At 40.7% G+C, this 1,124,903-nt stretch overlaps 6 protein-coding genes, 1 long non-coding RNA gene and 1 pseudogene across 15 annotated transcripts in view; 2 read left to right on the top strand and 6 right to left on the bottom strand.

Annotated features, from left to right (window-relative positions):
- Window positions 1-63,895: 63,895 nt before the first annotated feature.
- On the bottom strand, window positions 63,896-69,291 carry LOC144586817 (uncharacterized). The gene is made up of 2 exons (XM_078385710.1): window positions 64,485-69,291; window positions 63,896-64,302 (listed from the first exon to the last, which is right to left on the bottom strand). The coding sequence occupies exons 1-2, from the start codon at window positions 68,302-68,304 to the stop codon at window positions 64,295-64,297; spliced, it is 3,828 nt and encodes a 1,275-aa protein (XP_078241836.1). The 5' UTR covers window positions 68,305-69,291; the 3' UTR covers window positions 63,896-64,294.
- An 82,736-nt stretch (window positions 69,292-152,027) lies between these two features.
- Window positions 152,028-152,182, bottom strand: LOC140705077 (U1 spliceosomal RNA; annotated as a pseudogene).
- A 41,151-nt stretch (window positions 152,183-193,333) lies between these two features.
- Window positions 193,334-840,017, top strand: SPOCK1 (SPARC (osteonectin), cwcv and kazal like domains proteoglycan 1). Of its 2 annotated transcripts, XM_072990125.2 has the most exons (12): window positions 193,334-193,767; window positions 194,372-194,548; window positions 387,443-387,488; window positions 558,873-558,987; window positions 617,566-617,698; window positions 723,093-723,207; window positions 809,033-809,149; window positions 819,896-820,117; window positions 824,348-824,410; window positions 827,932-828,069; window positions 830,709-830,789; window positions 831,000-840,017. In XM_072990125.2, exons 2-11 carry the CDS (start codon window positions 194,372-194,374, stop codon window positions 830,783-830,785), a joined length of 1,203 nt encoding a protein of 400 aa, XP_072846226.2. In that variant the 5' UTR covers window positions 193,334-193,767; the 3' UTR covers window positions 830,786-830,789; window positions 831,000-840,017. The 2 variants fall into 2 exon arrangements, with proteins under 2 accessions (XP_072846226.2, XP_020638334.3); XM_020782675.3 differs by lacking the exon at window positions 830,709-830,789 and having other exon boundaries at window positions 193,457-193,767.
- Window positions 539,060-544,283, bottom strand: LOC144586816 (uncharacterized). Its single transcript, XM_078385709.1, has 2 exons — window positions 540,052-544,283; window positions 539,060-539,869 (listed from the first exon to the last, which is right to left on the bottom strand). The coding sequence occupies exons 1-2, from the start codon at window positions 543,299-543,301 to the stop codon at window positions 539,862-539,864; spliced, it is 3,258 nt and encodes a 1,085-aa protein (XP_078241835.1). The 5' UTR covers window positions 543,302-544,283; the 3' UTR covers window positions 539,060-539,861.
- Window positions 749,377-890,312, bottom strand: LOC140704478 (uncharacterized). 4 transcript variants are annotated; one of them, XR_013541869.1, is made up of 3 exons: window positions 890,205-890,312; window positions 798,726-801,513; window positions 749,377-775,151 (listed from the first exon to the last, which is right to left on the bottom strand). It is a non-coding gene; the product is annotated as an uncharacterized LOC140704478 (long non-coding RNA). The 4 variants fall into 4 exon arrangements; XR_013541870.1 differs by lacking the exon at window positions 890,205-890,312 and adding an exon at window positions 869,130-869,908; XR_013541868.1 differs by lacking the exon at window positions 890,205-890,312 and adding an exon at window positions 804,519-809,024.
- A 110,105-nt stretch (window positions 890,313-1,000,417) lies between these two features.
- KLHL3 (kelch like family member 3) lies at window positions 1,000,418-1,082,935 on the bottom strand. Of its 3 annotated transcripts, XM_020782679.3 has the most exons (15): window positions 1,082,508-1,082,931; window positions 1,061,202-1,061,315; window positions 1,053,802-1,053,908; window positions 1,046,076-1,046,197; window positions 1,031,870-1,032,032; window positions 1,026,577-1,026,686; window positions 1,015,820-1,015,936; window positions 1,013,395-1,013,544; window positions 1,012,241-1,012,358; window positions 1,011,150-1,011,347; window positions 1,010,423-1,010,524; window positions 1,009,954-1,010,082; window positions 1,008,431-1,008,571; window positions 1,006,915-1,007,058; window positions 1,000,418-1,006,111 (listed from the first exon to the last, which is right to left on the bottom strand). In XM_020782679.3, exons 1-15 carry the CDS (start codon window positions 1,082,519-1,082,521, stop codon window positions 1,006,083-1,006,085), a joined length of 1,758 nt encoding a protein of 585 aa, XP_020638338.1. In that variant the 5' UTR covers window positions 1,082,522-1,082,931; the 3' UTR covers window positions 1,000,418-1,006,082. The 3 variants fall into 3 exon arrangements, with proteins under 3 accessions (XP_020638338.1, XP_072846221.1, XP_078241823.1); XM_072990120.2 differs by lacking the exon at window positions 1,011,150-1,011,347 and having other exon boundaries at window positions 1,082,508-1,082,935; XM_078385697.1 differs by lacking the exons at window positions 1,053,802-1,053,908; window positions 1,082,508-1,082,931.
- Window positions 1,082,936-1,091,454: 8,519 nt separating this feature from the next.
- HNRNPA0 (heterogeneous nuclear ribonucleoprotein A0) lies at window positions 1,091,455-1,093,097 on the bottom strand. Its single transcript, XM_020782684.3, has one exon. It carries the CDS (start codon window positions 1,092,877-1,092,879, stop codon window positions 1,091,965-1,091,967), a length of 915 nt encoding a protein of 304 aa, XP_020638343.2. The 5' UTR covers window positions 1,092,880-1,093,097; the 3' UTR covers window positions 1,091,455-1,091,964.
- Window positions 1,093,098-1,103,877: 10,780 nt separating this feature from the next.
- The window catches only part of LOC110073452 (neuropeptide Y receptor type 6), a 31,558-nt gene continuing 10,532 nt past the window's right edge, over window positions 1,103,878-1,124,903 (top strand). The window contains exons 1-2 of one of the 3 annotated variants that reach the window (XM_072990124.2): window positions 1,103,878-1,103,954; window positions 1,123,843-1,123,981. The gene's annotated coding sequence lies outside the window, so the exon portion shown is untranslated. Of the gene's footprint in view, window positions 1,103,955-1,111,755; window positions 1,120,397-1,123,842; window positions 1,123,982-1,124,903 lie in introns of those variants that run through there. The other 2 variants (XM_072990123.2, XM_072990121.2) reach the window with 2 other exon arrangements.

Genomic DNA, 1,124,903 nt, shown 5'->3' with positions numbered 1-1,124,903 from the left:
GCTACTCAATGAAGATGGAAAAATGATAACACAAGTCAAAGAAAAGGCAAAAGTTCTCAATTCCTATTCTAGTCCAGTCTTTTCCTAAAGGACAGACTATGACCTTTCATACAAATGTGAAGTGCAAGTGGAGGGGAACAGGACTGCAGCTGAACATTGATTTAAAAAGAAAAGTCAAGGAATACCTTATTGCCTTGAAATCTCCAGGGCTGGATGAACTACATCCAAGAGTATTGAAAGAACTGGCTGAAGAACTCTCAGAATCACTGAAATTATTTTCTTGAAATCATGGAAAATGGGTGAGGTGCCAGGTGATCGGAGGAGGGCTAATATTGTCCCTGTCTACAAAAAGGGCAAAACCCAGGAACTACACGCCAGTCAATCTGACATCAATCCCAGGGAAAATTCTGGAACAGGTTATAAACCAGTCACTATGCAAACACCTAGAAAACAACTTCCTAACTGTTAGAGCAGTACAGCAATGGAACCAATGACCTCAAGAGGTGGCAAGTTCTCCAACACTGGAGGTGTTCAAGAAACATTTAGACAACCATCTGGTAGATATCCTTTGATTTGTATCCTTGCACTGAGCAGGGGATTGGACTTGATGGCCTTATAGGCCCCTTGCAACTTCATGATTCTATGGTTCTAAGATATCCCAGCAGTAGCCTGGTCCAAAAGACAGGCACTTCAAATTAAGGAATGCTGAGCCCGTGTTCAGTTTTTGTCTTGGGTCCAGGGAAAGTTCATAAGTCTTTAGACAAAAATCCACTCCTAGTTGCCCCAAGATGTCTTCATTGAAGCAATATAATTGGGAAATTTGGTTTTAGTTCTGTTTTTTGTTTTTGTTTTCTTGTGCTCCTCTGGTTAAATTAAATAAATAAATAAATCCTTGCTGATGCATTGCTTTTCATTTTTTCAACATTCTTGAAAATCATCAGATCCATTGAGATTCGCACAATCATGAATGTGTGTCTTGTGCTGTCAAGTTGTAACTGAATTATAGCAACTGTAATAGGCCTTTCAAGATAAGTGAGATATTGAAGGAGTGGTTTTCCCAGTTCGGCTTCCCCAGTGAGTTTTCATAGCCAAGTGGGGATTCAAGCCCTGTTCTCCACAGTCCTAGTCCATCACTCTGTCCACTACATCACACTGGGAACACAATCATGTACTCACTATGAATCAAGTCATAGACTCAAGGTAATGCTGCTTTTGCAATGTTTTTCCTCCAGGCACAGAATTCCACCAAACCTTCATACATTCAGACTTGCAAACAAAGCCCAATGACCAGTCACAAAACAAAAGCAAGTTTATTTAAAATATGTGAAGTAACGCAAGATTATAGCAAGACAAGCAGATGTCTCTTTACCCCCTCAGGGAGCTCTGCTTCTAAAAATGTTCTGCCTGCTCAGTTTGAGCCCATGTCTGCTAGTATGAGAGTGAGGCAAGGAACTGCATAGATGGGAAACACAAGAGATAAGTTGTCTCTTACAGAACATTATAACAGTGTGGAAACGGAAGCAGGTGTTCCAGGACCCAAAGGCTAGGTAGGCTCAGCCTATACAACAACAACAAATAAGGCTACAGCTTATTACACAATCTCAGTACCTGTGGTGGTGGGGAAATGAATTTATTAAAACAGGGGCCTCAATTTCTATGTCACTATCTTAAAGAAGTGAGCCCAATGTTTTGCTAGCTGCTGTGAATTCATAGCAACCAACAGTTCTAATATAGCAACAATTTGAGCCATTGAGCCACACAAAGATGCGGTTCACGTACCCTGAATACTAAAAGATTGATGCAATTATTCTATTGCTTTCATTGGGACTTAATTAAATTCCAATTGCCTGCAGCTTAAAGTAGATTTGACACATGAAGATTTAGCTTGACATGTTAGGCTGCTTAATTTTTTATTTAGGCAAAGTCATTGACCTTAATGAATAAGACAACATTTTGCTTATGACGCTGATAAAGCAAATGAACATGCATAAACTAAAATATACTACATACAGCACGTTTTTGGTGAATACTGCAAAACTGTGACTGTTGATAGGAAAATGTCTTTCTTTGATCCCCCTGAATCTGTCTGCAATGGCAAAAACTATCCAGAGCCTGTCTGACATTTTAAAATAATCAGATTTCCTTACTAGGAACACCCATGCACGCCGTCAACCAGAGCTAATAGAAAAGAATCATATATCCCCTGTGTAATTGATGGAGGGGATAGCCTTCTAGCAGGAAGAATACATACACATTAGAGCATGAGAGCATTTTATTTTTCAAAAATATTTGAACAGGGGGAAAATAAACAATAATGGATTGTTTCTACATTTGAATGGTAGCTTTGTTAATTCCTATTTTTAAAAAACTTTTAAAAACAAATGTCCCTGTGCTTTAATTGTCAGAATGGAGGATGTTTTTGTTGTTGTTTAGTCGTTAAGTCATGTCCGACTCTTCGTGACCCCATGGACCAGAACACACCAGGCTCTCCTGTCTTCCACTGCCTCCCAAAGTTTGGTCAATTTCATGTTGGTTGCTTCAGTGACACTGTCCAGCCATCTCATCCTCTGTCATCCCCTTCTCCTCTTGCCTTCACACTTTCCCAACATCAGGGTCTTTTCTGATGAGTCTTCTCTTCTCATGGGATGGCCAAAGTATTGGAGCCTCAGCTTCAGGATCTGTCCTTCCAGTGAGCACTCAGGCTGGATTTCCTTCAGAACAGATAGGTTTGATCTCCTTGCAGTCCAGGGGACTCTCAAGATTCTCCTCTAGCACTACAATTTAAAAACATCAATTCTTCAGCGGTCAGCTTTCTTTATAGTCCAGATCTCACTTCCATACATCACAACAGGAAAAACCATAGCTTTGACTAGGCGGGCCTTTGTCGGCAAGGTGATGTCTCTACTTTTTAAGATACTGTCAAGGTTTGTCATTGCTTTCCTCCCAAGAAGCAGGCATCTTTTAATTTCGTGGCTGTTATCACCATCTGCAGTGATCATGGAGCCCAAGAAAGTAAAATCTGTCACTGCCTCCATATCTTCCCCTTCTATTTGCCAGGAGGTGATGGGACCAGTGGCCAAGACCTTTGTTTTTAGGAGGATGTTTACCTTGTAGATTATTCTTACAAGTCACACTTCCATTCACCCCTGCCATGTCTTCGAAATCATTTCAGGTGCAATGGGATTCTATCCCGAGCAAATGTACAGGTGATGTGGAGAGTACAGGTAGAAGGAAAGAAGGAAAAGCTTCCACTGTAAAAGAAAGTGAAAGTATATGAGCATAATGAGCTCCTTCTGCTTCTTCCAGTAGATCCCTTCCAGTAAACCTGAACTCTATTCAGGCATTGTGCCAGAAAATGTGTGGAGAACTACATTCATGGTGGGGTCACAGATAATCACTGTCCTCAGATACCGGCACCTGGAAAAAATAGCCAGGCCCTAATGTAGTGAGTTGACTATGAAGGCTACTCCATTCCTTCTGCTGGATTCTTGCCCACAAGAGTAGATATGATAATCATCTGAGCTGAATTCACCCATTCCTGTCCATTTTAGTTCACTGATGCCCAGAATGTCGATGTTTATTCTTGCCATCTCCTGTTTGACCACCTCCAGCTTCCCAACGTTCATAGATCTTACATTCCAGGTTCCTATGCAGTATTTTTCTTTGCAGCATCGGACTTTCCTTTCACTTCCAGGCACGTTCACAGCTGAGTGTCCTTTCGGCTTTGGCCCAACCACTTCGTTAGCTCTGCAGCTACTTGTACTTATCCTCTGCTCTTCCTCAGTACCATGCTGGACGCCTTTCAACCTGAGGGTCCCATCTTCCAACGTCATATCCTTTAGCCTTTTGTTTCTGATCATGGGGCGTTCTTGGAAAAGATACTGGAGTGGCATTGCCATTTCCTACTCCAGGTGGATTGTGTTGAGTCGGAAATCTCCGCTATGTCCTGTCCGTCTTGGGCGTCCCTGCACGGCATAGCCCATAGTTTCTCTGAGTTACTCAAGCCCCTTCGCCACAACAAGGCAGCAATCCATGAAGGGAGGGATCTAACAGAAGCAGAAGACATCAAGAAGAGGTGGCAAGAATACACAGAGGAATTATATCAGAAAGATTTGGATATCCCGGACAACCCACACAATGTAGTTGCTGACCTTGAGTCAGACATCCTGGAGAGTGAAGTCAAGTGGGCCTTAGAAAGCCTGGCTAACAACAAGGCCAGTGGAGGTGATGACATTCCAGTTGAAATATGTAAAATCTTAAAAGATGATGCTGTTAAGGTGCTACATTCAATATGCCAGCAAGTTTGGAAAACTCAACAGTGCCCAGAGGATTGGAAAAGATCAGTCTACATCCCAATCCCAAAGAAAGGCAGTGCCAAAGAATGCTCCAACTACCGTACAATTGCACTCATTTCCCATGCTAACAAGGTTATGCTCAAAATCCTACAAGGTAGGCTTCAGCAGTACGTGGACTGAGAACTCGCAGAAGTAAAGCTGGATTCCGAAGGGGCAGAGGAACTAGAGACCAAATTGCTAACATGCGCTGGATTATGGAGAAAGCCAGAGAGTTCCAGAAAAATATCTACTTCTGCTTCATTGACTATGCAAAAGCCTTTGACTGTGTGGACCACAGCAAACTATGGCAAGTCCTTAAAGAAATGGGAGTGCCTGACCACCTTGTCTATCTCCTGAGAAATCTATATGTGGGACAGGAAGCAACAGCTAGAACTGGATATGGAACAACTGATTGGTTCAAAATTGGGAAAGGAGTACGACAAGGCTGTATATTGTCCCCCTGCTTATTTAACTTATATGCAGAATACATCATGCGGAAGGCTGGACTGGAGGAATCCCAAACCGGAATTAAGATTGCCGGAAGAAGTATCAACAACCTCCGATATGCAGATGATACCACTCTGATGGCAGAAAGTGAGGAGGAACTAAAAACCTTGTAATGAGGGTGAAAGAGGAGAGTGCAAAAACCGGCCTGAAACTCAACATCAAAAAAACTAAGATCATGGCCACTGGTCCCATCACCTTCTGGCAAATGGAAGGGGAAGATATGGAGGCAGTGACAGATTTTACTTTCTTGGGCTCCATGATCACTGCAGATGGTGACAAAAGCCACAAAATTAAAAGACACCTGCTTCTTGGGAAGAAAGCGATGACAAACCTAGACAGCATCTTAAAAAGCAGAGACATCACCTTGCCAACAAAAGTCCGAATAGTCAAAGCTATGGTTTTTCCTGTCGTGATGTATGGTAGTGAGAGCTGGACCATAAAGAAAGCAGACCACCGAAGAATTGATGCCTTTGAATTGTGGTGCTGGAGGAGACTCTTGAAGCTGAGGCTCCAGTACTTTGGCCATCTCATGAGAAGAGAAGACTCCTTGGAAAAAAACTTGATGTTAGGAAAGTGTGAGGGCAAGAGAAGGGGACGACAGAGGATGAAATGGCTGGACAGTGTCTGCGAAGCAACCAACATGAAATTGACACAGCTACGGGAGGCAGTGGAAGATAGGAGGGCCTGGCGTGCTCTGGTCCATGGGGTCACGAAGAGTCGGACACGACTGAACGACTAAAAGAACGAACGAAATGTAGTGAGTCCAAAGGTCTGACTAAGGATGTACCCCATCAGAACAAGTTGTCAGAGTTCCCATGATCAGAAGTCCTCCTCTCAGATATAGTCCTCTATAGCCTCAGGCACAAGGCCTGCCAACAGGGCTTGGACTACACGTTCCCAACATTCAGACTTCCCTGAAATTGTATAGTTTGTGCTGGCCATTGTCAACACTTCTTCACTTTCAGTAACTTCTTGGGGAAAAGGTGAAAGAGGGAGGACAAGCAAAGGTTGGATGCCTCCAGAATAAGTGAATGGTAAACCACTTCTGCATCCTTTATACCTCAAAAACCATGGAAAGGTTTGCCATAAGTCGGAATTGACTTGACAGCACACAATTATTATGTGTTTGTAGAATGTCTAGCATAACTGTGGTTCATCCACTTAGGAAATCTTCTGCTACATTTGTGCCTAGATATAAGGCAATTACAACAGCACGGCATTTAAGCTGTCACTAATAGCACGGCTTAAAATAGATTGCAGGTGGATCTTATTTCTTCTCCTTTAATCTCATGGAAAATGGAGATCTTGCCTATTGTGTCTCCCCCACCCCAAACATTCAAGCCAATCTTTTATGAGGTTTCTCTTTAAAATAATGATTTGTTGCTTAATTGAAGTCCTTTGATGGAGGGTGTTTTATTTGCTGCATTTTAATGAACTTCCTGTTTTAACATATTATTAGTTGTTGTTCTTATGATGATTATGTTTGAAAATCACCCACAGAAGTTCAGTAATCAGCCGCACCCCACCCCACCCTTGCAATTGGTCTGGATTCTTGGAAGGAGCAAAGCAGGGCACACCCATTGTGACATGGCTGGATTGGGCTTTGGGGTGGTAGGAGCATGCTGTTACATACAGCACTGATGTTACCTGTCTGTCATGGGTTTGGAGGGAAAGTTCCATCCTATGGGGAGTGGAAGGCGGGACATCAGGAGGAGGGGCTGTACTGTATATAAATGTGGAGTTTGTGTGGAGAAGCAAGGAAGAAGCTGGAGAAGAGCTGAGAGAAGAAGCTTGAGTGGGAGTCTGTGTGTCAGACAGGGTACTACTGTGTGTCAGTCAGTACCAACCTGATAGGTTCAGGTGTCTGTAGGGTTAGCCAGAACTGATAGGTTCAGGGTCTGTGCTTTAGTTCAATGCGTTCTGTGTGAACCAAACTGTGTGTATGTATGATTGAGACTAAGCCACGTTACTGTATCTTATTCATTTGATCATTTTATTTTCCCTGTGTGTTATGTAAATAAACCTTGTTCTTTTATTTGTTAAAAATCCATCCCTGGTCTGTGTGACTTCTTATAGGGAATGGTTGGTGGCAGCTTAGTGAAACTGTGGCATACTCCAGTAGGTCTGGGTTTGTCACATTGATTGGTGTCCAGCGTGTGGGATACGACTGGTCCAGTTGTCCAGTGGTCCAGCAAAGCCTTGGCAAGTGTGCCCAGAGCAAGGGGGGTCTAGTCAGGGACAATCTGAGGGCGCGTAGGTAATCTTCTAGGCGTACCTCACGGGGAGGTGCGCTAGTGGAAGAACGTGCCAACTGGGGAGACTAGATTAGGGAGCTCTGAGGCAACCTGTTTTGGCGGGAAAAAGCTGAGGCAAAACTGTGTGAAGTAGCAGTGATCTAGCCTGCCTGCTGAGAGGCCTAGCAGAGGGGGGTAGACTCTGGCTGGCTACAGTTGCAAGTTAGTGCTGAAGAACAGCAGCAATCTATCGAAGGCTGGTTCTGAGGCAAAAGAAAGAAAAAAAAAGGTGGTCGCTTTATTTTGAGGCTTGACTTTTGAAAGCAGCCTGTTCTGGGGGGGGGGGGATTATGCCCTTGACTCGAAGCCAAATGGCAGAAATGGGTGAAGTGAAAGACCCCCAGGTAGACCAAGGTTCTGAGGATGAATTTGGCTCAGTGCAGGGTGACAGCACGGGAGAACAGAACCCAGAACTCAGAAAAATGCTCCGAGCCCAACTGCATGAATTCAGAATGAAAGAACTAGAGAAGGAGGAACAAATTGAACAGCTTAAAATAAGAGGAAAAGAAAGAGCTGAAATCAGTCAGGCAGAGGCAGATGCCAAGAAAAGGGGAATGGCCATGAGGATAGAAGAGATGGAACTGAAACACAGAATTAGAATGGCACAATTAGAATTAACATTCCTAAATAAGAGAAATAACAATTTATCAGTTGAAGAAATTTCGGAAAGAGAAAAGTATGAGGCTCAGGCCAGACAAAGTGAGCAAGATCTTGAAAAATATAATCAGCAAAAAGACATTAAATTAAAAGAAATCAGAGATAAGACTGAAGAAAAAGTAAAAGAGATAAAAGCTAGGGCTGAGGAAGAAATTTTACAGATCAGGGCTGAGTTTGAGGCTAAGCAAAAGGAGCTGGATTTGAGAATAAAAGAGAAGAAATTGCAGCTAGAAAAGAAACCAAAAGAAGGCAAACAGGTTAAGGCACAACCTCAAAACCTGAATTATTCTGAAGAAAACATGAGGGAAACATGGGACCCTAAGTACTCCAAAGGGTTAGTTCAGAGCCTGCCAAAAATGGGCGGCCATTTTGTTGATAAAACTTCTGGGCAGAGCCAGTCCAGGGACCAGATTTTGGAGGGAAAACCAAAACCAGAGGAGAAAGACTCCAAGTACAGCAGAAAATGTTATTTCTGTCAGGGAAAGGGCCATCTAATCTCAGGGTGTGAGAAATGGAAGCAGATAAAAGGAAATGTGCCTCATGATTCGAGTGGAACCAAGCCAAAAGCTGTGTTCTGTGTCCAGAAAGAGCAAAGCTCCTTGTCACTGAGGGAGCCTGTTGCCATGGCTACTCAATCTGGAACAGTTACATCTGCTGATCAGGCTGAGGAAAATGGTCCTCTTGTGGAGGTCAGGCGCTGCTTACTTGTGAGAACAGATTCACAGTTGTTTGAAACCGCAGGGGTGGACGTAGGAATACTTGACCATCAGTATCGGGGGTTAAGGGATACTTGTTCCCAGGTGACCCTGGGCCATCCAGATATTATTCCTAGGGAGTATATAATCCCGAATGAGAGCATAAAGGTGGCAGGGATTGAGGGACAGGTGATCTCGCTGCCAGTAGCGGAGATACCTGTGAACTTTCAAGGCTGGAGGGGAGTTTGGCGGCTAGCGATTTCATCGACTCTGCCAGCAGCCGTGCTCGTGGGAAATGACCTGGCTGAACATGTGAAACGGGTGCTAGTGATTACACGTTCACAAGCCACCACGGGGACAGTTCAGGGGGGTACTGTCGAGCCCGAGACGGAAGCAGGTGGGGGGAGTTCCGAAGCTGTGGTGGAAACCTTAACCACAGACCACAAATTTGGCCAAGAGCAAAAGGCAGACGCCACTCTCCAAAAGTGTTTTGAACAGGTGACAGACGCTCAGCTAACACCTGAAACCCCAGTGAGATTTCGAGAGAAAATGGGAATTTTATATAGAGAGACCCTGAGGAATATCTCAAAAGGGGGAGATGGGATCAGAAGTCAGCTAGTGGTACCTGAAAAGTATCGCCCCATGATCTTACAAAGGGGGCACTCTGACATGTTTGCTGCGCACTTAGGGGTGAACAAAACACAGCAGAGAATCACACAGAATTTTTACTGGCCTGAAATAGGGAAGCAGATCAAGGAGTTCTGTAAACAATGTGATGTGTGTCAGAGGCAGGGGAATAACCGTGACAGGACCAAAGCAAAGTTGTGCCCTTTGCCTGTGATTGACACTCCGTTCAAATGCATAGGGGTGGATATTGTGGGACCTTTGCCCAAGGCCACAAAGAGGGGGAACAGGTTCATTCTCACCATGGTGGACCATGCCACGAGGTACCCTGAAGCCATACCCTTGACTAACATTGAAACTAACACAGTGGCAGATGCCTTGGTGGGGTATATGTCCAGGATGGGATTTGCCTCAGAAATAATCACAGATTTGGGCGCATCGTTTACATCGAAGCTCATGAAACGGTTATGGCAAATCTGTGGAATTAAACACAAGGAAACCACTGCCTATCACCCTGAAAGTAATGGGTTAACGGAAAAGTTCAATGGGACTCTGATGCGTATGATTAGGGCTTACTTGGCAGAGAATCCAAACAATTGGGACCAGAAGCTGCAATCCCTTTTGTTTGCTTATCGATCAGTGCCACAAGCCAGTACCGGGTTCAGTCCGTTTGAACTCTTGTTTGGGAGAAGGGTGAAAGGGCCCCTTGATTTAATCAAACAAAATTGGGAGCAGATCACCCAGGATGACCCACAAGACGTTGTGACATATATAGACACCTTGATGAATGACCTAAACAGAAACCTAGAGCTAGCAGCAGAAAACCTGCAAGCTCAGAAGGTCAGACAGAAAACCTGGTATGACCACAAAGCTAGAGAGAGGCACTTTAACCCAGGGGAGGAAGTGCTTTGGCCTAGGCTCTGCAAAGAGAACAAACTGCAGCTGGGTAGCCCAGAAATAAAATACTTGGGTCACATAGTAGGGGGAGGAGTGATAAAACCCCTAGAGGCCAAGATAGAAGCTGTTCGTGATTGGCCTAGACCCAGCACCAAGAAAAAGGTCAAATCATTTCTTGGGTTGGTGGGCTACTACAGAAAGTTAATCCCGAGGTTTAGCGAGATTGCGGCTCCGCTGACCGATCTGACGAGGAAGAAGACTGATGACCGCATCCCGTGGACCAGCGACTGTGAGGAGGCGTTCCAGAGGTTGAAGGAGGCCCTCATCAACTATCCAGTGCTGCGGGCTCCAGACTTCGACCGGGAGTTCATCATCTACACCGATGCGTCTAACAGCGGGGTAGGAGCAGTTCTTTGCCAGGAGGATGAAAATGGTGACCAGCATCCAGTGTCCTACCTGAGTAGGAAACTCCAGAAAGGTGAGAGACATTTGGCAACCATGGAAAAGGAGTGCCTGGCCATAGTCTACGCGATCCAGAAGGCCAAGCCTTACATCTGGGGAAGACATTTTATTCTGTGCACTGACCATTCACCACTGCAATGGTTAAAGACAATGAAAACCCACAACAGTAAACTTATGAGGTGGGCTTTAAACCTGCAAGACTATGACTTTGAAGTGAAGGTGGTCAGAGGGTCAGTGAACTGTGTTGCTGACGCCTTGTCAAGAAGACCCGAAGAATGAAGACGGCGAAAGAAACATGGACTATGTATATATTTTGGTGACAAAAGGTTAAATGTACCTGTTTATTAAACATGATTGGTTGTATGAATAAAGGTAACTTGATGTATTGTAAATGGTAAATGTTTAAATGCCTCATTGATATGTTTATCCTAGAGTAAGTATGGTATTGTATGTTATTGTATAACTGTTTTAGTATGTTTTGGATCCAGGTTGTTTTTTGGTGAAAAGCACGTTAGCTTTCCCCCTACAAAACAACTTATAAAGAGGGGAGGTGTTACATACAGCACTGATGTTACCTGTCTGTCATGGGTTTGGAGGGAAAGTTCCATCCTATGGGGAGTGGAAGGCGGGACATCAGGAGGAGGGGCTGTACTGTATATAAATGTGGAGTTTGTGTGGAGAAGCAAGGAAGAAGCTGGAGAAGAGCTGAGAGAAGAAGCTTGAGTGGGAGTCTGTGTGTCAGACAGGGTACTACTGTGTGTCAGTCAGTACCAACCTGATAGGTTCAGGTGTCTGTAGGGTTAGCCAGAACTGATAGGTTCAGGGTCTGTGCTTTAGTTCAATGCGTTCTGTGTGAACCAAACTGTGTGTATGTATGATTGAGACTAAGCCACGTTACTGTATCTTATTCATTTGATCATTTTATTTTCCCTGTGTGTTATGTAAATAAACCTTGTTCTTTTATTTGTTAAAAATCCATCCCTGGTCTGTGTGACTTCTTATAGGGAATGGTTGGTGGCAGCTTAGTGAAACTGTGGCATATCCCAGTAGGTCTGGGGTTGTCACAGTGCTGTCCCCAGTTCCTGTGTGGTCTTCTTTTACCCACCCCCCTCGCACAATTATTACAGCTTTGGCTGATTGCTTCAAGGAAGTTTGGTTTTCAAACTGTGAAGATTCAGTTCAATAGCTTTTTTCATTTACTTTGTACTGAGTCACATGGGGGGGAGTGTGAGGTTGGCATAAGACATGCTCTTAAATAGATGCTTACACTGGTAGGGTCATGGGCAGGGAGAGAGGCTATGCTCAGAATAGCAAAGGTGACCACCCTGCAGGACTTTGGCAAGGATAAGGGCTTCTCAGACATGCCCTTCATGGGTGCCAGGATGGAGACTGGAACAACTTTGGAGATTAGCCAAAAACATGACCGCCTATTTGTCCTGAAACTTTGAGCAGCTTCCAGAAAAGTAGCCATGTTAATCTGTCTTGGCATGTTGGCAAAATTACAGGAGCTTCAGCAGGTCCAAAATGTGGGAGCCAGACTGACTGCAGGTAGTAGCAGATGTGAATGCGTATTCCCTAGTCTAGGCATGCCTTCATTGGCTCTTTGTTAGTTTCCTTACTCAATTTAAGTTGCTGGCCATAACCTTTAAAGCCCTTAACAGTTTAGGATCTCAATATTTGATGGAATGTCTTTTCAACAAAACAGCTACCCATCCCATATGCAAATCTCAGCAGGAGATGATCTGACAATGACAAGGGTAGTTCTCAAGGTTCACCACAGTCAGATCATTCTCTCCCTGTCCCATCATGAACACCAGATCAAAAGTGTGACCAGCAACATGTGTAGCATGTTGTAACCGGCCCATGGCAGCCATTATTCCATGAACTCCAGACCTGTTCTAGTCAACTGCCTTTCTACATGCATGTTGAAATCTTCCAGAAGTGAAAGTCTAGTGGACCTCAGCACAGCAGCAGAGACGTATTCCATCAGGTCTAATAGGGAGTGGGTTGGATTGCGGGGAGAGCAGTTCCATTCTGTCCTGCTGGTCCGGCATGAGGTGAAGACACTCCAGATAGTGCTGCTGCCTTGGCACCTTTCAGTGGATTTCTTCAAAATCACACAGTTTAGGAGATTAGACTGTCAGCTTCATGTCTGGACCCATCTAAACAAACTGCTACCGGCAAGACAGATCTTCCATTACAGAATTTTTCATGGGAGTGTAAAAGAAATTTCACATGTAAGGATTTTGTTTTTCTTTTTGCTTGGCTTCATCACTATAACATATTTCTTTACTGACTTTTCTGAGTATCTTCTATTTTCTGTTATTCTCTCTCTCTCTCTCTCTCTCTCCCTGTGTGTGTGTGTGTGGGGGGGGGAGCTGATTAAAGCAAGCACAACGTGCTGCCATTCTACACTCTAAACCATTTTAGACCACCTTGGAGTGGGGTGGGAAAGTTACTGTTCCATTGGGGGAAATTACTCCCTAAATATACAAGGGTGTTAAATCAGGGAGAATGTTTGGCTAAAGTCTGGTCATTTCTAAAGTATGGTAGCCCTGAACATTTTTTCTAATGGGAAATCTAGGTACCAGAATGTTTAAATAAAGGAATAAATAAATGGCTAATCCCTCAACACACTCCCACCATTTTATAGCAGGGACAGGAAACTCCAGACATCCAGGAAACTCCAAAGACTGCATATATCCATCATTGGACCTCAGAGGACCACACCTATTTCTATGACTCCCCTTGCAATTTTTCTTACACAACTTTTTTTAACTGAAAAAGCCCCTTGTGCCATCTACTGGTTGTTTAAAAAAATTCTAAAATCCTATTTGTGCAAGGTTTATGTAACTTGCCATAGCTAGCTGCAACTAATTGATAAGGTACCAGGGTGCATCACAGTCACATGTCTCGTTGTGCAAACATGCACCCCAACACCTCAACAATCAGCTGTGACAAGTTACACAAACTTATACACAAATTTATATGCTCATCATGTGCATTCCGGACCTGTGTGTACTTGATGGCCCTTTCCAAAGATTTGAGTTGACTGATAGTTTGCCGCACAAACTGAACATGGGATGGGTCATGAATCACTAAGTAAAATCACACCAACATTCACTGGAAGAAAAGCTGCTGTGCAACTCCGTGTGTGCAACAGGAATGATGGCCGCAGCAGCAAATCAATGCTGATTAAAGGCTTCCTTTGGCAATTTTGGGGTGCATGTGCCATTAATCAACAGTGATTTGCTGCTGCTGTTGTCATTCTCATTGTGCATGCAGAGCTGCACAACAAGATTTCAGCCACCCTGTTGCGGATGAGTCATACTGCATTGCTTTCAGTGAAGTAGAGCCAGACTTTGGTTGCTGGAACCAAACCATCACAAAAGCTACACCTAATGTAAGCAGTTCAAAAATCAACGAGGAAGTATGGCTGCTCCCCTATCTTTATATTCTCTGCATGTATTGAAATTGTTGGCCAGAGCCATCGCAAGCTGAGACATGGTAGGTGGCCCCAAGACAAAGGGCATGTTTGTACTTTGCAGATGCAAAGACAACAACTAGCCAATTGAATTTATGAGAACATCTGTCTAAGCAAGGGATTCCCTACCTTATTCACTTTCATATATCTTTTCCTCTGTGTTATACTACTGCCTCCTTGAAATGAATAAGGAAGTCAGGGAAATGTCCTTAGGAAGAGTGATTTGCAGAAAATCTGATTATATTAGATTCAGCTCTCATTGGTTGTTTTAATGAGCTGTATACTTTAGGATTAAACGATGAATATTCAGAAAATTTGCTAAGACCACATTTGTCATGCCTTTAAGGAATTCCTCTTTCCGTATGATGAAAATATTTGACTGGAATGGAGCTTACTTCAAAGACTGTGCTTACCTATTTCAGTCTCGGTGTATTCCATGCCATGTAAAAATAAGTTAGGTGAACACTTGTAGGGAAACAACATCATCTGTATTTGAACTAGCACATCTGAAGAAATATCTCCTTTCTGGCTGACAACCATGATATTGTAGGCTTAATACAGAAGCTGATGAAGTTCCATTTAAATAAAAAGAAATTCTCTCAGCTGTGGGTATAACACTTTCTGTTGCTTTCAACAGGATATAACCATCATTGTCTGACTAGTGTGTTACTGTATAATATACTTAATGTGTTGAATGTTTTTACTACAGTTCATTTTACGATTATATATCTGAAGGCATAATGTTAGCCATAATACAGCTAAAAGTAAGAACCTTTGAATCCTCCTTGCCTTGCACTTCTACACTACACTGACTTAAGTGTTCTACATATAGAACAAATGAGTGAAAGGTAGCAGGCAAAGAAGCTGCATACCTGTAGTGCCACAGCATATTTATGTTGAGAGGAACACGTGACATAATCAGTATACCAGTATGGGCACTTTTTTTCACAAGCTGGGTACTCATTTTACCAACCTCGGAAGGATAGAAGGCTGAGTCAACCTTGAGCCGGCTACCTGGGATCGAAGCCCAGGTTGTGAGTACAGTTTTGGCTGCAGTACAGCGGTTTAACCACTGCGCCACGAGGCTAATTTTACGATACTTGTTTAATTCTTTTTTAATATTTGTATACTCACGGTTTTAGCTTTTAAATATTTTAAATATTGTCTTTTAACTGTTGTAAGCTGCCTTGGGTCCTTTTAAGGAGAAAGGCAAGGTAAAATATTTTAAATAATACACATTTTACCTCTACCTTAATTTCACCCACCCAGGATGGGGATGTATCTGTACTGGGTATAATTAGAGATGCAAAGAATACACATTAATTATGGTCTTTTTTTTTCCTTATTGAGGCTGTCTCAGAGAGAGAAGGAACACATAATTTTTTGTTCTCATTGATTAAGCCTGCCCCATCAGGATGAGAAACCACAACAGGGAATTTCAAAACAACTCACCTCTAATCTAGACTGACAGAAAATGTCTCACCGTCTCCCAGACAAAGGGGTGGGTGGGTGGAATTTAGTTTCCTGTTTATGGGCATGCGAATGGGACAGCAACAATAACAGAGCTTCTTTTTCCCTTGTTTGCACCAACCAGATCATTATCTGGAATTTTAAGTAAACCCTTTTCACACCTGGTAGGAGGTAGGTGCCTAGAGGCAGGTAGATGAGTGCTGAACTGCCTGTAGAGGTCTTGGTGAGGAACAAACAGCATAAATTTCCCCAAAGGGAGAGCTGAGGTTGGAAAATATATGATATCAATACCAGGTGCAAAGGCAGAAGGCAAGGGTCTAGAAGCAAGTATTGTGTTTTTGGACACATTTGGCTGATGTGAGAAGATACACAATTTTTGAGTCATACTATCAGATTGATATCTGGAGGACAGGAAAGAAATTTCAGAAGGAAACATTTCAGGTTTTTCTTTTCTCTTCATTGTCTGGTTTAATTCGATTATTACTGGGATGGTGTGTGTATGTGTCTGTCTGCAGTTGAATGCCAGTGTTTCTCTTCTATGGGCCTTCTAAAATAGCAAAAGCTTATGAAAACTTTTGCAATCAAGATACTGCACTCATACTTAAGTATCCGTAACATTACAACATCCATTTACTGAATGTTTCAAATAACCTTAGGAATCATTTATTGCTTGTAAGAGGTTAACAGCTATCAAATTTTGCAAACATTTACTGATTATACATTCTTGTTGTAAATATACATTAGAATGAGATGCTCATATTTTAGGATTATAGATCATTGTCCAGAATCCTGTTAGCAATTAATGTGCACCAAGGTGCCAGTTGCATTTACTACACAATCAGGCAGCACAGTGAATTGCTGCTAATTAATAACAGTACAGGCATGTTATTTATTAGCTGCAATTCATTGTGATTGTTAATTTATACCACTAACAAGTTTCTAGCTATCATTCTGGTAGATGCATTATGATAGTTGCCATATAATCCGCCCAGAGACCTTTGGGTAGAGTGGGCTGCATATAAATTAAATAAATTAAATAAATAAATAAATAAATAAATAATTTGTTTCAAGATAAGCATCTAGATACCATGGTGCCACTTTATCTATTAAACTCTGATGAAGTTTTCAAATTCAGATCCTGTGGGATCCACTATCCTTCATTACGCATGAATTAAGTATTGGTATGCCTTATATAGCTTTTGACTTTGACTTTTCATACAGGTTAGCATGGTAGAAAGGCAAACACAGACCATACCTCCCATAAATCAGTTCAGTTTCTTTCAATTTCAAGCAGAAAATTCAAATTAATGAGGCCAGTATCAGGCTGAACAATATGAAATTATCTTGAACAGTTATGGGCCTGAGCCTACATTATTCACTACTCTGTTGTGCCTCATTTCCCATTTTAGTGGATTTGACAGAATAATCAAATTTTGTTCGTTGCCTCAATTGCCCGAATAAATTTCTTGTTCAGAGTGTTGATTGTTTTGATCACTTATTTCCAATGAAAATAAAGAACAAAAGTGAGGATTCATAAAATAAATATATTAACCCCATTTCAAGGGAAACTGCTGAGATATATACAGAACACCATATGTTTTTAAAAGAAGAACAATAGGCACAACCCAGCCAAATTTAAGTGTATGCTTAAATGTCTCACTGAAATCAATCAGACAGGAAAAGGCTTGACTCTGGAGGAATTGTGCAATCTACATCGAGAGTACTGCAGCATGGAAGATCTTAAGGAAAGAAATCATCAGTACACTCCATTTCTGGTTAAGGTTTTAACTCAGATACCAGGGCTGTTACATTGTGGTTTTATTCCCATTAACATTATTTTTCTGACACAACCCATGGAGCAGTGCTGATGGCCTGACAGAGGTGCAGTAGGAATGGCGCCACTAGAACCCCAGTAGCTGCTCAGGATCAGATAGTGCTGCTGTCTGACACAAGTTTTAGTGATGCTAAAAATCCCAGAGAAAGCTTCTTGTCATATCATGTTAAAGGAATGTACTGGAAGTGGCCAGTTGCCTCTTTACAGATCAGCAACTACCAGACTGGAGGCTCCTAATGGTTGTAAGCTGAGGAATAGTTTAGCGTCTTGGCTTGGTGTATTATAGACCAGGTATATTTATACTGCCTGGGCTGGGTATGGTTGGGAGTTTGATTCTTCACTGTGTATCCCATAAGAAAAACCAGCCTGTGTTGCCTTGTTCAAGCATCACACTCCCAGGTATTCCCAGAATAAGGGAATGCTAAACCACTTCTGTGTACTGTATATCTAGAAAATCTTAAAAGGGTCACTGTAAGTTGGAATCAACTTGACAGCAGCAGCAGCAGCAGCAGCAGCAGCAGCAGCAGCAGCAGATGATGATGATGATGATGATGATGATGATGATGATGGCCAAGCTTGAACTACTTAGTATAAATTTGGTTTTTAAAAGAAATTCTAATCTCTTTTCCATTTGGAAAGGGAGAATACAGATTGACACAGTCTCCCACTCTATGGAGGGCCTTACAAACCAATCTTTATAACAAGAAAACATCCACTAATACTAGTTTTTTAAAAGTCATTTTGAAACATTAGACTTTGAGAGTCTTTTTATAATTTTGGCCCTCAAAAGTATTGATTTCAATATTAATGCATTAATTTCAGTACTTTGTCTCCTAAATTATAAAAATGAAACGCAAAAGGCAATATGAAAATAAGAACATTTGGTACGAGAGTATGTCATTATTCACAAACTTATGCTAAACGCTTCTCAGTCCATCTCAGATTCATTTGCCCTGTACCTAATGTTATCAAGCAGCTGCTATGAACATACAGCAGCATGATCAAGCCAAATCAATTATATGAAGATATAATTGGAATTTTCCCCATCCCATCCTTCATCTGCACCTCCCTGGGGTCTCTCTAGAAAGTCAGGGGCCTGAACAATCAAGGCTGGGGTATGATGGTTGCTCGAGAGGGGGTAATTATTCCAAATTCAGGGTTGTGGGCAGCTGCAGTGGGATGATGACCCAATACCGTCCTTCCATCTCTAAATTTCCTTAAATGAATGTATCTGAGGATAAGAATTCAATGCACGGATCAGCTCTGAAATACTTCTATAGAAAGCTCCACCCTGAGCTTTCTATAGAGGTTTTTATAGAAGTGAGGAGGGGGAATGATAAAACCTCTTATATGGACAGAAATTTTACATTAGATAATTATGTCCAGGTGTACTTTCAATTTCTTTCCTTTGATTCATCCTTCTCAACAATGAAACCATAATCAGGTTCCACAGCCCTTTTTTGGGCCAATGCCAGGCCTAATGGGATTGCTCTGGAATAACTAGATTAAAGTTTAAAGCTTATGTCCTATGGGATAATGACTTTTGGATAAAAATACTTGCCATGGTCTGGTTGGCAAAGTTTAGTAGTAGATGTTGCATTGATCTCTGTGGAGAGAATGAAACTGATATCATTCAGTGAAATAGACGTGCTTAATTTTGGCTGATATAGCCCAACAATAACATGTTTTTAAAGCCATGTGCTTTCTTTTTATTTCCAGCATGAGCTAATCTAGCTTGACAAAAAGGAACTGAACAGTGATTTCAGCCCCTTTGTTAATAGATTACTTTTCACAAGTAGTCAAGATCCTCTTTATTGCTGATGGAAAATACGCAGAATTTATGTTGGTTGTTTTTTGTTTGTTTATTTTATGGTTTAACTTAGGTGTATAAGAATAGGGAGTCCAAAAAAATCATTCATGTAGTAAATAGCATTGCCAAACTGTATCTAAAGGACATTGACAACAGACCTAGAGATGGCATGCATTCAGTTCTCAGCTAACCGATTTGTTTCAGCCAAAATCCATCACAAAATTAAATAAAGGTTCTAAACAAGCTCAGAAAAAGTAATGCATGGTGAAGTACAATTCCAAATAAATCTGAGGCAGAGATGCATGAGAAATCTGTTCTGGGGGTCCTCCCCTCCCCAAACTACATCCCAGTTTGTCCCTGCTAGGCTGGATAAACTTAATCTCTCCAAACCTACACATTTCAGGGCAGCTGAGAATTCATCCACTAAAACTTGCACATTTAAAATGTAAAGAAAATGTGCACATTTTGAACATACACACTAAAAAAGTACATGTATGTGTTAGTCACTAGGGAAAACAACACAAACAGTGTAAGAGAGACGTGAAAAATACACACCAGATGTGCACGTTTTTGCAATCAACATCCCCCTCCCTCTCCCAAGGGAAGGAATTTATCCTGTTAGAACAAGGGGAGGAAAAGGCAAGAACGCTAGCATGGGCCAACTGAGCAGGTGGAGAAAAGAGGAAGTTTATGGATGGAGACTTCAAAGATAATGATTACTGGACAATGATGAGGAAAGATTGTTATAAAATGATTAAGCCGGTAAACCTAAGAGAAAATATCCTCAAAATGTTTTACAGATGGCACCACACCCCTGCAAAACTGGCAAAAATGTCAGAGGGTAGCAGCAATATTTGCTGGAAATGTAAAAAAAAAAAAAAGTAGGAACATATTATCATACGTGGTGGACATGTGAAAAAGCCAGGGGTTATTGTTTACAGCTGTGGGAAATAATAAAAGGGATCACGCAAAAGAAATTAAATTTCAAACCTGAGATAGCACTACTAAATATTATGCCAGAAATTACTGACAAGAAAATCAATATTGTTTGATGTACATATTTATAGTGGCTAGGTTACTCTGGGCCCAAAAACGGAAAAGTGAAGACATACCTACAATGGAGGAGTTCCTGAAGAAGCAGTTGGACATTACAAAATTAGATCTACTCTCAGAAGCTCTACAAGAACAACCAAGGGACTATGCAAAACAAAGTTGGAACTTAATATATGTTTGGGCCCAGGGACAGACCAAAGATTAGGGCAAATTGATTGACGTGTTGTTTTCCTTCAATGCTCTCTGGAAACTCGGGAAATTTGGGACTCAATGAGGTCTGAATCTCTGTCCTCAAAGGGGGAGGGGGGATTTTTTTCTTTTTTTCTCTCATTTCTCTTTTTTCTATTTTATCTTGTATTGCACATTTGTTTGTAGCTGATAGATTTATATGTTTAAATTAAATAAAAATGATATTGGGGAAAAAAGATGTGCATCTTCCTAACCCTAAATTTTATTTAATGTTTCAGTGGTTGCTTTATCTACAGAAAGATTTCCACAACAAGATACTGCAGGATGATTTTACAAGCAAGTTTCAGATTATCCCAGCAGTGGCTTTTAAAAGCACAGCAGGCAGCAAATCTTCTGCAAATCCATGAACTCCAGGAAACCACTGTAGAGCTTGGACAAAAAGTGGTCTCTGAATTTATATATTGCACACATATAAACGTGTGCAATATATAAATTGCACACATCTATAGACATAGTACATGTTATTCAGTGGGCGATTTGCATTGCTGTTGGCTATGTTCTTCTTGACTATACATCTGTGGTCGGGACTCTGTGTGTGGAATGTCCATGAAATTATGCTTTCTCCTCCTCTTCTCCTTGCTGCATGTAGATTTATCCCTGAAATCTGTTCTGGCAGGCCCTCAAAGGCCTTGGGAAAATCTGAGAGCTTGAATGGGCTTTTAGAGGAAATTGCACAGAATGGAGGGAGACCATCAGCAGGAAGATTTAATTGGAAACTGTCCTGTGACATACCTCCCATCTTGAAAAGTCACTCAATATTGCAATTTGAAGGTTTTGCATGTTGTTGGAATTTCTTTTGCTGAGAGTAGTCTGACTTCATCCAGGGATTTCTTCATGCCAAATGAATTCCCATTCATTTATATGGGTTTGGGGTTCTTTTGTAAAAAAAACCAAACCAGATAATAATAACATGCTTGTCTTTTATTAATATCTCTGCTGTTTACTATACAAGTTAAACTAGCTGCTTCTGGTATGTTTGCTTTCTATACATTCAGCAAGTGCTGTTTGGTGTTAGCAACTGGAACTCATGCAGTGCAGTTTCCCTACAGTGCCTCTGGGGGAAAAAAGCCAGCCAATGTAGCCTTGGGGAACACTTGGTGTCTCCAGAAGAAGGAAATAGTAATCAGTTTTGAGTACTTTTTTTCTACCTAGTAGATACCCAAATAATTTACACGTTAGGTTGCCATAAGTAAAAATCAACTTCATAGTGCACAAACACGCACATGCACACTTTCTAAAAAGTGCATAATGCTGGGGGGAAAGGGCCATTAACAATGCTATTCAGAAAGGATGTAGAAATATTTTCATGACTGAAATATACCATAAGAGACTGCAACCAGAGGTGGGTCACAACTAGGCTGAATATTTTCATTGTATCTGCTTAGTCCGCTCTACTTAGCAACTTGCAACAGCCACGGGACACTGCCCAGTAGTTTGACATTCTTCTTGCAAAGCAGCATCCAGTGTCTCTTCCTAGGCAGTCCAGAGTTACTACTCTAGCAGAGTACAGTAGGAGACTCCCTTATCTATGGAACCAGAAGCAACTAATTCTCCTATCCATGGCCTGAAAATTTTAAAAATATTAAAAGAAAAAAATCAATTAAAAAACATTTTCACTTGTATTACCAGAACCGGCCACTACAAATCATTCTATTAAAAGTAAAGAATACTTTATATGATCAGGTTTGGTACTGCATATGAAAATATTTTTTCAGTTTTTTCCTTTTCATCATGTTAACTATCTATCTATCCATCCATCCATTGATCCGTCTGTCTTAGTGTTCATTATCTTTCATGGTTTTCAGTATCCACGGGGGGGGGGGGGGGCTTGGAACCAATGCCCAGTGGATATGGGGGTTGTACTGTATTCAGTATCCTGTCAATAGGATCAGAGACTGAACGGTTTTATTCGGCACGAGTTGCCACGGATTGCAGACACTTTACTGGGATGCAGTCTTGAGAGGCCACCACTCCTTTTCTGCATTCGTTTCATATATCTGACTACTTTTCAGTGAAAATTCATAACGGAAGCTTAAAGGTGCATTTTTTTTTCTTTCTTCCTTTCTTTCATTTTTTAAAGTCCTGTTCCTAAATTACTGGAGGCAAAAGAGGACAAAAGTCCTGTGGTAAAGGAAGGAAACTATTTACTCTTCATAATGCTTCCAGTACTGGAACACAAGGTGGTCACTGTGGCGTCCACCCTCGTGCCCCTTTGCTTGACCTTCAAGCCCCACAGCACACGAAGGCAAACTAACCTCACCCTTTTCACTTGCTGCCACCAGGTAATCTCTAAATCACCATTACTTCAGAAAGACTCAGGTCCACACTTCAAGTTCTTTTAAATAAAACTTTGGTTTATTGATTACATAGATTGATTCATAATATCTTCTGTAGTTAATCACATCTACATTTCCCAAACTACACACTCTGTTACTCAGTCTTGCTTTTCTCTCCTGCCTGACTCTTACATTTCTCTAAATGAATCAATCTCACTCCATCTACTCACTGACTTGAACTGCTCTCTGACCCCGCCCCTTATAGCATCTCTCTTGACTCCACCTCTCAGCAACATGAATATTCATTACATAATACAACAAGAACCATAGATCTAATAAATGGAGAACACTACAGTCACCAACACAAAACACAATACTAGATGACAGGTTAGTGGCTAAAACAATTATAAAGTCAAAAATATAGGAAATACCAAATCATGCTACTTAAAATACACTAACAGTGCACTAGTAAATACTTTCTAGTTCAGTACAAAACACATTTTGTGTAAAATACCACAATTAATATCAACATTCTGTGGAATGACATAACATTTTTTAAAAAAATAAGCAACAGTTTGGCGGCTAAATTGGAAGTGAAAGCAGCAGAACATGTAAGAATAGAACTGACCATTAAAACTTCCAAGAGAGTTCCCTTTGCTCTTCAGCACACCTCCAAAAGTGGTGGGACTTTGGCAGTGGTGGCCTACCTCCGCCCTAACCACTGTCACTAGTTTCTCCTGTTAAACAAATTGCCAACATTTTTTACAGTTCCTTTTCAAGAATCCTCTAAGACAGCTTTCCTCAGTCACCTTAGTGGGTGGGACCAACCCAAGACATTTCGACGGCTCAGGTATCCCCCTCCTGTTCAGTCATGGTGCAGAGATACCCAACTCCCTTCAAGTTATTTTGCTGCATAACACAGAATTTCTCACAAGAGGACCTCTCTCGCTAGCATTGACTTTAAAAAAAATGCAAGAATGATACAGTAAGTCAACAAATAAGAAAAGAAACAGCTGTCATCCCACCAAAAGAAGAAGGCAGTTGCCTCATTCTGCCGAATGACAGGACTGGCCTGTCAACAAAGGAGGTAGTTTAACTCTGGCCACTGGCTGTGCCTGTAGCAAAATTGCTGTCACATCACATGAACCATTTCTCTCATAACAGAATGGAAGAAGTTTGATCCTTTCTGGGCATCACTCATTTGTGACGTATGGATGTCTGAACTCAGGCCTGGCTTTGCCTGTTAAGCAGCTTGCAAACTCACTGATGCTATTCTAAATTACGGGGCCAGGCATCTCCTGTAGTTTGATTCATATTCAGGGGCATAACTTTAGCAAAGCCCTGGTATTCTTTCTCCAAATACCCTATTATAAAATGGCAGTGAAATGTAAAGCGTCACCGTCAGTCACTCCATCAGCATGCTACTGATGTGCTTGGCAAGTTACCAGAATGAGAGCAGCAGCTGCTAATGGCGCCCACTGACATTTCTATGCACAGCATATGCCTTGACAGCAGTGATAAATCCGCTCGGGAAAGGTTTTACTCCAAAAGCTCAAGCTATGTATTTCAGCTCAGATGGTTCCACTGCATTCTGCACCGTGAGATCTAAAAGCTCAGATCTCAAACTAAATAAATAAATAAATAAACCACCCTGGCTTACTTCAGTGGAGGATTTCTGAAGACAGAAAGTTCCAAGGAAAAGCAAGAGAAGCCATTTTGAAAAGTATACAAAGAACTAAACAAAAATATTTTAGTTGGTAAATCATAGTTAGATACATTACTGAAATTCTCAATATATGTTTTCATGGTATATAGCTACAGAAGTGGTAGGATAAGACAACCTTACATTCACTGGTTTTTAAAAATGCCTTGAAGTGCATGCCACATAAAGCATTTAAGTTGTCTCCTTGAGTGGACCTGATGAAACTTCTCTATTGTGAAGTGACCTAAGTGTCCTGTAGATGTTTAGTGAATGTTACATAGGATTGGTGACTTAGGGCTCAATCACACCTGATGAAAGAACCCCAGTTATACCGATATGGTATTTTTGAGATCGTTTCATAAATTTCTGAACATGTGACATAGGGCCAAGAACAACTCATTTTCCTGACCAGCTGTTTGTTTCTGGTTTATAATGACAATGAAGCACTTCATTTCTTATCGTTTCAGCCTGTATGAATGTTGCTGTCAATTAATTTCCTTTGCAAAGGGTTTTGGGTGCTGTGGCTACTTCATGGCCATTGCATCTGTACACTTTTTCTTAAAATTCTTTTAAAGGTATATTGACAAATCAGCAGTAATATACACAGCTGCTATCAAAAACAACAGGAATACATAGCTCAGAAGGAGATAGCTTGAAGGATACAGTCTCCGCACCCTCCCTTGTGAATGAAAGAGGAGAGGGCTTGAGTAGAAAGGGACATTTCCTACCTTGAACTGCAAAGAAAGGAGTGTTGCATCTCCTCTCTCTTTTTAAACCTTGCTTTTCACAATACTTTGCAAGTCTTTCAAAACCTGCTTCCTCCTCCTGATGCTGTGCAAAAGTTCTTTGCAAAGGGGTTGGATAAAGGAGGGAAGGGAAAAGGGAAAGGGAAGGGAAAAGCACTGTTGATTATAACTTCTGCTATTTTTTTAGGACAAGGGGGTGCTGATTGCTCCAAGAAACAGTAGAGAAAATGAATTGATACAAAATTAAGAGCCATGAAGCCTGCTATAATGATTCAGGTAGAAATAAATGAATCGATACAGTTAAAAACAATGTGAAGGCTTTCACTGGTATAAAATATATGTATTAAAATAAATGTATTAGTAGAACAGATGTACAGAAAACTGGGGTTCTTTGGTGTGATTACGCCCTTAATGGCATAAACAAATTCAATAAATAATGGTAATGATTGGCAACTTCAAAGAGTTTTTTTAATGTCCAGATGTATATTCAGTAAGTCCAAATAATACTATAAATGTAAATATTTTAAAATTTCCAATTGCATATCTACCCTCCCATTTGGTGCAGCTAGCAAGTTTTAATTCTTATGAAACTATTGTGTTATGTGAAACAATTAGACTGCGTTATTATGACATGTGGAGTTAAAGAAGGCTGAATCTCCCCCAAAATGACCTGCTTCTTTTGGGAGGTATAATGGTCACCTATATCAAAAGTATGGTGTGAACTTAATAAGGGGTAACAGCTCTCAGGACCAGTCTGCAAGAAGAAACATGATGAATGTAAAGAAGATTAGACCAAAACGTTGGTGACCTTTATTGCTAAGATGAAGGCATTGACAAAAGAAGCCAAGAAAGTAGCTAGACATGCTTGAAAAATTTTGTTCTGTAACATTTTCTATTAATTTTATCTAACGTGGTAATTTTTTATCGTAGTTGCCATTGCAAGAAAAATGCAAATTACATGCTCAAGCTGGAACAATTCATATTTAGTCTCCAAGTTTATTGCCACAAGAAAATTGTAACTGAATTCATCTTGCTCTCAGACTAGACAGAAGGGGCTGTAATGAAACACAACAGTTTTGTACTTCACATGTCATTGTTTGAACATCACAGCATCTGTCGGGAACATTTTCTCCACAAAGACAGATCAGAGATGTGTCATGAGAAATAGCTGCACTGTTTACATTCTTAATATAACTTCTTAAAACAAGCTTAATCATATTACCCCAAGAAATTAAAGTTGTTTCTCTAAACTATTTTAATTATTTTAGGGACAAACTTTGCAAAAGAATGTGGAGATAAATGTCAAAGAAAGTCTTAGCTCAGTTCAGGATCTGATTTGTAAAAAAGCTCATCTGACATTTAATAAACAAAATAATCGCTCCTACTGTGTGTCATTAGCATACAAATTTTCTATAGAACAAAGAGATAATAGCTGCAAGAAGAAATTACATTTAAACTAATATGTATGCAATAGCCTCCAGATAAATATTATATTTTCCATAAAAATATATTACTCCGTTGCAGGACCAGATTGGATTATATAGAAGTTATGCATTGAAGTCATAGTAGATCTTTTCTCAGCTCTTGCTACCAAAAGCTAACTATAGGCCTATATGGTAATTTCTATTACCAGGTGATTCAAATGTGCAAAGCTAGCCACATCGAACCATTATGGCTTTGTCCACGTGACTCAATAAATCTGAAGACGTGAGATTCATCAGTCCATGAATGACTCCACAAGAACTAGAAGCCTACTTTCTCTCTGCTAGGTAAAGGTAAAGGTTCCCCTTGACAATTTTTTTTTGTCCAGTCGTGTTCAACTCTAGGGGGCAGTGCTCATCCCCATTTCCAAGCCATAGAGCCAGCGTTTTGTCCAGTGCGACTTAGACACGGAACGCTGTTACCTTCCCACCGAAGTGGTCCCTATTTATCTACTTGCATTTGCATGCTTTCAAACCGCTAGGTTGGCGGGAGCTGGGACAAGCGACGGGTGCTCACTCCGTTGCGTGGATTCGATCTTACGACTGCTTGGTCTTCTGACCCTGCAGCACAGGCTTCTGCAGTTTAGCCCGCAGCGCCACCACATCCCTTCTCTCTGCTAGGCAATCTTAATTTGCCTATTACATTGTTTCCCTAAGAGTATGTTTCAGTCTTGACATCACTTATGGACTTCAGAAGTCAGTATCAAGTCAAACAGGTCTTCCACTGCCACAGGACATACTGTAGTCATTGTTATGTCCTATTGAGTTGCTTCTGACCCTATTGTTTGTTTTCTGGTGGTCTGTGATATCTGTAAAGGTCCCCTCCAATTCTATATTTTGAAAGGGGAAAAAAAGATTATGCCTCATCTCACCTTTCTTCATTGTCCGGAGGCTTCTAATAATATTTATCCCCCAGCTCTTATTTTTTGCCAATTCTTCTTTCCCAAGAGCAACACCTACAGAAATTCTCAGCTAAGCTCCCAAGAGACTGTGTAAGATAAAAGTGGAACTGATGTTTCTGGGAGGCAATAGAATCACAAACTCGCAGAATGGAAGAGTCCCAAGTACAACTGAATCCACCCCTCCCCTCAAAGAAGGAAATACAGAAATATGCATATTATTGGAGCCTGGACAAGTTCTTTTTATAGGTCATACCTCCTGCAATTCTCCTATCTGCATTCCATGCTATGGGTTACCTGCTTTCTATGCACTATTTGCAGGCAGTTTTTACACACACACACACAAACACACACACAAAAGCAAAGTGTGCTGCTTCTATACCACCCCCATAGTGTTTAAAGCACTCTGGACAGATTACAATTTAATGATGCAGCTATGCATTGCTCCCCACTCCTCAGTGAGCTCAGTGCTCAATTTACTGACCTTAGAAGGATGGAAGGCTGATTTAGCTACCATAAGCCTATCAAGATTGAACTCAGGCTATAAGAAGACTCTTGGCTGCAGTACTGCAGTTTAACCACTGCACCACAAGGCTCATATACAACTGTAACGTTTACCCATTGAGCTTCAATTTACACACTTGTGACCTCCTGTTAAACGCTGGGTTGCTCCAGTCATTGGCTAGTCATATGGGATCGTTAGTTCTTCTCACAAACAGTGACTGTACGTTTTACATTACACTACATTCACCCAGACTCCCCCTCCCCTCGGCCTCAACATCACAAGTCTGCGCTCCGCAGTTCTGAGCGGGCAGGCAAAGCACTACCCTGGCCCCAGCTCCATGCTGCGCAGAGCATCCATTAGCACTTTTAACAGAGAATGCCATTGCTATCACGGAATGAACCAAGAACCCCAGAATTTATGGCTAATTTGGGTATGATCACAGTTGGGAATCTGCCCTTATTGTCTAATAGCCCAAATCAGGCGATACTCTGGCCTTACAGGTCATCCCTCTTGGCAATCTAAAAAGCAAAGACCAAGACTCCAAACACTCTGCTTTCCGAAAGGCACAGGCATAGACCAAATTCTGTGGCAACTAAATGAGTACCAACAATTCTAATATAAATGCACAGAAACACAACATGTGGATAAGGTTGTTTTTTTAAAAAAAAAAATGGAATGAGAAAAGCCAAATTGAATCAATAAATCAGAAAACCTCTTTCTTTGGAAACTGAAACAGGACAAAATAAGAAAGCTAACACATGCAGCAAAAAAATCAGGAAACTGGAACACAGCACCTGCAACAGAAAGGACACAACACTCTTCATTATGAAGCCAAAAACAAAAGAGTTAATGTGTTTGTATAGTGGTGATTTCAAGTAAATATTTTATTTTGTTTCTTTGTTTAAAAATATTTTACCCCACCTTTCTCTTTGAAAGGACCCAAGGTGGCTCACATCATCAAAAGGAAAATATACAAAAGCTAAAAACAGTAAGTGCAGAAATATATCTGTGAAGATTCTCAGTCATCCAGGTGAGGTTATCTGGAAGTTGAGTCATGGCAACTGGACTTCTTTCTTATTAGAGGCAGAGGAAGTGAGGCTGGAGTGCATGGCCCTGTCTTTTTCCAATACAAGAACTGAACACCTGAAGAAGGCTCTTCTCTGGCATTTTGTACAGGCAGGCATCATTTTCCATACAGCAGTTTCATATAGGGATAATTTGAGAAAGCAAAAGCCATTCTCGGTGCAGAAATTAAAATGTGCTAGGAAGCAAGAAATGAAGTAATAATAAGTTTTGGAAATCCCTCTGGACCGAGGCCTTATCACCCATCCACCATTACGTATGTTGTGTAGCGATCGGAAATATCTGGAGGAGTTACTGGATCACATGACACAGAAAACCCAGTGAGTATCTTTCTGTTCCTGGTAAAGATAAAACAACAATGATCAACTGATTACAGAAAAGAAATTGCTTTTTCTTTATCACAGTCCCCAAGACATGTTGAACAGGCAAGCTCGGAGCCTACAGTGCTGTTTTGAGGTTCCTTGGTTTTCTTGTTAATGAACAACTACTTGTGTTTAGTCGTTCAGTCGTGTCTGACTCTTCGTGACCCATGGACCAGAGCACGCCAGGCCCTCCTGTCTTCCACTGCCTCCCAGAGTTTGGTCGAATTCATGTTGGTTGCTTCGCAGACACTGTCCAACCATCTCGTCCTCTGTCGTCCCCTTCTCCTCTTGCCTTCACACTTTCCCAACATCAAGGTCTTTTCCAAGGAGTTTTCTCTTCCCATGAGATGGCCAAAGTATTGGAGCCTCAGCTTCAGGATCTGTCCTTCCAGTGAGCACTCAGGGTTGATTTCCTTTAGAATTGATAGGTTTGTTCTCCTTGCAGTCCAGGGGAATCTCAAGAGTCTCCTCCAGCACCACCACAATTCAACACCTACCTACCCTCTTTGCTAGCTTTGCTTCTTTATTTTCTCTCTCCCTTATCCCAGTTCCCTTGACTTTGTCTTCTTTTCCATGGACTCACCAGGACTCACTTCTAGCATGCCCATATTGCAAATACTATTTTTACAGTATATCCAAATCAGTTGACTCCAAAGATCCTAAGAATGCCTTAGCCAGCCAGCCGGTCTCCTCTTTCTGTATTAGACCTGTACTTTCTGACTTTTCCTTGGAGAACATCATGATCAAAACTGTATTTGCAACCCAAACAATTACTCTGTGTTGCAAGTTGGTAAACGACACTGTACTCTGCACCCTCTGAGAGTTTCCGCACTTCTGTCACTAAAGAACTGAGTTTCTAAGCATTCCTCTTATTCTAAAACATATTCTAAATATGCCCACTTTGGCATTTGCTCCCTTCATTATTTTGAAATTGCTCTAAATCCATCAATTTTGCCCCTCACATGGCCACAAAAAAAATACCTTTTCAAAGCTTACAAAATGTGTTTGATGATACAGTTGATGACACAATGATAGAGTTGGAGGAATGAAAAATAACTGGTCCAATTTCTGACTCAGTCAAAAAGGCCAAAGGGGCAGCATATTGTATACCATAGTTCAATCATCAATCTACATGGAGACCACAGCTAAGAAATCAGAAGAAGTCTGGGTCTAGGAAGAGAAGCTTTGAGGGAATTAGAAAAGATAATGAAGTGTAAAGATGTTTCCCTGGAGTCAAAGGACAAGATCACCTATCCTGTTGTAAATATATATACATTGACTCGTTTGAAAAACAGTGCCGGAGAACTTTGTAGATACCCTACACTGCCAGAAAGACAAACAAGTGGGTCATAGAGCAAAGCAAACCTGAGCTATCTCTGGAGGCAAAAATGATGAAACTGAGGCTACGGGGGGGGGGGGGGGGGAATAATGCCAGGAAAGGCTGAGGAGAGCTGGGAAATATACATATACAAGACAGGCTGACTCCTTAAAGGAAATCATAGCCTTGAGTTTACAAAAACTGAGCCAGACTGGTAAGGATGGGAAATTTGGGAGATCGCTCATGCATAGGACCACCATAATTTGGAGGTGATTCAATAGCATGAAAGAACAACAAGACCCACCTTCTCTTAATGTACTATTTTGAAAAATGGCTTATCTTCAAAATGCTTGTCTGAATTTTCCACAAAAATCTGTCCTCATGTAACTTAAGCTAATAAAACCGAATTCTGTCCCTTGGGTTAGCAAACAGAATCTGTCTTTGCCATCCTTATGGGTATTGTTGCAGTGTTTAGGATCTTATTGGTTCTCCTTATGCACGTGTATGTTGTTTTTGCTGTTATGTGCTGTCAAGTCAGTTCCAACTTATAAATGAGGGCTCTGCCAAAAGTCATGCCATTACCGGCCCTACTCAGGTCCTGCACATTCAAGGCAGGGGTTTCCATCATTGAGGCTATCCATTTCTTAATTTGGTCTCCCTCATTTCCTGACACCTTCCACTTTTCCCAACATAAATGTCTTTTCCATTGAGTCTTGTCTTCAAATGAAATGTCCCCAAATCTGATTGCCTCAGTTTAGTCTTTCCACTTCTAGTGAGAGATCAGGTTTGATTTACTCCAGAATCCACTTTGTCTTTCTGGTAGCATCCATAATGATGTCCTCCAATGACACATTTCAAATGAAACAGGGTTCCCCCCCCCCCATCAGCTTTCTTCACCATTCACTTTCCACATCCATTTATAACAATCAGAAATTTCATAGCATGACTGATGTTATATGAACTCCCAAACAACTGCTACTCTGTTCATTTAAGCTTCTTCTGGGGTAAGTGTGAGATATTTCACATAACAATTTAGATGACTTCTTTTTTTACCTGAAGATTCATTCCCAAAGTCATTGTTACATCAAAAGGCTAAATAAAACATGCATTTGTTTTTGAAGCACGCTACAAAAATATCTGTGAACGCTCATTTTCATTCAACAGTTGCATAGATGCTAATGAATTGTTTTTCAGCCGGTGGTGCATTTTGATAGCACAGGCTACTAACAACAAATGACACTTGGTTTGATATTTTTTCAGGCTAAATAGCTTGTCACCAACATATTTCTGGTTTGGGCACTGGACAACTTTTGCATTTAAAACAAAAGGAAGGGGATGACTTGCTTCTTTCAGTTTTTGTTATCTACCAACAAGACAGGACAGGCAATGGAAGCAATAAAGAAATAAAGAATAGTAGAGGCAGATTTTTTTTAACCCTTCATTTTTATTTTTTAACATTTTGAATCAATGGCTCTCAGTGGATTGAGGCATGCAGCCTGGTGGACTGCATGTGACCCAAGGACTAGGTGTGGCCCACTCTTCTCTAAAACTAGCTGTGATGGAGCTGGCAAAGCCACCTAGGCCAGGCCCTCCACTACATTTATCATCACACCTATCAGCCAGAGGTCTACTTATTGGCACCCCATAAGGCCAATCAGTAACAAAAAAGACTAACTGGCTCACAACACTGCAGAGGGAGAGGTTGAGCCAATCACCAAGGGGTGCAGGGGCAATAGGCCTGGAAGGAAAAGAGCCACCCACTACACAAATGGGCAACATGAAAGTGCTAGGTGTGAAGGAGCAACCCGAGATGGGTGGGGTCTCGGTTATAAAGGGAGAAAACATCCCATAAGAGGGAGAGAAGGGCAGTGACACAGATGGCAAGGAAATGGCGAGAGAGGCTAATGGAGAAGTTGATCTGAGTAAAGTCCAATGGAAAGTGGTCTGTGCCTTTATTGACCTTCCCTGATACCATACCCCACAGACTGTACCAAACCACATATTGCCCCACATGCTGCAAGATGAGAACCCACCCACCACAACTCAAAAGAGTTATGTTGCAAGTGCCAGACCTGCTGTCTGTGTCAACTTACAGCTTTAAGGCTATCTTGGTGTGGGTGGCAACATGTTTGAACTTAGCTGGGGAGACCAAGACTGGGCATGGCCTAGACAAAGTGGGAAGAACCTGTCCCAGGCCTTCCCTCCCACAAGGTGGTGGGTAGACTTAAACTGGGGCCAAAGGCCAAGAAAAGTCAAGGGACTACAACATGTTGGTCTCTCTAAGGCAGTGGTTCCCATTTGTGGGTACCCAGATGTTCTTCGACTAAAACTCCCAGAAGCTTTCACCACCAGTTGTGCAGGCCAGGATTTCTGGGAGTTGTAATCCAAGAATGTCTGGGGACCCAAGATAGGAAATCACTGCCCTACGAGAACAAGATAAGGCCACATTAGTTCTCTGCTCCTCCTCCAAGGGCCCTTCAATGGCCCTCTGACCATGGATGGCCTGGGGGACCATACCAGCATGTCCCCTATATAAGACTTGCAAACTTGTTTGTGTTTTATGTTGTTGATTCTTCTGATGCATTCATATCTCTGTGCTCATAAAATGGGGAAAAACTAAAAACAAAGGAGTGACATCTGCTTAAATGCTATTCTAAGACCTTTTCTTTATTGGGAAACTGTGTTCAGCATTTACCTATGAGTCATCCAGACTGGCACATATTCTCAAATAGTTTCCTTTAAGAAATAAAAACATGACCTGTGATCTGAGCCCTGTTTCTGAATTTCTGCTCCCTTTGGCTCCGTCCTACCCAATGAGATGCAGAAACATAACATCTCAGTGGGGCAGTGATGATTAACTCACCTTGTTTAGTAACTATTGGGGGGGGGACCATAGCTCTTTCCTCCTATTTTACACATCCTGCTTTAATGCAGTTTGTGGAACATCCACCAGTCTGCTGGCCAGGTAGTACTGGGAGGCGTCCCACCAATACTGACAGCACCAGGGTTAGGGCAGCAACTCATCTGCTTGACATGCAGCAAAAATAGAACCACTAGGACTGTCAATTCCCTTGGTGGTGATACTCTTCTTGCTTGAGGGGCAGTTCCAGCAGCTCCATTTTTCACCACCTGTTGAGTCTTAACTCCAGAGCTGTCGATAACTGGTGAGCCTCCCAGTTCAGGCCAGCAGGTGAAGGAAGCCCTGTTGCAGTTTTTAAAAATGCACATGGATGCCATTTTTATACTGCACCAGGACTTGCATTGTGTGCAGTGGCTGAAGGAACTGCACATTTACCTCACATTGACATATATGTGTGCTTAGGGCATAGGTGTCTAGGTTCCACTGAAATATAGAGCTTGGCTCATTATTATTTAACAGCACTAACACAAGATGCTCACATAGGAATTGCCTATTTCTGCTTCCCTGGCCATATCACTAAAGTGGTGATCTTGTCATTTCATCTCGCTGAGGGGCAGGTATCCCTCTTCTCCATCCTTTCTCTCACACTTCAAACAGGAACTTGCATGTCCACAGTCATACCCTATACTGGAAATGCCATGTACTAAGAGTGCGTTCAAAATGATCATCCACATTTTTGTGCACACCGTGAAGTTCCAAATTAGTCTTTTACAGTTCTGGCTGAAATCCTGTTTGCACAGCTATGCCATGTAAGGCTGATGATGTCATCAGAAAATAACAGGAACTGGTACATCCACTGAAATATTAGGTCAAAGGAAGAGATTGCATTTCTTTTTATGTTATACAGCCCTTGAAGAAGGCTGATAGGCTGAAATGTGAGTGGCATTTTATACAGGAGTAAATAGCATTATCTTTTTTATATCCTGGGACTACAGTCTTCCCTTCCTTGGACCTAATGATGATATCATCAGCCACAGCAATTTTTCAGAAATAAAAAGCTTCCAATTCCCCCTCCCAGGTTCCCATGGGATCGTTTTCCTGATGAGAAAGCTGTTGGGGTTTGTTTGATAGCAATTTTTGGAAAGTCAAGATTCCTCCCAGTATGTATCTAGCAATGTGTGAGAAGTGGGAAATGCAAATGAAGTGAAATCGGAGCCAAACTGTATACTCTAATAAATAAATGAAGGTTAGAAATCCTTCAGATTGCCCTGGTACTCCCTTTTGAAATAAAAGAATGGAACGGACTGTAGAGAACTGGTTCTTGCTGGTCCATTTATTGGCCAAAAATGTGAACAGTGGTTCAAAACCCCACCTCCTCCATCAGGCACCCACTCAAGAGGCAGTGCCCAGAGGAGATAGGACAGGGAAGCCAAACCGCAGCCTCTGAGTGGGCACCTGCTGGAGAAGGCGGGGCTTTGAATCACCAAACACATGCTTGGCTGATAAATGAACCAGCACAAGCTGCCAAACCAGCTATTTGTGCCAATCTCTAGATGAGAGCCATTAGATTCATCGGCTCATATGTTTTGTGACTCAGATGACCCAATGAATCTGTGAATCACAAAACACACAAAGCATCTCAAGTCTGCATCATTAAGGCATTGGTACTGTACTAGTGGAACATGGCTCTAGAAAGAGCATCATCAACTACTGTACTAGGCTGTGTTTGCGTTGTTGCATATAAGCACAGCTCTATTCTAGCATTCACAAAAGGGCTTATTTGTTTATTTTATTTGTGCATGTGGGACAAGGATAGAGCTCTAACCCTGTAAGGAGAAAGACATTCTGAAGAGGAATGCTTCTGCTACACATGGTTTCTCTACACTTCCTGGAAAATTAGGGTCCTTATAATGTAGAAAGACCCCATGTGTAGCAGATCATCTGCCCTTCATGTGCAGAGCAGTAACAGGTGTAGAAATTCTCTCCTTGTTTGCACTATGAAATTCACTATTTTTCTGAATGCCTGAGTAATGCTTATATTTGGAATAGTGCGGAGTTTTAATTATTTACATCTGTACATCTGAAGTTGCTTATCATCACCCTAAATAAAAAGCAAATCACAGACTTCTCCCTCTGTGTATATACTTCCAGTATGGCTTGCAGAAAGAAACCTTTCATTAATTTTTCTCTTGGGCTCAATGTCAAGGCAAATGAATAAGCCTTTGTGTTCATCCACAATTAATGGCTTAATTTTTTTTTATTGGACTCCATATCCTTATCTGGCGAATGAGTGTGTACCATGTGTTTTCTGGAGTGCTCATAAGTTTTATCTCCTTTTATGTAACAAATTAACTAGTGTGTAGTGTTGAGGTTTGACATCTGCAGCAGAACCTGGATCCTGGTTTTAAGGCACACTATTTTCATTGCTGCAATACACAAACAAAATTTTTCTTATCAAATTGTATTGCCAGTTATCCACATATAGCTAATTTATGTAGGTACAGTAGCTGATTCGCTTATCTGCTGGCTGAAGGTAAAGGTTCCCCTTGACAATTTTTGTCCAGTCGTGTTGAACTCTAGGGGGCGGTGCTCATCCCCATTTCCAAGCCATAGAGCCAGCGTTTGTCCGAAGACAAATCTTCCGTGGTCACATGGCCAGTGTGCCTTAGACACGGAACATTGTTACCTTCCCACCGAGGCGGTCCCTATTTATCTACTCGCATTTGCATGCTTTCGAACCACTAGGTTGGCGGGAGCTGGAACAAGCAATGGCCACTCACTCCGTCATGTGGATTCGATCTTACAGCTGAAGATCTACAGACCTTACAGCACAGAGGCTTCTGTGGTTTAGCCTGCAGCACCACCATGTCCCTGGCTGAAAGCAGGTACTATAAATACTCTGAAGCTGTCTTCCAGAGCTGGGTTGGCTGGTGAGGGAGGAGGAGGAGGAGCACAAGCCTTAAGCCAAACTGCCTCCCGGGAGAGATTTCTCACCTCTCACCCCTTCCTGTCTTCCAGCTAGCCCTTTCCTCAAGGCTCCAAGGCAAACTAGGAAATGGATCCTTAATTGTTTTCAAAGAGGAGAAACCCACGGAATCATTGGGATTGTATGTGTGTGTGTGTGTGTGTGTGAAAGAGAGAGAGGGAGGGAGGTTTTTTAACTTGACTCTTCTTACTTACAGAGACCCCACTGAGATGAAAAATTTAGGGGAGGGAAAGAGTCCTAAGTCCAACAGACTGTTGACTATAACCCAAGCTTTTCAATAACCACACGGGGGAGCTAGGAATTGATCCCCCACAGATACAGGGGATCCTACTGTACTAGAATCCAGATTCGGATCAAGCAAACACAACTGGACTATTAACTTAATCTTTATAGTTTAAGATTGATTTAAATATCATCATTATTGCACTACACTTCTATTCTGCCTTTCCAGTACAAGGTAATCCCTCAAGTGATCTAAAGTTGGTATCGTCGTCTAGTCATTTAGTCGTGCCCGACTCTTCGTGACCCCATGGACCAGAGCATGCCAGGTATAGTAACAAATAAATAATGAATAAATTCAACCATGTAATCATTACAGCAAATAAAAATTACATCACAAAATAAAATTATATGAGCAACTAAATTAATCATAGTAAGTGGAACAATATTAGAAGCCACTTAAGCACTACCTGTCTTCCTAGGAGTGGAAATTCTTTGTAGCTCTGAGAGAAATGCATTTCAGTCTGGAAGCCATGCTGAAGACACTTTTTCCCATGTGGCTGTTAAGCAAACCTCTGAAGCTGCTGGCATTTTTAAGGGGCTGGGGTCTCTTTAAAAAATACATACTAACCAGAGAAATATAATACATAGCTTTATGTGCATTGTTTAAATGCTTAACGTTTGGTTCTAAATAAGTGCCTGCATTTATTTAGGAACTAGGATACTAATCATTTGAACACGGAGCACTCGCTGTGCCTAAGATTGGTAACAGAAACATTTGTGAGTACCTTAGGAGTTGAGCAACAGAAAACAAACCCAGCTCCTTTGCATGTCCCAAAGGCCTAAGGGTTCTCTAAAGCAGGCTTGTCCAACCTGCGGCCCAGGTCAGCTCGTAATGTGGCCCAGTGCAATTTTTTATTTTTAAAGAAATTCCAAATCAGTGCTAAGGCCACCTCAAGTTACACTTGCGGCCGGAATGTGGCCGGGGCATGTCACAACAGTAGAGGGGGAGACGGAAGGAAGGAGTGGGGGGCACGGGACAGGGGGGCTGCGTGACTGCATTGCGCTGTCCCTGTCAATAGGTGGACCCCCTCCTGGCCCCATAAAGCCGCCGGACTCGAAGCTGGCAGCCTCTGCTGTCTGAGATCGCAGCTGCCGGTAAGTGCGTTTGGAGCGGGGCTGCGGAGGACCGCTAGGGCTGCCCCCCACATGCAGCCCAAACCAAATTTTCATCTTCTAATGTGGCCTAGGGAAGGTGAAAGGTTGGACACCCCTGCTCTAAAGAGATTCCCTGCCATCCATTTTCCTTGGCTACTCATGGTCCATGCAGACGGTGTAATACAAGTGAAATACAAGTGTGGCCAGTGGATGCACAAGATTGCTTTAGGAACACTGATTGGACACTGTTTGAGGAGGACAATGTTGATACTTATGCCTCGACAGTACTGTTTTATATCAAAAGCTGCATCAATGTTGTTACTACTACCAGACAAGTACGAGTGTTTTCTAATAACAAGCCTTGGCTAAATAGAGAAGTGCGCCTTTTATTAAAAGCCAGAAATGCTGCTTTTCATTCTGGTGATGAACTACAGTACAGAGAGGCCAGAGCTAAACTGAAAAGGGGCATTAGGGATGCCAAAGCTATGTACAGCCAGAGAATTGAGCAACATCTTGAGAGTTCTGACACTCGTCGAGTATGGCATGGCCTACGACAAATCACGGGGCAGAGTAACAAAAACAGTCTGTGTAGCAGCAGTGATTTTTTGGCTGAGCAATTAAATCAATTTTTCAGCAGTTTTGAGGTGGAAACAGGAACAACCATTATTCCAGCACCTACTGTCTATAATACATCAACAGAGAACCACTAGTACTGCAGATTTCAGATGTGAGACGCGCTTTCCAGAATATTAACGTTCGAAAGGCAGCTGGACCAGATGGAATCATGGGACGAGTTATTAGGGGCTGTGCTGCAGAATTAGCTGGAGTTTTTACGGATATTTTCAATCTATCCTTGTTGCAGTGTTCAGTCCCCACTTGCCTGAAGACATCTATTATAGTGCCAGTCCCCAAGCAGTCAGCTGTGGTATCTCTCAATGATTATAGACCAGTAGCTTTAACATCTGTTATGAAATGTTTTGAGAGATTGGTGCTGGATTACATTAAGGCTAGTCTTCCACCTTCTTTGGACCCATGGCAATTTGCATACAGGAAAAATAGATCTACTGATGATGCTGTGTCCATTGTACTCCATACTATATTGAGCCACTTAGAACATCAGGGAATTTATGCGAGGCTGTTGTTTGTGGATTATAGCTCTGCTTTTAATACCATTCTACCAAATAGGTTGTTTTTTTAAAATGATCAACTTGGGATTACCTCAGGAGATCTGCATGTGGATAAAGGATTTTCTGACAGATAGGCCACAGTCAGTAAGGATGGGATCTCACCATTCCTCTACCCTGGTACTAAGTACAGGAGCTCCTCAGGGCTGTGTGCTAAGTCCCTTCCTCTATTCCCTGTACACACGATTGCATCCCACTGTATAACACCAACACAATTATTAAATTTGTGGATGATACGACAGTGGTGGGGCTCATAAATAAGAACAATGAGTCTGCTTATAGAAAGGAAGTACAAAGGTTGATACTTTGGTGTAAAGAAAATCATCTCACACTTAACATCAAAAAACAAAAGAACTCATAATTGATTTTAGGAGGAAGAGAAATGTACATTTACCACTGTACATAAACGGTGAGGAAGTGGAGAGAGTTGGTAGTTTTAAATTTCTGGGTACTTACATCTCAGAGGACCTCTCATGGACTATAAATGCCAACATGCTAATGAAGAAGGCACAGAAGAGGCTGTATTTCCTAAGAATGCTTGGCAAGTTAAATTTATCTCAGCATTTACTTCTGTCATACTATCATAGCACCATTGAGAGTGTCCTAACCTATGGCATTCTGGCATGGTTTGGGAGTAGCTCTGTAGCGGACAAAAAAGCTCTACAGAGAACCATTAAAATTGCCCAGAATATCATCGGACTGTGGGGAAAATATATGCTTTTGTCAGATATGTGTCTGTGGTGTCAGCAGCCATTGCGAGGAACCGTACAAGTCACGTATGGCAAAGGTGGATGATTAACCTGTTTGCTGGTGTATTCAAAAATTATCAGTCTCTGAGTTGATTAGCTTGCATGTGTATTTAGGAATTTCCTGTTTCTGGGTAAATTGTATTAACTTACTCGTTTACTTAAGGTTTTAACTGTATATGTTTACCCTGCTCTGTGTTCAGGAATGTTTACCAGCCTGTCTGTCGATTCTGGCTGTGTATTCAGGAAATTAAATGCCTCTGGTTAAAATAGTATTGATTAACTAGAACAAATGTAGAAGAAGAACAATAAAAGAGGAGGAGGGGGAAGATCGAGAAGTCCCCTCCCTCAGAGCAGCTGCCCTACGCCTGTGTGTCTTGTCTTTTCTTTTTCCCCTTGCTGGTCAAGAGGGAGGCTTCATCTACAAATTTCTGCATTGAGACTCCATCTGCAAGATCCCTACCTCTCCTCATCTTGCGGATCCCAAGATCGGACTCCAGCTACCAACCCTGGATGACATCTTCACATCCCGCTGTCTAAGGAAATCACATAGCATCCTGAGAGACTCTTCCCATCCTGCTTATAACTTTTTTGAACTGTTACCATCTGGCAGAAGATATAGAACAATTAAGACTCGGACCACACGTTTTCTCAATAGTTTTTATCCCAGAGCTATAATTGCAATTAATAATGAGCTTAAAGACCACCAGTAGTGAATAATTAGTTGGACTGTGTTACTTGGCCTGCGGTGTAGATGTTTGTATTTTTAGTGGGGGACTTTTAGTGGGTGGGGAGTGTTTGGGGAATTTTATGTGTGTGCGTGTGTCTGGTCTCTGGGTGTCTGTGAATTTCGTTGTATGTGTATATACTTACAATGACAATAAATTATTATTATTATTATTATTATTATTATTATTATTATTATTATTATTATTATTATTATTATTATTATTATTATTATTATTATTGCCAAACCACATAAAAATAGCAAATGAAACAAGGGCTATTTAGAAACCCCTCTGATGGGCCAGCTGGATCATTCAGGTCCAACAACAGATAAAGTCCCCCAAATTGATAAATTCCAGTCCAACAATCAATGCCTCTGGATGTGCGACAGACAAGTGGAATCATAGCTTAATCAAAAACACAGCCACTGCTCATCATCCTGTAACAACAAAGCAAAAAGGTCAGCCACTCAAGGCCAGAAATGTCTGGTGTCATGAAAGGGAGGCAAAACCCTCATGATTAAAAAACGTGGCTGGCTTTGGATCTGGTGGGCACTGACTTGGATGTGCGGGGAGTGGCGTTTGTACTCTACCTCAAGCACGAAAAGGCCATGGCCTAGTCCTGGCTTGGCTCTCCGTTTCTGATGAATGCACAGAATGCATTCCTGCACCATGCTATGCAATCCTTGCATCCCTAACTTCAGCGGCAGAACCACGGAAGCTCAGTCGTTTGAGCGGCGAATGCACGCATTCTAATCCTGCAGTAAGCGAGCAAACACAGCCTTTAATCAAGTCAGCAATCAGTGTTGTGTTGAATAAGCAAGCAAAATGACCAGCTTCTGTGAAGCAATCTGGTGTCTGCCAACAGGTTATTAATTTCACTTCCTCCAAATTAGGAAGCCGCTTGCTATGTTTAAACATTGCTAACCATATATATCTGTACCCTGAATACTGTACATATATTACGGTGAAGCTCATAATATGACTTCAGAACTGAAGACTAATCATGAAACAAAGCTCAAGACAAACTATGCAGTAGACAGGACAGCTTGCAAGCAACAGAAAATGTAACTCCTATTCATTTGTTAAGGAACTGAGGTTCTGGCTCGGCTCAAGAGGCTACCCAGGGGCAGCAGGCTTCTCTGGTTCAGTCACGTTTCCTTGTTCAAAGACAGCAGGGGCTCACCTGCTGCTCTCAATGTATTTGGACTCCATATGCCTCCTTAGTGACAGAACAATGCTCTGCTATCTATTCCAGGCTCCATCTCGTAACTGGTAAGCAAGGATCTTTAAATATATTGAAACACATTAACACATTTATAAAAACAAGCAAAATTGTTCCATTTCACTGTCTTGGTTGAAGGGCTGGCTCTAATAGTGGACAGAGAGAAGCATTAGCCCCCGGCAGCTGATTTGAACCTTATGAAAGGGAGTCAATTGTTAGTGTAATTTGTTATTATTGTGGCTGTTGTTGCGAGGGAGAGCAAAAGGAAATTTTGGGATTTTCTACCTCAGGTACCAAAATACCATGGCCAGTCTTGGGTTCAATGACCTTGAGAGCATGAGACCTCACATTGCCTACTCTGCTCTCAAAAGATAAAAGCAGCTTAGAGACATTTACAGTTTGCTTGCACATTCAGGCAGGCTGCTCCCTTTCTCCCCAAGGTGGCTCATGATGACAATAAAATCTATACAGTTCTCAAAGTTTTAAAAGCACCATAAAATGATATTAAAAAGGAAATTAAACCTTTGTCCATATTAAAAGTGAGATTAAAAACAATTTTGAAAACAGTTTCAAAAACATTTCCTCTGCAATTTCATAAAACAACATGATGCCAGTGCAGAAACTGGTGCAGAGAAGTACCTCAGAGTCTCTGGAATCTAAGAAGTAAAAAACTAAAATAATAATTAAAAAAAACACCTTAGGGCATCCCAGTTTCTCAGCAACTTCTTTTGTAGGGTGATCCGAGGCACAACAAGTTCTTCCAAAGGTAAAATCTTACAGATATAAAATGAAATACAAAGATGGACACACATGGATATAAATTACTGATAATATTACCTGAATCATAATAGGGGCCTAATTCGTGGTCCCTGGTGAATAGAAACTCATTTTCTCTCTTTTTAAGCCAAAACTTTACAAACACAGCTGCTTTCTGAAGATTTCACCTCTCAATCGGCTAAACAAAAAAAGTCCATAGATTTTATATAGGACTGTATTTTCTGTTTACATAATGACTTGATGTGGAAAGTGGGGGAAAGAAGCATATCAAGGGCTTCAATTTCATCTATGGATAGAAAACAACAAGGACAACAACCCAACTGGGTGAACTATTCATAAAAGCAAACTGCATTGATTAAAGCCTAATTGGACCACAAAAAGTTAAAATCTAGTAAGCTTTTGAATTCCATAGATCTCTTTATCAGGCAGAAATAGAATAAAAGGTGAAATACCACTTCGAAATACCATTTTCTGAAGACCTTGTCCCATGTTCCAAGACAAGCGCTATTAAATGATAAAATCCTTATTTTTCTGTAGCAGTTGCTAAACTTGTTCTTGCTAATCAGTCTTCCAAGACAACTGCACCTCTCATTATCTAAATATTTTGGGATTTTGCTGCTCAAAGGTTTTTCATGAACATCTAAGGAAGGTTCAAGAAGAAAATGCCATAACTGAGTCAGAGGCAATGACAATGCCTTATGCATTCAGACAACCAGGAAGGTAAACTAGAGTTTTGAATTCTACATGAGGTAAAGTTGCCAATTTACAGGCCACACACAGAAAAGTGGCCTTGCCACTACAGATCTGGCACAGGCCCTACCTCAGATCTCTACAGGAGGCTTGCAGCAGAAGAACCACAGAACTGGTGTCAATATTCACATTTGCAACACAGGAGAATTAATGTAGTTACTGTTAGCATTTAAAAGTCACAGCAGAAGCTTTTCTCCTTACGAAGGGTTGGACCAGAAGCCCCAGCATAGTAAGGCACACAGGAAAACACCAGAAATAAGTGCAGAGAATATTTACTTACTGTACATATTTACATAGTACTCACAGGAACATAAGCATTTAGCAGTCAAACAGAAAGAACTATGAAGGGCACAGTAGCTAGCCTCCTAATTTATACTACCTCTAACCAATTAAATTAGTGGTTCACCTCATGGTAGTTAATTCCACACAGCTGTGTCCTTGTCAGTAGGAAGGGACTAAATAACTCCACCTGCACTAACCAATTGTTAATTACATTTATTCTTCTTACACACCTAACAGTTATTGTAGCAACAACAAAAGAAAGATAGTCAAATGGGTAGTCATACATAATGATCAGAAGAGATGGAATCCTCACTGGAGCACAGTTTTATGGAAGAGTTTTTATGGCAGCAGAGTTTTCCCCAAATGGGTCATCAGGTATTTCCAACAGTGACTACCAAAAATAGCCATGTGATCAATTCAGAGTGACAAAGACAGAAGCTCTGTGTTTTTCAGCTGTAAACCTAGAGACTTAAGGTCTCAGCCAGAACATCTGGCAGTTCTGCAGAGCACCAAGCTAGGCCTTCCTGTTCAGTAAGTTGGAGCAGTGGTCTCCAACCTTGGGCCTCCAGATGTTCTTGGACTGCAACTCCCAGAAGCCTTCAACACCACCTCTGCTGGCCAGGGTTTCTGAGAGTTGAAGTCCAATAACATCTGGAGGCCCAAGGTTGGGGACCACTGAGTTGGAGAATCTTTGTTACCTCTGTTTCATACAGAGTTATACATTCCATTTCACCTTCCAGGCAATCTGACTGTGTGATTCATGGTTATCACACATGGCCCCGGTTTGGAGCCTTCTGTTTGTATCCCAAGTTTTATACCATCTTTGCCTTATGAAGAGTTCTGTGGAAGTCAGAAGTTTGCCTTACTTGTAAATTTCTAGATATCTAACTGAGTTCTCCTCTACCTCAATTTCATTTAAAAAACTGCTAGCCATGAGAAAGAATGCCAAGAACAAGGTGGTTTAAGTGGCTTCAACCTTTCAATAATGGAATGCAAATATGGTTTCTGAAAGCAGAGAAAACGGAAAATGGTGAAGGCAAATCCAAAAGATATTCAAGGTCACATGATAAGAGCAAACTCAGAATTATTTGTTAGAGGATTTCATGAAAGATGAGCAGAGCAGCATGGACTGAGTTGTGAGCGTCACACCCCAGAGTTGTGAAGGGAGCCCCCTACCCCAGCATAAACTATGCTCATTCCTGTTAGTCATGACATAGTCCAGAGCTGGGTAATGTGGTCTTCCAGACAATGGAATGGCAATTCCCTTCCACACTGATGGCAATGGCACTCTAGCAATATCTGGGAACCACAGAGTCCCCACCTTGACATAGTCATAAATCTTAAGAGACGTCTGACACTGTCTGAGGACCAAATCCAGCCTAGGTCACAAATATATTCTTATTTAGCTGAGAAAGCTTATGGGCGTGATTCTTAAAGCTCTTCCTCTTAACCTACTAATGTCAAAAGCTCTTGCTGCTAACGCTTTTGAATATCTCGACGTTTTCCTCAAGAAACCTTCTAAGATGCTTAAAAGCAAATTGTCAAAGCAACACATTTCGGTGTCTCAGAGCCTCTTCTGTGAAGAGATAATTAGTAAGGGAAGGGAGTTGAAAGGAAGAGGAATGACTTACTCCTGCAGGAGACTTCTGGCAGATGTAATTTTAAATAACAATCAATAAGAACAAGGCATCATGTTTGCCACCTGTATTGCCAAAAAGATGTGACTATTGGTTTTGTTGTTAGTGGGAAGACAGATGGACTCCTTGCTTGTTTAGCTCTGTATCCCATGATAATCTGAATCAGATATCGATTTTTAAAAAGTGATGTTCCCATCTTCACAACCAGCTAAAGCCTTTATTGGTGGTCATTCTTTGCTTGTTTAGACAAAGGAAACCGTCTCATTCTCATGGCTGATTGTTCAAGTTCAGGTGTGATAGTTAGGAAGAAAGGAACAAGAAGGGGTCAAGCATCAAGTAATGCAGAGTCAAGAATAAACTATCTGTGACAATATAGAATAGGGGCAGATTATAAAGCCAGCTCAAAATATTTTGCTACCTCTGGTGGAGCATCAAACGGCCACCCCAGCTCATCCAACTCAAAGTGCTTGGCACCCATTTGGACATGTAGATATCTATATCTTATTTGGTTGAGGAAGCACAATGTTTCCTTTCCCTCCTCACTTACAAGAGTCTCTTTTTTGTTGTTCATTTTGCAAGAATAATGGAGGAAATCACTAAATAATGCAACTTGTACAAAGCTGAACCACTTTTTGCTTTATGGAACTTCAAGAATCAGAAGCAGTCCTAAGGTCAAGCCTCTGCTCACAGCCTGAGTTCAATCCCCATGGGTTCAGGTAGCTGCCTCAAGGTCGACACAGCCTTCCATCCTTCTGAGATTGGTAAAATGAGTATCCAATTGGTGGGGGACAGGGGCAAAATGTCCTTTGCATAATTAAGTTGTGAACTGCCCAGAGAGTATTCTATCACTATGGGGAGGTATATAATTCAATAATGATATAGAACTTAGTATCCTGAATGCTTGTCCTTTACTAACCATGCTTGTCCTTTACTAAGCAGTGGCCCAACTAGAAAAACTGAAACATTTCAAGAGTTTTCCCCTCCCCCCACCCCAATGATTATATTGATGTTGTTTTCCATGACCTCAATGCTTAAATTCTATGATTCCGTTGTTTTTTTGTTTATATTCCATCATGCTACCTGGTTGTGCTGCTAATATTTTGACAACTGTCCTATTGCGCACTCCTGGCTCTGGCACTTAACTGCTGGTCAAGTTCCCTGAGAATTGTATGTATGTATGTATAAATAAATAAATAAATAAATAAATAAATAAATAAATAAATAAATAAATAAATAAATAAATAAATAAATAAATGAGAATCCTTCGGCTTTTGGTGCAGGTGGGTATATAGAGTCTTGCCACAGGTATTTGACGTGGCTTGCCATTTCTACTCACAGGTCAGTGGCTATTAAAGTTGGGGGTTGCTTTCTACTCATCTCTGAGCCTTCATGACAGTTGATGGGTCCTTTCTTAGTGTATGTGGGGTTTAGTCCCCAGACTATTATCAAAGTGGGAATCTTTGCTGGTCCTGTTTCCCAGGCTCATGGAGCAAAACTTATTTTTAAATAATGTATTGCTCATTTTCCTGCTCTTTATAGTTCAATTCTGATGACTCTAGTCCAACGTTCCCTCTAAGCTGCTGCATGGCCACGCAGCACTGCATCAGTGCCACATACCTGCAGCCAGTGTTGCTACCCATTTGGTTCTGATCATGGCCAAAACCCCATGCCCTTGGGACAGGACCTCTGCCCAGCACTGATGAAAAATGAGAGGGAATGTTGCTCTAGTCAGATTAAGGTATTGGGCTAACACATTGGTCAATTACCAGCAGAGACCCTTGCTCTCTTCCTTTTTGCCTGTGCATTTTATTAGCTAGATTGATACCTGACTGTCAATAAGCAGAAGATGGATCTGAAAAATCAGTACATACCAAGGCTTCGGGCACCACTGGAAAAAAATTATTCCCCTTGATCCAAGATTCCTGGAATGCTACCAGTGTAGCATCCAGAGCAGAGAGAGGGAGAAAGCAGAAGCATGTATTAAATCTAAATCAAAGAAGAGTTTACAGGAGGGATTTCTGATGCAAGCAAGCCTTTCTGTTTGGGTGTCATCTAGAGATGTGCAGAAAAACCTTGTGCTCCTGAGACTTTTCTCAAATCTTCCCATTTCATCCTGACAAGGTTGCACTGGGAGCACTCTTCTGTCCCTTCTGGAGTTCTCAGCTCTGACGCAAGACTGAAATTACAAAGTACGGGGGTAGCAGGTTGCTCATGTTTTGATAATTTGTGCAGATTATAAACATGATTTGCACAAAATTCCTAACTGCCAAAAATAAAAATGAGCTGTTTTTTAAGGAATTGATGTTGGAATTTTTCTAAACAATGGCCCCAAACTGAGTATACCTAAAATACTGTATATTCCATATTGTCTCATTATGGTAGCTAATGAGACAACAAGGTCCTTTCTAATGTCCGCGTTTTACTAAAGGTGCAAAAAAAAAAAAACCCTGCAAAAGGCACAGATTTTCTCCAAGGAAAACAAACTCCCTAGTCAGATCTCACTATCTCAAGCCAAGGAGGGAGAGACACTTTTCCCACAAACTAAATGAAGATGAATCCAATCAGGATTTATATCCCTGGTTGCATTATGACATCTGCAAGGCTAAAATGGTCCATTTATTTCATCACTGCACCAATGAGAACAAGATCATAGCATGACTAAAGCACATTGGTAAGAATAATAGACTAGAAACCTAACACTGTTACAACTAGATACCTGTCTCCTGATACCCCTCCCCTGTATCTGGCGTTTGGAGGTACCTTCCTTTGAAGCCTGGAGATTCTACATCCCCATCGTAGCTTGTAACCTGTGGTGGACTTTTCCTCCAGGAATCTGTCCAATCCCCTTTTAAAGGCATCTAGGCCAGATACCATCACCGCATCATGTGGCAAGGAGTTCCAAATTCTGTGCCAATGGTTCCGCAAGCTTGAATCTGAAGTATAAGACATACCAAAAATACACACATAGCTCTTGGTTTTGTGCTTGTATCACAGTCTATCACGCAGTACAATGAGTGGCAATACTGGTGATGCTGCTTCATCCTGCTTTAAACATAGAATGTCATTGTCTTAAATGGAATGTATGCATGAATATTCATGAGGTAATTTGAAACCTGCATTAAACAATTCAGCACTCAATTATGCAAAATAAATAGTAGTACTATTTAGCATAGATTGTTTTCATAGCTATTTTGTATCCTTCAGAGAATTTGCACTATGAACATTGTCAAGGCCTTCAGCTTCACAAAATCCTTACTGTTCCTCGGCCCATTCTAAAATTAAGGGATGGGGAGCATTTGTTTCATTTGCGAGAGAATGCTATCCTGTGCTTAGAGGCAGCATCAAAGAACTGCAGCAATCCATTCCTACACATCAGCACTCTAAAACCCTCCTGAGTGGGGATTCTCTGTTCCAGGTAAGGGAAGGTAGAATTGCAGCCTTGCTGAGCAAGTCCACCTGAGCACCACCTTCAGTGGCTGGGGGGGGGGGGGGAGATTTCAAGCATTTGAATTTCCACCCTCTGTTTAGCATCCGGCAACGTACAAGTTAGGGGGAAGAATTTCCTGTCTTTCTCATCTGCAAATATTTGTTAACCTCAGGACTATGCAGTACATTCACCCGACTGTGAATACACCAACGGAATCTGGGCTATTTGTGCCTTCCCCTGGCAACGGTGGGGCAAAGCAGAGAGACCAAGGCACACACATAGGGTCCAGCGGAACCCTCCATCGATCCCTTGTAATAAATCCAGTGTTTGTGGGTTAAATAATAATAATAATGTGCCACCAAGTCAATTATGACTTATGATTACCCTTTTCAGTGTTTTCCAGATTGAGAATACTCAGAAGAGGTTTACCATTCCCTTCTTCTGGAGGCTACCTAGGATTGCCCAAGGTCACGTAGGCTGACTCTTCTGGGATGCGTAGGGGGGAAACGAACTCAGAGCCTCTGGCTCCACCGCCAGATACCTAAACCAATGAGCTTTACAGCCAGCCTTGTGGGGTTAAGTACATAAGATAAAAGAGAGATAATAGAATTAAAAGCAAGGCAAAGGAAAATGAAAATATCAGCACTTTATAAGGAAGACACTGACTTGGTCCTAATGGAGAATTAAATTGTCAATTAAAAACTTGGCTCTTTAGGCAGGCCTTCCCTCCCGCCAATTCTTGATTGTATTTTCTTGCTTTTGCTATTTATTTCTCCCATCATGATCATATTATTATTGTTGTTTTTAATTGTTGTTTTTATTTGTTTGATGTTGTGAGCCACCCTGAGTAGACTTTTGTCTAGAAGGGCGGGATATAAATCCAATAATAAATAAATAAATGAAATAAAGAAGGCGATTTATAATGCGACCCCACCTCAATGACACCCAATATTTATTTTTTTTTATTTTTTATTTTATTTATATCCCACCTATCTGGACAACTAAGGACCACTCTAGGCGGCTACCTCTCCTGCAGACTCCAACCACTGAGGCACTGGGAAGTGTCCCTTAGTGATATTGCTAGGCTGTATTGCCCTTCAGCCACTCTCTGCAGGTCTTGACATAGCTACAATGCAAAGTGATGGACTCTTGTAAGTTTGGCATATTGCCTCAGCCTTGCTTTCTTGAATTGTGGGTGTGGGTGTACAGATCAGTGCCGTGTTCTTGTATGGGTTTGGAAAAGTTAGGTCAGAAGTTAAAATATTACTAATGTTACAGACCGTCCCACCCACTCCACCACCATTTCTATTCTTCTTGGTGCAGTGGTGCTACAATGCCCTGCCAGAGGACCAAATTCTTTCTGTTTCTGCCTCTTACTGCAAAGAAGACAGAACACACATCCAGTGATTTTAACTGTTTGTATCTTCAAATGCTGCTTTTCCCCTCAGGTATTTGGAAATGCATGAATACCGGCATGAGCACAGACACAGGACAGAATGCAGTAGTCCCGAAAGGGCATGGGGGAAATCAGGCCCTGATCTATGTGCCTTATTTAGGAATAGCTTGGATTGTGGGTGCCTGTGCAGAGTTTTAATTGACAGGAAGGAGCCAGCTAATAGGAGGCTGTACCACACCTGGTGGCGTTTTTACCTCAGGTTTTCAAGGAATACCATTTTGGTAATTTAAAGGTTATGGACCCAGTAGATCCAAGGCCTCCCCTAGCATTGTGCCACCATGACAACCAGGCAACATCTTGTCATACCTGGTTTTAGAAATGGATCAGAGTTTGGCCAGGTGGATACTAGGATGGAAGACCATCATGGAATACCAGATACCTCCTGCCCCAAACCCTGAAGAGCTGCTGCCAGTTAGAGTTGACAATACTGAACTCAATGGATCAACCATCTGACTGAAGGCAAGCCAGCTTTCAAGGTCCCTGACATGCTCCTGAAATGTGCCTCCTAGAAATTCGCTGTCGGGTTTAGAGCATGAAGATATGCAAAGCTTTTGGCTATGGCACCGGGGTGGCTTTCCCCCCTTCCATACTACTTGTGAAGAGAGCTCAGTGTGCAAGAGTCCCTCAGCTTCCCTCCCAGGAAGCATGAGTTTGCTTTCTACATCCATGACCAGTATATGTTTATGGTTAATTCTTTCTGATCTAAGCGACAGTATTAAGTCTAGACATCTCATGAGAATATCAGACCCATATTATACAGTATTCTACCACATTAGATCATTTTAAATGTATGAGAAGCAGATTAGCTTTTTAATCAGTGTGGTTATTGGAGAAAAGTGAAATGCTCAGTTGAAAAATTATTACATGTGCCTCTGCTGAGACCTTTATGGGTAATTATAAAGCACTGTCAAAAATAAATGTATTAACGTGGAAGGTGAGGTCTAGCAGACACTCAGGGTGAGAGCAGGACATAGTAACTGATCAGAAAGGATGCCGAAATAGCCATGGTGGCAGCTGAGGCTAACGGGGGAGTCTTGTGTAATGAGCAGCTGCTGCAGCAGAACTACCTGTAGTTCATTGTCAGAGGACTGAGGAAAAAGGGAAAGAAAGTTTTTCCTCCTTCTCATGGAAGAGAAAATGCACATTAGAAGTTCCAAGCTGTCACAAGGAAAGGGGGAGATCTAGGGTGGTGCCTCTGCTTTGGATCTACCGCTGTGTTCCCCAGCCTGGGAATGGTGTGACCCCCTAAGAGGCTTGCTGGTCTCCTTATATGTGTTTTGGCCTTGTTAAATAATTTCTTCCTTCACCTTTTGGAGACAATATTAAAGTTAGTGTGTATGTGTGTGTGTGTGGGCCCTTTGAGGAAGAAGGAAACCTTTACTTTCTGAGAAGCAATTATTTTACCCCATTAAAATGCCTCTTTATGCAAACCTGGCAGGGGTGGGCGGATTGCAGATTACTTAGATATTATACAAGGGGGTGGTGACTTGAAAAAGGTTGGGAACCACTGATCTAGAGGGTTGAGGGCAACCCAAACGCACTTTTGGGATGCCCCATTTGGAGCCTACCACTGGTGGGCACACATGCAAGCGCACGCATGCACGAACGTGCGCGCGCACACACAGACACACACACACACCTATACCTATGCCATTCTAACTCACTTAATTTGCACCCTTCAGCTGTAGCACAGGCAATCACGATTAACATGTTTGGGATCAACTGTAGGCCAAACCCCAAACTGGAAGTGGACAGAAGTCTACTTCTCCTTTGCCAACTTCACCATGTTTGGCCTAAATAAAATGCAGAGTGGTTCATGTTCAGAGTGTGGACTGTTTTAAAGAAGCAACATATTTCCTGGTGGTCTCTGGGAGCCCAGTTCTTCTTGTAGGCGGTCTTTGGGGCACTCCGGGGAGCACCTGGGAGGAAAGCGATGACAAACCTTGACAGCAACTTTAAAAGCAGAGACATCACGTTGCCAACAAAGGTCCGCATAGTCAAAGCTATGGTTTTTCCTGTAGTGATGTATGGAAGTGAGAGCTGGACCATAAAGAAAGCAGACCGCCGAAGAATTGATGCCTTTGAATTGTGGTGCTGGAGGAGACTCTTCAGAGTCCCCTGGACTGCAAGGAGAACAAACCTATCCATTCTGAAGGAAATCAACCCTGAATGCTCACTGGAAGGTCAGATCCTGAAACTTTGGCTATCTCATGAGAAGAGAAGACTCCTTGGAAAAGACCTTGATGTTAGGAGAGTGTGAAGGCAAGAGGAGAAGGGGACGACAGAGGATGAGATGGTTGGACAGTGTCATCGAAGCAACCAGCATGAATTTGACCCAACTCTGGGAGGCAGTGGAAGACAGGAGGGCCTGGCGTGCTCTGGTCCATGGGGTCACAAAGAGTCGGACACGGCTAAAAGACAACGAGGGAGCACCAGCATCTGCAGATGCCACATGCAGCCTATAGATCACAGCCTCCCCCTTTTCTGAACTAGAATTAGCATTGACTGCAAGGCTGAAATCATAAGCACAGTTTGTTGGAAAGACATCCTCCTGCACTTATTTATCAAGTATATGATAATAATTTCACAGTAAGTGAAATTTATTCATTCATTTATTGGCCTAAATAATAGGATATAAAAAAAACATTTTAAAAAGTACTAATAAATAAAACAGAGTTATGGAAAAATTATCTAAGGATCAAAACATTTATTAGACTGAGATAGATAGGCTGCTGACATGTCATCTTCTGTAAATTAGTCATTTTACAAAAACAGAAACCTAACCAATTACTGGATATGATGTGTCAGCAACATATTATATTGTTGCTAGAAAGAGCTAATGATCTTGAGACTTCTGGTTTAATCCCTCTTTAATCCAGTCCATTAAAAGATGAGGAGGGGATTTATACAATTAGATTTGGACTGAGGTCAGGGATGGATGAAGTACAGCTAAGCTAATGGATGCACCCAGTCCTTTCGGTCAATTATGCAGATTTACCAAATTTAGATCTTTGTTCTTGAGGACTACATTTCATCTAGATGGTTTTTTGGCTTGTAGAAAACAGCACTTAAGGGGCGAGAGTGGGAATCCCCACGTATCAGGAAGCAATATTAGTAGTCATAAACTTAATGCCTCAGTTAATAAAAAAGGCCTTTGTCCCCCTAGTGGTTACATTGTATGGAAAATGAGCTCACACATTTCCTGCCTTTTTGATTTCTCTTTCCCTGCATGTGTGTGCATATGCATGCATGCACAGACACATGCGTGTGCATACACAGACAGACAGACAGACAGACAGACAGAGATTTGGTGGGCACCATAAGTAATGTGATTGAATTCCAAACTTGTCTCTTCTATTAGGGATGTAAATCCTTGCGTCTCTTGTCCTAACAGGAAATAATGAGGGCCAAAAGTTGTTTGCTAACAATTGTCCCTGGGAGAAAGTCAGCCTAGAAATAAAAGAAAGAAATAAAATATTTTTTAGGTAAACTGTGTATCATTTGTGAAGCATGTACACAAATTACACAACTTGCACAATTTGTGCACATTAATCAAAATTACAGTTGCTGCTGCCCTGTTGTGTGGATCTTTAGGAACTAGAGGCATAGGATGGGTTGTTTGCTTCTCTTTTTCAACAAACAAATATCCTTTATGTGCATGCTGTACATATGCGCTTTGCTTCTGAAGGGGAAAGAGTGTGTGGTATCTGCAAAGATATTGTATGCCAATTGCAGGAATCTTGACGTTCTCTGTGTTATTCCTGGCTAGGAAAAGAATAGCACTTCTTGTATCATGTCCCTATCAGAACAGTTCTTTACTGTGGATATTGGCAGGGATCTGCTAGCTCCTCCAAACCTTGGATGTTGAAGGCCAGGAAACCAAACCTGCCATTGAGCAGGAGAAGGCTGGACATTGCCCAGTTCATGAGAGCACAACAGGCTAAAGATACAAGCCCGGAGGGAGGCTACTAGGCAGGTATCAAGGTCCTAAACCGTTTAGGGCTTTATATGTAAGCATTAATACCTTGAAGTAAATGCGGAAATGAATGGGCAACCAGTGTAAGGCCACCAGAGCGGGGGAAATGTGATGATTTTTTTTCACCCCAGTTAATAGTCTGTCGACCATGTTCTGGAACATTTGTAGTTTCTGCATCAATCTCAAGGGCAGCTCCACATAGAGGGCATTACAGTAGTCTAATCTCAAGACTACGAGTGCATGGACCAGAGTGGTGAGCACCCCACCATCAAGATAGGAGCGCAGGTGGGCAATCCGCCGAAGATGGAGATAGACAGTACATACCACAGACACTACCTGGGACTCCATGGTAAGCAGGGTCAAGATGGACTACTAAGCTGCTGACCGCACTCTTTGTGGTGAGAGTCACCCTCCAAAAAAGAGAGAGAGCTTTTGGTTGACATTTGGTTAAATCAGAATTATTCCACCTATTATTCCACCTATCAGTTCTCTTTTGGGAACTGTCTTTTCTGTCTCAGCTATACAGTACTTGATTTCATATTGTTGTCACTATTACTCCTGCTTTAGCGTTTAGAGGGACTGCCATTCATTGGCTCTCCCTTTTCCAAGAAACACGCCTTAACTTATTTTAATTGATCCTCATTTTCTTCCATATATGTCACCTGCCATTAGTATAGTCCCTCTAGTCCCTCCAAAGATGCAGCAATGCACAAGTCTAGTCACAGATTGCATGCGTTCTGTGCTGTCACATTGAAACCAACTTGCAAGTGACCCTAATAGGTTTCTAGTGAGAGTGAGGTAATTAAGGGTTGGTTTTACTAGTGCCATAAACCTCCTGTGAGTTTCCATGGCCAGTAAGAGACTCAAACACAGGTCTCCTGTGTTCTAAGCTATCGCTCTATCTCATATACAGTAGGACCCCCTTATCTACGGGGTCAGTATCCACTGATTCATTTATCCATGACCTTTAAATATTAAATTATATATTAACAGTACTTTGAAAAAAATGCAGGAAAAAAATCACATATTACCAGAATCCGGAGAGGGAGCTAGAGATACCAAAGTGCCAATCCCAAATGTGAATTGGGCAAAGGGCATTCAGGCCTTGATGGCAAATGACAGTTGACAAAGCTCTCTCCTATGCTGATGATAGATGGCAAACATTGCATTCCCTGATCTTCATACAGTATTTCCTGTAGGAAAAAAATCTTGGAGTGATTGGTCCTCCTGCTGGGAAGATTTCACTGAAGAAGCCATTGTGTCTGAGGAAGTAGACCACACTCCACGAAAGCCCATGCCGAAATAACTCTTTTAGAAATAACTCCTTAAATGGCCACACATCTTTTTCACTCTCTCGGTTTTTGTTATAGCTGCTCAACACAGGAAGTCTGTGACTAAAGAAGCTTTGAAATTCTGAGATCGGGAAACTCACTCCTGACCAAAATAGCAGGATGTTTTCCCCAGCACTCCACAGCAGCATTTTAGAGTGTTTGGTGGAGACTGTGGGTGTGGGAGTCCTGCTTTTGGGAGGAAACAGCAGGACACAACAAAATTACAACACCAGATTCTGGTCCTTCTGTGGAGAACCATGCTATGCCATGGTCCAGATTGGGTACATTCACCTGCAACAGATTTTGTTTTGTCTTGTTTTGTAGGGTATTTGGGACAGGAAGACTTGATTCCTTGTAAATCTGTAATTCTCCACAACACAGACAGCCCTATGCCCGTTTGTGTTTTTGAGACAGACAGACAGACAGACAGATAAGCAGAGAAAGAAGAAAGAGAACATGTGGACATACAGATGATTTTTGGTTCATTCCTGCTTTGAATATAAATATACTTCACAATAATTCTCAAATGATTACCTCCAGGAAAGTATTTCACTAGGATACTCAAGTGATTAATTCAGTACAGGTTGCTTAGAATCTTTTGGTCTAAGGCAGAGTGAGTGTCAGTGGACTGTGGATCGCTCACGTGCACATCACTTTCTTGAAATGCTTCGGCAAAAGGCCGTCAGAAGCCACAGATCTGCTGCAAGAACTGCTAAAGGTAAGTAAGATGGAAAAGAAAATCTTTGGCCGTGACAGATGGCAAGCATGCAGCCGAAAAAAGCAATTTATTCCAGGAAAATGTGGTGCAAAATGTAATATGCATTGTGCAAGCTCTCTGTCCAATAAATATGATTACAACAGTATTTATGTTAAGGAAAATGAAGATAAGTAGATAAAGATGATGCCGTCCATGGAACAAACACCGCTCTGGCTAAGGCCTATAACTTTCAATGCATTTCAGCAGAGATTTAATCATATTCAGGCATCAACTGGCTACTGCAAATCTAAATCCAGAGGTTAAATCAAAACCAAGGAGAAAGATTTCACAAGAGAAAATGGTGAGCACATGATATTCTCTGTTTGGTGCAGCAACTACAACAACAACAACACTAGTTTAAAATAGGCCCTCTCCTATGTGAAGATTTATCCAATCACATGACATACTGTACATTATTTGGTCATTGTGTGATTTGAAGAGTGAGCTAGATGGGCCTGTGGTCTGTCTTAGGCTCACAGGCAAGGAGCAAGTGTTGGAAACATCTCCTCTTAGGTGAAGATCCTAGTCCAAGCCTGAATACACTGGAAGCTACTGAAACTGTTTCAAAAGACACACTTGTTCCTCATGCCTGGAATATGTCAGGGAACTATGACTCTCCTCTTCCCACAGTCTCCTCTTTCCTTCTGGAGCTATAAACCATCACTGAGGGTAAGACAAGATGAGATTTAGCAGCAGCACGTGAAGAAGCAGAGCTCCCTGAACTAATGAAAAATGCCCAGCTTTTCTAACACATTTCTCATGTCCTGTATCTTGTAAACTAGCTTTCTTTCATTTTTGAGCTTGGCCTTTGGCAGGTAAACATGTCTGTATCTGCAAGTCTCTTTGCTCATGTCTGGAACTCAGCAGAACACCCAACACTGAAGGACAGACCATCCCCACCACCTTGTAAGAAACAAGCTGCTGTCTCAGATAATTTGAACCCTGAGTTATCGTGCCTTTTTAAAAACACGTTGTGCCTCCTCTCTACCTGCAGGCACCCCTAACTCTTTCAACTCAATGCATGGGAAACCTGGGAAGGGAAGAAGGAAGGAAGATGCTCTAAAGGGGCACTGCTTATTGCCCTTCATTGGTTAGGCACCTCCATATTTCTGCCATAGTGTGGGAATGAAGCACCTTTAGTTTTCTAGGTGGTGGGATGGGAGCAGAAGTGGTTATGAGCCAGAATGGCATTCTGTGTCTAGTCACGCTGGCCACGTGAACACAGAAACTGTCTACAAACACTGGCTCTACGGCTTGGAAACGGGGATGAGCACCGCACCCTAGAGTCGGACATGTCTGGACTAAATGTCAAGGGGAACCTTTACCTTTATCTTAGCCCTGTTAGTCTGTTACAGCAAAAACAACTGCACATTTTATTGGGCAGGAGCTTTCATGGACATATCCCTCTTTATCTGACAGGTGGAGAACGATATTTAAGATGCAGTTCATGAAAGCCCACTGGTTCTGGCTATGGGGTGAAACAGAATGAAAGGAGATTCAGAAAATGTATTCCACACACCCATCATCATAAACTTTCAAGGGCCAGCTAGCATAAACGTTCTGGCAAGAGGAGTGTTTTTGCTGACACTGCTCAGGGCTCTCTGATCGTTTTATCTTTATTTAAATTAAAAACCTCTTCCTGGCAGCTAGTGAAGGAGGGGAGGGAGGGAAGGAGGAATGAATGAACAAAAGAACAAACAAGCCATGTTGCCCAGAGGAGCACATACAACAGTGCAGCCCACAATCAAATACTATAGCACAAGCAACGCTGCCTCCTTCATCACCTGGAGAATTCTCCAGGGGACCCACAGAGAGCATTTTGCTTACAGCCCCCTTGAACTTGCTTGACACCTATAGAATTGTACTGCACCTTTCGTTAATAATAAGTCACAAACCCCACTTTCCAGAAACACTCTAGGCTGGCAAGCGGGGCCCAATATTGAAGTAAAGGATGTCAGTGATTCAGCCATACCAGAAGCTAGAAGTCTCTTTGTGAAATCCTTTGTTTGCAGTACTCCATTACTTTGTAGAGCTTAATTGGCACTAATTATTGTAATCCTTTTATCTTATTCAAAACTACAATCCTTCTTGCTGGAGAGCTGGACTTGTCTGCGAAGAGGGACCCATTCAGTAATATCATTTATTCACCAGTTTGATTTGATTTATATACTGTACCACCACATTAGTGCAAGCACTAAAACTGACAAATTTCACAGACCACACCTATCATAAGGGCAAACCTCCTTGTCGTTGTCATTCTCCCCCTCCTCAGATTGCATTTCATTTCAGCCGAGTTGCTGTCACTTTCAGGCTGTTTGATTCACTGCTTATGTAAACAGAAGCATTATTTCCAGAAACTGCCAGTGTTACTCCTTTGTTGTGTATGTTGGGTGTTATTGATCTGCATCATTGCTTGAGAAGGCTGCTTCCAGAAATACTGCTTTCCCTTGCATTAGGACAGTAGAGAGATGCTGGGATTCGAGCATTAAATCTACCCCATTGAACTGCAACGATCTTGCTTCTGCAAGCAGAAAATTGTCATAAAGCTCCACGGTGTGCTTCAGTCTATATCTTCATCGTGATTTTGCATAAAATACATTGACATGAAATCCTATAATGCCTACTCAGACGTTTAGTGGGAATTAGTCCCATGAAAGAGTATATAGGGTTGAAGTCAAAATGTCAGTCAGTATAATCAATTGAATGTGTAATAGTTCCCAGGGTGGGAGGAGAGGAACTCTAAAACAGTGTAAAAAGAGAAATCACAGTGATGTTTATTTTTATTGTATTAAAATCTTGAGACACCGCAGGAAGAATAGATATGTAAGATTTCGTAGAGACATCCACAGAAAAAGGAGCAGGGATTAGATTCTTGCTGAAGACCACCTTCTGCTTTCTCTACTTCTAGATACATAAAGGTGTAGGAGAAGGCTTGACTGGACACACACGCGCACACACACACACACACACAGAGAGAGAGAGAGAGAGAGAGAGAGATGAAGGCCACTGCCACTATCATTGGCACTGAATTGTCTCCTATTGCAGCAAAATCATCTCTTCTTTAAATGCAAACTAGTTATGTGGGTGATGGGTTGCATGATGCCAGGAGTGTGATTCCAGTTTTAATAACAAGTCCTGCCACTTTGCCATTCCAGCATCTTCTTATGGCTTCCTCTATTTCCGGCAATATGAAAGCAGAGAAAGTTCATTGGATTCATCTCGCTAACTCTTTAATGTTTTATTTTTACTCTGAATCGGTGGGTCTTCCCTGCCAGGAACGGTTGGTGTGCTATTTGATTGGGGGTTATATCTGCATCAAGTGTCCTTTTGTTTGGATCCTTGCCCACTCTTTTCAGTAGTCTCCAAGCTTTCAAGCTGCTTCTTGCCATGCCAGGCTCTGTTATGGTGTCTTGTATCCAGTGAATTCTTTTCATTTCTGCAACAATCAAGATCAAATTTCTACCAGCTTTTGCTGTATGCTCACAAAAAGGATTTTCTTCGATGCATGAAATATAATCTAAGTATTGGGAATGTGTTTCTGGAGTGAGACCTGGGATGGAGTTGGTCCAGCAACATTCCAAAACAGAAGTTCTCAACTAATCATAGTTCTGTGGTTGAGGGGCAATATGAAGCACAGCTGTATCTAGCACTGTTGTAAACATTTCCAGTAGGCTTTTTTGAAATTATATCTCCTATGCCAGTTGTCTCCAACCGTGGGCCTCCAGATGTTCTTGGACTTCAACTCCCAGAAATCCTAGCCAGCAGAGGTGGTGGTGAAGGCTTCTGGGAGTTTTAGTCCAAGAACATCTGGAGGCCCAAGGTTGGGGACCACTGCCCTATGGAATGGTGTAGATTGAGGTTGGATGGCTGAGTAGATCTGACATAGAATGGGTCTGCACTGAGGGTTTGCGACTGGATCACCTGTGCAGTGTCAAGCTATAGGCTCACTAACAAAAATTAGATCTGGATTGTAATCTCTCTGCCACTGTTACTTCCAGTGACATGAATTCAAAGAGAGCCATGAGTCTCTGCTAAGTGCTCTTTCCCTCTCTTTCCTGGAGGTCAGTTATCTGCTACATATGTGTGGAATAAAGAAAACAAAATACACAAGTCTGTAATATTACGGTAAGCAACCGTAAGTAAATAATGGTTCTTTCTCCTAGAATTGTCCCAGTGTGAGTTACTGAGGCTTTAAGTGCCAGATAATGAGAAAGAGGTGGACTCTGGGGAACTTGTCTCCTCTGTGGGTCTCTGAACTTCTACTATGTAATTAAATTACTATGTAATTAAATTACTATGTAATTTGTAATTAAATTACTATGTAATTTGAATTACCTCAAATTCAAAACTCTACAACTTTATAACGGTTGTTATACTTACGGTAGTATTTCTGATTTTCTTCTTTTATCTTCTAAATGAGGCACATGTAAAAGTCTTGTTCAACTGGACTTCTGGAGACATTTCCATTTGATTGGCAAAAATAAGAAAATTTACAAAAGTAATGACTTCTGATGCAAATAAAACCTATCAGCATTCATTTGGTGCCAATGCACCTTTTCTCTCTCATTTTTTTGTTGGCTGAATATACAAGTGACACCCAATCCGAACAGTCCTGTCTGAAAAGAGGACTGGGATTCAGGCAGCCTCCAGTCATTTAGGGAAGGGTTCTCCTCCATCATGCTCAAGATGAGAGTACAACCCCTATGTATGTTTAAGCCCAGTGGATGGAAGGTGCATGTTTGCAGGCAAGTGGACTATATGGTTGCTCCTGTAGCCATAGATTTATGAAGCTTTAAGTCTGGCACTCTTTCTGGAAAGGAGGTCATAAAACTTTTTCTTTGCCTTTCTCCTTTCTCCCCCCCCCTCCAATTTATCTCTATCCTTTTGCCCTTGAGTCTTTTTTCTGACTTTCCATTACTTTGTACTACACTTTTTTCACATTTGCTCCTTCCAGAGTGCTAAGCCAATAATGCAGCAGTCAAAGTCAATATTCCAAGCTACCCATTGGAACGGGCATCATAAAAGCATTCCCATAAGTGTTCACCTTTAATGCTTACTGGGGGCTTGTATTTCTCAATGAGTTCCATGCCTGGACAGATATGCATTAAGATTACAGTACAAAGGGAATGCTTAACAACATACACATTTTCCCCAAAGTGGATCTTAAAGCTTTGTCACCATAACAATAGTCCACATATTTATTAATTAGTTGCAAGCCCTTTTTTCATTTCAGGCTGCTAGATTTTGGACAAAAAATAGCCGAAGGTGGCAAAAGCTTTTCATGATGCAATCCCTACAGAGAGTGACACAATCTTACTCTCTTACACTCACATCCTAAACGGTAAACAGAAAGGGAGGTTCACCCATCCTTAGAGATAAGCCTCTAAAGTGTTTTATCAGAACAAATCCTTCGAGGATGACAATCTCACCTTCTACATATGCCCTTCAAAATTTAAAGTTTCAGATCACAAACTTAGAACTCTGCTTCAAGATATTTGAAGCCTGGACTGTAGCTCAGTGGGGAGCATGCAGCAGGTCTAATCCCAGGGTCCTCCATTTAGAGGTCATGGTAAGAGATGAAAAAAAAATCTATAATAGAGGTTTGCAACAAACCAGAGTATGTTGACACTAGGGCAAATTTGTGTACTGTATTTGGCAAAAACACAAGAAAGAGCCTTCTCATTGGCTACTGTCAGGTAGCTAGCTGGTATTTCTTCTCCCATCAAACAAGCCTGTTTTTAGTCACACTTTTATATTTTAAGTCTATTTGTTTGCTGACAAATGTTAAGTGGGATAGTTCATTTCTTTTTGTGCATGTGTTACTAATCATCATGCTTTCTCATTTGGATGTGTTAATTTTGTGTGTTATTGCTATTAGACACCCTGAATTCTTTTTTAAAGAGAATGTTGGATCTAAATTCTGTTTGTAACATTGGGCCAAATGGTATAATTCTCTGGTTCTGTCTGAGACAGCTCTGTGCTTAGTGCCAAGGCTTATTAAACCTACATAAATGAAGGGCTGTGGTGGACTGTGAAAGTGTGTATGGATCCCGACCGTCACCTTATGTAATACATCCAAGTTCTGTTGACTTCTGTGTTTCCAGTGTGACAGTCTGTAATATGCATATGCTCAAAATTTTAGACAGCAGCTAGTTATTGGCTGGAATCCTGTTCAATGAGACATAATGTAATGTTGTGCGCTCTCAAATCAGTTCTGACTTATGACAACCCTTTTCAGGAGTGGTTTACCATTCTCTTCTTCTGGAGAGCACCCTGGGACTGTGCAGCTTGCCTAAGGGCACATAGGCTGGGCCTTCTGAGATGCACATAGGGGACCTGTGTCTCTGCAACCAGGTGCCCAACTCACTGAGCTCTCTGTACATTAACATAAATGTGCTGTGCATTCCATCCTGGCAACAAGGACTGTGCACGTCAATTGCATAATTGGGTGTGTGGTTCCTGTTTCAACCAACTGCACCAGTGGAAGTGCTTCGTAGAGAGCACTTCGGCCTTGATGTGATTGTAGCTACTGCAGGCATAACACTGAGTTAATGCCCACATAGCTACTCAAAAGGTTTCAGCCACTGTTGCACTGTGAATACGGTAAGCGCATAAGCAGAAAAGAAGCATATATATACATCAGTAGACACAGCTTTCTGTAACAGAAACACAGTAAATTAAAAAAATCAAATATTCTACAATGTGACACTGCTATGTCTTCCTTCTGACTATTGCACACTAACATATGTTTATTTTTCACAGGTGCATTGTTGTATTCTCTGTTGGGATCCTGCAGAAAAAGCTTCATTCTTGGCTCAAACATGACCTGTTTCTAATTAACTACATTTTAATCCTGAAAGTAGAGCCAGCCTGTGCGGCCTTGAGCAAACTGCATATTTCTAGGATACCCACAGAAGAAGAGAATGTTAAACCACTTCTGAAGAACCCTGAACAGGGTTGTCATAAGTCCAAACTTACTTGATTACATATGATTATATTATTATTAACTTCTATTTTTCATACCTAAGAGTATTCTTGTCCCCAAAACACAGAGTATCTATTTTATTTCCCACTTAATTCTTGGAAACTCTTCAGGTTATTTCTGGACTGCTTTGTTTTCCAAATATTTTCACTCTGAATGTTTTCATTTTCCCATATTTCCCCATTGTGACAAACCCAGACCTACTGGGATCTATCACACAGTTACTAAGCTGCCACCAACCATTCCCTATAATAAGTCACACAGACCAGGGATGGATTTTTAAACAACAAAAAGAATAAAGTTTATTTTAAATACACACAAGGAAAAATAAGCAATCAGGTGAATAAAATAAAGTAACGTGGCTTATTTTCACACACACCAGCATACAGTTTGGTTCACCTAGAACCTTTAACTTAAAGCACAGACCCTGAACCCATCAGTTCTGGCTAACCAACAGACCCCTGAACCTTTCAGGTTGGTACTCTGACACACAGTAGTACCCTGTCAGACACCCAGACTCCCACAACAGCTTCTTCTCCCCAGCTGCTGCTTCGTCCCAACCCAGTGTCTCACAGTCTGTCTCAGCATCTCCTCTTCACCACACAGGCATCACATATTTATACAGTACAGCCCCTCCTCCTGATGTCCCGCCTTCCACTCCCCATAGGATGGAACTTTCCCTCCAAACCCATGACAGACAGGTAACATCAGTGCTGTTATGTAACACCTCCCCTCTTTAAAAGTTGTTTTGTAGGGGGAAAGCTAAAAGTGCTTTTCACCAAAAAAACAACCTGCATAAAATACACAACAACATTTATACATACCATATAATACTTACATATACTTACACTCCAAGTTAACCATAGCAAATATGCATTTAAACATTTTACCATATACAGTACATCAATTTACCTTTATTAATACCAACCAAATTCAAAACCAGGTACATTTTAACTTTTTGTTTTCATTATATACATATAGTCCATGTTCTTTCGCCGTCTTCAGTCTTCAGGTCTTCTTGATAAGGCGTCAGCAACACAGTTCACTGACCCTCTGACCACCTTCACTTCAAAGTCATAGTCCTGTAAGTTCAAAGCCCACCTCATAAGTTTGCTATTGTGGGTTTTCATTGTCTTTAACCATTGCAATGGTGAATGGTCAGTACACAGAACAAAATGTCTTCCCCAGATGTAAGGCTTGGCCTTCTGGATCGCGTAGACTATGGCCAAACACTCCTTCTCCACGGTTGCCAAATGTCTCTCACCTTTTTGAAGTTTCCTACTCAGGTAGGACACTGGATGCTGGTCACCATTCTCATCCTCTTGGCACAGAACTGCTCCTACCCCGCTGTTAGACGCATCGGTGTAGATGATAAACTCCCGGTCGAAGTCTGGAGCACGCAGGACAGGATAGTTGATTAACGCCTCCTTCAACCTCTGGAACGCCGCCTCACAGTCGCTGGTCCACGGGATGCGGTCATCAGCCGTCTTCCTCGTCAGATCGGTCAGCGGAGCCGCAATCTCGCTAAACCTCGGGATGAACTTTCTGTAGTAGCCCACCAACCCAAGAAATGATTTGACCTTTTTCTTGGTGTTGGGTCTAGGCCAATCACGAACAGCTTCTATTTTGGCCTCCAGGGGTTTTATCATTCCTCCCCCTACCATGTGACCCAAGTATTTTATTTCTGGGCTACCCAGCTGACACTTGCTGGCCTTTACTGTTAGCCCTGCTGCACTTAACCTCTGCAGCACTAACTCCAGGTGTATCAGGTGATCTTCCCAGGTATTACTGAAGATCCCTATGTCGTCAATGTAGGCCACTGTAAAGTCATTGAGCCCTGCCAAGGTCTGGTCCATCAGCCTTTGGAATGTGGCTGGTGCATTCCTGAGACCAAAGCTCAGGACTCGAAACTCATAGAGACCAAAAGGGCTGCAAAAGGCAGTCTTTTCTTGATCCCTGGGATCAATTCTTAATTGCCAATATCCCTTTACCAGGTCCAATGATGAGATGAACCGACAACCCCCTATGGTTTCAATCAGGTTGTCTAGCCTGGGCATTGGGTAGGCATCAGGAGTGGTTACACGGTTTAACTTCCTGTAATCAACACAAAACCTAATGCTCCCATCAGGCTTGTCCACAAGGACTATTGGAGAGGACCAGGGGCTAGAAGAGGGGACGATTATGTTCTCCCTCAGCATTTCGTCCAGCTCCTTCCGCACCTTGTCCCTATAGGGTCCCGTTACTCGGTATGGGGATACTGCCTGCGGGGGTGCATCCCCTGTGTGGATCCGATGCATCACTCCCTTCACTATCCCCGGCTTGTTGGAAAATACCTGTTGATATTTATTAAGCAGCATTTTTAATTCTTGCTGCTGGTCTTGGGTGAGTGCAGGACTGATCTTTACCTCCTCTGGGTTGTATTTTACTTCCCCTCTACCCTCCCAGAAGGGTAATTCAGCTTCCTCACTCTCAGCTGCTTTTATCGCGAATAAAACCCTCTGTTCCCCTCTGTAGTAGGGTTTTAGGGCATTCACGTGAACCACCCTCCTTGCTTGGTTCTCCTCTTGCTCTATTAGGTAGTTCAGGTCTGACATCTTGGAAATGACCCTATATGGTCCTGCCCATTTGAGCTGCAGCTTATTCTCTCTGCAGGGCCTAAGCCAAAGCACCTCCTCCCCTGGGTCAAAGTGCCTCTCTCTAGCTTTGCGGTCATACCATGTTTTCTGTTTGACCTTCTGCGCTTGCAGGTTTTCTGCTGCCAGCTCTAGATTTCGCTTTAGGTCATTCATCAAGGTGTCTATGTAAGTCACAACGTCTTGTGGGTCATCCTGGGTGATCTGCTCCCAATTTTGTTTTATCAAATCAAGGGGCCCTTTCACCCTTCTCCCAAATAAAAGTTCGAATGGACTGAACCCGGTACTGGCTTGTGGCACTGATCGATAAGCAAACAAAAGGGATTGCAGCTTCTGGTCCCAATTGTTTGGATTCTCTGCCAAGTAAGCCCTAATCATGCGCATTAGAGTCCCATTGAACTTCTCAGTTAACCCATTACTTTCCGGATGATAAGCAGTGGTTTCCTTGTGCTTTATTCCACAGATTTGCCATAAGCGTTTCATGAGCTTTGACGTGAACGATGTGCCCAAATCTGTGATTATCTCTGAGGCAAATCCCATCCTGGACATGTACCCCACCAAAGCATCTGCCACTGTGTTAGTTTCGATGTTTGTCAAGGGTATGGCTTCAGGATACCTTGTGGCATGGTCCACAATTGTTAGTATGAACCTATTCCCCCTCTTTGTGGCCTTGGGCAAAGGTCCCACAATATCCACCCCTATGCATTTGAACGGAGTGTCAATCACAGGCAAAGGGCACAACTTTGCTTTGGTCCTGTCGCGGTTATTCCCCTGCCTTTGACACACATCACATTGTTTACAGAACTCCCTGATCTGCTTCCCTATGTCAGGCCAGTAGAAATTCTGTGTGATTCTCTGCTGTGTTTTGTTCACTCCTAAGTGTGCAGCAAACATGTCAGAGTGACCCCTTTGTAAGATCATGGGGCGATACTTTTCAGGTACCACTAGCTGACTCCTGATCCCATCTCCCCCTTTTGAGATATTCCTCAGGGTCTCTCTATACAGAATCCCCTTTTTCTCCAGAAATCTCACTGGGGTTTCAGGTGCTAGCTGGGCGTCAGTCACCTGTTCAAAACACTTTTGGAGAGTGGCGTCTGCCTTCTGCTCCTGTCCAAATCTGCTGTCTGTGGTTAAGGTTTCCACCACAGCTTCTGAACTCCCCTCTGCTTCCGTCTCTGGCTCATCATTACCCCCCTGAACTGTCCCTGTGGTGGCTTGTGAGCGTGTAATCACTAGCACCCGTTTCACATGTTCAGCCAGGTCATTTCCCACGAGCACGGCTGCTGGCAGAGTCGATGAAATCGCTATCCGCCAATCTCCCCTCCAGCCTTGAAAGTTGACAGGTACCTCTGCTACTGGCAGAGAGATTATCTGCCCCTCAATCCCTGCCACCTTCATGCTCTCATTTGGGATTATAAACTCCCTAGGAATAATATCTGGATGGCACAGGGTTACCTGGGAACAAGTGTCCCGCAGCCCCCTATACTGACGGTCAAGTATTCCTACGTCCACCCCGGCTGTCTCAAACAACTGAGAATCTGTTTTTACCAGCAAGCAGCGCTTTACCTCCCCAAGAGGACCATTTTCCTCAGCCTGATCAGCAGAGGTAGCTGTTCCAGACTGAGTAGTCATGGCAACAGGCTCCCTCTGTGACAATGAGCTTTGCTCTTTCTGGACACAGAACACAGCTTTTGGCTTGGTCCCACTAGAATTCTGAGGCACCATTCCTTTTAGCTGCTTTAATTTCTCACACTCTGAGATTAGATGACCCTTTCCCTGACAGAAATAGCATTTTCTGGTATATTTTGATTCTCTCTCATCTTGTTTTGGTTTTTTAGTGAGGGACCTGAATCTTTGTCTCAGCTGCTCTGCATTTATCCCATGTCTTGCAAACACCAGTTTTTTAAACTCTGCAAAATCTTTCATCAATTCCTCAGGCATCTCGGCATAAACCTCAGCCAGGCTACCACTGATTAAAGACCGCATGATGGTCATCTTCTCAGTTTCCCTCACTGAGAAGTCCACAAACGCTCTTTCCACTAAGGAAAAGAACACCTCAGGACAATCTCCCTTGTGGTACACAGGGAATTTCTTCAGGTCAGCCTTAGACAGTTGGCCTCCCTCAGAATCCCTATTATTATTATTGTTCTGGTTCATCAGTTCCAGTTTTCTTAATTCAAACGCCATCTTCTCTCTCTCCATTCTTTCTTCTCTCTCCATCCTCTCTCTCTCTCGCTCTAATTCAAATGCCATTTTCTCTCTCTCTAATCTTTCCTCCATTTCCCTCACCCTCAGTTCATGCTGTTGGGCTAGGATCAATTTTCTAAGTTCTGGGTTCTGCTCTCCTGTGCTGTCACCTTGCACTGAGCCAAATTCATCCTCAGAACCTTGGTCAATCTGGGGGTCTTTCACTTCACTCATGTCTGCTACTTGGCTTCGAGTCAAGGGCATAACCCCCCCCCTCAGAACAGGCTGCTTTAAAAAGTCAAGCCTCAAAATAAAACGACCACTTTTTTTCCTTTTTGCCTCAGAACCAGCTCTCCCTAGAGATTGCTGCTGTTCTTCAGCACTACTTGCAACAGTATCGAGTCAGAGCCTACCCCCCTCTGCTGGGCCTCTCAGCTGGCAAGCTAGCTCGCTGTTGCTACGCAGTTTTTCCTCAGCTTTTTCCCGCCAAAACTAGGCTGCCTCAGAGCACCTTAATCTAAGTCTCCCCAGTTGGCACGTTCTTCTACTAGCGCACCTCCCCGTGAGGTACACCTAGAAGATTACCTACGCGCCTCAGACTGTCCCTGACTAGACCCCCCTTGCTCTGGGCACACTTGCCAAGGCTTTGCTGGACCACTGGACAACTGGACCAGTCGTATCCCACACGCTGGACACCAATCAATGTGACAAACCCAGACCTACTGGGATCTATCACACAGTTACTAAGCTGCCACCAACCATTCCCTATAATAAGTCACACAGACCAGGGATGGATTTTTAAACAACAAAAAGAATAAAGTTTATTTTAAATACACACAAGGAAAAATAAGCAATCAGGTGAATAAAATAAAGTAACGTGGCTTATTTTCACACACACCAGCATACAGTTTGGTTCACCTAGAACCTTTAACTTAAAGCACAGACCCTGAACCCATCAGTTCTGGCTAACCAACAGACCCCTGAACCTTTCAGGTTGGTACTCTGACACACAGTAGTACCCTGTCAGACACCCAGACTCCCACAACAGCTTCTTCTCCCCAGCTGCTGCTTCGTCCCAACCCAGTGTCTCACAGTCTGTCTCAGCATCTCCTCTTCACCACACAGGCATCACATATTTATACAGTACAGCCCCTCCTCCTGATGTCCCGCCTTCCACTCCCCATAGGATGGAACTTTCCCTCCAAACCCATGACAGACAGGTAACATCAGTGCTGTTATGTAACACCCATATTTATTAGAAAGTTATTTCCATGATGTTCTTGATTCCAGCAAATACTTTGCAAAGAAATCTTGAAATAATCCAGTTGATCTCCCTCTCAACGTCAAAGAAACTGAGAGATAACCAACATTGCAATTAATTGTATTTGAGCTTACCTTCACAAATGCCTCTTCTCAGCTTTCAAGGGTATAGGACTCAGAAAATCCTACACAGAGCCAGTGGTACAAAGATGTTTTGCTGCAAAAGCCCTCCATGGGAAAGGTGGATTTATGCATCCAAATCTAGATTTCCTGTGAGTTTTCCCAGGATTAGTTTTACAAAGCAACCTCCTAATAAGTTTATATAGCAATTCTCCTTTGCTTTTCTGTGGATAATTTTTTTAAAGAATGGAGTCTGGGGAAATTTGGAGTAAAGGAGCCCCCCCCCCAAAAAAAAAAACATCAGTCCTGCGAGAAACACTTCAGCTATGATAATTTTTTTTAAAAAAAAAAAAATGGGATTTTGCCCACCACCACTGACAGTTTTCTCAGTGGCACCTCTTTGATACAGAAAAAGCCTGGGAAAGATTTCTTTTATCACCAGGATAGGTAGCAAATGGCAGAAACCAAGTGAAAATATATTGGATGTTAGAGAAGAAAAGAGTGATCCCTGGGTTGCTGCGATTGGACAGGGCTTGGCTGAGGTACCTCGTTCCACTCTGTGTTCAGACCTTACCTATTCAATGAAAGAGAGAATATGAACCTCTGATTTGCTCTGATCGGTGGATATTTTAGACTACAGCAGAACAGAACAATCAATTACACTTATTTTAGGCAATGACTGAAGTGAACTTCTTAAAATAAATATGACAAATGTGATATGAATATATCTGGGCTCTTGATAAATCTCAGATTGTTTTGGTATACATGGAAATAATTCAACAGGGACGACCAAGAGTGTCAACTGCAAATGTGACCCATCAGAACCATTTGAGATGGGGTGACTGGACAATAAACGATTGATAGGATAGTGGTGAAGGAGATGGCTCTGCAATCCTAACCCTCTCAGTTACCCTGATGTGAAACTCATAGACACCAGACTGGTTGTAGGCTTTTTGGGCTGTTTGACCATGTTCTGAAGGTTTTTCTTCCTAACGTTTCACCAGTCTCTGTGGCCGGCATCTTCAGAGGACGGGGGTTGTTCTGGTGTAGTGTGTTCAGTATTTGTAGCTGTGGGATCAGCTTTTTATCCTTTTCAGGACAGACACCAAACTGCTTAGGATATCATCCAAGCCGGATATCATTCACCAGAATTCCCTTGCAATCTAGCCCATTCTGTATCCATAACAATAAGCCACGCAAGCTTCTGTACAGGCATACTTGTAATAAAAGCCTCACAAGGAAGGCTAAGCAAAACCCCAGACCAAGACAGAGGGAACTTGCTTTTGCTGGGATTTTGCTTGGGCTGCCCTTTCTGACCTACACTAGGTGTGATTGATCCCACTCATTCTTATCTCCAGGTTGCCAGGCAGAAGTGATGGCTGGATCACTTCTAATGTTGCCCTGGGAATTTAAAATGCCCCAGCTTTTTATTAATGTGAAGAGTTGTCACACAATCAAATTCAGGTACACTATCATGGCTTCAATAATGAGTAAAGTGTCTTCTTTCTCTCTCTCTCTCTTTCCCCCAGCTGCTAAAAAAAGAGGGAAAAGGAAACAAAGCAGACAGTCTAAAGCTAGGTATCATTTTGTAATGTTTGGGCTTTTCTGTGAATTTCATCCTTTTCTTATTGCTGGGGGGAAATTCTTGGGTCTCTGTATGTGTTCTGCCCTTGAAGTCTTGGTTCCTTTGTTGTTTAGCCAGTGTCAAAGAGAATCTAGCATTCCCCCCCCCCCAAAAAAAATAAACAGTGCTAAAAAACCCCAAACAGCTAGGTAGCCAGATGACTAGAGCCTGGTGGTGTTGATGATGATGATAGATTCCCTCCCTTTTGGCTCTGTCAAATCACTCCCTTCATTCCTGTCACTCAGGTAACTCTTGTGTCTTCACACTTCCCGGTCCACTGGCACTTAATGTGTTGGCGCAGGACGCCATTATTCCCCTGCCTGGGATAGTGCGAGACATACGGGTCTCGCTGAAACATCCGGGCATCCGGGCTTAAGGAAGAAGTCTGCCTACCTTTGGCCTCTCCTATTTCAAAGCCACAGCCTCTGCATTTCACAAGCACTGCAAGAAGGTAAGGCAGTTGGTCTCTTGATGGCAGATTCTCCCTTCCATCCACTTGGATTTCTGCTTCCTCTCCCCACCTCCTCGAGTTGTTGCTCTGTTCAGTTTGTTCCTAAGTATGTGTGCAATAAAGAAAACAGCATGCACAACTCTGTACTGTAATTTCATGCAACTGTATGTATAGAAATGGGTTTTTCCCCTTTCTTTCTCCTACAAATGTGTCAGAGTGAGTTATTGAGACTTTAAGTGCCAGTTAAGGAGAAAGGGCTGGACTCTGGGGAACTTTTAGCTATTCTCCTCTATGAGTCTCTATATTTCTACTTCATAACAAAGAGAAATTTCCCCAGAAATTCAAAACTCAGCAAAACAAGTCACCCCATAAGACTGTATTATGCAGTGAGCTAGCAGGGCTACAGATGTGGCAATTACTTTGTCACGGAATCTCATCTACTCTGCCCAGTGAGCTTGGCCTGGTGAATATATTCAAGGGCTGTTGGTGACTTTCAGTGGGAATAGAAGCACACGGAGGTCTGCTACTTATTCTAGAAGATACTGTCCTTTCCAAGTACAAAGATTCGTTTTCATCTTGCTCCATATCAGATTGTGAATGGCTGTTAGTCATCCTGTCTGTAATTACTTTCGGCATTAGAGACATCATGCCTCCAGACACCAGTTGCTGAACACAAGCAGAAACACAAAGCAGTACTTACAAGAAATGTCAATTCATCCAACTCCAGGTCTTGTCTTGATTGTCTTGAATAGCAATCAGTACAAAAGAATCAAGACAAAGTACATTCAAGAAACATGCACATCAGGGGATGATTAAAGTGCTTTGTCAATCTCCAGTTGAGCCTCTTTCACTCTCCCCTTCCTATAGTTATACCAGCTGTTCTCTGCTGGGTTCAAGTGTTTTGTTTCCTTCTCTTTACAGTATAATCCACAAGTAGTCCATATGTAGCCTCTTTCTATTCTATTTTCATTAATACCACAAGAAGCTATTCCTATGGAATTATAATGAATGATGTGAAGAAAAACAAACTGAAAAATGGGATTTTGGTCTCCAAAAAGCTTCAAGGTGGAAACATATTCCAAGATCCTAGTCTTTTTAGTAAGTCTATTAAGATCACACTTGAAGAAGATATGAGTCAGAATCAGCAGTCGCTCATCAGATACTATTTCCCCTTCTCAGACACCAAGGGATTGATGATGTAAAACAATCAAGCTGATCTGTAAAGTACAAAACTCCAGATTATTAATATTAAGCTGTAGATGAGAGGCTACCCAAGGTAATGCAAACAGGTATCTGCCTGGGGGAAAAAAAATCTCATTTCTTTGGCATACTAGCCAGTAACAGATCAGTAAGTTTTCACTGTGTTTCATTTTCTTCCTTCCTGTTTCAAGTATTTCAATTGAAGCTTCTTTTGGTGCTCATCTGTGCATAAATGGTGCTGCAGTACCCAAACTGCAACTGCAGTAAATAATGCATGTTATTGGGAATGTCCTTTGTAATTCTTCTCTGGATGGATTTTCTCTTCTGTAAACTGGCATCAGGTTACATAAGCACTGGCTTGCTACAGTTTACCTGAAGACCTGAAAAGTCCCTGTCATATAAATTAGAGGACATTGATAAATTGCTTACATTTGAAGACACATAAATGTCTCCATCCATCCATCCAGAGAATATTAGTGTTGCTTAAGTTCCACTGTGAAGCACTGGGTCAAATTAATTGCTGTCACCGCATAAGTCCTATACAGTAGGACCACTGTATCTACAGGATCAAGACTTGTGGTTTCAGTTATCCAATGGCTGAAAATATTAAATTAAAAAATCCCAGAAATATATATGTCCAAGGTGTATTACCAAAAGAGTGTATTACCACTAGAAGAACTAGAATCTACACTGTACATAGATAGGGTTTGCATATCCACAATTTTTGTTATCCACAGAGGGCTTGGAAACAATCCCCAGGGATACTGCAGTCCTACTGTAATTACAAGAGAACTTACAGTACAATACTGTCCTTGTTTATTCAGAAGCATGTCCCTCCTCATGATGAGCATTACAGTTTTAAGCTCTTATGGCTAGACACTGCAGGTATCAAATGTAGTTAAAGCATGTGCTAACACACTCAGAATCTGGGGAACAGCAATACAGCCCTAACACTGCTTCTAAATAAGTCTCAGGTAGTTCAAAAGGATTTACCCCATGAAATTGTGCCATTTGAATTATCCAGTGACAGATAATGAAACAGCTGAGTGTGTGAGAACTGGTTCCCCAGGCTGAATCCATTTTGAGGGATGTGAGATTTCCAGTAGTTCAACAGAGGGTGAACTTCCATGTGTGAATGAAAGATGGGAAAATCCATGCTTCTTTTCTCCCACTTTGAATACTCAAGTTGTCTCCATCGTGAATATCGAAATCATACAATTTCTAGTAAATTCTTCAAAAACAAAAATTGAAAGAAAGTTCTTCTCAATCTGAAATGGCCAGAATCAATAGATGCAGTTACCGCATTCCCGGAATAGAATATTGGCTAAAGATGAAGAGTATTGTATTTTTTTTATTATTGCTATCCACCTTGACAGTCCAGATGGAAAAAATTATAAACCCACAGCTGTTCTCAGGAGTCAGCTGCCTTTCTCTAGGTTAAAATATCACATTAGAATATGCCCTTAGCATACATCCTTGACATGATAAAGAAGCCAGAGTTGGTGATGAAGACCTAGAGTGAATGTTACCAGTTCATGCCATTTGCTATGATATTTTGACATGGATGTAGATGACAGTTAGAGCAAACAATTTTCTTGTGGTAAGTAAAAGAAAGAAAGAGATGATTTATAATTTCTCAGTGCATACGTACTTTGAAAACAAGCAGATGAACAAATAGTGCTGCATAATTAATTCTGATAATTAAATACTAGGAAGAAGAAGAATAGATGCAGAATTTCAGAACACAAAAGCTAATTGTACATAGTGAATAAGCATTGCAGTTTGACAAGTCACTCCATCTTATAAATCATATGCTCTAATATACTGTGTCTGGTTATCTTTCATCACAACCTGCTGAGAAACAATGACTAAAATCCTGTTGCATAGGTCTATCAGCACTTTATCAGAGACTCCCTTTGCAGTTTCAGAGTACGCATGGCTTGTATACAGTGCTGCTGTGCTGCTGATGTCATCCCACTGAAAAGGCAGACTGAATCCAACAGGATTTTGGCCCCCTAAGAAATAAGACCCCATTACATGTGAAAAGGTGGATTTGCAGAAAGGGGCTGTGAGGCTTCAGTAGGGAAACATACATACCTAATCATTTCTTAGTGCCTCCCTGTAGAATGAAACAAGATTCATTTGCTTGTATTACACAAAGCAATCTGTTCGGAAGGCATTTTGGTATGTGGCACAGCACTCACAACTGCTTTCTCCTTCTGGTTTAGATTATTTCGATTGCCAGATGTACGGAACCTGTGTGGCAATATACTTCACAATCTTTGGTTCACTTCAGTTCTTTGATACTGCACAACAGTTTATAAAAATATTCATGCTCCACTGTGAAGTACTTTGTGGAGGTTTGACTAACCAATGAAACTCACAATGCAAAAGATGTTGACAGAAAATGTCATACACAATTTAGTCTTTTCATTTGCACCGATAATTTGCCTCCAGCCATAAAGTGTGCTTATGAGATCAGAAGTGTGGTTATATAAAAGAATCAGTGGCCAAATGAAGAGTATAATTAAACATGATGTACATTATTACAGTGTCTGGAATTTACAATGTTGACATGCTAGAGTGGGAAACAGAACCAGAATATAATGGGTGAGATTATAAACAAACAAACCTGCCTGAAGACTTTTCTAGCATTTAGGTATGCTGTGACATTCAGTACATCTGATTGATGTTCACACAGGTTTAGCAACTTTTTCCTGGTGTTCCAAATAAGTATTTGCAAAGCTACTGGCGAAAATTAATTGTTGTGTCAAGAAATTGAGGGTGACTTCTGGGGGATTTGGTCAGCAGAATGAAGCAGAGATGCAGTAGTTGTGTCCTGAGGTGGCAGAGTGTTGAGTAATCCTGAAAGGATATAGTAGGTGCTTCTGCATGAGAAAAATATTTTTCTTATGTAACAATGCCCCGTGTCAGTGCTACAAGCAATCTAGCAAAGGAGAAGAAGTGTTCAGAGTTGTAGCCAAGTAAGTCTGTGCATTTTAACAAGAAACACAAAACAACACAAAAGCAAAAAAAAAAAAAAAGTCATTACGGCACTTCAAAGACTAACTGCTATATTTTAATGTAAGCTTTCATGGAACATTTCTCACTTCTTCAGGCATATGAGTAGAATACTACATGGCAAAATATTTAACGGAGAGACAGTGAGGTTTAGTTATATTTCACATTTTGTAATGCTTTATGACCCCAGTTTGGTATTCATTCTTTTGGGGCCTGGTTCTGTAAACAATAACATGATCAAAGGGAACAACAGAGGATCAACAACCTGTGGCGATGTCAAACTTTACTTCGGAATCTTCTTCTGAAAAGGGGAGCCTGGGAGTTATGAAGGAAAATAACAGTAGGTCACAGCATATTACTATTTTTGAAAACTAATTAATATTAATATTAATATGTTATGTATTACACACTCTATCTTTACTAGTTTCTGTTTTCTCTCTTTTTCAATGATTTCCTTAGATTTCATCATTCCATCTCCTTCATTTTCCATTCCTTTGTCCAATTATCCAATTGAAGTATATTTAATGATGAAATCCCCTCGTCTTCCAATATCTTTCTTATCATTTCTTATCTTTCTATCATTCATCTTTCTTGCCCAGTCTTTTATTCTAATTGTTCCCTTCCCAATAAGGCTTTAAAAAACCCTCCTTAATTCTAATAATATTAATTCTTAATTCTTAATTAATTCTTAATAATTTATCCAGAGGAGAAATGAATGGGCTCATACTCCCTTATAGTCTTTCCAACTTCCAACATGCTACTTAGAAAGGGGGTTTTCAATATTTTCACATCCCTAATATTTTTTAAAGCATTCTTTGTAATCTCTCTTTTATAAAATTCAAAATCTCTCCAAATTATATTTTTAATATTTACTTCGATATGTGCAATGTGTCTTAGATGATTTGCTATATAATATAATTCAATATTAGGTATGCCAAAACCTTCCTCCATTTGTGGTATATAACATCACTTTTTATTAATTCCTCCTCTCTTATTTACATTATAATACATATTGATCATTGTTTGCCATTCTCTTAACTCCTTTTCAGTAATCTTTATAGGTAACATCCAAAACACAAAATTTATTTTGGGAATAATTTTCATTGCACACAAAGCTATTGTATAAAACCAATATATTCTTAACTTTATCTGTTCTTTAATCTGTTTTTCTCATCTTATCAAGATTCAATTTAACAATATCTTGTAAGTTCCTAGTAATACTTTTATCCTTAAATATTTAATAATATTGTTCAACTTACCATCAAATCTAACTTTCATTTTTACCTTCTCCTCCTTAGCATGGTTTAACAGCATGCATTCAGATTTATTCCATTTTACCTTTAATCTTGTAACTTCCTCAAATAGCTTTAAATGTTCTTTAATCCACTGTATGGAATCTATTGGATCTTTAATTAATAATAATTAGAGATGGGGACGAACTGCCAAAATGGCAATTTGTCATGGTTCGTGGGTTGTCAAGGTTCATTACCCATGACCCACAAATTTCCCCTGGGTTTTCTGACAAACCACAAATTGGTTCATTGGGGTTTTCTAGACAGTTTCTGGCTGTCTTATTTTAAAAAAGCCGAACCCTCTGCCCCTCACTGTCCCCCTTTGCTTCCCTGCCACGTCTTGCCACCACAGGCAGAATGGAAGTTAGGCTGCCAGAATGGAAACTTCCATTCCATTCAGCTAGCCTGCTGTCTCTGCATATGAGCCCATCACACTCAGAGGCAGGGAAAGCAGGCTAGCCAGCCAGCCAGCCAGAACCATTCTGGAAGGCCCTCTCTGACTCTGTCTGCCAATCATCTGATCGGCACGTGCAGAAGCAGAGACAGCAGGCTAGCTGATAGAACGGTTCCAGCAGGCTCTCTCTGCTTCTGCACATGCCTATGAGATGATTGACACACACAGAGGCAGAGAGAGCAGGCTAGCCAGCCAGCAATTTCCATTCCGGCAGCCTAGCTTCCATTCTGGTGGTGGCAGTGGCAGGACAAGGTAGGGATGCAATGGGGGGGGCAGTGAGAAGGGGGCAGCTGTGAAAGCAGAGAGAGTAGGCCCACCAAAACAGCTGCTCAGCAGGCCCATAGGCAGGGAGAGCAAACTAGCTTGCTCTTCTGGGCCAGCGAAGGAATGAATAAAAAGGATAAACATTTGTCACTTTTTACTCGTTGAGATGAATACAAAGTGAAATATTACACGAACCAGTGATTCCTGATGAATATCATGATTTTTTAAATTTGTCTCCATGTCTAATAATAATGTGTTATCTGCAAACAGATTAATTCTGTTTTTTTCTATCCTATTTTGTTTTATCCTATATCCTATTTCTTTTTTCCCCCCTTTATCTTCTCTACTTACATTTGCTAACAAGTCTATTATCAATACAAATAAAAATGGAGATAAGGGACACTCTTGCCTCATTCCTTGGCCTAAAGCTATTGTTTCTGCTATGCCATCGTTCACTAGCACCATTGCTGTGTCCTCTGAGTACAACTGTTGTGTAATACATATATCTGAATCAAGTACCAAACCCTAAACTGATATGGATGTCAAGCATGTGTGTATGTTTTTATCTCAGCTGTTTCCCTCTGGGTTCCTCTTCTGTAGTTTTTATTCTTCAGAACAGTGAATTTCATGTCTTAAAAAATGCATGCTGGTAAACTCAAGTTATTTTAGACAGGGAGAAAAAGACATTTGTCCTATGTTGGATAGGTTTTGTTTTACTTGCAAGGTCTGTGTTTTGTTTGGGGGAGTATTCAGCAACAGCATCAGCAACTCTTCTAATGGCCCAATCTTAAGTAGCTAAGATGACTGAGGGCTGGTTAAGCTAATTCTTCTTGCCCATCTGTACTGTGCTGAATCCAGACACTTTCTAGCCTAGGAATGTTAGAAATTGCTCAGGACAAGCCTTGCTTTGGCCAGATTTTGTGCTGGCACAGTGGCACCGTCCCTAAATGGGAGGAAATCTGGATCTGACATAGATAGACTCTTTTCTCCGCATGCCCTGTTTGGTGATTCTTTTTTTTAAAGCTCTCCTCCTCAGTCATCTTAGCCAGCAGAGCAGTTGTCAGATCCTTCTGCTGGCAGATCTCTGGGATCACCTGGCACAATGAGGTTCTCCTGGCACAAGAACGGTTGTGCTGGCACAAGAGTCTTCTGCCCATTCCAAATTAGTTCTATGAGTTAGAATTGCACTGTAGGTTGGGATGGTGTCACTTCTTCGTATGACATGTTTAGACTAAGCTGCAGTCAACTATACTTTCTGGGATGTTTGAAAATGAAATCCAGGCTTCTTCCATGCTGCTTCATGTCGATCGTGTCACTGATGTCACAGATATACTTTAGCTCCTATCTAACCACCATTGCCGAAAAGTGGGTTGGGGGCACTGGCTGCAGGAAAAGATTTAAACCTCCCCAAATCAAGTGCAGAAAGCCTGAGCACTTCACATACTTGGAACTGAAAAAGAAAGTAAGGATTGGCCTATGTAATATACACTGAGGCAGGACCTGGAAAAGTTACTGTTTTGGACTATAGGTTCCCGAATCTTCCAGCCAGGAGGGAAGGAGTAGCAACTGAAAAAGTAACTTTCCCAAGCTCCAGATTTCAAACTCTAGTCCTAAAATAACTTCAGTCACCAGGTTGGAAAGTGTGTGTGGGGGGGGGGGTAGGGGTGTTTTAAGCAGGAAAATGTTGTACTTGTCTTATAACAATGGTTCCCAGTAGAGATGTGCATGAATCTGGATTGTCAGATCATGTTGTAGCAGCACCACAGGTACCAACACAGACCCATCTCCAACTCCCCTGGCTGGAATCCCCAACTTACAAGCTGACATGCATTCCACTCCTCCTCCTCCTCTTTGGTTGTTTCACCAATCATGGCAAGAGCACAGATTTTCCTTCTCCGCCTTCTCCAGCAGCTGCCCACTCAGGTGAGGAGATGGGGCAGACATTGTTGCAGCATTGCCTTTGAGTGAAGAGCTGCTGGAGGAGGAGGAGGAGGGAAGTCCATGCTCCTGCCATGACTGGTGAAGTGACCAAAGAGGACGGGGAGTGGAACACATGCCAGCTGGTGAGTGGAGGAATCTGGCGAGGGTGGGTGGGGAACAGGACTGTCCTGGTATGATGATCTAGCATGATCCAGATTTGTGTCCATCTCTAGTTCCCAACTTTGAGTCTCTAAATGTTCTTGGACTAAAACTCCCTGAAGCCTTCGCCACTATCTGTGCTGGCTATGGATCCAAGCTGGTAACCACTGTCTTAGAAGATTCTTAGATTCAACCCATACTCTCTGTTATTATTAGCATTATTGTTCCTTTTCAGTCAACAATAATTTCAAAGGACAGTGTACCGGCTAACATCCTTTTGTGTCATGGAGCATATTCAGAAGTATTTGCTTCTGTGGTAGACTTCCGAGTGCTGGATTTGGCACTGTCAAATTGACTTTGAAAGAAATCCAAAGGATTACAATGAAATCGACTTTCAGGCATCGTTTAGACATATGGTGTCAGAGAAGCCAACTTATGGGTGAGTTACAAATGAATGCTAATTCATAGTTGCTAGGGGGAAGGGGAAAATGAACTGTCACTAAGTATATATTTAGTGACCATACTGGAGAAACAAAAAAGCAGGGCCAAAACTATAATGCACAGTGTATTTTACAGGAAAGTGTAATATGCCAAAACTGGCTGAAACTAGTCAGTCAAAAGTCAAGCCAAACCAAGCCATAAAATAAAAAAATAAAAATAAAAATGTTGCATTTTATTAGTCAATAATATAAAACACAAAAAGCTAATATGATCCATTTCAAATGGAGACAGCGCTAGAAAAAAACAATGCAATTTTTTTAGAATATATTTTAAAATGTCATAAAACATAATTATTTGGGGGACTACCAGTGACATTAGGAATTGACTTCAGAGTGGAATATGGTTGTCTCGCAGAAAAAGAGAGCAACAAATACAGCACCACAGATTTAATAATGTCTGGTCAGAGCAAATGCTATCACAAGTCACTGTGTTTTATCTGCTACCTAATCTTCTTACTCTTTCAGACCAGATCTATAGTTAGATAAAGTAAGGCAGCAGACATTTGGGGGCATCAGAAATCGAAGCAAATTGTTAGTTATTTAATTAATTATTATATTTTTACTGCCCGGACTGCGCAGAAGGTCTTGTGTGGTTTCCTGCCTCGTGTGCCAAAATAACTTGACTGGCTTTAGGAACTCTGATGGAACATTATTTGCTGATTCACCTCAGGCAGGAAAATGTTGTAGGTTGAACCAGCCCTGTTATTCATACACCTGAGCTGATCAATAGATCAGATTCTTGAATTCATAACAAGTCAAGATTTTCCAGAGGTTTTGCATTAGAAATTAACTGTAAGAGTGTCAAGAAGCCACAGAAAAACACAAAGAGGAGGTCCAATAGAACTAGAGCTTTGAAAAGTGTTTTTTTAACAACTCGAGCTCACAGGGGGACTCTGGGAACTGGAGTCCCAAACTATAACTTTTCCTAAACTTTGCATAGAAAGTATGGGAAAGAAAATAACATGATGCCACTATCCTCCTACCAAGCAAGCAGCCTGGTTGAAAATAACATGGTATATATAATCAATACAAAATGAATTTGCTATTTTGGATAAAGACTCTTTGAGGTAATTAACTCCACTGGGGATGTCTTAAGACTCCAGATATTCCGTCTGGATGCTATATTTACAACAAAGGGTTTACTGCACGAAACATTTCTAGTCTTTATTTTGCAAATGGCCAATTTCTGTTCTGAGGCTTTGGAATACAGGATCTTTCATAGGAGTTTTCCATATCAACATAGATTTCAAACCTTCCTCAGTCTTTACATGCCTGTTTCTCTCCAGTATATTTAGGACTGCCTAGCTGCTCCTCCCTGTGTAGTCACTTTCTCCACGTGGAGACTGACATGGCTGCAGAGGAGTGATTCTACGGCATGCATAGGCTCTCCATGTGAACCTTGGAAAATCAGAAAGTCTCTGTACATTTACAGATGAGCAGGAATCTCTCCTCTACAGATGCATCACTTTCCCCATGAAGAAAATGGTAATGGAACGAGGAGAAGCTAGGTACTCCTTTCTTAGCATCAAGGCTTCAATCACACCAGGTACCATAGCCATCACAAACTTTGTGCCCAGCAATTTATAATGCAAACATCACATCTCTGTATGCCATTTAAAACCCTGATCTCAAGGCTATTTTTTTTTTTCAAGTTATCCAGAGTTAAGAAGCTTCTGGGAATCTGAGATGGCTTTTTAACATTCCTAGAAGCCTCCAGGGCAGTGGCTCCAAAGCTTTTCAGTAAATCATATTTTCTTTTCTATTTTTGAGAAACCCACACACCGCCCCTCCTCTCCTTTACTATGACCCAACCCATTTGAATAAAAACTTCAATTTACAATTTGATATGAAAAGTAAACACAAGTAAAAAAAATCTTTAAAATTAATGTACTGTACTTTAAAAACCATTTAAATGGATAAGGATGTTTGCTATGAAGATCTCACAGTCAATGTCACTCCTGGAATGACTTCCCAGGGGTACCCCCACTTTGGTCCAAGGAGTAAAATTGTAATTCGATGTTGATGGTAGCAATACTAAAGGGACCTAATGCTCTGATGCTGGTCCAAGGTCAACTAGAAAGGTATAATGCTTATCTAAGTTTATAGAAACAGCTGATTTTGCTTGAAAGGGAATCCTGTCTTGCATCACTGTGTAAAGAAAGTCTCAAGTACAAGTCTCTTTCAGTTTTCTCCTGCCTATGACCTATTGTGCCAATGGGGCTTACTCCCTAGGAAGTGTGTTTCAGATTACAGCCTCAGTATTGCTCTTCTATAACACTGTGACTCGATATGCATGAATTTAAGCCGCTCTCAGTGCCAGAATACAATGAGTCCTCTCCTTTCTCCAGTATTTCTAGAGTATCAAGGAATGAGACCGTATAGGTCATAAGTGATCCATCTGACAGTGTGGGCCAGTTTGACCACAGTTATGGAAACCAGTTCTCTCTTTGCTTCCCCAAAGCTTTCAGTTTTCTTCAAGCTCTTTAGAACACACTGTGGCTGATTTCTCACTAGGACAGCTTAGAAACTGAAGTGATATAAAAAGACACAGTGATTGTTTAAAAAGAAAACTAGGAAAAATAAGCACAATCAAATGGATGCAATAATTGTTCAAAATGCTTTCTCACTCCCTCTCTCTCACTCTGGCTCTCAACTATTTGTGCCTAGGGCTTACATGTTTTTACTTCTAGCTGAAATGGCAAATTGGACAGTAAAGCTGCCATTACAGATATGCTTACTGTACATTATCATCCTTAAAATGTGTACTTTGGAGAAAAAGCTCATTAAAGCTGCACTACCGGCCTGTCTTCTCCAGGTATTTGGATGAAAGCCTGGGGACCAAACTCTACATTACAGAATACCTGTCATTAGAACTGGAATCATGTTGGTGTTCCTGGAATGGGATTTAGACAGGCTTTTGCATCTGTGAAATCAGAGTTGCAAATGAATACAGTGCTTAGCTCTCAAAGACAAATCACAGAACAAAGCAAGCTAATTTGCAATCCGCTTGAGGTAAGGAAAGGAGGACAAGTGCAGGCTGAACATCTCAATAGGAAGTTCTAAATCATTTGACTAGACATGGTGTCCACTAGCTTCACAGGCAATTCTAATGAGTGCAACAGTATTCCAAAACCATTTTTTAAAAAAACTACTTCAGAGAGGGAGAATTTAGCATGGAGAAGTTATAAGGAAGAAAGAGAAAGTAGAATCTTTCTCCTGGCAGCCATTTTTCTTCTCAGAAGCCCCCTTTTCTGTTTTCTCCACTCCTGAGGATCCAGATATCTTTCTTCTGTGCCTCTGAAACCACCCAGGAGGAAAAAATATACTAGATTAGGAGAGTTTGAGGGAGAAAACAACCAGCATGGAGGTATCTTCAGCCAGGAAGGAGATTACCTTCTTCACTCTTCCCCCACGAGAGTGAAATTCTCTGCACTAGTCTGTAACACTTGGCAAGTCTGTAAGTTGCATGCAGTTGGCTGCTAACATCAATTTTTATCTTGGAACAGCACAGCATAGTATACAATAATGATGCAGATGTTGGCAATGGAAGAGGAAAATCACTTTTCCCCCACAAAACGTAATGAAGATCAGCTGTGGGATAGTCAACTGTTCATCCTCTTGGTTGGATGAGGGAAGGGGTGGCAAAGGAACAAATGGTGCTGAAAATATCCATCAACATGAGACTTTTTGAATTAAGGCCAAAAGGGCAACTGTGCCAAAATGGTTCAAAACGAACAGATTTTCCCCCCTTCATACACGACTCTCCCCCCTTTTGTGCTGTGGAAGTGAGAGATAATATTTATCATACAAAATACAAGCTATGTTTTCAGAGAAATAAAACAGAAAAAAAGTTGAGGTCCCAGCTGTTCTTTCTCTTGGCAGCTCTTCAGTCAAAATGTACCACAGCTGAGGTGGAATTCTTCACACTGAAAACAACTTAAAATTTGCTTTGTGGTGGTTTTTTTTTTAATTTGCTTTGTACATTTCCATATCTTCTTTTGTGTTTGGTTTTGTGTTTTACAGCATCTTGGAAGTTGCCAAGAGAAGATATTTGATCAAAGAGAATCCTATAACAGTTTATAAAAGAGGCTATAAATATGTGGTCCTCAACTCAAAGACGAAGCAGATGGGTACCTGGGAAAACAGATGCTTTACTACTGAATAAAATGAGCAATAATATATAAGCAGCTCTTAAAAATGTATCTACAAAATCCATTTGCAGTAATAGATAAAGTATTGATGGTTGAAATTTAGCAGGGGAATGACAGAAAAAACAGAGAGTGAAATATGAAGCCTGAATGCCCACAACCAGTAACCTGATCAACAAGAGCCTGAATCCAGCCCTTTATTTTTCCACTTTGACCCCTTATCCAACCCAAATCCTTCTCTCAAGTCATGCCTTCTATAGGCTGTAGTAATGGCGGAAGGAATCTCCAGTAACTGATCAGACAGAATGGTGAGCGCTCCCCTGAAGAACTTTTCTTCCCTGTTTAGAGGGAGGGCGGGCTGCAAAGCCAGTTGTCTTTTCAGGCGGTACCTACAATTGTCATCTAAAACTTCACATATGGAAGAGGAAGAAGGAGCAAAGCCAGCCACTCCCATCTGGCATTTGCAAGTGTCTCTGCATGGAGACGGAAGGGAAGAAACAAAGCTTTCTTCTCAACCACTGGACTGGCTAGATCTATGTCATGTTTGCAAGAACCTCCCAACATCAGTAGGTGTGGCCAGTCTAGCCTGTGGAGGGCTATGGGAGGGCAACCAAAACAAATTAGCCATATCTGCTGCTAACTGTGGAAGAAACTGCCATACTATCTGAGCTGTAATGGAAGTCAGAAAAATCAGTATGGCTGACACAACTGAGATGCATCTGAAGGTCACTGAAAACTAGAGAGGTAAACGCTTGCTTGCCTGGTTTTTCCATGCAGGGTTGAGGGAACTTGACATAATTTCCTTTGTCCTGCCAGAGGGCAGGTATTTGCATTCTGCCCTCAACAATTTATTTCTTTTATTTATTGTGTATCATTCATAGGCTGCCCTTATCCCAAGGTGTCTCACCATGCTAAAACAAGGAATAATAAAATTGCACAATAAACTACAGGTTGAAAAGCAGTTAAATTACAGTAGTAATTTAAAAACCCAATAATTAATTAAAAGCATTTCAGATTTTAAAAACAAACTCAAAAAAACAAAAGCCAGCATCTGAGGACTCGATCATAGTTTGCCTGAAAACTATGCTTGCCTGAAAAAGTGGGTTTTCAAATGTCAGTAGAAGGATAAGAGGAAGGGGGCAATCTAACCTCTTAAGGAACAGCATTCAACAGTTTAGAAGCAACTAGAGAAAAGGTCCTCTCTCTAGACAAGGGACAGAGGAGGAGACCATTTTTGTGAACATTCAGAAAATAATACTTCAAAATAATGCTTTAATGCAAATTGCACAAAATGATGACAGCTGTTTGTTTTTTCTTTTCTTTTTTCTTTTTCTTTCTTTTTACACAGATAGGATTAGGAGCATGACCTATTTTATTTATTTCCACCTGTTTTTTTTAGTGTGTGTGCTTTGCATCTAAAAAGTAAAGGACAGTAGTTTCACAAAGAGACAGTTTGTGAAAATGATGAAGACTTTGATGAGGACAAAATAAAGCCCACTCTTTATTTGGTTCTTTTTGCTTGAAGGTAAAGAATCTCACAGGGTTGGAAAATGTTTTGTTGAGATGTGTCAATCAAGTGAAAACAGCTTAAATTACTTAGAATGAAGATCTGAGCTAGTATTCTTCACATCTGCCTGGAAACCGCAGAACAAAACTATGTCCTTAGTATTTCCTTATGCATACGGGTTGCGCTGATTCTCTCAATGATCTAGAAATCACTGTCACCATCTCACAGAAACCCTCCTCGCTGAATCTATTAAGCAGTATTAGGCTGTCTTTAGATCCCTGGGGAACACACCCACTCACTCCTGTTCCTTGTGAGGCCGTTTCTTCTTGTGCATCTCCTTCCCACCTCTCAAAAAATGTTATGGGGGAGGAGACCCTAACCAGCAAAAAGGCCCTCACATTCTTTAGTGGCTAATTTTTTAAAAAAAGAAATGTAGGAGATGTAAGGAGGTAGGCATGCTAAGGTGTTATCCAAAATTGCCCACTGCCCCTTTTTGAAATTTTATGTCCGACTACTTTGTGAACTGGTTTATTCTCTGTCTTGTCTCCTGGGGCAATTCAGCCTCTTACTTTATTATTATTATTTTAAAGTGAAAAATATTAAGGGCGCTAACATATCCCTCTCTCCCTCCACTGGCAAAGTTTGGGTGTGTGCCCACCGCCACCCCTGCACCAAACCCCATGGAGCCAGGTGCACTTCTTCAAGGTGGCACTTTGGTCCTAGCTGCTCTTCCTTCTCCATTTCCCCCAGCAGGATTGATGTTCACATATGCAGTACTGGGAAGGAATGTTCCAATGCATCATCAGAACAAAATAACACAACTAGAGATTCATATTCGTATTCATATCCACCGCAGACATGGATGGTGCAATTCTACCAATGGCTCCGCAGCACTATATGCTCACCACTATTCAACCTTGCAGTGAGGCTTATCCTCTCGCCTTCTGCCAGGAGTGGTGAGTGGATTGCACGTTGTGGAGACATTGGTAGAATCACACTGTCTGCGTCCACGGTGGATTGGTGAGTGGACTGTCCAGCCCCATGGGGCTGGACCCTCATTAACACCACCTGTGTGGGGATATTCATATTCATATACAAATACAAATACCCCCATATCTAAACACAACCCTCCCAGTGAGGGGGAAATAAACCACAGTTACACCACTGGCCACTGGGAAATGATGTGATAATGGTTGTGTGTTGTATGACCAGAAATTTATACAACAATCTAACTGGGGTACAGTAGGGAACATTTGCCTCGTGTGGTCATGGCCTAAGTTAACTAGCTCTCTGTGCCCGTTTCCTTTCAGTCATGGCCTCCACCAAAGAAAGAGAGTGATACATACTTTACAGAACTATAACAACTGCTGCTTGTGAAGACCACAAGGCATTTCAAATTATATTCAATGGCTCAGATCCAGTAATAATTAGAGATGGGGGCTTACTGTGTGGTGCATGTGGCTGGCATCATCTTCTGCTCCCCAATCACAGCAGTAACTTGGCTGCCTCAGTTTGAAAGCATGCAAATGGAAGTAGATAAATAGATACCACCTTTGTGGGAAGGTAATGGCGTTCTGTGTCATTGCGCTGGCCACATGACCACGGAAGATTGTCTTCGGATAAACACTGGCTCTACGGCTTGGAAACGGGGATGAGCACCACGCCCTAGTCGGACACGACTGGACAAACTGTCAAGGGGAAACTTTACCTTTACCTATTTCCATATAAACCATTAATATGGTGCAAGTTACACTGAAAATGGTTAAAAGATTAATAAAATTTCAAGGGTATTTAGCAGTCCCACAAGTTACAAAAATGTGAAAATTACAGGTGATGATATTTATGAAGCTGTTTGGTTACATGTCTTTTCATGTGGCTAAATCAATGCATAAAAGTATCAGAAACACCTGTTTCGAAAACTGAATACATGCTAAAAGGGTTGGAATGACAGAACTGGATTTTGATCCTATCTCTTATTTTTCTCTGTCAGCATGGTTCATCTTGGGATTTGGCCAAATCTGCTATAAACCCTCATTAAAAGCCCTATTGGTGTAGAACGTGTGCTTGAGCATTGTCCATATTCTACAAGAAATTAAGCCAAAACATGAAGTTGCTTTGAGCAATGAAAAGTCACTTTGCTTACAATATACACTCCTAAAAATGAGATGTCAACCAATGAAGGACAATTCTTTTAAGAAGTTTGCTAATACATCAAGCATCATGAAATCAACACAGATCAGTTTCATTTTTACTGACAAGGTAAAAAAAAAAAAACAGCAACACTGCCTTTTGCCTTTTGAGGGATCTGAAATGAATGCAAACCAAAAGCAGTAGCTGAACAAGAAGTGGGAAAGCAGGGTCTTTTAGCACCTCCAAATGGAATCTAAAATTACCTGCACGAGGTCTGGCAATACCAGACTCACTTCTCTCAGTTTACAGGAATAAAAAAACTATTTTTCCCTATCCATGTGTATATCTTCTTTATCAGTGCATGTAAATATATAGATAAATACACATATCGCAAACTGAATGCACATGTAATGAAACTGCAGGGCTCTCAAAACATGCTTTGTTCAGACATAAAGCTCTATAACAATATTTTGTTTCCGTGCACTGATTTCCTATTACAGTCTTACTTGGCCTAAGATAAAGCACTTATTCAACCCCTTCTGCATAAGATGGTTCAAGCAACCATAAAAGTTGTGACTACTGAACAATGGTGTAGTGGTAAACCTGAAAGTGCATGTGTTCATCATGACAGTCCCCATAGCCACACACAATGCAAGCATCTGGATCAGTACATATAACTGAAAAAAGAACAGATCTTATATGAAATTAATGATTCTTATTTACCCATTAAAGACAAATCACCAACAAATATTTTTATTGCAATAGGGATAATTTACAGCAATAAACTATACGTGTGACAGTTGGTTGTTGTAGGTTGTAATATGCCTTGCAGTTGTGGCCAGGTATATATTGGGACCACAAAATGCAGCATCTACACCAGAATCAAAGAACATGAAAGACACAGCAGACTAAAACAACCAGACAAATCAGCAGTAGCTGAACATGCCCTGAAACAAACTGTACATGAAATCCTATTTCAAAATACATAAGTACTGGACAACACCAACAATCATTATGTTAGACTACATAGGGAAGCCATTGAAATCCACAAACATCAGCACAGCTTCAACAAAAAAGAAGAGTCTAAAACTCAACAAAGCCTGGATCCCAGCACTGAAAAATACAGCCTGCAAAAAGATCAACCAACTCTACCCAGCCACAAGGACCAGTGATCACTGCACACAAAAGACTAGCTAATGACACCCATCAATCACAGTGATAGATCATCTACCCCCTTATCACAAGAATACACCCATAACATAACAAAACAAAACAAAAAACACCCTGATCACCATAATTACCCAATCTCCTGAAAAGGACCAAAAGCTGATCCCACAGCTACAACTATGCCACACACTAAACCAGAACACAGAGTTCTAACTCCTGTCCTCTGAAGATGCCAGCCACAGAGACTGGCGAAACATTAGGAAGAGAAACCTCCAGAACATGGCCAAACAGCCTGAAAAACCTACAACAACCATGAGATCCCGGCCGTGAAAGCCTTTGAGAATATATTATACATGGGACAGTTTATTTTCAAGATTACAGCTATCCTTGGAAAGGCCAAGAAAGCTTGGATGGTGTGTCATACATGATGTCATAGTCCCTGCAACTCAGAAAGTCCTAGAGATTTGACCCTGTGAATCCTGGCTCCACTATATCACTGCAATTAATCTTTTCATCATGAAGAATCCAAGAATACACTGAAGCTGCAAGTGAACATCGTAGAGTCTCCTTGGCCTGGTCATAACTCTACTGCTCAGGGCTCAAGCCATCCAGTGAGCCTTGTAGTCCAATTCAAGCCTTTTTGGGAGGAAGTTTGACAAAGGGGGAAGAAGGAAAGAAAACACTTGTTTCACCCACGCCCCCAGTTGTTCCTGCTCTTCTATTTTGTAGAGCTGTTCACAGTCAAGTTGAAGGCTGTCTTTTGAATAAGCAAAGGTCTGCACTTTTTGAGATGTGGAAAGAAATGCTTTCTCCCTCCTTTCCTGCCTCCTGAAACTTGTCTATAGAATGCAGGGTGGGCAGTTGTTTTAACCTCATAGCATACGGAATCTCTCGTTTATTATAACACTCACTATAATTTAATTTATGCAGACCAATTTTCATTCCTCGCCTTCTCCCATGTTCAGTTTCCTTTTATTCTTTCCCCTCAGCACATCTCAACATTCAACCTACCCAGAAGTTCACAGGTTCTTGGTAGGTTATATTTGTTTGTTTTTCCCTTGTTTTTAATCATATTTTTCTTTGATTTCATGAACATCTATCCTCTTAGGTATCTCAGGAAACCCTGAGTATTTTAAAAAAATCACTGCCTTATTTCCACCTAGGAAAACCAAATGAGTAGGCACTCAGTGGTTTCACTACTAGAGGGCAGGAGGTATCCTGCTAGGCTTTCTGAGGAGCCCTAAGGAGATTATCTCATCCATACCCTCACACACGCTTTCCAATGTTCCGTTTTATTCAAAGGGTGCCCAGAAGCTTCTCACATCACAAGCTGTGCTGTGCTGTGGTAGGAGGCTATGGTGGAAAGAGTGTGGAGAACAAAGAGAAAGAAGAGGTGGATGTGGCTATCCTGACTGACAGGGGAAGATATGAATAAAAGCAAGAACATGGGAGTAGAAGGTTTGAGGAGGTTATTTGTTTGAGGAGGGGGTTGCGCAGAAGAAGTGGGGAAATGGTGATCCAGCTCAAGAGAATGAAATATAAAGATAAGAATCAGCTTTATACTGAAGCAGACACTAGTTCATCTAGCCCCTTACTGTTAACTCTCTGATATGCCTTGGCATTCATCCATCCAAATATTATCCAGTCCTGAAGCTCCGTAGATTCCATCATCAGGTGAGGTAAGATATCTTTGGGCTGTGCTGATCTAACCTGCCTCAGAATCCAGATGTGGGGCCTCAATGGATATCACCAACAAAATGATCCATTATTATCTTTATGTGTTGCCATCACATATCATTCCATTAACTAGGTTAGCATTTAGACTAAAAATCCAGAAAAATCTAGTATAAAATATAGCATAAAGTCCATTTTTACACAGTGTGCCCAGAAGGTCAGAGTGTGACCAATGGAGGCTTGTAGATTATGATACAGGATTACTTTCCTGCTCACTTTGATTGAATTTGTAGATGGATTAATAAGAAAGAGGTTAATGACAGCAATTGTTTTTAGGAGAACCAGCATGGTGTGGTGCATAGGAGACCTGAGTTCAAATCCCCTTCTGGACATAGAAATGGTAAACCACTCTTAAAATATCTCACATACACAAAACCATGTTAGGACTGCCATATGTCAGAAGCAACTTGATGGCACATAACAAATTAGTTCTTAACAAATATTGTTTATATATGTTCAATTCTTCTTATTTCTCTGTAAGAAAATGCTTGCCAAAAGATGCTTTTCACCAGTATAAAGAAAATGGCATGATAGAAAATAATTACTTTCTAGATTAGTGCTTGTAAACCACAATCTACTAAATCCACAAAAATCTTTCATCCAAAAATAGATGGAATTACACAAGAAATCTAATCAGATATTGTTGTTAGGGATGTGCATGGGGGAAGCTTTATTCTTTATTTCATTCTGAGGTCTTTCAGGGGGATCCTCTTTTGGGGTTTTGGCAGTAGAGGCTTCTTTGGTAAATCTGAAAGTACCAGAGTCTTTCGGGTTCTTCCATTTCAGATTTCCCATTCTGTTTCTGGTGTCAGAATTAAGTCCTGCAGAATCCCCACATCTAGTTGAAAATATCAGGGACAAGACAATGGACAACCATCACTCCAAAAGTGGGCAACAACAACAACACATGAAAAAGAAATGAAACCCCCCCCCCCAGAGACTCACAATACCTTAAAGTTCACATTTATCATCACGTCACCATCCTCATCAACCTCATCAATTCATTATCTGGAAACAAAACAGATGAGAAAAAGGAATCATCAGCACATCTGGAATCAAAGTAAATGAAGCACACAGTCACATATTGAGGGGAATGTTATCAAAACCTCCCAACCCAAAACCCCCAAATACAGAGGACAGGATGGACAGTTCTTGCTTCTACAATTTTGATAAGCTATAGTCCGGCAGCATGGGCAGAAGTCCACCAGATGAAAGGCAGTCAGGCACTCTAAGGTAAAGGTAAAGGTTCCCCTTGACATTTTTTAGTCAGTCGTGTTCGACTCTAGGGGGCGGTGCTCATCCCCGTTTATAAGCCATAAAGCCAGCGTTTCTCTGAAGACAGTTTCCGTTGTCACGTGGCCAGCACGACTTAGACCTTGAACAATGTTTACCTTCCCACTGAAATGGTACCTATTTATCTACTCGCATTTATATGCTTTCGAACTGCTAGGTTGGCGAGGAGCTGGGACAAAGCGATGGGAGCTCACTCCATCGCATGGATTCGATTTTACAACTGCTGGTCTTCTGACCCTGCAGCACACAAAGGCTTCTGCAGTTTAGCCCGCAGCACCACCACGTCCCTTCACAGGCACTCTAGGCAACAATAAAGGACATGGAGTGGGGAGCATCCTTTTAAACATCAATAAAAGACCCAAAAGGCAGAATAATACAAAATACTAAATAAATCTGTAATTCCCATTAACCTCTTTCATAATTCCACATTTTTTGTATTTCAGAAGCTGACTATTGTAAAGCCACAAAAACTTCCAAAAATTAAAAAGGGGGGGTGGGTGGGAAGAAAAAAGAAAAAAGGGACCTTTCATGTTTTTCCCCCATTCCTATGCATTCTGTTGCACCTTCTTTTCATTTTTCCTTTTAATGGCAATTTGATCTTTTAATGGTGAGCCTTATATAGTGACCCTAAAACTCATTCTAATCTCATCTGTGGAAGTTGTTCCTTGTCTTTTGATTTCAGTCAAGGCAAGTGGTTTCTGTGATGAATAATTCTCACCAGAACATTTGCGTTGGATAGAGTTTTGCTGCCCTCTAATGTCAGCAATGTATCTGGAAGCTGTTTCAGGCTAGATGTAGCTTTCTACAGAGAACTAAGAGGGTTCCCAGTTTGATGTAGAGGTTAGAGTGATGGACTAGGACTCTGGCAAACAGGGTTTGAATAACTAATTGGCCATGGAAGCTCACTGGGAGATTGGAACTGGTAAAACCACTTCTTGAAATATCTCACTTACCTTGAAAGCCGTCTTGTTGTTGTTGTTTAGTCCTGTCTTCCACTGCCTCCCAGAGTTTGGACAAATTCATGATGGTAGCTTCAATGACACTTTCCAACCATCTTGTCCTCTGTCGTCCCCTTCTCCTCTTGCTCTCACACTTTCCCAACATCAGGGTCTTTTCCAGGGAGTCTTCTCTTCTCATGAGATGGCCAAAATATTGGAGCGTCAGCTTCAAGATCTGTCCTTCCAGTGAGGACTCAGGGTTCATTTCCTCTAGAATGGATAGGTTTGTTCTCCTTGCAGTCTAGGGGACTCTCAAACACCACAATTCAAAAGCATCAATTCTTTGGCAGTCAGCCTTCTTTATGGTCCAGCTCTCGCTTCTATACATCACTCGCTTTGACTATGTGGATTTTGGTCGGCAGAAAACCCTATTAGGGTTGCAATAAAGTGGTTCCAACTTGACACACACAGAGATAGGGAATTAAGAGCTTCTCTGTTCATACAACATAAAGACATCATACGCGCACACCATGTTCACTGTACTATTTAGAAATCTGCAAGAAATCTATCACTTTGGTAAATGGCTTTTGAAGATTCATAAAGATTTTGGATGGGAAAAAAGGATGCAACTCATGTGCATTGAAAACCAGTTCAGTACATTCCAATGGGCTAAATACCTCATCGTAAAGCGAAGATCCTCCATAGGGCGGACACTCTCCAGACTTGATGTTCTCCATGAGTAAAAATGAAATCAGAAACATAAGAGGTGGGGCTAAAGCATTCCCCTCTACTGGTTCACTTCCTGTCTCTTGGCCTTCAAGCCATTCAGTAAATACATTATTCAGGCAAATGTACTGACCTTGATGCATAAACAGAACCACCACTGGTCTAACCAATTGGGTCCCATTTGTAATCTTTATTATTGTTAGCCAATCTAATCACAGTTTTTAGGATGAAAGGCAGGTCTAAATTAAATAAATGAATGAATAAATAAATAAATAAGCATTCTATCAAATTCTTTGCTTCTTTGGGGAATTAAAATTGTTAAAGCTTTATCAGATCAATAAGTTGTAGCAGGGCGTATATTTTTCTTTCTTTCTGTGTGTAGAGAATATACGATTCAGATGTCATATTTTTAGTGAACCAGATGGGGCAGTATTGCTTCATAGCCAAAGACATTATGACAGATTTCTAGACTTGTGCAACTGGATATATATGACATTTACATCAAATCAGTGCTAGGTTTAATTAATTAATTAATTAGTAATCAATCAATCTATGCCTCCCTTTTGATTCTTCTAGGAGTCTTCAGAGAAGCAGACTAGATCATAGCACTACTAAAGCCTTTGATGATCATGCAGCTGCTCCTTCTTGTGTGAAATAAACGCACAAGAATTATTACATTTTAGCCCTGCCATCCTTCAGATCACACCTAACAAATGCCACGCATGATTCATTCAGTCCTTTGACATACTAAAAGAATTTCTGCCCAATTCTTTTTTAAAAAATCACCAGTTCTACTGTCCTCTGAACACTAATTCTCCAGCAGAACTCCAGTAATGTGTTTTTGTGCTGTGGACAGAGAACCTTGATTAAAAGACTTAGAATTCCTGGGGTTTTAATCCCTCAGTTCCATACTATCTAAATTAAATAGTCAATAACAGAACCAAAAGAAAAACAGAACTGCTGTTTAGAAATATTGACATGTACTTTCAATAAAATAAATGTAGTCATAATTTCTATGAAAAGAGCATGGAATCAATGTTTATGTTGCTGTACTGAATGAAAATATAATGAAGTTGTGTTTCATATTTCTCAAGAAAGAACAGTCATTCATAAGTTTCGTCATCTTCAGATATGTAACAAGCATTGGCCAAAATCCTCTTGCATAGCTATGTAAATACCATGACTTTTGGAAGCATATTGTCGCAAATTAAATGCAAAAAAGGAAAGTGTTTTGCTTATATATCACCCCATAGTAATTAAAGCACTTTTTAAAGAACCTTTCCCTAACTCAAAGTATTTGAGCTCCACTCTGAATCAAACCCTGACCTACAAAAAATTGTCTGAACACTAAACACCTGCAGATAATAAGAACAACAGCTTTGTTCCTCTGCTACTCCACAGCAGAATATGCTAGTAATGTCTGGTATAAATCAGCACATGAAAAACAAGTGGGTATACTCTTAATGAATCATATAGGAGTCTTACTGGCTGCCTGAAAGCTACTACCACTGAAAAAGGATGTGTTTTTTTTTGGGGGGGGGGGGCTGGCATTGCTTCTCCAGAACTACATCAAGAGCTACAAGCAAGTAATGACTGAAATCAGGTAACACAGCACCAAATCCATCCACATCATGGGCAGAAACCCTGTAGATGACAGCTAAAGCTGAGGAAATGTTTCAGCACACATCTCGAGTTCTAAATATTAAACTAGAAGAGGTTAGGCGAAACCAGATTGACTATATTCTCTGCAGCCAAAGATGGAGAAGCTCTATACAGTCAGCAAAAACAAGACCTGGAGCTGATTGTGGCTCTGATCATCAGCTTCTCATAGCAAAATTCAAGCTTAAACTGAAGAGAGTAGGAAAAACCACTGGGCCACTCAGGTATAATCTAAACCAAATCCCTTACGAATACACAGTAGAAGTGAAGAACAGATTTAAGGAACTAGATTTGGTGGACAGAGTGCCTGAAGAACTTTGGATAGAGGCTTGTAACATTGTACAGGAGGCAGCAACAAAAACCATCCCAAAGAAAAGGAAATGCAAGAAAGCAAAATGGCTGTCCAACAAGGCCTTACAAATAGCAGAAAAGAGAAGGGAAACAAAATGCAGGGGAGATGGGGAAAGTTACAGAAAATTGAATGCAGACTTCCAAAGAATAGCAAGGAGAGACAAGAGGGCCTTCTTAAATGAACAATGCAAAGAAATAGAGGAAAATAACAGAAAAGGAAAAACCAGAGATCTGTTCAGGAAAATTGGAGATATTAGAGGAAAATTTTGTGCAAAGATGGACATGATAGAAGACAAAAATGGAAGGGACCTCACAGAAGCAGAAGACATCAAGAAGAGGTGGCAAGAATACACAGAGGAATTATATCAGAAAGTTTTGAATATCCCGGACAACCCAGACAACATAGTTGCTGACCTAGAGCCAGACATCCTGGAGAGTGAGGTCAAGTGGGCCTTCGAAAGCCTGGCTAACAACAAGGCCAGTGGAGGTGATGGCATTCCAGTTGAACTATTTAAAATCTTAAAGGATGATGCTGTTAAGGTGCTACATTCAATATGCCAACAAGTTTGGAAAACTCAACAGTGGCCAGAGGACTGGAAAAGATCAGTCTACATCCCAATACCAAAGAAGGGCAGTGCCAAAGAATGCTCCAACTACCGGACAATTGCACTCATCTCACACGCCAGCAAGGTTATGCTCAAAATCATACAAGGTAGGCTTCAGCAGTATGTGGACCGAGAACTCCCAGAAGTACAAGCGGGATTCCGAAGGGGCAGAGGAACTCGAGACCAAATTGCCAACATGCGCTGGATTATGGAGAAAGCCAGAGAGTTCCAGAAAAACATCTACTTCTGCTTCATTGACTATGCAAAAGCCTTTGACTGTGTGGACCACAGCAAACTATGGCAAATCCTAAAAGAAATGGGCGTGCCTGACCACCTTATCCATCTCCTGAGAAACCTATATGTGGGACAGGAAGCAACAGTTAGAACTGGATATGGAACAACGGATTGGTTCAAAATTGGGAAAGGAGTACGACAAGGCTGTATATTGTCACCCTGCTTATTTAACTTATATGCAGAATACATCATGCGGAAGGCTGGACTGGAGGAATCACAAGCTGGAATTAAGATTGCAGGAAGAAATATCAACAACCTCCGATATGCAGATGATACCACTCTGATGGCGGAAAGTGAGGAGGAACTAAAGAACCTTGTAATGAGGGTGAAAGACGAGAGTGCAAAAAACGGTGTGAAACTCAACATCAAAAAAACTAAGATCATGGCCACTGGTCCCATCACCTCCTGGGAAATAGAAGGGGAAGATATGGAGGCAGTGACAGATTTTACTTTCTTGGGCTCCATGATCACTGCAGATGGAGACAGCAGCCCCGAAATTAAAAGACGCCTGCTTCTTGGGAGGAAAGCAATGACAAACCTTGACAGCATCTTAAAAAGCAGAGACCTCACCTTGCCAACAAAAGTCCGAATAGTCAAAGCTATGGTTTTTCCTGTAGTGTTGTATGGAAGTGAGAGCTGGACCATAAAGAAACCTGACCGCCGAAGAATTGATGCCTTTGAATTGTGGTGCTGGAGGAGACTCTTGAGAGTTCCCTGGACTGCAAAGAGAACAAACCTATCAATTCTAAAGGAAATCAACCCCGAGTGCTCATTGGAAGGACAGATCCTGAAGCTAAGGCTCCAGTACTTTGGCCATCTCATGAGAAGAGAAGACTCCTTGGAAAAGACCTTGATGTTAGGAAAATGTGATGGCAAGAGGAGAAGGGGACGACCGAGGATGAGATGGTTGGATAGTGTCATCGAAGCAACCAACATGAATTTGACACAACTCCGGGAGGCGGTGGAAGATAGGAGGGCCTGGCGTGCTCTGGTCCATGGGGTCACGAAGAGTCGGACACGACTAAATGACTGAACAAACAAATGGAGAAGAGGAACAACACGCCTTGCTGAATGGATAACTGCTGAAAAGTGTCTCCTCCCAGGACAAGAGTCTGGACCATCTGCAAGCCACTTAATAGACTTTGCTTCAAAGTAGGAAGATCAAAGATCAAATATGTTAGAATATATTTAGATAATGATGATAATCATTATGATGGTGACAATAGTGATGACGACAGTACCAATAATCAAGTAAAACAGGGCTACAGTACTTGGATACAGGACATATTTTCTCTGACTGTGGAGAAATTCAATTAATGCAGCATTTAAGTGCATGTAAGTACAAAAGAAGATCTAGTAAATGGCCACGATAACACTATTGAATGAGCCCAATTTTGGTCAAAATAGTGTAATAGTTTTAATATTTTAAAATTGTTTGAACTTCATCTATATTTTATATACCCCCATAATTTTATATTGTGTAACACTCTGATATGAATAAAGAAAGAAAGGCAGTTGAATGATGTATATCACATACTCATGCCAAAGGATTGATTCTATTCATGATTAGCACTAACATAGTGTAGTCAAAGGAATAAATATCAAAAGGAACAGTGAAGAACACAGCACAAACGGCAGGACAAATACCTGGCTCATAACTCCCTACTATTCGTCTACCACACTATTATATAATCATTAAGTTGGAAGGGGCATTTTCTTAAAAAACACATAAACAGCTGATTTATTTTCTTCTGATTAGATAGTTTACATCTTGCCAAACTAATATTGTTTTCATACCAAGCTAGAATAAATAAAATTATTCCCATGCAACAAAATTTTAAATGTTTTCTCATGAGACTTTATCAACTCTTGTCCGTGATTTTTTTGCGTTGTCAGTAATTCTGTCTCACCCATTTAATGACTGGGTTGATTCTTTTGGCTAACATGAAGCTAGTGCTTAAGATCAATCGAATATCCTAATAATTAATCACTTCAACAATGAAAACCATTGTCAAACTAAGCTTTAATCTTTCCCAGCTCAAGCCTCATACTTCTTACTACTTTTAGCTGCCACTCTTGACACAATTCATTTCTTAAATTAAATTATTATCCTCCACAGGCACAGAAAAGCTCAGCTATCTCCAGAGGCTGCAAATCTCAAGGGAAAGCAGACTGAAACCATTATTCTGAAAATGCCAGCCTATTAGAATATATTTAGATAATGAGGATAATCATAATGATGGTGACAACAGTGATGATGACAGTACCAATAATAGTAAATTTCCCTTAGGGAAATATTGGAGCCAATAGATAGGAATTTTGTAGATTTGGGATCAAAATTTAACTTGTCTGTATATACTGGTCCAAATCCTCTTGCCTAGCTCTACACAAATGGGATAAGTTTTGGAGGCAACTTGCCCCAACTTAAGAAATCACCATCAAGATTATCAGTTTTGCTCTGAGTTGCACAACTCAGCATGCAATTGATGATGTCTGCACTCACTTCTTAACTTAGGACAAGTAAACTTCAAAAGTGCAAAAGTTCAATTTTTGCTACACCTCTGTATCTATGTAGGTAAGATGATGTGGGCCAATATGTATAGCTATGAGGACAACACTATTTCACAACCTCAGGATCAGGTTCACAATAAGATGAACAGCATACTTAAGGAGTAAAGGGCTTTTTTTAAATAAAATCCCAGCTTGAAGCTTCTACAGATTACAAATCTGCCAGTTTTTGTTTGGTAAGTAGTAAACAAAAGTTAATTACTTGCTTTATTTGGAAGTTGATTGCAGCTTGCAAGAAATGCATCTCTGTAAGGGTAATTTTTTAACACCTTCTAGTTGCAAAGCTGACATCTCATATAGCACAGATGGGGCCAGTCTGGCCTCCCAAGTGATGGGGTTCCAGAGTCTGGGAAAAGCAACAGAGAAGGTCCTCTCCTGTGTCTCCACTAAACATACCTCTACATGTGGTGGTACTGCAAGAAAAGCCTGTCCTGATGATCTTAACACTTGGGCAGGCTCAAAAAGCAAGACATGGTCTTTGAGATAGCTTGGACCCAAGCTTGTTTAAAGCCCTAAACAGCATTTTGAACACAGCATTTGAACTGTGTCTGGAAATGGATCGGCAGCCAATGGACCTGCTATAACATGAATCCTATGGGTTCTTTAAAAATGATGTAATAAATAAGTTTGTTAATAATGACAACAAAATAAATTCCACCCCTCCCACCATCAACAATAGCAAATTAATTCTCTGGTGTGTAACGATCAACAGAAATAATTTTTAAAAAAATCTGAATATTCCAAGCATGTTTTATACCCTTGAACACTTTGCATTGTTAATAATTCTGTCACATACTATATCAGTTGCCCTGGCCACTCAAATTTCTCCAAAGTCAGTTTGCAGTACAGTGCAAAATAGATCAACCTGTGGACCAATTCCTCTCTGAAAATACAGGTAATGCAGACGGAAATCCTAGGTAAAGTTATTGAGAGTTAGTTCCTATAAAGTTCCAATTTAAAAACAGTGCTGTACTACACACTAAATGCCAATGTTACATTTTAACCAATGAGGTTTTACATGACGACATAATTTATCTGGCTGTCAAATCCATCTTGCCTAGGAAGAGAAAGCTTTACATCTACCTAACACCACTGTCCTTTCATTTCTGCCAGTTTTATTCAAATCCGTTCAGGCTAATTGCAAGGAATGCTATGAAAATTAATGGGGGCTGTTAATCGCAGGAACTAAGCATCAGCATCGTTGATGACATTCTTGTTTCTCTTTGACAAACTTGAGAAAAATTAGCTGAAAGCCTACAAGTCTGAAACTTGCCTTGTTCTGATTTCAATTTCCTTCCACATTTAATAGGCTTCCCAGACTGCTGTATTAAATGTGTCAGTTTTCAAATTCCAGTTTAACCGTGTTTTTATTTTCAAAATGGCTGCTTTATTTATGAGCCACATAACAAGCATTCTGAAGCATATGAGGGGGTATGTTTGGCACACACAGGGCTTTTACATGAAGTAAATGGGCTGCAGTTTCACAACAACACTTTCGAAAGGACAAATGTTAATGGAACAAAACAGCAGAGGGCACTGTCAGCACATGGTTGGGAGCCCCTTTGTTTGAATTAAATTTGAAAATCTTGTTTCAAAAGTGCCAGAATCTAGATATCTACCCTCCCTTCTTCGGTAGGTGGGAGGTTACCAGTTAATCAGTTAACAAAGCTGTGGCCCTGCTTAAACCCATCGCCTGTGTCTCATCTCCTTATTTCTGTAACAGGATGGGCAAAACTGTGGGACCAATTTTATTTATTTAAAATATTTTTACCACCACCACCCCTTTCTCCTTAACAGTGATACAAGATGGCTTACATCATTGAAAGACCATATTTAAAGCTAACAACAGTGAATATACAAATACTAAAAAAGGATAAAACAAATGCCACACTAAAAAACGTAAACCCGACATATAGGAGCGGGCATCCTACTGAAAACAGTAAGATTATAGGGTATAGTCAGCTCTGCCAGAATAAGGACTCAATTTATATTGCGATGCAGTTCAGGCTACAGATGGAGGACAAACTGACTGAGTCTTCATTGTATACTGAGTCTCCTGGTCCTCATAAAATTGAGGGAGTAGTAGTAGCAGCAGCAGCTACAGCAGCAGCAATTTAAAAATTGGGTTCTCTGTGACTCTTCAATCCCTGGTTCTGCCATAGCCTTGTAGCTATAAAGTGTAAACCCTGCCTCATCAATCATCATTTATAATTTCTGATCTGTTTAAACTGTATAAAGTATGTATTGTTTCATTATGTACAAGGATCAAAGCATAGATATATGAAATTTGTATTTGGGTTTGATTGTTATTATTGTTACTGTTGCTGCTGCTGTTATAACGGAGGAGGCACAAGGGCCCAGGTTCAGTCTTGGGCTAGGTCACATCTGGAGGAAGAGTCAAGAAGCCCCTAGCAAAGTCCCAAACAAAATTGCTCACACATACCAGAGCTGGCCCTTGCTATGGGACAGAATTTGCTATTAGTGTTCATGGCAGCTTTCTTTGCAAAGCAAGTAATAGCTTCAGTAAGAAGACCATTTCTGCTAGAACTGTGGTACAGGAGAGAGCATTAAACTCCTGCCACTCACATCACAATCTCCATCTAGATCAGCCAGCCATCAGATCTTATACATTTGAGCCATACAACAGTTGTCACTCCATCACTCTTTTCTAAATTGTCCAATCAAGGGAGTCTGCACCTCACCATGAGAGGAACTCTGGAGGAACAGAAAGAAAGAGAGAGACATTTAAGCTAATAGTCTGACATCCATCTTTGCATCGGGTCTGCAATTTCCATCTTGCTTCATTAGTATTTTTTTAAGAACATAATGTCTGTCCAAATTTACTGGACTATAGAAGTTTTTTGCTTATTCCTCAGTTCCCTGATTTTTTTAAATCTCAGAATGAAAGTCCTAGAGGACACAGAAGCTCACTTTTCTTGCAAGTTTATTTGTTGTTGTTTAGTTGTTAAGTCTTTGTGACTCCATGCACTACAGCATGCCAGGCCCTTCTGTATTCTGCTGCCTCCCAGAGTTGGGTCAAATTCATGTTGGTAGCTTCGATGACATTGTCCAACCATCTCATCTTCTGTCGTCCCCTTCTCCTCATATTTTCTCAACATCAGGATCTTTTCCAGGGAGTTTTCTCTTCTCATAAGATGGCCAAAGTATTGGAGCTTCAGCTTCAGGATCTGTCCTTCCAGTAAGCACCCAGGGTTGATTTCCTTCAAAATGGATAGATTTGTTCCCTTTGCAGTCCAGGGGACTCTCAAGAGTCTCCTCCAGCACCATAATTCAAAAGCATCAATTCTTCTGTGGTCAGCCTTCTTTATGGTCCAGCTCTCACTTCCATACATCACGACAGGAAAAAGCCATAGCTTTGACTATGCGGACATTTGTCGGCAAGGTGAGGTCTCTGCTTTTTAAGATGGTGTCTAGGTTTTCATTGCTTTCCTCCAAAGAAGCAGGCGCCTTTTAATTTTGTGGTTGCTGTCACCATCTGCAGTGATCATAGAGCCCACAAAAGTAAAATCTGTCACTGCCTCCATATCTTCCCCTTCTATTTGCCAGGAGGTGATGAGACCAGTGGCCATGATCTTAGGTTTTTTGATGTTGAGCTTCAGACCGTTTTTTGTTTTTTTTTTGTGCTCTCCTCTTTCACCCTCTTAAATTAACTATTTAGAACTTATTTAATTCCTCCTCACTTTCTGCCATCAGAGTGGTATCATCTGCATATCGGAGATTGTTGATATTTCTTCTGGCAATCTTAATTACAGCTTGGGATTCCTCCAGCCCAGCCTTCCGCATGATGTATTCTGCATAGAAGTTAAATAAATGTTTGTTTGTTTGTTTGTTCAGTCGTTTAGTCGTGTCCGAATCTTCGTGACCCCATGGACCACAGCACACCAGGCTCAAATGGTTTTCTTCCACCGCCTCCCGGAGTTGTGTCAAATTCATGTTGGTTGCTTCGATGACACTGTCCAACCATCTCATCCTCAGTCGTCCCCTTCTCCTCTTGCCTTCACACTTTCCTAACATCAAAGTCTTTCCCAAGGAGTCTTCTCTTCTCATGAGATGGCCAAAGTATTGGAGCCTCAGCTTCAGGATCTGTCCTTCCAATGAGCACTCGGGGTTGATTTCCTTTAGAATTGATAGGTTTGTTCTCTTTGCAGTCCAGGGAACTCTCAAGAGTCTCCGCCAGCACCACAATTCAAAGGCATCAATTCTTTGGCGGTCAGCTTTCTTTATGGTCCAGCTCTCAAGTTAAATAAATAGGGGGACAATATACAGCCTTGTTGTACTCCTTTCCCAATTTTGAACCAATCAATTGTTCCATATCCATTCCTAACTGTTGCTTCCTCTCCCACATATAGATTTCTCAGGAGATAGATAAAGTGGTCAGGCACTCCCATTACTTTAAGGACTTGCCATAGTTTGCTGTGGTCCACACAGTCAAAGGCTTTTGCATAGTCAATGAAGCAGAAGTAGATATTTTTCTGGAACTCTCTGGCTTTCTCCATAATCCAGCACATGTTAGCAATTTGGTCTCTAGTTCCTCTGCCCCTTAGACATCCAGCTTGTACTTCTGAGAGTTCTCGGTCCACATACTGCTGAAGCCTACCTTGTAGGATTTTGAGCATAACCTTGCTAGTGTGTGTAATGAATGCAATTGAACAGCAACTTTATAGGGAAATAATACAGTGGGGTCTTGACTTGAGAACTTAATCCGTATTGGAAGGCGGTTCTCAAGTCAAAAAGTTCTCAGGTCAAATCTGCATTTCCCATAGGAATGCATTGAAAACCATTTGATCCGTATCTGCTCTTTTCCGTCCATAGAAACTAATGGGAAGCTGCTATTCCGCCTTCGACCACTAGAGGGGGATATTTTGTTTCTTTTTTTTCTTAGGTCAAGAAAGGTTCAGGGAAGGCAGGGAAAATACAGTCCAGGCAGTCCAGGACCAGGCAGTCCAAAGACTGTCTCCCAATCCACTCTCTAAACGCTGGGAGGAGTGAGGAAGCAGACAGGCACCCTTTTCACTGGCTAACAGTTAACTGAAAGTTCAAATTTTGCACTTTCCCTGCCTCCCAGGTGGTTTTTTTTTCAGTTCTTAACTCAAATCTAAGTATGTAAGTCAAGTCAATATTTTCCTATGAGAGTGGTTCTTAAGTCAAAATGTTCTTAACTCAAGCCGTTCTTAAGTCAAGACCCCACTGTAAAGGAATTACCCATGGCAGGCTTTGGTTTTCACACCCAGACCACATGGCTACTTTGATTTTATTATAATTATTATCATCATTTGGGTGCATTCAAATTCAAATCTTGATATTTCAAATTTTGTCTTACCTTTACATCCGAATTCCCAAATGCTGCTCTAGTTTTTATCTGACAGTTCTTAATACTGTATAAATTTGCTAATCCATTCAGCCTGCAATGGCAACATTCAGGTTTAATCAGAAGTTTTTAGTTTGCAGCTTGAGTGTTATCCTGGGTTCACCCCTGTGCCTCAATATTTAAGAATAAATGTGCACAACTAAAGCTAGTGCAAGAGTTGTGCCATTTCTGGAGAAGTCCAGCCAGGCTATAGTGATACATACCTTAGTTACATCCTGACCAGATTACTGTGATGCATTCTATGCAGAATGCCTTTGAAGAGTGCTTAGACACTTCACCAGGCTCAATACAGTGTAGCCAGAGTGCTGACAGGGACTAGTTGCATGGAATGTGTAACTCCCTTTCAGCATCAGGTGCTCTGGCTACTGATCTATGTCCTGGCACAATTCAAGGTGCTGGTTATGACCTATAAAGCACAATATGATTTGGGTCCACACTATTTGAAAGACCATATCCTTTCGTATAAGCTAAAGAGGCCCTTTTTATGGTCCCACTACCTTCAGAGACTTGTTTGAGGGAAACCTTGGAGTGGGCTCTCTTGGTGGCTATGCTCTGGAACTCCTTGCCAAGCTAGGCGAGGTTTTTCCCACTCCCTGCTATTCTTCCAGCTGCAGGTATATATAGACTTTTGATCCAGGCAGACTTTTGGAAAGAACATTTAAAAATGATATTTTGAACACTAGAGAGCAGCAGAGTTTCAAAGAAGATGATAAGTGTCCTGTGTTTTTTTTAGTGGACTACAGGAAAAATATAGATAAGATTATGGTTATATCACATGTAGCTAACTTTCTAGTTTTCCATTAGAGTAGCAGAAGGATTATCTAAATCTGCATTTAGCTGGTGCACCAAGAGCCTGAGAGGATATTACAGTCATAAGGTGATTTCATAATACAATCCCCACCACTAAGGAATTCCCATCTTTGGGTACAAGGACTGGAGGCAGTTCTCCAGTTTTTGAGCCAACCCTACGTGAGTATGAAATGACTGGACCCAGCATTTCTTGAAAGTAAATTATGTGCTCTGTGATTTAGCTGAGGAGCAACACTGACTCAAATCACAGAAGAAGCTGCTGGAGTGCACATTTCTCACTCCTTTGGGTGAAAGAGAATCCTCTGCAGAGATGTCACAGTTTAATGCTGTGACATTTTGGCTGTATTTATGAAGCACATATTTAGGATTTTAGGATCAATGCCTGAGTCCTAACTCTCCCATGCTAAAGGTAATGCCCTCACTGTGTGTTAGTCAAGGTTTCCACTTGCCTGAACTTTTATACATAGGCACTCCAGATAACCCTTTGGCAGCATTATAATCGGGGCTTAAAATAGATGCAGCACATAACTCCATGTAAAAACCTTTTTGAACTGGATAAACATGCTTTACAACTTCTGAATGCTCCGTTGCTTTCTTTGCCTTCACATATTTTTATTTATTTTTACTAATCATGATTCTAGCCCACCTTTGTTCATATGAGTTCAAGATAATATGCTCCTTGACTTCTTTATCATTTCCAAATGAAGCTGTCCAGAGAGGGGAGTGACTATCCTGAAGTCACCAAGCAAGTTTCATGGCTCAGTATCTCCCAACTGTAACCACTACACCTCTGTTTGTGAACTGAGTTGAGTTAGGCAAAGAGGATATATCGAGGTGAAAGCCTAAAATTACATAAAATAGGCTGAAAGGTAGATAAGTAGACAAGATGGGATCAATCACAGGCTAGTGCTTTTATGGCAAGAGATGATTGAGCAATGACCTTGAGAGTTATGCTAGTTTCAGATTTCTGCTCCTCTGTCCTCTGTACTAAATTAGAAGCAGACTGTGAAGTCTGGTGACTCCAATTTTATAGGGTGGTGAATCATCTCTATGGTTGGGTGTAAACTTTCTATTAGCTATCCAAGGTGCTGAACCTGTTTGGAGGATACAGTTCAGTGCTTTAGATAAAGTTCAGGCCAAACCTAAAATATGTTCACTACCTCCATAATGTCGGAGTTACCAGCCTTCCTTGGTAGTAGACCAAGTAGTCTATGTAGTCAGGCAAGTCTTCTTGGACATCAGTGCTTCTGCTTTCAAGAAATATTTCTCTCAGTATGCTGAGACAAAGTTAATCATCATCTGCTGTCAAGTCAATTTTGACTCATGGTGACCCTTTCCAGGGTTTTCTAGGTAGAGAATACAAAGACGTAGTTTATGAGTCCCTTCTCCTGGGGGCACCCTGGGATTGTGCAGCTTGCCCAAGGCCACACAAGCTGGCTGTACTCACAGGAGGCACAGTGGGGAATTGAACTCCCAACCTCTGGCTCTGCAGCCAGGTACCTAACTCACTTAGCTGTGCAGCTAGCTTGAGACAAAGATAGGGGATGAAAGGTTCAGTCTGGTGTGGCTTTGGTTTGCAAGGAAACAAAAACCTTTTTCAGCGTCACTCTTCCTCCTTGCCCTGCTTGAGCATCAGGATTATTTTCCTGTTGTAAGTAAGAAAAGAAAATGGGTTATGACATCAAGAGGGATCACACTGAGTGGACCAAGATGTAACAAAGTGTCATCACATCACATGTGTGTCCTGACATAAATATACTGGAAAGACTACAGACTGAGATCCTCTCACACTTTCTATGATGGCGAGTATGCTCACCCTCTCCTTTTTTAGCACATTTATTTCTTATTTTTATTTTCAATATTTATAAAGGCTGCATACTAACAATGTTCCCTGGTGACAAGATGTTGGCATGGATCCAGACCCAGTCATAATTAAAGCAAGTTTGGGAGAATTTACTTTTTTGCATTATGAATCCCAGAATTCCCCCATAAACCATGGAGGATGCTGGGATGTTAATCCATGAAACTTTCCCCCGCTGTAAAAGAGAGTAGGCCTGGGGTGGATGACACAAGGCTCTTTGTTCAATATAGAATGCTAAACCAGTGGTTCTTAACCTTTGTTACTCGGATGCTTTTGAACTGCAACTCCCAGAAACCCCAGTCAGGACAGCTGGTGGTGAAGGCTTCTGGGAGTTGCAGTCCAAAACTCCTGAGTAACTCAAGGTTAAGAATCAGTGTGCTAAACAATGAAGGACTAAATCAAATTTCAAGTTGCAGCTAATATACAGGGTGACACTTGCTAAATCAATGAAGACAGTAAGTCTCACTGATTCAATGGGTCTGCCCTACTTGGGACTAGCAGGTAGATCTAATACCCAATAATGGGATATATGATGTTGGAAGACAGCAGGTACATGAACTCTTGATGTTGTGGATGACATTATTAGCTTCTGTGTTGCCAGAATAGATGTGGGGCTCTCTGACTAAATACCATTACTCTGCAGATCCTCCCTCACATAATTTAATCTAGGATCACCGTTTGCCTTTCCCTGTCATGTTCCAGTGATGATATTAAAAGCATATAAATCATGACAACATAAAAGGAGCCGGTTGAACTTTACTACACATTCAGCATATTTAACAAGAACACTGTCTCAAATCTGCATTTATGGAAATAGTCAATAAAAATCAGTTGGGTGATGACTGATAGTTCTACATTCTTATTGTCTCTAAATTATGCAAGGATTACTGCAAGTCTCTGGGTTGCTGTTAAAATGTTCAGAGTAAATGGAGGAGCCGCGTATCATGCTGCCACGTGTCTTTTTTTCAAGGAACAGGGAAACATGGGACTTTAGTCCACCCATTGTTTCTTTGCTTATGCCTTTTTGAAAGACAGAGGTAGGAAATGTTCTTTTGTTGCTGTGTTAAACATTCATTGGCCACCAAACTCTGTTTTTTTCCCAGTATTTCCTCCCTCCTTGAAGACGGCTACATTTGAATTCGATCATTTGCCCTTTTACCCTTCCAGAAGAGATGTAAAAAAGCAGATTCCGGCTGCAGTAGCCTTGCTTCTGTTGGACTTGGCCCATTCTACCATGGAAGGCAAGGGCTGCAATTTGTGGTCCTCCAGATTTTGTCAGACTGTAACTCCCATCAGTTTTACATATGTTGCAAACAGATGGCAACAGCTGCAGTCCAACAACATCTGGGCGTCAGAAGCTGTTGACCCATGAAGCAGGAAGAAGAAAAGGAGCAGTAACAGATCAGAGAATTTTAATGGTTGTTTAAATGTGTATATTCATGGTTTAAGAGGCTTGGCTTAAATATTGGTCTTCTGGAAATGGAAGAGCACCTTCCAAATTTTTTTAATCTGTTGCAGGTTGCCATAGTTTCTTGGGGGAAAAGTAATCTCCATGGTCTCCAGTGCCACCCTCCAAGCTCTTCTGGAGGTTCCCCCAATATTCTGCAGATGTTCAGAAGGGACAGGCATCTGCAGAGAGAAGCAGGAGTTAGGGAAAATAATCTCCCTTCCCTGCACCAGTGGGAACATCCTGTGAGCAATATTCCACTTACAGGATCTCTGGATCCAAATTTATACACAATATTTAATGTATTTTACTAAGAATTTTAATATTTCACTAAACATTTGGACTTAGTGTGCAGCAGGGAACCTGAAAGCAAGACATAAAATGGTGCAGAGCCAAACTAAAAGGGACATACCAAGGGATGTGCCATACCTATTTCAAGACCTCTTTTCTCCCGTACAGAGTTTGTAAACTCAAGATCTCCATAAATCAGTGGTTCCAAACCTAGGGTAATCGAGGTGGCCTTAGACTGAAACTCCCAGAAGCTTTTGTGACCAGTAGTTGCAGTCCAAGAACACCTGGGTTACCCAAGGTAGGGAACCACTGCCCTGATTCTACAATTAGTCGCCTTGTAAGAGGGAGAAAATGTCCATTCTAACACAAGCTTATGTAACTGCACATTTGGTAATGAGTGTGGTTTTCTTGGTGGCTGGTCAATTGGAAAATACTATGGCTTTGTATCTGGAATATCTTAGGCTGGTAGCACTGAAATATTTGCTTGCTTGGAGGGGTGACACTGTAGGACGAGGAAATGCCTCTTTGTCTTAATGTGTGATCTGATCCTTAGAGAAAGTGTATAGAATTGAGTTCCTTCGTAAGCATAACAGCACCATGTTTCAAAATGCTGATGCTTCTGAATGCATACCAGTAGTCCTAGTCTTTGGTATATCTCTGAACAACTATGAAAGAACAGGCACTGGGGCCCCACCTAATAATTATTTTACATATTTTAATACATTAAGCCATAGAAACAATTACATAAAATCAAGGCAATGAAACATTCCCCAAAGTCACACATAGCTTTTTTTAAAAATGGAGTTGTTCTTTACTCATTAAGTCGTAACCAACTCTTCCTCAGTAGCATGTTGGATGCCTTCCGACTGGAGGGGCTCATCTTCCAGCATTATATTTTTTAACCCTTTGCTTCTGTCCATAGAGTTTTCTTGGCAAAGGCACTGGAGTGGCTTGCCAGTTCCTGATCCAGGTGGATTGCGTTTAGTCAGAACTCTCCACTATGACCTGTCCGTCTTGGGTGTCCCTGCGCAGCATAGCCCATAGCTTCTCTGAGTTACTCAAGTCCCTTTGCCACGACAAGGCAGCAAACCATGAAGGGGTTTTTAAAGGAGACCTCAGCCCAAATAGAATGGGAAGCCCAAGGGTGGACATTCCACCTGCCTAAAGATGGAAAGTCTTTACCTTTTGTGTGATCGGATCAAGAGATTCGTCTAGCTAGGAATCCTGGAAGCAAAGCTGCAAAGAATAGACTGGTAACCTGCTATTATGATGAACAGCATGAGAGAATGAGGGACCAGCATGTTTTATTGTCCTGCCTAAGTGAGCTCAGCTTCTCATGTAGAGATGTGAAGCACAGCGCACTTTGCTAGCCTGTGTTATAAAGAGGACTGTAACTTCCAAGTGGCTGCTGCCAATAGTTCTTGACCAATCTGATATTTATTTGGAATATTTTTTGTGTGTGTGTGTGTGTGTGTGTGTGTGTGTGTGTGTGTGTGTGTGTGTGTGTGTGTGTGTGTGTGTGTGTGTGTGTGTGTGTGTGTGTGTGTGTGTGTGTGTGTGTGTGTGTGTGTGTATATTTTAACATATCATATGTTTGCCCAGTGTGCCACATGAATTCACACAGGATTTACTTTCTTCACGTACTCCCTTCTAAGGCTCCTTCTCTAAATGCACTTTTCTTTCTGAAGTTCCCTGTGAAAGAGGGGACTCAATGTTAGGCCAACTGGTCCAACAGGGCAAGGAAGACGGAAGCAAACATGACTGCAGTTGCTGTCCTGGAGCAACATTTTTAGGATCCAAAAGGGAAAACAGCACTCTAGCAACCGGTCATGCAGAAGACCTGCAATAAAAGACTAGAATTCTCTCCTTCCACATGTGTTTTAATTAACCTTTTCTTAAACAATGCCTGAATAGGCCTTATGTTTCAGATTAATCTTGAAGAAGTGTGTGTGTGTGTGTGTGTGTGTGTGTGTGTGTGTGTGTGTGTGTGTGTGTGTGTGTGTGAGTGTGTGTGTGTGTGTTGAACCTTGCTTGCTGCCTCATAAGAAATGTGTATAAAACATTTAATAAATAAATATTTATCTGTTTGCTTACAGGGGAAGTGTCTGTGTATACAGATAAAGATCCAGATATTTGATTTAAGACAATATTACATCATGAAAGCAATCTACAATGCACATTTACAAAAGAAGTCACTTCCCCTTCCACTGGTAGCTCAAGCGTTTTTCATTTTTCATATGTACATCAACAATTCATGTCTGTTTCCTCGCTTCCTACTGCAGTCAGTTAGATTGAGCTGTAAACTATAAGTGAACCACCCCAGTACTTCCCTTTTAAAGATAAATCTCTTGCTATAGGCACCCAAATCATGACTCAGAAAATTCCTTCACTGTGAAGGATTATATCCATTTATTACACTGGCTTTGGCCTTTTGATGCATGAAGAATATTACTGTGACATTACTTTTGGACCACAGTATATATAGCTGCTGATGGGAGGATTTCAAATTTGTTCATAGAGTAAAATAAACTTGTTTCATGTATTCTGATGATAGAATTCAAGGACAGTTTTAGCTACAAACACTTTTTCTAAAGACCTGGTTATGATTTCTGAGCAAGCAGATACATAATTGTTATAGATAGCCAGAATATGATACTGTTGTGATTTTTAGACTTATGATTTTTTAAAAATGTACCTGCCAGGTGTGGCTATTAGGCAGATTTATCCCTGGCTGCTACAGCTATTGTTTAATGGAATATGTTGTTGTTCTGAATGGCCACTTCATTGAATCCATGTGTTCCAACATTGGAGGCATTCAAGAGAAGTTTAGTTAGCCATCTGCTAGATATACTTTGACTTAGATTCCTGCATTGAGCAGGGGGTTGGTCTCGGTGGCCTTATAGACCCTTCCAACTGCATTATTCTAGAAATCTATACTTAATCTTGCTTGTGGTATACCAGAGGTGAGCAAACTCAGAAGATCTAGGGTCTGTTTGCCATCCCCAGACCTACTGGTGGCCTCACCAGTCTTTCCCAATAAAATAAGAAGGCTGTATCTGTTTATTTCTATGTGTGTGTGTTTTTATTAAAAAAAGGTGGGAGGGGCTACTTTGGTTCAAAGAAGAATAACACCCTAGGAGCTTCCAGAAAATTCTCTCATTTTTTGTAGGAAATATTTTATAGAACAAAGGGGGCTCTGGTGCCTGTATAAATAGCATTGGTATCATGAAGGATGTGGGCTACATGATTCCCTCCCCTGGAACAGACCTATTGAAATCAAGGGGACTCAAGTGAGTCATGACTATATTATCCCATTGATATCCATGAATCTATTGCATGTGTAACTCAGATTGCAAACAAATAACCAAATTGTCCCAGGTTGGATCAGGCTAGACTGTTCTAAACAGTCAGGTAGCCAGATGGGCGATATAAAAGTCCAATAAATAAAATAAAATAAATAATATTAATAATAAATAATCGGATTGTTTTGTGGTGTGGTACTTCATTTTAGGTGATCCTTGCATCCCCAAGCAACAATTAGAGTGGTTTCAGGGCAGGAAATCACATTGCAGTCCAAGCAACTCTATTTAGTTCTTCTTCCCTTTAAAGGGAAAGAAATAAAAAAAGGAAAGGAAAACTACACCAGTCACACAGACCCAAATCCTCTCATTGTCCCTTCCTGTCTCCTCCTTCCTGGCAGAATGGGAAGAAACTTTTGATTTTGGTTGCATGTTGGCTGACCCTTGGTGCTCTAGTTTGAGAGTTGTTTATATTCTTCAAGTTGTTTTTATTTGATTTATCTTTATTGTGTTTTTAGCCAGCTGCAAACTGCCCAGAGTAGTGTGTTGCACTAGTGGGGTGGTATAATAAACAAACAAACAAACAAACAAACAAACAAATAAATAAATAAATAAATAAATAAATAAATAAATAAATAAATAAATAAATAAATAAATAAAATTTTTAAAAAGATATTTCTAAATAGCATAGTGTTTGATTGGACATCAGAAGAAGAAGCTAACCAGCCTGTCCCCAAACTAGACAAAACCATGGGATAAATCACTGTCTGGTGTGATTTAAGTTTGCATGCAGTCTATGAAAGGATAATAAAATGAGAAAATATGAGAGATCGTCATGATTGTAGGTTAGGTTTGTGTTTTCAACATTTTCCTTAAGCTGGAATTGCAGTGGGGAAATCGAATATCCAGCACTTCACAAGTGACAGACTCAGGAGACCTGGGTTCAAATCCTTACTCAGCCATGGAAACTGATTTGGTGGTGGAAAGAGTAAAACAACTCCTTAAACATTTTTAAAGCCCTATTAGAGTCACTATGTCAGTTCAAACTTGACAGCAGATAATAATGACAATATCTATGTTTTGAGGATCTGCTTGGTATAAATCCCTCCTCCAATCTCCCGTCATTATTCATTTTTTATTTGATCAAAGAAGTGCCACAGCAGTAATTCTTCCTCTTGTGGAGATAGGGAAGCAGGATTATACCCTCCTTTCTGTGGCACGTACTGGGATTGCATTTCTTGGAGGGGACTTTCCAGCTGCTTCCAAATCTCTTCTTTACTGACATAGATGCTCCTCCTCCCCACACAACACACACTTTTGGACGTAATGCTTGAATCTTAAAAACTTTATTTTAAGAGAGAAAAAGAAAACAAGTTACAGACTGCAAAAAGAAGCACCAGCTCCACAGTATACTTTTGCAATTTTCCCTCTCATCCTGTTATGATTGTATCTTTGGTGTTTTGCTCAGAAGAAGCAATTAATCAGGGAACTAATTAATTAGATTAATTAGCTCTGCTAAACAGATTAATTAGCTCCACCGTAGTTGCTGCAAAGGGACAACTCTGCCTCTGGAACAAACAGGAACAAACAACAGCACAATTTAAATCAGTGGGTTTGAAGAGGTGTTAAAAGGTCTGGAAACCAGAGCAGTCGGGGAGAAGAAAAGGTCTGTTGCAGGACAGGAAAAAATACTGTCTGGATTCCAGGGCACTTTCCAATGAGAAGCATGCCTGAAAGAGAAATGTATTGGCATACAAATGCTCCGAACTGATGAGCTCTATGGCAGTAGCACTCCAGGATTTCAGGATGGGTTCTTTGTGGATGTGCATAATACTTCCTCATGGTATCCCAACTTTAGTTCCAATCATATCCAACTCTCCTTAGCCACCAAAATGAAATAAGATTGATGACTATTATGGTGGTAAGTCCACAGGTAGAAGAAAAGTATATCTTAAATGATCTGGCTATTATTATTATTATTATTATTATTATTATTATTATTATTATTATTATTAGTAGTAGTAGTAGTAGTAGTAGTAGTAGTAGTAGTAGTAGTAGTAGTAGTAGTAGTAGTAGTAGTAGTAAGGCATTGACTGATATTACATATGTAACAGATACAAGTTTTAACCAAAAACCTAAGTATCTGTTAAATATCGACACAGAATGTATGCTATTCCTAAGATTGCCGGGTTTTGTAGCTCTGATGGTGTTATTTCTGAGATCTGCAACTGCTTATAGTACTGTGTGAAATTTCATTGTTCCCAAAGCCCCAATGACTATGGAGACCACTGAAGTGTATTTCTTCCAGAGGTGAGATGTTTCGATTGCCAGGTCTCTGTACCTTGTTAGTTTTTCCAGTTCATTACAGTATTTTCAACTCTGGCATCCCCTGGAATTGCTATGTCAATGATCCACACCTTTCTTCGTTCTATTACTACTATGTCTGGTGTGTTATGTTTAAGGTGTCTATCATTTTGTATCCAGGCACAGTCAATCAGAATATAAAAATATTGACTGATATTATATATAACAGACACAGGCTTTAACAAAAAAAACCCAAAGTATCTGTTAAATATGGACATAGTATGTATGCTGTTCCTAATATTGCCATTTTGTGTAGCTCTGACAGTGTTATTTCTGAGATGCTGATAATTTGTTTTAAAAACTTTCAACAACTGGGAGTTGTTGTCCAAGACAGTAACTTCTCCAAGCTCTGCATTACCTACCCCTTTACATTTCAAAGTAGCCTGAGCCAACAGCACAAGCCAATGAAGGTCCCATCATATGATTCTGCTGAATACAGCTTTAGGAACCATATGCTATCTTAGCCAAGTCACCAAGAAATGCCTTGCATACGGAAAGTACTCCCTGCCCAGCATGAGGATCAACTGTTTGACACCGATTGTATTCTAAAGTGGCTCAACTGGCCAACCTGCCTTTAGAAATGGGAAATGGTGGCAGGGAAATCCATAGAGGATGGTCTGTTTTAGAAGGATGAATGCTTTTACAAAAGTGACAACAAACATGCATCTATAAAAAGTGAAACTGTTGAAAGCCAAACAGAACTCTGAACAATATCAATAAATCAAGATTGCAATGAAACATGGGCTGTGTGCATTTTCACTTCTAGTTTAGGATGTCAAGTGCTCCAGGGAGATTTCTGGGCCAGCCCATCTATTTTACTCTGTTTAATTTAGTTCAGCCTTAGCTGAGCAGACAATTGTTCATTACAATATTAGACAGCAAAACGGATTCAGTACGATGTCCCACTGAGCAGGCAACTGAGTGAAGAAATTACTTAAGACAAGCAAAGAGGCAAGCATTTGAACATACTGGTACTGTTCAACAAAGGCCAGCCTAACCATGCCTGAGCCCTCGCTCGTTTATTTCTGACTCACATGTGCAGAACAGGCGGGTACATTCAGCAGAATAACGAAACCTGAGTTGAGATTGTGTTGCCATATCTTTTTCCTGTCATGGTTTCCCACACATTTAACTGAAGCAGAAATTCAGTTCACAAAACCTCCCCTATCACTGCCTCTACATACTAGGGTGTTCTGATAAGGACATATCCATCAAAGGAATAGAAGCTCTGCCGAGGGTGAGGTTGTGATTGAAGAGACATATGATGCTTTGGGGAAGCAAAGATCTGTTTCTGGAAAGGATATTCCACATCTGGACACCACCCAAGAAAACACCTTCTTTCTCAGTGATATTCCCCACATAGAAGAACCTAAAGACATTAACCCATGGCAAGCTGCTATGACCCAATAGATATCATTGGACCGCACTTCCCATCAGCCATGACCAGCATAGCCAATGGTGACAAATGAGGGCACTTCTGGTTCCACAACATCTGGAAAACTAGCATTGTCCAACTTTTCCTTAGCTTGGACAGGTTCACACAGGATGAAGTGGCAGTTAAATGTCCTGTTCCTAGCAGTAAAAAAGCTTTAACAATCCAAATCAATAAAAATCTCTTGACACTATCATCATATGATCCTTAAACATAGTTCTAGCCCATAATTTAAGGACCATATCTGACACTCACTGACATTTCTGAGTAGTCTTCAGGGGAAACCCCATATACTATGCTTTGTAGTAATTTTATCTGCATTACTCTAGGCGAACAGCTACATAGTCAGGCTATCCTTGTGGAGTAAAAGGCACCTTCTTCCTCAAACAGGGCAGATCTGAAGCTTCTCTGGACATATTTCTCTGGGAAAAAAATTCTAACACCTTCCTCAGAAGTAAAATGCCATATTGCAGAATTTAATTGAAATATTCTCCATGGAATTGTTTTGTTTGTGTCAGCTACAATCTTCTACCTCTTCATATGTACATGAAGTCCCAAAGCTGTGCTAGGACCATGACATAGTGGCATGTGCAATGTGTAATAACAGCAAACAAAGGGTAAAAAGGGAGAGGGAAGCAAAAAATAATCAATGGGGGGAGAAACCTCTCACATGCAGTTTTTAATGAAACTGCTGGAAAATTTCTCCAGTCCTGGCAGAAGTTTGGTGAAATTCAGTGGTGCCCTGCTTAACGATTACCCCGTTTAATGATGAAATCGCTTAACGATGCCTTTTTTGCAATCGCTATAGTGATCACAAAATTATGATTGAATGGGATTTTGTCATTTGACGATGATCGGTTCCCTGCTTCGGGAACTGATTTTTCACTTTACGACAATTAGAAAACAGCTGATAGGCGGATTTCAAAATGGCCACCCGCTGTTCAAAATGGCACTGTGCTTAGGATGGATTCCTCGCATTACAGGCACCAGAAAATGGCTGCCCTATGGAGGATCTTCGCTGGACGCTGAGATATTTCACCCATTGGAATGCATTGAGCGATTTTCAGTGCGTTTTAATGGGCTTTTTACTTTCGCTTGACGACTATTTTGTTCTACAGCGATTTTTCTGGAACGGATTAACGTCGTCAAGTGAGGCACCACTTACTGTTTTTTGGTGTGTGTGTCTTTGCCCACAAATAACGTAAAGGAGCTTAAGCACCATTCAACCTAAAATAAGGGGGAAATCTAGATCTCTTTAAAGAGGATATACGTACAGCTTTACACAGCAGAGGGCAAAGAGTGCTGGCCTTGTCACACAAATTAGCTCCTGAAACAGCTCTGGACTGAGCTTAAGCTGTAGCATTGTCATTCAAAGGAGTGGACCAGACCTCTTTAGTGAAAAATTCTCACCAAACTAGAAATCCCAGGATTTCATAGATGGAGTTGTGACCAAAAAAAAGGTGCTAAAATAGTATTGGGTAGAAGATAATATCTTATGTCTCTTGTTACTCCTTCTATATTCTTTTTCTTGCTCCCCTCTGTCATCTACTCTGCTCCCACAAGCTACTGTACATGTCATGAGGATAAAAGAGCTATCTTGTTCTGTGCAGGCCATGAGGGCCATCTCCATGGTTGAGACACTGCCACGTATTACCTGTGAGGTTGCCAATCTGCTTGAAGAAGGTGACAGCAGTGTTTCCAACACTGAGCTAGTGCCGCCTGTTCTTCCATCTCTTGCCCCACAACTTCATGATATACAAGTTCTGTTTAAGTGATAAGATGGCAGACCTTTCTCTTTGTGTTTCAGTATCACTCCCCTCACAGATGCTTCATATGAAACATCATTACCCTGAATTTGCTGGGAAATTCTGGGATTTGCAGTCCCAAGGAGTAACTCACTCCAGCTCTGTCATTACCATAGATCATTTATATATTTTCCAGGTACCAGTGGAGAGGTTGGGATTCTGATTGCACATACATGTGCCGACAAGCTTTAGGCACATTCTGGGGCAAGCCCAGAAGCAGAAGCCATGTGTCAGAGCATTTTGTGGTGCTACATGTATATAGGCCTTTGCTTACCTGAGGACATCCCTCAATTTGTGCCAATGCCCATCTAAGGTTCGTAGCTATCCAGCACCACAGAGAAAATACATTTGAGTAGTGAATGAATGTATTCCTTTGGAAGGCTTGCAAAGGAATTTGTGGGGCACATGAGCAGAGATGACCTGGTTGGGTCTCTCCTCTCTGAGGTGTAAGGGTTGGTAGGTATGGAGTTGTCATAGATGTCTCTTCTTCCCAAGGTTCCAGAGAGAGAAAAGAGCTGCTTCTAAGAATAGGGGAAATACAATGGAAATGAGATGGCATGCATCCCTTCTCTTGCACTGCAGTGCTGTTCCTGGCTTCCACAGTGGCATCTGCTCTGTTCTTTTGCCCAGAGGTTCTACCTCCTACACCTACTGCAGAGTCTCTCTCTCTCTCTCTCTCTCTCTCTCTCTCTCTCTCTCTCTCTCTCTCTCTGTGTGTGTGTGTGTGTGTGTGTGTGTGTGTGTGTGTGTGAGAGAGAGAGAGAGAGAGAGAGAATGAGAGAGAGAGTGTGTGTGTGTGTATGTTTTCCCCGTCTTTTGGTGCTTCGGTCATTCTCCAGCAATGGAAAGCAGGAGGGACTGACTTGCTCCTGTGTGCCTCTACCTCAAGCAAAAGGGGAGATAAAATAGCCTTTTACTTAACATGAAAAAAGGAGGCCAGAATGGGACACTGATTTGCATGAAACTGTATATGCTAATTTAGATGAAAAGACAAATGCAAAACCAGAAATGTTTTCTACAATTTTGCCTGAGTGGGGGATAGAGATGATCTGGGGCTGCTTGTTTAAGTCCTGATCTCAGTCCTTCTGTTCTTTCTCTTGAAATCGGACTGAGGTTGGACAACCCTTCAAATGAAGAACACCTTCAAAACAAAGATTGTCCTGTGTCTGGTCCTCAGGTACAGGACTCTCCTTCCTAGAAGAAGACGTGCAGCCACTCTAGGGCATCAATTTATCTAGGATTACCTGAGCATGACACATTTTCCCCCTTTCTGGTTTCACCTGTTTTCATCCTCTTCGTACTAATCTGGTGCAGAAAGATTCCAAGCTCGGAGGAAGGGGAGTGGTTGGCCCTAGCAAGGTTCCTTCTGAGTGATGGCCGTATCCTTCCTTTAATGTTCTCCTTGTATGTTGAGAAGAGAGAAAGGACTGAGATTTTTCCTGGGATGCCAAGGGCATATCTCCCATTTTGCACCATCTTTGCATTTCTGGATTTGAGATTTCCCCTCCCATTCTGGGCTGTGCCTTTAGTCACAAAATGGGGCAGTGGCGTATCTCTACCATACCCTCCACCCCCCAGGCCAGAATAATCTTGGCCATCAATGTTATTTTAAATGAACAGGAAGCATTGTATTCTGATGCCCAGATATAAACTGGCAGACATGTTTAAAAATCAGATGATATGCCCCCACCAAAAAAACCCCCCAAAAACACATATATCCCTTTTTGTGCATCAGTGTTCTGCAATTCCCAGTTCTGTTTAACAACCTGAAAATATATGCAGAAATAACAGAAAACATTTCTCGGATCCTTACAATATTGTAAGGATTGTCTTCCCATGACTTGGAAATCATCAGTGGCGCCCTGTGCTGAACAATAGTAATGGATACTAAGAGTAGTACTAGGTTCACAGTACAACCTACCTACCTACACAGAGGGGTTTAATTGATGTCATATTTTGCTAGCAAATATAAATCGGCCAATTAAAAATTAATGTCTTTTAAACAAGATTTTTTACTAGTGTGTGCAGCAGGCTGCCAAACATTGGCAGGGGATACAATGGGAGTCCATTTCGACCACAGGATGATGTATGATGTTTACAATAGTATATGAACAGGAAATGAATTAGTAAAGGAGTCTAGGGGCTGAGGATGTTAAAATTTAACAGAAGGGCACATTTGTATCCAGCTTTGCTTTGCAAAGGAAGACGCAGCAGTTGCTCTAAAAAATCGCAGGTTGACGACAGGACACGCAAAAGCCCACATGGCAATCAGGGATTGCGCTGGCCATTTTGTTTGATTGTAATTGCGTGAAAGCCAATATAATAGTACATCAGCATAAAATTGAATTAGTACTGTGGTAAATTGCAGCCATTTCCAGGTGCATGCTTTGGTGATTAAACTAATTTTTGCTGCCTCTGATGGCTATGATTTTTTTTTAAAAAAAATGTCTTGTTCTTAGACTCCAACCGTGCACAATCTCACAGTAGAAGGAAAAGTAATAGACTTCAGTCGATTAAATATTTAAACAGCCCCCTCTCTCTTTTTTAATGCAAACTATCTGGTAGATGATAATGTATGCAATGTGGCTGCAGAGTGAATGGAGAGAGAGGGCCAAATTCAACAAAAGCACTTGAATTTGGCTTACTGTCAGCCACTAATGTACAACGTGTTCTGTGGGAGAACCATTGGCTGAGGCTGTGCTTAACATTTGGTGTGAAAGCAGGGCTTCCGCAATGTGGTGGCAAACAGTTGCCTCAGAGCTCCTACATTAGGGGTCCTTTGACTAACAAAGACTCCAGCCACTAGCCGGCCAGGAGATGATACCATGCACAATGTTTCACACACAGCCTAATCATATTTCTATACCCATCTGTATGGGAACCCCTTCATATAGAATTCCAGATCCCAACAGAAATATAAACAAAAATGTTATTCCTCTAGTGAGGGTAGTCTTGTTTTGCCTCCTTGTATTTGAAAGAGAGTCCCTTGATTAAACATCACCCAGCCCCCATATGAAGAAATCCAGCCAAGCATGGAGGGGAAACATTTTAAAAAAAAGTCAGCAACTCACCCACCAATCACAATTTTATAGCATAGTATAGGATTAGCCAATAATCCGTTTTTTATTTGGAAACCAAGTAGGAATGTGGGGTGGGATTGGGAGAGATTATTCCTTTAATCAAGGTTAGACACTACTCCCCCCCCCCCCGCCCGTTACTCTGAACTCTTATGAAGAATCCTGCCAGATCAGACCAAAATCCTACTGAGGCAAGCACTCTGTTCACACATTACGGACAACACAGTGTGTTTCTGATGTGGCTTATTGAGAGCCTGCCATATTTTGGCCACACCTGGTGGGTTGAAGAGTCAGATAGGCTCAGCAGAGCACTCTAAGGCACCTAGAAAATGAAATGTTGACGATACAATGTCCCTTTTATTGCTAGGCAGCTTGAGAAAATGTGAGAAGGGGTATTCCTGTGAGTCTTCTCCCATAATCTGATTTTACACGCTTTAGCTATGTCAGACCTAGACTGCTGTCCGGCAGCTATACAGGTCTATTATTGAAGACTGTCCAGAAGCTCTAGCTGATACAAAATGGGGCAGCCAGGCCAAGGGGACTAATATGCTGACTAATCTAGAATGTCTCTTGTTTCTTCCTTCCTCTTTTTCAGAAGAGACAGTTGGGCAATTTATATGTCTACCCTGCAAAAATGTGCCCTTAAATGTGTCCTTGAAATGGGAGATAAAGCAGCATCAGGTCTAACCTGCCTGGTCCCTTCTCTAGGATTCCTGTTCACAATCTTCTTTCTCCTGTGCCAGTGTGAGTGAGCAAACAGGAGTTACCGTGGCTGCCGTGTCTCCTATTTGAGTGGAATATTTTGGGTGGCACCCTCCCAGTGGCAAGGTTCCCTACTGCAGGTCAGCACTGCAGTGTAGGTCACTGGTTGCAGCTTTTAAATAACGTCACTTATCACTTATTGTGGCCAGGTATATATTGGAACCATATATATTGGAACGCAACATCCACACCAGAATCAAAGAACATGAGAGACACTGCAGACTAAAACAACTTGAAGAATTGGCAGTAGCTGAGCATGCCCTAAAACAAGCTGCACATGAAATTCTATTTCAAAATACTGAAGTACTGGACAACACCAGCAATCATTATGTTAGACTGCACAGGGAAGCCATTGAAATCCACAAACACCAGCAGAGCTTCAACAAAAAAGAAGACCGTTTAAAACTCAACAAAGCCTGGCTCCCAGCGCCTAAAAAATACAGCCTGGAAAAGGTCAACAAACTCAACCCAGCCACAAGGACCGGTGATCACTGCACACAAAAGACCAGCTAACGACACCCATCAATCACAGTGACAGATCATCTCTCCCCTTTATCACAACAATATACCCACAACAAAAAACACGCTGATCACCGGAATCACCCATCTCCTGAAAGGGACAAAAGCTGATCCCACAGCTTTAAGTACTCAACTATCCAAAGAAACTGCACCAGAGCACAGAGTTCTGATTCCTGTCCTCTGAAGTTGCCGGCCACAGAGACTGGTGAAACGTTAGGAAGAACAACCCTTAGAACACGGCCAAAGATCCCAAAAAAACCACAACAACCAATGTCACTTTTGCTCATCAGCATAGTACAGAAAGACTGTATATTGCTCTCTTTGGCTGGCTATGCTTCAAAACCTTTACCCTCTCGCATTTGTATTCTGCCATTCTGCCAAGAAGCTAGTGTGAAAGAAAGAGAGGTTAGTATGTCAATAATCAATAATGATCATGTGCCCTCAATCTGGTTCTGATTTATGGAGACCCTTTTCAAGGATTTTGCAGATAGCAAATACTCCAAAGTGGTTTACCATTCCCTGCTTCTATGGGGTAACCTGGGACTGTGCAGCTTGCCCAAGTTCACACAGGCTGGCTCTTCCTCCTGGAGGCACAGGGGCTGGAGCACTGAACTCCCAACCTCTGGCTCCACAGCCAGATACCTCAACCATGAAGCTCTCTAGCCACCTTCTTAGCACATTAGGACATGCCAAAAATGTCCCCACACCCACCCTTGTATCACAGCTAAACTGGGAATATGGAATGTAGTTCTCCCTAAATGAGATTCCACACTTGGCCAAATGTTGCTGTGACTCTTCAGCTGGCACGGCACCCAAAACAATGGGCGAAGAAGAAATCACCAAAACAATGGTGATTTCTTCTCCAGAACAGAGGTCACTACTTCTTGCCCATCTGCCTCTCACTCAGGAGACGGATTGCGTGGTTTAAAAAAAAAACAAAAAACTAGAGTGCTCACCCAGGTTTGTTCTTGTCTCAACTGGATTTTGATTCATATTGGAAGGCTAATGCAATGAACAAGTCGTGCGACAGCCTATTTCATGCAATTCTAATCTGACTAATCACAGCAATATTACCTGTGTAGTATTTTCTCAGCAAGCGTCGTGTCTTGTAAATTTCACTTTAACAGCCTCTCATGCTTGTGCTACCAGGGCTACCCACAATATTTATTGGTTTTATAACATTTCCAAACACTCTGATAGCATTCCAGGAGCTAATTGACTTTCAATGTCACAAAGTAAATATGGCAAAGGACAGTTAAGGGGCATGATAATTGCCTAACTGAGCAGACATATACACAGAGAGTGATCTAGAATACAACAGCAGCATTTAATCATATTAGCCAGAATTTTATTTACTTATTAAATTGGCACTAATCAGTGGGATAATGATTTCTGGCTGTTTGGCCAGACTCATCCATTTGTCTGGATATTTTTTTAAAAAAAAATGCACTATGGGATACATGTATTGTTAAATAGGCTCACAGTATTAAGGGTTTCTACTTTAATATTGGCCAGTTTTTAAAATATTTAATTAAGATCTGATTTTCCAATTGGTTTTGTCTAGGTTTAGAAGTTTTTAAACCAAGTCTCAGCTGTGGTTGTTCCCTATAAAAGTTTGGTTTAGGGACAACTGTGATCCTTCAAGGCTGAATGTAATTTTTGACATTCTGAAAGATGAGTTGGCGGTTTCACAACAAATATTTCTTCAGAATACACAGATGCATGCAAAAATACTCATACATATGCCCATGTTAAGATCTGTTGTGTCTTAAACTATTTCAGCTTTCACGCTATTCCAACAGAGGATAATAAATTGTTGAAATTTAATAACTTTCATAATTAGTAACCTTTAATAGGTTTGGCTCCCTGGAAAAGACCCTGATGTTGGGAAAGTGTGAAGGCAAGAGGAGAAGGGGACGACAGAGGACGAGATGGTTGGACTGTGTCATCAAAGCGACCAACATGAATTTGACCCAACTCCGGGAGGCAGTGGAAGACAGGAGGCCCTGGCGTGCTCTGGTCCATGGGGTCACATAGAGTCAGACATGACTAAATGACTAAACAACAACATCTCTATCTCTACTCTTGACTATGTGGTTTATTGGAAATTTGAGTTGAGAGAAAATTAATTCAAAGACATTGAGTTTTATTTGTGACCCAGCAAGGTTTGCCATCATGATGGGTACTGGTTGGCAAATATGAACTTTGCATTTCAAATATTGGTAAGAGATGCAGCATCTTGTCCTGCATGCAGTCCATTGAAATTATGTCATGGAGGGCAGGTCTATATAGCAGTGGGGTGTGAAGACCAGATTTCTCACCACAAACATGTCCTCTGTATGGGACCAGGAACACTGAGGCACGTAGGAAGTAATTTATACTGGAAATAGTAGGAAGGAAATAGTCCATATGCATGCACAGGCTCTCCCCATCTCCACCCCTCACTCCAGGCATTTTGGCAACCCAAGATTGCACCATTGTACCATTGGGCGAAAGGCAAGGAGTGGGGCACCAGCATTGCAATTCATGATTCTTCTTGTTACACAAGTCCTGGTAACAGCAGCACATTGTCTGGGAAAATGTCCCTCTCCCTCCCAACCTTTCCCTGCCCTGTTTCAAGGACCTCTCCAAAGATATACAGGGCCCTGCCCTCTGGTCTCAGACTTTGCACCTAAAATCTAACAGAATAGCCTGCTGCTCTGTTCTGTATATTCAGGGTTTTGAGTTCTGTCTGCTTTTAATTCTGTTATAAGCCTCCATGGGTGCTGCAAGAGAAGAAAGTGGAGCATGAATTAAATAGATTAAATAAATAAATATATTAGCTTGCTACAAATAGCGGAAGATGTTTCCATCACAAAAATATGTGAATACAGTATGTGCTGAGGGAGGTTTCATGGTGTTGCTTTCAACTGCTAAAACTGATTTCAAGCTGCCTTAAAGCTGTCATACTGACTGCTTCCTATTCTGAGATAATCACACATAGGGTGTGATAGTCATAGTTTAATAAAGTGATCAATTAATTAGATCTCCTTGATTTAAAAATAAAATGTCAAAAACCTGAAAATATTTTCGCAACTGGTAGCTTTACATAATTTGCAAAAACCCTTGCAAATGTTGGAAAAATCCTAATTAAATACAAGCCTTACAGAGGCTTTCATATTCAAAGCCCAAGGGGTTAGAATGCTTCTGGGTGCACAGAGACATCTTGGAGCAGAGCTCACATGTATGCCCATGTCTAGATCCCATTTTAGCCCCACATAAGGTTGCACTCCATGCATGCACACACAGTGAAGTCTAGGACACAGCAAAGTCTTGCAATCTATGCTTCTTCAACAGCAATATGGAGAAGTATAATTGAATCTCTGGTTGACAAAGTGATCATGGACAAGAAAGTCTTTGCAACATTTCGTGCTGGTTTTCTCTGTATATAAATCCCTGCTGACTTCATCAGCGAGAAGTTTTGGTGGTTGAAGAATTCTTGTGCTTAAAGATTGTCTCAGACATCTGTGATAGAGCAGAAAGCAGAAAAAAGCAATGGGGTTATGAAAAACATTTCTACCTCAAATAATAATTCAAGAAATTAATGGTTTCCTCAGCACTCCTCAGGTGACCACTCAGGATTGTCCAGATGTGTGGGTAGTTTTAGGAAACGCTAACATTTTTGTTGCATTTGTTCTGCTTTACGTACATATCCGTTCCCACTAGTGTTTCCACTGCTAAACCAACCTATGTGATAGGGTTGCCAGGTCAGCAGCATCCCATCCTCTGGGATTTCAAGGTCAAAACCTGAGACTGGGGTAGGGGAAAATGTGATGTCACAGTAGCAGGCCTCTGTGATGTCATAGAGGCCAGAAAGCAAGCAGTAGGAGGGCAAGTTTTTCTGAGTTTGCTGCATTAGAAGAAGAAGCAACTTGTCCAATAAGGATCCAATAAGAAGGCTTGAAAGTTGCAGTGCTGGTGGTCCCTTTCTTGTACTCCTGGAGAAGTATAACAATGCTGGCAACTCCAGTTAAAGAGTAGACCCAGAGGCAGTGCCAAAGACAGGCAGGAGGCTTCACAATAATCCTGTTGGAAAGTGAAGTAGCTGGGTGAACAGCTGTGGGCGGGAGAAGCCACCTCCAGCTTCTCATTGGCCAGTGGAAAAGGGCATGCCTCTGCTGGCCTTTCATTGGCTGGCAGAACAACTCAGAAATGAAGACTATGGGGTATCCAGTCTGGTCTGTCTGCCCAGCATAAAAGATCAGTCCACAGCTCACCACTTTTTTTCCCTTGCCCCTTCCTCTTTTATGGTGACAGGTGGATTTACCACTCAGTGTTTGCTTTAGGAGTGGTAGGCATTACAGTAGGACATGGGGGTACTACATTTTTACCCCTTTTGAAACTGATTTAGTGCATTAGAATTGGAACTGGGTCTGGACCGTATGGGGGCAGCAGAAAGAAGCCTGCTCATCCAGGATGATAAGGAATCTTCCCATATGGGGTGAAGGGCTATGGCGTGCCTAGCTCAGTGGGGCACCACTGCCCCAATCATGCCCTCAGGTAGCGCAGAGTCATGGAGTGGCATATGCCCATGTGATCTCTGGAAGACGGTGACTATTGGTGCAAGGACAGTGGTGGACACTGAGGGACAGTCAGGCCTTTCAGTACAACTGAGGCAGTTCTCCAGTGCTGACCAGGGACTGCTGCTGTAACCAATAAAGTGGTGTCCTTTTTTCCTCCAGTGAGTTGTCTGTTGTAATTCCTCAAGCAGCATGGGTCTTGCTTAGCAATAGGCCAGCAACCGTCAGCAGGGAAGAAACTGCTGACTAAACTTAAATGTCAACATGCACTATGCCAGACCAAATCTAATTTGCGTGTGTGTGCGTTTTGCAAGTATATTGTTGAGCAAAGATGCCCCACTGAAGAATTTCTCCTTTAGTAAGTGATAAACTATTGGCCCTTAATAATAAATTTGCTTGCTGGATGCTTTACAACATCAGATTCTGTGAAATCTTAGAGATTCCACACGAAGCAAGGAAGGAAAGACAGGAAATGGCTGGCAGCTTGCTACTGGTAGAGGTTGGCAAGATGGGACACTGTGAAATAAGAACCAGTTGCTACTGAAGCATGAGTAGTGATGAGAGGTAAACCAAACATCAGTTACTTTTTATCAGAATTTATCCTCTTCACAGTTCCCAGAGCTGAAGGTCGATCCCACTGCCACTTGGAATCAGAAATCAATATGTTCACAATTCTTCAGTCTGATTCATGCACAAGAAGAATAACAAATTTCTGTAAATGCATATGTTTGAAAAATGCAGATAGAAAATACATTTTTAAAATGCACTTCAGCCATAAGCACAATGTAAAAATAAGGTATACATTTAATAAATACAGGCAAAACAATGACAGCTTTTAGATGAACTTCCATGCGGTAAACCTGATGCTTAACTGACCTAGCTTCCATGACGTAATTGTGACCTTATTGGGTGAGACACTAATTTTGTACAACACTCCCTTAAGAGCACGAGATTGCTTATTTTAATACAGTGGTTCCCAACCTTGGATGCCCAGATGTTCTTGGACTACACCTCCCAGAAATCCTGGCCAATACATCTAGTGGTGAAGGTTTCTGGGAGTTGTTGTTGTTTTTTAGTCCAAAAATGTCATGGTTGGGAACCACTGTTCTCATAGAAGAATTTCCCAGTCCACATTTGTTTGATTCTATCATTGTTCAATTCAGAAACTTTGTTTTCATGTCTTATGATTCAGACACATAGCACTGAAAGATTTACATGCTTGGCAGGACAATGTTGCAAAAAGAAGAAATACATGTTTACTTTAACATGCCATCTGACTCTCAAAAATCTACAACAAACTTGTATTTTCTCATTTACAAGTACTTTGTGATGATTGACAGGAAGAAGACTTTGATCAGTGATTTGTAGAAATATATGAATGCTGTCCAGGGACTTTTAATTTTAGAATATGGATGCAGTCAAATCAACATGATGCAATCATGGCAGTCTTTCATACTCTTGATCCTCCACCCTCTCTCCTTTCTTGAAGAGCAGAACTGAAGAGCTTGACCTACACTCTCTACAGTGGTATATTGCAGAGATCCTATCCCATTGTTTCACTTTCTTTAATTTTTTCTAGCATTAAAATAATGTTCATCTATCAGACCCATCAGCTGCACATGGCCTGGGGACCGCACCGTCCTGTTTACTGCCTGTCACATGATATCATTGTGGTTTGGCTCTGTCTTCTGAAAGCTGTATCCTAAAATTGAAAAAGAAGAATGGTTTGACCCTGAACTTTTGTCAACTTTGGAAAATATTGTCCTTAGACTTCTAGGTGCATATCTATAATGGCTGAGGATCATAAACACCCATCTTAGTGTTTTAATAAGCATATGGATTCCTAATTATGTGGGAGGTTGTCCGTGTGACTGATTATTCCATATGGTTTTCTGGCATCAAAGCCATCTACACAGAAGCTAATTTGCTAGCACGGTCAAGACATATCTGCACACAAATGTTTCCCCACGTGGTTAGAAGCCCACACAATTTGGGTGGCAGAAAACTATAAGGACCTATTACAATAGTCTGCTGTGTCTTCATACCACCGTTTAACTATTTCACTTGTATTGTTCCAAGTTCCCTTGTTGAATTTCTCTGGTTAAGCATTTTCCAACCACAGTGGGATAAATTGTATGCTTCTCAATACTTTGTGTTACAACTGCTTTAATTCTGGTAATTTTCAGAAGAATACCGCAGGTAGCAAATAATTGTACATTACTGTGCTGTAATACTACAGTTTTATATTCCGGCTGGTGATGGTGCTAACACTGGCTTTGTTGTATAGCCAGCATTCTTGTGTCATTTCTGAAAACCTAATAACAAAATGAAAATCCCAGGAAGGCATTCAGTTATTTCTATAAAGCACTGGCACAAACACAATGCCGGATAGAAGCCTTCACCTTAGATGCCCTTTATATACATGATAACTACAATTTCTTAATAAATCCAGTTTTCAAAGCTTTGTAAGCACAAGCATTGATTTATTTTTAAAATAAATGTTCCTTTCTTTGATTCAGCCATGCCTATTATTCCAATGTTATGCCTATAGTTATACAAGTGAGGTCAGATTCTTTGCTTGGCTAACGAACCATAATGACATAGTAATAATAATGTAAAAAACACTCCATATGAAATGCAACAGACTGATGCATCCACTATAAAGCCCCTAGCAACTGTGCAATAATGGTATTTCATTGTGTTGAATCTGCCTCATGATAATTGGACAAGGAAAACATCAATCACAAACAATGATGCAATGTCTGCACTGCTAGCAATACTCAAGTAATTTTTCCTGCTTCTCCCAGTAAACATTACAACAAAGAGGAAGGGGCACAATATCACAGGGCATGCTGCAGAAGGATATCTCATATTCTTACCTCTTTGAGCAAGGTCATCACAGCTCAGGGTTAAGCATAACGCTTTTCCCTCAGGAAGTCCCAAGCTCAATTCCTGGCATTTCCAGGAATGGGTGGAAACAAGTCTTAACCTCTGAAGAGCTCTAAGCAATACTCGGAAAATACTTAGATGGACTAATAGTCTGATGGTATTATGTAGCGTCTATGTTCCTACAAAGGATACTTCCCTGGACAGTGAAGATAGCTGACAAGGGAGAGAAGACTGATTCATTAGAAATGTGGTGTTGGAAGAGAGCTTTTTGGATACCATGGACTGCCAGAAAAAACAAATACTGTAAGTAGGTCCTAATTTAAGCCTAGAAACAAAAATGGCTAAACTGATGCTATTGTACATTGGCCAATCATGAGAAGATTCACAAGAAAAGGCAATAATGCTAGGAAATGTTGAAGGTAGTAAGCAAAGAAGAAGACCAAATATGAGGTGGGCTAACTCTGTGAAGGAAGCCACTGCCTTGCGTTTGCAAGAGCTGAGCAGGGCTGTTGAGAACAGGACATCTTAGAGACGGCTCATTCATAGGGTCACCCTAAGTTGGAAGTTACTTGATAACACATATTAACATGTCCATACATCCAAATTCAACTCCCTGTAGAGGTCGGATCCTCCTCTTGGCTCCAATAGTTGTCTACAGTTGGTAGCATTTTCAGTACTAGTCAAGACTGTCATATACAAGTACCTAGATAACTGAAGCAATTGTTCCGTACAATATTTCAGAGTGCTACTCTGCTGAAGCCAGAAACACCGGCACATGACATTAGGTAAAGAGACCTTCCCTACAAAAGGCTTATGGCACAAGGTCTTCAAGGTGCCACTGGCCTCCTTAGAAAAATAAAAAAAAATTAGGAAATCATCAGGCAAAGAAATCACTGTAGTGGAAGAATGGAGAGAGGGAACAGCCCCAAAGAGAACATCTGTAGAGAAATAGGGAGTCATGGAGATCTGATTATGTATATTTTGTGTGTTCTTATTCTTGCTTGCCATTACTAACGCATCTCTTGAACACAGTGTGTCTTTCCTATCTATTTCTCTTGGGAACGCTCTGCTAGTACTAACTTGCTTTCTTTCCTAATCTTTCTTTCCTAAGGACAAGAGAGGCATCACCCTGCTCTTCTAATGTACAGCTGCCAGTGGCTCTGCCAGTTCGATCTTATTTCAACACTGGTGATGCAGTAGAATCCTTTGATGCACTTGAGTAAAGTCCATTTGTTGGTGAATTTAGGCCAAAGCTCTAAGTTCTTCATCTTACAGGGTCTGAAATAGCTTCCTCCCTCTGCTTAATGATAGGGTCTGCCTTGTATTGTATCACCCAGTAATGCCCCTGAGTTCAGGAATTACACCCCTTTTTTCCTGAACAATGTTTCCAGGGGCAGAGGAGATCTCTGTGTTATGGGGCATTTGAGCGCTGTGGTTTAGCCTCTGTGTTTCAGCTGAAGCACATGTGTTTTTTGTGTTGTAGGGCCATAGTATTATATTTTTAATTCACTGCCGTGTATTGAATGCACAGCTGTTCATTTTATAACAGATTCTGCCATAGTAATCAGATCGGGATATGGAGTAAAGTCTCTGCTCTCCTATTCTTCATACACACTCTTTTCACTGAGCCCTGCAGGCAATGCAAGGTCTTATGTGATGTAGATTAATCTCTGTGCAATCATGCCTTGCTGGGATAGTATGTGCTGTATAGGTGTGAATACAATTTGCAGGCTACCTTTAAGTGCTTCACATGGATCTTCCTTGCCCTGGGTTGAACTGATAGTATTCTTCTACCAAGAATTCTTTCAGTTCTTATTCAGAGGAAACAGAAATGAATGAAGAATGCTCAAATATAAATATCACACCTGGCTGCAGAAGTATTATCTCTCTTTTGCAGTGATCCGCTGTATAACCCACTAAGTTCACTCTACACAGTAATTAAAAATGAGAAGCCAGCCTTTTCTTTTAATTATCCTTTTTTGAACCTCAGAAAGATGTTTTTAAACATCCTTTGTGACTAAAGAACAATAGGTTGGACAGCTAGGGTTCCTGGGGAACTACATGAAAGTCCTCCATAGACTTTAAGACTGACAAAGCCATCTGGGCAGAACAAGAAGTACCATTATGGACACAATTTGTAGAGGGAAAGGTGCACTGTTTCAGCTCAAGTAATTTCATTTAGTCTGCCTTTCAAAACATTTCATAATTTCCTAGGGAAAAAAATCAATTTATGTTTGACAATCAACATTTCCTAAGAAGGCATCTGTTGTGAATACATGCATACAGACTCTTGAAATATTACTAGAACCCAGGAAGTGTGTGCTGTTGACCTTACACCAGTGTAAATACCCAGTCAGATTCTGACCCTAGTTTGATGAGTTAATCTACTAGTATTCTTTGCTTTGCTGACACAACCATGATCTTTATCTTCCCCGCCCAGAAGAGTGAATCACACAAACCTCAGATTACGAATGGATTAAGTACTGAACTATCACTAACACTGGGTCCTCCCCCTCGGGAACACTTGCCATATTGCGTTAAAAAATAGTAAAAACCCTTTGATGAGGAACAAGGCAGTGCCCATTGTGATTATAATGGCTTGTGTGTTGGCTATGTGATGTACAGATCACAAGGATGTATGAGTTTGGTGTATATGTGTATGGTAGGGACACACATTTATCAGTACAATGGGTAACTTCTGTGGATCCTGCCACATGCAAGGGGTAGCCAGCAGGCAGCCATGTTTCCTTTCCTTCTCCATCCATATGGGAACAAATGACACAGCCAAGAGCAACTTTGAAGAAATCACATCAGACTTTGAAGTTCTGGGAAAGAAACTTAAGGAGTTTGGCATCCAGATAGTTTTCTCTTCCATCTTACCAGTACTTGAAAGAGGAATAGAAAGGGAAAGGAAAATACTTCAGGTGAATGACTGGCTATGAAGGTGGTATTGATGTGACAGATTTGGTTTTTGGGATCACTGGCTAAGCTTCTTGGAAGATGGACTGCTAGCAAGAGATGGCTTGCACCTCACAAGGACTGTGTTCGGCCACAGCATGAAGAACTTCATCAGGAGGGCTTTAAACTGAATTGAAAGCAGGAGGGAGACGCAAGCACAAAGGTAAAAATAGATGAATCCTTACGGACAATAAGAGAAATGGACCAAACAGTTCTAAGGGAGTCAATAATGACATCAACATTAATAGTTATATTCATTAAAAAAGCAGGCCACAAATCACACAATGTCTGATGTCTATATACAAATGCCAGGAGTATGGAAAACAAACAAGAACTGGAAATCTTAGCTCAGGAGGGTAAATACAATGTGATAGGAATAACTGAAACTTGGTGGGATGACTCCCATGACTGGAATACAGCAAATGAAAGATATAAATTGTTCAAAAAGAACAGAAAAAAATAGAAAGGTTGAGTTGCAGCACATGTCAAAAATACAGGAGGAGGAGATTGGGTGTCCCATCAAAAGTATCTGTATCAATCTAGTTGGGGCAAAAAAAAAAAACAAAAGGAACATTTGTTTATTTTATATTTATTTTATTTATTCGATTTTTACCCCGCCCCTCTAGACAATGTCTACTCGGGGCGGCTTACATAGGTTAAAACACATTAAAATAAACATATATAATACAATTATTAAAATTAATTCTAACCAGCACATTTCCAAGATGACAAGACTTTTAAAAAATCACTTAATTGACTTGGGGAAAGGCCTGTTTAAATAACCACATTTTTAATTGGCTTTTGGAAACACCCAGCGAGGGTGCCAGATGAATTTCAGTAGGGAGGATGTTCCACAGCCGAGGGGCAACCGCCGAGAAGGCCCAGTTTCCAGTTTTTTTCCTTCTGGGCCTCCCTCGGTGTCATGGTAGTTGGAGTTTACTACCAACTGCCCAATCAAGGAAAAGATGCGGAAGAAACTTTTAGAAAACAAATTTCAAGGATTTCAAAGAGATATGATGTAGTAGTGATGGGAAATTTCAATTATCCTGATATCTCTTGGTAGGCAAATTCTACCAAGTATGACCCCTCCAAGAAATTCCTGGCTTACGTGACTGATTATTTTCTCCTACAAAAAAAGCAGAGAAAGAAACTAGAGGGCTAGTTATCCTTGACTTGATTCTAACCAATAGAGACAACTTGGTGAAGGAAAAGGCAGTAAGGGGAACTCTGGGCAAGAGTGATAATGTTCTACTAGAATTCTTGATTTCAAAGGAAACCAAAACAGAATGTAGTCACACATATATGCTGGATTTTAAGAAAACCAATTTTAATGAGCTCAAAACAAGGATGAGTAAATTCCCATGGCAGAAGATCTTAACAAGAAAAGGGGTCCAAGAAGGCCCAACTGCAAGCAATTCCAACAAGAAAAAATTATGAGAGACAGCAAAAAAGCCAGTGTGGCTTCACAGAAAGCTCAGAGAGTACCTGGAAACAAAAAAGGGACACATATAGGAAGTGGAAAGAAGAAAGTGAAAAGAAGGCCAGGCCACAAAGGAAGAATACAGACAAGTAGCAAGGAATTACAGGGATGGTATGAAGAAAGACTGAAAGAATTGGGCATGTTTAGCTTTGAGAAAAGAAGACCGAGGGGAGATACGATAGCACTTTTCAAATACTTGAAAGGCTGTCATACAGAAGAGGGGCAGGATCTGTTCTCGGTCATTCCTGAGTGCAGGACATGCAATAATGGGCTCAAGTTACAGGAAGCCAGACTTCAGTTGAATATCAGGAACAAGTTCTTAACTGTTAGAGCAATACGGCAATGGAACCAATTACTTCAAGAGGTGGTGAGTGCTCCGACATTGGAGGCATTCAAGAAAAATTTAGGTGAACACCTAGGAGATATCCTTTGATTTGTATTCCTGCAATGAGCAGGGGGTTGTATTTGATGGCCGCCCCTTCCACCTTCATGATTCTATGATTCTATGTGTACGTCTGCCCCCAACGCACTTGCATTTTTACAGAATCTGTTATAGCCAGCTGAATTGTCAACACTGCTGCCAAAATAATTGTGACTTCCTTTTGCAATGAGAGCATGGGGTACAAGACACACAGCTTTGCTATGCTGCAGGGCTCTGTGGTGGTGGAAGACACTCTGACATGCTCCATAGAGTTTATGCTGTTGCCAATGAATTTTGCCAACAGTGACACTGACATGCTATAAGTGTAGCCCTTAGCCGCCTAGAGTGGTCAAAATGACCAGACAGGCAGGGTATAAATAAAATTAATTAATTAATTAATTAATGGTTGCGAAGGGCACAGTATGGTATTTTCATGCCACAAAGTTGCTCATCCTTGCCTTAAGTCTCTTGTAGTTTCTGGCTGTAATTTCAGATGTCATCGTTGTTTGCACTTGTAAAACAATATTTAAAGATGTCATACATAATCATCATCTAGGAATTCTAAATAGGATTCTGAAAGTTGGTATGTGGTTCAATATACATGAAACTGCTCTGTTAAAGCATTTCGCATGTTTTTGCCGAACATTTTATTTGTTTGAATTCAAGATAGTTGCTTTGCTTCTCTGGTTCTTTTTGGCTGGGAAAAAAAATGCTATGAAATTTTCCACCAGACTGCAGGTATTTGTATGTTCAATCACGTTCAGGCAGAGCAATTATTCCTAAATATGGTAATAGACTCTGAGTAAAAAGCTTGAAATTGAGGAGGCTTTTTTCCCCTGGTTCCACACAAAAATGGTTTAGGAAGAAGAAAAAATACATTTCACACTTGGTAATTTTTGAAGTGTTGCTAAAAGCAAAAGGCCTTTAGCAGTTTAGTCCTGAACCAAAATTAACCTCGTTTATGACAGTTTCAAACTAAGGAGAATTTAAGGGGAAAGTTCATATTCTCCCTCTCATGTAATTTGTAATTTCAACCAGCGCAGCAAATCTATTTTGCTTCTTGGGTCATAAGTGGTAGCTGGAACAGAGGGGGGAGGGTCATTGGTTGGTTGGTTGGTTTTAGAAAACCTGTACATTGGATGATAGCAGACGTTTTTCATTCCTGTTTTGTACCTTTGTCTGCCTTACCTGCTGCTGCTTCAGTCCCATCCATTTCTTATAACAATGGTTCCCAACCTTGGTTGCCGAGATGTTCTTGGACTAAAACTCCCAGAAGCCTTCACCATTAGCTGTGCTGGACAGAATTTCTAGGAGCTGCAGTGCAAGAACATCTGGGGAACCAAGACTGGGAAGCACTGTCTTAAAATAACTTATTTGTTTATCCAAACTAACAGGAGACTGTGGAGTGAGTGTTCTTTTGTTTAGTCGTTAAGTCATGTCCGACTCTTCGTGACCCCATGGACCAGAGTACGCCAGGCCCTCCCGTCTTCCACTGCCTCCTGGAGTTGGGTCAACTGTGTTGCTGTATTGTGTTGTGTTGAATAACAAAAGTACAGTCAGGAAATGGAGCCACTTTAGAATGGAGGTGATGCCGTCCAGATAAGTCACATTGGCAATTAGAGCCAAATAAGGAATCACATAATAAACACTGTGATGTCACAACAGAGAGCCAAAAACTGACAGTATTAAAAGCAAGCCTGAATGAGAGTAATGTCTGCATCATTTACTACTGAACTAAAATTAAACATGTTGCTGACATTCCAGACTTGGGTAGGATTTGCTAGTGCATGTCATGGCTAGTGGGGCAGAGGGCACAGCAGCCGATGGTAGATGGAAGCAGAGTGGACAGAAAGAGCTGGAGCAAAAATGGGCATTCATACACACATACTTGCAATCACAAGCAGAAAAAAATTATGCATATTCAGGTCCTTCAGATACTCTCTGACTCCACTTCCTTCACTCAGACTACCGGTCTGCCTCAAAACAACAAATGTCCTTACTTGTTGTTGCTTCTCAGAGTGGGCAGTTGGATCCAGTCTTATTGGTTCTCTCTCTCTTCTCCCCTTTTCTCCTTTTGCTGCCCTTACTTGCTCACCAAGTTATTCAGTCATGAAGAGCAGATGCACAAATTGCTGTGTACCATTTTTCACTGTCATTCACCAAGAAGCAAATGAAAATTGTGAGCCAAGGCAAAAAGGGAAAGAAAGAAAGAAAGAAAGAAAGAAAGAAAGAAAGAAAGAAAGAAAGAAAGAAAGAAAGAAAGAAAGAAAGAAAGAAAGAAAGAAAGAAAGAAAGAAAGAAAGAAAGATGGAGAAAGAGAACATTCCTCTTGACCTCCCTCTTTCCTGTTTATTGTTTTTGTTTTGCGTTTCATGTAATGTATTGTAGTGTTTTTATTAATTAGAATTCTCTGTTTATATTGTTACTGTATTATTTTACTGTTGTTAGCCGCCTAGAGTGGTCCTCACCAACCAGACAGGCGGGGTATAAATTAAATAAATAAATAAATAATAAATGAAAGAGAAAGAACAGAAACTGGTTTTGTCTGGGGAGTTATAATCCTAGGGGTGAACACTGAGCAGTATGTGCTGTGTTTGATAGGTGCAAGGTGGCACAGGAATGAGTTCCATTTTTTTAAAAAAAATTCTTCCTACCCCTCCATATCCAGATCTATTCAAGCCCATTGGCCTTGGTGACACCTCAGTCCACAACTAGCTTGCCTTCCCACTTGGAGAGCAGCCTCCAGATACAGAAAGCAGTGGTGGTGGCATTCCATTCACATCCAGTCAAGCCTTGGTGTGCAGAGATGTACAGCTGCTGGGGCAAAGTTACTCCCCAAAATTCTCTCTCTCTCTCTCTCTCTCTCTCTCTGCCTCTCTCTTGCTCTCTATATGGTTTAGCAGGAGAACAACAAGCAAATTTGTTTTGCTCCCCCTTGTTTTGCTTCTGTTGTTCTCAGAGCAGCAAACCGAAAAGGCCTAGAGGCAATGACCTGTTTCTGTCTTCATGCATTGTTTCAAAGACCTTTAGGGATAGAAAATTAATTCTCACTGATTATCATTGATCTGGAAGCAGAAGGTTGTTCCTGCCTCCCTATATTGGCAAATGGGAAATACTGAAAAGTTTTTGGGACAGGAGCCCAGCACACATCTGCATGGAAGCAGCTGCATGCACAGAGCAACAACTACAGTTTACCTCTAAGATTGATGTCTTCAGGTAGTTTCTAAGTGCAACCCAGCCTGAGGAGTGGGCTGACTTGGATAACCTGAAGTAGATTCCCATTTGCCCTAAATGACAAGTTTCCATGGTTTAAGATGAAGCTATATGTTCCATAAACAGCCAAAATGTTCGCAATAGATATGTGCTATTTGTATTCATATCCCTGGGGATATGAATACAAATTGTGGCACCACAGGTGCCACAGAGACCCATTCCTTCCCCCTGGTCCAGTCACACAGCGCTAAGGTCCTTCGTCGTCGTCATGCCAATCTGGAAAGGAGCCCAGCTGGCATTTCCCTGCCTCCCCAGGCAGCTAACCACTCTGATGAGGAAGCGGGACAAGGAGTCTTCCTGCTCAGCTGATGAGTGGTTGGCTGTGCAGGGAAGTAGGTAAATGCCAGCTGGGCTCCTTCCCAGATTGGCACAACAACAATGGCAAAGGATCCCAGCACTGCACAATGATCAGTGAGTGGAACAGCTGGTTTTAGGGGGAGGAAATGGGCCTCTGTGGCACCTGTGGTGCCACAATTCGCATATGTATCCCCAGGGATATGAATTGCCCATGGTTCTAGACATTATCTTCTTTTTTCCCCCTCAGGCCTAATTGTTTCTTTGTCTTGAACAAGGCCTCAAACATAGCTTACTTCAATAATAATCATTATACGGTGTCAAGTCAATTCTGACTTATGGCAACACTTTTCAGGATTTTACAGATAGTGAATACTCCAAAGTGGTTAACCATTCCTTTCTTTGGGGGGTGTAATGGGACTGTGCAGATTGCCCAAGGCCACACAGCCTGGCTCTACTCGCAGGAAGCACTGTGAGGAATTGAACCCCCAACTTCTGGCTCTGCAGCCAGATACCTATACAGCCAGATATACCGCCAGCTAGCTTACTTTACCCTGCCCTTTTTTTAATAGTACGAATGCCTATTGAGATGAAATGAACACACCTCTGTGGAATGGTCTTTGTACAAACTTTAAATGTAGGCCTTTCCTAAGTCTTTGTCTTTATGCTTTGAAGCTGAAACCTAAACTAAAATGAAAATTCTCACCTGACATTTTCTCTCTTCCACTCAGGCTTTTGAGTTTTTCCTTAACACTTGATTGTGAAGACACATTGTATCACATTGTTTAAGAAGTCACCCCCCCACCCGTTTTTTTCCTTCCTCACAAGCTGCTGAATCCAACATGCCTTCTTAATATGCATTAAGTTGAGGGACTTCCAGAAAAAGAAAAAGAATGAAAATTGTCTATTATACTGAAGAAAGCTGATCATATTGTTCAGCACAGCTGTAAATCTGCATAACTGGCAGCACCAAACGAGGAAGCAAACTCCAGTTGATGATAGAAGGAACAGTTAAATTCATTGGCAAATGATCCTCTTGCTTTTTCTGTTACAGATGAAAAACCCAAAGCAGAATTTTTAAAAAGCATTTGACTCACGCCACAGAGCAAGGAGGTGGAAGAACTGTGAAAAGGACTGAGGAATCTTAAATAGCAAAATCACAGCATTTTCTTCAGAGGGATTTAAGGCAAAATGCCCTAACAGTATGTATGTACTGATGATGCCAATACTTCCATTTACATTAGCAGGACAAGAAGAAAAGGGGGAAGGAACAGCTCAAATATATTTTAAGTGACTTAGGAATGTTTCAGAGTTTTGAAGTTTTCATTAACTTCTTTTAGCTGTCCAGCAGAAGTGTGGGGATTCTTAAAGCAGCATAGCTTCAAGTGTCCCAGAGTATTCCACCCCCTTTTCTCACCAGCTGGCATTTACAGTCTCAAGAACTCTGAGACATTTGTAGGAGAAAGAATAAAAGGTTTCATTACTTACGGTTGAACAGATCAAACAGCAAAGTGACAAACATGACTGCTTCCAACAACAGACTTCAACAGACTCTTATAGAGGGAAAAACCTATCAGCAGAGAGACAGGGCTCTCTTTGCAGAGAAGAAATGAATGGTTAAGGCTTGATAGATTGACTGTCACCCCAACTCATAAAGTCCTTCCCAGCCAAACCTAATAAAGGCAGCATGCAAGTCTGCAAACAAATACAGCAAAGAATAGGACAGGAAAACTAGTTAGCCACAGAATGAATGGCTGCAAGGGATACATAGCTGAGTGCATGAGATGAACAGTAAGCAATGGCAGAAGCTTTATGCATCTGTATCCTAGTCTCTGGAGCCCTGGGGGAAAAAAACATATCCCCTCCTCAACATGACATCCTAATATCTGAAAGGATGTCATGTTGAGGAGGGGACAGGGTTTTTTTCCAGGGCTCCAGAGACTGGGACACAGAGCAATGGTTTCAAACTATAGGAAAAGAGATTCCATCTGAACATTAGGAAGAACTTCCTGATGGTCAGAGCTGTTCGCCAATGGAACAGGCTGCCTCGAAGGGTGGTGGAGTCTCCTCCTTTGGAGGCTTTTAAGCGGAGGTTGTAGGGCCATATGTTGGGAATACTTTGATGGATGTTCCCGCATGTCGGGGGGTTGGACTCGATGGCCCCTGTGGTCTCTTCCAACTCTATGACTCTATGTCTCTATGACTCTATGACATGATTTCTCTTTTAAAGTGTGTAGAGGGAGCTAGAAATATAAACTCTAGTCCCCATCCCCTCAACACTTCATGCCCTCCTTGGGCAGGGTCTGTCAGGAAAGAGTTGACCTTGTATCCATGTTTGGCTGAACACAATTACATCATTGCACATCACAAGAAACCTTCAAAAGGCTTGGCTTCTGTCCTTCTAGAGCTCTGTGTAACTCTGTCCACTTGTATCTTGGAAACAGTTAACAGCAGTTTGTCAGACGCGGAGAGATTAGGAGTGGAAGGGTGGAGCAGGACCAGGTGTCCCTCTTTCTTTCTACAGGTTAAAAAAATAGAACAAGAGAAGGAAATTACTAGATGAATGGTGTTCCATCCAAGCACAGTGAATACCATATCAAATTGACCATGCTGGCATAAGTTGACAATGATGTAGAAGCTGGTGCATCCACAGGCTCTGCTATTACATGGATGTGTCTCAAACTGATGGGACTTCTCTGGAGTAGCTTATTTGGCATGATCAAATGATCATTTCACCCAGGGCAGGCAAAGCTCACACTATCCTTCCTTTCATCTTTCCAGTCCTTGACAAGAGCCATGGAATCTAGGTAGCAGTTAGGTCTTATTCCTCATGCTACTGTGACCTACAATATAGCACAAAGACACACATTCCATACACACATGCACTCAATCAATTGAACTGAGATCTGCACTTCCTGGAGAAAAGAAGGCATCCTTTGATTCTCCCTCCCTCTTTGAGTATATATATAATATATAATATATATATATATATATATTAAAAAGAACTCAATTTTTAAAAAGAACTCAAGTGCCAAAGCAATATTGCGTTATTTAGGAAGGCCTGGTTTGATTCAGACTCTGCTTGGGGCTCCCTCGCTTCGTTTTTGAGAGCTTTGGAAATGGTTAAATACCCCCAGCTCACTGCAGAATCTGAATAGGCTCCAAAGCTCAAGTGCATCTCTACTCTGTACCATTCCTACAGTATCTTCCATTTTGATTACTTCACTGTCAGGAACCTGTAAAAAAAAATCAAAAAAAGCAAAGTAAGTGGCTTGCATACTGCCCCATAGCACTTAAAAGCACTTTCTGGGCAGTTTGCGATTTAATTATGCAGACTACCGGACATATTGCCCCCAAACCCAGCACGCTGGATACTCAGTTTACCAACCTCAGAAGGATGAAAGCCTGAGTCAACCTTGAGCTGGCTACTGTGATTGAACTTTGCTCATGAGCAGAATTTTGGCTGCAATACTGTAGTTTAACTAGTGTGCCACAAAGCTTCTAGAATGGTGTCTTTTTATTTATTTTTATTTGGCATTCATCATCACTGTGCTGATTTCCTAGCTGCCCACACTTCCGGAATTGAGAAAGTCCAGTGGAATTAACTACTGACATTGTGCCTTAGGCTTGTATGTGGATCTTCTGGCTGCCACAAAAAGATGATACTGTGAAAGCCATCAACATAGTCTGCCCATCTGCTTCATAAGTATGTTAAGCAGTTCCTGAACTTCCTCCATGAGAATTTATCCAGAATTTCTCCTCTTTCTCCTCCTCCTCCTTTTCTAATAATGTTTTTTTCCTGCCCAATTCATCAAAATGGTTGAAATTCACATGGAACACATGTTTCATAGGGAAGACATGTTTGGCACAGCACTGATGAATTAAAAGGTGAAGAGACCACCAATACAGTATTTGTTCCTTGTTTCAAAGGGAAAAATGTAAAGTAAATGTTTGCAATATACAGGTAGCTATCCAGGATCTCTGGTAGGGGAACAGGTTGTGAAAGCTTTGATAAAAGCTCTCTCTCTCTCTCTCTCTCTCTCTCTCTCTCTCTCTCTAGCACGCACGCACGCACGCACGCGCGCACACGCGCGCGCGCGCGCACACACACACACACACACACACACACACAGAAGGGTGAGGGTGGGGTGGGAGAGAGCAAGCAGTAAAACTATTCCTGACTAATTAAGGATTTATTGGTCCCCTTTCACATTTTATTGTTTTTGCAATCACAAGCCTGCACAAGAGTCCTTTTACTTAAATATCTGGACTAATATATCCATCTAGTTAATGCTTTTACTCTCCTTGAAGGGCAGGCTAATAACAATTAAATAGTTTTATTCCTAAAAGACAAATCAAGATCTGCAATGCACTACTATATTATAAACTTAAATTGTAAAGTTATCATCTTAAATACAGGGAAAGAAAGGCATGGGCATCCCTCTATTTTCCAACCGAACCCTTCTACAGTATTACATATTAATTCAGCAGTGCCTATTGTTCGAGACAGGCTTGATTAACTGTAAAATCCCATGCCACTGATACTAACTCCTAGACTCCTTTCCCTGACAGCTAAGCTCTTAACTTTTTAAAAGATGAACAGAAAGTTTAAGAGATGACTTCATGTATCTACCTTGGGACCAAAAGCTTGAAACTTTTTTTTTTGCTAGAAGCCAGCCAATGGCACAGCTGAGGAGCAAGAGACCACTTTGTCTGACTTCAAATGGCACAATAGAAAATGCCTCTGAACATTTAAGGTACTATTTGGACTCAAAATACATATTCAGTATCCTTGAGGGATTAATTTAATTGTCCTCTGCTGCTCTACTAGAATTGTCTTAGCCTAGAAAAATTGTGTTCAGCCAGTGAGACCTCATGTGGTTTTTTTCTTTAAAAAAAAAACACCACCTGGGTAATATCAAACATAATGTCTATAAGAATACAAATTCAGGGCATGTATCTGCCAATATCAGGTTTTCCTGGACAGGATATAGAAATTGCTAGGTGAATGTGTTAGGCCTCTATTAGACAGGAGGTCACTCAAAATGATGGGTTCCTTCAGCCTTAAAATCTATGAATACATTTATCTAACGGTCCTAGCAATTTATATTCATAGTAAGGTAAAATATTCTCAGAGCTCCGTTTTGATTCAAAAGGGGCTATTTTCACAGTTACAGTGTGATTTAACACAATGAGAGATACTTAAGCCATGTACATAAGGTTACTTCAGGTAAGAAACAGCGGAGTGCCTCTCAGCATTTGTGCCTCTGAGCTACAATGGCTATGTAACGCTGTTTTCCAAAAGTAAGTTTGTTTATTTACTCATTTCACCATATTTCAAAACTGTAACCTTCCCAAGGTGATTTAGTGTTACAAAAATATAAGATTGATGTTACCTTTTAATATTACCACTCAAAAGATCATAAGTGAGTTTAAATCTGAGAATAAACCGGATGTATTTATTTGAGTCACAAGCTCACTGGGAGTTACCGCCTGGTGGCTTTACTCTTGAGAACACCAAATAGAAATTAATACTCACTGAGCTCTGTAAGACTATCTCATGATCAAACTGGTTTAAGAATATCTGACAGAAGAACAGTTCCATGTGAACTTTTGTGTTGAGGTCAATGCTGGAGAGTTACTGTGGGCCAGAAACACATTTACTGTGCAAATCTGCTGTTATCTTCACAAGCAAGGATGACAAGATGACAGTTCCCAGAGAAGGGAAGGAGGTGGTGTGAGGCATATCCCAACATCTTTCTGCCTTGCTTCCACAATCAAGGAATGACCTGGAGGCTTGAGGGACTGCTAAGAAGAAGGTGGAGGGAGCCCTGGGGGAAAATGGGACATTGCATGTTTTTGCTTTTGCTTCATCTCTGGCAGGTATGGCAAAGATATATGGTCCAGTTCTCTGCATGTGAATCATGACAATATCCTTCTGTGACTGGTGTGTACCTAATCCTAGACAAGTGTGTGCAAGATTGAAGTTATAAATATGTTTAAATATATAGAGGGAAATGTAATTAAAACACTTCAAGTTCTCTTGCCTGTGTATGTAGTGTCTACACTGTTTACAATCCAAACTCACCCACCTGAAACTCTCCTCTCTCTCTCTCTCTCTCTCTCTCTCTCTGTGTGTGTGTGTTTGTGTATAAAGGATTTGTTCATTTATTAGTAATTTTGATATCCCACCTGAGCTACAGGCAGCATATTTTAAGGGAAGATGCTGAGACAGGCCTTTACTAATTCACATATACAGTACTTACTCTCTTCTAGTAGGGCACTCATTCAGTGTTCCAGACAATAGCCTAACAAGACGAGTAACATGGAGCTTTGAGCAGCCATTTAAATTCACAGCTGCAACGATTTTCAATAAAATGATAAATCTCTAGCTTAATGATGGCTTAAGTGACAGATTCCAGATTCCAAGGACTAGCGTGGGATCTCAGATAAAGGAAAAAATGGCATGACCTTCGCCATCATGCCATATATAAATGAATCTTCCTTTGAGATTGGTCACAGTACCCTCTACCTTCACATAAGCCAGGGCAGTAGAGCAGGTTACGGGATGCAAGGCAGACTGTCTGGCACACACAGTTGTAGACTTCAACACTTCCTTTCTCCTTTTTTACTGCTCCTCTCTCTGCCTAATGATATTAGCTGACCTGCATAGGAAAGTAATGGGGGAGAGGGTTTGGCCACTCTGACTGAGGGAATAAAGAATTGTATCTTCTTTTCTTCTCAGTTAACAGAGTCCCTGTCTGGTTCTGCTACTGCTGCCTGAGTTACAGCTGCTTCAATGAAAGGTTTGACCAAAATTAAGAAAGAAAGAAAGAAAGAAAGAAAGAAAGAAAGAAAGAAAGAAAGAAAGAAAGAAAATGTGAAGTCAATTTAACATCTTTCCTATTTAAGTTGTGTATATAATTAACATGAGCTGCCCTTTAATTTATAGGGGTTAGAAAGAGGTCAGATAAGAGCTTGTAGATGTGCTGTTCATACTTTTTAGGAATTGGAACAAGTGTTGAAGGGAAAATCATGAATCAGCTTCTTAAGAAAGAAACCCAAACTCAATGAAAAAGTAAGATCTCAGTAAGGTGAGGGGTTTTATGAGTTCCCATTTCAAAATATTCCATAATACGTGGATAATTTAGACTATGGAAATTGAGATACTCCAATCATCTAGGGGGCAGAGATGAAAATATTTATGGGACCGCTTGGCATCCTTGCGTTGTCTTTCATCATGATCTTTATCTCCAACTCTCCTACTTCTGCTTTAAATTTCTCACAAATATTTATTGTCCTACAATGGACTGGGGCATTTTTCTTGCAGAGTTTTGAATTTCTGGTTTAAGTGCTCTTTTGTTACACAGCGGATGTGCAGAGATTCACAGAAGGGAACAGGTTCAAGTTCCCAGATAGTCCACCCTTTTCATCCACCTTCCAAAATTCTTAACACCGCTGCCCTTGTAGTTCACATTACTCCATGATTTAGAACTATAGCTGAGAGCATTGCCAGTCACATGGCCATGATAGCTATGATTCAAAACCATGGAAAGCTGCCCATTAACAATATGGGTGTTTGTCATTTCTTTGGGACATACATTCCTTTCCATTAGGGGTGTGTACATATCCCCTGATTCAGTTCAGAGGCCCAGTCAGTGCTTTGAAATGGAAATTGATTTGGTCTGTGATAATCCAGATCCCACCAAATGAATTTATATCACAGCTCCAGACTGGCTTGTAAATTAAGACCTCCAGCCCTCCCCTTGAGTCGCACTAGAAAACTGGAATGGCTGTATTCCCAACCACCCTGTAGAATGATATACATGATGTCTGATACACCCTACATTTTGGGCAGTTATTTAGGGGACTTTGTGCTGAGCAACTTTGAAGTTTGTTCCCAGTGAGCATTATGGTTCAAGTGATATTTTGACCTCCAATTGCATGTTACAGCTGTTATTGAGAAAAGTCCAGTTCTCTCTGTTCCCTCCTGATCACTAGTTCACATAGCTCTTCCCTGCAGTCTGCCACCCTTTCCCATTTTAGATACTGGACTCACCAAGCCAATCAAAATAGCCTTTGCTTCACCCAAGAATTAAATCTACCCATTCTGCTTTGATCTGGACCAATTTGGGCAAATCAGCCCAAATCAAGCTAAGCTGGATATTCTGGATGTGGCAGAAGTCAATAAATAACCTTACATTCTGTGTTACATCTTGTCGATAATCACATTTAGTATGGATACAGTGTCCAAGAGATCTGGGTCCAGGTGCCCACTTGGCTATGGAAACTCACTGAGAATTCACAAGGCTAAACAGCTCTTTAAACATCACAGGTATCTCAAAAACCCTATTAGGGTTACCATAATTCTTAAGGGCTGTGACAGTGAGTAACAGCAAAGTCATTCTCACTTCGATTGAAGCTACATTGGAATCAGTGGACTTCCTGCTGAGTAAACAAACCTGGACCAGACTGCACAAAAGTGGTGGGAACTGTGACAGAGCCTTCAGCTTTCACATCAGACCAGGCTATCACCCACAGAATCATAGAATAACGGAGTTGGAATGAGCTTATAAGGCCAACAAGTCCAACCCACTGCTCAGTGCAGGAATCCAAATCCAAACACAACTGGTATGTCACTGATTGTGAATCAATTCTTATGATTTTTTTAATTGATTTTATTTATTTATTTATTTATTTATTTATTTATTTATTTATTTATTTATTTATTTATTTATACTCTCGAAGCACAGCTTCAAAGGCCAAGCTCCAAAAGGGCCCCTGATCCCCTAGGATAGACAGGGTGACTCCGCTCATATAAAAAGCCTGCGTATGGATTTAACTTTTCCATGGCAGTGAGTGAGAAAACAGATTTCTTATGAGCTGCATATACATCAGAGTGCAGCTTGTGAACTGAGACTGTTATGTGGATTTCAAGCCCTGTGAACAGAATGAGTTTGATTTTCACATTATGGAGACTTGAAAGCCTGCTTGCCTTGTCCTGTCTGCTTCCATCCATTAAAGTTGTTAAGCCCCAGTGTTCACAATGAGACATTCTCTTCAGCAGGCATGCATAGGCCACAGATGGAGGCCAAACTTTAAAGCAAACATACCTTAGTGAATTGTGGCTGTTTTCAAAAAGGAATTTTTGTTTAGAATAACTGTGTTTTCTTTGTGGTGCAGCAATATTACACATTCCATTTCATGGCCACAGCCTTGAGACAAGGCATACCTGAGGCAGAGGCATGAATGTGATCTCACGAGTGGTTCATGGACAGGGATAAGTACAAAGGCATGAAGATTTTTTTCACACTAAGTCAAAGACGAAAGATACTGGACTTGTTAGAGAAGAACAACATGCAGAATTGCAAAATGGTACATACACTCCTGGTGACAGATTTCTTGAAAGAAGAAGGCTGACATCAAAGAGTTTGAGAACAAAGATGTTTATCAGCCTCTGATTGGACGTTTGTTATATTTGGCACAACGGACTAAACCAGATAGAGCAAAGGCAGTGACCATTTTGAACAGATATACTACTGTCCAATGAACAAACACTGGCAAGGTGCAAAAAAAAGTGTTGAGATATCTGAAAGGGTCACTAGCAGTCAGCCTAGTGCTGAAGCCCAATAATGTGTTAAAGCTGGAGGCATTCTCAGACAGTGATTGAGCAACACACATGAAGAATTTAAAATCTTTGTCTGGATATGTAATAAAGTTGGCAGATGTGTTACTAGGATGGAGATCAAGAAAGCAAACTTCTGTAGCAACTTCCCCTGCTGAATCTGATTTCATAGCACTCTCAGAAATGGTAAATGAAATCACATGGTATAAGCAATTTGTATTTAAGTAAATGAGCCCTTTGCATAAAATTAGGATAACACCAAATGCATTCAGATGGCTACAACAGAGAGAATGAGGTGCAGGACAAAGCACATTGACCTTAAATTTTGTAACCTAAGAGAAGCTGTAAAGCAGAAATTAATTGTGTTAAAATATTGTGGGAGTGAAAACAATTTAGCAAGTATATTCACTAATCCTCTGAGCATACAGAAGCACAGAGCATTCATGGAACAACTGGGTCTACATTCAGAACAGATATATATTTGGAGGGGACATTAGGAAATTACAAGGATTGTAATAAGAGAAATTGACATCTTAGACTGAATGTGTAAAAGAAATTGTAACCAGCCATATTGTACAGCTGTGCATAAAGCTGAGTCATGCTGACTGGGCAAAAGGCTCATGTAATTCATAGGAGATCACCTGAGATGAGGTAATGTTACCTGATTGGTTACATGTACTATATATTATACAGAGGTACACACATGTGGTGTGGTGAGTTTGAAGATTTGCTAGAGGACAAGCTGCTGGAATATTTTGTGAAAACTGTACATATGTAATATAAGCATTAAGGAAGAAGCTGTTGTCTCGTGTTTTTCTTCTCTGAGAGGACCTGGGAGTCTGATTGTACCCCTGCTTTGCTCAGTTTACCCTAATAATTCCTTGACAGTTTTTTCCCTGTACTAAATTCATTCATACATTTTAGATATACCCTGCCTTTCTCCCAATAAAAGGACCAAAGGCATCTACCTACCATTTTTAATATGATACTTGTTTAATTCTTTCAAGGAGAAAGACAGAGTAAAAATGATTTCAATAAATAAATAACGAACAACCTTAATAAAACAAGTTGTTTATCAGATTCTCATATTGGAGGTGAGATGTCTTACAGATATCAGTAATTTTTCAACAAGCTATCTTGATGTGGCCAGACAACCTTTCTCACCAAGAATGAGTCATTCTTCCAAGAAATATCCGTGCTATTGTTCTGTAGCCCTACTCTTCTTCTTAGGTTTACCGGGCTACATTTGTCCTGCTCATTGCTACTTTTACAGGCCACAGAGGTCTCTTTCATAATATGCAAGGCAATAAATAAAGCACGACTCCTCCCTAGCAGAGTGGCTCCAGGGATATAGCCAAGACTAAATTGAGGTCTTCCGGGGATTCTTCTAGGACATGAACATGAGAACTTGTGAGATGCAGTCTTGAAGATCAGACTTGGACACAATAAGAACTATCAGGCTTTCTCACCTCCTCTCATTTTGAACATAGTGTTAGTCAAGCTTTAAAATATAATCTTGCATATACAGTATAATAACACTGTCAAGGAAAAAAAAGTTATATCTTCTCAGCCTTCTTTATTTGTTCTTTTACTCCCCGCCCCTTTAAGCTTAATAAGAATCTGGGGAAGTGAATTTCGCTCCAGCTACTTTACAAGGTACATTTAAATGCATCTTCAGAGAACAGTTTTCTCTGGAGAAAGAAACTTGTCATAGCTTCCTCTTAGAAGCCAAGAGATTAATTTTCAGCAGTTTCCTATACGAAACTGTACAGACTGCTCTTTTTCAATTACACACAAAAGCCACATTTTCCTCCGAATTGCCATAAACTTTATACAGGTGTATCTGAGACTGGAAGTGACAATGATGCACATTGCTTTCAACCTGCCTTTTTGAATTGCGGGTCAGAGTGACCTCAAAAATCAGAAATGAGGCCAAGAATCTTGCGTGAGGTTTTCTATTCTTCTTCTTTTTTGTCCAAGTTGTTATTAATGTATCCTTTAAGACAAGCCTTCAGTTGTGAATTATATAACAAAGCGGGGCATTGCTATTCTGGAGATATAAAGGCATATGACTGTAGGCCAAAGGTTGAGGCACCATCGTTTGATTTATAGCTTCATTCATCTCAGAGAGAGCTTGTTTCATGAAATTCAGTTCACTAAAATAAAACATAAAAAACACACACACACACAACCATACCACTATCTACTGAGCTGGCAAGCAACAGATAATACAGAAGATATTAATTGGGACCCAGAGCAAATTACCAGAATAGAAATGCATTTGTGTAGCATTCCAAACAACTTAGAACAGACAATCTTGAACAGAAGTCTTATCGTATTGTCTGGAACTGCCATTGGATGCCTTTTTCTTGGCCACCCTAAAACGTTTCCACACAATGTTATGCAGTGCTGAAGGGTTTAAGATTCGAAGTACTATAGTTTCCTGTTCTTAACCTGAGTGCTTTGTTACATGGCTGGAAAGGAACACAGCATGCAGGGAAATGCTTGTAATTTCATGGTGAACATGGATAGGCCTTGGAAAAACTACATTTTGGACACAAGTATCTGAACCAGGTTTTTATTTGTTTTACCAGAGAAGCAGGTAGAAAACTCTTTTTTTAAAAGCACTAGTCATATAAATATTACATCTATGCTGAATTCCACACAATGTATTAACTGTATAGCATCCATCTGATTTTTCCTTGTTAATATATCACATCATGTTCACCATATGTTGTGAATCATATAATTTGGCTCCAGAGCTATCGACATGCAATGGAGTTTGCAATATTCTGCTGCTGGAAAAGAAACAAATGAAAGACACTCAAGAAACAGCCATATTACAACAACTGACATTTGATTCAAACATATGTATAAATCTTAAGCCTATTTCCTAGAGGTGTGCATATTAATGTGTTTTTGAAATACAAAACCCAGAATTCCCCAGGGCAATACATGCACATCTCTAATGTTTACTTGGAAGAATGTCCCAGTGTGATTTACTCCCATAAAGCAATCTGTAAGAATATGGGAATATGTGAGCAGATTAAAAATTTCACTTCCCCTCTTGACTGAAAATAATTTTTCCAAACTCTGCCTTTGACCCTGTGCAGTGCTCCAGATCTTCACCTCAACAGTCTGTAAGTTATTCAGCCAAGCCAGTTCTCCTCATCCTTCCACTTTCCTTCCTTGAATGTAAGCTTTCTCTGCAATACCTTTTGTCCCCAATATTACCTTCTTTCTTTACCTACTTTGCAGCAACACCTATTTCATGAGAAGTTCCACAACCCAGTGGCGCAATATGGAAAAAAATATATCAGATAGCATGTTGAACTTGCTCACCAAGCTTGTGTGGTTGGTTCTTTCCATCAGGAAAGCCTTTTGATGACAGAGCAAAGATCTAACTTCAGTCACCTTTTGGTATCCTAGATAGAGCAGTGACTTGAGGGGGTGGGGGTGGGGAGAGCATTTCCAGTAATATTTATTCTCGTCAGTTTGCAGTACAGCATGTACATACCTGTCAACCATGTCAGTGCATAATCCTGTGTACTTTGAGACGAACTGGTGATTCCCTAATGTTTGCTTCTTCTTTAATTTTAATACTGAGAAAGGTCATGTTTTTCTGTGCAACAAAAGGAGTACATCCAGGATAATTTAAAAAAATAATGCAGTGGATAAAACCACATGGATTCAGTGCTTTGTAGCAATAGCATTTTGGATGGGATTGGGAAGCCTTTTTTAAAAAAAAGATTATATTTTTTGCTCCATAAGATGCACTCCCCCCCCCAATAGTGCATCTTATGGAGCAAATACAGTAAAAAAGGGTTCAACCACCACCATCCAGAAGCTTCCCACTGCCATGGTTGGGAGGCCTCTGAACTGGAACCAGAGATTGCTTGCTGTTTGGACCTCACCATTCTGCACTGCTGGCTTTCTAGGATCTGCTTCCTGGAGCCCATCTGGAAAACCAGCAAGGCCAACAGGCCTATGGCAGCAGGCAGTGAAAAGAACCAAGGACCAAAGGGGAAAGAGTAATTCTAGAAAGACCAGGGGAAACCACAAACACAGTCCCCCACTTAGGCAGTTGATTTTCCCACATTTGGGGAAATCACAGGGGTCAGCACATCCAAAGTGCAATAGATCAGCCTCACCGTGGGAAAACCACTTTGATGATCATGGTATCTCCCCTGCCAGGTATGAGTTGGAATGGCCCCTGAACCTCCTGCCCCTTTCTGTGCCCTTTCCCCCAAAGGCATGGCGACCCCTGGCTGCACCTCCTGATCAGAACAGGGCTGCACAGCCCCAGTCCCGAAAGAGGCCAAGAGAGCTACCCAGTGTTTTGGGGTGCCCCACAGGACCCCCATCAGGGGCTGGATGTTCCTCCCACAATCCTCCAGTGCACAGATATTAGCATACCTAATATGTGGGGAAGGCAGGGAAAGCGGGGAAATTCAAACTTTCAGTTAGTGAAGAGGCTGTTTGTCTGCTTCCTTGCTAGTCCAAGCAGTTAGAGAGCTGGGAGAGACACCTAGGACTGCCTGGTATTGTCGTTTTAAAATGTAAAATTGGGGTTAGTGCTTGGGTGAAAAGGTGCTCCGTTTGAGTTGAAACCTGCTTGTGTAGAAACGTGCATACCAGTACTTGCTTTAAAAGCTGCCTGGGAAGCTGTTCAGACCAGCACCGATCAGCTGTTAGGTGGGGAGAGGGGAGGGGAAAGGAGCAGGAGCAGGAGGGGAGAAGAGCACAAAATGGCTGCCGTCTGCCTGCTGGCTTTTAGCTGTTTGGGGCTCTTTTTTTGGCTGTTCTGGGGTCTACCAAGGCACTGTGAAGAGCCAGGCTCAGTCTACAGTACCTGATAAGTGACTTTCTTTTAAGTTTTTTAAAGTTTCTGACCTTTTCCCCCCAATAAAAATGCATTAATTAATTTTCAATGCATTTCTATGGGAAATTTGGATTCAACTTGCAAACTTTTCAACTAGTTCTGGGCATTTATTTATTTATTTATTTATTTATTTATTTATTTATTTATTTATTTATTTATTTATTTATTCAATTTATATGCCGCCCAAACTACCCAGAGGTCTCTGGGCGGCTTACAATAATTAAAATTCAATACAGCAAAAGATAAAATAATTAAAATACAATTAAAATACAATTAAAATTGCCATCAGACCCACAGCTAATATTATTTCAATTAAAAGCCTTCTGGAACAGGAAGGTTTTGACCTGGCGCCGAAATGTCATCAGCGTCGGCGCCAGACGAATCTCAGTAGGGAGGGCATTCCATAGTCTGGGGGCAGCTGCCGAAAAGGCCCTTTGTCTACAAGCCGTCCCTCTTACCTCCTTAAGGGACGGCTCTTTCAAAAGGGCCCCCTGGCTAGATCTTAACTGCCGGGTAGGTTCATATGGAAGGAGGCGGTCCTTCAGGTATCCAGGGCCCAAGCCGTTTAGGGCTTTATATGTCAAAACAAGCACTTTGAATTGGGCCCGGGCAGCAACTGGTAGCCAATGTAACTTATACAGAATCGGCTTGATATGTTCCGTGGCAGCTGCACCACTCACCAGCCGCGCAGCTCGATTCTGGACCAGTTGCAATCGCCAGACCGTCTTCAAAGGCAGCCCCACGTAAAGCGCATTGCAGTAATCTATGCGGGATGTTACCAGTGCATGTGTGACTGTCATGAGACTCCGCTCGTCCAGGTAGGGCCGTAGCTGGTATAATTTCCGCAGCTGAAGGAAGGCACCCCTGGCCACCGAGTCCACCTGGGCTTCCAGTGTTAGACTGGGGTCCAGGAGCACCCCCAAGCTGCGGACCCTGTCCCTTAGGGGGAGTGTAACCCCATTCAGGGCGGGGAAATGGCCCTCCAGCCTGTCCGGCGAAGCACCCACTAACAGCACTTCCGTCTTGTCTGGATTGAGTTTCAATTTATTAACCCTCATCCAGTCCATTATCAGGTCCAGACACGAGTTCAGCACAGAAACTGCCTCACCTGGATTGGTGGAAAACGAGAGGTAGAGCTGAGTATCGTCAGCATATTGCTGACTCCTCAGCCCAAACCTCCTGATGACCTCTCCCAGCGGTTTCATGTAGATGTTGAACAGCATGGGGGACAGTATTGAGCCCTGAGGAACCCCATGACATAACTGCCATGGGGCAGAGCAACTGTCCCCCAGCACCACCCTCTGGACACGGTCAGCCAGGAAGGAGCGGAACCACTGTAAAACAGTGCCCCCAACTCCCAACCCAGCCAGCCTATCCAGAAGGACACCATGGTCGATGGTGTCGAAAGCCGCTGAGAGGTCCAGGAGTATCAACAGGGTCACACTCCCCCTGTCTCTCTCCCGGCAAAGGTCATCGTACAGGGCGACCAAGGCAGTCTCTGTACCAAAACCCGGCCTGAAACCCGATTGAAATGGATCCAGAAAATCCGTTTCATCCAGCAGCGCCTGGAGTTGCCCGGCCACAACCCGCTCCAACACCTTACCCAAATAAGGGAGGTTCGCCACTGGTCGGTAGTTGACCACCAGCCTTGGGTCCAGGTTAGGCTTTTTAAGGAGTGGTCGAATCACCGCCTCTTTCAAGGCGGTAGGGACCACTCCCTCTCTCAGAGAGGCATTCACGGCCTCCTGGACCCAGGTGCGAACCCCCCTGGCTGATCTTCCAATTAGCCAGGATGGGCAAGGGTCGAGTGGAGTGGTGGTAGAACGGACAGATCCAAGCACCCTGTCCACATCATCAGGTCTCAACAATTGAAACTCATCCATTAATACTGGACCTAAGCACGGCGCACTGGACACATCCTCTGATTCTGCAGTAACTGTGGAGTCCAACCCACTGCGAATCTGAGCGATTTTTCCCTCAAAATGTATGGCAAACTCATCACAGCGAGCTGATGAGCAGTCCGGGACCTCCACCGGATTTCCCAGTTGAAGAAGATCCCGGACCACCCGAAACAGCTCTGCTGGACGACATTCTGAGGAAGCAATACGGCTGGAGAAATATTGCCGTTTCGCCACCCGTATTGCCACGAAATAGGCCCGATAATGGGCTCTAAGTCGTGTTCGATCGGACTCCCAGCGGGATTTCCTCCACCTGCGCTCCAGCCGTCTCCCCTCTCGCTTCATCGCCCGCAGTTCAGAAGTATACCAAGGAGCTGTCTGGGCTCGGCGAGCAGGGAGAGGACGCTTAGGCGCAATCGTGTCAACCGCCCGGGTCATCTCCCTATTCCATAGGGTGACCTGAGCTTCGACAGGAGCGCCGACCATATCAGACGGATAATCCCCCAGAGCATTCAGGAATCCATCTGGATCCATTAGTCTCCGAGGGCGGATCATCTTAATAGATCCCCCACCCTTGCAGAGGGAAGAAGACGCTAATAGACTGAACTTGACCAGGAAGTGGTCTGACCATGACAATGGGGTCACGACCAGCCCCTCCACATCCAAACCACCATCTTCCAGTCCCGTTGAGAAAACCAGGTCCAAGGTGTGGCCCTTCTCATGCGTCGGACCGATGACACATTGAGACAGCCCCATGGTTGTCATGGTGGCCATGAAGTCCTGAGCCGCCCCAGTCAAGGCAGCCTCGGCATGGATGTTGAAGTCCCCCAGCACCAACAGCCTGGGAGTCCTCAACATCAGGTCCGAGACTACCTCTGTCAGCTCAGGCAGGGAGACTGTTGGTACGCAGCAGGGTGGGCGGTACACCAACAGAATCCCTAACCTGTCTCGCGAGCCCAACACACAATACAGGCCCTCGAGACCTCCTCTCAAAGGGACAGGAAGCCTGGTCAAGGAGATAGAACTCCTATAGACTATAGCAACTCCCCCTCCCCGACCCTCCGAGCGACCCTGGTGCTGGACTGAGTACCCAGGCGGACATAGCTGGGAGAGGGGAACACCACCCTCCTCTCCCACCCAGGTCTCAGTAATACACGCCAGGTCAGACCCCTCATCCAGAATTACATCATGGATGAGGGCAGTTTTATTTTGTACTGACCTGGCGTTCATCAACAGCACCGTGTGGCTCGAGGGCTTGCTGATATGGTCGCCTGATACCATCTGGTTGGGGGTAGAACTAGAAGAGGGGATAGATGTAAGATATCTAACCTCTCTTCTCCTACGCGGGCATGTCCTACCCCCACCGCCATTCCTTCCCCTACCCAGCACCACCTCAATGGCTGCCCCCTCCAACACCCTCCCCCCTTCCTGTTCCATTAGATCCACTGTGGGTCTCTTCTTCATTGATGGCAATTAATAACAATTTAAAAACATTTAAAACATATATAAAATAAAACTTTTCTAAAGCCCCTTCTCTCCCTCCCAGCCATGTAGCTCATGTTGAGGGGATGAGGCAGCCAGGAGCAGCAGGGCCTGATCCTGCCGGCACAGGGGAAGGTTGAGCCAGCTCCCTTGAGAAAGGGCTGGCATCCAACAGGGGCCCGACCACAGTTCCACTGCCTCTCACCCAGTGGGCTGTGGCCGGCAGATGGTCTCTTGTTCCCTCTGTCAGCAGACACACTCGTCCGGTCAGGTCCCAAAGGAAGCTCCGGTTAAAACCTTTCTCTCCCCCTGGGCCAGGTGGCCGGTGCTGGTAGGGGATGAGGCAGCCGGGAGCAGCAGGGCCTGATTCTGCCGGCACAGGGGAAGGTTGAGCCAGCTCCCTTGAGAAAGGGCTGGCATCCAACAGGGGCCTGACCACAGTTCCACTGCCTCTCACCCAGTGGGCTGTGGCCGGCAGATGGTCTCTTGTTCCCTCTGTCAGCAGGCACACTTGTCCGGTCAGGTCCCAAAGGAAGCTCCGGTTAAAACCTTTCTCTCCCCCTGGGCCAGGTGGCCGGTGTTGGTAGGGGATGAGGCAGCCGGGAGCAGCAGGGCCTGATTCTGCCGGCACAGGGGAAGGTTGAGCCAGCTCCCTTGAGAAAGGGCTGGCATCCAACAGGGGCCTGACCACAGTTCCACTGCCTCTCACCCAGTGGGCTGTGGCCGGCAGATGGTCTCTTGTTCCCTCTGTCAGCAGGCACACTCGTCCGGTCAGGTCCCAAAGGAAGCTCCGGTTAAAACCTTTCTCTCCCCCTGGGCCAGGTGGCCGGTGTTGGTAGGGGATGAGGCAGCCGGGAGCAGCAGGGCCTGATTCTGCCGGCACAGGGGAAGGTTGAGCCAGCTCCCTTGAGAAAGGGCTGGCATCCAACAGGGGCCCGACCACAGTTCCACTGCCTCTCACCCAGTGGGCTGTGGCCGGCAGATGGTCTCTTGTTCCCTCTGTCAGCAGGCACACTCGTCCGGTTTAATAGAGAATGTATTTCCAAAGGGTGTTGCAGCAAGGAAACTAACTGTGCCTCATGACTTCTAACTGGATTACAATACCTGCTTCCTGATTTCAGCTACTATAGTTTGTATTCAGTTTTTTTTTTTTTTGGCTCATCAAGAACATTGTTCATGGCTTTGTGTGGCCTAACCTGTTGTGCCTTGCATGCTATAAGCATTCAATTATGTCAGAAAATGGAGATTTGGTCTTATGCTGAGCATGTGCTACTGCTGGTGAATGGGATCAGGTTAAGCTTTGTGTTGCTGTTCTTTTGCATAACCTAAAGTAAATAAGGAGAACCAGCTGTTAAATAGTTTAATTCCACTATATATCCTCCACACAACTAAAAGGGACCTCTCAATGCAGTGCCAAATCAGACAAACCATTTCTAATTTAATATAGGCTTGAGCTGTAGCTGAGCAGAGTTGCACAACAATCTCATCTGCCCCCACCTCTATAAGCATGGGGAGGAGGTGGATGAAATGAAATGTAAAATATAGGTAGAGTGGTATAGGTCTTATCACTGGCTGATAATGGTCTATATGTACTTGAATTAAATTTATGGTACATAGACTAGAGTACACAAAGCTTTAAGTCTCTCCATTTGTTAATGGCAGTGGTAATGGTTCTTAATGGCACTGTTGACTGCTGTTCACTTTACATGGTTCAAATGTTATTCTGTTATAGTTTATTAAATATTTTATTACACTATTTGGTTTAGAATATATTTTCCCTGTTTTCCTCCTCTAAAAGTTATGTGCGTCTCAAGGTCAGGTGCGTCTTATGGTGCAAAAAATACGGTATATAAGGTCACTGAATTATTAGGTTAAAAAGACAGTTTTATAATTACAAATGTATAAAAATCTAATCTGTAATACTAATAAACAGATCAGCAGGGGACAAAATGGGATAGTCAGTGTGCAGTATAGATGCAATGTGGCAACTAGTAGAAGGTATGTGGCGTCAGAGCCAATAATTGCGAGTTCGATTCTCCACTGTGTCTCCTTGAAAGGGGCTGGAATGAATGATCAATAGGATCCCTTCCAGCTCTGCAATTCTAAACTATTATTATTTGAAAATACAAGATAGTCTCTGACTGGTATTATATAATATATACAAGTTTTTACAAAAAACCCTAAAATATTAGTATTATTTTTATGCTGTTCCTAATACTGCCTCTTTTTTTAGTTCTGATTATGTTACTTCAGGAATCTTCAGCTGATTAGGATTTTTTATAAAATTCTGCAGCATTGTTCCTGATGCCCCAATGACCAGGGGGACCACTGAAATGTGTATCAATCACAAGTGAGCTATTTCTATTGCTATGTCTCTGTTATCTTTTTTCAATTCTTTAACTTCAACTCTGGCATCTCCTGAATTGCAATGTCATTATCCAGACATTTCTTCATTCTGTTATGTGTGGTGTATTATGCTCAAGGTTTCTGTCTGAATATGAAAGTATATCACAAGATTTGGCACTTGGTTATTTTAACCATCATTCTATTTTTATAAAGAAATCCATGGGCTATTGGGTTTGCCTCATAATAACTTTCTATAATTTCTCAAATTTTTTGACATGTTTTACATCTATGTCTCCCCATTTACTTTATATCAGCCTATCCTGGTTCCTCAATAGAATCTGCTTGTCACCAGATGTCCAGGAGCTACAGCATCTGACATGGTCCTTATTTGCCCAGGGAAATTACCAATCCAGTATAGATTTCTGCCTATTTCTTTTCATCATAATTGATGGTTGGTGGACACATTCTGGCTTTTCATTTGAGACATGTCTGACTTGGGAGATTCTTCCAGTAGTGATGCTACCCCTAACATAGCTCTCAATCTTTTCAAAGTATGCAAGCTCCTCAACACATGGAGGCCTATGTCCATGGAAAGGATAATGATGATGAGATGATGTGAAGAATGTAAAGGACTTAATAATTACTAAGGGAACAGCAGAGGTTGGGAAATGGCTACTGTTTATGCTGGCTGGGAGATTAGTGCCAAAAGATGGACTTTGTGACTATTCCTTCTTGGTCTCTGGTAGCATATGGACATTTCCAGGGCCAGATTCCTTCTGCTTACAGCACCTTGCTGCTTTATCTGCTCACGGGGATCCAGTGTTCTGTGTATATCCCAAGTAAAGCAGACCCATTGCAGCTTTTTATCTGGCATCCCTTTCCTTTGAAAAACCCAACCAGACTTTCGGCTGAAAAAACTATCCTGTGAAACCTGAGGGCTCCCCATAAAAGGCCATAATCTTGGGGGCTTTTGTAAAGGAATTCAGAGAAAAGCCTTAAATAATATCAAGAGAATAATTTACAGTGCCTTGGCCAAGGATACCAGGCTGATTTCATATTGATGGAAAGAGTTTGATCTTCTTCTGAAATTCTTTGGTGTGTTCCAGTAGCCAGCAGATATTTGCAATATGTTCGCAAGGGCCTCTTCCTTTTTGGAATCCGGCTTGAACATCAGACATTTCTCACTCCATATAAGATTAAAGTCTTTGTTGTAGCACCTTGAACATCACTTTGCTTACTTGTGAAATTAGAGCAACAGTCCTATAGATACTGCAACAGGGCAGACTGGGTGAGCGGGGGGAAGTTGTCATTGTTTATAAGGACACTTTTGAGGCTGCTAGGCTCTCTATGGAGGCAAGCCCAGGTCTAAAGGCCGTCCACGTGTCATTTGGGGCCAGGGGTGGCTTTGGGATTGTGCTGGCATACCGCGCTCCCCGCGAATAAATAAATAAATAGTGATACCAAAAGGATCATGTAAAAATAAATGATGATCAGTGGATAAGTGTGTCATGCAAAGCAACTCTAAAACAACTTATGTGTGTACTGCAACATGCATGCTGTCAAGAAACTGGCAGAAGAGAGGTTACTGTTATCCTGTAAAATATGGGCCTGTTGATTAGGAGACAACTTCAAGATGGGTGATCTGGTGAAAGCAAGGTCAGGAATGCTTCTTCTCCTGGTACCTTAATTAAGTGAAACTGGCTTCAGCTAAAGAAAGGAGAGAAACAGCAAGATAAGTGAAGTTACTTTGAAGAAAAGTTACTCACTTCTGAAAGGATCAGGGTACCTGAGAATTTGGTAGATTACCCTTGAAAGGTCTGGAAGGGTGGATGATGGGTTAAAAAAAATGGCACAGGGAGTTGGTTACTTGGGTAACCAATTGCCCCATACCACACACAGAAGCGGGCCTTTTTCAAAGCTCATGCACACAGAAGCACCACCAAGAGTGATATCCAGCTCATGCCATAAGATTGCAGGAGCACCATAAATGTAACCTTATGCTCTGCCCATGCTCAACAAGACACTAGTCCAATGGAGGAATGCATCTTTCCAAACCTAATAAACACCTATGAAATTAGTAGTGATTAGATCACATAAACAAAGCTTGCTTTGTACTTAGGTGAATGTAGCAAGGGAAGACAATATTTCTCAGAATAATTATTTAAATAATAATAAAAATGTTTGAATTAATAATTTAATATGCCTGTTTCAGATTTTTTTAAAAAATCCAAATGTACTATTTACGTTTTTATTCTTCACAGCTACTATACATCCACAGCCTTCCCTTTTATGCCAATGGGTCTAAATTTAACATTTTTGAAACTGTGCTTCTAATCACGTCTTGTCTTATTCACATTGTAATAGATCTTTCACACTGAACTCCATGCTGTCTGTAAATTAAGATCTGGAGCTCTCCAGGTTTTGTTGGGTTAAGGCTTTGATTGGCTCATCAGTATTCCTAAGCTTTTTTTTTAAGACCTTTTTTCTTTCCAGTAAAGCTTTACCTTTCATGGCCAAGGCTACAGTCATGAGAGGCAAAACTGCACTGGAGAGTGGCTCCAGTAATCATAGACTTTTTGCTTTCTTTGATTTTGCTTACTGTGAAGATGTTCACAATATCGGCATCGCTAAATACAAAACTAACTGCAGGCTCTCTATAGCCCTTCTGTCTCACCTGCAAGAAGGAGCAAGTCCTGCTTTCAACAGGTGTGTTCAAACAGAATGCCCACAAGCTAGTCCTGCTGGTGGCAAATCCATCTTGGATATCAGATATGTGTATTTATTTAAGATATTTATGCTCCACATTCCTTCAAGGCAGCTAACCACTGTAAGTTAAAACAAATCCCTCCTTCTAATATTTGTGAGATCTTGCTTCTGAGCAAGGCTGACCCATTACTGTATGCTGCATTGTGCCCTGACAGTGGAAGAACAAGTTTCTGTTTTGAGGATGAATAATGAATACTGATGGTTACTTATTGACCACAAATATGCACCAGGTGGTTATTGCCTGGGTGTAAGTAGGCTAATCTAACAGTATATAGCACACACCACATGTCATATATTTTAATAAAAGAGACCATTTAGAAGAGAATTAAAAGAACACATACAATGAAGACAGAAAGGTGTGCCCTGCATAGAAAAAAATCCTAGTGTTTAAGCTCAAGTAAATAGGTAATATGTTAACCAATATAAATTGTCAAAATTCTTATGCTTCACAAGTAAGTACGTTTCTGATGATGAATCTCTTAAATCTATATCGGTTGACCTGTGGATTTGTAGAGCAACAACGGACAAGAAGGCTAGAGCCACTTATTGATCTGAGTTAATGTCCAACCTTGTTGAAATATTATTAGTGTGTAGAATGGCCCTTGAATGACTACACAGTGAAGTATAAAAATGCTGGATCAAATCAAGGGTTGGTCCCAGAATCCTGTTTCCCACAGCAGCCACTCTGGTGCTTTTGGGAAAAGAAGCCCCTTCCAGGCTGCTTCACAACAGCTGATATTCAGCAGCACATTTCCTGTGAAGATGAGGTTAGAAGATGTAACATATTTTTTTAACACTTCAAAAAGTAATTTAGTACTATTGTCATCACTTTTTTAAAAAAAAACATTGATTTTATTGTTTGTTTCCTTTTCATGGTTTTTTAAAAAATATCTGGATTGAAAATGTGAAAAAAAGTCTACTCAGAATGCCTCTAAAATGCCTACAAATTAGCAATGTAAAGCATGCTCACAAAATTGTCATTCTCCTCAACTTGATTTCTTCTTCTGATGAAGAAATCAGAAGCACCAAGAGATCTCTCGCCTCCAGGTGAGAGCTAGGCAAGCAGCCATATTGTTTTCTCATGCTACAAAATTTGCCCCTGTTCTCACTGTGTGAAAATAGTATCCTTTTCCTTTGGGAAATAAGACAAACAACCAGACAAACACCAGTAAACATAGAGCTACTGGCCCATTGTTAAGAGAAGCACAAACACCCCTAAAATTTCTAATCCTATATAACAAATCTCTGCAAATCTCCGCAGCTCCATTCATTAGCAGAACTGGTCACCCTTATTAGTGCATATGCACCAACACTGTTGTCTACAGTAGAAGTTAAAGACAAATTCCATGATCATCTGGCAACTACTATCAAAAAAATCTCGGAGAGAGAGCTGCTGTTCATTCTTGGAGACTTTAACACTAGAGTTGGTGCAGATCACAATTCTTGGCCCACTTGTCTAGGCTGTTTTGGCACTGGGAAGATGAACTAAAATGGCCGACGCTTGCCAGAGTTTTGCTGTTATTATGGTCTTTGTGTCAGCAACACGTTCTTTAATACAAAGCTTTGACACAGAGTCTCTTGGAGACATCCAAGATTGAAGCATTGGCATCAGCTTGATTTGATCCTCACTAGACACTCCAACCTTCCTAGTATTACGATGACATGCAGCTATCAGGCTGCTGATTGCAATACTGATCACACCCTGGTGTGTAGTAGGGTAAAACTGAGAATAAACAGATTGTATCATACAAAAAAGAAAGGAAGACTATGTATTGACATCAGCAAGACTCGCAATCAGAGAAAAGTGGAGGAATTTGCTCAAGCTCTTGAGGAAACCCTTCCAGGCTTGGCTGGTGCAAATGCACCTGAACAATGGGAACATTTCAAGAATGTTGTTTATAACTCTGCCTTGTACACATTTGGCAAGAAGACCAAAAAGAAGGCAGACCGGTTTGAAGCCCATTCGGAGGAAAAGAGAAGAGCTCTAGCAGCATACAAAGCCTGTCCTAGTGAGTACTGCTTGCAGGTTCTTCGGGTTGCTCATAGCAAAGTCCAAGATGCTGCCAGGAGATGTTCTAACAATTATTGGCTTCAACTCTGGTCTCAGATACAGATAGCAGCGAACACAGGTAACATCAAGGGAATGTATCATGGTGTCATGCAGGCTTTAGGTCCAATAAAGAAGAAATCTGCTCCTTTGAAGACTGCTACAGGCATGATCATCCACAGCAAATGGAACGCTGGGTGCAGCACTACTCCGAGCTATACAGTGGAACCTCTACTTACGAACTTAATCCATCCCCTAAAATATTCGTTAGTTGAAACGTTTGAAAGTAGAAGCAAAATTTCCCATAGGAATGCATTGAAAACCATTTAATCCATTCCAGTTGTTTTTCGTTCTTATCTAGAGGCGCCGTTCTTAAGTCGAAGCATTAGTTCCCATTGGAACTAATGCAAAGCCAGTTAATCTACCACTAGGGGGAGAATTTTTCTTCTTTTGACCTAAAATGAATTTAGGTCAAAAAAAGGGCAGGAAAGGAGGGAAGGGGAGGGAACACATTCTAAACAGAACACCTTTAAAACAAGCATCTTTTAAAGAAAACCAAGCCAAGCACCTTTTAGCTTGCAAAAATGGCAGGAAAGGAGGGAGGGGGAGGGAGGGAAGTAACAGTGGGGAAAAGAGAAAAGAAAGAAAGAAGGTTATCACTGGGGCACACAGACCCCTCATACAAAGGTTTGTGCTGTTAAGCACAAAAAGAGAGAAGAGAGAGAGGGAGAAGGGGGGGAGCCTAGAGTCTATAGTAGACTTCATTTTAAAACTCCATTTAAAACTCCATTTTAAAGCCTGCCTGCCTGCATCAACAAGCACCACAGTTTTCTGATTTTAAAAGAGACAGACCTTGGAGCCACATTTTAAACACACATTTTAAAACGAAAGACAGGTCACAGTACACAAACCCTAGAAGCCACAGAATCAACCAAGCATTATTCCAGCACAGAACTCCTTGTCACAAAAAGAAAGTCTAAACTGCATTTTACAGCCTGCCTGCATCAACAACCAGCAAGCATTATTACAGCAAACAGATCCCCAAAGGAAAAAAAAAAGGCTTTGGAGTCACATTTTAAACCCACACATTTTAAAACAACAGAGAGGTCACAGTACACAAACCCTAGAAGCCACAGAATGCAAAAGAAAATAAATAAAATTTACATTTTAAAATTACAGTCTAATTTTCACATTTAATTTTAATTTAATATTACAGTCTACTTTTCACATTTTAAATCCACACTGCAGGACCCATCAGGGCACAGAAACATAACCCTCACCTAGCCCTACCCCCTCACCAAGCTGCAATAAACCCTGTACAGTACAGTAAATACTGTACAGTGTATGTACTCACCCAGAACAGGCAGTCTCTCTGTTAAAAAAAAAAGTCAAAAATCCAAAAAATAAAAAATAAAAAAGCCTTAAAAATACAGTCCATAAAGTACAGTACCAGGCAGTTCCAGGTAATACCAGGCAGTCCACTCTCTAACCGCTTGAACGAGTGATGCGGCAAACAAAGAGCCTCTTCACTGGCCAATGGTCAACTGAAAGTTCAAATTTCGTGCTTTCCCTGCCTCCCATATGTTTTTTGTTTGTATCTTGAAGCTCCATTTGCAAATAGAAGCAATATTTTGCGAACAAAGCTGTTCGTAAGTTGGATCATTTGTAGCTAGGGAGGTTCGTAAGTAGAGGTTCCACTGTATTCTAGAGAGAATCTAGTAACTGAATCATTAAATAATATTGAGTGCCTGTCTGTCTTTGAAGAGTTGGACAGTGAAACAACTTTAGCAGAAATAAAAGTGGCCTTGGATTCCCTTGCCTCTGGCAAGGCACCTGGGAAGGATAACATCCCTGCTGAAGTGCTGTAAAGAGACCACCATCATTGAGCTGTATGAAACCTTTTGCCTTTGCTGGAGGAAAGGTGAAGTACCACAGTGTCATGAATTCAGCTGAAGAAAACATGGAATTGGATGAGTTAATTGCAGCCGAGGGAGGTTTCGGGCAATTAGTGGAACCAGAGGCCTCTCTGTTATCACAGACAGCTCCAATTAGGAATTAATCACTGCCAGATTCTCCTCCCCCACTGGCCAGAGTCAGAGATAGGCTTCGCCAGAAACATACAACACAGAGATCTGAAAGCCTTAGGAACTGACTTCAACAGATGGGAAACCTTGACATCTGGAGGCAGGCGGTGTAGCATGTTGTTGTTGTTTCTTGTTGTTTAGATGTTAAGTCTTCGTGATCCCATGGACTAGAGCATGCCAGGCCCTCCTATCTTCCACTGCCTCCCAGAGTTTGGTCAAATTCATGCTGGTAGCTTTGATGACACTGTCCAGCCATCTCATCCTCTGTTGTCCCTTCTCTTTCCTTCACACTTTCCCAACATCAAGGTCTTTTCCAGGGAGTCTTCTCTTCTCATGAGATGGCCAAAGTATTGAAGCCTCATTTTCAGGATCTGTCCTTCCAGTGAGCACTCAGAGTTGATTTCCTTCAAAATGGATAGGTTTGACTTCCTTGCAGTCCAGGGGTCTCTCAAGAATCTCCTCCAGCAGCACAATTCAAAAGCATCAATTATTTGACCGGCAGCCTTCTTTATGGTCCAGCTCTCACTTCCATACATCACTACTGGAAAAACCATAGCTTTGACTATGCGGACCTTTGTTGGCAAGTGAGGTCCCTGCTTTTTAAGATGCTGTCTAGGTTTGTCATAGCTTTCTTCCCAAGAAGCAGGTGTCTTTTAATTTTGTGGCTGTTGTCACCATCTGCAGTGATCATGGATCTCAAGAAGGTAAAATCTGTCGTTGCTCCATATCTTTCCCTTCTATTTGCCAGGAGGTGATGGGACTACAGGCCATGATCTTAGTTTTTTTTAAATGTTGAGCTTCAGACCATTTTTGTGCTCTCCTCTTTCACCCTCATTAAGAGGTTCTTTAAGTCCTCCTCACTTTCTGCCATCAGAATGGTATCATCTGCATATCTGAGGTTGTTGATATTTCTTCCGGCAATCTTAATTCTGGCTCAGGATTCATCCAGTCCAGCCTTTCGCATGATGTATTCTGCATATAAGTTAAATAAGCAGGGAGACAATATACAGCCTTGTCATACTCCTTTCCCAATTTTGAACCAATCAGTTGTTCCATATCCAGTTCTAACTGTGGCTTCCTGTCCCACATATAGATTTCTCAGAAGATAGATAAGGTCTATCTGTCCCAGGCCCCTGAACCCTTTCTCCTAGGAAGCTGGGCTGAGGGCGAAGGCCAGGTCTGTTTGCATGGATGCCTTGCTGAGTTTTTTTTTTCCTGGGCTTTCTTTTTGTCTCCTGAGCACATGGCCTGGGGGTGGGGCCTAGGGGTGGGACTTCCTGATTTAAAAGAGCGTGTCCCAGGCCCCTGAACCCTTTCTCCTAGGAAGCTGGGCTGAGGGCAAAGGCCAGGTCTGTTTGCATGGATGCCTTGCTGAGTTTTTTTTTCCTGGGCTTTTTGTCTCCTGAGCACATGGCCTGGGGGTGGGGCCTAGGGGTGGGACTTCCTGATTTAAAAGAGCGTGTCCCAGGCCCCTGAACCCTTTCTCCTAGGAAGCTGGGCTGAGGGCGAAGGCCAGGTCTGTTTGCATGGATGCCTTGCTGAGTTTTTTTTTCCCTGGGCTTTTTGTCTCCTGAGCACATGGCCTGGGGGTGGGGCCTAGGGGTGGGACTTCCTGATTTAAAAGAGCATGTCCCAGGACCGCGCGCCTAAAAGTGCGCGAAATTCTCAAATTTTATATCTGGCCTTAATATGGTAAATAGGAAAGGCAATGAGATTTGCATAAGCCGGGGAGTCAGGAAAGTTTTTAAGGATCAGATCATACTTTTGCACTATTAAAGATCAGGCCGGGTATGTGGGGCTCGTCAGCCATGGAAGGCAGCCCATCTAGGAGAAGGAAAACTCCAATTTCAAACCTCCACTGCCTTGTGGCTATATCCACTCATGGAAAAGGCTTCAGGAGTTAACCTCGAGGCAAAATCCGGAGCTGGAGTCCCGAAGGCAGCATGTGTCGTTCTGCCAACTCCTGCGACATTGCTGGAACCAGTTGTATTGGCTCTTGCCTTTCCATTGGACTATTTCAGCAATGTGGAGAGGGGGGATTTGCTGCTTGGGTAACAGCCTATCCTCCATATTACCTTACCCGGGCTTCATGCTCTGGAGAGGACACTCCTCGGTTCAGAGCATGTTACCATAGTCTCTCGAGACTGAAGGATGCCTATGAGATAAGGTGGTCAGGCACTCCCATTTCTTTAAGGACTTGCCATAGTTTGCTGTGGTCCACACTGTCAAAGGCTTTTGCATAGTCAATGCAGCAGATTTTTTTTTCTGGAACTCTCTTGCTTTCTCCATAATCCAGTGCATGTTAGCAATTTGGTCTCTAGTTCCACTGCCCCTTCGGAATCCAGCTTGTGCTTCTGGGGATTCTCAGTCCACATACCGCTGAAGCTTACCTTGTAGGATTTTGAGCATAACCTTGCTAGCGTGTGAAATGAGTGCAATTGTGCGGTAGTTGGAGCATTCTTTGGCACTGCCTTTCTTTGAGATTGGGATGTAGACTGATCTTTTCCAATCCTCTGGCCACTGTTGAGTTTTCCAAATTTGCTGGCATATTGAGTGCAGCACCTTAACAACCTCATCTTTTAAGATTTTTAAATAGTTCAACTGGAATGCCAACACCTCCACTGACTTTGTTGTTAACCATGCTTTCTAAGGCCCACTTGACTTCACTCTCCAGCATGTCTGGTTCAAGGTCAGCAACCACATTATCTGGGTTGGCCCAGACATCCAGATCATTCTGGTATAATTCCTCTGTGTATTCTTGCCACCTTTCTTGATGTCTTCTGCTTCTGTAGGATCCCTACCATTTTTGTCCTTTATCATGTATACCTATACACAAAATGTTCCTTTAATATCTCCGATTTTCTTGAACAGATCTCTGGTTTTTCCTTTTCTATTATTTTCCTCTATATCTTTGTACTGTTCATTTAAGAAGGCTCTCTTGTCTGTCCTTGCTATTCTTTGGAAGTCTGCATTCCATTTTCTGTAACTTTCCCTATCTCCCTTGCATTTTGTTTCCCTTCTCTTCTCTGCTATTTGTAAGGCCTCATTGGACAGACACTTTGCTTTCCTGCATTTTTTTGGATGTTTTTTGTTGCTGTCTCTTGTACAATGTTTCGAGCCCCCATCCACCATTCTTCAGGCACTATGTCCACCAAATTGAGTTCCTTAAATCTGTTCTTCACTTCCACTGTGCATTCATAAGAGATTTGGTTTCAATTATACCTGACTAAGCTTCAGTTTTGTTATAAAAACACTGGCTCTATGGCTTGGAAACGGGAATGAGCACTGCGCCCTAGAGTCGGACATGACTGGATTAAATGTCAAGGTGAACCTTTATCTTTCCTATAAGAAGCTGATGATCAGAGCCACAATCAGCTCCAGGTCTTGTTTTTGCTGACTGTATAGAGCTTCTCCATCTTTGGCTGCAGAGAACATAACCAATCTGATTTCAGTATTGCCCATCTGGTGTTGTCCATGCGTAGAGTCGCCTCTTGTGTTATTGGAAAAGAGTGTTTGTGATGACCAGCTTGTTCTCTTGACAAAACTTTATGAGCCTTTGTGCTGCTTCATTTTGAATTCCAAGTCCAAACTTACCTGCTGTTCATTTTATTTCTTGACTCTCTACTTTAGCATTCCAGTGCCCTATAATGAGAACATCTTTCTTTGGTGCCAGTTCTAGAAAGTGTTGTAAGACTTCATAGAATTGGTCAATTTCAGCCTCTTTACCATTGGTGGGTGGTGCATGAACTTCAATTACTGTGATGCTGAAGATCTGCCTTGGATTCACATTGAAATTATTCTATCATTTTTAGATTGTATCTTAGTACAGCTTTTCCCACTCTTTTGTTGACTATGAGGGCTACTCCATTTCTTCTACGGGATTCTTGCCCACAATAGTAGATATGACAATCATCTGAATTGAATTTGCCCATTCCGTCCATTTTAGTTCACTGACACCCAGGATGTCAATATTTATTCTTGCCATCTCCTCTTTGACCACATCCATTTTACTAAGGTTCATAGATCTTACATTCCAGGTTCCTATGCAGTATTTTTCTTTGCAGCATCGGACTTTCCTTTCACTTCCACCCATGTCTGCAGCTGAGCGTCCTTTCAGCTTTGGCCCAACAACTTTATTAGCTACTTGTACTTGTCCTCTGCTTTTCCTCAGTAGCATGTTGGACACTTTCCGACCTGAGGGGCGCATCTTCCAGCATCATATCTTTTAGCCTTTTGTTTCTGTCCATGGAGTTTTCTTGGCAAAGATATTGGAGTGGCTTGCCAGTTCCTGCTCCAGGTGGATTGCATTTAGTAAGAACTCTCCACTGTGACCTGTCCATCTTGGGTGTCCCTGCACAGCATAGCCCATAGTTTCTCTGAATCACTCAAGCCCCTTTGCCACAACAAGGTAGCAATCCTTGAAGGTGAGGTGCAGCATGTTTTCTCCCAATTTGAAGAGACCCTTATCCAGCAGGCCGAGACAAAAAGGCAGTCCTGAAAGCAGCAAAATCAGGGAGCTGGACAGGGGACAGATTGTATTTGTCTTCAGTGTGGAAGAGATTGTCACTCTCGAATTGGCCTCCTCAGCCACACTAGACCCTGTTCCAAGACTTCTATTCAGAGTACATTACCATAGTCTCTCAAGACTGAAGGATGCCTACAGCCTATATAACAAAGGAACAACATGACTTATTTTGCACACTTTGCACTACGTGAGTTAAGATATTACTTGTGGAATTGTGCTTCATTTGCTCAAAAATAGTTATATTCTCTTTCCTTTCTTTTTTGAGGGTGTTCACAAAACATTTAATCTTCATGTGTGGGATGAAAAGAATTTTTCACCGCCTTATCCTTGCATGGAAGGACAAGACAAGAAAGGATTGACAACTTTAAGAGGAAGAGATCTAACCTGACCAGAAATTAGAAAACATTACTTGTCATACCCTACATATTACACTTCTACTTGCTACATTACTTTTGAAACGTATTTCCATTCAGCTGATTTCGTGAGCGCATTGCAGGCCATAACTTGTAGCACATCACTTTCACACTCTTGTAGAGGTTGCATGTAGCAATGGAATTAGCAGAATAGGCAGAATTGCTCTCCCATACTTAGTTGGCAAAAAAAAAAAATGGAAATGTACAGATGTGTTACCTTTTGCTGCCCCCAAAGAAGGACAAAACAGCAGCCTTCTCTGTTCCATTAAGAAAAGCCAGATGGACTTTTCAGTTGGAATCTTACTTCAGAACTGACAACTAGGTAATGTTTCGATCACACTTGAAGCAGCAAGCTAGATTAGGCACCACAGGGCAGAATATGTGGCATATAGTACTGTCTTCCAATGGAAGGGAGCAATTAGAACCTCCTGCAAGAGGAGTCAGAAGGCTACCACTGGTGTCCCCTAGTGTCTGTTGCCTCAGGAGGCTGAGCCACCCTGCCTAATGATAGGACTGGTGCTGTACTAGTTTCTGTCAAAGTTGGAGGATTTAAGTTGCAAACAAACTCACATCTGCATGCAAGTGACAAAATCTATACATGGAAACCTGTTGTTGTTTTTTTCTAAAAAAAATGCATATGCAGATTGCCCACCAGTGGATTATGGCAAGATAGTGCACAATTATTACTAGTAATCTTACAATTTCAAAAACAAAAATGGTGCTGATCAATTGTTTTGTTTTTTTACTAGCCAATACATCTGGAAAGGTCTTCAGAGACAGGAATTGAGAATGGTCTTCTAACAAATTTCCCATCTGATAGAAATGCAGTCTTAATTCATTTTGTCCTACAAAATGAAATACAATTAAATAGTAGGGAAGACATTGGCAAATGTTAAGTGATAAATGAAAATAATGGGAACAATTTAACAAGACTGCCTCAGATGGAAACTGGAAAGGAGGGCAATTCAAGTCCCATTTATTTTTTGTGGCACAAAAAGATTTGAAAAAGCAAGATATCTTTTCTTTTAAAAAGTTAAGGCCTTTATGTAGTTTTATGGTTTTTACAAGAATTGCATATGCTCTGCGCAGAGGTCTGCAGAGATGTCAGCATGTGGACCAAAAACAAACAAATGCAGATGGCATGTCCCTCCATTCTGTATGGAGAATTAATGCAGAGAAATCGCCCCAGAGGGAGACCATAGCTATGATATAAGGATATCTGCAAGCGGGATCTGAAGGCCTTAGGAATGGACCTCAACAGATGGGAAACCATGACATCTGAGCATTCAGCCTGGAGGCAGGCGTTGCATCACAGCCTCTCCCAATTTGAAGAGACCCTTGTCCAGCAGGCCAAGGCAAAGAGGAAGTCACAAAAGCAACAAAATCAGGGAACTGGACAGGGGACAGATTGGATTTGCCTTCAGTGTGGAAGGGATTGTCACTCTTGAATTGGCCTCCTCAGCCACACTAGACGCTGTTCCACATCCTCCATACAGAGCACGTTACCATAGTCTCTCGAGACTGAAGGATGCCTAATGTGAATGCGATCCACAATCCAGGGGTCTTAGCAGCTCCTCCTGTGATCCTTGAAGCTGCTAGTGAATTAGAACCCTAATTTTATTCAGTTGGCTCATGAACCAGCTGTCTTGAGCATTAGTGGTAAGGCACCAGGCAACTTGTCACATGAGGGTTTCAGTTCCTAGTTGCCAGAACCTTGGCTGCCAGGCCATGAATATTAAGGTTTAAAAAAAAGCCAGATAGACTTGTTCTTATCAATTAAGGGCTGCAGCTTCAACCTGAAATGAGTCAGCTAACAACAGCTCCTCTGATCTCATACTAGCAGCTGAATCCACATGTCAATCAGCACAACGTAAAGCCCTATAAAAATCTTGAGGTCAAGTCATGCCATTATTTTCTGAGCAACTTAATGCTATGTCTTCTGCTTCTAGCCTTTCTGCCTATTTCTTCTGGATCATGACATGTAAGATGAATTTCAATATAAATTAGGTCTGTGCACTGACTTAGGCCGAATCCCGCATTTCAGGTTGAAACAGATTGACCAAACACCATGGCCAGGATCAAGGCATATCACCCCTTCCAGTTTGGTTATAGATCCAAGCTGATTCAAATTGCTCTAGAAAAAAATAGTATTTAGAGGGTTAAAAAATAAAAAGAAGCACAGAAGACTAGAAAAAGGGAAACAGAAGTTAAAGGGGTGAACAAGAAAGTTGCCATAATACCATACCAGGAAGAAATTAAGATATTAGATGACAAAGGTGGAACAAATGTACTTGCTGACTAACAGCTTCATACATACCTCAAAGCAGGAAGCTTACCACTCCAGAGCTCTACAGTCACTGAATGCACAGTGAGGTCCCTACAAGAAGTCATTTGGATTTTATGTTGTCCTGCATTTCTGCTCATTTCATTCAGGTATTACCTAGGTTAGGCAAGGTCCTGCACTGGCTTGTCAGACAGACTCTCTCTCTCTCTCTCTCTCTCTCTCTGTGTGTGTGTGTGTGTGTGTGTGTGTGTGTGTGTGTGTGTGTGAGAGAGAGAGAGAGAGAGAGAGAGAGAGACTTTGTTGGGTGTATATATTCTTGTTTAGACTTTGAGTGATTATGCTTCAATTCTAGCACCCTAAGGTTTTTCTCCAGACCCTCTTGGGTTTTTTAAATGAGTGTAGAGTCTGAAGTGTCACTTAGATTCTACCAAAGCAGGGCTAGCATCTTCTGCCTGCTATTAGCCAAAGCAAATTTGCTCAGGCATTAAAGAGAATATTCCCTATGTGCCAACATCCATGCCCAGGTGTGCCCTGCATCATGGGCGGGGGCAGATACCATTTGGGTCAGATGCATAATTGTATGGAGGACATGAAGTACTGAGCCACTCCTGACAAATAAAGAAACATTTTCACTGTTTCAACAAAATCCTTTCAATTAATAAATCATTTTGGCTCAGTAGTTATTTTTTTAAAATTAAATTTTATTAATTTTTAAATATATCTACATTCAATTCGTGCTGGTTAAACATCGTGTTACATGGGTTGCTTATAATTATTTGTTTTTGCATCTTGGTGTCTTCTTAATTGTCCATTCAAAATCTATACATTTAAACCAATCATATGTGTATTTTAGTGTACCACATTAGCTGCTATCATAATACTGCTCTCATAGTATACAATGTTTTCAAAATCCTCTAATAACATACCTAATGAAAGCAATTCTGCTTTCAAATCTATATAATTTTGAGGTAATTTAACCAACCAACTTTGTATTTTCTACCAATAATTTTCTTTATATAATTGTTTAGCCATTTCTATCTCCACATTTTCTGTCACGCCTATATAAATATCATATCTATGTTAATTAAGTATTTGTTTTACCTGTTTCTTATATCAATTCACCTTAAGAACCACTACGTTATGCCTTTACCCTGATTTGTTGTCATTAAGTCATGTCCGACTCTTCGTGACCCCATGGACTAGAGCACTCCAGGCCCTCCTGTCTTTCACTGCCTCCCGGAGTTGGGTCAAATTCATGCTGGTTGCTTCGATGACACTGTCCAGCCATCTCATCCTCTGTCATCACCTTCTCCTCTTGCCTTCAGACTTTCCCAACATTGGGGGCTTTTCCAGGGAGTCTTCTCTTCTCATGAGATGGCCAAAGTATTGGAGCCTCAGCTTCAGGATCTGTCCTTCCATTGAGCACTCAGGGTTGATTAGTACCCTTATTTCAGTTTGTGAGCCAGCTATAGCTGGCTGGGGGGGAAGGAGCTAAGTGTTAGTGTGGGCAGGCCCCCTCAGCAATGGCAGAAGGGTTTTTGGCTTTGAAGGAAACGCCTGAAGCAGACAAGGGTGGAGGCCCTAAACCCACCCCCAGGGAAACAGCTGTAGCTGTGGTAGAAATAGGGGTGAGTGAGCAAGGAGAGGGTGAGGAGGAGGAACTGGACATTTGGGAGGATGCCTGGGAGTTTCTGTCACCTTTGGAGAAGAGAGAAAATGGTCTGCCGGGGGAGATGCTGAAAGGCGCTTCTAAGAGGCCTGCATCTCCAGAGGACAGCTGGCTTGTCTGAAGACAAGTTGAAAGCTGAAAAACAGAAGCTCCCAGGGATAGCTGCACAGCCTCCTCTGCTTGCTGGATGCCGTGCTGGGGAACTCAGCTGGCAAAGACTGTTTAACAGCCTGGACCTTTCAGCCAAGACGAGCTGCTACAGGAGTGAAGTAACTCCCTCAGAGCTGGGACAGAATATTCTCTCAGCCCTGGAAGGACTGGAAGGATAGAAAGCTACCAATTCCATCCCGGCTGCTTGGGGCTAGAGGCCCCATTTTGCAAAGGACTACAGAGACACTATTTTTCTTTGTATGCTGAGTCCAATAAAGCTTAACTCATCACCAGTACCTGCTGCCTCATCATGGACACAGCGGCTGGGGCTGCTCACACAATTTAATTCCCTTTCTAATATATAAGATATGTCTCCTTACAATTCCAGAAGTTAGGTGTCAACATTGAGGGCCACCTTAATATTTTTTTCCTATACATCTTTTCTAAGTAACCCCTTCTGTTGTTTGTCTTTTCCCAGTTCTTATTCCTATCTCTCTAAAATTTATGTCATCCCTTGTATCATCATTTTATGCACTTGATCTATCTCAAATAGATCTTCCATGCCATTTTTAATTAATTCTGATTATTCTCTCCCCTTCTCTTCCCTTAGCACACCTAAGATTCTCCTCAGCATCAGGGTTAAAATTAAATCTCCTAAATTTTCTCCTCTGATTTACTCCAGCCCTTCCTTTGGTTGGCATACATCATCCACAACCCTCTCATTTCCTTGTTCATTAATCCCTGTCTTCTGTTGAATATTTGTTGTTTATAGTCCTTAGTTGCTCATTGGATAATTTCACCTCTTCGTTGTGGGATATCACTCACTATTTCTAAAACTGCTTGAAGGGTAGATTTGTTTCATCCCCAAATTTTCCCTGTTGTAGCATTATGTCCCAAGATGTCAAGAACTTCCAAGTGAAAGATGTCCAGTAGCTTAAAGCAATCAGTCCAATTCCATCAATAATTGCTTCAATAAATCCACCTTAATAGATTGATCATCTTTAATTTTGAATCTAGTCTCGGATGTAAGTTGACAGCCTAGTTCACTCGATGTTTGTATTCATGTTGGCTTGGCAGTTATTAATTCCTTAGGTCTCAGAAACTAAAAGAGCTAAGTGGATAACATTCAGGGTAAAAATAAACATGCCAAGAAATAGTCAAAAGCCCTGGAGATTATTAAAGTGGATGAACAAGGACCTAACTAAAGCCCCTATTCATTCAAACATTTGAACAAACCAAATCGTCCATCAACTCCTCATGAGAAATCTGAACATTACAATTTAAGCTTGAAAGGAATGAACAGCTGGAGACCAATAACCTTACAAAACCATTCAGTTTAAGCAAATTGAAAAAAAGATATTTTTAGCTGCAAAAACAGCAAGGTAGCAGACCTGGATGACATCTGCATAGAACAGATAAAGCATTTTGGCACACTAACAAAGAAGTGGCTTCTTAATTTCTTTAATAGTTGTCTTGATTCTCTCAAGTTTCAGAAAATTTGGAGAAAAGCACAAGCAATTGATACCTTGAAACCTAATAAAGAAACCACAGACTCAAGAAACGTCACACTGATCTCACCACTTTGTCATCTTTATAAATTTCTGGAAATAATTATTCTTAACCATCTAATGAAAGTAGTGGGACACTGCTCATCCCACAGCAGACTGACTTTAGACCTGGGGGTAATTGTACACAAATCATACATTAATGCAACATACTGAGAACAGCTTTGAAACTAGAAAAATAATGGGGGTAGTCTTTCTTGACCTCTCAGCTTCCTATGACACTGTTCATCATGAAGTAGTACTGCAAAAAATCTATTATCTAACCAATGATTGTAAGCTAACTAAAGTAACAGTGACCTTTTTGCAAAATCATAGATTTTTCATTAATTTTCAAAGACAATGCAGTCAATGGAGGGTTCAGAATAATGACCGAACCCAGGGCAGTGTGCTGGTCCCTATTTTTTTAATATTTATTTTGTTTAACATCTACACCCACTTTCTCAAGGCACCAAAAGTTTTATTTATGCTAACATTCTTCCTGTCCTTACTGCTCAGTCAGACAGCTTTCAGATGGTAAAGCATTTTCTAACATATGCCTTAGAAGAACATGACCTATATTCTAATAGAAATAAACATAAACCCAATCCTGTGTGTGTGTTTAGTCATTTAGTCGTGTCCGACTCTTCGTGACCCCATGGAACAGAGCACGCCAGGCTCTTCCACTGCATCCCCGAGTTGTGTCAAATTCATGTTGGTTGCTTCGATGACACTGTCCAACCATTTCATCCTCTGTCGTCCCCTTCTCCTCTTGTCCTCACACTTTCCTAACATCAAGGTCTTTTCCAAGGAGTCTTCTCTTCTCATGAGATGGCCAAAGTATTGGAGCCTCAGCTTCAGGATTTGTCCTTCCAGTGAGCACTCAGGGTCAATTTCCTTCCAAATTGATAGGTTTGTTCTCCTTGCAGTCCAGGGGACTCTCAAGAGCCTCCTCCAGCACCACAATTCAAATATATGCCTTCCATTTGAGGGGGGGAACAGGTATCTTGAAAACTTCAGGTTATCTGGAAGAGCATCCAAGGAGATCACTATTTTGCCCTCAAATATGCATGCTATTCTGCATATATTTGAAACCATACTAGCCCTGTGTGGTTTCAATCAGCGCAGACATACCAGATGTAGGCATTGCTGGATTTTGCAAAATCAATTATCTAGCAGGCAATGCACCTAGTGACATATGGAGAGCAGTAGCTACTAATAGTGAAAGACTCGAAGCATCTACCTAAAATGTGTATCCACTCTTTGGCTACCATTTTGCCTCCCAGATTAAAATCAAGGGGAAAAAAATTCAGAACATCTGTGAGTCTTGAAGGAATAGCAGAGGATTCCAGGACAACGACATGGAAAGAAAGAACTACATAAAATGGATGGAACCCCCCAAAATATAAATAGACAAATGCAGTTCTATTTACCATGGAAAGAGATGGGAAGGGGATGCAAGGACAATTAAGAACTGGAGTATTCATTTTAAAAATTAATTATGTATAGAGAGATACATAATAAATAATCATGTGCCATCAAGTCAATTCTGATTTGTGGCTATCCTTTTCAGGGTTTGTCAGGTAGAGAATACTCAGATGTGGCTTATTATTCCCTTCGCCTGGGGCCATTTCTGGACTGTGCAGCTTGCCCAAAGCCACACAGGCTGGTTGTATTCACAGGAGGCACAGTGGAGAATCAAATTCCCAACCTCTGATTCTACAGCCAGGTACCAAACTATCCAGCCAGCTCTAGAGATACGTAGCTATACATCTAGATGTATCACAGGTACCAAATTTTATGCATATCTATTTTCAGGCATAAGAAAATCTTCAGTGTTGATTTCAAAACATGTTATATTGAATGTCCTTGTAGCTAGAATAAAGTCTACCAGTCTAAATCTTCCTCTCAGAAACAGCTGGGTCTTTGCCCTCATCTCCCATGAATATTTAAAAACAAGTCTACAAATTAATAAATGTTTCAAGCTTTCTCAATCCATCTCTTTCTCTGTTGCTGGACCAGGTTGAACTGCAGGGGAACTTTCAGAAATAGTCAGCCCAACCTAACTGCAAACACTGAGGTACTCAGGATGAGGTTCCCGGGGTCAACAGCATCCCATTCCCTGACATTTCAAAACTAAAGGCCAAACATCTATCCAGTAGGCAGGCCTTTATAGCACAGGGGCAGACACTTCAGCAGTGCTGGAAAAAGACAAGTGTGCTTCTGAGCATGTCTAAATGGAATGAATGACTCTCACAATCTAGAAGTGTCAGATGGCAGGCATCCTGTTTTTTTAATATGAGGAATGGGCCTGAGAGCTTAGTTTCATTTATTTTATTATAGCTGACATGATTTAAAGGTATGTTTGTTTTAAATATATAAAAAACAGGGTAACAGGCACATCCAAATGTCTTAAGGCTGACAGAAAACAAATGGTGGTTTTGTGTTTGAGAACTTGCTTCAAATATTATGCTCTTTATTTCAACGAGAACATCATAATTTACAGCAATTAGGAACACAAAAAATACAGATGTATTATTCAAGTACTTGAACTTGCTCAATGCAAGGTCTCTTTTGCTAAGTGTTGCTTAGCGATAGATTAAGAGACTTTGTTCTGCATATTAATGCAGGATAGGGATAATAACGTCTCCTTTGAAAATAAACATTTTTCAACCCTGTTTTTAAATCAATATTTTAATTCGGTTATTCCTCACTGTACTCTTAGGAAACATAGGCTCCCTTGAAAGTAGTTTACCATTAAATGAGACACTCACTACTGAGGCTAGAACAGACTCAGAGCTTTGAGGTAACTAGTTGCAAATAAGACAACTACCTGTAATTAATTTCTTTTCTTTCTTTCTTTTTTCTTTAAATAGGACAATAATATATCTATTTACTTTCAAATTTTACTTTTAAAGTCAGTTTTAGACATTTTGGAAACATGTTGATAGGATTTTCTTTCGGGCTTCATGTCATTCTCAATTAAAATCAGCTGCTGCTCTGGTACCATACTGTCTATTTTGACAAGCAGCATCTCTCTGAGGTTCATGCAGAAGCTGATGTATTTCATCTGCTCCCAGACTTTTTTGAACACTTGTATTGCCAGAGACCTTCTCCATGGGCACTGAGATATTCTACGAGTGCACCACTGAGGGGTGGTTTCTACTTACTGTACAACAGTAGCTTGCTTGCTTTAGACTATAACTTCACTTTTTAAGAAATAATGAATCAGCAAATAAAGCAACATCTTCCTCACTTGGACATTTATTCAGCCTTGTTTTGGTGTTGTCTTCATATCAACAAGAAGCAAAGCAAAAAATAAAGAAGGGAAAAATGTTGTGGCACCTTAAGACTAACCACTATATTTTAATGTGAGCTTTCATTGAACAAGTCCGGTTCTTCAGATTTAAGAGTGAGAATACATAAACTGCATGGCAAAATATTTATACATGGCTCTAAGATGTTAGTAGGGAAAAGTTGCAAGTTGTGTGAGTCATTATAGCATTTCACACCTAGTAATGACTTGATATTCAGTTCTTTTACTTTGAAGCTTTATTCTGTAAACAGTGACAAGGGTTAGTGGCAAAAGAAACCCCAGGCTATATATAACAAGAGCGGAAACAACATGTGGTAATAAGTCTTAGAGTTTGTTCTGTACAGGTCCTGGTAGTTGGGAAGACATATTGACTATGGAAAATAATGGCAGATAACAACATAATTATTGAGACATTTCATATTCCGAAATGGTTTAAGAACCCTTGACTGATATTTAATCCACTGAAATGGGTATTGAGCATATGAATATGTTTTATCTGGGTCATCTCCGTCTGGATTCTTGTTCTGTGATTTTTCTTCTCTAGAACAGAAACTCATCATGTATTCTTCATGTAAGCCATCAAAGGAAAAAATAGAGAGGTGTTTGGCAGATATAGGAATACAAACAAGGTTACTTAGAAGATCATCTTGCCAAGCATCCAGTGCTGTTTCAGTACTGCAATATGGACTAAACCCTGATTTAAATGGATCCAGAATATTGGTCTCATCCAAGAAGGCTTGCAATTTATCAGACATCAATAATTAGCAGAATCTGCAAATAGTTCATTAGCCGTATAATACCTTGAAAACCAAAAAAAGGCCAATTAAAGATTTTACTGCAGCTGCCAAACTTGAAGTCAAAACAGGTTTTAGCTTTGGTATATTATGGAGGAATGGGGAGAAAGAAAACACTGAAACTGTTCAAGGGTGAATGAATTGATATAAATTGTTTCCAATTGGGTATATTCTAAAAGGAAAATTGTGTGTGTCTTAAAAAGGTAAAGTCTAGATGTTACGATTTCTAAGTGCTCACAGGTGGATTTCATCAGTACTCGCTTGAGTCAATGCTTTCACAAATGTGTGACATGTGGAAATAGCTGGATCTCTCATACTACCCCAATCATGCTCTCCTGACACTGCCCTCCTACCACAACAGCATTAGCTGCATACAAAATGTCAATTTTAACTGAACCGAAAGTGACACTATGATTTAAATCCAACGGTTTGAGCAAGATGCATGCATACCAAAACTTACAATAATATATAAACTGAAATAAATAACCACAAAAGAATTAACAGGCTGTATTTGACTTTATTAGAGCAGGAACTGGCAAGCCACTCCAGTATTATTGTTGTGGGTTTTTTGGGGGGCTCTTTGGCCGTGTTCTGAAAGTTGTTCTTCCTAATGTTTCGCCAGTCTCTGTGGCCGGCATCTTCAGAGGACAGCATTCTGTGCTGTGTGCACACAAAAGACCAGCTAATGACACCCATCAATCACAGTGACAGATAATCTCTCCTTCTTATCACAACAATACACCCACAACAAGACACACTAATCACCCATCTCCTGAATAGGACAAAAGCCTATCTCACAGCCATAAATACTACACTCCCAAGCAAATTACACCAGAGCACAGAATGCTGTCCTCTGAAGATGCTGGCCACAGAGACTGGCAAAACGTTAGGAAGAACAACCTTCAGAACATGGCCAAAGAGCCCGAAAAACCCACAACAACTATTAGTTCCACTATTGTTTTGGTGGGTCATTGGAAGGGTGTATTGCTTTCCTTCACTGCTGTAATCCTAATCCAGAGCTATCATCAAACTACAATCAGCTCTACAGTGACTGAAACCTGTTCTAGGATGATGATTTATATCAAAATGAGAGTGCAGGGATAAAGGATTAGAATCCATCTTCTCATTCTATCCAGATTGACCCTTCCACAGCCATGCAAAATAGGATGGGAACTGCAACTATGGAGCTCCAACATATCATGTTGATTTAGGTCTCCAATAGAAACTAGACAATGTTCAATGTTGGTCAGAATGTGGTTATAGGTTTAGTTTTTAACCTGACTCAAATGCAAATCAAGGAGATCAGGAAGTGTTTTGAAGATTGCCAACCTTGATTCAGATGACTGCCCAAGACCTGGTTTTAGTTACCTCTATGGCTAATTATAGCCACCTTTAATTCCCATAATAATAATAATAATAATAATAATAATAATAATAATAATAATAATAATAATAATAATAATAATAATATCAATAATAATAATAATATCAATAATAATATCAATAATAATATCAATAATAATAATAATATGTGTCATTGAATGTATATACACTGTATAAACATACAACGAAATTCACAAAGAACACTCAGAGACCAGAACAAAACACAAACACCCTCATAACAATCCTAAAACCCAGAACCCTGCCTAAGAGCACACAGTATCCACACAACATACAACACAACAGACCAAGTAATAGTAATACAATCCACTGTTGTCACTGTTGGTGATTCTTAAATTCCTTAAGTTCAATTATAGCTCTAGGATAAAAACAGTTCAAAAAGTGTGTCGTCCAAGTTTTAATTGCTCTGTATCTTCTGATGGAAGGCATCAGTTCAAAGAAGTTATAAACAGGGTAGGAAGAATCTCTAAGAATATTAAATGACTTCCGCAAACAGTGGGATGCAAAGATATTGTCCAAGGTTGGGATCTGAAGTCCAATAATATTTTGGGCAATTTTAGTGATTCTCTGTAAAGCTTTTTTGTCCATTTCAGAGCAGCTCCCATACAATGAGAGGATGCCATATGTTAGGACACTCTCTATGGTACTACGATAATAGGATAGAAATAAATGCTGAGATAGATTTATCTTCCTGAGCACTCTCAGGAAGTCCAGCATCTTCTGTGCCTTTTTCACCAGCATATAAGTATTTATAGACCATGAGAGGTCTTCTGAAACATAGATACCCCAAAATTTAAAACTACTAACCCTCTCCACCTTTTCACCATTTATGTGCAGTGGTAAATATACATCTCTACTCCTCCTAAAGTCAATTATGAGTTCTTTAGGTTTTTTTTTTTTTTTGGTTTTAAGTATAAGATTATTTTCTTTAGATCATAGTGTCAGCTCTTGTACTTCTTTCCTATAAGCAGACTCACTGTTCTTATTTATAAGCCCCACCACTGTCTTATCATCCACAAATTTAATAATTGTGTTGGTGTTATACAATGGGGTGCAATCATGTGTGTACAGGGAATAAAGAAAAGGGCTTAAGACACAACCCTGGGGTGTTCCTGTACTTAGTATCAAGGTAGAAGAATGATAATATCCCATCCTTACTGACTGTGGTCTACCTGTCAGAAAGTCCTTTACCCACAGACAGATCTTCTAATGTATTCCCAAATTAACCATTTTAAAATTGTGTTAAAAGCAGAATTATAATCTACAAATAACAACCTTACACATGTACAGTATCCTGTTTCTCCAAATGACTCAATACAGTGTGAACGGCAATGGACACAGCATCATCAGTTGATCTGTTTCTCCTATATGCAGATTGGCATGTATCCAAAGTAGGTGGGAGACTAGCCTTAATATAATTCAACACCAATCTCTCAAAAAATTTCATAATAACAAATGTTAAGGCTATTGGTCTATAGTCATTAAGAGATACCACTGTTGTCTGCTTAGGGACAGATACTATGATAGGTGTCTTTAGGCAAGTAGGGCCAGGGCACTGCAACAAGGAGAGATTGAAAATATCAGTAAATACTCCAGCTAATTCTGCAGCACAGTCCTTAACAACTCGCCCTGTAATTCCATCCGGTCCAGCTGCTTTCCAGACATTAATATTCTAGAAAGCGTATCTTACATCAGAAGTCTGCAGTAGAAATGGTTGTCTATCAATAGTAGATTCTGATGGTGCACCATCAATGTTAGAAGTTGGAATGGTAGTTCTTCCTGTTTCCACCTCAAAACGACTGAAAAATTGATTTAGCTGCTCAGCCAGGGAATCACTACCACCAGACAAACTGTTTTTGTTACTCTGTCCTGTAAACCAGTGGGGTAGTAAGTTAGTTTCCTCTCTTCCATCCCTTTCATCTCAGTGAGGTCTAAAATGTAAAACATGGTGCGAAGGTCTTGATGATGGCACACTTTATTTATTTAATTATTACATCGATTTGTATACCATCCCATAGCACAATGCACTCTCTGGGCATTGTACAACAAAACATACAGGAAAAAAAGAAATCAAAGCAAACAATATGCAAGGGCATATCCTTTTGTTGTTGTTGTTGTTGTTGTTGTTGTTGTTGTTGTTGTTGTTGTTGTTGTTGTTGTTGTTGTTGTTGTTTAGTTGCTTAGTCGTGTCTGACTCTATTCAGTCTCCTCTCCTCTCCTCTTTGAGACAAAGGCCCCCACAGACAGTATTCCAGCATTTCCTATTTCCTGTGGAAATAATGCAGTGGCCATCTCATGCCAATGAATCTGTCAGTACATGAAACTGATGGATGAAACAGAAGGCTTGCTGTCATTTCCTTATGTTTCTTCTGAAACGTTTGTCAGGATAGCTTTGCCTCTCTAATTCTATCACATTGGACTGATGATGAGCAGCTCAGCCCCTCTTGCCTAACACATTTTCCTGAAGCAGCTCTACAGGATTGGAATCTTAATTACCTCCCACCATCTATGATTATGCTCACTTTCGTCTAGTTTCTTCCCCACGCTAGCCCTTTCCTTTCGACCTTTCTCTCTATTTCTGCTGTATCATTTGTTGTTCTTCATTTGAGTGCTCTATTAGAATGCTTTAATTGATTTCTCTGGGAATACTCTACATACCGGAAAGTCTTGCAACCCATCTCCACCCATCACTGGGCAGAGTTTCCCAAAGCGCTCTTCGCCTTTGTGGATTAGACTTGGCAACAGAATGTATATGAGACTAAAAATTGCTGAATAGAGCCAGATATGCAAAATCTGGGCTTTATGTGGTGCTTTCAGCATTTGTGTGTGTCATACAATCTACTGATGGCTTTCCTCAAACTGTCTTTATTGAGATAAAATGTTGAGATACACAAGGATCCCACTGATCCCCATGTGAGCATAATATGCATGGAGGGATAGATTTATTTATTTATTTATTTATTTATTTATTTATTTATTTATTTATTTATTTATTTATTTATTTGTTTGTTTGTTTGTTTGTTTGTTTGTTTGTTTAATTATAAATTTATTTAATTAATTAATTAATTAATTAATTAATTAATTAATTAATTAATTAATTAATTAATTAATTAATTAAATTTATATCCCACCCATCTGGTCTGGTCGACCACTCTGGGCGGCTGTAGGCAGTGGAACCATTTCCATCCTGTTACTACGAATTACATTAAGCTTGTTGTGTTGAATGTACAGCCATCTTGCTGCTCTGGGTTTCCCCATTTAAAATCCCAGATGTTGTCATATATCCTTTGACGATACAATTTGCTGCAAGTATGTAGGGACCATGGTATGGAAAATGCTCTTCAGTGCAAAACTTTAGGGAACTAGAAACAGGCAAATCCAATAAACAAATTTTACATATAAATCTCTCTACAGTACTCTTAACAACAGGCTAACCTCTAGGACCCACTCCATAATCCATGGGTAAAAAGGTTAGAACTTCTGGAGACCCACCAGAATAGAGGTGTGTTCTGAACAGAGATGGGGGTATACATATTCGTATATGAATATCCCAGTGCAGCTGGAGTTAACGAGGGTTAACGACTGTCCACTCACACATCTACGACTGCCACTGGCCCCGCTCATCCTTCCAATCACTCTGGAGCACCATTCTCTTCCCAATCGTCTAGCTACTCCTGGCTGAGAGAGGGAGGACAAGTCTCCCTGCAAGGCTGCCAAGTGGCTATATGAGTGGTGCTCCAGAGTGATTGGAAGGAAGAGAGGGACAGCTGCCACCACCGGATGTGTGAGTGGATGGTCCAGCCTCAGAGGCTGGACCCTCGTTAATTCCAGCTGTGCGGGGATATTCATATTTGTATATGAATACCCCTATCTCTAGTTCTGAAAAGAAGCCAAGGATTCTGCAATTTGTTACCCTGGAAGCAATATTTTACCTTGTTGGTGGTGAGCAGAGATTTTAGAATTCTGTAAGCACAACTCTATGTTTTTCTCCACAATTAAGCTTAAAGTCTCCTGACAAGTTACAAGGTCTAACAGTTACAGATTTTTATGTATATGAGCATTTGAAAATTACTTGCATACGTGTTTTAAGTATACTAACATGTTTGTCTCTTTCTGCTGGGCAGGTTTCAACACTGGCATCCCTCCTCATATTTAAGAAACTAGTAAAGACAGAACTCAAAAAGCAGTATACAATCCCAATACATTGTTAATATTATTTTTTCAGTATAGGCCTTTTCCTTTTTTCCTAATGGTGTTCAAGTTTGTGTATTGACATATTGATTGTGTTAATATATGGGGTGGAGCCGGAGGGTTGATGTTTTCAGTGTTTTATTCTGTAAGCTGCTCTTACAGTTGGTATTCACTAATGAGATGGTAGGGATGTGGTGATGCAGCGGGTTAAACCGCAGAAACCTCTGGGCTGCAAAGTCAAAAGACCAGCAATTCAAATCCATGCATCAGAGTGAGATCCTGTCGCTTGTCCCAGCTCCTGCCAACCTAGCAGTTCAAAAACATTTAAAAATGCGAGTAGATAAATAGGTACCACCACAGTGGGAAGGTAATGGCATTCCGTGTCTAGTCGTGCTGGCCACGTGACCACAGAAGACTGTCTACAGACAAAACGCTGGCTCTATGGCCTGGAAACGGGCAGCACCGGCCCCTAGAGTCGGCCATGACTGAATTAAATGTCAAGGGGAACCTTTACCTAACCTTTACCTAATGGGATGGTATGCAAACCAGATAGACAGAGAGACAGAGAGACAGAGAGACAAAGAGATAGATAGATAGATAGATAGATAGATAGATAGATAGATAGATAGATAGATAGATAGATAGATAGATAGATAGATAGATAGATAGACAGACAGACAGACAGACAGACAGACAGACAGATAGATAGATGATAGATAGATAGATAGATAGATAGATAGATAGATAGATAGATAGATAGATAGATAGATAGATAGATAGATAGATAGATAGATAGATAGATAGATAGATAGATAGATAGATAGATAGATAGATAGATAGATAGATAGATATGAATTTTGCTGCTCCTTTTAATATCAATGGGATTTCTCCCACAGGGTCACTGGAAGTATGCAATTTCAAAATGATGGTCCCTCTTACTGCTAACACAGAAACAAAATCTGCAAAGTCTAGAATATGGTCAGTGCTTACTGTTCTATTAGCACATTATTTTTGAGTCACCTGCCATTTTTCTTTGGTCCTCCTTTAATTGTGTGGATAGGGCTAACTCATGACAAGATCTATGTCCCCCAACTGTAAAAAAATTACTTTTACAGACATATGGGATTGAAAGGAGACCTGTTTTAACATTCAATTTTTATCTTGTTGCTGGTGAGCAGTTCAATTTTTGCTTTTATTTCCAAAGTATTTCAGCGATTCAGTCACAAATTTTTAAATGCTACTGCTTATCATTGTGGCCCCCATAGTCATACTTCCTGCAAAAAGAGTCTGAAACTGCAGTCATTTGTATTAATTCACAACACATCACTTCTAGTAATTTTCAGCTCCACCTTGATGGAGGAGGTCTTTTGTGAAGCTAATGGATCTTCATTGCTCATTCATGACCAAGCCATTTCAAAATACTTTGCATTGGAACAAAGAAAGCTAAAGATAAAAACAAAGAACAAAACTGTTCTGAGTATAGGGATCTCTCTATTATTTGAACAACCTTTTCTTTCTGATCGTGATATGTTCTTCTCTTGTGCAGAACATGGCCATATTTTAAAAGCCTTCTCTGTGAACTTTGCCTGGTAAAATGTATACTGCCTTATGTTGAATTACTCAGTTTAGCATGACTGTTCATGATAGGATATTTTGGAGGTCACTCATTCATAGGGTTAATGTAGGTTGGAGGCAACCTAGTGGCACACAAAAGCAACAGAAATGTTGACCTCCATGTGTTGAAGAACTTGTCTGAAGTAGCTTGATGAACACTGTACAGTATATTTCCTAGTCCCTAATGAGATTCTCCATTATAGAAATTTGAACTGAATGTCTGAGGGCACTACATTTTTATCTCCTCATTTGTAAAAGGCTGTATCCCTACTACTACAGCTGATTTAACAACCGCCCATACAATCTGCCTTCACCAGAATCTTACGAAATCCAGCAGTATGCTGAGTTTGACTCAGAATGTGAAAAACTATGAGATGAAAAGGAGGCATCTCTGGTTTTGTCCTCTTAGAAGAAGACAAAGAAAGAGAAAAATGGATTCTGTTTAACCAGTATCTACAGATCCAGCTCTTGGGTGTAAGAGGTTCTTCCACTTTCTATTGTAGACACAACAGTCATGCAATATTGTTGTGCATCAGTGCTTATCTTAAATAATGCCCTGAACGCACTTAGTGATGCAATATAATCTATTAATATATGATAAGAGCTACTCTTTCTCATCGTTTTACTTCCCCTCTCCATTTCTCCCATAAAAATTTAAGCTATCTTAAATGCAAGGATGGGGACTTGAGTTGCGGGACTTGCTGTCTGTCTGTCTGTCTGTCTGTCTGTCTGTCTGTCTGTCTGTCTGTCTGTCTGTCTGTCTGTCTATTTATTTGATTATTTTTATACCACCCATCTGGCAGCCAAGGCCGCTCTGTGCGGTTTACAACAATATAAACAACGATGACAGAATAACAAGATATAGAGCAGCTACCAAACAAGATGTAAGAAATACACAAGAAATAAGAATAAGGAACACCGTAAAACATCATAAAATAAAATAAAATGAGGATAAAATAGAATAAAAACAAAAATAAAAACATGGTGGTAGGTTGAATGTATAAGTGTCAAGTAAGAATTAAATCACATTGGTGACTCGACTTGGACGTGACTCTTTATTTTCCCAATGACTCGCACTTAACTTGTGACTCAGAACCAACCCATCCTTTCCTTTTTTTTTCCCTAAAGAAAAAAGCTTGTTTTAAACAGGAACTTGTACAGCTTTGGACTCGGGACTTGGTACCAAAGACTTAGACTTGGAACGAAAGACCAGACTCCTCGGACTTGGACACAAAGGCTTGATAACATCCCTGCCTAAATGGGTTGGAAACTTGCAAAGTTCCCCAGGATCCAATGCACAGACTTTTCATATATATATAGTCATTTATATACTGTATAGTTATAAATATCTCAACTCAAAGTAGTCAAGACAGAGATGCAGCTTAAGGAAAAATCTAGATTTATTCCTCTTTCAAATTGCAAACTTTTGTGTGTGTGTTACAGTTGCAATTTGTTCTTCACAAGGATGATCCTGTCTGTAAAGCTCCATCAATAATGACCCACCCAAGAATCAGCACAATCAGTAAAGGCTTGCAGGTATCTAACATGCCAGTCTCTTAGAAAACCTCTATGACTGGTGCACCATGCTGATGCCTGAAATCACTTTTAATGAAGAGGGAGGGAGACTTTGTGAATGTGGCTGACAGTCCATGGCCCTATTATTGAGTGCTACTGAGAATGTGTTAAGTACTTGACCTATGGCTCATCAACTGCTACTCACACAGTCTAATCAAATTTTACAAGCTGTTGCATCCAGATCCACAGAGAAAGTATAAGATTCTGACTCCAGTGTAATCTGAGTGTGTCCTTCCATAGCCTTCAGTGTTGTCCACCTATACTCTTTGCATTTTCTATACCCTGTTTCCCCTAAAATAAGACCTAACCTGAAAATAAGCCCTAGTGTGATTTTTAGGGTGCTCTTAATATAAGCCGTATTCCAAAAATAAGCCCTAGTTAAATTAAACCCAGCCCTCCACCATTGTGCAGCAACCAGAAGAAGATGACTGTATTTGAATAAATGTAGATTGTTGTACATGAAAAAAAACATCCCCTGAAAATAAGCCCTAATGTGTTTTTGGAGCAAAAAGTAATATAATATCTCCCCAGTGATTGCTGTCTTATTTTTGGGGAAACACAGTAGATGTCATCAAAAATTACATAAACTCATTTTGGAAGTTTCAGCCTGAAAAGCTTGCATGCAAGTAACTTTGAAGGGAAAAATAAATTAATGGATAACAAGGAAAATTGTATGTATTTTATTATGTTTTTAATAATCAAAATAAATAAAATATTGTACAAATTTGGTTTAAGGTAAGCTAATACGGGATGGTGGTCTACAGCAACCATCCTTGGGGGGGGGGCTGACACGTTTTAAGATGGCCACAGACTGAAATCTGTGTGAAGGACAGCCCCAAGAGTTTGTGGAGCCCCTGGTAACTGAATGGATGAAATACCCAAGCATCATCAGCCTGGCCCTTTGCACAGGCTCCCTGCTGTTTTCATGGCTTTCTTAGAACTGAACAGAAGCAACTCTACCTGCTATCTCTCCAGTGATTGCTGATGCAGGCACCCTGTCTTTTTTTCCACTGGAAACCAGTTGCCCTGCCTGTTTTTGATTGGAAGCCAGCCATGATTGCAACCTAACTGAGGCAGTTCTGCCTGCTGCCTCTGCAGCAATTGCTGATGCAAGCACCCTGCCTGTTTTTAGAATCTAGCAGTGGTCCCTAACCTTTTCCAAACTGCAGACTAGTTGGAATGTGGGTGTGCATATGGGTGGGTGGGGCTTGTACACGGGTGGGTGGGGCATCTGTGCATGGGGGCATGCATGGGGTGTACGTGTGGGGGGCAGAGATTTGTCTCCACGGCCCAGTCCTGCCAAGGCCACGGCCCGGTACCAGGCCGTGGACCAGGGCTTGGGGAACACGGCTCTAGAGGATATAGTCCTGATCTTGCTACAGTCTTGAGGTGGGTGCCTGAGACTCTGACTTTTCAGTTGCTTGATAATGTTAAAAAGACTACTTTTAAAGGAGAGGGCATGTGGGTCACTTCTCCTAAGCAGCTTTAGATACCTACATGGCTTGCTGTGCTAGAACTTGCCATATTTCATGAAGCATCCTGTCCTCTTGTCTCTTCAAATCACTTCTTAGCTTTGGTCCTTTTCCTGCTGTCCTCTGTTGTAAACTCAGCTCCTCCAACAATGCTATGAGTACTTTACTGGGGCCCTCAAACAGCAGGCAAGTACAAAAGTACATCATTCCAAGACTTACACTGTAATAACAGAGGTGATCTCTCTCTCTCTCTCTCTCTCTCTCTCTCTCTCTCTGTATAGAAACACCTCTGGCATAAACACCTTTGGTATAATATAAACATATTGGGATTACAAATATATATATAGCTGTAATCCAATACATATATATCTGTAAATATATATAGCTGTAATACTTTTTTGGATTACAGCTGAGAGCTGTAATCCAAAAAAGTAACTATTTCTATTGCTGGTTCTAAACACGGAGATTCTCTTCTGCAAGATAATTATGTATTCCTGTACCCAAGCATGATAATTAATAACTGTTAAGGCACCCATTGAAATAGATGCATCGTTCAATCTGTAGACAGCAATGTCCCCCCCTTACTAGTTACTGTGTGTAATAAACAGCTGTGATATACTGCAGCTGCGGAAGGAAGTGAATCACTGTCAAAGATTAAACCTAGATCTCCCATTTAGTAGGATCAAAGGGGATTAGAAACATTTGGAATATGGAATTATGCCATAATTGAGTAAATGGAAACACATCTTTCTTGTGCAAACATTATTCATATTACAGTGTTCAGAGTATACAACTCAAACACATATTCTAAGTAAATTGTTTTGTCCTGGTTTGACTACAGAAAAACCTTAGTATTCTTGGTACCTTGAAGATTGTGTTTATATGTCCCAAAGAAGTGAATTTATTAAAAATTCTGAATCAATTTTTCAACATCAGTTCATACTGTTGTTTTTTCACATCCCACAATTTTGTGTGTGTGTGTGTGTGTGCGTCTCTGTCATCATGCTCTTACTTCCCTGCCATTCTCTGAAGATTCTCTTCCCTTCTCTCTAGTTACCCCACTCTATTGCTCTTTGGTAAGTAGTTTAGACAACCATTTTATTATACCAGTTAGAGAATTATCAGAGCATATGAGAGCCTATATGAACTATATATAAATGATGAAATGAACACAGGTTTAGCATTAGAGCCAAACCTGTTCTGCAGGATTGTCCTAAGAACAGGGTCTTCCGTAATTCTTATTTAAACAAACACTTTAACATGAGATGGAGTTGACCCTCCATGGAACTCCTCAACAGCTCTTCCGAAACATAAAACTAGCAACAAAGGTACTACTGTGGGGTGGACAAAAAAATTCCTAATCATGCAGCTACTCTATAACCCACTGAAAAACTCTTGCTCACCACCTACATAGCAACAGTACTAGCACCAACCATCACTGGAAGGAATGGAAGCAAGTGGAGGTTTCCATTTAAATTGAAATTTGTACTATATTAATAGCATAAATGTTGCAATTGGAAGGTACATTGTGGGCACAATAATATAGCTGTCTGTTCAATACATGATACATCTACAGGGGGCTGTCCAATTTCTGCATAAACACCTCCAGTGAAGAACCTGGAACAAACCTATCCATTTTGAAGGAAATCAACCCTGAGTGCTCACTGGAAGGACAGATCCTGAAGCTGAGGCTCCAGTACTTTCGCCATCTCATGAGAAGAGAAGACTCCCTGGAAAAGCTCCTGATGTTGGGAAAGTGTGAAGGCAAGAGGAGAAGGGGACGACAGAGGATGAGATGGTTGGACGGTGTCTGCGAAGCAACCAACGTGAATTTATCCAAACTCCGGGAGGCAGTGGAAGACAGGAGGGCCTGGTGTGCTCTGGTCCATGGGGTCACGAAGAGTCGGACACGACTAAACAACAACAACAACTTGGTCTTGAATGGGCAATGAAAATGTAAGGCAGGGGGAAAACCCCCTACAAGAACTAGTTTGATATTAGGAATTAAAACAGTGGCTTATATTTAATTTTAGGTTCTCTCTAAAGATTATTGATTATGGGGGCTGCTATTTAACGTGCCTGCACTTTAAAAATTACCGTACCACTGCAAGAGTACAGAAAAGCAACTATTAGGTTTTGAAGTGTTCCTTGGGCATATACGGTAGAAGTGACTATATGGGTAGTCAAGATACATGATACAAGGGTCTGCACTTCAAAAGTCACCACCAAATGAGCACCTTCAGAAAAAAAAATGTATATGAGCAACAATCCAACAACTGCTAATGTCACCACCCTGTCATGGCCACTATGCCACCCTGCCTTTTCTCAGTAGAACCTGTTTTGATGGAGGAAGGAGGTACTATAAAGGAATCAGGAATATACTATACCATACAGGGCAATGGTTCCCAACCTGGGGTCCCCAGATGTTCTTAGCTGGCAACTCCCTGAAGTCTTCACCACTACCTGTGCTGGCCAGCTAGTGAAGACTACCAGGAGTTGTAAGCCAACCACATCTTGGGGACCCCAAGTTAGGGAAGCACTGATATAGAATGATTAGATTTTTTTTTAAAGGGACCTATTCCTTTAATAGCCACTTAGTAAAGGAAATGCCAGCTGCTGTAGCTTTTAGGGCCAGCTACACCTGCTGAAATTTACTCTTCCACATAACAATTAAAGGTACAGGAACTCACTGGCATGTTAGGAGGTCAACAGCCTGAAGCCCCTGTTAACACACTTGTGCTGCATATATGTTAGCAATGTTAGGAAAGCGCACTAGTAATATCTAACAGCCCTGACAAATTTCTTCAATGCGGAGTTCTAGCGTCGGCTGCCTCCCAGGGTTTCAAAACGACTCCCGCCAAAATTCACGCTCCACGAGCCCCGTCGCGCGGACAGATCGATCCCAAAACGCGCCAGTGCACCTGTGCCTGACAGGAAGCGCGCGCCCGCCTTCAGCAAACAAGTGGCCCGGGCGCCCGAAAGGGCGTGGCGGGCGCAGCAGGGAGGAGCGGGCGAGCGGGCGGCTCCCCGAAAACCCCAGAGGGAAGGAAGGAGCTGGTGCGTTTTTTCGTCAGCAACAACCAATTCCACGCAGCGGCCAGCGAGCGGCGCCAGATTTCGAGAATTGACGCGGAGCCCGCGAGGAACGCGCACATCCCTAGCCCGAGACTTGCACAGGCACATACGGGCACGCATACAAAAACCACACACACACACACAAAAGCGGGCTGGGCGAAGCCGCTTGAGCTGGGCTCTCGGTGTTTCTTCCTGACCCCCAAACCAAGGGGTGGGCAACGGCGGCGGCGGCAGCAGCAGCAGCAAAGCTGTGAGGCTGAAGGTGAGTGGAAGCGAGCGCATCCCGCGGGCCAACTTGCTCCGCGCATCCTTGCTCGCCGAAGCAGGGGATCATCGCCGCATCCGCGTCCCCGCCGGAGCCGCGCTCTGCGGGAGGGGCGGTTGCTAAAGGCTGCCCTTTGGGTAGAGGGCGAAGGACGCGCGGGGGTGGGTGGGGGGGGGAAGGGAGAGACAGCTCTTGCCGGGCGTCAGGGTGGCGGGGAAGACATCTTTCTGCTTCCACTCAAACTTTCCCGGGAAGCCGCCCGTCTGCCCTCGTTCTGGGACTGCTCCTTAGTCCGCAGTTTGATTACGACCCCTTAAGGCAAAATTCCGGGTTAGTTGCCGTCAACGCCGTGGAGAAGTCGACGGGGAAGCTTGTGCCTGCGAGAGGCTAGGCTTTGTCTCCACCAAATACATTACGTGCCCAGTTTTCTTCCCCGGTTTCGCGATTAAGCCAACGGGCTTGCTTTTCGGGCGGGCGGGCGGGGGTCTTGTTTTACTGGACTGATTGACTGAACCAGGGATTTCTCTTCTGTCCCCTACCCCCTCGCCCCAATCCCTTTGGGCCGACCCTTCCTTCCTTCCTTCCTTCCCCGCTCTTTCAGATGCCCAGGATATTGGCCCTAGTTGTTTGGTGTTTTCTGCAAGTGGAAGGCAGACATCCAGAAATCGCCGCGGGTAGCAGCAGCAGCAGCAGCAATGCCAATTTCCTAGACAATGACAAATGGCTGAGCACTGTTTCCCAATATGACAAAGATAAATACTGGAACAAGTTCAGAGATGTAAGTACTCCTGTGTTTTCCCAAGCCACTTCTTAAGAACCCCCCTCCCCACCTTGGCTATGGGCTTTTCTGAAGAGTAAGAGGAGGAAGAGACAGATCTCTGCAAGTGGTTGCTGCAGCAGCTGTATTGGAAGGAAGCAGCCGGCTCTGTAAAATGTATTTAGTCTTCACCTTCTTCCTATTCTCTGTATGTTTAGTCAGGGGGTTAGTTTTCTTGGCCTTGACTTTGCCTTCAGGGCAAAAACTTCTAGAGAACTTGGTAGGTTGGTTTAATCGTGGATGAGTGACAGTGAAATGCAGCCTGCTGAAATGTACACGCAGCTTGATTACTCACTCTTACCACAAGGTGGTAAACTCTGAGGCTTGCTCTTGTGCACGTGTGACAGGAGGCAGAAGAAGCAGGCGATTCTGTTCTCTCAGCTTGTCTCTTTCAAGTGTTTGCTGCGGTGGTGTCCGCATTTCTTGGACTTGGTGTGTTAAGCATTTGGAAATGTAATTGTAGACATGTGTTGACTCTGGGGGATTTTGCTGTTAATTCTGGGTCGTTTGTATGAATTTCAATACGTTGTGAAAAAAAAAGATTTTTCAAAAGTAAGATTTCAGAGAAGACATGCCCTTCAGAAGGGTTTCTGAGTATGGCAAGCCACATCAGGCTCAGCAAGGGGCAACATATAACGTACCGGTTTGGTTACTCGGTTTGTCGAGACATTTTTAGGATTGTGTAGAAGAAATGCTGTGATCGGCCATTAACAGATTCTGTTCTTCCTCTGCAGTTGTAAATAGAAAAGGGATATTTTGCTAGGTGGCTCGTAGGAAGATATTTGGGAAGGCATCAAATATTATTCAAAAAACAGTATCTGTTTATATGCTGTAAGAATACTGTCTAAGCAACTGAGCAACCTGGTGTTGGTGACAGGAGAGACAAAAAAGCCCCCAGAGTGTTAAAATGATGGTGCCCCCTGTAATCCTTAAATTCTACATACTAACTACAGGTTATTCTCTGATTAGTATTATCGTTCACTTCTCATTTATAGTTACTGTTTCTTTGTGTTAGGGAAACTCTTGGGGTCTCAATAGTATCTGTGCAAAATTTCACGTGTCTTAACTCTGCATTTTCAACACCTTTTGAAAGAAACTAAGTCTTACGTTTTATTTCTAAGATTTTATTAACTAAGGAGTTTAGCCATGCATCATATGAGTAATCATAAGGATACATTTATAAGGAGGTGTTATGAATCAGAGAGAGCGATTCTCACTGATTATTGAATTCTGACCACAGCAATCAATCACTTAAGTCTGGTTGTTGCGTCCAGTAGGTCTGAATTGCAGCGTTCATTCAGCAAAACAAAAAGGGCAGGGCTCAAGAATATTGTAAGATGTGATTGTGTACCTTCCCACATCTGTCTTGGGATTTTGTGTAATAATCTGCAATGAAATGTCACCTCTGAGTAGACAAATGGCAGTGAGAGGAACTTGTAAAAGGGGTGAAGTCAACAGCCTCCAGGAGGTTGGAAAGATGTTCCAATTTATTCCTGTTTCAGGATCTTCAATATCCTCCTTAGCTCCTTTACATCACAGCAGCATGACAGAAAATATGTGTATGTCTTGCAATATTAAGGAATGGACATTATTGTTCAACATTTATTATGATAACATCAGCATTGGAAGCAATTTTACAGCGTAATTATGAACGGACAGATCCATATTCTGATTTTTTCCCCTCATGTAGTTTATATTATCATCTTTATTTTTATTTGCCAGAGGTGAGTAGTCTAGTTGCTGGATTTGAATGAAACTATCTGGTTCTTAACATGTTCTGTATGTATACATATCTGTGTACATGTTTATTATCCTTATACAGTATAAAGATAACACTGGCCTACCTTGCGGCATTGTGTTAAAGAATAAGGTGGTAATAAATAAATAAATAAATAAATAAATAAATAAATAAATAAATAAATAAATAAATAAATAAATAAATAAATAAATAAATAAATAAATCCATGTGATGAAACCTGGATACTCTGAAGTTCTATATAACTGCTTGAAGTTTAAACAAAGCTTGTCTTTTAAAAGACATGAGATAGGCCTTTGTATCATAAATCTTGAAGCTTCATTGTGTTTTAAGTGAAAATTTATTTTCTTTTTAGTGATTATTAGAAACTGTCAGATATTGTTTGTCTTAAGCTGTCATTTCTGAAAACTATGCCATACTCAAATAAGAAAGCTCAAGGGTGAAGAGAAGATGTCAAAAAGGGGTGGGGAGGGAAGAGACAGGTATCTGGTTGTCTCGTGTGCTCCCAGAGGCATCTGGTGGGGCCACTGTGCGATACAGGAAGCTGGACTACATGGGCCCTTGGCCTGATCCAGCAGGGCTCTTCTTATGTTCTTATGGTACCACATGTATTGTAGAAACATTAGAGGCATTTGAGGAGATATTTGCATTGGTCAGTGCCACTCAGACATTTGTAAACTGGATCAGAGCAGATCTATACATTCCCCTCAAATGTGTAAGCTGAAAACTTTGCCTGCCCAATGCAAATATTATTTTGTGGCACAGTTGTCTTTTTCTTTTTTTAAAAAAAAGTTAGATCTTGGATTGCAGTTCTAAGAACTTCCCAGCACATATGGCTACTGGCCAGTCTGGTTGAGGTATTTGGGGAAATGTAGTTTCAAAAAGTAACTTTTTCAAATTCTTGTTCGAGGTAGATGAAGGTAATTTGTAAATTACATGGGCAACTGCTATATCCTCATAATGCTGCTGATGCTGACAAAAATGGTGCAAGTTTGCAAATCTTACCATCTGGGATGAAGTCAAATAAATGCATTCTTGTTAGCTCTGTCAGAATACTGTTTATTGTTTTTGTAGCGAAATACTCCTAATTACAGAGATCCTGTCAACTAACAAAGTATGATGGAGAGAAAAGTACTAATATTGGCATGCATTGTAAGATGGGAAAAGGCCTGAGTTCGTAAGGATACTACCAGTTTTAACTGGATTTTGAAAAGAAACCACTCTCCATCTAAACCTTCTTTGAAACCTTCCTACAAAGTTTTGTATTTGCAGCATAAGTTGAATTTCTAATAACATTCAAAATAATACTTGATCAGTACTTAAACTATTGAAGTGGAATACTTAAAGTTCATCTGTATGTGAGCAATGCAACAGTTTTGAATTAAGTTTTTGCTTTAGCAGCACCCATGAAAGTGGGAGGAAAAAAAATCCCACATGTTTTATCCACAATGTATAGTCAATGCATTTATTTTTAAAGCAGAAATAATGAACTATATAGTAGAAACAAAGAACAGAAACACTTGATTGGCACACACGGTAGTGCTGGTTACCAGCCAGTGATAGGCTCAAGCTATAGAAGCCAGATTTAAGCTGAATATCAGGAAAACATTCTTAACTGTTAGAGCAGTACAACAATGGAATTGATTATCTTGGGAGTGCTCCAACGCTGGAGGAATTCAAGAGAAAATTGGACAGTCATCTGTCAGATCTGCTTTGATTTGGATTCTTGCATTGAGGAAGGGGTTGGTCTTGATGGTCTTATAAGCCACTTCCAGCTCACTAGTTCTATGATTCTATAAACCATTTCTTTGAAGCTTTCTCACTTTTGCATGTTTTATTTACACACTCAAATGCCTGTGTGCTGGTAAATGACATAGAAACTGCTAAAAGTATTCAGTTTCAGCTTGGAAAGAGCCAGAGTTCTGTGTGTGCTAGAGTAGTGCCTTCCCCGTGCAAACCTTTCTAGATTAGTCTTTTGATTACAGCATCTGGCCCAGTAGGTAAAAAGAGGGACCTCTCAGCAGGGAGTGGGCCAGGGGTTTGCTTTACCCTGTTGCCTACCTGGGAGGCCTTTGGTCTTGCAAGGCTGAGTTTACCTAATCCTTCTGGAGTTGATTTCTCATATCTGATTGCAGAACAGAAGCCATCAGATGAATCCATAAATCATCCCCTTTGGCTATGTTGAAGAGATGGATTTGAGAGGTTATGAGACAAAAAAAGCGAGTATTCTTTAGGACTGCTGGAACCTTTGGCATCCAGAGCTCTCCTATTTCAACAGGTTCTCCTGCATATGCCAAGAAATATTCCACAAAACCACTTAGGTTGAGTTCCTCTAGTTTTGTGGAATATTTTTTTTCTTGGCATGTGCAGGAGGACTTTGGTCCTGTGAAGGAAAGGTAAAAACAAATCAACCAAAAATCCTGAAACCACCCACTAGATCAGAGACCTTCCAGAAGCAGTGTGGTTGAGTTACCTTTCTTTATTGTACTAGACTGGAGTGCTTCTCCAACTCCCAAGGCAGAAATCCGGAGAGGCTTAGGTGGAGTGGAATAAAACAATTTAATCTCTGCTCAAATAATGCTGAATGGGATCCATAGACATTGAATTTTATTTGTTTTATATGAAAGTACCTCAAGTGCTAATTTACAGGTATTAAGTACCCACTCTGTTGACCATTGAATTTGGATATTCAGTAATCTATGAAATGCATTTAATGGAACAATTTGATGTAAAAATATAAACAACTCATATCAGGGAGACTTGGAGCATTTCAAAGTGTGTTTCCTTAGTAGGAATAAGAACAAACTCCTCCAACTGATTTGTATTTGTAAATGAATATTTGATAAGACTGTCTGAAGTACTGTATTTCAATGAGTGAAATGGAAGTTCTATAACCTATGCATGTGTTGTGTGTGGTATGTGCCATCACATCACATCTAGCTTACAGCAGTCCTAATGGTTTTCAAAATATGTGAGATCTTTGAGCACTTGAAATTTCCAATTTGCATGTATGTCTCTGTACACTATCTTAATACCAGATAACAAAAGCAATGGTGTAATTGTACATAAAAAGTGTTCAGGACAGATTATTTTATGGTGTTTTATCAGTTCATATATATGAAAAATAGTATGCAAAACTGAGAAACATAAAAAGAGAACAGATGAACAATTTCATCTCAGACACCAGGGCAGGTAATTAGGTGGAACTAAAATCTCTAAAGGAATGTGGACGAGACGTTTCTGGGAAGCATCCCTAGAAAAAAAGTAAAATTGTACATTTTAAAGTAGTCCAATGATAGAGTGAAACCAGGGGGATTTCTTCCCTAACCCAGTCCTAGTTGGACTTTGGGAGGTGGGCATGGACTGGATGTAGAGCACAAGGAGTCAGAGCTCTGTGTGACAGGCAAGACAGATTACTGGACACAGTATTTAAACCAGAATTGAACTAGTTCGATCAGTTTGTACACATCTCTCTCCTGTTGCATTCTGAGACCTAGGTACACATAGTGGAATATATAAGAATGCAGCATGATTCTTCTGAGATGCTCGCATGTTGGAGCAATTCTTTTGGATGCTTCTACTCAGCTGCTGCTCCTTGCATAGAGAGCAGACTGCTGGTTTATAATGTGATCTGGTAGTCTATCCACCCACCCTTTCCTCCAAATAACACTCACTCTGTTTTTGAATTCATTGTCTATTGGTTTGAGGGAAAATATGGCGAGAATAATAGCTGCCAACTCCTGAATGACATGATAAACAAGATGTAAAGAAAAGCTTTTTATTGGGTTCCTTATCTGGTTCTGGAGCAAGCAGGAGTTATTGAACAGTGAGCGCCACTACTCTGTGCACATCAAGCTAAGATTTCACAGAAAGCCTTGCTTGTGTTTTCCAAACACTTTGAGTCTATGGTATCTCAGAAAGTTGCATCCCACTTCAAAACTTTGGGTTGTTGAAACCCTATCTGAGTTCTTTTGCATCTAGATATTGGTAATTCAGTTAGCTGTCATCATGAGAAAAAACTCATGCAAATAGTTGTGAACACTCTTGATTCTGAATTTCACTCAATTAGGATTCAGACTTATTTATTTTATTTTATTTTATTTATTTTATTTATTGCATTTATACCGTGCTTATCTAGTCATTTCGACCAATCTAGTCGGCTTACAACATAAAGGATAACAAGTTCAAGAAAAATTTATAACAATTAATTAATTAAATGATTATGCAAGATGGGAAAATACAAAATAAATCAAATAAAGAGAGAAAGAATAAAAAAGGAAAAAGGACAGGAATTAACTGGAAGGGAAGGCCTGCCTATACATCCACGTTTTTAGTTGGTTCTTAAAAAATTTAGTCCCTGATATGACAGACATGCAAGCAAAAGTCATTCCTCAAGTCTGAAAAGTTTCTGTGGGGGAAGCCTTTTGTGCTTTGGAAATGTGACAGTTTAGTTGAAAGCATTCAGATGTTTGAAGTGGAATGAAATGTAAGTACAGTACGTTATTAACTTCATAATGCTCATATAGAACATGCAAGTGTTCTAAAAAGTTACCATGGTTTTTAACCCAATCACTGTTAGCTCTGAAAAAAAGAAGTGTGAAATCTTGTCCTTATTGATGTCAAGCCTCTCCTTGGTTTTTAAGGCAGTAAAATTGCAGCCACAGAGTCCAGAGAGCCAAATTGTGGTGCATCTAGTTTGCTTATAAAATGTTTTCAGCCCCAACCAATTAAACATTTTAAGTTCTTTTTAGTCTCTGGTACTACATGCAAAGAAAACATATTGGTCCAGTAGTGTACAGGGTAATTTCCTCAGTTCCTTTCCTTTTCCTTTCCTTTTTTTTTTTTTTTTTTTTTGAACAAATCAAAATAAATTTACCACTGGTATAAGAATAATTATTGTTATAGAATTGGACAAGGTTATTTTATGATTGCCCTTTGCTTTCAAGGCAACTTCTATCAGGATTGGTTGTTTTCTCATTAAATTGTGCCCATGTTTTTATTATCTTCTGCCTGTATTCATCTTAGAAAAAGCAAGCATGGTTACTTTCGTTTATATGGACTGTAGATACTGAAAATGGTAAAACTTCAAAGAGATATAATGATGTTGGGATCATGCTATTTTTAAGGGGCAGATGACAAATGCTACTTTTCTGGTGAATCTTCTGGCGGAGTAAGACGGAAAAACTCAACAACTTTTTATGAGAAAAATGGATGCCTTCAAGGATAGAGGAGGATTAATGTGCAAATTATGCCTTGCTAGATATGAATTGCTTTAGACTGATGAAATTCCCCAAACCTTGTTAAATGAGCAGCCTATGGGTAGAATTCTGTCAGTAACATTGGCAAAATGCTAAACAGAAATGAAACCATATTGCCAACAGCACTTCACTGTGTCTCCTCATTAAAAACGTGATCAGTGGCAATACAGATTAGGAAAAGGAAACACATTAGAGTACTCAGAGACCTAGGAGCAGAGTCTTTATAGCTATATATAGTGCGGATCTGAGTGAAACTAAATGACTCTCGTTGTGGCCGGACAGAATTAAGTCCCAAGAACAGAAAGAAGGCATTAATGCTGTGATTAAAAAAATAGGTTTAGATGTGAAAAACCTAGATTCAGTCCTAGTTAGCAGTGAAATTTTTCTGATGGTCTTGAGAGGTCACCATTTCATTCTGTGCTCATTCTGGACAGTGACAAAAGTCACACTGTTGCCTACTTTAGGGGCAGGGACATGAGCTGCCTAATTGGTTGGCAGATGTGACAGGGGCACATATACTGGCTGTTCCCTTTTTGAGTTTTGTCTCCCTTGTTCAGATTCTTTCTACACTGTTCTTTAACATGCCAGCTGCAGTGCAGATTTACTACTGCTAAGTAATATATTGCTGGATTTTACTGCAGTTTGAGGACAACCATAGATTGCAGCTGTGGAGGAAGTGATGATGACCTGGCTCTACAGGGGCTGTTACAGTACACACAGCATGTATGGCAAAGAGAAGTTGGCTAAGCTAGGCTCATTTCCCCCTCATATGTCTTTAGGCTTGCTCTTCACGTAAGTTGCCTCTGCAGGAGGAGAATCCGTTGCAGAGCTCAGAATTCAAAACTAACGTGGGAAACATCCGGGCATAACAAGGCATTATCTGTGGAAGAAAGAAAAACAAAAAGTCTTAAATTATGTTGGCTTGGTTCTGGGATCAGCTGCCTGTGATTGGAAGGGTTCCTTCTGCCTGCAAAACTAAATATAAGATGGATAGATTCAATAAAGGAAATCATAGTCTTTAATCTGTGAGACCTGAGCGGGCTTTTGGGAATTCCTTACTTGATTGTACCAAAAGTTGGAAGTTACTTGATGGCATTTAACAAGAACAACAATTCTTTCCTGGAAGTTACAGTTCCCATAATTTCAATAATTTCATTAATTTTCTTCATCATCAGAAATAACGCCATCAGAGTTACAAAAAAAAGCTATATTAGGAACAGCATACATACTGTGCTGTTTTGTTGTTCTTGTAGTAGTAGTAGTAGTAGTAGTAGTAGTAGTAGTAGTAGTAGTAGTAGTAGTAGTAGTTGTTGTTGTTGTTGTTGTTGTTGTTATTATTACAATTAACAAAAGTTAAAGAACTGACAGAAAGGAAATATATCAAAACAAAAACCAAAATTAAATGGTATAAATACAAAGCCATAAATACATGGGCAGTTCCAGTGATTACCCAGCTGTAATAATACAGTACACACTCAAAATGAACTAGAAGAGTTGGATCGAAAAACACAGAAACTAATGAACATGCATCAAACACTACATCAAAAAAGTGATGTGGACAGATTATATTTACCATGAAAAACTGGAGGCCATGGATTACTGCAAATACAGGAGGTGGTAGAGGAAATAATTCCTCAGAGGCAAATGGATCAAATTACCTGTTCAAAGTAGGAGCTACAGAAAGACCCCACCCCATGACAAATCACGTAACAGTTGCTGGTCTTTTGGAAAACCAGGGACTGTCATGCCCAGAGAGAGCCTTCAGTCAATAGGAGCTCTCACCAATTCGAACAAAAAGCTCAGAAAAGGTGGAATGCAGCTCCCAGTTACAAGAGGGACAAAGACAAAGGAAAACCAAATAGAGAAATTAAACAGAGCTCATTTGTGGCCAATGAAATTATACAAAAAAACTGCCAGAGAAATAGAGACTCATGGATAATTGACAGTGGATGCACACAGCATGCAACCAATGAGAAACCATTCTTTAAAACTTTTGATTCACGTACCACTGGGCCCATAACCTGTTGAGAGTTATTGGAACTTAAACATGTTCCCAGACACTCAACACAAAAAACCATGGAAACATCAGGTAGAGAAGGTGTCAGAAAATGAGGTAGTCAAGATCCTGTGGGATTTCCAGATCCAAACGGAGAGACACCTTGAACATCACACACCAGACATAGTTGTAATAGAATGAAGAAATGTCTGGATCATTTACATTGCAATTTCAGAGAATATCAGAGTTGAAAATAAAGAATTGGAAAAACTAACAAGGTACAGAGACCTGGCGATTGAAGCATCTCACCTCTGGAAGAAACACATTTCAGTGGTCCCCATAGTCATCAGGGCTTTGGGAACAATATCAAGAAATTCCACATAGTACTACAGTATAAGCAGTTGCAGATCTCGGAAATCACGCTATCAGAGCTACAAAAAACAGCTATCTTAGGAACAGCATACATACTGTGTCGATATTTAACAGTTGCAAGATGCTTAGGTTTTTGGTTAAAACTTGTATTTGTTATATAATACCAGTCAATGTTTTTATAATTTTGATTGACTGACTAGTATTTTTCAGCAGCAGCAGCAGAAGCAGCAGCAACAATGTGCCATCAAGTCAATTCTGACTTATGGCAACCCTTTTCCAGGTTTTCCGGGTAGAGAAGACTCAGAAGTGGTTTAAAGCTCCCTTCTTCTGGGGGCATCTTGGAACTGTGCAACTTGCCCAAGGCCACACAGGCTGGTTCTTCTCCTAGGAGATATAGTGGGGACAACTCCAGTCTCTAGCTCTGCATCCAGATACCTAAACCACTGAGTTATCCAGCCAGCTCTTAATTTCCATAGTGTCTTACAATCTTCATATATATTTTTTTCAACAAAGTTGTTCTACATCCAATATGCCACTTCTTTGCTATCTCTTCAACTACTTTATCTCAAACTGACATTTAGGAATTTGAAATACCTATTTGACTGGTGCTGCTCTTTCATGAGATTTGGGGTCAGTCTAGTTCCCCAAACATCTTCTTTGATCTTCCTAAAAGGTTATATGGTAGTATGAAGTGTTTACAGTTATTCCAAAACTTCAGTGCTCAGGTATTTTGGTGACGTAACTGGCTTGTTTGAATTAGCAATTAGTTTCTCTGTGCTTATGTACAGCCAAGAGAAAAGAATAGCATACGACAGTGCACAAAGGAATTTAAAGTGGGGAAAAAGAGACTTTGGTGCTCTTATTAACAATTTGTTCAAATGCAAATACTGTATCCTTATACTTATGCAGAGATGTATATAAGAATAAACTAATTGCAGAAAGATAAATATTGATAGGTGAATAAAATTATAAACAAGCTATATATGCATGCTTGGGCATATTAGTCTTCTGTCTGAAATGTTCTATGGATTATTTAAGATTGCAGTCAAAGATACACAGTCGTTGTCTAGTCGTTTAGTCGTGTCCGACTCTTCGTAACCCCATGGACCAGAGCACGCCAGGCCCTCCTGTCTTCCACTACCTCCCGGAGTTGTGTCAAATTCATCTTGGTTGCTTCGATGACACTGTCCAACCATCTCATCCTCTGTCATCCCCTTCTCCTCTTGCCTTCAGACTTTCTCAACATCAGGGTCTTTTCCAGGGAGTCTTCTCTTCTCAGGAGATGGCCAAAGTACTGGAGCCTCAGCTTCAGGATCTGTCCTTCCAGTGAACACTCAGGGTTGATTTCCTTTAGAATTGATAGGTTTGTTCTCCTTGCAGTCCAGGGGACTCTCAAGAGCCTCCTCCAGCACCACAATTCAAAGGCACCAATTCTTTGGCGGTCTGCTTTCTTTATGGTCCAGCTCTCACTTCCATACAGGAAAAACCATAGCTTTGACTATTCCGACTTTTGTTGGCAAGGTGATGTCTCTACTTTTTAAGATGCTGTCAAGGTTTGTCATCGCTTTCCTCCCAAGAAGTAGGTGTCTTTTAATTTCGTGGCTGCTGTCTCCATCTGCAGTGATCATAGAGCCCAAGAAAGTAAAATCTGTCACTACCTCTATATCTTCCCCTTCTCTTTGCCAGGAGGTGATGGGACCAGTGGCCATGATCTTAGTTTTTTTGATGTTGAGCTTCAGACCATTTTTTGCGCTCTCATCTTTCACCCTCATTACAAGGTTCTTTAATTCCTCCTCACTTTCTGCCGTCAGAGTGGTATCATCTGCATATCGGAGGTTGTTGATATTTCTTCTGGCAATCTTAATTCCGGCTTGGGATTCCTCCAGTCCAGCCTTCCGCATGATGTATTTTGCATATAATTTAAATAAGCAGGGAGACAATATACAGCCTTGTCGTACTCCTTTCCCAACTTTGAACCAATCAGTTGTTCCATATCCAGTTCTAAGTGTTGCTTCCTGTCCCACATATAGGTTTCTCAGTAGATAGATAAGGTAGACAGGCACTCCCATTTCTTTAAGGACTTGCCATAGTTTGCTGTGGTCCACACAGTCAAAGGCTTTTGCATAATCAATGAAGCAGAAGTAGATATTTTTCTGGAACTCTCTGACTTTCTCCATAATCCAGCGCATGTTAGCAATTTGGTCTTGAGTTCCTCTGCCCCTTCAGAATCCTGCTTGTACTTCTGGGAGTTCTCGGTCCACAGTCCACATACTGCTGAAAAGACACACAGAGAAGCTATGGGCTATGCTGTGCAGGGACACCCAAGACGGACAGGACATAGTGGAGAGTTCTGACTAAACGCAATCCACCTGGAGTAGGAACTGGCAATGCCACTCCAGTATCTTTGCCAAGAACGCCCCATGATCAGAAACAAAAGGCTAAAAGATACACATTAATGTAACTTAAATCTATGTATCCTGTCACTCGTGCGATATATTCTTACCAAAGACTGCAAAATAATGTTTTTTTTCTTTTTCTCTGCCTTTGTTTTGTTCCTTCTGTTTCCTTTTTCTTTCCTGTAGAAGCACACAAATAATCCCTATATAACCAAATTTTATAATTTAGCTATCCTTGGCAGTAGCTAGTTTTTCCAAACCTATTTTGCTTTCAACAGCCTGACCTGTGGAAGATTTCTATTACTTTTCTAGTCGTCTCGTATGTACTGAGACGCAATACATTCTCTTTGATTTCAGTGAAGCTTTGCAAAGCTTGTTCATTGTGCTGTGCAAACACTTTGGTGTAGCTATGAGTAGTAATCATAAAAACACAGGAAAGGTTGCTTTGTAAAGATAAGAAAATGAAAGATAATAGTGAAATGGAATTTAGAAGACCATTTTCAGTGAAGCTTTGCTTTCCTTCTTTAAGGTTTGATTGTTGTAGACTTCCAAAACACTCTTTCATCCATATGTATACAACTTCCTGTCCTCCTCCATTACAGGAATATTAATAGGTAATGGACAAGAATGGAACTTTTTCTTTTGCTTGGGTAAGTTGGACATGGCACATCGTATAGTAATCAGATGCTTGTTATAAAGCTACCAATGGCTCATGGACCACAACTCTATGTGACATCTTTAAAGCATGGACTGGTACAAATGGAATCTCAATCACAGTTGGTTGATAATGTGAACATTGTCTTGGCTAGTACCTCTACTCTCTTTCAGAGTGGACAAGAGAAGGAATTTGAATGCAGTTCAAGGTCTTCTAGGTCAACCACAGATTTGTGTTATCTGAACTGAAACTGTAAGGTAAAGGTGAAGGTTCCCCTTGACAATTTTTGTCCAGTCGTGTTCGACTCTAGGGGGTGGTGCTCATCCCCGTTTCCAAGCCATAGAGCCAGCTTTTGTCCGAAGACAATCTTCCGTGGTCACATGGCCAGTGCGACTTAGACACAGAACGCTGTTACCTTCCCACCGAGGTGGTCCCTATTTATCTACTTGCATTTGCATGCTTTCGAACTGCTAGGATGGCAGGAGCTGGGACAAGCGATAGGCGCTCACTCCGTCGCGTGGATTCGATTAGCCCACAGCGCCACCACATCCCAAACTGAAAGCAAGCCTAATTCAGCCTTCAGTTTTTGAAGCTGGCTTGTTTTTAATAATAATAATAATAGTTAAGATTAACTATGATTCAGAATATTTTTAATGGTTGGATCATGTGGAATCCGCAGTTAATTAAAAACTTGGGGGGAAAGGCTGTGACCTTATCTGTGCATTTACAGCCAAAGGAGTATGGAAGTGTAGGGTTCTTCTTGTAATACTAAAGTATAATTATGTCTGAACAGTCATCTGCCTCCCTCTTGCAGACTTTGGACAGTATATATTATTAGCTATACTTCAGTGGTAGTAAAACATAGTTATGCCAGTGCTGTCTTTATACTAAGTCAGGGCTACAATAGGTGGCACTTCTCCATTTTATCAGGTAGCCATCTTTCCCATTCTTGCTGCCAGCAATAATTTCTACACTGCTTTCTACATGAAAAGCATTTATCCTGTCCTTGAGCAGCAGCAGCCTCTCCTTGTTAAACAGATGGTTGGATTGTTCTACTGCAGTTGTAAGGTACCCTGCCCAGTTAATGCCTCTCTTGCCCCCCCCCAAAAAAAAAATCAGGATCACATGTTGAGCCGGTTTATTGGTTCAGTATTGGAACTGCAGGGCTTTTCTTCTTCTTCATTTTTTTTTTACAGGGATTTGCAAACTTAATAATCATTGATGTATCAGTCTGATGTCTTTCTCATTCTTGTGGTTGTTTCCGCTGCCCCATCTGCTGCTTCTTATTTAATTGGTCACAAAGGACCTTGGTTTAGCTTTCTGCTCCCTATTTATGCTTATTATGCCATTTAGTGACTTGCAAGGTAAGTCTTTCACACATGTTGTTCCATCTTCAAAGGTCCACAGTTGATTTCATCATTTTTAAAATACAAATGAAAAGAACATAACTGTTACATTGAAACTGACTTTAAAATCAGCTCTGTATAATAAGTGCTCCACCGTGTTGAACACAGCACACTTGCCTGGAAGGAAGCCAGAGATGGCTTTGATGTACTGTCTGGTTTTGGTGCCGTTTGGGGACTGCATAGAAGGTAAATGGCCAGCTACGTAAAAGGCTCTGATACATATCCAGTGGACTGTGTTTGGATTTGTGGATTATACCCATGTTCTGTATGCTTTATCGTCTTCTTCACTGATGTTCCTTTCAGCCTTAAGACTTAAAAAATAGTATAGATGATATTCAATTCCATAGGAAAAATGTCTCTATCCTTAAACCCTTGATGCTGTATGTTTGGTTTTGCAGATATCACCAGTTTGTTTTTTCCCCTACCTCTATATGTTACTTTCTTCCACAGCACAAAAGATGAGGTAATTTAACACCCTAAGCAAATACTAGATGTTGATATTATTAATCCATGTATATGTGTAATTATGATTTAATTTTTAATGGTTTAAACAGTCAATAAATGAATAATTTTAAAAAACTATTTTCAGACATTTTGACAGTATAATATTCTGTTTTGTACTGCTTCTGTTTAGCATTGTTCACCTAGATCTTGATATATGTATATCTTTATTAATTAAAAAAAACTTAAAAAATTTATTGAGAATTTTCATATTTTTGTGTATTAGTCTGATCTTTTCTTATCCCAGCCAGTTTTATTCTTACTTTTACATTTTCCGCACTGAAATTCAGCAAAGAATTTAATATTGTAGTTTATTAAAAGAAAAAGAAAAAAAAGAGACTAAGATTGCATTTACAGAATGGTTTGTATTGGATTAACATCAATAAATCAATTTTAGCCACTCCAGAGGGAAAGATTTTAAAGACTGTAGGATAAATGCTTGTCACTATACCTTTGATTTTTGTTTAAAGTCTTTATTCAGAATTGGTTTCCTTCTTTGCCTGTCTGTAATATTTGAAACCCTTCCCTTCCCTGGGATGGTTCTGTTGATTTCTCTCCATCCTAAGGCTGAAGCCTTTCAGCAGATGTACACGTGCATGAGAATCAGCCCATAACATTCATTGATATATACTGAGAAGTTTCTGCCTAGCATCTCTGGCCATTCTGCTTGAATTGCTATAATGAACTCTATGTTGATTTATTATACAGTGGTGCCTTGCTTTACGATTGCCCCGCATTAAGACAAATCCGCTTTCCAACAATCTTTTTGCAATTGCGATCGCAAAACGATGGTCTAAATGGGGGGATTTCACTTTGCAATGATCGGTTCCCTGCTTCAGGAACCGATTCTTAGCAAAACGATGTTTTTTAAACAGCTGATTGGCGGTTTCAAAATGGTCACCGGGTAAATAAAATGGCTCCCTGCTGTGTTTGGGAAGGGCTTCCTCCCTATACAGGCAGCGAAAATGGCCGCCATATGGAGGATCTTCGCTGGACGGTGAGTTTTAAGCCCATTGGAACACATTGAAAGGTTTTCAGTGTGTTTCAATGGGCTTTTTATTTTCACTTTACAATGTTTTCGCTGAACTGCGATTTTCCTGGAACAGATTATCGCCGTTAAGTGAGGCACCACTGTATATGCAACAGCATTTAACTGTAGTTTTATTTATGTGAAGATTAAAGAGAGTGAGCTGTGCTTCCATTTTAAATTCAGAGTTATGGCAAACAAAGCTAAAATTTTGATGCTCCACTGTGATTAATTCTTCCAAATATTCCAAGTTATTCACATATTTAAACCTACAAGGCAGTTGCGAGGATAATGAATTGGAATCCGCCAGCACCATTTTCTGAATTTGTCTATCCAAGAAGGACTGGAGTCACTCTGAAATAGGGCCTCCATGTCCAGTTCCAGAGAAGCAATCCAGAACAATACTAGGGTCATTCATAGTAAAAAGCCCCTGAAAGATCTTAGCCAAACAAGGAGGGACAACCGTCCCTGTCTATTATCCCCATGGTAAAGAAAGATGCTTCTGTGCTGTAAAACCAGACTTGAATCCAGATTGGCTCTCGATAACTCATGTCATCCAGGTATTCCTGAAGCTGAGAAATTAATACATGCCCCAAAATTTTGATCAACAATGACATGCTAGAGAATGGACAGTAACTATCCAGTATAATGAGGTTCAGGAAAAAGCTTTTTTGGGTAATGATCTAATCATTGATTCTTTTAAGCAGTAGATATAAATGCTATCAAGAGTCATTCAATATTCGTTTTGTCCATTCAGCCAGTCCCTCTCACTAGTCCATTGTGTACAAACAAGGTAAAGGTAACATTTGCAAGGTTCCTATTCACATCCTCAGACTGCACTGGTAGTACTGGCTGCAGTAAAAATAGATTATGCTAGGAAATATTCCTTTCTTAATGGAGAATTAGAAATAATCCTCATTAGAGATGAAATTGAAGAATTGATGCCTTTGAATTGTGGTGCTGGAGGAGGCTCTTGAGGATCCCCTGGACTGCAAGGAGAACAAACCTATCAGTTCTAAAGGAAATCAACCCTGAGTGCTCACTGGAAGGACAGATCCTGAAGCTGAGGCTCCAGTACTTTGGCCATGTCATGAGAAGAAAAGAGTCCTTGGTAAAAACCTTGATGTTAGGAAGGTGTGACGGCAAGAGGAGAAGGGGACGACCGAGGATGAGATGGCTGGATAGTGTCTGCGAAGCAACCAACATGAATTTGACACAACTCCGGGAGGCAGTGGAAGATAGGAGGGCCTGGTGTGCTCTGGTCCATGGGGTCACGAAGAGTCGGACACGACTAAATGACTAAACACACACACACACAGAGATGAAATACATTTGTCTCCTGGGGAGATTAATATGAACTATTACAGGTGACCGGGCCCTTCCTTTATGCTACACACAGATTGAAGAGATAAGAGGATAAAATGCACCCTTGTCTGATACCTTTGCCTATAGGAAACCATTCTGTTTTTCCATATTCTGCCCTAAAAGTCACTTCTTGTCCACAATACAAGTTATACATCAGGACAATCAAGTGCTGAGGCACGCCCATTTCTTTAAAAACAGTTCCATAGCTTCTCATGGTCTAGGTTAAGGTTAAGGTTCCCCTTGACAATTTTTGTCCAGTCGTGTTCGATTCTAGGGGGTGGTGCTCATCCCCATTTCCAAGCCATAGAGCCAGCGTTTGTCTGAAGACAATCTTCCATGGTCACATGGCCAGTGCAACTTAGACACAGAACGCTGTTACCTTCCCACTGAGGTGGTCCCTATGTATCTATTCACATATGCATGCTTTTGAACCGCTAGGTTGGCGAGAGCTGGGACAAGCAACGGGGGCTCACTCTGTCACATGGATTCGATCTTACAGCTGAAGATCTACACAGTTGAAAACTTTCCTGTAGTCTGTAAAAAATAAACTGGCATTATTCTGAAATTCTTTGGTGTGTTCTAATTGTTGGTGTTTAGTTGTTAAGTCATGTCCGACTCTTCATGACCCCATGGACCAGAGCATGCCAGGCCCTCCTGTCTTCCACTGACTCCCAGAATTTGGTCAAATTCATGTTGGTAGCTTCAATGACACTGTCCATCCATCTCATCCTCTGTCTTCCCCTTCTCTTGCCTTCATGCTTTCTCAACATCAGGGTCTCTTCTCATGAGATGGCCAAAGTATTAGAGCCTCAGCTTCAGGATCTGTCCTTCCAGTGAGCACTCAGGGTTGATTTCCTTCAGAATTGATAGGTTTGTTCTCTTTGCAGTCCAGAGGACTCTCAAGAGTCTCCTCCAGCACCACAATTTAAAAACATCAGTTCTTCTGCAGTCAGCCTTCTTTATGGTCCAGCTCTCGCTTCCATACATCGCTACTGGCAAACCATAGCTTTGACCATGCAGACCTTTGTTGGCAAGGTGATGTCTCTGCTTTTTAAGATGCTGTCAAGGTTTGTCATCGCTTTCCTCCCAAGAAGCAGGTGTCTTTTAATTTCGTGGCTGCTGTCTCCATCTGCAGTGATCATAGAGCCCAAGAAAGTAAAATCTGTCACTGCCTCCATATCTTCCCCTTCTATTTCCCCGGAGGTGATGGGACCAATGGCCATGATCTTAGTTTTTTTGATGTTGAGCTTCAGACCATTTTTTTGCGCACTCTTTCACCCTCATTACAAGGTTCCTTAATTCCTCCTCACTTTCTGCCATCAGAGTGGTATCATCTGCATATGTGAGATTGTTGATATTTCTTCTGGCAATTTTAATTCCATCTTCGGATTCCTCCAGTACAGCCTTTCGCATGATGTTAAATATCAGTTAAATAAGTAGGGAGACAATATACAGCCTTGTCATACTTCTTGGGAAAAAGTGTTTTTGATGACCAGCTTGTTGCCCTGACAAAACTCTATTAGCCTTTGCCTTGCTTTGTTTTGAACTCCAAGGCCAAATTTACCTGTTGTTCCTTTTATCTCTTGACTCCCTACTTTAGCATTCCAATCCCCTATAATGAGACGAAAATCTTTCTTTGGTGTCAGTTCTAGAAGGTGTTGTAAGTCTTCATAGAATTGGTCAGTTTTAGCCTCTTCAGCACTGGTGGTTGGTGCATAAACGTGGATTACTGTGATGTTGAAAGGTCTGCCTTGGATTGGTATTGAAATCATTCTATCATTTTGAGATTATATCCCAGTACAGCTTTTCCCACTCATTTGTTGACTATGAGGGCTACTCCATTTCTTCTACAGGATTCTTGCCCACATTAATAGATATGATAATCATCTGAATTGAATTCGACCATTCCCATCCATTTTAGTTCACTGATGCCCAGGATGTCAATGTTTATTCTTGCCATCTCCTGTTTGACCACATCCAGCTTCCCAAGGTTCATAGATCTTACATTCCAGGTTCCTATGCAGTATTTTTCTTTGCAGCATCAGACACTCCTTTCACTTCCAGGCGCGTCAACAGCTGAGCATCCTTTCGGCTTTGGCCCAGCCACTTCATTAGCTCTGGAGCTACTTGTACTTGTCCTCCGGTCTTCCTCAGTAGCATGTTAGACGTTTTCCGACCTAAGGGGTTCATCTTCCAGCGTCATATCATGTCGCCTTTTGTTTCTGTCCATGGAGTTTTCTTGGCAAAGATACTGGAGTGGCTTGCCAGTTCCTGCTCCAGGTGGATCCAGTTCAGTCAGTACTCTCCACTGTGACCTCTGCATCTCCGTTGTCCCTGCAGGGCATAGCCCATAGCTTCTCTGAATTACTCAAGTCTGTTCACCACAACAAGGCAGCAATCCTTGAAGGGGCTTTCTAATAGCCAGCAGTTATTTTCAATATGATCTCAAGTGCTTGTTTTTGGAATTCATCTTGAACATCATGCATTCGTTGCAGCACCTTGAGACTCATTTTGATTGAGTGGGAAATTAGAGCAATGGTCCTGTAGTTTTTGCAATCCTTGGCATCTCCTTTCCTGGGGATTGGAATGTATATTGAATATTTTCAGTTAGTGCTCTGTTGTTTCATTTTCCAAGAATATGCCAACATATTCTTACAAGAATATGTTGGCATATTCTTGTAAGATTCAGTCTCCATGACTTTAAATAGCACTATTGATATTTCATATACCCCTAGTGATTTATCTCTTCCCAGCGGTTTCAGAGCACCTTTCACTTCACTTTCAAGAGTTGCTAGTTCTTCATCATAAGATTCTTCAAAGGAATCTTTCATCCTTTTAAGTCTTCTGTATAGGTCTGTATACCGTTTCCACGTTCTCTTCATCTACATTTCTGACATTGTCCCTGTATCTTAAAATTATCACTTTTACCCTTTCCTTAATTTATAGTGTTATAGTGAGCTTATGATAAACAAAATGAGAGGAATATCAGAACTGTTATATTGTGTTTAAATTTCAGGACTTGGGCATTCTTTACATACTACATGGTGTTTTACTGTTGGAGCTACAGTTAGTGAAAGTTCTCTGTTTACAAAATTAAGAATTAATTCTGCTGTATATTTGATGATATAGTTTAACTGAGAACAAAAACAATCATAGAAGCCTTTGTTTGGCTTATTTCCCCTTCGGTTTAAGCTCTCTGTGAATCCTCAAAATATGTTCTGAAGAGCTTGGAAACCCATTTGAGCATATTTTTTTTCAGCAATTTCAAGGGCTGCCAGTAAGGAAGGAGATGGGGAAGAAAGTCTTGGTTCTCTTATGAAAGTCTTGGATTTCAGCCCTAGTGACTTGTGGTAGATATGTAGAAAGACGTTCAATGTGATCTTTTTTAATTATGGTCTCAGTTCTGAAATGCTTGTTTACTAAGCAGTTCAACAGAATCCCCCCTTAAGTAAGTTTTTAAGATTAAAACCATAACATGTTTTTTCTTAATAGAAAATAGCCTGCTTTGCACCATATCTGGGTGAGCCTGAAAGTTACTTAAGAATGTGAGTCTTCTGCACCAAAGTTATTGAAAGCTAATTCTATCAAACTGCTAAGTACATCTAGCATTGTTGGAACTATTGCGCAGTGTCCCAAGTAATGCATCGGCAAAACCATCAGAATGGGAAGAAGCTTTATTCTTTTATTGAAGCATTTATTTAGAAATGGGAGCATGTATTATCTGTCTAGAACATTCACTTCACTTTCAGATAACAACCACAGTTCCTTCTGCAGAAGGAGCATATATTAAACTCCTCAACACTTTTTGTTGAGCTAAGGGTGAAATACCGTTACATTCATAATTGGAAATGGAACAGATGGTACAGCCTTAATTTCAAACAGGGCATCTATGGAATGATTCAGTAATACTTGGTGGGTTTTGGGTTTTTTTGTTTGTTTGTTTGCTTGTGGTTTTTTTTTTTTGTCTAGGTTCCTACGAAGGTAAAAAAGCTAGCAAAGAAGCAGAAGAAAAATAAAATAAGCTTTATATGCACTGATCAGCCACAACATTAAAACTACTGACAGGTGAAGTTAATAGCATTGATTATATTATTACAATAGCACTTTTCAAGGGATAGGATATATCATACTGCAAGTTAATAGTCAGTTTTTGAATTTTTTTGTTGGAAGCAAGAAATATGGGCAGGTGAAAAGATCTGAGTGATTTTAACAAGAGCCAGATAATGATGGCTAGATGACTGGGGCAGAGCATCTCCAAAATGGCAAGTCTTGTGGGGTGTTCCTGGTATGTAGCTTTTAGTACCTACCAAAAGTGGTGCTACATAGGAAGGACAGCCGGTGAACTGGCATTGGGTTGTGGCCCCTCAAGCCTCATTGATGCACATGGGGAGGGAAGGCTAGCTCGTTGGGTCCAATAATACAAATAAGATACTGTAGCACAAATTGCTTAAAAACTTAATGCTAGCCATGATAAAAAGGTGTCAGAACACACAATGCATCTCACTTTCCTGCATAATGGAGCTGCATAGCTGCAGACTGGTGAGAGTACCCATGATGACATCTATCAACCTCTGAAAGTGCCTACAATGGGAATGTGAGTGTCAGAACTGGCCTATGGAGAAGGTTGCCTGGTCTGATCATGTTTTCTTTTAGATCAGGTGCATGTGCATTGTTTATCTGGGAAAGAGATGGCAGCAGGATGTACTGTGGGAAGAAGGGAGGCCACTGGAGGCGGTGTTATGCCTTGGGAAATATTCTGCTGCAAAACCTTGGGTCCTGGCATTCATGTGGATGTTGCTTTGACACGTACTTCCTACCTAGAGATTGTTGCAGACCACGTACACTCCTGATGGCAATGGCCTCTTTCAGCAGGGCAATGCACCCTTCCACACTGCAAAAATTGGTTTGAGAAATGTGACAAAGAGTTCTAGGTGTTGTCTTGGCCTCCAAATTCCTCAGATCTCAATCCAATGGAGTATATATGGGATGTGCAGGAACGAACACCAATTCCAATCCATGGAGGCCCAACCTTGCAAGTTGCAGGACTTAAAGGATCTACTGCTGATATTTGGTGACAGATACCACAGGACACATTTAGAGGTCTTGTAGAATCTGTGGCTCAATGTATCAGAGCTGTTTTTATAGCGTGAGGGGGATTTATACAATACAGTATTAGGCAGATGGTTTTAATGTTGTCTGTGTGCGCGCATGCATGCATGTATTTCTTTGGTATAGTGAGAAAAAGGCCCAATAGCCTTTTGGGAAAAACAGGGCACAGAGTGCCACAGGCTGAAAATCACTAAAGGGACAGAGAAGGAGTCAAAGCAATTATATCCCTTGGCTAGTTTTCAGTATCCATCTCACATTCCCTACAATCCAAGGAGCTAAAAATTTGGAATATGCAATTGTTTGAAAGTGAGATTTCTCAAAGCAAGCCAGTCTATACATTTTTGCCAGCTGCAGAGGAACAGGAACTATGTATCTGTTAGAAATAGAGTAAATTAACCCACAAATCTGTAGCTAAATGAGAAGCAGTAACAATTAGAAAGGAGCAAAGTTTCTGTAATACAATTGTAAAGATGACTGTGAATAACAAAACTTTTCCGTTTTGTCTAGTCTCATCCCCCCACTTCTTTTAAAAATGTTTTATTGCCCCTTTTCAGAGAAAAATGAATTGTTTGTTCTCCACCTCCTTTCCTATCTTCACACTAGCTGTTCAAAGCCAGGATATGTGAGAGGGTTTTGTCAGCATTTCAGCAGGACACTCCTTGTACATAAAAAGCCAGAGGGCAAAACAAAATGGTTTTTTTAAGGCCATGTAATCTACTTAGAAAGCAGTTGTCGCCTTAGGGGAACAATAGCTGATGTCTATATGAGCTACTATTCAGAATGTTAAGATTTTAGATGCAAAACCTGACTGGTAATTAGTTGTAAGATACTCCTGTCTACAGTTTAAACCTTTAAAAATAAAGGTGTGTTTTCCCCCTTAAAAAAGTGTGTAAGAGAACCATTTTAAAATACTTTTGGCCTTTAATCTAACAGATATATTATTTCTGTACCCTGAAGAGGCTGGATGGATTATTGCATCTTGTCTTATATTGTCAGGATCAGTTGGTTTTATTTTCCAATTTCTTCTTGGTTCAAGATCAGCTGACTTTTTACAAAAGCAACAAAGATAACCAGCATTTGGGATCCTTATCTGTGTGAGATGGCTTATATTTGTCTTGAAGCTACAATGAATAGAGCACTCTTATTAGATGCTGAAGCAATGTTTTATACTGTTCTTTCATTCCCAGGACTTTCAAAGTATATACAGAGCGAAATAGTTCCAGCACAGGAATGACATCTCTAGATATATGGAACTGTTACAGCTTCTAAGTGCACAGTGTATATTTAGGACAGTATCAGTAACTTCCCATGAAGAAATCTTTTGTAGGACATGCAGGAGAAAAGTATGTCAGAATAAATTTTGATGATAATGGAAGCAATACCTTCTGTATGTTCCTTATTCGACCATGGGTTTATCTAACCTGAATTGCCTAAAGCACTCCTCACTTCTTCACAGTAAGAGTTAAAACAGCTGCTTGCAAAAGACTAAAAAGGCATGAGAGTTACATTACTGAGGAAGGACAGAAGTTTTCTTGTCTTCAAGGATCTCTTCCTTTTTATTATTTATATAAAACCACTCTTTAAATAACTAATGATTTATACATTTATAGTTCTGGCTTATGTCCCCTCAGTATAAGTTTTGAGACAAGGATTCAGCAGTTGATTCAAAGGGTCTGCCATAATTGTGACTAGCAATTAGATTTAGGTCTATATATTCATGTATGTAGTATGTGTGCTGTGGTTTAAAAGCTATGGGTTTTCCTGTCGTGATGTATGGAAGTGGGAGTTGGACCATAAAGAAAGCGGACCGCCAAAGAATTGATGCTTTTGAATTGTGGTGCTGGAGGAGGCTCTTGAGAGTCCCCTGGACAGCAAGGAGAACAAACCTATCCATTCTGAAGGAAATCAACCCTGAATGCTCATTGGAAGGACAAATCCTGAAGCTGAGGCTCCAATACTTTGGCCATCTCATGAGAAGTGAAGACTCCCTGTAAAAGACCCTGATGTTGGGAAAGTGTGAAGGCAAGAGGAGAAGGGGACGACAGAGGGGCAAGATGGTTGGACAGTGTCATTGAAGCTACCAAGATGAATTTGACACAACTCCGGGAGGCAGTGGAAGATAGAAGGGCCTGGCGTGCTCTGGTCCATGGGGTCATTAAGAGTCAGACACGACTAAATGACTAAACAACAAGTATGTGTGCACACATGTGCATGTGCATGAATGAGCTGGGAAATCCAAACTGTGGTCAAAAATGTAATTGAAATCTCATGAACATGTTGTTGCCATCTCATTGGAATAAAAGATGTAGGCAAGCTAGGTTAGATAAACCCATGGTAGAACAACATGATGTACATTAGTAGCCATTGGGAAATTTAGCTTACTCAGGAATTTTATAGCATATTCTAAGGACATCATTCGTGCTGTATGTTTGTATTTTACAACAGTCTTTACACATGTAGAATCTAAGAATAAACAAAGTGACCTGTTTGTTCACTTAGTCTGGACTTGAAAATGAAAGCACTGCCTTGGATCATTTTTAAGTAGAAAGGCAGGATAAAAATATTTTAAATAAACAAACGAACAGATGCATTTTCACTGAAGAAACTAAAGCTTACCTATTCTATCATGTATATGTTAACACTGTAATCAAGCCATTAGTTTGTGACATTTGTAGGAATTGAACTGCTGGATGCTCAGTGGTTAAGGTATGGTTGGGAGTTTGATTCCCTACTATGTCTTCTTGACAGGGTTTGGACTTGATGATCCATAGGTACCCTTCCAGCTCTGTGGTTCTGAGATGATGATGAATCTCTGTGTAGGAAAGAACAAACTGAAATCTATACCTTGACACCAAAGGCTGATTCAGACAATATTAGAAGCAGTGTGCTCTCTACATGTCCTCTTCTTACCACACAAAGAAGGGATTGTATGAAGTACAATACCGTGGCTGTTTTTCTTCCATTATTAAGTAAAAGCAGCATCAAAATTATTCAGATACTTGTATCATATAAATAGCCAGCCCAGTTTCTTCTCAGCTACCCTCAATATTTTGTCATTAATGCACACTGCAATATGCAATTTCATGATATTTTTATTGATCACAGTCCTCTTTATTATTAGTCCAGAATGTTTGTGAACAAAGAGCAGTTTGCTGAAGGCTACAAGCCAAACGACATTTCAGAGACTGTGAGCATCAATCTTAAAAAAAGGTTCTTCCATTTTTCCCCCCTGTGGTTGCAGATCTCCTCCATGGCTACATGAAGAGTCATTCAGTTCATGTATGGCTGTAGGCTACATTTTAAACTGCTTCATGAATCAAATACTTTTAGGTGAATAGTCAACAGTCTTCAGTATAGTTTGTGATAGTATTTTGTCAGTACTTGTGCTTCTATAGTGTCCTTCTTATGTACAAGGGAAATTTGATGTGCAACTCCTCTGAGATCAAATCACAGATCTCATAAATACTCTGAAATCTGATAAAGCCCCAGGCCCAGACAATTTTCTCTCGGAGATCTTGAGTTCCAATCCGCATTGGTGGGCTGAGCCCTTTGCCAAGCTTTTAACGTTAATTATCAGTACTGGCAAATTCCCTGAAACCTGGCTATCTTCTGTCATAATTTCCATTTACAAAAAAGATGATGCCTCCCCACCTGGCAACTATAGGCTGATAAGTCTTCTTTCTAATATTGGTAATCTGTATTCCAAATTCCTTCTTACCAAACTCCTATCTTGGACGCAATCTCAAAATGTCCCTGGAATGGAATAAATTGGTTTTCGTGCTGGGGCGTACACTACTGAACATGTTTTTCTACTATCTTTTTTAGCTGAAAAATATTCTACCTATCATCACTCCAATCTTTATGCTGCCTTTGTTGATCTTAAGGGCGTTTTTGATTCCACTAATAGTCTATTATGGGAAAAGCTCTCCAATAATTCTCCTCCAGCCCTTAACGGGGCTTTTCTTCCTGTCCTCCTTTATGCTTAAATATGGCTTTACTTTCTCTTAACAAATTAGGTTTACGTTGTTCCCTCATCTATTTACAACAATACTGTTCATCAAATCATCTTACCATCAACTCAGACAAGACAAAAATTATGGTTTTCTCTAAACATTGCCCCCCCCCTCTCTGGTCAGTTGGGCCCCCACTCCTATCATGAAGTACAAACCTTTAAATATTTAGGGATTCTCCTGCACTAGAAATTAGACTGGTCTCCTCATTAAAAAGCTATCATTTCATCCGCATCTCAGAACCTAAAGGCAATCACCAAGTTTCACTTTTCTTCCAGCAATCAATTCGTCCCAGCTGCTCTCCATATATTTCAAACTAAAATTCTCTCACAATTATTATATGGAATTCCTGCTTGGATTGCATCGGTCCACTCTGACCTCGAGCGTTTAGTGGCCTCCTCCTTTAGGAAGATACTTGGTCTCCCAAATTCCATCCAACTTGCTTCTATTCTACTAGAATTAGGGACTCATGCCCCCTCAACTCTGGCTTGGATTCTCACTTTTAAATACTGGCTTTGTTTGTTTTTAACTAAATCCCCGGATTCATTTCTATATGCTTTGTTAAATGGTCCCTACTCCCCTAGATGGATACAATTTATCTATTCTAAATTGTTATCTATTGATATCCCATTAGAATCACTCTTCGATTTGGAATTATCTGTTGCCCACTGTCATATTAAGGCCAAGCTATATCAATAGGAGCTTGAACATCTAAGAGATCTTCTTAATCCCTCTTGCTCTCCAAAATTTTTCAGTTTATCCTCTTCTTTAGAATATCCTTCAAATTATTTCAGTCTTCTGATTAATCCTATGTGGCGGAGGGCTTTCATGCTAGCCTGGTTTAACATCTTTCCGTCAGCTATGCATTATGGCCGTTTCTCCAAAACCCCTAAAGGCAAAAGACTTTGCCTTTTTTGTCACTTGCTGCCTGATACATTAGATTATATTCTATTCAGATGTCCAGCAAATTACTCCCTTCCGAAACTCCTTTTAGATCATTGGTTGATTCCCTTTTCAGACTTTTTCCCTGACCTTCTCCCCTTTTTTTTTTTTTTTTTTGAGTGGTTGCTGTGCTCCCCTCATCGAGGTGGTGGAAAACTATTTAGCTGTAATTATGAAATCACTGTTGCCTCATAATGTAGACCTTTTCTTTACCTCATTCCGTGGGTATTATGTCTTACTTCTCATTATTTTGTATTTCCTCATTTAATGTTGACTATGTTTATTCACCTTGTGATTTTTTCCCCCTTGTGTCTTACTTCTTTGTCCACATTGTTTTATGCCAATAAAGGTTTACTGTACTGTACTATTATGGTGGCAAGGACTTACAGGAGCTGCAGTCCAAAATCTGGAGGGTTGTGTTTGCTTGGACCTATTAAAGTAAACTTCCAAAAAGTCTTAGAAGTGTTAGGGTTCTGAAATGGTTTTCTAGAGGAGTAGTATTTTTTGCCAGAACATGTGCAGTATCATCTGATTAGTCTTTGAATTTCTTCCTGGTAATCATTTTACAACCTTTCACCTGAGCTAAACACTGTTTAGAGGATGTATTATCAGCACTTTGTTGTAAAGGTGTAGCCTTTAAGAGGATTAACCCTGTAGCAATTTAGAAACACTCTTGCTGAGCCTTTAGTTCTTGAAAAATCCTTCTAGAATGCAGCCACCTTCTTGTACTGGAAAACATACTGCAGCAAAGGACAAATAAACACAACTTGCTCTCTGCTGTTTAAGTTTTTTTTTAAAATTTCTTTACTTCATTCCTAGGTTTTCACTAGTCTTTTTTTTAAATCAAGTTTGGTAGCTTGAAAATAATGTATTCTCTATAAACAAATAGCACTTTTAGCTTGATTTTAACAAAGATTTCCCCACCTCACCCTTTTCCCTTTCATTTCAAAATGAATAAGGATATTGGAAAACAGTTTAAATCACCCTCTCTATTTCACAGCTATCTTTGTTAGGTAATGATGATCCACAAAAGCCGTTTTGAGTATTTGGCTCACTTGGAAAAAGGAAGGAGAACTGTGCTGTTTTGCCATTGTTGTCCAAAACAACATATGGCATCTGTGGGCAACGAGCTACTTAATAAAAATTCTGCCAGGGCCACAGCAGCAGTGATGAATGGTTGATCAAGATCATCTGCTCAGTTTCCATGTGAGCATCTGTATGAAGTATAGCTCTGCACAAATAACCTTTTTAAATTCATCTGATTAGTAGGAAATGAAACTTGTGGAATTGTTTTGCCATATTTCTCCCAGAGCAAGAGACTCTCCAGTGGCGGACCTATATTTTTAGAGCCCTGAAGCTTTATCTGTTACCAGAATCCATTCACAACAAGCAATGAGGTCTGGGTAACCACTGTTATCTTCTTCAATGGAATTGTTCCATGACAGTTCACCACAAATTATTTAAAAATCTAACCTTTACATGTCAGATTTTGACTCAAATTACAGTACTGGATTATCTCACATGTCACAGACATTGGTGTGAATAAAAATTTCCTATGTCTTATAGTTTTTGAGTTATTGGGGGATGACAGTTAGGGAAATGTTCTATACATGCATGAAGGAGGTAATGAAGATAGAAAAGACCACAGCTAATATAATATATTTAAGACACCTATGAAAATGCGTACTACAAGAAAGACATTTTACCAAATAATATTCTTTCTGTTTTTCCTAACAACATATTCATATGAGAGCTTCCTTGCAATGTCATTTTTCAGAGAAAATATGCATAAAGAATTTAAGCCTTGTGGTGCAGTGGCTAAACTGCTGTACTGTAGCCAAAACTGTGCTCATGACCTGGGGCTCAATCCCATCATTCTACCCTTCGGAGATCGGTAAAATTAGTACCTAGCTTTCTGGGGGGGGGGGGCGTGATGTGTAACCTGCATAATTAACTTGTAAACTGCCCAGGGAGAGCTTTAAGCACTATGGGATGGTATATAAGCAGCACACTTTGTTTTTGCTTTGCTTTCAGTCATGGAAGGCTGAAATTTGTTCTTTATAAAAGATGGGTTTGAAAATTCCTTTATGCTTAATAGCTTGTGATAGGCACTGTCAAGCTCATCTTAAGAGCAGTAGTAATATTGGGGAACACCTCAATTAGGTGTTGCTCACAAATAAGGTGAAGAACATCTGCACATCGCAATTTGGATGGTTTTTTTCCCTGTGTTTGAGATTTTCTGAACTACAAATATTCTTTGAACTGATGGCACTCATTTACTAATTGGTGGTGTTACTAATTTGTGGTATAATATAGGTTTAATACTCTTCTCATCAATTTCAGAATTCTTCACTAATTCTGAGAGGAACTTGAAACTTTTCACAATCTGCTCATATGGGCCAATCCGTAACTGGGTTATCAGGCAGTCATAGAGTTGATACAGAATCTCTATCCTGAATTTGTCAACTCCTCTCAAAGAAGGGGAACGTGGTGGCACTGCGGGTTAAACTGCAGAAGCCTCTGTACTGTAAAATCTGTAGATCTTTAGCTGTAAGATTGAATCTACATGACAGAGTGAGCGCCTATCGCTTGTCCCAGCTCCCGCCAACCTAGTGGTTTGAAAGCATGCAAATGCGAGTAGATTAATAGGGACCACCTCGGTGGAAAGGTAACAGCGTTCTGTGTCTAAATCGCACTGGCCATGTGACCACGGAAGATTGTCTTCAGACAAAAGCTGGCTCTATGGCTTAGAAACGGGGATGAGCACCACCCCCTAGAGTCGAACACGACTGGACAAAAATTGTCAAGGGGAACCTTTACCTTTACCTCAAACAAGCAATTTCTCTGGTTCCATCTGAACATTTCCTTTTAACTGTGCCTTTGGAAGCATCAGAATAACTTGAAGTGACATATTCACACAAACTTGATTCTTATTCATAATGTGCAATTCTATTGGCTGAATTTTCTCTGAGTTCTTTAACAAACAAAAATAATGATGATAGCAGAAGATAACCTTCAAATATCTCAAAACCAGGGCTTTTGAGATCCTTACTTCTTTGTCAAACGCTCCAGCATTTCTTTCTAAACAACCATTAAAATTGCATATTCTAGGTTTACCCACTCATGGTAAAATTTCTTTGCATCTCATTTACATTCAAGCTTCCGAGTCTTCAAAAACATGTTTGAGAATTTGTAAAATAGCCATATATCCATTTTTAATTACCAATACTGCTTAATAATGTGCAGATCAATAGTCAACAACTTATACAGACCCAATATTTTTAAGCAATATGGAAAAAATAACTTCTGAGGCCCCTCTAGGTTTAGAACTCTGCAGCTTAAGCTTCATTAGTTTTGTAACTTAAAAGAAGTTCTGCAATGTTTTCTGAGAAGTGAGAAAACATGGTTTTCTCACTTCTTAGAAAACATTGGTTTTAACACAGCTTTGCTGTACTTTATCTCCAAATGAAGTTTTGTTTGACTCGTTTTTCTTTGATTTTAGTTATTGTTAGTGCTTGAGGAGAGACCGAAGGGTCAAGCCTAAAAATTGTGAATCGGGTCCTAAAAATTTATGGTCAAGATAACTTGTTTGCAAAATCACTGATTTTTGAATTTCAGGATATATATGAGCAGCTAGTGCCATTTGTTTTAAGTTGGTAACCAAAAACTTTGGAACAACTCCAACTGCTAAAATTAGTATTATCTTCCTTATTCTTTTACTTTCTTGCCTTAATGTTTGATACTTTGCAATTTTGCACTTTTTCTACTTTGGAGGTTGCTTGTGGATGCAACTCCAGCTTCTATAGGGTATGTTTTTCTTGCTTATTTGTTTAGAAGTATAATTATCAACTGTTTTATCCATGATAACTTGCTTGTCCCAAGAGATTTTTCTCCTCTGCTAGTTTACTACATCACAGAGAACCGAATGACCCACTGCGTCATCACAGCAAGACAGTATGAGTTAATTTGCATTTCTCTCACTGTGTAACCACACCCTAAATCGTTACTTACACAAATGTGTTTTAAAACACTGTTGCAAATATGCTGGATTGTCATTTTTCCCTTCTCAGTTTGAGAGCAGCATTAAAAAAATCATGCATCACAATGAATGGGAAAAATTGTAAAACTGATATATGAAAATATTATAAATATTTGGAGGAAGAATGCTAGTTGTATGGCTGCATGAGATGTTGATGGAGTGGAATTATGTATGCAGTCAGTTGTTGTAGGAAACATTTTCAATATAATTTATGTGATAGTGAATATATAAAGAAGGTTATATAATCATAAAACTATAATTGAAAATGTGTTAGCAGCTGCAAATAATGTAATTGCACAGCATTTGAAATGTAATGGTCAATTGCACACCATAGTACAGCTGAGAAAATCAATTTCAGTAGCTGAAAGGGGCTAATGCATTGATATGACTTTAAAACAGAAGTAGAAGTTGTGACCATTTTAAAGATACATTTCCTTGGTGTATTGAATGACTATTCTAGGTATCTTTAGTTAGAGGAACATTATTTGCTGACTCTCTCTTGGAGTAATATTTACTGTTAATAATCAAGTAAAATATAGGATTAATCAGCTGTTCTTCTCTGGTTGCCTTTTCCTCAGTCTGTTTCTCTCACTATGAATCAGTTCCTTATATTTAGCGATTTGTGTTGGTTATGAACAACATTTGAAGTTCCTTGGAGGGAAAGTAATAGTGTATCTTCAGAAATCCTCTAAACTGCTATCTTAAAGCTGACCATTGATCAAGCATTGTGAGTCTAATATTTAGGTAGTTTTAATGAAAAAGCATATTTTCTTTGCTCCAGAGTTTATGATTGGAAAATTTTAGATAAGTTTATTCCTTAAATTTTGTGTTTGTTAGCAAAATAAAAATGTGTATGTTTGCATTACAATGTAAATCTAATGGTGTACTACTGCTAATTAAGAAACAAAAAGTCATATTTCCTATTGCACATCAATCGATGACATGGTGTGATGATGCAGTGTGGAAAAAGAAGTACAAGAAATGTGAACTGTCTTCTTAACAAACAATGACTCACCATGGAAATTTATGTCAGTGGATTTATATCAATATTCTTATTCCATTGGTTTCTGATCATAGACATTTTTAAAGGAATAGTTATAGCTACATGCAAATTGCCATTATCTACTACTTTGATTAGCATCAATATCAACTAATAATACCACACTAATTTATCTAGGAATTATATTGAAAGGTACTGGAAAACTAAATACACTCATATGAGTATTGTGAAACATCTTAGTATACTTCTATATTCTTATTTACAGAATCTAGCAGTTCAAGTCAGTTGTGTATGAACCGGGGTCACAGGTATAGATACCCTGAAACTTTGTGATTAGCAGGGATTGTGACATCATCTGCCAGCCTCCTTAAGCTAGTCTGTTTCCTGTGTGTCTTGACTCCCTTCAAGCTTCTCTTTTCCTCTGAGTTTTTATTCAGTCCTCATAGAAGTTGGGAGGGAAGTTGATTTTCCATATTGCTGCATGCTATTCATGTTGTAAACACAAAATGATTTTTTAAAATGCTATATTTCCTACTAAATATTATTCTCCAGTCCTGACAGGGTACTCTTCAAGAAAGGTCAAAGGCCAGTTCAAAAAGGAAATTTTTCACCTTTTGGCATAAGTACAGTGATGCCTCACTTAACGATTGCCCCGCATTATGACAAATTCGCTGTACGATGACCTTTTAGCGATCTCAATTGCAATCGCAAAACGATGGTCTAAATAGGGTTTTTTTGCTTTGCGATGATCGGTTCCCTGCTTCGGGAACCGATTCTTCGCAAAACTATGGGTTTTTTAACAGCTGATCGGCGGTTTCAAAATGGCCACTGGGTGCTTAAAATGGCTCCCTGCTGTGTTTAGGGATGGATTCCTCACTATACAGGCAGCAAAAACGGCCGCTGTATGGAGGATCTTCGCTGGACGGTGAGTTTTTACCCCATTGGAACGCATTGAACGGGTTTCAATGTGTTTCAGTGGGGTTTTTAATTTCGTTTTACGATGTTTTCACTTAACGGCAATTTTCCTGGAATGGATTATCGTCATTAAGCAAGCCACCACTGTATTGTGAAGAGGGGGCCAATTTATGTGGCCTCATGTGGAAAGAAATTCTGTAGACTAGGAGTAGCAGCCAGAAATGCTATCTTGTAGATCCTCACCAAACATGCTTGCAAGAACAGTGGGACTGAGAGAAGCACACACCCCCAAAACACACACACACACACACACACACACACACACACACACACACACACACACACACACACACACACACACACACACACACACACACACACACAGAGGTCTCAAAGAACAGGGGATATATGGTCCTTTAGATACTTTGGACTCAAGCTGTATAGGGCTTTATAGGTCATAACCGACACTTTGAATTGGGGATTGGAAATGGACTGGCAGCCAGTGAAGTTGTCATGTCATGACTCCTGTGATTGGCCCCAGTCAGTAATCTGACTGCAGCACTTTGAATGAGCTGAAGTTTCCAAGCTGTCCTCAAAGGCAGGCCAATGTACAGCATGTTGCTTGAATGTATCAAATATATGTGTCACTGCCTTAGACTTATCCTGGAGTAGTTGAAACTGGCACACAACCTTTAAGTGTGCAAATGCATTCCTAGCCACTGCTGAAACCTGAGTATTCAGGCTCATGGATAATTTCGGGAGTATATTCTATCTGCAAACCTGAGTTTTCAGAGGAGTGTAACTCATCTAGCAGAGTATGGATCCTTCTTCCCTGATCTGCCTTATGGCTGACTTGAACACTTCAGTCTCGCCAAGGTTGGACTCAGTTTGCTCATCTCCATCCAGCCCATTACAGATAACAGACACTGGTTTAAAGATAAGACAACTTTCTTGGTATTATATGGAAAGGAGCAACAGTCAGGTACCATCATCAGCATACTGATGACAGCAAATCCCCAAACCATGGAAACCTCTCCCAGCAGTTTCGGGTAGATCTTAAATGGCACCACCCCTGAGGGTCAATAGCTGAGGCATTGAACAGGTGTCCCCCAGCATCAAATTCTGTGTTCTCCTTTCCAGGGTCCTTTCCCAAACCACTGGAAGAAAGTATCTCCAAGTCCCATTCCAGCGAAACGACTCAGAAAAATAGCATGAGTTCTGCTGAGAGGTTCAGCAGCACCAACAAAGACGTACTCTCCCTGTGCAGTGGAGGTCTTCTACCAAGGTGGCCAAAACTGTCTGTCCCATAACCAGCTTTGGAGCCAGACTGAAATGAATCTGTATAGTCCATTTCATCCAGCAGCATCTGGAGCAGAGAGGCTACCAAATGCTCGAGCACCTTGCCTAAAAATAGAATTTTGGAGATTTGACTGATAGTTGTCCAATACAGTGGTCTAGAGAGGTTTTTTTAAAAAAGATGCCTTGTAACTGTCTCTGTTAGGCAGAATGCCTTGAAACAGAGATTTATTCATCACTCTAGTACCACCTCCAAAAGTAGCTTCGCTAGCTTAGGAAGGGAGACTGTTGTGCAAGTGGGGTGGGCCATACACCAACAGAATCCCTATTCTGTCCAAGGGATTATATTCAGATATGAACACTGAAACCCAGGGAATTGTTCGGAAGCATACCTAGTAAGGAAGATGGAATCAAGATAGACCACTACAACTCTGCCTCTCTTACTATCCCCCCTCCAGCTGTGGCCTGCCACTGTACAGAAAACCCAGGTGCATCAAGCTGGAAGAGGTTGACTCCCCCAGCCCTATCCAATCAGGTCTTAAAGATACAGGTCAGCATGCTTCTCCAGGATAAAGTCCCAGATGGCTGCTTTTCTCCTTTTCACTGACTTAACATCGAGCAATAGCACTTTTAACCCATGAAGACCACCACCAGGGCTGTCAAAGCTGCTTGAAGTTGGAAACAGTAGTGGGATCACCAAAACCCTATTTTTCCCCCTTCTATCTTGCTTATGTCTCTCTTTTCTGTATCTCCCTTTTCTTTCAATAGCCCTGATGGTGCTCCCTGTGAGCTCCTCTCTTTGATAACACATCCCTACCACACACAGAGGAGGAAAAGATCTCAGCCAAAACAAATACATCTTTCTCCTCTGTTTTATTCAGGGGCTCTCAACCTCGTCCTCATCACATTTCTATGTGAGTTTCCACAAAGATGTGAATCCCTTTGGAATTGTTCTGTTCAGTGGCAGTCCCACCCTTGTTGCAGACCTGCTTATAAGTATTTCTCCTCCCATAGATGGAAGCAGTTAGGAAAAGGAGGTGGGTGGATGGTTGCCCAGCAGCCTTGGGGCCCATTCCTTGAAGGAGCTAGAGAACAGACTTATGTACTGTACTCAGAATTCTGCACGGAAGAGAGGAGGGCAAGCAGCAGGTGGTAGAGTTACCATCCCTTCCCCAACTTGTTGGTTCAGCAGATATTTCTCCTCCCAGAGTGTGCGTTTAAATGGGAAATGCTTTTATATTTTATTTTATCTCTAATCAACCTATCTGTCAAAAATGTAATTTCTTTCCTTTTACATAATGTGACAAAGCGGAGGGGGGGGAGGGAGTACAACTCTTCCATCTATTTTTTTATATCCATTTGATGTTTTATTGCATTGAAGAATGTATCGCTTGAAGTCTAATTTACTACACTATTCCTACTAGGGGTCTCTGATGAGCTATTTTGAATATCCCATATGCTCTCTCTGTGTGTATAATTTGTCTGAAGCAATTCCAACTATCGAAGCTATCAACTCCTCAAGATATTCCAAGATATAAATTGTCTCCTTCACTTTTCTCAACAACCTTCGTTCTCATTCTATCCCTCCTACTCCTGTGATTTAGCTGTTCCTATCTGGCCCACATTGTGTACCAACTTTGGCCTCTAATACAAATATTTTACTTTTGTAACTGTTCCACAATCACTTTCATCTCCCTCTCTTCTGCATTGCGTTGCCGGACTTCTTTTTACCTCAAATCCATTAAATTTCTGCAGAGTCTCTAACTTGTGACCAATTTCTTTCGTAATGTTGTCAGTTTTATCATTTTATCTTGCCTCAAATGATTTATACTGTAGTTATCATCAACTGATTCAAAATAATCTTCTCGTTTTAAAATCATGTAATACAGTTTGTCTCAGATCACTTAGTGTAAAGACTCTTTGATTTTGTGTGTGTGTGTGTCACCATTTCATAACTACCAACACATTAAGTGCTATAATTTAACAATTATGTAGTTCTACAGTGTTTTGTAGCATTAGATTTAAACAGTGTTAGATATGTGTGGGAAATAAGTAGTAGTTTAAGAAACATGTATGAGTAAGGCTCATATAATTAAAGTTTATTTTTATAGTTATGTGCTGTCAAGTCACTTCCAGCTTCAACAATCTTATGATTTAATAACCTCCCATAGGTCCTTTGCTGGCTGCATAGCTCAGTAGTTTAGCTATTTGGCTGTGGAGCCAGAGTTTGGGAACTCTGTTCCCACTGTGCTTCCTGCGAGTAGAGCCAGCCTGTGTAGCCTTGGGAAAGCTGCACAGTACCAGGATGTCCCCAGAAGGGAATGGTAGACCACCTCTGAGTATTCTGTATCTGGAAAACCCAGAAAAGTGTTGCCATAAGTCAGAATTGACTTGATGGCATATGATTATAATTATTTTTATTAACAAGGCTTTTCTTTAACTGTCCTGTTCTGGTCTTGCAGCCATGGCTTTCTTTGTTGAGTTAGTACAGCTCATGTTAAATTTCTTCATTTCCCACTGCCCTCCACAGTTTCTACTGTTATTGTATTTTCTAATGAGTCTTGTATTCTCATCATGTGTCTAAAATATGGTACCTTCAGTGTAGTTATTTTAATCTGTAGTGAAAGTTCAGTCTCAACTTGATCTAGAACCCACTTTTTTTTACTGGCAATCCATGGTGTTTCCTCCAGCACCACATTTCAAATGAATCATTCCCACCCCCCGTTCTTGTGTGTGTATGTGTGTGGAGCTTTTCTAGTCCAGCACCTGTACATAGTTGTTATATGTCACCGAATGACTTCCCACCTGCATTGACTTAATTGAATGTTTAAGGAGTAGTTTGCTGTCGCCACACTCCGGTGAGTTTCCATGGCCAAGTGGAGATTTGGACATAGATTTCTTGAATCCTAGTCTGTCACTCTATCCAGTACACTACACTGGCTTTTTTCAGAGCTGTTCTTAGTAACAGAGAATACCATAGTATTTGTCAGTCTTATGGATGACCTTTCTATATCTCACATCAAACTTCAATCTAAGTCAAAACTGCAGCCAAGAAATCAGAAGGCTGAAACTTAGCAAAGCAGCTGTCTATGGAAGAGCAGGATCCAGAAGAGATCCTTATGTGTATGGGTGTGTTGCTGGAGGCCGAGGCTAAGGTCATCTATTCTATGGTATCGTCAGTTCCTACGTGGTGATTGAAAAGTGTTACTTAGTTCATTATTGAATAAAAAGGACACAGAGAGATGGAACTGGAGGACAGTTTCACCATTTGTCCAGCTGCAGGAGAAGGCAGGTTATGTCCTGGCATACAAGGGATAACACACTAAAGGGTTAAGATATATAGCCCATATTACCTCTTGCTGAGGTAATTTACTGTATATGTTAGAAAGAGTGCAAGAGCATCTCAGCACCATTGTAACTGCATGAAACTTATTTTTTAATGATTGGTTTAAAAGTCTGCTAGCTCTCCCTCACCATATATATGTGTGTGTGTGTTTTTGTGTGTGTCCTATCAGTGGTTCATGAACATGCAGAGATCAGCTCTTGTGCTACTTCTGTTTGATCTGAACACATCAGATGTAACATTACATTTCATCTGGTTGAAAGGTTGGCTGGGAAGAACATGAAAAAATATAAGTGCTATGGCTTAGCTTTGAAACAGCATTTCTTTAGTATAGCTCTACAACTCGGTATAGTTAATTGCCATGATTCCTCTCTGGGCTGACTGACATCTAAAAGTATAGCAGGGGAGTTGGGGGGGGGAAGAGAAGAAGAAATGGAAATATGACTATCGTAAAGATCAAATACAATGTTTTCTTCAGAATTCGATGAACGTTCTGAAGCCAATACTGCATGACCTTGGGGTTTTTTTTCATCTTGGTTAAGCCCAAAGGAAAGATTTCTTGTTTCTGCAATGTGCGTTTGCAAAGTCACACATTTAAAATGCTGAAAGCAATGGTTGTAATTCATCAGAATTCTTTTCTGGGGTTGGGGGAGAAGCTTGTTTAAATAGGTTACAGAAACATATTTCAGTTTTTGTTCTTACTGAAAATATGATCAAATGATGTAAACTCTTCCAACAAACTCTGATTCAGTTTTCCAGTTTCTCTCCAAGGAGCCCTTATAATTAGTTTCTTTTCTGTGTACAGATAGAAGCCTTTCCCTGGAGGTTTAAATGTACTGTATGTTACTTTATCCTGGGTAACAAGATTCTACTGCAATTCTGGTAAGCATAACATCAATGTAGTTCCTTATTAAAACAATATATAATATAATTTTATCAGTTCAGTAGCAGAAGCTAATTGGGGCTTATCATGAGTTTTAACTGCAGCCAGAGCAATGTGGGCATTTATATACTCCAGTATATAAAGTAAGAGAAATCTTGCCATTTTTTTCATATTCTTTACTGATGCTCAGTGGGCAAAGTTGTTCCCTTCAATAGACAAGACCACTCTGAAACCTCATTTGAGACCAGGCTCCAAATTTAGGATACCAGTAACTATATTGTGAGCCTTCTGATGTGACTGCACAGCAGAAAAAAAATGGAAATAGAAGTTGGGTTTCCCTGGGTGAATTTGCTTCAGCTGATCTCACAAGAGTATCAGCTGAGAGAAGGACAGAAATCAGCCTTGCTTGCAGCTTGATAACCATTTGGATCCTCTCCTCCTGGTGGCTAGTTCTGTTTGTTTCCCTCTTCCTTTACCATTGTGTCCTGTTCTCTCGCTGCTGTATTCTGTTTGATTTCTTTCTTTTTTTCTTTTAAAGGCTTGTTGTCCTAGCATTAGTCCAGGTGGCTGACCAAAGGGGGGGGAACATATTGGCAGAGAGAGAGAGAGAGAGAGAGAGAGAGAGAGAGAGGAAGAAGTTTTCACTTCAGGAAAGACAGTCTACACAGCATTCAGTGCTGCCCTGTGGAGCATTACCAGATTGTGCTTTCTCAGGATGTGTTGTCCTGTGCAGGGTTATTTTGCATCCATTCAGTGATGCTGGTGATTTGGATTGCTGATAGAAAAGATTAGTGTGAGTCATTTTGTGGGATTGCTTGCTCATTATGAAGTACATTTTAAACAGTCTAGGTGTCATGATCCTTCTATTCCTGTCTATCTGGTGGTGTTTTGTTTGTACCTATCAGCCCTACCTTCTCTCAGTATCTCAACAGAAGCATTCGCTGTTACTCAGTGACTAATTGTCCAATAAATTACAGTGGGGTCTTGACTTGAAAACTTAATCCGTATTGGAAGGCGGTTCTCAAGACAAAAAGTTCTTAGGTCAAATCTGCATTTCCCATAGGAATGCATTGAAAACCATTTGATCCGTATCTGCTCTTTTCCGTCCGTAGAAACTAATGGGAAGCTGCTATACTGCCTTCGACCACTAGAGGGGGATATTTTGTTTCTTTTTTTCTTAGGTCAAGAAAGGTTCAGGGAAGGCAGGGAAAATAAAGTCCAGGCAGTACAGTACCAGGCAGTCCGAAGACTGTCTCCCAATCCACTCTCTAAACGCTGGGAGGAGTGAGGAAGCAGACAGGCACCCTTTTCACTGGCCAACAGTTAACTGAAAGTTCAAATTTTGCACTTTCCCTGCTTCCCACGTGGTTTTTTTTTCAGTTCTTAACTCAAATCTAAGTATGTAAGTCAAGTCAATATTTTCCTATGAGAGCGGTTCTTAAGTCAAAATGTTCTTAACTCGAGCCGTTCTTAAGTCAAGACCCCACTGTACTTTTGATGGCAGGCTAAGATAACTGTAAATCGTTTTGTTGGGAATGCCTCTTCTCTATTAACTTTCTTTTCAACCATTATCATAGAATACCAATTGGTGTGGAGGACTAATTGAATGCTTAATTTTTCCCACATCAGCACTCAGTTTGGGGGATCCTAAATACATTTTTTTTAAAAAAAGATGATTTCTCTGTGACAAAAGTTGTTTCCTGTGTAACAAGGAGAGGCTTCAGGAAACTGTGTCCTCCAGAAGTTCTTGAACGCTGTGCAATCCTATTCCTGGTCCTTTACAGCTTCTCTGTAACTGTTGTGAATACCAGCTCTGGATTGCATTAGGACTGGATTTCAGTCTTTGGGAATGTATACACACAGAGAGACACAGGCCCAGAAGCACACATTATGTGTATATAAAAATTGTATACTATATTGCCTATCTATATAAAATATATGGATATACAGTATAATGCACAGGATGTGGCAAGTATAATTGGATAGTGCTGCATCCTACACAGGACAGATGAGGATTCAGTCATTATTTAATCCCATGCAAGAATATGCTGGTTTTCACAAATTATTTATGGTAGGAATTTCTGGGCAGTCCATGAGATTTCTTGCAGTGGGGAAATCTTGTGGAGGGAAATCTTGTGGGGGAGAGGGAGAGAACAGAAACAGTGAAAATTGCTTCCTTGGTGCAAACAACTTCCTTGAACCGAGAAACCCAAATCCTTACCATATTACATTTTGAATTCTAGTTTGTTGCTGCTTTGGCATGTAGCCATCCTTGATCATTCAAGTGTATGGCAAGCTTCTTTCTTGTTGTAAATAGACAATGATTAAACATGAGGTGACACAAGTGACACTTTCCATTACATGGTTTTGGGACATAATTTATAGGGAAAACTTTTGCTTCATATGAAGAAATCTTGCAATGTCCCCTCCCCCTTTTTTTTTGTCATGAAGAGCAGTGTGTGGCATTTGCTGATATATTATCTTGCAGGGCAGTGGAAATAACTTCATGTCATCTGTGATTAATAATGTGCTGCAAGATCTGTAGAAATTCAATGTGGCTACTTAATGAAAGATAGTAAAGACCTGAAGCCCAAATGAAAATATTTTTCTACATGGCATTCATGAGCAACTATTCTTTTTTTATTCATGTGGGAATCAGGGGGTGTAGGGCATCCTGCCTCAGTGGATGCCATTCTGTCCCTTCACTGCTGCCTGGAGACTGTACTGAAATGGATGCAGATGAATGGGTGGAGGCTGAACCAGGACAAGACAGAGGTCTTGAGGGTGGGTGGTCCCTCCATCGGTGGTCTGGGTGACTCCCTTTCTTTTGGGGGGATGACCCTTACTGCAAAGAGTGAGGTTCACAGCTTGGGGATACATCTGAACCTGGTGCTTACCATGGAAACCCAGGTGGCGTCCGTGGCCCGTTCCGCCTATTTTCATCTATGGCAGATTGCCCAGCTGCGACCAGATCTTGATGGGGGGGCCCTCACTACTCTTGTCCACGCACTCGTAATCTCGAGACTAGACCATTGTAATGCACTCTACATGGGGCTGCCTTTGAGATTGATGCGGAAACTTCAAATGGTGCAAAATGCAGCAGCCAGGCTTCTGAGTGGTGTGAGAAAATATCAGCATATCTCCCCCACCCTGGCTGCTTTGCACTGGTTGCCCATTTGTTTCCGCATTGATTTCAAAGTGCTAATGATGACGTATAAAGCCCTAAATGGTTTGGGACTTCGATACTTGGCAGATCGTCTTCTCCCACCCAGGTCTACCCAAATCACTCAACAAAACCAGCAGGGATGGCTGAGGCGCCTAACGCCGAGAGAGGCCCGGAAGGAAAGAACAAGAAACCAGGCCTTCTCGGCAGTGGCCCCTCGCCTATGGAATAGCATCCCTACGGAAATCCATCTGGCTCCCTCGCTGAGTGTTTTTAAAAACCTGGCTCTTTAGGCAGGCCTTCCCTCCAGTCAATTAACTCTTGTTCTGTTTCTTTAATTTTCTCCATCTTGGTAATGTATATAGAAATAATTTGTAGGATTTTATTATGTATGTCTATTGTTATCTTTTATCTATGTAAGCTGCCCCAAGTAGACTTTGTCTAGGGGGGCAGGGTATAAGTCTAATAAAAGTAAAAAAGTAAAGTAAAAAACGTTCTGTATCAATTACTATATATAAAATGCCAAATGACAAAGGATTTGTTAATTATAATCAATTAGTTTATTTTCAGTGACCATCACCACATATCTTGGCAATAAACTAAAACACTGGGTTGAGAACTGAGATGTCATATATATTGAACTGAGAAAAACTTCTTGGCTGAAAAGCCTTAGACTGGTTTGGATACAACAGAACATCATATTTAGAGACAGTGCATTGGTACTTAAAATAGTCACATTGATGTCCGGCCTCTGGTAAAAAAAGGAACATGAAGAAAGTGTAAGTGTAAAAGTAAACTATGTAGGAGAAATGTTAAAAGCAGGGTTTGGACATATCTTTTTTACTTGAATCATTCATTTTCCACTTCACATGAACTGTATCTGACTGGAGCAGATTAATCAATTTTGATGTGGTCCATTATGGTTTTTGGAGGTGCCACACTTTTCAGAGTAAAAACACTAAATTTCATGTGCAGATGTTATGGCAAAGGATGTTGTGGACATAATATGTTCTTCACTAGCTCTCATCATGGACTCTCAACATCATCAATTCTCCATATCAGTAGAGTAGGACTGCAAACACTAGGTAATATTATTTTGGATTTAATTTAACCCCAGTTGGCTAAATCTAGTGAGTTTACTAAATTATCACCCCAATTCCCAGTTAGATGACTCTGGGTTTTCTATGTCACATACATACACACACATACCAGCCAAACAGAAACATGTTTTTTCAAAGAAAGGCCAAATAGGGAAGATGCGGGCATAGACCTGTGCCTTTTTGTGTGAACAACTGGGATGTAATATCTAATCCACAACTGCCTCAGCTGTAACTTAAAAGCAGCAGCTCCAATGCAGCCTGCATCTTTCCTGACTTATATATAAGGAAAACTTTCCTGGCAAAATATAGTACATCTAAGTTCTTCATACTGGTACAGTATATGCCTGACAAAGAGGATGGTCTTGATCCACGAAAAGGTAGCAGGTAATATGATTATTTCAGTGCTCAGTAAAGGTATTGCTTACTCTTGCATTTATATTTTGTAATGACCACACGGATCCCTTTTATTTCAGTAGCTCCCATCAGTTTCTTGGCCTAACTCAAAGTGTTCCTTTGACTTTTAATGATCTTCATGGCTTGGGATCCCATAAAGTGAAGGGGATGCAGCCTCTAATCCTAGCCAGTCCCTGTGGTCTTTGGTCCATGTGTCCAGTTGAGACATGGCAGGTTGCTGTAGTTGTTGTTTTTTTGCACCCTGTGGCCAGATCTGCCCACTTACTTTAATGTCCATTCTATATGCGGTGAAGATCTTATTTTTCGTAGGCCTTTAGAATCTTGCAGTGATTTTTAAAACATATTTTTATGTTTCATTTTCTGTACTCTGTTGATTAGGTAGTTTTAATTTTTATTTTTATTTTTGGAATATAGTAGTGTATTAGTTGTAGAATTGCTGTTGTTGTTCTTTTTAATACTGCATTTTGTCCTCAGAATTTATTTAGTCAGATTATAGGGCAGGGTAACATAGCATTTTATGTGCCATCATTGAATTCTGATTTGCATACTTGCAGATTTTTAGAAGTCTAAAGAAAAGGAAAATGGAAATGTGAAAGCATAACAATGAGAACATGAGTTCTCTTGTGTTTTCTCAGTTATGTTTTTTTCCTTTTGCTTTTACAGCATGTTATTCTTGGGGACGAAAACAAAAGCTATGAAATCATTCCCCCCCCCTTTTTTTTACGATATGGGAAAAGAGCATGTCCCTACTTGCATATATTTAAAAGAAATAGTTTGTTGACTTCTCATACCAGACACAACATGGACATGTTTTTAAAAATACACCCTAATTACCACCCATTTTTGTAAATATAGGTTGGCACCTAAACGGGTCTGTTTGTGGGATGCAGTTCCTCACTGAAATATTTAAGCAGCTTGTTCCACCTTCTGCCTTCTTTAGTTCCTGTGGTAAAAGTAAGCTGTTTCGCAGAACAATAGATAATGTATTTAATAATATATAAGTGTATTTATAATAGATTAGCATCTATGTACAAATGTCGTTGTGTCATCATTTCCCATCAATGACATTTGTACATAGGTGCTTATTATACACTGTAACTATTATTAATTATATTATATATTCACGAAGGCTTTCACGGCCGGGATCTAATGGTTGTTGTGGGTTTTTCAGGCTCTTTGGCTACGTTCTGAAGGTTGTTCTTCGTAATGTTTCGCCAGCACTGTGGCCGGCCACAGAGACTGGCGAAACGTTAGGAAGAACAACCTTCAGAACGCGGCCAAAGAGCCCGAAAAACCCACAACAACCAATTTTATTTATTTATTTATTTATTTATTTATTTGATTTTTTACCCCGCCCCTCAGACCATGTCTACTTGGGGCGGCTTACAACTATATATTATAACTATATTATATATTAATATATTACCATGTTGTTCTGGGAAACAGTAGAGTTCAGAAGACAGCAGAGTTTGCAATGAGTAGAATGAGGGATAAGAAACTGTACCTTAATCCATCCAGAAGAGCTATGAATGGACAGCTCTTAACTGTCTGTGATGTTGATTGTGGTCAGTACATTCTAGGTGGGATTTAACTTGCTTAGTACAGTACTCAGGTTCTTAGCCCGGGAATGAATCCAGCTGAGGTCTGGAGGCCCCTATGGAATCAGTGTCTCAAAGTGCTTTTCTCCTGAGTGTCCTAAACGTACCATAATTCTGAGGGAAACAATGGCCTCCACCAAGAATCATAATTGGACTAGACTCATTAAGGTTACTTTAGTTTTGATTAACTTAAGTCTCATAGTTTGCAGTGTAACAAGGCATGAATCTAGTTCTTTGAACTCTGTACTCACTTCATTCTTTAAGTTCAGCTTCTGGAAATTGACTACTCATAAAGTTAAAAATGATTAAAAACCAGTAATGCAAAGTTACATTGCATAAGTCTGGTGATGTCATCAATTATGGCAGAGTGAGACTGGCAGCAGTGCTTTTCAGACCTTTAAAACTACTGCCACTTTCCACTGTCATCCAAGGCTTCCCTAGGACCAAAGGGGTTCTAAGGGAGCCCAGGAATCGGGTTGGGGAAGTAGAAAGCTTTTTATTTACAAAAATACAGGCGCTCCTGCTGCTGTTGCTGACATCATCAGGCTTACGTGGCATAACTTTATATTCTTGGATTTCAGTCAGTGTCTGAAATAGTGTAGGTATAAAAGAAACAGAATTTCATGGATATTCTGTTTGTAGTAGAGTCCTGTTGTGGGATCTTTCTTTATTGTTTCTACTATCATGGGTGTATCAGGCGTGCCTATTCAGAAGTAAACTCTGTGGAGTTCTCTACAGCGTGTTTCTAGATATGTGGATACAGTCCCAGTGCTGCAAACAGGTTTACCTTACTATATATTTCACTCACTCAAAGTAAATTTCAGTTTGAGGAATGCTGTGTGTGAGGGTTCAAATTCTGGCTCTTGTTGTTTCTGCAATGAATCAACTGACTTCCTCAGTTTAGAAATTGGTGTAACATTTATTGGATTATTTAACAAGAAACCTGTATCAACAAAGGTGTTCCAACCGTCTCCTCCCTCTAACAACCAGTCAGATGGGAGTTTCCAATCTTCAACTTTAAAGGGGTTGCACCCTTGAATGTTCCAGGGCCCCAGCCAGTCCAGTGAAACATCAGTACAGTGGTGCCTCGCTTGACAAGGATAATCCGTTCCAGCAAAATTGCTGTAGAACAAAATCGTTGTCAAGCAAAAGTAAAAAACTCATTGAAATGCATTGAAAACCGGTTCAATGCGTTCCAATGGGCGAAATACCTCAGCGTCCAGCAAAGATCCTCCATAGGGCAGTCATTTTCCGGTGCCTGTAAAGCGAAAAGGCCTTCCGAAACTCAGCGGGGAGCCATTTTGCACAGTGGGTGGCCATTTTGAACCCCGACGATCAGCTGTTTTCTGATCATCATGAAGCGAAAAATCGGTTCCCGAAGCAGGGAACCGATCAGCATCAAGCGATTTTTTCCTATTGAAACATCATTTTGCAATTGCAATAGCGATCACAAAATACTCATCGTTAAGTTATTTCCTTGTCTAACGAGGTAATAGTCAAGTGGGGCACCACTGCATTCAGTAATTGTACTGCCTCCCCTTCCAGTAGGGGGACGGTGTCTTCATCCCTGTTGTCTACCCACACCTGGTCTCTGGAGGAGGAATCCACCTGCCATGGTCCTCCGAGGGTTCCCTCTGTTGTAGCTCCCTTATCCTCCATTCTAATCTCTCTCCTTTCTCTCTCCACCTTCTCCTTCTCCTCTCTTAGCTTATTTTGCCACTCTCTCGTCTCTTCCCCCCAATATGAGATTTTTGGGGTACTCTCATGCCTTCTTCTGGCGTTGGCTTCCTCCTTAGGGATTCTTAACTTCTCTACTTTCCCCGTCCAAGGATCTTCTAGCCAGATCCACTCCCAACCTGGCAGTAAATTGTCATCACCCCTTTTTATATCCATGAACCCCGCCTCCACTTCTACCTGGGACTTCCGCTCAACTCCCCCAAGAAACAGTCCTGGTTTCTTTAACCATATTCTCCTTCAATCTTCCCTCTACAGTCCCTGGATCTGTTCCAGGTGGCTTTATCTTCCAGGGAGGGAGAACCGCAGGTGTTTGGATTTCCTTGTCACCAGTGGGTGGGAAGGATGACATTCCCATGAGAGTAATCTTACTCTCACCTTTGGTCTTACACGTGCTGTTAGCTCAGGCTAAGGTTCATGCCTGAATTATTGTTTTCTTAAATTATAAATTTATTAATAATTTTATTCAACAATATATTTGCAATAATAATAGAATCATTTGAAGGACAAAATCTTAGCATCCTATCCTCATCCGATTGGCATGTACTCCAATATTTAAGAAATAAAGACCAGTATTTTTTTTCAGAAATCTGCACAAAATCTAAATGACCATCCCAGTTTTCCTTATAGTTGGATATTTTATTAATAAGCAAGCAGAACCATATTTTTTCCATTGATCTATTGATAATGTTGATGGAATTTGCCAGTAGAATAGAATAGAATAGAATAGAATAGAATAGAATAAAACTTTATTACGGTCTAAGACCAACCACAAATAAAACATCAAAATATATAAATATACAGAGATTTACAAAAATATTGGGATAAAATGCAAATACTTGGTTCTGAGAACAACAACAGCATCAAAACATCTCCCCTAAAGCAATTCCAGAATTTCTGGCCAACCATGTTCTAACTACAGAGGCTCATCCACTTTTAGGGTCCTTTTTCTAATTCCAATTGCAGCAGTGAAAAAACTGGCAACCCTATGTGAAAAAATGGGATTGGAGTCAGACAGCAGCATGTGTTCGCCAGTATTTGGCCAGTGCAACACAAGCTGTTGTTAACATGTGTTATGATTTTAGCATCCATTGGGATCTGATTGCCATGGGGTTAGTTGCAATTCACAGCCTGTCATAATTTTAACATTGGTAATAATTTCCCTTTAGTCATAAGACTGCTACCATGTATGAGTGAAGGGAACCTCTTTGATTCCTGCATTTTTAACACCGATCTAAAGCTGCATGGATATTTAATTTAAAGCAGGGTTGAGGAATTTTTGGCCCTCTACATTGGAAAGTCTCCCAGTCCTTGTTCCTGGTGCAAAATAAGTGGGCAGTATCTCTTTAAAATGATAATTCTAAAATTGTACTGTTTTCACTACTACAGCGATAACCAAGGCTGCTGGCAAGTTTTTGGGTCCGAGTCACAAGTCTTTGGTACCAAGTCTTACCTCTGAGGCTTTGGTGCCAATTCTCTATTAAAAATAAGGAAACAAAAATGGGAGGGGGGTCCAAGTTGTGAGTCAGGTCTGAGTGATTGACCTCCCCCAAGTCAAGTCTGTGTCAAGTTACCAGTGCGAACCAAGTCAGACTTGACACCAAGTCCTGCGACTTGAGTCCCTATTCCTGGTAATGTCTTGCCTGTTCTCAAGTTATGTACTGATTAAAAACAGGTAATGGTTATAGAAGGTATTACTCTATCTGAAGGTGAGTGCCTGTTCCACGGGTATTGCCAAGACAAATAGGGTGACTGAACCTAAATGATTATTTCTGACAAATCAAGTTTAAGATATCTCATAACACTTTCTGGAAGGGAGAGTTCCCTTTGTTTTCGTATTTGTTCTGGAAGCTCCAGTTTTCTTCAGCCTGAATGATTTTTTTTCCTGAAAAGTAACAGTTATGCTATAGATTTACAGGCAAATGCAGAGGATGCAACAGACACTAAAGTTATAATCTCTTTTGCTTAAAGTAATGATGATGTGTGATTGTGGAGTCCTAATTTGCCATAATTTTCTCTGAAAATGAAATGAACAAATAACACATTGCAGGCTTTTAAAGTTTTACAACTTTTTATTTTAGGTTTTTCTATGCCAAAGGAAATGATTTGTGTCCATTCTAAGTGGAAACATCACAGGGGAAAAAAAAACCTGTCCATGCTAACTGTGCCATTCCATTCTGTTTTCCTTGAGGTGCAAATGGCTAAGAGCATGCTGGGAAGTGTAAATTAAACCTCCTAGCACACACAGGAGGTTTAATGTAGCTTCCTGTCTATTTGGCAGAGTCCTGAAAAGGCATAGTTAGTCAGCTTGAAGGACTTAAGGCATGACCTCACTCCTGCTGAAGATAAAGGCAAATCTCCCATCAGCTTCAGGAGGTGTGGTATAAAGCTTTAAGAATTGATTTCCTATATTGCCTCCAGTGCTAAGACTTGTGCCGATGTTAAAGAAGCTTTGGCGTGCTGTTCATGATTGCAATACTAAATATTCCTGAAACCCTCCTGTGTTTTGAAGCGTTTCATGAGAAATTCTGCTCCTTGTGCCACTATTCACAGGAATTGCAATAGTGGGGGCCAGAAATTTTAATCAAATTAACTCACCAAGGGACTTAACCTTGGCGTGCACACTTGCAGGACTCACTTTTGCTTTTATTTGTATAGTCAGCAGTACAAATGCTGGGCATACCATTCAGATCTTTTCAGAAGTCAGGAGAGCTTACAAATGAACAGATCGACCAAAATATAGTGTCCTGTTAGAACAGAGTGCAGCTAGTGCATCAGATGAAACTTACTGACGGCCTTTTGCATAGATGAAATTTGTGAGCAAAACTATGAAACCTCGTCTTGTAGTCCTGCAACATTTTTTAGGAAGAGTGCTTCCACAGTCCACTAAGGACCACAATGGCATCATGATTCAAAGCAGGGATGTCGGCAAGACTTTGAGTCCAGGTCCCAAGTCTGAGTCTGAGTCTTTGGGTCCAAGTCTCAAGTCTGAGTCTGAATCGCTGGACCCAATTCCCAAGCCTCAAGTCCAAGTTTCAAGTCCCGGTGTAGGGAATTATGGGGCTTGTAATCCCAAAAAAACCCAAACTGTTGGAAAGCCCCACCCCCCCAAGCACTGCCCTGAGCCAGGCTCACCACCTTCCAAGGAGCCCCAGGCCCACATCTCCCTGGCCTTTCCTGAGGTGGGCTCCACCTCCTTCCCCCTTCCCTCACCCCCGGCTGTGAGGGAAGCTGGCCGGTTGGCATGAGCCACAGAAGGAGGTGGGCCTGTAGTACCAGGATGATGGTACTCAAGAGGATGCTACATCAGTGTCCTCAAGTTATGTGGTGGGCTTGGCCTTTGGGCAGGCACCTGAGCAGCCTCCTGAGGACAGTGGTGGCTGAACAGTCCCGGGTGGATACGTTGTTTATCTCGCCCCTGTTGCTGCCTCTGCCTCCTTTTCTGTTTGCAGAGCCCAAGGAGGGAAGTGTCAGGGTGGTCGAGGCTGGCAGCAGCTCTACCTTGGAGGGCTCCTTCCAGCTCACTCTTTCAAAAAGCCCTACCTCCTCCTCCTCCACCTTTGCCTGCCTCTCCTGCAGCTGTCTATTAAAAGAATAGGAACTCAAAATGTGGCTTGAAAAAAATGGGTCCAAGTTGCGAGTCAAGCCAAGTCTTTTTTTTTTTTTAAAAAATGAAAGAACAAGTGGAGTCCGTGTCGAGTCGCCAGTGCTACATACTTGTCAGACTCGACAGGAAGTCATGAGTCCCCCATCCCTGATTCAAAGAATCTTCTAGCTAAAGGTTCTGAGATTAAAGGGGCACATAATGTCCCCTCTATGCTCCTTCTTAGAAGGCTTTATAGGACTTTTTAAAATAAGATAAAACAAGGGTATAATAAGTTTGAAATCCAGTACAGATTAACAGGCATCTGAAAAGGAATACCTGTATAAGGAGAACAGCTAAAGTCACCTTCATTTTTAATGGAGTTTGTATAACATGAACCACCTTCTGTGTATGATCTGAATGAGCTAGGGAATGAATATTCAATTTAAGATTTATTTACATATAATTCCACTCAGATGGGATTTGAAATTATTCAGCCAGACACTCCTGTCAGGTACTAGCGAAAACCTGTCAGTCCCAGCCATTTTGATTCGATGCCTTTTTTTTTTCTAATCATGATGTGACTGAATATCAGAACATGCAGCGTGATTTAAGTTTTAGTGTACAGTGATGATTCAGAATTTGATTGTACTGTAATCTGAAGCAGATGAAATAATGTTTTAAATTGAGGTACTGAAGATAGCTTTCTGGCAGGAGTGCAGGCTTTATAGACAGTGTTTTAGTGATTGCAGGTCCAGGCCCACAGAGGAGTCTAGAGCAGAGAACCAAAAGCTAAGTCCAAGATTTACCTCAGCTTAGTAGGTGTTCTTGGTAACCAGGCCACAGGCCACTTGGGTTCCCTAACCTGATGCGTGTGCCTGTTTTGTTTTTGTTTTTTCAGTGCCCAGGGCGTGAGTGGGGCAGCATGTAGCCCATTTTCTTCCTCCCTCCCCCACCTGCGTAGTGCTTGAGAGAAATGTTTGAAAAAGAAAGCTGCTGCTGCTGCTTGTGAAATCTTCAGGATAGGAGATTCCCTGATGAAAGAAGGCATGCTCTCTTACTGCCTTGCCCAGCACCTTGTTTTGGCTCTAAACAGGATGTTTGTGAAAACAAAAGTGGATTTCTGCATACTGAATTTGGATTCAGATTTGGCAAAAATAGAATGGATTTACTTACTTTGTTTCAAACCTCTGCTCACTGAAGGAGTTATAACATTAACATATAAATCCCCACCCCCCAAAAAAGAGTTTATATATACTTTTTAATGTGGATTAATCAACCCGGGATTAAAAAAATGTTGTTAAGCCTGTCGAAAAGTGCAAGAATGCATTGTGAAGTAGATTTCAAATTGAGAACATTAAACTAAGGACACCAGAGTCTTTCTTACTCTGACTGATTGGTTTTTTTGCAAGGTTGCATCTCCTTTTATTTTAGAGGTCATCAAGAATTGGTTTTAAAACCGACACACGGATCAGCAAATTCCCCATTTGGAGCCTTCTGTCTGGAAGTACTATTGGATCTATTTAATTAGATTTCGGTGCAGCATCTGCAACACCAGTAAATTCCAATAATTAAGCTTCATGATTTCTTCTGTATTATAAATGTCACTAAAATTGCTGTTGCAGAACAGATAATTTCTTTTTTATAATTGGAATTTGTCATGAATTGTTTCCTCACTTACAGCTATTAGAAGTTACAAATAACTTTATATAATTAGCCTTTTTCTTTGCTTTTAAATTTTGCATTTATATATAATACTTTCATCTGTTATCACCTATTTTGTCTTGCATGTTATTCAGAATGCTGCAGTATTGCTGCTTTAAATCCTGTTTATGTGAAGTGGAATAACATGATTGCTGCCATCTTGTGGTTGCTCTCACATTACTTCCAGAAGATTTGCAAGCTGCTGGAATGATGCTGCAACTGCATGGTCAAATAATGTTGCTCCATATTGTATATAAAATGGGTAAATTCAAAGTATTTTTATACTGACCACATGACACAGAGGCTGATTCAAACTGGTCCAGACCTATTTGCGCCCATTGGCTTTTTTTCTCTACGACTGGGGGGCTTCTACATTTTCAAAACAATTTAAATGGGCTTTCCCTTATGTGTTTAGTTGTGAAACATTTTTGTAAAGATGGGGGAATCTTTCTGTAGGTGGTATTCCAGTGATGTAGGCAGTTGGTGTGTGACGCCGCTGGACCCTATAACCTTATCGCTGGATCATCATTATTATTTTCCATATTTCTGCCCCATAAAGGACTGGCAGATATGAGACCAGAGGAAGGAAGTAAAGATTCAGGAAGTGATTCACTTGGAAGGAGTGAATAAGTATTTATTTATTTTTCTTTATTTATTTTATTTATATCCCGCCTATCTAGTCACTTAAGACCACTCTAGGCGGCTAGTAGCCTGTGCCTTGACCAAAGGTATTGCAGTAATATGTATAATATGTACCAATTAAAGCTAGGAAAGATGCACTTTGCCCAGTTGTTCTGAGAGTTGCATAGTATATTTTGGAGTGTTCACAATAAAAATATCATTACGTCTAGATAAACCTTTATATTTTCATTATTTAGAGGTTATGTTTTTATCCTTAATATAGAATAATGGGTGTAAGAACACTGGCATCAGTAGAAGAGGGAATATATAATGGAGGGAATCAAAGGTTGCATCAAGCACCATTCTGTTATAAAAACCATGTGCCTTGAATGGGGCCAAAGCAGTTGTCTTCTGGTGATTTTTTTTGCACTGGATGGTTATTATCCACAGTGGGTCCAAGGAGAATGACCCTGGATTAGCCAAAATTGTCCACTCCTGCAGCTGATGGTACTGTGACAGAACTAACCTAATACTAATTTACTATTGAAGGGGTTAAAATATATTTTTCTCCCCTAGATCCCCTGCATACAGTTGAGGGAACTTTCCTCTTAGGGTGATAGAGGAATGATAATTTCTGTTGTGCAGCTGGAACTCTAGTCACATTACATTAGACTTCCTCTAGTGCTGATTACTTCAGTATGTTGAATATGATTGTGTGCAAAAACCTGTTTTTCCATACTCTTCAAAAGGAGCAAATATAATTTACAAGAAGTAAGATATAATCATAGAAGGATATTTCAAATGATAAAAATTGATTTGAGAAGAAAGAGGTATTTGAGAGTGTCATCATTATGCGGAATATGTACCTTGAAAACAAACATTGTAGCTAAAGTTATATTTTCCCCCTAAATACCTCTTTACATCTCCCTTTACAAAACTGCCTGAGTGACAAAAAAATGTTTTTGAATTTTCTGTGGAAGAAGGGGGAAATCTAAGGTTGAACCACTGAACTCTTCAAAAGAGCAAAGGAATAGGAAATGAGCATTCCCAAACAATAAACATCATTATCAGTATTTACTGTTAGGTGGAGCTAAACAATACTAATGATTGTGTCATCATGTTGATTCCAACATGAAATGAAAGGCATCCCTTTTCATTCAGGAGTGGACAACGTTGGCTAGTCCGAGGTCATTCTCCTTGGACCCACTATGGACCATTAGAGGGTTTTCTGGGTATCCCATACTAAGAAGTGATTTACCCCTCTTTACTTTTGGGTCACTGTGAGAAAGGGGGTGGAAAAGCAACATCTTCCACCTAAGTGCTGCCCCCTCTCCCATGGAAAGTGGAGGGAGCCAACAACCCAGGTAAGAGAAAAGAAAAGGAGAAGCCCCCTATTGGACAAGAAAATTTAGAGAGGGGAAAAAAAGCTGGACAAGAGAGAGAGAGAGAGAGAGGAAAGAAGAAAAGGGGACCAGTGTAAATATGGGAGAAAAGGAACAGAGGAGGGATAAGAGAAAAGCTGAAGAGATAGGAGTCGGGATAGTAGAAGTGAAAAAAGAGGAACTTGTCTCACCAGAGGGATGGGAGGGGATTTGTCTGAAAAACCTCTGAACTCATGAGTTGGAAAAGTTGATACTTCCAAGAGAAGAAGAAATTATTGCGCACATCCCAAAGCCCTCTTACTAAGGGGGAGCATGAAAGAAGAATGGAATAGAAGTACAAGAGAAGAAAGAGCACAGACAGAGGCACAGAGGGGAGAAAGAACAGAATGGAAAACTCCTCATCCAGGTGGGATTACTTGTCCACAAGATAGTGGGGAACCACAGCCCAGGGGAGAGAGTGGTGGGGTGCTCCTGCTATTGTCTGGGGTCTCAGATGAGTTGCTGAACCCTGAAGGGAGAAAATCCCAGGACTTGGAGAAGTCGAATGTTTCAGAGGTTAAGTCTATAAACCCCCTTCCTCTCCCCATTGGAGAAGAAAGTGAAGTTGTTAATACGATGTTGAACATAAAGGTTGATGGTTTGAAGTAAGAAAAGGAGTCTGTTGCATTTGGTGAAGGTAAGCAAAAGTGGGGGGTTGAGCCTTTGCAGGCACATTGTAGCTGTGTAGCTTGCTCAAGACTACATAAGTTGACTACAAGGCACTGCCAAGAATCAGACTCTTGATTCCTGGTTCTGCCAGGTGGTTTGTTTCACTGAGCAGTCTAGACATCTTTGTGAAACCATATGAACTGATTTATGCAAGATATCAATTGAGCTTAGCAGTTTGTTGTTCTGCTGTAGGAAGGACTGACTGAAATTTCATTACGTAAGTGTTAAAGGAATGTCATTCAAATAAAGTGCAATTAAAAAAAATTGAACCAGTATATGAATGCACATGTAATTCAGGTGCATATAGTCACATTTTCGTCAGTACTCCTATTGCGTACATAAGCATTGGAAAGTTTTGTTTAGGGTTGCTTGTTAAATACAGTCTTTAGTCATGATGCCAATCCAAAAAACAGTGTTATTGTTTGACTGTATTTACATAAAGGGATGTATTTCGGCTTAAAGAGAATTCATTAATGTGCAATTCAACTGTGTTATCTTCATGAATTTGCAAAAAAAGTGCAGTGTATATAATTTGAGAAACTATGTTTGTTGGGGGTGGGGTGGAGTTGACATAATATGAATGCACTGTATCCAATAATTAGAATTAATGATGTTGTTGAAACCTGTAATTATCTGGTTTGAAATACCATTCTGTCTATCTCAGGAGTGCTCACAAGCAATGCAAACCTCACATTTTCTCAAGAGGTATTTTACAGCTTGGAATGAAAATAAAAAACTAAAAATTGGCACCTGCACATCACCCTTCCTGCTTTAACCATGAGCCACCCACCTGAATCAGTTCTTAGTCCCACGTTCTGGACATCAGCTGCCACTCACAAAAGGCTATCATATACAGTAGGACCGCAGTATCCATGGTATCAATCCCAAGACCCCCTGCAAACTCCAAAAAGCACAGAAGAAGCAACACTATGCATAGCATTGTCTCTTGCTCTCTCTAGTGGCTAGTTCTGGTAAATACACCGTGGAATTATCTGTAAATATGTACAGTATTTTTGTGGGTTTTTAAATTAATATTTTTCAGGCAGCAGAACTGAATCCATAGATGTTGATTGAGCAGATGGGGGGTCCTACTGGATACACCTAATGACACTTATTAAGGATCCTGTCAATGTGGGAGGAAAGTATAGTGATGTTCCCAAGCCTTTTTGGTGGGGGTGGTATTCTGAGGCTGAAAGAAACTGCAGCTGTATGTTGATGCAGCCTCTCTAGCTCAATCTGGTATTATCTTTGAACAGCTGAGTCATCTAAAGGGCGACATGAGGGGAGATATGATAGCAGTCTTCCAATATCTGAAGGGTTGCACAAAGAAGAGGGGCATTCATTTATTCTCCATTGTGACTGAGGGTAGGACAAGAACCAGTGGGTGGAAACTCATCTATGGGAGATCCATCCAACCCAAAAATAAGGAGAAATTTCCTGACGGTGAGAACCATTAAGCAGTGGAACAGCTTGCCTCCCAATGTTGTGGGTGCCCTATCACTGGAGGTTTTCAAGAAACGATTGGACAGCCATCTGCCCGGGATGGTATGAGGTCTCCTGCCATGGGCAGGGGGTTGGATTAGGAGACCTCCATGGTCCCTTCCAACCCTACAACGATTCTGTGATTCTATGATCTGGGGAAAAGTCCCTCTGGCTGCCCTCAAAAGCTTTCCTGGGAATTGTTCAGATGATATTTGAAATATACTGTTTGTACCTTGTGTGTGAAACTGCTTTGTTGGTTTCACTTCCTCTGACTTCAAAGGAACAGTAAAAGTTTTTTTTAAGGAAAATAAAATAAACCACCTGATTTTGTCTGTATGTACAATGCATATAAGGGTGTGATAAATTCTTATTAGATGACTTGGTTTTGGTCATTTTTCTAGCTTCCGATTCCTGACAAGATATTCCCTGACCAAGTTGAGGCTCCTAGCATTCCTTCCCAGAATTATGTTCATTTCCCTTTTTTGTTTCCTGCAGTTCAAATTCTGAGCAGGATTTGCTAGTTCTAAACAGGGTGGTTCTAAGCTGTATTGTGTCCAGATAAAAGAAAATCATAGTTCTGCTGTGGTCAGACCTCAGCAGGAATACAGTGTCCAGTTCTGGGCACCACCGTTTAACAATAGTATCGGCAAACTGGGGCATGTCCGTAGAAAAACAAGTAAAAACAGGTCAAGAAATTAAGTCCTGTGAGGAACGATAGAGGAGGCTGTATATGTTTAGTCTAGATTAAACATGATTTAGTGAAGAGAAGGGATCTCAAATATGTTCAGATATTTTAAGAGCTGTACATAGAAGATGGAGCAAGCTTTGTTTTTGTGGCTCCAGAAGGTAGGAAGTGGACCAATGGATTGAAATAACAACAAATGAGATTTCAATTGAGAATCAAAAAGAACTTCCTGAGTGAAAAAGCTGTTTGATATCTACCTCAGAAAGGGGTGAACTGCCTTTTCTTGGAGACTTTTGAACAGGGGCTCTGTCAAAGCTGCTTTAGTTACACATTTCCCACTTTGGCAAGAGATTGAACTAGCTGCTGCTCTAGGCTCCCTCCAGCTCTGCAAATCTGTAATTCTGTGGAAGTTGAACTACTGAATAAGGTAGGAAAGATACTGCCTCTGTTGTGACATTATGTGGCAAACTTCTTAGACCTATACAAAATCTGTGGCTTCAGCTTCCCTTTCTCATGGCTTGAGAGAAGTACTAGGTTCCCTCCATCCTTTAAAATAAATCCTGTTAGCACTTATTTGGTCGTGTTTGAAATGGGATTCTTGTACGGGATATAAACAAGAATGATTATTTTAAGACAATTAAATGTAGAGCATCCAGTATAGCAAATGCATTTTGAACTTTCAGAGGAGAAATCAGTTTCTTTTCCTCCCTGCAAAGTTCTCCACAAATGCTTAGAATTCGTAACCATTTTAAAATCAAGCTGTAAGGAATTAGGCAATCACTAGTTACAATCAGCATGCTCTGGTCCATGGGGTCACGAAGAGTCGGACACGACTAAACAACAAGTTACAATCAGAATGTTTTGTTCACAAAAACTAAGACAAGCCTTTCTGATAAATTCAAAATTGAGAAAGTGAGGTTGATGTACTCACTAATTTAAGAGTGTTATTTCTTAAAATTCAGGAATCCAACTGAGACCTAGGTGATGTGACTTAATTTGGGAAGCAAGGAAAAGAAATTGGTTGATTTCCCTGCTAGTATCCTTTTAGGAAGGTCTGCAAAAGATTGCGCCAAATGAGTTGTAGAGATCAGTTTGCTAAATAGAGCACTACATGGGGGAGCAGCTCCTGAAAAAAGTCACCACAGGTATGTCTTCAGTGTACACTTCACATTGTGGTGTCTTGGATAGAGTAATGGTCTAGGACTCAAAAAACCTGGGTTTGAATCCCTTTTTGGCCACGGAAACTCACTGGGGTGGGTGGGTGGAATGGGTGAAACCTCTTATTAAATCTCTCACTTACTGTCACAACTCCATGTGGCCCCTGATTGTTTCACCAACCAAAGAGCTCACACTATGTGCCCCTCAGCTGCCACCAGTTGATTTCATCAACAATACCTATTAATAATGATAGATGTCCAGGCCATATGTCAGAGTGGTCTATCGACCAGATAGGCGGGATATAAATAAAATAAAATAAATAAATAAATAAATAAATTTTAAAAGAACCAAATAGAAATTGTTTGTTGATACAGGTGTTGATATTTTTTAAATCTAAAGTGGAGGCCATCCGCTGGGAGCTCTCTCCTTTTTTAAATAGTTGAGCAGAGATGTCCAGCGCTCCGTCATGCCCGGTGATCTTTGATCGCTTCCAGCCTGTGACGTCAGATTCTGTGGACAGAGTGCTTGATCGCTGTCGCGCCACCACCTCCTCCCTTGACCCTTGCCCAGCCTGGCTAATCAAAGTAGCCAGGCCCATAACAACAGAATGGGCCACAGCGATAATAAATGGGTCTTTCCTGGAGACACTCATTAGGCCCATAAGAAAGAAACCGAACTTGGCGGCGGATGAAATTGGCAATTATAGGCCCGTCGCCAATGTTTCGTTCATGAGCAAAGTGGTGGAGAGGGTGGTGGCTGACCAGCCTCAGGCTCTCTTTATCGGAAACAGATGCCCTGGATCTGTTTCAGTCGGGCTTCAGGCTGCGCCATGGTATGGAGACAGCATTGGTCGCCCTGTATGATGACCTGTTGAGGGAGGCTGACGGGTAAAATATCTCTGTTGGTCCTCCTCGACATCCCAGCGGCCTTTGATACCATCACCCACCCCTCCCGCCCTGGGGAGGCTCTCCGAGTTGGGAATTGGTAGCCTGGCACTTACCTGGCTCCGCTCCTTCTTGGGGGACCGTCCCCAGAGAGTACAGCTTGGGGAGAGTGTCTCGGCCCCGTGGAGTCTCAATTGTGGGGTTCTCCAGGGGTCGATTATCTCCCCAGTGCTATTTAACATCTATATGAGGCCACTGGGTGGGGTCATCAGGGGGTGTGGGGCATTGTGTCATCAGTATGCTGATGACACCCAACTCTACATTTCCTTTTCACCAACTGCAGGTGATGCCATCCTGTCCCTCCAGCGTTGCCTGGGGGCTGTACTGCAATGGATGCAGGAAAATGGGCTGAGGCTGAACCCGGACAAGACAGGGGTTCTGAGGGTGGGTGCTCCCACTGTTGGTTCTTTGGGTGACTCCCTCTCATTGGGGGGGTGACCCTTGCCGCAAAGAGTGGGGTATACACTCTGGGGATCCATCTGGACCCGGGGCTCACCATGGAGACTCAGGTGGCGTCCGTGGTCTGCACTGCCTTTTCCCACCTTTGGCGGATAGCCCAGCTGCGGCCCTATCTCGATGTGGGGGTGCTCACCACCTTGGTTCATGCACTTGTAATCTCGAGATTAGACCACTGTATCGTGCTCTGCGTGGGGCTCCCTTTGAAGTTGACGCGGAAACTTCAAGTGGTGCAGAATGCGGCAGCCAGACTCCTTAGTGGAGTGAGAAAACACCACCATATTTCTCCCATTCTGGCCGCACTGCATTGGCTGCCCATTTGACTCCGCATTGACTTTAAAGTTTTGATGCTTACGTACAAAGCCCTAAACGGTTTAGGGCCTCGATACTTGGCGGAACACTTACTCCCACCTAGCTCTACCTGTGTCACATGTGCAAGGCAGGAGGTGAGGCTGAGGAGCCTGACGCCGAGGGAGGCCCGGAGGGAAAAAACAGGAAACCGGGCCTTCTTGGCGGTGGCTCCTCTCCTCTGAAACCATCTGCCGCCGGAAATTCGTGCAGCTCCCTCGCTGGGTACTTTTAAAAATCAGTTAAAAACTTGGATGTTTAGGCAGGCCTCCCCCCCCCCCAGTTAATTCCCGATTTTCTTCCCCCTTATTTTCTTTTTATTTGAATTATATTATATGCTTTCCATCTTGCTGAATTGTGTAATTGTGTTATAAATTTTTATATTTGTGTGGTACTTCATGTTGTAAGCCGCCTAGAGTGGTTGAAATAACCAGATAGGCGGGGTATGAATGAATGAATGAATGAATGAATGAATGAATTGACAGAAAAAGATATGTTGTTAACTCTTAAACATTCTCCTTTATCCATCCTCAAACAGCACTCTCCTGCCCAAACTCCCAAACTCTCTCAACTCTCCAACACTCTATCTCCAACTCAAAATCCTATCTAAAATTCCTCCTGCTGCTGAATCTCTTATATCTTGTGATTCCACCCCTCTAGCACTCCCATTGGTCTGTGCAAATAGCATATGAATATTCATGACCTGGGTGAACGCCACAGTTACTTGAAAGCCCTATTAGGATTGTTGGAAGTTGGTTCTGGCATGCAACACAAATACATTTTTACTCTGCTTGCTGTTCCTGTTGATGATGATGCCAGTTGTTACACCTGAAATGAGGTTGTCTTATTCTACTGGTTCATAATATGTTGAGCCACCTTTGTAAATTCTACATACTGATAGAAAGAGTTACAATATGGTGAGCACGTACTTATTTTATTTATGTGAAAACTTATATCCCCACCTCTTGGTTCTTGGTTGATTTCCCTGCTAGGATCCTTTTAGACAAGGTTTGTGAAAGGTTGGTACAAGTGGGGTGCAATGATTGGTGTGCCAAAGAGAGCACTGCATGTGGGACCAGTTCCTGAAAAGAATTCACCACAAGTACTGTATATGCGTGATGATAATAAAATACTCTAAAATGACAAAGCAACTATTTTTGTCGTTCCTTTCCTGCTGGGGGTGGGGCATTGTGGTTGTTCTGATTTTGTGTGCAGCAGATCTAAACAATCATGTTCTCTTGTATTCAAACCATTTTTCAGGGGGTTTCAGCCAAAAGGTTCTTGTCTTCCACTGATCTTACCTTTAATGGTAACTGTAACAACCTGTACTTTTCATTTTTCATTACATGCCCAAAGCATTTTAGTTTTCTGCTTTTTATATATTTTATGAGTTCTCGATCTTTGTTCAGTTCCCTTAGTATTGTTTTGATTACAGTACCTTGATTCAAGAACATACTGCGAAAAATCCATTCTAAACATCTTTCTTTATGGAAGCTTGCATTAAATGCTGAAAGCACAATGGTACAACCAGACAGATACAGAAGATAAAACAGTAATAAACCAAGTTAAAAAGTCTTCACCATACAGCAGAAATCAAAGAGGTCACAAACCTACCTTCATGTAGCAAAGCATTCTATAGTCGAGATACGACCACTCTTCTCCCATTCCTGTGTCTCTGTCATAGGTGGGACACAGAATGATCTCCTTATCATATCTTAGCAGCCTGATATAGGAAAAACAACAACAGGTAATTAATAATATACTGATGCTGGAAAATCCGTTTCTCTCCCAACCTTTGGGATGACAGTAGCTAAGGTCAAAGGGGAAAGAAAACCATGACGGTAGTGGCAGGATCAGATCATATAATTCATGCCACACAAAATACGTTGGGGTTTCAGCTCTGTAAACATTGGCTCGATGACAGCAGTAGTTCTGTCTGCAGATTAGCACTACTTGTGTTGCAGGTGAATGTCTGAATAGGTCATACATGTTTTAGACAATTTTCAAGGCATGTTTAGCATGCATTATGTTGATGTTTCCATAAACAGCTTTAGTAGCCTATTACAAAGTTTCAGAGGAAAAGAGATACAACTTGTCTGTCTGAAATATTGGAAAGCCAAGGACTTGTCGAGGTTGAAACAAATATCAGATGTCTTCCCATTTATGAGTAAAATTACTTGGTACATTTGGCTAAAGGAGGTGCATTAAAAAACAATTATATTTGAAGGATGCTGTGAAGGATTTGAAGTGATTACAATTCCAAAGAAGGTGGTATTAGGGATTGTGATGACTGATTTTTTTTTTCAAGAAGAACTTAATCCTCATTTGCAAAATTTCTTCACAAACAGGATGAAAATAATTTGAGATTTTTAACGAAACTGAATGTGGGAGAAAGAAAAATGGATAGGTTCATCCATCTAAGCAGAGGGCTTTAAATGATTAACAGTCTGTATTTGAATAGAAAGCAAAGTAAACAATGTTCTTTGTGCCTTCAAACAATTTTATGGGACTGATTTTTCCCCACTAATGGGGCTCCTCATCTTTCACAGGTCCTTTCCATGTTGGGACAGCCATACTATTGGCCAAGTCAAAAGTCATATATGCTGCAGCAGTAGTATCATAGAAATTTGTTCTCCTCTTGTAAACCTTGGTACAGGGTGAAAATAAGTCACTGAGCATTTCTACCTCTTTAGAGCAATTTCTGGGTTTCAGAGGGGGCTGGCAAGGAGAGACAAAATACCTTCCCCCCCCCCAAAAAAAATGCACACTGCTGCCAGGAGAAGCTCCCTTAACACATTTGGAGTGAACATTCTACATAATTTATTTTTTTAAAATTTGCAAAATTGTATGGAAAGCACATGAGTTAATAAAAAGAAAGCAAAACTAGTGTAGGGTAACTAATTAAACAATCTCATGAAACATTTAAACTTTTTATTAAAAATGCTTACAAGGTTGGATTCAGGGTCAGTGTGCAGAGAGCAGCCTGCTGAAATCATTGGCACTTAAGTCAGCCAGACTAATTTTGCTTTGATTTCAATAAGCCTAAATGTGTTTAAGTCTGAATCTAATCCTATTTTAATGTGAATAGTCTTTTTATTTGTGAATTATGGTTACGTAATCATACAAATACACAACCTAAGCAAATTTAAAACAATTGTTGTGACATAGATCCAAGATTGAATACATGTAGTACCAGAACAAGCTACATATTGGAAGCTGTACCAAACATCTAAAACTTAAATTATGTTCTGTTACCAGCAATGCCTAGTCAGTTATACACATTAAAAGAAAATATTGATCAGATTATTTGATACGATACGCTACATTAAGATTTATGTTAGATTTTTTATGGCAAGTGGATGTTAGTCCATCTTGTTGTGGTGAGAACTTTAAGCAGGAGTGTAGCAAATAGCAAAATCCAGATCAATAAAAGCATTAGTAATAAATGCAACTCTCCTGAGAAAGCTAATCCATTGCCCTGAACCAAAACGAAGTGTTACGAGGAATGTATAAGTCAGAGAAAAAAACATTACAGACCAATCAATACAGAGCCCTCCAGATGAGCAGCTTAACATTAAGTGTTATTATCTGTGAAGATTCTCAGTTGTCCAGGTGAGGTTATCTGGAAGTGTTTAGCCATGGCAACTGGACTTCTTCCTTACTAGGTTGAAATGTTTTGCTACTCATCCAAGTTGCTTTTTCAGTATGAGGAGAGTTGGTAGGACATCCCTGATATATCCTCTACATTGGTTTCACTCTCCCCTGGTCTGAATAGGCTTGTTAGATGAGCAAAGGACTGTGCAGTCATCATAGGATCCAATGGCAGTTTAGGAATAATAATCTAGAGAAAACCTACAGACTGATCAATACCTGAGGTTAAACTCTCACCACCCATTGCAACACAAACTAGAGGTCATCAAGACATTAAACCACAGAGCAAGAAACATCCCCACCTCCACAAAAGCTGAGAAGTGTACACTTGTACACTTCAGAGTCAGAAACACTCTAAGGCAGAGATTCATCCACCAAAAAGACTGGACACCAAAAGACAACAGGAGCAATATAGTATATGCGGTCCAATGCAAAGAGGAGTGTTTGGAGCTCCACAATGGAGAAACCAAACAGCCACTAAACAGGAGAATGGCCCAGGACAGGAGGGGCAATGGCTCAGTACCACAAACAGCAGTGTTCCTTCATTTGAAGGACAAAGGTCATTCTTTTGATGACCAAGATGTACTCATTTTGGACTGAGAAGATAGGTGGTTTGAGAAGAGGGGTCAGAGATGCCATACATGTGCATATCGAAGATCTTCTCACTCAACAGGAGTGGAGCCCTTAGATATAATCTATCTCCTATTTATCATGCTGTCCTTTCATCAATTCCCAGAAAGCTCAGGAGCACACAACAAAAAGACCACTGTTAATGACTGTTAACAACCCATCACAATGGGTGGAGAAGGACTGCAGAAGTGGGATTTTCACTTACCCACAGTGCTTTGTCCAATGTGGATGATATATCAGGGTCTCCTAGCAACTCCCCTTAGACTGAAGAAGCTACTTGGATGAGTGGTGAAATGTTGGTGAACCTAATAAGAAGTCCAGTTGCCATGACGCAGCTTCCATATTAAATGTCATTATTGGTCTTAATAAAATATGTGATACTTCACAATAAATATTGGGATAAAGTGCTTATAAATTAGGGCTGAACCCAGGAAATCATTGCACCTTTAACTGAGAACTCTTGATCTCTAGGAAAGGCAGCAGCAATAGTTACTCACCTGTTTGGAGCCATAATATCTAGCAGTTATGTTCAGCTTTCTTTATACCATAGTGGGCTTTACTGTCTTCCATTACAGACCTGCAAAAATGCACTGGGTTTATATACCACGCTAATGGGGAGGTTTATAGATTAAAAAAAAAATATATTTTATGCCAGCTAGTGATCAGTAGGTTTGAACTTGTGAGAATAAAGTTGGTTTCAATTTATGATTTGGGTCACATTGATTTAGAATGTTATAGTTTAAGACTGATTAATCTTGGACCCAACCCACTTTTTCTGTTGAATCCTAGAACTGTTGACATGAAGAAGTACAAGATAAATCCCAGTTACTCTATAAAACAGAATGTGCATTTCACATTATTCTTAATAAGGTTTGTGATGCTAGATGTTTTATAGTTCGGTACCAATTCTGAACCTACCAGTTTACTGTATATTTATGACTTTTGATAGTTTTAAAAACAGTGTTCGTATGTTTCCACATTGCCCCAAAGTCTTTGAAGGCTGAAATAATCTAATATCGGGAAGAAGATTTAAGCTCATAACTTTAAAATTCTGTAATGGATTGTTAATTGTGGGGGGAAAAAAAACCCAATAGCAATTCATTTTGCCTGGTTGTTTTTCCTCCTGTTGTGTTCTAGAACTCATTTCTTCTATGAATTTCATGAGTAGCGTCATTCAAGTATAAACTCAGTGTTTAGTTGCAGACCTATATTTTACCAGTCACATGCTATTACTTGAACAAAATAATTATATCCCAACAGAATATTGTTAATATAACAAACACAGCCCATAATTTTCATCCTTTTCATGAATGTTGTCTCTTCTGCTAGAGGAGAATAATCAAATCACATTAGAAACATCAGGATTACTGTCATTTACAATGAACAGGTATAACATTTCACATCATACTATGTTCCAAATTTTATATCTTTGTGATGACTTTTTATTGAAAATTGCATTTGAGAATCTGCTGCAAGAAGCAGATTTGTGAACAGATCCATAAATTTTGCTATACAGAAAATGAAGAAATACTAACTATTTTAAAAAGTGAAGCAGAGATGATGGACAATTTTTGATTCTCATGGAGTTAGAAGAGTAGCAAAAGCTTAAGTTACCTGCATAAGCAAACAAAGGTGGAATTTGAAATGTTTGTACTTAAAGAGTTAAAGAGAATTCTGAAAAACTGTCATGTTCATGTCTAATACATGGGAAGGAATATCATTATGTCAGTGTGCATGCTGGCTTTATTGGCTCTGAAAAAAGTCTTTGATAAATTGCAACATGACAGGCTGATAGAGTTATTGGTAAATGAAAGGGTTGACACACACAAAAATTGTGTACTTGGCAACTTCTAATGGTGTCACAAACCTGGTAAAATCTGTCAGAAAGAGGGTTAAGGCAGAATGTGTGCTTGGTGCTTGAGTGAGAAGAGTTTTTTTGGGGGGAGATGTCTGTTAATAAAGTAACTACATCTGTGGGAAGGTTGTCTTTAAAGGGTCAAGGCCAAAAACTACCTCTTTCCATAATACTGTATCTTAATTTGCAAGAACCTGTGTAGTCAAATCAAAGGGAGAGAGTGGGTGAGACAAGTTTCTTTAGAAAAAGTTACTCCTCGCCAAAATGTTCTGTGTGACTAGGGAATGTGATTAGTGGAGAACATGGAAAAGGTCTAGAAAGAGAATGATAAGGAGTAGAACAATGGCACTCACAAGCTTTTGCCAAATTGCTGCTTGCTTAGTTTCATCTCTTATGAGAATATAATGTGTGCCTCTTATTCTCCTGAATTCTGCATATGCCTTGGAACTATGCTACTGCTTCATTGCATTGCAAATATGAGAGTAGGCTAGCAGCTTTGTCTTTTATGTGGGACCTATCCTGGAATTGCCAGTCCCTGAATTAGCCTTTTCTGCTTTCATTTTTCTTCACATCTTTTTGAAAGCTCTGAATTTACCTTTGAACCTGTATATCTTTTTGAAATACCTTTCATAGAAACTTTTTTCCAGCTGTGTGGTCATTCTGGAAGTGGAAGGGTTGGTGGTACTGAAGAAGGTGCCTTGCACTCGGGGTTGTGAGTATTTTGTGGGTGTTTTGGCATTCCTACTTTGCAGACTTGGTTTGCTGACGCAGGCAAACAACCTGGTGAATGTGGTTATGTAGTAGGGTTTTGTTTTGTTTTTTTGTTGCTGCCTGGGATACTAAAGGAGTAAATAGACTCAGAAGTGTTTGGAGGGGGTCACACAGGAAGCTTTTCCCACTTGTAACCTCCTGGAAATAACACACACAAGGAATAGCCAGGGTAGTGTCGTTCAGTGGTCAGTGGATCCTCTCTGATGGCCATTATCATGACAAATAGCAATAAAAAAACTTCGAAATTTGAAGATCAGATATCGGGATCCAATGATACAAAGAAAGATAAGACAGAAATACATAATCGTGGCACTGCTTTGTACTCTGGAAAACACCCTAGGACAGGGGTGGACAATTAATTTCTATAGGGGGGCCACATGAAAAATCTGAACTATGTTCGGGGGCCGAACCAACTTTTATTTAAAAATAAAATGAAACAGTGATGTTATGATTGTTTTTATTTTAAACTTGTTAATGTTCACAAATACTAAAGATGTTTTCTGCGGTATGTTAAGGATAAGCAACTGATCAACTTTAGACAAAAAGCTATAAATGGTTTTGATGTCCGGCGGGCCGGACAGGAGCGGCTCGAGGGCCGTATGTGGCCCTTGGGTTACACTTTGCCCAAGTCCGCCCTAGGAAGACACTTGATAATATCATTGTTTTGGGAGAGGTTATCAATAACATCTGACTTCCATACTATACCATATTACTATCTGACCGTTCAGACAGCCTGGAAAAGTTACTCAATAAAGTAAGTTACAAACATGGTCTAAAAATGAATGCTAAGAAAACCAAGTTCATGTTACTCAGTAAAGAGCAAGCGCCCTATGAAATGTGGTTAACCTTAGAGTATATTTGAATGAATAGTTGGATCATAGCCATACAGTAGAAGTTCATAACACAGATGGTCCAAAGCAGTTTCCTTACTATGAAGAAAGTAGTATGCAACATAACTTAAAATTAGCTTTGAGAATGAACATTGTGAAGGGCTGTTTATTGCTGACATGTGGCATGGAATTGTGGACAGGCAACTGTTAAAAGATAGAAGTATTCAGAAGTGTTAATGTACAGTATTTCAGAATGCTACAGATTATTTTAACCGATGAAGTTACTGACAAAGGAGTGCTAAAAAAAATGACTAGAGGTCAAGAAATCTAAAACATATGAAATGCATAAAACTAGAGTGCTCCAGTCATGCAATTGAACAAGAAGAAGAACATATTTTTAGAGCTGATAATTCACAGTAAAATATACAGGGAAAGAGATGTAGGAAAGAGGAGAATTTATTGGCTGAAAATTCTCAGATTGGTGTGGAACGATGCAAAGTGAATTTGTAGCAGCTTCAGTCACTACACATTATACAAGCCCCAGTTCAGTTTTTAAAAGGCACTGATGTGCACTGTTTTAAACCTCACCCAGACTTCCTTTGCTGGCTGGCCAATACTGAGAGGCTTCCCACCTACTGGCAGCACAAGGACTGGGGGTAAGCATATGACAATAATGGAACTGCTGCAGCTGTTCCTCAAGTAAGAACAGCACCTCTGCCTGGCCACTGCTAAGAGGCTTCCTGAACACCTTGGAAATGGCTGGCTGGCAACGTTGTTCTGGGTGGGGTGGGTTGGCACCTCCAGTGGCTCCATTTTCACCATATGTCAAGCAGGTGAGTTGCTACGCCAAACCAAGCACTGCCAGTACTAATGGTAGGAAGCACTGGCCTGCTGGTTTGCTGACAGCTGGTCCACATCCTGATTTAATGAAGAAAACATATTAAAGCAAGACATGTAAAACAGGCAGTTCTGTGCTTGTTTTCAAATAACTCACATAAAAAAAATTACTGCAGGTTATCTGAAATGTGTAGTTCCTATCCCAGATATAATATTGTTGTTTAGAGCTACTACATCCAAAGTCAGAATACCTATGGTGACTTCTAATATCATAATCACAGGAGAGAAATGAGATGACTTTCTAAAAGTCTTGCTGTGTAATGTGAATCTTGGTAAACAGTAGAAGCTGTAGGAGAGATTTCCCTTTCATCCATTTCAGCATGCTTGAGGGTCAATACAAAACACTCATAGAGCTCATGCCTGTATGGAGAGAGCCTCAGATTTGACCTGGCATCTTCAGATAGAGCTGGGGGGGGGGGGCGGGCAGTTGGTTTGTTGTCTCAAATCTTAAAAAAAAAAAACATTGGCAATGATTGTGCTGCATTTTTGCTCCTGCCAGCTGCCAAAACATAAAAACATAAAAAGCCAAGTATTCATGGGAGGGAGACTGTACCTTTGTATGTTATGCCCAGAAACTAGGTGTACAGTAGGACCTGCTATGTGGAAATAATCGCTTCTGGGGTTAGTTCCACAATCTACCATGGTTACCTGAAACTACAGGTATAGGAACATGGCCACAAGGGGGCAATCTTATGTGTTGTATATAGGGCTGCAGTAAACCATGGGAAACGGAAGCCACAGATACCAGTCCTGTGGATACTGAGTTCCTACTGCATAAATTCTCTGAGACTCCTGGCTGGTTGTCTGGTCCTCCTGATAGCCTGATCTTCCTAGCTGGTTTGCCAAAATGTCAGGTCAGGGAGCCTGATATCTGAACCTCTCCCTAAGAATCCTACAGAACGTTCTCTCCATGGAAAGATGAGAAACTTGCGTCTGTCACAGCTGGCCTTTATCCCAAAAGAGTTAAGTTCAGTATGGCCCAGAAGAATATTTTGCACCTTGTACAATTTATTCCCTCCTTTTGAATATCCTTCAAATTCTTCACATTTGGTGTCATGTGAGAAAGTGAGAATACTGACTGCGCCGCCCGTATTTTAAAATGTGGTCTGCTGCTTGGGTGAAAAGGACATCCCATAATGGTGGATAGTTGCCAATCAGTTATATACGGTTTAGGGCCTCGATACTTAGCAGAACGCCTACTCCCACCAAGATCTACCCGTGTCACTCGTGCGAGCCAGGAGGTGAGGCTGAGGAGCCTAACGCCGAGGGAGGCCCGGAAGGAAAAGACAAGAAATCGGGCCTTCTCGGCGGTGGCTCCTCGCCTCTGGAACAATGTACCTCCTGAGATTCGCGGGTCTCCCTCGCTGGGTATCTTTAAGAAGCAATTAAAGACATGGATGTTTCGGCAGGCCTTCCCATCACATAACTCCTGACCCTCTTCTTTCCTCCCTTTCTGTTTTTGCTTTGTGTATCGTGTAACGTCATCTAGTGCTTTTATCACTTAGAACTGCCTATTTTCATTTTTATTGTATCATTTTATGATTGTTAGCCGCCTAAAGTGGTCCTCACCCGACCAGATAGGTGGGATATAAATTAAATAAATAACTAAATATTGAAAGAAGTTGCAGTAGGGAACATTTGTCACATTGTGTCCCTTGGCTTCCCTGTTTGTAGTCTCTCTGTGTTACATGCCCATACTTATTATACTTACAGATATTACTAGACCTTCTCTTCCCTTTGGGATCTTTTGCATTATCATGCATTCTAACAATCAGAAGGCAGGTATCTTACTGGAAATAAACCAAAGTGGTGGCTTTACAGTGTATTTAAAGAAGTATCTTTCTGTGAGCTGATTTAGCTAACTGGAGCTGATATAGCTAACTGGAGTAGACAAGATTTCAGCAAAATATAGAACATATTTAATTCAGCAAAATATAGAAATCCTTCACTGTCCATGGTTTCTTTATCAGTCTTCTACAGGCATTCTAGCTATGATTAAACTAAATATTCATATATGAATTCAGCAGACAATTTTGCTTTAACTGATGGTTTTGGAGAAAAGAAAGAAATTCAGTTTTAGGAACCGTAGCCATTAAGGAAATAACCTAAATATTGTATTTTTAGTATGCAGCCTGGTCTGAAATGTACTTAATAAAAAGTCTTTGCATTCAGTGTTGCCTACATCAAAGTAATTGTGTGCTGGGTTGCAGCATAACTAACAGAAGTAGCAGTTCAGAGAGACGATTTGACATCAGAAGGACAATGATTTTCAACATTTCTAGAGTTAATGCCATCACTAATAACCTTTAAACTGCCTCAAAACATTAGATAATTTGGTTTCAGTTTACTTTTTTTTAAAAAAAACTTAATCCGTATTTTTCAACCCAAGCTGGGTGTGAAAGAAAAAGGGTCCTGTTTGCGTGTAGATCTAGTCCAAGAAGGAACCAGGTCTCTAGACTGAGCAGGAACACTTCCTCTTCAGACCAAATGCCCATACTCATGAAAAATGTGATAATAAAAGAGGTGAGGCTAAGTGCTGCCCCAAAGCCTGTTTTATAACACCTGATTCAATAATGTCTGAATGGAGCTCTAGTATACTATATAAATTTAATCTGTAGCTCATATGATACAGGGATTGTCATGTTAAAGGAGGATTTGAAAAAGGCAATAGATGGTTGCCCGAGCCTCAGCCAGCCTTTTGTTTTATGGGGATGGAGAGGAACCCCCACTCCTCTAAGCAGCAGGTTAATACTTGAAGACCATCTGAGCATTGAGCTTGTTTTTTTTTCTCCTTGCAGCAACAGAGATACAACAGCCAATACAACAGGTCACATGTTTTACTTTTTGTGTCTTCCTTTCTTTCTTTATTTTTTAATCAGCTTGCATGAGGAAGAGTTCTGGAGACCTTGGATTCTTCTGACACCTTTGCACTGCTTTTGTAACATCTTAGTAGTAAATAATAATCCTGTGCCGTCAGTTCAACTCTGACTTATGGTGACTCCTTTTTTAGAGTTTTCCAGGTAGAGACTACTCAGAAGTGGTTTGCTCTTCTCCTCTTCTGAGAGTGCCCTGGGACTGTATTGTTTGTCCAAGGTCACAAAGTCTAGCTCCACTCGCAGGAGGCACAGTGGAGAAACAAGCTCCCAATGACTGTGTCCACAGCAACAAACCTAAACTACCCAGCCTGTAAGATCTTGGTGGGCCTAATTAAAAAAAAGAGATGTTCTTCAACTTTAAATTTTGTTTTTCCTTCTGGGTTATGTTGCAAGCACATTTGGGCATCTTCGTGTGTTTCTTGGTTGTTTTCAGTACTTGCAAATTTTGCGGAATTTAGAATACTTTAGCAAGGTCTGTCCTTTGATGCAATGAAAGAAGCAAAGGTGTATTGGCGTTTACTGTCAGTAAGGATGAGAATTAATAGACAGCACAAAGAGCTAAATCCAGTTGTTAGTCCAAAATAGCTTAGACCCACTGAATCAATAAGATTTATGTGTTGACTTAATACGTTTCATTTATTCAATGATTCTGCTCTGGTTAGAACTAAAAATTGAATTTATCCCCAAGAGATGATACTATATAAGCCCAGATTCAGATGTTAGAATGAATACTGAATTTAGGGCCTTTGATTACAGTGAGACCCATCATCACCTTAGATATTTCTATTTTGTCAGCCGGAACTAGTGAACTTTCAGCGGGGTTAGAGAAAATAGTTTGTTTTTCCTGAAAGGGTAGTTACAGTGAGAAGACAGATTCTGCTATCCAGAGGTGGGGATGGGGAGGATAGTGCTTGCAATTTTGTGGATTTTTTTTAAAGGACCTAAATGAATGGGGAAGTCAGAGGTGGTACAGTATTCAAAGTTCAGAGAGGAGCAAAAATGGCACTGGGACTCTCATAGGTTGCTCGCCTTCTAATACTGTATTGTCAGGGATATAAATATGTGATTACTGCAGTGTGCAAATTTAATAAATAATATGACCCTATGACACAAGTACCATTTAAACCAACTTTCCATCTTTATCACATTTTAAAATGTTCCATGGCAACCAAATGTAGCAGTAACCAGGAACTTTTAAAAGCCATTTTTATTTCTATGAAGTTGACACGATTATTTGTACTTAAGTTAAAATGGCAGAACGATAAAATGTAGTATTTAAGTCAATGAGCTCCTGCTTCTTCAATCCTTGAAGAACTAGGATTCTGTGAAAGTTTGGAGACCCTTGATGATTGCCTCCTTACATGATTAGCTTAAATGAAGGAAAGTGTCCTCTAACACCGTCTCTGAGCCAGGCTGAAAATACTGTGAACTCTTTCGTATTTTGCTACTACTCATTTGGAAATCAAACTTGAAGTTGAATTTTGCAAATAGGAATTTGCTGTGGATTTTTAAAAGAGCAACAGGAAATGTCACTTTTTTAAAAAGTCTAACTGGTCCCCATTCTTGATTTTTCCTCTCTTTTTTGTTTTTCATAGTGTTGTCTCATTATTTCATTATTGTCTAGCTCTTATGTCTTATTAATCATCAGGGACAGAGTTTAAAACGTAGGAAGGTTTTGCAAGGAAATGAGCTCTGTTTTTCACCCACAGAAGGTTTTGTATTGAACAGGAGGTCTGGGATGCAGGCAGTTGAGTTTTTGGGTAGAAGAGTAGCTTTGCAGTACAGACTTCACATGGTCCAAAGACTCTGGTGTGCAGATTGCATAAAAGTAATCATTGATATAATGATAAATCTAATTAATTCAAGGTTTTCATTACACATTGTCTCCCATTCATGTGGGGCTTTCTAGCTAAAATACTTGCATATTGAAATTACAGCTGGTAGATTCCAGAGGCAGGCATTGGTACAAAATAGATTTCTGACATGTTAAAGTATTAGATGTATTATACTGGTGTGTTAGGCATCCTTCAGTCTCTAGAGACTTATGTTAATGTGCTCTGTATGGAGGACTTGGAACAGCGTCTAGTGTGGCTAAGAAGGGCAATTCGAGAGTGGCAATATTAAGAGACAATGTTGAATCCTTAACCACATTTGAGCTACAAGAGTAAAAGTATGAATTTGTATTCTATTTTTAGATAATGTGCTATCAAGAACTGTGGAGAATATTAACTGAAAAATCCAAATAATGTGTTCCTATGCAAACAAACAATTGATTTTGGATAAATAGTCCCTTGAACATGAATGTATTTAGGTGAACATAATTAAATTATACCAGAGAGATGTCTTTTCATATTTGAAAGATGCAGAGTCTTTCTGAAAAACACATTAGTTAGTACATAATGCAAATGCCTTTAAAGCTAAAACATGATCCTACTGCTGAGGGATCATGTTTCTCCTATAACTGAATTCAGCATCATTTTGTTAGGAGGATTTCTCATTCAATGAACTGATAGCTCATTATTTCATATAACATTTGGAGGGCTACATAACGTTCATGTGTTAAATAGACATGGGGATGAATAAAAAATGAATTGTGATATTCGTCAGAAATTGCTAATTCATGTAATATTCGTCACTTTGTATTTGTCAGTTCCGAAAGCCTTGATGAATATGACGAAGAGATGAATATTTACCCTTTTTATTCATCCTTTCATTGGGCCTGTGCCCAAAGTGCAGGCTAGGATTTTGGAATGGCTGTTCTGGCAGCCTAGTTTGATCTCTCTGCTGTTCAGTGGGCCCATGTTCTCTGCACCCACAGCCCATCCCCTGTCCTCCATTACTTTGGCTTGTCCCTGTAGCGGCAGCTGCTGCTGGCAGAACAGGGCCTAAAAAGGAAACCACATTCCAGAGGGCTATCCTGATCTCTCTGCCTTTGTGGGCACCGATCAGCTGATCTACACTCACGGAGGCAGAGAGAGCCTGCCAGCACAGTTCTGCTCAGTCAGCTTGCTCTCTCTACCCAAGGGCCCAGTTTGCAGAGACAGAGAGAGCAGGCTTGCCAGCTGAATCACAGCTTCCATTCCCGCACTGCCATTGCCACCTGTCACATTCCCGGTGGTTTCAACAGACAAAAGTCCAATAAGCCAATCCAGTATCAGAAGTCCAGAAGAGACAAGGCTGATACCAAAATGCCAAAGCCAAAACAGAAACCGTAGTCAGAAGTCAGAGTCCAAAGCTAAGGGTCCAGAGAACAAGGTCCAAAATAAGCAAGAGCGCAGATGCAAGCCAGAGTATTGACTTGTTGCTTCCACAAGCTTACAAGCCTTCTAGGTGCAGATTATATAGCAAAAACAGTCATCAAACTCCTAGAAGCCTCCCATCCTGCTAAAACTCAGGACTGGTTGACCTGATGTTCCTGTGGGAAGCATTCATGCGAGCCTCTGATCTTCATGTCATGAGTCTTTGCTGAAACTTATCCCTCACTCTGGCTACTGGGGGAGGAGAATCTGATGGTGATTCAGCTGTCTGTGCTTCTAATTGCCCAGCAGTTCCTCAGCTGTAATTAACCTCTCAGATTCCAGATCTTATTCAGCTGAACTCATGACACTGCTGTCGGTGAGCGGTAAGGAAGCAGAGGGGGGCAGTGGAAAGGGGGTAGGGCAGGGGGCACTTAAAAAACAAAAAACTTACAACCAATTCGCATTTCATTAGAAATCCCCAGGGAAATTTGTAAGTCTTGGGTCATCAAGGTTTATGACCTATGAATCATGACGAAGCGCCATTTTGTTGGTTCATCCTCATCTCTAGTATTAAACTTTAGTCAGTAATTAAATGTCTGTTGGCCAACTTTAAGATCCTGTTTTTAGTATCACCTGCATCAGGTTATATCCAGATAGAGTCAAATATAGTTTTAAAAGTTCTATACTGAAAGCAGTCTAAATCAGCTGAGATTTGAGAATGCAAGAGTTCACATCCAAGCAATACAAGAGTGTGGATGAACCAAGATACACAAAATCTCTATTTCAGTTTCTTCATTGTCAACTCTAAAGTTGAGTAGTTCTTCTGATTTTGTCTTCTGAGTGTTAAAATGTAGTTATGCTTTGTCACATTCTTCTTTCACTTTCACTAAAAGTCATTTCAAATCATTGGTGCTTTCTGCCAGTAGGAAAGCAAGTAATATAGAAAAAGCTTTAAATCCTGCTCAAGCTACATTTAGACTTGTTTCGCTGCTCTAGTATGGACTTGCTATATGAGGTAGTAAATATGAGGCAGTAGAGTGTATAAACATACACTCATCACATCTTGCCCTTTAAACCATATAGTGATAGATTATCACATGACTGAAAACCTTTCAGTGTCCTTTTATAATGTCATTAGTGTAAGTGCTTACAATAAAAGATCTTACAATAAAATGGAGAAACTGAGGGAAGAGCAGCCCCTGCCCCATTAGCTATTACTAACAGCTTGACCATAAAGGGATGTATCACCAGTTCAAATCCGTTGTGTTGACAGGATTGTAAAGTAATATTATAAATCTCTTTTTTTATATTCAGGTGTCAGTTAAATCATCATTTAATTTATTTTGGCTAATCCAGATTCAGATACATTGAAATTTATATGTAAAATAAAAGAAAAAGTGATTCAAACAAACATGCTTTGAATTGCAGAGCATTAAACAATTTGTGCCTGATAAATACAGCTAATACTTGATGCACCACAGTTCCTTTCAGGTATTTTTCTAAATTCAGCAACTAAAGCTGAATTTAGTTGCATCACTCTCTTCTCTCATCACAAACCCCCATCAGAGGGGGTTTGTTTGTTTGTTTCATTTTGTAATTTCCCTCAAGGCTTGTATTATTTGGCACTGGCTTAATGGAGGGAGGAGCTTAAATATTAAAAGACCTCATTTGTAGAGTTATTTTTCGTGTCAAAAATTGATGGTGGGGGTGACGCCTCCAAAACCAAAACTGCATCAAGGAAGGGATTTCTAAAGCTCCCCGCCCACCCCCAAGGACCCTAGTGAAGTCATTTTTAAGGGGATGGAATTTTCAGCAAGCTGAAGGCTTGCTTATTTATTGCCCAAAGGAGTGAAAATTTTATTTAAAAACACAAGTGGAAAAATCCAGAAATATAAACGTATAAGGTAATATAAGGTAAAGGAAACATTCGGAGAAGCTACTGGGCACAGAATGTCACCTTTGGGCAGCCATCCAAAAAGAACAAAAGAATAATTCAGATTCCTCTCCCGCTCATTATCTCAATTGAATGTATACTTAGCCAAGAGTAAGTTTCAGTGAAGTAATTGGAGGTTACTTTATAGTAGGAATCCACAGGATTATACTATGAATTCAAAATAGAAAGCTGTGCAGATATGTTTAATTTTTTATTAGAGTTGGCACAGCGTATTTCATATTTTTAATTGACTATGTTTGGAATGAAGGTGGGTGTGATATTCATGTTTCTGGCTTGTGTGCTGTATTAACACTAGGTGTTTCTTTCGCTCGCAATAGGACAGCTCCCATACCAGAAGCCTGTTGAAACACCATAGAGAGTAAAGGGCATGGAGTAGAAGAAATGACTATGCAGTGATACTGGCTCAGTAAAACGAGCCTTCTGATACTTCTCTTTTGTGCATAGGTAATGCAGTTTTGATTTTATAGGCAATGTCATTCGCAGCCTGAATGTTAAGAAATACAGGAAACTTTTGTATGATGAATGTGCTTTCAGATAAAAAAAGAATTGCAGCACAAATCATAAATTGCAGTGGTATTACATGATTGGTTGACTTCCCAGAAGTTTATCTTTGAATTCATCCCTTGCTGTGCTGTTGTTATTAAGATGCAACAATCAACCCAAGTAATCAAATTATTGGCATTCCCCCCCCCCATTTTACTGAAGCATCAGAATTATGAATTGCAGCTATCTGTTTTTAATCATCTTTTAGAAATATTTTTATGATGACATGAGAACAACATTTTTCTTTGGCTGTTCATTAACAGAAGATTGGAAAAAAAAATTTTATACTTTTAATACTTAAACTGTTACCAGCAAAATGCTTATAATAGCATTCAACATAGGTCTTTATGGATAGGTGGGAGAACAGGAGGGATGTATTAGGTCTGGTGCAGAATACTGTACGCCAGTAGCAGGCAGTTGTGACTTTCAAGATACCATCTATACCTATCTATAGATACATCTAGACTTAGCTATGCAGATTTACATCCAATTTCTTGTATTCCTTGTACCTGTACTCATTTAGAGTGTTTTGTTTAAGATTCCTATTTTTCAAAGACAAGAAGTAGAATTGATTTCCTACAACTTGTGTTTTAGCAGAACACAGACTTCAATTGCATATGCAGAAAAATATGAGACCCTTGTGAGACTCTTTATATACACAGCATAAGCACTGCACTTCTTCTAATTCATTGCATTTTATTATGTCCTGCATTTCAGTGAGTATTGGACCCGGAGAGCTTTGTGTAAGTTCTGTGTAACAGCTGTGGCTATAACAGACTGTGTTCCAATGCTGACCCTGGCAGACTGATCACTGATGCTAGTAACTATGGTTTTGGATGGCACAATGGCAGATCTTTGACCTAAAGCCAAAGCAATACACCAGTGACACTTATGGTACTGGCTACTATAGATACAGAAAAACACTTTGGGAATATTGATTGGCATCAAAGATAGCTCTAAATTAGCAGTAACAGATGAAACATTGTAGCCTGTGAAATTCTCTCTTGGCTTGTCATCTGTGAAAGTTATTTTTTGGGAAAAAAAATTCTAATAAATATAAGAAAAGCGTCTTTTAGAAAACCTCTGTTGGAGACGCAGATATCAAACACTGATACATGTACTTCATCCATACACCAGTGTCACACAAATGACATAGAGCTTATGTAATTGCAGTGATGGGGGGGAAATTGTTACATTCCCTATTTCTTGTTTCATCTGTTGTGACATTAGACACCTTGCCTAAATCCTGTTGAATAACTATGTGACTGTTGGTGGCAATCTGGAGGTGATCTTCCCAGTTTAAAAGCTCCTTCCCCAAGTCCCAAGGCTCCCCAAATTTTTCCCATATAGCCTTGGAACCTGATGGGACCAGCTAATTGTTAAAAAGATGCAAGCCATCCATATGGACCAGCTAATTGTTAAAAAGATGCAAGCCATCCATATAATGCTTCAGTTTCATAAATAAAGCAGCAATCCTGACAGTTTGGGTCAGTTTGTGCAATGGTGTGAACGAGACATGGGATATTCATATTCGTATATCCCCACCCCTGAATCTGCCAATTTGGAGGGAGAGGACCCAGTTTCCCCAGGCATCTGTGGTGCTGATATTCATAATCATATCCCCAGGGATATGAATATAAATATGCCATGTCTAGTGTGAACTGCACATTTTTAGCAAAAATAGGCAGTTTTAGCAAAAATTCAGTTTTGTGCAAATCTTCAATCTCACCAAAATAAGAGCTCTGTTGAGAATACAGAGAAATTATTTGCCAGTGTGAACACAGTTGCAATGTGTTCTCACCTATGAAAACAAGACAAGCAAAGACTTGTATTCTTATATAATAAGGTGGGTACTGGATATCATTGCTACAATCCAGTAAATTCTTGAGTTCGTTTTTTTAAAAATTCATGTGTCACTGCATTTGATACTATTGTTCTTCTTCATGGTCTCTGTGAATGTATACTAATGGGTTATTCTGTGCTTCCATGGAGCAGCCTCGGAGGGGCCAAGCGTTCTTGGCTGTCATCGGAAGCAGAGGTTGGGCTATGACCATCCTGCCGTCGAGCTGGAGACAGGCTCGACTTGGGTCCAGGCTGGAGGGGAGCTTCCCCAGGCTTCAATAGAGGGAGCGCCTTACTCCCCCTCTATCGATCACAACTCAGATTTGCTGGTTTCAGAAAGGGAAGAGGATTCACCTACCAACATTTCTACGCCGATGTCAGACATGGTGGACAGTCATCCCCCATTGCTGTTGGAGGACTATTTCTCCTACTCCCAGCTAATCAACCACATTGCTAAGGTCCTTGAGCTCGATATCGAGGCACCTGCAACCAAACAACCCGATAAAGTTTACGAGGACGTTACTCAGAATCAGCCTCCTCCACTTTGGCTTGGGTTCATTCCCTCTCTCTCTCTCAGCTCATGAGAGAATCTTGGGTGGAGCCTTCCACCTCCTATTAGATACCTAGAAGGGTTGAAAATTTATACAAAGTTTATGGAGAAGACACCGACTGCCTCTTAAAGTACCCTTTGCCTAACTCCTTCATGGTCAACAGCATACAGAATAGAGCCCGAAATCATTTACCTTCTTCACCCAACAACAAGGAGGGGCTCAAGCTGGATATCCTCAGCCGGAGGATGTACTCACTGACCTCATTCATTCTCACAGTGGCTAACTACTTGGCTGCTGCCATGGGCATTTACCACCGCCACCTATGGAATCAGGCATTGCCCATATTAGAAGCAGCACCTGAGGATGTTTGAGCCCAAGGTCTCTCATACCATCAAGAGGCCATGGGACTGGCAAGACAAGAGTGCATTGCTGCACATCACACCTTGGATGCAGCATCCAAACAGCTGGCGACAGCTGTTTCTTTGCGGCATCATGCTTGGTTGCACTCTGCTGGCATATCCGAAGATGCTAGAGCTAGGATTGAGGATCTGCCGTTTGATGGCATTGGCCTTTTCGATGAAACGAATGATGAGATCCTCGACAACCTCCTCAAACTTAGGAAGATGGTGCAGTCCTATTCTAGTCAGCAGGCCTGTCCCAGAGGCAGCTGGCGGCAATCATACCAGCCCAGGGGATACCAAGATTAGCAGAGGCTGCAGACTCAGAGCTACTAGCCAGTGCCACCTCGTAAGTCAGCAAGCAGCACCCCTGCCAGCAGGGACATCACCCAGATCGCAAGACCAGGCAGCCTCTTTAATACTTTTGACTTCTCTACAGTTGATTCATCAATCAGTTTGGCCCCCTTCCTTCATTCCTGGTGTTCTATCACATCAGATTCATGGGTGTTGTCCTTCATAGCCACGGGCTACACCATAGAATTTGATAGTCCCCCCATCACGGGCCACTTCAGGTCCACCACCCCCCTCTCCCCCTTTGGAAGATGAAATACAAGCCCTGTTTCATAAGGATGCTATTGTTCCTCTGTATAACCTGATGTTTTAGTGGGCTTTTATTTAAGTTATTTTACCATCCCCAAGAAGGATGGAGGTCTTCATCCTATTCTTGATCTCTGCAACCTGAACTCCTTCATTATTCCTCGTAAATTTCGTATGGTTTCTTTGGATTCTGTGATCCATATGTTACGCCAGGGGGACTGTTTAACTGTTATTGATTTGAAGGGTGCTTACTTCCACATTAGCATCCATTCAGACCACCGGCATTTTCTTAGGTTCTCTGTTGGGGGTTTGAAGAACGCTGTCTATAACACCGCCTTGTCCACCTTTGGCAAGAAGACCAAAAAGATGGCTGACTGGTTCGAAGCCCATTCAGAGGAGCTAATGCCAGCCATCGAAGATAAGAGAAGAGCTCTAGCAGCATACAAAACCTGTCCTAGCGAGTACAACCTGCAAGCTCTTCGAGCTGCTCGTAGCCAAGTCCAACAGGCTGCCAGGAGATGCTCCAATGATTATTGGCTCCAGCTCTGCTCCCAGATACAGATAGCAGCGGACACAGGTAACATCAAAGGAATGTATGATGGTATCAAGCAGGCCTTAGGTCCAATGCAGAGAAAATCTGCTCCCTTGAAGTCTGCTACAGGTGTGCCCATCCAGGACCGAGCACAGCAGATGGAACGCTGGGTACAGCACTACTCCGAGCTATATTCCAGAGAGAATGTAGTAACCGAAGAAGCATTAAATAACATTGAGTGCCTGCCTGTCTTGGAAGAGCTGGACAGTGAACCAACCTTAGCAGAAATAAAAGCGGCCTTGGATTCCCTCGCCTCCGGCAAGGCACCTGGGAAGGATAACATCCCTGCTGAAGTGCTGAAGTGCTGTAAGGAGATAATCACCACTGAACTGTATGAAGTATTTTGTCTCTGCTGGAGGGAAGGTGGAGTCCCACAGGACATGAAGGACGCAAACATCGTCACATTGTACAAGAACAAAGGCGACAGGGGTGACTGCAATAACTACCGTGGCATCTCTCTTCTTAGCGTTGTAGGGAAGCTGCTTGCCCGTGTTGTGCTGAAGAGGCTCCAGGTTCTTGCAGACAGAGTCTATCCAGAATCACAGTGTGGATTCCGAGCTAATAGATCCACCACTGACATGGTATTCTCCCTCCGACAGCTGCAGGAGAAATGCAGGGAACAACAACAGCCACTCTTAGTGGCCTTCATAGACCTTACAAAAGCATTTGATCTGGTTAGCAGGGATGGCCTTTTTAAAATACTTCCCAAGATTGGATGTCCACCCCGTCTCCTCAGCATCATCAGATCCTTCCATGAGGGAATGAAAGGCACTGTAGTTTTTGACGGCTCAACATCAGACCCCTTTGACATCCGAAGCGGAGTGAAACAGGGCTGTTTCCTTGCACCAACACTTTTTGGGATCTTTTTTGCTGTCATGCTGAAGCATGCCTTTGGAACTGCAACCGAGGGTGTCTATCTCCGGACTAGATCAGACGGAAAGCTCTTTAATCTCTCTAGATTGAGAGCGAAGACCAAAGTCCAACTGAAATGCATGTGGGACTTCCTCTTCGCAGATGATGCAGCCATTGTTGCCCACTCTGCTGAAGACCTCCAACAACTCATAAATCGAGTCAGCAAGGCTTGCCAAGACTTTGGACTAACAATCAGCCTGAAGAAAACACAAGTCATGGGCCAGGGTGTGGACTCACCTCCTTCTATTACCATCTCCACACAAGAACTGGAGGTTGTTCATGACTTTGTGTACCTGGGCTCAACCATCTCTGACACCCTCTCTCTAGATGTTGAGCTGGACAAATGCATTGGCAAAGCAGCTACCATGTTCTCTAGACTCACAAAGAGAGTATGGCTCAATAAGAAGCTGACGACACATACGAAGATCCAGGTCTATAGAGCCTGTGTCCTAAGCACACTCCTGTACTGTAGTGAGTCCTGGACCATTTGTGCACGGAGGAGAGGAAGCTGAACACCTTCCATATGCGTTGCCTCCGACGGATTTTTGGTATCACCTGGCAGGACAAAGTTCCAAACAGAGTAGTCCTAGAATGAGCTGAAATTTTCAGCATGAACACATTACTGAAACAGCGACGTCTACGTTGGCTTGGGCACGTCGTGAGAATGGCTGATGGTCGGATTCCAAAGGATCTCCTGTATGGAGAATTAGTGCAGGGAAACCGCCCCAGAGGGAGACCACAGCTGCGATACAAGGATATCTGCAAGCGAGATCTGAAGGCCTTAGGAATGGACCTCAACAGATGGGAAACCCTGACATCTGAGCGTTCAGCCTGGAGGCAGGCATTGCATCACGGCCTCTCCCAATTTGAAGAGACCCTTGCCCAGCAGGCTGAGGCAAAGAGGAAGTCACAAAAGCAGCAAAACCAGGGAGCTGGACAGGGGACCGATTGGATTTGTCTTCAGTGTGGAAGAGACTGTCACTCTCGAATCGGCCTCCTCAGCCATACTACACGCTGCTCAAAGTCCTCAATACAGAGCACGGTACCATAGTCCTTCGAGACTGAAGGATGCCTAACTAACTAACTGTTGGGGGTTTGACCTATGAGTTTAAGGCCTTCCCCTTTGGTTCGTCCACAACACCTTGAGTATTTACTAAATGTCTCGCTCCAGTGGTGGCTCACTTACGTCTTCTGGGACTCACAATATTCCCGTATTTGGATGATTGGTTTCTGGTTGCTCAGTCCCGTTTGCAGGCTGAAGAACATACATCACTAACACTATCCCTGCTTTCATCTAAGATGGAAGGTTAATGTAGAGAAGTTGACTTTGCATCCTGCCCAGCATGTAGATTACAATAGGTGCAACCCTGGATGCCTCTTTGGGGTGTGCCTTCTCCCCCAAAATAGGATTTTAAAGCTACAATCTGTTATGCTCCTTCTTCTCCAGTGCGTGGGTCCCTGGCCTCGAATTTCAGCGGCTACTGGGACTTATGGCATCCACCATGACTGTGGTGCAACGGACACAATTGAAAATGAGGTCCCTTCAGGCCTGGTTCCTCTCCCTGTTTTCAATAACTCAAGATCTCCTGTCCAGACAGCTGCAAGTTACACCAGAGCTTGCCACTCAACTGGTTTGGTTCTCACAACCTGCTGGTAGGAAGACCATTTGGCCTGTTGACCCCTACTGTTCAGATCACTACAGATGCCAGCCCAACAGGCTGGGGTGCTCATTTGGGCACAATCCACGGCCTTTGGTCATTGGTGGAAGCATGCCTTCATATCAGCTAGCTGGAGCTGTTAGCGATTGCCAAGGCGTTTCGGGCCTTCAAGATCTTTCTCCTTGGTCAAGTAGTCCAGGTGGCAACAGACAATACTACAGGAGTTTATTATATAAACAAACAAGGTGGCACTCATTCGCTTCAGCTCTTATTTCAAGCCATTGACCTTTGGAAATGGTGCTTTGTTCGACACATATACCCAGTGGCTGTACATGTTGCAGGGAAAGGAAATTCCTTCACAGAGCACCTGAGCAGGCTTCAGTCCTGCTCTAATGAATGGGCCTTGGACAGTGCCGCCTAGAGTGGTCCTCACCTGACCAGATAGGTGGGATATAAATAAAATAAAATAAATAAATAAATAAATAAATAAATAAATAAACCTTTCACCAACTCTGCTTGGGGGACTCAAGACGTGGATGCTTTTGCATCTCAAGTCAACAAAAAATGCAACAATTATTGCTCATGAGCCTGGATTGGTCACCGGTCCCTGGGGGATGACTTTATGACGCAATGGTCTTCTCACCTACTCTACATGGTCTTCCCTCCCATTCCCCTTCTGCAGAGGAAAATGCAGATGTGATCCTCATAGCATCTTGGTCGCCTTGCCCACCATGGTTCTCGGATCTGCTCTACAGGACATCAGATTACGTCAGGCTAAAAATGGTTCCCCACAGGGATGACAGACAGATTTTTCACCCAGATCTGCAATCCCTCCACCTGACAAGCTGGAGGCTTCCCCGACTATAACAGAGGTACTCAGTCATACACGTAGGCCCTCAACCTCCTTGGCATGCACCTCTAAGTGGAAGGCATTCTGTGCATTAGCCTCTGCCCAGCACTTGCCTCTTAGCCCAACATCTCTTCATACAGTTTTGCGGTTTCTCCTTCACCTGTCCCAAAAGGGCCTCACACACTCGACTTTAAAGGTGTACGTGGCTGCCATAATAGCTCATGAGCCTCCTACTTCTCAGGCAGCTTTGCTCTTTCACCATCCAACCTTGAAACAGTTCTTGTGCAGGCTAAAGAACATATGCCCAGCCTACAGGCCCCTGACTACACAGTGGTTGCTCCAGCTTGTTTTCAGTCAGCTCATGAAGCCTCACTTTGAACCCTGGGCTTCTGCTTCAGTCCGCTTGTTGTCCTTGAAGACATTTTTTTCCTGGCAATTACCTCAGCACTGAGAGCAGGGAAGCTGGCTGCATTAAGGGTAGACCCTCCGTTTCTCCAGTTCCACCCAGACAAGGTGACCCTGTATCTGGACATTTTATTTCCACCTAAATTATACTCCTCCTTCCATTTGAATCAACCAACCATGCTTCTCACTTTCTTTCCAACACCTACCTCAAAGCTGAAACGGGTGTTACACTCTCTAGATGTCAAGAGAGCTCTTTCGTACTGCGTCCATCATACGGCCTCTTTCTGTACATCCAAGAGGCTCTTTGTGACCTTTGGGTGCCCCTCCATGGGAGCTCCAGCCTCCTCCCAAACCATCTCTACTCTTCAGGTGAAAAATGCTATAAAGCAATTTATAAAGGTAAATCAAAAGGCAATACCTGCCCTTAATCTGAGAATCTTGCATGTCCAAGTTGAATAACCAGTTTATATATAGAACATTGTTTTTGTTTTAACAACAATTCAGGATGCGATGCTTCCATTTACACAATAGATTGTGTTGCATTTTGTTCTCAATTGACAGTTACAAGGTATGTCAACTTACATCAAATGCCATTTACTGGAGCTTTAAACTGATTTATTGCAACTGAAAGTCCAATCCTTGTATTAAGGATGTAGATGTTTTTGCAAAATTGTATGAAGTTACTGCTTTGGAAAATGAATCACGGCAACATTTTTTCAATTTGTCAATTTTCTCATAGCATAATGTAGAAAAGGCAGTGTGTAACAATGACAATATTCTGCTTGATTTATTTTTCTAATGTATCACTTTATTATGTAGCCATGCTTAATTAAGTTTGAACCATTTTGCAGCCCATTCATGCACTATTCCAAGGGTAAGTCTTCAAGTGAGTCAGCTGGGCATAAGACAATCTTGTATAACAATAATGATACACAGCTTTGTGCTTACTAAAATGTCGACATTTAATTTGGTAAATGGGTGTTCTTAGGCATATATTAGCTTACATACATAATAAACAGGGTGGCTAGTGAAGCAATATGTTAATCATATTTAAACTATTTCTTTGTCTTATCTTGTAATTGACAGAAAAAGCTGGCATTACATACTAATGTATTTTACACCTTGAAAAATTCTTCACCCACAAATTCCTTTTAAAAGGAAGAGGCTTTGAAAAAAACATGCTTCTTAACTTTTCAGTATCTAAGTCTTTGGTACAACATGTTCTTAATAGTTTAAGATTTTTCTCTTTGAAGTAGAGATGCATTTGAATTTGTTCTATTTCATGTTTAAGAAAATTAACATATATTCAAGATAATGAAATATCTTCAAATAAGTTCTATTTTTGTTGTGATGAAAGTTTCATATTCACTCCCTGCTGATATCTGGGGTGTGTGTGTGTGTGTGTGTGTGTGTGTGTGTGTGTGTGTGTGTGTGTGTGTGTGTGTGTGTGTGTGTGTGTGTGTGTGTGTGTGTGTGTGTGTGTTACTGCATCAAATCAGAGTTCCGTTGACTTCAAGAGCATACTTCTATTTTGAATTAGCACACTTCTAGCCCATATAGAGTATAAATCTAATGTGGTTTCCCATTAGGCGTTTGCCACACATTCTCTATAGGAGTGCCTGCTATTATATAAATCTTTGCTTAGTTCACCATATTAAAGAGGAGTTTGGCTTCTAAACGAACCAGTTATGAAAACTTGGGGGAGGACCAGGAGTTGTAATGACATAGTCTGTATATAATCTACCTCTGCAAATGCTTCTAGTAGACAGTGTCAATTTGTGAAACTAAGTTGATGTCCCCGCTAGGCATATATTGAGCCTTGTTGTTCACTGACCATGATTTGAGAGTCTGGAATTAATCTATGTGGCTTTTTAGCCAGCTAAACAAACATTGTTATTGAAAACAACAGAGTTTTCAAGTCAAGGATCATATAGGGTGATGGTGCTTATATCTATAACAGTACAGTAGCTATGGGAACTAGCCATTAGAAACAACATAATGAAGATATTTTTATTGTTTTCATTCCTGTAGCAGAAAGTGGGCAGAATAAAAGAACTCTTTGATAAAGAAGAAAGAAGCCCAACATAGTTTGAAGGATCTATCTTTATCATCAAAAGATTCAGAATGAACATTTAAACCAAAATATCTCTCTCCCACCAAGCAGTCAGTCAGTCATGAGCCATCCCATTATATAACCACTCTGTCATATTAATTATCATCGAACTATAAATAACACTTTATTTAACACTCTATTTTGTTTAGGGGTTTAAAAGTTTGATTTTGCTGATGTGCTTAGCAAGCCCAACAGCAGCACAAACAGAATTGCAAGTAACTGCATATGGAAGAAAGAATGCATCAAATCTTTATACAGAGGTTTACAAATGTAAGATTAATTTTTAAGAAGAGGTATATATAAGTGGATACCCAGCATGGCATAGTGGATAGTGTGATGGATTAGGACTCAGCAGGCCTGGGTTTACATACCTGCTCACCTGTAGAAACTCACTGGAAGAGTGGAACTGGTAAAAGCACTCCTTAAATATCTCACTTAACTTGAAAGCCCTGTTAGGGTCTCTATAAGTTGGTTCTAACTCGATGATACATAATAACAGACAGGTAGTTAAAAATGGGTTTTATAACACGTAATCTTTGCTTCCAGACCCCAGCTAAGTTTTCATTACAAGAGAGATCTTGTGGAAGGCTCAAATGGGGGTTGTTCTGTTTCTAATCAGAACGATTCTTCTCCCATTTCAGTGTTGTTCCAATGTATGAGGGAGGCACAGTAAGTCTCAGATTTCTTCTGGTGCGATCACAAACTGGACATTTTTGTTTCCATTTTTGCCTGACCAAAACTTCTCAGGATAAACTGTGGTAATTTTTTTTTAATCGCTCATTGTAAACAAGCCAGCTTCAGAACCATGGCTCACTGTTATTTATTGCTGCTGCACTGTGACTTACTTTGATGTGTCCATTCCTGAGGATCAGAATCTGTAACTGGGGAAGGGATATAGTATAGAAGAAATACATGCAGGATTTATGAAACCTGAATGCAGGTCTGAGTTTTTTTTACATACACACATTTACACAAAAGACTATTTTGCAATTGTTATAACAAGGTTCTCCTCTGTAACATCCTATGGGTCTACATTCTGGACATCATAAGGGGCCCAACACACTAATCAGGCTTTGGCCTGAGTAACATAACATTCCATATGTTTATTGGACTGTTCTGATCCTTATCTTCTAGCTAGTATGTAGTGGCTGAAATTCTGTTACTTAGCAGATTAAGTCACACTAGAGTAGGCCCATTGTTTCAGTGGAGATTTGACACATCAACTCTTTCATATGTTCCACTGATTCAAACATGCCAACTCTAGTTGTGACTTAATACATTAAACTAACTTGCAACTAGAGTAGGCCCATTTGATTCAATGCACCTTTCAGAGGATGTGACAAATCCCCACTGATTCAACAGGCCTATTCTAGTGCGACTTGATTTGCTAAGCAACAGGATTTCAGCAAGGATGACTGCTGTGCCTACATATATCTTCAAGATTTAACAATTTATTTTTATTTTATTATATTATGCTTTTTGTAGTGAAAATGACTTCCACTCTGAGCAGAGATGCAACATGAGCAAGCATAAAAATAATATTAAAATATAAGACATATGCAAGACCATTGAGATAAGGTCTTGTGTATGTCTTATATATGTATGCTGTTTATTGAATCAGTAAGCGGCATACAAATAGCTAATCCAGACTGCAGGGGTAAAACACAAAGCGAGGTCTATAATTGAATCCAATTCTTTGCAATAACAAAACAATCTTATATATTGGATACTTTTATATATATATAAAGTGTCCAATATATAAGATTGTTTTGTTATTGCAAAGAATTGGATTCACATATTTGCACCATGAATTGGGCAGATCTCAGCTAGTTTTGAAGGATTTCTGCATTACCAAATAAAGAGGAAATAATATATATTCCTGAAATATCTTAAAGACCTGTGACTTAATCTGTGCAGATTAGTTCATCTACCCACACAGATTACAACTGTTTGACACCATCATTATGTTCATAGTCAGTATGGCCGATTTTCTGGTGATGAATCTATTGTTCCTAGTGTTCTTGTTATAATCATATAGCCCACCACCTATTATCAGGACAGAACCTGCCAGATCTCAAGCTCCACTGCCATATTAAGAGCCCAGGTTCATATCCACTGCACAATGCGATGGCAGAATAGGACTGTGTGGAGACATATATGAAAACTTGACCAGTCATAGATGCCTAGCCTAGTACAGTTCCATTAATGCCCCATCAGATATAAATGAAAATATTCAGCTCTTTTATTTTGAAAATAAGGGATTCATTGTAGTTGCAAACCTGGAATATTTGAAGTGGCGATTAATAGATCTCCCTCCCATGAGATGCATTTTTTTAGCATATTAAAGCTATTGATTTTTTTCAAGAAAGTGGAAAACAAAGAGAGGAGAGAGAATAAACCATCAAATGTCCTTATTATGCCACATTGTCAATCTGCATTTCAATTTGATCTGAAGTCCTTATTCTGCTTGACTTGATTCATTACCATCCATTGCATGAGAGACCATCCATATATACCAAGTGTGAAGTTCAGCATCTCTGATCTCTGGCAAGTTTCCATTTTGATAAAAGAAAAAAACTCCTATTTAAATAAGTGCCAAACTGTTTTGTGTCCAGTTTTAAATGATGAGCCACAATCTACTGATGTGAAGTAACAATGACATTTAATATCAGACCCAGACACTGTCTTATACTGTGCAAAATGCCAAATGTTTGAGAGCAAACTAAATATCAGAGAAGAGGAATGCGAGCATAATTTATCTTTTTTTACCTTTAATACGTAGATAGCCTGCTTAGGCGATGGAATCAAATGGCACAGTGAGTGTCCCAGCATCCTTCCAGGAGGGACTGCAGACATTACGCACATGCATTCCTTACAGCTGTGCCAGGAAAGTTTGTGCTTAAGGCTGAAGTAATAGGCCTACAATTTCCCCTCAAAATACCCCCTCCCCCTTGGTCAGTAAGACTTCAGCTTCTGCCATAGCCACTGGAAATGTGTCAGAAATCTGTACAAAAATGCACACTTCACAGCAAATGTGTTGAGGTTTTTGTAAATCTCATTTTAAAAGATATGTGGGTGTTGTTCATATCTCTTTTCTAAATGTAGAATTGAAATTTGCGTCCACCCCCCTCCCCCCCAGGTTCAGTATTTCACAAAGAAGAATTTCAGTGTTGTGGAATACGTGTGAGTTAGTTGTTTCATCACATATATTTTCAGGTTGTAAGTACTACTGGTAGCAATGTCTCTCACTATCCTTGAATGTTACAGATTTTTGTCCCTATCAGCTGCTTCTCTAATCTATACATCAGGAACCTGGGGACCGATAGTTCTTGTGGAAGCAAGTCACCAGCCATGGACCTTGAAGTCTTTCTTAAACTGCAAGTCCAATTTCAGCCAAGCACATGGCAATGTTCTAGAGAAGCAATTAGGCTGGCAGTCTTCAATTGCTTGTACCTGCTACAATTTAGCTTCATCTTCCTCTTACAGTTATAGTATTACATCCCACAGCTGTTGGCCCCTGTGAATATCTAAGCTATCAAAAAGGCATCCCTATTTCCACAGATATTTTGTCACAGACTTCCACCATTGTGGTGGTGAAGCAAGTGTGCCCTGCAACACACCTGCAAATTAATTTTTAATTTTTCTTGTGTAGTTTGCTGCACAGATCTCAACTAAAGTAACTTTTGAAAGCTTTAGTAGCAATGAGACTTAGTTTATTAACAATGGGTAAGAGAAACACAGATGGGAAGGTGAAATGGCAGATAAAGGAGGCAGAACCTGGTTCCCAAGCTGAAGGTCCCTATTTGCAAAGGCAGCATTATATTTTCCTAGGACTTTATTTCAGATTTTGCATGCATTTTATGACTTTCCTTAAATCTTTCCAGGGAAAAGGTGGATTCCAAATGTTAACAATAAAAAAAATGTAGTAAGAGGGTCTTCAATAGCATGCTGTAGTAGATTAGTGACACTGGCCAATATGAAAAATATATCAATAACTTCTGTTTCTACTGTATTTTTTCTATACTATGGTTGCTTCCTAAAGATGTATAGAAGCCACTTTCCAGCAAATTGATCACAGTTGACAAGCATTTGTGATTATCACTTTAATCTAAAATGAACCTCCGTATCAAAATAATACAAAGGTAAATGATCTGACCAAAGTAACTAAAACAGACAGAGCTTAGTTGCTTCAGCTTGGTTGCTCCAGGGGAACACTCCATGCATTGAAATGACATTTTCAAGAAAGAAAAATAATTATGGAAGGAATTTCATTATTACAGAACATAACCTAACGGCTTTATAAATGGTGGGGAAATACAATAGCTTTCATTTAAAGATTTGATCTTAATGCATGAGTGAGTTTTCCATACTGACTAAATGTGAAAGATGCATGTTTAACAAGTTGTGTCTTCATTACTGCAGCATATTTTGCGGGGCCACTTTTTAATGAGCTAACCTGAGGAAAAGCTTCAAAGTGAATGTCTTCTGCCAAATATTTTCTAAAAGCTTATTTTTTTTATTTGCTCTCCCTTTTTTCCCGTTTTTGATTTTTAAAAGTTTATTAATTCATGTCTTTTGATTCTTATTTCAACCACATTATTTTACACTGGTGTACTTCAAACATTTATACCGATAACAAGACCTTTCCTGTGATTAAATCCTCATCACCATGTAGGAGGTATCATGTGCAACATGAAGTCTTCTGGCTGTTTGCTCAACTTCCTGATTTTTAAAGATCTTATACAGTTGGATTCCTGGGTAGACTGATAGTGATCACATATGATATTTTCTGCATAGTAGAACCAATGTATCTGTAATTATTATTATTATTATTATTATTATTATTATTATTATTATTATTATTATTATTATTATTATTATTATTATTATTATTATTATTATTATTATTATTATTATTGTTGTTGTTGTTGTTGTTGTTGTTGTTGTTGTTGTTGTTGTTGTTGTTATTATGGTGGTGGTGGTGGTGGTGGTGGTGGTGGTGGTGGTGGTGGTTTTGGATATAGCAATGGTTCCCAACCTGATGCTCTTGGAAGAACATTTGGGGATCCAAGGCTGGGAACCACTATGTCTTAGAAACAACAAGCACACTGTATCTGTGAAGATTCTCAGTCATCTGGATGTGGTTATCTGGATGTCGAAACATTTTGTTACTCATCCAAGCAGCTTCTGAAGAACCTGTTTGGATGAATAGCAAAACATTTCAACTGAACAAGAAAGAAGTCCGGTTGCCATGACTCGACATCCAGATAACAAGCACACTGCTTTCCAAACTAAGCAATTTCTGTTTGTGCTAGGAGAGAAGAGATTTTGGTTAATAGATCAAGGAGATGGAACACATCAATCAGCTTTCACTTTTTGGAATGCATGGCCAATGAATTATTCATTTCCAACCACACCCATGTTTCTACAACTTATGTCTGCGTGTGGACAGATTTCTCAAAAATAAATATGACTCTTCCAGTTTTCTGCATTGTATTACTGTGATTAAATGTCTAAACTTTTATTAGACTTTTATTTATTTTAATCACAAAATGTGGCATTTTGAAATTGACAAATGTAGAAAAGTTATTAAATCTATGAAATGGTTTATACTAGAAGTTTATCAGAGGAACAATAGTGTATGTTTGGCTTACTGCTTGGGAAAATGTATTCTTCAAAAAACAAAATGTTAGCAGATAGACCACACATATTAAATTTTTTAAGAAAACACCATGGTTAGTTTGTCTCCACTGTATTTCCAAAGATACAATGACATGCCATAGGGCAGTGGTCCTCAACCTTGGGCCTCCAGATGTTTTTGGACTTCAACTCCCAGAAATCCTGGCCAGCAGAGGTGGTGGTGAAGGCTTCTGGGAGTTGTAGTCCAAGAATATCTGGAGGTCCAAGTTTGGGGACCACTGCCATAGGGCATTTACTTGGCTAGTCACTTGCTTAATGCATTGTATGTGTATGTAAGTGAGAATTTTTGTGGTCTGGTTTTATAGTGAGGACTAGGATATCATGTTTGTGAAACTGAACACAGTAAATTAGATACATAAGAAAGGACAGATTATTAATACAGTTTTATTGTTTAAACAAAATACAGCCAAATTGCTTTAATACTATAAAGTGGTTGAGATTAAAGACAGTCGTGTTTTATTTCCTTTAATATGCTCTGCTGTGTTCCCTTTGTCCAGCTAGGCTTGAAGTAAAAGAGAGAGAGAGTCTGAGAGGAAGAGAGTAGAAAGCTTAAAATAGAAGAATTAGATTAAAAGCCATGAATATTCAAGGAGGCAGACCAAAGAGGCAAAAATAAACTGATTCATTGGAGAGAGGTAGGAGGAGGAAGACTCAACCTATAAAAAGAGAACAAAGAGACTGAAGCCAAAAAAGTTTATTGCATTTCATTCTGCCATACAGAGAATCAGTAAGAGCAGCATGGATAGTACTGATGAATGTTAGGCTGCCCAGAAGTGGGTGACCTCCTTTTATCTCATGGCAGAATGGGTCAAAAAATGAAATCAACTATTTGCCACAAAGTTGAGAAAGAGCTCTGTTAATTCCCAAACCAACCTGAATTTGCCACCTTGACTTGGGAAAAGCTTTTCAAAGCAGGCCCAAATATAAAGCCAAACAGATGCTTCTTAGTTCCTTTCCCTATGAAATGCTTTGAAGAACTCTCTGCAGTAAACTGCTCTCGAGGAGGGGCAGACTCACAAATCCAACACTTGTGTGGACTACAGATTATGAAATCTTGACTACGAGTGCTAGTTTCTAGGTAGGAGAAAGAATTTGGGACTGTAGATAAGCACTCGTCCTTTAAAGTTTAGCATTGCTGACTCTTAAAACTAGTTTCCAGGATTTTGTATGGCAAACTGTGGCTTTTTGATGTCTTCTTTTTCTTTCCTAATAGCTGTCTATGATTTTTGAAATGTGAGATTCATTCATCAAAGGCCAGAATTTTAGGATAAATTGGTTGGCCGGATCTAAACAGCATTATTTCTTAAGGATTAAAAATTCCCTGCTTGCAGAACATTCTTGTTTTATTTAATAAAATGCTCATAACCCTCTCTATATTAGTGGAACTCAGGGTAGTTTATGATTAATAAAATATTTAACAGGTAACTATAGTACAACAATAATCAAACATGTTCATCATTAAGTCTCAAAATCTTGGATAATTAACAAGGTTTTAATTGGATGCTGAAATGTGGCCAGTTCCAGTGCTAGCCTCTGAAATGAGTTTATTACATACTCCGTATCTGAAGCCAATACCTCAGTATCTTATATCCACCCAATAGACAACTCTCAGAGTGGAAGGCAGATCTTAATATTCAAGGAACAGCATACGGCAAAGGCATTCCATTAAATATTGAGGTCCCAGGTCATTTATATCTTTAAACATAAATCTTGAAGCACAGTTGCAGTTAGCCAGTATTAACCTAGGCATCTAATTCTCTGCATCAGATAGAAAAATGTGTTGGGCTTGCCATACAACCAGTGCAATTCCATTAAAACTGGCATATAATTTCTACATTGTGTATCTGATGATGACACTTTGTGTATATACGTGAGGTGTATCCAGTGTACGTGCAGAATATCTAGATATCTATGAACCCAAATGCTTTTTCATTGTAGTGAAGCAAATCATGTTTGTATTTGAATGAAAACAGAATATCATTTGCTTGCTTGTGGTAGAAACATAGGTGTGAAAATATATTTTCTAGCTTTCACTATATAAGGATCGTTCAGATCTCTGCCTAGAATCTGTATAGGGTTTGTAAGAGTTTGTTTGTTTGTTCAGTTGTTTAGTCGTGTCCGACTCTTCGTGACCCCATGGACCAGAGCACGCCAGGCCCTCCTATCTTCCACCGCCTCCCGGAGTTGTGTCAAATTCCTGTTGGTAGCTTCGGTGACCCTGTCCAGCCATCTCATCCTCTGTCGTCCCCTTCTCCTCTTGCCTTCACACTTTCCCAACATCAAAGTCTTTTCCAAGGAGTCTTCTCTTCTCATGAGATGGCCAAAGTACTGGAACCTCAGCTTCAGGATCTGTCCTTCCAATGAGCACTCGGGGTTGATTTCCTTTGCAGTCCAGGGAACTCTCAAGAGTCTCCTGCAGCACCACAATTCAAAGGCATTAATTCTTCGGCGGTCAGCTTTCTTTATGGTCCAGCTCTCACTTCCATACAACACTACAGGAAAAACCATAGCTTTGACTATTCGGACTTTTGTTGGCAAGGTGATGTCTCTGCTTTTTAAGATGCTGTCAAGGTTTGTCATTGCTTTCCTCCCAAGAAGCAGGCGTCTTTTAATTTCGGGGCTGCTGTCTCCATCTGCAGTGATCATGGAGCCCAAGAAAGTAAAAATCTGTCACTGCCTCCATATCTTCCCCTTCTATTTCCCAGGAGGTGATGGGACCAGTGGCCATGATCTTAGTTTTTTTGATGTTGAGTTTCAGACCGTTTTTTGCACTCTCGTCTTTCACCCTCATTACAAGGTTCTTTAGTTCCTCCTCACTTTCCGCCATCAGAGTGGTATCATCTGCATATCGGAGGTTGTTGATATTTCTTCCTGCAATCTTAATTCCAGCTTGGGATTCCTCCAGTCCAGCCTTCCGCATGATGTATTCTGCATATAAGTTAAATAAGCAGGGTGACAATGTACAGCCTTGTCGTACTCCTTTCCCAATTTTGAACCAATCCGTTGTTCCATATCCAGTTCTAACTGTTGCTTCCTGTCCCACATATAGGTTTCTCAGGAGATGGATAAGGTGGTCAGGCACGCCCATTTCTTTTAGGACTTGCCATAGTTTGCTGTGGTCCACACAGTCAAAGGCTTTTGCATAGTCAATGAAGCAGAAGTAGATGTTTTTCTGGAACTCTCTGGCTTTCTCCATAATCCAGCGCATGTTGGCAATTTGGTCTCTAGTTCCTCTGCCCCTTCAGAATCCCGCTTGTACTTCTGGGAGTTCTCGGTCCACATACTGCTGAAGCCTACCTTGGAGGATTTTGAGCATAACCTTGCTGGCGTGTGAGATGAGTGCAATTGTCCGGTAGTTGGAGCATTCTTTGGCACTGCCCTTCTTTGGTATTGGGATGTAGACTGATCTTTTCCAGTCCTCTGGCCACTGTTGAGTTTTCCAAACTTGTTGGCATATTGAATGTAGCACCTTAACAGCATCATCCTTTAAGTTCAACTGGAATGCCATCACTTCCACTGGCCTTGTTGTTAGCCAGGCTTTCTAAGGCCCACTTGACCTCACTCTCCAGGAGTAGTCAACTTGAAAATGAGAACTGTTGCACAGCTCTTCCCAGAATCTGCAAAAACTGCACTTGCTAATTTTTAAAAAGTAAGTCATATTTCGTTACATATTATTATCATATGTTTCTTTAGTTGGCTGAAAGATCTGGTTTTGTTATGCTGTTATAATGTTGCCACTGGAAGACTTTACTTTGAAAGTCACTTTGAGCTCATTTTTGGACAAAAGAGGGGTGTTAAATAATTTCTTTGTTTTACAGCTGTGCATGTTGGTATTCAAAGCATGGCATGGAGAGGGGAAGCAGCCGCCATATCTCTGAGAAGAAGTACAGTAATAGTTGCCGGAGAACAGGTGTCTCTTTGGGCTTTCTGCCCGTCTAAATATGTGAATACAAACATACAGAAACAAACTTCAAGGCTTTAAAAATATTCCATCTGGAAGTCCTCATACAAAGCTACTTTGGGTGGGCAGATGTAATTGCTTGCTTATAGTCTGTATAATATTGTGAATTGTTCTGTATGCATACATGAATTATTTTGAATAGTTGTTAAACAGATAACTATAGTTCAGTACTGTGAATGATGAATTTTCATTGTATAGTGCCTACTCTTCAGAACTGTTTGGGTGGCTGACCTTACATCTTACTGAGACCTACACAGATGTTTGTTGAAGAACTTTATCCATGCTGTGATTTTTCTCAGCTGCCAAATATGAAGCAATTAGCACTGATTCATGTTTTCTAAATGCTGCATTCAGTTTAAGGGAATGCATTCTGGTGTAATTTATGTACTGCTGCACATTTAATAAGGTCAGTTATAATGTTTCTTTGAGAATAGCCAATGTGGAATAGCAGATAGATTGACAGGCTAGGACTGAGGAGACTACCTGGGAAAATTAAAATAAGTAAGATGTGGATGTCTGGAGAAAGAATTATGTTACCATGAGGGAAATGTTTTTTTCTCCCCTCATCCTGTGAAGAGAGATGGTGTATTTAAACAATGAAACAACTTATACTTTGATACCTAGATGAATTTTGGTATGAGTGATAATATTATCTGATCCCACACTGAAAAATTAACTGTTAACTGTGCCAGAACTTTCACAGGATCAAAGTACCGAAGATTATTAGTTTTGTAATCGGAGGATATTGTCTGAGTGTCATACATCTGACTTTGACATTAGGTTCAAATCCTGATCCGTCATGAAAGCACATGGGATGTGTGTCAAACTTGAATTTCATATGCCCTTTGAAAGCCCTATTAGGGTTGCTACAAGTTAGTTCTGACTTGATGACATACAAAATAATGTGCATTTTAAAACCCGAATGAGTTTAGCCAAGAAAATATTTCCACTGTCAGTGTCTAATATGAAGGAAAATAATACCTTGCATCTTTCTGCATGAGGGTACTAATCATAATAGAGGAACATATTTCCTCTCTCATTTAGACAAACACAGCTTAGAAAAGTTTTTTTTAATGCAAAGTGCAGCTGTGAAATTTCCACTTACCCTTCTAGCTGGTTTATTATAGCCATACTACACCATAGTACTTGTGTAATATAGGGTTGCAGGAAAAGACCAAAATAAGTTTGAAAAAGAAATGAAATACAAAACATTATCTTGTGTGTTTATGAGAAACAATTTGTTTTTTCTCTTGTAGGAAAAATTTCCAGTCATCTCATTGTCACTGTGGTTGCAATCCTATGTAGATTTACCTGGGAGTGAGTCCAAATGAACACATTGAAACTTGAGGTAACATGTATAGAATTGTACTGCAAGATAATTACACAGGGAAGAGGGGACACATTACACAGTATTCTTTGGACTCTTACAAATAAGGGAGCTTTGATTTGAAGTAAATCTGCTGAAACTGAACTTTTGAACAGTCAGTGCCATAGTACTCATAAGAGATAAAACATTAGCTGCTCTAGTGATTTTGAAAGAACAAAAGGAACTGGTACATATAATGAATTTGCTTCTGAAGGAGAAACCAGAGTCTCAGGATGTTTAAAAACCAACAGTCCCTTTATTTCATTTTTCAATGCACAATTCATTTCAGCCTGAATTTTACAGCCTTCTTCGGGAGCTGTACAAAAGAAAACAAAAGAGGGCAACAAAAAGTGGGAAAGCACATGACCATTTTCATTTTTATCATTAAGAAGCCTTGTGCAGTGATTAAAACTGTAGTGTTGTGGTCAAGACTTTACTCATGACCTGAGTTCGATGCTGATGGACTAGGGCAGCCAGCTCAAGGTTGACTCAGCCTTCCAGCTTTACAAAGTTGGTAAATTAAATACCTAGCTTGCTAGAATGGTGGCAATGTGTAGCCATCTTAATTAAACTGTACACCACCTAGAGAATTCCTTAAACACTATGAGGCAGTATATAACAGCACACTTTTGCCATTTATACATTTATACATTGCTTTACATATAACCAGCTATAAATTTTTCACAATGAGAATAATCACCCAGACTATTCTTGCATTTAATTGACAATTGTAGCCATTGTGTTCAATACATATTTGGTCTATATTACATCTTTTGTTCAGTCTGTACATAGCTCCACCAGATTAGTTATGATAGAATAGGAAAAAACACACAACCCTATTTAGGGATGTTATCTTTCACAGCTGTTGTTGAAGGTCACTTTAATTCACAGACTTCAGCCTAACAGGACAGCCTATGAAAGAAATCATGTTGCTAAAGAAGAGGGACAAAATTTATTCATTTAAACCTTTGAGGGCCAGTGTACCCAATCTCAGAGTCCTGCCAATCTCACGTTTTGTATAGAACTTCATCATTGCTTATGTGGACAGCAATTCACAGTATACCAGTATTTCTTAGTGTTGCTTTGTAATTTGTCAGTGATGTAATCAAAATCTATTTCGAAGCATTGTAATTGTTTTGACCTCAAAGAAAACTGACAATATTTGAAGTTATTCACAGTTTATGCTGGCTATAAATGTGTACCAAATAGTATCCATACTTTATTGATGGTGATCAAGAGTAACTGTTCAATGTCATTCGTATGTTGTCAGATTTACAGCATCATTCCAGTGAGTTCCATTCAGTATTGACCAGGCGTGTATCTCAGAACTCATAAACAAATTTTAAAATCCATTTGCAGTCCTTCAGCCAAAACTAAGAAGTTCCACTATGCAACCCAGGAGACAGGAGGCTGTTTTATGTTTCTGTGACACAGGAATATGTGAAAGACTTATGTGTTGTGGGGTGATAGCCTCTTTTTCTCAAACATTTACACAGCTAGCCAGAGGAAAGGATGAAATAAGATTGACTTCACTCTAAGCCCACATTGTGTTGTAGAAACCTTGTGAATGATCACCAAAGCTTGCATCTATATCATTTTAGGGATGTGTGAGCTCTAAAGTTTGGGGCTTAGGCGCTACATATTTTCTTGCAAAAATATCTTCTTCCATGGTTCCAGTCAAACAGGTAGTGTTGCTTCTAGTAATTTTTTAAGGCAAACCTGTTTCAATAGATTGAATAATACATGGAAAACAAAAAGGCCATGGACATACATTCTCGCTTGTAGACTCCAGAGATAAAGTATTACCTGTGTAAAAATATGTATTGAAGAATTAGGGAATTGTTGATCCTAATTGGACTCTTCAGCGGAGAGGGAAACAGGGAAGATGTGAACCCCTGTTGATTCTCCCGGATCTTTTAATGGTTTTATTTGTCACCATAATATCCATCTGAATTGGCTATCTTAGGGAAAGGAGTGCTACTGAAGGTCACTGTTGGGGAAAACCAGTTGAGTTTTGAAACATGCTGTCATTGTTATGCTATAGCATACAGCTCTATTTCTTCTTTCTATGGGAAATCAACCAGGTGCAATAGAGTGTTGTCCTTGAACTGCCGGCCTAAGGAATCTAATTGGCTGGATGAAAGCTAAATAAGATGAAATGTAGTCTAGAAAAGGGGCTGCTAATTGAGAGCCAATCATATATTTTTGGAAATTACTGCCACCTTGAGTGCTGTTGTGTTTTAAAGAGAATATATAAATTATTAAAGCATGGAAAGGGGTATTTGATTGTGCTATGCTTCCTGGAAGAGCAGTTTTCATATAGTCCGCTCCTGGATTCTGAGATGGAAGCTGTAATTAGGTAAATGTTCTGTTAACGTTGGTTGATAATGCCAGCTTTCTCCATTTCTCTCTGTTCTTATCCATGTCCTAATAATTGGACTGTTGTAATACATTCACAAATGGGGTTTGTGGAGCTGCTCTGAGTTTAGAAACACGGTTCAATCAGGAGGACAGCATGAGATGGCCAAAGTATTTGGAGCCTCAGCTTCAGGATCTTTCCTTCCAGTGAGCACTCGGGGTTGATTTCCTTCAAAATGAATAATTTTGTTCTCCTTGTGGTCCAGGGGACTCTTAAGAGTCTCCTTCAGCACCACAGTTCAAAAGCACCAGTTCTTTGGCTGCTAGCCTTCTTTATGGTCCAGCTCTCACTTCCATACCTCACGACAGGAAAAACCATAGCTTTGACTATGTGGACATTTGTCAGCATGGTGATGTCTCTGCTTTTTAAGGTGCTGTCAAGGTTTGTCATCGCTTTCCTCCCAAGAAGCAAGTGTCTTGTAATTTCACCCTCATGAAGAGATTCTTTAATTCCTCCTCACTTTCTGCCATCAGAGTGGTATCATTTGCATATCGGAGGCTGTTGATAATTCTTCTGGCAATCTTAATTCCGGATTGGGATTCATCCAGTTCAGCCTTTCGCATGAAGTATTCTGCATATAAGTTAAATCAGCAGGGAGACAATAAACAGCCTTGTCGTACTCCTTTCCCAATTTTGAACCAATCAGTTGTTCCATATCTAGTTCTTGCCATAGTTTGCTGTGGTCCACACAATCAAAGGCTTTGGCATAGTCAATGAAGCAGAAGTAGATGCTTTTCTGGAACTCTCTGGCTTTCTTAATAATCCAGCACATGTTAGCAATTTGGTCCAGTGGTTTTTTCCTACTTTCTTTAGTTGAAGCTTGAGTTTTGCTATAAGAAGCTGATGATCGGAGCCACAATCAGCTCCAGGTCTTGTTTTTTCTGACTATATAAAGCTTATCCATCTTTGGCTGCAGAGAATATAATCAATCTGATTTCGGTATTGCCCATCTGGTGATGTCCATGTGTAGAGTCGCCTCTTGTATTGTTGGAAAAGTGTTTGTGATGACCAGCTTGTTCTCTTGACAAAACTCTATTAGTCTTTGCCCTGCTTCGTTTTGAACTCCAAGGCCAAACTTCCCTGTTGTTCCTTTTATCTCTTGACTCCCTACTTTAGCATTCCAGTTCTCTATAATAAAAAGAACATCTTTCTTTGGTGTCAGTTCTAGAAGGTGTTGTAAGTCTTCATAGAATTGGTCAGTTTCAGCCTCTTCAGCCTTGGTGGTTGGTGCATAAACTTGGATTACTGTGATGTTGAAAGGTCTGCCGTGGCTTCTATCATTTTTCGGATTGTATCCCCATACAGCTTTTCCCACTCTTTTGTTGACTATGAGGGCTACTCCATTTCTTGTACAGGATTCTTGCCCACAAAATGTACTAGTTGAGAAGTACGTATATAGCAAAAGCTCTTCTATTTCCCAGATTGTTTCAAAGCTACTTTTAGGATATTTGTTCTATACCTTTTCATTCCCTAAACATCATGGTTGTTCAACTGCTTCTGTAACCAACCGTGAAAGCATGTATAGAACTAATTGTAGTAGAAGAAGGAACCATTCTGACAGAGTCAAACTAGCCAAATGGGCTGCGATCTGATAGAGTTAGCAAACATCTGTTTCCGCAGACCATTTCATGCATTCCTGGAGTCAGGGTTTTACTTCAGTTGTTTCAGTGTGCTTACTGTGGCACATCACTCTGATCCTGAACTTTAGCTTCTAGTTCTTGAATTATGAATGGGAGGTACAGTGGGCTATCACCTTTAGTAGTAGTCATGACTAGAAGAAGGGAGGATAATTGATGGCTGGGGTCTGAGCATTTTGTTACTCATTCTTTTTTGTTTTGTTTTGTTTTTAAAGCAATAGTCTCTCTGTATAACATGTCTTTACTTATACGGCAGAACCTTATGAAAGCATTATGAGTGACTCTAATAGAAATGTGTACCATGAAATGAAAATCTGAAAGCTTAATATAACCAAAATAACACCTGTTTCAATGTTAGTTTCAGGTTAAATGGGAGTTCCCAGGGGTCTGAATAGCCCACTTGGTTTAGGTAAGTGGCTTGTAATAAGAATTTATTTATCTATTTATTTATTTATTTAATTTATATGCCGCCCACACTACCCAAAGGTCTCTGGGCGGCTTACAGCATTTAAAATACAATAAAGTTATGTAGCAATTAAAATACAATTAAAATATATATAAAATTGCCATCGGACCCACAGCTAATATTATTTCAGTTAAAAGCCTTCTGGAACAGGAAGGTTTTGACCTGGCGCCGAAATGTCATCAGTGTCGGCGCCAGACGAATCTCAGTCGGGAGGGCATTCCATAGTCTGGGGGCAGCTGCCGAAAAGGCCCTTTGTCTACAAGCCGTCCCTCTTACCTCCTTGAGGGACGGCTCTTTCAAAAGGGCCCCCTGGCTAGATCTTAACTGCCGGGTAGGCTCATATGGAAGGTGTTGCCTCGCACAACGAGTGCCTCACACAACGATGAATTCACACAGCGATGCCTTTTTCTGTTAAATTTGCTGCCTCACACAGCGATGTTTCCTATGGGGGATTTTCACACAACGATCTCCCTTTTCGCTCCTGTAAAAGTGTCTTACAATGTTTGGAAGCTGTTTTAAATGATTGCAATGGTTAGTCCACCTCCTGAAACCTACGCAAACTGATTTTGGTGTTGTTCTGACACTTCGTTAATTTATGATGATTTTTTGAATTTTCTCCATTGGAAACCATTGGATGGTCTGTCTAATGGTTTCCAATGGAAAAAACAAAAAATCATCATAAATTAACGAAGTGTCAGAACAACACCAAAATCAGTTTGCATAGGTTTCAGGAGGTGGACTAACCATTGCAATCATTTAAAACAGCTTCCAAACATTGTAAGACACTTTTACAGGAGCGAAAAGGGAGATCGGGAAGAACTTTAAAAGGCAAACGGAGATCAAAGAGCCCTTTCCCGATCTCCCTTTTCGCTCCTGTAAAAGTGTCTTACAATGTTTGGAAGCTGTTTTAAATGATTGCAATGGTTAGTCCACCTCCTGAAACCTATGCAAACCGATTTTGGTGCTGTTCTGACACTTCGTTAATTTATGATGATTTTTTGTTTTTTCCATTGGAAACCATTAGACAGACCATCCAATGGTTTCCAATGGAGAAAATTCAAAAAATCATCATAAATTAACGAAGTGTCAGAACAACACCAAAATCAGTTTGCATAGGTTTCAGGAGGTGGACTAACCATTGCAATCATTTAAAACAGCTTCCAAACATTGTAAGACACTTTTACAGGAGTGAAAAAGGACTTCGCAAAGGCATTGAAATGTATTGAGTCGGCTTCAATACATTCCAATATAGGAAACATTGTTTCACTCAACGATGTTTCCTATGGGGATTTTCACTGAACGATGGCAATCCGTTCCAATTGGAACGGATTAACCGGTTTTCAATGCATTCCTATGGGAAATGGTGTTTCACAGAACGATGTTTCACACAACGTTGATTTTTTTGGAACCAATTAACATCGTTGTGTGAGGCACCACTGTAGTTATGTGCCATTGATTGAGACGTATGGCAACCTTTTATTAGGTACAGTGGTTACTATTCCCTTCTCCCAGTGGCATTCTGGGAGTGTGCAGATTGTCAAAGGTTACACAGGCTGGCTCTTCTCCCAGAAGATTAGTAGGGAATTGAGCTCCTAACCTTGGTGCCTATTTCACTGAGCTATTCAGCCAGCAATGGATTGCCTGCAGTTCTATTAAATCTGGCACGTCTTTATTTCAGTATTGATTAGATGACCTAGAAGCATTGTAGGTTGCCACTCATGAACTGAAAAAGAATTGGCATTGCCTGCCAATTTAGGTATAACTGTTAAGAAATATGAATTTCTTCCAAAGATTCCAAGGATCGGAAAGGGATTAATAAAGTTTATCAAAAACTAGTGACAGGATAGCTGAAATATTCTCTTTTACGTGCAAAGTAAGACAGAGATTTTTAATGGGTAAAAAGTGGTAATAAATGAGGTCTGCAATTTGTTGCAAGATTGTGTGGTGTTTCCGTAGGTTTACTAATCTAAAGTCCAGTGACCATAGACATAGAATAATTGAGGTAGAAGGGGTCTATAAGGCCATTGAGCCCGAATCCCCACTCAGTGCAGGAATCTGAATCAAAGCAGATCTGACAGATGGTGGTCCAGTTTTGTTTTGAATGTCTCCAGCATTGGTGTGTTCCTTGGAGGATGACTGGATAAATGAGAGCAATGTAAAATGGATATATGGATAAAATAGCCTAGATTCTTTTTTTTTAAAGCATGCTATCTTCAGCAGGCACACTTCTGGAAGTGTTTTGCCAAAGAAGAAATCAGATCAGTTAAACATTTGAGACTTCTGTTTTGATATTTCAGTTACAAAAAAGCGCTCACTACACATCTAAGGCAGCCATGCCACGGATAGTTTCTCACCTTGAACATTTAAAAGATTTGCTTAAATCTGCAGTAGGAAAACTCTGCAGTATTCATTCATTAATTCTGACCCTTTACCTGCATGAAGAAATGTTCATGCCTTCAAAGAAAAGTTCATGTGGTGGAAAGAATGGGAGTGAGTCACTATTTTTAGAGACTTCAACATACAATAAGCAAGATGCTGAATATATTCCTTTATTGGAGGAGCAGGTGGCAAAATGCCCATCCACCATGTGCTCTCTGTAAGGTTTGTCATGAGATAGTTATGCATTATGTGTGATACTTTCATTTATATTCTCCACCCATACATGCACTGTGTGGCTTCTAACGCCTTAAACTAGATAAAGGCCACTTAACACTGGCACAATATGAAATAATCTGGGCTCTAACTGTACTTATCAAACCTTAAATAGTGATCCTTCTACTATAATACATTCATTCTCTCTGCTCATAGTAAATTTTAGTAAAGCACTCATTAATTTTTCATGCTTTATAAGCAGAAGAATCACATCTTTCTTAATTCTATTATAATATTTATAATATATTTATAATACATATAACAAAGCAAAGATTTTTATACAGCACTTCTTCCCATGGAAGCCCATTAAATCAACAATTAATTACAAATGATCGCAGATGAGAACTGCAGCACGTAAAAGCTCTTAGGAATTAAGGTTGAATGAAAAAGTTAAGTACTTACTAATCTGATAACATTTCTGAATGTCTAGTCTAAAGAATGTTGGAAAGTAAGTTCAAGCAGATTGTTCAGTTCTTGGATGTCTTTGCTTAATGTATATTTTAGCTGTTTTACATCCAAAAACAGAAAGAAGGAAGCATCACAGAAAATTCACAAAGATGCATTTTACATGATTTTTTTAACCCAAGTATTCACAAAGTAGTCTATGAATATCAAACCAACCAGCTGTGCAGATTTGCTAATATGGATGATTAAGAGCTTTAGCCCACATAACTATATCCAGATTTAGTCTACACATTTAGGGTACACACTCTCTAAAGCACCATCTCTCTTCTCCCACAATGCTCATGCAGCAACCCCAACTAACAACTGGAGAACAATCCTGACCAAATTAGAATAATATTTCATGCATCTGATACTCTTTTCCATGAAGGCTTGTACCATATAAAGGGCATTATGAGATTGTTAAGCCTTTTTTGTGTTACCTTCAGGAGGCTAAGCCATTAGTATAGACAATGGCATATACAGTCATGGCCAAAAATATTGCCACCCTTGCAATTCTGTCAGAAAATGCAACCCTTCTCTCAGAAAATTGTTGCAGTTGCAAATGTTTTGGTATTCACATGTTCATTTCTTTGGTTTGCATTGGAACGACACAAGAAAATAGAAAAGAAAAGTCAAATCTGATACAATCCCACACAGAAACCCAAAAATGCACTGGGCAAAATTATTGACACCCTGAACTTAATATTTGGTAGCACCCGCTTTGGAAAAAAGAACTGAAATCAATTGCTTCCTGTAACCATGACCATGAATGAGTTTATTACACCTCTCTACTGGAATTTTGGACCACTCCTCTTTTGCAGACTGTTCCAGGGCCTTCAAATTGGAAGGATGCCTTCTCCCAACTGCTGTTTTGAGATCTCTCCACAGATGTTCTATGGGATTCAGATCTGGACTCATTGCTGGCCATTTCAGAACTCTCCAGTGCTTTGTTTGTAACCATTTCTGACTGCTTTTTGAAGGGTGTTCCGGGTCATTGTCCTGCTGGAAGACCCATGACCTCTGGTGGAGATTCAGGTTTCTGACACTGGTCACTATGTTGCGCCCCCAAATTCTTTGGTAATCATCAGATTTCATGATGGCATTCACACAGTCAAGGCATCCAGTGCCAGAAGCACCAAAGAAACCCCCAAACATCTTTGAATCTCTGCCATGTTTGACTGTAGGGGCAGTGTTCTTTTCTTTGAATGCCTAATTTCTTTTTCTATAAACAGTGCCATGATGTCCTTGACCAAAAAGCTCTACTTTTGTCTCATCTGTCCACAGTACGTTCTCCCAGAAGGATTGTGGTTTTGTCACATATGTTTTGGCATATTCCAGTCTTCCTTTTTTATCCCTTTGTGTCAGCAGTGGTGTCTCCCTGGGTCTCCTTCCATAGGGTCCCTTTGCATTCACATGGCGATGGATAGTACAAGCTGACACTGTTGTACCCTGTGTCTGCAGATCAACTTGAATTTGTTGGGAAGTTAATCTGGGTTCTGTATCCACCATTTGAACAACCCTTCCTTGTAATTTTTCAGTAATTTTCCTCTTCTGTCCACCTATGTGGGAGGTTAGCTACCGTGCCATGGGCTGTAAACCTCTTGATGATATTGTGACACAGTGGACACAGGAACATTAGGATCTCTGGAGATGGACTTGTAGCCTTGAGATTGTTGATGTTTTCCCACAATTTTCTCTCTCAAATGTACAGACAACTCTTTACACGTCATTCTTTTCTCCTTGCTCAGTGTCACACACATCAGAAAGGTTGCATCAACTTTTCTCCATCGTAACTGGTTGCAAGTATGATTACTATATTGCCCACACCTCTTACTTGCAACAGGTGTGTCTAAATACAAATTAAAGGAGCTTGAAAAGCAATGATTTCTTACAATTTAGACAGGGTACCAATAGTTTTGGCCAGTGCATTTTTGGATTTCTGTCTTGTATCAGATTTGACTTTTCTTCTTTTTTTGTGTTGTTCCAATGCAAACCAAAGAAATGAACATGTGAGTACCAAAACATTTGCAACTGCAACAATTTTCTGAGAGAAGGGTTGCATTTTCTGGCATAATTGCAAGTGTGCCAATATTTTTGGCCATGGCTGTACATATCAGCCTGTACTGAGCAAGTGGTGATGCAGGATCACCACAGTTTAGGATCTGATCATGTGGAATCTTCAAAATTGTAAAATAAAATATCAGTTAAATTGTATACAATTCATGAATTCACTATGTGGATTCACCTCTCCAACACAAACCTATGGAAATTATACCTAAACCAAGTTGAGGGCCTCACCAGTCCAAGTGGCAACAGCAACTCCAGTTTCTTCAGCTCTCGCACTATTTCTGATTCAAATTTCTTACTCTTCTGCTCTTTCTTAGTTCCACCCCTTCAGGCTCAACCAGTATTTCAAAGAGGTTACATTGGCATTGTGGTGATTTTAATCCACGGTTCCAAAGTAGGTGCATTTTTGTGTAATCTAATTTTGTGCTTCTGTGTTGAAGGGCAAGTGCCATTATGTTCAGCATGGTTACTATTTTAAAGTAAAATGCATTACACAAATGTTAAAGAGAGCTGGAAAAAATAATCATATGTTCTGCCACTTCATATCAACCTTTTTTTAAAAAATCCAGTGCGCTTGAAACTGTGTGTCCCATTTAATATTCATTTTATGCTTTCATTTCTCTCTAAGGATTGCTTCTGATACAGATCTCATGTCATAGACCCCCTAGTTGATGAACTTTAAATAGTCTTTCTTTGCAGCTAACTGGCTATGATAGATCATTTTTTTACTGTCCTTTTCCAAAATAATGACTTAAGTAGTAGTCTGATGTTTTCTGTTCTTTACATTCTCATGATACAGTAGGTTTGCAAGAAAAGAACTGTCTGAGAACCTATTAAATTCAAGTTCTAACTATAAAAGTGCTTGATTTGGTTCTGCTGCCATTGAACATTTTAGCCAAGACACACTATTGTCAGAGCTGAAAAGCTTGTACAGTGGTGCCTCGTTTGATGATATTAACTCATTCCAGTGAAATCGCTGTAGAGCAAAAACATTGTTGAACGAAATGAAAAAATCCAATTGAAACGCATTGAAAACCCGTTCAATGTGTTCCAATGGGCTGAAAAACTCACTGTCCAGCGAAGATCCTCCATACGGTGGCCATTTTTAGTGCCTGTAAAGCGAGGAATCCATCCTAGAAAACAGCGGGGGCTATTTTGAAAGCCGGTGGCTGTTTTGAAACCTGACAATCAGCTGTTTGCTGATCGTCATAAAGCAAAAAATCGGTTCCCGCAGCAGGGAACCGATCATCGCTAAGCGAAATTCCCCCATTTAAACTATTGTTTTGCAATCGCTTTTGCGATCGCAAAACTTAATGCGGATTTGTCGTAGAGCAGGGTAATCATCCAGCGGGGCACGACTGTAAATTTAGATTTCAGAGAGACATATAGTCATCTAAGTGTTCACTTGCAGTGTGAAATATATTTCATGTGCAAAATTGGCATGTCTTCTTGGACTGAGTGGAACTTATTTCTAAATAAATATGCTTAGAGGATTGCAGAAGATAAACAGAACATAAAGTGGTGTGTGGCATTTGTATGTGCACAGGAGAGAGAGAAAAAAATAAAATATTGAAACGAGAAGATAAAATTGATCTACTAATTACTGAAGGCCAAAGGGAACTAAAATATGTGGCTACAAAATAGTAACAGCAGCTAATTCATAGTAAAAATAGCTAATTGAAATGTTCCTTTTCAGGAGATTTGGTGACTGAAGTTATTTCCTTCTGTCATGAGCTTCTTGCTGTAATTTGAGAGCATGTTACATTTCTAGCAATTTTGTAAAACATTTTATACATATTTTTAAAGAATCTTGGAATCACAACTGAAGCAAATGAACAAACCTCTCCTACCATAGTTAGAACTACTGGATGGGGGCTTTACAGATACCATACATAACCAAGTGGATCTTAGATCAGATGAGGTCTGAATCTTCCCTAAAGGCAAAAATAACTACATTATGGCTATCATACTGTGGGCATTTCATGAGAAGGCAAGATCCATTGTCAAAGACACTAATGCTGGGAAATTTGAAGGCAGCAGGAAAAGAGGAATGCCAAACATAAGATGGATTGACTCAATAAAGAAATCCACGGGCTTTAATTTGCAAGACCAAAGTATAGCTGTACATGGCAGAACTTTTTAATTCTATGGTAGCTATAAATCAGAAGTGACTTGATAGTGCTTAGCAGCAACAACAACAAAACTGAGTGGTGAAAGGAAACATGAGGGTATGTTCTTGTTGAATGGGTTTACTACATCTGTGAACAAATACCTTCTTAAAAGGAGAATATCTACAACATTGGTACAATTGGAAGACAGCTTCTGCTGTAAATTAGTAAGATTTGCCTTTGAGGAATTGAAGCAATAGGACTTAATGGAAATTTAGATAGGAAGATAGGTTTGTGAGGTGCTGGACTAGTAGGTTCAGGTACTAAACTTGCTTAGAAGAAATTAGTGCATAAACAGGCTTTGTTGAGGGTTTGCAAGGAAATTTTGAAAGTTACAATACTGCTTACATTTGAGCACTTTGAAATTGGTTTGACCAGGCAGTAAATCTCTCTGTATGAGTTCACTTTTTCATGTTGCAGGAGATAGCTAACATGTGCCTAAGTGTTTATTTTATATTTTGCTCCGGATAGCATGATCCTGAGAGACATGGAGCAGGTGTGCAAACCTTTGTTGTTGTAGAATTGCTTAGGATTAGATCGCCAACAGCCTACTCAAGTGTAAGAAAGCTACACCTATAATATTTTCTTTGAATAAGACAATCATTTCTGATACTGTGTTGCTTTGGCAAGAGGCTGTTTATCCTCTTAATTACAGTAATGATACACAAGGGTACCTACTCAGCAGGCAATCTAAAGATGTAACTTTCATGAATCAAATCAAGCGGATGTACTTGGTTTAAATTAACTCTTGCCCTATATCAGTCACTTAATTACTTCTACTAGTAAATCTTTGGAAGATGCTCTAATGTAAGCAAGCAACTGCCAAAGTACTCACAGTGTTCTTGAGATGCTCAAACATTAATGCTGGGCTGGGTGGGGCAGTCTCCTGACATGTACCAGATATGAGGGGCTCTGGGACAAGCCTGATGCCAAGACTAAAGGATAAAGGAAGACATGAAACAAAAGAAAAGTCAAAGAAGCAGCTTGAAAATGTCATAGTTAATGAAAACCCTGTTGTCAAAGCAGGGCACAAGCAATAATAGTGTTTAAGAAAAGCCAGTGGCCAGACTGTGTGTATGGAGTTAGTCTGTGACCTGAAGATATTTCACTAAAATGGCCACCACCTCTAGTTTAGTGTTTTACCACACTGAGCAGCCAGGCAAATCCAGAATCCTCTGAATTCTATGCCTTTTTCTTCCTATATAGTATAATAATCCATAATGTTTTTAATAAGTAGGCAAAATCAGGTTTGGGGCACAGCAAAACAATATGGGAAGAATGTTTTGACAAACACCTAGAGCTCACTATTAACAATGTAAAGAATGTTCATGTTGATAGTCTGGCTCACCTCCCTTCCCCGTCCACATGCTGATTGTATATGGCAGCAAAATACAGTACTGTGTACTAGTGCTAAAGATGCGGGGGGGGGGGAATCACATCTAGTTATGCCAAAAGTTTCTTCTTTTTGTTTTGCTCTTTTATGATTCGCATATCTAGGCCATTGATACTGGCATATCTATGGTGAATAGCCCAACCTCTAGTTAGCCGCCTAGAGTGGTCCTCGCCCGACCAGATAGGCGGGATATAAATAAAATTAAATAAATAAATAGTTGATGGTGTGAATTGGGACTATTACGGCATGAATTTCCCAACATACTTACTGTCCATATACAGTACATGGATTTCAGTGTGGAAGTGGAATTCACAAGATAGGTACAATGTTTAGATTGACATTAGTGTAGCCATTCAAGGATTTTTGGAATAACAGGTTATATAATACATGATAAAAGTCAGCCATTATTGTGAAAACATAATTGTTAACAGAATATTGATTAGGCAACAAACATAATCTACTAGAAGAAATTTCAGACTCTGGGGTTACAGCAAAACAATGTGATATTTATGTACTGAGTATTTTAATTGTATCCAAGAACTGAACTGATAAACATTTTGGTTAATTTACTTGCTCAATTTGTTTTTGCTGCTGAAGTTTTTTTTCTTTTTCTTTTTTGAAAGCCCGCCCATCTCTTTCTGTCTTCTGTGAAGCATAAAATGATTGCTAGGAAAGGGGAATTGTATGGAGGTCTCTCTTGAAGATTCATTCAGGGATTTTCATACAATTCATTAAAATTTCCAAAAGACTGAGTGTAGGGAAGGATGATAAGTATTTTTATAATAATTATTAGGCAACAAAATATTTGACATTGTAATTAACAAAGACATTGTTTTAAATGCTGTATGCTTTGGCTGTGAACCAGCAGTTCTAATGTATGTGCTTCATTATCCTTTACCTTTATTTTTTTCCAAGAGGTTGAAGGTGGGAGAATTCTGAGTAAATATAATGTTACGTTGACTTCTGTCAGTGGTTACTTATTTCTCAGTCACCTTTCCACCAAGAAAATTTCCAGAGACAATTTCTTCAACTTTACAAAGTTTAATATAAAAACCCGAACAATAGTACAATACAGCAGTACCACAAAAAAGGAAAAGAGCAGCACTTTGATAAAATATTTAAAAGCATGCTGTGCCAGTCGTCTCATTCAGTACCTCCTGCTTCTCAAATATTTTACTTTGCAGCTTCTTCATGCGAGGCAATGTGGAATAACAATAGAAGTGTTAGGACTGGGAAATTCCAAATTCAAATTCCAACTCACCCATAAGTCTTACTTTGGCTAGTCACAAACTCTCTACCTAGCTCACCTCACAAGGATTTGTGCTGTAAATGAACTAAGCAGGGAGAGAGCAGTAAAGAAAGTGTGGAACAAAATTTTAATTGATCATTTATGTCTGTAAGAAATCTGCTATCCTGAAATAATCATGCTGGCATTTGCCTCTCATTCCAGTGTTGCTCTAGTCTGCAGCATATCTGCTCATGGAGCCTTATGGAGACTAATAGAGAACTGCTGGATAGCTCAGTGACTGAGGAATCTGGTTTTGAAGCCAGAGGTTGGGAGTTCAGTTCTTTGCTGTGCCTCCTTGATGGGCTGGACCCAATGATTCATAGGGTCCCTTCCAGCTTTGCAGTTCTGAGATAATTGTTGTTGTTGTTATTCTTGTTGTAGTTAATATTATTATTATATTTGTTTCATTTAATGAAGAGATTTGATTCAGCAAAAAGACTGCTATTATAAACAATATGGCTTCCATAATAAATTCCAGTGCAGCATTAAACATCAAAGACTGAGTAGGGATTTGTTCAATCAACTCTTTCATTAATTCCATTGATTCAAGTGGGCATAATTGAATGCATGTTGCTGTCCTAAGCAACAGGATTTCAGTCAGTGAGTCACTGGAGGAAAGGTCTCCTCCTTTTTGTCCACCAAGCTTCATGTAGCAAAAGACCTTGGTTCCTGGTAAAGGGGAAGTGACTCAGACTTCCCTAACTTTTTTATTTTCTGCACCCATCTCCCACTGCAAAAAATCCTCTCTAGGGAAAATATTTGGGAGAGGCAATACCCATCCACTTTTTTTCCAGCCAGATCTTTGTGATGTAACAGAGGTCCGTAAGAACAGTTTCCATAAAAATACTGGAAATTAAACCTGCTTTCCCATTGGCTGAGCTTTTATTCATCAGCTGTGTCTCAGACTCAAAGGGAAGGTTGGTAAGCCTTCAGATTTACTAAAGCTGGCAGGTGGACAAAGAGGGAAAACAATACTAGAATTCTCTCACTTGCCCCAGGTTAAGAAACCACCATGGATGTTTGTTTGTTTGTTTGTTTGTTTGTTTGTTTGTTTGTTTGGTTTCTTTCTTTCTTTCTTTCTTTCTTTCTTTCTTTCTTTCTTTCTTTCTTTCTTTCTTTCTTTCTTTCTTTCTTTCTTTCTTTCTAATATTTTTGCCCCACCATTTTTTTAAAAAGGCAGCTTACATTATTAAGAAACCACCATGGATGTTTGTTTGGTTTCTTTCTTTCTTTCTTTCTTTCTTTCTTTCTTTCTTTCTTTCTTTCTTTCTTTCTTTCTTTCTTTCTTTCTTTCTTTCTAATATTTTTGCCCCACCATTTTTCTTAAAAGGCAGCTTGCATTATTAAAAGACAACATTTAAAGCTAAAAACAATGAGTATACAATTATTTAAAAGGATCAAATACCTCTCTGAGAAATGGTAAACAAAAGCAAAACTAAAAGCACATTCAAAGTACTGTAATTAGTTAGGCATCCTTCAGTCTCGAAAGACTATGGTAGCGTGCTCTGTATGGAGGGCTTGGAACAGCGCCTAGTGTGGCTGAGAAGGCCAATTCGAGAGTGACAGTCCCTTCCACACTGAAGACAAATCCAGTCTGTCCCCTGTCCGGCTCCCTGGTTTTGCTGCTTTTGTGACTTCCTCTTTGCCTCGGCCTGCTGGGCAAGGGTCTCTTCAAATTGGGAGAGGCCGTGATGCACCGCCTGCCTCCAGGCTGAACGCTCAGATGTCAGGGTTTCCCATCTGTTGAGGTCTATTCCTAAGGCCTTCAGATCTCGCTTGCAGATGTCCTTGTATTGCAGTTGTGGTCTCCCTCTGGGGCGCTTTCCGTGCACTAATTCTCCATAGAGGAGATCCTTTGGAATCCGACCATCAGCCATTCTCACGACATGCCCGAGCCAACGTAGACGTCGCTGTTTCAGTAATGTGTTCATGCTGAAAATTCCAGCTCGTTCTAGGACTGCTCTGTTTGGAACTTTGTCCTGCCAGGTGATGCCAAAAATCCGTCGGAGGCAACGCATATGGAAGGTGTTCAGCTTCCTCTCCTGCCGTGCACAAAGGGTCCATGACTCACTGCAGTACAGGAGTGTGCTTAGAACACAGGCTCTATAAACCTGGATCTTCGTATGTGTCGTCAGCTTCTTATTGAGCCATACTCTCTTTGTGAGTCTAGAGAACATGGTGGCTGCTTTGCCAGTGCGTTTATCCAGCTCGACATCTAGAGAGAGGGTGTCAGAGATGGTTGAGCCGAGGTACACAAAGTCATGAACAACCTCCAATTCTTCAGGCTGATTGTTATTCAAAGTAGTAATGCATAAGAATCCATTTAAAAATCCCATTCAGACAGTCAGTCTCTGAGTGAAAGCTTACCTGAAGAGAAAGGTCTTTGCCTGCTTGTGGCAAAGGACAGGAAGGATTCCTGTGGGAGGGAGTTCCAAAGTCTGGGTGCATCAACAGAGAAGGCCCTCTCCTATATGCCGACCAAACACACCTATGAAGGTGGTGGGATTGAGAGAAAGGCCTGTCCTGATGATTTTAACACCTAAGCAGGCTTGTAATGGGAGATGTGGTCTCATCAAGTACATACTAGAGATGAGCATGAACTAAAAAATAAACCAGGAAGTTAATTAAAAATGCTGTTTTGTTGGTTCGTGTTGGTTTGGGTTTGTCAAAATGATGAACCTGAACCAACCCAAAGCAGAACTTTTTAAATGATTTAATGAACTTTCTACTTCAACCCCACACCACAGCCTGCTCCCATCGCCTCCCTACCTGGTCCTCTTGCCTCCTCCTGTTCATCCGCTGCCATCTTGAGACACAGCAGGCTTGGCTTCCCTTCCTACTGATAGGCAGGACATGTCCAGAGACTGCAGGCCCAGCTTTTATAAGGAAGCTTAGCCTGTCTCTCAAGATGGCAGTGGAGGAGGAGGAGGAAGAAGACAGGAGGAGGCGACAGGACTGGGTAAGGAGTCAATGGGGCAGTGGGTAGGCTATGGTTACTTATTTTTAAAAATTCAAATTGTTTGTGGGTAACCATGAACCACCATTTTTATGGTTCATGCCCATCTCTAGTACACATTGAGCCACAGAACTCTACATGCAATACGTGTACACTACAGTATATGTGCTCTGATAATCCTCTCAATATTCAACATGCTTACTTTTATTACACCTCAGGGAAACTATGGTTTGTTTTCATCTGCACTGTATTAATCTCATAGAGCCAGCTATGGTGGAGAGTTGTTTGGGAATCTATTTCCCCATCACTGTCACCACCAGAAGCAAAAATAGAAAAAAAGAGAAGGAAACACGAGACATTAATGTTCACAAAACACAATCAAGGTAATCGAAATAGAGAGATGTTTGTTGGATTAGGTGTTATTTCACAACAATAAAGAAGAGATTAGTACCTGTTAATATTCAGTACTTTCTGTACATACACAACAAACACTCATCACTGGGCAAGGGGGAACCACCTCCTCCAGTTCACATGTCGTTTCTACATATGCCTTTGGCACCTTGTCTTTGGAACTCTGACTGCATACATGCAGATCTTATTGTACATTTTAACTGAGGAACCTCTTCAGAAAATTCTAGTGTAGTACAGCTGATGGTTTTTTATTTGGTAGGGGAAAATTATTTTGGAGCTCTCTGGCTTACTCCAATAGCATGTGAGAGATTGCAAATTTCTTAATTAACATTGATTACAAAAAAAAACAATATTGTTCAAAAGACACTTTTCCTGCATTAATAAATATTTCATAATTAAAGATTAACTCTCCATTTCTTGGACAATGTGCTTACATACACAATTTTACCAATATAGTAAACAATTATTATATTTTTATACAGCATAGCTAAGATACTTGAATTTAATGGTGCCCTCCCATTTCTGATGATGATATTTATGTAGTGTTCTGGGTTGTGTGATGTTTTGTTTGTTTGTTTGTTTAGTAGATTGATCCTATGTTTCCAAGCTTCTGGAAGTATTGTTCTCCTTCATGGTCTCTGTGAATGCACACTAATGAGTTATTCTGTGCCTGCGCAGAGCAGCTTTGGAATCTTCTAGAGCTCAGGCACATGGTGCAGGGACCTCCCACACGCTCTCTATAACCCCGCCCCTGGCACCGAGTGCTTCAGTTCCATTTCTGCCCCCTCTACTGCAGCTACTAGGATCGGAGCTTTGCAAAATTTACTTTTCCCTTTCAATCTTAATCATCTTTGGACCTCCCTGTGTTTTGACCTCAGCTTGGATCACTATTCTTTGTCTCGTGAGTTTAAAAATTAAGCATAGAACTGTGTATTTTCCTACATGTTTATGGCCGTGTCGGGGCCTTTCAAATGCTGCACAGCCTGTAATAATAAAGTTCCGTTAACGGACAGTCATTCCAAGTGCTTATTTTGCCTTGGGAAAGAGCACCAGCCAACTTTGTGCTCCGTTTACAAGGGGTTTACCAAACCTGCTTTGAAGCAGAGGCTCCAGAGGCTCCATTCCTTTTTGTGGGAAAAGTCCCTTTGCCCTGCAAAAACTTCAACTCGGGCTCCCCCTTCTGATGCCTCATCTTTGGCTTTACAGTCTCCCAGAGCCTCATCAAAACCGTCTTCCTTGGGCTCGAGGTTGACCGCCTCAGTATTGACATTGAAGATCCCTTCGACATCGATACCAAAGAGAAAAAAAGATCATCCTCCAAGAGCTCCCATACACCGGTCAAGCCTATACTGTCGGTCATGCCTTTTCATGACCAACAAGGTGTGGTATAAGTCACTGTGCCATCGGGAGATGATGACATTCCTCCCTCAAGGCCTGAGCCGGTTTTGTCTCCCTGCCTGATTCTCTCTCCTGGGTCACCAAATAGCTTGGTCGAGATTGAGACTTGAGCCAGCCCTCCATCGCCGTCGGCTGGCTCATCCCATCGTTGACCTTCGCCCCTTGAATTCCTATATTACACCTCGATGATTCCGTATGGTCTCCCTGAAGATAAGCCAAAGGGGAGAGCCTTGAATTCATAGATTACTCCATCGAGCAAAAATCTCAAAAATCGACAATGTTCTTGATGAATACTAATATGAAAATAAGTTTCTTTGAGGTCAATAACTGCAAACCAATCACCTTGCCATAACATCTGGATCGTATTGTTCAGATCCACTGAGCAGGCTCCAAGACTGCAGTCACAAATGGTCCCTGGATGAAACAGTCTTCCTATCTCTTTGTCGCTGATGGGGGATACCACATATGGATGTCTTCACTTCCCCTCTCAACAAGAAATGCAACCGTTATTGCTCCAGAGCAGGGGCTGGTCTCCACTCATTGGGGATGCATTCATGGTCCCCTGGACCCAAGGTCTGCTATACATGTTTCCACCCATTCCACTAATCCAAAAAACCATTCTCAAAGTTCAACAGGAAAGGTGGATGTAATCTTCATCACCTCTTGGTGGCCTCATCAGACTTGGTTCTCAATGCTGCATCAAACCGCAGTAGACATCTTCTCCTGCCGTTGTGGCCCCATCTTCTATCTCTCCATGATGGCAAAACACTGCACCCAGATCTGGAGTATCTACATTTAACAGCCTGGCGACTTTCCCCTCCGTAGCAGATGTTCTCCTTCACACTCGGAGGCCATCCACACCTGCCACATATGCTCGTAAATGGAGGTATTTTCTGATTTTGCCATAAAAATCAACCTACCTGTGATACCTACTTCGCTGGATGCATTGTTACAGTTCCTGATCCTTGTCTTTCAACCAGGTCTCTAACATTCCACCCTCAAGGTGTATATAGCCACAATAGTGGCACATCAGCCACCAGGCTGTTCTGATATCCTACTCTGAAACTATTTTTGAAGGGTCTAAAAAATATGCGTCCAGCTTACTGTATAAGCCGCCGATGCCTCAGTGGTCTCTGCAGCTTGTATTGCAAAGATTGATGTGTCCACCGTTCGAAACACTTGCTACCACTTCTTTAAAGCTACTTACTCTAAAGACAGCCTTCCTTCTTGCTGTTACTTCAGTATGACATGCAGGTGAACTAACAGCTCTCCAGGTCAACCCGCTGTTTCTACAATTCCATCCGGATAAGGTGACTCTCTTCCCAGATCTCTCCTTTCTCCCAAAGGTGGCTACCCCCTTTCACCTTAATCACCTGATAATCTTGCCTACCTTCTTCCCAAGTCCTACTTCAAACTTGGAAAAGTGTCTCCACTCTCTGGATGTCAATAGAGCACTGTCCTATTATGTCTCCTGGACTGCATCCCTTTGTTCCTCAAAGAAGCTCTTTGTCTGCTTTCATGGTCAATCAAAAGGCCTCCCTGTGTCACCTCAAACTTTTTGCAGGTGGATAGTTATGACCATATGTTTAGCGTATTAACTTGCTCATAAGCCTTTGCCAACTACGATTCGAGCCCATTCCACTAGGGCAATAGCCTCCTCCTCAGCTTTCCTTCGAGGCGTAGACCTGACGGACGTCTGTAAAGCTGCCACATGGTGCACACCTCTCACCTTTGTGACCCATTACCATCTCGATGTCCGTGCTAAAGCAGAGGCTGCAGTTGGGAGAAACTTGAAATTCCATTAGAAGCTAAAATGATTAAACTGAGACATATTTTGGATATCATAAGAAAACTCAACTCATTGAAAAGGAGAATAATGCAAGGAAAGAGGAAGGCAGTAGGAACAGAGACAAGTTAAGATGAATTGGGTTGACATAATAAAGGGATCCATAATTTGTGCGATCTGACCAGAGCTGTCAGGATTGGGATCTTTTGGAGGTCATTAATTGGTAGAATCACCACAAGTTGGAAATGACTCTATGGCACATAACAACAAACTGAGAGTTAGGATTTCTTAATCCCATCAGTTTACTTTGTTCCAATGGGGTTAGGACAGGCAAGGTTAGACAATGGGAAAATGGTGAAAAATCACAGATATTAATGAAAACAATGGAGACACAGATTAAATTTCATTAAAATTAATAGCAAAAGTAATGATTAAACTAGAATGACTGAAGAAGTTGGAATAGTACTGTAATACAGGCCAATGATTAAATAGTATGTGCAGTGTGAAAGATGTTTGGATAATCCTGCAGTTCTCAACCTTTTCTTTATCACGGACCCCCTTTAAATATCTTTTGTTGCTGCAGACCACCAAGACCTAACTCAGGAGTTAAAACCTTAAAGTATATCAAGTATTTATTTAAATTTTCTCATGAAGGGTCTCATCAACAGACGTACCTTGCTAACAACAACATTTTTAAGATAACTGGAGGAAGCTTCATTTTGCTTTGAGAATTTAGTGAGTTTCATAAGTTCCATTGATTCAAGTGGGCATACTCTAATTGCAACTTACTTTAGCACAGCAAGTTAGTTGGAGGTGATGATTCACAAAATTCCCATTGATTCAATGGGCCTGCTAATTTAACATGCTAAGCAACGGGATTTCAGCCAATGACTAATTGCTAAAGAAAGCATGCTGAAATAAGAAGGCGAGGAAAAACAGCTTCTGTGGCAAACAGATGTATTTTATTATTGAGGGTGCACCACTTCAAAAGACATGCTGAGTATTGATCCCAGTCTCATTCCACAGGGGAAAGTATCCTTTGTTCACTTTGGCTGCCGCTGTGTGAATTCAGTGTGACACAGCAGTCATGAGGTTCTGAATTTTTAACTTACAAAACTTGTGGCGGGGGGAGTGATACTGCAGACTTCTTTCAGACAGAAGGATAAAAGAATCCAGTAAACTATTTGGATTCAACATCTTTCGTATCTCTAGATCTTTTTAAAGTTGATATCGATCTTTGCCATTAAACATGCAGTCATCAGTCATATGCTGACAGTCACATATATGCAGATTAACAGTTATCATATCCACTTGCTGGATCTCTAGAGAGCTATTGATTTTGCCTTGGTTGACAGTTTCCAAAGATACCATAACAACTTTTTTCCCTCTCATTCTGTAACTGATCTATCTAGAAGGGACACATATGCAGACCTGGACAGTGCACGGCTGCCACTATTATTGACAAAATTGTTAAACCTCAGGCCCAGGAGGCTAGTTTAAAAGCAATATTGATTTTGCTTTTTTTATCCAGGAAGGTTATTGGAGTCTTAAATGCTTAACTGCATTTTTTCCATTCAATTATATTGGAATCACCAGTCTTAACAATTAGCCAAGTTCATACTGTTAGCTGTTGGGAAAGATTTATGCTGAATCCATTGCACTATCCTTCAGTAAACATCAATAGAATATTTTGTTGCAAATGCGTATTGAGGAGGCCATGCCCATTCATTTGAAAACCTTAGCTAGAAGTGTTACTACAAGCTAAGGCAATGTTCATAAGCTGACTTAGAAGCAACAAAAGAGCCTCTCCCCAATACATTTTATTTGAAAATACCCCAAAGCAGCAATCCTAGCCAATCAACAACTTAAATTCCTAAGCCCTATTCGTAAAAGTTGTAACCCTACTAGTTAAGCCAGTAACCTTACTAGTAACCCTACTAGTTACATCTGGAAAACGTGCTTAAAATGGGTGTCTGGTTACTTTAGTGAAGTACATAAGTGAGGGCTCAGCCTGTTTGTGATAAAAAGAAGGATTGAGAATTAGCATTGTATAAAGAATGAGGTCACAAAGTGTCAGACAGGACTTAGCGACTAAACAACAACAAAAAGGAATTGAAACATGTACCTAGATCTTTATTAATTTAATTAAGTGAAAAGCTGCTCTTGGTTTCACTGGGCAGTGGGTTGGCTCCTATCAAATGTCACCATAATGAACTGGTGTCACTTCCTAGCAGTATAAGTAAGTGCTGGAAATCCTAGCTAAAAGAGATTATCAGCACTTTACATCGTTCATAGGATGTGCCACTAAAATATTGATTTGGTGTTTAGAGCAGTATCAATTGGAGTTGCATGTATTTTTGTTACTTTCACATCTTAGCTGAAATCAGTTACTGTATAAGTAAGCAAACTGTCCTTTTAACATTCAATTTTCTGGCTAAATAATGGTCCTAGTTAATATGTGCGGAAAGGAAATCATGCTTATACAGCTCTGTGTGATTCCTGCACAGTGATATTCTCACTCTGTGCAACTGTGGAGATTGTTTTTATTAAATGTGGTTACATTACACCATGTGAATTAACAGATTTCAATTTTTCACAAAATAGTAAAGTTGTAAAAGGATTTGTAAGTCATTTAATACAATTCCAGTTTTGATTCAGGAAATCTCAGATAAAAATGTTGTCCAATCTGTTCTGAAGATGGTAGTTATCTGCTGTTGTCATTAAGATGTGTCCCTCTTTCCCTTACGAGCACACAACCACTGTCATGCCATTATCACCATAAAGGTGGAGTCCAGTTAATACATTATATCTATCTATCTATCTGTCTGTCCGTCCGTCCGTCCGTCTGTCTGTCCATCCATCCATCCTAGCCCAACTGTAGCCATTTTGTCTTCTGTAAAACTTTGGTGCATGATTAGGTTTTTGCTTAGTAGACAAGAAGAGATAATGGAGGGAGGCCGCCTGCATTCTGTTATTTGTAAGTAACTGGTCTAATGAAAAATCTATCCTTGGAAAGCGGGGCAATAGACACGAAGAAGTGATTTGCTGCTCAAAGCTGGGTTCATGCAGGAATGTGTACCAATTATAGAAACCCCTCCCATTTCCCCACCTCCTCCTAACCCCCTTGGTCCCTCTTTCACGTTATGCCTTCTAAAAATGCATACTTTTGTATCGGGTGTGTGTGTGTGCACTTATTCTCTTCATGTTTTCTGCGTGTGAAGTTTGCACACATTTTGCTTGTTTTCAGCTGAACATAAACAAATATCTATTGGATCTCTCCGTCTCTGGCTGATTAATGTGTCAGAGACAGGCAAAAAACCCAGGAATTAGTCCTGGGCTCTTCATTTATTAATCTTGGGACTCTTTAAAGGTATTTGGTTGATATTAAAGCATAACTCATCCTCTAATAATCGCTTAGTATGTTCAGTCTTCATTGGGATACTTTCTGTGGTCCTATTCCCAACTCCCTCAGTGCAAAGCTGTCCTTCTGGGTATATTTCTTTAAAGTACTGACTTGAAAAGGACAGCTGGCATCTACAGTAGCATTTGAATGCCACACAATTTTCTGGACTTCCAAAATCTTCTCAAATAGTAAACCTTCAGTATTAAAAGTCTAATAGAGATAGTCAAAACCATCAAATTTTAATTCCTTTTCTAGCTTCATATCTCAGCCCCAACAAAGTGAAAAGATGTGTCACACATCTGATTGGTGAACCGAGTTGGACAGTTATCTGTGCACCCTTCCACCTGCCCAAACCTGATAAATATTGTGTATGTTATTTTATACTTTAGTCACGTATAGTCATCTGGATCACTTCTTACGCTCCGAAACTGCTGTGTGAGATACGGCTCTCAAGATGCACTGTAGTTTCCCTTCAAGAGTTTGATGTGGGCCAACAAGTTTTCCCCAATTAGTTTATTCTTCAAAGAATCAGTCCTTCTTTTTCACTTTGGTTTGCTTATTGTATCTTCCTTAATAAATGCTTTCTTTCAGGGCTTGCACACAAGCTACTAATTGAACTACTAATTGCCTTGCCACTGTTGCCTAGCCATTTGACATATCTACCTGTGTTTATTTGTGCCTCAGAGGAAGTAAGAAAAAGCAGGTTGTCTGGCCAAGTGAGAGGAGGCTGTTGTAGACTACAGCTTTAAGATTCCCAAACCCACATTTAGAGATGTACAGTGAATATGCCTTTTTTGCACTTTGCCTGAGATTAACACATTCTCTGCTCCATAACCAAATATTGAATAAGAAGTGGATGCTGCTGAGAGAGAAAAAATGCAGATTTGAAAATGCACATAGAAAAATAAGTATCTATCAGATGCTAGCAAAACAGTGCTTCAACAGTTTAAGTCGATCAGAGGAATTTGTTCAAGCAATGTGTACATTTTAAAATGTGCAGAAACTTGCACAGGTAAACAAAAATAGGAGAAGAGAAGGGAAAGGGGAAAAAAACCTGAAGTCTCTCAACCACCAAAACCAAATAAAATGGACAAAAGCAGATGTGAACCTGAGGTGGAAGGTGAAGGGGCTCTATGGGGAAAGATATTTAAAATACTCATATCCAGTCATAAAGGTTATTGGTGGCAAAAAATATACTGGTGATACAGAATTATGTGCAGTTAGTTTGGGTTATATGAGATTTCTTTACTCAGAGAACCCTTAGGTTTAAAATATTTTCTACTTCTGCAGTCATTCTCTATCTCCATGGAATAACCGTGTGGCTTTTTCTTCGTGTTGAGAGAGACTTTTACATTTGCTTTAATTTTTACAGATTTGCTAAATCAGGTTTATCAAATGTTTCTTATCAGATCCTAGTTTTCTAGCCCTGCTTTCGTGTTTTTTTATGAAATGTGAATCTAAAGCAATATAATTATTTCATAGAAATACTCTTTCTTTTTCGTGTGTTATATGCAGCTTCCTTCCTTCCTTCCTTCCTTCCTTCCTTCCTTCCTTCCTTCCTTCCTTCCTTCCTTCCTTCCTTCCTTCCTTCCTTCCTTCCTTCCTTCCTTCCTTCCTTCCTTCCTTCCTTCCTTCCTTCCTTCCTGTTGTTTAGTTGTTAAGTCGTGTCCGACTCTTTGTGACCCCATAGACCAGAGCACGCCAGGCCCACTGCCTCCCAGAGTTGGGTCAAATTCATGTTGGTAGCTTCGATGACACTGTCCAACCATCTCATTCTCTGGCATCTTCTTCTCCTCTTGCCTTCACACTTTCCTAACATCAGGTTCATTTCCAGGGAGTCTTCTCTTCTCAGGAGATGGCCAAAGTATTGGAGCCTCAGCTTCAGGATCTGTCCTTCCAGTGAGCACTCAGGGTTGATTTCGTTCAAAATGGATAGGTTCATTCTCTTTGCAGTCGAGGGGACTCTCAAGAGTCTCCTCCAGCACTACAATTCAAAAGCATCAATTCTTCAGTGGTCAGCCTTCTTTATGGTCCAGCTGTCACTTCCATACATTGCTACTGGGAAAACCATAGCTTTGACTCTACGGACCTTTGCCGGCAAGGTGATGTCTCTGGTTTTTAAGATGCTGTCTAGGTTTGTCATCGCTTTCCTCCCAAGAAGCAGGCTTCTTTTAATTTTGTGGCTGCTGTCACCATCTGCAGTGATCATGGAGCCCAAAAAAGTAAAATCAGTCACTGCCTCCATATCTTCCCCTTCTATTTGCCAGCAGGTGATGGGACCAGTGGCCATGATCTTAGTTTTTCTAATGTTGAGCTTCAGACCATTTTGCGCTCTCCTCTTTCACCCTCATGAAGAGATTATTTAATTCGTCCTCACTTTCTGCCATCAGAGTTGTATCATCTGCATATTGGAGGCTGTTGATATTTCTTCCGGCCGTCTTAATTGCAGTTTGGGATTCATCCAGTCCTGCCTTTCGCATGATGTTTCTGCATATAAGTTAAATAAGAAGGGAGAAAATGTACAACCTTGTCATACTCCTTTCAGAATTTTGAACCAATTAGTTCTTCCATATCCAGTTCTAACTCTTGCTTCCTGTCCCACATATAGATTTCTCAGGAGGCAGATAAGGTGGTTAGGCACTCCCATTTCTTTAAGAACTTGCCATAGTCAAAGGCTTTTGTGTAGTCAATGAAGTAGAAGTAGCTGTTTTTCTGGAACTCTCTGGCTTTCTCTGTAATCCAGCGCATGTTAGCAATTTGATCTGGACCATAAAGAAAGCTGACCACCGAAGAATTGATGCTTTTGAATTGTGGTGTTGGAGAAGGCTCTTGAGAGTCCCCTGGACTGCAAGGAGAACAAACATATCCATTCTAAGGGAAATCAACCCTGAGTGCTCACTGGAGGGACAGATCCTGAAGCTGAGGCTCCAATACTTTAGCCATCTACTGAGAAGAGTAGACTCCCTGGAAAAGATGCTGATGTTAGGACAGTGTGAAGGCAAGAGGAGTAGGGGACGACACAGGATGAGATGGTTGGACAGTGTCATCGAAGTGACCAACATGAATTTGACCCAACTCCGGGAGGCAGTGGAAGACAGGAGGGCCTGGCGTGCTCTGGTCCATGGGGTCACGAAGAGTCGAAAATGACTAAATGACTAAACAACAACAACAACAGCTTTTCCCACTCTTTTGTTGACTATTAAGGCTACTCTATTTCTTCTACGGGATTCTTGCCCACAATAGTAGATATGGTAATCATCTGAATTGAATTTGCCCATTCCCATTCATTTTAGTTCTCTGACACCCAGGATGTCAATGTTTATTCTTGCCATCTCCTGTTTGACAACATTCAGCTTACCAAGTTTCATAGATCTTACATTCCAGTTTCCTATGCAGTATTTTTCTTTGCAGCATCGGTCTTTCCTTTTGCTTCCAGGCGCGTACAGAGCTGAGCATCCTTTCAGGTTTGGCCCAACCACTTTATTAACTCTTGAGCTACTTGTACGTGTTCTCAGCTCTTCCTCAGTAGTATGTTGGACACCTTCCAACCTGAAGGGCTCATCTTCCAGTGTCATATCTTTTAGCCTTTTGTTTCTGTTCATGGGATTTTCTTGGCAAAGATACTGGAATGGTTTGCCAGATCCTGCTCCAAGTGAATCACGTTTAGTCAGAACTCTCCACTATGACCTGTCTGTCTTGGGTGTCTCTGCACAGCAGAGCCCATAGCTTCTCTCAATTACTCAAGCCCCTTCACCATGAGAAGGCAGCAATCCGTGAAGAGGACTTCCTTCCTTCCTTCCTTCCTTCCTTCCTTCCTTCCTTCCTTCCTCCCTCCCTCCCTCCCTCCCTCCCTCCCTTCCTTCCTTCCTTCCTTCCTTCCTTCCTTCCTTCCTTCCTTCCTTCCTTCCTTCCTTACTTACTTACTTACTTACTTACTTACTTACTTACTTACTTACTTACTTACTTACTTACTTACTTACTTAACCTTGTTTGTAGAAGCTCCTTTAGGGACCCCATATCTACACCTATGTACAATCTTAGCTGCCCCTGTTGGCTCAAAATGAGAGACAGATACAAAGTAGTTGAACTGAACTTTGACTTTCCAAGCTACACTGATAAGGCTGGAGTTGCTTTCTATTAGAGGGTGATAAATCATTCAAGAGAAATCTCAAGTTAGTTTAAACGAAGTCACATAGACTGTAGATTTGTTATCGGAGAGAGAAGAGCTTATCACTAAAAGTGAGCTGAGAGCTGAAGCGAACTGCCTGTGAGCTGCAAAATAAAGTATCAGCTCTTAACAGCATAAGCCTTGGGAAGAGAGACAAATGTAAAGTTTTCAACCATGCCCTCAGTCATTGAGGTTGTGGTGAAGTGTGCCATATTCCCCTCTAATATGATATTCTCGGCAGGACAGCCATAGCCCCAGGGAATACATACCAAATGTTTAATAGAATTTACTCCTTGGGGAGTGGTTCAAAATAATGGCATAATTCATTTTGAATTTTCTCTTCAATGAACTTTTCATGCTGCCAAAATTCAATCAAATCACAGACTCTCTCTCTCACACACACATGGACACACGATCTCTTGACTCAAGGAATGATAAAATGTCTGTGCTTCTCAATATCATCGTGTGTATAAGCAGTCTTAATGATTTATATTAAATTAGTTGTAGCAACAAAATAATGCTGACCAATAGTTTGCCATAATGGATAGAGTGCCAAATTAAAATTCAGGAAACCTAAATTGAAGTCCCGTCTTCCCTGTGAAAACCTAATCACGGGTGGCAATGGTAGATAATTCTTTTAACACCTCACGTGCTTCAGAAATCCTACTAGAATCTCAGAAATCCTCTTAAAGTCAGCATAAGTCAGAAGCAACTAACAGGGACAGGATGGTATGTTTTTCAGGATCATACTCCAATGCTCTCTGTAAGCAGTCTTGTTTAACTGGACTACTGTTCATGGCACTGAGTGGAGAATATGTGGTTTGTCAAAGAAGTAGCAACCATATATATTCTCTTTCTCCATCACCCCAGCAATGTGTGGTAAAAAACAACATTTTTAAAGTGATCTGGGTTTTTTTTTTGTATTATATGTTTTTCCTAATATTATTTTAAATGATATTAAATATTTTTTGCTACATAATTTGCCATATTTATGCAGTCCGATGTAATTAAAGGGAAATATTTTAACACCGCTACCCTGACTCCATCAGGTTTGTCTCCATTGTTCATTGCAATGTGAGTAAATTCAAATGTTAGCAAAGTAATAAGGTATGTGCATGTGTTTTTGTAAAATGGAGAGGATATGGCATATTGTGGGAATTGTATTCTTAAAGTTACATTTTAGTATCTGAGACAATGATACCGTGCACAGAACAGTATGAGAACCTTCATGTACTTATATCTAAAATGGCAAAAGCTTTTAAATAAAGAAATAAACTTTAATAAATGAGAAAGTTCTTCTGCCTTTGAGTATTGAAAAAAATAAAATGGTCCACCCAGAGCATATAAAAAGAATACAGTAGTTAGATTTACTAAGCTATGCTCTGGAAAAGCCCCTTTGCACCTTCTAGAGGCCAATATTTTAAAGCTTGCCAGGAGGGCAACATTGGTAAGAGTCACTCATAACATGGAGAACTTGTTGCCCACTCCTTTAGAGGGTTGTCTTATGGATTGAGAATTGGTTGAGAACCAAGAAACAGAGTAGGTGTCAATGGGCAATTTTCAAAATGGAGAGAGGTGAAAAGCGGTGTGCCCCAGGGATCTGTCTGGTGCTTTTCAACCTGTTCATAAATCACTTGGAATCAGGGATAAGCAGTGAGGTGGAGAAGTTTGCAGACATGAAACTTTTCCGGGTTATGAAGACCAGAAGGGATTGTGAAGAGCTCCAGAAGGATCTCTCCAACCTGGAGAATGGACAGCAAAATGGCTAATGCGTTTCAATATAAGAAAATGCACAAGGAAACTAATGTAGCAATTTTTTTCCAAAAATTTATAGCAAATCTATGGGGACTTGGAATGATAGGGTTGCCTATCGCATGCTTTATAAAGCATTTAGTGAAATTTATAGTTTTTAGTGGCAGTTTCTTTCAGCATTGCTGTTGGCTTATAGCATAGTTAATGGAGTTTATAATATACTTCTAAAATAAACACATATTGTCCCAGATGCATGTTGCCTGTAACTTTGACCTTCAGAGCACTATTTATGTCTATATTTTTGTTGTTCCATACAAGAGTTCTTAAGCCAAGGAGTTTGGGCAACCTTGACAGACCCACTACTTGTAACAAATTAGAAAAGAAAAACATGAATTTATTGTTGCAGTGTGTGGCATGGGAACATAAAACCATCCCCATGAGTAAACTATTGGTCTTCTGAGATTTCAGTTTGAAATATTTCTAAACATTGTCTTCTGCTCTCAGTTGTCATCTTTACATTAAAATGAGGAAGGTAACCAAAACTGACCTTCTCTATGCCATGTATTGTTTTAGACTTAGACCTTGTCACTTCTTATTTGCCTCTTCACTAAATTGTCTTAACCTTTTAGATTATTCCTCGTGTGTAAGACTTTCCATGCCGCTAGTTATTTTTGTTACCCTTGTCTGAACTTTCTCCAATTTGCCTCTTCCTCTCAGATATGGTGTGACCAGAATTCAGCACAGTACATTAATGTCAAAACTTATTAGTGTAGTATTTCTCCTTCCATTCTGTGTAGCAGAACTGTATGGTTGATTTCTGATTTCATTTTATCTGTTTAACATCAGGAGAGACTCCACCAAAGTTCATTAAAAAGGTTCAACCTCACTATCATTGTATTTTCTTTTTCTTTTTCTTTTTAATTAAGCACCATTCAAAATTTGAGTATTATCATTACGAAGAAGTAATATTTAATTCTGTGTTGTAATATTTAATTCTGTGTTGAGTTTTTGTAGCTATGGCTGCAGTCCTATATATAGAGTGATGCCTTGTGGCTGATTTAATTTTTATTTCTTTCCATACTCACCCACTTGCCCATAAGCAACCCAGGTGTGTCTGGACCAAACAACCCAGGTTTGCTCTGTGGGTGCCCTCTACCTCTGGGTGCTTTGATTTGCAACTTTCATGAGCTCCAGCCAGCATGGCTCTGATGGACCAAACCTTCCCCCCTCTTCCCTTTTGAAATGCCTCTGAACAAATGTCCAGGCTTGCAGGAAGTGTGAGCATGTGTATGAATGTGTGTATGACTAGGTCTTTTCAAGCTTCTGATTGGCCTGTTTTAATTCATTTTTCTGGGCAGAACACTGATTTCCAACCTTGAGCCCCCAGATGTTCTTGAACTAGAACTCTAGAAATCCTGTTCATCACAGCTGTTGGTGAAGGCTTCTGAGAGTTTTAATCCAAGAACATCTGAGGATCCATGGCTCCAGAGTAAAACATTTTATTCTTTCATGTCTGCATGGAGAAGCAGAACCAGCTCTTAGATATGTCAGGGAGTCCAGGGAGTCTCCCTACAATTTGAAGCCTGCCTTAGTTAAATACTGTCAGGAACTTGATAAGAATTAATTACCTAAATGTTTACCTTCATCTTATTTTGGAATATATACCATACCATATGTAGTCCTATCTACCATTTTATTTAGGACTGTAGCCTCAACCTGTTTCTGAACATTTTGCTGCTTTGTATTTAATAAATATGCAGAATTGGACATTGGAGTAGAATTAGTTCTTTTGTCTGTCTGGGAGCATATTCAACCATGCACTGGACAGCTTCACAAAAACATGCTAAACTGATCGATAAGCAGTTTAGTTTCTGGCTATAAGTATATGTCTGAATTTTTTGCATATCCACTTCATGAGGGTAGTTGAAGACACAAGCAGTACTGGTGCTGTCTCTAAGAAATATAGCTGAATATTTTGTTTTTGTCTTTCAGCTTCTCTGCCTTTCAGAAGATAAATATTTCCAAAGTAACTCAAGGGACAAAATGAACTGTGAAATATAAAACCTTAAAGGAAACAGCAGCTTAAAAAAACCATTAATGTAGGTGTCAGGCAATCACCCTTGGGGAACAACTTCTAAACATGGGGTGACTCAAGTGAGAAGGGCCCTCTCCATATTTAGGTTCTCCTCAAACCTGCTTTACTTCACGTTCTAAACCATGTGATCATGGTTTAAAAGCAGAAGTCAGAATGTTATACCTCAGCAGACAATTATCATTATCACTGGCTGAAATCCAATAGTAATTTGCAACTAGAGTAGGCCCATTGAATCAATACATTTTTTAGAGTTGAATTGCCTAGTCCCACTTTAGTTATGAAGTAATTAATATGGAGGGGAGAGCCTGGTCTAACTGCTTACTAGTCTGAGTGCTTTCCGAGAGCAAGAGTTCTTGCCAATTTATGAGATGAAAGTCCTTAAAACAAAAAAGTCCTTAAAACAAAAAAGTCCTTTAAGTAACTGCTACTTTTTACAATTAAGTAACTTGGGTGGTATTACATTTGACAAGTAACTTTATTACTAGTAGTTACATTGCTCATTTATACAAGGGGCACCTAATTAGAGATAATTGTGTTACTTGTAATTAGTTAGTTAGTTAGTTAGTTTGTTTATTTCCCACCCATCTAGACATAGTCTACTCTTAGTTACTTCTAAGTCTGTTTGACAGCCAGTGTGGTGTAATAGATAGTCGGACTGGGACTCAAGAGGTTTCGGTTCAAAGTGCTGCTCAGCTGTGGAAATTTACTGAAAGGTTATAATGGTAAAGCGCTTCTTGAAAATCTCACATACCTAAAAACCCCTATCAAGGTAACTGTAAGTTAGAAACGATTTGATGTTAAATAACAAAGCTGTGTTTGAAAGAAAGTGGCAATACCGTTACTTGAGTTAGAAATACAATGGTGCCTCGCTTAGCAATTGCCTCATTTAACGATGTATTCGCTTAGCGATGAGTTTTTTGGAGCAATTTTGCGCTCCGTTTAGCGCTGTCCCTATGGGGAAATTTCGCCTAGCGATGTTCGGAACCTTGCCTCGCTTAGCGATGACAGTTTAGGTCCCCTGTTTCGCTTAGCGATGTTCCATTTTTGCTATTTTTAAAGTGTCTTAAAATGTTCAAAAACTGTTTTAAATGTTTGGGATTGTTAGTGCACCTTGTAAAACCTTTGCAAACTTAATTTGGCTTTGTTCTGACTCTGTTAATTTTTGGTGAATTCTTCCCCCCCCATTGGAATGCATTGAACTACAGTGGTGCCTCGCTTAACGAGTGCCTCGCTGAGCGATGAAATCGCTTAACGAGGCACTCTGGGCCATCGCTGGAGCATTCGCTCAGCGATGGCCCCTATGGGGTTTTTTCGCTTTGCGAAGATCGCTAAGCGATTCGCTTAGCGATCTTCGCATAACGAAGCCGGGGAGAACAGCTGATCGGCGGTTCCAAAATGGCCGCCAGAAGGTCCGCGTCGCATTTTCGCGCCCTGCCCTCGCTTAACGAGGGCGCGAAAATGGCGGCGCTATGAAGAAACATCGCTGAACGGTGAGTTTTCAAGCCATAGGAACGCATTGAACGAAGTTCAATGCGTTTCTATGGCTTTTTTTATTTCGTTTAGAGATGTTTCGCTATAGCGAAGGTTAATCCGGAACGGATTAACCTCGCTATGCGAGGCACCAGTGTATTGTCTATTTTATCTTAATGGTGAAATTGGAATACCTAACATCAAAGAAAGACTTCATTCGACTGAGATCTGCATTCTCCTCCAATCACTAGTGATACTATTAATTTGGCTGCAGAAGACTGATTCCACATGATGTATTCTGCATATAAGTTAAATAAGCTGGGGGACAATATACAGCCTTGTCGTACTCCTTTCCCAATTTTGAACCAATCAGTTGTTCCATATCCAGTTCTAACTGTGGCTTCCTGTCCCACATATAGATTTCTCAGAAGATAGATAAGGTGGTCAGGCACTCCCATTTCTTTAAGGACTTGCCATAGTTTGCTGTGGTCCCCAGTCAAAGGCTTTTGCATGGTCAATGAAGCAGAAGTAGATATTTTTCTGGAACTCTCTGGCTTTCTCCATAATCCAGCGCATTTTAGCAATTTGGTCTCTAGTTCCTCTGCCCCTTCAGAATCCAGCTTGTACTTCTGGGAGTTCTCGGACCACATACTGCTGAAGCCAGCTTGTAAGATTTTGAGCATAACCTTGCTAGCGTGTGAAATGAGTGCAATTGTAGGGTAGTTGGAGCATTCTTTGGCACTTCCCTTCTTTGGTATTGGGATGTAGATTGATCTTTTCCAGTCCTCTGGCCACTGTTGAGTTTTCCAAACTTGCTGGCTTATTTATTATTTATTTATTTATTTATTTATTTATTTATTTTATTTATATGTCGCCCACTCTACCCAGAGGTCTCTGGGTGGCTTACAACAATTAAAATTCAATACAATAAAAGATAAAATGATTAAAATACAATTAAAATACAATTAAAATTGCCATAATTAGGACCCACAGTTGATGTTATTTCAGTTAAAAGCCTTCTGGAACAGGAAGGTTTTGACCTGGCGCAGCAACTGGTAACCAATGTAAATTAAACAGAATCGGCTTGATGTGATCTCTAGCGGCCCCACCACTCACCAGCCGCGCATATCGATTCTGGACCAGTTGCAGTCGCTGGACTGTCTTCAAAGGCAGCCCCACGTAGAGCGCATTGCAATAAGCTATACGAGATGCTACCAGTGCGTGTGTAACTGTCATGAGACTCCACTTGTCCAGGTAGGGCCGTAGCTGGTATAATTTCCGCAGCTGTAGGAAGGCACCTCTGGCCACCGAGTCCATCTGGGCTTCCAAAGTTAGACTAGGGTCCAGGAGCACCCCCAGGCTGCAGACCCTGTCCCTTAGGGGGAGTGTAACCCCATTCAGGGCGGGGAAATGGCCCTCCAACCTGTCTGGCGAAGCACCCACTAACAGCACTTCCGTCTTGTCTGGATTGAGTTTCAATTTATTAACCGTCTTCCAGTCCATTATCAGGTCCAGACACGAGTTCAGCACAGAAACCGCCTCACCTGGATTGGTGGAAAACGGGAGATAGAGCTGAGTGTCCTCAGCATATTGCTGACTCCTCAGCCCAAACCTCCTGATGACCTTTCCCAGCAGTTTCATGTAAATGTTAAACAGCATGGGGGACAGTATCGAGCCCTGAGGAACCCCATGACATAAATGCCATGGGGCAGAGCAACTGTCCCCCAGCACCACCCTCTGGACACGGTTAGCTAGGAAGGAGCAGAACCACCGTAAAACAGTGCCCCCAACTCCTAACCCAGCCAGCCTATCCAGAAGGACACCATGGTCGATGGTGTCGAAAGCCGCTGAGAGGTCCAGAAGTATCAACAGGGTCACACTCCCCCTGTCTCTCTCCCGGCAAAGGTCATTGTACAGGGCGACCAAGGCAGTCTCTGTACCAAAACCCGGCCTGAAACCTGATTGAAATGGATCCAGAAAATCCGTTTCATCCAGCAGCGCCTGGAGTTGCCCGGCCACAACCCGCATATTGAATGTAGCACTTTAAAAGCATCATCTTTCAAGATTTTAAATAGTTCCACTGGAATGCCATCACCTCCACTGGCCTTCTTGTTAGCCAAGCTTTCTAAGGCCCACTTGACTTCACTCTCCAGGATGTCTGGCTCAAGGTCAGCAACCACAATGTCTGGGTTGTTCGGGATATCCAAATCTTTCTGGTACAATTCCTCTGTGTATTCTTGCCACCTCTTCTTGATGTCTTCTGCTTCTGTTAGGTCCCTTCCATTTTTGTCCTTTATAATGTCAATCTTTGCACAAAATGTTCCTCTAATATCTCCAATTTTCCTTAACAGATCTCTGGTTTTTCCTTTTCTGTTATTTTCCTCTATTTCTTTGAATTGTTCATTTAAGAAGGCCCTCTTGTCTCTCCTTGCTATTCTTTGGAAGTCTGCATTCAATTTTCTGTAACTTTCCCTATCTCCCTTGCATTTTGCTTCCCTTCTCCTCTCTGCTATTTCTAAGGCCTCGTTGGACAGCCACTTTGCTTTCTTGCATTTCCTTTTCTTTGGGATGGTTTTTGTTGCTGCCTCCTGGACAATGTTATGAACCTCTATCCAAAGTTCTTCAGGCACTCTGTCCACCAAATCTAGTTCCTTAAATCTGTTCTTTACTTCCACTGTGTATTCATAAGGGATTTCGTTTAGATTATACCTGAGTGGCCCAGTGGTTTTTCCTACTCTCTTCAGTCTAAGCTTGAATTTTGCTATGAGAAGCTGATGATCAGAGCCGCAGTCAGCTCCAGGTCTTGTTTTTCCTGACTGTATAGACCTTCTTCATCTTTGGCTGCAGAGAATATAATCAATCTGATTTCAATATTGCCCATCTGGTGATTTCCATGTACAGAGTCGCCTCTTGTGTTGTTGGAAAAGAATGTTTGTGATAACCAGCTTGTTCTCTTGACAAAACTTTATTAGCCTTTGCCCTGCTTCGTTTTGAACTCCCAAGGCCAAACTTCCCTGTTGTTCCTTTTGTCTCTTGACTCCCTACTTTAGCATTCCAGTCCCCTAGAATGAGAAGAATATCTTTCTTTGGTGTCAGTTCTAGAAGGTGTTGTAAATCTTCAAAAAAATGTTCAATTTCAGTCTCCTCAGCAATGGTGGTTGGTGCATAAACTTGGATTACTGTGATGTTGAAAGGTCTGCCTTGGATTCGTATTGACATCATTTTATCATTTTTGAGATTATATCCTATTACAGCTTTTCCCACTCTTTTGTTGACTATGAGGGCTACACCATTCCTTCTACGGGCTTCTTGCCCACAATAGTAGATATGATAATCATCTGAGCTGAATTCTCCCATTCCTGTCCATTTTAGTTCACTGATGCCCAGGATGTCGATGTTTATTCTTGCCATCTCCTGTTTGACCACCTCCAGCTTACCAATGTTCATAGATCTTACATTCCAGGTTCTTATGCAGTATTTTTCTTTGCAGCATTGGACTTTCCTTTCACTTCGAGGCACATCCACAGCTGAACGTCCATTCGTCTTTGGCCCATCCACTTCATTAGCTCTGAGCTACTTGTACTTGTCCTTCGCTCTTCCTCAGTAGCATGTTGGACGCCTTTCGACCTGAGGGGCTCATCTTCCAACGTCATATCCTTTAGCCTTTTGTTTCTGATCATGGGGCGTTCTTGGCAAAGATACTGGAGTGGCATTGCCATTTCCTACTCCAGGTGGATTGCATTTAGTTGGAACTCTCCACTATGACTTGTCCGTCTTGGGTGTCCCTGCACGGCATAGCCCATAGTTTCTCTGAGTTACTCAAGCCCCTTCGCCACGACAAGGCAGCAATCCATGAAGGAGTTCCCCCCCAATATAGGAAGGAGGATTGTCCTGAATCTTTCCTGATTTCATTTAGAGAGCTTCTTGGGACTTTGACGTAAATTATAATGATAGGATGATAATTTTGAGATTACAAATAAGTGGGACACGTGAGGGCATGTCACACTTACCACTTTCGAATTGAGCCAGCTGCCTGTAAGCCTTCAGTGAAGTGATATAATATTGCCCTCTTATTACTGTCACCCTTTGGTTAGTGGTGCAATTATATATATATGAAGAGAGATGACTGTCAGTTGGGCCTGAGATTCAGGATTTGAAGTAAATTCTGTGTTTTGGGCTTTGGACCTAGAATAAGGTCATCATCATATTTAATTTCTGTAGCTCCAATATATCTCACTATACGATCAATGTACCTGGGATGCTGCTAAGCTGGAAATCCTAGGTTCAGGGATTCATCTTCGTGGCTTCAATACATGCTTATTTAAATATACTCAGAAGGACTTTATTAGTACTAGTGGTATTTACTTAGCTTTTATTTTGTAAAGCTGCTACTGCTAGACAATGCACACTAGCCTTTTGCTTTGTTTGTGGATTTTTAATATGCAATGCCTGCTTGTCTAGCAAGGCTTCAGGATTGTCATCCACAAAATATCTCCTGAATGGTTTTCTCAATTAGTAAAATGAGCCCCAGTGCAGTGTAGTAGCTGGCTATGCAACAATCAGTTGTGGCTTGCTGCTTCTAGCCGTGATCCTGCTATTCAGTTTTTTTCTCAAACATATACACTCTCCGGCCACTCCATTCCACCTGCAAGCCTATTTTTTCTTCTTCTTCTAATGGATATTAAGTATTTTGGCCGGTATCTTATTGGGAATTTCCATAAATCCAATTACCATTGTGCAAGCCATTATGGTGTCTGTTGTGCAGTTGTTCAAGCAGCACAACTACATTTGCAGCAACAGGATAACAGGACTTCCTTTAGCCACTGACCATGTTCAGTCAGCACGGGGCTGTTGTTAAAAGAAAATGGGGCAAGTTTTGAAATGGGGACTTTTCTGACCTACAGCTCATTATAGAGTAGAGGGTTGCATCCTTGGGGTGAGGACAGATGTACCAAAAAAATTTTTATCAAAAAAACTGAAGAAGCATATCCACCATCAATATGTGCCCCTCTACTCTGTAATGAGCTGTAGGTCAGAAAATCCCCATTTCAAATCTTGTCTCTGCAGGAAAAGAAGTGGTGCTGTCAGGAAAGCCTCTGTCCCTTTTTCAGTATTTCCTTCCAGACCCTCCCCCTATGCAATGCAGGGATAAAAGTATCCCAACATTACAGAAGTATTACTGGTTGATTGGTTCCTGAAGGCTTGTTAGCATCAGTCTTCCAGAGCAGGGAGCTGGGCAAAGGTGGGAATATTTGATCTGCACTCCGTATTATCTTCTACTGGCAGAAGAACAGTGCTTCAAAAGCTACTGGCAGAAGAAAAGTGCTTCAAAAGCTAATAGATATGAAGAGTTCTGAATACTTTTAAGGTATTATATTAAAGTTAATATCATGTTCCTGATGATTATCTATAACAAGTGTTCCCAATTTTGGATAACTCAGATATTCTTGGACTGCAGAGCTGTAAGGGACCCTATGGAATATAGTCCAGCACCTGTGAAGGAAGGCACAATGGGGAACTGAACTCCCAGCTTCACAGCCAGATACCTAAACCAGTGGTTCTTAACCTTTGTTACTCAGATGCTTTTGAACTGCAACTCCCAGAAACCCCTGTCAGGACAGCTGGTGGTGAAGGCTTCTGGGAGTTGCAGTCCAAAACTCCTGAGTAACCCAAGGTTAAGAACCAGTGACCTAAACCACTAAACTATCCAGCAGTTCCTTGTTCTAGTTCCTGTTTACCATGAGCTCTGTGCAAACAGAGAGAAATTAAGCAGAGGAGACCCTTCCTTGAGGCCCTAAATCAGTGATGGCGAACCTATGGCATGCATGCCACAGCTGGCACACAGAGCCCTCTCTGTGGGCACACAAGCCATAAGTCACCATAGAGAAATACTTACCCATCCGCTGATCCCAGATTTTGGCACTCCCCTCTGCTGGTGCAGTGGACCAGCAGAGGGGTGCAATGGCAGCCATTACCGGTCTAGCCCAATGTTGATTTGTGTGTTGCAGTTTGGGCAGTCAGGCTCAAAAAAGGTTCACCACCACTGCTCTAGACACTCAGAGGCAGCCACCGCCCTCAAGCAGCAGAATTTGCAGTACAAGTGTACTCTGGCCATCTATCCATGGCCTGGATCCACATGAATTTTAATGTACGTGTGTTTAGTCGTTTAGTCGTGTCCGACTCTTCGTGACCCCATGGACCAGAGCACGCCAGGCCTTCCTGTCTTCTACTGCCTCCCGGAGATGTGTCAGGTTCATGATGGTTGCTTCGCAGACACTGTCCAGCCATCTCATCCTCGGTCGTCCCCTTCTCCTCTTGCCATCACACCTTCCTAACATCAGGTTTTTTCCAAGGACTCTTTCCTTCTCATGAGATGGCCAAAGTACTGGAGCCTCAGCTTCAGGATCTGTCCTTCCAGTGAGCACTCAGGGTTGATTTCCTTCAGAACTGATAGGTTTGTTCTCCTTGCAGTCCAAGGGATTCTCAAGGGCCTCCTCCAGCACCACAATTCAAAGGCACCAATTCTTTGGCGGTCTGCTTTCTTTATGGTCCAGCTCTCACTTAGATACATCACGACAGGAAAAACCATAGCTTTGACTATTCGGACTTTTGTTGGCAAGGTGATGTCTCTGCTTTTCAAGATGCTGTCAAGATTTGTCATCGCTTCCCTCCCAAGAAGAAGGCGTCTTTTAATTTCAGGGCTGCTGTCTCCATCTGCAGTGATCATGGAGCCCAGGAAGATAAAATTTGACACTGCCTCCATATCTTCCCCTTCTATTTCCCAGGAGGTGATGGGACCAGTGGCCATGATCTTAGTTTTTTTGATGTTGAGTTTCAGACCGTTTTTTGCACTCTCCTCTTTCACTCTCATTACATGTACACTCATCTCCAAATCATTGCCATCTCCATTTCCTCGGCTGTGACACTGGCGTGACAGGTTGGACTGTAAGCTTCCTTGAAGTGGCATATTTTCTCCCCACTTGTACTCTGCAAGGAGGTGTTGATGGAGTGCTCGTGGTGTTGATGATGAAAATGAGGCTTCCCAGGTATCAGAGAATGAGCTGCTGTGCCAGGAAATGGCTGGGCTCCCCTGAATCTCCAGGCCAGGCAAACAAATGTGAGGAGTAGTGGTGGAAGGGAAGGAGCGAGTTCCATTTATTGTTACGGGGTGGCCATAGTGTTTGGGTACCCAACTCCAATCCTCTCCGAATGGCACCAGGACTCACTGGATTCCTGTGTCTGTCCAACACAACACATACTTGCTTAGGAGCTCAGACAGGGAATCCACAATGCCTAGCTCACTCCCTCACACATGCATGGAGAAATATTATGTTCCCAATTCCTGTGACATCACAAGGCCTCACACCATGACTTCACAAAGACCCACCCCATGTATTGGGCCCCAGATATAATGAGGAGATGGGGAAAATAATCCCATGACAGCCCCTGACAAACAAGACAGCACTTCAAAACCATTCTGGAAAATTCTTTTATTGGTTTTGGAAAAGAGGCTAAACGGGTATCCTCAGTAGAGTCAACGGCCTGTTTCAGCTCCAGCAGGATGCCTGCCTTCGGTTCCCTCGCATCCCCCTGGGGAAGAGGACGCTTTGGGCCCTGCAAGAGAAAGAGGGAGAAACAAAACAACTAAGGGGGCAAGCTCATCCACTGCCGTCAACCGGCTTCAACCCAGGCATATCCACCAACCAATGTTCTGGCAACTTCATCCTGAAGTTCCACCTGCCAACATCCACTGGCTTCCACCAAGAATATCCACCCGTTCATCTCTTCCACTCTGCTTCTGAAGCCAGCCTCCGCCAGCTCACAAAAGCTTGGGTCACACACATGCCCCGGTAACATCCCCATGGAACACCAGCCAGCCCATTCAAACACACACAAACACCAGCCACCCCCCGACACATACCTTCACTCCACCAGCCATTCACACACACCTGGGCTTCCATCCACCAAACTTCTGCCAGCTGGTTTCAGGAGGCTAACGTCCCCCAGCTTCATCCGCCAACCTCTGCCGGCCTCTGCCTTGCGGCCTCAGCCAGCTTCTGCAGGGAGATTCCACCAGCTCCTGTCTACCAGCGTCCACCAACTTCCCCCCGGTCCATTGCTGACATCAGCCAACTTCAAGCCACAGATCTCCGCCAGCCTCGAGCTGTTAACTCGCAAGCCCACTTATCAAGTTAATCTGCGTTCGCGAGAGAACTTGCCTTGGGCAGAAAAGCTGGGTCACCTGCAGCCGCTGCAGCTCTCTCTGCCAGACTGCCCTCTGGCCACTGGCCTCCCTTCTGGTCTCTTGCCCTGCCCAGCAAGCCCCTTTTATCTGCCAGCAGAGAGGTGGGGCTCTGTGAGGTCACAAAGACCCTGGAGAGTGGGATTGGGTTCCCAAGGCAGCAGCAGCAGCACCCTCGGGATTGGCTGAGTCCTGAAGATGATGTCAACACCCCCTCTGATCATGTGATTCATCCACAAAAGCTTGCATTTTGCATGATTTATTCTATTTATTTTTTTTTAATTTGTGGCCTATTAATGTATCCCCTATCACCAATCCCTCTGATTGTTAAAGCTTCCCATGTTGTCCTTCTGACAGGATTCTAGGCTGGTGCTTCGGAAAGTTATCTTCCAGCATTTGCACCAAAAGGAACTTCCCTAAGCCCTGAGCTAGGGGAAAAATGAAAGTAATAAATGAATAAGGATCGGCACAGTCACGCAATGAAGCCTTTGACCCTTTTTTTTGCCTCTTTTTGGAAAAGATTTTTCTTGCCCTTGCCATGAAAAAGATATTATAAGGAGCCCGTTAAGAAAAAAACCTAAGTGTTTGAAACACATACGAGTATTTTAACACCATCCCTGCACTATCAAAGATGCAGCTGTGTTTCAAAGACTCTCCTAGCTTTTGCAACTCCCTCCCACTGGAATGCAGATTTGCCCCATCTCTGCTGTCCTTCCACAAGCTGGCGAAGACGTTGCTCTTCAGGCAAGCTTTCCCTTATGGACTGGCTGCCTGGGTTGGGATCTTGAATGGACTGTTGTGCCTTATTGCTTTGAATGTGTTTTTGGTGTTGCTTTTGTTTACTGTTTTTAATGGGGCATTTGTTCCTGTAAATTCCTTTTTCTAGCACTTTTTGAAGCGTGGCTTCAAGCCTTTAGTACCACTAGGATCAAGCCTTTAATACCACTGCAAATAACAGTCAGGCCTTTAGTACCACTGCAAATAACAGTCATGGAAAGATGTATTCTCTGTATAACAGTTATGAATGGTACACTAGAAAGAGGTCTTTTGAAGGATAACACCACGTGCAAATCTTAGCACAGGTCAGGCTTTTGCCCATCAAAGGAAGAATACAGGAAGCTTCTCTGCGTGTCTAGTAAGTGGGCAGCAAATTCAGTGCCTTAGGGCCCAATGAAAATGAAAGAACACAACCATGGCTCTCTCTCAAACTCAGAGAAATCAAGGCTTGCATTCATAAACACCCGAACCATTAGGCCAGTGATTGTGAACCTATGGTACATGTGCCACAGTTGGCACACAGAGCCCTCTCTGTGGGCACACGACCTATAAGTCACCATAGAGAAATACCTGTCCTCCGATCCTGGATTTTGGCACTTCTCTCTGCTGGTGCAGTGGTCCAGTGGAGGGGTGCAATGGCAACCATTACCGGTCTAGCCCAATGGGGGATTGGAGGACCAGTAAGTATTTATTTATTTATACCTCCCATGGGGGGGGCAGAAATAAGCATTTAACCCTTGCAGTGCAGGAGCAGTTGTTTTTTCTAAACTAAAACCTCAGCATTCGGGTTTGAATTGCAGTGTTGGCACTTTGAGATAAATAAATTGATTTTGTGTTGCATTTTGGGCACTCGGGCTCAAAAAGGTTCACCATCACTGCCCTAAATGATAGGAAAGAGCTTTTACCTGTTAAATATCTGGGTGTTGTGTTTCTGTTGAAGACAGAGGAGTAGGGTGAATAAAATGCTACCAGTTCGTTTAGATGCTTTTATGCGCTCACGGTCTGGAAGAGCTAATATAATGTATACTGACACTGTTTTAAGCTGACACTGAAACATTATGACAGATACTCTCCTAGAGGCTGTATAAGCATGTTATCAGGTTACTTGAAATAGTGACTCCAGACTACTCTGCTGGTTGTGTACATAGGTTGGAAACAGGACAGAGGTGTTACTATAATAATCAGCAAGTATCTGTCCCAGCGTGTTTTCTAGTCAATCTTGATATTTCAGTCTTATGCCAGAATCATAAATATAAGAAATGATTTTACTTCCAGTTGAATAAATAACCTGTAACATTTGTACCTTAATTTGGATGCAGCAACCTCACCCAATTAATATAACCAGAATGTAATTAATAGGATGACATTGGAAATGATGGGGCTTCTATTATTGTAGTTATGTGTTTGCCATCATATATCATGGAAGCTGTTTCTTATGTGTCTTTCTTTTGTTCTCATCAAGTACTTTAAACAAAAGGAGGCAATTACTCAAACTTGACAAGAAAGCAATACTTTGGATCAAGTGGTAAAATAATGTGTGTCTCAAACTCATGTTACTGCATCTCCCAAAAAGATACGCAGTGAGGGAGATGGATACCCTTGCCTGACAGGTTTTAGAAATAAAATATATTTGTGTTACCAAATTCAAAATGAAGTAGCAAGGAATATTGGAATTTTATTAACACACTAACTCATAACTGTCAGGTGTTTTCATGGTAGGAAAACAGAATGGAGGATAAAGTAAAAAAAATGTGCTCAAACTGGTACTCATATTTTGTGTAAATCTTTGGTACAGCGCTGGGGAAAAAACTGAGCTATATAGTAGTGAAGGCTTATTTAAAGTGACTGAAGAGGAGCTATACAAATTACTTCATGCAGTAATTACAGATCCAGGAATAATAACCTCATTCATAGTTGGAAAACTGGGCTGATCAGGTTTGTTAGTTTTCATTCCATATATATCTGTTGTGAAGTCTGTATCTCTGGGGGCAGAAACCCAGTTGGAGAACTGCAATTTTTTTCTTGACAGTATCTGTTACACTAAGTCCTAAGGAAAATGCAAGGCTCAGAGTGGTATAGATTTATCAGATGGGCGGGATATAAATCAAATAAATAAATAAATAAATAAATAAATAAATAAATAAATAAATAAATAAATAATATGTCCAGAAGTCTATGGAACCCTATAAAATTGAGTCCCGCAGTCCAAAAATCATTGATCCTATTTACATGGACTTTCTGTCAGATATGCTTCAGAGATGGCAAGAAAGCAAAAAAGGTATCTCCTAAGGATTTTAAAATCTGGATAAACCTAATACAGGGTAATGTAGTTTTTCAAATAACTGTTTTTTAGCTTTGTGTAGAACAGAACCACTGGATAGCTCAGTGGTTTAAACATCTGGCTGGGTGGGATCCATAGGGTCCCTTTGACTTCTGCAGTTCTAAGCTTCTTCCTCTTCTAAGGACATCACCAGCATATTGAATAGAGCCTGAAAACCAGTGGGTAGCTAGGAGAACTAATACACATGTTCCTTGGAATTAGCCCCAATCAGTAGCTTACCTGTAACATTCCAGTCCAGCTGAAGTTTTTTGATAGTTTTTTAAAGGCACTTGTCCAAATGGGATTTAATTATAAGGCAAGCAGTTTGGCCAGATGTGTCATCTCAAATAACAGGCCTTTTTGACACACTGTATTTGATTCTCTCCTACAACACATCATGCGTATCTTGGGGGATAGAGCTACATAAATCAGCAAGTTGTGATTTATTGTGCAAGAAATGGCAACTTGAAGCCAAATACACAGGAAGAATGTGATATCAAAGCAGAATGTTGGCAGAAGACCCAGGAAGTAACATGTGAAGTAGCCATTTACTTGGAAGTCTGAATATACCAAGATGTACACGATCATATGAAGTCAATATTAGAACATCTTAGTACAGTATTTGAACTAATATTCAACTCACATATATAGTTCTCAGATTTAATATTCTAAATCTGTAGTATGAAATTTTAGCAAGATGAAAAATATAATGGAAGTGATAGGAATGGTTTCATAACTCCCCACCATGTCTTTGATTATAGTTAGAGGATGAAGATTACATTTTATGTATCAGAGCAAAGCCAGCAGGGTTTTATAAAATTGTGAACCAGTGTCACATTCCCAGGGGTTACAACAGGAGAGTCCAATGAACCAGTCCTATGTCAGGAATTCAGGTAATGCAGAGCCAATATCAAAATACCAAGGCCAACTTACACAACATAGTCCAGCATCAGAGTCCAAAGCCAAAATGCACAACATAGTCCAGGGTCAGAGTCCAAAGTCAAGGGTCCAGAGAACAAGGTTCAAGGTTATCAGGAGCGTGGGTGTAAACCAGAGGTTTAACTTGTTGCTTCCACGGACTTTCAGCCATCTGAGAGCTGTTTATATATAAAAACAGCCCCTTGAACTGCTGGAAGCCTTTTCATCCTGTCAGAACTCGGGGCTAGTTGATTGGATGTTTCTGCGGGCAGCCTTCAAGCGATCCTCTGACCTTTTCATCATAAGTCTTCCCTGAAGCCTGGCCCTCAGCCTGTCTACTGGGGGAGGAGAATCTGGAGGCGATTCAGGTGTTTGTATTTCTAATTGCTCAGCATTCTTCTCAGCTACAGTTAACCCTTCAGGTTCCAGATCTTCGGCTGCACTCATGACAACCAGTATCCAACACTGTTGTCCTTCTAGTGCAGTGGTTCCCAATCTTGAGTAACCCAAGTTTTCATGGACTGCAACTCCCAGAAACCTCCAGGCAACACTGCTGGTGGTGAACGCTTCTGGGAATTGCAAATCCAAGAACACTTGGGTTACCCAAGATTGGGAACCACTGCTATAGTGAAGGCACTGGGTGAGCCCATTTCCAGGTCATGACAAAAAAAGGATTAAAATTGGTTCCGCAACCAGTCGTGCAGTAGTTAGCACGATAAGCAGCATGTTTAATCCAACAGCACCTATGGGTCACTAGCACATATGCACTCATGCTACCACTTACAAGAGAAAAATTCAGCTAATATCTCTTAGCACAAATTGCTTTATTCCACTAGTGTTATGTTGGCTTTATACTATAGTTCTGTTAACACTCAAAACTATGGTCAGGGTTGAACTTGTTTTCCTTTTCAAAAAATCACGTTGCCTCTAAAATGGCGTTTCCCAGCCCAGCTGTTCAAAATACATTCATTTCTGTAGAAAGAAAAGAAGTATGAGGGTACGCTGTGTTTAAACAAGCAAATTGGCAACAGGGAGAGTCAGTGTCTTGGGAAGCTGACAAGTTTTAGTACATTATCATCAGCAGAATACAATTGTTTTGCAATGGTGGCAGCTGTAGGTGATACACTACTATGGGTAAATTGGTATAAATAAACATCTACATAAAAAGCCTAAAATGCAGAAGAGCAGAACACAGAGAAGCCTGTTAAACAAACGAGCATTGAAACAGATGTTTTAAGGTAAAGGTGTATTTCATGAGAAGGAGGTGCTATCTCACAACCAAAATGCTTATTTTCATCTTATTATGAAACACAATCACTTCGCTAAAAATCACACATGAATGACAAACATTTTGACCTTAATTTATCATGCAAATAGGAGTGGAGAAAGAGAGTCTTTATCCTTGGATCAGCACCTAACCTTCCAATTCCAATCCTAGCAATGGCAAATTGAAACTCATGCCAATGGCCAAATGAGTTGATATTGGAAAAGCATTCTCGGACTCCAGTCCCAGAAGAGGAGACAAAATTGTGGCCCACCAGATGTTGCACTGCAACTCCTCTTAGCCCTAGCCAGATTAGCCAATGGTGTGATTTGTAGCCTATCAACATCTGGAAGGCTTCACTTTGCCCACCCGTACTCTAAAGCAATGATTCCCGCCCTTGGGTCCACATATGTTATTGGACTACCCAAAGTTGGGAACCACTCCTCTAAAGAGTTATGTTTCTGTGTGACAGAAGAGCATAAACTGCTCTCTGGATGGTCACTATAAGTAGCAGCTTTATATGCTGAAAGGCAAAAAAAGTTATTCCCACCCACCCCCATCCAATCACACTTGCATGCTTACTACTTTGTTTCTCACCAAAAACCATTAAATATGTTGTGGCAGGAAAATATACAGGTTTGAACCTCCACCCACAAATGAATATGAGCAATTTAAAGCAGCTTGCACAGGCTTCTGATTCACTTGCAACAGTTCTTGTTCTCTGAATGACAATGATTTCTACAAACATACTATATTTCATTTACAGGTTTACTGAATCTTGTAGCTATTGTGTGCATACAGATATTGAGCTGCATATCACTTGTGAGACAGAATAACTGGAAACAAAGATTAAATTAGGCAGTTAATTATGATTTATTGACTCTTTACAAAGGCTTACAAGTTAGTCAGCTGCTGTTGAGGAATTTTCCCAATATGTTACATTCGGTGTTTTGTGATCCCAAAGTCCACAGATAGTGCAGGGTTTGAAAAACATAACTTGTTCAGACTACAGTTCCAGAATCCTATAGCCAGCACGGCTATTTCCCAAGCTCTAAATGGATGACTGAAAGGCTTTAAGTACCTGACAGCTGAATGTCTGCATGGCTTTCCACTGTGATACAGCTACGGTTTTGTTTTGTTTTGTTTTTTAATCAGTCAGTTCTGTCAACCTTATTGCGTGGTCATCTGTGCAATGAAATATAAACCAGAGTAAAACTGGTGCAGTGAGTTACACAAATACTTAAGGAAATTCATTAAAAACATTGCCAGTATAAAATATAAACACAAGGGGAAAAACTTAGGCAGAAAGTCATCACATTTAGGAGAATAAATTTGGTCAGTGCTGTTGTTACTTTGTTCCCCTCTGCTAGTAATGGACCACATACCATCCATATCTGGAAAGAAAATTCTGGAAAGAGAATTGGCAAGCTGTTGTGGTCATCAATTATTATCATTACACAAGATGGCAGTAATATTATTATGCAGCAAAGGAAAATCAATATTCTACAAGGCAATTTTAAAAATAGGAGCAACCCAGACAAAAACCTATAACTTTGAAACCAGACTTCAGATTAGCACCAAATTTGGCACAGATGTAGCAGAAAGAATATTTTTGCTCTATGCCAATTTGGGAGACATCTGGGCAAAGTCTTTCAAGTTACTTTTTTAAAAAACCTGTTTTACCCACCCACCTTTTGTAGAAACAAGTCAGATGTCCCCAAATTTAAAACGGATCAAATAAATTTTAAAGGCCAATTGTGCTTATCATCAAAGAGTATGGTTGGCCCCACCCACTTTTTATATGGAAGGAATCCAGGCTGTAAGGGCTGGAATACTGATACTCAAAACAGATCTTACAAAAGGGAAAACAGCCATGTAGTTATAAAGCTGAGAATACATAGAACAGGCTTAGCATCAAAAACGTTGCAAAGTAGATACATAGTTATAGTTTCATGGCCTAGGAAAGCTGCTGTTGGAAGGCCATGAAAGGTCACAGAAACAGACCAAACCCTTGTTTCAAAGAAAGTAATGGAGTGACAGTGCCACAGAAAAGGACATTCCCATGTATCTCCAGGAATTAGCATAATTACTTTTGTAAGGCACATTCAAAGTATTTCTGTATCACAAAAGCACAGAGCAGTCATGTTTGTCCCAGCCCTAGGTGCTTTCTCTTTGGATTTCTGAGACCAGGCTCCTGACACAAGTTTTCAAAGGGGAAATCAGCTTCAGGTCAGGGGAAATCTGAACTTTTGATCCTTTCAGTTAGATCCCAATTAGTTGGGATCTAATTGAAAGGGAAGATAATTTTAAACTCCTTCCTGGCTAAACTGCCATTGGTACTGGGAAAGGGACACTGTTTCGGGTTGTAAAAAAAGATTTTAAAACATATTTTAAAAAGAACAGAGAACAAATATTCAGAAGCTCACTCATTTAAGCTGTGAGCTTTGTGGCTGGGGATGGTCTTACTTGATCTCAGCAGAGCCATGGTGCCTATATCCTGTCATAGTTTCAGCCATTCCACCTGCAATGTCCTGTCTGGTAATTAAGAAGAAAATCCAAAGATGTTATGTGCCATCAAGTCACTTTTTATGTGTGCTGATTGTATGAGTTAATGATCTCCAGAATATCCTATCATGGACAATTCTGCCCAGATTTTGCAAACTAACAGCTGCGGTTCCTTTACTGAGTCAACCCATCTTATGGTTGGTCTTATTTTTTTCCTACCGCCCCCAACCTTCTCAGCAATTTTGTCTTTTCTGGTCAGTTTTGTATTTTCATTATACTGTATGTGCATGGGAGGAATGCTCTCAGTTGACTCATGTTTGCTCTAGTGAGATTTCAGGCTTGACTTGATCAAGCACCCACTTTTCTGTCTTTCTGGCTATCTAGGTCAGATAGCCAGAAAGATATTCCAACACCAAATTTCAGATGAGTTGATTTTTATCCCTGCCTTTCTTTGCTATCTTTCTTTCACATAGGATGGATGAATTGACCTTTGTTTTCAGTAAGAAACTTTTCTGACTCTATATCAAAAGGCAAGGGAACATCTTTTGGAAAACATACACACAACATGTTTGTAGAGCTTTTGGCCCAATATAGCTTTTTTCCCTCATACTGCCTACTGCAAGCAAAGGGTTTGGAAACTGGAACACAGTTTTCTAATATGAATTCTGTGGAACAGGCACGACAATATTACCATATTTTTCGCTCCATAAGACACACCTCTCCATAAGACACACCAAATTTTTAGGAGAAGAAAACAGGAAAAAATAATCTGTTTTCTTCGCTCCATAAGACGCACAGACTTCCCCCTCCCCTGTTTTGTGGGAAAAAGTGCATCTTATAGTGCGAAAAATACGGTAGTTTACCTGAAATATTAAAGGGTGCATTTCTGCATTGTATGTGTTGTACTTACTCACACCTATGCTACACCAGTTCTGCTGACAATTGAATAGTGTTTGGGTGATAAGTGGTTAACTGGTGATATCTGCATGCAAGGAAATATGAACCAGACTTTCTATGGCCATTTCTCACCAGACCCAAAGCAGTTATACAGGGATGGCATTAGGAAAGCAAAAGCAGAGAATAAACTGAGATTAGCTAGAGACACTAAAAGCAATTTTAAAAAAGCATTCTTCAGGTATGTGTGAAGCAAAAGACAAAGAAAAGAGACAGTGGCACAGATCCTGAATGGTAATGAAAAAATGATAACTAATGACAAAAGAAAAGGCAGAGGTGCTCAATTTCTGTTTTAGCTCAGTCTTTTCCCATAGGACACTATGAACCTCCAGACAAATGTGAAGTGCAAATGGAGGGGACAGGATTGCAGCTGGAGATTAATAAACCAATAGTCAAGGAATACCTTACCACCTTGAAGGAGTTCAAATCTCTAAGGCTGGGTGAACTACAGCCGAGAGTACTGAAGGAACTGGCTGAAGAACTCTCAGAACTGTTGTCCATCATTTTCTTGAAATCATGGGAAATGGGTGAGGTGCCAGATAAGTGGAGGAGGGCTAATGTTGTTTCTGTCTTCAAAAAGGGCAAAAAAGAGGATCCAGGGAACTATAAGCCAGTCAGCCTGATGTCAATCCCAGGGAAAAGTCTGGAACAAATTATAAAACGGTCACAATGCAAACACCTAGAAAACAATGCACTACTAACTAGAAGCCAACACAGATTTGTCAAGACTAAATCCTGCCAGATTAATCTGATCTCATTTTTTTGATCGGGTTGTTAGCCTTGATTTTGAGGCTTTTAGGAAACTTGAGCGAATCTCCAGCAGAGGATCGGACACAGACAAACCAGCTGTAATACAACACGTTTCAGTGAGAAAACAAAGTATGCCAAAACAGACAGCTGGGGCTCTTCTCATAAAGACTGAGAAGGCTCCGAAAATACACTGGTCAGATACATATATACTGTTTACAAAAAAGGAGTCATAAACCTCAAAATCATGATTGGGCCTAATCTGCAACAAGTTTGGATCCTTGCCCTAATTGGTGTTCAGGCTGTGATCTGGTGACCTATTGGTTCTTGACAGGAAATGGAAAGAGGTGGAGTCCCCCCCCCCCCCCCCAGTTTTCCTAATTTCCAGACATACTGGCAGTTCAGTAGGCATCCTTCAGTCTCGAAAGACTATGGTATCGTGCTCTGTATGGAGGACTTGGAACAGCGTCTAGTGTGGCTGAGGAGGCCAATTCGAGAGTGACAATCCCTTCCACACTGGAGACAAATCCAATCTGTCCCCTGTCCAGCTCCCTGGTTTTGCTTCCTTTGTGACTTCCTCTTTGCCTCAGCCTGCTGGACAAGGGTCTCTTCAAATTGGGAGAGGCCGTGATGTACTGCCTGCCTCCAGGCTGAACGATCAGATGTCAGAGTTTCCCATCTGTTGAGGTCTATTCCTAAGGCCTTCAGATCCCGCTTGCAGATGTCCTTGTATCGCAGCTGTGGTTTCCCTCTGGGGCGATTTCCCTGCACTAATTCTCCATATAGGAGATCCTTTGGAATCCGACTGAATAAGAAAAAGTAGTGAAACATATAGCAACACATAGTAATGTAACACATGAGTAGAAATAAGATTCCTCATGCTAAAGGTAGTGAACTTTAGCTGATCTCTATTCCTGGAAACACGATAAGAGCAATGTGACCTCCAAACGTATTGGAATGTTACAAGATCTTACAGGGGACGTGTGAAGAGGCCCCTTTACAAAACAACAGATCCTCAGTCCTCAGGAAGAACAACACCAACATATAGATAAGGAATACACATCTGGGGTGCCAGGATTTTGGTTGCATATCAGGAAAAACATCCTAACTCTTAGAGCAGTAAGACAGTAGAACCAATTACCTCGAGAGGTGGTGAGTGCTCCAACGCTGGAGGCATTCAAGAGAAACTTAGACAACCACTTTGCAGATATTCTTTGATTTGTATTCCTGCATTGAGCACAGAATTGGACTTGATGGCCTTATAGGCCCCTTCCAACTTCACTATTCTGTGATTCCACTAGGGGTTCCCAAAAAGTGGTGCATTGGTAGCTATATATCTGGTCTTTGTTAAGGAGTGTGTCTAATTTATTGAATGTTTATTTATTCTGTCTTTATTTTAGTCAAAATACCAATTAATTTTTTATTTTCTTTTTTTTTTTTTAATTCAAGACCATCACTTCAGCCATTTATTGCACAAAGGACTGAAGGAATAAAACATTCAGTAGCAACACAATAAATTACAATTTGTTCCCAGATCACATTGGGGCATAGCTCAGGAATGATTAATGGAGCATAAATTTTGCACAGAAGGCCAGAAGGGTGAAGAAAATGATCCCTTCATTCTCACTAGGACACAAGCTCTTCTATTCAGTATGTTCATCCATGCTTTGACTCTTCCAAGGAGGCAAAACAAATGGAGGGAATGATATTGATTTCTGCTCTGCTTAAGAAAAAGAGAGGGTTACATAAAGGGCTAGAAGCTGCAGCTGCACTCATGTGCACAGCTGTATGTGGAGAATGATCAAGTTGTATGTGTGGCCATCCATTACCAAGAGGGAGGACATGTGTCACCAAAAAATGAGGACAAAAGGTGGTGCTGATTTGCATTAAATGGCATATGGTGATTTATATGTACAAATGTGATGACATAAATGTTTTTTTGTAATTTAAGCAAAATTACAGTGTGATTCCCTGGAATAGGAAGGAGCAACTTGGGCTCCTGCTGAGCCTTGCTGTCCAGGTTTCTATTGCAGATGAGTACCTCCAGTATCTCTGATTTCCCATGGTTCTCTGCCTTTAAGTCAGATGTGAATTGGGATAGCCCTTCATTTCTTTCTCCAATAGCCATAGTGTTCTGCAGAGAGCAAAATCAGAATCCTGGACTTATGTATATGTTACCAGATTGCATGTACGGTGGCAAGAAAAGATGCTGCTTCTTTTCACCTATTGTATGCCAGTGGTATACAACTACACAGATGAAGCTCACTTGGGGAACATACTGCTACACCCATTCTGCTTATGGTAGAACTAAAGTCCAAATATATCTCTTTTTACTTTATTTATGTCCTGCCTTTTTTTCCAATAAAGGCAGAAAAGGCAAAGTACAATTTAAAACTACAAGTATGAAATCTCAATAAATTAGGACTATCATTGTTGTTTAGTCATTAAGTTGTGTCCGACTCTTCATGACCCCATGGACCAGAGCACGGCAGGCCCTCCTGTCTTCCACTGCCTCCCAGAGTTTTGTCATCCCCTTCTCCTCTTGCCTTCACACTTTCCCAACATCAGGGTGTTTTCCAGGGAGTCTTCCCTTCTCATGAGATGGCCAAAGTACTGGAGCCTCAGCTTCCGGATCTGTCCTTCCAGTGAGCACTCTGGACTATCATTAAAACAGAATTACACTAAGATAATGCTAAAACACTGATAGTTTAAAAAATTAAGTGAGGGAATGATAGTTCAGTGACCACTCTGGACTATCATTAAAACAAAATTAAACTAAGATAATGCTACAACACCGTTGGTTTAAAAAATTAAGGGCAGTTGTGATAGAGGAGCTCTCCTGTGATATATTTTGATACACCAATTGCCTGTGTTAACCCTGGCCCCACTTTTCCCTGCAGACAATGTTGGATTAGGTACCTTTTCCTGTCACCATGCACCAGCTTGCATCAATTTTCTGGGACTTAGAAAGAAAGGATTACCTGTGATTGGCTCCATAGTGCTAATGGATTCCTCCAGAGAGAAGACATAACTGCCCACATTTAAAGTAATTACATGGTGCCATCCTGCCAACTCCCAAGCCACAGAGCACTGCGTTCTAGCCTGTAGTTCTCAGGCCTCTAACTCTTCATCCTCCCCCCCACCCCGGATTGTCACTTTGGGGTATCCTGTCTTGGAGAAGCAGTGACATGTGAGGGCCACCACAGTTGTCAGAGAAAGAAGGTGGAAATGATTGCCTGTCTTTTTTTAAAAAAAAAACTGTATGTAAGCTTTATATATATCAAAATCCAGTTTATAGACTGTGAGGAGATACGTGTTTCTAGAAGGAGAGGAGAAAGGAATAAGAAATGGCTCTGGCAGTTCTATTATTCCCTGAGTATGTCCCCCACCCCACCCCAATGAATGGAGCTATATATACCAGCTCCCTAGTTTTCTACAGAGGATGGCATCAGGCACCTAGATTTTAGCAGTGATATAGTTAAGTTCAGTAAGCCAAGAATGCCTGTTCTTGACAATGTTAGGTCTGATCATGAAGGCAAATGCCTTAGTAACATGAACATATGAAAGTTTGCCTCAAAGTCAGAGCTCATTATACACTATACATTTGATGGTTATGAATATGCAAGACTACATTTCTGAATAGGCTGATTTTCAGTTTTAGTGGCATCACTGTTGATATGCCAAATTAAATAATGTTCTTAAAAATAATCTGTGCTTTATTACTTTTATGCTTTATTAAAATTCAGTAATTAATGAAATGCTAGAGAAAAAAGTTCATTATCTGAGGTCTGTACTTTAATTCAATAATTGGAAGCTAAAAGGCAGGTTCTAACCTGTAAGAATTGGGCCCAGAATCTTTTCAGTCAGATCTCTTGCACAATGACTGTAACACAATGTGGCTCTCACAAATAACTTGACTCTGACCCTCAAGAATATGAAGCAACAAATATCTGACAAATCAATGATATTCATTGAATATCATGATTCATTTTTATATTCGTCCCCATGTCATGTCTGCTCCTGATATCAAGATGAAAGAAAGAATTAATACAAATTCTAATTGTAGGTATGACTTTTTAAATCCAAATACTTTCTGTAATACATATATCATTTTTTTAAAAAAAGTTAGTCTTGCCACAAGTTGCCAAAAATCACTTTAAGAATTTTTCTTTTCCTTATACCAAGTAACAAGAGTAAACTTTTTCAAGCTAATAAAAAAAGGTCTGAATAATTTAATCTAAGATGATTTTGATGAATCCCCAGACTGTATTTTCTCTGTGTTTCACAATGTATCAAACATCAAAAATCATTAGTGCTTTGCTGATTTCTTTTAAAATAAAACACTAACATGAGACACGTTATATGCACAGCATTATATAATGCTGTTATATAATTCTGAATAATAGATTACATTATGGAGAACTAACCAGCATTTCCGAAAGATAATCAGCAAAGAAAAGTGTACCTATTAATCCTAATCAAAAGTGGAATTTGAGTGTATCATTTTCAGATTCAAGATTCCTGTTTAGCTTTTCTCTCAGCGGAAACAAATGTTTCAGGGACTGGGGTGGGAGTTTAAGAAGAAGGTTTTCTTCCATCTTTCACCATTGTAAAAGTGCAGTTCAAATGAATTGGGTTTATGTATGGCTGCAGAAACTGTCTTTAGTCACAGTCCATATATAACCATCGGACATTCTGTGGCATTTGACTGCAGCAGCAAAGAAGACCTACTCGGAATCATCCAAAAGATCGTTAGGAGAGGAGAAAGTGAAGAGTAGCATGCATATTTATGCAGTCAACATACATGCTTTTGGCTGGAAAGAGTGTTTAAAATCTAGGCACTTCTGTTATACAACCAGCTGTCCTTAGCAGTGATCTGGTGCAAACTGTACTCCACTTTGGAGATTATTCTTCAATTTTGTTAGAGCCATTGTAAGTACTGTTACAGTTTCCTGGAAGAAGAAGAAACAAACTTCTCTTTATGAATTCTTGATTTCCCACCATTACTCTTCTAGAGTGTGAAAGTTGATGAACATTTTATACTTTTAAAGCAGAATGAAGATGTTGCTATTTTACTTCAAATTCAGAAAATACAAAGGAGAAAGCATGCAATACACATGTGCCAGAATTTACATATAAGTGCAGTGATTCTTAGTATGACAAGGCTGTATATTGTCCCCCAGCTTATTTAATTTATATGCAGAATACATCATGTGGAAGGCTGGACTGGAGGGATCCCAAACCGGAATTAAGATTGCCGGAAGAAATATCAACAACCTCCGATATGCAGATGATACCACTCTGATGGCAGAAAGTGAGGAGGAACTAAAGAACCTTGTAATGAGGGTGAAAGAGGAGAGTGCAAAAAACGGTCTGAAACTCAACATCAAAAAAACTAAGATCATGGCCACTGATCCCACCACCTCCTGGGAAATAGAAGAGGAAGATTTGGAGGCAATGACAATTTACTTTCTTGGGCTCCATGATCACTGCAGATGGAGACAGCAGCCATGAAATTAAAAGACGTGTGCTTCTTGGGAGGAAAGCAATGACAAACCTTGATAGCATCTTAAAAACCAGAGACATCACCTTGCCGGCAAAGGTCCGTAGAGTCAAAGCTATGGTTTTTCCCATAGTGATGTATGGAAGTGAGAGCTGGACCATAAACAAAGCAGACCGCCAAAGAATTGATGCCTTTGAATTGTGGTGCTGGAGGAGGCTCGTGAGAGTCCCCTGGATTGCAAGGAGAACAAACCTATCAATTCTAAAGGAAATCAGCCCTGAGTGTTCACTCAGGACAGGACAGATCCTGAAGCTGAGGCTCCAGTACTTTGGCCATCTTATGAGAAGAGAAGACTCCTTGGAAAAGACCCTGATGTTAGGAAAGTGTGAGGGCAAGAGGAGAAGGGGACGACAGAGGATGAGATGGCTGGACAGTGTCATCGAAGCAACCAACATGAATTTCACACAACTCTGGGAGGCAGTGGAAGATAGGAGGGCTTGGTGTGCTTTGGTCCATGGGGTCACGAAGAGTCAGACACGACTAAACGACTAAACAACGGCAGTGATTCTGGAGTTATGCTATCTTGTATGTGGAATAGAGTGCAACCTGGTGCATTCATGATCTTGCACTTCAGTCTCATGCTATGAGCAAAGGTCCAACTAGTCCAGTTTGGAGTTTCTCACAGTGGCCAAGGTAACTGTGGGAGGCCAAGAAGAATATAAGTGCAATAACTCTACACCGATGTTTCTTCACAGTGTCTAGTAATCAGTGACATCAAGATCTAGATCTTGTTTCTCAACCAATGGAGTGTGCCCCATATCATGGAGGCATATCAGGATTCTGGGAGAAGCATGTACATTTTGACAGAAATATATTTAGTACCATAATTTTTATTACACTTACCTATTTCTCTTGCTTTCTTAGTGTTCAGCATATTGCATCATCCTGTGATATGCACTAATGCACCTACCTTTTTTTAAATCTGTAAGACATGCTGTAGAATGAACTTTTATTTGTATGTGGCTGTTGCCATTCTGTCTCTTTTAAGATTCTTCTCATCAAATGTGCTACTTTCCTGGGACTAAAATCTGACTGCTTGTTCCCCCAGTAGTAGAGTTAGATTACGTGCTGACAGGGCACTGCTCACTGACATCTCCCTGTGCCTCTTCCTATCAAAAACAGAAACCCTCTCCAAGGTGTATCTTGAGTGATGATCCACAGTGACCAGAAACATGTGATAGTCAGACAGCCTTAATGGTTTCCCTGGTAGCAATTACAACAAATGATGTATATCTAATTCCTTTAAAAATATGAGTGAATAGTATTTCTCTAATTTAGAAATGTGTTGTTTTTTGTTTAGTCACTGTGTTCCAGGTTTCAAAGAAAAGCATTGTGAATTTCATATTTGAAGGGATAGTCGACAAAATCCAATGAAACAAAACAAAGACAAAAACATGTGGCACCTTAAAGACTATTCTATTTTAATGTAAGCTTTTGTGGACACATCCACTTCGTCAGACATAAAGAAACAGAATGAAACACCCACCCACAAGACCCCGGACAAGAAGGAGGTCTTGAGGGTGGGTGGCCCCTCATTGGCAGTTTGGGAGATTCCCTCTCTTCTGGGGGGTGTCTCTCACCACACGGAATGAGGTCCGCAGCTTGGGGATACATCTGGACCTGGTGCTTACCATGGAAACCCAGGTGGCGTCCGTGGCCCGCTCTGCCTATTTTCATCTGTGGCGGATCACCCAGCTGCGACCCTACCTTGATGGGGAGTCCCTCACTACTCTCGTCCACGCGATCGTAATCTCACGATTAGACCACTGCAGTGCACTCTACGTGGGGCTACCTTTGAGATTGATGCGGAAGCTTCAGATGGTGCAGACTTCTAAGTGGGGTGAGAAAACACCAGCATATCTCTCCCACTCTGGCTGCCTTACATTGGCTGCCCATTCGCTTCCGCATCGACTTCAAAGTGCTAATGATCACTTATAAAGCTCTAAACGGTTTGAGACCTCGGTATTTGGCAGATCGCCTTCTCCCACCCAGATCTACCCGAATTACTCAGTATAGCCGGGAGGGTCGGTTGAGAGCCTAACACTGAGAGAGGCCCAGAAAGAAAGAACAAGAAACTGGGCTTTCTCGGCAGTGGCCCCTCGACTATGGAATAGCCTTCCATCAGAGATCCGCCTGGCTCCCTCGCTGGGTGTTTTTAAGAGCCATTTAAAAACTTGGCTCTTCAGGCAGGCTTTCCCTCATGTCAATTCTCAAATTCTATCTTTTCTGTTCTTTTATTCCCCATCTTGATCACGCTATATTAATGTTCAAATGTTTTTATTATGAATGTTGTTTATTTGATTGTGCGGTTTTTATTGTTATTTTATGATATTTTATGAATTTGTAAGCCGTCCCGAGTAAACGCTGTCTAGGTGGGGCGGGGTATGTATAAATAAATAAATAAATAAATAAATAAAGAAAGAAAGAAAGAAAGAAAGAAAGAAAGAAAGAAAGAAAGAAATGAAATGAAATGAAATTGAATGAATGTAGATGAAATATCAGTTTCATACTCTAAATGTTCATTGTTTACATCCAGTAATTAGGCCTACGTTTGTTTTGGGTTCCTGGTCTAAAAATCCTTCAATTTGTTTTGTTTCTTTGGATTTTGCCTCATATGCTCACACAGACTAACACGGCTACCTCTTCTAAAACCATGTACATGTTTGAAAGAGATTATTAAATTTTTCAAAGGGGGAAGCATGGGTTAAAAAGTGCTGAGAACAATTGGTGAGTAGTGTAATGATAACTCAAAACTGTGCAGGCGTTTGTGCACAGAATGACCAGGAAAGCCTTGCAGTGATGGACTGGACCTTATGCTGACTGCCAGCAGAACTATTGTATATAGGTCACAGATAATGGAATCAGTTCCCCTCACACTGCCAACAGGGATGATGACATAGTGTGTGTTGCGTTCACCCTTGTGACCCCCGCTTGTTTCCCCAAACACAGAGCTCACAAGGTACCTCAGCACGCCCTCTGATACGCTAGCACTAGTTGATCTCTTTTATCAACTTAGTTTACTTAGAAAAGACAAAGATCCATCCAGTACTGACATTTCAACATAACAAGTTTATTAATTACAGATGGTTTTTGGAATAATTCATAAGCACATTCAAGATTCATCAATCATAAATATTAACCTTCGATATTAATTATCACAAGTTACACTCTAACTGATCACTCCTCAGACCCCCAAACTATTTTTCTCTCTCTGATTCCAGACTCAGACTAACCCACTCCCCTCTCAGGCTCTGCCTTTTTAGCACCTCCTTTGGCCCTGCCTCTTAACCAAATTAACATATAACATGAATAATGCATAACTCATATTGCATAACTTAAGTGAACGCCACAGCCTGCAATAATCTAAGTGAAACATTTTCTGTTAGGTTTTACATAAGTTGGTAGCCTGGCTCAGATCTTCTATCCCAACATTACTTCCCTTTTAAATGTGGTTCAACTTAAAACAGTTCCTTGTCTTGCCTCTTTACTGACTCCTTCATCTGCAAGAGCTTTGTAATGGCAGAATATCCATGTGCTGGCTTATGTCAGAGGTCTGCCAGTGGATGGATCTTTTGAGACAACTGCTGTGTTGGCTAAGGTCCATTGGGAGGAGAATCCAAAAAGAAAGAGAGAAAGGGAATGATGACAGAGTAGTAGAGTTGTTGCCAATCCAAAATCTCACCAGCCCAGTTCCTCACTAATTCCCAGCATTCCTAAAATGGGAAGGGTTCGTATTCAACCCAGATTAACATAGCTTAGTATCAGCCTAGCTGGCCCTCAGGCATCTTGACTAATTAGGATCTTATCGGCCAACACATGGGGGGTTGTAAAAAATGTAGTAATATGCTCACCTTTTTCCCTTTCTGACAAAAACACAGTCCTGTGAGGTTTTTTAAGAAGGGAATACCGCTTCATAATGGTTTCTAAAGCTGATCTACCTCAGTTCAACAAACGTTTGTTGTTATTGTTAATAATGATTTTTTTTAAAAAAGTCATGAGAATTCCTGACTATGATATGTAAATCAAATAGTAGTCATGCTGTGGACAATCTGAACTGGCACTGTGTGTCATGGTTGGCTGTGGGGGTTTGGGATATATATATTCCAAACAGGATCATGGTGAGTGCAAGTGCTGCTTCCATATTTTATAATGGTAGTAGCTAATGATGTTAATGCCATACCTAGTGTCCTACAACATTTAAAAGAAAGAGTTTTCAGCAACATTTGTGTCTTTGAGGAAATATTAAAAGCCACCTTTTAATGTAGTGTTGGTGACTGCTTCTGTCTTATCTTATTCTCAGAGACGTTTTGGCTGTGGACCTAAATAAAAGCAGCGATAAGTCACTGTCATGTTTGTATTTGATACCCCCCCCCATAATGGCATTATAATAGTGTCTCTTGAAACTGCAGGTAGGACAATCAGATATTTCCATTTAAGATGGTCCTGATTAAACAGACTGATTTCCAATAATCTAACAACATTGGTCAAGAGATTGACTTTATCAGATTTATAGCTGCATCAGAGAGTAAACACTGCTTGATATAATTATCACAGTGAGCCAACATGTAGCTCAGGTCATACATGAAAATAAATGTCAGTTCACTTACCAAATTGCCCCTTTGACTGCCACATAAAATTAGGTATCTTATGGCACAGCTAGTGGCCTTTCAAGCATTGTAAAATGAAAGTAGATATTACACATGAGGATAGGAATTACTCTCACAAATACAAGAGAATACAGGGTTGGCAAGGCAGTGAAGCTGTAACATACTGATTTCCTTGAAGGATGAGATCTCTTTCAAGCCCAGAGCTAAAGGTCACAGCCCTTCCCAGTTCTGCCTGCTTCATCACAATTCAGTATTTGCCACTTTAGACTCGCAGTCCTTTTGTGATCATTTCCTGCCACTCAGCACAGGCTCATATATGCCATGGAAACTAATACTGAACAGCATGGCATGAATCCCTTCCGTACCTCAGAAGGATAACCTACTGGTGTCTGTTCACACCTTCACTTCCTCACCCGCAAACCAGCATCAATTTCTTACAGAGGATAAACTGTGTGTTTAGAGTTTTTGCATAATCAGGTATGTTCTTAAACACCCTTTACGTCCAGGAGAGCATCTCTGTAGCAAAAGGGAAGGTATCCCACTGCTTCTTCTCCATGGTATTTCAGGAGCAAATGCAGGATATATGAACTGGGATTTCAGGATGGAATTTAGTCCTTACAGTTAATTTCCTATCTGTTGAGGGTATTTATTTATTTATTTATTTATTTATTTATTTATTTATTTATTTATTTATTTATTTATTTATTTATTTATTTATTTATTTATTTCATTTCATTTCATTTCATTTCATTTCATTTATACCCTGCCTATCTGGTCATATTGACCACTCTAGGCGGCTTACAACACACAAAGGAAACAAATATATGAAAACAATATCTAAGTAAAAGGAAGTTTGTAGATAATTAAAAATTTGATAAGATGGAGAAAGAGAACATAGTAATGAAAGAAAGGGAAGAGGCCAGGGATTAACTAGGAGGGGAAGGCCTGCCTGAACATCCATGTTTTCAGTTGTTAGGTCAGCTTGGCTACATGGCTTGAGATTTAGATGTCATCGGTGAAAATCAGCATCTTCTCTTTATACTGTTTATGGGCACAAGTGCTGGTCAGTCTTCTGCAACCTGAATGCTTTCCCATCCCAAGTCCAGTCAGCCCACATTATTGCTGTTTTATGTAGAGGAGAATGGTTAGACAGACAAAGAATAATTTGTCCAAAAGACTTCTGTTTTGGTAGGACTGAAACAAAAAGTCAACAAATGCTGGATCGTATGCCATAGCTGGTGCTGACCTTGTATCATTGCTTTGTCTTCAAACCTTTTAGTATTCTCACTCACAATAGTTTATATTAAAGCTGCTCACACATCAAAATGCATTAACAAGTCAATATGCTCTCCAACTTACTTTAAATTCCAGAAACACAGGTTGTTAGATCCCTGTGCAAACTCAAATCTGACAGTAGCTTTCTACTTATTGCACATTTAATCTTCCATCAGTTTCACTGCTCTCTGAATATTTCACCCAAGCTGAAGGCTTTATCACACAAGAAGCCTGAGATAGCTTGATATTATCTCATGGGAACACCTCGCTATTGGCTGGTTAACATCAAAGTGCACTTGATGAGTATTATGTCTTTGACACTGTTCAAGTCAAAGGGACAGAGCACAGTCTGTGGTGCCCAGCAGTTCCACTGTAGCAAAGTTTTACACACATGCACATGCTCAGCTTGAGCTAGAAATGTCATTGGCATTGGGACTGAGCATATGCCTTTCCTGCCAGAGATTAGACTGTACTATCCCTGAAGTTCCAGTTTAGAGCAATGTTCAGTGGGATGGTGTGGAGGTGGAAGTTTCCCATGTGGAAATGCTACCCTGATTTGTTTCAGGTAGCTCCATAAAATAAAATATATTCTTACCTTTTATCTTCTTTTGAATCTTCTTTCCATTTTCTCTTCAGTTGTATGGATGTCAACAAATGAAATTATTAGCAAAACTCTTCCAGACAACTGGCCTTCCATTGCTAGCTTTCAGCGAACACAGTGTCATTGTGGTCATAGTACTTTTGTGGCAATGGAACGCAATGAGAACTTACAGAGTAATGAAGATAATGTCAGAAATAATAGCAAAGCTATTTTTTAGAAATGTGAAACAACACTTATGGTTTGTTTTCAAAAATTCTTAAAGGTCTTTTCCAGGTATTTTATATATATATATATATTGATGCATATTTTCAGGTTTTAGGCCATTTTCTTATCAGTCCTTTTAAATGTGTTTTTAACGGGGGGGGGGGGGGTTAACAGTTTCATTTTAATGCTATTATATATTTCATTAGTTTTTAATATAATAGTTCATTGGGGTTTAGTCCATTTGTTTTTTCATTTATTTTCTTATTTAAAATATTTTTATTCCTCCTTTCTCCTTAAAAAGAAAAAAAAGTAACTTACCTCACTTAAAGACAGTATTCAAAGCTTAAAAACAATAAATCTACAAATACTAAAAAGGATAAAATACATATCACAGTAGATGGTACACAAAGCAAAACTTAAAAAAAATTCAATGCAGTAAGGTACAACCAGCCATTAAAAAACTGCACTCGGGCAGCCAGTCACTGAGGGAAAGCTTGCCTAAAGAAAAGGTCTTTGCCTGCTTGTGAAAGGACAGCAAAGATGGCTTCCTGTGGGAGGGAGTTCCAAAGTCTGGGTGCAGAAAGTGAGAAGGTCTTCTCCTGTGTACCCACCAAATGCATCTGTGAAGGTAGTGGGGCTGAGAGAAACAACTTCCCTGGTGATCTTAACGCCCATGCAGGCTAATACAGAGAGATGCAATCTTGAGACAGCTTGAGCCCAAGCCATTTAGGGCTTTATAGTTTAGATCCAGCACTTTGAATTGTGTCCAGAAACAGATCAGTAGCCATTGGAGCTGCTGTTAACAGGGGTTATGTGATCCTTGTGACCAGTCCCAGTTAGCAATCTGGCTGATGCATTTTCACCCAGTGCATTTTTCTGAACACTTTCCAGATGTAGTCCCACATAGAGCACATTACAGTAATTCAGCCAGGATGTAACTAAGGCGTGTGTCATGTGGCTAGGTCAAACCTTAGCAAGAACAGGTGCAGTCAACACACTAGTTTTAATTGTGCAAAGGCACTCTTGGCCAGCACCAAAACCTGGGCATCCAGACTCGGAGATGAATCCAGGAGTACCCACAAGTTGTGCACTTTGGGTGCCTTAATTGGGGAAAAGGTGTCCTAAAGTTGAGGGAGATGGGTTTGTTTGTTTCACCTGAATGACAAAAGTAGCATATGTAATGATTAGCAGTATTTCAAGGAAAAGATTCCTAACAGTACTTTTTTTCATGTGTTGATTGATTCTATGAGGATACAGCTTTAGAAAAAAAAAGTTTGTGGGGACCACCTTCCAATGTATGGTGTAATATTTATTTCTGTGCAAAAATTGTGCTATTTCTCTGCAACAAATGCCTCACTTTTACAGTGCATCCACATTAATATTTTTAAAAGTATTCCTCATTTCCACAGGTTTGTTTTCTTCTCTACTTCTCAAGGTTGAAACTTATCATGGTCTTTCTGACTTCTGATGCACTCAGTCAAAGCATGGATGTTGTGCTGCATTCAAATTAATATCTAAGTTTCTGGAGCCAATATGTTCTTCCACTTCCTTTGCTCCCCCCTCCCCTTTATTTAACCATGAATTATCTGCTTTCATAATCTGTACTTTTTATTTCTTGATGCATGACCAAAGTACTCCAGCTTCTTCGTTCTATGTGTTTTGTTGTTTGGTTTGGTTTCGTTGGGTTTAGTTTGATCTTCATTATTCACTTTTTCATTTAATCACCCTCTTTATCCAAGAAATGTTTGGATGAGAAATTACAAGTCTTCAGATTTCAGTATTGACCATAAATAAAAGACAGCAATAAGTCAGAGAGTCATCATATTCAGATTTATCTTTCATTGGAAGTATCTACCTATGCTTGTTTTGGTACATATACTGCAGTCTTCCTTCCTTCCTTCCTTCCTTCCTTCCTTCCTTCCTTCCTTCCTTCCTTCCTTCCTTCGGCATCTTCTTCACTAGAAATGTGTAGGGAACCTGTCCCATTTTGTGCCTGAATGAATGGCACATAGATAAGGGCTGGAACACCTTTTGCCCTTTAGATGACACTCCAACCTGATTCTTATGAGGTCTGTGGCAGTATTTGTATGTTTCCAGTTCTCTCTGAATTTTCTGTTCCTGCAAATGAAGAAGCACAAACAGCATGGCCAGATGATCATAAATGTGAACAGTGCAGACAGGATAAAAAGGCACCAGGAGCTGTCTCCAGAGCTGGGTGCTTTGCCTTATTTTTGTTTTTCTATGTCCTCTTTTTTTCAGCTTCCTGGAGAAACTCTGAGCCAGCTTCCTAGCACAGTTAAGTAGGAAAAGAGTGGAAGGGGGACTTTAAGAGGGCAGGAGGCACAGTTATCTTTGGTTTCTTTTTACAAGACCAATGCAGAGCAGTTTGTGTAGTGATTCTGTCGAGCTATATAGAACTGTATTTGCTAGTAATAATAAGTTGGTATAGTGTATAGTTGTAGATGCATGACTGGTGTGCATGCATAGACTGAATGCTCGAATGATTGGTGGATGGATGATGGAAATGTTTGGAACAGGGCTGAATGCTGATTGGTCAGTGTGGTGTAAATGTGTATAATGTGGCAGTAATATTTTTGGCAGGTAGTTGGTTGCGAGGAATCTGTTTAAGGAGTCTGATATGTCTGAACAATTTGTATAGAGTCTGGATGTAGGAAGACGGTATGTGATGAAATGTGTGTGTGAATATGAAAAATGTGTATAAAATTCATGTTGTTTTTTCCCCTTAAGTTTAAATTCTTAATAAATTGCTTCTCCCTTTAGCTGCAGATTCCTAATAGACCATTTTACTTGTTATCAGATACAGCTCCCCTAATTATTAATTTTAAGTAAAGCTGTAATAGAGTATTTAGCAGCCAAGCATTCTAGAGTATAATTTCAATGACTTGGACTTCACTTGTGACTTGGAACCCACCCACCCCTGTGTTTTTTTCTGGAGGGGGAAAAAAAGCTTGTTTTTAATAGGAAATTGTACTTGGGGCTTGGACTTGGTACCCAAGACTCAGGCTTCAGACTCAGATCCAAAGACTTGCCAGCATCCCTGGGACCGTGTATGTCACTGATGTGGCGCTGAGTAAGGAAAACTTCCCAGCTATATTACAGTGTGGATCTGTACCTTCTGGGCTTTCTCAATGCACTTGCCCTTCCTGTTGCCTGGATCTGAAATCAGTGTGTGACAGCCACAATACTCTGACAATCTAAGCAGTGGCTTTGTAGCAGGAAAGGCAAGAATGGTTCATTTCTCAGGTAAAAATGGATTTTTTTTAATTTTCTGGGGTTTCCTGGGGTTTTTTATTTTCTTTTTCCATAGTCATGCAAACTTACTGGAGGAGAGGGAGTTGCTCCACCCCAGGGATGACCAGTAGCTTTTTGGTCACGCCAGAAATGCACAAATAGCCCTGACTCAGTTTGTTGCTATGTATTTGTCCAGGGGTAGAGCACAACCCCAATCTTCTCCATTTTTTTTCTTCACACTCAGCTATTACTAAAACAATGCACACTCAACTATTGCCCCTTTCCCCCCAGTCATGGTTCCAATTCCAGCATTTTCTGACTGCTGGATTGCCAGTTACCATGTCATATGGTTGGCTGCCACCATTCAGATTTCTTTAATCACACCTCTCTTAGGGAGGTAGGAGAGGTCTCCATGTGTAAATTATGCAAATGTCTAAAATTGAAAAAAAAAAAAAAACACCCAAGAACAACTCACTTTCTGTCATCTGTTAGGTAGACTGTTACCAGCTATAGGAGTAGCAAGATGCACTATGTATTTTTGGAGAGTTACTGCTACATTAATCATGTTCTTTACAATTCCTACTTTGTGTTTTTCACATTCTTCATTTGCACTTCTAGTTTCCATCCATGAATACATTGCTTCCACAAAAGAACACAGATAAAAATATCAACTTCCTTGTAAGATTGCCTCCCCGTGTTTTTTCATTGATAGCTAAAGTTCTATGGATTGAATTTGAAAGGAAGGGATTGAAAGGGAATTAAGAAGAAGCAGTTCTGATCTTTTTATGAAAATGATGAATGTTTCACACTACAAACATAAGGGTGGTTTCAGATTATCCTAAAAGATTTACCATATCTTTGTGGCTGGGAAAAAAAAGGATAGGTATCATTTAAGAAGTGCGGGTGATTCTGCCACCCTTTCCTGCTCCCATGTTTCTGTCCGTAAACAGTTGAGCTTCAGCAGCAGCATATCTGGATATTGTGGGACAGTTAAGAAAAAGCCTAAGCATTGCAAATGTTCATTGAATGAATACATTTAAAAGTCAATTAGTATCTCACAGAATTCAGCCTCTTAATGCAATTCATTGAAACTTGGCTTAGAGAAATTTAGCATAGATAGCAAAACTACAAGTGGGAAAAATGGAGGTCACATCACTGGGGAAGGAATAAAACTCAGGTACACTCACATCTTCAACTTTCCCTTCTGCTAGCCCACACGACCTAATTTGCATTTCAAATGGCTGGATGCACTACCAGCAGCTAGACCTTCCAGTGTCACAAAGGATGGGATATATCAACTAGTGAGTGGCTGACAGCTGTGAGTTCAGAAACTTCCTTTAAGGCTTTATTTACATTTGATTAATGCATCTCACAGTTCTGACATGACAAGGAGTGGCTCTCTTAGATCAGCTTTCGGTCTGTCAAGCTGAAACTGAAGTATGCTTTTTTTCCCCTTTAAGTGCACTGCAGGTTCCTGCCACTTTGGCTCTTCAATGATGCTATTACACTATCAGGTTCGCACAAAAGAAATATGCAGGAGTCATTGGCATAGGCAGGAAGGGCTTTCTTACCATAACATTATAGGATGTAAGCAGAGGAAGGTCTGCTATGAAACTAATGAAGTTTAAACTTCAGGGCTCCTAATTCTGGGGGGGAGGGGGGCAGAAGTGAATTTAGTCTACATTTTTAGAATTGGAACAACCCCATTGGAGAAGATAACAGTCCTTACTCAGATCTCATTGCTGCTTGCAAAGGGGCCCCCATAATACTTCAAGCTTCAGGGCCCCAAAAATATAGATCCGTCACTTAATGTAAGTGCATGGATTAGTAACAATGCTGTTGGCGTGGAATTATGTGTTGGAAGTTCATATGACTAAACATCTTTCCACTCAACATTTGAAACATAGAATGTGTTCACTACTGTGTCATTGCATATATTTGCCAGATCAAAAACAAATTGGCACCTCATTTTAGTAATGTTCCATAGAGTTGTAACATTGTGATATAAATAGAAGTGTCATGGCAGTATGCTGGGTTTGATTTCTGATATGGTTGTACTTCCTCTTGTAGTCACTCTGTTGAACTTTCCTTTTATCCAATGTGACACAATTTAATTTTCTTTGGTATGGGCTAAAATTAACACCATCTGGATATACGAACGATTGCTGCTCATGTTGTTCAAAGGGGATGATGGCTAATTAGGAATGCAACATGTTGCAGACGTATAAAGATCCCCATATAAAGACTGCTGGTGAAGCTTTCAGGTTTTTCCTTCATCACTGCAGCATACCTGAAGAAATACTTTTGGCAAACTGATGAGCAGCTTGAAATCTCTAGTCAACATTGTAACCATAATTGTAATTATCATCTTAGAACTGCAGATCCGAGAGGGACCCTATGGATCATCATGTCCAGTCCCTGTCAAGGAAGCAGAATGGGGAATTGAACTCCCAGCCTCTGGCTCTGCAGTCAGGTGCCTAAACCACTGCACTTTCCAGCATTTCTCAATGTGCGATGTTCATGGGAGAGACTTGTCTCAACAAAGCATATCGTTTTCATGGACAGCTGGCAAAAAAAAAAATAGAAAATAAAAACTTGGGCTGTATTTTGACTGTTTCACTGCACATCATAAAACAAGCAGGTAGACATTTTAAATTCTGTAAGTTTTAGATGGTTCACATGTTTGGTTTGGAACAACAATAATTAGCCAGCAGCAGGTGGCAGTAGGGACAGTTGTTTTTGTTCCTTCCATAGTTCTTTTCTTTTTTCCCCCTTCCAGAAAGAAAGGTGGTGAAAAACAAACATCTGACATAGGTCAGATAAATATGAACCATATCTGTAAATGGTCAGGTTCTAGTTCAACAATGAAAAAGCTTCTTCAGGAATCAGTGAATAGATTAGGAGAAGGAAATTTTAGCTGGCTCACTACTCTAAGCAAAAGAACAAAATAATGCACAGTTGTATTGAACTTTGCAGGTCAAACATTCTGGATACACCGCCTATTGTTAAATTAATGTGTGGGAGGGGCAGTAGGAAGGCAGAGGGCAACCAGGAGAGACAGTGTGGCATAAGACTCAGGAGACCTGGGGTCAAATTTGTGCTCAGCCATGGAAACACCATATGGAATGGCAATGGTAAAACCACATCAGTGTTACACTAAAGGAATAATCTTTGGACAATATTGGGTATGAAGGATTCCTTCCATATTTTTTTGCCATTTTTGTCCTTCTGTAAAGGAAAAACTGGAAAAAAAAACCTCGAGTAGCTAGAAATCTCTCTTCAGTCTTTGTTTCCTAGATTCCTAAATTCCACACTCACACCCACACAAAGAATTAAATGCATATGAAGTAGAATTTTGTATTATTTGTTTCAACTTATTTTGTAAGGAGGTCTTGGGAGAAGGAGAGATCAAGATGGTTGTTATAGTACTTATTTGATTGACATTGTATTAGTTACCAACATGCAACAGATTGAGATAATCCCTGCTTTGTTACTAGCAGAGGAAACAAGTTGTTTATATGTTTTTCGGTATGTGTTAAGACTTGCCTATAAGATATATGAAGTCTCTGTGGTTGCCATCAGACATCCATAAACATTCCTTGAGTTTGAACATCCTATTAATTATTAAGTCTGGAAAAATATCTGAAAAGGATCTGTCCCCAAACTTTTGATTTGAACTCATCTGTGTGAAATGCTATAGGAAATATGTGAATTCTGATATAAACTTTGCCTGCTATGAAGCACGTAACTGGTTGGAACTAGTTTTGTAACAGACACATGGCTTTCTTTCATGTTGCTTGCCTATATTTGTACCATCTAGCACATACATGCTGTGCACCACTCAAGGATGTCAATCAAGGATCCATAGTTAAGATGGTTTCTATAAACAGGATTTGGTTCTAAAAATTGCTTGTGTTACATTTATATTGTGCTTTTCCTCCAGTGGCAAAAAATCAGTGTACATAATGCTCTTTCTCGCAAATTTACCTGTGCAGTAACCATGTATGGTTGGTCAGAATGAGGGAGAATGACTGGTTTGAGGTTGCCCTGTGAGTTTTATGGGTCTATTGTGGGTACTAGATCCTAGATCTCCATCATTCTAATAATACACCAGACTGGTCTGGGTTACAGCCGTCTGGGTTACAATCCAGAACTAATATATTAAATCCACTTGATGCCACCTAGTTTACCAACTGGAACAGGACACAACCAACATACATTGTGTATTCCATGTAACAGCAGCATTTGGTTAGAAGTAGGATTACTGAGCCACATTCAATACAAATACAAGAACAGATACCTTTAATTGACCATTAAGAATATATATAAAAACAGAAAACAAACAAACAAAAAAACAGCAAGCTTTTGATGATGATAAGGGTATTCCCTATTCCTGTATTTGTACCGTTTCTACGAGCATACAGCCTTTTTCTGCAGTTTCAAGAGACAGCCTTTTCCTGATTTTCCCTGAGCCACATTCAGGCTCTGAGGATTACAGTTGTCCATTAGTAGAGATGCACATATGTGTGTGTGTGTGTTTTTTTTTTTATCAGTCATCTTCAGAATTGCCAACTATGTAACCTAGGGAATTAGTCCAGAAATACAAATCTGAACAGTTCTATCTGCTGGTATTTGTGTGCGGCTCAGTGTCCTAGAGAAGGAGAAGGACATAATTTCTAGGGCCAGGCCCTCATCCTGTCCTGTTTTAAAGAGTAGAATCGGCCTACTTTGCTGTGACTAAGTTTTACATTTTATATGTGATGGGCAGAAAATAATACAAGTATCTTGACAATTATTTGAATCTCCTCTGCAAATCTTTAAAATGGGCAAGTTTGTTCTTGGGTAATATGAATGCTTTCTTTCAACCTTGTTTTCTAAATACAGGCTAGAAAAGTTATTTAATTTACAAATGTATACTTCATTTATTTTATGTACTTGGGTCAGTATTTTGTACTTTTTGCATAGTTTGAGACGTTGTGTGTAGACTGTCAATGGGATTGTGCTCCTGAGTTATTGGCTCTACACTTATTTCCTGTTTGGGTTGATACATAATATTAATATGAACTAGGCTACATTAAGGATAGTCCTATGTGTTCTGTGAGAGGCCAACTCGTGAATTAAAATTCCACTTTGGTGTTTATTAAAAATGGCACTACACACGTTTCTATGCGTATTTGCTGGGTGTTGTCAAATCATATCAAACAAGTTGCAACCCTAATAGGTTTTCAAAGTAAGGGAGATATTTAACAAGTAGTTTTACCATTGCCACCATCTTACCCCAATGAGTGTTCATGGCCAAGCAGGGATTTGAATCCAGGTCTCTTGAATTCTAATCTAGCATTCTGTCCAGTACACTACATAGGTCTCATACTTCCTCTATGTATGACCCTATATTTATTTAAAATATTTTTACTCCACCTTTCTCCTTAAAAAAGGACCCAAGACAGTTTATATCATTGAAAGACAGCATTTAAAGCTGAAAACAATGAGTATTCAACAGTGGCTTAAATAATTAAAATACAATATTAAAGCTAAAAACAGTAAGTATATATTTAAAAGGATTGAATAAATATCACTCTGAGAAACGGTAAACAAAAGCAATACTGAAACACACATTCAAAGCAGTAAGCCATAACAATCCATCGAAAAATCACATTCACGTAGCCAGTCACTGAGGGAATGCTTGCCAGTCTGGCAGGAAAGCAACGGATTTCTGAAGTTTGGGAGGAGCAACAGAGAAGGCCCTCTCCTGGGTCCCCACCAAATGCACCGGTGAGGGTGGTGGGACCTAGAAAAGGCCTCTTTTTATTATCTTAACACCTGAACTGCCTCATAATGGGAGATATGGTCTTTGAGATAGCTCAGCCCAATGCCATTTTGGGCTTTATATGTTAAAACCAGCACTTGAATTGTGTCTAGAAACAGATCCTCCTCCCTTTTATCCTTCCTTCCTTTCCCCTCCCTAGGGATCCTCCCTCTGCCTTTGCCTCTTTTCCCGCCTTTTCTCTCTCTTCTCCTTGTTCCAAGCCCAATATAGCTCTCCATCTGAGGTGTAAAAATATTCTGTGGTCTTTGGGAGGCAAGGCAGCCTACTGGCAGGGACCAAAATGTCCTTACCCTTATCCTCGCAATCAGAGACAAATTATTAGGCCAAGGAAATAATATTTTATGCAGAATTAATTATAATCTCCTTGACACATTCTATTATGGATGACACTGGATAAATCAGCTTCTTCTGTGACTGATTATCCAGTATCGGAAACTCCACAAGTATATTGGAAGTGACATACAGTTTTGCTCCAAGAACTTGGACTCAAATAGCCTTGCCACATGATTTAAAAACAGCTGCAAATAAAATATAAATTGTAATGTTTAAAACACAGTTGGGGTATTTAGTGTTGTAGTGTAAAACAACTGGAAGGTGTATTGGATTGCTTATCCTCATTGTATCAAATAGAATGCAACACTCAGTCTATGAAGTGGAAGGAGTTGTTAACAGAAGAACTGTATATCAATGCTTGCTACCTTTTCCTCAAAATAAAGCAATTTATTGTTTCAAGCCCTGAGCATAAGTTTAACAGCTGATAAGAATTTTGGTCTCCTGTTATTTAGCAGGTGCTGCTACTCCTCCTGTTAAATATCACATTCTCACCTCCAGGCTTTCTAGAACTGTTGTTGTTTTTGTTTCTTATTTTGACACATCTCATGATTTTTAGCCCTACAGCAAGTTGTAAGTATAATGTCTCAGAACAAGGAAGATACCTCTCTTTAGAGGCACAAAGTTGAAAATTGCTTGTTGGAAATTCAGGAACTTTATACCCTATTGAGTTGCGGCTATCTGGTTAGAAGGCTTCTGGACAGCATGAAATCATGCTTTGTTTTATCTGTTTTTCCCTGCTTCATCAACCTTTCTATCCAAGGATGCACTGTGCTGTGGAGAAAACAAACACTGACCTTTTATCACTGAAGCACAGAATCACATGTTCGGGCAAGTTCAACAGTGCCTCTCTGCAGCAAACTTCATGGCTTTTCTGCCTTGTATTCAGGAAAGATGTGAGTTTATGTGAAAATAAAGAGATACCTCTTGGGCTCACTGCCATTCACAGTTCTTGAAAAACAACCTTTGGGTGAGATGTGGTTAAATGATGAAAAAAGGAGCCAGCTTCTGGAATTTTCCCTTGCTTGGTGTCACTTTGCGAATGGTCGTGAGCAAAAAAAGGTATCCTGTAGAGACCCTCCATTGGTGTTGTTAAAATTCAAGCTGCTCTTTGGTAAGTAAAGTGTTCCTGCTCACAACATAGTAACAATATGGGGCAGCATGATTGGGCCATTTCCTGGCATTTTGAATCATGGATACAGAAACACAATATCCCACATTCATAAACTGGTGGGTTTTTTTTAAAAAAAGAATTGAATAATATTTATTTATTTATTTATTTATTTATTTATTTATTTATTTATTTATTTATTTATACCCCGCCTATCTGGACCAATTTGGTTGTTGTGGGTTTTCTGGGCTGTTTGGCCATGTTCTGGAGGTTTTTCTTCCTAACATTTCACCAGTCTCTGTGGCCGGCATCTTCAGAGGACAGGAGTCAGAATTCTGTCTGTGCTCTGTCGAATAATAATTTCTTGAGGCATGGAAGGAACTTCTATCCTCCTTCATCTTCATATTTTTTAATCTGCCACTAATTTTTATCATGGGTTCAGAACTCTATGACAGGTGATCTCTTGCCTGCTGTTTTCAAGAAGTGTCATGGATGTATCATTGTTTGTTAAGTATTCTTAAAAATCTTGCTTAGAAGACAACAGAAGTGTTTCCCACTGTGTTCTGCTCTCCAAGTTTATAGTAGATATAAATCCTCACAGGAAAGAACAAGTGGCAAAATTATTCTCCTCACTCTGTGAGAGGGTGAAACAAAATGAAATTCTAAAGGCACAACTAAAAAACATTTCCAGCAAGAAAAAAGGTGGGAGACAGCCAAAAAAAAAACCCAACAAAAAAACAGAATTTTTCAGACAAGACCTGAAAACATTAAAGGGCACTTATAGGAAGTGAAAAGGAGGCCATGCCACAAACAAAGAGTACAGACAAGTAGCAAGGAATAGCAGGGATGGCATTAGGAGGGCAAAGCCTGGGAATGAGGTGAGGTCAGCTAGAGAAACTAAAAGGAACAAAAAAGTTGTTGTAGAGCAGTACAACAATGGAATCAATTACCTTGAGAGGTGGTGAGTGCTCCAACACTGGAGGCATATAAGAGAAATTTAGACACCCACCTGGCAGATGTCCTTTGATTAGTATTCCTGCATTGAGCAGGATGTTGGACTTGATGACCTTGTAGGCCCCTTCCAACTTCATTATTGTATGATTCTATGATTCATTTTCTGTTCTACCCTAGTCGGCAAAATATCAGAGCAGAGACATGGTAGGCATCATATTTTCCAAAGGTTTCTTCAGATGGTTGTTGTGAGTTTTTCGGGCTCTTTGGCCGTGTTCTGAAGGTTGTACTTCCTAACGTTTCGCCAGTCTCTGTGGCCGGCATCTTCAGAGGACATCACTCTGGTTTCTTCAGTCTTTTATGTTCAGCTAGTTTTCTATCAATGCTTTCCCTTTATGTCATGCATTCTATCAAGGAAATGTACTAATTATGTGCTTAATCATGGCACAAAATATAAAGGTCCTGTCAATAAAAACTGCAAAGTCATGCCTGACATTTGTGACAATAATGTCTCACAGATTTTTAAAAACATGAATGGGGGAGGGACTTGGAACAAAAGGTAACTTCTATAACTCAACCACTCTTTCTTCTCCCACACTAGTTGCTGAAGTGGTAATTGTTCATAAAACTTATTCATGTCTTGCCTCCACCTTTATTATCATAAGTTGACTTCTGTTTCTGGTTCAACAGCTTTCTCTGTCAGTAATTCTAGATAAAAGAGTCTGAACTGTATCTGTGCTTTCCTTGTTCTGTGATTAAAATCCAAAAGTGTGCAGTCTGGCTTTTGAGATTCTCTTCCCTCCTGTGAATTGCATAGGCATCTGCTGATTACACGAGGGTTGACAGCTGGACTGGGTGGTAGTGTCTGTTGATGCCATTGTAGCCCATAATGTGAAGCTTGTCACTAAAAACTCGAGTCATTGCTTTAGTCATAGGAAGGAAGTCATTGGTAAATGAAACTTCAAACAATTTTTTTTCTTCTGTCATGATTACAAAGTGTGCTTGTGCTAGAATAGTTATTTGGATTCAGACAACTCCTTTGGTGAAGGCTGCCAAGAAAAATGTATAGGTGAAAATCCATGAAAATCAAGAGGGAAGAACCACACTATTTTCTTCACTTTTTAAAATTTTTTACAGTATATTCATTACATAATTATCCTATTTATTTCTCTGTGGTAGATTATTTCTGTTTCTGTGGTATATTATTGAGAGGCTAGATCCAGGTTAAGTTATGTGTAAATTTGATGCCCTGAAATAAATAGGAATTAAATGGCACCTAACTTAAACCTCATTATTTCAAACTGTCCACTCTACACATGATGACTACATCTTGTCTGTCAGTTATATTATGGCATGCTGAGTGGCATAGATTCAAAAGTACATTTTCCCAACACATTTCTAATTCCATATAATGTTTTTTCCTGAAAATCAAGATGTGAGATGTTTCAGCTACATGTTTTTTACCAGTCTGCTCTTGCCCTTGTTCTTGGAATGAGGAAATAACACTGGGATGATATATTTCCAGGAAAACTAGTGTCTTCTGTTAGTCAGATGATCAGGAAGCTGTAGTCTGTCTAGTTTGAATGGAACACAGTCCATTCAGAGTAGAACTGGTTCAGAGTTTTGATGTCCAAATAGTGTCTGTAACTCTAAGTAGTTTTCATAATCTTCAGCTGGTGTACTTCTGATTTTTCTTCCGTTCCCAGTAATATGCAAGTCAGATCATTGCCCTGTTTTGTTCAAAGGTCTGCCTATGAAGAATTTCTGAACACTTCAGCTAATTCCCACCTGCCCAGTCTCTCTTCAGCAATATCAATCTACTTCTGTGCAGTCTATTTTTATTCAGTGGTAAAAATGCCAACTTGTTGCTCTTAGTACTGGTGCTGGTGGTGCTGGTGAAGAATATCTAGAAGAATTAGTTGAGAATTTAATTATATTTGTTTGCAAAACAGAGAGAGACAGCTAATGGAGGTATGTCATTTCCCCCCTTTGCTCATGAGTGATATCTAATCCCCAGTCTTTTCAAAACTTTGCTGATTCCTGAATGATGTACAAATTGGAGGAAAAACACCACAAAATTTTTATATCAATTCCATTTCAAAGGACTGATCAAAAAATGAAAGCAAAATTTCAAGCTAACCCACTGAACTTTTGGCCCACAATTTCTAGATCAGACAAAATCTTAATTATTACATTATCTTAACCTCTCTTTAGATAACAATGCATCACTATTCCATAGCTATTTGGGATTGTTTTTTTTTAAATGAAGTTAATCAACTAGCAGCATTTTTTAAAGTCATCAAATAATCATGGAAGTGGCATTTTGTGCTATATCCACCAAACACTGCTATGATGGCACAACCATCTCTAATGGGTGGATTTAGTCTATTATTATTCAGTCTACTGAATTTTTATTGTTTTTTTTTAAATATGCTTTAAGGGGGGCATGTGTAGTTAGGACTTCCATTTTTGCACGATTTCTTGTGCAGACTGAAAGGTTTGCATGTTTGTTTTTGTTGCCACTGATAACAACCTGAGTTTGTGAATGGACCAATAACACTTGTAACTTGATACTATTTAACTTAACATGAAAAATGCTGAGGAATCCTCATTGTGGTAGAAAAATTTCAAGAAAGTAGTACAGAGTAGAAGAGAATTAATGCCATCTTTTAAAAAGCACAATGTTGGAGAGACAGCAAAAATTCTGCTACCAGAAATGCCTCCTTAAATAGTTAAATACTGAACCAGTCTTTTGCACATTGAATCCAAATTGAATTGCCCCTTAAAAGATACTGCTTAAAAGACTGGAATTACCTTTAAACTATGCAGCATAGAGTGCTCATGAGAACAGACTTGCAGTCATATCCTGCTGCCTTTCTTTCCTCCCTCCAAATAAAATTAAAACCTTCCTCCTGGAAATTCTGTTCTATGGATACTAACAATCTTTGCATTTGAGTCTCACTGCAACCATTATTATAGTTTAGTGGTCCATCTAGTGAACCAATATATTGTATTTTAGCCTATTTATCTTGCTTTTATTTCCTTTTTATTGACTAGTCTTGCAGGCTCTTTCAAATTCAAACGCCGTTCAAGCTTACAAAAAGTTTATCTTGGAAATATTATCGCCTCAAGCAGATGACAGCGTGCAATTTTATGGCTTATAACTTGTTGTCATTCATTGTTAGTCTTCCCACACAGGTGCTGCAACACAGACACTGCTAATATATTTTTAGTTGTTTCCTGTGTTATTATTTTAATATCTTGATCAGTGTCAGCAGGCACGTAAAAAGATATTGTGTAATATTTGAAGGCCAGTTCATTTAATTCAGTTACCTGGAATTCTGTCTGATACTAATTGATGTCAATGTAACATGCACAGGGAAATCACATTTTAGGAGGAGGAGGAGGAGGAGGAGGAGGAGGAAGAAGAAGAATAGAATTGATTGAATTCTCTTCTTCTTCTTCTTCTTCTTCTTCTTCTTCTTCTTCTTCTTCTTCTTCTTCTTCTTCTTCTTCTTCTTCTTCTTCTTCTTCTTCTTCTTCTTCTTCCTCCTCCTCCTCCTCCTCCTCCTCCTCCTCCTCCTCCTAAAATGTGATTTCCCTGTCCATATATTGTTACATAAGTCAAGGGTGGGGAACCTGTAGCCCTTCGTTTGTCAACAGGTTTATTCCCATACTACCTCACCAATGGCCAGAATGGGAAATGCTAACAAGAAATGAAGTCCAAAGCCATCTGACAGGCTACAAGTTTCACAATTGTTAGACATAAAACACTATAAGTCAGCATCCTGCTACCAGAGAAACAGGTTCCAGTTACTCCAGGGCAAAAGTTGGGCATTTCAAGCCATTTTTAAAAAAATCTTTAAATGTTTCAGTATTTGCATTTATTCGAGTTAATGTTGAACCACTCTCTCAGTGTACCTTCCCGTAGTCTCTCAGTTTGCCATTGTGCAAATAGAGATTGCTCATTGGAAAAAAATGGAATTCCGAGCACACAAGGAGGGACACCTCCTTGCACAAGCACCAGAAATCTCGAATTACTCATGCTTAGTCCATTTTGCAGCAGTTTTAGATTAGCCCATATTTCCTTTTGGGCCTTACCAATCAAGAGAGAGATTTATAATAAGCATTTCTATGCCCCTTTTAAAGACATTTTTAAAGTGCTTATGAACATAGGAATCTGCCTGATACTGAACCAAAACTTTGTTCATATAACCCTGGAAACGGTGAACTCTTGACCAAAAAAAATGATCACCTGCTGTGAAAGGACCAATACTTTCTTGTCAGCATCATCGTTAGCAAGAATAATGTGTTTTCTGCACGTCAAGAAGGTATTTTGTACAAGCTTTACTATGCAAAATACAAGCTTTTTGTGAACAATGTAATTTTTGCACAAAAATATACTTCTGTAAATATTTTCCCAAAAAAGTTCCAAACTGCAAAATATGCACAAATTTCTACAATTTCATTCCACAGAACATTTGGGATTTTTTTTTAGTTCTCAGTTGTGATAATGAAATAATAGAGAATTTATGTTCCTGCTTATAATAGATTTCTGAACCTTCTTGTACTGCCTACACAAAAAAGCAAGCTTTCTCCTGAAAGTTCATTAAATGAAGGGTTCTGTCTAGTCGCTGATGCTGACAATGATGATGGTACTCATATTTAACTGTACTGAGCAGTGTACAACAAGGGTTCAAGTACACGGATTCTTTTTGTTCATTTCACTGTCCTTATTTGCAAGAGGCAGAATCATTATGCACCCTTCATCAAGCCACTTTCATTTGAAAGCTGAACTAAACCCTGTAGATGTACAGCTGGATGCAACTGACAGGATACAGTACTATCTTTGCACTGCTGGAACTATGTTCATCTATACAACTACACTGGATATCTGTTGGACCAAGTCATTGTATAACACACCAGCATTCTGGTACAGAGAGACTAGTAATACCATTGCCAAATCAAATATTAGAGAAAACAGGGAAGGGGAAGAGAAGATGTAGACAAAAGAAAACAAAATTCAGAACTGGTAGAAACAAGAATTGTAGGGATCAGAGGATATTGTCACATGGTCGGTAAGGGTGGATGAGTGGAATGGCAAGGATTAATTTGGAAAGGCTCTTACCTGGTTGTTGCTCTAGAACCCTTGAAGGACGTTCCTCCCCCTTCCAGAATCCTGTTTTCAACATTCTTTCCACTTCTACTGCTGAATCCTTTCAGGCACTTCCTCTCTGTCATAGCATATTTCAGCTCTGCCAAGCTGAAAGCATAATTTATCAATGCTATTATGGAACACAGTGAGGCTTGATATTGTGAGAAAAGAACAGTTCAGTATACTAACAGTGGGCTAAAAATGATTAAATGAAAATTTCTCTCCAAGGAAACAGATACAAATATTAAAAACAATGAGTCAAGATATAAAGAACAAGAAAATTCAGGGATAATGAGAAAATAGTATTGTCTAATTCTGTAACATTTTAAGGCAAAACAGTCAAGCAAGAATAGTTAATGATGGGAGGCCTTTAGGGGATTAAAATGGGACCATTCCTAATTGCACACCAGGCAATAAGATTGTTGGGTGAATTTGATGCACTAGTTCAAGAACTGATGGAATATCTGCTATAACTTCAACTGGTTGCAATGATGAAAATGATCTGGTTGATGAAATAAGATGATGCAGTCATTTTTATAGAGACAAATCTCATAGGAACAACATCAGCTTTTATGTCAAAAGCAACAAAGAATCATGTCATTTATAAAAATCAACTAAAAACGTGGATGTTTCAGCAGGCCTTCGCTCCAGTTAATCCCTGATGTTTTCCTTTCTTTTCTCCTCTTATTGTTCGCCTTCCATCTTGTTGAATTTGTTTATTATGTAATAATCCTTTTTGTATTTATCTCTGTATTTTACGTTGTAAGCCGCCTAGAGTGGTCGTAATTGACCAGATAGGTGACATATAAATGAATGAATGAATGAATGAATGAATGAATGAATGAATGAATGAATGAATGGATGGATGGATGGATGGATGGATGGATGGATGGATGAATGAATGAATGAATGAATGTGGGGTTCTTAAAACAAAACAATGAAATAAAACTATTGTGGCATAGGTTTTCAAGGGCCACATTTGCCACTTTAATGTGCCATTGACATCGGAGTATTTGTTGTTTAAATGGTTGAGAAATATTTGTGCTTTGCAGTGAACACTTGAACATATGAAGTTGCCTTGTCGAAGGTGCTTAGCACACAGTTGTATAGATAGATGACATATGGTCTTTTAAATTGTGCAAGAGCAGTCGTATCACAATAGATTTGGAGTTTAGAGAAGTTTGAATTAGACCCTCTTACTATAATCTTTGAGAATTTTATGAGAACAGAAGAGACCCCTGAAGGCGGGCAGATCTTGTCCCCATCTGCAGAAGAAAGGGAGAGAGGATCAGGGCAGCTAGCAGGTGGTGAGTGTACAAGGAAAGTTCCCCAAACAAACCACTAAACAGTAAGTCTGCAAACATGGTGAGTATGAAGAGCCTACACGGTTCTCAGAAACTAGTCATGCTAGACCAGTCTTATTTCTTGGGAAACATGTATAGCTAAGTCCCTAGCATCTCAAAGAGTAGGAATCTAGCCTGGAAAAAGATAGTGCCTTGACACCCTGCCAGCCAGAGTGGATAGCACTGGAGTAGACAGGTGCTTCCACATGTTCAGGCGAGCAGGCTTGAATAGCAGAAAATAAGTTTGTGTTCATTAGTATTTTGTATCTTAGCCTACTTTTCCATCACTATTTTGTGTTTCTGGAAGCTTACAGAATTAGCTACAGCATTCTGTAATAGTGCTCCAGTGTACATTTTAGGTAAACAGCATGACACGAGTATTCTTAGGAATGGTTTTCTGATGAAGGTAGATTTTCTGATGAAGGAACAGTTAAAAAATTAGAAGTCGTATGTATTTTAAAATATCTTTAACACAGACAAATACCACGAACTATTCTTCTTGTGATTACTTGCTCATTTAAACAGCAGATTTAAAAACTGTGTGTGTCTTCAGGTAGCTCATTGAACTAGAACACTTACAATATTAAATAACAAAATGAGATACATCAGTTGTATTGAGTTGATATTTATTTCCCTACATTATTAAGCAAGCAGGACTTGTAGTTCTTCATGGAGCACATAATTATAATCTAATGTATAATTTAACTTCTGGGGAACTTTGATTTCTAGAGAATGCTCAATTTACCTGATGCTCATTATTGCCGAAATTGTTAATTGAAGAATTAAGGCAATCAGAAAGACTTCAAAGATGTTTCCATATGACAAGCAAAACTGTGACTAAGTGTTTCATTACTTCCAGTTATTTGCTTCAGTGAATCCAGTGATCAATAGTGAATGATAGAAGTTCAAAGTATGTAGTTCTTCCTTGAGGTGGGACATAATAAATAATAATCATGTGCTGTCAATTCAATTCTGACTGAATGGTGACCCTTTTCAAGATTTTCCAGGTGGAGAATACTCAGAAGTAGTTTACCATTCTCTTCTTCTGTGGGAGCACCCTGGGACTGTGCAGCTTGCCCAAGGCCACACAGGTTAGCTCTACTCAAAGGAGGCACAGTGGGAAATTGAACCCCCAGCCTCTTGCTCTGCGGGCAAATAGCTAAACCACTGAGCCATTGCAATAAATAGCAAACATGTCAGATTGTCATTAAATTAGTGAAAAGCATTATTGTGACTTGAATTTCAAGTCTATAAAACAGGACTGGGCATTCCAGATGTTTTGGACTACAACTCTCAGGACCTTCTTCATGTATTGGTAAGGGACTACGGGAGTCGGAGTCCAAAATATCAGAAGTGCCAAAGGTTCACCACCACTGCTATAGAAGAACAAGTTTTGCCAAGGAAGAATCAGTGTGGCTTCCTGCAAGGAGAAATCCCACCTAACATTGTGGTCTTGTATTGGGAGTACTAGTATGCATGTAGTTTGAACAGATCAGGTAGAAAATACATATTTCCAAATACTTAGTTATTTCCTTAACAATCCCCCATCCCTTAATGTAAACTTATCTTTCTCAGGAGAACAGAACAGTTCATCTTATGGACTGATATATATATATAATGAACAGGAAACGGGATAAAAACAAATTGGAAGTTCTCACAATGTATGGAAATAAGTAGAACATCCCTCCAAAAGCTATTGCTAGGACTAGAGGTATATAAATTGCTTATAAATTAAATGGAGTCAGCATGAGCAATGAGGAAGCCAGGTTTCTGAATAATATCCCAGGATAGTAAAAAGCAACACAAAACTATGAAACATACCAGACAGACCTTTCCAGATGGGGTGAATAAGCAAAATCGCAAATGAGTTTCAATGTAAGTTAGTGTAAAGGTATGCTTATTGAACCATAATAATAACCATAATTTTATATATATAAACTGATGAAGTCTGAATGGATAGTGACTAACAAGTATAGAGTTTTGGAGGGTTTTGTGGTTTGCCTCTGTGATAATGTTAATTCTATATATGTTGTGGCAGCAAACAATGCGTAGTTTTTTTTTAAAAAAGAAAGATTGTTAGAAGAACAGGGAGAAAAACAAAAACAAAAAAAGGGGGGAAAAGCTTTGTGGTCCTTGTACACAGTTTAAAGGTGAGAGACAGTGATAACTTTATTAAGCCTCATGATGCAGAGGTTAAACAGCAGCACTGCAGCTAAAACTCTGTTCACAACCCGGGTTCAGTCCCAGATAACTGGCTCCGGTTTCACTCAGCCTTCCATCCTTCCAAGATGGGTAAATTGAGTAACCGGCTTGCTCGGGTGGCCATGTGTAGCCTGAATAATTAAATTATAAACTGCCCAGAGAGTGCTTTAAGTGCCTCGGGGTGGTGTATAACCGGAACACTTTGCTTTATTAGAACACTAAAAAAAATACAAAGAGAAGCTACTTTTTGATCCATATAGATCTTCCTCAGGCTAGACACCACAGAGCTATGCATGGTACAGAAAAGACATAACAGTTCAAAACAAAACATTGTCCGTACATGTGGGCCAGGTATCTCTGCTTAAGGCAAATGTCAAAATAGAATATGTAGTCTCTGAACTACTAAAATTTACACCTCAGAGCTGAGACTACAGTTTCCATTTTGAATCTTGCCTTAGGCAGAAATGCTTGGCCCACAAGTATGGCCTATATATATATAAAAGCCAGGAAAGTGCCCTTTAGCAGATGGGTTGAGGAAACCCAATGTTCACCAAACTTGGAGGGACTGTAGAGGAGCGTCAGGGGAAACCTCTCTGCAATTTTAGGGTCTCTAAGTTCCTGTGAGGCCATTTTATAGCCCAACAAATAAAAAAAATTGCTGAAAATTCATTGATTCATATTTGTTGGGGCACTGATTCATACAAATACAAATTGACAAATTAGTGATTTTTTGAATGAATGCAGTGATTTATTTTTTAATTCATGCCCATCTCTAGCATACACTAGTCCCTACAATGTGGTCCATGTGGGGCAGCTCTTATGATTAGTCCAGAAGCTTGGTGTCAAAGGGTTCAACTAGGCTTCTGAGTGGACAGCATACTGGCAGTATGTGAAACCCCTGCTGAAGTAGTGGCCAAGTTTAAGATCTTGCTACTAGTAGTTCATAAAGCCCAAAATTACCTGAGTGACTGCTTTTTCTCTTACAGGCCAGTTCAGTTTGTAAGGTTACCTGGAGATACTCTCATACTCCTTCTCATATGTGCTCTACCATCATATGGAGCAGTTTCCATGTGAACTGCCTTTCCCTCAGAGATTCACTACGATCATTCAACTTTTAGTTTTTTGGCATATATTGAAAACTTTTAATGTAACTTTTTCTGTATGGTTCATCTCATACACCACATAAAATGTTATATATTAATTTGTGTGTTGCACATGCTGTATATAAACTGTATTCTGTATTTTTGCAATGTATATATTATGCTGCATTTTGTTTACATATCTTTGAAAGTTTTGAATGGAAGCCATTTATAAACAAACAAATAATCCAGCAGTCATTTATTAATATGAATTGAAATACCCATTATTACCTGAGTATCCAGTTCTGATGGTGAGAAGTTAGGGGTTGTTTCAGTTGCTTTTCAGGAGAACACATAATGAAGCTAATATGCTGTTGTTGTTCTTGGATTTCTGAAGTTTCCTACCTAGCAGTTTTTCTTGCCTCACAGGAAACTGCAGCTACAGAAAGAATCTGATGCCTATTGACCCTATTCTGTTGCCTTTAGTTAAATTCATTTGGCTTGGGAATGATGGGAAGAACCTACTGGAAATACAGAGTAATGGCATATGCGAAAAAGTAGTTTGGTTTTTTTTTTTTTTTAATGGTGGGAAGTTCTGGCTCAAAATAACCTGCAGCCATTCCTCTTGCAGACAAAACCATCCCAGGCTGGCCCTAGGGGTCCCTTAAGCATTGAGTTAATCTATGGTGGCAGCAAGCAGCTTTATAACACTGCTGAAAGGAGCATTGAGTCTGTGATGCCAGCCTAGGTTTTGCTACCATTTCAGTTCCCCCACAGTGTCATGCCCATGTATATTCACTGCACTGCATTGTGGAGGAATTAATATCATGACACTACTGAATCTAATTATGTGGGCTTGATGCCTTCTAAAGCAAAAAGATGGGGGTTCAGATCACATCCCATGTCAGCCTAGGGGACTCTGTACAGTATTTGCTTGAGGATGTATGTGTTGAGCCTATGAAAAGCTTGTATCGTGCATCCCAACAGACAGTGCTATATGCGACCTATAATTTCTACCCTGCAGAGAAAATGGGGTGTATGCTAGCATCTGAGTGGTTTGAGTTTCCTGTGAGTTACTACGGCTAATGAATAGCCAGACTGTTCATTATCTCCCAGAATGTGTGTGGGAGAAACTATAATTTAAAGAAATCTTGCAAATTAAGTGTGTTTAAACAAAAGAGGATTAAGAGCAATATTGGGTTATTAGATCCCAAATAATATTTTCTAGCAGTATATGTGTTTGTCTTCATTATTTAATAAAACAGAACTGATAATGCAATTTCATACATGTCTATTCACAAGACGTACTGAGGTCAATAGTGCTTGCTGCCAGGTAAGTGGGCATAGAAATGCAGCCTAAAGTCTTTTCTAAGCCAGAGACTTGGCTAGAATTTCATTAGCAATGGACGTGCAGTGACTCTTAGCAAGAACATGATTCCCCCAGCTCTACCCTCCTGGTCCAGCACCACTGTTATCTAAAGCCATCCTTTCTAATATTTTATCTTATTATCTTGTCATGTGCAGTAGTCATATCTCCTGAATTCCAGCTGCCTTGGGAAAATGTATCACTACATCTTCAAGGATTCCTTCTTGCTGAATGGAGAAAAAAAATTAAAAGAAACATTCCCTATGGAATATGCAATTCATTCACTGTGGAAACCAGCCTAATTGGATGAATATTTCACATCTCTCAAGAGAGAGAGCAGAAAAAGATTTCTAGAGAGATTACAGTGTGCTTAGGAGGTTAAGAACTAACTTTTCTACAAAAGCAGCTCTCATATGTGGCTACAATGAAAAATATCTCCATCCATATTAACAATAATAAAAAGTAAAATTTGCTGACATTACAATTTGCTCTAAATGAGTACTGTATTAGATTTGGTGGAGATGTTTGGATCTGGCAGAGCCAGAGGTTGGGGATTTAGTTCCCCACTGAACCTCCTAGACAAGGCTGAACTTGATGATCCCTTCAGTCCTTCCAGCCTTGCAGTTTCAAGATGATGGTGGTGATGATATTTATTGTGCAGGCTAGTCAGGTGTCAGGAAGCAGCAATTACAGTTCCAGCATTACCCTATTGTTGGAAGGCTCTTTGGCATTACAAAGCAGAAGAAATAAACAGGTTGAACTTTGTTTTATTAAGGCTGATTTCAGACAGAATGAAACATTGTAAGTGGCATTTTTCTCAGATGCTTTTTGCTGAACATTATGTTGGCAGTAAGGAAACCACAATATGATGGCTCTTTGCATGACATGGGCTAGCTCTTCACTGTGTTATCCTATCACTGCTGGCAAGGGCCACCTTGCAGTGTTTCTCATGCCAACAAATGCGTGTGTATTTGTGTGTGTGTGTGTGTTTGTGTGTGAGTGAGAGAGACAGAGAGAGAGAGAGAGAGGATATTTGTTTATAATAGAGCCAAAGTTGTAGAGAAAAAAATTAGCTATGAGGCAGAACTGAAGTCATAATAGATACAGCTTTTTGAAGGGTGTTACAGCATTACATTTAATGAGATTTCAGCGTGCTGAATGTTTGAGACTCCCAGCAGTATTTATGGCTACTTCCTCTCCTGCTGTGGATACAGCTGAGAAGTAATGGCTGACTTGCATTGGGCTACATTTTCCCCCAAACAGCTGTTTCTTGCAACTTTCTATAGCAAAGCTGAGATTAGCAATTCAGTTTCCCAAATGTGTGAATGATGCCTTGAGAGTAGTATGCTTCCTATAGAGCTTTGTGATTCAATATCTCATTACTGCTAGATTTATGTATAAGTTTAACTGATAACTACTATTAATCTGACAAAAGATAAATATTTATAGCCCCATTTAGCAAATGTTTCTGTTATTCATAAACATAAGCATCTTGTGTGAGCTCCTTTTTCTTGATACAGTAAAGCCAGCAAAACATCTATGAATTATGTTCCAGTGTTATCAAAAGTTTAGGCTTGTTTCAAATAGTAATTGTCAGGTTTAAAAAGCAGATACAGAAGAAACAAGAGTAAGGTTTCTGGAGGGTGCTACATGAATCTAAAGCACAGCAAATGTATTCATTCGTTTGGTTGTTCATTCCAGATAGTTTCTGGGCAGCTTCAAGGGCAGCCCCATGTAGAGAGCATTACAGTAGTTGATCTCTGATATCAACAGTGCATGTAGCAATTTATGTTGTCCCAAGGCCTTCTGAAAACCACCAGGCTTGAGAAGCTTCCAAGGGGGGACCATTTTCTCTGGTCAAGTTTCTCTGCAGGTGGAGGTTGTTGTGACCAAGTTGAAATTCAGCAGGAAATTATCTGACCATGACAATGGCAGAACCTCGTGTCCATCACCCCCAGATCATAGCCTACCTGTGCCAATGAGAACATATGGTCTAGAGTGTGTCCAGCTCTATGTGTGGGTCAGTAACACGTTGGGATAGACCCATGCATGTAATGGAATCCGTGACCTCCAGGGCCACCCTGTGAGTTACCATGGATATTAAAGTTCCCCATCAACAATAGTGTGGGGAAACCTCAACATCACATCTGAGACAAACTCCAACAGGCTTGATAGGGAAAGCACTCAGTCATAGTACAACACTGCCAACCCAAATCTGCCAGGTGGGATGACTGTCAGGTGAAGGCACTCTAGGATTAGAATCCCAATTGTGTACATCCTGCTGACACAGATGGTATACATATAAACCACAAGAAACCCCTTCCCCATATTTAATGTGTAGAAGTGATTGAAATCCTGCTGTTTTGCTATGCAGTCAGAAGGCAACTTGTATAATGTTCACTTCAAGCTGGCATTTCATTTATTTATTTATTTATTTATTTATTTATTTATTTATTTATTTATTTATTTATTTATTTATTTATTTATTTATTTATTTATTTATTTATTTATTTATTTATTTATTTGCCACCACCACCCAGACAGTGTCTACTTGGGGCAGCTTACAAATATCATAAAATATCATAAAATTAACAAATTACTGCTGTGTTTCTTGGGGCACTTTTACCCACTGGCTTGTCACACACACAAAAATCCCTGTTAGTTGCCAGCTACAGTATAAGTCAATGATTGCTACAGTGTTTGCTTTCTGCTGGTGTAATAAAAACATAGCAAAGCAACAGGATTTCAGACAATATTTGCTGGTGTAGCCAAGGAAACAGTAAGCTTTTATTTGTCTTACTAGTTGTGATCTCCGATGCTGGAATACTGGAAGATGAATTCAGGCTTAATTTCACTCTTCACAGTGTAGGGTATAAAACATATTGAAATGCATGTTAGGTGACCCTTATGCCACTCGATAATGCATGCAGTAAAAATTATCTTTAATGTTACTAGACATGGGGACCTTCATATTTGTCTCTCAGAGGAGATGGATATGAAGTGCCCAGCACAGGTGTCTCAGCAGTCCTTCCTCCCCCCACTCCCCCGAGCCAGCCCATTCCACTAGCCCACCCCAGAAACTTGCTTTCCTTCTCCTCCCTCTTTGGCCCCTCTGGCAGGGTAAAAGGCAGAGGGAGGGGTAGTCTTATACGGCGAGTGTATAACGAATGCTAGATTTTGAGTGGAAATGTTGGAGTCGTCTTATACGGCCAGTCATCTTATACACTGGCAAATGCTGTAGCTTGCAGCCTTCCAGATTTTGTGAGGCTGGAACCTGCAGCATCCCTTGTCACTGGCTGTGCTAGTTAATAATGATGGGTGCTGATGACCAGCAGCATCTGAAGGCCCACACTTTTTTTCATCCTACATCTTATGGAGTACTATGCTTGTCTACAGTAGAGATGATAGTGATTCTCACTATGTTCATGATCACTAGCATTCTGTATGATAAAAAAAAATCAAGTGTATTTAACAGAAGTATCTTTACTTGCAGTTGTGATGTTCAGTTACATAATTTATCCAGAATGTCATTTTATAAGGATTTTGCTGTTTTCAAAAGATAATTTAGTGTGTACAGATTCTGGTATGTATTTATATTCTCAGTTAATTATATGAGAGATGGCTACATGACATGCAAAAGAATTTAGAAAAAATGTAAACATAAAATATGTTTCAGTGTTAAAATTTTAAATGTTTCTTGGGGAAGGAGTGTGGCTTGCTTGGGAAAAGTAAGAAAAAATAGGATTCCTTTGCAACATTTAATTTCATTATTTTGTTTTTCTTCATTTATTATGCCTACGTAATCAGGAAGTTGAGGTATGTTTGATTTTTCATATTAAAATTATACTGTATAACCTGCTATATACTGAAAATATAATTTTGGTTCTATATTTGAAGTAATATCAACTATCTGTTTTAAAGATTTAGGTTTTGAAAATATTAGAATGTTATGGTATTTTACAGTACAGTGGATACTCGACTTACGAAGGTCCCTATTTACGGAAATTTCGGGGTTACGAAAAGCTCAGGCTGCAAAATTTTAGTTTGACTTGCGGCCGGAGCTTTGACCTACGAAAGGCAGGGGGAAAGGGTGGGAAATTCAAAGCCGCCCCTGCTGCCATCTTGTCTCCTGTCCGCAGTGCCCTCTGCTTCCTGTGGACAGAAGACAGAGGGCACTGGGGACAGGAGACAGAGGACAGCAGGTGCAGCTTTCGAAGCCCTGAAAGCCGGTAGTGGGTGTGGAGGTCGGGGCAGCTTCCGGCTTCCCGGGCTTCCAAAGCTGCACCCGCTGCCCTCTGTCTCTTGTCCCCGGTGCCCTCTGCCTCCTGTCCCCGCGGGGACAGGAGGCAGAGGGCAGCGGATGCAGCTTTGAAAGCCCAGGATTTTTTCTCTTTCGCTGGAATGGATTAAATGGTTTTCAGTACATTCCTATGGGAAATGGACCCTCGACCTATGGACTTTTCGACCTGCGGTAACCATTCCAATACAGATTAATTCCGTAAGTCGAGGGTCCACTGTATAGTGAAGGGCATTGCAATATGACATTTTAATAGTTTGAAATCACAGTACAACAAAATTAAGACACCACCTAACCAATATAGATGTGTTTCACTCTTCCAGAAAGATAAGTGGGATTTATAAGTGCAAAACTTTCATTTTCTGCTGTAGTATGGTTCTTCCATGTTACTGCATCACTTCAGATTTAACATGAAGGACAATTTTTTGAAAGCACCTCCATTTCAAAATATTTGCTAATGCAGAAAGTTTAGATAGCAAAGAAAATGCTCTCCTTAGCAACATCAAGAAAATATCACAACTGTTGCCTTCTTCTTCTTCTTCTTCTTCTTCTTCTTCTTCTTCTTCTTCTTCTTCTTCTTCTTCTTCTTCTTCTTCTTCTTCTTCTAACACTTATAGGTTGCTATTTTCTGATGAACTAAATTAATGTTTACAAATGTAAACATCTAGGGGACTCAAAATTTAGATAACTGAAGTGATGAACTTTTTAAAGAATAAAAGGGTTCTGAGAAAATCAAATAAAATGATTGAATTTTATATGAAGAGTAATTAAAAGCAATCAAACTTAAGTTGAAGTCACTACCAGTAAAATTTTTCTCAGAAAGAAAATCTATGTGTACAATTTATTCACCTGATCAGTAAAACATCACGCTGAATAAACTCACTCAAGGATGCACCTTCTTTCAAAAATTGCAATTCATGAACTTATAGCTCAAAAGGTATAATATTCAACCCAAAGATAAAGTTTCTGTGAACAGCATCTGCCCTGCCCCACGATCAGGTACTGCTTTGGTATTAGAACTGATTCAATTATTTGTCTGTCTCCTCTCCTCTCCACATATTCATTTCATGCAAATAACTAATTGATTAAGATTAAAGTGAGAGCATTTTTAAAACCCAGCAGAATTGTTACTGGAAATGCTGATTATGTATAATATTCAACTTCAGATTGTCAGGTCTTGATTGGAACTACTGACTCCCCCCGGGCGCCCTACAAGATTTGCAGACTTCCCAGACAAAGAGAAGATATTCTATTATTTGTCATAGCTAACATTATCCCAGTAAAGGGTTAATACCAGAACAAAACCAAATAATCAGTCACAAGCTGTTTGTAAACTCATCTGGGTATCATATAAGTGTTTTTGTTGCTTCAGTAATTCCAGTCAACTCCAGAACTTGGTAATTCTATGCAAGTTTTATTTACTTACATCATTTTTAGGTTCAATTTGAAAAACATGAAGTCCAAAAATATTTCAAACATGTAACTTTTGAGAAGTCACAAGCATATTGCTTTAGCTTGCAAAATCATTCTTAGAGCTATGAATGCTTAAAAGATGAATGTAAGTTGTACTTGAATACAGTCGAAAATATAGGAGCATAAGTACAATAAAACATCAAAAAAGAATATTTTAAGTTACATTCTGAGATACAGGAGCATCTTCATTTAGAGTATAAGAGTAAAAATGAACAATAATCATTTCTAATCTAATGACAAATATACATCTTTAGAGCATTTCAGAGTTCTTAAGAATAAAATCATAAAATGCAAAAGCTTTATAGTTTTCAGTGACAGGCATGAAAAAGTATTTAAACTTTTAAAAGTAAAAATTTCTGAAATCAAAAAAGCATTACTGAGCCCTAAGCATGTCACTAACACCAGGAAAATATTTTCTCTAAAAGAGAAAAGCTTACCACAGCCTTTATCTAGGTTATTCTCGTGGTTATCTTCTGGCTGCTCTCAGTCCATATGCATCTTCCCACTTGCTTGCAAAAAGCAGGTGTCTGTGGTTCTTGGGAGATGTGCTCTGTGAGACGATCTCTGTGACATGATCTCGTCCTTTTGGAGATGTTCTGTGAACATGATAAAGGTCTCTATTTAAATACTTTTAATGTTTTGAGTTAAAACATCGTGATGCAGAGCTTTAGCTCTCTCGGGAGTATGAACCTTCAAAAAGCTGGGTTCCCTTGGGTAAGCAATGTCAGCTTGCCCAGACAGCTGTGTGTCAACTTAGCTGTCAACTCAGCTGCCTGTCGAGATAACCCTTAGCCAGCAAAATGCCCTCACTCGAAGTAACTTCCTTAAAACTATATTTGGGCAGTACATGCTTTTTGATTTAGAATGTTTCACGCATAAACACTGCAGAATATTATATGACTTCATACTCCTCATCGTTATCACACTGAACTAATGAAATTATTAATTATGTGTTATGAGGCTAAAGCCTTATAAAACAAATGACACTTTTTGACTTGCTTATCAAGAAGAAAACTACTTAAAATAACATTCATCTTTTTCTCTTTTTACACTGTTTTATAAAAGCTTCTTCTGTAAAATATATGGCTATTTTCATTGGTTTCCACATCTATTTTTGGTATTTCTTTATGTTAATTACATTTTATAATAAACGTAATTCAAGCGGCAAATAAACAGCACTCCATTTTTTCCTCTGTTCACATAACGTAAGGATCATTAGTTACTTTCATGAAACTCAATGACTTTGTTTCTGCTGTCTTATCTTATTTGTTGTCTGTGTATCAAAACAAACCAATTGTTTTGGTTTTGTTCCCAGCTGGAGTTTTTCAGTAATACTTTCACTTTTAGGCATCTCTCTGAGGCACATTTAAAAATGCTTTTATATTTTAGAGCAACACTTTTGCATCCCACTCAAATTTCATATATTTTTCCAGCCATATATTCCTATTAAAAATCCAGAATTGACATCTGGATACTACTGACTATCTGGGATAGTCATTTCCATTAGATTCGTAATCAGAATATGGACCTGAAATTGTTTTGGTTGTCTTCACACATTACTTGCACCAGGAACTGTATGTATGGGGTGGAACTTCCTTGGTGGTTTTCAGTACCATGATACTCTTCTGTGCCACCTGATGGGAATTGGATCCTGGGGACCTGCAATCACTCCAGTCTAAGTCATATCTAGACGTTGGTACTTACAAGCTGATATAAGATACAAAAATCATCTGAATCTCACTACTAAGCCTTCCCATTTTGTGATCTTGGTGTACAAAACCAGAAGTGTATGACATACATATTTTTGCAGTGATTTTTTTTTGTACCCATTTCCTTTCTAACACAGCTTTTATTATTACTACTAATGGGTGCTTCGTGTGTTTCATTTCAAAATACACTGCAGTTGCTAAATCACAGAGGTGCAGATTTAAGGGCCTTGGGATTGACTATATCCCACTGTTCTACATAGAGTTCAGTCCTGTTGTTAGTTTCAGCAAGTGATGGGCATGAACTGCCACTTTGGCAATTCATGTTGGTTCATCCTTCAGACAAACAGGTGTTCAGTGGTTCCCAGCTCTGCCTTCTACAGTGGGCGCTGACTTGAAAGTAGGTCCCTCCCCCACCTCCTATGCCAAACACCTACTCATCCAAAAGATGAAGCAGCCCATCTCTAGAGCAAAGCCATTGGATCTTGTGTAAATTTTATGTAGCCTGGAACTTGTGTAAATTCGATTGATTCAATTGGCCTACTCTTGTTTGGTGATACAACCTGGTCAACTGCACATATTATGATATCTATTCTTCTTCTCAAATTCAAATATAAAATGATGCAGAAAAAAAAATCCCTCTTATCACTCCCCATACAACGTGTTCATAAAACCTCAAATAGGCTCCTATTCTGATGTGGCATTTCACTATACCTGAGTTTAGCAAATGCAGCTGTGGTGGCAACAACAGTCAGGCATCTGTGCTCAGAGGACAGCACAGATGCCGGCCACAGAGACTGGTGAAACATTAGGAAGAACAACTTTCAGAACATGGCCAAAGAGCCCGGAAAACCCACAACGAACAGTCAGACATCTCTTTATTTTCCCTTTGACTAGTACTGTACATATCAAAAGATCTGTGATAAAAATGTAGCTGATAAAAGTGTACCTGAGTTATCCAAGCCCATTTCCAAGTCAAACTGAGGAGAATCTATATTCTGGTGTGTGTTTTTTAAATCCAAGACAGTAAAGATAATATGGTATTTCACATTCTGAGATATATCTTCTTAATCAGTGTTATGCCTGGTATAAATATTTGAAAGTTGTGTGCTGTATTTTAAAATCTGATTTTATCCTGAGGCCAATGGATATTAGTAAACATTATGACAAAAGTTTCTCACACTTGCTTTGTTTTTCTGTTCTAAGTAATAATGCAACTGATGTACAAGATTACTGACATTTAAATTTTTTTTTGTTTCCATCTTTTACTTAGGATGATTATTTCAGAAACTGGAATCCCAACAAGCCTTTTGATCAAGGTAAACTAAATATTACATTCAATCTATTAAACAATGTTGTGTTGTGAAGTTTAAGACAACTTCTCTTTGTACAGACTCAATAAACACTTGGCCTAGTTATTTTAGAATTTGGGGATTTTTGTTACTTTTTCAAGATTTGGTCCCAGTCTCATCCAAAGCAAATTTTGTTTCTCTTCGCCTTTTCTATTATCCTTCACACATCATAACTGTATGCCTATGTTTAAAGTGTTGGAAACTCAATTCAAGTACAAAGTGGAATGAATTGCATTGTACCTATTAGATACCTTGTTGAAGTCAAAATCAAATGCATGGAATATGTGTTACTTTCCTTGACTGTTTCTACCATTCTTTGGCCTAGCAATGGAAGAAAGAGGAATATGCACATAGAAATATTTTACTGTATCCATCTAGCTTAAAGCACTAAAAACTGTTGCATGTCTACAAGTGACTGTTGCTTGTGGGATGAGATCATGTACTGGAGTGCTCTTGTTGAATGCAAGTTCAGACCATTACAAAGGGCTGGGTTAGATGGCACATGGGATTGTGATGTCCTGTGATTCTCTTTGTATTAGTTTTCAGCCTTACTGGATTGCTCTGAAAATGGAGTTGAGATGTGCTTCTGCTTCTGGAGAGTGCTTAAGCCTTTGTAGTTGGGCCATTCCCCCAATCCAAACTCCTTTCTCTGTCTGGGAAACAAGAAAAATGGTGTATGCAATCCAACCCAAAGCGCTTCTTGTTCAGTTCTGACAGCAGCTCCATGGCAACACATGGGATGTTTCATACAACAGTTTTTATCTGGCAATTAAAGAGCCAGATAAATTCTTTTCTCTGTCCAGAATAACATCTTCATTCTAAGGCACTCAGCTAATGACAGCATTGTTTCCTAGTACACTAATAGTATTTCTCCCATCTGCACAGGAATGCTGTCAGGGATTTATCCCATGCTGCAAAAACAGACAGAAAAGATTCACATTTCGTAACCTTTCCTATTATTTAACTTGGTATATCTGTAAGCAAGTCCATAACAGTTATACCAACCAACGTGATGACAGAACCGCAGTGTTCGTTGCAATACTTCCACTTTTTATTCCCCCCCCCTTCTTTGGGGAGTAAATTGTACAAGCAATACCATGGTTCCATCCCCTAGTCTGACAAGCAAAGGTCAGTGTTAGCAATACAGTAGTGTCAAAACTAGCACTGAAGAACAGTGTTAAATGTGATGTATGTTTCATCCTGAGTGCAAAAATCTTCCAGAGCAAAGGGCACGCCCATCAAATACACTAAAGGAAAAGCTGTCAGAACTGGCTGTCTCTCATGTAAAATACACAGAGAAGAATAAAAGAGCTAGGATGATACTGTAGCACCAGGTGTTGGCAAGCAGATGCTGGCAAATTTAAGATTAAATAAATGACACAAGGAAACAAGGAATGTAATGCTGCAGATACATCAGTACCTTTATAGAAAAAGAATTGTCTGCTCTGGAAAAGGGAAAATAGAAAACGAATATGTGACTTGTTGTTTCTATATACTGTATAGATGTTTTGTCTATCTCATTTCCCACTCTCTACCTGTGATACATATCTTAATTCTTCAAGAATATAGTGATTTATTTCTAGCTCTGCTTAGTTTTGGTACTCAAGAGATCTATAGAAGGCATAAGTACTCTACAGAAGTAATTTGATAATTCCTGTTAGTTGCTGTGGTCTGGGTACATAATCTCTGCAGCTGGGAGTTTGAACTAGAATCTTTTTGGTAGCATCTGGAATTTCGAGAAACTGTACTCAAGTTCTGCTCAATATGGTTGAATTTTCATTTTTTTGCCATAGCCCAGCCCCATGGCGATGATCTGTTCTGCACTTGAACGTGCTGAGGTCCTTGGTCATAGTCACACACACTATGTGGGGCTGCTTTTGGAAAGTGTTTGAAAACTCCAGAGGGTCCAGAATGTTTTAACCTATAAAGCCCTAAATGGTTTGAGTCCAAGCTATCTAAAAGACCGCATCTCCCTCTGTGAGCTTGCCTGGGCTTTAAGATCATCAGGGGAGGCCTTCTTCTCTGCTCCATCACCCTCACAGGTACACTTGGTGCGGACATGGGAGAGGGCCTCCTCTGTTGCTGCTCCTAAACTCTGAATCTCCTTCCCATGGGAAGCTAGGCTGGTCCCATCTTTGTTGTCCTTCCACAGGCAGGCAAAGACCTTTCTCTTCAGGCAAGCTTTCCCTGAATAATGGGTTGTCAGAGATAAGTTTTTAAATGGATTGTTATGCTCCGTTGTTTCAAATATGTTTTATTATTGATTTTATTACCATTTTTAATATAATACCTTTTTAAAAATACTTTCAAAATATTTGTATACTTACTGTTTTTAGCTTTTAAATGTTGTCTTTTTAATTATGTAAGCCACCTTGGATTCTTTTTAAGGAGAAAGGTGGGATAAAAATATGATCAATCAGTCAGTCCATCCATCCATCCATCCATCCATCCATCCATCCATCCATCCATCCATCCATCCATCCATCCATCCATCCATCCATCAATCAATCAATCAATCAATCAATCAATCAATCAATCTTGCTGCTACATGCAAACATCTGTGCTGGATACCAAATTTTTAAATTAGAAGAGGAATATAATAGGATATTTCAGTTGTACCCGTAAATTGCTGTCCTAGGAACAATATTACATCACAGGAATAGCTCTGTATAAATTATTTTCCCCCACCCGGAATAATAAGGAATAACAAGAAGGTGATGTTGCTGCTACTGCCTTCCATCCAGTGACCTCCAACAGGGGAACATGTAATGTTCCTACTCTTAGACTTGATGAGGAGAGGAGTGAAGAAAGCATTGCCTGTTTTCAGCATCCTGCATCTTATCTTCTTGGAAACAGTATTATTCATAAAAATGGCCCATGTCCCTTCCAGAGGGAGCTTCCACTGATTGAAAGCCCCTGCTAAGCAGTGTAATTGAAACAATGGTTTCAGAATCATGTTGAACAGTATTGGTGCCTTACTAATCTTGCTGTGGCTAGGCACATTGTGCCTAATAGCTTCTGGCTATCAAGAAAAAGCCAAGAAGCTACAAGCTTCATCTGAAAAATACTTATAATGCAGATTCCGAACTGATAACAGACATCACATTGCATCTCACTGTAGAACAGTATCATTTTTCTTTTTTACAGTAGATCTTTTGTTTCCACTGAACTTAATAGTATGTTAGAAACGTAGCATTCTGCCCTGGTGTCCTGAAAACTCCAAATAAGATTAAAAGCAAAGCAGTCTGAAACTGTGTTTCATTAAGGCTGTTATTGGCAAGGAGAACATGTGGGACAATTAACCTTCCCTGAGTCTTGCCTCATTAAAATGTAAGCAGATGCTATTGATCATTTTTTCCTCTGTGTGGTGTCTAGTGCAAACAGGCAGTGTTGGCATTTTTGCATATATAAGAGGACAGCATTCGAGACTGGTGGTCAGTGTTACCAGTCTAGAGCTTTCGTAAATGACTGTACAACAAAATACCAGGTGTGTGGTAAGGAAAACAACAACAACAACCAGGATATCCTGCTGCTGCATTACAGATCAAGGTTATTCTCTTCCATATTCGCTGCAGTACAATGTGATGCACATCAAAGGAGTTGCCAATCTGTATATTTCCTATTTGGTGCTTAAAACCACATTCAGGATATAAAAAATGTGGCAGAAGAGTTGATTAGTGCCAGTCTGTTGTGGCTCCTATGCATCACATCTGGTTTTTTTTAATTTTTTTGCCGTGCAACCTTAGAAGTAGGTTTTTAGACAGTGGCCTTTACTGGAATACCAATGAAGATGTCTGTGTTTGGACTAGATGCTCAGGAGAATGTCTGTGGGCTGTCTAAATCCACCTGAGCCTGATTTCTGTGATTCAAATGGTTCTGTGTTTCAGTATTGAATTAGTTTCCTCCAGGAATATATAATCATTTGAGTGCATAATTGTTAATGTATAGTGTTCATGTTCATGCAGATAAGGTACTTGCGATTGGATGCACTCATTTTCTAATTAGTACATAATCTCAATCTTTCCCCCTTCCTATATAAGGTAATTTGATGTGTATATGCACTGGGTGTTCACATTGAGAGAGGGTAGGATCCAGCTTTGTCCTTTGCTTAAATGTGGCCATTTAATACAAATAATCCATATGTTCCTGCACAGCATTAGCTTCTGATCTTTATTTTCTTGTATATCTGGGATGCTAATGTCCTTCTGTTCTTAGAGTTTTAATTATGCCAGTCCCCTCTCTTAATATTTGTAGCTGCCTTACTTTCAAGCAGCTAATAAACCTACTCCTATTCTGAATGCCAAATTCCTGTTGCTGGGCTTCTGAAACCACGGTGCACATTCCTGCCTCCAGTAAACAAAAACACAAACACAAATGAGAGTACACCTTTTGTATTCTGACATATAATTAGTGGCCCATTTAAAATTATTGATTAAGTTGGTCAGCAATCAGACCTCATAAATTGATTGGTTATCAGAATTGACTCTGGCAGTTAGATATATCTTGTTTCTGTAGGGCCAAAGAAGGAAAAGATGATGGGATCGTTGACACAATGATGCTTTCTTTTAATAATCATAAATACATTCTGGTGAGTCAGTTCCAACTTACAGCACTAGAGTTTCCTAGATATAAAGTGCTCAGAAGTTGCTTACCAGTCCTTTCTTCTACGTACACTCTGAGACAATGTAGCTTGTCCAAGACCAAGGTACACCAGAAACTGAAGTCCTGACTAGAGATGGGGGTATTTGTATACGAATACGAATATTCCTCCCCCCCACAGGTGCAGATAATGAGGGTCCAGCACACTGGGGCCAAACCCACCACTCATGATTCTGCCACTGCTGTGAGCTCCGCGGAGCCTTCCTATTGCTCCGTTGCCCGTGATAGATTAGCCAGTCCTGGCAGAAGGTGGGATGACGAGCCTCTGCTGAGTGGCTCATCCATCACGACCAGTGGATAGGAAGGCACTGCGGAGCTCACGGCAGCAGCGGAATCGTGAGTGGTTGGTCTGGCTCCAGGGGTTGGTCTGGCTCCAGGGGGCCTTACCCTCATTATCTGCACCTGTATACGAATACCCCCATCTCTAGTCCTACCTTTGGGTATTTCAGCTTACTGAGCTACCCAGCCAGCTACAGCTTTCTTTCTTTTTTTTTTTAGCCTTTTTGAATAAGAGTTTCATTGCAATGCTGTGTAAAAGCTGAAAAACCTTACAATTGTTTATATTTAATTAATGTTATTGAAATCCATGAGACTATGAACAGATAAATCAAAGATTACAGTTATGACTTTTTTCTTTAAGTATGGTCATAAAATATAGCTTGGTATTCAGTCATCAAAAGCACAGCAAAATAGTGTAATAGCTTTAGTTGCTTTCAGGTAAAAGTGTGTTTTTGTGCTTTGTGTGTATATATAAAGCTTGTTGGCATGCAGGAGAGAGAGAAACCAAAAAAAATATAATCATTCACATCCAAGCATGCATTTTATGTGAACTTACAGCAGTCAGTCCCATTAAACTCCTGAGACTTAAACTAGACTAAAAATGCTCCTAAACTGGAGACATTAGAGGAACATTTTGCGCAAGGATGGACATGATAAAGGACAAAAATGGTAGGGACCTACAGAAGCAGAAGACATCAAGAAGAGGTGGCAAGAATACACAGAGAAATTATATCAGAAAGATTTGGATATCCCGGACAACCCAGACAATGTAGTTGCTGACCCTGAGCCAGACATCCTGGAGAGTGAAGTCAAGTGGGCCTTAGAAAGCCTGGCTAACAACAAGGCCAGTGGAGGTGATGGCATTCCAGTTGAACTATTTAAAATCTTGAAAGATGATGCTGTTAAGGTGCTACATGCAATATGCCAGCAAGTTTGGAAAACCCAACAGTGCCCAGAGGATTGGAAAAGATCAGTCTACATCCCAATCCCAAAGAAAGGCAGTGCCAAAGAATGCTCCAACTACCGCACAGTTGCACTCATTTCACACGCTAGCAAGGTTATGCTCAAAATCCTCCAAGGTAGGCTTCAGCAGTATGTGGACTGAGAACTCCCAGAAGTACAAGCTGGATTCCGAAGAGGCAGAGGAACTAGAGGCCAAATTGCTAACTTGCGTTGGATTATGGAGAAAGCCAGAGAGTTCCAGAAAAATATCTACTTCTGCTTCATTGATTATGCAAAAGCCATTGACTGTGTGGACCACAGCAAACTATGGTAAGTCCTTAAAGAAATGGGAGTGCCTGACCACCTTATCCATCTCCTGAGAAACCTATATGTGGGACAGGAAGCAACAGTTAGAACTGGATATGGAACAACTGATTGGTTCAAAATTGGGAAAGGAGTACGACAAGGCTGTATATTGTCCCCCAGCTTATATAACTTATATGCAGAATACATCATGCGGAAGGCTGGACTGGAGGAATCCCAAACCGGAATTAAGATTGCTGGAAGAAATATCAACAACCTCCGATATGCAGATGATACCACTCTGATGGCAGAGAGTGAGGAGGAATTAAAGAACCTTGTAATGAGAGTGAAAGAGGAGAGTGCAAAAAATGGTCTGAAACTCAACATCAAAAAAACTAAGATCATGGCCACTGGTCCCATCACCTCATGGCAAATATAAGGGGGAGATATGGAGGCAGTGACAGATTTTACTTTCTTGGGCTCCATGATCACTGCAGATGGAGACAGCAGCCACGAAATTAAAAGACACCTGCTTCTTGGGAGGAAAGCGATGACAAATCTTGACAGCATGTTAAAAAGCAGAGACATCACCTTGCCAACAAAAGTCCGAATAGTCAAACTATGGTTTTTCCTGTTGTGATGTATGGAAGTGAGAGCTGGACCATAAAGAAAGCAGATCGCCGAAGAATTGATGCCTTTGAATTGTGGTGCTGGAGGAGGCTCTTGAGAATCCCCTGGACTGCAAGGAGAACAAACCTATCAATTCTAAAGGAAATCAACCCTGAGTGCTCACTGGAAGGACAGATCCTGAAGCTGAGGCTCCAGTACTTTGGCCATCTCATGAGAAGAGAAGACTCCTTGGAAAAAACCTTGATATTAGGAAAGTGTGACGGCAAGAGGAGAAGGGGACGACCGAGGATGAGATGGCTGGACAGTGTCTGCGAAGCAACCAACATGAATTTGACTCAACTCCAGGAGGCAGTGGAAGATAGGAGGGCCTGGCGTGCTCTGGTCCATGGGGTCACGAAGAGTCGGACACGACTAAACGACGAAAAATGCTCCTAATAGAGCTGCCAAGAGCATGAAAATCTCTTGAATGTCAGTGAGAATCCAAGCATGTTAGTCCATCCAGGTTATACATTTGATGCTGTTTTGCCTCAAATTACTTAGGTGGTGGTGCTGATGATATAGAGATGACAGTTGGACATACAATATTCTACTGGCAAGGAGATACAGGTGCAGAGCAATTTACTAATATCTGAATCTTTCTAATTTTAGAAGTAGCCATGTTAGTCTGTACCAGCATATCAGGCAAAATCCAAAGAAACAAAACAAAACAAAAATATATAATCCTGTGGTACCTTAAAGACAAAGGCTCACATTAAAATATCATAGTTAGTCTTTTAGGTGCCACATGTTTTTGTCTTTTTGCTTTGTTTCGTTTCGTTTCTTTGGACTTTTTCCTAAAATGTTAATTTAATTTCTCAGGTGTAAGTATTTCTTCTTGAATATGGCACAGATTATACCTTGTCATCTTGGAAGTATCCCTCTTGTCTTTTTAAAGAAAGAAGAAGAAAATGAAGGCATATGAAAGCTGTTGGTAGAAACTGTCTTGGCAATCAAATGGAAATGGATACTTACAGGGCACAATTAGAGTGTCACAATTATCATTAGTAGTATTCTATTTCCCACTGACATTCTTGTTTTTTCTTACATGTCCTAGCAGATGTTCTCTCACTTCAGATATGAGAACTTGACAGAGAATAAGAGAACAGGTGCAATAAGAGGAGGAGGAAAAGGTAGAAGGATGAAAGGGTGTTTTTCTTCTCTTATTCCCCTGTAGACTGACAATGGCACCCAGTAGGGAGAAGAAACCTAAAGGCTTGAGAACTCATAAACCACAACGGTGTATGCTCTTTCACTCTTGGACATAACATGTTCAGAATTGAAAATAGTTCCGCTGCTGGATGAGAAAGATAATTTCTGTACTTGCTCCAGAATAGTTGTAGTTCATGGCAAAAGAGACATTCAGTTGTGAATGAATATACCTTCAATTTGCTGTGTCCATGGAACATTGACAATGGAAATAAAGAGATGGGTACATAAACTCTGTCCACGTCCCAGTTGTTTCAGTTGCCACTTGACCGGAGGGGTCTGAGCCCTGTGAACACCACAGCCTTATTTACTGCTTCGGGGTTAGGAGTGCTCTAATGGCTGCAAAGCCATTAGAGTGGTGCAGCTGTGTTTGAATACAACTGCTGCCATTTGTTATTGTGTTTATGATTACGAGCTATTCAATGGTTATGATGGGTATTGTAGAAGAGCACGCGTGTTGTGTGAGTACAAGCACATGCCCTGATTCTGTGGCATCAACCATTTTATTCTGTATCAGTGAACAGCACCTTTCTTCTTGTCATTATGTTACAGATGTTCTGTCGCTGCTCAGTGAGCTACATTATAGGGCCTGCTCTGTAGTTAACATTAACTGACCTATTAAAGATGACTTTACATGATCACATTTCAGTTCTGTTACCTAGTGGTTCCCCTTGTTAGTACGATCCTTTAAAAAAGAAACAAAAGAACTGCAGAAGCAGTTGCATTCCTTTCCTAAACACTTTGTATACATAAAAGGAAAAGGACATCCTTGTTTGTGTGAGCATGTGTATATTTTTCTCTTCTACACAGTAGCAATTGAAAGCCATGTTTTTGCTCCAAGGAATTCATCATACCAGGAGAAAGTAGAGGTAGTAAAGAGTAGGTAATAAAGCTGAAGAAAGCAGGGGGAGAACGTGTTTTCTTTCAATTACAGTACTTGTATGTATGTATGTATGTATGTATGTATGTATGTATGTATGTATGTATGTATGTATGTATGTATGTATGTATGTATGTATGTATGTATGTATGTATGTATGTATGTATGTATGTATGTATGTATGTATGTATGTACAGTAAATCATTTTATCCCACCTTTCTTCTCAAAAAGAACCCAAGGTGGCTTTTGCTTTCTGTAGAAGATAAGAATTAATGGACTTTGCCAAAGATTTCAGAGTAAAGGAGGGTTTTGATGAGGATTTGGAGGATGAGAGAGACAAACCCTTAAAAGAAAAGGTGGAACCACTGAAGTAGCCATTAGAGGATGTGCACAGTGCTGAGGATGGCGAAGGAGCAAGGTTGCAAGAATTATGTATTGGGGGATGAAAGCATAGAGATAAGAGAGGAAAGGCTATGGCAGGGTTTGAAGATATAGATGATGAATTTGTGCTGAGTTCAGAATCAAATGGAATCATTAAATACTTCTGATGATATAGATATAGCTGGCTTATATCTCATTTCTAGAGAATTTTATTTATATGCTACTTTCTGATGGTTAAGAAAAAATAAAAGCATGTTACTGGCACAAATGCGAAGAGTAGAATCTGTATAAAACAAACAAAATAAAGGCAATCATGTTGAATCAGATCAAAATCATACCTGTCTCATTGTATGATTCTTTATTGGTCTGTGTCTTTTGGCTGAAGGGGAAATGCATCCAATAAACAAAAATAAATACATTAAAAAAACACAACAACCTCTCCATAGCTACCTTGAGACAATAAGAGTTTGGTATTCTTAGTATACTGATGGCACCAAGTCCCAATATCACAAAATACTTTTCTCAGCAAGTTCATGCAGATAGCATGAAACAGATGCCTTTAATATTTCTAGTAATGTGCACCAATTAAGAATAAACATTGATAGTTTTAAATTCATTGTGCCAGTTTAGAATGTACTCCATATGGCATTTTAAAATGCATTATTATTCAAAGACAGGAGCACAGGAAGAAATGGGATAATTTGTAGTTTGTTACTGTAGAATACATGCTTTCAATTAAAATATTGACTTCAAGTTAAAATATTGAACTATCATTATTTCTAATAAGCAAGCAGATGGGAATATTGAGAATAAAGCCTGCCTAAAATATGAGATTATATCCAATTTCTGTGTAATTCCCAATGAAAAAAATGATGCTACCAAGAAAAGAAGTCCAAGATGGGTGGGAGCTTCATAAAAAGGAAATTCTAAAGATAGAATTACAAGCAATTCTATCAAAGAAGAAGAAGAAGACAACAAAAAAGATCAATGTAGCTTCACAAAAATTTCAGACAGGACCTGAAAATAAGGACACATATGGGAAGTGGAAGGACAGCCAAGCCACAGAGGAAGGACAAGTCAATTATGTCTGAGGCTGGACTTGTCCATGAAAGCTCAATAAAAATATAGCAGTTAGTTTTTAAGGTGTCACAAATTTTGTTTGTTTGTTAATTATTTTTCTTTTGTTTTTGCCTGATATACAGAAAAGTAGCAACAGATGGTGTTAGGAAGGCAATAGTTGAGAATGAGCTGAGGTTAGATTAGTCTGGCAGGATTTGTTCTTTACAAATTCATGTTTGCTTCTACTTATTACTGCATTATTTTCAAGCTGCTTGCACAGCGACTGCTTTAAAATTTCCTCCAGAAATTTCCCTGAGGCTAACTGGCCTGTAGTTCCCTGGTTCCTCCCTTTTGAAGACAGGGACAACATTAATTCTCCTCCAGTCAGCTGGCACTTCACCCATTTTACATGATTTCAAGAAAATAATAGACAGTGGTTGTGAGATCTCTTTATCCAATTCCCTCAATATCCTTAGATGTAGTTCATCTGGCCCAGAGGATTTGAACACATTCAAAGAAATAAGGTATTCCTTGATGATTATTTATCAATCTCAAGCTGCAATCCTATCCTCTCCCATTGTACTTCAGATTTGTCTGGAGGATCATAGACTGCCTTTTGGGAAAAGACTGATCTAAAGTAGGTGTGTTTGTTGTCTGTTATCATTTTCCCATGCCCATTGAGTAGCTCAGCCACTGTTTCTTTTCTCTGTCTTTTGCTATGCACATATCCGAAGAATGATTTTTTTTTGTTGCTAGCCTCAGCTCATTCTCACCCTTTGCCTTCCTGATGCCATCTCTGAAATTCTTTGCTATTTTGAGCAATCAGAAGACCCAAAACATGGCACCAAATAGTTCCAATCCCTTGGTGAGGACGGTCTCGGCCTCACACAGCCCCATCCTCTCAGCTAGACTGTGGGAACCAAGGGCAGAGACAGATTGTGTGCCATGGCCTGCTCTTTTTTGCCATTATACACGTTTTTTCGCATATCCCAAATCTCCTGATCTGTACCCTTGGGGTACAAGTCCAATTTTTTTGCTATATTAATTAAATACCAATTTTGACATCAATGAAAATTCTTGACATAGCTGAAGGCTGTGGGGCTTCAATTGTTCCAGGAAAAAGGCTATTTGCATAGAGTGCAGAGAAACACCATCTAGACAGGATATTAATTAGGTTTGTGCAATTAAAGGTGTATATATTGTATCTGTGAGGCAAATGTTGAACTGTAGAGACTGTGGGAAATTTTACTCTTCCTTCCTGCCATGCAAATGTTATTTTGATGGGGATCCTGGCACAGAGAGAGAATCCCATGGCTGCTTTTTTAAAAAAAGCAAAAGTGGAAGCCCTAGAGATGTATGCAGAATTTCTGATTCTGGTCACCTTGGGAATTCTTGCATGATGAAAATCTCTCATGGAGAATTCTCATACTCTTAGAGATTCATCAGTTCTGACCCATTCATAAAATTCTAAGTATATTTAACTCTCACTTTTTTGGTCAGTATTTTTTCACAAAAAATTTGTTCATTTAAAGAAAGGTTTGTCTCTATGCCATTGGGAGCTATTTTCCCTAGTAAGGTCGGATAGTTGCCCCATCTGAAGGTGTCGTGTTCTGCTTTCCTGTGGAGCAACAATGTCTGCATCAAAGGTGAAGTGTATTACATTATATGTAGTGTAAATTTGAATGGAATTGATGGCAGAGTTGAGGTGGGGAGAGGTTGCTTTGCTTAAACCTCACTTTCTCAGTAGGATTCCCTTGGTCTAGTTCATGTCCCACTGTCAATATTATTTTAAAAGTTAACTACATTAGCACATATTTTGAGTTTGCTCATATTCTTCCACATGCAAAAATCACTCTGTGATTTGTGCAAGTTCACAAAATTGCATCAAGAAAAGTATTTTATGTCATCTTTCATTTCGTTCAACTGTGTAGAACAGTGGTTCTTAACCTTGGGTTACTCAGGTGTTTTTGGACGGCAACTCCCAGAAGCCTTCACCACCAAGCTGTGGTGGCTGGGGTTTCTGGGAACTGTAGTTCAAAAAGAACTGAGTAACCCAAGGTTAAGAACCACTGGTGTAGAACATGATTGTAGCCAGATAATTATCATTGTATCCCATTTAGCCATACATTCTTCAGAGGTTCCCATGGTGAAATATGTCTTTTGATTTCACATACAATTTCTGTAGGCTTGCCAACTTTCAGTTATTTAAATATCTGGTACCTGGGTGAGGATAGAGACTATGGGTGATCAGCCAGTAGAAGATTACCCTTGAATTGCCTCCTATTTTCCAGTATAAGTGAATCATCATAATCAAGATTAGCATTTTATAAATGTTTATAAAAAGTTTCTTAGTTTATATGTTCTGAATGCTCCCCAAACTATAAGAACAAGAAACATGAAAATTTGCATGAATACTACTAATTTCCTAATTTAAAAGAACAGAGTTTTGAGATCAGCCCACCAAAGCCTTTTTGTTTATTTGTTTGTTTGTCCTGAGATATCTCCAGAATTAAAAAGCTAGAAGCACATGTTTCCACTTGTTCTTAAGATCTCCTCATTTAAGTAACTACAGTAGTGTGACAGTTACTGGGATCAGAGGGTCTCTCTCTAGCCACCTAACCACACTATCCTGTTTTTCCTGGGACAGGGAGCTCTAGAGACTCAGTTGTGGTGAAGATTATGAAATCAATCTGGCACTGGTGCCTACCAAATCTTTGGTAGTATGTCCAGGAAGGCCATAAGACTAGACATTTAAAAGTAATTGGCCTACCTTACAAGGTAGAACTGCCACCTCACACAGAAAAGTACCAAAATTTCAGGTAGCTGGTCAAGGCAAAGCCTGGTTTAAGTGCCACACAACTCTGAGCCAAAAACCCAGACAGTTCTCTGGAAATATTTTAGTATTTTATTAAATATAGTAAAAAAAAATTCACAATGTTTTTAAAAAGGTTTCAAAGCATTTGGCGCAAAGTACAAATGAGACAAAGTTAAAGCAATCAAGAACACAGACCAGAAAATAACAAAGCTAAGCTAATCTACCTAATACATGTTAGCATAATCAGCATAATTCAGAAGCATACATAGAATGTGTGCTTCCATGCACAGCAGAGGACAGCATCTGAGCATATAATCTCCTAGCAGGTAAGCTAAGCCAAATAAAATCACTTCTGAGCCCCTTTTTATACATTAAACATCCTGTTCCAGACCCTTCCAGATGATTTGCCAATCAGGCTTCAGGTTTTCTCAAATGTTCTCTCCCAGTTTTTCAGTTTTTTCACAGCTGTATTGCTTAAGTCTTGAAATCGGTTCTTCCTAAGGCTCAGTAGGGTCTACTGATAATCAGCTTTCATAGTGCATTTGCAGGACTCTTCTGTTAAACTGGTACTAAATGAATACCAGAGTGCACAAAGAGAGACCAGCATAAAAAAAGGCATTATTGAGTATAGAAAGGAAAGAGTGGATGATGGTGAGATTGATGGGTTTTAACAAATATTAAGACAAGTACATTTGCTAGTAATACATTAAAAGTAACCTGTTATGCTTCATGTAAATGAACTTGAGGCTACAAAACTTTAAAGCAGACAAATACCACACAGATCATGTAATATGATTATATACCAGTTAACATCTATAAGATACACTTCTTATTTGTTAAGTTGTTAGTCTCCTAAGAAAAATCTTCCAATTTTGCACTATTCACCTGAATTTCCTATCTATATTCTATGCCAGCTAATCGTCCTGTGGCTCTCTTCCCATGGAGCCTGAGCTCTAGAATGTCTATGTGGGAAGAAATGGTGGAAACCCACAGTACCTACACTGTAGCAAAAGATAATCCCTATCCATTTTGAATATCTGATACTGACTAGTTTCTACAGTTTAATATTAGCCCTCATTGTGCTTTTCCTGGTCTTACTTCATTGTCATGCTTTTGTAGCCTAGATAGAGATGGGGCCAAATATAAAAACAGATCAGGTTTTTCAATGAAAATAGCCAATTTGTTAAATATTTGTTGATCCGTATTCGTCAAATTTTAAATAGCAGTGAATACAGATCGATTAATATTTTACTGTTTTTATTCATCCTTTGTAATAAAAAATACCATTCTGCCTACAGGTTGATTGGTGGGCCGATAGGCAGCCACCCACACCCATAGTCTACCCCACCCCTTCCTCTCCCTACCTTAGTCTCCCCCACCCCCACCAACACCCCTTTACTGTAATAGTCGCCGCTGCTGCTGAGGTCTCCATCAGGCTTCCGCAGCCACAGCCTGTAGAAAGGGAAACTGGCTGCCCTTTGCAAAGATGGCAGCTGCTACTTCATTTATGGTAGGGAAGCTGCAGCTGCCATCTTTGCAAAGGGCAGCCTGGATTCCCTTAGCCGGTATGGGCATGGGGTGGTGGCAGCAGGGGTGTGTGGTGGTGGCAGTGGGGGGTGGTGGTGGCAGCAGGGGGGCAGGGGTGTTGGTTTTTTTTAAATAAACCCCACAGTAATTGATGAATAACTTCATGGGGGCAACTTTGTGCTTCATGAGTTGTCATCTTTTGATGACTTACGAAGCGGGACGACTTACCAAAATGGAGAGTCACCCTCATCTCTAATGCAGCTCAAAGAAGCCTTCACCAGCTGTGCTGGCCAGGATTTCTGCGAGCTGCCGTCCAAGAACACCTGGGTTACACAATGTTGGGAACCATTGGCCTAGAGCAATCACCCTGTGATTGTAGGTTTGTGTTATATACACAAACCAAATTATGTCTGTGTGCTCAGGACACTATTATTTCATGCTCTTTCACAAACGAAGGAAGAGGAGTGCCTGACGATTGTCTTCTGCTGCAGTTCTACTTCTGTGAGCTTCACTTTCTGTAGCTTTCAAAATTCACAGTGACAGTCCTAGGGTACTAAGGTATGCACAGATTTGAAAGGCTAATATGCGTACATGTTAGAAGTTCACTATTTCTCTCATCCCCCCAGAATTCTGTGAAAGAAACATTCATACATCCTTACAATACAATACAATACAACACAACACAATGCAGTACAATACAATACTATAGTGCTTCAGCTCTCAAAATAAACCATTTTTTTTCTCCTTTTACAGTACATTGGTATGCTAGCTTGGTTTCTGGAAAATATTAGAGTAGCTGTTGTATACAACAGAAGAACACCTCCTGTTCAGAGAAGTGATTCCAACATATAGTGGTTTTAGTTCTGTATCAACTGAGGGTCCCAGAGATCAGTGTGTGATCATTAATACTTTTTGGCTATAAATACCTACATGTGTTTTTGCCCTTTGCCATGTAAAGTGTAATTAGGAGCCATGTTTTCTCAGTATATGACAGCTAAATTATGACCAACAAAATGGCTTTTCTTAGTAGTGTGAGTTATGAGGAAAGAAGACTAGGGTTAATGAAATCCTTCCAGAATGGGATAATGAAAGAATTATGATGCAGGATAAAAGCATGGGACCTGCAATTAGTTTTGGAAGCTTCAATTTTCTTTTAGCTATAACGAACATGTGCTTTTTTTGGAGGTCACTCATACATTCATTTTAAACAGTTGCTTATTTCAGTGTGTGTTTAGCTTCCCATAAATATGCAGTTTTCATGAAAAATTTCCGTTATTTCTGTTTCACTTGGTTGATTTTCCATTTGGCAGTTCATTGTGTGTGTGTGTGTGTGTGTTTTGTAACATGGTTTATAAGTTCATTACTAAGAATGATTGGCCAATAAATCAGAATCATTTTAATAGTGTTTGAATATGCGAAAAAAACAACAACAACAACAATAACTGAAACACTGGGAGTGAAATGAAGTGCTTAGCATAAAAATATATAGTTTGAATAGCTGTTGGAGCTGACATATTACATAGAGACAAAATCTATAAGGCTGCCTTCATGTTTTATTAAAATCCTTGGCAAGTTATATTAAAATGCCTGCATGTTTGACATGCCATCAACTTTGTAATTCAATTTCACCTTAAGAATAAAAGATACACGATCAATTTTAAAGGGCAATGAGCTCAGTACACTGGTCTGGATTTAGAGATGCACAAGGATAAATTCCATTTGTCCAAAGGTTTTCCTAGCTCCTCCAGGAAGTGTCACCTGCACCACCAGAAAGCTGCTGCAAGGAGGCTGCCTTATATGAATAGCCTTTTCTTTGTTACATGAACCTTTGAACCCAGAACTAATGTGCATTTTAATCCTGCACAAACTGTTTAATAGGATTGGAAATTATGACATAAAGGTAAAGGTGAAGGTTCCCCTTGACAATTTTTGTCCAGTCGTGTCCGACTCTAGGGGGCGGCGCTCATCCCGCTCTTCAAGCCATAGAGCCAGCGTTTGTCCAAAGACAATCTTTCCGTGGTCACATGGCCAGTGTGATTTAGACACGGAACGCTGTTTACCTTCCCACCGAGATGGTACCTATTTATCTACTCGCATTTGCATGCTTTCGAACCGCTAGGTTGGCAGGAGCTGGGACAAGAGACGGGTGCTCATTCCGTCACGTGGATTCGAACTTACAACTGCTGGTCTTCTGACCCTGCAGCACAGGCTTCTGCGGTTTAGCCCACAGCGCCACCACGTATGACATGTATCCATATAAATTGCCATGAAGGTAATTTGTGAGCATCTTTATATGAAAGCAATTCATTCTTTATATATAAATTTACTATCTTTAAACTTTAAACAGTGCACTTCTGTACATGTCCACTGAGATACAAGTCCAGTCGATTGTGAGACTCCCTTCCAGATATATGGAAATACAACTCCATCTTCAACGTGTCCTTTATATGCAAAAGAGATATGCCTGCCAATGGAAAGTGGATTATGTTGGAAATGAAGTCAGGAAACAGGAAACACTGATATTCAAACACCAAGTGCTTATGCAGCTATATTGCAAAACATTATTGATGTGATCACTGTTTTAAATCATATAGATTTCAGTGGAAGAGATGTAAGCATATGCTTATTCTCATCACTTAAATTAAGTGAAAATGAAATGCTAAACGTTGTGGAGGGAGCTGTCGTAAATTCAAACGAAACAGTCAATCTGAATCCTTATAGAATTTGTATTACTTTTGCTTCCGATTTGTTTGTGTAATCCCTTTGCAATTGCTCAGAATTAAAGTAGCTGTTAAGGGTTAACATTGTACTAAGAAATAAAACAATAGGAAATGAAATACTGCTGTTAAACAGAAGGATTATCTTTTAGTATATTTCTAGGTTACAGATTTAAGATTAATCAAGAAATAAATATAAAGCCTTATATCTTTATATAAGGAGTTTAGGTGTAGTTCTAGTTTTGTCTCTGGGCCTGGAGGCCTAGGTTTTGGCTGTGGCCAGGAGTTCCTTTCAGCAGTTAAAATTAGTGTGCAAGCTGTGCACATTCTACACATGCCTTAGCTACATCCCAGCTGGATTACTGTAATGCGCCCTACGTACGGCTTCCTTTGGAAAGTGCTCAGAAACTTCAGCAGGTTCCAAATGCTGTAGCCAGATTGTCTGCTAGGGCTGGTTACAGAGACCACATAACCTCCCAGTTATAGCTGCTCCACGGGCTGCCGGTCCAGTTCCAGGCACCATTCAAAGTGGTAGTTTTAACCCATAAAGCCCTGAAACGGCTGGGTCAAATTATCTCAAAGACCGTATCTCCCTCTGTGGCCTGTCTGGGTGTTAATATCCTTAGGGGAGGCCTTTCTTTTGCTCCCACCACCCTAACTGGTAGGGACACGGGAGAGGGCCTTCTCTGCCAATGTTCCCAGGCTCTTGAAATCCCTCTCATGGAAGGGCAGGCTGGCCCCATTGTTGCTACCGTTCTGCAAGCAGGTGAAAACCTTTTTTTTTTCCCCAGGCAGGCTTTTCCTTAGTAGCAGACTGTTTAGGATACGTTTTTAAGTGGCATGGTTTGCATTTTGTTGCTTCTAAATCTGTTTTAATAATGCTTTACCTGATAGCATATATTTCTTAATATAATGTTGTTAATTTGCTTAATATTTAATAAATTGATAAAAACATGCTTATACATTCTTCCCTTATGGCATCCTGCTATGATTATGTCATCCTTACTGTTGTTTCAATTGCCATCACCACAGACTCAGATGAACCTATCGGAGATTCCCAACCCATAACTGCATCCATCCGTTCAGTAAAGCACAGTGAAAAACCCTCTGACATAACTAGTCTGATGTCAAATGAAAAATTCTTACTTAGTCCTCCTGATATGTGCACAGCACATAATGAGAGCGACTGTGGGAGGGAGCTGCAGTGGTAAAGAAACAGGGGGCAGGACTTTGCAAAAAAATTCTACGCCAGTAATGACATCTACTCTTGTACCATCATGGATGGTCTCATCTTCTTTGTCGTACCTACAAATTCACTCCTGTACCATAGCTATGGCAGGGAAGAGCCAATATTGCAGGAAACCACACTTTACATCCAAATGTGTTAAGATGGCCCTTGAACTTGGGGACCCTTATATTCTTTTTGCTGACTGGTGCCGTGGACATCTACCTAAAAACTTGCCGGACAGAATTGGTTCAGTCTTTGTTGACCAAAGTCCTTGCGCATAAATTACATCTGCAGAAGGAATATGATGTCACTAGGGAGGGGAAATGTTTGGTAAAGACGTTTTCTCTCCTGTAACTTTGAGGTCCAATCACTTTACCCCATCTTCAGCTCAAACACACTGCCTGCTGCTGTGTGAACTCTAGAAGACCAGAAAAGCCCATGATCCTTTACAAAGCAGACTTTTTTCTCTCCATGGGAGAGTTTTGTTGTTTGTGTAAAACTCAGAATTTCTTAGCATTTTAAAATGAAATTTCAACTGAATATCCTTGTATAAATTCTTCATCCTTTTTGGGAGGAGAAGAATAAGTTATACTGTATATCAGTCATGGTGAAGTGCCATAATTCTCTCTTCAGATATTTTTTTCTTTTTATTCTACTGTTTGTGAGTAGAAAACTGAAAGCCAACCTGATAATTTTATATACTTTCATTTAATCTCTATTTCATATACAAGAAAGCTATCACTCCAGAAAATATAGTCATAAAAAACAGTTTGAAGAAGATATTTAGAAACATTTTAAAATATAAAGAACATAATTCTTAGCCTTAATTAATTATAACATCGATACACATAAACATTTCTAAATTGAAGTTCTCTTACCAAAAAGAATCAAACCAGTCATCTTAAATTTCTTTAGTTATTGGCCACGATGCTTTCTCTACCTCTTCTCTATTAATTCTTTCCTAAATGTGTTATATCTATATCCTTATCTTCAATCAACACACTGACATTTATCTACTTGCAGTCTTAGCACCTATCTGCTAATACCACACTGTTGTTAACAGAAAGGTGCTAACAACTTTCTACAGTACTTCCTGTAAATCGGAATATATTTCTTCTGCCTGAAAGGCATGTTTTTAAAAAGTTGACTGGTGCCTTACTCTATCAGCATATATAAAAACATTGACTGAAATCCTGCTGCTTGGTGTAGTGTCACAAAAGAGTAGGCCCAATGAATTACAGTGGGGTCTTGACTTGAGAACTTAATCCGTATTTGAAGGTGGTTCTCAAGTCAAAAAGTCTGTAAGTCAAGTCTCCATTGACCTACAGTGCATTGAAAACCGATTAATCCCGTAACAGGCCGTTTTTGTTCCATTTTGGTTTTTTTCTGGTCTGTAAGTCAAATCTCAGTCTGCAAGTCAAACCTAAATTTTGCGGCCAGAGAAGTCTGTAACTCAAAAAGTCTGTAAGTCAAGCCGTCTGTAAGTAAAGGGTCCACTGTAGTGGGAATTTGCTGAGTCAACACCAGAAGTTTCACTGATTCAAATGGGCCTATTTACTGCATTAAAATAAATCACAACTAGAGTAAGCCCATTTGACTCAATGGAAATTATGGAGGAATTTATATACTAAATCCTACACTATTGTGGTCCTACACTATTGTGACTTACTACACTAAGGGACTGGTTTTCTAACATTATGATCAGAGGATTAGCCTAAACAAGCAGTTCACCTTTATATACTTGCTATTAAGGCAAACATATGATTGTTCTGTACAATTGCCTCATATGATACAAGAGGAATACAAGAACATATTTGCGAGCTTTTGCTGATGTCTAGTAGAATAAAGAATAATTAGAGTACTTTTATTTATGGGGGGAGACTTTAACATGTCCAATCCATGAGTAGTTTAATCAGTTGGAAGATGTGGGAACTTTGAGACTGAAGGAGGAAATCTTTAAATATAAAAAAACTTTCTTTGCCAACCATCGGTGATGGTTGGTAATTTAAGACTTCCTCCTCCTAACCCATGGCTTTCATGCAATGAAACAGATTACATCCAATTCAAACAAGCCAGGAGAGAATTAAAATTACTGAAAATCTCTTCCAGTGATGTCATCACTGTTCACAGGTGTAACTTGAGCAAGAAGATTTTGGCCTGTAATACGCATCAAAGCTAGCTATTTCTTACTGTGATTTATCTTATTCAGAAGCTATCATCTCTTTTGCTGTAGCATACAGTTCTACCACTTGAAAGGAATTTACAACATAATCTCTGTGTAGTGAACAGCCCCGCCCTCACCTGTCCATCACAGCTGAACAAGGGAGAAGGAGCCAATGAGTGGACGGAAGGTGGAGCCAAGGGGGGGGGGAGCTGAATATAAAGGCTGGTGTATGGAGGCTGAGGGAGAGATTTGGATAGTGAGAGACAATGTGAAACTTAAAAGTGAACTAAGAGTGTGTTAGAGATCTGTGAGAACGATGAATGAAATAGAGAATTAAAAGGAGTGTAAAGTTAAAGTAGAATTGATTCAAATATAAGTGATTAGCAACCTGTGATTTACCTATTGAATATTAATCGTATGTTAACTTCCCTGATCTAATAAATGAGTTAAGTTTTAAAAGTACACATGTCTCCTTGAGTGAATGGTATTGGGGCAGCAATACCTGATGGCAGCGAAGAAAGAAGGGCGAGAATCTTGTAAAGGCCTGGGGGAATAGGGGCTTCAGAGGGGATCGCCACACTCTTGTACCTAGGGATGAAAAATATTGTTTTTTAAAGAGCAGTACATTTGTGATTATAACTTTTACAAACTTTGGGTTGTAACGGTTTGAATTTTTCAAGAAAAAGAAAGCCGAACCAAAATACCAATAGCTGTTCAAACTCCTAGATTTCTGGGTCCTACGTTAACACTCTGCTATCTGTTTTAAAAGAAGCAGTAATGGTGAGGACTGCAAATCATTAGAACTGGATGCATTTAAAGACTGAGCATATGAAACAGGTCAAATATTCCATCTCCCAATATGAATATCACATGAGTTTAATACACCAGCTTTTTCTATTACTCAAAAGGTGAATTGTACTTCAAAGGCACTATCTTACAAATATCCTAAGAAGAGGACTTTAAAAGTGAAGGTAATTTTACTCATATTTTCATTCATTTGAAAGTATATCAGACTGTATGTAGAAATAAAAAAAATCTCTTGTGCCGGGTGATATTCCTTCATGCTCAGAGACCACTGAGTTTTATCCTATAATACACTCTATGAAGCACATATATTTTTTGTTTGGGGAAGGGTAGTTTTTATTTTTGTCACTGCCACAATATGAGCCTCCAAAAGTATTATTAAATAATGTTTGTACACATGACACATAAGAAATTTAGCCTAAGCACCAGCACATTGTCTGTTATGAATGATGAATCCTGATGACCTGACTCCTGAGTGGGTATTGCAAATGTGGAGAAGTATGAGCAGCTCCAGCAGCAGTCTTGCCCGCCAGACATTACATGGCTGCTGCTCTGAAAGGGATCTGATATACTTGCAGTGTCACATTCCTTTGCTACATCCCAGATGGACTGCTGCATTGTGTTTAATGTGGGGTTGACTTTAAAATGTTATAACTTCAGTTGGCCCCAAATTTGAGTGCAATAATATTAGAGTGCTTGCCACTGAAATCCCATTACACTCATTGAGGAATAGCTGTACTCATTCTGATTGGTTCCTAAGCACAATCCAAACTCTTGGAATAACTTGTAAGGCCACATATGGTTGGGTGCAGGATAATTACAGAATCATTTCCTCTTTTATTGTCTGCCTTCTGCCAACGATGTCATGGAGAAGGGTTCAGATGCTCCCCTCTTTCATTCTCTTTTCAAGTCTACAGAGTGCCTTGCTTATGCAACCCTACAGATGTTGGACTATGACTGTCAACAACCCTGGCCTCTCTAGTGTAAAGAATTAGAACAGGGGGGTGGCTCCTCTGGTTCTTCTGGTAACAACCTGTGCCATTGAAAATTATGAATTACTAAAGTAGTCAAGTTCTGAGCAAAAGAAATCATATCTAAATATAGCTTATGCAGAATTATGAACAGCTATGTAGTAAGAAAACGAAACCAGCGTTGTCAAAATGAAAAGCTGTGTTAAAGACTTATTTGTTCATTTAGTCAGCATCCCCAAGCATCAGTGATGTTTGCTACAATAGATTTTCTGACGGCTGCTTAGCAGGCCTTCTTGAAGTGAGTGGAGGTTGAGCAGCAGGCGTGTTTAAGGCTATATAATGTTATTTGACTCATATGCATGAAAAGGGATGCAACTTTTTTTTAAGTGCTCATTATTCATCTTCTCTTTGGTTTAGTATAGACTGGGGAGGGTGAAGTGCAGAATCCCAGTTGTTAGATTGTAGCTCTCCACACTGGCTGTATCAACTAGGATGGATGGAAGTTAAAGTCCAATAACATCTGGAAGACCACACTTTGTCATTCTTGGTATAGCTAGTTTCCACCTAAGTGAGTATGAATAACTCTGCAAGACAAATTTTCCTCAGCAGTGTAATTTGTTTATAGAATGAGTATGCAAAGATTCATGTGTGTTCCTCTTTGGATATTTGTTTATTTTGTGCAGATATGAGCAGGCTACATTTATAGCATCTTCACTTGTTAAAGCTCATGGGAATGTGTGTGTGTGTGTGTGTGTGTGTGTGTGTGTGTGTGTGTGATGATACATGCCACTTTTATATGAAAATGGTTTTTTGTATAACATTGAAAAAGGGAGGATAATACATTAAGCAATATATCCAGTGAGGTTATAGGCTTAATGCACAATGGAGATTTATAGCAACCAAATGTATGTATGTATGCCTTCCCCCATATATAAATACCTCTCAGAAATGAATTATTGTTAGTAAACATACTTTTTAAAGGAATCTTGTTGAGTTTGACCTCGTTCATAGGATAAATGACTGACTTTGCATGAGTAACTTCATGCTGTTCCCTTCTCAACCTCCCCCCCCCGCCTTCTTGTTCTAAAGTAAAGTCTTCCTGTATAAAATGTTTTGTTTAAACTATATCTGGAGTTTAAGGAAAACTGACATCTCTCACTGTCTCATAGGCTGTGCTGTGGTTAAGTGCAAATCAAAATAGAGCTTATATATAATTCTGGGGTTCAAAAGCAATATATCTTCACTGCAAGGTCTGAAACATAGTCATGTTACCTGAAGAATCCTGGCCTGCAGTAGCAATGAGAAGATCCTGGTGTCTAATATAGAAAGGCTCCGTGGTGATTTCAGTGTAATCAGCAAGCCTAGCCATTAGCCATCCAATTTCATATGATGATAATAAGCAGCATCTCTTTAGATGATTTGTACATGTTCAGATTGCATTTACTTTGGTGGCTGAAGCACCTGCCTGCACCAGCATTAGCAACACCTGCTGCATGTCTGTAAATCCTGGAGGGCAAAACAAGGTGTTATTTGCCCTTTTGTGCGTGTGTGTGTTCCAGCCTATGCTGCAGCGGTAGGAGGCATTTCTCAATGCAGTTTTAACTCTCAGATTGGTGACTGTTACGCTACACATTTCTGTTCCTTCTTACACTTCTCTACTGTCACGATATCTTAAGTCAGCTCTGCAAGCACACCAGTCAGAACATTCAGGGGTGGCTGGAGTCTTTTGTAATTTATCATAAGGTAGTTAAATAATTGCCTCTACCTGGACACAGGTAGAGATATGTGAAACCCCCTTCCTTTAGAAATTTAACTAGAGACTTAACTCAGCTCACAATTTAACTTTGATTTATCATGTTCGTGTTCTTAACACTTACTTTGCATACATACTGGCAAACTGTGTGATATGTCCAGTGGGGAATTTGGTGATCAACATGACAGTCCCCACAGCTGCCACTGCCCCCTGCCCCCAAAATTCAGGTAGCTATATTTCAGCAAATGGGTTCTACGTTTTTGCTTTCACCAGAAGTTGTTAATTGTCCATCAAAGAACAAACCACTCTCAAAAACTTTGCATCCTTAACAAGTATAGCATGCAACAATATGCTATTCCTAGGAAAATCTATTCCCTTTCAACTACTGTGAGGGCTGTAGCTAAGTGCAAGGAGCTTGGAAGGGACATGGCAGGTGCTATCAGAGTCCATCCTTCAGAAAATCATGGGGATTTAACCCTGTTAGCAGTGACTGCAATACGCCACAGAATATTTCCGATTACAATATTTCCACCCATTCATGGAGAAACATTTACAAAGAAACACAACATCCAGATTTGGTCCTTAGAATTAGTCTTTCAGTTGTATGCCACTATTTGCTCAGGAGCACAATTAGGATGGTGCTTTGCATGTATGTGTTACTGCTGACCTTTGCATAGGCACCTAGTTGACCACTGAGGCAACAGAATGATGGACTAAATAGGCCTTTGGTCTGATTGATCATGGCTCTTAAGGCTGGCAGTCACTTTGAGCAACATGTTTCGGAAGGTGGTAGCAGAACTCTGGAGGAGGCAGCCATATGCCAAGTGCCCTGCTCTGCACTTAGTGAGCTAGTTGCAGGAGCTGAAGGAAGATTGAATTGTCTGTTCAGTTGTTTTTTGTTTGTTTTGTTTGTTTGTTTTCCTCATAGGAAGCATCTGTCTTGGGCCATCCTTGAATTCAGTGCTTCTAATTCATGCTTTCCTGGTTTTCTACATCAGTGCAATCTAAGCAGCTTTACAGTGATGTACAACTTGTGCCATAGCACACAACTTACAACCTTCTAATTATTTATGGCTTGGAACTTCCATCAGCAATAGCCTTCATAACCAGAACTGAAGCATAATGAGAACTGCCATCCAAGAGCTGCTCACAAGCCACAAGTTGCTTTTCACTGCTGTGCAGTGTTGCAGCATATTTCTCCAAAATATAGAAAATCAGTGTCTTGAGTCATGGACAAGAGATATGCAGCTGCTCAAAAACTTCTAAATAGGCTGTCAGATTAAAAAAAAAATGAGGAGAGAAATGCTCAATATAGCAAACATGTTTTCATGGATTAGAGTAGAGGGAACCATACGAACAAATTTAAAACCTCAATGATAGATGGTGGCCAAAATCATGTTGCTTGGTAAATTACACTAGAGTAGGTCCATAAATCAATTTGAAGTCAACTCCTCCATAAGTTCAATTTATTCAAATAGGATTACTCTAATTATGGCTTGTTATGCTAAAGTAAGTCACAATTAGAATAGTTAAGTCAGTGGAATTTATGAAGGAGTTGATTCACTAAATCGCCATTGATTTAAAGGGCCTTACCTATTGTGACTTACTAGACTGAGCAATAGGATTTCAACCAATTACTGTGAACTTCTCACTATAGAAGCAGACAAGAACATTTCATGGTTTTCATTCATTGGTTTACCTACTTCCAGGATGTTGTGTAATCAGCAGTTCACTAATTGTGTCTATTGGCAGTGTCACTTTTGTCATTGCTCTGTCTAATGTGCTTTGCATTTAATTTCACAATGACTTCATAATAGCAGTCCTGCTATTTGTATATCTGAAATTATGGATAATCGTCCATACATCTGCTGAAGAGGGCTATAGTCAATGAAAGCTCATCCTATAATGAACTTGTTAATTTTTAAGGGGCCATAGGACTTGATTGTTCATGCAGACACAGTTGGAAATAATTATTTTTTTTCAACCCACCTTGTAAGCCCTAAAGCAGAGATAATAATAATAATCTTAGAACTGCAGAGATGGGAAATTGATGTTTCTAGATTGCAATTCCATGATCATGTGCCATCCTGGCTAAGGTTGGTGAGATTTATAGTTCACATAGTTGCACACCCCTATCTTAAAGGAAAGGGACAGACTGGGAGAGGCTTAAAAGCCTCATATGAAAAAGTTGTGTAGTTTCTTACAAACACAAGGGACTCTAGACTGTCCCTTCAGGGTTTCTCTGAATATTCCAAGGCTCCAGGAAAGCAAGGAGGTTTCTGGCTACATGAGGTTTGAAAAATTTGAGAATGAAATAGTAAAACATGTTTGCTATAAAGCTCACCAGAAATCACATTGTAAGTGTATTTTATACTCTTTTTGTATTATACTTTTTTTTACTATTCCAGCAACTTCAGAGTTGTGTGTCAGCCATAATGAATTCCCTCTTCAGACAGACATCACAGTGCAACTTAGTATAACTTTTGACCCGTGAAACCATAGTCTTGAATTCCGGTCTGCCAAGAGCTTGACAACCTGCCCCCATGTTTTTTGTAGACTTCAGACTAATGTACAAGCTGAAGTCCCTTAAGAGGGAAATATGGTGTGTTTATTCTAAAATGAGCTTGCATTAATCTGTATTCGTCAAATTGTATTCCTTTTGTTTGTTCTTGGTCATCAAGAAATAACACAACTTTGTGTAGATGTCTGATTTCTCTTTTAATTTTCAAAGATCTGTACACATGGAGGGAACTTATTATATGAGGAAGAAATATACATTTGCCTTAAATTATGATCTGACCCTGGAATTAAGCCTGAATTAAGATTGCCAGGAAGATATGCAGATGATACCACTCTGATGGCAGAAAGTGAGGAGGAATTAAAATTAAAGAACCACTTAATGAGGGTGAAAGAGGAGAGTGCAAAAAATAGACTGAATCTCAACAACAACAAAACTAACTGGTCCCATCACCTCCAGGCAAATAGAAGGGGAAGATATGGAGGCAGTGACAGATTTTCCTGTTGTGGGCTCTATGATCACTGCATATGGAGACAGCAGCCATGAAATTAAAAGATGCCTGCTTCTTGGTAGGAAAGTGATGACAAACCTTGACAGCATCTTAAAAAGCAGAGACATCACCTTGCCAACAAAAGTCTGCATAGTCAAAGCTATGGTTTTTCCTGTCGTGATGTATGGAAGTGAGAGCTGGACGATAAAGAAAGCTGACTGCCAAAGAATTGATGCCTTTGAATTGTGTTGCTGGAGGAGGCTCTTGAGAGTCCCCTGGACTGCAAGGAGAACAAACCTATCAATTCGGAAGGAAATCAACCCTGAGGACGAGATGGTTGGACAGTGTCATCAAAGCTACCAACATGAATTTGATCAAACTCCGGGAGGCAGTGGAAGACAGGAGGGCCCGGCGTGCTCTGGTCCATGGGGTCACGAAGAATCGGACACGACTTAACAACTAAACAACAACAAAATGATCTGATATGAAGGCAAAAGTTGTAAGCTTATTTGTAACATTTGCCTTTTAATTCTCTAGTAAGTTCAAGGCCAAGCCTCACCAAGGAGTTTTATATCTGACTGGGATTTTGCACCCAGGTGTCTTAACTGCTTCTCAAGCATTCTAACTGCTCTACAACATATGTTTCTCTGAGTGAACAACGGTTCATGGTTTGGAGGATTGTTCTCAGCTTGGTTGCTTACAAGTTCTAGACTTGCAGTCCCGTTACCACCCCCCAACCCCAACCCCACACAAATGAATGCAAGCACAGATCACTTCTCTGCTCTGCAGCCTTGAAACCACTGAAGGTAGTCTGAGTCAATTTTCTATGACGTTGGCTAACTCAGGAGTCTTAAGAGAGCACTGGGACTCTGTTTTTTCTCACAGCTCTACTTACACACTCTCTCCAAATCCCATGGAAATCTTCATATCTCAGTGTAATGTAATTTATGATGCTGCCCATTTCTACTTGTCAGTTTAATATCTACATTAAAACAGTGTGATTAAAGAAAAGAGCATTGAATTCATTTTGCATCTCTCTTGCTACATATTGCTTCAATGAATTTGAACAATCCAATAGCTCTAATTTTAAATGTTTCTATAAATCATAGTTGCTCAAGATATTGAGTAGTCTAAAGGTGTGCTATATATTTGCACAGTCCTCTTATCCCCTAAAGCACATGTTCAGTTTTTTAAAAGAATGAGAAATACTGAACATCTCTTTAATATTACATTATTTTAAAGAGCATGTTGAACTAGATATGTGTTAAACCAGTGGTCCCCAAACTTGGGCCTCCAGATGTTCTTGGACTTCAACTCCCAGAAATCCTGGCCAGCAGAGGTGGTGGTGAAGGCTTCTAGTAGTTGTAGTCCAAGAACATCTGGAGGCCCAAAGTTGCAGACCACTGTCACTACACAGGGATGAGCTTTTACTTCCAAAAATATTAATGATGAAGTTTACTTCAGTTTTTTCTTTTTCCTTCCTTCCCTCCCTCTCTCCCTATCTATTTTTTCATATTCATTTTCTTTTCTCTTGTTTTGACTGAAGAGAGATAAATTGCATTAACATTTTGAATAGGGTCATTTCAAATATTTGAGGACAGGTGCTCCAGCATAGAAATGTGAGGAAATATGCTTCGATAACAGATGGCTGTTTTTGTGCTTTTCATACTCTCCATTTCATCTTGAGCTATTCCTTTTAGATGTGACAAAGAGGGTATAAATTTCTTAAATAAAACATGCAGACCTCTCTTTTGAATGCTCATGAGAAGGGTTAGCTTGAAAGCAGCCTGGCTTTCAGCCTCTTCCCAGCAAGATTGTGTTTGCCCTTACTAGGAGTCTTTTCTTTTTGGGGAACAACTCATGCAGTGCCATTTTTCCATAAGGGATGCCAGAAGGGACATAGTGGACAGATCAGGCTGGGCACTAATTGAGGAGGATGGTTTCAAGTGTTTATTTCTGCATCCCTAGTTCATAACATGCTGAACTATACAACAGATGTATGTATATTCTATAACTAATATCAGGTCATTTGAAGATTTTTTTAAAAGGCTGCTTTTCATATTAGTCCCCATTTATCAACTTTTAGTAGTTCTACTGCATTTTTAAATTATACATTAGAGATTATTTGTATGCCAAAATATACAATGCATAAAAATATACATCTGTGAGAAAAAATCCTGTTGGAGTAGTTAGAGCAACATAAATTGGATCTGGGCACTGAAAATAATTTGTTTAAAGGAATTAAACATTTCCTATCCCCACCACCACCACATTCAGGTTCCAGGACTCCCTAGGTCTCCCCTTTTGCCCTGGGGAAGCCTTTGGAAGCTTCACTATGTATCACTGCCAGATTGTTCCAGCAGGATGAAGACTGCCTGCAAGAATCTGATTGTGATTTTTTTTTCCAGTTAAAGATCCTTTGGTTGTTCTGGGTTTTTCAGGCTCTTTGGCTGTGTTCTGAAGGTTGTTCTTCCTGACATTTCGCCAGTCTCTGCAGCCGGCATCTTCAGAGGACAGCAACCTGTGCTCTGGTCCTTTCGCTACCCCTGTGTCCCAAGGATCCTGAAGGCTTCCCCAGGGTAAAAGGAAGCCCTTAGAAGCCTCAGAATGTAAAAGGAGTGTGATAGGAAGTTTTCAATTAATTTATACTAAATTTGATCACCCAGATCTGGTTTATGCTGGTGAAACTATACCAGTAGGATTTTGCCCATTTTCTTCATAATCAAGGAACATCATCCAAGAACATACATAAGAAAAATAATATATAAAAATATGATTTCTTATGCCATTTTAACCTCTTCACCTAGTTACCCAGGTTACTGCACCAGCATGGAAGAATAACTGCTGCCCTTATAAGAAATCTTGTTTTGCATAGCTGTCAGGTCTTAATCTGTACCAAGTTCTTCTTCAAAAGTAGGGATGGGTTAGTCACAGAACTCTGTGAAGCATTCAGTCTTTAGACCACCTCATCATAGGTTTCGTCTAGATTTTGAGCTTTTGTGAAAGAGAACTCACATAGCTTTTGCTTTTGCTAATGGGAGAAGAAAACCCTTAACTTCAGCTGTAAGAAAACAAATGAAAGAAATATGGTTATGTGAATCCATCCTGCCAAGTAAGTGGGCAGGATTAAGTCTGTTCACAGTAAGATGCATTGTGATTAAGCCGTGGTCTATTATAGCATTAATCTCCTTAGAGATTCAGGAATTAGTATTTGCCCCTGAACTGCTTCTACCAGCAGCTATGATCCATGCAAAACAGAATCTAGCTTTTGCTGCAAATTGAAGCTGCACTAAATTCAGAGTAAATTAGATTATTTTACTGATAAGGAAGGAGGCGTTTGGGGGGGGGGGAAATCCTTATGTGGGAGTTTGGGTTCTATGGCTTCTAGAACATACTGATTTATTCATTAATTAAATCCTTTCCTTATCTACTCTTCAAGACCACAGTCTTCCCAAGAAAGCTTTCAGCATGGGAACAGCACAATATTCATAGTAATGAGCTACATCAAATGTAAATAATGCTAATAAAGCTTGTTTCAATAAAATACAGTTTTAAAATATCAATCAGTGCAAATACTGTAAAATTGTAATGTGAAAGTCAAGGGCAGCAGATGAGCTTTTGAAACTCTCATAAAATGGCTACAGATGCATCCAGCTCAATGTCTCTTGAAATGGAATTAACCTATATTGGGGTTCTGAATCTGAATGCAGAGCCATTGGTTGATCCCTTTTGCACCTTCAGATGCCACACTATTAGTCCCCAAGCAGCTTCTCCTTTTGGATACAAGTGGTCAGAAGCATAAGGCAGTTTCTGTGAGTGGGTAGAAGTGTTTTAAATGCATAAGAACCACCCTATAAGGAGGTCCAAAAGAGATCCAACAGGGGCAATCTGTCAACTAATTCTTGACACTGTCTTTTTGGGTGGATGTACATCTTGGGCTCTGTACAATTATGAAAAGTACTTGGTAAAATATAGAGGTAAGGTCTGTTGCTGGCATAATTAGTGCTAGGTGTGCTGGGCTAGGACTCACCTATTTAATTTGCTCCAGCACCCTCAATATGGTATTGCTCTGAGGCACTGTGGTGAATTTCTAGAAAATCACCGACCTCCACTAGCACTTTGCTGATGGTGTCAACACCAGCTAAAGGCAATCAAGGGACATCCATGTACAAAAGAAGCAATTTAATGGTCCTATCACATCTTGATGTGACTTCCTGCTTCTGCTGCAGTTCAGATGGTACTAAATATTGAACATTTTGCAAGGGGCTCCTCTCAACTGCAATTAAAAAACTCAGTCAGGGCTCAGTAGTCCTGCTTTAAGACCTGTGTCCTCTCTAGATCATTTTCTTTGATGTCCAGATAATATTTTTTATATCAGTTACAGCTGATCTTTTAACTTTCTGATTCTTTTTGTTTAGTTGGATATGTCAGTGCTTTTAAATAGTAGTGCATTGTTTTGTGTCGGTATCGTATGTTATGGTCTGACATAGTAAACTTTGATGGGTATATTCTCAAATCATAGTTTATGACATTTCCACTGATGTGAGGTGTGGGAATGTCTAACCTCTCTTGTTATCCACCAGGGTTCTTTCTTCAATTATAAATAACGATACATATATTTTATAATTCTTGCTGATCTAGTGCTGTTTCTGTTATTTTGCCACATTACAGCACATCAGATCTCCCATCTCCAAGTGCTGTCACAGATATTTTATTTCTTCTTTTTTTTTAAGAGTGTGGAAACAAGTTTTCTTAATGACGGAATGGAGTGAAAGTAATGGGGATTGGTTCTGGATACAAACTGACATAACAGGCTCACCACTTTATCCCTTGGCCACTCATGATCTTGTTGGAAAGACATTGATTTCCTTGCTTATTTAGCTTCCTCACGCCTCTCTTGCCAGTTGACTTTCATCTACCTGGGATTGCATTGCTCACTTGAAATCAGTCCTGTCTCACTGAGTCCTAAGAGTTGCTAGAGGTATTATTTGCTCCATGTACTCCTTTTGTCCCAACATTTCTTCAAACCATGATTGTGATCCATGCTGATGTTCATTTAAGTGAGTTTAAAACTGCCCATGTTCTCTGTTTAACTAGGATTCTCAACCAGTTGCACAGGCTAGGCTGAAATCTACCTGAAGTGAGGATGCTGGTTAGCCTTAGGGAGAAAGAAACTTGTTCTGGAGAAATGTTGGAAGAGAGTGCATGTGTGCCCAACCTTTTACCAGATAAGAAATGCCATTTAATTGTGTCTGCATCCCTTGTGTAAATATGATGATGGATATGGGGATCAATAGTTCTGAAATAAAGGTAAACATTAAAGAGTCTCTTTCGGAAATACTGAACCTATACCAGGCAAGCTTTTGGGGCACATTTCCATTAGTATCCCAGCAGCTTACTGTTTCAATTCCCCTGTATTTGCCTGTTACAACTTTAATGAAAAATAATAACCAAAAATAATTAACCCAAAAAGGAGTATTGCACATGAGTGAGCCAAAATTGAGTTTGTCTTCCATGTGTGTTGATTTTTGCTAAGTGCATAGACTCTTCAAACAGCACAAGAAATTCATTGCCTTCATCAGCATTTTGCTGCAATCTCTAGCCTTCAGCGAGCAGGGTTTCCACATTGTTTGAAATAATTTCACCCTCATTGCTTCTATCCAGTTAAATAATCCTTTAATCCTGCTTAGTACTAACAGATCTTGTCTTATTTAATGCTTTATACTAATTGATGCATATACAATGGCACAGTATAGTATATGAGGTCAGATTGATCAGTTTATCAAACGACAGAGTCATTACCAAATCATTAGTTCTGGTGGCTTCCTTGATTAGAAAAAAAGAATTCTTATACCTAGGGCCATCCGTGTTCTTTCATAATAAGGGATTTAGAAGATATTTATACAAGCAGAAAATTGAATCAGCATCACCATCAGTGCGTTAAATTATAGCATTTTTAAAGTGAACATTGTATTTAAAACATGAAGTAGAGAGAGATAGAAAATAACAGTCTGTGCTAAGCAACTTTAAATTGCACTTTGTATTATTTTGAGAATGTAAGGGAGTGGCTGCACTGATGAACAAAATGGGAAATGCTCAGGAAAGGGCGCGGTCAGATTCATATTATTTTCTATTGACTGCATAACATACAATACCCGGTGTGGTGTAGTGATAAACTAGGGCTCAGGAGACCTGGATTTAATTCCCCAATTGGCCATGGAAATTCTCATTCTCTCTCTCTCTCTCTCTCTCTCTCTCTCTGTGTGTGTGTGTGTGTGTGTAAAACTGGTAAAAGCACTACTTAAATATCTCACTTACTTTGAAAGCTCTATTAGGGTTGCTGTAAGTTGGTTCTAACTTGACAGCACAGAACAACAAATATAACAAACAGATCAGTGTGAATCAGCCTGAGAGTTCCCAACCCCCACTCCGGTCTGTGCTTTTGTCATCCCTTGCAACAGCTTCCTAATCTTCCTAATCAAATGCAATCACATTGGTTCAGACAGTGTGATCACTTGAGCCAATGCAGCTTCATGGCTGAATAGGTGACCAGAAGCTTGTTCTCCCAGCTTCCTCATTCAAAGTGAAGAGAGAAAAGGATAAGAGGTGCCTCATGAGATGTAAGTTCCCCTCAACCAAGCACTGCTTATCTCCAAATTTTTTAAAGGCTTGGTGCCAGTGCTGCTTCACGAAGGCACCTAGAAGACAAGAGAGAGGGCAGGAAATTGGCCCTCAGCTATTGTTTACAAGACCAGCTGGAGGACTGACCAGACATGTGTCAGAGGTGGCGAAATTGGCAGCCAGCCCTTATTTCAGTTGTTAATTTAATTGTAGCAGCCATGCATCCTGCACATCTGGACTGCTACAGTAGACATGCCTTCTTGTTGTTGCTATGTGCTATCAAGTCACCTCCAACTAATGGCAACCCTATGAATGAGCAATTTCTAAAATATTCTATCCTCAACAGCCTTGCTCAGCTCCTGTAAACTCAAGCCTGTGTGTTCCTTTAGGAAGTCAGTCCATTTTATTTTTCATATCTAGTCTTCCTCTGCTACCTTCAGCCTTGCCCAACATTATTATCTGTTCAGGCTTGGTTTGCTCTAGGTTCTATTTGTTCATCTTTCAGACAGCAATTTCTATTTAGGAAGAAATCTGTAATTATAGAAGGAACAGATAGGGTTACTGTATTTCAAAATCTCAGTGCTCAAGACCTTTGAGAAGCTGCACCCTCATAGGTATGCATATCTCAAGCCTGAGAGGTTAATGAGATGAACCCAGTGTCATTCACTAGACAATCTGCTTAGGCTTTGCTATTTCTAGCAAGAGTGAGGGGGAACTTGGCCAACTCCTTCAATTACTTTGAGTGTTAAGTGAACGAGTTGACCAGGTTCCTCCTTACTCTTTAGACTGCAAAGGCAGTCTAAAGAAAATAGGTAGAGTGGACTGACTGGCTGGCTCATGAAGCCATTTTCCACTGCTGCCAGATCAGCCTGCTATTCAAGCCCTTGATTGTCTCTGAAAGACTCCTTCACCACGCATGTGAGGTAGCTGTGACAGCCAAGGATAAATGTTCTGTGGTCAACTAGTGTTGGTATGAACAAAGTGTAGCGTGTGGTCCTCAGGACTCTAGTGCAGCACCCAGCCTTCCCAGACCCTACCCTTGGGGGTGGGGGAAGCCCCTCTAAAAGTAAACAGTGTTTCCCATAAGATTTGATTGTCCCTGGGGCTGCTTTAGGACTTTTATAAAAAGTCAATGTCTCAGGGTTAGAGATTGCAAAAGGGATTCCTGGACCCTTAGAAGGTGCATGACTTCACCTGTATTTTTTAGCCGGCTTGCTTTAACTACATAGATTTTGAGCTTTCTTAATGGAATTGGTTGATGTGCAGCCTGTAGCCTAGTTCATTCCTTGAATCAGTAGTACTTGCACTGGGATGTTCTTGCTTGCCAAATATAAAAGTCACCCATGAGTGTGTGAATAGCAGAACTGAGAATTTAACATTTTTTTTTTACACATGGGCCACATGCAGATGCAATAATGTTGCCTTTTAGAAGCTAGCACCTTTAGGAAACAGGTTTTCTGTATGCTTTCTTTTAAAGGTAAAACAGCAAACCTACAAGTAGGGATGCCAGGCCTCCGAATGCTGGCTGGAGTCTCAGGAATTGCTATACTTTTCCAGTTCTTCAGGAGTGGAGACAAATCTCAGGCCAAGCAGTACTAGAGAAGGGAAACTTTGTTTTGTTTTGTTTTGTTTTGTCTGAGAAATGTATTTAAAGCCTACATCAATGTTCCCTCTAATTTTCAGCCTCGCTCAAAAGGACTCTGCCCCTCATGCATACATCTCCCCCCCACCCAATGGGGTTTCATCATGACTGGAATCAAAGGGGCTGAATATTATCTCTGTAGGTGTGTGGAGGAGGAGAAGCCCTGCTCTGAGGGGGGCAGAGTTACATGCGTGCACAGGCACACACTGTAGAGGGAACCTTGCCAGGCATTCATCTCCACACATTCCCAAGTGGGAGCAGAGCTGAAGAGTTCAGTGTGGGTTGGGTTTGCACAGCACTGGCACACCGCAATCCAATGGTAAGTATATGACATTTGACCATGTGGGGCAAAGCAAGGAACAGAGTCATGTTGCAATTTGGGAACCTTCTTTTTGTAGAGGTCGTGTCAGCATCAGTTTAAATCTAGGAAGAAGAGACTCCACATAAGCTGGAAGTGAGCTTTGCACAAGCACCAGCAGCAGTGTATGGCCTGGAAAAATTGTGCCCATTTCTACTGCTCCTGAAGTAGTTCTGGTCCCTCACCTGCCCTTCTCCACCAGCTTTCTGTGACACAAGAAGAGTTCATTCACCTATCCTAGTCAAAGATTCTGGCTCTGAAATCTTAGGAAATAATGTGCAGCTTACCTGTGACACTACTTACATTCTGTTTGTGTTCTTTAGAGATTACTTATATGAACCGGTACAGAGATAAGCTATGCACTGAGGAGGCTTGCAGTGTAAATCTCACCTCAGTCACAAACTCAGTGGTCTAAGGCAGCGGTCCCCAACTGTTTTGGGACCGTGGACTAGCTGAGCCTCTGAGGAAGGTGGGGCACCCTGCAGTCTCGCACGCTCTTGGGTGCATGCATGAAGCAGTGGGGGAGCACCCATCTGCCCGCCAGAGCCGGCGTGAGCGCTACACCCACCCCTTCATGCATGCGCAGGAGTGCCTGCAAACCCACAAGTGCACCAGCTCACCCCTTCACATGTGTGCATGCGTGAAAGGGTGGAGGAGCGCTCCCACCGGCACTGGCACATGTTCACAAAGCTGTGGGGAGGGGAGTGTGTGCAGGGGGGCAGGAGGTCTGTCTCCACAGCCCAGTCCAGTTCAGGCCATGGACGGGCACTGGGTCATGGACCATGGGTTGACAATCTCTGGTCTAAGGCAGTGGTCCCAACCTTGGGCCTCCAGACGTTCTTGGACTTCAACTCCCAGAAGCCTTCACCACCACCTCTGCTGGCCAGGATTTCTGGGAGTTGAAGTCCAAGAACATCTGGAGGCCCAAGGTTGGGGACCACTGTTCTAAGGCATACATTGCCTATAAATGCGAACAGTTAACACTACCCAACATAAGCTATGTTGTAATAAATAACTGTTACAAGGATGGTTTGTACAATGTACAGTATAGTGGTGTAAATCCCCATGTCTTTCATCCTCAAACATAGAAATATGGAAGGATAACAGTCCTCTCAATGCCAAGGAACATCCTAGCACTATGAACAGAGTTTGCTCCCTTTTTGTGTGAACTATCAAAACCAAGGATAATTGATTCTTTAAAAATGTGAAGCACTGGATAGATTGTTTGTGTCCTTCTCAAAAATCTGCTGGTCCTTTTGATATATGTGGGTGGTTTCCTAAAAGATAAAAGACACTGCACAAATTACAGAAAAAGAGCTCTTGGTTGGAGATGAGAAAGTTTACAGGGCTTGAAAATTCCTCAGTGAAGTGTTTCATTTTGTCTGGATTGACAAAGTCAAGCAGAGTAAGGGATGTTGTGATTAAGCTTTCCATTCCTAATAATGTACATAAAGCACTTTGAACACTTCTCTTCCTAAGGGGGGGTGGGGGTGGTCCAGAATTATTAATTGCTGAGTGAGCAGTATGCCTTGAAAATGAGAAGGAAAACAATAAACAATGGGACCCTTGGGGCTGAAACTGGTTGCTAGCTCCAACTACAATAGACTCATTGAATCAATGGGATTTACTATAAGTATTTATCTTGACCTGTCAGGAAACAAAGCAGTTGGTTTACTCCAAGTGGGAACTGTGATTGGATTTAGACCTTGACATATTTGTGTTTTAAATTGACACCTACACAAAATAGCTACCTGTTTTGATTTTCTAGCAGATGGTAGTGTTCAGAAGAGGAAAGTAAATGTTGCTTCCCCAAACCTGAATTAAATGCCTTACATTTTTGGAAGCTGTTTGCAACCATTGTATGTTCTATTTGCTATTGCTCTCCCCCACCCCCGTTTCACACATTGTTGTTTGCCTGAATGATCTCAAACATTCAGAAATTATGTAATGATTGTAATTGTATTATCACTACATTTAGCCAGTCAGATGTATGCATATGCTGACAAGGCGGAACGCCCCATGGTGCAGTGGTTATAGCCTTTGCTCACAACTTGAGTTTGATCCTGATGGGTTCAGGTAGCTGCCTCAAGGTTGACTCTGCCTTCCATCCTTTTGACGTCATTAAATTGAGTACCCAGCTCACTAGGGTGCAAAGTGCTCCTTGCAAAATTACATTGTAAACCACCCAGAGAGTGCTCTAGCACTCTTAGGCTGTATAATATGTCAAAGCAACAATAACAAATGAAGCCAGTTTAAGGGACAAAGCAAAATTACCTGAACATGGACAAATATAGCCGGCCAAGGGTTGTGCAGTGGTTATGCTGCTCTACTGCAGCCAAAACTGTGCTCACGACCTGGGGTTCAATCCCAGGTAGCCGGCTCAAGGTTGACTCAGCCTTCTATCCTTCCGAGGTTGGTAAAATGAGTACCCAGCTCGTGGGGGGAGCAATGTGTAGCCTGCATAATTAACTTGTAAACCACCCCGAGAGTGCTTTAAGCTCTATGGGGCGGTATATAAGCAGCACACTTTGCTTTTGTTTTGCTTTATGTGAAAGCACACTCTCTTTGCTATCATTAAAGACTCCCAACCCATTCCTCAAGAAATCTCAGCCAAAACAATTCCAGCCATTCCTTAGCAGTCCGTGATGGAGGGCAGCAGCTGACAAAACTATTAATATTAGTGCTCTTCCTAATATTACCAATTGTGTATCAGCCTATATGGCCATATAAAGAAAATTGATATTAAAATACTTTGGGACTTGTCAGTTTGTCACAAGTGGAGATATGAACAAGCCCCAGTTCTTCACATATTTAGAAGATAATTTTATCTAGGCCAACAGAGAATTAGCCTTTGTTACTTAGAGTTAGATATTACACAGTGCTTTTCCAGAGGGGAAAAAATAATCTCCCAATGGAACTAATAAAGCAAAGTGAAATAGCTTGAATATTATCACCTAGTTATGCTCTACTACATACCTAGAAAAGCAATTAAAGGGCCGCCTTCAGTGAGACGACCCATTGGAATGAAAATGAAACTCAATATTACCATTGTTTACCTTAAGCTGCTCTGAACTGAAATTACTTTTTGTTTCTTCTGTATTCAAACATAGTGACAAGAGCAATTTAATCTAACTTATGCCTTTTCAGAGCTTCCCGAAGGGAATGTTCATGTTCCCAATCAGTCTTAGATTTATTCATCCATAATAATGAATAGTACTGTGGTCAAAAATGCATCAGTTTTAATATGTTCTTTCATTTCCAAAGCGAGGCACTTAGAATTTTTCCTCTAAGGTCCCCCCTCCTGCACCGGCTCCACCTTGTCTCATCAGCATTGATGGCTTCACTGAACATCTTTATTTAGAAAACAATGTGTGTGCAGTATTTGATGTAACTGTCATTTGGCCCTGCAGCAGGTTTTGCAGCTGGGTGCTGCTGCAAGCAGGAGTCTCTAGTGAATTACAGGTAGAGCTGTTATCTCACCTAAAAGTGAAATGTAGGATTCCATCAAGGGACCATTATTTCCCAAAACACAAAGGACCAATACTCACATTATACTGCTTCTGAGGATTCTGCCTGGATCCTTTTGCACTTTTAATTTTGTCTGGGTTTTTCAGAGGGCATGTTCTTCATGGAGAGAATCATCCAGCTGGACAACATGACAAATATTACAGAAATGCCATGGGTTTGGGTTTTCAATGGAAGGATTTGGCTTCCAAAAGAAAGCTAAATCCTGGTAAGTACTATTCAATAACTCCTCAACACTCAGAATTGCAGGCCAAACATAATTGTATTCTAAAGCATATCAGATAAGCATAAAAGGAAAATAAAAAATGAAGACAAAAATGTTTTGGCATCTTAAACACTGTTATATTTTAATGAAAGCTTTTATTGACTTTCTTGCTCACTTCTTCAGACATATGAGGTGGAATACAGAGATCACACAATAAAAAAAAGTTTAAGAGACAGTGGTGTATAATTGCATTTCACATGTGCAGTAACTTATTATCTCTGTTTGGTATTCAATTCTTTTGAAGTCCTATACGGTAAATATTCCAGCAAGAGACATAAAACCAAATAAAAGCAAAAGCAGAGAGAGAGAGAGAGAGAGAGGAAAAAATGTTAAAGACCAACTGTAAGCAATAACATGGTTAAAGGCCAATGTGTATCAATTTAGAGAATGACAGACTATACCTTTGAGACTTGTTTTGAAATGTGGGTTTGGTAGTTGTGAAGGAAAATAACAGTACATAACAGCATAATTATTACATTTGGTAATGCTGTAAGAAACCTTGATTGATATTCACTCCATTTATTTGGGTGTCTGTCATTTGTAGAGATTTTAAATTTTAGGTCCACGACAGATTATACAGTATTTAAACAGTTTGTCTTTAAGGTGCCACAACATGTTTGTCTTTTTTTAAATGTTACTTCTGTTTTTGCCTGATATGCTTGCACATACTAACACAGCTACAGTACATCTTCTAAAACTGTATTCTAAAGATACATTTTTGGAATTAAAATTCAGAATAAAATTATACCAGAACTATTGATTTTTGGGGTATACCCAACCCTACGTTTTTATACTTATTTTTGCAGGACTAGTTATTACCTTATTAAAATCCCAAAGGTCAGTGAGGTTACACACACACGAAGGCACATACTCTCTACAGATGGCAAGTAATTAATTAGAAAACACCTAACTAGGTTTTAAACATTTAGAAAAGGAACTTAAGGCTGGATTTTTTGAAGGAAAAATTATAATACATGTTTTATCTTTTAATGTTTTGAGTGATCCCCTAGCATTCCTGCCCCCACTGCTCTGAATACATTTATGAGGAAATGTATTTATTTTTTTTTAAAAAAATAAAAGTTTGTGAGGTATGTTCATTGGAGCCAGAGTAGCCCTCCAAGGTCCATGGAAAAAAATGTGCTGCCCCAAGGCTTCTGGAGATAGCATGTGCCTTTTACAGCTTCGGCTTGTTTCCACACTCAAATCGTTTATCATTGCTGCTGCTTTTTCTCTCTGCAATTAACTGGGTGTGGACTTCCAGTAAAGGTTATATACAGGACTTGAATGCAATGCCACATAATCCAGGATTTCCCTTCCCCATAGAAATATCATTTTATGACTACAGTACTTCGAAGTAAGTCTCAGGCCGCACTTCTTGTTGCCTTGTTGTTAGTTTCGTTGGTTTCTTGATCTTTCAAATGTTTTTATTTGTAATTGTTTATTGTGTTGCATTTTTCACTCTTAAAATCTTGTATGCAACACCCTGGGATCCCTTGTTCATGAAGAACCATTTTTAAATGTTAAAAATCAAATCAAATCAATGCAGCAAAGATTCCCAGCATGTTAAGTAAAAGATTCCTTACTGAAGGCTCAGTCCATTTTTTACTGCCCAATAAACTTGTGTTAAGTAGTATTTGGGCTAATGGTAAATAGATTGCTAATAGTGGCACTTTTTGATTGTCTCAATGTTAGTTCGTGTCCATGTGAGGAATTAATTACAGGTTCATTTCATTTCCCCTCATTTTTTTCTAAAAAGGAAAATGAAAGAAAATTGGTTTTATAATGCAACTTTTTGCAATCCGTAACTTTTCTCTAAGGGTGGCGCACAATGGAGGCTTGTTCCCTATGTCTCAGGGAACAAGTATATGAACAATTTGTACTTTTTCTATTTTTATTCACAGTATCACAGGTAGGAACAAAATAATATGGGAACCTGCCTCATGGTTAGACCATTGATTCACCTAGCCTACTGTTGAATTATTTTTTGGTCCTGTCTGTAATCCCTGATCCTATCTAGAGATCTCCTATCCAAGTACTAACCAGATTCTAGTACTAACCTGCTTAGATTCCATCATCAAGTAAATCTTGAATATTTTTGTAGTGGAATAAGACGTACTACAACTCACATGCCCTTCTACCCACCTTGTTTTCCATACTTCTAAATAGTGGGAGTTAAGTTGGGCAGGTACAGAGCACTGCAAGCACAGCCCTGTTGCCCGACAAGAGGCACTAACTAGAGATGTGTCATTCATTTGTTCCCAGCATGCACCAGGGCAACATCCTGTCTTAATAGTCACCTAGGCTAGAACTCCGCCTACCCTAAACCATGAAGCTCTCCACTTCATCCTTTTTCCAAGTAAGCACAATTTAGATGTGGGTCTGATAGATGGCACTTCTAGAATGGAGAAGTCTGGGATTTGGAGTACAAAAAAAGAGGGGTGGGGAGGGACGGAGGGAGACATGCCAAGCAACAATGATACAAAGCTCTTCTGAATGCTGATTACTTGATATTTTATTTTTTGGAAATGCAAATGAATGAGAGGTAACAACAGCACACATTAATTTATCTCCTGGTAAACCTTTGTCAGACTCTGTGATTTGGATTTCCTTATTAGTTGTCCCAAAATACTTACGTCAGTAATGCATAAAGTATGGTTTTCAGGTAGAACATGAGTTAAGGATTCGTGGTGCATCAGGTGCTCACAGTTTAAATGCTCTCACAGAGACGTATACATGCAGTTGGAACCCCTGATATATTTAATAAATTCAGACTTGAATATTGGTTGAACACATAGGAACACAGTGGGCACCAATATAACATAAAGCTCTGCTAGTGCAATAATATGGGATCTCCTGTTTGTGCAGTTGTTCCTGGTGCTCAAGTGGAGATCCTCAGTGTGAATAGCCAATTTCTCCTTGCACAAACAGAGTAAAGGTCAGACCACTTATATTTCATCCATTGTACAAGTTTAAGTCCACTGAGCATCAATTTCTACTTTTCCTTTCCCCAGTATTTTTGCATGCCATCGTGTATCACAGAAACATGGATTTCTTTTTAAAAATCTCATCAGAGCATGTTTTTGTACATTCTCTATTAACATGCATTTTGCATTCATCCCTGTCAAGTAAGTGTTAATTTCCATGTGGCATTTGTTTTAAAATGTGTAATATTACTTTAATAGGTAATTAATTCATGTTTCAAGATCCTCAAAATACTTCAATTATTATTATAGTAGCAATTTTTAACCAGCAACTTAAAAAAATAATATTCTGAGGTAACTGAAACAGTTGCTTTTATTTTCTTCTTTTAAAAATCAGAATGTTTCAAGTTGCTGGCCCATGATTCAAAACACCTAAGTAGTGAGAACATACCCTGTAACTATAAAAGTAACTAAACCATTTAATATTATACCACAGAAAGAATGAAGTTATCCTTTATTATGTTATAATTATAACATACCTTAGTTATGCCACACTTCTTGCAAAACAGAATGATAAACAAATTATTATTTTAACTGGTTATTCCCAACTGTTAACCTAAAGATAGGAAGAGGGAGCCCATGTGGGCCTGTTAAACACTTTAATTTGGGCTGCAATGTAATGACATTTTGAAATATGTGCTGGCATTTCTGCTTAGCTGCTTCTCATCATTTTATTTCCTTGACATGGAAAATAAAAGCTTACTAACTAAGGGAAGAATTAGCATGAAACATGTCCATCAATCTCCATGAAGAAGCATTATGCTAGAGAATTATATTCATGCTGAAGTAAAGGTGACATAATTGAACAGAAACGTCTGCAGTCCCTGATAGCCTTGTAATGAGAAATTCTGTTCAATTCTGTATTTGCTCTGTCCAAAATTTAATTACTTCTTCTTACCTTGCATTTTGTGCTATTATCCTTTCTTTTCTATACATTGTGAATCATTTTACTTTGTGTTATATTATGGAGTAGACTGAATTTCTTGCTTGGGGGAAAGAATCTGAATATACAAATAAGAGAACAAGTTGTACCAATTTTTTGAGATACTTTGGAGTTTAGGTTTTAGTTACCTATTGTCCAAGAAGGACATTTCTCCTCTGTATTGTATGGTGAATGTTGTAAGATTTTTTTTGTATCATTTAGCACTTACTTCAAAGTACCGCATCGAATAAGATTCTTTTAGAATAATTGAGCACCATAAGTGAAACATAGCCAAAATGTTTTAAAAGAATTTAAGATTATTTCATATGTCCAGATTCTCTTAAATACTCACAGAATTTTCCAAATCTGAATTTCCTCCAGCTTTGTTATTCTAAGATATTAATCCTGTCTGGTGGTGTGGTTCTGTAGAGGTTCTGGAATACCACTCCCATAATTTCTCAGCATTGGTTATGCTTATTAGTATTGATGGCCAAAACCATCTGGAAGACTATATCTGTCCATCCCTGCTACATTCAAGCCCTGCTGTTAAATTCAGTAGCATGTACTGTGTGAAGACATGCATACATTTACGCTGCTAATAACCTCCTTCAATGGCTCAGAGGCAGAAGTTAGCTGAATCCGAGAACGCTCAAAACTTCCATCAGCTTTCTGAGCTTTTGTGCAATATATGGATGTAAAGCTCTATTTACTTCATACTTGGAGACAGAATAAAATAAATAAAAGTCTTCCTGCAGGGTGGGATTGAGAAAACATTTCACATTTAGCAGTTTGAACAGGTTGTAGGGGAGGTGGACTGGAAGAAAGCCCTAGTCCTTCCACCATTGTGCATTTTCAACAGATGATCCTAATGGGTCAAGAGTCAAAACATCCTTTTATTGTCAAGGATAAGAAAATGTGTATTTATTATATCCGTACACTTAAGAGTCTCTAATGGGATTTTGCCCTTGAATTTGGAGCTAATTTCTTCCACGTTTTGTTTGGTATGACTTTTTAAAAGCCTCGAGGAAGGCTATGTTCAATTATACTTTAACCCTAACACTTACAAAGGTTTTAACAAAATGCTAGAAATGTTCGCCCTGCTTCACAGCCGGAAAGAAGTAATCAATCAGAAACAGCTGTCAAAATCCATCTGCTCTGAACTTTTGGGACTCAAGTTCTTTGTGCTAACAACATATCACCTGTGCAAGCCTGATGAAATGGGCCCTGATCCATTAAATCTTGCAGACTGTATAATTTCTTTAGTGTTTTATAAAGGTATCACCACTCCTGCATATGATCAGAGACTGTCTTTACTGTTGTCAAGAGTCCAATCATTGTTTCTATCAACCCTTAATGAATTTGTTTTTCCTGAATAAATCTCAAGTCTGTTTTATTCCGAAGAAGGAGGAGGAGGAGGAAGGGAAGAAGGGAGAAAGTGTTAGCAGCATTATCTTTGGGGGGGGGGGATGTGCATCAGGGAATGGTACATGGGGCTTTCCTATGGTCCTCTTTCCTTGGTAAGGTAGTTTTTTCTGAGTAGAGCCTTTGCCGTGATTCTTACAAGACCTGCTTCAGAACATTCCATAAAATGGGTCCTGGCAGCGGACTATTGCTTCCTCATGGCTTGTCTTGAGGAAGGAGGAAGACCCAAAGCGAAAGCAGCTTGAGGAGGTTCTTTGCCCACTCAGAAGGCTGACATGAGCAGTCATGCCCCTTCTCTTTCTCTCTCGTTCTCTCCCTACACCCAAACATGCACACAGAAGCAGTAGAGATGAGGACTGAAAGGAAAAGGAGCAAAGCCTTTGTGATACAAGGATATTTATAAGTTTATAAGAGCCTCGTGCCGCAGTGGTTAAACTGCTGTTAAACTGTGCTCACGTCTTGGGGTTCAAATCCCAGGTAGCCGGCTCAAAGTTAACTCAGCCTTCTGTCCTTCCGAGGTCGGTAAAATGAGTACCCAGCTCACTGGAGGGGGGGGGATGTGTAGCCTGCATAATTAACTTGTAAACCGCCCAGAGAGTGCTTGAAGCACTATGGGGCGGTATATAAGCAGTGTTCTTTGCTTTTTGCTTTTTATTACAATAGACTAAAAATGATGTTTTGTATTAGGAGATAATGGGTACACAATGTGTTATACTGGATAGAGTGATAGATTAGGATGTAGGAAACCTAGGTTCGAATCCCCACTCATGCACAGAAAAACTGGGAGTGTGAAACTGGTAACCACGACTCCTTAAATACCTCTCTTACCTTGGACACCCTATTACTGTCACTATAAGTCAGTTCCGACGTGGCAGCATGTAACAACAACATTAGAAGATAATGCTTATTTCCTTGCATATTGGCACATGCTCTCTCATAGAGACAGACACCCATATACACACACTATAGCCCAGGACTTGCAGGGCAGCTAGCATTGATTTCTCTCTGCTCCCAGCTCATTCCACACACCTCTCCTGTTTAGAAATCAAATACTGGCTGAAATCCTATTGCTTAGAATAGTAAGTCACAATTAGAGTAAGCCCATTTGAATCATTGGAACTTATAAAGTAAATAAAGGCTCACCAGATCTCTACTGATTAAATGAGCCTACTTTGGTTCCAATCTACCGGATTTTAGCCACTGTCTTCCAGCTTCCTTGTACTATGTATGTTCCTTGTATTTTGCTTACTTGCAACCCAACTGACTCAGGTACCATTCCACTGGCTTGTGGTGCACAGTACCTTAATTCCCCTAATGTACTTCTACTATACTGAAGCCTATTTGGAGGATGGGGGGGGGGGCATCACTGTCTCAAGGTTCCAGCTTTCATGAGGCTGACTTTGTTTTTTGCAAGCTATGAGTGGACGCTGCCTTTGCTAGGTAGTGAATGGACTACTGAAAGTGCTTGAGTGCTTCATGTGTTTCGAGATCAAGCTTTGCAGGCTCATCTTCAGATGCAACTGCTTGTTAAAATTCATGAGAAATGCCTTTTAAGATTTGTATTACTAAAAATGGAAAAATTCCTTCCCTTGAACATTACCAGCTTTCTTCCTATAAAGGGAGTGCATTTTTATGTTAGCAGGTTGCTGGACAAATTGTTAGACTGATGAAAGCTTTTCCCGTAGGTATGTGTGGAGTTCATACAAAATTTGTAAGAATTTGTATGGAATGTATTGCAGTAGAATGCTTTTGCAGCTAATGTATTGAAGACATGGTATATGTTTTAAATAGTGATCTCAGGAACAGAGAGGGAGTTTGCAATCATATTTCACTTCAGGTTGCCGTGGAATAAAGATTTCCTCTCAAACTCAGTGAACGGAGAGCCAAATTGAGCTCTGAAACCATTCTGAGAAGATTAATTAAATCTCCTCCATAATTTAAGGAATGCAAACCTTCTGTCACACTTGCAGCCAAAATATGCAATCCAAATTGAGTACTACAAATGATTTCATATGCGACTCCCTTAAAATAATCTCATGTTTCTCTAATAGTTCAGATCAGAGAAATGTCTTCAAATTCATGGGTCAACCTGAAAGCAGATAGAAGGGCAAGGAGTTTCATACACTATTAAAACTGTATATTGAATGCATGAGAGAGATAACTCTGGCAATGAAGACTGTGAAAAAAGAATCCTATGGCTATGGCCATTGGCCGAGTTCTGGAAATGCTTGCACAGCAAACATGTTGCAGCAAAGTAGCTAAATGGCTGTCATTCAACTGGATCTGCCACTAAGTGGAACCAAGCAGCTGCCTCAGATTCATCAGTGATCGCCATCCTCATCCATCCCCTCCTCATGAATCCCAAGCCAGCTCCCTAGCAGAAACCGCAGAAAGAGCTGCAGTCATGCTTGCATACAACTCCCTAGGCAAACTGTATGCTTATCCTGCATAACACATCCCACCACATTGCATTCTCCCTGCACATTATTCCTGGCAAGTCAAGAAGTCATGGTGGGTAGGTAACGGCGTTCCATGTCTAGTCACGCTGGCCACGTGACCACGGAAACTGTCTATGGACAAACGCTGGCTCTACGGCTTGGAGACAGGGATGAGCACCGCCCCTAGTGTCGGACATGACTGGACTAAATGTCAGGGGGTACCTTTACCTAGAGGGTCCTAGAAGAGGAGCACCTGATCTGTACTATGGTTGCTGGGAGAGACCAGAAGCAAGAACAGCTGGGAAGTGTCTGTAGTTCCTCTATGCCAAAATATTTTGAAGGGCTGTTTTCGGACTTAATGAAATGTTGAGGTAAAGGTGTGAGTAGGTACTACAGATACAGTGGTCTGTGTGCATGATGCAAAAACTTTCAAACTCTTGAGTTGTCTTGAGCTTTCCAATGCCTCTTTCTTATGCCTGTATGGTGCAATTTGGCATAAGTAGATGCACTTGCCTCTGAACATTAAAACAGAAGGAATGATGGACACTTCCTAACTATCATCCTTCAAATTAAAAGTGTGGCTTGTTGAAATGTATGCCTCTTGTCAGTACCATCTGCAGCCCTCTGGTTTAAACAATCTAGTTTAATAATAAATTCTTCACTGCATAGCTGTCATCAGAAAAAATTGTTCTGGAATTTTACATAAATACAGAGCTTGCACATGTGTATGAATGAAAGTGTGTTATGATGACTCTTCATTCCTTGTAAACATCTCTACTACTTGGTAGCTTCTTTTCAAAGAGCAGCATGTTGTTGGTTCCCTACACGGGAGACAAGGAAAGCCAGAGCTCCGTTGTCGTTGGAACGAGATGGAACACAAAGTTGAAATCTTTAGTGGTTTAGTAAATTCACTTTCAGCCATTTTAATTTGGAATGTTGTAATTAAATATTCAATCAATTATATGTTTATATATCATTGGCTATGTTGGCTGTCATGTGATTTAAGAGGTGATATTTGCAATAGGATGCTATGTACATAAATAATAATCGTGTGCCGTCAAGTCAATTCGAACTCACAGCGACCCTTTTCAGAAGAGGTTTACCATTATCTTCTTCTGGGGGCATTCTGGAACTGTGCAGCTTGCCCAAGGCCACACAGGCTCTACTCACAGGAGGCACCGTGGGGAATCAAGCTCCCAACCTCTGACTCTGCAACCAGATACCTAACTTACTGAGCTATCCAATCAGCTAAGCTATGTAAAAAGAATTAGATTTCCCCCCCCAAAAAAAATTTAAAACTCTTTTAATTTTTTTAAATTGTTTGAAACAAATGGATAGAAATATGATTACTTTTAATTTGTTGTTCTTCTAATTTATTATATTTGGAAATCCTTTAATATTTGGAATTTTAAAGAATTTGTAAGCTTTCATGAGCCTCTTTACAGGGACAAAGTTAGAAGAGAAAATAAATACATTTGTTGCATTGCAGTTCATGTGTGTATTTTAAGGTTAAAATAAAATACAACTTAAACATTCAGACCCATAATTCATTTTACATCTCTGTTATATATGATATACTGCTTTATTACATTTACAACTCGTAATGTAATTATATGCACACATCCTTTGAACTAAGACCCCCTGAACACAGAAATGTTACATCTAAGAAAATGTGCACAGGATGAACTGTAAGAATGTGTTAGTAGTGAATAAAAAGCAACTTCACGGCCTAGTTCTATGCAATTCTGTTTCCTGGAAGTAATTTCCCATACTAGATTAAACTACCTTACGTACTTTTGTTCAATTTCGGTATACATGGAATATAAAAGTAAACATAATTATTTCCCTTATGAAGAACAGATATATACATGTTTTCAATCTTTATGTGATATTATTTAGGACTGGAATCTCAGCATTTTAATAATGAAAATATCCAATACACAGTGTATCTAAAGAATCAGTGTACTACCCATAACATGTGAATTGGAACTGATCATCTTATTACATGTTCAGTCAAACCTGTATGCACAGAGTACTTGCAAATACAGATGGAAGGCAGAATAATGGAAGCAGGTTAACTATCTGATTGTATTAATGTAAAATATAGTCATTTCTGTACTCAAGGCATTTCACACTGACATGTGAAGAGAGGTAAAGGTAAAAGTTCCCCTTGACATTTAGTCCAGTCATGTCCGACTCTAGGGGGCAGTGCTCATCCCTGTTTCCAAGCTGTAGAGCCAGCGTTTGTCCGTAGACAGTTTCCATGGTCACGTGGCCAGTGTGACTAGACATGGAACACTGTTACCTTCCCACCGTGGTGGTACATATTTATCTACTCACATTTTTACATGCTTTTGAACTGCTAAGTTGGCAGGAGCTGGGACAAGCAACAGGAACTCATTCCATCGCGTGGATTCGATCTTACAACTGCTGGTCTTCCGACCTTGCAAGCACAGAGGCTTCTGCAGTTTAACCCGCAGCGCCACCACGTCCCTTTTTGGGGTCCTCTAGCACTGGATAATTCTACATGAGGGAAATTTCTGTTGGAATGTGTGTATAGTGTATGTATACTTAAATGTCCATTCACACTTGTTGAAAAACAGCCCTGACAATTGCTTTGTGTTTGGGTGAGAAGTGTTTAACTATTGAAAAAGAGTTCGCTTTTGGGATTTCTTCTCCAAAGGGCCTGTTTCTCAAACATACTCATACATGCTAATTTTAATTCCTGGATTCCAAAACATCAATGAAAAAAATGTTCAACAGGGGCTACAAGACATAAGAGGCAAATTACGACCCACCCACCCCAAGAAAACAGTTTCCAACTCCCTTGGGTTGAACATTAAATAGGATCACTCCACCTTGAAGTATGTTATTACAGGCTACAGTTGAAGTTTCACTGAAAGAAACATTGCCCTCACACCGTGGAATTATGAGGTGAGATGCAGGTGATGGGGAAAACTAGAATCACACTTTATTGAATAAAGATGTCAGCAACTTAAAGAGCCAGGGGCCTGCAGTAGTGCGGAATCAGGTTTGGTGCTGAAGGTCTCACTGGACCCCCTCATGAACCTTATATGGGCGAGTCCCATGCCTCGTTGTCACGCTGTCCTCAAGGCAGCATGATCACGGTCGGCATAATCTCAAGCCTCCCCCAAGCCTATAACTCTTTGGTGACCCTCAGCTCAGGGAGGGCCCCATCAAGTCTTCCCTCCCAGCACTGTAATCTCATAATCAGCAGCACCTTGAGGTCGGATGTCCTATCCTCCGTATTGTACTCCATGGCCACTCACCAATTCCATTTCCTTCCACACTACCCGCCACGGAATGGGCTAACCTAGCTATGCCCCATTCCCTCCATCAAGCTGAAAATTTCTGCACGCAGTCCCCTGTGCAAGTCAGTAAAAAAGACTTCCAAGCCAGCATCCAATAAGTGAACCCCATCACCTCTGTAAAGCCCTGGCTGGTCCAGATGGATCTCCGGCTGTCCAGTTACTGAACCAAGCCCACTAACAACTGCTCTGCAAACGTCCGTGTTAATTTTTCTACGTGCCCTGTTTATACAGTTGGCATCGCAATCAGCCCTCCAAACATGTTGTGGTACAATTGTGGACCAAATCATTCTGGAACCTAGATACTTGGCCTTCCAACTCTGCAAATCTCTCAAAATGCCCGGCACAATTGACTTGCCACTTCTCCTTGTCAAGTCATTACCCTCTAGATGAATCAACAGCACATCTGGGGGTGCACCAACCATCCTTGATGATACCATATCGGTGAAATCTTAATTTGGAAACCCGCTAAAACGGGCTGGTTATGGATCACAGCTGATTCCCAACTATGACTCCAACCTCGGGGACTGCCGATGCACCCCCCCCCAACATCATCCTCATCCCGAGTTGCTGGTGACGCAGCTCCAAATTCCTGCAGTGAAGCACACACCCACTGTTGGGAACAATAACCTCGGAAAGAGGATGAAGAGATGGAGGAGTGTCCCTTTTTGGACGCTCCCCCTCCCCCTGGGTAGCGAGTGCGATTCTCACATCTCATGCTATCCCACAGGGGGAAGGCAAAGGAGGTCCGCCATGGCGATGCATGCCAGTGAGCCCAACAATAATGCTATAAAACGTTAAAGCAAAAAAAATATATGCTGCTTTTGAAGGTTGAAGTCAGTAGGAAAAAAGGAAGATCTAATATTAGATGGATTGACTCAGTAAAAGAGACCATTATCTTTAGTTTGAAAGATTGGAGCAGGGATGTTAATTACAGGCCCCTTTTGAGGTCATTAATTCATTGGGTCACTTGAAGTGGAAAGCTACTTAACAGCATATATCAATAATTGTAGTATATATTTCACGTTTTCTTTCAGGTGACAAGAAATGACACACTCACACCCATGGTTTGTTTCTGCATTCTAAGTCAGAAAAGGCTTATTCCAATATGGTCTTAAATAGATTAAGGGTTAAAGTCGTCACTGTGCCTCCCAGGAAGAGGGCCAGACTGTGAAGCCTGGGCACGCTGCACAGTGGCTTGAAAGCACCACTAGAAGAATTGAATGGTAAACCACTCCTGAATCCCCTGTACCTTGAGAATCCTGGAAAGTAAGTTGGAAACCTGACAGCATATTGTTATTGTTATTGTTATTGTTATTGTTATTGTTAGTAGTAGTATTATTATTATTATTATTATTATTATTAGTATTAGTAGTAGTAGTAGTAGTAGTAGTAGTAGTAGTAGTAGTAGTAGTAGTAGTAGTAGTAGTAGAAGATAAAAGATAAAAGATAATAGATCAAAAGCAAGTTGCTTCCTCCGTTGCCTTGTCCACTTTTAGAGGAGAATGTATGTATCCTGCCTTAAGCACGGCTAAACATTTATTGACAGCAACATAAACCACGGGTCTTGTTTTACCAGAGTTTGAAATGAGCTGCAAATTCTGGTCTCATCTGGTTGCCCCAGTTAGTTTTAATCTGAAAAGTTGTAGTGTGGTGGAAGGGAATGTTTTCTTGATATTTTAAGAGTTTAAGATAGAGCGAGATATGAACTTTCACTCTGCTCCCAATGGCTTTGCCACCATTGGCCTCAAGAGCTTTTGTTGTTTTACGTGATGTCCCAGCCATTTTTAAATGTTTGCAACCCTAGTCCTGTGCAGAAAGGTACAGTTAGTAAACTTAACTAAAAAATAGTAATTTGATGACAAAGTAGCAATAATCTGTCAGAAGATACAGACAAAGGATGCAGACTTTGTTTTTATAAAAAATGAAAGAAACCTTACTGTTCAATTTGTGACAAACTTGCCATTATCTGAAAGTTACACCCTAAATTTATCTTTGTCAGATCTTCCAGAGAATTGTTCCAAATCAGTAGCCTTGTCCATTCTGCTGTGAACAAGGAACAGCAAAGCGTGACCTCTACTAAATTCTCAATTGATTTTTGATCATAGGACCAGACTCTTTTGTTATGTGGAATTCCTTTGAATCAGCCGTCCTAAAACAGCAAGTGGTGGCATATCTGAGCGTGCTTTTGTTGAAGGCTTTTCTATAATCAAAGTTCCTGATGTCAGTAAAATAAGGCAGAATGGTCAAAGGTGGAGGAGAGATCTTTTTTATAAAGGGATACAGTTCTTGAGGTGCAGAGTAAACCTACTTCTGTTTGAACACAGGATCTAATAGTCTTTGCTTTGTTCCATGAATTTTCTGAGGCCTGTTTTGGCATGGGAAATTAGCACACACGCGCACGCATGCACGCACACACACACACACACACACACACACACACACACACACACACACACACACACACACACACACACACACACAATACTGAAATAGCCTTTCCACCTACTCTTGCTGGAAAGAACTGCAATTCTGTTAAGCAGTCCACTGTATCAGTTATATATAAATTAAAAAAGCAATGTGGCCAGGATACAACTTTGGCATATCCCTTTGGATGTTTTAATGGTATTAGACAATTGACCTGACATGCCAACTCTAACCTTTAAAAAGGTATGAGTGTGCAGATCTTTAATTCTCTCTAGCAAGCTAAAGTCTATATTAAGGTTTATCAGTTCTTCCCAAAGGTGATCTCTTGGAATAGACTCAGATGCTGCTTTAAGATCAATAAAACCTGCATATTATAGCCATGCTAATAATCATTCAGTATATTTGCTAATTAGAAGTTGTAACAGAAAGATATGGTCCATCAAGTAAACCTATGGGTCTATAACTGGTAGAATCAGTTCATTCCTCTGTCTTGTAAATAGGCACAGCAACTGGGGATGTCTATTCCCTAGTGATTCTACGAAACACATCTGTGTAAGCAAGTAAGATGGCTAAGACAGAAGCCCTCCAGTCCTAGAAAGATTTGGGTATATTGGGGGGGAAAGTTCCCCCTAGAGCTTTATTGCTCTTGACCGTTGAAATTAGTAGTCTTACTTCTATAAATGTATCTGGTAAAAGGTTGGAAGGTAAAGTGTCAGATGAGCCTTCTCTCCCATGTGGGTTGTATAATTAAATAGTTCAGAATAGGTTTCTTCCCAACATCCAATAGATGTGCAGGAATTGAGATTACTGGAGACAGTTCCTTCTGCTGTTGCCAGCAATTGCCAAAACCTCACTATATCTCTCTGTGACAGAGCTAAAGTGAATTTCTGGTATGATTCCTTTAGTGGGTTTTTAAAAGCTGTTTATGTTGCAAAGTTTTGTATTTCTGGTCAGATTTCCTTTTCCACTAGTAGTAGAAGTACAGAGCTCTACAAAGGAGAATAGCTACAAGTTCCCCAGAGTCCACTCCTTTTCTCATTAACTGGCACTTAAAGTCTCAGTAGCTCACCCTGAGACATTTGTAAAAGAAAGAATAAAAAGCTTTTTTTTTTACTTACAGCTGTTTGAAGTTACAGGCTTGTGTGTTCTGATTTCTATAATGTACAAATATATAGCAACCAACTGAAGAGATCAATAGCAAACAAGCAATTGCCACAAACCAAGGAAAGAGAGTTAAGTGACAGTAGAGAGGGAGGGTTCTCTTTGAAATCAAAGACTAGAAGGAACACTTGATTTGTGCTGGGTAAAGAGACAGTCATCAAAGCCCGGAAAAGTCCCTCCCAATTACACAAAACACAGACAGCATGCAAGGTTGCAAATAAAACTCCAGCACCTCTTCTCATAGTCACATGTAGCCACCTTCTCAAAGTCTCATCGTGCTGCACAAGTTTTTGAAGCAGTTTCTTGGCAGAGGCTTGGTCAGGATGTTTGCTTTCATCTCTGTGATGTGATAGTAGATTGCCTTGATGACACCTCTCTCAGTCAGAGAGGTACCTTAGGCTGATGTGTTTGGTGTGCGCGTCCATTTTCTTACTTTGAAGAGCTTGATGCAGCTCTGGTCATCTTCCATCACCTGGATCAGCATCTCTTCATTTCTCCCAAAGTCATTCACCAGCTTCTCCAGTCATAGCAGTTCTCTACATGCTTCAGCTACAGCAACAAATTTTGACTATGTGGATGATAATGCTACAACATATTATTTATGACAAGCCCATGAAATAGGATCGTCGCCATACATGTACAGGAAACCACTAGTGGATTTATAATCTGCAATATCCTTAGCCCAGTCTGTATCAGTGTACCTTACAAGCTTTGGATTTTTACTAGTAGTCCATGGACCCTTTCATATATCTAGCTACCTTTTTTAACAGCTGTCCAATCAAAATGTGTTGATGAACTAACTTTTTTCTGTAGTATTCCTATAACAGTAGCAATATCTGGTCTGGCAGTGGCTATGAGATAATCTGCAGCTGTTCTATATTTACTGTTATTTGATAACGTTCATTTTCCTCCATGTTCTTAAGAGAATCTGTTTGCATAGGTGTTGTTACACTGTGGGCATCTTGGAGGCATAATGCCTCTGGAAGGTCAACGATCTTTTGTTTTTGATTTAGCAAATATGACCTGTCTACCTCCTTTTCAATTTTCAAAATTGATTGGAATAGCTAATAACTTGGGAGATATGAACAAAATTCAAAAGGACTTTGATAGGCTTGAGCACTGGGCTGAAAACAACAAAATGAAATTTAATAGAGATAAGTGCAGAATTCTACACCTAAGGGGGGGGGGGACCAAAACACAAAGTTTACAAGATGGGAGGATGCTTGGCTGAGTAATATTATGAGCAAGAAGGGTCGTGAAGTTCTTGTAGATTACAAGCTGAATATACACCAACAGTGTGATGTGGCTGCAAAAAATGCTAATACTATTTTAGGCTGCATTAACAGAAGTATAGTGTCCCATGAGGTATTAGTCCCCATCTATTATGCACTAGTTAGGCCTCATCTAGAGTACTGTGTTCAGTTCTGGATACCACACTTTAAGAGGGATGCCAACAAATTGGAACAAGTTCAGAAGAGGGCAACAAGGGGGTTCTTTGGCATGATCCAAAAGGAATAGACTTGTCACTGAACCAAAACATGTCTGGCTTGGACATGAAACAGGGTTATGCTAGTTCATGAACTCTTGTTTATCACCTGAACCTTTTTGCCATCTGATTGCCCTAAGTTTCAAATAGCTGAGTTGCACAGATGCGAGGTTTGAGTTATGCTCTGTGTTGAAATCTTGGGCAAAAGTTCCAGACTCTGCATGCTGCCCCACATCTCCTCCTTCCTCCAATACCTGAGCTGCAAGATCATGACTTGTAAAATAGTGATGCTTGACTGCTCAAAGAGACTAAGGCTTCAGTTATGATGAGCCAAAGTGACTACAAGTCTTGTTGAGGCTGACAAAGTTTATTTTGGAATTTAGTGACATGGAACACATTAGTGGAGGGAGTTCAGCAATGGTCAAGATCCCTAGCCCTTCTATGACCTCTTGGGCAGTCATATAACAGCCCTGTACGCCAACTGTTCAGAAGTTCACTAATTGCCAAAATGATACCAAAACATTATAACAAAATTATAACAAAAATTATAACAAAAACAGCTAGCAAAGGATGGTGAAGTCAGCCATCCAAAGCATAGCACGTTCTAGAACTGTCCAACGTGGGTAGATGATACTATGTTTAGAATTTCTTACACTAGAACATACAGGGTGAACAATTTGGTTATTTGGCCAGATAACACTGGTTGCTGCCAGCTTCCAATACTTGAAATCTTCCTCAAGTAATTTCTCATATCCTCTGATGCCTTATCCATGTCCATTAGGCACTTAGGCATTTTACAGGATCTTAAACATTAGCATTTACAGCATCTTTAAACATCAGGCACAGAGAGGCATATTGGTGCATGTGACACTAAAGCTCCTTGCCATTCTTTTGCATTGGCACTGTACCACACTCCTATCACAACTGGGAAATAGAATATAAAAAGGGTATGCAACAGATTGGCGGTGATATAATGTAAACAAACCAATACAGTGAAAATTATATGCAATTGGAATATAGTTTTACCCATGTCCTCATTATAAATGTAACTAGTTGTGTCTTGTTCCACACATCTTTTGCCAAAGGTTTGGAGATAGGCTCTGAGGCTCTGAGGAATAGAGGAACTAGGGGAAATATGTAAAAACAGAGAAATAATCAACCCTTATCCAGGAAGGAATTTGGGGCCAGGGAATCAACTGGGAAAGAAAAGGGTATAATGGAAGTCAAGTGCAGCTCTGTGGTGCTTGGGATATATGGAAACACAGGATGCCCAGCTCAGTCCCCCAGCAGGAACATAAAATGATTCTGGGTGGGTCAGCTACTTTTTTGGTTTTTGGTTTCCCCCCTTTGATTATAGAGAATCTTTTTCCCAGCCCTGGTTGCTACTGTTTAGTCAGATACCTTGCCAACCATTGTTTCACTAATCCGGAGAAGGAAGCTGACTTAGTTTAACTTCATTTACAGGATGGCAGCTTCCCCTGAAGGCATTTACAAAGTGTATGTCATAACCCTTTGATCTGTGTGATCTTTCCATTTTACACTTGATGACCCCATTCACCACATGCAGCCATTGGGATATATATGTATTGCAGGCCAGCTCTCAATGTAGTTCTATCCCTGTGAGTGCCATCACTGTTGGTGTTCTGGGACTAACCTATGATGTTTCTCTATGAGCTGTTGACCAACAGAGCGTGGGACGTAGACCACATGAAAATTAACCTTACCTTTAAATGTGATTTAGTTTAGCTGTGTTGGGATTGACATAGTCAGGCTTGCGCAAACCCATATTGGAGCCCCTACTGCTAGAGATGACCTATCAAGTGTTGTGCAGCAGCAGAAATTAAGGAATGGGAGGTAACACGATGAGCTGATATAATCCTGAGATGAAAGAGAAGGCTTCCAATCCAACTGCAGTTGGGAGATAATAATAATTTTAATGCTATCTCCCTTTTAAAAAATGGAAATTTATAAAAGGAAAATGCTTGCCTTTTTCATACCATATGATTTGAAATACAGCATTTTAGTCGCATACTCAACATATTTCTACTTATTTTTAAAGTAAATCTAATTGGCAATGGTGGCAATTTTAGATGCCTGTTATATCAAGGGAGGAAGATACAACGATCCTCAACAAATTAGCTTATCTTCCATAGGTTGTATATGTTGTAAACATAACCTCACAGGAGTTTTACTTCATCTGCATGATCTGGGAAGATAAAATCATCTAATGTGCCCCCTGCAGTGCAGTAGGAGAAAGGAGGGTTGCTTATAAATCTTAGCAGCTGGAATACTCCTTTCTATGACCTGTGCAGAGAGTACAGCAATTTCTTCTAATCCTTTTGCATTTCACATAGTTCTAAGATAAGCATTCCTGCAGAGTGTACCTTCTAAGGCCTTTGCTAGAGCTGGATCAACCATCCATATATTATATGTCTAGCCGTGGTCCATTTTGTCAGCACAGTAGGCAGCCTGCAGAGCTGAGTATTCAATGCCAGGTTTAACCAAATATGGAGCCCTACATATTTCTCAGCTTCCAGTTTTTACAAAATGTGATGAATAGTGTTATATCCTAGATTCTTTTAGCTGTTGAAAAGTGCTGACCAAGTATTTTAAATCAAGTTCTTGCTTAAAGGAAAACTCAAAGGAGGATTTTATTTTATTTTACTTTATATTTCTGTCTACAAAATATACTACTCTACTAACCTTATAAATTAAATGTATGCAAAAGTCATGGATAGCTCAGGGCTAAACTGGAAACTGGCCCAAAGCAAAAAGGAAATGTGTACTCTAGGAAAATAGCTACTCTTTTTCCTATTTTTAAAAAAAGTCTTAATAATAATTAAGACTGATTAGAGGTGTGCATATTTGTGGTTTTTTGGCCTGCAACTCCCAGTATTTCCGAGGCAACAGGGCCACTGCTGCCTTGCTCCCTGAAATATTCAGGAAACTATAGTCCAGAAACATAAATAAGTACACTTCTAGGCCCTTAAAAATGCACTCAACCTGTAACACCTAGGCAAGTGGTGTTATACGGCTAACCAAGATGTGAGTTTCCATGCATGTGTTCCATATTTCCCAAAACAGCATGTATGCTTTGTGGATGAACATAGAAGTGCAACATGACAAAGGTTGTTCAGAAAACCAAAGGCAAATCCAAGATAGGAGACGGCAAAATCGCATGTCTTTTAAAAATAAATACAAATTGTGGAGGGCTGGCTTCATTACAATGAATTTTCTTACCCACACTTAATTATTGCAAATGGAAAAGGAAAACATGGAGCCAAGGCACAGATCAGTAGACTGAACTAGAGTCATATTTATCGCACACCCCTTCTTACTCATGAGATACGTTTGTGAGAAACATCTAAATCTAAGCAACAGGTTTCTAGAGATCATCATCATGACTATAACCATAATCGTAACAATCATCTTAGAACTGCAGAGCTGGAAGGGAATGTATGAATTAACAAGTCCAGTCCTTGTCAAGGAGTCACAGTGGGGAATAGAGCTCCACAGCCAGATGGTCGTGGCACCCATATTTATTTATTTATTTATTTATTTGATTTTTACCCCGCCCCTCTAGACCATGATCTCTACGCCTCAGTCTCCCTCAGTTAAGTGCCTCATACCCCTCCGGGAGTGCTAGGGCAAGTGAGTTTTGTTAGCCTCAAGGGTGGTCTGCGTCTTGTTGATAGGTGCCACAGACTTGAGGAGTAAACCTCTGGAGCTGTTGATCATCATAAATAGATGTGCTTCTGTACCCAGCATCACTTTTGTGCAGTGATATGCCACAGATGAGTAATAGGTCTTGGGTTAGTCAGCTACCACCACCTGTTTATGGTATCATCCATTAAAACCCCACCTTCATGCCACAAACTGACACAAAGCTCTAATTGTAAGGAGATGGGAGATGAATTTTTGTTGTTTAGTTGTTAAGTCATGTCTGACTCTTCGTGACCAGAGCACACCAGGCCCTCCTGTCTTCCACTGCCTCCTGGACTTGATCAAATTCATGTTTGTAGCTTTGATGACACTGTCCAACCATCTTGTCCTCTGTCGTCCCCTTCTCCTCTTGCCTTCACACTTTCCCAACATCAGGGGCTTTTCCAGGGAGTTTTCTCTTCTCATGAGATGGCCAAAGTATTGGAGCCTCAGCTTCAGGATCTGTCCTTCCACTGAGCACTCAGGGTTGATTTCCTTCAAAATGGATATGGTAGGTTTGTTCTCCTTGCACTCCAGGGGACTCTCCTCCAGCACCACAATTCAAAAGCATCAATTCTTTGGCTGTCAGCCTTCTTTATGGTCCAGCCTTCTTTATGCTCCATACATCGCTACTGGAAAAAACATAGCTTTGACTATGCGGACCTTTGTTGGCAAGGTGATATCGCTGCTTTTTAAGATGCTGTCTAGCTTTGTCATTGCTTTCCTCCCAGGAAGCAGGTGTCTTTTAATTTCGTGGCTGCTGTCACCATCTGAAGTGATCATGGAAGCCAAGAAGGTAAAATCTGTCACTGCCTCTATATCTTCCCCTTCCGTTTGCCAGGAGGTGATGGGACCAGTGGCCATGATCTTAGTTTTTTTTATGTTGAGCTTCAGACCAGTTTTTGTGCTCTCCTCTTTCACTCTCATTAATTCTTTCTCACTTTCTGCCATCAGAGTGGTATTATCTACATATCTGAGGCTGTTGGTATTTTTCCTGGCAATCTTAATTCCGGCTTAATTCTGGGGTCAGATCATACCTTAAGGCAAATGTATATTTCCTCCTCTTATAATAAGTTCCCTCCATGTGTACAGATCTTTGAGAATTAAAAGAGAAATCAGACTTGTAAACAAAGTTGTGTTTATTTCCTGATGACCAAGAACAAACAAAAGGAAGACAATTTGACAAATACAGATTAAGGCAAGCTCATTTCCCTCTTAAGGGACCTTTGCTTGTACATTAGTCTGAAGTCTGCAAAAAACATGGGGACAGGTTGTCAAGCTCTTGGCAGACCAAAATTCAAGACTATGGTTTCACAGGTCAAACGTTATACTAAGTTGCACTATGATGTCTGTCTGAAGAGGGAATTCATTATAGCTGACACACAACTCTGAAGTTGCTGGAATAGTAAAAAAAAAAAAAGTATAATACAAAAAAAGTATAAAATATATTTACAATCTTAATTCCAGTTTGGGATTCCTCCAGTCCTGCCTTTCGCATGATGTAGTCTGCAGATAAGTTAAATAAGCAGGGAGATAATATACAGCCTTGTCGTACTCCTTTCCCAATTTGGAGATGAATACTATTAGCCTAATACAATACAATAGTTTCCAACATTGGGTAACCTGTGTTCTCAGACTGCAGCTCCCAGAAACCACTATCAGTACAGCTAGTAGTGAAGGCTTCTGGGAGCTGCAGTCCAAGCACACCTGGGTTACTCAAGGTTGGAAACCACTGGTCTAATAGAGTCAGCCTAATAATGTGCACTGTCTGGAGGTAATATAATCAAAACTACCCCTCAGTGTGAATTTCCCTTTTAATTTTCTTCTGGGCATGATTTTAAAACAAGGGTTCTCCACCAGACAATGCTAGCAATCGATTAGAGCAGACAATGACTCCATGTAGCTTCTTCTCATTTGCTGGTAGGCAAAAATTCAAGGATTGGTAGCACATGGTCTTCATTCAAAGTCTGAAGAACTTCACCACAGGAGGGATGAAGTCTCCTTTCCCCACTGTGCAAAGGCTGATACAGAGAGCAGAGCAAAGATGGAAATCTTCACTTGTCTTATCCTTGCAGCAAGGATGATGAATTGTACAATTATTCTCTCCTTCTCCTGATAGATAAGGTGTTTTCTGGCATTCTTGACAAGAGAAGAGCAAAGAATAAATCAAGTGAAGCAAAATTCTGCAGAATTACACAAGTGTATAAAAATCTTGAATATATTTGCCTTGAATAAATTTTAATTCCTCCTCACAGAAATTGAGGAGGAACTAAAGAACCTTGTAATGAGGGTGAAAGAGGAGAGTGCAAAAAAAAGGTCTGAAACTCAACATCAAAAAAACTAAGATCATGGCCACTGGTCCCATCACCTCCTGGGAAATAGAAGGGGAAGATATGGAGGCAGTGACAGATTTTATTTTCTTGGGCTCCATGATCACTGCAGATGGAAACAGCAGCCCCGAAATTAAAAGACGCCTGCTTCTTGGGAGGAAAGCAATGATAAACCTTGACAGCATCTTAAAAAGCAGAGACATCACCTTGCTAACAAAAGTCCGAATAGTCAAAGCTATGGTTTTTCCTGTAGTGATGTATGGAAGTTAGAGCTGGACCATAAAGAAAGCTGACCACTGAAGAATTGATGCCTTTGAATTGTGGTGCTGGAGGAGGCTCTTGAGAACCCCCTGGACTGCAAGGAGAACAAACCTATCAGTTCTAAAGGAAATCAAGCCTGAGTGCTCACTGGAAGGACAGATCCTGAAGCTGAGGCTCCAGTACTTTGTCCATCTCATGAGAAGAGAAGACTCCTTGGAAAAGACCTTGATGTTAGGAAAGTGTGACGGCAAGAGGAGAAGGGGACGACCGAGGATGAGATGGCTGGACAGTGTCTGCGAAGCAACTAACATGAATTTGACACAACTGCGGGAGGCAGTGGAAGATAGGAGGGCCTGGTGTGCACTGGTTCATGGGGTCACGAAGAGTCGGACATGACTAAACGACGACGACGATAAAAATCTTCAATATTAATACACAGGTTGCACAAAACAATGATGACTACTCCTATGTTGCATGCATTTTAAGGAGTATAAGCATTACACAGCAGCTAGATTACTCTGGGCCCAGAAATGGAAATCAGAAGAGGTTCCGATGATGGAAGAGCTGCTAAAGAAGCTATGGGACATGGCAGAGTTGGACACTCTGTCAGAAGCACTACGGGAACAGCCAAGAGACTATGTAAAACAAAGCTGGGGACTAATATATTCTTGGGCCCATAAGAAGACAGGAGTTTAGGGTGAAATCTATGATATATGTATGAATTAATTAGTATATACTGTAAACGGATATAGGGAGAATAGAGGGGCTAACGAGGCTGGAATCTTTGACTCCAAAGGGGGGTGGGGGTATTTCAAATAGAGGGGTTAGTTAGGTTTTTCTTTCCTATATATGTAGCATGGTTATTTTTTTCTTTTCTTTTTTCTTTTTGTTTGTTTCTCCGCTTTTGTAAAAAAAAAGAAAAAAAGAAAAAAGGAGTATAAGCATTGGAGGATGTTTAATCAATTTGAACCTACAGACAGTTCTGTGTTTACTCCGTGTTTGTTTTGTGGATATATATGCACATATATCCATGGATGTACATTTTGTTTCTCTAAGAGAAAGGTCAATAATTTTGGCAGAAATATTTTGTGCAAATCAAGGAGAACATGGTGAGAAAAAAATGCTTTCACATAGAGGGGAGAAGCTTGCATGAGCTCAAATTTTGCAGAATCTGTTGTTGAGCTGTGTAATGCTGAGAAAGCCTAAATGTGTGCAAATGAATACTTTAGGAAATGTACCTTAACCTTTAGAGCAACATGGATTAATATGTTAAAAAAGAGTCAAGGGAGCTGTTTTGCAGAGAAATGTTAACCCTAGTGCTCTGCCAAGTTTTTGTCACATTTGATTCTATGGAAAAGTCTATTTATTTCTTTGAGATTTTAATATATTTTCCAGCTAGCAAATATATTCAAGGTGGCTCATAGATAGAAAAACATGAAACAATCAATACAGTCACAACATAAGTGCTAGAAGTGTTGAGTCGACCTTTCCTGAGAGTTGGGTAGGTAGAAGGGAGTCTAGAAGAAGAGGCAATTTGCAAAGAGCTGGAGGAATTGATTGGTCATTTTGAAAGGAAGACAGCTCATGTGGCATGTGATATATGAAATTTGAACTAGCTTTTTGTCTTTTGTCATCTTAGTGAGTGAGTTAGAAAAAGAATTCTGTTTTAAATTGTATGAATTGCTGCCGCATGGGAAAACAGAAAGAGAAGGTGGAGGAGGGGGAGAGCACTACCTAATAGATATGTTGTTGATTATCCCTTGATGGAAGATCCTTGATGCTTATTTGTACAAATTTGTCCTAGGTTTGAACAGCTTATCTGTTCTGTATAGTCTTAGTTGGTTTATCACACTTGGCTGAGCATGAGAAATCTCATCTAAACTAAGGAGAGAGCACTATTCTGCTGTAAAAAGAAATCCTGATCCATCGGCTGCACATATGGAGCCAAAAACTGCATTAATGAGATTTTTAAAAATTAAATTAATTGTTTAGAAAATTAAAACTAGTGTCTGCCAAGGTTTTGTAGAATTTTATTTTTATGCAAAAGTAAGCTTGTTTGTTTGAGATTTTAATATGTTACCCAGGTAGCTTGAGCTGGTTTATGAATATAAAAAGACAAAACAATACAATCACAACATAAAGAAAAACAATCTTGTATTCAAAAAATATTAGAATAATAAGAGCCGGGCATAAAAAATCATAAATACTAAAAGCATAAATTGAAATACTGTATACTAAAAGCATAAACTGAACTTTTCAAAAATCAAGAGCTATGCACTTTCTGAAGGAGGAAGATCTTAGGTATATTTAAATGTTGATAATTAAGACACCAATGAGGGGGAATTCTACTGAAGGGTGGCCACTACTGGTAATGCTGTTTCTTTGGTAGCCATGTATTGCACCATAGTGGTTAGTGGTGCATGGATGTGACATTACGTGTGCTAGACAATAATGCTGAGACAACCCCACAGTTCTTACAGCAGCCATCTAAGTTCTGGATCTCCCTGGAAATGCAGGCCTGGCAAGGAAACTGATGCTACCAGTTGTCCTTGGTGTCCCCAATATCACATCAGAAAGGGAAACCTTTGGGCAGTGGACATCAGGAGCTATCACTGGTCTACCTAGCTCACTACCCAGGTTTCAGTAATCCACACCAGATCATTCAAGGGCAAATAATGAATGAAAAGGAATTTTAGCCAGTATGAACTGATAGCACCAGATGATCTAAGGACATTCTGGTAGAGCAGCTCTATCCAGTTGTGGTTGGGGCAAAGGAGGGGGACAGACAGTAAATGTTTTATTCTACGTCTTCTTAACTAAAGTATTAACCCACCCTCAAAGCCATTAACCCACCCTCAAAGCCATAACTCCCTCTGTCAGAAAGTCTCCTCATCACATGCTCCAAGTACATCTTCAGCTCAGAGAGTGCAGCCAGCTCTCCTCATTTCAAACCTTTAAAACTAATTGGAATTATGTGTCCTACAATAACCACCTTAGAGAGCATAAGCCTTTACATGCATATACACATGTGCATACACAGAGTGTGTAACAAATCACACTTGAATTGCAGTTCAGTATTTTCAGTCTTCATAAAACAATGGTCCGATTTTCAGAAGAGCAGTTCAATTGTCATAAAACAGTGGTCTGATTTCACACCTTTGGCTGCTTTCTCAAAATTTGTCTTTCTATCAATTCCAGCACCAGACCCCTATGAGACCATGGCATTCCTCTGTAAAATACTTGTAGATAGTATGATGACTACCACAACATAAGAGTAGCCTTGGTCAACTACAAACAGATGACAGGACATAAAGTCCACCATGCTGGGAATGACATACAGGAGCTTTGAGTCACATGTTTTGCACTTGCTCTTTCCATAGAGTACCCGCGGGCAGTATTGGTACAAGAAGTAATTGTAATGGAACAGGTAGCCTTGGAATTTTATGTAGCCATAGGAAGAAAATTAACTGCTCCAGGGAAGCTGCAAATTTCATCTTAGATATGTAGTTTTTATTAGGTATGGGAGAACACGAGTAACTTTTGCCCAGAGAGAGGCTTCTAAAAAATTGCTTTCAGGTTTACTCACCTTTTTTGTGTAAACATACTTTTACAAGTACCAATACAGTTATTTTTATTTCAAATGGAAGTTGTATCCTATTCAGCAACCCTCTTAGAATGAATCAAAGGAGCCAAAGGACATATTCATCCTGCTTCTGGGACATAAGAACAAGCCGCAGAGCTTTCTGGGCATTGGAACAAAGACTACAAAGAGTTGGTCACATCAGGTTTAAATGTTGAAATACCACGCTGGTGTAAACTGTCAGATGACTGTGTAAAGTAAACCATAGTTTCTGCAGAGTTTGGAAGGTCTTTTTGAAACAAAAACAAAAGCAAGCAACTTCCAGAACCCCTCAGTCTGCACGGCCAGTCCAGGCAACAACAGCAACAGAAGGTTTTCCACACTTAGATTTTCTGGTCTGCACATGAGTGACTTTCTCATTTTAGCCACATACCTTTCTTAGCTCATAGTAGACCCGACTGTGCATACAAGCCAGAAGTCAGTATTACAATCATGAGATGCAACCAGAGAACCCTACTTCTGAGGCAGGAGCTTTCCCCAGGTTACAGTGGATCTAGTGAATTGTTTCCCAACCTTGTGACCCCCTCCTGCAAACCTCTTGCCACATTTCTGCAACTCCTCTGCCCCAGTTTTCTCATGAGTTATGCTTTATTGAACTCAGTAGGACTGACGTCTGAGTAAACCTGCACAAGGCTGAGCTACTAATTGGCAAGGCTATGAGGCCACACTTACTCCAGCATCACTAATCTCCTTCCAGCACTTGCCAGACTTGTTTCTGAAGAAATTAGTTGGAGTGGGGCTTGCAGTTCTGCTGCACAGTGGAAAAGGGTATGTCTTCTCTGTGTGGCAACTTTGACTACACATTGTTGCGCAATTCAAGATTTGCAGTTTTCCCTTCTCCTTTGCTAACAAGAGTGACTAAGATAGATACACAAATGCACAAATTACTTCTCTTTGCATTCCAGATTTTAGCAATCCCAAAGTGTTGGGAAACCAGAAGTGAGCAGGATGTGGGGTTGTAGGGAGGGGGGATGCATCTTGTTCCAAAGTCATGCCAGGATGGAATCAAGGCACAGTTTCCCTGGAAGAGGCTGGCCAGCACCATAGCACTCCATTTACCAAGAATGTCAGAATATTATGACCCACAATATAGAATTTACTCATTTTTACATGAACCAAAGATTGCTAACAGGCATCCATCTTAAAACAAGTGTGTAGCCACAGAGTCAGCACATGAGGCTGATGCAATCCTTGAAATGTGTATTGGACACGATGTTGTGTTTGGGGGATGTTGTGTTTGTGCCCAGTGATTGGCTATTCACACAATATAAGTGATGCACACTGTGGTGCTGTGTGGAGCATTGTGCTGGAGAGTTGCTGCACAAGGTGCTGTCCATTGGTTTACTGTAAGTGTATTATTAAGTCTGTTGACTGATGTACAGTACACTGTTCCATTGTACATAGTCTGTAAATACGCTGCTGGTGAAGGAATCTGCTGTCTCTGTGAGTCTCTTTGCTGTCAGCCTGGAAGACTGACTTGTCTTAGAACCATCTACCACACCCCAAATCTTGACAAAGAACAAAGACAGCCAGCAGCTCAGGTAGGATTGCCAAAGTTTCCACCTTCCATGAAAAGAAAAAGCAGGTGAGGGGAAGGTTATGACAGCAGTTTGCCAGCTGATGCCTTCATCACCTGGCTGGGAATAAACAGCATTCAATTCAATGGGCCAGAATTCTAAGTGGACACATGTAGGAATCATTTTAAAACAATTGTAACTAAAAATAGCTGTGATCCCCCCCCACCCCAAAAACCAGATTGGGAACCAGTGATCTAGTAGATTTGTGATTTATCATCAACATTACCTTGGGCAGATTCTTCTGTCTGAATGGCCCCACCTGACTAAATTAAATCTAATGAAAGTTAAAAGAGAGGATGTTTTAGACCTAATTAATAAACTGAAGATAAATAATTCACCGGACCAAGATGGCATCCACCCAAGGATTATTAAGGAACTGAGAAATGATATCTTAACTAAAATATACAACTTGTCTCTTAAAACAGCCACAGTGCCAGAAAACTGGAGGATAGCACTTGTCACACCAATCTTTAAAAAGGGAAGGAGGGGGGACCTGGGAAACTACAGGCCAATTAGTCTAACATCTGTTCCAGGAAAGCCTCATCCAAGATAGAATCTTAAAACACATAGAAGAACAAGCCTTGCTGAGGGAAAATCAGCATGGCTTCTATAAGGGTCAGACCTGCCTCACAAACCTTTTAGAATTCTTTGAAAAGTTCAACAGGCATGTGGATGTGGGTGAACCAGTGGATATTGTCTGTCTGGATTTTCAAAAGGCATTTGGCACGGTCCCTCACCAAAGGCTGCTGAGAAAGCTCCACAGTCAGGGGATAAGAGGGCAGGTTCTTTTATGGACTGAGAATTGGTTGAGAACCAGGAAACTGAGAGTAGGTGTCAGGGGGCAATTTTCACAATGGAGAGAGATGAAAAGCGGTGTGCCCCAGGGATCTGTCCTAGGACCAGTGCTTTTCAACCTGTTCATAAATGACCTGGAGACAGGGATAAGCAGTGAGGTGGCCAAGTTTTCAGGTGACAAAAAAACTTTTCCAGGTTGCGAAGACCAGAAAGGATTGTGAAGAGCTCCAGAAGGATCTCTCCAAACTGGGAGAATTGGAGCAAAATATAAGAAAATGTAAACTCATGCACATTGAAGCAAAAAACCAAACTTTAGTTATCAGTTAATGGGTTCTGAGCTGTCCGTGACGGATCAGGAAAGAGATCTTGGTGTGCTGGTGGACAGCTCAATTAAAATGTCAACCCAGTTTGCAGTGGCAGGGAGGAAGGCCAGTTCCATGCTAGGTATCATTAAAAAGGGGATTGAAAATAAAACAACCGCCATTATAATGCCTTTGTACAAAACGTTGGTAAGGCAGCACCTGGAGTATCATGTATAGTTCTGGTCACTGCACCTCAAAAAAGACATAGTGGAACAGGAAAAGGTTCATAAGAGAGCAATTAAAATGATGACTGGGCTGGGGCACCTCCCTTTTGAGGAAAGCCTACAGTGTTTGGGGCTCTTTAGTCTAAAGAAAAAGTGCCTGAGGGGGAACATGATTTGAGATGTATAAAATTATGCAGGGGATGGATAAAGTGGATAGAGGGAAGCTCTTTTCCCTCTCACATAATATTAGAACCAGGCAACATCCACTCAAATGGAGTGTTGGGAGAGTGAGAACAGAAAAAAGAAAATATTTCTTTACCCAGCATGTTGTTAGTCTGTGGAACTCCTTGCCACATGATGTGGTGATGTCCTGTGGCCTAGACTCCTTTAAAAACAGGATTGGACAGAGATTCCTGGAGGAAAAGTCCATCACAGGTTACAAGCCATGATGGGGATGTAGAATCTCCAGGCTTAAAAGGAAAGTACTTCCAAATGCCAGATGCAGGGGAAGGGTATCAGGAGATAGGTCTCTAGTTGTCTCGTGTGCTCCCAAAGGCACCTGGTGGGGCCACTGTGAGATACAGGAAGCTGGACTAGATGGGCCCCTTGGCCTGATCCAGCAGGGCTCTTCTTAATTTCTTATGTTCTTATAACCTGCTAGAAAAATAATTTCTTTTATTCGCCATCAATGTACAGAATAGGACAAGGAATTAGATTTCAAAGCTTTGGATTAAATTCTTCTTTGTGAATGTAGGTGTTTTGTATTCATTGACTACTAATTTCCCATGTAAGTATTTACCAAACATTTGTCAGCATCAATATTTGAAACCAAAGGATTCTTCAGTAGCAGCTGACATTCTACAGTGATGACTGAGATGAGATAGCAGTTAAAATTACATGAGATTAAGGAGGTACCAGGCCACCATTGGTTTATGTCTGAGATGGAACAATCAATATCTGACAATATCAGACATACAACAATAAACATTTGCCTATATTATATATGTAAAGCATTTCCACACTGCTGTTGAGCCAAAAAAGCTCCCAGAATTACATGAAGATCAATGAAGAACAAAGATGTCCTTTCCCTCAGGCATGAAATCAAAATTGAAGACAAACCACAACAGGTGAAGGGAAGGTGGGGGGCGGGGGCGGCAGGGATGAACCAAGCACCGATATATTAGTTCTTAGAGTCACAGGTATCATAGAAATAACAAGCTTTGGTAGGTACAGTTTCAGAAGCAGGGAGGTTGATACCAGCATCAAACAGGAGTGGGCAGATTTTAGTCAATTTTATATTATTAAAATAGGGATTTCTAATGCAGATGCCAGTTTCCAGTTCTGAACATCAAATGGCAAAAAAAAAATTTGAGAAGTTAGCTCATATTTGTAATTGCATCTCAGAATATCCTCAAACAGCCACTCATTTGGACAAGGAATCTGAGCCTGGAGCTACATTTCTACAATATATTTTGGTTTCACAATGGTAGCCATAGCAATGTTTACACACATTACAGTCTACCACTGTTTATAATTTTTTATAGCAGTAACCATTTCCTTGCTGTTTCCTTCTTGTAATTTGTGGGTCTTGGGAAGTGTTTGGTACCAGAACTGTCAACTCAGTGCACATTTCAGGAGTATTTGTTTAATCAAGCATGGTGAAATTGGCCTCCAGGAGAATGGATAAATCTCTCAAAGTGACAGCATACTATAATTTTCTTCATATAATGACAGCAGTATTCATGATGGAGCAAAACTGTGAAGTAAACACTAATTAATGTTTTCACATGTGTTCCCCCCTCCCTTTTTATTTTTAATCTTACCTATTGATTCATTTCATGGGCAAAATTCTATTGTGTAATTTAACATGCAACACAATTCAGATTAGGCACTGGAACATGTTGTGTAAACTAATTAAAATCTTCCTATTTGCCCAATTTAGGTTCAAGTGTTCTTGTGGGTTCCCTTTTGCCCTGGAAGAGCTTTTGGGGAATCTCAAGATGGGAGAAAACCTTAAAATTCAGAAGTCACTACTGTATTGGTGACAACATTCCTGAACCCAATGGAAGCAGCATTTTTTAAAAAAAAAACTTTGAAAGTTCCTGCCACCACTCGCCCACTCCCCCCCCCCAGCTTTGAGGCCTCAAAGGCTTCCCCACAGCAAAAAGGAAGCCCAGGGGAGCCTTGGAGATTAAAACTGGTGGATAGGGGACTTTTTGTTCCTGAAAATTAAACATTTCTGGTACCCAACCTGAGTTGCACTGAATGTAAAATTACACAAGATTTTGCCCAATGGGTTTACTTTTGAGGTAATAACAATAGTCAAGCTGCATCTTGTGATATACAAATCAATATCCAGTATTCTTCAGGTGTCACTCTCTTTAAAAAAAATGATGTACCGAAGACGTAGCAGTCAACATGATATTAGCATACATAATATTCTGGGAAATCCTCTAAATGTGCAAATTGTGGTGGAGGAATGTTTTAGTCACCTAGATTAAGAGTTTGAGGCCTTCAGATTAAAATGTTCAAACTAATCTCAGAGGGATTTAGTCATAATGTAGTTCTTAGTCACCCTGTGAATTCCCAGCATTCATATTATGAACATTATGTACTTTGATATCCATTCAAAATCCATGCAGTTGCCGCCCATAAAGTACTTGGGACCTGAACTGCTCTGAGCCTCTTGGAGTGACTTTTCACAGTCAAAAGCCATTCTCTAAGATCCAAACCAAGGTCATCTGTGTGCATAGGAGGCTTCACAGTTTCTGAACCCTAACCTTCCAGATTCTTCGGAGGTGTGAAGGGGGGAGGATTAATTGACAGTAGGTGAGGGTGGTATTTCAGAAAGTTAATACTCTTATTGCAAGTACAGTAAGAAAGCTTTTTAAAAAACAAAACAAAAAGCTCTCTGTGTTTATTTATTAAACCAGCCATGCTTGGGTAGTTGACTTTCCCCTTAGTGTATCAGGCAATCAACATTCAATTACTCAAGTGCTTTGATTACTTGATTAAACATCTAGTTATTGAATATGCATGAAGTTTCTAAAACAAACATTTCCAGATTAGTGAGTTTATTCCTTCTAAACCACTTGTCCAGCAACTTTTAAAGGTTTACAATTCATCAATATTCATAGATCCATTTATTTAAAGCTTGTGCCATCTTGCCCTATTCTTAGCCCTACTGTGTATATATTAGTCAAATGCATTTGGTAGTCCTTTAAAGTTTCAGTACCAAAGACAAAATAACAAAAAATACTGAAGGAAGAAAGGGAGCTTTCTAATCCACATTAAATTACATTAGTCCAGTGTGTCTGTTATTGGTATTTGCCCTCATGTTGCGTCCTACCTATGGTGACCCTATGAATAAGAGATACACAGAATGTTCTGTCATCAACAGCCTTGCTCAGCTCTTGTAAACTCAAGTCTGTGGCTTCCTTTAGGGGACCAACCCATCTCATATTTGGTCTTCCTCTTTTCCTGCTGTCTTCAATCTTTTCCAGCAAGATTTTCTTTTTCAGGTAATCTTGCCTTCTTGTGATTTACCCAACAGCCTCAGTTTCATCATTCAACACATTCCATAATGTGGCCACCACTGAGAAAGTCCATTTTCTAGTGGAAGAACTAAACTCATATGTGGTCTTCCTCTTTTTCTGCTGCCTTAGTTCCTGAACCAAAGTTGACTTTTTACCTTGTAAGGAAGGTGCTCAACCTCTCAAATGGTTTGGTTACTCTCTTCTGCACTATTTTATAACATGGATCTTCCGGAACTGCAGGGGCTGATCAGGAGGGGGCAGCTCCTCCTGCACTGGCAAATGAGGTATTGCCCCCTGCTTGGCTTAAATCAAATAATGCAAGTAGTATATCACATGAATCCACAGCTTAGACTTTTAGAAATAGCATTATTCTACTTGATCAGTTACATTTAAACTCTTTCCATGTAATTCTTGACATTAAATTGACATCCTTGTCCTTGCAATCTTAGTTGATATTTTCTGTAAACTATCCATTACGACTGCAGTATCTCTTTCTTGGATAATCTCAGCCATTCCAGACTGCGTCAAGTGTACATTCATTCATTCATTTATATGCTGCTTTTCTCCCCATAGGAGTCCCAGTGTGGATCACAGCAGCTAAAACTATATAACAAACAACTGTTTTAAAATGCCATATAAATACCATTAAAAAAAGAATAACATATATCAAAATTAAAATCAAGACTAAAAAGAATTTCAAAACATTTTTAAAAATTGGATGTAGGATATCTCTGACCTCTATAGGATGAGGCTCAATTTATGTAGTTTCTGGTTTTCCCATGATTATGTATCTTTATATTCCATTAAGTCTTCCTGCTGAACTCATTTTAAGGATAAAATAAGCAATATTTTCCATAATAAAAGTGTGTGTGTACATGTTCATGTATGCTCTAGAAACTGATGACTGCTCTCAAGCTTTCCTTGGATTCAGTTAGACACAAAGTAATTCTGGAGAGTTGAGGAGTAAGGTAGAACTCAGATCATTCTCCCCCCCCCCCTTAAAGCAGAAAAGCACAAAGAAATGCATCACTGCTGGAATGCTAGATTGCAAAGCCTTAAGGTGAAGGACAGTGGAGAGGTAGCTCTCCTACAGGCTAATCAGCATGCCCAGGAGATGAAGATGTAAGAAGTGGAGAGGCAAACCTCTTGTCTCTTTGTATATTCCAAGGAAGGGGGAAAATGCTGGTAGCAAGAGTTTCTTGGGGAAGGGGAGTGCTGGCAGGGACAGGAGGAAAAAAGACAATTCTTCGGCATGGATTTTGATCTAACTGAAATGAAAGAAACTCAGACACAGAGAGACACATACACATGTAGAATTGGATTAGAATAAATAATGTCTTTTTGACTGAGGGAAGGGAGAATGAATTCTCTGCTGTAATTCTACATAATGAATGTACATAGATACACTGCAGAGGCTGTGGAAGTAACAACAACAACATAGATAAGGGTATCATTATGAATAAAAGAAAAGCAGCTACTACAGGGGAAGGGCTGAGAAGGAAAATATTTTAGGAAGGAGAAAGTAAAGGATTTTAAAAATCATTAACAAACAAATCTTTATGTCACCCCTCACAACAAAACACTTGTTTCCTTGTTTCAGAACAACTTAACAGGTACTGAACAGACAAAAGGAATGGGGAGAAAAAACATCCAGCATTCGTAAGTCACAATTCCAGCCCCAAAGCACATCAGCTGCAGAGCCCCTTATGAAATGTGCCCTAGGATTGGAAGGCAAACTTCACCCTCACTCAATTCTGTTTCATCCCTCTCTTTAATCTCAAGGTTCTCACAGAAACAAAACTTACACGGACACTGTTTCTGGGGACAAGGTGCCTGGTGTTTTGAATTCCAAAAATAAAGAAAGCTTCACACAGCACATACCCGTGAAGTTTTGGTCACTTTGGAGGGAAGACCGTTTCCGCTCAGAAAGTGGTAGAGCCAGTGCCAGAATCCAGTTTGACTCAAGTTTCAGGCTTTGTCTAGATGTTCTGTACATCTCTACAGCACCGATTGCGATGGTTTTTTCCCCCCAGTAACACTTCATATAGTAATAAGGGAAATGCTAAGCAAATTGAAATATTGTAATGTTGCACTTTTGATAAACATTATAGCAAAATAACATGAAAAGTTAATATGAAAATACTTCTACGCAGCTGGGGTTTTTTTGTAATGTTATTGAGGCTGATGAGTGTGCTTGATTTTCCTGATGAGTGCCTCACTTAGGGGCATGCTCAGAATGACCTTAATGTTGACTCTATATTTAGTAGCAAATATTCATTACCATGAGCTGTTGTTCAGGAATCATTATGGTTCTCTTCTTTTGTTGCTTTCAAAAGTCACTGGTGAATTGCCTTGCATATTGCAGCAATATTGCAGCCATATTTAAATTGGAAGTTCAGAGGGCCACATAGCCTACCAATGTTAGTATGATAATAACAAAACTTGCATTTAAAAATAGGTGGGGGGGAAGAGGAAATGGCCTAAAAGAACTGTTATTCAAATCCTTTAGAAAAGAAAAAGAAAAATTACAGCTACAATTGTTGCATAATTTATCCTACACATAATATATAGCCTGCTTTCTGTTCAGTGTGTGAAATAAAGCTTCACTACGAGTTCCTTGGGGACATCAGTGCCATGAAGCAATTAACAACTACTGTTGTTATTCAGCAGTAGCAAAGCAAACAGTGCACAGAAGGCATCTCAACGTTCTTCACCCTATTTACAGATAGAAATAGCAGCAGGATGGAGGACATTTCATCAGATTTCTTCAGTGGCATGAGACACTTTCCAAAAGTTTATCACAGCTTACCGCTAGAGTTTCCATTAACATCTGTTGCAGCCCCTTTTCCTAGGGGTTTCCCCAATACCACAGCAAATGGAAGCAAGAAGAGCTCTGTTGGTAGGTTGGTTACTCTTTCCCTCCCCTTAGTGTCATTTCTTGAGATTGCAGTAACGGTGTTGGCAGGAAGGTAGCCAGCAAAAAAAACTGACAAAAATTGTGGTGATGGGAGAATGGAGAAAATTCTGTAAAGTAGCCTTCTGGAGAAAAATGAAAATGAAAAATCTCAAAATCTTTCTTAGAAAATATTTCTGAGAAACATTGGCATAACATTTATAATCATTCTTTTGAGTTAAGCGTTTTCCTTAAGGTCTTCTGATGGTAGTTTGGGAGGAGTCACTGGAAATATTTTTTTTTATCTGTTGAAAACACATACAATTCAATTGTTTCCTGTAACCTTCGCTCCCAGTTTTTGAAAGAAAGGTGGAATATAAATCAAATAAATAAGCAAGCAAGCCATATAGCAGATAGGAAGGAGAGCAATGTTTCAGCTAGCTAAAGAGAAAGGTTGGAGGTTATCCTGTGCCAAAATTTATTTTCTGATTTCCTGTAAGTTCTGTCCCTATAAAAGAGTACCCTGTCTTTCTGTTTCATTAGAATTTTTCTTGGTGGTATTTTTGAGTTGTTGGGAACTTGCTCAGTGGCTAAAGATGCTGCATTTCCCCCACACACACACATTCTTCATCACCTTGCAGGAATGGAAAGAGTACTTGCTCAATTCCTCATTCACTCAGTTCAGGCTGTTCTGACACACAAGAAATTATAAAAACCTATAGATTCCTCACCTCCAACAAAGAGTGAGGCAAACAATTTTCCCCTTTCCCCTTCAAGTTTGCGAGCTTGGCAAATGTCTCAAATGTTTGTTTCATTTGGAAAGAAGGCACACAAAGAGAGCAAGCACAGCAAGACAGTCTTGTTATGGGAATCCTCTGTCCATCTTGTGAATAACATTGCAGATAGCCCGTGTAGTGTACAGTGGGGTCTTGACTTAAGAACGGCTTGAGTTAAGAACATTTTGACTTCTCTCATAGGAAAATATTGACTTGACTTACATACTTAGATTTGAGTTAAGAACTGAAAAAAACCACGTGGGAGGCAGGGAAAGTGCAAAATTTGAACTTTCAGTTAACTGTTGGCCATTGAAAAGGGTGCCTGTCTGCTTCCTCACTCCTCCCAGCGTTTAGAGAGTGGATTGGGAGACAGTCTTCGGACTGCCTGGTACTGGACTGCCTGGACTGTAATTTCCCTGCCTTCCCTGAACCTTTCTTGACCTAAGAAAAAAAGAACCTCTAGTGGTCGAAGGCGGAATAGCAGTTTCCCATTAGTTTCTATGGACGGAAAAGAGCAGATACGAATCAAATGGTTTTCAATGCATTCCTATGGGAAATGCAGATTTGACCTGAGAACTTTTTGACTTGAGAACCACCTTCCAATACAGATTAAGTTCTCAAGTCAAGACCCCACTGTATTCAATTCTTAAAGCCCAAATCACCTTCATTGGGAGAATTCATGCAATTTGTGTAATTCACAAAATTGCATGAATTGCAGAGGTTTGAGGGACTAGCAAATTTTGTTCAAATATGTGCGTTCTGTGCAAAACATACCGTAGTTCACAACAATGTGCAACAGTTACCAAAAACCACAAAATTCACCATCATCCTCACAGAGAAGACATTTCTATTTCCATAGTTACTTGTACTGATCTGAAGAAGCTTTGGCGACAGTCACCTTGCTCCATCTTCCCCTGGGCATTGACTGAAGCATGAGAAGCTAGAGATGCTGCCAACTGCCACTGAAAAGTTTGGGCAATGAAAATAAGGACATTCACACACATTCCTTCACCACCTAATGAAAACAGGAAGCACACAAATCCTGAATGTTTTTTATCAAAATTTCTGTATAAATCTGATCACAATAGAAAATACAGGCATTTAGAAGTAACTAGTTTCAAATAACAAGCAAATTATTTAGAGGTGCTCAAAATAATTAGTTACTTGTAATTATTTCCTTTTCTTGAATAACCAACTTATGTTACAGCTGCAACTTAACAATGGGTGTAAATATAATTTTAATTTTATAGTTAATGGGTTGTGGACTCACAAAGTGATGACAAAGTTGTTTCTCATTATGTGTTGAATGTTCAGGAAGCTGAGACCTACAGTAACTTCACCGTCTCCTTCCATGGCTCTTGGCAGCTAGCACCTTTTGCCCCTTGGATTACCCAGTATCATCAGCTCCAATGGATTGTAACCCTATAGCTCAGAGAGAAGTTTGGGAATCCTCTGTCCATCTTCTGAACCTAGCAGAATGTAGATTCTGTAGATTCTCCAGAAACAATAGCAGCATTGGATTCTTTTGAACAATCACCTTGGGTTCTGAATCAGTCACACACAGCTCCTGTTCTGCTACTAGCCAGCTTGAAAAAAGAGAACAGAAATTTCTCATGCCATGTCTTGTTGAATATGACCAGTTCCTGCTTCTTCTTTGGGCTATAGTTTCACAAATGTGGAACCCATATGTTCTTGAACATCTGATAGTCGCCATCCTGAACTCATGCCTGGGCTCAATGATGGACTAGGCTGATGATGCAGCCATTGTTGCCCACTCTGCTGAAGACCCATAACAACACATGAATCGTTTTAGCAAGGCCTGCCAAGAGTTTGAAGTGAAAAATCATCCTGAAGAAAACAAAAGTCATGAGCCAGGGCGTGGACTCACTTCCCTCTATTACTATCTCCACACAAGAATTGGAGGTTGTTCATGACCTTGTGTACTTTGGCTCGATGGCCTATGACACTCTCTCCCTAGATGTCGAGCTGGATAAACGCATTGGCAAAGCAGCTACCATGTTCTTTAGACTCCCAAAGAGAATATGGCTTAATAAGAAGCTGAGAGCATATACCAAGATCCAGGTCTATAGAGCCTGTGTCCTGAGTACACTCCTGTACTGCAGTGAGTCCTGGACCCTTTGTTCATGGCAGGAGAGGAAGCTGAACATGTTCCATATGTGTTGTCTCCAACGCATTTTTGGTATCACCTGCAGGATAAAGTTCCAAATACAGTAGTCTTAGAATGATCTGGAGTTTTTCACATGTATACATTACTGAAACAGTGACATCTACGTTGGCTTGGGCATGTCGTGAGAATGGCTGATGTTTGGATTCCAGAATATCTCCTGTGTGGAGAATTTGTGCAGGGAAGACCACAGCTGCGATACAAGGATATCTGCAAACAGGATCTCAAGGCCTTAGTAATGGACCTCAACAGATGGGAAACCTTGACATCTGAGCGCTCAGCCTGGAGGCAGGCAGTGCAGTATGGCCTCTCCCATTTTGAAGGGACCCTTGTCCAGCAGATTGAGACAAAGGCAGTCCCAAAACCAGCAAAATCACGGAGCTGGACAGGGTACAGATTGTATTTGTCCTAAGTGTGGAATCATCAATCATCAATCATCAATCATCAGTAAATACGATTTGTCAAATGATCTAACTCCTCTGATCTTACCACAAAGGAATATCAAACAATGTATGCTCATGATATGCTTTATGGTCCAAGTGCTGAGTTTGATGAGTGGCTTGGAAGAGAGTGTGTTTTGTCCTTGACTGGTAACATTCACATGGTTTTTAATTAAATGGATTAATTAATTAATTAAAATTAGTCACTTTTCAGAAATGGGAAGGCAAAGTTAATTTTTCAAAAAGTGACTTTAAAAATCATGTAAGTATCATGGCAGCTCAACTACACTGCCCTTAGAAGAATAACTGTAATTGATTGCTTTTCAGAAGGTAATACTTCAAGCTCTGAGAAAGATTTGTCTGACTCAGAAGCAACATGTTGTCTCCTAATAATGAAGCCTGGACATTTATGTTCAGATTCCATAAAAAAATTGACCTTGTGTGAAGGGGATACCAACAAGGGGTCACCTGCCACTATTGCTAAATGTATGTAATGTGTTCATGACTAGATAGAGCCACTTGAGAAGCCAATTCTGCCAGCATAGGGTTTCTAGTTGTTGTTTTTAATTTGTTTCGGAAGGGAATTTTTCCGAACAGGGTAAACTTCGAGTGAAGTAGAGATTGCCCAGGGCAACATACAAGGAGTCTTCTGGTATCGTTCCTTGTCTTACCCAGGAACAATACTCTGATAAAATATTTTTATCATTCTTTAGCACTTCTCTGTGGAATTTATTTGTTTATTTGTTTATTTGTTTGTTTATTTATTTATTTATTTATTTATTTATTTATTTATTTATTTATTTATTTATTTATTTATTTATTTATTTATTTATTTATTTATTGGACTTATATACCGCCCCATAGCGCTACAAGCACTCTCCGGGCGGTTTTACAGTTTAATTATACAGGCTACACATTGCCCCCCCCCCAGCAAGCTGGGTACTCATTTTACCGACCTCGGAAGGATGGAAGGCTGAGTCAACCTTGAGCCGGCTACCTGGGATTTGAACCCCAGGTCGTGAGCACAGTTTTTAGCTGCAGTACAGCATTTTAACCACTGCGAGCAGCTCAGTGTTCCTGATCTCTTTTGCTTTGCATGCATCTACAACAAATATAGGTCTCCTAAGGGAGCAAAATATAAACCAGTCCTATTATGAGCTACAATAAATGCACACAACTTCCAATTACATTTGTGGAGTTACAGCGATATATGGAATTCACCAAAGGCAATAGTATTCAAACTATTTCTGTGAATATCTAGAAGCACAAGACTCAGCCACATAAAGAGGATTTGATTAAGAATTTCTGTGAGTAGAAAAATACATCGCATACTACAATCTCTGCAGAAAAAAATCTCTCTTGGTTTTTGAAAATGGGAAATCACAGCAGTAGTCCAGCCATTTATTATTATAATAACAAAAGGAATCAGTAGGAAGCAGCAGCGCTGTGTAAGCTGTGGACTGGAACTGGAAATTCAAGAAGTGATGCTAAGAAAAAGGCAAAACTTAATAATCTGCTGTATTGTGCCAGTACTTGGATATTGGAGATTCAAAGGCTCACATAGTAGAACCCTTGTATCTGTGAGGAATGAGTTCCAAGCCCGCCCACCCCCTGTGGATACCTGGAACCATAAGTAGTAGCAAAACGACATGCTGTTATCCATTGGGGGGAGAGGAGGAGATAAATGCATGTGTGCACTGCATGTGGGCTACAGCAGTGGCAATCATAGACAACTGAAAGCGCAGCTCTGTAGGTATGGTGTTCCTACTGTACTTCATTTCAGGTATAGCTTACTTATATGGGGTTGATTCTCTCTCACTTTCCCTAGCTAGAAAAAGGACATGATAAGGATCTAGTTTACCAAGTAGTGTTAGAGGTTAAAGGAATAATAAAACCAGAGTTCAGCTTGGCATATATTTATTTTGGAAAAAAGTCTTCAGAAACATTTTGATGTTATTATGGCAAGTGGTTCTGTGAGGACATAATAGATTTTTTTGTTTTAGAGTTTCATATAAGCACTCACATCTTAGTTCGTAAGGTGTATTGGTATTGTCACTTCAGAGGCAGATGTTCTACCACCACCCATTCGGTGCTTTATGGCTGTTATTGACACCTAGAGAACTGGTAAAAGCAAACAAACAGAAATTATATTTGCTTTTTTTGTTTGAGTAGAAAGTGGTTCATTGATGAAAAAAGGAGCCAGGGATTTTCTCTTGATTGATACATTTCTGTGAATGGTAGCGAGCAGAGGAGGTTCTTTAGCTCATCTTGACAATAGCCTTTGGTGTCATCAATATTCAGGTTGGCTTTTGCTATTTTGGCATCGTTTTCCCCACTCCTTTTTCTTGTATCTTTCTAGGGCTCCTCTCTGTTTCTCTCTTGAACTGTGGCTTCAATTTCCCCTCCCTCTTCAATGTGATATGGTTACTATCTACCGTTGCCAGTAGCAATCCCCATTGTAAAACAAGCATTTTAACAATATGTATCTTCTAAATGGCAAAATGGATCAATTCCAAATATATAAATGCTTGGAGGGGGAAGCATTTTTTTCCAGGAAGCATTAGTAATGTATTTGAAAAATAATTATAGAAGTGGCTACATGCTGTAAAAATTGGTAATAAAACAAGTTCATGTGGGAGAACACTTTTTAGAAAAAAAAATTAGAACTTTAAAAGTACATATGCAGACTTTTCCAAATTTGGGACAACTCAAGCTCTGCCAAACATGGTCCCAATTCCAATTCAAGAATGAATTAAAAAGCTGTATTTATGTTGCTTCAGCTGCCCCTTTCATTAATAATGGCTTACATAATGCTGTATTGACTGGTCACATCATATCAGAGGGGTACTCCTGTGCACCTATAATTCCAGTCCTATTCTTTACATCAGCCTAATGATATGGTGTAAATTGCAGTGGCAAATTGCTGTTAGGTAATAAGCCATCCTTTGTATTAAAAAGTTACCCCTTTTATTCCTTTCTGTACACTAATTAGAGTGGCAATTTATCACTGCAGTTCATGCCATTGGACTTATGCCAGCATCAGTGACCAACAGGATTCTAACCAATGTGTTTTATTTCCATTCAGTTCATAAAGGATAATGTAAAAACCAATGCCAACTTTGCACTGCCCTTTTATTATGACAAGAGCTTAGGGGCCTCACTATATTGAGAGCTGAGAATTTGTGTCTTTGGAAATCCAAACCATATTACCACCAATGCTTGGGGTATGACTAACCAAAGATGAGAATATAATATTTCTGTAATAGTAACAAAGTACTGTATCTAGGTAATGAAGCATTGTACGTGTGACAGTATGTATTTCAAATCTAGTTAAAAATAAGTTTTACTAAAAATTCTTGCCAAGAATAACAAGTATTGGGAGAGCACGTTATTTAATTCTTTTTTCCAGGGTGATGTCAGCATTCCTTTGTATTGAACTGGAAATACTTGCAGTTAGATGGAGGGAAATCCTGTATGCTTTAAATATGAAACTCGGCAATGAAATCTGCTATTAAACCAGAAATTTACAGCATAGACCTATGTATGTGTAAATCCTACTGATTTAAATAGGGCCTAGTCTCATGTAAGTGGGTACAATAACAGTTTGGCTTTTTAAAAAAGGAATGGAATGGAAAAGAAAGGAAAGAGCATATTCTTGATCCACAGCTTCCTGCAAGTTCTGTAAAACATGAAAACAGGCAATATAAATTGCTTCTAAAACTGGCATTAATTATGGATCTTGAAGTGCAACAAAGTTCATCTCAGTTAACAGGATTTGCAACAAAGTCATGCTTGCAGGCTGCTCTTGGGCCACTGTGGGACATAAAATCCACATGAGCCAATTAAATTACACTGAGACTCTTCAAGACCCTTCTCTCCCAAATTGTGAAAATAGATAAGAAAATCCCTTGCAGAATGACTAACAACAAAACATAAGACCACAGCCAAGCAAGGTGACCTTTCACGATACTGAGGTGACTAATTCAGTAAGCATACATTCCACTATAGAAAAGGCTCCAAGATAAATGTGATTCTCTTCTGTATAAGTCATGTTTTTATTATTAATATTGTCCTTCTGATTATAACTTTTAGAATATGGTTGACTGTGGTGCAGAGTACAGTACAATAATAGCCGATGTCAGTCTTGGTAGTTGAAAAGTATGGCCAGAATTGAAAAATGCACACATAGATCCACCCCCAAAGTAAGATGAGCTTTGCATTTCTTTTCAACTGGGGTTTATGACACTATGTTAAAATCCACCCAAGCCTCGGGAGTAGTTCATTAGACAGTGTTGTAAACAGAATGCTGTAGACAGTATGAACTCAGAAAATGTAGTTTAGGTCTCTGGTTGCAGAGCCAGAGGTTGGGACTTTGATTCCTCTCTGTGCCTCCTTGACGGGATGGACTCGATGATCCATAGGTTCCCATCCAGCTCTGCCATTAAAACATTATTATTATCATTTTAAATCATGCTATACGCTTAGAAGTTTCAATGTATCTGTTTGTTTATACATGCAGTGCCATTCCTACAAATCACATTTTACTAAGTTCAAAAGCAAAACATTAACAAGAACCCAGCTTCTCACCACCACATACGTACCTGCTGTTTAAGAATCTAAAACTGACAACAAGGAACAAAACAGAGAGTGAAGATGCAGAGCCTGAGGTTGAGAAACCTTTTGATCCTTGTAAACAACAGCCATAGGCTTCCTGCTTCCCTTTAATATAGAGCACGCCAAGAGGCACCCAGCATGTTTTTTTACAGGAGCAATTATTTCATGCAATAGACCTATATAAGCACAGGCTCCCATGATATCCTCCTGGCACTATTTTGCAGACCAAGGTAAGCAACAATTCATAACTAAAGGCAGAGAAAAGCAAATGCCTCAGGTCACATAAAGGGGTGTGAGAACAGAGAGTTGTAATCCAATCAAAACGAGAGGGAGGCCCGTGAGCATTTAAAAATAAACTTGAAGATGGTTGTTAGGTGTTTCCTGCCTTCTGAAACTGTATTGCTTGAAATGAATTTCTTAGTATTTTTCACGTTTTTTTCTAAGATGAAAATGGGAGACAATCTGCCAAAATAGATACAAGAGAAGGGATGGTTAGTCGACAGTTTTACAGGCCTCTAAACACAAATACACAGAGATATTGTAAAAGACCTTTCCAAACTCCCTCCAATCAGATTAATACAATTGGAGACATTTATATTGCACTTGCAAAATTGACAAATGTGTAGAGTTCCAATACTTATCTTTTAATGCAGCCATTTGCCCAAATGGATCTACAAAGCAGGACAAATCTGGAAGAGAGAGAGGCTTAAAGAAACCATGTGGTATTCAACTTCCAGCTTTCTGAATGTTAGAGATAATTCCCCTCCTGAAATGACATTCCACAGCAGCAACATGTTTTTCCCTTTCAAGTTGGCATACTTGCCATCTAAGGTAATCATGCAGATATAACTTGGGGCAGGATTTGTGGATCAAGGCCAAGCTTGTGGTGATACAACTGTCACTCTGAAGTCTCAAACAAAATAACTTTAAAGGATTCTAAAGGGGTGAAATCAATGTTGTGGTAAAATGGAAAAGGTAAGAATGATGGATATGTTTGGAGTGATTTTAAATAGTTCACAAGAATTGTCTACTAAAATATCTGTCTGCCTGTTCCATAAGAAATAGGGGAAGAAGGTAACATTTCAGATGAAATGAAATTTGTTTTCTGAATATGCAGTATGTTGCATTTGAATGAAATATTCCACATTTCTACTACTACGCAAGATGAGGCCCTTTATTTTTGTGTCTGTCTGGATTCTTTAACCCATTTCTTGAGCTGTGACAGCCTTTCTATAAGTCATCTGTTGGGGAAGGGGCTGTATCTCCATGGCAGAATACAAGTTTTGTTTTTGTTTTATACAGGTATGCTGATCACCCTGCTTTGGCTCATGTAGTAGGTTATTTGCATGTATCAATGAAAGCTGTTGGGAGGTGGAGCCAGAGAAACTAGAAAGGAGGGATGAGTTGGAGAGGAGTTTAGTCAGATTAGTCAGTGAGTTCAGTCAGTTTAAATTAGAGAGGAGAGTCTGATGTGAGAAGTCAGAGTCAGAGATGAGAGTCTAAAGTAGTAGTTAGTCTGTGGTAGTTAGAGAGTGTGGCAGAGTTAGAAGTTAAGAGTGTGGAATTTATAGAGAGTTAAGAGAGAGTTAAGAGTGAAACAAGTTATTACTAATCTAATGAATACTTTAAAGTCTGTGTGATGGACAGGTCAGTAACCACTCCTGTCCATCACAGTGGAATCCTGATTCAAGAGCCAATGGTTGTACAGGAGAGCGGAAGTAAAGAAATATAAGAAGAATGGAAGACAGTTAAAGATCAGTTAGAAGTTAGAGTTAGAGGCTTCAGTTAGGGATATCAGTTGGATAGAAGTAGTTTAGGCAGTTAGGACCAGCCTTGTGTTAGAGAAGAGTAATAGAGAGATAGAGAATAAGACAAGAAAATTACAAATCTTGCATGGTTTATGGTTATGATCGGAAAGAGTTAGAAGTGATAAGAAATGAATAAATACCTTAATTAAAATGATTCTACATAAGCAAATATGAATGTTACCAAAGCACAATTTATTGAATGAATAAAATAAGACCATCCATGATTTACTTTATATGATTTACTTATAAACACATAAACATTGTTATATAGTGTAACATCTGGTGCCGTGACTCGGATTTTCTCTGGTGACCTTGTGTCCACAACGGGGAAAACAGACTATTGATCACCCAGGTCTCTGTTGGAGCCGGCCAGCCGTTTGCCACGGTGAGTGCCAGAAGGGCGATTTCTGACGCTCCTCATTAAACTTCCGGAAGCTCCATTGAAGTTTTCCGAAGGGGAGTCTACGGACTCCCAGGGAGTTTCATGGAATGCGTTTCATGGAACTCCTGAGGACCTGGGAAAGTGTGATTGTGACAGCTACCCTCCTCCGTGAAGAAGTGATAAGAAATGAATAAATACCTTAATTAAAATGATTCTACCTAAGCAAATATAAATGTTACCAAAGCACAATTTATTGAATAAATAAAATAAGATCATCCATGATTTACTTTATAAACTCATAAAAAAACATTGTTATATAGGATAACTGTGATTTAAGAGTCATATTTGATATAGTGAGGAATAAATCCTCTGGTGGCAGCGAAAAGGGTGAAAAGTAAATGTCATACCCGAAAGTGAACCTGGGTTGTGTGGAAGAACAATTAGGGGAACTGGAGTGTGTGTGACAGTCTGTGAAGAACCTGTTTAAGCGAACTGCAACCAATAAACCTGTTTTGTTCAACTTTATACTCAGCTTGGACCTCCATCTTTCTAATTAAAGGGTGTTGACAAAGATCAATTGGTGGCAGCATAAAGGAGATAACTTTTTGTGGGCCTCAGGCTAGTGAAATAATCTGGAAACACGCATGGGCACGTCACAGCAGGTCTTAGGATTCATGTTCCAATAGGGCTGGCAAACGTTGAAATCCTCATTGTTATTCTGAACTAAACAGACAAGTAGTCCAACTGTTAGAAAGCAGGCCCATGTCTTCTGTGCAGTTACGTATTCACTACACTGTTGAAATTTTAAACAAGAATGTATACATAAATTGTGGGAGTCTTATGTTGTAAGTTGCCACTGCTTCAGAGAGAGTGAAACTGATACAGCAGCAGACTTGAAAAGTTCATATCTGAAGGGTAACCTTTTGAACGACAACACCCATCAGCCATTTATTTGATTTCTGCTATACCAAAGAGATAGATATGTTCTGTTCCACGTAGTTGTCAAAGGAGGTTCCAGCAGAAGCCCCACTTAAAGGCCACTTCTGAGACAAGATAAAGGTCTATGTTAAAAACAGAGTTCCAGGTGGAAATCTATAGAAATGTACAAGCAGGGTCTTACATATATATACATATATATATGAAGAAGCAGCCTTAACCTGAAACTTTAATAGGGTTTCAGATCAAGATCAAACTTGACAGTATGAATTGATTTGTCAAAAAAATCATTTTGAAGTACAGTTAGCAAGTACATAGAACCAATGTTCCTTCAAGGCATGTCTCAGAAAGGAGGAAAAGCATATACTTTTCCTCCCTTCTGTATCTTGGATTTAGCTATGATTTCTGGAAGATAAACAGTGTACTTTGCAAGTCTAGTAATCCTATCACTGGATATGATAGTTTAATTGCAGGGAATACAGAGTTCCCTTGGTGTCCACTAGACCCTTAGTCTGTGCTGCCGGTATTAACTTTGTTGAGGAATGTATGTTAAAGAAGACTTGCCTGCTTTCATAAACATTATCTTAGATGGGGTTTCCAGTCTGGAATCATTGGACTCTGAATATAGCTGTGTGACTTTCACAAGAAAGGAAGATGTGGCAAGATCATAAGTATTGAGTGAATGAACCAAATGACTGGATTGTGCATTCACACATTCAAATAAACCCTTGCCTCCCCCACCCACGAAAAATCTTCATTTGCACATGGCTCCTTTCATTGCTTCTCCCGCCTTTGCCTATTTACTCTATTTTCTTTCACAATAAATTCTGCCATTAGGTCTATGGAAGAATGTTCCCTTTTGTCATTCCCTGGCTGTAGAACATTTGCTTCAGTACAAATGGAAAGGAGAAACGATCACCAGGATCCAAAGGATCACATGTTAATCCAAATCCATTTGCTACCAGAATTAACTCTATTGAATCAATTGTTGAGTGGTGAGTCAATTCTTATATAAAGCTTAGAATAATAGCTGATAACTGATAGCTAATTGGAGCTACCAACATAATTTAGCCCACAGTACTTTACCTGTATATAACAACTTTCTGTTTGCCACTTTTGTTGATCCTAATATCAACAAAACCTTTAGCTGGCTATATATATAGCTCAGTCAGTCAGTACACTTTCCTGGGAGGACCCATTTTTGTGGGTATATAACTTGGATGTCTGAAACACAATCTTCACAAAACTTGGAGGGATTGTAGAGGAGAGTCATGGGAAGGTTCTCTGCTATTTTGATGTCTGTAGGTGATTTGGAGGAACTTTACTAGAGGAGCACTCTTTGTTGGTATAAAACTCAGACATCTGAAACCCAGTCTTCACCAAACTCTCAGTGGGGGGGGGGCACTTAACAGGGATTTAAAGGCCAAAATGAATTGATGAATTGATTTGTCCAAAAAACTGTAAATTTGTTTTTCGCGATTTATCGACCTTGACAAATCATGAATCAAAACGAATGCCATTTTTCCAATTTGTGCCCATCTCTAGTTAACGCTACTCAACACCTATCAGTGGCTGGAATCCTAATAGAAATCACACTGCATAACTGCTCTGCAGTGTAGTACTCCACAGTTGCTCCAGTTATCTCCAGCCTCAGATAGCCCCATTGTTAAAAAAAATTGAACTTAACATGTGTGCAAAGGAGGTGACACTGGTATGCTTGTATGTTTTTAGAAACAAACAGGATTTTGGCCAGAGCATCTGTGACATCACCACTGTTGCCGTAACATGCACTGCTTATTTATATTAAAAAAAACATTTTCTGGCTATTTCTGTGCCTTTTGCCCCTATATTTTGAAAAATTAATTTGCTGTATTTTTCTGTTTTGTTGAAAGAGTTGTTTCTTTGGTTTTTAGTTAAAGTAGTCAGATTCTGGGTTTTGTGTTGTCCAAATCCTGGTGGAAGGGGCTTCCTCTGTCTTGGTTGCATTCTGCCAAGAACAAATTAGCAGGCCACTAATATATCACACTTGTTGTGTGTCCTGAGTACACTCCTGTACTGCAGCGAGTCCTGGACCCACTGTGCATGGCAGGAAAGGCAGTTGAACATGTTCCATATGCGTTGTCTCTGACACACCTTTGGCATCACCTGGCAGGACAAAGTTTGAAACAGTGTAGTCCTGGAACGAGCTGGAATTGTTAGCATGTATACATTACTGAAACAGTGATGTTTACATTGACTTAGAATGGGTGATGGTCAGATTCCAAAAGATCTCCCGTATGGAGAATTAGTGCAGGGAAATCGCCCCACAGTACTGTATCGCAGACCACAGCTGCAATACAAGGATATCTGCAAGCGGGATCTGAAGGCCTTAGGAATTGACCTCAACAGATGGAAAACCTTGACATCTGAGGCAGGCGGTGCATCATGGTCTCTCCCAATTTGAAGAGGTACTTGTCCAGCAGGCCAAGGCAAAGAGGCAGTCCCGAAACAAGGAGATGGACAGGGGACAGATTGTATTTGTCTTCAGTATGGAAGGGATTGTCACTATCGAATTGGCCTTCTCAGCTACACTAGATGCTGTTCCAAGACCTCTATTCAGAGCATGTTACCATAGTCTCTTGAGACTGAAGGGTGCCTACTCTGTAGGGCAACAATAGACAGTCAGTGGTCACTGGTAATAACCAACTAGCCCTTATGGGTTGTTTCCATTAGCCAAATTGATCGCTGTTGTTTCAATACAAATTCTTGTCATTAATCTTTTAGTGACTGAAGACGCAGCAGAAATTGTAGGCATCATGTCAATATTGCCGCTTTTTCCCCAGGAAGAAACTGCTGCCATGTGCTCTTATTTAGTGCATTTTAGTCTCTTTTGAAAATTTTTCTGTTGTTCTTTGTAAAAGATAAAAGAGATATCTGTGATGTGTACTTTTACTTTCAAGGATCTTTGTCTAGTATATATTCATCTGTACATCTTCCCCCAAAATGCTTCATTACTCATGGCTTGTCAAGGTACCACACTCCATTTTGTTGCCCTCCTTCTGCTAAGAGTGTCATTTGTTTTCATTATTCTTGGGTACACTTTCATGAATATGAGACATAGGGTTTTGTGATATATATTTGCTGAAATTTTAGGAACAGTTTGTTTATTACTGTGAGCCAGCTACAGCCGGCTGGGGGGAAAGAGCCAAGTGCCCGTGTGGGCAGGCCCCCTCAGCAATGGCAGAAGGGTTTTTGGCTTTGAAGGAAACACCTGAGGCAGACGAGGGTGGAGTCCCTAAACCCACCCCCAGGGAAACAGCTGTAGCTGTGGTAGATATAGGGGCGAGTGAGCAAGGAGAGCGGGAGGAGGAGGAAATGGACATTTAGGAAGACACCTGGGAGTTTCTGTCACCTTTGGAGAAGAGAGAAAATAGTCTGCCGGGGTGGGGTGGGGTGGGGAGATGCTGAAAGGAGCTTCTAAGAGGCCTGCATCTCTGGAGGATGGGTGGCTTATCTGAAGGCAAGTTGAAAGCTGAAAAACAGAAGCTCCCAGGGATAGCTGGTGCTGCATAGCCTCCTCTGCTTGCTGGATGCCGTGCTGGGGAACTCTGCTGGCAAAGACTGTTTAACAGCCTGGACCCTTCAGCCAAGACGAGCTGCTACAGGAGTGAAGTAACTCCCTCGGAGCTGGGACAGAATATTCTCTCAGCCCTGGAAGGACTGGAAGGATAAAAAGCTACCAATTCCATCCCGGCTGCTTGGGGCTAGAGGGCCCATCCTGCAAAGGATTACAGAGACACTGTTTTTCTTTTCTTTTCTTTTCTTTGTATGCTGAGTCCAATAAAGCTATAAAGCTTAACTGATCACCAGTACCTGCTGCCTCATCATGGATACAGCAGCTGGGGCTGCTCACAATTACAGTGAAATAGGCTTTAGGAATGTTTGTTTGTTTGTTTGTTCGTTCAAGCCCTTCTCAGATCCCAGTCTGGCCCTTTGGGCATATTTTGAGGAACAGTGTGCACAAAACTTTGAGCTCATTTTCAAATGCAAATGGATAAAATGCACATAATTGGGGGGGATACACAGAGCGGATCCCATTGCATTTTACTGTGCACAGAGACAAAATTGCATAAGCCACCATTGCTAATTAATGAGGTGCTGGTCACATGCCAAGTGGATAACAAGGCACATGGCCAACTTGCAACTGACACCTTGTTCATTAATGGCAGCAGCTTCTGTGGTTTTGCAATGGAATTCTGGCCAAAAAAACTTGTGTGTATACTTTAGGTAAAATGTCTAAATAAATACATACATTAGAGCTGTACTCAATGACCCACTGGGTCTCTTCCAGCTCTTCACTTCTAAGATGATGATTATTATTAAACACATTAAAATGTGCACAATTATCTATGTGAAAAAAGCCCACAGAGCCTTGTGACCTTATGTGAAAGGATGAGAAGAAAACGCCAGTGAGATTTAGTAGACAACAAAATGAAGTGATGTGAGGAAATTTCCGGGGAATTAAATTGTCATAGATGAGAGAAAACCATCCACCTTTTGAAATGTTCTGCCTCTTCTGGCTAAGCACATGGTGGATATGCTCAAATAATGTGTTCTGGAAGAACAGGTAGTGTGATGAAATGCGGAGTCTGATCCTATGCCCGATCCAACATGCGTTGGACAGTCGAATGAGCTGCATCAATCTTCAAGTCAGCTTGAAACTGATGAGCTGCTGACAGAGGGGAACAACAATCGGTTCTGTTTCTCTAGGTTCAAGAGGGTACCCCAAGAATTATGGTGATAAAACATTTTGCATCTTTAAATTGAATCAGACAGTTCAAGTAACATTTCTTAACATGCATTACTTATGAAGTTAGAAAATGAAGAGCTCTATGCACAGAGGGTTTTTTTTGTAATTGACAATAAAACCAAGAGAGAGAGAAATTATTTCTGAGTGTGCCTATGTTAATTCTTTGATAATGTCCCATACATTTCAGAAAATACTGTTTTCTTAATCAGAGCAATTGGCAGCAATTGCGTCTGATATACTGCTGTCAGAGGCAGGAGATACAGCATTGAAACAAAAGCCTACATAATGTACAAATATTTGTTGCAGAATAACAATAATTTCTTTAAAAAATGGATAATTTTTTAACAATAAGCATAGGCATATTGAGAAATACTCTTCTCTCTTGGTTTTGCTGTTTGTCTTTAGTGTTTTCTTTTCTTTCTGGTGTATTTTACTCACAAACATATGAACAGACTGGAAAGAAAGCAACATATCTTTTGACATTCTGATCACAAGATCTTGTATATTTATACCCAGGTGGAGCTCAAAGCTGTGGAATTATTTCTGATTATAAGGTGTCTGATTTCTTCTCATGTGTGAAACAGATATTATTTGTTTCTTATGATATTTTTAGCATTTTTTTAAGATCATGAATCCGTTGCAAACTTAGCAACCTTTTGAACTTGCTTTTTCATTTTATGTGTACACTTGACTGTCAGTGGAGAGAAGAGGTTCCTAGACATATCACTTGATATGACTCCAAAGAGCTAGGCAGGCAGTCACCCAACCAAGATGAATTTAAATGGCCATACATCATCCAGAGCTGTAACAGTTCTTTACATTGGCATGCACTCAGAAACCTCTCTTTCTTTGCATTGGGAGTTTGCTAATTGTTTCCAGAGGCTTTAATGAGGTTTATTTAATAGAGTGATACAGAAAGGCACTACTTTTCTACTGAGCATAGCTGAGGGACAGAGGAAAGAACAAGATCCTTGGTTTCCCTTTTATCCTACTTGAAATTATATTCCATTTTAATTTTAAAAAAAGCCTCTCCACACTGGAATATAGTTACAGTATATGGATCTCTGATGGCACTGTTTGACACAGAAAAAAAAGACCTCATCCGCTTATATTTCTATTTTGAGCAATTCATCCTTTCCCTTTAAGAGTTGTCCTGAACCTTTCTGATACAGGGCTAAGGCATGCATTCTTTTTATATGATTCAGAGCCCAGCAGGCTCAGGGGAGAATATATCCTCCAAGGCAAACAATATTTAAATCCACATAGAAGTTGAGTCATGGCAACTGGACTTCTTTCTTATTAGGTTGAAACATTTCACTACTCATCCAAGTAACTTCTCAATGTATCGAGGTCTCCTAACAAACTCATCAGACTGAAGAAGCTACTTTGGATGAGTAGTGAAACATTTCAACCTAATAAGAAATAAGTACAGTTGCCATGACTCAGCTTCCAGATAACCTCGCCTGGATTACTGAAAATCTTCACAGAGATGTGTCTCTGTGTGTTGGGGGATTGGAAATGCAACACAACCAGTGAAACCCAGCAGCAAGTATTTGATAGCAGTTATTAAAAAGGAAGGAAGGAAGGAAGGAAGGAAGGAAGGAAGGAAGGAAGGAAGGAAGGAAGGAAGGAAGGAAAATGTAAGTAAAGATTACCTTCAGCATAGACCTGGAACAGGAAAGATGGAAGGCAGGCAAGAGCAAGAACAGCTGACAGGTGGTGAGGTGAGGCAGCCAGGCCCTCATAGCCTCTCTGGTGCTATGGACAGCTTCTGCCTCCACTGATCAGCTGTGAAGCCAAGGGGACCAGTTGAAGAGCAACTGAATGAGAGGCAGCAAGCTCTCCAAGAGGCTCCATAGTGTGGACAGAAGGATTGTTAAGAGGGAGTTAAAGTACATTGCACTGAAGATAAGAACCTTTTATGCACAAGTGTATTGCCAACAAATTTCACAGTGTGGACAGGCTCAAACTTTCTCCAGCCAGTTAAAACATGTTTGGAACTGGTGCATTAACTTGTTGATAAAATTGGGATTTAAATTGATAAGAGAAGGCAAATTAGCAAAGTATTAGGAAAGTATCCAGAGTTAAAAGTCCTGCAGTATGATTCTATTCAGAAACAAAGGGTCTGAATCAGCATCCTGTCTCTGTGTGGGGCTGCCAGTGCAAAGTGTCCAGAAACTTCAGCAGGTCCAAAATGCAGCAGCCGGATTGCTGACTGGGGCTGGTCACAGGGATCACATAACCCTCTGTTACAGCAGCTCCAGTGACTGTTGATCCATTTCTGAGCTGAATTCAAAGTGTTGGTTCTAACCTATAAACCCATAAATGCCTTGGGCCCAAGCTATCTCAAAGGACTGTGTGTCTTTGTAGGAACCTGAACAGGTATCAAAACCATCAGAGGAGGCCTTACTCTCAGTCCTGCCACCTTCACAGGTGTATTTGATTGGGACACAGGAGAGGGCCTTCTCTGTTGTCCTCTCTCTCCTTGTGGGAGAGAGTTCCAAAGCCTGCTGTTCCCTGACTTTGGAACTCCCTCCCACAAGAGGCCAGGCTGGCCCTATCTTTACTGTCCTTCCACAAGCAGGCAAAGACCTTTCTCTTCCGGCAAGCTTTCCCTGAGTAACTGGCTGCCTGAGTGGTGCTTTTAAAGGGATGACTGTATTTTACTGCCTTGAATGTGTTTTGGTATTGCTTTTGTTTACCATTTTTAATGCGGTATTTATTTGATCCTTTTTAGTATTTGTATACTTACTGTTTTTAAGCTTCAAATATTGTCTTTTAATGATGTAAGCTGCCTTGGGTCCTTTGTAAGAGAAGAGGGGGGTTAAAAATATTTTAAACAGACAAACAAACAAACTTTCTTAGACCACAGCCACCCAAGTAGAAGCTCTGAAAGCTTGTTTGGCAACAAATGGTTCAAAATCATGTAGCCCTAGAACCTCCTGCATTCTTCCTCAAGTATTTCATTGAACATAACAGGCTGCCACACCGAACCTTCCAGTCCTTCCCATTGCTGAATGATATCTCTCACCACCTACTGCCTCTGTGTGGTCCACCTCCCACAGTTTGGTGCTAATTTCAAAATCTTCATAATCTGTATCTGAGATTTTTCTTTTTCTTTCAACCCATCTCTGCTCAGCCTCTGTTTCCTCCTTCACTTTTCTCCTGCAGACACTTTCAATAAATCCTTTGCTAAATCACCTCCTCCTTGTGTTCTCTGCTGTCATTCGATGCTCTCTTCATCATAACTCACAGATGTAATCATAAAATTTCGGATGAGCTGGCGCTGCCTCCAGTCGGGTGTTTTTTTCCACAATGTTTTGCTAACCTTCTAAATGGTTTCATGCCTCAGATATTAGGTGGCATTTGGAAAAATATGTTAAAGATAACCAGAAGAAAACATAACATTGAATAATTTGGTGTCTTTGTAGGAAAGAGTAGTGTTCTAATGTAGTGGGATGTTTTCTATTTTGGCAGGTTCAAACATCACTTAACACATGGAGTTACTTGGTCCAGTCACTATAACAGTCTTTAAGCGCAGATAAATTAGGTGTTTGGTTTTTTTTTTTTTTTAACTACAGCTCTCCATTCCCCATGATCAGCTGTGTCATTTATGGACCTGTAACCTGGAGAAGTAACTGTTCCATGATCGGCTCTTCCTAACTTCCTTCACATGGGATGAGGAAAAATATTGTGTACACCTTCCCAAGTTGCTTAGACAACTATGTTGTTCTTGTCATAATAAATTCAGTTCTTCAGAAACCCTCCAGTTAATGAACGTGGAATACTAGGCTTCTATCCAATATCTATCCAGAATTCAAAACCGTAAGAAATGGCCTGATATTGCTGCACAATATTGTGCCCATTTTGCCAGCAAGAAAAAGGATGCCAAGTATTGCATAGCAAAGGGCAGCCTGAATGTTGACAACATCAATGGCAGCAGTCAAGATGGTCTACAGGATACCCTCTTGTGCTCACTACCATTCACAAAAAGACACTAAGCAGGAGAAGATCCCAGAGGCTGATTCCTTTTTCATCAGTTATCCACCTCTCACCCAAACACAAAGCAGTTATCAGGGTTCTTTTTGAACAAATTCATCCATGCTGCACTGCCTTACTGAGAGATTAACTCGGTAATTATTCCCTGATCTGCAGATCTGCACATCAAGGAGTTTGTTTTATTTAAATACTCTACCAAAATTAATGTAACTGAACAGGTAATAAAAATTACCCTACAAACTAGTAATTTAAGAAAAAAAACCTGGCTTGAGGGTCTGTGGTCAGGGCAGGCACTAGAGCCATGTGTATGGTTAATGCCAGATCCACAGCTGCTTGTGGCAGTAGCATCTTAGATGAAAGATATTTAAGGACCCCCTTCTTCCAATTTACTTGATCTAAAATTACTGGCATAACGTATAGCCTGAAGATATATTGAGTAGGGTTGTGCATATAGGTATGAATTTCTAACACGAAGAACTTTGTTTTGTGCTGACTGAATGACAAAACTGCAAGCAGAATAGACCATGGTTATTAGTAGTAACACAAAAATAATAGAAGCATGTATCATAACACTATGTCAGACACATTGTTTTGGACATATACACCTTGCTTTCATGAATATTTGTTGCGATGTGCCATCAAGCCATTTTTGACTTACGGTGACCTATGCTTAAGCACTCTCCAAAAAGGTCTCTTCTCAACAGTCCTGCTTGGGTTTTCCAAATGGAAGCCTATGGCTTCCTTTAGAGCGTTGGTCAATCTTGTATGTGGTCTTCCTCTTTTCCTGCTGCCTTCAATCTTTACCAGCAGGAAAAGGTTCCAGAGAATTCTGCCTTATGATGTGCCCAGAGTAGGACAGCCTAGTCTTCAATATTTTTGCCCCCAGAGATAATTTAGGCTTGATTTGATCTAGGATTCATTTGTTTGTTCTTCTGGTAGTCCAAGATATTTCAAAAGCTCTCCTTAAATACTATATTTCAAACAAATAAATTTTTTCTGTCAGTTATCCTAACTGTCCACCTTTCATACCCATACATGTTGATCAGAACTACGAAAGTGTGGATAATCTTGTCGTTGATCTCAATTGACACATCCTTACCCTTGATGATCTTTTAAAATTCCTTCATTGCTACCCTCCCTTTTATCCTTCTGAGGTCAACTGAAGACCTTAGGCAGGCTTTTAAGTATCATGCTTTTTTAAAATTAAGATAATTTTAAATATTTACGTGCTTTAAATTATTCAATTGTGTTTTAATTAGTGTAAAGTTCAAATGTTTAACTTGCTATGTTTTTAATTCTGTTCTTTTTAATATTGCGAGCCATCTTGGGTCCCTTTATTGGAAGAAAGGTGATCTGTAAAACAAACAATCAGTCTTGTGATTTCTTGGCTGCAGTCTCCACTTGGATTGATGATATTACCAAGGTATACCAAAGCTTTAGTTGTTAATGTTCAACTGCAGTCCTGCTTTGACACTTTCTACTTTCATTTTCACTAAAAGTCATTTCAAGTCATTGCTACTTTCTGCTAGCAGTCAAGTCAAGAACCTTTATTGACATCTGAAAAGAAACATATAACACAACAGGCAGCAGTCCTCACCCAGATGAGAAGTGTATGCCCAGTTAGAAAGGAAAGAAAGAAGATGAGTGGCATAAATACTGACTAAACATAGCAAAACGAACATAATTCATCTGAAAGAACAGCTAGCGATCAACAGCGAGGCTTTGGCAAACCTGAGAAGTTGTTGATCACATCCCATGAGGGCAGAACAAGAAATCTGTTGGAAATTGTGACTTGTGTCACTGTATTAATAGACTGACATAATTGGCCATCTGCCTGGTATAGATTTTGTTCTCTCCTAGCAGGAGAGTGTACAGAATTACCTCATCTGATCAACCAGGTAAACTAGCATGAATATATCATTGTATACTGTACAGTAAAGAAGCGTATGTGCCAGGGACTGAAGGGCCCCAGAATTACAAGGGCAGAGCCGTGTTTCCATTGGTTGGGAGTTAAATTTACCCTATAGAACAGTGGTCTCCAACCTTGGGCCTCCAGATGTTCTTGGACTTCAACTCCCAGAAATCCTGGCTAGCAGAGGTGGTGGTGAAGGCTTCTGGGAGCTGTAGTCAAAGAACATCTGGAGGCCCAAGGTTGGGGACCACTGCTATAGAACATTAGATGGAAGTACATTGCATCTTGCGAGAGTGAAGGTATACCATTTGTGTGGGCTCTCTATAATGTGCAGATAACTGGCCAATTTGTGTGTAGAGGGAGTTGTAAGTTTAAAAGTGAACAAACTTTACAGGCTGCCCCAAAAAGGTCTTGCCTTTCGGTGTCCAAAAGCCTAACTTTCAGAAGTCTATACGATTGCATAAATGATCAGTCACCTAAGTGGTCTAGTGAAATGCCCAGAATTTGAACCTTTTAAATGAACATTTTTAGGCAGAGAGAATGGAAGGAGTCAGACAGGATGCCCCTAATTAAGGGGCCTTTGTCTAGCAGGAAACAAATTATCAGGCAGTATGTAAATTGTCTCAACTGCGCTTGTGTGTTCAGTCTAGTAAATCCGGCCTCCAAGCACAAAGCTGCATACTGCACACAGTGGGAAACAGTACTTTTTCTACTGAAGAGTTGAAGGTGTCGAGCCAAGTTGGGATCCCATACAAGAGTTGGGAGACAGTATTAGCTTTGAAGACCCTCAGGATGGCAGGGATGTTTTCATTGCCCAATACATTAAGAAAGCCCCATACATTAAAAAAAGTATAGCTTGCATAGACAGACTTACCTCTTTAGTAATAATGTAGCAATGTCTGGCCCATGAGTTGTAATAGTGGATGTTTAGTCCTAAATACTTGAATTCTTTCACCTGTTGGATAGCTTTCACATAAAATATCCAAGGTCTTGGTTTCCAAGCCTTATTGAATACAACTATTTTGGATTTGCCATAATTAAAGGCCATTTTGTAACAGGAAAATTAATTGATGGATTTTGCAATTAACCATCTTAGACCTATCTTAGTATGCGACAGTACCACCATATCATCTGCATATAAAAGAATAGGACTGCCAGGTGTCCCAATCTAAGACAATGGCTGTTCACTTCTGAGAGGAGACAGATCATTGATGTACAGGTTAAATAGAGTAGGGGCAAGGACACAGCCCTGCTTGACTCCTCTGTTGATGAAGATCTCTTCAGAAATATTGCTCTGGCAGGTGCTATCTGTATACAATCTCTGGATTAATAAAAGCAATCTCCTGTCTAGGCCAGTGTCCTGTAGCTTTACCCAAATGAGTTCTCAGTCCACCTAGTCAAATGCGACTTTGAGATAATCTTTTCAGATGTACAGAGTGTTGCTCTGAGTTAGAAATGTGCATGCCCATGGTTGGGTGTAATTGTGAAATGAGTGATCAGGGATTATAGAAATACAAGAAATGCAATCAGTGGTAATTAATATTCCTAAAACCACTTTTAAATTATAATACCAGCATTAGTATGTGATTATGTACAGTATTTGGGTATTTTTGCCATGCTGAGAAAAAAGCACTGTAGCCATACATCCCTCTATCCTCAGTTTTGTCACCCTCCCTACACATGGAAGATTAGTAATCTTAAAATGTGGAGCTCCATTAACTGAGTCAGAGTCATGGAAAATCAGTGTCTTAAGTCATCCTTCTTGAGTAGGAAGGCAAGAGAGACAGTGATGAAAGGAAGAAGGGCTAGAACATTCCCCTTCTTGTGCTGAGAATACCCAAATATATAACACTTCAGGAGGGCTACTGACATCTTTGCATTCCTGAGATTGATGACTCATTCAGTCTGATGAAAACAGTTTATTCTCATTCAAACCACAGGAAATACCCTTGAATCTCCTGACGAGTTCTAGTTTAGTAGTGCTGTACTTGGTGAAATAAATAAATAAATAAATAAATAAATAAATAAATAAATAAATAAATAAATAGTTGTAAGATTACAGGTTATTAAGTCAGAGGAAGAACATCCTGCAAGATTGAAGTGTTCATTCACTGGTTGGTTGGTTCGTTTATTTGCTGGAGATTTTTTTTGTTTCTTCATTTCTTTGGTTCACTATATGCAATGTCACAGATATGTCTGTTTACTTTTTGCTTAGAGACTGGCTTCTTTGTGCTTTGTAGAATATATGAATACAGTGATGTATTCGCGAAGGCTTTCACAGCAGGGATCTAATGGTTGATGAGGGTTTTTTGGGCTCTTTGGCCATGTTCTGAAGGTTGTTCTTCCTGATGTTTCGCCAGTCTCTGTGGCCAGCATCTTCAGAGGACAGCACTCTGTGCTCTGGTGCAGTTTGTTTGGGGGGTTGAGTATTTATGGCTGTGAGATCAGCTTTTGTCCTTTTCAGGAGATGGGTGATTGTGGTGATCAGTGTGTCTTTGTTGTGGGTGTATTGTTGTGATAAGGAGGAGAGATTATCGGTCGCTGTGATTGATGGGTGTCATTAGCTAGTCTTTTGTGTGCAGTGATCACCGGTCCTTGTGGCTGGGTAGAATTCATTAACCTTTTTTGCAGGTTGTATTATTCAGTGCTGGGAGCCAGGCTTTCTTCTTTTTTGTTGAAGCTGTGATGATGTTTGTTGATTTTAATGGCTTCCTTGTGTAGTCTAATATAATGATTGCTGGTGCTGTCCAGTATTTCAGTATTTTGAAACAGAATTTCATGTCCAGCTTGTTTTGGGGCATGTTCAGCTACTGCCACTTTTTCTGGTTGTTTTAGTCTGCAGTGTCTCTCATGTTCTTTGATTCTGGTGTGGATGCTTCGTTTTGTGGTTCCAATATATACCTGGCCACAACTGCAAGGTATCCAGAATATTCCTGCAGTGGTGAGGGGGTCCCTTCTGTCCTTTGCTGACCATAACATTTGTTTTATTTTTGTGGTGGTCTTGAATACTGTTTGTAGATTGTGTTTTTCCAAAAGTTTCTCCATGCGGTCCGTGACCCCTTTGATGTATGGCAGAAATACTTTATTTGTGGTTGGCTGTTTTTCTTCTTCAGTTTGGTGTTGTTTTCTTGGTTTGGTGGCTCTTGTGATTTCATTTTTGGACTAGCCATTTGCCTGTAGGGCCCAATACAGTGGTGCCTTGACTTACGAACTTATTGGTTCTGGAATTCTGGTTGTAACTCGAAATGGTCGTAAGTCGAAGCACCATTTCCCATAGGAATGCATTGAAATGCAATCAATCCATTCCGGCCAAAGGACAAAATCACAAAAAAAAAACCCCACACAAACCACTGCAAGACCCATTGGAAATGCGATTAATCTGTTCTGGCCAAGGAGGGGAGGAGAAAATCAAACCCTTTGGAAATGCAAAAAAAAACAAAGCAGAAAGCAAACAAACCGTGCAAGACCCATTGGAAATGAAAAAAAGCAAAGCAGAAAGCAAACAAGCCGTGCAAGTCCCATCGGAAATGGGGGGGGGACCCCAAAGCAAACAAACCCTGCAAGACCTATCGGATATGGGAAGAAAGCCCACCAAAAAACAAACAAACAAATCCTACAAGACCCATCACAGCATAGAAACATAATCCCAACACCCAGCCCAAAATCACGCTGCAAAACTCACCTAGAGCAGCATCTTACCTTACCGGGCAGTCCAAAGCCTCCTCCGATCGCACTCACTCTAACCATTGGGGTGAAAGAATCACAAAGCAGCAGCCTCTTCGCCACCAAAGGTTAGCAATTTGAATCCCTCGCCTTTTCCACCTGCCTTTTTCTGTTCATAAGATTGAGAACTCCCTTAGTGGGTCATTTTATGGAAAACAGTAATTCAGAAAAAGATCTACAATATTGGACTTTGGAAGTTGTTCAAATTTGATGCACTTTAAGGTTTTAACTCTTGAATTAGGTCTTGGTGATCTGTGGCAACAAAATATATTTAAAGGGGGTCTGTGTTATGGAAAAAGATAAGAACCACTGGTCTAGAGTATTGCATCAGTATGTCAAAATTAGGATAAGTGGACATTATAAGAATATTTCATTTACTCTGTAGTCATAAATATTATCTATGCATACCATGTTTATTAAACTCTAATTAGTTTTTTTTCTGTTTATTCCATCTTTGACCAGCTCTATTGAACCAATTCTAATACAGATGGGGGAAAAGGCCTGTATGTACATATTTTCAAGTGCAGCCATCATTCAAGGTCATGCTGTTATCATTTTAACTGCTGGTCTGCAAACAAACTGAAGTGAAAGAAACAGATATCTAATTAAAGCAGGGGAAGAAAATCTGTCTCTTCATTTAATCCTTTAGGGACCAATGTGTTTAATTTTATTATCCAGTCCAATGTGTTTAATTTTATTATCGAATCTTTCTCACGAAGTGACTTATCCTGCATTGTGTGAACAACTTTAATATCATATATTACTGAGATGTTCACCTATATACTTTTTAAGAGGGCTGAATATCTGCCCAGCATAGATTTTATTGCAGGGTAAGTGAGATATTTAAGGAGTGGCTTTATCAGTTTCACATGCCCAGTGAATTTCCATCGGTGGGCGGGAATTTGAATCCTGACCCCCTGAATCCTAGTCTGTCACTGTATCAAGCCACACTACACTGGGCATCCTTTGTACATCTAGCTCCCAGGACAACATTCTTCCCACACCACAACTTCGTATCACATTAGGGCATTGCCTCTGACTGCCCTGCTGTTTTTAGCTGCAAACAGAGCAGCAGAAGGTGAACTGGAAAGGCAGGCACCTAGTAGCACAGCAGGCTGCTTCAAAGCGTGGCTGTTACTTTGCGTTTGAGGACACACCCTGCATGTCTTGTGTGCAAAAGATCCTAGATTCAGTCCCTGGCAGGACTGAGGGCTTTTGTCCAGAAAAAAAAGAGAGCTTTTTTCTGGTCCCATAGAGCTGCTGATAGGTACTGTACAATACAGAGCTGGATTAATCAATGGTTTGACATCTTAAACTGTGAGGGGTCCAGATTCATATATTTGATATTTTGTTATTTGAAATCTGGGAATGAAAAGGAGAAAGAAATTGGAAACTTTCTTTCCGGATAGAGGCATGAATTGTAGAAAGCTGCTTTCAATGTCCCCACTTGTACTCTGGAATGACTAATATCTATCTTGCCCCTTCAATGCTTTCCACCTTGTCCTGCTACATGTGTCGGCCAGCCTTTTCAGAAGGATCAGAGCTCAACTCAGCAGTACGGCAAATAGAGAGGGTTAATTTTGCTCATAATTAATCTTGTCTGTTATCCTGAAGTTTAAGCAGAGAAGATAACAACCCAATTGGTCTTTTTCTTTCCCAGCAATGGGGATTAATGGCCTTAGGTCTTGTTTAGAGGGCATTCTGAGCAAGTGGTGTGGTTTTGCTCTTATCAAAACAGCTTGTTTAGCACTGATAATAGATAAGGGTGAACTACAGAGTCGCCACAGAGGTAGTAACACATATCCGCTAGTGACTGGAGAACTTACTGAGAATAAGCAACATTGCTGAGCTGTCTCTACTGTAATTGTCTTTGTTCCCAACAATGACTCTTCTCTCTGAATGGAGAATCAAACTTGAGGCTTAAGCAATTACTTCTGCAGTGCAGTGAGCAATAAACATTGTGTTGCCACTTACAGCCAATAATGTAATTCCACAGAGCTGCAAGATATTGTCTAATATTATAGTGTACATCATTGTACCTTATTGCTATCTAATCTTGTTCTACTCACTGGTGGCCATATTTTACATCTCTAGGAAATAAGGAGAGAATACTTCTGCACTGGAGATAAAGAATATTTTGAGACCTCTAAGAAGATACATCTGATATGACATTTGTGAATAACACACCAAAAGCTATTGGTATCCCATACAATGTACTGCAAGACTTTGCTAGTAGAGATCAGTAGTAGAACTGGTGGGAGTGATCCAAGTAATTAAGATTTATCCCAAATGGTTCCAGTGGTATGGATTTAAGTCCACCTAATATTAACATACAAAGAAATGAGTGCTTTCTCCCGATAGCATCATGATTGATGATAGTTAGGAGACAAGAGCCTTAGAAGGCTGCTAGACAAGTACCAAGTTAGAACACTCAAGTTCTTGGCTATCATTTATCACAGGCATGGAGGTATGGTCCTGATGTGTTTTTCTGACTACAAAGGCAAACTTATTTATGTTATTCTCCCTCACTGGTGATAGCAAATAACCTAAATGTACTAAATGCAAATATATTTTTCTTACACATTGCACTCATTCACTTTTGAACAGTGATCCATTTTTGTTTAGAAAAAGATGAAGGATATGAAAGAACTATTCATTTTAAAATAACATCTACCTGCCTACCACATTCTTCCAAGTTAATGTGGCAACCTAACTGATCAGATTATCATCTTAAATCAGTCCAGCAAACACTTCTCTGTTCTTAATCTGGCTATGAGCTGCTTTGATTCTAAGACATGCGAGAAAGGCTCTCTCAAGAGTATAGAGACATCAAGCTCTAAGTTAATTGATTTGCCTTCCCCTGCTACTTTTTTAAACAAAGGGTGGAGACTGGCTTAAAGGCAATACTTTTTTGTTGTTTTTATTTAAAATATTTTTACCCTGCCTTTCTCCTTTAAAAGGACCCAAAGTGGCTTACATCATTTAAAGACAATATTTGGTGGTCCTTGAGACAGCTTGGACCCAAGCCCTTTAGAACTTTATAGGTTAAAACCAGCACTTTGAATTGTGCCCAGGAATGAATTGGCAGCCAGTGGAATTGCTGTTACAGAGAGGTTGTGTGGTCCAGTCCCAGTTAAGAGTCTGGCTGCAGCATTTTGGACCTGCTGAAGTTTACGAATACTTTCCAGATGCAGCCCCACATAGAGCGTGTTACAGTAATCCAGCCAGGATGTAACTAAGGCATGTGTCACTGTGGCAGATCAGACCTCTTCAGAAATGGGCACAGTTGGATCACCAAAGAGATCTGGGCATCCAAGCTCAGAGATAAATCCAGGAATACCCCCAAGCTGCACACCTGTGTTTTCAGAAATAGTATAAACCCATCTAGCACAGGCTGCAACTGTATTCTTTGCTCTGCCTTTCAACTGACTAGGAGCATCTCTGCCTTGTGTCTATTTGTTTGTCCTCACCCAGCCCATTACTGACACCAGACACTGGTTCAGAACTTGGACAGCTTCCTTGGAATTAGAGGGAAAGGAGAGATAGAGTTGGGTGTTATCTACATACTGGAAACATTGAAACCTAAAACTCCAGACAATTTCTCCCAGCAGTTTTATGTAGATGTTAAATAACATAGGTGACAGAACAGAACCCTGTGGAATCCCAGAGGCCAGTGGCCATGGTGTTGAGTAGGAGTCCCCCAGCACCATCCTTTGAGTTCTCCCCTCAAGGAAGGACTGGAGACACCATGAAACAGTGCCTCCAAGCCCCACCACAGAGAGATGGCCCAGAAGGATAAAGGCCAGATGTCCATTCTCATGAAATAAATTAAATATGTGAAAAATACTCATTATGCAACTGTTCTGTTAACCTATGTGGCCAATGTGGTTTGAAGCTTTATTATTGTTGTTATTTTTAGAATAAATCTCCTGCCAGCAGGACTTTAAATTTTTCTTACAGTTCATTTGTATGCTGTCAGTGACATAACTTTGAGTTATTGTCTCTTGTATTTGTGGAGCTGTCTTGCTAAGGAGTTAACAGGTTATCAGCTCTTGAAGTCATTTTTAATCATTGGGAAGAAATGTATCTTTGTAATAAGGAAAGTGATTAATTATTGTGACCTTTTTATGACTGTAAAGTCTGTCAGCTGTATTGTGCCTTCAGATTTAACTATAAAGGAAATTGACTTGTGGGTGATCATTCAAGCACATTTCTTTATAACAGTGTTGCCTGCAAAAAACACACCAGCACCTTAAAATTGTGTTCTTTTCATTCTGTCTTCCTTCAAAATCCCCATGGATACTATCACATTTTAAAATTTGAAACATGAGAGATACACAGCCCCTGAATTTCATCCCCAAAGCCACATCTCCCTCATGCTGCCAGGACATGGCTAACTCAACTCCAAATTTTGCCTAATATGTAATAGCACGGATAGTGAAGAAATTCAATATATTAAAGATCTTTTGTACCTTGTTTCAATCATCAATCCAAATGGAGGCAGAAGAAGATATCTCCTAGAGGCTAAAAATCCGATGGAGGGTTTTTCCAGCCCTCCACAGCAGGTTTTTGGAGTGCTTTAGAAGGAGTATATACCCCATCCCTGAATTATGTTTCTCTGCAAGCAGATGTTCAGCATTGGACACAGCCCCTAGCTGTTTTTAATTTACATTCTGCAAGTTTTCCAGAATAGAAGCCAGTCATCAGACATATTTCTATTATAAAATCTGCAATTTCACATATGAGTAACTGATGCTTTCTGGAGCCACTGATTTTGTTTACTTTAAGCTAGTCGTTAAGGACTAGAGGTATGGCTGAATGTCATTTTTCATTTATGTACACTAGGCTAAATCCAATGTCAGTCCCAGCTATACTCAGTGCAATGTAGTGGACAGAGTGGAAGACCAGCACTCAGAAGACCTGGGTCTGAATTTCAACTCAGCCACGGAAACTCATTGGGGAAGTTGAACTTGTAAAGCCACTCCTTAAATACCTCATGTCTCTTTAAAGCCCTATTAGGGTCACTGTAAGTCGGTTCTGATGTGATGGCAAAGAACAACAAAAAAGTAGATACATTGAAATAAATGAGACTTGTTAATCAACAGGTCTTAAGACTTGCAGGTCTTACTGATTTTAATGGATCTAAAACTAACATTGATACTAGGATTAGACAGAGCCCATTGAATCTCACTGCCATTCTCTTCCTCATTCATCCATTTCGAAAACAACCTTGATGCTCTTGCCAGTGCACATGGCAGAGCACAAGTTTTGTGTGCAAAATGTTTCAAGTTCTATCTCCAAGTAGTACGGAGAAAGACTCCTGGAATGCTGGTGCCAATCTGTACAGACAAAACCTATGCAGATAACCACATGTCCGACTTGCGACAAGGCTGTGTCTTCCAACGTAGCACTCCTGGCTGCCACTACTTCCCACCAAGGTCCCCTGTCCTTGTCCACCATTTTTGAAATGAATAGATTGTTTTGATAACATTTTATTAGTTTTTCACTATATCTACATTCAATTCGTGCTTCTTAAGCATCATGTTACATGGGTTTGCTTATAATTATCTATTTTCGCATCTTGGTAATTTAATCAGTATACAATGTTCTCAAAATATTCTAGTAAAATACCTAATGAAAGCAATACTGGTTTCAAATCTATATAATTCTGAGGCAATTTAACTGACTGACTCTGTATTTTATACCAATAACAACTAAATGAATTCCTAATGCATAGTAAATGTTATCTAAAGCATTTTATATAGATTTTCTTTATATAATTATTTAACCATTTCTATCTCCACTTTTTCTGTCATGTCTATATCAATATCATATCTAATATATTTTAATTAAGTACTATTTTTTTACCTCACCTTAAGAACCACCATGTTATGCCTTTACCCTGATTAGTGATCCCTTATTTCAGTTTAATTCCCTTTTCCAATATATATGTCCCCTTACAATTCCAGAGGTTAGGTGTATTCACTGTTGAGGGCCACATTAATATTTTTCCTTTTCATCTTTCTATGTAACTCCTTCTCTTGTTTGTCTTTTCCCACTTATTCCTATCTCTCTAAAAATTCTGCCATCCCTTGTATCATCTGAGATCATTTTATGCACTTGATCTATCTTCCAAGCCCTCACCCCATAGTAAAAAGCACAGATTATAGCTAAAAGTCTGTTGGACCCAGTACTCCCCCCACCAGCACCTTTAATTTTTTTTCTCGATGGACCTCTGTGAGTAAGAAGAGCCAAGTTGAAATCTTTCCTCCTTCATCAAGGTGCCATCTCTCTTGCTCGCTCGCTCGCTCGCTCGCTCACTCACTCACTCACTCACTCACTCACTCACAGACACAGACACAGACACACACACTCACACACACACACACACACACACACACACACACACACACACACACACACACACAGTCTCAATGGCTCTCTCCTTTGAAAACAACTAAGGATCCATTTCCTTGTTTACCCAGGAGTCTTGAGGAAAGTGCTAGCTGCAAGGCAGGGGCAAGAGGTGGGAAATCTCCCCCAGGAGCCAGTTTCCCTTAAAACTTGTGCTTCTGCTCCTACCTTACCAACCTATCTAGCTATGAGTTTTTACAAGACAGATGCTGTTCTGGCGGGAAGCTGCTTCAAGCCACCTTGAGACCAGGCAAAACGATGTTGGGTGCCTCTAGTGGCCACTCTGATAATCACATCTTAAATCCATAGTTGGTACAGCATTTTCATTTAAAATATTTAGTACGCATTTTCAGCCTGCAAATAAGTGAATCAGTGGTTATTGATCCAGAAGATACAGGGGTCCTACTGTATTGCACTAGTGCAATAAAGATTCCTGGGAAATGCATTATATTAGTGATGCTGATGATTTAGACTTCAGAAGGTCTAGAAGGAGCCAAATCTGAAAACCTGGGTTTGAAAAGCTGGGTTTGAATTCTGAAACTCTAAAGGTATATGATGTTTCAAATTATAACATTTTAAAGAGTTACTTTGGTGAAACCTAAAATATGTGAGAGGTGCTAGTTATATCATTTGTTATATTCCTTTGACAAGCTGTCTTCTCTCTGTTTATTTTGTATATAATTTTTTTAATCAAGCATCCTCTAAATGTGTAAAATTAAGGAGAAATTTCAGCAGTTATTGATAGCTAAAGTCTGAACCAGAATCAGAAGTATAATGCCTTTCTTTTCTGATAAAAGAGCAATACCACATGCTCTTTTTTGTTCATTCTCTTAATCCCTGCCACCTCCTCTCTCTCTCTCTCTCTCTCTCTCTCTCTCTCTCTCTCTCTCTCTCTCTCTCTCTCTCTCAGCCAAAGAAACTAAATTAGGTCTTCCCAAGGCAAACCAGAAAACACTAGGAGGACAAAGAGGAAGGAGGAGCATGAACTCTTTCTATGACTTCCAAACCTGTGGGATAAGGGCTGCACATAGGGGCAATTTACTTGATGTTCACTGATAAGTGCCTTTTCTTTTCTAAGCACTAAGAATTGTAACAAATATAATCATGAGGACATGGTTCAATTTTACATCCTGAACCAGACAGCACAAAAACACAAAAATGATCTCCTCACTTCAGTTACTGCAATGTCATATGAGCTATTCAGACAACATTAATTGGGTTCTTTATTCCTTTCTGAACAGTCAGCTTCTCCTTTTTTTGTGGTTGCTGTGTCACAAAAAGACACCTGAGACATGTTCACAAATGACAAAAAATGTGTCTAGAGGAAAAGCTCTTGACATGGTTTCACATTGGATATCAGATATCTTATAGGGGCAAATCATTTCTGATTCTCATCCACAAATTAGGATTGATATGCCATGTTCAATATGAGAGGATGAAGTAAATTCATCCCAGCCTGAGAGTGTGTTGCATGATGAATGCATAGGCAAAGCGGAAAGTGACCCAGTTGACCATTGCCTGGAAGGGAAGACTCCTCAGAAGCAGGGGACTTGCCAGGAGCAGGGGAGCCTTCCTTTTGCAGAGACCTTATGTTGCAGCTTTCCCCAACCAGCTCAGCTACAAAAGTCTGTTCCAAGTGCTGTTGGAGAACTTGCTGGAAACAACATCTTTTGGGTCTGTTTTTTTCTGTATTCTTTGTCTTTGTTAATATACAGTGGTGCCTCACATTACGATGTTAATTCATTCCAGCAAAATCACTGTAGAACGAAAACGTAATGCGACATAAAAAAGCCCATAGAAATGCATTAAAACTCAATTAATGAATTCCTACGGGCTTGAAACTCACTGTCCAGTGAAGATCCTCCATAGCGCGGCCATTTTCGCTGCCCGTGCAGCAAGGAATCAATCCCAGAAAAGAGCGAGGAGCCATTTTTTTAACCTGGTGGCCATTTTGAAACCACCAATCAGCTGGCCAAAAATCATCATTTTGCGAGAATCGGTTCCCGAAGCAGGGAACTGATAATCGCAAAGCGAAATTCCCCCACTGAAACCATCGTAAAGCGATTGCCTTTGCGATCGCAAAAACTTCATCGTAATGCGATTTCATTGTTAAACGGGGCACTCGTCTTGCGAGGCACCACTGTATCTACCTTGGGCTATATTTCACTTCACTCTTAGATCATATTTGCCTAATAACTTGAACTTTCATGGTTTGAATCCTGGACTGTTAATTGACACTGGCTCTGATTCACCATTTTCCTTAAAGTTGGGACACAAACTAGCTTAATTCTGTCTTTGACTTGCTCTTCCCTGAATTGCCTGCTCTCCACATGTTAAGAAATTGCTACTGGAATGTGTGTCATTCTAAAATGGGAGCATTTTGCTATGTAACAAAGTAAGTGATTGAGTTCATAAACTAACCATGTGACATTGCCCACATTGAGGCATCATAATAACCCAGAATCCTGCAGATTGCTGGCATATCAACAATGAACAGCATGCTGTTGTTTGGGGCACTGTAACTTTCACGTGGCTTCACTTGCAAGCAGGAGGATCAAAATAAACTAAAAATCATTGCTTCTTCGGTTGTTTATTGTGACTCTGAAACAAGAATTCCAATTTATCTCTCCCTAGTTGAACCAGCCATGGGCCACAGTTTATTGTTGGCTTACAGCTGTGGCTTATTTAGGGAGAGAGATGCCAGAATCCTTATTCTACATGTCACAAAAAACAAGAGTCCATGGTTTGTTCAGCTGCTTCTGCAAAAGGAACAAAGCAGAGAATGACTGTGCAGCCTGCAAGAGCACACTACGTACTTGTAAACAGTAAGTTTGGATATAATGTACCCTGGCTTGCTATTGCATCCAAACATGCCAATAAGTAGCTATTGAGGTGTAACTTTTAATCACAAAGTAAATAAATCTGATGCAGAAAGTTCTCACTAGGGCCCAATAGCATCTGTTTCTGTTAGTAACAAATGTGATGATTACATTGTTTCCGAATTTCTTTTATCAACATGTATTACTTATAATGTAAATAAGATTCATAATATTTCTCATACTTTTAATGGCCACTGATAAATCCAGAAATTTTTACTTGCCATGCATATTACTGCAGCATGGAAAAAATTATTCCCAAAGCAAAATGCACACAATGAAATAATATTTCTGTGTTAATAGGTAGATCATGTAATGCTGGCACTACAGAACCATTCGTGTACAAAGAGAAGGCTGATGAATGCCGCTAATCTAAGCACTAGTGTGAAATCTGAACTTTTAAAATCACAGTCTTTCATTTCTTTTTTATTTATTATTGCCACCTAAGCCCACCTGTGATATTGAATACATGTCCCAGTGAATAGTCATAGTAGCACAAATTGTACTTTTACAAGCAACATTTTTTTCACAAGCTCCACTTTATTGCAACTACTACGGTAGATGTCCATTATGCTACCCGCTTTAGTATAATTTAAATGTTAATATCTCACCGGTGCCAGGAAACACCTCTTGCTTTCCTCAAACACTTTGCAAAGAATGATTCTTTCTATGGGTGGAGAGAGTAAATCCCCCTTCCCAAATTTTGCCATCATAGGCAAAAATTGCCATTTTCTTCTGATTCTCCTTTTAAACTGATTTTTCTTTTGTCCTCTGTTTTAACCCTGACACAGACTGGCTTGGAATTGTAGCATTCACTGCTTGACTGGCAGAGGAAGACACAAGTATGCTTTGAAATTGCTTCACAGTGCATCTCTGTAATTAATCAGCAGAGTGCTTGAGCTCAGGAGTCCAGTCAGCATCTCCTTTAAGATTTACTGTGTCACATTCAGAACACTTCTTATGCCTCGGAAAAGAATAAAGATTCCTCTCTCCTAGCTATCTTGCACACAGTGCCAAGCTCCCCTCCCCATGTCCTGATAATTCAAAGCAAAAAAAAAAGAAAAGAAAAAAAGGGAGAGATCACTATAGCAGAGGAAGCTTTTAGATTTCTCCCATCTTTAGATGTTGTTGAAGTGAACTCTGAAAAGCTCTGCAAGAAGGATAGATCCCAGGTGAATATTTTCAGGGTGCTTTAGAGGAGATGTGGGATTTCTGAACTCAATGAGCAAACAAGCGCCTCCTGCATCCTACCCATTTATTAGAAAAAACAGTGGAATCGAGGGAGGCTAGGACATCTAATCCCAAGTCTATGAAAAATGAGCTTGGTTGCAGCCACACTAGTCATGTTGAGCTCAAGCAGACAACCCACACCTTCCTGCCTTCTGAATTTTAACAGCTCTGCTCATTTAGCAGTTTTGATTTTGCTCTGACAGCACCAGCATCCCTGGGGCAGGCTAAAAAAATGGTGCCCCTCTTTCTCCCTGTCAAAGTCAACCAAACTGGCAAGTGAAACCAACACAAAGTCAAGGGTACAGCATTCTCTATGTTAGAGGGGTAGCATAGGGAGTGTAGGGCAACCATGTTAATATATGTAGTTCATTACCATGCCTCAGGTCTGGCACCAGAAACTATGTTTGTGATGCCTGGCTGGATTTGCATAATAATGGACCAGACCTGGGAGAGTTTGAAACCAGGACTTATAGAATCTAACCAAAATATCAGTTAATTACAAAGGAGAGGGTTAAAACTGAAGAATAGATCCAAAGATATGCAAACTAAAATGATTGAGGATCAAAGCTCATGAGGCAAAGCAAGGGGACTGGAGGCATACATTTAACGATACTTAGGAAAAAGTTTGAGGCTTGAATCCAGTTGCTGGGCTTAATCACAGGTGATCTATTGAATCATCTAATGAATAGTAAGTCTACATTTGTACAAATCCCATTGATTCAGTGGCTTTAATCTAGTAATGACTAACAGATTTGGTCTCAGTGAAGGCCAGGATATAAAGGGGAAAGCTCTGAATGCTTCAAGGATATTGGCAAGTGTAATCGTGAAGGCTTTCGCGGCCGGGATCTAATGGTTGTTGTGGGTTTTTCGGGCTCTTTGGCCGTGTTCTGAAAGTTGTTCTTCCTGACGTTTCGCCAGTCTCTGTGGCCGGCATCTTCAGAGGACAGCACTCTGTGCTCTGGTCAGTGCTGTCCTCTGAAGATGCTGGCCACAGAGACTGGCGAAACGTCAGGAAGAGCAACCTTCAGAACACGGCCAAAGAGCCCGAAAAAACCCACAACAACGATGTGGGTGAGTCTTTGGGCTCAAGTCCCAAGTCATGAGTCTGAGGCTTGAATAGAGATGGGGGTATTTGTATTCAAATATGATTATCCCTGCACAGGTGGCGTTAACGAGGGTCCAGCCTCGTGGGGCTGGATGGTCCACTCACCGATCCACCGCAGACATGGATTCTATGAGTGGTTCTGTAGCGCGCGATCCGCTCATTACTCCTGGCAGGAGGCGGGAGGACAAGCCTCACTGCAAGGTCGAAGAGTGGCGAGCAGATCGCGCACTGCGGAGCCATTTGTAGAATTGTGCTGTCCATGTCCATGGTGTATCGGTGAGTGGATCATCCGGCCCCATGTGGCTGGACCCTCATTAACCCCACCTGTGTGGGGATATTCATATACGAATACAAATACCCCATTTCTTATCTTGAGTCATTCGCCCTACCCCCTCCCACCAGTTTGATGAGAAAAATCTCTACAGAAAATGCTGAAAGTGATTGTTTATGCTCATTAGAGTTTCCAGAAATGACTCTGCTAGTCAATCTTTTTTAAAGTCATTTGCATTTAGATTGTAGTTGTCCACACATTGTCCACAGTTCCCATGTTCCCATGTATGAAGTAAGCCATAGTTACAAATTCCAGACACATTAAAAAAAAAGCATAGCACATGACAAAGAAGCAGTCCATAGGAAGAAACTCCCTTACCAATGTATCATCTAAACTGCAAGGTAAATGAATCGTTTATAAGTTTGATGTCTCTGCTGCAAAGGGAATGCTAGAAACACATCTGTAATTGGATTCACTTCATGGCAGCAGAGATAGCATGGAAATGCTGTTATTATTTACCTTTAACTTATCAGCTAATGCATATTAATAGAAGAACTGACTTGAAGTCATTCTGATTTTTGTGTTCTCCTCTAGGCCTTCTTTTATTATCAGAAAGTTTCACTGGCACCGCTTTAGTAAATGTTCTTTAAATGCTTCTTGAGAATATTATGTATTAACTTGTATTCTGCCAGTTGCCATTTACAGAGTTATTTATATGGGGCTACCAGTAGCCAGTTTATGATAGGATTGCCACATTTCAGTTTATCCCGTTGCCAATGGGTAATAATTACTTAATGTAGTAACAAATACCTTTGTTCACTGATGATTTGATAAATTATGATGACTGGGACAAGTTGATCAGTTATCATGTGTGTCGGTTTATTGTTTATCCCATCAGTTAAAGAACTGTTGCGTTCTCTCTTTCCCTTCTTTTGACATATTCAAATGACAAGTGAACACAAAATCTACACAAAGGGACAAAACAGATGACACATTATTCATGTAAATAAACTGGGGAGAAGGTGGTGATGATGATCAAAGATGCCACATTTTAAGACAGAACTCTTCAGAGACAGCTCACAAGATTTTCCTTATGGAAACCACATAGAACAAATTGTCTGAAAACTAATGAGCATTTCAATAAATTAAGGATAATATATGATACCGAAACATAGCATTGTATAAACAATCTATTCACTGTTTTTTACCCAACGTTCAAACTAAAAGGGATGTGTGGGGAGAGCAGGACAGAACTAAATCTACAGCAGCCCTTCTGATGCCTTTTGCAAACGACCAGGGAACAATTTGATAGCTTTTTTAAACAGGCTACAATAATTTCATCTAAGTGTGTTATTGAAATGCCACTTTCCATTACTAGCAGAAGTTCTGCTTAGATAAAATTGGGAAGGGACTTTATTTTTACCATGTTAATAGTCCAGGTGCTCTGACTCCTTAAATTTACCTTCCTAAATTGCATTAAACTGGATAGTGTCAAATCTTTAGAACAGTATCTGGATTTCACTATTGGTTTGTAGTTTCTGAAAATATTATAGATCTGTCATTGTAGTGGTGCTGTGAACATTTATGGGTATAGTTTTACTGTACTGAGGGTTGGATATTTTATAAGGGCTGCAAAATGGGAGAAACCTGCAACATTTCTCCCCCTTTACACACAACCACACTTGGAATGTAATTGTTCAAAAGGAACTTGTTCCAGTTGCAATAGCAGTTACTTACAGTTACCTCTTCTAAAGGAACATACTTTGTTGCTCATTATTCATGTGTTATCATTACCATTACCAGTACAACCTTTGGAGAATACATGAAAGTGCTTACAAGTTTCCCCCTGTTGCCCATTTATTCTTCACCTAAAATATTGTGATAAGTACATTATGGGAAAAAGGGGTTGCTTTTTCTTCCTAGATGCCTTCAACTACGACCTACACAGAATTCAACTGGAGATGGGATGGAATACATATACCAACACATCAATAATTATAGAATCATTGAATTGTAGAACTGGAATGGATCCCCTAGGAGCATTAAGTCCAACCCCCTGCCAGTGCAGGAAATTCACGTCTTTAAGCATACCTGACAGGTGGCCATTCAATTTCTGGTTTAAAAACTACAGTGAAAGAGAGCCTACCACACTCTGAAGTAGTTGGTTCTATTGTCAAATGATTCTCACTGTTTTTCCTAATGTTTAGTCAAAATCCCCTGCCTTGTAACTTGAATCCATTACTTCTGATCCTATCCTCTTGAGCTGCTCCATCTCCCATGTGAAAGTCCTTCAGATACTTGAAGATGATGATCATGTTGCTTCTCAACCTTCTCTTCTCTAGGCTAAATATGCCAGGTTCCCTCAACTTTTCCTCATAGGCTTGGTTTCTAAACATGTTACCATTCTAGTTGTCTTCTTATGGGTGTTTATTTTATTTATTTCATTTTTATACTGTACCACCCATCTAGCTAAAGGACACTCTGGGCAGTTTACAACATGTAAAAAAGGGTTAAAATGCAATTTAACAAAAGATAAAATAGAAATAATAAAATGCAATAATAAAATACCATCAAAATATAAAAATAAATTTACATAAAACATTCATAATATTTAAAACATTTAAAATGGCAGGCTGGATCAGGTAGGCTAACTAAGCTCAGCTGAGTCCACAGGTATAATATTTTGAAGTACATGCCGAAATAACCTGATTTTTAATGACTTTTTAAACATGTTCCGCCCTCTTAAATTATGGTGCCTCAAACTGGACAAATTACTTTAGGTGAGGTCTGATCAATGCAGACGACAGTGGTGCTATCACGTCTTGACTAGACACTATATTTTTGTTGATACCCTTGTATAGTGTTTGCTTTTTTTTTCTTTTCTTTTTCTGCTGCCTCCTCACACTGTTGGCTCATGGTTGACTTATGATCTACAAAAACATCTAGATCTTTTTAACTTGTACTGCTTTGAAGCCAGCCTTTACCCATCCTATATTTGTGCATCTGATTTTTCATGCCTAAATGCATCACATTACATTTTTTCCTGCTAAAACTCATTTCGCTTGTAGTACCCAGTTCTCTAATCTTGTAAAGTCGTTTTGAACCCTGGTTCTGTCTTCTGGAACAACCTCTCCAAGTTTGGTGTCATATGCAAATTTAACGAGCATCCCCTCCTTGGATCCAAGCCATCTAGTCATGAATAAAGATATTGATCAACACAGGGGCTAGGGCAGAAGTCTGTGACACCACACTTGTTACTCCCTCCAGAATGATGAGAAGCCATTGGTGATCAGTTTATCATGGGGGGGGGGGAGGGGGGCTTTTCAAAAGCCTTGCTGAAACCTCTTCTGACTTATCCTAATATACTATTAAGCCATTGCCTGCCAGCCGTAGTCTGTAGAGATTGACATGGAATATATCTTGATAGGTTTTGTTGAGTCCACAAGTCAATAATATCAGCTGTGGGTCCTGATGGCAATTTTTACAGTATGTATTTTAATTGTTTCGTCTTTTTATTGTATTTTAAATGTTGTAAGCCACCCAGAGACCTTTGGGTAGTGTGGGCAGCATATAGGTTAAATAAAGAAATAAATAATAAAATAAGTCCCAAAATGACTTCTAAAATTCAGTCCTGTCAACCACTCTTTTTTGTGAGAAAAACCAAAGTTGGATTTGTTTGTTTGTTTGTTTAATTTGTATTCCACACCAATTAATGATTAACACTATTCTGGGCAGTTTGCCTCCAGAACATAAAGTAGAACAAATTGTATACAAATGCATATAATCAATAAAATAACTATCAAATAAATCAGTGAAAACCAAACGATGGCAAACAGGTAATTTAACAATAATCAGTCATATTATGTTAAGAGAAGATGCTCTCAAAGACCTTAGTAAAGAGTCTTGTCTTGGGCATTCTCCTAAAGGCTGTGAGGGAGGAGGCCAGGCGTAGTTCAACTGGGAGCCCATTCCAGAGGGATGGGGCCACAACCAATAAAGCCCTTCCTTCCTTAAATTTGTCTGCCACTCCCCATTAGAACTGAAGCACTACTCTCAGTAGTTTACAATAAGGAACAAACCAACCAAGATAAATCAAAAACTATTTAAAACTAGTGTGGCAACTAACCAATAAAAAAAGATGATGCTAAAACAAAAGAGCAAAAAAAAGTGGCAGACAAAAGGTGATTAGCTAGGGTCAGTGTGGAAAGGTTCCCTTCAGTTGCCTACTGTATGTCCACAGGGAGGGGACCGGGCAACACTGGTTCCACAAGGCTGGGGCCACCATGAAGAAGCCCCTACTTCTGGTAGGTGGCTTATGGGCCTCCCTGGGAGTGGCCACTCGAAGGAGCCTCTCCTGTGATTATCTGCCTTGTCAGGCAGATGACATTGTGGAAAGACACTCCAACAAGTAATATGGGCCCAAACCGGCTGATAACTTACTGGTCTCCCTCAGTGTGGTCCTGTGGAGGAGCATGGCTTGGAGGAATGGGTTGTGCGGGTGGACATTTTGGGGAAAAGATGCTTTGAGAAGCACTGAGGCAGTGGCTGGCTTACCTTACCATACCTTGAATATGGCCTGGTATAACACAAGCAACCAGTGCAACTTGGCCAGAACCAGGGAGATGTGCTTCTACTTCTTTGCATTCAACACCAGTCTGGCTGCCACTTTCTATACCTATTGGAGTTTCTGGGTCAGGTTCAAAGGAAGCCCCCTGTAGAGAGCATTGCAATAGTCAGTTCTTGTTAAGCCTAAGCTACTGATCCAACATTTTCTCTTGCACATGCGCTGTCTATATATCAGTCATACTCTTACACATACACAAGTTGATACCTATTTTTTCTCCTGTGGCTGCTTGCTTGGTCTCACCTGCTCCTTCTTCCAAGTGAACATGTGCAAAAGCGCTTGGTGTTTTTTGGTTGTTGTTGTCCATGTGTTTTTTGTTGTCCATCCGCCTACTGCCTTTTACTCTCACTTGCACACCTGCCTGCTCTATTTTTTTTCTTTCCTACTTGTGCACTCAGGTCTGCTCCGTCTTTCTTCCCTACATGTCTGCTAACTCTCACATGTTCATGGGAGAATGAACATGAGAGAGTTAGCATGTGAGAGTTAACACATGAATCTCCCTTCTGCTCTCACTAATCCTGTCTGTCACTTGCCCATTCTTAATCTTGCCCTCTTTCATGCCTATGTGCCCATGCTCTCGTTTGTACACTCACCCACTCGTTCACATGTGTCTATGCACAGACCTATACACAGTCACTCTCTTGCCTGTGGTCCTTTCCTCTCTCACATGTGAAAGTATGCCTGCCTGCTCCCCACCCTTCCTCTTTTGGCAGATATGGACCCTGCTACTGTCTTGCACATGTGTGCACCTGCCTGCTCTCTCCTGCTTGCCCTCTCTCTCTTACACACACTCATCATGTCTCCCTCTTACACATGAGCATACACATTCTTGGGCATTCACATACCCACTCTCTCATACATGCACACTATGCTGTCCCATGTGCATCAGTGCCTGACTGCTTGCCTGCCTATTTTGCCCTGTCTCTTTCACGGTTATGCACTTCCTACCTATTCTCTCTTTCATACTCTCTAGCTTGCTCACATTAGCTTTCTTTTCCTCTCACTCTCTTGCATATACCGTCTCTCTCTCTCTCTCTCTCTCTCTCCCCCCCCCTCAACAGCAATGCTTTTCTCAAACCTTTCTCCATACAATGTTTCCGCCACAAAGAAAAGCAGTGGGATGTAGCAGTACAAAAGGAACCACCCATGTGACTCTTCTTCCTCCGCGCTTACTGCTCAGGCCACCCACACATATGCAAGCAAAGAATAATTGAAAGAGACTTCTTCTCGTTCCATTGGAAAGAAAACATCAGTAAATTACAGCCATGGTTATTAGCAAGCAAAAAAGCAATTTTGTTTCAGCTCATTAGTATAGAATGTAACTCATAACAAAGTAACTCTTCCTAGCTCTGATTTGGATCCCTGTAGCTTCTGACATGCCATGCATATATTCTCTTTGTGTACAACATTGTGTAGAATCGCACATAATACATCGGCAGAGGGGATACGGCAGCTCCTAGCAGAAAGTTTGTAGGTAGAATGTTCCAGTGTCTGGAGATGAATGGTATTTATCATTAATTCATTATTTTATAATTGTGGTTTCATTTTCACCATGAAGAAAACATTAAAATATGGAGACACTGCTACTGGTGGCAACCTGGAGAACCTAGTTCTACAAGCAAACATCAGGTTCTTCATTGTATGCCCACTTCTGCTATTGAACATCACAGTGCCTTTTATGGAAAACGCAAACAGTAATAACTCTCCCCCCACACACATACCAAACACAATCGACACCCTTCAATATCCCTTTTCTATTCTGATCCCTTTGGAAATGCTACGTCCTCATTGTCTGTACTGTTAATTTCATGGCTGCCTGGGGAATTCTGAGAGCGGTCGTTCAAGTACATAACATCATCAAGATCTGGTTTTTCCCCACAACCTACTAAAACCTACAGATGTGGCAATAAACGAATAAATGTACTGATTGAATCATACTGATTTTAATAATAATAATAAAATATATATTGTCAATTAAAAAATTAATGAAATAATTTATTAAAACAAATGCAATATAATGAATTAATAAACAATAACATAGCAGGGGAAACATACTGTGTGGTAAACTAAAGTTTATCTCTTTCCCCAGATATCTTCCTGGATCTAGGGAAGGCATAGGGTGAAGCAGGGATTAAGCAGGCTGTCAAGATATGAAATTTTGAAAATATAAAGTGTTAAAATAACTAAGGTGGATGTAGAAAAAGGAATCCTGAAAATCCACACTGTATTTTAGAAGTGAGGTTTGAACAGCAGTTTATAAAAAGTTCCTGCAAAACAAGCAGCCAGCTCTCCAGCCAATTCTGTACAAGGTCACTGTACCATAAAATGCCTGACACTTGAATGTGTTTACATTCAACCAAAGATAGCCCAGGCAAAAGTGACTGAAAGTGAATTAAAATACAGTATGTTGAATATGGCAAAGTGTTAATATGACATTAAGTGGTCCTAGAATTTGCTCTATTTTATTTTACTAGACCTCTGTCGTTTCAGCCCTTTGAAATCCATAGGCTTTGTAACTGTTAGTCATAGTAATAATGCTTATCATCAAGGTGGCAGTTTGCCAGATTCTGATTTACAAGTCAATGCATTTATAGGAGGTGCAAAATCAATATAAATGTCCATTATAAATTTTCTGACTGCGAAATCTGACCTCCATAATGAACTGGTCCTGGATATCCTAATTGTTTAGTTTGATGGGAAATGTATACATCTGAAAGAAATATAAATATAGGGAGGTTGGAGAAACACCAACACATATCAGGGCATCAATGCAACACCACACCACACACACCAGATGCTAAAAACACTGACATCAAAGAACAGCAACATGTGGTAGTAATAACAGCAACAGCAGATAAGGACAACATGGATATTTCTACTTAGAATTATGCCCTCTGTATCGTTTATAATATTCTCTAAGGCTACAAATGACTTAAAGCTACAATGCTTTTTGCATTTTAAATTATGTGTTTTACAGATGTAGTCTTTGTTTTTTTAATTATGTCTTTTTGTGCTCCAAGAGCCTGCATTTTTGGAATGTAATTAAGACATTCTTTTTGGTATTTTATTGTACTTTTTCTACTTCTTTATTTTGGATTGAATTCTTACTCAAGTATTTGCCTGCCACTTAAGTTTAGTTCTCATATATTTTCAAGTGTATATGCCTACTCCTTTCCATAGCTGTAAGAATTTTGATGTTTTAACAACTTTGAAGTATTACTGTGCATATGGAATACAGAAACAATGTAAATCATAGAATCATAATGCTTGTAGAATTACACAAGCTGGTGTTGCTTGGAATCACTGCAACAATGGAAAGATCTATACCTTGATGCTCAGATGAATTTTAAAATGACTGGAAATGACTGTTGAATTTCATTCTGGGATTAACCCTAAATTGTATAAATGCCAACTGTGATGAACATGGACTTCTGATTTCTTTTTCCCCCTAAAAGCTTTTAAAGTTCTATAGGGTTTTGGGGAGGATGTTCAGGCATCTGTCTCTCTGACTTTACATTTTTGGCAAGCCAACCAAGAGAACCAGGAAATTAGATACCAGTTTAGACAGTAATGTTAACCTTGCCTTTTGGGGGAGATAAACTCCATAAAAAGGAAGCAATGCAGAATTGACTGAAAGAAGAAAGTCTGCTTATAAAAGCAAAGCATATTGCTTATATACTGCCCCATAGCACTTAAAGCACTCACTGAGAGGTTTACAAATTAATTATGCAGGCTAATGAAGACCTCCAACAACTCATGAATCATTTTAGCAGGACCTGCCAAGACTTTCGATTAACAATCAGCCTGAAGAAAACACAAGTCATGGGCCAGGGTGTGGACTTACCTCCTTCTATTACCATCTCCACACAAAAATTGGAGGTTGTTCATGACTTTGTGTACCTTGGCTCAACAATCTCTGACACTCTCTCCCTAAATGTCAAGCTGGGTAAACACATTCATAAAGCAGCTACCATGTTCTCTAGACTCACAAAGAGAGTATGGCTTAATAAGAAGCTAACGGCATATACCAAGGTCCAGGTCTATAGAGCCTGTGTCCTGAGCACTCTCCTGTACTGCAGTGAATCCTGGACCCTTTGTGCATGGCAGGAGAGGAAGTTGAACACGTTCCATATGTGTTGTCTCCCACACATTTTTTATCACAAAGTTCCAAATAGAGTAGTTCTAAAAAGCTAGAATTTTTTGCATGTATACATTACTGAAACAGCAATGTCTATGTTGTCTCAGGCATGTCGTGAGAATGGCTGATGGTCGGATTCCAAAAGATCTCCTGTATGGAGAATTAGTGCAGGGAAATCACCCCAGAGGGTTACCACAGATGCAAGGATATCTGCAAGCAGGATCTGAAGGCCTTAGGAATAGACCTCAACAGATGGGAAACCTTGACATCTGAGTGTTCAGCCTGGAGGCAGGCGGTGCATCACAGCCTCTCCCATTTTGGAGAGACACTTGTTCAGCAGGCTGAGGCAAAGAGGCAGTCCTGAAACCAGCAAAATCAGGGAGCTGGACAGGAGACAGATTGTATTTGTCTTCAGTGTGGAAGGAATTGTTACTCTCGAATTGACTTTCTTGGCCGCACTAGATGCTGTTCCAAGTCCTCTATTCAGAGCATGTTGCCGTAGTCTCTCAAGACTGAAGGATGGCTAATCTAATCTAATCTCAATGCAGGCTACACATTGCCCCCCCCCCAGCAAGCTGGGTACTCATTTTTACGACCTCAGGAAAATAGAAGGCTGAGTTAGAAGGACAGAAGGTTGCTTATGTACAATAATTTTGAAGGCTGAGTCTTGAACTTATTCAAGCAAATAAAGACATTATGGGGAAAATTGAAGCTATGAACTTACCACCTCATTGATGTTTAATTCCTATCCTAATGACATGGAAATAACTTATTATTCCCTGTGAGAGAAAGAGGAACACAAATACACACCTCAATCTTTGTGAAAAATAGTGCTAACGATATAAATGGGTTATATGACAGTTCAAAGAAAATTTCTCATAAAGAGCTGCAGCTTTGTTTATAAGGTCAGTTTTTTATATCTAAACGGTAATACAGTGTAAGTTCATAATTACGAACATTTATTGCAACAAACTACTCAACAATATATAAGGAGACAGACCTCAAGAGGTCACAGCAAACCAGGCATCTGGTATGTATTTTTTCCTTCTTTCGTAAAATAAGAAGATGCCTACAGTCATGGCCAAAAATATTGGCACCCTTGCAATTCTGTCCGAAAATGTAACCCTTATCTCAGAAAATTGTTGCATTTGCAAATGTTTTGGTACTCATATGTTAATTTCTTTGGTATGTGTTGGAACAGCACCAAAAAAAAAGACAAGAAAAGTCAAATCTGATACAATCCCACACAGAAACCCAAAAATGCAGTGGCCAAAATTATTGGCACCCTTAACTTAATATTTGGTATCACCCCCTTTGGAAAAAGAACTGAAATCAATCACTTCCTGTAACCATGAATGAGTTTCTTACACCTCTCTACTGGAATTTTGGGCCACTCTTTTGCAAACTGCTCCAGGGCCTTCAGATTTGAAGGATGCCTTCTCCCATCTGCTGTTTGGAGATCTCTCCACAGGTTTTCTATGGGATTCAGATCTGGACTCATTGCTAGCCATTTCAGAACTCTCCAGCACTTTGTTTGTAACCATTTCTGAGTGCTTTTTGAAGGGTGTTTCAGGTATTGTCCTGCTGGAAGACCCATGACCTCTGGTGGAGACACAGCTGTCTGACACTGGCCACTACACTGTGCCCCAAAATTATTGATAATTATCAGATCTCATGATACCGTTCACACAGCCAAGGCATCCAGTGTCAGAAGAAGCAAAGCAACCCCCAAACATTTTTGAACCTCCACAATGTTTGACTGCAGGGACTGGGTTCTTTTCTTTGAATGCCTCGTTTCTTTTTCTATAAACAGTGCCATGATGTCCTTGACCAAACCTCTTGACGATATTGTGCACAGTAGACACAGGAACATTAAGATCTCTTGAGATGAAGTTGTAGCCTTGAGATTGTCAATGTTTTTCCACAATTTTTTCTCTCAAATCCACAGACAACTCTTTACACTTCATTCTTTTCTCCATGCTCAGTGTCACACACATCACAAAGGTTGAGTCAACTTTTCTCCATCTTAACTGGTTGCAAGTGTAATTACTATATTGCCCACACCTCTTACTTGCGACAGATGTGTCTAAATACAAATTAAAGGAGCAATTTAGACAGGGTGCCAATAATTTTGGTCAGTACATGTTTGGGTTTCTGTGTGAGATTGTATCAGATTTGACTTTTATTTTCTGTTTTTGTGTGTGTGTGTGTGTGTGTGTGTGTGTTCCAACGCAAACCAAAGAAATTAATATGTGAGTACCAAAACATTTGCAGCTGCAACAATTTTCTGAAAGAAGGGTTGAATTTTCTGACAGAATTGCAAGTGTGCCAATATTTTTGGCAATGATTGTAAGTTTCCCTCTTTTTTTCTAAAGAGGTAGAATAACTGGGTACAGATAGGTGCTTCAATCAACACTGAGTTCATAGTCACAGAACTTTATTGCAAACTAGCAGGGACAGAACTTTATAACTTTCACCTTTTAAGTGATTAATATTATTCTTCATTTCTCAAGTGAATTTATTCCCAGCCAATACTCTTAAGCCTTTTCACAATACATATTTAATATGGAAGGCTAAGATGTATGTTGTAAAGCAAATGATCATACAGAGTTAATAAAGGGCAGCTCTTGAAAAGGGGCTGAATATATATCTCCTCTGCTGTTTCAGTGGGAGCAGGTGCTCCAGATGTTCCTGGTCTTGACACCAAGCTGGCTGGAAACGGAAGTTCAATTTATATTAATGAGAAAAATTGTTCATTGTGCAATACATCAAAGAGATAATCTGTAATTTATAGACTACACTGTGGGCAGGAGCATGCAGATCTGAGGGCCATCAAAACATTTGCCTGCCTTTCCATAGACAGAGGTTGGAAAGTGGATGTGAGAAAAAACTTACTGACAGAGATTAGATTCCTTTGCTTACTTTGGCCACACATCTTTAACTGCTGCACATTGTAGGGTCTGGTAACAAGCTGTGGAATCACACCAGGGTGCTGAAGACACGTGGAGAATTCACTGCACTGCAAACATATTGTGAGCCTGCTTTTCACGTTAATGTCAGGATACAAACAAGTCAGGAGTTATATCCATTTTTCTTCTTCCCTGCTGCTTTACCTGCCTAGTTACTTCTTTTCACAGTGCCTTGTCCTCTCACTGCAAAACAGAGCAGTAACTGGACTGATGCTTTTCTATTTTCCATTTGTTTTGGTTCCTTGAGAAAACTGTGCGTTGGTATTTCTGCATTTGGAGATCTGTACTGAAGATAGTAGAGACTGAATTTAGGAAAGGGACCATAGCTCAGGTTCAAACTACATGTTATACAGAAAGGACATTGTTAGAAGATAAAATTCCTTAAGTGAAACTAATTGTTCCAGTAGGAGCTTTTCACACCTCTGTGATATATTAATTAGCTACTTGGTTTTGTGAGTGGTCTTCCGGACATGGACTGGATTTGAGAATCTGATTGCTCAGACCCAGAGGTGTCCCAGAGTAAGGTTTCTCAAACACTAGTTGGATTTCAGCTGGACTGGAATGTTGGTATCAGGCTAAGGTAGTAATGAGGGCTAAATGACAATTATGGTGCTTCGCCACTGGAGAGGTCTTGAATTATCTCAGGTTTTGTGTGAACTGGCTCTTGTAATACAAACAGAGTGCTGGATGCTGTTTACATATTGTTCTGCACTTATTTTTGTGAACACCTATGCTTTCTAACTATAACAGATACAGTAGTGTGAATTGAATTGATGGACTTGCTTTATTGATTGCTTGTGTTTTGCCATCCTCTTCTTCTAATAGTTCAAGCACTTATGGTTCTTCCCCTCTCTGCCAGTCTGTTTTGAAAAAAAAATGATTCACCAGCAAAGTCGGTGGAGCACAGTATGGGAGGCCCTAAATCCTTTCCAAATGACAAGGCATATGTTGGTGGCTGTTTAATTAGCCATCTTCTGTGTTGCTTATTGGAGCTTTGCCTTAGGAATTGTAGCTATTTCTGTGAGATGGATTGATATTTCACCCTTGCCTGAGGGCCTTCATGGGCTGTCATATTGTTTGGTGCTGTCACTTTGCATTGCATTAACCGTCTTGCCCTAAATTTCACGCTTTCCAAATTGCAACCTGCCATCTCTCCCCCATTGTTCATAACTCTTTGACAATATCAGGAAGCCTTTTAAAGACTGAATATATGCAGCCACGTTAGGGTAACTTATCTCCTGAAAAAAATCTCCACAGTTTTGCACTACAGAGGCAGCCAGTTCTGTTCTAAGATGTGCCTGCTACAGATAAAATGATAAAATTAAGCTCATGTTTTCTCTCACTTGCTTCTGAAAAGGAATGGAAGAAATGAATTTTATTTTTAGGATTTTTCAGATATGGTGCCAAACGCTTAAGCAAATCTGAGAATAAATCCATGAAATCATCACAGCAGGGTCCAAGCCAGTTAATAAAATTCAGTTTGCTACTGGCTCACCCCTCTTCCTCCATTAGTATATATGTGAAGTTTGGGAACTTTTTGTCTCAGTGAGCATCACTTCTACTCAGTGAGCACATTAGAGCACAATAGAATAATTTAGTGTAATCATGAACATACTGTAGCTACTTCACACACATCCTGCCCAGGACATAGAATTTATAAACAAGTTAAAAAGCAGCAACCATTGTATAGATTCTTCAGTATCCCCTTTTATGAGAAATATCCATTCATTCTAACATTTTCCATCTTGTTCTTTAAACAGTCTCTCCAGATAATTTCGGTCAGGATTCAGGAACCTTAGCTTATCAGGACTTCAAAAAGCTTTTGACAAAGTCCTTTACCAATGAGTGTAAGACCACCTAAACTATATGCTGCCAATTCCTTCAAATAAAAGTGAGACAGGACTCAAATTTGTAGAAGCCATGCTGGTTCTTCTTTTGTATGCTTTATAATGTTAGGTTCAGTAATACTTTGGAGTAATCAGACCAGGCATTAGGCTGTCCAGCTGTGATATCCTCCTGTTAAACATTTAGCGTTACTTTTCTTACTATTTGTTCTTTTGATACAGAACCTGTTCTTAACAATTAGACAATGGCCACAGTCCTATTCTAAAATACTGCATGCAGAGGAGAAGTTCCACAAATGGGTTTTGCAATTTTCTGGCTGGCTGTTACATAACAGAGTGTGTGACTAGTTTATGTCTGAGTGTGTGCCAGAACAGCTGGAATGATTGCACACACCAGTTATGTGATTCTGGGTTTAGGCTGCACAAAAAAAAAAAAGATTCTAGCCAATATTTCACATTTTAGTTCTTTGAGGACTTTCAGATGCCTACCATCTGGAGTGGATTGTTTATTTGTTTAATTTGTAAATGCATTATTTAACTCATAAACATTCTGCTGCTGGTTGCTTGATATGGACAAATTTTGCTGTTTCCAATTTTGAACTCTTCTCTTGGGAGAGGGAGTGACTGGCTAAAAGGACCTTCATGATGAGCAGTTTCAATTCCAGATTTACCAAGTTAAAAACATTAGAACTACATTAGCAATCTACTGAAATCTTAGGCCTTAAAATGTAATATGAAAATGAAGCTCTGCCTATTTCCCTTCTGTGTTGCATGATTCACTGTCATCTTTTGTGAATATGAAAAAACTTGACATATGTAGAGAGAGTATTACTGCATGATATATAAAGTTTAGCACTGCATCTCTTCTTCAGAAATACACGTCCAAATAGATGTGCATTGTTAGCTTGCACCATGGCCTTGCATACAGATGGTTCTTCTTACCTCACACAGATAAATTCCTTATAGCAAAAGAAGGTCCTGGAGCTGCAATATGCTCTAGATGGCCATATGTGTCTCATTTTGAGGGTTCTGTAAGAGCTTGTATTTGGCCTGATAGCTGCCAAAGGAAAGCATCCACAGTGTGTAATTATGAGGGAGTTCTAGAGGAACCTCTCTTTCCACAGATACAGTGGGTTTCATTTGGAAAACAAATGTTGTGACAGCCATTATGTTTTTCTAGTTGTATGTTGTGCAGTGAACATATTTTATACCCTTTATATTTGTAATACATATATACTGTTGTATTTGTAAATATATAAAAGCATAGAATAATGGAGTTGGAAAGGTTCATATTTAATGTATCATATATATTACAATACATATATATACTTTTAAATGGTGGTCCTGAAGTTTGGATTTTAGCTGGTAGGCACCACAGTTGGGTTTTACAAACTGTAATTGCTATAAAAATGTATATTTCAAGGCTGGAAAAATAAATATACACAATCCATTATTTGATGGTCAGAAAATCTTACTACTTTAGCCACAGATGAATATCTGCTTTACTGACACTAAGTCCAAACAAAATCTTTCTGAGCATATTGTCAGCCGGTATTAATGGATATTAATGTAAGTTACTGCATAATGGTTGAAATCCTGATTTCTAATGGGATGGGTTGCATTAGAGAAGGCCCATAGAATCTGTTGATGCCTACTGCTCTGTACGTTCCATTGATTCTAATGGGCCAAGTCTGGTTGTGTCCTACAATGCTAAGCAGCTTTGGTGCATTCCCCTGTTTTTCTTTTTCTTTTTTAATAAGGTAGTCATTTAGAGGATGTAGCGTGAAACAACTGTGATAGATAAATTGGGTGAAAGAAATATAATTCACTAAATACAGATGAAAGTCAATTCTAGCGTTGGTCATGTGAGTTACCTATGTTATGTAAGCAAGGAATAAATACAACATGTAGTTCTTGCAGCTGGATCCTTTTCTTTCGGGTGCCGACTCTGCCTGAGTGATTTTGGAAATTGCTGGAAACAGAAAGATGACTTTATACCAAATCTGACCACTTAGCTGGTCCATCCAGTTCAGTGCCAAGGTTGTATTTGTAGTAGGGTAGCCACAGGGTAAAGCAGCCATGAAGGGCGGCACACTCGCACCCCTTTGATCCTGAAGCAGCCATGAAAGGGCTTCAGGACCAAAGGGCTGCAATTGTGCTAATTTTCTAATTTTCTAATTTGGGGATTAGAAAAGGGGGTTCATCTTATACATCTTATAAACAGAAAAATACGGCATTTACTTTTCTTGAGATTTAATAAACTTAATCAATGAAACAAAAAGTAGTCACATCCATGCAGGATGTATTTTGCTGTAACACAACTAAATGGAAAGACCCTGCCGACTTGGTGATCGTTAATGCATTCACAAAGTTGACCATATTCTGTATGGTTGGAATATCTAAAGTAACAATCTATGTTTCCAATTTTCATTTTATCTCTGTATTTCCATCTGATCTAAGTTGCCATAGATCCTCATTTTACTATTTGGTTGAAATTATGCTATGATATAAGGGTCTATAAATTCTATAGTTTGCATCAGTTCACAAAACATGTTATGAGTCCATGATACAAACTACATACCAGAAGAAATGGGAGTCTGTAAATGTTAAAAGATGCATGGCTTGTTTATTCATTCACAACCTTGTTTGTGTTTTAAAAATTAAATGCTGTGATGCTCAATCCCACTTGCATTGATAAAGTCAAGAGAAGTCATTGCCTTTTTCAATTAAAAGACAACAACATAGGGCTTTGTTCCTAAAATATTTAGTCCTAAATAATCTTCAGAATATTTGGAGACGTTGACAGATCACTGTTAGTTGTGAGACCTATTTGCAAGGGATATCTTCCCAGTCTATATGATATACAAATAAATTCATAACACTTTTGAAAAATCAGAAAAGAATAATGAAAGACCCCAGTTGGTTAATATAGATGCCCCCCTCACATTATGTTTTGAAGGAAAACATATCACAGTGATTTGTCAGCTTGAAATGGTGTCTCCTCAGCTATAGACAAATGGCTTCACAATGACCATGCTTTATGGGCAAAGATGGCTGTGCGGGCAGATCTATTTATAGTCACTGCAATCCTTTGTCCTGCAGTTGACAGTTTATGTTACATGACAAGCTATAGTCACTGCAGTCCTCTTGCAGATAATAAGGAGAAAGAAAGAAAAACAAAGCATAGTAATTTGTGACTCATATTAAAAATGGTGAGGGGAGGCATGGAATCAATACTTTTTAGAGGAACCAAAAGGTATTCCCTCATTAGACTCTCTGTGTCAGTGCCAGATCTGTGACTCAGGTAGCCCTGATACAATGTATTTGGGGGTTGTTGTTGTGTATTTTTGACTGAGAGAGAGTTTTCCTCATAATAGCACTCTTAGAATACACTTCCTCATGGAACACTACTTGTGTGAAGGGGCATCATTTCTTCCAGTATCATTCACAAATGGTTTTATTTTGTATTTATGAATACAGTATGGTTAGGTAGGAGAGGGGATCATTATATAAACAGCTCCATTTAAAACTCACTGAGATACCGGGTGAGAAGCCCTAGAGAGCCATTTTACAGGATAAATTGTTTACACGGCAACCCACAAGCTATTTAGGAAGAGTCCTTGTGCTCAAAATGGCTGGATTATATCGAGGCTAATCAACATTTTCAGACTTTACATGCCAATTATTACAATAAATCAATTGTAGGTCATATGCTTATATTCTGAAGTATTGCTTTAAATAGTTCATTTACTCACAGAAATATAAAAAACCCAAGATGCTTATTCTGAAACTGTAGAGTAATTTCACCGATATCACATACATCCATATAAAACTTAACCACTATGGCCTAAGTGTAATATTAAATTGGTAAAATGCTTAACAGTCATCTTTTAAGGCTGTAATCCCAATATATAGAGTATTTTAGCATGTTAAAATATGTAGATGAGAGAGAGAGAGAGAGAGAGAGAGGGAGGGAGGGAGGGAGGGAGGGAGGGAGGGAGATTTTAGGGCCTTCTTTTCTTTTTCTTTTTTTCTTTTGGAGGGGAAGTTAGCTGAAAGAGTATAGAAATGATTTTATAAAATATAAATATGTGCTTCTAAATAAATATATGTAGGCCAGACTTCTATTGCCAATTTATGCTTGGATAAAGGGACTCAGTGGCAAATAGTTGCTCTTTAACAAGTTGCCAGTTGTGGTCCTTGATGCATACTGGATGCACAAACAGGAACATGCTCAGAAATGCAACCATAATGAGTGGTGATTTGCTGCCATGACTTACTTGCCTTCCCTGTAAATCAGCAATAAGGATCTGCCTGGCTTTATCAGTTTTGCTCTAACTTGAACTGTTGGCTGGTGACTGAAGGCAGGCAAGTTCAGGCTTCGGAGTTAAGGTGCAGGGAATTAGTCCTCTCTTGAAGCTCCAACACTCCTTAACTCTCTGCCAGCTCGACGGCTCTCCTACATTGCTTTGGGAGTACTTCTAGGCTGCTTGTTCCTTGCTTACCTAATGTATCCTTTCCCTTCAGAGGGAGATAATGAGCATTGCTCCTGAATAGTGAGCAAATTAGGGCCAAATTATTTATTCAGCCTATCAATTGTTTTGTGATCATTCATTGAAATATAAGCATGATTGTTCAGTCATGAAGTTCTATGTGATCTATGTCTGTGAAATACTGTTCATATTTTCAGAGTCTAACAATCAGGTGTCAGTAAGATATAATTTGGCTCTTAGTTTTTCTTCCTATATGACACATGAAACTCTGTTCATTTGCTCTTGAAGCAATAATGAGTCTTTCTGCCAACATGCAGGGCCAGTTGTGACCTGGCCACCTATCGCCTAGTGTGAACATTCAGTTGCACACAAGTCAATCTTCCTCTTTTTCCCCTCTCCTGAAAGCAACCACTCTTTCTTCATCCAGAATTACACTGTTCTTGTTTTTTTCTATATCATGTTTGGTTCATGGACCAATGACATGTTTCCTCTATTTTTCTCGCCTCTGGAACAACCTCCCTCCGAAGATTCGCGCAGCCCCCACGCTGGGTACCTTTAAAAGCCAATTAAAAACATGGCTGTATATTCAGGCCTTCCCTCCAGTCAATACTTGATTTTTCTTTTTATTTTCCCTTTATTTATTTCTTACACTATCTTTGTATTGTAATTTGTTATCGGATGATTTATGTAATATTCTTGTGTTATTGTATAGACCAGATGGGCGGGATACAAATCAAATGAATGAATGAATGAATGAATGAATGAATGAATGAATGAATGAATGAATGAATGAATGAATGAATGAATGAATGAATGAATATTTTATGATTAGAAAAAGAAAAGAATTCTGTCAGAACTGCTCAGCTGGGTTCTGTTCCAGGCAACTCATTTTCCAGGGGTGTCTTGCATAACATAGTTGCTGACTAAAGCAGTTTCTAACAGCCACACACTATTACCATGAATCTAGTGTATGTTTCTTTGGAGACTGCAGTTATTTTGAAGATTTTCCTTTAAAGATAAGGGGATGAATCCAATTTATTCCCAACTAGAGTCAAATGAATCAACAGGACTTGCATTGTGTTGACTTAGCAAAATCACTGCGATTCAGCTAACTACTCTACTGTAGTTAGTATTACAATTGGATTTAATCCAAGGCTGAGAAACAGTTTTTAACAAACTTGAGAGTTAAAAGATTCAAAAGATTCAGGTAAATATCTGAATGTTTATTCTTTATTCTTTGTAGGAATGCTTCACATAAGCTTCACTGCCCTCTGCTTATTTCTCTGCAGGAGAGGTTTTGTCATTTGTGTGTGTGCTTGCAAACCAAACAAATGTGCATATCATCTTTATCAGCAGCACTTTTATGTCAACTCTCTTTGTATGTTAAAACATGGATTGTAAAAGAAGCCAATATTATTTTTCTCTCAGACAGAATTAGAAAATTCTAGAAGGTTGAGAAGTAGGCATGATCTGTTCGGCCTAGTACAATCCTTGAGTTTGATGCTCTTCTGCAAGTGTAGTTGTCGTCTAGTCGTTTAGTTGTGTCCGACTCTTCGTGACCCCATGGACCAGAGCACGCCAGGCTCTCGTATCTTCCACTGCCTCCAGTAGTTGTGTCAAATTCATCTTGGTTGCTTCGATGACACTGTCCAACCATCTCATCCTCTGTCGTCCCCTTCTCCTCTTGCCGTCACACTTTCCCAGCATCAAGGTCTTTTCCAAGGAGTTTTCTCTTCTCATGAGATGGCCAAAGTACTGGAGCCTCAGCTTCAGGATTGGTCCTTCCAGTTAGCACTCAGGGTTGATTTCCTTTAGAATTGATAGGTTTGTTCTCCTTGCAGTCCATGGGACTCTCAAGAGCCTCCTCCAGCACCACAATTCAAAGGCATCAATTCTTCAGCAGTCAGCTTTCTTTATGGTCCTGACCGCAAGTGTCATATCGCACTCCAAATTAAACAATAATAGTCCAAGGTCAGTATCAATTCTGTTCCTAGATTTTGTCAAGGAAACTATGTTGCTGAATCCACACTCAAACAAATATGTTGAGAGGGTTTCGTTTCAGAGAAACATATGTCCAAAATGCTGCTGGCAGAGTGAGTCTTCCCCAAAGAACCTGTTGATCTGTACCAGTCATGTTGAATATACAGGTTCTTTGAAGCCACCCAATGAAACTGAAAGAGGTTTTGTGTCTCTGGTGATTTCAGTACAAGGAGTTAATTGTGTTGTCATTTAAAAAGCAGCTAGTGCAGGTTTAAAACAAATAAATGTGAAAATCTTAAGCACTGAGGTGGTGGTGGTGGTTGCAATTTGCAGCCTGAAGTTTTGGGCACTGGCAGCAGTGTTTGCCCTTATGACCTCAGACTCATGGTTGGCCAGCCAGGAGGCAGCCAATTCAGGTGGCAGGTTTTTGGTTTCATGAAAAGGCAAATTGCTAATTATTTGTACATTATTATTGTAGCCAGAGAGGATTAGAGGTGACTGAAAGATCTTCTGCCTCAACTGCCAAACAACCCCAGCTAGCTTTGGGCACTGTAGCCACATTACTTTGGAGGGCAGGAGATAAGGTTCCATTTGCTACTCTTCCTTAGGTCTTACAATGTTTTCAGGTGGCCCAGCATAGACTGGAAAAGCAGTTGTACAAATACAGTGTATCAGAAGTAATGAGAGACTGGCATGGGTTCAGAGTGTGAGTAGAATGAGGCAGTTGGTTTAATTGAAATGGGCTCTGCCTCCCTTGATTCTGCTTGCAGTCCTAGCCCACTGTGGGTTGGTACATAATAAAGTAACTTGATCATACATATATTACTCCCCCCCTCCCCATTTTGAGGCACTCTTTCATATGTTGACTTACTACCTCAAATTCATTCATTCATTCATTCATTCATTTCTAGTATTTATATGTAGCCTCACTTAGTAGCGATCACTACTCTGGGTAGTCTTACAACATAACATAAACCCTAACCGTAACCCCATCCTCACTCCACCAAGAAGAAGAAAAAACAGCAACACAAAAGTAATAAATGAGAGCAACCAACAAACAAATAAAATACAAACAGATAAATATACAAATACTGTTTTGCATGTGGGTGTCAGGTAGCATGAGGACAGGAATACTTCAATAAGTGCATGCCTTTCTATACAGAATACAAGGTCACAGCTTCTCTGCCTCCACCCCATGAACAATACTTTGAAACTGCATAGTTGCTGGACAGCAGGAAGATCTGCAGTGCAGCAGCCTTCCTTTCTCTCACATGTCATGAGACACCCTAAATTCATTATCTCTGTAACTGTCTTTGCAGGCAAGGCATAATGAAACCAAGAAGGGCTGTGTATCAGGTTCACTTTAGTTTTGCCATTATTGAGAACTGCTGGTCAAGGAAGGTTGTAAATCCTGGCCTGCAAAGATTAGGAACTACAAAACTGTTCTGCTCCTCTGTTGAGACAATGAGGTGTTTTATGGGGCTCTAGAGAAGAGTAGAAAAAGGTTAGATTTCTTCTCTCTCTCTCTCTCTCTCTCTCTCTCCCCTTGCAAATTAAGCAGAATTGTGCAAATAATGTTTCAACACAACTAACATTTTAATGCAAGCAATCCTTAAGAGGAAAAACACAGTTCCTTGTCTCCCTCTCACCTGGAGACCAGGAATCTTGAGAGACCGGCACATATGTCTGCCATTCAGTCAAGGCAGGGTAAACTGACAGGAACCAAGAGTTTGGGAAGTATTCATTACATCTCTACTCCAAAGTAGGGATTCCAGTGCAGTATAACCTTTGGCACACTGCCTCAGCCCACACATTGCTCAACCACTCATCTACATGATGCCGGTTTGTATCATAAGGGAAAAGATACAGTTTTCTCTTCACCTTCTAAGTAGCTGATGGGAAGGGATTTCTGCTTTGCTCAGTTGTTTGTTCCTGTTATCTGTTACTTGCATCAATGCTACAATATTTTATGGGTCATGTTTGGTTTAGGAGTCCTCTGACTCTTGATTCCTGAATGTTCTATTTTATATAGATGAGTACAGTAGGACCGCAATATCCATGGGATGTCAGTTCCAACTCTCCCCCTGCAGATATGCAAGGTTCCCTCTAATAGGCAGTTCTGGTAACACACCTTGGAAACACATATTTCTGAATTTTTTAATTTCGTATTTTCAAGCAGTGGATAACTGAAGCCACGAGTACTGGTCCCACAGATAGTGATCCTAATGTATTATCTATGAACTGACAGCCTGCCATTCAGAACTTCAGGATTTGTAGATCTTGGAGCCTGAATTTAGGAAATTTTGTACGTGTGTTCTCTAATGCTGAGCTTTGGGCCTTCCCCCTTATTGTGTTTTAAGATGATGGTGGGGCATAGTTTTTCACAGGCTTTCAAAATCCTCTGTTAAATTCTACACTATGAGAATATATTTGCATCAAAAATATATGGCCTATGTTTAAAATAAATGTCAATTTAAGGTTCAGCTTCAGTAGCTTTAAATGAGTCAAAATATATTGATCAAATGTTATAGAGTTTCTTGTCTGAAAGGTTTAGGACTATCATTTGTATCATATTGGCAGCTTAGGTGTGTATTTCAGAACTGTAATTTTTATAAAAAGTTTTATGAGAAGACTAAGGTGAGCCTGGAAAAAGCATAGTGATTTTATCCACTATAAATATTTATATTATTCATTAATATGCATAAGAAATGAGCACAAAATCATGTAGATTAGAAAGAGATGCAGAAATCCCCAGCTGAAGCATCCCTGACAGAGGGCCAAAATAACTCCGATGAAAGGGAGTCCACCAGTAGGGGTGACTGTATGTTTTAATTCCAAATCCCAAAATTCTTTATTCCGACGGATGGAACACTCAGAATAGTGAATTCTGGGAGGAGGAGTCTAAAAAGAATTAATGGCACATGCCTATCCAGCATCTTCCAAGGTAGTTCATCCCACTGTCCAATAGCTCTTGTGCTTAGGAAGTTCCCCTCAATGTTTATTTGAAGTCTCCTTTCTTATACTTTGAATCCATTGATTCAGTTCCTCCTTTCTAGATTACCAAAAAACAAAACAAAACCAAGTTTGTTCCATCTTCTGGTATAGTGAACACTCTGTACATTCCAGTTTGTTGAGATCCTTCTTAAGGTGGGCTGCTCAGAACTGAACATTTTTCTTCCACGCTGAAATTGTTTGTGATTGCGCTTTCAGTATCTCACTAAGAAACATATCCATCCCTTCTTTTCAAGTATTTCTGATCTTGGGGTCTCATTGAGTATTTCCTTAAGCCTACTGAAAGCAGCTTTCTTAAAGGTATGGCTACCTTCAGCTTTTCTTTTCCAGTGTGAAATGAATCTATTGACAATGTGGCCACTTCACCTGAAGTTTCTTACTGTTTCAATTTTGCTAATAATTTCTTCCCTGTTGAAGACCAGATCAAATTAGCTGTTCCTTTTGGTAGTTCTTCCACCTGTTAGAAAGTGAAATTGCCAATAAGGCAAGTGAGAAATTTATTGGACTAATTTTTTTTTTTTTTTGGTAGAATCAGAGTTCCAGTAAAATCTGTTTTAGATAGATATATTGATAGTTGCTGTTTTCCATTCCTACATTTCTGTCCTTTTGGGACATTTGATAAACTGATTTAGAAAAGCATCTGCCAAATATTAAGTCTGGCTTCGACATCTATAGTAAACCCCTATATAGAAATCATTTCCCCCCTCACTTGTAATTTTACCCAAATTTCTCCACCAGCTTTCCATGCTCCAAGCTGTGGGTCTGCTCATGAGTGTACACCTCTCTTATATTTAATTGTATTCCTTCTCTCTTTTAATCTAGTTTGTTGTTTCTGAGTAGGGTATGCCCCTCAATGAATAGATTCCATCCATACCACTTCACTCCTGTATAGTAGCTGTTTTATTTGACAGGCACACTGCAGGTTTATCAATAAATAATAAAATGCACAGCACCTTAAGGATAGCTCAGTGAGACACACTGGGTATGGGTAAAAACAGTGTTTGAGTGACACAGAAGATTTTTCTGGGGAATATCATACTGCCACAAAGAATAGCAGTCACATCCCACGCTCTCTGATTGCCTGAGGTTGGAAGCAGAGTACCACAAGTTGTGACCTGGTAGCACCAACATCATCCCTCTCTAGGAGAGGAAGCAGCGGGGCTTCCCACCTTGGGAAAAAGAAGGATGCTGCAGAGACAGGAGTGGCCACACATGCACAGAAAAACACACATCTTACTGGCCATATATATATGAAAACAGGCTGAAACTGAAGAGGAGAAGAAGGAAGAGGCATAAATAGTGAAGATGAAAAGGAGGAGGAGAACACATCAGCCTCACCCTACCATTAAAAAAATTAGGCTCTACACCAGTAATTTCTAATATTCACTCACTGTATTTTTCCGTGTATAAGATGACCCAGTGTATAAGACGACCCCCACTTTTCCAACCCCAAATAAGAAAATTTGATCACTACTTTCCCTCCACTTCCCAAGCCCTGTGAATGCAGGATCAAAGGGCTGTGGAAGTGGAGGGGGAAAGCAGCGATGAAAGGGCTTCAGGATCACAGCTCTTTGATCCTGCAACCCTTTCATTGTTGCTTTACCCATCCATCTCCTAAGCCCCATGGTGTGCATGCACAGCCCACTCCAGATCCACTTGCAGGTGAGGGGGAACAGTGTCTGCTGCTTCAGATCTGTGAAGCAACGGCAGAAGCAGAAATGGAGGGGGTGGGTCCCAGCACGAAGGTGCCTCCGGACCCTGATGAGCATGGGGTAGGCAGTTTTGCTACTGCATGGTTTTTCTCCTCGGCTTACTTCCTTGTAAAAGACGACCCTCAATTTTTCCTCCAATTATTTTAGGAAAAAGTATCATCTTTTACATGGAAATATACGATACGTTCTGGGATCCAAGGGGTCCTCGGAGTCATATGTGATGGGGAGGTGGCTTAGAAAATTCCTTCAACAACAGAGGTGATTTCTTAAGTTATTCCCTGGGATCCTTGATTAAAATTAAAATAAAATGTCGAAAGGGCCAGCTCTCTCTATATAGCAGAGCCTGCCTCTGAAATGTCCAGGTTGTGGTCTTAGATTTTGTTGTCTTTGCAGCTTCCTTCTCCTTATTTAGAAACTAGGAGGTGGTGCCACCATCCCATCATTTGTTGGTAGCAGTAGAATCCTGGGCTGGATGGTGGGTGCAAATTTGCTGCTTCCAGTATTTAGCTAGAAGAGCGATGGTAAGGCCAGCCGTAAAGGTTGATATTCCTCACTCTACCTGATAAGCCTTATTTTGGTGGAGTGGGGACCTTTGCTATTAGAATTCTCCCTTGTAACTGAGATGAGAATTTGGTCCACCTAATTCCCTGCATATAACCCATGCCTGAAATGAACTTGCAGAGGCACATTTAGCTGCTCAGGGTAGGACTGGGTGGCAGTTCTGCTCCGTCACTCACGCTCTTGCTCCAGACTCAGATGTATGAATGATTTCTTCATTCATGTGCATTTCTCAAATGCACTTGATGTTCATATAAAAGAAACATAATTAGTCTTTGAAATTTCCCCTCTCATTTTTGCATTTGGTTTTCTCAGTGAAGTCTCATATTAACATAATGTGGAAACAAGTCTTTAATTGTTGATAAAAGAAATAAAATGCTTCCACACATTTCCTTGGTAACAGGCGGAAAGCTGCAATGAATTATCCTGGCTCTGAGCTCTGTAGGAGTTTCATCTGTTTTGTATAATTTCCTTATCAGTAACAGTTGCAGTAACTTGGCACTGAGTTGTGATAGTATATCAGAGTGTGTCCTGTCAGAACCTCAGGTAACCTAGAGGTATGCATTATTTTCTTCTGATTTAAATAAAGAAGCAGACAAAAGACAGCTTTACTAAAGAAGGAAGAGAAAGTCTGTTTTTAAGGGGTTTCTGATATAGTGAAGGTATTCTTTTACAAAATAAGGTATTTGGCTATAAACATATTTTTTTTTAAAAAAAGAAATCCCATTTTATACCTACTGTTATCATCATCATCTGTGCTGGCAAGTCTATTCTGACTTAGGCGACCTTCTTCAGCATTTTCTAGGTACATAATATTCAGAAGTGGTTAACTATTCCCTTCTTCTGTGGGTGCTCTGGGACTGTGCAGCTTGCCCAGGGCCACACTGGCTGGCCCTACTTGCAGGACGCACAATGGGGAATTGAAGTCTCAAGCTCTGGCCCCACAACCAGATACTGAAACCACTGAGCTATCCAGCCAGCTCCTACTGTTATAGAGGTGAGTAAAATCAGCAGTCTCGGGAGATAAGGAAACTAAACTGCAGTGTCCCTCTGGAACACCAAGTCAAGGCAACCTCATTCTCTTCCCATGTGTCATTCAGCAAATTAGCTAAGATAAAAGTAAAGGTTCCCCTTGACATTTTAGTGTCTGACTCTAGAGGGCAGTGCCCATCACCATATCCTAGCCACAGAGCCAGCGTTTGTCTGTGGACAGTTTCCATGGTCATGTGGTCAGTGTGACTAGACACGGAATGCCGTTAGCTTCCCACTGTGGTGGTACCTATTTATCTACTTGCATTTTTACATGCTTTCGAGCTGCTAGGTTGGCAGGAACTAGGATAAGCGATCGGAGCTCACTCCGTCACATGGATTTGATCTTACGACTGCTGGTCTTCTGACCTTGCAGCACAGAGGCTTCTGCGGTTTGACCCACAGCACTACCACATCCCTCTAGCAAATCGGCTAGACACTTTTTATTTGGAGAGTGCCCCCTAGTTTGTAGGATGTTTCATAATAAAGTTGAGCCTATCCATGGGCCTATCTTTGGTAGATTCCTAACCCCTCCTCACTTGTGTTGAGAGCAAAAAGTTTCTGGGAAATATGTCTGCATTTTATTTTTAAAATTTTATTTTATTTATTTTTTTGCACAATACCCACCCCCTTCATATAAAGATGATACAAGATGGCTTTTCCCCTTCTTGCCCTGACAGTGGATCCTCAAGTGAAGTGATGGGAAATATGTGAACAGCAACTTTGCTTACAGAATTTACCACGAGGAAAATACAATCAGAAAAACACCACATAAAGAAGATGAAATGCTCCAGTTACCCTGAACATGGAGAACATAGCATAGACTATCATCATGCCTAATTGCTTTTTGTAACACAGAGTGTCCTGGATCTGTAAGATGGATTCCCTGAATGAGAATTGTGGCTGCAGTAATAACTATCCTTGTCAACCTTATGCAGTTCCATTCTACATATGCGACTCAGTCAATAGGGATATGAATTTTCACAAGCTCATAGTAAATGCTTACAGCTTGTAGTGTTTACTGAGAAACTGAGTCTTATTATTCCAACTGAAGTTCAGATTCATGAGCCTTATAATTTGCTGCTTAGTTTTCAGCAATTGATAAGGGTTTCAGAGTTATTAATGAGGATTTTTTTTTCTTCAGAAGGCACAGCTTGCTTGCAAAACTGGATGTTATAACAATATTAAGAGCCATTGCAGAGCTGTATTAGAACTCTGGTGAGATTCTCTGCTTTAAGACTGAGGCAAAAACTGTGTAATTCCAGTTATACTGCAGGTTACTCGTGCAAAGTTCATTTGGATATGCATTTAAATCCTAATTGCATTGGCTGAGATGTTGTGGGGAGGCTGCCTCATAAAATTTGCTAGACTTCATGACTGAAGAACAGAACTAAAATCTGGCTAAATGCAACTTCCATTGCTTTTCAATGAAGCACTTACTTGTATGGACTTCTGCAACAGAGACAGTTCGTAAATCAATGGGGGAGTCACTTCCAAAATTGCCCTGCTGTCATCATAAGATGCTGACGTTCTTGAAGTCAAAGCAGTGGATTAGAAGTGCTTGCTGTTGGCCAGCCCATATCAGAAATGTCAATGACAGGATTGTACCTTGAGATTGATAACCATGGATCCAATCACCTTGGGAGGTGGTGAGTGCTCCAACACTGGAGGCATTCAAGAGAAAATTAGGCAACTATTTGTTGAATATACCTTAACTTGGATTCCTGCATTGAACAGGGGTTGGACTCAATGACCTTACAGGCCCTTTCTAACTCTATTATTCTATGATTCTAGAGTTTTTATTATTAGGGATGCTCTTTATATCTCCACATCAAGGAAAAAATTAGGATTGTCTCCTTTGAAACTCCCTGGTGAATAAGACAGGTGAGGTCTGGGTTCAGCTTTGCCAACCCAAATTCAGAAGTGGCGAGTACTTCCCGAGTTTACTATGTACTGTTTCTAGTGGATTTCTACACAGAATTGAGCTACCTAAGATATCCATATCCATAGTTTTGTATACTGAATCCATAGTTTAGGGTGTTTTGTTGCTTCATGCAGTGAGTGTCCTTTTATCCATTTAAGGCACAACAACAGAATTTCTACATCAAAGCCTACTTCTTGCATAGTGCAGATATCAGATTACATACCTGGGTGAACTCTTAGGAAATTTAAAAGCAGATCATATATTTAGACATAGGGACTGTGGAAGTGCACTAGCATGAGAAACAGACTTTAACACCAGCAGTTAAATTATTTCCTCATTTGTATTCCTTGTAGTTTTCAGAGTTAATAATTGGGTAAACAGCCAACCACTGACCTTGTTTCAAAGCTATTTAGTTTCAAACAGAGTTTGGCCTTGAGCTTATCAAGACATGTGGCGTAGCTGCCATGGAGGGAGATGCATCCAAGAACAAATTAACTCTCACAGACAGCAGCTGGGACTTAAGGGACCAAAATGCTACAGATGTCAGATTATAGACTATTAGACTCAAAAAGAATGCTCTTTGCATCCATTAGTTTGCTTGCATGTGGAACCTGATCCAGATTGCACAGTTGTACCTGGTTTTAGACAGTAATGCTACGGATATGAATTTGAATATATGCTCATTTTTATTTTAAATTCTCTCTCTCTCTCTCTCTCTCTCTCTCTCTCTCTCTCTCTCTCTCTCTCTCTCTCACACACACACACACACACACACACACACACACACACACACACACACACACACACAGAGTACTTTTAACTAACAGAGTATTGTGTTGTTGTATCTATGGTGTATCCTAAGCTGAAGTACTGCAGTGTATTGCCAGTGTGTTGGAGCAGTAAGAGCAATGGACTGGGACAGGCATATTGGGTTAGAATCCCAGCATGGTCATGGAAACTCACGGGGGGGGGGGTGCTGGTAAAAGTCACCACATATATTTCACATACCTTGAACATCTTATTAGGGTTGCTATAAGTTAGGTGTGACTTGATGGCACATAACAATAGCAAGGAAGTCTACTGCTATAAGACATAGGAATTAGGGATGGAGTTTTCATTTATTTTGGACTGCAACTCTCAGAATTCACCAAGCAATCCAAAAATAGTAGTTTAATGAGCAGGTTTTCTCACCTCTTTGTGGCACCCTGTCACCATTTGTTGAGATTTTGATCTGAATATGTATTAAATGTTGTATAGTAAAAAGTAAAATGGCTGATTTAAGTTGAGTCATATACTAAATGGACTCAGGTGGGTACCAAGTTTTAAGACTTGATGTTGTACAACTGTAGAAAATGATGTAACCTTATGTTAGTGTGAAATTAAGTAATGTATTTTATGATTGGTCCCAAAAAGGTATAAAAGGCATGTGTAAAGGAGACATTTTATCTGCTGTAAGTCAGATCACTTATTTCTATGCTATCATGTTATGTCATGCTGCCAGTTGAACGTCTATGCTATCTGTATATTTGTAGACTAAGATCTGCTGTTGAGCCATCAAAAATTACAGTGCCCTTCATTTCCTCATGAAAGGATCTGATAATGTTAAGGAGTCGAGGTGGACATCCAAACACAACTCACCTCCTGCCTCAGCTCCTCTTCAGGAAAAGGGCTTAGAGGAAGTCTAAGTTTAGAATATTCACTTTTAAATTAACATGAGCAAGATTTGAGATTTGTTCAATATAAGTACATGTCCTCTCATCTCTTGTTTAGGGAAGCAGATGTCCCTAATAAAATTAGCGAGCTATGTATTCTTCTTCCTTCCATCTATAGAGGGAGGCTCTGTAGCATACTATAGTCCATAGCATTCTCAAGAAATTCACAGTATTTTAGTCCAGTGCACTTCTGTATACTTAAAAAATGATCCATATTAATATTATGGAAACATACAACTACTCATATCAGCATGAAATGCAGAATCATGTATTTGCCACAAATGTATTTATCACAAGCATCCAGCTGGGTGTTTTCTTACCTCCCATCACTTACTATAGCTGCATCTCATCTACCTTTGTCAAGCAGACTGTCATTATTCAGGTTTCTTATCACAGCTGGAGAGCAAATCTGCTCAGTTCTTTTACAGTATCTGTATCTTCAATATCCGTCAGCATCATCAGACATCAGCTGTGAAAGATGATTTTGGAAAATGCCAATGTAATCTTTTTTTTTAAAAAAAAAAATTCCCTCCTCTAGGATAATCACAGTTTCATTGCACATATTCTACAAAGCATGAAACCACCCAAAATCTTATTCTGTCCAATTATTTTATTTTTTTATTACATTTTAATTTTCATATATCCAGAGGAATTCTCATGTATGTTTAAAGCTTGCAAATCTATCGTGGTTACTGCTGAATGCAAGAAACTGCAAATAACTGCAAGCAGTTATGGGGCGGGGAAAAGAAAGAGAGTTAAATATCTGAGTGACCTAATCAGAACCCCCTCTCTTTGTAGGTACTCTGAGAGGGCTATTGACAATTTTCTCACTAATGAAGCAGAATGATTTATGCTGATATGCTGAGATTTGTTGAAGGAAATTTTTTAAAAGCCTAATTATATGGAACTAGGTTTTTGTTGTTGTTGTTGTTGTTGTTGTTGTTGTTGTTGTTGTTGTTGTTGTTGTTGTTGTTGTTGTTGTTGTTGTTGTTTCCAAATGATATTTTATAGAGTATTTTGTAAACACAGGAATATAACAGCAATTCTGCTATTAAGATTTTAGATTATTTTCCACCAACAGCTCCATGTAATTGGTAATCAAAGCACAATTCAGTGGCTTAGTAACACAAAGCAGGTAAAAAAATCTTTTCTTATCTTGAGTAACTGTTGACTGCACTGCTGTATGCTTGTTAGGACAAAGAATTAATAGCTAGGTATTCAGGGTTCTGTTCTCTTTGTCACTGGCAGATTGTGTGTAGGTCTTGCCCTCAAGAAGGCTGTAACATTGGGTTTTAATAGCATTTTAATTGGAGGTTTCATCTTGTTTTCTAATATTATCATTGCTTGTCCAAAAGATGTCAGGATACATCGGCTAAATATACAAAAAGAATTTTTTTGAAAAAAAAAGTTTTTCTTAAATCTCCAGAATTCTAGTTAGCATTTCCATTTTAACTGTGGCAATGTCAAATTATGTTGATTTTTTTAATGAGGCTTGTTTAAACATAAGGGATTTAAAGAGCTTGGATACAGATTATATTCCCATATATCTGATTAGCTACGCAGCTTTCAGACATCACAGATAATAAATTATATGTGACTTTTGCTGACTCTTTACAGAGCACAGCAGAGGAATAAAATTGAGGCAGTGAGCAACCAGAGCAAGCAAGGATAGATGACAGGACTTTGATGGGGGAGTTTGGCAGGGAACACCCCTAATAAAAGTGTTCATTTCTAGATATAGTTATATATTAGTGGACTTTCAGAGCATCACTCAAGGAAGACAAGAAAAAGGAAGGGGAACTGTGATGGACAGATCAGTAACCACTCCTGTCCATCACAATGGAACCCTGATTCAGGAGCCAATGGTTGAACAGAAGAGGCGGAACTAAGGGAATATAAGAGGAATGGAAGACATTTAAAGATCAGTTAGGGATATGAGTTAGAGTTAGGGACTTCAGTTAAGGATATTAGAAGTAGTTTAGGCAGTTAGGACCAGTTTTGTGTTAAAGAAGAATAGAGAGATAGAGAACAAGATAAGAAATGAATAAATACCTTGATTAATATGATTATACATAAGAAAATATAAATGTCATAAAATCACAGTTTATTGAATGAATGCAATAAGACCATCCATGATTTACTTTATATGATTTACTTATAAACACTCAAATAAACATTGTTTTATGGAATAACACTGATTTAAGAATCATATTTGATAGGGTGAGGAATAAATCCTCTGGTGGCAGCAAAAAGGGTTGAGAAATAAATGTCATACCTGAAAGTGAACCTGGGTTGTGTGGAAGAACAAACAGGGGAACTGGGGGTGTGTGACAGGCACTCATAGATAAACAGAAGAAAATATAAAAAGGTAATAGGGATTATGGAGGGAAGAGACACTTGTGACCTGCAAAGTGTGTGCATTGTTTGTCTTCATGCCTGAGAACAAAACAATGTACACACGCAGCAAGTGCAAACTGGAGAGAAAATGAGAGAACTAGAGCAGCAAGTGGCCATGCTGAAGGCTAAAAGAAAAGAGGAAGAGTACATAGACTGTCAAACAGCAACAGTCAAGGGAGGTACTGGAAGTGGAAGAACAGCGAGACAAAGTTGAGGAGGAGCATGGCGAGGAAAAAACAAGCATAGCAGAGAAAGCACCATCGAAAAGAAATGTATCGCCAAAGAAGATGACATACTCTTCACCAAGATAATTACAAAACTGCTTTCAGATTCTTGAAGAGGAATCTGGCAGACAGCATGCTGAGGAATACTTACATGGAAGGACATGAGAGAGGCTGAAGCTCAGCCAAGCCAAGTCACTGAAGCCACACCCTACAAAAACTAGAAGAGTGGCTGTAGTAGGAGACTCTGTACTGCATTCGATTGAAATTGAAATATGTCGGGAAGATCCTTGGACGTGCCAGGTATGCTGTCTCCATGGAGGACTGATTAGGAATGTGCTGGAAGGATTGCCATTGTCCATGGATGCATATCCCTTTCTTCTCATCCACATGGGAACAAATGACACAGCCAAGAAGAACTATGAATAACTCGCATCAGACTTTGAAATGCTAGGAAGGACTTTGGGGCCCAGATAAAATCATAGATTTATAGAATAATGAAGTTGGAAGGGGCCTATAAGGCCATTGAGTCCAAACCCCTACTCAATGAAGGCATACAAATCAAAGGATATCTGCCAGGCGGTTGTCTAAATTTTTCTTCAATGTCTCCAGTCTAGTTTGTTCTATTGCCATATTGCTCTAACAGTTACGAAGTTTTCCTTGATATTCAACCAAAATCTAGCTTACTGTAACTTGATGCCATTGTTGCATGTCCTGCTCTCTGGGATTACTGAGAACAGATCCTGCCCCTCCACTGTATGACAGACTTTCAAGCATTTGAAAAGTGCTACCTATCATACCTCTCCTCAGTCTTCTTTTCTCAAGACTAAACATGCCCAGTTCCTTCCTCACAGGGCTTGGTTTTCAACTCCCTGATCATCGTTACCCTCTTCTGAACTTCCAGTTTGTTGGCATCCTTCTTGAAGTGTGATAGTCTTCTTGTTCATTCTATCAGTAGTCAGAATACAAAGGGAAATTGAAATACTGTAGGCAAATGACTGGCTATGAAAGTGGTGCTGACATGAAGGGTTTGGCTTTTGGGACTGCTGACAAGTGATCAATTGCGCTTCACAAGGACTGGGAAAAATGTGCTTGTCCTCAGCATGAAGAACTTCATCAGGATGGCTTTAAACAGAATTGGAAGGGTGAGGGAGATGCAAGTTTAGAGGTTAGATAAATTAATTATGTCCATTCTTGTTAATTTCTACCATTAAGTCTTGTTGCTCATTGGCAATCAATCATTTTCTCACCCTGTTGTTACTTAAAATACATGGCATATTCCACTGCATCAACAAATATGGATTTGGAGTGTGCAGATTTGTAAGGAATTGTGGGAGCTGTAATCCAAAAACAAAAATCTGCACACTTCTAATGCATAACGAACAGCAACAGTGTACAAAATATGAAAGGCATACATTATAGCCTCCACACAGAGGGTATGTTTGCCTAGACACTACTTTTTTATCACCTCTTTTTTTTTTTTTTTTTGCAATAATCAGACTTCTTTGTTGAACATTCATGTTCCTAATAAGACCTATTGTCTATTGTCTTATTGCTAAAGATGTGTCTGGTGTATTATTTGCTAGGGAGATTGCAGTGCAATGGTTGAGAATGGCGGTGGATAGCACCTCAAGAGAACCAGATCAATGGGATACACCCAGAGATCTGAAATACAAGAGCTGTTTAGTGACATTTTCTTCGCCACTCACACTCCCAGTTACGTTTTAAGGTTAGGATGTAGAGGAAACTACAGAGGGTCTTTGAGAGGGGGTGGGAGGAGATGAAGATAGCTAAAAACTCTTTTGGACCTGTGAGGACACATTGGGATGCTGGTTCCTCTCTATGGGGATATGATGTGGGATAGGTCTATCTCCTGGAAGTAGGTATTCTGCTTGCCACTATTTATATTCTGCTTGCCTCACTTAATGTTCTATTTATATATTTGTGGTGGTGGTGATAACCACTTCTAGAAGAAGCCTCAGCTACTGGGCATATCTGTGGTTGGTGGATAGTAGACTGAAGCTGAACCCAGACAAGACAGATATCCTGTGGGTGGCGCCCCTACTGTTTGTGGATTGCGTGTGTCCCTCTCCTTTGGGGAGGGAGGCTACTCTCTGCACTAATGATGAGGTTTGCAGCTTGGGTGTACTTTTGGACCCAGTGCTGTCAATGGAGCCTGAGATACGTAGTATCTGTGGTCCGCTCTGACTACTTCCACCTAAGGCAGATTGCCCATCTGCATCCCTGTCTTGACACCAGGTCCCTCACAACACTGATTCATGCAATGGTAGTCTCGAGAACAGACTACTGTAATGCTCTCTATGAGGCTGTTACAAAAACCTCAGCAGGTCCAGAACATGGCAGCCAGACTATTGAGTGGTGTAAAGAAATATCAACACATTTCTCCCATCCTGGCTGCCCCGCATCTGTTTCCATGCCAGCTTCAAGGTGATAGTGTTAACTTATAAAGTCCTAAACGGTTTAGGATCTCGATGCCTGCCAGAATGCCTCCTCCCAATGATACCTGCCCATCCTGTACCATCTTCCCAGGCTGGGTGGTTGAGAGTATTGGCCCAGAGAGAGGCCTGGAAAGAGAGAACCAGAAACCAGGCCTTCTTGGTGGTTGCACCTCAGCTTTGGAATAACCTTCCGCCCAAAATCTGTCTGGAAATTTTTAAGTGATTGTTAAAAACATGGGTTTTTTTTTTAAACAGGGCTTCCTGGACCTTACAACACCTTAATACAGTGATTGGTCTCAATATTTACACTATCAGTCTTGCTGTCCCGCTCTATATTATTTTATATTATTTTAATTATTATTATTTAAAATGTTGGTCGTTTATCCTTATTTTGATTTTATTCTGTAATGTTTAGTGTTTGGAACTGTGTATGCCTAATATGTAACTGCCCAGAGTGGCCTGGTAGCCAGATGAGTGGTATGGAAGCAAATATATAATAATAATATTTGTAGCAGCAGTAGTAGAATGGCCTGCAGATTTGTACAAATAGACAGAATTCTCGAGCTGTCCAGAGCTGACATAGAAATGTTGTCAGGGAGGGAGTATACTCAAAACAGATTATGATGCCAAAGAAAAACGACTGCTGTTAACAGCTGGCAATCCCAAAATTAACATATTACTGTAACATACTCGTTGGGAATTGTGGACTGAAAGTACAGAGATCTTGATTTAAATATCTCTTCCATAGATATCAGGATAAAGTGCCGAATATTTGTAAAGGACCAAAAACAATTAAAGCAAGAATTTAAAAGAATAGAGGAAAAAAATATCAAGTCATCTTCCTCCCCATGCTAATTTCAGCAACTGGAGTAATTTCAAAATCCTTGGTTATCACGTTAAAATAATTGCCAGTAATTATTAATTTGCTTTCTGAAATGAAAAAAAATATTGGTTTTGCAAACATGCCATCTCACCCACAGATTCTTAGGACTTGATTCCTAAATGCTTAGGCTTGATCCTACCCTTATGCACCAGCAATGCAGAGAAATAAGTACAGTATAATAAAGACAGCAATAGTAACCCCAAGATTCCATACATTACTGGGTAAATCTCTCAAACAGAAGCTCCAGATCTTCTCATTCAAGAATGCTTGGGGAAGCAAGCATGAATAAGCACTGTTTTCCTTGACACATTTGTGAATAGATGTTCTTTCCTTTCCTTACACCAAGAACAATTCCAAGAGGATTATTTGAGGCAGCTTTTCACCTTTTCTTATACAAAAGTATTTTTGCTTTGCCGTAATCATGGTAGTTAGAGTAAAATAATATTGAAAACAAAGAGTGCTTACATAATACCATACTAGCTTTGATTGCTGGCTTTTGAATATCAACCTTACTGGATGTTTGTGCAGTTGAATTGATTTTTTAAATAAAAGAATGGTTGTGAAGCAAAATCAGGTTAATAAATCTCCTTGCAAGTGTATTATAAAGTTGTGCTGAAATGTACATTTGTCTCAAAAAGCCTTTGGGAGTATTTGTTGGTCATCACCCTCACATGTTTGAAGAATAAATTTGGTACTGCTCTGTGTTTAACACATAACCTAGAGCTACAATAGGTAGATTCCTCCCATTTGGACTTGAGAAAATTCTCTAAGGTTATATGTCTTCTATGCAAGAATGGCATGTAATGGAAAAGTTGACTCAAGCACTTCTGTTAGTTCTTTGTCCAGCAATAATCTCTACTGTTGAGTTCCTGCCATCTGTGACAGGTAATGGGAAACAATCAAAGAAGCCTCCATTATTCATAAGAAAGTGCTCCCTTTTTCACAGAAAAAAAGAGATTCATAAGACAAGTGGACTTTTAAAATTCAGCTCAGACTTGTGAGTGTGGCTACACGTTCAAGTGTTTGGTTGGTAGTTTGTTGAAAACATGATACACTTGGTGTTTATTTCTCAGTTATTTTAATAGCTCTGGAAAGATGCTGTGGAGGATTTATAGATTTAATAAGGGACCTAGGAAGTTGTGAATAAAAATGTCAGCTGGAAAACAGTGAGAAAAGATACGTTCATTGCATTGGGTACATTCCACTCTTTAGTGGTTGAAAGCAGAAAAGGAGGTAGGGATGAATGGGCTTCAGACAGGAATTTGGAGTATTCTGCATAGATGATGATGGTGATTAAGCACACAGTGGCACAAGAACTATTTTTTACATGGCATGGACAAAAAAAGTATATCAATAGCAAATCAGTGGTTTTGTTAGAACATATTTTGCTCCAGACATTTTTTCTTCACTCAAACAAAACAACGAACATGGCAAGGTGTTGAAATTTGGAAACATTGTAAAGAGGACAATGTTGTCAAATTATTACATTGTGCATCTGTGTTGATTCAGCAACAAAAATATGATCCTGTACATCAGGGTTAGATATTACTGCAGTTCTGTGGGATACCATTGTTGAATCAGAAGAAGGCATTAACACTGTTCCCGGCCAAAAATAAATAAACAAACAAATAACATTTGAGTCTTTTGAGCTCTTACCACAGTTCTTGAGTGGAGGTGGGAAGAGAGTTTTGAACCTTAGTTACTGTGATAGCATCCATTGCTGAAGGAAAAAGCATAGTGGACTCAGGCATATACACATGACTAACACTGTAGACACTGTAACCCTTCATGGATTGCTGCCTTGTCATGGCGAAGGGGCTTTAGTAACTCAGAGAAGCTATGGGCTATGCCGTGCAGGGACACCCAAGACGGACAAGTCATAGTGGAGAGTTACAACTAAACACAATTCACCTCGAGTAGGAATTGGCAATGCCACTCCAGTATCTTTGCCAAAAACACCCCATGATCAGAAACAAAAGGTTAAAAGATATGACGCTGGAAGATGGGCCCCTCAGGTCGAAAGGCGTCCAACATGCTACTGAGGAAGAACGGAGGACAAGTACAAGTAGCTCCAGAGCTAATGAAGTGGTTGGGCCAAAGCCGAAAGGACGCTCAGGTGTGGACGTGCCTGGAAGTGAACGGAAAGTCCAATGCTGCAAAGAAGAATACTGCATAGGAACCTGGAATGTAAGATCTATGAACCTTGGGAAGCTGGAGGTGGTCAAACAGGAGACGGCAAGAATAAACATTGACATCCTGGGTGTCACTGAACTAAAATGGACAGGAATTGGACAGGAATTCAACTCAAATGATTATCATATTTACTATTGTAGGCAAGAATCCTGTAGAAGAAATGGAGTAGCCCTCATAGTCAACAAAAGAGTGGGAAAAGCTGTAATGGGAGACAGCAACCACAAAATTAAAAGACGCCTGCTTCTTGGGAGGAAAGTAATGACAAACTTTGACAGCATCTTAAAAAGCAGAGACATCACCTTGCCAACAAAAGTCCGAATAGTCAAAGCTATGGTTTTTCCTGTAGTGATGTATGGAAGTGAGAGCTAGACCATAAAGAAAGCTGACCACTGAAGAAATGATGCCTTTGAATTGTGGTGTTGGAGGAGGCTCTTGAGAGTCCCCTGGACTACAAGGAGAACAAACCTATCAATTCTAAAGGAAATCAACCCTGAGTGCTCAGTGGAAGAATAGATCCTGAAGCTGAGGCTCCAATACTTTGGCCATCTCATGAGAAGAGAAGACTCCTTGGAAAAGACCTTGATGTTGGGAAAGTGTAAAGGCAAGAGGAGAAGGGGACGACAGAGGACGAGATGGTTGGTGTGACAAACCCAGACCTACTGGGATCTATCACACAGTTACTAAGCTGCCACCAACCATTCCCTATAATAAGTCACACAGACCAGGGATGGATTTTTAAACAACAAAAGAATAAGGTTTATTTTAAATACAAACAGGGTAAATAAAACAATCAGGTGAATAAAATAAAGTAACGTGGCTTATTCTCACACACACAAGCATACAGTTTGGTTCACCTAGAACCTTTAACTTAAAGCACAGACCCTGAACCCATCAGTTCTGGCTAACCCACAGACACCTGAACTTATCAGGTTGGTACTCTGACACACAGTAGTACCCTGTCAGACACCCAGACTCCCACAACAGCTTCTTCTTCCCCAGCTGCTGCTTCGTCCCAACCCAGTGTCTCACAGTCTGTCTCAGCATCTACTCTTCACCACACAGGCATCACATATTTATACAGTACAGCCCCTCCTCCTGATGTCCCGCCTTCCACTCCCCATAGGATGGAACTTTCCCTCCAAACCCATGACAGACAGGTAACATCAGTGCTGTTATGTAACACCTCCCCTCTTTAAAAGTTGTTTTGTAGGGGGAAAGCTAAAAGTGCTTTTCACCAAAAAAACAACCTGCATAAAATACACAACAACATTTATACATACCATATAATACTTACATATACTTACACTCCAAGTTAACCATAGCAAATATGCATTTAAACATTTTACCATATACAGTACATCAATTTACCTTTATTAATACCAACCAAATTCAAAACCAGGTACATTTTAACTTTTTGTTTTCATTATATACATATAGTCCATGTTCTTTCGCCGTCTTCAGTCTTCAGGTCTTCTTGATAAGGCGTCAGCAACACAGTTCACTGACCCTCTGACCACCTTCACTTCAAAGTCATAGTCCTGTAAGTTCAAAGCCCACCTCATAAGTTTGCTATTGTGGGTTTTCATCGTCTTTAACCATTGCAATGGTGAATGGTCAGTACACAGAATAAAATGTCTTCCCCAGATGTAAGGCTTGGCCTTCTGGATCGCGTAGACTATGGCCAAACACTCCTTCTCCACGGTTGCCAAATGTCTCTCACCTTTTTGAAGTTTCCTACTCAGGTAGGACACTGGATGCTGGTCACCATTCTCATCCTCTTGGCACAGAACTGCTCCTACCCCGCTGTTAGACGCGTCGGTGTAGATGATAAACTCCCGGTCGAAGTCTGGAGCACGCAGGACAGGATAGTTGATTAACGCCTCCTTCAACCTCTGGAACGCCGCCTCACAGTCGCTGGTCCACGGGATGCGGTCATCAGCCGTCTTCCTCGTCAGATCGGTCAGCGGAGCCGCAATCTCGCTAAACCTTGGGATGAACTTTCTGTAGTAGCCCACCAACCCAAGAAATGATTTGACTTTTTTCTTGGTGTTGGGTCTAGGCCAATCACGAACAGCTTCTATTTTGGCCTCCAGGGGTTTTATCACTCCTCCCCCTACCTTGTGACCCAAGTATTTTCTTTCTGGGATACCCAGCTGCAGTTTGCTCTCTCTGCAGAGCCTAGGCCAAAGCACTTCCTCCCCTGGGTTAAAGCGCCTCTCCCTGCCTTCCTGGTCATCCCAAGCTTTCTTTCTGACCTTTTGAGCTGGCAGGGTCTCTGCTGCTAGCTCTAGGTTTCTCCTTAGGTCATTCATCAAGGTGTCTATGTAAGTCACAACGTCTTGTGGGTCACCCTGGGCGATCTGCCCCCAACCCTGCTCGATCAAATCAAGGGGCCCCTTCACCCCTTTCCCAAATAAAAGTTCAAATGGACTGAACCCGGTACTGGCTTGTGGCACTGATCGATAAGCAACCAAAAGGGATTGCAGCTTCTGGTCCCAATTGTTTGGATTCTCTGCCAAGAAAGCCCTAATCATGCGCATTAGAGTCCCATTGAACTTCTCAGTTACCCCATCACTTTCAGGATGATAGGCAGTGGCTTCCCTGAGCTTAATTCCACAGATTTGCCATAAGCGTTTCATGAGCTTTGACGTGAACGATGTGCCCAAATCTGTGATTATCTCTGAGGCAAATCCCATCCTGGACATGTACCCCACCAAAGCATCGGCCACTGTGTTAGTTTCGATGTTTGTCAAGGGTATGGCTTCAGGATACCTTGTGGCATGGTCCACAATTGTTAGAATGAACCTATTCCCCCTCTTTGTGGCCTTGGGCAAAGGTCCCACAATATCCACCCCTATGCATTTGAACGGAGTGTCAACCACAGGCAAAGGGCACAACTTTGCTTTGGTCCTGTCGCGGTTATTCCCCTGCCTTTGACACACATCACATTGTTTACAGAACTCCCTGATCTGCTTCCCTATGTCAGGCCAGTAGAAATTCTGTGTGATTCTCTGCTGTGTTTTGTTCACTCCTAAGTGTGCAGCAAACATGTCAGAGTGACCCCTTTGTAAGATCATGGGGCGATACTTTTCAGGTACCACTAGCTGACTCCTGATCCCATCTCCCCCTTTTGAGATATTCCTCAGGGTCTCTCTATACAGAATCCCCTTTTTCTCCAGAAATCTCACTGGGGTTTCAGGTGCTAGCTGGGCGTCAGTCACCTGTTCAAAACACTTTTGGAGAGTGGCGTCTGCCTTCTGCTCCTGTCCAAATCTGCTGTCTGTGGTTAAGGTTTCCACCACAGCTTCTGAACTCCCCTCTGCTTCCGTCTCTGGCTCATCATTACCCCCCTGAACTGTCCCTGTGGTGGCTTGTGAGCGTGTAATCACTAGCACCCGTTTCACATGTTCAGCCAGGTCATTTCCCACGAGCACGGCTGCTGGCAGAGTCGATGAAATTGCTAGGCGCCAAGCTCCCCTCCAGCCTTGAAAGTTGACAGGTACCTCAACTACTGGCAGAGAGATTACCTGCCCCTCAATCCCTGCCACCTTCATGCTCTCATTTGGGATTATAAACTCCCTAGGGATGATATCTGGATGGCACAGGGTTACCTGGGAACAAGTGTCCCGCAGCCCCCTATACTGACGGTCAAGTATTCCTACGTCCACCCCTGCTGTCTCAAACAACTGAGAATCTGTTTTTATCAGCAAGCAGCGCTTTACCTCCACCAGAGGACCATTTTCCTCAGCCTGATCAGCAGAGGTAGCTGTTCCAGACTGAGTAGCTATGGCAACAGGCTCCCTCTGTGACACTGAGCCTTGCTCTTTCTGGACACAGAACACAGCTTTTGGCTTGGTCCCACTAGAATTCTGAGGCACCATTCCTTTTAGCTGCTTCAATTTCTCACACTCTGAGATTAGATGACCCTTTCCCTGACAGAAATAGCATTTTCTGGTGTATTTTGATTCTCTCTCATCTTGTTTTTGTTTTCCCTCCAAAATCTGAGGTCTTTGTTTCATGCCTGAGGGCTTCCCTTCACCATGGGCCCCTCCCCCTTGCTGGCTTTTCCCTGGTCCCTGAGAGTACTTGCTGTAGGTTTCTTTGGGTTTACCTACAGATTTCCCCTCACCCAAGGGCTTTCTTATTTGGGAGATAAAATCCGCGATTTCTGCGGCTGCTGCCACAGATTTCGGTTTCCTTTCCCTCACCTGGAATTTCAATTCCCCATGCAGGACTGAATAGAACTGTTCCAGGGCTATCAAGTCTTTAAGCTGTTCATAGGTCTCTGTTCCCTCCTGCGACAGCCATTTCTCAAGCAGCCTCACCAATTGGGCCCCCACTTGGGTAAAAGTCTGTTCTGGCTTCTTGGTGAGGGACCTGAACCTTTGTCTCAGCTGCTCTGCATTTATCCCATGTCTTGCGAACACCAGTTTTTTAAACTCTGCAAAATCTTTCATCCGTTCCTCAGGCATCTCGGCATAAACCTCAGCCAGGCTACCACTGATTAAAGAACGCATGATGGTCATCTTCTCAGTTTCCCTCACTGAGAAGTCCACAAACGCTCTTTCCACTAAGGAAAAGAACACCTCAGGACAATCTCCCTTGTGGTACACAGGGAATTTCTTCAGGTCAGCCTTAGACAGTTGGCCTCCCTCAGAATCCCTATTATTATTATTGTTCTGGTTCATCATTTCCAGTTTTCTTAATTCAAACGCCATCCTTTCTTTTTCCAGAGCAATTTTCTCTCTCTCCCTCTCCATCTCAAATTGCCTTTGTTTCTCTCTTTCCCTTTCCTCCATTTCCCTCACCCTCAGTTCATGCTGTTGGGCTAGGAGTAATTTTCTGAGTTCTGGGTTCTGCTCTCCTGTGCTGTCACCCTGCACTGAGCCAAATTCATCCTCAGAACCTTGGTCAACCTGGGGGTCTTTCACTTCACCCATTTCTGCCACTTGGCTTCGAGTCAAGGGCATAATCCCCCCTCAGAACAGGCTGCTTTAAAAAGTCAAGCCTCAAAATAAAACGACCACTTTTTTTTTTTTCTTCAGAACCAGCTTGCTATAGATTACTGCTGTTCTTCAGCACTAATCTTGCAACAGTTGCGAGCCAGAGTCTACCCCCCTCTGCTAGGCCTCTCAGCAGGCAGGCTAAATCACTGCTACTTTACACAGTTTTGCCTCAGCTTTTTTCCCGCCAAAACAAGTTGCCTCAGAGCACCCTAATCTAGTCTTCCCACTTGGCACGTTCTTCCACTAGCGCACCTCCCCGTGAGGTACACCTAGAAGATTACCTACGCGCCTCAGATTGTCCCTGACTAGACCCCCCTTGCTCTGGGCACACTTGCCAAGGCTTTGCTGGACCGCTGGACAACTGGACCAGTCGTATCCCACACGCTGGACACCAATCAATGTGACAAACCCAGACCTACTGGGATCTATCACACAGTTACTAAGCTGCCACCAACCATTCCCTATAATAAGTCACACAGACCAGGGATGGATTTTTAAACAACAAAAGAATAAGGTTTATTTTAAATACAAACAGGGTAAATAAAACAATCAGGTGAATAAAATAAAGTAACGTGGCTTATTCTCACACACACAAGCATACAGTTTGGTTCACCTAGAACCTTTAACTTAAAGCACAGACCCTGAACCCATCAGTTCTGGCTAACCCACAGACACCTGAACTTATCAGGTTGGTACTCTGACACACAGTAGTACCCTGTCAGACACCCAGACTCCCACAACAGCTTCTTCTTCCCCAGCTGCTGCTTCGTCCCAACCCAGTGTCTCACAGTCTGTCTCAGCATCTACTCTTCACCACACAGGCATCACATATTTATACAGTACAGCCCCTCCTCCTGATGTCCCGCCTTCCACTCCCCATAGGATGGAACTTTCCCTCCAAACCCATGACAGACAGGTAACATCAGTGCTGTTATGTAACAGTTGGACAGTGTCATCAAAGCAACCAACATGAATTTGACACAACTCCGGGAGGCAGTGGAAGATAGGAAGGCCTGGCGTGCTCTGGTCCATGGGGTCATGAAGAGTCGGACATGACTAAATGACGACAAACACTGTAGAGCGCCAATTTGCACAAGATATGGGGTACATATACTTGTGAATATTTCTATGTAACCCTGCAGTATGTGTGTTTTTATTCCTTCAAGTAATGCTGCAAACATACACCATTTCCTTCTGGAGCCCAGAGAGCTATATTGGAAAGAGAATGAAGAGAAGTGGTTCAGGATTTCTTCAAATCAAATACTCCATGGGCAAAATAGTTTTGTTGTTGTTTTTGATTTATTTTTGATTAATCTATTTCATCTTCTCTGCAATTTGCCTTGAGACAATGGACCTCCTTCCTTTCCTTCCACAGACAGCTGAAAACATACCTGTTTAGAGAGGTTTTTGAGGAAGTCAATAGGCAACTGAGATGGAGATATTGCCGATTTTTCCGCTTGTTTTAGTCTGCAGTGTCTTTCATGTTCTTTGTTTCTGGTGTGGATGCTGTGTTTTGTGATCCCAATATATACCTATTTCATCTTGCGTTTTTGTTTCTAGTAGATAATTATACAATATTTTAATCCATTTTTCCTTCACATTTAGAAGTATCTTATCCAATGGTGTATGTTCCTTACAGAGGTCTACTGCTTTATATCTTGTATATCTGGAATCTATTTGTGTTTTTGTCCACCAATCAGGTATTATATCTTGTTCTTCTGGCTCTTCCCTTGATTTCATACTTAAGTCCTCTTTTAACAAATCTCTGTATTCCAAGAGTTTCTTCTTTTCCATTAATGGTAGTCGTGTAAATGCTCCCATTGGTGTGACCCATTCAGGAACTTTTTGGTAATTTTCTTCCTGGATCTTGGTCCATACCCAGTTTAAAGCTTTCCTTATCAGATGGTTTTTAAATGTGTGGATGTCATATTTTAAGTCTTACATACACACACGCACACACATCTTACTTTATGAGCTTCTGCGGGTTTTAAGATAATTAGGGGATGGATGGATGGATGGATGGATGGATGGATGGATGGATGGATGGATGGATGGATGGATGGATGGATGGATGGATGGATGGATGGATGGAGCTATTGTGTTTTGTGCTTCTCTTCATCCCATCACGTTCACAGGTGCATTTGGTGAAGACACAGGAGAGGGTCTTCTCTGTTGCTGCTCCCAGACTGGAATTCCCTCCCAAAGGAGGCCAGCTTGGCCCCAGCTTTCTTGTCCCTCTGTCCTTTTTCTTTGGGCACGCTTTTCATTAATGAATGGCTGTCTAAGATACTTTAAAAATGGGGCTGTTGTATTAATGTATATTTACTACCATTCTGATCAATTATTTTTAATATTATATTTGTTTCTGAGGTAGTGAATTAATGAAACCTCTCTGAAAGGAAGTGGTAAAGGGCATTTCCTTTCAATTATATGAGTAAACCTTTATTTGGTAAGTGTAAAGAATAGCAATGAAATGGTATATAGCCAGGGCGGGATGCCATCACAGCTCATTATAGTGCTTATTTGCGTTGCCAAGCAAGGTATGCATGAATAATTCCCTGTGCTCTTGTCATGTCTCCTTCTCCTCTTCTTATTATGCATCTAGATTTGTAACTGTTCATTTCAAAGCTTTCACACTCCCTGCTTTAGGACACAAAGCACCATGATAACAAAACAGAGGATTTGTTTCTCTTTCATCTTATTCCCATGGGTCTTCTTTCTCAACAGCTGATGAACATCTGTTCCTAGAAACTGATTAATGGAGTGTGATCCTGATCTATCATTAGCATATTTCAGAAAATGTATCTTAAATTCTGCCTTTGTCGGCAGGGGATTATTTCCTCATATAAGCATGGCATGGCACCCTCCTTCAAGGTGTTAAAGAATTATCTATTGTCACTAGGCCCCTGGGAAATTTTGACACCCTGAAGAATGAGAAATGAAAACCCACCTCTTTGTTTCTGTCACAATGGAATATGCCAGGTTAGTGGTTACAGGTGCAAAAAAAGAGATCACAGAGTTATGTTGGCAGTGTTGTACATGCCACTTTAGAAGAGAAAGACAACTCATGAAGTTGCCAGTAGCAGAAATGTTTGATAACCATAAAATCCAGTGGAGGGTAGATTGCTTTACTAGTTATTGGCCTTGAGAGCTATAGAAAACAATTCACAGTTGGACACTTCTGATTAATAAATGCAAAATCCAAACAACAGGTAAAAGCTTATGTATTTCTGACAGGTATGGCTGCATCTTGGTAACAAGATAATGCTTAATGAGAACTTTTCAGACTCATAACCAATTCTTAACCACAACATGCAATTGGTGATCTACTTCTGATGTCTTAACAGTGGTATAGAGTAGAATTGTGTGAGGAAATTCCTTTCACACTTTTATACAAAATGATTTACTTCCTGAACTTTAATGCACCAGTGAAGAGCCTGGGGCACTCTGCATCAGCTGGGATCCTGGAAAACCAGTGTCCCAACTCATATGGAGAGCCCTCATTGAGAGTGGATGCTCTCTTCTTCAAACCCATCACTCCTTAAGAAGTGCAACAAACGAGAAGTACAAGGGAGCATGGCTAGAGCTATGGTATACAGTTTGGTAAAATAAAGTGTGGTACTAATATATTGCCCCATAATACTTAAAGCACTCTTGAGCAGTTCACAATTTAATTATTCAGGCTACATATACCACACCCCCATCTGGGTACTCTGTTTGCCAACCTGGGAAGGATGGAAGACTGACAACCTTTTTAATATTTGCATACATTGTTTTAGCTTTAATACTGTCTTTTAATGATGTAAGATGCCTCTTTATACTCATTTTTTCTTAGATTTAAATATTGGCTTTCAAGGATGTAAGCCACCTTGGGTCCTTTTTAAGGAGAAAGGTGGGATAAAAATATTTAAAAATAAATAAATAAATAAACCTCAGCCCATTGCAATCAAACACAGGTCGTAAGTGGAGCCTTGACTGCAGTACTGCAGTTTAAATACTATGCCATCAGGCTCCTGTGAAAACTGAATAGCTCTATAGGTATGTCATTGAGTCAGATACTCGGCTGCAGGGTCAGAGATTGAAAGTTCAACTCCACACTGTGCCTCCGGGGAGAAAAGCCAATCTTGGGCAAATTACAAAGCTCCAGAGTGCCCCCAAAAGACAAGAATGGTAAAGCACTTCTGAATACTCTCTGTATCTATAGATGCAGACAAGGCTTGATGGCATATCATCATCATTGACTAGAAAGGGCTCCTGGCATTTTGAACCTACCTTAACCATAATTTCTGAGCATTTTCCTGTTGGTGATTTTTAGCTATAAAGTATTTTGCCAATAAATCTGAATGTTGCTGTGCAGTGATGAATTTGAAACACTCTAGTAAGTCAGCCAAGAACCTAAATAGCTTTGTTCTAATCTCCTTTCAGCTATTTGAAATGTGAGCTTTTGAAAGAAATGTGTGATTATAGTTTCATCAGATTTTACACATATTTCCATTGCACAATTAATTTGCAATGTTATTCCAGTCAATTGATAATTACTTGCATTGCCTTGTAATTTTATTAGACCCTTCATCCCTAATGCATTCTGCATAAAGCATGGGGTTGAACCTTATCCGGAAGTTTATTATTCTAAAACGTATTGAAATATGCAACTTTTCACTGCATATTCATTACAATTTTCCCTGTCTGTCCACTTCAATTCCAATCATATTGGACAATCCCAGTGAACAAACTCATTTCCCAGACCATCACCATCCATTTTCTTATTCAAAGAATACCTTTATGCATCAATTTGTAACACAGCAAGTCTGCCATCCGTTAATAGTACAGTAGTGCCTTGACTTAGGAACGTCCTGACATATGACCATTTTGAGCTACGACCAGCTCCGGCCACAAAATTTTGCTTTGGCTTGCAGCCGGAGCTTTGAGTTACAACCAGAAAAAGGCAGGGGAAAAGGCAGGGAATTCAAATTGCTAACCGTTGGTAGCGAAGAGGCTGCTTCTTTGTAGCTCTTTCGCCCCAGCAGTTAGAGAGTGTGCAATCAGAGGAGGCTTCGGACTGCCTGGTAACATAAGGTGCTGCTCTCTACTTTTTAAAAACTATTCTGGGTGGGTTTTGCAGCGTGGTTTTGGGCTGGGAGGTGGCATTATGTTTCTTTGCTGTGATGGATCTTGCAGGGTTTGTTTGGGTTTTTGGGGTTTTCCCCCCATTTCCGATGGGTCTTGTGGGGTTTGTTTGCTTCTTGGGGATTTTTCCCCATTTCCGATGGGTCTTGCACAGTTTGTATGCTTTTTGGGGTTTCCCCCCCCATTTCTGATGGGTCTTGCAGGGTTTGTTTGCTTTCTGTTTTGCTTTTTCTCCATTTCCGATGGGTCTTGCACAGTTTGTTTGCTTTCTGCTTTGCTTTTTTTGCATTTCCGATGGGTCTTGTATGATTTGTTTGCTTTGGGTTTTTTTTTCCATTTCCGAATGGTCTTGCACGATTTGTTTGCTTTTCTTTTTTTCCCCCTCTTCGGCCAGAATGGATTAATCACATTTCTAATGGGTCTTACAGTGTTTTGTGTGTGTTTTTTTGGTTATTTTTTTCCCTACGGCCAGAACGGATTACTTGCATTTCAATGCATTCCTATGGGAAATGGTGCTTCGACATGACCATTTCAAGTTATGACTGGAGTTTCGGAACCAATTAAGTTCATAAGTCGAGACATCACTGTAATTGTAGTTTCACAATCTTCTTTAAGTATCCTATTTTTATATATCTAAAGAAAATACTACTTGCATTGTATATCACATTGTATTTTGTTTCTTCATTTTTGCTTTCTAATATTCCAAAGAATACCAAAATAGATGGAATATAATGGCTTTTGCGAGTTTGTACCACCTGCGTAATATCTGTTCCTGCATGTGTACAATCTGATCTTTAAGTCATTGTATAAAATTAAAGTTTTTGTGTAGAGTAGCTCTCCTTTGAATTTAAAATTGCATTTACCATAGAACATTCTCCTATATTTATTTCCATGCTTTCACTGAAATCAAGTTAAATAGATCTCATTTCTAGTTTTGTTGATACAAATATACATTGATACATGGTTAGTTTTGTCTCATTAATAACTGATAAGCTTCAGCTTGTCCCACAGGACTTTTCATTTGCAAAACTCATATTCAGATTTAGGCTATTCATGTCTTTTCCCTTACCATTCAAAATCAGTTTTGATTTAGCTGTGGTGATGCACGCCTTACACATGCCATTTAGACTATGGGAAGTTAAATAGGGAAGTCCAAGTGGACTATTGGTTGATGTCATAATCTCTGTTCCTTGACTCTAACAACGGATACTATTTATTTAAAATCTATATATTCTACTCTGGTATCAGGCAGTTTAGAACATTTTTTTAATGTTTACAATCATAGACTCAAAAAGAGAGTATGGCTTAATAAGAAGCTGACAGCATATACCAAAATCCAGGTCTATAGAGCCTGTGTCCTGAGTACAGTCCTGTACTGCAGTGAGTCCTGGACCCTTTGTGCACGGCAGGAGAGGAAGCTGAACACGTTCCACATGCATTGTCTCCGATGGATTTTTGGCAGGACAAAGTTCCAAATAAGTTGTCCTAGAATGAACTGTAATTTTTAGCATGTATACATTACTGAAAAAGCGACATCTATGTTGGCTTGGGCATATAGTAAGAACGGCTTATGGTCAGATTCCAAAAGATCTCCTGTATGGAGAATTAGTGCAGGGAAAGTGCCTCAGAAGGAGACCACAGCTGTGATATTTATTTTATTTATTTATTTATTTATTTATTAAATTTATACCCCGCCCCAGATACAAGGATATCTGCAAGCAGGATCTGAAGGCCTCAACAGATGGGAAACCTTGACATCTGAACACTTAGCCTGGAGGCAGGCTGCGCAGCATGGCCTGTCCCAGTTTGAAGAGGCACTTGTTCAGCAGGCCAAGGCAAAGAGGCAGTCCTGAAACCAGCAAAACCAGGGAGCTGGACAGATTGTATTTGTCTTCAGTGTGAAAGAGATTGTCACTCTCAAACTGGCCTTCTCAACCACACTAGACACTGTTCCAAGACCTCTATTCAGAGCATGTTACCATAGTCTCTTGAGACTGAAGGTTGCCTACAGAAAAATCATATTTTAACCACACACAGAAGGCATTTTAACCCTAAAATATTATCCAAACAGATTCAGAACACACACACACACACACACACACACACACACACACACACACACACGCACGCACGCACGCACGCACGCACGCACGCACACACAGAGAGAGAGAGACACAAACAGCAAGGAATGTTTCCAGCAAGCATACAGCCATTTTAAAACTGTAAAATCTACCCAGGAAGACCCATGGCTCCATTGCAAAAATGCCCTCTGGGTGCACATTTTATCCAGACAGATTCAGAACACACACACACACACACAGAGAGAGAGAGAGAGAGAGAGAGAGAGAGAGAGAGAGAGAGAGAGAGAGAGAGCAAGGAAAGTTTCCAGCAAGCATGCAGCCATTTTAAAACTGTAAAATCTACCCAGGAAGACCCATGGCTCCATTGCAAAATTTACCCAGCAAGACCCATCGGAGCTCAGAACCCCCCACACCTAGCCCTACCCCCCCACCAATGAGCTGCAAAACCCCCTCTACAGTAAAGTAAAAACATACTGTAGTGTACTCACCCAGAAGTCTCTCTGCTTAAAAAAAGAATGTCAAAAATAAAAAAGAAAAAATCCAATTTTTTTTAAAAAGCCAAAAAAATTAGAATACTGTACTGTACTGTACTGTCCGTACAGCACTGTACCAGTACCAGGCAGTCTGAAGACTGTCTCTCTATCCACTCTGTAAATGCTGAGAATAGCGAGGAAGCAGATAACCACCCTCTTCGCTGGCCAACAGTTAACTGAAAGTTCAAGTTTAGCTCTTTCCCCGCCTCCCTCACCAGTTTTTTTTTCCGTAACTTGAACCACAGGTTCATAAGTAGGGCCCACTGTTTCTATGGATCGGGTTCGTAACTCGGGCACATGTTCGTAAGTAGGGCCTGTTGTTTTCTATGAGATTGGGTTCGTAACTTGAAATGTTCGTAACTAGGCCCGTTCGTAAGTAGAGGAGTGGAAATGCCCTTACACAGCTGCACAAGCAAATAGGATTCTGCCCAAAATTTTAAAAAAAACCTACAAATTTCAACAAAACAGGCAAACGGTACAAAAAATAGGCAACGACATAATCTGGTTTTATAGACCAGTTTCTAATGCTGGACAAGATCATTTTTGACTCAGTATCAAAATGAAGATAAAATCAGCGCTAGGTAGAAATCCATGGCAAAACTATATCATAGCTGGGTGCCACAACAGAGGAGGCTCTGTCCCTTGTTTATATGTAATGCACTATGGGCAAGTGAAGGAGAGCCTTCCCTGGCTCTCTGAAGGCATAGGCAGGCTCATATAGGGAAAGGCAAGCAAAAGCATCTTGAGTTTCAACTCAGAAGTAAAGAAATAGTCAGTATATTTACTTAAAATTGCCATGATTTACCTGTACCTGGCTCTTCCAGTAAAAGTCCTGGTCATTAGTATTTTATTCTTCCTAAAGCTTTGGAGTAGTATTCAAGGACAGTAACATGTACAGATCATTGCAGTAGCTCAAAAAGGTTTATCAGATCATGAACCACTGTGGCCAGATGGTTGCTATGAAGGACATGTCATAGCTGGTGAACTAGACAATACTGACAATACAATCCTGACCACTGTGGCCCAACATAAACACTAGTTTTAAAAAAACACCACTGTATCTAGGACCATCTGAGCACCCAATTTTGAGACGTACCTTCCATTTTGTACATACTCAGCCTGTTACCAAGTCCAGACCCTCTTTCATTGGCTGCAGAGCTGCATCTGTTTTAAAATGTCATGAAAAACGGAGCGTGCCGCTGAGACTCCAAATCTTCTGATGACCTTACTCGGTGGCTTCCTACAGGGGTTGAAAACCAGGGCAAGTAAGGTGGAATTTTGTAAGACTCCCTGGCATGATTGTCACCAGATCAAGCAGAAATCCCCCAGTACTGCTTTCTGAAAGCAATTTATTTCCACATGCTAACTTGCAGTAAACATTTCATCCCAGTTACTCTTTTCTACAGAGACTGTGATTTTGTTTGAAGGAGGCTGGATATGTGTAAACAGCAGGCGAATATGAGATAAATGGCTTCTGTGGGAAAACAGTGATGTGCAGGAAGATGCTTATCTGGTCTTGCATTCATTTTAGTTCGTTTGCACCATCAAAAAAGTTAATTATATTTCTTGTGATTCAGGCAAAAGTGGAAGAGTATAGGCTAGCAGTGCCTGGAAAAAACATAGGCATGTGTGCAAAGTCCTGGTTAGAAAAGAACTTTTTTTTTCTAACTATCAAATAACAGCTAGATAGCTTAGTGGTTGGAGCACAAGAAATAGGAATCTGGTACCCCACTGTGCCTCCTGGGAGAAGATCCAGGCAGTGTGAAATTGGGCAAGCTGCACAGTCCCAGGGTGCCCCTGGTAAAGAAGTTCTGAATACTTTATACTTAGAACATCCTGGAAGGAGTTGCTATAAGTTGAAAATGACCTGATAGCACATAATTATTAGTAATAATTGCATGCAAAGTCAGAAGCAATTGGCAACTAAACCGAGATAGCCAATATTAGTAATAAGTTGAAAAGGACCCGATAGCACATAATTATTACAAATAATTATGTGCTATCGGGTCATTTTCAACTTATTACTATTGTTGACTATCTTGGTTTAGTTGCCGATTGCTTCTGACTTTGTTTGCACCCATCCCCTTGTCACTCTTCTTCATGTCTGCTTCCTGAACATAGATGGAAGGAGAGGGCAGCAGAATAAAAAGAAAATGAGGGGGGTTGGCATATTTCTGAGCAGTTGCAGAATGAAATAGGGCCTGAAGAAAGCCAGCAGGCATGCTTACAGAAGGAGATTTAACTTCAGATCATCCCCCTGCAGGGTCAAAAGATCAGAACCTCAAATAGCTTCATTCCCTTTTCTGGCCACTGCTAATTTATCCTTGTCAGACATAATTTATCCCCAAGCCTCATAAGCATACATTTGAGAGACATGCTGTTTTCCCTTTCAAGGCTAGTGTGGGAAACTTAGTCACCTCTGTAAACTGCTGTGAATGTGTATCATGACATGGCAGGGTGCAGCAATCCTGGAATAAAATTGGCGTATAGTTAGATTAATTGGCAAAAGCCTTGTGTATGTCACGGCGAATGTGCATATGGCACATTTCATGCGATACCTTTTGAACACATTTAGAATGGCACAAAAAGTGACATTTCTGGAATTGCTCAGAAGATAGTCCTTGACTAATCAAAATATTAATTAATGCAGTCTTTTTTTAGGCCTCTTAAAATATTTACTCAAAAAGTTAAAGATCAAAATGTTTTAGGAATGCGATCCTAAAACCCTGGGCTCCCTATTACCTGAAGTTCTCATATTTCAAAGTAATAAATTTTGTGGGGAATCCTGATAAATACTTAGAAATTATGAGCCTTGAAATGTAGTATAGAGTCCTTTACACTTGGTTTAAACAGTATAAAGCTTGGGGATGCTTCGGTTTGATGTTCTGTCATAAATTCTCTCCAGTCATACAAATGAAAAATGTTGTATTTTTAAAAAGCTAAGAATCCTAGAGACCCATGTAATCCAAGAACATCTGGGGACCCAAGGTAAGAACCACTGTTTTAGAGGATAACTGCTCCCAAGTTGTGTAATCCTCCTTTTTAAAAGATCAGAGGGAAAATGGAGTGACTCTAGATGCCATAAAAATGGACTTGGGTTTGCTTGTAACCCATGGACTGCATGATTCCTGCTTCTGATTTATAGGAGCCAATTTATGTAGCAAGCAAGCAAGAAAGACACCAAGGATGAACCAGCCAGAAACTCCTTGGTACAAATCTCACTTCAGCAATGGAGTTTTGGTTGGTTTAAGACTCAAACTCTCAGCCTTTTCGGCATCCCAGGGACATTGTTTAAGGAACAGATGTGTCACAAAAATTTCTGAGATAATAGATAAACATAAATGTATCCTTTACTCATTCATTTAAAATATTTTTATCCCACTTTTCTCCTTGAAAAGAACCCAAGTTGACCATTCAGCAGTTCATCCAATACCATTCTATTTTAACTCAAAAAGAAACAGAAAGTCAAGGCACATCTGCCTGACCTGCCTTCCAGTATCCACACGTTCATTGTTCATTTCAAAGGGGGCACCACACCTACAGTTCCTTTATACAGTCATAAACCCTGACATGATCAGGGGTTGTCATCCCATGTGGACGTCTTATGCTCGTGTACCAGTGGTCCATTTTTCATAGCAACACTGAATGCACCGTTGGCAAGGGCAGGGCAAGTAGGCTGGTTCCCATTCCACCATGGTGTTCAAAGGGAAGGGGTGTGTGTGTGTCTCCCAAGAGACCAAAGGCATGTGAAGAACTCTGAAGAGAAAACATCCATATACTGTACTGAAAATCAGGGTGGGAAATCTCAGCAGCTCCAAAGGCTGAATTGCCGAGGAGGAGAAGAGTAGCCAAAGAGGCTAATTTGTATCAGTGTTATTTTAAAATATTGTTTCTGTTTCTGTTAGCTCAAAATGGATTTGATTTCAGATGTTTTTTTAAAAAACTGAAAAAGCCCCACCAGCCCTTTTTCGTAAATAAAAATTGGCAGAGTATGGAGACTCCCATGGGAGTGGGGGGCGTGTCAAAAACTTGTCCTAAAAGGTATGAGGGGACTGTCTGACCACTTCCTTCCACAATAAAATAAATTATGAGGGTGTGATGGGGGTTGAAGGTTAAGCAACGCAGGAGTCTGCCAAGATGCCAGTGCAGGAGACACATGTAGCCCATATCATCCCTTACATGAATCTTGATATCCTAAAATCCCATCAAATAGATAGATAAATACATAGATAGACAGACAGACAGACAGACAGACAGATAGACAGACAGACAGACAGACAGACAGACAGATAGATAGATAGATAGATAGATAGATAGATAGATAGATAGATAGATAGATAGATAGATAGATAGATAGATAGATAGATAGATAGATAGATAGATAGATAGATAGATAGATAGATAGATGTCATCCATATTGATGCTTTGTACACAACAGGTTTTTCATGAACTAAATAGGACGTTTTCATAGGAGTCCTTTATTAGCTGTACCTCAATGTGCTGGCTGTAGGTCCCAAAATATATTTTTGATCGTGAAAGGTTTTAGTTGTGGTATCCTGTCAAGGTTCTCAATTTGTATCTACAGTACTTTTCTTTCTATGACATTAAAAAAGACAGGCTGCCATTTCACTGTGATGTGACATTATTAATTCTTTCCAAACCTCCTCACATTTTAGGGCAGAATCTTAACACAAATTTAATTGCATTTAACATTTTTATAAATGTGCATATACAAAAAACTTCAAAGGCCTTTTTAAATTCTTCATAAATGTAAGGTGGTATTTAAAAGTGTGACTGTTGTCGTAATGATAGTATCTTGATTCTGTACTAGTATTTGTGTGTCATGCTGGCACTAGCTTGAAACTGGCGTGCTGTGTTTTTGTTGATTTTAGTGCTGTGTTGGATCAAATAGAGGAAATCACACATTGTCATAAAACAGGATTGCTCAGTTTCACATAGGGCTCAGCAATCCCTAAACATCCTGCTGCACAATAGCAATCATTAAACAGCCTGTCATGTAATTGTTATTTCAATAGATAACTGTGACAATACAGACTTTCTTGCATTCCATACAGGCATTGTTCTATGTCATAGTTTCCCTTAATATATCTCCTTGGTCTGGCTAAAAAAAAATTAAACACCTTTGAGATGCAGTTCTCATATATATTTCAAAACCCAAAATACATAATGAAAAGATCAAACCAAATTGTTTGACTCTTGAACTGGGTCCTACAGAACTTCATAAAATGAAAAGATGGTAAAAGCTTGTGAATAATGTTAGGGTTCTAGGACCCTATTCAAGTATCAAATAGTTTGGCTCAAGATAATTATTTTTCATGTGAAATGGTTCTGTGACACAGGAAAGAGCTTCCCTTTAGGCTTTTACTTAGGGCAATGACAGATATTATAAGTAACTGGCTATTAGATCTGTAAGCCAGTTAGTATTTTGAAGTCATGCCCCAGAGGGCTTTATGTTCTTGAGTAATGAGAGTTCAATCAAAGGAATCTTATTCTGATGTCGTGAAGAACAATCACTAAACAACCCAAACTGATATTCAGACTCAGGGACGTAAGAGCATCCCCTGCTATCACACTCTCACACAATCAGCCCATAAGGATTTTCATGCTTCAGTGATGATTATCAATAATGTCTATTTCTTGTAGAGATGTAAATCCTTGGCATCTCACCCTAGCATGATGAGAAACTGAGAGCTAAAGGTGTGCCCACTCAGCTCCTCCTGGGGGTTTTCATGGAGCTGTTGTCCAAAAACACAAACCTTGAAATCATGGGAAATGGATGAGGTGCTGGATGATTGGAGGAGGGCTAATGTCCCTATCTTCAAAAAGGGCAAAAAACAGGAACCTGGGAACTACAGACCAGTCCGCCTGACATCAAGCCCAGCGAAAAATCTGAAACAGGTTATAAAGGGGGTTGGACTCGATGGCCTTACAGGGCCCTTTGAACATCATTATTCTATAATCCTATCAACTGAATACCTCTATTTCCTTGCTAGCGAGGATAGTGAAGAGTTTCCTAATGCTTTTGACATTATCCTCACATTGGTGAGAATGATGTTTGCCACAGAAGTGCTCAGTTTTTCACAAAACATCCCATTTTAAGCGTAGAAAAGCATGCAACTGCATAAATTACATGTATAGGATGAGTTCCCTGAACTAGGAAGTCAACTGTTTTGTTTAAGAATTAGGAGTACTGTAATATATAACTTGTTTTCATCTTTCTAACAATAATTTGTCAAGTCCTTCTGTGTTTGTTATGCATGCTTTGCTTTTATCAAAAGGAAAGGCAGCAAATAATTTTTTTAGCAAATTCCACTGGAATAACTGTTTATCTTGCTGTCATTTGGAAGTGAAGAATCTTGCAGGGCTTTAAAACCCCTTTCAAGATTTCTCAATATATATATATTTTTCTTAGACTGCCTAGATGTAAAAGTGAAGATTTTTGGCAATTCATTTATTTTATTTAAAATATTCGTACCCCACCGTTCTCTTTAAGAAAGACTCAAGGCAGCTTACATCATTAAAAGACAATATTTAAAGCTGGAAAAAGTAAGTGTACAAATACTAAAGGGATCAGACAAATATTGCACTAGAAGACGATAAACGAAAGCAACACTAAAACATATTCAAAGCAATAAGGCACAACCATCCATTTAAAAAAGAAACCCTCAGGCAGCCAATCATTAAGGGAATGTTTGCCTGAAGAGGAAGGTATTTGCTAGCTTGCAGAAGGACAGCAATGGTGGGGCCAGCCAGGCTTCCAGTGGGAGGGAGTTCCAAAGTCTGGGAGGAGTAACAGAGAAAGCCCTCTCCCATGTCCCCAACAAATGCACCTGTGAAGGTGGTGACTGAGAGAATGGGCTCTCCTGATGATCTATTAGGATTGTATTATCCTGATGATGACAGTACTAGCAGGCTCATAAAGGAAGACATAGTTCTTGAGACAGCTTGGACCCAAGGCATTTAGGGCTTTATACGTTAAAACCAGTACTTTGAATTGTGCCTGGCAATGGATCGGCAGCCAGTAGCACTGCTTTAACTGGAGAGTAGGGCCTATGTCATCCCTTTAACCAGCTCAGTTAGCAATCTGGCTGCAGCTTTTTGGACTCATTGACGTTTCTAAGCACTTTCCAAAGGTAGGCCAGCAGAGAACGAGTTACAGTAATCCAACTGGGATGTAGCTAAGGCATATGTCACTGTGGCTGGGTCAGACCTCTCCAGGAATGGGTGCAGCTAGTGCACTAGTTTTAATTATGCAAAGACACCCACAGAAACCTGGACATAAAAGTAGTTTTGTTCCTGAGCAATATAGTCCTTTGTGTATTCTACTCACCAGCATTCATACAGCCCAGTTTCTCTTCTTTATTTATAAATAGGAGGGCCATTAGTTGTACTTCTCTGTTATTCACAGTGCTTATACACCAGTGGGCTAATCTATAGGAGAAGAGGTGAACTAGACTTGAAGATTATTCCACCTATGGTTATGCTGAGCTAAATAGAGTCTATGACTATGAGGAAAAAGGATATTGCAGCTGGTAGAATACCAACTGGATATTAGGTCTAGTGTAAAAGCATAATTAGTTTGCTATAAAGTTGATTGGATGACCTTGGTCAACTGACTACATCCGAACATAATCTATCTCACAGAATTGTAAGGATACACACACTGAAAGAGGCTATTGATTTTTTTTCATGAGATGTCTGGCTCATTATTCTGGCTAATGAGTACTAAGAGGTAATTTTCTAAACTACTTCTTTATATCTTGTTTTTAATAGCTCTTGATCCATCCAAAGACCCATGTTTGAAGGTAAAGTGCAGCCCACATAAAGTCTGTGTCACTCACGACTACGAGACAGCCATTTGTGTAAGCCGCAAACAGCTGGCGCACAGGTAAGAATGGGATGATTTATGGTCTCAGTTAAATACCTTTGATTGCTCTGCAGAATATCTCAGGATCTCAGCCGGTCAGTATGATGACATTCTGGCACCAATTAGATTTGGCTGTGTGGCAAAGTCAGGGAGAGCAAATGAAATCCTTCTCCTACCCTGAGCTGGGGAAGATGAGTGGAGGGAGGGAGAAAAAGAAGAAACACTTTGCACCTCCTCAGCTCCCCCTTGCCATGTTGTGCACCTGTTTTCACTGCCTGTCAGTAGAATATAAGACGGTAGAATATAAGACAACCAAGATACCTGCCCTCTCATTCCAGCATGAAACCCCCGCGCAGATGATAAACATTGCTTTCTCCTATTCATAGTAGCCAAGCAAATAGTTTCAGAAAGAAACTTTTTTTGTTTGCAGGACCAATTACACCAAGCCAGTTTTGGCATGCCTCTAGATTGTGTGTGCCTTGTGTGAAAGGAAGAGGCTGCTGAGATTAGTCAGGAAAAGTTGGGGAAAGTAAGGATGTTCATACACAGTCTTAATTAGATGTTGCAAGAATTGAGCCCTGATGGTATTATTTATTATTATTATTTACATCTTAGATTTGTATACCGTGCCATTAGTGTAAAGCACTATTCTGTGTGGTTTACAGCAGATAATAAAACAGAGCAACAAAGAAATTACATAAAACCAATCAACAGATAAAATCAGTTGCAACAAGAGGCCTGGTTCCAAATACAGGGCAGTGTGCAAGGCATAAAAATCAGGCAGGGTTGTATTGGAAGGTTTCTCTGTAAAGCAATGTCTTCAGAAGCTTTCTGGTGTTAGGAAGGGGGGCGCCAAGTGCAGCTCCAGTGGGGGATAATTCCAGGGTGTTGGTGCCCCCCGCGAAAAAAGCCCGAAGGCTCGGCTCCTCATAGTTGATTTCCTGGCCTTCTTTGGAGTGGACAGCTGGAGGGGTATTTCTTGGGAATGCAGGTAGATGACCTTGGGAAAAGGTGCTCTGCTAAGTACCTTGTTTCCAAACTGTGAAGGGCTTCATATGTGAACATCAACCCTTGAACCTAACCCAGGACACAACAGGTAACCAGTACAGGTGAGCCAGAACTATGGAGATGTGGTCAAATTTGCATGCACCAGCCACCAGTTTGGCCACTGCATTCTGGACCTGCTACAGTTTCCAGGGAAGCCCCATGTAGAGAGCATTAGAATAGTTGATCCAGGAGATGACCTACATCCACACCAATGTCCTGAGGGCTCCTTGGTCTAAGGAACACCTAAGTTGGGCTGTGAGCCTCAGCTAGTGAAAGGCAGCTCTAGACACAGCTGCCATCTGGGAATCCCAAGGCAGAGCTGGGTCCTGAAGCATGCCCAGGTTACATATTTGATCCCTAAATGGGAGGACAATGTCATTCAGTCTAGGGGCAATACCACTCAGCCTATCCAAGGGATTCCCCAAGGGGGAGAAATCAGATTGAGCATGCTGGCCTTGGTTCATTCCAAGACCGAAGTCAGGCAAATGCTCAAAAGTCCAGATGGCATCCACTGCAGAGGTTGTAAAGGAGAGACAGGGATTACTCCAAATCTGATGATCTTCTCCAGCTCCTTTACAACAGCATTGGGGAAACTGAGAACCCCTGGGACACCCCACTATTGAGGGTTCAAGGGGATGACAGTTCATCTCCAAGCTGAATTATCTGGACACAGCCCTTGAGGAAGGATCAGGACCAGCTCAGTACCAGTTCTCCAATCGCTACCCCTGAAAATCTGTTGAGGAATCCAATCCAAAGCAGTTTCTCCTGGTCGTATGAGTCAGTCAGACCAAACCATTTTTATATAACTCAGATAATTAACACTGATTTAAAAAAAACCCAGCATCATTCAGTAACTGAACCTGCATATGTATTGCAGTGAAGAAAAAAAAGTCTAGTTTTTTTTTTAAATAAACCCTCCAGTTTATGAAAGTGGGATATTGTGCTTCTGTTTGCACAATTCAAATCACCAGGGAATGGCTTGATATTGCTGCACAGTATTGTGCCCTTGTTGCCAGCATGAAAAAGAATGCCCAACTATGCACAGCAAAGAGTGGCCTGAATGTTGATGACATCAATTTCAGTATCAAGATGGTCCACAAGTCTTGTGCTGTCGTGCTCACTAACATTCACAAAGTGACTCCAAGCAAAGAAAAATCCCAGAAGCTGATACTTCTTCACTCATACACAAAGCAGTTGTCAAGGCTGTTTTTCAACAAATTATCCTGGCATGTTTATATTTTAATACTCCATTTTTTACAACAAGACCCAGTATCCCATTGCAAGCATAATTCTGATAAGCCTGTTTGGTCAGGAAGAAATTAAAAAGTTAGGCAAGTATCAGCTAATTGTGTCCTGATTGTCAGGGTCAAAACTTCAAATGCCACAGAAGTGGCACTGATTTCCACTTTGAAAATCTAGGTAAGGGGACTTGTCTGATACATCCCAAGAGACTGCACTATCTCTAGAGAAGCCATAATGAATATATGCATAAGGAGAATCAACTACAGAGCAATACAGTTGTCACTCTTTCTTGTATCACGGAGTATTGGTCCCAGCCTGTTAACATCAATGTATTTAAAACCTTCCCTCCCCTTATTATAACAACTTAATAAAATGTTTTGTAGAATGTTATAATTTGACTGAGTGCCCCACATCATATTGTTTCTTTTGTAAAGAACAGCAAGGTTAAGATTGTATGGTTATGTTCTAGAAGCTGATGAAGAATAGGAATATTTCTCTCAAGAGGCTATTCCAAAGAGTGATTCAAATGCATTTTCGTTTAGATTCGTAATGTCACTATTAGAATATTATTACTATACCATTAAATGGCAGTTTTTGTGCAATAACTTTCAGATAGGATTAACCATTAAAAAAAAAAGAAATTAGGCAAGTGTCAGCTAATTGTGTCCTGATTTCCAGGGTCAAAACTTCAAGTGCCACAGAAGTGGCACTGATTTACCCTTTGAAAACCTAGGTAAAGAGACTGTTTGGTCTCATAAATCCTGAGAGATTGTTTACTGGAGGTGCTAGAACAAAACACGACTGCTATCTGTTTTTCTCATATAAGGAGAAATAATTTGAACCTGCCTTACAAAATTATATACTAATTCCCTGAAGATACAGGGCAAAATCCCCTCTTACTGGAGGACTGTCACTTGATTACTTTCTTTAAGCAAACCTGTACATTTTCTTTTTAGTATTTAAAGAAAACCAGCCTTTTCAATCTTTCTGTGACCTTTCTCTTTAAATACCTTCCTTGCCTGCCTGTAAATGTATCCAGCATATCATTTCACAAAGTGCAAACTAGCCTGCATCTCATGTGCTCAGTCTTAAAACAAAGTAGCTGTTTTTCCTTTTTGAAAGACATTTTTGAGGATTAATATCTCAGCCCCTTCAGCCTAGATTTTTTTTTCAAATAATAAAAGTTGGTGAGGCCAACCATTCTCTTTCAGGGTAAGCAAGACTGGTCTTTTCAGAATATGTGATATGTTCTAAATTTTGGGTTGTTTGGGGTCACCTATTTAAACAGGGAAGTAAAACAGTTTTACTTTTAAAAATCATAACTTGAAAACCCGTTGGCCAAATTTCCCAAAATTTGGCCAGAGCAGGAGCAGACTGTATACTACACCTGTACCAAATTACATGGTGATCCAAAGTCTAGTTTCAAAGTTACAGTTTTTCTGTTCGGGATGCCCCCATTTTTAGAATTGCCTCATAGAATGTAGGTTCATATGCACAATAACATTTCTGCACTCTCATGCAACTACAATGTAGGTGTTCAAGTCTAATAGACAGTACAGAACAAAATTGGAATTTATCAGGTTAAATTGGAAATAAACACTAAAGAAGCTAAATTATATGGTTTCTTAGCTCTGTATTAAAGTTACTTTATGACATAATGGGTTCCATATTTTGGCAACACATCATTTGCAACAGGGGAGCCGTTGTCTCTCAACATTGTACAGTCTTTGCAATGTAACTCTGAATACCTTTAAGGACATAACAATCCATTCGCCATTATAAATCCAGCAGTGTGTACAGTGTGTTTATACTCTAGGACCTTTCTGGTGCTGTAGGGCTAAAGAGGAAAATATTCAGTTTAAAATGGGGAAGAGAGAGAAACTGAGAAAAAGAGAGTTGAAGTTAAAGTTCTGGACAAGTTCCCAGATAAAACATCTGTCTCTGTAAACTACAAATGTGGGCCTTCTGCTCATATGGGGCAGCAAGCAACCTAAACAACTGCATTTATTCCAAAGACGTAGACATAATCTTCTTCATTCCTGAAAACTATCAATTTCTACTAGTTAGTTAGCTCCCTATGGCAAATAAAAGCTATAAAATCATTTCTCCCAAGCATAAAAAACTATCTGCCTCAAATCTAATCTAGAGAGTGTTTGATCCAAGCTGTGCCTGAAAGGAAATTCAGGAAAGGAAGATACTAATCATTGCAACATTTTCTGATCCTTCACTGGTTTTAAGAACTAAAGTAGAAACTTGGGCATTACAAATTAATCTGTGCCTGTCTTGTTTGGCTTTCTATGGAAGCAAAGACTGAGTTTTAAAGTGTCTTACCACTTTTTATTTCTATTTTGTTTTTTAAGAAGCACTATTTGCATTTTCTTTTAAGCCTGTAAAATTGGACTGTCGTTAATCAACATTTTTATCACTTTCAAATCTCCATGTTTCCATCTTTTATGTTCATGCTTTGCCAGAATGTTAATTAATAACTGGCTCATATCTGAATACTCACTTGGGGTTGTTTTTTCTATGCATTAAATCAGTGGCCCTTGCCTTTTTATAACTACTTCACTAGGACAAGGTGAAGTAGGACATATTTTCATTTGCCATTCTTCATTTAATACTATGCATATTTATATATAGGATGCTACTTAATGGTTCAGATGTGTGAACAGCTTTCATACCTTCATTGGATGATGTGTTATCATATGGTGAAACCTGAGGTTGGCAATTACTAATAATGTGTGTTAGAAACACAAAAACAATTAAATCAGTCTTTCACAATATAGTACTCTCCAGTTTTGTTGGACCACAATGCCCATCTTCCCATCTGAATTGGAAGATTATGGGAAATGGATTTCAGTACCACTGCAGGGTCTTAAGCTTAGGCTCAGGATCTGCTTAGTTTAGTACATGTTTCTGAGAGCCAGATGAACAGATGTCTAGAGAAATTTCACAGGTACGGCTTGGCAATAGATCTGTTCCATTGTTGTTACCAGCAGAAGTTATCAACAGGTATAATGAATGTTCCATATACTACTTATTCCTATGAATCTCTTTAATTGCATGTTGAAAGCATCTAAACCAGTCCCTATGCTCGCTTTGGACTAGCAAATTCCATTAGTTGCTATGCACTGTGTGAAGAAGTCCTTTTTTAACCTGTCTTGAATCTCATGAGAGTCAGTTTACTGGGTTTCTAATGTTTTAGAAGAGAATTGTGTGTGTGGTGTTTTTTTTTAAAAAAAACTATATTAACCATACTGAACATACTGCTATAAACTTTCATGAACTCTTCAACCATCATCTCATTATATGCACAAATTTGACATAACAAGTACAAGAGGCCTCATAAGAGACTTGCTTATTAACCTTAAAATGGTCATTTTTGAACAAAAGAACTTAAAAACAGACTCCAATGTGAAGTGAATAAATTCCTTTTTATTAATAGTCTTATCTATTACCTAAAGCAAAACAGCCATTTGTTATCTTACCAATGAATAGAAATCCCTGTTACCATTATCACTGCTTTGCGATGGTCGCTGTAGTGACATCGATTGTACCAATTGCTTTAATGTAGTTATAGCTTTGCATTTTTTTGAATTACATTTCCTTCTAAGCTCCCTGCACACACTCAGAAATGTAGGAAAATCTGCCTAGGTAGGGTGCACTTCATTCACCCAATGAAATGGACTCTAGTTCACAAAACCTTTCATTTAAAAAGTCCACATTTAATATTTTTTTCTTCCAGCATTTTTTATTGCCTTCTATTTCTTCTTGGGTTCTTTTTAAAAAGAAAGGCAGGATAAAAATATTTTAAATAAATAAATAAATTTGCATATGTCTAAAGTATGATCACTTTAGGTTAGTCATTTTTTTACTTCCTTTCAAAGTTCAAATTTGATTTGATTGAGAACTCTACTTATTTTTTGTTCTAGTAGTCTACACTATTGGAAAAGTTCTCCTCCAGCATGTTTCAAATGAGTCATTTGTTTTCCTTTCACCTTTCTTCACCATCCACCATTCACATCCACACATACAAATAGGGAATACAATAGCATGGACACTCTTGGTATTGTAATACTTTAACAATTTTAGTTCTTCATTGTTAAGAGTTAAAGTTAGAATAAAGTTAGATAAAGTTAGAGTAGAAAGATCCAAAAGGGATCAAGATAAAATAAAGATAAGATTTATGGCACATGCAAATACCACTAGCATCTTGTTCAATAGCCCCATTGAAGTACTGAGAATCTCATCACAGACAGTGGCAGGTTGCCATTAATTAATTTCTGCTTTGATTCCAGTTTGTGCAAAATGTTTTTCCATTACAAGTTGTGTGCAAGCCAAAATCAAACAAGAAGGAACTTTAATTAGCAACAAATTGCCATTGTCATTGCTGCACCAGCAGACTTACAGAACAGGATACGGTCCAATATACTGGAGAACTATATAGAAAATATGTGAACATAACAGATTTCTTTGTAGACTACCTCTGTGATAAAAAACTTGCAATATTAGAAAGTGAAATGAACACGACTGCAAAGTGCATGGTAGAAATAAATCACCAACAAAAGACAAGATGCAAATAAAACTACTCCAAGCTGCATAGCAATCTATCAAAATTCTACTGAAAATATGTCTACAAATTTAGAGGAAAAACCAATGGGCCAGAGACTGAGAATGTTTAAGATATATGCCAATCCCAAAGAAAGGAAACTCTAAAGACTGTGCTAATTACAGGATCTCTGCATTGATTTCCTATGCACGCAAAGTGATGTTCAACATTTTGCCACAAAAACTGCTTCTGGGAGCATTATATTCTCATAAGTAACAGTTTTTGTTCATTGAAACTTTCTGCTAGTAACATAGTGTTATCTGTTGTTGTTACATGCTGTCAAGTTGCCTTTTACTTACAGTCTATATTTCTCACAGTCTACATTTCAATTATATGTGTGACAAAGCTTTCCATTTGCCTCTGTTCCCCTCAAAAACTAGATGTCCTTTTAGCTTCATTCCAGTTCTGCTAGTGATAGAGTTATTTGTTGTATTGTTATACTATCATTTTCTCTTTCCTTGTAATTGAATCAATTCCTTCCAGCTTAGGAGTCTCACAACCCTACACTATATCTTGTTTCACTTCGAATTGTCTCATCATAGGGTTTGTAAAATGCACATATTGGTTGTTTATGGCTGTCTTCTTCTATGCAGCATTAACAGTAGTTAGTTTGGATGTCACTGCAATTTTCTATGAAGGATCCTCCACCAATGTCACCTTCCACTGCTGCTGCTAGCTGGTAGCTGCCCTTCTGCTCACATCGCCACTGGAACTATCAGTACTCTTCTGCTGCTGCTGCTGTTAATTCCTGAATTGGGGAAATACTCTTTAGTCCAGTGTCTTACCTTTGACCATTCTACCTTAGGCAACCCTTCTAGGAGATAAGATTTGTGGCAATGTCCATCCTCCTGCAAATCACTACATTACGATGTATATCCTTTACTAAATGGAGATATATACAACTAGTTTTAAGTGCAAGTATACCAGCATGGTTTATATGGGTGTGTGAAGGTAGTTGTGGAGGTCAAAGGGAAAGGTTTTTCCATAAATGCTAGGTTGGAGAAGGAAGGTTTTGCTAGTGATATGGAGGGGAGGGGGATAAAGGCAATACTAAAAAGTCAAAAGCTTCTGTACAGCACCTTTTGTCTGTATTATAAGATGGCCAGGCAATTTATTACTTTGCACTGGAGCTTCAAATTTTATGACAAAGGAAATAATAGCCATCCTGAAATATGAACTAAATGGTTCTTTCACCGTTGATAGAAAACTGCAATAAAGTTTCTGCTGGGTAGACTTAATTTAGATCTATTTTCATAGCAATTTTTGTTCATTGAGATGCCCTTGAGAATTTTATAAAACAGGACAGTTTAGCTCTACAATTGGCCCATTTGAAACAGATGCATTTGATAGAGATTAACTTTGCTGTAAATATATTGTCTGTTTTGGAATGGGCATGGTTCTTCATTGTTTTTATTTCTTTATTGATTCAAGAATGAGTTCAGTAATTGGTGAGATTGAAAGCATTAATTGAACAACATTGTCCTGTCTTTTTCCTGAAATAAGTGAGTGAACCCTCCCCTTGTATTCACATGTGGAACAGCTATACATATGTGGGCCGGTATCATGGATAGTTAAACATGTTTACTGAGAGGTGAAACTTCTTTCTCGGTCTGTAGATTCTGGTTGTACAGATTTATTTACCTTGTTTTATTTTCTTAATATCATCCAAGACAGATTTACATCAACAAATCACTAACAAATTAGAATGAATAAATTAGCCACCCCCACGCTCATGAAAAGTGCATACATTCCCAAACATGCAGTGTTAATGCAGAAATATCCCAAAAATGGGAGAGAACGTCAGTGCTTTCCTTAGGTAGTACATTCTCTGCCTCATAGTCTCAGATGTTTTTCACTGCTTTTTCTAGCCATTATTTTGATCAAATAAATGGTTTGTCACTTAAGGATTAGTCCATAAATTTTCATTATATTAAATTTTACATGAGATATCTGTAAGTTTATTTGATTTTAGTACCATTTCCTCTTGCCTAGTTTCTGATTTGTCTTGTTTTCTGCAAGTTTTTAGTGGTAGTGGATGACAGTGTCTCCTTTCATGTTGCTGGCATGGCTGTACATTAGTTACAAGTAAATGGTTGCCATTTGTTTCTTCCTTTGAAAAGATTTTGTGAGTCCACTATTGAAGATTAGTAGAAAAATTGTTAGTAAATGTGTGCAAACATTCTTCTACTCTAACCTTTGTGCTGAAGGAGAAAATTAAGATTACACACGCTACAATAACCCTGACATTTTCATGACTTATGCACACTTCATTGCACAGCCTTCATGTTTCATTACTGCAATCTTCGGGACATTATTATAATTATTAATTGTTTTTAAAATAAACATCACTCATCACACCTATGGGTTGACAGCTCAAACAAGAAGTGCTACAAAGAATGTAACTTGGAACGCTCTTGCTGTCTTAAGTTAACACAATTTCCCTTTACATCCAATTGTCCAAGATCTAGGAGAGGAAGCAAGCTCTTTTGCCTAGACTGTAAGTCCGACATGATTCTGAATGGCAACAGAGCAAAAAGTGAGGCCTCCAACTCAGTAGAAAGGCAAACCAGTGTTGCTGAGCATTAGTTGTAATATTAATGATGAGTAAAATGCTAACAGACTGTGAATCCCTCAAAAAACAGTATCTTCAAACTGGGGGAATGAACAATATAATGGCAAATGAAGTTCTTCCTAACCAAGTAAAAAAGTTTGCCATAGGTGAGATTCTAGATGAGATAGTCATTTTTTGCATTTTGGGACAACATCTGGAGGATTCTCCAACACTTTTGAGAGGTCTCATCTTCATTGTAAGACAGAGATGCCAGATTTTATTTGTTATTACATTTACCCATGCTATCTTGCCATGACAATAATTTTATGTTTTGTTTTGTTAGCGGCTTTCCCCCTTTGAATGCCAAGCACAAACTCACAGAAAACCAAAAGAATAGGCTGTGGGATCAGCTTTTTGTCCTTCTCAGGAAAATGGGTGTTTATGGTGATCTGTTTATGGTGATTGCTTTGTTGAAGCTATGTTGGTGTTTGTGGATTTCAGTGGCTTCCCTGTGCAGCCTAACATAAGGATTGCTGATGCTGTCCAGTACTTCTGTGTTTTGATATAGGATTTTATGCCCAGTTTGTTTCAAGGCATTTTCAGCTACTGCCAATTTTTCCGGTTGTTTTAGTCTGCATTGTCTTTCATGTTCTTTGATTGTGGTGTGGATGCTGTGCTTTCTGGTCCCAATATATATCTGGTCACAACTGCAAGGTGTCCAGGACTGTACAGACTCCCCAAAATCCACAAAGACTCAATCCCACTCAGGCCCATTGTAAGTACCATTGATGGAGCTATTTAGCAGGTCATGCTGACATCCCATCTAGATTTGGAATGAGATAATCCTGACATAGAATTGAACAGCTGTTTTAACAGAGTCTGAAGGGCTCAAAGTATTTGACAATGAAGAGCACAGACCGAGTTGACCTTTTTAATCATCTCATTTATCATTTGTTTGTGGTTTAGGAAATTCGAAAATGATGGCGCAGTTTTGTCCCAAACTCATGTTTCTTTATAAGGCAATTGAGGTCCTGTAGAAAGAGATATACAAGAAAGACTTAGTGGGAGGATGAGATTTAGTTTAGACTTGCTCACGTTTATCACTTTCCACAGTAAATTTCCATATGCTGTTTGTAATGGACTGCCCAGCTTTCTGAAGAAGCTTCTCATGAGCACAGGAGGAACAAGGAGTCAGTGATATTTACCTCTATTTGTCTCCAAAAGAGCATCTCAAAGGAGTAGAGTTGTACTCATGAAAGTTCTAAATATAACTCCTGAGGAAGCACAGAGCTTCCACACTTCACCTTATATACGTTGTAGCCCTTGTTAAATTTCTTCTTTGATCTTTCAGAGTGGGATATTGAAGTTAGTGTCTATGTGTATGTACAAGAAACAGGCCCATTAGGGGCAGAAAGAAGCCTCTACTTTCTGAGAAGGGATGGTTTTATCCCATTAAAAACTCCTTTCTATGAAAACCCGGCAGGGCGGCCATAGGTTATTTGGCCATTATAAAAGGGGGTAGAGGCTCAAAAAAGGTTGGGAACCATTGTACTAGACAGTCTAAATGTTTTGTTTTGTTCTGCTGTGGAAACTGCAAGACATTAATGGGTTGGGCAGAAGAGTCATTTTAGTGTTAATCGTTTTTTATATAATGTTGGGATTTATATTTAAAAAGAAATAGTTTTTATTAAAGCTTTTCTTCACTTCCTTGCATCCCTGCTATGCTGGGAGAAAACTGTTAAATGTGTAATCTTTTTAAATAGTCTTTTGACAGATGGTATTACAAATCCCAGTTGCAGCATGTATTGCAAACAAGAGGCATTCCATTCTTGTTAAATATGCAGATTACACACTCAAAAAAAGTACAGTTCTTTTGGATGTGATCAGTATATTGCACACAACAGAAGGTAGCAAATCCTATCTGTATTTTTTAAATAAAATGTGGTTGGTATTTAAACAGTAATATTTTCTAGAGCTTTAACATAACTTGTTACAACTAACAAGTTACTTGTAATTAGTTCATTTTTCCAGTCATTAAGGTATAGTTCCATTACATTACTATCATGACTTAATGGGAAAATTTCATTCCATTTGCAGTACAAATATTACTTCTAGTTGCTTTTATACTTATGGAGTATGGTCTTGGTAAGTAGTGGAGGAGGACTATCACATAGTTGACAGCTGACCTGTGCTGCTTCTTGGTTCTTGATCATAGGTGTTTAGGCAAATTATAAGGCAGGCAGGAGGAAAATGTGTTTTACTCCATAGGCTAGTGTTGGTAGCAGTCAGATATTTTTTTTGAAAAGTTTAGATATTTTTGAGAAATTGGAAAGTGAAAATTTACGTCTGAAATTTTCAACAACAATATTAATTAACTACTTATACCAATGCTAGGAATTAATGCAGGAAAAAAGAAGATCTGAGCAAGGCTATCCACAATATGACCTTTAGGAGATGGTTAATTTATAAGATTGCCATAAATCAGAAATGACTTGATGACACATTAAAACAACATAAATTAATCACCTACGAAAAGTCCTTGCAAACTCAATACTGTGTCTTCCTTTATTAAGTCAATTTATTTTATATTCGCTCCTCCTCTTTTCCTCCCCTTTACCAGTAAGTCTAGTCTTCTAGGGACGTGGTGGCGCTGCGGGCTAAACTGCAGAAGCCTGTGCTACAAGGTCAGAAGACCAGTAAGATCGAATCCATATGACGGAGTTAGCTCCCGTCGCTTGTCCCAGCTCCCGCCAACCTAGCGGTTCGAAAGCATGCAAATGCAAGTAGATAAATAGGGACCACCTCAGTGGGAAGGTAACAGCATTCCGTGTCTAAGTCACACTGGCCACGTGACCACGAAAGATTGTCTTCAGACAAAACGCTGGCTCTATGGCTTGGAAACGGGGATGAGCACCGCCCCCTAGAGTCGAACATGACTGGACAAAAATTGTCAAGGGGAATCTTTACCTTTACCTAGTCTTCTTATGATGTGTCCAGTCATATCACAATATTGTCGTTGAGTCGTTGAGTCGTGCCCAACTCTTCATGACCTCATGGACCAGAGCACACCAGGCCCTCCTGTCTTCCACTGCCTCCCAGAGTTTGGTCAAATTCATGTTGGTCGCTTTGATGACACTGTCCAACCATCTTGTCCTCTGTCATCCCCTTCTCCTCTTGCCTTCACACTTTCCCAACATCCGGATCTTTCCCAGGGAGTCTTCTCTTCTCATGAGATGGCCAAAGTACTGGAGCCTCAGCTTCAGGATCTGCCCTTCAGCGTTGATTTCCTTTAGAATGGATAGGTTTGTTCTCGTTGCAGTCCAGGGGACTCTCAAGAGCCTCCTCCAGCACCACAATTCAAAAGCATCAATTGTTCAACGGTCAGCCTTCTTTATGGTCCAGCTCTCACTTCCATACATGGCTACTGGAAAAACCATACCTTTGACTATGTGGACCTTTGTTGGCAAGGTGATGTCTCTGCTTTTTAAAATGCTGCCAAGGTTTGTCATTGCTTTCCTCTCAAGAAGCAGGCATCTTTAATTTTGTGTCAGCTGTCACCCTCTACAGTGATCATGGAGCCCAAGAAAGTAAACTTTGTCATTGCCTCCATATACCAGGAGGTGATGGGACCAGTGGCCATGATCTTAGGGTTTTTTTATTTTATTTTTTTGAGCTTCAGACCATTTCTGGCGCTCTCCTCTTTCACTCTCATTAGGAGGTTCTTTAATTCCTCCTCACTTTCTACCATCAGAGTGGTATCATCTGCATATCTGAGGTGGTTGATATTTCTTCCGGCAATCTTAATTCCGGTTTGGGATTCCTCCAGTCTGGCCTTTCTCATGATGTATTCTGCATATAAATTAAATAAGCAGGGAGACAATATATAGCCTTGTCATACTCCTTTCCCAATTTTGAAACAATCAGTTGTTCCATATCCAGTTTTAACTGATGCTTCCTGTCCCACATATAGATTTCTCAGGAGATAGATAAGGTGGTCAGGCACTCCCATTTCTTTAAGAACTTGCCATAGTTGGTTGTGGTCCACACAGTCAAAGGCTTTTGCATAGTCAATGAAGCGGAAGTAGATGTTTTTTCTGGAACTCTCTGGCTTTCTCCATAATCCAGTGCATGTTAGCAATTTGGTCTCTAGTTCCTCTGCCCCTTTGGAATCCAGCTTGTAGTTCTGGGAGTTCTTGGTCCACATGCTGCTGAGAGGTAATTGTTTCTCTAATATCACAATATTATAGAGACAATTACCTCTCAGTAGTATTGTCTCTCTAATATCACAATATTAGAGAGACATTTACCTTCCAGTTATAGAAGACTAGTGGAAAGGTGCTTTTGATCCTGGCCTCAATATTTTGAACTTCCATCATCTCAATAAAATTAACCCCAAAACCCATAAATTCATAGTGCATATAGTTGAGAGTGTTAATTGCAGCACCTAAAACCTGAAGATGTTAAATACATTTGGTGGAACATTTTCTCTTAACTTCTGGAAGACTAATATTTCTGTAACAGCAATTACACAACAAATGAAAAAGTAATTTGTGGTTTAAAATCCAGTTTATTCTTAACCTGATATATTATTTCACAGTGAAAATAAATATATTTAGGAAAGATACAGCATAAAAATACTGTTTAATAGTTTTCTGTTGTGAGCCACCTTGGGTCCCCTATGAAAAGCAGCAAACCAACCAACCAACCAACCAACCAACCAACCAACCAAACAAACAAACAAACAAACAAACAAACAAACAAACAAACAAACAACCATGTTGCAAGAAAACACAGCAAGAAAGGCACTATATGTATGAACAGTGTGCAAAATTGTGCCTTGTGCACTTTGATTTACTCAGGCCAAAAATGTATTAGAACTGAAGACCTAGAGATCTAATCTCTAGCAATATCAACAGTCTGATGAATTTAGATAGGAGACCAGTTAAAGTAGTGTTCAGTTAACATAGGGTATCATCTGAAATACTTGAGCAACATCATGTGTTTAACCTTCGTTTTCAGCCAAAAGGGGAACCATCTGGTCCTCCCAAGCCTTTCTTATAGCCCTCAGAAGCTACAAGGGCCATTTCCCCAGTAATTTTCTCCTGAAGGAGGAGGAGGAGGGATCCCCACGTTTTATTTTTAGCAGAAAATTCAAGATTTAAAAATAAACTATTAAAGTATGTGTGGCATCTGCCCTGCTCATGAATATCTGCACAGACCAATGGGAGTGCTGGAGGGGCAGAGTCACAAGATATAAAAGATTCAGCAGGAGGAGGAGGAGTTTAGAGATGGTTTTGAGATGGAGAGTTAGGGTGTTAGTTAGGGAGTTGGAGACTGAGAGAGATTTGGAGTTTTGCTGGGTGAATGGTGATTGAGAGTGGATAAAGGATAATGTTTATTTGAGAATTAATAACATTGCTTGAATTATCTACATCTGTAACAATAAACAATTTCTATTTGGTTCTTTTAAATTACATATGGCCTGGACATCTATCATTAATGATAGGCATTGATGTAATCAGCTAGGGCAGCTGAGGGGCACGTAGCATGAGCTCTTTGGTTGGTGAAACATTCAGGGGCCACGTGCGACTGTGACAGTATGCTTTAATTTGAGAAAGAGAGAAAGAGAAAGAGAGAGAGAGAGAGAGAGATTTCATTTGCAGCAATTCATGGATCCCAGAAAGTCCTGGAAAATGGCTCTGAGACTCCTGCATGCATGCTTCCCTTTCTTCTAGAGCAGTGGTTTCCAACCTTTGGTAACTGAGTGTTCTTGGACGGCAATTCTCAAAAGCCTTCACCAGCAGCTGTGCTAGCTGAGATTTGTGGGAGTTGCAGACCATCTGGGTTATCCAAGGTTGGAAACCATTAATCTAGAGCAGTGGTTCTTAACCTTTGTTACTCAGATGCTTTTGAACTGCAACTCTCAGAAACACCAGTTAGGACAGCTGGTGGTGAAGGCTTCTGAGAGTTGCAGTCCAAAACTCCTGAGTAACCCAAGGTTAAGAACCAGTGCTCTAGAGTAAGGGTTCATGTATTCACATAGTAATCTAATCAAATTGACATTGGACAATATGTTCCCGGTATACAAAAGTGCATAGTAAGCTCTGTAAACATCTTGACATTCTTCTGCCAAGGAACTTGCCCCCATTAACCAGGCTGGGAATAATTAGAATCAAATGACCATCAGGATTTATAGAGAGGAAAAATATATTATGTTCCTTTCATGCTAGAGCTGTTGCAGTACTCATATTGTACAGAATGCCTGCTACCAAAAGTACTTATGAAGGCTGCAACGAGAACAAAATAAGCTAAAAGTTGGGGTGATCATCAGAGGTGACTTGCAAAATCCACAGAGTTCAAGTAGCAATTAGGTGGTCATCTCTGTTTCCTAAATCTAAAAAGCTTACTAAGTCAATTTTCATAATGTAATTGTTTCCACAAGAGGTAATATTCACCAATCAACAATCATTACAAAACTCATGGTTAAATCCTGAGTTCTATACAGTATATTAAAATGAGAAGAATCAATACACATTTTATCTGACACAAGCAGTCTTATGCACATTCAGCTTTAAGTCTCTTTCATCCACCCCCCTTCTCATTAATAGGCCAGCGATTGCCTGCTTAGTATTCTGCCAAAACTCATCAAGAGTTCAGCCCACAGATTTTCAATTTAGTCATTTTCTATCAGATTAATTTGACCAATGAACCATGAATGACATTATTTATGGTCATCAGCAATATAAGTACAGTCTCTTGCAGTCCCTGAAAATGTGAGTTTTACTTATGCTTGTCTAATATTAAGCCAAAGCTCTTGCTAGATTAAAATAGATCTATTATTATGACATTTCTTTGGTTATAAATTAATTCTTTAGAAATGCCAATAATCAATTCTGAACCTTAGGTATACAAAAACAACAACAACATAGAAATTGTATAGATTTGTACAGGGTTTTTGAGTCACCTGGCACCTGCTTAACTAGTATTTTCAAGACCTAGTGGGGCACCTGAAATTTTGCAAATATCTGGTTGATAGCTGCCATGTTTGTAACAGGGTACCATAGAAGCAAAAGGGGGAAGGAAGAATCCTTCAATTCGAGGCTCTCAACTCTTTAAAATAGTTCTTTATGTAGTTTAGTGAAAACATATCCCCACATACTGCTTATGTTGTTCTTTTGGGCTAAGTCCCAGTATTAGACGCAAGCAGAATAGGCTAACTGAATCAATGGCAATTGGATAACTCAGAGCTTGTGCAATCACATGGATTCAATGGGTTTACTCTGGAAGTATCTCCTGTAGAGTGTTCCCTGTCTGCAGCAATAGTTGGCTGCATGGTAAAGAGTGTGGAAGGGATTGCCACTCTCATATTGGCCTTCTCAGCCACACTAGACGCTGTTCCCTCTATTCAGAGCACGTTACCATAGTCTCTTGAGACTGAAGGATGCCTGATGCCTACAGATAAAGAGTTTGGAGTCAATGTTGTAAGTAGGTTCTCACAGAACAGGTCATACTCATCAGAATAAGTACCTCTAACAGTTTTACTGTGGTTTTCCTTTGATTTGATCACCACTCAGCCAACCTATTTATTTATTTGTTTGTTTATTTATTTATTTATTTATTTATTTATTTATTTATTTATTTATTTATTTATTTATTTATTTATTTATTTATTTATTTATTTATTTATTGGACTTATATACCGCCCCATAGCGCTACAAGCAATCTCCGGGCGATTTACAATTTTTAATTATACAGGCTACACATTGCCCCCCCAGCAAGCTGGGTACTCATTTTACCGACCTCGGAAGGATGGAAGGCTGAGTCAACCTTGAGCCGGCTACCTGGGATTTGAACCCCAGGTCGTGAGCACAGTTTTTTAGCTGCAGTACAGCATTTTAACCACTGCGCCACGAGGCTCTTTGAACCTAGAAGGTCTGTACTTCATTAAGACATGATTTTATCCATTTCATGTCAGAGGTGGTGGTGTCTCATGTATTTGAATCAATATGACCCTAAACCTCTGGCATTTTTAAACACATGTACATAAACACACACACACACACACACACACACACACACACACCATTCCTGCACTGGGGTAGTCATTTTCCATTTTGATGACTCCCTTCTTGCAATGAAAAATAAACTAACATTACCAATTTTGTCAGTGAGAACTCAACTGCTTTCACTATGATGAATGGCATATTTTTATGTGAGAAGCATTTATTGGGGGGGGGATCAGTTTACACTGCTGCAGGGCAACCTTATTCCATGATCATATTTTATTTTTTTACATTTAAGAAAATTCTGTTGCATCCTGGATTTTGTGATCAATAGTTTTCTCTGATGAGATTGATTTGGATCCATCATTTTAGTCTTCAGCTAATTGCTTGTGTGTAATGACCCAGTATTTCCCTCCAGTTAGCTGTTTTGCTTAATAAACTTCACTTCTGTGGAGATGCCATCACTCATAGGAGAAAACTGATGACCCATTGGCAGTCGGGCACATCAGCAGCAATTCTCAGCAAGACTCACCCTGTGTACTGCTGCATCGTAGATTCCATCCTCTGTTTAAGGCAATGGGGGCTACCAATGAAAGCAGGCTCAGTGCAGAGCAGATTCAGGACCATGACTGAGAATTCAGATTCCATGTGGAAACTTTGGCTTTGCTTCAGGACCATGGAGAGTGCTCCTGCTGCTAGAATATAAACAAATTATCCCCTCAATGAAGCAACTATCAGGCCTTTATAACTGGACTGAGGGAGTCATAGCTGTTTTTAGCTGCTTGGGAGACAGGAAAACTGCATATTAAAATGCAGTGTTTAAATACACACACACACAAACACACATATAATTTAAATGTATAATTTAAGAGCCCATGATAAATTCAGAATTTGTGGGAATATTTAATTAATGATATGTGAAGAGTTGCATTTGGTGATACAATAAGCTGCATTTCAAAGAAAGACAATATGTACAGTATGCACATAGATCCCTCTGACTTCAAGAGAGATATTAAGGGGAAATATTTTAGGTGTATATTTAAAACAGGGGTTTACAACTGTGGGTGCTCCGGGACGTGGTGGCGCTGTGGGCTAAACCGCAGAAGCCTGTGCTGCAGGGTCAGAAGACCAAGCAGTCGTAAGATCGAATCCACGCGACAGAGTGAGCTCCCGTTGCTTGTCCCAGCTCCTGCCAACCTAGTGGTTCGAAAGCATGCAAATGCAAGTAGATAAATAGGGACCACCTTGGTGGGAAGGTAACAGCGTTCCGTGTCTAAGTCGCACTGGCCACGTGACCACGAAAGATTGTCTTCGGACAAACGCTGGCTCTATGGCTTGGAAACGGGGATGAGCACTGCCCCCTAGAGTCGAACACGACTGGACAAAAATTGTCAAGGGGAACCTTTACCTTACAACTGTGGGTAACCCAGGTATTCTTGTACAGTACAGCAGTTCTCATAAGCCTTCAACAGCAGCTATGCTGGATTTCAGAACTATTGTTCTAAAAGAATGTTTAGAGGTGTGTGTGTGTGTGTGTGTGTGTGTGTGTGTTTAAAGACACATTCTAAAATGTCATCATATTGTGGTTAAGGCCGTTAGCTGAGCAAAGCAGGCATCTACTTGAGATCCAGGGTTCTAGGATTAGTATCATGAAATCTGCTATGCCAGACTTGAGATAACCCTTTTCCAGTCTTGACCCCACATATGTTGCAGATTACAAATTCGAGTCTGGCTAATGGAAATTCTAAGCAATTTCTAGGGACCCAGCATGAGGGAAGACTGTCTTAGGGACTGCTGAGTTGTAGAAGTAATTATATCGGTTCCCCCTTTTCTTACCTGCACACACATGGATGTACACATTTTTCTAATTTTACATTAAAAATGTTTTTCACATTATTCAAATGGTGAAAACATTCCATATCCCACCAATGACCCAATCCATGGCTGTGAAAAGAAATGCAGAACCAAACTGTTTCCATCTTAAATTTGAGGCCTAGTAGCTATTGAGGGAGGGACTGGGTTGCTGTCAGGTAGACAGAGTCTCTTCCCATAGGAAGATCTAGTGGAGTGCTAGCAAAGGTCACTCTGAGAGCCTCAGTCAGTAAATTTCAGTGGTTTTCTGAAGGAGATGTATAGAAGGTTATGGGGTTTGTACTGTTGAGTGCCATCACTGTTGACACTCTTCCAACTTCACTTTTCTAGGATTCTATGATTTAGAGTTAGAGTATGTAAGAAGGCCAGAGCAGAGTTAGAATGTGCCTCATGTCTTTGGGTGTTAATCTGTCCTTATATCAAGTGCTCTAGTACTCTGTGCAAGCTCTGAAGTCTGTCTACTGCTACTGTAAAGTATTGGGAAATATTTAGCTTAAGCTGACTACTCTTAATTGTTTTCCCTGTTATAGTTATTTGAAACTCTTCTAAGACTTTTTTTTAAAAAATTTAGTTTTTCCTTATTTTTCAAAAGTATTTTTTTTCTTTAATTATTTAAATAGATCACAGAGCTATTCACATTTGGAGTGCTTATAAGGAGTGTGGGTTGCAGATTTCATTCTAAATTCACTCCTTAGTTGTACAAAGTTGGGTGGTTAAGTGTTTCTTCTTTGCAGGGCTAGTTGTTGTCTCTTGCTGACTGGATAAGCCAGGTATAGGGCAAGAGTCAGGGGACTCATGGACTGCTGGTGCCTTGGACTTTCAGAGACCTAGAGTGCCTTGGGACTGGCAGTATCTTTACAACAGCTTGCAAGTTCAACGGGTGTAAAACACCTGCATGTTGGCCCTACAAATCAGACTGGGCGTGCCTTAGCACACCGACTTTCAGTGGATATGGCTTCTCTTGAAGGCTAGAGTGCATGGAAAGCTTACAATTGCAGATTTATATTTGAGTGCTGTATTGTATTGTCAGAGATGGTCTGTAGGAGAATTACCATTTTCATCAGAACTACATGTTTAATTATTAGTCATGCTGAAGTTGTTTATTCCCTCCCTGATGTGGTGAAGGGATCTGAGTGTGTCAGGAATCTGAGAGCAGTATCCCCCAGGATGGTAAGTTCTGTTACAAGTCCAGATTCCTAACAGAGTCACTGAGACACCAGACTAAGATATATCTGTTCTGTGCAGGAATCAGAAGCCATGTCATCAGAAGATGATTGGTAGCTCCAATGGTATGGGAGTGGAGAAAATCTTGAAGGGCAGATACTTGGTAACAATAGTAGTAGAAGGCAACATTGGTAGAGAGCCTCTGTTAGACAACGGTAGTGACAGTGAGACTAAATCCTGTTAGCACTGAGCAGAAGTAGTCTATGGTAAACCACTTCTGAATATTTATACCTTAAAAACTTATGATGAGACATCCAAAATGAAACTAAAGATAGAGCTGTATGATCAGGCTTCAAAATCAATAGGCATTTTTACATGTGCAGTGACCAGAATAATGAAGCGGTATATAAATGTCATTAGTGAAGTGAATGAATGAATGAATTCAATCAGCTACTGGGGAAAACCAAAGACATATAAATGATACTGTCACTAGTGAAGCAGTGGAATTCAAAATGACATTACTGATATGCACAGAAACAAAAGGGAAGTCTGATCCTGCACAACACATGAAATTGGAAGAAAAAATTGAGAAAAGTATGACTTTAAGTGAACTCAAAACCACAAAACAAGAAATGGCACTGGAAGAAGATGTACTAATTGTGACACAGCAAAACGAAATATGGTTGGAGAATTGTGTAGAATTCAGATATGCAGCTGAAAAATGACTCATAAAGTGCTGCGAGGCCAACAATTCATTTATTGCAAGCACATGCTTCAGGCACCCCAACAGATAATTGTATACATTGACATCCTCAGCTAATATGAGAATCAAAACTGATTGTATAACTGGAAGAATAAGATAGTGGAGCTCTGTTTTCTTGGAAAAAACAAAATAAGGAGGAGATTGTAGTACAGGCCATAAAGCCTTAAGATAAAAAACTGGAGTAAAACTGAAAAATACTAAACCATAGTGCAAAAACATAATTTAAATAACAATCCTGAAGAGTTTAAAGACCATGTAAAGAACAGATTTAAGTGGTAAACTGACCATAAATGAGAAGAACTGTGAATTTAAACCAGATATATTATTCAGGAAGAATGCAAAAGGACTATTTCTGCAATCAACAACAACAACAACAACAACAACAACCCTGTGGCCTAGGGCACAAATGGAATCCAGGTATACAAAATATAAAATAGAGGGCTTCTATACAGAACAGTATTTGATAAACTTTTGTTGGGCTCAAATGAGAAAGTAATCAAGAAGATGTATGATTATTTGTTTTAAACTAAAATGCAAGATGAGATTGTAAAAGAATGTATGATAAAATAGGCACAAAATATAGGACATAATATTAACAGTGATCATTGGTTGCAAATATGGAAAAACAATATAAAGCTCACAAAATTGGTAAATTTTAAGGAGAACATATATAAGATGTTTTATAGGTGGTATACGACTCAAAAAATTATCAAAGATTTATACAGAAGTGTCAAATGTTTGTTAGAAGGTGTAAAGCACTAGAGGGAAGCTTTCGCCACATGTGGTGGACTTACACAGAGGCAAAGCAGTACTCGATAGTAGTGCATACTTCATTACCAAAAATATTGCTTTGTAATATTCCATTAAACCCAACATTGTTTTTACTGAACGTTATACCTGATAAAGATATAGATAAAACCAGGAGCTACCTGGTTATACATATAGTCACAGCAGCCAGAATTCTCTATGCTAAGAACTGGAAGAAACTGGAGATACCGAAAGAAGAAAGTGCAAAAGTAGGATTATAGCCAGACAATAAGAAGACCAAACTATTCATTAGAGAAGATTTACATAATTTTAATTTTAAGATTGACAAATCCCTGAAGATTTTGAGTATCTTGGTGCAAGTCATCTAAATAGAGACTATGAAGAAGAAATAAAAAAATACTTGGAAGAACATTTCAGTAAAAAAAATGTAGCAGCAGAAACCAAAGCCATGATTACCTATACTGTGGTATTCCCTATTACAGTATATGTGAAACCTGGAAAATGAAGAAAGGGGATGGAAATACTGGGTTCATGTCAAATAAGGCTTTCGACCACCAGAAAGACAAAAAGGTAGGCTCTGGACTAAAACAAGTATAGAAGCTAAAATGTCCATATTGAGACTATCGTGAGTATACCATGACAAAGCAAGACTCACTGGAAAACCTAACAGCAGTAGGAAAATGAAATGGATTTCCTCAACAAATAAAGAGACAGCCTTCAGTCTGCAAGATCAGAACTAAACTACTACAGATAGGACCTTTTGGAGAGCACCCATTGGAAGTGACTTAACAGCACATAATGACAAGAAGATTTATTGCTATAAGTCTGTCACAGCTTCATTGCCATAATAAGTAGAGGAAGTCCTAATAAATATATTGCATATCTAGGATGGCTTTTTGGAATGTTGTCTTATTAATTTAGTCAACCTCTGTCTTCTAACTTTTGATTACTATGCAACCTATCTTCTTTCATTAAGAACCCCCCAGATCTGAAATAATTACCTGTTTTCAGCAGTTAGCATCAACTATCAGAAACTAATCAATGTCAGGAGCAAATCAGGTGGTTTAATTCACTTTAGAATTGTGTTTTTTGCCAGTGCATTGCCTAAATGATGGCTCAGGCACTGTTCTTTCATCTTTCATCATCCTAAAAATCAAGTTAACATACAGTATTATACCTTGCCATGTAGTAGGTACTGTATAATAATTGTGATGAGTGCCATTTTCCTTATTCTTTACTTTTATTTGTTTCTTTATTTTTCTTTTAGCACACTTTCACTAAAACACTTTCTCTTTACATATATAGAGATTAGAATATGAAAAATAAAAGTGAAGCATCATTAAGTAAAAATATTATACTGCTAACATCTCTATAACTCAGTGCCTGTAATCCTGTTGCTGTAACCTATGCCATGTAAGTCTGGTAACAGCAGCAGTAGCAGTGGTTGTTCAGAAATTAACATTTCTGACTTCTCTCCCAAGGCTTTGGTGTAGTCTCTTTCACCATTGGGAAACTGTGGAGGGGAAAGTCTTTAATTATTGAAACTTGCAACAGTTGGGGTTATTTTAAATTTTTTAGCATTACACAAAGAATTGATTAAAATAATAAACTGGTGATAAAAGTGTTGCCATTACAAACTGTGTAGTCACTGAGAGAGCAGCTTAGTTCCTTCATAAAACAATGTTCTTTTTTAAAAATAGAGTGGAGGAACAGCAGCAAGGCTCAAAACAATTGAGACAAGTAAAGCATAAAAAACATGAACAATGGAGGAAAAGTAAAAAGCCCCACCAACAATAGTAGCTCAGGATTCCTTCCTTGACATCATTGTTCAAATAGTGACTTGCAAAGTTTTGAATTTTTGGTTAAAATCTTCTAGCTCTGCAGTAGAAGTTCAGGGATTCACATGGTAGAATAGCTTCAGTTTCCTCAAGGTAATCTATCCCTTTTTTCATTAACTGAGAAAAATGGCTCTTAAAGTCTCAATAACTTGTCGTGAGATTTTTGTAGGAGAAAGAATAAAAGGTTTTATTACTTAGAATTGATCTAACAGCAAACTGACATACACAACTGCTTTCAGCAACAGACATCAATGGAGTCACTGCTTCCAGTAGAATAAAGAGAGGGAAGAAAGCAATTAGCAGAGAGATGGGTCTCTTTTTGAATTCAGAGGTAGGGAAGGAACAATTGGTTAGTGTTGGAAATATTGACAGTCACCTGAAACCAGAAAGATCCCACCTAGCCACACCTTCTGCAGGCAGCATGTGAGCATAGCACAAAGAATGCAACTTCCAAATGTGCAATGGCTGCTGGATGCTTCCATGCATTACAATGTCACATGGCTAATTTTGTAGGCTGTTGCATAAGCCACTAGACACAGAAGATTCCTGGCCAATAGGACCCAATACTGGGAAAAATAAGTTGCAAATCTGGTTGCACCTTACAGCAGAAAAGAGTACTCATTTATTGATACTAAGGTAACTCGATGTGTATTCCTAATTAGGCAGTTTAACAGAGAAGAGCAGTCCATGAAAAGACTCTGCTACTCATTCTTAACTTTTGAAACTAAGAAACATTAAATACTTTAAAAAGCGACCCATCTTATGGTCTGTAGTAGTCTTCTTTACAAAACCTGGTCCCCAAGATATTTATGACCATTAATAAAAGCATTGCATTAACTTGTGTCTAGGAACTATGTCAAGAAAACAGTCAAAAGCACACTGAAAAATATTATTTAAAAACCCTACAGATTATGAAAATGGGATATTGTGCTTCTGTATTCCCAGTTGGCAAGTCCTTAAAGAAATGGGAGTGACTGACCACCTTATCTATCTCCTGAGAAATCTATATATGGGACAGAAAGCCATAGTTAGAACTGGATATGGAACAACTGATTGGTTCAAAATTGGGAAAGGAGTACGACAAGGCTGTGTATCGTCTCCCTGCTTATTTAACTTACATGCAGAATACATCATGTGAAAGGCTGGACTGGATGAATCCCAAAATAAGATGAAGATTGCTGTAAGAAATATCAACAACCTCAGATATGATGATGATACCACTCTGATGGCAGAAAGTGAGGAGGAATTAAAGAACCTCTTAATGAGGGTGAAAGAGGAGAGCGCCAAAAATGGTCTGAAGCTCAACATCAAAAAAACTAAGATCATGGCCACTGGTCCCATCACCTCCTGGCAAGGGAAGGGGAAGATATGAAGACAGTGACAGATTTTAATTTCTTGGGCTCCATGATCACTGCTGATGGGGACAGCAGCCACAAATTTAAAAGACGCCTGCTTCTTGGGAGGAAAGCGATGACAAAACTAGACAGCATCTTAAAAAGCAGAGACATCACCTTGCCAACAAAGGTCTGCATAGTCAAAACTATGGTTTTTTCAATAGCGATATATGGAAGTGAGAGCTGGACCATAAAGAAAGCTGACCGCCGAAGAATTGATACTTTTGAATTGTGGTGCTGGACGAGACTCTTGAGAGTCCCCTGGATTGCAAGGAGAACAAACCTATCCATTGTGAAGGAATTCAACCCTGTGCTCAGTGGAAGGACAGATCCTGAAGCTGAGGCTCCAATAGTTGTCATAGGTTTTTCGGGCGATTTGGCCATTTTCTGAAGGCCAAAGAGCCCGAAAAACCCACAACTACCATCAGATCCCGGCCATGAATACCTTCAAGAATACATTGAGGCTCCAATACTTTGGCCATCTCATGAGAAGAGAAGACTCCCTGGAAAAGACCCTGATGTTTGGAAAGTGTGAAGGCAAGAGGAGAAGGGGCCAAAAGAGGACGAGATGGTTGGACAGTGTAATCGAAGCTACCAACATGAATTTGACCCAACTCCGGGAGGCAGTGGAAGACAAGAGGGCCTGGCATGCTCTGTCCATGGGGTCACGAAGAGTCGGACATGACTTAATGACTAAACAACAACAACTCCCAATTCAAAACACCAGGAAATGGTGCAATATTGCTGAACAATATTGGTCCTATGTTACCAGTAGGGAACAGAATGCCAAACTTTACATAGCAAAGGGCATCTGGAATGTTGATAACGTATCTCCCACTCTAGCAATGAAGGTGTACAGTGTTTCATTTCATGACTGTGCCATGCATGCTCAGTCTTATAACAAAATGGCTGTTTTCCCCTTTTGAAAGACTTTTTTTGAAAATCAATATTACAATCCCTACAATCTGGAGTCTTTGCAAGACTTTTTTAAGGTAAGCATTCTTTTTTAAGGTAAGCAAGATTGGTCTTTTCAATTTATCTGATCTGTTCTACATCCCATTTTCTGAATGAGAGAAAAACACTTTTACTTTTAAAAAGTCAGAACTTGAAAGACCTTTATTCCAATCCTGTCTGTCTGCCACTCCTGTGTCAATGTCTGTGCTGATCCGAAGCCCAGCATAAAAACTATCTCTTTTTTTGCTGCCCTCATTTTTAGAATTGCCTTATAGAATGTTGGTTTGCTTTGCCAGCATATGATCATTGCAGCACTCCTGTGCAGCAATAATGGAGGTTCTTTTCAACAAGAAAAGAAAGCAAAAATGGAAAAAATGAAATTAAACAGTCTGTTTTCCCTCAGCACTAGTGATGGGAACGATAAAATTAGATTAATAAATCACTGAAGCATCTGCTATAGAGAAAGAGCAGGCAAAGAGCTACTTGAATTTCAGCAGTGTACAGAGAAACTAAAACATACCCTGGGGGTATCCCAGAAGAGTTGAAGATATTGTAAAACAGCACATTCTATAAGGCCTACCAACTGTGTAGGAAAATGAATAAATAAAAAGAACAGTGTAAGTCCAATGGAAGGCAATATTTATTTAAGAATATGCAGTCAAGATGACTGATTTCTTTGTGAAAGAGAATGCATATAAAATTGTTTGCTGTAATCTGAAGATGACAGTGCTCTACATCACATCCCCTTGCACAATATATACTTGGAAACAGAAAGCTTTTTTTTTTTTTAAACTGGAGGCAGTGTAGTGGATAGAGTATTGGATTACGATTTCAAGACATGGGGTTAAATCTAAACTCAAAATCCTCAGAAACCCTTGTAGGATTACCTAAATTGGAAGTGACTTGATGGCACAGCACACACAGTTTTTAAATTGCTGGACCTTTTAAAAAAACTACATTACATTTTGCTGAGATAGAGGTAGTCATCCCTCACACTACAATGGCCATCTTTATGCTGCCACTTTAGCTTCCAAAACCGTGGCTCTTTTCCAAGCATTATAGTATTGGATTTTAAAGGTGGTGCGAAGGAACCAAGAATGGAAAACAGGAATTTTTGTTAGAGCCAGTGAGCCAATAAGAGCCTCGTGGCGCAGTGGTTAAAACGCTGTACTGCAGCTAAAACTGTGCTCACGACCTGGGGTTCAAATCCCAGGTAGCCGGCTCAAGGTTGACTCAGCCTTCCATCCTTCCGAGGTCGGTAAAATGAGTACCCAGCTTGCTGGGGGGGCAATGTTTAGCCTGTATAATGAAATTGTAAACTGCCCGGAGAGTGCTTGTAGCACTATGGGGCGGTATATAAGTCCAAAAATAAATAAAATAAAATAAAATAAATAAAAAGCTACGTAAGTACAATTCTGTGTTATGGTACCAGGAAATTAACATGTTTATGTTGCTGTGATTGTAGTTGTGTGCTTTTGTTATCATTTATATTTGGCTAATGAAATAATAATTTTTAAAAACAGCTGGTCAAGGCAGTCCAGTAGAGGGAGTTACCACTCCTGCAAAATGAATGTGCCACTGATTGAGTGTAGCAACTTTGCTAGGCAGTTGTTTACTCAGAAAACCAAATTCTACATTTCTATGTTTCCTGATAATTTTCCTGTTTGGATTATTGCAGTAAGTTCTGCATCAACTGCTTTTTAGAGTCATTCATAACATTCAGCAAGCAGTCATTAAATGTTGGGAACTACAGCATTGCACTACAATGATCTGAATTCCAACGGTTTCCTTAGCCATTTAATGAAGATCTGATGAACATGCAAATAATTAGAACCTTTTGAAATATTTTATCCAACAAATAAGTTAATCAGCTTTTTCTCCAGGGCACTTTCTTCTTCTTCTGCCAATAGATTATGTCAATAAATTCCAAGTGGGGAGATCTGTGTTTGGCTCCTGTTTTCATACCTCGGTACTGCACAAACTCAACCTTTGCAATTTTGCTTCATTAAAGTTCTTAGGTTTATCTCCTCTGAAGGAAAAAAATGAACAATTACACATCTATAACTTCATTTAGAATTACCAGTAACAAATAGAGAAACAAGATCCCAGTGAAAATGTGGATACATGACAAACACAAAACACATCCTAAAACCCATGACTGCAATGTGTCTTAAAAAACCTAGCAGAAAATGTAAGAGCACAAATAGGTAACAGTGGCAGCAATCGTAAGTACATCAGCAAATCCGGTGGCATAATGATAGCAAATAGCTATTACTAAGTGATAGCCAAGGAAGAGGATGTAGCTCTGATGGTTTGGCAGCCATGGTGCTGATCTTACCTTCTCTTGATGGCATGGCCACCACACAGATATGAGAGATTAACATAAATTAGTGATAAGAGAATTCTCCTCTGCTCTGCATAGAGCTGAATTTGGCAAACCATGCTATTTTTCCTAGACAGCTTGGTTTTATTCTAGATCTAGATCCTGAAATATAGACCATAATGTGCTCCTAATCTATCCCCTCAAATCTTTCCCCTGCGATCCCTTATGGAGTCACTTTGCCTCTTTGTGATGGTAACAGGAAATCTCAGGTTTTGTCTACGGCTTCTTTAATACTGCAGCAACAGCAGCAGCCCAGAGGCCATAAAGTTTGTAGGGCACTTACTCTGTAGGAAATTTAGATTTCTAGGCAGCAGGGAGTGCTACCATTATTGCCTTTAATGAACCAGATGGAATTATGAACCAAGCCAGAGAAACGCCTCTCATTTAAACACTTAGATTAGCCCCACATGTTAAATAAGATCATTTTCCCATACCACAAGAGTTTGCATTTTAGTAACATCCTTCAGAAGACATTGGAGTGACTGTGACTGCATTTACTGTCTCTGTGTCACCTCACTGGTTGTTAGAGCACAGGGCTGGCTCTTCCATTAGGTTTAATGAGGTGGAAGACTCAGGAGGTGGGGCAGTAGGAGCAGCAAATCATGCCTTTCTCCGCTGAAAGCCCTCCCCCTCAAACCCTGTGCATCAGTTTGCAGCGGCTATTGCTACTTAACCTCGTTTCATCTGTCCTTCTTCCTCTCACACATCAGTTGCCTCCCTGATTATGTTCCTGCCCTGGATGCTCTTCCAGAAGGGAGGCAATGGCCACATAAAGCAGCTATAGGTGGTGCTTCTTCTTCGCAGGGGACATTTGTGAGGAGCCAGGGCAAGGGGGAGGTTGTGAGGGAGGAGCTACGGGGAGATGATAAAAGTGGATATGCCAAGGGACAAACAACACAATTAAAACTGAGACGTGGTGATGCTTTCTAAAATGTTCTCAAAGAAAGAAAAGGAAGGAAGTCATGAAGTGGAGAAATAATGCTAATTCAATATTGTGTTCAAGACACAGAATGAAATAACTGGGAACACAATAATGCCGTTTGTACCAATCCAGCAATTTATATTCAAGGCATTCACAATCCTAGCTAGAGTTTGGCTGGAAACAATTAATGCAAAATATATCTGTGCTTTTAAAAAGCTGTAATGATGTGGAGGTTGGGATCAGAGTTGTATAATTCGGTATTTACCTTAAACGGTTAGAAATATGATGCCACACAGCCTTACCATTCCATCTCACTTAAACATGCTTCCAGTAGGCTATACCTCCATAGCCTTCTCCTTCCTATTTTCCTATTTTCTGGTATTGGACCACAAGGCCTAGGAAGAGTGAAGGGCTTGGAAAAACTCCCCATGTGTCACACACAAGCCCTAGCAGGAATTGTGGCAAGCACTGCATTCCTAGATGCATTTTAGTGGCTGGCTGGCTGTATGAAAATACCCTTTCTCTCTGGCTCTGGATTACCATATTTCTTGACTCTGGGCCACTTACTTGTATTGTCATGCCCATTTCCACAATCAGCTGTCCCAAAGTAGTTTCACCCTCTCCCAACACTTGACTCTCTGCTTCCGGATATCACATGAAACTTCCCATGTGACATCAGAAGGATTTACCGTGGGACATCATGAGGGCCCGCTCCCTGCCCTCAGGTTCTGGCCTTAAAATACTGTATCATGTAATGGGATGCTGCTGATCTGGCAACCAAATCCACCGTCCCTGTTTCCAAAATACACCTTTACTTCTGTCATATGGTTTCCTGAGGTGAATTTTTGCAGCCAGGTATATCTGCTAAAACTCTTCAGTTAAATAAATGAAAAGAAAGGAGATCATAATATTGTGCAGGAAGGCAACTCTATAATCAGGATAGCTGAAACATAAGCAGCAGATGGCAGGCAATGTTTTTCAGATCGCTGTGCCAGGCCCCAAATTTTACATAAGACATCAGTATATGCTTTATGTAGTAATGCAGAATAGCAAATACGTTGTTCTTCTACTCTCTCCTCAATTCATAATTCATGTAGCTGTGTGGATAAGAATCTCAATCTGTTGCTGCCTTCATAGAGCTGGTGAAGAGAGAAATAGGCAGTTTATGGGAAATTGCCTTTTTATGAAAAAAATTCAAAGGTTCTGATAAAAGGCTTCTAGACTGAGGCAATATAACTCTGGACAGGAACCAAATTAACTCTCTTCTCTGTTTGCCCGTATTGAGGACAGAAACTGTAATCTTTTAAACTGTGATCTTTTAATGAACAGATTTTCATAACCACATCATATATTGGGTTTAGGTCAGATTTTTAAATAATGGATAATTCTCTTAATTTTGCCCTGCTTTTCAGTACCGATATACTAATACATCCATAACAAATGTTGCACTAAAAGCCTAGGCCTAAATCCAGTTGCCTGTCCACGTTACAACAAATGCATTGAATGAATTGTTGAATGGTAAATGAAGATGTATTTAAATCCTACTGATTCAATGTGTTTACTCTGTTTGGGACTGCTCATCACATTCACGTCCTAGCTTTCCCTAATTTGTTAAATCTGTGTATCAAATGTAACCCCTTATTGGTTGCTGCCATGTCTTGAATATTCCTTTCTTTAAATAAACCAAAACAAAAATAAAAAGGATTGTTTTAGCTGTCAAAATCTCCACACTAGAAGCATTTGATTATTTAATCCTTCCGAAGTGGAATAGGCTAAGTTTACCAGCCCTGTGAGAACTCTGCTTTATGTATGCCTTTGCTTACTTGGCTCAGAGAATATTCTTGTTTTAATCTCCAAGTACTGGGAAAGCCAGTCCGTGGTTTAAAACAACTTGTTGGGTTTAAAAAAAAAAGTGGTTCTGAAGGCTTTTCTCTTGCTTGCATTTCTGTGATAAAGAAAATATAAAAAGTAAATTTGAAAGAGTGTGTACAAACAACATCTCGTACTTTGGCAACTACCCATCCTTTCAGCACTTACCTGTCATGGGTTGTTGTGACCACCTATTTATTATACAGAGAGAGAGAGAGAGAGAGAGAGAGAGAGAGAGAGATTTTCCCATCCATTCCTTGGGCAATCAGAATGGGATAGGAGAAAAACATCCTTAACCCCCTTTTGTTCAGTACTCCAGAGGCAAAACAGTCCAGCAAGGAGAGAGTCAATAAGGCCTCTTGTCCCCACCCCCTCTGTTGGCAGCAGCCCCGTGCAAATTTGATCACCACCCTGTCCTTGCCTGTTTCTGGAGCCAAGAAATTTGCCAATGCCCCCTTTTCTCCTCCACCAGCGCTTAGCAGTAGCAGCTAAGAAGTCCAGGAAGCATCTTGTACATAGCCCTGGCTCATTATTGTAGATGGAAGGTTTTCTTAAAAAGCATTTCAGCTTTAATCACTGTAATTTCTCTCATGTCTCTTCATTTTTCCTGAAATTTTAAGCCCTCTGTGGTATTTTTTTCCTATAGTTTTGTGTTTGAAATTCTCTTTTATGTTAGTGTAAAGATAGTGATAAAGAGAAAACAGTTCTCTTCATTAAAATGTATGAGATCCACGGAAGTCATGATGCTGTGTTATATATTCAGTACACCATTATGATGCTAAAAGAAATATCAAGGCTTTTTGAAAAGGGGCAAGTATCCCTTTCTAGCTTTTGAATTTCTGCACCTCTGAGGATGAGTGATGCAGCAAAAGTTACAGATCAGTAAGAAACAAAAACAAATATGGCCTGAAATCTTAATAATATCCTCTTTTTAACAAAGTAACATGCTTTTTTTTGAAAGGAATAGATTTTTATATGTTCAAAAAGGGCAAAGTTAACACAATACCAGCTCTCACATGACCTTCAAACCATCCAGTTTCAGTACTAAAAACAGAACTACTATCAGGCTGTCGTAACTAGAAAAAGTATTTGGGTTAGAGAAAACATGGCATGATAAATATGGCAGAATAAATCAGCCGTGTGCAGTAGTAGGGAAAAAAAAAGGAAAATTGGACATCAAAACAAAACTAATAAGTGAACAATTATCTGTGCACCATTTTTCCACCAATAGAAAATCGTTCCATGCATACACACCCACACTGTCTGGCGGCAATGAAGAGGTTGTCAGTCAGGAACCTTGAAGTATGTTGTGGTTCTGCTCCCATCCCATCATGTTTCTTCTGAGACATGGCGTTGCCATTCTATTGGTGGAACTGCTTCTGTCAGCAGAATTGGCACCCCATCACCTCCCCGGCAAGGGCTTAAAATGTACCTTAGAGAGCCGATAAACCCTCTAGAACAGATGTTCATGCATTTATGAAGGACTAATCTGGAAAAGGAGAGGGAGAAAGTCCCACAATAGGCTAGTGCTAGCATGAGATTGGAATCAACCCAATTCTTTTTATAAGTACTTTTCTTTTTTTTTAAAAAATATATATTATATACCTCCTTTCCACGATTCAGTAGTCCAAGGTCTCAAGTACAAACATTTTCTTCTATAGAATAACAACAGAATTTTCATTTTTTTCATTTTTTTTTTGTTTCTGTTTTTTGTTTTTGTTTCACTTTGCTTCATTAGTCTCAGCCTTTATTTTTGCATATCTGAAGTATAGATTGCACCAATTTATATCAAAATCCTATCTGGATTGCCTCTGTAATGTGCTATTTAAGGGGTCTATGCCTGCCACGGGATGTTTTTCTTTTCCTGCACTTGTGCTCTGTCTCTGCTAACAATGACTCTTTAGGGAATTAATTCTCTCCTGCAGTTCTCCCTTCTGTCTCTTTAGGTGCACAGACTATATATCCACACATTTCACTTTGCATTTACAAACATACTCCAGAGTGTTCTTCCTCTCTGGCAAAGGAGCATCTTCCCTCACATCATAATTGAAACAGTATTGCTAGTGGCATGCAACTGCTGCTGAGCAGCATCTGCCCCTGAGTGATACTTCCTGCTGATCTACTCTCCCCACCCACCCCCCACACCCACTAAGAATCTTCCCACAGTAATATTTAGAAAAGAATTTTATAGTGATCCCAGTGGGTCAAAAGAACTCTGAGGATCAGCAAAAAAAGTCCTACGACTTTTCCATGTTGCTGGATAGTGTCTCATAGTGCACCGACACAGTATGAACCATTGTGCACTACTATTGCATTAGAGCATTAGTAGTGGCAGCAGCATTATATGTAGTATTAATTACATTTTTCTTTGATGTTTCCACCACATAATCACTCTTAGGGCAGATTACAGACATCAGTTAAAAAGTGCATCATGAATAACTTAAAAACAAATTGAACAATAACTCTATTAAAATGTAATCCTTTAAAATCAATGCAGTACTCAGGCTAGAATCCTGTTGGTTTTTAACATAGATGAAAATAAGGAAGTTGTGGTGGTTAATTGGAGCTAGTTAACAAGGTGGCAGTCACAATGTTTAGTTGCACCAGGCAGAGGACCAGCATTTCATCAATTGCCTTCAATTAACTCCTACAACTTCCATGTTTTCACTTACTTGTATAAAAATCAGCAAGATTCTGGCATTAATATAACATCAAATATATAACAGCCTAAATAAATGGAACAAGGGTGGAAAAATAGAAAGTACGATAATGCAATGTCACATTTCCTTTTTTAAAAAATAATAATTATGTATCTCCTAGATTGTTTAGTTTGGATCTCAGGGATAGCATACGTAAGTGTACATTGTTTTTCCTTCACTCATTTCAAGTGTCTGCTAAAGGACTTTGTCATTCTTTACTACTACATTCCCATTAAAAGAGCCTGACCTTCCCTTATTTTTGCTTCTCAGCTGAGTAAACTTTAGATACTCTTCTGAATAATTCTTTTCATATTAGTTTAATTTCAGGGCTATATCTGAGCTTTCAGCAAAGGTGGATTTGGACCATGCACTGAGGTACAGAAAGAGCAAGCAAACTGCTAATCAGTGTTCTTCTTCAGACAAAACTGTTCCAAGTCACTGGACGCCACCCATGTACCCGACAGCACGCCAACAGGCAGACAGTTTATTATGCCAGACATGCCTTGGGGAAGATGCAAAGAGAGAAAGCAGTAACTTGCTTCAAAGCATTCTAAAATTGCAAAGCCATTTATTCCAATTAAATCAGGGAAATTCCATCCAAATCATCTAGGACGGTGCTGAAATGACAAGATGAATCCTCCCATTTGTTTTATTTTATTTTTTTGTAAATGTGAGCATTTAATCCAAGCGGAGAAAATGACTGATTTGTGCCTCTCACTTTACAGTGTTTATGTTAAATGAACGGTTTGTGTTTCACTCAAAAAGCATACTTCATTTCTCATCACCAGAATATGTGATCTTTTTTTTTTCGTTCCATAAAGCAAAATCTGAGCAGAGAGCTCTTACAGCAGCTGTAGAGCTGTGTTGTCTGTATTAAAAATTTAGAAGACTATAAAATGTGCCATACCTCTCTGCACCAAATGTAGAGAACAGTAATGTAAGAACAGAACATAGCTTTGACATTTATCCTAGCAAATTCAAAATCTATCATTTCCCTTTTGAAATCACAAGGAACCTCTTACACTAGGTAAAGGCAGAAATAGTCCAGGGACTTCTAGTTCTCTCTTTATAGTGATAAGTTTCCTTCCTGGAGATAAGGATGCCGTGTGCAAAAGGAATAGACACTTGATTTAAAACTATACTGCTTGTTTAAAAATGAATCATTTCTCTAGCAGTGAAATATTCTGAGTCTGTTTTGACTTTCAAAACTTTGGATACATTCTCTGTAGAACTTTGTTAGCATAATCACAGTCATCACTGAGCATTATATAAGTTACATTAAACAGCTAAAATGGGATGATGCTTTTTGATAATTCATATTGAAGTACCTTTCCCTCAGAACATCAGCCCATGCCACATGATCCATGCAGGCCATGCTCTTATAGCTTGCCACACTGAGAGAGGCCAGGAAGACATCTACTAAAAAAATCTTCTTGGCTGTGGCACCATCCTTATGGAATGGGCTCCTGGAAGAGCTACTCCAGGCTCCCTCCCTTTCAGCTTTTAAGAGAATGCTCAAGACAAAACTGTTCCCAGAAGCCTCTTTTGAGCCTTGTTATACTTAATGTTGCCTGCCATTGTTGGTTTGGCTTTGGTTTTATCTTATATCTATTGATTATATCGTGATTATTTTTTAATTATTTGTTATTGACTTGTTATTGTTATATTATATCCTATTGTTTGTGTTTCCTCTGATGGTGAACCAACTAGAGTATGCCTTGCACTAATCAGGAAGTATACAAGTAAATGTAAACAAACAAACAAACCTATAGCAAAGAGTCATATTTTGTGCATCTTTAAAATAGTAAGACTTGTTGTAGAATGCAGTTTTGTGGACTCATAGTCCACTTCCTCAAATCTGATGGAGTAAGCTGTGCATTCATAGAAGCCCACAAAAACTTTGTGTTCATGAAAGCACTTAACAGTTTGACCAGATGATCAAGTGTCAGCCAAACTGTAAATTATCCATTAACAGATAGAAAAAAGTAGATTTTTGTACAAGTCAAGAGAACTTGACTTGTACAAAAACTGTACAAGTCAAGTTCTCATTGAAGTAGTCTCTTTCTTAAATTACTTAAAAGTTGTAAAGAATGCAAGCTTTTGAGTTCTCCAGTAGCCTTCATGAAGATGGCATCAAATCTGGAGTTATGTGGAACAAATATTCTCAACTGCAGTTTCTATTTGACATTCTTCTAATTACTCAGCTTTCCATGCATAAGGACAGAATAGAACCTCCTTATGCAACATTTCACTTAGTTCATGGCCAAAGAAACCAACCAGGTTTTGTCCATGTCTTAGAACAAAAACCACTGATTGTACAAGTGTTAACAACTGGTTCAGTTCTCAGGTCGAACAGGAATCTCTTGCAAACTACTAGAGGCAGAAAAAAGAATTCACTGTCTGCAACTTGAAGCTTTATAGCCTTTAAAAAACGACAACAAACAGCCTGGTTTGTCCTCCACAGTGCTACTCCAAAGTCAAAGTAACTTTTCTGATTTGTTCATGGTTGTTGCATGTTAGACACCTGATGTGTTTTATTAGTCAGTGTGCAGCTGCTTCATCTCGTAACACTTGAAAGAGGCCATATTCAGCAATATTTTATAGTTCGTTCACATATATTGGAAATATATCTGCTCCATTTTTTTCATAATCTTTACATGTTCCTTTATAAAGTGATTTTGGTTTGTTTTGTTTTATTTTGTAATTTCTGCCCGTACTGAAGTTTTCATTATTTTGTAAACAGCAAGAAAATAACAAAAGTGAAACTATCTTTTTATACTGTTTGCTATTTAAAATTATAGCAAATTCGCTCAGCTGATTTTTTGACTCCTCAGCACTATACTGAGGCTGTAAAATTTAAATAGGCCTGTGCCACACAATAATCTATTTCCTCAAAATTGAATACATTCTTGCAGAATGATCATAAGGTAAAGAAAAGGAGAGACCAAAGTAAAGGAGTTAAATATGTTTTACAATACCTCCTTGACATTAGAAGGATGGAAAATAAGAGTGTGGCTCTTATTTTATTTGGATTTTGTTTGCTTTTGTTCCTTCTCCCTTCTGTTGATTCTTAAAAATAAAGTGTTAAAAATAAAGGACCACAGAAGACCTTTGCACCCTGCAAAGCCATAGCTTCTCCCAGCATGCCCACCAAATAACTGTGGAACACCAACTCTTTCTGTTTTGCAAAGTCACATTTCCAGCATCATAGAAATACCACCTCCAGACTTCATGGGGGAGCATGGGAGGTCCCGTATTCACTTCAGACACTGACCTTTTATCTCCCTCTTTTAATTGCTCCACACAGAGGGTGAGATTTGAAAAATGCTGTGGTCCTTGGAACATTCTTCCATACAATCACAACCATTTACATTTACAGTGGTGCCTCAACTTACAAACATCTTGACTTGTGACCATTTCGAGTTACAGCCATCTCCAACCGCAAAATTTTGCTTTGACTTGTGGCCAGAGCTTTGAGTTATGACTGGAAAAAAGGCTAGGAATTTAAACCGTTAACCATTGGTCAGCGAAGAGTCTGATTCTTTGTAGCTCTTTCACCTCAGCGGTTACAGCAGTGGCCAGGGAAAAGGGGTAAATTACCCCAAATGGGGTAAAAGTGAAAATCCTGGGGATAATGAGCAGAGCGCTATCCCCGTCCCTCCCACCCCCACCCCCTGCAGCCAAACCTCAAATTGTAAGCCACCTCCCCCTGTTACTTCCTTGGTTGCAGCAGGACACTTGTAAATCCTCCTTTCAGAGATCGGAGATAAGCCTGCTTGATTGATTACAGCTGTGAAATAGCCCCAGGGAATCAATCAATCCGAGGATTTGTGAATGACTGCTTCCTGCGGAAATGACTGCAATCAGCAGGAGACAGGAAAGGATCAAGTTAACGAGGGAAGGAAGGTGAGATAGACCGAGGGCTTCATCAAGCTTTTTAAAATGTATGTAGAAAATGGAGGGTTCTTTGAAAAAAAGAACAGGCAAGGCTTGAATTAAGGCAGGAAAAAAGGTGGAGGGGGGTGGGTGGGTGGATGTGTGTTTGTGTGTGTGTGTGTGTGTGTGTGTGCGTGTGTGTGTGTGTGAGAGAGAGATTGACTCAAAACTATGAAAAGAACAGGCAAGGCTTGAATAAAGGCAGGAAAAAGGGTGGCTTCATCAAATACTGTATCATTTCCTTCCTTTCAAATAAAGTGGGTAATGTTGGCTTGTATAATTTTTTTTTGGGGGGGGGGTAAAAAGGTAAAAAAATACCCTGACCCCTGGGTTAGATAGTGTGCATTCAAAGGAGGCTTCAGACTGCCTGGTGCTGCTTTCTGCTTTTTAAGTTGCCTGTTCTGAGTGAGTACAGGGGTTTGCAGCGTAGGTTTGGGCTGGGGGGTTTATGTTTCTGTGCTGTGATGGATCTTGTGGTGTTTGTTTGCTTTTCGGTGTGTTTTTTTTTCTGGCCGGAATGAATCAATCGCGTTTCCGACGGGTCTTGAAGTGTTTGTTTGCTTTTTGCTCTTTTTTTCCCCATCCGGAACGGCTCAATCACTTTTCTGATGGGTTTTGCAATGTTTCTTTGCTTTTTGGTGTTGTTTTTTTCTGGCCGGAATGTATCAATAGCATTTCTGATAGGTCTTGCAGTGTTTTTTTCTTTTTCAGTGGGGGGAGGGTTCGGTCGGAATGGATTAATGGGGTTTCAATGTATTCCTATGGGAAATGGTGCTTTGAGTTACAACCAACTTGAGTTACGGCCATCTTCCAGAACCAATGAAGTTTGTAGCTCAAGGCACTACTGTAGTTTATTCATTTCATATAAAGGCATCCTGTGTGAAAGCTAAGATCACTACTAGTGGCATTTCATGCTTCCTGTTGAACAAATGAAATACACCGTATTAAAGGAATGACTGAAATATTGGCCTGCAGTTTGAAAGTCCCTGGCTCTATATTATTCTGAACAGTAAACTAAACCTACACAATGGCATGGACAATTTTTGCCCTTCTGTTGGGTGATATTAGATGGAATGAGATTGCCTACTTTAGATTTACAGCACAGTAACATGTTAGTTGTTGTTCTATACTTTATTGTTGTCTAAATCTGTGTGAGGAGACTTGGGACATAAGCATTGAAATTAACAAAATAAATTACACAAATTGCCATGGGAGGCATAATTTGGACTTGGGCTGCGTCTGTTGATAGCTTCATTTTCCTCATTAGTTTCTGATGGTAACTCAGGATACTCAGTTGATTTACAAATCTGTGTTTGCCATGTCCTTAATCTTCCAATGCCAAGGGTTGTCAAGTGCTCAGCTGTATGTAGAGTTCTCCCAAAGAAAAGTACTGTGTTATGTACTCCAGCATGGAGTAGTCTTAAGACAATGTCCTTCTTAAAACTCTAGACTATCAGGCAGCTCCCTGTGTTGTTGTTTAGTCGTTTAGTTGTGTCCGAGTCTTCGTGACCCCATGGACCAGAGCATGCCAGGCCCTCCTATCTTCCACTGCCTCCCGGAGTTGTGTCAAATTCATCTTGGTTGCTTTGCAGACACTGTCCAGCCATCTCATCCTCTGTCGTCCCCTTCTCCTCCTGCCATCACACTTTCCTAACATCAAGTTTTTTTCCAGGGAGTCTTCTCTTCTCATGAGATGGCCAAAGTACTGGAGCCTCAGCTTCAGGATCTGTCCTTCCAGGGAGCACTCAGGGTTGATTTCCTTTAGAACTGATAGGTTTGTTCTCCTTGCAGTCCAGAGGATTCTCAAGAGTCTCCTCCAGCACCACAATTCAAAGGCATCAATTCTTCGGGGTCAGCTTTCTTTATGGTCCAGCTCTCACTTCCATACATCATGACAGGAAAAACCATAGTTTGGACCATGCGGACTTTTGTTGGCAAGGTGATGTCTCTGCTTTTTAAGATGCTGTCAAGATTTGTCTTTGCTTTCCTCCCAAGAAGCAGGCATCTTTTAATTTCATGGCTGCTGTCTCCATCTGCAGTGATCATGGAGCCCAGGAAGATAAAATCTGACACTGACTCCATATCTTCCCCTTCTATTTCCCAGGAGGTGATGGGACCAGTGGCCATGATCTTAGTTTTTTTGATGTTGAGTTTCAGACCGTTTTTACACTCTCCTCTTTCACCCTCATTACAAGGTTCCTTAGTTCCTCCTCACTTTCTGCCATCAGAGTGGTATCATCTGCATATCGGCGGTTGTTGATATTTCTTCCAGCAATCTTAATTCCGGCTTGGAATTCCTCTAGTCCAGCCTTCCGCATGATGTATTCTGCATATAAGTTAAATAAGCTGGGGGACAATATACAGCCTTGTCGTACTTCTTTCCCAATTCTGAACCAATCAGTTGTTCCATACCCAGTTGTAACTGTTGCTTCCTGTCCCACGTATAGGTTTCTCAAAAGACAGATAAGGTGGTCAGGCACTCCCATTTCTTTAAGAAATTGCCATAGTTTGCTGTGGTCGACACAGTCAAAGGCTTTTGCGTAGTCAATGAAGCAGAAGTAGATATTTTTCTGGAACTCTCTGGCTTTCTCCATAATCCAGCACAGGTTAGCAATAGCTCCCTGTACTAGAGTCAAATTAGATGTGACAGTAGCCAGACAGCCATGTTTGTCTGCTTCTGTGAGAGTCAAGTTAAATGATAGAAATTATATTGGACTTATTTGATCTAGGCACCCAACCTGTGTTTCTTCATGGAGGCAAAATGGCATGTATGCAATCATCAACTGACCTTTGTTTCATTTCCCTTGATAGCCTGAAGCATTCTATAATACTGTTTTGATTTCACATCCCCATAAATGTTAAACTAAATTTCAAGGGCCTTCAGTTATGAAGAAAGATCTCAGGATTAAAGGCTGCACATACTATCAGGAAGATAAGATGCTTCAGGTTTGATTCAGCTGGTAGATCTTCATATGGATAAAACCTGTGACATAAGGACAAAGCCTGTTCCAAAGCTGGGGCAGATCTTAGGAAAAAAATCAACATCCTAGTAGAAGTTAGAATTAAACATTTGTTTATTTCTTCAACTGTAGCTCTATGTTCTATATAGTTTATTAATAAACCTAACTTTTCAGTTAATTGTATTGGTATGTTTTCATCTGGATAGGTGCTGATGTTCTTAGCTAAGCTATGGTAGAAATGTGTACTAGCTTGGAAGACCAGTAATAACAGATAATTTTTATTGTCAATGTGATTGCCTTGGCAACAAAAGTGTGGTAGCTTGCTATTGTGGTGTGTTAATATCTTCCAATCCAATTTGTATCCAAATATTTGCCGTACAAGTCAGGACCATATCAGCCCAGGTGGATCTGGAGGTGCCCTGAAACAATTTTATTCTTTAGTTTTTAAAAATATTTGTGTGTTTCTGGATTGAGAAAGAAGTTGATATCATGGAAAATAAAAGGCTATAGAGATGAGGGGTGGTACTCTGCAGTGACATCAACTTTGAGAGTGTGGTGTACTTTTAGTTGCATGCAAAGTCCTACCAGCTTCCTCCATTCTCTCCCTCCATCCTCCAACACTGTGCTAAGGGAAAATGTGTGTTGGAAATGTCCCCTCAATATCCCCCAAAAATGTCCCCTCAGTATCTCTTCTCAGTTTGTCCAAGGCTGCCCATTCACTTAGTCCAACGAGAGTACTGCAGAGTTCAGTTCATGCTGGTTACTTTATCAGCAAAAGAGGTGTTCAGCACTTCAGAGCCCCACTTCCTCCAGTGAAGGAAGAGAGTAGTCCACTCTGATACACTAGCCTGGCTTCCTTGCCCTGCCTCCTCTGGGTGCTGCCTCTTGAATAGGTGCCCACTCTCGTTCAGCCAATAAATGAGCTGGCAGAAACCACAAATCAGCAGTTTCTGCCCATCTCTACTCTGGAACATACGTAGGAACCCACAAAAAGGGGGGAAAACAGTTCTGTAGAAAAGGCCAGTAGAGATACTTAAAAAATAAACAACATAGCATATCTTTGACCTGTCATTTGAAGCCTCCACAATAGGTTCATTCATCCATACCACATTCTAATATATGCACTTAATCCAAAGTTTAATGAAGACCCTTTGTAGCTACTTAATGTCAAAAGCAAGAAAATGCTTTGGCTTTTCTTGTGGCTTTGGCTTTCAATCTCCTTCTGCTTTGGAACGTCACTCTTTTGCTGCAACAATTGGTGTCAAGTATTTTTGTTTAATTTCAACATTTTATGAATGGTCTCACAATGCCAAAGCAGACTTCTTTGATTTGTAGGGATACCATCATCAGCCTAAGCATAACTTGAACCATGTAGAAGTATCCTTAGGTAAAGGTTCCCCTTGATGTTCCCCTTGACATTTAGTCCAGTTGTGTCCGACTCTAAGGGGGCAGTGCTCATTGCCGTCTCCAAGCCATAGAGCCAGCGTTTGGCCATAAACAGTTTCCATGGTCATGTGGCCAGCGCGACTAGAAACGGAACGCTGTTACCTTCCCACCATGGTGGTACCTATTTATCTACTCTCATTTTACCCTGCTTTCAAACTGCTAGGTTGGCAAGAGTTGGGACAAGTGACGGGAGCTCAGTCCATCACATGGATTTTATCTTACAACTGCTGGTCTTCCGACCTTGCAGTGGGTTAAACCACAGAGGTTTCTGTGGTTTTAACCAGCAGTGCCACCACATCCCCTAGAAGTAATCCTTGCTCGGTTTTATTTGGGAACTTTTTTCCCCAAACCAGTATATATCTTTACTGGCCATCAAGGCTCATGTCAGGTGACAAAATAATAGGCCACAGTCTGCCTGTTTGTGGAATGGAAGGCTTTCCTCCTGCTTGAGGTTTTTGTTTTATTCCCCCCCCCCCCCGCAAGGATAAAGCACTTTAATTGAATTTGCACTGAAATATATTAGAGCTTCATCACCAAGAAGAGGTATAAAATTGGATACTGTCATACATTGAGACTAAATTGGGAAAGAGCCCATAAATAAATACTGCATAAGGGCCCATCAGAACCTATGTTGATGATTATATGAATAATTTGCCTAAAAGTACATGCACATCCCAAGACCTGTTTTTAGTCAATGTGGCTGTCAGGAATGCGTCTCCTTAGAGAAGCCATTCCACTAGGCGAAGGAGACAAACTGTAGTTCCCAACATCCACCCCTTTCCTATTCTAGACTGGGTGAGATCTAGCTGGTACATGAGTGGGCAACTATGGGCAAGCTTCTGTTCCTAGATTCCCACTTACTCAGTTAATTAAGCTAAATCTCTTTAGCTGTGTACTTGTTGTTAATGTTGGTGGTTTCATTGCCTTACTTCTAGTTATTACTGTGTTATTTTCCAGGTGCTTGCAGAGTGACTGCTTTATAATCTGTTCCAGAATTTTCCTTGGGATTGGTGTCAGGCTGACTGGTCTGTAGTTCCCAGGTTCCTCTTACCCTTTTTTGTAGATGGAGACAGTACTAGACCTCCAATCGCCTGGCACCTTACCCATTTCCCATGATTTCAAGAAAATAATGGACAGCGGTTCTGAGAGTTCTTCAACCAATTCTTTCAATACGCTTGGATGCAGTTCATCCAGCCCTGGAGATTTGAACTTATATATATATACACATTCACAGAAAAGGAGCTGTAGCTCAATAATAAAGTACAGTAGAACCCTCATATATTTGGCATTTGCCATTATCTGCCATTTTCAGTATCCATGGAACCAATCCCCAATGGATAGGGGCATTCTACTGTACTTTATTATTGAGCTCGTCTTTTGAGAATGGGTGTGTATGGGCATGAGTCCTCCCCAGTCAGTTTATTCATACAACATCCTGGACTGAATGGGGAAACAGGGGGCAGACTTTCAGATTAACTGCCCAGTTATTGATCTCTATTGGGCTAGTCTTCATGTAGGAGACTAGAATATTTTTGTACATGTCTTAGAGAGTCCAGTTATATGCAGGGATCTCTTATCTTGCCAGGAACTTGGAAGTAATAAGTTAAAAAAAAGTAATTTGTTACACCTAATCTGTTTTTTAAAAACTCCAGGAACACATTGAATAAAAATTAATGTTTCACATTCTTTTAATTCATTACTTTAATTGATATTCCAAAAAAATTAATGTGTTACTTAGTAAAAATTTTGGAGAAAATTTACATAATTTAATTTTCACCAAACTGATTAATCACTTTTCACTAACTGGGTGATACAAGCAAATTGCTTTTTAAAAGATGTTAATGTTCAGATTTCAAAGTGCTGGTTGTCTTCCTTTATTCCCTGAACATCACTATTTGGGACATCAGTGTATGAAAATAAAGACAGTTATGAGTGATGGTGGTGGTGGTGTTTAACATCTGTGTTCATTTCACCTGTTTAATACCAGCCCCATTTGCAGATACATAAGGCACTACGTTCTCCTGCTGTGTCCCATTTCCTGCTGTGTCCAAACTTCAGCACCAGAAATCTCAAGACACAGTCTTAGTTGAACGCCTTATTTCCCTCTTACATAAAGAAGGAAGGTGGAAAATATTCATAATATTTAGCACAAAGAGTATAACAGAAATTTTAAAATAGCAGGGATTTTGCTTCTTGCAATTGAAAGAATCTCTCACCGTTTCCCCCTTAAATATGTTCAAACATTATCTACCAAAGAAAAATTGCTGTGGATTTCTTACTGCTCACCATTGTGTCTCTGAGCGAGTCACCATAGCTTCTTTCACTTCTACATCTTAAAGCAAAGATTACATGCTCCTGAGTTAAAAAAATAGAGCTTCATTTGTCTTGGTCCATAATGTATAAACCATTTGTCACAAGTGGAATGATTGGCATATCAAAGTAGATTCCCAGTGTGTGTTTGCCCTTCCATTGAGAAGGGATTTGCAGTTTGTCAATATGATGCAGACAACATTTCAGTCCAGATTTTAATTTGTTTGTTCAGGATTTTGATTGCTGTTAGGGGTTATGCTCCTGAAAAGCAGCCAACCCCCCCCTTTTTTTTTTCCTTTTTAAAAAAATCGCTTTTAAAATTCAGCAGATGGTTCCGGCTTGATGTCGCGATGAGACAGCAGCAGGAGGGCAGAGCTCTGTCCCCTGGGCTGAATTCTGACCCGTTTTGGGACACTGTAGGGTGTCGGAACCACCCCGGAGGAGTGGTGAACTGGGGGAGAAAGCCTGTTGATCACGGCGGGCGGCGGCCACCCCGGTTCGATCCAGGAAATTTTATATAATATGAGAGTAATATTATGATAATAGTTATATTATATACTAAAATCTGTATTTGAATGGTTTGAAAGATGGTTGGAATTTGGCGGGATAATCGGGAAGACACTGAGATGTAAAAAAACAAATAATTGCAAGCAAGTATGTAACACGATGTTTGACAAGCACAAACAACATAGATAGATTGGAAAATTAATTAAAAATGTTTTTTAAAAAATTCAACAGATGGTGTGATACACCTTCCTTTTTTCTCCCTCCAGAAATTGCTGTGTACATTTGAAGAACTGTGAAACAGAATTTTGCTGAATTGTTATAAATATTGTTATAATACTTGAACATTCTGGCTCGAATTAGACTGAATCACCTCAGGAGGAGTGACATTACTGTTCCACAGTACCGTAAACTTTTTCACAGCTTTAAAGTGTGTGTCTGTGTGTGTGTGTGTGCGTGCACGCACGCAGGCACGCGCGTACGTACATACATATGTACGTACGTACGTACGTACATACATACATACATACATACATACATACATACATACATACATACTTGCGTATTTATTTCAAATATTTTAACCCACCTTCCTCCTTAAAAAAGACCCAAGGCAGCTTATAGTAATTAAGACTGTGTTTAATCTAGTAACAGGATCAAATCTAAAAGTATCAAATGAATAAAATACTAAAAAACATAAGCAACACCAAAACACATTCAGTGTTGTGAGGTACAGCAATCCTTTCAAAACCCCACGCAGCAGCCATTCACTCAGGGAAAGCTTGCCTGAAGAGAAAGGTCTTTACTTGCTTACAGAAGGACAGCAAAGATGGGGCCAGCTGGCGTTCCAGAGTCTGGGAGCAGCAACAGAGAAGGCCCTCTCTCCTTTCTCCACCAAACATACCTGTGAAGGTGGTGGGACCAAGAGAAAGGCTTCCCTTGGTGATCATAATACCCAGGCAGGTTCATAAAGGAAGATGCAGTCCCTAAAATAGCTTGGGCCTAAGCCTTTTGGGGCTTAAAAAGGTTAAAAACAGGACTTTGAATTGTGTCCAGAAACAGATCCGCAGCCAGTGAAACAGATGTAACATAAATCCTGTGATCCCTCTGACCAGCTGTTAGCAATCTGTCTATGTCCCGTCTTTTGGACCAGATGAAGTTTCCAAACGCGTTCAAAAGGTAGCCCCATATACAATGTGTTGCCGTAATCCAGCCGGGATCTAAGTAAAGAATGTGTCACCATGGCCAGATCAGACCTCTTCAGGAATGGGCACACCTGGCACACTAGTTTTAACTATGCAAATCCTGGCCACTACTGAAGCTTGAGTACTCCCTAGTAATCTTTCGGCATTCCTAATTTTGTTTTCAGTCCTATTATTTCTTGCATCTTACAGAAGACATATCTTGCTTTTTATTTGGTGTTGTTGTTGTTCTCCTTTATCACTTTGCAATTATTATTATAATTATATCTCTTTATTATTATATCTCTACAGACACTTTCAGCATTCTTGCTGTACGTTTACTGGGGAATCCTCCTTTCAGAGCTGTTAGGAGGATGGTCTAATGAAAAAAATTGCACAGTGCTAAATTTCTAGTTAAAAACGGTCCCCAACATCCAAAAATATAGTTTAAATGTTATATCTCCTCAAGTTAAGAAACACAGATCAACATTATTCAGCCTTAAACAAGGATGCTCGTATAAGTCATTCATATTAGCCTAGACCCAAGTTGTTTAGGTCTTTATAGGTCAAAGCCAGTGCTTTAAATCAGTGGTTCTTAACGTGGGCGATAATGCCCCCCAGGGGACAATTTCATTATTCAGGGGGGCGGTAGAATGAAAAGGGGCGGCGTGGGGTCGCTGGAGCAGAAGGCGGGCGGTAGGGGGGCACTGGAGCAAGCCAAACCTATGAAGATGGCTGCAGCCTTTTTATAGTGTGCATGAATATATATTTTCCTCCAATTTTAATTTAGTTTCAGACTTTTTGTCTTGAAATTTTTGGTTCCTGCATTTGTTTTTATGCCCTTTTTATATTTCTTTTTGAGTCTTAAAATTCACTTGCAACTAGATCATTAAATGTTACTTTTTGGGGGGCATTTCATTTTCTTGGAATTCAATTTTGTTTTCAGGGGTCATTGGATTTAAGTGTCATAAATAAATAAATAAATAAATAAATAAATAAATAAATAAATAAATAAATAAATAAATAAATAAATAAAGGTATCATCACTGTGGGGAGGGGGGGCGATGCTAACTTCCTCAATGGGTCAAGGGGGCTTTTCTTTCAAAAATGTTAAGAACCACTGCTTTAAATTGTGCCTAAAACAGACTGGGAGGTAGCAAAGCTGTCATATCAAGGAGTTTCTGTTCTTCCTGTCACCACCTCCAGTCAGGAGTCCATCTGCAGTGTTCTGGGTTTGCTGGAGTTTCTGGACACTTTTCAAAGGCAGTTGCACATGGAGCTCATTACCTAATCCAAACAGGATGTTACTAAAGCATGTCAGCATGGTCAGATCAGAGATTTTGAGGAACAGCCATAGCTGGTACATTAATTTAAATTGTGTAAACGCATACCTGGCCACTGCCAAGGCCAGAGCAGTCAGGCTTAGGAATGAAACCATAAGCACACCTAAGCTGCAAGCCTGAGTCTTCAAGGGGAATGCAACTGGGATCCAGGTTGGACCATATTCCCTGGTCTGTCTTTCAACTGCATTTCTGTCATGTGTGGATTAAGCCTCAGTTTGTTCATGCTGATCCATTCCATTACTGACCATGGACTGATTTAGAACTGAATCAGTTTGTCTGGGATTGGAGGAAAAGGAGAAAAACAATTGGCTGTCTTTTGCCTACTTGTGAGCAGGAGCCTCTCCTCTTCAGACTCAGGGAAGGGAAGAGGTGGGGATAGCCTCTCCCCTGAAACCGTGTTGATGGTTGTGGACTTCAGAATGACTGAATAGAGCTTTTTGTCCCAACATTAATTCATCAACCTCTCATCCACTACAGCCAACAGTCTGAGACTGAAGTAGGAATGTGCATCATGTGACAATGTTCTGACACAAAATATATGTAGCTAGGTATTACAAGGACGAAGGGAAGAGGGCCAGTGTAGTATTGTGGTTAGAGTGTTGAACTAGAAACTCAGGAGACCTCGGTTCAGATCTCTACTTGGCCATGAAACTCATCACATGACCTAGTGCTGGTTACATCCTCTTAGCCTGATCTACATTAACAGATGGTTGTGAAGATAAGATGGATAGAAGAAAGGCCTGTTTGTCAGCTTCAGCTCGATGGAGGAAATGCAGATTGTAAATGTATCAAAAGAATATTGATGTGCAGATACATAAGAAAGTGACGTGCAGTTAACTGATAGTGGGTTTGCCACTATCTCTTCCAGTGGTGGCGAACCTTTTGGGGCTCATGTGCCCAAACTGAAAAAAAGCCAGACAAAGCCCAGTGGGAAGAATGGCGGCGGCGGAACCAGAGGTGGCGCCAGAAGGGGGAGTCCCAGGCATGGAGGTGCCTCGAGACGCCACTCTGGATCCGCCACCAGCACCAGCTGCTCCGGATCTGCCTGCTGAAACACCAGCACCGCGGCTACAGCCACCTTCTCAGGTTTGGCTGCACAGGGGGGCAGAGTAGCGATCCCGCAACTTATGGCTTGCGTGCTGGCAGAAAGGGCTCCGCATGCCAGCTGTGGCACATGTGCCATAGGTTCGCCATCTATGTCTTAGCCCCACTTATACCCTTTGATTCTTGTGAAATTAAAAACATGTTTCTAAACCTCTTAGAAGAAAATAGGAAATACATCATTGCATTTATGTCATTGTTCAATTGGTATTTCCCTGCCCCTTTCTTCTATGTGTGCTGCTAGTTGTTTTCCTTGTCTCAGCAAACCTGCAATCCACAGTTTTTACTATATTTTTTTAATTATTTGAAATAGCATGCTCATCAGATAGATCTCTTGTGCGTTCTTTTCCTTGATCCTTTAGCTACCCTCCTGTTTGTGTGAGGATACAGGGAGACCACTTGTGTGGGTGAAGAAGTAGGGCAGACAAAAGAATGATGGGAAAGTATGCAGAAGACAACACCATTGCCAAGCCTCTTTTCTCAATTATGAATTTACAAGTATAATTATAATCTCCAGGTTGCAATCTGACAACTCCAGTTAGGCTTTTCAAGCAGTGAATAATTAGGTCTTGATTCAATACATCTGGTAAACACATACCTTTCTTATATCATGCATCTTTGCATTTCATGCCCACACTTTCAGAAAGTTACAGTGTTACAGGCAGGAAAATGGCACAGGCATTAAAATTTGAAATATATGTTTTCCAGAAATACTATATGAATTCCATTAACTTCCAGGAGCTGCCCATAACTTGAACACTATCTCTATAGTGAGACATACGACAGGAACCATCCATGACTATTTAAAATCTATCCTTTTAAAACCTGTGAGATAGTCTGAATGTGGAAAAGGCGATAACATTCCAAGGCAGGTAGAAATAAGATAATAACAATAGTAATAAAAAATCTTGCCTGCGTTCTGAATTTTGACAGGTCATACTTTGACTCAAAGCACTTAAGCGCCTGGAACAAAGTAGGACAGAGAGATAAAGGTAAAATGAACACACATCTTTGTCAAAGTCAAAAGACAAAACATTCATAAGAGAAAAAGCTCTAAAACAGTTATATTTTGACATTTTCTGTGGGGAGGGGACATTAATATATTCCATATGAAAAGACTTGCTGCGTATGTTTGTTTATTTTTCTCTTCCAAATATTTTTCCTTAATCATTTAGGTGTAGTTATCAGACGGTATATAACACATTTTAGAAAAACAACCTTGAAATAAAGCTGCTTCTTTTAGACAACCATGCTTTGCACCAAATTGTTTTTAACCCTGATAGTTATTGGTGCCAGTAGTGGGATGTCCCCCACAAGACATTAAGTAGGTCTGTTCTTGCATAATTTCCCCACCCCACCCCCTTTCATTTCTATTTCCCTTTTGCTATGTTTTCTGATAGGGTCTAACTTAGATATTGACTTGTATCAGAGAGTTAAAAGTCCTCAGTCACACAAACTACAGACAGCAGATGATGATGATGATGGTGATGGTGATGGTGATGATGATGATGATGATGATGATGATGATGATGATGATGATGATGATGATAATAATAATAATAATAATAATAATAATAATAATAATAATAATAATAATAATTCAGGAATGTTTTTCTTTATGTTGTCAACAAACCATCTGCCATAATAGTTTTTGGATTATTTTTTAGCACCTTACTGCCACATAACAGATGCATTAAATTAAATTAATAGACACATTAAATTAATAAACACATTAACAGATTAATTAGAAAGACACATGAATGAACAGCCAAGCCTACAGTGTATGAACTAGTCAAGGTTCCTGAATAGGTGAGAAAGAAATGGCTGTTACATCATAGGACTGAACCAATCATTCTCTTGACAAAAGGAGGGGGGTTTCTGGCCCCTTCACAGTTGGGCTTCTGGGAAAAGAACAGGTTTCTGATACTGTACCTCCTTTAATGCCCTTGGCAGCTCCCTCCCTGCTATTTTAAATTACAGTTGGAAATGAACATAATTGCCAGAGCAACATCATCTGCTTCCAAAAAACAAACAAACAGACAAACAAACAAAGACCTGCTTTTCCTTTGAAAGAAACACGACATTTCATTTTGGAAACTGTGTTTCTCAAACCCCTCCTTGTTAGGGTTTTCTTCCCTCAGGTCTTCATCATGTGTCACATTGATAGACTATACCCAGTTGGTATATCCAGTTGGTGGTGGTTGGAGGCACCTGACTCCTTCATTATCTGCCTGGTGCTAATTTTATTTATTTATTTATTTATTTATTTATTTATTTATTTATTTATTTATTTATTTATTTATTTATTGTCATTGTAAGTATATACACAGTATACCCATACAATGAAATTCACAGACACCCAGAGACCAGACACATGCACACACATAAAATTCCCCAAACACTCCCCACCCACTAATGAGTGAGCATCTAACCAAGACATTCAGTTAGGGTAGGAAGTGAGCACTTTGTTCGTTACTTAATGCAATCTTTTGAAAATATAGTCATTGCATATTCTAGTGCACATCTGCAATCATAGCAGCTAACTCTTTGAAAACAGATCAAAACAAGAGTTTTTAGAATTCTTAGAAAAAAGACTGTATGGGCTGTGTAAAAATCTTATGTGCAAGTAACGTGTGTAGGTTGTGTGCAAGGCTTACTAATGCCATCTGCTGCTCTCACTTCAGGTCTTAGGAGTCATAGCTATTTGCATTTTTGCTTCATGCAGGTGGCTGTGACCATACGGCATGACTCTCAATTTATTTCAAGCCCTGCAAGCATTTCAAATTACTAATGAATTTCTGTTATTCAGCTGCATTCACTAGTAATGATGTCATATACTGAGAGTCTCAATATCATAATATACATAGTATATTCAATATCACAATATTGAAATAGTATAGTAAGTTAGCTTGTATGGTGTGAAACCCTGCAATGTGTCCATATGGCCAGTAGATGGCATTTACTAACATGGCAAATTACCAGATCAATAACATACTCCTTCATTAGCTCACAGGGACCATATCTCACTTACCTCACAGATGCAATGCCAGATTAGTCTAAACTAAATCTACCATCTGCCATAGTGGCAGCCTTGCCAGGTTCACAACTGATGTAAACTTACCAACATAGCAAAAAATATTGTTGACAATTGAAGAGATAATGTTGTCAAAAAGGAAATACATAACGGTCTGAAAAGATAGGTTGGCAAGCAGCACCTGTAGAGAGAAGGAGACTCTGCTCTGAGTGAGAGGTACTTTTACAATATTAAAATCTTACGCTGATCTGTCTTTTACAATATTAAAATTGTATGCTGATGTGATTATATAATTTATTTGTTTATTTCTTATTTCACTTATTTCCATTTATTTATTTATGCTTTGTTAAGATTTGTTTGTTAATGTAACTCGTTTGAGAGTTATTTAATTTAGTTTAAATTAACAAAATTAATTAATTTTTGTTGAGAACATGGAATACTTTAATTAAGTTCCTATTATTCAATGTTTTAATTTGGTATACCCAAACATTTCATTAAGTTCAAATATATCATATTGAGTTTGTAATTCTAACTTTTTGAGAACGATATCACAGCCACAAATCTCCTTGCCTGTGCTTGTTCAATAAAAGAAGAAAATTGAGATTGTTCTGAACATTCAGCTTCTCTCTCTTGTATGGAGTAAATAATCCAGAATATATTCAGAAGAAGAGAGTAAACTATGCAACATGCAAAATACTCCTCTGGGTCATACTGGACTTAACCCTCTTGGGATATATAAATCTGTGACATGTGCAGGCTTCTGATTTTACCTAGAGGTCTATAAAGTTTTATAAGGGTGTTAGGAGGATGTTCAAACATCAGACTTTCTGACCTGACAAGAGAGCTGCTTCTTGATAACAAGGGGCCAATGATTCTGGCTGCAGACTTTCCTTTCCATAGTTGATTATATTGGGATGGGGTTGCTTTTGTAGACACAAGCTTCTTAATGGTATTATTTGTCACTGTGACAAAAGCAAGAGCACAAGAAGGCTTGAAATGAGAAGAAAGAATATAATTTTTATTATTCTATCAGTTGAATGTGATGTAATGGCAGACTCCATACTGTGCAACAAATTGCAAACTAGAGTGAATTTTCTTTGTTTCTGTTTATAAACCATAACTAAGTCATTTGGTGGTGTTTCAAAGTGCATTCCTTGTCTAAGCTAAACTGGTCTGATGTGCATTCGTCCCAGAGCAGAGGAGGGGGTGGGACTGCTGCTTATTTTTTCTTTCTAAATGTTTGATATAAAATATATATTGGTTCTTGTTATTTATTTATTTATTTATTTATTTATTTATTTATTTATTTATTTATTCATTCATTCATTCATTCATTCATTCATTCATTCATTCATTCATTTATTCATTTATTCTACTTATACCCTGCCTATCTGGTCATTTCAACCACTCTAGGCGGCAGTTATGATATCTACAAAACCAGTGCCATATAGAGCTAGTTCACATTTTATGTACTGTATCATTATATACACTTTTCTGATTGGCCTTTACCATGCATCCACGATATATAGATACATTAATTTGATACAATTTCAACCACTAGGTTCCCTTGGGATTTCTAGTTTGGTGGGGCACTTAGAATTCTGTGCCGTAGAGCTCTAGTACATTTCCCTGAACTACAGCAAGGAATCCTAATTACCTCATGAAACTACAAATACCACCATTACTGGGGACCGAGTGATGGCAATTTTGATGTTGTCAAACATCCATAACTGTGTAATGCAGATGCACCTGAAGATTGGTGTCTGTGTTTTCTGTGCTGTCAAGTTGGAACTGACTTATTGTGGCCGTAATAGAGCTTTGAAAGTAAATGAGGTATTTAAGGAGTGGTTGTACCAGTTCCTCAGTCCCCCAGTGAATTTCTATGGCCCAATGGAGATTTGAATTCTGCTCTGCAGAGTCCTAGTCTGTCACTCTATCCACTACACCACATGGGAAAGGCTGGTAACCAACTTCAAAACAGCCTATTCAAATACTGCTCTAGTTGTACTCAGACGTTATAGAAATGTTTGTATTCTAAGAAGAAAACAACTGTCTCAGTTGACTAGGACAGCGGTCCCCAACCTTTTCGGGACAGTGGACCAGCTGAGCCTCTGAGGAAGGCAAGGCACATACCCACACCCCCGCATTTGCGCAGATCCTCTCTCAAACAGACACATGCGCAAAGCGGTGGGGGCGCGTGCACCCACCAGCACCAGCGTGAGTGCCCCACCCCTTTGCTCATGCGCAGAAGCACCTGCACGCCCATGTATATGCGCCCATACCTTCGCTCGGGTGCATGCATGTAGGGGTGGGGGATTGCTCATGCCACCGCTGACGTGCACATATGTGCGCAAAGCAGCTGTGAGGAGGTGAGTGCATGCAGGGGGGCGGGAGGCCTGTCTCCGTGGCCCAGTCCAGCTCAGGCCACAGAACGACACCGGGTTGCGGGGGTTGACAACCTCTGGGCTAGGAGACTTCAAGTTATACCACAATCTGGAATGTACAAAAGCTATCACAGCACAAGGAGAACAAGTATATTGTTACAGCAGCAGATGGGAAGATATGATATCCAGACTTTACCTCATCTATTTAAAGCGAATATTCATCCCTGTGTGAAAAAAAAAAACACCTGGCTCTTGGGAACATAGGTGAAACTGATGCTTCTCTGTCTGCATCTATGTGTACATGCATGTGCATCAATATTTTATGTGGCATTTTGATGCATACGATAGAGTAGAATTTTAGAAGTCAATAGGTGAAGATGGGAGAAACGAGATTCTAAAAACTGTAAAACTATTGTAGAGAAGAAGAAACTCTGAGATAAGAAGTTGGAATATCAACATTGCTGTAATGATAACTATTGATTTATGAAATCTTGGAGACCGAGAACTTTGCACTGTATGCTTCTCCAAAGCTTTAGAAATGTTCTCAGTCCAAAAATAGAACACATTACAAAGAAAGCTGTGCATAGTACTAGAAGTCTCATGCCAAGCAAAAGTCATACCGGTGACCTCCGTTGTGCATTTTCTCCCTTTTTCGGTTATGTCATATGGATTTTTGTTTCAATTTATTTTAATTAATCATTATTTCATTATTAACATGTGAAAAGTGGGCAAAGAATATTTTCATTATTTTTTTAATCTGTTGCATTTCTAAAATGTTAGTACAGAAGACATAACAAAGAAATATCAGTTTGACATTAACCCTCCTTTCTGTAGCACCTCAAAATCATTCTAGGGAGGTGAATGATACATACTGTAGTCTTAACTCTGCACACCTATCTTGTATCCTGTAATTTTTTTCTGTTTACAACCTCATTTTTATATTAATGTAATAATCAAACTGGACACTAATTCCTGCTCATCCTTTTATACTATATTCCCAGCCTGTCTAATACTCTTAATGGTATTAATAGCACTGTACATGGATGGACCTTCCAATATAGTAGGATTCTACATGTTCCTAACATTTATGGAAGTCACGTGCTCACAGTGCAGAATAGCTCCAATTGATGCATCCTTATATACTTCATGTCATTAGATTTTGAAAACATGAAACACCGATTAGTACATTCTGATCATTTTCCTTTAAAGACAAAAGGGTAAATCCAGTGTATAATGCAACAAGTTCATTTTGAAATGTAACATTCCAAGGTGTGCTACATAGGTCCATTCCCCACTGGGCCTCCTTGAAAGGGGCTGGACTCAGTGATCCATAGGGTCCCTTCCAGCTCTATAGTTCTAAGATGGTGATGATGATGGCACTAAAATGCAACTCTATATGTTTCCCAGCCACAGTTTAGGGGTGAATGGCAGGTTGCAGTGGAGAGCATCACCCCCTCCTGTTTGATTCCACTGTTCTACCGTTGGACAATTTAACTTCGGATGCTTCCCTGAATCTGTCTAAATTCAGCTATAGCACTACATTTACCCTGCCCTTCCTAAATAACAGCTTGGGATGCCTAGCAGTTCTTGGATCATATCATAACATCTAAACTAAAATGGTTTTGAATACAGTAGGACCCTCATATCCGTAGAATCAGTATCTACAGTTTCACTTATCTGCAGTCTGAAAATATTTAAGAATATTAAAAGAAAAAAATCCAGAAAATCAAAAATCCAGATTCCATTCTATGAATACTTGTTTTTGAAGAATACACAGTATGGTCTCTGTCATCCTCTAATGGCCTCTGGTAATGCATGTGAAAATAATTTTTTTCTGGATTTTTTTCTTTCTTTTACAGCATTTCTTTTTCTTTCTATGTACAGTGGTGCCTCGCATTACGATGTTAATTCATTCCAGCGAAATCGCTGTAGAACGAAAACGTCATAATGCGAAAAGAAAAAACCCATTGAAGTGCATTAAAACCAGTTTAATGCCTTCCAAAGGGCTGTAAACTCACCGTCAGCGAAGATCCTCCATAAGGTGGCCATTTTCACTACCTGTGCAGTGAGGAATCCATCCCAGAAAACAGCAGGGGGCCATTTTGTTTACCCGGTGGCCATTTCGAAACTGCTGATCAGCTGTTGGAAAATCGTCGTTTTGCGAAGAATCGGTTCCTGAAGCAAGGAACCAATAATCGCAAAAGTGAAATTCCCCCATAAGAAACATCGTTTTGCGATCGCTTCATCATAATGTGGTTTCGTTGTTAAACGGGGCAATCGTAAAGCAAGGCACCACTGTATAGCATTCACTATTATCTGTGGTTTTCACCATCTGCGTTGGGGGGCTTGGAACCAATCCCCCATGGATATGGGGGGGGGTCGTACAGTATGTCATTTAAGAACTGGATTTTTGTTTTTTCCTTCACTTCCACCTTTATTAAACCAGAATATGTTTTTGGTTGCAAAGTTTTATCATTTTCAGATTGAACTATTTTCCAGACTTTTAACTGCTGTCTGACATAATTTCATACCAAATAATTATTCAATAAGGAAATTTACTGAATGTAACTGAATTAAACTTACTTAAAATATTTGAATCACAGAAGTCTTTTGCCCAAACTTACCCAATCATTAAGGACATGACCAAATATGTGTAATTTTCCCTCTGTTGGCCCTTTTTGGTTTAGGTATCCTATGCTCACCAGTCCTTAGGTCTTACCGAAAAAATGTGGTGTCCGAATTAAATTTTGGACTGAACAATTCTTCACCTTGTGCAAAATGAAAACTATAGGTTTATCAAAACAATTGATGACAATATTGTTGTGCCATACCATAACATTTATATTCTTATAAATTTACTCAGGAAAAGAACAAAAAGGTGCTGAAAGACCAGAAATGACCATGTTTATGCTAGCATAACTCCATTGACATGACTTTCAGCTGTGAATTGACACAAGTTAAGAGGGACACAGGCATTGCATTTCCTATTGCAATGCTTGTGCCAGCTACTTAATGAAGAACAGTTTGCCACTGAAAATTACACTGATGGAGTTTTTCCATTGGATGTAACTAACAAGATCCTGGCTATTTGTTCATTTTAATGCTAGGTATCCCCATGCTGCCATTTGTCTTATTTTGATGCAAAATCTCATTTGCAGTTCCAGCCCTACTTCCATTAGTGACGTTGTGTATCTCTTTTCCCATAATTTCATTTTCCCCTTTGAAGTATCAATTGGCAGCTAGAGATTTAGACCCATGTAATGAGAGTAGTAGATTTCATGCATCTGCTCCCCATATTAGTCCCCCTCCATGCTATGTGAAGGATTCAGGGGATCTGCAATGGGCCTGGCTGAGGTAAAAGAGAAGGGTTCTCAAAATCAGGAGGAAACATCTGCTTTGGGCATTGTTTTTATTATGTTGTTATGTTGATTAATTTACTCCTTTAGAGGAGCCTTGTGGTGTAATGGTTACACTGCAGTACTGTGGTCAAGACTCTGCCCACAACCTGAGTTCAATCCTAATGGGCTCAGGTAGCCGGCTCAAGGTTGACTTGGCCTTCCAGTCTTCTGGGGTTGGTAAATTGAATACCTCGCTCCTGGGGGTGGGGATAATGTGTACAGTTCATAATTATATTAGAAAGAGAGTTCTTTAAGCACTCTGAGGTGGTGTAGAAGCAGCACACTTTGCTTTTATTATCCTTGGAACATTCATGGTTAAATACAGTGGGGTCTTGACTTACGAATGGCCCGAGTTAGGAACATTTTGACTTATGAACCGCTCTCATAGGAAAATATTGACTTGACTTAGATTTGAGTTACGAACTGAAAAAAACCATGTGAGAGGCAGGGAAAGTGCAAAATTTGAACTTTCAGTTAACTGTTGGCCAGTGAAAAGGGTGCCTGTCTGCTTCCTCACTCCTCCCAGCATTTAGAGAGTGGATTGGGAGTCTTCAGACTGCCTGGTACTGCCTGGACTGTATTTTCCCTGCCTTCCCTGAATCTTTCTTGACCTAAGAAAAAAAGAAACAAAATATCCCCCTCTAGTGGTCGAAGGCGGAATAGCAGCTTCCCATTAGTTTTTATGGACGGAAAAGAGCAGATACGGATCAGATGGTTTTCAATGCATTCCTATGGGAAATGCAGATTTGACCTGCGAACCTTTTGACTTGAGAACCGCCTTCCAATACGGATTAAGTTCTCAAGTCAAGACCCCACTGTATATTTGCAATGGATACAATTAGCTGCACAATATTATTTGCAGAGGTTGATCATGCAAGAATCTTTTTTAGTAGCATGTCTCTCCCCCTCTCCCATCTTTTCCAGCCTTCGACAAAAGAAAGGGAATCTTCCTCAGAGACACTGGATGGGACCTGCTCATTTAGTAAAATGCAAGCCGTGCCCTCCGACGCATTCCAGCCCCATCTGTGGCTCCGATGGGCATACTTACACAACCAAGGTAACTGCATGTAATACTAAAAACCCCTCTAAAGTACTGAAGAGGTGTCCATAAAAGTACCATAAGAAACTCAAGCCTAGAAATTTATCATTCCAGAGCAAGCTGTTTGATCAAATTATTGAGCTGAGGATTGTGAGGTAAAAGTTTTATTTTCCTAGTGATGCCCTTGCATATATTTTGAAATATGAAAATGTCAGTAGGTTCAAGAGAGTTCTGTCCTTTGGGTGTGTAGTATTTTGGGCTGCTTTTGTAGTCTCCGGTGCAGCCATTTTCAATGGGGGGGTACATGACCCCTGGAGAGCCCTGGCGCATTTGGAGGAGACCACAGACTGGAAACAGTTCTTCACACACCACATTACAAAGTCCGTTATGCAACTTACACAAACTGGATTCGGCCTGTATTTCTTTCTTATTGTGTTTATGGTCGTGGCCAAAAAAGAGAGGTTGAAAATGGTTGTTCTAGGACATTGTCAAAATGGAAAAGTAAAAGGGATCTACATTTTCCAAAATATTTCAAAACAGTGTAAAACTATCAAATTGAGTGCACAGTGGGTATAATGTTGCACTTATATTTAGAATGCTGAGAAATCACAAAAACCATTGATTGAAGGCACCTGTTGTGTGAACCTTTGGCATTATATTGCTCTCTATATCCTTTATGATATAGCAAAACGCATCAAAATGAATTATGTTACACTGCATTTCTGTCAGTCATTACCTGGTTGTTAGAAAGTAAAGGTCTTAGTAGGAAGTGTAACATTTGATTTTATTAGGAAAATATGATTCAGAAATAACGTAACTTGATTGACAACGTTAGTGTTGTTTAGGTCGCATAAAACAGTTCACCAAAGGAATAATTAAGACTCAAAAATGTTCCTCTCTAATAATAGATACCCTAGTGTATATTTTAGTACACCTAGATTGCTAATATCTTAGCTATTGATTTGGTAAAATTAAATTGCCTTTTAAGTCATGTTTAGTTCAGGCGCTGACATCTCACTTGTTAAATAGAGTTAACATTTCCATGACCTGTTCTTACAGTGTCCTGTGGTGGGCCATTAATTTGTTCACTCATTTTAATGTGTGACTTGCCCTATTCATGAGGGCTTTATTTGAGCACGTTCCTTTGTAAAAAACCAACCTGACCTCATGAAAAAATGGATGAAGAGTCAAAACTCTCAGTGCAAAAATTTCTAAACCAACCCCCCATTCGAAGCTCCTCAGTCTTTTCCTTTGGCCATCAGTGCCCCCAAAATGGAATCCCCCACACGCTGGATTAGAAGAACAACTAAAACACAAGCTTTGCATGTAGAAGATCACAGGATTATTCCATGGCATTGCCACTGAAAGGATCTCAGGTCTAAGAAAATAAAAGCTTTCTCTTACCCCTCACTACACAGACGAGGGGAGAGAGGAAGCAAAGGGTTTTATTTTTTTAAAGAAATAATCAAATGTAAGGCAGTGCTGATGCACTGTGCCACTTAGGGGAAGAAATTGAAAAATTGAAAAATTTCTCCCACTCTTTCATGAAGGAGAAGACAGGAGAGGATGAAGAGTGGTTTTTGATATTTTTTTTCTTTCCTTTTAAATGGAGGAAGGGCCAAATAGAGTTGTTTGGAATGCGGCATTGTTTCCTGCCCCCAAGCCACCCAATCTTTGCACGTGGATACAAGGACTGGCCCAAATGACATGCCACATCTCTAATTGACCCTATTTAGCACACTGAAAACCAATTCAGGCCATCAAGTCACACCATAACTCTTGATCTTTTCTCTATTTAATTATTTGTATTAGGAAACAAGGGTGTGGCTGTTTTCCCCATCCTAGACAGTTATACAAATACATGTGTAAATAATATTAATAATGGGTTTGTATGATGAATGGTCATGAATGTTTGCATATACATATATGTATTGGCTGAGTGCTAGTGTGTTGGCTGATCAATGGCAGAATGGTGAATCAACAGTTGACTGTTAATTGGTTGGCATAACTGGAATGTTTTTGGCAGTCATGTAATTAAAAGGGAGACAGTCTGTTTGGTGAGAAAGTGTGTAACTATATTGGAGAGTTGAACTGGAACATTCCAGTTTTGCTGAAGTTTTATTCATAGCCTGTATTACATCTGATATCACACTCAGTGCTTACACAGGGGCTGAACGTTGATTCGTTAAGTCATAATTCATATTCATTTCAATGTATGCAGCATTTCAGCGTACAGCCCCTTTTCTTTCCTTCTTTCCTCTGGTCCCACCTCTGCCTACCCTCTCTTCTCCCACCTCTCTGATCATTTTATGGTTTTGCATGAGAAAACTAGAGCCAGGAAAATGAGGGAAGGTAGTGATGATCCTGTTATGGACACAAACACATTTCAAGGAATATTAGGAAATATCTCACAAGGGAAACAGTCAGAACTTTAAAATGAACGTGCATGTGCACATAACACAACACATAAAGATTCCCTCTCCATTCCAAGTGTTTTGTATCTTTCAAAGAATATTTGATAGAACTCTAGGTGTCACTGAATGGGCCTTCCAGCTCTCCTCTCTCAGTTCATTTCAGGAATGTCATCTTTAAATGTATGTTTTGTGGCTGAACATAGGTATACAAAATAGGTACATTAAAAGCCTGGTTTTCCTAGTTGTTGTTCACGGCAGACAGCAGCTACATACAAGCTGTTCTGTGTCTGACAAGCTGCTGTGTCTGTCTGTATGTATGCTTTTGTGTTCCATAATGCTAGAAGACCATTTAAGTACATTTAACCTTGTATCTCATATTAACATTATAATTGTTATTTATCTTGAGTATATGTTAGAGAGAGATATTTAAAGAGTTGCTAAATTCTCTCCAATTTAGGCTGTAAGGGAAATGTAGGAAGAATTTTCAAGGTCCTCAAGATTCCTTGCCTCCAGGCAGGGGGAAGACAGAAATGCTATTTTTTCTCACTAAAATCTCCATAACTTGTGCAGACTGTGGTCAAAACCACAGAAACTTGTTCCCTTTCAGAAACAAGTCACACACATGGAGCAAGCAAGGAACAACAACTGATGGCTAAAAGAGACACAAAACGCTTCTGATCATTAAAAGTAAATGCAACAGAACAATAACCCTTACAATTTTGGCCAAGCTGTGTTATCTACATTGTTTTCATTTTGTTCTGTTTTGCTTAATTTGCATGAAAATGCAACACATTCTGAGGTTCATACCAGCTCCCGCCATTTTTTTTATTAGAGTCTTCATTATTATCAACAGGCAAGAACTCCATTTTTACTTTAACGGGTTTATTTGAAACAACAGATAATGGTTCTCTTTCTCCTTTAACAAAAGTCAAGTCCAATAGCTCCTCTTTAGCCTTCCATAAGTCCTTACATTATCTTTTTCTTTAACAACAGATTCACCCAAATAGCTAAATGTTAGCAATATGTCATTAATAACAGGAGTGGGGAGGTTAGACACAAGCTCGTAGGAACGTAAGGGTGAAACACATAGCCAACATTGGGTTCCCATACCTTCTTCCTGGTATCTTTTTGGACTTTAAGTGGGAATTGGATTACTGGAATTCAGACATCTTTTTGTCTCTTTGTTATGTTGGCTTCTCATTGAAACCTTTGCTTGCTTGCTTGTTTTGGTGCCTCCCTCTCCACCATCTCTCCCCAGTATGGAGGCTTAGGAAATTGTCTTTCCCTCAACTCTCTTTCAGCCATCTCCCTAGGTACTGTCAAAGGCCCCCTGTCCAGGGGCCTTCTTTTATAATCTCTATCCACTCTTCTTTTCCAGTATCCTTCTTCTCCTCAGCCCAGCAGTCATCTACCACACACATCAGTTCTTCTCCTCCCTTTTTATTTCCCTCATCCCCCACTCCCAAACAGCATCCCGAACTGGCTGTTCCTATCCCAGGTTTTCCACTTGCATTCTGTTTAAAAACGCACTTCCTGTTTTTGTTTTTGTTTTCTTTGTTTTTTGTCCATCTCATCTGTTAACAGTTCCTTTTCCTCTTGTGAAATGGATGGCCCACCCTCAGTCACTACTCCTTTTTTACACAAATACCTTGCCCTCTGACCAGGTGAGGAGAAAACAATGGGTAATACGGGGTTGGGTTGCCAGCACCAGTCTTGGCAACACCCCCAAAAATGTGTACTTGGTGTGAAAGAGAATCATTGTGATTTGCACCAAAAACCTTTGCACAGTAGTTGTTGTGGGTTTTTCGGGCTTCTTGGCCGTGTTCTGAAGGCGGTTTTTCCTTCAGAACATGGCCAAGAAGCCTGAAAAACCCACAACAACCATTAGATCCCGGCCGTGAAAGCCTTCGTGAATACTTTGCACAGTAGTTTGTGCAAAAAGAAAGAAACAAAGCCCTCTTTATACAATACAAGGGTTTTGTACAAAAACCCAAGGCAAACTCGCATGCAAAAAGGCAAGGTTTCTGTACAAAACCTAATTCTTTTTATCCAGAAGAAGAAATTGCTGTCTCTTTATAACTAGTGATCATATTATTTTCTCAGGGGGAAAAAAGCAATTTCATCCAGTGAGGAGAAATGTTTAAAAAATTTTATTCTTACTTAGTAGGCTAAAAGAACCAAATATTCCTATCTGAACTGTAGCTTAGTGGCACAGCACGTTCTCTGCATAGAATCACAGATTCAATCTGTAATATCTCCACCATGGGAAAAAATAGTATTAGGGCTGTGAAATATTTTCTTATTTTAGACATGTGTTCATTGCCCAAGTTCCCTGTCCCTGATTGCTTTTTTGTGTTTTCTTCCTCAGATAATTTTTTCATTCCCTTGTGATTATCTTTCTCTTCCATTCTATTCTTAGCCTCTTAGAATATGCTTAGATAAAACAAACTGGGATTGGCTCAAAAAATCTATATCTTCTTTTTTATTATTATTATCTAAACATTTAATTAATTTTTCAATATTATCTACATTCAATTCGTGCTTGTTAAACATCATGTTACATGGGTTGCTTATAATTATTTGGTTTTTTGCATCTTGGTGCCTTCTTACTTGTCCCTTCAAAATCTATACATTTTTTAAACTTTCATGTGTGTATTTTAGTGTACAATATTGACTACTGTCATAATATTGTTGGCATAATATACAATGTTCTCAAAATCTTTTGATAACATACCTAATAAAAGTAATTCTGATTTCAAATCTATATAATTTTGAGGTGATTTAACTGACCAACATTGTATTTTATACCAAAAATAATCTTTATTTATTTATTTTATGTATTTATTTATTTATTGGATTTTTACCCCGCCCCTCTAGACCATGTTTACTCTAATAGGTTCCTAACACATAATAGATGTTATCTAAAGCATTTTATACATATTTTCATTATATAATTGTTTACCCATTTCTATCTCCACATTTTCTATCATATCTATATCAATATCATATCTAATGTACATTCATTAAATACTATTTGTTTTACCTCATCCTTATATCTAGCTTCAATTTACCTTAAGAACAACCATGTTATGCCTTTACCCTGATTAGTGATTCCTTATTTCAGTTTAATTGCCTTTTCTAATATATAGGATATGCCCAATTCCAGAAGTTAGGTATATACAGTACATTCTTTCAACACTGCAGGCCACTTTAATTTTTTTTCTCTTTTCATCTTTCTAAGTAACTCATTCTCTTGTTTGTCTTTTCCCAATTCTTATTTCTAGTTCTCTAAAAATTCTGCCATCCCTTGTACCATCTGAGAACATTTATACACTTGATCTATCTCTAATAGATCTTCCAAGCTATTTTTAATTAAATCAGCTGATTCCCTCTCATCTTCCCTCAGCACACCTAAAATTCTCCTCGGCTCCAGGGTTAGAATTAGATCTCCTAGATTTTCTCCTCTGATTTCCTCCAGTCCCTCCTTTGATCGGCATACATCATCCACCACCCCCTCATTTCCTTGCTCATTATTCCCTATCTCCTGTTGATTATAGTCCTTCCTTAAATGCTCTTTGATTGATTTTGCCTCTTCATTGTGGGATCTCACTATTTCTAGAATTGCTTGAAGAGTAGATTTTGTTTCATCCCAAAATATTTCCTATTGCAGCGTTATGTCCTGGATATCAAATAATTGTATTCCAAATGAAAGTTGTCCAGATGCTTAAAGTAATCAGTCCAATTCCATCACTACTTGCTTCCATAGGTCCACTTTAATAGATTGATCATCTTTGGGGTTAACCTTGAATCCAGTCTCAGACATAGAGGGTTTTCCCCACCTAAAGGCTCAAGGACACCTGCTCACCAAATTGTTCACTTGATGTTTCTATTCATAGCCTAATGTCTTTTGTAATCCAGTCCCAGAGGCAATCCATTCTAGTATTAATTCTGTTTCGGCCTGTGCTCTAGTCAAGTTCAGAACTCAGGATACAGTTTAAAAGTTCCACTTTGGCTGGATTAGGTTTTCTAGAGTTAATTTATCTGTACTTCAGTTCAGTCCTCAAAAACAAAAAGGAATTCCAAATCACCATAGAGTGTTCAAGGTCATTGTTCTAGGCTTTTTGCCAGTGCTTTAGATAGCTGTTACAAGTAACATAAACAAGTTTAGTGTCCCAGAGTTTTAGCTAATGATGGTTTTAAGAGAAAGATTCTTAAGTTTCTAATGACAAAGTAATACCGAACTTCCTTCCTTGAAGTATAATTAAATGTCCAATTAATGTCCAATTTATTTTATTTGCATCTCTTTGCATCTCTCTTTCCTCTTTCCAGCTTCACTGCTGCTTTATACAGTGGTACCTCAACTTACGAACGTCTCCACTTACGAACATTTCGAGTTACAAACAGCATAATAAAAATGTTGGTCTTGAAGGTCTCAGTAGGCTTCCACACTGGGTATACCAATTTCACTATTTTGGAAGGTGTTTACACAGGAGTGTCACTGTGAAATGATTGCAAAATTCCTCAGTATCCATTTTGAGTAGTTCTGTGGCACCACAGTGGGTTTCCCAGTTTTGCCAAATTTGTGGAGCAGTGCAAAACAGGATTTATGTGGCAGAACAATGGGAAAGTATTGTGAAAGCCTGGTATATTTTTGGAGTGGAAAGGACAATGATGAATTTTTTGGTGTTCACTAGGAACCCCAGTTGCACCATTTGAGGGGGCACTGAAATATGCAGGATTTGAACTGCAGGACACTGAAGAACAGTTATAAAACTTTGAAACAGGTTTTAGAAGAATCTTAGATTTCAGGGTTTTGTGTTGACAAAGCTATTTATGCAAGTCTTCTATTTACTGACCTGCTTATGGTTGTGATTCTTTCACTGCTATTTGGATAGTTAAAGATTTTGTATACCTTGGTTCAATCATCACTTCAAATGGAAAAATGAAGACTGTAGGCAAGAAATAAGAAAACAACAAACATGGAAGGTCAGCTATGAAGAAATTAGAAAAGACAATCAAGACCAAGGCCAAGAATTACATAATACGGCCATACAAGCTGGACAATGGAGAAAGCTGACCAGGGAAAAAAATTGATTTGTTTGAAACAGGATGCTAGAGGAGAACTTTACAGATCACAAGAGAAGCAAACAAGTGAGTCCAAAATCAAATCAAACCCGAACACTCCCTAAAAGTAAACAATTATAAAAACTGAGGCTTTCACACTTTGGACACATCATGAGAAGAGAAGACTCACTGGAAAAGACAATAATTCAAGAAAAAGAGGAAGTCAACAGGAAAAAGAGGAAGACTAAATATGAGACAGATTGTGTCCATAAAGGAAGCCACAGTCTTGAGTTTACAGGAGCTCAGCAAGGCTGTTGAGGACAGGACATTTTGGGGGTCACTCATTAATAGTGTTGCCATGGGTTGGAAGCAACTCAACAGCACATCACAACAACAGCTCTGGAATTATCTAATCTTTAGGGGTTTTAATGGTATTGCTTCAATTTTGATTTTCTTTTTTAAAATTTTTCACTTTCAAACTTTTTTGTGGTTTCTTATGAACATCATCAATATAAGCATTAATAAATGTATAGGTTCTATCTGTCTAATCTGTACTCTGCTATAATGCAGGGTGGAAATTGCACACAAGAGATTGTATATAATAGGCTCTTTGGAGAAGGTTGAGTGATCATATGAGGGCTGAAGCTGGGCAAATAGATGCACTCCCAACTCTGCTATATAGGCATCTGCATAGGGCATTTGTATTATCTTAATGATGAATGAATTCTATTTTAATACCCCGTGATCATCATAACTTCTGTAAAGAAACATTCTTCTTCACTGGTCATTATTGTCTACAGCAATGGTTCCCAGCCCTGGGTAATTGAGATGTTCTTGGACTACAACTCCCAGAAACCCTGGTCAGCACAGCTGGTGGTGAAGGCTTCTGGGAGTTGCAATCCAAGAACACCTGGGTTACCCAAGGTTGGGAACCAATGGCCGAGAGAATGCAAATAATTTTCCAGCAATTATTATTCTCATGTTGGCACAACACAATTTCCTTGGCTTTTCAGAATTATGTTGTCAACACTACTTATTTTTTCTTTGTTATATCTTTGTAGCACACTTCCTTGAAATTCAAGTTGAGGTTTCTCCTAACGTAATGAATAGCAATTCCACAACAGCTGTCTCAGTCTTAAATACTAAACACAAGATGCTTTTGACCTTTAGATAGCAGGGAAGTGGCCAATTGTGAGCGTGCTTCTCTATAATGGCATATTGCTGTAAATGATTCAAATGGTTATCGGGTTCTTCACTTTGGCTTAGCTAATGTTAAAATTTTTGGCTTCAGTTACTTGCTTTTCAAAAGAAAATTTTTCTTTAAACATTTTCTTTCAAACAGAGGGGAGACCAGCACTTTTTCATTCTTATACGTGAAAGCTATGATGTCAGATGAAGGAGGAGTAAAATTGGTGGAAGAAATATCAAAAATGTGAAATATGTAGATGGCAGAAAGCAGCAATGACTTGAAACAACTTTTATTAAAAGTGAAAGAAGAAAGTACTGTATTAAAGCAATACTGCAGTTGAATATTAGGAAGACAGAAATCATGGCTACAGAAGAACTGCACAACTTTAGCATTGACAATGAAGAAACAGATACTGTTAGAGATTTTGTATACCTTTGTCCAATCATCAATTCAAATGAAGACTGCAGCCAAGAAATCAGAAGAAGACTGAGACTTGGAAGGGCATCAATGGATAGATTAGAAAAGATCATCAGATGTAAGACCAAGACCAAGATCATCCACACTGTTGTGTTTCTCCATGCATGGATGCGAAACCTGGACAGTAAAGAAAGTTGACAGGAAAATAATTGATTCAGTTGAAATGTGGTGCTGGGAGAGAGCTTTTGCAGATACCCCGGACTGCCAGAAAAGCAAACAAGTGGGTCCTGGACCAAATCAAGCCCGAACTTTCTCTGGAGGAGAAACTGAGGCTGTCATACTTTGGGCACATCATGAGAAAGGAAAATTCGCTGGGAAAAAAAAACTCCCAATAACTCAAATAATTATTTGAGAAATATCAAATAATAAATATTACCCTGAGTAGGATATTGTGGAGAGATATGAACAATTAAGAAATTGGCACCAAAATCAGAACAAATATACAGGGATTGGCAGTTCTATCACAGCAAATCAACTGTCTCCTCTGGTGAACAACACAAGTTCTATCCTTCATCTCAACCATGGAGAGAGGGCAGTTGCACTGTATTCCTGAGAAACTCCAAATATTTTAGAAATATAATGTGAGAAGGTCAAGCGCCAGACCTATTTGTGAGCTCAGATCAATGGAGAAGGGGGTGCCTTAGCAGCTATGGTGTGCTTTGAAGCCACTTGGAAGGCTGGTTTCCAGACTGTGAGGATAACCACGCCGGCTCTTTCCCAGCTCCAAGGATGACCTCAAAAGGACCACAAGAGTTCTCCCATATCCTACTGAACTTTTGAAGCAGTGTCTCGTAAAAGTTAAGGTCAACAGACAAACTCCCAGCTTAGAATTCATCTCTAGGTCAGAACTGCTGGAGTGTCAGGAAGATTGTTATCTGCCTTCACATTGGAGGTTCTGAGAGACCCTAGCTGAAGTCAGAAACAAGACCCTGTCATTTTGCATGGGGTATTGAGTCTCCTGGCTCTTTTTTCAGGCCCTCTCATGCATAACCCATACACATTTAGAGTTAGTTACCAAGAAGCTCTGTGCATACACATGTTTTGTTGTTTTCCAGCTCTGCCATTTTATACTTTAAGTTCTGCACAAACTATCATACTTTGATAAAGCCATTTGCTGTTTTGAAAACAAATGTGCTTTCTATTAGCAAACGGTACATTAAGGCCATCCTCTGAGGAGAAATGTAAAGCCTCTTAAGTGTATTGCAGGGTAATTTCTCCCAACCCCTGTAATGTTATCCACAGGGTTCTCAGCACTGCCAGCTTTATGGGCTTGGCATTTATTTCAGCTGTTTGACTTCATACAAGGTTTCAGCTCCCATGCAATCTAAATTGTTTCAAACAACAAACTAAAGGTCAGGATTTAATGACCTAGCAAATAAAATGTTGATGACTTTAAGTAATTATCAGGTAATGTTAGTGCCTGTCCAGGATTTCAGGGAATGTTGTAAGCTTCAGTGAACAAGGGCCTTAATGAGCTTGACAAAATTCAGAGCAGGAGAAGTGGCATTTATGGATTATCACTGTTTTGAATTCTAACCCTAGAGAAATGCTGTGTCTGACAGGATGGTGAGAAAAGTGTAGTATCATAAGTGCATCTTCCCCCTAAATGTGAAATGCAGAAAATAGTTGCCCGGGTGAGGCCAGACTTATGAGAAGAACTGAATATTTGTATTAGCATCCTGAAATGTGGACTCTATCATAAAATCTATTAGGCTTTTTAAAAAATCATCATTATTATCGTCTGTAATATAACAAGATTTCCCATTTCCATTTGTAGGTTTCCAGAATCTGTAGTTAAATGGAGATATTTCATCTATTTCTTCTGTCAGCATATTAAGGCTTGTGCTTTCAGGAGAACTGCTTGTTCCTTCCAGATCATCTCCTGCATAATTCATACCCCTTTGCAAGAGATTCTTGTGGCATGTGGTATCTTTGGATTTTCATTCTGCCATTACAAACAAACAAACAAACATGGAAAAATTGGGCAGAACTATCTAAATTCCATATACATCAACAGAAATTGATCCCATCCAAACATAGTCGGGTTTTGGGGTCCTGGTGCCTTGTACGTGGCTTTCCATGTATATTATGGATTTTCCCTTTTCATTTTATGTTAAACCAAGAAATCCTCCATGAACACAGCAGGAGAGTCCCTACACATTGGTGAAGCATTTCCAATCATACAGGAAAACAGGGAGCCTTTATTTATGCAGAGCACTGATAATGTACCTTGCGATAAGGACTAATAAAGGACCTTGGGTTTTGTACATGTACACCCCCACCCCCACGTCCCAGTTAAGCAACTGGATTTTCTCCCAGCAGAAGGTGGGGGAAGCAGATGAAAAACCTCAGTGTAGGTCTAGTGGGTGGTTTGGACCCAGAATATGTCGGTTTAGTACCCTGCTTAGCCGTGACTTCACAGATGGCCTTTGGTGGGTGACTCTTTCAGCTAAGAGATGAAACTGCAAAATAAAAAGGTAATCTGGAGATGAGAAAGCTGTGCCCGACTAGCAGAGAGAAAAGGAGCAAACGTCCAGAGGGGATGTAAACTGGGATTTTGTTTTGTGTTTCTGGAAACTTGGCCAGTGATTTAGGGCTGCTCTTTTTCAAGGGTATTTTCCTTTTATGAAGCCCCATTAAAATAAATAGTGGATTATTAAAGGAGAGAAAAAAAGCAAGAACATGGTTTTCAGACATGGTATTTAGATGTATTCCATTACCTTCTGTGCTACTTATTCTTAAAAGGGGAATAATATTGTTTCCTTTTTCTAAACTGGAATGTCAGTGCATTACAGAACGGAGTAGGCTTATGATAACCAGATCCACTGTCGGATGGTTATCAGCTTTCCTGTTATTTTGGCTGTCCACAGCAGGGCAACCTTCTCTAATAAGTGGTCACAGTGTTTGTGTTCCAAGCACTCTCATGACGCTCGCTGTGCTGCCAGATTTATTGCAGTAGATGGGATCTTAGCAACCACTACAAAATTTACAATTTTTCATACTACTTGAACTTCAGCAGCCTCTCGAAACACGCTGGACAGAAGAAGAGCAGTGTTTCTGAACTGCTGTTGTGTTCTTCCTTCCTTAAACACATGGTGTCTGGATGACTGCAAGTAACCCTCTTGTCAATAATGCTGGTTGCATCCCAGTACATTCACCTTAGTCATTCTCAGGTAATAAAAAGATAGTGACATCTTTACCATTGTGGGTTTTTTGCTATTGTTGTTAGAGATTAATACTGACCAAAAAAAAAACCACAAAAAAACATTCAGCCTTACTGTGCACTCCCAGACAAGCACTTTTTGACTCCTGATTGGATTTCAGATACTTTATATCATGAAAATAATAAAGCACTTCACAGTCTGGTGTTTAAAAATTAAAAAATGATTCTGGTGCTAGTAGCCAATTTGGATCATAGAAACTTTATTATTTCAGAATACATACAATAATTTTATTGAATTGTTCACATTTGGAAATCTGGAATAAATGTTTGTAAGTAGCAGGAGGATTTCTATGACATGTCATTTTTTTCTACAACCTATTTTTGAGCTTATGGGTGGGTTTGAACAGGTTTATGAGTAATCTGGTGAGAAAGGCCAGATTACTTATAATGATTTTAGAACTTGCTTATTGGTTCAAATGTAAGTTGCAGAGAAAATATGAAATGTCATAGAAATCCTCCTCCGATTTCTAAATGACTTGTGTCAGTCACCAAAATTCCAACATTAATATGTTATTCAAAATAACAGCAGCAATTCCCTTCATTTACAAGTCTAGCATGACAAAGGTTGCACCATCCAGAGAAATGCAATTTATTGCTTCTTTGCCAGTCCTTTTCTGATGTCATCAGTATTCAGTGGTACTACAGGAGTCTCCCCATATCCATGGATTCAGTATCTGTGGTTTATTGTAGCCTGAAAAGTCACATAAGAGGGCAGGTCTTGTGGCTTTTGGCCTGCCCCCTTGTATATAAAGGTCAGTATGGAGTTTGCATGCGACCATTCTGCACTCTGCCCACCTCCACGCGGCTTTCATTCATGGCGTGAATCTGATGTTATAGTCTTTTTCTGTATGTTGAAAGAACCATGGCCGTACAAAACTTATTTAGACAGAATTTAACCTTGCTCCAACAAACTACTCATAGAATTTCCACCCTATACTTCATAAATCAGATTGAATTAAGCCAACAAGAATTCTGGCAGTTCAAAAAGAAAACAAAAAAGTAGGCAAATGGTTAGCACTTTTTCTTCAGCAGCACATTAAGTAGAATAACTACATAGCTGCCACTTCTACAGGATGTGTAATTAAGCTAGTTAATAAAGCAATTACCTGAACATGACAATGACTGTTCTTCACTAATCAGAAAATGAAAATAAGGGTAATCTTAAATTACCAAATACTTCCTCAGTGACTAACAGCCCTTTTCAATGATTGGAAGGTACACATAAGTACAATTATTGTGCCTACGAGTATGCACATTGTTGTTTCACAGATTTAATTAAATCACTGTAAACAAATTAATCCAATTATCAACTCTCTTGCTTGAAAATAGGAACAAAATTTGTCTATTGTTGGTGTAGCTCTTACGTATTCATCAAGGAAAATAAGCCTAGGAGGCAAAAACTATTTCTTTAAAAAAAATCTGAGGAGTGGTGGAAAGAGGGCACTGGAAGCTTTTCTTTATTTCATTCACTGAGGTTTATTTATATATAAATATATAAACAGTATGGGTGAAACTACTTAAGCTCTGATTACAGTTCAGAATAGGATGGCCAAATCAGAGGAGGTTGGGACTCTTCCATCCCCAAGAAATAACAGTGTGTGTTGAAGTGGAAATTTCAGCTATGCTTACCTTGAGTACAGTGCACATAGCGCCCTCTTAGGTGGGTTAGAAGGGTGATATCCCGCATAAGCTATTTTCTGTCCCTTCAAGCCACAAGTGACTAAAGCAGCTCTTTTTTGTTAGATGGTTCTCTATCATCCAATTCCTTCATACAGCATAATATTCTGCTAACCTTCCTTGTACCAGCCTTTTCCCACCTTTACAAAGGGATTAGAGAATATATAGGGATTTAGACCTTCATATTATATTATCCTCTATCAAACTATAGACTGGGTCATATTTTGCAACCTCTATTGCTTGTAAGAGGGTTTATAGGCATGCTTTACTGTATTCGGGCTTGTTCACTCTACTATGCAAGAGCCATTGACATACTTTTTTTGGCATCCCAGATGACTTTCTTCTTAAAACTACCATTAATGTTGACATTGCCTACTATTTGAAATCAGGGTCAATTAATGTAGCTGGGGTATAATGGACATTAGGTGTCTCACTATCTTCTCTAGCTACTCCTGCCTAATTCAACTAACAGCTAAAAGGATTAAATAAGTAGCAGAATTTGAAACAGGTCCATAATTCTGTTGATAGACAACTCAACTTTTTACCATGGATTAATGCCCGCTGTAGCGTTCACCCCTTGTTATCCAAAATAAGTCATGTATTATTCATGTACTAGGCAAATGTGGTGGAGAGGCAGAGCTGAGAGAGAGGTTAAAAGGCAGAACCTGAGAGGAAGAGTCAGTGAGAGTTAGCCAGAGACAGAGAGAGAAGGAGCTAAGCTTGTTGAGATAAATAGATAGAGAAGGTGGTAATTAATTATATGGCAAGAAGAAAGTATGTATAGAGAGACCTGTGAAGGAATTGCTTGTGTACAACGAACAACTGAAGAACATCTGTGATTATTATTAACTTTGCTACACCTCAATAAATAAGTTCTGTTTGCATTTACCAGACAAGTGTTTGGACAGACGTCTTTTATATTGTGGATAGAGGTAATCCACTGGTGGCAGTGAGGGAAACAAAGACTGGAGGCTTTGTGAGGGCACAAAAAGTAGGTGCTTCCGCTAACATTCTTGCTGGTGTATTCCAGGCCAGCTGTGTTTCTAAAGACTCTTCAAAAGTAGCTCCAGTGAAGAGACACAGTGCAGTAACCCAGACAGGACAAATAATGTATGTAGTACTTTGACTAGATTTAAACAGAAAAGTTGAAAACAAATCTTTCTATTGCTATTGGATCTGTGTAGTTAGACTTAAAACTCCCAGATGGAGGTTGTAGGCTTTAGATCAGATTGAGAAGCACTTGTATCAGGTTACCCCTCAAGGAAGCAGAATCAATTCCCTTTTTCCATCTCTATAGACAAAAGGTTGACAGGCAGTCATTGATCAATCCCTTTCCTTTAGGGAATACATTTGCTCCTGTGTTGATCTGTAACAGGAGCAGTAACATGGCAATCTACAGTTCAGCAGTACTGGATAATAAATTTGGGGGGTACACTGGTTAAAAACAGGTTGCTGAAGTCAAATTATGAGTTTTGCCTGGGAGTAGAATATGGGCTTTCTGTGTAGGGCAGAACCTCTTGAGCAGATGATCATTTTCTTTCTGCCCTGCTCTGAATGGCTAATTGTGCTGCTGTCTTATCTCCAAATGGAAAGCTTAAATGCAGGAGTGTCATGCAACTGAAACAGTCTGGCTCTGTATTCTAGCATCTATACATGTATGTATGCATACTCTATGCATGTATTTTAAAACATTTAGGAAAATTCTTCTCACAGAAAGAAATCCCTGTTCTTTGAGAAACCAAGGCAATGGGGTTTGAAGGAGACTGGAATGACCCTTCTCTTAACAATTAATTTATTAAGCCCTTGTGTGTATATTTAAATATTCTGTCCTTTGTGTTAATTCCTGGAAGTTCTGAAAATTGCATCTTTTTGTTGTAAAGCTAAACAAACCCATGTTCTAGAAATCTTTGTAGACCTCAGCTTAGGTTGTTTAACTATCTTGTGGCTGCTGTCAGGGCTGAATATATGAACGGATGAAGCTGAAAATCTATCTTAGACAAACAGTTCATTTTAGCACAGCTGGAGAGATTTTGTCCATATGATGTGTGTTAGTGTCTAGATTTCTTTGACATTTTGGTTTCTTTTTATGAAAACTGAAACACTAGGACGATATATTTAAAGAAAAACAATGTCTTGGGGAGTGATAACATAGGCTCCATTTAGCAGACTTTGTGCCAGTCCGTCATGAAGAACTGTAGCCTATGCCTTCCCTCAGCACAATTCCTTCAGTGTCTTCTTAGTAATGAAGTTCTTGCAGCCCAAAGTATGGTTGTGCCTGCTTGAGGTTATACCAAGTTTTCTTTCCAGGAAAAAGGATCCTGTTTATGGCATTCAATGAGCAAATGTCACGATTCTGCTCTTTATCTGTACAGCATCCCAGTTCTAGCCAGGACTCTGTAAATCCAGGTTCAGTGCCTAATGTCAGATTACATTAACTGAACAGCTGTCAGCTAACTGATTTGTTGTGTTCCCTTACTCCTTTCAGGGTTTTTTAGTGCAGACTAGAAAACCTGTTTTTACTCGTGAAAGGTATGTTGCCATTTGCTGGTGTGCCCTGTATGCTGACTAATGGGTCAGTGTAGAGAACATGGTCAGTCCTACCATGAGGCAAGGTGAAACAACCGCCTCAGGCAGCAGATTTGGTGTCATTAAAATACATGATCATCTAACTAATTGTGATTGAATTTTTACTGTCAGGAAAAGAGAGAAACACTCTAATGTCAGTATGAATCTTGAGTTTGGGAGGAAACTGTTCCATTTTGCTGATCTGCCTCAGACAGCAAAATGTCTTAGGTGCTCCATAAATACCAAATACAGCAGAATTTTATATCAATCAGCTTTTTTCTTCTGCTTTTTTCTCTCTTGTTCTCTAAAAAGCTAAGAAATGCATAAAAAACTCTACAGAGATTTGAAAATCAAGAAAGGATTTTAGAGCACAGTAAGTGGCAGATTTCAGCTCTCTTCACGTCTCTCAAGAATTTTTCCATAGTAGTTATTTTCTGTTACAGTTGGCCGTTTGAGTCCCACATTATTCTGTTCTCTTCCTTAGATAATTCCTTCAAGCCTCAATGTTGCCAAAATATTTTAAGTATTTAACATTTTGAATCTTAAGAGACTTCATAAATGCCTGAATTATATATATAGCAGAACTCTGAGCAAATCTATAATTCTCTAAAGAGACATTTAATATATTAATTATACATAAATAAACATCAGTTGTGGACTGAATTAGGACTGGTTGTTTCTGCCACAGAAATTTAAAGAATAAGCTTTTTGCAAAACTACATATATTTGTGGATATTGCCTCCATTGTGAAATGCTTCCCTCTCTACTACATATGGTCCCCAGTGCCAAATGAACCTCATCTCTTCCTTCTTCATCGTCACACAAAAATTAACCTCAATACATAAGCGAGAAGATGGCTATTGACAACTGTCCAACTTATAGTCATATTGTGGTGATTTGAATGGTGCCCAAATCTCTGCTCCAGATGTTATTGACAACATCTCCCAGAAGCCATAGTAATCTCAAACAACAGTTGTGGTATCTCAGCACATTTGTGAACTCTGAACTTGAGATCTGAGAACTGTGATTAAAAAAAAAAACCTGATTATGAATGTGCTCACCTATTTTGACCACTGGGAAGATATGAAATATATTGTTTTCCTTAGAATTTCTGATCTTTGGAGTTTTTTTCAGGATATCCTAACATTTTGCTGGATTACAAAAAGAATTTGGCAGCTCTCGTGGGTTTTTAAAATGTTTTTAAATGTTTTTTCAATGTTTGTAAAGTTTTTTTAAAAAACATGGAGCATAGTTTTAAATTTGGTGGGCTGTCCAGAGGCCAGAGAGGGGTAACTCCCACAAGAGTCCTCAGTGGTCAGAGGTTAAGCATTTCAGTCACATCATTTGTTAGGGTGATGGGCAGCTTTAGTGTGGAAATAGCTGTATCTTCTGGCACCTTCAAGGGATTGGTGGATGTATCTCCATTCTTCAGCTAAAGATGATGTAATCTTAGGCAATCATCCTGCACAGAGCTAAGGGATAGATTGTCTTTCCAGGGCCAGTTCAGCAGACCAGTTGACTTCTGAGGATTTAACCATGTTCCTGAAGACCTGCCTTCTGACATAATCTGACTCATCTCTCCCTTTCTGCAGAACACCTTGGCTCTTTTTGCACTGAAAACAGAATTTAGCTAGTCCTGGTGCAGCTGTCTTTGCCTACCACTTGTCATTCCAATCAGGGTGGCAAATGCTAGGTGAAAAGGTTTGACTAGTGCTTGGAAGAGGCACTCCTACAGTGACCAATTAAGATGGCAAGCTGCAAAGGAAAGGAATTGCCCATCACTTAGAACCGGGGTCGTCAACCCCTGGTCCGTGGCCTGGTGCCGGTCCGTGGGCTTCCTTTAACTGGCCCATGGACACGGATCTCCGCTCCTCCTGCACACACGGGGGTGTGTCATGCTTGAGAGTGTGTGTGTGTGTGTGTCATGTTCATGGGGGGGCATGTCACGCTTGTGGAGGGGCGTGTCACACTTGTGCACATGCGCATGAGCGCAACACGCCCACCCACAAGCGTGACATGCCCAGCCACTCTCAAAATCTGCCTGGCTTCTAATTTCAGCCCAAGTGGGAGCAGTGGCAGTGGCACCTACTTGGTGAGCACTGGGCTTCCTGCCTCATAGGGGCTGGGTCCCGCCTACCCTGTCTGAAGCGCCCACGCGTCTGGAAGGGGAGCCCTCTCCCTGCCCAGCAGTCTTCTCCCTCAGGCGTTTGGCGCCACCGAGGCTTCTGCTTTTACATCCCTCTCTCCTTCCTCCGCTCTTCGCAGGTCACCTGGCGAGGCTGATGCTGCTGTCACCTCATCCTCTCTGCAGCTAAAATAAAGGAGGGCCCCTGCTCGCAACCTGGCCACGTGCTTCTCCTTCCTCCCACCTGGTGCTCCTCCGCTCCCTGCCCAGACGTGCCACGGGAGGGGGTGATGCCGAGAGAACAGCCTTCTCACGTGTGCTCCCCTCCCCTGGTTTCTATTCACAGCCTGCCACAGAGAGCTTGCGCCCGTCCGTCCATCGGTATTGACAGTCTGTCGCTCATCCCCTCCCTCTCTCTTCCTTTCCTTTTTCTTTCTTGCTGCTACTTGTTTGCCGGCGCCACCCAGGCTGAAGAGCCACAACCAACAAGAAACAAACAAAAAGGAAAGGTTTTGATGTTTTCTTGATAAATCAGCAATGCTGATCATGTGAGCCCTGTCTCAGTAATTCACCTCTTGTGCAATAAGAGGCAGAATCAGTAGGAAATCAGTATAGTGTCAGGCCTATGATTATTCTTGTGGATATCCTACATTTGGAGGGGTGGGAGATGGAACTTTGCTAGTGGCAGTCAAGACTGCTTTTGAGATGAACTATGGAACTGTTGAAAAAGAATGCAGAAGAGAAAATGTAGAGGAGACATATAAACTGTCTGGAAAGCATTTGAGAATTTTTATAGTTAAAATATTCCGCTGTGGTCCCTTGTTGACTATTGACACTTTGGAATATACAGTAATACTATGAATTTCCAAAACATTGCAGGTTTATTCACATGATATTTTAAAGTTCATGAAATTAATATCCAATGTTTTCCTCCACCACTATTATTTAATCTCTGCCCACCCACTCCCGAAATAAAGAGACGGACACAGGTATTGGAGTTAACTAGGGCCACACTTTATTGCTTTTAACCTCCAATTACTCTCATCCTACAGAGGGGCCTGGGCGTCATGTGGATCCCTGGGGCAGGCTCTAGGGGTATCTCTTACCCCCTCTCCAATCCTAAGCAGGTGAGTCCCAAGCCCCTGGTCAGAGCTGTCCCCTGAACAGCTCATACCCAGCTGGCCACAGACTGGGAAGAAAAATCTCCCTATCTGCCATCCATGAAATTGTCTGGAACTAAGAAATGCATTGGATTGGATTATACCTTATTCGCCCCTCATCCCAGCAAGTGAAAGCTAGATCCCGGTTGCTGTGATGCTGGGTGCAGTAGGACCTCATGTGCTTTTTGGGAGCTCACTGAAACTCACCTTCTCTTCCACACTTCCTGACAGTCTGGCCTATTTAAACATGAATCATACCTAGAACAGCCCTCAGAATCCCAGGGGCAAACAGTGTGGAATAGGCAAAAATACGTCCACCCACCTTTTATATGCCAATCAGGTGAGACGGACCCAAAATTCCTGTCTGGCCCCGAAGTGATCACCTTAGCCACACTGGATCCAGGGCGGGCAGGTTAACTCAAAGGAAAAAGGGCTGCCTGTGGGCAGAAGGATCTTATAATTGCACCAACATCCAGCCCCAGCACAGCCTTGTGGGAAGCGTCAATTGGTGCCTCTACATGCCTATGTCAGATCAGGAGATGTGGCAAAAATAGTTCCAAGCCAGGGTATGAATCCATGCTGGCAGAGGTATACATTGCCCACCAGCTCCAAAAATCCAGAGATGGACTCAAGTGTTGGAGTTAACTAGGAACACATGTAACTGATTTTAACCCCTCTATTGAGGGGTGGATTGTGTGGGACATGTTATAAATGGTGTGAGAGATTGATTAGGGCTGACGGGCATGTGAGGCATGGAAGGGATGAGGGGAGTGCATAGTGGGATGCTTTTTTGTCCATGTGGGGCAGAGGAGTCGTCATGTGGCATGGTGTGGGATTGAGAGGGGAGGATCTCCATACGACTGGGAAGAAGGTGGAATGTGTATGTGTGAGAGGGGAGTTGGGTGAATCTAGAGGTGATGGAGGTTTTTTTTGAAAAAGTAATAGTATGTTTGAGTATGTGCATATGAAGAGTAATGATGGGGGATGGGTAGGCGGATAAGAGACATGTTCTGCCTGTTGCTGGAGGGAGGGAGGTGTGGGGAGGGCTGGTCAATGTGATAGTGGATGAATTTAGATATAGGGAATGAGTTGGGGGTGAAGATTTGGCTAAGGAGTGAGATGGAGATGAAATGTGTGAAGTATATATGGGAGAGAGCAGGTCTGGATAGGACCTTGTGTTCCTCCCAAACATTTACTTACCTCTCCTGCCAACAACCTATTTTGTTGTTGTGGGTTTTTTGGGCTCTTTGGCCGTGTTCTGAAGGTTGTTCTTCCTAACGTTTCTCCAGTCCCTGTGGCCAGTATGTTCAAAGGACAGCACTCTGTGCTCTGGTGTAGTTTTTTTGGGACTGGAGTCCACTCCCAAGCAAACTACACCAGAGCACAGAAACTACACCAGAGACCGAAAAACCCACAACAACCATTAGATCCTGGCCGTGAAAGCCTTTGTGAATACAACCTATTTTGTTGTTTAGTTGTTGTGTCTGACTGTTCATGACCCCATGGACTAGAGCACACCAGACCCCCCTGTCTTCCACTGCCTCCCGGAGTTTGGTCAAATTCGTGTTAGTAGCTTCGATGACACTGTCCAACCATCTCGTCTTCTGCTGTCCCCTTCTTCTCTTGCCTTCACACTTTCCCAACATCAGGGTCTTTTCCAGGGAGTCTTTTCTTCTGCTGAGATGGCCAAAGTACTGGAGCCTCAGCTTCATGATCTGTCTTTCCAGTGAGCACTCAGGGTTGATTTCCTTCAGAATGGATAGGTTTATTCTCCTTGCAGTCCAGGGGACTCTCAAGAGTCTACTCCAGCACTACAAAAGAATCAATTCTTCAGCAGTCAGCCTTCTTTATGGTCCAGCTCTCACTTCCATACATCGCTACTGGAAAAACCATAGCTTTGACTATGGGGACCTTTGTCAGCAAGGTGATGTCTCTGCTTTTTAAGATGCTGTCTAGGTTTCTCATCGCTTTTCTCCCAAGAAGCAGGCATCTTTTAATATTGTGGCTGCTGTCACTATCTGCAGTGATCATGGAGCCCAAGAAAGTAAACTCTGTCATTGCCTCCATATCTTCCCCTTCTATTTCCCAGGAGGTGATGGGACCAGTGGCCATGATCTTAGTTTTTTGATGTTGAGCTTCAAACCATTTTTGCACTCTCTTCTTTCATCCTCATCAAGAGGTTCTTTAATTCCTCCTAACTTTCTGCCATCAGAGTGGTATCATCTGCATAGCTGAGGTTGTCGTTATTTCTTCCAGCAATCTTAATTCCAGGTAGGGATTCCTCCAGTCCTGCATTCTGCATGATGTATTTTGCATATAAGTTAAATAAGCAGGGAGGCAATACAGAGCCTTGTCACACTCTTTCCCAATTTTGAACCAATCAGTTGTTCCATATCCAGTTCTAACTGCTGCTTCCTGTCCCACATATAGGTTTCTCAAGAGATAGATAAAGTGGTCAGGCACTCCCATTTCTTTAAGAACTTTCCATAGTTTGTTGTGGTCCACACAGTCAAAGGTTTTTGCATAGTCAATGAAGCAGAAGTAGATATTTTTCTGCAACTCTCTGACTTTCTCCATAATCCAGCGCATGTTAGCAATTTGGTCTCTAGTTCCTCTGCCCCTTCGAAGTCCAGCTTGTACTTCTGGGAGTTCTCGGTTCACATACTGCTGAAGCCCAGCTTGTAGGATTTTGAGCATAACCTTGCTAGCATGTGAAATGAGTGCAATTGTACGGTAGCTGGAGCATTCTTTGGCACTGCCCTTCTTTGGGATTGGGATGTAGACTGATCTTTTCCAATCCTCTGGCCACTGCAGAGTTTTCCAAACTTGCTGGCATATTGAGTGTAGCACCTTAACAGCATCATTATTTTAAATAGTTCAATGCCATCACCTCCCCTGACCTTCTTGTTAGCCATGCTTTCTACGGCCCACTTGACTTCATTCTCCAGGATATCTGGCTCAAGGTCAGCAACCACACTACAGTGGTGCCTTCACTTATGACCATTATCCATTCTAGAAGATGTGCATAACTCGAAATGGTCGTAAGTTGAAGCACCATTTCCCATAGGAATACATAGAAACCTCATTAATCTGTTCTGGCTGGGAAAAGATACCAAAAATAAAATAAAAATAAAACACTGGAAGCTCCATAGGAATGTGCTGGGGCCAAAAAACAAACACACCAAAACAAACAAAAAACATGGCCAGCCCCAGCGGAACGCTATGGGACTGGAGGGGAAAAACATAAAAACCCCAAACATAGTCAGCCCCAGCAGAACACGATGGGGCTGGGGAAAAACACAACAGACACACATGCAGCCAGCCCCAGCGGAATGCAATGGGGCTGGGAAGAAAACACAACACCCCCTCACACACACACACACACACACACACACAACCAGTCCCAGCAGAACACCATGGGGCTGGGGAAGAAAACACCCCTCACATACACACAGCCAGCCAAAACGCGATGGAGCTGAGGGGAAAACCACACCAAAAAACAAAAAACATCATAGCACAGGAGGGAAGGCAGTAAAACTGGAAAAATAAATGAAAACCAGTTTTGATCTCTTACCTGGTCGGTGTCTTTACCTGTATAAGGAGGGAAGGTGGTAAAAAGGCAAAAAATAAACCAAAATCAGTTTTCATCTCTTACCTTCTCAGTGTCTTTACCTGAATAAGGAGGGAAGGCAGTTAAAATGGAAAAAAATAGACACAAATTGGTTTTGATTCCTTACCTGGTCAGTGTCTTAAGCTGTATAAGGAGGCAAGGTTGTGAAAATGGAAAAAAAAAATTAAGTTTGATCTCTTACCTGGTTGGTGTATTTACCTGTATAACGATGGAAGGCAGTTAAAAAGGACGAAATAAACACAAATTGTTTTTGATCTCTTACCTGGTCAGTGTCTTTACCTGTATAAGGAGGGAAAATGGTAAAATGCAAAAAATAAACCAAAATTAGTTTTCATCTCTTACCGTCTCAGTGTCTTTACCTGAATAAGAAGGGAAAGCAGTTAAAACGGCAAAAAAAGAGAGCAGAAATTGGTTTTGATACCTTACCTGGTCAATGCCTTCATCTGCATAAGGAGGGAAGGTGATAAAAAATGGAAAAAAATAAACCAAAATTAGGTTTGATCTCCTACCTGGTCGGTGTCTTGGGCTGTATAAGGAGGCTAGTTTGTGAAAATGGAAAAAAATAAACCAAAATTAGGTTTGATCTCTTACTTGGTTGGTGTCTTGGCCTGTATGAGAAGGAAAGGTAGTCAAAAATAAATAAATCTAAATTGAGTTTTTATCCCTTACGTGGTCAGTGCCTAACCATAAGATATGTTGTTTTACCTAGAAGATAGTTATGTGATACGTATTGACATTTATGAACCACTGTCTCTTTAAATTTTGAGCAAGTAATTAACACTATAAATACAGAAATAAATACAAGATAAATTAACCCAGAAAGAGAACTATTAAGCTGAACAAGTCAATAGATCCTGACATATTAACATATTAAATGGGTAAATATTTCAGACACAATAATCTTTGGAACCATTCAGACTCGGAAACAATATGTAAAGTTGTCTGTTGTTCATTTCTGAGCAACATAACCAAAACTTTTTTTCTAATTATGGTTACTAAGGAAGGAGATTAACCAAATACAATCTAATGAATGCTGGGGATGAAATACACAGATGAATCATGCAGAGTGGGCAAATATTTCAGAAATGAAACATTTCTGTTTCATTTCCAACAACTACATCCACGGCTCCATCAGAAAGGGGCATCCAGAAAAGGATCCCCACAAATGCTACTCTTTCCCATCTGTGTGGGAAGTCTGTTATTGAAATCCAGCTTACATCTGGCTGCCCCCTAACAAACCGATTTATCTCCATTAAAAATTAACAGCAACCTCTCAAAAGTACCACATCAACTGCTCTGCCAGACCTTACCACTTTAAACCTACACTACCCAGGCAACGCCTTAATGTAGTTTCCAGAGCTATAGACAGGAAGCAATCCTGTCCATTGATACAGAATACATCTCTACAAACTATGAATCTGAATGGTTGAGAAAGTCCACAGTTAAGGCCTGATGAAAGGTAAATGTAAGTAATTTTGAAAAGCCAAGGTCTCTTTCTCTTTTTTTTATTATTATAACACAAACATACAAGACAAACAAAAACATATATGCAGGGAGGTAATTTCCATATATCCATCTGGTACATAATTCTGACTACATAAACCATATTACCCTACTAACATATTTACACCATTATTAAGATCAAAATGTGACTTCCTAACTTTATAATGATTAACATGCATACATTATGTAAAGTATAAACTTAGATTTATATTGATCTTACATTCAAACAACTCTATTGTTATATTTAAAATGAGACATTTTAGTTTAAGATTTTTATAAGCTTATCTATTACTCATAAATGTGAAAATCAACAATTACTAACACTATATCATAGTATAACTGTATCCCAGCATCCTTATTATATCCAATTTAATGTCAAAATAATAGTGCTTACAAATCAACAAAAATCAATATTTTAAAAAGAAAAAGGATATCTATATATAAAACCTTAACTACACAGTCATATTATGATTCATATATTACTTAGTGTCTTTATATCTCTATCTTGTCATCAATAACTTCTAACAATTATATTCAACATGAGTATTCTAATTTAAAAGTTATATGCACTTATCAACCATTTAAATCGTTCAGCAAGTAACTTTCCAATTTTTTGTTACATTTCTCAGCTCCATGTATAGACCAGGGATCCCAAATTGCTTATAGCATTATAAACCCAGAATTAATTTCTTGCATCCTTTTTCCAAGTTTTGAAGTGCCATCTATAAAATCTTTTTAAGCTATTTTCTCTCAGATTTACTAAATTTATCCCTCTATCAATCATATTCTGCCTTTGAAGCCAATCAGTATCTAGTCTGTAATCAACATTTTGTTGCCTTTCCAGCTTCGCCTTCCCACTTCCCTGCTTTGAGTGTTCTCCCATCAAATTAATGTCTATTTTTGGAGTAATCTTTATATGCATCCCTCATTCATCCACCTGACCCTCCCTCTTACTATACATTATTCTGGCCTCCTTCGGGGGGGGTTACCCTCCTTCCTAACAACAGATAAAGTCAGTCACTCTGGTGCTGCCTTTGCTTCGATAGGGTGGTCTGGCATCTTCAGATCCTCTTCTTTTCTGCTCCATCCTGAGAACAACGCCTTAATTTCAGAGATCTGAGCTGTCATGTAATTAACAATGTTCATTTGGAGCTCCTGTAAAGCATTCTTAAAGTAGTCCTCCATTGTTGAGTTGAGCAGCGTGCTCTCTGGTTCCTGAATATGAATGAAGATATGAATAAACGCTTTCCATCGCAGAGAAAAAAATTATTCTATTTTCTCCCAAAAGCCCACCAAATCGGCTTGTTTATTCTTTCCTCCAGCCAAGAGCTGTAAAATAATTAAGTAATAAAAGTCAATTGCTCAGTACAGCTCATAATTTATTATGCTAGCCCAGGCTCCAACTTTCACCACACAGCTCCAATTGTAGATCCAGCCATGATAAAAATCCGTTTAATTTATAATCCACCTCTCGCAGCACAATTCAAGATCGCTTAAGTTTCTCAGCCTTTTTAGACTTCTAATTTTATATTGTAAAAGTTATTCCATCTGTCAGAGTACAGGGGATGAGAAAGAAGAAGTCTCTGTCTGTATCTGTGTCTTTATCTGGTTTCTGTTTCTCTTTCAGGCATGATGCAGTAATAATTTACCAATGATTCTGGGTTTAAAAGCTCATTTGCCACTTTGAGCTTACACTCTCTTCTTTAAAATCAGCCTCCTAAGTTTAATTTTATACTTGCTGAGGCTGTGTTAGGGTCAATTAGTCCCTGTTCATGCAGTCAGACATAAATCTTCATGCCTCCCCACTCCTGGCAGCTTACTCATCCTTATGGTGCCTCATTCAAATCAGTTGCTCGATAGGAAGGAAACTCTTCCAAAGACAGACCACCATCTGAAATTCAGAGGTTCCAAGCCCTACTTGCTGCAAGCCAACTCTTCTGTAGAAAACTTGCCCCCCGTCACCTGGGGGGGTCCGCTGACTCGGAGTAAACACAGAGGTTCCCAGAGCTCTAGGATCCCCCTGTTCTCGCCGCCATTGCTCCAGCCCTTCCACCAAAAGCCACGGTCTCTCTAACTCACTCTGCTCCCAATGGCTGTTGAGGCAGGAAAGCAGCAAGTGGGCAAAGACTGACTGTCAAGAACTCAGAGCACTGTTGCTCCAGCAATCATGTGACCTCAGAGGTCATGTGACATCTTGTCTCATTATGTCCTCAGCGTTATGTCAGTAGTTATTTAAATGTCTCTCACACTCTTAAGCCCAACCAGGCTGCTTGCAAGAATGAAATCCTGTGGATCATAAATACTTCTGCATGGGGTGTTGTCAGGCTGTTTTGTTTTTGTTTTTCTTATAAGCTCATAAATGATAAGTAATATCTCCAAATGAGCATCCATTAACTATCTTAGTTAATGATGTGGAGCTATATACCTACTCCTTTTTAGGTCAAGAGTCAAGATTGGAATATTGGAATATGTTGGAGAACTAATTGCGATTCAAAGCACTATTTATGTCACAGAACCCTGGTCCAAATTCAGAAAATTTTAGCACTAAAATAAATCTTTCTTTCTTTTTCTCGTCCTGATTTAGGGCACAATGCTAACTAGCCAGGCAGGCCTTAGATAGGCTGAACCAGATTCTCACAATTAAGAGGGAGATTCCTGTTAAAGGTACAGTGTGCTATTTCCCCCAAATGCAAGTCTTTTCTGCAGCTGCCATGAAACCCATTGCAACACCAGTTTGCGCCATAGAAGGCTAAGCCCCTCCTAGTGTATCTGGTGCATTCAGAGTGCCCCATGACATCTGCCTTTATCTCATTTAAACATCCACCCACCCCACTGTCTGAGAGAATCACAGGAGGCAACCAAAGAAAACTTCTATTTATTGATCTGTAGGATGGCCTCACATTACTCCATCTTCCCCCTGCCCTAGCTCATGATTAGTGGCAAGGTTAGTGACTAGAGCTGTGTAAAGTTATACTTCCGGAAAGAATTCTTAGACTGTGCTTTCCAGGGATCCTATAGTCTTTTGTCCATCTGACACAACTCTACACAACTCTACACAGTGCAAGGCCTGGCCCTTTCACTGTCCATCTTCCTGCTGTCTTTCCTGGTTGGGTAATGTTGAGTTTGCACTTGGGCTCTTCCTTCTGTTTTCACTCATGATTGGGCAGTTTGGGTCCCTTCTACGATACTAAATGTGTGGCTTATGATTGGAGGGCCAGTTTGAATCCCTACCACTGTCAGTCCACCTGCCCCTTACCTCTCAGTTCATGATTGGTGGGGCCAGCTTGTATCCATCCCAGTGATATCTTGCCCACCCCTACCTCTGGACTGATGAATAGGGCACCAGCCTGTATCCATGCCAGTGTCTTCCCAGCCCCCTCAGCCTCATGAATCATCCCATTCACACAGCTCATGATTGGCAAACCATGCATTCCTTCCCACCCTTCCCATCATTATCAATGAAAATAGGGTTTGTGTCCCTCCCTTTTTCCTGCAATATCCTTCCCTAGGAGCATGGCCCTGAGCTACCTTGTCTAATAAAGAAACTTGACTCAGAGTTGTTGTACACAGCATTTTATTGAGCAGGTATGTCTCCTCAGAAGCACCCTTGTATCTTAGACAGTGAGTAGACAGACAGCAGAGAGACATGTCCAGAGTGCTTTTGTGTAGCTGTGCTACAGCTGATGCATAGCTGTCTGACCAGACAAGCTGCAGGACTCGGGCAGTTCAGTGGCTGCAGTCACACATGGCTGGGTGCTTTTAGAGCTGCATCTGTAGCACAGCTTGCTGTTGATTCCAAATCCGGATCAAGGTGAGTGTACCGGCAAAAACCATCCTTGAGCCTTATCGGGAATTCATTTGGGGATTCCGTGGGTTTTTTAAACAATCTCATATACTCTGTGAAGGTTTCACAGCCTTTGACACTCCTAATTTGAGGGCATGAATTACAGCATTTCTTGCTGCTTTCAGCAGCCAGGCCCCAGCAAGCTTATTAGGATTGGGATCAATAACTCGGGCTGCTGCTTCAGGCCAATCAACTGTTCCATTGCCATTGGCTATTTGTTGAACCCTATGAGTAGTATACCAGGTGTAGGTCTTAGCAGGAGCCTGGCATTTCTCATCTTCGCTTAGGAGGCTGCTCAGAAGAGTAGTAATGATCTGTTGGATCAAGTCCAGGTACTTCTGAAGGGCCTCTCGATATGGTGGAAGATCTTGTTTCCAGTTTAAAAAAAATCAGCAGTGGAGAATAGGGTATGGGCCAGAACTAATTTATTTCCCATTGGAAGCTCCGTTAAGGGATAACTTTCTCCACAGATTTAGGTATAAAGCGATCTGGGGGGTACTCCCTGTGTGGTTTGTTTAGATCAGGGCTCCTCAACCACTGACTTAGATGACTGGCTCTTTCCAGCATTGGCTCAGTTCCTGCACCTTCTCCTGTTTGAGGATGATGAGAGAGAAGGGAAGGGAAATAGGCACCACTTCAGGGTGTTGGACCTTATTTTGGGCATCCGATGAAGGGTTACAAATTTTGTCCATAAGTGTTGCATTGTTTCTTCCTACCTTTGCTCATCTTGTAAGTAAGTAAGTAAGTAAGTAAGTAAGTAAGTAAGTAAGTAAGTAAGTAAGTAAGTAAGTAAGTAAGTAAGTAAGTAAGTAAGTAAGTAAGTAAGTAAGTAAGTAAGTAAGTAAGTAAGTAAGTAAAATTGTTCAGGTAAGCCCCTGGAATTTCCCACTACTCAGAGAAGTAGGCGGCATAGCACAATTTGTGATTCCTCAGCTCACATTTCTTAGGTGTGACTCACATACGTACAGTATGCATATGAGACCTTGAGGGAATGTTTAAATCAGGTGTTTTTGTAACACAAATGAACAAATCCCAGAGAGATCTTTTGGCTTGGGAATGGAAAAGGTGGATAGTTCAAGCCCACCTCCATTACCTTCGTATTTATGTTTTCCTCACTGAACTATAATACTGAAGTACTGTACACACATAGAGACTTATTATGCATCTTCAGTCAATCAGCATGTCTACCTGTGGATAAACCTTTCCACAAATAGTTTATTTGACAATTCAAAATTGTTCATTTATCATAGGCAAATTCCTTTATTTCCAGCAGCTGTTGTAGCAGGAAAGTTTTCAAGAGTAATCCAACTTATTTATCATCAGACACTGACTGGATTGCATCCTCAGCATTAATTAGTGACACCTGAAAACTGAAAATACAGATTGGATTTCTGTGAAACTCCTGCTGTCTTTCTCTCACAGTGTGTCCCCGAAAGAATTAAACTGCTTTGCAATTCTGGTGTTACATTTTCCATGTGGTTAGTTTTAGCTGCAAGATACATTTTTGTTTCCCAGAAGAAAAGAAATTAGGACCTCAGAGATATCCTGAGAGAAACTGCTTGTTGGAAGGTTGAAACAGCAGTAAATCCAAATGCGCCCTGGGAGTAGATATTGTCTACATTTTAGTTTGATGTTACATATCAGCTTGACACGGTGATATTGTTTTCATTACTTCCACTGTTTCAGCAAATGTGTTTGATATATATTTGGGTAAACATTTGTGGATGAATTATCCAGCGTTGGCTATTATCAGCTTCAGAATACTGGATTGATAGACCAATATATTTGCAAACAGTTATATTGAAAATGTGGTCATGCTTGACAGTTTCTCTTTAATTATTTGTCATGAGTTCCACTTGCAACATTTATCTAGCCACATTGGCTAAAGTTTAATAACACCAAGCCTGACAGCAATATAAAGTGCATACATACCCGCTTCCTGACCCCGTCTAACACGTGTATTCATGCTTCCCAGCTCCCATTTCTTCTTTCCTTTCCCCCTCTCATTGTTCATATTGCACAGTCAAAAGCAATGTATAGATTTTTTTCATTGACTGTTTACAAATAGGTTTCTCAGAGTCAGGTGTGGATTTTTTTTTTGATATATGATTTATATATTTTGTCAGTTTATTGATCCTACTTTTTTAAACTAAAGAAGAAGCCCAAACATTTTCATTCTAGAATCAATCACTTTTTCCACATTTGCCTAGTTTTAATTGCGATTGTGGGACCGCAGTATTTTGAAGGCAATTTATATAGGAAGTGGTGTTTTTCGTATTAAATTAAAATTCCGAGGGCTGCTATTCCACAGGAGCAACAGAAGTGATGCATTTTCTATGCTGTGGCTATTGTTCTCCTTGCTGTACATGTGTCTGTATTTTGCAGGAACCTCCTCAGAGGGCATTTTGACATGAAAGATGAGGAACAGAGGCTTCTGCAGGGGCAGTGATGGTATCCATCATGGATGGACATTTTTATGTTTACCAAAAAATGTGTCAAAACCCAGTACTAATGCCCACATCTCTTTGCAAAAGTGGTAGTAAGATTGAGCTTCCTTAGAAGCAGAGAGCTAGCAAATTCATTCTTCAGCTAGACAGGGTTCGTCTGGGGTGACTAAACAGAAATCGAGGACTTGGAACACACCACCAGCCTCCACTGAGACCACTCACAAGTTAATTCTTATGGACTCATTGGACAAACGGCTCTGAAGAGTGCTTGAGCTGCTTTTCCATTCCTACATCCTCTTGGGCATCTCTTCACCTCTTTGAAGATAATGTCAGGGCAAAGATGGCATTGGAAAAGACTACAGTGGTGCCTCGCTTAGCGATTGCCTCGTTTAACGATGTATTCACTTAGCAATGGTTTTTTTGAGCGATTTTGCACTCCGTTTAGCGATGTTTCCTATGGGGAAATTTCTCATAGCGATGTTCAGGACCTTGCCTCGCTTAGCGATGACAGTTTAGGTCCCCCTGTTTCGCTTAACGATGTCCGTTTTTGCTATTTTAAGTGTGTCTTAAAATGTTCAAAAACGATTTTTAAATGCTTGGGATCGTTAGTGCACCTTGCAAAACCTGTGCAAACTTAATTTGGCTTTCTTCTGAGTCTTCGTTAATTTTTGATGAATTTTTTTCTCCCCCATTGGAATGCATTGAACTGTAGGTTCACTTTAAAAATAAAGTGTAGACACTTTAAAAATAGCGAAAACGGACATCTCAAAACCACTGGAATGCATTGAATAGGCTTCAATGCATTCCAATGGGGGAAACATTGTATCGCTTAGTGATGTTTCCTATGGCGATTTTCGCTTACGGACTGGTTTTCAATGCATTCCTATGCGAAATGGTGTTTCGCTTAGCGATGTTTTTTTGGGAACCAATTAACATCGTTAAGCGAGGCACCACTAAATTTTGCCCTTCTCGCTCCCACAGTCTAAGGGTAGTTTGTTTTAATATGTATGTCTGACAAATGACAGTTATGTCAGCTTGACACATTTACATCTGGATCTTGGAAGTAATGAATTACAAGAAATGCAGTTACTGTAAGAGGTGACCTTTTTCATTTGTTAACAAGATGGTAACAAAACTGCCTTTCGAGAAGAAATGAATTTACTTCCTTGTTGTAATTGGTAACATTTTCTAGTTGCTTTTGCAAGTTATCTTCAAGGGCATTTTTAGCAGTTTTTGGACAGAAAAAAAATGAATTGTAGAAAAAGCATGTAATACTACTAGTTGTTTTTAAAGCATTGTAACTAATAACGGTAATGAATTATTTTGCAAATGCTGTAATGGCAATGTATAATGGTAATGTTGGGATTATGGGTAATTCAACATGCAAATAAATGCATGACCACCTGAGAGGAAGTGTCTGTGGAAGTAACAGGCTAGGTTAAACTTGACAAGTTAACTGACCTTTCTCTTTGTGGGCAAAGATGACCCCTCCCCTGTCTTCTATTGTTTTACTACCTTTGTTTGGGAGAACCTTTTGGGACACCAGAAGGGACAGATGCACCTTTGCATCTCTCCTGTCTTCACGTCCACCATCGTCTCTCAGCCGTACAGCCTGAGATAATCCAATTTTGTTTTTACTATTTTTAACCCCTTTCTTGTTCCTTCTATTAACCTCTGACCTTTTTGTGCTTTATTGAAGTCTTCAGTAACCAATGCAAGCCTACAATCTGCAGCATCAGGGAGTAAAGAACTATTTTGTTTTTCTCTTAAAAACAGCATCTGAGCAATTACTTGAGCTGGTTAAATGCATTGGCGTGTTTATGTTTTGGGAACTCACTGCCCAATTTTAACTCCTAAGTTACTAAGTTTTAATTATTTTCTATTGTGCAATTAAGGGAATTTACGATATTCTTCTTTGCTGGTACTACATAGTCTAATAGGTAATGGGAGCAAAGTAAGTTTTAAAAAATAATATTCCTTTAAAAACTGTGTATCATATACTTGGGTTAATGCCTTATTAAGTAAAAAATCATGGCCAAATATCTAATAGTGTACCTGGCCAATGGTAAGAAGGAGATACAAAACACATACACAAAAGATTTATCATCGATGTTGTAGTTTCAAAAAGCCATTTAAAATAGGAGATTTAGTTTCCCAATTTGGAACATATACTTATCATTCAAGACTTGGCAAAGGCTGGCAGGGGCAGTGCCTGAGACTAATAAGGAAGGACTTCATAAACCCTTGTTGGTTGAAATATGTTTTACTGGTACTCTTCCTCTCCTTTGTATAAAAAGGCTTTGCACATGGTTGTGATTTGTTTACTTCTTTACACATTTGCATGTTCACATGTACTCCTTGATTTTTAAACAAGTTTGTATGGCAGGATTTTGTCTCTGGTTCTAAATATATCTATACATATAAAATTCCAATTCTACAAAGTGACCATACATTTATGCACTGTGAGTGACTTCATAATGTATGCATATGTCACATGAATAAATATACATATACAAACATACACAATATATGTAATTTGAGCAATTGGGAAACATTTATTATTGGTTTAGATTGTAATTTGGAATTTTGATTTTGCACAAAAAGGTCATAAGCAGAAGAGAAGGACTGTAACCCTTTTTTTCACTGTTGCTGAAGAATGTTGCATTTGAACTTCAAGGTACAATACAACTACAAGCAGCTTTAATATTTACTGATGTAATAGGTTTCCAGCAGTCATTTTTCTCCCTCCACTTTATCCTCATACTAAACATTATGGCTAGCCATTTCCACAAACACACTCCATGATGACCTCTTTGGGTGTGCTTGCCCAGTGGCAGTTAAGGAATATTAGATATACTGTATAGTGGGAGGAAAAGTATAATTATATAATCCATTTTGAAATGCATGGAAGAGGTGTGTTCTGAATGACAGCAGGCAACATGCTCTGTAATAACCCCCTGCATTAAAATTGCAGTGACTGCACAGGGAGAACAGGCAGTGAATCGGCTGTGCCACACTTACTTTGAATTAGCATGTCAGTAATGATGGATGAAGCAAACAATAAAATTTGACCTGTCACGTTATGATTATGAGTCAGCAAGCCTAAAGGCATTTGTAATTGGCTCCAGCCAGCATTGTTAACAAAGAGAAATTGGAAAATGAGATGATTAGGGTGATAGAGTGTTAACATTTTTAGTATGTAAAAAGAAAATATTGCAAACTGTCTCTTTATTTGAATGTAAACCAGAGGGTCCACAATTGCAAACTCTCACTCATTCCCTTGAAACACTTGCAGTAAAAAAAAAAAAGAGAGAGAGAGAGAGAGCATTTTTAGAACAGCCAGTTTAAGCCATGAAAAATACATGAGTTATTTGAAACTGTGGCATTGGGGCTCATTCTGAAACTGTACAGAAGTAGGCATAAAACTTTGTTTTGCCCATACTGGGATTGGCATGTGTTCATTTCATATATATTATGCATCATTCTCCAAAGAGTCTCCATAGCAGTCAGTGTTGACTGAAATGCCTGTTTTATTCAGTGAATTCTCAGTCTATAGCGGAGAAACCAAGTGGGGAATGCTTACGCAAAACATAAAACTTTGGTGTTCAAACTAGCATTGCCACTTTTCTTGTACTGAATTAGATATGTTCTAAAATTTCTGCCTATAAACATTGAGGGTGTATCCCCATGGGGAGAAAAGAGATAAGAAGGAGAAATATTAAAAAAAAAAAGACACATGCCAGAAATCAATGGCTTGCTCATTTTAAATCTCACTTATTCCACTAGAACTGTGGATCCTCCTTCCTCTTACAGCATCCTAAATACCTGCTCTGCATGGTAGGAAAACCCTCTGGGGCAGACTTTATGGAACTGCAAACAGTTAAAGACAGAGGAGGATTGTGAAAAATCCCAGGTTCACTGGTGTTGGATACTGAATTACATTGTTGGATCTTGGACCAAGTCTAGCCCTGTTCAGGTTTTCAAAATTTCCATCCCCTCCACTTAATTCTCCCATTGTTGCTAGGAGATCTGAAGAGAGAATCAGTTTATCTTGACTGCAGGTTGTATTGTGGACATGTGGCTAGAATTGGGGAAGAATGTGGAGAAACAGTTCCTTGGCTTTTGGAATAAATATTTGCCTTGGCATTGTATAGTCTAAAGGGAACAGAATAAATGTGTACCAGGAAGACACAACATTAATCTTTGCTTTAAGGAAGAGCGAGTGGTATAAGGTGCCCTCTGGGGAGGGTTGAAAGAGGACACAATGATAGTTCACACATAGCAGAGATTCCATCCACCTCCTTCAGTCTGCAGACGATTTCTGGTCTAGCACAGGAATCCTGCTGCTAGAATAAGAGAGGAGAGGATTTTTCACTGATTCCCCTCTTACCCTTCAAAATCTGCTCCAGAAGGTTTTGACATAGAGAGTGAGAAATTGGGTGGGGATAGGCTTCTGTCCAACTCTCTGATGGTGGGAACATGTTTTGGAAGAATTCTGCCCAGACCCCCTATAAAGAAAAGAAATTCCTGACGCCCTTTTCTTCCCTTTCCTATTGTCTCTTCTATCTTGTTCTATGTTTTTGTTATGTAAAAATTGTTATATATATATATATATTTATTGCATTATTTTATGTTGTTAGCCGCCTAGAGTGGCCCTCATCCAACCAGATAGGCAGGATATAAATAAAATAAATAATATTATTAATAATAATGGTGGTATGTTTTGTCAGCTGCCAGAGGTGCAAACAAATCCCAACATGTACATTTCATGATTGTCCTTTTTTGATGCCATACACATTCAGATGAATTTCACCGGAGTTTTATACATCTGTTTGGTTGATGACTGCTCTGCTTTGCCCAAGGTCTGTTCCTAGTACCCACCTTATGGTGCTGAAGGTAAATTTGATGGGAACAGGTAGAAGTCATATCTAGATGCTGTTGGATGCAGACGTAATGATGCCTAGAATCGTACTGTTACTTTCTAGTAACAAACAACCTGGCTGCATGGGATTTTGATGCCTTTCTTGTAAATATAACCTTTTAGGATTTTTTTTAAAAAAATTACATAAAACGAAGCCTTTTGCACTTCACTAGGCACGCTGAGAAAGGAGCCACATGCAGATTGGCACTCTTGCTCTTGATCTTGTCCCTTTGGCTGAGCAGGTGTGATCTCAGTATGAGGCCGAGTCAGCATCTAAGAACGTTGTCACGTCTCCTCTTTCTATCTCGTTTGATGTAAACAAATGTATTTCTAAGAGTCATTTATGCACATTGCATGATGAAATACACCGAACAAAGATTGCTTCCATCTGTGAGAGATGTTCTCTTTTATGCATATTTTTAAAAGCATCTTTCAGGGCATAATCCAGTGAAGGCTGTGTGAGGGCTGTAGCATACATATGCAAGTTTTTATTTGGTCTTATAAAGCACACTTGAGGCAAGGTGGGGGAAACACTTTGACTTGATTAAGCAGAGGAAAGGAAACCATGCATTTATGAGCCACTTAGCCCTACCTTCTCATTCTGTCAGGATAAAGCTCATTACCTCCACAGTGGGCTATCCCTCCACAGGCTCAGAATGATGCTAGATAATTCTAGCAGCACATGTAAATATTTTACATCCCAAGCAAATGCTGAAACTGCATTCTCTGGCTGCTAGAGTGAATTCTTAGAAAGAAAGGCCAATAGCGCTCCCTTGGGATTCCAAGTACAGTTTGGCGCGCGCGTGCGCGCGCGCACACACACACACACACGCACACACACACACACACACACACACACACAGAGCACTTCTTGCAGTTGTTTCCCTAAACAAGGTTCCTTCAACCTATTAATATCATCATATTAATACTGTATATTGAGAAATGGTTATTATTAGTGTCTCTGCAGGCTCCCATCCACAGAGTCAAAGTATTACTGTAATATGCTTAACTTTTTCATTTCAAGTAAAGTATCACAAACAATTTTAGCTCTAGTTTGGTTCCAGTTCAGTCCAATAAATGTTTAGTAACTTCTGTGGCACATGTAACAAACTAGTTCTCTTCCACTTCACGAGACAAAATTAAATATAGAGTATATCATATATAGTTGTTGTGGGTTTTTCGGGCTCTTTGGCCATGTTCTGAAGGTTGTTCTTCCTAACGTTTCACCAGTCCCTGTGGCTGGCATCTTCAAAGGACAGCACTCTGTGCTCTGGTGTAGTTGGCTTGGGAATGCCAGTATTTATGGCTGCGAGATAGGCTTTTGTGCCATCAACTCCCCAACATATGAATTAGCCAAACACCTAGCAACCCTCAAACAGACCCACATTGGACAAACCTCATCCTACATCAAAGACTCAGGACATTTCATAAGCAAGATATTCTACCACTCTGGGTGGCTAAGACAAAAGCCCATCTCACAGCCATAAATACTCCACTCCCAAGACAACTACACCAGAGCACAGAGTGCTGTCCTCTGAGGATGCCGGCCACAGAGACTGGTGAAACGTTAGGAAGAACAACCTTCAGAACACGGCCAAAGAGCCCGAAAAACCCACAACAACCATTAGATCCCGGCCGTGAAAGCCTTCGCGAATACATATATCATATATAATGATTATTTGTGTTGGCAGTGGAATGTACTAGTAATGTCTAAGATTGTTGCAGCTAAATATCAGCAATAAATGTTAAAAAATACTTGACAAAGACTTACTTATTTTATTTCTACAGTTTAATTTGCATGGACAGAAGCATAGGTGGAGAAGCAACCACTCTGCGTAACTAATGGCAAAATGTCCATAGAGAGCAAGTGGTGACTGTACCACCCCAGGCTTTTTTGAACAAAGTCAATTGTTTGGGTCTCTTACCATGTGGGTTCATGCCTGATTTGGGGGGGGGCACAATCAACCTCTGAGGATGATATATTCCATAAGTTGGGCAAGTGAATGCAATACATTTCATATCATCAATCATAGTGTCCTTTTGACCTATTAGTTTCATATGTTATTCAGGGGACTCTTGTGCAGTGATTCTTGTCCTTACATGACTAAATACTTGCCAGAAAGTGATTCTTGGGGACTGTTCTTCATCCCCATAGCCATTACTTTATGGGGTTCCTCAGAGGTCATGATTGTTCCCATGCTTTTAGATATTTACATAAAGGAAGGTCATCTCATCACTATGCAGTATTAATGATACCCAACACATTCACCTTTCTCAACTCGTCCTAAGGAGGCTGTCAAAGTCCTGAATCACTGTCTGAATGCAATGATGGGTTGGATATGGGTGAGCAAACTGAGGCTGTCAATCCAGAACAGAAGTTCTTTTGGTCAGCGATCAATCAATCAATCAATTTATTTTGTAAAAAATTTAAAGGCAACCTGGGACTGGGATCGTAAAATGTGCTGAATGGAGTTTCTCTCTCTCTCAAACACAGATTCACAGCTCTTGCTAGTGCAAAATGCAGCAATCAGACTGTTGTCTGGCATACAACTTTAGAGGCCATATATCACCAGTCCAGAGCTCGAAAGCTTCCAATTTGTTTCTAGGTGCTTGGTTTGACTATAAAACCTGAAATGGCTTGAGAACATGAGATCTGAAAGATTGTCTTCTCCTGTATGATCCTGTCCTGTTCACCATGAGCCATTTTAAGGATCTGCTCATCTCAGGAGACTAGGATGATGAATGTGTGAGACAGGGATTTGAGCGGGGGCTTAATTACAGAACTCTTATCTAAGGAAAGTTAGCTGTCTTCATCATGTTGAGCTTCCTATGAACAGTGAACGTTATACTAATCTTACTAGCCTTGGGTTCTTTGAAACTGTTTAACATAAATAAATAAATAAATAAATAAATAAATAAATAAATAAATAAAGAAAGAAAGAAAGAAAGAAAGAAAGAAAGAAAGAAAGAAAGAAAGAAAAAGAAAGAAAGAAATACATTTCAAATGTACTCTTTGTTATTTTCTTACAATGTTTTCATTGTGCTGTAGGTATCAAATGTTATATCATGGACACTCTATGTAACCTAAGTATGGCATCTGGTGAATAATGTGTGATCATGCAAGAAGGGAATCCAGGAGAAGTGGAGAGAGAAAGACATTTCCTCCCACACCATAGCTCCCCTCCCAGTGAGGACACTGAAACTGCTTCAAGAAGGATATAAATCCCTTTGCAAAATGCTTTTAGCAACAGAAGACTCAGGACTGGAGGAGGGAAGGCACTAAAATCCCAGTGCTTGTACAAGTGTCAAATGGGGTTTAGCTTTAGCCTTCCTGTTTTATGCTACTGCATTTTTCACCTATGAATTATATATTCATATCCTTCCGTTACTGTCTTTTGTATGTTGACCAATCTGCATCACAGAGTGAAAGCAGGGTTCCAGGCCAGTCCCTAGGCAGATCTACGTATCAGAAAAATGCCGTGTTTATTTATTTATTTATTTATTTATTGGACTTATATACCGCCCCATAGCACTACAAGCACTCTCCGGGCGGTTACAATTTTTAATTATACAGGCTACACATTGCCCCCCCTAGCAAGCTGGGTACTCATTTTACTGACCTCGGAAGGATGGAAGGCTGAGTCAACCTTGAGCCGGCTACCTGGGATTTGAACCCCAGGTCGTGAGCACAGTTTTAGCTTGCAGTACAGCGTTTTAACCACTGCGCCACGAGGCACATTGTTCATCACTCACCTTTCCTTTGGCTCTGGACTTAACGTACAAGAATGTATACTGAAACCAAAATTCAATATTGCTACAGTTAAAAAAATTGAAAGAGCATTGTAGGTTTGAAGAGTGATTAAAGTTGTGTGAAACAACAGGAGTGACCATGGATTAAGGACGGATTACAAGGGATGTGCGTTTCTGGACCGTGTCCGATGTTTCCTAAACTCAGAGTATAGAACTTCATATAAATCCAGTATATAGTGATGGTGCAGTGGTTAAGCTGCAGTATAGCTTCTGCTCACAACTGGAGTTCGATCCTGGGCTGAGATTGCTGGCTCAAGGTTGACTCAGCCTTCCATCCTTTTGAGGTCAGTGAAATGAATACCCAGCTCAGTGGGGGGCAAAGTGTTCCTGGCTTAATTGTGCTGTAAACTGACGAGAGAGTGCTCTAGCACTGCGGAGCAGTATATAAATTGAAACAACAATAAATACACAAATCCTTCCATATATATTTGGTATGTATATATATACCAAAAATAAAGCTTCCCAGATATTGATTTTATTTAATGGGAATCATTCTGGTTCTGGCTGTCACTGGAATCAGTGATTATATCATGTCAAGACTTGTTTCTGTAGTTTAATCCTCATTCTTAACCATTCACTTGTATTTTTTTTTCCTTCCTGGTTGTATTTAAGTATAGTTTTCATAAAGATTCATCGTGGTTACATGAGCCAAATGTTGCCTTCCTATCCCCTATTGAGTTCATATAATAAATTTGCAGTCACATGGCACACCGCCATTCACTAATCTTTTACCCACCGAGTGTGCTAACTGCAGATCATTTCTCACTTGGCCAGAGGCTTCTATTTTTTTGTTCAGAGTCTTTTCAGAAACAGTTCTGTTGCTGCATATGTGAATGGTCTTGTCACACTTCTTTGAACTACTGTCACCGTCCATGTCTTTTAAAACTGTTTTTAATGTTTTTAATTTTTACATGGCAACTTGTGTTAAACCGTCTCAACAAGAAGGTATAAACAGTTATTGAATTGGAATTGACTCAGTAACCCAAAACCGTATTGGGACACACATCCTGGATAAATACCATGTGACTGCAAAGAATGACAGGAATGTGATTAAACATCACATAACCACAGGGGTACATTTTGCTCATGTAACTGTGGCATTGTCAGGTAATAGTTGAGGTTCTGTTTCAGGTTCAATCCAAAAGAAGCATTTGTTCCAGATATGCATTCAGACTGAGTTTTGATTTGATGTCATCTGACCCAAACTCACTTTGGACTTCAAATGGAGATGGTCTCTCCATTAAAATAAAGATAGATAGATAGATAGATAGATAGATAGATAGATAGATAGATAGATAGATAGATAGATAGATAGATAGATAGATAGATAGATAGATAGATAGATAGATAGATAGATAGATATAAAAAGTGTGTGTGATTTAAGTTTTGGTTTAGTTTGTTTTGCAGGGAGGTTGCTTCTGTAAAAAGAGAAGTAAAAAGCCAACCAATTTTGAGGGAGACGTTTCTTGAGCATCTTGTTAGATGCTTTGTGACCTTGAGTTTTATGAGTATTGTAAATCAGGTGAAATTTTTAAAAAAGGTCATTTTCTTCTTTTTGCTGATAATTCCTATAAAAGCTAAGCCCCCTCTCTCTAGTTGTTCAGAACACTGGGTTTTTGTTTTTTGCAGTCCCGTGCTGGAGGTTGGATGGTTTAGTGACTCATCAGAAGGAGGCAGGAGTCTAATCTCATTTTTCATTATCTGGGTAATAGAATGCAATTTGGCACAGCTGGCAGCTTTGTCTAAAAAATGTCCTGTATTAAATAAGAATGATGTGGAAAGGCTAGAAGGAACTGTGGTGCTGTAGCAGCTCTTTACAGAAATGTTTGGATGTTGTATTTTTCAAATATTAACATTTATTACTGACTTCATATTATGTTAGTACCCAAATATCTGATGGCTGGGAGCTCACAAAGAGCATATTCTTCTAATGTCCCGGGGCATTAGAAGAATATGCCCAATTCTGGGCACTAGAACTCCCACCAGGGGGATGACTTTATTTGTTCACCACTTCCAAACACATGAAAATTATTCCTAATGAGCACCCATTTTTCTGTACAGGTTGTTGGTTATACTCACTAAATTGTAAGCCAACCTCAGCCAAAACTCCCAAGTTCTGCTCATGTCATGTCCTGTGACACCAGATTACCTATCTACAGTACTTCTGTCCCTACCTTTCTCATCTTGTTTGTTTGTATCAGAAGCAATCTAATGGTGATTCTGGAGTGTAAGAATCAGGTGACAAAATGTTGTCATTGCCCAGGGGATGCCCAAATGCGTTCATAGTCTTCACATTCTTCAGGGAAGCTCCTTCTGTGTCTCCCTTTGTCCTACCCTCAGTTTAGCTCCTCTGCACTGCCTAGAGGGTGTTCCAGCTGAAATAAAATGTATGCAACATGCTAAAAAACCAGACCTTCACAAATTTCCTATGAACTAGAGTAAATGGAGTTTCTAATCAAGCATCCTTCCAAGCCAGCCAAGGGTAGATTACTTCCTCAATAAAGTTGATATTTGATCATTCGTGATGTATCAAAATTGTGACAAAATCATGCTATTGCTGAAATTTTGGTGAAGACTCAATACTATGATATGGGGAGGATGCCTGTCAGGGATTTTCCAATCCCTACAGAAGATCTCACCTCCAGCATAAGACTGAGACTTCAAGCACTTTTTCCCATTTGTGTTTTTCACATTTTACACAGAATGGCTCAGCAAATGGTTTGTGAGCTAAATGCACACACAGAGACACCCCACAATAGAAAAAAAAGAGCAAGCTGACCAAACAAATAAACTAATGAACTTTCCAAAACTACTACATCTGCTAGTTTGTGCTAGAAAGGCAACAGAACCCTTATTTTCTGAGTCCATACACTTTAGAAAAGCTCAAAATGAATTTTGAAAAATGCAGAAAAACATTCTGAAGAGGGAAATATCAGAAAAGAGAAGGAGATTTCATTTTGCCATTTTTTCATTCACCATGTGAGGACAAATCAAGTTAGGATTGACATCCGTGTCCTGCACATATAAGAGCTAGTATGTTAAATTTCAGGAACAGGCAAATCTATCAATTACATTTCCTCTATGTTTCTTATTTTTCCCATCTTCAGTCTGTTTCATCCCATTTCTTCATCAATCACTGACTTTTAACAAAGTTGCCTAGAAAATATATGTGCTATTTCATTCATTCGTTTGTTTATTTATTTCAGTGTTAACCCTGCCCATCTAAAGCAAAGCATGCTGCTTATATCTAGTGGCCAGGCCACTACTTGGACAGCTTACAATAAAAGCATCCACAACACAAACCAAGATTCCATACTAAGCAGCAACAAGACATTAAACAAAAAAAGAAAACAAAACCCCAACTTAAATTGAATCTATAATAAGAGACATAATGGCAACAGAGCAACAATTAGCCATAAAAACACAGATCTTCAAATATTAGAGAGACTTTAACAATAATAATAATAAAATTAAACAGGGGCAGGATAATTGTTTGAAGAATTGTCACTGAGATTATCTAAGGATAATCCTGTTCCCATTCACATCTCGAAGTGATAATTTGGTGAGTTCTTACCAAAGGTGAACAAAATGAAATCTGCTCCTATTCCTAGGAAATTACAATTACAATCACAGTTTGCTTTAAAATTAATGAAAATGTGTTTACTGCCTGCCTCCCACTTACTGACATAACTAGAAATGGGAGCAAGTGTTTTGTCCTGTGTTCTAGTTTAACTAATTGTGCATTTACAGGACTGATTTCCTCCAGATAATTTGAGGAATCCTGCTGTGTAAAGAGAAACCCAGGGGTATATATGACCTTTTGCCATTATCAGGCTTCTGACAGAGTCACAGCTTGCAGCGCTACTTGCTGGGCCTCATAGCTGGGGAGGGGGAGGAAGATGTCTTTGAGCACACAGAAGCAGTAGGACGTCTCAACAATTTTCATATATTGTTTGTTAAGAGAAAGAGAAATAAAAGGAAAAAACATATAAGGATTGGACTGAGGTTGCTTGGTAACAGAACATGCTAGACAGTCTTTCCTCAGCTCTTAGCTTCATTCCTGCAAAGCCTTCCAAACTAGTCTGGATTGGTTAAAAAAATATATATTATATATACTTATTGGCCACAGTTCTGCTACTCTGATGCCTGTTCTCTTTATAAGAATGACCAGTAGGACATAATTGTAGCAATAAATCATTGTGGAGGCTGGTGAGTTTGACTTTGTCAAGGCAATGAATTCATTCTTGGTTTTAGTCCAAAGTTTATAGAGCTATCCAAGGTGTGTGTGTGTTTAGTCGTTTAGTCGTGTCCGACTCTTCGTGACCCCATGGACCAGAGCACGCCAGGCCCTCCTGTCTTCTACTGCCTCCCGGAGTTGTGTCAGGTTCATGTTGGTTGCTTCGCAGACACTGTCCAGCCATCTCATCCTTGGTCGTCCCCTTCTCCTCTTGCCATCACACCTTCCTAACATCAAGGTTTTTTCCAAGGACTCTTTTCTTCTCATGAGATGGCCAAAGTACTGGAGCCTCAGCTTCAGGATCTGTCCTTCAAGTGAGCATTCAGGGTTGATTTCCTTTAGAACTGATAGGTTTGTTCTCCTTGCAGTCCAGGGGATTCTCAAGAGCCTCCTCCAGCACCACAATTCAAAGGCATCAATTCTTCGGCGGTCTGCTTTCTTTATGGTCCAGCTCTCACTTCCATACATCACGACAGGAAAAACCATAGCTTTGACTATTCGGACTTTTGTTGGCAAGGTGATGTCTCTGCTTTTCAAGATGCTGTCAAGATTTGTCATCGCTTTCCTCCCAAGAAGAAGGCGCCTTTTAATTTCAGGGCTGCTGTCTCCATCTGAAGTAATCATGGAGCCCAGGAAGATAAAATTTGACACTGCCTCCATATCTTCCCCTTCTATTTCCCAGGAGGTGATGGGACCAGTGGCCATGATCTTAGTTTTTTTGATGTTGAGTTTCAGACCGTTTTTTGCACTCTCCTCTTTCACTCTCATTACAAGGTTCTTTAATTCCTCCTCATTTTCTGCCATCAGAGTGGTATCATCTGCATATCGGAGGTTGTTGATATTTCTTCCGGCAATCTTAATTCCGGCTTGGGTTTCTTCCAGTCCAGCCTTCCGCATGATGTATTCTGCATATAAGTTAAATAAGCTGGGGGACAATATACAGCCTTGCCGTACTCCTTTCCCAATTTTGAACCAATCAGTTGTTCCATGACCAGTTCTAACTGTTGCTTCCTGTCCCACATATAGGTTTCTCAGGAGACAGATAAAGTGGTCAGGCACTCCCATTTCTTTAAGAACTTGCCATAGTTTGCTGTGGTCCACACAGTCAAAGGCTTTTGCATAGTCAATGAAGCAGAAGTAGATATTTTTCTGGAACTCTCTGGCTTTCTCCATAATCCAGCGCAAGTTAGCAATTTGGTCTCGAGTTCCTCTGCCTCTTCGGAATCCAGCTTGTACTTCTGGGAGTTCTCGGTCCACATACTGCTGAAGCCTACCTTGTAGGATTTTGAGCATAACCTTGCTAGCGTGCGAAATGAGTGCAATTGTACGGTAGTTGGAGCATTCTTTGGCACTGCCTTTCTTTGGGATTGGGATGTAGACTAATCTTTTCCAATCCTCTGGCCACTGTTGAGTTTTCCAAACTTGCTGGCATATTGAATGTAGCACCTTAACAGCATTATCTTTCAAGATTTTAAATAGTTCAACTGGAATGCCATCACCTCCACTGGCCTTGTTGTTAGCCAGGCTTTCTAAGGCCCACTTGACTTCGCTCTCCAGGATGTCTGGCTCAAGGTCAGCAACTACATTGTCTGGGTTGTCCAGGATATCCAAATCTTTCTGATATAATTCCTCTGTGTATTCTTGCCACCTCTTCTTGACGTCTTCTGCTTCTGTTAGGTCCCTCCCATTTTTGTCTTTTATCATGTTCATCTTTGCGCAAAATGTTCCTCTAATATGTCCAATTTTCCTGAACAGATCTCTGGTCTTTCCTTTTCTGTTATCTTCCTCTATTTCTTTGCATTGTTCATTTAAGAAGGCCCTCTTGTCTCTCCTTGCTATTCTTTGGAAGTCTGAATTCAAGTTTCTGTAACTTTCCCTATCTCCCCTGCATTTTGCTTCCCTTCTCCTCTCTGCTATTTCTAAGGCCTCGTTGGACAGCCACTTTGCTTTCTTGCATTTCCTTTTCTTTGGGATGGTTTTCGTTGCTGCCTCCTGGACAATGTTACGAACCTCTATCCAAAGTTCTTCAGGCACTCTGTCCACCAAATCTAGTTCCTTAAATCTGTTCTTTACTTCCACTGTGTATTCATAAGGGATTTGGTTTAGATTATACCTGAGTGGCCCAGTGGTTTTTCCTAATCTCTTCAGTCTAAGCTTGAATTTTGCTATGAGAAGCTGATGATCAGAACCGCAGTCAGCTCCAGGTCTTGTTTTTGCTGACTGTATAGAGCTTCTCCATCTTTGGCTGCAGAGAATATAATCAATCTGATTTCGATATTGCCCATCTGGTGATTTCCATGTATAGAGTCGCCTCTTGTGTTGTTGGAAAAGAGTGTTTGTGATGACCAGCTTATTCTCTTGACAAAACTCTATTAGCCTTTGTCCTGCTTCGTTCTGAACTCCAAGGCCAAACTTCCCTGTTGTTCCTTTTATCTCTTGGCTCCCTACTTTAGCATTCCAGTCCCCTAGAATGAGAAGAACATCTTTCTTTGGGGTCAGTTCTAGAAGGTGTTGTAAATCTTCATAGAATTGTTCAATTTCAGTCTCCTCAGCAATGCTGGTTGGTGCATAAACTTGGATTATTGTGATGTTGAATGGTCTGCCTTGGATTCGTATTGACATCATTCTATCATTTTTGAGATTGTATCCCATTACAGCTTTTCCCACTCTTTTGTTGACTATGAGGGCTACTCCATTCCTTCTACGGGATTCTTGCCCACAATAGTAGATATGATAATCATCTGAGCTGAATTCGCCCATTCCTGTCCATTTTAGTTCACTGATGCCCAGGATGTCGATGTTTATTCTTGCCATCTCCTGTTTGACCACCTCCAGCTTCCCAAGGTTCATAGATCTTACATTCCAGGTTCCTATGCAGTATTTTTCTTTGCAGCATTGGATTTTCCTTTCACTTCCAGGCACGTCCACAGCTGAGCGTCCTTTCGGCTTTGGCCCAACCACTTCATTAGCTCTGGAGCTACTTGTACTTGTCCTCCGCTCTTCCTCAGTAGCATGTTGGACGCCTTCCGACCTGAGGGGCCCATCTTCCAGCGTCATATCTTTTAGCCTTTTGTTTCTGATCATGGGGCGTTCTTGGCAAAGATACTGGAGTGGCTTGCCATTTCCTACTCCAGGTGGATTGCGTTTAGTCGGAACTCTCCACTATGTCCTGTCCGTCTTGGGTGTTCCTGCACGGCATAGCCCATAGTTTCTCTGAGTTACTCAAGCCCCTTCGCCATGACAAGGCAGCAATCCATGAAGGAGCATCCAAGGTGCTAAACTGTATTTGCATCTCAGCACCCTAGCTAGACCTTTGAACTAAATGTTTGTGGCAGATTTCCTTCTCATGTAAAATTAGCATCAACAAATTCACTCATTTCACTATAGTAGAAATGAAGTTTGGTATTGACCTCAGAAACAATCATTGGCTATTTATAGGTACAGTTAATATAAAGATTTAGTTACATCACAGCAGATAAGATCCATGAAGTCAGAAGCTAGTGTAATTTAGCCCAATACAATGCAGTGATTAAATGAAAAATGTAACAGAACAAGTTGACTTAAAATAACAAATGAAGTTCTAACATGCAAAATTAGCCATGTTTAGCCCTTCAGTTCTGGCCTTCTAGGTAAACCTTGCTAGATTCCCAGCTGCTTTGGCCTAAACTTTGAAAAGAAATACTTATAGACACTTAATCTAGGAATTAGTTTCTTTAAGACTCCAGGAAATTTGGAGGAAAATTTAGCTAGGAATATTTGGATAGGGAAATTAGAATAAAGTAGTGATGTCTCAGTGTCATCAGGGTACAGATGGGTAGGTAGGTTTGTTGGAAATGGCAATGGAACTTTAGCAAGTCAACATTTACCTAGAGCAGCTTAGTGGCCAAAACTTTTGCCCAGGAATTAGCAAGCTCAGTTTTAAAAATTCACAGGAAAAACTAATTTAGAAATGTGTAAAATCTGGTTAGAAATGTGTGAAATATTTTAAAGAAGTAAGCTCACTGCCCATTGTAAAGGCAGAATGTTTAATCAAAGTGAAGGCAAAATGATAAACTAATCCCCAAGTTCCCCTGAAGAGTGTATATATATACAAAGCATAACAAATTTCATGAGGAAAAAGTGAGTTGAAAGAGTGTATACATGACTTTCTGCTGAGGTGCAATTGCTTCCTGATCCACAACACTCCTGATTTCCCTGCCTTCTTATTGGTCTCTTTCTGCTAATCACAAAAATTCAATTCTGTAGTAGCAGAGCACAAGATAGGAGGGGGAAATGCATGGCTCCACTTTTTTTTTTTTTGTTTCTTTGTTTTTACTGTCTAAAAACAGCATCACTTTGCCCTGAGGCAAATAATTGTAGCATCAATTCACAGGTCCCTTTGATGATTATAGTGACATCTGTGGTGGTGTAGGTGATAATCATGTGACATCAAGTCAATTCTAACCTATAATGTTTCACCCAGAGTTCTCTAGGCATAAAGTATTCAGATATGGCTTATCAGTCCCTCCCTTTGTTAGTGCTCTGGGACCATGTGGCTTGATCAAGGCCACAAAGGTGACCAGGCAATTAACACAGCAGCTACATATGCTCTGGGTGATCTCAGTTGCCCCTTCAGCCAGAGACACAGAGTGTGGAGCTGCTATAGCCTACATAGTAAGCTATAGCAGCTCCAGATCCCTTTAATATGGCTCTCTAAAAATATCCTCTCCATTCTGTTATTCTTTGTGGAATTAGTTTTCATTCTTTCTTTCTTTTTTAACAAATAAAATCAGAATCTTTCCACAAGAAACTTGTACAGCTTACATTACATGCCACTTCACAAGCCGTAAAAGAAAATGCCTTCTGTCAATATTTGTTCATGTGCCCTTTAAATACATAGATTTTTATGTAAATGAGTTTGTTTAGAGGCAGAGTTGTAACTATGCGATGTATTTTGCCTCTCTTCCTTTTCATTACTTTGCTCGAAGAGCCGAGCATAATGCAAAATAATTAAAAGAAGCTCCTTAAATATCATCATGCAGTTGTAGCTTGGCACCAACAGTCTTTCCTGTAAATGGCAGAAATTAGTGCTGAACGCAGACATTGTTGCACAGCAGCAAGCTGGGTTATTACTGAGGCAAAATGGATGCACATAGAAATGGTGTTCATTTTCATCCTTTCTCTCTCTGAAATGTCTTGGAACTGTACTTATCCCTGGTTCTTAATTTGAAGCTCAGGTTTACCAGAATGAAAAGGCTGCATCTCATCTGTGGAATTTGTTTCTGCATTGACCTGTGGGATTAACCCTGCCAAATGGATATCACAAATCCACTTTAACACTTTAGTTTTAGTGAAGCTGGGTGCTTGCTGTTGGTCTAGGGCAAAAGGTTGAAGTACTTCATGCCATGGTGTCATAACTGGTTGAAAGAGAACTTTATAGTTAAAGAAAATGATCATTCCTCCTTTTCAAAGGTCTGGTATGGGTGTTGATGGTGGGGATCATCATCATAAGGCTGCCATTTTGTTAACACCTGGAAATATCTACTGTGGAACTCAGTGGGCATTACTTTTGATCAATCAGGCATAAACTTGCACTGTGATTCATGTCAAAGGGAAAGGGTCACTTTCAGCAGTGGCTCCCAACCTTGGGTAACCAAGGTGTTCTTAAAGTACAAATCCCAGATGCTGTGCTGGCTGGGATTTCTGGGAGTTAAAGTCTTATCTTAGAACTACAGAACTGGAAGGGACTCATTAAGTCCAGCTCCTGTCAAAGAGATACAGTGGGGAATCGAACTCCCAACCACTGGCTCTCCAACCAGATACCTGAACCACTGAGCTATCCAACAAGAACATCTGAGTTACCCAAGGTTGGGAACTACTGAGTTGAAGCCTTTTTTAAATGCTGCACTTACATAACGCCAGTGATTCTCATATTACTCCTATTGCATGCATAAGGACCTGGGCTGATGATACACTGTTAAAGAAATTGCAACAAGTTTGCTGCTTAGGTATGATGTGTAAAGGGTAGGTTTCATGGCTCCCATACATAAGAACTGCAAAAGCTCTATCTGGGTTGTCATTCTTTAAAAACGTTGAGCGTATGAATGTGTATTTTAGAGATGTCTTCATCCACATGGAAAGCCTGAGGATTGCACTATATTGACCATTTCTTGGTTTGAAAAACTGCAACCTACCTTGCTTTATAAAACCTGAAGACAGCTGACCACCTGAGAACTATAAAACAGAGTGAGAGACCGGGTTTGGGGGGGGGGGTAGGTGAGAACCAGTCAAGGCAACAGAAATAAAATACCATCAATACCCACCCCAATTAACACTTTCAACTCCCACCCTTGACAGCAGCAGAGAACAGACAGTAAATTACTCCCTTAGGTTTCCAGCACCATAGACAGAAGGACTTTTGTCTAGGTGCTATTAAGGACAGAAGATTTATCTAGATAGAAAGGGTGAAATATCATGGCAAAATTGTATGAGTTCAATATCAGAACAATGTTCAAAAAAGGAAACATGGTATAGGGTCAGCTCAGTGAATGGCTGAACCTCCTTTAAGAGTCTGACAAAATTTTATAGACCTCCAGGGAAAAATCAGAAGCCTGTGTTCATTACAACCAGCATTTATTCCAATTACAGTGTCATTTCAGAATGGAACCAAACAATCACAGACAATCATATCAGCACTCATCTATCAAAATATGTCATTTCATTGTTACAATATGTCCAGGAAATATCAGCTTGTTTAACTCTACAAGCTTTGTTTATCTACATTGATTCTATATTCCGTATGCACAAAATTACTTCAAATAGTAACTAAATTAGGCATCCTTCAGTCTCAAGAGACTGTGGTAATGTGCTCTGAATAGAGGTCTTGGAACAGCGTCTAGTGTGGCTGAGAAGGCCAATTTAAGAGTGACAATTCCTTCCACACTGAAGACAAATACAATCTGTCCCGTGTCCAGCTCCCTGATTTTCCTGGTTTTGGGACTGTCTCTTTGCCTTGACCTGCTGGACAAGGGTCTCTTCAAGTTGGGAGAGGCCATGCTGTAGCGCCTGCCTCCAGGCTGAACGCTCAGATGTCAGGGTTTCTCATCTGTTGAGATCCATTCCTAAGGCCTTCAGATACCGCTTGCAGATATAGTTGTATCACAGCTGTGGTCTCCCTATGGGGCACTTTCCCTGAACTAATTCTCCATACAGGAGATCCTTTGGAATCCGACAATCAGCCATTCTCACGACATGCCCAAATAGTAAGACGTCCAAATGTATTGAATACAGTCTTACAGCTATGAGGAAGAAGGCAAAAACAAACACTTCAAAAATTGGTTTTTGTGGGTTTTTCAGGCTCTTTGGCCGTGTTCTGAAGGTTGTTCTTACTAATGTTTCGCCAGTCTCTGTGGCTGGCATCTTCGTAGGACAGAGTAGCACTTCAAAAATTCTTCCTTGCAACTTGTGAAAAGATGCAAGCATTAAAACTTAAATTATATGTAGAACTTAAGCCGTGTCTGAATCCAAAATGCAAGAGCCTGTCTTTTAAAATTAAAAAGAGCAATGGGAATGTTTCAGTTACATTCTAAACTTGCAAGACTTTGTCACCTAAAAGAGGAAAATTTAAAAACAAAAGGCAGAGAATACTTCTCTTAAAGTATTAAAGTTCTTAGGAATAAAATTGTATAAAGTAAAAAGCATTTCTCTGCCACTGAGAATATTATTAAAACACACATAGAAAAATACTTTAAGTGCTCATTTCAGTCAAACCAGTTAAAATCTATGGAAGAAAATCCTTGATGATTTTTTGATTTGTATTAATTATTAATTTATTAATAGTGGCCAAAATATCAGTAGCTTCACACTCAGGGGGAAATGTGACCATACCATTATTTGAGTCATTGGCCAAAATATGAATATTGTAATTGAGGTGAAATTAAAAAGAGACCTTAGAAGGAGGATGGAATTCTTTGCCTGGACAGAAGTGATGACAAAGTAGGATATAATAATTACAGTGGTGCCCCGCAAGACGATGTTAATCCGTTCCATTGAAATTGCTGTTTAGCAAAAACATCATCTTGCAAAAAGCATTTCCCCATTGGAATGCATTGAAATCCGTTTAATGCATTCCAATGGGGAAAATAGTCATCATTTTGCAAAGATCGCCCATACGGAAGCCATTTTGCGAAGCGCCGATCAGCTGTAAGAATCGCTGTCTTGCGAAACATGGGTCCCAAAAACACCCATTTTGCGAAGATCGCCCATAGGGAAGCCATTTTGCAAAGCCACCGATCAGCTGTAAAAATCGTCATCTTGTGAAGCATTGGTCCTCCCAAAAAAACCGTCTTGCGAAGCACAGACTGAAACATTGTCCAGTGAAAATCACCCATAGGAAACACTGTTTTACGAAGCGCAGTGGCGATCGCAAACACTCGTTGTCATGCGGATTCATCGTTTTGCGGGGTCATCATCTAGCAGGGCACCACTGTATAATAATTCAGTCAATTCCAGTTTTCGGTAACTATTTCCAAGATTTGCTAAGTATAAAATACTCAAAAGTCTTTTACTTATCCCTTCTTCTTGCTCAAGGTTAGTATACCAAGATGCAAAAAAAGACAGAGCTGCAGTGCATTTACGTTACAGATAATAAATTTCATTAGCTCTAGTTCTGGCCACTGAAGAAAAGGGAGTATCAGCACAGCTGAACTCAACCACCGCAAGCAAGAGGGACTGAAAAAGATACAAAGCATAGAGGGGATGGTGCATAGAGTAGATGATGGACAGTATTGTCTCTTATGCCCTTTCTTTTACAGAATTAAAACATGCCTAATAAAAGGGCAAGCAAAGACATCAGCCAAAGAAATAATAGCACCTACGAGGTTAAAACTTACTTCAGCAAATGAAAAGCCAAAATCTTATTGTAACAAAATGCCCTTTCCTGCTTGCAAGAGGACAGCGGAGGTGGTGCTAGCTTAGCCTCCCTGACCAGGCAGTTCCAGAGACTGGGAGGAATCATTCTTCGCATTGCTTTTGCTGTTCTCGTCTTTCTCCAAGAAGAATGAGCCAAAAAGCCACACAGATATTTAAAAGGGAGAGGAAAATGTCTGGATGTGTAATTTCTAGGTTCACATTGAAAAGCTATGGTTACAAGTTATCTGTGACAGAAATTCAACTTCCCCATAAAAATCAATACAACAATCCAAGTGTTTAGTGTCCTGTTTTTAACTGGCCACCAGTTTTTATATTCGCTTCCACTCTGCCTGGAAAAATTCAAGCAGACAAGAGAAGTACTTCTTTTTCTCATTCAGTTTTTACTTAACGTGCAACTTTTTTTAAAAAATAGTTTCTGAAAAATAGTGTCAAACAACTGTATGTAGAATTATATGGTGTCAAGTCAAAGGCAACAAGATTATGGACTCACTGTGCAATCTTCTACATAACTACTGACATTGAACTCATCAGTTCAGTAAGTTCCAAAGAGTTCTTTGGGGCATAAGTCCGTATTTAAATTTGCAACTATTTTGTATTCTTAGGTTGGAAGCCCAGTAAATGATACCATGTGCTGCATGCTCCTTAACACCCTGTCTGTGGTGCTTGAATGAACAAGGTCATGGAGAGACAGAGCACATTGTGTCTTACTTGAGTATAAAATGGTTTATACAGGGTTCTGCTGCTATCCTAATTATGAATGAATTGGGGCTGATATAGAAATGCAAGATTTAACTGGGGTATGCAATCTCAGCAGGGCTAAAGGTTATTTTTCAGATTTGCCAGCATGCCCAAGGGAAGAAGGCCAAAGAGACTAATTCCTGTGCTTTAGAAAAATTAATGCAGTGGATACATACTGTAAAGGTTGTTATAAAAGATTTTTGTTAACTGACAATTCAGTTTAATTAGATTTTTAAAAAAAACCTGAAAAGGCGTCTTGCATTCTCTAGCAGGTTAATATATGTATTTTTAAAAAAAGATGTAAAGGTGTCTAGGGGTAGAAAAGTTCCTCCCATGTCCACCTACAAGCCAGAAGGGAATATGAAGTGCTGGGATCTCTCTCTCTCTCTCCCTCCCTCCCTCCCTCTCTCTCTCTCTCTCTCTCTCTCTCTCTCTCTCTCTGTGTGTGTGTGTGTGTGTGTGTGTACGCGTGCACGTGCCATCAAGTTAATTCTGACTTATGGCAACCCTTTTCAGGGGTTTCCAGGTAGAGAATACTCAGAAGTGGTTTATCATTTCCTTCTTCTGGAGGGCGCCCTGGGACTGTGCAGCTTGCCCAAGGCCACACAGGCTGGCTCTGCTCTCTGGAGGCACAGTGGGGATTTGAACACCCAACCTCTGGCTCTGTAGTCAGATACCTAAGCCACTGAGCTAACCAGCTGACAGGACACAAAAATGGCTTCAGGACTAGCAGTACATATAGCCTGCTCCTACTTAAAAATTTGAGGCTCATAAGTTCTGGAAGGGGCATAACAACAAGGCTGATTAAGGCTGAGACTATATTACTAGGTTTAGAACCATCTGTGACATTCCTATAAGACTGCCTATCATTATTTCTCTTGCCATCACCCTACATTTCCTTTTTATTAAAATCATTTTGCCTTTTACTTAGTTTTTATGTGGTTATAACCAGAAGCTAGTCACTGAATGTGCTGCGATGTTTCTGCTGTTACTCCTTTTAACTGCTTCACAAATTGCCCCGTTAAGGACAACATATATAGTGAGATAATTGATGGAATTAATTACATGTGCAGATTACACGATTATGGGAGATAGCAACCCTGGTACTATTTATTCCTTTAGAATAAGAAATTTTGAGAGAGATCAAGCTACATATTGCATGAAGTAGTTATTAATTAATCACATTTACGGGATGAAAAGTCATATTACGGACTGCATTGGAAATTACATCCAACACGGCACTCAGTGCCTTCCCATAGATCACAGTTTCAAACAATTAGCATCCTTTACACTTGCTCATGTCAAGTTCCTAATTTGTGAGGGCTACCCAGCCTCTCTCCCATGAGAAAACTGTTCACTGGAAATTCCCATTTTCATGGTTAAGGGCGACTACTCAAGCCTGGAGGGGTTAAGCACAGTTAGAAGAAGCAATATGAAGCTTGATTGTTTGGCATTGTTTGGCGCATGCACACGTGCACGCGCGCGCACACACACACAAACACTTGAAAGGAACTGAAGTGAAAAAACTATTTGAGCATCTGTGATGTTGGGATAAAGTACAATCAGGTCACAATCAAGAATACACATATCAGTTGCAGACTGCATCTTGCCTTCCCTTCTCTGAACTATTTAAAAAAAATCCTTTCCAAACCTCCACTTTAGACAGAATGAAAGGGGGATGGTGACTGCTCCATATAATTTCAGAACCAAAATCTGCCAAGTCTGCAGGAAAGCACTAAGAAACAAACAAAAAAAATACTATGGTCTATTTTTTTTTGCAGTGCCACTGAGCAAAGAGATTATGCTGCTGCTGCTGATGGTGATGATGAAGATGAGCCATCAAGTCAATTGTGACTTATGGTAACTCTTTTCAGGATTTCCCAGGTAGAGAATACTCAGAAGTGGTTGAACATCCCCTTCTTCGGGGGGGCATCCTAGGACTGTGCAGCTGGCCCAAGGCTGGAGGCACAGTGAGGAACTCACAGCCTACCTGAAGCCCTGAGCTATACAGCCAGTTTCTAGTAAAAAAAAATCCTCCAAAATATGTGAACATGCAGAGTTCTGAGCAGCACATTTGCTCTGGAAAAAAGGTTGGAAACTGTGTGGCCTTTTTGTCAATTTAGACTGTATGCTTTGCAAACTTCCTTCTAAATGCCACACTAGTTATGAATGGCTACAGCCCATGGCCACTCCTGCTGCGTCTTCTGCTTACTGTATGATCCTACACAATCTAGTTCTTCTTATGGCATGTAGGTAAGGTTGACTAAAACCAGATCCTTTGAAAAATATCTGCCCTTAGCTATTTTTATTTTATACTTTTAAGCTACATCCAAGGCATAGGGATACTTTGATCTTCTTCAAAGGATTGTCAGCAGCTTTTCTTCATGTAGGCATTCACATTATGTATCATAGCACTGCTGCTGGAAGAGCAGACTAGGCCTTTCAGAAGTTAGTGGTGGGTACATTTCATGTAGAGTAGTCAAGGTTTGAGTATGTCGGGCAAAATGAGTCAGCGATGAACTCGAGAGAGAAATGTGGTGGACTGGGAAACGCATCTTGATCTGAAAGTATTAATCGGCAGAACTAATCAATCTGTTCATCAAACACAGATTGGATGTGGAGCCAATGGTTTCACAAGTGTATTCAGCCTTGCAGGTGGCGTCATATGCAAGTTTATATAATCCTTTGATGCATTTAAAACTAGCTCCTAAATAATACTGTGTTTAGTGAAAGGGTAAGAGAGTTAAATGAGTAACATGGGATGTACAGGGTTTTCAGTGAGCCTTTTTGCAAACAAAAGCAAGACAAAATATTTTAAAAGTTCATCTTGCATTTCAAAATGCACATAAAATTCTGTTTCAAACAGGCAGTCCTTTGCATCCTTTTTAAGGAGAAAGGTGAGATAAAATATTTTAAATAAATAAATAACGTTTATATGTGGGCTGAATGCCAAAATTACGTGGTTCAGGTAACAGAATATATATTCCATACAGAGTGGGTTGGCTCTGGTAGTGGATGGAATTTCAGTTTTTTAAAAGTGACTCAAAGTAAAGCTCCCATCTTTCTTAACTTATACATGGTCAAATTCTATGTGAAACTTGACCCTCCTAGCATGTTTTCTCACCCTGACCTAGGAGCACAAGTCATGGATTTTAGAGTGCATCCACACTGCACAGTTATAACACCTTGATGCCCCTTTAATTGTGATTGTCCGCACCTTGTGGAATCCTAGGGATTCCAGTTTGGTAGGATAATTAGAATTAGTGGTGGAAGTTCAGGGGGTGCACTAGCGCTAAAGTGGAGAATTCCACTTTATTCACCAAATTACAAATCCCTGTGAGACAACTAGGGGGGAGTCTGCTAGGGATAAAATTCAAGATCTCCTCCTTTTGATGTGTGTGTTGATCCTAATACAGAGAAAGGCTACACATAATTGCTTGCAATTGAATAAGATCCTATGCTGTATACTGTATATTTGATGCATCTCATATACCCTTCATGCAGCTCTTAACTTAAATATCATGCCTAATGAGACCATGTCAATTCTGCAGCCCCAGAAGGGTGAGATCCATGTACAGCATACTATTGTGACGTGTACTGCTGTGTACAGAAATGTATGACACTTCTGAATTTCTATCTCTGAGTAGGAATTTGGTGTCAGCAACCAGAGGCTGTGCTGGCTGGGATATTCTGGGCATTGCATTTTTTAAAAAAAGGAATTTTCCCCATACAGCTGCTACCAGTATTACCTATACATTTCCTTTTTCACACTAAACAGATAAGTGACTGTCAGAAACAGTTTTGCTCCCTGTCCTTGCCATGGCTGAAGCAGCAAACTGTGTGCGGCTGAGGACCTCATGTGGTTTTAATTAATGAGGCCACAGTGCTTGATTGCCTGAAGAGTTTTAGGTGCTTTGATTTTGCACTGTACACTGCAAGGAGCCTCCCCAGCTGTGATGTCTTCGTTATGAACCTCCTATTGCTAACCACACATTTCATTCCTTCCAACATATCCTGAAGGGCTTTCATAGATCAAAACCCCTTCACTTTTAGTCTCATATTGAGGATGGGTCAAGTGGGCAAGATGGTCAGACATTAATAGCTCTTCTCTGGAGCCCTGTGATAGTCAACATCAAGGTCTCTGTTTAGAGGCTGATTTTATGAATTAGGAAAGTGAGAGCTCAGGTTTCCTTGAGAGCCATGTCAGCTCTGTTCAGGCATTCTGTTGTTGTTTAGTCATTTAGTTGTGTCTGACTCTTGGTGACCCCATGGACCAGAGCACGCCAGGCCCTCCTGTCTTCTACTGCCTCCCGGAGTTTGGTCAAATTCATGTTGGTCGCTTCGATGACACTGTCCAACCATCTCATCCTCTGTCATCCCCTTCTCCTCTTGCCTTCAGACTTTCCCAACATCAGGGTCTTTTCCAGGGAGTCTTCTCTTCTCATGAGATGGCCAAAGTACTGGAGCCTCAGCTTCAGGATCCGTCCTTCCAGTGAGCACGCGGGGTTGATTTCCTTTAGAATTGATAGGTTTGTTCTCCTTGCAGTCCAGGGGACTCTCAAGAGTCCCCTGGACTGCAAGAGAAGGGACTCTCCCAGGCATTCTACATAAGGGTTTATATGAGCAAAGACATAATTACAGCAGGGGAACAGGGCTTTGACCCAGAGCACCAAAATTTGCTGCTAGAAGAACTGGGACTCCCACCTGTTGGCATACACTGCTGGTAGCATGCAAACCCACTTGTTGTACATCTCCTGTCTCTAGCTGCTCCTCCTCAGGCAGAAGGAAGCATGATATGTAGTCAGGCTTGGTGTGGAACCAATAGACCCGTCACATGCTCAAATGCAGACATTCTACTTTATCCCTCTGTCTCTGATACCTGCAAATGACATGACCTGAGATTTATGAATGGGGCAGTGAAGTCCTGGGCATGTCTTGCACATGAGGACATAATAATGCATTGCATTAGTATCTTTATGTGAAAAGCAAAGCAAAAGCAAAGTGTGCTGCTTATATACCGCCCCATAGTTCTTAAAGCACTCTCTGGGTGGTTTATAAGTTAATTACACCCCTCCGCATGAGCTGGATTTTCATTCTACCGACCTTGGAAGGATAGGGTCAACCTTGAGCCGGCTACCTGGGATTGAACCCCAGGTTGTGAGCACAGTTTTGGCTGCAGTACAGCAATTTAACCACTGCACTACAAGGCTCCATTTTAAAAAAGAGGATAGCCTTCTCAATATTTGCAAGACTTTAGTGTAAGCCAAAACTCAGTTTTTTCAGAGTCCTACAAATAGAAGATTTCCTTCTCAGGCCTGTCTCCTGCTTTGGTCATGAGCAAACTAACGTAACATGTTGTTATGTCTCTGTGTGAATAGGGCACCATTTTTAGTCTAGAACTGTGTGAACAGAGTGTAGAGCTATGCAGATGTTAACTTAGGACTGAATAAGGTACAGTGATACAGCTATGTAAGCCAGACCCATCTCTCAAGGAAAGTGTGCTGTTTCTCTATCACCCCATAGTGCTTGAAACACTCTCTGAGTGGTTTACAATTTGATTCTGCAGGCTGCATATTAACCCCCTACCCCCAGTGAACTGGATACTCAATTTACCAATCTCAGAAGGATGGAAGTGCCATCCAAACTTGAGCAAGTTACCTCAGCCCAGGTTCAAACTCGGTTTGTCAGCAGAGTCTTGACAGCAGTTTAATCACTGCACCACAAGACGACTCCTACCTTTCCATGTTAAGCAGAGAGGTCCACAAGAATCTTGTATTCATGTTCACTTGAATATGACTACAATCTCGGCTTAGTTAGACCTCCCTGTTCAACGCATTTACAAGTCGGATTTTGCATGGCCCAAAGGAAATTAAAAATATATTAATTTTTATTTGTAATAAAAGTAAATAAATGAAGTGACACATTTTCACATCATTTTTTCAAGCTGAAGCAGACCAATGTGATAGCTGACCTTTGTCAAAAGATCAGTGACAGGCAGCATCAATCATGGCTAGATCTAAACATCAGAAGAATACTACATCAAAGCAGATTAAGAGGCTTGCAAATTGGCAGTGCACAGCATTAACCTTTCTCTTTGCTGTGCAGTAAATACAGAATAACATTCATAAGAAAAACAGAGCTCAGTGTTGCAGCAAAACAAAACAAAACAACAACCCTAAAACAGTATCCGGAGTGGAGGGTGACCTTATGCACGGAGCCATAACTAGCAGTTTTGTCACCCAAGGGCAAATAGCACCAAATGCACAACTCTGTAATTCATGATGTGAAAAATAATATGATAAGTAATTACAGCATTGAACTCTTTGACAGCATCTCGCCTCCTCCACAGGGGACCAGCAACAATGTCAGAGCTACAAAACCAAAAACAAATCAAAAGGGATGGATGGATGGATGGATGGATGGATGGATGGATGGATGGATGGATGGATGGATGGATGGATGGATGGATGGATGGATGGATGGATGGATGGATGGATGGATGGATGGATGGATGGATGGATGGTTGGATGGATGGATGGATGGATGGATGGATGGATGGATGGATGGATGGATGGATGGATGGATGGATGGATGGATGGATGGTTGGATGGATGGATGGATGGATGGATGGATGGATGGATGGCAGGCAGGCAGGCAGGCAGGCAGGCAGGCAGGCAGGCAGGGAGGCATGGGGATATTCGTAAATGAAGATGAATATCCCCAGCCCCTGTTGCCAGCCTCCCTCTCTTCCAACCAATCATGGCAGTAGCTCCACCATTTCTTTGCTGTGCTGGCCACTCCAGGCAGGAGGTGGGAGGACAAGTCTCCCTGTACAGCTGCTGAGTGGCCAGTCAAGCAGGGAGATGGTGGAGCTACTGCTGCAACTGGCAGAAAGAGCAGGAGGCTGGCAGCACACAAAAGCATGAGTGGACAGGGTGGGTCCAAGGGCCAGACACACATTAGGTGCACCTGGGACAGGGATATTCATATTCATTTATGAATATGAATATCCCCATCTCTAATTGATATTGTTTAGCATACAATGTATATTAACAAGCTAACTTTCTATACTGTCCAGCCTGCTCTACCAAACCTCTGATGGGAGAGATCCGGTTCACCCACAATCCGGGTAGACCAGCCAGCCATCTGGACACCAATGCCTTCTCTTTTAGGCCTACTATAATATGCACCATCTTTCCTTTGCTCCTGGTGTACGGGCTTCCCCAGCTGATTTCAGAAGTATCTTTTAGGATGCCTTTGCCATAGGTGGCAAGGGAAGAAACACACTCTTTAAATTTGGTTATGATGTGCTGTCATTGTAAACCACTTCTGTGTACTGTCTACCTCAAAAACCCTGGAAACAATCCCCATAAGTCAAAATTGACTTGACAGAACACAATACATACACAACAGCAGTTTTGCTTCCTCTGTGGCTACTGTTTTTCCAGAAAATCATATGTTTCGCCACTAACATTTCTCCACTAATTCCTTTTATTTCCTTGTGATAATACCATTTGTTGCTGAGGATGTGGGTGGGGAGGGTAAGTAACAGCCTTTGTATTTTCTACTATGAGTCTTAGCATTTGTGAAACAGAGGAGGAGGGAACGAACATTCCTTTTTAGAGCTACGTAAAGCCATGAAATGTGCATGAGACACAGATCTGGTACTGCATTTTCCCCCTAAAGAATCCACAAAAATATAATTTCTTAGAAAATTATTTTATATTAATTAACATTATATTAACATTTTATTATGCAAACATATTCATTTTGATAGAGATGAATAAATATGAATGTTTAATCTGCCACATAGGAAAAGTGTTCTACAAAATCTACTCATATGTATCCAGCAACTCTCTTTCATATTATTTCCTTAGGGCTGTACTATGATTGTAATAGCCTCTCATTAGAAATGCCCTTCTGTGTTAAGCTTCCTGACAGATTTAGTGCCATGACCCCTACTGAGAGGAAGGTCAGCAGAAATGAATAGCAAAAACTGTAGTTTAGGAAGCATGTCTCCAGCAGAATACTTTATGAGAGCTCTAGATATCGCCAAACCTCAGTGTGGGGATAATATGTTTTTCCAAACTCCCAAAAGAGCTCTGACCTTTTATTACCATCCCCCTATGTGTTCATACCAATGAAGACTGATAATAGGCTTGCCATAAAGTACAGAAGATAAGTCAAGAGACACAAACAAACCAAAAAAGACCCAAAAAGAGCATCGCACATGGCACTAAATCCGTTTTTTTCATGGCCCTCAGCCCATTGAACAAGAAATATGTGGTTGTCATTTATGTGTCAAATTGTTCACGAAACACAAAGGAATAAATTGAACTCACAGCATGTCTTGTATAACCTTGAATCCAAAAAAAAAAGGTTAATGAGAATTCTAAAAATACAGTGTAAAAATAACATGCAATAATCCTTGTGGAACCTACTGGGAACTAGAATAAGACATTGTTCAACTTGCTTGTAACTTTCATCACCTTTTGGGAAATATCCTTCAAATGCCACAGTATATCTTTTTACAATGTATCATTTGGAAATATTCAGTTGTATCACACTGGAATTCTTCTCTAGAGATATTAGAAAAAAATAGCAATAAAAATGAAATATCAAGAATGAAAATCTTTATGAGAACTCCAGTACCTCTGCAATGTGGGACTGCGTGTTACGTATTGTGACCACGTGGGAGTAAACTAGCAAAAGACCCAAAAAGCAAGGTTAACAGAAGGCTGTGCTATAATTTATAATCTAACTCTCATGAACACACATAAATATGTATATTATATTTGTTTGCGTGCGCACACACACACACACACACACACACACACACACACACACAGAGAGAGAGAGAGAGAGACATATATAGACAGTGGTGCCTCGATTAACAATTACCTTGTTAAACGATGAAACCACTTGATGAGATTTACGATGTTCTAATAGGAAAAATTTGCTTCACGATGATCGGTTCCCTGCTTCAGGAACCGATTTTTCGCTAGACGATTTTAAAACAGCTGATCGGCCGCTCTAAAATGGCCGCCCGCTGTGCAAAATGGCTCCCTGCTGTGCTTTAGGATGGATTCCTCACTATACAGGCACCAGAAAATGGTTGGCCTATGGAGGATCTTCACTTTATGATGAGGTATTTAGCCCATTGGAACGCATTGAACCGGTTTTCAATGCATTTCAATGGGCTTTTTCGTTTCGCTTAACGAGGATTTCGCTTAACAGCAATTTGAATGGAATGAATTATCCTCGTAAAGCAAGGCACCACTGTATGTACTGTATGTATGCATGCATGCATGCATGCATGCCAGCAGGATAGGAGGTGGAAGTATCCTAAAAGTTCCAACTCCAGACATGAGAGCAGGACTCTCCAGATGCTGATGATCTCTAGATGTTTTGATCTCAGCCTTCTGCACTCCTGAATCTTGGCTGTGCTGGCTGAGTCTGGCAGGAGTTGAAGTCCAAAACATCTGGATTTCAGATGTTTATATCAAACTGATCTAGATATTTGGAGTGACCTAATCTAAGAGCTGAAGTGACTAAGGTATCCAGCACAAAGAAACCTGTAGGCTCTTCAGATACTATGTTTACCTGAAAATAAGACGGTGTCTTATATTAATTTTTGCTCCATTAGGGCTTATTTTCAGGGGATGTTTTATGTTACAGTCATGTCATCTTCTGGTTGCTGCACAATGATGAATGGTGGGGTTTCACTTAACTGGGACTTATTTTGGGGGTAGGGGTTATATTACAAGCATGCTGAAAAATCATACTAAGGCTTATTTTCAAGTTAGGTCTTATTTTTGAGGAAACAGGGTACATAAGCTTCAGAGGATATAATTATCCACACCATTCTCATTACTGAATGACTACAGTATCAGCTATTGGCTTCCATAGAAACTGGTTGTTTCCAGGTAATGTGATTCTAATTCTAACTTTAGGTAAAGGTTCCCCTTGACATTTAGTCCAGCTGTGTCTGACTCTAGGGCACGGTGCTCAACCCCGTCTCCAAGCATTTGTCCGTAGACAGTTTCCGTGGTCACGTGGCCAGCACAACTAGACAAGGAATGCTGTTACCTTCCCACCGTGGTTAGTGGTACCTATTTATCTACTTGCATTTTTACATGCTTTCAAACTGCTAGGTTGGCAGGAGCTGGGAGAAGCGATGGGAGCTCACTCCATCACACGGATTCGATCTTACGACTGCTGGTCTTCCGACCTTGCAGCACAGAAGCTTCTGCAATTTAACCCGCAGTGCCATCACGTCCCTAATTCTAACTTTAACCAAGAATAAAATAAGCTTCTATGGGTCATTATCTGATGACCCTATACACTGTTGATAACCTGCATCATGCAACAGAAATGTTTAAAGTTTTGTGGCTGATTCATATAGTACAGAAAGGTTCTGCAGGCAATGGATGAATCCTTTTTTAAAAAATAATAAAAAGTGGTAAAATATATGGCCCATTAACACCAGGGATGTACATCTCTTCTTTCAAGAGTTCATCCATGAAAGAGCAGGAGGTGTTCAACACGGAAAGCGTATGAGAAATTGCCATTGAACTTTTGGATAACATTTCCATTAGCCTGTTCTCAAAGTGTGAAATGAAGGTCATCAATGGCCCTTGAGGGGTTACTCAATAACAGGAGTGATCAAATTAACAAATCATTATGTAAATCACAAACCGAGAAGATGAAATTATGAAAATGTATACCTGTATAAATTTATCCCCAAACGCATACAAGACCACCAGGTGTTAAACACGTTTGTATTGATTATTACTTGCTGCACTTGCACCCTGCTTCCTGTGCATAGAGTTTCAGAATCACCTCCACGTGTTGCTGTCACAGTCTCTTGATCTAACAGCACTCAAAACCAGACCTGCATATTTTCAGCAGCAGAATTGCACTGGTTGTTTTCAGGCTGAAGAGACCTCCTATACTATTGCCACTTAACAATTTTTAATGAGATGTGTTGAGAGCCAGTATGGTCTGGTAGATAGAGTGAAGGATTAGGACTTAGAAGATGTGGGTTTGAATCCCGGCTTGGCCATAGAAACTCATGGGTGAGAGGGAGTTGGCAATGATAAAACCACTTTTTGAATATCTCACATAGGGTCTCCCTAAGTAAGATGTGGCTTGATGGTATATAACACACAACTGTTTTTCAGCTGTCCAGTGTTGTGTTTTCTCCTGACAGGATCAGCTTGCTTTGCTTGAGTACTATGGCACAAATAAGCTATCTCTGTGGAACAGATACAGTGCAGTACTTAAAAACTGGTGTAAAACCAGGAAAATTCTGGTTCAAAATTTGATATAAGTCAAAAGAAATTCCCAATGGCCTTTGTGAGTCCATTATCTTTCAGCCATGCATTGGGATCACGAAGACAATATACCTGAAAACAAAAAGTGCCGTTATGAATCGCCTATGATTAGAAGAGGAAAACCCTTAATTAATAAAAGAGTTAAGTGTCCTAGCATGAGGCAGTGTTACTTTCTTTAGTAATTGGTTTTTAAGACTCCTTTTAACACTGATTTTGCAAACAAAAAAGGCTGGCTCAGTCCCCTTTCCCAGAAATTAACATGCTTCCAGCTCAAATTCTGTGCTATCTACAACATTGGTTTTGCCCTAACCTACCCTATAGAACAGTCACTAGAATGAATATGATTGGAATTGAACTACATGCAGTGAGAAATACGAAGAAGCCTCCAGTCTCTGTGTTTATTTCCTGCCATGGCAATCAATCCCATCAATATGGGAGTCTCACTCCATGAAGTAAATGTGGAAATGGAAGATACACTTGTTTAGTTAAGAATATTCAAACAAACAAACAAAGCATTTTATACAAAAACAGAAGGGACAAACTTTCATTGAGAAAGTTACTACCTCAAGTGGGGGAAAACCATGCAAATAATTAGATGCTGTCATTGGCCTGTATAACCAACAGGGAAGATTCTCTGTGGCTTTATTTTTTAACCATATTAAAACATTATTTAAAAGCCTTAATTTAATCCAAAACCTTAGTAAAACCTTATACTAGCCTAATAAATGATGTATTACTATAAAAATCAATACAATTACAGTACACTAATCACTAACCCCGATGAAAATTAGTTTTTACCTATTTAAAGCATTAACTATAAGTGTCCAGTTTGGTCACATTTCTTCCACTTTGCCTGTTCTCACTAGCAAATGGCCCTTGATCCCTTTTGCCGACATACTTGCCTTAAAATCACCTCACCAAAAAAGGTGAAGGTGGCAGAAGGATCTCCTGATCTTTCTCCAGGAAGAAGCAGGCACAAAGCTGTCCCATTTTAAGATGAAGCTCCTAATCATGCTATCGGATACAAATCAATAGGAATTATACTCTGCTGAGTCTGCTAAATTAGTCATGGCCGGCTGCTGTTTTTAGAGCAGCTCTTTCTGTTGTTACTTACATACTATGGACACGGCTAGGAATTTCCAGGGAGGAGGAGCCAAGAAACAGCCATGGGACTTAAACACAACCTTCCATTTGCTGAAATAACCAGAGTCATGAACAGCGCATTGTTTTCTGCCTTCAATGGAGGACGGAGCGTACCAGCCAAGTGTAGAAATGGGTCAGGCTGAATAATGAAAAAGGAATGTAGGAGGTGTAGGAGATAGAGGATAGTACAGCCCAGAACTGAGGAAGAAGACCAGCTCAGCACCAGAATTCACAAATATGGGGCAAGCACATTTATGCCACTGTAAGCCCAAGAATGTCACATCCAATATCGCCCTGCTAGCAGGGGAAGGCTGGAAGTTGTAGTCCTAAACAATAACATACTCAAGCCCTGGAAATTCAATAAGTAGTGCTGAGGACATTCAGAATTTCTCTGCATCTCCTCCCTGTCATTAAAATGGAAGTCGATAAAACCTATAGCACAACATAGCTGAGAATGATCTAGATGGGGAACCTAAACTTGCTTACATAGTAAAAATGTATCCTACGCTTCTCCTTAGTGTTTCGTTTTGTGTGTAAAATTCATATATGAATCAGTTCAATAGAGACTGCAGGAAGTCTTCCTTAGCATGTTTAAACTTTTTGCTTTCTACAATTTTATTCCTGACTTAAAGAACACTGTAGATGGCAGATGCTTTCTCTGACCTGCCTGCCAGCAAAATCTATGGTCCCTGGGCACACATAAGGCCATGACCCATGTGAATCTTCCCACCTTACCTCTTGCACAGGCAAAGCTGCAAGCTCACTGCCTGTAGGGACTCCTTCTTCTCTTGCCCTTCCTTGTCTGTCTATTCCCCTTGAGCAGAAGCTCCATTTTAGCACACTGCAACCAACCAACCAGCCAGAGAACTGTCTGAATTTGGAAGGTACCCAGTGAAAATTGGCTGGATGAATCCAAGGAATCCTGGCTGTGGTCATGGAAGACTTCCTGTGGGAACCCACTTTGAATTCTGTGGTGGAACTAGAACAGAATATAAATTTCTGGAGAGCCTATCTTGTCAATTCTTTTTCTAATTTTATACGCACTGATTCGGTGATAAGTGCTCGGGCCTAAGTCCAATTGCTAGTTTCGCCTAGAGCAGACCCACTGAACCAATTGAATGATGAGTTAACCCTAAAATAAACCTCATTGACTCAGTGACAGGAATCTTATCAATGATTTATAAGTATGTATAAGTGAGACTGTGTAAGTTGCAATGGGGAATCACTGCTAATGGGCAGTGCACTAGTATTCCTGGCTGTGTGCTCCATCGTGCAACAAGCACAGGATTAGGAATACTTCTGGCATCTCATTAGTTAGCCTCGAGTCCTTTTAAGGAAAAAAGGTGGGGTAAAAATATTTTAAATAAACAAACAAACAGTTGCAATTTGCAGCCGTGACTTACATAATTTCATATATGCATGTATAAATCACTAATAGGTTTCTGGCCAATGGGTCTACTCTAGTTGAGACCCCAGTTAAATTCAGGTCACTGACATCAGTGAAGTCTGTATATAAATGACTTTGGAAACACAGTCCAGGGTTGTAGTGCAAATGTTTTTAGATTGCATCAGTCCAGGTCATCCTCTGGGAGTACATGACCAAAAAACATGTCATTCAGTTTTCTGCTTTTCAAAATTGTTTGCTGATATATCTGCTTTAAAAATTCACTCATGCAAAATTCAGTTATGCAGTCCCTGACCTGTAGTTTGAAGTAGTACAGCCCAGGTTTTGAAGGATAAGTTGTAGTACACCTTTATTTTAAAGAGATTTATAGTATAACAGAGTTCAGCATCTCAAAGAATAAAGCACAAAGGTCAGCACTTTGGGGCATGCAGCTTTAGATGCAGTACTTTGTTTCAGGAGGCAGTCTTTCTCTTAATAGACATCATTCTTGGAATCAACTGTGTGGCATTAATCTCTTCCAAGTTTGTACATGATGGCAGTTGCATCAATTGAAAGTGCTGTGTTGCTCATTCAGGAAGAACAAATAACATAATCCAATGGTACCCTTTTCCTGAATTTAGATTTTCTTTCTCAGAAGTCACCTACTCCCTTTATGTGCGGCAGACTTACGTTAAGCTCTAAAAGGGGAAAATGCTGAAACCAGCAAAACAACTTTTGAAATATGGTTGTGCAGCCCAAGGATGTGGATATGGAACCTGGAGAGGTAGAGTCAACACCTTGTGTACCTTTGTCTGATCTACCTAAGAAGAGCAGCCAGGGCCAGATTAGCTCAACAGGTGACGGTGATGTATAAATGGCTCATTGCAGAAAGGGTTGGTCTCTGCAAGCTTGAAAGAGGCTGTGGGTTATAACTGAGAAAATCATCCCTTAGTCTCACCATACTAGAGAATTTCTGTCCGGTATCTGATAATCCATACTTGGGCAGCATGCATATGCGTTGGTAGCTTTTGATAACTTCCAGGTTGTTGTCAAGGTAAAGAATTATTTAAACCAATTTCAATCTATTTTTAGTCTGGTTTGAATGATAGTCAGGGTCTCAGTCACAAAACCTACACCAGACAGAGGAGCACATCCCTCTTGGCTTTGCTAGGGCTCTTATAGGTTTGGGTTTTATTGTATCCTTCTGAACTGATTCACATTAATAAGACTGTGGTGATGCGTTCCAGAGTATCATCCTATGACTGCTCAGTTATGGGTGACTTCAGCTTACCATTAAACTCCTTCTTCTAAAAAGTCACTTTTTAAGTTTTGAGATGCATCGAGCTGCACTGAGCCCCCATGTCAGGGCTGGCCTGCTGTCTAAGCAAGAATGCCATGCCTCAAAACAGTGGAACAAAATATTCCACTTATTCGGGCTGTGTTATGTGTCCTTTCTCCCCCCCCCTTGTTCTTCACTGAGAACAGAACAGTTCCTGCAAGCTCTAGCTTCAGATGTTTAAACAGTTAAGTCTGCCGCAAGGTTTGTGTCCCCAGCACAATATTTCATATATATAACTAATGACCCTCATTGTCTCAGCAGTGCTCTTTACAGCTTCATCTTCTTTCATTTGTTACTGCATGGCTAGAGCTCTCCCACATTTTCATCTCATTTGTCCAAAAAAAACAAAGGGGTTCATTGTACCTTGAAATATAATGTCTGGGATTCTTTTCTTGAGTTGTAGGTAACATTTATATTCTTCATAATTTTCTGCCTTATATGTGTTACTTCAACCACTTCAGAGTTGCTTATCCACGAATAGCTCCTAGATGACTGAGAGAACATTTAAACGAGCGAACCACGCAAGTAGGGTTTGGCTATCTAGGTGAGAATAGGCATCCTCTCCCTCCATGCGTTTTCATGAGTTTTTCATACGCAGTTACTTTGTTCTGAAAGGAGGGTGTACCGATTTGATGGGAAGACCATGTAATCAGCCTCACCAACAGGATGGGTGAATTTATACTTCTATCTAGCTCTATGGCAGCAGCTTCCCTGAAGTCTGGGAGCATTTCAGCATGCCATTTCACTGTTTGTCTACTCGGCTCATTAGTCCGCATTGTGCAACCTTCAACATCCTCCAAGAGTTATTTGTAGCTCCTTGTGACTCGAGCATCACTGCCACTAAAATGACTGTCGTGTTTGCTTCCAAGGAAGCTCTAGGAATCAGCACCCAGAAAGCCTGCCACTGAGTTTTGAAAGGAAGAATTTGTGCTGGGGGAGGAGAAAAAGAAACTTCAATGTAACTGCAAGTATAGGAGGAAGTGTGTGTGCTTGCCAATGCATGGGTGGTATAGATTAGAAATCTTTCAGTCTAGAGAGACTATGGTAACGTGCTCCATATGGAGGACTTGGAACGGCATCTAGTGTGGCTGAGAAGGCCAATTCGAGAGTGACAATCCCTTCCACGCTGAAGACAAATACAATCTGTCCCCGGTCCAGCTCCCAGATTTTGCTGGTTTCAAGACTGCCTCTTTGCTTCGGCCTGCTGGACAAGGGACTCTTCAAATTGGGAGAGGCCATGATGCACCCCTTTCTGCCTCCAGGCTGAACACTCAGATGTCAACATTTCAAATCTGTTGAGGTCCATTCCTAAGGCTTTCAGATCCTGCTTGCAGATATCCTTGTATCGCAGCTGTGGTCTACCTCTGGGATGATTTCCCTGCACTAATTCTCCATACAGGAGATCTTTTGGAATCTGACCATTAGCCATTCTCATGACATGCCCAAGCCAACGTAAACATCACTATTTCAGTAATGCATACATGCTAAAAGTTCCAGCTCATTCTAGGACTACTCTGTTTGGAACATTGTCCTGCCAGATGATACCAAAAATGTGTTGGAAAAAATGCATATGGAATGTGTTCAGCTTCCTCCCTTGCCATGTACAAAGGGTCCAGAACTCACTGCAGTTCAGGAGTGTGCTCAGGACACAGGCTCTATAGACCTGGATCTTGGTATATGCCGTCAGCTTCTTATTAAGACATACTCTCTTTGTGAGTCTACAGAACATGGTAGCTGCTTTGTCAATGCATTTATCCAGCTTGACATCTAGGGAGAGAGTGTCGGAGATCTGAGCCAATGAACACAGAGTCATGAACAACCTCCAATTCTTGTTTGGAGATGGTAATCTAAGGAGGTGACTCCACGCCCTGGCCCATGACTTGTGTTTTCTTCAGTCTGATTGTTAGTCCAAAGTCTTGGCAGGCCTTGCTGAAACGATTCATGAGTTGTTGGAGGTCTTCAGCAGACTGGGCAATAGTGGCTGCGTCATCTGAGAAGAGGAAGTCCTGTATGCATTTCATCTGGACTTTGGTCTTCGTTCTCAATCTAGAAAGATTAAAGAGCTTTCCATCTGTTCTGGTCCAGAGATACACACCTTCTGTTGCAGCTCCAAAGGTGTGCTTCAGCATGACAGCAAAAAAGATCCCAAACAGGGTCGGCATGAGGACACAGCCCTGTTTCACTCTGCTTTGGATGTCAAAGGGATCTGATGTTGATCCATCAAAAACTACAGGGCCCTTCATTGCCTCATGGAAGGACCTGATGATGTTAAGGAGTCGAGGTGGACATCCAATCTTGGGAAGTGTTTTTAAAAAGGCCACCCCTGCCAACCAAATCAAAGGCCTTTGTGAGATCCATGAAGGCCACAAAGAGTGGCTGTTGTAGTTCCCTACATTTCTCCTGCAACTGTCGGAGGGAAAATACCATGTCAGTGGTAGATCTATTAGCTCAAAATCCACACTGTGATTCTGAATAGACTCTGTCTGCAACCACCTGGAGTCTCTTCAGCACAACACAGGCAAGCAGCTTCCTTACAATGCTGAGAAGAGAGATGCCACGGTAGTTATTGCATTCACCCCTGTCTCCTTTGTTCTTATACAATGTGATGATGTTTGCATTCTTCATGTCCTGTGGTACTCCACCTTCCCTCCAACAAAGACAAAAGATTTCATACAGCTCATTGGTGATGATCTCTGTGACAAACCCAGACCTACTGGGATATGTCACACAGTTACACTAAGCTGCCACCAACCATTCCCTTTAAGAAGTCACACAGACCAGGGATGGATTTTCAAACAATAAAAAGAATAAGGTTTATTTAAATACACACACAGGAAAATAAAACAATCAGGTGAATAGGATAAAGTAACGTGGCTTATTCTCACTCATGCAAGCATACAGTTTGGTTCACACAGAACCCTTAACTTAAAGCACAGACCCTGAACCTATCAGTTCTGGCTAACCAACAGACACCTGAACCTATCAGGTTGGTACTCTGACACACAGAAGTACCCTGTCTGACACACAGACTCCCACAACAGCTTCTTCTTCCCAGCTGCTGCTTCGTCACACCCCAGTGTCTCTCAGTGTTTGTCTCAGCATCTCCCTTCACCACACAGGCATCACATATTTATACAGTACAGCCCCTCCTCCTGATGTCCCGCCTTCCACTCCCCATAGGATGGAACTTTCCCTCCAAACCCATGACAGACAGGTAACATCAGTGCTGTTATGTAACACCTCCCCTCTTTATAAGTTGTTTTGTAGGGGGAAAGCTAACGTGCTTTTCACCAAAAAACAACCTGTATAAAATACACAAAAACAGTTATACATACCATATAATACTTACTTACATTCTAAGTTAAACCATAGCAAATAGGCATTTAAACATTTACCATATACAATACATCCATTTACCTTTATTCATACAAACCAATTCAAAACCAGGTACATTTAACTTTTGTCATCATTATATACACATAGTCCATATTCTTTCGCCGTCTTCATTCTTCAGGTCTTCTTGATAAGGCGTCAGCAACACAGTTCACTGACCCTCTGACCACCTTCACTTCAAAGTCATAGTCCTGTAGGTTTAAAGCCCACCTCATAAGTTTACTATTGTGGGTTTTCATTGTCTTTAACCATTGCAATGGTGAATGGTCAGTACACAGAATAAAATGTCTTCCCCAGATGTAAGGCTTGGCCTTCTGGATCGCGTAGACTATGGCCAAACACTCCTTCTCCACGGTTGCCAAATGTCTCTCACCTTTTTGAAGTTTCCTACTCAGGTAGGACACTGGATGCTGGTCACCATTCTCATCCTCCTGGCACAGAACTGCTCCTACCCCGCTGTTAGACGCATCGGTGTAGATGATGAACTCCCGGTCGAAGTCTGGAGCACGCAGGACTGGGTAGTTGATTAACGCCTCCTTCAACCTCTGGAACGCCGCCTCACAGTCGCTGGTCCACGGGATGCGGTCATCAGCCTTCTTCCTCGTCAGATCGGTCAGCGGAGCCGCAATCTCGCTAAACCTCGGGATGAACTTTCTGTAGTAGCCCACCAACCCAAGAAATGATTTGACTTTTTTCTTGGTGTGGGGTCTAGGCCAATCACGAACAGCTTCTATTTTGGCCTCCAGGGGTTTTATCATTCCTCCCCCTACCATGTGACCCAAGTATTTTATTTCTGGGCTACCCAGCTGACACTTGCTGGCCTTTACTGTTAGCCCTGCTGCACTTAACCTCTGCAGCACTAACTCCAGGTGTATCAGGTGATCTTCCCAGGTATTACTGAAGATCCCTATGTCGTCAATGTAGGCAACTGTAAAGTCACTGAGCCCTGCCAAGGTCTGGTCCATCAGCCTTTGGAATGTGGCTGGTGCATTTCTGAGACCAAAGCTCAGGACTCGAAACTCATAGAGACCAAAAGGGCTGCAAAAGGCAGTCTTTTCTTGATCCCTGGGATCAATTCTTAATTGCCAATATCCCTTTACCAGGTCCAATGATGAGATGAACCGACAACCCCCTATGGTTTCAATCAGGTTGTCTAGCCTGGGCATTGGGTAGGCATCAGGAGTGGTTACACGGTTTAATTTCCTGTAATCGACACAAAACCTAATGCTCCCATCAGGCTTGTCCACAAGGACTATCGGAGAGGACCAAGGACTAGAAGAGGGGACGATTATGTTCTCCCTCAGCATCTCGTCCAGCTCCTTCCGCACCTTGTCCCTATAGGGTCCCGTTACTCGGTATGGGGATACTGCCTGCGGGGGTGCATCCCCTGTGTGGATCCGATGCATCACTCCCTTCACTATCCCCAGCTTGTTGGAAAACACCTGTTGATATTTACTAAGCAGCATTTTTAGTTCTTGCTGCTGGTCTTGGGTGAGTGCAGGACTGATCTTTACCTCCTCTGGGTTGTATTTTACTTCCCCTCTACCCTCCCAGAAGGGTAATTCAGCTTCCTCACTCTCAGCTGCTTTTATCGCGAATAAAACCCTCTGCTCCCCTCTGTAGTAGGGTTTTAGGGCATTCACATGAACCACCCTCCTTGCTTGGTTCTCCTCCTGCTCTATAAGGTAGTTCAGGTCTGACATCTTGGAAATGACCCTATATGGTCCTGCCCATTTGAGCTGCAGTTTGTTCTCCCTGCAGGGCCTAAGCCAAAGCACTTCCTCCCCTGGGCCAAAGTGCCTCTCTCTAGCTTTGTGGTCATACCATGTTTTCTGTCTGACCTTCTGAGCTTGCAGGTTTTCTGCTGCCAGCTCTAGATTTCTCTTTAGGTCATTCATCAAGGGGTCTATGTATGTCACAACGTCTTGTGGGTCATCCTGGGTGATCTGCTCCCAATCTTGTTTGATCAAATCAAGGGGCCCTTTCACCCCTAAGTGTGCAGCAAACATGTCAGAGTGCCCCCTTTGTAAGATCATGGGGCGATACTTTTCAGGTACCACCAGCTGACTTCTGATCCCATCTCCCCCTTTTGAGATATTCCTCAGGGTCTCTCTATATAAAATCCCCTTTTTCTCCAGAAATCTCACTGGGGTTTCAGGTGTTAGCTGGGCGTCAGTCACCTGTTCAAAACACTTTTGGAGAGTGGCGTCTGCCTTCTGCTCCTGTCCAAATCTGCTGTCTGTGGTTAAGGTTTCCACCACAGCTTCTGAACTGCCCTCTGCTTCCGTCTCTGGCTCATCATTAACCCCCTGAACTGTCCCTGTGGTGGCTTGTGAGCGTGTAATCACTAGCACCCGTTTCACATGTTCAGCCAGGTCATTTCCCACGAGCACGGCTGCTGGCAGAGTCGATAAAATCGCTAGCCGCCAATCTCCCCTCCAGCCTTGAAAGTTGACAGGTACCTCCGCGACTGGCAGAGAGATCACCTGCCCTTCAATCCCTGCCACCTTCATGCTCTCATTTGGGATTATAAACTCCCTAGGGATGATATCTGGATGGCACAGGGTTACCTGGGAACAAGTGTCCCGCAGCCCCCTATACTGACGGTCAAGTATTCCCACGTCCACCCCGGCTGTCTCAAACAACTGAGAATCTGTTTTCACCAGCAAGCAGCGCTTTACCTCTATAAGAGGACCATTTTCCTCAGCCTGATCAGCATAGGTAGCTGTTCCAGACTGAGTAGCCATGGCAACAGGCTCCCTCAGTGACACTGAGCCTTGCTCTTTCTGGACACAGAACACAGCTTTTGGCTTGGTCCCACTAGACTCCTGAGGCACCATTCCTTTTAGCTGCTTTAATATCTCACACTCTGAGATTAGATGACCCTTTCCCTGACAGAAATAACATTTTCTGGTGTATTTTGATTCTCTCTCATCTTGTTTTTGTTTTCCCTCCAAAATCTGAGGTCTTGGTTTCATGTCTGAGGGCTTCCCTTCACCATGGGCCCCTCCCCCTTGCTGGCTTTTCCCTGGTCCCTGAGAGTACTTGCTGTAGGTTTCTTTGGGTTTACCTACAGATTTCCCCTCACCCAAGGGCTTTCTTATTTGGGAAATAAAATCTGCAATCTCTGCGGCTGCTGCCACAGATTTCGGTTTCCTTTCCCTCACCTGGAATTTCAATTCCCCCTGCAGGATTGAATAGAACTGTTCCAGTGCTATCAAGTCTTTAAGCTGCTCATAGGTCTCTGTTCCCTCCTGCGATAGCCATTTCTCAAGCAGCCTCACCAATTGGGCCCCCACTTGGGTAAAAGTCTGTTCTGGTTTTTTTGTGAGGGACCTGAATCTTTGTCTCAGCTGTTCCGCATTTATCCCATGTCTGGCAAACACCAGTTTTTTAAACTCTGCAAAATCTTTCATCAGTTCCTCAGGCATCTCGGCATAAACCTCAGCCAGGCTACCACTGATTAAAGATCGCATGATGGTCATCTTCTCAGTTTCCCTCACTGAGAAGTCCACAAACGCTCTTTCCACTAAGGAAAAGAACACCTCAGGACAATCTCCCTTGTGGTACACAGGGAATTTCTTCAGGTCAGCTTTAGACAGTTGGCCTCCCTCAGAATCCCTATTGTTATTATTGTTCTGGTTCATCATTTCCAGTTTTCTTAATTCAAACGCCATTCTCTCTTTTTCCAGAGCAATTTTCTCTCTCTCTCTCTCTAATTCAAATTGCCGCTGTTTCTCTCTTTCCCTCTCCTCCATTTCCCTCACCCTCAGTTCATGCTGTTGGGCTATGAGTATTTTTCTGAGTTCTGGGTCCTGCTCTCCTGTGCTGTCACCTTGCACTGAGCCAAATTCATCCTCAGAACCTTGGTCAATCTGGGGGTCTTTCACTTCACTCATTTCTGCTACTTGGCTTCGAGTCAAGGGCATAACCCCCCCCTCAGAACAGGCTGCTTTAAAAAGTCAAGCCTCAAAATAAAACGACCACTTTTTTCCTTTTTGCCTCAGAACCAGCTCTCCCTAGAGATTGCTGCTGTTCTTCAGCACTAATTTGCAACAGTATCGAGTCAGAGCCTACCCCCCTCTGCTGGGCCTCTCAGCTGGCAAGCTAGCTCGCTGTTGCTACGCAGTTTTGCCTCAGCGTTTTCCCGCCAAAACTAGGCTGCCTCAGAGCACCTTAATCTAAGTCTCCCCAGTTGGCACGTTCTTCTACTAGCGCACCTCCCCGTGAGGTACACCTAGAAGATTACCTACGCGCCTCAGACTGTCCCTGACTAGACCCCCCTTGCTCTGGGCACACTTGCCAAGGCTTTGCTGGACCGCTGGACAACTGGACCAGTCGTATCCCACCCGCTGGACACCAATCAATGTGACAAACCCAGACCTACTGGGATATGTCACACAGTTACACTAAGCTGCCACCAACCATTCCCTTTAAGAAGTCACACAGACCAGGGATGGATTTTCAAACAATAAAAAGAATAAGGTTTATTTAAATACACACACAGGAAAATAAAACAATCAGGTGAATAGGATAAAGTAACGTGGCTTATTCTCACTCATGCAAGCATACAGTTTGGTTCACACAGAACCCTTAACTTAAAGCACAGACCCTGAACCTATCAGTTCTGGCTAACCAACAGACACCTGAACCTATCAGGTTGGTACTCTGACACACAGAAGTACCCTGTCTGACACACAGACTCCCACAACAGCTTCTTCTTCCCAGCTGCTGCTTCGTCACACCCCAGTGTCTCTCAGTGTTTGTCTCAGCATCTCCCTTCACCACACAGGCATCACATATTTATACAGTACAGCCCCTCCTCCTGATGTCCCGCCTTCCACTCCCCATAGGATGGAACTTTCCCTCCAAACCCATGACAGACAGGTAACATCAGTGCTGTTATGTAACAATCTCTTTACAGCACTTCGGCACAGGGATGTTATCCTTCCCAGGTGCCTTGCCAGAGGCAAGGGAATCCAAGGCCACTTTTATTTCTGCTAAAGTTGGTTCACTGTCCAGCTCTTCCAAGACAGGCAGGCACTCGATGTTATTTAATGCTTCTTCGGTTACTACATTCTCTCTGGAATATAGCTCAGAGTAGTGCTGCACCCAGCATTCCATCTGCTGTGCTCGGCCCTGGATGATCACACCTGTAGCAGTCTTGAAAGGAGCAGATTTCTTCTGTATTGGACCTAAAGCATGCTTGATACCGTCATACATTCCCTTGATGTTACCTGTGTTTGCTGCTCTCTGTATCTGAGAGCAGAGCTGCAGCCAATAATGGTTAAAACATCTCCTGGCAGCCTGTTGGACTTTGCTACAAGCAGCTCAAAGAGCCTGCGAGTTGTATATTCACTAGGACAGGCTTTGTATGCTGCTAGAGCTCTCCTCTTATCCTCGATGGCTGGCATCAACTCCTCCAAATGGGCTTTGAGCCATTGGTCTATAGGACATGCATAAGGCCAAAAAGATTGTGTATCTCTAATATAGCTGATGGGAGAGCACTCTGGAAATTGTTTTTTAATTGTTCTATCTTAACTGTAGTGCTAACATCTGAGTTGCAAACAATGTGGTGGTGGGGGAGGTACCTCGAAAGTAGAACACACATTTTACATCCAGAAGATCCCCAGATCTTAGAAAGCAACTGGTCAGGAAAACTAGATAAAATGTTTTGGACTAATGGTGCTTCTTAGCTTCATACTTTTCATAATATTTTATTGTCACAGATAATCCCATTAAATCCTGAATCCAACCAGGTACACTTGTTTAACCAATGCAGTTTATGTACGTGTTGACTCACCAGTCAGTAGGACCACCAGCTGGATTCAGTGGGACCCCTAACTATATTTAGGCCTAAGGATCACAGCTGTGATTTATTTTACATATACATTCACATCTTGCAGTCACTAAAGAATACAGGTGATCATATTGTTCAAGTTTTGACAACCTTACATAATACCTGTAGTTTGTTTGAGTAGGAGGGACTTTTCTGGGCCAGGGAGACTGCCAATCTATCCAGCACTAACCTGTCAATCTAACTGGCATGTTTCCTCCCCCTCTGAATTCAAAAACAACCCCACCTTTCTGCTGAGTATTTTGTTCCCTCTGTTTAATCCGTCTAAACCAGTTGCGAGCCCAATAGTTTTGTCCCCACTGGGGAGTGTGGGCTTTCAACCTCCTCACAAGCCAGGATACGCCTAGACGTCTGTAGAGTGAAGAGGCAGGTGACTTCCTAGGGGGTTTGCAGATGAGTGTGGGAGCAGAAGAATTGGAGGAGGAGATGGAGTCCAAAGAGAGGGGCTGCTGGGTGGATGCTCTCAAAGCACTCAAGGTCCAGGAGTGACTGTGATGGCAGGACACTCCAAGGAGGGCTAGGAGACAATCTGCCACTGGGATCTGGACTCTGGTCATTCGGCGGAGTTTTGCATTCCATTGGAGGGAGGCTGCCCAGGTGCACAGGGATGAGGCGAGGCAATGAGAGGTGAGGCGATCAACGCTGGGCATGCCGCCTCCAAAAGCAACTCCAGGGCCACCCTTTCCCAGTGCCTGTCTCCAAGCAAAGTAGCCCTCCAGGTGACCAGCTACCCCAGCTTCACTGCCTCAAGGAAGATGCATCGAGCCAAGCCAAAGTTGTACCCTCACCCTTGGAGGATCATCCCAGGTCTGGCAGGGTAGTTGCTGGAGCTACCCTAGTGCAGGGAGGTTTGCAAGCTTGCGTTCAGCATCCTTGCTGTAATAGCCCATGTTTTGCACACTTGAGGGGTGTGTTGGACATCATGGAAGAAGCAGGTTATGCCCTCCCAGACCCTAAAAGACAGGGAGTAATTCATTTTTTAGAACAATAAAACTCCCTGGTTCCGTTAAAGAGACAGTAAACAATATTTCTGTTCCTATTAAACAAGAATAAAGAGTTTTGTTTGCTGACTCTTAAAATGGAAAGCAGCACGGGGGCTTCTCACAGCACTGTCATTAGTTTGCTATTCACCTGTTTACAACTGTAAGTAATGAAACATTTTTATTCTTTCTCTTACAAAGTCTCAGAGTGAGTTATTGAGATCTTAAACGCCACTTAATGAGACTTTCTGGGAAATTTGAAACTATTCTCTTCTGTGTGTCTCTGTACTTGTACTGCACAGTATGAGAAATTTAACCAGAAATTCAAAGCTCTGCAACACGTACCAGGATTCTGCTTCAGATAAACCCATTTTTGTGAACTAGTAATTTAGAAATATTAAAATAGGCTAGAGCCTGGCATAGCAAGGATTTTAAAGAAACATTGAAAGGAAGAAAGTAAATACATCCATTATATAGCAATTAGAATACAGTACTGGGAAAGACTAAGCCCTCACAGGTGCAAGCTGCAGAAGGCAAATCATTAGTCATCTGTATTATACACCACACAAGAATCTAGTCTGCATTTTCAAACTGAAAGCGTGGCCTTGTGGAGGTTAACACTGGAAGAAGCATCAGAAATTCAAAAACATGAAAAGAGTCTTTATCATCTTGAAACATTTGAACCCTTCTATAACAACACTAATGGAGCGATGTTTTCCAAAGAATTTTGTATCTCTAAGTATGTTCATCTTTTCGAGAACCTTGGCAACAGCCAGCTAGGCAGACAGTTGTTCCAGGTTCTTCAGAAATAATGCTCACATCACAAAATGAACTCTCTGGAAAACTGGAGCCAAAACAGAAGGTGCTTCCAAACAGAACTTTTACCATGTGGTTATTGATGGGATTTTGCCTGAGACTGAGGCACTGTTGTCATCCCTTTGTAACTCCCCTTCACTTTACTAACATTTGAGCCATCTGTGTTGTGGTTACTAAAAATCCATTTAGGAGGGAAAGAGTTGCTGTGTCTTTTGATTGATATTACCAGGCAGCATTTGTCCAGGAATACCCTGAAAAAGCAATTCCAGTTCAGAAACAATATTAAAGGGGTCCTAATTCATACATCAAAGTGCATAGGAATCATGTTCATCGGTATTATTAGTCCCACAAGCAGCACAGTAAAGAATAACATAATTACTCTTAGCAACATTCACTATATATTGCTGGTGCATTGAATCCAGGAAAATGTTAAGGAAACATGGATGCATTTGCTGAGATAGGAATTCATTTAGACTTAGTCATACTTAAAGTAGACCCACTGAAATCAATGAGACAAGCTGGAAATCTCTCAATCAAGGCATGTTGGTGTCAAACTAAAAGATGTGTTGTTTCTACCATACAGTAGTTTCTCTTAATTTATCTGAGCATCTGCTTGTGAAAAAAATATTTTCAGTTATTATAGAGATATGTTTGCAGCAGTTTGGGATACATAAATAGCATTCCCAAGCAAAACAAAAACTCTTATGATGACCATCAATTCATACATCAGTTTTAAAAGAATTCAAGAATTATGGGACAATGCAGTGTGAAATGCCAGCGTCAGTCACTGATACAGAGAAGAATGGGCTAAGGAACTGGATTTACAAGCTGCAGGAAAGAAAATTAATTAACAATTCAGAGTATGTCGCTCTGTGCCAAGAAAACACATTATGTAATTCTCTCTTTATTTTATAGAGGGCTCATCTAGGGGTTTGGCTTCCTGACAAAATATGGAAATATCAGCTTCCAGTACTAAAAATAGAGGGGATGTGCCACCTTAAAGTCATAAAATTATATACATAGGATCTTACAAACCACCTCATCAGAGCTTCTGCTTTATGGAGGAAATCCAGAATTAGATGACAGTATCACTGACAGACCCCTTCATGGATTGCTGCCTTGTCGCGGCGAAGGGGCTTGAGCAACTCAGAGAAGCTATGGGCTATGCCGTGCAGGGCCACCCAAGGCGGACAGGTCATAGTGGAGAGTTCCGACTAAACGCAATCCACCTGGAGTAGGAACTGGCAATTCCACTCCAGTATCTTTGCCAAGAATGCCCCATGATCAGAAACAAAAGGCCAAAAGATATGACGCTGGAAGATGGGCCCCTCAGGTCGGAAGGCGTCCAACATACTACTGAGGAAGAGCGGAGGACAAGTACAAGTAGCTCCAGAGCTAATGAAGTGGTTGGGCCAAAGCCGAAAGGACGCTCAGCTGTGGACGTGCCTGGAAGTGAAAGGAAAGTCCGATGTTGCAAAGAAAAATATTGCATAGGAACCTGGAATGTAAGATCTATGAACCTTGGGAAGCTGGAGGTGGTCAAACAGGAGATGGCAAGAATAAACATTGACATCCTGGGCGTCAGTGAACTAAAATGGACAGGAATGGGTGAATTCAACTCAGATGATTATCATGTCTACTATTGTGGGCACGAATCCCATAGAAAGAATGGAGTAGCCCTCATAGTCAACAAAAGAGTGGGTAAAGCTGTAATGGGATACAATCTCAAAAATGATAGAATGATGTCAATACGAATCCAAGGCAGACCTTTCAACATCACAATAATCCAAGTTTATGCACCAACCTCCATTGCTGAGGAGACTGAAATTGAACAATTTTTTGAAGATTTACAACACCTTCTAGAACTGACACCAAAGAAAGATGTTCTTCTAATTCTAGGGGACTGGAATGCCAAAGTAGGGAGTCAAGAGATAAAAGGAACAACAGGGAAGTTTGGCCTTGGAGTTCAAAATGAAGCAGGGCAAAGGCTAATAGAGTTTTGCCAAGAGAACAAGCTGGTCATCACAAACACTCTTTTCCAACAACACAAGAGGCGACTCTACACATGGAAATCACCAGATGGGCAATATCGAAATCAGATTGATTATATTCTCTGCAGCCAAAGATGGAGAAGCTCTATACAGTCAGCAAAAACAAGACCTGGAGCTAATTGTGGCTCTGATCATCAGCTTCTCATAGCAAAATTCAAGCTTAAACTGAAGAGAGTAGGAAAAATCACTGGGCTACTCAGGTATAATCTAAATCAAATCCCTCATGAATACACAGTGGAAATGAAGAACAGATTTAAGGAACTCGATGTGGTGGACAGAGTGCCTGAAGAACTTTGGATAGAGGCTCGTAACATTGTACAGGAGGCAGCAACAAAAACCATCCCAAAGAAAAGGAAATGCAAGAAAGCAAAGTGGCTGTCCAAGGAAGCCTTACAAATAGCAGAGAGGAGAAGGGAAACAAAATGCAGGGGAGATAGGGAAAGTTACAGAAAATTGAATGCAGACTTCCAAAGAATAGCAAGGAGAGACAAGAGAGCCTTCTTAAATGAACAATGCAAAGAAATAGAGGAAAATAACAGAAAAGGAAAAACCAGAGATCTGTTCAGGAAAATTGGAGATATCAGAGGAACCTTTGGTGCAAGGATGGAAATAATAAAGGACAAAAATGGAAGGGACCTCACAGAAGCAGAAGACATCAAGAAGAGGTGGCAAGAATACACAGAGGAATTATATCAGAAAGATTTGGATATCCCGGACAACCCAGGCAATGTAGTTGCTGACCTAGAGCCAGACATCCTGGAGAGTGAAGTCAAGTGGGCCTTAGAAAGCCTGGCTAACAACAAGGCCAGTGGAGGTGATGGCATTCCAGCTGAACTATTTAAAATCTTAAAACATGATGCTGTTAAGGTGCTACATTCAATATGCCAGAAAATTTGGAATACTCAACAGTGGCCAGAGGACTGGAAAAGATCAGTCTACATCCCAATACCAAAGAAGGGAAGTGCCAAAGAATGCTCCAACTACCGCACAATTGCACTCATTTCACACACTAGCAAGGTTATGCTCAAAATCCTCCAAGGTAGGCTTCAGCAATATGTGGACCGAGAACTCCCAGATGTACAAGCGGGATTCCGAAGGGGGAGAGGAACTCGAGACCAAATTGCCAACATGCGCTGGATTATGGAGAAAGCCAGAGAGTTCCAGAAAAACATCTACTTCTGCTTCATTGACTATGCAAAAGCCTTTGACTGTGTGGACCACAGCAAACTATGGCAAGTCCTTAAAGAAATGGGCGTGCCTGACCACCTTATCCATCTCCTGAGAAACCTATATGTGGGACAGGAAGCAACAGTTAGAACTGGATATGGAACAACTGATTGGTTCAAAATTGGGAAAGGAGTATGACAAGGCTGTATATTGTCTCCCTGCTTATTTAACTTATATGCAGAGTACATCATGCGGAAGGCTGGACTGGAGGAATCCCAAGCTGGAATTAAGATTGCCGGAAGAAATATCAACAACCTCCGATATGCAGATGATACCACTCTGATGGCAGAAAGCGAGGAGGAACTAAAGAACCTTGTAATGAGGGTGAAAGAGGAGAGTGCAAAAAACGGTCTTAAACTCAACATCAAAAAAACCTAAGATCATGGCCACTGGTCCCATCTCATCCTGGCAAATAGAAGGGGAGGATATGGAGGCAGTGACAGATTTTACCTTCTTGGGCTCCATAATCACTGCAGATGGAGACAGCAGCCACGAAATTAAAAGACACCTGCTTCTTGGGAGGAAAGCGATGACAAACCTTGACAGCATCTTAAAAAGCAGAGATATCACCTTGCCAACAAAAGTCCGAATAGTCAAAGCTATGGTTTTTCCTGTAGTGATGTATGGAAGTGAGAGCTGGACCATAAAGAAAGCTCACCGCCGAAGAATTGATGCCTTTGAATTGTGGTGCTGGAGGAGACTCTTGAGAGTCCCCTGGACTGCAAGGAGAACAAACCTATCAATTCTAAAGGAAATCAACTCTGAGTGCTCACTGGAAGGACAGATCCTGAAGCTGAGGCTCCAGTACTTTGGCCATCTCATGAGAAGAAAAGAGTCCTTGGAAAACACATTAATGTTGGGAAAGTGTGAAGGCAAGAGGAGAAGGGGATGACAGAGGACAAGATGGATGGACAGTGTCACCGAAGCAACCAACATGAATCTGACACAACTCCGGGAGGCAGTGGAAGATAGGAGGGCCTGGCGTGCTCTGGTCCATGGGGTCACGAAGAGTCGGACACGACTAAATGACTAAACGACGATCACTGACAGAGATCAAACTGCCACCCTGAAGGCTGCCACCAGTCTACCACTCCTTTAACTGCTTCTATTAACTAAGTCTGTGGTTCCCAACCTTGGATTCCCAGGTGTTCCTGAACTAAAATTCCCAGAAGTCTTCTGCACTAGCTGTGCTAGCCAGGATTTCTGGGAGTTGTTGTCCAAGTACATCTGATTTTTTTTAAAGTCCTTTTTGATTGTTTTTAATTCTTTTACTTTGTTATTTTTATGTTCCTCTGTTAGCCACCCAGAGTAGTGGCTCTGCTACCTAGTTGACTGAGATAGAAATCGATGGATGGATGGATGGATGGATGGATGGATGGATGGATGGATGGATGGATGGATGGATGGATGGATGGATGGATGGATGGATGGATGGAAATCAATCAATCAATCAGTCAATCAATCTGGGGACCCAAGGTTCAGAACCACTGAACAAAAGGAAAACTGGAGAGCCAATGTCAGTCTCCCTGAAATTTGTTGGAGTATGCATTTCAGAACTGGGTGGCACAAAGGACAGAACCAAATGTACCAGCATGTTTCAGCTCAAAACTCTTACTGCCAGTTACAAAGTCGAGGAGAGCCTGAAGGAGTGGATTGTAATCCAGGAAGGTGCATTCTGAAATAAATTTGTTATTTTAGGAAAAATACTTTTCTTTATGCCTTGAAGGAAACACTTCAAACTTTTAGAACAGGGATGTCTGGCACAAAAGCTGGGAAACTTATTCTTCCCCCATTCTCCCTGGGGGGCCCTAGCCACAGACTAGAAACAATTCTTCACACACCACCTCATAAGGTTTGTTATGTGACTTCTGCAGTCCTGATCTGGCCTATATTTCTTTCATATTGTGTTTAGGGCCATTGCCAAAAAAGATTGAGAATGGCTATCACAGGAAACAGCCTGACTATCTGGAGAAACCTTGGAAAATGGTTTCTGGCCTTAGGGTCTGACATTCCTTCCTTCTAATCCAAATGTCCCTATGCTCCAGGTGCTGTACCCAGGTCAGCCGAAACGTACTCCCTCATTAGATCTAGCCTTTCCTTTGGAGGCAGCAAAAATATGTCTTTTACCTCTTATATGTGACATCCTGTGTGTCTCACATGTGACATCCTTTGGAGATCTTTGAAGAAGAATGTCATGTTCTCACTCAGTCCATTTCTCCTCCCATATGATGAGTGCTGCCTATCACAAAAATTCTCTTTCTTTATGGCATGACAGCTCTATATTGAAAGCCACATTTTCTGTATGTTTTATGCTGAAAACTAGGGAGTGGCGGACATCTGATTAACTAACAGTCACTGATGCAAGTTCTTTACATCCTTATCTGGAGGTGACACCACTGAAAGAAATTATCTGAGTAAGAGAGGAAACTGTGATGAAGGCAGTAAGTAGAGATGAGGACTTCATATTCATATACAGATATGAAGCCCACCAGGCTAGGTCGCTGGCCTGATTACCTCCCACCCTGGGATCCCACCATGTGGCGCATGCGGTTGACATCATCTCTTGCTCCAATCATGGCTGTAGCTCGGCTGCCACAGCTCTGCATCCTTGCTCACCCAGCCACCTTGCGGCAGAGCAGGGAGACTTATCCTCCCTCCCCCTTGCTGGAGTGGCTGGGTGAGCAGGGAAGCAGGGCTGTGGCAGCAGAGCTACTGCCGTGATTGGAGCAAAAGAGATGGCGCCAGCCGCGTGCGCCACACAGTGGGGTCTCACAGGAGGAGGTAATCATGCATGTGGTTGATGATGTCAACCACATGCTTGGGGGCTTTGTATTCACATATGAATAGAAAGCCCCCATCTCTAGTAGTAAGCTGTTCCACATGAGTGGCTTGCCATGTGATGATGGTTGGCGCATAGATTGGTTTAAGGTGCCTGACATGTGGTGGCAGTTACAAGCTACCCTTTGTGCCTAGAGCCTCCAACAGAAAAGGCAGGCTTGTTCTAAACAAGTTTAAGGCTTGAGAAGAAGGGAAGCTTCGTAAGCACTTGACAAGTTTTTGAAATCTCTTTGAAACTGGCACATCCGTGTTGTTACTTTCTATCAGAAAATCTTTGTGAGTAACTGAATTTCTGAGCACTTCAGCTTCTCTGTAGATGAGCTGTTCTTTCAAGCTATTGCTCAAGACAATTTATTTTGTATTAAAAAAAGCATTTTGTGGTTGAGCAATCAGTCTATAAAGCCCAAAATGAGCTGATTCTGCCAGGTATAGATGAGCAGTTTTATAGTAGTACATGATTACCTCCTTTGTTATGAGCCCTGCTGCTAGAACAATGGAATATTCCAGGTAGGCTGCCAGCTACATTTCTGTGTACTTCCCAAAAATCCCTTATCTGATGAAAGCCTGCATAGGTAGTACTTGCATCTAGGTGTTCCTTGTGATATCCGGATAGTACATAATAATAATAGCAACCTTTGAACTGCAGAAGTGGAAGGGACCCTATGGATCATTGAGTCCAGCCCCCCTCAAGGAGGCACAGTGGAGAATTGAACTCCCAACCACTGAGCTATCAAGCAGTTCATAATAATAATCTTTGAACTGCAGAGCTGGAAGGGACCCTATGGATCAAGGAGGTACAGTGGGGAATTGACCTATGTAGCAGACCTGGAATGTAACATTTTAAAAGGAACTTGTTCACTACACATTAGTTTTCAGCTGCTAGGCTGCTGTTATGGTTATTGTTCCTCTGATTGCACAAGGCACTTTGTATTGCATAGTATTGTTGCATTGACTTTACCAACAGACCAGAAAAACATAAGGAACTATTCTCTTCTTCTCTATAACTGCCAATTTTAACATTGCATGTTAAAAATAATAAGAATAAGAATAAGAATGGAAAACTGTCTTAGTGGCCCATGGTGAAGAAATTGGGAAGTTATCATCAAAAGAGAAATATTTCAATGGGATTCTTTGTCACCACTGCTGTTTAACATCTCACTAATCCCCATGTCAGTATTTTTGAATAAAACTGGATTGGGCTACCATAATTCAGAACAAATAGGAAAAAATCAATCATCTGTTATGTATAGATGACCTAAAACTATATGCAAAAAGTTTCACAGAGGTAGAATTACTGCTAAACACAGTGCAAATATTTAGTGGAGATATCCAAATGAAATCTGGAATTGCCAAATATGCAGCTCTGTCTATACACTGTGAGAAGATCCAAAATCTAGATGGAATAGAGTTTAAAAGATGGCAATATTATAAAATCACTATCAAGTAATGAAAATTATAAATACAATGGTGCCCCGCATAGCGACGATAATCCGTTCTGAAAAAATCATCGCTATCCGGATTCGTCACTATGTGGGGCAAAAAAGCCCATAGGAACACATTAAAACACGTTTAATGCATTCCTATGGGCAAAAAACTCACTGTTATCCAGAAATCCTCCATGCAGCCACCATTTTTGCTGCCCCATAAGCAAGGAAAGGGTGCAAAAACACTGCGGGTGGCTATTTTCTTTACCCAGCGGCGATTTTGGAACCGCCAATCAGTTGTTAGAAAAAACATCGCTATGCGAAAATCGGTAAGCGAAACGCTTACTGATCATCACAAAGTGATTTTTGGCCATCTAAAACATTGTTATGTGATCGCTTTTGCAATCGCAAAAACGTGTCGCTATGCGGATTCGTCGTTAAACAAATCGTTCATTATGCGGGACACCACTGTACCTTGGAATACTAGAAGCTGATAACTTAGCACATGCAAAAGTTAAAGAACTGACAGAAAGTGAATATATCAAAAGACTGCGGAAAATCTTAAAATTGAAATTGAATGGTGGAAATACAATCAAAGCCATAAACACATGGGCAGTTCCAGTGATTAGATACCCAGCTGGAATAATAAATTGGATGCAAAACGAATTAGAAGAATTGGATCAAAAAACAAAGAAACTTATGAACATGCATCACACATTACATCCAAAAAGTGATGTGGACAGATTATATTTACCATGAAAAATCATAGACCATGGATTACTGCAAATACGACAGGTAGCAGAGGAGGAAAAAAGAAGCCTCAGTGATTATATCAGTACAAGCAGAGAGAAAAATACTTAAGGCAGTGAAAATGGAGAATATTTTGAAAACGGCAGGAACAAAGGCTCAATATAAGAAAAAACAATTTAAAAATAAATTGAACAGCTGGAAAAATACATGGGCAATACCTGAGAAATACTGACAGAAAACATAATTCAACATGGACATGGCTAAAACTAGGGACCATTAAGAAAGAAACCGAAAGCTTGATTTTTGCTGCACAAGAACAAGCACTCCAAACCAACGTGATGAAAGCTAAGATCTAATGCTGCAGCTGCTGGAGGGTCCATGGACTTCAAACAGCAAAGCTGAGTCTTTGCCCTCCATCCTGGAGAGCACGAGACTGTTTGGTCTTATGATGTTTGCAAAGGAGGAGGGGAAAAGCCAAGTTACTTAAAGGGCTTTTCTCCCTTGCGCCGCCCTCTTCTTTTTCGGGCACCCACCCTCCCTCCCTAAGTCTAGTGTGATTTTTTCTGGTCACCTTGGGGGCCGGATAGGAATGTTTGACCTTCATCTTGATTGACCTTTGGATGGGGAGATTTTTCACCTATCCCACACTGGAACAGGGTTGCTGGCATTTGGTGGAAAATTTTGGTCACACTGGCAGGTAGTATGGAAAAAACAGGTATTTTCGGTGTGCCCCAATGTAATTTCAGGTAAGCCAACAGCGCATCCGACCACACAGCACTGTGGATCATGTGATTACAGTGCCTGTGGTGGGAACATGCGCTGGCCACATCCGGACCAACGGTCATTGAGTAAAGATGGGTTGAGGTCTGGGGTGTTTATTAGTGGCCAGCCAGGTTACTGCTGTCTTTATGACCGCTGGAACCTGGGGGCCAGGGACTCAACCATTTGCTGATCAAGGGGTATTTGGATACCCCTGCCATTTACCTGTTTCCGCACTACAGCAGAAAAATTGCCGAAGGATGGCCAAATTTGAACCTGAATTTAATTTAATAAAGTGTGGCCAGTATTTAACCCATATCAATGTCTCACATCTTTATTCCAGGGTTGGGAGGGCAAGGAATTAGTGCTAGCAGCAAATGTCAACTCTGCCAAGAAAAAGATGAAACTGTGTCATGCCTCATCTGTGAATGTCCAAAGGTTGCACAAAAAGATTACAAAGTCAGACAAAATTAGTGCACTATTCGTTATGCAAAAAATACAACTTGCCAGCCTCCAAAATCCAATGGGAATGTCAGGTAGAGAAAGTGTCAGAAAATAAGGAAGTCAAAATCTTGTGGGGTTTCTGGATCCAAACCAAGACATCTTGAGCATATCACACCAGAAAGAGTAGTAATAGAACAAAGAAATGTCTGATCATTGACATTGCAATTCTAGGGGATGCCAAAGTTGAAAATAAAAAACACAAGAGTCCTGGCAATTGAAACATCTTACTTGTGGATGAAACACACTTCAGTGGTCCCTGTAGTCATTGAGGCTTTGGGAACAATATCAAGAAATTTCACACAGTACTATAAACAGTTGCAGATCTCAGAAATAACACCACCAGAGCTACAAAAACCAGCAATATTAGCAACACTTACATACTGTGGCGTTATTTAACAGATACTTAGTTTTTTGAATAATAATAATAATAGTGCCCCATTAAGTCGATTCAGACCTGTGGCTATCCTTTTCAGGGTTTTCAAGTTCAGAGTATTCCAAAGTGGTTTATCTTTCTCTTCTGGGGGCATGCTGGGACTATGCAGTTTGCCCAAGGCCACACAGGCTGGCTCTACTTGCAGGAGGCATACTGGGAATCAGATTTCCAATCTCTAGCTCCACCTAAAATACTGTGCTATCCAGACAGCTATTTACAGAATCATAGAATGATTGAATTGGAAGAGGCCCATGAGGCCATCAGGTCCAACTCCTTGCTCAATGCAGGAATCCAAATCTGACAGATAATTGTACAATTTTCTCTTGAATATTTCCAGTCTTGGAGTACTCACCTCCTCCCAGGGTAATTGGCTCCGGTGTCATACTGCTCTAAAGTTAAGAGGTTTTTCCTGATATTCATCCTAAATCTGTAATTTAGGCTCATTATTATGTGTCATGCACTCTGAAATGACTTAGAACAGATCCTGCTTGTCCCCTGTATGACTGCTTTTCAAGTATTTGAAAAGTGCTATTCTATCTCCTCTCAGTCTTCTCTTCACAAGTCTAAATATGCCAGGTTTTAGGACTTCATTTCTTGTCCTCTGATCATCCTTGTAGCCTCTGTTGAACTTGCTCCAGTTTGAACTTCACCACACTTCTTAAAGAATTATGTCCAAAACTGGACACAATACTCAAGATGATGCCTAACTAGTGCTGAATAGAAGTTAACTAACACCTCATGAGATTTGAAGACTAGACTTCTTTTAATACATGCTAAAATAGCATTTGCCTTTTTTTTTTCTTTTTTTTCTTTTTCTTTTTTTTTTTTTTGCAGCCACATCACACTCTCGGCTCATATTCAGCCTTTAATCTACAACTCCAAGATCCTTCTCACTCATAATATTACTGAGCCAAGTATTTCCCCATCTTGTAACTGTGCATTTGGGGTTTTTCCCTAAGTGTAGAAATTTGCACATATCCCTCTTGAATTTCATTCTGTTGTTTTCTATTGAGAACAACAAAAAGTACTACTGCAAAAGTAAGCCGCCCAGAGACCTTTGGGTAGTGTGGGTGGCATATAAGTTAAATAAATTAATTAATTAAATAAAAGTTACAACAAAAGGTAAAACTAATGAATATTTTCCTTGCCTCTGAGAAGAGAATGGTATAAAACCTTAAAATTCCTTCTCAAAATGCCTCCAAAATGCCTTAAAATGCCTTTTAAAAATAATGTTTGAAAGTAACTACATTTTGCTTGTTACAGCTAAGTAACTTGAGTGTTGCTCATTACATTTAGAAGTGACTTTGTTACATTGCCCAAAAAGCTTCTATCTGCTTTTAGTAAGGTTACTTCTAATTAGTTACTTCCAAGTTTTATTGTGCAAACAATCATAAAGTGCTAACTAAAGACTAAAGACTATGCGAAACTAAAGACCATGTGAAAGCCTTTGACTGTGTGGATCACAGCAAACTATGGCAAGTTCTTAAAGAAATGGGAGTGCCTGACCACTTTATCTGTCTCCTGAGAAACCTATATGTGGGACAGGAAGCAACAGTCAGAACTGGTCATGGAACAACTGAGTGGTTCAAAATTCGGAAAGGAGTACGGCAAGGCTGTATACTGTCCCCCAGCTTATTTAACTTATATGCAGAATACATCATGCGGAAGGCTGGACTGGAAGAAACCCAAGCCGGAATTAAGATGGCCGGAAGAAATATCAACAACCTCCGATATGCAGATGATACCACTCTGATGGCAGAAAGTGAGGAGGAATTAAAGAACCTTGTAATGAGGGTGAAAGACGAGAGTGCAAAAAACGGTCTGAAACTCAACATCAAAAAAACTAAGATCATGGCCACTGGTCCCATCACCTCCTGGGAAATAGAAGGGGAAGATATGGAGGCAGTGACAGATTTTACTTTCTTGGGCTCCATGATCACTGCAGATGGAGACAGCAGCCCTGAAATTAAAAGACGCCTTCTTCTTGGGAGGAAAGCGATGACAAATCTTGACAGCATCTTGAAAAGCAGAGACATCACCTTGCCAACAAAAGTCCGAATAGTCAAAGCTATGGTTTTTCCTGTCGTGATGTATGGAAGTGAGAGCTGGACCATAAAGAAAGCTGACCGCCGAAGAATTGATGCCTTTGAATTGTGGTGCTGGAGGAGGCTCTTGAGAATCCCCTGGACTGCAAGGAGAACAAACCTATCAGTTCTAAAGGAAATCAACCCTGAGTGCTCACTGGAAGGACAGATCCTGAAGCTGAGGCTCCAGTACTTTGGCCATCTCATGAGAAGAAAAGAGTCCTTGGAAAAAACCTTGATGTTAGGAAGGTGTGACGGCAAGAGGAGAAGGGGACGACCGAGGATGAGATGGCTGGACAGTGTCTGCGAAGCAACCAACATGAAATTGACAGACCTCCGGGAGGCAGTAGAAGATAGGAGGGCCTGGCGTGCTCTGGTCCATGGGGTCACGAAGAGTCGGACACGACTAAACGACTAAACACACACACACAAAGACTAAAACCACAGGAAGAAGAAAAAAATTCCAACAGACCAAGTGGAATTAAATTTCATTGACACCATTGTTTGTTAAAATGAAAGCAATCTTCAGAAAATAAAGAGAGAAAATCCTGATCTTCAGAGTCGAGGGATGGCTTCAGAGCTTGACTAGACTGCAATTTATCCTGTTTTTTTTCCTGCAGTTGCCACTGTCAATTTCCAATTATTTCCCACCAACAATACAACGTAAAGCTAATAATGAGTAAGCTCAGTCATTTTTTCATGGCCATTTGTTACATTTTGCTCAGCCTACAAGGACTACAGCTTTTTTGTGTCAGTTTCCCACACACTGCCTTGATTGCCTAAATTGCTATTTTTAAATATTCTTTAATGGTCTGGCTATCAAATGGAGCACTGCACCAGATCAGTACTGCTTTCTTTCTGCACTCCTCCATTGGCCCCTGATGACTTTGGGCTAAACAAATCAGATGGTGAAAGTTTTCAGCTTTGTTTCCATGTAAACGGTCTCTATAAACACATTGATGAAAGGGGGTCAAGATCAGTCCAGGGGCCCTACCTGTGATATCCTGACAATCCTCTAGCATTTTGCACAGTGGTTTCTGTGCATAGTTATCAACTCTGCCAAAGTGTTCAGGTGAGGGAAGAAGTATGGTCAAAGTGGGCATTTGTCCAGGGTCCACTGTCTGTAGGGGCCCACATGAAGAAGGGGGATGGAGCGGCCTGAGCAACAGCCGACGATGACTGGGAGCCATTGGGGCTGTGAGGGTGACATCACCCCGGGGTGGTGGTACAGTGTATGCAAGTGGTGCTCCCTGGGGGCTGGACGGCAGGCAGGCAGTGCTCACCACCCCGACAGCATCCGGGAGCTCAAGTGCCGCAGCAAGACCTGCCTCTCCCGACAGGGGCCAGTGAGGAACGGGGGGGGGGGGAGTAAGCCTGGCTGGGACATATGGGGCACTCTGCTTAGGCTCAGAGGCACTCCTCCAGCCAGCACCCTCAGTTGAGTGGCAGAGGTGGCTGTTCTTTCAAAGCACCTGCAGCCCTCCACCTCCCCCCGCACCTGAGCCCGGTGTCTGGCAACCCCACATCAACAGGTAGCCTGCCTCCCTCCCTATCATGTGGGGCCTGCTCTGGATTTCAGCCTTGGCATGTTCTGCACACGATGTGCACAACTTTTCCTCTTCTCTGGGCATCCGCAGAGTGCCTCGAAACTCAGCTTTAGGCTTCCCTTGCCAAAATTTCCTTAGTGAGCCAGTCTTATTTATGTTATATTACATTGTTCACATTGTGTGACCTATTTAGGTGGGAGGTACGGGAGAGGGAGGGAGGGAGGAAGAGGGGGGCTCCCCTCCTTTTATTTTATTTTTTTAACCCAGGGCCCACCAGAGCATTGAATCAGCCCTGTCAGCAGGCATGATCCACCCAATGCATTCATGGACTTTGAGTGTATATGCCAAAATGAGCCAGAAAAAAAATGTGATACAAGACTGTGCCAGATACAAAAAGCCACCCAGCCAGTCCAGAGTCTCTGAAAATGCTCTGTTCTACTCTGAGACTGCCAGCATTTTGTTCAATCCAATTTGGAAAGCTATTTTCCTTCCTCCATCTCCCCTAGACACAATGTATGTGACTGCATAAGCAGTCTCTTTGTGCAGTCAGATTGTCCATCACAGTTTGGTTATCTCCAGCCTCTTCCCTTGTGGTGCAGCAAAAAGGCTTGCATGTTAAACTCAATTACCTCCTGGGGGCCCTCTCTCCACAATGCTTTTAGCATTGCAACAGTTGTCTTCCCAGCTAATAAATACATTCCATTCATTAGTAAATGATGCCCTTTGTAAATATGTGGAGAACTTCCTTTATCATGGCAGCTTTCCTAATGTGTACCGTTTCTCAGCTGATTAAGCATTGTTAGCATGGAGTGTAAATATGTACTGAAAGTAGAGTTCCTAATGTGTATCTTTTTACAAACAGTCAATAAGAGTCTTTCATGTCAATCTACATTGAGTAGCTAATAAAACTGGTATTTGTGACCTAATCAACTGTAAATCAACTTCAAACAACATTCACTTTGAAAAGCGGATTTAACGTGCATATTTCTCAGATGGTGGAATAGGTATTTACATAGCAGACTTTGAGAGTTAATTGGAGGTCTTGGCCACCATAGTTGGAGGGTTTAATGCCTATTAATATTAATGACAATTATGCACACTCACCTAGAGAACAGTGCTGTTAATTAAAAGACTGAAAACAAATTGTATAGATAATTCCAATTATATAAAGCATTGAAGCTTTTTTCCAAATCCAATGGAATTGACTAGCTAAATGCTGTAAGAGATGTAAATCCAGTTTAATCCTTAATAAAAGGTAATTGAGAACAACATCTTGTGAATTAGTGTACCTATTAATGGATTGCTCATCATTCAGGGTTCAATGGAAATGCTCAAACCTTTGGCATAAACAAGGCTGAAATTCACAATGGCTCTGTGGGTGTAACTCAACATTCCACCTGTGGTGGCTACAATAACACCAAGGTGAAAGTGCCATCTATCAAACACTTCCATCAGCACACTGCACAGTTATTGCAATGGGAATCATGCAGCCAATTGAATTGCACAATTCTCTATTGCCTCCTTGTAACACCAGGCAAATTTATATGGGCGTAACACAGGCATAATTTTATATTATACCTACAGAAACAGGATTTTGGCTATTAAATACAGTTTGTTCCAATTACAAATTAAAGTGTGCTAAAAGTAAAGTGTTCCTGTTACCTGTTACAGTGTTGAAAAAGTAGCATGGCATGTCACTTGTGATGTTCATTATGTTTTGGTTGCTTTCTAATACTTTTTATAATACAGTTAAAGCCTAATACTCATACAGCTGGTGGGAGGAGAGCCAATCAAAATGCTTCTAAAAATAATCTTGTTTGAAAACAACTGAAAAACGTTATACCTTAAACCAGTAAAATAATTTTATTCCTAATAATAATAATAATAATGTAGGCATCCTTCCATCTCAAGAGACTATGGTAGCGTGCTCTGTATAGAGGACTTGGAACAGCGTCTAGTGTGGCCGAGAAGGCCAATTCGAGAGTGACAATCCCTTCCACACTGAAGACAAATACAGTCTGTCCCCTGTCCAGCTCCCTGATTTTGCTGGTTTCGAGACTGCCTCTTTGTCTCAGCCTGCTGAAGAAGTGTCTCTTCAAATTGGGAGCGGCCATGCTGCACCACCTGCCTCCAGGCTGAATGCTCAGATGTCAAGGTTTCCCATCTGTTGAGGTCCATTCCTAAGGCCTTCAGATCCCACTTGCAGATATCCTTGTATTGCATCTGTGGCCTCCCTATGGGGCGTTTCCCCTTCACTAATTCTCCATATAGGACATCTTTTGGAATCTGACTGTCAGCCATTCTGATTTTATTCCTAATTGTCGGCGGAAATCCTATTGCAAATCCTATTGCACATGTGCAAGCCGAAAATGTAGTCAGCCGTGGGCATTTATCACTCATTAAAAGCTTCCTTTTCCACTGCCACTCAGGTCCCAAGGTTCCATTAAGATCTGTGGGGAAGCTTTTGGAGCCCTCTGCATTGGGGCTGGGGTGAGCCTTAAATACAATAATTAAATATTATTATATAATATATTAATTATATATATAACTACCAATAGTCCCAGTTCTGGCAGTGGAACCACTAGCAGCAATTGTGGGTCATTAAAGACTCCTCCTCATTATGTGTGGGCACATTATGTGTGGACAACAGGATTTTGTTGATTATGTTGCTTTTGAAATAAAACTTCACTACATTTTCATTAACACCGCCACCACCAGACTAGTTGTAGCTACATATGCAGCCTGTAACAAGTTATTTCCAAGAAAGGTTAAATGTATTTCTTTTTACAAGTTGCAAGGAAGAATTTTTGAAGTGTTTGTTTCTGCCTTCTTCCTCATAGTTGTAAGACTGTCTTCAATACATTTGGATGTGTTACTATTTGGGCATGTCATGAGAATGGCTGATGGTCAGATTCCAAAAGATCTCCTGTATGGAGAGTTAGTGCAGGGAAAGTGCCTCAGAAGGAGACCACAGCTGTGATACAAGGATATCTGCAAGCGGGATCTGAAGGCCTTAGGAATGGACCTCAATAGATGGGAAACCCTGACATCTGAGCATTCAGCCTGGAGACAGGCGGTGCAGTATAGCCTCTCCCAATTTGAAGAGACACTTGTTCAGCAGGCCGAGGCAAAGAGGCAGTCCCAAAACCAGGAAAATCAGGGAGCTGGACAGGGGACAGATTGTATTTGTCTTCAGTATGGAAGGGACTGTCACTCTCAAATTGGTCTTTTCAGCCACACTAGACACTGTTCCAAGACCTCTATTCAGAGCACATTACCATAGTCTCTCGAGACTGAAGGATTCCTACACAATATTATTCAGTACTAAAGTAATACAAACTTTACCCAGTTTCATAAACTTCATGTAGCACTAATATTTAGGCAGAAAATGTATCATGAAAGATAGATGGTCATTTTAAAATGTGTGAAAATATAAAATCAGGCAATTTATTTCTGCATCTTGTTTGAAAAACAGCCAGTTGGTTCCTCCAGTCCTCTGTAACAACCTGCATGCCTTTCTAACAACCATGTAAGCCATGGACATCACAACAAAGTAATATATAATGGAAATATCAATAGAATTTCAGCAGGCATTGCTCAAATACATGCAAACAAAATATCTTCTTCCCAAGGAATATGTGAATTACCAGTTGATTTTAATTATTGGGGGAAAATAACAGTTAAAAAGCTTAATGGGGGAAGGAGACAATCACAATCCTCACTAGCCTGTAGTTTGACAATGTCACAGTTTAATCACTTTGATTATTTTTTTAGAGAACAAGCGATACAAAACAATTAGTATTTGGTATTCATATAGAGAGTACACAGAATGAATACAGTATACTGAATTGGAAGGAAAACTACATGTTTTGCAAAGTCAGCTGTGTGCTGAAAACTGTTTTGTATGATGGAATTTAGCTCCTATGCACTGTAATGGGGTATTTTGGTTCCCCAGCTGCATCTTTGGAAAATATACATTAGTCCATGGAAGTAAATTCATTTCTTCTGGAATCCGTTCTGGTAGTTTTTTTATATGGCCATTTTCGTTTGGTGATTGCTTACCAATTAAGTTAACAGTTAAGCAGGCAACTTGTTATCTTTTTCTCTCAGGAATTTTTGAGATGTTCTGGCTTCTGAATAATTGTGTTTTGGAACTTAATACTGACAAAAGGTTCAAGCATATTTGCATACTCTCTGGGACTATGCTGCAGAGTTACCCCCCAGATTTCAATAATTGAATACATATTTACTTTGGCATTATGCCCCCCACTTTCAAAAAATGTAGAGTATCTTTCCTACAGCTTAACTACCAGAAGTAAGAAGTTTAAACTGAAATACGTAGGTATACTTGATCCTACTCTTTTGCTTTTGTCTTCACCTTTCATTGGAATAGGCCTCAAGAATTTCTCTGAAGCAAATTTTGACTCTCATGTTGAAAGAGTGTTTCCACCTTAATGTTATATTCTCGTCAGCCCCTGAGAGAGCATCAAATGAGCAACTTACTCCATCAGTGTCTAGAGTTCAAATATTTTATGCTTCTTACCCAAGACTACTGCTTCCAGGGTCTCTTTCACTTCACTAAATGGGAAAACCTGGCCTGCCTTTGTAGCTTTTAGATCTCATTCTGCTGCTCTTTGTGTATGGTCTCCAGGTACTATGTACTGTATTTTTCTGTGTATAAAATGACACTTTTTCCTAAAATAATTAGAGGAAAAATTGAGAGTCATTTTATATACAGTAGTAAGGAGGGTAGAGGGATCAAAACATTTTGATCCCTGCTTTCCCCCTCCACTTTTTGCAAAGAAAGTGGAGGCGGAAAGCAATTCCTTCTTTCCTCCTCCACTTTCTTGAGAGGAAAGTGCTTTCCCCCTCCACTTTCTTTGCAAAAAGCTGCTTTCTCCCACACAAAAAATGGAGGGGGAAAGCACTTTCTTCCCAAGAAAGTAGAGGGGGGAAACAGGAATCAAAGCACTTTGATCCCAGCCTTCCCCCTCCACTTTCTTGCAAAGAAAGAAATTTTGGGTTAGAAAAGTAGAGTGGCGTCTTATACATGAGGTGTCTTATACACGGAAAAATACGGTAACTCTTGGAGATAGCTGTGTGGTCCCAGTGCTACAGCACCAAGGCTGCCAATGGTTGGTCTGAGTCTGGGCATCTCTGCTACAGAAGTCTTTCAAGCTCCATGCTCTCAAGTCTTTCAAGTTTTCAGAGTCTCCTCTAGTGCTGAAAGAAGGACCTCCTGGAATCTTAAAAATGAGATGGAAATGTCATCAGCACCCTGGTGGTTCTTGTTGTTTAGTCATTAAGTCATGTCCGACTCTTCATGACCCCATGGACCAGAGCACACCAGGCCCTCCTGTCTTCCACTGCTTCCCAGAGTTGTGTCAAATTCATGTTGGTAGCTTCAATGACACTGTCCAACCATCTCATCCTCTGTCGTCCCCTTCTCCTCTTGCCTTCACTCTTTCCCAACATCAGGGTCAGAATATAACATTAAGGGAGTCTTCTCTTCTCATGAGATGGCCAAAGTATTGGAGCCACAGCTTCAGGATCTGTCCTTCCAGTGAGCACTTAAGGTTGATTTCCTTTAGAATGGATAGGTTTGTTCTCCTTGCAGTCCAGTCAAGAGTCTCCTCCAGCACCACAATTCAAAAGCATCAATTCTTCGGCAGTCAGACCACAAAATTCTAGACAGCCTCTTTCAGGTTTTTCATGTATATGTGAAATAGTATGAGGGATCATGGAACACAGAGACACTTCACAGGCTAATAATCAAGGTGTTGAATAGGAGTGCCCCAGCAATACTGCCAATCACAAAGTAACACCATGCAAGGGAAAATCCCAGAAACATGACTCATTTTTTCATCAGTTCAACACTTCTCATCCAAATACAAAGCAGTTGTCAGGGGTGTTCTTCAACAAGTGTGAATGGTAAGGAGCAGAAGAGAGTATCTTGTAGACCATCTCGACTGCTACCATTGGTGTTGTCAACATTCAGGCTGCCCTTTGCTATGTAAAGCTTGACATACTTTTTCCTGCTGGCAGTGCGGATGTGATATTGTGCAGCAATATTGGGCCATTTCCTGGCTTTTTCAGTCATGGACACAGGAGCACAATATCCACATTCATAAACCAGAGATATTTTGAATAATTGAATATAAGCAATGCATGCTGTAGAACATCTTTATTTTGTAATCTGAAGAGTGCTGTCTTTTCCTGGTACAGTATATTGTTCAGGCAGAACAAGGGATATCTCAGTCATCTCAACTTGCTGTTCTACATGATTGTTTTAAACCTTTTCCTAACATCTTTTATTAGAGAAGGCATAGTTGAATACTGTGTAGGTGAACCCCGGGAAGCAAACATGTGGTCAAGAAAAGATAAAGATTAATCTTTGCAGTCCAGAGTGATTATCAACTGTGAGAAAGACTGTGCTGTACTCCCCTTCTGGCCTCTATTCGTAATCTTTTCTCATAATTGTAGCAGCAGGATGGGGAGAAGGGAGGGGTGGCTTACAAAAGAGAGAAATATAAAATAGCTTGGAATAAATGTTTATGGCACAACTGTACTTTCCCCTTGAAATATGAATATTTATGCCATGTTGCTGTAGGTTTTTTGAAAGTGAAAATTAAATCATCTTGCAAGTAAGGTGGAGAATTCCCAGGGGCCCACTTTAGCCAAAATACACTCTATAATAACTTGCCAGGCTTGCTCAGCTGTATAGACGAGTGTCGGGATTTTTCAGTATCTGGTTCTATCATCTCTCCACCCCCTTCATATATTTTATTGTATCAGTATACATTTAGCAGCAAATGCAGCAGATAAAAAGCTGATTTCCATTTGCAGTAAAATAGTTAGGGATACTTATCTGGTCTTTGGGGATCTCTATAAACAAATGTAGCAATGCATGAGGCGCATATGTGTTGCCTTTCCTCATCAAGCGGTACTATAGGAAAGTGTAACACTATTGTGGACATTTAGGTAAATAACTGGTTCCTTTCACGTTAGCTTCCTTGACTCCTGAAGTAGTGTGCAGCTACTGAGGGAAATATAAATACCACATTGGGCATAATTAGTAGAGGAACAGAAATTAAAACTGCCAGTATGATATTACCAATCTTACAAGCTTGTGGTGTGACCACACTTGAAACTATTCTGTACAGTTCTGTTCACTACACCTAAAAAATCATACTGTCAAAGAAGAAAAAGTATACAAAAGGGCAGGTTGTGATCAAGAAGCAGTAGTAGTTAACAAAAATTACATTTTAGGCTTTTTAATCTGGACAGAAAGGAAGAGAATAAAGGGAATCGTAAAACTGTGCATGGGGTAGACAAATCAGATAGAGAGCTGTTTCTTCCCTGTCTCATAATATTAGAGCCCAAAGTCATATGGTGAAGCAGAATGGTAAAAATTTGAAGAACAATATAAGCACATTTTCCACATGCATTCACCAAAAACTCTGAAGAGAACTCATGCAATTATTCTCCGTATGAGCAAGAACTCTGGAAAATATGCACTCTTGAGCTGACTGGATAGTTCAGTGACTAAGAGAATAAGGAACTGGGAATTTGATTCCTCACTATGCCTTGTGGGAGAAGAAGCTGCCTGTGTAGTCTTGGGCAAGCTATAGATAACCAGCGCACCCCAAGAAGAAGAAGAAGAAGAAGAAGAAGAAGAAGAAGAAGAAGAAGAAGAAGAAGAAGAAGAAGAAGAAGAAGAAGAAGAAGAAGAAGAAGAAGAATAGGAGGAGGAGGAGGAGGAGAATGGTAAACTACTTCTGAGTATTTTATACCTAGACAACTGTAGAAAGGGGCACCATAAATTGGAATCAACCAACTTGATTGCATGTAATTGTTCGTGGGGAGAGTTTACATCTGAACTTGGAAACTACCCTCTATAGACTCATCACTGCATGCATGTGGAAAGGGAGTACATAGGACTGGCATTCCTCTTGAAGTGTGTTGACCCGAAAATCTCTAACTCCTGAATAAATCTTCTGTCTTAGAAGTGTTATGCAGGACCTGAAACCCACCACCACCACCTTTTGCTTTATATTGTCTTTTAAAGTCTGGTGCTTGTTTACATGTGGGTAAATTCCAAATGGGCACAATGGGATTTATTTCCGCAAAACTTTGCATGCAGTGACACTGTTGGTATTACATGCAAGATTCTTAACAGGATTCAGTAAATCATCAAATAATGAGGAAGTCCAGCTGGGGATAGAAAAACTGAGAATAAATTCTCCATTTGATTGTGTTGTGAGTCAAGGTCCTAATGGGATGCTGGATTTAAGGCAACAGTTTGTAATTGAAATTTTGAAATATAGAGAATTTCAGGACAACTCTGTTAGAAGCCTAACTCCCCCCCATGTGTGTGTGTAGACACACACACACACACACACACACACACACACGTTTACCTTACAACAAAAATGTATGCAGTGTATGTGTGCTCAGACTTTTTTTTGGAGCCTTCCTTTCTCTGAGCATGCCTTTGTTTCCCTCACTCTGTGCCTTTCCGGTGTTTGCTTTCCTAGAATCCTCACACTCCTTCTCTTGGGGCCGGATTGCAGGTTCCCTGTGATGCCCATTTTAGGGTAGTTATCTGTGCTTATGCTGTAGCCACGCTTAGCAGAACTATGTAAAAAAGCAGAACAGCAAAAGTTATTCCTGAACAAAGCCACAGGCAGATAGCTGACTGTGTCCGTGAATTTTCTAAATCTGAAGGACAGAATATCACAGGGAGCTTGCAATCATCAGGGTCCTCTGAAGTTCATAAAAAGCCCAGGAGATAATGTCATTGGGACAGAATGTTGTCAGAGAATAATGGTCTCCTGCTGCTAGATTAAAGCCTGCAAAGGCTGAGGCTTCTTAGCGAAAATACACACAAGCAGAACCAAACTATTTATGGCATTTTCAAAGTAGGAGGCATTTATCTTGTAACAACATCCTACTCCATTCACTGTGCCTTTTTGTTGTAGCAGAATAGAAAAGAAAGATGCCATTGTGCAGAATATATGTAGTGTGCTTCACAATTCCTCAATTGATTCCATCTTGCATGCTTACATTGCTCTGATCATTGACTGAAACTGTAAGCATTGTTACATGGCATTCACTCCAAAATACATGGATAACACATGCCTCAGTGGAAAAAGGTTTAGGATTGGAGAAGTCCCTTTTTAATACATGTTCTATTATTAATAATTTTATTATGAGTGTTACTATACCTCATCTTTCAGTGCTTATATGTGCCATTTCTTAATGGGCTTCTCATATGCCCTAGGTCAAAAGTCTCCAGCCCCCAGTCCACGGCCTGGTGCCTGTCCGTAACCTGAGCGGGACTGGGCCATGGAGACAGATCTCCCCCATCCCACGTGCATTCCCCTGCACACCCCCTTTGTGCATGCGCACATGCACATGCACCCGTGTGAGCACACCTCTACCCCTCTGCACATGAGCATGAGCAAGCATGCACCCATACGAGTGTTGCACCGCCCTTCATGCATGCACATGAGCACCCTCTTGCTACTTCGCTCATGCACCCATGCACATGCGCGCCCACACAAGTGCCTTCCTGCTACTTTGTGCAAGCATAGATGCTTAGTCCTCATTCTAGTTCTTATTCTGGTAAATATGAGGCTAGATTACTATCATGCCTTCTATATAGAATACATTTCTAGGTGAATTTGGAAAGTTCTCATACTACAAAATGTAACACTTAGATAGCTACGCAAAATAGGCTGACAACACAGCACATATTAACATTGTATATCACCAGTGTTCAAAAGTTCATATCAGATGCTAAACTGGTTCTGGGTTTAGTTCAGAGGGCTAATCTTAACCCTTAAAAATTCTAAAGAACTAGAAACTTGGATAAGAAAATAATAAGCCTATCCACTGTTTAAGATCTCCTTCTGAACTCCTTCATTTCCAGAGGTTTTGCAGTTGGTAAACAGAGACAGAGCCTTCCCAAAAGCTACTCCCAAATTATGAACTTCATTCTTTTAAAAGGTGTGCTTTATCCTACCACTCGGATTTGCCACCACATGGTATATGTACTCTTCTCCCACATTTTTAATTTGTGTTTAAAAGTTGGAAAACCCTTAAGCTTCAGATTGTTGCTTTCTGGGTTTGATTCATTTTACTTGCTGGTATTCTGTTTTGCTCAGCTGCTATTGTTTTTATTATTTTAACATTCTTTATTGTGAACTGCCTTCATGCTGTCTATATAATATATTATAGGCGCATTTTTTTTCCAGACCATTCAGGATCCTGAAAAATCAGGCTCCACAGTGTAGCAGACTGTCCTTCATCACATGGTGACAGCAACAGGCAGGATGGGGCAAAAAATCTCCCTAATTGTGCTTTCAGATTAACCTTTTTTTAAATGCCCTAGCCGGGCTATGGTTTCAGTGACAGCTGCTGCCAGTGATCGTAAGGCAGGCTTCACCAACATTATGGCCTGTTGTGACATCTGGATCATGGCTTGCCATGATGGAATTGAGTCACATGAGCTTTGCACTCAAGGATCTCTCTTCCACCTTACCCACAAAGACCAGACTTTTTTTAACCTAACCACAGCATAGTGTTACGTCCAGACCATAAAATCAATCTTAACTATGGTTTGCATGGCTCATTTCAAGCAATAGTTATGTATTTGTCAGATTTGGGTGAAACAAGTCTATATTTAATCAGAAATGGAAGTGAATACTTCAAAACCATTCTGCACAATTGGCTGGAGGAGGTGCAGAGGGGTGCTCATGGCTGAGTTTACTGCAGTTTATTCCCATCAGGAGAGACCATCATTTATTGTGACATTAGAACACAGCTACACGTGAATTGCAGAAAAAATGGCTTTGGCTAGTAGACATCCAGTGGATGTTGTGTGTATCATTTCATCTGACAAATCATATTAAGACAATGTGAGCTATTCATGTATTCTAGAATCCAAAAAGTAGGTTTAGATTCTGTAATTGTAGCACTATTGGTCCTTCAGTGTTTATACAGTTTTACTGGAGCAGTTGCAATAGTCTCTAAAGAGGAAAAAAAAGCTTGAGACTAGAATAAGCCAATGTGATTTCAGGCAGGGGTGGGCAATTGTGGCCCTCCAGCTATTGTTGGAGTGCAGCTCTCATAAGCCCAACCCAGTACAGTCTCTTGTGAGCAATTATGGGAGGCCTAGTTTTTAAAAAGTAGTTTTGCCCACCCCAGTAGCTTTGATCTTGAACTTGGATCAAATTTTCAAAGATTTGCCAAGTGCTAGAACAAACTGAGGATTTCAGGCTAGTCACTAGTCCTCAGTCTAGGTTAGGTAGCTGCCCATTCAATGCATCAGCAGCCCCTGTCTTCTGCCTTGGCTTTTATAGCTATGCAAAGCTGGGTCCTGGTGGACAAGCACTTGAAGAAGCGAAACAAAAGCTGATGAGCTAAAGTCACCCCTTTTCCTTCCTCCTGGGTTCAGAACCACTGAGTTGGCCAAACGTGGATACGCTTGTAGAACAAGGGACTAGTAACAGCTACCACTCCCCACCTGTGGGGATATATCATTTCTTTTTAACCACTCCTTGCTTTACCTCAAATGAAAGGCATTTATTGTCTTGTTGCATTTACAGTGCAAATTGGAGTTTCATGCCTGCACATCTGGCAAAAACATTGGAGCTCGTTGCGAAGGGCCCTGCCCATGCCTTCCAGGACAAGAAAGTTCAAAACACAAGATGGAGAAGCCTGGTGAGTTAATCTGTTGAATTCAGTATCAAATGCCTTCCTAATTACCTTTGTTATCATGCCGGACATACAACCTAGTCTTTTTCATGTTTGTTCAGAAAGCGAATACTCTAAATTCAGTGATGCTTACCACCAAGTAAATAGCCACAGGATTGCCATTTACACAGTGGCCCTTATGTGAAAAGCAAAAGCTTTGTTTTTCACAGAGCTCTTTTGTCAGAATCAGAGAAGGTGGTTAAAAGGCCTCCTGCCAAACATGATGGAATCCCAGGCCGGTGATTCTCAAATGCAGAATGGGTCAATGGAGCCTTGCAGTTCAATTAAAATGTTAATGCAAGTTCAGGTGAAGGACAGTGCAGTGCAAGCAGGTGATCACAATGCAGGTAACATCTTGATCACTACAGGAGCCAGGAGCTGGGTCAGGGAGGAAGAGAAAGGCATCCTTCTACTGCTAGAAATGTATAGAGAGACATTTCAAGGCATTTATTCTGGAACTTTGGTTTTCCATTGGTAGTCTCCGAACCTAATACTAGGTTGATGTCTGTCACTCAGCACAGTCCTATATAAGGTATGTCCTTGAAAGCCTCCGAGCACCTGTGGCATGCTCCTAGATTCCCTCCTATATTGGGGGCCCAAGAAAGTTCCATGTGTTTTAAACAAGTACTATGCTTTAAAATAAAACATTTTTCCTTTCACAAAGCCTGTTATATCCAGGAAGATTTTGAAATAAACTGCATTCACTTTCCCCCTGCAATATGTGTGTACACACACACACACACACACACACACACACACACACACACACTTTTTACCTCTTGTGGTCAGTTTCCTCTGTGCCCTTTTGCATGCCCTTATCAGAAGCAGTATCATATTAATAAATCTTTGGTGACATTTTGAGCTCACAATTTCATTCATACGACAGAATCAATTCTCATAGCGCTTATGCTGGTAAATTCAGTGTGACAGGATGTATACATTTATCAGGGCAATCTTTTGTTTTGGTTGAATCCCCATTTAGTTAATTCTGCCACGCAGAGCCCATTGTGTTGTACTTGCTCACTTTTTAAAATGCCATTTCTTAGATGCTTGAAACAATAGTTGTTTGGGAGTTGAATCTCTTAAAGCTAGAACCATATGCTACATCCAAAACAAACTGGAGAAATAACTGAACTGTCATCTATGTGGGTGTTGTATCTCTTAACCATCTGTAAGAGGCATCAAGCTTTCATCTTCTGCCAACTCAGGTGGTAACCAGCGATCAAATGTTAGCTGTCTCATTCCTGTTCCTCTGAAATGTAGGGAGGGCACTGGTGCTCACCAGCTTCTTTGAGAGGTTAAGCAACAACGTGGCATAAGCTTACAATCCTATCCCCACTCCCCTGCAGGGTACCTGTTTTTCCTCTCTTTTTTTTACCAGAACTACTGTGATCACAGCAGTCAGTCATGTTGTTGGTTTCCCTGAGGTTGTCCTTAATACAGTACCAACATCTGCCAGAATGGCCCTGTGGTCATTGACTAACTCTACTCCACCACTTTCCATGTTGAATGAAGAGCTTGGAACAGGAAGTGGTACTTGCTCAGGTTCTGTGCCACCTGGGTAAAGATTACATGATGCTCTGCGGTGTGGGCAACCACTTACAGGAGGAGTTTCTTATTCAGACTTCCATCAGCATTATAAGAGACTGGGGCAGAGCTAATCCAGGAGGAACAGCAGACCTCATATGAGCGTGCCAGATTTCTAAATACCATAGAATGTGACTCCCTTTTTTATTAACCCCCACTCCCTCTCCCCTCGCACAGGATATCCCACTATGTTTATTGCCCAAAGACTTAATTTAACAGTTAAGTTTGTGCCAGCAGAACTGTTGTTTAATTATTAGCACTGTCTCATTTGTGCTGAGCTAATAGGAACAGAAAGCCTCTGGAAGATTAATTTCTTTCCTCAATGATCATGTCAGAAACAGGGTTCCTATAACTGAATCTTGCTGATAGATGATGCTAAATTTCCATCACTTATGAGGAGCTGAATTTGTGAAATCTGTTCAGACATGATCGTGTGGCTCAGCAGAAAAGAAAGAAGGGAGTGATAAAAACGTTGCTGCAGGAATGTTAGCGAGAAAATACTGAATGGCATTCAGATCTCCAGAGCTCTGAGCAAAATGGAAATGTGTCTTGCCAAACTGCTGCATAAGCTTTCTTAATCCCTTTGTACAGTGGATTAAATATGTGAAATATGTATAAATGTGTATGTTAAATGTGCATCTTCTTCACTTCTAACATGAAAATCTTTACATTATTTTTAAATTATATGGAATTGTCCTTGAAAACCCACTAAAACAAACAAGCAAAAGAGGGTGAGGAACACAGTAGGTGAGCTAATGCCCTATGGTTAGATCTTGTAGGATGCAACAGGAAAATGTAGGTGAATTAAGCAACCATGTAGCATATAGCATATAGAAAGAAAGAAAGAAAGAAAGAAAGAAAGAAAGAAAGAAAGAAAGAAAGAAAGAAAGAAAGAAAGAAAGAAAGAAAGAAAGAACTTCTATGCAGTTAATCCCAGACATCCGCTTTTCCTGTGGCATGAAGTCCCAGTATGGAGAAGTAATTAAGAGATTGCTTTGAGTATGTATGAAATGGCCTTGATAGACACAATCTGAAATAAAAATTGACTCTAGGTTGTTAGAGCTTAAGCATCTACATGGATGCCTTCAAGCTGCAATATTAAAGACTAGTGCATGGACTCATTACTGGTCAAGAGCAAGTTGGGGGGGCATTCTGAGAAGGGGGTGCAATTTGGCTGCATTCCTTACGGTGATCCAAAGTGTTGCTGAGGTAAGTGCTGTTGCTGCTCTTGCAGTTCTCTTGTGCCGGAAGGCCCTAATTGTTGAAAGTCTGTTTGTGACACAGGAAATCTTGTGCAACTTGGAGCCTATTTTCTGTTGTGTTTTTGCAACCTTGCATGCTGCCTTTGATATAGCTTTGGGTGAAGGGGACCTTTCCGGGCTGGGGTGACTGTCAATTTATCCAGCACTAACCAATAGTTTCCTCCTGCGTCTGATTTCAAAGAGAGCTCTGCCTCTCTACTGTGAGCTTTTTCCCTGTCTCTTGAGTCTGTTGAAGTCTGTTGTTGAAGGCAGCCATGCTTGTTAGTGTTCTGTTTGATCTGTTCACAACTATAAGTAAAGAAAGTAGTTTGTATTCTTTCTGTTACTAATGTCGCAGAGTGAGCTATTGAGATTGTAAGTGCCAGTTGATAAGAAAAAGGGGTGGATTACTGTGAGGAACTTGAAGCTGTTCTGCTTTGTAAATCCCTGCACTGCTGCTGCACAGCTAGAGGAATATAACCAGAAATTCAAAATTCTGCAACCTTATCCTGGGAGAAAGGGATGTGGTATTTCCGAGGCAAAAAGCAAAACTATATAGCCCGATTTAGCAGTGGCTGTTCAGTAACAAAGTGCTGAGTTCACAAAACATTCTCCTGCTACACATCTTTGATGCAGCTCTTGCAGCACTTAATTGCAAGCCTTCTGAAACGAGTGAAATGGCTCAACAATATTGCTTGGTGGATTGAGGCTCATGTTGACAGAAGGGAAAACCAGTCTAATAATTACTTTAATGATATTGTTCTCTATTACAATAGCATCCAGTCTCACAAAGCCATTCACGTAATTATTATTACGTCACTTAAATTGTAAGATAGTGAAAAGGAAAAATAAGTGCAATGACTAGTATTTTGTCTTCTCTGGCATTCTACATGAAAATCTGTAAGGAGATAATATTATCTGGTGTATATGTTTTTAAAACTGAATGTTGCTCAGTCCTTTAAAAAGCAATGATTTTGAATTAATACAGAATTATAGATGACATGGTGGGGCTTTTTTAAAAGTGGAAACAAATGCTTCATTTCCCCCCTCCATTCCCCCTACTTGTAACACATACTTATGTTTATCAAAACATTTTCTGTGCTACATTACTGAAAATAGCAAGTCCTTCTTGCTGTTCTGATGATAATTTACACCTATGCTATTGAAAGCATAGGCTTCCTGGTAGTCAGCATTAATGTTTCCTGTCCCTTCAAGCAGTGTACCCACTTTTCTAAAAGATATTTATCACAGAAAATCATTCAGCACGGCAAGGTGTGGAATATTGACACTATGGTTATTTATTACTTTAAATGGTGCTGGAACATTTTTTTTAATAAAAAATGGCCATTTAATAAGGACTGCACTTGATCGAAGCCCTTGTTCTAAGGAGGATGAATCACAGACCAGCACTAACCCTTCTTTTGATCAGCACACTATTTAACAGCACAATGTCCCACAACCAAAGTGCTGATGCAGTTAGTAAATAACCAACAGTGCTTTGGGTTCTCATGTTCAACACTCAGTATTATGAAACTGATCCAGTTTCTTTCTTGTTCTGGTGTGGAGATAGAAACCCATGGCTTCCGTCTATCCTGATGTATTGTAATTGTGTAAGGTTCCTACCCCTTTGGGGGAAAAGAAAGATACATTACTAAAAGCTTTTGGCTGGGTACATATATTGCCTGAAAAAAAGACACAAGGAGTACGACCAAGTTTCTGCCAGCCTTTATGCTAGTTGTTACCAGTTGAGTTTGATTGGTTGCAATAGGAAGTTACCAGGAATAATGTCAAATGGCATTCATATAGCATCATTTTAAAAAACCCTCTAAAACTGCATGAAATCATAAATTATAAAGAAATAATAGTTTTGATTATTCAATGTCTTTCTTTGCATGTTCACAGAACATGAGGTGCCATAATGTTTTTGTCTGTTTTCTTTCTCTTTTTTCTTTTAAATGGTATCCAGGAAAACATCATCAGAAACCTTTATTATGTAGAGTTGGAAGGGAATCTATATCACTCTGTAGCATATTTCACAAACACCTCTTAGGAACCTTTGGGCAAGGTGCTAGACTAAACTTTCAAAGAGAAATTTCTCAAGGGGTACTTAATTTAGTTTCCTAGTGGTATTTCCCAGTACTCACTGATGTAGGCATCTGGCTACAGAGCCAGAGGTTGGGAGTTCATTTCCCCACTTGACAGGGACTGGACGTGGGTCCCTTCTAGCTCTGCAGTTCTAAGATTAAAGAACAACGTTGCAAATGAAAGAATGACTCTTAAAGAAGGGATGGCTGTTTCAAAGACATATTCCTTGGAAGTGGTAAGTGATCAGTACACACGACAATCTTTTTTTATGGCCTTCTGTAACTTCTTGCCGTCAGAACTCGTAGCAGGAAGCACTACTTTCCCCTTTCTGACTTTACTTTCTTTAGTGTTTATCAGTTGTGTTATGCTGTTTAAAAATATCAGCATCTGTTTCACTGGGTTTTCAATTCCACTGATACATGCTGTGACACAGCTATAATAAACTTCATGTGAAAACAACAACAAAGGTTTAGTTTAGTTGCTAGGCATATGTGCTTGTGGATTATAGCCTGTTTCATCAACTGAAAAGATTGCCTTAGTTGGCAGATAATTATACAAACTGGTTACCTTTTTACCCTGGTTCCACTAAAAAAAAAGTACTGTGGCATTCAAGACAACAACATGTAGGGAAAGGAAGTAGATATTAAAGGAGCTGAACAAAAGATTGATTTGTGCTGGCCAGGGTTTCCAGAGTTGGGGTCCAAGAACAGCTGGGTTATCCCAGGTTGAGAGCCCTAGATGGACTCTTGTGGGTCAGGGATTTGAATCAAGAGGGCCAAACAAAATAGTGATGCAAGGGAGGAAAACATGGCTTTTATGAGTATTCATTGGATGCAGAAACACAGGAATCCCTGTGTACAGTGGGGTCTTGACTTGAGAACTTAATCCGTATTGGAAGGCGGTTCTCAAGTCAAAAAGTCTGTAAGTCAAGTCTCCATTGGCCTACAGTGCATTGAAAACCAATTAATCCCGTAACAGGCCGTTTTTGTTCCATTTTGGTTTTTTTCTGGTCTGTAAGTCAAATCTCAGTCTGCAAGTCAAACCTAAATTTTGCGGCCAGAGAAGTCTGTAACTCAAAAAGTCTGTAAGTCAAGCCGTCTGTAAGTCAAGGGTCCACTGTAAATGATTAACATGTAGTGAGATAAAAATTCTTTGTCCCTGTTCAAGCCATACAAGAGTTAGAACTGAACCTCAGTATAAATTCTTGTCCAGCTGTATCCTGTTGGAATCTGCCTTTGAATTCCTTTTTCTTTTACTTAGCCAAGGGGAATCAGTAGCCCTCTCCATGCTTCTGGATCGTACTGCCCATTGTTCTAACCATTGGCCATACCAGTTGGAAAAAAGAGTTCTGGGCCCTGAAGCCTATTTTGTGCCACAGGTCACCATACCTAGGGTGAGCCAGAGGATTTGATGACCTTACAAAAAGGGCATATAGAAAGAAAATAAATAAATATAATTCATGTGGACTAAATGCTAAAAACTGACTGCAATTCCAGCCCTATCTTGTGCCACTGTACTCAAACAGGGCTTAAGAGTCACTAATATTGCTTCATCCCTCCATGTGCAAGGAAGAATTCTTCACAGTTACTCATAAACGCATTTCAGATAAAAATAATCTTACTAGTGGAGCTTAAATCCCAAACGGAAGATAATGATAGTGTTGGAGTTGATACAGTACATTCAAGGGAGAGATGTGAAAAGCTGTTGCTCTTTTTTCCAGTCAGTTAGTCAGTTCCTCCCCAGCATTCCAATTTCTATATAGCTTGTATTGTATGTTTTAAATGCTTCTCATATATATACTAAAGTGCTTCTGTATATATTTTAAATACTGTACATGCATTTTTAGTTATGTGCATTTTTCAATGTATACATTAAAATATTTACTAGCATCTGAAACGAATGTATTTTAGAAGCAAGAAGCATTCTGTAACATAAGAATCTGAGGAAGTTTTTGTTGTTGTTGTTGTTGTTTTAGTATGGAAATCTCACAGATTTCTCTTTCATCCCATATTCAGTTTCATCTAGTATAGGTAATTTTATCCAATTCACCTGATATGGCCCTGGCTGCCAGATGGGCGGTATATAACTCAAATAAATAAATTAATGTGTAAATACTGCAGGAAAAAAAGAAGCAATTGAAAACTCCCCTCTTTGATTTCAGATTGTTGAGAATTTAAAGGGAATTTGTACATTTCTACATATTTTAAGGCATCATAAATGTTCAAGCTACATAATCAAAATGTTCTATAGACTACAGCATCTTTTAGTGAACTTCCATATACTAGAGCAGTGAAGTCTTGTAAAGCATAGTAGTGATCTCATAGGGAAAACTAGAATAGAATAGAATTTCTATTGAGGCACCTCCATTGCTTTATTTTGCCTGATATGGAGACCATTGTAGAGCCTCTTTGTATCTCTCCAGACTAGCTGACTTCTCATTATAGGGGTTGTTCGTGATTCAGACCATCCAACACCAAAGTGGTTTTCAGAAGACATACCTCTGGGAAGGGGATCTGCATGCTGAAGAGGGGGAATTCTTATCAAACTCATAGGTGGAAATGCTGCCTGATGGGATTGTTTTTCCTGCCAATGCTTCAAACCAGGTTAAAGATACCTCCTGTTCATAAGTACTTCTAGTGAGCAATGAGATGTACCACCAACTGGATGATGTGCATATGCAAGTCTTTCCAGCCATGTGTGAGAATCACTCTCATAATAAAGGGAAAGGTGGCTCTTAACAATGCAGCTTTTCAGTACTTGGCTTCTTCTTGGCACCCTCACAGGTGGCACCTTCTGTAACTAAGTATGAATCTAAGGGAGATACTTTAGCCAAAGGAGTCAAAGAGGTAGCCAGTTGTTTCAGAGCAAAGCAGTAATATAGATGAGGAATCAGTTTGTCCGAAGGTCTTCTGTGATACTTTGTCCCTATCTAATAGTAATGGCACTTCCATAAGAGCTCTCACAGAAACATAGCCTCTTGTTTGCTATCTCTGAGGAACATAAGTTTTCTATCTCTTTTTCCCTGCTGTTATCTTCTACTAAATGAGTGGTAGGGGTACACAACTGACCCAGAGCAATCAACTGGGCAATTAATTGGGATAGATCTAAACTACTAACAGATTTACATTTAAATGCATATCTATTTCCCATTCCTTGTTGCTTCACCTGAAATTTATACACAGATTCTACCATGTTATTTTCTTCCTTCTTTAAATCCTATTGGAAGAATAAGAAGGTCCCTGGATCTTTAAGGATCAAGCCAATATATAGTATACTGGTTTCTTGTTCCAAATGTCTGGTCATTGCAGAAAAATGCAATGTTGACAATTGTTCTTGCTAACTGTTATGCACTGAAGTGCACAAACTATCCATAGTGGACTGACTCCTATTGTTCATGCCCTACTGTCTGCCTTTTCCCATTGATTTGTGAGTCAACTGCCTTTAATGAGCAGATCAATAATAGTTAACTCTTCTCCTTTTGATTTCAATGGACTGTCTTTAATCAGCATTATTTGTCTCCCATCCATCCAGAATACTGTAAAAGTCTTTGCTCTAATTCAGAATCCAGGAAGAAAGAATTTCCCAGACGTGAAATGAAAATGTCATGCCCTGGAATACTGAAGGATAATACAAACCTTTAGAACTTCTGCTAGGAAAACTTTTGACAGCTAGTAGAGCACCAGCTTTATCATTTAATTGTAGGCATAAGTGAATGCAGGGAAAGCCTTGCATATAATCCACACCAACTTTGTCTCGGTTCTTTGATCGTTTCCCTTTCAATACTATTGTTATATGAAACATTATAAAATTACTTTTGTCTCCACTCCTTTACTCGTTTTAATTGCCTGATACTGGCAATCATCAAATTATCTTCTGCAAACAGATGATCAATTTTTGAACAGTCCAAATGCCAAAGCAATACAACAGCAGCGTGGCTGCGTAAATCAATAGGGCTTTCAAGACATGGCTCAAATTAATTAACAGACTTTGTAGTATCCAGCTGTCCTTCTGATAAAAATGCTGCGAAAACACTTTAACAGCAAGTTCTCAGTTCTAAGTTTGTGAGATTTAAAATATGACCTAAGAGCCGTAAGCTTTCAGTTCTATGAAAACACTTTCCAGGGTCTAAGTCAGGGTTGGGCAACCTCCCGGGCTCAGGAGGAGGGGGTCTCATCATCTAGTTCCACACTTGCTGCCACAAATCTGCCATCTCTGATGTTTATACCAGCACCTTGCTTCTCCAACACAACTGCATTCTTAGTGGCTTATGGCAACATGATCCTGCTTGGATTTTACCAGCAAGAGAACCCTCAGTAAGAGCAGGGACCAGTGGGGTGGGGCAAAAATCGTTGGGCGAGGACAGGAAAGGACACATGGCTTGGCTGTTGCCCACCCCTGTACTAGGTAGAGCCTCTCCCAAAAATGTCTTTTCCATTCACCTCTTCCTTGTGTCAAAATAATAACTATTCTCTGCCATTGGGAGACACAAAGCAGTCTGGCTAGCAAGCTGCACAAGGCACAGTATAATATACAAACAACTTTAAAAATCCTATTTTTTAAAAAATGCCAATATATAATACAAAGCAATCAATATATAAGCAGGAAAATAGGTAGACAGTTGCCTTTATCCCAGGAGCATCAAATTACGATAACATATGGAATCTAGCAAGATGAATGGAGTTCTACAACTGAGTGATGCCACCAAAAAAGGAAAAGGCCCTTTAATTTAGGATTGCAAGTCTTCAATTGTTTCATTGTTACAAGTATGAATGAAAAATCTGAAAACCTTTTCCCCCCCACTAAGTGAAATTATAAGACTTTTTGTGCACGTTTGAGAAACTTTTGGGGAGGCGAATATTAGATGAAATTGTTTCTTTGGGAGGGAAATTGCATTGTATGTTAAATCCTTATATTAATAGAAGGCTCGTAAAAAAATTTTGCTAAAAAACCCCCACATACTTTAAAAAAATAATGCTGCTTTAAAATCCATTGTCTTTACACATGCACAACCAAAACCACACAGTGATTTTTTAAAAAATCCATATTTCATTAAGAATGAGGAAAAAAGCTGAGGTTTTGTTATATCTATAATTTTCACGTACATTCATTTATATGGATCTAGAAACAGAATGTTGTTAATTTAACTATATTATCATTTCAGCATTGTTTGACTGCCTGATTGTAATAGCTTCACATGCCTTGGAATGATGCAATAAATAGCAACTGTAGCAACATGCATTTTTTATTTTACCATCGCACTTTTCCAGATTTCCCATATTTCAGCGTAATCTTTTCTGACTATTCCAAAAGCTAAGAAGAAAACTCAAGGGCCCAGAAATTCTTACAGCTTGGATAGAGTTTATAAAAATTAATTCCTAATTCCAGAATATTATGAATGTTTTCTCCTAATCTTCATGCAACTGCAACTTTGTCTGTGCCTGGCACGGCAATTTGTCAAAATATTGGCAAAAATAATATTCACTCGAAAACAGATCCTCTAAATGCTCTCTTCTTCTAAGTATATGCCATTGTAGGTGTTTTATTCTGGAACGCTTGCTCCCTAATAAGCTTTACTGAGTTCGAAACATAAACCTGGACTCAATCCTACCCTTTTTAATGCCTTTTTTCCCAGAGGGGATATAAATATTTTATGAAAGGAATAAATTAAAATAGTTTTGTTTACTTTCAAATGCCTTCATACGAGCTGTTTTGCTCAGTATGAATGGAACTATCTTTTACAGCATGAAACAGAAGAGAGAAGTGTGCCAGGCAGGACCTACTTTGCATTTTGATCTCTCTCAAAAGGTTTTTGGAGTTAGCTTGGCAGCAATGTTTATACCAGATCAAAGCGCACCTTATACTGAGGATTTTCCCTTCCCACTGACAAGGCCATCATTTTAGCAGCATACCCTTCTTTTGACCTGATCAAACCCCAGAGGCCACACGGCATTCTCTTCACTCATTCTGCAGAACCGAAAGCAAAAGGACTGAAAACTGACAATGTTGTATACACATGCACAAAGAAGTTTGGAATATGAAAATGTTTCTGTGAACATGAACATTCAACAGGTGCATTAGACTAAGAACTGTGACTGGCTCCATCTTCTTGCTGAGTTGCCCCCTTGGTGACTAGTTTGCGTTTTCCTGTGCCTGGTATGGAGAAAAAGGATCATCATCATCATCATCTTAGAATGGTAGAGGTGGAAGGGACTCTATGGATCATCAAGTCCAGCCCCTGTCAAGGAGGCACAGGGGGGAATCAAATTCCCAAGCTCAGGATTGACAGCCAGAGACCTTAACCTCTAAGCTATTCAGAAGTAATTCTTTGTAATTGGTTTTTTAAAGGCATGTGACTAGTCCTAGGATATTCAGAGCTTATGATTTCATAAAGGGGTTTCTTGCTTACATACGTACATGGATTTCATATATTTGTTGGAGGGGCAGGATTGACTCTGATCCTGGGTCCTTGGTAAGACACAATTCCTGGTCAGGGTGCACCAGGAACCTCTTCCTCTGCAAAATCCAACAATTTTCCTCCAAAGCTGGTTCACAGTAGGAGGAAGGGGAGGTGCATGAAAGAGGTATTGTGCCCTGAAGTGTCAGGCTTCATAAATCTTAGTTTAGGAAAGGAGGGACTGAGCTTCTGTGCATTCACAGGATAACTGTTCCCTACAGTAGAGATTCTCATGAGAAACTGAGTATCTCTCTCTCACACACACACACACACACACACACACACACACAGAGAGAGAGAGAGAGAGAGAGAGAGAGAGAGAGAGAGAGAGAGGTATGTAGAAATTGGGATATAACATCATCTGCCTACTATGAGGTATCAGTTCATAAAAGTGAAAGATCAGCTCATGATATTTATGCATGATAATGGCTGTTGGAAGATAGATAACAAGGCAGAAGGGAAACTTATTGTTGAGATTTGCTCAAGGAATGAAACACTGTTGTTGTTTAGTCCTTAAGTTGTGTCTGACTCTTCATGACCCCATGGACCAGAGCACACCAGGCCGTCCTGTCTTCCTCTGCCTCCTGGAGTTGGGTCAAATTCATGTTGGTCGCTTTGGTGACACTGTCCAACCATCTCGTCCTCAGGGCACTCAGGGTTGATTTCCTTTAGAATTGATAGGTTTGTTCTCATAGCAGTCCAGGGGATTCTCAAGAGTCTACTCCGGCACCACAATTTAAAAGAATCAATTCTTCTGGTCCATAAAGAAATTCAGCACAGAGTGCTGTCCTCTGAAGATGCCGGCCACAGAGACTGGCGAAACGTTAGGAAGAACAACTTTCAGAACATGGCCAAAGAGCCTGAAAAACCCACAACAACCAAAAGTCAGCCTTCTTTATGGTCCAGCTCTCACTTCCATACATTGCTACTGGAAAAACCATAGCTTTGACTATGCGGATCTTTGTTGGCAAGGTTATGTCTCTGCTTTTTCAGATGCTGTCTAGGTTTATCATCGCTTTCCTCCTAGGTGTCTTTTAATTTCGTGGCTGCTGTCACCATCTGCAGTGATCATGGAGCCCAAGAAAATAAAATCTGTCACTGCCTCCATATCTTCCCCTTCTATTTGCCAGGAGGTGATGGGACCAGTGGCCATGAGCTTAGTTTTTTTTTTTTAATGTTGAGCTTCAGACCATTTTTGTGCTCTCCTCTTTCACCCTCATTAAGAGGTTCTTTAATTCCTTCTCACTTTCTGCCATCAGAGTGGTATCATCTGCATATCAGAGGTTGTTGATATTTCTTCCGGCAATCTTAATTCCGGCTTGGGATTCCTCCAGTCCAGCCTTTCGCATGATGTATTCTGCATATAAGTTAAATAAGCCGGGGGACAATATACAGCCTTGTCGTACTCCTTTCTCAATTTTGAACCAATCGGTTGTTCCATATCCTGTTCTAACTGTTGCTTCCTGTTCCACGTATAGATTTCTCAGGAGATACATAAGGTGGTCAGGCACTCCCATTTCTTTAAGGACTTGCCATAGTTTGCTGTAGTCCACACAGTCAAAGGCTTTTGCATAATCAATGAAGCAGAAGTAGATGTTTTTCTGGAACTCTTTGGCTTTCTCCATAATCCAGCACATGTTAGCAATTTGGTCTCGTGTTCCTCTGCTCCTTCGAAATCTAAGGTATAGGAGATCAAATCCTGAGGGCCAAATAAAGGATTTAAGATAGTGTTTTGCTGAAGGATTTAAGGATTAAAATTTTAGTCCTGTCATATTTAAATATTTCAGTGCTGAGGTCTAACTGCATTAAAAATGTCATTATGTAGCACTATAAGAGCATGTCACTGATAAAATTAGTGCCAAGATATATCATGTCTGTGATTTGAAGCAGTTGAGCACTGAACAGATGCTGGCTCATAAAAAGTTTATTATGAAGAATGAATTATTTTTGTAGTTATAAAACTTAATACTTTTCTGTTTATTACATCGTAGTGTTTTCTTTTGATTTGATTTGTTAAAGCCTGTCCTTCATAGTCTTTCTGCTCTCTATCATAATAATGGTTTATTCCAATGATCCAAATGATTATGCTAAACTAATATCTTCAACAATTCAGTCATTATTTTTGGAGGACTCAATTTAAATTGGTGTGACATTTTTGCTGCCTTATAATTGCTGGGTTTATTGGTAAAGCTATTTGGAAGCATGTATCGTCCTACACTGGAAGGACAGATCCTGAAGCTGAGGCTCCAAGACTTCAGCCATCTCATGAGAAGAGAGGACTCCCTGGAAAAGACCTTGATGTTGGGAAATTGAAGGCAAGAGGAGAAGGGGACGACAGAGAATGAGATGGTTGGACAGTGTCTGCGAAGCAACCAACATGAATTTGACCAAATTCTGGGAGGCAGTGGAAGACAGGAGGGCCTGGGTGCTCTGGTCCATGGGGTCATGAAGTTAGTCGGACACGACTTAATGACTAAACAACAACAATCTTAGATTAATTGTCTTTCCCATTTACATTATCATTCAGTTAAGCAACACCTTAAAACTCTTCTTGACCCTGAAACCTCTTGAAGGCATAATAAAAAGATTAAATGTACTCTTTCTTGTTACCAAAATGCCATTTACGACTTTGTAGCAATGCACTTAATTATTAAGAAGCTCATTCCTCACATCATAATGGCAGCTGGCATGGGGGAGGAATATAAATAAAATTATAGTATCACACCATACTTTTACAGGAAACAAATTAAGACAAGTGCAGTGAAATTATTCCAAGGAGAAGAAAAACTTACTGAGTGCTGTACAAACCCTTATGTTTGTTAGCAGCTTTGAAGGTATATTTATTTCAGGCAGGTAAGGATTTGCATAATTCAGTCAGACTGGATGATACAAACAAGTTATGTTGTCAGAAGCTGAAAGAACATTTGTCTTCCCAGTAAGTGAATCCTTCAAAGCCTTCATTTGAGCAATCAGACATACAAATGAAGTCTGTGCTTACTCTTGGTCACTAATCACAAAGCAAAGCAAACAAATTTGCAAGCCACAAGTGAGAAAAGCTTGAATGTTGACAAATATATTTCAAGCAGGTAATGAACTTCCACTTTTAGCAGCATGCTATTTGTATCTAGTAGTTTTACCCTGAGTTATAGCCAAGGCCAGAAATATCCTGAAGTGTGACGACTTGTTTCATGGGAGGGTGAGCTCAGAAAGTAAGTCCCATTCTGTTCAGTCGGATGCACTTCCTAATAGACACATTTAGGACTGCAGCCTAACATAGGTAGGTATATATTCAGCTTTGGCAAAGTTAACTCCAGAACTCATTACTCAATATTCCTTGAGATGGACTTAAGGGAAAAGTTCTCGGTACCTGGCCTTAGGAACTCACAAACCAGCTAGATCAGTCCCTTTTACCAACCTCTAGAGATTCTTTCTTTGAGAACCCTAACAAAAATGAGGACCCACCCATAATGAAAAACTGCCCGCTGTAGTGGTCACAAAATGAGAAGGCTAATAGTTTCGATGATTAGAAGTAATTAAGAAAGAAATTAACTTTAGAGAGAGAGAAGTTAATTAAGAGAGTCACACACAGAGATGTCTGCCAGAAGAGTCTTCCACACACACCTAGGGCAACGCCCCCAGGAGGGCTCCTTTTTATTAAGCTTACAGACTGTTGATAGTACAGTGGTGCCCTACATGACGACAATAATCTGTCACGTGAAAATAGCTGTTTAGCGAAATCGTCGTCATGCGAAAACCCTTTCCCCATTGGAATGCATTGAAACCTGGTTTAATGCATTCCAATGGGGAAAATACCTCGTCGTCCAGCGAAGATCGCCCATAGGGAAGCCATTTTGCGAGCGCCAATCAGCTGTAAAAATGGCTGCCCTGCGAAGCATGGGTCCGGAAAACACAGGGTAGCCATTTTGCGAAGCTGAAAAAATTGTCATCTTGCGAACAAACAGTTCGCGAAGCACGGACCTAATCGATGTCCAGCGAAAATCCCCCATAGGAATTACTGTTTTGCGAATCGCTATAGCAATCGCAAAAAGTCATCGTTATGCAGATTTGTCATTTAGGGGGGTTGTTGTTTAGCGAGGTACCACTGTATACTGAAAGGGCACAGTTACATAATGCCAACTAGGATTGGCCAAAGAAAGGCTTTGAAGTTAGCTCTCTATCTCTATGAGAAAGAGGAAGAATAGGTAGCTGCTCCTCCCTCTCAGAAGCAGCTGCATCATATCCAGGAGAGTATGCTCTGTACTGAAGAACAGGTAACAACTAGCAACCTTGGGATGCCCACACCCAGCTCAACAGTCTGGAATAGGATCAGAAGGGTTTTGTCTTACTGACTTGCCTGCAGCTTGTAGAACAGCCATCACCGTGCCAATGAGATTTTTATTTCAATTTTGATCTGTTAATATAATTGTCAGAAGTACTACAGTTAATAGGAACTACAGTTAATAGGAATACACCCCATACCTTGTGTTACTGTATGCATCAGCTCTGCAGCATTGGGCTCAGGAGATACAGCTTCAATAAAAATAAGATTTAGAACTTTTGACTATCAAGTGATGATTGGATTTGACTCTCCATCTATGATCATTATAATTTTTCTACTTAATTTCCTTTTTTTTCCTGAGAAAAGCACCTGAGGACAAACTGTGCCACATGTGAGCCAATTCTAGCAGCAGGAAAGAAACACAAAGATGAGGAACAGTATGAAAATAAAAGCTATTGCTGTTATTTTTATGGGGATTTTGCATAGAGATCTGCTTTACTGGAATATTATTGCAGAGATTTGAAACAATCCTTCATGCCCTTCAAAGATACCTCAGTTCAAAGTCTTGGTTCAGTGAGATTCTCAGAGGCTGACCTCTAAAGGAATAGGTTTATCAAGAATTATATTTGGGTTGGGGTTGATGAGTAGATGTGCCATGTCTTGTTTGAGAAGCAGTCTTATAGACTGCAGTTTTGAAAGCTTAGTTTTTAAATACAAGAAGCAATAACTGGAGAGGTTTTTGCAGACATAAAATGACTTCTGTATGATTTGAGGATGATCCACCATCTTGCTAGGTCTATCAGTGGCCTATATATAGATATAGATATAGATATTTATATGTATATCTATATATCTATATGTATATCTGTATATCTATATCTATATGTATATCGATAGATCGATAGATCGATAGATCGATCGATCGATCGATAGATCGATAGATCGATCGATCGATCGATCGATCGATCGATCGATAGATAGATAGATAGATAGATAGATAGATAGATAGATAGATAGATAGATAGATAGATAGATATAGACCTAAGATATATATAGTGGTGTGTGTGTGTGTGTGTGTGTGAGAGAGAGAGAGAGAGAGAGTGTGTGTGTTTAAGCACAAGCAAACAAACAGATGCAAAGTTTTCCTTTCAATATACAAGCAAATTCTTTACTTCAGGGCCAGCAAAATTAGATACGGTGCAGATGTGCTACCCTGACCTATTCTGAGAAATTGCTATTTGTTAGAGCTTAATGCCTGGGGCACTATCTCTGTCATGCTATCTAAGAAGAAATATTTTTAGCTAACCAGTTATCTCTGCATCTGTACTTGAGCTGCAGGGCTATCAGCAGAAGTGCAGACTGTACAAGAAGACCTACAGTTGCCCTGAGAATCAGCAGGATGATTGCATCCTCACTTCTGATCATGATGACAAAATTTCTGTTCTTAAATAAAAGCAATTGGTTGGCTTTTTTCCTTCAGCCCGCCAGAATCTACTCTGTATCTCACTGTAGCATGCTATAAGAATTCATTTTTTGTTCACTGACTTTTCTATTGATTTGATTTGATTTGTATCCTGTAAGGTGATGGCACAGAGAGATTGAACTGAGCCTAGGTAAAGGAGCAGCCTCCTGCTTCTGGCCTACACTGTTGTTGTTGTTGTTGTTGTTGTGCTATTACCAAAAGAATTTTCCTGCCTATGTAGGCAGGAAAATAGGGTTGACAACTGCAACAATGGTGGGCATCTGTCATGTTACGCCTGGAAAGCAGATGTGGAGAAGTATGTATCAAGCCAGATGCTATTGAACTGTAGCTGCCATCAGCCCCAGCTGGCTTAATGGTGAGGAATGACGCTTTAAAAAATAGTGGATAATGCAAGTGCAGTCCATCTAGAGGGCCAATATCTATCTGGAGGAGCACAGTTCTAGGACAACTTTTAAAAACAAAACAACTTGAGAATACAGCAGCTTCAAGCGACTGATATCAACTCTCACATACCTATGCCACCAATTTTTGGACTTTTGTCTCCAATTTTTCTGCACTGTGGATCATGCTAAGACGAGGAAGTGGAATTTTCTCCACGAGAGCTTGCAATTTGATTCTTTAGAGGTCTAATAAAAGATATCACCCACTCTTACATTTTTAAAAACTGGTATCAGTTTAGTAGTTGCTGCAGTTTATTGACCACTATATATTCCTACCCTAACTAGCATTTTCAGTTAATATTGTTATCCAAACTTTCCAGAGTGATGAGATAATTGCCACCTGCTTTTTGTCCTTCACCTTTTCAGTCCTGTGAAAATAACAGGAAATCCACTAGGGGATTTCAGTGATGAAAGCAGAGTGAAGCCTCCTCTGGCAATTGGATATTTTGCCTTAGCGGAGCCATTGCTGCTTGGAAGAGAAATTGGCTGCCCTAGGGAATATGTGGGCAATAAAGAAATAAAGTCACAGATAGAGTTGTATAAGAGCACATAAAAACTCACCCCTTTCATTAGAGTCATCTTTGAGGGAAGTACAAAAGTGAATGACTCACTAGTGGCATGACTGTTATATTTGTTTAACTCATTTGACAAATCCACGCTCCTTTTAAAACTACTTATTTCCCTGAGGATATGAGCAAAGAGTTCTGTCTCACAAGCCAAGTGTGCCAGCTTGTAACAGGATTAAATGAGCCTTTTCCATGGGACTGAAGTATGAAAAATGCCCTTAGCAGTAGGTCAGGGTGCAAGGAAGAACTCCGGAGAAATCAAGCTGTCCAAGGGGCTGTAGTGTTAAACATTGCCAGAAGACCTCTGTGTTCAGAGCTGCTTAAAGGATTCAGGGATTTACAAACCACACATTCCCTCAGGAACTGTGTAAAAATGTCCTCTGAATATCCTGGCCTTAATAAGTTTGTACTAAAAGTGAGAATATTAGTTATTGTGACTAGTTGCCACATTTCCTTATCAATTAGATTACCTACTTTTCATGCAGATGTGATTCCAAACTCTTTAATGGGATCAGGGCACTGACCAGCTGGGTCTCTTGCCTTAATCTTCCCCTTTCCCCTCATGTTGGATAGGGAGGAAGAGCCTCACCGTTCCGAGGTTAAACTGCAGTACTGAGGCCAAAAACTCTGCTCATGACCTACACTCAACCCAGCAGATTCAGGTAGCTGGCTCAAGATTCATTCAACCTTCCATCCTTCTGAGGTCAGTAAATTGAGTACCCAGCTCGCGGGGGGGGGGAATGGGTAGCCTGCATAATTAAATTGTAAACCGTCCAGAGAGTACTTTAAGCGCTATGAGGCAGTATGTAAGCAGCATGCTTGGCTTTTGCTTTGTAAATTTCCCACCCAACAGAAAAAGCTTTGGTTGTAAAGATACAACATGTGGAAGAGGGACAGGCAGAATAATTTATCCCTTTCCCCTCATGTTGGATAGGGAGGAATCAAGCAGGAAACTGACAGAGACAGGGTGTAGTTACACTATGGAATTCAGAGGCTGTAACAAATCAGCTGTTTGGTGAGATTTAAAAGAGGACTGGGCAAATTCACTGCCGATGGGGCTATTGTTGCCTAATAGTTAGAGTAGATCTATATACTTTCTCCTATTCAAAAGGCAGTATTTATTTATTTATTTATTTATTTTATTTATTTTATTTTTACCCCGCCCCTCTAGACCATGTCTACTCGGGGCGGCTTACAAAATAAAACAGAACAGTATAAAAATATATAAATCATAAAATTACAATTACAATTTCAATGTAAAACAATTAATTTAAAGAGAGGATTACCAAGATGGAATAGCAAAGAAAAGAAAAAAGGAGAAAGACTTAATTGACTGGAGGGAAGGCCTGCTTGGATAACCAAGTTTTAACTGGCTTTTAAAAACACCCAGCGAGGGTGCCAGCCGAATTTCTGTTGGAAGGGTGTTCCACAGCCGAGGAATACAGTATGCCTCTGTATCTCAGGCGCTGGAGATCTCATGCAAGAGGGTGACCATGCACTGATGTTCCGTTCACAGGAATCTCTCAAGCAATTGATTGGCTACTTCTTAAACATTATGGTGGATTAGATCCAACAAGGGTCTTCTTCAGGTTTGCCTGGAATTTCTGAACATTAAAGAATTCTCTGGCAAGAGGCTGTGCTTAGACATTGGGGTGCTACTCAACCACAAGCAGGTGGCTTTGCCATTTAGTCGTGTCCGGCTCTTTGTGACCCCATGGACCAGAGCACGCCAGGCCCTCCTGTCTTCCACTGCCTCCCGGAGTTGTATCAAATTCATGTTGGTTGCTTCGCAGACACTGTCCAGCCATCTCATCCTCTGTCGTCGCCTTCTCCTCTTGCCTTCACACTTTCCCAACATCAAGGTCTTTTCCAGGGAGTCTTCTCTTCTCATGACGCTATGGATTAGTGAGCTCTAAAAGGTCATTGAATTAGTGAGCTCCTATCATTAGCAGACCTACACAGCTCTTGCAAACTAAAGGCCATAGGTTCCTTTATATAATTTTATTTCTTTATTTCTTCTATTTCACTTCATTTTATGTCTTCCTCTTTTCCTACTCCCTTCCACTTTTCCTAATGAATCTTATCTTCTCCTGGTATGTCCAAAATATGATATGGATGTTATTTTAGCTTCTAGCAAGACTTCAGGCTTTGTTTTATCTAGAACCCATGTATTTATCTTTTAGGCAATTCACTGTGTTAAAAAAAACCCTTCATTCAGCTCCACAATTTGAATGAATCTGTTTTCCTCTCAGCTTTCTTCATTGTGCTGTTTTCACATGTGTACATAGTAACTGGGAATACCATAGTATGGATGATGTTGACATTCTCCAGGCATACATCCTTATGCTTGAGGATATTTTCTAGTTCCTTCATACTTTGGCAAGTCTTTGTTGTCTGATTTCTTGGCTGCAGTCTCTGTTTCAGTGATGATTCCATCCTTATCAGTTTTGATGTTTTCATTGTTAAAATCATAGTTGTGTAATTTTCTGTAGAATTAAAGAATAATCAGAAAAAGACTTACAGAATTACAGAAGAACATTTTTGTATTCTTTCTGTTCAACTATAATCTTGCTTTTGCACTTTCTTCTTTAACCTTCATCAAGAATTCTTTCAAAACATTGCTGTTTCTGCCAGTAATATGGCATTGTATCCATATCTTAAATTGTTGATATTTTTTCCAGTAATTTCCACTCCACTTTCTAAAGCCAATCCAGATTTCTGTATACATTGTAAATATAAATTGAACAGATAGGTAGGTAAAATTCTGCCTTATCTGAAATCTTTCCCAGTGAGAAACCATACTGTTTCTCCATATTCTGTCCTAACATAGCTTCTTGTCCAGGGTATAGGTTATGCATCAGGACAATCACATATTGTGACACAGTAATGTATTTTAGAATTATCCAAAGTATTCATGATTCATCTAGTGAAAGGCCTTACTGTGATCTTTAGAACAGGAGGTTATTTTATTTTATAATTCTTTCATATACTCCACCAGCTGGCATATATTTGCAATATGACCTCTAGTGTCTCTTTCAGTTTCAACATCTGACAGTTCTCACTACTTATATGGCCAAAGTATTGTGGTGGCTTTGTGTAAAAACTTGAACCTCACTTTGCTTATATAGGAAATTAATGCCCTAGTCCTGTATGCACTTCAATGTTTGATGTCAGCTTTCTTTAGAATAGGAATGTATAGTCAGTATTTCTAGTCTATGGACCATTGTTTTGTGTTCTGTACTCTTGGTAGTATTTTATAATTTGAAATAGTCTTATTGGTATCCCATCTATCTTAGTTTTTCTTATTCTAGTGCTTTGAAATAATTTACCCTTCACTTTCTGAAATTGTAAGTTCTTATTTGTGGCCTCTGTGAATCACACCCTGGGTGATCCAGGGCTGTGTGGAGCCTCATTGGAAAGTTCTAGAGCTTCTGCGGTAGCAAAAAAATACATTAGAATACGCCCCTCCACCATATAAGTACCTTGGCGCCAAGGCTCCCCTTTCAGTTTCTTTCAACCGCTGTGTTGAAAGCCTCATAGTTCTGCTTCCGCAAGTAAAAGAGAAAGAGAGCTTATTCTTAATTCCTTTTTGTTTTACTTTTTTATTTTACAACTAGAATAGCTTGAATTGATTATTTTAGAGATATTTTCTTTTTTCCTTTCGCTCAACCTCCGGCTGGAGCACCGCCCCATCATTGTGTGTTTTTTCACTCCAAATTGGTTTTCTCCTATTCATGGCCTCTTTGTGCCCGTTTAAACACTGTGTCAACCTTTGCTGAATCTTTACCAGAAGATAAAAAGGTTCTAACAAGAGGGTATTTCCCTTGCCAAGCAACAGATGCTTTCTTTAAAAAATTCTCATTTTTCCATATACAGTGGACCCTTGACTTACAGACGGCTTGACTTACAGACTTTTTGAGTTACAGGCTTCTCTGGCCGCAAAATTTAGGTTTGACTTGCAGACTGAAATTTGACTTACAGACCAGAAAAAAACCAAAATGGAACAAAAACGGCCTGTTACGGAATTAACCGGTTTTCAATGCACTGTAGGTCAATGGAGACTTGACTTACAGACTTTTTGACTTGAGAACCACCTTCCAATACGGATTAAGTTCTCAAGTCAAGACCCCACTGTATCGACAATTGGCTCCTCGTAGCTCACTCCCGTCACAAGGCCCAACGAGACACTCACTTCACCCTTATCCTCCTTCACGAGGATCTCGGTCTTGCTGTCAACGTACAAAAATCAAATTTAAAACCTGCAGAGAATATTCACTATATAGGCACATGGATAGACTCCATACAAGCTCTTTCCCTGCAGACAAAAGAGAAAACTTAATTACCTTGCTTTGAGCTTTCACTCCTCATGCTATGGTACCCACCTTAACTGTACAACGTGTACTAGGCACTATGGCCTCTATTGCTTCAGTAGTATAGCATGTACATCTCAAAATGAGATCAATCTTGGTTTCTCGTCCTTTTCGACCTGCTGACAGACCGTCCTCACACTCTTTTAAGGGTCACTCCAGAACTCACCTCCCAACTCCAGTGGTGGCACTTTCCTCCCAACCTCTCTGTTGGGTGACTGTTCCGACAACCACGGCCACAAATACAGGTCGCCACCAACGCCAGCCTCACAGGCTGGGGAGCTCACTGCAAATCCCTCAAAATCCATGCCAAGTGGTCTTCCAGAGAAAAATTGCTCCACATGAACGAATTGGAGCTATTGGCAGTTATAAAAGCTTGCAACGCTTTCAGGAATCTCCTCGTTGGCAAGATGGTACAAATTGCCACCGACAACACCATGGCGATGCACTACATTCTGAAACAAAGTGGCACCCACTCCTCAAGTCTCTTCTATTTAGTGGTCAACCTCTGGGAGCGGTGCCTGGCACATCATATCTGCCTTGCGGCTTTACACATAGCTGATCACGACAATGACCTGGCGGACCTACTCAGCCACACAAATTCTCAAGCTTACAAGTGGGAGTTAGACCAATCAGTTTTTCTTTGTCTTTGCAAGCGATGGGGCAAACGAACTCTCAATCTCTTTCCCTCCCGTGTGAATCAGAAGTGCAAACAGTACTACTCCCAAGCCAGCATTGGCAAGCAATCCCAAGGAGATGCATTCATCGACCAATAGCCCAGGACCCTCACTTACATTTTTTCCAGCCTTCCCAGTCCTCCACAAGGTCATAGTTCACCTACAACAAGACAAAACCGATGCCATCGTTATAGCCCCTTGGTGGCCAAGACAACCCTGGTTCCCAGCCCTTCACAATCTCTCATCAGACATTCACCACCTCCATCGCCTGCCCCACCTCCTCACGCAGAACAATGCCCAAATACTCCACCCAGATTTACCTGTTCTGCACCTGGCAGTGTGGAGGATTCCACCTCGCTAATGAACGTTCTCCATCAAGCAAAAAAAACCCTCCACTAGGAAGGCTTACCTGTATAAATAGAACACATTCAAATCTTTCACTGAAGCTTCTTCATTGCCTTCTATCAATCCATCACTTGCCACTGTTCTACATTTTTTGCTTCATCTCAAGTCTAGTGGCCTTTCCCTCTTTTCGTTGAGAGTTTACCTCTCTGCCATAGTCTCTTAGCCTCCCAACTTTCCAGCAGCTGATTTCTTCAAACATCCAACATTGAAACGTTTTCTTAAAGGTCTGTCTCATATGTACCCATATACACATCCACCTTCTCCACAGTGGCCGTTAACACTGGCAGTACAGCAACTTACTAAAATTCCTTTTGAACCTTTAGCTTCAACTGATTTATGACTACTTACCTTTAAAACAGTTATCCTCATCACTTTCACCTCAGCTCGATGATCTAGTGATTTAGCAGTCTTACGTTATGACTATCCTTATTTACAGTTTTTTCCATACAAGGTGAAACTATCCATGGATATTTCTTTCCTCCCCAAAGTTGCATCTCATCTCCCTCAGCCATTTATCCTTCCTTCCTTTTTTCCATCACCATTGTCAACTCAAGAAAGGATCCTCCATACTCTGGATGTTAGATGAGCCCTTGCCTTTTACGTCCAATGCACCCAATCTTTTAGGCACTCACTTCACCTTTTCATAAGTCACCAGCCACCTACCAAAGGTCGTTGGGTGACGTCTCAAACTATATCTAGATGGGTCGCTTCAACCATTCACCTCGCGTATCAACTGGCACGGAGATCAGTCCCGAAGGTGATTCGACCTCACTCCACCAGGGCAGTGGTGGCCTCTACAGCATTCCTACACAGAGTACCTCTTCCAGACGTCTGCACCTCTGCCACCTGGGCACAGCGGTCCACTTTCATCCGGCATTATAGACTTGATCTCTGGCAGAAGTCTGATGCATCCTTTGGACGTGCTGTTCTAGCCTCTACCTTGGTGTGACACCCTGCCTCCCGGTAAAACAGCTTTTAGTCACCCAGAGTGTGATTCACAAAGAAGAAGGACAAGTTACCCACCTGTAATTGTAGTTCTTCAAGTGGACCTCTGTGATTCATACATCCCGCCTGTCCTCCCCATTATCATGCCATTCTGCTTAATATAGCGGCGGCTGACACAACTGAAAGGGGAGCCTTGGCGCCAAGGTACCTATACCGGGGGGAGTGGCCTATTCTAATATGTTTTTTGCTACCACAGAAGCTCTACAACTTCCGATGAGTCTTCGTGCAGGCACAGATCACCCAAAGTGTGAATCACAGTGGTCCACTCAAAGAACTACAGTTACAGGTGGGTAACCTGACGTTCTTCATCAAAAGACATTTCTGTGAAGGATTCTGCCATCCTTCTGTATTTCCTTCAGTATTTCAGTTTATTGTTTCTTGTTTACAATGGGGGTAAGGAGATAGTAATAAAGATAAATAAGAATTCCTTTTTAGAGTAAGAATGAATCACAAAGTCACTGCTATTGCAGGCATGGTACATGCAAATCTGTAAGAAGGAGTAATAAAAGCAGTATATATGGTTGCTATACCCGGAATAGTACCTTAGGTTTTGGATGCAGATTTTTGCAGAACTAATTGAACCTAAATGGTCCTCAAAGGAGCCAAGCAAAAATGGAAATGAGGGTAAAGTGATTAGATGTTACAATGATGGCTGTAAAGTGATAACTTTCAAAAGAGAAGCATAAGAATGCCATCAGCTACTTCAGTACAACAATAAAGGAAATCTCAATGAGATCATATAATTGTGTTACTAATTACATTGTTTCTTATGTTAGCACACAGGAACTCCTGTAACTTAATGTGTTTTGTATAAAGAAATTGACTTGGGAGGAGACCAAATTATAATAGTTATCATAATACTTCCACTTTTTTGTCAGTTATTCTGTGTAGTGTCTTCCCCCAGGTAATGTGAGTGATGAGTGAGTGAATGGGTTACATGGATATCTCACCATAATCACCATATTAAGTGGCATGTGTGAGTTGACCCCACTTCTGGTGCTTCTGTTAAAGCTCTTGTCAACACCCACTAAGCTGCTGTCCACAGCCCAGTTCTTATCCTCTCGCAGTGATAGGAGAGGCGTCCATCATTATACTAGTCAAAGTGTGTAGGTTAGGGGTAGTGTGGAACACACATTTCATAAGGACAGCAACTGCTTCCTGTGGCTATAACGTGCACTCACCATTCAGTTTAATTGTGCCTTCACCAATTAGGGTAACATACATGATTCTCAGTAAGCCGCTGGGCTGTCTGCCCCTCATTTCCTTCTCAGCTGTTAAGGCAGATGTTAAGCAGGTTTAAAAGGCTGTAAGGGGGGGAAGGGCAAATTGGAAGGTATCTGTGTGACCCCAAAAGTTTACTGCTGTGCTTCTCTTTTCAACTCAGACGTGAAAGTCATCACCTTGGGCATGATGCTGGTTGAGAGATTTTTAACTGATTAAAGGAAAAAAGAGCATGCAGCCTGTTCACCCAACAATATAGAAAGAGAATGTGAAACCTTGTACTTTTTTATATCTGAGTCTCAACTACACAGTCAAATACTGCAGGATTTGTTTTGAGTGGAAAATTGATGAATTTGGGTTTGTTTGTTTGTTCGTTGGTTTGTTTCCTCGTTCATATGACACAAACGCCAATTTAAATCAGTCTAGCTCTTTCTGCTCCCAATGTGGAGGTTCCTTTCTCTGCCACTGGGGGAATTTTGCTTTTTCCAAGCCAGAATGATTTCATCCTCTGAAAGTATGGGGTCATGACTGTGGATGGTATTCTGGTGATGCATTAATCTGGGCATGACGTTTTGGACAAAAGGAACACCTGCCACCATGATCTTTCTCCCTAGTTGTCCCAAAGTATTTTTAATTTTAAAAAACAACAATGATTGAATTTAGTGCTGGATCACCTCTGCACACAGAAAAAAAAAGAGATCAAAATTGATAAGAAATAAAAATAACTTCAAGGATCTATGGCAAAGTACTATATTTCAACAGTATGTGTGTGTTTCTATTATGTAGAACTTTGTAAACCTGTCCTTTTTCCGTTGCACCATGTAACACTTTAAACAGCCCACCAGTTTTACAATGAATTAGAAAGAAAGAGCTGGGGTGGAATCAAAGGAAGGGGAGATGTGGGCTGTGGAATGGATCGAACTGCATCAAATTGAAGGGCCAGTGTAGACAGGGGCATCGAAATAACCCATGGTCTCTGTGTGATCACCTAATCCAAACAGAAGTGTAAAATAGGCTCTGAATCATGGTGTTGCCAGTGATGTCACAGGTTAAGTCAGATTTTATTCTGTTCATAAAGGTTGTGTGTTTTTTCTAAAAAAAACCAAAATACTTATTATGGATGGGGCTTGCCTGGACATGTTTCCTTGTTTTGCAAAAGGCAGAACAGTGTTTTAACATTTCAATCAACTGCTTCCAATTTCAAAAAAATATGCTTTGGGAAAAATGTGGGGGCCATTGCAAAGAGTAATGGCAACTCTGCTTTGAGGGGAAAGCACATGAAAAGATAGTTATTGGCCAAATCCCGTTGCTTAGTGTAGTACATTGTAACTAGAGTAAGCCCATTTGAATCAATGGAACTTGTAGAGGAGTTGACTCACTAAATCCCTATAGATTCAATGGGCCTATTCTAGTGGTGTCTTACTATGCTAAGCGACAGGATTTCAGTCATTGTGTAGAAATGAAATGTATATTCTTATTTTATCAGCACTGGTCTGATATCAATAGCTGTGCAAAGGAATGGTTTATGGTACTTCGTTTCACAAGTCCCAAGGCATAGTGTTGTTCTGGCAAATTACTGCAGGGGATCTTGATTACCTCCACATCCCCCACATTCCATTTCACCACTGCAACTTTACAGTGGTATAAGGAAATGCTAGAAATAATAGTCATCTTGCCACCACTGTAGTGATCCATGTAAATGTTAAATAATGTGTCTCCCTATGTACAAAATACCCATATTTAAAAGGTCTCTAAATCTTCCCCAAATAAAAAAAGACTCAATTCTGAAGTGTTATCTTAACCCCCATATAAACAACTGAGCGCGATGGCCATGCATAGCTTAGGATGGGAGGTTAACCTGGCAAAGATTTAGCATTTTGCTCATGTCCTTTTCACAGTCTGGGTAGTTTCCCTTAGACTACTCAGACTGTGAAAAGCTGGGGAGGGGGAAGAGTAAGAGAGAGAATGCAGGAAGGAGAGAGAGAGAGAAAAGGAGTGGTCGTGCAGACAAACTGTAGAACTGTGAAAAGGTCATATTACAGAATGTATAATGTATTTAGTGCGTATTACGCAGCTGTCTTCCTCAGAATTTATGAAGGGATTAAAAACCTCCTCTTGTGACAAAGATCATAATGGGAACTGAAAATGCCACAACATAAATTGATTTTGTGTTAATGGTTGTGACAAGAATGGAAAATAAATTGATGCAAACATTACCTTTTACACTTAAAACTCCTCTTGAGACATTATGTAAATGTAATGGCATAGCCTGCTTCACACCGGTCTGAGCACTGAGTACATGTACAGCTGCCATCACTGTGACATAAGGTTCATAGGTATACCAACAAACACAGAGAAAAAAGAAAAATGCTTGTACAGAATCAGAAAAAAATAATTCATTTTGATTAGTTCCCTAACTGATTTGATCATGAGGATATAATATACACTACTATTTAACTCAGTTGTTCTAAAACACCCTCCAGTTTATGAATGTGGAATATTATGGTTCTGTATCCATGATTTGAAATGCCTGGAGATGCCTCAATATTGATCCCATTTCCTGTGGTTGGGGACCCCTGGTCTACAGGATACCATCTTGTGCTCACTAGCATTCACAAAGTGACACCAAGAAAGGGAGAACCCTGGAAGCTGACTCCTTTTTTCATCAGTTAATCACTTTTCACATAAATACAAAACAATTGTCAGGGCTGTTTTTCAACTAATATGAATTGTAGTGAACACAACGGGACACAAACCCATAGGACATTGGATCATACAACAGCTATAGGAGGATGAAGAAGTAAGAGATGTGCATACCTCTTGTAAAATTGGGGGGGGGCATTAACCAGTGAGGACATGTTATAAAAACCTAAACATTCCTGCTAAGAGATAAGTTGTTGCACTGCATAAAGGTGAATGAATGGTGAAGGGTAAGGCTCATATGTATACAGTACAAGACATCGATATGATATGCATATGGTCAGAGTGAGAGCTTTCAGGTTTCACTAGCAAATGCCTCTTTCAATTTATAAAGCTAGAGGAAGAGATTAAGTTACAGAAATGGTAGTGATGGCACAGGGAACAAAATGTAAAGTTAGATGAAAATTGGCCTATTACAATTTTTCTGTATCTGCATGTTCAGCAGAACTCCCTGCAACTGCAAGATTGAACGAAGAGCTATGAAATCTAAGTTCTTTTGACAACGAAATGTCAAGCAGCAGTGTATGGGCATTTCTGGCTTTGCTAATTGCAAGGCTTTATGGAAGAGAAAAGAAAATAAGCATAATTGAAATAATGAGCATGTTGTGGAATAAATGACAATTAATAGGGCACTGCACCAGTAAGATTACATTTTTTTCTATCAGTTTTATTACCTATATTTTTAGAGACGGGCAAGAACCAGAAAACCAGTGGTTTGTGATGGTTTGTGGCAACCTGCAAACCATCCCAGAACCATCAGAAAAATGAACTGCTTTGCTGTTTATTTTCCAGTTCATGCCTGGGGAGAGGGGAACCTACTGCCTCCACCCCCTCTGTTCCCACAGACCCTGTTGCCCTCCTACCTGGTTCTTCTACTGCTGCCGCCTCCTTTGCTGCCACTGCCATCTTTGGAGATAACAGTGCATCTTCCCTGCCAGGAGGCAGACTTTATCAGCTGATAGGTGGATGCATGTGCAGAAGCAGATGGCCCAGCTTCCCTTCCTATAGGCTGGCACATACACAGAGACAGCAGGCCTGGCTTCTGAAAGGGAAGCTGGCCCACTGTCTCTGAAGATGGCAGTGGTGATGGTGGCAGTGGTAATGGAGGAAGAAGCAGCAGGATCAGGTAAGGAGGTGACGGGGCAGTGAGAAGGGAGCAGGTGGGCATCCATTTTGCCAAAGCAAAACAAAGCCCCAAGTGGAAAAAGCTTGGCACTTTGGTTCATTTCAGCAAAACAGGTTGCATGAACTGAACCACGAACCAGCCAGGTTCATGTTTTTGTCCAGTTTGTAATTGAGTTTGTGCCCATCTCTAAAGTTTTTAATACAGTGGTGCCTCGCTAGACGATGATAATCCGTTCCACTGAAATAGCTGTTTAGCGAAATCATTGTTTAGCGAAAAGCAGTTCCCCATTGGAATGCATTGAAAGCTGTTTAATACGTTCCATTGGGGAAGAATCGTCATTGTGTAGCAAAGATCGGCCATAGGAAAGCTGCTTTGCGAACCGCCGATCAGCTGTTTAAATCGCTGTCTTGCAAAACTTAGGTCCCGAAAACAACTGTTTGCGAGTGCGGAGGGAGCTGTCAAAATCGTCGTCTAGCTAAAATCAGTTTGCAAAGCAGGGACCAAACATTGTCCAGCGAAATTCCCCCATAGGAATCACTGTTTTGTGAATCACTATAGCGATCGCAAAAAGCCAATGTCTAGCGAAAAAACTGTCATGCGGGGTAACTGTCTAGCGAGGCACCACTGTATTCTATAGGTCCAGACGATAGGAAATACAGAGCAGAGCACTCCACTAGTAGCAACTGGTGCATCCTATGGTTAGTGAAAGGGCAGAGCAGCCACTGTTGAGGGAGAGACAGGAGCGACAGGCAGAGTCAGGGCTAGAGATGGAGGATTCCACTAGGAGACAAATATGAAGCCCGCCATCACAACCGGCCAGCTTGATTAAACCCTACCCCACCACCCACTGGCAACTGGGCATCCACTGACAGCTTACAGCATGGCGCATGCTGCTGTCCTTCTTCTCTCCACATCAACTGTGGAAGTAGCCTGGCTGTGGATTCTGTGCCTCCCTGTGCTGCTGACCAGTCTGGTGAGTGGGCAGGATAACAAGCCTCTCTATACAACTGCTGATTGGCCAGTTGTGGAGGGAGGGTTTCATCAGGCCTTCGTATTCATCTCCCCGGGAGACAAATATGAGTCCGCCATCTCTAATCAGGACACAAGTGGGCATCTCTGAGATTTCAGGCCTACAGTGTGAGGACTATGGACAGCTCCTTGTGATCATATAGAGGCAGGGCAAGCAAGGACTGAGAGGAGGGCAGGAACTGCTTCTGGACCACCTGACTGTAGAAATACCTACGAGGGGAATAAAAGTCAACAGGTCTAGAATCTGAGTAAAGACCTGCTAATGATGTAGCATGCCAGTCCAAAGCTAGACAGAGGGGATACCATTTTTTGATAGCTGCACAGGTTGTAAAATGTGCCATGACGCCAACTAGGAAATAGTGGAGATGGACACCCAGCCTTTGAAAGTGCACCACAAACAAAAGTATTTTTTTTCTCCCTCCAACTATGATCACCTTGAGATTTGCTTCCCTCTGCTGTTCAATGAGACTCTACTCGATGCCTTAAGGTTCTCTCTCTCTCTCTCTCTCTCTGAGTCTCTGTCTCTCTGTGTGTCATACACACACACACTCACACTCCTCAGCAGGCTTGCGGAGGGACCGTGCCCCATGTTCTTTAATGTAATGCTGGAAGAGTTTGAAGAGTGGCTGATGCTTAGATGTAGGCTCTGCTCATGAGCATGAATCCGGATTTGCCACTGGGAACTGCTCTGTCCTCATGTAAAGAAAGCAATAGCAGAGAATTTTCGGCTGGGCAGGCATTCCCCTCTAATCCTGAAGAAGGTTACAAGAGTGTGATGAGGCTGGGATGTCAACAAGAAGTGAACACAGGCAGGGACCAAGTAAGGAAGCAAGTAGAAGTGGGCTGGCTGGACATGACATGGTGCATTGCCCTGTTTCACCTCACAAATCATCCTCCACTGGTTGCCAGATGAAAACAAACTTCCTCACATAAACATATGTTGAACTAAATCTGAAGTTGTTTTATACACTGAGTCAGATTAGAGTTGTAGGTTTTTTTTTAGAATGCAGCATTGTTTGTCAATGTGATTGGGAGGGAACTGGCTAGCTTCCCCCTCCATTGTCACTTTCTCCACCCAAGTGACAACAAGGTTTGTTCAAGTGTAGGCTCTCTAGTATAAGATCCTATTCATGAGTACAAATCAACATGTAGGCAAGAACCCCCAGGTCTCTTCCTTCTTAGTCCTATAACCACTGCTTATCTTATCAGTAGCAATGATAACAATTAGAGATGTTTAATTGGCACAAAAAAGGAACAAACCTTTAAACCAGAGTTCAGAATCAGAATACACAAAGGGTAACTATTCCAACATGATGTAACATTTACTCATTTCTTCTTCTTCTTCTTCTTCTTCTTCTTCTTCTTCTTCTTCTTCTTCTACTACTACTACTACTACTACTACTACTACTACTACTACTACTACTACTACTACTACTACTACTACTACTACTACTACTTCTTCTTTGCTTTCCTTTGGAATTAAATACACATTTCCCATAGGAAGCAGCCCAATCTAAATTCTCATTCTGTATAATTATTCCAAGTTGTACAAATGCATCTTATTATTTTAACCCATTCATCTACAGTGGACCCTTGACTTACAGACGGCTTGACTTACAGACTTTTTGAGTTACAGACTTCTCTGGCCGCAAAATTTAGGTTTGACTTGCAGACTGAGAATTGACTTACAGACCAGAAAAAAACCAAAATGGAACAAAAACGGCCTGTTACGGGATTAATCGGTTTTCAATGCACTATAGGTCAATGGAGACTTGACCTACAGACTTTTTGACTTGAGAACCGCCTTCCAATACAGATTAAGTTCTCAAGTCAAGACCCCACTGTAATTACTGAACTAGATCTGATTGTTTGGTTTCTTCATGATCCAGTCACTAATTGTTGATGACTGTGAAAAACTTGGTGCTAATATTTTACTCTGTGAGAATGTAGCAGGCTATTTGTTATTCTGATGGACAGTGTCATCGAAGCTATCAACATGAATTTGACCAATTCATGTGGAAGGCAGTGGAAGACAGGAGGGCCTGGCATGCTCTTGTCCATGGGGTCGCGAAGAGTCAGACATGACTTAACAAATAAACAACAACAATTTGTTATTCGGATTTTTATAGGCTGACAAATACAGTGAAATGGTAACTTTTTCATAAAATGCCAGCATCCTTGATGCTGTAGGCACATTTGACAAGTAAACAGGACACCTGATTTATAGTACTCCATGTGGAACTTGCTGTGATTAGACTTTTAATGATGATAAAATGTTTGTGACTAAGACACAAGGAGAACACCCACATATTTTATTACAAACAAGAGCTAATGGAAGTCTTGGCTTATTCAAGGCTTGGCTTATTCCAGCTGAATTTAGTCATTCAAGAGATGACACAACACGTAATCGTTTTGGGGGCAGGGAGGGATATTTTTATTGTAACCACACATTTCAATTTCCTAGAAGATGTCAGAGTTTCTCTGCAGAGAATTTACTTCACATTGTGAACTGGATGGCATGAATTATCATGGAGAGGTTCAGTTGCAGCATGCATGGCCTTAATTAGCAATCAGAATGCAAGTCACTACTTTTGTTAATGGGATGATACTTTGCTTTTTAGGGCTAAAGTCTGTGCACAATAAACAAGTTCCACTGAACATAGTGGGACTGACTTCTGAGTTGGCAGGTATAAATTTGGGTACAATCTTCCAGCTGATATATCTCAGTGGTGGCCTATGTTTGTCGTAAGCTTCTGATACTGTCAAATTTTATTTCAAGTCCTTTAGTTGTTGTTTTATTGTTTCGATCCCGCCTTCTTCCTAATGTGAAGATACAAGACAGTTTATTTGAAACACTTATTGTTGAAAAATACAATAAATTGTAATGTTAAAATTAAACTAAACACATAATATTAAAACAAAAACATCAGAAAACAGTAAAATGTGCAGCAGCCCTCATTCTGACTCCTTACTCAACCATCCATTCTGGTGCCAGTTACCTCCAGGCAATGAAAGCTTTTGGCCTGCCAGTAGAAGGACAGAAGTGAGGGAGGCCAACTTCACAAAGAGGGTGTACAATCGGATTTAAAAATCAAAGTTATTCTCCCTCTCTTTTTAGTTGCACCTTTCCTAAAAATGAAGCTCTGGTAGTCCTCAGTGGGAATTGTGATGAAATCCATATTCCAGTTGTTCCCCATCTCTCTTGGGGCTTCAAATTTCAAATCAAAAGGTTATCTGAAAAAATTATCTGAAGCATTGATTTCTCTGGGTAGCAACAGATGCTACTTCCTGGGAAATTCAAACTTGGCCACAGGGACACATGCCTTAGTTATTTCCAGCTTGGATTACTACAATGCACTCAACACTTACTCCACAACAGCTCATAGTAATTTTCAGTTCATTTCTAAGAACAATTCACAGGATGGATGACTACCTTTGAAGTCCTTCATATCTTGGCCCAGGATACTCAAATGGTTGTCTCCTCCCATATGAGTTTGACTACTCCTCAAAATCAAACCAGACTCTTCTCCATGTTTTGATGGTGGGTGAGTTATGATTTTGTGGGATGTGGGAGCAAGACATCTCTGGGGCTGCACCTAGACCAGGAATTCTATACATTAGAGGGTCCATTTAGCCTGTTATCTTCCCATCTGCTGTCTGATTCAGGGCCAGACTAGACTGAATGAAACCCCATTCATGCAATTAGTAGTCCTGCTTTTAAAAAGTGAAGGGTGAGGACTTCTCCAATCAGATCTGGACTGCATCAGGATGCAGAGTTGAAACATTCTACTCTTTATGGTCTTTGTTGTTAAGGAATGAATTAATTGTTAGTTAAATCATTCTTAATTGCATGAATGGATTCCCATCTATTTTGGACCTAAGACACTTTTATCCTGAGAGACATTTAATTAATTAGATTGAGGAAACTACTGTTTGTATGCTTTGACATGCTATATTTTTATTGTGTTATTAATGTCATTTGTATGTTTTTATCATTGTTTTATTCTTCACAATGTTTTAAATTTTTATCTGAGTCGTGTCTCTACAAGGGGTGATAAAACATTTTCTAAACTAAATATATCAATGTCCACATGACATTCTGCAACATGTGTAGTGCCAGCTTTCTGCTTCAGCCACCTATTCTTGATACTGAGATCAGCAGATTGTTTTGTATAGGAAAAACACATACTTCATTTCACCCGGCTTGCTGGTCAAACAAACAGGAAGGCATCTATTGGAATCACAGATCACACTCCTCATGTCAGTATTAGTGCTGGAAAGAAGATGAAGTAACATCTAGACTTCCATACTAGTGTCAGAAGCATATTCATTCATATTTAACATTTGGATTATGCTTTGTAGAACTGTTCTCAATTCCTGTAGCCTACAGGTGGTTATGTCCATCAATGACTAGACAAACCTCCTCCATTAGTCTTATGCCCATGACTACTAAAATATTGTAAGGTTCTCATTGATCAATTTTCTCTGGTAATTCTCAGGTCAGAGGACATATGTAGCAGACTATTTAAACACAACTGTAACAAAGCTGGGCACACTGTTCCATGAGTACAAATAAAATCAAGCAAATTTTAAAGAACAAAATGAGAAACCAGAATCGGGGAAGAAACACAGGACAGATATTGTGGTTCACATGGTCTCCATCTCATCCTGTGCAGGCACAGGTATAGAGGTTTGATGGCTAGCGAGTGTCTGAACTTGTCTATGATGCATGCATGTGCCTTGTAGAGGTATCAGGATTAGCATGTACCTATGCACCCATCCTATTTTGTGTTAGATTCAAGGTTGTTCATCAAAGCTAGGCTACAGCTACCAACCTATGAACATTTGCCTCAGAGCAGGAAAGAGTTCTGTGTTCGAGATGCAGATGCACTATAATTTCCATGAAACCTCACTCATGGTTATGGTGGCTAGAGCTAATGGAAATTTCAGGCAAACAACATCTGGAGACACACACCCCATTCTGACCCTTGCCTTACATACAGTAAGTGCTAGCAAACTCAGTGGGACATAAGAGTTTTTATTATTTTGTTATTTAAAACCTTTATGACCTATTGTGTATCACAGAATGTAAAGGTAGGTTACAGAGCTGTACAAGTAAGCCTGATTTAGGATAATGTTGCATTTCTGTCTTTTACAGTTCATTTCCATGCATCCTCATAGGTTGCCACATCCCATTTTACTCCTTGGGGTTACTCCCCTGAAAATGTTCTCAGTCTAAACCATTTGCCTTTGTATTGGTTTCATTCAGGTGCCCAATATAGGTATGAAATTGTCTGCTAATGAAGTCATGGAATTTAAGCCTCTGCCACGGTAGCTGCAATGCAGCCAACGCAATATTTTACATGGCAAATGATGTGTGTAGCAAAACCTGTCAGTCCCCCAGTTGTTGCAAGTGACACACTTGCCTTTGTTTCCTTTGTGTTTTGTTCCTCCCAGTTGAATTGTTAAAGGCAGCCAGAACAGATTTACATTTAGATATTGAAAAGATACAGCAGCGACATGCGGCTAGCAGAGAAATTCTAGTTACAATGCAAATAAAAAGCGATAAAACTCACTTAACCATAGCATGATAGATAATGAACAACTGGCAATAATTATCTTCCATAACATGCTCCTGGCCTGCTTCAGCACTTCCCTTCCTTTGTTGTCGTCATGGGTTGTTCAGCACCCCTCATAAACACCTTGATAGCTCCTGTTTGCTACAAAGACAATGTCTTTCCTAAGTGCTGCTTGTCATGAAAAGAGGAGTCAGAATTTTGCATGTGTTTTGAGTAATTTTTTAAAGGGGGGGGGCGAATAGGAAAGAAAACTGATTGAGTACTGTATTTAAAACAAAACTCAGCACATCTCACTGCACTGATGAGATGCAACCAAGGAATGAAAGAATGCAGTGAAGGATGGGATGTGTGATTAAAATTTTGTTCTGTGGTTGATCAGCCAAGCAGATAAATCCCATAAGGATAAATTCTATTAAAATATCTTCCCCCCCTCTTTTTAATTTTTTTTTTACAAGAATTACATTCAACAGCTCACTTGTTTGGAACCTCTACACTGCTATAAAGCTAAGGAAGTTAAGCCTGAGATGTACTATCATTTAAAAAATTCTCTAAAAATACAGTTTCCCTTGCTAGAATACAACTTTTTACTAAGTGGGAATTGGACCAATAGGAATTGGATAAGTGGAAGTAATGCATAGAAACATGTTGTCTAACAGCTGCCATTCCTAGGACATATGTGTCTGCCTCCCTCACCTCTACTGATTGAGTATGGATGGAAGTGAGCTGACAAAATCCTAAGACCTTAGTGTCTTGTAAGTCTGGCAGGGGAAGATCACAAGTTAACAATGGGATATAAACTCTGGCAGGACAATTGCCTGTTTGTTTTCAAACCTTGTACTTAAATTTCATGTTGTTGCACACAAACACTCAGTTGACATGTACTCAAGCTCAGCTGGTACATATTATTTCAAGGAAGAAAAGGTTTACAACTAACCTATGGATCTGTGTCCACCAGGACAGGTGTGCACAGCCTTGGTGGGGCCCTGTTGAACTCATTCCCTTTTCTGAATATGTACAAGCTTTCAAAATGATTGGAACTCAGGAACAACCTGTTCTTCCTGAGGTTAGTTATGCAGAATGTGGACTGCCTGTGATGATCCCAAAGCCACTTCACTCGTCATCTAGCTGTACCAAGTATGGCTGGCTAGGAGTAGCAGCCCATCAGACTTTTGAAAAGGAATGTATTGTTGTTCTGAAACATTTTGTTGTAAGAAAACTAGAGGGTGGGGTAAGATACTAAATGTCATGTGGATAAACATGCTGGAAAACAAAAAAAACACCGGATTGGTCTAGGAATCTTTGTTGTTGCGGAGTCAAGTATGTGTGATGTTAGAGGAGCAAAAGTGATGATGCATCTCACAGAGGCCTGTTGTGATTTTAAAGACAAAAGAACTTGTGTTCACAGTTCTGTTAGTGCTGCTTTTGAAATCAATCCAAAAGAGGTGATTGAAACAACAACTTCCTTGGTTTTGTGACCTCGGTATCAGGTTCTGGGGCCTGAAGTGCTATACACTGGTAGTAGTTTGATCCATCTGATGTCTTCTTGATCCATGCTTGCTTTTGTTTTTATCCTTGATCCCTGTCTGCTCCTACAAATGGAGACTACATCATTGTCTGAGGAATTGGTGCCTGGTACCTTTAAGGGATCATGGCAGTACAACCACTACTAGAAAAATAACCTCTATGGATCTGGAGCATTATAGTAAGTGCTACACCATAGAAGCTCAGTGGTACACTGTAAAACTCCAGGTCCAAAGAGCTTGGAGCACTTGACTGGAAATCTGGGAGTCAAGAGTGTGAATCCCCACCGTGCCTCCTGAGAAAGGGACCACCTGAAGCTACCTAGGGTATGTGGCTGATGGAGTTATGCAGGTTATATGTCATGAGACCTCTGCAGCCTATGGCAAGCTATACAGTCTCAGAGCAGAGCACTGACAGAAGGAAAGACCAATAAACCATATCTAAGTAATTTATATCCAGAATAAGCTGGAATCAACTTCATGGGACATAATAATTATTATATGTACCACCTTGTGCCAAATACCCACCTTTGCAGCAAAATGATGAAGAAGGAGGTAATGACTCAACTACAGTTGTCCTTGGTGCTTACTGATTATCCTGATCCATTCCAACCTGTATTCCAGTACAGTTATGGGAAGGCACTGATTGCGGTCATCGTGATGTGCTGCTTTTGTCAGAACAAGACACAGAAAAGATGTAGCTCTTCACTTAGTTTCTTGGCAGTTTTCTAAACCATTGACTATAGTGTGCTTTTGCATCCTACTTGTGAATTGGGAATTGAGTGTACTGTTTTATGGCAGTCCATGTTACAGTAGAGAGAACAGCACTGAGTGACTATATGAGCATCCTGGCAAACGTGTCTCAAGTTACCTTGTATCTGCTGTTCACGTAACCTCTGTAATGCCATTGTACATGGTCAATAGGAGGCTTGTATGACATGCCTTCAGTTCACGGATGCTATTTTGCCATTATATCAGAAAAGGTTGTACTCAATCTGGAGTCCTGCTTGTACATAGCAATTGGATGAAATCTAAAAAGTGGAAGCTGAATCTTGCTGAAGTGGAAGCACTGTGAACTAGTGTTCTCTGAGCCCATGTATTTGGGAAATTATTAGCCACCTACAGAAACAGATCCATAGCTTTGGGGTTGTCTTGGCTTCAGCACTGTTGCTAAATTGCCTTGCGACTTTAGTGGTGAGGAACAGCTGTTACCCATTTAGGATGGTGTGCCAAGTGCTCTTTATTCCTGGTCGGGGACAGCCTGGCCATGGTGAACCGCACACTGATGATCTTGAAAATGGATTGCTATAGTTTTCCTTTGAAGCTGGTTCAGAAGTTACCAATTGGGCAATGTGACAACCAGGCAACTGCAGCCTTATCACACACATTCTGGGCTAAATAATCTACTTTAGGTACCTGCCTTCTGCTGAGCTGACAGGTTGCTGTTCTTGCTTTCCTAATAACCATGCTGTACCTGTTTCATTGTTACGTATGTTGTTGTGTTCCATCAAGTCAGAACCAACCTATAGTGATCCTAATAGGGATTTCAAAGTAAGTATGAAATGTTAAGGAGTTACTTTACTAGTTCCACACCCCCAGTGAGTTTCCATGGCTGAGTATAAATTCAAACCCAAGCCTCCTGAGTTCTAGCCCATCATCACTCTGTCCACAACACCACACTGATTATCCCACCCATTTTATTAGCCACACTTTAAACAGTACTTTTAGTATTATTTCCAATGCAATATATATGGGCCAAAATCCTCTTGCATATGTACACAAATGACTTAACTTCTGGAGGCTAGTTAAGAAACTGCCATGAACATTACCAGTCGCATACTGAGTCATACTATTTAGTTTTGGTATTTCCCAGCTATTGGTTCATTAAGGCTGCCACAGTACAATGTTATGGTACAACCCTGACAAACTGCAGGGAGGGAGAGAGAGAGAGAGAGAGAGAGGAAATCTAGGTACAATGTTTTCTCCTGCAAGTCCTCTATAGAAAAGATAGCATGGATGAAGAGGAGCAGATCCTAGCAAGGCTTCTGTCCCTTCTGGAATTTGTTATATTTGGGTTTAGGTTGGAAGTAGCAAGCATCAGGAGTGCAAGCTTATCCTGCCCCTTGACTAACTAGGTGATACTGCCGGAGAGAAAAAGAAAATCCATTGGTTGGCCCACAGCAGATCCTGCTCTTTTGTTGTAGAATATTATACTACTACTCATTTGAAAAATCCTGAAGCAGTTAACAATAACAGCAGCAGCAGCAACAACAACAACAACAACCAGACCCTTGAAGGCCTCAAAGACTGTAGTATGTGGGAGACAGATACAGATTACCTTGAGGTGATCTGGTCCCAGATTGTATAAAAACTTTATATATTAATACCAACTTCTTAACTTGAAGCATTTTTCTTCCAAAAGTTATGCTATTTGTGTAAGTGTACAAGAAAATTTTGGACAATATATATTGTATTGAAAATCATGGTATAAATAATATTTAATGTATTGCTAATGAAACAGGTACAGCATGATTATTAGAAAAGCAATAATGTTTGAATTATAGCAAATGAAGCGGTGACAGTTATTTCTGAGAAAAGCAATGGTACAATGAGATAGAAAATTATCTAAAATGGCTTACAGCAGAAAATTTATATGTGTGTCTTTAGCAAAAACTATAAATATCAGCCACTAAGTGAATGCAAATTAATTACAAAATCAGATTCCTCCAGCCTTGCTACTTTTAAATGCAAAATGTGAACATAGCTTACCAAAGTGCTTAAAAATTACAAGAATGTGCAAAAATGCATTTGCATTAGATCATGCTTTAAATCAGAGATACATAATGAGATAATGTAGTAAATAACAATCACAAAACAATCCCTTTGTGAATAGTTCCAGAACCAATTAATTAGTATCTTAATACTAGCCCATCCTATGCAGGCTTATCCTGAAAATAAGACTTGCAAAAATTCAAAGTCCTAGTTAAGCAACATCAACAGAAAAGGAAACAAAAAGCAATTATTGCTTACAAGATTGCCAAAATGCCACTCAATGACAAAGAAGATTCAGGAAAGACGCTCCTTGAAAAGTAGCAAAATAAACATCTTATATGAAAAGAAATTAGCAAAGTACAAGGGGGGGGGAGTGTTGGTCCCCTACATTTTTCCAACTATTTATGGCTTTTCTTCTTCATTCAAACGTTTCCTCAACATGATTATTGATCTTTCATTATGAGGTCTATCATCATCATCTTAGAACTGCACAGTTGGAAAGGACCCTATGGATCATCAAATCCAGTCCCTGTCGAGGAGGCACAGTTTGGGAATCAAACTCCCATCCTCTGGCTCCGCAGCCAGATAACTAAACTGCTGAGCCATTATTAATGTAGCCAATCAAAGAATGGTTCTTATTAATTAATCATTGGATTAAAAGGGCTACTTGTGTCATTTTCTTCTCTGCACTTACATAGGGAACCATCTTTTTTTTCCAAAGCTACAGGTTCATCCTAAGCAACACGTACCATATATCTGTCATCAGCTTTAATTGGAGAACTTCCAAGCTAATATTCAATAGATTGGAAGACCTTGGAATAGATGTCCCCGTATCTTTTGGCATGAATTCTAAAATAAAACATAAAATTAATTGCAGGGAACAAACTCTGTGGTCAACATCTCAGATGAATAAAAGTCATATGTCTCCCTGAGATATAATTACAATAGAACATTATCTGGGGACAGGGAAGGACGTAATAAAATATGAAGCGATGACTATATTGATAGGAAATATTTTTAAAACATGGAATGTTTGCCATTTTATAATCGGCATCTCCTTTTAAAAGTTTGAATTGGAGATTTCTGCTGCCAGTTGCAGGTGTGTTCTTACCTGCAAATGGTCCTCAATAATATCAGCAAAAGACGACTCGTGTCTCTCATCACTACTGAAGACACCCCCAAAGTTCCCAAGTTATCTTTGCTGCTGCAAGAAAACTCAGGAGCATCTTACGCGCTGAACCAAAGTTGTCTGCTTACACAGAATTCAGGCTTTCTATAAGCCCTAGCATGCTCACAACACCTAATATGAGTACAAAGAAAGCAGCTGTTTTATGGATCTCTCGTAGATTAGCCCAAAGTACGACAGCAGTTAGACTACTAATCTAACCCAACATAGCTCTTTGTAGTTCAGCGTAATATCTGTTTCCAGCTTCCAAAGCTGCATTCCTTTCCGTGGTTCCTTAAAGGCAGTATAGCTCCTGTATTCCTAAAAGAAAAGGGGTTAGAAGGGTCGTTTGAGCAAGACCTGGTTCAGTCTTTGGCATCTCCAGATAGGACTGGGAAGGATTATTTCCTGTCCCCCTGGAGAGTGGCGCTCAGTATATTCAACACCAAGCTAAAACAATAGACTAATTGTCTCACTTGCTGTAAGGCAGCTTCCAACACATCTAGTAGAAAAGAGACTAAAGTAGGCCAATGAGAAACAACAGAATTTTCAAACACCTGTACAAGAATGCCTTGGCAGAAGAAGGGATTTCTTCCAAAAAACAAAGACTTGGCCAGCTTTGCTTGACACAAACTTTATCATTGAGAACAAGGTCTGACTTTGCACTTGAGCCTAAGCATGTCTTACTTAGGGATCAGTCCTATGGCGTTGAGTAGAATGCGCCTCCAAGTAAATGGGACTAGAATGCCAGCCTTCATTTACCAAAATTGCCTCTTAGGCTCCCACTGTTTGCTTTTCCTGCTAGATTCCTTCTACTTATCAGAGTGCCCGTTATGCTCATTTTGCACACCATCTGGGGATCAATATTGAGTCCCAGTGTAGCTTTTTCTTGCTGTTTAAAGCAGCCAGGAAGCTAATCTACAGGAACAGTCAAGGTTTTCTTGAGACGTAGAGAAATTCACAGATGCTACAAAGGCCGCAAAGGCTGGGGCTTATTTTGTATCTCTACAAATCTCTTTGCATTTCTCACCCATTGCTTTTAAACATCATTTTTGACTGGTTGTGAGCAGTGGACAGATGGCCGTTTCACGTACAGTGCCTAACGCTTCATCAGGCCACATTTCCAGTGATCTCATCAATCCAGGGCTTAAACAACCTCAGATGTTACTTTATTGCAATTCCTGGCAAAAGAATTTAAGAAATAAACCATTTACCCTGATCTCGGGAGATGAAGGTGGAGAGACGGTTGTTGAGAAAAAGTAAATAGATGGAGGACTGTGGAACACAGTAGTAATGCCTTTTCAAATTTAAAAAAAATTGAAGGAGAAGAAAGCCTTACGCTGAGAAGATAAGAAATGAAGATTAAGGTGAGGCTCAGATCTTTGATAAGTCTGCATCCATATGTCCACATAAGAAGTGCATGTGCATAAGATTTGCAGATACATGCACAGGTGTGCACACAAACATACTGCTATCAACACCAGCAACTCAGCTTTTTTTAATCTTTTTTTTTCCCAGTGTGTGAAAACAACTGCAAGAAGTAATAACTCTTTACAGATGCATTATTTAATGCTAGCAAAATGAGAAAATTCGGATAAGCAAGCTGGAAGACTGTGATTTATAGAGGATAAAGCTATTGATGGCTGCGTTATCAAACTGGTGGGGCTGATACAACACCCCTGAAGAGTCTCATCTTTACCAATGCATGTAAATGCACACTACAGACTTTTAACTGGAAAGCCTATCTCACCAGGGACAAGAATAGGTTAAAAAATAGTGACTATAAAGAATCAGGACCTCGGTTAAAATCAATGAATAATGGAGTTGGAAAGCTGCCTAGAGTGGTCGCAATGACCAGATAGGCGGGGTATAAATAAATAAATAAATAAATAAATAAATCCATTAAGCCCAACCTCCTGCTCAATGCAGCGATACAAATTATAGTATACTGTATCTGACAAGTGGTTGTCTAAATTTCTCTTGAATGCCTCTAGTGTTGGTTGGAACACTAACCACCACCTGAGGTAATTATTTCCATTGTTGTACTGCATCAACACAAAGGTGTTTTTTTCTGTAACTTGAGCCCATTGTCATGTATCCTGCACTCTGGGATGATCAAGAATAGATGTTCCCTCTCCTCTGTATGAAAACTTTTCAAGTACAGTAGGACCCCCATATCCACAGGAGATTGGTTCCAAGTTGCTCCGCATGTGCTGAAAAATGCAAATTATAATGAACAGTGTTTTAATAGGAAATGGTATACATAGCATAGGGATGTGGTGGCACTGTGAGTTAAATGGCAGAAGCCTCTGTGCTGCAAGGTCAGAAGACCAGCAGTCGTAAAATCGAATCCACGCGACGGAGTGAGCTCCCGTCACTTGTCCCAGCTCCTGCCAACCTAGCAGTTCGAAAGCATGCAAATGTGAGTAGATAAATAGGTATCATCATTGTGGGAAGGTAATGGCGTTCCATGTCTAGTCGCGCTGGCCACGTGACCACGGAAACTGTCTATGGACAAACGCTTGCTATATGGCTTGGAAACAGGGATGAGCACCACGCCCTAGAGTCGCATACGACTGGACTAAATGTCAAGGGGAACCTCTACCTATACATAGCATGGTCTCTGGCAGCCTCTAGTGACCAGTTCTGGTAGCAACATAATGGAAATATATTTCTCTAGCAAAATCTGTACATAACATAGCCTCTAGCTCCCTCTAGTGCCTAGTTCTGGTACCTTCAGCTTTAGAATCAGATATTTCTAGGATTTTTCTTTTAATATTTTCAGGCTGTTGATAAGTGAACAGTAGATACTGATCCCATGGATAAGGGGGTCCTACTGAGTTTGAAAAGTGCTATCATATCTCCCCCAGTTTTCATTTTTCAAGGCCAAACACACACAGTTCTTTCAGTCTTTCCTCATAGGGTTTGTTTTCCAGTCATCCTTGTTGCCCTCTTCTAAATTTGTTCCAGTTGTCAGCATCCTTCTTAAAGTGCAGTTCCAGATCTGGACACAGTACTCAAGATAAAGCCTGACCAGTGCCAAATAGTACTTGACGGGATTTGGAGACTGCTGTTAATGCAGCCCAAAATAGCATTTGCCCTTTTTGCAGATGCATTCTACTGTTGTCTTATATTCAGCTTGTGATCTACAATTCCAAGATCTTTCTTCCATGTAGGACTACAGAGCCAAGTATCCCCCATCTTGTAACTGTGTTTGGGTTTTTTCCCTAGGTCTAGAACTTTGCACTTATTCTTGTTAAATTTCATTCTGATCTTTTCAGCCCAGTGTTTGAATATGGTTCCTGTCTTCTAGGGCATTAGCCATTCCACTTAATTGTGTGTCGTTCACATATTTAATAGGCATTTCCTTCACCTCCTCATCTAAGTCACTAATAAAAATGTTAAGGTCCCCAGGCCCCAAACTGGGCTTTATGGTACTCCACTTGTACTCCCAGTTTGAGAAGGAGCCACTGATAAACACTCCCTAAGTACAATAGCCTGTCATCTCTTGAGATCCTTGCCAGATGGAATCCCAATGCTCCCCAGCTTCAAAACAGTATATTAAGATGAAGATGAAGTCACCTTTGTCACTCCTAATCTATCTTCTGGAAGTGTTTTCCCCATGTTACTGTATTTTTCCATGTATAAGACGCTCCCATGTATGACACACACCCCAATTTTGACCCTTTTGAGCCCAAGTGCCCATATCAGCGGGCACCCTCTGGGCCAGCACATCCTCCAGAGAGCCACCCAGGGAATGCCTTTCCCCCCTCCCCAAATATAGGCAGGGCCTCCGCCCTGACTTCCTGTGCTGCACTGTGCCCCACTCACTCACTCTCCTGCGGTGCTGGAGTCACAGTCAATGGGCAGCCGTGATGCATGCCAAGCGGCAGCCAAGCTCAGCTCCTCCTTCAGCTTTGCCTCTGCCTCTTGCTGCTGCTACTGTTCAGAATCCTGCTCCCACTAAGAAAGTCTCAGCTTATAAAATGTACATATACTTTTTCTCCTGGCCAGATATAAAACCTGGCAAAACAGAAAGCTTGAGGACGTGGTGGGAGAAGATTTACAAAGCAAGATAACACCAGATGAATGAGACACATTTGAGGGAGGAGTGCAGTCAAGTGCACCTGCTTTTGCTGAATATTTAAGAGAACAACCTAAAACTCATACATGAATGGCACCTCACTCAACAAAGTTGAGCAGCATTTACATGAATATTTATCCAAAATGCTGGGGAAGCTAGGATCCCATGGGGCCTTATATCTGCATACTGCACAGTCAAGGAGTTGGGAACAGAGGTTTTATAGAATCTGGTAAAATTACTTGTCAAAACATCATAAAAACACCTGCCTTGGGTCTCTATCATTATATATGGAGCAAAATGACAGGTTATATAAAAAAAACTACTTACCTTTTGCTGGATTGCTACAAGACACAGTGTGTGCTAACAGCTGCCCAAAATACATTTAAACAAATGGTAATCCAAATGATGGAGCATAGCTCTTACAATAAACTCCTACCACAAATTAGAGCAGACAGGACCAAGTCTCAGTAAGTTCTACATGGCATAGCATAAACCTACATAAATTGTGCTAAAATAATGTCAGTCTCCTGCAGATCCACCCCTCTTATAAGAATGTTCTCCTAGACCAGTGATTTTCAACCTTGGGTCCCCATATATTCTTGGATTGCAACTCCCAGAAATCCTGGCTAGCACAGCTAATGGTGAAGGCTTCTGGGAGTTTTAGCCCAAGAACATCTGGAGACTTAAGGTTGGGAAACACTGTCCTATACTGATTAACCTGTGGTCCATATAACCTGTGTTTCCCACAATTCATAATATTGCCTAGAGATCATTTAACACTTTTTACCTGTAATGCTTGAAAGCAAAAGATAATTTAGCATATCTTTTAAAAAGAAACTCCAGGCTACTGTTAATTTTTTTGGTGTGTGTGTGCGCACACACACACACACACGCAATCAAATGAAATTGTTTGAACAGATGTTCAAACCTCCCAAAACAGTAGTGTACTAATTAGCATTTGAAAGCCAGACACACCAAGTTTAGATGATGATTTAAGTACAGTAATGGTTAACACTACAAAGCACAATCTCCTTGTAATACTCAAGATTTATTTGAAAGCTACCTCCTGTCTTTCTGCTGTGTGAAGAATGTGGACTAGGGTGGGGGAGAACAGCAAAAATAGTCATGCAACTCATGTCAAAACAGGTAGATACAAATTCTGGGGAAAGATGTTGAGGAGTTTTCTCAAATGAATAGAACGAGGTTGCCACAGGCTAAAAGTGACATGTTCTACCAATTGTAAGGGAGAATTCCCACCCAGTTGGTAATACTGCTAAACTGAGAATATCAAAGAGTGATTTAGAGAGAGGGAGGGACGGAGTAGCGTAATTGTAAATTTGCAGTCCATATTAGGATATTACTCCACAGTTTTTAATCCAGGATTCTGTTTTACCCATTTACTTTCTTCCATTTAGGTGGATGTAATTATCTCCTAACTTTATACTCCTTTACTTAGTGCATTACTTTGTCTTTTGTTGTGAATAAGGATTCCTAATTAAAAATCCCCCCTACCCCTCAGATTGCAACCAATGGCTATCTATTCTTCTTGTCCACTCCAAACTTCTCCCAGCCCAAATCAGGTGCTCCGGATCATTCAGACATCACATGCTCCAATTAAAAGGCAGGTTTTATCATTAGCCCCACTAAGGCAGGGAAACAACCCACTCCTTTTCCACCACCTCAGACTCAAGTATCATCACACACACTAACCCCTATCAAGCATGCATCAAATGTATTTTCCCCATCTGCATGTATGGTCACAAGGGGGACAAGAAAAGGAGATGTTTCCAGAAGGATGGAGCTTGTTTTCTGCTAATCTGTTTCACTTTTGCAAGAGCCGAGCTCTGAGGGGGTCCTTGGAATGAAGGTAAGATGAGAGGATAATTTCATAGGCTACCTCAGAAACCACTTCTCCCACCATGCCTTAGTTCCGAGGAGCATCTCAAAACTGGCATTCACACAAAAAGAGCCGGCTGTGTGGTGAACCAGTATAATCCCTTTGGAAGCAACATCCCTTCTTGTTGTTTTTATTCCAGCAACAAGTACTGCTGGAAATAATTCAGGTGGGAGGAGGTATTTTATAAAAATTTAGGGAGGGCAATCGTGGTGGTGATTCTGCAAGGGTATCTGATATTCACGGCGAGGTTGTGAGGAGGGCCTTTGGAAACCAATCCTAATACTTGGACTGGTTTGTATGGGCAGTCTTTCGAATTACCTGGTTTACAATAAATCCCACTTTGCCACATGTCATATATGGACACACCGAGAGAACCATATATCTCGGGGAAGCATCCAGGAGGGGATTGGAATGTTCCATTACAAAATGATCATATAATAAAACAGAGAGCAAAGACATCCATAACCATAATGGCTGAAATCTTGTTGCTCAGTGTAGTAAGTCACACTAGAGATAGGGCCATTGAATTAGTGAGGATCTGGTGATTCAACTCTGTCAGTTCCATTGGTTCAAATGGGCTCACTTTAGTTACAACTTTCAGTGCTAAAGTCAGTTGCAATTGGAAGAGGCCTGTTTTAATCAACAAGACTTAAAGAGGGATTAACTCACTAAATCCCCACTGATTCAGTGGGCCTACTCTAGCGCAACTTGCTATGTGAAGCAATGGGGGCATGTTTTTTGAACATCAGCCTACACTGCAGTAGAGTTGGCATTCTTTTTAATTCTAAGGGAGAATTGTTCACAACAGTGGGCACTGCCATTTACATTCAATTATAAAGTCCTGGGTAACAAACTCCTCATATATTCATATAGTTAACAACAGTACAGAATGTGTTTTACAGTTCTTCATAGGTAACTCTTCCCTCCCTGCCCAAATGTAAAGGTATCTTCATGTCCCTCAAGTCTACACCAGATGAGAAGAGAAAGGAGAAACAAGGGCAGTAAGAATTGAATGTTAGTAAAGACAACATGTACTTAATTGATTATTAGGGCTGTAACCCTACATTCATTATTTGACAGTAAATCCTACTAAATAGGACTTATTTCTGAGTAAAATATGCACAGACTAGTATTGTAGGAGCAGCTGTCAAGAATATCTGCAAAACAGTGCCCTGATTCATAACTTAGAAATGTATTTTCATGTCACAAAACATTGATCATCTTATTTGTAGTTCAGCCATGTCTGAACACATTTTTTTAGATTAGAGTTCACCAGCTCTTATAAGAGAAGTCAGCTGTAACTGGTAAATGGCTTAAGTCAGCTGCAGAAAGTCACCATTTTTGCTTCTTGCTGAACTTGGTCACCCTTTGGAGAAACCAGGAAGTGGGAAGGACCGGGTACTCACTTTTTTATTTTTCATAGTGAAAGTTCAGAGATCAATCATACATGATAGGATGAGAAGTATCTGAAATGTGCAGACTGCTTTTCTTAAAGTAATTTAAAAAGTGCTTTGTACAACCTTCAACTGACTTTTGTAAGGTCTACTTGATGTATACAGATGAGACAGTTTACTCCTTTAGTGCATGGGGGGGGGGGGAAGACCCAAAAAATCACAATGCCCACAACCAATGGATGGGAATAAATTAAATTAAAGCCATCCCTCACACCAAAATCAAACTATTTCCTCTCCCAGTGCTCTTGCCTTATGACTGGCCTCCCTGCTTAGAGAGAGAGAGAGAAACAGAGCTGTTCTCTGTGTTTTCAGCCATTCCCCAAGTTTAAAAAGCCACATAGAGAGCTTGTTTTTTCACTTGTAACCTGCCCATGATTCCACTCTGCATTTAAATCAGAAGGCTATTAGTACCTCTGAGACCAGCTAATATCCAGCCTGAAGCCCTAAAGCACTACATACTTTCTACAAGCTTGCTGGAGAATATCTACATCTAACTGAACAGGCCTTGGAAACAGAGAGTAGTATCACCCTTGCTACAACAACTGCACTGGCTACTAGTCCGACCCAATTCAAACTGTTGGTTATCACCTATAAAACTTTATGCATTTTGGTTCCAGGCTATCTGAAGAACCATATCTCCCCACTGGAATCTTCTCAGACCTTAAGTTCTTCAAATGAGTCCCTTCTCTTGGTCCTGTTGCCCTCAGACATGTTTGATGGGGACATGAGAGGCATCCTTCTTTGTGGGTCCTCCCAGTTTGTGGAATGCTCTCCCTCAGGAGCTTAGGTTGGCTTTTATCCTTCCACAGGCAATTGAAGACCTACCTCTTCAGGCAGGCTTTTAATAGCTCTGGCTGTCCTTGGTGCTGTTTTCTAAGCTTTTTAAACTTTGTTTTTAAAGTTTTGTTTTAAATTACTTGATGTATTTTTAATTATTGTCGTAGCTTAATTGCTTTTTAATCTGTAATTTATTCTGATTTTAATTTTATCTGTTTTAACTTTGTGAGTTGCCTTGGGTCCTGTTTTTAGGAGAAAGCCAAAAAATAGGAAGCAAGGAAGGAAGCAAGCAAGGAAGGAAGCTAAGTGGGATGATGGAATTTGTTTGAAATAGACTAGAATTAAAGCCTTTGTCTCACTTGCTGATATCAATCATTTTGTTTACATTGAGTCCACTTTTATTTTGTTCATTTTATTATTTTTTTCATGTCTATGTTTGAGTGAATCACTCTTATTAATCCCCATGTTGTAGGCTTCATAAATTGGCAATGGTAGAGAATTTTAGAATCCCTCACTTAGACATCCAGAGGACTTATATATAAACCAACAAGGTCCCTTAGGTTTTAGACTCAAAAGAATCAACAACAGGCATTGGACCCTACTTTATGATGCTAACAATATTTTTCTTGCTAGGAGCCCTTCAGTTTCAAAACTAGGACTCAATCCTGTCAAACCCAAGGTGGTAGAAAGAGACATTACCATCTTTATTGCAATCATAAAGTCTAAAGGCTCCAAATAGGGCCACAGTTATCCTAGAACAATGATGGCGAACCTATGCCACAGCTGGCACACAGAGCCCTCTCTGTGGGCACACGAGCCATAAGTTGCCATAGAGAAATACCCATCCCCTGATCCCGGATTTCGGCACTCCCCTCTGCTGGTGCAGTGGACCAGCAGAGGGGTGCAATGGCGACCATTACCGGTCTAGCCCAATGGGGGATTGGAGGACCAGCAAGTATTTATTTCTTAATAGTGCCCATAGGGAAAAAAAAGAGAGAGAAACCCAAGCATTTAACCCTTGCAGTGGAGGAGCAGTTGTTTTTTCTAAACTAAAACCTCAGCATTCAGGTTTCAATTGCAGTATTGGCACTTTGAAATAAATAAGTTGATTTTGTGTTGTAGTTTGGGCACTCAGGCTCAAAAAGTTTCACCATCACTGGACTAGGTGCTCAGAGGCAGTCACTGCCGTCAAGCAGCAGATTTTCCAGTACTAGTGTATTTTTGCCATCTATCCATGGCATGGATCCACATGAATTTTAATGTATGCTAATCTCCAAATCATTGTCCATCTCCATTTCCTCAGTTGTGGCACTGGCGTGAGAGGTTGGACTGGAAGCTTCTTTGAAGTGGCATATTTTCTCCCCACTTGTACTCTGTAAGGAGCTGTCCATGGAGTGCTTATGGTGTTGATGATAAAGATGAGGCTTTCCAGGTCTCAGAGAATGAGCTGCTGTGCCAGGAAATGGCTGGGCTCCCCTGAATCTCCAGGCTAGGCAAACAAATGTGAGGAGCAGTGGTGGAAGGGAAGGAGTGAGTCTCATTTATTGTTATGGAGTGGCCATAGTGTTTGGCTACCCAACTCCAACCCTCTCCAAATGGCATCAGGGCTCACTGGCTTCCTGTGTCTGTCCAACACGACACATAATATACTTGCTTAGGAGCTCAGACAGGGAACCCTAGCTCACTCCCTCACACATGCATGAAGAAATATTATGTTCCCAATTCCTGTGACATCACAAGGCCCCACACCATGACTTCACAAAGACCCACCCCAGGCATTGGGCCCCAGATATAATGAGGGGATGGGGAAAATAATCCCATGGCAGCCCCTAACAAACAAGACAACATTTTAAAACCATTCTGGAAAAATTCTTTTATTGGTTTTAGAAAAGAGGCAAAACGGGTATCCTCAGCGGAGACAACGGCCTGGTTCAGCTCCAGCAGGATGCCCGGCTTCTGGTCCCTCGCATCCCCCTGGGGAAGAGGAAGCTTCGGACCCTGCAAGAGAAAGACAGAGAAAAAGCTAAGGAGCGAGCTCATCCACTGCCGTCAACCGGCTTCAACCCAGGCCTATCCACTGACCAATGTTCTGGCAACTTCATCCCGAAGTTCTGCCTGCTAACATCCACAGGCTTCCACCAGGAATATCCACCCGTTCATCTCTTCCACTCCGCTTCTGAAGCCAGCATCCGCCAGCTCCCGAATACTTGGGTCACACATACGCCCCGGCGGCATCCCCACAGAACGCCAGCCAGCCCATTCACACACACATTCACTCACTCACACACACACACACACACACACACACACACACACCAGCTGCCACTCCCCTGACACACACACACCTTCTACCATGTCATGTCCACGAGCCATTCACACACACGCCTGGGCTTCCATCCACCGATATCCACTAAGCTTCTGCCACCTGGTTTCACGAGGCTACCGTCCAGCTTCATCTGCCAACCTCTGCCAGCAGCCGCCTTGCGGCCTCAGTCAGCTTCCGCAGGGAGATTCCACCACTTCTGCTTGCTAACATCCACCAACTTCCCCCCAGTCCACCAGCCAGCTTCAAGTCATGGATGTTCGCCAACCTTGAGCTGTTAACTCGCAAGCCCACTTAGCAACTTCACCTGCTTTTTCAAGAGAACTTGCCTTGGCAGAAGGGCTGGGTCCCCTGCAGCCTCAGCCACTCTCTCTGCCAGACTGCCCTCTGCCCACTGGCCTCCCTTCTGGTCTCCTGCCCTGCCCAGCAAGCCCCTTTTATCTGCCAGCAGAGAGATGAGGCCCCTGTGAGGTCACAAAGACCCAGGTGAATGGGGTTGGGTTCCCAAGGACCCTCAGGATTGGCTGAGTCCTGAAGATGATGTCAACAGTCCCTCTGATCATGTGATTCACCCACAAAAGCTTGCATTTTGCATGATTTTTTAATTTTTTTTGTATTTGTGGCCTAATAAAAGGGAGCCTGAGACCATACTAGGTATTGTTATTGTTGAAGAATACATAGCATGGTCTCTGGTTCCCTTGGTTAGACAGTTCTGGTGATATAGGTGAAAATACATTTTCTTGGATTTTGCTCTTTTACCATGCTAGTCTGTTTGTTTGTTTGTTTGTTTGTTTGTTTGTTTATTTATTTATTTATTTATTTATTTATTTATTTATTTATTTATTTATTTATTTATTTATTTGATTTATATCCCACCCATCTGGTATATTATACCGCTCTAGTTATTATTATAGTGTTCTCTACTATCCACAGTTTTCAGCATCCATAGGGGGCTTGTAACCAATGCCCCACAGATATGGGGTTCCAACTGTGCGGAAGGGTGCAATGGCGACCATAACCAGTCTAGCCCAATGGGGGATTGGAGGACCAGTAAGTATTTATTTCTTAATAGCACCCGGGGGGGGACCCTTGCAGTGCAGGAGCAGTTGTTTTTTTCTAAACTAAAACCTCAGCATTCGGGTTTTAATTGCAGTATTGGCACTTTGAAATAAATAAGTTGATTTAGTGTTGCAGTTTGGGCACTCGGGCTCAAAAAAGGTTCACCATCACTGTCTAGAATTTTCTAAATCAACACCAGTTCCTGTGGTGGTTGTCAATTTGCAACCTTCTGGCTTGGCTTAAGAAATCCATAATGTCTTTTTTTACTCCAGCACTTAAAGTAACAATTGGTGTACTGTTTAGAGACCCTAGAACACAAATCTCATTACATTTGGTTTAAAGTCACAACTGACAGAATATAGTGTTGTCAGGCTATGATGGAATATAATTACAAAACAGGAAGCAGTAATCTTGAATTAATTAAGGGTACTGCCAGCTCGTACATGAACTTTGGCTTCTCAGCGTTCTTTATATGTAAATGCTGATCCATTTTTGTTTGCAATAGATAACTCACTCTGAATATTTTTTTCCCTTATAATTAAACTAAGAGATGCTGACACTTAAGAAAGTGGTGTGTTTGTTGCTATGTCAGCAGAATAAGACTGTAAGTGAGGTCTGTATTTGCAGGAAGAGGGAGGGAGACACATACCTCAGGAATTTCCTGAAGCTTTGTCGCTGGGTCTTCCATTGCAGAAACCTCCCTCTGCGTTGTCAGTACAACTGACAATCGTACTGTACAATTTGTGGAGATTTTGCCCCTCAAAGACCCACTGCAGTCAATGAAACATTAGAATCAATGCAGTGCAGTGGTTTAAATACTAGATCAGGGTAAGAAGAAAAAGATGTGTGCACTGCAGCAAAAAGTGTTTAATAAGAAAAGTGTCACTCCAATGTATGCCTGCAAAGAGAACTTGAAGCGGAACAGTAGATAAATAAGACATGATAAAATCTGAACCTGATCTCTGTGTTAGGCCTTTTTTCCATAATGGAGTTTCTATATGTTCATAGCTACTTCAAAAATTCTTTTATTACGATTGGTGTATACTCTAGGTTTTCATTGGTTTTTGCACACCACTAGATGGAAAGGAATTGTCTTAAAATAGGAGTTTGGGAACTAATAAAGCACTGGGTTTTCCCAGAACCCTCCAAGGCTCCTGCAGAAATTTGAGTGGCATGATCATTTCAGATAAGAAACAAGGCGAGCCAAAAGTGGACATGAAACTGACTCCATGAAAACTCGCCTCAACTACTTTCATTTTATAATTGCAGCCGAAGACTGGTCCTTAGTACTAAGACTACAAGCGCATTAAGAAAATGAGTTGGTTGGATGTGCTTATTTACAGTGGGTAATATTGAAGCCCATCTATCTAATCGGGCAGTAGGTCAGTTTTTATATGAACTGAGGATCTCTTAGAACAGTTTATTAAGGATGATTTGCAGCTCTGCACTAACTTCTCGGCTGAAAGATTAGCCTCCCAACAACTGTTACATCATCCCAGTATGTTGTAGAAGATTCTGGGTTGTGTTTCAAAGCACATGTTTTTTTCTATGCAGAGCCCTGTTCAAGACCCATTAACCATTGCTATCATAACCCAGAAAAAGTGTTCTTAAAAATGCACTCAACACTCCCCTGTAAATTCTTTTAAGTATTAGTGAGAAACAAGCTTTTTTTTTTCAAGGTCTGATCTGCTCATTAAAGAATGCCTGATAAAGCTTCCTGGAACACTGTTTTCAAAGTTTATTTACTAGTTCTTAGTTATATTTTTCAAATAAAATGGGGAGATTGGGGGGAACCCTCAGTCACGACCGCCCAATATGGTTTCCTTCCTCCATATTTTGTTCCATAGCATAACACGTCTTACTCAAACAATCAAGGTTTATTGAATGTGAAAGTAACTTAGCAACAGAGGCAACATCAATTTGCAATTAATACCAAACTCTTCTTGGTTAGTCTCAGTTCCTTCTTCCTGTTCCAAGACTCCATTGCCCTTCATTTATGTCTACCGACAAGGGGTGTGAACCCAGCTTGTTTGATGGAGTGGTCTTGTATGTCTCAGGCATGGAATGTTGCAATAGGGATGGCTCATAAGACCTCAGTGAGAACAAGCTGGTTGTCCCTCACTTTTTTTTCCTCCTCTGTTCTAAGTACCAAGGAATTTGGCAAGCCTTCTCTTTATTGGGCCAGGATTAGTCTGAGGGAGGTGAAAGCCCTTGAGTAGCTCATTTCTTTACCTAGGTTGTCTCTCTTATCTCTCCGTTTCTCCCCCAAAGGCAGGTTTCCAAGGTGGTTGAGGGTTATGGTGATGTTTCTCTTCCCCTTTTGGTACTAGCAAGGAGACAGTCTCTCCAGTCCAGGGGTCTTCCTTTAATATGTATTCCCACTCTCCCTGGGGTTCCATTCTCACAAGGTTATCTACCTCTATCAGGAAAGATCATCTCCTGTTCTTCTATTGCATCACTCTAGTTCTCCTCTTCTTCCTCCCCTTTTTCTAAGGCTTAGGGTTACTTCCTTGACCTCCCTCCTCCTTGGCTTTCTTCTCTTCCTCTCCCTCCTTTTGTCCCATCCCCTTTATCAATTTCATCTCCCATATAGAAACTATAAGGGCCATTCCTCTTTTCACAGGCTTCCTCTATTTCCTTGGCTTTATACTTCTCCCTTGTAATCATAATTGAGCATTGGTTCTCCCAGGTCGACTAGGGAACAGGAGATTTGAAACTTGACAGGTCTTGGGAGTGGGTGGGTCACTGTCACACTTCTTACAGGGGACTCTGCGTACTAAGTAGTAAAGTTGCCATCAACCCCTCTACTCCCTCTATTCAACAGTCAGAGCATTTTTAAAATAAATGCCTTCTCTGCTGCTGCAGCATTGAATATTTAGTCCTCTGTTTTATTTTTCAGGAAATTATGATGCCAAAAAGCAGAAGTGGTGTACTGTTATTAAAAGAAATTTCATCTATGGGACACTGGAATTATTAGTAGGTTCAGGAAAATAGGGTGGTTAACTTTCATTCAAATGCTAATCCTAATTCTAATCATAGTTCTAGCTGTACATTGAGATTCTTGTGTAGTCTGAAAATATCCCCAAACCCATTCAGTGCAAGCTCCTTGGTGGATGTGAATTATGAGCTACAGGAAGCAGCACATCTCCAGTTCTGAAATTAATTACATAAGTTTACTAATTAGTCCAGAATTCATGAGTAGTGGAACACAGGGCTGAGTGAAGCTATGAAACAGGGAGATCTACTCACCTTTAATAGCTACGTATCATCACCAGTCAACCTAGCTTTCATCCCCAAGTCCTGTTTTGTTAGTAATAATCCTTCATTTATTATTGCTACTTAATCCTTGTATTCATCCCTAAAGAGGATTACTATTTCTAACCTGCAAAGTAGGACAGATGCTCTTCCGTTTTATAATAAATGCTATAAAATAGTTTCAAAAGAGGTAGCTGTGTTAGTCTGTGCTAGCAGAGCAGGCCCAAAAGAAAAGAAAAATAAAAAGTAAAGAAGACAAAAACATTGTGGCACTTTAAATTCTGTATTTAAGTGCAAGCTTTCATGGACAAGTCCACTTCCTCAGACTCTCTTTTTCTTTTTGGCCTTATACAACAAAAAATAGGGAGAGAAATCCAAAATAATTCATAAAATCCCACTTAAGGCCATAGTGTGTTGTTTGCTTGTTGTACTGGCTCCAGTTCTTCCATACATTGTAGCTTGACAGGCCTTGTGGTGAAAGAGGCAATCAGTAATGTTTGGAGCAAGGAGCAATTGTGACTGGACACCATGAGCTTTTTTTAAAAAAGAATGAAACAAGTATTTGGTGTGATTACAAAAATGCTTATTCTGTTTAGCAAGTCCACCCACCTTAAATTATTGTTCAGAAATACAGTTCAGTTAATGGGTAGTGCTATTGTTATATGACATCTGATGCATTTCTTTTATTCTAAAAGCTGAAAGATTATCATTTGAATCAAGGGAACATTAAAGGCTGCTGAAATTTAGGAATATAGAGAAACCTTAATTATGGTTGTGGGTTTTTCGGGCTCTTTGGCCATGTTCTGAAGGTTGTTCTTCCTAATGTTTCACCAGTCTCTGTGGCCGGCATCTTCAGAGGACAGCACTCTGTGCTCTGCAGGCTTCTGAAGATGCCGGCCACAGAGACTAGTAAAACGTTAAGAAGAACAACCTTCAGAACATGGCCAAAGAGCCCGAAAAACCCACAACAACCATTAGATCCCGGCCGTGAAAGCCTTCGCAAATACAAACCTTAATTAGATTAATACACAGATATCCAGCTTAGTAAATAGATTAAGTAATTTCTTCTTCAACTGTAATGTTGCTTTTCCTGTACCTGGTCTTTCTTCAGGCTCTTTTAAAAGCAAAAGAGTGCTATTGTCATTGTTGTCCTCCTCATCATCATGATCATCATCTGTGGCAGTTTGCTTTTCAGCATGTCATGTCATGACAACATGCATGCAAATAATGGCTGAATTTCCAGTAGTAAGACATAAGCCGCCCAGAGTGGTAGAATATACCAGATGGGTGGGATATAAATCAAACAAACAAATAAATAAATAAAATAACTATAATAGGCCCATTGAATCAGTGGGGAGTTGGTGAGTCAACTCCTCCATAATTTCCGCTGACTCCATGGGCCTATTCAAGTTGCAATTTAGTACTGAATTTCAGCCACTGAATTTCAGCAAAGATAGGTGTTGAGACATCAGACTGCCTAGAACCTGCACATTCTTTCCAGTATATATTTCCCCCAATCAGGGCATGGATAAGTTTGTCTCCTGGACATCACCTCCTGGAATCCCCCAGGTAACCAGGCCTAAGATATACAGTAGCATGTCTTGCTGGTGACTGGTATATTTTCCTCTTCTGGAAGTGTACCACTTTACGAGATGGAAGGAAGTACCTCCTAAGTAGTAAAACTGCCATGAATTCTATTAAATAAATGTCTCCCCAGCTACTGCAACATGAAGTATGTCCCCCCATAACCTCACTGTAGAAGAATCAGGCACACTGTGACTGTCATTTCTGGCAGGATTCGTTGAGATAATGAGGGCATGGGGGGAGGGTGGTCAAGGTCAGTGAATTCTACACACACACATACTTCTCCCCCCCCCCCCTTATCTTTAGCTTTGGGGTGTGCCCCAATCCCAATACTGAGCACAAGAGGCTCACTCTGGAGGCATATGTTCTCACAAGGCTTGGGAAATCCTTGCTGATGTCTCTCTTTCCTGTAAGACAGCACAAATCCCATGGAATAAGAATTTTTTTTTTTTGTGAGTAGCTGTGATATTCTCCACTTATAACCACAAAGTCTTCATGGCTTCTCGTCTGCTGGCATCATTTCAGCACAGATCCCTTTTCATGGCCAGAACAAAGAGGGAGAGAAAAACTTCCCCAGGCTTATAGGATCAAGATCCCTGAAAGAGCCTGATTGGTTACTACTTATGACTGAAGCACTAGGTGGAGTTAGTCCTGTGCTAAGCCGCTGAACCTCCCAGCTTCAACCTTTCACCCAGGTGAACCACACTTGGGTGTGTATCTCTCAGATGGGACTCCTAGGATTGAGCTTTATAGGATCTCTACACTCAACAAAAGTCACATCCCTCCCGGAATTGTCCAAGCATAACTTCAGTTTAGATGTATAGTGATTTTTATATTGCACGCACGCACACACACACAAAAATCACACACATTATAAAAGAAACCTGTTAAGTGCATACCTTCACATCAGTAAACTGTTAGCAATTAAACAGGCTGCACTGCAATGCTGATGATGTATGCATAATGTAAAAGTTTTATCTAGAGCTCAGAATCCTTCATTATGAAGAATGCCTGGCTGGACCTTTTACAAGATTTGTTAATTGCAAACACTTTGGGTGCATTGATCCATAACCACTCTGATGAAATAATTATTCAGAACAGTACCTATGAGGACTGACAGGAGCCTGCTTTGAAAGAACCACGCAAGATCTACATTTAAATGAGGACTTTCACCCAACTCCCAGTACATCACTTTTGACTTGCATTTTCTTTCAGTAGCTATAGTTCCAGCTACTTAATTTCCTCCAGAATTACTGAAGTTTAAATTGGATTGATTGTTTTCATTTTCACTGAAGCAGTCTTGAATTGGTGAAAAGGTTTCAAACATTTGATTATTTATTTATTCGTTGGTTGCACCAAAAAAGGGCCAGGTGGATTGGCAAGGAAATCAAAGTAATGGTTTATTTTATTATTGAAATGAGTGTGAGAGATATTAGGGATGTGAGGAAGCATATGATTGGTGGCGTACATTTACCCCCAATGCAACCTGATCAGCCAGTGTGGTAACTGAGGTATTTTACTCTCTGAGGTGTTTTACTATCAAGAGTTTAACTTACGATTCCTTGTCTGAGCTGTGGTGTTTTCCAGAACATCAAACACTCTTTGCTACAAGCCAGCTGCTCTCAATGCAAATATTAATGAAGACAACTATGTTGATCCTTGACAAAATTTTATGCCAGTTCCGGAACCTATCTATGTGTTTTGCCTAAGGCCAATCTCTGAATGGCAAACAGCCTTGGGTTTTCCAAAAGTTTACAACCATAGTATGCATTGTGAGATAATCTGAGACCTGCAAAGCTAGTAGAGAATCATTCAGTCTCAAATCTTCAACAGGTTTCATGACCACAGAAAAAACTGGACAGCATAATATGTGGCCCACATGCCCAAATGCACTCTTACTCCCCCAAAGCAAAATCATTCTCTCTCTCTCTCTCTCTCAAACATCTCAAAACCTCCTCTTGTGCTCCCTACATGAGTGTGGGGGCAATTTTGTAATGTTTCCAGGGGCCTGTAGCACCCAGGGCAGCCCCCCCCCACTCACATACTCCAAATGTATTTGGAGGGGGGGAGTCATTTTTTTGGGGGGGAGTCATGAGATGGGGTGTAGGGCCAGATATGGATATATGCTTCTTCCAACCCTTTGGAAATTACTTATCCCCAATCTAGATAATAAAATCATGTACCGAATAAGGCAGTTAAGATGGTAAAGAAGAGTCTAGAAACTGAGCCCTAGGAGTAAGAGTTGAGGGAGCTGGGTATGTTTAGCTTAGAGAAGAGAAGACTGAGACTTCAGATAATAATAAATCATCATCATCATCTTAGAACTCAGAGCTGGCTATGACAGCTGTCTGGGGAGCTGTCATACAGAAGACAAAGCAAGCTAGTTTTCCGCTGATGCAACCAGTGAATTCTCCTTTCAAGAAAAGAAAATACGACCAAGCATTAGGAAGAACGTCCTGACAGTAAGACTTTATTTGGCAGGGGAACTGACAACATCAGAAACTAGTGAACTCTCCTTTATTGTATGTTTTCAAACAGAGTTTGGGTGGCTAAATATTAACATATATATATATATATGTTAATATATGTTAATATTTCACAAAATATTGCCTCTCCCACAAACTTGACATACTAAAACTGAATTTCTAAAAACTGATTTAAATGCCATGAAAATAAGAAAACTTTGCCTGGTGTTGAAAAGCTCGAAAGGACATATTAGGCGAGGCTTTCTAAGAAGGGCATTTCGCAGTCAGGTACCACCACTGGAAATGGCCTCTTTATTACAGGGATCCATAATTCTACAGCTCTTTGTGGGTTGTTGTTTGGAGTTTAAGTTTCCTGCAATAAATTTGATCTATGAACCCTGAAAGCCAGGGTCCTTTTTTAATGGTACCAAAATCAATCTGATTAATTTCTCCCCCACAACTTTTCAAAAGCCATTCTGTACCAGTGTATGCGGGCACCCAGTTGCTTAATAGAGTCCCATGGTGGCATGGGATTATGAGGGAATGAAAGTAAGCACAGCACAGAGCTTGGCAAATCATTTTTAACAGTAATTAAAATCCTCAGAAACGATTTTCCTATTACTCCAGTGCTTGCTAACATTGCTTTCCATTGTTTTTTTTTTTAAAAACATATGATTGATAAAAAAATGGCATAAAATTTGAAGATAATATTGCCAAAAATTTTCTTTAAAAACCTTTAGAAATAGCTTTGATAAGAAACTTAAACAACAACAAAAATGCTACTTCTTATTTCAATAGTGACTTTGTTCCCAGTCATTGGCTGAAACCCTGTTTGTATGGCCCAATAAGCCACAGAATCTTTTCAGAAATAAAGTATTTCTGCCTCCCAGCCACCCCCGAAAAAGTTCCTGAGCCTTCCATAGGATCCCTTTCACTATGGGGATGCCTTTGGGGGCTGCAGCATGGGGAGGAATCTACAACTTCTGAAAATCACCACCCATGTGACCATGTTTCCTGTGGCAGTGATTTTCAGAAATTAAATGCTGCCTCCCTTCTGTGCCCCCCCCGGGCTTCCTCATAATGAAAGGGACTCTAGAGGAGCCTCTGGACATTGGGGGGGATAGTTATAGAATATTTTTATTTCCTGAACAACTGTCATGGTGTCAACAGCCTTACACAGAATAATTTATGAAACAGATTTCAGCCATTATGACATTTTTAAAATGTAACTTGTGTTCTCATTACAAAAATTAATTTGTTCAGATAACTAACAAGTAATATGGTCACTTCCACGTTCTTCCACACCAGGTTTAAAGTTGCTAATTTCATTTTCCTTTTTTCTCTTGTGACTTTCTCTTTTTATTTCCTCTGAAGAACATTATTCTTAGCTATCATCCAGAATATTTTCTGTGTCTATTTAGCTTCGAATGTTAAAAAATTAACTAATTGCTGAATAACTCAGTAATTTAGACATCTGGTTGTGGAACCAGAGGTTGAAAGTTTGATTTCCCACTGTGGTTCCTTGACACAGGATATATATGCACATGTATGTAGGTATGTAGGTTTATGCACACGCATGCACACACACACACACACACACACACACACACACACATGTGCACAGACAGACAGACAGACAGACAGACAGACAGACAGACACACACACACACACACACACTTCTTAGATGTGGGATATTTGTAATCATTTCCCTGAGGATATCAATATGAATATCAGCACCACAGGTTGTTGGAGCCCTGGCTGACCTCTGGAATGGGGAAATGGCCAGGGCATTTGACACAGTCACTCCTAACTATCCCCTCCCATGAAATAGAGTCAAATGAGCCACCTGGAGAGCTGGTGGTGATGAAATGAATGGGACGGAGACTAGAGTGACGATGGCAGAAAACTCAGAGAGAATTCAACGATTGGAAGGCCTATTCTGTGGCACTGGCAGCAGCAACGAAGTCATTGTGTCTGCACAGAGTCACCCAGCAGAGCTCTTCCCTGTTACATCATGGCCCACAGGAAGATAGTGCTGACCACTCAGTAGCTAGCGATGAAAATTTTGCACAGCATTTTGCAGGCAAAATTGCCTGGATCCATTCTGATTTTGATGCTGTAGTTAATGTAGGTCTTGTAGATGTAACTATGGCTGCTCCTTGTCCTGTGTTGATGGATACGTTTCAGTTTCTGTTGCCTGATGATGTGGACAGGACCCTTGGAGAGCTGAAGGCTACCACTTGTCTGCTAGATCTACGCTGGGAACTGGACAGGGGGAGTGTGTCCCTGTTAGTTCTGCTGGACCTCTCAGTGGCTTTCAGTGCCAGCAACCATAGTAGCCTTCTGGGCCATCTCTTTAAGATGAGACTTGAGGCACTGTTTTACAGTGGTTCTGGTCTTTCCTAGAGGGGAGAACCTAGAGAGTGGTGCTGGGAGACTCTTGTCTGACACCCTAGCCATTGGCCTGTAGTATCCCTCAGGGTTCTGTTTTGTCTCCTGTGATATTTAACATCCATATGAAACCACTGGGCAAAGTTGTCCAGAGTTTTAGGGTTCAGTATCACCAGTACACTGATGACACGCAACTCTATCTCTCCTTTCCATCCAAATCTGACGAAGCTGTTTTAAATAATTGTCTGGTGTCAGTAATGGAATGAAGGTGAATCAATTGAAACTTATTTCAGACAAGGCAAATTTGGTCCTGGTCAGTCAAAGACCAGATCAAGGAATAGGGCTGCAACGTGTGGTGGATGCCGTTACACTTCCTCTGAAAAGACAGGTCTGCAGCTTCGGGGGTGCTCCTGGATTCATCCCTGATCCTAGATGTCCAGGTTTCAGTAGTGGCACTGCTTCCTTTGCTCAGTTAAAACTAGTGCGCCAGCTGCGCCCATTTCTTGAAAAGTCTGATCTGGCCACAGTGATGCATCTGGATTAGCTGGATTACTGTAATGTGCTGTACGTGGGGCTGCCTTTGGAAAGTGTTTGGAAACTTGAGACAGGCTTTTCTTTAATAACTGGTGGTCTGAGAAAGGCATTAAATGGATTTTGTTGTGCTCTGTTGTTTTAAGTGTGCTTTAATATTGATTTTATTTATCATTTTAATATAATATTTGTTTAATTATTTTTTTAAAATTTTTGTATACCGGCTGTTTTAAGCTTTTAATTGCTGTTTGTTAATGATATAAGTCATCTTGGTCCTTTTAAGGAAAAAGGTGGGATAAAAATATTGGGACAATTACAGCACAAATGTCACAAAATACATTTCCATGTATGCCAGAATATAGTAGTAGTAAATGGCCAAAATCCTCTTAGTTGTGTAGTAAATTGCACTAGAGTAAGCCCATTAAATCAATGGGGATTTGGTGAATCAACTCTTCTGTGATAGCTATTGATTCAAATGTGCATGCTCTGACTTACTTTAGCATAAATCAGAACTAGAGTAGGCCCATTTGAATCAATGAAACATACAGAGGAGTTCACTTACTAAATCACCCTTGATTCAGTGTACCTACTCTGGTGCAATTTCCTATGCTAAGCAACAGGATTTTTGCCATTATGCTGTCAAGCCCATTCCAACTTATGATGACTCTTTCCAGGGCTTCCTAGGTATCCTCATAAGTTTAGTGGCTTTTCTAGAAATGTACAAATTTGGATTTTCAGAAAGCTATTGTCCAGAAACACAAATCTGCACACTTCTGGTATATATCAGACACTGAAAACATAATGTCAAAAACTGAAGGGATAATAAAGTTGAAGGAAAAGAAAGGTACTCCATTATCAAGATACAGTCATGACCAAAAGTATTGGCACCCTTGCAATTCTGTCAGAAAATGCAACCCTTCTCTCATAAAATTCTTGCAGTTGCAAATGTTTTGGTACTCACGTGTTCATTTCTGTGATTTGTGTTCAAACAACACAAAAAAATAGAGAAGAAAAAGTAAAATCTGATACAACCTCACACAGAAACCCAAAAATGCACTGGCCAAAATTATTGGCACCCTGTCAAGAGTGTAAGAAATAATTGCTTTTCAAGCATGTGATGCTCCTTTAATTTGTATTTAGACACATCTGTCACAAGTAAGAGGTGTGGACAATATAGTAATCAAACCTGCAACCAGTCTGTGCATTTGAGAAAAAATTGTGGAAAAACATCAACAATCTCAAGGCTACAAGTCCATCTACAGAGATCTTAAAGTTCCTGTTGTTACATACAGCACTGATGTTACCTGTCTGTCATGGGTTTGGAGGGAAAGTTCCATCCTATGGGGAGTGGAAGGCGGGACATCAGGAGGAGGGGCTGTACTGTATATATATGTGAAGCCTGTGTGGTGAAGTTCAAGAGACGCTGGGATGTGAAGAAGCAGCAGCTGGGAAGAAGAAGCTGGTGTGGGAGTCTGTGTGTCAGACAGGGTACTACTGTGTGTCAGTACCAACCTGATAGGTTCAGGTGTCTGTTGGTTAGCCAGAACTGATAGGTTCAGGGTCTGTGCTTCAAGTTAAGGGTTCTGTGTGAACCAAACTGTATGTATGTATGAGTGAAACTAAGCCACGTTACTATATCTTATTCACCTGATCATTTTATTTTCCCTGTGTGTTGTTTTAAATAAACCTTATTCTTTTATTGGTTGAAAATCCATCCCTGGTCTGTGTGACTTCTTATAGGGAATGGTTGGTGGCAGCTTAGTAAAACTGTGGCAGATCCCAGTAGGTCTGGGTTTGTCACATTGATTGGTGTCCAGCGTGTGGGATACGACTGGTCCAGTTGTCCAGTGGTACAGCAAAGCCTTGGCAAGTGTGCCCAGAGCAAGGGGGGTCTAGTCAGGGACAATCTGAGGCGCGTAGGTAATCTTCTACGTGTACCTCACGGGGAGGTGCGCTAGTAGAAGAACGTGCCAACTGGGGAGACTAGATTAGGGTGCTCTGAGGCAGCCTGTTTTTGGCGGGAAAAAAGCTGAGGCAAAACTGTAAAGTAGAAGTGATCTGGCCTGCCTGCTGAGAGGCCCAGCAGAGGGGGGTGGACTCCGGCTGGCTACAGTTGCAAGTAGTGCTGAAGAACAGCAGCAATCTATAGGAAGGCTGGTTTTGAGGCAAAAGAAAAAAAAAAGTGGTCGCTTTATTTTGAGGCTTGACTTTTGAAAGCAGCCTGTTCTGGGGGGGGGATTATGCCCTTGACTCGAAGCCAAATGGCAGAAATGGGTGAAGTGAAAGACCCCCAGGTTGACCAAGGTTCTGAGGATGAATTTGGCTCAGTGCAGGGTGACAGCACAGGAGAGCAGAACTCAGAACTCAGAAAAATGCTCCTAGCCCAACAGCATGAACTGAGGATGAGGGAATTAGACTTAAGAGAAAGATCTGAAATCAGTCAGGCAGAGGCAGATGCCAAGAAAAGGGGAATGGTCATGAGGATGAAAGAGATGGAACTGGAACACAGAATGAGAATGGCACAATTAAAATTAACATTCCTAAATAAGAAAAATAACAATTTATCAGTTGAAGAAATTTCGGAAAGAGAAAAGTATGAGGCTCAGGTCAGACAAAGTGAGCAAGATTTTGAAAAATATAATCAGCAAAAAGACATTAAGTTAAAAGAAATCAGAGATAAGACTGAAGAAAAAGTAAAAGAGATAAAAGCTAGGGCTGAGGAAGAAAGTTTACAGATCAGGGCTGAGTTTGAGGCTAAGCAAAAGGAGCTAGAAAAGAAACCGAAATCTGTGGCAGAAGCAGCCGAGATCGCAGATTTTATTTCCCAAATAAGAAAGCCCTTGGGTGAGGGGAAATCTGTAGGTAAACCCAAAGAAACCTACAGCAAGTACTCTCAGGGACCAGGGAAAAGCCAGCAAGGGGGAGGGGCCCATGGTGAAGGGAAGCCCTCAGACATGAAACCAAGACCTCAGATTTTGGAGGGAAAACCAAAACAGGATGAGAAAGACTCAAAATATAGCAGAAAATGTTATTTCTGTCAGGGAAAGGGCCATCTAATCTCAGAGTGTGAGAAATTAAAGCAGCTAAAAGGAATGGTGCCTCAGGATTCGAGTGGAACCAAGCCAAAAGCTGTGTTCTGTGTCCAGAAAGAGCAAGGCTCATTGTCACTGAGGGAGCCTGTTGCCATGACTACTCAATCTGGAACAGCTACATCTGCTGATCAGGCTGAGGAAAATGGTCCTCTTGTAGAGGTCAGGCGCTGCCTGCTGGTGAGAACAGATTCTCAGTTGTTTGAGACAGCAGGGGTGGACGTAGGAATACTTGACCGTCAGTATCGGGGGCTGCGGGACACTTGTTCTCAGGTGACCCTGTGCCATCCAGATATTATTCCTAGGGAATATCTAATCCCAAATGAGAGCATGAAGGTGGCAGGGATTGAGGGGCAGGTGATTTCACTGCCAGTCGCGGAGGTACCTGTCAACTTTCAAGGCTGGAGGGGAGTTTGGCGGCTAGCAATTTCATCGACTCTGCCAGCAGCCATGCTCGTGGGAAATGACCTGGCTGAACATGTGAAAAGGGTGCTAGTGATTACACGTTCACAAGCCACCACGGGGACAGTTCAAGGGGGTAATGATGAGCCAGAGACGGAAGCAGAGGGGAGTTCAGAAGCTGTGGTGGAAACCTTAACCACAGACAGCAGATTTGGACAAGAGCAAAAGGCAGACGCCACTCTCCAAAAGTATTTTGAACAGGTGACTGACGCCCAGCTAACACCTGAAACCCCAGCGAGATTTCTGGAGAAAAAGGGGATTTTATATAGAGAGACCCTGAGGAATATCTCAAAAGGGGGAGATGGGATCAGAAGTCAGCTAGTGGTACCTGAAAAGTATCGCCCCATGATCTTACAAAGGGGGCACTCTGACATGTTTGCTGCACACTTAGGGGTGAACAAAACACAGCAGAGAATCACACAGAATTTCTACTGGCCTGACATAGGGAAGCAGATCAGGGAGTTCTGTAAACAATGTGATGTGTGTCAAAGGCAGGGGAATAGCCGCGACAGGACCAAAGCAAAGTTGTGCCCTTTGCCTGTGATTGACACTCCGTTCAAATGCATAGGGGTGGATATTGTGGGACCTTTGCCCAAGGCCACAAAGAGGGGGAACAGGTTCATTCTCACCATTGTGGACCATGCCACGAGGTACCCTGAAGCCATTCCCTTGACTAACATTGAAACTAACACAGTGGCAGATGCCTTGGTGGGGTATATGTCCAGGATGGGATTTGCCTCAGAAATAATCACAGATTTGGGCGCATCGTTCACGTCAAAGCTCATGAAACGCTTATGGCAAATCTGTGGAATTAAGCACAAGGAAACTACTGCCTATCATCCTGAAAGTAATGGGTTAACTGAGAAGTTCAATGGGACTCTAATGCGCATGATTAGGGCTTACTTGGCAGAGAATCCAAACAATTGGGACCAGAAGCTGCAATCCCTTTTGTTTGCTTATCGATCAGTGTCACAAGCCAGTACCGGGTTCAGTCCATTTGAACTTTTATTTGGGAGAAGGGTGAAAGGGCCCCTTGATTTGATCAAACAAAATTGGGAGCAGATCACCCAGGATGACCCACAAGACGTTGTGACATACATAGACTCTTTAAGGATTGACCTAAAGAGAAACCTAGAGCTAGCAACAGAGACCCTGCAAGCTCAAAAGGTCAGAAAGAAAGCTTGGGATGACCAGGAAGGCAGGGAGAGGCACTTTAACCCAGGGGAGGAAGTGCTTTGGCCTAGGCCCTGTAAAGAGAATAAACTGCAGCTGGGTAGCCCAGAAATAAAATACTTGGGTCACATGGTAGGGGGAGGAGTGATAAAACCCCTAGAGGCCAAAACAGAAGCAGTTCGTGATTGGCCCAGACCCAACACCAAGAAAAAAGTCAAATCATTTCTTGGGTTGGTGGTCTACTACGGAAAGTTCATCCCGAGGTTTAGCAAGATTGCGGCTCCGCTGACCAATCTGACGAGGAAGAAGGCTGATGACCGCATCCCGTGGACCAGCGACTGTGAGGCGGCGTTCCAGAGATTGAAGGAGGCGCTCGTCCAGTATCCAGTGCTGCGTGCTCCAGACTTCGACCGGGAGTTCATCATCTACACCGATGCGTCTAACAGCGGGGTAGGAGCAGTTCTGTGCCAGGAGGATGAGAATGGTGACCAGCATCCAGTGTCCTACCTGAGTAGGAAACTTCAAAAAGGTGAGAGACATTTGGCAACCGTGGAGAAGGAGTGTTTGGCCATAGTCTACGCGATCCAGAAGGCCAAGCCTTACATCTGGGGAAGACATTTTGTTCTGTGCACTGACCATTCACCACTGCAATGGTTAAAGACAATGAAAACCCACAATAGCAAACTTATGAGGTGGGCTTTAAACCTACAGGACTATGACTTTGAAGTGAAGGTGGTCAGAGGGTCAGTGAACTGTGTTGCTGACGCCTTGTCAAGAAGACCTGAAGAATGAAGACGGCGAAAGGAACATGGACTATGTATATATATTGGTGAACAAAAAGTTAAATGTACCTGTTTTTTGAACTTGGTTTGTATGAATAAAGGTAAATTGATGTAATGTATATGGTAAATGTTTAAATGCCTAATTGCTATGGTTAACTTAGAATGTAAGTATAAGTAAGTATGATATGGTATGTATAACTGTTGTTGTGTGTTTTATCCAGGTTGTTTTTTGGGAAAAAGCACCTTAGCTTTCCCCCTACAAAACAACTTATAAAGAGGGGAGGTGTTACATACAGCACTGATGTTACCTGTCTGTCATGGGTTTGGAGGGAAAGTTCCATCCTATGGGGAGTGGAAGGCGGGACATCAGGAGGAGGGGCTGTACTGTATATATATGTGAAGCCTGTGTGGTGAAGTTCAAGAGACGCTGGGATGTGAAGAAGCAGCAGCTGGGAAGAAGAAGCTGGTGTGGGAGTCTGTGTGTCAGACAGGGTACTACTGTGTGTCAGTACCAACCTGATAGGTTCAGGTGTCTGTTGGTTAGCCAGAACTGATAGGTTCAGGGTCTGTGCTTCAAGTTAAGGGTTCTGTGTGAACCAAACTGTATGTATGTATGAGTGAAACTAAGCCACGTTACTATATCTTATTCACCTGATCATTTTATTTTCCCTGTGTGTTGTTTTAAATAAACCTTATTCTTTTATTGGTTGAAAATCCATCCCTGGTCTGTGTGACTTCTTATAGGGAATGGTTGGTGGCAGCTTAGTAAAACTGTGGCAGATCCCAGTAGGTCTGGGTTTGTCACACCTGTGTCCACTGTGTGCAATATCAAGAGGTTTACAGCCCATGGCACTATAACTAACCTCCATGGACATGGACGGAAGAGCAAAATTACTGAAAAATTACAATGAAGGGTTGTTCGAATGGTGGATACAGAACCCAGATTAACTTCCCAACAAATTCAAGCTGATCTGCAGACACAGGGTTAAACAGTGTAAGCTCGCACTATCCATCGCCATCTGAATGAAAAGGGAAACTATGGTAGGAGACCCAGGAGGACACCACTGCTGACACAAAGGCATAAAAAGCAAGACTGGAGTATGCCAAAACTTATGTGACAAAACCACAATCCTTCTGGGAGAACATATTGTGGACAATTGAGACAAAAGTAGAGCTTTTTGGTCAAGGACATCATGGCACTGTTTACAGAAAAAGAAATGAGGCATTCAAAGAAAAGAGCACAGTCCCTACAGTCAAACATGGTGGAGATTCAAAGATGTTTTGGTGTTGCTTCGCTGCTTCTGGCACTGGATGCCTTGACTGTGTGGACGGTATTATGAAATCTGATAATTACCAAAGAATGTGGAGGCGCAACGTAGTGGCCAGTGTCAGAAAGCTGCGTCTCCACCAGAGGTCATGGGTCTTCCAGCAGGACAATGGCCCAAAACACACTTCAAAAGGCACTCAGAAATGGCTGCAAACAAAGCACTGTAAATTCTGAAATGGCCAGCAATGAGTTCAGATCTGAATCCCATAGAAAACCTGTGGAGAGATCTCCAAACAGCAGATGGGAGAAGGCATCCTTCAAATCTGAAGCTCTGGAGCAGTTTGCAAAAGAAGAGTGGTCCAAAATCCCAGCAGAGAGGTGTGAGAAACTCATTCATGGTTACAGGAAGCGATGGATTTCAGTTATTTTTTTTCCAAAGGTAGTGCTACCAAATATTAAGTTAAGGGTGCCAATAATTTTAGGCAGTGGGATTGTATCAGATTTGACTTTTCTATCTTTTTGTGTAGTTCCAATGCAAACCAAAGAAATGAACATGTGAGTACCAGAATATTTGCAACTGCAAGAATTTTCTGAGAGAAGGGTTGCATTTTCTGACAGAATTACAAGGGTGGCAATATTTTTGGCCATGACTGTATAAGGAGAGGTCTTTGCAATGCTCTATTTTTAAAAAGAATATTTCTTTAGACACTATCACTTCAGTCAGTTAATGTAGGATATATTTATTTATTGAGGATGCTCTGGGATCACAACAGCTTGTCTGAGGTTACGCAGCCTGGCTGTTCTCCTGGGAGTCACTGTGGGGAATCCAACTCCTCACACCCTGTAATCTAGCTCACTGAACTATGCAGCCAGAAAATACCTCACCGCAGAATGCGCAGGTTTTCTCACAGCTAGGTGTGTTTGTGTGTTTTCAGAGGAAGGGGTGATGAGAGCACATTCATCACTTTAAATCCTTCCATGAAGTGGGCATTTTAAGCCTGCAAATCCAGCTGGCCCTCGTTTTAATGTGTCTTGATGGGAATAAACTGCCTTGCTGTTACTGGCATGTCCTGCCTTTGGCTAAAAAGTCTGAGTTTTGTTTGCTGAAGAGTGGCTTTTCAAAGTGCCCTGCCCGCATAAAGCTTCATTCTTTTTAATTTAGAAGGAACAGCAGGGTAGAAACCGTCTTTGTTCTTTCCATGGAATCTTTTTCCATTGTCGTTCACAGGGGGAACTGCATTTTCTCCTCATTTGCACACACTCGTTGCCTTTCTGTCAGGTTCTCAGAAAATTACAGGGAGGATCTTTGGGGCATCTCTAAATACAGCCAGCCCCAGGATGCCCCAGAACACCTCATTTTCCCTTTTGAAACCTGTCTCTGTGTTTCACATTTCAGAGTAATTCACTGCATGACAACATTCTACTTTAATGAAGCCCCGGTGGCCAGAGACATGATAACATTCAGTGGGGAACATGCAAATGAAAGCACAGAGGGCGCACATAATGTAAAATCAGAATCAGCTGGGCATGCAAAAAAACTAATGGAGGAGAAAAATGGTTTCCATTAGCATATGCTGACTTGTGACTGCCGCTTTTCATCTCGCTGGAACCATGTTGAATTAGATTTATGTCACTTCAGCAAAGATCTTTTCTGAACAGTAGAAGAAGGGGTGCGGAAATGGGGAAGTACCTTACAATCCAAGTGAATCATCTCTGTTTCCCATGCAGGTCATAACTATGTGTTTTCAAAGGCAGTGTATGAATTAATTTCTTAGTGCCAACAAAGCCCACAGCATTTTAGGAATGGCTTTAAAAGGCTGTTGAATTCTATGCAGTGAGGCTATATTTGTATTCTCTATGGTTTGGAGATGCTTTTGGGCCCAGCCCAAGACTTTTATCTCCTGAGGCAAAGCTGAAAATGGTGCTAGCCAAGTTATTTTGGCACCTGATGTCGAATATGTCACAAGAACTTAGTCCCATGGAGGAATATTACTCCCTTCCTATGAGTAAAAATACAATATTAATAAATCAAAAACTTCAGTTTGTTGCCTTTTTGTAATATCCTAAATTAAGTGCCTGAAGTGATAGTTTCTAAATGACACACACACAGAGAGAGAAAGAGTTAGAGTTTCAGGTTCCAAAGGATCTTTCAGCTGAATCACAAGGCAGAAAATTATATATATAGCACTGCAAGGATCTTTCCTCCTCAGTTCATAAATATTTGGATAGTGGAATACCTTTCTCTTCCTTCCCTCAAAATCTGTTTTACTGTCTTTTCTGTGTTCGGTACTATGTTTCCTGTGTCATACATAGAGTACACCTCAAATGTACAAATTTGTGTTTCTGGACAACAGCTTGTTGGAAAACACAGGTCTGCTCACTGCTAGTATACACACAATTTTTATCAGTATTTCAGGCAGTTGTATTCTTTTGTAGCTGGTATCATCCTTTTAGCACAATGCCTTTTAATCCGTTTCTCTCTTGTCCTAATCCACTTTTCAACAAACAAATTTAAAATGTGAAAGAGTTACAAAATTACACATTTCCAACTGACATTGTAAGTATGAACAGATTTGTAAGTATGAACAGATTTAACGAACTCTAAATATGACTGAAAACTATAGGAATTACTTCACACTGAAGTTACATATTTAGGAGCAGTTTGGAAGCCTCACAGCTCGGTGTGAATCAGTAATGACGTTATAAAAAAAACTGGACCTGAAAGTTGTAGTCATAATTGGGCAGCTCTTCATATGTTGGATTTTAGGGGCTGTTCATAATTACATAGCTCCTGAGAAATAACATATTCATAATAATATACCTTTTAGCTCCTTGCTAATTAACCAGACATCTTTATTCACACAGAAATTTATATATAAAAATTGTGTATAAAATTGTAATAATTGAGCATAACTAATCATATAAATTCTAAGTCTATTACTAATGAGTTTAAAAAGGAAGAATGAAGGATGTAAAAGGACAAGATTATCAAATGCCGCTCCAACTACCATTTCCCAGACATGCACAGAACTTTCAGTGTTTTAATGCTATTTTAATCTTATTGTATGTATGATTTTAACAACAAAGTGAAACCAAAGATACTGATGAAACCAAAGTGAAACCTCACAAGAGCAGTGTGAAGGTCTAAAAAGCACTATTGAATTATTTGATGTCAAGTTGAAATGAACTTTGAGGGATTCATGGTAAGTGAGATATTCAAGTATTTTACCGTTTCACTCAATGAGTTTCCATGGCTGAATGAGGATTTGAGCTGTGGTCTCCAGAGTACTAGTCCATCACTCTATCCACCCTATTCCCAAATTCCAGTCTTAGGAGAAAGATATAAAGTAGTCTAGGCATCTGGCAAGCCTCTCTGGGGAAAGCATATCATTTAAATAAAGAAATGAAGTGAGTCAGCTTCTTTCTGCAGTGACTTTATTAAAGAAACAAGATCAAGAAATTTAGGGTCGATATCTAGGGAAATTTGGGTGGAGTTTTTAGAAGCTTTTCCTAGATTTTAGGGGCTTAATTCCAAACTGCATTCAACATTGAATATCAGCCATGGGGCCTGTGTCTGCATGGCATGCTTGCAGAAGAACATTTAGTGATGAGGGCCAATGACAAAGACTGTGAAAGCTATAGTCCAAAACATCTGAAAGACCAACTTCTCATCCCCTGCTCTAAAGGATAACATTATGTGGAGGGTATTGTATATGTCCTCCAGAATACCTGTGGCCAATGCTGCCTCTCCACTATACCCCCTTCTAGACAGAGACAGACTAACAACTGTTAATTCACTGTTCTGGTAACATCCAGTTTAAGCAACTGCAATGTGTCCTAATGCAGAGCTGCCTTTGAAGATTACTTGGAAGCAAACGGTGTTTCAGAATGGAGCAGTAGATGTCTGATGGAAATTGATCACTTGGAGCATGTATTGCCAGTTTCAGTGGGTCGGTAACTAAATTGGGACCCATCCAGCTTAAAGTCTATATATGAAGGACCATCTGTTTCCACATTAACCTACTCCTTTTGGAACTACTACTACTACAGGATTTTTTTTGTTTATAGTTAGGTACACACACACACACACACACACACACACACACACACACAGAGCGAGAGAGAGGGGTCAAAAGTAGTAGTAGGTGTATTTTCTTGCATAAGAAAATACGTAATTTTCTTGCATAGTCTCCTATTATGATTTTCTGTGATGGTTTATATTTTTAAAATCATGTATGCATATCAAATGCAAATCTCAGAAAATGTATGGATTGCATGGATCTTTTAGTTGAAAGATGGGCTGCATGCCAGGCAGGAAGCCCATGGGTAAAGTGCTGCGATTCTATGCACATGATTACACTTATTATGTGGAACAAACAGCTCAGAGAGAAATAAATTATTTGGCTTTCTACAAGTATTGTTAATACTCTTTTATTTGCTTACCTTTTCGCAAAGTAAATAAATAAATGAAGTCTCATAAGGGGAATTATTTCTATTTCCTAGGGGGTAGGTAATAAAAGAAACACATTTTGAAAACATCTCACTTTTGAAATAAAAATAGAAATAGAAATAATAACCAGCTGGGATCCAATTAATTTCAGATGCCAAACATATTTGAACAGAACTGTGTGAGTTTTATTCTGCAGTTTCATCCTTCTGAACAGTCTTATAAAATTCATTATTAGCTGCATTAAATGAAAACACAGCCATGTGATTTTCAGTATTCCAGGATTTAAAGGTATGATCCTATAAAAATTATCTGGGTGCACGTTTTATTTAACTTACTTGGACTTCTCATAGTAGTAGTTATAGAAGGGGGTATCTGTGTTAGTACGTGCAGGCATTATAGGTGAAAACAAAATAAAAATAGTTTTTAAAAGACAAAAACGTGGTGACACTTTGAAAACTAACTTTTATATTTTTAATGTGAGCTTTTGTGGACAAATCCACTCCATCAGAAATAAGAGAAGGAGATGTAACATGGCAAATATTTATATATGGCATGAAGGTGTCTGGTTGGTTGGTAAGAAAGTCAATGGGTATAAAACATTGTGGTGATGATGTCTTTGATATGTAGGTCTTTGATATGTAGCAGCTGTTAAGAATGTGAGGATCTCTGTCATAGATTAACAATGGTAAAATAACAATCATAAGATAACAATGAGGTTAATGGTGTAAATAGCCCATTACCTGTGGCTTCCTTTAGGGAGTCCATCCATTTCATATTTGGTCTTCCTCTTTTCACGCTGCCTTCAACTTTTCCCAGCATTATTGTTTTTCCCCGTCTTCTCATAATGTGCCCAAAGTAGAACAGCCTCAGTTTCAATTTTTTTTTTTTACTCCAGAGATATCTTAATTTTCTCTAGGATCCACTTGTTCATCTTTCCGGTGGCCCAGGATATCTGCACAGCTCTCCACCTGCATTGCATTTCAGAAAAAAATCATTTTTCCCCATCTCAGCTTCCTTAAACTGTCCAGCGCATACATGGGGACTGGGAATACAAGAGGGTGGATGATCTTGTTCTTGGTCTCCAGTGACACATCCTAACACCTGATGATCTTTTCTAATTCCTTCCTTGCTGCCCTCCGAAGTCTCAGTCTTCTGATTTCTGGGCTGCAGTCTTAATTTGAATTGACGGTTGAACCAAGGTAGCTTAGGAATTTGAAAAAGTTGTGATTGAGAAACTCTCATATTGTTAGAATTATTTTTGAGAGATGTGCACTGCCTTCTGACCCGGTTCATGACAGAATAAGGATACACAAGAGAGTGTCTGACCCACCATGTGCTTTTTGGAAACAGTCTGATCCAATCCTTGTCCAGGTCCATTACAGCATTTGTGATTTTCCAGACCTTTGGAGGAGACAGCAAATGGGAAAACACAAAGGGTTGTGTCTTGGGGTGGAGGTATACGCTGCACTATCAGAATTATTTACCCAGCTCCAGCCCATAAAAGACAGGAAAAGGGGTTGGAGGAGAATATTGATTGTAACAGTAGCAATACCATTGCATCAACAAGAAAGAGGAACCCAGGATGAGGCAGGGAGAAGAACAGACCCAATCATCCTAAAGTGGATTGTCCAAAATCCATACAGGAATGCAGGCATGATTCTGCATGCATTTTCATACTCAGTTCTAGTCGTGTAACTAATTAGGTATTTTTATAAGGATAGAGGGGGGAAATTGTTTGAAAAACCATCTGCCGGACAATATGCCACAATGAAGGGAAGGTACGTCACTTTACACTGTGGCTGAAACAAAAGTGCAGGAAGCAGCTGCTACCCCATCATGACTTCACTCAAAGACTGCTTCTGACTGGACTGTGCAAAAGTCTTGGGCTTCCTTAGGATCTGAAGTTTTCTGTCTCTTCCTTTGGTATTGGATCACCATTTTTGTTCTAAAGTATTGGTATTTTGGATTCCTTTTTCCTTCTTTTAACTGCATGGCATCTTTGTTATTTTAAGATTTTCAACCTCGGGAATGCCAACACAAAGGATCTGTGGGAGATTGGAAGGGGGGTCTTGATGTGCCCTGGGAAATTTTCTGGGCTTTTTGTGAAGTGACCTCAAGGTCACTTCAGAAGTTTACAGATAGTGTTGATTTCATCCATATTTGCACAAAGATCCTGTGGCGTTCGCCCTTCATGCCCCCTTGCTTGACCGTCAAGACTTGGAGCACTCAAAGGCAAATAATCCCCTATTTTACACTGCTGCCACCAGGTGATCACTAAATCACCATTGCTTCAGGAAGATTCAGGTCCACTCTTTAAAGTCTTTTAAATATAACTTTTGTTTATTGATTGCAGAAATTGATAGTGATTCATGAGGTAAATTTATTATTAACAACAATATTCTATTAAATAATAAACTCCTAACTAAACAATTAACATAACAAACATGAAGCATTGACATAATAAAGGGAAACGCCACAGATCCAACAACAGGACATACTGGATTTCTGATTCTCTCCACTGAAGAAATGAGGGCCAATAGTTACAGCATTCTGAGCAGGCTTCATTTATCCTCCATACTATTTAAAAAGTTCTCTAATCCAAATTTTGTTCTCAACAAAAACTGGATCCTATGCCCTATATAAATTATGCAAACAGAAAATTTGCATATGTTCTTATTTTGCATATGTACATTATTTTATTCTAGTTGTGCAAGTCATTACATCGAATGATGAATATCCTTAAGAACCTTCCTTAATATCCATTTGCTAGTTCTAATTAATTACAGCAGATTCATTGACTCAGTAGCATTTGCATAAGTGTTGATTCACTATTCAGCAATGGATTCAGTGAATCCATTGTTAGGTAGGACTAACTATAGAATACTTATATAAATTGAAGGTCTTCGAGCAGTGCCTACAAATGAGAGAGGTAGCTGAATAAGACTTAAGGCCATTATCCTATTGTTAGTATTGATACATACAGTATGTTTCATTATATTTTATATGCTTTGGAAAATCAAATCCAACATCTTAACTTAGATTCTCCACTATTGCTGCTTTCTTTATTTTGCGAAAATTATGGCATACAGACAGCTTGTCCTGAGAATATCTCTTAAGGGCGTTTCAATTGATGCCAGCCATGGGAACTATAAAACTGAACTGTCATCTGATTCAAATGGCACCGATATGTTAAGGCCATGACATGTATAAGATGGTTTCATTGTGTATACACAAACAGAGCACGTATCTATGATATCCTCAATACAAATTTCAGGCCTGTTTCAAACTAGTGTGTGAACTGGTCTTGAGGTCACAGTAGAGAATTCTGATTTACTAGAACATGACCTGGCAAGCCAGGCTGTAAAACAAACCACAAACCTGAATTTCAGTTAGTTATTTTTAGTTTTGTCTCGGTTCTCTTGAATGTGGAAGCAGATTGTTTTCACTGTCATTAGGATTCCACAGTTTTCCAGGCAGATTACCATTACTTCAAATGGCTGCAAATTACAGCTTTCATTTCTTTTACTCCTGAAATAAGAAAACAATGCCAAAGTGAAAAACGTAACCTTCTTATGTGAAAAATCCAAAACTGTTTTTCAGTGCAATAGTCATGCTCTGGTTCTGTGACACATCCAAAAAGGTAGGATGCACATCCGTCCCCATATTCACTGCTCACTACATGCACTGAACCCAGATTATACTCAAGTATAATTATCTAATGATCTCCACTGAAGAAATGGGAACAAATACTTATAGCACGTTAAGCAGGCTTTGTGTATCCTCCACTATGTTCAAGTTTAACTCTGACTCTGCACAATCAGGAATGCTGTATTTTATGATGTCTATGAGTAAATGTATGGACACATAGGTTTTATCCAAAGCTATGGTCTGGGGAATGGATGTGTAGTGGGGATAGGAGTAATGAATAAATGGCTTGCAACTCCCTTTAGTTATACTCTGCATGGCCAGTAGTAAAACATTTCTGAAATAGTCCAATCCATATGGACTACACTAATCACCCAGGTTAGCTTACCCTGTTGTTTTTCATGGGATTCAAAATTGTTCCTGGTAACTACTGCAAAATTTTACTTTCAGGGCAACCCATTCAGACAGGAAACTCGCTGCATGCTGTTGCAGTCATCCTGTCTTACATTTTCATGCATAAACCAACCCATGCAGACACTTAGTGGGCATCAGGTCCTTCTAACTTTTTCCAGTAATCTTATTTGTCTTCCATGGAGCCTTACAGTTTGAACTGGGAGATAATGTTCATAAATTGAAAACATTTTGTTCTTGGGATATTTAAAAAACAAAAAACAGAACAATAGACCATCTGCTGTTGAAGGCCCTGCCCCCCAAAATGGTAGCAAACTTAACAACAAAATCACATTTTGCTACTAAAAAATCTCTTTAAAACTGTAAACAGAAATAAAATTATTTTAAGTGGCTCGTTGTCCAAGTAGTGGCCCTCCCTGGCTTCACTTGTACCTGCTTGTCTCAGTACTGCATATCCACGCTAAGGAACATGACAGAATTACTGTCTGTTGTACAACTGTCAAAAGTACAAGCTTTGTATTGGAGGTGAAAGCATCTGGGAAGCCATCATGCATATTGTTCTTATTGTTGCTGTTTACTTTTATATCCTGCCTTTCTTCCAGTAGACTTAAGGCAGTATGTGGGGCACTTCTATCTCCCCATTTTATCCTCATAGCAGTAACTTTTTGAGATAGCATAAAGTGTGAGAAAGCAATTGGCCCAAGTGCTCATGAGTAGATATGGGGACAATAAAAAAAAGGAACACAATATTCATTAAAAAATTCCATTTCATTAAATATTCATCCCTTTATATTCATCAGTTCCAGAGACCCCAACGAATATGAAGGGATGAATATTTCCCCATTTTTATTTGTCCCCCATAGGTAGAGAGAGAAGGTTAGCCTTCCCTCTCATCCTATGGCCTTCCCATTCTGCCTATAGGCCTGCCAATCAGCTGATCAGTGGGCCGATAAACAGCCAGCCAGCCCCACAGCCACCCACTCCACAGCCTATCCCCCGCTCCTTCCCCTTCCTACCTTAGCCACTGCTGCCATCCACCACCGCCTGGCATCGCCGCCATGTACTACCACACACTGCCACTGCCATCCATTGCCACCTGCTGCAGTGGCCTCCGCAGCCACGGCCTGCCCTAAGGGACACTGACTGCCCTTTGCAAAGATGGTGGTGCAGTGGTTAAACTACTGCTTCTTTTTAGGGAAAGGAAGTTGTAGCCGCCATCTTTACAAAGGGCAGCCCAGATTTCCTTAAGGCAGGCCATAGCGGTGGAGGGCATTGCAGCAAGTGGTGCTGGATGGTGACTGCGAAGGCTGCCGTGGCACAGGCCTCCATGGATGGTGGTGGTGGCAGCGGTGGCAGTGGCGCAGACTGCAGGAGTCAAGGTAGGGAGGCAACATGGGTAGTGGGAAGGGGGCAGAGGGAAGGCTATGGGGGTGGAGGGGTCAGCTTTTGTTTTTTAGACAGCCTCTGGCTGTATACCTCCACATAAACCAACAAACCACTTTGTGTTTCATTGGTTCATGGGGAGGAGATTTGTGTTTCGTCAGCTTAGATGGATCACGAAGCAGGACAACTCGCCAAAATGGCGATTCGTCCCCATCTCTACTCATGAGTTCTATGGCTCAGTAGGCAGTGTAGGGAAATCTAGTCTGTCTGCCTGCATACTGGCATTCCTGTAACTGGAAATGCCAGATCTTTCAATGTTTTTGCAGCATTAATTAGCACATCTTTGGAATCTTCTGACAAGAACCAAGGAAGTAGAATGTGGCACTGTGTTTCTCCTTCAGCCCACAGCCTCTATCTGTGCCACTTTGCCTGAATTTTCCCCCTCAAAAGTCTTGTTCTACTAAATAACTCATTGATCTTATTTTTAGCCTATAACCTATTCACATCCTACACATGCTTATGCATGCCTTCACGTTCCTATATATATAATTGGCAAATATCTTAGCTGCTAAACAGTGCACTAAACCTAAAAGAAAAGTTTTTTTAAAAAAAAGTTCCAGAAGCCGACAAAGAACAGCACACACACAAAAAGCAAAAAAAGTGTGCTGCGTATATACTGCCCCATACTGCTTAAAGCACTCTTTACAAGTTAATTATGCAGACTACACGTTGCCCCCGCAGCAAGCTGGGTACTCATTTTACCGACCTCGGAAGGATAGAAGACTGAGTTAACCTTGAGCCGGCTACCTGGGATTGAACCCCAAGACGTGAGCACAGTTTTGGCTGCAGTACAGCAGTTTAAACCACTGCGCCACGAGACTCTGCACAAAACCTATGCAGCACAGTGTCAACTCAGAATGAAGCCTTCCTGAGTTCACTTGGGCTTACTCTCAGATAAGTGTGCAGAGTGTTTCTGTAAACCTACTTGTAAGTACGGTAAGTATCATTTGAATAAACAAACTAAACAAGCTAGATTTCTGAAAATAACTCCACTCATGCGTTTAGTAAAAACATATTACAGCCACTAGTATTACCATGCATTTCCCCTATGACCAGATAAGTAGTTCACTTCAGAAAAGATTCATCCAAACCACCACTACTCAAAAGTGAAAAGTTTTTTCATCTGTTACTTTCTGACCATCAGGCAAGCTGGCTTAGACTTTCTAAAAAAGAAGAGCAGGATATATGTAAGATGAAACACACAGTTAGGATTTTAAAGTATTTCAAGTTGTTGGCTTCACATTTAGGCTTTTTTTTAAAAAAAGTCAGGCTCGCCTTTCAGTCATAAATTGAGGCTGTTACTAATTGTGCCTTTAATTCTGTGAAAAGAATAGAGTTCCTGGCAAATCCTAATCTGTCACTGGTTGGCAACTAAGCAAGGCTCCCGACATTGGTGGTGGTTAGTTAGGCATCCTTCAGTCTCGAAAGACTATGGTAACGTGCTCTGTATGGAGGACTTGGAACACCATCTAGTGTGGCTGAGGAGGCCAATTCGAGAGTGACAATCCTTTCCACACTGACGACAAATACAGTCTGTCCCCTGTCCAGCTCCCTGGTTTTGCTGCTTTTGTGACTTCCTCTTTGCCTCAGCCTGCTGGGCAAGGGTCTCTTCAAGGGTGGTGGTGGTGGGGTAAGGCATACAGCAGATAGCCCACAAGAGAAATGATCAATTTATTTGCAGCTTTACAACCCTGGCTCACTCCTGGTTAGACACTGAAACATTCGGCTTATGAGTCACTGGCAGATGCAGAATTCAATACTGGAGTAAAGCAACATAACTATTTATTGCCAATGTTTGCCTGGTTCATCCTCCAACTGTTGTGGCTCCATATCTTTGAAGCAAGCTGAGCTAGAAGTAAGAGTTTGAAAGAACAAATCTGCATTTAAGGAGTTGGTCCATTTAACAGGAAACCAGCTTCTTGTTACCTTTGCTAGGCCTTAAAGCAAATAACTACTTTTTACACTGTACTCATTTAGGTTCCATTCTAAAGCGTGCTTTTGGCATTATGCTTATAAACTTCTTGAAACAAACTGGTAGCCGGTTAAGCTATTTTAGATGTGTTATAATGGGTAGAAATCTGATCATACCTGTTAAAATTCTGACAGGTATCTCCTGTATCTATCGAAGTTTCCATGTGATAAGGGCAATCCTACATATAATACACTGCAGTAATTTAGTCTGAAAGTTACCAGGGCATGCATCATTGTAGCCTTATTTGCTTGCTATCACTAGCAACTCACCCTAGAGTGTGTCTCCAAGTATCTTCAACAATCCAAAGTCTTTCTGAAAAGTTTCACGTTTCATTAGATTGATTAATAAAACTGATAGGAGATGCAAAATACTTCTTCACCATTAGCAATTCAGTTTTTTAGAAGAAAAAAGACGTAAGAGTCCTGATATATATCATTAATCCAGGTCTTTTCTTACTTGTGAAAAATGCAAAACAGGCAAAGGGATATAAAAAATAGCACATAAAACTGCATATATTTTGGTAATAAAGAAAAGGATCATGATTTGCCTGTTTTATATGTTTATGTCTTTGTTGTTGTTTTGAAAAAATCTTTGCTTATAGAAGCTTGAGATCATTTAAGTGCAGCAAAACTGGTTGTCGTGTATAATGTCTATTTAAAATAGAGTCCATGAAGCTGCAGGCTTTTGGATGTACAGTATATAACAACTAACATAACCTAGTAAGCAGAAACATAAGTTAGGAGACAAAGATTACCAGGTTACTGTGAATGTCTCCAGTGCTGCAGAGGATGAATGCGTTATTTTAGATTTGCTAGCTATAAACTTCGATACATAGGTAATGAAAGACTAGAGATAGATGCATGTTCTATTTCCTTTCAAAAGAGTAGCAGTTGTGTTCAAATTGGTCTGAGAAATTGCAGACCAGTCTGATGTTAATTTTGGGCAAAGTTTTAGAACAAATTACTGAGCAGCTGATTTGTGATAATCTATGAGACAGTCAACACGAGTTTATAAAAAATATAGTATAATATCAAATGAATGTTATCTCCATTTGTAATATGATTTTACTGGCTTGGTAGATCAAGAGCACAGCATAGATCCAGTAAATCTTGGGTTCAGCAAAACATCAATGAAGGCCTCCACAATGCCTTTGTTCACAAGATACAGTAGTAAAGTGTGTACTAGACCATTCTATTATTAGGTGGATCTACAATGGGTTGACGAGCTATACTTAGTATGTGCTCATTGTGTGCTTTATCAAACTTCAGGGAGTCTTGAGTCTGGTGCTGCAGAGCTCTGTCCCAGGAGAAGAGCTGTTTTAGATTTTTATAAACAGTCTAGATGAAGATGTAAAGGAGATGCTAATCTCACTTCCAAATGGCACATATTTGGGAGGGATAGCTAACACCTTCCAAGAAGGAATCAAAGTTTGAAATTATCTTCACAAGCTGGAAAACTGGGCCAAAAAAAGCAAGGTGAAGATAGCATTCTTTGACACACTATTAGGGTGGAAGAATGAAAGGCATAGGAATGGAATGAGAGAGCTGACTTCACAGAAGTGCAAGAAGAAAAGGTTTATTAATTCTTTATTTTCTTTATATTATTTATATGCTGCCTTTCTCCCCATAGGAGACTCAATGCAAATCACAATAATTAAAACTATGCATGTTTAAATTATTATACAGGACAAATATATTTAAAAAGTAATTAAACATTGATCAATACTAAAACCAAAATAAAATTTTAAATGATTTTTTAAAAAATAAAATATCTAAATTTAGTAAATACAGCATTCCCTACACTCCTACTTCTTATTCAAATGCCTGCCTGAATAAGTAAGTCTTTGCCTGATAACAGAAGACCAGAGGGAGGGGATGGTGAGGTTCCTGATGTCTTAAATCAGTGTAGTTCCCAACCTTGGGTCTCCAGATGTTTTTGGACTAAAACTCCAAAAAGTTTTTGCCACTAGCTGTGCTAGCCAGAATTTCTGGGAGTTGCAGTCCAAGAATGTTTAAGGACCCAAGGCTGAGACCACTTTAGCAGCCCCAATTAAAAAAAAAAAAAAAAAAAACTTGCATTAACAGAAACAAAGCATGCAAGTCATAAGGAATAACAATTCAACCTGTTGTGGACAACATAGCAGTGGCTGAGTTTTCATTGGGACGGTGTGGAGTGAGCTCCTGAAAGAAAGGAAAGAAAGAAAGAAAGAAAGAAAGAAAGAAAGAAAGAAAGAAAGAAAGAAAGAAAGAAAGAAAGAAAGAAAGAAAGAAAGAAAGAAAGAAAGAAAGAAAGAAAGAAAGAAAGAAAGAAAGAAAGAGAAGGGCAGGCAGGCAGGCAGGCAATATGGTTGGTGTCAATATGGCCATCAGGCTTGTTACACAAACTGTGCCTGGTTTTGCCCATTGACTTTTATCAGCTGCAGTCTTCCTTTTTTTCCTAGCAGGTTACAAGTAATCAAAATATTTCCTTGGCTATTACACATGCTTCATAGACAAAGACCACTGCGCTCTCACTCTCTTTTTTTTTCCCCGTGCTTCTCTCTTTTACTAATTCATGAAATTGCATTTGGCTTTCATGTATTATCCTTGTTTCATTAATCCCTGCCCTTCCTAACTTTATCTTTCTTTCTCACTCAGTTTAAAACTGTGAGTTTCTTAGAACAATAAGTATCTTCCTTGTTTCTTATCCCTGCAAAAAGTAAATATATATGCTTAGGACTGGATCAAAGACTGTATTAAAACTGGCAGTGAACAGTGATGCTGTACAGTGTGGATTATTCTGTAAAATATGCCTGATATTACTGGAGGGAAGCCTTCGTTTGTATATGAAAAATGTTATTCAGATTTTGGAATATGTTCACAAGAACAAGAAATAGTGACTCCATTCAGTGAATTTGGACACTAAAGATAGTCCAAAATTGAAACATTTCTTTTCCAAGAATCCCCTCCAAATTTCTAATACCACATTCTTGTAAGCATAAAGCTCTTAACAGAAATTCATTTTTAAAAATATATTTCCAAATAAGCATAAGTATTGGTTGCTTTAATCTGGATAACATTATGAAGGGGGGGCTGCTTTAAAAGGTGGCAGACTCTTATTTGCCATCAAATTGGAAAACATGACAGCCTCCATTAAAAGACTAATAATCAATTGCTGTGACAATAGCTTTAAACCCAACTGAACATGGGTTATGAATCATTTCCCGAGTCAGGCTCTAGCAGCATTGTTATGTGATTCTCTTTTTTCCTACTGTTCTTTGATTTATGTTTTCTCAGAAGATTTTAAAGCTGAGAAGCCTCACCCAAAATTCCCAAACATATCTGAGCAACAGCAGATGATGGATTAGTGTACAGGTCCTACACTATAAATTATGTCTCCTATTTAGTAAATTTTCAAGTAGAATTATGCTTCTTGTCTTGCCGTTCTGTGTTTTCTTGATCTGATGCAATCCTATGAACAACTGCTCCCTCTCTCTTTGTGTCAAAAGCTTATTCTTCAAGAAGTAAGTAATAACCTTCTTTAGAGGTCATATCTATTATATTCCCACTAATCTCTTTGTTATCATTCTCTTAACAGCTTGCACGGACAAGGAGCTGAGGAGCCTCGCATCCCGTCTAAAAGATTGGTTTGGCGCTCTTCACGAAGATGCAAATCGTGTAATCAAGCCAACCAGCTCTGATTCAGCACAAGGCAGTAAGAGGACAAATCTAAAAATAAAGTTTGAGATAAGTTCATATGTTCAGCGGCATTAGCAACAATTACAGTAATAGCAAATGTCAGTTCTGGTGCCTAATTATGCTGTTACAAATACTTCACTATCACTCCTTTCCTTTTGTGCAGCAACAGTTTTAGAATTTTCAATAGCAGTTTTATACTAGTAGTGAAACTGAAAGGACTGGGCCCTTCAATATACTAAACAGATAAGATAGTATACCTGTGAAGGAGTACGCCTCATCCACTGGCATGAGGATGACAAAAGACACCCCATTATCATTCATTATCTTGAAAGAGATCCAGAGATGGCCTTCAACTTCAGTGAAAATTTCTTTATAACTATTTACAACTATTCTCTGCCACACACTTACTTTCACTGCATTCATACTGGAGAATTAGCTCCAGTACTCCAAGACCTTAATACTAAATAGATGTGGGGTTGGCCTCACCCCACCCTATACCCACAAGTAGATCAACTGACAGGCAAGATTTGTATACTCTCTGCCCTAATGTCTCTTGCCCACTGATGCAGGCATTTAAAGGGCAACTCCAAATGCAAACGGCAGTGTTGGATTGGGGCCAAGTCCTCCCCGTCGACTTGACCCTGTTTCTTAGTTTCAGTTTTAATTCATACAGAATTTTACCTCTTTTCTGTAGTCAGGCTATAGTCTGCTAGAGGAGAGTTTCCTTCGAAGCCACATAGCCAGCTGTGTCCAGAACTTCCCCACTTCACTCTGGGGCAGTCCTCTATATCCCTCTCCTCCTCCTCTTCCTGACCTCTGACTGCCCCCAACTCTTCCTCCAAATTCCTTCTATTTTCCCCTTGGTGGGAGATTTCCTTGACAGACTTTTCCCCACTTTTCCCCACTTCCCCCCCCCTTTTCCTGCCTTTCCAAATTTCATTGCCTCCAAAATCTGTAGGACCATTCATTCCAGAATAGCAACTGGGGAGAGAGATTCCCCCTATACCCCCCATATAGCTTTGTTAGGGGTTCTTGGAGGGCCAGTGGGATGTGGAGGTAGACACTCCTTGGCTGCCCAAGCTCACCCACACACAGTAGTACATTGTACTTTGTCGTTCAGCACCTCAGAGATCCTAGACTCTACAGTATACTGCTTTCATTGGGGCATATCTTTAAAAAGCCAAATCAAATTAGGAAATAACCAGACATCAGACAGAATCCTACTGGTTTTGTACAGTGTAAACAGAAAATTTTACAATCATTCCAGCTGTTTGTTGCACACTCAGACATACCCAGGACACTTACCCAGGCAAAGACCTTTCTCTTCAGGCAGGCTTTTCCTTAGTGACTGGCAGTCTGAGGGGGCTTTTTTTTAATGGATTGTTGTACTATGTTTTGTTTTTTGTTCTTTTTTTAAATATGTTTTTAGTACTGACTTTATCATTTTTAATATAATACTTGTTTATTTCTTTTTTTAAATTTGCATTCTCACTATTTTTAGCTTTTAAACATTTTCTTTTTAATGAGGTAAATTTAATGATTTTCCTTTTAAGGAGAAAAGTGGAGTAAAAATATTTTAAATAAATAAATATCTTATTGTACACTAGGGAATGCAACAGAGAGATAGAAAATTGGACAAACTACTTGCACAATTTCCCTTGAGCCCAGTATATCTCACAACAGGATTCTAGCCATTAAGAGGGTCTGTTTGGGCTATGCTCTTCAGTGCCATAGACTTCAGACTTAAGCCAGGTGTTCAGTTCTAGATGGAGATGTGAGCATGACGTTTCTGTGACAGTGCAGGATAATAGCAGAAGAGATAGTGATTCTGAAGTCTCTTATTTCTGGCATGAAGTCCTGATAATGAAGTTCTGTAAAGCTTGGGTGTGTTTATAGCCTGTACATCTGGAAGGCCCAGAAAGAATATCTGGAGGGCAACAGTGCTGCCTTGGGCAATATAAAACTACTATAACTCACAACCGTTGATATCCTTAACCTTGAATAGTTAGTCATTGCAGGCACCATATCCTGCAGAAACAAATCCCAAAATGTTGACTGTGAGTACTTCCTGAACAGCAAGGTCAGGTAAAGGGATCAAATGCAACCCCTTGCCAGAGGAAGCTGACATTTCTGAGTGTGGAAGATATTGTGCAGAATGGAGAGGTATAGAAACAAGCTGTTTCCTGGTTCACATCCTGGTGACTGCCAACAGAGAGTAGGCAGAAGTGAAAAAGGCTCTGTCAGACCTGTCAGCCTTTCTCCAGCAATGGATTCTGTAAAAACTAAGTGAAATGTCAGCAGCCTCCCACCTATTCTCCACAGAATTTGTCAAAGTTGGATAATTTTTCAATCTGTGGGTCAAAAATTCACAGCAAGCTTGATGTGCTGCAAATATCCCTATGACAGGCATTAGATTGGAAACATACTTTTAACAGAATGCTTAAAAACATTCACTCTGAGGCACACAGCCCCTGATTGTGAGATGTTCTCTCACATGCCTTCTCTTGGATTAATGAGCCCTGGGGAGGGCGGGGTGGTGGCGGTTAAGTTCGAGCAGACATAAATGTTGTCACAAAGCAGTGATTTTGCATAGAGACCATATGGCTTAAATCCAAGTGACAGTCCCAACTAGAATGGACACATTGAATCAATGTGATTGCATAAGAGTCCACTCACGATTCAACAACTGACTCAGTGGGCCTATCAGTTTTTGGTTTTAAGCCTTATGTGATAGATGTATCTGGCTTTGCCTAATATCAGCTTAGGTAAAGGTAAAGGTTTCCCTTGACAATTTTTGTCCAGTTGTGTTCGACTCTAGGGGGTGGTGCTCATCCCTGTTTCCAAGCCATAGAGCCAGCGTTTTGTCCGAAGACAATCTTACGTGGTCACATGGCCAATGCGACTTAGACACGGAACGCTGTTACCTTCCCACCGAGGTGGTCCCTATTAATCTACTCGCATTTGCATGCTTTCGAATCGCTAGGTTGGCGGGAGCTGGGACAAGCGATGGGAGCTCACTCTATCGCACGGATTCGATCTTATGATTGCTGGTCTTCTGACCCTGCAGCACAGGCTTCTGCGGTTTAGCCCGCAGCGCAATTATTTGAAAGAACAACCTGTGTCTTTAATGATTTATGAAATTCAAAAGAACATGTGAAGAATCCATATGAGTCTTCTTCTCCCCTTCTCCAGAAAGTCTGAGCAATACAAACAGCAGATCACAGTTTTCTAGGTAAAGGTAAAGGTAAAGGTTCCCCTTGACAATTTTTGTCCAGTCGTGTCCGACTCTAGGGGGCGGCACTCATCCCGCTCTTCAAGCCATAGAGCCAGCGTTTGCCCGAAGACAATCTTTCCGTGGTCACATGGCCAGTGTGATTTAGACACGGAATGCTGTTACCTTCCCACCGAGGTGGTCCCTGTTTATCTACTTGCATTTGCATGCTTTCGAACCGCTAGGTTGGCGGGAGCTGGGACAAGCGACGGGCGCTCACTCCGTCATGTGGATTCGATCTTACGACTGCTGGTCTTCTGACCCTGCAGCACAGGCTTCTGCGGTTTAGCCCACAGCGCCACCAGTTTTCTAGACAGGGCTATTTCAAGCTCTGGGTGGCAGAATCACATAATCACACAACTCGGTGCACAACAAAAAATGCCTATGTTGACTTCTTAACTTGTGGCTAATTGCAGCCAAGATCTACACCAATTGATTTATGCTAGCAGGCATAAGTAATACAATTTTGGCCAATGGAATGTTAATTAATATAAATGCTCCCTGCTCAGGTAATTTCTGATCCATTTCAGTTTTGCATCTGTTCCTTCCTACCTTTGTTCTGTCCTGTTTCTGCGTTAATCCACATTTTTAAAAATCCCTACTGGAAACCTTATTTAATTGTATACTTTAATGGGTTTTCTCTCAACGTTTTTAAAACAGAGATCTGCATTGCAAAATGTGGATAAATGCAAAACCTTGGAAAAAACCAGAACTTGCAAGTCAATTTCTTTTCTTTTCTTTTTTTAACCACAATCCCCAGAATCGCTCTGCCAGCATGAGAAGCATGGCATTCCTATCTGTACATTATCAAAGTGAGGGTAAATCAGGTATTCTAGCCTTCTAGATTGATGGCCCATAGCATCAAAGTACAGTTTTCCCCATTTCAATTATGCAAAGCAAAATACAGTTTTCTCCATCCCCCATTCTTTTTACCATAGCAGTAGAACCCCTTGTGGATATGCTAAAATGGAATTTAAAGACTGAATGTATTAGCATAAAGAAAATAGTTCATCTGATTAACCTTTCTGATAATGATATTCCATTGTTCTTGTCCAACTTGGTCAAATATGTTCCCATTATAATAAATGTTTTCAAATATTTCCAGGATTTAAGGGTCTAGGTTTCTGTGAATGAACTTAATTTCAATTCGTGAATGGGGAATATTTTGCTTCTGTAGTCACAATTCAAAACACCAGGAAATGGCCCAGTATTGCTGCACAATATCTTATTCATATTGCCAGCAGGAAAAAAGGAATTTACATAGCAAAGGAAAAACTGAATGTTGACATCATTCATGTCAGCATACAAGATAGTCTATAGAATACCCTCTTGTGCTCAGTGCCATTCACCAAGCAGAGAAAAATCCCAGAACTAAATATGTTGAATCTAAAATCACTTGCCTGAATTATATTGGACAAATCTATGTATTTTGTTTGATTTATAGCCCACCATCTCCCAGGATTTGGACCCATCATGGCTCACAAAATCAAAATGAGCTCAAACAGAAATACCGTGGCCTATTCAAGACTTGTGTGAGTTCAGAACTCAAACTGGGTACCTGTCACTGTGAGCTGACAAGGAGTGGGTAACACTCAGCCAGGAATACAAATAGCACCTTGTTAGATCACTGCAGCAGCTCCCTCAGTTGGAGTCCCATGTATGTAAATATTGAACAGTATACTGGAAGCTTTGTGCAAGAGGATACTTGTGTAAGTCTCCTTCAGAATTTGAAGCACATAAAAGCCTGTAGTTGTGTTCAGGTATCTGAAACAGTTATACTGTGTAGTGGCTTTAACCTACTTTTCACTGAACAGGCGTTTAAATTGAAAGGACCCTCTTCTCAACAGGCACCTATTGACAACCTCTTTGGCACCATTCTCACCAGAGAATGGGCAAGACAGTTGGCATCACTGGAGGTTGAACCTAAAGAACTGGTGAAATTTCTGAACTTGGGCCTTAGTATTTTAAGGCAGTGGAATGGACCGGGGTTTAAATTCTTTTCACACTGAGAAAATGGAAACTTCCTCCTGATGCAGTTGTGTTGAAGAAGGACTGTTGAGTTTCTTTTGCCTTTAATTCTACAATACAGTACATCATAAGAGGTAGACAGAGATGGGAAAGCTAGCAGTGTGCTTGAGTCAACTGGACTGTATTAGGCTTTTGAGGCATTACAGGAAAATGTAACTTTCAGCACTGCAATCTTGATCTGCCACCCCTGTCCCAGCTCTTTACTGCACATTCATTTCCTAACTTTTCTGAAACTAAATAAGTGCTGGAAAGTAGCTGTGTCATGGTTCTTTCTGCACAGTCTGGGCTTCTGATATGATTGTAGGATGTAAGGATGAATGTATGCATCAGGACATCATGTGCCTTGTTTACAAGATCTCAGCTTATTATCTGAACAAATCTTTTATGATATTTCAGCCCCGCTGTTTTGGGAGTAAGGTTATGTACATGACCTTAGATGGCGGAAACAGCTTCCATGGAGCTTGGGTGCCATGGTCAATGAGTATTTAATTTCCATGATAACCTCAATTCCTATATGACTGTATAGAAGTAGTCAACAATGGGCATGTGCTGAATTTTCATGTTAAAATCAATGGGATTTAAACCCATTTAAATGCCTGATGTTTCCTTGCTACATTGCGTTTATGCTATATTATGGAAAGTGTTATGGGGCTTTTTAAATGAATGGTTGTGCCTTACTGCTTTGAACATGTTTTCAGTGTTGCTTCCCCCCCCCCATTTTTTATTAATGAATGAATTAATTAATTAAAATTCATTTTTAAAAATCTCCATAACACATATGATCACAGATTAGCCATAGCTAGTTATAGATCAGCGCCCTAGTTATAGACTAATTATAACTCTAGGTTTGTCAACACACTTAGAGGGGAGCATGACAATGATAGCTCTCAAGAACTGCTCATGCCTGCTTGTAGCCTTTGCATTTCAGCAAGAACCCAGATTTTCTAGGGTTGTGGCTCACATATAGAGCCTACACATGACCTGGAACCCTCCTCTCTTGACACTTTCTGTTCCTTTTGTGAGCAAAGAGACAGCTGCAAAGGTGGGACTAACCACCCACTAGAAGTATGCTGACAAAGGCAGAGGGTTAAGTGCCCATTACTACTTGTTAGCACTTCTCATCTGAGATCTAGTCTGACAAGCAGAGTCCAAGCAACTAGATGTGTATGCAGTTGCTCTAGCTCACTCCATCAATTCTCAAGGAAAGAAATATTTTTCAAAGCAACAAAGTCTTCTGCATCTTCAAGGCTAACAAATTTTATTTGGTATTAGCTTTGGTACCGTGCTGCTTCACCACTCACCTTACAGGAATTCATGGGCTGCAGCCCATAAAAGTTTATATCAGCCAAGAAAAATATTTTTAGTTGGCCAAGGTGTCTCATGATTCTTTGCTGGTATTGCTGCAAAGGTCTACTCAGCTACCCTATTATAAATCTTTCTCAAGCAAATCCCTTTTTAAATAATCTTGATAAAGTTTATTAGAAAAGCCAAACTCTTTCCAATTTAGTCTCCTTTTGTGCCACAGATAGCCATTCAGAATGCATCATTTTGTTCGTTTGAAGGGTGTTTGTGTAGGCTAGATTTTGTCCTTCATTCTCATAGATGATCATTTCCATCAGATTCACCATGGGGAGGGCAGGGGGAGAAAAGAAGTGGATGGTTAAGATTGAGCAGTAGCAAGTTGATGGGCATGCAGGTAACTGACTATACTGTACACGCCCTGCCTGATACAGAAACAGTGGGGGCAGTTTAGCAGATCTAGGATTCATTGGGCTGTTGCATCCTTATTACCCCACCCACAACCAATTCACTTTAGTTATTCCAGAGTATCAGCCACTAACCCACTCCAATCCTGGTCACTGGACTGCTGATTCACACAAGGCCTTCTCTGAATACATGCAATTAAAGAAGTAGCAACAAACTTATTTATATGGGGAAGAGCCTCAGTCCCAACTATGCCTCGTTTTTTTTCTAATTGCCTGATTTATCTTGTTGGAAAGAGAAAGGGAGACTTGTATTTCTTGTTCTATCTCAGTGGGTGCATACCCCTCTGTTTCTCACTGCATGCACATAAAAATCAAGCTCAACTCTAAAGCAAGCGAGGGTGCTCGTGTGGCCCTCCAGATTTGCTAGGCTTTCCCTCGTCCCTTACCACTGCATATGCTGGCTGGGGTTGATAGGAGCTTCAGTCTAACATCTTGAGGGTTGCAGTTGCTCACCTACGTATGGTGTAAAAGCATATTTAGCAGCCTTTAAGCAGCCTTCCACGCCCCTTTTTTCCTTCTCTTGGAAGGTATTCTTTGGTTAGGGGACCAGGTCTAGAGCTCTCACCTGCAGTTTTCATTGTTTTAAAATCTGGACCACAATAAGAGCCAAAGAGTTAAGGTTTCCTGGTCCCTCCGCCTCTGTTCACCTCCAGTCTATGTTCTCAATCTGTATTGTGTCCATGGCACTTCCTTTGGGTAAAAAAGTAGGGAAACATAAATGCTGGCTATCTCTGCACAGTCAAGTGGGGCATCTGTGGGGACAGCAGAGGAGATTTGAGGAGTAGACAGAGGAAGAGATAAAAAATGAGGAAGAAAGGTGTGTGGTGGTTGCTTCTGGCCACATATTTGTTTTTGTTATTTTAATGTATCTTTGTTTTTAGAGAATGAAATTATATATGACAAAGTGTACTAACCAGAAAAAGGAATTACTTCTTTGCTTTGCCTAACAGGATTTTGTTTTGATTCCCTTCTGAAGTGGAGTTAAGCATACATACAGAACTGCAAGCTAATTTATGTGTTTCCTTACTTGTTATTATTTCCCAAGCTATTCCATGGGAAAGCAGGGTCTCTGTTAGGGGACGGGTCTGTGCTACTGTAGTTACTTGGATTGTCTCCCTTCAGATTCTGCTATCCAGAATCTTTTAAATTTCCCAAAGCTGCTTTTTCCATGGTCTTTAGTTTCTGACTGCTGGAGGAGGGAGGTTTTCTTATTAGATATCGGAGGATTAAAGCTAAGCAGACTGTTTTGTCCCATTTGCAAAAGAGTGGTCCGGTGGGTTTTTTTTGGGGGGGGGGTTGTTTGGCTGCATTCTGGAGACAGCCCGAAAAACCGACAACAACCAGTGGATCCTGGCCATGAAAGCCTTCAAGAACACATAACTTTTTTAATTAACAGATTTGTATATGTTTTTCGAGTGTTGGAGAAGTTTTAAATTAATTAAATTAGTTTCTGAGCTCAAAACTTTATCTTTTTAAAAAATAGGTTTTGAGGAAAAGCTCTGTTACAGACTTGCTCACTGTAATTTATTTTTCTCTCTGTGAATCCTAAAGGTAGCTACCTGCTTCATGGGTACCTGGTTTTATAAAACGTATCTAGCACCACCACTTCCCCCGCTGTGAAACAGGTTCTTGCAACTCCTTTATTGTCCTTTATACTTTGTGTTGCAGGCTCTACCTACTGTGACCTTGACTCTCCCTGTGCCTACTTCTGCCCTGCCTTCTGCCACACCAATCACAACCAGCACCAGCTACCATTGCTATGGCATTAAATGTATCTAACGTTTAGGGGGAAAATAATAAATTCCTGCATTACATTTCCTGCACTTTCTTTCAGTCTCTTGTTTGGATAGATATGTACTTTGAGTAGAATGCACTATTTACTGAAAGTTCACCTTGTTTAGAAAAAGACAAGAAAGCATTTTTACACCTTTGCATCTTTAGACTTGACAGTTGACAAAGACTTAGCAAACAGTGGTTTATTAAAGTCAGCTTCTATCCACAGACAATTTTAAGTGAAAACGGAAACTTGCTACCATATTCCAGTATCTTGGCACACGGAAAGATAATTCTTGGCATTAACCTTTTCAACAGTCCTATGTAGTTATCCAGCTAAAATGTTCCTAAGTCTTCTTTAAATGAAAGCAAATAAAAGTATGTTTTTAATTAAAAATTTGGCTCTTTAGGCAGGCCTTCCCTCCCGCCAATTCTTGATTGTACTTTCTTGCTTTTGTTGTTTATTCTCCCATCTTGATCATATTATTATTGTAGATTTTAAGTGTTTTTATATTTGTTTGTGCACAATATGTTGTCAGCCGCCCTGAGTAGACTCCTGTCTAGAAGGACGGGATATAAATCCATGGATGGATGGATGGATGGATGGATGGATGGATGGATGGATGGATGGATGGATGGATGGATGGATGGATGGATGGATGGATGGATGGATGGATGGATGGATGGATGGATGGATGGATGGATGGATGGATGGATGGATGGATGGATGGATGGATGGATGGATAGATAGATAGATAGATAGATAGATAGATAGATAGATAGATAGATAGATAGATAGATAGATAGATAGATAGATAGATAGATAGATAGATAGATAGATAGATAGATAATGACAAAAGACTGCAACGAATAACAAAAGGCTTAGGTAATTATACATAATATGGGCCATACCAATGTAGGTATACTTGCTTATAATAGTGATTCACTAGGGAATCCAAACAGCATAATCTAAATTTCATGGGGCTTCACAACAAGATTTGGGATTTTTCCCAGATTACAAGAAAAAGATACTAGAGTTGATGAAGTAAACAATTCAGTAGCCCTTCAGCTGAATCTGAAACTCATGTTTTCACTAGAAATGTGGGCCAATCCTCCTGCAGCATTCCTGGAAGTTGTAGAGCTGAGATTTATAAATAATTCTTGCATTCAGAGATATGCACACTAACTCATAATCTCCATCAAAACGAATTTGGAACACTTTGTTAACATGGAAATGTACAAACATTTGCTTGAGGGGAAATGCACTGAGAGGCCAACCATTTAAGGGATGAGAGAGCAAACTATTATGAAATTTAGTGCAGAAAAGTAACCTTCAATTTTTCATGATGGATCCTATTTTCTGATTCTATGCAAGGGGGAAATGAAATGGATAAGAGCTTTCAAGATGTTTTGTTGTGACATCTCCCGAAAATGTGCTGGGAGGAGCAGCCAAATACCCCTTTGTTACACCTGAACCCAGACCTTGTTACAATTCATTTTGGATTGTATTTTAATAATCACCTAGACCTTCCAGCAGAACAAATCTCTGGCAGAAAAGCAAGATTATAAATGTGAATCAGATTATATTCAAAATAGTATTCTAAATAACAGCAGTTTTTGTTGAACCGTAAACACTTTGCTTTCCCATATACATTTGTGAAGAAGCTGCAGAAAGAGCGGTTTGTCAGGGTTCCCTCCCTCTTTAAGGTTTATTCTACTACCTCTTTAGCCTATCTATTTATTTCACACTTGGCTCTCAGTTGGGTTACTGCTCCATTTGCTTACAAGTCAAAAAGGAAAGGTTAATCTGAAATCAATCTTGCCCCATAAAAGACTTTGGGACGTAGTCAATTAGTGGATATTCTTTGTTTCTAGTGATGTCTGTATATTTTAGTTCAGTTGGAGGTTTCTTCTGTCTTTACAGGATTTGACACGAGCATATTACCAATCTGTAAGGATTCACTGGGCTGGATGTTCAACAAACTGGACATGAACTATGACCTTCTGCTTGATCACTCAGAGATCAATGCCATTTATCTTGATAAGTATGAGCCATGCATTAAGCCACTCTTCAACTCCTGTGACTCCTTCAAAGATGGGAAGCTTTCAAACAATGAATGGTGCTATTGTTTTCAGAAACCTGGAGGTAAGTAAATGCATTCCATGCTAGAAATTTGACTCTGAATACTGCTTGGACATTGGTTTTCTGAAAAGATCAGCATACTGAATCACAAAGCTAAATACGTTACAATTTTTGTTGGCACACCATCATGCTATCATTAAATACTTTGTCATGGATAAAACTAAGGGGCTATCCCATTGAGAGTATCATGAAGAATAACACTGAGACAAGGCTGATGTTCATTATGTGCATAAGTGATTGAACACCGCTGATGTTTTGACAGCTGCTCAAAATAACTGTTGTTCAGTGAAAAACATGGATGCCCCAAGAGTGCAAAAAAGACCCCACCCCAATAGCCTGCTGAACTTTCAAAACGTAGGCTAAGTGATTAGCACTCACATGTGCCACCGTTGCTCTCTATCTCTTAAATAGTTGCATTCTTTCATTTTTGGCCAGCTAGTTCTCACAGCCCAAGCACACTTGACTTCGTCGTTTAGTCGTGTCCGACTCTTCGTGACCCCATGGACCAGAGCACGCCAGGCCCTCCTGTCTTCCACTGCCTCCCGGAGTTTGGTCAAATTCATGTTGGTTGCTTCGCAGACATTGTCCAGCCATCTCATCCTCTGTCATCCCCTTCTCCTCCTGCCTTCACACCTTCCCAACATTAAGGTCTTTTCCAGGGAGTCCTCTCTTCTCATGAGATGGCCAAAGTACTGGAGCCTCAGCTTCAGGATCTGTCTTCCAGTGAGCACTCAGAGTTGATTTCCTTTAGAATTGATAGGTTTCTTCTCCTTGCAGTCCAGGGGACTCTCAAGTGTCTCCTCCAGCACCACGATTCAAGGGCATCAGTTCTTCGGCGGTCTGCTTTCTTTATGGTCCAACTCTCACTTCCATACATCACAACAGGAAAAACCATAGCTTTGACTATTCGGACTTTTGTTGGCAAGTTGATGTCTCTGCTTTTTAAGATGCTGTCAAGATTTGTCATCGCTTTCCTCCCAAGAAGCAGGCGTCTTTTACTTTCGTGGCTGCTGTCTCCATCTGCAGTGATCATGGAGCCCAAGAAAGTAAAATCTGTCACTGCCTCCATATCTTCCCCTTCTATTTGCCAGGAGGTGATGGGACCAGTGGCCATGATCTTAGTGTTTTTTTTTTTTTTATGTTGAGTTTCAGGCCGTTTTTTGCACTCTCCTCTTTCACCCTCATTAAGAGGTTCTTTAATTCCTCCTCACTTTCTGCTATCAGAGTGGTATCATCTGCATATCGGAGGTTGTTGATATTTCTTCCGGCAATCTTAATTCCGGCTTGGGATTCCTCCAGTCCAGCCTTCCGCATGATGTATTCTGCATATAAGTTAAATAAACTGGGGGACAATATACAGCCTTGTCGTACTCCTTTCCCAATTTTGAACCAATCAGTTTTTCCATATCCAGTTGTAACTGTTGCTTCCTGTCCCACATATAGGTTTCTCAGGAGATAGACAACGTGGTCAGGCACTCCCATTTCTTTAAGGACTTGCCATAGTTTGCTGTGGTCCACACAGTCAAAGGCTTTTGCATAGTCAATGAAGCAGAAGTAGATGTTTTTCTGGAACTCTCTAGCTTTCTCCATAATCCAGTGCATGTTAGCAATTTGGTCTCTAGTTCCTCTGTCCCTTCGGAATCCAGCTTGTACTTCTGGGAGTACTGCTGAAGCCTACCTTGTAGGATTTTGAGCATAACCTTGCTAGTGTTTGAAATGAGTGCAATTGTACGGTAGTTGGAGCATTCTTTGGCACTGCCTTTCTTTGGGATTGGGATGTAGACTGATCTTTTCCAATCCTCTGGCCAAGTGATTGGCCAGAGGATTGGCTTGACTTAGGATGCCCTATTCTGTTTCAAAATGAGCTGGATTACGAGCACACATCTTGACACTACCAATTCTTTCTCTTGCATCTTATAAAGTGGGTTACTACCGTGAAGGTTGATGCTAAGTGTTGTTGGTGCCACAAGACTCTTTGCTGTTTATGCTGCAACGCAGCTACTCGCTTGGAAACTCCTTATCTTCTTACTCAGTTTCTATCCCAGTTTATTCATTCAGCATGAGGCCCACCAAAGGTCTAAGAGCAGGTTATAGCTGTATCCTATGTGGGCCATCTTGGACTTGGAAATGACTCTCCTAGGGCAGGCTTGTTCAGCATTTTAATGATATTTTTGTTGTTTGTTGGTTGGTTATTCATTCATTCATTCATTCAATTTATACACTGCCCATCTAGCAAATTGCAACTCTGGGCAGTACACAACGAATTAAATGTACATCATATAATAATATAAGCTATACCAGACAGAAATCATAACCCAAAATAGCTGGCAAACAATTTTCAAAACACACCACAACACTGCAGTATTCCTCTCCTTCTTCCTCCAGTGTCCCAGCTATTTGGGGGGCGCAATTCTCCTCAAAGGCTTGTACTGTTTTTAGGGGCTTTTAAAGTACATGAACGGACAGGTGCTTGTTGTATTTCCTGCAAGAGAACATTCCATAGAGATGACATGACTGTAGAGAAAGCCCAGTTTATGGTTACCATTTTCCAGGCTTCTCTGGGAGCTAACACCCACAATGTGAGATTTGTAAGGACTGGATCAGATGGGCAGTCAGACACGGCAGAAGATATTCAGAGATTACATATGTTCATATATGTACTTTGTTGTAGTGTCTGTTTTAAGATCAGGCCTCCTATTTTCCTGTCTATTCTTTTTTTAGAGGTGCCTGCCAGACATTACCAATGTCTGCAAAAGACAAACTCCACAAAAATCTGCAAAGATCTTTTCTTTTTATTATTTTCTTTTCCTGTTCATTCCACTTCCTTCTTTCATTTCATCATTTGTTCATAGTTCCTTTCTCTCCCATTCAGCTGTCTTCACAAAATAAATGTTTCAATCTCTTTTTAACGCTAGTATCCTTTTCCCACTTGATTCTCTCTTTTGTCATCTTCATTTCCTCCATTTTACTATTCATTACTTTCTCCGTTTTCTTTGTTGCTTTCATCACATTCCTCTTAATGGTAAACTTACTTTTCCCCTTCTAGTTAGTTCTATTAGTCAAATCGTGATTACACGTAATGGTAGAAATCCATCAAAAATCTCATAGGAAAGTGAGTGCTCTGTAAAAGAAAAAAACCAACCTTTCCCCACATCCTTAAATACCCACAACAAAGGACCTCCCTCCACCCCCACTGATCACTCCAGCTGGATCCTTTGTATAACAAGCGGGACCAAGCTGTTCTTGAGGCCAGGGGGGTGGGGTCGACACAGACTGCTGAAAGAAATAAAGAGCTTCTTGCATGTAATGCGGCAAGGCGTCTGTCTTGATGCACAGCCAGTTGTGAGAGCTTTGCTAACTTCAAGTATCTGGCATCAATTTATCCATGCAAAAATCTCTGTGCCCTCCGAACACATGCAGCCGAAGGAGTCTGGATTGTTAGTCTGGTATCCTGACATTCCTAAACTCAACCCAATGCACTTGCATCTTCTCTTCCCTGTTTTATCTTCATAAAAACACTGTAAAATGGATTGGACAGAGAGAGGGGGACTGGCTAGAGGTCATTTTCTGGCTAGAGATCTAGAACCTGACTCTCCTAATTTCCTGTCCAACCACTGCCCCATTTTGACTGGCATTAGGCCAGGGGTGAGCAACCTGGTCCCTTCCAATTTTGGATTACAAATCCCATATGTCCCTGGGATTGGGGGAGTTGTAGACTGAGATGTTTGAAGGGCATCAGATTGCCTACCCACTTCCTAGTTCATGGTCTACTTCTAAAAGACTGCAAAGAACACGTGTATTTCTACTTAAGCAAGGGCTTCCTCTATCATCAGCTAAGCTCCGTATATGCTCTGGGAAATCTAGGGCATGCCTCCAGCTTCTCATTTCAACTACTATTAGTTTATTACTTACGTTATTGCATATAATGTTGGAATTAGTCTATTAGCAAGCTGTAAATTAGCATTCTGGCTTTAGATCAAGCTGATGAAGGAAGGAAAAACTGTTTAACAATCAAAATGGCCCCCAAACACTGTTTTTTAGCATAGTGTGTTGTGAATTTTTTTAATTAGTAAAGCTAATGGCATACATTTGTTCAGCAGTACAGTTCAAGCGTATGTGGCTCATTGGTTCCCAGGTGAGCCATAGACGACATTGCCTGTCAGTGGTGCAGCTAATCATTAGAGAATCTGTCCCTGACCATCTGGAAGCTTACACTCATATATTATGTTTTAGGTCTCCCTTGCCAGAATGAGATGAACAGAATTCAAAAGCTGGGCAAGGTGAAGAACCTGATGGGTAAGCTCAGTGATTTCCTACTCATTTAAGTTGCTAATTAAAGCTTCTGTTATTACTAGGATGTTATACATTGGAGTATATTCCCAATTAGACAGTAATGTCAATGCCATCTTCTATTGTGTGCTTGCTGCTTCATGAAATTATTCAAGTGGCAGAACATCAACCTGAACATGTTCCATGACTCAGCTACTAGATAACGTGTGTAAGAGGGACTTTCATTCCACTGATATATCGCATCAGTTCTGTAAGAGATAAGTATGCACATATAGCTCAAACTGAGTTTATTGTTTTACAAAAATGAATTAAAACAAGTAGACTGATTGGATCTCCTCACCCGATACGCCAGAGATTAACTTTTAAATATATTATAATGAGCAAAAGATTATTAATATGTGCATCACATATTTTGGAAACTGAAGGATCCATCTGTTAAATTGCAGGTTTAGAATACCAAGAGCTTGGGATACTATATGGAACTTAATATGTGAAGTAACGTTTCAGTGCATTCCTGTTCCACATTTGATAATTTGTAATTAAAGCAAAACAATACACAGGGAAATTAATGCAAACCCGATTGGATTAGTCCATGGTAGCAATATTGGAACTCGTACACATCCATTGAGATGAATGCAAGTAGAAAAGAAAAAACAGAGCACATACCGTTTGTTTTGTCGGAACATTACAGATGTGAGAGATGGGGTGAGAATGTGAAATATTTCTTTTATATCAGGCAAAATCCAAAGGTGGCAGGGGAACAAAAAAAAAACCACACAAAAACGTGTGCCATCTTAAAGATTAATTCTGGTATTGTAATGTGAGCTTTCATGGACCATGTCCAGTTCTTTGGACATATGGAATAAAATGAAATACAGGGCGAATTACCAAATTCACAAGTAAAATTTTAGAAACATTCCTTGGTTTTAAGAGTCTTGGGGTGAGTGGTTACATCTCACGTGCAGTGTTTTATGGATTATATTTGGTGTTTTCTGTTTCCTGTCAGAAAGTTTACAATAGAAATTAACACCAGACATAGGCCAGAAAACACATGAGATTTAACCACACTCCCAGGACTCTTAAAGTCAATGAATAGTTTGAATGTTTTACTAGTGAATTTGGTGTTTTATCTTGTATTTCATTTTGCTCCACATGTCCAAAGAAGTGCACGTGATCCATGAAAACTCACATTAAAATATAATAGTCTTTAAGGCATCGTGTGTTTTTGTATTTTTTATTTATTTATCTATCTATTTTGTTTTGTTTCATTGGATATTGCCTGATATGCTTGCACAGACTAACACAGCTTCCTAACTGCAACATTATATTATATTATTCTTCAGCTGCTACCTGTCTTCTTCTTTTTTTTTTAGAATACATATGTGTACATACAAGACTGTAGTGAACACTAGTAATGTTTCTGGCCAGGATTCACTACTTTCAATGTCTCCCAGATTGCTTCATCCCATAGATCTTACTTTGAGTCAGTAAAAATCAAGTAGCTCTTTCCTGCATAACAACAACCCAACCTTTCTAGAAAATACCTCTTCCTGTTTCTCGGTGTTCCTAGAATGTAAGATGAGGTTTTACTGCCTTTTAGACAGATTGATCATTCAAACAGAAACAAATATGAGCTAGAACTTTTTCAAATCCATAGACTTGGATGGGGTTTCAGAACCAGCCTTTCATATGTACTGGTATGTAACATTTTATTTTATTTTAACATTCTCTTCTGGAGGTATCAAGATAATTGGCTAAAAGAATACTTGCTCCACAAAGTCTTAGACACCAAAAGCTCAAAATCATTTATCACCAATCCCCAATACTGAACACACCGAGAACGCCATTCTATACTCTATTCCAGCCCCAGCAGCGTTTTTAAAATTAAAAACAAATGAAACAAAGCAAGCTTCCCCTGATGTTAAGGTTGTTTCTCCCCCTCCCCCACATCCCATAAACAATAAGAATCAGTTCTCCTCTCCCAGAAACTTAGTAAAATGCCCACCTACCAACATGAGGTGGCAAATAGGAGGGCCTAGGAAAGAAGGGCTCTCCCAGAGTGCAGTAAACTATTTGAAAAGGTGGCACTGACTGGTATTCTACAATCACAGATGCTTAGTTTTTACTTACTCTGATGGTTTTCCAGGCCCACTGTTTTAATGTAGTTGAAAAGCCAGAGCTTAAAAGGGATAATTTTTCATGATCCTACCCCTAAGATCAGGTCAGATGTAGCAAGATTAATGTCCACATATTTATAAACTGCAACTGTAACATTTAAAAGGTGGGTACCCACTTTAATATCCGCAACAGCTGAAATGGAAAATGCATTGATTTATAATGTATTAAATATATGAGTGATTTTCTATTCCTGTGTCTTTTATACAAGTAATGGCATGGTATTTGAGCAATGCATTTTCCTTCATTTTTCTTGCCATGGGAAATGGAGTGGAAATAGCCATTTTGACATATATGCACACTCTGCAAAGTTGCTCTGTCTATGGAACTGGTAAAGGGACCCTCTCTTTTTATTATAAGTGGTAAATCAACTGGCATCCCTGACAAAGGCGTAAAATATTTCCTCAAATATCATTGGACATTTTATTGGTCTATTTTTCTGTGCTTGAAATTGAAGGAAACAGCAGACAATGGAAATTTCTATACAGCTACTGGGGGGCATTTATCTAGCTGGGCTCCAGGGAGAAGCGGCTTGTATATATGCATTAAGGTGCATTTATAACTGTATCCTCTGAAGCTAATGACAGAAATAAACTAGTTTTCTTGAGAGAGAAAGGTCTGCTTGGGTGAAAAGTCACCGTATTACACAAGACATTTTTAATATGAGGAATTGCCTTACAGGAAGTTGGGAAATACCTTCTGTGGCTGTGGATAATTTATCCTCATTTTGTAAATACTGAAATCTGTAAATTAAAAATGAAAAATGGAATTAATTATTTTTTCGTTGTTGTTAAAGCATGGCATGTCCACATGTGTGTTCAAAACCTTTATACTAGGGCTTTTGCACACAGAAAGGACCAGATTGCTTTGTCATCTGCATTTTTGTGTTAGATAAAAACAAGCACTTTAAGATATATATGATGTTTACTAGTACTTTACAGATCTCACATTTGGATTATTAAAGTAAGAGACTATTCTACCACACAGGGACAAAGAGACTACCACCGCATTGCAACTAATATTAATCAAGCTCATTATTTAAGGTGGTAAAATGCTACTATTTCAGAACATAAAGTCTGTCTAGGCTAGTATCAGTGTGTGGGCATGCTAGCAGGGGAAGGTTCCTCTTCTTTATCAGTTCTCCTTAGGACCTGTTGTTAGTGTTGAAATGTCCCACCTACCCAAAAGCTGCTGATTAAGGAAACAGGTGATCGTTTCAATCTTGCTGTCAAAGTGGCATCAGTGCAGTTGCTCAATAGTCAGTCCAAGAGTCATTCCAGGTTTGCTTCCTACTTCATTCTACCACCACATGCTTTTCAGTTACTGACAGGAACCCCATTTGTGATCACCAGGTGCTTTCATTCCACGATGCAATGAAGAAGGCTATTACAAAGCAACTCAGTGTCATGGCAGTACCGGCCAGTGCTGGTGTGTTGATAAGTATGGAAACGAGCTAGCTGGCTCAAGGAAGCAAGGGACTGTTAACTGTGGTAAGTGATGGCATGCTTCTCTCATAGACAGAATAGAACTCAACCTAGTGTGAGCTCTTGACTGTTGTGGCAAGACATGAGGATGAGTACAGAAATCACAGGATAAATACGACATGTGCCTTTATAAGACAAATCAGCTCATAAAGGAACCCTTTTTTTCTTGAGTGTGCAGGACAATATGAGCATGAGCACATCACATGCATGAGAACAACATGACAACATTAGATCTGTGTTCTCTGCTGTTGTAACAGTTTGGACTTAGAAACTGCAGTCATTTGTTCTTGGGTAAAATATGCTGTTGGGAAAATTATTATAACTTGATGCTTTGCATTCCGATTTTATAGAAAAACCAGTACCTAAACAGTTACTTCACATTATGGTAATGTCCACTTTTTTAGGTTTTTTTTTAGTGGCAGACATTACTTGATAGCAAAATGTCCTGTTACAGGAAAAATAAATAATTCAAACTTTTGTAAGCCTAGTACTAAGGAGGTTTTGATAACCAGCATCTTATTCAAAGTAGTGCCTAAGAATGCAGCCTCTCTTCTCCTGAATTTAAGCGCTGAAGGCAATTTTGGTGGTGGTTTTTCTCTCCCTACAGGAAGACTAAGGAAATGAAAGGTAGTGTGACACTGAAAGTTTCTTTTGGAAACTCTTTCCATATTTGATTTGTCTACAAAGTAAGAAATCACTGTGGGTTTGCTGTGAGTCAACTTTATATTACAGATAATTGCTGAACCACATTCCCATAGAACACTTCCAGTTTTTTAGGAAGTGGAGTCTGGGCCTGTAGGCTTTCATCACTGCCTGGGAGGGTGACCAAGTACCTCCAGAGTTCGTGTTGTAGTAACAGTGGATGTGCTGATTTTTAGAGCCACTTAAGGACAGATCCTGACGCTGAGGCTCCAATACTTTGGCCATCTCATGAGAAGAGAAGACTCCCTGGAAAAGACCCTGATGTTCGGAAAGTGTGAGGGCAAGAGGAGAAGGGGATGACAGAGGATGAGATGGTTGGACAGTGTCACTGAAGCTACCAACATGAATTTGACCCAACTCCGGGAGGCAGTGGAAGACAGGAGGGCCTGGCATGCTCTGGTCCATGGGGTCACGAAGAGTCAGACACAACTAAACTATTAAACAAAAACAAGGTCATGGGGTGGGCAACTTCCAAAGGTCTGTAGGCCACACCCAATCCCAAAACACATATTGCCCCCTCATTTTCTTTATAAAATTGAGTTTTTAAAACCGAAATTTCCCCTTTGCACTCTTTGGTAATGAATTTTTAAAATAAAGACTTATGAGGGTGCTGGAACTTGAAATATACTAAAAAAAAAATCATATTCTCAGTTATTCTGAGTCTCACTATGCTGAGACCCCCCTGCTGAAACTTTCTTTCCTCACCCCCATCCCAGTTGTTGAGCTCTTCATTGGAGGGCCTTTTCTCAGTCCCACCACTATCGAAGACACATTTTGCGAAGACTCAAGAGAGGATATTTTCAGTGGTGGCTCCCAATCTATCGAATTCCCTCCCACACAAGGCTAGGTTGCCCTCACTCCTTACAGTCCTTCACCTGGCAGATACTACCTTTCAAAACCAGTGTTTGACCTTTGAATGCCATGGCAGGGTTGGAGTTTTTAGTAGGCAATGCAGCATATATTTATCGGGTATTTTTAAACTGTTCAAACTCTTGTTTTTAACTAGTGATTTTTAAAGCACTGTTTAGTTTTTATTGTAGGGATTGTAAGAATCCTGCACAGTGTAGTGTTTTCTCTTTTCTTTTTTTGGATGAGTCATGTGCAAGAAAAATCTGTGTAAAAATTGTAATGATATTGGTGTTTTTTCTCAGAAAACAGCAATCACAAAACTTCCAAGTAATCTCATGGAGTTTCCCACAAGACTTTTTTGGGGAGGGAAATTCTCAACCACAGAAATCTTGCTCTAAGAAGAAAAGAAGGAATTTTTCACCAACAGTAAAAGTGCACAAGATTCACATTCTTAGGTCCCCTCAAAAAATAGCAAAGTTGTCCCCACACCCCTTAGAGAGCACAAGGAGACATTTGAACCTCTGCGTTCAGTTTGAAGGTGGCTGTGCTGGGGAAGAATTCAGGCTTGCCACAAGTGGTCCATAAGATGCACATTGCCCACACATGTTGCCAATGGAACCTTAATTATCTCCCCACAATTCTACTTTTCCGTAATCAAATTTGTGCTATATTTTCAAAACTACTAATCAAGTAGATCTGCAGATGGGTACAACTGTATCAAAACAGAAAGGGTCTGTACAAGCAAGGTACACCAATTGCTTATAAGCATTTGCCAACCATTTCACTTTTGACTACATAGCATGGACATTTTTTACAGAACCATAATTGTCTCCCCTGCTCCCCCCCCACAACTAAAGGAAACAAACGAAACAATGAACAATTCAGCCTGTGCTTCTTGTGCAGTAGGAAAATAGTCCTTTTCTAAGGCACCCTCTTGTTTACTAGGACCATAACAGGTCCTAGGAATATGTCTGGCTAATTTATACACTCTTTTGTGCCAAAGACCAAATCAAAATATACATGTATTAGTGTTATTTATGGTGAGATTTTTTTTATAAGGTTCAGAATTTACTGAGACCACCAACTCATTTCAGATCTCTTCGGACACTCCTCAGATGGTGGTGTCTTTCAATCCCCCTTGACCTGGCATGGATTTGAACCAGCAGTTTAGAGATGTAAGGTTCTGTCTTCGGCTCTGGCTTCCTCCTGAAAATGCATGGTTTTGTGGGTGCAGCAGAAGGCTGTATGTTATTTTGAGTACATGTTGTGATAGTCTCCTTTGTAAATATTTATATTTAAATTCAGACTTTGAGCAAGAAAAGAAAATGATTTAAGTGGTGTATGTTGCTGAAACTCTAATATCTTTGAATTCTGCCATGGTGTAGAGGAAGAACAAGAAACATCGGGGGATTTCGGTAGTGGTGGATCAGTCATTTTATTGGATGATCTGGAAGAGGAACATGAAGCAGCGAAAAAGGAAAAGGAAGGAAAACAGAAGATCCATGTAAGAGCAGCTAATGATGACGATGAAGATGAAGATGACGATAAGGATGATGAAATTGGCTATATATGGTAGTTCCCATAGCTCTAAGGACTCATGTTTTGCACAGTATCACAGGTCATTTCCTATCTCCGCCATGGTAACTGAAGCATCCAGCATAACACATGAAGTTCTGCCTAAAACCCTACGGGGGCCATTCCCATAGACACAGTGATTCCCTGCTCCTCATTGGGCTTCCTTTTCACTTTGCTGCTGGGCATAACTCCATAAGCACAATGGAGATGAGCATGGAGTTCATGCAGATGAACTGGGAAAGCCTTGCATATGTAGAAACTCACTGTACGGGTGAGATGGCTTGTGTGTGCACACACACACATGCACATAAACACACACATTATACATACATAAATTGGAGCTCCCATGCCCAGCAAATTGCTGAATGGGAACAATTGTCTCTCTGGTTGATTTAATTTTGTACACTGTGTTTAATTTAGAAGACAGCTTTCACTCTCAGCTAGCTACTGTTTTCAGTAGCTGCAAAAAAAACTTCCTTCTTTACTGGCAGGGTGGCATATTTTATTAAGTCAGACTTCTGTAGTTTAATCTGTTCGTAAAGTCTGTAATTTTAAATGGAATACAAAACACAGCAGGGGGGTCAGTGAATCTGGGCAACATTTCCAGCCTCTTCTTCTCTTATCAGTGCCGAACTTTTCAGCTAACTGATTATTTTTTTTAATTGTGCCATTTGTTAATAGTTACTACTTTGTTTTCCTCCTGGAATTGTTAAAAGCAGGTGGTGGTTTTGTCTGGCCATCTGGAACTTGTTGTAAAAGATCAAATCACCTTAGCTTCTTCTGCTTTGGCTTTAAGTCGGCGTTTTCCTGCTTAGCTCCTCCTCACTCTCTTTTGAGAATAGTTGGCAGAGACATAATTTAAGCAGAACTCTGTCAAAGTTCTCCTCACTGCACAAGACAGAGTGTAGGACAAGAGCACAGCCGACCTCTTCTGCCACAGACCAGTATCAATTTGGTTTAAGTCAGTCAATACAATCTTGATTTTAAAAAATGTTGATAATACTCTGTACATGCATGCAAACCCACCTAAACTTTAAGAAGAGTGGCTTTTCAAGACATGAGAAGGAGGAAAACTTCATAATTGTGTTTCTCCATTTCTTTTTTACTCTGCAATTACTGTGGCGGCTTGCAAGTCTGAGATTTTGCTTTGATCATGTTTGCACTAATGCTATGCAAGATGCTTCTGCTTCCTGAATAGCATACCACTAGATTTGCTGAAAATGCTTTTTCTTCATTTACTCTAAATGATTTCCCATTTGGAAGCACTGAAGCTGTCAGAGGCACTAACCATCAAAAGTAATAAGCTGTCTTTCCTTTATTTTAAATTGTTAATATTTATTTGCTCTATTTTAAAAGAAAAACATCCTTAGGCAGTTGTGCCCATAGTTCATATCACTTCTGGTTAATATAACATGCTGATAGTTACACTTATGAACCAGAAGCACATGATTAAAACTATTCCATAAGCTTCTCACAGATGGTTGTATCTCCATAGCAGCATTTCATTGTTCTTCATTTCTAGCAGGGTGGAAAAAAGAATGTGTCACTGCAGAGCTTTTTTCCCCCCACATAAGGACAAAACATGATGAACATGTATGAAGAATTCGGAGAGAAAATATATTCATAACAAGCCCATTTTTCCTCATTAAATTCAAGGGCATAACTGCAAAGAGGTCTTAAATTCTGGAGACACTAAGGCCATACCTGTTTTTCCCTATCAGGGCAAATTTAGTGATGTTATACCAGAAATGAACATGGCCTGTACACTTTAAAGAAAGCTTATATTTCTGTGAGAAAGTGCTACTTTTTTAGTGTGAATTTCTGTACAGTTTTCAGGCAACTGCACAGTGGTGTCCACCCCCAGATTGTTGTTGCTGTGTGTAATACTTAGCTTGTTTATGCCTTTTGCTTCTGGTGTGATAAAGGCTGGGGTTGCTTTTTTAACAAATGTGTCACAGACGGTCTGGTTGCATTAATGAACCCGTTAAACAGTAATGCCATGATCTTAATACATATTGCATTTTGCCTATTTCTGTTTCTTTAGATAGTCCCAGGAAGATTTAATTGGCCTTGTGAAGTTGTAATAAGCTCTTGCTGAGAAGGTGCCTCCTAGCTACAACCTTCGCCTATCTCTCAGAAACAATGGGTTCCAATTATCAAATGGGCAAAACTGTCCTTTGACTTGTCAAGGACCAATCCGGGCCACAGTCCACAAACTTACATATTCTTTATCTAAAAACTGAAGTAAATCTGTGGTACAGCTTTGCCCTTTTCATTTGTTTTACTCAGAGAGATGCAAACTGTGATTTGTGATGGTACACGTAGGGCGGCATCCTGTTGCCTAAAGGCAGAGAGGAAGGGAAATTGCATAGCCCCGCCCCACCCATCTTTGTGGCAGGCTTGACACTGTGTGAGTAGTTGTATGTCCAGTGCAAGAATGGGCACAGAATGGGTAGCTTACCAGAGCAGTTAGGGGTCACTTGTATGAGGTCTCTTCTACTCCATGTTTTGAACAGAGGATACTAGCCTTAATATTTTATTCATTTCATTTAACAAGGGATCCAACAAAGCATTTTGCCCTAATTGTCACTTCCTCTCTATTCCAACTCTTGGGGCAAGAAATGGAAATGGAGGTTTGCACTGGGCCTCCATGCCAAAAGGGATATGGGCAGCCATGCAAGAGGGGGTTGAGTGTACTCTGCCTTTTCGCCAACTCTACCCATCTCCCAGTAAAGCCATACATCTGCAGCACACTAAGGGAACAGCTGCTGGCATAGCAAGGGGGGTGCTGGATGATATCTTAACACAAGCATAGAGGTCACCCCAGTCCTCCAGCATGACATAGTATGAGGCATTTCAGAGAATCAGGCCATCACATTGTTACTGACCTATCTCAAAGGCTCATATTTCAAAGTAAGGTATTTAATGTTGGTGGGGACAATTCGATCAATGAAATTAAGGCTTCCAAACAAAAGTGATTTTAGATCACAAAGTATTTTTAGTGAAAAAGTTTGGGTGGTTTGCACCATTCACTGCATTTGGTATTTCACTGGACAGCTACTGAGCAGAAATCACATGATGGTAAATATGAAACTGCAACAGTGAGGTCAGTATTGCCATATGAACTGATACCATAATATCATAAAACCTGGAAAAGTCAAGTTCACTCTGGATGCAAATAGGGATGCTGTTGTCTGTTATGTATTTATGGGATGCTTTTTGTTACCCTTTGTTCACAATCTCTTTCTCTCTCAGACACACAAACACGTATATTTTATCATTGTATCAGCTGATGCTCTCTGGATTGTGTACATATGTGTGTATGTGAATATTTCAAGCACATCCAGAAGGCCCAGTTGAACAGCATTATTCCCGTGGAGCTGGCAACCAAATTATACTGAAGTGAAGTCAGTGACACTTAACGTAGCAGTGACTAGCCTGTCCCATTGATTTCTTCAGGATGTAACAAGCCTGATTGATCATAAGATTACAACCCCAAATGAAGTCAGAAGCACATTTTCTATTGTTTCTGCAGCACCAGATCTCTGCCTTAGTGCAAAATTCAAGACAGGGATTCTGGAATTTGGAGCCAAAATTAACTTTTCCATGCTCTGATTCAAATTCACCAATACATAATAGGGGTTTTTAAAATTTATTTATTTATTTATTTATTTATTTATTTAAAATATTTTTTTTACTCTGCCTTTATCCTTAAAAGGACCCCATGTGGCTAATTTTTGAATTAGTTGCTTTATTGTAAATCTTAACATTAACATTGCTGACACTGGTAAAAGCAAGTTTTCAGACGCATAGAGTGTAGGGAGGGCGATTATTATCTGAAATAAATAATAAACATTAAAACATTGCCGTAGCAAAAATTGAAGGCGTTCTGACAACTGTGTCAGATCTTAGTAGCACCTTTAAAGGAAAGATCAGGCCTTTACACCAAAGATCAGGCCTTTACACCTCATCAACCTGTTACACTAATGTCAAAGTAGCCCTGTGATGTTGTAGTACCTTTAGGAGCACTGGAAAGATGTAGTGACATTTTCTTCTTATGATCACGTTGAACTATTTGCTCCGCATTAAGAAGTACTTGATTTGAAAGCCACAGAAACTAGGAAAAGATGGTGAAGCAACTTTCTATGTGACATTTATCCGAACAAGTCTTTTGGGGTTTTGTTCCTGTCTCTGCAACTGAGCCATGGGAAGTTTGCTATCACACCACAGAACAAATACTGCCATTCATTTCTCATTAAATTCATGTGGGGAATATAAGAAATATAACTATTATCTTACCTTGCCCAACAGTTAATGGACCTCTTTTTCCTGCTTCTCTGAAAACTATTCTGTTTATAGCTTCAAATGAATTTAACTTCTACCAAGAAAAAAAAATACAACAATGATGTTTTGCCTTGCTACATAGGAAATGGGGTTCTTTTGTACAATAGTATTTGGTACAGTGGGATAAACCAGCAGTAGGTTCAAAGAGGTTGCTATCAACATTCATCTGGATGTGATAAAGACCAAGTCAGGGTGTGAACTTTGTTTTTAAAGTACAGGCTCCATTCTTTTGCTACATGTGTTTATCATGTCAGTCACAAGAGATTTAAATACCACACAAATGGATTCTCTACTTACCTTCACCATGATTTTCTAATGCTACACTAGAAGGACTGAGAATATTTTCATTTCAATTTATGTTTTCCTTCAAATGATTAACATATTTTATATTGTACATTATATTGTGCAATAGCCCAACAAGAGAAACTTGGATTCCACTCTTTGTTACACATAACAAAGCAGTGCCACCTGGGGAGTCAACCTCACATCCAGCTCCTTTTGTGCAGTCCACATCTTAACCTATAGGCCCAAGGGGCAGAGTGTCATGCCCTGCAGGCCTAGTGCACTGCACAGTCTCTGACTTGTATCTGCACTAAAAGGGCTTTGCTTATGCTTGTGCAAAGAGATGGCAAATGCCTCGTTGTGCACGTTCTGACCATTGTGTGACTGGGTGTAATGAAGAGATCTGCCACTCTCTGTGAGGCTCCCCTGCTGGAGAAGTTTTCCCAGACCCATCTTCTTTCCTGTCTTCCAGTGTGGTCAGTGTCAATGATGCTGAAGATCCATCTGACTAGGAGGATCCCCTTGAACAGCAGCATGCCTACAGAACACTGCTGCATGGAAGAATCTCTATCTGTGTTTGTCTGAATTCCATCCAGTTGACAGGATTTTTTCCCCCTTTCTCCTCACTTTCAGCCCTGATAAAACTCTTGAAGCCTCACAAGAATGACAAGTTCAGTGACAAAATATGACGGAAAAACTGAATGACTTGTGTGTGCATTTTCCAAAGGGCTATGCTTTCCTTCCCCAACTTTCATGCCACTGACATTTGTGAAACTTACTTGAGCATAAGGATAGAGGATCCCTTCCAAGTACAGTACTATATACTGTGTTATTCACTGAACACCAAACTATAGATTACTAATGAGCTATCATGAGAGCTGAAATCATTACAGACATATAATTTAGATGGTCATGTCTGAGCAGAAAAGAAGAAGCTTTTTCAAGCATTTGGAAACCAAGCAGAAGGCAAAGCATGCTAATTTTCAGGACTCGGAAAGTCAGAAAAGATCCTGCTGTGATAATCACCCACATTTTAAAAAAAAATCATTCTAATGATGGTTTATCTGTTACATATAGTTTGGCCCTGAGTGAGTATAATTCAGAGTTCAGTACAAAGGAGAAGACTAAAAAAAGATTCTAAATAATCATTAGGTATTGGACAAGAGGTTTTGCTTATTTTCAACCCAGGAACTCCAAACCATTTAAACCTTCCGCCCCTTCTCATGCTTCAGTGGGATGATTTGCGGAACTGTAGATCAGTCTGGGGAGAAAAAGAGCCCAAAGTATAAACATGACTCACAAGTTCATATTATTTCAGAACTTGAATTCTAGTTTCAGGTAAGAGCACTTGCAGCTGGTGTTTGGATAACATAACACATTTAATGATTTATATTCCCTCTACTCCAGGGAGTGGGCACTCCAGTGCTGCAAAGCTTTCTTTCCAGATCTTTCACACTGTTGAGTGTGACATTGACGATTTTAGCCCCATCTTTCTTCCAGTGAAATTTGTTGTAACAAAAAAAGAAAGTAACATAATCTGCTACATTATATATCAGAGCACCCAGATGCTTTTGCACAAACATCTAATGTTGGAATTCTACATGTGCATTTAAGTTTAGAATAGAGCCACAGACAATTCATGCTATATACTGTTGTATTACCTTGATGTATAAGGCTTGTGCAAAGCTCTCATCCCAATTTAACAAAGGAAGTGTCAATGTCGATTCAAGAAGTCTCCTCAATGCAAAACAAAGTAAGCAATTGCATATTTTTACATATACTGTAGTAACATTAAGCTGGAACAGCATCTTTATTACTTAAGTTAGGGTGGATACCTTTGTCCATTTTACACTACAAACTCGGCTTCTTTTTTCCCTTGGGGAATTGGCATGTGATGAAATGAATTTGTTAATAGCTCAACACACCATCCAATCTGCAACTAAGGATACAGTGATGGAAATCGTATTAGTATTTGTATAATTTGTAGTCACTAATTCCAACTAGTTTATGAAATGTTGGGGATAAATCTAAGTTGCACAATCATATTTGTCATCAGGCTCACAACCAAGAGACATTTTGTCAATTAGCCACAGTAGGTTATGCAAACCTTATGTGCGGATTTTGGCCAGTAATTCCAACATGTGCTTAAGAATTTTTAAGGACTTGTTGAATGGTGGTCTAGACATGTGGATAATCATTTATTTGCACAACTGATTTCATCTCCAAGCCACTACAGGCAACATCCAATAACTTCAACTGGAGAACAGAAAAAAAATGATTGAAATAAACTCTAATTTGAACAAAATGCATTCCAATATTGAAAATGCAGTGAATGCAATCAAATTATTTTATGCTTCTGTATACTGGAATATCAACACAAATTGTCTCAGTCACTGTCAAATAGTCAGCCCTCTACTTGTTCACAATTAACCCCTAAATGCTTGCTGAAAACACTACTGAATTCATGCTCCAGGTGTTCTTTTTATTGCTTCTGCCCTCTTGTTGCAGTACATGTTTCAATAAAGAAGATACTCCAGTTCATTAAAAACATTAACGAAATGAAGCCTTTCATCCAGTACACAATGGAGTTATTGGCTATTATACTCAATAGCAGAATTAAGTATTCCATTTCCCCCATGCAATATCTTTCCACTTGTGTCTAGGTTGACTACAGTTGTTCCCTTTGGGAGCTAAAACCCTTCATTTCCCTTCAAACCGGTGACCTTGTATGAGTTACAGAAAAAGGAAAGTGAAAAACTCTACCTATTTTAAAAAGAGTCAGACCATTCTTTCACTCCTCAGACCAAATATTTCCACAATTTTAATGGGGCCACTTTCTGATAAGTATATTTTGAGGTTTGCATCATTGTTACAAGAATAATAATTCCAAAGCTTTGTTAATTTTTTGCATGTTCTTTTTACATGACACTTTCAGGCCCCTTTCTGTCCATTCCAGGCTTCTAATCCAAGGGAACATTTAAAAAAGTAGAAAGGAGAGGATAGCAATCTTCATATTTCTCCTCCTTCTTGTTTTCCCCCAGCCTCCCCAAAATCTTCCCTAAAGTTTATGAAACCTGTGTAACAGCATGAGAATTTTATGCAGAAAGTCCTCCTGCTAATGGGTGGACAACACTGAACTCAAAACTGTGATCACAATCCAACCCAGAGATATGGTACTGTCAGATATAACTTGAGGTGCAATCCTGTGCATATCTGAATATATTCCAGATAAATTAATGGGACTTGCTAATAACCATGCATAGGTTAAATTGCACCTTTGTGCAGAGTTGTTACCTAGCTATATGGGACTTGCTAATAACCATGCAAGTTATATGTTTGAAAATTAATGGTTGTAATCCTGTTGCTTAGTGTAGCAAGCCGCAACTAGAGTATGCCCATCTGAACCAATGGAACTCATGGGGAGTTGATTACCAAATCCCCATTGATTCAGTGGGCCTATTTTAGTGCAACTTACTACATTGAGGAACAGGATCTCAGCCAATATTTCAACAGCTCCATTTGAAGCAACACAATCCATCAGAGTGTGTTTCTTTTACCTATTAGCCCCTTTAGACAGGAATACTTAGAAATCTCATTCTTGTCTAAGCTACAAATGACACAAGAAAAATCCAGCTAAGGTTAAGCACTCATAAGCCACATGGATGTTAAGTAGTGGCAGACTTCACTGGAATCAGTATGGTTTATTTAACTTTGTATGGATTTTAGCCATTGTATCTAGGATCATAACGTGTATCAGCCCAACAGAAGTCTCAGTTTTTAACTTTCCCCTATATATATATATATATATATATATATTTGTTACCTTCCACTGCTATTCGTTTTTCTGCTATTCTGTCCTTTAAAGCTTTGTACACTACACATCAAACAGCCCTTTCTACAGTAGATGGAACTTGGTCTTTTTATACTTTTCTCAATGCTGCCAACATCTGTTACTGTTTAATGTGTAACTTGTAAGGAGAGATTCAGATATTAAGTGTTTTAGTTTATGTTCCTACCGTAGATGGAATGTACAATATCATGGTTAATTAGAGTAGCATAGTACATTATGAATGCCTTTTTCCCATTAAGACTTTAATGGAATGTGAACATTTGCTGATTTCCTTGGTTAATTGCAAATGCTGAATTGTAGTCCTGAATAGTTGCATTTTTGTCTGTCTCAATAAATTTTAATTTGTCTGCGACTCCTTTGCTTTCTGACATTTGTTTTATTACAGTTACTAACTTCAAGAAAATAGCCTTCTGCATTTTTCCTATAATGAACAACGTACAACAAAGTCTGTGATGAAAATGGGCACTGTATTGACCTGGAAGGTGGATCTGAACTTACTTCCAATCTGTCTTTTGTGCTTTAATAACCATCATATGACTACCACTGCCATAATTGGTGGAGATGTGAGATGTATCTGATGTACAGTACCTTTAGATTCATTGAACTAAGCATGCACATAGCACTCAAGAGCTCTGTGTTTGTAACTCTGGCCCAATCACCAATCAACTATGGCTTCTTTTCCCCTTTCTTCAAATGTATGACCAGTAATTATCTAATTGCAGTTGCACTCACGCTGGAGCAGATAGCCAAATCCATTACGTGTAACTTCTGCTTTCAAGGACATATGCCCCTAGAGGGATTGTGGAAACTGTGTTCTTAGCCTGGGTAGCTGATGCCACTTCATAATACACAGCCTTTATTTTCAGTAGAAGTAGTGACTCCTACAAGCAGCATAGGACAAACTTCATGAATTCCCCAGGGAAGACTTCATTTTCACTGTGCCTTGCACAAGAAAATTTCCTAGTTGGCCATGTCCTATGTCATTATCTGCACCAATCAGTTTACATATCATTGCCTAAAATTTAATTATGCAGCACAGAAGAAAGAAAAGGAAATATTGTTGCTATAATCTCAGCAAACCAACACCACCAGAAGAGAAAGAATAACCTGCAAACTTGCAGCTCTGAGGATATGATAGATTTGGAGGTGACTATATGAAAGGCACACACTGATGATTAACCATATGTATGTATGTATGTATGTATGTATGTATGTATGTATGTATGTATGTATGTATGTATGTATGTATGTATGTATGTACGCACGCATGCATGCATGCATGCATGCATGCATGCATGATGCCAGCCAATTAGTGAATTCACACTACTTTGAGCTTGTATAAAGAGGAACAAGAGCTCATAGATCCCTATGCCAATAATCTCCCAGTTGTCTTTACAATCTTACTTCCTAATTAAACTGGAAAAAACCCTTAATGATGATTTCCAAAGAAATGTAAGGAGTCCAGCATAATTGGCCATAGTATTGATCATGAAATATACAAGGTGAAAAGGTTTCAAAATGCAGGTAAATGTAAAATTATTTAAAACTTCACCTGTTTCCAAATAATGGTGGGTCATCAAGACAACTCATATACTGCCTATTAATTCTGAAAATAGAGAGAGAAATGATCACATCCAAAGTAAATTCTCAAATGTAAAAAAACAATATAGTCCACACAATAGACCACACATAATGTCATTAAACAACACAAACGCATACAGAAAGAAAGTTCAACAATTTTGGCAATGAGGAGCACAGGATCTCTTTTTTCCATTTTCTTTCTCTTGTGAGCGATTCACTACAGAGCCACATTTCTTTGCAGCATCATGTATTTTGGCAGGCTGTCTTTCTCTGACAGTGCCTGGCATATCGATTCCTTGTTGGCTTATAAGAGAGAGAAAAATATTGCTGGTTATAAATAGCCCTCTGCCCCCACCCCTTCCAACTCAGGCCATGATTGGTACTTCCTCCTTATCCATCTCAGCCACTTTCTGCTATGAGCACAGAGATGCAAAGAAAAGGATTCTTAATTTCTCCTTTGCCATTAAAAAAGGCAAAAGGGGCCGGGGCAAGTTTATTGACAAACACACCTCAAGTGCTCCATGTTTTCATCTGTGTTTTGGTTTGAAACAGGGAGGCTGTAGCTGACAAGCACACAGGGGAAATGCCACCAGATTGCTCTGCTGTTTCAAGAGTCATTGCTGTGCCTGGTACTGGGCTGATCTGGCACATGCAGCCCATGCTGGAAATGGTTTAGGACTTGCTCAGGTCAACATCGTATTAATAATAACTATCAACGAGGACTTGCAGGTAGAGCAGCTCAACCTTTGCCTACACAAATGTCTTCTGACAGGAACATTTTCATGCTCTTCGGAAGTACCAGAAGATACTAAAGCCATTTCAACATCTCAAAGCAGCAGCAGGTAACCTCATATAATACTGAATTTATATTTACCCATCCAACTCTAATGAGGATGATGGTGGTGGCAGCAATGATGTGCCATCAAATTGATTTTGGCATAAAGCAACACTCCCAGAGTTATCTAGATACAGTATAAAACACTCCGAAAGTGTTGGACCAGTCCCTCTCTCTGGTGGTGCTCTGGGTCCATGCAGCATGCTCAAGACTACTACAGGCTAACTTTGCTTCTGTGAGGCTCAGAGCAACATCTAACTGCAGATTCCCAGGTCCACACCCAGGTGTTCAAACTCCCTGACCTACCTAGTCAAATGCCACTCTAGCCAGGCTATTAAAAGGTGGCCAGCTGCATCACAGTGCAGGCAAATCTTTAAATGCATATTCAACTCACATTAAAAGCAATGCAATGTAGGCAAATGATATCAATATTTGAATTTACATTATGGATTTCATATATCAGATCTGCATTTTCATTTCCTGATCCTGCAAATAATACAAAGCGGCAGCCTGCTTACACACAGAGCTCACCTTAGTTGGTCTCGGGTAACTGCTTTGATTCCTGCCCCCCACAAGAAGAGAGAAGTTGTTAAGGGGAGGGAATCACAGCAAAAGCAGAAACTAGTGAAGCTGAAATCAGCCATCTAATCATCCGTTCTGGGTGTGAGTGCTCCTATGCACAACAAAGCACCACTATGCAGATTTAAAAAAAAAAAGAATGTTGGAAAGAATATGTCCTCCCCCCTTGTATTGACTCATAATCCTGAAATAAACTACTGATTTGGAGAAAGGTGGTTCCTGATTGGCCCCAGGCACTTCTGTGTCTGTCTCACTTTTAGCTGTCTTATAGATAGTAAAGATGTTACTCATAAGCAAAGCTACTGGAATTTGAAACTACAGCAACATACAATACACTGAAACACATTTCCTCAGAAATAAATGCCAACATGTTCAAATGGGCCTTACTTCTCTGCATTAACTATATGTTACTATTTAACACACTTGGACACTGTTGCCCTGAAAGAGACGAGATTGGCAGACATGAGATCTATCAAAGAAAAAAAAATCTGATTCTTCTGGGAGGGAAAACCATTGAATGTGACTAGGGATTATGGTGTTGGCTTTGCGGTCAGAAATACTCTACTGAGACCCATTGTTCCACCTACTGTGGAGAGTGAAAGAATCCTGTCCAACAGACTGCCTGGAGATGTTCTAATGATTATTGGCTTCAGCTCTGCTCTCAGATACAGACAGCAGTGGACACAGGTAAGATCAAGGGACTGTATGATGGTATCAAGCAGACTTTAGGTCCAATACAGAAGAAATTTGCTCCTTTGCAGTCTGCTACAGGTGTGATCATCCAGGACCGAACACAGCAGATGGAATGCTGGGTGCAGCACTACTCTGAGCTATATTCTAGAGAGAATGTAGTAACCAAAGAGGCATTAAATAACATCGAGTGCCTGTCTGCCTCTTTCCCAAATTAAACATGGTACTGCTGTGAGATTGCTCTTTATCTGTTGGTGATGCATGGAGGTTATGGCATCGTCCAGTGTGACAAGTTGAGAATGGTTATCCTTGCAGATAATTGAGGCACCTCCCCATTCCTGACTTTGTGATGGCGTTGAGAACATTACTCTGTTTGGTTCCTAACCCAAAGAACTTTGGTTTAGGCAGCTTATTAACTTCAAATGAAACATTTTGTTTTTTAAAAATGCATGCTATAATCCGATATGAGAAGTGTGGTTCCTTTTGATCTCCAATGCATACTGGAAGCAATCAGATGGAGTTTTTGTAGTACCAACTTCCAGGCAGAATGAAGTCGGTTAATTCCAATTACGAGAGTACCAGATTCCGTATCTGTCAAAGAAAACAAAAATTCTCATTCTTCTAGCAGGAAAAACCATTGAATGAGACCAGGGAACATGGTGTTGGCTTTGTGGTCAGAAATACTTGGCTGAGATCCATTGTTCCACTTGTGAAAGAATCCTGTCTGTGCAGCTCAGTTCATCAGTGGAACCGATCACCCTTATTAGTGCATATGCACCAACATTGTCATCTACAGCAGAAGTTAAAGACAAATTCTATGACAATCTGGCAGCTACTATTTTAAAAAAATCACAGAGAGAACGCCGCTGTTTATTCTCAGAGACTTTAACGCTAGAGTTGGTGCTGATCACAATTCTTGGCCCACTTGTGTAGGCCGTTTTGGCATTGGAAAGATGAACAAAAATGGCCAACGCTTGCTGAGGTTTTGCTGTTACTATGGTCTTTGATTTAGCAACACATTCTTTAATACAAAGCTTCAATGCAGAGTTTCCTGGAGAATTCCAAGATAGAGGCACTGGCATCAGCTCAATTTGATGCTCACTAAGACGCTCTAACCTTCCTAGTATTGTCATCACATGCAGTTATCAGAGTGCTGATTATGATACTGATCACTCCCTGGTACGTAGTAGAATAAATCTGCAAACAAAGAGATTACATCACACAAAAAAGGAAGGAAGACCACGTATTGACATCAGCAAGACTCACAATCAAAGAAAAGTGAAGGAATTTGTTCAAGCGATTGATGAAACTCTTCCAGGCCCGGCTGATGCAAATGCACCTGAATGATGGGAACAATTCCAGGACACTGCTTATAATACCGTCTCGCCCACATTTGGCAAGAAGACCAAAAAGATGGCAGACTGGATTGAAGCCCATTTGGAGGACATGATGCCAGCTATCGAGGAAAACAGGAGAGCTCTAGCAGCATACAAAGCCTATCCTAATGAGTACAACTTGCAGGTTCTTTGAGTTGCTCATAGCAAAGTTCAACAGACTGCCAGGAGATGTTCTAATGATTATTGGCTTCAGCTCTGCTCTCAGAATCAGACAGCAGTGGACACAGGTAAGATCAAGGGACTGTATGATGGTATCAAGCAGACTTTAGGTCCAATACAGAAGAAATTTGCTCATTTGCAGTCTGCTACAGGTGTGATCATCCAGGACCAAACACAGCAGATGGAATGCTGGGTGCAGCACTACTCTGAGCTATATTCTAGACTAGAGAGAATGTAGTAACCAAAGAGGCATTAAATCTTTTCTCTTTGCTGGGCGGAAGGTGGGGTATCACAGGACATAAAGGATGAAAACATCCTCACATTGTACAAGAACAAAGGTGACAGGGTGACTGCAATAACTGCCATGGCATCTCTCTTCTCAGCATTGTAGGGAAGCTGCTTGCCTGTGTTGTGCTGAAGAGGCTCCAAGTGCTTACAGAATCTATCCAGAATCACAGTGTGGATTTTGAGCTAATAGAGCCACCACTGACATGGTATTTTCCCTCTGACAGCTGCAGGAGAAATGTAGGGAACAACAACAGCCTCTCCTTGTGCCTTCATAGATCTTACAAAGGCCTTTGATTTGGTTAGCACAGACAGCCTTTCTAAAATACTTCCCAAGATTGGATGTCCACCTCAACTCCTTAACATCATCAGGTCCTTTCATGAGGAGATGAAGGGCACTGTAGTTTTTGATGGCTCAACATCAGATCCCTTTGACATCCAAAGCAAAGTGAAATAGGGCAGTGTCCTCGAACGGACCCTTTTTGGGATTTTCTTTTGCTGTCATGCTGAAGCACGCTTTTGGGCCTGCAACAGAAGGTGTCTATCTCTGGACTAGATCAGATGGAAAGCTCTTTAATCTCTCTCGATTGAGAGCGAAGACCAAAGTCCAGCTGAAATGCATGCGGGAGTTCCCCTTCACTTGATGATGCAGCTGTTGTTGCCCATTCTGTTGAAGACCTCCAACAACACATGAATCATTTTAGTAAGGCCTACCAAGTTTTTGGACCAACAATCAGCCTGAAGAAAACACAAATCATGGGCCAGGGCGTGAACTCACCTCCCTCTATTACCATCTCCACACAAGAATTGGAGATATTTCATGATTTTATGTACCTTGGCTCAACAGTCTCTGATGTCGAGCTGGATAAACACATTGGCAAAGCAGCTACTATGTTCTCTAGACTCACAAAGAGTGTATGGCTTAATAAGAAGCTGATGGCACATACCAATATCCAGGTCTATAGAGCCTGTGTCCTCAAGTACACTCCTGTACTTCAGTGAGTCCTGGACCCTTTGTGCACGGCAGGAGAGGAAGCTGAACACATTCTGTATGAGTTGTCTCTGACGCATTTTTGGTATCACCTGGCAGGACAAAGTTCCAAGTAGAATAGTCCTAGAATGAGTTGGAATTTTTAGCATGTATACATTATTGAAATAGCGACGTCTACATTGGCCTGGGCATGTAGTGAGAATGGCTGACAGTCAGATTCCAAAAGACCTCTTGTATGAAGAAAGCGCCCCAGAGGGGGACCACAGCTGCAATACAAGGATATCTGCAAGCAGGATCTGAAGGCCTTAGGAATGGACCTCAACAGATTTCAAACATTGACATCTGAGCGTTCAGCCTGGGGGCAGGTGGTGCATCACAGCCTCTCTCATTTTGAAGAGACACTTGTTCAGCAGGCAGAGGCAAAGAAGCAGTCCCGAAACCAGCAAAATCAGGGAGCTGGACAGGGGACAGATTGTATTTGTCTTCAATGTGGAAGGGATTGTCACTCTCAAATTGGCCTTCTCAGCCACACTAGATGTTGTTCAACCTCTATTCAAAGCATATTACCATAGTCTCTCAAGACTGAAGGACGCTTACGACAGTTTTATGTTAAATTTGCTACTTTTTCTGGTTGTTGTTTCTTACTATTTAATTTTTGTAGGCTTGATCTAATGATTGTTCACTGATTCTTTGTATATTTCTCATTTCTTAGATGCCTTTGGTGCTTCTTAATTGAAGGGCAGGATAAAAATATTGTGATAAGTAAACAAGTCAGCAAGCATATCCTGATTAATTTCTCATACTTGCATTAAGTTATTAACTCATCAGTTTCTCTGCTATTTGTTGTACAAAATAGCCCATCCCATTTTATGACTGGACCCCTCAAAAATCCTAGTAAACAAAACCAAACCTCAGTTTGGTTCTTTTGGTGAGCTGATGGTTGTCTTCTGCACATGCTGGAAGTCTGAGTTGAAGGCTCTAGAAAACACATTTGAACCTAAATATATGGGACCCAACAGGCTCTCAAAGTAAAGACTGACAGACAAGAAAAAAGAAAAGAATAGCAAACAGACAAGAAGGAAGGAAGGAAGGAAGGAAGGAAGGAAGGAAGGAAGGAAGGAAGGAAGGAAGGAAGGAAGGAAGGAAGGAAAAGAAAGAACAAAGACTGCTAATGAGCCAGCAGTCGGTCTATTGATGTCAGTAAAGCAGGAATAGATTTTTAGCAGGCCACACTTCTTAACAATATTGGCTTGAGGGAAACTGATACATGGATGGTACAAGTTAATGAGGCTACAGTCCAGACTGTTTAGGGACAAAATAGTAAATTATTCATGAAACTGCATGCCTAATTTGCTCTCTCCCTGTGAAGAGATAGCAGAGCTGGAGTGGCTCATCTGTGCCTGCCCACCCAGCAAGATGTGCAATTTGGCTGATTGGATCTCTCCAGAATTTATGAAAACCTGTGAGTACACCCTCAACAAACATTCATCATGCCACCCACATCATTACACAACTACAGCCGTTTAGTCATGCCATTTGTACCAAGCTAGGGGAGAAAGCTGGCTAGGGAAGAGGTGCACAGGTCTTTTAAGTGCCATGAACCAGGAGGCTCTGTGTGACGTTGTTATTGTTGTTGTTACACGCCATCAAGTCACCTCTAACATATGGTGACATTATGAATGGGCAATCTCCAAAGTGTCCAACAGCTCTGCTCAGCTCCTGCAGACCAAAGCCAGTGGCTTCCTTTACAGTCAAGTCCATCTCACATTTGGTCTTCCACTTTTCCTGCTGCCTTCAACCTTTCCCAGCATTATAGTCTTTTCCAAGAGAATCTTGTCTTCTCATGACGTGCCCAAATCAGGACAGCTTCCGTTTCAACATTTTTCTTTTCAGATATAGTTCAGGCTGGATTTTATCTAGAAATCACCCTTTCTGGCTGGCCAAGGTATCCATAAAGCTCTCTTCCAGCACCACATTTTATATAAATCAATTGTTTTTCCTGTCAGTTTTCTTAAGTGCCCAGCTTTCACACCCATACATGGTGATCAGAAATATAGGAGTTGGGATGATCTCAACTGACACATTTTATCTCAACTGACACATCCTTACATTTGTTGACCTTTAATTCCTTCATTGCTACTCTTCTAGGTTTCAGTCTTCCTCTGATATCTTGACTATCACTGCCATTTGGATTGATGATTGAACCAAGATATACCAAATACTGTACTTAATTTCAGTTTCCTCATTGTCAACATTAAAGTTATGTAGTTCTTCCATAATCATAATTTTGGTCTTTTTTCATCTTCAGCTGCAGTCAGATGGTGTTGTCTGCATATCTTAAATTATTGATGTTTTTTTTCACCAGTTTTCACTCTTCCATGTGAATCTAGTCTGGTTTTCTGTATTCTATGTGTTGTATTTAGACTGAACAGATAAGGAGGTAAAATTCACCTTTGTCTGGCGCCTTTGCCTATAGGAAGCAAAGTTGTATCTCCACATTTTGTACTCATGGTAGATTCTTGTCCATTACATAGGTCACACATCAGGACAATCAAGTGCTGAGGCACACCCATTTCTTACAGAACAACCCATAGTTTTTCATGAGCCATCTAACAGCTTTGCCTATACACTTCCTTTGCATATTCTGTCCAAACAGTGGCTTCTGTTCCACAGTAGAAGTTATGCATCAGGACAACTAAGTCCTGATCAATTTCCCATGATCCATATACTCAAAGGCTTTGTCTATAAGGCAGAGACTGATCTCCTTTGGAAACTCTGATGTGTTCCAGTAGCCAGTGGATATTTGCAATATGAATCCAGGTGCCTCTTCCTTTTCAGAATCCAGCTTGAACATCAGGGGTATTTTGTTCCATGTAAGATAAAAGTCTTTGTTGCAACACCTTGAGCATCACTTTGCTTGCATGGCAAATTAGAGTAATAGTCCTATAGTTACTGCATTCCTTGGCATCTCCTTCCTTGGGGATTGGAATACAGTATGTACTGAACATTTCTAGTCTGTGGGCCATTATTTTGATTTCCAAATAGAGAAGTGCAAAGAAGGGGAAGATAGCACTGATTTTTTTTGGTCCTCTATCCACATCCAGGTACATGGATATATATACTGCAGAGTATATGTATGTCCTATAACTGGGACATATATATACTCTGCAGTCCAACAGCAACCTCTGTGGCATACCTAACAGTACCCCAGCCAACTGAGAGGTTCCAGAGGTTCCTGCAGGTCTTTTCTTTATAGGGAAGAGCTATAGTTAAGCAGCAGAGTGCATTCGATGCATGCAAAAAATCATGGAGTCAATTCTTGGCATCTCCAGGGTAGAAACACTGCTGACTGATACTGCCAGTCAATGTAGGCAATAAAGGACAAGGCTAGAGGGGAGAAGAATGCGACTCCTACAGTCCTGCTCATGTATACTCAGTGTATGCAACACAATTGGAAATGATTATGCTATAATTATTTTGGAACCTACAGTCCCTCTAATATGCCATTTCTTGAGGCTGAGAACAAGCCAAACAAGTTTAACTGTTTAAAAAGCCAGCTACTGTATTTTTCACTCCATAAGACGCACCTTTCCATAAGACGCACCAATTTTTTAGGAGAAGAAAACAGGAAAATATAATCTGTTTTCTTCGCTCCATAAGACGCACAGACTTTCCACCCCCCTGTTTTGTGGGGGGAAAGTGCGTCTTATGGTGCGAAAAATACGGTACTTGCCTTGATAAGTTTTATTGTCTAGATGCATATTCCTTCCAGGTGCAGAGAGACTGGCTGCCAAAAGCACATTTTTCTGCCAAGTCTGGGGCTAAGGGGCAGCTGCTCCTAGCAAGCCCAAAGGAGGAACTGTGTTGCCTCCACCCTCTTCTTGTGGCATCTATATATAAATTGGCAGTATTTATATATAGAACGTATTCCAAGAAGGGCTAGCAAGATATTGCTCTCACAACAGTGGAAAAGGCCCAGCCCTCTCTTCCTTTTCTTCTTCCAGCCATATGGTAATCCATCTAGTACTTGTTGACTAAAGCCACAGCATCCTGCGTTTGTCAAACTATAAAGGAAACCCAAATACAGGAACAGAATTTATTATTCTTCTGCGTCTGTGTCAGATCAAAATAGCATGACACCTTTTTATTTACCATATTTTTCCATGTATAAGACCCTACTTTCTCCTAAAATCATTACACTTAAAATTGAGGGGCATCTTTCATACAGAAGTAAGCTGAGAACACAGAGAGAACAAAACGGCCAGTACCTTGCCTCTGTAAACAGGCTTCCTTCAATCACGAGGCTGTGCTGTCTCCAATCAGATGTAGCTTCCTCCAATCATGAGCCTTATGGAACGGATGTCAGCTAATGCTGAACAAACCAATTGGAACACACCTCGTTGTTCTGAAGGTTGCTCTTCCTGACGTTTCGCCAGTCTCTGCAGCCGGCATCTTCAGAGGACTGAGTTCCTGCTCCAATCCTCTGAAGATGCCACCCACAGAGACTGCCTGTTTGCCTCAATGTTCTGAAAAAGTGTCTCTTCAAATTGGGAGAGGCCATGATGCACCACCTGCCTCTAGGCTGAATGCTCAGATGTCAAGGTTTCAAATCTGTTGAGGTCCATTCCTAAGACCTTCAGATCCTGCTTGCAGATATCCTTGTATTGCAGCTGTGGTCCTCCTCTAGGGCGCTTTCTCCATACAAGAGGTCTTTTGGAATCTGACTGTCAGCTATTCTCATGACATGCCCAGGCCAATGTAGACGTCGCTATTTCACTAATGTCTACATGCTAAAAAAATTCCAGCTCATTCTAGGACTAATCTACATGTTTGGAACTTTGTCCTGCCAGGTGATACCAAAAATGAGTCGGAGGCAACTCATACGGAACGTGTTCAGCTTCCTCTCCTGCCGTGCACAAAGGGTCCAGGACTCACTGCAGTACAGGAGTGTACTCAGGATTCCTGCTCCAGTCCTCTGAAGATGCCGGCCACAGAGACTGGCAAAACGTCAGGAAGAACAACCTTCAGAACACAGCCAAAGAGCCTGAAAAACCCACAACAACCATCAGATCCCAGGCGTGAAAGCCTTCGTGAATATATTTTGGACTGTAGCTCCCAGAATCCTCCCAGAAGCACAACCAGTTATAATACTGACATGGAAATCTTGGTGTTGTACTCACCAAAAAAAGCAGTTTTTCCAAGTATGGTTCTCTATTCAGCAATCAAGTTTGCAGCCTTTCATTATTATTTTTTTTACAAAACAAATACTAGTGAGAGACTGTTATGTGCACCTGCCATGTAACAACTAATTTAGCCCTGAGGTTTGCCTGATTTATTCACTTAAAACAGCTATCCACATTAAGCTGTTACTTCAGCCTAACCAAAGCTTCAATCAATTCTTCGTCTGCTGAGCACTTTTCATGCAGAAACTAGCAAAAAGCAGGATTGATTGAACTTTGATAGAAGCAAAAGGATCTGGCAGTACCTCAGGTTTCATTATGCAAGCTACGTTATTTGAGGAAAGAACCCAAGGGCTAAATCAGACACTTGCCTCCTGCCTGACATTTAGAGAAGCCCACAAGAAAGCCCACTCCTTCTTAATCTTCTCCTGAGTCCTTTCCCAATATTTTTCAGAATGGGATTTCCCTAAAGAAGCAGCATGGTTCAGTTTAACAATGCTGCACTGATTGTTTACAGCTTGTCACTCCTTAATTTGAATTTATTGTTTGTGGGTTTTATTTACAAGCACTCATTATTCTCCCATTTTCCTCATCTATCCTCTAAAAGTTCCATTCCAGCCTGTTCAATTATTTCCACATATTGCTGGTTTATCAATTATAGCACGAAGACACATATATTGTGAGAAGAATTTGTTCCTAATGCACGGATTTTGACAATATGATTCATTTTAAAGCTTTGCATGGAATTCAAAGCCACAGTATTTTCAGAGCAAACCAAATTATGCAGGAAACCTTTTCCTCCTGAATTTTAAAAAAAGTTGCTACGGCATAGCATAGAAGAACAGACTGCATTAATAAAATTATTAAATTTGAGGCAACCTTGGATGTGATCTATTTGAGCCCTTTGCTCAATCCAGGATATAGCCCCATACAGTAGAAATAAAGAGTTATCTGTTTCTATATATATTTCAGGAGTAACCTGTAGACATCCTTCACTCTCGAGAGACTATGGTAACGTGCTCTGAATATAGGTCAAGTATGGTTGAGAAGGCCAATTTGAGAGGGACAATCTGTGAAGGAGTGCTGGAACAGAGTGTGCCGTCCCCTGCTGAAGAAAGGAATCTGAGAGGAGGGGGAGTAGAAAGTACGGAGGCACATGAGAGAAGGAGAGAAAGCGCTGGAGAAAATGAGAGAGTACGGGAGAGCGGGAGATTTGAAGTGAGTTTAGCGGAGGAGGGAGAGGACGCGATAGGTGGAGAACAAGAGCTGTCAGTTTGGCAGGAGGATATAAATACCGGGAACGGGCGCCGGTTTGAGATAGAGATTGAGCTGTGGAAAAGAGAGCGCTAGAGAAGCTGCGGGAGTATGAGAGGGTTAAGACGCAGGAATTGTTAAGGGACTTTCCTCACTTGAGAATAGGAGGACTGCTCCCTGACCCCATCCTGAAGGAGAGAGAAGGTGAATATAGAACCTCTGGAATGGTCTGTAGTGGTGTTTCCTAAGAAATAGGGTAGAGGACGGCGCATGATCCGGTTGGACGTGAGCTATAACACTCCACCGCTGGAAGGAGACTGGGCAAGGCACCCATGCTGTGGGACCATCTGCGTGGTGCGGAGTGCCCGACTGCGGAAACCGACCGACGCAGAGAAGTTTGGTCCTGCACCCCTTTGAGTTCTGTGGGAGAAAGGACCGGCTCAGCTATGGACAGTTTTGGCATATTACCCAAGTTGAGTTTTCTAGACCAGTTTCTACTAATGTTGATCCGTTAAATGTTAATAAACCAGGAATTGTTAAACTGAAAAGACGACTGTTTCTTCCTGCCTTAGATGAAGAACCCTCCCCCATAGACAGTGAACCCATTCACACAATCCCTTCCACGCTGAAGACAAATACAATCTGTCCCCTGTCCAGCACCCTGATTTTCCTGGTTTTGGGACTGCCTCTTTGCCTCAGTGTGCTGAAAAAGTGTCTCTTCAAATTGGGAGAGGCCATGATGCACCACCTGCCTCTAGGCTGAATGCTCAGATGTCAAGGTTTCCAATCTGTTGAGGTCCATTCCTAAGACCTTCAGATCCTGCTTGCAGATATCCTTGTATTGCAGCTGTGGTCCTCCTCTAGGGCGCTTTCTCCATACAAGAGGTCTTTTGGAATCTGACTGTCAGCTATTCTCATGACATGTCCAGGCCAATGTAGACATCACTATTTCAGTAATGTCTACATGCTAAAAAAATTCCAGCTCATTCTAGGATTAATCTACATGTTTGGAACTTTGTCCTGCCAGGTGATACCAAAAATGCGTCAGAGACAACTCATACGGAACATGTTCAGCTTCCTCTCCTGCCGTACACAAAGGGTGCAGGACTCACTGTAGTACAGGAGTGTACTCAAGACACAGGCTCTACAGACCTAGATCTTGGTACATGCCGTCAGGTTCTTGGTATATGCCGTCAAGGAGATGGACACCTTATATTGCAGTTCCAAAAGCGTGCTACAGCATGACAGCAAAAGGAAGTCCCAAACAGGGTCCGTGCGAGGACAAAGCCCTGTTTCACTCCATTTTGGATGTCAAAGGGATCTGATGTTGAGCCATCAAAAACTACAGTGCCCTTCATTTCCTCATGAAAGGACCTGATGATGTTAAGGAGTTGAGGTGGACATCCAACCTTGGGAAGTATTTTTAAAAGGCTGTCTGTGCTAACCAAATCAAAGGCCTTTGTAAGATCTATGAAGGCCACAAAGAGTGGCTGTCGTTCCCTACATTTCCCCTGCAGCTGTCGGAGGGAAAATACCATGTCGGTGGTGGATCTATTAGCTCAAAATCCACACTGTGATTCTGGATATACTCTGTCTGCAAGCACCTGGAGTCTCTTCAGCACAACACGGGCAAGCAGCTTCCCTACAACACCGAGAAGAGAGATGCCACGGCAGTTATTGCAGTCGCTCCGTCACCTTTGTTCCTGTACAATGTGATGATGTTTGCATCCTTCATGTTCTGTGATACCCCACCTTCCCTCCAGCAAAGACATAAGATTTCATACAGCTCAGTGGTGATGATCTCTTTACAGCACTTCAGCAGTTCAACAGGGATGTAATCCTTCCCAGGTGCCTTGCCGGATGCAAAGGAATCCAAGGCCACTTTTATTTCTGCTAAAGTTGGTTCACTGTCCAACTCTTCCAAGATAGGCAGGCACTCAATGTAATTTAATACCTCTTCAGTTACTACATTCTCTCTGGAATGTAGTACAGAGTAATGCTGCACCCAGAGTTCCATCTGCTGTGCTTGGTCCTGGATGATCACACTTGTAGCAAAGGAGCAAATTTATTTTGTATTCCACCTAATGACTGTTTGATACTGTCATACATTCCCTTGATATTATCTGTGTCCGCTGCTGTCTGATTCTGAGAGCAGAGCTGAAGCCAATAATCATTAGAACATCTCCTGGCAGTCTGTTGAACTTTGCTATGAGCAACTCAAAGAACCTGCAAGTTGTACAGTGGACCCTCGATGTACACACGGCTCGACTGGAAATCTTGCAGCTGGAGAATCGACTTATGGACCGGAAGGGGGAGGCGGGGAAAGTGCCAAATTCGGCACTTTTCCTACCTCCCCCTTCCAGTCCGTAGGATGCTATGCCTCTGGATGCCTTCCAGGGCTTCTCCACCACCATGGGAGGCATCTCGGAGATCCCCACCACCACTGATCGAGTCTCCAAAGCACAATCGGTGGTGGGGAGGGGACCTCCAAGAGGCCTCCCATGACGGTGGGGAAGGCCTGCAGAGGTCCCCGTCACCGCCAATCGTGCTTCAGAGGCTTGATCAGCGGCGAGGGGGACCTCCAGATACCTTCCCCGCCGCCATGGGAGGCCTCTTGGAGGTCCCCCCCACTGCCAATTGAATCTCTGAAGCACAATCGGCGGTGGCAGGGACCTCCAAGAGGCCTCCTATGGTGGCGGGGAAGGCCTGCGGAGGTCCCTAACCCCGCCGATGCAGGCTTTCCCAGGGTGGACTGGGCCTACCAGGGGAGGGCTTCCCCCAGTAGGCCCAGTCTACTGCCGGGGAAAGCCTGGTATACTGGACCCACCAGGGAAGCCCTCCCCTGGTAGGTCCAGTCCACCCTGGGAAAGCCTGCGTCAGCGGGGGCGGGGGACCTCCGAGAGGCCTCCAGTAGCAGCAGGAAAGCCTTCGGAGGCCTCAGGCAGCGGCGATGGCAGCAGAGGGGGACCCTTGGAAGGCTTTGGAAAGGTAAGTTCTATTTATTTTAATTTTTGTGTGGGGGTTCTTGGGCCGGTTACAGATTAAATGGTTTTCAATTCATTTCTATGGGAAATTCATATTCGACCTACAAACCTTTTGACCTACAGGCACAGTTCCAATATGAATTAATTCCATAGGCCGAGGTTCCACTGTACTCACTTGGACAGGCTTTGTATGCTGCTAGAGCTCTCCTGTTTTCCTCGATGGCTGCCATCAACTCCTCCAAATAGGCTTCGAACCAGTCTACCATCTTTTTGGTCTTCTTGCCAAATGTGGACAAGGCAGTATTATAAACAGAATTCTTGAGATGTTCCCATCGTTCAGGTGCATTTGCACCAGTGGGGCCTGGAAGAGTTTCCTTAATTGTTTGAGCAAGCTCCTCTACTTTTGGTTGTTGTGGGTTTTTCAGGCTCCATATGCAGCCTATGCAGTTCCATGTCAATGACAGCTGTCTTGCACCCATTGTCTATTTCAGAAAATCCAGGGGTCATTGTCCAAACATTCCAGGTGTCCAAATTTAGGGCAGAAGTTTTCTTATGATTGTTTCATGGTGCAGGGTTATCAATCTGCTTCTTAGTTTGCACCCTAAACCCCACGCACCCTATAAGGTTAATAGACCATGACAAGGCAGCACCTGACTGGGTGGAGACTACCCAGCTTAAGGTGGGTGGTAGCTACCTAGTGGGGTGCAATGACCTCTCCCACCACTGGAAGTAGCCCCTGGCGTCATGCTCTACGGCTACGCCAATCGAGCAAAGACTTATAACCAGTAACTGCTGCTTCCCGTGTTGTTTCAATGCTTTATGCAAAGCTGGAGTGTCCTCTCCAGAGCATGAAGCCTGGGTAAAATAATATGGAGGATAGACTGTGTCGGAATCTGGCTCTGGCAATCTGTGGTGAAGGGAGAGATCTCTGAAAGAGTCCGGAGGGAGAGATCTCTGAAATGAAGGAGAGTGCAGTCGAGTTATCAGGTTCAAAGCGTGCTCAGGATCATCGGCTGAAGTACAGGAACACTCTTCACTGTTCACTCTGCCTCAGCGATGCCTGGCAACTCCTTTTATTGTGTTATAGGTTACATAATATAACTGTAGGTTACATAACTAATGGCCTGAACCAATAGGGCGTCGAGTGTATTCTGCCCAGCAACAAACTGCACAAAGAACATCAACATGGTACAATGCATGAGTACATGACAACAAGCATGTAGGTTATGGCATATATACCCACAGTTACTCAAGCTGAAAATCCCCCCTCTCCACATCACTGAAGGAGTCCAATGGAAAGGCAAGAGCCAATACAACTGGTCCCAGCGATGTCACATTAGTTGCCAGGCGTGACTGTGCACAGTCACAAACAGCCTCTGGGACTCTGAATTTTGCCTCAAGGTTAACTCCTGAAGCCTTTTCCATCAGTGGATATAGTCACAAGGCAGTGGACGTTTAAAATTGGAGTTTTCCTTCTCCTAGATGGGATTATCTGTCATGTTCCCAGGGGTTACAACAGCAGAGTCCGATAAGCCAGTCCTATGTTAGGAATTCAGAGAATGCAGAGCTGATATCCAAATACCAAAGCCAACTCACACAACATAGTCCAGGGTCAGAGTCCAAAGCCAAAGGTCCAGAGAACAAGGTTCAAGGTAGTCAGGAGCGCAGATGCAAGCCAGAGGTTTGACTTGTTGCTTCCATGGACTTCCAGATGTCTGAGAGCTGCTTATATAGTAAAAACAGTCCTTGAACTGCTGGAAGCCTTTTCATCCTGTCAGAACTCAGGGCTAGTTGATCGGATGTTTCTGTGAGCAGCCTTCAAGCAATCCTCTGACCTTTTCATCATAAGTCTTCCCCGAAGCCTGGCCCTCAGCCTGTCTACTGGGGGAGGAGAATCTGGAGGCGATTCAGCTGTTTGTGTTTCTAATTGCTCAGCATTCTACTCAGCTACAGTTAACCCCTCAGGTTCCGGATCTTCGGCTGCACTCATGACAGATGCCTTCCAATCTTAACGAGCCCCACATACCCGTATCTTCTCAAGTGATTGGTCAGTGAATTAAAAAGAGAGGAAGTCTGATCCTCCCCCTAAAACTTCCCTCCTACCCCAGGTGTATGCACTCCCATTTGTCTTTCCTATTTACAAAGTTAGAGTCTAAAAAATACATTCAGAGAATTGTGGGTGCCGTTAGACACACACTTCTGGTAGCAATTATTTGAAGCTAAACCCCCGCCCCCTCAGACCATATGGTCACGGAGAACAAAGGTCAGAGCAAACACACCCTTGTAAGCCTAAAAAGGCCACAAGCGTAGGGGGAAAAAACCCACACCAAATAGAATGTCCTCCTAGACACTGCTCTCCTTCTGCTTCCTCTTCCTCTGCTTCCTCTGCAGGAAAAGGGCTTAAAGGGTTAACCATAGCCAACACATTTCACTATGCTATGTAGTTTTTGTTATGTACTACAGAACCGTGCGTGGATACAGACCAGCACCTGAATCAGCACATGCTGCTACATTGCACACATATGGTCTCATGTTCAGTCTCCACCATCTCTCTACAACCACCACCCAACTGGAAAATACAGTCAAAAGGGCAACTACAGTGGACTGCAGCATCTTTCATGCAAAGACGGGGAAAATATTTTAGAGTTGAACTGAAAGTAACGGAGGCAAAATGTCACAGATGTTCACAAAATTAAGTTTGCTAGAAATTGGCAATATGTCAGGAAGGTTATGAAACATCAAAGAAGGTATGGTTTTGTGCAATGGCCAGTTGTCTTATGTGATTCACTACCACAAGATGTGGTTATAGTATGCTTCAAATTGCTAACATTTGATAGCTCAATGGAACCTCCATACTGAGAGGGAGTGAACAGCTCAATGAATAGTAGATGCCAAGGACATCCAGTAGAAGGCTGCTTTCCACTACATCTGCTTGGCTGGTGGCTTCCCTGGAGGGCCCTGGCAGATTGCTGTAGGAAAAGGAATCCTGGGCAAGATAGACATTTTCTGCTCCCAGCACAGGGATTTCACTGTTTTCTATGGAATACATCGTTGACAGCCAATATGGATATGCAAAGCTAGCCCCTGTTTTCCCAGTCATTCCATGCTTGCTTGTTTTAATAATATATATCCATCATCATCTTAGAATTGCAGAGCTATGCATCTTCGAATACAGCCCCTGTTAAGGAGACACAGTGGGGAATCAAACTCCCAACCTCTGGCTCAGCAGCCAGAGACCTAAACCACTTGTTGCTGCCATTAGACATTCAAGGTATATTTTTAACATTATGTATCCTTCCTCTGCACAGATTCTCTTCACTAAGAGCCCATTCCCTATTCAGCTTCTTTCCGGGTTGCCAAAGTAACAGCACACTGAAATTTTATTAGGCAGAAAGATCCTCTGAGATTTTGAAAATTCTTAGAGGAGGTAGAGTTAAGTATGTGCCTCCGTTTAATTATACTTAATAAAAGAGGCATTCCAGAGCTTTGCCTTTGTGCTCATGCTTCAAAATATAAAAAAGAAAAAGAAACCGAAGGTATGATGAGAGGCTTTCCCCTCAAACTATTACAACATATACAGTACAGAGATTCCTGCTCACACCCACAGTCATCTGCATTTCAAGTGTGCTGATGGTAGAAGCACTTGCTAGCTTTGCTTATAATAACGACAAACTGGCTGTTAGAATCAGTTCTTTCCTCTCCTTGGATCCTGAAGTGAACAGGCTGTGCATAGCTGAATGTTTTGCTAGGTTCAGGATTTGAAAAACTAAGGCCGCACTTTAGTCCCTTTCTGGCATTCGCAATCTGTGTTCCGGTATTTATTTAAGTGATTTGCAGTATATGGATCCTAATACTCCCAACACTCATCCCAAGGCTGTGCAGTGTCTACATTTGATCTGGAACTTGATGAAGCACAACAGTGTGGAAACTCTTCAAAATGACTGCTGGACACAGCATCAGAGAAACCCTTTGTTAAGCCGCACATGCAAGTCTGGTCTCCCATGGCCAACTCTGATTGCTTTCCAGGTGAGAACAAAAAACTCACCACTGTCAGTCCCAGTGAGGGAGAGAGAAGCACTTCAAAGGGTTTTGCAGCAGCATTTTTGTCACTATTTTCTGCTTCTAATCTAGCCAAGAAAAAGGGGGGAGGGAGGGAGGTGTTCCTCGAGATATCATGGAAGACTGCTTCAAACCCTCTCTCTGCAAGCCTCTTTTCGTTCCACAGATTCCCCACCAGTGCAATGCTTTGAAGATCACATTGCTTAGTTATTCAGAAAGAAATGGGATACAGGGTTAAAAAGTGAAAAGCAGCAGATCAATTTCTCTGGGAAATTAAAAAGGGAAAGGAAGAAGCAAGAAGCATCCTTTCCTTTCTTGATCTCACAGTATGCAAAATCAAATGCATTCTTTCACTGATGTTAATGTTAATTTATGTTTTGTTGGCATGCATTCAGCATCTCTTAGCCTACTCTCTGGATAAATGTCCATCAAAAGTGCAAATGTTGTTGTCCATACATCTGGGACAAAATTTGCTTCTGAAGCAAAGACATACAAAACAAATTTCACTTCCCATGGTGGATACCAGATGTAGACATGTACAGAGTAGGGCTAGAAACCATTTCCTTCATATGGTGCTTGAAGGCTATAAGAAGCAGTGGTCCTACCTTCTCTCTTCCTTAAAAAGATAAGAGAAGCTGTGCTGGATCAGATGAAGGATCTATCTGCTCCAGCACCTTCTTTCACACAGAGACCAACCAAAAGCCTATGAGAGGCCCTCAAACAGGACATGAGCACAATAGCACTTTCCATCCCATGTGTCCTGGCTACTGGCATTCAGAAGCAATCATCTGACATACCATCATCATGAGTAGCAAGCACAGATATTCTTCCCTCCATGAATGTGTCAATATCTCTTTTAAAATAAAGAGAAAGTAGTGGCTATCAATGCATCTTACAATAGCAAATTCAATTCCATTAATTATACACTCCATCAATACCATCCCTTTGTCTGTCTTGACTTCCCTACCATTCAGCTTCAATGACTCACAATTCTAGTACAGTGGATCCTCAATGTACACACGGCGAGCCATGCGTACTTTTCGAGGTATGGACTTCTCCAGCCGCAAGATTTCCAATCGACTTGCGGCCGGTGAATCGACCTACGGATCGGAGGGGGAGGCGGGGAAAGCACCAAATTCAAATTTGGCACTTTCCCTGCCTCCCCCTTCCAGTCCGTAGGCTGCCGATTGTGCCTCTGGATGCCTTCCAGGGCTTCTCCGCCCCCATAGGAGGCATCTCGGAGGTCCCCCCCCGCTTTGGAGGCACGATCCATATCAGGGGGGACCTCCAAGATGCCTCCCATGGCTAGAGAGAAGCCCTGGAAGCATCCGGAGGTCCCCCACTGCCAATCGTGCCTCCAGAGCTTCTCTGGAGGCACAATTGGCAGTGCGGGAGGCCTCCGCAAGCCTTCCCCACTGCCATGGGAGGCCTCTCGGAGGTCCCCCGCCGCCACCGATAGTGCCTCTGAAGAACAATAGGTGGCAAGGGGGACCTCCGAGAGGCCTCCCATGGCAATGGAGAAGGCCTCCGGAGGTCCCCCTGGCTGCCGATCATGCTTCAGAGGCACTATCAGCGGTGGGAAGACCTCCCAGAGGCCTCCAATGGAAGCGGGGAAGGCCTGCGGAGGTCCCCCTCACCTCCGATTGTGCCTCCAGAGGCATGATCAGCGGCGAGGTGGACCTCCGCAGGCCTTCCAGGGCTTCTCTGCAACCATGGGAGGCCTCTCGGAGGTCCCCCACCCCGCCGATGAAGGCTTTCCCAGGGTGGACCGGGCCTACCAGGGGAGGGCTTCTCCCTGTAGGCCCTGTCTACTCCCTGGGAAAGCGTGGGTAGTAGACTGGGAATACTGGGGAAGCCCACCCTGGGAAAGCCTACAGGGGCAGGGGACCTCCGAGAGGCCTCTGGCAGCAGCGGCGAAGCCCTCTGAGGCCTCAGGCAGCAGCGATGGCAGCAGCGAGGGACCTCTGAGAGGCCTCCAGCAGAAGCCCTCGGAGGCCTTGGGCAGTGCCGATGGCAGCAGCAGGGGGCCCCTGGAAGGCTTTGGACAGGTAAGGTGTCTTTATTTTAATTTTTTTTGTGGGGGAGTTCTTGGGCGGGTTACAGATTACAGGGTTTTCAATGCATTCCTATGGGAAATGGACCCTCGACCCACCAACTTTTTGACCTGCGGCCACCGTTGCAATACGGATTGATTCCATAGGTCGAGGGTCCACTGTATTATTAGAGGGTTATACATTTTCAAACTACACATAAAATTGCACACTTTTGTCGTGCTTCCCTTTGCTCACAGAAATGAAAAAGCCCAAATCACGTTAACTTTTCCGTGGGAGTTTCCCTTTGTCATTTCAATCCTTACTGTACTTTAATGGCCAGAAACCCTGTTGTTTAGCTCCACCTGTAGAATAGGTGTGATGTCACTTCCCATGGCAAATTGCCAATAATTAAAGGAATTCTTTTTCACTTTCAGCATACATAGTATAGTGGTGCCTTGCATAACGATTTTAATTGGTTCAAAAAAAAAACGTTATGTGAAACATCGTTATGTGAAACACCATTTTCCATAAGAATGCATTGGAAACCGGTTAATCCGTTCCAATAGGCACAGATTGCCGTCCTTAAGCGAAAAAACCCATAGGAAACATCGTTAAACGATACAATGTTTCCTCCATTGGAATGTATTGAAGCCAACTCAATACATTTCAATGGCTTTGCGAAGTCAAGTTTTGCAAATTTAAGTAAAAGGGTCAAAAATGGTTTTAAATGCTTGGATTAGCTTCTGCACCCTCTAAAACGGATGCAAAAGTTAATTTGGCTTTGATCTGACTTTTCGTTAATTTATGGTGAATTTTTCCCCCCAACTTTTGACAGCTGTCAAAATCTGACAGCTCCATTGTTTCCTATGGGGGAAGAAAAAATTCACAAAAAATTAACGAAGACTCAGAAACTGTTCTAAATGCTTGGGTTCGTTAGAGGACCCCCTAAGTCGTGTGCAAACCTGATTTGGCTTTGATCTGAACTTTTGTTAATTTATGGTAAATTGTTTTCTCCCCCATAGGAAAGCATGGAGCTGTCAGATTTTGACAGGTCCATTGGTTCCTATGGGCTGAAAAAAAAATTCACCATAAATTAACAAAAAGTCAGATCAAAGCCAAATCAGGTTTGCACATGACTTAGGGCAGGGGTCTCAAACTGTGGCCCTCCAGATGTTCTTGGACTTCAACTCCCAGAAATCCTGGCCAGCAGAGGTGGTGCTGAAGGCTTCTGGGAGCTGTAGGCTAAGAACATCTGGAGGGCCACAGTTTGAGACCCCTGACTTAGGGGGTCCTCTAACAAATCCAAGCATTTAGAACCGTTTTTGACCCTTCTAAGACACTTTTTAAATTGAAAAAAGAAACATCGTTAAGTGAAGCAGGGGACCTAAAATCGCATTCGTTATGCGAAGCATGGTCCCAAACTTCGCTAAGCGAAAATCGCCCATAGGAAACATCGTTATACGGTGCATATTATTTTCTAAAAAAACACATTGTTATGCGAATTCATCGCTAAACGAGGCACTCGTTAAGCGAGGCACCACTGTAATAGAAAATCATTTGTTGTTGTTTAATCGTTTAGTCATGTCCGATTCTTTGTGACCTCGTGGACCAGAGCACGCCAGGCCCTCCTGTCTTCCACTGCCTCCTGGAGTTGGGTTAAATTCATGTTGGTCGCTTCGATGACACTGGCCAACCATCTCATCCTCTGTCGTCCCCTTCTCCTCCTGTCTTCACACTTTCCCAACATCAGTGTCTTTTCCTGGGAGTCTTCTCTTCTCATGAGAGTCTTCTCACCCCCAAAATTAAATGATTTTGTATGTATGAATCATACTCACCCCCAAAATTAAAAAAGAATTAGTAGCAATCTACTACTATGGCCAGTGACATCACTTTCATTGTGCAGACAAAGCAATGCAACAGGATATTGGCCAACATTTAATAAAGCACTCAGAAATACCATCTGACATCATCATATTGTGGTGCCAAGTATTTTTTTTTCAAACAACAAACAAAAAAACACTGTCATAACATTTAAAGCAAAGATGTACTTATTCATATACTTTGCTTTTATAATATATTAAAAGTATTAAAAGTTTTCATCTTAGCGATAAAAACATAAGGTAGGTACATTTTACAGGGGAAATAAAACTTTTAAGTTTTGTGATCCACACTGGAGTCATGGTATAAATTGTTCATTTTATGCAGCAATTCATTTCTTATGGCTGAAGAGAGTGTCAAAATATATTTAAACAGATGTTTGATATGAATAACAGAGGCAAATAGAATTCTGAAATAATTTCATGCAAAACTAAGAACATTTTGCTGTGGAAACATATAATTATGTTCTGTCACTCTGAATTTTGGTTTGAAGATAGAAAATTGGGAAGGAGATACCAGTCGATATTGGTTTACTATATAACCAAATCAGAACAAATCTCCTAACAGAACAGTTATTTTGCAACCTCCAGCAGGCTTCTATGCATAGCAGCTCTGAAGGGAACAATATTTGGTCTAATACAATTCACTCAAAGGACTGCAGCCTGAAAGATGATGTTTTAAAATATTATTGAATGTAAATGTAAAAATATTAATAGTACACAGTACTAAAATAGCACTTGGAGACACCTTGTGAAAACTAGTTAGGATTATAAATTCCAAGATGCAGCTCTTGAAATAATGTGTGTTTCTATATTCTGGTCAACAAAGCTGTGGAGAAACTCTAGTGTGTAAGTTCACAGAACTTTCTTATCTGGTATAGAATCCCAGAGAAATCCTTTTCCTCTCCAAGCCCACACCCTTCTTTAAAGACCCATGTACTCGATGCTAATGTTTATAGCCCCCTGCTTGGCATGTGCGCATCAAAGGGGATCTTGTTCTTGTTTCTATTGACGGACTGGAGATAAAAGGATATACCCCAAGTGATCACAGCTGTCAAGAGGATTTCAGTTAGTTCCACATACTTTCTCAAGCCAGTGCTTAAAAATATCTGAAGGAGATCCTCCTAGTTCTGGCCAAGTCCTTCTCTCCACATAAGAAAAACACAGAACTCAGTGTCTTTTTCTATATAGGAAAACAAGTTTAAAAGCAAAGCATAGTGTGCTGCTTATATACCGCCCCATAGTGCTTCAAGCACTCTCTGGGCGGTTTACAAGTTAATTATGCAGGCTACACATTGGCCCCCCCCCATGAGCTGGGTAATCATTTTACCGACCTCGGAAGGATAGAAGGCTGAGTCAACCTTGAGCCGCTACCTGGGATTGAACCCCAGGTCGTGAGCACAGTTTTGGCTGCAGTACAGCGGTTTAACCACTGCTCCACGAGGCTCAATGGCCATCAAGGACAAACCCCTGCCTACTTCTGTAATCCAGACCACTAGCAAAAGGTGCAGTACCTATACAGAATACGTATTATATATCCCTGCAGTACAAAGTACACATTATATGGGAAAAGTGAAGAAGATATTCCATTTTACAAAAAATGTTAACCCTTCTCCCCCATGTCATTTTCCCAATGAAAATCACCATATACATTTGCCATTTTCTGGGGTGATTTAGATCAGGAATAAAGTACAGCAGTAAAAAAACAAAAGCACTCTTCCATTGCTGCTACTCCAATAAAAGTCAACCTTTTCTTGTGTTGTTAGCCACCCAGAGTAGCCCAGCTGCCAGATGGTGTGGGGTATAAATCTAATAAATAATAATAATAACCTTCTCCACAGCCATCTTAAATTTAATGCTAATTATCAACAGATCCAATCTTGCATGTCCTGCATAGGAAATGGAGAGGTTCAGAGTTTCTGCCAGTTTATATCAGGCTTAATTAAGTCATGGACTTCCCTGTTGTTGTCATATGTTATCAACTCACTTCCAAATAACAGTGACCCTAACAGAGCTTTTGATATCTTGGAAAGGGCATTAAGTTGCACTAAATTTGGCAGCTTCCTGCACATAACAGTGAGCAAAAAAAAGAGGAGGACAGGAACAAGACTGAAGTTGCATGTTTGCACAAGCCAGGAAATCTCACTGATGCAGGAGGTGTTCATGGCATAGTGAGACTTAAGAAATCGCCATGTGATTTTGCATGTATTTCATAGCATTCTAGAATAATGGAGATGGAAGGGGCCTATAGAGACGTTGAGTCCAATCATCTGCTCAATGCAAGAATCCAAAGTATATCTGACAGATGGTGTCTCGAATGCCTCTAGCGTGAGAGCACTCACCACACATCGCAGTGACATCCCTCATCATTTGTCACATCCTTTGTAGCTGTTGAGTATTATAGTTACACTGAATTTCCAAATCTTAAGGTACTAAATCTGAATACACTGTCTGATGCAGAAGTATCTTGAGCAACCTGATTGTTAAGGTAGCTGGACCTCATTAATTGAATCACTCACACACAAGTGTATCAAATTATCTATGATGATTCTATGTGACTTGCGAAACTAGAAGCTGGTAGATTCCCTGCACAGCTGGCCAAAGACATTTTGCTGCCTGAGGCAAAGTTCAATATGATACCCTTTTTCACTACATATATAGAAACAGACTGGCCTAGCAGTTGAATCTTCTTTCTGCCCCAGCAATGGGATTGTGTCCTCCATTGCACCTGAGGACAGGCTAGTGAGACACACACACACACAGGTCTGTCCTCCGAAAGTAGGGAAGGCCCAGAATGAATCTGGAAGAGCAGCCTGGGAATATTCTGGCATCTGCAATAGCATCAGGTCTGCCTACCTATAGCACCAACACTGGCTCCTTGTCATGATTAATAGATAGCACTACAGATCAAGCATTGCTTGCTGCAAAAAACATAAAATTTGATTGCTGTGTATTTATTCCCTCAGACTGCAGAGGCTCAAGATGAAATACTGATCTGGTTGTACAATTAAAATGTTGCATTCCATTAGTTTATGTTCTAAATATATTAATCAATCTGAATGTGAGGGTAAGTGATAATTGATCAGACTGCTAAAAAGTCACAGACATATGCTAGCTTTCAACTCCGTACAAGTCTGCAACAGGTTGAACATTGCAGAGCTGACATTGGTGAAAATATATATACTGTATATAAAAGTTCCAAAATCCATGGACAGATTGTGAACCAGTTTCTTGGTTTAAAACTGTTGTTTACATTTGGAATTCCATAAAGTTTGAAGAGAGGTTATTCAAAAAAAAAAGCAGATAAAAGAAAAACGCAAAAATAGTAGAAGGCTTAAAAGAGCAATCCTGTAGCAGTTACTCAAAAGTGAGGCCAGAAGCAGACATTAAATGAAGCCTGTGACTGGAAGAGAGAAAGCATTAACGAACGTGAGCATGAGTGTCACAAGGTAAATTCCTCTCACCTCTGGGATTATGCAAACCAGTTTGCTTTGATTGGTGATTGCTTGTCAGGACTTAATAGAGAGAGTCCCTTGTGGTCTGATTTCACAAACATAGAAAGACTGCCCCAATCACCTTTCTGCAACATTAATGTGCTTTTAGCTCTAACTGCAAGTTAAAACAACCAGCACATATGTATAAAAATGAAGCCTTAACAATACAATCCCAAAAGGTGTTATCTGTCTCAGAAAAGAAGGAGAGAAAAATGTTCTTTATCTCATCTAATTTGTACAGTTTCATGGCACATGTTTGTATTTTCACACGTGAGTTTTAATTAAATCTCATTACTTATTCGGGTTGTAGGTTTTTACAAGCGACTTATTTGTAAAAAGATCACACAAACATCTCACAATATAAGTATTCAAAAATATGCAACACCCCATTCCACAGATAGTCATTACAAACAATGTTTTAATAGGATGAGGGGGGAGATTTTATTCACCTGTTTCACTTTCAGGTGTCTGCAGTCAGCCTTCAATTGTGCAAAGGACAGATTACATTTCTGATGTTTCATGCAAAGTAGGGAAAGAATGCTCTTGAATTATCAAAATAATAATGAGAATAAAAATCCTAACTGGTTACTGCAAAGGACACATTTTTCCAATTAGCTGAATAAATAGGATGAGATTACTATGAACAACAGAAACGTATTTATCCAGACATCAGGAAAGTGCATATTAGCTCACTAATTAGCAGTCCCTTAAGGATTTAATACAAATTTGGGCACAGAATGCTTCATGTTCTCCTTAATAACTGAAGAAATTCCAGATACAGATCAGTTTTGCCATATAATCACATAGGAAAATGAGCAACTAACAGGCACTTTCACATTTATTTCCCATATAAATGTGATTATTTTTACTCCCAGTGGACAACTCTTCTACCCACTCCCTAAAATAATGGCTCAGTGCAAAGAGAAGCTGGAGCTTCCTTTTCCATCTCGTACAGGACTGTGCTTATGTTCTCACTTAATTCAAAAGTAACACTAAGCTGTTCACAGACTGTCTGCCTCTCCTGGCTGAACAGGGAAGAAGGTACCCAAACTGATTTCCCCTTTCCTCTTAAGAGCGTCATTACGTAGATGGGAGAATTCAGGGTGATCTGGATTGCATTTAAAAAGATCTTTTCTTTGGTATGATCTATTTTAGCTCGCACTCTTTTTATTCACAAGGAAGATGTTTCTTCTTCTATGAGAAGGCTCCAGATAGTACTTCAGATCACTCCAGTTTCTTCACCTTTTGATCACTGATGCATCTGCCTGCACCCTTTCCCTGCCTTTTGTTGTGGATGTCATTCTGTGGCCCATGGCATCTTCCCCTTTTTTATTGTTTAATTTAATAAGTAGCATAATACTGCAGCAAAACATCAGCTTAGCATGGATAACTCCTTATATCTGAAATAGTGCTGTATCACTTAGGATAATTTTTTTAATGAGAGAAATGGAAAATAAAGGAGAGGGTTTCTCCACTCTCCTTTCTCCTGTCACAATCCACTGCTTACATCACAGGGTTGTTACCAAATAAAACTCATCCTACCACAATATTTGGGAGCAAATTAAGCAACCACACAGACTGCGGAACAGGATAATCAGAAGCACCTCCAATCACATCAAATACATTGCAGCCCTAGAGAGTGTGTCAGAAAGGAGCAGAGCAGTTCACAAAAATGGCAAGATAGATCACTTTTTAAACACAGTCATCCGAATCATGTGAAAAGTGAACCAAAAAGCAAGCTACATCCTCATCTGATCTCCCCCTAAGTCTCCTATGCCTCCCCCATCTGTTCCAGAGGGTTAGCAAACCCTCTGGAACAGTGAAAAACCCTGGAGCTGCAGAGCTGTGAATGACTGAAAATCAGCCCCCTTCCCCAATTTACGCCACTGGAATAAAAAGCAAGAGAAAAAGATTCAAAATAGCAAAAGCTTCTGATCCAGGCAGAGCATGCTTCTGAAATGCACGTAGCTGTGCAAAATGATTCACCGCCACAACAACACTGGAAATACAGCAGGTCCTGTTCACAACCTCTTTTGCATCACACAGCGTGCGCTCCTTTAACTTACTGAACCCAGGTGGGAGGACAGATTACTGACAGGCTGAGAGGTCTATCAAGATGAACTGCAGCTGCTGGCAAAGAGCTCCTTCTCAGTCTTATACAAACTTGCTTGGAAGTGCTTCCAATACAAAAAGGGGTCTGACTGCCGGCTTCTACAGAAGCAGCACCTGATCTGTTCTTGAAGACAAGGTGAAGGAGGTGTGGCCCTCAAGATGTTGGTGGAATGCAACTCTCATCAGCCCCAAACAGCATAACCAAATGGCAAGGGATTATGTTGAGGACCAACAACATCAGCAGGTCACAAGCTTGTCTTAAAAGGAGATAGGAGAGGCATGCTGATATTGAGTAGCTCAGGATTATATCTGAAAGTAATTGTGATACTTCAGAGACAACAGTCACGGAATGGCCTCTGGGAACTGGGATAAGAAGTTTAGCAGTTCTCCTTCATGCCCACGGCAGTGTCTGGTGAAATATATGTGTGGCCTGTTTTAATTCAGCATATGTTGTTCCCTTGTTTTCTACCATCCGCAAACACCATTTGTATCTCTGGACCATCTGCCAATATAGTTCCTGCCTGCACTGCAAAACAGCTCCTTCAGACTGCAGTTACAATACTGAAAAACTGAAGAAAACTATTTGTTTCCAAGCCAGTGCTTCGAAGAGTCTAGTGACATATTTGCAAAGGAATTAAGTATAGCTAATGCCAATTCTGATTTTCTGTTTGAACAGCCTAAAGAAAACCTATGCTAATAGATGAGAACTGGATCATAAGCAGACATCCATGCAGACAGGGAGTCAGGAGCAACAGAATCCTTTCAGCTGCTGGAGAAGACAAAGGATAAACGAGAGATTTACGAGTGGCTGATTAACAGCTCACTGGCAGCAACTTGGTGAGCAGTGGCATCACCAGAAAGGCTATGCTACGCTGCCAGCATGCTACACACCTGGCCTTTGTCTCTCTCTCTCTCTCTCTCTCTCTCTCTCAATTTGTCCATTGGTAATGAGAGGTATTGTGACTGGCTCATTTATGATCAGTGCATAAATGATCAGTGGTGAGTTACTAGACTGGAGATGCCTTGTGCTTGATTATCAGAGAAACGCACCTAAAAACATCAGGAGCACTAGCCTTAGCAAATGGTCTCCTTGTGATGTCAAGTATTTATTTAAAATATTTCTATGCCACTTTTCTCCCCAAAAGGACCCAAGGGAGCTTAAACCACTAAAACAGTATTTAAAAGCTAAAACAGTAAGTATACAAATGTTTACAAAGAATTAAACAAGTACCATATTAAAATGATAACTAAGATCAGTATTCAAACACATTTAAACACATACTGAAAAACTGTAGAAGTGAAAGGCATCCCTTAAGACAGAGGTCCCCAACCCCCGGTCCACAACCGGGTGCAGGTCCGTGGCCACCGAGACAGACCTCCCCCTGTACACACTCACCCCACACAGCCCATTTGCAGTTGCACGCATGCTCCAGCATGCCTGTGCGAGCGCCGCACCACCGTTTTCACATGCGCACAAATGCACATGTGCTCATGCACATGCACAAATGGCAGCAGAGCGCTCGCACGGGCACGTGTGCTCTCATTTGAGAGAGCGCTTGTTTGTGCATGTGCACAAACACGGGGCTGCCCCGCCTTCCCCAGCCAGTCCACAGACTGAAAAAGGTTGGGGACCGCTGCCTTAAGATGTGCTTTGCAGCAGAAGGATGACTGTCATTTTGAAATCATATATGCAAACTAAGACTGCAGACTGAAAAGGGGCATCAGACAGCTAAAGGAAGACTTAGGAAAAACATACTCAGTAACACTAAATAGACGTTTATTTAATCTCAATGCTCTTTATTTGCCCTAACTTCTACTACAACAGCTGGGCTATTAGCAAGTGCAAAAAGAGGATGCATGTCTCCCTTTTGGTGGATGCACGTGTGTAATGTGAACATGTTTGTGCTAATACCTGCAGTTACAGGGCCTGGATGAATACAATGTACTATGGATGAATACAATGGACACGCACACATGTCTGCATATGCACATGGGGATGCATATGGTCAGCTGTAAAAGGTGTCAGGGAATCCTTACTCATAAAGACGGATGTGCACCTGAAATTTCTACCAAGATATTCTTTCCTGCTTCTCAATTCTGACCTAATCTAATCTTAAGGAAGCTGCTGAAATTGCAATTGAGAAAAAGGTGAATTGATTCTAAGTTGCAATTCTAAATTTTCTGTATAAAAATAATTGTTCTGCAGTTACTGGAGATCATTGATGCATATATTGTCCCAATGGCCATGTACAGTAAGTACCCGAAGTATTCTAACTTTGCTTATTTTCATCCTGATAAGCCTTCTGGATAATTATGTGCTTGTGTAAATAGATAGATAACCTTCCGTAAACTGAGACCTTTTCCTCTGGCAGGAAGAAGAAACTTTGACTTCTGCATTTTGATCCAGACGTTAATGTTTAAAAGTCAGTACCTGTCAGCTGCCTACAAAATAAGACTTCCAATCAAAATTATAATACAAAATGTAATCTATATAAGCTATAACTGGATCTATATAATTCAGTTATATGATATATACAGCTCTTAATATTATGTGGTAAAACTTGGAGTAACAACCCATTTCTCAGCCTCTCTCTCTCATACATAGTGAGGACAACAGTTTTAAAGTGAGGGACAATATTTTCAGAATTCTAACGTTGTTAGTTTAATGTCTAGCCCTGGTGAAATCATCTCTCTGAAGAGCAACCGCAGGACTGAAAAAGGATTTGTCTGCTTTTGGACTTTGTATGGTTGAGGCTGCTTACTGATCTGGCTAGCCTGCAGTGTAATAACTTCCTTTCTTTGTGAATGCTAGATTCTTGTTACCTATTGATGTGTGGGTAGAAAACTCAACCTTGTTCCTGATGGCTTATTCATACTAGTATGTCCAGTAGGCATTATAATAGGAGGGGAATTAAGGGAACAAAACAGGGACGATGTGCCAAGATGGGTGTGACTGACACTAATTGTTACAGACTCTTGACATATCCCAGCCAATGATACTGTGCTAAAGCCACAGCTAATCAGGGAGAATGCAGGCACTGGCATTTTTACTCTCAGATGTAGTGAGTAACTAGATAGGGCTAGTTAAGCAAAGTAACCAGATAGGGCTACTTTAATAAAGAAGTCAGGTCGAGCTTGGCTAGGAGAGCATAGATAGCTCCAACTGATTTGGCCAGGCAGGCCTAAATTCTGTATATTCCTCAGGGGAAAGAAAAGGCCCCAGAATGGGTGAAATGTTTTTGGAAAATTAAGAAAAACAAATAGCTTTCCAGGAAAAACTATCACTTTAGTGAGCAGTTCAGTTGCTGAAGTGTAGAGGAGGTGCTTTTATAAAATACATACTGGGCCTTTAATTGCAAGCTTCATCCTCACCGAAGATTTTGAAAACAAACTTCAGTTTCAGTTCTATAATCTGCCTCGATTTATATTCCAGTCAAGGAATAAGTGATTTTAAAATTAAAAATTATCATCTATAGTTGAAATGTAGTCCCTACTCTCTCCTTATAAATGTATATACATCCGTACACATATGTGCAATCAATAGTGCTTACAGAGTTTTCTAAGCTTAGGGCAATTCACAACTAAAAGTTATGTTGTCTGCTTAATGGCACAACAGGACTGCAGCAATAATTCTATATAATATCTAATGTATCATGGCAAGCACAAGGAATGTACTGTAACATGTCTCAGAGCAGGGGTGAGTCTCGTCCCACTTCTGTGGGACATGTGACCAACCTTCCATGTTCCGTGAGGGTCATGATGGGCATGGCAAAATGAATGTGATAACAGAAGGATGGTCATGACATGAGGCTTCTTAATGGGAAGGCTTAAAAAAAACTGCAAAGGGAAACCTGAGAAAAGATGGTGCATTAAAGTGTGAGATTCTTTTCTAACTTGCCTTCTTAAGAAAGGCGTCTGTGTAGCATTGAAAAGTTAATATCTAAAGATAGAGCAAAACTTTGGAGATCTGCAACCATGTTTTCTGAAAAATGAACTAGGATTTTGTACTTATCACCCAATTCGATAACAGCTTAATCCAAATACGTTGAAACAGATCAAATTACAATCTCAGAAGGTTACAGGGATAAATTTACAGTGCTGGATCTTATTTATACAGTGAAATACTTTAAACTAAACAGCCAGGATTGGATAGGCCAGCTAAAAAATGAAAACATGCTGTAGCAAATAAAAATACACTGCATAGCCTATTTAATCTGTTTAATAAAACCTATTTAGCTAGTAGGTTCACCAGGGTATCAAAAGAAGCCAAGAAAGGTGAAATTAATCTAGGAGAAGAGAAGAGGAGCAAGAGACTTACTGAAGTCCAAATTCTGTAAAAGATGCTAGTGGGGTGTGATTTCTCTGATAAAAATCTCATTTGCATCAAGAGCTTAAATGCATTTTTGCACTTGATGATAATATCACACATAAGTGTGAATGGATGACACTGTAACAATGCAAAACCCACTCAATGTACAGGGCTGTGGAAGTGGAGGTTGATTAACACTCATTAATGCTCTTTTCCTGGCTTTTAGAATCCAATTAAATTGTGAAAGTTCTGAAGGTGAGAAATGTCTAGTTCTGGCAGCAAGGGTTTTCTACAGCCAATATAACTCAAGAGAAAGAGTGACTTCTAAAGGAGGAAGAAGGGTATTTCTTTCCCACATTGCTTCTGGGCTTGTTCCAGGTGACTACTTTCTGCAGTTTGAAATACAGAGGAGTGTGATCTACCACCTGCTATTGCCAGTCTTACTTAAAAACAAGCATTTATTCATTTACTTGATGAGACATTAGTATTCTACCTTTTCTCTACATTGCTCTGGGAACTAAAAACATGGCTTTCTTACTACTCATGCTGGCCAGGATTGATGGGAACTGTAGCTGAATAACATCTGGAAAGCGATATGCTCTCCACCACCAGCATGCTCAAGATTCATAGAATCATGGAATAATGGAGTTGGAAAAGGGGCCTATAAGGCCACCAAGTCCAACTCTTTGGTGCATTCAGGAGTTCAAATTAAAATCTATCTTACAGCTGGTTGTCTAAATTTCAACTGAATGCTTCCAGCACTGGAAAATCCACCATCTCCCAAGGTAATTGGTTCCATTGTCATACTGTTTTAACAGTTAAGAAGTTTTTCCAGATATTCAACATGATTCCAGCTTCCTGTAACTTGAGTCCTTTATTACATGTCCTGCACTCTGGAATGGCTGAGAACAGATCCTGCTCCTCCTCTGTATGACTACCTTTCAAGTATTTGAAGAGTGCTATCATATCTCCTCTCAGTCTTCTTTTCTCAAGGTTAGACATGTCCGGTTCTTTCAGTCTTTCTTCGTAGGGTTTGTTTTTCAGTTCGCTGGTCACCCTCATTGCACTCCTCTGAATTTGTTCCAGTTTGTTGGTATCCTCCTTAAAGTGTGGTACCCAAAACAGGGCACAGTACTCAAAATTAGGCCTAACTAACATCGGGAGTCAAGCTGTTCTACTGCCTGACAGTGAGAACCGTTAGGCAGTGGAACAGTTTGCCTCCTGATGTTGTGAGTGCCCCATTGCTGGAGGTTTTCAATAAAAGATGGGACAGCCATCTGTCCAGGATGATATGAGGTCTGGGATGGTATAAGGTCTCCTGCCTTGGGCAGGGTGTTGGACTAGAAGCCCTCCAAGGTCCCTGCCAACCCTATGACGATTCTATCCTATCCTTTCCTGTTCTGTTCTATTCTAACCACTGCCTAATTGAGGGGAACTAATACTTCACATGACAAACCTAGACAGCATCTTAAAAGGCAGAGAAACCACCTTGCCAACAAAAGTCTGAATAGTCAAAGCTATGTTTTTTCCTATAGTGATGTATGGAAGTGACTCTTTGTGACCCCATGGATCAGAGCACACCAGGCCCTGCTGTCTTCCACTGTCTCCCGGAGTTGGGTCAAACTCATGTTGGTTGCTTTGATGACACTGTCCAGCCATTTCATCCTCTGTCATCCCCTTCTCCTCTTGCCCTCACTCTTTCCTAACATCAGGGTCTTTTCCAGGGAGATTTCTCTTCTCATGAAATGACCAAAGTATTGGAGCCACAGCTTCAGGATTTCTCCTTCCAGTGAGCACTCAGGGTTGATTTCCTTGAGAATGGATAGGTTCGATCTCCTTCCAGTCCAGGGGACTCTCAAGAGTTTCCTCCAGCACCACAATTCAAAAGCATCAATTCTTTGGCGGTCAGCCTTCTTTATGGGCCAGCTCATTATCCGAAAAGGAGTGAGAAACTGTCCACAAAAATATCCTGAGAGACAGATTCAACATAAGCATAATATCAGTGCCCCTGAAGAAGGCTAAAAGTGCAATAGCCAAAACGTGTTTGGCTTATCTTTGAATAAAGTATTGATATCCATTTTACATCCTGGGACTATTGTCTCTCCTTGCTTGACAGCCTTCTTTATGGTCCAGCTCTCACTTCCATACATCACTACTGGGAAAACTATAGCTTTGACTATGTAGACCTTTATCGGCAAGGTGATGTCTCTAAATTTTAAGATCCTGTCTAGGATATTATTTATTTCATAAATATTATTTCATATACCACCCCAGGTCCTGGACTCAGGAACTGGAATTCTAAAGAGATCTTTTGCAACACCTTATCTCATTGCTAAGGTAGAATTTTAGCTGATCAGTGTCTGTCACAACTGCATCTACTGTTGTATGCATCCATGATGATCAATGCATCACTCTGGTTGGCTCTGTTCCAGTATAGTTATTATCTTTTGAAAAACCTTCTTATTATATATAATGTAGACAAATATGATTTGCCTGTTTCTTGACACCTATCTCTCATACCACACAGTACAGTACTGTAACATGGGTTTGCTATTATAATGTGCCAACCCGTGCCACAAAACCTACCTTGCAAAACACCATAAAATGCAACAAAACAGGGCTCTGCACCAATCTAAATGAAATCTACAGTCTGCTTCATGGAGGCGAAAATCCAAACACCATGAAATCGCTTTTCAGTATCCAGTTTCATCACAGTGACCTTGGCAGAATCCCGTGGTGGTTTTCCTGATTTGATTCCTATGCCTTCATGAAGTTAACTCATATTATAGGATGTCAGTTGCACTAACTCTCACTGTAAAGACTGAATGAAAGAATGCATGCATAGAAAGGGGCAGACAAAAAAGGTAAATAGATGTAAACTCTACTTCAGTAAAATCATTTTCTGTGACATGTTTCCATGATCCTCTCCATTATAAATATATTGCCTGTTACTTTGCATCCACCACATTCAGTCATGAGAAGAAACTATTTCCATGAGAAAACAGATAACTTAATTGTGAATAGTGCTATGTTCAGCGCAGAATGCAAGAATTCTAGGCCAAAGTCTCACACAACAGCTCTCGATGCAAGATACTGTATACTGGCATCCCTGGCAAAAGGCCCCAAAAGCTTCCTGTCCTCTCATCAAGAGAGGAATATTTATACCAGATCATCCATTGGTAAGGGGTCATTAAAGGGATCTACAGGGTTTGACACAGGAGGCTTGAGTTGAGTGTTAATATCTGTTTATTAGCAATCAGCGGAACAAATCACAGTACGGCCTTCACACAACTCTAGTGCATCCGCCCCATGTCCCACCAATTCTTCAAGGGTTTGCAGTCTAATCTAGGAGTGGCCTGCATCACTCTCTCTTTTGTGCCCTCTAAATCCAAGGCAGGTGGGTTGCTGTAAGGTTCAGTCCCACTGGCTGCTGCTTGCACCCCCACATGCACATGCAAGTAGGCATGGAGAACTCTAGGGAGCTCAGTTCAGAGTTAGTAGTTCCTATGGTCAGTTGTCCACTGCACAGAAGATGTTCCCTGTCTCTGGGGCTTTCAACTCAAGTCAGATTCAGAATTCTCCTGTGCACTCAGGCGGAGATTGCCCCTCTAGAAGAGTTAATTCATGGCTTGCAGGCAGAAGCAGTTTAAAGCAAGACAATGCCTAAATGCCTGCTGGATTGTAGATCTGCTTGCTTTGGTTGGCAAAATAGACCCAAAACATACGTTACATGTGCAGATAGCAGGGGTTGGCAGGATGATATACTGGTGTTCAGAGAAGGGTTTTTAAATGGGTTGTGGTGCTCTGATGTTTTAAATGTTTTAGTATTGTTGTTTTAGTATTGATTTTATTTACTGTTTTTTAAAAAAATATTTATTTTTTAACTACTGTACTAGGAATCGGGTAGGGAGTACAAAAGGTAAAAGGAAGTGGGGGGAAAAGGGGAAAAATAGAGGATGGGAGAACACAGAATATACAATCATCCGAACTATTCATATTTCAATATCAAATCAACTTTCTGCTTTTTTAAAAAACGTTTTGATTACCCTTCAGTTATCAACCTACAATTATATTTTAGTTTAAACCTAAGTTACTCCAGCACTGTAAGGAAACCAAGACCATTTGTAAAATACATCCCATCATTCAATTTCCTTTTTATTTGGACAATCATTCAGCACACCAGAAAGAATATCCTTTTCTGTCACTTTGTATATTTTCTCAGTATGCTCCTCTTGTTTCCGTAGCTCTGCTTTCTTCCCATTTTTTGGAAGAGAAGAATGGATCCAAGACAGCAATCCAATTTTTAACATAACATTTTCTGACTGTAGTGGCTAAATAGCTCACTGGGTAACTCTTTAACCCATCTATATTACCTGGTACCTTACTCAACAAAGGCAGTTCTGGAGTTAGTACAATTTCATTTAACTGTTGTTTAACATCTGATAACTTCTCTTTCATCAGATCTTCTATCTGGCTGAGATGCTCATTTACTTACTGAAATCCTGTTATTATTATCTTTTGCATGGTAGCCTACCATTCTTCATCTGATTTTTTGCCCCTATTCCAAAATTTTGAGATTGGGCAGACAAAGTCCCCAAAATTTAATATTTTAATTTTTTCAAGGCCATTTAAATCTTTCCAATAAGTAGGGTCTGTATAAATACTACTATATCCTTGACCAAAGTGGCCAACCCACGAATATCTTTCCAAAATTTCCACTATTTTATCAACAAACCCAACCTACAATCATAAACCTCCCCTGAGTTCTTCCTCCCATCCTTGCACAGATATTAAAATATATAAATCAACTTTTAGCCCAACAATTTAAATTACACCCATGGCAATATTATGAGAGTCCCACACAGTCCAGCCAAAAAAAAAAAAATTGAGACTAAACAGCAGACACAGGGAGTTAGTCTCTCCAGTAGATATCCTTATAATCTGCCTTATGTTCTTTCCATTAATCCAAGGGTTCAATAACAGAAGAAAACTCCAGTCCTAGTTTTCCTAGCTCCTCAGTCTAGTCGATTGCATCATCTCACTGATGATTCACAGTCAAATTTCTTTCTTCCAAAAGCTTATTCCTCCTTCTCCAAAACCCCAGCAAGATTCTGTTATCAGAGTCACACACAGTCTAGGGAGAAAGGTCCAGGCTAAACAGCATTCACAAAATTTCAGTCTCTTAAAGCCTGTTCATTGGTATTTCACTCTGGGATTTTTTCCATAAACAAAAGATTTTTCCGTCTCACTGTCTCTCTCTTCAGCCTTGAACCAGCCTGCTGTTTAAGAGTCAGTTTCATTTTTGAAGAAGCAGGCTGGTAAGCAAAACTCACCGCTCCTTATCTTCTCTCGGCCAAGTATTTTCACTCTAAATTCTTTTTCAGCTTAATGGGGCTGTTCATAAATCAAAGACTTCAATTTACTTTGTTGTTAAATATTTTCAATGCTTGTTCTCCTCTCCTCAGGTGGTGGGGGAGTTGCTCACAGCTGTTTTGCCAAGACGGCTTCTGTATCCGATCCGTGTTCGGGTGAATTTTCAGAGGGAAGAAATATCCGGTTGCTGCCCAACCTTCTGGCGCTCACCAACTGCTTCAGAGAGACCTCTCCTGGTCTCCCATTCGATCCCCCATTTCTAGAGGGACCCCAGACCGGGCGGTTCCAGCTTTTCCCAGGAGCTATACCCGGAGGCTGCTGGTAGCATGGTGACAAAGCTCCGCCTCACTATATATCTACTGTTTTTTAATATAATACTGGTTTAATTACTTTTTAATATTTGTATGATTACTGTTTTTAGCTTTTAAATATTGCCTTTTTAATTATGTAAGCTGCCTTCGGTCTTTTTAAGGAGAAAGGTGGGATAAAAATATTTTAAATAAATAATACACTATTCTGAAGTATGAAAGAGGGTAGATATGTAGGGATAAGGCAGAAAGACCTAGCTGCATATTCAATATAAAATTAGCAAACAGAACAACCTGATAAGTTGAATGACAAAGTAAAACTTAACCTAATTATAAAACTGAACAATAAACTTGAAAAATTAAATTTGGACCTGTGATAACATGCTGTGATTACAACTGAGCACATGATTAGGTCACAGACTATAAAAATCTACTTCTGAGTTAGGTTTAAATTCCCTAGTTAGCTGTGTAGGTCTTGTTTGTTCCCCACAATTTCAGAAGAAAGAATACTAAAAAGGAAAAATGACAAATACAGAAGTGAAATATTCAAAGGAAGTCATCGTGAACCCTGGATGCTTCCTATGATACAAACGGACTCCCCTCTTAAGAAAATGATTAAGCTTCACTACCACAGCTGAAGAAACTTAGGTACTTCAACACTATAATTATATTTGTATAACTATAAAAAAACCACTGCCCAGTCACTCTTATCAAAAAGAATTCCAATCAATTCCTGCTAACTCATGTGTTCTGCTACTTCCTGCTAATTCAAGCAATAGGATAGTTCCAGCCCTATGTTAATGAGCCATTGTCACACTGTTAAATGTATTGTCACTTTGTCATGGGGAGATGTATAAATATAGAGGACATGTGTTTGTACCTCTTGTGTCTCAAGAAGTGGATTCCGACCCATGAAAGTTCACACTGTATGTCTTTAAGTGCCACAATAATTTGTTTCTCTCTTTTTCTTTCTCTCTCTCCATGTGCCCCTTTAATTTTGCCAACATGGACAAACTAACATGGCTATGTCTTTGGAAATTCCAGTCCAGGATCGCATCAATGGGACACTCTAGCAGATGGTAACCTTTTCTATACTATGCATCTACAGTAATGAGCACTTTATTGTATTAAAATTCTATTCCTCATAGCATTTGCTTGGCTGCCATCTGCTAGAGTGTCCCATTAATGTGATCCTGAGCTGGAATTTCCAAAGACATAGCCATGTTAGTCTGTCTCAGCATGCTGGCAAAATTAAAGAGGCACAGGCTCTACCGATGAAATGGTCAAGGAGGAGGAAACAAACATCAATGTGTCACCAACTTATGCATTTGCCAAACCTATGTAATTATTTATATAGAGTTTCAGCCACAAGATAAATTCAGTTTTGATGACAAGTCCAGTTCAAGTAATCCCAAAATTAATTTTTAGTGCAGTAATTCACATATTTACTAAAAGGTGAATCCAAAACATGTATCATATGGAAACCAGGCCAGTAAATGGTTTGGGAGGGCCTGATGCGGAAGCCATGCTAAAGCTAAGCCAGTATACTGAGGGTGAGTGCACTGAAGAATACTGAGAGATATTCTGGTAGGAGTAACTTAGTACAGTAATTTATCTTTACCTTTGAATACAACAAGATCTGAAATTCATGAACTTTGTGCCCACCTCCCTGCCCCCAAATAAAATCATTTTCTCTATAATTAGCATTTTAAAATTTCCCACCTACTTCATAAAAAAAGCTGATGTCAAATTTACCATGGAGCATTACAGCTTCTTTATTTGGGACATACTGATGATACTCACTAAGGTGTAGTGGATATTGATGGACTAGGACTCAGGAGACCTGGATTTGGCTCCCCATTCAGCCACTGAAAATCTCTGGGGTGTGGGGAGCCAGGACTGGTAAAACCACTCCTCAAGCACTCACTTATTTTGAAAGCCCTATTAGAGCCCTATTAAAGTTGATTCTGGTTTGACAGCACACAACCCACAATAAAGCCTCTAAGCTCAGGCATCGCCATCCCACTGTGAATGGTATGCATAACTTGTTAAAAGTTATTCCACCTCACTAAACATTGCTAGTAATCAATTGCTATTTAATTAACTACTGCCTTAATACATCTAAATTAAATCTCTATTGAAGACACTTTGGTGGCATGTGCATTAAAGAGCAGCCAATATTTTTTTGTAATTAGCTATAGTTTAAATATCTGAACTTAGCAAGCAGTCCCAACAATCCTGCTTAGTTAATTGTATCATATATGGAATATTTGCTTGGTGGTATAGTTATGTATGCCTGCACTTGCTGTGGAGAAATAATAACTACAGTAACAGCTTCCCTCCCATAGTCCTTCCCCACCCAAGCCAATCACAGTGCTAAGTACAGAACACTCTCATTCTTCTTCCAGAAGATTGTATGTCAGCATAGCCTTCTCCTTAACATGTTTTCTATATGTACATAATGAAATGTATGGAAGAGCATCCATTTATGTGAACAGTGTGATTTAATTTTTATTTCTAAAGATAAAGATTCTCTCAAAATATGCCATCTATTCTTTGCCATCTCAAGTCTGTAAATTAAACTTAGCATATCCAGGAGCTCTTTTTTAAAAAAGCAGCACCTGGCTAAGCTCTTGCTGAGTGATAAGAAATAGAAAAGACAAAAGGATTGTTTAAGAGCAAGCTCGGATTAATTTGTTTCCTATAAAATATCCTAGAATAATAAGCAAGATTCAGAATGTTTATAAGGCGGAGCCACCAGCATAAAAGCACCATTTCATACAACATCAGCAATCCCCTTTTGCAAGATCTGTAACACCAGACTCTCGTGAGGCATCCACGGGACTGCCTGTGTTCACTTGGTTTCGGACAGTTTTGACAGTCCTTTTCCTCAGTGCAAAATGTACCCTATAAGCAACATAGCATCTGATGCCCTTAAACTAGATGACAATACAAGCCACCAGTCTATTATTATTATTATTATTATTATTATTATTATTATTATTATTATTATTATTATTATTATTATTATTATTATTATTATTATTATTATTATTATTATTATTATTATTATTATTAAATTCTGTTGTGGTCACGAAATGAGAAGGCTGATAGTTTATGTGATCACAAGTAATTAGGATAGCAAATAGGCTTAGAGAAGTCAGTCACACCCACAGGGATGTCTGCCAGCAGAGCTCCAGATGGGCGACTACGAATACCACAGCCCCTCCCCCCCGAGGACTCCCCTTTATTACTTTAGGAAGCTCACAGATACTTGACATTATACAGATTATTGACAGAGTTCAGATAGGACTGTAGTTACATAATGGCAATTGGATTGGTCAAAGAAAGGCTTTGAAGTTAGCTCTCTATCACTATGAGAAAGAGGAAGAATGGGTAGCCACACCTCCTCTCAGAAGCAGCTGTGACATCATCCAGGAGAGTGCTCTCTGCTACTGTAGAATGACAACAACTTAGCAATCTTGGGGAGGGGCATTCCCCCACAAAATTCAAACTACAGTGAAATATACTGACATACATGAAACAAGGCCCTCGTTTGAAGCAGCAGGCGCCCCAAAGCCAACCTCAAGGAAAAGAGTGTTGGCAGCCTCGTGCAAAAATATATCAATATGTTAAAGTGGATGCAGAATCTAGGAAAAGAGACAACTTTTCAACAGAGGGAATTAGCACGTCAAAATCTAAGAGAATTGGAACAAAATGTATTATTGGTGGTAAGGTAAAGGTAAAGGTTCCCCTTGACAATTTGTCCAGTCGTGTCCAACTCTAGGGAGCAGTGCTCATCTCCGTTTCCAACCCATAGAGCTAGTGGTTGTTGTGGATTTTTCGGGCTAGTGTTTGTCTGAAGACAATCTTCCGTGGTCACATAGCCAGCGCGACTAGACACGGAACACTGTTACCTTCCCACCGAGGTGGTACCTATTTATCTACTCGCATTTTGCATGCTTTCAAATCACTATGTTGGCGGGAACTGGGACAAACGACGTGGGCTCACTCTGCCACGCGGATTCGACCTTACGACTGCAGATCTTCTGACCTTGTAGCACAGAGTCTTTTGCGGTTTAACCCGCAGCGCTACCACATCTCCACTAATTATTGGTGGTACATAACACTAAAAAAAAGAGGATAAAAGTTATACAGGTCTCTGCTGGAAGTGTTAGGAACATGAAGGGACATAGTACCGTATGTGATGGACATGTAAAAAGGCAAAGAAATTCTGGAAAGACATCATTGGAAGGACAGATCCTGAAGCTGAAGCTCCAGTACTTTGGCCATCTAATGAGAAGAAAAGACTCCCTGGAAAAGACCCTGATGTTGGGAAAGTGTGATGGCAAGAGGAGAAGGGGACGACCGAGGATGAGATGGCTGGACAGTGTCTGCGAAGCAACCAACATGAATTTGACACAACTCCGGGAGGCAGTAGAAGATAGGAGGGCCTGGCGTGCTCTGGTCCATGGGGTCACGAAGAGTCGGACACGACTAAACGAAAGCAGTGAGAGGGCTGCCCTAGAGCCTCCCTCATCCAATATGCTAGAGATGGTTCTTTTCTTCTTCTTCTTTTCTTTCTAACTTTCAGGGACTGATTGTTTTTAGGATTGTTTTAATACCAGAAGAGAGTTTAAAAATAGCAATCCTGGTAGAGCTCTGCTATAAAGTCCAGATTTTACTGGTCGTTCTATTGCATGTTTGACTAAGTTTGGGCCTTTATCAACAGACACCAGAATCTTTTCCTCCAAAATTGTAGTTGAAATTTCTATACGTTGCTGGCTTCCGAGATTTATCCCTGGCTTGTCTATGCTGCAGATAAACTAGAATAACTAGGTGTTCTAATTTAAAACCATTTGTGTGAAATATGTATGAAACTTCAGCTATAATTTAAGTGTATAGCCTGTGGGTCTCAATATTTTTGTTACAGGTTATTATTTCTGGTCCACTGTGGTGTAAACAGAAGCTCATGTAAACCATAAGACTAGGTAGCTGGGTTTCACATAAAGCATCAGATCTGAAGACCTGTCTGTGCTGATTAGGAGGGAGCGAATAATAAGAACAGTAGCAGCTGGTGTATCATGACCCTGCAACGTTCAAGGGAGATGACAGGAGCCAAGTAAATGAGTCAAGGTTAGGCAGCCTACAGATTCAGTAGCAAATCTGAGAGAATAAAAAGGAAATGTAGTTACTAGTATAGACACCGATCGTGATAAAGAAATCTCAGATGATCATAGGCAGACTTAGGCAGCAGGGTCGCTGTTGCAACAGAAACAACAGCCAGTCCTGTATTGCCTTAAATATTAGCAAGTGTTATTCAGCATAAACTTTCCCAGGGGACAGCGCACTCCATCAGACTCATCATATGTTGCAGAAGATAGAGTTTATGCAAGCAAACCACTTAATTTTTAAAGTGCTACTGCAATGTTTTCATGTATGTAAAACTCATCGGTTTTGAAGCAAAAAATACAGAATTGCTTTTATCTGCTGGACCTGTATCACACCAAACATGCTCCTCCTCTTCCATGAACAGTGGACCCTCTACTTACGGAATTAATCTGTATTGGAACAGTGGCTGCAGATCGAAAAGTCTTTAGGTCGAGTCTCCATTGACCTACAATGCATCGAAAACCGATTAATCCCATAACTGGCCGTTTTTGTTCCGTTTTTGTTCTGTTTTGGTTTATTCTGGTCTGTAGGTCGATTCTCTGGCTGCAAGTCGAACCTAACTTTTGCAGCCAGAGAAGTCTGTAACTCGAAAAGTCTGTAAATCAAGCCATCTGTAAGTCGAGGGTCCACTGTACTGGAACCTTAACAGTATTTAAGAACTGTCCTGTCTGGACAAGTCACAGAGAAGCAGAAAATCGGGACCTCTACTGATCCTTGATGGGACTATTTTGCATGGCCAGTAATGCAACCCTGAGCATGTTCGCTCAGAATCAAATTCAATAGTGTTATTCCTGAGAAAGGGAGTTATGGATGGCCTCCTGTGTAGGCAGGCTGCTAGCTTAGCAGATCACTTGTAATGGTTGGTTTGGAACTTAGAACAGAAAGGCTGTTTCATAGTACTTCATATATATTTTAAAGAGAGAAAGTGGTCCTTTTACACAGTCCAAAAGTCTTTATTAGATCACTAAAAACCTGACAAACAAGATGCTAGCTTCCAAGGCTCACAAGTCTCTTAATCAGGCATTACAGAGCTGGACAAGTTCCAGAAGAAATGGAATAATTAAAAAAAATCATGGCCAGATGTACAGGTCAGGCTCTCTTGCTTCAAACAAGTTCCAAAATGGAGGCTGCAGCACCGTAGAGGCAGTTAGGGACATCGGGTTTTCAGGTTTCACTAGAGGTGATGTAGATTTAATCGTCCCTCCCAATTTTGGTAAGCAGTCTTTCAGCACAATGGAGACAAATTAAGGTGCTGGCCACCCTTGTTTAGAAATTATTAGAAGATGGGGCTATAGAGAAAACAAAGTTTCCCATCACTTCATCAGTCTTGCAGTTTACCTCTGCAACATCATTAAAACACTGCAGGTTTCTTTTTGTTTCTGTGCTTCCAAAATCAGTCATAGGCCAGCTTTGATTTATGGTGCTCCAGGGATTCACTGTTATTAGAGGGATAATCTCTTGCTGCTGTTTGTTATTTTGTTTGTTTGTTCAGTCGTTTAGTCGTGTCTGACTCTTCGTGACCCCATGGACCAGAGCACGACAGGCCCTCCTGTCTTCCACCGCCTCCCGGAGTTGGGTCAAATTCATGTTGGTTGCTTCGCAGACACTGTCCAGCCATCTCATCCTCGGTCGTCCCCTTCTCCTCTTGCCATCACACTTTCCCAACATCAAGGTTTTTTCCAAGGAGTCTTCTGTTCTCATGAGATGGCCAAAGTACTGGAGCCTCAGCTTCAGGATCTGTCCTTCCAATGAGCACTCGGGGTTGATTTCCTTTAGAATTGATAGGTTTGTTCTCTTTGCAGTCCAGGGGATTCTCAAGAGTCTCCTCCAGCACCACAATTCAAAGGCATCAGTTCTTCGGTGGTCAGCTTTCTTTATGGTCCAGCTCTCACTTCCATACATCACTACAGAGAAAACCATAGCTTTGACTATTCGGACTTTTGTTGGCAAGGTGATGTCTCTGCTTTTTATAACACTCTGTTTGTTATAACAGTCACAAAATAGGCCTTGATGGCTGTTAGCATTAACAGCCAAAATGCAGTTTTTTATAGGTCTCTCAATATTTAAGCCTTTCTTGCATCATAAAAACACAAGCCAGTGCCTCTTCTCTCGATGTTTGTAGAGCTGAGTTCTCTTTCCATTTCAGTCAAATCCAGACTTGCAGCATTAGGGTTTGCAATCTTTCTGTGACATCTTCATTGGATCATATCCAACAACATACATACTCTTGACTACATAACATCCTTGAATGATTCTGTGGTGCCTCCATCTAACTGCTGTAATGACTGTTGCTCTACAAACATTAAGCTAGCCTAACATGGCAGAACTGGTATCGTATACAAGTCAATGTTATTTAACAGGAAACCATATACACTGCACAGCTTCTGCTCACTGCCTTGAGCATCTTATCCCCCTGTGCAGCATTAGTAACAGGCTTTTAAGCACTAGGTAAGCACTTTCATGTCTATTTTAAGGTCTGCTCCCTCATTACTCATTTGCTGATTCTTTTACATATATGAGAATATTAAATTGTCCTGAATAGTACTGAAGCTAATTTGCCAAGGAGAAAAAAAAACCCTGTAAACTGGAAAAAATAGAGAACTATTTCAGCGGCATACGAGACAGACAGCAATCTCTGATCCGGTGCCACATATTTATCTGTTCCCACTTCTGATGAACACTCTATTTTGCTATTGTGGTCTTTCAGCAAGTTTGACCACATGGTGAAGAAAAAAAGCTGTATCTTATTATACAGAGAATTGGGAGAAAAAAAGATGCAGAAACTGGTAGCAGATTCTCTTTAAACTACCGTAATCTCCATGCTCTGTTATAACCCATGTAAATGGCACTTTAGGAATTCTGAGAGGGGAGTATTTGAAAGAGAAATGTTTTTAAAAGTTATTCCACAAATATTCTTGAGTGTTTCTACCTCTCGGTAGGTACTGGACAGCATTAATGTAGCTCTGACTGAAGAGGAAATACTTTTGTCTTACTCAAGTACCCAAGTTTATCATCTTGCCCCTTTCTTTCATCAGCAGAAGAAATTATTTCTTTCATTTTTTTACAGCTAGGAAAGGAATAAGCCACCTGTCTTTGCCGTGAGGATTAGGCCACAGAACATTTTTATTGTAAAAGTTGATCATTCTGAAATACTGAAACCATAATAACCTCTCTGTGTCATTATAAAAGCACTGCACATCTAGGAAAAGATGATTTGTGTTGGAAAGTAATCCAGAGTAAACTGTGAATTGAATATTTTATGGAAATTAACTAGGCTTAGCATTTTGATACATTTTTACTATGCAATTTTCCCCCGTACTGGAGTCTCATGTACTGTAAACGATAGCAGTTTAGGAAAAATGAGACCTGAAGAGAATGATTTGCGAGCATTATATCATGCAACATAGAAACAGTTATTGCCTACCTGCAGAACAGTCCATTGAATAGTCAAAGTGAATAGATCCTGTCGCTTAAAAATAACATTTATATGAGTTTACAGATTAAGAGAATTTCAGAAGTTAAATGTTTCTTTTCCTTGAAATGGGCGATTATTTTGTGCCGGTTGATAAAAGACAGAACAAGGCACAGTGGAACTTAGTTTTGTGTGTCAAGTTGATATCTGATAGACCAGTTCCCTGGAAATTGCACATAAAATCACCAAACGTCAGAGAAAAGTAACGAAGAGTTTAAGGGAAAGCTGGAAAATGTATTTGGCTAAACTACAACAAATAGCAATAATAAATTGTTATTGGTGATACGTGCAAAGTAATGCAGACTAGAGGGGGGAACTACGGACACAGCAGCATAGCCTGAAACACTCCTGACATCTAACTACGGGTGCAGTCACATGTGCCAAAGAACCCCAGTTATATTGATCATGCAATTATCTAAATGATTTTTTAAAAAACCCTTTCACATGACACACAGATAACATAATTAATTTGGCCATCCAATCAGGATGGAAAGGTTCACCTGACCAGCATGGCCTTTTAAAAATGATCCAGTCCCTGTATTACTTCAATCCTTATTGTTTCAGAGAGTATCAACATTGTTGCCAATTTGTTTACTTTGTGAACAGGTCAGGTTTGGGGGCATCGTGGCCACTGTGCTTGTATCCTTTTTTAAATTTTTTAAAAACGTTTAGCGATGAATCGCTTGCTTCTCCTTTTATATTTTTTTCTCCACAACACTTTACTGATACTTCTCTTCTCTGTTGTAATTGTCATCCCTGCTTTTGTGCTGAATGAACAACATTCAAGTCCTTTTTAATACTGCCCTACATTTATCTAGTGATATTTATACCACCAGGTGGAGCATGGACTAATAGCTAGAAAATGACATGTATATGCTGCTGTGGTGAAACATTAGTTACAATTTTTTTAAAAGGTTAGAACATTTTAGGGCAGCGGGGACCTGAAAACAGAATGGAAATTGAATCAATTTATATGAGATGGCATATGTAGCCTACAGAACCAGTACAAGTAGCAATAAATGTACTGATTGAACTGACAACCATGTGAATGGATGGGCCCAGCAGTATATATACCATGTGACTATACATACAAAAAAAGGAAGAAAAAGAAATGATTCAAATTGTCCATGTGATCAGGCCCTATCATGAGTCTAAAATAGCCCTCAGCCTTGTCTTTCTAGTACAGTGGTGCCCCGCGTGACGACGATAATCCATTCCGGGAAAATCGCTGTTAAGCGAAATCGTCGTCATGCAAAAAGCCTTTCCCCATTGGAATGCATTGAAACTCGTTTAATGCGTTCCAATGGGGAAATTACCTCATCGTGCAGCGAAGACCGCCCATAGGGGAAGCCATTTTCCGAGCCCCGATCAGCTGTTAAAATGGCTGCCCTGCAAAGCATGGCTCCGGAAAACACAAGGCAGCCATTTTGCTGAGCCGGAAAAATCATCGTCTTGCGAACAAACAGTTCGCAAAGCACAGACCTAATCAACGTCCAGCAGAATTTCCCCATAGGAACAACTGTTTTGCGAATCGCTATAGTGATCGCAAAAAGTCACCGTCCTGCAGATTCATCGTACAGCGGGGTTGTCGTCTAGCGAGGTACCTCTGTACTAGACTCCAGTTTCTCCACTGTACTGCAGCATGGCTTTCCTGTCCCAATGCTTTCATTCTTAACAACAGTAACACTAGGTTTCTTAGTAATTTCATATTGACTTCCAGATAGGGTTTGTTTCTGCTACCACTTAGTGCAATAAATTTCCTTAAAATTTGTCATCTCTAAACATGGGACAAATGAAAATGAAAAGGGTAAATGTCCCCCTTTCCCTAAGCATTTGCCAAATTCTTCCTGTCAAGATGGAATTACATGCAGGGCACACTTTATTTGCATAGGCATGGCCTCTCTACCCATACTGGTGCCGAACTCTGCTCCAATGGAACTGAGGCAGAAAACCAAAGCCTATTTTATACATGTTAACTGTTTTGTCCAGAAGGGAGTCCAGCCATCTTGGATTATCTTTGTTTGGAATTCAGATCTGCATCCTTATATCTTTTACTACAGGATGGCACAGCAATCAGTGAGCTTATGAAAATAAAATCATTGTGATTGTTTGTTTCTTTTTATTGTTTGCTTATGTGAAGATTGGCATTGCCAGAACTCAAGAAGAGCCAGGACATTAAGCAACATAGGAGTGGGATGCCAGGCAAGCAGCAGGAGGCATTTGCTTTGAGCTACTCTATTAGTTACTTATGTTAGGAACATGCCATCTACAGTGAGCTGCTAGGTGACCTGACAATCAAGAGCATTTTGGAAAATGGCTGTTTGGATGTTACAAAAGGAGTTTGTAATGGAAAGTTGGATCACCATGTATTAATACCAATTAACAAGACACATACCTTCATATCTGGATGAAAATTACTCCAGAAGTGGCTCCAAAATATTCTTCATTTCAGTTTGATCACTCCACAGTTTTCCAGTGTGGATAATTTTACAATAAACAAGTTTTTCAATCTGAAAGGAACAGAGATTACAAAACAAAAGCATCACTTCCTCATCTGCATAATCAATTTTAAAACAATTATTAGAACAGCTTATTCAGGAATTTTGTTTTTAATATAAGAATGCTGCAGATGTGAGAAAGCAGTTATAATTACCAAGTCAATCATTCTTAACCTTTTGTCTGAAAAATTATAAAATGCTTATGTTAAAGCCTAGCTTGATTTTTCAGTGTCTAGATGGTGTCGTAATCACTACTATAATGGGCAGATTCACTGGCACCTTCGTTTTAAATATAACGTTATCAGTTTACACAAAAATCTATCAACCATCTGTTGCTGAAACTAGTCATTATCTATTTTGTCAGTATGTTACTATGTTTTGCAGATGCTAACCAGTTAAAACCATCTGTTTTGTGTCAGAAAAGTAACAATTCATTCCAAAGAAAACAGACTATTATAAAAATATACCTATGATAGCAACATTGGTTGGACTAAGTCAGTAAAGAAAGCCACAGCCTTTAGTTTGCAGACCTGAGCAGGGCTGCCAGTGATAGGGCCTTTTGGAGATCAGATTGGACAATAAATATATAAAAGTGGACAAAGAAACAGACAACAACAAGAGACAGAAATGTCACAGCACCTTAAAGACACATTGTGATATTTTAATGTGAGTTTTCATGATCAAGTCTGAGGAAGCAGACTTGATCCATAAAAATTCATGCTAAACATAGATGTTAGTCCTTAAGATGCTGCAACATTTCTACCTCTTGTGGGTTTTTTTGTGCATTTGTGTGTTTTTATTTGTTTGTTCAACTGTCTGTTTTTGTCTGATATACTTCCACAGACCAACATGGCTGCTTCTTCAAAAAACAACACCTTGGAGATCAAAGTCACTGTAACAGCCTGACAGCACAAGCCAAATGAACTCTAGTTATATCCCAGTTAGATTGTTTCATAAATTTCTGGTCACATATTACTATTTCCCTGTCAGCGGTTTATCTGGTGGGTTCCCAGGGGAGTTGTCTTATTTTGTACCAATGATGTATCACTTCATTCCTTACCATTTCAACCTGTATGAGCATTGCTGTTGATTTACAGTATTTCCTTTTCAAAGGGGCTGGGTGTCTGGACACAGTGGCCACTTCATGGCCACTGCGCTTCTTCCCTTTTAAAAAAGTATTTCTCTTTTAAAGTTATATCAACAAATCAGCTCATAACAAGGCAGGCGATTGCTCCTTAAATACTCAAGTAACAGCCGGCTGGAAAACAAAAAACAAAAAGCAGCAGGAGACAGCATGAAAGAGGCAAACTTCCCCCCTCCTTTTGCAAGAGGGTTTGAGCAGAGGCATTTCTTGTTTCTCTTCTCTCTCCTTTTAACCTTTGCAAAGGAGTTGCAAAGTGGGTATAGGAGAGGAAGGAAAGGGGCTGGAGAGAAGGCTCAGACCTCTCTTATTGCACAGTCGATCTATCACTTTTGCTATTTTTTTAAAAAACGGGACAAGGAAGGCCTCTATGCCCCAAGAAACAATAGAGGGAATGAACTTATGCAAAATTAAGATCAGTGTAGCCTGCTATGATGGTTCAAATAGAAAGAAATGAATTTGGCAACGTTAAAACAAATCAGAATGTTACTGCCAGTCCACATGACCACAATTGAGTACAACAGAGGTATGAAAAGAATAGACAGAACTGGGGTTATTTTGGCTCATATGATCAGGCCCTCAGTCACAAGTGATCTGATGGCACACATATATCGCACATCAAATATGATATGCTGTTAACTTATACATTCTTAGTGATTATCCAGCAAACAGGCAGATCCTAATAAAACAAATATGGAACTGTCATCTGTAAAATAAGTACACTAACACAAATGGCTTTCCTCTGAGATCTGGGCTTTCATTTAAGGTTCACCAGAAACTACCAACAGGATAATAGAAAAAGACTGGTCCTTTTTTATTGCTCTCTGGATTGGCATCACCATTAAGTCATCTGCTCCACAATTTCCATAATTTTAAATATAATCTTAGCAAGTCTACATTGTATCATTTCTTTAAACCATTCCAAACATTAAATATAATAATCTCTCTCTCTCTCTCTCTCTCTCTCTCTCTCTCTCTCACACACACACACACACACACACACACACACACACACACACACACACACACACAGAGAGAGAGCACTTCAATATGGTTCAATATGATCTACCACCTGTTGGGAATCATTGCTTTTTCAAGCTGAAGGCCTAATATTTTCACTATTGCCACTAGCTAGCTGAATTTTATGGAAACAGAAATGAAGTAATGAATTTATTTGATGGATCTCACAGTAGCTGCCAAAATTCAACAACTTATCAATATATCTATCTTTCTAAAGAATGGCTTCTAATGCACTAACGGCATATGTAGGTAATGTATTTAAAATAATAAAGCAGAAAGGGCCTATTACTACTGAAAGCTCATTCTTTTCCTTGAATCTCCATTGTAAAATTATTTATTATTTTGCTAGTTCACATATGGCTGGTCAAATTCAGAGGAATAAGTGCTCTGTGCCGAAAGCACTGGTAAGAATGAAAAATATTCCCAAATACTTTCTCATAAAATGGAAAAGAGAAAGTGAACATTAAAAAAAACCCTCAAATGTCAAATCAGATACAAAGCTATTTGAACCACAGGGACCAGAAACACTTTCATAACGACAGTATTAATGCTAAGTATCTGTATCCTATGCAGATTTTCAAGAACTATATGTGATACTTAGGACAGAAGATGCTCCCTCATATTAACCCAGATTAATATTCCATCTAGCTCAATACTGTTGATATTGACTAGCATAGATTCAGCAGGGTATGAGAGATGAGATCTTCCACTTATGCCTGGAGGTGACAATAGAATCTACAATTGAGCTACAGTACAGCCTGTTATTGAAAAGATCAGATCTCCGGAATGGTAGGGGAGGAGAGGGAAAACAAAGCATTACAGCACTCTAATAAATCACTGTCAAGGTTATGTACATGATGCAACTCCTCATTAAGTCATTCACAATGGCTTCATTCTTTTGAGGGTAACCTAAAAGGGGCTCCATTTCTGTTTGTTCTACTGTATCTACCAGCACTTCAAAATAAACTCTCTCTCTCATAGAAAGCAGTACTCAGATGTGGAAGCTCAGAAGTATGAAAACTGTACAAACTATGACATTTGTCACAGAAAAGAACTGCTCCACTGTATATCGTGGTAAGTGGGAGCTGGGATTTACTATCATCGTACCACTTTGCCCATGCACTGTAAAAGCATCCCTAGATTACCCAAGCTCTTCCAGAATCATCTTCATATTGTATCCAGAATTAATCTTCTGCTTCTTGTTTATGTCCTGTAAATTAACTTTCTTATTGTTGAATTTCAAACAACATTTTCCCATTGACTGTCACCATGTCACATAATGTACAAATCTGATTTTATATGCAGTTCTTTCAAGTTTATTTCTCTATCTGGAGCCACAAAAACATTAGTCAAAAATCTGCAGACACAAAACAACAAAACAAAAAGTATTGTGGCACCTTTAAGACTAAAAAATTTATTTCAGTACAAGCTTATTTATTTAAAGTATTTTACTCCACCTTTCTGTTTAAAATGATATATCATTAAAAAGGCAATATTTAAAAGTTAAAAACAATAAATTTACCAATATTAAAAAAGAATTACACAAATATTAAATTTTAAATGATAAATAAAATTAGCACTAAAAACAAAATTAAAAACAACAGAGTACAACAATCATTTTTAAAAAACCTCAGACCACCAGTCACCAAGGAAAAGTCTGCCTGAAGAGAAAGGTTTTTGCCTTCATACAGAAGGACATCAAGGATGGGGCCAGCCTGGCCTCCTGTAGGAGGGAGTTCCAGAGTCAGGGAGCAGCAACAGAGAAGACCCTCTCCCATGTCACAAATAAGCATGTCTGTGAGGGTAGTGGGACTGAGAGAAAGGCCTCTTAATGCTCTCAATGCCCGGCCAGGCTCATAGAGGTAGACACAGTACTTGAGATAGCTTGAACCCAAGCTGTTTAGAGCTTTATAAGGAAACAAGCATTTTGAATTGTGCCCACAAATGGACTGGCAGCCATTGGAGCTGCTGTAACAGGGAAGTTATAAGCAATCTGGCTCTGGCATTTTGGACCGTCTGGAGTTTCTGAACAGTTTCCAAAGGCAGCCTCATGTAGAGTATGTTAGAGTAATTCAGCCAGGATGTAATGAGGACATTTGTCCCCATGGCCAGATCATCAAGAACAGGTGCAGCAAGCGCACTAGTTTTAACTGTGCAAAGACACTCCTGGCCACTGCTGTGTCCTGGGCATCAGAGACAAATCCAGGAGCACTCCCCAGCTACGCACGTGTGTTTTCAGAGGGAGCAAAACCTCATCCAGGACAGGCTGCAACCCTATTCCTTGATCTGCTTTTCAACTGCACCTCTGGAGCACCTCTGTCTTGTCTGGGTTAAGTTTCAGTTTATTCGTCCTCATTCAGTCCAATACTGACACCAGACATTTATTTAGAGCAGAAACAGCTTCCTTGGATTTAATTGGAAAGAAGAGACCGAGTTGGGTGTTCAGTGACACTGAATCCTAAATCTCTCTCAGCCCTTTCATGTAGATGTTAAATAACACAGGGGACAAAACAGAACCCTGAAGGACACCACAAGCCAACAGCCATGGTGTCAAACAAGAGTCCTCCAGCACCCCACCTTCTGGGTTCTCCAGAAAGGACTGGAGCCACTGTAAAACAGTGCCTTCAAGTCCTATCCCATAGAAGACAGCCCAGCAAGATACCATGGTCAATGGTATCAAAAGCCATTGAGAGGTCAAGCAGAACCAACAGGGACACACTCCCCCTGTCCAGTCTCTGTCTCATAACCAGGTCTGAAGCCAGATTGAAATTGAACTAGATAATCTATCTCATCCAGGAAACCCTGGAGCCGAGAAGCCACCACACACTCTAGAACAGGGGTCTCAAACATGTGGCCGACGGGGTGATAGTTTGTGGCCCCGGCCTTAATATGAAAGTTTAAGGAGCGGGAACAGCGGCACCTACTTGGTGAGTGTGGGGCTTCCTCCCCACCTCATAGGGGCTGGGTCCCGCCTGCCCCCCCCAAAGCGCCCACACATCCAGAAGGGGAGCCCTCTCTCTGCCTGGCAGTCTTCTCCCTCAGGGGTTTGGCGCCACCAGGGCTTCTGCCTTTATGTCTCTCTCTCTCCCCCCCCCCCCCCGCTCTTCACAGGTCACCTGGCAAGGCTGCTGCTGCTGTAGCTTCGTCCTCTCTGTGCTTCTCCTTCCCCCACCTGGTGCTCTTCCGCTCCCTGCCCAGATGCACCATGGGAGGGGGTGCTGCCGAGAGAACAGCCTTCTCGTGCGCGCTCCCCTCCCCCCATCTATCTGAGCCACACTGGCCAAGACCACGGCATCTTGCCAGAGTGGGAATCAAGAAGCCCCAGGAAGCCCCATTAGCCCTTGGGTAGCGGGGAGAGATGGGGCCAGCCTTGCTGATGGGGCCAACCTTGTAGAAGGGGTGCATGCAGCTGCTAGGGGTGTGCGCGCACAGGGAGTGGAGGAGCACCAGGTGGGGGGAAGGAGAAGCACAGAGAGGATGAGGCGACAGCAGCAGCAACCTCACCAGGTGACCCACGAAGATGCCGGAGAGAGAGAGAGAGAGAGACCTAAAAGCAGAAGCCCCAGTGGCGCCAAACCCCTGGGGGAGAAGACTGCCGGGCAGAGAGAGGGCCCGCCTTCTGGATGCACAGAGCCACATTTCAAATTTTTGTGGACCCCTTCTGTGCAAGATGCCCGTCCTATGCTTCAAATGGAGTTCATGGACCTGCAGTGCAACTCTGAACTCAAAGCAAAGTTCAGGGAGGTGAGTGGAAAAGCAGACAAGCTTGAGCAATTTTTGAGAGAATTGACCCCCAGCTTCCCTGAACTTTTCCGAATGTTCAAGTGGACCATGTGCTTTTTTGGGAGCACATACTTGTGTGAAAAGCTCTTCTCCACCTTGAACTTCAATAAGTCCAAGTACAGGTCCAGACTGACTGAAGATCATCTTCAAGCCATACTGAGGGTCTCAACTGCTTCCTCCCTCAAGCCAAATGTGGCTCGGCTATGCAAAAGGAAGCGCTGCCAGGTTTCTAGCAGCAAGGAGTAGGCAAGAGAAGCCAAATTCAGAAGAACAGTTCATGTTCTTCAGTGTTCCATTAAAGGTTAAAGAACTGTTCATGCAGATATTTGAATCTGCAGATATAGAATACAGCAGATATAGAATACTGAAGAAACCACATATAGTTGCTCTCTTGAGAAATATTTATTGTTATTAATAATATTATTAATAATAATTACTGATTGTTTTGTTTATTTTCTTATTAATTAGTAATTTGTTTATGTTTTCATCTTATTTTGTGTTAAAAAATAAAGAGATTTGAGAAGACTGGAATTTTTTTTAACAACGCGTTTCTGGTGGAAAATCTGATGCGGCCCAACCTCACCCAGACTCTGCCTCCAGCGGCCCCCAGGTAAATTGAGTTTGAGACCCCTGCTCTAGAACCTTGCCCAAGAATGGGATACAGTGGTGCCCCGCTTGACGATTACCCCGCTTGACATTGAATCCGCTTTACGATGAGTTTTTTGTGATCGCTATTGCAATCGCAAAACAATGATTCAATGGGGGAATTTCGCTTAACGATGATTGGTTCCCTGCTTTGGGAACCTATTCTTCGCGTTACAACGATTTTAAAACACTTGATCGGCAGGTCGCAAATGGCCATCCACTGTTCAAAATGGCTCCCCACTGTGTTTAGGATGGATTCCTCACTTTACAGGCACCAGAAAATGGCCGCCCTATGGAGGATCTTCGCTGGACTATGAAGTATTTCCCCCATTAGAATGCATTAACCAGTTTTTAATGCGTTCTAATGGGGTTTTTACTTTCACTTGACAACGATTTCTCTCTACAGCGATTTCGCTGGAATGGATTATCATTGTCAAGCAGGGCACCACTGTATTAGAGACTGGCTGGTAATTATCCAGTACTGTGTGGTCCAAGGAGGACTTTTTCAATAATGGTCTTGTTACTGCCTCCTTTAAGCATGCTGGGATGCTATTCTGCTGCAGGGAGGCATCCACTAACCCTTGGACTCATTCGGCCAGTCCCTTTCTGACAGCTTTTATAAGCCAGGAAGGGCAAGGGTCCAGGAGACAAGTGGTAGGCTTCACCTCTCCAAGGGTCCTGTCCACATCATCAGGCTGCAAAAACTGAAACTTACCCACTAACACCAATCCAGAGTGTAAAGACTATGTCTATGTGAAAACAGTATACAAATGTCTTGTTGTTCTAACCCCACCTCAGGCTACTATTTCCAGCAGTACTAGCTAAGGATTTCTGATTAGGAAAAGGAATGAAATGCAGCTTGCCCACTAGATTTGAGGATTTTGGGAATCCACAAATTAAAAGAAAGTCCCAAAGAGTTTCTATGCCTCTTTCTGCTACTTCCCTTTCCCCCTGAGAATTGGCAATGTCCACTGCAAAACCATCAATCAACTGGCAATTGCCAATAAAGGTTGGTTCTTCAGGAACTATTCATTTTTTCTAAAAACCAGTTTTCCTCGCAGCTATTTGTTACAAAAATATCTGAAAGGTGACTATACTGAAGACACTGAGGTAACTATAGCCCTCAGGTTAAGCCTAACAAACTGCAAATATTTTTCTTCCACTTGACCTTTGAAAAGACCTGTCTTATGACTGTAACTTCCCATAAATAACAGTTAGAACAAGCCGACCTCAAACTGTGAAGTACATACTATACACAGGCGCTACATTAATCTGTTAGCAGAACAGTCTGAGATGAATGACAGACTTGATTCATGGGCTCAGCATGAAAGACGCACAATTAGATGTACACTGATGTTCCTAGAGAGAAGCGCTAATTCACACATTCTGAGGAGGAGGACAATACATACATCTGGCCAGACAGCAGAGTCAACAGTCAATATTTGAGTGTACCTATCTGTGTGGATACTTTAATCTTATTAAAGGTAGAAACACAATAGAATTAGGAAATGTGAATTTAATATTCATAATGTTGTATGGGATAAACTGTATGTAAAGTGGTTACAAAAGGATTTATCTGCATTTAGGGATTGTATAATCTAAGAATTGTAAATCTTTCCCAATTATGGTTTAACATCAACATATGCCATCCTTGTATTCTGTAAGCATGACTGATCTAGTCAAAATTTAATTATGGTACAACCTAATTTATTCCACTACCCTGGGAGATATCCAAGATGTTCAGATAACAAATAGTCCACGTATAGAAATAGTGACATAAGATACCTAAAGAGAACACAATAAGTGTAGGCATCATTCCCAATACCCTGTTTTATGGACTGTAATTCATGAAATTACAGTGGATTCCCAGTATGGCATAGTGGATAGAGTGACAGACTAGGATTCTGGAGAAGAGGGTTTGAATCCCCATTTGGCCACAGAAACTCCCTAGGGCAGTGGTCCCCAACCTTGGGCTTACAGATGTTCTTGGACTACAACTCCCAGAAGCCTTCACCACCACCTCTGTTGGACAGGATTTCTGAGAGTTGAAGTCCAAGAACATCTGGAGGCCCAAGGTTGGGGACCACTGCCCTAGGGGAACAGAACGGGTAAAACCACTCCTTGAATACCTCACTTCCCTTGAAAGCCCTACTAGGGCCACTATAAGTAGATTCTGACTTGTCAGCACAGAACACACACACAATTCACAAAAGGTGCCAAGGATCAACTTACTGCTCTGGACATTGCCTGCAGAGTCAACAGAAAGAATTTATCTTGAGGCAGAGGCTGGTCGAGGCAGTGCAAGGCCATTGCCTTCTCCTTTGAGACAAAAGGCCACCGGGGAAGGCAAGCGAGGCAGAGATAAAGGTTCCTCTTTTTTTACTTGAGCAAGTGCAAAACATGGCCAAAGATTTACAGTTTGCATTCTGGTGATCTCCCAAGCTCTTAGAAGCTAGTGGAAGTGTATTTGCCTTTACAGCTTTGGGTGAAAGCCATACATCCTCACAGCCTCATTACTAAGCAAGTACTCACAATCAAGAAGCAACACCATGGTGCAAGAACATCAGGCATGGTAAGCAGACGGAGTTTTCTGCTCTGCCTTCCCCTAACTTTTTAAAAGTATTGCTGCAAAGTCTAAAGCAGACTAAGACAGATTTGGTTTATTTCTGGACGAATGGGGATGAATGGGGCCTAAGGCTGACACTTGACTGGAATCTTCAAGTACTCCAAAGTAATTGAGGGCCCGCCTGTTTTGTACTTGTATCTGCACACCTACCTCTGGGTCTAAGTCAAGCAGCGACAGGATAATCATACTAAAATACCTGTGCCTGAGAGCAAAACCCATTCTCCAACTTTTAAACCTGCTCCAGAAAGCTGCTAAAAGATTGAAGAAGCCAGACATTGTGACTGGACTGTCTCACCAGAGGACACACGATATTAGTACAATATTAGTACATTCTACAATATATGCTTGCTGTTATATATATTGGAATTTTTCTGCTCCTAGAACTGCTAGTATTGTTAAGTCGAATCAATTTTGGAGACCTTTTATTATTGGTAGGGTATATTTATATGTTTACTACTAGTAATATACATTTTCATTATATGTACAGTGGTGCCTCACTTAGCGATGTTAATTTGTTCCGAAAAAATCGCTGCTAAACAAAAACATCGCTAAGCGAAATAAAAAAGCCCATAGAAACGCATCAAAACGCGATTAATGTGTTTCTATGGGCTTAAAACTCACCTTTAAGCGAAGATCCTCCATAGCACCGCCATTTCCGGTGCCTCTAAAGCAAGGAATCCATCCCAGAAAACAGCAGGTGGCCATTATGTTTACCCGGTGGCCAATTTGAAACCGCCGATCAGCTGTGCGAAAATGGGGGCTTTGCGAGGATCGCTTCCCTGCGATCATTGCAAAGCGAAAATACCCCATAGGGACCATCGCAAAGCGATCGCTTTTGCGATTGCAAAAAATGCGCCACAAAGCGATTTCATCGCTATACGGAGCGATCGCTATGTGAGGCACCACTGTATATATATTCTAGTCTAGTACAGGAATAACCTGCTCTTGTTGGATAATGGTTTTTACTAGACAGGGTTATAAAGAACATGGGGTTTCTCCAATACATGGAAACTTATTAGCAGAAAGGAAAGGGAGCCAAAGAAAATTACAATTTTCTTTTCTGCCAAAGAGGAGGGCACTGAAAACACCAATGAAATTACAACGATACCATCACCAGCCCTCAATCTAGACTGGTCAGTCGAGTAGCGATGTTCAATAATAGAAACAAATAAGGAAGATTATGCTCTTGACCTGGTGACAGAGTTAGCAGCTGCAGAAAACACTTTGGACTCCAGCAGGGTGGAAAAGAAGGGAGATAAGGATGTATATGATCTTAAATTAAAACAAATAGATGAATTGGTACAAGGATGCATCCAAATAGAAAAAGAGGCCTTTCCAATGCCTGTTAAGGCAAGAGGAGAGTCTGACACTAATATACTATTCCAGTCGGTAAAAGACATTCTAGAGATGAAGTTAATTAAATTATTCCTCTATGAATCTTATGAGCTATTAGCTAATCTAACCAAACTGAGTTAAAAAAGGTACCTAACAACAACAACAACAAACAAACTGACCAAGATATTGCATTGTTACAGAACGGTTCTGCCAAAGAGGGTAAAAATTCCAAACAGGAAACCAAGAATAGGGCACAAGAAGGGTCTCTGTATGGACATACAAGTAAAAAAAGAATAAAATTAGCAAAAAATAAGACCACATCATCATTAATTTAAAAGCCCAAGAATATTAAGAATGCAAATAAATCAAGAAAACCATCCCCCAAAACGAACTACCATAACCGATTTAAATATCTTGAGATGAACTCAAATAAAGAGGAAAAATCTTCCAAACTTAAAAGAAACTCTGAAAAGTTAGGTACTGGTGAAGCTCTGACAAATACTGATTGCTGATTGATGTGTATTTGTCTACCATACAGGGTATAAGTGAGGACGGTATAGATGAGGTGGGAAATGACCCCTGGATTGATGTGCTAAAGAGCAATATAGAGAAGAACACTCAATTAATAATCCAGCTGACAAAGCCTGAGAACAATGCAACATGCAAGCTGAGAGAAATCAATCACACTTTAGCTTTCTGTGGATACCCAAAACGAAAAGGGATACTTACACAGAATGAGCGCAAATGGAATCTGGTAAATATGTTAGAACCCACCTCCACATCCGAAATTCTAAATGTGGAATATTTGTTCCACATTCTATCCACGCACAGGCAATTGTAAAATTTAAGGACAATATAATAACCAATCGGATTTATGGCAGAAGAAAGGAACTAGCCGCGAGAGGTATAACAGTCGTTAGCTACTTCCAAAACTTAGCATATCCACTACCCCTGTTAAGTGAGCATGCAAAGGAGACAGAAAGGGAGAATCCAGTCTATGTCCAGCAGAAGCACACTGTGGAAGCTCTTATTCAAATTTTAGAAGACCATTCAATTGATGGGCAAAATGATTATGGTTTTCCTACAGAAAAATGCAAGGATGATAGCCATGCAACAAAAAAGACCATTCCAGGTCTTGCTTGGCCAGAAGAGGAGGCGGAGACTCATCGCCTCCTTTAGCAGATTGCCAATTTGTGAGCAGATGTCTTTAGTACACTGACTGGAATGTCTGGTTGCAACTTTGAGGAATTTGGGACAGCCCCCAAATACCAACGAAGACTCAGCAAACCATCAATTGCCCGTACCTGGCGCCCCAGTAGTGACACAGACTAAGGATAGAATTAAACCCCCTCTGGAGATCATGATAACAATATACAAAAGGACACTCAATTCTTGACAGTGCCTGCGAACCATCTCGAGCTGTGCTTGATAGCCAAGGAACCCCTAGATGAAGGCCAGAGAAACTTTCCTGATATTACTAAGATAAATTGACAAACCCTGCAGCATAATGATATCATAGCTAGAATCTGTTCCACACAACCTGATAGCTATCCATGGGATAAATGGCAGATCTTGAATGCAACACATGATCAACTCAAAGTTATCTCATGAAACATAGCAGGGGGCACCTCAAAACAAAATGATCCCAACTTTCTGGAACATCTGAGGGCTCACGATATAATTTTTATTCAAGAAACATGGTTTACCAAGCAATCAAGCTAAATGAATATGCTGTACATCAGTGGTCCCCAAGCTTGGGCCTCCAGATGTTCCTGGACTACAACTCCCAGAAGCCTATACCACCACCTCTTCTGGCCAGGATTTCTGGGAGTTGAAGTCCAAGAACATCTGGAGGCCCATGGTTGAGGACCACTGCTGTACATCACTGGTTCTTAACCTTGGGTTACTCAGGGGTTTTGGACTGCAACTCCCAGAAGCCTTCACCACCAACTGTGCTGACTGGGGTTTCTGGGAGTTGCAGTTCAAAAGCATCTGAGTAACAAAGGTTAAGAACCACTGCTGTACATGATATGCCCGCTGTGACCACCAAAAGGAAAGGTAGATCTAAAGCAGGTTTAGCAATATTGATATCTACTGCTCTCCAGGCATCTGTCAACTGGCTCCCCACTTGTGGGAAAATAGCAATGGCCAGGGATATAGTCTTTGGACCTAAGACCCTTCTTTTGGTCAGTGTTTATATCCCACCCTACTCATCTCAGAAAAGCATAAAACAAGCTTGGAAAGACCTGGAAAATAACTCCCTAGAGACCAGCTACTCATAATGGAGGACTTTAATGCTTTATTAGTCTCAAATAACAGCACACTCTTTTCTTCTAGTTTATGGGGAGCAGTTGAAAATGAGATCTTTGCCCCTAGCTATGATAGAATGTCCAAAGGTACTAAGGTGAATTATGGTGGCATCTGTATGATCCAAATGGTGACTCGCCTTGGTCTTACAATATTACATGGGAACCCCCGCTATGACAAACGCCCTGAATTCACCTATGTATCGGGACATGGAAGCAGTACTGTGGATTTTGTGCTAATCTCCCCCTCTTTATCTAGAGAGGTACTGGAATTTTCTGTAGGTCTAAGGCTGGATAGTGACCACCTCCCCCTTAATACCACCCTCCTACTTTCACAATCTGTCCATCAGAGTGCAAGACCTCATCTCCAAGAGAAATTTCTAAGCTTCAAACAAAAGAGAATACACTGGACTGAGGAAACCCACTATAAGCTAGAAGGCTTCTTTGGCTCCGCTGAGGGGGAGTCCCTAAAAAAATTCAATCACAGGAGCCACAAATGCCACTACTGCCATAAACAACTACTCAGTCCTAATCAATGCGATGAATACGGCCCTAGCCTCCAAACAACTGATTCCACAAGCCTCATTAAAGATAAGCGGCCCCAAGTGGTTTGACAGGGAATGTTATGTAGTTAAAAAACAACTGAGAGAGGTATATAACAGCCATAGATAGGAAAACCTAAACGTATTACCCGCAGAATGTTATGATATAAAAAAAAGAAATATAAATAATTAATAGCACTTTAAAAGAGACAAGCAATTCAAATGAGATGGAATGCATTAATAGAATGCACTTTAAAAAAAAATCTAAACTCTTCTGGGCTCTTGTCACTGATGCCCTGAGCTTGTCTTCGAACCAGCTCAGCTGTAACATCTCAGCGTACGTGTGGGAACAGCACTTCTGTACTCTATTCGGGGACATTCAAGAGTGCTCAATAGATTTCTTTCCAGCTATAAATTTAAATGACACTCCTCCATGGAGGCCGGTCACAGTGACTGAAACAAAAACCCTGATTAGAAGTATGAAACCAGGCAAGGCCATTCTCCCTGAAATGCTAAAGGCTAACATGGATTGGTGGGCACCTCTGTTGGCAAACTTGTTTACCCATATCAATAACTCAGGTAAATTTCCCATTGTTTGGTCCGAAGCCATAATAATACCTATCTTTAAGAAAGGAGAAAGAGGAGACCCAACCAACTACAGACCAATCAGTCTACTCTCTGTGCTGGGTAAATTGTACTCCAATCATTTAAATCGAAGACTACTTACTCAGATAGAGGAGGAAAATATCTTGGGGAAGGAACAGGCAGGATTTAGAAAGGATAGATCAGCAATCAATCACTGTATGATTTTGAGCCATCTTATGGAGAAATATATGTCCTCTCATGGTAATGGGCTCTATACTGCATTCATAGACTTAAAATCAGCCTTTGATTCTGTCCCAAGAGATATTCTATGGTAGAATTATACAAAACCTCTATAGATAAGAGACTCCTATTTCTTATTAAATGTCTTTATCAGGGCACCACACTTCATGTTAGATGTGGTATAGAAGGAAACCTGACAAAACCTATTCAGGCTAATAAAGGCATTCAGCAGGGCTGTATATTAGCCCCCACATTATTTAACCTGCATTTAAATGATCTGCTTGGGTGGTGTCTTGGAACAGACTTCCGTCCTCCTAGATTGGCAGAGACCAAATGTCCCTTACTGCTTTATGTAGCTGACGCGATTCTTCTGTCAATTTTAAATGGCTGATCCATTTGGTTATAAATTGGTTATAAATTTTGTTAAAACCAAAATTATGGTTTTCGCTCTGCCCCTACCACCAAGAAATTGGACAATTAATGGTTCTTGCATTGAGCAACTAAAACAGCTAAAGTATCTAGGTATTATATTCCACCATAAACTTTCCTGGGCTGCCCATAGACGGTCCATAATCCAAGCAGCCCAGAACATGCAGAAAGCTATCTTGCATTTTTTTTTCTTTACTGGGGTGGGGGGCAATATATACCAACTGCTATCCATGTTTTTAAGCTCAATATTCTGCCCCAACTGTTATATGGTATACCAACTTGGTTTCTAGGATTTCACACAAGTATAGAGAGTGTTCTTTCAAATTTTCTAAGATCCATTCTGGGAATGCCAAGATGCATCCCTGCAGCTGCCTAACGATTAGAGGCTGGTCTAACATCACTAGTGCTTGGCTCTTTGCTTTTACATATTGGAATAAGGTAATACATGCTGATCCCTCCATGGGATATCTTAACTTTATACAGAAAGATGTCCATAACAGCTCATGGCTTAAAACTTTTCCGGCCAAACTGCATCTGTTAGGGCTCTCTACAGACTTTCTATATGCCCAGGGACCCAAGGCAGCCAACCCTATCCTAGAAAAATGGATTAGGGACATTGACTTTCAGTATTCTATTTCAAAGGCTCGCAAAACATGCTCTATCTTGCACCTTGGCCTAAACTATAATTTCTCCCAAAGTGCTAGGTGTTTGGAGAATCTGATTATCCCAAAATACAGGCACGTCTTCTCAAGAACCCAATTTAACTGTCTCCAATCTCCAAATGTCTCCAAATGGGCGATATTCTGGCACCCCTTATGAAAAAAGATTGTGTCCTTGTAAGGATAGAGAAATTGAAACTCTGAAGCATGTCCTTTTTGAGCAATTTTTACAGAAATGAGTGTTTCAAATTCCTCAAGCCCATAATAAATGTCTTCCCAGGTAGGGCTCTGATTTGGCATACAAATATTTATTAAGCAACACAAACAAGATAACCACTGATTCAGTGGCCAAATTCCTTCTCTCTGCCCAAAGAATACGAAAGATAATCTTGACCTTTACCCAACCCAATCATAAAAAAAATGTATGGGCAATCTATTTTATTAATTTATACTGTTTTAGCTATCTTGAAATGTTTTAATTGCTTATATCTATTTTAAATATTACATATATGTATCCGACTGGGTCGGAGACCACAAATAAAGATTGACTGATTGACTGATTGAATAAAATAGTAGAATGTGGTACAAGGATAGGTTGGACACCTGGTGCACTATGATCTGACAGTTCGCAAGAGGGCTGAGTTAACTCCACTAGTTCCCCTCTAAGTCTAGTCCTTGTTCCAGCCTGCATTCTTCTCACTGGCCCACTGCAGTCTACAGTCTAGTCTAGTTTTCCACACTGATACCAGCCAGTAAAAATGCTTTTAAAGAAGGCTTGTATTGTTGGGTATTTCCAGGCTCTCAGGTCCCACAAGCCCTTCTTATCTCTGGCGACTCAGCCAAAGATGCCTCTTTTTACACCACCTCTACCAGATTTGTCCCTGGGTCAGCATAGGGCATGGGTGCCTAACAAGTCCCCACGGTTTCCAGGGAGTTGGTGTTGGTGGGGCTGAAAAGGGCAACACTCCCTGCACTTCACCTTTTAGTGGGCTGTACTTGGACTCAGCTGGACCATAAAGAAAGCTGACCGCCAAAGAATTGATGCTTTTGAATTGTGGTGCTGGAGGAGGCTCTTGAGAGTCCCCTGGACTGCAAGGAGAACAAACCTATCCACTCTGAAGGAAGTCAACCCTGAGTGCTCCCTGGAAGGACAGATCCTGAAGCTGAGGCTCCAATACTTTGGCCATCTCCTGAGAAGAGAAGACTCCCTGGAAAAGACACTGATGTTAGGAAAGTGTGAAGGCAAGAGGAGAAAGGGACAACAGAGGATGAGATGGTTGGAGAGTGTCATCGAAGCTACCAGAATGAATTTGACACAACTCTGGGAGGCAGTGGAAGATAGGAGGGCCTGGCGTGCTCTGATCCATGGGGTCACGAAGAGTTGGACACGACTAAACAACAACGACTTGGACTCACTCACGGGGAAAAGAGTAACCCACCATCAGCAAATAAGCCAACCAAAATGCACAAAATATGTCGCTTCCCACTCAGTCCTCTTTTACAGGCTCAGCTGAGGGCCTGTACTCCTCTTCATCTTTTAAGTCTTGTTCCCTCCAAATTGGCCCAGCCTCTGGCTCTCCACCCAGGCATGGCTCATCTGCCTCATTAGCTCTCCCCCACCACCAATGGGACCTCCATCTCCCTTTCTATGACCTCCTGGCACCCTGCTACTAGCGTTTCCATCAGGTCTACTGGGGGTGTGTGAGGTGAAGACAGACGGTCCACCAAGGAAGATTGTAATGTCCCCCTCACACCCACTTTTTCCTTAAGCAGAAAATGACCTTTGCAGGTAACACAGATTTTACTGTATCCAGTTTATGCTGGTAAAGTTACTCACCAGAAGCATGCAACAACAAAGATATAGACTCAATGCTCTGGATATCTCATGCCCAATTAATCATGTCTGGTTTAAACAGGAGGAGTTCCTCCTGAGACATTTCCATAACAGAATAGTTCCATAATTTTCTTGGCACTTTATTAATTGTGTTTGTCAGAAATTGCAAGCTTGCCTTTTCAGAACCAGTAAAAGGATTTCGTTTTTCATCCAATTGGTCAATATTTGCCTAAGATTTTATTTGTGTGTCAAGATAACTGGATTTTTAATGTAAGGCAATATTAATGTAGAACTTTTCCAACTGTAAGCAGAGGAGAAAGTCAGCTCTTTTGCAACTCATCCCAATTTAAATATGTGTCAAGAGTCTCTACTGACTTTCTGCTCTTTCCTCTGTATATATTATATTCCTTCCCAGAACAGCAAGGGATGTTAATGCTTACCTATTCTGCTTAGTTTTGAAAAAGAACAGGAAAACAAGAGTGTTGACAGCTGTCAAAATGAGTCACCCTTTCACTGAAGGTCTCCCTTAATCCCAGGTGTGTGGGACTCATGGAAGCCATGAATGAGGAAGACAAATGTGCTCTGTTCTTCACATCTATCCGAGGCTGAGCCTGGCACAGGAAATACAATGTAGGGCTTAGCCCTATCATGTCCCATCTGTTCACCTATCAGAACTTTCCCCAGCCTGATGCCTTTCAGATGCAATTCCATGTTGCCTAAGGCAGTGGTCCCCAACCTTGGGCCTCCAGAGGCTCTTGGACTTCAACTCCTAGAAATCCTGGCCAGCAGAGGTGATGGTAAAGGCTTCTGGGAGTTTTAGTCCAAGAACATCTGAAGGCCCAAGGTTGGGGACCACTGGCCTAAGGATTATGTAAACTGTAGTCTAAAACTTCTCAAATATACCAGGTAAGAAAAGGCTGACCTAGTTGTTAATTTTTTTTTTTTGGCAAGACGTTCAGATGAATGGTGGAAGTTCACTTCTAGGCATTGCTGAATTATGAAGACTACCTAGCTTTATTTTAGTCTGGCTTTGAGAATGGAAGTGCCTTAGTGGCCCTGGCTGATAATCTTTGCTGTAGGGAAGATTGCACATTTGTAGGTTTGCCTAAATACTTTTATATAGTAGTTATTCTCCTGGAATAGGAGATGCTGTGCTCAAGAGGCTGAGCTCTTTACCAGCACGTCAATACCAGAAGACAAATCTAAAGGCCTTTTCTCAGCATCACGGCATTTATACTGCATTGGCCAAAATCCTGTTGCTTGGCCTAGTTAGACAACTGGAGTAGGCTCATTGAAACACTGGCAACTTAGTGAATCAGTTCAAATTACTGAAATGAGCCTACTCTAATTGTGACTTATGGTTGGACAGTGTCATCAAAGCAACCAACATGAATTTGACACAACTCCGGGAGGCAGTGGAAGATAGGAGGACCTGGCGTGCTCTGGTCCATGGGGTCACGAAGAGTCGGATACGACTGAACGACTAAACGAACAAATGGTGAACTAAACTTCAGTTAAGAGTACGTCCATTTGAATCACTGGAACTTACAGAGGAGTTGGCTCACCAAATCTCCATTAATTTAATGGGCCTACTCTAGTGCAACTTATTGTGCTAAGCAAGAGGATTCGGGCCATTGTTTCCAGGGCTCTATTTTGTTCAGTATCCTCTCTACACCATCCATATGGATCTGCTGGTAGAGGCCATCTGGGATTTGTAGTAGTGTCATCAGAATACAAATGACACTCAACTCTGTTTCTCTTTCTCATTTAATTTGGGCAAGGCAGTAAACATTCTGAGCAACTTTTAGACACGGCAATAGAGCAAATAGAGCTTAACTGAAACAAGATGGATATAAAACTCCAGGAGTGGAGCTTTCTGGACGATGAGACATGCCCCTGTGCAGAGCAAGTTCTCAGTTCAATGGATACTGCTGGATGTTCCAATGACAATTCTACTTCACAAAGCTTTCTCCAAATCTAAGCAGTTTTGCCTGCTGCCTGTTCCCCTAAGGAAAAAAAAAGAGAAGTATCCACATCTTAAGCAAAAACCAAGGTTGTTTAGTATTATATTATATGTCATGCATATAGCTGTTTTTAAGCCTAAAACTGAATCAGAACAGAGCTGATAAAGCATTGATTAGACTCCTTGGGTACAAGTATATTAGGCCTGCATTTGAAGGCCTTTCTTTATTTCCAGTATATTTCTAAGCCCAAGTGCTATTTTAAGCTATATATGTTTTGTAGGGGCAGGATAACAAATTGCTTGCTCTTAAAGTACAGTCTCAGTATTTGAGAAATGGGGCCTTTTCTGTAGCTGTACATCAAACAGAAGGTGCATTGAAATGGTGGGGCATCTCATTCTTCAAACATTAGGGCTACCAGCACAACCCTATTTTGCTTTCCATATTCTTTTCTACTGATGATCACAATATTCTTCCCTGAGCACCAATTAATTCAAGTCACAAACATCTGCCTGGAATTCTTGTCGGTAATTAGCATTTCAAGTTATCAAGAGGAAGCTGGTACCCACAGGCACTTCAGATAATTGTCTTCCAATATTAGTACATCTCTGTCTACCACTAAAAGGTCACTGTGCCTTCAGTCCTGCCAACTTTGTCCTCCCCATTTCATTTGGAAAAGTAATGGGGGGAGAGAATCCTTTGTAACAGACATTCCAGGGAGGCAGAGACCAAAAGCCATAGGACAGTAAGATGGATGAATAACATAAGCTGTACAGCAGTTTGCCGTACTAATTCTGGATTTCTGAAATTGCTCTTCAGATAATGAGAAAAACACTGAAGCCTAGTTAAATATCCATGCATTTGAATTTAATTGGGGGGAAAACATATGGAGAAATGTGTAATTATGCTGGACCAAGGCTATTGGCCACACTCACCAGCATGTGGAATATGGGTAAGCTGTTAGTTTCCAAGTAGACATTATTACAGAGTAGGCATAATAATGTTTGGAATGGACACATTCAAAACATTATTATACCTACTCTGTAAAAGTACAAATTAACTAGTTGTCAGAACTAATCTAGAAAAAAAATGAACTTAACAATTCTGTTTCCCTACATCCTTTTTTAAAAAAAAATCAAATTAAATGTTCTTCCAAAAAACAACGTAACTTGCTTTATAATAAAACAAAGCCATGCACTGGAGAGATACAAATTTATACAAGGGTCAAAGAATCAGACATCACATTCAGGTGTAACAAGTCCATGTTCTATGGATTCCTGTATTACTGTTTATAAACAACATGCTCATGAAGGATCTCCTATAACTTCCTGTGGACTCTTTCTCCATGTAGCTATTGGCTTCTTCTTCATGGACTCTCTGTCTGGGGTTTGTTTATCATGATGGCTAAACTGTACATTCTGGTTTCCTTCCCTCAAATGAACCATAATTCTAAACCAACAACAAACTATGGCTTATGATGTGGTTTGCTTGGAGAAAGATAAAGTCCCTGGTTAATTTAGTTACCTCTGCTAAAGATTAGCACATATAAGAGGACAATGCTTGCTACCAATAAGGAACCTGAACAATCATCTTGCCCAACCTCTGGTCGAGGTAGCAAACACATTACTGCAACATCCCTGGTACAGAACCCACCCATTTTTATGTCAACCTGTTCCACTTTTGTACAGATCACAATCTTAATGCCAAATTATATGTGGCACTAGCTACATAAATTGAATTAATGCACACTTGCCTACTGTGTAAGTAATAACTGTGCAGGACCTAAGCAGCATCTGGATTAAAGGAACTAGGGAGTAAGAGTATAACCCTTTCCACTTGGCTTTGCACAGCAGGGAACAATTTCTTCCTGAGATGTTGTATCCATCAAGGAGAAGAGCATACATTTCTTCAGAAAGCATTTTGGAAACACTTTGACCTTGATGGCATTTGGAATAAATAACTTCTCCCCGCCCACCACTTGCTTGCTTGGGCTCCTCTGAAGCTGCTATTTACATAATACATACCCCTCTCCCCCCCACCAAAAAAAAACACCCTTCCTTCTAAGTGCATTCACACAAGTAACATCATGTTTGGTTTGCCCATTTCATTCCACCAATGTCCACAGAAACTGAGCTGGAGCAGTTGACACAAAGGAAACAACAGCAATGTCCCTGCCATGGAGGCCATTCCAAAGCCAAGTGAGAGCAATCAGCATGACGTCCCATTCACTGGGGCAATTTTGACACCAAGCAGGGGTGATGGGTGTGGTGGGATCTCTTTGGTTTAGGCAATCTTGGAGTTGAATTGGCAGTTTAGAAGCCAAGGGTCTGTGGGAGTGCTTCAGCTCAGGCGACCAGAATTGCAAAGCCTCTTGCCCTCGGGCCTGGTGGCTGTAGATCAGCAAGAACATAGGAAGGCCCCAAAATAGGCCAACAGTTTTGTCAGCCTGCACTGGTTGGTGTCGCGGGTGGCAGGAATGGCCACTCAGATCCAGAGAAGAAGTGTGACACAGCACCACAGGAGTAAAGGGAAGGGTGCAACGCCTCCTCTATTTGCAAATGCCAACACCTGTTATGTCTCCTACTACCAGAAGACCCTTTCTCATTAAGGGACGAGGCTGAATCAGAGAAAGGTTCATGAGACAAAAGGCACCTGGCTGCTCAGTTTGAGTGGCTCTTCCAAAGTGTTGACAGCTTGCTCAGAGACTGCTGGATCATTTGGCTTCAATCTGGGGGAATATCTAAATGCAGGTAAGGATGTTTTTGGTTCTTATTAGGAGGCAAGTCCAAATCCATGGACTTTTTCCTCTTTTCTGTGTGTAGAGAGTGGTGGTTTTCATGTTGACTTCAAAGTCGAAGGCCTATCCTCAGTATCAAGGAACAGCATTAACTGGTGAGGCAGTAATTGAGAGGAAGGATCCTCAAGTGCCTCCATAATGACTTCTTTGGAAGGGGTTTTGCAAATGGAGATTGAGGTTGAAACCAAGATTGTATCTTTGGTGATTATATGAATCGCCTGTAAAGATTTTTCACAACAATGGGATTTCAGTGGTGGGACTGCTAGTTTTGGATGGCCACCTTTATAAATTTATGCAGCTCTAACTTCTATGTTTGATGCCCCTCGCCCAGGCAGTACAGGCACGCCAAGTGTCCATCAGCGAGAGAAGGACCTTCTTGCAGCTAAACACTTTTTAAATGGGCCTGCCGAAGCTGTAATAATGTGACACAGCCATGAACGGTTGACAATGGTTATAACTAATGACACAAAACAAATATAACAAAATGTCTCTCACTCTTTTTTTGATGAAGGTGAAGGAAGAAGAGAAAGTAGACAACTACTGGCCAACTGTCTGAGAAGAATATGCAAAGGTTCTAGGGAAGCTCCTGAGGTGCCCTCTCAGAAGCAGCAAAAAATGGAACTTAGAGCTTGACACAGGGTGGGAGCAAGCATGGTGCAAGGTTTGAAAAGGTTCCAAGGATGTTCTCTCTCTCTCTCTCTCTCTCTCTCTCTCTCTCTCTCTCTCACACACACACACACACACACACACACACACACACACACACACACACAGAGAGAGAGAGAGAGAGAGAGAGAGAGAGAGAGAGAGAGAGAGGGTGTGTGTGTGAAAGGAATCCATATGAGTAATTCACAGAGAGCCTGAAGCAGAATTGGATATTCACAGCTTTCTCTTATTATAAGACTTGCCAGAATTTGTGGTGATAGTGAAATGATTAACATAATGGGCTGAACAGTCATTTGCAGATGAACAATTCCTGCAATGAGCAATAAGAGGCTGGACTATATGATGTCTAAAGATATCTCATCCTGCCATTCCATAATCCTATGTGGCACATGGACATACTGTTTCAAGTAACATACTGGTAAGTAACAAAAAATCCAACTGCTAAATTTTCGGTTGTTTTTTTAAAAAAAAACAAAAATCACATTCACTTCTAGAAAAAGAAAAGAAACACCTGAATTAGAGATACTGTAGTCGACATTTGCTTTTTTTAAAAAAAATCAATATTCACTTCATAGAGTGCAAAACTTTTAGCTTCTGTCAGGCACAGCCTTTCAATCAATTAAACAGTTTGGCCACAGTGACCTTCGCTGGGGGCTTGTTGTACAGGCAATTTGGTAGTTCACACATTGTGCGAACTATCTATTGCCTTGCTGCTTAATTAAAGTTTATGCCATGTAATGTCACTGAATTTTCCTTCTGACTGAACAATACAGTACATAGTCACCCTTTGGCAATATGTTATCTTGTAGGTCAGAAGTCCAGGACAGGAAGTATGCATTCAAACAAAAGATCAAATTCATCAAATAGTGCAACTGTTCTGAACATTTTTAGAAGGCCATGACTACATTTTCATAGTTTGGGTGAAATGTGTGTTGGAAAGGGGTCAGTTTGTCTCAGGCCTGAGAGCACCCAGTGGACTGATTTATATTGCCTAAGCAGACAAATGTATTCATACCTCCACCAGATTTCAGCAGGCTTCAGTGAATGAACTGAAGAAACAACTTCACAGAAAGCCTACAATATCTCTTTGGGACTAGTATGATCTTCAGGCTAGGTTCTTATATAAGAGGACAACTCTTCCTTAAACTGAACTTGTTTCTTTTCTTTCGAAGCAATAGGATGCAGGAGGCAAGGAATCCTCCACTATTGCTGCTGCTGTGGCCACCCCAGGCTCAAGGCCGCTACATATGAGCCCACCATGAAAATGGAAGATCTTTTTACCCCTCTTTCTACTAGCAGTACGCAGGACTAAGAGAAATGAACAGTAGCCTTGGTGCTTTCAGAAGAAGAAGAAAACCCTGGTTCTCTGCAACAGGGATCCTCAGAACCAAAACATGAGGGCAGGGGTGGTCTTTGAAATCACTTCTTTCAGAACATAAACTGCCTTAGGAATGGATTATAGCCATCCCTTGGAACCAGCACTTAATCTTCAGAGACCCATCCCCTTGCTTCTGGAAGGTGTTTCTCTTGCAGCTGTGCATCCTGCCTAGAAAAGGGGGGAAAATATTAAATATATATGTGGTAGAAGTCATGATGCTCAGCATGATAAGAGGTACGTTGTTTTGTACGATAGGCCACGGGTAAGCTTGTGCTACTACATGGGTTTTCCAAAACGAAAGCTCAGAGTACATTATTCAAGTAAGCTACTTGTAAGGTAATGATTGTATGTAAAGGAGTTTTGTTTCAGTTCTGCACATTTTCTTTTGCTCTTAATTTTAATAGCTATTTTTAGGTACTAACTGGCTGGATAGCTCAGTAGCTTAGACACCTGGCTGTGGAGCCAGAGGACAGGAGCTGAATCCCCCACTGTGTCTCCTGGGAGTAGAGCCAGCCTGGGTGGCTTTGGGAAAGATAGACAGCCCCAGAGTGCCTCCGGAGGAAGGAAATGGTAAACCACTTCTGAGCATTCTCTACCGGAAAACCCTGAAAAAGGTTGTTATAACCAGCACTGACTTGATGGAACATTATTATTATAGATGCTACAATTGTTTGTAATTTCCTGAGATTGCATTATATTCCTTTTTGCATTCTATTAAAGCAGACTGGTCCATCTCATGAATTGTCATTCAAAGTTATTAGTGATCATTAAACACTATATATCAAATTAAATGATACATTTATGAAGTCAATATTCAGTTTATTTAAACACAGTGTTATTTGCTCAGTGCATGGGAAGGGGGGATGTAAGAGAAGGATTGTTTTGTCCAGGGAATAATATCTCAGTGGCTGACAGTTTGACTCACCCCCTCCCTTTTCCTGAAAACCTGAATGCCTCTGAATCTGTACCCTAATTCCAGCCCAGTCTTCTCAAGGACCCAGAGGCATTTATGTGCAGTGTCTATTTTTATTGGGCAATGCCCAATATCCCACCAGTATCACCTGCAGTCTAACAGTCCAGGAACAGTTTTAGCACCTCGACTGCTTTTTTTCACTCATCGTTTTGCATTAGTATGTCCCTTTTGAAATCATTTTGTACTCATATGTTTTGCATGCAGATATTTTATCTCCTCTCCCTTTTTTCCCTTTTGAGGGCACCCTCGTTGTGGGACAGGGAAAACAGAACTGGATCTTGGTTCATGCTTTCCAAGTTTGGAAAAGAAGGGACTTTAATTTTCTTATTTGGCTTCCTTTTGCCTTCTGAAATTGGTTCAAATGAATGTATTGGAGATGGTTGCCATGGAAACCAATAGACATGACTTTGATTGTCTGGGGTGGTATTTCAAGCATTGCACTGTGTCAAGGAGGAGAGAAACATTATCATTTGAGAGATGAAAGCTATTGGAGGGGTGTAAAGAGGAGGAAACACTGTTAACTATTTCCAACAAAGCAGCTTGATGTGAAGCCATATTTTTTTGCTCAAAGCACAACATGCTACAGATTTTCATGTGGTTTATAAATGAGCATTGGGGGTCAACAGATGCAGAGAGATGAAATCATCACTCCATGAACCCTCACTCTTCACACTGTCATTAACCTTTCCTGGATTCACATCAAATCGGAGGAACAATTCAGTCCGCACATTGTGTGACTCACACAACCATGATCCAAGGAGAATGGCACACACGTGGCACTTGTGAATTTACCACCTCTTCCTCCTTTGAAAGCTGGAAGCCCAATCATACCCACTCTCCCTGTTCTTAACTGTGTCACACTACAGCTGAGTCCTGAACAGAGGGGGTGGGGCAAATCTCACAAAAGGACTGAAAGAAGCCTCAAGTTAATAAACCAACTAACCAACCAACCACACACTTAATACTGCTACTGAGAAAGAATACAGTCTTGAGAACCATATTCTGAAAACCTGAACACTTTTGAATTTGGAGCTTAGGCAAAATTTGGATAAGAAACTAAACAAGGCCTTAAACTTGGTTTAACCAAAGTACTTTAACCAAAGTACAGTCCAGAGTCCAGAAGCCATCTGTGTGGGAAACAGGTCAAAAATAAAGTGGAATTAGTCAATCCAGTATGCTAGACTATGGCAGCCAAAGCCATGGGCCAAAACCTACTAACAAAAACTGTGTCCATAAAAGCAGTCCCCCAGTGGTCTTCATGTCTGCTGGGCTATCTTTTTCGTGAATAGTCAACCAGCGCACAACCAGTCACATGATTACTTTTCCATGCCATGAACAGGATTCCAGCCATGCATTGTTTCAGCAGTTTATAAATCCCAAATGAAGGTTTATACACTCTAGTCGCCACGGTTTCAGGTCCAGCTGCAAATGTTTAGTTCTACTCTCAGTGACTATTTTACTGGTAAGATGCTTACTCATGAATAAGTCTGTTACTCTGGGCTCTCAAACGTGCACTCCTTTGTCAGACTGCCAGGGCCTCCACCGGTCCCTATAACTAGTGGGGCTGAAGAGCTGGCCTTCTCCTCTGGTTCAGAAGGGGATTCTACCCAAAGGACCTTCCTGAGCATCTTCCAGAGACAGGCCCAGCAAAGTGTCTCCTTGGTTACTGGAATCATACTGGTCAGTGTCTGGATTGAAGGACCCAGTCTGCCTCCAAGGACCTCCACGTCTAAGAGGTCTAGAACTTCAGAGGAGGACAAATTATTGTGGGTTGAGTCAAACATCATACAGTGGCTACAAAGCATTCCTGGCCACTTTGAAGTATTGGGCATATTAATGTTGTTAAAAGAATACAGGGAAGCCACCAGTATGATAACTACTAGGGATGGGCCTTTTGTGTTTTGATGAAACACCCAAACCACACACACACAAAAGGTTTTCTTTTATTCTTTGTTTGCTGTTCTTAAAAGTCTCTAACAGAGGGGTACTTTAAAGTTTCATGTTTCTTTCAAGTTGCCTGATAAAATTTTCATCCAATAACACCATGAGAGCTGCTCTCAGCAGCCAAAAAGAAGGGGGAAATGGGAATTTTGCAACTATACAAGGTTTTGAATTAATTAAAACCCAGGGAGGTATGCTCTTTCCTTCAGTCATATTTTAATCATAATCATCATCTTAGAACTGCAGAGCTGGAAGGACTGCTATGGATCTTCAAGTCCAACCTGTCAACAAGACACAGTGGAGAATCAAACTCCCAGCCTCTGGCTCTGCAGTCAGATACCTAAACCACTGAGTAAGGGTGAGATTACTGTGTGCTGTGGAGCTCCTGATGCCCTCCATCTTGGATTGTACTGTCTGCCTGCCTGCTTACCAATCTGCGTGATTCCATCTTGGATCCCTCACTTTTTTGTCTTTTTTCTTCATTTTAGAGAGGATCCCATTTCTGTGGATTGTTTTTCATACTGCCCCCCTGGGATTATTTTTTAGATAACCCCCACTCCAAATTTTTTAGAAAAAAATTTCCTCTTGATTATTTTGGTTCTTTCTTTATTTGGATTACGTTTGCTAGTGGCTCTAGCCTGCTTGCTTCTGTTTACTGGATGCAAAGAACAGAAAATAAGATGCCAAGTGGTGGGGAGCATATTAGTAGTTTTGGGACAGGGAGTTGATTGTATGTCCTCCCCCCTTCACTTGCTTGCTTGCTTACTTTTCTTGGTTTTCTGGAAAGAGGGCTTCGTGTGTGTGTGTGCATGTGCTTACATATGTGTCTATTTTTTCTGTTTTTTTCCCTGTGGGGAAACAGTACTTCCCTGTTCGAGTCTTTAAAAATTATTATTTGATTAATTTATTGTTTGTTTATTCTATTAAAGATATATATATTGGTGGGATTTTTTGAGACTGTTTTGTTTGCTTTGGGGTGGTCCCTACGAGTGAACTCTGTGACTGTGCCAGTCTGCTACTGGATAGAGTGGGTCATTCCTGTTGCTGGTTGTACTGTTCCCTGATTTTGGAACACACTGATTCTCTTTTAGTTTCCTCTGCTTTTTCAGACTAGTTTTTTTGAAAAGTTCTTTAGAGCTTTTGGAGTGCCAGAAAACACAAATGAGAAAACACAAAAGGATGGTCTGAAAGAGATTTTCCCTTTGATATAAAATGAAAGGAAAATATGATAACACTTTTCAAATACTTGAAAGGCTGACATACAGAGGAAGGGCAGGACCTCTTCTTTATCATCCCTGAGTGCGGGACATGAAACAATGGGCTCAAGTTACAGGAAGCCATATTTTGGTTGAATATCTGGAAAAACTTCCTAACTGTTAGAGCAGTATGACAGTGGAAACAATTACCTCAAGAGGTGGTGAGTGCTCCAACACTGGAGGCATTCAAGAGGAACTTAGGCAACCACCTTGCAGATATCCTTTGGTTTGTATTCCTACATTGAGCAAGGGGTTGGATTCGACGACATTTTATACCCCTTCCAACTTCATGATTCTATGATAAATATGAAAATGAAAGAGGCACTCGCAAAACAATCCAAAAGGAAACAAATATGAAAATTTTTGCCTTGGATATAACTACCAATTGCTAGAGTCCTGAAAAATGGCTTCCAGCATGCCAACATCAAGATCTATAAGCCTAATTCACCAGTGGATCACCAAATCAAAACATTGAACTGTGAGGTTATAAATCTTCTCTCTGCATCCAAAACAAAAGTGCATTTTATCCAGGGTTTGGTTTGCTTGAAATTATGTTACTGACAATTTTACTGACAAATTTTAGTTATACATACAATCTGAGCAAATGTTTACAGCATAACGTTATTGCAGCACTGCTCCTTACCAGATTTATAGGGGAATGATAATGGCCATAGAATTCCAGCAGAAAACAACTTGGTTCTCTCTTGTAGTTCCAGGACTGTTTGCTATTTTGCAGACACTGGCATTGATTAGTAAATTCCACAGGAGAATTGGGAGGATTCTTTCTGATATTGGCTGCCCTTTAATAGCCATTTGACCTAAAATAATGGGGAATCTGCTATGCTATGTTTTGCTTTCAACTGTGTAGTTTATAAGCAGAGTAACTAGGCTGGAAATTTAGTCCCTGAAATTTAGTCCAACTCCAAAGTCTCATTACATAAATATCAATAAATATGTGTTCTGTGCATATTTAAGAGTATAATGCAAACTGGTTATTATATAGACCTTGATAATGACAAAGTAGCAGTTAAGGTTGCTTGCTTTTAAAAATAATAATAATAACAATAATAAGCACAGCTGCATTCATTTCAGGCTCTGTTGGAGTCACAGAAAATCACTGTCTGGTAGATTGCAAGAGGCAAAGAGAGGTCACAAAAGATACTTGCTTCTGGGAAGATTCTAGAAACAATGTGGAAGTTAAAATATCATAGGTTAATAAAAAGAAAAAAAATTAAAAACACATTTCTTTAAGCTACTCCAAAGAGCACATTGTTTGATAGCTTGGTGCACTCAAAGAATGAAAAATAAAGCTGCTTTATCAGGCAAATATAAGTATTGCTATGTAGGAGAGTTTGAAAAATGTAAAAGGGAGGGGAGAGTGGGTTACCTCACAAAGTTCTTTCAAGGGTGAACCCAATAAAGTGCTTTGAATGTCACAATAAGCCACAAGAAAGATAATTGTAAACCCAGAGGGTGTTTTCCCTTCACTTCTCTATCCTATGGAACCTGACAAGGACAGATGAGGAGTTTGACTTTTTCCCAATAACAAAAGCATATCTCCATTATTTAGAGAATCTGTGTGATGGTTTATCACTGCTTAGATAAACCTAAGAAGATGATTCAACCTCCCACCAGTATATATTTTAAGTATTCAAAAGGCATCTACATTGTCTCAATGACCATGAAAGGTTGATCAGCATTATAATTCTCTAGGGATATGAACAATACCCCTTAAATTCTTATCTGCCTTTCTAATTCCTCATAATTCAATAGGAGGAATTTGGGTTCTTGGGGAGTTAAAAAAAAAAAGTCCACGTACAGAATGCAAAACTGACAGATTTACCTATCCAGCCTGGAATACTTAGCTCTCAAACATCTGGCTTTGAATTCTTTTGTATTCAACCATAGCTGTGATGCTGAATTAGAACTGTGACCTCTTTTATCTTCATCTTTAGCAGCTGCACGGCAGGAAATTCTGGAAATATCTGCACAACTTTATGACTTTGGCTGATTGAAAACTTCATTCAGAATATGCCCTGGAGCAGTTTGCAAAAGAAAAGTGGTCCAAAATTCCAGTAGAGACGTGTAAGACTCATTCATGGTTACAGGAAGCAACTGATTTCAGTTATTTTTTTCCAAAGGAGGTGCTACCAAATATTAAGTTAAGGGTGCCAATAATTTTGGCCAGCACATTTTTGGGTTTCTGTGTGGGATTGTATCAGATTTGACTTTTCTTCTCTATTTTCTTGTGTCGTTCCAACGCAAACCAAAGAAATGAACACGTGAATACCAAAACATTTGCAACTGCAAGAATTTTCTGAGAGAAGGGTTGCCTTTTCTGACAGAATTGCAAGGGTGCCAATATTTTTTGGCCATGACTGTACAAGTCTTTCAGAATCAGCTTGCCTAAACATCTATAATCAGTGTTATGATTGTCTCAAGTACCATTTCATCTTTCATAAATCTGCTTATTTCTATAAAACTAGGCAAAACTTCTCTATGAATCTTGATTTGCGTAATACAACACCTGAGCTTCATATGATACAAAAGATTTTTTTTAAAAACTTGGGGGAAAAAGCAGTCAAGTTAACTTCCAGCTCTACCAGATAAACAATTACTTTCTTGCAGTATAATTTACAACATACTCTGTAGGAGCAATTTCTAATACATTGGTTCTGTATTGTACCTCCAAACAGGATGCTTTTAGATCAAGGCTAACTGGTGGGAGAAGAGTATGGGCATTGAAATAGCTAACACAATCAATGATTGACAGCTAAATTAGACCAATCTCAATTAAAATGTACATGGTCCAAGGCTGCACCCGCTACCAGTGTTTGAAATTTGTACAGCAACTACTTGTGGGCACCTTACCTTTTACCTCTCAGTTTCATACCCTGAAGCATCTGCTACGTTTGCTTTAATACAGCTGCCAGCATCCCTGTAATGAAGGGGAACTAGTAATTCCCTCTCTCCCCATTGTTAAACAGATGGAAGTATAACCATTGTCAGCTTGAGTTCATTTATATGGCTTCCTTCATTAGGTATAAAGCTAAACTGGCAAGCATAATTGCATACACTGCAAAATATATAGACTGGTGCGATGTTAGCACAGAGTTGACAATATCAGCTCTACACTATATACACATGTATTTTTATTTTGCAGAGACTGATATGCAACTCCTCAAGCATATACAATACAAGGCCTCCTCCAGGCAAAACCAGACATGCTAATTCTGTCCAATGCAGCAAAGCAAGCTTGCACGTGTTGATATATTTTGTACTTCAAAAGACCTCGGGTTGATGAATGTGAAATATTGTTTTTGTATCCATGATTCAAAACACCAGGAAATGGTCTGACGTTGCCTTGCAATATAGTGTCCATGCTATGTTAGACAAAATGTGTTGTCAGTGCATTGACCTACTGCTTATGAGAAAACAATGCAACAATTATATGCTTAATTTGCATACTGTGGAAAATCCATATTAATTAGCATATTATGTAACTTTCTACAGTCTGCAAGCTAGACAGTCTAATTTGCATAACTTAGGCAGTGCAGCTTTTGAAAACTGGAAAGCCCTACTCCCCCCTCTTTTTTCTTCTCTACTCTGAACCCTTATTAACTACCTCTTGACTTACTTTACCCTGACCTTCATTAAGTAAAACTCTATTCTTACTGGTTAAAAGGAGGAGTCACTGATCTCTCTTTCCCCTTGAACGCTTCTGCGAAAATCTGTTCTGAAATATTAAGAGATCTTCTGGAGTAGCTATTCTCAACTGGGGAGAAGGGTGTCATATGACCCCCTGGGGGCCCCTGGAACATTTGAAGGGGGCCACAGCCTGGAAACAATTCTTCACATACCACCTTATAAGGTTCGTTATGCAACTGATCATCTGCTGAAGCAAGGTTGAGAGTGGCTGCTCAGTCTAGAGCAGGCTTATCCAACCTGCGGCCCGAGGGCTGCATGCAGCCCATGTTGGCTAATAATGCGGCCCAGTGCAATTTTTTATTTTTAAAGAAATTCCAAAGTTTCAAGTTACACTGCCGGCGCTTGCAGCTGGAATGTGGCTGGGGCACGTCACAACGGTAGGGGGGGAGAGAGGGAAGGAAGGAAGGAGCGGGAGGGGAGGGGAGAGGGTGGCTGCGTGACTGCATTGCGCCATCCCCGTCAATAGGTGGACCCCCTCCCGGACCCATAAAGCCACCTGAGTCGAAGCTGGCAGCCTCTGCTGTCTGAGATCGCAGCTGTCCGTAAGCACGCTTGGAGCGGGGCTGCAGAGGATGGCTAAGGCTGCCCCCCCCCATGCGGCCCAAACCAAATTTTCATCTTCTAATGTGGCCCAGGGAAGGTGAAAGGTTGGACACCCCTGGTCTAGAGTGTTGTTAGAGCCTTCAGGAGAAAGCAGGAAGTAGCAAAAGTAGAATCTTTTGAACTTATTCTGTGAAAACAACAACCTCTTATATTAACAAATGAACATTGATTTTTCAGATTAGATCTCTCTTTGGTACATTATTGCAACAACAGAATATATATTAGCATTGTTCTGCTTAAATGTTATTAAAATTGATTTATTTAATACCAGAAACAGTCCTGATATCTGTTTACATTTACCTGAATGTTAATTGCTTGTGTAAACCAAGGGATTTAATTGCCTGTATTCTGCAAGGAAACTGAATTCATTTTGTGTTCTCGAAGGCTTGATGAATTCATTTTGTATGTTAACTTTTTGCCAGGAGGCATGTATGTCAGCGGACACAACCAAAAGGCTCTAAATGATGGGCTCACCGAGCCTCTGCTTAACCCTGACTGGCTACTACGGGGATGACAGGATTATACTGGGATTAATATGCACTACATAGGCTATTTTGGGGCTTTCTGACAGAAAGATAAAAATTGCACCAATCATCACCGATAACACCAGTTATTTAAAGCAAAGGAGTTATTTAGTATTTAAAGCAAACCAGTTATTTAGTAGAAATTTCCAGAGTTCACTTAGACTTCCACCCTAGTCACTGTGCTTACAACTTCTTCCTTAGACGCAGGCTTAACATTGTCTGCTGAAATCAAGGGGCCTACAGTACTGTACTGTACTTAATTTCAGCTTGAATTACGCCCACTTTGTAGGAATTCAGCCATACAGATAAAAGGCATACACAGAAAGAACATAAAGGCAAAATGTCAGTGAAAACTTCAAATCGGGGTGTCTGAAGTGCTCATCCAACTAAACAACATAGTAAATGGGTGAATGTGCTCTACAATCTGAGTGTACTAGACTAGATGAGAGTATAACAAGCAGTTCCTTCCCAGAAATAAATCTCACCTATTCTACTGCAAACAGGAAGGCCTAACTAGGCATTCTGATTGCAAATGGAAACAGGATAGTCTTCTTTTATGCTACAGTCCTTCGTGTTTTCTTCTTCATTCACATGGTAATCACTGATAACCTGTGTATAATTTTATACCAATTTTGTATTTATAACCCCTAGTTAGTGCCACTGTATCCTGCTATACTGGTGACAAGAAGCTGCCGTGAAAGTTGGAGAGGAGGCAACAAAGAATATAGACATACAGTGCAACTGGAGTATATATTCTGACCCCTGCTTTTCAAGTTCCACTCTGAGAGTATCTTTAGAGAAGAATTTGTGGGTTCAAATAAAACTGAGAGACAAGTCAGGCTGAGAATGCCCAACCTGCTGTCCTCCAGGGAATTTGCTTGCTGAGTGAGATTCTGAATCTGGATCACTGTAGCTTTAACTCCCACATTGTAGTGACTATGCCATGCTGGCATTGAACCAACTGACCTGTTTGCAGCATCAAGCCAGCCTGTAGCTGTCTCAAGAGAAAGATATTTGGTCGAGTTTTTCTGCTACAAGAGAATAGTTATGTTGGTCCTCCTGACAGACCATGGCTGACTTCCAAAACTAGAGTTCCTTGCACTCAGTCATCTCCACAGATATAATCTCATTGCTTGAGGCATGTGTCCCTCAACAGAGCTGTGATCTTTAACTAGCTCTGTGATCTGTCTACAAGTCCACGATCATTACCATAAGCAAGTGAACTGAAAGAGTGGTGTGTGTCCCCCACCCAACCCCTCGAAGCAAGCGGTTCTTACACTCATAGCTCAGAGTCAAGACTAATTGGAGCATTCAAGTGGCCTGTGCTCTTTAATGAAACTAGAGAATAATTACAGAACAGGGTAAAGCCATCAAACAAACTAATTAGTGGATCTATGAGGCAAGCAACCCATATAGATTGAGCTGACGAAGCAAATTCCTGTTTGCAAAATCAAGCCAACAAGTTACAATTAGTCATTCTGTTTTTTCCTCAGCTGGGCATGCAGCTCTTTAGATTAAGGATAGATAAATTCATTATTCCTATTAGCACAATGAGAAAGAAAGTGAATGCTTTGGTTTCAGACTTAGCTAGGGAGGCACCTTTCATTAGGATCTCTGTCACCGAATGGATTCCCAGCTGCTTGAACACATTTGGCCAAAGCATCTGTAGAAGCAGATGTTGGTTTGTCTAATCAGGCCAACTGAAATATAGAGCTAGACCATTTTGCACGAGCAGAAAACCTGGTCCAGGTCCCAAATGGAGTTGTTAGATCCCAACCGAGAACTGTTTCAGACATTATTCACTTCTTGCATGGGTATTTACTTAAATGTATTTTTAATTGCTCCTTGAGCTGAAAATACTGTAAATACTTGAGCCAAATTACAATATGGTTGTAAAAAAAATGAAACACAATTTTTAAAATTAAAATAAATGCACACCTTCAAAAGAAGAGGTTCTCTAAAACAAGAGAGCAGCATCTACCAATAAAAGCTCTGTACAACAGTATATTGTTATTTTTGTTATGTGCCATCAAGTCACCTCTCACTCACAGCAACACTATGAATTAGCAATCTCCAAAATGTCTTTGACATCCCTGCTCAGCTCTTGCAAACTCAGGGTTGTAGTTCCTTTAATGATGGTCTCATACTTGGTCTCCCTCTTTTCCTGCTGCCATCAGCTCTTTCCAGTATTATTCTCTTTCCCAGTGAACCTTGCCTTCTCATGATGTGTCCAATGTACAACAGCCTGATCATCATTTTTGCCTCTAGAGAGAGTTCAGACTTGATTTGATCTCAGATCTACTTGTTTGTTTTGCTGACAGGACAAAAGCTCTCCTCCAGCACCACATTTCAAATGAATCAAATTTTTTTCCCTGTCAGTTTTCTTAACTGTCAGATATTGAGTCAAACAATAGAGTAAACAAAGTGAACAATGGGTTTGATTCCTGGTTAATTTAAGCAGCATTAACTAAACATAAAAATGGAGTAATGAGCCACGGAAGAGACTACATGAAACAATAAAGAGAAAATGTAAAATAGCTGCCTTTCTGAGTATCCGTCTTCTTTATTTCTTGGGTGAAATCTCTATTTGAATTGACACCTGAACCAAAATATAAAAACTCTTTAAATATTTTTTCAAAGTATTCTCGAAGGCTTTCATGGCCAAGATCCAATGGATGTTGTAGGTTTTTCAGGCTGTTTGGCCGTGTTCCTAAGTTTTTTCTTCCTAACATTTCACCAGTCTCTGTGGCCGGCATCTTCAGAGGACAGGAGTCAGAACTCTGTCTGTGCTCTGATGCAGTTTGTGGGACAGTTTTTATATCTGTGGGATCAACCTTTTGTCCTATTCCAGAGATTGGGTGATTATGGTGATCAGTGTGTTTTTTGTTGTGGGTGTATTGTAGTGATAAGGGGGAGAGATGATCTATCACTGTGATTAATGGGTGTTGTTAGCTAGTCTTTTGTGTTCAGTGATCACCAGTCCTTGTGGCTGGGTAGAGTTGGTTGACCTTTTGAACGCTGTATTTTTCAGTGCTGGGAGACAGGCTTTGTTGAGTTTTAGACTTTCTTCTTTTTTGTTGTTTGTGGATTTCAATGGCTTCCCTGTGCATTCTGAGTAATGATTGCTGGTGTTGTCTAGTACTTCTGTGTTTTGAAATAGAATTTTATGTCCAGCTTGTTTTAGGGCATGTTCAGCTACTGCTGATTTTTCTGGTAGTTACAGTGTCTCTCATGTTCTTTGATTCTGGTGTGGATGCTGCATTTTGTGGTTCCAATATATACCTGGCCACAACTCCAAGGTATCCGGTATACTCCTGCAGTGGTGAGGGGGTTCCTTTTGTCCTTTGCTGACTGCAACATTTGTTGTATTTTTGTGGTGGGCCTGAATACTGTTTGTAGGTTGTGTTTTTTCAAAAGTTTCCCCATGTGGTCCGTGACCCCTTTAATGTATGGCAGAAATACTTTATTTTTGGGTGGCTGTGTTTTCTCTTCTGTTTGGTGTTGTTTTCTTGATTTGATGGCTCTTGTGATTTCCTTCTTGGAATAGCCATTTGCCTGTAGGGCCCAATTCAGATGGTTGAGTTCAGTGCTGAGAAATTGAGCTTCACAGTTCTGATTTGCACGGTCTACCAGTGTTTTGATTATGCCGCTTTGTTGTCATGGGTGGTTGTTGGAGTTTTTGTGTAGGTACCAGTCTGTGTGGGTGAGTCTTCTCTAGACCTTGAGTCTCAATAGGAGTTCAGGTTTGCATATGACCATGACATCTAAGAAAGGGAGTTGGCCCTCTATTTCTTTTTCCATGGTGAATTGTATATTTAGGTGGATGCTACTGAGATGCTTTAGAAATTCTTCCAGTTTTTCTTCACCGTGGCTCCAAATTGTGAAGGTGTCATCTGTGTATCCAGACTGTGGGTGCAAAGGGTGCCAAAGCCATGGGCCTGTTTTTGCAAATGCTCCATGTAGATGTTTGCTATAACCAGGCTGAGGAGGCTCCCCATAGCTACTCCATCTGTCTGTTCATAGAAATCATTATCCCACTGAAAGTAGCTGGTTGTCAGGCAGTGTTGGAAAAGGGTCTTGATGTCTTCTGGAAAGATCTACTGGATGAGTGTCAGAGTGTCCTTTATCGGTACCTTGGTAAATAGGGATACTACGTCAAAGCTGATCAGTCTGTCCCTGGGGTTGAGTTTTACGGTGCTGATCTTGTTTATGAAATGTCCTGAGTCTTTGATGTAGAATGAGGTTTGTCCAATGTGGGTCTGTAGGAGAGTGGCTAGGTATTTGGCTAAGTCATATGTTGGGGAGCCGATGGCACTTACAATGGGTCTGGGTGGGATTGAATCTTTGTGGATTTTGGGGAGTCCATATAGTCTTGGTGAGAGAGTTTTTGTCTTGCAGATTCGTTGAAGGACGCTGGAGTGCAGGGAAGAACTCCTGATCAGCATGTTTGTTTGTTTTGTGATTTTGTTGGTCGGGTCCCATTTCAGTTTTCTGTAGGTGGTGGGGTCTAGACGTTCCCTGATTTTGTCCTTGTATTCTTCTGTTTCCATGATTACTGTTGGTGTTGCCTTTGTCTGCTGGCAGAATGATGATGTCAGAATCTGAGTTTAGGGGCTTGATAGCATTTCTCTCCTTTCTTCTTATGTTGCTGTTTGAGGTTTTTGCTTTTCATTGGATGATTGTCACTTTACCTCTTATTTCTTCTGCTCTTTCTTCTGGAAGATAATATTATGCTGATTCCATGTTGGCAATGATGTTTTCCACTGGAATTTTACTGGGTGTGACTGCGAAGTTTCCTCCTTTGGTTAAGACCAAGGTTTCTTCCGGGGAGAGTTGGCGTTTAGATAGGTTGAGGATGATGCGCAAGGTGTCTAGTGTAGGTTTCGGTTGACTTGTTTGGCATTTGTTGAATTACTGTTTTTGTCTGGCTATGTGGTTCACCATTTCTTTTTCCATCTTTCTGTAGGAGAGGGTATGGATCTTGTACCAATCATGACTAATCATTTTTGACTGATATTGATGTGTAGGAATAGTAGTTCTTTGTCTGCAGAGTCCAGCTTTTTGTGGGTTGTGTGGATTCTTTCCAGTAGGAGAAATGAATAATATTTTTTCATTGTTAGCTTTGAAGTTACACAGGAGTGATTAATAAGTCATTGTGCTTTCTGCTAGTAATATGGTGTCAGCAGTATATCTTAAGTTATTGCCATTTCTTATACCAATTTTCACCCATTCTTCACCGGAATCTAGTCTAGCTTTCTATATCATACGTTTTACATAAAGAGATTAAACAAATGGAAAGATAAAATATGCTCTTGTCTGATAGCTTTACCTATAGGAAACCATTCTGTTTCTCCATACTCTGTCCTACCAGCAGCTTCTTATTCGCAATACAGGTCAATTAAATCAGGACAATCAAGTTTTGAGGCACATTCTTTTTTTATTTTGTTTTATAGATCAATCAATAGCTTTTAATAATCCACACAGTCGCTGGCTTTGCTGCAGAGTATGAAGCATAGATTGATCTCCTGAAATTCTTGATATGCTCCAGTAGTCAAAATTTATTTGCAAAGTGATCTCTAATGCCTTTTCTTTTTCAGAATCCAACTAGAATACCTGGGATTTTTGCTCTGGATTGTACATGACAACTTGAGTAACATTTTGCTTGCCTGGGAAATTAATGCAGTGCTCCTGCATTCTTTGGTATCTGCTTTCTTAGGAATTCGATGTACCGAATGTTTCCAGTCTGTGGGCATTTGCTTTGTCTTCCCTATTTGTTGTTAATATTTTGACAGGTTCATTCTCTGTAGTTTAAATGAATTCTAACAGTCAGATGCCCCTTTATGGATTGCTGCTTTGTCATGGCAAAGGGGCTTGAGTAATTCAGAGAAGCTATGGGCTATGCCATGGAGGGACACCCAAGATGGACAGGTCATAGTGGAGAGTTCTGACTAAATGCGATCCACCTGGAACAGGAACTGGTAAGCCACTCCAGTATCTTTGCCAAGAAAACTCCATGGACAGAAACAAAAGGCTAAAAGATATGACACTGGAAGATGAGCCCCTCAGGTCAGAAGAGCGGAGGACAAGGACAAGTAGTTCCAGTGCTAATGAAGTGGTTGGGCCAAAACCGAAAGGATGCTCAGCTGCGGATACGCCTGGAAGTAAAGGGACAGTCTGATGCTCCAAAGAAAAATATTGCATTGGAACCTGGAATGTAAGATCTATGAACCTTGGGAAGCTGGATGTGGTCAAACAGGAGATGGCAAGAATAAACACTGACATCCTGGGCATCAGTGAACTAAAATGGATGGGAATGAGCGAATTCAATTCAGATGAGTATCATATCTACTATTGTGGGCAAGAATCCCGTAGAAGGAATGGAGTAGCCCTCACAGTCAGCAAAAGAGTGGGAAAAGCTGTAATAGGATACAATCTCAAAAATGATAGAATTATTTCAACACAAATCCAAGGCAGACCTTTCAACATCACAGTAATCCAAGTTTTATGCACCAACCACCATTGCTGAGGAGACTGAAATTGAACAATTTTATGAAAATTTACAACGCCTTCTAGAACTGACACCAAAGAAAGATGTTCTTCTCATTCTAGGGGACTGGAATGCTAAAGTAGGGAGTCAAGAGATAAAAGGAACAACAGGGAAGTTTGGCCTTGGAGTTCAAAACAAAGCAGGACAAAGGCTAATAGAGTTTTGTCAAGAGAACAAGGTGGTAATCACAAACACTCTTTTCCAACAACACAAGAGGTGACTCTACACATGGACATCACCAGATGGGCAATACCGAAATCATATTGATTATATTCTCTGCAGCCAAAGATGGAGAAGCTCTATATAGTCAGCAAAAACAAGACCTGACTGTGGCTCTGATCATCAGCTTCTTATACAAAACTCAAGCTTAAACTGAAGAAAGTAGAAAAAATCACTGGGCTAGTCAGGTATAATCTAAACCAAATCCATTATGAATACACAGTGGAAGTGAAGAACAGATTTAAAGAACTAGAGTTGGTGGACAGAGTGCCTGAAGAACTATGGATGGTGTCGTGTAATATTGTACAGGAGGCAACAATAAAAACCTCACAGAAGCAGAAGACATCAAGAAGAGGCGGCAAGAATACACAGAGGAATTATACCAGAAAGATCTGGATGTCCCAGACAACCCAGATAGTGCGCTTGCTGATTTTGAACCAGACATCCTGGAGAGTGAAGTCAAGTGGGCCTTAGAAAGCATGGCTAACAACAAGGCCAGTAGAGGTGATGGCATTCCAGTGGAACTATTTAAAATCTTAAAAGATGATGCTGTTAAGGTGCTACACTCAATATGCCAGCAAGTTTGGAAAACTCAGCAGTGGCCAGAGGATTGGAAAAGATCAGTCTACATCCCAATCCCCAAGAAAGGCAGTGCCAAAGAATGCTCCAACTCCCTTACAATTGCACTCATTTCACACGCTAGCAAGGTTATGTTCACAGTCCTACAAGGTAGGCATCAGCAGTATTTGGACCGAGAACTCCCAGAAGTACAAGCTGGATTTCAAAGGGGCAGAGGAACTAGAGACCAAATTGCTAAATGCGCTGGATTATGGAGAAAGCCAGAGAGTTCCAGAAAAACATCTACTTCTGCTTCATAGACTATGCAAAAGCCTTTGAATGTGTGGACAAGAGCAAAGTATGGCAAGTCCTTAAAGAAATGGGAGTGCCTGACCACCTGATCTATCTCCTGAGAAATCTATACATGGAACAGGAAGCAACAGTTAGAACTGGATATGGAACAACTGATTGGTTCAAAATTGGGAAAGGAGTATGATAAGGCTGTATATTGTCCCCTTGCTTATTTAACATATGCAGAATAAATCATGCAGAAGGACGGACTGGAGAAATCCCAAGCCGGAATAAAGATTGCCGGAAGAAATATCAACAACCTCAGATATGCAGATGGTACCACTCTGATGGCAGAAAGTGAGGAGTGCAAAAAATGGTCTGAATCTCCACATTAAAAAACTAAGATCATGGCACTGGTCCCTTCACCTCCTGGCAAATAGAAGGGGAAGATATGGAGACAGTGACAAATTTTACTTTCTTGGGCTCCATGATCACTGCAGATGGTGACAGCAGCCACGAAATTAAAAGACGCCTGCTTCTTGGGAGGAAAGTGATGACAAACATAGACAGCATCTTAAAAAGCAGAGACATCACCTTGCTGATAAAGGTCTGCATAGTCAAAGCTATGGTTTTTCCAGTAGTTATGTATGCAAGTGAGAGCTGGATCATAAAGAAGGCTGGCCACTGAAGAATTGATGCTTTTGAATTGTGGTGCTGTAGGAGGCTCTTGAGAGTCCCCCGGACTACAAGGAGATCAAACTTATCCATTCTGAAGGAAATCAACCCTGAGCGCTCACTGGAAGGACAGATCCTGAAGCTGAGGCTCCAATACTTTGGCCATCTCATAAGAGAAGACTCCCTGGAAAAGACCCTGATGTTGGGAAAGTGTGAAGGCAAGAGGAGAAGGGGACGACAGATGATGAGATGGTTGAACAGTATCACCAAAGCTACCAACATGAACTTGACCAAACTCCAGGAGGCAGTGGAAGACAGGAGGGCCTGTTGCGCTCTGGTCCATGGGGTCACAAAGGGTCGGACACAACTTAATGACTAAACAATAACAACCAGGTAGGTGCATCTTAGTCTGATGCCTCAAGTTTGACCCATTTGCCTTGGTGAGTCTGCTGGAAATCCTGACTAGTAATGAAGTCTAGCGTTCCTGTTACTCAAAACCCCTCACTATATTAAAGTGGGCTCCCAATAGATAGGTGCATCATTTTTTTACTGGCAGTCTAAAAGCTAGTAATCTTTTCCTATAGACATGCTCACTGGGGAACTTTGAGAACTGTAGGTCCCCAAAAGCAATTTTTCCAAGCTCAGTCCTAGAGTCATATTGAAATGCTGGGCCTTGTATTCAGTGTTGCTGTAAACCAGGTGTGGGGATCATGCTTGCATTAGCTGCATGTGGGCCCAAGATGAGTTTTGCAGCACGACCATCAGCACTTCAAAAACAAAACAAAACATGGCAACAAAGTGAATTCGTGGCAAACAGAACAACTGATTTAAAGCAAATGCCTGTTAGCAGTTTGCTCCAAATTTTAAGCAACAAACTGCCAGAATACATTTAAAGCAAGCAAGCAAGCAAAATGCTTCGGTTAAGTAGGCTGCTCCTTGCCACAACAGCCCCCTTGCAGCAGGCCAATTTGCCGCTGAATTTTGATGGCGGCCCAAGTGGTTGTATTTTGTATTGTGTATTGGTGGACAAAACCCATCTACAAACCTGCCAAACATGTCCACCTCTGGTTTAAACCATTGAAAAAGCAGTAAGCCTACCACCCATACCATTCCAACTAATTAGCCCATCGTATCAATAATTCTGATCTGCCAAGCAGAGAAAAAGTCTATCCAAAGACAGATTTTATTTTTATTATTATTATTATTATTATTATTTTTGAGGAAGCTTCCTGGAGTATCACAGTGTTAAAGGCAGAGAACCATGACACTGGTGCTAGGTCGCAAATAGCAGAGCAGAGTTACAAACTTTTATTTAATATTTATAACAGAGTTGCAAGCTGTGTTCCTCTCAGTCTCGTGAATTTCGATATAAACTGTTCACTAGCAGTTTTGGTTCTGTTAACATTCAAAGGGCAGAAATAATCAAAATCCCCCACTGGATTGAATGATATGCTAAGGGCACAGATTTATTTTAATTTATTTATTGGATGTGTTCAGGCAATAGCCACAAGGCACTTAGCCTTTGCTTTCTGCTACCCTCCAGGTACTAACATCTGAGGATTCTTTTATCAGCGATCAAACTGTTGTGCTGCAGTTTTTTTGGCCCCAGTCTCACAATCAGACAGAGACAGAGAGAACAACAAACAAACTTTCAGAAGAGCACAACAACTTCTGTTTTTCACAGGAACTTCAGCCTACAGACTGGCTACAATCCAACACCAAGTTAACTCACTGATTTCAGAGGGCAGAAGAACATAAGAAGAGCCCTGCTGGATCAGGCCAAGGGCCCATCTAGTCCAGCTCCCTGTATCTCACCGTAGCCCCACCAGATGCCTCTGGGAGCACACAAGACAACTAGATACAGTACCTGTCTCCTGATACCCTTCCCCTGCATCTGGCGTTTGGAGGTACCTTTCTTTGAAGCCTGGAGACTCTACATCCCCATCATGGCTTGTAACCTGTGATGGACTTTTCCTCCAGGAATGTGTCCAATCCCCTTTTAAAGGCATCTAGGCCAGATGCCAGCACCACATCCTGTGGCAAGGAGTTCCACAGACTAACAACACAAAGGTTAAAGAACTATTTGGTCTGTTTTCACTCTCCCAACACTCAATTTTAGTGGATGTCCCCTGGTTCTGGTATTGTGTGAGAGGGAAAAGAGCTTGCCTTTCTCCACTTTCTCCATCCCCATGCTGCAAATAAGCATTCCATCATTCAGCACTGTCTCATGATAGATGTCTTTGAGAGTCATATCATGATGCTGCTATTATCCAACACTCCCCCCCCCAAAAAAAAACACCCAAATCACACATACAGTTCTCTTCAACTAAAACATACAGCCATTCGAAATGCTAGAAAGGTGCTTCTGTGAAAATCTACTTTAGCAATTCATAATATCCTCATAATAAATGTCATCTGTGTTGGGAAAATACAAGTTCTGTCCTCGTTGCCTAACAATTAGACTTCTGCTTCAAGGCTTTGTTAATCATGACCTCTGGCTCCTTCTCCTCCACTAGCCAGAACATCGGATGTTTCTTGGCTAAGGACACAGAATTTTACAAGGTCTGATCAGTGCCTAAGGACCTTCCGTTGATTTGTTTCTGTCATGTATCCTGTGCCTAATTTTTATGTAACTTATCTCATTATATCAGATGGCTCCGTAATCATGTTTAATTTTGGTTTACCCTTGGTAGTTCAATCTGGCTCCAGGCTTTTAATTACATTTTACCCTCTAAAGCCATTGATTTGGTCTAGACTTCAAATATAACTTTCCTCTCCACACATCTTTTGCTCATATAACCCTTGATTTAGACATTTGCATAGCAGAATTTTGTACAGCACTTTAAAGAGCCTGTCTTTGGAAAGATCTGACGGCTGGTTCCTTTTTTTAAGTATGAACAGAAAGACATAGAGATTAAATATATGATGAAAAGTTGCGAGCAAGAGTACTGAGGAAACTTGTTCTGTATTGCTAAAAGAAAGGAGCAATATGAAAGCTTGCTGTTCACCCTTGCTCACATTCCAGCAAAGTATCTTAACGTAATCTGAATTTTCCATTATTGCACACATTACTGACATACAAATTCCAAGGACATCACTTAAAGCTATGATACACACCTAAACAAACATGACTCATCTCCTTCTTACTCCTGGAGAGAGGCAATTGAATATGCAAACCCACTCCACTGCTTAAGTGCTACATCTGAGAGAACTTCCGTTCACCTGGATGTTTATCTATAGAGTTACAGTGGGTCTCTGAAGGCCCATTCAGAGCAGCAAGCCATCAATGGATCAGTAGGCCAGTGTGAACCCACCTGGAGTAGAACCTACCATCCTCCAGAGGGAAGGTTTTTCAAAAATCCTTGGAGCCTGAAAAACAGACCGTTATCTGAACGTTACTATCTACTCGTAGTGCTTTCCATTATGCTACCCACATATGTAAACGTGAATACAGTGGTGCCTCGACTTATGAACGCCCCTCCTTACGACCATTTTGAGTTACGACCAGCTCCCGTAGCAAAGTTTTGCTTCTACTTGCAACCAGAGCTTCCACTTATGAACAGAAAAAAGGCAAGGGAAAAAAGGAGGGGAATTCAATTTGCTAACTGTAGGTGGTGATGAAGCTGCTTCTTTGTAGCTCTTTCATCCCAGCAGTTAGAGAGAGTGTGTCGTCATAGGAGGCTTCGGACCGCCTCCTTCTGCTTCTTAGCGTATATGTGTGTTTGTGTGTGTTTACAGGGAGGCTTTGGGCTGCCTTGTAAGGTAAGGTGCTGTTTTCTGCTTTTTAAAAACTGTTCTGGGTGTTTTTGCAGTGTAGTTTTGAGCTGGAAGGGTCATGTTTCTGTGCTGTGATGGTTCTTTGGGGGTTTGTTTTCTGGCTTCCCCCCATTTCCAATGGGTCTTGGGGGTATTGGTTGCTTTTAGGGGGTTCCCCATTTCCAATGGGTCTTGGGGGTTGTTTGTTTTTTTTTTGCTTCCCCCCATTTCTTATGGGTCTTGGGGGCTTTGGTTGCTTTTTGGGTATTTTCCCCCCATTTCCAATGGGTCCTGCATACTTCCCTTGCTTTTTCCTTTGTTTTCTTTGCAATTCCGACCTACCCCCTTTGTTCTCTGTGCCTTTCCAATCTGCTCCGTTTGTTTTCTGTGCATTTCCAATGGGTCTTGCACGCTTGATTGCTTTTCTTTCTTCCCCCTCCCTTCGGCTGGAACGGATTAATTGCATTTCAGTGCATTCCTGTAGGAAATGGTGCTTCGACTTACGACCATTTCGACTTACGTCCATCTTCTGGAACGGATTATGATCATAAGTCAAGGCGCCACTGTACAGTACTTGGTAACACGAATCATAATTCACCTGGAGTCAGAGGTTCACCTGTTTGGTCATTCTTCCAAAGTGCCAGAAACACCTATCAAACAAACACACACAAAAACACAGGTCACAAGAGCTTGACTACTACAACCAGCCTTTTACAGTTTATAGGCCTTCTGAGGTGCAAAGGTGGAGTGGAAGATTAGAACATTTTACATGAAATTTGGACGCTCACTCATCATACCTTCATCTCTCTCATGTTCTCCTATTCTCTCTTTATATACCTATAGAAAGCTAGCCTATGCCCTTCCCATGTAGTTCTGTTTAGCTCTTAGTCTTTTATATATTTTTAATTGTATTTCAATAGTATTTTAATTGTTCTAAATTTTTATTGTATTTTAAATGTTGTAAGCTGCTCAGAGACCTTTGGGTAGTGTGGGCGGCATATTACTTACTTAATTAATTAATTAATTAATTAAAATATTGCCTGCAACCCAAGCAATGCCTGTTGGATCCTAGCTGGAGCCTTTTTTTTAACACTGTATTCTTTGTCATGGCTTAACAAAAGCATTCTTTTCTTTGAAACAGGAAGATCAATGAACAATCAAAATAAAATGGGGCTACTTGTATATACAGAACAAATATTCTCTGACTGTGGAGAAATTCAATCAATGCAGCACTTCTGTTTCACCATTAGAAGAACCATCAAATTGGCGAAATAATGCTATTGAAGTAGCCTGTTTCCTGTAAAAAATAGTCTAATTAATCTTACATTTTAATCTGCTTTTGATATTATATATAAGTCCATAATTTTCAGTTGTGCAATGCTCTGATATGAATAAAAAAAGGTAGATCTTGGGTGTGATATAATGACTTTGAAGCATGTGTACATGGGATGAATAAAATTCAAGAGATACAGTACTCAATAGGAAGTTGGAGCCTATTTGCAAATGAAACATTGATGCCCTTAATTAATAATACTTATACTGGCCTAAAGTTGATTCCAGTTTATGGTGACTTTCCTGGGTTTTCTCGGTATGTGGCACTTAGGAGTGGTTTACCAGACCCTCTTCCTTGTAGCACTTTGAAAATATGTAGCTTGCCCAATGTTGCACAGAGGGGAAGATAGGTAATCCAGTCACCCTGGTATAATTCAAGTGATCCCCGCTAGCCCTTCTCCCAGGCGCTCAGTGGGAATTTGAACTCTCAGGCCATGGCTCTGCAACAGGACATAAAAATCGTCGTTCTCATTTTCACTTAATTTTTCTAAAGTTCACCTGAATTTTTCCCTGTTCATGTTTCATATCAAATTGCAAGACTTTTGTTTTGTTTTTGACACTCGGACTTTCGTGCATGCTCATTCTCATGTGCACATGTGTTTCTCCCATTTTACCTGATATTTATATATATTTACATATTTTACATAATTTGGGTACTTCCCCCTATAAGTAGAGTGGATTTATGCATAATTTTCCAATTTTATGCATTTAGGTTATTCACATTTTTAAATGCTTACATAGTTTTGCATGCAGTTTGTTTTATCTAAAGCATCCTGTAAGCCCAGACCTGGGCAAAGTGCGGCCCGAGGGCCACATACGGCCCGCGATCCGCCCCCGTCCAGCCCACAAACAGTTTTGAACATCAAAACCATTTATAGCTTTTTTGTCTAAAGTTGATCAGTTGCGTATCTTTCACATACTGCAAAAAATCTCTTTAGTATTTGTGAAGATTAACAAGTTTAAAATAAAAACAATCATAACATCACTGTTTCATTTTATTTTTAAGTAAAGTTGGTTCAACCCCCGAACATAGTTCAGATTTTTCATGTGCCCCCCCTTATAGAAATTAATTGCCCATCCCTGTGTAAGCCGCACAAATGTGTGAATTCGTAAGGCAAGTTCTCTCTTCTTTTTTCTTATACCGAGTCTCAGATGGCCAGGAAATTATAATTTTGTGAAGGTTACTAAACCTGATGGAATTCTTTCCCATCCCTTCTTTCCCCTTTTCCCACCTTCTTCAATCCTCCCCCAAAATTTTTTCTTTGACACTCTCTCATGCCCTTAAGAAAACTGCCAAACTGTTTGCAATCTTTAGGAATCTGAGGGGTAAACTGTTAAGCCACATTTGTTTCTGGAGACCTTAACCTCACTGCTACTACATGAAAAAGGTTCTCCTTTTTTCTTTCTTTCATTAGAATTTTTCATTCCTTTCCTGCTTGTACTGACAAATTGCTGTCTTTCAGAAAAACTAATTTTCAGCATTTTGCTTTGGTGCTACAATCTCCTTTTCTCTATTCTTCAAACTTTAATCAAACCCCTCTGAGTCTTGTACACATTCTTCTCTTTTGCTCATATCTCTACCTGTCTTCCTAATTTTGAATCTTGCCACTCAATCAATTTCATCTTCACTGATAACTTATGAATCTGTATTTGTCATATTTCTGTGCACATTTTTAATCTTGTTGTTCCTTCCATTCTTGGACAACTCCATCAGTTTGTTCCCCTTTATCTTCTTCTTACATAGGCCTTCACTGATGGATAATGCTTTAAGATGATGGATAGCTCCTACATGCTTAAACCCTGCTAATATACTGTAACTTTCATCTCTAAAATATGGTATAGTGCAAATAAAATTCCATTTTATTAAAGCCCCAAAAGATACATTAATTGTCAGGGTCGCCAAATACTAATGCTGAAGCTTGAATTCACAGTACCAAGGTTTTTTTTCTATTATAATTCAAGTAGTCTACAAAGTTTGAAAAAGAAACAGAGCTGTAAGAAAATAGGAAGAGATTTACGAGGTCAGATCAAACGTCTCTTTAGCCCACCATCCTATTCACAAAATGCTCACTCAAACAACTGTTAGCCCACAAGCGGTGCTGGAGTTTTGTTTTCAACTTTGTATGCTGCCTGTAGTTTGTGTGATTAGGAGGGACTTTTCTGATCATTTGTTTATTCAGCAGTAACCAATCATTCCTTCCAGCCTTTGAAATCAAAGAGAGCCCTGCTTCTCTGCTGTGGGTTCTTTTCCCCTCCCTTCTTCAGATGGTGGAGAGTTGTTTGCTGTTGATCTGTTCAGTTGCTTCTTAAGTATATAGTATATGCAGTAAATTAAGCAGTATACACAAGTCTGTAATTTCAAGCAATTGTAAGTAAAGAATTGTAGAAGTTCTTTCTCTTACAAACGTCTCAAGAGTGACTTATTTAGACTTTAAGTGCCAGTTAATAAGAAACGGGTGGACTCTGGGAGACTTGCAGCTACAGTATTCTCCTCTGTGGGCCTCTATACGTCTACTGTATTGCAAAAAAGGAATTTTACCAGAAATTCAGAACTCTGCAACAAGCAGAACATCAGTGCAATAGCATTCATGTTTGATATACACTATGTGAAGATATACTTCCTTCTCTGATGTTCCAAAATCTCCTACCATTCAGTTTTGTCTTGTGAGAGTCAGAGAAAAACCACTCTTTGTCCATTTACCCCACGTCATGCATAATTTTATAATCTGCTATCATGGGACCTCATTGACCTTTTTTCTAAGCTAAAAAAGTGGAGTCATTTTCTCATTTTCCCTAGGCTTTCTCCACTGTCTCCAGCTATAAAAATAAAAAATAAAATTTTTTTAGGTAACCAGAACTGTGCACACAGTATTCCAAGTGTAGTCACTACTTACATTCATATAAAGACATTGTTGTTGTTGTTGATATGCCGCATTTCTCCCAACAAGGGACTCAAAGCAGCTCACAACATTAAAAGTCACAGTTAAAAGCACAATAAGTTAAATATTAAAAGACAAATTGAACAATATATGATTTAATATATAATGTATTATTATTATTTATATGACATTGTGGCTTTAACCATTTACCTACTCCAACATGGATTTTTTCCCTTTTTCACCACAACCATAAATTGTGAAATGCGGTGGATGTCCTGGACTGCTCATCAGCTCGCTGTGATGAGTTTGCTATTCATTTTGAGGGGGAAATTGCTCAGATTCACAGTGGGCTGGACTCCACTGTTACTGCAAAATCGGAAGATGTGCCCAGTGTGCTGTGCTTAGGTCAAATATTAATGGCTGAGTTTCAATTGTTGAGCCCTGAGGATGTGGACAGGGTGCTTGGATCTGTCCATTCTACCACCACTCCGCTTGACCCTTGCCCATCTTGGCTAATTGGAAGATCTGCCAGGGGGGTTCGCACCTGGGTCCAGGAGGCTGTCAACACCTCTCTGAGAGAGGGAGTAGACCCTACCGCCTTGAAAGAGGCAGTAATTCGACTACTCCTTAAAAAGCCTAACCTGGACCCAAGGCTGGTGGTTAACTACTGACCAGTGGTGAACCTCCTTTATTTGGGCAAAGTGTTGGAGCAGGTTGTGGCCGGGCAACTCCAGGCACTGCTGGATGAAACAGATTTTCTAGATCCATTTCAATCGGGTTTCAGGCCAGGTTTTGGTACAGAGGCTGCCTTGGTCACCCTGTATGATGATCTTTGCCGGGAGAGAGACAGGGGGAGTGTGACCCTGTTGATACTCCTGGACCTCTCAGCAGCTTTCGACACCATCAACCATGGCGTCCTTCTGGATAGGCTGGCTAGTTTGGGAGTAGGGGGCACTGTTTTACGGTGGTTCCACTCCTTCCTGGCTGACCGTGTCCAGAGGGTGGTGCTGGGGGACAGTTGCTCTGCCCCATAGCAGTTATGTCATGGGGTTCCTCAGGGCTCAATACTGTCCCCCATGCTGTTTAACATCTACATGAAACTGCTACGAGAGGTCATCAGGAGGATTGGGCTGGGGAGTCAGCAATATGCTGATGATACTCAGCTCTACCTCTCATTTTCTACCAATCCAGGTGAGGCAGTTTCTGTGCTGAACTCGTGTCTGGACCTGATAATGGACTGGATGAGGGTTAATAAATTGAAACTCAATCCAGACAAGATGGAAGTGCTGTTAATGGGTGCTTCGCCGGACAGGTTGGAGGGCCATTTCCCTGCCCTGAATGGGGTTACACTCCCCCTAAGGGACAGGGTCCTCATCCTGGGGGTGCTCCTGGACCCCAGTCTAACTCTGGAAGCTCAGGTGGACTTGGTGGCCAGGAGCGCCTTCCTTCAGCTGCAGAAATTGTACCAGCTACGGCCGTACCTGGACAAGTAGAGTCTCATGACAGTTACACACGCACTGGTAACATCTTGTATAGATTATTGCAATGCGCTCTACATGGGGCTGCCTTTGAAGACGGTCCGGTAACTGCAACTGGTCCAGAATCGAGCTGTGCAGCTGGTAAGTGGTGGGGCCACTAGAGAACACATCAAGCCAATTCTGTATAAGTTACATTGGCTACCAGTTGCTGCCCGGGCTCAATTCAAAGTGCTTGTTTTGACATATAAAGCCCTAAACGGCTTGGGCCCTGGATACTTGAAGGACCGCCTCCTTCCATATGAGCCTACCCGGCTGTTAAGATCTAGCCAGGGGGCCCTTTTGAAAGAGCCATCCCTCAAGGAGGTAAAAGGGATGGCTTGTAGACAAAGGGCCTTTTCGGCAGCTGCCCCCAGACTATGGAATGCCCTCCCGACTGAGATTTGTCTGGCGCCGACATTGATGACATTTCGGCACCAGGTCAAACTTTCCTGTTCCAGAAGGCTTTTAATTGAAATAACATCAACTGTGAGTCCTGATGGCAATTTTAATTGTATTTTAATCATTTTATCTTTTATTGTATTATAATTGAATTTTAATTGTTGTAAGCCGCCCAGAGACCTTTGGGTAGAGTGGGCGGCATATAAATTAAATAAGTAGGTAAGTAAGTAAGTAAGTAAGTAAGTAAGTAAATAAATAAATAAATAAATTAGCTTGACATTTTCTCCAACCTGTCCACCACAAACCCAACTTCTTTTCCCTGTTCAGAATCGACCCTTCCCCTGCCGAAGTGTGCCTCGTTTCACAGCTGCTTACAATGAAACTGCACCTGCCATTTTAAAGCCCTGTCTCCCACTTTGCAGAGGGCTCTTTGTCCCCCCTTTTTGTTTTAATTACCCTATATGATACATGATCTTTGGACTGTCACCTCAACACCTACTGACTATTAGTTGCCTGCTATTTCTTCCAGTAGTCTACTGACTATTTCTTGCAAGGCAAGAAATTTACTAAAGCAGCACTTGTATGATGCTGAATATCAAAATTATTTGTCTGCCACCAAAAAATCACGTCCTTGGTATGACTGTTTTTAAACAAGCTGTCCCAATACAATGGCACCGGATCTGCAAGTGCTAACTCTTCCTAAATGCATAAGGGCCTGTTTCTGTGCTTGACTTAATGCTGTGCCTTCAGCACTACAGTACTTGAGGGTCATCACAGAAGAACTCCATTGCAAAATTGTATATGCCCAAGAGGTGAACGCAGTGAAACGCTGGCCCATGTATTACTGTTTTGCTCTTTTTACAGTGATGTGCATACAGAATTAATTTGCTGGATAACAAGCCGGGTAGATTTTTATGGTTCTTTTCTTCTTGCAAACCAAGGTGATGGCATTGTCAGCAAAATTTTTAGTAGCAGCAGTTAAAATGAGGTTAAATATGGTTTCAAATCTGTCATTCTTTCCAGACATGCTTGTTTAATTTTTCAGAGTACAGTATATATGTATATCTGATGCAATTTAGGGGTCTGTCTATGGACCCAGAGGTTGGAAGTTTGATTCCCCACTATTCCTCCTTGATATGGTCTAGCCTTGATGATCCATGGGTAATATCAATCAACGAATAGACGTTGTCTAGAGGGGCGGGGTAAAAATCAAATAAATAAATAAATCTAACTTGAATTGTTGCAGTGATTCTTCAGACATTGTACAGCGCAGGAAGCAATATTTCAGAATGAAGAGGAAAACAAATGTATTTGATTACCAGACTTTGAAAAGTTGCTTTTTGGACTACAGCTCCCAGAATCCGCAGCCAGGATGGCTGCTAGCCATGTCCATTTGGCATGAGAGCAAATGGAGGCTTCTGATTCTAGAAGCAGCCTGTTTTTGAATACCAGTGATGGGGGTGGGGATCTATTGCTTTCATGTCCCATTTTTATACTTCCTGGGGGCAGCTGTCTGGTGACTTTGGGACTGTTGGTCTCATCCACATAAGCTCTTCTTATGTTCATTTTGCAATGTTGTATTCAGCTACCTATTCCAAGGTTCATATACTATCACATTAATAAGCCTTTGTTCAGACATTTCTCACACATATACTCTTAGACATGACATTAAATCCTTTTCGGCTACCTGGAAACAAAGCACATAAATTCTAATCACAGGAACACATCTCCCTTCAGTATTTGTTCAGCACTAAATCAACTCTTTATCTTTTCTCTTATTATTTTTCAGCACAGGCTTGAAACAGAATGGGAGAGATAGGAATGTGCAGAGTATACTAAAGTAACTTGCAAAAAACCCCCATAAATTTAAAAGATTAAAAGCTGCTCCTGAAGATATTTCATTTGAAAGTAAGAGTGGCCGTCTGCAGCTACCTTCACCCAAATTCTAAGGAGATCCAGATATAACCCTGAGCCTCTCTTTGTTATTTGGTAACCCAGCAATCACTTGTGCTCACACCTTTCCTCTTCATTTGGTTTAGCACTTACTACCAGGGGTAACAAATTTGATTTACAAACTAGATTTGGATACCATGGTTTGATCAGGAGAGAGGCAGAACACAAATTCGGCACTGCTGTACTTCTCCACTGACATGATAACTTAAAGCCACTCTTTGACATTATATAGGAACCGCCGTCCTGAGCTTTAAAAATCTCTATCAAATATGAAAGATAGCAGAGTTCATCTGCCATCTACAAAATGGGCATCAATCATATATTTGTATGTATTTATTATACTACGGGACGTGATGGCGCTGCGGGCTAAACCGCAGAAGCCTGTGCTGCAGGGTCAAAAGACCATGCAGTCGTAAGATCGAATCCACGCGACGGAGTGAGCTCCCGTCGCTTGTCCCAGCTCCCACCAACCTAGTGGTTCGAAAGCATGCAAATGCAAGTAGATCAATAGGGACCATCTCGGTGGGAAGGTAACAGCGTTCCGTGTCTAAGTCTCACTGGCCATGTGACCACGGAAGATTGTCTTCGGACAAAACGCTGGCTCTATGGCTTGGAAACGGGGATGAGCACTGCCCCCTAGAGTCGAACACGACTGGACAAAAATTGTCAAGGGGAACCTTTACCTTTACCTTATACTACAGAAATAAAAAGGCATAAATTGAATGCAAAAACATGATAGAAAGGTGTGCTGTGTATGCATGTTTACCTACCTCCCCTAAAAGATCTGTTCAGAGTCCAACTCTGAATTTGCATCAATGGGGAGGGAAAGAGAGAGAGTTTGGCAGAGTTCCACCCCTTCACTAAAGTTAATCAGCATGGTTTTTTGCTTGGGGACAGTACACTGCATGATTAATAATAATAAGTATAATAATTTGCTGTCAAGTCAATTCTAATTTCTGGTGACCCTTTTCAAGGTTTTCCAGGTATTCAGAAATGGTTTACCATTCCCTTACTCTGGAGGCACCATGGAACTGAGCAACTTGCCCAAGGCCACCCAAGGGCTACTCACAGGAGGCGCAGTGGGGAATCAAACTCCCAGGTTCTGGCTTTACAGTCAGAAACATAAACCACTGAGCTATCCATCCAGTTGCACTGTATGCCCTACTGCAAAAGAGAAAATATTTCTTAGAAGTTCTATCATACCTGGAACTGTGAAGACCTGACAGATGCCATCTATTGTACTTTGACATCAGGCAGAAATTCTAGCACCAGAGAGAAAGGATGAAGGAACTGCATATGTTTAGTATGTAAGCCACAAGGAAAGTATGACGAGATGGGGTGAGTTCTTCAAATATTTGTCACACATAAAAAGCCAAGCAATTTTTCTCTGTTGGCCAGTGGAAAGACTACATCTAGATTAAGTTACAGTACATTTTGGCTGAACAACAGAAGAAATTTAGAAGAAATCTTAAGCCGTTTATGACTTTAAATACCCACAACTTTGAGCACAGCCAGCAAAAAAAAACTCTTTCCCTTCTCCTCCACTACAGAAGTCAGGGGAAAAAAATGCCACAACAAAATGTATCCTGTAATTCTGTTATTTAGTTCCAGTCAAAAGGCTCTTACTTTCTTCAATATATCCCACTCCCACCACCACTACTATACTCAAGATAATATGCATAGGTAATGTATGATAATTGGTGATCTTCCCAATTTAAATTTGCTGATTTAAAGGTTTCTGCACGGTTGTCTGCGAAGCAACCAACATGAACCTGACACAACTCCGGGAGGCAGTAGAAGACAGGGGGGCCTGGCGTGCTCTGGTCCATGAGGTCACAAAGAGTCGGACACGACTAAACACGCACGGTTGACCTTGGGACCAGACCCTGAGTAATCTTTGGGGATCTTAAATGTCATCACAGCAAAGCTTTGCAAAAAAAATATTTCTGAATACATTTTGCTGTACTCCTCCCCCTGGGGTGCCTTGATAGAAAGCTGAAGGTACATACTGTTGTACCTGAAGAGCAAACTGTGATGGGAAAAGTTCTTTGAAAACACCTGAAAGCCAATTGAAATCTGAATTGCTTTTCCAGAGAAAACAGTAAAAGAAACACGTACCCACGCTCCCCTGTACACATTCAATCTTGGAGCTCAGTGTTATCTCTACAGGGACACATTATCACACAGACAAAGCTCCCTCTTTCCCAGAGATACCTTAGATTACCAAGATCATTTTATTTTCCCTGATAAAGCATGACCCTAACAAATAAGGCATATTTAATCTAGATTCCCAAACATGTTGCTATAAATAACACGCAGGACCGTTGTTTACAAAGAGCTGTGATTCTTTTGCCACTTGTTCACTTTAATCTTGAGCTGCTCTTTGCAGTTCTAATGGGTTTCCTAATTGAATTCCACTGGCAGTCTACTTATCATCATGATTCATATTGCAAGACTGTCAGGGAACATCCAACATCAGAAGTGTGTCCATCAATTCATATTAACTGCACCCCCCATGCAGGATGTCAATGCTGGTTTGTTAATATGCTTAGAAAATAAATGAAATGCACTCTGTTTCATTGAACACAGCTATCAACATGAAATTAACGATCCCTGAGGGATCCTAAAATATTAACATTGGACTGCCACTTAGATCTTCGTAACTCTTATGTGCCATCAAGTCACTGCCAACTTATAGCAACCTAACATGTGAGATGGTTAACCACTATTTACCATTGTCACCTGCTAGTGGAAAAGCAGGGATTTGAACCCATGTCTCCTGAGTTCTAGTCCAGCACTCCACCCATTACATTACACTGACTGCCCTTGAATTATGATATCAAAAAACCCACAAAAATAAGATAGGATATTCACAGAGGTGACACACTTTACTTCCGAGATATTGGCTGAAATCCTGTAGCTTATAGATGTTAGTTGCAACTTATTTTAGCATAGGTTGCAGATAGAGTAGGCCCATTGGAATCACTGAAACCTATGGGGGAGTTGTCCTCTCCAGAGCATGAAGCCTGGGTAAAGTAATATGGAGGATAGGCTGTTACCCAAGCAGCCAATCCCCCCTCTCTACATTGCTGAAAAGGTCCAATGGAAAGGCAAGAGCCAATACAACTGGTTCCAGCAACGTCGCAGGAGTTGGCAAAATGACACGAACTGCCTTCGGGACTCCAGCTCCAGATTTTGCCTCTAGGTTAACTCCTGAGGCCTTTTCCATGAGTGGATATAGCCACAAGGCAGTGGAGGTTTGGAATCGGAGTTTTCCTTCTCCTAGATGGGCTGCCTTCCATGGCTGATGAGCCCCACCTACCTGCCATGTGTATTATACACTGCTGGGAACTTGTGAAATATAGAAGGAAAAGCCAAGAGGATGAGTGAACCCTGCTCAAACCATTTTAAAAGGCAGAATGGCAGAGAAAGCTCTTTGAACTTGGCCTGATGACATAATGCTGAGTGTCTTATCTTCTTTAAAAACCTTTATGTTGTCATTTACTAGAGTCATGAAAAAGTTACTTGTACACTTAACCTCATTATAAACATACTACCAGAACTCTGCTAGCACTTCTTTCCCTGAAAAAAAATGAAATAATTTTTTAAGCAGAGACTAATCAGCAACATACTCTGGATAATACTATACACAACCATTGAAACCCTAGAAGATTCCCAAGACTTTTTCTTAGAGGTGCCTGTTTGCTTGTAGGTCAAATTCAAGGCAATGGTACTTCTCTTTAAAAGCCTAAAGAAGGGGACCCAAATACCAGAAGAAGCTTCTCTTTCCACACTGACCCCCCCCCTTCTTCATGGGCATTTCACCCTGCAAGTGCGTCATGTAGCCATAAAAGAAGAGAGGTTTTTCAGCAGTGATGCCCCACTTTGAAATATTCTCTTTAAAGAGGGTGAAATAAGGGAATTTTTGTGATAGTTTTAAGGCAAAATAGTTTACATCAGCTTCTGCAAATGACAGTCCATTTTTGTCAGATTTGTGGCATATAAAACTTGTACCTCAGGTTTGTGTGTGTGTCTACCATCTATGTTACAATCTCAGCAGCAGTGGGTTAAGGACATTACATTTGCCCATGTATTCTCATCTGTTTTAATATCTTGTCTGCTTTATTGTTTTTGGCTGCTTTGATTAATTGATGTTATTCATGTTTCTGTATTCAGACATGACAATTGACATTATACTCTGCCTTGAAATCCAACCTGAGTAAAGAAAGGATGCCATGTAAATATAAATAATGAATAATAAATGATTAAATGTATTATTTCATAGAGACTGATAAATGTAGTATTCTGAGAACTGTGTGAAGGGAAAAAAATGGAGTAGGAGACAGCTCTAAATAAACCCCACTAGATACCAGAAGACATTTCAAAGAAGGTTTAGAAAATTATTCTTATAGTGAGATAAACAATGGAGGAAATCATTTATAAAATGAAAGATCTGAATATTTTTTAGCTTGGAGAGTGAAAGGTACATAGTTTGGAAGCTTCCAAATATAAATGGAGCCCTACCCCTGCATACAACTACTGCTAAGGTACAGCAGTACTTTTCTTAGGGGACTGTCTTGTTTCGTTATTTTCAAAAGGATAAAATATTAAGACATGCAAAGCTTTTATCTCCAAACCCTGGAGACTGAAAACCAAATGTGAAAATAGGATGGTGACATAAGTTAGTCCCCAAATGATCCTAGATGGGAGCATAAGAAACATGCCTTAAAAACAGCCGTCACTTTTGTGCTGAGAAAAGAGTCGGGACCCTCAGAGAGAGTCACAGGCAGGTCACCCAATGAATGCCCCACAAAGACTTCAGAAAGAACATTAATATTACTGCTGCTAAAATGTCCTCAGTCTCAGTCATTACTGTGCCATGATTGTGAATAATATTTTCTTTTATAAACCACAAGCTCCGAATAATGTCATAAATTATGGAAGGAAAAGTCATTGTAAATAACCTTGCACGTCTTCAAACAACATAAACCGTCCAGACCTTTGTACATTCTATCTAAACACTCTTTCCACTTCTCTATATTAAGCGAAAACGGAGAGGCAGAAACGCCTCTAGCAGCAGACACAAACATTCCCACCATACGTGCTTTTTACCAAACAGTCAGAAAAGCAGCAGGACCTCTCATCTGTCCTCTGCAGGACCGACTGAGACAAACAGATGGGCAAACAGGAGTTTTCCAGTCCCCTACAGACTCAAAGAATCTTCTGCTTTGACTGACTGAGAGCTTTGATAATTGAGACCAAATATTATTGTCACAAAACACCAGGAGTGAGTAATAAATGGCAAACTGTTATTATTGGTAAGGCTCTGGAAGAAGGTGCCGATTGTATTTCACAGCTGGAATGTTCTGCTGACAAAATCTATTTAGAAATTTCTGTTCTGTTGCCTCAGATGTTTTTTGGGTACTGTTTTCTGAATTGTTGTATATTACCAGTTCCTAACATGCTTTGCTTTAAAAAAATGATAATAATAAATAATTCACATTTAAAAGACATTGTTGCCCCCAAATTCTGCAGTTACAGCAAGGCTCAGCACTATATACTCTGTACATTTGTGTGATGGAAAGAGGTTGAATTCCCAGCTGGAATTTCTCAAATTTGTAGTTTTTGACCAAAACTGTTAAGTTTGTGCAGTACAGTAGTACCACATGTCAAGCAAGAGATCTCCTTGCATGCACACATACCTGTCTATGTTTCTCCTTTGAAATGCAGTAGATTCTAAAGAAGACCGTCAGGCCAGATCAGCTGTTCATTGAGTTGTTCCAGCATTTAAATCAAGTTACAGTACCAGTTCAGAGTACCTACAGAATTCAAATGCTTCTGGAGATGAAAGGTATAAAAGGAATTGTAAGGACAAAAGAACACATCATATCTGTTCAGAGGGTAGCATTTTTACTTGTGGGCTCTAAAGACTCTAGGTTTCAAACACACAAGCATTTAGATAGCAATCTAGCATGGCAGGTGGTGAAGTGGAGTGGAAGGGGGGCATGTCAAAACTGAAAGAGAAAAGCATTTTCCTACAGGACTGCAGAAAAGTTTGCCTACATTGTTCATTTACAAAAGGAATTTGCAGTCTTTGGACCTCTTAATCCAAATCTAACTCAAAGTTTGTAACATTATACCGGTAACTCCTTGACATATCTAAATCAGACAAATGCTTACTTATATCTGGTAATCTCTCTTCATCCCTGTTAAGTAAGAATGGCTTCCTCCTTTCCAGGTTCAGAGATGAGAATTCATTCTTGTTCTGTACTATGTCCATGTGTTATTCCTGCCACATTCTCCTCAATGAGTGTCTTTTATTGAGAACAATCTGCACATTTCAATGTTTCCAGCACTTTAAGTAACATCTAGTAAGCGCTGATGCCTTACTGATGACCCACAGTAACCTAGGCATTTTACAGCATATTAAACTTCAGCATTTACATCTTAAGCACTGGGCACCGACAGAAATACTGCCGCATACCACATGAGACATTGCCATTCTTCAGCACTAGCACTACAGAATCTTACGATGGGTCAATGAAAAAGTTGGCCCCTAATTTGAGAACATAATTCAAACACAAAATTGCCAATATCACAATGGCCTCACACAAACTCATGGTGCAACCATATTTGGAATGAGGTCCTTGCATCCATGAGGAACAGCTGCAATATCTGATGTTTAACTTAGAAAACTGGTAAGTAAGGGAAGAAGCAGGGCTTATAAAATTATGTATACAGTAGTGTGGAAAAATGGGGGAGGAAGAGTTTTATCCAATCTCTGTCATAATACCAGAATTCAGGGTTATTCACTGAACCAGAAAGTAAAGGAGATTCTGGGCAGAAAAAGCTGCACATAGTTTAAACTGTCGTTGTGATGTAATGGTTAGAGTGATGGACTGGCTAGACCTTTTGAGATCCCAGTTCTAATTCCTACTAAGCCGTCAAACTCACTTTGTGATCTTGGACCAGTCACTCAGCCTGATCCATTTTATGGAGTCATTGTGAGGATACAAAATGAAGCACAGCCATGACTTTTAGCTCTCTCAAAAAAGTGGAATATAAATGTAATTGGTAAATGACAAATAAACTATGGAATCTGCTATCTCAAAATATAGTAATGGCCTCTACCATGGAGGACTAAAAATAAATAAATTAATAAATTATACCTGAGGCGTGCCGCTTATATACCACCCCAAAGCACTTCAAGCACTCTCTGGGTGGTTTACAAGTTAATTATGCAGGCTACACATTGCTCCCCACCAGCAAGCTGGGTACTCCTTTTACTGATCTTGGAAGGAGAGAAGGCTGAGTCAACCTTGAGCCAGCTACCTGGGCTTGAACCCCAAGTCATGAGCACAGTTTTGACTGCTGTACAGCACTTTAAACACTGCAGCACATGGCTCCTTAGAAAATTTAATGAAAATTAAGGCTATCAGCAACTATTAGTCATGATGGCTATTTTCCCCGCTCCTGTGCAGAGACTATATGCCTCAGTTATATCTGTTGCTAAGGAACACAAGCAGGAGAGTATTATTGACTCATCTCTTGAGTGTGGCTCTCCTCTTGAGGACTCCAACCTTGATTCTTTTTGAAACGCTTCTTTTCTATGCACAATAATGTTTCAGTGAAGAGAAATACTACTATATGAGCCCACGCCTGAAGGCTGAAATGGCAGAACTTAAATGTGCATGTTTATGATCTTAGTGACAGCTGAACTGTTGAAATACAGTAGAACCTCCATATCTGCTGGATTGGTATCTGCAGTTTCAGTTATCCAGTGTTTACCACAGCCCTATATACAGCACACAAGGGGGCAGGCCTGGTGGCTTTGTTCTACCTTCTCGTATGTTGTATATACTATCTGTGGTTTCAGGCATTCATGGTATATCATGGAAAGGATCCCCCACCGATATGGGGGTCCTACTGTACTCTAACAATCTAAGTGTGGCTTGTCTAGTGTAAGTGTTGGGAAACTTTGGTCATCCCTGGCATTAATAGTTATTTACTGTCAGGTCCATTCTGACTTAAAGGCAACAAAGCACACCATGCCCTCCTGTCTTCTACTGCCTCCCCGAGTTGGGTCAAATTCATGTTGGTTTCTTTGGTGACACTGTCCAACCATCTCATCCTCGGTCGTCCCCTTTGCTTCTTACCTTCACACTTTCCTAACATCAGGGGCTTTTCCAGGGAGTCTTCTCTTCTCATGAGATGGCCAAAGTATTGGAGCCTCAGCTTCTGGATCTGTCCTTCCAGTGAGCACTCAGGCTTGATTTCCTGCAAAATGGATAGGTTTGTTCTCCTTGCAGTCCACGGGACTCTCAAGAGTCTCCTCCAGAAGCATAATTCAAAAGCATCAATTCTTCTGTGGTCAGCCTTCTTTATGGTCTAGCTCTCACTTCCATACATCGCTACTGGAAAAACCATAGCTTTGACTATGCGGACTTTTGTCAGCAAGTGATGTCTCTGCTTTGTAAGATGCTATCTTACAAACCATCACTTTCCTCCCAAGAAACAGGCATCTTTTAATTTCATTGCTGCTGTCGCCATCTGCAGTGATCATGGAGCCCAGGAAGATAAAATTTGACACTGCCTCCATATCTTCCCCTTCTATTTCCCAGGAGGTGATGGGGCCAGTGGCCATGATCTCAGTTTTTTGATGTTGAGTTTCAGACCATTTTTGCAATCTCCTCTTTCACCATCATTAAAAGGTTCTTTAGTTCCTCCTTACTTTCTGCCATCAGAGTGGTATCATCTGCATATCTGAGGTTGTTATTTCTTCCAGCAATCTTAAATTCCAGCTTGGTATTCATCCAGTCCAGATTTTCGCATGATGTATTCTGCATATAAGTTAAACAAGCAGGGGGACAATATACAGCCTTGTTGTACTCCTTTCCCAATTGTGAACCAATCAGTTGTTCCATATCCAGTTCTAACTATTGCTTCCTGTCCCACACATAGATTTCTCAGGACATAGATAAGGTGGTCAGGCACTCCCATTTCTTTAAGGACTTGCCATAGTTTGCTGTGGTCCACACAGCCTACGGTTTTTGCATAATCAATGAAGCAGAAGTGAATTTTCTGGAACTCTCCGGCTTTCTCCATAATCTAGCACATGTTAGCAATTTGGTCTCGAGTTCCTCTGCTCCTTCGAAATCCAGCTTGTTCTTCTGGGAGTTTTTGGTCCACATACTGCTGAAGCCTACCTTGGAGGATTTTGAGCATAATGTTGCTGGTGTGTGAAATGAGTGCAATTGTACAGCAGTTGGAGCATTCTTTAGCACTGCCTTTCTTTGGGATTGGGATGTAGGGTGATCTTTTCCAATCTTCTGGCCACTGCTGGGTTTTCCAAACTTGCTGGCATATTGAGTGTAGCACCTTAACAGTGTCATCTTTTAAGATTTTAAATAGTTCTACTGGAATGCCATCACCTCTACTGGCTTTGTTGTTAGCCATGCTTTCTAAGGCCCACTTGACTTTACTCTCCAGGATGTCTGGCTCAAAGTCAGCAAGCGCACTATCTGGGTTGTCCAGGACATCGAGATCTTTCTGGTATAATTCCTCTGTGTGTTCTTGCCACCTCTTCTTGATGTCTTCTGCTTCTATTATATCCCTACCATTTTTGTCCTTTATCATGTCCATCTTTACACAGAATTTTCCTTTAATATTTCCATTTTTCTTGAACAGATCTCTGGTTTTTCCCTTTCTGTTATTTTCCTCTATTTCTTTACACTATTTATTTAAGAAGGCCCTCTTAACTCTCCTTGCTATTCTTTGGAAGTCTGCTTTCAATTTTCTGTAACTTTCCTTATCCCCCTTGCATTGTGTTTCCCTTCTCTTCTCTGCTGTTGTAAGTCTTCATAGAATTGGTCAATTTCAGCCTCTTCAGCATCCGTGGTTGGTGCATAAATTTGGATTACTGTGATGTTGCAAGGTCTGCCTTGGATTCGTATTGAAATCATTCTGTCATTTTTGAGATTGTATCCCAGTACAGGTTTTCCCACTCTTTTGTTGACTGTGAGGGCTACTCCATTTCTTCTACAGGATTCTTGCCCACAATAGTACATATGATAATTGTCTGAATTGAATTCGCTGATTCCCGCCCATTTTAGTTCACTGACACCCAGGATGTCAATGTTTATTTTTGCCACCTCCTGTTTGACCACATCCAGCTTCCCAAGGTTCATAGATCTTACATTCCAGGTTCCTATACAGTATTTTTCTTTACAATATCGAACTTTCCTTTCACTTCCAGGCATGTCCGCAGCTGGGCATCCTTTCGGCTTTGGCCCAACCACTTCATTAGCTCTGGAGCTACTTGTCCTTGTCCTCCGCTCTTCCTCAGTAGCATGTTGGACGCCTTCCGACCTGAGGGGCTTATCTTCCAGCGTCATATCTTTTAGCCTTTTGTTTCTGTCCATGGAGTTTTCTTGGCAAAGATACTGGAGTGGCTTGCCAGTTCCTGCTCCAGTTGGATTGCATTTAGTCAGAACTCTCCACTATGACCTGTCCATCTTGGGTGTCCCTGCACAGCATAGCCCATAGCCTCTGAATTACTCTAGCCCATGACAAGGCAGAAATCCCTGAAGGGGACACATTATGTAGCTCATGTAAATAATTGTCTCCTATGAGTGGGAATAAAATTGTATGCAGTAAAGGCTCCCCTAAGAGGATACTGTCACAGCTCTGTGTACACCAATATTGGGGGTGGGAGGGACAGACAAAATGAGAAATTATGCAGGCTGTGATAATTTTCAAGCATTTGCTTGCATTGCATAATTTATTTGCTTTTGCTGTTTATAAATAAGAACAAACAGCACTGAAGAGTACTGGAGCACTCCACCTAATCACTGAAACATCTGCTTGTCCTGAATTCTCAAGTTGGCCCATCACACATGGTATCTGAAATTTCTCATTTACCTTTCCTGCTGTATGTATCAGAAATGGTTACATCTTCCTGTAACACAGGGTCTCCTAAATTCACAAGGTTCCTTTTTAAAATAAAAAATAAAAAGTGACACACGAAGAATCATAAAGCAACTCCTTGTGGTTTATTTTAAAGATAGAAATGGTTTGATCAAACTGATCAGTGTCAAAAAATGTGTGTGGTACTCATTTATATTTTATTAGCAAAATAACTTTAAGTTTTACAGATTAACTCTTTCCCATGTTAATTTGTCTTATATCACTGACATCTCCTGGAAACACACACAATACTCCTTCTCAACAATATGCAGGCTGTGTATTGCATTAAAAAAGTTAATTCAACACCTAGCATCAAAGGCTTTCTGTGTTCGTTTAGGTCCAAAACACTGGGAAATCGCAGCTATTAAGAGCCAAGTTCTTAACAGATAGATTACTTAGACAACATTCATATAACGGCTGTGTTATGGGATCCCATGCTATAGTTAGTTCTAGCTTCTCCATTGCTTTGGAGCCAGATAGCCATAAATAGAAAGCTAGTGGATCTAAGCCCCAGAGCTCTCTGTTCAGTGGAAAGTGCATGAAGATTCTATTCACCCGAGGCTATCACACAATTAAAGATGCCATTTCAAATCAGAAAACTTCCCATTTGCAACCAACATCATCCATATCAAATTTCTGACCAGCTCCTTTTTCACCTCTAAATCAACACCGGCATGCTCAAAACTTGCCCTACACAGCGTCCTAAGTATAAGCGATAGCACCGTTTTCCACCCATGCCAAATTTCTGGGTGTGCAGTTATCCACCTGATGTCAACATGGTGTTGCAGCAATGGCCCTAAAATATTGATTCAAATTTCAGATAACATACATTATATACAAGAATTAGGCAAGAATCAACTAGATCTGAGCTAAAAATGACCTCTTTTTTTGTTTTCCTCATTACAGTGGGGTCTTGACTTGAGAACTTAATCCATATTGGAAGGCGGTTCTCAAGTCAAAAAGTCTGTTAAGTCAAGTCTCCATTGACCTACAGTGCATTGAAAACCGATTAATCCCGTAACAGGCCATTTTTGTTCCATTTTGGTTTTTTTCTGGTCTGTAAGTCAAATCTCAGTCTGCAAGTCAAACCTAAATTTTGCGGCCAGAGAAGTCTGTAACTCAAAAAGTCTGTAAGTCAAGCCATCTGTAAGTCAAGGGTCCACTGTATCTAAAAAAAGGAGGACACTGCAGATATCGCCACCTGTTGTTTCTTTAGCATTATGTCCCAGTTGGTTTCCCTAAACCTGAAAAACACAGGTTTAAGAGTCTAGTTTGCTAGGACAAGGACAAGTCAGGAATCCCAGTTGTGATGTAACACTAAACCATATAGGGAGGCTTCCTGGTTTGTTTAGCCACTCCCACAGGCAAGGACAGCCAAGTAACTTAGTAGTAGTAAATGAAGAAATGAATTTAAATATATAAAATAGTAAAAATATGTGGACAATGAACATGAATGTGCTTGCTTGTACCCAATAACATTATGTGTAAACTGGCAAAAAAATATTGCATGGGTGTGTGTAGTATATTCCTAAATGCTACCTGATTTTATGGCAATATTAAATTACCAAATCACTGCAACCTTTTAGTTTCTCTCCCTGAAATAATGCATAGCCCATTCACTTAAATCTAAGCTCACAAAGAAAAATATCCATTAATGTTTACTCATGTAGAACATATACACTACATTAACCCCAGTTCTATAAATAAACATGCTTTTCTAAGAATGGCCAATTACTCGCATAAACAAATAGCTGTAGATTTCTCTGATTTCGCCCTCTAGAAAGAAAGTTGCTGTGCCAGAAGAAACATCTAGCCTTCCTCTCACATCTGATCATAGAAGATTAAGTAACATAATTTCAAGTGTTCGTTTATAATAGCAGGTTTATTGTGAAGAAAGGAGAGTTATGTTGTTTAAGGAGCATGCATACATTTCCGTACAACATTATTGATTTTACTGTCACTATGTTTAATAGTTTGTGTTCCTGCAAAGAGCGTGGAACACTGCCTTTATGGATAAATCCAGATAAATGAAGTTTACTATCACATGAGGCAGTATCTAGATCACTAGTTCATGCTCAAATACTGTTCTTCACAGGAGAAATTTAGGGGCATTTCAGAATCACAAAATACTCTTTATCCCTGTTTCTTCAAAGAGCCTGAGGCAACTACTGTATTCTGTAAGGGCAGGACCAAGCCTAAATGCATGAGAAAGTAGAGAGTTCTAGCTTCACCTCTCTGCATGTTGCTATAGGCACAGGAAAAAAGACTGTAAAAGAGGAGACAGTTGGCTACACTTGATCTTCTTCACACAGTTTGGGGCCCTAAAAATCAGGGTTCCCATTGTATGGAGAGTCTCTATGTGTAATACATGGTCTCCTCTTCATAGTGTCTTTTTGTGTGTGAAAACAATGACAGACTGGACTAGAACTCTCGCCCTGCCCACATGTTTAAAATTAACCCTTTTCTGTATACCTGCATAGCCTAGAAGTAACATCAAAAGTCAAAGCCTCTCCTTCAAGAGGATATTTAATGTTTACAATATTGACATATTATTGGAAGGGAGAATAGACTCAGGTAATCCCTTTAGACTGAGGAGAACACCCACCATAGATGAAATTCTCAGGCGTCTCATAATACTGTTGTTTTTTAGTGTAGCTACAGAACTAGTTCTGGTGATATGGACTTACTGTGGCCCACAAATGTAGGGTAAGGGTCTATGACAAAGGAAAGAAAGAAAGTAGAGGGTTGAGTACAGATGGAAGCAGCAAGCTAGAATAGTGGGAGGTCTACCACACTACACTGGGAATCTTTAGACTGCATAGATATGGTAAATGCTAACTACATATGTCCAGGAAAGGTATCTTTTAACCTCACAGGAAAGATTTTTTTAACCTCACAAGAAAAGGCACAACTGAGGGATGTATCATTTGCTCTACTGCATCTGGAACAATTCCACTCACATGGAAGAAGGCATGTGCATAGAAAAGTGAAGCAAAGAAAATGGGAGACGGTCACGTGTAACTTGAGAGCCCCAAATAAATGGAACACAGATTCCCCTCACAGACAGAGAGGGAATCAAGAAGCTCAGAGAAGGAGGAACTGGATGACGATGAACTCTTACTCTAGATATTTATAAGTCTCTTTGTATAAAGAGGGGCAAGAAGTCTATTTTCAAAGCATCAAACTATTTCTGGCCTATGCAGAAAACCGACATCTAATAGTCCAATACACGCTAACTACTAAGAAAGCTTGATCATTTTGCACCTAACCATAACAAATTTGGGTATTACTTGTGCTCGAAAGAAAGCCAACATTCCTGCCCAGAGCAAGTGAAGCTTTACATGGATAGAATATGATTGTCCTTTCAGGAATGGATTTGGAAATAGAGGAAGTTTCTAGAAATGCTTGCGGAATGCAGTCTTCATTTAAACTTCATTTTCCATTCCCTGAAGAGCGAGGTCATGTGTGTTAGTTAAAGAGCACGACACCTTTCTTCTTAATAATGAATGAGGACTGCAGTCACACCAACGTTGCCTCTGAGGTATCAATAGGAGGGTTTTTTTTAATTCCTGTCTCCGTGCATGCTGCTATTCAAGATTAATGTGTGCATTGTAGATTACTGCTCAGAACTAAGCGATAACTAAGTTCTGCTAAAAGTACCAGACATTTCACATCAGACTTGCCACTAAAACATATGGTTTAAATGGAAATCAGTAACCACACAGGCAGAGCATGTGAATAACCTTAAGTGCAATAAAATTAATGCTGAGATACCTTTCCTGAACATATGTAGTTAGCATTTATCATATCTATGCAGTCTAAGGATTCCCAGTGTAGTGTGGTAGACAGAATGATGGACCAGGACTGTGGAGAACAGGATTTGAATCCCTGCTTGGCCATAGAAACCCACTGTGGGAGTAGAACTGGTAAATATTTAAATATTTCACTTACCTTGAAAGACCTATTAGAGTTGCTGTAAATTGGTTCCAACTTGAGGACACAGAACACACACACACACACACACAGAGAGAGAGAGAGAGAGAGAGAGAGAGAGAGAGAGAGAGAGAGAGATTGCCCAGCTGCGACCATATCTTGATCGGGGGGCCCTCACTACTCTAGTCCATGCGCTCGTAATCTCGAGATTAGACCATTGTAATGCACTCTACGTGGGGCTGCCTTTGAGGCTGACACGGAAACTTCAGATGGTCCAGAATGCAGCAGCCAGGCTCCTTAGTGGGGTGAGAAAACACCAGCATATCTTCCCCACTCTGGCTGCTTTGCACTGGTTGCCCATCCGTTTCCGCGTTGACTTCAAAGTGCTAATGATCACTTATAAAGCCCTAAACGGTTTGGGACCTCAATATTTGGCAGACCGTCTTCTCCCACCCAGATCTACCCGAATCACCCGACATAGCCAGCAGGGGCGGCTGAAGGGTCTGATGCCGAGGGAGGCCTGGAAGGAAAAAACAAGAAACCGGGCCTTCTCGGCGGTGGCTCCTCGGCTGTGGAATGCCCTCCCAACAGAAATTCGGCTGGCACCCTCACTGGGTGTTTTTAAAAGCCAGTTAAAAAGTTGGTTATTCAAGAAGGCCTTCCCTCCAGTCAATTAAGTCTTTCTCTCTTTTTTTCTTTGCTATTCCAGCATGGTAATCCTCTCTTTAAATTAATTGTTTTAAATTGAAATTTGTAATTTTATGATTTTATATATTTTATACTGTTTTGTTTTATTTTGTAAGCCACCCCGAGTAGACATGGTCTAGAGGGGCGGGGTAAAAATCAAATAAATAAATAAAATAAATAAGAGAGAGAGAGAGTCTTAATTCTTATACAATTTTGTCCCATGAACAGGCAGAATGTTTTAATGAAGGATAGCATACATGTGATTTTCCATATTCTACTTGATCACAGCTTTTATCACACCCATTATTGGTGATGTTGAGTGGGGTTAACTGGGACTTACAGTCCAACAATACATAGTCGGCTACTTATTCTACACATATCACTGGCATTATGTACAAAGACTTCAGGATGCACACATAGACCTGGTATGTTTAGAACTATTTCTAACTCTTTCATATCTTCTGTCTCACTAATCACCATATCAAAAAAGCTAGGACACACCAGGAGGGAAATATAAAGCCCACCCTTTCCAAGAAATTCACTTATCAGTTTACAGGCACTCTGTTTCTCTGTCATCATCATGTTTATCATTTATGGTACATTTTAAGAATTTCAAAATTAAGTAGCATTGTTGGGAGTAAACACAAAGGTTTGTTCAAGATTTGTTTGCGCACAAAGTTGCAATCATGGGAGCTGCTGCAGTAATTGGATAACCAGGCACACAACCAGCTTTTTCCACTTTCCACACATGTAACTATTAAGCAGGATGTTAAGCAAAGGAACAGATACATTAATTCCATTAGCAGTTGAAAATCATAATGATACTACTCAGTCTATCACTGATAGGGTTGTCTCCTGCTCCCTGCGCACCCTTGGACAATCTGTAGGGTCTCAGAGCATGTCCTGAAGAAGAGACTGGTAAACCGTTGGCATTGGTACATTGAATACTTGATAAGTGTTAAAAAATGAAAGTCATACTTAAAGGAGAACATGAAGGTTGAAGATGAGCAGATTCTTAGATGATGTCATAAAACCCTGTGTCCTCATCAGTGTAACATATTCTGCTGGTTTGAAATCTGAGGGAAAACTGAGGTGTTATGGATTGGCTATAAAAATTTCAACCAAATAATTCTTGTTTCTCTTTGGGTCACACCTTCTCAACCTAAGCAGCACTTGTAAGACCACATATAAATGGGTTCATTAGCAAACTTGGTCCGTTACTCTCCATTTCTTGCCTCCTTCTCTCAGGAGTACAGATGTGAACCAAAAGTAATTGTTCCATTAAAATCAACATGCTTCAGCTAGGACCTGTGCAACATTCCATCTTTCACAAGTTTCTCATGGGCGGACTATCCCTTAAATGGACTATTGTTACCTGTTCCATTAATCAGCCTGATTTATTTGAGACAAACTACACCATACATTAAATGCAGAGCATGCAGCTGACCCTCTGTCTTTTTCCCTCAACAGTAACCTGGGAGCTGGCTGGGCAGCTGAGTGAGTTAGATGCCGGTCTGCAGAGCCAGAGGCTGGGTGTTCATCACAAAAGAAACTGTGCATCACAGAAGAAACAGCCTGTGTGGCCTTGCGCAAGCTGCACAGTCCTAGGAATCCCCTAGAAGGGAATGGTAAACCAGTTCTCAGTATTCTTTACCTAGAAACCCCCTAAAAGGGTCACCATGAGTCAGAATTGACTTAAAGGCACACAGTTATCATTATTAGGCACATGGGACCCTCGGAATGGGACCACCACATGAAAGTAGAGGAAAATGTTCTCCACCGGGCTAAGATTGTTTTCTCTTCCCCATTTATGCTTATGAAACTATGTGTTGTTCTTTTCCCTTATTGGGAGGGGTAAAGTTTAGAAAACCCAATGGCATAGTAAGCTTAAGTTTTCCCCAAGTCACATGTGGTAGGCCTTACCCAGTTGAGGCAGCAGGATACTTACATGTTCTGAGTGAAAGAGAGGGCCAGCTGCTCACATCGCAAGTTGAAAACGTTTTGAACTGGTGGGGCTGAAGCTTGAGAAATATCTCCACTCCTCCATACTAGGTCTTGTATAATTCGTATTTAACATTTGTTTTAAAGATATTTACAGGATGCCACCATCTTAATGTTCAGATCTTATCATCTCCATTTTCCAGGATTCAAGAGCCATCTTGAAATCAATGGGCATTCATTCATTTATTTACTGCACCACCTAGTATCATGCCATTATTCTGGGTATAGTTCATAAAATATTTTAAGTGGTCAAGTAAGCATGTGTTAATTTCATAATTCATAATATCTCAGTTACTCTTGAGTCCAGGAATATATTGCAGTTTTACACTGTATGCAGTTCTAAACTGACAATAGCTTTCTCAGGAGGCATCAGAAATTTTTGGGAGAAAAAAACACAAAACATTGACCTTTGACTTAAAACAACCAATTAACTTTCCATTTTTAAACTTTTTTTAAAAAAGAATGCTGACTTGAAATACACTAAAATACAGCAGCTAAATATGGATGGATTTCTCACCGTTCTGCTGAATGAATACATTGATGCTACTCATGCATTCAGGTGGCACTCAAAAAAGCCACAAAAAGTTTTTGTGAAATACATGAAGCCATTAGTAAACTCCACATTGGTTCCTTCCTCAGTTTATAACCTTAAAAGAAAACCTATGCTACACAGTTCAAAAACAAGTTCTGGCAGTTAATATTTATACTATACTGGGGAGAAAGCAAATAAATAAACTTGCAACTTTCAAAATATTGTATTCTATTTTATCAAAAGGAATAGATCCACCTTCCTCTCTACTTCAGTCACAAAAATATCCTGAACAAAAGAACTTGTATAAAGCAATGGAATTTTAAACGCAATCTGGACAACCTATATTGGAAGGGGGGAGTTCTGCTGGATCTATAAGCACCACTTTAAATAAAGTTGACTGAAGAACATTATCTTTCTGGAGTAACTTCTTGAAATGTTGGAAACATGGTGGTTCATATGGTAGGAACACGAAGGCCTGACCAGACTGAGCATTTGTTCAACCTTCCTTATACTCATACCAGCACTGCAACCTGATGTCCACATGACACAAAGCTGAAACTAGTAACAGAATCAAAGCAGGACAAACCACCTTGTTTTCCACAGTTTTTGTACCCCATCAACAGGCAGAGGTGTCTTTGTTCTGCTTCACTCCTGTTTGTTTTGTGTGGGCCCCAGCAGTTCATTGATGAATGCTAAGCCATGCACTTAGGGGTGGGATCATCCAATGATGTTTCGTTATAGGTAAGTCTCTGCCGGTCGATCTTCACCCCATCACTTTTGTACCACCAAGAAGAGAGTGAAATGGGTGTGGAGCGGGCAAGGAAATTGCCCTCTGTTTTTACATTATGCCTTTTATCTTAATGTTATCACTTCTACACCACAGCACCAAGGTGAAAACTAATAAAGAAAATTATAAAAAAAATACAGCTAAAACTTGTAAGTCTGAGAATGACGGATGGGTAAATCAGAGAGGAAAGGAAAGAGAAAATGGAGTAGATAGGGAGAAGGCTGACAAGACTGGCAAAAGGTGACAGCAATCTATGTCAGGAGAGCAAACAAGATATTGTGTAAACAAGATGACTCAATGTTTGCCAGTACGTCCAGCAGCAAATACCATCCCCATATGTAGATGACACTACCAGGACACACTATTCAAATCTACATCCCAAAATGCCAGAATGACCCATGTCTACTACAGAACAACCAGGGGCAACAGCAGTATGTGGACATGCCCTCAAAGCATAATGCTATAAGACTGCTATTTGACTCGTCAGCCATCAGCAAACTGGATCCCTTGGGGTTCTATTCTGTTCCCAATGCTGTCGCTGCTCTTGCTCCTGGTCTTACTAGTGAGAATGGAACTGGAGATTTTCTAGCTTAAACCATTCTCTCCTATCCGACAACTTCCAAAGGTAGCACCAGGACAGCACTCCCAAACCTGGAGGGAGGGGTTCTAGAAAGTTTTTATTACCCCAACACAGCCATGCTTGATGACACCATCCTCACTGCATAACTACAATGCCACCAACAGAATTTTAGCCTCTTCTGGAACATGCTAGGTTACTTCCTGAGTTAACTAATTGTACCTTGGTCTCCCCTGGATGTTTTCCATTTCTCCACAGTCTCCTGAAAGAACCTAATAACTATGATGAATACAGAGTGTCTGGGCTTTTTGTTGTGGTGGTTGAAACTAGGAATTCTCTGTGTGTTTCTTAATGCCATAATGCAGAAATTAAAGGTTCTTTGGTGTGACTTTTTGACAAAGATAATTGTTAGAATCCTGTAGATACAAAATAATATTATGCCTGCATTCATGTGCCAGGTGTTCCACCCAGGCAATGACGACTGCTCAATTCAGCCATGCAGCTGGCCACATACTTCACATCTTGACTGACTGTGCAATGTTCCTGGGGACATGTCACATGAGTAGCACTTCCTCCTTGGTATGATGAGTATATTTCAGACTTCCCATCAAGCTTTTTTTAAAGTCACGAGAGTAGATGTCAGCTCAAGAATGGAACTTCCCATTGCTCTTTTCCCCCACTCTATCTTGCTGTGCCCCCTCCAAACAATCCCATCTAGTGAATTCACCAACCCTTCAGAGTGTACCTGGAAGAGAGAGGGATGCAGTGAAAGCACAATCCATCCTGTGTTCCACTCATGGACAGACACATACCGTAGTTCATCCTTTCCAGAAGGGGCATTTATACCAATGCGCATTATGGTAGATTAAGACTTATCTCCATTCAGGCAAAAAGAGTGCAAAAAGCCCATGCTAAAAGGCAGATAGTCACAATTCCCAAACCTACATCAGAAACGGGTTTTTCTTCTTCTTCTTCTGGCACTTGTCAACCTAGGCTCTTCAAAGTTTACATGCTCCTTGTGCTTTTGAACAAAACAGCTCAGAATTCTGTGCCTTGCAACAAATGTCAGCATTTCAAATGAAAAGTGACAAGAAACAAGCTGATGCCATGACATGATGAAAGACTACATGCTTTAGCACCAATTAAAGAATCCTCTGATACAGAAAGATATATTTGTCTACATTCTTCAGGTCGAGGAAGGTCAGCCTTTTAAAAACGAGAGAGAGAGAGAGAGATGCATTCCACATCTCTTGTACCACCGTAATCCAGAAATCTGTGTTTTCTGTGCCTGTGGGACTGCTATGGGCTTAATTGGGTTTTGGTTTTACAAAAAGCATCTGTTGCCTGTTGTATACTCTGCAGATCAGAAGGGACCGCTACAGGCTTGGTGTATGTTTTGTTTTTCCAGAAAACAAAAACTTTATCAAGCCTTCAGCAGCCCTGCTGCCCTTGAGGCTGAAAAGGCTGCACAGGCATGCAAATATAAAAGAAAAGAAGAAGAAGAAGAAGAAGGCCAGGCAGCACAACTGACAGTAACTAGCTCAGCTGCCTGAAGGAACCTACATGGCCTGAGCATCCTTTGCCAAGCATTCGTCTTCTCTGTTCACTTCAGCCTATTAATCTCAGGATATCAGTTTCTAAAAGAAAAGGGGATGTGGAAGAAATGGGAAGGAAAAACCATCACTGGATGGAGGGAGAAACAGCTGCACATTGACAAGCACCGTTAAGTCTTGACATGAAATACTTCCAAACCACCTCTACGTTCTTATCGTCAAACTGAATTGTAAAAGCAAGAATCTGAGTATATTTAAAGCCCTTGATTCTCAGCATAAAAATGAAAGCTAAAGGGTTACAATTTCTATCATTTATAAACGGCTACGGCAGCAATGTCTTCCAATCAATGGAGTTTTCTGTAGGGTTTGGTGCTGCTGAATGGACTCACAGAATGGACAGTCTTCCATTTTGACTAACAAGGATTGATCAGCATCTGCAGCCAAACCAATCCCGCAGCATGGAGACCTGGGCAGGCCTGCTGGCTTTGATGCTCTAACATCCATTCATAAGCACAGGAGATGCTTTATATATATATATATATATATATATATATATATATATATATATATATATATATATATATATATATATATATATATATATATATATATATATATATATATATATATATATATATAAGAAATGGACTTCTCTGAAGTTACCCTTGTACCATCATTAGGGTAGCAGTAATGCAGATGGCGCTATGTGCTCTGGCCCTGCAGTTGCTTCTCTCCGCCAATGTAGCTAAGTCTGGCTAGATCCAAAATGGTCAGAAAAGATCCACTGAAACCACGGGGATTTAACTAAAATTCCATGGATGTCAGTACGTGTCTATTCTGTACCATCAAGTCAGAACCAACTTATGGAGACCCTAACTGGGCTTTCAAGATAAGGAGGGGTTTTACCAGTTTCACTGCCCTGGAGAGTTTCCATGGCCAAGCAGGGATTTCTGCTCTGTTCTCCAAGTCCTAGTCCATCACTCTATCTACTACACCACTCTGGGAATCAAATGGATGTGAGTAGGCCTACTCTAAATCTGGATCCAACTCATTAGTTCATGAACAGTCGCAGATTTAGATGTATTTCATCGTCTCATTCAGCAGAAACTCCCACCCCCAGATAAATGCTATATCGGTGTGTGCTCTGTGTGTATTTCAGGGTTAAATGACACAATACATTGTACAAATGTGCAGCATGGATTTTAAGATGAATTCGCATTTTAGTAAGTGCAGGGCACTTCAAACTAGATCAGCACCAGCACACTTATTGTAGGGAGATTTAAACCTTTCCTCCCACTCATTTTTTAAATTTAAAATCTGCATATAAATGAGTTCCTAGTGCCAGTGGCACTTCCATTGCCAGTGCTGTAGCTGAGCTAGGATGGGTGTTGCTGCTCCCATTAGACGGCAGGCTCCAGCAATCCTGGTACAGGGACCCCTCATTTGCGGCCCTTCCTTTGCATACATGGCAAGATCCAAGGATTTCTCTTTGAAATTCTTCTCCCAGGAAATTTCTACCTCTCCAACACTGGTTCAAAACTGAGGGTCTCAGGCCTCAACAGTCTCCCCTTCCTAATATCTCTATTGATCCTTCTATTTCCTTGGAGGAAGCCCATGAGTCCCCCCTTTCCTCCTCCTTTATTCCAACCCCATCTTCTTCTCCACCTTTCTCCAGGCATTCCCCATCAGGTGACTCTTTCACCACTGGCTGCTATCCCTCTACCTTCCCCACCAGGGGCTCAGGAGCCAAGGCCTCTCCCAAGCTCTCCTGGTGCTGCAAGGGCAAGAGCAGGTGGCCCACCTGGGGTGCCAGTGGCTACCCTCTCACCGCTTTATATGGAGTAAGTTATAGAACAGGACTTCAACCAGCATGCAGTATTATGAAAAGAGTCTGGTAAATTCATATTGTGCACTCTTGCTATCATCAGATGATTTGCCAATCTATAGTGTTGCCACAACAGTGCAATGTTTCAGTAGATTAATATCACTTCTGGAACACAAAGATATTTCATGTGAAGCAATTTCAGTTGGACTGTGCTTAGCTCTTTCAAATCAGTAATGGAAAAGCGTCGCTTTCATCTGAATTTCTGTAGCTAACAATTTATCGTGTGCATTTGAAATAATGATTACTCTAACACACTGTTTTGATAATTCATAAGGTTGGAGCCCTGGATTGCATGATCACCTTTGAAGATATTATTATTCACAGCTGGGAGCTGAGAAACCAAAAAGTACCTCTCCTACCAAAAACTGTGGTACCTGCATCAAAAAGTCTAATCATAAATTTGTGGGGTTTTGTTATTGCTTTTGATAACATGCTGGGGGCTGAATGGTGTGCACTCATCTACACTGCAGGTGAGCAACGAGTGGCCTTTCTGATACAGGACTAAAATTCCCAACATCTCATCAGCATGAGCCAGTCTGAGCATGTCAGCTGAGGCTGATGGGAGTTGCAGTCCTACATCCTCTGGAGAGCCACACACTGCCCACCCCTGAACTAGAAAGAACATCTTGTGACAGGTGATTTCTGGATTCCTTGCAGCTCCGTTTAGCATCAGACTCCAATATAATTAAATTGTGTGCATTATTTGGCAAATTCAGTATCACACTACCCTCTAAATAGACTGGATTCAACTGACCCAGGTCTGTTTTCCAATAGAGAAAAATACAGTGCCATCAGTTTATGGAAATAAACTTCCCTCCTACCAAAAAAAAAAGGTTTTGAGGCAATAAAAAAACTAACAAATATTTTCTTTCATAGCCTATTGCTATTAAAAAAACTGGGTTGAATCAAGTTTTAGTCATGAGTAGACTAAAGAAATCAGTGGGACTTCTCATAAAAGCTTCTCAGTGATAAGGGGCAGGGAGAGCTGGCTTAAAATTGACACACAGCATCTTTTTTGCTTTCCCTCATTGCAAAGCCATAATATTGAGAGGAAGACCCTTTCCAGTGAAAAGATGAACAAGGGAGCTAAATCATGAAGGAGAGCACATGCTGACTGACATACCTCCAAGGCAAGGGAAACACAGAAGGTAGGGGCAAGTGAGAAGCTTCATTTCTTCTGAGAAATTGAAAATAGAACTATCCATTGGCCAACACATAACACATGTGATGTTCTGACTCTTTCTGTCACACAAGGAACACCCGTTCCATGGGCAGAACAGCTGGGCAATGAACTCTGATATTATTCAAATCTACTTTAACCTGAAATGCTCTTGAATAAATGCAATTTCACTTTGGATGAATGTTCTTTATTTTACTGTACCCTATAGGATCCTCTAATACGAAATGTGTGTCCTACATGGGAAGCACTTGTCACACACACACACAATAAATGTGCAAACCACACGCCGACTGTCAGGGGAGTCTTGTATCTCGTTTCATCGTTGCAGCCCAGTAAGAACCTGACAAATGGTGACGTCCCCTAGCACATGTACAGATAACTAAACAAATGTAAGTACAATTGGTATGCACGCTGATCCCAGATGTTTACCCACTGCTTTGAATGCTGAACAGCAACCTATCCCAGTAGGAAATTAATCACTTTTGAAGTGGCCCCTATCTCTGGGGAAAACAAGAAAACAGAAAGACTGAACCTGTCAAAATAAGGGCTTTATGGAACAAATAGCAGAAAAAGCTTGTCCAGTGTCCACAAAGAGAGGAAGCCTCCCAAATGATACTACATTTTTTACCTGTTTCCTCTTTACTCGGATGAGGGGAGTCAAAGATACCTTTGGGCACGCACAAGATCCTGATTGAAGCTCCCTGGATTTCCAATAATATTTTAAAAACACAACAAGACCTGCAACAAAGTGTTGTAGCATGGAACACCTCTGTTTAGGGTTCCAGTCATTTTGTCCTGCTCACCTATCTATTGTACTGAGTCAGCAATCCATGCTCCGTCCTCGTAGCAAAATTTCAGATGTTCCTCCTCCCTGTATGGATTTTCCACTAAATATTATTTGCACTTCCGAAATAACTGGGTGTCACATTCCTAAGCTTGTGTTATAGCCACTCTGCCTACCATGCAATTCTTGACTATGTGTAAGCCCCAGGAGAGCAGATGGCGGTCTTGGCTACAGAACCTGAGCTGAATCTTTAGTTCCCAACAATCCAGAGTCACTCCAGGTAAAATAATCATAGCTGAGGCACCAGACTAAGAGGCATCCACCCTCTCCAAGGGAAATGGCCACATTAGCAGAAGAGAAGGGATAACTCCAGTGGTGAGGGAGGACATGGCAGACACAGCAGCTGAAGGTGACACTGGGAGAGGTGGCAACGGTGTTGACACTCAGGCTAACTTGTTAGTACTGCACAGAAGGTGGGAAAGCAAGCTTGAACTTTCCCTGGAAATCACGCATTCATAGGGTTGCCATAAGTCAGATACAACTTGATGGTAGCTAACAACAACAGCAACAGCTGAAGGGTAAGGTCAGAAATAGTACGACAAATTCCCAGGCTTTATCTGGAGAAAAGGTTGCTCTTATTAAAGAAGAGCAAACAAAATTAAATAAATAATATAAAACCAAAAAGTATTTTTAAAAGGCAAACTCAAGGATAAGACAACATTGAGGGAAAACAGGAAGTCACATATGAAAACAGAAAAACTAACTTTCTGCCTAATACTTACTGTCAGCGTAGGCAGTATAGTCTCAGAGCACACTAGAAATACAACTCCACTGGAAGAGCATAGCATTCTCCTACAAACAAGCTCAGCCAACTAAAGTAATTACTTGAGCCCCTTTATACCTGAAAATCCTAGTTCCATATCATTCCATGGTAACAACCAATCAGATTTCTTCCATCTCCAGCAATGTCAGGAACACCAGAGCAATTTCTCACCCCTTCCCTAAACCCAGCTGAAATCACTTCTTCCTAATGAGAACCACACCAGCCTAGCAGTGTGATGCAGGTGGTTTCATCCTTGTTGCAGGGGGTGAAATCTCATTGTTATCGCTGGATGAGCTCAATGGTTTCGAGGTTGGGAGTTCCATCCCCCACAGTGCCTCCTTGTCAGGGGCTGGACTTGATGATCCAGAGAGGTCCCTTCCAGTTCTGCAGTTGTAGGATTATTATTACAAACCATTTTGCTTTACCTCCACAGGCCTGATTCTGAGATGGACTCCAGGTCCCACATTCCTCTGTTTCTTTGCATGTTTTAGTTCCCTCAACACTTGGGGTTTCCTCAGGTTTCAGATACCTCCTATTGTGCACTGATGGTAGCTGTTTTAGTTACATGAACATTAGTACACAAATCTGGACATTAGAAATGGAGAGAACAGGATAATGTGTCACATTCCTGATGTTTGTTCACATGGTCATGTAATAGTGGAGGTTGAAAAAAACAAAAGTGAGCATCAAAGGTATGCATTCCTGCTCTTATTCCCTCTGAAATCATTTATATATGACATTTCTAGAATATTTTAGAGCACATGTTGCAGTCTATCTGATAAGCCAAAGAAGCATGAGGCTTCAAAAGGCCATTTCATTTCACCTAAGAGGATGTTATTTGAGTGTTATTTAAGTACTTAGACCTTTGCTACAACCTGAGAGCTATGGGGAATTTCTCCAGCTCCAAAACAGACCTGTCACATTATCAAGACTGTATGACTGTCATATTGTGGGGCTGCTCTAAGCGACTTTCTCAGAATTACCATCCAGCCAAATTGTGATAAAAGACATGGAGAACATTGCAGGCTTGTTGTCTTTCCCACCTGTAAGAAGCTGGACAACGCTGCAGGGATGCTGTCAACCATGCACTGCTTTAGTTTCAGTATTTAGTTTGAGCGACACTGCAGGCTATTGTGTAAAGCCATGTTGTCCTATCCAAAGCCTCTCCTATTCCATCCTGGCCACATCTCCTTCCCACCTGCAGTGCGGGAACAAGACTTCAGAAACAGCAAAAACTCTAATGGTTGTTGTGAGTTTTTCAGGCTCTTTGGCCGTGTTCTGAAGGTTGTTCTTCCTAACGTGTCATGAGTCTCTGTGGCCGGCATCTTCAGAGGACAGGAGTCAGAACTCCCACAACAACCATTAGATCCCAGCCGTGAAAGCCTTCGCGAATACAGCAAAAACTCTTTCTAGACTTGGATGATTGGATACCCTGGTGATCATTCCCAGCTACATTAAAATCTATTTTTTTCCTCTGAGACTTTCTTCCATCCCCAAGGAGGCTTAGAAACAGTTTCTCAGTAACAACCAGGAAAGGACCTATCCAAACAATGAAATAGTTTTCTTTGGCATTTTTAGATCTCCGTATTTTTTTCTTCCACCTTCCTCTTCCAGGTAATCCACTCCTTTCCATTTCCTCTTTCCACTACTTTTTCATTTCCTGCCCTTCACAATTGTCTGTCAATTTCCTGTGCCCACTGAACTTGCTTAGTCCCTCTTAGGTTACTGGTTACACCATGTAACCTTTCGCAAGTCAATGTTGCTGATTCCACTACATAAGTAACTGCACATAATTAAATTGGAATTAGAATAAAGGATTATAGATCTCTAAACAGAACATCCTTGTTTATTTTACATCAGTTCTTTTTGTTGCCCATTTCCCCTTTTCAGATTCACTCCAACTTCCACCTCTCTCCTTTTCATTGCCCTCATTACCTTATCCAGGAGTAACCCCCCCTTCAGCGCCCCCCAAAATTAATTTTCCATGAACATTTTGAAACTGAATCAGTAGAATTTTATTTACCACATTAACATGCAGAGCTATTACAGATGCTGAAACAGAAAGCTGTGTTTGTTTGATTTTCCACCTTCAAAATTAATTAAAATGGTTACTCAGCATCAGTTTAATTAATTTTATCATACCTGGCAACACTACTATGGTGGCTGGAGGGGGGTGCCTTTCTACTTTTGTTCCAGACTGAATGAAAATAGCTCCCAAACAAAACAAATCAACCTTGCTAATTTCAATTTCATTCCTGACACCTTGGCCTAAACGTGAATGATACTTGCTTCCAAATAAGTATGTTTAGAATTCTGATAGCATTAAAGCTGAACATTGAAGTGGCTTCTTTCAGAATAATCAGACTGAGAGTGGAGGAGTTATGTCAGGACTTGCTGAATAGATCCTGTTTGGACTACAGTTTTTTATCGTTAGGAACTGGTAAATCCTGTTCAGCAGGGTATCCATTGTGGTGTAGTGGACAGAGTGATGGAGTAGGATTCTGGAGACCAGGTTTCAAATCCCCATTGGGCCACGGAAACTCACTGAGTGTGTGTAAAACTAGTAAACCTTAAACTCTCACTCACCTTGAAAGCCCCATTAGGGTCACTATTGGTTGGTTCCAATGATTACATATAGATAAGTATCTTGTAAGAAGAATTACATCATTATCTTACTCTGATACCAGAGTTCATTTTTTAAATTATTTCAGGTGCTCAAAAAAGGAAGCAAGTTGCCAATTCTTATGACATCATTCATTTTATACCGGCAGCGCTACCTGACCATAGAGCACTGGATCTATGATTTCCTATGATTTCCTATGAGTAGAATGGCATTCAGCAGAATATTCACATTGGAAAAAAGGGCTATGCTGATTCTCAGAGATGGCTGAAACTGTCTGTCATGATCATGAGATAATGTGTTTTAAAGCATGTAATTAGAAAGGGATATGTAGTCAAGAGAAATGTAACATGGAGTCAGAATGGTTCTTTGTAAAGATGATTTGAAGGACTTTGGGATGTGTTTTTTTGAAGAAGCTGTGAGAATGTTTTCCTGCACTGAGTTACAGACGTGGACAAGATAAGGAGGCAGCAATGGAAGATTCAACAATTCTGAGCTAATTGGAGAAGAAAACAACACCTGGACTGTCTGATGGGAAAATGGGGTAGAAAAAGGTGTTACAGCCCCTAAAATCTAATTGGTTGACATCTATCTGGACCATGAAGGAGGGAGGAGTTTAAGAAAGTAGAAAATGGAGAATGTGTAATGTGAAATGGTTCCTTTAACCTAAAATGTTCCTTTTATGCTAAAATGAGGGGTTAAGACTGATGATGAATTTGGACTGTTATTGCTGAAAATGTAGTTAGCAGGAGAAAGAAAGAAGAGGGGGTTTACCCTCCAAAGCCACCCAGGCTTTTAGATGTTTTTATTTTAGCTGGGAAATAGTTATTTTATTAACTGCAATAATCTTTGAATATGTGCTTGAGTGCTATGCTTAAGCAACAAACTGAATTTCTATGAAACTTTATTTTTCTAATAAAAAAATTAATCTTAAACATATTGAGGACTGGTCTCTTGAACAGCAAAAGGTTAGCCTAAATCCAGGAGATGGAAAGGCCACAAGATTGCTACTAGATGGAGTCCTACCTCACTGAGCTGTTGTGAGTTCTAAGGAATCACAAAGCCCAGGTGTCTGTAACTGCTAAGTAACAAATACGTGCAAAAATGTTCTTTTTAGGTCAAACTTGTTCTAAGGGATTTATGCTACGCTCTCCTGGAGCTTAAAGGACTCAGCCCAGCACAGAAAGAGGTAGATAAAAGCCTGGAGACTCTCTGACCACCTGCCCATTTATCCATTAAGGGACCGTGTGCATGACACTGTCCATTCTAGTTTCTGTCCATTTTTCATTTTTCCCATTCTTGCTTCATTCTCTTCCATTATTCTGTTCCATATCTATTTTCTACCTCAGTTTGCAGCTTCTAAACAATATGCATAAAATTCACGTCCATTTTAATACATATTTCTTCTAAGACATTTGAATGCAGGTTTGCCCAATATATGCAAGTGTTTTGCAAGCAGTTTCCCCTCAAATGATGCCTTGGTGCACTGTTTCCTAATATGTGTTTTTCTGTACATGTCTGCAGAAGTCTGAGAAGTGAAAACAATTAAATGGAATCGCATTCTGACATATATTGATTTAGAAAGTGCACATTCAGTATTTTCTTATCAAAATTAGAACTGAATGAAGTTTTTCCACATGCTATCAGTTCTTCTCCTTTCCTGCAGTGCCTATGTACCCTAGAAAACTTGTTCTGAAGGGATGTGGGAACTCTGGAATATTTGTAGAACAGTGTGGGAGTGTGAGGTAATGTATACAAAGGAATGGACAAGTTTTGCCTCCTCTTCAGCATGGTGTGTCAACTAAGTCTTGACTCTTTCAAAAAATGGAAGGTGCCAAAGGTCATAACACCAGTAACATCCTAATTACCCAATGGCCTAACACCAGCCCCCTAACACCAAGCCTGCAAAGTAGACTGCCACCTCTCCTACTGTCCAATTTAGTCCATTCGAGAAGATGCTCATACCTTACAGGATATTCCTAAGAACTGGGAGGGGGGGTTGCAGGTCAGACCTACATACTCCATTTTCACAGCCTGGGGCTGCAAACCATTAAACTGTAGCTATGAACCAAGAGCTAAAATCCTATATTTAGCACCAAGATTTCCTTGAATAAATCACACACCTACAACTTACAGTATTGGGAGGGATATTTATTTACAAGGCATGAAGTCATAGGGGGAAGAACACAGACAGAAAAGAGAGTGGTGTTTGGGCATATACAATGGACAGAAAATAACAGAGCTGCAGTAAATTTTCTACCCATGACGAAGCACAGGAATCACTGGACAATAACTTTGGAGCCAAATGACAAACACCAAAAACCAGAACAGATAAAAAGGAGAGGATGCAACAGCTGGAAGATGAAGTCAACTTTGATACCAAAAGCCCACAGCAACCTGGAACATTCCAACTGACTAGACAGAAGCTTCTAAGGCCAGCACTTTCTAGAACCTTAAGATATGTGCTGTTGTCATGCAAATCCAGCCAAATGATGTTAACTTGAGTACTGGACCGATAAAAATTATAGAATATTTGAGTTGAAAGGGGCCATTAAGACCATTGTGTCCAACTCCCTCTTGAACCCCTAGAAACCAAAGCAAAGATAGTACAAGTTTTCAGATCACTACATGAACTTTGAGCCCTACAACGTCAGAAAAAAAAATATAAGGAGCTAGGAAAACAGATGGGGGAGAACCTGAATTCTTCACAGAATAACCTCTCCATTCATGCAGAGACAAACTTGGACTCAAATCCCACATACTAAAAGATTATTTGGCCTAAGGTTATCGACTGTCCAATAGTATACAACATGGTGGCACATCAACTGATATTACCTAAGGAATATGATTTTTAAAAATCTCCCAGGATACATTTTTCAGTTCAGTTTTCTCTGTCTGTTGAATCCTGAATTAATGTTCTGGCATGCTCTATTCTTTTCTAAATTAGGATGGAAAATATGCAGTCAAGGGGCAGAGTACAAGCAGTTTGCCAAGCCTCTCCCCAAACTACCCCATCAGTTGTGTCCCTAGAACAAAGGCCTTCAAGGGGATGATTTAAATTTTAACTCTTTTGTGAGGCCCAAATAGCTGTTTTCATAGCCAAAAGTGGCTTTTCTATTGAGGAAAGAGGAGCAGCTGTGTGGAAGTGAGTGCGAGTCATTGATTTTACACAGCTAAAGCAAACACTTACAAAATGTTTTGGCTCAAAGAAGAAAGTATGAATGTCCATATATAGAAGCAGTTCTGGCGTACAATATATAAGCACAAATACTAATTAGTCTTAGTTCATAATGGTAGCCAGATGCTGTGCTTCTCCCATTAAGATAAGCAAAATCAGGATGCACGTTTACAGCAGCTATAAGGGGTAGCTTCCTTTTCCAACAGGAAATTATGCTTGAGCCCACTCTCTTTCTGGCCCAAAGACTTTCCAGCCCAGCCTTCTACAAGGTGAGCGCAGTTTAGGTGTCTGTCTGGCAGGTAGAACTCCCAGCATGGCGAATTATGGGATTTAAAGTTGAAACAAAAACAAATGTGCATGCCCACTAGTGTAAAAATGGAGCATTAAGGTAATATTTTAAAAGGTAAAGGTTCCCCTTGACAATTTTTGTCCAGTCGTGTTCGACTCTAGGGGGCGGTGCTCATCCCCGTTTCCAAGCCATAGAGCCAGCGTTTGTCCGAAGACAATCTTTCCATGGTCACATGGCCAGCGCGACTTAGACACGGAACGCTGTTACTTTCCCACCGAGGTGGTCCCTATTTATCTACTTGCATTTGCATGCTTTCGAACCGCTAGGTTGGCGGGAGCTGGGACAAGCTTCTGCGGTTTAGCCTGCAGCGCCACCACATCCCTTAAGGTAATATTTAGCCTATTACAAAATCTTGCCCTGAGATAGCAAATAAGAGGGAGGGATGGAAGAAAACAGCTCCCTTCAGGGTAAGAGACAGGTAGCTGGATATAGGGGTGTCAAAAAGACAAGAAGCCCCTGAAACCTGCCCTCTTCTTCCCTAGTGGCCACTGGAGCAACTGCTGTTGAAGCTGCTTGTCAGGACATCTCTTCTCTGTTAGTACGCTTAGGAAGAGATAGGAGGTTTAGAAGAATAAAGTTAAGTGTACTCCATTTCTTACCAAGCCAGAAGAACTTGCTAACATATAACTATAGAGGCAAAGTTCTAGGTTAGGCAATACCTTTACTTGATCACTAAAAAGTGACCCATAAAGTACTCTTTTCAGTTCTGCAGACTTTATCAATGATTATCCTATGAATGGATCACACTGCTATTTTTTGTTTCCGTTCTTGGCTATAATTTTAAGTAACAGATCACTGTTAACCATATTCTACTAAATGCCCCATACTTGGGCTTAAGAGCATTCCACACAGACCGCTCTGTGCTTTCTTCAGCCATCCCAACACGCTTTCATTTTTCTTACCCCTTCATGGGCAACAGAAACTCCTTCGCGTCCTAAAGGGAAGGGAGATGCTACTGCTCAAGCTTGGAAGAGACTGCAGACAACAGCCAGAGAGATAAATGAGACCCACACAGGAGCCGGGATGAGCTTTCCTAGGCCCCTGCTATTTCTATTATCTGTGCCACAGAAACTGGCCACTTTTATGCAAATTCAAACTGAAACAAGTGCTTTCAGTGAACCAGGTTTTTATATTTTGATCCAGTCCACCTTCTCTTTGACATTCATTCTGAACCATTTGGGGATGAAAGCTGGTTTCCTGGAAAGTGTTATAAAGATTACTATTAAGGCTGATTTTATTCACTTTTTTGTATCAGTGATCTGGAAAAAAAATATGTGGCAAGGTGATAAAGAAAAGGATAATGGTACAAACTGGAGGGGCGAATCATTGTCAATTTAAGAGGCTATGGTAATAAACTTCAAAGTGATTTGGGCCATGCAGTGAGTTGGTAAATGATTTATGTGGTTCACTGAAGAGAAATGGAAAGCGATGATTTAAGGTACAGTTTTTGTCACAGAATTGGCTTAATAAAAATTCTGGTGAAGGGGAAAAATTATTACATGTCGTTTCCAAAACGCATCAATTTAGCAATTTCTTTCTATTCAATTAAATGTTTCTTTTTACTCTTTTAAGTAGTTGAGCTGTGGATGTACTAAAGCTACGTAAGCCCTAAGGGTCACTTCACAAAGTATATATCCCCAGCAGATAATCATCCATGTTGTACTGACTAGAGGTCAGGAGAAGTCATCCTTTTCATAATTGGTACACATGAACGGGGAGCTTCATATAGATCATGAGTGGGCAACATGAGTGGTGGGCAAAATGTTCATTTGTTTGTGCCATCCCAGGAAGAGGGAAAACTTTTTTAAAAACTTAGACCCATTCTTCAGTTAACCATAATACATTTCAACAGTCTTTACAGTACATGACTGCTGCACTGAAAAAAATTAAAACAACAATATTGAATATGCAAATTAGGTTTTTTGACCACATCCCTGGTCTTTTATCTACTGTCCTTGAGCTACCAGCAAAATCTGAAAAACTGTTCTGTTGACATCTCTCAACCTGATATATATCATGTGCCAGGTTACTATAGACAGAGTGGAAAAACTAGCCTTCATAAATCATATGATTTTTGTTTTATTTTGACACTGATAGTTGTGCCCTGAGCACCACAAAACCACCTAAACTCCCACCCCCCTCGACAACATGACAAAGAAACTTGAGATGTGATCCATCGCCCAAAAAATTCTAGAATGGCTCTTAGTCGCTTTCTGTACCTTTCTTATACTTCATCTATCTAGTTTATACTTATTTAGTGATTTAGACATTGTTCCCAATTTTTATGTAAAGTTTAGAGTTTTTATCTTAATTGTCTTGATTGATTCAGGAAGTCTTCAATTGGATTGAGCACTTTCAAATTAATTTGAGTTCAGAAACCAAGAAGAACTCAGTCTGATTAAAGTTTTTCAGAATCAATTAGGTCAATTAGGATAAAGAATTTAGATTTTACACACCGAAAAAGACAAATGCCAAATAGGGGTAAACATTTGAGTATAAAATGCCTGCAGATAAACTACAAAAGCATCTAAGAGCAACATTGCCAATTTTTTAGTTGCAGATTGCTTTTGTTTAACCCTTTAAAATATTTCGGGTGCAAAAATTGGCCAGTCAGATTACATGCAACCTATAAACCCCATAATGCCCAACTCTATGATAAATGATAACCAAATGATAACCAAACAGAATGCCTTACAAATTAATTAAGTCCATTCATCTTAATTCAAATGCAAAGAAATTTGGATCTTCTACTTCTAGACATAATACGTAAGCATACTGCTAAATGTAAGAATAGGTCTTGGAATCAAACTGCTGTTCAATATAATAATAAAATACTATACTTCACAGGAAACCAATATCTTCCTGCATTATGCCTGTCCAATTCAGCACTTTAGATACAAATAGATGTTTCCCAGGAAAGACTCAAAAGTAAAGTCCTTAAAAACTGGTTGAGATTATTTGGAGCAAGCAAATTTTATTTACGTCATAGGGGTCAGTCTTTTCGTTAGGACAAGTTAGAACATGGTAAAGCCTAGCAAGAAGTTATCCAGAGTTCTTTCATGTGTCAATCTTAGCAATAATAAAAATGCCATTTCACAACAAAGTGAACATCATATAAAATAGTTCACTATGCTATGACAAATCTTGCTGGCTCCCATTTACTTTTCACACATAACGTACAAAACAGGGATGATGCAGCCTTTAAATAAAAACTTGCTGTGTTTCCCCAGACCAGATTTGTGATTGGAAAAGAATTCTTTAAAATGCAACCGTTGTGCCAATTTGTCTGATATGGATCTTCAGGACACTACTAAGGTTTTTCAGAACCATGCAGTATTGGAACACTATAAAACAGAAGCTTCTGATAACATCTTTTAAATTCGTTGTTTTTCATTATCTCCTAATTATTAGTAGGTGTGCATATGCAACTACTGGTTCCATGTTATATCCAGCTGATTTTAGAAAAGCAAAATGCTAAAGGACACTAATATGGAAGCAACAAGTAGTTGAATGAGACTTCTCATTAAGGAGGTTCTCCAGCATATCCTTAAATACAGTAAGAATCCCTTATCCATAGGATCCGTATCTGCAGATTCACTTATCCACTGCCTAACAATATTAAACAAATATCTCTAGAAATATGTATTTATGCATATTTCCATGGTGTGCTTACCACAACTGGCCAATAGAGAGAGCCAGAGATAATGCTATGTATAAAGGTAAAGGTTCCCCTTGACAATTTTTGTCCAGTCATGTTTGACTCTAGGGGGCGGTGCTCATCCCCGTTTCTAAGCCATAGAGCCAGCGTTTTGTCCGAAGACAATCTTTCTGTGGTCACATGGCCAGTGTGATTTAGACACGGAACGCTGTTACCTTCCCACCGAGGTGGTCCCTATTAATCTACTCGCATTTGCATGCTTTGGAACCGCTAGGTTGGCGGGAGCTGGGACAAGCAACGGGCACTCACTCCGTCACATGGATTTGATCTTACTACTGCTTGGTCTTCTGACCCTGCAGCACAGGCTTCTGCGGTTTAGCCCGCAGCGCCACCATATCCCTCCATGTATAGCCTTCACTATTTCCGTGTTTTTTGGCATCCATGGAAGGTCGGGGCTTGGAACCAATTGCCTGAAAATACCGCAATTCTGCTGTACTGAAAACATGTGTCAGCTGTCTCAAAGCCTCCTATTGGCTGCACCTTTGGCAACCATAAAAGGGCTCCCCATATACCAAAAATGCTCAGCCTCAAGTGAAAGAAGATCTACATATTTGCCTCTATGAACCAGTAGGGCTACTTCACATTTTATGAAGATGCTAGCTAACAACAACTCTGCAATCATTTCACACATACTTTCAAATCATGACATGTGAACTCTCTCTCTCCCCCAAATTTTTAAAATAAGATCTAGAATTGTGATTGTGGTTGAAGTGCTTCCAATGATTTAAAAAAGACTTTTAGTAAATGCACACTCTTAATTTATTTCAAAACAAGTTTTTGTTTTATTCAAATGAGTTATTTCTGCTGCAGCATTCAGAAGCAAAAGGTCAAGGGGAGCATGCTGCTGAAATCTCTCTCTGGTAAGTAGATGGGAAATACCCACAAATATGAATTCATCTCCCCACCCCCACCCCTTTGGAAAATTTCACCAGTTCATTAAACAAACACACTATTGTACTGATATCTGGGCTGGAGAACTTACATAAATATTAATATCACTGAGCCCTGATCTTGTACTGTGTGCTATGAAAAGCTGTGGATATTTCTAAATGACACAGATGTGCTACTATTGGCACACAGTCAAGAATCCCAGTGACAACACATCACTTGCCAGCTAGAAATCACCATAGTAGTAGGCATCCTTCAGTCTCGAGAGACTATGGTAACGTGCTCTGTATGGAGACTTAGAATAGTGTCTAGTGTGGCTAAGAAGGCCAATTTGAGAGTGACAATCCCTTCCACACTGAAGAAAAATACAATCTGTCCCCTGTCCAGCTCCCTGGTTTTGCTGGTTTTGGGACTGCCTCTTTGCCTCAGCCTGCTGTACAAGTGTCTCTTCAAATTGGGAGAGGCCATGATGCACTGCCCACCTCCAGGCTGAACATTCGGATGTCAAAGTTTCAAATCTGTTGATTCCTAAGGCTTTCAGATCCTGCTTGCAGATATCCTTGTATCGCAGCTGCGGTCTCCTTCTGGGCTGCTTTCCCTGCACTAATTCTCCATACAGGAGATCTTTTGGAATCTAACCATCAGCCATTCTCACAACATGCCCAAGCAAGCGTAGATGTTACTGTTTCAATAATGTATATGTGCTAAAAATTCCAGCTCGCTCTAGGACTACTCTATTGGGAACTTTGTCTTGCCAGGTGATACCAAAAATATGTCTGAGACAACGCATATGGAACGTGTTCAGCTTCCTCTCCTGCTGTGCACAAAGGGTCCAGGACTCACTGCAGTATAGGAGTGTGCTCAGGAGACAAGTTCTATAGACCTGGATCTTGTTAAATGCCATCAGCTTATTAAGCCGTACTCTCTTTGTGAGTCTAGAGAACATGGTAGCTGCTTTGCCAATGTGTTTATCCAGCTCAACATCTAGAGAGAATGTATCAGAGATTGTTGAGCCAAGGTACAAAAAGTCATGAACAACCTCCAATTCTTGTGTAGAGATGGTAACAGAGAGAGGTGAGTCCACGCCCTGGCCCATGACTTGTGTTTTCTTCAGGCTGATTGTTAATCCAAAAATCAAACTTCAAATAGTGTTTTAAGTGCCCATGGGTCATCTGTGAACCACACTGAAAGGCTGTACGAGCCACATGCTAGAAAATGTAGAATAGGCAGACGACCTGCGACTAATGCTTAAATCAGTCTCCAAGATCCACTAACATAATGATTAATCCCACCCTGTCAGATGTCAAACTTTCACAGCATGAGATTTTTGATCACTGAGACTTAAGAACTTCAAAAGGAGCATGGAAGTTAAATATCAACCAAAATGAACATCGTTATATCTTTAATAGCCTACAGGGTGGGCAGGGTGGGGTAGCTGGAACAAAACAGGCAAGTCATGTGATTTCTGGGACTCAAATAAGTATGACTGAAAACACCATAAATTGTGATGGCCTGACAAATGTTCCACCTGAGTCACAGCTCCATCAGGGATCATCAAGTTAAAACCCAAACTAAGCCTGGAAAAATTCTTCCAAAAAAACACTTTTATTTTTAGATGTGTTTCTAGCATTTATAATCCTCTATTTTACCACACAGAGAAGCCAGAGAAACATGAGTGGAAAATGCAAAGTTTATTTCATTTCATTACTCTCTCACTTTTCTCTCAATGCAGGGACCCACAAGGGGAGGACTGACCTTTCACCTTCCCCTTTAGTGCACTGATTTCCCAACATCCTCCTCACTCTGGACAATTTCACCTTCACTGCAGTATCCAAAGCAATCACACTATCAATTAGAGCAGAACTAAACTGAGCTTGTCAGATCAAAGTAAAAACCTTTTGAAATTGTACTTAGCTCCCTGGTATCTTTTGCAGCTTGATGTGACCACCGTGTTTACCTGCCCCATCTACCTATTCAGTGACTCTCACTTTCCTGGATGAGTGGATATGAAAGTCCGGTCATTGCACACTTTTTATTACACAGCACTAAAGGATTATCAGACACAGGGTTGAAGTTTTGGGCATCGGGCATGCACCTGCAGTTTTGAGTAACGTCTAACCATTCAGGCAGCGTTGACTCCAGATTTTAGGGAGCCTCCCAGGTCAGATGGCCTTCCCCTTCTGTGCTACTGGTAACACTACGCATTCACTTACTCTCTCTTTGTGATGAACAGTACCAATTTGACACAGAAGGAGATGACAAGACAAGTGAAAAACATTGTTTCTGCTCATTGATCTTGTCAGTATCTGCATACTTGTAGGCAAAAGCAATAGGAAAGATGGGAGACATCAGGATCACCTTTTAGGCAGGGTGTCTCAGCCGTGTGTGCTGCAGTGGCGACCCCTGACACCAGATCTGCAGATAAGCAATGTTATGATTATTATGTCCCAGTCACATCAGGACAAGGCTGCATGGTCTTTAAAACAATACATAACAAAGGTATCACCTGTTCCTGCATTTGTATTATCCCAATCACATGTCTATCAGACCAGCTAACAAGGAAATGCCTTGTCACCTGAACATCCATTGACACAACATCTCGGTCTATTGTTCAGTATTATAACACGAGGCTTGAACCATTTTAAATGTTTTTATTCTTGCAGTTATGAATGTGATTTGACAAAATTTAAACACCCACCACACATTTTTCTTCCCTTTGGGGAGACAATAATGGAAAAAAACAACCCATTTCCATTGCTAGTCCCAGCCAGAGCAGACTTCTTAATGAATAAGACTGAATGACAACTTTATGTAAGCCCTGTTGATTTAGTCGATATGTAGTTGGCACTAACCATAAAATTTAAACTAAGTCTAAAGTCAGGAAGGCAAACTAAGTCTTTCCTTGGAAATTTTGCTAAAAGTTCAGAGAAAACGTCCAAAGTTGCAAAGGGCAACCTTTGAAGCTCCGATTTAAAAAAAATGTTGGTGGGGAGTACCAATGTTGGTTGGTGCAGAGGTCACATTTGGGCCCTTGGAGGGCCGTGTGCTTCCCATCGATTGTAAGGGTTCTTCTCAACTGCAAGGTAAGGTAGAAAGTGGAATTCTGTACTATGCAAATGAAAACATTCAAGAAGAGGTAGAAGGAGGGCAAGCAAAGGGCAGTATGTTGCACTAGGTGGAAAGTTACATTGACGTTTATTTGCTTTTTAGAATGCAGATATGCAGACTTTATTATATCCTGATTTAGGTTGTATCCTATAGAGTCTGGTAAGAAGGCCTATAACTGCTTAGACTATGAGGTTTTCACATAGGAAACAGGGGCCCATCACACCTTCTTTGAAAGCACAGCATGTTGCTTTATGTACAAACAGGTTATCACTGTGTATAGTATTAGTTACATTGTCTTCCTAATTCAACTCTCCCAGATATGTTGGACTACAACTCCAACAACTGTTGCCAGTAGCAGCTGGGAATGATGGGAATTGTAGTCCAACTGCTTCTAGGCTTTTTAGTTGCAAACGATGCTGGCTGCAAGGTTAGGTAGAAAGTAGGATTCTGATAAACACAAAGTCCAATGAGTGAACCTCCAATGTACTACACAGCTCTTTCCTGTTTCTTGGAACAAGCAGAAATATAGTAAGTTGTGAAAAATTAGTGCTGTTTAGACAGTTTACACGTACTAGACAGTTTTTAATTGGCACAGTGTTTGGATTAATAAGGAACAGAATTCATTCATTTGACCACAAAATACAAAGAGTGGTGATCATGCAAGACTCAAAGACAGGGGTTTGAACAGAAGAAGGTTAATCAATAGGAGCCAGAAGGACTGCTGAGCTGACCTCAACAGTTGCTGCCTAAGTTGCCAGATACATCTTTGGAAAGGGAGATTGCTCTCAACAGTTGATCTTTTTTTAAGTCTTCAAAATAGGGCAGGAAGAGTTAATCACCCAACACACTCACACATGCTGCCCCACTGTTGACCACTGTCTCTCTCTCCAAGAGAGTTTTCAAGGCCTTCGTTTCCTGTCTTTTAGTGCATCATTTTATCCACCACTGGAGACTATGCTAGTTCTAGCTCAGGGCAATGTGCCTTAGGTGAAATGTTTGTAGGAACAACTCTGAGGACTGTGAACTCCAGTCCGGTAGAGTGGAGGCAGGAAAGTGGATAGCCACCATGATCCCTAAATCAATAAGCAGGATGAATGCAGAACCTAACCAGAAGCTATGTACTGTAATGACAAATGCTACATTTTGTTTTAAATTATTTCATGCACAAAATCGGGCACATCCACTGGATCAGAGTGTCATTATTATGGTTGTTAAGAGAAAATATATGTTTTGATTTGTTGAACAAAGAAAGTTTATTTAGTACCGTAGATGTTTCTAAATAGAAGCAAAAAAGAGGGACAGAGAATTGAGCGTTGACATCTCTCAGCCTTTGTTCAGTGGCAGGGGGAGGCTGCCTCCCCCTTGGGATCTGGTGCAGCCATCTGTTGGAGTTCCAGAGGCATGGTGCATTGTACTATGTTCAACCCTCTGTATCTGTGAATAAGTTCATATGTTATAAAATGCCTTAAGCTTTCTGTGATCAAATGCCAACAGAAACCAAACCCAAGGAAGCACTATGCCTCTGGAACATATCATCTCTCAAATAATGTAGCAATATGATATACACATCAAAGCACTAAGATATACCCTGCTGCCTTTACGTTTTCCAAGTTCAGGAAACTCTTATGTATCCGAAGAGTTAGAAGAAACCTTTTACATCCAAAGATACATTAGGTGTCAGCCATATGTAATGGTGACAATGGAATGAAGGTTGTCAGAGGGAAGGGGCTTTACAAGAAGCTGAAGGAAGTTCTTTACTCTTTTTAGGCTAGCCACTTTACCTGAGAACCTTCCTGAAAAAGAACCCGAAAAACCCACAACAACCATACTTCCCTGAGAACCTTCCCTCCTCTGCAGCTATGTTTCCTTTTCAGATTTATACTAGTTCCCTCAAGCACTGGGTGCAATTCCTCTGAAGTAACTGCGGCTGGAGAGGGGCAATGCAATAGAAAGAGAGCTTCCCTCCCATCTCTCATTCAGTCCAAAACATCTCTTCCCTGTGGGAGTTCTGCAACAGTGGAGGCAATTACACACCACTGTTCTACATGACTGTATTGTCACATTCTTTGACCTCATGTTGACTCATAATTTTCCACCATCAAATCCTAGAAACACTTCTGCGAAACCCAACAACAACAACAAAGGCTCACGCAGTGTGCAGTACTCAAGATGCTGCTCACATACAGTTTTGTTTTGATATTTTAGGCATGCGTCCTATGAATATAAAGGTACCTTCTCTGTGTGATGCACATGCATTTATGAATAATCATGTTCATTCTTGGTGTGGGCACAATGGCACCTAAACATTTAGATGCACGGTTCAGTATCTACAGGAATGCACCATGGATTTTCAGCATCTACAGAATTAATCATGGGGAGCAGAAATCAGACTGAACAACAGATTGCCTAAAAATGTTTTATTATTATTTTTTTTGATATGGTTCATGCTCTGACAGTAGTACTCTAGGGAGTAACATATTGGTTTAAGAAGCCAAAGTAGAATAAATCTGGGACCAAATGTAATATTAAAAAATAAATGGGGTCTAAGGAGGGCTACACCCTTCATAGGTACTTACAGAAAGAGGCCTGGAACAGCCAGAAGTGAACTGCTTCAGTTATTGTTTAACCACTTTGGCATCATAAGCCCAAATCCCAATAATTCCGCTCTTCTTTACATCGTATATGTTGGCAAATCCTCTTGATCTGAAATGACCCATGTTCAGGAGCAATCTTTTAAAACAGTGATCCCCAACCTTTAGGGGGCCGTGAACCTGCCGGGGGGAGCGAGCTCCATGCACAGGGGGCTGGGGCACCCCTGCATGCATGTGGGGTGTGGCGATCCATATCCACAGCCCAGTTCAGGCAAGCCTGCGGACCGGCACAGGGCCGCAGACAGTGGGTTAACGACCCCTGGTTTAAAACACTGCTTGATCAAGCAAGTCTTAAGTCATGCTATGGGTCAGTTTCAAAAAAGGGAATTACCAACATAGCAATGAAGCACAGCAAGTGGCAAATATTAATGTCACTCTAGGGAGAATGCATAGCACACGGTGCATTTCAAGAAAGATGTTTGGTGCAGAACAAGTGGCATACAGGTATTGGGACACCATTCATGCAGCCAGTTTTGCCACATGGTATCCTAATGACTGGTGTGTGTTAACAGGACTGAGATAAGCAGGTATTAAACTGGGATCTTTTCCAGACATGCCTTTTCTGTTACTCAGAGGTAGGGCACCCATGCTGATTGTTTCAGATTTCTTTCTGTGATCCATAAGACCTCCCTCTTATCTTGATTTAGGCTGAGCAATTCCATCAGGTATTCAGCACTTTTTGGCCCATCAAGAGATGAAGGGATTTTTCTATGCTGCAAATTCCAGACTATTTTCAGCACTTATGCATTCTTTTTTTAAAACCAAAATATTTCAGTTCTTTATACTGGGCAGGTACTTCATTTCATGAGCTGTGACATTGCCCTGTGGGAACATCTTCTCTCACACACCTGGTTGCATTCCATGCATCTTTTCACTTCCAATTCCCAGTTTCATGCTCTTTCTTTGCCCCACACTCACAATGATATGGATATTATCTAGCTTTTTTTCAATGTTCACATGCCTGCTTTTGCTTCCAAGGTATGTCTTGCCTCTTCTTTTATTCCCTGTGTTTTTTCTGTCATACTTAATGTGTGAGTGTGTTTCTTAATGGAAAAATATTTGTTACTAATAAGGCACACTCAATGACACTTACTTCCTGACTGCCAGCTTGTCCCTCCCAAACTTTGGATCACCATCCCAACCTAAGGCTTGCCCAGTATGATAATGGGGCATGGCTCTCTGTGTGACTGTGCCTTTCCGCTAAATCTTTAATCTGCCTTGTGCTATGGTGACATATCGGGGAACCCTCCCTCCCACTAGCACATTTGCAGCACTACAACTTACTCAGTTTTCAGGCACAGCTTCCCTCCTTCATTACATTCTGTATTTGAATTCCTTTCATTTTGATGTTATTTGCTTGGGAGTGTGAAAACACTGTTGCATTAGAAAACACGTCAGCTTTCATTATAGGACTTACAGCACAACTGAATGAAAGTAATGAGGCTTGTTTTTTGATACAAAGTAGCAAACATGTTCTCTGCCCAGAAATGAGCTAGTTTAACACTAGACTATATTTCTGAGATAAAGCCGTGGACATGGCACCAGATGAGGTATTATGGACTGCACTGACTGCTACCAGAGCTTTAGTGTGGAGCGAGACTTTAATGCCATGATGGAAAGGGGTGGTTAGAGACAGCAGTAGTCCCAGTGGGAGATGGAGCTAAAAGGGCAGAGAAATTGAAAGGGGGAATGGGACAATGTGTACAAATGCTGTTGTTTCCATCACTTCATATGGAAACAAATACTGCAACATTCCAGAATACTACACACCATAGATGTGGGTGCAGAGGGCAAAAAGTATCACTGCAAATCATTAGGAACAGGTGTACATAGGGCAAACAGCACACTTAAATTAATTTCCTCTGAAAGAGTGCAGAGAAATAATTGTATAGAAATCTGTTTGATAAGTAGTTTGTTTTTTCCCTTTTTGATCAGAAGAAATTCATTTTTAATAGCACCTGAGCAAAGGTGGCGATTGGGTTCTGCTGCCATCTTGTGGTGAAGCGGTAAGAGGCTAACTGTGGAAGCCTATAAATGATTACTTTGAAATAAGACCCATTAAATTTAATGGAGCTTACTCCCAGGTAACTGCATGTAGGACTCTCCTATCACAAAACAGAAAAAGAATAAAAGCCCTTTCCAGAGGCTTGGTATTTTATCCAGGGCTATGTAATGTGATCACTGGTTTTTATATCATTACCAGATATTTCAGAAAGCACATATCCTTCATTTTAATTGCATCATGGTGTCATCTCAATGTGAAGGTTCTTTGTGCTAAGCAGAGCTACAAGATTTTGAGTATGCATACACATATACATAATGCATGTATGTCATTAAGATACAAACTCCTCCACTAAATGACAAGCAATATCACATTTACAATTCTGCACATGTTGTTGTTTGACCTCATTTTAAACAAGGTTTGCAGCCACTACTTTGAGTTCTAATTCATCATTCACAGATATGGACGTCATTAACTATAAACAATAGTCAGTTACAGTAGACTCAGCTGATCACATTGTCTGCTAATTTATTCTGAAACCCGCAAGAGTATGACTGGATGCCATTCAAAAAGCTGGTTTTGGATCACCTATTAGCAATTTTAATCAAACCATTTCAACCCAGCCCCAAATAGGAGAATCTTACAATACATTCATAAGCTAGGAAGGAGTAACAAACTGATATTTGCTCATTCAGATTGAGTGACTACTTAGTACATGAAATGTTTACATCAGAAAGCTCACATTTGTAAAAGATTTTGTGATATTAGACTATTAATGCATGCAAGTCACTAATTCATGTCTCCAAGTAACCAGTATAATTAGATTTCAGTTTTTTAAAGGGAGGGGGAGGTATGTTGCCCACTTATCTCAAGTTAAAATCTAGTCTCACTGTCTTATCAACTTATTTTAGTCTTCAATTAATCCATTATGGTGGAACCAAATCATACTGATGAATTCTTTCAGTTACGGTGATAAGCAAGGCATAAACGTCTCCCATGTCTTGGAACGATACTGCATCTTTAAAGGCTGGTCTTCACACTAGTCTACAAATGGTAAAAAAGTAGCATTTTGCAGATAAAGGGGAAATATTTTCAGTGCAAAGATAAGAAAGGACTTTAACTAATGGCATGTGGCAGCATTTCCCTGCCTACCCCATTCTAGTATAGCCCACCTACGAACTCCAGTCAATGAGAGGGTGCCCACCAGTCACTGACAGTGCCGTGCGTAGGCACTTTCCGCTTGAGCTGAATTTTTGATTCACTGTCTATGGAAATCTTTCCAATGTGACTAAAATCTGCACATTACTAGCGAAGCAGAACCAGCAGCAATGTGGTGTATCTTGCCTTTGGCTTCTGCACGGCAGCTATTGTGACGGTCGCTTCATTTATAGAAGACATGACAAAGATAAATGTGGAAAATCACCCACTGTATCACCAGCCTTTTCTTCTCATATGTTCCTCCAGAAGACTTTTAATAGTAATTCAGAGTGGGCAAAAGCAAGGGAAAAGAAACCCAGTGTCATATATAATAGCTTTCAGAAACCAACTTTAACTAGTATTATGTATAAAACCATCAGGCTAATATTTTAGCCATGATTATATAAACTGGCAGCACTTTTCATTAATTGCTTCTGCGTACCTTTTTATTGTTATTATTATTTTTGCACATACATTTTGAAATGCCACAGTGTGAACCCTGAATCTTCCAACAGACAAGCTATAGCTGCACTCAACATTCTTGATGATCAGCCCCCAGGCATACCACTCATTTTGCTACTGACACCTTCATTATCCATTGACTCATTAATCACAACTTTCACTTGTAAGACAGCAGGAACAGCCAACAGCAGTGTGTGAAAAAAGGGCTAGAAATTTCATGCTTATTTTGTTCAAAGGTGGAGTTGTAAAGCAACATCCTTTCAAGAATGGATTTAACACATATATTTGCCCATTTTTTCAAACGTTTCTCTTACTATCATTGATCCATTTATTTTACAGGCATCATCAAAGCTTGATTCCATGTAGTAATGTGTATATCTCAAAGTGGGAAAAGAAGGCTAATATGCAAATGATTTGTTCTGAATTTGATTCTGTGAAGAAGCATAGGCAATGAGATCACTCTCCAAGAAACCTGTCAAACTGACATTGACACGGACTGGAAATAAAAGCAATTGCAAGTCAATATGAATAAGTACCTTAGAAGCAAAGCACATACCTGGAGTCCAACACTGACAGCCTAAGCTTTATTCATATTCATGTTCTGCAAAACCCTGAAACTGAAATAGAGGGTGGCTTATAAATTAGTGGGTGTATGTACAAACATCACCTTACAGCCTGGTCTTTTGCATGTACACCCAGAAGTACATGGCACTGAGTCCAGTTTACTCTTAAATATGCTGCTATAAGATTGCAGCCAAAAATACAACAAATACTTGCAAACAAGAACTAGATCTGGATATATCTTTTTGCCTCGTATACGTTTTTGAAAAGCTCTATAATGAATGTAAATTGTCCTGTTTGACTTGGAAACCTCATAAGTGGACAGAGAAGAAATGTATTGCAGTCCCTCAGGAAGGAAACACACTCACGCATGCTCTGTCTCACTGTTTTGGATATAATGCCACAGCTATTATCAAGAGAGTAAACACTTAACGAACTTCAGAACCATGTGGCTCTAAGCCAAATAATGTAACCACCATCATGAACGTTGGCCGGGGGGCAGAGGGAAGAGAGAAAATGGTTCTTCCTATCTCCCTCAGGTGTTCCTTATGTTCCTGATTGGCTGTTCCTGGAGACAGTCACCAAGGATCTGTACCACAGCAGGAGAGTAGCAAAGGTGAAGGACCCACAGGCTGCAGACAGAGTACAATAGTTTTTGTATATAGGTAGGTCTATGCAGCCAAAATGTATAAGCATAAGGACTTGCTCAGCAGTTATAGAGAACAGAAAGATTTTGTATCTTTCATCTATAAAATGCTTGTAAATGATATCTATGAATGATATGTCATTCCTGAGTTCTTTATATAAAGCTATTGCCAGTAGGGTTTTTTTGTCCCTTAAAGAAATCAATTAGAGTACATGTAATTTTAAACTGGTAAAATTATCCCTGATTTTAATAATGCTCTATTCGATTTCTAGCTTGATTTTCTGTCTCCTTCCTGAAGCTTGCATTGAGGGGCAAAATACAAATAGATAGTTCATTGAGAGCATAAGAGACAGTTCCTTTCAGATATATTTTTTAAAACAAGGCTAGAACATAGTGAGAGAAATTTCAGATCTGTCGTCTCATTCCTTTTCCAGTGACGACAATGGTGAAACAATCTCTCCAGCGAAACAAGATTTCAACTGTACCACTACAGTATCAGATTTTTATGTTATTATCTATAAAGCTTCATTCAAGTTAATATAATTTCAATTCTATATTCAGCCAACTTCCAGAATGATGCTAAATATTGTCAGTTATCACCTTCCAATATTATTGGTTTGCCCTGCACTCCCCTAGCCTACTTCCATATGTGTCACCTGCAATTTGTCTATTAGTCCTCCTTCTGAGGCAAAGATCTGAATTTAGTAGACATATCTCCCCTGCCATAGAGTTTTATAAGAGTAAGCACATCCGCTCATCAAAACTCACATAATGGAGGGAACCACCCCAAAAGAGCAAGGAGTTCAGCCTAAAAAGGGTTAAGAAGAAGTACTTAGCAGTATAGGCAGTCATTTAAAGATTAATATTCACATCTACAGAATATTAAATTGACATATTTCCCCTATCAAGTGTCGGTTTCTGTTTGTAATAAACAGTCCTCTATCTTTCAGGTTTTACACATTGTTATTGCTCTGCAAAAAAAGGGGCACAGATATAAGGACATATCTCTGGTAATCACCGCTTTGTAGAAATTGAGGCTATGAAACTAATCTCCTACTCATCAAGAACTATTTTTCTTCTTTGGATAGCCTTTATTATATTATATAAAACCATTAAGCAAATTATATATTTTAATCCGTTGGGGAAGTGGTAAAATATCCTACTGCAAAATTTGAAGGCAGGAAGAGCATAACATATTGTTTTGCAGTGAGATCCATGGCTGAAATTGATGAGTAAGTCACAGCTAGAGTGGATCTGTTGAATTCAATGGAACGTAACGGAGATGACTCACCAAATCCCCACTGATTCAATGGACCTACTCTAGTTGCACCTTAGTACTGCATTTCAGCCAAGGTATCCAGTCTTCCCAAGAATTTTGTGTGCTAAAGACAAGCTCGTACAAACATCTAACCTTTTGGGTCTGCACTGCCTGCTGGCAGTCTGTTTTCCTCTGTTCACTTGCACATGTACAACAGGCTTAGTTCTATAAATCAAACAGATCAACTTTAAGAAAGACTTGCCTGTTCAACCTTTGTTATCCAGCTGTTAGAGGCACAGGAGCTTCACCAAAAGCAGGTAACAACATTGATTTTCCACCAGCTATGGATTGTAAGGTCTTAGCTTGTCTGCATATGGTCAACAAATTCCAGGAGGGACAGATCTTCTGGTCATTTAACATGCCTGAGAAAGAGATTGTCCACAGGCGCACGTTCTCACACTATAGTGTTTAGGGATTGCAAAATTACTCCTAAGAAGAAAGCCCTGTTTAAAACCTTTTAAAGGGGGGCAAAGTTCCACCCATATTTTGTAATACAGCTCCCCATTGTTAAGAGTTTACCCTTGAGTTCCTCTCAAGAGATGGATGAATGGTTCTGTCGCACCTAGTTCCAAAACCTAATGGGGATTTCTAATGCATTGCCTCACCAAGAAAGTTTTAAACAGTCTCTTCCAAACACTTAAAAAAAAAAAAAAAGACCATCTCAAAATGAGAACATTTTAGGAAGTCACCTGAGGCTTCTAGACTGCTCTGTGTGATTATCAGCATTTGATAACTAACAAATAGTACTTATTTTTGAGTACTTGCAATGCAGTGTCGCAGTGGAAACGTTTACTTTTGTTCCCAATGATAGAAAACATTTATGTGAAATTAGGACGGCAGTTGAGTTATCAAATTATTGCTACAAGTACTCTTTTTCATAGACGAGCAGTGGGTTGAGATGAATATCCAAGAGCTCAGATTTCCACCATCCTGAGGGGGGGGGGGAGATAAAAACATGAGGGAGTCAGCGCCAAGCGCCCTTGAGTCACAGCATTAAAAAGAAGAGGAAACAGATTGACTTTCAGCTGCTTCTCAGGCATTACCTCCTTCTTTTGAGAGCCAGGCTGAAGACATTTTTAGGTCATACTGGCAACAACCATTGCTGCTACATAAAAGATTCTGCAGTAAATTCAAAGAACATTTGAGGACTCCCTCACTAGAGACATGGAGGTTCCCAAAGAGGTGAGAAATGTTCAAAAGAACAAAGACTTTGCAACATGCAAGAGGAAGCAACTTTATTCTACATACTGGTTGCCAGAGGATTCTTTGCCGTACGTTCCTTTTTACTTTCCTCAGAAATAAACACTTTGGACAACATTGAGAAGGTAAAAGGCACATTATTGAAAGAATGCAATTACATGGTTTTCTGAAGGTGCAAAGGATCTCAGGGCAAAAAAAAAACCTGTCTAACTGTCCTTAAGACATTTTATATAGCCCAGGTTGTCTGTAGGTAGTGATAAAGTTAGATTGCTATGTTTTATAGAGGACATACTACGGTTGTTTTCTTACTTGCAATAGGTTAAACCTCCTGCCTGTGATATACAGGTTTTCCTTCCTCTTTTAGATGAAGAAAATGAAGCAGTAAACATGAGTAGTAATATTTGCATTTTTAAAAGGAATTACCCACCAGTTGTAGACTGGGCAGATCAAATATTCCTCACACCTGAAATAAATAAATCAACAGGGGTGAAGGTGAGTGACCTGCTGTAGGTCAGCACACAATGCATTGGCTGAAGGCCAGAAGTACAGAGCAGTGATTCTTTACCACTTGTAACTAAGGTCCCACCCATCTCTCAGAGAACCTGAGTCCCACCATGTGAGAAACATTACTGAAGTACTGGACAATACCAGCAAGCATTATGTTAGACTGCACAGAGATGCCATTGAAATCCATAAACACCAGCAGAGCTTCAACAAAAAAGAGGAAAGTCTAAAACTTAACAAGGCCTGGCTCCCAGCACTGAGAAATACAGCCTGCAAAAGGTCAACGAACTCTACCCAGCCACAAGGACCAGGGATCATTGCACAAAAAAGACCAGCTAAAGACACCCATCAATCACAGTGACAGATAATCTCTCCCCCTTATCACAACAATACATCCACACACAAAAAAACATGCTGATCACCATCATCACCCTATCTCCTGAAAAAGACAAAAGCTATTCCCACAGCTAGAAATACTCAACTATCCAACAAACAGCAACAGAGCATGGACAGAGTTCTGACTCCTGTCTTCTGAAGATGCCGGCCACAGAGACTGGCGAAACGTCAGGAAGAACAACCTTCAGAACACGGCCAAAGAGCCCGAAAAACCCACAACAACCATCAGATCCTGGCCGTGAAAGCCTTCGCCAGTACAAAAAGTAAACCCTTTCTGAGAAGAATGTTTATATATTTACTTTACTGGCATTCTGCTATTATCTCTCCCACTTACGGTAAGCTTGAAGGTTGTTAAAAACTACAGTAGTATTGTTCAGAGTATGCACAAACAAATAAAATAATTCCATTAGTAGTTGAAAATTGTAGTTATGCTGTCAGGTCTGGTTTTGTTGCTATAGTAATTGTAAAATATAGAGATTAGTAACAATGCAGTAGTATTGTTGGCAATAGATTTTTTTTCTGTCAGTATTAAAAGAAACACAAACAATAATACCATAATTCAGTGTTATGAAAATTCACTGTTCCACATAGACGGTTTCTGTCTCCCACCAGCAGTCCATGTTGACAAGAGGCGCTCTTACAGAGTAAATGCAGACCTGCTTGATCCAGCAAAGATTATTGTAGAACACAGCATACAGTGTTCCAGAGCAGATCAGCTAAGCTGAGACTCAGCCCTCCTTATCAAGAACTTGGTACCATGCCCTTCTTCATGAAAGCAAACTTGCTTCCAGACAACAGGCCCTTTATATAAGTCTACTTCATTTGCTCAAACAAATTTAGTAGAATCAGACACTTCCCCACAGTTATTGACTTAGCTGCCACTTCTTAGCAATGAGGAAACAGTAGAAGATGACACCAGCAATAACGCACCAAGCCAAAAAGAAAAGAAAAACTTGGTGGAACAGTAGCAACTTAATTCTTTACTAGCTTTAAGGGAAAATACATTTTTAAAGGCTATGTGTCTATATTTATACCAAACATGATCATTTTCTTCATTTCCTCCTACAGGCTGCTTTCTTGCGCAAAGGGCACGGACAAGGTCGAAAAGCCCTCCCTCTCACAGCCTTCCTGCTGTTAAGGTGCTGGCTTGAGCAGAGAAAGTGAACATAGGTAAGAGGCTCTCTTTTTGAAGAGAGAGAATTTATTATTTTGAATGCCTTTTTATCCATTCAGAGGATGAAATGATAAAGCCAGGGCTTTTGTCCCAATGTCACCAATTGAAACATTATAAGATATTAACTGGTACAGCACACATAACCCTCCTGAACTCTATTTCTCATATAATTCACACTTTAAGTTAATTGTCTAGCATTTGAACTAGCTGGAGGAACATTTTTGAAGTCCATGTGAACATTGTAATTCTAATGCACACCTCAGTTATTATGCAAACCCAAAATTAGAAGAAAGCATTCGAATGTCTGAAAATATTAGAAAGTATTAGAAAATATTTTGAGAGGTTTTTCTAGCAGAGGAGCTGGTCTTCATATTATTGGACTATAGTGACCTCCAGTGTCTCATCTGAGATGACATTTTCCAAAACCAAAGCTTTTTATCCTTCTTTTGACACTAGTCTTTCTAGCTGTCGAATACACACACGCACACACACACAGAGAGAGAGAGAGAGAGAGAGAGAGAGAGATTCTCCTGGAGAGGTTATACTCTTGAAATTTGAGAATGATTGCCTTCTAATTGATTGATGCGGAACATTCATTTGATTTTAATTGCTACACGTCCTCAAGACAAGAAATAACAAGAAATAATGATTAGATACAGAACACACAGGCTTGTGCAGATGTAGAATACACTGTTGTGACACAGCAAAATATTTGAGGCAAGATATCAGGAAAAATCAAGGAAGACGTGAACCCTGTGCCTCTTCTGTGAAGGTCGCCCAAAAAGTTAGAACAAAAATTGAAAACGCGAGATGTGATGGAGCACATCTCTTCCTTGCAATTTCCTTCAATAAGAGAAGGGCAGCCTGATTTTCAGGGGCATCCTGCAAATGATTAGTTCAAACCTCTGGCAAAAGTGATCTGTCTCTCATCCAGCAGTTACTAAATAATGAGTAAAAAGGAGGCAGAGGCTGCAGGAAGAAAAACGGGGAGGGGGAAAGAAGCTCCCACTAATGGCTTCAGCCTCACTTCCTGCACTCAGGAATCCTTTGACACTTTACTCCCAAAGGGAATGTGGTCTCTGGCTTAGTAAGAGGCAGACCCTATTCCATCAGTGAATAAAATGTGTTTTTTTTTTAAATTTTCTTTCTTGATACATTTTGTATTACCCATTTCAGTTTTCATATTTCTGAATTAATGTTTTCTGCAGAGTGATGTGTTAAGCAGTCATGGCTAGTAGTCAAGTAAGTATCGAAAAACAACACAGCCAAGAAAACAAAGGCCATGAATCTGTCTTAATTAAATGCTTTTTACACAGTTGATTTCCATTGAAGAAACTAAACTCACTTAATATTGCTATTTAATATCTAGGTACTGAGGGATAAATCCCATTAAGATCACTGACAGTTGTTGACAGAGCATTGCATCCCCTTCACTTTTACTGAAACCAAACGGTCTTCAATGCACTTAACACTGGCATGAACATACACATTGTTTCAAACCAATCAAGACTTCTTAAGAAAGTCCACCTGCCTGCCTAGTGACTGAAGATAGTACTGCAGATTTAAAACATACAGGTACATTAAAATTAATTATGATTAATAAGTGGCTTTTATAAACAAAGTATCAATGGATAGAGGGAAGCTCTTTTCCCTCTCATGCAATACCAGAACCAAGGGACGTCCACTAAAATTAAGTGTTGGGAGAGTGAGAACAGACAATAGAAAATGCTTCTTTACCCAGCATGTTGTCAGTCTGTAGAACTCCTTGCCAAAGGATGTGGTGATGGTCTCTGACCTAGATACCTTTAAATGGGGATTGGACAGATTCCTGGAGGAAAAGTCCATCGCAGGTGACAAACCATGATGGGGATGTAGAATCTCCAGGCTTAGAAAGAAAGTACCTCCAAATGCCAGATGCAGGGGAGGGGTATCAGGAGACAGGTATCTAGTTGTCTCGTGTGCTCCCAGAGGGATCTGGTAGAGTCACTGTGAGATACAGGAGGATGGACTAGATGGGCCCTTGGCTTGATCCAGCAGGGCCCTTCTTATGTTCTTAATGCAACACATATCCATAAGATCCATTTAATATGCCTTCAAAGCTTCAGGTATTCAGGTTTTAAGACCTAGGAGATATGGTTCTGGTAGACAAAAACACACACCACCTTGTATTCTCGAAGGTTTTCACGGCCGGGATCTGATGGTTGTTGTGGGTTTTTCAGCCTCTTTGGCCATGTTCTGAAGGTTGTTCTTCCTAACGTTTTGCCAGTCTCTGTGGCCGGTATCTTCAGAGGACAGGAGTCAGAACTCACCAGAGCACAGACAGAGTTCTGACTCCTGTCCTCTGAAGATGCCGGCCACAGAGACTGGTGAAAGGTTAGGAAGAACAACCTTCAGAACACGGCCAAAGAGCTTGAAACACCCACAACAACCAACACACCACCTTATTAACATTATAGGTGGAAACAAAATTTTAAAAAAGAGTAAAAGAAGACAAAAACGTGGTGGCATTTTAAAGATTATTGTATCCTTTAATGTGAGCTAATGTTTGAAATATGAATTTGTATCTCCTCTTATGTCTGATGAAGTGGACTTGTCCACAAAAGCTAACATTAAAGTACAGTATATGAAAGTTGATCTTTAAAGTGCCACCACATTTCTATCCTTTTTTTAACTCTTAATTTTTATTTTGTTTTCACCTATAATGCTTGCACAGACTAACATGGCTACCCCTTCTACATCTTATTGATATAGATGATTTTCTATTAGGTTCTCTCCTTTTAGCTCCAATTAGAGTCAAGAGCAAGGAAATGTTATATTCCCATGGTAAATGCATAACATAGCCATATCTCAAACTGGGTATTGTTTGGTGTAGTAAATTACATTAAAGTGGGCCCATTGAATCAAAGGAGAATGGGTGAGTCAACTCCTCCGTAAGTTTCATTGATTCAAATGGGTCTAGACTGTGACTTACTTTAGCATTAAAAAATCACAACTAGAGTCAGTCTCTTTGAATTAATGGAACTTACAGGGGAGTTGATTCAATGGGTGTACTCTAGTGAGATTTACTACACTAAGCACCTGAATTTGGGCCAATAAGTTGTTGAAGGAAATGCAATATTTCACTTCATCCTGAAAGATCCTGAGGAAGAACTGAAATTTTATGACACATATACATCCCCCATTCCCTGTAGGTCACTTCTATAAAAATATTTTGCTTCATTATCCTGGATGACATTCTGATTTTCTTTTATCCTCAAATTTTTCTCAAAGTACACAGAAAGTCATTTATAGCAAGTTTTAGTAATGTGCCTGTAGCTTTTGTTTCACAAATCTAGTAAGCCTCTTTGCTTTGGTTAAGGGAGCAACAGATAGTGGAAATTATATAGTTGCCATCATAACCTTCAATCCAGTATTTCATGTCTCCTGGAGGCAGGCCAACATAAGAACATCACATGATGGTACTACACATTACTTATGAAGTAGAGGAAACCGACAGGTAAGTGTTGTGCTATAAGCTGCGTGTCTCTCATGACACGTAGGGCTGCCCTCAGAGTGAAAGGATCCTCAAATGGGTGAAATACTGGCCCAGTTCAGGAGGACTGCTCTTATAGGTATATATTCTCAAGAATAATTCTGTCTACTACAAATTAATATATTAACCTGAGCACCAAAAGAGTGTAAGATCACTTGGCTGTGGAGTCAGAGGTTGCGAGTTTGATTCCCCACTATGCATCCCTGACAGGGGCTGGACTCAATGATTCATAGGGTCCTTTCCAATTCTGTCATTCTAAAGTTCTAAGAGACAGACAACTCATTACAGTAAGTCTTAACATAGGTCAACATATGGTTAGAGGTTAGAGCACAAGGATTATATACCCAGAATCTTAATTCAGGTGTATGGTTATTTTCTTTAGCTCTGCCTCACATTTAAGGCTAGAACCTTTGACACAGTTACTTTACCTGTATTTTATATAAAAAATAAATAAAATTACTATAAACTGCACTAAATATAGCAGACTTTCCTCCACAGAAGCATAGCCAGGATTGTTGCAGAGATTTGTATAGAGATAAGATAGTAAGCATTAGGTGTCTTACTTGGGGGCATGCTGTCCTTAAAGATTAATCTGCAGAGTTCCTGCATCTTGACACCACAGTATACATAGCACCTACCACTATCTGTGTAAAGTTGTAAGCAGGACTGAGTGGTAATTTAATGCAAACTGTGTCTCAGTCACAGGGACGTGGTGGCACTGCAGGTTAAACCGCAGAAGCCTCTGTGCTGCAAGGTCAGAAGACCAGCAATCGTAAGATTGAATCCACACAATGGAGTGAGCTCCTGTCGCTTGTCCCAGCTCCTGTCAACCTAGCAGTTTGAAAGCGTGTAAAAATACGAGTAGATGAATAGGCACCACCATGGTGGGAAGGTAACAGCATTCTGTGTCTAGTTGTGCTGGCCATGTGACCACGGAAACTGTCTACAAACAAACACTGGCTCTACGGCTTGAAAACGGGGATGAGCACCGCCTCCTAGAGTCAGACACAAGTGGACTAAATGTCAAGGGGAACCTTTACCTTTACCTTTAGGTGTCTCAGTCATCATCAACTATAGCAAATATCAGGCGCTTTTTTTCCCCAAGTATTGTTACTTATTTGTCCATTTCAAAGTGTGTGCATTGTACAAAAAGCTTCAATATAGTTTTTGAAAGCATGTTTTACTCAGCTGCTATGGCCATATAACAAATGTCTACCTTTTGACTCGAAATGGACATGAACCTCAGTTTGGAGGTCCGTACTGGATTGTCAGACTGGCATCACAGGTGCCACACGTTCCCTTCCCGTACCCCCCAGCCGGATCCCTCACACCAGTCAGTGTGGATTGCTCTTCTCCTCCTCTTCAGGCATTTGGCCAGTCCCAGCAGGAACACATGCTTCCCTTTGCCATCTCCTCCAGTAACATCTCATTCAGACAAGGAGGCAAGGCAGAGATTCCTGCAGCACAGACTTTTGAGTGGGCGGCTACTGGAGAAGGTGGAGGAGGGAAGCATGCCTTGTAGCCAGGACTGGTAAAACACCCAAAGAGAAGGAGGAGAGCAGTGCATGCCAGCTGGTGGTGGTGGTGGGATCTGGCCAGAGGGGAGAATGGAACGTGCACCACCTATGGTGCTTGTCTGAAAATCCAGCACTAACCTCCAAACTGAGGTTTGTGTCCATCTCTATTTTTGACACTAAAATGGCTTTTATGAAAGGGGACCCTGAAAATGTGTTACTTTTTTTAAATATCTGTTCCCAATTCCATGTTTCCACTCATTGTCACATGAAACTATTGGCAAAATCAGAATAAACACGAGGTCAATTGTCATTTGCTCAGCTTTATTTAACCAAAGTCCAACATGCTGGAGAACAGAGAACTTTATGTTGCCACACGTACTTTGTAATGGATTTTAATTCTAAGTTTTGATGCTGAAATGGAAAATAAAAGAATTATGTGGTAGACCAGCTAGCCCCATCACAATGGCTAGCTATAATAAAGAGCAAACAAATGGGTGCCATGTGTGGTATGATTGATAAAGCATAACTAAGACTGCAGTTTTTTATACATATTTATTTGGACATAAGTCTCACTAAAAAAATGAGACTTATTTCGGAATAAATACTTATGGGATTGGGCTATTAAACCCCATCTAAATGTTAGTATGTTGAATTAACTGGCATAGGGATCACAGCTACATTTTATTTCAGTTTATTTTATTTTTTTTTTAAAAAAAGTTGTGCATCGAAGTTGAACACTTTTACAATCTTCTGTTAGTCTTAAAACATATTTTATACAATATATTTACAAATCAAAAATGTTAGGATTTATTTCTCCAGGAAAACTAAAATAATTTAGGACCCCATGAAAAAGGATGGTTGGTCAGATTCTTAAGCTCAGTGAGAGTATTGGGGCATAATGCCCTGGTTTAGTGTCATTTGTATGGCCAGAGTCAAGCTTCAGATTTCCTCATTCCCTTCCCTGACACCTTTTCTTAACCAGTCTTCCCATCAGCTATAACCAGCATGCAGGGAACTGTAGTCCCTAAGTATCTTGTAGGCACCAAGACAGGGCATTTCTAAACATCTTTGTTTGCCACATTGTCCAAATGGAACAAAGTATGATTTGCCCAAACCATGGTTTGCCCATAAACTCGGAAACACTCTGGCTTCAGAGCCTGGCTGAGACATGCAATATGAAAGTCAGAAAGGGGCCAGGCAACGGAAGTAAGACATTTGTATGTCCAAAGTTTATCTGAATGCAGCCACTATGATTTCAGTAGTAGTCTCTTACAATTCTTATAGGATTGATAGACTATTCCAATATCATTGAGCAGAACCTGCAAATGTCTTGACACCGCAACAGGATCACTACATTTAAATAGTGCCATTTCATAGGAGTCAATATTTCACATCAGTCACCAACGTTTCAAATCTGAATCAACTTTAATCATATTGCATTAGTGTATCCATTTGTCCTAAAGGTTAATAGGAAAAAATCCAGAAAGCTTTTGGATAAACACAACTACTTGAATTGTAAGTTTCTTAAATTACAGTACAGCAAAAGTTTTTGTATAACTTGTGCAAAAATATTGTAAGTTTTCTCTGCTTAGTTGTGCAACGCTAGCCGAATCACAGTTAAATGTAAAAGAGGATCCAGTTGAACTGAATTATCTTTACTCAACTCACCTGGTATACAACATTCAAATACAACCAGCGGCTAGTTCAGACTATTAGGGCAGTGAAAATAGCTTCATTTCAGGTTTCTGTATAAATGCAGCAATACGGTTCTGAATTCACTTGTGGGCAATGCTTCACATTATCATCCAGAGGAACAAGATCTGGCTGCCTGAAACCTTCAAAAAACACTGTTTACATTTCCCATACTAGAAACACAGGTTGGAGATATGCTATGAGACAGAGCAAAGTAAATGGGAAAGGGACACATGTGTACTAGTTACAATTTTCTTTTGATGTCAGGCCAGATAAAGTTTTAAGCTTGAGATTTTTAAAGTACATTTGGAGGGTTTTCTGACGGAGATCTCTAAAGCGAAAACTTGCAAAGTTGTCAGCATGTGTGGAACGTAGGTACCTATGCAAGTGTCTGGATATGCTGTTTAGGTCTGAAATTAAATCACTGATCTACGGAAGGTCATTTTAGGGTGACCATACAAGCCAACTTTTGGATAAGAGGCTGCCCAGCAATTTCAAAAAAATATTTGTAGAAGTGGGTTGTGATTTTTTAAAGAATATCTCAAATTAGTGTTCCAGATAAACAAAGACTTAAAAGGATAACAGAAGCCAGTGCTATTGTTTCTTCTGATTTTATCTTTAAGGTTTTGCTTCCAAGCACATTCTGTTCAAACAGGGGAACCAGAGACAGAGTGCAATAACCTTGGTGCCCTGTTTGAGTTGAATCAATACCACATCATTTTTTTAAAAAGTAGTTTTATATATCCAGCCATTCATGAAATTATTGATCATGGAGGTAATGGTCCTTTGTTAACTGACATTGAGTCTGGCAGTGGCCAATTAATAAAGTAAAGAGAAATCAAATGATTGCTCTCTTTTTTCATGCAAAAGTATAGAAGCCATCATACACACATGGCTGATGAGAACTGGGCCCGTGGTGTAAGGATTAGACACTAATCATAAAGCCACCAAATCAAAACAGAGCCAAGAACTCTTATGAATCCTTTTACAAAAATAACTACAATACAATTTGCTAGCTCTGAAGTTATATTTTCAAGCTGCCAAAAAAGGCAATATTTGAAAGGATCTGGCTCAGATGCACAGTACAAATATTAAAAATGCACACACAATGTAAGATATTTCAAAAGCAATTCAAAGGGGCTATTGCAGCTGGTTGTTGTGGAGCCATTATGAATATTGCATAGCTGAAAAATGAGGTCACTTGACTTGCATTAGCCCTGCAAGTTTACACATATAAGGAGTGACATATAATATCTGCTAGTGATAAGTGGCTCTTAGCTGAGACCAACCATTTTATATGGCTGTTGACTGTTTATGAATCACCAATATGCTATGGGTTTTTCTCTCCTTCAGATGTTTTATGGAAACAAAACTGACATTTTAAAAAGTTGGCTCAAAATTACACTTGAGATCATCAACATGAACTACAACTGGCATATAGATTTGGTGGTAAAGGGAGGATACATGTCTATTCATCATCTGTAACATCTACATCACTATAATATGTGAATGGCCTCTAACTGCTCAGTTAATCCCTCAAATTAATATTAGAGAGTGACAAATCTCATTGGAAGTTTAAGTTCAGAGTCAAGAATCCTATTGCTGATTTATACTTGTATAAAGGAAATCATGTATGCCATGGCAGCAAACTGCTACTCATTAAAGAGGTGCTGGTTGTGCTCCTGGGCATGTGCCCAATCATACACTTTATCACATAAAAGCAATAGCAAATGTTTCTGGGTATTTGCTCCTTCGATATTACAGATGCAACACAGAAGATTAGAGACAATGTTAGAGACAATGGCCGAAAGTCTGCTGTGTAAGATACACTGTATCAGATGGATAATGACATCAGCCATGGTGTTTTTTTTAAAAAATGAAACACTTCCAGTTCCTCCCCACAAAGGTCTCAAGGCTCCCGTGGAAGTCCTTTCCTTGTCAGTAAGCCATTGGGGGATGACATGCCTTTAATTACTGAAAATCACCACCGTTGGCATGACTTTATCACCAACCATGAAAGGGATTCCACAGGAGCCTCAGGACCTTTGGCAGGATGGAAATGGAAATGTTTTATTTCTGGAAAATTGCTGTGGCTGATGATGTCATCAGCGTGATACAGTGTAATCTATGGAATAGGACTTTGGTATATATACGGTAGCTCAGAATTTTCTATCCAGAAAAGCATTTGCATGGAAGAGATTCCTCCCTCCAAGTGTGTGAAATCAATTTGTGACAGCCCACACCAGCAGAAAATATCGAGGATGAAACATGAAGAAACTGCTATGTTTGCCTTTTTTAAAATACATATACACATTGAGCAAGCAACGATCAGCATCTTGCTCACCTTTGCAACTGTGGTTTCTCTAGGTGCATTCTTCATTTATGTTTTGCTACTATAATAATCGGCATCAAAAGGTACTGTATGATATAGCTGGGAAATAAGGACAATATTTTATTTTAAGTCTAATTGATGGATGAAAGCCCTTATTAAAAATCCTCCAGCCTTACTGATTTTCTGCTTCACTGCTGAAAGTTCAGAAATGGTTTAAGTGATAGAAAAACTATCTGCATAGAAAATATGTTAAGTGCTCTAACTTAAGAAAACCAGTCTATAAGAGTACACAACAAGAGAGTGGGGCGGAAAAGAGATATTAGATTTTCAATTGTGTTTTCTTTGGCATGTGCATGCGCATCCATGCATGCACATACACACATAAACCAAAGCAAGTGGAAACTACAAGAATGTAACTTTTCTGGGAATAAAATTATTTTCAGATTGATGATCATTTAGAACAGTGGTCCCCAACCTTGGGCCTAAAGATGTTCTTGGAGTACAACTCCCAGAAGCCTTCACCACCACCTCTGCTGGTCAGGATTTCTGGGAATTGAAGTCCAAGAACATCTGGAGGTCCAAGGTTGGGGAGCACTGATTTAGAACATGAGAGAAACTAGAACTCCTTTTGATACATATCAGTTAATTGTATTTGGCTTTCCCTACTTTTTTTAAAAAAACCTCTTTCGTTTTTAAAGTAAATGTTTACATATTCAAGTAACTTCTTTACACAGAAATAATGATGACAACAGGACATTTAAGAGGGTAGCTCTTATGAAAAATAGCTGAAAGAATTAAATGGCTGTATGTCATAAACCTTAAGGTTTTCATAGCATTGAAATATCATCTTGGTCAACTGATGTTTAGCCAAATGCACAAGAGGAATGTATATTCAGAGATAGGTGCACTCACTCTCTCCTAATTTAAAGGCAGTTAGGATTCACTGGATTATTTTTCAAAAGCCTCTTGACCTCCTAGTTTTGCTGAGGCAGACTTCTGTCAATCATTCTCTCAGCCCTTCACTCATAAGAATATCCTCAGAGCATGTCCCAGATGTGATCAGTGTACCTCATCTGACTTTCAAAGCCTACTGAAGCCGAAATTTGCCACTAAATTCCAGGTCTCCCTGGAATGTGGTGGCAACCTTAAGTCAATTATTTCAAAACACACTCATTAATGGTATCTAAATCCCTTTAAAAAAACAAGTGTGGGTGAAGCCTGAACTTTCTGAATTCATGATAACAGCCAAGAGACACAGTATTATAACTTGAGCACAGTTAATTTTGAAATAGTAATAACCTTCCCGCAACCAAACGAAAAACCATTGATCTTTGGGTAACTGAAGTGTGATTTCGCCCCAGAAAGACACTGCTTGGCTCATCATCTCCCATATATAAAACAGAACTGATGAATCAGTTCCGTGACTAGGATAAAAGTCAGAGGATGCATCTCTCCAGTGCTCTTCATCATACATTTACAGTAAACAGACCTCCCCATCTGTTTCCTTTGGGCCTGTTTTCCAGACAGGTCTTTCAAAAATTCCAGTTTCAGTAGTAGATTTGTCTAAGAGGTGTGATAAGTAAATAGGAAATGTGTTCTAGAACAAGTTCAGTAGTGAAGTGCTTCAAGAAGCTGCTTCTCCCACGACAAAGAGAAAAACGTTATCTTTTGTCCTTGAGATCACTTCCAGCTCAGTCGTGATTGTACATTAATTAAAACAATAACAACAACCAAGCAACACCTTATTTCTGGAATATATCCTTATGTTCACAGGGTTTTCACACGGCTGTACTGCTGATCACCAAGCAGAAGTTGATGGAATAAGCAAGTACTTGTCGTGCTGGAGTGCAACACCAGTGTAGCAGTTTAAAAGACATCAGTATCTGCCAAAACTCAGCAAGCTGGATAGGCACCATTTTTCATCCTGCATTTAGGTGAATGTGTGTCACAACGGTTTATGGATCACAGCTACACCTGCAAGGCAAAAGAGCACAGATACATTCAATAGGCGCCCTTCAATGTATCACCTGCACCGGAATGTACAGAATGCTCAGGACCTGAAGACTTGGGTTGCTGTCTCCTTTCTGGGTTGAAATGTCCAGGAGGGTGGCTGTGTTAATCTGCTGTTATTCAGGGACAGGGCACCAGCTTATCTGGCATAAGCCTTGGCGGAGTGCAGTCCACTTCATGAGATGCACTGTTTATACCTTTTGCCTTCCAATCCCCCCCCCCCTCTTCTTCTTCGCCCACACAAATAAGATATATATATATGGAATAAGCCTTCAGGGACCACAGTCCATTTAATCAAATTCAGATTTTCATCCCAATTGGCAAAGTATCTTCCATTTGAGACAAAATCCAGTGCACCTGCTGAAGTGGGCAGCTAGTGCAAAACGAAACTTGTTAGCCTTTAAAGTGCCCCTAAACTCTTTTAACTTTTCTCCCCTTCAGGCACAAGCTCTTTTGCCTATAATTACTACTACACAGTACAAAGAATGTCAATACATTCATCTGCTGAATTTCCGCTGGTCACAAAGCCAAAGATCTTTCTCAAGAGTGAGACTTCACCCACGAGCACTGTCAAGTAATAGAACAGTTTTTGGGATCCCAAGTCCATGAACCTCCCAGCTGCCGCCACCATTTTGACATAAATTCTGGCAAAGAAATTTCTCTAGCGTCTGCAGAAGATAGCTGGCAGCTGATCAAGAGGCGCCAGAGGAATTTGCCTTCACCCAGCCCATCCCTTTAACTCCACAATGGTTCGACTCAGTGCTCACCTGCATAACTTCTTCCAGTGCTCATATTGGTTGGCAATAATGTCCACTTATCAGTGACAGGGTTATAGTATTCTACAGATGCCAAGTTGCAAGACCCATCGTCACCTCCAACCACATACAGAAGGCCGTTCACTGCACAAACACCTAGGGATGAAAACACACCATTTAAATCCACACAACTATAGAGGTCACTAGTTTGGTTCCATATTTCGTTAAATTTTAAACTAATTTCTGTTTAGATCGTTAGGGCAAAGTTCAAGGAACAAACTCAGGAGAGCAGAAGAAAAAGGGAGATTTGCGCAGTTCCAAACTCAACTTTCATAGCGCTGGAAACCCTGTAAGAATAAATCTTCTACTGTTTTGCTTCCTCCTCCTGACAAAATCTCCTCCTGATTGTTTTTTTACTACATTTACTATATTCTGTAGTTTTTTTTTTCATTGTATGACAGCCTAACATGCCTCAGGACAGTTTTAAAATGATACACTAGAAGTATATTTAAATATCTCCTTTGGAGTCAACAGATAAGAAACACATCCTTAGAAACAAATTGAGACGGCAAAATCATGGTCTGAAACATTCCAGATGCTTTGCTGACTAAAAGTACCTAGCCACAGAACACATACACTCTTGTATGTTAAAAATATATACACTACAGACAATATGTTTTATCTCTCCCTATACAGAGTATATTTTTTTCAGTTTTACCTTTTTGTAATATTTTGAGTGTGGTAGCACATTTTATCATGTGTGATTAGACATGTAACATAAATGTGTGGTTTGCATTCTCATTTGATTCACTTGATTTATTGCATTTCAATTCTATGTATTGATTGTACTGATTGTTTTTTTACTACAAATGCAGAGATAGATAGGAAAACAGATACAAGTAAAATCAGTACTTCAGTCTCACAGCAGAGTGGTTAAACTGCAGTAAAGGTAAAGGTTCCCCTTGACATTTAGTCCAGTTGTGTACAACTCTAGGGTGCGGTGTTCATCCCCGTCTCCAAGCCGTAGAGCCAGTGTTTGTCCGAAGACAGTTTCCGTGGTCATGTGGCCAGCGCAACTAAACATGGAATGCTATTACCTTCCCACCAAGGTGGTACCTATTTATCTACTTGCATTTTTACATGCCCTTGAACTGCTAGGTTGGCAGGAGCTGGGACAAGCAATGGAAGCTCACTCTGTCGCATGGATTCAATCTTACGACTGCTGGTCTTCTGACCTTGCAGCACAGAGGCTTCTGTGGTTCCACCCACAGTGCCACCACATCCCTTATAAACTGCAGTACTACAGCCAAAACTCTGCTCACGACCTGGGTTCAGTCCCAGATAGCTGGCTCGAAGTTCACTCAGCCTTTCATCCTTCCAAAGTCAGTAAAATGAGTACACAGCTTGGGGGGGTGGGGGGGCGGAAGAGACAACGTTTAGCCTACATAATTAATTTGTAAACTGCCCAGAGAGTGCTTTAAGTGCTATGAGAGGGTATATAAGCAGCATGTTTTTTTTGCTTTTTTACCTGCATTTCTTCTACACATGTTCATATCTGCCACTTGTTTCCAAGTATTTGTTCCAGGATCATAGACTTCCACACTTTTCCTTACCAAAGGACCATCATGTCCTCCAGTAGCATATAGCTGTCCACTAAGGACACCAACACCTGCAAGGCAGAATACAGCATCTATCAGAGTTTTACAATGCTCTAGTCATCCATTTCAACTTCACACTCAATACAGAAATTCTTTTCAAATCCTATAATGTGAGCTTCTGCAGGCAGCCAGTGGCTCAGGGGCTGGAAGCAAGGGTCCCAATCCTTACAAAGGAGGACAATTCATATCCACAAACCACTATTGTAATAGCAATCTGTAGCTGGCCTCAGATTGGGAAGGGTACTTCAGGCTGACTTCACTGTCCTTTAACCAGGAATTGCTTTGGTGCCAATTGGACACTAACTGGATGTTCAATAAAAGTTGTGTATGACCCCTAAGGCCATATACACAAATACACTTTAATTATCTATCTGAATACCTACACCTCTAAAGTTCATCAACAGAGTTGAGCCCATCGAGAAGATGAAAAAGTCACACACAGACCTGAATGTATGATCACTTCTATATTCATTGTCATTGTGTCCGAAAGAGAAGTTGTGAAAGGGTATAACACAAGCTGTAGGTAACAATAATACCTGTGTAACTTCTTCCTTCAGACCTGTTAAACTAGGCTACTTTCTATATACAGAGTTAACCACACATTCAGCTAGTTATTGTGAGATCATCACATCTGGAACTACTGGACTTTTAGTTTTTCCTCTGCTTATAGTAACGATTGATACATAAGGAAATCAGATTGTTTTAATTTACAAGTGGCTGTTAGACATTATTTTAATTTCCCATGGTAAGATGCTTCCAAGTCTCATATCTGTTTAACCTAAGACCTATTACACACTGCCCACCCTGAGCTGGACTCTTGGATTCAAGAAAAATACAGGGAGAATACAAATTCCTTGTTACAACAACTTAATTAGCTGCCAGTCCATTTCTAGGTACAACTGAACGTGTAGAACCTATGACCCCCTGTATGTCTTAAATGCAAGCTATATGAAGAACCATATTTTCTCATATGAGCCTTCCTGCATCTTAAGATCTTCGGGGGAGGTCTTTTTCTCATTCCCGTAGAGGTGCACTTGTTGAGGACCTTCATGGTGGCTGCTCCCAAGCTATGAAACTCCCTACTAAGGGAAGGCCAGCACACTACCCTCTCTGCTGTCCTTCCACCAGTAGGCAAAAGACTTATTTCTTCAGGCAGGCTTTTAGTAAACAACAGACTGCCAAGAAAGGGGGGGGGGGGGTTAAATGGGTGACCCTAATACTGTACCATTTTTTTTAAAATGTGCTTTTAAATCGTTTGAAATTGTTTTTCAAAGAATCACAGAAAAATGGGGTTGGAATGGGGTTTAAAATGACTTTAAAAATAAACTTAGGGATTGTTAAGAAACTTGTGCAGATATCTACACCTTATAACAAAGGCATGAAAATAAAGTACCTGCACCACTGCGCCGAGTACTCATATCTGACACATAAGACCACTCATTTGTAGCTGGGTTGTATTGCTCAACAGTACTAAGGCACTGGCGTGACGCTCCGTCATAACCACCAACAGCATACAGTTTACCTAGAATAATATGCAACAATGGCCATCAAAAGAAGTAATTAAGAGAGAATGATGGTGAGTGATAGAATAATATTTTACAACCAGCATTTCACTACTGCTGATTTGCATTACATACTTCTACATAATGAACCCACAGGAAGCTTGATAAGTCTCCATATTTATAATATTTTATTAAAATTTTATCACATATATCAAATTTATAGATCAGTAAGAAGTTAATCAGCCCTTGCTAAATGATTTTTAGAAACACTGGCTACCAGCCATATTTTAAATAGTGTTTATAGTCAGGAGTTCAGATTTAATACACCTTTTGTGGCTGAAAGGAGTTTGCAGTCCTTACCGTCCACAACACCAACTCCGACACTGCTTCTTCTGGTGTTCATAGGTGCCACAAAAAACCATTCATTGGATTTATAGTTATAGGCCTCCACAGATGCCAGACCTATTTTGAGAATGACAAAACAGGTTTTCTACTTCAGCAGCTTAGCAGAATATAGCTCCTTCCTCATCAAAGGTGTCACCTTGTTTTTACATTTTCATTCCAAGCAAAAGGGGAAAGAATGCAAGTTGAAACTACCTCAATAGCTGGGAATCTTTTACTTGGCCTGTTGCCAATAATAATATGCTTGCAGTAAGAATCTGCATATGGGAACAGCATCCCAGTTCTCGTGACTTATGATTACTCAACAACAGTTTCAAAAACAGTTCGTCACAAACAAGAACAGGGAAAAATGTTCAAACAAGATTTGTGTAGAAGGATATTCATCAGCTTCTAAAGTGAAATATAAAGGGACATGGGTAACATCTCCGGTTATGCTTCTGCTCAGAGAAGCCAAACAAGGGGAAAAAAAGCCTTGGTTGTGAAAATCAGCAACGCTTTCTGCCAAAGACTGGTATTTGCAGGTTGCCCAGCATGCCAGTGGCAATTTATGTAAAATAGCAAAGTTTCAAACCTGGGGGCAGAAGCACAGAGTTCAGAGGGAGCTCTGCAATCCTTAGGTAGTATTTCAGGACAAAGACATGAACGAAAGTTGCCCATTTGTCTCAGCTTTCATTTAGCAACCTACCTGTGCTTCCATCAAATCCACCAACAGCATAGAGGAGCTCATTTAGCACAGCTGCCCCTAAAGTGCTTCGTCTTTCCTGCATACTAGCTATTGACGTCCACTGGTCTTTCACTCCATCGTATACATCTACTGTTCGGACTCGTAAAGAGCCATTAAAACCTCCCACAGCATAGACTTTGCCTGTCATGAATACCACCCCTGTTAAAAACAAATTGGGAGAAAGAAAGACTTCAGGCAGATCGTGCCTACATCAAAATTCTTTTTCTTAATATTCCTGTCAGAAATTCATGTTAGAATTGGGGCCACCAAGGAACATTCCAGCATGGTGGCAGTTCTATGTGCGAGCCACAATGTCTGGAAGTTCTTCACTAAAGGCATCAGCCCTATCACTGAGCAATCCTTCAGGCTGATACTGCACATCTCCGATGGATGTTGGCATTAACATGATGTCTCCATAGTCAAGAGGCTCAATGGAAAAAGCAAATGTATAAAGGTTACACACACACCGGAGTGCTCCATTGCCAGACAGAAGCATTTCACAGCAGCCTCAAACAGCCATTTCACACATTACACAATAGAATCTAGATCTGTCACCAACTGTATACTCAAAAAGAACCTGCAAGTAATCCAACTAGATGATGAATTTTTGCATGTATGGTGCATAGGTGTTTGCAATCAGACATCTGTTTGTTGCAATCATGATATACATTTTAAAATGTTCATTTAAAAATGTAGCACCTGAAATGGCTCTTAGATACTGCTGAAATACATGATGTGATCAGTAGCAGAACATGGAAAATATAAAGTTTTTTTTTTTTTTTTTGGACAATCATTCACAGATCCTACAGCCAGCATGTTTAACAGCCACACTGTATGCAGTATTTTGGGAGTTAGAATAAAAAACATAACTTTCCCAAGACCTGGTCAGTGCATAACACTTGTTAGCAGAGGACAGCTAAATTCCACGCACCGCTAGTGCTTCATTGCGCATTGTTATATAGGCTAAATATAATGATTTCTCAAACTAACACAGGATGCAAAATGTACGGCATCTAATATTTGGGATTCACACTGAGTAAAGTAAGATGTACCTGCTCTACATCTCCGGGAAGGAAGTTCGGCAACTTGATCCCATCGTTCCTCCTCAAAGTCGTAACACTCCACGCTCCGAATTGCTTTGGGTGCTTGCCCACCCACTACAATCATTACCTTAATGAGAAAGATTAAAATATTACAGAACTCACCCCCTCCCAAGAAAAGTACATTTTATTTTCAACACGTGGGAATTTGGCTTGTGCGTATTAAATACAGAAGTGTTGCCAGAAATGTACTGGATAAAATACTGATCACAGCTTTTGGGTGAAGCCTTTGCATTCTAGCTTTCTTAGATTGACTAAGTTCAGATCCCAAAAGAGCTATGTTTTAATAAAAAACATGTGATAACAGTCAAGGATATAAAAGTTCTAAGAACAATAGAAGCACTGATGGTGTATAATATGAGGAGAGACAAGATTTAACACAAAATTAGGATGAAATCAAGGCTATGAAATGAAAATTAATTCCAAACTGCTTTGTTGTTTAGTTGTTTAGTCGTGTCCGACTCTTCGTGACCCGATGGACCAGAGCACGCCAGGCCCTCCTGTCTTCCACTGCCTCCCAGAGCTGTGTCAAATTCATGTTGGTAGCTTTGATGACACTGTCCAACCATCTCATCCTCCGTCATCCCCTTCTCCTCTTGCCATCACACTTTCCCAACATCAGGGCCTTTTCCAGGGAGTCTTCCAAACTGCTTAATGCGCCTCTATTTTATATATACCTTTTCATTTATGCATCAAGATGGCTACATTTCACAGCCTTCCTTTTAGAGGCCACTGGTTTTGGCCGCCTTCAAAATTATGTTGCGGATCAAAGGTTATGACAATAGCTGACTAGACTGGGATACAGATGCAAATTTACCAAGTTACTCTCTCTTTTTGGGCTTTCATGTATTGTTCAGGTTACATACAATTCCCCTGATTTATACTGTTCATTTCTGGTGTGGCTCAAGAAAGTCTTTTTTGGCACATAAGCAAATTTCTGGGCTTCTAAATAGCTCTAATGGGTTAAAAAAGATGCTAGCATATGAGGCCACAAAATTTCTCTGCTTGATACAAAATTACTACCAGGTGTAGCCAACATACTGGGTCTTTGGATTAGCAAGAGAATGAACTGCATCTGAGTTTCTCAGCAACAAGGTTACGCTTACCTTTGGCAAGCTAACTGGCGTTCTTGGTTTTGTTCTTGGATTCTTTATCAGCTGTCTTTGATCCAGTGGAAGTAAATGGTATTTCATGGCTTCAATAAGGAAGTCCTTGCATGTATTATTATTCTTAATTAAAGCTTCTTCTTCAACTGTCTGAAAATCTCAACAAAGATTAATATTATGGCTACCCTTCACTAATGAAAAAAAAACACCTCTGAATCGACGGAAGATTGCTTTAACCTTGTCATTAATAATTCTGGCGTATCACTAGTACTGCTTCTTCCACATCTGACTTGTCTGAGTCATCTCCATATTTAACCCATTGCAAACTGGGCCCCAAGGCTGCAACATGTCAAGTGGTGCTATATTAACAAATCAAAGGTGGGCAAGCTTTTTGCCCCAGGGGCTATATGTGGTGATGGCTGGTGGATGGAAGAATGATGGAAGGATGAGAGATACTAAGTACATACATACAGATTTCTCCCTTGCTTCATTTCCTCAAAAATACACAGATATACACACATACTTTACTTCTCCCATCTCAGGATGTGAGGACAGAGAGATTTAAGCCTCTCCCCCTCTCTCTTCTTTACCTGATCAATTCCTTTTGAAAGACGAGGGTTGTGCTGGTGACAATCAACCCACTCCTAACTCTGAAAGCTATCCATCCTGGGGTGAAGGATGGAACCCTCAATATGATTCAGCTGAATTCTTCACCACCCTTCAGTTTGGAAAGAGTGTGACCACAGAGGGAGAAAGGTCGGGAAATAACACTTTTCATACACCTCTCTCCTCCACCCGTGGGACACGAAGAGGGGAGTGTGTAAACAATACAGATGTTTATCCAGTCTCATATGTGAACTAAAGGCCACACATAGATGGTCCAAATACTTACTGTGACACCACTTACTGGTTATAAACAGAGTATAAACAGTAAGAGGAAGGAAGTTCTGAAGCTTATAATTTATTATTGGGGAGGACCAGATATTCTGGACATGCAATAATTCTGTGTGTGCGTGTATGTGTGTACATTTTGGTAATTAATAATAATCATGTGCCATCAAATCAATTCTGACACGGTGACCCTTTTCAGGGTTTCCCAAGTACACAGTACAGTGGTGCCCCATATAGCGAGGTTAATCCGTTCCGGATTAACCTTCACTATACGAAAACATCGCTGTGCGGGTAAGGAAAGCCTATTGGAATGCATTAAACTTAGTTTAATGCGTTCCAATAAGCTTCGAAACTTACCCCTCCAGCGATGTTTTCGCGTCCGGCGGCCATTTTGGAGCCGCCGATCAGCTGTTCGGCGGCTCCAAAATGGCCGCCGGACGCCCCAATCGTCGCAAAGCGAGTGCGGCAATTGGGGCTGATCCGTATAGCGATCCCCAAAAAGGGATCGCTATACGGATTCTTCGTTAAATGGTGCACTCGTTAAGCGAGGCACCACTGTACTCAGAAGTGGGTTTATCATCCCCTTCCTGTGACTAATCAGCTCACCCAAGGCCACACAGGCTGGCTGTACTCCCAGAAGGGACAGTGGGGAATCAAACTTTCAACCTCTGGCTTGGCAGCCAGACACCTAACTCACTAAGCTACCCAGCCTTATGTACATATAAATCATGTACGCAAAAACACATGAATAAAAAGTGGTTGCAACCTAGTGTCTCAAACATTAAGGGCTCCTCCATTCACATGTTATGTAAATAAAGTCTGACACACACTTTTCTCCAAAATGCAAACAATTCTGTCTCCTTCTCCTTCCATAGCCAAGAATGGGACAGGGACTATTTTGCCTGATCATCCATCTATCTGAGCTGTGATGAAAAGAAATCTGTGTTAGTTGTTCCAAATAGTGCGTTCCAGAGAGCCAACATCTCTGTATGCTTTCAAAACCACGAAGTGACAATGTGTGTGTGTGTGTATGTACCAAAACACCTTCTTCAGCAACTCTAATGCCAATCATCCAGAATTTTATTTTTAGCTTTGGATATTTAAAGATGACTATGTGGAGTCTGGCACAGGAGCTGTGGGAAATAATACTCAAAAGAACTGTACTGCAGGTACAGACATTACTCACAGAAGGTTGTGGCCCTCTTTTCCTAAAGAGGGAATATTCCTCATTCCTGCCAGACTTAACCAGCTGGTGAAACAAGCTCAAAATAGGATGACTGGTAAGGAGAAATTTCCCAGTCTCCTCCTGTTATTCTGACCTAGAAGTAATAGCTTCATATATCACCAAGTATTCTTGAGAATTTTAGCCCCCATTCTATTCAGCTGAATTTTCAAAAAGGGAGGATTCATCTAGCAAGGTGATGAACAAGGAAGTGCAGTTCTGCTGTTCATGGTCTTCTGAAGGATGCTGAAGCACAAGCAAGTAGCCCAGATTCATATGATTTACGTTTAAATCTTACAGGTGAATACTGACCTGTACAAGGTAATCTCTGGGCAAGAGAGGGAGACGGACATGCTCCATCAGCTTCGCCATGTGTTCTAAGCGAGACTCTTTTTCATAATTTATCCAAGAAATGACAGCTTCGAACACCTAAACAGAGGAGGAAAACTGTCTGTCTAAAAGGACACAAATGCCAAACTATCATAAATACTTCCAGAAACGTATAAATCCAACTTTGAAAGCTGTGATCCAGCAAGCCATGTGACAAATTCACATAAGCCAAGTAAATTCCATTTAATAGGGAAGAAAAGACGGGGGGGGGGGGAGGCAAGGACCCTTTAATTCCGGCACCAGTGTTTGGCAAAGGTTTGTACTCCAGGCAAGTCCTGGGCCCTTTGGTTTACTTTTTAGTTTCAGGTTTTAATTTGTTCATTATTTGTTTCAGTTTATTTCATTTTCAACGGCCTCATTTTCCAGAGGACAATGGTTAGGTACAAAACTGACCAATAATTTAATAAAAGACAGCTGCAAATAAGAATAAAAACCAGTGTATTTATATCAAGTGCTGCTAGATGCAAACATAAAACATTACTTCCATATGCCACAGCCCTCAGCTCTTTTGCAAACCTCAAATTATGCAATGCACATTCAAGTCAAATGTTAAAGTCATCTGTCTTCTGGACAATGTGGTATAATGAAGAGAGGTTACTTGCCTGTAACCATAGTTCTTCAAGTGGTCATTCTGTGAATTCACACAAAAAGGGTTAAGTCAGCGCCTGCGCTGGTTCTTTCGAAATGTTCTCGAGCTCTGCAGAAAAGAAACATAGTTTAAGATTACCTACACTGCGCATGCTCCGCCTGCCCAATCCTCAGTTCCATTTGTCCGCCACAGATGTGAAGGCATAAACTAGATAAATTCAATGACGGAAACTGGGGAGGTCGGGCAGGCTTGTGTGAATTCACAGAATGACCACTTGAAGAACCATGGTTACAGGCAAGTAACCTCTCTTTCTTCATTGTGGTCTTCTGTGAATGCACACAAAAAGGGTGACTAGCAAGCTAACTCACCGGAAGGAGGGCCATCACTGAAGAGCAGAAGTCAGCACAGCCCTGCCAAATCTCGTCTCATTCTTGGCCCTGAGGTCCAACCTGTAGTGTGTGATAAAGGTGGATGCCCGCGACCAAGTGGCAGTTCGACAGATATCAGGTAGATCTATGCCACACAGGAGAGCTGCAGACGAGGCGACTGTTCTAGTCGAGTGGGCACGCAGACCGTCGGGTGGCACCTTATGTTGGAGTTCATAGGCCAATGATATCGTAGAGACAAGCCACCGATAAATAGACAAAGGAGCTGCTGGAAGACCCTTTTTATGTCCAAAGTAACAGAGGAACAGCTTAGAAGATAAACGAAATTCTTTGGTCCGTGAAACATAGAAAGCAAGTGATCTCCTGACATCCAGAGTGTGGAGCGCGCGCTCTGTATCATTAGTAGGTTCAGAAAACAAGGTAGGCAGTAGAAGAGGCTGATTCAAGTGAAATTAGATACCACTTTGGGGAGAAAGGAAACATCAGTGTGCAAAATAACCTTGTCTGGAAAGAATTGTAAGAATGGTTGGTCAGCTCGAAGGGCAGCCAACTCACTGGCCCTGCGAGCAGAAGTTATGGTGACTAAAAATAGTACTTTGAGTGAAAGCATCTTGAGGTCACAAGTCGCCATAGGCTCAAAGGGCAGCCGCATCAAGGCGTGCAACACAAGAAGAAGTGACCATTGTGGCACTGGTCATCTCACAGGAGGTCGTAGGAGGAAGGCTTTCACGGTAGGATGTGAAAAAAGACGAGAAGCAGGTGAATTTTGAGGTTGGAAGGAAACAATAGTGGCAAGATAAACTTTCAAGGTGGAAATAGATAGGTTAAAATCGAACAAGTACCGGAGGAACTGTAACATAGCAGAAAGGGTAACTGGGGAAGGCGTAAGACCTCTAGCCTCAGTGAACTTGAGGAAACTTTTCCACTTGTAACCATATAACAAAGAAGTGGACTCTTTCTTAGACTTGTCTAAAACTTCCCTAATTTTGGGGAGACCCTCCACGCAGCAAGGTGCAGAGTTTGGAGGTCCGGGTGAAAAATCTTGCCCGCATCCTGAGAAAGTAGGGCAGGGAACAGTGGGAGTCGGATCGAGTCTATTGCCATGGAGGTCAGGGTCGGGAACAATGACTGACGAGGCCAGAGTGGTGCTATCAGAATTGCCTGAGCCGACTCCTGGCGGAGTTTTACTAACGTCCTCTGTATTAGGGGGAATGGGGGGAACAGGTATAAGAGTCCCATCGTCCACGAGATCATAAAGGCGTCCCCCAGGGGACCCCGTCCTTTGCCCGCCCTGGAGGCGTAGAGAGGGCATTTCCTGTTCATTTGGGTGGCAAAAACGTCCACACAAGGTGCGCCCCATCGGTGGCACAATTCCCGAAAGACACTGATGTTGAGTTTCCACTCGTGCATCTGCATCGAGTGGCGGCTCAACCCGTCGGCCAGAATGTTGTCCTGCATCAATACATGCACCGCTACTGGAAAAATGTGATGATGGTAACACTATTCCCACAGTGTTATCGTCAGGAACAGAAGTGAATGAGAGTGAGTTCCCCCTTGTTTGTTTATATAGTACATGGTCGTGGTATTGTCCGTGACTATTTGCACACCACGACCATGCACTAGGGGGAAAAAGGCTCTGAGTGCTTTGATGATGCCTAGAATCTCCAAATGGTTGATATGGAGAATCTGCTCCTGTGGGGACCACTGGGCATGAACTCAATGACGGCCACAATGAGCCCCCCAGCCTGTCGGACTTGCGTCCATGATGACTTGGACGGTCAGCTGTAGAGGTTGGAAGGGACATCCCACCTGTAAATGCGGTACAAACGCCCACCATTGCAGCCAGTTCTGGCGTGACTTCAAGACGCTTGCCCTGATGATGATGGAGGGGGTCAAAGAGTGACATGAGCCAGGCCTGTAATGACCTGAGCTTGAGTCGTGCATGTGCCAAGCCGGTCGTTGTCGGTGCCATGAGGCTGAGTAGATGTTGAGCGTGGAACGCTGTGACTGTCGACCGCGGTTTGAACTTGTTCACTACTTTCAGGATCTTGTGGATTCGCTCCTGTGGAAGAAAGATGCAACCCCTGGTGGCATCTATTGTAGCACCGATGTAGTTCACCACATGTGAAGGCGTCAGATGAGATTTTTTGTAATTTACTGTGAGACCTAGATTTTTCAGTACATGCAAAGTGAACTCTGTGTCTTTTAGGGCTTTGCATGGGGAAGGGGAGACCACTAGCCAGTCATCTATGTAGGGAAATACATGGACACCGTGGAGTCTCAGGTAAGCAGCAATAGGTGCCATGCACTTGGTAAAAGTCCGGGGGGCTGTGGTGAGACCAAACGGGAGAGCCAGGAATTGATAAATGACATCTTGGAAGACAAACCCGAGGAATTTGCGATGAGCAGGATGAATGGTTATGTGAAAATAAGCGTCCTTTAGGTCGATGACCACAAACCAATCGTTCTGTTTCAGGAGATGAATGATGAACTCCAATGTTACCATGCGAAATCGGCGAGGATGAAGGTAAGTGTTCAGGGTTCTCAGGTCCATGATGGGCCTTATTCCGCCGTCTTTTTTGGAGACAGCGAAATACCTTGACTAGAAACCGTTTGCAGCATCTCGTCTTGGAACTTGCTGAATGGCCCATTTTCTTAGCAAGGACCGAACTTCCTCCTCTAAGGTAGGGTCGAATGATGTGTGTTCTACCCGACCTAGAGGAGGATACTCTATAAATTTCAGACGATAGCCAGAATGAACGATGTCCAGAACCCAAGAGTCTCTTGTGATGATGGACCAGTTTTGAAAAAACGGTTATAGTCGTGTTGTGGGAGAGGGGTGCAGTAAGATTGTTGTGGAGTCAAAGATAATGCTTCTGTTTCTTCGCAGGAGGTTTATAGGATTGACGCCTCTGAGAGGATTGAGCACAGTAAGTCGAATTGATAGAGGAACCCTGTGAGGATCTAGATTGAGATTGACCTTTGAATTGTCTAAACTGTTGCGTAGGGGGAGCATATTGGGTTGAAGGCTTCCGCCACTGATATTTAGTAAAACGTGGTTGCGGCTGAAAGTAATAGGACTTAGCCGTTTTCTTAGCCTTGTGCAATTCCTCGAGGTGGCCATCTGTTTTTTCACTAAAGAGGCCAGAAGCATCAAAGGGAAGATCTTCAACTTTGATTTTCATGTCATCCAGAATATTAGCAGACCGAAGCCAGGCATGCCTACGGAGGGTCACTGATGAGACTAGGACCCTGGTGGCAATCCTTTGATGCTTAGAAACTGTCTGAGCTTCCTTGAAAATGTTCAGATATCCCTGACGAACATCCTCTGGGATTAGCTGCAACCCTGGGAGAATCTTCAACCAGAGTTGTTTTTGGTAGGCACCTAAAGCTGTTTGATAATTAGCTACACGGAGGAAATAGATTAGTGAGTAGATGCGTCTACCAATCATTTCCAATTTTTTGCCTTCTTTGTTGGTAGGAATGACGTGGGCTCTCCCAGTGGGCTTGGTGCAATTGGTTTCCACTATGAGGGAGTTAGGGATCGGATGTTTCAAAAGAAACTTAGCATTGTCTCCAGTAACCTTGTACATATTCTCAGTGTGCCTAGGCTGTGGGACCGCAGCCGAAGGATGGTCCCAAAGTTCCTTTATAATTTTCAATAAGGCTGGGAGATGGGATAAACTAGGGGGAGGAGAGCATTCCTTGTTAATATCTCCGAAAATCAAATCTTCCTCTGGAAGTGCGGGCTCATCCATATGTAGTTTGAGGGTCTTAGCAAGTCTGGACAACATTTGAGAATATGAGGAAAAGTCTTCAGAAGGCGAGGATTCATGTGGATCACCGGTGTCGGGTTCCACAGTCTCCCCTACGGGTAGCTCATCACCCTTTGGCTGCTGAGGAAGGTCACGATCTGAGTCAGAAGCCTGAGAGGAGAAAGGCACCTCATCATCCGAAGAGGGCTCATGTCTCCTGTTCCGACGGCGAGGGTCAACATCGAGCGCAGTTACAAGTGACTGCTGCTGTGGGGGTAATGGAGTAGCCAGAGAGACAGGAACAGCAGGAGGGCCAGTCGGTTTTGGTGGAAGCGGAACTGGCTGTGAGGGCTTTCCTACAGAGTCCTTATGTCAACGTCGATGCTTCCGAGGCGGGGAGGAGACAGATGAAGAAGAAGTTACATAGACATACTTGGTACGCCTATGACGTCGATGTCGATCCGACGAGGAGGGAGAGGAAGAGTAGTCCCTTCTACGGCGGCGCCTATGTCTTCTACGCCTCAGCCCCGAAGTGGAAGAGTCCTCAGAGGAAGATCTGTGTCGACGTCGAGAACGGCGCTTCTCCTTAATTTCCCTCGAACGATGTCGATCACTGGAAAGATGTTTCCTCTTCTCCACTCTGTTGGGGGGAGGCGGAGGGCTGGAATGGGAGGGAACTGGAAAAACCGATGGAGCCAGAGACGCCTGCCCGGTGGAAACAGGGCTAAGAGGGGCTAAACCCAAGCTTGCAGTAACCTGGACAAGCTGACTTGGCGTTGGAGAGGGAGCGGCAAGGGGTATAGCTGGCTCAGGTTGCCTCGGAGGGAGCGAGGGGACTAGATGAATCCTCCAAGCTCGGCGAAGGCATGGCTGAAGAGGTGGAGGGAAGGTGTTGAGTAGAAAATTTATTTTTAACAGGCTGCTTTGTTTTCGGTTGCTTTGCAGGCTTGGGAGCCAAAGTGGCTTTGGAAGAGGAGCCTTTCTTTGCTGCAGCCTTCTTGTGAGGTTTAGCAGCAGCAGCTTCAGAAGGAGCAGCCCCAGGTAATTGCTGAGAACCACCCTCAGCAGAAGAAGTAGCTGGTGGAGAGGGGAGCTCCATAGTCAACGGTTTTGAGGCAGAAAGGAACCGGGAGCGACCGGTAAAAAAGGCGGGAAAAGAATAACTCACAGCCAAAGTCCTGAGAGTGAGCCGAAATGCCAAAGCCAAGTCCAATAAGCAGTAGAAAGTCCAAATAACACGTCAAATGGTAAAAAAGCCAGGAAAAGCAATGTAGAAATCGCGAATTTAGCAGAGCTAAGAAGCAAGGAACCACTTTGCACAGCGGAGAAATGGAACTGAGGATTGGGCGGGTGGAGCATGCACAGCGTAGGTAATCTTAAACTATGTTTCTTTTCTGCAGAGCTCGAGAATATTCTGAAGGAACCAGCGCAGGCGCTGACTTAACCCTTTTTGTCTGCAAGACCACGATGAAGAACTATAAATTATGAGGTTGAGTTCCTTGGATCTAAATTTAAAAAAAAATACCCATACCACTTTTACCCCTAGAAGAATTACAGAAAGTATGTGTGAGTGAGGGACAGGGAGACAGAGAACTCGATTTGCATGTTTTATTCTGACATCCACTCTTTTGCTTGGCAATCTTTCAATAATATTAATGAAAAGAAAAAGGATGTACAGTGGTGCCTCGCTTAACGTTTGCTTCGTTTAACATTTTTTTCGCTTAACGTTTATTTTTTCAGAGGCAGATTGTGCTTCGTATAACGTTTTTCCCTATGGGCGATTTTCGCATAGCGTTTTTGGGACCATGCTTCGCTTAACGTTTTTGGTTTTAGGTCCCCTGCTTCGCTTAACGTTTTTTTTGTTTTCAATTTAAAAAGTGTCTTAGAAGGGTCCAAAACGGTTCTAAATGCTTGGATTCGTTAGAGGACCCCTTAAGTCATGTGCAAACCTGATTTGGCTTTGATCTGACGTTTCGTTAATTTTTTGTGAATTTTTGTTTTTTGGCCCATAGGAACCAATGGACCTGTCAAAATCTGACAGCTCCATGCTTTCCTATGGGGGAGAAAACAATTTACAAAAAATTAACGAAAGTTCAGATCAAAGCCAAATCAGGTTTGCACACAATTTAGGGGGTCCTCTAACGAACCCAAGAATTTAGAACAGTTGCTGAGTCTTCATTAATTTTTTGTGAATTTTTTCTTCCCCCATAGGAATTAATGGAGCTGTCAGATTTTGACAGCTGTCAAAAGTTGGGGGAAAAAAATTCACCATTAATTAACGAAAAGTCAGATCAAAGCCAAATTAACTTTTGCATCTGTTTTAGAGGGTGCAGAAGCTAATCCAAGCATTTAAAACCATTTTTGACCCTTTTATGACACACTTAATTTTGCAAAAATTGACTTCGCAAAGCCATTGAAACATATTGAGTCAGCTACAATACATTCCAATGGAGGATACATTGTATCGTTTAACGATGTTTCCTATGGGTTTTTTCGCTTAAGGACGGCAATCCGTGCCTATTGGAACGGATTAACCGGTTTCCAATGCATCTCTATGGGAAATGGTGTTTCGCATAAAGTTTTTTACGCATAAGGTTGTTTTTTTTTGGAACCAATTAAAAACGTTATGCGAGGCACCACTGTAATATCTGAGGATACTGGAATTCACTGTGTGTTGGAAGTAAAGAACTTCTATCAAGGACTTCAGAAGGATCAAGGAGTTATGTGACATAGAAAAACGTTATGCACCAGCCATTGGGAACTTTTTTTTAATCAGTCAGATTTTCATGCCCAAAGATAATATTTTCTCCACAACTCTGAATACTACTTGACACCCACTTAAAATAATGAAGTTTCCTTTTGTGTGTGTGAAGGCACCATCACTTTCTTATTACATGTCACAAACCATGATATACACCACTACTACCAACCTGGTGTCCTCCAGATGTGCATCAACTCCCATTATCCCCAGCCAACATGGCCAACAGTATAGTCTTCACCACACTGACATCTATGGTCCTGACCACACAGAAATCTAGTCCCATAAATATATAAGCAATCCATTAATTGAAATGTTGATCCTTGTCAAGACCAACAACTTGAAATCTATTTTTGTGGAGGAATCAGGCTTTGTATGAACTTTCAGGCTGGAAATATTTATGTCAATCAAGAGTACAAAGGGGTGCGTGTGTTACATTTACTGGGTGTGCCCTGGAATGCATAAACCAGCTGGGATTGTAGAATAAAACTGGTGATGGCATTTGGTTCTTTTAAAAATGCGTATCATTTGGCCAGTGTAAATTAGTAATGGGACATTAAATTTAAAGTGGCACTAATTACATTCTGTTCAGCTCACTGTATTTTTTATAAAAGGTTAATTAAGTCCTCGTTTAATTCTCTTGTAAATTGTCAACTTTGAATTCTGTGGCTCCTCATTTTTATTTTTAAATTTTTTAAGCTTAATTAGTGGCTGTTCATAGGAAATCTTTCCCCCACTACTAAAGTTACTTATGGTTGATTTAAGGTGCTGTATAGCTTAATTGACCTCAATCTTCCTGGACAACAGTTATCAAACCTTTCTTAGGATGACACAGAATTATGTTAATTTTATTTATATTCTACAATCTTGCCACTGTTCTTTATATCACAGTGCAAAGATGGTGCAATGGTCCACTTTCTTAATGTTTTTGATTATTTTAATCTATTGGAAATCACAAAGAGCCTATGAACAAATGCAAGCAAGCAAGCAAGCAAGCAATAAAAGCACTCCTCTTTAAAGTCTGAAATGGTTTGGGAATCAAACATTCGAAGGAGGACCCTTTCCTATACCACAGATCTCCACAGAGGCTGATACCATTTCCATATTACAATTAATATGTGTAGTTGTATCTAGAAGGGTTTTTATCCTGGGCAGATACAAAACGTGACAGCTAAGGAAATAGTATGTGACAGTATCATAACCATAGAACACTCTTAAACAACTGATGCTGATGCTGCAGTCTGTTCAGTGGCAGGTCAACATGTCTTCATTTGTCCCATAATTTATAATAGTGATATAATGGTCAGTTTCTTTCATTATTTTAGCTGCCTATCAATTGTTTTATTATAAGCCACTTTAAAGTCTTTGAAAAAAGAGCAAGACAGAAGTGTAATAATTGATAAAGCACAATAGGTACATAAAAAGATGCTCAGGAGTCTAGACACTAAGGCTTATTGTCTGAAATCTTGCTGGTATAACCAGGCCTGTGGAAGGCTGGTGATGTCATCAGCCAGAGGAAGATTGTCCATAATTAAGAAATTCCCACAGCTTGGCTAAACTGCAAATAATCCATTTCACAATGTGGAAGCCATGGAAGCTGCATGATAGAAGGAAGAAGTATTTCCTTGGCCAAAACTGCTCTCATTCGATTGTGCTACCAGTAACGGAAGATTTTTGGTAATTAAAGGCTTCCTTCTATTGTCACATAGCTCCCATAGCTTTCAGACAGTGAAACAGATTATCTGCAAGCAACGTTCCCTCTAAGGCAGTGGTCCTCAACCTTGGGCCTCCAGATGTTCTTGGACTACAGCTCCCAGAAGCCCTCACTACCACCTCTGCTGGCCAGGATTTCTGGGAGTTGAAGTCCAAGAACATCTGGAGGCTGAAGGTTGGGGACCACTGCTCTAAGGCACTCAGGTGCACAGGTGTGTAACTCTGCATCAGGCACAAGCAGCTAAGCCAGTGTTTTCACCTATTTGCTTTCACTCATGGCTGAAATCTCACCCACAGGAGCAAAGCCTCCATGTAGCACTCCAGAAAATTAGAGAGAATGTTGTCTGCAAGTCACACAAAAATCTCCTCCTGCTACTAACATCACCAGATATAGTTACACCAACAGTCATTATCTATAGCTGACAAGGTCTTAGGAATCCAAGGCCAAATGTACTCCCTGCTGTATCTTTTTCACTATCAATGGGCCAAGGAGGGGCAAATTAGTTAGCTATGGAGGTAATACCTGAAGCAGTGTTTGAATGACAATATATAGCACCACCACCACCAAAGATTTTCTCAAAATGCCCCAGAATGGCATGAATTTGAGAGCATTGTGGGAAATTAAGAATATGGTTAGAGGCAAATTCCTGGTCCTGTTCAAAAGGCCAAATGGGGGAGGGTGGGGGGATTAAAGCCACTCATCAGCTGTAGGCCTTGCAAGTTTCTGAAATCAGCTTTTACTTATTTTCACCAACATAGCTAATATACTAATGCACAGCCTAAATCACTACAATGGCATTGTATGTGCAGAGTCTAAGAAAGTAACTTCACTGAATTACAACCTCCAGGGTCCTCAACCGCCAGGGATGCTGGCTTGCTTATATTAGCTAATAGAATAGTCTGTTACCTCAGTCTAGACACATGTAATACATCATACTTGGAAAGATCTGAAAAACACCTTTACTGGAATATAACTGTAAGAAAAATAATTACTCTTTTCAAAAATATATTATTTGTGCACATTGTATTAATTCTAGGTTTTTTTTTTCTTTAAAGATCTGTTGATCCATGGGAAACACAAATCTAAGGCTAAAATCAGCTTGTATCTTCTTTAATAAAACTATTTAATTAAATTTTATCTGTTTGAGTAGCAGCAGCAATAGAAGTATTTATATGTTAATTTTGCCAATTGATAAATGGAGCTTAAAAGAAATATTTGATCAGGGTGGAAGGAATGTACCTAATCTCATCAGCTTTAGCCTAACATACCCACCTATGAAAGAGACTTATTGTGCAGTATCACCTGGTGCTGGACGAAGCGCCCATGCCTGATTTAGAGGGTTAGGTTTTCATTGTTCTCCGCATCTTCTAAGACTGGACTTTAAAGTCTGCATAAGTCTAACACCGGACATCTAAAAAAAACTGTTGTTTTTCGTATGGTGTCAAAAACGTATTTCAAAGTGCATTGCAGACTATACCTTTTCCTCTGACGAAACTGTGAGCTTGTCACTTGATATCAAACTGCAAACTTGGTCCAGGCTTAGACTAAGAAATTCTTCACCAAGCATCACCTCAGGAAAATGCTGCTCTGTTCAAAAGAATCAGAAGTCAAGAAAGAAAAGGAAGATTACAATGAAATCGACAGTCTAAGGCCGAGGTTCACCAGTACTAGCTATGCATCAGGGACCACCAGGGTCATTCAGACAACTTTCAGATGGGCCTCATCCCTGAAGCCCATGCCACACTTGCAGGAAGGACAAGGCATAATAAGGAAACCTGTGGCAGGAGGCAGCTTACAAAGGAAGCAGAGAAAATAAGGAACAGGATAGTAGTAAGAATGTTTTTAGAAATATCAGCCAGGAAGAGCTCAACAATATTAGCTAAAGAGTCCTCCATTTTAAGAGCCTCTGAATTCAAGAGCCCCATGAGCTGTAAGCCCTGCCCTTTGGCGGCAGCAGCAGCGCTTGCCGCCTGAAAAGTGATTTTTGCCTGAAAGGGGAAGAGTTGTTTTGCAGCCAGTTCCATTTTCGGGATAATTAGAACTGGAATCAAACTTAAATTTGCCACTCTCACAACCACCCTTACATAAATATATGCTATAATTCTCCTTGGAATACTACATACCACTCTGGTTGATGTACCCAGAAAAAAGGGCACTGTAGAGATGGGAAAGGGACACCGGAAAAGGCAATCCAAAATTATCAAGAGCCTGGTGCAAGTTTCCTGTGAGGAATGGTTATCACACTGGAGCCTCTTTAGTTTTGTTTTATATATAAAACAAAATTGTGCATGGTGTGGAGAAAAGAAACAGGGGCACCCTTTTCTCCCTCTTTCATAATGCTGGAAACCAAATGTGGTCCACTGGGATTCACTGGCACAAGCAGAGAGAGCTGCGAACTTGGAGGGCTTAAACAGAGACTCATGAAGAAGAGGGCGATCAGTGAGGATCCCTATGATTCTGTTTCTGAAGAACCCGCTAACTGTCCACAAAGGTCTGTGCCAAATAAGAAGTGTCAAGTCTTCAAAAGGATGGAAGACGCTTTGCTCTTTTAGGATGCCTCTATATATGAACTGCTGGACAGGATTAGCTGGAGTGATCTTTTGCATTGATCTCCAGTTTCTGGACTCCCCAGAGGACAACTGGCAGGTTGCCATGTGACAAAAATTCTGGACTAGATGGGGCTCTCCTCTAATTCAGCATGGCCTTTCTTATTTTCACTTGTCACTGAGCTGTGATGCCTCCAAGGAGAAACTGGAAGAAAGCTAACTATAGAATTCTGTGCTACAAGGAAACAACAGTGGAAAAGAGAATTTAGCAATTCCCAAAAATGCATCAGATATCGATCTAAAATTGTATTATTAATTGCTAACTGATCATGCCAAATGCCATCTCTCCCTGACACTGTCTTAGGTGTGCCTCTGCCCCTGCGCTGTCATTTTCTGACTGCTGTGCAGGTAGAACATTTGGCATCCCTGGTTGAAAGTAGAAGGGGGAAAAACCAGCAGAAATATGATGCCATGACATAAATAGCAATCTGAATATCAGGCAGTGATACACCTGTAAAAAGGTAAAAAAGGGAACTCCACAACCACACTGTTAAGCGGGCCATCTGCTGCTGTGTATGTAAACCTCTGAGTTTCATATGCACAATGTAAAAACCACAGCTCGATGACAGAACATATGCTTTCCATGCAAAAGACCCCCAATTCAATCTCAGACAAACCTTCTTTGAAACCCTGACAAGTTGCTGACAGCTCATGTAGACAGTTCAGCCTGGTGGCAGCTGGTAATGATGAGAGCTATAGGCCAGCATATCTGAAATGCACCATATTGAGAGAAGGCTGGTTTACCCAATGCTGAGTTAGATAGACAAGTGATCTCATCCCATTTCCTTTAGGCAGAATGAAACAGAGCAGCTTCCATAGCAGCCCAGAACCCATAAAAGGAAATCTAAACACTCTCCAGGGGATTGCAACATCTGACTAGTTTTCCTGGTTAATAAGCACCATAGTCAGTGATGTGATTCTCATTAATATATACATACAGATACATTATGGTACTGATTCCCTCCTCTAGATGCTACATTCCCTATTTTCCATACTGCCTCTTTCTATTTCTGTTTTTTCAGTTCTTGCCAAGACTGTTCCTCTGTTTACCAGCAGATGGTACTCACAGACAGACATAAATTTCTGCTTAACCTTTAACAAAATAGTGGTTTACAGATAACCCAAATGTTATTAAAGAGGAAGGAAGGAAGGAGTCCAAACTTTAGAAAGACAAAACATACACCCATATGTTAATAAGTCCACATTTTCTGTTTTCAGCTACTTTTCAAAGATGAATTAACTTCTACACATTCTTACATGCTCTTGTCAAGTTTTTTTTAAACATGTAGAAATTTAGTTCAGCACAGTTAATGTATAGCCAAAGAATTTTGGCAGCATTTTTGAAAGACATTTCATTAACTCCACAAAATACATTAAAGTAAAAAGAACTTCATGGAGGCTAATAAAACAACAAAAACAGCTCTTGTAATTACCGAACAACATTATAAACTGAATGCAATAGTTATCTGGTTAAATATTAAGTAGTTCTTTTTTAAAAAGCAACAAGGTTCTTGTGGTGAGCCATTTGTTCCAGATCAGTTTCTCCAAAGTGTGTTACGCACCAAAGGGTGACTGAAAAGGTTTTATCTAGATCTGCAGGTAATGCGGTTCACATCCAGCACTTCCTATCCAGTGTGTTTGTAAAGAGCTATGCAACGGTTCCTGTGGAGGTCACAGAAATCTCAGACTGGGGATGGCTGATGCTTCAAGAAAGACAAATGTTTGCTTTAGTATAATACACTTACTAGCAATCTGTTGCCTTCAGGCATACCAAAATTAAAAAAGAAACCCCAGAGATGTCTCTAGAGTCTGCATTCTTGTTTTGCCATAGAGGTTGTTCAGATGAAATCATGTGTGTCCACCTTATATGGAGCTTCACCAGGTCTGTGCATCACTCTAGATGACAGTCCAAATATACTGAAAGTTCCTCATATGTGACACGTCTGAAATATAACCTACCTTGACAGACTAGGTTATCTCTACAAGTGTTTAACTCTTACTACCTGCTGTGATCTGGTGGCTTCCATGAACGTAGCTGACAATTCTGTATGGCTGAGTATATCTCCCAACATTCAATGGACCTAATTTCTATCAATATCACAGTGCTTTTCCTCCCTAGTATTAAAACTTTGGAGGATGGATCCTCAAACAATTACAACAGACTGAATCAGTCTGATTGATTCTTTGTTTAGAGCAGAGTGGGAAATATTGAACCCATGAAGGCCAAAATTTGAGCCCTGAGAACCACTCTATCTATCTATCTATCTATCTATCTATCTATCTATCTATCTATCTATCTATCGATCGATCGATCGATCGATCGATCGATCTATCTATCTATCTATCTATCTATCTATCTATCTATCTATCTATCTACACACACACACACACACACACACACACACACACACACACACACACACACACACACCTCATGGTGTATGATTTTCTTCTAAAACAAGACATGCCCTTCCTACTTTTTTGTTGCCAAAAATCAGTTTTACAAAAACTGAACACACAGTGACCCTCTGGTGACCTGCAGTTTCATTTTCAGGTGCTGGTGTTGCTAGGGCCACAAAACTGACCCCCATTTACTTATCCCTGCTCTTAAATATTTTAGATTATTACCATCTATTATTTCACCCTATCAAAAAAAAAAAGCATGGAGGTTATTGATACAATATCTATCCAGTGACCCGGCAGAGGGAAACATGGTGGCTTTCATATTGTGGGATTGCAATTCTCCCCCTCCCTCCCACCCCCACAGAAGATCATTATACTGAAAAATGGTCTCAAAGTGATTCTGGGAAGGAACAGGTGGAAAACAGTAGACTGCAGAAGCCAGAATTGGGGTGAACAACTTCTGCAGAATCAATGGACATTTTTTTTTCCAAGTTGGCTGTCTGTTCAGGGGTCACACTCCCAAAGAGTGGCCATAGTGGAAAGTGAAAGTGGACCTTCTTCTTTCATTGATCTTATTCCTTGTTTTGAAATCCAGTAAATATATATAATTTAAATTGCTATAATTTTAAAGTTAATTTTAAAAAAACACCACTCACTCAGACTTCATTAATCACTTTGAAAAAGTAGATTGTTTACTGCAAGTGACATTTATTACAGAATAACCTGAATTCACCGCATGTATTCAGTAATAAGAGCACACCAAAACCTTGGCAAAATGAAGGATTCACCATCAAAAATGAGTGGGAATTGTTTCCTCACTTAAGCAAATACTAATGAAATGTTGCCTTTTCCAACCGAGAGCAATTCATTTAATGGTTTGTTGCCGAATGTTGGCATCAAACCATGCTGCTAATGTTCACTGCCATATCTCATTAGCGGTAGTTATTTAACTTTTCTTGAAGGTGCTAAAGGGGGCAGAAAAAAGACTTAGAGGGATTCATGTGGTAGCAGGCTCACCTCTGACGAAGAATGTAGATCACATAATTCCAGAAACACTTAGCCAGTTCAACAAAAAAAATGATCTCCCTGTCAAAGCATCTTGGCAATGCATCTCCCATCGTTACTGCAGGGGTGCACATTCTGGCTCTGATATATGTGTCATTTCTAAAACACATCAACTATACTCAGCCACTATAGTATAACCAGAATCCTATTGATTCTTTATGAACGCACAAGAGAAAACACACAAGTTACTGTGACTAGTTCTGTCTTTATGTTCAAGGCGGAAGAACAGGCATGCAACCAGATATATACGATATGTTACCGCTACTTCAACAGTAAGCCATGGTGAGTTACATGTTTTCATAAATAACCACTATGGTCATCCTCAATACTAGATTATTTACTGTGACATCAAAAGTTGAACTAAGAGAAACACAAATGATCTGAAACAAACATCAAATGCATGTTTAGGTAGAGCACCACTATCAAAGTAATGACCAGTACAAAAGCAGAATGGTAGACAACTAACAGCACTAAAAGTTAAATCCCACTTTATTTTGGTGGCGAAAACTTCTAGGAATTAGTTCAAGAACATACGGGTTACCCAAGGTCGGGAACCACTAGTCTAAAGCATCTAAGCAACAAAGGAATTTTCCCTCTTCCTTTTTAACATTTATTTACTGAAGCATAAACTGTCCTCTAGGCATCAACATTTTAACCTTTTGAAGCAAAAGACCTCTTGGAGGCTGCTGTGATCACCTGCATAAGCATTAGCCTGTTGCAGTAGTTCAGTACAGGTGTGCACATCTGCAAAGGCGCGGATTCCAAGACAGTTGGTGGGATGCAGCTGAGACTGGAGAAAATCACAACAGTTTTGTCGAACATCCATCAACTGCAACAGGCTGGCTGCTGGCAACAAAACCTGAAGGGCAGGGAAGAAAAGGATAACAGAAATTTAGCAAAAACCAAACTGCTTTCTTAGATAAACGATCCATTACTCCTCACCACAGTGTTCTTTAAAGAGAAATACTGGCTGAAATCCTTGTGGTTCAAGCTCTGCTTGCACAAAGCTGGTGATGTCATCAGCTGTAACCTTTTATCTTATTTATTTATCTGTTTCTTTATTAATTTCATTTATATGTCATTCTGCTCCCCCAAAGAGACCCAGGAGGGTGTACAACACCAAAACAATGCATATACCATAAACATACTCAATATAAATGATAAAACACAATAAAACCTAGCAACAACGCAAACATTAACTTAGAAAAATGCATGCCATGCAAGTGGTAGAACAGCAATTTCTAGCCTCCAAAGACCCACTAAAACTTTTGGCTGTTGGGCAAATATAAGATTATATTGTCTTTGCGCTATAAAATTCAGAATTCCTGAAGGGAGTCATACTTTACAGGGACACAGGAAGAGAATTCCAGAGCATAAAGGCAACAACCCAGGAGAATCTTCTACAAACATTTTCAAGTTAGACTGCTTTGTCAGTTGGCACCTTTAAAAGGGCAGTTCCAGATGACCTCTCTTGGCACTGGGTCTTGATATAAGTAGAGGTGGTCCAGTAATAAGAATTATCATTAATTAATAGTTTCCAATCCCCCACACCCACCCAGCACTATCACTTCCAAAGCTTCCAAGGGATCCCATTTGTCATGGTGAAGCCTCTGGGGGGACTCAAGATCAGAGGGAATCTTTCATGTCCAAAAATCTCTGCCAACAGTCTTGGTTTCATGGTGGGACCAGCAGTGGTGATGTTCAGACATTTAAGACCCCTTCTCATCCTGAGGCCCCCAGAGGCTTCTCCAGGATGGAAGGGGTCCTTATGGATCCTCCAGACCAAAAGAGGAATCAGAAGCTTTTAATTAACAATAAAAGCCCACAGCTGATGACAACATCAGCTCTGTATGCATAGATTTCAGCCAGTGAAAAGGCTATTACAGGTTTAGAAATACAGTGGTGCCCTGCATAGCGAGGTTAATCCGTTCCGGATTAACCCTCGCTATGCGGAATCGTCGCTAAACGGGTAGGGAAAACGTATTGAAACGCATTAAACTTAGTTTAATGCGTTCCAATACCTTGCTTACTTACCCGTTCAGCGAGGATTCCCCTTGCCGGCAGCCATTTTCACGCCCTCGCTAAGCGAGGGCAGGGCGTGAAAACGGCTGCCGGCAGCCATTTCCGGGCTTCCGGCGGCCATTTTGGAGCCGCCGAACAGCTGTTCGGCGGCTCCAAAATGGCTGCCGCAATACCCGATCTTCGCAATGCGGGTTTTCCCCATTGCGAAGATCGGGTATGTTTCCGTATAGCGATCCCGAAAAAGGGATCGCTATACGGAAACATCGCTATACCGTGCACTCGCTAAGCGAGGCACCACTGTACCACTAAACAGAAAGCATATATACTCATCCCCAAAGGCAAGAGTAATCATGCAGGCAATAATCATTTTGATACCTCTTTTCCATTTCTTTACTGTCAAGGAAAATTACAGGCCTGAGCAGAATGGAGTGTATTAATGAGAAGCCATAATGATCAGATGTGTTAAAACTGAGTCAGGATGACTCAGCAGTGCTGATGCAACTCAGGGACGATGCAACCAGTAATCTGATTGGTTCTGTATGTGTATATAAGTGTGAATTGTACAGTCAGTTGTATCTTCCTGCTTGAAGATCACTTCTACACGTTATGCTGCCAGAATGCTGTAAATGCTGCTGTAAATACACATTGCTGAAGGAAATGCTGCTGGACTGTGTGTGAGTTATTTCTGGACTGCCTGGACTGCGAATTACTCTGCTAAACAGCTAAGAAGCATGGATAGAGAAAAATCTGATGGAATAGAATAATAGTTCTGATATGTACATCCGAGCAACATGCCTATATCCCTGAATTTCTTAAAGCTTATTACATAGAGTAGGTGGTGTTTCAAAAAAGTAAAAGTAAAAGAGGAGATAAATACAATATGTCATTTCTATTTGTGCATTTTAAACTTACCTAAATAAGAGCTCATAATTTCATTGTTCATAGTATTATTAATTTTACCATGATATATAGCCATCAATTCCCACATACAGTTATATACCATGGCATGGAATAGAGTGTCCTTACAGCATAACCCAAGCCATGTTTTTACTGTCATGTTTTTTGCAAGCCAATCTCTTCCTTAGATTTTATAGTGCAATATAACCTTGCATTTGCCAAATACCATTACGTATCAGCCATACTCACTGAAGTGACATAAAATCATGTAATGGACATGCTGGCTGAGCATTCTGGCAACTGTGGACCAAAAATGTAACTTCCAGAAGCTCAACGGTCATGGAAGTGAGCTATATTTAAGCATGGAGGACACCTGGAGCCCATTTGTTCATCCTAAATATATGGACTGTGGCCTTCAAGGTCAAACATGTCAGTCAATCAAGAAACTTGTATTCCCACAAAAACTCTCTTCATCTGAGCCTTGACGGGGGAAATGGGGCAGCTCCATTGCACTGACAGACCAACTTCACTCTAAATTATTTCCACAAATGACCGCAAACTGCTCTCATATCCAAAGGCTAATATTGCTGAAAGGATCCTATCCAAATGTGACATGCTGATGGCGTCAATGACATTTCGAGTATTTAGGGAAGGCAGACGGAGAAAATGGCTCGGGGTGCACACATTTTATATACTGGCTGAAAAGGACTCCTCTCTCGTTCATGTAATGAAAAAGGAATTTAAAAGGTATGCCTCCTTAGAAACCCACGCAGTATTAATGTCATGTCTTTTGTCACTGAAGCTATTATTTATTTATTTGGAGTCAAGAAAACTGGCAGGCCTTTAAAGCGTGATTTTTAAAAGGACTCACCTCGCCATAACACTGAGCTTAATACAGACAAAAGAACTGTAGTTGTCCACTGACTTAGTTCACTTCACACAAAGAGAGCAGTAAGTAACCTGCTACGTGCCCTGAGGTCTGTTCACTGTACTATTCCAGTAAGAAAAACCCAATCCAGCTGGATTGCACGGGAATATTACAAATCAGTAACTTTTTTAGAGAACACTAACCCCAATAGGCAACATTAAAACCCAGAAATTAATTATGGATTCTCATGCCCCAAATACTTTGATTCCTAGACAAGATTAACTTACACTAGCAAAGGAAAATTAATGACAGCTATTTCTTTTTCAACCAGTATCTAGGAATTGCTTTGTCATTTTAACATTCCTCTAATTTAGAATGATTGAAGTCCAGATTTCCTGATAAAGTTCACATCAGTGGTTAACTGTTTATATACCACTAATTGTCACTCACACTTTTAAGAGTAGAACAGGAAACCTCTGGTTCAAGTCTCACTTCTGCTACAAACAGCCACCATTCTAGACAGCCTGGTTCAGATTTCAAGGCCAAGCCAAGCATTACCCATAAGGGGAGGGCCTGCAGCTCGCTGGCTCTGCTTTTCCTTTGTGTGTTCTAGTTCTCTTGCTTGCTGGCTCATCATAACAGTTTGCCGTGTCATCCAAATCAGATAAACTACAGTAACCACTCAACACAATTTTTATCCAAGTTAGAAACCACAGTTTCAACAAGAACTTGAGCTGCTCTACAGATGAAAACTGCTGTCTCTGAAAAACCATAATTGGTTCTATTCTAATATAATGATGAAATATATCGAAAAGCAAGATTGTTTATGCATGCAAATAAGAAGCACAATGGCAATGTCCAAACCAGGGCTTTTAGCAATATTGTAAAATGCACAATGTGCAACAGCCCAATTCAGCATTCCATAAGGCAATTCAAAATCTAGGCTGCCCCAAACAAAAAAAATTCTAACTTGGACCTCAGACCAGCAGCAAATTTGGCACAGATGTAGCAGACAATCTGCTCTTGCTCTGTACCAAATCTGGGCAAACAGTTTTCAAGTTATGAGTTACATTTTCAAGTTATGACTTACATCTAAGGAAGTATCCAAAAACCCTCACATTAAAACACAGCTGTTAATCTTTAAGGTGTTATAATGTTTTTGTCTTCTTTATTTTTTATTTTTCTTTAGTATTTGCCTGTCATGTTAGGTTGTTCTCTCTTCATGCCCCCCCCCAGCAATATCATGTTTTCCACTGAATTCTGCTCATATCTTGTAAAGTGACAGCTGTGGCTTCTTTTCTTTTCTCATCTTAGATCTTCCTCTTTTTCTATTGCTTCTCCCCACTTTTCACTCCATTGTCCTCAATTCTGCTCACTTCTGTGTTTCTATTATATATGCATGGTAGGATTTAGATTAGGCATCCTTCAGTCTCAAGAGACTATGGTAACATAGGGAGGAAATGGAACAGCGTCTAGTGTAGCTGAGAAGGCCAATTCGAAAGTGACAATCCCTTCCACACTGTTTCCTGTCCAGCTTCCTCATTTTGCTGGTTTTGGGACTGCCTCTTTGCCTCGGCCTGCTGGACAAGGGACTCTTCAAATTGGGAGAGGCCGTGCTGCACTGCCTGCCTTCAGGCTGAACGCTCAGGTGTCAGGGTTTCCCTTCTGTTGAGGTCCATTCCTAAGGCCTTCAGATCCCACTTGCAGATGTCCTTCTATTGCAGCTGTGGTCTCCCCCGGGGCAATTTTCCTGCACTAATTTTCCATGGTAGGACAGGTTCAGTTTAATTATTTTTGATTGAACAAAATTTCACGCTTGACTTGATTGAGCACTCATTTCTCAGCTTTTCTGCCTCACTTGCATTTCCGTAAGGTTTTCCTCCAACACCACATTTCAAAGTAGTTGATTATTGCCTCTGTATTTCTTCAGTGTCTTTCTTTCACATAGTATGGATGATTTTGATCTTGGTTTTCAGTGACATTCTTTGCTAACCCCAACCTCTTCAAAAAAAATTTTGTTTCAAAAAGCAAAGGAACATGATTTGGAAAACATGCACACAACATGTCCGCAGAGATTTTGATCTGACATAGCTTTTCTTCCTCAGTTTGCCTAACTGCAAGAAAGGGTTCAGAAATTGGAACACAGCATTCTAGTCTGCATTCTATGGAACAATATGGCAACATTAGTTTAGCCAATAGGTTAAAGCAAGGGTCCCCAACCCCCAGTCTGTGGCCCGGTACTGGGCCATGGCCTTGGCAGGACCGGGCCACAAAGATACATCTCCCACCCCCCGCATGCATGCCCCCCACCCCTACGAGCACGCCCCACCCATCCACGCATGCACGCACCCCACCCATGTGTGCGCACCCTGCCCACCCCAACCAGTTCACAGTTTTAAAAAGATTCGGGACCACTGGGTTAAAGGACATTCATGTCTCTTCACTTTTATGTGTTGTACCTCCTCACACCTGTGCTTTACCATTTCATTAGGTCCAAAGCAGCCCTTCAAAATATTTTGGCGCAAAGAGACTAGAGTCACATCTGAGCTGTTCTTGCTTCCATCTTCTCCCAATAACCATAGTACAGATGATGTGGTCATTTTCTGGAATGCCCTAGCACTGTGTAATGCTAGATGAGGGATGTTTCTGTTGGAATTTGTGTGTTGTCTATGTATATTTAAACTCCCATTTTAAAATGCCAGAAAATTAAAATTCTTGGAGGGAAACCCCCCTCTGGTTTATGAATGTGTGATATTGTGCTTCTCTAACACAATTCAAAAGGCCAAGAACTCGCCCAGGAGTGCTGCACAATATCATGCCTGCATTGCCAGCCTGAAGAAGGATACCACATTTTACATCGCAAAAGGCAGCCCTACAGAACCAATAGCACCAGTCAAGATGGTCTATAGCAGTGACGGTGAACTTTTTTGGTCCCTAGTGCCCAAACCGAAGAAAACACACACAAAAAAAACACCAGCAGGCGGCAGGGGCAGCAGCGGCAGAAGTGGAAGTGGCGGTGGAAGGGGGAATGAATCCCGACCACGGAGGTGCCTCAAGACCCCACTTCAGATCTGCTCCAGATCCTAACCTGCCGCCTATGGGAACACCAGCACCACGGCTGCAGCTGCCTCCTCAGGTTTGGCTGTGGGGGTGGAGTGGGGGGGAGTAGTGATCCGCCGACTTATGGCTCGCGTGCCCACAGAAGGTCTGCATGCCAGCTGTGGCACACGTGCCATAGGTTTGCCATCGCTGGTCTATAGGATACCCTCTTCTTCTTACTACCATTCCCACTTGTTGAAAAATGGCCCTGACCATTGCTTTGTTTTTTGATGACAGGTGGTTAACTGGTGAAAAAAATGAGTCAACTTCTGGAATTTTTCCTTGTGTGGTGTCATTTTATGAATGGTAGAGAGTGTAAGTAATAAGTAATTTGGTTATAAATCTTTGTGCTATAATCCCATTATTGCTTTTGTTTTTCCCAAGGATTGTCAGTTAAAAAATTGGGGGGGGGGGGGGGGAGGGGAGAAAGAAAAAAGTTTCCAGTATAAATCTTGAGACAACATGTATATCGTCATTCATCACTCAAATAGGTAAGTGCCTTATGAATGAATCCACAGTTTTTTTCAACTGCATGACTCTCTGCTATAAAAGACAAAAGATAGCACTGGGTAATCTGTGACTCAAGAAGTCATCTCCCTTAGAAACTGTATTTAAAAAACACTCAGGCTTTGTACGTAAGAAGAGCCAAATCATACCTCCATCACTATGCAAGAAAATGTCTGTCACCTGTTCAGATTTTTAAAAAAAATCAGCACAAAATGCTTACACTCTAGATCTTACAAATATTTTAGGGACTGGAGAGGCAAAACTGCTTCATTTACAGTAACTATCCTATGGGAAGCCTGTACACAATTACCAAAACTCCAGCGGAAACCTACAAAGAAAAGGGAGTTTGGAGGTAGAGGATGATTGGAAGCAAGACACAGAGGAGTAATCCCCTCCTCCTTTAACCAAGGAAAGGTTTTCACATGTGTGTGAAATGTCTTATTCTACCAGTAGATGAAGCAGTATTTTTAGTTACACTATTGTATTATTCATTTGAACTTTATAAAGGTAAAGGTTCCCCTTGACATTTAGTCCAGTCCTGTCTGACTCTAGGGCACGGTGTTCATCCCCATGTACAAGCCGTAGAGCCAGCGCTTGTCCGTAGACAGTTTCCGTGGTCACATGGCCGGTGCGACTAGACATAGAAAGCCGTTACCTTCCCACCTTGGTGGTACCTATTTATCTACTCGCATTTATATGCTTTCGAACTGCTAGGTTGAACTTTATAAGACCTATTTAATCTCTTATTAGGACCTCAATACTTGGTGGAACGCCTCCTCCCACCTAGATCTACTCGTATCACCCGATTTAGCCAGGAGGGGCAACTGAGGAGCCTGACACCGAGGGAGACCCGGAAAGAAAAAACAAGGCACTGGGCCTTCTCGGCAGTGGCTCCCAGGCTCTGGAACACGCTCCCCCCCCCCCGAGATTTGTCTGGCCCCCTCGCTGGGCATTTTCAAAACCCAACTCAAGACCTGGCTATATAGACAGGCCTTCCCCCCCCCCCGCTCACTACGTAATTCTCTTTCTTTATCTTTATCTATTCTGTTTTTGTATTAATGTTGGAATCTGTTATTTTATATTAACTGTTTTAATTACGTGTTTTGTGAGCTACCCAGAGTAGTCTATGTCTAAATGGGCAGCATATAAGCTCAATAAATAGATAGATAGATAGATAGATAGATAGATAGATAGATAGATAGATAGATAGATAGATAGATAGATAGATAGATAGATAGATAGATAGATAGATAGATAGATAGATAGATAGATAGATAGATAGATAGATAGATAGATAGATAGATAGATAGATAGATAGATAGTAATCAGGCTAAATCAATTAGTTGCATTTGTAATCTAGGGGGATTGCTTATTATCAGTACTACATTTAAGGGCCATTAAGATGCTCTAGCATATTCTAATAGCACAATGCAAGGAGGACAGATATTTTTGAAAGTATTAAGGCAAAGCTTTATCCTGAAGGGAGCTTAATTTTGGTCAGGGAATGTGTGAATGCCTCCTGAGTCCCCCTCCATCAAAACATGGTATGTTGCCGCAGAACTAGACTCTTTATTGAGTTCAACATAAAATTAAAGGGGCCAACAGAGGCCAACCGAACTAGCACCAATAGGTACCAGAGTGTTAACTGCACTCCCAGTCCTTAACAGCCTTGCAACTAACAGTCATTACGGGGAGGCCCAGAGCCCCTTCTCCTCCATGAAGAATGTTGCTTTGTGTGGGCATGCCAAAGAGCCACCGTGGCAATGCCAATTACGTATCATGACATGAAACATTCTCTTGCCTGCCTCCAGTTGCTACTAGGTTACAATTCACCACCTTGGATAAATGGAAACAATCTCACACCCCCGTCTTCTGCATCCAGCTGCCACCAGGAGTGTTCATGCGTCCAGTAACATGATTAACTGAACATGAGATGGAGGGAGCACTTTAGCCTCACTACCCACCAACGTCACTTTGATTACGTGAAAAGTAATGAGTCTGGAAACCAGCTCTTCCTCTACATGTAGAAAACTCTTCTCATGAGTTAGAACACTGGAAAATCTAAGTTGAGAATGACATGGAGACCCTCCATTCATAAATAGTTTTAAATGGAGATTATGCCTTGTTGCTCTGAATTTGTTTTCGTTGTTGATTTTGTGCAGCATTTGTTTGATTCTTTTTAACATTTGTATTCTTACTGTTTTTAGGTTTTAAATATCTGATATATGTTTTTAGGGTTTTTTTTTTTTTACATTTTTCAATGATAATCTGCCTTGGGTCATTTTTAAGGAGAAAGGTGGGGGAAAGTATTTTTCAATTAATCAATCAACAGTCAGTCAGTCAGTCAGTCAGTCAATATGCTCTACTCCAAACTTGTGTGGAGTACTTACCTTCTTGAATATTTAGTTTAGTTAATCCTTTTATAGGAAGCCTGGACTAGGCTAGGATTTTTACACGCTCCAACTCCTAAACTAACAGTTTATAAGGCAGAAATAATATTTGTTATTTGTCTGGACACACACACACACAAAGATGGTGGTCTGACACCCCCATCTCATATCCTTTTATCACAGCACATGGTTTTGCTCTAAAAATCAGACTGTTCAAAATGATCCATGGGAGACAGAAGCCTCTTATGTTTTTTGTCCACTTCTCCCATATTCTTGGACAATTGTACTGAACTGATTTGGGTGTAGTGGTTGGCAATTGTGTGGCATTGTCTTGGGTGCAAGCTATTTGTCACCATAAACTCAGGAGCTGCCTGAGATAATGGTCTGTAAGGTAGCTCATCAAGAAACTTCCACTTTCAAGCAAAGCTTTCTCTAGAGTTGTGCTGCAAAGATATGACTAGAAGTGGGCAACTGTCTCTTTCCTGAGAATGAGTTCGCAACCTTCAGCTGCTGGAGGTTGTAGGTATTAATTTCCAGAAACCCTGAGAAACAGCACAGACTCTCATCTTTGTTAGCTAACACTTTCTGGTACCACACCCAGATGCACTTATGGAACTAAGACATTGGCTATCCACTTTAAATACAATGCTAAAAGTTTGGAGAAGAATGCACTGGCATATACTCTCTGCAGATGGCATCAATACTAATATTTTAACAAATATGTTTGAGAACACTAATTTAATAAATTATTGTGTAATTTATTAAATTAGTAATGTCATAATATATCAGTGTTAACTGTGACAAGTCATTCAATTTTCAAACATTTAACTTGAATGAATGAATTTTTAATCTAACATCACAATCTCTGGTAGAATCTTCAAAATGTCCTGTCCTCAACAGCCCTGCTCAGCTCTTCTAAGATCAATGCTGTGGCTTCATTGAGGGAGTCAGTCCATCTCGTCTTTGCTTTTCCTCTTTTCCTGCTGCCCTCTACCTTTCTCAGCATTATTGTTGTCTGTTCCAGAGAATCTTGCCTTCTCATAATGTTCCCAAAAAGGGGCAGCCTCAATTTCATCACTTTTGCTTCCAGAAATAGTTCAGGTTTGATTTGATCCAGGACACACTTGTTTGTCTTTCTGGCAGTCCAGTAAAGTTATTCTCTAGCACTGTATTTCAAACATATCATTTTTCTTTCCTTACAGTCCAGCTTTCACACTGATACATAGTGATCGGAAACACAAGACTGTGGGCGATCTTGGTCTTCGTCTCCAGTGACACATCCTTACATTTAATGATCTTTACTAGTTCCTCCACTGCTGATCTTCAGGTCTACATACACTTAAACATAAAATAAATACACTTGTCCCACAGATCCTAACACAATCTCTCTCAGCTGTAATTCCTTAAAGTTTACTCCAACCCAAACTGTCTTTGTCATTCCAACTCACACCTCAAATGTAGAACATTCCCCTTCTTATTCTCCCAGTCTTCATCCACATGCAAAATTGTGCTCTCGGCCAGACACCGAGTACGTATTAAAAAAAAAAACAACAACTCTTTAAAGCAATTTTTCAAGTCTGGCCAGAGACCTTTCCATGCACTGTTATTTCCCAGCTTCCCATGAAAACAAGACTCTAGTTTTGGTTTTCCCCATCAGCCCATCCTCCAACACAAACACTTTCTCCTGTTGCTCTGTACAGGACACTGACAAATTCTACACAGCTTAAGGTCCTTTGTAGTGATTCCTGTTCAGAAAATATGCCATTTTGTACATGAATTGCAATAATCATATTTCACTTCGAATTTCTTACACAGAGACACAGACACAAGCAAGCAAAACAGACAAACAAAAATAACCATGAAACTTCGAAGAAATCAGGTGGAATTTCCTATGAGATTGCACAGAGGGAGGAAATCACACAGAGACGTATCTCTGCAGGGAGAAAGGAGAGCTATTTTTTTCCTCTCAATTTCTCACCAAGAGTGAGAGGCTGCAAGATTCACATCCCTACTCTTTGACAGTCATTCTACACTTTTCTTTCTACACACACCCACACACACCCGGAACTACTTGTTCTTATCTGTCTCTTATTTTAAGAAAGACGTAAGTGGCTTCTGACTTTCGAATGCTTCTTACTTAATGGTGACCCTATGATTTAATGACCTCCAAACGTGTTATCATTAACAACCCTGCCCACCTCAATTCAAGGACATGGCTTTCTTGACTGAGGCAACCCACCTCACATTAGGACTTCCACTTTTCCCAGCATGATGATCTTTTCTAGTGAGTCTTATCTTCTTGTGCTATGTCCAAAGTACGTAGCTTTTGTATTATCCAAATATACTGTACAAAGATTTAACTACACTATATTACAAGTTATAAAACATCACACACACCTCTAATGAGCAGTTCTTATTCAAAGTTGCTCCAAAATATACAAAATATGCATATGTCCCTGACTAACCACAAATTGTGCCCTGAAACACTCAGCACTGAGGTAAAATCTTCCAGAAGGGACTGAGCTCAGGCATGATTTAAACCATTTTTGTTGTCTGAGGCAGAAGATAACATATATCCTCTCTCCCTACATCAACACTGACAATAAGACAGGGTCATTCACTACATGCAAGGCAGCTTTCATAGAGGGTACAGGACAGGTCCTTTGGAACACACAACTCTGCCCTTCAACAGAAGAGAATACGTAGCAGAAGGACCAGGCTGGGAGGGGTTGCTGCCAGTGCTGCCACCTAGCTTTGGTGATCTGAAGCAGTTGCCTTCCTCTGCCTAGGAGCAGAGTCCCCACTGCTAGGAGCACTCCAATATTTTTTTTCTTCTTCTCCTTCAAACTAAGCTCTGGTCATGCAGATTACAGGGACCATAGCAAATACCTAGAACTTGTCCTGCAAACGGGTAAGGAAATATAAGCCTTATCCCAAGCCCCTCTAATTTAATATGTCTCAACAGCTCAGGAAGAAGCGGAATCCATTTCCCATAAGAAAATATTTTACTATATTTTTCCATGGACATGATCCCCCAATGTATACGACGACCCCCTAATTTTGTCCCTTGCTGGAGGTGGAGGAGCAGTCAATGGGCAGCCGCAAGGGGTGGCTCCACCTCCGTCTCCTGCAGCCTCCCCTCCACCACTTGATCACATCCCCGCCTTGTCCCCTGCCCAAAGGGAACCCACAAGTGGCGCTGGAGGAGGCAATCTGATGGCGGAGGCAGCAGCAGCAGCAGGACGTGGAGACAGAGGCAAGGGAGCAGCCACGCTCAACCGCCTCTCGCGACTGCTGCCTCTGCCGTCCAATCGCTGCCTCCTCCTGGCAGAGCTCACCTCCATCTCACATCGCCACCTTGTCCCCTGCCCAAAGGGAGCCTTGCTTTGACTTCACTCTTATTTTCCACTCTCTATTTGCATACTGTCAGAGAAGCACTCCACTGAAGTCTATAAAGAGTGTTGCAACATGTGGCTTAGGCAGTCACCTGATCTTTCTCTGACAGCCCCGATGCCATTGAGTTATCTGCTCTGATGTCACAGAGTGCCTTGGAAGTTGTGGGTTACATTGCCTAAAAATTTAATATCATAGAGGAACTGGGCACTAAGGACTTGGTGATCAAGTACCAATGTGGACATTAGCTATTACCTACATCGTTGTATTTCCAATTATATCTAATGAAGAAAACTGTTGAGTGATCTGGGGGCCTTTCAATGAACAAACACCTACTGCATATCTCACTTTTAGTCATTCAGCATCATTAAATGACTCAAGCTCTGATTTATTTGAAGTTCAACTGCACCTGCTCAATTCAGTTTTGCAAATGATGTCTTTAAAGCAGAGGTTGTCAACCCCCGGTCCGCGGCCCGGTGCCGGTGCGTGGCCTGAGCCAGACCGGACCTCAAAGACAGACCTCCCACTGCCCCCGCATGCACGCCCCTCCCCACAGCTGCTTTGTACATGCACACATGTGCCAGCGCCAGCGGGAGCGCTCCCCCACCCCTTCATGCATGCACCCAAGCACCCACACAAAAGGGGTGGGTGGGCATGCAGGCACTCCTGCGCATGCACAAAAGGGTGGGGAAGTGCTCATGTTGGCCATCCCCCACCACTTTGCGCATGCGCCTGAGAGAGCGAGTGCACCTGTGTGCGCCCGTGCAAGTGCAGGGGGGTGCCCTGCCTCCCTCAGAGGCTCAGCCGGTCTGTGGTCCCAAAAAGGTTGGGGACCGCTGCTTTAAAGTATTACAGAGGAAAAATACAGCAACACTAGGAATTCATTTCTGCCAAGAAATAATTGCTTCCAAAAAATACTTGCCCATTGCAGGTAGCATTTAAGAAAGCTACAGAAGAAATCAGACAGATAAGAGGGGAGGTGTAGGAAAAAGAGAAGGTGTAGCAGAATCATTTAAAGTGAGAATAATCAGTAGAGGGCTCAAAACTATAGTTGCTACTGCCTAGTTCAGAGCCACCTCTGCCTCTCCTAGGAGTCAGTGATTCATACAAAGAGTTAACCAGGGCAAGGAATTGTATGACACTATCTTCTATAGCTCTTACAATCTCCAAACTATTTCCAGAACTGTAGCATCATTCCATCTAGCCCTGTATTGGCTCTCCAAGTTAGCAGCAACTCCCCAGGGTTTCAGACACTGGTCTTTATCATCCCTTGACGCTTTCAGCTGGAGATGCTAGAGACTAGATGCGTGAAAAGTATGCACTTTGAGCAGTAATGGTTAGACTTGGGACTTCCAAGCCCACTTTAGAACCCTGAAAATCAGATGCTAAATCACATGGAAACCCTATATAGAAAAGGCTACCTGCAGCAAATATTCACACTTCAGATATACACACTTCCAACAAAGTCAACATGATCAACAGATGGCACATCCAGTTAAAGGAGTTCCTGGGTGGTAGCTGGGAGTAGCAAATTAGCTGGGAGTAAGCCCCATTGAACTCAATGAGACATGCACAGAATCTCATTGTGAATTGTTAAAAGAATTCATAAAATGCCTTCCAAAATAAGATGTTTCCCAAGTCCATATTAAAAACCAACAAAGGAGTCTTGATGAAGCTCTCCAGAAAGGAGGCCACCGCCAAAAAGCTCCTTTTAAGTTTTTCTTACCTGTACATTCTCTTCTGTGACTTCAATTTCAGCTGTGTAGATGTAATCAATCAGCTTACTTAATGTTAGCCCATCCACATCTTTGATCTCAATCTTCTTTGCTTTGCTTTCACTCATATCTCCTGAAAAATCAATTTTACATATGTATTATTTTAAATGTATTTACTGTTTATATAACTACCACTTGGTTCCGCCAAATGTTCCTACTCAGCACACAAAAACCGAGCCATCAGCATACTTTACAAAGCAACTCTGTCTCTCCTGATCTACAAAATACTTCACATTTGTCAGTGCAAACATGTGAGACTATTTTCAAATAAATGTTCTGGAAAAGAAATATTGCAACTTAATGTAATACATTCTTTCTATACATTCAAAGGAGGAAATCCTTACAGTGGCTGCCCCTCTCACCCACTTTGATAATCAGGCTATTCTTTAACTAATCAAGAGGGCTCCAAGCGGGGGAGGGGGCATCCCAGAAATTCCATTCTCAAAGCTATAGGAATATAGCAAAAGACCATGTACTAACAAAAAGAAAACAGATTAAGAACAGAACCAAAACAGTTTAAATGGTGGTCTGGTGGGGATTTGCAACACAATTACACATTTCATAAAAGGTAACAGTGAATCATTGCAGGTTTCAGGGGTGACACTCCTCTTAGAAAACATTTAAAATTTCAATATGCACACAAGATTCTTTCCTTAGTCTCAGGAGAAAACAGTACCACTTGTCTCTTTGAAATACTAAAAGGTAATGCTCGCTTTTTCCAACCTGAAGGAATGCCATAATCGTAGAAATGAATATTAACATAGCCAAGCTCCTCTTCCTACAACTGAAAGCTGTGTGGGTCTTCTCAACCCATTTGGCGGCCAAGATGTGTGGGCAATACAGCCGTCCCATAGCAAGTCATCCATGGGAGCCTGATTCTGCTAGGGTCATACTGTGCTGGAATAAGCAAGTCCACTGACAAACTGCCCTTATAGGGCTGCTTGGCCTCATCCAAGGAGAACAGGAGAGCAAAGGAAGGTTGGAAAGGGAGGGAAAGAGATATATATATATCTTTTTTATTGTAAGTCTAGATAATGCTTCCCAACCTTGGGTCCCCAGAGGTTCTTGGACTAAAACTCCCAGAAATCCTGTCCTGCACATATGAAGGCTTCTGGGAGTTTTATCCAAGAAAATCTGGGGACCCACGGTTGGGAATGATTGGTCTAGAACAAAAATGGCAAAGTTTGGTCAATGCAATGCACAGACAGAGCTAAACTGGAATTCTTGGCTTGAAATCCCGCACTAGAGAATGCCTGGAGCCCTCCTAAACAGTTGAAGAATAACCTATCAAATTGAGGGGAAGGGAAAATTCACCATACGGCTAGCCTCTTCCACAGTAGACGTGAAGGCCTCTCTGCTGTAGGGGTGGAAGAACTACTAAGTACAGCTCAGAGAACTGAACAGACAATATTCCACACCATCTTTTGGCCCTTTCTTACTCATTCACTTCCACAGAGAATGAGTAAGACAGAAAAGCTCTTGGTTCTCTTTTCTATCTTCTTAAAAGGAATACATGTAAAGAGATGGCTATTACCATACCTTTGACAAAAACCTCACTAGAAAAACAAAGGAACCAATAACTACACTTTTCTTAAGATCCAGCGCATGCATTTTGTGGGGGTCACTGTTTCACTGAAAGTTCCTCCCTTCCTGTGCTTGACTATATATTGTTAGCACAAGAAGCATATGTAAGGCCAAAGTATGCATGTGCACTCGAAACTGTGTAGAATTTCTCTTGTGTACCAGTATGTAATTTCTGACTGGCTTTTACATGCCACACAGAGTGAGGGGAGAGACAGTAGAATGACTGAAACTGCGAAGTTGAAGAGCAATCTTCTACTGATGAGCGGAGATGCTGATAAACTGTTCACTATTCCTAGTTCAGAATCATTCATCTCCAAGCTGTATAATGCTTACTCAAATATAAAATGATTATTATGGCCCTGAAAGTTTTTCTCTAATTAAGACTTTAATTTCATCTGAGGAGGAAATCAATCATCTTCCATTTCATCTGCTCGCGTACAAATAGCTTCCTATTATCTTTCCCATCCACTTATCTTACTTATTGCTACTACTGCTGGTCGGGAAGCGGAAAGGTACATTTCTGTACACTCTCCTCCCACTCCTTCCCTCATCCTTGGCCATTCCTGGCATGTCACTAATTCTGCAGCAGTCAGCCAACTGCAGAGGAGGAGAGACATCCCCTTCCCTCCTTCCTGCCACTGCTTCTAAAATAGTAGCAGGCAAAGCTGACAGGTGGAAAGGAGACAGAAATGGTTTGGAGTCCACTGCATCTACAGTTACGTTCCATAGGCTCAGTCTCTAGAACTATGGGATTTGTCGTTTTGGAACAGCACTTAGAAATTCCTCCTCAGGAGCTGCACTACCAAATTTCTATGCATCTTTCCAAACTACAAATCCCAGGATTCCATAGGGTGCTGCTACGCAAGTTAAACTGCTGGGGTCAAACTGCTATAGCTGTGCACTGTAGATACACTCTCGTGCAGGTGTAAAAGGGGGGAATGAGGCTTGGAAAAGGATGGGACCCTGTCACTCTCTTGACAATGTAGTCAGAGGTTTAATCAGGGCCAATTATGGTTCATAACTGAAATCTGGATAAACCAAAAACTGTTGAGAGAAAGCCTCGGATTTCCTAGACCAAATTATGAGCTTAACTAGGGGTGGCCGGCTGGCTGCTGAGAACAACACATTGCTATCAAGCATTTTATAGGAAATTGAGCTTTATATGGTTTATTTTGAAGAAACACACTCCACCACTTCACGCTTACATACAGCAGTCAATCCTACAAATTCAGCAGGTTTCCTGTAGCTACTTTAATTTCTGTTCTCTAAAACAAGTCACTTTCCACTGTATTTACCAATGGAAGGTCCCCTTTCCTCTAAACCACTGGAAGAGATGTCCTTTGACTTCCGAGCCTTTAAAAATTACATTATCTATATATTTTCCAAACTATCATCTAGGATCAAAAAAGAGTTGAATCTTGTGTCATGTACTAAGAATTGGTGCAAGCAATTACTGTATTCTCTTGATCTGATACCATACTTACATGTGTCATGCTTATATTTGGGCACAATACAATGTCCCATTAATCAGACCCACCATTATTGGAATTGCTTATATGGCACGTCAGTGTGCCATATAAACAAAATGTGGTACAAAATGCGGTGGATAGACTTCTTACGGGATGAAAAGATACCAACATATTTCCCCCACGCTGGCCGCCTTGCATTGGTTGCCCATTCGTTTCTGCATTGATTTCAAAGTTCTTACGATGACATATAAAGCCCTAAATGGTTTAGGACCTCGGTATCTGGCAGAGCGCCTTCTCCCACCCAGTTCTGTCAGAGTCACTCATTCCAGCCAGTCTGGGCGGATGAGGGGCCTAAAGCTGAGAGAGGTCCAGAAGGAGGGAACGAGGAACAGGGCCTTCTCAGCAGTGGCCCCTCGCCTTGCCAGTGGAGATCTGCCTGGCTCCCTCTCTGGGTGTTTTCAGGAATAAACATAAAACCTGGCTATTTGGGTGGGCTTTCCCTCCTGCCATAGCTTAATTTCTTATACTTCGCCATCTTGGACCTATAATATATGTTTTGGTTTTATTGTTTTTAAATTTATAAACCGCCCAGAATATACCTTGGGTCTAGATGGGTGGGATAAAAATATAATATAATATAATATAATATAATATAATATAATATAATATAATATAATATAATATAATATAATATAATACATGATTTAATTAATTAATTAATTAATTAATTAATTAATTAATTAATATCAAGCGCATGGAGCACTTCAATAAGAATGAGATTTTTGGATTTCTAGGACTCCAGTTCCCACAATTTGCTCAGGACCTACCCCTCTGGAGAAGTCTCGAAGTGACAGAGCAGAAACTAGAAGGTAAAGAGATGTATCCCTACCCCTATTATCTGCTCACTGTATGTGTTTCATCTTTGAAGAAGATGCCTCTGTGCTTCGTGGAGTTCCAGTGTTTCCTTGGAGTCACTCCAATGCTCCATGGGAAGTATAGTCCCACCATCCATTACATTCTATAGAGACAGCCTCTCACAGGACTGCATTTCCCATGTAGTACTGGGGTGACTCCCAGGAAATTTGAATAATAACAGTTTTCATGAAGCATATATTGAAAATATTTGCACATTTGGAGATGTTCAAAGATGTGTACATTTTTTAATCAATAAACCAGTGATATCCCTGAAATCATGTTGGTTAGTTTGTCATGTGAGGGGAGTGTTCAGTGATTTATTGTGTCCATATACCTATTCAGGTTGTTTTTCCCCACTCAATTTTCTCTCCATTTTGCACTGACAATACATACAAAGGTACAACAGAGAAACTGCTAAAATGGTCTGTTGGTGATTTACATGTGCACAAGTTACACTGCATAATTCACCACAGCAAATAGCCACTAATAATGTTGTTTATTTGATTGTGCAGTTTTTATTGTTATTTTATGATATTTTATGATTTTGTAAGCCGCCTCGAGTAGACGCTGTCTAGGGGGGCAGGGTATAAATCGAATAAATAAATTACATATATATATAAAATTGATAAGGCACTGGTAACATTATGAGTTATGTACCCATTTGCACAACAGACATGTGCCTAAAAATGCGACCAGTGCCTGGTTAGTAATCATATAACCCCGCATTACAACAGCTCCACTGGTTGCTGATCCATTTCCAAGCACAATTCAAAGTGTTGGTTTTCACCTATCCAGTCCTAAACCGCTTGGGTCCAAGCTATCTCAAGGACTGAATCTCCCTTTATGAACCAGCCTGGGCATTATGATCACAAGGGAAGTCCTTTCTCTTGGTCCCACCACCTTCACAGGTGCTTTTGGTGGGGACACAAGAGAGGGCCCCCTCTTTGCTGTCCTTCTGCAAGCAGGCAAAGACCTTTCTTTTGAAGCAGGTTTTCCTTTTGTTATTGGCTAAGAATATTTATAACATGATTTTTTTTTTGCTTAACTAACAAAATTACAAAATGCTTACTTAAAACATTGTGCATGTTATTTGGGAAATCAATGAGAAATCGCATGTTCAGAGAGAACAGGGGAAATCACCCGTTTCCATAAACAGAAACCATCATGAATTCATTGGTTTCTGGTTATAGAAGCAAGTGGTTTGTCCTATTCTCACTGAAAATGCCAGCAGTTACACTGATTTTCCGAACAATACTTACATGGTAAGATGGTTCTCTGTATCTATCCAGAAGAGTCTAAAAAACTAGAAAACTGACTTATCAAGAGAATGCTGTAGCACTAAAGTCTAGCCCAGTGTGGTGCGATTACATAACTGTGAAATAAATACAATTTTGGAATAAGAGGGCTTTGACCTGTAGCAGAAAAGCTGAAATTGGCCCTTTTACTCAGTGGGAAATGGTTTGATCTTTATCACTGCTCAAGCTGTCACAGAGAAAAGCAGCTTGAGGGTGGGAGTCTGAGCTCACACAGTAGTTTTTTTCTGTATTTTTTTGGATGATTTTTCTGTGTTTAAGTGCTACGGAGAAAGAGATTATATCAGGCCAGGCATTCTGAATGATTATATCAGGCAAGGCTATTTTGTGCATTTGAAGCATTCATTAAAAAAAAAAGCCAACTAGCTCTGCTCTGGATCGGTGGTGCTTACAGCTCTAATTCTAGGTTTCATGGAGTTGTGTAACTTTCCCTGGCAGTATATTATACTGTGAACCTGAAGGCCTGAAGTCAGCAACTCAACTGACAGAGAACTGGGTCCACAAGCCAATCAAGAAGGGAGGTGCCACGGCTTTCCACATTCTCAGTTCCATGGATGAAGCAGAGTTCTTAGAAAGGAACACGGGAAGCAGCCTTGTACGAAGCCAAACTATTTATCTGCCTAGCCCAGTATTTCTGCCCTAACTGATAACAATTTTTGGGGTTTTTTTCAGGAAGAGATGCTTCTTTGCCAACATCTGCTGCCTGATCCCTTCAAACTAGGGATGCCAGGGAATGGCATCTGGCTCCATGGAAACTATGTTCTCTATCAATGAATGATACACCTTCCCTTCCCCATAATCTGTGCTGTCCAAATTTATGCCAGCCGACTTAACAAGCATTATGTAGGAAAAGGAGAGAGGAAGAGCTGGGGCAATCCCTGAGCATCTCTTAATACTTATCGTTAAGCCAAAAGCAGTGGGGAAGTTATTTGGCTGAACAGCAACCATGAAGAGGCCTTTCCCCTGCCCTCTTTTTTTCACCTTAGTACAGGATGTCCTGGTGAAATCATCACTGCTGTATCTTAATTTAAAAGTGGGGGGGGGGGCAGTTGGTTCCCTCCACCAACAGGAACAAGATGGTAGCTTTCATGTCCAGAAACAATGCAGAGATGAACACATTTAGTACCTGCATTTGGTCTCAATCTACAGCATATTTCATCTTCGGGCAGAATATGCTTAATGCAGGCATTAAAATTCAGGCATTAAAATTCAGGCATTAAAATGCACTTTAAACTAACACAGTCTTGTGTCTGACAGTTGCTTCACACAAGACAAGTATCCTATATGGGTGTTATTTTCCTATCTTCTTTTAAACTGCATACACCCCACATGTACCTTGTTACACGTCGATATACATATATTTTGCCACTTCTTACTTGTCTTAAGTACAGCTGTAGTTGTATAGACACTGATGACAGTAATAATCATTGTGGCAGGAGAGGAGTCACCCTTTGCTATAAAAGCAAACTATATCACTTTTAGAGTATATGATGCATCTAAACATAAGCTGAATTTCAGAGCAGTGATCTGCTGAACAGTCTATCCAAAAGCTCTACTATGCAACGTGCAGTTCCTTCTGTTCTTAGTAGAGATCTTAAGAACGAGTTTACATATTAGAACCACCACATAAGAGAGGGTGCTGCAAGGTGAAGCAAAATAAGGGCAAATCAGGATAAAACGCTAGGGTTTCATTGCTATTCTGAGTTTGCAGAGACCTGTCGCTGATGAGTTACCTTGATGATCAAATCACTGAGCAAGTCTGGCCTGAAAGCTTTTTATACATGGCAGGGAATATCATATGGCCTTCTTCTAGCCTATTGCCACCCCAAATCTTTCTTCCTAGATTCGCTGTCATTTTGGTCCTTGGCCAAAAGGCCCAAATGACAGTAAAACACAGGCTAACTACTATTTTTCATCCCCATATCTCAGTATTAGGATCCTATACAAATACTAGTCTTGAACAACAGCAGCCTTAACACAGAAAACAGCTCTAGGTTTCCATTATAAAAAACTTTACAGCAGAAATGACCATTTCTTGGCTGCAATCCCAATCAGTACTAGCCAACATAGTTACAGGTGCGGGAATTATAATCCACTAACATCTGAGAGGGCCTTATGCCCCCTATTCTTACTATATAATTTTTAATACAGCATGTGTAACGTGAGGAGAATAAAACCCAGCTTACAACTCTCCTAGCCATGAGACGCTACCTAGAAATGCCTATGAATATCTGCTTATACAGTCCACTTATAAAACCCATTGTTTCTTCATCCTCCTTCATTTAAAGGAACACTTTTAAATAAAGACTCATGTCACACTAGTACATCATTTGGAAACACATTATTTGACACATACACCAGGCATTAACTGTGATTTGCTTGGGGAACAACATTACCTGTAAACATGGCAAAAAAATATGGACTGCAGGCTGCTAGGACAACACGATGGGCTTCTATTTCGACATCTTCTGCCACAATCACCACATCACAGAGAAGCCGCTTACTGTGAACACACCAAATATCATGGTATCAGCAAATGTTCCCATATAGCATTCTTTCTACATGAACTCTGCAACAATGTTTCCTCCAACAAATCTTTCACTACACAGAATTATCAAAAATACAAAAGACGGGCGAGGGGCAAATGACTGTTGTAGCTTCCATGTGATATTATACCTCAGCTTTTGAAGTACTGTTCTGGCCTATGCCACCCTCTCAGAACATGAGGAACAGAAATACAACCGGATGTTTGAAAGGCCATCTCTATAACAGCCTTACCAGATTTTAAGATTTACAGGGAGGCCTTACTCTTTATTTAAAATTATTTAAACTAGTCTAGTGGGTTCTCGAAGGCTTTCACGGTAGAGTCATGGCAGAGATAAAACAAAACAAAACAGAATAAAATAAAATAAAAAGCAGGCTACTCTTAGGAAGAATGGGCTGAGACAAAGAGAAGGTCTAATTTTTCACTATCCACTACTGAAAGAATAGCTCAGATTAAAAGGTAAATGTAGTCTTCTACTTTTTGTATTACTGTAATATCACAATCTACTACAATGTGGGTAGGTAACCCAAACGTATTCTATAGTCACTACAATCATATTGATCTTTCTAGTGGACAAAAGCTCTTTATACTGCCAGGCTCCTTCAGTCTTTCCATCCATTCAACTGTAGCTTTCCACAAATCATTTCAGTAACTCTAACAATTCCTTCATTTAAAAAAAAAAAATCCCCACACCTATCTCATAGCCTGAGGCACCAAGATCTATGCTACATTTCAATGTGAAAACATGCAGTACCTCATTAATCCTTATAAAAGCTAGGGGAGTACAATATGTTTCAATTAATAAGACCCATTTTCTCCCTCACATGAATGATATTAACATGAACTAACCCGGGGAGATGAAACAACTTTAAGCAGTCTGCCAAGTAAATCGCATTTAAACATTAATGGTAATCCTACTGCACTCAGTACAGCAACATTGCCGCTCCCAGATTCTACTACATATGGAGAATAAGGTTTAGAGGGAAGAAAAAGGATAGAAATCAATTGAAACACCTGAAGGGCTCCAAAACTGATGGAGATCCAGTGCTATACTTCAGTATGCAGTGTCAATGGAACTGGGATTCCACTCTCCTCTCCCATGTCTGCAGACCTTAGTGGTACCAGGAAAAAAAAAACTCCTCCAGAGATTTTCCCAGCAACCCTGATCAGAATTTTAGGGTACACAGGGGACTGCTGTTGATTCCACTAGTCAGTTCACTTTAGTGTGACAAACATCACCCGTCACTGTCACAGATGAATCATTCTGTCATGACAGAAAACTCCATTTTAAGGATGCATTCTTGGGAGAATTATTTCAAAACACGGTCAAATTTAAGATGTGGAGATATTTTTAAAAGGCAGCCTGGCAAGACATACACACACACACATGCCATTTCAATGAATACTGAACGAACAATTTGTATCGACAGCTTCTACAAAAGGCATTTCCTCTGCCATTATGTGTAGGTGTCTTAATGCCAGAAATGTTCCATTACTAGATTTTTAAACAAATAGAAATGGCAGGATAGAGCTTTCTTTTCTTTTCTTCCTCCCTCGTCTTTTGTATCATACATGCTGTTCACAGCAATCGGTGGCCCACCAGCATCCATATCAATTTTGTTCTGAGTCTCCTTCCTCTACAAGCCCTTCTCCTCTGCATTAAAAAAATCAAACCTAAGGCAGGCAAGCTAACCTTAAGACTCTTGGACGGTCCCCAGAGGGAAGCTAGGAATTAAGACATTTGGATAGTGATGCTGGAAGCAATCTTTTCATGTGGGGTGGGGGGAGAGATGCCTCCTCTGATTACCCACCTACCCAATCCTATCCTGCTTTGCCCACCAGGCAGCTATGGAAGGGGAAATGAAGAGGCTGAATGGGCACCAACACAACAGGCTTTGCTGCGTCCCTCTGTATCCTACTGATACAGAGTTGGTCACAAAAAGAACTTGCCGATCGGCTTGGGATATCCCAGATGGGGAAAGAACAGCAGCAAATGTGGAGCCTACACTGTCAAAAAAAGAGTACAACAGAAAGAGATAAGGTGCCCCTCTTTCCTCTCCACCACCTACCCTCACAGCCAGTCCTCTTCCCAATACCCTTCCTGAGCCAGCCCCATAGCCAACACACGTGCATGTCAAGCCACTAGGACCCTATGAACGGCCAAATCATGCACACAAAGGACACGTGTTTCCTGTTCCCAGTGCCGAGGCCACCAAGCATTGAGCCTGGGCAAGCCAATCACCCGTCCTGTATCCATCTCTATGACCAGGAGGTAGGCTAAGGGGATAGTGGCTGTCACTGCCACCTGCTATTCCAAGAATGCCAAGGTAAGCAAAGGTGTGGCAGTTCCCACTGTCATAATGTATATGGGCATCCTGCTCCCATGGTTCTGTCAACTCCCCAGAGAATTCCACAGACTAGCCTCCTGGAGAGACACACACAGCTCTGAGGAAAAGAGCAAACAGCAGCTCTTCCCCTCTCAACTATAATTAAGCTCTCCTCGGTCTGGAAAAAAAAAGCCATAAACAGAACACTGCCACAAATATTAGTTTTTTGCTGAAACACACAAAAACAAATTTAAGGCATTCAAGCAAATGCCGCAGTTGAGCCCTAGAAGTGCTCAGCAGCAGGAGCAGCAGGGAGCCGAAAGCATAAACTGGCAATAAGCATGGGAGGACAGAGACAACAAAGGCCTCAGGGCAACTGTGGTCTTGTATGGTTAGAAGAGCATCATGCACAAGACAGGCCATTAGCTTCCAGAGAGAAAACAATGCTGTCCGCCCGCCCACCCGCCCATGCACAAACACACAATATCCTCTGCTGCACTTGCGTTGCAACAGAATTAATATAATATTATATTATCCCAATCTATCCTGTATGTAACGGAGGCAGCCAAGTGTTCTGGCACAGAGATTGCTGTATTCTAGTACTACTGTACCCTTGTCTTCTCAGGCCAAGATAATAAGGAACTGGAAAGATACTTCATATCATTTTGGCACTGTTTGAGTCTCACAGAGCTGCTTTTCCATGCATTCTTCTTTAGGACGGCTGTATCATTTAAACCAGTGGTTCTTAACCTTTGTTACTCGGATGTTTTTGAACTGCAACTCCCAGAAACCCCAGCCAGCACAGTTGGTGCTGAAGGCTTCTGGGAGTTGCAGTCCAAAACTCCTGAGTAACCCAAGGTTAAGAACCAGTGATTTAAAGCAGGGATAGGGAACACGGAGGCTGTAAACTGCATAAAGCCTCTCCCATCCATTTCTGCAGCCTGTAAAAAAAATAGTCCCCCATATTTAAAAGCTCCAACTTAAAATCAGCAATGCAACCTGCTGCCAAATATTGATGGTGTGGCTTCCCCACCAAAAATCAATAGGAATTAGAAATAGGAATTGGCATATAACAATGTATTCTAATAATTACTGTACTTCAAGAATAAATTACTGTATTTATTTTTACTTTCATCTTTTTTGAAAGAGCTTTCCGCACTCTAACTGAGGTAACTCATTTCAGAAGACTTCCCAAGTTTATCCAGAAATAGCACTCATTCTGTTCTCTTTATTACACATTTTGCTGTTGAGGGGTATTTGGCACACAGAGCTGCAATTTTCTGCTGTTGCTGCTCTTTATCCGCCTTCTTTAACAAAGTACCAGCCTTCTGAATTGAACTAATAGATACAGAAATAAAGTTTAAAATGTGTGATTCATTTTTATTTAATAAATAGGCCTGACAGAATGAATTTGATTTTTTTTGAGAATGACCAATTTTTTTTTTAATTAAAAATGAAGTTCTAGAAACCATGTGTCCTATATGCATTCAGTATGTCTGCCTATGTTTGGGGAGAGAGATATCCATTATTCTATTACTTCATGTTTTTCATTATACAAAAATAACAATAAAACAATATTTAAGACTTAACATAAAAAAGTGAAAACAAACTTTTAAAAAACACCTCAAGAAGGATTAGCAATGTTGGCCATCTCCCTGAACCACTGGTTAATCTGAAAAATAGTCTAACCTGACTGAATTTACCTACTCCTAGTTTAAAGGCCTAGTTACTCAGCAGTTACTATCAAACAACATGCTGCAAGCCTGTATATATTCATTTCTTAGCTACATTATATCTTAGTTACAAACTTAGATCCTAAATGTTGATAGATGTCAGAAACTCCAACCAGAATGGCCAATGACTGGGGAATCTTAAGAGATATAATCCAGCAAAATCTGGGGATGAAAATTTGGGAACCAGTGGTATAAAATGAAAAATTTAAAGGACAGGTTGGTCAAAAGATGCATTCACAAGTTCATTTTAGATGCACATGCATACAGTATATAATTTAATAAATAGTTTAAACTGAGTCCGTGCTTTGATTAGAAGTGTCATGTTGACATCTCTTATGAATACTTCTGCACAAATAGTTTTCCATTTTTCAGGAAAGCAAGAGATTTTGTTTGTACATCAGCATGTACATTTTTCTCTTGCAGATATGTTATTTACAGGACAGAATTCTATTCTACTTAAAGCTGGTATAACTCCTGAAGTTATACATTTCAGCAGTGAATTGCCACCAATTAAAATAGTGGTCAGGGAACAGGGGAAAATAACCCCAAATTGGGTAAAAATGAAAATGCTGGGGGTAATGAGGATGGTTGCAGCAGGCATTTTACCCCCAGGCATTTTATTTCCGATGATGTTGTGTGTAGGCGGGCGTTGTGTGTAGGGAGAGCGAGCCCTGGTGATGAACTTCACAGGGCACCCACCTGTCCTCCTCGCCTCCAAAGTGGAGGGGAGGGTGGCGTACCAGGCCAACTGGACTCTTTGCTCGGCAGAGCCCTGGCCAGGGCTCTCCTTCCTGCCCGCGCCCACCTGCCCGGTGCGCTGGCAAGGAGGCCCCCTTCCCACCCTGCCTCACCTGAGCTCATGGCCAGTGGACCTGCCGGCTCTGCAGTGCCCGCCTCCCCTAGCCAAGGACGTGGTTTCCCAGTGGTGTGACAGCTCCAGACTGGCTGCCCGGATGGTGGCCACAGGTCCCGGACGAATGCAGGAGGGCCAGGGGTCGCCCACTGATGGCAAGAGCCGGGGGGGTAATGTCAATGTAAATAAATGTGTTTTTTTGGGGGGTAAAAGGTAAAGAAGTTCCCTGACCCCTGAATTAAAAGGTCAGCTCTTGTTTTTCTTGTCACTCACCAAGTCACATGACCACTGTGTGACAAGAAGAATGAGCTCTGACTTCTTGACTGGCAGGAATTCACCACTGAAGTGACACCTCTAGAGTTACACCAGTGAGTATTAAGTAACAGGATTGTGGCCACTCATTTCAAGCCCTTCTCGATGTGCTGTAACCCATGTGCCTTGGTATGCACACATTTGACATGATCCAATCAGGACTGTACACTTTCAATTTGGCAAAGAATAGATACCCTATCCACAATTTTTTTACTGCATCACACTAATTTTGTCCAGAAACCCCCACTGAGAGTACATTACTGCATTTCTAAATATACTTGGCAGATGTAGTTATTGTTCCTCTGGAGCAGATTACATATGACCTCAGACACATACATCCAGAAAAGTGCATACTGATTATCATAGACCACTGTTTACTCATTTTATCAACAGGACTACATAGCAATGATAGTCTTAATGTTCTGTGACATCTAAAATCAGGAGACCCTTATTGTTTGCCTTGGATTATTACAACGTAACTAAGACCATAAACATGCACATTTGGTAAAAATTATGATGGGGTATGCTTTTTAGTCAATGTAAAAGTTTTAATTGGTAGGTAGGAAGGTTAGCATTCGTCAGAAATTTAGAAACAAACCAACATTTTTATCCATAGCAGTTAGGCATAAATGTCAGTAGTAAAACTGCTTTATGAATTTTTAACCAGCTTTTCTGAAGAAAAGGGCAAGTTCCTCACCTATAACTGTGGTTCTTCGAGTGGTCATCTATGTAATCACACAGAATACATGTCTGTGCAGGCACATAGCCCATTTGCATGAAACACAGAAACCACAACAAAGAATCTTGATTATATGGAGAGCTGCATCAATAGAAATATGTATGGAAGTTATAAACATTTTTTGTTTCATGTAATGCCTTTTTTTACTTAGGAAATATTTTGAAAATTCTGACAAGTTTTTTATTTTTGGAAAAGCAGCATTGTAGGTGCACAGTACAAAGAGCAGAAAAACAAAGAATTATAATACAACTACTCCTTTCAAAAAAAAAAAAACCCAATCTGTATACTGCTTTAATCTGTATTAGCTGAAATTCAGACCAGTTCAAAGATGTTAACCACAACTCTATTGCTGATTTACACTTGCATAAGAGAAATTGTGTAAATGTTGCAGCAAATTGCTGCTCATTAACAAGGTGCTTCTAAATATGCACCCAAGAACGCAACCAGCACCTTGGTAATGAGCGGCAATTTGCCACTCATATGATTTTTTTTTAAAGCAAGTATAAACCAACAAGAGGAATTTGGACACTATCTTTACGAAGTACATGCCGCATGCCCAACAACAGCACACAGCACAGACCTTGGATTCTCACCAGCTATTCAATGCCACTGACATCTGACTCCACTGAAGCAACTGGGCCCCACTAAATGTTTTCCAGCTTTGCAAGAAAAGATGGACAACCCCACCGTATGAACTCATAGCACAGCAAATCTCTTGAATGGTACTAGACTGACTAGACTGAAGGTACTTCTGTAGGGATTTGAATAGCTCTTCAATTTAGACAACAGCTTACCTAGCTAGCACCCCTTTCGGTTCTTCAAGAAGCCACTGCTGGGTGCCTCACCACCAACCCTCACAATGAATTTGATTGTCTCTCTTGCTCCCTGGAACAATAGCTCAGTCCAGTAGTTGGGGGGGGGGGAGAGAGACCAAACTGTTCACTCAACAAGAGGATGGGTAACAGATGCCCCTTACTCCACAGCTAGCTTCCATACCACCACAACTTCCATTCTTTCTCAAGCGAGTTGTCTGACAAATCAATGTCCTTTCCATGCCAACGTCAGCAACCTCATTCTTGGCATGAGGAGCAGCCATGTGATCCAAGAGAGGTACATGATGTGAATGTTCTGATGATAAAAGTACAACAAAAATGGAAGGGTAGGCCTGAATCAAGCCTCTTTTTCCTTTCCCTTTTTCTTTTCAGAGTAAAATTGCAGGTGAAGGACTCTGATTAACAAATGACTAATAAATACAAGATGATGCAAAATGTATTATTATAAAAGTACCTCCTTAATTCATTCATGACTTTGAAAGCCTTTCCCATATGACAAAGGTTGATGGTCACCGTTCGCTGATCCTTATCTCCATCTGCTTCAGGAGGATGTGGGCACTTTTGGATACTGTGGAGAAAGAAAGAAAAACTAAGTGAATGCATCCTCTTTTTATTCTCAAAAACAAGACAATAAAATATGATCTAATTACTGTAAAAGCATTCTCTCAGTCGTTAGGAATCTTCAAACCCACTCTTCACACACAAAGGGTTACAAGGTTGACATTGCCTAAGCAGCTGCCCGTATGATGTTTGTGAAATGTAGCTGGAACATCTTTGAACATTTCAGCTATGTCAAAGTGCATGCCTTCTATGCAGCTATGTAAAGTATGTGGTAGGAACACATGCATAACTTTGTTGCTAAAGCAAGGCAATTATTCCTGAGTACTGGATGTGGGCTTTGAAAGCTTCACATGAGACACATGAATAAGTCTTTCCACTTCTGGAAAATCAAAAAGGTTACAAAAATTGTTATTAGTACTACCACCACCACCACTACCACTACTACTGATGATGATGTGCCATAAAATAGATTTTAACTTATGGTGACCCTTTCCAGGGTAGATAATACGAGACTACTCCAAAGTGTTTAAAAATGCACACCACCTTCGCACGTTATTTTTCTACTGCAGTCAAAAGCCCCACCAGTTTTTACTGAACTTAGTAAAATTATTTAGTTTAACGAGCCACAGCACAAACTGCATTGCACAATACAAAGAAGGAACAGAGGCATGTATCCCCTCCCAGGTTTCTGGTTACTGTGCTACCACGGACAGGGTGTAGGGATGGAGTATTGCATCCTCCATGAAGGAATCAGTTGTAAATCCTTTAGAATTTCTTCCATATATTATGAAAAGCAGCCCAAAGAATCTCTCTGCTCAAGGCTATAGATCCATTCATACTCCCTTATAAATGGGTTATTTTACGGATTCACCATAAATAACCATTATTTTGTCCACCATATTTTCCAAATCCTAGTACTTTAGTAGAAGGAACATCTCCTTGATCTTTATTACTGCATGGGTTTGATAACAGGATCTTTTGGAGGTCATTAGTTCATAGGATCACCCTCATATAGAGGTGACTTGATTGCACACAGAAACAAAAAACTGTTAACTGTGCAGTGAAAAAATCTGCTTCTCAAATGAACCTTGAAACAAATTTTGTAACGTGAATATACCATCTTTCCTCTGAATAGCTTAGTTTAGGCACCACACCCAGTTCTCCTTCTCCCATTTTCACCCTGACCAGTGTTTAGAGTAGTTCAGGCTGCAAGGTAGAAACTACCACAAAGTCAGCTAGTAAGTTTCATAGCTGAGTAAAGATCTGAATCAAAATCTCCCCAATGTGTCTTGCCTGCCACTCTCTCCACTGCAACCTGGCTTTCTAGACACAATATATAAACACAAACTCACCTATCCTTGTCCAGAGTTTCCTCCAATTTCATGGTCACAATAATTCAACTTCAAAAGCTGCTGCTTTTAGCCAGTCACACAGGTGCTCCAACGGCAGCTCATTGTGACTATGTTTGCTCTATTGTGTTTTCTCCTTTTCTGGAGAAGAAAATTGAAGTATACTTTTTTCTGAACAAACAGGCAAGCACTAGAAGGCTTTAATCCGAACTCTTTGAAGTTACTGGGAATGAAATGTATTTGCTTAATCCAAGAGACTGCTTACAAATCTAAAAGTAATGCCTTTTCACCACTTAACCCAGAAAAAAAAACAGAAATCTTGCCAAACCAGTTCCATCTCCAAACAAAAAATGTATTCACTGACAGTACTGCCAATACCCAGGCAGGTGAACAGTTCTTCAAAGAAGGAAGTTAATGTAACCATTCCCTGAAGAGAAAGGCTCTATTTAAGAATGACTCTGGACAAGGAAAATCTTACTCATACAGCATTCCACACAGTTTGGACTAGGCATATCTAGGCAGGCCACAGATCTCTAGCGTAGTCATGCTACAGTATATGCATAAGCCCAATGGACCCAATTTACCTATACAAGATGCTACAACCCTTTCCGCTACTCCTGCAGGGTTTCTCCAAATTACATACGCGTGCTCATGAATGCTCAGGAAAGGATCAAGTTAAAAGGCTCCTTACCTCACCCATGCTATGTCGCTTCACCCCAGCTGTTCTACTCCCTTCCCTCTCAAAATATTCCCCCCACACACACACAATCCTGAGTTCTCTTTGTCACTTGTTCCCATAGCATTTGTCTACCCCACATGCCATATAAAGCACCACACAGCTTCTCCTTGGTGAGGAAATGAGTTTGGTGGCATATCTCTATGCAACATCTTTTTTCCTCTTCCATTTTAAGTTAGCAGTGCAGTCATCAAGCAGTGTGGCACTTGCCATTTGTCAACATACGCTGGCAAGGGGCGTGTGTGGGGGGGGAAATACCTAAATTATAAGAAACTTTGGCAAGAAGAACAGAGTGTTTTTGCACAGGAATGACTTTTGGAGAGCAAGCTGTTTCACATAAGAAGTTGGCATCCTGGAAAGGGGGCTCACGCTCTCTTGAGGGAGGGGCGCTGACAGGTTATGGAGAGGAGCAGGTTGGGGGTTAGATGACAAGTAAAAAAAATACTAGCAAGAGCACTGAGAACTAAAATATGAGTACAGGACAAAAGCCTTTGCTGGACAGGGCCCAACCAACTGGTAAGGGGCATTTTCCTTGGTTTCACATATCCAGGAAGCCACAGGCCAGATTGCAATCCCATTATTATTGGGGTGGGGGGAACGAAGCCTAATTATATATCATGCATGAGGGTTCAGACATATGGATGTTTCTCTCACACACACAACTCCCAATAAACCACATTTTCGGAGACATTCTGCAGCCAGATTAAACGTACAGTAGCCCTGTTTGACTCCTTACAAACAAATGAGGAATGAGGCCTGACCACTCACCCTGCACTTTTTGATGTGATGCCTATAATACAGGTCACCCACATATCCCCACATAAAGTATGAAAATCCATCTGTGAACAGTCAAATACATGTCGTCCTCCATGTGAGCTGGACACAGTAGTGGTTCCTTCTACAGGTATCTGTGCCATGAGAGGAGCTAGGTCATGCTGCTGAATGCTCTAGCACAGCCGTTCCCAAACTTGGGTCCTCAGATGTTCTTGGACTACAACTCCCAGAAATCCTGGCCAGCACAGATAGTGATGAAGGCTTCTGGAAGTTTTAGTCCAAGAACATCTGAGGACCCAAGACTCGGAACCACTGTTCTAGTATATAGCTGCAATGGAGAAGACCAAGCAACATTCTGAACAATGAGTTGCTGGCTGAAGTCCATCTACAGAACAAACATAGTGCGCTCATGCTGTTTAGTAGTTTGACAGATGGAGAGATCTGTACCTCCCCATGTGTCAAGAGTCCATGTAGGTGTGAGGGACTGACAAAGCACCATAGCAACCACAGCCATTGAAGCCAATACCCATGGCACAATTCACAAGCTCAGAACCTGGATGTCTTGCTTAGTCACAACCCACACCTCCACATTCACATGTTCACAAGCACACACAATAGAAATGAACTCTGAGCAAGGTAATTCATGGTTTTGAAATAAGGAAGTACCAAAAATGCTACAAGTATTGTGCTATGAAGTGTTTACAACTGGATGAGTGTATTGAAATGAAGGGTGAGAAACACTCCAAAATATTTACAAGAGAACATATTTACTAGGATCAGCAACTAAGTGTTGTACACTTCTTCTTCCGAGTGGATGTTACCAAAATAGCAAGCAGGTGCATGGCAGCAGAATTTCAGTGTGAAATTCTAAACACTAAAACTGGAGAGCTATATGAAATGCAATGCATTTCACAACTAAAGTACAGTGGTGCCTCGCACAACGAGTGCCTCACACAACGATGAATTCACACAACGATGCCTTTTTCTGTCAAATTTGCTGCCTCACACAGCGGTGTTTCCTATGGGGGATTTTCACACAACGATCTCCCTTTTCGCTCCTGTAAAAGTGTCTTACAATGTTTGGACGCTGTTTTAAATGATTGCAATGGTTAGTCCACCTCCTGAAACCTACGCAAACTGATTTTGGTGTTGTTCTGACACTTCGTTAATTTATGATGATTTTTTGTTTTTTCTCCATAGGAAACCATTGGATGGTCTGTCTAATGGTTTCCAATGGAAAAAACAAAAAATCATCATAAATTAACGAAGTGTCAGAACAACACCAAAATCAGTTTGCATAGGTTTCAGGAGGTGGACTAACCATTGCAATCATTTAAAACAGCTTCCAAACATTGTAAGACACTTTTACAGGAGCGAAAATAGAGATCGGGAAAGGGCTCTTTGATCTCCGTTTGCCTTTTAAAGTTCTTCCCGACCTCCCTTTTCGCTCCTGTAAAAGTGTCTTACAATGTTTGGAAGCTGTTTTAAATGACTGCAATGGTTAGTCCACCTCCTGAAACCTATGCAAACTGATTTTGGTGTTGTTCTGACACTTCGTTAATTTATGATGATTTTTTGTTTTTTCTCCATAGGAAACCATTGGATGGTCTGTCTAATGGTTTCCAATGGAAAAAACAAAAAATCATCATAAATTAACGAAGTGTCAGAACAACACCAAAATCAGTTTGCATAGGTTTCAGGAGGTGGACTAACCATTGCAATCATTTAAAACAGCGTCCAAACATTGTAAGACACTTTTACAGGAGCGAAAAAGGACTTCGCAAAGGCATTGAAATGTATTGAGTCGGCTTCAATACATTCCAATATAGGAAACATTGTTTCACTCAACGATGTTTCCTATGGGGATTTTCACTGAACGATGGCAATCCATTCCAATTGGAACGGATTAACCGGTTTTCAATGCATTCCTATGTGAAATGGTGTTTCACAGAACGATGTTTCACACAACGTTGATTTTTTTGGAACCAATTAACATCGTTGTGTGAGGCACCACTGTATATATTTTGCGTAAGGAAGCATGGTGGGAGGATATGTTCCAAGCACACACAAAATTACAGCTGGGCTTTATTTCGCTGGTCATCCAGTCCCCTGGAGTTTGCTAACCCTGGGCTAAAATGGGATATTAGGTTAAGAGAACATTACCAAATAGCTGAGAAAGACAAAAGTGTTTCCTTTCCCCTTCATTACATCTTTCTTTTTGTATCAACAATGTTCTGCAAAATTAAAAGGTTAGCTTTCCTTTCTTGCTGTGAATTTCTGCCCCTGCTACTAATCTGATTATTCACAGCACCTCCATGAATGCGAAACATATCTGTCCTGCAATCACGTTAGAGTATCATTAAAACCAGTGCACAAAATATTTCTCCTTCACTCTACCTCCTTAGGAATACTGGAGTTCTTCTTTGAAGTAACTACATGTACACCTAAATAGTATGCAAAATTATAATGTCCCTACTTCTTTCAAAGGTCTGTAGTTTTACACAAAGCAAAACCTTAAGTTTCCACTTTGGCTAATGCAACAAAGAATATACAGGCTAGCTGAGCCAAAATCAGGCGGATTAGTTGGATGGGTATCCTAAATGTTGTCTTCCACTCATGGTAATCTTTACTTAAATTCTCATTACATACTAGCACTTTCCTCACAAAATACTTGTTGTTTAGTCGTTAAGTCGTGTCCGACTCTTCGGGACCTCATGGACCAGAGTATGCCAGGCCTCCTGTCTTCCACTGCCTCCTGGAGTTGGGTCAAATTCATGTTGGTCGCTTTGATGACACTGTCGAACTATCTTGTCCTCTGTCATCCCCTTCTCCTCTTGCCTTTGCTCTTTCCCAGCATCAGGGTCTTTTCCAGGGAGTCTTCTCTTCTCATGAGATGGCCCAATTATTCAAGCCTCAGCTTCAGGATCTGTCCTTCCAGTAGCACTCAGGGTTGATTTCCTTCAGAATGGATAGGTTTGATCTCCTTGCAGTCCAGGGGACTCTCAAGAATCTCCTTCAGCACCACAATTCAAAAGCATCAATTCTTCAGCGGTCAGCCTTCTTTATGGTCCAACTCTCATTTTACAGAAGAAGCATTTGGTTTGGATCAAACACTAAAGCTTTTGTGTCCTCTTCAGAGAGAAGGAACTTAGTTCCATGCAGGCTGTAGAATTCTGGGAGCTGTCATTCCAAAAAAAGGCACTGTTTGTCACATCTGACCCTATTATAACTACAAATAAATATGTCTATCTGAAGGAAATGAATCTACTTCCATCTGTTTAAACCTGCTGCCACCCCCGCTCTCCTTCCTTTCTTGTCTCCCCTGTGACAAAATGATAAACCCTTGAGCCCAGGGATCTGTCTACTTACATAATAAATCAAGGAGGGGGATCTTCTTTATTTTTCACTGCAAATCTGGGGACCCCCCCACTCAGATCCTTCAGCAAAATGAATCAAGATGTGGAGGTCCATAGGAAAAAAATGCTCAAATTTACCCAGGCCACATCTATAAGGACCAACCAAATATGCACATGATTGTGACAAGTTTTCTAGATCTCTTCAAAAAGAGTGTTGCAGGGTAGGATGTTGGGGAGGATAACATGCTGTCAAAGCCAGTAAGTCTCTATGGTCCAAGTCTTAAGACAGAAGAGGCATCTCCCTCAGTTAGATATATTTACCACTGGTGAGACACAGATATAATCTAGATGGGTTACAAGATTTTCCAAACAGGCTATTGTCCCTCAGACCTCATGTTATCCTACAAATTCTTCCTGCCAACCTTATCTGCCACAGGTAGGTAAGTTTTTGACAGACTGTTAGAAATTACTTGGGATGCTCTCCAAAGAACTAGCCATGGTGGTCTGTTTTGGCATAAGTCCTCCTCCACCCCCACCCACCCCCATTCCTGAAAAAGAGTCTTATGACACTGTTAAGACTACTTTTCTCTCCTGGATCTACTTTCTCAGATGTAGTGAATAAAATATTCTGGCCTAAGGTATATATGCAAAGTAGTGATCCTCATGGGATGCAGCAAATGACAATTATACAATTAAACACAGGTATGAGCTTTAAAGGGGATACTTAGCATCAATATCTTGGCCATGAATAAGGCAGTTAATTAATGACAAGAATTTATAAACAGAATATTCAAATCTGCTAGCCTGTTAATTGCCAGGGAAGTGTTAAAGCAATGGGTTTCTGCTTTCAAGAGTTTGCCTGTGATAAAGCCAGAGTGCTTTTTTTGTCTATTCAGAGTGTCTGCTATACACTACATTGTATTTAGATATAGTTATGCTAATCAGCTTTTTGTTGCAGTTCAAGCCTTTGGGTACAGATTGAAATTTGTGCCTGTTTCCTGATTCACCTGTCTCTTGTTTATGCTACTCCCATACAAAAGGCCACACAACATGGATACAAAGACAGGGAAAGCACCCTGATGTAAATAGCAATGCCAGGTCTGTCTCTACATCTGCTCTGAGTAGACCACCCAGGTGATCAGTGTTAACCACAACACCAGAGCCTCATTCATTTGCTCATCTTCTCATGTGATATATGCCATTCTCTGCTGACTAAACTCCCTGTTCTATATTTAAATAAGTTTGCATTTAACTTCCTTGAACTCTATTCTAGTGATGGAGCATCTTTGGCCCTCCAAATCCCCAAAAGGCCAAACTACCATGCCCATTAGAGAGCAACAGTGGAAGCAAACTGGCTGGTAGATAAACCTTACATGTTAGGGTGTGTTTTACATAAATATAACATTATATTTCTATAGCTATATGGAAATGTTAATGAATGAAGGATAGCTTTATAAGTACAACAGATAGGTTTGCATTACACCAGATCAATCAGCAGAAGTTCTAGAAACAGTGTTTGCAGTGAACATAGAAGCATAGGAATTCAGGATTGTTGTCCAAAGTAGAGAACAGTTGCCTCCCAATACATATTGACTTAGGGCCCAGTCGATATTTAAACAGCTTTGTCAATTATCTTTATGATATACCATTCATATGCTATATGCTTTGTTTCCAGACATTTTATTTAACAAGACGTTTTTTAAGCTCCTGAACATAAGCCTCTAAGCTTTAGGTACATCCTTGCATCACACTCTGGCTTAGTCTATTGTTTTTGGCTCCTTTGCTCTATCTTCTAGTCTACATCTTTCTCATCCTGCTTGCTACAAGTTAACCTGGCCTGGGCATGGCACCTTAAACGAACAGTCTAGTTAGGAATAAATGTTTCTATATATGTTGGCATAAATCCCTTCCCTCTAGCATATTCCTGGATGGAAAAACTACAAGGTCAAGTACTTGCTCCAGGGGACACCTCTGAATTTTTTAGCATACTAATGAAAGGTTATTCAAAGATCTAAGAAATAGACATCCTAAAATGGAGGCAAAACTATTATTTTCGAGCAAACATTAAACATAGGTACAGAAATAAAAAGATTGCTGAAAGGCATCAAATTTTAGGAGTCTTGTCTTCCAAGAGTCCATAATGGGACAGCGCAAGAGAAAACTTCCAATCTCTGTGTCTGCCCTCTTCAAAACTCTCTTTTCTTCAGTCTTAAGCCAGGAATACCTCTACTGTCTTCCAAACTGGTCCATTAGCCAAACTGAACTGTTCTCCTTGAAGACTGTCACTGAACCAAAAGGGGTGGAGGACTAGGTTCACAATAATATGCATGAGTCTAAGCTTCTTCTCAAGATTCCTGAATTTTACAGAGATCAATACAAAAGAGCTGAAAAAAATATTTGCACATTGATATGATTCCTGCACAACCTGTAAAGGAAGGAACATGGCCCCTATACTCATGGCTTTCATTTGCTTTTAACCACAGCTACGCATAACATTGTGATGCCCTTACACCCACTGTGATCCCCAGTCAACTATAATCACTCAAAGAAGAATGAGGAATTAAAACAGTCACAAAAGTGACAAAAGGGCAGTAGAGAAAGAGTAATAGAAACAGGACACAAAAAAGGTAAGTGGAATAAAAGGTAATCACTATTATCAAGCAGGACTTTAATGAGTCCTACTGGATCTGACAGTCACAACAGAAAGTACCCATCTGGTGCCTCCCAAGACTTTTTGCAACAAGAAATGCACCTCACTTCAAAATTCTGCACGAGTGAGAATTCCAGGGCATTTCAGAGAAACAAAGTGGGCAGAACAGTACTGGCTTCACAAAATGCCCAAACTAAAAATGCATACAGTTGAAACAAATACCCTTTACTTGTTCCAGCAAGCTCATCCCATAGGGGAAAATGCATACTGTAAATAAAAGTATTAGGGGAAATGTTTATAAAAATATGCACACATTTCTGAGTGGAGAAGAATACAACTATTTTTATAATCTAGCATGAAATAAGGATGGGAAGAAAATTCAGGTAGGAGATAGGGAAATGCAACAAATAAAAAAAATGAATTGGTATCACTACTTTCGAAACAAGATAGGAATTATTCAGCATTATTGTAAATGCACAGCAGCTCATCTTTCCCCAAGTGACAAGCAGACTGGAGCACTGCATCTCTTACCCACACTTACTAACTGTGACAATGTGCTGTTATTTGCCAGAAAAGGGAAATCACTTCTTGGGACAAGTGGTCAGCTTTTTAAAAAGCTCAGACACACTGAACTTACTTTCACTCCTAAAAGGCAGGGGCACTTCAGAAATGTTCAGGTGACACTGGATGGTACTTTGTACCACTGAATGATCAGGTCAGTGACTGTGTGTCAGTGAACAAAGAAAGAATCAAACACATGCAGAAGGACCAAAAAGGGACTCGCATGCCAATAAAAGTTGTCAGATTTGCATTTCTCCAGTCACAGGGGTGCTGAGGAAAAGAGACTTGTCTCACAACATTTCTCTCCCCCAATGCTGGCTGTAAACCCAAGCAAAGGAGATTTCCCATCTCCCCTTCTAGATTCCCACGCAAGACCATGGCATGTATATGAACACCTCCATTATCTACACATTATAGAGTCACCCACTTGAATCCAATTCATTCAACGAGGTAGGAGAACAACAATTATTTGGGGAAAAGTCCAGATGACAGGCCCCACCCATATGTTTGCTATTCTTTGCCCTGGTACTGCCGCTGATAGGGGGCAAATATGATTTCTTACTATTTCCTTACTATAATGATATTCTATATGAATGCATTTTCTATAGTCAATGAATTTTATATCTTCATTTCATCTCAAAGTATTGAATCTCCTGACCCATCCCGCTTGGCACTCACAGAAACATTCCTACATTATCACACAGCTTTGTGAGAACCACCACCACCCCATTCAAGGCCAACTCTGCAACACTTCAGGCAAAGACTGTAACATACATGGTTCATAATCCATCATTAACATATTTAAGATAAGCTGCACAATGGTTCACACAAATTCACAAACTTGGCAGCCACCTGGGATGCAATTTGGATATTTTTCTCACTTCTACCACGGCCAATAGGATGAGCCAACAGGCACCCATAGGGTTCAGGAGACCAATAAGGGGACACTGTGTGTGAGGGTTCGTAGGTGTGGGCTGTCTTATCTTCAATAAACGGACGAGACTCTTGAGGAAAGTCAAACGGCAACGTGTTTATTTCTACTTTAACATCATCAGTAACTATTCCCATGAAAGGGTTCAGGGAGGTTTGGAGACCAAGGTTCGGCTTGGGAGGGGTCCATAAACTATGTACAAAAGGGTTAGAGTTCTCTGGGTTCCAGGGACCTGTTGAAGGCGGCACAGGTCCCGGTCCAGGGTTCGCTTCTTCTTCCAGGGATATTAAGGGTAGGGTCTCCTCGTCTCCACTCCAGCCGTCCCAGGAGGATCCATCTTCTATTGTGTAGCCCCAGGGGCCGGGTAACCTCCCAGCTTCCTCAGTTCGGCGATGTGCCATTGGCGCTTCCTCTCCAGCTCTCGGGCCACCGCCTCCCTCTCCTCCCGTAGTTTCCTCCGCCACTCTTTCGCCTCCGTCTCACCCCAGTAAGACGGACGGGGTTTCAACCCTAGTTGACGGCGCCTCTCTGCCTCTTCATGGGGTACTCGGACTTGTTCCCACTTGTGGGTCCACGGATCCTCCATCCATACCCACTCCCAACCCCCCGGAATATCCCTCGGTCTTCCCCTTATATCTCCCATCCCCGCCTCTATCTCCTCCCCTCTCTTTCCCGCCTGAAACCGTCCCGTTTCGCGGGCAATTCTTAACTCCTTCAGGTCCTCTTCTAAGTCCCGGGTATCTACCCCTTTGCTTAGGGTGAGGGTTCCGCCGCACTTTGCTCCCCAGTCAGGGGTTTCCACTCTCTTCCCGTCGCGGTGGGGATGGTGGGGGGGAAGTCTGGGTCTGGCTGCTATTCTTCAAGAGCAGCGGCACTCCAACCATGGCTTCCACCTTGGGAGCCTCACATACCCCCCCATCCGAGAGTGCCGCTCGCTCTTCCTCGCTCCGCGCCCACGGACCCTGCCGGGAAAAATAATCTACGTTAGAGTGCTCTTTACCCTTGCGGTATTGGACCTTGAATGAATAGGGTTGCAACGCTAAATACCAGCGGGTAAGCCTTGGGTTAGTTTCTTTCATGCGGTTTAACCATTGGAGAGGGGCGTGGTCTGTCACTAAAGTGAAGGGGGCTCCTTGGAGGTAATATTTCAAGGCGTGGGTGGCCCACCTTATGGCTAGTGCTTCTTTTTCTATAACAGCATATCTCTCTTCTCTGGGTTTCAACTTTCGGCTCAAATATAGAATAGGATACTCATTACCTTCCCTTACCTGAGACAATACCGCCCCCAACCCCCTATCCGAAGCATCAGTGAAAAGGACAAAGGGGTAGCTGAAATCCGGAGAGAACCTGATGGGCAGTTCGCATATTATCCCCTTCAAGGTTTCGAAAGCCCTTTCTTGGGCGGGGCCCCACTTTACCTTAACCGAAGCCCCTTTTCTGGTGAGGTCGGTAAGGGGGGCGGCTATGGATGCGAATTGGGGTATAAACTGCCTGTAATAGCCGATCAGGCCCAAGAACTGCTGCACCTCCTTTTTGGTACGGGGTTTATACCACCGTGAAATCTTGGTCACCTTTTCCTCCTGGGGTTGCACCTCGCCCTGCCCTACTTTGAAGCCCAGGTACTCTACCTTATCTACACCAATTTTGCATTTCTTGGGATTGACGGTTAAGCCGGCCTTCTTCAACTCCTTGAGGACCCTCCGTAAGTGGGTTAGGTGTTCTTCCCAACTGGCACTGAAAACTATGATGTCATCTATATACGCTGCGGCCCACTCCCTCTGCGATTCCAAGAGCCGATCCATAAGTCTCTGGAAGGTCGCGGCCGCCCCATGTAGCCCGAATGGCATCTTAACAAATTGGAAGAGCCCCTTAGGGGTGCAGAAGGCTGTTTTCTCCCTATCTTGGGCCCTCACCGGAATTTGCCAATATCCTTTAGTTAAATCGATCGAACTCAGGTACCGGGCATTCCCCAATTTATCCAGCAAATCCCCCACCTTGGGCATGGGATACGCGTCAAACTTTGAGACTGCATTGACTTTTCTAAAATCCACACAGAACCTCAGAGACCCGTCTGGTTTGGGTACAATGACAGGAAAGCTGCGCCACGGGCCTTTGGCGGGTTCTATAACCCCAATGCTCAACATGTCTTCTACTTCTTTTTCTATTAGAGCCTTTACATGGTGAGGCCACGCTCTACCATTCTCCCTTACCACCACCCCAGGGTCAGTTTCAATGCTGTGTTCCACCAGGTTCGTTTGACCCGGGACCTTAGAAAACACTTGGGGAAATTCATCTTTCAAGGAGAGGGCTTGCCCCCTTTGGGAGGGGTTCAGGAGTTTGCCCACCGTGATGTCTTCTTCCTCCTGCATTTGGCTTACTTCTGGCCCCAATTCCTCATCCGTTTCCCCATCGAAGAAGCATTCACGGTCTACCCACTCTTTTAGTAGGTTTACATGAAAAACCTGCCTTTTTCTTTTCCTATCTGGGGTTTCCACTTCATAATCCACCTCACTGAGCCGCCTTAACACTTCATACGGCCCGTGCCACTTTGCCAAAAATTTAGAAGTCTCGGTAGGCAACAACACTAATACTCTTTGCCCCTTCTCAAATTCCCTAGGCTTCACCTTCCTGTCGTAGCGCTCTTTCTGTTTCCCTTGAGCTTGGGTTAAATTCTCTTGAGCCACCTCCCAGGCTAATTTCAAGTTATTTCTCATCTCTACTATTTGCTGCAGGGCATTCCGTGAAGCATCTTCTCCCTCCTCCCATTTTTCCCGGATTAGGTCCAGCACCCCCCTAGGTTTCCTCCCGTACAACAATTCAAACGGTGAGAAACCCGTCGAGGACTGAGGGGCTTCTCGCACCGCAAACATTAGAGGGTTAACAAACATATGCCATTTCTTGGGGTGTTCCATCGCCACTTTTCTCAACATTCCCTTCAGAGTCCGATTGAACCTTTCTACCAAGCCATTGGCCTGGGGATGATAAATGGAAGTCCGGAGGGGCTTGACCCCTAACAGTTCCCACATTTGCTTAAACGTTAAACTCATGAAATTGGTTCCCTGATCCGTTAATACCTCCTTCGGGAACCCCACCCTCGAAAATACCCCCAATAGCTCTTTGGCCAGTACTTTCGCCGTGGTTGACCTCAAAGGGAGGGCTTCTGGGTATCTCGTCGCATAGTCAATTATCACCAACACATACTGATGCCCCCCTTCCGATTTGGTCAAGGGTCCCACAATGTCCATGGCAATCCGGTCAAAGGGCCTATCCACCAACGGCATGGGTACCAGGCCCGCCCCCGGGCCGGTCTTAGGCTGCGTTAGCTGGCATTTTGGGCAGGATTTGCAATATTCTTCAACGTGCTTCACCATATCTGGCCAAAAAAACCTTTGGCGGATGCGGGCCAATGTTTTCTGTGCGGCCAAATGACCAGCCACTGGCAGATCGTGGGCCCAATGCATCACCCAGCTCCTCAAATGGTCGGGGACTACCAGGGTTGACTCCTCCCCCTGCTCCCCTCGTCGTATTTGATACAGCAGTCCTCGTCGCACCTCAAACCCTTCCCCATTCACCGGGGTCTCCCCTTCGGAGTTGGCTTTTTGGAAACAGGGCCTTAGGGAAGGATCGTCTTGTTGCAGGCCCCTTACTTGATCTCTGGACAACTGCATTATCTCTCCTTCCCCTTCTCCCTCGTCTCGTTCGCCAACCAGTCCGTCTTCTGCTCGTCGTGCCAAGTCCTCCAGGCCTGGCCAGTCCCTGCCCAACAACATCTCGCGGGTTAAACCGGGAACGACTCCCACCTCCAGGGTTGCCTCCTGGGTTCCGATAGTCACGTTTGCCCTGGCTGTATCATATTCTTTGGCGTCCCCGTGGATGCACCTCACTACCACCGTTTCCCCTAGTCTCGGTCCCTCTAGTTCTCGTACCAGCGACCGGGTGCACCCAGTGTCTATTAGGGCCCTCTTTCTCTGGCCATTAACCTCGGCAGTCACCACCCACCCGGGATGGAACTTCTCACCCACCTTAGCGGCGTTCGCATAAATGTTGGCCCATGCATACTCTTCGGCTGGGCAGAATTTCCGAATATGGCCGAACTGGCCGCAGCCGAAGCAGGCGGTCATCTTTTCCTTCCCCTGGTTCCAGGTGGGGGCTAGCTTGCTCTTTGCCGGGTCTGTCGTGATTGTTGGGCGAGGGATTCGCGACCCGGTTGAGTTCACATATTCGATACGGTCGGGGCCTTGCTTTTTAGGAGTCGCCATCGAGGTTCCTCGTGGAGCTCCGGTGATTGCTGCCTCCGCCATCTTGTCCTTGCTCCGGGGTTTCTCTCCCCCTGCTGCAGGGCGATTTGACCATGGATCTTCCGCTCCTAGATAGTCTTCTAGCAGCGTAACAGCGCCCTCTACCGATGTGGGTTTGTGTTTCACCACCCAGTTTCTGGGTCCGGAGCTCAGCGTTGATACTAACTGTTCCAGTATCATTAATTCTAACACCTGTTCTGCCGTTTTTCCCTTCGGTTGTACCCATCTCGTGGCGTTTACTCTCATCTTTTGCGCCACCGTTCGTGGGTGTATGCCCGGCTTCAGCCGCAATTCCCTAAATCGTCTGCGATAGGCTTCTTCATTCAGATTCAGTGTGTTGAGAATCGCCGTCTTGACCTTTTCATAATCCCCTGCATCTTCTGGGTCTAACGTGTCCACTATTTCCTGAGGCAAGCCCGTCAGGTAAGGTGTGACGATTAGAGCCCACTGGTCCTTCGGCCATTGTGCCGACACCGCCACTCGTTCAAATATATTCAAGAACGCCGCTGGGTCGTCTTGGGGGCCCATCTTTTGGAGTTTGATCGGTGGCCGGTGTGCGATTATCCCTCTTCCTTCCGTAGCTTGTGTCTTGGCAGACAACCCTATTTGTGTCCTGCTCAGTTGATCTATGATGAGTTTCTGCTGATCCGCCAGTTGTTTCATCAATGCTTCTTGCCCTTCTGTTATTTGTCGTATCCATCCCTCCGTTTCTTGCGGGGCTGACAGCCCCCCGCGTTGGGCGCCAATATGTGAGGGTTCGTAGGTGTGGGCTGTCTTATCTTCAATAAACGGACGAGACTCTTGAGGAAAGTCAAACGGCAACGTGTTTATTTCTACTTTAACATCATCAGTAACTATTCCCATGAAAGGGTTCAGGGAGGTTTGGAGACCAAGGTTCGGCTTGGGAGGGGTCCATAAACTATGTACAAAAGGGTTAGAGTTCTCTGGGTTCCAGGGACCTGTTGAAGGCGGCACAGGTCCCGGTCCAGGGTTCACTTCTTCTTCCAGGGATATTAAGGGTAGGGTCTCCTCGTCTCCACTCTAGCCGTCCCAGGAGGATCCATCTTCTATTGTGTAGCCCCAGGGGCCGGGTAACCTCCCAGCTTCCTCAGTTCGGCGATGTGCCATTGGCGCTTCCTCTCCAGCTCTCGGGCCACCGCCTCCCTCTCCTCCCGTAGTTTCCTCCGCCACTCTTTCGCCTCCGTCTCACCCCAGTAAGACGGACGGGGTTTCAACCCTAGTTGACGGCGCCTCTCTGCCTCTTCATGGGGTACTCGGACTTGTTCCCACTTGTGGGTCCACGGATCCTCCATCCATACCCACTCCCAACCCCCCGGAATATCCCTCGGTCTTCCCCTTATATCTCCCATCCCCGCCTCTATCTCCTCCCCTCTCTTTCCCGCCTGAAACCGTCCCGTTTCGCGGGCAATTCTTAACTCCTTCAGGTCCTCTTCTAAGTCCCGGGTATCTACCCCTTTGCTTAGGGTGAGGGTGCCGCCGCACTCTGCTCCCCAGTCAGGGGTTTCCACTCCTTTCTCTTCCCGTCGCGGTGGGGATGGTGGGGGGGAAGTCTGGGTCTGGCTGCTATTCTTCAAGAGCAGCGGCACTCCAACCATGGCTTCCACCTTGGGAGCCTCACACTGTGCTTATTGTACTTTGTGTATGAAACTTATAAAATGCTTTACCACATGTATGATGGGTTCCCGATCCACCTTTAGGACGGGGTCCAGTTCCATGTTTAGTAAATTGGCTTACATAGACTGATTGATGCACTGTCTTTATCTGTTATTCCCTGCCGGAGAATTGAAACCTAAAATTGGGTGCCAACACTGCTACCATACCATGAAGTAACAGATCCCATAATTGGGAGGTAAAGATCCTGCCATGTTCCAGCTCAAGGAGGGACAGGCCTTTCTGTTGATTTTCATGCTAGCTGGGTCACACACTCCTGAAGGGGTTCAGGCATCACCCGGTACTTTTAACCTGAAAGAATCACCATCCCCAAACCCACAGACAAGTATTTTGAGATTGTTCCTTCTATACTTTTCGCAGGCAGAGCCTCCTTTTCCCTGAAGCAGCATTTTGGATGATTCAAGTGTTTAGTGAAAGGTTTTCTTAATCTCAGTTGCTATATTTTTAAAGATTTTTTTATCTCTTTCTAACTCCAAACTGACACACAGACCTCACTCCCACAGCATTCAGACCTTCAGCTGCCAATCACACTAGCACTCCACTCATACACATCCACTATACAGGAATGTGATGCTATTCTTATTCAAATCTGTTATATCATACTGCCTTCAATGGGACTTAATTATTTTGCATAAACTAAAGGAAACAATGCAATGGGAAAATGCAGTTCTCCTCTCAAAAGTCATATTGGACAATAGCTCCCAGAAATCTCAGCCATCATAGCCACTAGACACACTGCCTATTCTGGGAGTTGTAGTCTTTCTCAACTCTGCTCTTGTTCGCTTCAACTTTTTTATTTTTTGGATGCTCAGTAACCTTTTTTTAATGTAGTACAGTCCACAGAATGAAGAAGGAAGGGCTCCATACATTCTGTTATTCCAAGAATGTCAGAAGCAAATGTGATATGTCCATTGTTTCCATCAGTTTTAATCCTATCAAAAATGTGTTTTGATTGTGCCTGCTGGGAAACACTAGTACAGTGATGCCTTGACTTACGACCGCCCCCCTACTCACAACCATTTTGAGTTATGACCAGCTCCAGCCACAAAATTTTGCTTTGACTTGCCGCCGGAGCTTAGAGTAACAACAAAAAAAAGGCATGGGAAAAAGGCGGGGAATTCAAACCGTTGGTGGCGAAGAGGCTGCTTCTTTTTAGCTCTTTCGCCCCTACAGTTCGGGAAAGGGATGCAGGAGCAGGGAAGGTGGTGGCGGGGGCATCCCTCAGCGCTCCTCACTGGCCTCTGCGTTGCCGATGCCGCTGCTGTGTCCCTGAGCAGCAGGTGGCTCGCCCACCGGGTGTGCCCGACACCCCATCCCATTCCAGCACTGGCTCCTTCAGCTGCTCGCCAGGGCAGCCGTGTCAGACCTCGGCGCTCCTCGCCTCTTCTCGGCACGGGGGTGGAGGGGCCCGCGATCCCGGCTCCCGGAGGCAGCACTAAAGGAAGCTTGTTAAGGTAAGATGCTGCTGTTTGCTTTTTAAAAACTGTTCTGGGTAGGTTTTGCAGGGTGGTCTTGGGCTGGGGTGGATTATATTTCTCTGCTGTGTTATTGTTTGTTTTTAGGTGATTTTTTTTTTTTGCAGTCCCAGCATGGGACTTGCTCTGTTTGTTTTTGGGTTGTGGTTTAGTTTTTTGTTTGTTTGTTTTTTGCAGCCCCAGCGCGTTCCTGTGGGGCTTGCTGTGTTTTACTTTTATTTTATTTGGGTTTTTTTTTGTGGTCGGAATGGATTAATTGTGTTCCCATGCATTTATGGGAACGCATGCTTCGACCTACGACCATTTCGAGTTACGTCCATCTTCTGGAATGGATTATGGTCATAAATTGAGGCACCACTGTAAAATGCAAAACATGTTTTGTACATGACTTCTGATCATCATACTTCAGCCAAGCAGACATTATAAGTAAACAATATTATTCCAAGGTAAGGCTCTTCTGCTAGACGTCAACCCTGCACTTACTATTGCTTGCCTGTTCACCTGTCATCTTTGCTTTAAAAGACAGTACATTCATTATGGATCTGTAAATGTTCTACACTTCTGTCCATTTAGCTGTGCAAAAAAAATGTCAGAATGGCTAAGATTTAAAGGATCAGATATAAACAACCAGAATAGGTATAGGTAAAGGTTCCCCTTGAAAATTAGTCCAGTCATAATTTTTTTTCAATTTCTTTCAACAATGTTGATGGAAAAATGACTAATAAAGTTAGACTATGCAGAGGAGAAATAAGGCACAGTCAATTCACTGAAAACTGGGAGCCTTTATTAAAATATGCCAATAAAATAAATCTCGAGACACGTGGTTTGGAAAACAATTTGGAGCATTTAGATTGTTGGTCGATATTTCTTTAAGATGGGATGGGCAATGGTGTACATGTGATTTCGAGAAATGTGGGGAATACCAATTGGTCAACAGTTAAATTATATAACAAGTAAGATGACAGCTTACTATGTTAAGCTTTGTATTTATTACTTGTAACATGATGGATTGTCTTTTCTTTAGAAATAATTTTTTTAAAAAAATTGAACGAGGAAAAGAAACATTTACTCCAGTCATGTCCGACTCTAGGGAGTGGTGCTCATCCCCATTTCGAAGCCGTGGAACCAGCATTTGTCCGTAGACAGGTTCCGTGGTCACGTGGCCAGCACGACTAGACACAGAACGCCGTTACCTTCCCACTGTGGTGGTACCTATTTATCTACTTGAATTTTTACATGCTTTCAAACTGCTAGGTTGGCAGGAGCTGGGACAAGCGACGGGAGCTCACTCCGTCATGTGGATTCAATTTTACAACTGCTGGTCTTCCAACCTTGCAGCACAAAGGCTTCTGTGGTTTAACCCACAGTGCCACCACGTCCCCCAGAATGGGGGAATATAAATAATCAGCTGGATGTGGAGAGAATACACTTTGTTTTGGCATACATCAGCAGGAACTGAATCGTAAGCACAGGTTCACTTTCTGCACTTCTTTCCTTAAATAATGATAATATTACTATGTCACAGTCTCCTCCTCATCTGATCACAGAACATCAGAAGACCATTCGCTGTGATTATATTATCATGCCCTGTCCTACTGCTTGATTATGTGAATACAATGTATAAGTATCTGCTAATTGCTTTTCTGCCCAGCAAGGCTCCCAATACAATGTACAATGACACTGGGGGTTTTTTAAGCCATCATCAAAAAGAAGTTTTAAACTATTTTTGGAAGTCGATGTTTAAACCAGTTTTTAAAAACAAAGACCATACTAAATAGTGTGGTTTTGACTGCCTGCTCAGCAACTATATTACCAAACTAACTTCTTTTAGGAGAGAGCTCCATAACTGAGGTGGTGTTATCTCAGGTCTTCAGATCAAGCAGTTCACAAAAGACCCTTAAAGTCCAGGCAGGCTCATAAGGCAAGAGGCAATCTTTCATATGGACTAACCTAAAGCAGGTTAAGGCTTTTAGGTCAAAATCAGCACCTTGAACTGTGCTTAAAAACAAAGTGGAAGTGTGTACAGTTATTTCAGGGCCAGTAAACTGCATACCAGAAACCTATCTGGCCAATGCATTCTTGCAATCACTGTAACTTCACCCAGGTAAATTCTGCTTTCACTAGGATGCTGCTGCCATGACCAGCCCACATAGGGCACAGGCATTTGAGGCCACAGGAAGCAGAGAGAGCCACAGGTGGGCTACACACTGGATGCCTACACAGGTTAAAGAGTTCTGTTAGCAGTTTTGCTCATAAAAATAAAGAGAGCTGTAGCGATGACCATCCCACACTAGAAGACTGTGTGAATCAACCTTATGTCGCTTTACTAAAATGTTAATGTTTCCATAGCAACTGTTTTAAGCATAGGCTCCAGACTTACTTACATGCATACATACACTTCCTGCAGATTTCTGAATTTTATTAAGGCAAACAGCTTTGCCTTTCACCTATGTCACTGCCATGCCAAGGAACCAAGCAGGCATGCCTTTGCAAATTAGAAAGCGAATTCCAGAAAAACGGGGGTGGGGGGTGGGGGAGAACCTTCACAGCAGAGTTCATAGTAGACTCCAAAGCACAGGGTATGTCATGACTGCTCTCTTGCATTCTCGTGCCTGGCCGGCCACTGCCTAGGAATCGCACGTCAGCCACTCAACCTCACACGCACGCAAGCTCACTTCCTCGCTTCACCATCTTTTTGATTCGAGCCAAAAATAAGTTACTATACTAAAAAGCTTTTTCCCCCAGCAAGAAGGAAATCACGGGCAGTCCTTTTCAAGGAAAGATTCTTATGACTGCAGAACAGCAACAGCAACAACTGGGCGGCGGGGGGGGGGGGGCTCCAAGGGAAGGAGTTGCTCGTGACGGGATGTTAAAACCTGCACACAGAAAGGGAAACGGAAGGAGCGAGGGAAACCCCTTTGGGGGGCCACAGGAGACAGGAAGTCGGGGGGGAGGGGGGGAGGACCTGGACAAGGGATGGGATTCCGTGATGAACATCAATACCCCACACACACACACACACACACATACACACACAGACACATATACCAAACCAGGGGAGGGTGACAATCTCTAAGGGAGAGGATGGAATGTTTGTGGCCGTGACATCAAGTCCACGCACATAAACCGCGTCGCCCGGAAGGCTATTATGAGTATTATTAGTAGTAGTAGTAGTATTATAGCCAACTTCACAGAGATGTTAATGATCGCCCTCTCCTCTCCGGCAATTGTCCCGGCCACCAGGAAGTCCGGAAACGCACCGCCATCCCCTCGCCGCCGGCACAAAGGCGCCGGCACTCTTCCCGCCACCGACACCCGCATACACCCCCCCACCGCACCGCACCCCACCCGCCGCCCCGGAGCCGAGCGGCACCCACCTTTCGTCGTCCATTGTGCGCAGCCGGAGCGGAGCTTGAACTCTGCATGCACCCTCGGCTCCTGTCCTCGGGCGCCGCCGCCGCCTCTCCTGCCGTCCTCCCTGCCTGCACTCCAGGCGCGCCGCGAGCGGGGCGAATTAATCAGCGCCTCTGATTCAGCATGGCTGCAGCGGGCGGTCGGCTTCTCTCCTCGGCGCCGCTTCCTCTCGCTCCTAAAGCAGCAGCAGCAGCAGCAACAGCGGCAGCAGCTTAACGTTGCAGCAGCGAGCCGAGCACTCCTTACCCAGAGCTCCCCGCTGCTGCTCCCGCTCCAGCCTCAGCTGCCCACTCCCTTCTGCCGCCGCCGCCGCCGCCTCCCGCTCCACGGTCGCTACTCAGTCGCCTGGCAACGGCAGCTGTGGCCATAGGTACATGGCCCCGCCCCAGCTGTCACATTTGCAGGGCATCCCTTCAAGCACTTCAAATATATATATATATATATATATATATATATATATATATATATATATATATATATATATATATATAGAGAGAGAGAGAGAGAGAGAGAGAGAGAGAGAGAGAGAGAGAGAGAGAGAGAGAGATGCGTGCACCGAAGAGGCGTGGTCTCAGATGCAGCGAAGAAAGCGAAAAGCAGCGGCGTGCTTTCCCCCTTGATCTGGTTGCTCTACACACCGGTCTGCCTCACTTTCTCAGAACTTTTGTTCTGCCATTTCTTACGTGGATTTCATCCTCATCCTATTCCAAAAGGTTCGGCCTGGTAGCAATCCACGTGGAACGTGTCATACCATACTAGTGGGGCAAAAAAACCGAGAGGTCACGGAAGAAGCTAATAGGGATGCTGTGCTTATTCAACTTATATGCAGAATACATCATGCGAAAGGCAGGACTGGAGGAAAGCCGGAATCAAGATTGCCGGAAGAAATATCAACAACCTCCGATATGCAGATGATACCACTCTGATGGCAGGAAGCGAGGAGGAATTAAAGAACCTCTTAATGAGGGTGAAAGAGGAGAACGCAAAAAACGGTCTGAAGCTCAACATCAAAAAAAACTAAGATCATGGCCACTGGTCCCATCACCTCCTGGGAAATAGAAGGGGAAGACATGGAGGCAGTGACAGATTTCACTTTCTTCAGCTCCATGATCACTGAGGCTCCAACACTTTGGCCATCTCATGAGAAGACTCCCTGGAAAAGACCCTTGATGTTGGGAAAGTGTGAAGGCAAGAGGAGAAGAGGACAACAGAGAATGAGATGGCTGGACAGTGTCTGCAAAGCAACCAACATGAGTTTGACAACTCCGGGAGGCAGTAGGAGATAGGAGGGCCTGGCATGCTCTGGTCCATGGGGTCACGAAGAGTCAGACACGACTAAATGACTAAACAAATGAACTCCCTAATGAAGGATCAAAAGCGAGATTGACGGGTTTTCAGAAGCAGCTAGAACTTCCATTGCAGATTAAGAGAAAGTGCTAAAGCCATCCTTGGAACCTAATCAATCATGCTTACTAAATGAAAAGCATGACCTGCCGAACATGGCCCCCAGTGGCATGGGCACACCCTCCAAACCTGTTACCAATAACCACCAAAACTATAGGCATGAATTAGAAATTCCCTATAATTCTTAGGCCGGGTACTTTTTTGTAATCTCAAACATCCCCTAAAATTGGAGAATGGAGGCCACCCTGTTTCAACCACCCAGACGAAAGTGCTGTTCATATTTTATTATTTTAAATGGCTGTTTTTAAATCTCATAATTTTATTAAGATTGTTTTATGGAAATCTCAATTATTTCAGATTTATTCTACATTGTAAGCTGGTCTTTGAAGGGTTTTACTTCTGAAAGCAGGATACTAAAGTACTTGAATAAATAGATCTGTTGCTGGTGAACATAATTTTTTCCTCTTTATGCTTCTATTTTACAAGGAGATATTGGAATATGGAACACTCAGCTATACAGATGGATGGTAGTAGCCAAATTACCCGCCAACACCCTAATTCTATGAATTTATAGAACCAAGAACCTTATAAACCAAGTCATCTTAGGCAAACAGCAATCTCATAGCCCCACATCATCATTTGAGATACAATAGCCAAACCATAACTGCAGCACCTCATAATTACCGTGTTTCCCTGAAAATAAGACAATGTCTTATATTAATTTTTGCTCCAAAAAACACCTCAGGGTTTATTTTCAGGGGATATTTTATTTTTTTATGTACAACCATCTAGTTACTCAAATACAGTCATGCTGCTGCACAATGGTGGAGGGTGGGGTTTCACTTAACTGGGGCTTATTTTGGGGGCAGGGCTTATATTGCGAGCATCCTGAAAAATCATACTAGGTCTTATTTTGAGGTTAGGTCTTATTTACGGGGAAACAGGGTACTACCCATTTTGAGTCTCATCTGTATTTATACTTCATAATGACAGCTTTTCACTGCATATATCGAGTAAATGTTGCCAGTTGTGTGTTTTCCCTATTTGTTCATTTTTCTATATTTAAATCCATTTGGCAGTGTGGATTCAGTAAATGATTTCCATCTATTGCATGATGTAATATTCAGCAGAAATAAAGCAGTCTATTTATGCATTTCTGGGACAAATTAACCTATTAAACTTCACAAAACAAGATGTGTATACATTACAGACTCAAACATTCCAATATGTTTATTATCTTTGTTTATTTCCAAGTTCTCTCAAAAAAATCTGAACTTTATAAAGTCATACTGGTTAGAATGCCCATACACCGTGTTTCCTCATTACCTGTGCAAACTGTGCTACAACCCTAAACTGACTTATTTGATGTTCCATTAATGCTAAATAAACTTATTTCCTACTCAATATTTTAAAAATCACTATTTTAGGCTGGAAGACAGGAGGGCCTGTCGTGCTCTGGTCCATGGGGTCACGACTTTAATAGTTTAAACAACAACAACAACATTTTGGGTTGGTAAATAACTCAGTAATACACTCTTAGAAGACAAGTGGATTATTTCTACCACTTCTTGTTATATCACTTTTACATTTTTAAAGTCTCCTAAAATAATTTTATTTTTAATGGGTTCCTGTGTTTTTAGCAATACGACTGAAATTGAGCAATGAAAATATTTTTGATACCAAAACAGGCCAAGTTGCGCATATTTATTTTTTTGTTACATATGACAGCAAGAAAAAAAGAGGCATCCTTGATTAGTTTTTAAGCCTATATAATTAATAAGAATGAAGAATTTTACTTCCAGACTAGTAAACCCAAAATGAGGCATGGATGAGGCCTCTAGGCCACTGATTCCTGCTTGCCACAGAGAATGAAGAGCTGTTCATAAAATGAAATCATACAAAATTATGCTGGAATTCTGGCCAAAACTTCTGCTTTTCAAGTAATTAAGAATGCTTAATAACTTGAAAAACAGAAACAAAACTTGCCAAAACATTAATTCAAAACTCTTGTGGTACCGGATGTATGTTATTTATCATCATTTCAACATCCTACATACGTAATACAAAGGATGGCTAACTCCAGATTCAGAGAGAAAATGTGCACCTTGATACAAGGACTGGTCAGTTACATCCTCCCTTCTCAGCACTAATTATAAAGCCACACTTGAATTAAAACAATCCTTCCCTTTCAATATTTATTTGTACCCCTCATGAATTCATGTAAGACCTTGTAAAAAAAATTACCATCATTCAAGTTCTGACGATAAATTAAAGCCAATAACAAACTAAACCTCCAGACTTCATGTGCATTAAATAGTGAACATGGTACAGCATCTTATCACACTTACTCAAATGGGAAGATTTGTTTGGAATATTGAACTCTTAAAGATCTCAGCATTATCTAATTATTTAATCTTTGAATAATATACAGTACAATATAAACATGCTGATCTATTTTTATCTTAATACCCTGTATTGCAAGATGCTATTTCCAGCACTGCTAGCCAGCAGTTGTTACAAAACTAGCAGCCAATTGTTATAAAACAATTTAGAAGTTTTTAAAATCAGATTATCCTGGAAGTTTCCTGATATTAAGTCTTGTGTGCAATGCCACATCAGAGAAGTTGTGTCTGCGGTTCCATTTTGAATGTTAAAATAATTACATTCACACGGCACAGCCAGGCTTTTTTATACCATTTTTACATTTGAGCAACACAACTATACAAAGACTAGTGCCACTACAGTATATGTTTTTACAGTGTTTGCTGACTTCAAAGAGATCCAACTATGTGCCAAGACTCATCCACTGCCAGCAGATATAGGCTCCACACACATTACAAATAATGAATAAAGACACTTTCCAGAGAGTTGTTGGCACAGTACAATCACTCTAATTTCTTCAGTTTTTCAGAATAGAAACATTGGATTCAATAGAAAACTGAGATTGTGTATTAAAATGACTAGTCCCTCACAGAAGCTCATTCAAATCCAAACCAACCCATTTGGTTCACAGGATTTTGAGCTACTTTAATATCACTCATCTTATTTTCTGATTTATCTCTATTTCATAAATACAAGTCAGTAAGAGATGCCTACACATATAAATTTACCTTAGCTTTAGAAAGTTTTTTTTACAAATTATCTAATATATGCAAATACTGAAAACAAGGTTTGTTACTATGTTGTGTATTTAGAATTACTTGCTTTCTAAAGTACATATTGAATGTTACAAACAGCAACCAAAGTCCTCAAGAAAAGAGCTACTGAACATATATGAGTAATATATCTGATCTCAAAACATTTTAACCTGTGTATTTAAGTGTATGGCATAGTTCTGTCCATTCACTCTAGGATTTCCATTTCTCATCTAAAATCCTATCTTTGTTTCAAGTCAGAATGACAAGGCATGTGGTGTTACATCATCCTCTATGAAATGTGTCACAATAGTAGTTGATGAAGGCCTTTAAAAAAATCCACCTCTTGGTTAAAGTTGTTCTGCCATTCGTTCAATACATAACATTCATCCAATACAGTATATACAATACAGAAGAGACACTGAGCCTGGATTACACTGCTGAAATTAAAAGTGTGGAGTGGAGTTCTGAGTAATAAGGCTGAGGTTTTTTTTGTTTCGATATTCATATGCATATACTGTACAGTATTTCTCTTCAAGTATATGAATTCTAAATGATGTTGGAGGACAACAAAGTGGATCCTAATAATGTGAAGTCTGCCAATTCCTGCTATGAAGTGTTCTTTCTCACACATATGGTATTTAAAGCATCTTCATCCTGATTTTAATTTTGCCTTTACTGCACAGATTTCATAAATTTTAAAGGGATGTCTACTAGGCACCCAAATTATTAAGATTTCTAACTGACCAAAATAGTAACTAGTAAGCCATAATGTAAAATAAAAGCATTAGAAGTTGAAAGCCTAAATGCGGTTGGGCACAACATAAATGGCATTAACAATGGAGGGAAAAAATCTCTCAACTATCAACATTAACTATTGCATGCTGACTGTTAATTGTTAATATTAATGGTGATTTCTCAGATTGAAGCAACTTACCACTTGCATGAGGCCAGCATAATTATTCAAGAGCATTTTAACTAAAGTAAGCAAAATGTATTTCAGCTTCACCTCTTTACTCTCCCATCTTCAGTTTAGATTTATGAGTAACTAAACTTCTGAACTTGATTTAAGCAAAGAAAATACAGTAAAACTAAGTTCAACCACATAAAACTTTTATGGGGCTAAGACATTAAGACTCTATTAACTTTAAAGACTGTTAAAATAAGCCGCCTTTGAAATCTATGACACAGCTTGGTGATGATGATCATCTTAGAAATGCAGAGATGTATGGGACCCTGTGGATCATCAAGTCCAGCACCTGTCAAGGAGGCTCAGTGGGGAATCAAGTCCCAACCTGACTCTGCAGCCAGATGCCTAAACCACTCAGCTATCCAACAGTACAAGGTACATCCACAAATATTACATGGTTATGGTAAGCTATTGCAATTTATCAGGATCCATACAAAACTATTGGTCTTCAGCTGTACCCTGCAACTCTGCCAAGCTTAAAGAGGTGAACTAGCACACACAGGTGGAAATCCTATTCTTGTGGGGAATCTTTAATTTCCAAAAATCCCCACTAGTAAAATCATCCTGCAGGCAGTTTTCTGAAATAAAAAATGCACCTGTGCTGCAGCACCCAACAGCTTCTCTACAGCAAAGGGAATTACTGGGGGATGGAGGCACTCAGGACCTTCAAAGGAGATCAGAAATTTTTAATTTCTGAAAAACCTACCACAGTTCATGACATCATCAGCCTTCCACGGCAGAAGTTGCACTGGTGGATTTCAGCCATATTCATCTAATATAACAAGAGAGAATTATAGGATTGGACCTTCTACATATTTCTCAATGCACAGGTGGGTTTTAGGAACTAAATTACCTACAAGAGAATTATGGTGATATATTACACTTTTAGGTGTCTTTAGAGAAATTTGCATGGTTTTGAAACCTGTAGTCTTATACATGGAACTAAACTGCCTAAATAAGCAGTTTAATATGCATGTCACAACCTTGCCGTTCCATGTACAACCCTACAGGTTTCAAAAGCATGCAGTTCTCTCTAAAGAGACCTAAAAATGTAATATATCACCATGATGCTCTTGTTGGAAGAATATACAGATCCATGTGGAACAGCATTTCCAACTAATGTCCAAGAATGTACTGTATTCTGCAAATGTCTGCTTAAACCAGCATAAATGAGTACCATCATATACTGATGTTGCTTGAGATGTCAATACCACCAGTTTGGCATTCATTCATTCAACAGAAATATTCACAGCTAATATTTTTCAGAAGTTTGCATTTGTGCAACAGTCCAAATTCTACTTCCTCTACATGCACACTCAAATATAACAATAAAATCCAAATGAAATTACCTTACTACTAAAGGTTACACTGACATAAAAGACCTAAAAAAACTATGCCTACCATTGACTGTGTCAAAGCACTTCATGATTTCACACTCCCAAATTCTTTTTTTCATTGTTACAGTCCCGTGTTCCCACTGCACTAAGACACATCATACAGTATGTATTACCTTTAGCTGGAGAAGTCTACAAATACCAGACTTAGGCTACTAATCCACAACAAAGTTATATTTACTAAGCAAACAAGTGTTCTAGACATTGTGTCTAAACACTCAAAGGTCTGGCCTGTGATCCCCAGATTTCTTATCTTCCCTTTAAGGTCAAGGACACCAGAAAACTAGACATAGGTAATAATATTTAAACCACTGAAATTCATATGCTTCAATATGACTGAACAACATACCCAAGAATCACAGTTAATTTCAGTGTCTTGTCCCAGACATGTAGAAAACTGGTTCTACGTGACCTGCTTCACTTTATGGCTGGTCTTCCCACTTTTTTTTTTTTTTTTTTGAAAAGCAGAACACTGTGTTGTGCAAACCCTTTGTGTGATATATTATTCTACTAAATTTTTCTGTGCTGAAAATCAAGACAACTCAACACAGTTCTCTTTTCCTTACCTAAATTTGTTCTGTACAGGAAAATGCACCAATGTATGAAGTAGCTTTAAAGCTACGAATTAAACTAATGTCACCACTTAAAACTAATGTTGACTGGACCAGAAAACACTTGTGTAGTTTGATTCATTTAGATAGTACCAATAGAAAGTGATACTAATGTACTTGTATTTATACATCACACTTGTCTGTTTTTCTAAACTGAACTCTGTTTATGAACATAACATGTTCTTTCACATGTGTTGGGACTGCAGGAATCCTCAGGAACTTAGTTCAGTGTTCGGGCAGATCTGCATTAACAATCTACCTATTATAAAGTACAAACCAAAGTTTACCTTGCAGCAAATTCTTATTAAAAGCCTGCTGGATCAAATGAACTCAAGTTAGGACGAAAATCTATGGAAAATCTTTAGGCAATTTTGTCTGAAACAGAAAACAGCACATAGAAGGGCATAAAACATTGAAATAAGTCTAAATAGTTCAAAAGCCAGCAACAACTTAGCCATTTCATACATACTCACTGAAGCATGTGAAGAATTCAATTCTTTATTTGCAATATTCATAACTATACTATACTTCTATCCAGGAAGGCAGTTTCTTTTCTGAACATTGTTAACAGAACAACAAACTTTTAATTCTACTGTGGGGAAGGACTACAAGTACATAACTACAGACTACAGAGATTTTGATTTACAACTGGCCCTTGGGCTACTGGGTCATTTAACAATAACCTAGTACAATGTACTTATGAATGTTTCAAATGTATCATTTAAGCCCATGCCCAAGAAATGTGTTGACATGTAGGTCTGGCCTTTGTCATCTAAAGCCCTAATGAAAGAACCAATTCATTCTGTTCAAATAAACTTAATAGGGATAGACAACTATTCTGCCAGTAGATGGCACTACTAAGAATATTTGGTTTCTTCGATCAGAAAGGTTAAGGTAATATGCAGTCAATGACTTCACTATGCAATGGAAATAACTAAGATGCAATGGAAATAACTAATGAAAAACTTTCCCTTATAATAGGTTGTTTACAGGCAAGCCAATAAATAACAGTGTGAAACTGAGCAATGTGAAATTTTGAACAGTCAAAAATATAAAAATGCATGCTATACATTTGTTAGCACATATGTTCATGGGTGATTACTCCCTATACTTAAACAGACAAGCTGTCAGCAAGACAACTGCCAAGTATGATACACTGTGGATGGACAATAAAGTATTTTAACCCTCCATCAACAGACATTCAAAAAACTGCCCTACAATTGTTAAGAAGTAAGAAATCCAGTACAGTAGGACAGCAAGAAAGTCAAACTCTTACTAGAAATGAAGTATTTTATTCTAACCACATGTCGAAATCTGAGTAGAAATAAGCTGGTTTAAACCTAAAAGCTTTTGTCTGAACTGTGTGGAATGAATCCTAGGAAAAAAAGACATGTGAATATCAATGAACACAATGATTTATTTAAAAAATAAAAGTGTAAAAACGTCCCCCCCTCCTTTTACAGTCATGGAACCAGAGTAATTTTGTAGAAAAAAATGTGTAGATATCCAAGTCCGTACAAAGTTAATTCCCCTTTCCCTCCCCAGGTTTACTCCAGAATCAGCACAACTTTCCCTCCCAAACCCAAATAAACGAAAATTAAAACAGTATCTTGTTCCTAGTATAAAAACTACTAATGTCCAAGCAATAAAAAAATAGAGTCCATCAATGACTAACACAAAACAGTTGTGTGAAAGGCCCAGTTCATCTTCGGAAATACGCAACACAGGCAGCTGGCCGACCCCAAGCAAGGGGATCCGAAAGCTGCTTTGCATCGTGGGAGCCTTTTCTATGGAGGTGCCCGTAAGCGAAGAGGAGGGAAACTTATTGAAAACCTGCCCGGTATAAACGGCGGGCATACTCCATGCAGACAAAACCGACATCCCCGGAGCCATGGCGGGGATTCTCATTAGAAAGAGCCGCCTCCGTACCCTCCCCCGCCATAACCTCCTCGGTAGGGTCCACTGTTACTGCGGGGGCCCCAGCCGCCGCCGGGGCCGCCGCCGCCGCCACTCTTCATGGGCCCGTAAGATGACTGATGCTGGCTGTAGCTGCCGAAGCCTCCGTACCCGTTGCCATAGTCGCCACCGCTGGCACCGCCACCGTACGAGCCGCCGCCTCCGTAGGAGCCATAGCCGCCGCCGCCGTAGCCTCCATAACTGTTATAACCGCCTCCTTCTCCTTTGGACAGCCCGTTGTGGTCCCGGTTGCCGACTCCTCCACCGCCTCCCCTTCCTCTTCCCCGTCCGCCCCAACCTGACCGGCCGCCGCCGCCGCCGCCGCCCTGGATGTCTTCCTTGGGCACGGCCTTCTTGACCTCCACGCGGTGTCCCTGGATCGGGTGAAACTTGACGACGGCGGCCTTGTCAGCGGCGTCGTGGTTCTGGAAGTAGACGAAGCCAAAGCCCCGCTTCTTGCCGCTCTGCTTGTTGGAGATGATCTCGGCCTTCTCCACCGGGCCGAACTGGCTGAAGTGCTCTATGAGGTCGTTCTCGCCCAAGTCCCCCTTCAGGCCTCCGACGAAGAGCTTCTTCACCTTGGCGTGAGCGCCAGGCCGGGCTGAGTCCTCGCGGGAGACGGCCCGCTTCAACTCCACCGCGTTGCCGTCCACGGCGTGCGGCGAGGCGGCCATGGCGGCGTCGGCCTCCTCCACGACCGAATAAGTGACGAAGCCGAAGCATCGGGAGCGCTTGGTCTGCGGGTTGAGCACCACCACGCAGTCGGTCAGGGTCCCGTAGGCCTCGAAGTACTCTCGCAGCCCTGCCTCCGTCGTCTGGACGTTCAGGCCCCCGATGAACAGCTTACATAGCTGGGAGTTATCCATGCCGGAGGCGCGGCGGCCAGCAGCCGTCTCCTTGCCGCCGCTGCCGCCGGTAGGGGGCAGCTGTAGTCTGGCGAAACCGGCAGGCGATTAGAGGCTGGGGTTCGTTGGGGGAGTAGCTCGCCAGCCTACCTTCACCGGCAAAGAACGGGGAAAGGGGGGTGGGGAGAGGAAGTGCATAAAATGGCGGCTCCCACTCGTCCTCAGGCGCGCTCGCGGCCGGCAACTGGTGCCCACACACAAAGAAACGCTAAACGGCCCGCCCACCATTGGTCGCGCGAAACCCGCCCGCTTTGCTTCAGCGCCAAACTAGCCAACGGGGACACGCCGTTGGATTTTGAGTCACTTTGCTGAATGATAGGCGTCACAACCAATCGCATTCGTCACCCGCCGAACGGGGACGAGTTCGACAAAGTAAGAGGCGGAGGAGTCCGTAACTGACGTTTAAACGGCCCCTTCACATTCAGCTTTAAGTTGCTGTGCGCGGAAGAGGCAGGTACGTAACAGGGAAAGTCGAACAGACAAACCCTACGTCAGTGATCGAAGGTCTTAACCAATGAGCGTTCTCCGTTGGAAGCGCGCGCCCTTTCTCTTGCGGACCTGCTTTCCTCGGCGGGAATGGCAGAGAAGGGTCGGAGGCGATAACGAGGCTTCTTGGAAACGCCGGGCGAGGTCGTGGTGGTGTTGTTGCCCGCCCTGTAGCTAATCGTCGGCTGCCTTATAGCGAGCGGATGGTGCCCGCGGAGTCTTGTGTTAGCCCCTCATTGGGGCTATTCAATGGAAATACCATCTGGTGCTGCAGCAAATGACTAGTTCGTCGCGGACTTGCCTCACAAGGGGAGCTTGGCCCGTCCACTGAGGCGCGTTTCGTTTCGTTTAGTCATGACCCCATGGACCAGAGCACGCCAGGCCCTCCTATCTTCCACTGCTTCCCGTAGTTGTGCCCTCCTATCTTCCACTGCTTCCCGTAGTTGTGTCGATTTCATGTTGGTTGCTTCGCAGACACTGTCCAGCCATCTCATCCTCTGTCATCCCCTTCTCCTCTTGCCTTCACACTTTCCCAACATCAGGGTCTTTTCCAGGGAGTCTTCTCATGAGATGGCCAAAGTACTGGAGCCTCAGCTTCAGGATCTGTCCTTCCAGTGAGCACTCAGGGTTGATTTCCTTCAAAATGGATAGGTTTGTTCTTGCAGTCCAGGGGATTCTCAAGAGCCTCCTCCAGCACCACAATTCAAAGGCATCAATTCTTCGGCGGTCTGCTTTCTTTATGGTCCAGCTCTCACATCCATACATCACGACAGGAAAAACCCTAGCTTTGACTATTCGGACTTTTGTTGGCAAGGTGATGTCTCTGCTTTTCAAGATGCTGTCAAGATTTGTCATCGCTTTCCTCCCAAGAAGCAGGCGTCTTTTAATTTCGGGGCTGCTGTCTCCATCTGCAGTGATCATGGAGCCCAAGAGAGTAAAATCTGTCACTTCCTCCATATCTTCCCCTTCAGTTTTCCAGGAGGTGATGGGACCAGTAGCCATGATCTTAGTTTTTTTTTTTTATGTTGAGTTTCAGGCCATTTTTTGCACTCTCCTCTTTCACCATCATTACAAGGTTCTTTAATTCCTCCTCACTTTCTGCCATCAGAGTGGTATCATCTGCATATCTGAGGTTGTTGATATTTCTTCTGGCAATCTTAATTCCGTCTTGGGATTCCTCCAGTCCAGCCTTCCGCATGATGTATTCTGCATATAAGTTAAATAAGCAGGGAGACAATATGCAGCTTTGTCGTACTCCTTTCCCAATTTTGAACCAATCAGTTGTTCCATATCCAGTTCTAACTGTTGCTTCCTGTCCCACATATAGGCTTCTCAGGAGATAGATAAAGTGGTCAGGCACTCCCATTTCTTTAAGGACTTGCCATAGTTTGCTGTGGTCCACATAGTCAAAGGCTTTTGCATAGTCAATGAAGCAGAAGTAGATGTTTTTCTGGAACTCTCTGGCTTTCTCTATAATCCAGCGCATGTTTGCAATTTGGTCTCTAGTTCCTCTGCCCCTTCGGAATCCAGCTTGTACTTCTGGGAGTTCTCGGTCCACATACTGCTGAAGCCTACCTTGGAGGATTTTGAGCAAAACCTTGCTAGCGTGAGAAATGGGTGCAATTGTACGGTAGTTGGAGCATTCTTGGGGGTTGGGATGTAGACTGATCTTTTCCAGTCTTCTGGCCACTGTTGAGTTTTCCAAACTTGCTGGCATATTGAATGTAGCACTTTAACAGCATCATCTTTTAAGATTTTCAATAGTTCAACTGCAATGCCATCACCTCCACTGGCCTTGTTGTTAGCCAGGCTTTCTAAGGCCCACTTGACTTCACTCTCCGGGATGTCTGGCTCAAGGTCAGCAACTACATTGTCTGGGTTGTCCGGGATATCCAAATCTTTCTGATATAATTCCTCTGTGTATTCTTGCCACCTCTTCTTGATGTCTTCTGCTTCTGTTAGGTCTCTCCCATTTTAGTCCTTTATCATGTTCATCTTTGCACAAAATGTTCCTCTAATATCTCCAATTTAGATTATACCTGAGGAGCCCAGTGGTTTTTCCTACTCTCTTCAGTTTAAGCTTGAATTTTACTATGAGAAGCTGATGATCAGAGCCACAATCAGCTCCAGGTCTTGTTTTTGCTGACTGTACAGAGCTTCTCCATCTTTGGCTGCAGAGAATATAATCAATCTGATTTCAACATTGCCCATCTGGTGATTTCCATGTATAGAGTCGCCTCTTGTGTTGTTGGAAAAGAGTGTTTGTGATGACCAGCTTGTTCTCTTGACAAAACTCTATTAGCCTTTGCCCTGCTTCGTTCTGAACTCCAAGGCCAAACTTCCCTGTTGTTCCTTTTATCTCTTGGCTCCCTGCTTTAGCTTTCCAGTCCCCTAGAATGAGAAGAACATCTTTGTTTGGTATCAGTTCTAGAAGGTGTTGTAAATCTTCATAAAACTGTTCAATTTCAGTCTCCTCAGCAATGCTGGTCGGTGCATAAGCTTGGATTATTGTGATGTTGAAAGGTCTGCCTTGGATTCGTATTGACATCATTCTATCATTTTTGAGATTGTATCCCATTACAACTTTTCCCACTCTTTTGTTGACTATGAAGGCTACTCCATTCCTTCTACAGGATTCTTGCCCACAATAGTAGATATGATAGAAACGTATCATAGATGCCAAGAGGGGCTTGCAGGAGCAGGTGGTACCTTTAATCGACCATTACGAATATAAAACAAAAAACAAACAGGGAGCATTCGATTATAAACAATCTTCTTCAAGGCTGTGCCCCAAGTTCTTGTGGGCAATTCCAAACTTACATACTGCTTTTAATGTCCCACGCTTCCTGGCTGGTGGTGCAGAAGGTAGAAGCCAGGCAGGTTTCTTAGAAGGAGGCACTTCTGGCATACATGTTGGTTTCAAGCTCTTCAGCTAGCAAATTGGAAATGTATGGGCCATCTCTTAAAGGAGGACAGTCACAGGCAATGGGGGAGGGGGCTTCTCCTTTTATGCCTTTTTGAAACTCAGAGCTTCTCTTTTGCTGGGGGAGGGAAGGCTGCCCAGTTAACATGGTGTGCCTCTAACAGAGTTGGGGTTAGGAATTTAGTTAAACCACCAGGAACAGCCAAATAGTTTTTATCTGCTGGTTGCTGTCTTTAGCATGCAATGCCACTTATTTGATATCAAGAGGCTATGATGTCTGCAAACTGCTGTTGGTCTTCTGTTGATGCACTGATCAGCCCTTCTTGGTCCGTAGCCTTGAAGGAGATAATTTATCACTGAGAGCTTGTTTTTTGTGTTTTTGTTAATGGTCAATTAAAAATCTTTCATTTGTAGTGTTTCCAGGACCATGCTGCATTTTCCTGATTTTTCAAGAGAGGATTATTTTTTCTGCCTTTTCTCAATTATTTTAAACACATGAGAACTGTTGGCCTTCATCCCCACTAAGCATAGGCATGACCACATTGTACAGGAATATAGGGAGTTGTAGCTGGAGCACCAAAATTTCCTTACTCTTAAAGTGATTATTGATAAGAAAATAATTTATGTACCCTTATGCATGTTTACTCAGGAGTAGTTTAGTTAGGCTTTTGTTGTTGTTTAGTCGTTAAGTCACCATAGAGGTGGGGACAGCAGAGAGAAAAGGGAGAGACAATCAGTTACCCCCAGGCAGGGAATGGGTCTGGTTGCAAGATCCTTGGACTGGAGTTTGCAAGCAATTGAAAGTACCCAAGGAGGATGCAGACTATTGTCGAAGGAGGAAAATCCCTCCTAGACCCTCCTATTAGGGCTAAGCTGAGGCTTGAGTGGCGGAGGAAACTGAGAGAGGAAAAGGTAGAAAGGGAAAAGAGAGAACAATTGGCATAGAGGGTGGAAGAGATGAGGATGAGAGATTACAGGGAGGACCCTGGGTGACCTTTACCTTTACCACAGATGCAGGTTGGGCCAACCCCACTGAGGATGAGGCCATTCCCTTACTGGAGGGAGAGGCCAGAGAGATTCTGACGAACAGAGCCGGAGTGGATTGCCCCGGTCCATGGAACACCTCAGAGACTAACCCGTTCTTAACTGATGACTGGAAACCCCTGCCAGACCCGTTGGCAACAGGAGAAAAGTTATGGGGCAATTGCATAGACACTGGATTTTTATTGAACACTCCAATAAACCTTTCCCCTGTTTCAAAGTTTTAAAAGTCTCCTGATTTTATTGAAGAAAAAAATAGACTTTAAGGACGAACCCTCACACTAGCCCAGTGGTTTTTCCTACTTTCTTCAGTTTAAGCTTGAGTTTTGCTATAAGGAGCTGATGATTAGAGCCACAATCAGCTCCAGGACTTGTTTTTGCTGACTGTATATAGAGCTTCTCCATCTTTGGCTGCAGAGAACATAATCTGATTTCGGTTCGTAGAATTGGAGCCTTCAAAAAATAAACCTGGTCCTCAAAGTGTATGAGAGAAGGGTACTGTTTTTGAATACAGTATAGTTAAAGCTCTGGAAGGTCCTAGAGCTACATGGCTTATGCTGTGTTTGTAATATACACTTACCGTAATAATATATAGTAAGACATAAAAAAGCCAGCGCAAACTACTTAGAATCAGTACTGGAGCTCATCTTTTGTGCTGTTTCTATAGTGTTAACACATTGCCTATTCCAGTGATTCTCCCTGAAAATTTCCCTGCATATTAAAAGCTAAAATGACCAGAATGATGTGTGTTTTTATTTTGGGAGCATACAAATGTGTTCTGTATGCCGTACTTAAATTTAAACGCACAAAGGTTTTAGTTCATTTGGAGAAATGTCTCACATGGTCTTCCACTTTGCTTTTAAATTATTTTTTATTATTTGCAGAATTTATGCTGTTTTTCAGTGAGAGCCATGATAGATTCTTTTTAAATCCTATCTCTAACCAAAATACTATACAGTATCCTTAAGAGTAAGGATGCATTGCTAGAAACCCAAGGCCAAGAACATCTGTGCTATGGTATTCCTGATCGCAGTGTAGGGATATGAAAGATGTACTGTACAGTGAAGAAAGGTTCAGGAAGAACACTGACTCATTTGAAAAAAGGGATTGGAGGAGAGTCTTGTGCATATGCCATGGAAATATGAAAGGTAGATCAAGTCACAACTGTCTCCAGGAGCAAAGGCTATCATATGTTAGGCAAGTCATGAGAAGATAAAATTCACTGAAAAAGACAATAATGCTAGAGAAAGTGGAAGGCGGTAGGAAAAGAAAACCAAGCAGGAAATGGCTTCCTTTATTGAATCAATCCAAGGCCTTTAGTTTGCAAGATCTGAGGAAGGTTGCCATCACAGGACTTTTTGGAAGTAAAAAATCTATGGAGTTGCCCTAAGCCAGAGACAACGTGATAACGTATAACAACAATTATATTGAATATTCTTGAAGGATACTATTGGAATAGTCATTTCCTCTGATATTTTTCTGGAGTGTTTCAGTCTCGTATACAGTAGCTGTTGTGGTATGCCTGTGTATCCACATTTAAGTTGGCCTGTGCTGTTCTGTACCATACATCATTGTTCCCTGAACTTCAGTACTAGACAGTTGTGTTTCTGCTGTTTCTAATAAATTGGAAGTTGGTTATAAAATTGAATGTTGACTAAGACCATAACGTACTGGAGGCATGGAAAGCTTGAGTAATTGCTCTGTCATGAAAAATACAGTCATGAAAAATTAATCTTTATAAAAGGATTGTTTTGGAACCACTTGGTGGCAGAATGGCATATGTATGTTCCTGAACCAGCCCTTCCTCTAGAAGTATAAACAGTTAAATAGAAAAATAAAAATACTAAGATAGCAAGGAGAAGAAGTGAGAAGTATTATGGCAAGATTTCTATCTAGAATAAACTGAGTACTTGATTAGGATGTGGGACATTGCTATTCAAATAAATAAAGTTATAAAACAGCTGAAATAATCCATAGGAAAACATTTCTGAATATAATTTATTACAATAGAGCAACTCGAGCCATGCTTTATAATCTCTAGTTCAGCATATACTAGCTCTGGTAACTGGAAAAGTTTGTTTGGATTTTTGAGACATTTCTAAAGCAGCAAAGGTCGTGGGTGACATATAGGTCCTTTGATGTAACACAGGGGTCTCAAACTCAATTTACCTGGGGGCCGCTGGAGGCAGAGTCTGGGTGAGGGTGGGCCGCATCAGATTTTCCGCCAAGCGGAGCAAGAGCCCAAGGAAGCCGCCCAGGAGTTTCCTTAGCCCGGCTGGGGCTCCGAGGAGGAGCCCCAGCCGGGCTAACCACCAGCAGCAGCAGCAGGACGAAGAAATAGAGGAAGGAGTCCCAGTGACTGCTTAGCGGGGGGGGGGGGGGGAGGGCACAACATAAATTTTTTAAAAACCCTCACAGAATGGCCTTGCCAAAGGAGAAAAGCCCCCATCGGTACCCATGAAATTAAACAGAACAGGGTGGGCCCCCACAGGTGTGCACACACACAAACACACAGAGGTCCGGCAAACCTTCCTCTGAGAGCCTCCCCTCAAAAAAATGCGCACCCAGCAGCAGCTACTCCCACCACGACAGAGGGGCAAACTTTGTGAGGCGAGCCCAGGCAGCCTCCAGAGCCGAGGTGGCTGAAGCAGGACGAAGAGGAGGAGGAGGAGGAAGCACCGCTGGCCGGGCTGGTGCTGGGGGTGCCGAGAGAGAAAGAGAGCCAGAGAGCCGCTTCCCTGGAAGAGGCGCCGGCAGCTGCTGTTGGCGGCTTGGAGGTGCTCTTTGAGGCCGGGCCGGGACTGAGCTCCCCTCTCAGGCATCATTTAGTGGTGGCTCAGGTACTTGGGGGAAAGGGCCAGAAGCGTGCCTCGCTCGCAGGCTCTCCCCCAAGACAGCGCCTCTTGCACCCTCCATCCGGAACTGTAGCCTGCCTGCCGGTAGACATGTGGGCTGGCTGGCAGGCTGCAATTCCGGATGGAGGGTGTAAGAGGCACTGTCTTGGGAGACAGCCAGCGAGCGAGGTGAGGCTTTTTTTGACTCTTGACAGCAGAGGACGCGGTTGGTGCTTCGGGGGGGGCAGGCAAGGCAGGGGCCACAAACTATCATCCGGCGGGCCGCATGTTTGAGACCCCTGATCTAACAGGTCTTTCCTGACCCACAAGATCATCCTAGTAGAGGCTCCTCTGGGTGGCCACCTTGAGTGAGGCCCATAAATCCTATACAGTAAGTAGGGCCTTTGTGGTGGCTCCAACTTTATAGAACCAGCTTCTAGAGGAGCTCCATCTAACCCCTTCCCTGTTGACATTTAGGAAGCAATTAAAGACTCCTTTTCAGAGAGTCTCCACACGGACCCTAACTGGCCACCTTCCCCTCCCTTTCCCCCCCTTTTCTTCCATCCACTCTGGGTTTATATGATTTGTCGATGCCATCTGTTTTTTGGGTTCTTGTTGCTTTTAATCTTTATTTTTGATTTTTATCTTTATTTTTGCTTGCTATTATATTTGTTGTAACCACCCAGAATAGTGCCTCGACACTAATGGGTGCAGGTTACAAATTGAACGAACGAACGTACAAACGAACGAACAAATAAATAAATAAATAAATAAATAAATAAATAAATAAATAAATAAATAAATATTACAGAAACAACACACATGATAAATAAACTAGCTTTGCTAAGGAAGCATGTTTTAACTGACTACTTTTATTTTATTTTTTTTAAATTAGAAATGTTGCAGTATCATAATACTTATATCTCAGTGACCTACTTGATTGTGTAGCCCTTGTTGCCACTGAAATGATTTGTGAGGATTTTTTTGTTCTGTCATCTAATTTTCAGTACAGTATATATATTCTATATATGAGTACTGTATATATATTCTCGTATACACACCAAGCCACATCTCCAGTGGTTGCTGAGAAATTTACATTTCAAATAAATGTGCTTATTTAGGATTGTTTTTGTACCTTATTGTCTCTTTTAAAAAACCAATTCCTGAAAAAAGTACTGTTTTCAAACCGCTTGGTGGCAGAGTGGCATAAATATATGTTCCTGAAGATGTAGCCAACAAGTAATGGGCTTTAAGCACAAGTTTTCTTTTTATTATTATTAATTCCTCTTTGAGAAAGTGGACACCACCAGTCACTTTAATAGCTGTGTTCCAGAAGAAACTTACCTGAAACCAGAAAATGGAATTGCTTTAGGACAGTTACCTATGTTCCCTTCCTGGGCAAGGGAGTAGAGCAGATGAACAGTCATTGGTTCCAGGAACTCTAAGATGAAATTCTTTTCTGAATCTGTTTCTGTGCAGGATCAAGCTTTGTTTTGAAACAAACTCTCCCAATCATCCTGTGGTAAGGATTATTTAAAGACAATTTAAATAAATAAGGGTTATTTAGAATATTTTTTCTATTTCCCTCATACTCCGTGTAGTAGTCAGTCTAGAAGATACCCTGAGGAAAAAGTACAGTTCCTAAATTGGGCTTGTGTTTCCAGAGGTACATGCTTTTAACAGCAACCTCTGGCCAGCCCATTTTTTTCCAGACCCTGATAAGTTATTTCTGGAGCTTCTCATCCCCAAACATGAAATAATGTTGAAAATATATGTTAACTAAAGCATGTGAGAGCACTTTTTCATGTGAACTAAAATTATATATTTAAATTTAATCTTTTGAGCTGTGATTTAAGTCCACACTCAACATCTACATCAGTGGTTCTTAACCTTGGGTTACTCAAGTGTTTTTGGACTGCAACTCCCAGAAGCCTTCAGCACCAGCTGTACTGGCTGGGGTTTCTGGGAGTTGCAGTTCAAAAACACCTGAGTAACCCAGGATTAAGAACCACCGATCTACATAAAACTACGGGTGGAAGCTGCATAGTAATAGGTGTCACCAATAAGCAGACAACATCTAGATCTTATTCTGAAATCTTATTACTTAGCAAACTCATTACATTTGAGGCTTTTTCTTCTGCCCACCCTTGCACTGATTACCTGTCACAGTATTATTTGATGATTGCTGCTAGTGTCATTTTTAATGCTTTGGGTTTTTTATTTCTTTCAAACTGGTATAGTGCTATTTAAGTATTACAGATATAAAATATATATAACAGACCAGACTACAAGGTTTCCCTGAAAGCTGTGATCCAGGCATCCATTACTTGACAAACCTGACACAATCAAGCACACATGCCAGTGCAAGGGTTGGTGAAGGACAAAGCTGAGCAGGGGAGAGAACAGGACTATCTTATTGTGTATCGTGTGGCCCTCAAATATTCTTTTGAAAGATGGGATGCAGATGATACCGGTCAAATCCAGAATTATATACTGTTCCTCTGATGCTGCTTATCCACTCCTTTTCACCACTAGATGATATCCACAGCTAAGTGCTGAGTGACTACCAGTTACAGTATTTAATCTGGCTGGTAATGAATTAACATAAAAAGAGGTAAGAGAAATCAGGAATATACAGTATGTCTGCTTTTTAAAATTTTATTTAAAGCATATCAATCCAAAATAACATAACAGAACAATACCTATTGTGTTACAATAATAATAATAACAATATCTAGTTCATAAACTCTTACTATATATCTTCATATATTTACACTGTTTACATTATCTCTTTATCTTTTCACATAGTCTCTTCCTTGGCTCATTGTTGTATTATTATGTCTAGCTAATGCTGCTTAGAATAACCAAAAGTCCAAACCATTATCCACTTGGTTTACTTTACTTTATTTTTTGACTCCATATCGGATTTCAACAGGGAGTGCCATACATAAAAGTATGTCTGCTGACAAGTTAAATGTCTAGCCACAGGCATTAATAGTGGATGTAGTATATATTTGTGCCAAATAACACATTTATTTTAAAATTTAGAGGGAGGTAGAGAATGAAGGATGACAACACCCCTTCTTTCTGAAAATGAGCTGTGAATTATGGTTCATGTCTAGGTTAAGTTATCCTTTCTTTGAAATGGGGTATCTGTTGTTGATCAATACATAAAGAGGAACTGCAGTATTAGAGTAATTTTGAAGGTACTTCTTGCTTGCTGAAATGCAAATTCAACTCTGCTCTACTATCTTCTGATAGGAAATACTCTATTGTCTAATAACCCAACATGTACTGTATTTTGCAGTGTTTTTATCTGCAATACGCTCATTCTTATCAGGTTATTGTGATTATAAAATTAGCTCTCCAATAAAGCTGTAATCTTGGCTTTCATTCAATAATTGATCTGTATTTACTTAGTGCTAAAGGCCCTGTGGATACAGTTTTAACTCTGCAATTAAAAGTAGCATGACAATTCAGATAACGTAAATATAATTCTGCTATTCATTAACCTTTTTGACAAACAGTGTAGAAAACAATGTTGTTTTAGGCTATTTTTGGCTAGAAAAAATAGTACTAAAACTATTACATATTGCATATTTCCCGTTCAGGTGCCTCATAAAAATACCAGGGATTACATATGAAGATGACTTGCTTCTTTAAATAATTGTGAGTTCCTGTGAGTTCTAACTTTACTGATTTTTTTTTTAAGAAGACACGTTGCTGCTTCTAATGAACACAGAATGAAAGAGGTGAGCTTTTATTGAATTCTGCAAATATTCAAATGCTCTGTAATGCTTATGCCTAGCTTGTAAGTATGCCTTTAGAATCTTGTGTATCTCTCCTCCTTTCTTTGCTGCTGCTTCTCTCTGTTCTCTTTTTTTCTGTTCATAATAAAATAATTTTAAAATACTGCAAGTATATGGTTTCAACATTGCACAAATATCAAGGAAAACCTTTAAAAAATGAAGGGCTTGAGCACACCTGCCAAAAGAATCCCAGTTATGCTGTTTTGGCCATTATTTGGATCTTTTCAAAATTTTCTGTTCACACAATGCATGGCTAACATCAGTTCATTTGCCCTGGCAATCAGTTTATTTCCTCCTTTCTGAGAAGGTTGTTTTAAATTGTACCAATGATGTACCACTTCATTCCTTATCATTTCAGCATGTGTGAATGTTGCTGTCAATTTATATCCTTTGTAAAGGGGTCAAGTTTTTGGTCGCTATGGCCACTGTGTTTGTACCCTTTTTAAAAACATTTTAAAAGGGATATCAGTAAATCGCTAGTATCTGCTGTTGCCACCCCCAAACATTGCTTCCCCCCCCCCTTTGAGGGTGAAAAGGCTTGAGCCAAGAAAAGGATATTTCCTGTTTTGCATTGTATAGAAAGGGGTGTTGTATGAAACTCTCTTTTTTAACCCTGCTCTTCACACTACTTTGCAAGCCTTTTAAAACCCACTTCCCCTCCTGATGCTATGCAAAAGGGAAAAGAAAAAACAGATATGCAGGAAAAAAAGGAAAAGGGGATGAGTGAGGGAAGGGGAAAGGGGAGGGGGAGAGAATTTTCATTTTGGTTTATGTACTGTATATGTTACTCTTTATTTTGTCTGGAAGCCACCTAGAGTGGTCGCAATGACCAGATAGGCAGGGTATAAATAAAATTTTTTAAATGCTTGATTGCCCCAGGAAAATGTGGAGAAATTGAATTGATACAAAATTAAAGAGCATTGTAGCCTGCTATAATGATTCAAATAGAAGGAAATGAATTGATACAGTTCCAAACAATGTAAATGTCCCCACTAATATATATACCATGTGACCACTGAAAAATATATCAAAATAAGAGAGGGATGAAATGAATTGGCATAAGTGGGGTTCACTTCTTACATGTGATTGAGCCTGAAGTTATGTTATGTGGGAGGTGGTATAAAATTAACACGGATAAAGAGTGAGAGAGAAGCTGGTTGGTCAGGAATTATATTGATTGGATTCTTCCAATCATAGTCATGCTTTTTGAGCAAAAGTCAGATTCCACAAATATATGATAGTGTTTTGCTAGTTTGTACTGTAATGCATATGCAGTCCCTGACTCAGGTTCCCTTCTACTGGGTTGATAAACAGAGCAACGTGACACTGGAAAACCAAGCCGGACTGCAGTTTTGCTGGCACAGCCTGGGTCTAGTCTAGTCTAGGAAAGCCCATACTCTATTGTCTATGCCGCCTAAAATATGCATGCCACCCATAGATATGACTGCCTGGCTATGCTTCATGGGAAAAATATTTTAAAACAGCGTTACATGGGAACAGTAGAATGAAATATGGTGGCAAAAAGGAAACAAAACTGGAGTTCCTCGGGGTATAGGAAAAAGAATTCCAACTAGGACAAGCAGGGCTTGGTAACATGCTCTGAATGGAGGACTTGGAACAGCGTCTACTGTGGCTGAGACGGCCAATTTGGGAGTGACAATCCCTTCCACACTGAAGACAAATACAGTCTGTCCGCTGTCCAGCTCCCTGGTTTTGCTTGTTTCGGGACTGCCTCTTTGCCTCGGTCTGCTGTACAAGTGTCTCTTCAAATTGGGAGAGGCCGTGATGCACTGCCTGCCTCCAGGCTGAACGCTCAGATGTCAAGGTTTCCCATCTGTTGAGGTTGATTCCTAAGGCCTTCAGATCCCGCTTGCAAATATCCTTGTATCACAGCTGTGGTCTCCTTCTTGGGCTATTTCCCTGCACTAATTCTCCATAAAGGAGATCTTTTGGAATCCGACCATCAGCCATTATCACGACATGACCGAGCCAATGTAGACATCAGTGTTTCAGTAATGTATACATGCTAAAAATTCCAGGATACAGGCTCTGTAGACCTGGATCTTGGTTTATGCCGTCAGCTTCTTATTAAGCCATACTCTCTTTGTGAGTCTAGAGAACATGGTAGCTGCTTTGCCAATGCACTTATCCAGCTCGACATCTAGGGAAAGAGTGTCAGAGATCATTGAGCCAAGGTACACAAAGTCATGAACAACTTCCAATTCTTGTGTGGAGATGGTAACAGAGAGAGGTGAGTCCACGCCCTGGCCCATGACTTGTGTTTGTGACAAACCCAGACCTACTGGGATATGTCACACAGTTACACTAAGCTGCCACCAACCATTCCCTTTAAGAAGTCACACAGACCAGGGATGGATTTTTAAACAATAAAAAGAATAAGGTTTATTTTAAATACACACAGAGATAATAAAATGATTAGGTGAATAAAATAAAGTAACGTGGCTTATTCTCACTCGTACATGCATACAGTTTGGTTCACCCAGAACCCTTAACTTAAAGCACAGACCCTGAACCTATCAGTTCTGGCTAACCAACAGACACCTGAACCTATCAGGTTGGTACTCTGACACACAGAAGTACCCTGTCTGACACACAGACTCCCACAACAGCTTCTTCTTCCCAGCTGCTGCTTCGTCACAACCCAGTGTCTCTCAGCATCTCTTTCACCACACACGCATCACATATTTATACAGTACAGCCCCTCCTCCTGATGTCCCGCCTTCCACTCCCCATAGGATGGAACTTTCCCTCCAAACCCATGACAGACAGGTAACATCAGTGCTGTATGTAACACCTCCCCTCTTTATAAGTTGTTTTGTAGGGGGAAAGCTAACGTGCTTTTCACCAAAAAACAACCTGAATAAAATACACAACAACAGTTATACATATAATACCATACTTACTTAAACTTACATTCTAAGTTAAACCATAGCAAATAGGCATTTAAACATTTACCATCTACATTACATCAATTTACCTTTATTCATACAAACCAATTCAAAACCAGGTACATTTTACTTTTTGTCATCATTATATACATATAGTCCATGTTCTTTCGCCGTCTTCATTCTTCAGGTCTTCTTGATAAGGCGTCAGCAACACAGTTCACTGACCCTCTGACCACCTTCACTTCAAAGTCATAGTCCTTTTTGAAGTTTCCTACTCAGGTAGGATACTGGATGCTGGTCACCATTCTCATCCTCCTGGCACAGAACTGCTCCTACCCCGCTGTTAGACGCATCGGTGTAGATGATGAACTCCCGGTCGAAGTCTGGAGCACGCAGCACAGGATAGTTGATTAACGCCTCCTTCAACCTCTGGAACGCCGCCTCACAGTCGCTAGTCCACGGGATGCGGTCATCAGCCTTCTTCCTCGTCAGATCGGTCAGCGGAGCCGCAATCTCGCTAAACCTCGGGATGAACTTTCTGTAGTAGCCCACCAACCCAAGAAATGATTTGACTTTTTTCTTGGTGTTGGGTCTAGGCCAATCACGAACAGCTTCTATTTTGGCCTCCAGGGGTTTTATCACTCCTCCCCCTACCATGTGACCCAAGTATTTTATTTCTGGGCTACCCAGCTGACACTTGCTGGCCTTTACTGTTAGCCCTGCTGCACTTAACCTCTGCAGCACTACCTCCAGGTGTATCAGGTGATCTTCCCAGGTATTACTGAAGATCCCTATGTCGTCAATGTAGGCCACTGTAAAGTCACTGAGCCCTGCCAAGGTCTGGTCCATCAGCCTTTGGAATGTGGCTGGTGCATTTTTGAGACCAAAGCTCAGGACTCGAAACTCATAGAGACCAAAAGGGCTGCAAAAGGCAGTCTTTTCTTGATCCCTGGGATCAATTCTTAATTGCCAATATCCCTTTACCAGGTCCAATGATGAGATGAACCGACAACCCCCTATGGTTTCAATCAGGTTGTCTAGCCTGGGCATTGGGTAGGCATCAGGAGTGGTTACACGGTTTAATTTCCTGTAATCAACACAAAACCTAATGCTCCCATCAGGCTTGTCCACAAGGACTATCGGAGAGGACCAAGGACTAGAAGAGGGGACGATTATGTTCTCCCTCAGCATCTCGTCCAGCTCCTTCCGCACCTTGTCCCTATAGGGTCCCGTTACTCGGTATGGGGATACTGCCTGCGGGGGTGCATCCCCTGTGTGGATCCGATGCATCACTCCCTTCACTATCCCCGGCTTGTTGGAAAACACCTGTTGATATTTACTAAGCAGCATTTTTAGTTCTTGCTGCTGGTCTTGGGTGAGTGCAGGACTGATCTTTACCTCCTCTGGGTTGTATTTTACTTCCCCTCTACCCTCCCAGAAGGGTAATTCAGCTTCCTCACTCTCAGCTGCTTTTATCGCGAATAAAACCCTTTGTTCCCCTCTGTAGTAGGGTTTTAGGGCATTCACATGAACCACCCTCCTTGCCTGGTTCTCCTCCTGCTCTATTAGGTAGTTCAGGTCTGACATCTTGGAAATGACCCTATATGGTCCTGCCCATTTGAGCTGCAGTTTGTTCTCTCTGCAGGGCCTAAGCCAAAGCACTTCCTCCCCTGGGTCAAAGTGCCTCTCTCTAGCTTTGTGGTCATACCATGTTTTCTGTCTGACCTTCTGAGCTTGCAGGTTTTCTGCTGCCAGCTCTAGATTTCTCCTTAGGTCATTCATCAAGGTGTCTATGTATGTCACAACGTCTTGTGGGTCATCCTGGGTGATCTGCTCCCAATTTTGTTTGATCAAATCAAGGGGCCCTTTCACCCCTAAGTGTGCAGTAAACAGGTCAGAGTGACCCCTTTGTAAGATCATGGGGCGATACTTTTCAGGCACCACCAGCTGACTTCTGATCCCATCTCCCCCTTTTGAGATATTCCTCAAGGTTTCTCTATATAAAATCCCCTTTTTCTCCAGAAATCTCACTGGGGTTTCAGGTGTTAGCTGGGCGTCAGTCACCTGTTCAAAACACTTTTGGAGAGTGGCGTCTGCCTTTTGCTCCTGTCCAAATCTGCTGTCTGTGGTTAAGGTTTCCACCACAGCTTCTGAACTCCCCTCTGCTTCCGTCTCTGGCTCATCATTACCCCCCTGAACTGTCCCTGTGGTGGCTTGTGAGCGTGTAATCACTAGCACCCGTTTCACATGTTCAGCCAGGTCATTTCCCACGAGCACGGCTGCTGGCAGAGTCGATGAAATCGCTAGCCGCCAATCTCCCCTCCAGCCTTGAAAGTTGACAGGTACCTCTGCTACTGGCAGAGAGATTACCTGCCCCTCAATCCCTGCCACCTTCATGCTCTCATTTGGGATTATAAACTCCCTAGGAATAATATCTGGATGGCACAGGGTTACCTGGGAACAAGTGTCCCGCAGCCCCCTATACTGACGGTCAAGTATTCCTACGTCCACCCCGGCTGTCTCAAACAACTGAGAATCTGTTTTTATCAGCAAGCAGCGCTTTACCTCCACAAGAGGACCATTTTCCTCAGCCTGATCAGCAGAGGTAGCTGTTCCAGACTGAGTAGCCATGGCAACAGGCTCCCTCTGTGACACTGAGCCTTGCTCTTTCTGGACACAGAACACAGCTTTTGGCTTGGTCCCACTAGAATTCTGAGGCACCATTCCTTTTAGCTGCTTTAATTTCTCACACTCTGAGATTAGATGACCCTTTCCCTGACAGAAATAGCATTTTCTGGTGTATTTTGATTCTCTCTCATCTTGTTTTGATTTTCCCTCCAAAATCTGAGGTCTTAGTTTCATGTCTGAGGGCTTCCCTTCACCATGGGCCCCTCCCCCTTGCTGGCTTTTCCCTGGTCCCTGAGAGTACTTGCTGTAAGTTTCTTTGGGTTTACCTACAGATTTCCCCTCACCCAAGGGCTTTCTTATTTGGGAAATAAAATCTGCGATCTCTGCGGCTGCTGCCACAGACTTCGGTTTCCTTTCCCTCACCTGGAATTTCAATTCCCCCTGCAGGACTGAATAGAACTGTTCCAGTGCTATCAAGTCTTTAAGCTGCTCATAGGTCTCTGTCCCTTCCTGCGATAGCCATTTCTCAAGCAGCCTCACCAATTGGGCCCCCACTTGGGTAAAAGTCTGTTCTGGTTTTTTGGTGAGGGACCTGAATCTTTGTCTCAGCTGCTCTGCATTTATCCCATGTCTGGCAAACACCAGTTTCTTAAACTCTGCAAAATCTTTCATCAGTTCCTCAGGCATCTCGGCATAGACCTCAGCCAGGCTACCACTGATTAAAGATCGCATGATGGTCATCTTCTCAGTTTCCCTCACTGAGAAGTCCACAAACGCTCTTTCCACTAAGGAAAAGAACACCTCAGGACAATCTCCCTTGTGGTACACAGGGAATTTCTTCAGGTCAGCTTTAGACAGTTGGCCTCCCTCAGAATCCCTATTGTTATTATTGTTCTGGTTCATCAGTTCCAGTTTTCTTAATTCAAACGCCATTTTCTCTCTCTCCATTCTTTCTTCCCTCTCCATTCTCTCTCTCTCTAATCTTTCTTCTTTTTCCCATTGCCTTTGTTTCTCTTCCCTTTCTATTTCCCTCATCCTCAGTTCATGCTGTTGGGCTATGAGCATTTTTCTAAGTTCTGGGTTCTGCTCTCCTGTGCTGTCACCTTGCACTGAGCCAAATTCATCCTCAGAACCTTGGTCAATCTGGGGGTCTTTCACTTCACTCATTTCTGCCATCTGGCTTCGAGTCAAGGGCATAATCCCCCCTCAGAACAGGCTGCTTTAAAAAGTCAAGCCTCAGAATAAAACGACCACTTTTTTCCTTCTTGCCTCAGAACCAGCTTTCCCTAGAGATTGCTGCTGTTCTACAGCACTAACTTGCAACAGTATCGAGTCAGAGCCTACCCCCCTCTGCTGGGCCTCTCAGCTGGCAAGCTAGATCACTGTTACTACGCAGTTTTGCCTCAGCTTTTTCCCGCCAAAACTAGGCTGCCTCAGAGCACCTTAATCTAAGTCTCCCCAGTTGGCACGTTCTTCTACTAGCGCACCTCCCCGTGAGGTACACCTAGAAGATTACCTACGCGCCTCAGACTGTCCCTGACTAGACCCCCCTTGCTCTGGGCACACCTGCCAAGGCTTTGCTGGACCGCTGGACAACTGGACCAGTCGTATCCCACACGCTGGACACCAATCAATGTGACAAACCCAGACCTACTGGGATATGTCACACAGTTACACTAAGCTGCCACCAACCATTCCCTTTAAGAAGTCACACAGACCAGGGATGGATTTTTAAACAATAAAAAGAATAAGGTTTATTTTAAATACACACAGAGATAATAAAATGATTAGGTGAATAAAATAAAGTAACGTGGCTTATTCTCACTCGTACATGCATACAGTTTGGTTCACCCAGAACCCTTAACTTAAAGCACAGACCCTGAACCTATCAGTTCTGGCTAACCAACAGACACCTGAACCTATCAGGTTGGTACTCTGACACACAGAAGTACCCTGTCTGACACACAGACTCCCACAACAGCTTCTTCTTCCCAGCTGCTGCTTCGTCACAACCCAGTGTCTCTCAGCATCTCTTTCACCACACACGCATCACATATTTATACAGTACAGCCCCTCCTCCTGATGTCCCGCCTTCCACTCCCCATAGGATGGAACTTTCCCTCCAAACCCATGACAGACAGGTAACATCAGTGCTGTATGTAACAGTGTTTTCTTCAGGCTGATTATTAATCCAAAGTCTTGGCAGACCTTGCTAAAGCGATTCATAAGTTGTTGAGGTCTCCAGCAGAGTGGGCAACAATGGCTGCATCATCAGCAAAGAGGAATTCTCTCATGTATTTCAGCTGGACTTTTTTCTTCACTCTCAGTCTAGAGATATTAAAGAGCTTTCCATCTGATCTAGTCCTGAGATAGATATTTTCTGTTGCTGTTCTAAAGGTGTTGTTACTGAGTAAAGATGAAACTACATTTTAAAACTGACAAGGCAAGAAGAGAAAGCACAGGCCCCAGAAAGACCTAACCCTGAAACATTCACACCTAGCTCAAAAGTATTTACGGCCAACACAGAATAACAATATAACTCTTCTCCTTTGCCCAACCACCTTTTTGATGTAACAGATGACCCACCATTGGAATGCCTGTAGGAGGAAGCCAGCAATGATTATTGTAACATTCACAAGTGATTCACAGTTTTGAAGGCCATATATCTGGGCCCAGGAAGAAAACACATAAACATACCAATAGATAAGGGGAAATGGATACTCTTGTCCCCAGACTTCCAGGCCCATCTTGGGAACAGGTCAAGGAGAGATGGTGGCAGAATATGAATATTTACATGTAACCAATAGATTAGTGTTGTTGTTTAGTCCTTAACTCATGTCCAACTCTTCGTGACCGCATGGACCAGAGCATGCCAGGCCCTCCTGTCTTCCACTGCCTCCTGGAGTTTGGTCAAATTCATGTTGGTAGCTTCGATGACACTGTCCAACCATGTCACCCTCTGTCGTCCCCTTCTCCTCTTGCCTTCACACTTTCCCAACGTCAGGGGCTTTTCCAGGCAGTCTTCTCTTCTCATGAGATGGCCAAAGTACTGGAGCCTCAGCTTCAGGATCTGTCCTTCCAGTGAGCACTCAGGGTTGATTTCCTTCAAAATGGACAGGTTTGTTCTCTTTGCAGTCCAGGGAACTCTCAAGAGTAACGTCCAGCACCATAATTCAAAAGCATCAATTCTTCAGTGGTCAGCCTTCTTTATAGTCCAGCTCTCACTTCCATACATCGGTACTGGAAACAACATAACTTTGACTATGTGGACCTTTGTCGGTAAAGTGATGTCTCTGCTTTTTGAGATGCTGTCGAGGTTTGTCATCATTTTCCTCCCAAGAAGCAGGTGTCTTTTAATTTCATGGCTGCTGTCACCATCTGCAGTGATCATGAATCCCAAGAAAGTAAAATCTGTCACTGCTTCCATATCTTCCCCTTCTATTTGACAGGAGGTGATGGGACCAGTGGCCATGATCTTAGTTTTTTTTCATGTTGTGCTTCAGACCATTTTTTGCGCTCTCCTCTTTCACCCTCATTAAGAGGTTCTTTAATTCCTCCTCACTTTCTGCCATCAGAGTGGTATCATTTGCATAGCTGTGGATATTGATATTTTTTCCGGCAATCTTAATTCTGGTTTGGGATTCATCCAGTCCAGCTTTTTGCATGATGTATTCTGCATATAAGTTAAATAAGCAGGGAGACAATATACAGCCTTGTCATACTCCTTTCCCAAATTTGAACCAATCAGTTGTTCCATATCCAGTTCTAACTGTTGCTTCTTGTCACACAGATAGTGAGCTCTGGTCAATGGGGTCATGAAGAATCAGACATGGCTTAACAACTAAACAACAAAAGAGCTTTCCTCTTATCCTCGATGGCTGGCATCAACTCCTCGGAGTTGGCTTCAAACTAGTCTGCTGTCTTTTTGGTCTTCTTGCCAAATGTGGACAAGGCAGTGCTATAAACAATGTTCTTGAAATGTTCCCATCATTCAGGTACATTTGCATCAGCTGGGCCTGGAAGGGTTTCCTCAAGCACTTGGGCAAATTCCTCCACTTTTCTTTGATCGCAAATCTTGCTGATGTCAATACATGGTCTTCCTTCCTTTTTCGTGTGATACAATCTCTTTGTTCACAGTTTTACTCTGTTACACACCACGGAGTGATCAGTATGGCAATCAGCACTCTGATAACTGTGTGTGATCTTAATACTAGGAAGGCTAGAGCGTCTAGTGAGGATCAAATCAAACTGATGCCAATGCTTTGATCTTGGATGACTCCAAGAGACTCTGTGTTGGGCTGGATACAAGCTAACTGCAGACCAACTTTTTCGAAGCAAACCTACCTCTAATTTGCGAACTCCTCACTGCAGCCATGCTCTATCGAAATATCAAATAGTTATCAAGGACAGGTTAACTTGCAGCTAGTGACACTCACAACTGTAAAGCCCCCTTTGAGAATATTGTTTTAGTCCCTCACTGATGGATGTGAAATACTAGGTGAAGTTCTTTTTCCAAAGGCTGTTTCAGGTACAGTGGTGCCTCGCATTACGACGTTAATTCGTCCCAGCGAAATCACTGTAGAATGAAAATGTCATTATGCGAAAATAAAAAGCCCATTGAAACGCATTGAAACCCCTTCAGTGCGTTCCAATGGGCTGGAAACTCACCGTCCAGCGAAGATCTTCCATAGGGTGGCCATTTTCGGTGCCTGTGCAGCGAGGAATCCGTCCCAGAAAACAGCGGGGAGCCATTTTATTCACCCGGTGGCCATTTTGAAACCGCCGATCAGCTGTCTGAAAATCATTGTTTTGCAAAGAATCGGTTCCCGAAGCAGGGAACCGATCATCGCAAAGCGAAAAACCCCTATTCAGACCATTGTTTTGTGATCGCAATTGCAATCGCAAAAAGACTGTCGTAATGCGGTTATGTCGTAATGTGGGGCTATCGTAAAGCAGGGCACAACTGTATTCCATCTGCAGGCAGCCTTGCCTTGCCTGCTTTGTTATGTTTTGTTTTGTTGGCTTTTACTTCTGGTCAGTTGATTAGTGTTTTGTTCTTTGTTCATGCCTCACTGTTCACTACAGCCTTTCTTTATTTTTCTTATCTTAAAAGTACATTTAGATTTCAGAGACATGAGATGCTTTGTACATCTTTTATCTCAAACACTCCCATAAATGATTGGTTAAAATAAGAAGGAAATGTAAAGCTTGATGGTGAGGTGTATTTCCGTACATATTACCACCATGGTAGCAGAAACCTTGTACATTTAAGGAAACATGAGTGACGCTGAGTGGAGACTACAAGCTTGGTGACAAATCTGGAGAATGTACTGGTAGGTAAAATGAGTATCATTCAAGAACAAACTGATGAATGGCATTCATCTAAAAGTGCCAATACATTTATTTCTCTAAAAGTGCCGTGGACCTGGTGGCACTGCTAGGTTTGTCCTTCAAACTGCTCTGGCTACTCTGCTGTCTATCATTCTCTCCCTCACACCATTCATCACTGGTTAATCTGACTTTGCTTTCCCTCACCTTGGGTAAGAGCCAGCATCCTCTGAACTCAACCTGAAGAAAGAACGGCTGGATCCACAGATCTAGGGCTCTAGAATGCAGCCTCCTGTGCCTGAATCTGTGTGTGTTTATGTGGGAGATTGAAATGGCTGGGCTATCTCCCAACACAAAGCAAGGCTGAATGATAAAAAGACATAAGGCTGGCCCTCAGGCTTAATGGTTTGCTGCGGGGAAAGGCTCCTTAGAAAAAGAAGTCTGCCCAGGACTAGGCAATCTCCTTCAGAGAAAGCTTTTCCTTCTCAGGAGGCCAGCAGTCTGGATCCTGCAGCTGCCTTTCTTTCCCACCAGGCCAGATACCTGCCGCTGAGCTTTGAGTTGGGTCCAGCAGTGCAGTCATATAAATATTAATATGGGGTTTGTTTGGAGACCTTTCTCCCGCTCCTGCTTGCAGTGTATTCTGATCTCCGCTACTAGGCATGACTTTCAAGCTGCTTGGCTTTGCTTCTTGGATTCTCTGTGCTTTCTGATATAATTGGAGTGGCTTCATTCTGGATTGCTCTTGTGCTTTGCTTTTGAATTTGTTAAGATCCTGCTTGTTATGCTTCTGCTGTGCCTTCTCCCAGTTCTAAACTGTTGTGGGCCTCAGCCTGCCAAGCCCATGGCACTGAGGCCGGTCCTTCAGGGAGTAGACAGGATTCTTCATCCAGGTCAGAACTGGGGATGAAGGGGGCAGCGGTAAAACTCTGCTCTCTCTGCGTGAATATTCTACCTGGTTTTGGAAAGCCTGAACCAAGCTTTGGTCACTCTTTTACCTCGATTTACCAGATGACATCAGTGGGAAGGAAATGGATCTCCTTTCTTTCCCTTATTAGACAATCCTTTTTACTAAAAATCAGGTATTACCCAGTGAAGTTCAAGATAGTGAAATAAAGTTTATACCTTTGCTTTCAAAGCTTTAGTTGTAGACTATGTAGGAACTGACTTCCTTTATTCTTATGCTGTTTTCCCAATTTTTTTTCTTGTTTCTTATCCCTAATCTTAATATTTTTAAAATATATTTAGAATCTGGTATTTGACTGTGGTTTCGATGCCCTAGGAGAAGTCTCATCCCTCCCAAGACACACTGTATTTTCTTCCTGTGCACCACTCCAGGAGGCAAAGGAAAAAGCAGCTGATACTTACTCAGCAGTGAGTTTAACTAGCAGGAATCCTCTCCCAGCCTGAACATGCAGATTTGAGACGTTGCCTCACTCCCAGACTAGGGAGAAGAAAAAAGTGGTAATAATTTTTTTTTTAAAAAAAGGAAAGATGGTGGGATGCAGCCCACCTGGCAGGATTGTTAGAGGCATCCATTGCGTGCTGTACACTATTTGATTCTTCAGTGTATTTGAGTCTGAAGATGCATACCATGGTTGTAGAAATTACGCTAAATGTCAAAAATTAGGTTTTATTCGTTTTAAGTTTTAATTCACCATAAATTAATGATGTTTCAACTAATGTCATTCATTTGTACGGGAGTTACACTAACTTATTTCTGTATCACTTTCTCCACACCAATTCATGTTCTGAATTGCAGCTTGATTTGTGGGATTACATAACTCACACTATCCAAATTAAAAAACAACAACAAAAAGTGGATTCCCAAATGCCTGAGCGAATTAAAAGTGGATTCCAGGCACGAAATGGTTGACAACTACTGTCTGCCAGTAGGTGTATCCCTCCATCCCCTGGCCATACCTCCGTGGGCTCAACCTTTTGGCTCAAAACAGCTTTTACTACTGCTATAGCATCACTTCCTTCTGTCTTTTCTCCCACAATCTCATAGGGCTGAATTATAGTCTCTAAATCTTGGGTGCCGCTTACCGGCTTGGGACCCAATTACCTTCTCTGGAGTTCCCCAGAATCTAGGTTCTGGATAGCAGGAAAGAGAGGAGGGTGCAGGTCCAGGAAGCACTGCTTTTAGGGAAGGGTTGTACAGATGAGCAAACGAAGTCAGGCTCTACAGCTTCTCTCTGCCCATCCCTTTCCTCACTTGCCTCTGGTGTCTGACTCCTTTTGGTGCCCAGGCTAGTGTAGCCTTGTCCAAGTACTGTATATAGCTGGGGTCTCTGGGGTCTGACCCCTTTAGTAACAAGCAAACTAGGTGAGGGCAGACAGCTTCCTGTGTTCTCTGTTGCCTCCTCCAACCCATCCTCTTCTTTAGAGATAGGTAATAACCCTCTGCCTTCTCTTTCCTGCCCTTCTGTTCTCCCTGACCCTGGCTTCTTCCGCTGTTTTTCATCAGGGAACTGTCTCTTCTGCAGCTGCATCAGCCTGATCCTGAGAAAACATACTCTCCTCCTGCCTGCCTGGTACTTGTGTACTGGGGCCAGAGGGCTTGCTAGGAGTGAATGCCTGCACCCCTCATATAATGAAAGAAGTCATTAGATGCTACTCCACTAGGAATCGGGCGACTCTTTTTCACTGTTATTGTTAGCACTCCTTCCCATCAGTTGCTTTAAAAAAAGGGTTCCACATTAGCTTACAAAGATCAATAATAAGACAGTCCCTATTCCTAATAATTTGAAACAATCTCTTTCTCCTAACTGTTGACAATTTTGTATCCATTTCTCCCTCCTACAGGCACTTTACTCAGTACCATTTTTATAAAGAAAATTTATATGTTGCGAACTGCCCAGAATGGCCTTGTAGCCAGATGGGCAGTATAACATGCGTGCGTGCGTGCGTACGTACATACATACATACTGTAACGTTCAGCCCTGCCCTCACCAGTCCGTCACAGCTGGGCAGTGGAACAGCAGCCAATGAGGGGACGGAAGGTGGTGCTAAAGGGGAGGAGCTGGGACATAAAGGTGTGTGTATGGTTTTTGAGAGATCAGTTTTGAGAGATTGATTGAGTGAGAGAGTGAGTGAGATCTGGAGAGATCTGGTGTGAGAGAGAAAGAGGCCTGCGTGCCTGAGTGTCAGTGAGGGAATGTCTATGTGGTTGATTTAAAATAAAAAAGTGATTTACAAAGTGATTATCTTTCTGTGATTCTCATATTTTATTTTATTTTTTGTAATCAATAAACCAAGTTTTATTTTTGAAAGAAACCCTTGTCCTTTTTATTTAATGGAAAGGTTGGTGGCAGCAAGAGTGTTTAGTGGTGTGGTGGGCATTCTGAGAGGCCTGAGTAGGAGGTGACCTCAGAGTGGCTCAGCCACGTTACACATACATACAGTGGTGCCTCGCTAGACAGTTACCCCACATGACAGTTTTTTTGCTAGACATTGACTTTTTGCGATCGCTATAGTGATCCGCAAAACAGTGATTCCTATGGGGGAATTTCGCTGGACAATGTTTGGTCCCTGCTTCGCGAACCAAGTTTCGCTAGACAACGATTTTGACAGCTCTCTCCGCGCTTGCAAAACGGGTGTTTTCGGGACCTAAGCTTCTCAAGACAGCTATTTAAACAGTGATCGGCGGTTCGTAAAGCGGCTTTCCTATGGTTGATCTTCGCTAGACAACGACAATTCTTCCCCATTGGAATGCATTAAACAGGTTTCAACGCATTCCAATAGGGAAATGCTTTTCACTGGACAATGATTTAGCTAAACAGCAATTTCAGTGGAACGGATTATCATTGTCTAGCGAGGCACCACTGGACAAATGAATGCATTCAGGAGCCAAAGGGAAGTAGAACCATACCTGGGCAGGGCGGGAGGGGATGAGCACCTTGTGGCCAATTCCTACCATTAGGCAAAGTGAGACAACTGTTTTCAGCTGCAGGTGCTAGAGGGCAGGAGTTGCAGCTTTCTGGCTGTTCTTCTGACTGAACCCCCCAGTGCTCCTTTCTGCTGAAAGACAAAATCATGGCACTGCTCTCTATACTGTAGGGTTCCCAGAGGTGATGGGTTAGTGGCAGTGGGAACAGAATGCTAGACTGGATAGGCCTTTAGTCTGATCCATCAGGGCTTATTACCTTTTGATAAATATTTTAAGCAGATGAATAAACATGTTTATATAATTCTTCAATACACTTAGTATATAACCTACAGTATGTATAATACCTGAACATGGCACAATTAGTTGTACAAAACTACAGTTTGAACTGACAAGAGCAGCTAGTGGCACGGAGCTGCAAACTGGAAGTTTTGTTGAGATCTCAGCTTTGCCATGATTTCGAACTATCTTTTGGTTTCCACCTTCTGCAGTACTGAAATGATGCCATTTGCCTGCCTTACATGCTTTTGTAAACATTATGGAGAGAATGACCCAAATCCTCTTGACAGGTTATACTGGCATAATGAAAATGGCTTAATTTTTGGAAGCATATTGTCCTAAGTTCAGAAATCACCTTAGACAATACAGTATCTATGTGCCACTGATAATATGTATAGTGAGTTCTCAACATGTGGCAATCTGCCTCCAAAAATTACGCTATTTGCATAGCTAGGCAAGAAGATTTTGGCCAATATCTTGGAGGGATTAGGTGGGGGAAGGCCCTGTCTGTTGCAGCCAAAACAAGTCACATAGCACCTTAAAGATTAACCAGTTTTATTTGGCCTAAGCTTTTGTGGACTGTAGCTTTCATCAAGCTTGAGCAAACAGAAAGTCTTACATATCTTTCATAATGAATTCTGGTGCCTGTTGTTCTAGAAATGCTGCAAACACTAGATATAGTGTGCCACATTGTGTGCAAAACAGTTGAAAAACAATCCCAGCTGACCTGAACATCTTATTCAGAAATACAAAAGATCTGCAATGGAAAAATAACCATAGTTTCAATGGTGCACCAACACTGTCTCAAAAAGGAACAAAAACAAAAGCAATCTATATTTCCTATATTTTCATACTGCAAAATTCTAAGCAATAAGCCATTTGTAAATATTTATAAGTGTGAAATCCAGCATGGATTTTCTTTTAAAGTAAATAAATACACTGTGGAACAGATAACTGCAAATCATGTTGGAAGATAATGCCTGGAAAACATTCATAAAAAGGGCTGTCCCCATGACTACAGGTCTCTCCTCCTAGCTGCCTCCTCACTGTTGGTTCCCACCCCCCTGTCCTCTCAGGCTCTTGGAGCTTGCCTTATTTCTTGGTCTCTCAGCAGTGATTCTTCACTGTGATGGTTTCAGTTGCCAGTGGAAAGTCTTTGCTCAGCCAGTTTGCTTCAGGAAATCAAGAACTGAAGAGGCTTCTAGCTTTGGATACCAGAGCCAATGTGCCCCTGAAACCTTTGGACACGAAGCAGATTGTTGTTGATTTTGTCAATATTTAGTACTGTATAAGAAGGAAAAGAACACCAGTCAAAGAAAGGGGAAGGAAATCTTATTTGAAATTTCCACAAGGTAAGGAATCAGAGCCTCTATAAATAATTTTTTCCTTTATTTTTCTCTTGTGGACAATGGTCTGAAAACAGTCATTCTGTGCATGGTATTTTCCTCCAACAGTAATTCTGTATACTCTGTAGATGTTACCTTACTATGGAGTGAAGAAGGGTGTCAATGAATGGGAAAAAAAGCCCCATACACGGATTGGACACTAGTTGCCATAGTTTGCATCCCAGTTATTGATCCCAGTTATAAAGGTGCATTGCCGTTTCTTCATATGTCTAGAATTGTAGATTTAATGTTCCATTGTATGAAAGTGTGTTATTCCTTTTGGTAGAAAGTGTCATTTAATCCTAAATATCTGTGAAATCCACGTTAGAAGACAATTGTGCCAGGAGAGTGAAAAATAATTTGTTATCTACAGTTTATACTCAACTGTATTCATGTTTTTAGCACTGATTTTTTTTAAAAATGCCTCAGCAGCTACTTGAATGAAACTGTGCAGTCTTTTGTCCTATAAGATGACTGTCCATGTGAAAGAATGAAAATTTTCTTATTAATGGTAGATTATTTTTTATAGCAGTCATACAGCATGACATGGAACACTTCTAAAACCAAACACAGCTAACTGACAGAAAAATAAGTTATTGTTCATAGATGGGGCACAGGATAGTACAATGCCACAATAAGTTTCCGTAAATCCAGTTCTCTCTCTCTCTCTCTCTCTCTCTCTCTCTCTCTCTCACTCACACACACACACACACACACACACACACACACACACACACACACACACACACACACACACACACACACACACACACACACACACAAGGATGATAGTATTGCTTGTATAATAAAGTTCATAGGCTTTCATTTAAAAATGCAATTTGGAGAGAAGGATTATACCTCCTGCCTTAATGAATGAAATTATGAAAAAGCTTCTCTCTGCATAGATGAGTTTCATTGCACATTCCGAGTACAGTTCTGCTTCTTGCATTTCAGTAGTCATATTCTTAGCAAAGTCTGTATCACTCTTTTGTGAAGTTAAATGAGGAATTCTGCAGCTCTAGGATGGCATTTTTAAGAAACTGCTCATTTCAGAGAAATCTCAGTGGCATACTACTCCAACATTACTATAAAGTAAATGGGTTCAATACCAAAAGAAGCTCCTGACCACTGATAGATATATATAATCAGTTTCTAGCCGTGCATGTAAACAGATATGGATTTTTTTATTTTTAAGATTTTCCATTAAATATGAGTAAAAAAAATATAGAGTAAGCAAATTCCACATACAGAAGGAGAACAGCTAAAACTGTTTTTAAAATATATGAAAGTTGTAAGATAAAGAAAATTAAAGCTAGCCACTCTTTTATTGCAAACCAAAGCCTACATGGATTCGCTGTTATGTGAATAAGGGCTTAATTTGTTATTGAAAAAAAACTTTCTATTTTCATTTTGTGATAGATGTGCCACATTTTGCAAGTAATCACACTTTCACCCTCCATGGAAAACACTGTCTAGTTGCCTATGTGAACTGTTTTGCATGCCGTAAATTTGGATGTGCTTGAAGGCGCACAGACTCATTTGAAAAGCAATGGATGCAACTCCAGGTTTAACACCTGGCCAGTGATAAGTTTGTTTGTAGTAGAACAGCTGCATCTCTGTGTGTGCACAGTGAAGAGGGGGTGTCACTGATTCCCCTGGTATTAACGCTTTCCCCAACCCTATGAAAAATATCTTCCAAAGGCTGGAAGTCTAAGGCCCTCCGGAGTAGCGCTTTACACAGGAGATTGCAGTGGAAAGAGTGTGCCCTGGAAAAAAATAATATTTTCAAATTATACAACTACCTAAACTATTATAATTCCAACAGCATCAAGAATAAAGAGGGATTTTCTGACAAATCAGCATATGCATATGTGTTTTCATCAAAACAAGGTTTCGAACAGAGATTCTGTAAGAGACATAATTTTTTCCCTATCTTGTTTAGAAGAATTTGATAAGGGAAGAGTTGTTCCCTACCTCCGTAGACTTCCCATTCCAGATTGCCCCCATACTAAAGTGTTCTCCCACCAAGCTTTAAAGAAAAACAGCCTATGATCTGAAACAAACGTTAGAGATAACCTGTGATTAGAAGAGGGAAATGCTTAACTTTATGAGCATCACAGCTTCTCTCTTCTCTGGAATTATGCAAATCAGCTCATTTTGTTTAATGACTAGTCTTCAGGACTTGGGCGCAAGATTCACTTCAAGTCTAAGACTTCAGAAATACAAAAGAATTGCCTCAGTCGCCTATCTGTAACATTAACATGCTTTCAGCTTTAATTATAGCCCATAAAGGTAAAGGTTCCCTTTGATAATTAAGTCCAGTCATATCTGACTCTAGGGGTCGGTGCTCATCCCTGTTTGCAAGCTAAAGAGCCGGAAATTGTCTATAGACATTCCATGGTCACATGGCTAGCATGACAAGACACAGAACGCTGTCACCTTCCCACCGAGGTGGTACCTATTTATCTACTCGCATTTTACATGCTTTCGAACTGCTAGGTTGGCGGGAGTTGGGACAAGCGACGGGAGCTCACTCCGTTGTGCAGATTCGAACTGCCAACCTTTCAATCGACAGCCCAGTGGCTCAGCAATTTAACCTGCAGCACCACCCATGCCCCAAGCAAGCAATTATAGGCTACATCTAATGTCTATTCTAGCTTGTGTAGTAGACTCTATACTAGTGTCCCTTAAACTTTTTGGTGTCATGACCCCTTTTTCGCTTTTGGAGCAACCTTCATGTCTCCCCACCTCTTCTTTAAAATCCCCCAAAACAATTAAAAAAAAAACTAATGCAAAGTTTAAAGTTAAAAATAAAGATGGGACATTGGTGTTCGCCTCCTGGGGGAGACGAATGTGAATATCACCTCCATAGGTGGTTGGGCCTTTTGACCCCCCACCTAAACCAGCCAGTCCACAGCCGTTGTCATTCACATCGTGCCAATTGCAGAGGTAGCCTGGCCAGTGCTTCCCCACCTCCTTGCACTGCTGAGCACTCTGGCAAGGAAGCAGGATGACAAGTCTCCCCATTCAGCTACTGAGTGATCAGCAACACAAGGAGGCACAGAACTGCTGGCCAGGCTACTTCCGCAATTGGCACGGCACAAACAATGATGGCCGTGTGTGCTGCGCCACAGGCAGTAAGTGAATCAGCTGGTTCTTGGGGGGGGGAGTCAAAAGGGCCTGGCCACCTGGGGTGGTGATATTCATATCCGTCTCCCCAAGGAGACATATACTGTACAAATATCCTATCTCTGGTCAAACACTAGGGATGGTGGGGGTTTTTAATGAAATAAAAAAAACAAATATTTTTTTCTTGACAAATCCCAAACTCTACTAATAATATCATTGAATTTTATTAATATGATTTTTTTTAAAAAAAAAATCCTTAAATCTTACTCTCATTTCCTTCTCAGGAAAATTCAAAAGACCAATGGTCTATACATGCCTTAGAAGTTGAAAGAGAAAGAGAGGGGGGAAAATCTAAGTGACAACCATGACGTCATTCATAGTTCTTCGTTCCTTCCTTGTTTTGATCAAGTAAGTTTCCAGAAGGTATGTATTATGAACCTGAAAAACAGCGTGGTATTCCAAAACCAGAAGATCTAGAACCTCGCATGCATTAGAATCATAAGGCCCAAAAACAGTTCATGCATGTTCACTGCTCATTGTCCCTAGCATTGAATGATCACTTAATGTTTGGATCAGTCATGAAGTTCATCACCATCATCATCACGACAGGCTATATTTTCAAATGTTTATATTACTCAATGTCCACCCAGTCACAATGTTCTTCAGTGGAATTTGGTCATGGTCGTTTCTTCAGCTGTAGATCATTTAGTAGTGAGTAATTTCAAACTGTAGACTGCCTCCACAAGACTTCTTATAGAAACACATGGGACTACCAGTAAGTATGCGAACCAGCCAAGGCCTTGTAAGAGTGTCAGCTGAAGGAAACAAATTGTCACGATCTCACTGGTCCTCTCTAAAGAAGCTGATCAAATGGAGCTCCAATGTGGAGGTAAGACCTCACATAGCTCCCCGTGAACTGAGCTGGGTTTTGAGCACATACTCTCACAAGTAGTGTACATTCATATGAATTTTGCTACAATACTAGAGTAGGCTTTTTTATCTTTTAGTTTCCATAAGATCTGTTTTCGCATGGACTTAGCAGGAGCGATGCCTCATACCTGAGTAAGGTATGGCCATTTTTTGCATGTTGAAACATAACCTGTTTTTCAGCAGTGATACCTTGAATGTGTCTTGTGAACATGCTAGCAAATGCATGGCATCCTGTTACTCATAGATACAAACTCTGTTTAATTTTCCAAGTTTCCTTGGTGTGGAAACCACGAGAGACACATATTCTGCTCCACCTCGTCCAACTTCTGCATGACAGAGGAGATCCATAAGGTCAAGGATAACCACATTTTGTTGGGCATGGTTATACAGTTCCACACAATCAGGAAACTGATCC

This window comes from Pogona vitticeps, chromosome 2, assembly GCF_051106095.1.
Source record: "Pogona vitticeps strain Pit_001003342236 chromosome 2, PviZW2.1, whole genome shotgun sequence".
NCBI classification, from domain to species: Eukaryota; Metazoa; Chordata; class Lepidosauria; order Squamata; family Agamidae; genus Pogona; species Pogona vitticeps.
Note: the sequence above shows the minus strand (reverse complement) of the source record. Positions and strands in the feature narration are given on the sequence as shown.

Excerpts from the sequence above, each read along its gene's own strand:
- KLHL3 (XM_020782679.3), bottom strand. Across the intron at positions 1,010,083-1,010,422 it reads CGGAGTTGGTGTTGTGGACG|GTAAACTGTATGCTGTTGGT; the intron begins GTAAGGACTGCA and ends ATATTATTCTAG. Across the intron at positions 1,007,059-1,008,430 it reads CATGTGTAGAAGAAATGCAG|GTGTTTGTGCAGTGAACGGC; the intron begins GTAAAAAAGCAA and ends TTTCATCCCTAG.
- LOC144586817 (XM_078385710.1), bottom strand. The coding sequence starts at position 68,304 with ATGCCCTTGACTCGAAGCCAAGTAGCAGACATGAGTGAAGTGAAAGAC.
- HNRNPA0 (XM_020782684.3), bottom strand. The coding sequence starts at position 1,092,879 with ATGGATAACTCCCAGCTATGTAAGCTGTTCATCGGGGGCCTGAACGTC.
- LOC144586816 (XM_078385709.1), bottom strand. The coding sequence starts at position 543,301 with ATGCCCTTGACTCGAAGCCAAGTGGCAGAAATGGGTGAAGTGAAAGAC.
- SPOCK1 (XM_020782675.3), top strand. The coding sequence starts at position 194,372 with ATGCCCAGGATATTGGCCCTAGTTGTTTGGTGTTTTCTGCAAGTGGAA. Across the intron at positions 194,549-387,442 it reads ACTGGAACAAGTTCAGAGAT|GATGATTATTTCAGAAACTG; the intron begins GTAAGTACTCCT and ends TCTTTTACTTAG. Across the intron at positions 387,489-558,872 it reads CAACAAGCCTTTTGATCAAG|CTCTTGATCCATCCAAAGAC; the intron begins GTAAACTAAATA and ends TGTTTTTAATAG.